At 40.9% G+C, this 1,153,433-nt stretch overlaps 20 protein-coding genes and 6 long non-coding RNA genes across 30 annotated transcripts; 10 read left to right on the top strand and 16 right to left on the bottom strand.

Annotated features, from left to right (window-relative positions):
• Nucleotides 1-40,026: 40,026 nt before the first annotated feature.
• On the bottom strand, nt 40,027-40,437 carry LOC124212227 (uncharacterized). The gene has a single exon (XM_046612105.1). The coding sequence runs from the start codon at nt 40,435-40,437 to the stop codon at nt 40,027-40,029; it is 411 nt and encodes a 136-aa protein (XP_046468061.1).
• A 13,616-nt stretch (nt 40,438-54,053) lies between these two features.
• On the bottom strand, nt 54,054-55,698 carry LOC124212226 (uncharacterized). Its single transcript, XM_046612104.1, has 2 exons — nt 54,339-55,698; nt 54,054-54,133 (listed from the first exon to the last, which is right to left on the bottom strand). The coding sequence occupies exons 1-2, from the start codon at nt 55,696-55,698 to the stop codon at nt 54,054-54,056; spliced, it is 1,440 nt and encodes a 479-aa protein (XP_046468060.1).
• Nucleotides 55,699-96,996: 41,298 nt separating this feature from the next.
• Nucleotides 96,997-97,979, bottom strand: LOC124212224 (uncharacterized). The gene is made up of 3 exons (XR_011176493.1): nt 97,854-97,979; nt 97,598-97,766; nt 96,997-97,191 (listed from the first exon to the last, which is right to left on the bottom strand). It is a non-coding gene; the product is annotated as an uncharacterized lncRNA (long non-coding RNA).
• A 7,105-nt stretch (nt 97,980-105,084) lies between these two features.
• Nucleotides 105,085-109,355, bottom strand: LOC138190366 (uncharacterized). The gene is made up of 3 exons (XM_069133148.1): nt 109,331-109,355; nt 108,745-109,216; nt 105,085-108,649 (listed from the first exon to the last, which is right to left on the bottom strand). The coding sequence occupies exons 1-3, from the start codon at nt 109,353-109,355 to the stop codon at nt 105,085-105,087; spliced, it is 4,062 nt and encodes a 1,353-aa protein (XP_068989249.1).
• An 87,628-nt stretch (nt 109,356-196,983) lies between these two features.
• Nucleotides 196,984-215,524, bottom strand: LOC138190365 (uncharacterized). Its single transcript, XM_069133147.1, has 3 exons — nt 215,452-215,524; nt 214,663-215,224; nt 196,984-197,002 (listed from the first exon to the last, which is right to left on the bottom strand). The coding sequence occupies exons 1-3, from the start codon at nt 215,522-215,524 to the stop codon at nt 196,984-196,986; spliced, it is 654 nt and encodes a 217-aa protein (XP_068989248.1).
• Nucleotides 215,525-244,510: 28,986 nt separating this feature from the next.
• LOC124212223 (uncharacterized) lies at nt 244,511-245,470 on the top strand. Its single transcript, XM_046612100.1, has one exon. It carries the CDS (start codon nt 244,511-244,513, stop codon nt 245,468-245,470), a length of 960 nt encoding a protein of 319 aa, XP_046468056.1.
• Nucleotides 245,471-310,834: 65,364 nt separating this feature from the next.
• LOC124210905 (sodium-dependent neutral amino acid transporter B(0)AT3) lies at nt 310,835-801,418 on the bottom strand. Of its 2 annotated transcripts, none has more exons than XM_046609333.2 (14): nt 709,240-709,464; nt 707,869-708,166; nt 707,604-707,799; nt 706,878-706,993; nt 704,390-704,497; nt 655,405-655,488; nt 542,907-543,068; nt 486,495-486,605; nt 486,237-486,438; nt 485,729-485,928; nt 485,421-485,622; nt 461,289-461,448; nt 460,927-461,190; nt 310,835-311,480 (listed from the first exon to the last, which is right to left on the bottom strand). In XM_046609333.2, exons 2-14 carry the CDS (start codon nt 708,052-708,054, stop codon nt 311,285-311,287), a joined length of 2,187 nt encoding a protein of 728 aa, XP_046465289.1. In that variant the 5' UTR covers nt 708,055-708,166; nt 709,240-709,464; the 3' UTR covers nt 310,835-311,284. The 2 variants fall into 2 exon arrangements, with proteins under 2 accessions (XP_046465289.1, XP_068989593.1); XM_069133492.1 differs by lacking the exon at nt 709,240-709,464 and adding an exon at nt 801,313-801,418 and having other exon boundaries at nt 310,836-311,424.
• Nucleotides 351,911-353,252, bottom strand: LOC124210909 (uncharacterized). Its single transcript, XR_006881330.2, has 4 exons — nt 353,188-353,252; nt 352,860-353,085; nt 352,201-352,608; nt 351,911-352,089 (listed from the first exon to the last, which is right to left on the bottom strand). It is a non-coding gene; the product is annotated as an uncharacterized lncRNA (long non-coding RNA).
• Nucleotides 363,459-364,618, top strand: LOC124210910 (uncharacterized). The gene is made up of 3 exons (XR_006881331.2): nt 363,459-363,669; nt 363,921-364,328; nt 364,440-364,618. It is a non-coding gene; the product is annotated as an uncharacterized lncRNA (long non-coding RNA).
• Nucleotides 398,298-405,725, top strand: LOC124210906 (uncharacterized). 4 transcript variants are annotated; one of them, XM_046609334.2, is made up of 6 exons: nt 398,298-398,788; nt 400,284-400,355; nt 403,046-403,262; nt 403,444-404,264; nt 404,952-405,108; nt 405,322-405,725. In XM_046609334.2, the coding sequence occupies exons 3-6, from the start codon at nt 403,061-403,063 to the stop codon at nt 405,450-405,452; spliced, it is 1,311 nt and encodes a 436-aa protein (XP_046465290.1). In that variant the 5' UTR covers nt 398,298-398,788; nt 400,284-400,355; nt 403,046-403,060; the 3' UTR covers nt 405,453-405,725. The 4 variants fall into 4 exon arrangements, 3 of the variants coding, with proteins under 3 accessions (XP_046465290.1, XP_046465291.1, XP_046465293.1); XM_046609335.2 differs by lacking the exon at nt 400,284-400,355 and having other exon boundaries at nt 398,300-398,788; XM_046609337.2 differs by lacking the exons at nt 400,284-400,355; nt 403,046-403,262 and having other exon boundaries at nt 398,346-398,788.
• Nucleotides 551,205-552,802, top strand: LOC124210908 (uncharacterized). The gene is made up of 3 exons (XR_006881329.2): nt 551,205-551,550; nt 551,795-551,996; nt 552,076-552,802. It is a non-coding gene; the product is annotated as an uncharacterized lncRNA (long non-coding RNA).
• LOC138190474 (uncharacterized) lies at nt 615,496-620,839 on the bottom strand. Its single transcript, XM_069133710.1, has 4 exons — nt 620,716-620,839; nt 620,442-620,606; nt 619,091-620,285; nt 615,496-615,978 (listed from the first exon to the last, which is right to left on the bottom strand). The coding sequence occupies exons 2-4, from the start codon at nt 620,573-620,575 to the stop codon at nt 615,496-615,498; spliced, it is 1,812 nt and encodes a 603-aa protein (XP_068989811.1). The 5' UTR covers nt 620,576-620,606; nt 620,716-620,839.
• On the top strand, nt 759,274-760,523 carry LOC138190364 (putative nuclease HARBI1). Its single transcript, XM_069133146.1, has 4 exons — nt 759,274-759,386; nt 759,504-759,738; nt 759,813-760,049; nt 760,212-760,523. Exons 1-4 carry the CDS (start codon nt 759,274-759,276, stop codon nt 760,521-760,523), a joined length of 897 nt encoding a protein of 298 aa, XP_068989247.1.
• On the bottom strand, nt 767,799-768,527 carry LOC138190363 (uncharacterized). Its single transcript, XM_069133145.1, has 2 exons — nt 768,157-768,527; nt 767,799-768,021 (listed from the first exon to the last, which is right to left on the bottom strand). Exons 1-2 carry the CDS (start codon nt 768,525-768,527, stop codon nt 767,799-767,801), a joined length of 594 nt encoding a protein of 197 aa, XP_068989246.1.
• On the top strand, nt 784,766-787,606 carry LOC138190421 (uncharacterized). Its single transcript, XM_069133380.1, has 3 exons — nt 784,766-784,882; nt 784,972-786,203; nt 786,664-787,606. Exons 2-3 carry the CDS (start codon nt 785,079-785,081, stop codon nt 786,697-786,699), a joined length of 1,161 nt encoding a protein of 386 aa, XP_068989481.1. The 5' UTR covers nt 784,766-784,882; nt 784,972-785,078; the 3' UTR covers nt 786,700-787,606.
• A 48,023-nt stretch (nt 801,419-849,441) lies between the features above and the next one.
• LOC138190362 (uncharacterized) lies at nt 849,442-854,739 on the bottom strand. Its single transcript, XM_069133144.1, has 4 exons — nt 854,671-854,739; nt 852,471-852,643; nt 851,734-852,377; nt 849,442-849,614 (listed from the first exon to the last, which is right to left on the bottom strand). Exons 1-4 carry the CDS (start codon nt 854,737-854,739, stop codon nt 849,442-849,444), a joined length of 1,059 nt encoding a protein of 352 aa, XP_068989245.1.
• Nucleotides 854,740-874,440: 19,701 nt separating this feature from the next.
• Nucleotides 874,441-875,013, top strand: LOC124212221 (uncharacterized). The gene has a single exon (XM_046612098.1). The coding sequence runs from the start codon at nt 874,441-874,443 to the stop codon at nt 875,011-875,013; it is 573 nt and encodes a 190-aa protein (XP_046468054.1).
• An 8,186-nt stretch (nt 875,014-883,199) lies between these two features.
• On the bottom strand, nt 883,200-883,745 carry LOC138190361 (uncharacterized). Its single transcript, XM_069133143.1, has one exon. The coding sequence runs from the start codon at nt 883,743-883,745 to the stop codon at nt 883,200-883,202; it is 546 nt and encodes a 181-aa protein (XP_068989244.1).
• Nucleotides 883,746-919,167: 35,422 nt separating this feature from the next.
• LOC124211139 (uncharacterized) lies at nt 919,168-919,850 on the top strand. Its single transcript, XR_011176383.1, has 3 exons — nt 919,168-919,331; nt 919,551-919,695; nt 919,787-919,850. It is a non-coding gene; the product is annotated as an uncharacterized lncRNA (long non-coding RNA).
• Nucleotides 919,851-1,052,319: 132,469 nt separating this feature from the next.
• On the top strand, nt 1,052,320-1,054,892 carry LOC124211133 (uncharacterized). Its single transcript, XR_006881397.2, has 3 exons — nt 1,052,320-1,052,462; nt 1,053,757-1,053,815; nt 1,054,154-1,054,892. It is a non-coding gene; the product is annotated as an uncharacterized lncRNA (long non-coding RNA).
• Nucleotides 1,054,893-1,059,200: 4,308 nt separating this feature from the next.
• On the bottom strand, nt 1,059,201-1,059,728 carry LOC138190360 (uncharacterized). Its single transcript, XM_069133142.1, has one exon. It carries the CDS (start codon nt 1,059,726-1,059,728, stop codon nt 1,059,201-1,059,203), a length of 528 nt encoding a protein of 175 aa, XP_068989243.1.
• Nucleotides 1,059,729-1,074,828: 15,100 nt separating this feature from the next.
• On the bottom strand, nt 1,074,829-1,075,788 carry LOC124212218 (uncharacterized). The gene has a single exon (XM_046612094.1). The coding sequence runs from the start codon at nt 1,075,786-1,075,788 to the stop codon at nt 1,074,829-1,074,831; it is 960 nt and encodes a 319-aa protein (XP_046468050.1).
• A 29,069-nt stretch (nt 1,075,789-1,104,857) lies between these two features.
• On the top strand, nt 1,104,858-1,105,754 carry LOC138190359 (uncharacterized). The gene has a single exon (XM_069133141.1). The coding sequence runs from the start codon at nt 1,104,858-1,104,860 to the stop codon at nt 1,105,752-1,105,754; it is 897 nt and encodes a 298-aa protein (XP_068989242.1).
• Nucleotides 1,105,755-1,107,528: 1,774 nt separating this feature from the next.
• On the bottom strand, nt 1,107,529-1,108,880 carry LOC138190358 (uncharacterized). Its single transcript, XM_069133140.1, has 3 exons — nt 1,108,288-1,108,880; nt 1,108,004-1,108,198; nt 1,107,529-1,107,739 (listed from the first exon to the last, which is right to left on the bottom strand). Exons 1-3 carry the CDS (start codon nt 1,108,878-1,108,880, stop codon nt 1,107,529-1,107,531), a joined length of 999 nt encoding a protein of 332 aa, XP_068989241.1.
• Nucleotides 1,108,881-1,127,828: 18,948 nt separating this feature from the next.
• Nucleotides 1,127,829-1,131,200, bottom strand: LOC124212217 (uncharacterized). Its single transcript, XM_046612092.1, has 2 exons — nt 1,129,754-1,131,200; nt 1,127,829-1,129,708 (listed from the first exon to the last, which is right to left on the bottom strand). Exons 1-2 carry the CDS (start codon nt 1,131,198-1,131,200, stop codon nt 1,127,829-1,127,831), a joined length of 3,327 nt encoding a protein of 1,108 aa, XP_046468048.1.
• A 1,862-nt stretch (nt 1,131,201-1,133,062) lies between these two features.
• On the bottom strand, nt 1,133,063-1,133,521 carry LOC124212216 (uncharacterized). The gene has a single exon (XM_046612091.1). The coding sequence runs from the start codon at nt 1,133,519-1,133,521 to the stop codon at nt 1,133,063-1,133,065; it is 459 nt and encodes a 152-aa protein (XP_046468047.1).
• Between the last annotated feature and the right edge of the window lie 19,912 nt (nt 1,133,522-1,153,433).

The following is a 1,153,433-nucleotide window of genomic DNA, read 5'->3' as shown; positions in this document are numbered from 1 at the left end:
GTTATATAAGACTGCAAGTCCTGGACCAGCTCATTGGCAGTCGAACTTAAGTGGTGTAAAGTGTCTTGCGTCTTCGACTATATACTTTGTCAGAAAAGAAACGGTAAGATCTTATACAAATTGCTACCTAACGTAAATTTTTTTCAAATTATTACACTCATTCACTTCTTTTGTTCGAAAAAAAATTAGATATATATTTCAAAGTATTGAGGAAACTTCAAGTGATTTTAAAAACATATTCAACTACTCATGAATCTCCAAACTCAGCTTAATAGCTTTCGAATTTGTTTCTCACCTGAACATTTTTCAACTACTGAAACATCTTCAAATTTTCAGTCCCGGACCAGCTCATTGGCAGTCAAACTCAAGTTGTGTAAAGTGTCTTGCGTCTTCGACTATATGCTTTGTCAGAAAAGAAACGGTAAGTCCTTATACAAATTGCTACCTAACGTAAATTTTTTTCAATTTATTACACTCATTCACTTCTTTTGTTCAAAAAAAATTAGATATATATTTCAAAGTATTGAGGAAACTTCAAGTGATTTTAAAAACATATTCAACTACTCATAAATCTCCAAACTCAGCTCAATAGCTTTCGAATTTGTTTCTCAGCTTAACATTCTTTGACTACTAAAACATCTTCAATTTTTCTGAATATACCCTTTTTTTCTTCCTCAGATCATGGTTCCCAATGTATTCAACTTGCCACCAAGTCCGGAGCCGGCACCACAGGATGTGATGTTTCCGGAACCGGATCTACCGAACATACGTCGCATATATATACACCGTCAGATCGAGACACGGCTCCAGGAGGAACAACTACACGATCTCATAGTCATAGTTTCACGACTGGATGCTGCAGTTCACGGCGTGCAGACCTTTTTCGTCTTTGATTATATTTCAATACACTTGACTTACGACGAATCTGGAGATATATGGCTCCACGAGACAGATTTTTAATGGAAGAACGAAGACAAAAAAAGGTCTGCACGCCGGAATCACCCGCGTCGACGTGCGCGGCATCGACGAGACCTGGCGGGCGGATCTTGTTGATATGACGTCATACGCTGGACGAAACAAAGGCTACAAGTATATGCTCACAGTCATTGATATCTTTTCAAAGTATGCGTGGGCTATACCGATAAAGAGCAAGTCTGAAGATGAACCCAACGGCGGACTGTGGTGGTCCATTACCCAGACGATGTCTTACGTAACTCGCGTCCATGAGAGCATGTAAATATACAATTTGCAAATTTTCACGATTCTGGGTTTGTTGAATTTTTTTAGAAAGTACATGAAATATGTCTTTTCTTTGTTTCAAATCTCTTTTAATGATCAACCAACGACAGACAGTTTAATAGTAGTAGTGTATCATACAGTAATATACGAATAATGTCACAGTTGTGGGATAAACAGGGTTTTTTTGAAAAAAAATTTCACAACGGAACGCGTGTCGCTGCAGCTTCAACAGTTGACGTAAAAAGTTTGGAAAATTCTGAGTGAAAAGAGTTGAAGTCATTGATTTGATGGATTTCGGTTCACCATCGTGGTAAAAATTGAACAAAATGTCAGATACTAATTCAAACTGTGCGCATCTAGTCATAGTTTCACGACTTGATGCTGTAGTTCACGGTGTGCAGACCTTTTTTTTGTGTTAGTTATTATTATTTTAACACATTTAAGTTACGACGAATCAGGGGATATATGGCTCCACGAGACAGATTTTTTAATTCCGTTAAATAAATAAGTATCAGATCATATAGTCTTTGTTTCACGACTTGATGCTGTAGTTCACGGTGTGCAGACCTTTTTTTTGTGTTAGTTATTATTATTTTAACACATTTAAGTTACGACGAATCACGGGATATATGGCTCCACGAGACAGATTTTTTAATTCCGTTAAATAAATAAGTATGAGATCATATAGTCTTTGTTTCACGACTTGATGCTGTAGTTCGCAATGTACAGACCTTTTTTTTTGTCTTTGATAATATTTTAATACATTTAAGTTACGGAACAGATTTTTAATTTCTTTAGATAAGTACCAGATCATTATAGTCACACAATGTACAAACCTTTTTTGTCTTCGACAATATTTTAATACATTTAAGTTACGAAACAGATTTTTAATTTCTTCAGATAAGTACCAGATCATTATAGTCACACAATGTACAAACCTTTTTTGTCTTCGACAATATTTTAATACATTTAAGTTACGAAACAGATTTTTAATTTCTTTAGATAAGTACCAGATCATTATAGTCACACAATGTACAAACCTTTTTTGTCTTCGACAATATTTTAATACATTCAAGTTACTAAACAGATTTTTAATTTCAATAAATAAATAAATACCAGAACTTATAGTCATAGTTTCACGATCCGTTTTCAATTCAGAACCTCTATCCTATTAGTTGAGAGTTTATTTCAGAAACTTCCAGAATTCAACGTCGCATAGAACAGATTCCGAGTATTATTTTCGTCGACCGCGTACCTCCATCCGTTTTCTGAAGACGTTTGAATTTTTTCCGCGAGCGCTTTCAAGAGTCCGATCGTTGTGACAATTCTCATCTTTTCTCCAATCGTTGAAGCCTTTCGCAAAATTTTTGTTGAGAAACCGAATGTATATATATTATATTTAATACTTTTTTATAAAATTAATAAAAAACTTGCCAAACGAAATCTAAACTGCATAAAACACCTCAACCTTGCATCTCATTCTCGACTAATCTGTACACCAACGTCGTCATGTTTTGCATTCCAAGAGCGATAGTAACCCAACTCCGTAGGACCTGCGGCTTTAAACGTACGCTAACTCAGATGTTGGTCGACCTTGCACTCTGTCGTTGACTGAGTCCGCTGAAATCTCATCGTACTGTTCACGTTACAGTTACGAGGTTCAAAACGTAGCTTAGAAAACCTTCGTCTTTGCTCATCGGTGTTCAAATTGACACTTTCTCAGATTGTAAAAGTCGAATTGCTGTTACCAACAATTTGTCGAGTTTGAGGTGGACAGGATGGTTTTGCGTTGAGTGATAAATACATATATTTTTTCATTCAATACAGAACGTCGTACCATTAAATTGTATAAAATAAAATGATATAAAATAAAGAAGCTTCGTCAAACAATGTATACAATTTTCATAAAGGTTATGCAACGTAGAATAATTGGAGACGCTGCACACGTTGTCCAGGTACGGTGTGTACAAATTAAGCGAGAGTCGACGCAGTGTGTGTGTGTGTGTGTGTGTGTGTGTGTGTGTGTGTGTGTGTGTGTGTGTGTGTGTGTGTGTGTGTGTGTGTGTCTTCGATTGTGTGGGTAACATTAGATGTGTACGGTTCGGTTTGTTTCTTACTCCTCGTTGATCTGACGACACTTGATCAAATCGGCTTCGCCATCATCGTCATCCGGTTCAATGTCCGATAATACTGCAATTACTTCGTTTTGCCATTTTTGAAAAGTCAGGATCAACGTTTTGTCCTGAAAATATATCCTGTGTAGTCTGTGCGGTTGCACACGAGCTCTCCGGACAGACTCAACGAGCCACCGAAGATCTTGTAGCGAGAACTCTGGCGTCGCGTTGCTAAATCCGATAATTACTTCTTCGTCATTACGTATCATGATGATTTTAAGGTTTTCGCCTCACAAGAATAGCAGTCTGACTGATGTACAAGTTTCACGTGCTAACCTATTTTATACGAACGGTGAACCTGGTCAGATGTTACAGATTTACGTTTGTGTATGCGCGCGCACCTTTTGGCATTCCCAGGGCGATAGTAACCCAACACCGCAGATCCTTGGCTCTGAATGTACCGCAGCTATCGGCCGACCTTGCACTCCGGTCTGAACCCGTCCAAATACTCATTGTAGAGTTCACACGGCAGTTACAAGCCAAAAAATGTCACGTGGTTGATATCAAACCGACATCCGAATAAGTGAAACACGATTCTCGGAACCATTAATTTTGGAATGTCACGTGGTTGATAACGTGGAAAAGGAATGTGGGGGTGGTTGATGTTACACATCAGTGATATTGGGAAAGGAATTCGGAGTGGCGGCAGGCGAGCACTACAGACCTTCGATACAGCAGACTGTGACGTTATCGCGGAATTTTGACCTTCGAACTGTCGGTAAGGTTGCACGGTTTTGACCTTCGGTACGGCAGACTGTGACGTCATCGCGAAAAAGGGTTTGCGTCTGGGCTACGTGGAGCGAAAAAGGGTTTGAGTCAGAGCTGCGCGGAGCGGCTTGGTGGGCTGCGGGGAGCGGCTCGGTCGGTAAAGAAGGTGTTTGTACTCGGAACCCCCCTTGCTGTACTACTGACGTATCAGCAATTAAAAGAATTGTGCTCGGCATGCTGGAATGATGACAATTACAGTTTTACCGTAATTGACAAGGTTAGCGAAATCAATGGGGGGCGATAAAGGAAGGAGTTTGACTGCTTTATAAGCATAAACTAACGTAAACTTGCACAGTTTCGTTGCAACCGTTGAGCCTGCAACATGGAGAGTGCCAAGATTCGTAAGCATAGCGATACATTGAGTGAAATATCAAAAGCATCCGATGTCATACGGCGGAAGCATAAAATGCTCAAGTTGGACAAGGACACGACCGAACAGGTTATGGGAAAGGTATTCGAGCCTTAAGTAACACCGTTGCAAAAATTGGTTGATACCTCAAGACAGCAGCAGCAGCATATTAAACGTGAAATTAAAACGGAACTACCGGATGTCACAATGAAAAAAGAAAAAGAAAAAGCTGACGAAAGTACCGGGGATGATGATGATGATGATGAGGAGGAGGAGGATGAGGATATGGATGAGGGGAATTTCATGGATGCAAATGATAAAACACTGAAGTTTGGTGAAATTTCCACTAGAAGTTCACCGGTAAAGAAAACAACGGATTCCACGGCACAATATTCGAAAATGTTCAGCTCAAGTAAAAAGAGGGATTTGGATACCACATACCGTGTTTGAAAGTTGACAAACGGTATGATGATTGGTGATACACCGATCAATTTCACTGATATTCTGATTAATGTGGGGGATAAAGGTTATGAGAGAACACCTGGATTACTCAAATTACTGTTTAAAAAATCACCCGATGCATCGGTTGCAAATGACGCGGACAAGAATAATTATATAAAAATTGTAACGACAAATGCTCATCGAAAACGTTACCGAGCCGATGGAAGCCTGCGACATTATTCAAAAAGTGCAAAGTATAGAAATTTCATTGCACAACACGTTGGCTCACCGAAAAAATCAGGTAAAGGCTTACCCGACTATAAGATTGCGCGAAAGGAGGGGCAAGATATCGATTACGTCTACTGGGATAATCCAAATGAAATTGTAGATCGTCTCCGGCTGTGCTCATGACGTCACAGGCTGCAGGCAATACCAGCCATTCCAACGAAATAGTCTCCATTATTGAGGAGTTGCGTGAGGCTGGAATCGTTTATTAGCGGCGTGTAAACATAGAATCATCATTTGTTCAGTGACCGTCCAGTGATGAGCATAGACATATTCGGGCGACATTCGGAGCGTTGTGGAGGTAAAAGATTTATTCGAGGGCCTCTGGGTGTTGGATTCAAAACCACCAACGACAATCAGTTTGATTTGGATGGTAAACGATTGTGTAACATAGCTGATCCGCAGCACTCCACCGACGCTGTTTCCTAAAAGTTCTCAATACTGCTATAGAGTCCAAGGCTGTGGATATTGTGGATACTTTCCAATCAAATTTTGAGAGTTTTGCGCATAATCACAACGAGGAGTTGAAACAGCTGCGCATAAATATCAAAATCATTGAAAATACGTTGAATCGCATCAAACATATTCGGGAGCAGGCAACACCAACGTTGGGACAGGCCAGCGGGAAATTAGTATCGATTGAGGAACCAGAGTGGTTGGACAGCAATTCGAAAAATTGATGGGTGAAGAGTTGGAGTAGTGTATATATGAGAGTTCTAATCCAAAGATGGCGGCGCTCCCCCCTAGCTCCCCCCTAGCTCCCCCCTAGCCCCCCCCCCCGCGACTCACGGCGCACCCTCTCTCACGCCCCCCCCCCCCCCCCCCCCGGTCATTTTCGGCGGCTATCTCCATAGGATTTGACACACACACACACACACACACACAAACACACACATGCACGCACGCACGCAAAATAATTCTTGTCGAGACTTATTTGGCGCCGGAAAGCCGCACATAAATCGGATAGGGTAAACACCCGCTAGATCTATTATAAAAATTCCAGGAAATTGCTCTTTATGATGATGACAATGCACTTAAACCAATCTAAGACAGTGGGGGAGTGGTCCCCATAAAAATTCCTCGCACCATATGCGTGTCGAGACTTGTCCAATCGAAAAATTGTAGTGGGGGTGGGTGGTATATAAAGCGTACGTCTATCGTAATCGTCACTCTGTTCTCATCGTATTCTCATTGTGAACTGTTCTCGCTCGTGATATAACCTCGAAACGCGATGGATCCAGCAAAAGTTAACCACGTCAGCCGCCTGGAGAATCTGCCAAACAAGAAGATGTCGGAACTCGAAATTGGGGGAGTGTATGACGTCATCGGGTTACGACTGGTCAAAACAAAATTCGGGGTACGTGTTCTGGCGACAATCGATGGAGAATACAACGTCTTCTTCCCACCGAGAATCGTAAGAGTTCTACAAGAAGAATCCAGTCAGCTGACTGAAATATGTAGCATGGCCAGGGAAAATCGTCTGCAAATGAAATACCTTGGTGGAGAATTTAACAAGTTCGAATTTTCATGCAGTTATGCGCCTTAAATGAACTATGCGATCCCCCTCTACTTCCACAAAATACATCCACGAGGGGGGTAAAAGCGGGTGTGCTGGAGATGGAATAGTCAGTCTTCCACATACAATCCGTCAGTATATAATCGAGCGCAACATTCCCACTCCTCAACATGGCGATGATCCTAGACGTGCAATGTTTTATCGGTCATAACATGAAGTTTGTACCCAAGGAAGTCGCAGTCGTGAATGTAAACGGGTCGGATCTGGATTACATCATTTTCAAGCCGCCCTATGATTTGGCAAGCTTACCACTTGAATGTAGAGCTACCAATGTATGGTTAATACACAATTACCACGGAATGTCATGGAATGCGGGCAACAAATCTCACGAGGATGTGAGGAAGATTGTGAAAAAAATGGTTGGTAATGCTTGTTTCGTATACGTCAAAGGGGCGGAGAAGAAAGCATGGCTGACGGAGATCGTCGATGGTACAACGAGGGTTAATAATATGGAAGATTTGCATATCATACCCCCTGAAATGGAAAAATTGAGGTATATGAAAGCGGCATCGTGGCACGACGCGAACCATGGATACTCTCCAGCGAATAACCTCCAGCAAGCAGCAGCGCCAGGCTCAATTTGGTATGATGACAACTCTGAATACATCCCGGCATACAATTGCGCCTTTGAAAATGTGCAGCGACTAAGGAGTTGGTATTCGAAGGAGTGTACCAGCTCCCTTGAGAAATCCTTCCGTCTGTACAAAGAATTGGACGGTTTAAGGGGAATGATGTCCGAGGATATAGCTTTTTTACCAAAAGAATTTATCTGCACGTTCGCATCAAACTCCATCAATGATGCGTGGGATGAAATAACAGAGATTATGAAAATGGACTACGCCATCGCAAGGTCCCGCAGATGTACCATACATAACACACCAGGACCCGATGGCGATATCGTGGATGGGCCGAATCCTCTAATTGAAGACTGTTTAGCTTGCAATCGCGTGTATAGATAATATGGACAATATTCACCAAAATAACAATAGAATTTATTACGATATATACAATTATATTCGCGTTTATATGTGGAATATTCGATAGAATTAATCTCAATTGTATCATAGCTTATACATAGAATTAAAAAAATTCACTATTCGACAAAATTATAATCTAGAAATAGGATACATTACAAATATATATCTTTATAACTTTTACCCATTCTCGTCATACAAAATGTTGTAAGTGCCGATGCCCAGTTCAAATATTCGCGGCCTGATTAGGCCACTAAGATGGCAAATTAGAGGAGATCGGTGACGCGGCGCCGAGTACCGTTAATAGCCGAGACGTTCGCGGTAGTCGCTCGGCCAGCGAAAGGGGTAAGATTTTCGGGGACCACGGGATCTCTTTCTCTTTCTCTCCGGGGACGTTGAAGAGATCAGACGCGTGCCAATTTATAATAACTGGAGAAGGAGGAAGGGAGGGTAACGTGGACTGGATACGGACGGCCCATCCCGATCGAGTTGAACATCGGGAGATTCCACAAATTGATTCTCCGCCAAATCACCATCCGAAAGTCCCCGGAGTCTAAAAGAAAGAGCCAACGATCGACGAGGCATCTAGAAAAGATAAGTTGCTCAGACCATTGTAATTTCGCCCTGTAGGGATTGTACGGCTAGTGAACCGATATTCTATTATTTAATTGTTGTGAAGAAGGAAAATCGGACGTTGGACTGGTGAAGCTAGATTCCCAGAGTTAAATATATTTTTGGTCTTATGTATAATCTCATAAATGATATATTTTTGTTGTTTCTATAATCTCACGATGTGAATGTTATGAATTTTTACTTGTGAAAAATGTATAATCAATAATTATGAATTTAGCGTGGTTTATTCCTCGAAATAATCCATAAAATCATTATCGCTATCCTGTTCGTTAACATTATCATCATCGCTATTTTCGACATCTATAATTATTACGATAGTTTCATTCGCCCATTTTTCTACAATTATTTGCATACATATATCACCGTAATTCATATAATATTGGCTGTTTGGTCTCACTCGAGCAGCTCGCGCATCCTCAACGAGATCCCGAAGCTCCTCCAACGAGAACTCGCGTGTTGCTTCGGAAAAGCCTATAATAATCTCTTTCTCAGCCTCCTCATCCTCGCCCCAATCAACGCTCGACCACTCGTCGTCATCATCACTCGAATGAGATGACATTTTTTTTCTTTCCAAAATGGATTCGCGATGAAAAATCTGTAAAAAGAGCAAGCCGAAATAGAAAAGTTGATGCTGCTGTACTCATCATTTATATGCATGATAAATCTCCAATTCAAAAAAGTTTCCACCTATTCAAAATGAGTGATACGGAGGAGGTGTGGAAGATACTAGAATTATATTTTAATGTAGTGCTACTCACCAATCCTCGTCCGAATAATAACCATCATCGTCAGCTCTATCTATGTCTCCCAGGATTTCACGGATTTCATCAATCTGATTCAGAAGTAAACCGAATTAAATGCGTGCGTCATTACCATCACCGCCATTCCAAACACCCTCCACCTCCGCTTCCGCCTCCTCCGCCTCCTTCTCCTCCTCCTCCTCCTCCTCATCCTCCACATCACTCGAGGATGATGATGATTCGAGATGATGCTCGCGAGCCAAATTGTGTTTAAACTCGCCATGATCATCACCAACACTATCGTCAATACATCGCTCGGGGTCGATAATTAGCGTATCGGCATCACTATCAGTCAATTTATCCTCATCATCCTCCTCATAATAAGCCGCCCCTCTGCACACCCGCTGATATGTCGGCGATCGTGGTGGTGAATGGGGTGGGGAGTCTGATGGCGCCCTTTTCTGTCCGTTCATATTTTTTCGATATGATTCTAAAATTTTTCCAGAATTTTTATGGATACGATGATAGGAAATACAGAAAAGTTAAAACAAATCGGAAAAAACTTTTGTTAACATACTAATCAAATGCGATAATCATTACGGAATTCAAATCAACTTTCACAGTATCGTAAGAGGATTGGCGTAGCACCATATACATATGTATGTGTATTCTATAAAGTACTCACAAAATATATAAACTCGTTGAAGTCTTGAGATTTTTCCAATGAACACCGATTTTTTTTTTCTTTTTCACAGCTCACTTTATCAAAAACGCCTGTTTTGACACGAAGGATTTTTCAAAATTACCAGAGAAGTTTTTAAACCACTGTTCGAATTAATACTAAAGGACTCGCACCCGCCCTCCACCGAGCAAAACCCAGCCGGCCAATCATTCGTAGAGCACGCACCACGTGACATAGAGACGAAAGAGTGACGCGGGGGAGGCAGTATAAGCTAGGAGAAAATTTTCTCAAGAGCTCGCCAGCTTTTCGTTGCATACCCCACGCTAATATGGTTGGGGATGTGCAGGCTCGGACTTGCTCGCTATGAAGAGTTGTAAAACCCAAAAACTACATGTGCACATACTATCCGGTGAAGAGCGGGCAAGATAAGATTTTTCTCACACCAAACACTGTTCGCCACCCGCTTTTCGTTGACCAATTTTTCCCACCACATGGCCCACGCTGCTTAACGACTCATAAAACCCAAAAATTTAGGGATGGTGGGAGGGGGACTGCGGACCCCGTCGTCTCTGACATCATTTTTTACATAAATTTCATCATCTTTGCAGAGTCGGGAGGGCAATAAAACCCAAAAATTTAGGGATGGCGGGATGGGTAAAGGGTGGGCCCAGTCGTCTCTGACGTCATTTTATCCTCCGAAATGCGCAAAACGCAGTGCGCACCGTTCCCAAATTCTTGCGATCTATCGGTCTATATACATATAAGCTCAACACATCCGATGCAGACTCGTCAGTCTTACACAATACGTGCAAGTCAAAAAAGTTATACAAAGTTCAGCTTATATCAACGTCAAAGTCATGGCATTCGAAGCGTATATGGGACCTGCGGAGCAGATGGAGGGGACATACAATTTGCTGAGAGAGCAACCACCCGGAGAAGAGAATGACGCTGTCATCAATCATTGGACTGATATTGGAATTGCGAATATCCAAGTTCTGCGCAATATTTCGATGCAACGAGGAACAACCGTTGGTGCGAAAATACGGATCCAACATACGATCGCACTCCTGCAATCTTGGGTGACAAAGATCAAGCAGTTGCAGCAGCGCACAGTGCTGACGGGTGGAAATATCGATACTCCTGCGGGTGTACAATGAGACGACGTGGATAGCGCTTTTGCCAGCCGAATCAGAACGGGGGTTGTCACAAATCTCCGTCATAAAAATTTGGACGCCTTTCTGGACGATGTGCAGCGCGTCGTCACCGAGAAGTTGGAGCTGATACTGCGCGAGGAGGGAAATGTAAAGGTTAACCTCATATTATCGTGCAAATTTGAAAATGCCAAGCACGAAGAGATCTCCGCCGAAGTTAAGAGTTTCAACACCTCCAACGTGGCGATTCTCCTCCCATCAAGCGATATAAATGGTTGGTTTATACGTGCACGGGGTGATCTGCAGTCAAAGGTGGAAGATTTCGAGCAGCGCGATTCCGGCTGGAGTCTGATTGAGATCCTTAACATCGCTGTAAATATCAATCGCTACCAGCCTCTCGCCGCGGGGGCTTCAACATTCGTCGAGCTGCCCCAAGACATTCAACGGAAGAAGGCTGTGGTGAACGTGAGGAACGAGGACAAAAGATGCCTTCTCTGGTCCGTCATAGCAGCCCTCCACCCAGTCAACACCCACACTGAAAGGACTAGCCGTTATCATCGATATATTTCCGAGTTGGACTGTACAGGTTTCAAATTCCCTGCTACTCTACATGATGTGAAAAAGCTTGAGACATTAAATAATTTGCGCATCAATGTATATGGAATAGAATCTCAAACTTTTTCGCATCATGCAAAATCAAATAAAAGCGTCATCGTGCCAATTTATTTAAGTAAAAATTTGCATAGCGTAAACACTGACACGATCCATCTTCTAATGGTTGAGAGTAATCCGGAAGACGATATGACTGGTGAGTTTGCACCGAGATTCCACTTTGCTTGGATTAAAGATCTTTCCCGACTAGTGAGCAAACAATTGTCTGATCATAACGGCCAGCTGTTGTTATGTGACAATTGTTTGTGCCACTTCAGCGTGAAACATGCCTACGACAATCATCGACAAGATTGTATTACGCTGAATGAAGTACGCATGGAGTTTCCCAAGTGTAAAGATTTAGTATTTTCCAATTTTCAAAACAAAGGCACCGTTCCGTTTGTCGTATACACCGATCTCGAATGTATATTAATCCCTGAACCTGTGGATGAATTTGAAACTCATAAGACTTGTGAAATTCAAAAGCATATCCCGCACAGTGTAGCGTACTATGTACATTGCGCGTACGATGAGACTTTATCAGAGTTCCACGGTGAACGCGGTGTCGATTGCATAGATTGGTTTATGAAACAGCTGGAAGATTTATTAATTCAAGTAGAGTCACGCATCAAAAACATAATTTCGATGAAGTCTCTTACCCAAGTGCAACGCGATCGTCACATGCGCGCAAAGAATTGTTATATTTGTGAAAAACCGTTTACCCCCGAGGAGAAAAAGTGTTACGATCACTGTCACTTCACGGGTAAATATCGTGGTCCTGCTCATAATCGGTGTAATTTGAATTTCAGAGAGTCGCACACAATTCCAATAGTTTTCCACAATTTGTCCGGTTACGATTCTCACTTTTTAATAAAATCCCTCGCGTCAACTTTTCCCGGTAAAATTACACTGCTACCCATAAATAAGAAAAAATATATATCCTTCACGAAACGCGTCGATGAAACAATGATGCACTTGAGATTCATCGATTCGTTTCGATTTATGGCTAGCAGCATCGATAAACTTTCCAAATATTTGACCGATACCGATAAACGCATAACACGTAAATTTTATAATAATCCGACTCAGTTCAGTTTGATGACCCGCAAAAGCGTTTTTCCCTATGAATACGTCGATTGTTGGGGGAAACTCGATGAATCGCGATTACCTGCAAAGAAGCATTTCTACTCGCACCTCTGCGATGCAAATATTTTAGACACCGATTACGAGCACGCGAAAACTGTTTGGAGGGAATTCCATTTAGAGTCATTGGGGGGCTATTCAGATTTATATCTAAAGACCGATGTTCTTTTGCTTGCCGATATTGTCAAAAATTTCCGTGCTAGCTGCTTCAAAACATACGATTTAGATCCGTTGCACTACTACACTGCACCGGGACTTGCTTTTGACGCGATGCTCAAGCATACTTATGTAAATTTGCAACTTTCAGACAACCCTGAAATGGTGTTATTTATTGAAAGAGCCATTCGAGGCGGCGCACAGTGGTCCAAAAGCCCGAATTCCTGGTCAAAACTAATAACTCAAATATTTCTCAGTGAAAATTGCTAGTATTACTATACCTATAGTTTTTTGACTTGCTGGTTTCGAAAATAAATGCAAAAATGCGAAATTCAAAATGGCGGCCCCGAAATAGCGGATATTTTTTACAAAAAATGGTACGAATTTTTAGAAATTCATAGTACGGATGTTTTTCGGGTCGCTGATTCCGAAAAAAAAAACAAAAATGCAAAATTCAAAATGGCGGACGTTAAATGGCGGATGTTTTTCGCGAAAAATGATACCAATTCGCTGAAATTCATACTAGTAATGTTTTCGGGGTCGCCGATTCCGAAAACGAATGTAAAAATGCAAAATTAAAAATGGTGGACCGAAAATGGCGGGAATTATTCCTGAAAAATAGTACAACTTTGTCAAAAGTGATATTTTGAAAATTAATTTTTTTAATTCATACAGATTTTTTTCTTATAAAACAAAATAACATAATTTTCAAAGATATATACTAATCGCTATCTGAATTCTCACCATCGACGTCGTTTTGATGAATGACGTTGTCTGCGTCGCCCCGCTACACTAATCCCACGAGGCGGGCCACGAGGCTCCGACCGAGTCGACCAAACACTGCTTCAAAGAATGCGTATTATTGACCAATGGAGCAAAAACGAGCAGGCGATGCCAACGGTTTCACATTCTTTATACTTTTTCACACTAGGAATCGTTGAGATCTCCGCAGGATCTCCGGGGATCATAACTAATTCTCTACAGATAGCAATGCAATTCAATAAAATAGGTTATTTCGCAGCACCCGTATTGCATCATTAATATCATCGCCATAAATTCCGAAACTTGGTTCATTCACAAAATTTATGTAATTCACTTACCTTGAGGAATAATATCCATTTTGGTCGACTCGATTTTGATGAAAATTGAAAAAACTATAGCCTTTTTTTTCGCGCGCTCGAAAGCGTGCACACACCACAGTCCCGCGCGAGTCTCGACAATGGTCACTTTCGAGGGCTCACCACAGGCCATGGAACGAATATGAACATCTGCCCTTTTGGATTTCAAAGCTCTAATGCTATCTATTGACAAATATGTGAAGCTTTACCTCGGATGAAAACTTTCGGTTTTCGGGGTTTTGGCCAACAATTCGGGCTTTCAGACCACTGAGCGGCGTAGCGCAATGTTCTAATCGACACGCTCGGGCCAATAATGGATTCATTGGTACAGATTTTGATCCAAACAAAACGGAATCGTATCTCATGTGTTTTGACGTGAATAACCTGTACAGTGCAGCTATGAGCGTGCATTTACCAATCGGTTCGTTCGAGTGGGAGCATCAGCAGATCGATATGACGAACCATCCGGACGATTCGCCGATCGGTTACTTTCTGGAGGTAGATTAGGACTACCCTGTAGAACTCCACGAGGATCACAAAGACTTACCTCTTTGTCCCGAACATTTTAATCCTTCAGGTAGTAAAAATGCCAAACTCGCGACCACCCTTCACCCCAAAACAAAGTATATATTGCACTATAGAAATTTGAAGCAGTGTTTGAGTTTAGGATCAAAATTAACGAAAGTGCATAGAATTTTGAAGTTTGCGCAATCTCCATGGCTCGAGCCTTACATCACGCTCAATACAGACATACGTAAGCAATCTAGGAATGAATTTGAGAAAAACTTTTACAAACTCATGAATAACGCTGTGTTCGGCAAGACTATGGAGAATGTGCGAAATAATAAAGATGTTAAATTGGTTACAAAATAGGAGGGAAAAGGTGGTGCGAGAACGCTTATTGCCCGAGCAAACTTTCACAGCTGCACCGTATTTGACACTGATATGGTTATCATTGAAATGAATCGTATCAAAGTTCACTTCGCCAAACCTATTTACGTCGGCGCATCGATTCTAGATCTGTCAAAAATCTTTCTCTACGATTTCCACTATAATTATATTAAAACCAACTTTTCGAATAAACAGGCTAAATTGATGTATACCGACACAGACAGCCTTATTTATCAATTCAATGTGCCTAATATCTACGATATCATCAAACGAGATGTAGATACAATGTTTTACACCTCTGACTATTCGCCTGACAATGTGTATGGTATTCCCCTTGAAAACAAAAAACAACTAAGGCTAATGAAGGATGAAAATAATGGTAAAATTATGACAGAGTTTGTGGGACTGCGAGCAAAGCTGTACACATTTACTACGATGGGTGAGGATGGGGAAAAATATGACAGTGGCGTAAAAGTGAGTAAGCGTGCCAAGGGTGTAAGAAATTCATCGATAAATAGCATCACGTTTGATGATTATAAGCGCTGTCTGACGGCTTACCGAGAGTTGACTCTTCCACAGTGTTTAATACGCAGCAAAAAACACGAAGTAAGCACGATCGTACAAAAAAAATTGGCTCTGAGTTGGCAGGATGACAAGCGGCAATTGATACCTGGACAGACCGACACCGTACCTTGGGGGTTTGTCCCAGCCCCCGATAGCTATAGGATAAACTGTAGACATAGAATTGATGTGAATATTTGATGTTTGACGCCTCGAACGATCCACCATCGGGCGGAAACGTTTCATGATCAATACGATATTTGATAGATTTGAAGTTTCAAAATGCGAATTCATATACTCAACAATTGTCTATTTATTTGTTATTAATATATCAAGCAATTATTCATATTTATTCGTTCACCACGAGAAAAGTTTTCAGAAAATGAAAAAAATTTTTCAGGAAACGAAAAAAACTTTTCAGAAAATGAAAAAAACTTTATAAGCCGCTTGTCATCCTGCCAACTCAGAGCCAATTTTTTTTGTACGATCGTGCTTACTCCGTGTTTTTTGCTGCGTATTAAACACTGTGGAAGAGCCAACTCTCGGTAAGCCGTCAGACAGCGCTTATAATCATCAAACGTGATGCTATTTATCGATGAATTTCTTACACCCTTGGCACAATTACTCACTTTTACGCCACTGTCATATTTTTCCCCATCCTCACCCATCGTAGAAAGTTTGCTCGGGCAATAAGCGTTCTCGCACCACCTTTTCCCACCCATCTTGTGACCAATTTGACATCTCCATGATTTCGCACATTCTCCATAGTCTTGCCGAACACGGCGTTATTCATGAGTCTGTGAAAGTTTTTCTCAAATTCATTCCTAGACCGCTTACGCATGTCTGTATAGAGCGTGATGTAAGGCTCGAGCCATTGAGATTGTGCAAACTTCAAAACTCTGTGCAATTTCGTTACTTTTAATCCTAAACTCAAACACTGTTTCAAATTTCTATAGTGCAATATATACTTTGTTTTGGGGTAAAGGGTGGTCGCGAGTTTGGCATTTTTACTACCTGGAGGAGTAAAATGTTCGGGTCAAAGAGGTGAGTCCTTGTGATCATTGTGGAGTTCAACAGGGTAGTCCAAATCTATCTCCAGAAAGTAACCGATCGGCGAATCGTCTGGATGGTTCGTTATATTGATCTGCTGATACTCCCACTTGAACGAACAGATTGGTAAATGCACGCTCATAGCTGCATTGTACAGGTTATTCACGTCAAAAGTAAGATACGTCACGTCACGTAAGATACGATTTCGCTTTGTTTGGATCAAAATCTGTTCCCATGAATCTATTGTTGGCCCGAGCCTGTCGATTAGAACATTGTGCTACGCCGCCTTGAATGGCTCTTTCAATAAATAACACCATTTCAGGGTTGTCTAAAAGTTTCAAATTTACATAAGTATGCTTGAGCATCGCGTCAAAAGCAAGTCCCGGTGCAGTGTAGTAGTGCAACGGATCTAAATCGTATGTTTTGAAGCAGCTAGAGCAGCAATTTTTGAAAATATCGGCAAGCAAAAGAACATCGGTCTTTGAATATAAATCTGAATAGCCCCCCAATGACTCTGAATGGAATTCCTCCCAAACAGTTTCCGCGTGCTCGTAATAGGTGTCTGAAATATTTGCATCGCAGAGGTGCGAGTAGAAATGCTTCTTTGCAGGTAATCGCGGTTCATTGAGTTTCCCCCAACAATCGAAGTATTCATAGGGAAAAACGCCTTTGCGGGTCATCGAACTGAACCGCGTCGGATTATTATAAAATTTGCGTGTTATGCGTTTATCGGTATCGGTCAAATATGTGGAAAGTTTATCGATGCTGCTAGCCATAAATCGAAACGAATCGATGAATCTCAAGTGCATCACTGTTCCATCGACGCGTTTCGTGAAGGATATATATTTTTCCTTATTCATGGGTAGCAGTGTAATTTCACCGGGGAAAGTTGACGCGAGGGATTTTATTAAAAAGTGAGAATCGTAACCGGACAAATTGTGGAAAACTATTGGAATTGTGTGCGACTCTCTGAAATTCAAATTACACCGATTATGAGCAGGACCACGATATTTACCCGTGAAGTGACAGTGATCGTAACACTTTTTCTCCTCAGGGGTAAACGGTTTTTCACGAATATAACAATTCTTTGCGCGCATGTGACGATCACGTTGCACTTGAGTAAGAGACTTTATCGGAATTATGTTTTTGACGCGTGACTTCACTTCAATTGATGAATCTTCGAGCTGCCGCATGAACCAATCGATGCAATCGACACCGCGTTCACCGTGAAACTCCGATAAAGTCTCATCGTACGCGCAATGTACATAGTACGCTACAACGTGCGGGATATGCTTTTTAATTTCACAAGTCTCATGAGTTTCAAATTCATCTACAGGTTCAGCGATTAATATACATTTGAGATCGACGTATACGACAAATGGAACGGTGCCTTTGTTTTGAAAATTGGAAAATACTAAATATTCACACTTGGGAAATTCCATGCGTACTTTATTTAGCATAATACAATCTTGTCGATGATTGTCGTAGGCGTGTTTCACGCTGAAGTGGCACAAACAATTGTCACATAACAACAGCTGGCCGTTATGATCAGACAATTGTTCGCTCACCAATCGGGAAAGATCTTTAAATCAAGCAAATTGGAATCTCGGTGCAAACTCACCAGTCATATCGTCTTCCGGATTACTCTCAACCATTAGAGGATGAGTCGTGTCAATGTTCACGCTGTGCAAATTTTTACTCAAATAAATTGGCACGATGACGCTTTTATTTGATTTTGCATGATGCAAAAAAGTTTGAGATTCTATACCATATACATTGATGCGCAAATTATTCAATCTCTCAAGCTTTTTCACATCATGTAGAGTAGCAGGGAATTTGATACCTGTACAGTCCAACTCGGAAATATAGCGACGATAGTTGTGAGTCCTATCGGTGTTGATCTTGACCGGGTGGAGGGCTGTTGTGACTGACCGGAGAAGATATCTTTCGTCCTTGTTCCTCACGTTCATCACAGCCTTTTCATGTCGAATGTCTTGGGGCAGCTCAATGAATGTTGAAGCCCCCGCGGCGAGAGGCTGGTAGCGATTGATATTTACAGCGATGTTGAGGATCTCAATCATACTCCAGCCGGAATCACGTTGCTCGAAATCTTCTACCTTTGATAGCAGATCACCCCGTGCACGTGTAAACCAACCATTCATATCGCTCGATGGGAGAAGATTTGCCACGTTGGAGGTGTTGAAACTCTTAACTTTGGTGAAGATCTCTTCGTGCTTGAGATTTTCGAATTTGCACGATAATATGAGGTTAACCTTCACATTTCCCTCCTCGCGCAGTACCAGCTCCAACTTCTCGGTGACGACGCGCTGCACATCGTCCAGAAAGGCGTTCAAATTTTTATGACGGAGATTTGTGACAACCCCCGTTCTGATTCGGCTGGCAAAAGCACTATCCACGTCGTCCCATTGTGCACCCGCAGGAGTACCGATATTTTCGCCCGTCGCCACTACGCACTGCTGCAACTGCTTGATCTTCGTCACCCAAGATTGCAGGAGTGCGTGAAAATATCGTTGCATGGAAATATCGCACAGAACTTGGATATTCGCAATTCCAATATCAGTCCAATGATTGATGACAGCGTCATTATCTCCTCCGGGTGATTGCTCTCTCAGCAAATTGTACGTCCCCTCCATCTGCTCTGCAAGTCCCATATACGCTTTGACCGCCATGACTTTGACGTTGATATAAGCTGAACTTTGTATAACTTTTTTGACTTGCACGTATCGTGTAAGACTGACGAGTCTGCATCGGATGCGTTGAGCTTATATGTATATAGGCCGATAGATCGCAAGAATTTGGAAACGGTGCGCACTGCGTTCTGCGCATATCGGAGGGAAAAATGACGTCAGAGATGCGGTGCGCACTGCGTTCTGTGCATATCGGAGGGAAAAAGGGCGTCGGAGATGCGGTGCGCACTGTGTTTTGCGCATCTCGGAGGGAAAAATGACGTCAGAGACGACTGGGCCCACCCTTTATCTGACCCGCCATCCCTAAATTTTTGGGTTTCATTGCTCTCCTGGCTCTGCAGAGATGATGAAATTCATGTAAAAAAATGACGTCAAAGACGGCGGGGTCCGCAGTCCCCGCCCCCACCATCCCCAAATTTTTGCGGCTTATTGCTTGTTTAAAGTCGGCCGGTTCCGCAGCTGCATCTTGCCTAAAAGCGTGTTGCAACAGGTTTTCACTTTCTCCCCCTCCCCCTCTCCACGAACCTACCGCCGCCTACGATAGATGCCCACCTAAGTATAAAAATCTGCGCAAATGCTGTGAGTAGAGTAGCAATGTATAGTTTCCCAAGCATGCAATGGAAATCGGTCAACGAAGTGCAGGAAGTGGGCGGTGCGAGTATAAAAAATCTTGTCTTGCCCACTGTTTATCGGATGGTATGTGCACATGTAGTTTTCGGTTTTATGAGTCGTTAAGCAGCGTGGGACATGTGGTGGGAAAAATCGGTCAACGAAAAGCAGGTAGCGAACAGTGTTTGGTGTAACAAAAATCTTGTCTTGCCCGCTCCTGACCGGCTGGTATGTGTACACACAGTTTTGGGTTTCACGACTCTTTATAGCGAACAAGTCCGAGCCTGCACATCCCCAACCATATGAGCGTGGGGTATGCAACGAGAAAAAAATCGGCAAATGAAAAGCTGGTAGTATACAATACAATTATTATAAAAAAATGGGCGAATGAAACTATCGTTATAATTATAGATGTCGAAAATAGCGATGATGATGATAATGTTAGCGAACAGGATAACGATAATGATTTTATGGATCATTTCGAGGAATCAACCACGCTCAATTCATAATTCTTAATTATATATTTTTCACAAGTAAAAATTCATACATTTACATTTTGTATGACGAGAATGGGTGAAAGTTATGAAGACGTATATTTGTAATGTATCCTATTCCTAGATCATAATTTCATGGAATGGCAAATTTTTTTAATTCTATAGATAAGCTATGATATAATTGAGATTAATTCTATTGAATATTCTACATATAAACCCGAATATGATTGTACATATTGTAATAAATTCTATTGTTATTTTGGTAAATATTGTCCATATTATCTATACACACGATTGCAACCTAGACAGTGGTTAATTAGAGGATTCGGTCCATCCACGATATCGGCATCGGGGCCTGGTGTGTAATGTACGCTACATCTGCGGAAACTTGCGAGACGTAGTCCATTTTCATATTCTCTGGTAGTTTATCACACGCATCATTGATGGAGTTTGATGCGAACGTGCGGATAAATTCTTTTGGTGAAAAAGCTATATCCTCGGACATCATTGCCCTTAAACCGTCCAATTCTTTGTACAGACAAAAGGGTTTCTCGAGGGAACTGGTACACTCCTTCCAATATCAACTACTTAGTCGCTGCACATTTTCAAAGGCGCAATTATATGCCGGGATGTATTCAGAGTTGTCATCATACCAAATTGAGCCTGGCGCTGCTGCTTGCTGAAGGTTATTCGCTGGAGAGTATCCATGGTTCACGTCATGCCACGGTGCCGCTTCCATATACCTCAATTTTTCCATTGAGGGGGGTATGATATGCAAATCTTCCATATCAATAACCCTCGTTGTACCATCGACGATCTCCGTCAGCCATGCTTTCTTCTCCGCCCCTTTGACGTATACGAAACAAGCATTTCCAACCATTTTTTTCACAATCTTCTTTACATCCTCGTGAGATTTGTTGCCCGCATTCCATGACATTCCGTGGTAATTGTGTATTAACCATACATTGGTAGCTCTACATTCAAGTGGTAAGCTTGCCAAATCAAAGGGCGGCTTGAAAATGATGTAATCCAGATCCGACCCGTTTACATTCACGACTGCGACTTCCTTGGGTACAAACTTCATGTTTTGACCGATAAATCATTGCACGTCTAGGATCATCGCCATGTTGAGGAGTGGGAATGTTGCGCTCGATTATATACTGACGGATGGTATGTGGAAGACTGACTATTCCATATCCAGCACACCCGCTTTTATCCACTCGCGGATGAATTTTGTGGAAGTAGAGGGGGATCGCATAGTTCATTTAAGGCCCATAATTGCATGAAAATTTAAACTTGTTGAATTCTCCACCAAGGTATTTCATTTGCAGACGATTTTCCCTGGCCATGCTACATATTTCAGTCAGCTGACTGGATTCTTCTTGTAGAACTCTTACGATTCTCGGTGGTAAGAAGACGTTGTATTCTCCATCGATCGTCGCCAGAACGCGTACCCCGAATTTCGTTTTGACCAGTCGTAACCCGATGACGTCATACACTCCCCCAATTTCGAGTTCCGACATCTTCTTGGTCGGCAGATTCTCCAGGCAGCTGACGTGGTTAACTTTCGCTAGATCCATCGCGTTTCGAGGTTATTTTACGAGCGAGAACAGTTTACAATAAGAATACGATGAGAACAGAGTGACGATCACGATAGACGTACGCATTATATACCACCAACCCCCACTAAAATTTTTCCATTGGACAAGTCTCGACACTCATTATGTGCGAGGAATTTTTATGGGACCACTTTCACTGCCCCAGATTGGTTTAAGTGCATAACCACCAACAAAGTTCATTGTCGGCACCATCACAAAGAGCAATTTCTTGGAATTTTTTCAATAGATCTAGCGGGTTCTTACCCTATCCGAATTATGTGCGGCTTTCCGGCGCCAAACAAGTCTCGACAGGAATTATTGTGTGTGTGTGTGTGTGTGTGTGTGTGTGTGTGTGTGTGTCACATCCTTTGAAAATAGCCATCTTGCGGCAAACCGCGAAAATGATCAACGGGGCGGGGTGGGGGGAGCGCCGCGAATTTGCAGGGGGGCGATGCGGATTTGGGGGGGAGGGGCTGGGGGGGCTAGGGGGGGCGCTGCGGATTTCGGGGGGGGGGGGGCTCGGGGGAGCTCGGGGGCGCTAGGGGGGAGCAACGGGGGAGCTGGGGGGGAGCTAGGGGGGAGCGATCCAGAACTCTCATATATATACACTACTAATGCACCAAAGTAGCCAGTATAGTCTGATTAGACCGTCGGTAGGCGAAGTCGTCGAGAGCTGGAAACGGTAGATATCGGTCCCTCGGTGGTCGGGATCGTTGTCGTCCAAGTACCTTATTAGCGTGAGCCGGAGCGCGAAATAAAGAATTTACAAAGAAAGAATTAGTTAAAAGTAGTTATTGCCTATTTTGTTTCGAGTTTGGTTAAAATACCATGCTGAGGACGCGTAAACTAGAAATAATTACGGTTGTGTGCCCTTGTGACGGGCGACTCTGAAACGCCACGTTACAGTACATGCGGCGTTCGTGACACTGTATGCGCCGGCCGGCCCAGCGTGAGAACCAAGCCTAGCTGACGTAATGCCCGACATAGCCGCCGCAAGGCAGCGTCATTGCCGGAGAACAGCGCATGCGCACCCCCGCTACTCAGTGGCAGAGCCTGGCTTACGGCGCGCACCAAGATCACTTCCCCTCCGCTTTTCGCCTAGTACGGTCGTGTTCTGAATCAGCTCTCAACCGAAGAGCATTCAAACTCTTCTTCTCCGTTTCTCGCCTTGTACGGTCGTGTTCTGAATTAGCTCTTAACCGAAAATCATTGAAACACTTCTCCTCCAGTTCTTGACCTGAACAGTCGCATCCTCAATTCACTCTTAATCAAAAACATCAAGACAACTTATAAAATTCAAGGCTTGGTTCTATCGCGCATAACACACATATATAATAATTCTCAATACGTTATTTTATAATAATCAACTTTGCAAGTTTTATAATCAACTTCATTCTCAAATTATATATTTTTTACTCAGTTGTAACAATATACGGGATTTAACAATAATCTGAAAATACATAACTTTTCCGTGTGATTTCATTTGAACTGAAGGTAACTACTGACATTTCATACTTCAAATTTTCCCTATACCACTACTTTTAGTACGGAGCGGAACATCGCTTCACTCGAATGGGCTAAGCGAATCATTTCCTTTTACCTTGTTCATCTGGTAGATGCCAAACGGGTCTGTCAAACGAGTCAAACGACGTCACCGCGCTGATATCCGTGTTCGGTTGAATAGGGAAGCGGCTCTCGCTGCTCGCATACGAATGTCACGTGCGGAGCGGTCTCGCACGGGACGACCTAACCCTCTAGATTTCCGCAGAGGTTTATTTTTATTTATTTCGTGGGTAGGCTGGTGATCGTCCTCTACAGGACGATCGTTGTGAAATTGATTGGAGGATTTCAATATTAATGTGACAGAATGTTTACGATTGGATGCAAGCTTTTAATGATAACAAATTGGAAAGCAAGAAATCGGTAACGAGGAAGCTTACAAGAAAAATGTTCTTAACCTAATGTTTGCATTCATACACCTACTCACTCTTTGGTGGTTTCTACTCACTCTCTCGCTCAGTTGTGATCACTATTATCACTACACAACTTGATTGAGTTCGTGGCACAGTTTTAAGCACTTGTTACCAACTCCGAAAGACTGACGCCGCGACGCGAGGAGCTTTCTCGACCGCATATAGATCAGAGTATGATCCTCTAATCGTCGGTGGCGGAAAAGGACTTATAACTTCTACACACGGTAGCTTTGAAGGAGTCGGGTTCCGTTGAGGTCGTTCTCAGCTGTCTCTAACGCGACTAACTTCACAAGGTTTTTGCTGATTTTACAATTTCGAAGAAAGGCTTGCCTCGCGATGATCATTCCTAAAGCGCGTGATCTCGCACTCGTCTCATCCCGGTGTTGATTACACCTGGGATCTGGCGGGCGCGGGGACGCTGACGTTCCAACGGTTAACTACGCCGTTGCGCTTTGGTCGTGCCACGAACTGTTCCATATAATGGTTGAATTACATGAATATAATAATAAATTTAAGGTTATGCTCCCTCGCTTATGTTAAAAGCGATATTAATAATTGATGCCATATTGGTATATAATGATATATTTGAGTGTGCATACATGCGGCGTTCGTGACGTGAGAAATAAGGAACCAAATAGCAGTTCATAACCCGTTCACCCCGTCCTCGCAAGCATACTCTTTACCGCCGAAGCCGGAACCGAATGACGAGCCGTTTATAACAGAAGGCGTATCCAGAGAGGATATCCGACGAATCATCGACGTTCCCAAAGGGTGGCATCTGGAACAATTTGACATCCGGCGTCACCTGATTCCAGGCCCAATTATCAGGGAGGCGCCCGTAAAGCCAGACCGCAACCACGCACCGTTACGTGAAATTGTCACATTGGATTGAAAGGTAAGTCCATCACACAATTATACCTACCATTCTTCCGCGTCACTAGATAGCTTGTTTATCCACCAGTCCAGTCAAATTAGGGATTGAGTTGGTTGTTGGCTCACCACACTTGGGGAGCAAGTGCTTTTTATGCGAAAAAATGCGCTGATTTCAAAAATCCCAGTCTCCGTGGGCGCAACGTGGTGAAACATTGTTGCGGAAATCAAAAACTGAAAAATTACCAAAAGAAGTCGTATTTGTCCGCATTCATCGTCGAATATCTCGGAAAGTATGGCTCTGAGGCAAAAAATGTACGAAAGTGAATCTGTTGAGAATTAGATTTCCCACAAGATGCACTTGGTCTTGAATGTGAATTTTTGAGATTTGATTTTTTTTTTATGCAAAATACGAAAAAGAAAAACTTTGCGAAATTTAGTACTCATTATCCGCACTTAAAATTCATCCAACCTCTTTGATAATCTGTAATTAGTTACCTCTTTTGGTTGCAAAACAGTGAGTGGAACCCGATCCCTGTGGGTTGAATAGTTATTGCATAATTAAGCAACAAAAAAAAAGTAATGCCTTCTGTAGCCTTTGCTATAACACCCACACTGGTCCTAATTTTTTTACACATATGAGACATCCCCAACAACGATGTCCAATGTTTTTTTAATTTTTTTTTGCAAGTCGACAGCCTACAGAATTGACAAAAAAATTCACCTATTTTTCCTAATAAATTGAATAACTTTCAACCTATACTATGAAGTGTTACTTCATAGTATACGGTGAGAAAGCTGTTTTCAAGACGCACAAATTCAAAAACAAAAAGTCGGAATCCAATAGGTAGATCCCGAAATAATATACTTAGTAGTATAGCTATGAGGGTTCTACACGCAGATTCCTGATACTGACACTTACCGACATTCTCCCTAGACTCGAACCCTTTACCGCGATGACGTCACAGTCTGCCGTACCGACTTAAGGTCAAAACCGTGCAATTTTACCGACGGTTGTATCGGTCGACGGTAAAAATCGCACTGCCTCACCGACAATTCTTATCGGTAGAAGGTCAAAATCGTGCTGTTTTACCGACCGAAGGTCAGAGTCTGTGTGTAGTGCTCGCCTGCCAACGGTAGAGGCTGCAGCGGAGGCGAGAACTTTTTCACCGTCCCACATTCTTTTTCAACGATAGGACTGCTGATGTGTAACATCAACCACCCCATTTTCTTTTCCCACGTTATCAACCACGCGACATTCCAAAATTGATGGTTCTGAGAATTGTTTTTCACTTACTCGGATGCCGGTTTAATATGAACCAAGTGACATTCCTTTTGGCTTGTAACTATCATGTGAACTCAACGATGAATTTTGAACGGGTTCAGTCAAGACCAAAGTGCAAGTTCGACCGATACCCGCGGTACATTCAGAGCCATGGATCTGCGGTGTTGGGTAACTATCGCTCTAAGAATGCTGAAAGGTGCGCGCGCATACACAAACATACGTATTTGATATCGACCACGTGATATTCTTTACCCCCCCACAAAATTTCAAATTACACGATGAGGAAACGTTATATAAGTCAAAAGTGAAAACTTCATCGCCAGTCTGAAACTCTTCTTCTTGCGAATGAAAAGTACTCTGGAACAACGACGTGAATTGAAGAAACGACTAGAACTGCTCATAAAGAATATTGGAGAAGTAAAACATTTCCTGGAAATCAGATCTGACCTCAATCGACTCACAAGAGATTTTGAGCACATACAATTTGACAGTAACGATCATGGACTTTTCAAAATTGAACGAGATCGCTCGCCTGGAGACACTTCTGCCCTTGAAAAAGCTTTCGGACCTCGAAGTATACTTCAAATACCGAGTCAGCGGCGTTCGTCGGATTAAAACAAAACTTGGTGATGAAATCGTTCTGGACTTGGGGGACTCTTTTACGATTTTTCTACCGAACCGACTGACCAAGGCCCTCCAAGAAAATGAAGATTTGTTCCAGAAGGTGACGACAGCCAGTAAGGAGATACGGTTGCCTCTACGCTATCTTGGCAGACAGTACGGTCAACTTGAATTCGTATACATATAATCTGAGTAACACATTCAAATATCCGGTGTCCTGTAAAAACTTGACGTTCAATAAACAAAGAAAAAGATTGAAATTATTAATATTTTTTCATTTGTCGCCTAACCATCTTGTATACATTCGATTCTACGTACGTTTTGTAACTTGTAATTGTATCTAGAATTAAGTCTCAAAATCTAAGAAAATGCTACTTCGAACACCATTAAGCAACGATGGAGGGTTTCGAGCTGCGTTTGCGTCTTGTAACTGTCATGTGAACTCTACTATGCATTTTGAACGGGTTCAGTCAAGACCAGAGTGCAAGGTCGACCGATAGCTGCGGTAGTATACATTAACAGCCAAGGATCTGCGGTGTTGGGTGACTATCGCTCTAGGAATGCAAAACATAACTCGGTTTGAGTACAGCTCAGTCAAGTATGGAGAGCAAGGTTGAATCTTACATAAGCTTCGTATTGAAAAAAATTCTCTCTTAAGAGCTAAGGTGAAGGTAAAGGCGTAAAATTAATTCATGAATATTCTTTGGAAAACTGTTTTATTGAGTACAATTTCGGGGTACAGTCGACAATAACTTCACAACTATAGTACAATAATTCTATTCAACAGTATCATAACCAGGATCATATATTCGCCAGGAATGCGAGACCGTTCTTGAAGACGCTTCCGCGCAGTAACACAAATCGTACACCCTCGCCATCCGAACAGTATGATGATTTTATAACCAATTTTGAAGTATCAAAATGTTTTGTGCTGCACAGATTGCGTTGAGTGTGATATGCACGTCACATCTTAGAAACACAGCTGAAGTTTTTTGCAAGGTTTGAAGCGATGGACAGCCAAAGTCCGTCATATCGATGATTTGAACTTCCGGGACAATTTTAAACAACCTATCTCGTTTTTCTTCTCCTCTTACGTACACGCTTTCAGCTTTGCACAGCCTGTCTTCAATGGTTCACTCAACTTCCTTAAGCGGTCTGGTTCCGCAGCTCCAAGGTGAACCGTGAAAATCGCGTTCTAACCAAGAATTATGGCTTTTGTATTCAACGTCCAGTAAATCCCATTCGCAAGGTGGCTTGAAGAAAAACATTGATGGAGATGCTTCCGAGTAGATTGGAATTGTAGCCAATTCTTTCGAATTGAAGGTATTGTTTAAAAGTCTACGAAAGCCTTGTATGTCAACGATAAGCTCCATCTTTGAACTGCGCGAGGTGGTGGGAACGGGTTAGCTTTTATACCAACTTTTTCACCCCACCATTGAGCGGGTTGTATCCGACAATACGATCGCGGACAATCAAGCAGTACGCCGACGTTTCAGCGGGAAAGTTGGCTTTAGCTTGAAATTCAAGACGGATGTCGACAGGTCCGTACTTCAAAGATTCGTTTTGTTTTGAACAGTTGACAACGAATAAGGGGACGTCTCGAAGAGATTCACTCTTTGTCAGCAACGGCTCGGGGTTCTTGTCGTCGTAGGTAGCTTGTCAGTTTGCGTACATCTCGTACAGGAGCGCGCACAGATTACGACTCACGTTGTGGTTCAGGTTACCGTATGGACAAGATTGAGAGTTTGAAAATAGCTTGACGTCCGTGATATTGCAATGATCGAAATGACTTGCGTTCTTGCCGGTCTTGTTCTTTCTAGTTATCTGGAAACCCAAAATGACGTAGCGAGGTTTTCCAAGCTGAGTGGAAGTTTTTACAGTCCAAACGTGTTTTGATGTTGTGGAAAGTAAGGGATATTCGTACAATTCCCAACTGCGGAAGCTCATCGAAATAGGCGGATCTCTCTGAATGAAATTTAGTAGGTCAACTTTTTCTTGATCCGCGAGTTTCAAATACGGTATTAGCTATTTTACTGCATTGATCGTGATTTTGAATTCCTCCTCTAGAGTCTGCATGATTGCGTTGACGGCAATTTTTGACCTCGTCAAAATTAACTCATGTTTAGCGTTGACAACGATCTTGCGGTAGTCTTCAGCGAAACCCAATATCATGCTGAGCGGTATAAGTACATCAAAATTACCCTCGGCATCGATTAATTTTTTCTTCTTTTCTCTATCAAGCCATCCAGCGTTCTCCATCAGCCTAGTCTGACCAGGGTGCAGGAAAGCGTAACCTCTCATGATACTTGTCAAGCCAACGTTCTTGCTTCTATCAATCTGAACTGCATCAATTTCGTAGCAAATTTCTTTAAACAGATGACAAATCGCGTTGTTTACGAGCTGCGTGTTCATGATAGCTGTACCATCAGGTTTGAGAAGTCGTCCATGCATATGTATCGAGCTTTTGCTGGGTGATATGCGTGAATCCTGATGCTGAATGGTGATTTGAATTTCATCGCTGTTGTTGGAAGTTGACGAGGCGTAAGGTTTGTGAGCATGAATCTAGTAATGCGCAACGGATTGGTCAAAGTCGACTGGCGTTTGAATGTTTAAGATTTCTTCCTCCATGGTACGTAGCAGATTATAAAACAGCAAAATTGGATTTTTAGTTGTCAGAAGTTCCTCTTCCGAAAGTGGTCAGTTTCAGACCAAGAGCTATCAGGAACTCCACGTTTCGAGGTACTCACGTTTCGAGAATCGATCGATGATTGACTTGATCGGGGCATGCCGATTTACTGATATACCTTGTGACCAATTTTTGAGGTACGAGGGTGAAACGATAGAAATGAGATAATTGGTTACCCTACGGCGCAGTCACTAACCTGAATAATCAGATATAGACAATAAAAGAGATGATAAGAGAAAGATATGATTGTTGGGCGCCAGACGCACATGCGTCAAAGAGAATAGATAATCAGAGAGAAAGATAAAGGTAAAGGTAAAGGTGATAGGTGAATGTAAGGTCAGGTTCTACGACGGTTTTGCACAGCCAGCTTGGTATGGACAAGATAATGGTAGAGGGGAGGGGTTGAATCTAATAGATGAAAGAAGAAACAGGTGAAACAGAAATGGTATCGAATATATTGATTAAGAAGCGATAAATTTTAATAACAAGCAAACAACCGCAGAGATCGAGATACAATTAAGATAGATGCGATAATTAACAATCTTTACAGTTAGAGAAAAGTTAAGCGAGAGATTTAACAAATAACAGAGCGTTTTCAGGATAAGCGGGAAATATGCGTAGGCTCGCGATACTATGATTCGAGGTAATGATTAGCACGGTTTTATGATGAATAGGCCGAACAGGAAAAGATATCCGGTACTTAAATTAAGCATTGTTCAAATGAACCATAAAATATGAAAAGCGATTATAAGAAACATGCGAAATACAGAAATTGTAATATTTATCACATTACCAGAATTATCAGCGATATAACGGAGGCAGGGAATTATTAATCACAAGGTAAATGCAAGGAAACAGGCCAAGTAGCGAATTATTATAAGATATAGAGAATAACAGATAATACGTAGTCCCTAGTTTGCGGTCAGTGCAAGAGAAAGAGAGATATTTTTCGGTACGATGAAAGATAATTTAAGATAAGGCAAATAATATTCAAGAGAATTAACAACGATATGTGGTCTCACAGTAATAACTTCTCCACGAAAATGAACCAGGTCTCCGTCTTGATTCACTAACCGGAGCTGAACGTGATCTATGATCCTGTCGGTGATCGGAAGGTAAATGACGTGCGACGGTACTTCCACGATCCTATATCCTGGTCGGACGGTCCGGAAAAACTCGTGAATAATGTTCACTTCGTGTCTATTGACGTAGGCGCCCGTTGTAATGCTGCACTTGACACGCAACGCGTTGGCCTCGAGTATACGTACAGGCACGTCTTATTCGTGAGTTTCATCAACCTCCAATACACGTGGTGTGAATCCCAAAAGTTGAGCAATGGAATCATTCGGCCCAAAGTTAATTGTGTGGTTGCATGTGATTTCGCTGCGTAATGTATTATCGTTAGGTTTGATGGCGAACCTGATATCTGTATTTCTCAGCACGTTTTGAAGATGCTTTTCTATGTCGTCGATCTCGTGGCTGCCGGTAGTTATGGTGGTCTTTTTATCAACTACGTGAATTTGAGTGTAACCAACATCAACGTTGGGAATCGAATTAATGGTTAACAATTCTACCAAGCCAAGAGCATAACTTTCATCACGAGCAAGATCGATCGGTGGAAGATATTGTGCCTCGAGAATCGAAGAGGTTCCCGAAATCGTTAACGTCAACGAATCATCCATGACTGCGAGTGGTAGACTGACTTTGATGAATAACGCACCATGTTTTTATAGCTCACCACCTGGAAATTTCAGACACATGTGTACGCATTCAAATGTATTATAATCCTGGTACCTTTCATGGTTGTATTCGACACTACCAACGCCAAGGTATTTTATGAGGTCCGAGGGTGGTTGAAGGTTGCCGAAACTGTCAAAGTAATCGATATTATTGTCGCGTTTCTTGTATGCAACCCAGTGTGTTTCCGGACCGTCTTTGACGTCAAGGTTGATTATAGCTGACTCGTTTTTTCGTGGACCGTTTTCGGGCATTTTGTTTCGCATGAAATCACCGCGGAAATGCGGAACCTTGAAGATTTCTGCATATCCTGACCAGTCCCAATCAGTCAACGCTCGACGTAGTAGCATCGCATCTAGTTTTTTGAAAGATGGAGACCAAGACCTGTTTCGTACGGTTTTATATGAAGCCCTCTGCCCAACGCGATAGCTTTCACAGTTTTGTTGTGTCGTTTTCTCTCTCCAAGTTCTCGTTTAGCAGCACTTGCATCGTTAACAGCTTTTGCTATACCTGCCGCACCACCGGATAACGCGCCTGTAGCACTCAGTCCAGCAAAAATCAGAATCAGAAACGGTAGAAAACCACCGACTTCTGAAGATACTGGTAGGACGCGAGGTGTTCGCACTTTACATTTACCACCCGCTTTCTCGACGGCGTTCTGAGCTCCCTTCAGCGCAGATTCGATAGCTACTGTTGCATCGTTGCTTGGAACCACAGAACGTTTTGCAGCATTTATAATTTTTCTCATGGTCACATTTTTTGATTTCCGAATTCCCATTCCGAGTTTTGATTTTACTTTCATTGTATTAGCTTTTGCCCAAGCGGCTGCCTTCTCACCCAAATTTGCGTCTTTTGCGAGAACCCGATTTCAAGCTTCCTCAGCCAACACCCTATCAGCCTCGTTTCTAACCTCAAGATTTTCACGATTCTGCGAGTGAGCGATGTCGTGGTTCTGGCAGACTGCGTCGAGAAGATTGATTCCAGGATCACCTTGCGCGAGTCTCTTTGTTACCAGGCCCACAGTACTGATAACCAGGTACATGCAATTCGACTGGAAGGCTGTTGATGATTTTATTCATCAGACCCTTGCCACGATGTTGCCGCCTGCTGTTTCGTTTACCTCTGTACGTGATTATGTTCGAGCGTTGACTGAAAAAAAGTGCTTGGGAACGGGATATTTGTAGCAAATTCGATGAGTCTTGTCCGAGATGCGGTTTGAGAAACAACCTACTAAGCTTTCCGTCATGAATTTTGACAAACTTTTGGAGCAAAATGTCAAAAGGCACAAAAGGCACGGTGAATTACTCCTGAATAGTGTACGTGCAATATTCTGTCGACCGTCGAATTGTGGTGAAACTCATGCGTTGCTCACACTTATAACCCATTCCAAGGGACTCAGATTTGAAAATATCTACATCCACTCAAAATCTCTCAACCAACCCGAATACCAATTCTTTAAGCAATCGTTGGATCATGTTGAGAATACGGAGAATTTTGCGTTCACCGAGCCTGAGCAAGTGATTACACCGTAAGAAGCACGGCCCAACTCAATAATCATATTTGACGCTGTAGCATGCGAGAAGCAGGACCATCTTAGAGCCTACTTTTGCATAGGTAGACATCACGACGTTGACTGTTTCTATCTCTGTCAGACGTACGCGCGTATATCCAAGCATCTCGTGCGCGACAACGTAAACTTACTTGTATTATACAAACAAGACAACATCAATCTGAGACACGTATACTACGACCATGTAAACACCGATATGTCTCACACAGAATTAGGAAGTGTGTGCTTCGCATGCTGGAGCGGTGAGAAGTACGGGTTTCTGGTGATCGACAAACACAGTGAGCTCAACGAAGGACGATACAGGAGGGGATTTGATTCTGTTAGTAGCCTGGAAAAGATATAAAATCTAACGTCTTCGAGCGAGAGACGCAGTAGCGTTGCAGACTCAGTTGCCTCAACATGCAGAGCTCTGAAATTTCCAAGCAAAAAGATGTCCTACATCAGATCGCTTAAGCGAGTGCTGCGATCCGTCGAAAACACAGATTGCTCAAGTCGGGCAAGGAATCTACGACCCAGAAATTGAGTGACGTTTTCAAACCAGTAGTGACTCCGTTGCAAGAACTGGTGAATGTTACGGAAGATGCGAACCTGTGAAACAAGAGGTGGAAGAGATTAAAGAAAAAATAAAGCAGATGGAAAATGAAACGAAGTATGAAACTGTCTCGGGAATTGACGATTCCTTTCCTTCGACAGGAGATGAAACAATCGTAGAAACACCGGTCGAGAATATCGAGGATGAGTATTTTGCACTGTTGGGAGATGCGAAGACGGAAGGTGAATTGGACAACGTGTACGGTGTACGCAACCTCTCAAACGGACTAATGATTGGTGATTCGTTGATATCTTTCAAGAGTGACTACATATGTATCAGCGATACGCTTTACCCGAAAACAAAGGGTTTGCTGGAACTTTTGTTCAACAAGAAGCCTGACTGTTCTTCTGTGAGCGCCGGAGATCGGGCAAAACATAATCCTCGCAACGAACGCGCATAAAAAGTATTACTCGTCTGATGAGGCTGTTCGAAACGATATCAGTTACAAATTCAAAAATGTCATTGCCGAATTGATGAATTATTTCCCATCACCTCGCCGAAAGAGTAAAGGTCTACTTCCGCAAGCTATGATCACTAGACAAGGTGTTGAAACGGAATACGTTTTCTGGGATGATCCAAACAAGTTAGTGGAGCGTCTCCGTCTACTCCTGGCATCTCAGGCAGCGGGAAACCCAAGTCACAATAACGAAATAATCTCCACTATCGAGGAGCTACGCCAAGCAGGAATCATTTATTAAGCAGCTTGCATCGTTTTTGGATCCATTACCGAGGTGAGCATCGACGTGTTTGGACGGCATCTGGATAAAAACACGACTGCGTGCACCCGCGGTTCTCCGGGTGTCGGATTTCAAATAACAGCGGACGGGCATTACGATATACGGAACAAGAGACTGTGCAATGTCACGGATCCCGCAGAGCTGAACAATGCTGTAACTTTGAAAACCTTAAGACGAAAATTCAACGTCCTGCCAAAACAAATCGACAACCTCGATCAAATGATCAAAGCTTTGGAGTTCACCACGGAGAAAACCTTGGATACCTTGTACATAGACTTTGAAACAGGCAGAGACTTGTCGATTCGAAACGCAGAAATCATTTCCAAACTGGACAGCAGACTAAGAGCGTTGGAATATGAATGATAAAAAGCAAGCACTGGTGACCGAACTGCACAAGCCTGCACGCCGGAATTACCCGCGTCGACGTGTAGACGTGCGCGGCATCGACGAGACCTGGCAGGCCACAAGACAAAATCCTTGTTGATTTGACGTCGTACTCTAGACAAAACAAAGGCTACATGCTCACAGTCCCTGATATCTCTTCAAAGTTTGCGCGGGCTATATCGATGAAGAGCAAGTCTGGAGATGATGTTACGAAGGGAATGGAATCTGTGCTTGTTCAAGGACGGGTGCCGAAAAATTTACACGCCGACAGAGGAACGAAATTTTACAACTCGAAATTTGAATCGCTCATGACACGTTACGGAATCAATCCTTACTCCACGTACAGTAATTGAAGGCTTCGATCTGTGAACGTTTCAATCGGATACTGAAAGGTGAAATGTGGAAACGGTTCAGCATGCAAAGAAGCTACAAGTGGCGCGATATCTTATCTGATTTCGTTTCGGCTCACAACAACGCCAAACACCGAACCATAAAAATGAAACCGTCGGATATCACCGTTGCAAACGAAAGGCTGTTATTACGTCAGGCGTACGGAGGGCTTCGATCGATACCTACCATATCGGCAAAATTCAAATCCGGTGACAAAGTTCGAATCAGCAAATTCATAAATGTCTTCGAGAAAGGTTACACTCCCAATTGGACGGCTGAACTATTCACGATAACTCGAGTGAAAAATACTCATCCTGTGACGTCCAAGCTCAAATACTACCGAGATCAACCCATCACTGGTGATTTCTATGAACAAGAGCTCCTTAAGGTTGAACATCCATATACATATATCTGGTGGAGAAGGTGCTCAAGAAGCGTGGAGGAAAAATATACGTTTAATGGTTAGGTTTTGACAATACACACAACAGTTAGATAAACGAATCGGACATGTGACATTGAATGAATGAATTTTTTGTGAAAACGTATGTGCCTTTTTATTTTATACCCGACACATAACAAGTATAAAGGGTGAGAATTCTCGACCTCGTAGATAATATGTTATTGAATCTTGGTGAGCGGTCAAAGAAATGTAAAACGTATTTTCCTTAACGTTTCGGCCCGGATATGGGCCCTCCTCAGAACGATTAATTTTTTTATCTAACTGTCAAGAACAAAAAATATTTTTATAATATAAAAAATATACAATAAGACATTAATTACTATAGATGTAAAACTATTGAAGCTATTCTCTATTGTAGGTTAGTGGGTACATATTGAATATCTGTCATGGTTATAAAGTGATAAAACTTCAATAGTAATTTACCTATTCAAGTTCAAGTATCAGATTCATATTGAGGTATAAGAAACGTTAACGAAAATACGTTTCACATTTCTATGACCGCTCACCAAGATTCAATAATATACATAACAAGTATGCATCTTTATTTTTTAGACAATCGACAGACATATGCATCGTTGTACAATTTTTCGCATTTCGGAGAGTTCTTATTCACTATGCTACATAATGATATTTTATACATCACGGTACAGTCATTAATTCGGTCCCACATAGATTACGATACGGTAATGACAAAGCTAAGGTGCAGGCTTGTAGCCCCACGGAAGCTTGTCGATTGTGTCTTGAAACACGATTTGTTTGTCGTCATTCCAGCTCAGTGCCACTTTCTGCTGTCCTACGGTGTATACCACGTGCTTCAGACTAAATATCGAATGCTAACTTGTAGACAAATTTCCACGGTTCAAAACACGTTCCAAATAATCGTTGAAAGAGATTTTTCTCAACGCTGATCCTTAGTAGAGTATACATGGCAGTTCAAATCCGAAGATGGCGGCGCTCCCTCCTAGCTACCCCTAGCCGCCCCCCCCCCCCCCCAAATTCGCGGCGCTGCACCCTCCCCCCCCCCCCCCCCCCCGTTGATCGTTTTCGCGGTTTGCCGCAAGATGGCTATTTTCATAGGATTTGACACACACACACACACACACACACACACACACACACACACACACACGCGCGCGCGCGCGCACCCAAAATAATTCCTGTCGACACTCGTCTGGCACCGGAAAGCCGCGCATAAATCAGACAGGATGGAAACCTGCTAGATCTATTGAAAAAATTCCAGGAAATGACCCCTGAAGGAAGGTTCAAAATAGCGTTCTTAATGCTTATGACAATTTTAATATTCAACATCAATTACATTTAGTTTTCTTATTCTATTCTAAATTATCTTATTCTGAATTTTAGCGAGTGAAATTATACATATTATTTTCAATATCCATATTAATCAAACATATTATTATTCCAAAATTGACTTATACTAATTTTCTTACAGTACTGTCATACAAAATGTAGATGTTATGAATTTTCACTTGCGAAAAATATATGATCCATAATTGTAAATTTAGCGTGGTTTATTCCTCATAATAATCCATAAAATCATTATCGTTATCCTGTGCGCTAACATTATCATCATCATCATCATCATCATCATCATTGCTATTTTCGACATCTATAATTATTACGATGAATTTATTCGCACATTTTTCTACAATCATTTCCATACATATATCACCGTCATTTATATAATGTTGGCTGTTTGACCTCACTCGAGCAGCTCGCGCGTCCTCAACGGGATCCCGAAGCTACTTTAACGAGATCTCGCGTGTTGCTCCGAAAAAGCCTATAATTATCTCTTCCTCAGCCTCCTCGTCCTCGCCACAATCAACGATCGACCACTCATCGTCATCATCACTTGAATGGGATGGCATTTTTTTTTTTTTTTTCTCAAATTGATTCGCGATAAAAGATCTGTAAAAAGAGCAAGCCGGAATAGAAAAGTTGATGCTGCTGCACTCATCATTTATATGCATGATAAATCTCCAATTCAAAAAAGTTTCCACCTATTCAAAATGAGTGATACGGAGAAGGTGTGCAGCTTGGGAGAAGGTGTGCAGGTTTTTGATTTTTGCTTAGCCACATGAACAGCCATATTGATCAATTTCACAACCTCTTCCCACTCACAATCCTGGATCGGTAAACACACCAGCTTGCAACCCGATGCATGCACATTTTTCACACGGAAACTGCGAATCGTCTAAGACTTATAATAAAATATTCAATCATACATAATATCTCCACATTCTTCTCCCTTATGCATACAGGGGTAACATATCATCATCAATGATAATGATGATAACAATAATAATAATAATAACAATAACAACAACAACAACAATAACAACCGCAATAGTAAAATCTCCGTACATGCATAGATAACGATCTGGCAAAAATACCGAGTCAATCAAACGATACTAGACGAGCACAAGATCAAGATCAAGACGTGGAAATGCAAACATTAAACGGTATTACGAATAGCACAAACGTTTCAGTAAATCAAAACACCATTAAAAATTTCTCAGAAAAATTCCCAAACAAAAAGATCATGACACAACATCGAACCAAATTTTACCAACGTTATGTAACCAAGATAAACGACGCTTCACTCGAAAAAATTCACAGCTATACCTGAAAATAATCTATAACTAATTGACAAGTTATTTGGAGAGGAAATGAGTTTTGATTCATAGCCACAATCAAATATGATATATAACGGGTCGATATACAACCCTTTATTTTTATTTGAAAGCGTTTGAAAAAAGAGACATTGGGGGAAATGTTTAGTACTTCGGGTGGTAAACCACCCAAAATGCCTCCGGCGCGTGCTACACAGGGTGATCCCAATCCTCGAAAGGGGCAGCGTTACCCCCACCACCCGTCGATCAATCACCTAATGCCGAAGAACTCTATGAAATCGTCACCCTACCATCGGCAGTCGTCAGCTAGCCCTCGAAAATATGCAATTTTGCTTCGAATTTTCGCCCCACCATGGCTGCGTTTCTTGAAATCCTTTATACTGATCCACCCTAGGGACATTAGAGTCCTCAGCAGATACTGTGAACAAGGATAAACAACCAAATTTGAATTAAAATGCTACACAAACACTTCGAATAAAAAGAGCGAAAACCATGTGCCACAGAACACTATCATGAACAATGAACAATGAATCAGAATAAAGAATTCCCAAAACTTGAATACTTTTTCTTTGCACATATGCGCAAAAATAATTAACCGATTCAAAAACTCTCAAATATGTAACGATATAAACATTTATAATGAGCAAGATGATGAAACTTGGTACTTACAGAAATCTTCTCTAATTCGAGAACCATTTTTTTTCTCCTCCAACTATGTACTTTCATAACTCGTCAACGCAGTGAAGTTTGAAAAATGGATACAATTTTTCACGCAGCGACGCGATCTCAATTTCTTTGCCTCGGCTTTACGGACACTTTCTGTAGGCGGAGATAGTCCTCCCTGTCTACATCATCCATAGCCCTAACCCGACCTAACCCAGCGGAGTAAAAGCTAACCTGACCTCAGATGGTAGGACTTGACCTAACATAACCTAACTTGATCCAAGACACTACAACCCAACCTAATATAACCTATCCTAATCCAAGACTGCCCAACCTAACCTCAATTGATTGAATACTTTCTGAAATGATTTATTCGATCAAGCTTGATCGCTAGCTTCGATAGTTTAATGATTCTTGAGCAATTCGCGGTTTGCGCGACGTCCTCGAGGTTTCTACAACCTCACCTTTTTTTTTTGATGGGAAAATGCCTTATGCACAACCTGTGTTTCACGCAAGAAACACAGGGTAGTGTGGGACCCGCCCCCACTAAAACCCAACCGGCCACCCTGGTACGGGATGAGAGACTCCCCGGAACCACCGAAGCATAACTTTGGGGGGTCTCCCGGCACCTCCGCGCGCGTGCGCTCACTCCTAGCTTGGGAGTTGCGTCTCCCCTCCCTCCCAATCCGCTCGGTTCACGATACCTGACTCGCGTCATACATAGGGACCAGCACCGATTTTTCGCTGTTGGCTGACGCTCTATCGCTGGAGTCGCTCAGCGTACGGACGCTGCCTCCCTGCGCTAGCAGCTTGGTTTCTGCACCCCTCTGCTGGAAGCCCATCCCCTTGGGCGCTGGGGAGCAGAAGCACCAGCAAAACCGTCCCTCTCCGCCTCCGTGTCGGCAGGAACCGCGGGGAGGGGAACGGGGAAGGGGAAAAGCAGAGGGGAAAGATCGTCCGTGACGATACCCTATGTCCTGTCACCTGCTACCCTAGCATCAACGACGCCACGAGTGCCCCCGCCCGCCCCCACCCCCGCAACCACCGAGATCCACACCCCCGCCCCGCACACACCGCAGCCCCACCGCAGTGGGCGGAGCGGAGACCCGCCAGCACCTGGCCCCGCTAACCCTTCCGGGCCCCTACCCGCAGTTACCGGGATCTGCTCGCTCCACCCCTCATCCCGTTTTCCATTTATGAGATGCCCCACTCCTTTATCCCCCCGAGACCGTGTCGCTAGAGACTCTTTTCGCCGCGCGCTAAGCCCCGCTGGCGCATCCGCTCGGCTTGCTCTTTCTCTGTCATGACGGCACTCGCGAACCTCGTGACCGCTGCCCACCCTTCCCCGCTCCTCGTCATAGCTTTGACCAACGCCGGTAGCGTCAGGTCCGCCCCCGTGACTCAGTGTAGGAGTTCTCACTTCGTCTCCCAGGCCGGGCACGCCTCCACCGTGTGTTCCGCTGTGTCCACGGCCCCCCCGCATTGCTTGCATACCGGGTCCGTGGCTCTGCCTATCTTGTGCAGAAAGCCCTCGAAGCATCCATGACCCGTCGCGATTTGGGTCAGGTGGAAAGTTACCCTTCCGTGTTTCGCGCTGAACCAGTCCTCCCAATTCGCCAATATGGCACCTCTGAGGCGCCCGCTAGGGAGGTTGGGCCTGCTCAGGTCCGCCCTCCATTCCCTTGCTAGAGCTGCCCGTTCCAACGCCGCCAAGGTGCGCGCGCTTGCTGCGTCGGTCCTTCCCGCGCGTTGTTGCTCCCGGAGGCTTTGGAATGTACGGGCTCGCGCCCTCGCTACCAGGTCCAGCGTTGGAGATCGCGTCAGCATGGATGCTCTTACCAGCGGTACGGTACGGTTAGTCTAGTCGAGAAGTGAGTTTTCTGCGAAAATTAGTTACAGGTCTCGTAAAAATATGAGCGATAGCCCATTCGATCCGGAATCACAACCCGAAAAAGGAGTTTTTTGGATTTTTTCTGCCGATCAAAATTTCGATTGTTATTAACAAAAAACTAAAAAAAAAAACGCCCTTTCGTTTTTTGGCTATAACTCAAAAATTATAAGTGATAGCGAAATTTAAAAAAAAGATCCTGAAAGAGGAGGAAATTTCCGATGAAAAGCTCCGTACTCCCGGAATTCTAGCTCCATTATTTATAATTTTAATTTAACGCTGAAAGTAGGCTTCCGCGCGGCAGTTTCAGCATGCGCGCGCCGCCACTATAGAGAGTACTGCACATATAATAATTTTTTTATGTCATTTAATGTTTTTTTAAGAATTTGAAAAAATTCAGGGGTCATCTAGAGACTTCAAAGAATACGGTCCCGTTGGAATTTTATGTCTATCTCAATTTTTCAAAAAGTTATGCAATTGTTAAGTAACTAACTTTTTCCGGGTTTCCGTTATTAAAGAACCCGATATAAAAGTTTAAATAATAAACCTAAAAATATTTTGCTTCTTGGAGCCTTTTTTTATAAGCATGCTGAATAAGATGACGTCATAAAACTTTTATAAAATTTTTTATTTTGTTGATTATGAATTTTCACAGTAACAAAAAATGGAAAATTCAAAATATTGTTGTTAAAAAAATTTTTTTTTCGATATGTTAAGCTATCACTGATTTCAACTCTACTTAAGACATTAATCAATACCAGTTTTAATTTTTTCATGTCATTTGTTTATAAATTGTTTATAAATAAACTTATAAATTTACAATTTTTCAAAATTTTTTTTCTACCATATGGTTGTAATGTAGAAATAATGATTTTAAAAAAAAAAAATTTTTCTTAAAAACATTATCTTATTGTTGTTAATCGTTTGTCTCATTTTTTCATTACTTAAATAAATTATTAAGAAATCGTTTTTTTTCTAAAAATCATCATTAACATTTCTCAATAAAAAAGCAAAAAAAATTTTTTTTTAATCAACAATTTGTTTATTTATTTATTTAACAATTTATTATAAACTATTTTTTTTATTTGTTATAATTTTTTTCTAGAAGATCAAAAAATTAAAAAAACAGCTACCTGCAACAATATGGCAAAAAAAATTTTCTTCTATTTTTAAAAAATTATCTTGTTTTTTTAACACGGCTAAGTCCAGCGCTGACTCGATTTGTTAACTAACAACTTGCTGTAACTTTGCAACTATTGCAGATACAGTCTTCGACCTTCAAGTCATTTTTGTGCAGCATGAGTTGAGCTTCCTAATAAAATTTTAACCTAACGTTTATCAATTATAGTTTACTAATTACACGCTTTTATTTACAAAAGTTTACATTGTCGATTCCTTACAACCCTTATATCTCATAAACAATTAATGTTGCGACAAATATGCTTCAAGGCATTCTTATCACCCGATTATTAAACTATTTGAATATATTTTTTTTATATTTTTAATCTCATTTCTTTATGAGATTTTGGAATTTTTCTTCAATTATAACATATATTATGGTCTTTTTTAAGATTTCGAAAGTATATAGTAATTGAAATTACACATTTTATTGTTTGAAAAATTCCAAAATCTCATAAAGAAATAGGATTAAAAATATAAAAAAATATATTCGAATAGTTTAATAATCGGGTGATAAGAATGCCTTGAAGCATATTTGTCGCAACATTAATTGTTTATGAGATATAAGGGTTGTAAGGAATAGACAATGTAAACTTTTGTAAATAAAAGCGTGTAATTAGTAAACTATAATTGATAAACGTTAGGTTAAAATTTTATTAGGAAGCTTAACTCATGCTGCACAAAAATGACTTGAAGGTCGAAGACTGTATCTGCAATAGTTGCAAAGTTACAGCAAGTTGTTAGTTAACAAATCGAGTCAGCGCTGGACTTAGCCGTGTTAAAAAAACAAGATAATTTTTTAAAAATAGAAGAAAATTTTTTTTGCCATATTGTTGCAGGTAGCTGTTTTTTTAATTCTTTGATCTTCTAGAAAAAAATTATAACAAATAAAAAAAATAGTTTATAATAAATTGTTAAATAAATAAATGAACAAATTGTTGATTAAAAAAAAAATTTTTTTTGCTTTTTTATTGAGAAATGTTAATGATGATTTTTAGAAAAAAAACGATTTCTTAATAATTTATGTAAGTAATGAAAAAATGAGACAAACGATTAACAACAATAAGATAATGTTTTTAAGGAAAATTTTTTTTTTTAAAAATCATTATTTCTACATTACAACCATATGGTAGAAAAAAAATTTTGAAAAATTGTAAATTTATAAGTTTATTTATAAACAATTTATAAACAAATGACATAAAAAAATTAAAACTGGTATTGATTGATGTCTTCAGTAGAGTTGAAATCAGTGATAGCTTAACATATCAAAAAAAAAATTTTTTTAACAACAATATTTTGAATTTTCCATTTTTTGTTACTGTGAAAATTCATAATCAACAAAATAAAAAATTTTATAAAAGTTTTATGACGTCATCTTATTCAGCATGCTTATAAAAAAAGGCTCCAAGAAGCAAAATATTTTTAGGTTTATTATTTAAACTTTTATATCGGGTTCTTTAATAACGGAAACCCGGAAAAAGTTAGTTACTTAACAATTGCATAACTTTTTGAAAAATTGAGATAGACATAAAATTCCAACGGGACCGTATTCTTTGAAGTCTCTAGATGACCCCTGAATTTTTTCAAATTCTTAAAAAAACATTAAATGACATAAAAAAATTATTATATGTGCAGTACTCTCTATAGTGGCGGCGCGCGCATGCTGAAACTGCCGCGCGGAAGCCTACTTTCAGCGTTAAATTAAAATTATAAATAATGGAGCTAGAATTCCGGGAGTACGGAGCTTTTCATCGGAAATTTCCTCCTCTTTTAGGATCTTTTTTTTAAATTTCGCTATCACTCATAATTTTTGAGTTATAGCCAAAAAACGAAAGGGCGTTTTTTTTTTTTAGTTTTTTGTTAATAACAATCGTAATTTTGATCGGCAGAAAAAATCCAAAAAACTCCTTTTTCGGGTTGTGATTCCGGATCGAATGGGCTATCGCTCATATTTTTACGAGACCTGTAACTAATTTTCGCAGAAAACTCACTTCTCGACTAGACTAGGTACGCCGATGCGACCCTTATCTGTACCGTACGTTGCATCCTTTGTAGCCGTCGCTTAACGGCGCGGTCGGACGTCGCGTCGCTCCACGCTGGAGCTCCGTAGAGGATGTTCGCGTAGATCACCTCCGCGTACAACCTCCTCCTCTGCTCTGTGGGCCCCTGCAGGTTTGGCATCAGCCTAAATAACGCGCTAGTCGATTTGGCTATCTTGGTCTCCACTCGCGCGAAGTGCTCTCGGAAATTAAGCTGGGCGTCCAGCGTAATTCCCAGATACTGTATGTGGGCACTTATCGCTACTGCCTCCCCCCCTACTCTGAGGCATCGGCTCTGCGTTGCCCGGCCTCGCCGTTCCCGGCCCTTGGCGAACCCAACCGCCTGGGTTTTGGTGGCCGACACCGTCAGCTCCAGACGGTTGATCCGCCTCACGACCGTTGCCACCTGGACCTCAGCTAAGACAATCGCGGTCGCCATGTCCCCCGCCGCGCTGAGAACCAGCGTATTGTCCGCGTAACACAAGGCGTCGCACCCCTCTTCCCTGCGTACCCGAAGGACCCCGTCGAAGCAGAGGTTCCACAGGAGTGGGCCCAATACCGACCCCTGCGGGACCCCTGCGCGCACGGGATAGCGTCCCGTTGTTCCCCCCCGGTGCGGAGAAGATTACCTCTAGATCGCTTAGGTACGACCCCGTCACCCTTCGGAATTACCTCGGCACCTCTCTGCCCCTTAGGGCCGTCAGAATGGCCCCCCACGGTACGCTGTTAAAGGCGTTAGCTACATCTAGGGAGACCGCGATGGCCAACCCCTCCCCCCCCCCCCTTTGACCACGCGACCTCCACAAATCCGCGCACCCTCAGCAGTGCGTCGCACGTTGCCCTGCCCTCCCGGAAACCGTACTGACCCTCCGCGAGATCCGCCGCGGGGTTTTCCGCCATCCACCCTTTCAGCCGCTCGACTACCACTCGCTCGAAGCTCTTGCTGATTTCGCTCAGCAGGCATATGGGCCTGACCTTTGGCAGCGGATCCCCCGCCGAACTCCCCCCTTTGGGGATAACCACCAGTCGTGCCGTCTTCCACTCCCGGGGAACCTCCCCCTCCTGTAGGCACCTCGAGTAGTACTTCGCTAGGAGGGCCACCATTCCATCTGGGAAGATAGCCCAGATCCTCCCCTTTATCCCGTCCAGCCCCGGTGCCGTGCTGACCTCTTCCGGGCTCACTGCCCACTCGTCTCGCCATCCCTCTTCTCCTTGTGCCTCCACCTCCTCCTCCCGTTGGTCTTCGCCCGATGCGGGAATAAGGAGGACAGCAGCCGCCCGGTGATCACCGGGTCCAAGGTCTCCGTCAGTTCCGGTGAGGACCCCAGCAGCCTGTTGAACACCATTCTGTACGGCAGTCCCCAGGGGTCCGTCTCCACTGCACTGGTCGGGTCCTGCCAGGCCCAAGCCTTGGCTGCCTTGATGCCTTTTCGCAATCTGCGTTTGGCTTCTTTGTGTTCCACCTCCCACAGCGAGCCCGCCCGCAGGATGTGGTCACACCTTGTCATCCGTCGCCTGGTACGGATGGAGGCCCTACGCAGCTCGGCTACTTCGTCCGTCCACTAATACACGGATTTCCTGTGCGGAGATGGGCGGGACCTGGGCGCCGCCGCGTCGCAGGCTTCTGTCATCGCCTGCCCGATCCACCTGGCAAGACCATTTGCCGTCGTCCGGTCCGATCCGGTCGGTTCCCACGCCAGCTGTAGCGCTAGGGACTCGTAGAACCTCTCTTCCTTGAACTTGTTCAAGTTCCATCGGCGCCTAGCCGTTCCTCTGTTTGGGGGGGGTTCACCGGCCCGAGGACGGTCCACCACCTTAAAGGCGATGTATCGATGGTCCGAGAGGTTCTCGATCCCCGCGAGAACCTTCCATCCCATTACTCTTACGGCTAGGCCCGGCGTGGCCCAGGTGGTGTCCACGACTGAACACCCCTGGGGTCTTACGCAGGTCGCCGTTGCGCCGTTGTTGAGTAGGCAGAGCCCGAGGGATGCTGCCCAGCGCTCCAGGATCTCCAGCTACGGTTGAGGTTGCACTGCAACACTCGTAGTGCTTGGGGCAGCCTGGCCATTTCGGTTTGTCACCGCCGCGGGCCTCCGACCCCGCTCCTCTACTGCCGGATATTGTCCGGAGCCCATTCTTTGCGCGCTGTTACCGCCCCTCTTTGCGCAGATGGCACATTTGGGGGCCGCCGTGCACACTCGCGCCTAATGCCCTTCGCCGCCGCACCTGTAGCACACCACCCCGCGTGCTTTGGGTGCCTTGCAGGTCGGTCCGATGTGTCCGAATTCCCAGCACCGAAAGCATTGCCGCGGTCGGGCCTCGAGGAGGTTGACTCGGACCGTCGTCTATCCTACTCGTACCTTCCCCTTTGCGGCTACTTTCGTGGCCGCTGTCAGCGGACACTGGACCCACGCGCTCCGCAGGCCGTTGGTCATCTCTCGTGGGGGTCCGACCTTTACCGCCTCGATTCCGCACCCTCCTGTTGCAGCCATTATAGCGGCAAGCTCTTCCGCCGTTACGGAGTCGTCCATGCCCAGGACTCGGATTTCACCCTTGATGGTGGAGCGCGAGATTCGAACCGCGTCCCCATATTCGGCCCTCGTCATTTCGCAGAGGTGCGCCGCCAGTACGTCGGCTTCTTGTGCTCCGTCTGGGCCGGCTACTTCGATCAGTACCCCACCGTTGGCAGAGCGCCGGATCTTTGTCGCTGGCATTTCCAGCTCCGTGATGGAGATCTTCTCTCTCGCCCTACGCAGTATGTCCCCGTAGTTAACGTTTTCCCCGGTCACCTTGCTCGCCACGGCGGCTGATCTCGGGGGCCTCCGACTCGCGTTCTTTTTAACCACCATCGCCTGTGCGTTAATGTTTCCTTCACGTTTCTGTCCGTCGGTGGGCCTGGCGGCAGTTTGCAGGGCCGCGGCGGGAGCACCTGCCGGTGGCTCTACTCTGACGGCCTCGCCCTGGTCCCTCCTTGGGTTCCGCCTACCGTTACGAACGGTTGTCCACATGTCTTCGCCATCCTCCCTTGGTGTGGCGGTTGTTCCTCCGCGGGTATCGGTTATCCCGCTTGTTGTCGCGGGGAGTTCGGGCTCACCCGGTGTTTGCGACACCTTCTCTCTGTCCATGTCCCCCAGAAGCTGGATCTGTCGCGACATCTTCCTCAATTCTTTCCAGACCTCGCTGATGGAAGTCAGCTGCCGTTCAAGAGCTGTCTCCCTTTCTCTAAGGCTGGCCGGGAGTAGCCCAAGTTCGCAGTCCGGAGTCCGGGGCGCTGCCGGGCGCCGGCGTTACCGCTGCTGGGTCGAGGCATTCGTGTCTACTTTTAGCGGCCCTTATGTTGAGCGGGGTGAGCACTCGGCCCTGTCTCATTCTATCGGCTCGTGAGGTGGTTCTCGCCCCTCCTCCTGCCCCCCCCGTCTCTGGTCACGAGGGCGTAGGTCGTCACGCTACGGTCGACCGCCTGTTCATTGGCTCTCTCCAATTCCCGTTTCACCTCCGCGAGTTCCCGCTGCGCTTCTTCCTTCTCCCTATCAGCCTTGCGGAGCTGGGCTGAGAGCTCTGTATTTCGCGCCCTCAGCGGTGCAGGGTCGTAGGCCGATACTGCCTTCCCTGTGAGGGTTAGCAGTGCCTCCTTCACCCAGCTTAGCCGCTTCTGCATGTCGCCACTCAACCTTCCTGAGATGGACCGACACTTGACCCCGATGGCATCCGTCTCTTCCAGCCATTCCCGTATCTGGGTCCCTAGGTCCGCCGCTGACATGATCCAATATTCCACTGGGCCTACTCCCTCTGGGGAGCCCTCCAGCGAACTTGCGACCGTTCTCCTCTGCGGTTTTGGTTGTCGCGACGTTGTCCGTGTTGGCGGGGCGGGCCCCGTCCCCGGCCTCGTGCTCGGACCCGGCTTGTCCCACTCCGGTCTCTCATTCGCCATCCCCGCGGGCCCCTCACTGGGTTTTGCCTTAGGTATGGCCTTGCGTCTCTTTTTGCCCTTGGGGCGCAGGCCCCTCCGCACCCTTCCCTCTTCCTCCTGTTCTGAGGAGGCCCCCTCCGTTAGCTTCTCCTCCGTTATGGAGAGTTCTGGTTGCCGGGGAGTCCCATCCCCCTGTGTACACCCTGCCTTTCCCCCTAGCTGCCTCGGTTGGAACAGCTCTTCGTCCGAGCCCGGGCATCAGTCCAGTGAGGTCAGCTCCTCTCCCTTCCGCTTGTTCCTTTGCGGAAGCGGTGTGGCATCCGATGCCGTGAAGAGCGGTTCCTCTCCACCTCCTGGTTCCGGTGTATCGTTGTCGCGGAGGGTGCTCAGGCCCTCCCCGCTTATCGGCGTTCTCGGTGCGTTGTCTCGGGCCCCCGCGCTCTCCGCATCCTGTCCTGTGTCCCCTGTTCTTTGTTTGATCGCCTGTGTTTTATGTCTGAAAGAATCCATGGTTAGTTATAAGGATCTTACGACGGTTCGGCTATCATGGCAGCCACACCGCGGTGTAGCGTCTATCCCCGCCGGAATATCCCTACCACCCTCGCAAGGAAGCCGCTATTGACTTGTCGGGTGGTCTGCCCTATCCGCTCGAACCCCCCGTCCCAACATCTTTAGCGTGGCCAGGCCGGGGATTTCCCTGTCAATCCGAAACAGGGTAGGCCGCGACCCAGTGAGACGTTGCCGGATTTGACCTACCGGACGTCAAGTATGAGGAAATACTGACCGGGTAATCCTCCACACATGCGCACAGGATCACAGGTTTGACTCCCAGATTGGCTCCGGTCAGCTGCGGAGAGCGGTTCTCGCACGTTAAACGTGTGGTTTCCTGGGACCTTCGCCATGGAACCGAGGTTCCGTGGACTAACGTTTACCTGTAGTACGCCACAGAGGTCCAGTAAAGGTACTGACTTCACCCGCAGCCCCGGTCAGTCGGCAACTACCTACCGACCTTGGTGAGTCTCTGAGAAATCGCCCCAGGGGGCCCAACCGCATCCCATGTACACATCGCTCATTCGAACCGGCATTCATACACCCAGCCCCAGAGTCTCTTCCGCCACGAGGTTTTGAAGTCCCGGGGCGTCGGATCCTCAAAATTCATCGCGGCCATCAAGCCCCTACACCGCGACAAAGTGACAGCCGACGTAGGGGTCTACAACCTGACCTACGTCAAGGCTACTCCAACTTAACATAACCTAACTTGACCCAAGACACTACAACCTAACCTAATATAACCTATCCTAACTCGAGACTGTACAACCTAGCTAACCTAATCTAACTTAATCTTTTGCAGGTTTGCCAGTAACATGAAAAGACTTCCGTTTCCTCTGTAGACGTGGAAGCTCTTGGTAACATTCGCTCATTTCACTTATTCTGTCGTCTACTGGTTCTCATTTTGTTACACGTACTACTTCTCATGCAATGTAGGTAATGTAACCGGGCTTATTCACGTTTGAAAATACCAATTCAGTAGATTCTAGCGTAGCTGTCGAGAGTGCGGTATGCGTCACAACATTTTCCAATCCACATTGTTGTAGTACGATGACATTATGTAAAGCAATGATTTGATTTCTGACATGTCTTTCAAGACAGATTGATTTAGAATTAACGTATGTGAAAATATTCATATTCCTGGCCGTTATAAACATTAACACGATTCACAATTCCGTCAGTTTCACACAATTCATCAACCCTATTGAGTACGCAATTTTTATTAAAATCCCTAGAATCAACTTTTCCCCATAAAATTACGCTGCTGCCAATAAATAAGGAAAAATATATCTCATTCACGAATGCGTTGATGGAACAATAATGTGCTTGAGATTCATCGATTCGTTTTGATTTTTATGGCTAGCAGCATCCTTTCCATAAACTTTACACATATTTGAATGATGCACATAAACATACAACGCGTGAATTCTGCAATAAGCAGACTCAGTTCAGTTCGATGACTGGCAACGACGTTTTCCCCATGAATACGTTGATTGCTGAAAGAAGCTAGATGTAACTCAGCTACCTGCAAAGAAGCATTTCTACTCACACCTATGTAATGCAAATATTTCAAACGACCATTACAAGCATGCTGAAAACGTTTGGGAAGAATTCCATTTAGAGCCAATGGAGAACTATAGAGATTGATAAATGCAAAACGGTGATCTGACCAGATATCTCAGAACATATGATTTACATCCGTTGCTCTACTACACAGTGCCGGGACTTGCTTTCGATGCTATGCTCAAATACACGAGAGTAAATTTACAATATTCTGATCGACACGCTCGGGCCAATAACAGGTTTATGGGGAAAGATTTTGATCCTAGTAACGTGGAATCGTATCTCATGTATTTTGACGTGAACAATCTATACGGTTCGTTCGAGTAGTGGCATAATCTTATCGATATATCAACTCACTCGGACGATCCACTGATCGGTTACATCCTGAACCGATGGATATCCGGATATCCAATGGAGCTTCACAAGAATCATAAAGATTTCAATTCTTCTGTCTCGAGCATTTCACACCTCGGGTTCTGATGAGGGATCGGAACAATGGGAAAATCATGACCGAATTCATCGGGGATGCACGTAAAACTGAGCACATTTACCATTAAAGTGAGCAAACGTGTCAAGGATGCCGGAAGTGCAACGTTGAAAACCGTCACGTTTGATGATTATAAGCATCGCATGGGAAGGCTTACACAGAGTTGGTCCATACCACAATGCCTAATACGTAGTAAAAAACATAAAGTTAGTCCCATTGTACTGAAAAATTGACGTTGAGTTGGCAAGACTGTAATATGCAACTGGTACCTGGACTAACAGACGCAATACCTTGAGTGGTTTACCACCACCACCACAATGAACTGACTATAGGATAGAACTGAGGGCATAGAACTGCTGGAAGGACAACCCCATCATCAAACAGAGATAGTACTTCAACAACACGATAGATTCGTGCGAAACTATACACAGTTACCACCACGGTTGAGGACGAAACGATACATATCAACATTATCTGAGTGAGCAAACGTGTCAAGGGATGTGAAAACTGCAACGATAAACAATATTACGTTCAATGATCATAAAAACCGTCTGAGGGGCTTACCAAGAGTTAATCAACCTCGCAGTGTTTAATACGTAGTGAAAAACGCGAGGTTGGCCGCAATGTACTGAAAAATTGATCATGAGTTGGCAAGACGGTAATATGCAACCGATACCTGAGCAAACAGGCACCAGAACTTGGAGGGTGTGCTGCAACTCCGCAATAAACTAACCGTCGGCTGAAACTGAGAGCATCGAACCGCTGAAATATATGCGTTTGACACCCACGGCGATACTTCATGATGCAGAGACGTTTCGCCAGCAATACGATATTGAGCATATTGAAGTTTTAAAACTCGAATACCACGTGAATTCATGTATTCATCAATTATTTGTTTATTTATCAATAATATATTGAACAATTATTCATATTTATTCGTTTACCACGAGAAAAGTTTTCAGAAAATGAAAAAAAAATGAAAAAAGCATTAATCGTATGGAAAAATTATAGATTATCATTATTATTATTATTACTCTTATCATCATCATTATCACTATAATTATCATTATTATCATTATTATTAATAATGTTGTCGTTGTCGTTGTTGTTGTTGTTGTTGTTGTTGTTGTGATCGGGCGCGGAAATTCAGTGTAGGTGATCGGGTTCGAATCAGCAAGTACAAGAATGTATTCGAAAGAGCCATACCCCCAATTGGACGACAGAGATATTTACTGTGAGTGAGGTGAAAAATACCAATCCTCCCGCCTACAAACTTACCAATTATCGAGATCATCCCATCGAGGAGGGCTTCTACGAGGAAGAGCTTAACAAAGTGAAATATCCCGACGGCTACCGTCGCTCAAGGTTCCATACTCGGCCCTGACTTTTGGAACACGATGTATGACAGCCTGCTCAGACTGGAGCTCCCACTCGGCGTTCGCCTGGTCGCTTATGCTGACGACGTGGCGGCAGTGATGGTTGAGTGAACTCCGGATCTGGCACAATACGCAATGAACCAGACAATGAGAAGAGTCGGACGGTGGATGACTGACTACGGACTGCAACTCGCGACGGAAAAGACAGAACTGGTGCTTCTTACCAGGAGACGAATACCGACCACATTACGCATGACAGTCGGGACGGACAAGATCGAGACCAGAGGGAAAGTCAAGTACCTGGGGTCGACCCTGGATACGAAGATGACCTTCTGGCCTAACATACGACGAACGGCTCAGACGGCGGCTGAAAGGATAGCATCCCTAAGCTGCCTGATGGTGACCACAAACGGACCGAGACCGGGGAAACGGAGACTTTTGATGTCGACGGTGAACTCGATCCTCCTCTACGATGCGGAGATCTGGGCAGACTTCCTGAAGACTGAGAAGTACTGTCACGCAATGACGACGGTACAGAGACGAAGCGCGTTGAGGATCGCTTGTTCCTATCGGACGGTCTCAGCACAGGCCGTTCTGGGGGTGGCAGGTGTGATTCCCATAGACCTTTTCGCGTTCGAGCGCAAGAGGGTCTACGGCAGAGACGCGGACGTGACCCGACGGGACGCGGCAACGACCGAAAGAGACGGGACGATACAGACGTGGCAGAAACGGTGGACGGAAGAAACAACGGGAAACTGGACGAGACGACTTATTAAGCACCTGAGACCGTGGATCCAGAGGGTGTTTGGGGATGTGAATTTTTGCGTTACCCAGCTTCTGACGGGCCACGGTTATTTCAGACGGTACTTACACAACTTGAACCGAGTACGGACGCCCAACTGTACGTACTGCGGACACGAACGTGACGACGCGGAACACACGTTCTTCGAATGTGACCGCTGGACAAAACTGAGACAGAGACTGGAGACGGTCGTGGGAGGCATCACTCCCGACAACATTGTCGGGGTGATGCTCCATAGTACAGAAACGAGTTGCGACCTACACAGAGACAATCCTAAGACGTAAGAACGCGGACGGCTGCCTGACGTAACGTAACTGACGGACTGCCTACACGGGACGGAAGGACGGACAGACTGACGAGACACACACCGACAGAGCTCCCAGCTAGAAGTAATATCACTATAGTCCCTGGCTGGGAGTGTTACACAGGAGGTGGCGGTTCAGTGGGTAGGCCACCCTGGAGTCCCACATCCGCGCTAGCCCGTATGACTGGCGTGAATCCGTAACTTGGATCCCGCAACTCCTCAGAAAAAAAAGGAAAAAAAATAATAATAATAACAATAATAATAATTGTAATTGTAATTGTAATTTATTACACGGCCGTAGGACAAAGTCCTCTAACGGCCAAAAGCAAGAACAAGTATACAGAATGTACGTAAAAAAAAAGAGAAAAAAAAAAAATATAAACCTAATACTAGCATATCATTAACATTACAAATAGTATGCAAATAGTAATCATAATGGTATTTATAATAATGTTATTAAAGTTATTCAAGTTATTAAATGGTCTCTCAACGTCATTTTTTTTTTTTTCTTTAAACATCTTCTCAAACAGCCATCTAGCAGCTAGGCTATCGCACTCACTACTTCAGCACGCTCAATAGCCTACAAATAATGGTAACAACTCGTCTTGAACACATCTAACGATGAAGCAGTCGTAATAGCCGGCGGGAAAGAATTCCAGAAGGAAGTGCCCATTAAAGAAACGAGTGCTGAAATATAGACGTGCGCGGGACTGGTGCAATGAGCGTATTAGTACGATTATTGTCTCGATGTCTGGCTATGTTGTGGTTCAACCTTACACGCTCACATAATAAAGCATTCTTACTCATAAACAACATTCCGTAATAAATGCAGCCCAAGAGATACAATCGACGATTGAGCGGCGCGAGCTAACCCAAATCAAGCCTGGGCCCGCTGATGTGCACCCCAAGCGGCCTGCGCAGTATAAACCTCACGCAGTTATTCAACGAAACTGTCAGTTTCTTCTCAAGGCTTAAGTTTAGGTTAGTAAGGGCAGCTGCGCAGTAGTCAAAGACGGGAAGAACTAAACTCGTAACAAGTTGTCGCTTCAGAGGTATATTTAAGTCATTAACCGAATAACGAAGGCGATACAAAATTCTTGACACCGAGCTACACGTCTTAGCAACCTGACCTGTCCGCGACAACCTTGGGTCAAGCATAGCTCCAAGATATTCGAAACTGACCACATACTCGATCACTTTATCGTCTAAGATAAGTCTTGGAATCTGATCAAGCCGAACTGAGCTCACATTAAATGCACTGCCCAAAATAATGGCTTTAGTCTTTCCAGCATTAATCTTCAGCTTGTTTCGCTGACACCACTTCGTTACAGCAGCAAGATCTTCATTCATCCTTTCAATGCCACCATTTTACTCAGAGAGCTTACACGTGAGGTAAATAGTACCATCATCAGCATAGAAAAGATGACTGCAGAACCGTAAGCACTTAGGAAGATCATTTATGAACAATGAGAAAAGCAGCAGGCCAAGCACACTACCTCGAGGCACACCAGCGGAGCACTCACGCCAAGCAGATACATTGTCACCATCTCTCACCGCATGCCTTCTTCCTGATAAATAAAAGTACATCCAGCGAATAACTTCATACGCGAAACCGAGTCCGTACAGCTTACGTAGCAAGAGCAGATGATCAACAGAATCGAAAGCTTTCGTTAAGTCAATAAACACAGCCAAAGTCACTAACTGTTCATCTATGCCACATCGCACGTCATCCACAAACTTAATCACAGCTGTCTGTGTACCCATACCAGGCCGAAAGCCCGTTTGACACCGATCCAGGACATCGTAGTCATTAAGAAATCGAATAATCTGGTTCAGCACTACACGCTCACAAAGCTTAGACATTGCACATAGTATCGATATCGGGCGCATATCAGCTACAGATTGCGGGCTACGAATCTTGGGTATCGGCGTGATGAGCGACGAATGCCAAAGCGTCGGGTAGCACCCAATGTCCAACGATAAATCAATTAAGTCTGTGATCAGCGGCCCAAACAGATCCTTGAATGTCTTCAGCACGTGAGCTGAGATGCTGTCGACACCTTCAGCCCGCGAAGCCCTAAGCGAAATGCACTCAACAACCTCAGGCACATCGACACGAGCGAATGAGAACAGAGCACCAGCCCCTGGCCTCACCAAGCCTGCTATCACTTCATCCAGCGACGGAAGCTGACGGCCTCCAGTTATTGTACCATAGTAATCATTTAAGTCCTCAATACTAAAACGCAAAGCATCACATGACTTAGCAGACATTACTGTCAACCCAAGCCTGTCCATTTCAGCCCAAAACTGCTTCGTATGCCCAGCACGATTGAACACGGATTGAAGATAACTGGCTTGACTCTTCTTCCAGAGTGACTGAGCTTGACGCCGCAACATAACGTAGTCTTCCCAAGCCTGCCGATGACCACTTCTCTTAAACCGCCGATAGCACCTATCACGATCTCGACGAATGTCTCTTAGCTCCTGCGTGATCCATGGAGCCGCGTGACGCTTAGCAACAAACTCGCGCACAGGAACGCACTGATCCACAACATTTTTGAACAAGTCGTTCAGCTTATTGAGACGCGAGTCTAAAGACCGCAGTGTACCACCATCATCCTCATCCAGCTCGTGCAGTCTTGAATTAATCATTTCCGCCGCGACAACAAAATCAGCCCCCATCCACGATAAACACTTCACAATCCGTCTGAAAGGCTTTGGATGTTTATACGTGAGACAGAAGTAAATCAGGTCATGCGAAGACAGAAAAGGCTGACCCGACTGACCCCAGGAATCAAGAGCAGCAAGATTACTAACGGCACAAACATCAATCCAAGTATTTGCATCGATAGAGTGATTTGTTGGCTGCAAAGGCACAATACTCATACCAATTCTAACAAAAAAGTCTGGTAATCTCACTGCTTCATCATTATTGACTAAGAGATCAGCATTCAAGTCATGAAGTACGCAAGCAAACTTATAGTTGACCATCCTAGCCATATAGTCATCCTCAAACGTACACATATAACCTGCCTCAGGCGGCCGATAAACAATGGCGATTAAGATTTTATGTTGAGATGGGCCCCAAACTTCTGCGATGAGCTACTCAGGCAGAATAGCATCTCCAGCTCCAGTTGACGAACTGAGAAGACGAACACTAAGCTCCTTTCGAACAAAGACTGCGACTCCACCTCCACGCTTACTATGCCGATCAACACGCAACAGCACATACCCCGGCAAGACAACTTGGTGATTAGGAATCGCATCGCAAAGCCAAGTCTCGATGACTCCCATTACGTGGTACGGGTTGGCTCTAAAAAATTCTTCAAATTCGCAGAAATGTGCCATTAGAGACTGAGCATTAAGCGAGCAGACGTTGAGAACAGCAAATTCAGTATTTTTAACAGCAAATGACGTTCTAGGAGACCCAAATAGCTAAATAGCTAGTTGCTGCAAGTCCGTGGACGGCAGAATTCTAACCGGCCGATCAGATTGCGACTTCCTAAGAAAAACAGCACCATCAGAGATCCAAATGTGCTTGTGGTCTACACGCGGAAATGCTTTTATGACACGGTCCTTAAGCTGGTGAAGTTGGGCAGGTTGACGAAAGTTGACATAAACCTTAACCTCAGGCAAAGATTGATCCACCTGTTTAGCATTCAAGTCACGCTTTCCCTTCTTGGCATCAATAATCTTCTTGCAGGCATCCTTACTTTTCATAGTAACAGCGATCGTGCGCGGCCCGGCTAGACCACTACAACAAGATCCTGCAGCAAGACGCCTCGTACAGATCCTGAAAGCATCCACAAGCTCATCCTCATTCAGCGTGACACCAAGGACTCCGATGAGAGATCCGAAAGGCAACTTAACATCTTCTCCTTCAGCTTCAAACAGACCGCTGACAACCAGCTGATTTGATACCTGCTCACAAGCTGCACGCAAAAAAACAGCTTCATCAGCCAAAGACAGCTTAGTTTCAACTGGGTTTGACTCAATAGCAGCGAGCCGAAGTTGCAGATCATCCGCCATCACTGAGACAGAGTCAACTTTAACATTAGTTGCACCGTGAGCAGTGTTGAGCGCCTGAAAATCAACACGAAGCGGAGCAACCTCAGCAGTAACCTTTTGAATCTGCTCTCCAAATCCATCCAGCTTCGTATTAATAGCACGCAATAAGTCAATCACCGAGCTATCAGTAACTTCACATACTGGACACTTTGTTTGCAGCTTAACAGTCGCCAAACGCTTACTGTCAACATTAAGTCTGACACAAGCACATTCTGAATGAAAGCTGTGTTTACATGATGCCCCTGTGGTAATTCCCTATGAAGCACGATCGATGAACTCAAAACAAAGCGCAAACGTTATCTTAGTCATTTTGGCTAAACAGTTAGAGCCGAGTCAGTAAATAGCGCCTCTTGACACTGGCGACAACCACGAAAATCAGCTGAGTAACCCGGGCCACAACACTTTTCTAACCTCAACGCAAAAGCCAGAAATATATTTAAGCCGCACTTGATGGATTCACAAGCTATCACGCAACTTTATTAATTTACAAAATCAGAAGTTTTTTTTTTTGCAACAGAATTACACCACACCAGACGATACTCTTAGAAAGAAACTACTTCAACTTTAATAAAACGACGAGCATAATAAGAAAATACGTACACTCTGCATGGCATCTAGCACAACAACAATAACAACGACAACGACAACGACAACGACAACGATAACGACAACGACAACGACAACGACAACGACAACGACAACGACAACGACAGCGACAACGACAACGACAACGACAACATATTGATAATAATGATAATAACGATTACCGCAGGTGGCGAGGGGGTTTAATCCCTCGTTCGGGACGTGACGACCCCGCGTACATCGAGTAAGTCAAGGGGGACTGAAGTAGGCACAGGCCCAACGGACTGTCCCCGAGGCGACCTCATGGGCCGTGCTATGTTCCGGCGCGGTACGGGGAGTCGCGCCCCCGAGAGACCTGTAGCATGGAGGAACGTTTATGGAGATGGACAAGGGTAACAACGTTTTACCTCAGGTGGTAGCCCCAGCACAGGGGAAATCCGCCCTGAGTGCATCTGAACTTTCGGAGTTTAACATGCGGTGTATACAGTCTACTATCTCAAATCGCACCACTGTTTCCTCTCCGGCACATCAACCCAGCTTAGAGACTGTTCCTGCGGCGATTGAAGCGAATGCGGAAATGCTTAGGGAGTCTTAGCGAAAACAAGCTGATTTAGAGTCAAAAATTGATGGGCTCTTGGCCCTACCAGCTAGGGTGGACGAACTGTCATCGAAAGTTGATGCACTCTCGCGATCAACTGCTGACCTGAACGCAGAGCTAGCTGCTAAAAAAGAAGCGGCAGCTGCAGAAAATCGAGCGCACGCAGCTCGCCTAGATGAACTTGAGAATGTCCAACAAAGTCACCATGTGGATGTCCGGCAGGTTGTAGAGTCTAACGCAGAACTTCGGGATCGCCTGAAAAATCTGGAAATGAAAAATCTAGTGTGATTTGTTAGTATCTGGAGTCCCTGAGCTGGAGTCCGAAAATCTCAAAGACGTTTTCAGGTCCTTGCTCAGGCAACTTGAAATCATACCTACTCGCAATGAGCTCATTGAAGCTACTCGTATTAGAAGCACCAAAGTCACAAATAAGCCCAGAATGATCCTCTTCCGTCTACGGACTGTACAATGCCGGAACGAGATTCTGTCAGCCAAGCGGGCGAAAGGTGCCATCCATGCTGATGAGATCAGTCTTGCCGGAAACCACCCGCATACACCAGTTTTCATCAATGAACATCTTCCCCCCTTATAAATGAGATTCTTAGCGATAGTCAAGACTCGGGCAAAGGAATGTGGCTATCGCTTTGTGTGAATGCAGGATGGAACTGTCCATGTGAAGAAAAGCGAAGGGGCAGATAAACTTATTATCAACTCGGAGGCGGACCTAGACTTGTTAGTTCCTGTTCCGAGAGATTGACGCCACCCAGGGGATTTGCCGACAGAGGAGACTATTGCGGGGTCTACAGGAGCCGCTTCTGACGGTGCAAACTCTTCAGGCGGTTCAGCTGGCCCAAACTATCACAACATGAGGATTGCCAGCTTCAATGCGAACTCCTTACTGGCCCAGATCGATCTGATAAGATCTCACTTCTCCGAAAAATTCTTCCATGTAATTTCTGTCACTGAAACATAACTACACACGGACATTGCTAGTGATGTGGTGACCATTAGCGATTATTGCTACTTGCGGAATGACAGACTCGGTAAAATAGGAGGAGGAGTGGGCGTGTATGTCCACAAATCCATAAAATGCAAGACCTTGAATTCATCTTCATCTCTGTTTACAAATTCTGCAGAATTCCTAATACTTGAGCTGACAGTTCAGAATGATAAAATATTATTTGTCGTCATCTATCGTAGGCCAAAGAGCGTTTTATAGACGCCTTTCTAGTGGAGTTCGACAAATTCTTTCATCACTATACTAATGTCATAATCACTGGAGATTCAAATTGTGATCTAAACAGACAGAACTTTGAGGCAGATTATCTGCGAGATCTTATTTATAGTCAGTCGCTCTTTCTTGTTCCCCATGGAAGTTCACATCATACGGCCCACTCGGACTCATGGCTGGATGTCTTCATATTGGACTCAGCTGAGAAACTAATTTCACATGATTAGTCCTCATCTCCGTTTATAGTGGGTCACAAACTACTCGGGCTAGAATATAGGTTGCAAATCAAGACCTTCGCCAAGAGTGTCAAAATATATCGCGATTTTCGAGGGTGTGATGTCAATGCCCTTCGGAATAACGTTCTCTCAACTCTAAACAATGCACTAGAGCATATAAGTGCAAACCCAGATCTCGATCTCTATACAGAGATGCTGTGTCGCTCTATCGTGACTGCGCTTGATGATCTGGCTCCACTAATCACACGTGAAGTAGGTAAACCTCCTGCTGGCTGGCTTACACCAGAGCTCAAATGTAGCATCAAACTGCGGAATAAAACCTACGCAGCTGCCAAGCGTCTTAACTCGAATGAACTCTTCAGTCAGTTTCTAGTCATCCGGAGACAGGTCAAGCATGATATAAAACGTGCGAAAAATCTCTACTATAAGGAGCGGCTAGCTAAACTTACCAGTCCAAATAGCATCTGGGCGGAACTTGGACGTCAGGGTCTCATTGCCATAAATACGGAATCGTCATCTCCGCTCCACCATTTTTCGGCAGATCAATTGAACACTTATTATTCTTCGGTGACAAGTGCCCACTCTCCTTGCTCAGCGTCAGAACAAGCACTTATCTTGACTCAGCAACCAAGTGTAAATTCCAATTTTGCGTTTTTTCATGTCACGGACCAGCAGGTATCGAAAATCTTGAAATCCTTTCTCACAAGTTCGCGTGGTCAAAGCCCTGACGGCATCAAGCTGATCCATATAAGAGATCTTTTGTCAATACTAGTACCGCGCCTCACTGACCTTTTCAATGCATCGATGTCCTCCTGTTTGTTCCCGACCATTTGGAAAACTGCTTACATCATTCCTCTGAGCAAATCTTACCCACCCAGATCCGAGTCGGACACAAGGCCTGTAGCAAATCTCAGTCACGTGGTCAAAGTACTTGAAAGATTAGTGTCAGAGCAAGTTACTAACTTCTTAGACCAAAATAACATTCTGGACCCGGTGCAGGCCGGCTTTCGAAAACACCATAGCACCCAGACTGCTATCCTCAAGGTGCTTGATGATGCACGGAAAGCTGTTGATGATAGGTGTATTACCGTTCTCTTGATGGTTGATTTCAGTAGAGCGTTCGATAGTATTAATCAAAGACTGCTCCTGACCAAGCTCAAGGATTATGGCTTTTCCAATGAGGCGATAGAGTGGTTTCAGTCCTACCTTACAGGTAGAACCCTGTCCGTGCAAGATCTTAGCGGCCACCACTCTACTTTTCTGCCCAACAGCTCCGGGATGCTGCAGGGTTCTGTTCTTCGGCCGCTGCTCTTTCTGATATTTATAAATGATGTTGGACTCGGGTTGAGGTATGCATGTAATCTTCGCCGATGATCTTCAGATCTATCTGCATGCCTCACCCAGTTGCATTACAGAGGCCATAACCAAATTGAATCTGGACGCGAAATCAGTCGCGGATTGGGCCCGGACAAATGGCCTGAAGTTAAACGTCAGCAAAACTAAGGCAATTATTTTAGGTAGTTCTGCCTATGTTGAGCAATTAAAACACCAATCAAAACCACTGATTATCATCGATGGTAAAGCTGTGCCTTTCGTTGACACAGTCCGAAATCTCGGTGTTCATATATCTGCGGACCTATCCTGGAATGGACACGTAGCGCAAGTGTCGAGAAAAGTCTATGCCTCGCTTTATAGGCTCAAACACAGGGGCGATATGCTCTCTCCTCAGGTGAAGGCCATGCTAGTCCATGCGCTCATCATGCCTTACACTGATTACTCTAGTTTAGTCTACCATGATGCCACAGAGTACTTAAATCTCAAGTTACAAACACTGGTAAATAGTGGCATTGGATATATCCTTAACCTGCGGAGAGACATCCATATAACCCCTCATCGTGTCAAGCTCCAATGGCTCTCTGTCGTGAACCATAGGCTTTATTTTATTGGATGTCTCTTCTATCAAGTGCTCGTAATGTCTAGGCCATCTTATCTAAATAAGTTAATCCCTGAGGATGATCGTAGTACGCGACGATCATCCAGATTTGAAGGGTGAGAATTCTCCACCTCGTGTATAATCTATTATTGAATGTTGGTGAGCGGTCGATTATATATAAACGTATTTTTTGTTAACGTTTCGGCCCGGATACGGGCCCGTCTCTTTTGTCAACAGCCCGACTTACGCCTTATCCAAGTTAATCAATTCATGGCTCACCACAAATATCGACCCCCCCCCCCCCTCCACCCCCCACCTCCAGAGTCAAAGATAGCTTTACATTGGTTGAAACAATAAAAAAATTGATTATTCCAGACAACTACATTCTAATATCGCTAGATGTAATATCTCTTTTCACCAATGTTCCGACAGACCTTGCTATGCATGCAGTAGAAAACCGTTGGGCCTCTCTGGATAAAAAGATCCCAATTCCACTTAGTGAACTAGTTAAAGCGTTAAACATTTGTTTCGATTCGGCAATCTTTAAATTTAACAATGACACATATGCACAACAATTTGGGTTGCCCATGGGTTCCCCTCTCTCTCCAATTCTGTCAGATCTTGTAATGGAAGACCTAGAAAGGTCATGCATCAGCAATCTAGATTTTGATTTACCCTTCTACTTCCGATATGTAGACGATATTCTAACTGCAGTCCCTAAAGAAAAAATAGATTACACATCGAATATTTTCAACCAATATCATCCACGACTACAATTCACCATTGAAATAGAAGATAATAACGCCATCAATTTCCTAGATTGATTGCTGATACACAAGAACACTAAAATCAAAACAGATTAGTTCCACAAAAAAACCTGGTCTCGAAGATATTTGAATTTTAATTCCCACCACCCGATGTCCTACAAAATAGGCACTATCTTTAATCTTGTTGACAGAGCCATCAAACTTTCAAGTACAGAATTCCATGAAAAAAATCTGTCACTCATATATAATATATTAAGATGGAATGATTATCCTCACGGCCTATTACACAAACATATAAGTGAGAGACGCTCCCATATCAACAATTTACTTGACAATAACATTGACTCTCCTCCCGCAGACGACAACAATAGACCTGCTACTACATTTATTCCCATCCCATACTTATCTGGTCTCTTTGAGTCACTGAACCGTCTATTTACCAAACACAATGTCAAGTTTGTGGAAAAAAATTCAAAAGACTTACAAATAGTCTTTGATCCGGGAAAAGATAGGATCCCCATGGGCAAACGATCCAATGTTGTGTACAAAATACCGTGCAATGATTGCAATCAAGTTTATATCGGACAAACTGGCCGCCACTTAAACACCAGAATCAAAGAACATCAACGCAAACTACATGAGAATGAAGAACGTCACACTGCTCTAACAAAACATGTGACCAATAAACAACATACTTTCAGCTACGACAATACAAACATCCTTTGTGAAGAACCTAATTATTTCAAAAGGTTATTATTAGAAATGTGCAATATTGTAGGACACACTAATTCCGTTAACCTTAGACAAGATGTTGACCATCTTAGTAATATTTACAAACCGCTAATCTCCGACCACATATCACATATTGTTTAACCTTAACTATACACATAAAATTATTGTCCCCATGGCACAGTTTTATTTACATAATTTTTTTGTTTTTTTGTACATATGTTTATATCTGGTTCACCTTCACTCTGGGTCATATTTATTTCTCCCATCAGTCGTTATTCACCAGTTGACCCAACCGGTTCAACAAAACTATTGTTAGACATGGAGAACAGAGTCATAAAGATCCCAGTACCAGTTTCTTGGACATTGAGTAAACTAATTTAACTGCTACAAAAACCCTCTTTAAAACCTTTTTATTACGTTGACCTATAGACAGTTAGGATACATAGTTTTTTTAATCTTTTTAATTAATTACCTGTAATTTGTAACTCCTACACTTTAAACAACCGGAGGAGCTGACATTGACTACTGTTACGTGAAGAACGTTGTCTCGACAAATTGTATTTAATGAATTCGACTGTATCTTAGTTCCCTTACTATAAAAAGGTAAATTACTCTCTGAGCCTAGTTTTTTCAATTAATCAAAATTGTACTCACTAACCCATAATATACAATAGCCTTAAGAGTATTACATCTACAGCATTTAATGTCTGATTGTACTTTTCTTATAAAAAATTTTATTTTGTTCTTGACAGTTACATAAATAAATCGTTCTGAGGAGGGCCCATATCCGGGCCGAAACGTTAACAAAAAATACGTTTATATATAATTGACCGCTCACCAAGATTCAATAATAGATCATCGAGATTAGCGGCCTCTTTTCAGGGCATGATGCTGCCTATTCCGTTGGCCAGGACAGCGGTCTACCAAAACTCCTTTCTCTTATCTGCCTTGTGGTTTTGGAACAGCCTTCCATCGTCCCTAAAAAACTCCCCGTCGCTTGAAGTTTTCAAACCTAAGCTCCATCACTATCTCCTAGCAGCAGAATCAGGCTTTTCCGTGACCCAAATAATATCTAGGCTATGATTGGCAGCGGCCGTAGAGTAGGAAACTTCACAGCGTGGAGAAACTATAAATTATCTGGTATTCGTCTATCCACTGTTGTTCTATTTCTCAATCTATTTCTATTTCCGTTTTATTATGTTTTACGTTTATTCTCATTGTTATTCTTAATTTTATTACTATTCATAATTTATTTTATATATTTTCTTGTACTACCTATTCTTATCCTGTATGTATCTAATTGTGCGCTATTATTTTATTCCTACCGTCGGTTCTTTAAATTATAAACCATCATCATTTTCAACGATTGTCAACTCTGAATTGTATATCTGTTATTAGTTAACTATCTATTTACTTTATCTTTCTGGTTCGATAGTCAATAATATATCCTTTTTATTGTGTTATACTTCTGTTATGTTATACTACTATCATTGGATCTATTGTACACTCTTGTATTTTATGTTACTATCCATGATCGAATTACTTGCATCGATCCTGTAAGCTTCTCCTTCGATCGCCTTCTTGTTTGCCGTCTCTCTCCTCCCCCCCCCCCCTCTCTCTTCTCTCTCTCTCTCCCTCTCCCCGCTCTCACTCTCTCTCTCTCTCTCTCTCTCTCTCTCTCTCTCTCTCTCTCTCTCTCTCTCTCTCTCTCTCTCTCTCTCTCTCCTCTCTCTCTCTCTCTCTCCTCTCTCTCTCTCCTCTCTCTCTCTCTCTCTCTCTCTCTCTCTCTCTCTCTCTCTCTCTCTCTCTCTCTCTCCTCTCTCTCTCTCCTCTCTCTCTCTCTCTCTCTCTCTCTCTCTCTCTCTCTTGCTCTCTCTTGGATCGGTGAGTACCTGTCTGGTTAAATTTCTGTTGCTCTCCCGTTCTGCCCATTTTCTGCTGTTCCCTGCCCGTTTTTAGGGCTCTGCTTCCAGGTTTTTTTCCTCCCCCGTCGCTCACGCAAAATTTGAGCTAAAAATCGTCGTTGCTCTATCTTTTGAGCTACGAGATGAGGCAATAAACTGAAGACTGGTGTCCTATAACCTAAAATTATTGACTGGAAGGACTTGGCAGTTAACGGACGGACGATTTGCTGTTTACAACTCCTACGCTACCTTCCCTCTTCCCATTGGACGACCGCTAGGGAATTTCTCTCAAATAATACTCTGAAGCTGGAATTAATCTTAAGTACCTGTTTACGTCAATGCTTGGTTCCCGTGTGCTTCAGCGTGTGCGTGTCTACTGTAAGTTCGATTTATGCGGTGTGTTAGTATCTACACGACCTTTTACTGTGTCTCTGTGACATTTCTCTCAGCTGGTATTGTTATTGCTTCTCATTACACCAAATCGGTTGCATGTCTGACACTTGCTTTAAGTGCAAACGGCTTGTAGCCGGTGAAAAACTCAGGTGTGTAGACTGCTCAAAAAGTTTCCATCCAGGGTGTTATAGATACTATACGAGTAGTAGAAACTCTAGTCCCTGTTGTTATAAAAATCTTGGTAACAAGCCATTGAGTAGTACTCAAAATATCAGAGAGCAGTTAAATTGTATTGTTGATACACCAGTCATGTCTCAATCGGGTAGAACTCTTGACTCGATAGCAGCCCTTCCAAACAAAAATGTAGATACACTTAATGCTTTTATCAACTGTCAAAATACATTTAACTCTAATATGGCATCTAAGCTTAATGCTATCGAAAATATTGTTAAAACTGTGAGTGATCAAGGTGACAGAATAGCACAATTAGAGGCCAGCAACGTGCTACTTAATAGGGAAATTGATTCTCTACGAGATTCATTAACCAATACACCTGTCAACTCCTCTGCCCAGATCACCATTGCTGGTATACCATTCACAGTTACTGATAATCCATTAGAAGTCGTTACCGAAGTTCTGACTGTGCTTGGTGTCCCTGAACTCGCTTCTGACATACTCGACATTCGTCTAATCACCCGCAGAGCTCCTTCGAGCCAAAATCCTGAGCGGGTTAACACTAGTGAGGCATCAAAATCATTTATTGTCTTCTTTAAATCCTCACAGATCAGTAGCCATATTATAAGGAAAAAGCGTTCGCACGGCGTATTAGCGGTTAGTGATGTTTTTGCATGTGATAAGCGTGGCAATATTTTTGTCAACGAGTTTCTTCACCCAAACACTTATAATTTGTTGCGCAAAACTAAAAAGATCGCGTCTGACAGAAATTGGAAATATGTATGGTCTAGGAAGGGTCAGATCTACGCACGTAAGCAAGATGGATCTCAGCCTATTCGCATCACCTCTGAGGCTGATCTAGACAAATTAGGTTGACTAAATCGTGTACGGAACTCTCGAAAAGCAGTGAGATTGCATGATAGTGCTACGTCCTTGAAAATCTGTCAATTTAATGCAAACTCGTTATTGGGCCACATTGACTACATCAAATCATATCTTAGCGAACATTTTTATCACGTTATTTCTATATCTGAAACATGGCTCAAGCCTGAAATTTCTAATGATCTTGTCAAGATTCCGAACTATTTTATAATTCGTCATGATAGAATAGGAAAGGGATGTGGAGGTGTTGCGTGTTATATTCATGAGTCATTGAAAGCCAATCTATTAGCAGCTTCACCCTGTTTGTATTCTAATCAACCTTAGTTTCTCCTGCTTGACATACACTATCCTAACCAGGACTCTATATTATTCACGTCCATGTACAGGCCACCCAAAAGTAAACTATTCACTGACTATATAAACACTTTCTGCGAGTTTAGTCATTCCTTCAAAAATGTCATAATTGCTGGTGATCTGAATTGTGATCTTTTGTCTAACTCTGTTGAATCTAGATATCTTAGTGAGATGGTTTCTTCTCTATCATTATACGTGGTTGAATCCGAAGCGACGCATCATACATCCACGTCCGATACGCTTATTGATATCATAATTATTGATAGTAGTGACAAAAACATTGCCTTCACAAAGTCTGAAACACCATTTATTGCAGGGCATGACCTTCTTGAACTCTCGTATGCCTTTATTACACCGCAGAATCCTGACCAAATGATAGTTCGCCGCAACTCCAAGAATTTTGACGTTAGTGCATTCAATACAACTGTGGAATTATCTCTTGTTAAGATAGTAGAGCTTGTACCCACAAATTCCTCAATCTCTGATGATATTAACGTGTTTCTTAAGGCCTTAGAAGGTATCTTACTTTAAGCTCTTGGCATTCATGCTCCTTTCAAGAATTTTATTGTACGCAAGCCTATTGCACCATGGCTCACACCAGAATTAAAATTGCGTATTAGAAAACGCAACGCCCTTTATAAACAAGCAAAAAGGGCTAATAGCCTATTAGGGTATGCAATTTATCGGAAATTCAGAGACGAGTTGACGTCTGAGTTGAAACGTGTGAAAAGTGAGTACAACTTTACTAGACTAGCCAATGTTAACAATGTTAACAAACTATGGAAGGAGCTTGCGACCCTTGGACTAGTTAAAACATCGTCAACCTCCCCTCTTAATTTTTTCACGCCTGATCAACTGAACTCTTATTATTCCTCAATCTCTAGTTCCTTACCAGCTTGTTCTAAAGGTGAATTGCAGTCAATTAAAAGCCATGTTGATATCTCGAATCATCTGTTTCAGTTTGAGCATGTAACGGAGAATGATGTACTCCGGTTAATTATGTCCTATATCTCTAATTCTCATTCGACTGGACCTGACGGTATTTCTTCTTTCATTATTAAAAAAGCAGCTCCATTGCTGGTTCCTTTCTTACAGAAATTGTTCAATTCCTGCTTTGACAACTCGTTCTTTCCGGCGAGTTGGAAACGATCATTTATTAGACCTTTGTCAAAACAAAATACACCTTTGTCTCCTTCGGATACTCGACCAATTGCGAACTTGTGCGAACTCTCCAAAATCTATGAAAAGATTGCTCATAATCAGATCATTAAATATCTTACATACTATAATATTTTGGATTCTCGCCAATCAGGGTATCGCACAGCTCACAGTACACAGACAGCCTTGCTTCGCCTTTGCCATGACATTAGAAAGTCTGCTGATGATGGACGTGTCACTATTTTAGTTCTCTTTGACTTCAGCAAAGCCTTTGACACGATCTCTCATTCCATTCTGCTGAAAAAGCTCTGTGACATTGGTTTTTCCGAATCGTCTCTGAGCTGGGTTTACTCCTATCTCACTGGTAGAACTCAGACTGTCATAGATAAGACAAATATTTTGAACTGGCTTCCTATCACATCCGGTGTTCCACAAGGCTCTGTATTAGGAGCCTTATTGTTTTCTATCTTCATCAACGACATAGGTGCTTCTCTCAAGTATTCCGACCACATAGTGTTTGCTGATGATACTCAAATCTACTTGAGCTGTCACCGGTCAGAGCTCAATGTAGGGTTAGCTAAGATACTATATGATATCAACCAGATATCTGAGTATTCGAATGAAAATAGCCTTAAATTAAATTTAGCGAAGTCTTCTGTTATGATTTGTGGTAGTGGAGCAAACGTTCAGTCCATCGATTTTAAACTATTGCCGGTCATGGCAATTAATCAGACCTCTATACCTTATGTACTAGAGGCTCGTAATCTGGGAGTTATATTCCAAGCAAATCTTTCTTGGGCTAGTCATGTAACAACAATATCTCGCAAAGTGAATTTCACACTTCACAGATTAAAATATCACAAGAACTCGCTGTCAACTGAACTTCGCATAAAATTAGTCTCTACTCTAATTTTTCCTTTACTCGACTATTGTTGTGTTGTTTATAATGATTTGTCAAACGAGCTTGACTTAAAACTTCAGCGATTAGTAAACAGTGCGATACGATTCATTTTTGATCTACGTGGTGATGTACATATCACCCCGTATCGATTACGGTTGAAGTGGTTGTCAGTCTCAAACAGGAGGAAGTACTTTGTAGCTATAGTTACTTATAATATTCTGCATAACCATGCCCCGTCGTACTTACGTGAACTATTTCCCTTACATCATGATTATACTCGTCATTCGTCACGTCTGGGCATGGCTAATACTTTTCATATTCCGCTACATAGAACTTGCATTTACCGCAACTCCTTCCATCTCACTGCTGTTTACCTATGGCATTCTCTTCCTCCTGACATTACTTCCTCGTCCTCATGTGCTGTTTTCAAGGCTAAGGTGTATGAGTACTTCTTATCTAATGAGGTTTCTGCCCTAGCTAGCCCGATTAATTAACCTATCTTTATACTACCTAAGTTATAGTATAGCGTAGTGCTAGTTTATTTTGTTTTATTTTATTTTGCTTATTTGATTGTGTTTTTCATTTAATCTACTCACTTTACTTGATTCTAACTAAAATTTATTATTTCATATTTTATATTATATTTTATTTTATTTTATTTTATTTTATTTTATTTTATTTTATTTTATTTCATTTTATTTTATTTTGTTTTATTTTATTTTATTGTATATTATATTATATTTTATTTTATTTTATTTAATTTTATTTTACTTTTATACTTGTGTATATGATTAATATTTTATACGTAGTTTTTCTCTTGCCCCAAAGTATTCCAGGGCATAATAAAATATCTATCTATATCTATCTATCTCTCTCTCTCTCTCTCTCTCTCTCTCTCTCTCTCTCTCTCTCTTTCTCTCTCTCTGCCTTAGCGGTTTGACGAACATCACGTCGACCTCTGTAAACTCGTTCAATTCACACGAGAAAGAGGGATCAGTTTTTTATTTTCTATGGCTCATCAAATGCCGAATCCAAGAACTTATCAGTAGCCGTAATTTCTGACTCGCGAGTGCATTTTTCAGACCGTTATCAAGTTTTTCCACTTTCCTGTTTCAATCTCGCGATAAACGTTTTCTACAATGCCATGCGCCGATTTACTGCGCAGACGTCTTTATTGTGTAACGATCAGTATGACACATTCAAAGGGTTTGAATGTGCATAACTCTGAGTAAACGTATTGTGTACATAGACTTATAATAAACAATCCTGTTGCTGGTGCCCCTCGCAGCTAGGTCGTGACCAGCTTAACGTTTAAACCGTGAAACCAGTATCATGAGTGTGAGTTATCGAAATTTCCGCGCTTGAGATTACGCGGGCTCATGATCGTGTGTGGGCGTGTACGTATGTCGATCTCTTGTTGCTGACAAACATTCTCACACTAACAGCATTCAGTGCGTGTAGTGTATAGTGACTTGGACCTTTTAACTCTTTTGCTGTTCAATGTTTACTTATATGGAGCACATTACAGTGTGTGTGACGATGTTTTTTTCGTATCTTTAACTCTTCGTGTCATGAAAAACTAACTCACATATATTGAACCATCATTAGAGACTTACTTATAATTTATAATGTCGCGCTGCTCGGTCTGCAACAAAACGACGAGAGGACTGAATACTGTCGATTGCATGGGTGATTGTGGTGCCATAATCCATGCCGAGTGTGCCACAAACAGACTAGGGTACAACCCCGTTGGCGCGAATTCATTAGACAGTGTCTACTGCGAACCTTGCGTTATGCAGCGTTCCACAACCAGCCCACGGTCACCTATAAAGAGCCATACATCAATCGATCCTCCAACGCACAAGGAAGTGTTAGATGACACAGGATCTCACGACAAAATCACCCTAGAGGATCTCATGCGTCAACTAGAATCGATGAGCACAGTCAACACCGGCCAATTTAAATGCCTTCAAACGTCAATCTCGAGTGTAGAGTAAAATATTTCCGAACTTCGTGTTGACGTTTCAGTTTTTTCATCGTCGTACGAAACGCTCCACAATCGTATCGGGACACGAGAACTCAATTCCGAAGCGACAAAGGTGGACATTCAAACGATCCGGGAAGAAAACTCTGGACTCAAGTAGCAAGTCAACTTACTGTCGAATCGTCTTACCAATAACGATTCCAACAACACGAGCGCGGAGATCACGATATCTGGACTGCCGATTGATATCACAGATACAACGAACACAATAGTCGACAGGATTTTTAAGGCACTCGGAATTCCCGGATTAACTAGCGACGTTCTTGAAATACGACAAATACCTTCGAAACAGCATTTGGCTGATGGGAAACGTCCGCATACGCCCACTACGACTCAAGCCTCTTTGTGGACTCTGATTGTTTCACGAAAGTCATCAAGAGTTCGCGATTTTATCATCCAGAAAAGACGTGAGAAAAAAAAGTTATCCATCAATGAAGTTTTCGCACTCAATAGAAAAGGAAACATCTTCATCAACGAATTCCTGCCGTCAGCGACCTACAACTTGCTGCGTCGCACAAAATCGAAAGCAAAAGAACTTGGCCACAAGTTCGTATGGCCGAAGGCTGAGAATATTTACGTTCGAAGGGGTGAAAAAACCGAAATTATCCAAATCAATGCCGAGAGTGACTTGGACTCAGTCACATGACTGAAATCGAAGTCTTCCAACGACAACGTTACATCACCACTGCTAGAAACTAACTCGTCTCACGTTAATCTCAACATTGCGCATTTTAAAGCGAACTCCCTATTAGGTAGCATCGATCTTGTCCGAGCTCACTTATCTAACCACAGCCATCATATCATCTCAATATCCGAGACTTGGCTGCATCCTCTAATACACGATGATCTGGTTCAACTAGATAATTACTTACTCATAAGGAACGACAGGCACGGAAAACGGGGAGGTGGAGTGGCATGCTATATTCATGAATCTCTTACTGTAAAGATCTTAGCCGCTTCACTGAACCAATTTTCAAATGCATCAGAATACATTATCCTGGAATTACGCTGCCAAAACAAGGAATCTCTTATGTTTACCTCGATGTATAGAAGACCTAAGGGGTTCTTATTTGCCGATTTTTTCTCTGTTTTCGATCAGTTTGCGTTCGCGTATAGAAATATAATCATCAGTGGTAATCTGAACTGCAATCTTTTGAGTTCGGGTTACGAGGCGGAGTTTCAAAGAGAATGTTCTTCATCTAAATCATCGCACATAATAGAATCCAGTGCCACTTTTCACACGAACACATCCCACTCTTGGCTTGATGTTTTTATTATTGATTCTTCTTCCAAGAAAGTGTCATTCTCCAAGTCTGACGCTCCGTTTATCGCCGGGCATGACTTGATCGAATCGGTCTATCAGTTCGAATCACCACCTATTTTAAATCGTACGATCTCTCGGCGCAATTTCAAGAGATTCGATGACTTGGCGTTTCGTAATATGTTTTCAGTCGAGCTCCGGACCAGCCAGGCGTTATCTTCAAATCCAATTCTGTCCAGTTTTAATATTGACTCTTATACGAATTCTCTTTCTATTATGGTCTCCTCAATCTTGAATATCCATGCTCCGAGGCAAACGTACAATATTATTAAACGTCATGCGCCTTGGCTAACCGAAGATCTGAAAACACGTATTAAGAAACGCAACTCTCTTTACAAACGAGCGAGAAGGTCAGGTAGTCTCCTCGGGTTAGCGACATTCAGAAAATTCAGAGATGAACTTAGTAACAACATAAAGGCAGCTCAGAATAATTTCTATTTGCTAAGAATTTCGTCAATCACTGACACTGCTAAATTATGGAGAGAACTAGCCAACTTGGGACTTGTAAAACCGACTACGTCTTCTCCGCTCAATTTTTTCTCGCCTGAAGAATTAAATAAACACTTCGCGAGTATTTCCTGCTCTTCCCCGGCGTGTGAAATACATGTCCTTGACGACATTATCGCCAATGAATCGCATGATCAACCGAAATTTGAGTTTGTACCGACTACTCCTGATGCCGTTCAACTAATCATCAATTCGTTTTCCTCGTCTCATTCTGCTGGCCCGGATAGCGTTTCGGTTTTCTCGATTCAAAAAACACCACCTCTTTTGGCAGAAATCCTAGCGTCCTTGTTCAACCATTGTTTTCGATTATCGTGTTTTCCGACTTCATGGAAGCGTGCATTCATTCGGCCATTATTGAAGGTGAATCCTCCCCTGTCTCCGTCTGACTGCAGGCCAATAGCCAACTTATGTGAACTCTCTAAGATATACGAGAAAATAGTTCACAAGCAAATCAATGATTTCCTCTCAGCGAATAACATACTTGACTCGCGTCAATCGGGCTACAGGCAAGGCTTTAGCACGCACACTGCTTTGTTGCGCATATGCCATGATGTTCGACGAGCTGTTGATGGGAGACAGCTGACAATCCTAGTGTTGTTTGATTTTAGTAAAGCATTTGATACAGTCTCACATTTCAAACTTCTCACAAAATTGCAAAAAATTGGCTTTTCGTCCAACGTGCTACACTGGATATTTTCCTATCTAACGGGCAGGCAGCAAGCTGTAGCGGATAACCATGGTGGACACTCTGTCTGGTTGAAAACAACCGCTGGAATTCCCCAGGGGTCTGTGTTGGGTCCGCCTATGTTCTCACTTTTCATCAACGATATCAGCCAGAAATTAAAATTCACAAAACACATGATTTTTGCAGATGACACACAGATTCACCTGAGCTGTCTGCCCTCACAACTTGATGATGGTATCGCTCGTATCACACACGATGTCAACGTGATTGCTCATTACGCGAACGATAATGGGTTTAAGCTCAATCTATCCAAGTCTAAGGTCCTAATACAGGGAAGTAATAACCATATTAGCCGAATCGATGTCACCTGTCTTCTTCCAATTGTCGTCAACAACGTTGTTCTTCCCTACGTTGATGAAGTACGAAATCTCGGTGTGATAATGTCGTCGAACCTCTCATGGCGGAAACACGTAGTTTTGATCTCCAGGAAAATAAATTTCTCTCTTTATGAGTAAAAATATCACAGGAACGTTTTATCACGGGAACTAAGAACTACACTGATCGTCTCACTCTTATTCCCACAAATTGATTACTGTTGCCTGGTATACAATGATGTAACTTCAGAGCTCAACAACAAGCTCGAAACACTCGTGAACAATGAAATAAGATTCATATTTGATTTAAGACGCGACGCCCACATAACACCGTATCAACCCCACACCGAAAAAAAATATATTTTAATATTGTTACAAAGGGTGAAATCACCCGTTTGACCCCCTCTTTAATGATCTAGTAGTCATCATAGATAAAAGACGTTTATAAACCTCTTATATCTTTCAAAAGAATAAGGTTGCTGCGTCAACCAACATTATTGTAAAAACAGTCTTGTTTCAGACTTTAAACGAGAAACACATATTACGCATTAAAGCATTTTCACAACATTTTATTCACGCTCTTGATTTCTTTGACTTGATAATTGAACTCGCGGATCCTTATTTATTTTCCGTAACGTCAAAGTACGTTACATTGGTGTCAGAAGCGGGATCTTGAGTTTCTTTTCAATTAAGTCTATTCAGTGCGTGAAATAAACTATGAGCAACAGTCGTATGAAACGATCTCGTCGTCGGGAAAGTGGCGGAGAAGAACATTCCATCACGTAAAATCCACGGGTTCCCAAGACAATTTGTGCACCTTCAGTGGACTCTTTACCTGTCCCTGCGATGGTCTCAGTCTCACATATCGACCTACTAAAGATTATGAGCCAACAACAAGAAGCCGGCGAACGACATCAACGGGCAGCTTCTGGATGCGCCTAGTCAACAACAACAACAACTTGTCCAGTTGCTTCAAGAGCAACGAGAACAACGAGGAAGGGAGCTTGCCTCTCAGTTTAAGCAGCGAAGAGAGAACAAGAACAATGAGAAAGGGAAATTGCCTCTCAGTTGGAGCAGCGGAGGCTTGATAGAGAAGCTCAAGAACGATCCGAGACTAGTCTTCATAAACTGTTCCGGACGACTGTGGCAACTCTTCAGGCTGTTCATCAGGTGAACGGCTCAGGAGAACCGGCCGTCACCCCACGAGGTTCCAGAGTCGTTACTCCGCTTTCCTCTCCTGTTCCCTTTCCTGTTCCCGTTCCCGCTGTTCGACAGGTCCAACATCCAGGACGGTTCCAGGATGTTCGAAACTCAAGGTCTCTGCCTTTTATTAGGGGAATAGATGAATCCCCAATTAGTAGAACAACAGTTAATAATGAGGTTGGCTTTTCCGAGCCTCTGCCTCAGGTTCAACGTCGTTATTCCTATTCAAGTCAATTAAATAAAACCGCCGATTTTTGATGGAAAGATTCCATGGGCAGATTATGAACGTCAATTTAATACAATTGCAAAACATAACCAGTGGGACTCCGCCATGAGGGCCCACAGCCTTGCCTCTTGTCTTAGAACGCCGGCTTTGAATGTTTTAACGGCATTATCTGAAGAAGAAATTTCCGATTATGAAAAAATTAGCTCCGCGCTTAAATTAAGATACGGAAATGACTATTTGACAAAATTGTACACAGCTCAACTACAGACTAGAAGACAAGGACGAGACGAAGACCTCGCATCTCTTAGCCAAGATATTGAACGGCTTTCTCGAGTAGCTTTGCCAGACCACGAGCCGTCTCGTAATTTATTAGCGACGCAAGCTTTCTTAAACGCAATCAATGATCCAGAAATTGAAATGGCCGTTGGGACATCTGGTCTCACTTCTCTGCGAGAGGCAACGGCCAAAACCCTTGAGGTGGAGGCAGTGAGAAAACAATATTTTGGGTTGAGCAAGCTTCGTCAGATTGAGGTGTCCGAAAACACCTCAGAAAGACGAAGTTTTGAACACTCGGAGGAGCCAAAGCCTCAAAATTATAGAGAAATAACAATAGTAATTTTAAACCAAGAAATCGAGGTTCTTTTCAAAACCAGAAAAACAAGCGTGTAATTAAGAACGCGGTAATGACAAGTCAAACCGGCTTGACTTGTATATTTTGTAAAAAAACAGGCCATGTCGCCAATCATTGTTTTCTGATTGAAAAAATTAGTAGAGAACCGATGCAAGGCTCGAATCCAAACTCTTATAACTGGCGTAAGAAGAATATAGAAATAGGGGAAGCAAATCCTCGGTCGAGTTCTTCAAGAGGAACTCGTCAAAAAACTAATTCCAGACGATTTGTCGGGGCGAAAATCATCGCAGATTGTTAGGAGCGAAAGCCCTCTTGAAGAACAGTTTTTAATTAGTAGTCTACGACAGTCTGGTCTTTACGCGCGTGGTACTGTAAATGGCGTCGATTGTCTATGGGTAATAGACACCGGCGCGGAAGTAACCGTAGTTCGATCGGATCTCTTCAAATCCGATGACCAGATTGTTCCCTCTTTATCTTTGCGAACAGCCACTGGAGAGACGACCCCGATTTTGAGACAGGTTACTGTCCAAATAAACCTTTTTGGGTGCATCGACTCTCCACATAAGGTGTTTATAGCAGATATAGCGGATGAAGGTATTTTGGGAATAGACTTTCTTACAGCTCATAACAGTGTTATCTCGACTGAGAGAAATTCACTAGCTTCAAACAATCGCGAAATAACTCTTTGTACAAATAGAAATGGAATTTATTCCTCCTAGAATTCGGGAAAAAGAACTTTCAGAGGATGATTTTCAACAACATTTCCCTTCACATTTATAGAGCCTTGTTGAGAAATCTTCGATTTTGTGAAATTCAGCTCGGGTAGAATCGTTTAAATCTCTTTTGCTAGAATTTATAGATTCTTTCGCCAAAGATAGTGGTGATAAGGGCCGATGTACTTCTGTCAAGCATAAGATCGACGTCGGAGAGAGTTCGCCAATAAAACAAGCTCCTCGAAGACTCGCTCTAAACGCCCGAGAAGAGGTAAAGAAGCTTGTAGAAGACATGTTAATGAACGATGTGATTGAACCATCGTCTAGTCCCTGGGCTTCACCAATCGTCCTTGTTAACAAAAAGGACGGATCCAAACGATTTTGTATCGATTACAGATAGCTGAACGATATAACGAAGAAAGATTCTTACCCTCTACCCAGAATCGACGAGACACTCAACCTGATAGCTGGTGCAACTTGGTTCAGCACCATAGATCTCCAGAGCGGATACTGGCAGGTTGAAATGGATCCTCTGGATAAAGAAAAAACAGCTTTTGTTACGGGTTTAGGAGGATTATGGCAGTTCAAGGTTATGCCGTTTGGTTTGAGTAATGCCCCGGCTACCTTTGAACGAATGATGGAGGCTGTTCTCCATGGGCTCACTGGCAAAATATGCCTTGTTTATTTAGACGATATAATCGTTTTTGGCAAGAACTTTGAAGAAGAAGTTCAAAATCTCAGACAAGTTTTCACTAGGCTGAAGCAAGCAGGCCTGAAAATAAGCCCGAAAAAATGCCATCTGTTCCAGAAAGAAGTAGGCTTCCTCGGACATATCGTCTCAGCACAAGGTGTGAAGACCGACCCATCCAAAATAGAGAAGGTTTCTTCTTGGCCGACACCTAAGAATAAAGAACAAATTCAAAGCCTTTTAGGCCTTTGTACGTATTACAGAAGATTTGTAAAAGGTTTCGCTAGTAAAGCTAAACCTCTCCATCACTTGACCGGAATCAAGATTCCTTTTGACTGGACCCTGGAATGCGAAGAGGCTTTCAAGAAATTAAAAGAAAATCTTATTTCTTCGCCGATTTTAGCTTATCCAGAGGTCGAACTTCCTTTCATTTCAGATACGCATGCCTCTCTTTCAGGAATAGGCGGGGTTCTGTCACAAATTCAGGGAGGTCAGGAGAGAGTGATAAGCTATTTGAGCAGAGTTTGGAGTGAAACCGAGAGGAATTATTGTGTCACTCGTAGAGAACTTTCAGCTGTTGTTAAGACCGTAGTACATTTTCACCATTATTTGTACAGCAGGAGATTTTTGATACGTACAGATCATGCTTCTCTCAGGTGGCTACTTTCGTTCAAATCTCCCGAAGGTCAGGTAGCTAGATGGATAGAAAGGCTCGGTCAGTACGATTTTGACATTCGTCATCGAGCAGGAATTCATCATGGAAACGCCGATGCTCTCTCTCGGAGACCCTGCGAGGAAATGCCAGAGTGTAAACAGTGTGCACGATTAGAGAAAAACCGTGACCCCTTTCTCATAATACGGAAGATTTCTTTCGAAAATAACCAGGAGGAATGGAGAAAATCACAACAAGAGGACGACACTTTGAATCAAGTGTAGTCTTGGAAAAAAGCAGAAACTCGCCCGGACTGGCAGGATATATCTTTAGCCGAGCCAGATTTGAAAATTTATTGGGCCAAATGGGACTCTATCCTTTTAATTGATGGAATTTTATACCGAAAATGGGAATCTGCAGACTTGAAAGAAATCAGGTGACAACTTTTGGTTCCCAGGTCACAAGTTCCGGAGATTCTTGCTCTTTATCATGATTTTCCGGCAGGCGGACACTTCGCTTCAAATAAAACTTTGGGCAGAATTCGCAACTTCTACTTTTGGCCCCGTTGCCGGATGGACGTTGAAGATTGGTGTCGAAGATGTCGAATCTGCACGGCAAAGAAAGGACCTAGAGCGAAGGGACAAAGCTCTCTTCAAATTTACAACGTGGGAGCTCCATTTGAAAGGATAGCAATGGATATTCTTGGACCTCTCCCGATAACCCATTCTGGAAATAAATATGCTTTGGTTATTGCTGATTATTTTACTAAGTGGCCTGAAGTGGTTCCTCTCGCTGATCAAGAAGCCTCTTCTGTAGCACAGGCATTCGTTAAAGAGTTTATTTGTAGACACAGAGTTCCTCTAGAACTTCATACTGATCAAGGCCGAAATTTTGAGTCAACCTTAATGAAAGAGGTTACTCAGATCTTAGGGGTTAGAAAAACTCGTACGACTCCTTTGCATCCGCAATCTGACGGCATGATAGAGCGTCTGAATCGAACCCTGCTACAGTATTTGTCGTCCTTCGTAGAGCAGAATCAGAAAGACTTGGACTCCTGGATCCCTTTTTTTTCTCTTATCTTACGGATCTACGATTCATGAGACGACGAAGCAGACGCCAGCCCTCACGCTTACTGGAAGAAATCTTCGACTTCCGTCAGATTGAGAGAAAGGCCCTGTTTCTGTGCAAAGACAGCATCAAACAGATTATGCCTTTTTATTACAACAACGTTTAGAAGAAATTCATCACTTTGCTAGGAATAGAATTTCTATGGTTTCAGATAAATTAAAAACTCCTTATGATATTCGAGCCAGAGATTTAAAATTCAATCCTGGAGATTCTGTCTGGCTCTCTCAACCTCGAAGATAGAAAGGACGATGTCCAAAGCTACAAAGAAATTGGGAAGGCCCTCACTCAGTGGTTAACCGGATAAATGATGTTGTTAATAAAATCCGAAGATCTCCTCATTCGCATCAGAAAGTGGTTTACTTGGATCGTCTTGCTCCATTTGAAGAAGATCAACCTGGAACAGTCTCTCCAAGACCAGGAACATCCTTCGAGGCTAGATCTTCAAACGAACACCCTTGACGACTGTGATCGACTTGACCTTCTTTACAGTCGGTCATCGATTGGGAGAAGAATTTGTCTTTTGGAATTCATTTGAGTAAAACTCGACCGCTTACGATTATTATTGAAGGAAATATCAGATGCGGAAAAACAACTTTCACCAAGAGGTTTTTAGCAGATCGCCAGGTCTGTACACTTTTAGAACCTCTTGAGGAATAACGAGATGTAGCTGGAAATAATCTTCTAGATTTGATGTATCAGGACCCAGATCGTTATTGCTATTATTTTTAGCATTTCGCTCAAATGGTTATGTTAGACAGACATCTGCAGACGACTTCATTGCCTGTGAAGGTGATAGAAAGATCTATATTCAGTAGCAATTGTTTTGTAGAAGCTCGTCGAAGGTTAGGTAATTTTCGCGACTTCGAATCTCATTTATTGATGAAAAATTTCGATTTTCTCATTCGCTCGTCTGAGCTCAGAGTAGATTTGATTGTTTATTTGCAAGTTTCACTAGAAACTTCTTTTGCTCGAGTTAGTTCCCGCTCTCGTGAGGAGGAATCGAGTATTTCTCTAGAGCTTCTCAGAACTATTCATGAGGTTCATGAAGATTGGCTAGTAAAACAAACCTTTTTTTCTTTATCGGCTCCTGTCTTGGTTATAAATGCAGAAGCTAGGGCCGATCAAGTTTTCAAAGATTCTTGTTTTTCCTTAACATGCGGATAGCATATAGTTAACCTATATTTGCTTTATCAAGGGATACACTTAATTAAGTAAAAGACATAAAAAAATAATAAATTAGATTTTTTTAATTAAAAAAAAAACAAGAAGATTGTGAAAGGTTATGTTTTAAAAAATTCATTTTCTTGCAATCGATATTTTGCGTAGCTGGTCTCTATTTTGTAGGTTCGAGGCACGATGACGCTTAGACGAAGTCGGGTTTTGGTCGGCTCGATTTTACCACGTCGAACCTGATGTTGCTTCAAGCGTTGCTCTATAAATAAGAGAGAGTGATTTTAAGATGGATTTGCTGTTTTTCGGATCTTTCAAATTAGAATTAGATTATTTCTTTCGATCAATAAACTTTTCAAAGAGCTTACATTTATTATCATGGAGAAGGAGCCGGATTTCAGCGCAGCTCCAAGGACCGTTGTCGTGTCGATCAGTGTTGAGTCCTGGTCAAGTACCTTCTTCGGGCTCGCGGTTGGTTGCCGCTCTTCGCACGAAGCGTGCTAGGGGGAGGAGTGCAAGAGTTGTCTGTCACACTGTCGACGAAGTGCCAGTCAACTTTATTTTTAGGAAATTTGGGAGTTAAGGGGAGTTTTTGGGAAGGAATATTTCGGGGAATATGGGAAAACGCCCCGGCCGGCGTCCGTGCCGGCCGGAGAACAACAACGATCTGATGTTTTCAATAGAAGAAGTTGTTTATTTTCAAATGATCTTCTGTTTTCCTGAGAGTTTTGTTTCCTTCTAGAAACTTCTTCTTCGGAATCGAGTTTTGTGTCGGATAGGCTTTGGTTTATTAACGTGAAAAGAGCCACGAATATTTTTCGAGGTCGATGAGCGATTGCTTGATTTTCACATTTTATCAACCTTAAGTGTCAGATCTTGTGAGTACTTTTTCAGGTCACTTGACACAGCCTTTTCCCATCCAATCTTTCCTTGATTCCTGAGGATGACTGGTGGTCTTATTTTGAAGAAGGACGCAAAAATGATTCAGATAAAATCGTTTCTTTTCTTTTGAATACATATTTAATTTAATTTATTCGTGTATTCTCCCAAATTCACTTAGTGAATTTGAATTGTTATACCACCACTCACATTTGTCCTCCAAACTCTAGGGTGTCCTGTTTCTGAAGAAGTCCTGGATTCAGTCACCCATTCCTTTTTTCTGTTTCCTGTGCCGGTTCTCAGAGGGAATCAGCCTTCACGTTGCCTAGGACCCAGAGTTCTTCCATTTATGGTTTCCCGCCTCGTCGAACTCATCTGTGTTTGATTCACCGGACTACTTTCCCTGAAGAGAAATGAATTTTCTTTTCGATGACGATCCGGATGATTTTGATGTCTTCAAATTCATGAAGATACACAACACTAGATAACACTTACCTTTGTAAAAACAAGGCACATAAATTTGTGACATTACTTAACGCTCAACCATCTGCTCAAGGTTTTCTGTGGTTTACCTTGAGACTGTGGGCAAATGCCAGATGGTAAAAAAAGGAGTCCTTAAATTTTCAGAGCCACAGCTCCAACTCACCTTTGAGCACTGACTGCTAGATCACTTTTATAATTGTTTTATCTTTTTCGAGTCGGGACGACTCTTTTTCTAGGGGGAAGTAGTGTTACGAAGGGTGAAATCACCCGTTTTGCCCCCTTTTTAATGATCTAGTAGTCAGCATAGATAAAAGACGTTTATAAACCTCTGATGTCTTTCAAAAGAATAAGGTTGCTGCGTCAACCAACATTATTGTAAAAACAGTCTTGTTTTAGACTTTAAACGAGAAACACATATTACGCATTAAAGCATTTTCACAATATTTTATTCACGCTCTTGATTTCTTTTGACTTGATAATTAAACTCGCGGATCCATATTTATTTTCCGTAACGTCAAAGTACGTTACAATATTGATAATGAATAAATAAATAATTAATGAATACATGAATTTACATGGTAATCGTATTTTAAAACTTCGATATGCTCAATATCGTATTGCTGGCGAAACGTCTCTGTTTCATGAAGTACGCCCTGGGTGTCAAACGCATATATTTACAACGGTTTTATGCCCTTAGTTCCGGCCTACGGCTAGTTTATTGCGGGGTTGCAGCACACCCCCAAGTTTTTTACTACGTATTTAACACTGTGGGGTTGATCAACTCTAGGTAAGCCCCTCAGACGGTTTTTATAATCATTAAACGTGATGTTATTTATCGTTGCAGTTTTCGCATCCCTTGACACTTTTGCTCACTTTGATAATGTTGATATGTATCGTTTCGTCTGCAGCCGGGGTGGTGAATGTGTATAGTTTCGCACGGATCCATCGTATTGTTGGAGACCTATCTCTGTTTGATGCTACGGTTCTCCTTACAGCAGTTCTATGCCCTTAGTTCTATCCTATGGTCAGTTTATTGTGGTGGTGGTGGTAAACCCCTCAAGGTGTTGCGTCTGTCTGTCCAGGTACCAGTTGCATATTACAGTCTTGCCAACTCAACGTCAATTTTTCAGTACAATGGGACTAACTTCATGTTTTTGACTACGTATCAGGCATTGTGGTATGGACCAACTCTTTGTGAGCCTTTTCATGCGATGCTTATGATTGTCAAACGTGACGGTTTTAAACGTTGCACTTTCGGCATCATTGACACGTTTGCTCACTCTGATGGTAAATGTGCTCAGTTTCACGTGCATCCCCAATGAACTCGGTCATGATTTTTCCACTGTTCTCATCCTTCATCAAAACCCGAGGTGTGAAATGCTCGAGACAAAAGAATGAAAGAATGAAAATCTTTATGATTCTTGTGAAGCTCTATAGGATATCCGGATATCCATCGGTTCAGGATGTAACCGATCAGTGGATCGTCCGAGTGAGTTGATATATCGATAATATCACGCCACTGCTCGAACGAACCGTATAGATTGTTCACGTCAAAATACATGAGACACGATTCCACGTTACTAGGATCAAAATCTTTCCCCATAAACCTGTTATTGGCCCAAGCGTGTCGATCAGACTATTGTAAATTTACTCTTGTGTATTTGAGCATAGCATCGAAAGCAAGTCCCGGCACTGTGTAGTAGAGCAACGGATGTAAATCATATGTTCTGAGACATCTGGTCAGATCACCGTTTTGCATTTGTCAATCTCTATAGTTCTCCATTGGCTCTAAATGGAATTCTTTCCAAACACTTTTAGCATGCTTGTAATCGTCGTTTGAAATATTTGCATTACATGGGTGTGAGTAGAAATGCTTCTTTGCAGGTAGCTGAGTTTCATCGAGCTTCTCCCTGCAATCAACTTATTCATGGGGATAACGTCGTTGCCAGTCATCAAACTAAAATGAGTCTGGTTATTGCAGAATTTATGCCTTGTATGTTTATGTGCATCATTCAAATATGTGGAAAGTTCATGGAAAGGATGCTGCCAGCCATAAAAATCAAAACGAATCGATGAATCTCAAGCACATTATTGTTCCATCAACGCATCCGTAAATGAGATATATTTTTCCTTATTTATTCGCAGCAGCGTAATTTTATGGGAAAAAGTTGATGCTGGGGATTTTAGTAAAAATTGCGTATCCAATAGGGTTGATGAATTGTGTAAAACTGATGGACTTGTGAATCGTGTTAATGTTTATAACAGCCAGGAATATGAATATTTTTACATACGTTAATTCTAAATCAATCTGTCTTGAAAGACATGTCAGAAATCAAATTATTGCTTTACATAATGTCATCGTACTACAACAATACGAATTGGAAAATGTTGTGATGCATACCGCACTCTCGACAGCTCCGCTAGAATCTACTGAATTTGTATTTTCAAGCATAAATAAGCCCGGTTACATCACCCATATTGCATGAGAAGTAGCACGTGTAGGAAAATGAGAACCAGTAGACGACAGAATAAGTAAAATGAGCGAATGTTACCAAGAGCTTCCCCGTCTATAGAGGAAACGGAAGTCTTTTCATGTTACCGGCAAACCTGCAAAAGATTAAGTTATATTAGGTTGGCCAGGTTGTACAATCTCGAGTTGGGATAGGTTATATTAGGTTGGGTTGTAGTGTCTTGGGTCAAGTTAGGTTATGTCAAGTTGGAGTAGCCTTGACATAGGTCAGGTTGTAGAAACCTCGAGGCCGTCGCGCCAACCGCGAATTGCTCAAGAATCATTGAACTATCGAAGCTAGCGATCAAGCTTGATCGAATAAATCATTTCAGAAAGTATCTTATCAATTTAGGCTAGGTTGGGCAGTCTTGGATGAGGATAGGTTATATTAGGTTCCCCCCACAGGGTCGCCACCTTGTCGTGGTGTGGGGGGCTTGAGGCTCGCCGTGATGAACTGTTGGAGCGATGCCGGAGGGGCCCCCGGGCCTCAGAAGGTCTTACCATGCCGGTAAGGTCCACAGAAAGCGGAGAGTGACTAACGGCGACCTAAGGGAGTAACCCTGACAAAAAACCCAAGATGGAGAGTACTAGGAGATTAACAATTACGGCCCAAGGGATCGGAGCCCTAGTGCCGGCGGGGAACGTTGGTGACAGAGCAGGCCACACCCCGTCGTCATCATATGACTGCAACCAACTACACTTACACACACACAACAGGAGGAGGAGCGGAACTTCAGTGCAAGGAAGCCCGGACATCTACTACACCTTGGACAATAAGACCATCCTGAGTCCGGATCTCAGAACACCTGCGAGACAGCAGGAGGATGAAGATGAGGCTTCCATAGAGCACCCAAGAAACGCGATCAAGAGGGCCGATGCAGTAATCGAACAATTGCTCGACATTGGACTGAAGATAGGCAAAGCCCACGGGCGAAGCCTCAATTTGAAGAGGGAGGCGCGGATTGAGGCAGACATCTGTCCACACGAATTAAAATGGAGCTAATGGATGCAATCGACTGCCAGGAAACGGAGGAGGAAATAGAGAGAGTGCAGACCCTCATTATGAGCCGGCCGAGTAGAATCGGGGCAGTGATGTACAGGGTCTCCGAATCTAGGCGCTTCAGTGGGACCATTATAAGCGAAATGGAGCAACTGAGAGACCAAGGCCAGTGGGTGATGAATAGATGGAGTGAGAATGCCCCACTAGACTTGACGGATGAGAAGATTCAGGAAAAGAGAACATCCTGGACGGCTCCAAAGGACAGGCGACCTAAGCGCAAAAAAAATATAGAAAGTGACGGCAGCCGGGAAGCGGCACAGGAGAGCTCGGGCGGCCGCAGACCCATAAAGACTCGGGACACAGCGGGAGAACGGGAGGGGTTTACAGCCCCAGCCCCCCCTCCCTCCCCCCCCCCCCCCGCCATCGCCGGAACCCAAACTACGGGAAGCAGAGGGACACCGTATAGCTGGTACACCCAGACAGCCGACAATAACGGCCACCAGGGAAACCGCCACCCACACGGCAACGTCCGCTCCAACGGGGACAGAAGCAGAGGAGGAGGGGTTACGGAGAGAAGGTGAAGGAAAGAAAAGGAAGACTGTGCGTATACAGGCTGAGGGTAGGACCTACCTTGATCTTATCCGAAACCTGAAGCGGACTATCCGGACCGATGACACCAAGGTCAATGGCATCAGACAGGCGAGGCTGAACGAAGACGCGCTGGTAACGGTCGTAGGTCAGACGGATGCGGCACAACTAGTACTCAGGCTTCAAAACGAAGGGATCGCCGCCGAAATTATGGGTGAACGGACGAAAAGGGCCATGATTCAGAATATTGAGTCGAACACAACGGAGGCAGAGATCACCCAGGCGGTGGACACAGCCACCGAAGGCCGAAAAGAAATAGTTTTCCTCAAGAGTACACCACGGGGCACCCTCACGGCGTGCATCAGAGCCCCGGGGAAGACAATCGACGCCCTGATTAGGCTGCGGCACGTAAAGATCGGCTGGACACGAGCCAGTACTAGGGAATACAAATAGGATAAGAGGTGCTTCAGGTGCGGAACGGTCGGGCACACGGCAGGGTCATGTAGGGAGGCAGACAAGGTCTGCTTCAGGTGCAAGCAACCGGGGCACATAGAGAAAGAGTGTAAACGGCAACCCGCGGAGAACAAGGGGTCAAAGGCTGCCACTCCCCCGACAGCGACCACAACGAGAGAGAAGACAGCGAAGTAAATCAGCGCGGAAGAAAGAATCCTGCGGGGAACACGCACTTTTAGATCGTGCGGGGTCCAAAAGTCGATATGGGAGGAAAGGGCCGCACCTGCTAACAGGGCCAACACCGTCGACCACCCTAGACAAGGTGCCTTCAGCTACGCAGAGGCGGCCAGGGCTATGGAACAGACGAGGAACCCATCGTCGCATACCACACCTGTGGCCACCGCTGCTGCGACGGCCAACGGAGGACGGGAGAGGACTAAAATACAAGCGGCAGGGCAAATCCCCGAGCAAGGAGTGAGTAAGAAAAGACAGCAAAGGGGATTCGCGGTAATGATCAGGGTCGAGGGGGAGGTATACGAAAGAATCCTGGAGAGGATTAAAAGGGGTGTTCCACCACCGGAAGGCGGGGGTCTGCGGAGCATCAGAAGGAGTAGGGACGGGTCCCTCCTTATGATATGCGAAGAGATGTCAACGGCCAAGAAAATGGCGGACCTGGTGGCCACAAAGCTAGGGGATGGGGCCGACGTCAAAGTACTGGGTGACAGGGAGATAATAAAGATTTGTGGGCTGGACGCACTAGTGCAGGCGGAAGACATCCGAACCGCACTCATCAACGAGATACCTATGGAAAGGGAGGACAGCGACCAGACGGAAGTTCTACGGATTATTACCTACCCTTGGATGGAGAGAGTTGCCATCGTAAAAATCAGTCGGCGCACCTTACAGGCCCTGAAGGGGAGAGACAACATAAGAATAGGTTGGACCACGGCCAGAATCATCATTGGCCCGCAAGGGGTACGATGCAGGAAGTGCAATAGACACGGGCATAAGGAGGAGGTGTGCCGTGGCCCTGGGGGGCAGGGACAGCGCGGAAAATTGGTAGAAGGGACAGAGCGCAATAGGGTCCCACCGGGAAGTTCCCCGCGGGGGACGTGCCAAGAGGTCGCGGAGTTCGACAGTTTAGCAGAGCAGGGAACCGCTCCAGTGTGGAATAGTACTAGGAATGAGGTGTCCCCAACCGGCACCGGGCAACAACAACAACAACCCGGAACAGAAAATGGCGGTGAGTCTCAACTGTCTACAAATTAACTTGAACAACTCGAGGGCTGCGACCGATCTACTGGCACAGACTACCATAGAACAGCGGACAGACGTGGCCATAATCAGCGAACCTGCTAAAACAGGCAGAGGCTTGGGCAGGTGGTATAGTAGCAACAACGGGAAAGCCAGCGTCGTTATTATAAACAAAAACCTGTCCGTAAAAAAGCTGGTGGCGGGCAGGGCCTATGTGGTGGTCGAAGTAGACAAAACAGTGATTGTAAGCTGCTACCTCGCATCGAATGAAAAATGGAGGGATTACGGGAGACAGGTGGCCGAAATAGTAGATATACTGCGAGCCATACTTCACGAGGGTCCGACTAATAGAAAGAGGCGTGGGGTCATCCTAGCTGGAGACCTGAATTCCAAATCAAGGATATGGACTGACAGGACCGACCGGCGAGGGACGAGGATCGAAGAACTGATAGATGCCTTGGACATGGTGTGTTTGAACCTAAACGGAGAGCATACCTTCGAGCGACGGGGATGGTCCGCGGTGTTAGACGTCACCATAGCAACACTGGACGTAGCTAGCCGAATATCAGGTTGGACGGTCCTAGAAGTAGAAACCCTTAGTGATCACAGGGCAATATGCTTCCGACTTCAAGGCAAGGAGGAAGCGACAGGGCAAAGGCCACCAACACAGAAGGATGGCACCCGTAAATGGATCCTCAAGAGACTCAATGAGGCTAAGCTGAAGCGATGTGCGAGCGAAGTGAAAACGCCACGCAAGGGGGACCCCGAGGATATGGCGGGGGAGCTTACAAGATCCATACAAGAATTATGTGATAGGGTCATGCCAAGGCGGCGTCACGGCGGCGGAAGGAAGACCGTCTATTGGTGCAACGAGGAGATCGCGGCAGGCAGGCAAAGATGCGTAAAAACAAGAAGGTTTCTGCAAAGGGAACGAAAGAGAAGGGCACGTATGGGGGAGCAGGTCCCCGAAGACCAGGAGGATAAGCTCCGGGGGGAGAGACGAGCACTTCGCAAGCTCATAAGAGCAAGCAAAGGCAGAGCCTGGGATGACCTCATACGGACCATCGACGACGACGTATGGGGAAAGCCATATAAAATCGTTACAGGGAAACTAAGTAACGCCAGCGCGGGACCTTCAAATATGGAGGAAGCGATGGAGGTGTACGCCACGCTGTTCCCAGTGGGACCGACTTTGGGGCCGAGCGGCGAGGACGAAGGACGACACGAAGACACAGCCGACGGTGGACCTTTAGGCTACGCCGAAATAGACAGGGCGGTGAGGAGAATCAAGACGGGCAAGGCGCCGGAACCCCATGGCATCTACCCCGAAGTGGTGAAAAAAATTTACAGGGTGAACCCGGCCCCCTTTGGCGAAACGATAAGCAGATGCCTCGAACGGAGATACTTCCCGAAGATTTGGAAAGAAGCAGAGCTGATCCTAATACCGAAGGGCCTGAGCAAAACCGGCGGCAAAGAAAAAGAAAAGAAAAAACAGGGATACAGGCCGATCAGCCTCCTGAGTGTCCTGGGAAAAACGCTGGAGAGAGTTGTGGATGATAGAATAGAAGGCCACCTAAAAAATAATGGCTTCCTCAGCAAAAGTCAATACGGCTTCCGCAAAGGCCTTTCGACGATCGACGCAGTGGACCGGGTGACGACGGCCATTAAACAGAAAACTAAGAGGAAAGGCTGGGTGGCTGGGGTCTGCATCGACATAAAAAATGCTTTTGGGTCCATCCCCTGGCCGGAGATAATGGAGGCAGTGGCAACGGCCGAGCTTCCGGAAGACCTAACAGGGATCCTCAGATCATACCTACACGATAGGCACATCCAGATTAGGGCAGGGGGGAAGAGCGTCAAGGCGCAACTGACGAGAGGCATCCCCCAAGGCTCGATACTAAGGCCAACCCTCTGGAATCTAGCATATAATAAAGTACTATCAAAAACATATAACACGGACATGAAGATTACGTGTTACGCGTACGATACCTTGATCCTGGTGAAGGGACGGACAGGCAAGGAGACCGCAGAGGGGGTGTCCCGCGCAGCCGCGGAGGTCATAGAACAGATCGAAACGCTAGGCCTTCAGATCGCGGTAGAAAAAACAGAGGTGGTCTTCTTTACGAAGAAAAGAGCTCAGCCACCAGATACGGTACAAATCAGAGGAAAGGAGATCCATGCTACCAAAAGTATGAAATACCTAGGCATTATTCTAGACAAGAAACTGAACTACTCGGAGCACCTGGACATGGCGTCGGCCAAGGCCATGAGAGTAATGAAGAGCATCGGGAGGCTTATGCCCAATATCGGGGGACCGAAACAGGCGAGACGGAAGCTACTCGCACGCGTCGGCGAATCCATCGTAATGTACGGGGCTCAAATCTGGGGTGACGAGGCTAGAAAGGAGACGCGAGCCAGGAAACTCAGGGTAGTTCAAAGGGCATGCGCACTGAGGGTTGCGTCAGCGTACCGAACGGCACCCAATGAGGCTCTTACCGTAATCGCAGGTATACAACCTCTGGAGATAACGGTGCAGAAATGGAGGCGGCAGTGGACCAATGAAGGAGCGAGACGGAAGATGGAAATCAACCAAACCCCGAGGCAGAGAAAAGAGGAGATGAGAAGAGAGGCGGAGGAGGCAACGTCCTGGGCGAGACAAGAGTGGTGCACCAGGTGGAGGGACCACCGCAACACCAGTAACTGGACCAGGAGACTCATAAAGGACCCGATTAAATGGTTGGACAGGACGCATGGGGAGACAAATTACCATCTGACGCAGATGCTTACCGGACACGGGACGTTCAACGAATACCTGCACAGATTCCGGAAACGAACAGCGGCAAGATGTGGCTACTGTACTGCGGCCTCAGACAGCGTCGTACACACAATCTTTAGGTGCCATAAATGGAATACAGTGAGAGGTCAATCCTGGAAGAAGAGGACAGGGGAACCGCTAAGCCCGGACAACATCGTCGAGGAGTTGCTCTTCAGCGAGAAAAAGTGGAAGGAGATCGCGGCAATAATTTATGACATCATCTCAATAAAAGATAATTACGATAGAAATAATGGCTTCTGACAAAAGAAGACCATCTTGTTAGTCTTAAAAGATTGTTACTTACTCACTTATATAAGGCATTGTAGATATTGACATGTTTTACCATCGTCACTTACTTCTATTCCTATTTTAAACTATACAGGGTGTCCCTAAATTGCCTCCCACGGACTAGCCAGTATGATACCTCGTTGAAATCCAACCGAGAATTCATTTTCCGGAAGCTCGTCCGACGCATGGTTTTTGAATTATAAGCGATAGCGCTAGGCCAATCAGAGTGCACCATTTCATCTAGATTTGCCGCCACGGAAATTGCTGTTTTGTTCGGCTGGGTGAATTATTATTATTCGTTTACGAATTAAATATCGGCACCTCCCCTCTCTCCCTGTTGTACCCCTTCTTGGGCGCTGACCTCGGTATTGTTGCCGCGGCACACGCTGCCGGCCGCACATCCATGGGCGGCACACTTGTGTGTGTAAACAGAAGCGCATCCTCAAGCATAATGGGTACAGCAGCGAGAGAGGGGAGGTGTCGATATTTAATTCGTGAACGAATAATAATAATTCACCCAGACGAATAAAACAGCAATTTCCGTGGCGGCAAATTTACATGACATGGTGCACTCTGATTGGCCTAGCGCTATCGCTTATAATTCAAAAACTATGCGTCGGACGAGCTTCAGAAAAAGAAATTCTCGGTTGGATTTTAACGAGGTATCATGCTGGCTAGTCCGTGGGAGGCAATTTAGGGACACCCTGTATACTGATTTATACATCAATTTACCTATTCTCTCTGTTTAACATACTGACTATTTATCTATCTATTTACTCTATTTATTTATTCTATTGACTCTATTTGTTTACTCTGACTATTCATATTCAATTCATTTATTTATTCATACTTTACACCGAGTCTATTGACAAGTTTTATTATCGTGACTTACTCCTATTTCTATTTTAAACTTTATACTAATTTACGAGACACCTATTTACCTATTTTGCTTATTTTACACACTGACTATCCATTTACTCTATTTATCTATTTTATTTACTCTATTTATTCTATTTGTTCCATTTATTCTATTTATTTATTCCAGCTATTGTACATCACCTACTCCTAGTTGATTGTACATAGAGGTAAGACGGTTTCTTTTCTTAAACCGCAGAGAGTTAAAGATAAGAGGGTGCTTCAAATAGTGGGACCTTGCTTATACAGAAGTGAGATATTAACCGAGAGTGTCCAACATCCCTTGGAAGGGGGCTACCCCGCGTCCCCACGGGGAGGGGCTCCCGACCAGGGGCGACTGCCATAGCCGGTCCGAAGCCTGGTTGAGAAAACTAGACGGGCCTGACTGAACCTAACTTTGTCCCCAGCTGGCTACCCCCGGTGGGCGAGATGAGGGCGCCCGGGCAGGCCTCCTCAGGGGGGCACGCTACGGCGCCCAACACGCCGACTGGATCGGGTGTAAGACGTAATGCCGAAAGGCGGTTCTTTGCCCCCAAGCTGAAGACTCCAACTCGGCGGTAGATCTTCGGCAAAAAAAAAAAAAAAAAAAAAGGTTATATTAGGTTGGGTTGTAGTGTCTTGGATCAAGTTAGGTTACGTCAGGTCAAGTCCTACCGTCTGAGGTCAGGTTAGCTTTTACTCCGCTGGGTTAGGTCGGGTTAGGGCTATGGATGATGTAGACAGGGAGGACTATCTCCGCGTACAGAAAGTGTCCGTAAAGCCGAGGCAAAGAAATTGAGATCGCGTCGCTGCGTGAAAAATTGTATCCATTTTTCAAACTTCACTGCGTTGACGAGTTATGAAAGTTCATAGTTAGAGAAGAAAAAAAATGGTTCTCGAATTAGAGAAGATTTCTGTAAGTACCAAGTTTCATCATCTAGCTCATTATAAATGTTTTCATCGTAACACGTGTAAGAGTTTTCAAATCGTGTAATTATTTGTGTTTATATGTGCAAAGAAAAAGTATTCAAGTTTTGGGAATTCTTTATTCTGATTCATTGTTCACTGTTTATGATAGTGTTCTGCGGCACATGGTTTTCGCTCTTTTTATTCGAAGTGTTTGTGTAGCATTTTAATTCAAATTTGGTTGTTTATCCTTGTTTACAGTATATGCTGAGGACTTTAGAGTCCCTAGAGTGGGTCAGTATAAAGGATTTTAAGAAACGCCGCCAAGGTGGGGCGGAAATTCGAAGCAAAATTGCATATTTTCGAGGGCTAGCTGACGGCTGCCAATGGTAGGGTGACAATTACATAGAGTTCTTCGGCGTCAGATGGATGATCAATGGGTGGTGAGGGCAACGCTGCCCCTTCGAGGATTGGGATCACCCGGTGTGGCACGCGCCGGAGGCATTGCGGGTGGTTTGCCACCCGAATTACTAAACATCTCCCCCAATGTCTGTTTTTTCAAATGTTTTAAAATGAAAGCAAAGGGTTATATATCGACCCGTTATATATCATATTTGATTGTGTCTATGAATTAAAACTCATTTTCTCTGCAAATAACTTGTGAATTAGTTATAGATTATTATCAGGTCTAGCTGGGAATTTTTTCAAGTATAGCGTCGTTTATCTAGGTTACATAACGTTGATAAAATTTGGTTCGATGTTGTGCCGTGATTTTTTTGTTTGGGGATTCTTCTAAGAAATTTTTAATGGTATTTTGATTCATTTAAACGTTTGGGCTATTCGTAATACCGTTCATTGTTTGCATTTCCACGCCTTGATTTTGATCTTGTGCTCGTCTAGTATCGTTTGATTGACTCGGTATTTGTGCCAGATTGATATCTATGCATGTACGGAGATTCAATTATTGCTGTTGTTATTGTTGTTGGTTTTGTTTTTGTTATCATTATTATTATTACTGTCATTATTATTATGATTGATGATGATATGTTACACCTGTATGCATAAGGGAAGAGGATGTGGAGATATTTTGTATAATTGAATATTTTATTGTAATTCTTAGACGATTCACAGTTCCCGTGTAGAAAAGGTGCATGCATCGGGTTGCAAGCCGGTGTATTTACCGATCCAGGATTGTGAGTGGAAAGAGGTTGTGAAATTGATCAATATGGCTGTTCATGTGACTAAGCAAAAATCAAAAACCTGCACACCCCCGACCACCGTTGGGTCATGTGATGGGAAAAAAATCGGTCAACGAAAAAGCAGGTAGTGGGCAGCGCGCAGTGGTGACTGGGTGAAGGGCTGCAGTGGTGGACCACCGCAGCCATCAAGGAATAAAAAGATTTTATGATAAACAAGTCTGAGCCTGCACACCCCAACCCTTATCAGCGTGGGGCCTGCAAAATCGGTCAACGAAAAGCAGGTAGCGAACAGTGTTTTGCGTGAGAAAAATCTTGTCTTTCCCGCTCTTGACCGGCTGGTATGTGTACACACAGTTTTGGGTTTTACGACTCTTAATAGCGAACAAGTCCGAGCCTGCACATCCCCAACCATATTAGCGGGGGGTATGCGACGCGAAAAAAATCGGCAAACGAAAAGCTGGTAGTACGCGGTGTTTGGCGTGAGAAAAATCTTGTCTTACCGACCCTTCACCGGATGGTATGTGCACATGCGGTTTTCGGGTTTTATGAGTCGTTAAGCAGCGTGGGACATGTGGTGGGAAAAATCGGTCAACGAAAAGCAGTTAGGGAACAGTGTTTGGTGTAAGAAAAATCTTGTCTTGCCCGCTCCTGGCCGGCTGGTATGTGTACACACAATTTTGGGTTTTACGACTCTTCATAGCGAACATGTCCTAGCCTGCACATCCCCAACCATATTAGCGTGGGTTATGCAACGCGAAAAAAATCGGCAAACAAAAAGCTGGCGAGCTGTTGAAAAAATTTTTTCCTAGCTCATACCGCCTTCCCCGCGTCACTCTTTTGTCTGTATGTCACGTGGTGCATGCTCTACGAATGATTGGCCGGCTGGTTTTTGCTTGGTGGAGGGTGGGTGCAACTCCTTCAGTATAAATTCGAACAGCGGTTTGAAACATCTCTAGTAATTTGGAAAATCCATCGTGTGAGAACAAGCGTTTTTGATAGAGTGAGTTGTGAGAAAATAGGAAAAAAAAAAATAAAACGGTGATCATTTGAAAAATCTCAAGACTTCAATGAGTTTATATTTTTTGTGAGTACTTTATAGAATACACATATATGTATATGTCTATGGTGCCACGCCAATGCTCTTACGATACTGTGAATGTTGAATTGAATTCCGTAATGATTATCGCATTTGATTAGTATGTTAACCAAGTTTTTTTCGATTTGTTTCAACTTTTCTGTATTCCCTATTGTTTAGAGAGATGGCAAAAGGATATGGATCATTGACGTGGGATTCGCGAATTAGTGATGAGATCGAGTGTAAATGAAACGAAAATGATGTTGACATGGAGAGAGATATTGAATACCGATAAATGAGACTTTTATTGGTTTCGATGAGGCGATACAGACCGTATCGCAAGAGAACGTTACAGAGAGTGATGATTTTACAGAGCGAGAGAACACATAGATTAACACACGTACATGATTTCGAGACAGTAGACAATTAATGAGATACAGCTGATAGGTTTTGAGTCGCGACACGGGCAAGCGGCGAGATTTGACGCAGAGACGGCAAGTAAACATTGCACGCGAGTGTGCGTCATGTGCGAGAACGATTTTGAGTGTCGCGAGACACACATTTAACTATTTGATACTTTGCCGAAACATACCGCCCGCTACGCTATCGGTAACGATCGCGAAATTAGATTATGCCGCCCGCCGTGCGTCATTCATTCTTAGAGTCAATAATTGTCTCAAGAGGACACTGGGAGCACACACAATTTTACGATTGGACGTTTTAACACAGCGGATTTCGTTTTCACGGTCACAACAAGAACGAGACCGTCGGTTCCCGGATGCACTTATATCACTTTCACGAGGGGTCACACAGATGGAGGCAGATTTTAGTTTTTTACGATAACGATGGATCCGATTTTGATGTTCTCGCAATGAGTCTGCCATTTCGAGAGGTTTTGAAAGGACTGAAGATACTCCGTACTGCACCGTTTCCAAAAATGCTCCAGCATTTGACGCGAGTGTTGCCAATGCGATAGCCGTTGAACTGGCACCTCGATAAGTGACGGCTCAGGAATTGTGTTTATTGCTAAGCCGACGAGAAAGTGTTCTGGAGTCAAGGCACTTGGATCCCGTGGTTCGTCCGAGATAGCGCAAAGAGGTCGAGAATTAAGCGTGGCTTCTACTTGCGTGAGGAACGTTGCGAATTGCTCGAACGTTTGAGTAGTTTCTCCGATGATTCGTTTAAGATGAAATTTGACCGATTTCACTCCGGCTTCCCATTTTCCACCGAAATGAGGCGCGGAGGGAGGATTGAACCGCCACTGGGTTCCATGTGATGCGAGGATGTTTGCGATCTATCAGAACTCCTTTGACGATGCAGCAAGAAGACGGCGAAGTTCTGAGTCTGCGCCGATGAGATTCGTTCCACAATCGCTTGCGATTGAGGCACAAATTCCTTGTCGAGATGTGAAGCGTTTGTACGCCGCGATGAATGCCTCCGTCGTGTAGTCCGAAACTAGCTCGAAATGCACAGCCGAGGTCGTGAAGCAGATGAAGATATATCCCTTGAAGATATATTCCTTGGATGATTTCGCTCCTCTTCCGCGGGAGGCTCGAATCGAGAATGGACCAGCGTAGTCAACGCCAGAGTGAAGAAACGGCCTTGATTGCGTGACTCGAGACTAAGGGAGTTAGCCCATCTGTTGGCTGCTGAGAGTGGCGCGATGACCCTAGTAGAAATTATGAGTGGGCGCTGGTCAGGCGCTGACTAGTTCAACTCGTTTCTGACTATTTTCTGAGGTGGCAAACTGCCCAGCGCCTGACTAGAGATGTTACACTTGGCCAGGCTAGCGCCTAACCAACCCAGCTGATGAGGCGCTTATCAGTGTTTCCTAAATATACCTATCCAGCGCGCCGTCAGCCCCTACTGATCACATTACACGGCTAAATCCAGTATTTAGATGGGTAATGAAAATAATGTAGAAACAAAATTCAATATCAAATATTTATTATTTACTTTATATTTATTGACATTAGTGTAATATGAATATTGATATGTAGGGGAGAGCGGGGTAAAGGGGGGCACCTCAGCCGATAAAAAAAAATTTCCGAAAATTCTAGGTTTCTTTATAATTGAAAATCTCGTTGAAAATATTTTTTCAAAAAATCGTAAATTTTTTATCGATGATGTCAAAAATTAAAAATATATGTTTGTAATGATTTTTTTTTTTTTTTTAAGATTGTCAATCTAAAAAAAATCTAAAATTTCCGGATTTTTTTATTGGACGACGTGTCCCCTATACCCCGCTGCCCCGTTTGCTCCGCTCTCCCTTACATATGTAAATATAGTTTGTCTTAATGATAAATATATCACTTGTTTCGAACAATTGAGTGGCATCTTAATATTATTTGTAGTCTTTGGTTATCATTTGATACCGCATACAGCTCTACTATTGCTTTAGCAATAATTAATACATACTTTAATAGTTTTTTTAAAATCACATATAGTTTCAGTATTATTTTAGCAATAATTAATACTTGACTAGTTTTTTAACATCACATGTAGTTTCAGTATCATTTTGGCAATAATTAGTATTCCGATACGTTCTAAACAACGAATATTTTTAAGTTTGAACATTATTACTTACATTAGTACTTGAGACCAGACTGTTGATTTATTAACATCAGTTTTCAAACGTAAGCGGCTCTGAATTCTCAAAGGTATCGTCAGTCCTCGGGCTAGCATTGTCCCTTTCCGGCAGGGAATTTTCATTTTCTGGTATAGCATTATTTTTTTTTCTCAGGTTAGCCTCTCGGCGTTCTTTTCTTTTTTTACGATTTCCATCCCAATCGATTGCGTTGCTGATTACATTTCCAAGCTGTTTGTAAAATACACTTTTTTTTATTGGTGATTTCCCGTTTTTAGCGTGCTGTGCGTTTAGTACTCCTGGAAAAGCAATAATTATGGAAGTGAAACTAATATTCGTCTTCACTGTTAATTGTAAATATGCCTCAAAAATAAGCAGAATTTCACTAATTATTAGATTTATAAGCAAAGAATTGTTCACTCGAGAGTAGTGATTGAAGTTTCAAAAATGTATCTTATATTCTGCTAGATGTTATTTTTTGCATAATTGGACAAACCCTCATCTTCAAATACTTAATCGAAGTCAACAGGTTCTACTTTCACCTTATCTAGCAACGTATGTATGAGACTTGACTGCTCGAAAATTATAACTGTTATCAGACTACACTACAAGAGGTGAACCACTGAACTAGTCGGGCCTTCGCAAATAAATCCTTTAAAGCCTTTTAAGATACATACTTATCAAATACAACATCAACATCATTACCCATTATGATTTTACAGAAGTTCGTCTCACTGAAGACTTCCTTGCCTTCTGTCTTTTTTACTGCAGTGAACAACAATAGTAGTGTTCTTGATAGGTAGTGCTTAAGCATCGACTTGATGCTTTTTGACAATACCCCATCCCGGTCGATATGCAGGTGTAAAGAGCGTGCCTGGAAAATGTATCGAAATGAAATGTAACAGTTTCAGTCTAAGTACAATAATAAGTTTATTAACCACTATCGATCACTAAAACTTACCACTCTGTTACGGAATCCAGAATTCTCTTTATTTAATTTTTCGTCAAAAATTACGAATTTCGCCATGTTTGATATAGGTATTTCCATGTCTTCAATCTCTTCTGGTAATTGAATATTTTGGGCACCATTGGTGACTTCAATGATATTGCGCAAGGATCGCACTTCTTTTACCAAATCCTGTACGTCAACGCTGAGAGACTTTAACATTCTTACAATATTCTCATCTAAAAATAAATAGGATTGCAAATTATACTACCATGAATAAAATCCAAGTCACAAATTTGGGAGATTAAGCCGTAATAATGAGTACGTGGTGTCTGAGACCTTTTGCCAATTGTGGTCCACTTATCAGATGTGTTGGTAGGTTTTTGGGATTCTGAGAACGAGTTGGCGAATACGAACTAGAACCTTGTGGGCCAGTATCATCATCGATCCCTTGCAACACAGCTGACTTGTGATAGTTTTCGGCTACTGAAAAGGTTATAAATTCTCTGACTTATAATATTACACTATCTAATTCTGATTAATTGATGATTGCAAATGACGTTTACCACTTGTCGAGTGTGATTTTTTTGGTACCACATTTTTAGCTCTATGTGAACTTTGATGTTTACTGATGGAAGAAGCATTAGTTGAGGGGGTCTTGGATTGAACAAACTTCAATTTATTCTGCGTACCTAGAAAGATATATAGCGAGTTGTTTTGATTGTCTTATCAAAATTTCAACAATAAACGAATTACCTGTCATATCTAATTTTTTTCGCGGAAAGTCTTTCTTTGGTGCCGATTTTGGGTAGTGACTTTTGGGCGAAGTATCGATTGGTTGTGATAAGGCACGCACATTGCTATTGTTAGAGTCGGGGGAGTGAGAGCAAGGACTTAGGGAATGCCGCTTTTTTTTACCCTTCATATCTCTTTGGTTTATTGGGAAGTCTTTCTTAGAACCTGGTTTTGGCTTCACACTTTTGGGCAAAGCATTGATGGCTTGTGATGAGGCACGTACATTGCAATCGTTGCAATCGGAAGAGTCTTGTGAGACACTTGGAGAACGTGCCTTTTTCTCCCAAAGTCTGTTTCTTGACTGCCGTACAGAACTTTTCTTAGTACTTCTGTCTGAACTATTGCCTGCAACTGCAGCTGTGGGATATAATTCCATTTAGCTAAAGAATGATTAATGACGTCTGACTAGTTCCTTAGTTGTGGAGATGTTGTGAATAGCCATCACCTATCTACTTTCCAGTAATTGGTTCATGTCATGGGCAACTTGCTTGAATTTTAACCATCATTGACCTTCTATAATTATTCTACCTATAATTATTCTACATGGTTTTAAATCCAATGGTCAATTAAGATTATTCCAAATGGAACACAACGGAGGTCCACCTTGTTAATTATGACTAGGAACTATGCTTAGCACTTATATATTAGTTAATAGCTATGAACGATACTCTACCACATGAGAAGCTGAGGGCTGACAGATTGTACGCTATGCGACCATGATTCAGAATATGTAATAGTCTCGTAAGCGAATCGTAGAACAAGCTTACAGTATGAAATTAGGGCAGCAATTTAAGCTAAGCTTCAGCTTCATATGCTTGAGTTGCTGCCCAAATGAATCATGACTTCATAAATGAAGTACTTACACATGACAGAAGAACAATCAGATTCAATGACCTCGTCACTGAGCTCAGGCACATCGAATAAAGCTTGAGTCTTTACTACATTTATTTTGATGTTTTTAGGGCGATATGATCGCTCTAGTTCCTTTGCAGTTTCCTCAGGTCTTTTATCTGAATCACTGGTATAGGCATATTTTTCTTTTCTTAATATTTCTAACTTTTCCAATGCATTATTGTACGTCTCTGGAAAATTAACGATATCATAAAAGTCTCATGGCAATTGGGTCAAATATTCCGATTCATAATATCGACGGGTCCTGAGGAAACAGACGCATTTCATCTGTTTTCTTAGGACCCGTCAACAATCGACATATTATGTAAATCGAATGTAATATGGAGATTGACTTACTCGCTTGGCCTCTTAGCTCCAACGGATGTGTGGGCCAAGTTTTTGGTGGTGGTGCACAGTTTTTCACAAGGTCGTGCATTGCAGCTACTCCTTGTTCGTCATTGTAAGGTGGCGGCATAAATTTGCCAACACATTGGCCACTGTCAACGTCAAACGTGATCCACGTCGAAGGAAGTATGTCAATATCTAATAATTTTGACCGCGTCGATGAAGTGTTTTTGAAATTCACTAGCTGATACAAGTACCTTTCAACTTTGGACATGTTGGAAGAAATAGTCTGAAATACATAAATCGGTAATTTGGTCAAATTAATTACATTAATTGAATTTTGTTTCGAATATTACCCGCAAAATTAAAATACATATGTACACATATTTCCTGTCGACCCAATCTTGTAGTAGACACAATAATATGCAAATGAATTTGTTTCGATTAGATATTCAAAAAACAGCTTCTAGATATGAAAACAGCAAAACTGACTTTTTCAAATCTGATTATATGCACCACATGGAACAATTGTGAATTCGAGAACCATCGCGTTGAATTTGGAAGCGAGACGCGAGAAATTCCCACGTGGCGATTCGCGCGATCATGCAATGAAACCCGATTTTTATAACTTTATTGGTAGGAATGCCGTTGTCTATCTACACGTGTATACAAGAAGTATTCAAAATACCGTTGTGGTTATAGAAAAATACGAATGTATTATAATATGTGTTGAAATATCCTCACTTTATAGGTTCTGTGAGAATACAATCTGGTAATGCGATAAATAGTTGTATGTTATTGGTAAAATGAGATGCAACTATAGACATAATGCCACGAGAAAATTATAATTATTGACCTGCTTACCTGTTATTACGGCGAAAATTGAGCACTTTTTCGCGAAGAACGTAGGATTCTACCAATAACGAGAAATTTCGACCACGAAAACCAACAATCACCGATCACGAGTATATAATTCACCACATGTGCGCCGCGCGTCTATTCGACTTGATTCGACTTGTCCCGATCGGCCAATGACGTCACATAGTTACACATGTTCCCATTAGGCTGCGACACCAGGCACAAGTGCGTGCTCTCGTCGACGCATAATTGTTATATTAAATAAAGTACAATGTTCACCAACTAAAACCTTGGCTTATTAATCAACGACTCGGACATCACAGATTAGATTAATAGATTCAAAGATGTAGCCATCACAATATTTTTTATATTATTACTTCGACGTTTGCCGTAATTATATCAGTCCAAATTTCACATATGAAGAAAAGGCATTGCATAAAATTTTTCATTGTTTTCTTTAAGGCTCAAAATTATCATTTTACTTTCAATTGATTGTAAATCGTATATATGTGTGGTTGAAGATGGTTGTTTTTCAAGTTCCCACTGTTTTAGTATTTTAGAATCACAAGGGTATGGGAACAGCGACTTTTTCTTTCTCCACTTTCTTCCACTAACTCCAATGATTTCGCCTCTCATGAATATTCGTTCAATTTTGACTATTTCTTGAGTATTGGTAAGCACATAATTATTAGGCGCAGCGGTAGTGAGGGTAAAACTTCGATACTTTAGTCTTGATATTGGAATAGTACCATCAACATCTTCCGCACCCTGTTTTAAGATCTGCACTTCTGGAGGTAGGGTGACTTTCTTTTTCTGCACGAAAAATGATTCATGAACTCTGCGGCAAACTTGGGCTAATGGTCGGTTACCTGAACGCAGCATTCTCTTTAATTTCCCCAAAAGATTTTCGAAAGGAAATGCTGTAAATCTACTAATAGGAGCTTTCATATTTTCGACATCACTGACTAGATGAATAAGATTGTGTAAGTTGATGATATGAGATTCTGCTCCATAATATTCCCGTGTTAGTAAGAAGAAGTTTTTTAGATAAAGTTTAACGACGTCCGTATACTTTTGTTTCAAACACAGCGCTTCAGTGCTCAATACTCTACAAGAAACGTGCAGTAATAAGGAATGCTTGTACAATGGTAAACTAATAATATTTTTAAGCACGATGGGACCACAGTATAATAGAAAAAATCTAAATTCCGTTGCCTTCCAGTGTGCAATTTCAAAAGTTGACCTTGGTTTTCGTTCAAATTCATATGGTACTTGGGATCTTAAGTGTTTCATTCTATCGGATAGTTTAATTTTGTAAAATCGACTCAATCGAATATTCAAATCACCCTGCAACCAATAGTTGAGTAGTTTTTTCATGACGCCCAGACAACATAGATGCATGAAATCGAGGACAAACTGTGTGATCATATCAACATCAGGTTTCAAACGGGTTAGCGGTGAAATTCCATTATGATGTTCACGTTGTTCTGCAGCCCGAAATGTAGCGTTGGATCTCTCGGGACATTCTGTTGAGCTGTATATCACTCGCCGATTACATCGTTGACCATGTACAGTACACCTTTCACATGCACAGTAGCCGCCGTGCCCTTTAGTACATTCAATATAAGTTCGAGCTGGAGTATCAGCAATAAAACATTGGATTTTCACCTGAAATGTTCTTCCGTCAATCAAAAGGCCATTCTCTTGTAATAAATTCATTTCCTCGATAAATTTTTCCAAGCACTCATCTACGCTATTTGGTTTTTCTTCACCTGAGTATATAGCTATGGGGAAAGGTTGATAAATATCTGGATTGAAATTTATTTTACAAAGGATGGGCCAGAACTGTTTTGAACTAGATCTGTATAAAGGCAACCCATCAATATTTATCTGAAGATTTATCGTTTCATCGGCATGAAGTTTACTATTTATGCATGCTTTGAGGCCATTAGCAACACCAAAATATACAAATTCAGATGTAAAAGCTCCATTGCTATCCTGAAGTTTTTCAATATTGTATATGGATGATGTAGTTTTCAGAAAACTTTTCGCTGATTTAGGTAGATCTGGCAATAATCTTTGTCTTAATATCAATAGAAGCTTGTCCAGATGTGATTGGTAGATATTGCAGTTTATTGCCTATTTTCTCAGCTCTCCAATTTCGTCAACTTCATTCTCATCTTCCTGCCAGATTGAGTCTTCGTCACTGTCATCCTCTTCAACACCATCATCTACATCGTTCTCTTCTGCACTTTAGTATAACTCATCCTCTTCTAGTTCTTGCTCGCGATCGCTTTCGTTTTCTACCTCTGCATCCTCTCGCTCTTGATCACTTTCGTCTTCTACCTCTACTTCTCCTCTTTCTAATTGTTCGCTTTCGTTGTCTAACCCTTCTTCCTCTTGCTCGTAATCCTGCTTGTGCTCGTCTTCTCTGTCGTGTTCTTCCTGTGTCATGTTACTTTCATCTTCGGAGGATTCATGGGTGAAATCCATTTCTTCTATTGAACCGATCGAAATACTTTGTTAGCTTCTTTTCTTTTATCATTAGATTGAAGTAAATTCGTTTCTTAAGGGGGAACCTTAGTGAAAAAGTCCATTTCTGTAGTACGAAGTTATAGTACGGAAGGTCAGATCTTCAAAAGCATGATGCAAAATTTTGTAGATTATAGTATTAAGTGGCTAGATTTTGATTTTTAACCTCCTGCGATGAAAATTGAGATGCAACAAGTTTTTTACAGAACCCCTTTGAAGTCTTGCAAAGAGGTCTCAGTTTTCTGAATTTTCATCGCAGGAGGTTGAAAATCAAAATCTAGCCACTTAATACTACAAACTTTAAAATTTACAAACTTGGGCATGGGTGCAAAGCTCTGACCTTTGATACTACAACTTTATACTACAAAAATCGACTTTTTCACTAGGATCTTTCCTTAAGTAAAACTACTATAATTTCTTTACTATGGTCCCAACAACAGGTATGCCACCACTTTTTTTTCTTTTTTTTTTCTTATCTTTTGTTTTCAAATACTGCAGGAGTTTGTAAAAAGGGGTGTGATTGACAATTTGAAAATATGTATACAAATTAATATTTCTAAATCTGTATACATATAGCCCAGTGAACACATTGATCTCATTATGATGTCAGAATGATGTCATTTATTCGTAATCATATTTTAGTCACAAAGAATGTCACTGGTCTGTCAACATTACGTAAAATTTTAATTACTTAGCTATGACTTACCAGTGATGTGAAATCTAGGTCATGTGCTCACTGGGAGTAGTCACTATCAAGAAATCTATTAATTATTGCTTCGATGGGTGACTACAAAGATTTCTCTATACAAAACATGACTGATTAAAGTTTTGTTTTTGTCCCCGATAATCTATTTCATGCGATAACTGCAAAAACGTTTGATGAAATAAAAACAACAACTGAAATACCAACATATTTACATCAAGTTTGGTAAAAGAAGTGAAAAGCCAATTTTCAAATTTAATAAATTATAATGGATAGAAACGGATTCATGAAACATATACCTGAAGAGATACAAAAATTCTTGATCAATGCATATTGATTCCTATATCTTAATGGAAAGTAATCGAAGTAAAATAATCTATCTTCGCTGGGATTGATCCGAGGCCTAAATTGACTATCCAAAGATGATACTATAATTTTAGATATATTTGTTTGGACTGAAAATTTTTGAATAATATCATCATTTTTAAATTGCAGTAATTGATAAAGAATGTCCAGAAGAAGAAAAACGATTCAATTAACTAGGCAAAACTGGACAAGTGGTATCAGATATACACTGCAAATTTGTAAAATATCATCCAGAAAGAACACAAAAGATTATTATTCCTTGTGTAACAATAGTCCTTAATTAGGTATTATGAAATTCGAATCTACCTGAATTTGATGCAAATTCGCTAATTGCCCGTCGGATGGCTCGAGATTTTTTCATTCTGCGCCGCGCAGATTCGTTGGCCGCACGCTTACGAGAAGGTTCCATTGCACTTTGATTTACAATTATAGTGAAACATGCGTTATGAATAAAATAAAAAGTGAGTTTGCCCATGCAGTTGATTGTTCTTGACAGGATTCACTGTTTAACTGCGATATAGGTTAGGAATGACATAACGATTACGGCGAATATCGAAACATATATATATATTTGGCACGCATGCGCACTAAATTCAGCCCAACTGGTCGGGTCCTTGTCAGTTGAACCGGGGCCTAGCTTGGCAGTCTTTAAAATGACCCGCCTGCTCAGGCCCAGGATCAGTAAATCCAGAACCGGCTGACCACGGTTGCGCCTGACATGGCTCTGGCTAGGAATATCAGACTTGGCTTTCCTGATCAGGTGCTAGTCTGTAGCACGGAAGACCTGATCAAATTTCTACTAGGGGACGCGCACAAGGAACGCAACGATGTATGACCGTGCGGATCGGTACTCTTCTTCCCAGGACCCAGTACCGCTGTCGGATTGTAGCAAGAGTGAGTTGCGGACCTCCGTGGAGCGAACGGGTGCTTTTCGTCATACGAAAACAATGAGTGATTCAGTCGACCACCGACTCTGAGGAATCCGTTCGAATTGATGAACGGCGTAAGTCGCGATAGTGGATGACTTTGAGTGAGACTTGAGCTTGTCTCGATTTGGCGAATTTCTTCTGCGAAGTACGCCTGCTGGGTCACCTTGGTCCAAAACAGTTGGGCGTCGCTCAATTCGAGAGTAGAGATTGGTCCGACAGTGATAGACGTGTTCACGTGATTCGATGTCGTCTTCGCGAGGAACCGATTTGCTGCGCGTTTACACAATGATGTGACTTCGAGCAGAGTCGATAGTTTTGAGTAGCGATCGACGAGATCCCAGATTTGTAGCGGCTTAGCTGTTGCGATGTGCGTCGACAGCCCTTTTCTTTCCTCGAGATGAATATTTTCTTCCGGTCGCGGAGATACGGATGGCCAATTGACAGAAGGCTTTGAGAGCCAGGATGGTCCGAAGGTCCAAAGTTCTGATTTTTGGAGTTGCTCCGAAGACGCACCACGAGACGCAAGATCAGCGGGGTTTTCAGAACCCAAGATGTAATACCAACGAGCGCGCGCGAACTCTTGAATTTCCTTTACGCGATTACGAACAAATTCCTTCCACCGCGATGGGTGGCTTTTGATCCACGCGAGCGCGACTGTGGAATCCGACCAAAGATAAACCGGGGTGTTTTCCAAATTAAGAGTCTTTTCCACATGACGCATCAACCGGACGAGAAGCTTCGCAGCACAGAGTTCGAGACGAGGAATTGTCACCTTCTTTAGGGGCGCTACTTTAGTTTTCGCGCACACCATTGAAACGTGCACTTCGTGAGTGTTGATATACGTTCTCGCGTAGATCACTGCGCCTAATGCACTTTGAGAGGCGTCCGCGAAACCGTGGATCTCTATCCCGAGAGATGCTGAACTTAACCCGATCCATCGTGGGATGGTGATAGCTGAGATGCCTTGAAGATCTTGTAGAAACTCGATCCATCGCGAGAACAATGAAGCTGAGAGCGGCTCGTCCCAGTCGAAACCGAGTGCCCACAATTCCTGCATAAAGATTTTGGCTCTGATCGTGATTGGCGAGAGCCATCCGAGAGGATCAGAGAGCTGCGCGGTTTGTGAGAGAACTTTTCGTTTCGTGAAATTGTCCCGAGTTTGATGAATTTGCGGGGATAACGCAAACGCGTCGATGTCTGGTCTCCACGCAAGACCGAGAGCCCGAAAGAATGGACTTTGATCGAGATTTAGATGCATCGCGATCTCTTGATGGTTTCGAGAAATGTCAACGAGAGTTTCTGGGTGGCTTGAAGTCCACTTTTGAAGTTCAAAGCCGCCCGTCTTGAGCAATTGATTGAGTTCGTTGATTTTCTTGCGACCTTGATCAACGTCCTCTGCTCCTGAGAGGATGTCGTCGACGTACGTGTTCTCGAGAATGACGTGGCTCGCAAAGGGATACTGCTTACCTTCGTCCTGAACGAGTTGATGAAGAACACGGATCGCGAGATACGGAGCGCTTGCAAGACCATACGTTACTGTAGTCAGTTGATATTCTTGAATCGGTAGCTCCGGTTCTTCCCTCCAGAGGATTCGCTGAAAATCTCGGTCATCATTGTGGACCAAAATTTGTCGGTACATCTTGACGATGTATGATGAGAACGCGACTGGATATTGTCGCCAGTGTAAGAGAACGTCCGCGAGGTCGATTTGCACTTTTGGACCGACGAGAAGATTGTCATTGAGAGAGAGTCCGAGGTTGGTTCTTTCAGCCCCGTTGAACACGACACGCAACTTTGTCGTTGAACTGCTGTCGCGAACTACACCGTGATGGGGAAGATAAAACACGCGGGAAATGTCTTTAGATATATTGATAGCGCGACGCATGTGCCCGAGTTCACGATATTCACGAAGCAAGCTCGAGTAAGCCTCCTTGAGTTTCGCGTCGCTACCGAACCTTTTCTCGAAACGAAGGAGCATTTGATGCGCGGGATTCCGCGAGTTGCCGAGCTCTACCGAATTGTCCTTGAGTGGCAGCCGAACTACGTAACGACCGGACGCAGTTCGAGAAACCGTTTCGCGAAAGTGTTGCTCACAACGCTCTTCTTCGGAAGTTAGTGCCAAAGGTTTCGACACTTCTTCCTGCTTCCAAAACTGCTGCACGAGATCGAGCAGTTCGTGATCGAGGGAGCATTGGATTGCGCCATACGAGGGACTTGCTGCTTCCGCTGAAACGCAGCCGGAGAGGACCCAACCGAACTGAGTTTCTTGCGCGATTGGTGTTCCTGATTCTCCTCTTCGAACTCCTTGACCAATGATGTTGCTGTAGATGTCAGCTCCGAGAATTACGTCGATTTGACTGGGATGTGCAAAGCTTGGATCCGCGAGGTTGAGTCCTCGTAGATGAGGCCAGTCTTCGACGAGAAGTCGAAATGAGGGTAGATACGATGTGAGTCGTGGAAGCACGAGTGCCTCCACCTGACACGAGAACGAGGTGTGAGCACGAGATTGGAGTTGCAATTTCGCGATGCCGCGAGTCACTGCCGATTGATGAGCTCCGACGCCAATGATCGGTATCGTTGCTTGATGCCGACGTAGTCGCAATTGTTGCGCTAGCGACTCCGTGACGAATGAACTTTCGGATCCTTGATCGAGTAGAGCGCGAGCGATGATTCTTTCTCCAGCCTCCGGATTCGAGGCGATCAATTGCACTGTGGCGAGAAGAACTGGAGAGCGCTTGATCATTGTAGGCTGAGCTGAGTGGTTGCTCACCTGAGAGGCGCTGTTCGAGATCGGTGCGTTCTGCACTGCAGGTTGCGCTCTTGCAGCCTGTCCTTGAAATGTGCCGCTGTTGGCAGCTGTCGAGATTGAGGAAGAGTTTCGATGCATCAAGGAATGATGCCGACCGTTGCACACGCGACACGTTTTGTTGGATCGACAGTCTTTCTGCTGATGTGGACCGAGACAATTGAAGCAAAGCTTTTTCGCAGAAACCACTTCCCTTCTTTGATCGAGAGATTTGTCGCGAAAGGTCGAACAGAACGCGATGTAGTGGTTGCCTTTGCAACAAGCACACGACTGTTCCTTTAATTGCGCCGTATGTGACCTTGTCGTCTGAGGATTTGACCTTCCTTGCGATGAGTGCGGTTTCGACGTCGCGATTTGATTGTGAGCATGAGCTTGCTCCACGGCTTCGAGGGTGTGGATGCGACCGATGAGAAACGCCTTGAGCTCCGCTAACGAGGGCGGCTCGAATTTCTCGCTGACACTTTTCTCCCACTCTTCGAGAGATGCTGGGTCGAGCTTGCAAATCGTCATGTGCACGATGATGTGATCCCCTAATTTCTCGGGACTAACGAGAAGTTCGAGCGCGCCAAGAGCTTCGCAAGTGTTGCTGTGCAAGCTCTTTAGTTCCGATGATCATTTTTTTGTGACCCGAGGAAAAGTGTCGCGAGATGAGAATCAGTCAGAAGTTTCTTGTTTTCGTACCGTGAGACGAGAGTTTCCCAGGCTCGAGGAAAGTTTTCTGCGGTGAGAGAAATGTTTTTGATGAGTTGTAACGGTTCATCGGTCACACTGGATTTGAGGTAGTGCAGCTTTTCCACTTCCGAAAGTTGCGAATTTTCGCGAACCATCGACGAGAAGAGGTCGTGAAATGGCTTCGATTCTGAGTAGCTGCCCGCGAAAGTGGGCAGTTCGATACGCGGTAACCGTTTTGATGATCCTCCTGCTGGTGCGTCTTGAGGAGCTGCCGCGGCTTGCGCGGTTGCTGCAGGCGCAGGCTTTAGCGATTCGAGGAGATCAAGCATCACTCCTTCGCCACTCAAGAAGTGCTCTTCACACAGTCCGTAATAATCTTTCGCGAAGTACGAAAGCTTTTTGATCGCGTCGAGTTGATCACCTTTTTCTGCGAACTTGATCTCGCTGATCTTTTCGTGATTATCTTGGAACTTATTCCAACCTGAATTTAAAGCATTAGGCCGCGACTTCACCTGCCCGTAAGTGATTCTTGCCTCGCCGAGCTTGCGCAGGTTGTCGACGGCACAAGAGATGCGCCAAATGTAGTCGTTTCAACGTTTGATATGTTCTTCGATCGACATGTTGATGTACGAGAGGATTTGAACTCACGCGACGAACTGAGTTTTCACGAACGAGATACGCACACAGTGATAACAGGGCGTCGCGATACACACTTCGTGAGATCGGTGTTGTTGACGCTCAGATCTTAGTCACGGTCATTACAGAGGACACCGCAAGTTTGAATTTAACGGACGCGACTGATTTTGGTGATGGTTTTCACCGATAACAATATTGTTCACTTTGATGACGTGAACTTTCGCAACTTGACGCACACGCGATAGTTCCGTTCCACTCACTAGCTAACTCGTTTTTCCGTAAGTCGCAACGATTTGAAAGATTCGACTCGATTTGCGAATGATCCGATTCGATTCGCGACTGATCCGGCTCGAAGGACCAAAAAATGTTTAGAGAGATGGCAAAAGGATATGGATCATTGACGTGGGATTCGCGAATTAGTGATGAGAACGAGTGTAAATGAAACGAAAATGATGTTGAGATAGAGAGAGATAATGAATACCGATAAACGAGACTTTTATTGTTTTCGATGATGCGATACAGACCATATCGCAAGAGAACGTTACAGAGAGTGATGATTTTACAGAGCGAGAGAACACATAGATTTACACACATACATGATTTCGAGACAGTAGACAATACATGAGATACAGCTGATAGGTTTTGAGTCGCAACACGGGCAAGCGGCGAGATTTGACGCAGAGACGGCAAGTAAACATTGCACGCGAGTGTGCGTACATGTGCGAGGACGATTTTGAGTGTCGCGAGACACACATTTAACTATTCGATACTTTGCCGAAACACCTATCATCGTATCCATAAAAATTCTGGAAAAATTTTAGAATCGTATTGAAAAAATATGAACGGATGGAAAAGAGGGTTATCAGACTCCCCGCCCTATTCACCACCACGATCGCCGACACATAAGCAGGTGTGCAGACAGGTGGCTTATGATGGGAAGGACGATGATGAGGAATTGACTGATAGTGATGCTGATACGCTAATTATCGACCCGGAGCGATGTATTGACGATAGTGTTGGTGATGATGATCGCGAGTTTGAGCAAAATTTGGCTGGCAAGCATCATCTAGAATCATCATCATCATCGAGTGATGTGGAGGATGAGGAGGAGGAGGAGGCGGAGGAGAAGGCGGAGGAGGAGGAAGCAGAGGTGAAGGGTGTTTCGACTGGTGGTGATGGTGATGATAAGTGGGTGGAGGTGAATGTACGGGAAGTGGGAATTGAGTTTGATAATGATTTTGACGGTTGCGAAGACGTACGGATCAGATTCGGTTTACTTCTGGATGAGATTGATCAAATCCGTCAAATGCTGGGAGACATCGATAGAGCTGACGATGATGGTCATTATTCGGACGAGGATTGGTGTGTAGCACTACATTAAAATAAAATTCTAGTATCTTCCACACCTTCTCAGTATCACTCATTTTGTACAGGTGGAAACTTTTTTGAATTGGAGATTTATCATGCATATAAATGATGAGTGCAGCAGCAGCATCAACTTTTCTATTTCGGCTTGCTCTTTTTACAGATTTTTCAGCGCGAATCAATTTTAGAAAGAAAAAAAAAATGCCATCTCATTCAAATGATGATGACGATGAGTGGTCGATCGTTGATTGGGGCGAGGATGAGGAGGCTGAGAAAGAGATAATTATAGGCTTTTCCGAAGCAATACGCGAGTTCTCGTTGGAGGAGCTTCGGGATGTCGTTGAGGATGCGCGAGCTGCTCGAGTGAGGCTAAACAGCCAACATTATATAAATTATGGTGATATGTGTATGGAAATAATTGTAAAAAAATGGGCAAATGAAACTATCGTAATAGTTATAGATGTCGAAAATAGCGATGATAATGATGATGATGATGATGATGATAATGTTAGCGAACAGGATAACGATAATGATTCTATGGATTATTTTGAGGAATAAACCACGCTAAATTCACAATTATTGATTATATATTTTTCACACGTAAAAATTCATAACACTTAAATTTTGTATGTCAGTACTGTAAAAAAATTGGTTTAAGTCAATTTTGGAATAATAATATGTTTAATTAATATGGATATTGAAAATAATACGTATAATTTTACTCGTTAAAGTTCAGAATAAGATAATTTAGAATAGAATAAAAAAACCAAATGTCATCGATGTTAAATAAAAAAATTGTTAACAGCATTCAAAACGCCATTTTGAACCTTCCTTCAGGGGTCATTGCCTGGAATTTTTTCAATAGATCTAGCAGGTTTTTATCCCATCCGATTCATGCGTGGCTTTCCAGCGCCAAACAAGTCTCGACAAGAATTATTTTGGGTCTGTGTGTGTGTCAAATCCCATGAAAATAGTCATCTTGCGGCAAACCGCGAAAATGATCAGCGGGGGGGGGGGCTCGGGGAGGCGCCGCCATCTTTAGATTAGAACTGTCGTGTATACACACACATGTGTGTTTGCGTGTGTGTGTGTGTGTGCTAGGGGGGAGCTAGGGGGAAACGAGGGGGAAGAGCGTGAGAGAGAGAAAGAGAGAGAGAATAGAATAGAATACAATATGGTTTATTATCATCCATAGCAATGTTGGACAAAGATAACAGTAAGGTACAGAAAGAACTCAAGACTAGTTAAGGTAGGCTAAATCTAAGTACACAAGTAAGTAGGTCTACGCGTAGGTGAGAGAAAGCAGGGAGAGGTGCGCAAAGGATGCGAAAAGGATGCGCAGTGAAGCGAGACGGCCTGCCACTACCGAGCATTTTCCGTGCTAAAGTGAAAAACATGCAAGCCACGCTTGAACAACTGGAGTGAGACCGCAGATTTAATGTCGGCAGGCAAAGAATCCCAGTGATGGACCCCCGCAACAGCGAAGGAGCTCTTAAAAAACTCTGTGCGCGGGGTTGGGACGATAAAGTGGGAGCGCACAAGTCGCTGCGAGCGGTGCACAGGAGGAAAGGAGGCACCGAGAGGCAGAAAGTTGAGGAAGAGTGCCTTGTACACGGCAAGAGATGTAATCAATATGAGCTGTCCAGGCCAGCTTATTGTCAATGATAAGTCCCAAGTTGCGGGCCGACTAAATAAAAGAAATGCATTGTCCATCCAGCATTACTGTAGGCAACCCCAAGAAATCAATTTTTGAGACGAAGGAACCGCTGCCGATTAACAGAGCATGAGTCTTTTTTGTATTCAGACGCAGAGAGGATTCCCTCGACCAAGCAGACACCGCTTCAATATCCTGGTTTAGATGAGCTATTGCTTCACGAAGATCATTGGGTGCACACTGCAGCTGAATTTGCAGGTCATCGGCATACAACAGGTGATCAGTATGGCGAAGCACCTTAAACAAATCATTGACGGAAAGCGAGAAAAGCAAAGGACCCAGTAGCAAGCCTTGCGGAACTCCGAGATCGAGAGGATGCCACGAGGACAGATGCCTCATCATGGTTGGTGACTTCAGGCACACAAACTGACTCTACTTTCAATTTTACGTGATACTAGCAAAACTGAGAAAGAAGGGAAAAAGAATGAAACGAGTTTATAGGATAAATTTTACGGTAGAATAAACGATAGAACGGTAGCGGGACGATCGACGGTAGAAAACGATGGCGGTAGAAGGAAAGGTATCGGTAGCTTAGATCGGGAGGATGAAGAAATACAATGCTGTCACCCAGCAGGTCAAGCGTAGAATAGAAGGAGGTCGGAGTTCGGCTCGCCGATCTCGCGGTTGTCGTGAGGTGATTCTTCTTCCCTTTGATTGGTTGGGTTGACCCCCACCGCCAATAGGCCATCCCCCTGTGGCGAATATTGGTTACGGCGTGGTCATGCGTTTTCCAAAATTACCGCTAGATGATGCGTAATGTGCTGCTCGCGATTTCGTCATTGACACCAACTCGTACGATTTTGTAGCCGCTTCGGTTTACGGTCCAGGTTGCCTATCATCGGAGACTTCTTTGACAGAGGCATACACAGGGCTCCTCTCAGCCAAAGTTATCGAGTGGAGAGTGACGCCTCATTGTTCACCTTTACCGGCTTTTGCACAGGCAGTAGCTAGCTGCCTGTACTCGAGGTCGTGCACTCAGACGGTTGGCCAAACCGTGGACCAAGATCCACACAATTAGTCCTTGCCGATAGGAAGGCAGCGTCGATCCTGGGAACGATGGCTTTATCCACCTGGACGTAGTGGTTTGGGGTCGGTCCAGCAACAGGCCGGTAAGTCGGAAGATGGCAGGCTACGGTCTGCCCTTCACGCCATCCTTACGGCATCCGATAGAGCTGGCGGCTGGTTCCTCTTCGAGAAACGGTGCCCTCCGCCGCCGCACAGTGGTCCGAAAGCCCGAATTCTTGGCCAAAACTGATAACTCAAATATTTTTCAGTGAAAATTGCTAGTATTACTATACCTATAGTTTTTTGGCTTGCTGGTTTCAAAAATGAGTGCAAAAATGCGAAATTCAAAATGGCGGACGTTAAATGGCGGATGTTTTTCGCGAAAAATGATACCAATTCGCTGAAATTCATACTAGTAATGTTTTTGGGGTCGCCAATTCCGAAAACGAATGCAAAAATGCGAAATTAAAAATGGTGGACCGAAAATGGCGGGAATATTTCGTGAAAAATGGTACAACTTTGTTGAAAGTGATATTTTGTAAATTAATTTCTTTAACCCTTTCGACCCTATCGGTGACTGTAGTCACTCAACGCCTAACGCTCGCTCTGTACGAGCGGTGACCATGGCAACCTAACATTCGACGCTCGTTATGTACGAACGGTGACCATGGTAACCCAACATTATGGTATAATTTTTTAAGCATTTTTTTTACGAGCGACTGCACTCGCTCTGCGTAAGATAGCGTGGTATTGTGCGTCTGACGGGCGCTTGCAGTTGTTCCGCAAGTACGAACGCCTGACGCGACTGCTCGATCAGCGGGGACGGCGCGACGTAGAATGCGTCCGTAGCGAAAAGGTTAATTCTTACAAATTTTTTTCTTATAAAACAAAATAACATAATTTTCAAAGATACATACTAATCGCTATCTGAATACTCATCATCGACGTCGTTTTGATGAATGACGTTGTCTGCGTCGTCTTCTTCAAAACTAAACTTTTCATAACTTAGAAGCGCGATCGCTTCAGGAAACAAACTTTTTCCCATTTTGGGATGTGCCTTTCGCAAACTCGAAATAAGCGGGTCTGAAGAAGCTAGAAGTCGGAGAAATATATCTTCAATATTTTTTTCTCTCGAGCATTTTCGTGAGTAACGTTCGCGGTAATTCCGTACGTCTTTATTTCGCGACTCCTGAGCTTCTTCAGAGAGCTGTCCTATTGGCAAAATGGCTAATTCGACAATCCGTGGGCCACGCATAAGTACCTTATGTACAGTTGTGGACATACAATACCATGGGTATAATTCAACGAATCGATCAGCAGTCTCGTTGCAATATTTTCCAAACGAATCTACTTTGACGTTAAACCCGCATGGAATAACTTGCAAAATTACGTGAAATCTTTTCACTAACTCAGTATCGACCCCAAGAATGCGAGCAGACGTTTCAGTGTTTTCAAAAAAACGCCGAGCTGTATTGCCGTCATTTGAGTTGCCCATGCCTTGCTTTGGTTGATCTATGAGGAGGTGCAGTTCGTCTTTGAATGCTTTCTGGATGGAATTTTTACGTTCTTTCAAAGCATTTTTAGCTTCTTCACCACGAGACTGCCATTTTTCGGTTTTTAGTTTATATCGAACATGCAGTAAACATTCGAAAAATTGTATCCAACAATGCAAAGTTGATAATCCGTGTATCAATTTCGAATCATCGACTCTCATTTGTCGCATAGCCTGCAGATCGTTAAGATGTTTCGACGTTGCATTGCAAATGTAACATCTCATTGAGGACTTCGTACCAGTTACAGTATTGCAAACCTTTCCATCAATCATCGTAAAAGTTAATTTGCAACTCACTTTACAATCTTTGCCGTCAATTGTCGTCTGCAAAGGTTTAAGTGTTGCAATTTGATCGTCAATGACGCGCTTTTCCTCGATTATTGAATTTTCCGTTTCGGGTTTGAATTGAAGCCTAATCGGTCGACAATACCATGGAAAAAAAGGCCTAGGGTTTTTCCAAATTACAATTTCTGAATTTTCATGTCCGTCGTGGCCAATAAGTTGTAAGGGAACGAGGGAAGTCAGGAGAACACTCGTATCGGAGCTACCTTCGTCCGAAAATTTTTGTTTGTATTCCTTTTGTGCAGAACTTCCGTCGAACCCCCACTTAACAACGAGTATCAAATTTTGCAATACACTGCCGCTCATTAAATCCAAAACATCGTTTTCAAGTTCCAAAATTCGTTTGCTTGTGTGGAGGGCAAGAGATTGTCATTTAACTTCAGCGCAGATTTCAGAAATAGAAATATCTGGTGGATAACAAAGTTTTTTGACCTCCAAAACGGAATTGTAACTTGGAAAAACTCTACTATTGCATAATTGTGTGGTATGCCTGATATTCATGTACTGCGACTTAGTTAAATTCGAATCAAGAACGAGGGCTAAAGCAGTGTTTAAGGACATTTGTTTTTCCGTTTAAGAGACCTTTTGCATGGCAGATATGTACTTTACTGCTCGCGTGGGAGATTTGGAGGTTACATCGTCGATGTCTCTAGCTGCTGAGACAGCTCCAGATTCGCGAAGACTCATTTTGGCAGCGTAGGAGAGCTCGCCCGCGCTGTAACTCTCACGCAATTTCTGCGTTTTCCTCCGTTTGGAACGGTCGCTCGATTCGGAAAAAGAAATTTGGGGACGCCCACCACTGTGTCTTGATTTTGTAGAATCCTCACTTTCATTTGCAGTTGCTTCTTGATCCAGAAAGATGACCTATTTTTGTGAATAATTGAATTAGTTACTCTATATACTGTTACACTTAGGTACATTACTTTGTATATAATCAATATTTACCGTAACGCTTATCGACTGATCCAACCAGCTTTTGTTATTTTTCAGAAAACGATCCTTAATGCGGCAGGCATTTTGCCATTTTATTTTGAAATTGCAAATAACTTTTTTTAACGCCTGTCGCGAACGATCTTCGATGCGAAAGAAATGTGGTGCTTTATTGAGCAGGTTAACGCCCAAATTTTCGATAAGGTCATCGAGATTTTCGTCCCATTCCTCATGCACGGCATCAAACAGTTGCTGTCGTGTCCACTGCACAACCTCCATCTTGGATCCTATCATTGAAAATGCAAATATGTTACTTACTTTTAATAATTTATGAATTAGAATTATTCACTTTCGTGATAATATTCAGTAGTGCGAGTCCGATGAAATTCAAATTGGATACTATGTATATTACATCAGATACATTTGTAACAGTCCCCAGGTATATGTAAACAAAAGAAAAAGTTTGCATCGCCGCGCTACACTAATTCCACGAGGCGGGACACGAGGCTCCGACCGAGTCGACAAAACACTGCTTCAAAGAATGCGTATTTTTGACCAATGGAACAAAAACGAGCAGGCGATGCCAACGGTTTCACATTCTCTATACTTTTTTACACGAGGAATCGTTGAGATCTCCGCAGGATCTCCGGGGATCATAACTAATTCTCTACAGATAGTAATGCAATTCAATGAAATAGGTTATTTTGCAGCACTCGTATTGCATCATTAATATCATCGCCATAAATTCCGAAACTTGGTTCATTCACAAAATTCATGTAATTTACTTACTTTGAGGAATGATATCCATTTTGGTTGACTCGATTTTGATGCAAATTGAAAAAACCATAGCCTTTTTTATCGCGCGCTCGAAAGCGTGCACACACCACAGTCCCGCGCGAGTCTCGACAATGGTCACTTTTGAGGGTTTACCACAGGCCATAGAATGAATATAAACATCTGCCCTTTTGGTTTTCAAAGCTCTAATGCTATCTATGGACAAATATGTGAAGCTTTACCTCGGATGATAACTTTTGGTTTTGGGGGTTTTGGCCAAGAATTCGGGCTTTCGGACCACTGTGCGTCGCGGAGGATTTTTATCTCCCTGTTCACCGGCAGTCGAGGCGATACGGAAGGTTCGGGTGGATGCTACCCCAGGTGTATATAAAGGTGCACCAAGGTAGCCAGTATAGTCTGATTAGACCGTCGGTAGGCGAAGTCGTCGAGAGCTGCAAACGGTAAATATCAGTCCCTCGGTGGTCTGGATCGTTGTCGTCCAAGTACCTTATTAGCTTGCGCCGAAGCGCGAAATAAAGAATTAACAAAGAAAGAATTAATTAAAAGGTAGTTGTTGCCTATTTTGTATCGAGTTCGGTTGAAGTACCCTGCTGAGGACACGTGAACTAGAAATAATAACGGTTGTGTGCCCTTGTGACGGGCGACTCTGAAACGCCACGTTACAACATATATACGCCTAAAGTGCTACATACAAGTTTAAGAAAAGTTCAATTATTATTGTCTTGATTGATCGATTTAGTACAAAACTGAACGGAAACGACTGACGTACGCCATCAGAGACAGCAAGACGCGATGCTGTGACTCCCTGAAGACTGAGAAGTACTGTCGCGCAATAACGACGGTACAGAGACGAAGCGCGTTGAGGATCGCTTGTTCCTATAGGACGGTCTCAGCACAGGCCGTTCTGGGGGTGGCAGGCGTGATTCCCATAGACCTTTTTGCGTTCGAGCGCAAGAGGGTCTACGGCAGAGACGCGGACGTGACCCGACGGGACGCGGCAACGACCGAAAGAGACGCGACGATACAGACGTGGCAGGAACGGTGGACGGACGAAACAACGGGAAACTGGACGACACGACTTATTAAGCACCTGAGACCGTGGATCCAGAGGGTGTTTGGGGATGTGAATTTTTACGTCACCCAGCTTCTGACGGGCCACGGTTATTTCAGACGGTACTTACACAACTTGAACCGAGTACGGACGCCCAACTGTACGTACTGCGGACACGAACGTGACGACGCGGAACACACGTTCTTCGAATGTGACCGCTGGACAAAACTGAGACAGAGACTGGAGACGGTCGTGGGAGGCATCACTCCCGACAACATTGTCGGGGTGATGCTCCATAGTACAGACACAATCCTACGACGTAAGAACGCGGACGGCTGCCTGACGCAACGTAACTGACGGACAGCCTGCACGGGACGGACGGACGGACAGACTGACAAGACACACACCGACAGAGCTTCCAGCTAGAAGTAATATCACCATAGTTCCTGGCTGGGGGCGTTGCACAGGAGGTGACGGTTTAGTGGGTAGGCCACCCTGGAGTCCCACATCCGCGATAGACCGTATGACCGGCGTGAATCCGTAACTTGGATTCCGCATCTCCTCGGAAAAAAAAAAAATGATAATAATAATAATAATAATGATGATGATGATGATTATGATGATGAATATGCAATTTTTTCGTACGATTATTACACACTTTATTTTTGTAAAACTTTTTTTTCATTTTCTGAAAACTTTTTTTCGTTTACTGTGTTACGGGGTGGAATGCGAAGGCTCCGATGAGCGGTAATCGGAGCTTACTCAACGCCCAGCCAAGGTGTTATTTGGCTCTTATAGGGTCCGTTCACGTCGACTATGCACTCGCGTGCTACTACTTCCAATGCAGGAAATGAATGGAATAGAAAGGGATCGGTATTAAGGGAAGGTAAACGATTGAAAATATATGATTGTTTATTAGTAGTCAATGCAACGGAGTTGGTCGAGGGAAAAAGGTATGGTCTTGGTTTAGAGGGATAGGTGTCTTGCTTGAGCGCTAGGATGGATCTTACTAGTTTTGCGGGATGTAGGAGGAAAGCTAGCCGCGAGTTACAGAAGAATCTGCTGACTCGCGAACGATAAGAGTAGACTACAGAGCGTAAGGTAACTAAGAGTGTGGGAAAGGAATATGAAGTCTGGAGGACGTAACACCTGGAAACTTTTTTTCATTTCCCGAAAATTGTTTTTCATTTTCTGAAAACTCTTTTCGTGGTAAACGAATAAATATGAATAATTTCTCGATATATTATTAATAATAAATAAATGATTGTTAAGCACGTAAACTCACATTTTGAAATCCATTAAATATCGTATTGATGGTGAAACGTTTTCGCCCGATGGTGGATCGTCCAAGGCGTCAAACATCAAATATTCACATCAATTCTACATCTACAGTTTTTCCCATAGCTATTGGGGGACTAGGACAAATCACCAAGGTACGGTGTCGATCTGCCCAGATATCAATTGCCCTTCGTCATCCTGCCAACTCAGAGCCAATTTTTCTTTGTACGATCGTGCTTACTTCATGATTTTACTGCGTATCAAACACCGTGGGAGAGTCAACTCTTGGTAAGCCATCAGGTGGCGCTTATAATCATCAAACGTGATGCTATTTATCGATGAATTTTTTACACCCTTGGCACGCTCACTCACTTTTACGCCACTGTCATATTTTTCCCCATCCTCACCCATCGTAGTAAATGTGTACAGCTTTGCTCGCAGTCCCACAAACTCTGTCGTAATTTTACCGTTATTGTCATCCTTTATTAACCCTAGTCGTTTCTCGTTTTTAAGGGGGATACCATAGACATTGTCGGGCGGATAGTCAGAGGTATCAAACATTGTATCTACATCACGGTTGATGATATCGTAGATATTAGGCACACTGAATTGATAAATAAGGCTGTCTGTGTCGGTATACATCAATTTAGCTTGTTTGTTTGAAAAGTTGGTTTCAATATAATTATAGTGGAAATCGCAGAGAAAGATTTTTGACAGATCTAAAACTGATGCGCCGACGTTAATGGGTTTGGCGAAGTGAACTTTGACACGATTCATTTCAATGATAATCATATCAGAGCCAAATACGGTGCAGCTGTGAAAGTTTACTCGGGCTATAAGCGTTCTCGCACCACCTCTTCCCTCCCATTTTGTGACCAATTTAACATCTTTAGGATTTCGCACATTCTCCATAGTGAATTAGAAGTTTCTTCTCTCCATGCACGATGTATAAGGAGACTCTAGTGTGTAGGTGCTGTGTTTACACTTTTTGAATCCTCGCATCCGATGAGAAGTCCGTAAGACAAGCAATGCCGTCTATTGAATGATATGCGGATGTGAAAATCATTTATCTACGAGGGAATATTTGTTGAAAGAATGTCAATTGGAAAAATTGGTGATTTCGAAAAATTAACGTCGGAGCCAGGAATCGAACCTGGCGTCTAGAGATGCTTGACCGGAGCCTTACTCCACTAGACCACCTAGCCGCCCTGACTCTGTTGTCGTTAATTTCTCTCATCACCAGTGAGTTCGAATTTGTTTTCCTGTGCTCGGTGGAGGGTGGGTGCGACTCCTTTAGTGTAAATTCGAACGGAAATTTGAAACTTCTCTAGTAATTTGGAAAATCCATCGTGTGAGAACAAGCGTTTTTGATAAAGTGAGTTGTGAGAAAATAGAAAAAAAAAATAAAACGGTGATCATTTGAAAAATCTCAAGACTTCAATGAGTTTATTATTGAGTTTAATATATATATATATTAATCCTTAGTGTAAAAACAAGCGTTTTCAATAAAGTGAGTTGTAAGGAAAAAAAAAACAAAAAAAAAAAAACGGTGTTCATTTGAAAAATCTTAAAACTTCAACGAGTTTATGTTTTTTGTGAGTACTTTATAGAATACACATATATTTGTATATGGTGCTACGCCAATCCTCTTACGATACTGTGAATGTTGAATTGAATTCGGTAATGATTATCGCATTTGATTAGTATGTTAACAAAGTTTTTCGATTTGTTTTAACTTTTCTGTATTCCCGATCATCATATCCATAAAAATTTTGGAAAAATTTGAGAATCATATCGAAATAATATGAACGGATGGAAAAGAGGGTTATCAGACTCCCGACCCCATTCACCACTACGATCGCCGACATATAAGCGGGTGTGCAGAGGGGCGGCTTATAACGAGGTGGAAGATGATGATGAATTGACTGATAGTGATGCTGATACGCCAATTATCGACCCCGAGCGATGTATTGACGATAGTGTTGGTGATGATGATCGCGAGTTTGAACATAATTTGGCTGGCGAGCATCATCTAGAATCATCATCATCATCGAGTGATGTGGAAGATGAGGACGACGAGGAGGAGGCGGAGGAGGAGGCGGAGGAGGAGGTAGCGGAGGTGGAGGGTGTTTGGAATGGCGGGGATGGTGATGACGAGTGGGTCGAGGTGAATGTACGGGAAGTGGGCATTGAGTTTGATAATGATTTTGACGGTTGCGAAGACGTACGCATCAGATTCGGTTTGCTTCTGGATGAGATTGATCAAATCCATCAAATGCTGGGATACGTCGATAGAGCTGGCGATGATGGTTATTATTCGGACGAGGATTGGTGTGTAGCATAACATTAAAATAAAATTCTAGTATCCTCCACACCTTCTCCGTATCACTCATTCTGAAGAGGTGGAAACTTTTTTTAATTGGAGATTTATCATGCATATAAATAATGAGTGCAGCAGCAGCATCAACTTTTCTATTTCGGCTTGATCTTTTTACAGATTTTTCATCGCGAATCAATTTTAGAAAGAAAAAAAAATGCCATCTCTGTTCGCTATTTGTTGTTAGCTGGTTGTTTGATCGAGCCGCGTGGAAGGGGTAGATCGCTGTAGTCAAAGATGAGGTTTTGGTTTTATCATATGTACATCTTATTTATTAACTATTTCATTTACATATATACAAGATTTAAGGTAATGGTTGCCACGCGAGGGAAGGGGTGGTCGTCGTCCGATTGTACCGCGGTGGAGGCTGTAGTGAGGACGTGATGCGCTAAGTGGGCTCGGTTCTCGGGGGCGGCGTATACCGGCTTTCCGGAGAGCTCGGCGCTGTCGGGGGGCGGCGATTCTCAGGCTCGGTGGTCTTTTTCGGAGAGTCCCACTCACTATCCAACTGGATCGTCTGGGTGGCCGTAGAGACGTAGGAGCGCTGTGATTCGGGGAACGGAGAGACCGCTGCTGGAATGCGGCGAAAGTAGCTAGGTGACGTCACTCTCGCTCTCCTCACGTCCCACAATGAGAGCAGCACCGCCGGGAGCATAGTGAGAGGCCTTGACGGGAGGTCTACTTGATGCAACATCCACGGAGCTGGAGGGTTGCAGGCTCTTGTGCTTCGATGTGGGCTGGCTGGTGCCAGAGAAACAGGGTCCGTCATGCAGGAGGGTCTGCGTTAAGGTCTGGAGTGTAGCGTAGCGTAGCGTAGCAGTTAAGGGCGGTCAATTCTGGTGAACCCGAAGTGTCCTGCCGATCGGTCCGATCGGTCGTCTCTTATCGCAGCCTCGGTTGGTCTTCAGCAGCGGGAGACCACGTTGGCTGATTACGCGACGCACTCGGCTGCGTGGGTGGCGTAAGCGGCGCGCGTGACGTAACACTTTCGTCTGTGTCACGTGACTAGAGAGTGTGAAATGCTTGTTGCGGCGCGTGGGTTGTAAGGCGCGCGACCGACTAGTTGCTTTCACAATGTTGTTGTGAACAATCTTATTCAAGTGACGATGACGACGAGTAGTCGATCGTTGATTGGGGCGAGAATGAGGAGGCTGAGGAAAAGATAATTATAGGCTTTACCGAAGCAACACGCGAGTTCTCGTTGGAGGAGCTTTGGGATATCGTTGAGGACGCGCGAGCTGCTCGAGTGAGGCCAAACAGCCAAAATTATATAAATCACGGTGATATATGTATGGAAATAATTGTAGAAAAATGGGCGAATGAAACTATCGTAATAATTATAGATGTCGAAAATAACGATGATGATGATGATGATGATAATGTTAGCGAACAGGATAACCATAATGATTTTATGGGTTATTTTGAGGAATAAACCACGCTAAATTCACAATTATTGAATATATATTTTTCACAAGTAAAAATCCATAACATTCACATTTTGTATGATAGTACTGTAAAAAAATTGGTATAAGTCAATTTTGGAATGATGATATGTTCAAATAATATGCATATTGAAAATAATATGTATAATTTTACTCGTTAAAATTTAGAATAAGATAATTCAGAATAGAATAAGAAAACTAAATGTCATTGATGTCAAATAAAAAAATTGTTAACAGCATTTAAAACGCCATTTTGAACCTTCCTTCAGGGGTAATTTCCTGGAATTTTTTCAATAGATCTAGCTGGTTTTTGTCCTATCCGATTTATGCGCGGCTTTCCGGCGCCAAAAAAGTCTCAACAGGAATTATTTTGGGTGTGTGTGTGTGTGTGTCAAATCCTATGAAAATAGCCATCTTGCTGCAAACCGCGAAAATGATCAACGGGGGGGGGGGGGGGGGGGGTAGCTAAGGGGGAGCTAGGAGGGAGCGCCCCATTGTGTGGTCCACAACTGTCATATATACACTACGTACGGGAACACTCCTTTTCTGGTCAATGACTGAAATTTATCTGAGCTACGCTAAAATTTTCGTATGATTGACTTTTGATCATCACCGAGATACGTTGCTAATTTCTCAAGACTACTGGGCATGAAACGGTACAAATCTATGAATCTAAACTTTATATCTGTCCCCTCGACATATTTTGTAAAAGAAATGTACTCTTCTTTGTTTACGGGTAGAAGCTCAATTGTGCCCTCGAACGATGTAGCCAGTGCTTTGATCAGAAAATGCGAATCGTAACCCGACAGATTGTGGAATATCACTGGGGTAGTGTGCGAATTTTGGTAATTTAGATTGCAACCTTGATGAGCAGCACCACGGTACTTTCCTATGAAATGGCAGCGATCACGATGTTTCACGTCTGTGAGTGTAAACGGTTTTTCATAGATGTGACACACTGTTGTTGAATGAAATTAGTTGATTTGATTGAAATTGAGCGGTTCCATCGGTACAACAGTTTTGAAATAAACTTCTAACGAATGTGCCAATTCCGCTAACTCATTCACAAACCATTGAATGCAAGTCTCTCCACGATTAATTTTGAATTTTAAAATTAAATCGTCAACCGCACAATGTAGATAGTAAGCTATACTCTACGGAAGATGCTTCTGATAAATTGTTCTTGTACCCATGTTTTTGAGCGTAGGTTCGAGTAAACATTCAAGATCCGCGTAAATGCATAATGGAACGGTTTTTTTGTGCTTGAAATTTTTGAATTTCAGTATCTTTCCCTACTCTGTAAGATAGACGCACCGGTGATGGACAAGGAACCAATAATGGACGAAAAAAAAACAAATCTGCTGGAACAAGGGCGGGAATTAATTTTATTATACTGGCAACACTTTACCATAGACAAAAGTCGTCGAGCTGCCAAATTTCGACGTTTCATTAACTTCCGTTTCATAACACAAAATGGCATGAGGTAAATTGGTGCTCGTGTTATTGAAAATATATATTAGTGGCTTTTGTTACGGAAATGGTTAGTGAGGTAGGTAGAAAGTTTACTCGTTAATTTATTATTGCTTTATTTGAAACAAAATCTATTTTGTTGATTGGATTGACTATGAAATCAAGATAAAGACGTACTGTGCTTTTACTCTTGAGAGGTTATGTTTCACGTTATTTTGTCAATGTTTATTACTGGTGCACTGAAGTTGAATAGTTGCAATAATGAACAAATGTCCAAACTTGTTTTTTTTATTGTTTACTGAGATTTTGAATTAATTTTATTCCTTTTTAAATTCTTTATTAAAAGCTAGTAGAGAATTATAAAAATATTGATGCCTGCCAGTAATGGACGCCTGTGTCCATTATTGGGTATTGCATAGAAATCCAGTTATGGACATGGAAGTAAAATAAGTAATACAGAAATTTTCCATTTATTTTAGAAATGGCGCCTAAAAAAAATTATGCACCTCAACAAATGGGCTGGGCTATCGAAGCTGTTAGAAAAGGCGCAAAAATATCTGACGCAGCCAACAAATTTAACGCGCCTAGAATAACATCGCATAATAAAATCACAGAAAAAAGTCCCGTAGAGTGTCTAATGGGACCCAGTTCCATTTTGTTGAAGGAAGAAGAAAACATTCCAGAAGATTGGATAATAGATATGTCAAATAAACATATTCCAATAACCAAAGAGGAATTATTAGATAGTGTTTAACGTATAATAGTCGACAAAAAGCAGGAGACTCCTTTCACTAATAATAGACCAGGCAAAAAATGGTATTCCTCTTTTATGAAACGACACCCCACGATTGCTGAACGTACTGCTCAAAATTTATGCCCGGCAAGGGATAATGTTACTCAAGATGACATTGAGAAATGGTTTTCAGAAGTTGAAACTGATTTGAAAGAAAGAGGACTATTTGAAATACGGAAAAACCCTCAAAGGATTTTCCAAATAATATAAATCCAAAATTAGGACGTGTACTTGCTAAAAAGAGCGATAAAAATGTATATGCTTCTCCAGGAGATGATAAGGAAATTTAACAGTTCTGGTTACTGGAAATGCAGCAGGAGAGGTCGCACCTACTCTGGTTGTTTTGAATTATGCAAGGACACCGTCATCAATTTCAGAAACTTTTCCTGATGACTGGGCTATCGGTCGTTCAGAAAGCGGATGGATGTGCTCAGGGACATTCTTCGAATATATGACGACTGTGTTCAATTCTTGGCTGACTAACAAAAATATTGAAAAGCCTATTTTATTTTTTTTGGATGGACACAAGTCACATTTGACTTCGCACTTGTCTAATTTCTGCTCTGACAATGGTATTGAGGTCATAGCACTCAATCCAAATTCTACACACATATCACAACCAATGGATTTGGCTGTTTTCAGGCCTTTGAAGTTGTCATGGCGAGAAGCGGTTGAGATCTGGAAAACACAAAATTTAGGACAAGTTTTTAAAAAAACAGCAATTTGCTCCAGTTTTGAAGACAGCAATCGAAAAACTTACTGTTGAGACAATCAAAAATGGATTTCGAGCTGGATCATTGTACACATTTGGTCCAAAATTAGTAGACATGAGTAAAATTGAAACAGGCAGAATATTGATTCTACTGGCCAGAAAGAATTTTTGAGAACATTGGAGAACAAGATTGAAGCAACTTTGTCTTGTGCCGAACTGAAGCTTTTCAAAGATCTTTATTACAAAAGTCACCTCGAGCTGGAAAATCTTCTGCCAAATGAAGATAAATCTCTGTATTTGATTTGGGCCAGTAGTAAGCAAATTCTCGATCAGGATGTAAGAAGTGAAGTATCGGCACCCACTAACTCCGTTGGAACATCAAATCACGTATCAGAAACTAATGATAAAAATGAAAACGCATCTCCAAAAGAAAATAAATCAATTGGTGTCTTATCCCATTACACGAACGATTCCGAACCAAGCACTTCCTCACAAAATATTTACTTAGCCAAAAAAACATCAGATCTCAATACCTCAAATGCAGGCCAGGAATACTTACCAGTTATTGATGATTCATCATCAAGAGAAAACGAGACTATTGCTGTCTTATCTCATAATAAGAACAATTCTAAATCAGGTACTTATCTACAAAACAATTGTTTATCCAAAGAAATTTCGGATCTTGATACTTCAAATGCAGTCCAGAAAGACTTAGCAGCCACTAATAGTTCTTTACCAAAAACAAACGAAACTATCACGGTCTTGTTTCAGAAGACGAACAATTCCGAACCAAGCACTTGAACTCTCAATACCTCAAATGAGCGAAATGCAAAACAGGGAAATTTAGAAGTCATTAACAATTTTTTACGAAAACGTAGTGCCAAAACACCTATGAAGATTGATAACCCTGGCACTTCAAATTATGTTATACCATCGCCTTTTGAACAGAGCTTATTTTGGCCAGAAACCGATGAAATAACAAAAAATTAGAAACGCAAATTGAGAGAGAAAATTCCATTTACGATTACAAGCCCTGCATGGAAAGCATACAATACCAAGAAGAAAGAAGAGAAAAGAAAACAAATAGAAGAGAGATATTGCGAGCAAAACAACGAGAAGAAAATAAAATGAAGAAACTTAATAAGAAAAAAAAGTTTCAAATAAACGAAAAAACAGAGTTGAATCATCTGAAACTGAGGATGAAGTCCTTTACGCTGAAAGTGACGAAAGTGTCTTGACTGAAGGATCGGAATTGGACGATGCATCGTTGAGTACATTGCTTTTGTCCCGAAAAAAACTATCAAAGGGAAATTACGTGATAATTTTATATGAAGGGCAACATTTTCCTGAAGTCATTGAAAATACGAATAAAAATAAGTTTGAAGTAAGCACGATGACCTTTTCAACAGGAAACACTTATAAATAGCCAGATAAACCCGATAAGATGTGGTACCAAAGAAAAAATATCGTGGAGCAGATTTGTCTGCCAAGTTTGATTAACAAAAGAGGTTTTTATGCTGTGAAGGAAATGAAAAAATACTCTAATTTTACTTCTGAATTGTTATATTTTTCTAAAGATATTAGTTTTTTTTGTTTTTTGTAGTTTGTGACTGAAAAGATAATTTGATATTGTTGATTCTGTTATATTGTTACAGAAGGTGAAATCACCCGTTTTGCCACCTTTTTAATGATCTAGTGGTCATCATAGATAAAAGACGTTTATAAACCTCTTATGTCTTTCAAAAGAATAAGGTTGCTGCATCAACCAACATCATTGTAAAAACAGTCTTGTTTCAGACTTAAAACGAGAAACACATATCTTGCAATTAAAGCTTTTTCACGACATTTTATTGACGCCTTTGATTTTGGCTTGATAATCAAACTCGTGGATCCATATTGAATTCCGTAACGTCAAACAACGTTACACTGGTGTCAGAAGTGGGATCTCGAGTTTCTTTTTAATTGAGTGAATTCAGTGCGTGGAATAAACTATGAGCAACAGTCGTATGACACGTTCTCGTCGTCGGGAAAGTGGCGGAGAAGAACCTTCCATCACGGAAAATCCGCGGGTTCCCGAGACAATTTGTGCACCTTCAGTGGACTCTTTACCTGTCCCTGCGATGGTCTCAGTCTTACAGATCGACCTACTAAAGATTATGAGCCAACAACAAGAAGGCGCCGAACGACATCAACAACAGTTTCTGAATGCGGCTAGTCAACAACAACAACAACAACTTGTCCAGTTGCTTCAAGAGCAACAAGAACAAAGGAGACGAGAAGGAGAGGCTCGAAAACGTTCGGAAACCAGTCTTCATGACCTGCTCCGGACGACTGTGGCGGCCCTTCAATCCGTCCATCAAATGCGTGACTCTGGAGAACCAGCCGATACTCCTTGAGGTTCTAGAGTCGTTACTCCGCTTCCTTCTCCTGTTTCCTTTCCCGCTGTTCAGGAGGTCCAATATCCAGGACGATCCCAGGATGTTCGTGACTCAAGGTCTGTGCCTTTTATCAGGGGAATAGATGAATCCCCAATTTGTAGAACAACAGTAAATAATGAGGTTGGCTTTTCAGAGCCTCTGTCTCAGGTTCAACCTCGTTATTCTCATTTAAGTCAATTAAATAATTCAAGATTTCCTGGGGTTGCTTCTCAAATTAACGAGAAACCCTTTTCTCCTATAAAACCGCCAATTTTTGATGGAAAAATTCCATGGGCAGAGTATAAGCGTCAATTTAGCACAATAGCAAAGCATAATCAGTGGGACTCCGCCATGAGGGCCCACAGTCTTGCCTCTTGTCTTCGAATGCCGGCTTTGAATGTTTTAACGGCATTGTCTGAGGAAGAAATTTCCGATTACGAAAACCTTAGCTCCGCGCTTAAATTAAGATACGGAAATGACCATTTGACAAAATTATATACAGCTCAATTACAGACCAGAAGACAAGGACGAGACGAAGACCTCGCGACACTCAGCAGGATATTTAACGGCTTTCTCGTGTAGCTTTGCCAGACCACGAGCCGTCTCGTAACTTATTGGCGACCCAAGCTTTTTTAAACGCAATTAGTGATCCGGAAATCAAAATGGCCGTGGGGACATCGGGTCTCACTTCTCTGCCAGAGGCAATGGCCAAAGCCCTTGAGGTGGAGGCTATGCGAAAGCAATATTTTGGGACAAACAAGCTTCGTCAGATTGAGGTATCCAAAAATACCTCAGAAAAACGAAGTTTAGAGCACTCGGAAAAGACAAAGCCTCAAAATTACAGAAATAAAAATAATAACAAATAATATAATCGTGAAAATCGTGGTTCTCTTCAGGATCAGAGTAACAAACACGAAATTAGAGGCGCAGTTACGACAGATCAAACTGTAGTAACTTGTTTATTTTGTAATAAAATTGGACATGATGCCAATCATTGCTTTTTACTTAAAAGGAATAGTAGAGAAATGATACAAAACTCGCATTCAGATTCTTATAATTGGCGAAGAAGAGATATAGAGTTTGAGGAAGAAAATCCTCAATCCTCAATCTAACTGTTCGTCTGAGGCTGGTTTGAGGAACTAGTTTCAGACGTTTTTATATAAAATCATCATTGGAGTTAACCTCTTTCTTTGAATTATTTTGGTTGTGCGTGACAGGCATTCCCAACCTATTTTATTGCCTGTCAGGGAAATGAAGACGTCGAAGATTAGTTTTTGTTTCTGTCGATATCTGTTTCCTTCTTTGTTTCCTTCTAGAAGTTTTCTTCTTCTTTGGAATCGAGTTTTGTGTCGGATAGGTTTGGTTTCTTTTGAAATGTGAATAGAGCCGCGATTATTTTTTGAGGTCGATGAGCGATTGCTTGATTTTCACATTTTATTAACCTCAAGTGTCAGTTTTTGGGAGCACTTTTCCAGGTTATTTGACACAGCCTTTTCCTTCCAATCTTTCCCGATTCCTGAGGACGACTGGTGGCCTTATTTTGAAGAAATACACGGAAATGATTCAGATAAGATCGTTTCTTTTCTTTTGAATACATATTCAATTTATTTTATTCGTGCATTTTTCCAGATTTACTTAGTGAATTTGAATTGTTATACTATCACTCACATTTGTCCTTCCAAAAACTCTAGGGTGTGCTGTTTCTAAAGAAGTCCTGGATCAGTTACCCATCTATTTCCCTGTTTCCTGTGTGAATTTTCAAAAAGGAATCTGCCTTTATCCTGTTTGGTCCTGGAATTTCCGGTTCCCGCCTCGATGTTTTCACCCGAACCTGTTTCGTTCGGACAATCCTTCATGAAGAGGATTAGATTTCTTTTCGACATCGATCTGGACCGTTGTTGATAACTTCAAATTCATGAAGATACATAACACTTAACAACACTTACCTTTATAAAACAAGGCACATGAATTTTTGAAATTATTTAACGCTCAACCATCTGCTTAATGTTTTCTGTGGTTTACCTTGAGACTGTCGGCAAATGCCAGATAGTAAAAAAGGGAGTCCTCAAATTTTTAGAGCCACAGCTCCAACTCACCTTTGAGCACTGACTGCTAGATCACTTTTATAATTGTTTTATCTTTTCCGAGTCGGGACGACTCTTTTCCTAGGGGGGAGTAGTGTTATAAAGGGTGAAATCACCCGTTTTGCCCCCTTTTTAATGATCTAGTGGTCATCATAGATGAAAGACGTCTATGTACCTCTTATGTCTTTCAAAAAAATAAGGTTGCTGCGTCAACCAACATTATTGTAAAAACAGTCTTGTTTCAGACTTAAAACGAGAAACACATATCTTGCAATTAAAGCTTTTTCGCGACATTTTATTTACGCCTTTGATTTTGGCTTGATAATCAAACTCACGAATCCATATTTATTTCCTTAACGTCAAAGAACGTTAGAATATATTTCACTTCCCAAAGTAATATATAGTTCATAAGTAAATAACTGATTAATACATGAAAGATATGAATATGTATAACATGTAGTATATAAATAAATATTAGTACATGAAAGGCTGATTAAGAGTAGTTTTTGAACTTTTCAAAGTGATTATTTAGGTACTTGTAGAGAATAACAATAATGTTTATTACTGGCTGTCCATATCAGGTTCTTGTTTATTACTGGGTGTCCATGACTAGATCTTTGTTGTCCATAAGTGGTTAAAAAAATCTAAGTTTTCATTTGTTAATAACGTTAAAACCAATTGAAGTGCTCTACATTAAATAAAGCATAAAAATAGAATAAATACAGGACTTCCAATTTTCACTACGTTTTGTGTTAAAACTTTCACGGGTATAAGTGAATTTTCTGAGAAACCAAAATTTTCTTCTTAAAGTGTTCATCATTGGGGTATTTACTTCGGTAGAATAACTTCGGTTTTGTTTAAATTCATGCAATCTACATTGTGCTTTGTTGAACATCTTTCAGAATGAAAGTAAGTCAAACATCTATCGCACAACCAAGTACGACCATTACGTTTAGAAATTTGAGAACTTGTTAATCGAGACAGATTTTGATTACAAGTAAAATGAAAGATTCTATTTTTTTCATAATCTTTCATATCAACATCATCGTCATCGTCAGTGATTGCAGTTTCTATCGTTAAAAGACGAATTACAGGTTTACCAGACTCATTCTGACTTAGGTGAATCGCTACTATTTCACTTTTTCCGATCACCTTGGTCAATGCCATAAACGTTTATTGAAAGGCCATTAAGATTCTCAAACTTTGAAATGGTGTATTTGTCTAGAGACATAGGAAACTTTATATCATCATACCATAGCACTGAGCTGAAATGCGGGTACGAGCTGGTCGCGTTGGGATGGTTGTTGTCGGCTGGGAACAGAGCTGCGGTGACCGACCAAAGAAAGCAGTAAGAGTCGCTGTTACTGATGTTTACCACAGCCTTCTTATCACTGATATGCTTAGGTAATGGGGTGTATGTGAACACACCGCCTCGTAGTAGCACGTACTTATTGATATTCACAGTAAAATTGATTATTTCAGCCAGCGACCAGCCTGAACCCTTTTCCTGAAAATCTTCCACCTTTTTCAACAAACGCTCCGTCGCATTTTCGATTAACCATTCGTTGATATCCGTTGTCTGGAAAGTAATTTCATTTCTCGTATTAAAAAATTTAATCTCTCCCACCGTACGATCGTCTTGTCTAATTTCAAATTTACAAGCCAGGATAACGTTGGCTTTCGAGCTCCTGTCTTCCTTCTAAGCGTTATTTAGTCTTGTCACAGCTAGTACCTTTACGTCTTCTAGAAATCTCTCCACATCATCATGCTTCAAATTAACGATGGATCCAGTTCGAATTCTCCCCTCGAAAGCTGTTTCCAAATCTTCCCAGTGAACTCGATCGCTTCTTCTTACTTTCCGCGTACCTCCACCCGTTTTCTGAAGACGTTTGAATTTTTCCGCAAGCGCTTTCAAGAGTCCGATCGATGTGATAATTTTCATCTTTTCTTCAATCGATGAAGCCTTTCGCAAAATTTTGTTCAGAAACCGAATATTTTGACTTCCTAATTTTATTCATTTCTGAATCCCTGCTGTTGATGATGATTTGTCCAAGATTTTGTACGCCGATTCCATAATCTCGATCAATCTCAAACACTTCTTGGATTCCATCTTGAGCTTTTTCCTCACGTATACTTGACAAGTTAAGACTTAATGATCGTTTGCAGTGATGAGCGTCCTTTTTATAGGGCAGTTGTACGTATGTTTGTGTATGCGCGCGCACCTTTGAGCATTCTCAGAGCGATAGTAACCAAAGACCGCAGATCCATGGCTCTGAATCTACAGCGGCTATCGGTCGACCTTGCACTCTCGTCTTGACTGAACTCGTTCAAAATTCATCGTTCAGTTCACGTGAAAGTCACAAGCCAAAAAGAATGTCACTTGGTTGATATCAAACCGGCATCCGAGTAAGTGAAAAACAATTCTCAGAACCAATAATTTTGAAATTCCGCGTGGTTGATAACATGAGAAAGGAATGTGGGGTGGTTGATGTTACACATCAGCAGTCCTACCGTTGGAAAAGAATGTGGGGTGATTGACGTTACACATCAGCAGTCCTATCGTGGGAAAAGAATGTGGGACGGTCAAAAAGTTCTCGCCCCCGCTGCGCCCTTACTCGTTGGCAGGCGAGCACTACACACAGACTGTGACCTTCGGTCGGTAAAACAGCACGATTTTGACCTTCTATCGACAAGAATTGTCGGTAAGGCAGTGCGATTTTCACCGTCGACCGATACAACTGTCGGTAAGATTGCACGTTTTTAACCTCAGGTCGGTACGGCAGACTGTGACATCATCGCGAAAAAGAGTTTGAGTCTGGGGAGAATGTCGGTAAGTGTCGGTAACGGGAATCTGTGTGTAGATCTCTTGTAGCTATACGACTGGCCTTTAACCTTGGAGCTCGTTATTGAGACAACTTTAAATTCTAGCACAATCTGCAGAACGCCGATCGGTTCGGTAAACCAACTTTTCTCCACGTGCGAGTTGTTGAAAATATTATAATACGTATTCGCATTGAGAATGCAGGAGAGAGTGAACGCCGTCGCGCGAAATTGCAGCGTGCGCAGCTCCCGTGCAGCGTGCGCGGCGGTGGTGGGGGAAGAGCGCAGCCGTCTTTGCAAAAAAAATTTTCTCGGCGCGCTCTTTCATTGCGAATTTCTTGGCTTCTATTCGACCGAAATGGATGATTTTTTATTAATTTCAATGTTTTGAGTCAAGGAATGCAATGAACGTAATCGTTAGCCCAAATTCACCATAGGTCACAAGATATTACAGGAAATTGTAGTACAGTAAAGTATATTGCAATTCTTTTAGTTAGTAGAAACGATAATATTTGTAAGAGTTATACAAGTACGTGTATAGAAGCATGGATGAATCGTTGCTCCTATGGAAGACTGGCACATTTGAATATTTCAAATGAGTTTTGCAATAACCATTCAACCCACAGGGATCGGGTTCCACTCACTGTTTTGCAACCAAAAGAGGTAACTAATTACAGATCATCAAAGAGGTTGGATGAATTTTAAGGGGGAATAATAAGTACTGAATTTTGCAATTTTTTTTTTGTATTTTGCATAAAAAAAATCAAATTTTCAAAATTCACATCTAAGATCAAGTGCATCTTGTAGAAAATGTAATTCTCAACAGATTTGCCTCCGTACATTTTTTGCCTCAGAGCCAGACTTTCCGAGATATTCGACGATGAATGCGAAAAAATGCGACTCTTCTTGGTAATTCTTCAGTTTTTGATTTTTGAAACCATGTTTCGCCACTTTGCGCCCACGGGGACTAGGATTTTCGAAATCAGCGCATTTTTTTACAGAAAAAGCACTTGGTCACCAAGTGTGGTAAGCCAATAACAGGATCGACCTATTATTAGAGCTACTTTGACTGCACTACACCCTTCCGCGTTTGCCCGATATGGGGGCCTGGATCTCCTATCAAACAGCAGGGCTCTAGGAAACGTTGTTGGTAAACCGATTTACACCATCCGCAAAAAGAATACCCTCGGTTAATTATTTTTAAAGACTGAAATAAATCGGAAACGTCACAAATCAGTAAGCAAAAATAATAAGAGACTCAGGGTCTAACCAGCGAAAGCCGCTTCACCTAAGTGCCGAGACGCCATAAATAAGGCTAAGGGTCAGGCCGGTAGTAACTACCTCACCGGGGACTGCATCAACTACGCAGTAGGGCCATAAAACCCTCGCAGCATGACGCCAGACCCGCTGGAACGTCGACGAGTAACAGGATCCACATTCAAAAACTCTTACGTCACACGGCTAACGGTCAGACCTCCGAGCCAGCAGCCTGGCGGAGAAAGAGACCACGCACGCACATCAGCACTCCTTACAACCGAGCCGTTCAAAGCCAGGGCATCACCAGGACACTTCTACTCTGCGCTCCAAGCAGAACGGACACTTCGCTTAACGCTCTCACCTTGTCCTGAGTTATAATCATTTCGTGACTTATAATATTTTCATACGTTGATCACATTGTACAACCTTATAAACTTCAACCGTAACAATATACTACAAAACTAAAAGGTAAACCACCGCATGTTCATATCACATCCACTTTAAAACTAGAGTCAGTGAATCTTCAAGGTAATTCCTTTTAACCTGATATATGAGTATTGGTTGTTAGCGGAGACGCCAACACAACAAGCTTAAAAAACTAGCTTCCCAACGCTAATTAATTCCTTTTCCTCCTTCTTCTCCATCGGTAGATGTCTAAGAATAATAAGCGTCAAGCACGTAAAGACAGACGCCACGCAGGGAAACGACTGTGGGCTAAGAAACAGGCAGCTCTTTAAGCCAGGCTTAACCGCGTTTGAAATCATTCAGAGCTCTGTCCGCTTCGTCCAAGCGGTAATCCGCGTTCAGAGGCTGGTACTTCGTCGTCAACAATGTTCGACAACTTCGACAACGACCTTTCCTTCTCTTCACACGGGGTTGTACGCGAGGTCACCCAAAGAATTACGAGGGTCAACGAGGGATTGCTGTACAAACAGTTCGACATCCGCAGAAATGTCTTCCCGAAACCCAATATCGAGGAGTTGATCGACGAACCCGAGAGAATCATCCCCCACTTCGAACCTGAGGTCATCACCATCGATTGAAAGGTTGAACGATTTAAAAGAATATTAATCTTTCCACGCTCGACTCAACCGAGTATAGTTCATGGCGGGGGCCCGGGTCCCTCCAATAAAACAGGGCTCCGTTACTTCAGTGCCGTGTCGCGCGTGTTAGCAATAGACATTAGTTTTTTTGTTAATTAGAACTCCGGGACGTCACAGGGAATCTCGTTAATCCATTCACGCGCGGCACTGATCAGATGACGAGGCATCTCGCATTTTTCCTGAATCATTATGTTCACAGTAACGTAATTCCCATGACATTATGTTTGTGAGGCAGCACCGTTATCTTCAACCTTCTTCATATCTTAATCAATTTCGGTCCTCCTTCCCGTTCACAGCGCACACAGTTTAGTGTTGAATAAGATTTATGCTACAACTTCACCACTGACAAATGGATAGAGGTAGGCCGTGCTTTTGCAGGCTCGATGAGTACTGAACATCGGGATCAAGACAACTTTTGCCCATTTGCTCTGCGGGAGTTTTACGTCCTCGCTGAGCTGGTCTTCGGAATCCTGGGTTATTTTTTGACAACTGAACTGCTCCAGTCAGACTCCTGGCAGTGTCCTCGAGTAGGAGCACGCGGGTGTATAAACTACGATCGGCTAAAGCCTGAGGCCTCCCTTACAAGCATGGCTCTGCAACACCGTGATAACCTGGACGAGAATCCTCGACACCGGCGCTCCGATAAACGGGTAAGCAAAGATACGAAGAATGTAGTGGTATTTTACCGACAATGTCGCCACTTCCCACTTATGTTACACCTCTCACGTCTCCCTACAGTGCCACACTAGAGTCGGGTTCAACAGTGTCTTTTCACCCGGGCCGTTCTCTCGGCAGTGGTTGAGCTGGATCGTAGATAGTGACAGTGAGAATCTCGTCAATCCATTCACGCGCGGTACTAATCAGATGACGAGGCATCTAGCGTTTTTTCATAGATCATTATGTTCACAGTAACGTAACTCTAATTATGTCTGTGAGGCAGCACTGTGTTCTCCACCCTTCATCATTCTTCATCCATATTCGGTCCTTCTCCACGTTTACAGCACACACAGCGTTCTGTTGAATAGGATTCATGCTGCTGTGACGTCCCCGATCTATCGTTGTCTATAAAAATAACCAACGGTACGTATTCTTTTTACAGATCGTGAGAATCGGTTCTATCCAGAACGCCCGTTACGGAGTCCTTTTTCTTGGGTAAAAGATCCGGACCCCCGCGTCAAATCAACACGGAAGGGAAAGTGACCAAGCAAGCCAACGCCACAAATAAGTATAAGAAAATTTATATTGTGTAAACTTACCGTGAATCAATTGTAATGATTTCATGTTCTGGTGCGTAGCTGTGTGAGGGGGCTAACAGGGCATCGGTGATGTCGGCTTTGAACACCAAGCTCAGTCTGATGTCAAATTGTTCTAATAGCCAAACTTCCGGAATGAACTTGATACTCTGAACATTCTCTCGATGAATGTTCTTATTGGTGAAAGATTCAGCCGACGTGATGGCTCGGAGTCAGGCGGAGGAGAGTACGCTCGCGATGATGGAGTATACGGATCGTAAACCGCTATCTGGTTTCGTATGCCTCTTATACGGGCAACAAGAGCTGCTTCCCGGTTAAGCCGTATGCGAATGCTTGCACGATGACGACCGATCGTTCGCTTGGTGAATCGGTTTGACATCTACCGAGAGGATATGGAAGAAAGAGGTTATTGGTCAGACCGAGTTGTCCTCAGCCTATTTCAACAGGGCGAAATTACCGCTCCGTACCAATCGGAGGTAATAAGAAAAGGATATTGATTCCAATATTTACCTCGGTTGGTTCAAATTACACAAAGTGATTTGATATTTCCGGATTATTAATGTATCCCGCGTATTCATATCAATGAATAAAATAAAATATAAAAGTTTCACAAATGTTTGAAATTATCACTGTACTGTTAATGCAATACAATGAGAGCACAAGCCTTACAAGAATTTTACAAGTTATTTTGATACAAGTGCATTTAGAACGCGAACTTGAAAAGTGCCTGTTCAAGCCGAGTACTGGAAAAGGAGTTGCCTCTGCGCTGCAGTGGGCCGGCTTGATTGCGTGGGCAGCCGAAAAAACGTTTCTGCGCCCGCACCGTTCTCAGTGGGGTCCACGTCGGCCTTGTTGCTGGGCCGCATGTTGAGGTTGCGCATACCACCGTTATCTTGTTCGGACTTTGGCCGGTGTACTCTAGCGCTAGCTTGGCTTTGTTGACGTCTGCATACGTCACTTGGCGTATGAATTACTGTTATCGGCTTGTGGTTCCTTGAGGTATTGACCGCGGCCCGACGCTGGGCCTGGGATTGTTTACATTAGTTCATTCCCAGTCGTCGCGCTGTCGCTGAGTTATCTTAACTGCGTACCCTCGATACTCGAGTTTCAGAATGTTCTAATTACGGTAAGGTTTCTAACTTCAAATATTGGGTGTACGCTTTGTTTATTTTATGGTATTATTTTCCGAGCTGATATTCAAGCCAGTTGTATATTTAGGATAACCTTTCTCGACTGAGCAGCGGATGTATATGGGGCACTCCACGTCAAATTTACTCCTATTTTCGTTCACCATTTTTGATTTGTTCCGCGATTTTTTATACGAATCTACCATTTAAAAAAAGGTACTTTGGAATTTTTTCAAATTTTTTTCGCTAACCGTTTTTTTTTTGAATATTTTTCAAACCCATTTCGAAAACGGTCTCTTTTAAAAATCTGAAAAAACCGAAAAATCTAGTTTCTCATTCCGATCATACCGACACCTGGCTGATGATGGGCGGATTTTTTCTGCTATTTTTTTTAAGCACTTCAAACATTTTGCAAACTGCTGAAAAATCGGAAGAAATCGGACCATTATGATGTAGGTGTCAAAATGATCAAAATTAAAGACTCGACTTTTGAGAATTTTCTAAGATTTTTCATAACGTTTCAAGATGGCGTTTCGTTTGTTGAAAATGTTTGAAGCGCTGAAAAAAATGAAAGTAATAATCGGCCCATCATCGGCCAGGTGTTGGTATGATTGAAATAAAGAACAAGATTTTTCAGAATTTTTTCAGATTTTTGAAAAAGACCGTTTTCGAAATGGGTTTGAATGATATTTAAAAAAAAACAGCTCGCAAGAACATTTGAAATCATCAAGAAGTGCCTTTTTTAGATGATGAAATCGTATGAAAAATCGCGAAACGAATCGAAAATGGTGAGGGAAAAAAGGGGTAAATTTGATATGTAATGCCCCATATGTTTATTAAATGTTCCGTCGGATACCTAGTACGGCTCTATTTATTCTTAATGTAAATCTACCAGGTTGATTCGCCGGCTGTCTGTTTATGTCTGATAGATAAGAACCTTATTCATGTAACGGTGAATTCCGTATGAACTTGTATTAACTCACATTCGCTGTTCACTCGTTTCAGGTATACCTTTTCTGTTTGAATGTTGTTTTTATGTTTCTAGGAAGTGCACGTATGCTGATATTAAATCGAAAACCTCATTTTCAAGCCGTTCGTGAAAAGTTAACTTTTGGTTATATCTAAGTTTTAGGTCTCGATCTCTTAGATCCAATATCCCATAAGTGCACCTTTGTACTGACTAAGCTGAATTGAAGAAATATATGTACACGAGTTTTCCTTATATAATTAATATATGTTGATCATGTACACGTATTGATATATGTTCATACATTTATAATTGTTATTATGTGAGTAGTATAACAAGGAGAGTTCTGCGTAGAAACACCTTCTTTACCGACCAAGCCGACCAATTCGCCTATACGTGCATCCCAGACGCAAACCTTTGAAAGTTACCCCCACTCTCGTAAGATAAAATTTGCTCTGCCGACCGTTCGTCGGTAAGAAAATCTCCCAAATGACCATGATTGTCGGTATAAAATCCTCCAAATGACCATGATTGTCGGTGAAAAATCCTCCAAATGACCATGATCGTCGGTAAAAAATGCCTGAAATTGCCGTGATGTTACCACTTGTGGGATAAATTGTGCTCTTTGCCGGTAAAGCAAATCATGCTCATCGAGCGGGATCGATAACTGCATTACCGAGCGCACTCCGTGAATCCTCAAAAGTTCGAGTGGACCCCGTGGATCCTCGAACGTTTGACCGAGAATCCTGGCGTGTGTCAGGTTTTGAGAGCTTCCAGAAGGTTCGAAAAGATTCTCACGACCTTGAACGAATCAAGACTGACAAACAATTCGTCCGACGTGTTTCGACTCGACGGTGAGCGGCATGCGGTCAAAGGATTTCGGTGCGACGTTGATTTCTGAAAGCCCCGCTCTGGCCTTGAACGAATTTTAGACGAACAATTCTCGGAATCGTCCGACGAAAACAATACTCGGAATCGTCCGACGAGTTTCGATTTGACGGCGAGCGGCCTGCCGACAACGGATTGCAGTGCGACGTCGAATTCTGGTAGATTCTGAAATTTGTATGCGGCTGCTTCGACCCTGAACGAATGTAGGCTGACAAACAATGCGTTCGACAAGTTTCGACTTGACTGCGAGCGGTCCGGGACCGTGAGAATGAGCTTCTTTGACCCTGAAAGATTCTCGGAATCGTCCGACGAAAACAATATTCGGAATCGTCCGACGAGTTTCGACTTGACGGCGAGCGGCCTGCGGACAACGGATTGCGGTGCGACGTTGAATTCTGGAAGGTTCTGAAATAAAATCTTAACTAGCAGGACAGAGGTTCTGGAATAACGGTTGATATTGACGATGCAAAATATTTTATTGAAAAAAACAACTCAAGATTACAGTTTTATATGAAATTCATAATACTGATCTATAGGTGTTCTTATTCGACGGTATCGTACCCATGCTTCAGGCAATGAGAACGAATAACTGCTCGAGTAAATACCGATTGAATTCTGTGTTTGAGTGAAAAATTTCGCAGAAACAATACGTTCTGAGCTGCACAGTTTGGTCATAATATAGCGTGATGCGTACAGTTTGAATTAGTGTCTGACATTTTATTCAATTTCTGCAACGACGGACAACCCAAATCCATCAAATCAACGACTTCGACTTTTTCACCTAGAATTTTCTGCAGTCAACTTTTCTTCTCCAAACCTTTTACGTAAACTGTTGAAGCATCACGCAGCGACATACATTCAATGGTGAAGTCGAGCTTCTCGAGAGGTAAATCACCAACTTCCCAGGATAGTCCATGATAATTCCGTGACAGCCACAAATTTTCGCTTTTGAATAGAGCGAGTAAATAATTCCAGTCGTCCAGAGGTTCCAAGAGAAAAATTGACGGGTTGTTATCTTCATCGAGTGACACAACTGCCAACTCCTCTGGTGTAAAACCGGGACCCGGTCTTCTGAATTCTTGTACGTCGACTATGAACTCCATCGTGAAAAATACTGAATCGATTGTCACAACGTTCGAGGTTTTTATACCGAATTCCTCACCCCATCGCTCAGCGGGTTATATTCAATTATACGATCATGTAAAATGAAGCAGTAGGCAGATGTACCAATAGGAAAGTTATTTTTAGCCTCAAATTCGATACGAATATCTACCGGTCCAGATTTCAGAGGCTCGTTTGTTTTCGAACAGTCGATGAAAATCAGAGGTTCGTACTGTAGAAATTCGCTCTTCGTCAACAGAGGCTCAGGTTCTTTGCCGTAATAGGTGACTTGAAAGTTTGCGTACATCTCGTACAGTAATGCAAAGCGATTGTGATTAATGTCCAAGTTCAGGTTACTGTACGGATAATACTCAGAATTCAAGAAGAGCTTGACGTCAGTAATGTTGCAGTGATCAAGATGACTGGCATTTTTGTCGGCTTTGTTTTTTCAATTTGTTTGGAAACCGAGCATGGCAAATCGCGGTTTTTCCAAATGGGTCGACGTTTTCACAGTCCAAACGTGTTTCGTGGTTGCCGGTAGCAAAGGATATTCGTACAACTCCCAACCGCGGAAGCTCACGGAGACTGGTGTATCTTTTTCAATGAAATCCAACAGTGCGATTTTTCGTTGATCCGAGAGCTTCACATAGGGTGCTAACCATTCCACCTGATCGATCACGATTCTAAAGTCTTCGTCTTGATTTTGAACTATGGGATTTAAATCACTTTTTGATCTTGTAAAAATCAGCTCGTGTTCCGCGTTAAAAACGATCTTGCGATAGTCTTCAGCGGAGCTCAATATCATGCTCAAGAGAATAACTACGTCAAAGTGCCATCGGCATCAGTTGATTTTTTCGTTTCCTGAACATCGAGCCATCCAGCTCAGACTGGTCAGACCAACGTTTTCACATTTATCAATCTCTACAGCGTTTGGTTCGTACCGTACATCTTCGAACAAATGACAGATGGCGTTATTGACTGAAGTTGTGATAGCTGCTGCAGGACCGTCTGATTTAATCAATTTTCCAGAGATGTGCAGCGAACTCTTGCACAGTAATACGCGTAAATCCTGATGCTGAACGGTGATTCGAATCTCATCGCTGTTGTTGAAAGTTGACGATGCGTAAGGTTTGTGTGCGTGTATTTCTTGGTGGGCGATTGATTCGTCAAAGACGACAGGTGTTTGAATGTTCAAGATTTCCTCCTTCATGGTACGTAGCATACAACGAAACAGCAGAATCACAGTTTTATTTGTCGGAAATTCCTTTTCCAAAAGGTGTCTGCTTTAGACCCAGAACTATCAGGAACTCCACGTTTCGACGTGTTAGCGGTTCGAGAATCGATCGATGACTGACTTGATCGGGACATGCTGACTGACTCATATAACTCTTTTTGGAGAATCTGTTATATACAATACCCATCTTTCATTGGGATTTGATGTGCGGTCTCACAGTTATAACTTCTCCGCGAAAATTAACCAGATCTCCATCTTGATCGACTTACCGAAGCTGTACGTGATCTATGGTCTTGACGGTGATCGGAAGATGAATGACATGCGACGGCACTTCCACGATCTTATATCCCGGTGAAACGATAGGGAAAAAATTGTAAATAGTACGCACTTTCTGTCCATTGACGTAGGCACCCGTTGTAATGCTGCATTCGACTCGCAACGCGTTGACCTTGAGAATAGCTACATGCATATCCGAATGGTCAGTTTGTTTAGCTGCCAATACGCGCGGTGTAAATCCAAGAAGCTGACCAATAGAATCGTCAGGTTCCAAATTCACGATATGGTTACATTTGATTTCGCTGCGTAACGTATTATTGTTAGGCTTTATGCTGATTTCAATGTTGGTATTTTTTAACGCGTCTTGAACATAGTTTTTAATATCCTCAACTTCGTAGCTACCAGTGGACATAGTGACTACCTTATCGGCTACGTATATTTTATGTGACCGACATCAACGTTGGGAATGGAATTGAAGGTTAACAGTTCAACGAGACCGAGAACATAATTTTTGTTCAGAGCAAGTTCGATCGGAGGAAAATATTGCTCTCCGAGAATAAAAGACGTTCCCGATATCGTTAATGTAAACGAATCATCCATGACTGCAAGTGCTCGACTGACGTTATTAAATCACGTGTCATGTTTAAATAGCTCATCGCTTAGAAATTGCAGACACAAATGTCCGCAATCAAATGTACCGTAATCCTGATACCTTTCGTCGTTGTACTCAACGCTACCAACACCGAGATATTTCACGAGGTCTAACGGCGGTTGAAGATGGCCGCAACTGTCAAAGTAAACTATATCGCTGCCGCGTTTCTTCTGTGCAACCCAATGTGTCCCAGGGCCATCTTTATCATCGAGATTGACTAGAGCTGTTTTGTTTTTACGCGTCCCGGTTTTGGGCATTTCGTTGCGCATAAAGACTCCTCGGAAGTATGGAATTTTCATGATTTTTGTATACTTCAGCAAATCCCAGTTGGTCAACGCTCGGCGTGCTAGCTTGACATTTAGTTTTTTGAAAGATGAAGACTTCAACTCTTTTTATAAGGTTTGAGATGGAGACCTTTACCTAAGGCGATCGCTACCATCGTTTTGTTATGCCGTTTGCTTGCCTCTAATTCTTGTTTAGCCGCGCTCGCATCGTTTACAGCCTTTGCTATACCCACAGCACCTCCCGCTAACGCACCCGTAGCGCTGAGACCAGTAAAAATAGATATGAGAAAAGGTAGAAATCCGCCAAATTTTGAGGGTACCGGTAGAACGCGCGGTGATCGGACATTATGTTTACCACCTTTTTTTTCTCAGCTTCTCGAGCACCTTTGAATGCAGACTTGATGCTCGTTTTTGCGTCGTAGCTTTGAATCATAGACTGTTTTGCCGCTCGTATGGTTTTGTTCAAGGAAACGTTCTTAGGTTTTCGACACCCCATGCCTAACATTGTTTTCACCTTCATCGTGTTAGCTACAGCCCAAGCGGCTGCCTTCTCACCCAAATTTGCGTCCTTTGTGAGAACCCGTTTCCAGGCTTTTTTGGCTAATATTTTATCCGCAACGCTTCTAGCTTCAAGATTCTCACGATTTTTCGAATACGCTATATCGTGTTCCTCACTCGCTGCATCGAGAGTATGGTTACCGGAATCGCCTCTCGCGAGTCTTTTCGTCAACTTCGTACCAGGACCGCAGTATTGGTAAACGGGAACATGCAACTCGATCGGAAGTCTGTTGATAATACTATTTACAAAACCTTTCCCATTGGATAGCTTTTTTTACGATCGCTTACGATCACGTGTGTGCACAATCATGTCCGCTCTGCGACTGAGAGAAAGTTGTTATAAACGATGAATTTATAGAAAATGCAGCATGTCACGTTTGAGATGAGGTTCGAGACACAATCGAAGAAGTTGCCGGTAATGAATTTTGACAAATTCACGCAGCAGAGTATAAGACGAAAAGAACGTCATGGCGAATTGTTGCCAAGTTGTGTACGTGCGGTATTCTGCGGACCATCTAACTGTGGCAAAACCAACGCATTATTTGCGCTTATAACGCATCCAAACGGTTTGAGGTTCGAAAACCTCTACGTTTACTCAAAATCTCTCAATCAACCGAAGTACAAGTTTCTGAGTCAAGTGCTCGAAAATTTCGAGGGTGTTGAGTATTACCCCTTTAAAGAGCATGAGCACGTCATTGCGTCGAACGAGACGCAACATCACTCGATCATGATATTCGATGACGTAGCGTGCGAGAAGCAGGATAACATACGCGCGTACTTTTGTATGGGTAGACATCACGATGTAGACTGTTTCTATCTTTGTCAGACGTACGCTCGAATCCCTCAGCATCTCGTGCGCGACAACACCAACTTGCTGGTCTTATTCAAACAAGACGAGATGAATCTGAGACATGTGTACAACGATCACGTGAGCACCGATGTGTCGTACGTAGAGTTTAAAGACTTGTGTGCGGTATGCTGGAACGGTGACAAATACGGGTTCGTAGTGATCGACAAGGATAGAGAGCTTGGTAATGTTCGGTATAGGAGGAGATTTGACAATCTTATAAACATGACAAAAGAATAAAATACACGATCTTCGAAGACGACGAAACAGTAGCTTTCCTGAACTAGTTGTATCAACATGCAGGAAATTCGTGCGGAAAAAGAAGTCCTGCATCGTATCGCTTAAGCGAGTAATGCAATTCGTCGTAAGCACAGAATCCTCAAGACGGGAAAAGAGTCACTGCAGGAAACAATGAAGGACGTCTTCAAACCTGTGGTAACCCCGCTGCAAGAATTGGTCAATGTTTCTCGGGGCACGAAATTTGTCAAGAAAGAGGTGAAGGAAGTACTCAAAATTGAAACGAAGGATGAGCCGAAGAAGGAAATGGAAGCAGAAGATTCTTTTGCAACTCCAGAGGAAGAGGATCAAACTGTCACGGAACCGTCGGTGAGATCAGAGGATGAATATCTTCAGATGCTTAACGATAAACAAAGACAGCACAAGTTGGATACCGTGTACGGGGTACGGAGTCTTTCTACTGCCGGGCTGATGGTTGGTGACTCACCGATAAGCTTCGAGCGCGATTCCGTTCGCATAGGCGGCACGCTCGAACCGAAAACTCAGGGACTGCTGGAGCTGCTGTTTAAAAAGATGCCAAACTGCGCTCACGTTACCCGCAACGACAAGGAGAATTACAGAAATATCCTTCTCGCAACAAATGCTCACAGAAAGTACTATAGCGCCACCGAGCCTATCCGAAACGCTCAGAGCGCCAAATTCAAGCATTTCATTGCTGAGCTGCTCAATAATTCTACGTTAGGCAAAGGCGTATCACCATCCTCACAGATGTCGAAGCGTACGGACAAAGGTGTTCTGCTACCTCAGGATTGGGTTACTCGACAAGGTGTTAAAACAGATTATATTTTCTGAGACGACGCTAACGATCTGGTTGAACGTCTTCGTTTGCTTATGGCATCTCAAGCGGCTGGGAATACAAGTCACAACAATGAAATTATGTCGATTCTGGAAGAATTACGGGAAGCCGGAATCATTTATCAGCCAATTCTCGTCGACTCTGCAATGATTCACGAGATGTGCGTCGACGTTTTTGGACGTCAGCTGAATAAAAACACAGTTGCGAGCACTCGCGGTCCTCCGGGTGTCGGGTTTCTAATAACAGCGGACGGGCATTACGATATACGGAACAAGAGACTGTGCAATGTCGCAGATCCCGTAGAGCCGAACAATGCTGTAACTTGAAAAACCTTAGGACGAAAATTCAGCGTGCCGCAAAAACAAATCGACAACCTTGATCGAATGATCAAAGCTTTGGAGATCGCCACGGAGGAAGCATTGGATACCTTCTACACAGACTTTGAAACAGGCAGAGACTTGTCGATTCAAAATGCTGAAATCATTTCCAAATTGGACACCAGACCAAGAGCGTTGGAATATGAACGAGAAAAAGCAAGCACTGATAACGGAGCTGCATAAGCCTGCACGCCGGATTTACCCGCGTCGACGTGTAGACGTGCGCGGCATCGACGAGACCTGGCAGGCGGATCTTGTTGATATGACGCCGTACGCTGGAAAAAACAAAGGCTACAAGTACATGCTCACAGTCATTGATTTCTTTTCAAAGTATGCGTGGGCTATACCGATAAAGAGCAAGTCTAGAGATGATGTTAGGAAGGCAATGGAATCTGTGCTTGTCCAACGACGGGTACCGAAAAATTTACACGTCGACATAGGAACGGAATTTTACAACTCGAAATTTGAATCCCTTATGAAACGTTACGGAATCAAACTTTACTCCACGTACAGTACTTTAAAGGCTTCGATCTGTGAACGTTTCAATCGCACGCTCAAAGGTAAAATGTGGACACAGTTCAGCATGCAAGGAAGCTACAAGTGGCTCGACATCTTATCTGATTTGGTTTCGGCTTACAACAACGCCAAACACCGAACCATAAGAATGAAACCGTCGAATGTCACCGTTGCAAACGCAAGGCTGTTATAACGTCAGGCGCTCCGAAAGCCCGAATTGTTGGCCAAAACCCCCAAAACCGAAAGTTATCATCCGAGGTGAAGCTTTATATATTTGTCAATAGATAGCATTAGAGCTTTGAAATCCAAAAGGGCAGATGTTCATATTCATTCCATGGCCTGTGGTAAACCCTCGAAAGTGACCATTGTCGAGACTCGCGCGGGACTGTGGTGTGTGCACGCTTTCGAGCGCGCGAAAAAAAAGGCTATAGTTTTTTTAATTTTCATCAAAATCGAGTCGACCAAAATGGATATTATTCCTCAAGGTAAGTGAATTACATAAATTTTGTGAATGAACCAAGTTCTGGAATTTATGGCGATGATATTGATGATGCAATACGAGTGCTGCAAAATAACCTATTTCATTGAATTGCATTACTATCTGTAGAGAATTAGTTGTGATCCCCGGAGATCCTGCGGAGATCTCAACGATTCGTAGTGTGAAAAAGTATAGAAAAGGTGAAACCGTTGGCATCGCCTGCTCTTTTTTGCTCCATTGGTCAAAAATACGCATTCTCTGAAGCAGTGTTTTGTCGACTCGGTCGGAGCCTCGTGGCCCGCCTCGTGGGATTACTGCAGCGGGGCGACGCAGACAACGTCATTTATCAAAACGACATCGATGGTGAGAATTCAGATAGCGATTAGTATGTATCCTTAAAAATTATGTTATTTTGTTTTATAAGAAAAAAATCTGTATGAATGAAAGAAATTAATTTACAAAATATCACTTTTAACAAAGTTGTACCATTTTTCACGAAATATTCCCGCCATTTTCGGTTTACCATTTTTGATTTCGAATTTTTGCATTCGTTTTCGGAATCGGTGACCCCAAAAAAATTACTAGTATGAATTTCAGCGAATTGGTATCATTATTCGCGAAAAACATCTGCCATTTAACGTCCGCCATTTTAAATTGAGCATTTTTGTTTTTTTTTCGGAATGAGCGACCCAAAAAAAATTCGTACTATGAATTTCTAAAAATTCGTACCATTTTTTGTAAAAAATATCCGCCATTTTGAATTTCGCATTTTTGCATTCGCTTTTGGAATCGGTGACCCCGCAAACATTACTAGTATGAATTTCAGCGAATTGGTATCATTTTTCGCGAAAAACATCCGCCATTTAACGTCCGCCATTCTGAATTTTGCATTTTTGTTTTTTTTTCGGAGTCAGCGACCCAAAAAATATTCGTACTATGAATTTCTAAAAATTTGTACCATTTTTTGTGAAAAATATCCGCCATTTCAGGGCCACCATTTTGAATTTCACATTTTTGCATTCATTTTTGAAACCAGCAAGCCAAAAAACTATAGGTATACTAATACTAGCAATTTTCACTGAGAAATATTTGAGTTATCAGTTTTGACCAGGAATTCGGGCTTTTGGACCACTGTGAGGCGTACGGAGGGCTTCGAGCGATACCTACCATATCTGCAAAATTCAAATCTGGCGACAAAGTTCGAATCAGCAAATTCAAAAATGTTTTCGAGAAAGGTTACACTCCCAATTGGACGACCGAAATATTCACGATAAGTCGAGTGGAAAATACTCATCCTGTGACGTACAAGCTCAAAGACTACCGAGATCAACCTATCGCTGGTGGTTTCTACGAACAAGAGCTCCTCAAGGTTAAACATCCGGATATCTATCCGGTGGAGAAGGTGCACAAGGAGCGTGGAAGAAAAATATATGTTAAATGGTTGGGTTTTGACAATACAGACAACAGTTGGATAAACGGATCGGACATGTAACATTTGAATAAATGAATTTTTTTTTGTAAAAAACGTATGTGTCTCTTTATTTCATACCCGACACATAACAAGTATGCATCTTTATTTTTTAGACGATCGACAGACATATGCATCGTTGTACAATTTTTTATATCTCGGAGCGTTCTTATTCACCATCCTACATAATAATAATATTTTATACATCATGGTACAGTTATAAATTAAGTCCTACATAAATTGCGATACGGTAATTACAAAGCTGAGACGCAGGCTTGTAACCCCACGGAAGCGTGTCGGTTGTGTTTTGAAACACGATCCGCTTGTCGTCGTTCCAGCTCAGTGCCACTTTCTGCTGTTCTACGGTGTATACCTCATGCTTTCGACTCAATATCAAATGCTGATTTGAGGACAAATTTTTACGTTTCAACGCACATTCCAAATAATCGTTGAAATTTATTTTTCCCAACGCTGATCCTCTAACACCTTTGGCACGTTTATTGTCTTTTTCATCTCCCAAGACTCGGAATGCGTCCAATTTTGCTCGTAATCCTACAAATTCCAACATTATTTTCCCCTTATTCTCGTCTTTCATCAGGCCGAGAACTTTTTTGTTTGCTCGAGGCATTCCATAAACGTTGTCAAGCGGATAATCTGACGTGTCGAATTTATGCAAGTCCTCCTTCATATGTTTGTATATGTCGGGGACGGTAAAATTGTAAATCAAACTGTCGGTATCCGTATACATCAATTTTGCTTGGTTGCCAAATTTCTGCTTAATATAATTATAATGAAAATCATAGATACATGTTTTAGACAGATCCAGGATGGTGAAACCCGCATACAATGATTTATTCAATTCGACTTTCGTCTCACTTATTTCGACGATAATCATCTCTTTGTCGAAAACGGTGCAGCTGTGAAAATTAGGCTTGGCTATGTTAGCTCTAGCACCGTCACACCCATCCCATTCGGTGATCAATCGAACATCTGTGTACTTTTGCACGTTTTCCATTGTTTCGCCAAAAACTGCGTTGTTGATCAGTTTGTAGAAATTTTTCTCGAATTCGTTCTCAGCTTTTTTCCGCAAATCGGTGTTCAAATCTATATATTTTTTGAGCCACGGGGTATGCCTGGATTTAAGAACTCTGTGAAGTTTGAGTAATTTTAAGCCTAATTGTAAGCATTGTTTCTAATCGTTGTAGTGAACAACGTAGTTTTTCTTGGAAAATAGCGTGGGCGTCAATTTTGGCTGTTTATTGTTCAAAATCGGAGGTACATAGTGCTCCGGACACAATGGTGAATCTTTATGAGTTTCATGCAGTTCCGCAGGATATTCCAAATCTACCTCCAGCATGTAACCAAACTCCGCATCGTCCGAGATGGTAAGAACGTCGCATTGTCTGAAGTCTGATACCCATTTGAAGGAACTGTATGGCAGAGCAAAGCTCGTAGCAGTACCGTACAAATTATTAACGTTAAAGTACATGAAATAAGATTCTTCGACGTCAGGATCGAACTCCTCTCCCATATATCTATTGTTGGCCTTTGCGTTTCTGTTCGAACACTGTGATACACCACCTCGGATACCTTTTTCGATAAATATAACCATCTCTATGTCGGTGAGAAGCTCGAGTTCGATGCCTGTACATTCTAACATTGCATCAAACGACAGACCGGGCGCTGTGTAGTAATGTAATGGGTCCAGTTTGCACGTCGTTCAACAATTCTGTCGAAAATTTTGAAAAACGTTAGCCTGTAAAAACACGTCCGCCTGTAAATACAAGTCCGAATACTCTCCCAAAGTTTGGACGTTAAAAGTTTGCCATACGTCGCACGCGTGTGCGTAATCGTCGTCTGATATATTCCGGTCATTCAATTTTGAATAAAATTGTTCGTTGGCTGGTGAATGTTTCTCCTCGAGCTTCTCCCAACTGTGTATGTATTCGTACGGGAAGACACCTTTCCCAGTCAATAACCGAAATTTGTTCAAGCTACTGCAGAATTTACGTGTTATTGTTTTTTGACAATCGTCCAGATACGATGATAATAACACGGCTCTACAAAAAAATTTTTGTTCTTCGTCCTAAAGTTTGTTTTATGATTTTCTGGTTAATTATGAACAAAAACGGAAAGAAAATACCTTTTTTTGGTACAAAGTTTGCTTTTGTAATAGTTATAGTAAAAATACTCATTTTTGATTATTTTTTTAAATATTAATTATTTTAAATACATTAAAAAATACCGTGCGATCGGAGTTGGGTTTTAACGTCCAGACAGTGCTTCTAGATGGCACTCGAGTGATAAACAACGATCAGGTGTTTTGTAGAAGTCCAGAATAACTGAAAATGTTCTCATTAATAGTACATATGCTGCATGCTCATTTAGATAAATTTAAAAACAAAATAAGAGCGTATTCAGAAGAGCAAGGAGAACGTTTTTATCGGGACATTTTGAGCTTCGAACAACGTTGTCAAGGCCAATACAATGAAAACATGATCGGACACTATATTTGGGGTTTATTGAGAAAAAGTACTTACGAACATAAAGGAAAAAGTAAAAGCGTGCACTTTTAAACTATTTTCTACTTTTTTGTAACTTATTTTGATAGTAAAACTTAATAAAAATAATAAAAATGTTTATTTGAATGGTTTCATCTTTAATTGATGATCAAAACCACAGATTTTGAAAAATATCGTTCAATCGGTCTCCTAAATACAAAAGCAAACTTTTTAATGCTATATATTTTTTTTTCGTCTAATTACGAACTAAAGAATCAAAATCTAATACTTTGAAGCATAGGTGAAATTTTGTGCTGATCCGTGTAATTTATCGAGGCTGCTAGGCATGGAACGGTGCAAATCTATGAAACGGAACGTTACATCCGTTCCCTTAACGAATTTAGTGAAGGAAATGTACTTTTCTTCATGAACAGGTAATAGTTCAACAGTACCTTCGAATGACGTTGCCAGGGCTTTGATCAGAAAATGCGAAACGTAACCCGATAGATTGTGGAATATCACTGGGATAGTGTGCGAATTTTTGTAATTTCGATCACAGCTGCGGTGAGCAGCAGCACGGTACTTTCCCGTGAAATGACAGTGATCCCGATGTTTCACGTCTGTGGGCGTAAACGGTTTTTCACAAATATGACAGACCGCCGATAAATCAAATTCGTTGATCTGATTGAAATTTAGTGGTTCCATCGCTACAACAGTCTTGTAGTATCCCTCTAACAAATGTGCCAATTCCTTCAACTCATTCACAAACCATTGGATGCAAGTTTCTCGACGATTAATTTTGAATTTTGAGAGCGAATTGTCAAACGCACAATGCAGATAGTAAGCTACACTATACGGAAGATCCTTCTGATAAATTGTTTTATTCTCCTCAAAACTTTCATGTGTGGGCTGCAGTAAACATTCTAGATCTGCGAAAACGCAGAACGGAACGGTTTCTTTGTGTTGAAAATTTTCAAATTTGAGAATCTTGTCCTTATCGGCTGGTGATAGAACTTTGGTTTTGTTCAAATTCATGCAATCTACATTGTGCTTGAACAAACACCTTTCAGATTGGAAGTATGATAGACACCTATCGCACAATCAAGTACGACTATTACGTTTAGAAATTTGGGAACTTGTCAACCGCGATAAATTCCGAATCTATGCAAAATGATGTGTTACATTCTTTTTAATATTTTCCATAGTATCATCGTTATCGTCGTTTTCAGACTCTATTACTGAATGATGGATTGTAGGTTTCTCAGACTTGTTTCGAGTTAAATAAATGGGTATAATTTCACTGCGCTTTCGTTCTTCCGCACTATCTATACCATAAACGTTAATTGAAAGTTTGTTAAGTTTCTCAAATTTTGGAATCTGGTCTAAAGACATTGGAAAATGCAAACCGTCGTATTGTAGCACTGAGCTGAAATGTGGATATGAAGTAATTTCATTGGGATTTTTGTTGTTGGTCGGAAAGAGGGCTGCGGTGACCGACCAGAGGAAGCAATACGCGTCTCTTTTGCGGATGTTGACGACAGCCTTCTTATCTTGAATATCTTCGGGTAGTGGTGTGTATATAAACACACCGCCTCGCAGTGGCCCGTACTTGTTGATATTCATAGTCAAATTGATTATTTCAGTCAGCGACCAATCACAGTCTCTCTCTTGAAAATCTTTCACATTGGCCAACACTTTTTGCCTTACGTTCTCTTCGAACCACCCGTGTATGTCAGCTGGCTGGAGGATGATCTGGTTTCTGGTGTTAAAATATTCCATTTCCTCAACAAGTTCAGCGTTTTTCGTTATATTGAATTTACAACGCAAGACACAGTTTGCTTTTAAACTTCCCACTTTTCGTAGCATTTTCTTCAGTCTTGCAAGGACGAGGTGTTTCGCATCTTCCAAAAACCTGTTCAAATGTTTATGCCGCAGATTGATAGTGGCTCCCGTTCGAATTCGACTCTCGAAAGTTGTCTCCAAATCTTCCCACCATATTCGATCGCTTTTTCGTCGGCTTCGTAATCCGTCACCCACTTTTTGAAACTGTTGAAATTTGACTGTCAACGATTTCAGAATTCCAATTGTTGTCAAAATTCTCGTCTTCTCCCCGATCGTTGAGGCGTTGTTGCGTAAGATTTTATTCAAACGCCTGATATTTTGGGTTCCGAATCGAATCCATTTTTCAATGTCTGCCGGTGATGATTTTTTAAATAAAATCTTGAACGCCGTTTTCATAATTTGTATTAATTTCAAACACTTTTCGGAATTCATGTTTATTCTTCTTTCGATCACACACTTGACAAAGATAGAGTTGCAAATCTTGCTCTAGAATGACCGCTCTACGCTGACATGGTCCCTTTCATGCGTGAACACCGACGTGACTCACACACCGAGGCGGCTTCTTCACAGGGCTCACGACCTCAATGTCGCAGCGCAATCCGTTGTCCGCAGGCCACTCGCCGTCAAGTCGAAACTCGTCGGACGATTTCGAGTATTGTTTCCGTCGGACGATGCCGAGAATCTTTCAGGACCAAAGAAGCTCTTTTTCACGGTTCCAGACCGCTCGCCGTCAAGTCAAAACTTGTCGAACGCATTGTTTGTCAGCCTACATTCGTTCAGGGTCTAAGCAACCGCATACAAATTTCAGAACCTTCCAGAATTCGACGTCGCACCGCAATCCGTTGTCGGCAGACCGCTCGCCGTCGAGTCGAAACTCGTCTGACGAATCCTAGTATTGTTTTTGTCGGACGATTCCGAGAATTGATTGTCTCAAATTCGTTCAAGGCCAGAGCGGGTATTTCAGAATTCAACGTCGCACCGAAATCCTCTGACCGCATGCCGCTCACCGTCGAGTCGAAACACGTCGGACGAATTGTTTGTCAGTCTAGATTCGTTCAAAGGCGTGAGAATCTTCTCGAACCTTCTGGAAGCTCTCAAAACCTGACACACGCCAGGATTCTCGGTCGAACGTTCGAGGATCCACGGGGTCCGCTCGAACGCTTGAGGATTCACAGAGTGCTCTTGGTAATACAGTTATCGATCCCGTTCGATGAGCATGATTTTTTTTACCGGCAAAGAGCACAATTTATCCGACAAGGGGTAACATCACGGCAATTTCAGGCATTTTTTACCGACGATCATGGTCATTTGGAGGATTTTTCACCGACAATCATGGTCATTTGGAGGATTTTATACCGACAATCATGGTCATTTGGGAGATTTTCTTACCGACGAACGGTCGGCAGAGCACGTTTTATCTTACGAGAGTGGGGGTAACTTTCAAGGGTTTGCGTCTGGGATGCACGTATAGGCGGATTGGTCGGCTTGGTCGGTAAAGAAGGTGTTTCTACGCAGAACTCTCCTTGTTATACTACTTATGTGTATCATTGTATGTGTTCGGCCGAACGAATAGTCAGAGGTGGCCAGGCAGGAAAGGTCACTCACGCGTGTATACGAACACATGCGTCGCGCGGCCGACTCTCTCTGTTTTGTTTTTGCATGTGTTTCATTCAGACGAGCATGAAGCTGGAGGAGATAGCGCTGGCCAGGCCGCGTCAGTCAAGTACTCGAGCGACTCGGGGTCAGTCGGTTCATTCCTCTCGCCTTTTTTTTCTGTGTGCGTTTCCGGAGAGATGGATAAATCTAAAGGGTTTGACTGCAATTCGATTGATACTTGGACTTTGTGGTGTCTTGTATCTACAAATCCTTCCTGATTGTTGCATGCAGGGGAGCTGGAATAACTTCGTAAGTACACTAACCCAAGCGCGTTACGTCCCGCCAGGCACACCGGCGCAGCCCGGTTGTACCAATGAGCAAGCGCAATGCTTGACGCAAGTAATCTACCGATTGCCTGTACATACTTGGATTCACACAAGGTGATCGTTCAGGTACACCGAATCAAGCGGTGATACCCAAGCACAAGCGCAATGCTTACACGAAGTCGCCCGCGACTTCATTTACCACGATTATACTGCACGAAACAGTCCAGACGCCCAGCGCAAATATACATAAATATAGAGATTCGATTTGGATGTTTCAAACGAAACCAGCAATCAATACAACCACGTATACCTATATCATATCTCCTAATCGTAGATTTTGCCTCCAAAATAATTCATTGTGCGAAATATATTTGATATCATGAATATCCTATACTCATTGTGAATTCAACATTTGCAAGGGGTTTTTTCTCTGAGGTTCATACCTCAAGGATTTTCCTGTCTGCGCCATAATGAAACATAGAACTGATGGCTCAAAACGTGTATTTATTTCATTTATCCCTATCCCCTAGATCCTTGTTTTCTAGATTTAGAAATCGTGACCAAATTAAAAAATACGCGGCCTCGTTTTTATCAAAGAGGACGCGCCCCACGAAACAGTATGTGTGTATCAGTTTATTAATAATGTCATATGTTTCGTATATTTTATGTAGCACGTATTTCTATGGTTAGTAATATTTGTATAACATGTTCATTAAACGATAAGCATACAGACATATGTATATTAGGGTGGGCCAAAAAAATCGACTATTTTTTTTCACTTTGTACTCCGAAAACTTGGTTGGTAGAGACCTCAAAAACATTTTCTCCAAGTATGAGCTTGTAATTTTGATAGAAAAGTCCTCCACCTCGCAGTTTTCTATTTTTTTCTTATGGTGAGAAAGAAAAATACATATCTCGGTATCTACTATTTATAAAAAAAATGTGTATCAAATTTTTGTAGGAAATTGAAATCTCTACAAAAAAGGTTGCCTACAATTTTTTTGTATACCTTACTGTTCAGAAGTTATTGAGGGTTAAAGTTTGATCATTTTGAGGTAGATGTCTTTTTTTCATGAATCTCATAACTCTCCAACAGAAAGTCATTATCATACGCGCAACTCATATTTTTGTAGGAAATTGAATTCTCTGCAAAAAAGGTCTCTTGCAATTATTTTGTATACTTCACTGTTCAGAAGATATTTACCGTCAAACTTCAATGCACACTATTTTTAATAGTAGCGTTGGTTGCACAAGACAAACAGACGAAGCGATAGGATTTGAAACAAAAATCCTTTCGAGCAAAACATTTTATGTATAATTTGTGAAAAAAAGTTCTGAAATTTTCTCTAAACAAACGCCATAAAAATAATTTAGAGCATGATTGGGATTTTAAAATGGTGGAAACAAAATTTGTAAAATTACTAAAAATATGATAAATTACGAAAAGTTCTTGAAACAGAGAACTTCTATAGTTGTTACTTCGAGGACAGTGTTACGTCCTCCAGACTTCATATTCCTTTTCCACGCTCTTAGTTACCTTACGCTCTGTAGTCTACTCTTATCGTTCGCGAGTCAGCAGATTCTCCTATAACTCGCGGCTAGCTTGCCTGCTACATCCCGCAAAACCAGGCAGATCCATCCTAGCGCTCAAGCAGGACACCTAGCGCTCAAGCAAGACACCTATCCCTCTGAACCAAGACCATACCTTTTTCCCTCGACCGACCCCATTACATCGACTACTAATAAACAATCATAAAATTTAAAACGTTTACCTTCCCTTAATACCGATCCCTTTCTATTCCATTTATTTCCTGCATTGGGAGTAGTAGCACGCGAGTGCATAGTCGACGTGAATGGACCCTACAATAGCCAAGAATCTTTCTTGGCTGGGCGTGGAGTAAGCTCCGATTACCGCTCATCGGAGCCTACGCAATCTACCCCGTAACATTTTGGTGGCAGCGGTTTTGCCCGTCGACCTACCCGTCAGTGCACTGCTGCATGTTTTCTACGAAAGTGTTCAGTGCTCAAAATTTCTAACGCCGTACCAATCAGTGATAACCGTGTTACGAACGAACTCCGGCCCACAAAGTATTGTGACAGGCATGCAGAACCTATTCAACTCGCCACGGACACAGGCTCTGCAAAGAGTCTCCAATTCCAATAACTCCGTCACATTTTGGTACTATTGAAATTCATTGATACGTACGAAGTCGAATAACTGTGTAGCGAGTGGAAATTCAGTGCGATAGCCAAGTCAAGCTGCACACCGCATCTGAACACATCACCTTCCGAACCGACAAATATTGAATGGACCCTTCCCGCTCATTCGGACTCCTGCAAACCTGTTAAAACGAAAATCGGGACCCGATAGTGACATCGCCCTAAGATCTGGATTATAACACTTATTTATCAACACGCCACGGAGTACCCCATCTATACCCTTCTCGTGCCGACGCATGACGTGTATCGCCTCTTCAAGTTTCACGTGCGTCCAGCTGCCTAGAACCATACTGTACTCTGTTTTTGCGTTCACCTTCGCCCTGTAAGTCTATTCCAAGTCCTAGTGTTAAGTTGATATTTTCATTCCTGTACTTGCAATACCCTGCTTAAATCAACATGGCACCAACTAACGAAACCGGTTCAAATTTTTGGTCAGTAAAAGATGTCTTGCCGACGATTCCCCCTTTCGACGGCCAGAACATGCCCTTTGACTCATTTGTAGAACAATTACGTCACGCAGAGACTCTTATGAAAGCTTCGGATGAAATAACCTTCGCCAAATTTGCGCAATCAAAGGTTACAGGCCCCGCTTCTCAATATTTAATAGGAATTGACTGTAATGACGTCGAGGACCTCATAACTGCCCTCAGCCGAGCATACCGCCCGGATATCCCCATACGCCAGTTATCTGCTCAATTAGATAGAATTACACAACAACCATGTGAGCGCATTATAGATTACTCGTGCAGAATAAGAGCAATATCAAAAGAAATAAGCACAGCGATCATATCCAAGCACCCACCAGACTTAGCATTGCTTCTACTGAATGATCCAGAGAAGGATACCTCTAGATCGTTTATTAGAGGGCTTTGGCCAGAATTGGAGTGGAGAATCACTACTATCAGACCATTACCAACCTTCGAAACTGCCCTCACCATCGCCAAAGGTGAAAAAGCGGAGCTAATTAACCGTCAGATGCAATTCTCTGCACAATATTTTACCCTCGCCACACCCATGTGCCTGCCGTTACCCCTCCATACTGCTCCTCCGTCTCAGGTGCCCGCCGCGGCCTCCTTTATCCCCCCCCGTGATGTCATCGCCCACACCTGGTTACGCTCATCAACCAGCGCCTCGTACCGAGCCCAGACCTTACGCCCAAGCTCTAGATCCGAACACCTGTACTGCTGGCCACGTTAATGCTCTGCCCAGCAGTTGTCAATCTTGTAATCACCGGGGTCACTTTATCACGGAATGTCACTGTCTGCAGAGTAGAAGATATTGTACCAAGTGTCGCAGAATGGGCCGCTTCCACAATAAATGCAACATAAACGAAGAACCACACTGCGACAATTGTAATCGCAGAGGCCACACAGTAGACCGACGTAGATCCTTTCCGCGTAATAACCAAGGCAAAGCAGGTCCAAATAAACATTTGAACAGGAACATCGCCCGCGGGGAGAACGCGCCCGCGAGCAATGCGAACTACTAGCGTTGCGATCTTCAAGTCATATCCTCATAACAGCTTCAGCTGACCCTCCACTAATTTTGATCGACACCCCCGAACTGATGAAAATATCTACGTTTATTATTGATACCGGCGCAGACGTCAACTTAGTCAAAGAAAGTTCCGTTAGGCCCCTCGTACGACGAACAACCGACAAACGGTTGACGCTGACTGGTATAACAGACAAAAAAACGCAAACTATCGCAAAAACGGAAATACGTTTTAATAATAAATCCCATACCTTTCACTTGGTCCCTGGCTCGTTTTCGATTCCGCACGACGGCATCTAAGGCCAGCCCTTCTCACGAAAAAAAGAAAGCAACTAATTCATTCAACTCAAACTCGGTGATGCTTGGATCCTTATTGCCAATCCACTTCAATGAATTCGGTGAACCCTCGTCCGCACCCGAAAAAACGCGCGTAATTACAATACAGGCCCGTACCGTGAAAGCCATTCCACTAATAGTTGTGAACCCAGACACTAAAGTAGGTTACCTTAAACGCATCAATTTAGGCAACAATGTTCAATGTGGTGAAGCGTTAGTTGAAAATCAGAACGGCATCGTTTACTCGTACGCGTTCAATTGTAACGAAAGTAGTGTATATATGCCGGTTCTAATCCAAAGATGGCGGCGCTCCCCCCTAGTTCCCCCCTAGCTCCCCCCTAGCCCCCCCCCCCGCGACTCACGGCGCACCCTCTCTCACCCCCCCCCCCCCACCCTCGCGACTCACGGCGCACCCCCCCCCCCCCCCCCCCCCCCCCGCGACGCACGGTGCACCCTCCCCCCCCCCCCGCGGTCATTTTCGACGGCTATTTCCATAGGATTTGACACACGCACACACACACACACACACGCACACGCACACGCAAAATAATTCCTGTCGAGACTTGTTTGGCGCCGGAAAGCCGCACATAAATCAGATAAGGTAAGAACCCGCTAGATCTATTGAAAAAATTTCAGGAAATGACCCCTGAAGGAAGGTTTAAAATGGCGTTTTGAATGCTTTTAACAATTTTTTTATTTAACACCAATTACATTTAGTTTTCTTATTGTATTCTCAATTATCTTATTCTAAATTTTAACGAGTAAAATTATACATATTATTTTCAATATCCATATTAATTAAACATATTGTTATTCCAAAATTGACTTAAACCAATTTTTTAACAGTACCACTGATCGGATTATATTCAACAATGCGATCATGCAAGATCATGCAGTAGGCAAAAGTGTGTGGTGAAAACGTAGTGCTAGAGTCAAATTCCAATCGAATGTCCACAGGTCCAGTTTTCAATGTTTCGTTCTGCTTGGAGCAATCGATGACGATAAGGGGAGCTTGGTTTATAAATTCACTCCTCGATAGCAAAGGCTCAGCTTCTTTGTTATAGTAGCTCATTTGAAACCGAACATACATATCATAGAGAATGGCGTATTGATTATTGTATATATCAATATTCATATTTCCGTAGGGATAGCACTGTGAGTTGAGGAAGAGTTTTACATCTCTGATCCGACAATGATCAAATACGCCAGCATTTTTCAGCGGCTCGTTTCTCCTTGCAGTTTGAAATCCTAGAACGACATATCTCGGCTTCTCAAGCTGCGTCGATGTCTTGACTGACCATATATGCCGCGTTGTTGATGGGAGCATCGGATACACGTACGTTTCCCAAGAACGAAAACTCATGGATATGGCCGGATCCTTGGCGATGTAGTTGAGTAGCTGGATTTTCGGTTTATCTGCCAGTTTGATGTAGGGCAACAACCACTCGATTTTATTCAGGGTGATTTTAAAGTTTTCCGTCGCCGAGCTCTGAATCACGGCATTTAAATCAGTGTTGGAACGTGTGAGAATTAACTCGTGTTTAGCGTTGACGATGACTCGACGATAATCTTCGGCGAAGCCTAGCACATAATTTAACGGCAAGACAACATCGAAATTTCCAGCGGCATCGGTTAGGTCCTTATCCGCACTCAACCACCCGGTATTCTCCAGACTATATTGCTGGCCTGGAGTCAAGGATACGTAACCCTTCATAGTGCTGGTGATGCCAACATTTTTATTCCGATCAATCTCTACACCGTTCAACTCGTAGCGAACTTCCTCAAACAAATGACAAACGGCCATATTGATCAATTTCGTAACCGTCACCGCAGCCACACCATCATCCTTTGTGATTTTTCCGTGAATGTGTAGAGAGCTTTTACTGGGCAGTAGACACAAGTCTTGATGTTGAACAACAATATGGATTCCATCGTTGTTCTGGAAGGTGGATGATGCAAACGGTTGATGAGCATGAATCTCAGAGTGCGCGATCGATTCGTCGAATACCACAGGTTTCTGTATTCTTATTATTTCTTCCATGGTAACACACACAGGATGCAGCGAACACGAATTTTTATTTTCCAAAATTTCCACGTAATCGAAGACCTAGGCTCTGGAGAAAGCGAACGTTCAGAGGTGTCAGTCTCGTAGGCGGTGTAAAGGTTGTCAGAGGTGTCGGGCGACTGACGATTTTTGGCCATGACGTTTGAGTTTTATAACTTTTGCCCAACTTTCTCGTCTCAAACACGATTCCCATTATTTGAGTGATTTCACGTGTAAACGTACAGTAATCGTTCCGCCGCAAAAATTAATCAGCTTGTCGTCTTGATCGACTATTCTCAGCTGTAAATGATGTATCGACTGTACGGCGATTGGCAGGTAAATGACGTTGGTAGGCACTTCGACAATCTTATATCCGGATGGAACGGTTGGGAAAAATTCGTGAATCGTGTGAGCTCGATGCCCGTTTATGTACGCCCCTGTGGTTATGCTACACTCAACGCGTAAAGTATTAACCTTCAGTATGGCTACGGGTAATTCAGATTTATGAGTAACGTTTCGTGATAGCTCAACCGCCTTAAATCCCAATAATCGGCCGATCGAATCTTTGGGCTTAAAGTCTACCACATGATTGCATGTGACTTCACTGTTCAGCTCGTTGTTGTTAGCTGTCAGACTGAGGGTGATGTCGGAGGGTAGCTCGTTATGTAGAAAATTTTCAATATCCTGAATTTCATAGCATCCCGTGGGTATCGCGATGCTCTCTCTGCTGTTGTCCGCTCGTTTCAGGTAAAATTTATTACACCTCTCATGAATATTGGGTATTGAATTGAATGTCAGGAACTCGACGAGTCCGAGAACATAGTTCTTCTCTGGTGATAACTCGATTGGGGGGAAATATTGAGCCTCCAGCACGGAGGATGTGCCTGACAGTGTTAACGTCAACGATTCCGGCATGACTAATGCTTGCTCATGTAACACCTGTCTTTTTATAGTTGTTCGCTGAGAAATTTGAGACACAAGTGGCCGCAAATCACAGTATCATATTCTTGATACCTCTTATGATTGTATTCAACGCTGCCAACACCGAGATACCTCATCAAGTCCTTAGGCGGTTTCAAATCACCGAAACTATCGAAATACACAACATGGTCACCATTTTTCTTGTACGCAACCCAATGTGTCCCTGGACCGTTTTTATCATCAAGATTAATAATTGCGGATTCTCGCATTTTTGGTCCTGATTTCGGCAGATCATTCCGCATGAACACACCTCGAAAATGCGAAATTTTCATATTTTTAGCATAGTTGCGTAAATCAATGTTGGTGAGAGCTCGGTGTGGCAGCTTTACTAGTTTTTTGCCGGACGTAAGTACAGGCCCATTCCGCTGCGGTAGGGTCGCAGGTATAATCCCTTACCCAAAGCAATCGCCTCCATTGTTGCATTGTGCCGTTTGGCCTCTTTCAACTGATGTTTGTTGACACTAGCTTCGTTGACAGCTTTAGCTATACCCGCAGCACCACCCGCAAGAGCCCCAGTAGCGCTTAGACCGGCCAGAATTGGAATGAGAAACGGTAGAATGCCGCCAATTTTATCAGGCACTGGTATAACGCGAGGCATACGAATATTCTTCCCAGTCCCACGCGCGGCCGCACGAGCACCCGCCAACGCCGACTCGACGGCTTTATAACCCGGTCGCATGGCGACCTTTGCTGCCGTGATGATGGATTTAAGATTCACAGTTCTTTTCCGCTGTTTACTCTTCCCGTCAGTTCCAGATTTCTTCTTCGCAGCCACTCCAAGTTTCGACCGCTTTGCAGCTAAGCCCATTCCGAGTTTAGATTTAGCTTTCATGGTGTTGGTGACTCCCCAGGCTACCGCCTTTTCACTCACACTAGCGTCCTTGGCCAAGACGCGATTCCACGCCTTCTCAGCGAGCGCTTTGTCGGCAAGATTTCTCGCTGCGGTATCGCGATTCTTTGCGTATGCAATGTCGTGGTCTTTACACGCGGCATCCAACGGATTGATCCCCAAATCTCCACGAGCCAACCTCTTGGCCAATTTCGTTCCAGGTCCGCAGTACTGATACCCTGGCACATGCAATTCAACTGGGAGATGATTGATGATTTTACTTAACAAACCACCACCGCGTTTTTTCCGTGTGCACATCCTCATAGTCAGGCAACAACTAACGCGACTTCTATAAAAGGCGGAATTTATATACCGTCATCTCAGTTTTCGTTGTCATGCTAACGAAGCATCATGAGATTTCAAGATCAGCCCGATAAACTACCTATCGCAAATTTCGATAAAATGGTTCGACGTGGTAAGAGGAAGATAGAAAAACGACATGGAAAATTGCTGCCAAATACCGTGAGAGCAATTTTTTGCGGGCCATCCAATTGCGGTAAAACTAACGCTCTTCTCGCACTCATCACCCACGGCAATGGATTGCGATTCGAAAATGTCTACGTCTATTCGAAATCTCTCATCCAACCAAAGTATCAATTTTTGCAAAAGTTACTAGAACCTGTGCAGGGAGTGGGTTATTTCCCGTTTCACGAGAACGATGAGGTTGTAAAACCGGAAGATGCTCGCCCCAACTCTATTATGATTTTCGACGATGTGGCTTGTGAAAAGCAGGATAATATCAGAGCATACTTCAGCATGGGCAGGCATTGCGATATCGATAGCTTTTATCTAAGTCAAACGTACGCGCGCATTCCAAAACACCTAGTGCGTGACAATGCAAACTTATTGGTGCTATTTCGGCAGGATGATATGAATCTGAAACATATCTACAACGATCATGTGAACACGGACATGACGTATCAGCAATTTAAAGACTTGTGCTCGGCATGCTGGGATGATGACAATTACAGTTTTACCGTAATTGACAAGGATAGCGAAATCAATGGGGGGCGATATAGGAAGGGGTTCGACTGCTTTATAAGCATAAACTAACATAAACTTGCACAGTTTCGTTGCAACAATCGAGCCTGCAACATGGAGAGTGCCAAGATTCGTAAGCATAGCGATACATTGAGTGAAATATCAAAAGCATCCGATGTCATACGGCTGAAGCATAAGATGCTCAAGTTGGACAAGGACACGACCGAACAGGTTATGGGAGAGGTATTCAAGCCTTTAGTAACACCGCTGCAAAAATTGGTTGATACCTCAAGACAGCAGCATATTAAACGTGAAATTAAAACGGAACTACCGGATGTGACAATGAAAAAAGAAGAGGAAAAAGATGACGAGAGTGCCGGGGATGATGATGATGATGATGATGATGATGATGAGGAGGATGAGGATATGGATGTGGGGAATTTCATGGATGCAAATGATAAAACACTGAAGTTTGGTGAAATTTCTACTACAAGTACACCGGTGAAGAAAACAACGGATTCCACAGCACAATATTTGAAAATGTTCAGCTCAAGTAAAAAGAGGGATTTGGATACTACATACGGCGTTCGAAAGTTGACAAGCGGTATGATGATTGGCGATACGCCGATCAGTTTCACTGATAATCTGGTCAATGTGGGGAATAAAAGTTATGACAGAACACCTGGATTACTCGAGCTACTGTTTAAAAAATCACCCGATGCATCGGTTGTAAATGACGCGGACAAGAATAATTATATAAAAATTGTAACGACGACAAATGCGCATCGAAAACGTTACCAAGCCGATGGAAGCCTTCGAGATGATTTAAAAAGTGCAAAGTATAGAAATTTCATTGCACAACATGTTGGCTCGCCGAAAAAATCAGGTAAAGGCTTACCCGACTATAAGATTGCGCGAAAGAAGGGGCAAGATGTCGATTACGTCTACTGGGATGATCCAAATGAAATTGTAGATCGTCTCCGGCTGCTTATGGCGTCACAGGCTGCAGGCAATACCAGCCATTCCAACGAAATAGTCTACATTATTGAGGAGTTGCGTGAGGCTGGAATCGTTTATTAGCGGCGTGTAAACATAAAATCATCATTTGTTCAGTGACCGTCCAGTGATGAGCATAGACACATTCGGGCGACACTCGGAGCGTGGTGGGGGTAAAAAATTTATTCGAGGGCCTCCGGGTGTTGGATTCAAAATCACCAGCGACAATCAGTATGATTTGGACGGTAAACGATTGTGTAACATAGGTGATCCGCAGCACGTCACCGACGCCGTTTCCTTAAAAGTTCTCAATACTGCTTTACAGTGTATGGCTGTGGATATTGTGGATACTTTTCAATCAAATTTTGAGAGTTTCGCGCATAATCACAACGAGGAGTTGAAACAGCTACGCATAAATAACAAAATCATTGAAAATACGTTGAATCGCATCAAACATATTGGGGAGCAGGCAACACCAACGTTGGGACAGACCAGCAGGGAATTAGTATCGATTGAGGAACCAGAGTGGTTGGACAGCAATTCGAAAAATTGATAGGTGAAGAGTTGGGAACAATGAAGACTGCAATAGCTGCCGAACTTCACAGACAGGCTCGACGCAACTATCCGCGCCGATTCGTAGATGTACGCGGACTGGATGAGACCTGGCAAGCTGATCTCGTCGATATGACCGCATACAGCTTGTGCAACAAGGGATACAAATACCTACTAACAATCATCGATATATTTTCCAAGTACGCGTGGGCGGTGCCGATAAAGTCCAAGAGTGGGAAAGATGTTGCCGCTGCCATGAAATCTGTACTGATCCAGAGTCGTATACCTACACATCTGCACGTTGATCGAGGCAAAGAATTTTACAACAGCGAATTCAAAGCCCTCGTGAAGCATCACAATATCAACATGTATTCGACATTTAGCAACTTGAAGGCGTCGATATGCGAACGTTTCAATCGAACATTGAAGAATAAAATGTGAAAGCGGTTTACTCTCCAAGGATCGTACGAGTGGATGATTATTTTGGATGATTTAATGAAGTCCTACAACAACACCAAACATCGCACGATTCGGATGAAACCGGTGGATGTTAGCACGGAGAATGAAAAACAGCTGTATCGTAGCGTGTACAAGCCTCGGCAAATCAAACGAAGTGATCGAGCGCGGAAATTCAGTGTAGGCGATCGAGTTCGAATCAGCAAGTACAAGAATGTATTTGAAAAAGGCTATACACCCAATTGGACGACTGAAATATTCACCGTGAGTGAGGTGAAAAATACCAATCCACCCACCTACAAACTTACCGATTATCAAGATCATCCCATCGAGGGGGGCTTCTACGAGGAAGAGCTCGCCAAAGTGAAATATCCCAACGGCTACCTTGTGGAGAAAGTATAACGCAAGCGGGGGAATCTGTTCTATGTGAAGTGGTTGGGTTTTGATAGTTCGCACAATAGTTGGATAAATAAAACAGACATGTAACATAATTTGTATGTATTTTCCGAATTACAATAGAAGATTTTGAATATACAAATATTTCCACATTTTATCTCCTTTGTGCGCACATGTGCCATACTCTGTACTACGAAAATAATAATAATAATAATAATAATAATAATGATAATATGCAATTTTGCCATACGATTATTACACATTTTATTCTTTGGAAAACTTTTTTTCATTTTCTGAAAACTTTTTTTCGTTTTCTGAAAACTTTTTTTCATTTTCTGAAAACTTTTTTTCATTTTCTTAAAACTTTTTTTCGTTTTCTGAAAAGTTTTTTTCATTTTCTGAAAAGTTTTTTTCGTTTCCTGAAAAATTTTTTTCATTTTCTGAAAACTTTTCTCGTGGTAAACGAATAAATATGAATAATTGCTTGATATATTAATAACAAATAAATAGACAATTGTTAAGTACATGAATTCGCATTTTGAAACTTCAAATCTATTAAATATCGTATTGATCATGAAACGTTTCCGCCCGATGGTGGATCGTTCGAGGCGTCAAACATCAAATATTTACATCAATTCTATGTCTACAGTTTATCCTATAGCTATTGGGGGGCTGGGACAAACCCCCAAGGTACGGTGTCGGTCTGTCCAGGTATCAATTGCCGCTCGTCATCCTGCCAACTCAGAGCCAATTTTTTTTGTACGATCGTGCGTACTTCATGTTTTTTGCTGCGTATTAAACACTGTGGAAGAGTCAACTCTCGGTAAGCCGTCAGACAGCGCTTATAATCATCAAACGTGATGCTATTTATCGATGAATTTCTTACACCCTTGGCACGCTTACTCACTTTTACGCCACTGTCATATTTTTCCCCATCCTCACCCATCGTAGTAAATGTGTACAGCTTTGCTCGCAGTCCCACAAACTCTGTCATAATTTTACCATTATTTTCATCCTTCATTAGCCCCAGTTGTTTTTTGTTTTTAAGGGGAATACCATACACATTGTCAGGCGGATAGTCAGAGGTGTCAAACATTGTATCTACATCACGTTTGATGATATCGTAGATATTAGGCACATTGAATTGATAAATAAGGCTGTCTGTGTCGGTATACATCAATTTAGCCTGTTTATTCGAAAAGTTGGTTTTAATATAATTATAGTGGAAGTCGTAGAGAAAGATTTTTGACAGATCTAGAATTGATGCGCCGACGTAAATAGGTTTGGCGAAGTGAACTTCGACACGATTCATTTCAATGATAACCATATCAGTGTCAAATACGGTGCAGCTGTGAAAGTTTGCTCGGGCAATAAGCGTTCTCGCACCACCTTTTCCCTCCCATTTTGTAACCAATTCAACATCTTTATGATTTCGCACATTCTCCATAGTCTTGCCGAACACAGCGTTATTCATGAGTTTGTAAAAGTTTTTCTCAAATTCATTCCTAGATTGCTTACGCATGTCTGTATTGAGCGTGATGTAAGGCTCGAGCCATGGAGATTGCGCAAACTTCAAAATTCTATGCACTTTCGTTAATTTCAATCCTAAACTCAAACACTGTTTCAAATTTCTATAGTGCAATATATACTTTGTTTTGGGGTGAAGGGTGGTCGCGAGTTTGGCATTTTTACTACCTGGAGGAGTAAAATGTTCGGGACAAAGAGGTAAGTCTTTGTGATCCTCGTGGAGTTCTACAGGGTAGTCCAAATCTACCTCCAGAAAGTAGCCGATCGGCGAATCGTCCGGATGGTTCTTTATATCGATCTGCTGATACTCCCACTCGAACGAACCGATTGGTAAATGCACGCTCATAGCTGCACCGTACAGGTTATTCACGTCAAAATACATGAGATACGATTCCGCTTTGTTTGGATCAAAATCTGTTCCCATGAATCTATTATTGGCCCGAGCGTGTCGATTAGAACATTGCGCTACGCCACCTCGAATGGCTCTTTCAATAAATAACACCATTTCAGGGTTGTCTAAAAGTTGCAAATTTACATTAGTATGCTTGAGCATCGCGTCAAAAGCAAGTCCCGGTGCAGTGTAGTAGTGCAACGGATCTAAATCGTATGTTTTGAAGCAGCTAGCGCGGAAATTTTCGAAAATATCGGCAAGCAAAAGAACATCGGTCTTTAAATATAAATCTGAATAGCCCCCCAATGACTCTAAATGGAATTCCCTCCAAACAGTTTTCGCGTGCTTATAATCGGTGTCTGAAATATTTGCATCGCAGAGGTGCGAGTAGAAATGCTTCTTTGCGGGTAATCGCGGTTCATCGAGTTTCCCCCAACAATCGACATATTCATAGGGAAAAACGCCTTTGCGGGTCATCAAACTGAACTGAGTCGGGTTATTATAAAATTTACGTGTTATGCGTTTATCGGTATCGGTCAAATATTTGGAAAGTTTATCGATGCTGCTAGCCATAAATCGAAACGAATCGATGAATCTCAAGTGCATCATTGTTCCATCAACACGTTTCGTGAAGGATATATATTTTTCCTTATTTATGGGTAGCAGTGTAATTTTACCGGGAAAAGTTGACGCGAGGGATTTTATTAAAAAGTGAGAATCGTAACCGGACAAATTGTGGAAAACTATTGGAATTGTGTGCGACTCTCTGAAATTCAAATTACACCGATTATGAGCAGGACCACGATATTCACCCGTGAAGTGACAGTGATCGTAACACTTTTTCTCCTCAGGGGTAAACGGTTTTTCACAAATATAACAATTCTTTGCGCGCATGTGACGATCGCGTTGCACTTGGGTAAGAGACTTCATCGGAATTATGTTTTTGATGCGTGACTCTACTTGAATTGATAAATCTTTAAGCTGTTTCATAAACCAATCTATGCAATCGACACCGCGTTTACCGTGGAACTCTGATAAAGTCTCATCGTACGCGCAATGTACATAGTACGCTACACTGTGCGGGATATGCTTTTGAATTTCACAAGTCTTATGAGTTTCAAATTCATCCACAGGTTCAGGGATTAATATACATTCGAGATCGGCGTATACGACAAACGGAACGGTGCCTTTGTTTTGAAAATTGGAAAATATTAAATCTTTACACTTGGGAAATTCCATGCGTACTTTATTTAGCATAATACAATCTTGTCGATGATTGTCGTAGGCGTGTTTCACGCTAAAGTGGCACAAACATCTGTCACATAAAAACATTTTGTGTTCATGAACGGACAATTGTTTGCTCACCAATCGGGAAAGATCTTTAATCCAAGCAAAGTGGAATCTCGGTGCAAACTCACCAGTCATATCGTCTTCCGGATTACTCTCAACCATCAGAAGATGGATCGCGTCAGTGTTTACGCTATGCAAATTTTTACTTAAATAAATTGGCACGATGACGCTTTTATTTGATTTTGCATGATGCGAAAAAGTTTGAGATTCTATTCCATATACATTGATGCGCAAATTATTTAATCTCTCAAGCTTTTTCACATCATGTAGAGTAGCAGGGAATTTGATACCTGTACAGTCCAACTCGGAAATATATCGATGATAACGGCTAGTCCTTTCAGTGTGGGTGTTGACTGGGTGGAGGGCTGCTATGACGGACCAGAGAAGACATCTTTCGTCCTCGTTCCTCACGTTCACCACCGCTCTCTTCCGTTAAATGTCTTGGGGCAGCTCGACGAATGTTGAAGCCCCCGCGGCGAGAGGCTGGTAGCGATTGATATTTACAGCGATGTTAAGGATCTCAATCATACTCCACCCGGAATCGCGTTGCTCGAAATCTTCCACCTTTGACTGCAGATCACCTCGCGCACGTATAAACCAACCATTTATATCGCTCGATGGGAGGAGAATCGCCACGTTGGAGGTGTTGAAACTCTTAACTTCGGTGGAGATCTCTTCGTGCTTGGCATTTTCAAATTTGCACGATAATATGAGGTTAACCTTCACATTTCCCTCCCCGCGCAGTATCAGCTCCAACTTCTCGGTGACGACGCGCTGCACATCGTCCAGAAGAGCGTCCAAATTTTTATGACGGAGATTTGTGACAACCCCTGTTCTGATTCGGCTGACAAAAGCGCTATCCACGTCGTCCCATTGTACACTCGCAGGAGTACCGATATTTCCACCTGTCACCACTGTGCGCTGCTGCAACTGCTTGATCTTCGTCACCCAAGATTGCAGGAGTGTGATCGTATGTTGGATCCGTATTTTCGCACCAACGGTTGTTCCTCGTTGCATGGAAATATCGCGCAGAACTTGGATATTTGCAATTCCAATATCAGTCCAATGATTGATGACGGCGTCATTCTCTTCTCCGGGTGGTTGCTCTCTCAGCAAATTGTACGTCCTCTTCATCTGCTCCGCAAGTCCCATATACGCTTCGACTGCCATGACTTTGACGTTGATATAAACTGAACTTTGTATAACTTTTTTGACTTGCACGTATTGTGTGAGACTGACGAGTCTGCATCGGATGCGTTGAGCTTATATGTATATAGACCGATAGATCCCAAGAATTTGGGAACGATGCGCACTGCGTTCTGCGCATATCGGAGGGTAAAATGACGTCAGAGATGTGGTGCGCACTGCATTCTGCGCATCTCGGAGGGAAAAATGACGTCAGAGACGACTGGGTCCGCCCTTTATCCGACCCGCCATCCCTAAATTTTTGGGTTTTATTGCCCTCCCGACTCTGCAGAGATGATGAAATTCATGTAAAAAATGACGTCAGAGGCGACGGGGTCCGCAGTCCCCCTCCCACCATCCCTAAATTTTTGGGTTTTATGAGTCGTTAAGCAGCGTGGGCCATGTGGTCAACGAAAAGCGGTTGGCGAACAGTGTTTGGTGTGAGAAAAATCTTATCTTGCCCGCTCTTCACCGGATGGTATGTGCACATGTAGTTTTTGGGTTTTACGACTCTTCATAGCGAGCAAGTCCGAGCCTGCACATCCCCAACCATATTAGCGTGGGGTATGCAACGGAAAGCTGGCGAGCTCTTGAGAAATTTTTCTCCTAGCTTATACCGCCTCCCCCGCGTCACTCTTTCGTCTCTATGTCACGTGGTGCGTGCTCTACGAATGATTGGCCGGCTGGGTTTTGCTCGGTGGAGGGCGGGTGCAAGTCCTTTAGTATTAATTCGAACAGTGATTTGAAAACTTCTCCGGTAATTTTGAAAAATCCTTCGTGTCAAAACAGGCGTTTTTGATAAAGTGAGCTGTGAGAAAAAAAAAAAAAATCGGTGTTCATTGGAAAAATCTCAAGACTTCAACGAGTTTATATTTTTTGTGCGTACTTTATAGAATACACATATATATGTATATGGTGCTACGCCAAATGGGCGAATAAAACTATCGTAATAATTATAGATGTCGAAGATAGCGATGATGATGATAATGTTAACGAACAGGATAGCGATAATGATTTTATGGATTATTTCGAGGAATAAACCACGCTAAATTCATAATTATTGATTATATATTTTTCACAAGTAAAAATTCATAACATTTACATTTTGTATGAGGAGAATGGGTAAAAGTTATAAAGATATATATTTGTAATGTATCCTATTTCTAGATTATAATTTTATCGAATAGTAAATTTTTTTAATTCCATGTATAAGCTATGATATAATTGAGATTAATTCTATCGAATATTCTACATATAAACGTGAATATAATTGTATATATCGTAATAAATTCTATTGTTATTTTGGTAAATACTGTCCATATTATCTATACACGCGATTGCAAGCTAAACAGTCTTTAATTAGAGGATTCGGTCCATCCACGATATCGCCATCGGGTCCTGGTGTATAATGTATGCTACATCTGCGGACCCTTGCGACGGCGTGGTCCATTTTCATATTCTCTGGTAGTTTATCCCACGCATCATTGATGGAGTTTGATGCGAACGTGCAGATAAATTCTTTTGGTAAAAAAGCTATATCCTCGGACATCATTGTCCTTAAACTGTCCAATTCTTTGTACAGACGGAAGGATTTCTCGAGGGAGCTGGTACACTCCTTCGAATACCAACTCCTTAGTCGCTGCACATTTTCAAAGGCGCAATTGTATGCCGGGATGTATTCAGAGTTGTCATCATACCAAATTGAGCCTGGCGCTGCTGCTTGCTGGAGGTTATTCGCTGGAGAGTATCCATGGTTCGCGTCGTGCCACGATGCCGCTTCCATATACCTCAATTTTTCCAGTGCAGGGGGTATGATATGCAAATCTTCCATATTAATAACCCTCGTTGTACCATCGACGATCTCCGTCAGCCATGCTTTCTTCTCCGCCCCTTTGACGTATACGTAACACGCATTTTCAACCATTTTTCTCACAATCTTCGTCACATCCTCGTGAGATTTGTTGCCCGCGTTCCATGATATTCCGTGGTGATTGTGCGCCAACCATACATTGGTAGCTCTACATTCAAGTGGTAGGCTTGCCAAATCATAGGGCGGCTTGAAAATGATGTAATCCAGACCCGACCCGTTTACATTCACGACTGCGACTTCCTTGGGTACAAACTTCATGTTATGACCGATAAAACATTGCACGTCTAGGATCATCGCCATGTTGAGGAGTGGGAATGTTGCGCTCGATTATATACTGACGGATTGTATGTGGAAGACTGACTATTCCATCTCCAGCACACCCGCTTTTACCCCCTCGTGGATGAATTTTGTGGAAGTAGAGGGGGATCGCATAGTTCATTTAAGGCGCATAACTGCATGAAAATTCGAACTTGTTGAGTTCTCCACCAAGGTATTTCATTTGCAGACGATTTTCCCCGGCCATGCTACACATTTCAGTCAGCTGACTGGAATCTTCTTGTAGAACTCTTGCGATTCTCGGTGGTAAGAAGACGTTGTATTCTCCATCGATTGTCGCCAGAACACGTACCCCGAATTTTGTTTTGACCAGTCGTAACCCGATGACGTCATACACTCCCCCAATTTCGAGTTCCGACATCTTCTTGGTTGGCAGATTCTCCAGGCGGCTGACGTGGTTAACTTTTGCTAGATCCATCGCGTTTCGAGGTTATTTCACGAGTGAGAACAGTTCACAATGAGAATACGATGAGAACAGAGTGACGATCACGATAGACGTACGCTTTATATACCACCCACCCCCACTACAATTTTTCCATTGGACAAGTCTCGACACGCATATTGTGCGAGGAATTTTTATGGGGACCACTCCCCCAGATTGGTTTAAGTGCATTGTCGGCACCATCTCAAAGAGCAATTTCCTGGAATTTTTTCAATAGATCTAGCGGGTTCTTACCTCATCTGATTTATGTGCGGCTTTCCGGCGCCAAACAAGTCTCGACAGGAATTATTTTGCGTGTGTGTGTGCGTGTGTGTGTGTGCGTGTGTGTGTGTGTGTGTGTGTGTGTGTGTGTGTGTGTGTGTGTGTGTGTGTGTGTGTGTGTGTGTGTGTGTGTGTGTGTGTGTGTGTGTGTGTGTGTCAAATCCTATGGAAATAGCCGTCGAAAATGACCGGGGGGGGGGGTGCGCCGTGCGTCGCGGGGGGGGGGGGGGGGGGGGGGTGCGCCGTGAGTCGCGGGGGTGGGGGGGGGGGGTGAGAGAGGGTGCGCCGTGAGTCGCGGGGGGGGGGGGGGGGGGGGGGGAGCTAGGGGCGAGCTAGGGGGGAACTAGGGGGGAGCGCCGCCATCTTTGGATTAGAACCGGCATATATACACTACTAACGAATCTGCCGTAGAGATAAGACTCCCGACAGTAACCCTAGACGATTTCGACGAGCCACTGAGTACAGTCATGCCCAACGTTACGCCCACTGCACCGAGTAACCACCACAGCGATGCCCGCGCCAAAACCCTCGTTTCGCACCCAGGCCCTCCTCTCAGCAACTCATTAATTCTTTCTGCCGTTAAGCGTACATCGCGACCGACTAATAATCCCCCCTCCTGCCCCATCCAGTCCACTGACCTCGCGCAACTGCAATCAGATCCTCCTATCCCTGACGACAGTACACCCTGTCCCGGTGCCGCGACAGTGCTCTTGACTGACAGTAGGTCAGAAAAATTGGACGTCCTAAAGAGCAGCTTACATCTTGATCATTTGAATAAGACCGAAAAACAATCTATATTTAACCTCGTAACAGAATTTAACTATCTCTTTTATCTCCCAGGTGATAAATTAGGCCACACCAATTTATCTCATCACACTATCCCCACGACGGACAATACGCCTATTCATACCAAACAATACCGTTTTCCCAAAATTCACAAAGACGAAATCGAATCCCAAGTTGATAAACTACTCAAACAAAATCTTATTAATCATTCCTCATCTCCGTATAATTCCCCGGTGTGGCTCGTTCTCAAAAAACCGAATAGTGACGCCAATATACGATGGCGTATGGTAATCGACTACAGAAAACTTAACGAAAAAATAGTCGGCGCCGCATACCCCATGCCCGATATCACGGAAATCCTTGACCAGCTTGGCTCAGCTAAATACTTTTCCACATTCGACCTTGCTTCCGGGTTCCACCAAACTCCCATGTATCCGGATCACAACACGAAAACTGCATTTTCGACACCTAGAGGCCATTATGAATTCTCTCGTATGCCCTTCGGACTACAGAACGCCCTCGCCACGTTTCAAAGGCTCATAGACCAAGTCCTCCTAGGCCTACAAGGCAACGAGATGTTCGTATATTGAGATGACATAATTATTTACGCTCGAAACTTGCAAGAACATGAAAATAAATTTCGGAAATTGATGAAACGACTAACGCTGCTGGTTTAACTCTACAGCCAGACAAGTGCGAAGTCTTGCGCAAGGAAGTCGTTTACCTCGGACACCTCATAACTGAGTCAGGAGTAAAACCTGACCCTGGTAAATTAATAGCTGTAGAAGAGTATCCTGTCCCCAAAAGTCGCAAAAATGTTAGACAGTTCCTTGGCCTTTTAGGTTACTACCGAAGATTTGTTTCAAATTTTGGAAGAATTGCTAAATGCCTTAACAATTTAACGAAGAAGGATACCCTTTTTATCTGGACGTCCGAACACCAGTCTGATTTTGAAACCTTACGCGATTGTTGATGCAAAGGACCAATTCTACAACACTCGGACTTCAACAAACCATTCGCGCTCACTACAGACGCGTCAAAATTCGCGATAGGTGCAGTTCTAAGTCAAGATAAAGACGTTGCGGACCTACCGGTAGCATACGCGTCCCGAGCCCTCAAGCCCGCTAAATAAAACTACTCGGTACCTGATAAAGAATTCTTAGCCGCCTACTGGAGTATGAATCACTTCCGCCCCTACATTTATGGTCAGAAGTTCACTTTAATAACAGACCACGAGCCACTCAAATAGGTAAAAAGCGTCAAGAAGCCTAATTCCCGTTTATTACGATAGAGCTTACAACTGGCAGAGTACGACATCGATACGAAATACAAGTCCGGAAAATCTAATACCAACGCTGATGCTCTGTCCAGGAACGCACCGCCCGACACCGCTCAAATTCTTCGTATAGATGCAAAACGCCTTTGTCCGACGACTGAAGCCTCTAGCCATAAACCAAAAAGAAACGCACTAAAAAGACTCGTCAGTACCCCAGACGCCCTCGACAGACCACAGATGAGTTTACCAACCCAGCTCCGCTGAAACACCCTAAAATCTCACAACCCTCGAAGATGATATACTTCTCTGATTCCTCTGATTCCTCTGATCTCTCCGACGATAAGTTCAGCGATAAAGAAAGTCCGTTGCTCAAACCCCCCCTCGCAGCCCAGCACCGATCCCAGTACATCGCTAACCTAAACGCCATCGCGAAACAAATTCTTCAACAAATCCTGGGCGTCATAAAAGACAATACCTGAGCTATTTTTCAGATTCTTCCCTTAGCTCGGATGACTTACAGACCCCAGAAACTGAATCAGGAACCGATGACTTTTGTCCAGCCAGCGATTTACCGGGCCCTTCTCATAGCGATTTTCTCATAAAAAGCGAAAATTTTTCTCTCATGCGTAATAGACGTATCAAAGAAATAAAAGCTGACCTATTACAGCAAAAGGATAACTTGGCTCATTGCATATCGGCTGACTGTCAAATGTCAGAAGGAATCGCTTCAGAACTGACAGAACGTAAATTCATAAACCGCGAACAACTTAGAGAATTCGACCCGACTGTGACTAACGTTATTTCTGTGGTACATGGAAACCGGAAAATCTATAACCTAGATACAAAGCCCAAATACAGTGACAAACCTTTGCCCCACGTTTTTTTTTTACACCTTGGATAACTTTAGGAAAACCTTGCAAGAAGATGGTGTAACATCCGTCTCGATACCTTTCATAGGATGCGGACCCGACAAATTAGAATGGAGCGCGGTACGCAGAATGATCCATTATGTTTTTGAAAATTCGGAAATAAGTATCACCGTTTGCCGCCTCGACCATCCGCTTCCTGCCACTGCGCGCCCCCACATTACAACCCCACCCGTTTATACTAACCCCCCTGACCCTGTCCCTTCCACATCTGGATTACCCCCCCCCCCCCCCCCCCCCCCCCACCGCCATCTGCGAAAGAAATCGGAACGTACAACTAAACCTGCAGCACCTCGTCCGATTTCATCTCCGCCCCCATCCACTGACGTCATTATGCCCCCCCCCCCGACGGGCCTCCGCGTCACGCTAGGAGATAACCCCCGCTACTTCCAGGCCGACGAACCCTTCCTTACATTCTTGTTCTCCTTCCCCCTCGCTTCTCCCGCCCACCTCTGATAACGACGACAGTTCCGACTTGCTCACAGACACCGAATACTATACGTACACTCAACAATTCAACTCCCATACGGAAATCACTGACCATAACCACGACAGCGCTCTCAACACTAACGATAATCAAATTAATGACCCTTACGGTTTCGCATATTTTGTTGACAACTTGGACGACATACCAGTATCGGACAATGTCAAACATACCAATGATGGACTTTTGATGCTCAAAACCAACTATGCGCACTTCATATCGACAGACTGCGCTTGGATCAAGAGTATACCAGCTCAACTTGCCGGCGAGAATATCGTTGACCCAAAGATAGTAATGAAACCTCGTCCGCGAAAATTTGATATCGTTGAATCTAAGCACAATAGTCGACGTATTTTCACCCTAGTATTGAAAACAAAAGGCTCGGATAAAAGCAACCTATACGGTATCTTCAAGCTATTGTCCAAACTGAAAACGGCTTCAGCCGATTCAAACCTAAAATCTCTTGCCCTCCCGATAACCGATGACAGTTTAGACGCTCTCGATCCTCGCGTTATCCGAAAACTTCTATCCTATATTTTCGCAGATTCAGAAATTCAAATCATGCTTTGTCGAAACACGTCTGTCATCCCAGACGAATGTTTACGAAAAGAAATAATCAGAAAATGCCACGAATCGTTAGTCGGCGGTCATTACGGTGTCACTAAAAAATATAACCGCATTAGACAAAAGTATTTTTGGCGCCGTATGAAAGAACAAATCTAAGATTCCATAAGAACTTGCGAGAGTTGCCAAAGAAAAAAATTGGTCAGAGTAAAAACCAAATTGCCAATCATGATAACGGGCGCGCCTGCCGATGCATTCGACAAAGTGGCATTAGATATTGTTGGACCTCCACCCCTTACTAAAGTGCACAACAAATATCTCTTGACGATACAATGCAATTTGACAAAATTCCTGGACGCCATCCCTTTACCTGATGCCACCGCCGAAACGATAGGCGCAGCATTCGCAAAAGAATACATTACACTTTACGGTGCTCCTCGAGCAATACTTACAGACCAAGGACAGAATTTTATGAGCACAGTCATCAAACAACTTTGTAAACTCATCCAAATTAGGCAAATACGAACCACAGCTTATCGCCCACAGTCGAACGGATCTCTGGAACGTAGTCACCCTGTTCTCACTGAGCACATCAAACACTACACGGATGCTGGTGAAGACTGGGACGATTACATCCGCTTTGCAATTCTTTGTTATAACACTGCGAAGCACGAAGGTACCAACTTCACCCCCCACCAACTAATTTTTGGCTCTCAAGCCAGACTCCCAACAGATGCGAACCCTGTCAGCGCGTATACTCGTTCGTACGATTCCTTTCTTTTACATTCAATCGCTAATCTGTCCAGCATACGAAAACACGCCGCGGCCAACCTGCACAAGCAAAGCATCGTTCCAAGACGTATTACGACCGTAATGTCAACAGCCAAAATTTCGAAGCAGGTCAAAAGGTCTATCTACTCAATGAAACCCGATCCAAATTCGACGACCACTATAAAGGAGTGTATACGATTGAACGTATAATTGACAATATTATTGCTGCAATTTGGATTACCCCGCGAAAAACTAAAATCGTCTGTTTCAATAAATTGAAATTGGCACACTTAACTGACTAATTGACCTGGACCGACGCTTGAACGAATATGAACTTGACCCGTCCAGCTTAGTAGACGCTATCCCCTTCGCCCAAAAAGGTATCGTCCAGCCTAAACTTCTATCACCAGAACAAATTATTTCCAGCCTTAAGCATATTCCTAACCCGCGTCGTACAATACCCCAAATTTCTACGCGCCACCTGCGCCTAAAAATAATACCATTTCTCGATGACCTGCCTCTTCGCCCTTCGTCGCTGCTCCAGACCCAATCGGAAATTGAAATGACGGAATTAGACATACCTAAGCCGCGTGAATTGCTCCCCGAGCAAAGCCTTAACGATAACTCCGAACCACTCGAAGTCTGGCGCTAAGACCTTCGCTATTAGCAATCATATTCTTTAATTGCCCTATTCTGCCCGTAATAATCTGCAGCCATAATATAATCATCAGCACGTTGCATAAGTTTCGTTTATAATATACACAATATCTATCATATACACCACCACATTTATAAGATGTCATTTAGAAAATCTTGTTCAAATGTATACTAACCCACTTAAACGCGCACTAACATCTAGGCGCTATATTTCAAGACTCTTCTTTTTAATATTCTGTAAGTGAGTCACTACGTTTCAAGGCATTCCGCTTCCTTCCGAACATCCCATTCCGTACCCTCGCCGAATTTTCGTCCCCAAGGGGGGGCGTGTTACGTTCTCCAGACTTTATATTCCTTTTCCACGCTCTTAGTTACCTTACGCTCTGTAGTCTTCTCTTATAGTTCGCGAGTCAGCAGATTCTCCTGTAACTCGCGGCTAGCTTGCCTGCTACATCCCGCACAACCAGGCAGATCCATCCTAGCGCTTAAGCAAGACACCTATCCCTCTAAACCAAGACCATATCTTTTTTCCTCGACCGACCCCATTGCATTGACTACTAATAAACAATCATATACTTTAAATCGTTTACCTTCCCTTAATACCGATCCCTTTCTATTCCATTCATTTCCTGCATTGGGAGTAGTAGGACGCGAGTGCATAGTCGACGTGAATGGACCCTACAATAGCCAAATAACACCTTGGCTGGGCGTGGAGTAAACTCCGATTACCGCTAATCGGAGCCTACGCAATCTACCCCGTAACAACAGAAACTGAAATTTGTACAAATTTTCCAGAAACTCATAAAGTAAATTAATATTGTTTGAATTATCAACAAAAAACTGTTAAAAATAGTGTGCATTGAATTTTGACGGTAAATATCTTCTGAACAGTGAGGTATACCAAAAAATTGTGGGAGAACTTTTTTGTAGAGAATTCAATTTTCTACAAAAATATTAGTTGCGCGTATTATAATGACTTTTTGTTGAAGAGTTATAAAATTCATAAAAAACAAGACATCTACCTTAAAATGATCAAATTTTAACTTTCAATAACTTCTGAACAGTGAGGTATACAAAAAAATTGTAAAAGACCTTTTTTGTAGAGAATTCAATGTCCTACGAAAATTTGATACACATTTTTTTTTCAAATAGTAGATACCGAGATATGTATTTTTCTTTCTCACCATAAGAAAAAAATAGAAAACTGCGAGGCGGAGGACCTTTCTATTAAAATCACGAGCTCATACTTGGAGAGAATGTTTTTGAGGTCTCTACCGACCAAGTTTTCGGAGTACAAAGTGAAAAAAAATGGTCGATTTTTCTGGCCCACCCAAATATACATATATCTGTATGTTCATCGTTTAATGAACATCTAATACAAATATTATTAACCATAAAAATACGTGCTACATAAAATATACGAAATATGTGACATCATTAATATGCTGATACACACATACAATAATACTCATATCAACAATTATAAATATATGAACATATATCAATACGTGTACATCATATACATATATTAATTATATAAGGAAAACTCATGTACACATATTTCATCAATTCAACTTGGACAGTAGAAAGATGCACTCAGGGGATATTGGATCCAAGAGATCGAGACCCAAGACTTTGGATATAACCAAGAGTTAAGAGCGTTGCCTAGCTAGAAAACGCGGGCTACTCCGCTTCCCGCATTAACCGTGGCGAGAGAGAGAGTGAGAAACAAGTGAGACGGAGCAACCGAGCTGTCACCGGAGTGGGGCGGAGTGGGGCTAGCCTCTTCCACTCCTCATGGGCAGTCGGATTCAAATACTTTTAAATAGCCCAGTGTACCGCGCTCGGCACGACGCAGCGCCTGATGAATAATAGAAAAAAAAATAGACTCCTTTCAGATTCCACTTGAAAAATTTACTAGTAATACAGAATTCAATAAAAAACCCGAAACTATTTTTTATAAAACAAAAACTTGTCATTAATGAGGTAAAAATCGCCGAACATTTGAATTGTTTATGAAAATTCGGATTTTTAATAATGTTCAAGATTACTTTTTTTTTATGAAAGCTTGTTCATTCACCTTCCGAATGCACTGTAAATGATGTCTTTGGTTTGAATAGAACCGGATATATGCGCTCTCCTTTTGCATCGAAATTGAATGATTGTCTTGTAACTTTCGAAAACAAACATAGTTCGGACGAACACCAAAATGCGTATCGATTCTTTTTACCTTTATTTCATGTGAAAAAAAGTATGAATAGATTGAAAAAATACGAGGTCATTTTTTGATTGACGTGACGTAGAATTCCTTATACGTATGTTGATATAGATATACATTCTTAATATTTCAACGAAAATTATATTCACCGTCGTTCATATTTCTACGCAATGCGATCACGTGACTGGTAATAGTCTAAGAGCCGGTATTCATAGTCAGGTTCGACTTGCAAGACTGTCTTGAGTCAGCTCAAAGCATAAGCTTGATCGGCTTAGAGCTGTTCCTAATACAGTCTCGAAAATAATACGGAACTATTTATGAATACCGACCAGACGTCGTCACAGGTAATTTTAGATTGAAAATTGCAACGAATAGCTGTTCGCAAATTCATGATATAACAACGAAAACATCATCAATCTCCCAGGTCTCACCACGTGGAGGTCGCTATCAAACAGAGACCCACCTAACCCGTTCCTACCTCCGAACCATGATCGGGTTTGCACCAAACAAATACAAAATGATAAAAAATAATATAAAACGATGAAAGTGAAATTGAACTCGTTTAAACTTAATGAACATAATCACGAAATCTTTATGGAAAGGATCTCACGGAAATTAAATTGAAACAGTATAAGTCAAACATGAAAGTAATCTTGATAGAGAAAATTGTTATCATAACAAGGCATCGAGCATTGTATACATTATACGGCTGAATAAATTCTATAGAAAGCGCAACCTGTGGACAGTAGTACGTCACGAGTGCAGGTCACAGATAGTTACGAAAAAATGGGCTGTAGAATATTTACATAATATATAGGTATACACGCAGTTTGGTCAGACTGCAGAAAGTATTCCTGGAATGATTAATCAGATATATAATTATAACGATATGACTAGCAAATTTTTGGCATAGTAATACACATAACTAACTAAGCATAAATCACAGAAGTATTGCACGTAAGCTATACACATACAAAGCTATTGTATTTATGTACATATGTACATATATTCATATTACAGTTTTTTGTCGTCTGTCAGTCGTGAATTTACTGTTTCTTACGCGCGGCCTTCTGGGCTTCGATAATATGAGCGGGTTCGCGGATTGTGAGTTGTCGGGCGCGTCTAGAATCTACGATCTCGGGTAACAAACAAAAGTGAAAGAAATCTGCTAACTTGTTCTCTATTTTTCCGGTTCAAAATTTATCGTCACGTTATATTTTATCAGAAATCAATCCCTTTAGCGTCCAAACTATAAAACAGCACCACTTCCTATTTGTAATGTGTAGAAGACCTTGGACCTGATACATGTAATTATGAGAAAGATCTAACTTGGCTTTTCCATCGATTATTTTCATGAATTTAATTGTCTTTGACTCTATGCCTTCCATTGGAGTCAACTTTTTTGCCGATGCTGGGCGCTTGACTTCTACGACCGCGTCTTTACCTATAAGCCCATCTGGCGACGCCGCAAGGAAGGGTAACGCCTTGTCCACGACTAGAGCACTGATATCAACAGTAACAGAATGTACGGCGGCGAACTGACCTATTGCTATAGACTCTTTTTCTGTGCTCCACCTTGTATTAGAATTTCCATGGAAATCGCCGTAGCGGATGCGTTCTACTAATTTAGCACAAGATGTTCGTGGCTTTCGCTTACAAATTTCACCGAAAATTGAGGCAGTCAAACGCTTTCTTCCCTGTTCGTACCATGCGGCTGACGAACTCTGCCCCATTGTTCGTCGCTCGATTTCCAATAGGTCCTCCGAATAAAAGGTCTGCACGAATGTCCTTTGAGCAGACGCCAATTCATCCACTGAAATGTCTGATTGCCGTGGACATGCAGCAACTGGGCCATAGTCGGCGTCAGCGATCTGGGCCACGAAAGTTTTTTTGCTACCCTTAAAACCCTTTTTTCTAATTTTTATTGACCCCGTTTTATTTTCGCAATATTTTCTCGTGAATTCACCCACCCTTCCTGTCAATTTTTCCTGCACTAATACATGAAATTGTCCACCAGCATTCATTCTCATTATGGCAGAATCGCACCGAGCTCCATATGAATCGCGCAGGGCAAAGTTGACTCTTTTGCCACCTATAGCCTTGGCAAACGTGTGAGTTGTATAACTCAGCTACGTTGTTATCTACGTCCCATATGAGACTTGATGCATGCTCAATGAGTCGATACATTGCCGATTGAATCTCTTGGAAGACACCAGTCAATTTCATGTCCTCGACCAAGTTAACTTCCCCTTGTTTGGGGTTACCGTCACAGAAGTAACCCCTCTCCGCACATGATCCATGTTTCCCGAAAACATGGTTCGGACCGTTTTTAATATCTTTGCGCAAATCCTCGACTCGAACGTAAAGTGGCTGATCAACTTGCCCTTTCCTGTTGCGAATTGCGGAAGTTACGGCACATCGTAGTCGCTTCAAGTTTTTGCGAAAAGTATTACGTAGGATCACAGTACCAACCTTGCGGTTGGTACAGAGATCCCGAAGTCGAGTTCCATAGAGGCGGAGAACATGGTTGCGGCATTCAATTTTTTTGACAAGTGTTTCCGGTCCACACGGAAGCGCAGCGATAAGTTTCCGGTGAACACTACTATCCCCATCCCCAATTAATTTATTGTATTTAATACCGTTGTCATGCAAATATTGCGCAACGATTATATGTGTATTTATATGTTTATTCAAACAGAGAATTGAATGATAATTGATAACAACAAATGGTAAGAGGAAGCGTTAACGTTATATTATATTAAATTAGACGTGCGTTACGCCTGGAAGCAGCATTGAGACTGCTCACACGGCCTCTCGCCGGGCTCGGCGACAGTGCATATGAAGTGCATAATCGCGTAATTTGAGCACTGCTGCCGATAAGAAAGCCAAGCGCATAAGGCGGGCTACGCTGCATGATAAATTTTACACTCATCTAAATGATTCCCGGCATGTTCCTACGAGAGGATATAAACTGTTACATTTCATTAGAAATGGTCCAGCTCCATCACATCCCCCGACGAAGACAAAGGCGCGTCTCTGCGGCTTCTGATTTCTCGTAGGATTCTTTCGTTACGTTTAGCTTGTGTCTCAATCCTGCGTTTTAATTTCCTTCGTTCTACTACTTCCAAAGCAGAGGGATTCCTTTGGCAACAATATCCGGCGAACGCCGAAATATAGGTGGGTATATTAAATTTCCACAGCAAGAGTAGAATAGACAAGACGGATATCGTTCCAGAAACGGCAGCTATTGATGGGATCCCTATACCTTTGAAGTTAGCCCACGTATTGTTTACCCGGAGGGTCGCTTCGTTATTCGCAAGGACACTCTCAAGGTCTAAAATGGCTTGTCCTTGATCCTTGAGGGTATCCAAGTTAATCACGTGATGCAATACAATTTCCCGGCCTGTTACAAATTTGTTTAGCGGGGAAATGGTATCTGCATGTATTTCTGTTAATTGAGAAGTCATATGTTCTACGATTAATTTGACTCGCGTTTTCAAAGTTTGAAGTTCGCAGCTCTGATTCGTGGTTATCAGGGATGGCTTGGTGATTTGAATAATAAAAGTCTGCATTGAAGCGCATGTTATGGTTACCTCAATTGGCTTCGAAGGTAAGATTATTTGTGATCCCTGCGTTCTTATGTAAGCAATATCTGTGACGAGAAAACGACTCAGGGTGCATCCTCGTGGTATGGGATCAGTTATTTTCTCACAAAGTTCAATAGTATCGTTGCGATGTCCCACATCGCGGTAATCACCAATGAAATAATCGGTTATCTGTATCAGTTGAGAAAATGTGACTTCTCTTATAAAATTCTTACGTACTAATTTCAAAGCATATGTTGGGTTAAGCGTTACATAAGTGTGATTTATTCTTACGGGTACCGGGGTATTCTGAATTATTACCCAAGGTTCCTTTTCTAAGTAAGGCACTGTGAGTATATAGATAAGTTTGCCTTTATCTGTGGTTATAGTTAAATCACTTATTTTAATAAACTTCTCGTAATTTTCCTCTTTAATAGGTATTAGTGTCTTTTTGTCATTGGCGTCGAAAGCTTGAAGAGCTGTCATAAGCTCCTTTGGAGTAAAAAGGGTGTTATCGATGATACCATGCCTTCCTAATTGTACGGCAGTCATTACCAGGTCGATCAGTCTTTGCAGTTCCTTAATTTCAAATAAACTTAGAGTTATAGCTTCCATGTATTCCTGATAAGCAAGCGTTTCGTTACCTTTTATTTTTAATGATTCTAATTGTCCCCATACAGTTTCCAAAGAGTGTTTAAGTTTGAGCTGATTTGTATTCAAGATATTAATTTGGACTTGATTGATGTGCAAGGACTTGGTTACCACAAGATTTAGAGTGTCCGTTACATTTTTTAGCGAGGCTAGATTCCCATTAATTATTTCCAAATCATCCGCGTCAGCAGTTCCATAGATTGATTTTTGGATTGTTCCTAAAACGTTAAACATTCCTCTTTTCGGTCTGATGTTTGGCGTGAGATAAGATTTCCTTAGGGGATACATTTCATTTGCCAGGCCCGTCAGAAGGACATGTTTTCCAAATACCGCCTCAGCTTCGCGCGAGGCTTCGTGAGTAACGTCGCTCGACGCGAGCGCTTTCGGAGTACTTGTTTTGGTTCCGTGGGATTGAGATTCCCTTAATTTAGAGGGGCGGCGCGTCATTTGAAGAATAGGCGCACCCAAGTCTAAAATGACTTCCAAAATATTCTTGTGTGACGAGGCGCGGGCAAATTCTAAATCTAAAGCGTCCAGGGCGGACTGGGCGAGGGATCGCTGACCAGGGTTCCAATGGTCCAGATAGGTATCCCGTATCGTCTGGAGGCCTCCGAGTTTGTCGTGAATGTCGAGTAATGGTTTGGTGAACCCACTTGCGTCAATGGATTGGAATATCTTCCATCTTTCCTGGTACATGTATACTTTGCCTACTTCCTCCTGGAGTAAAGTCCCATTGATAACTGAGACATCGAAGTAGGCTAGGGACAGACTGCTACACCTATAACAAAAGAAACTAAGACTCTATTCCGTGGAGATCCAATCGTTACCCTGAACCCGTTTGAGTTTAATTCTAGGGATTGGATCGTTTTCCCCTGGTCCGGTGTCGTATTCGTAGTACGGTTTGGTATTATTCAGATGGGTCTTCCAATAAGACGCTGTGGAATCATCCGCGGTTTTCTTGTAAGTGATATTTCCTTTTTGTTCGTTGATCTCGACGACGACGAATGGTCCATTCCAAATCCTTTCCAAGGCGTTCTGTCGCGTATGGTTCTTGATCATTACTTTATCTCCCACTTGATATAAAGGAGTTTGTCGTCGTGTTCCTTGGTCCACTTGTTTTTGGTTCTTCTCTCTGGATTTGGTGAGCCAGACCAGAGCTTTCTCGAACCGTTCCTCCCATTTTCGTATCCACAACATTTTCTTACTAATCACGGTTTCCAATCGGTTTTCGCGGAAACCGTCAGGATTGTTGGCTTCGTGACAGAACATGAGGTTGTGAGGCGTTTCACCTGTTGATTGATGAACGGAAGTGTTATAGGCACGTGCCATTTCTATTAAAACCTTGTCCCAAGTGTGTATTCTCTCTTTGCAGGCAGTTCGAATATAGTCTTTCAAGACACTATGCATTCGTTCTATAGAGCCGTTCGACTGCGGGTGATATGCAGTTGTGGTGATATGTTTGATATTATAGTGTTCAAGAAAGGAATCGGTCAGCTCGTTACAAAACTCCTTTCCCATGTCCGTCAGGATTACTTTGGGGCCCCCGAAGTTACCTATCCAGTACTCTGATAGAGCCTTGATAACTTCTGTCGCGGTTTTGTTCGTAAGTGGGGCACATTTAATGAATTTAGTTATTGAATCCTGCATCGTGAGGATATATCGGTGTTTATTCCAAGATTCGACCAGAGGTCCGACGATATCTATTGAAATTTGATCGTTAGGTTTTTCAGCAAAGGTTTCGAAAAGAATAGCGGGTGATTTCATTTGTATCCTTTCCTTTTTATACATCTGACACGTGGGGCATGCCTGGATAAAGGAATTGATATCATTCTCCATACGTGACCATACGGCGGTTTCTTTTACTCGGTCAATTGTTTTTGCTAGGCCGAAGTGTCCATTGATGTCGTTGTGAGCGCTGGCCATGATTTCTTTCTGTTGCTGTTTGTTAGGCACATCCTTTCCTGTCAAGCAAAATGTTATGTCTGCACCTGAGTCCTGACGTATCCTCTTGAGATCTTCAATGATCGAATTGGTTTCTTCTTTGGTGGTTTTCTTAGGGTCAATCCAGAAGTATATCTTTTCGTACCTTTTCGGATGAATGTAGTTTCTGAGTTTCTCACGTCTATCAGTCTGATTCTTTGGTATAATCAGGGTGTTGTCAGAGGCATCCTTTTCTTCTAGGGTAATCTTCACCCATTTGCCGTCCTCCCCTTTTCGATTTCGGTTGGGAACGAGTTTGATGTGAGATTTTGTTCTGCCTGTTGTGAGTGATAATCTCTCGATGTCAATGTGGCGTGCGGCAATATGGTGGACCCACTTGGGATTCCTATCAATGGGTGTGATTTCGTATAGTCCCTTTTCCAATTCGGTGAGTTTTCCGAAGATCTCTTTCTTTGTGCGAAAGACTCTAGATAACTAATCCGCTACTACGTTACTTTTTCCCGAAACATGTTCTATCAGGAATGAGTATTCCTCCAATCTTAGTCTCCAACGCAGCAGGCGTTGACTGGGGTCTACGCAATTTTTCAGCCATACGAGTGCACGATGATCGGTGCGGATGATGAAGGGTTTATCCGGTGTATTGAGCAAATATACTCTAAGTCTCTTGACGGCCCATACAACAGCAAGCATCTCCTTCTCCGTCGTGCTGTAATTCCTTTCCGCATCATTCAGGGTTCGAGATAAGAAATATATGGGGTGGCCGTCTTGAGATAGTACCGCTCCAATTCCATCGATTGACGCGTCGGTGGTTACGACGTATTGTTTAGCTGGGTCTGATCTCACAAGTATCGGTGGTGTGACCAACTTTTCTTTCAGGGTTTTGATGGCTTCTTGGCAGGCTGCTGACCAATCCCATGGGGTGTCCTTTCTTGTTAACCTTGTCAATGGTTTCGCTAACATTGAATAGTTTTGTATGAACTTTCGGTAATACCCCGTCAAACCAAGGAAGGATCGAATCGTCTTAACGTTGACTGGAACGGGTAATTGTTGTATCGCTCTGGTCTTTTCCGGATCTGGTTTGCTCCCTTCGTCAGTGATGACATATCCGAGGTATCTCACTTCAGTTTTCATGAAGGCGCACTTCTCTGGCTGGAGTTTCAGGTTACATTGTCTTAAACGCTGAAATACGGTTGTTACATTTCGATGGTGTTCTTCCTCCGTTTCACCAAAAATTATTACGTCATCAATGTAGACGCAACAGATCTTCTGATTCAATCCTCTCAGCGCATCGTTCATCATGCGTTGGAAGGTCACAGGAGCGTTCTGTAATCCGAAAGGCATTCGTTGGTATTCGAAATGCCCGTCGGGGGTTGAGAAGGCAGTATATTTCTTGGAGTTAGTAGCCATGTCGATCTGGTGGAAACCTGCGGCCATGTCGACAGTAGTAAAGAACTTGGCCCTTCCCATGTGATCGAGTAAATCCTCGATTATTGGTATCGGATAAGAATCCTGAACGGTAAGTTCATTAATCTTCCTGAAATCGATCACAATTCTATACTTGGGCTTTCCGTCGGGGCCCGGTTTTTTGGGTACAACTCAAACTGGCGAGTTGTATGGCGACTCGGATTCCGTTATCATTCCTTGTTTCAACATTCTCTCTACTTCCTCTTTTACAACCTAATGGTGCAGCTGTGGAGCACGGAAACTTTTCACATTTACAATGCGTTGGGGGTCTGACAACTCGATGCGATGTTCAGTCATTGAAGTTCCATTGACCATGTCTTCCTCCTGTAAGGCAAAGATATCGCTGAAATCCTGAAGAATACTCCAAATTTCTTTCTGGTACTCCTCCGGTAGGTGTTTCAAGTCGACAGTATGTTGGAGCGCCTGCTCTCTTTCATCACGTGGTTGTTGCCATACACCCGGGGTTGACATACTCTTTACTCAGTGGACTTGGACGTTCTCCAGTCCGAGCTCGATATCTTCTTCTTCAGCGGTGGTGATGATTCCATAAGCCGTACCATGATCGTTCGTGTGTACAATCTGCACTGGGATATTTTCCATAGGCATTCCGTCTTCATAGACCATGCGTCACATGAGATCGAGATTCTTTTCGTCGGTATCGATGGCAATTTTGTTCACCGAATTTGGTTTAAATCGAATTTTTCGGTCGCTACTAAGGTGGTGTATCTTATTCTTCAGGGTGAGCGTCGAGGAATTCAACTGGAAATCTCGCCTTCTCATAAACGGGTTTCCCATGATTCCATCTTCTTCGTCAGGCAGATAATCGTCTGGTATAATGACGAATTCGTCCTTTAGCCCCATGTGAGTTAGTACAGCAATTTCATTCGCGGAATTTAGCGCTTTGCCAGTCTTAAAGGAAATTTTGCGTTTGATAATTGGACAAATTTGTTTATCCGATGGATAAATAACCTTCCGTTTTATGAGGTTTATTGATGCACCTGTATCGACCATAAGGGCTACTCCTTGCTTTGTTTCTCCAAATTTTATTACAGCACACTGTAGTTACCCCTGTGAAACTGAACATACACGGGCTCCTGTTGGCACTCGTCCTCTAGTTCGTCCTCCTGTCCCTCTATTTCCTCTTCCTCTGACTGGAGTTCCTCTAACGTGCAATTGACTTGGTCGTTGGGCGGTTTGTCTTTGAGGCTGGCGTTTTGAAAATTTGCGTCTCGCTTATTGCCGTTAGTATTACGGCGTTGGTCGTTCTGTGGTCGGCGCGGAGCGTAGCAGTTCCGGCTGTAGTGTCCTCTGGTTCCGCAATTATGACATACTGCTTGTTGTTCGTGAGCGGTCCGATGTGTGTTACAGGTGTGGCATTCACATCTCTGGAGTTCTTTATCTTCATCTTGTTCCGCTTCATCGTGGTGGTGGACAGACGCTGGTGATCGAGGAGTTGACCTTGGCGAGTTCGTCGAGGTTCTTTGTTGTACCTGGAATCTTCGCGTATCTGATGCGCTGCCTGGCCCGTAAATTTGGGACTTGTTCCAAAACGTGGGTTTCGAGGCTGTGTCGTTACTGTTCATCAGCTGTTGTTGATGCATTCGGAAATTCAATTCCTCGCCTTTGGCTTCTTTCGCGGCCTTCTGGGCTTCTAGTAACTTGAAGTACTGACGGTTTTTGACTTGATGGAATATCCTCGGATTAAGTCCATATAGATAGTACTGGCACACTCTATTTTCGAGGTCTTGAAGATTAGGATCGATGTTCGCTCGTAGTTGTTGATTCGAGAAGGCAGCTACGAGGTCTTGGTAGATCTGATTGAATTTGAGATTGTAGGCGTCCACAGTGTCGCCCTTTTGGCCTGTTCTGCCAAGCTCCATTTCCAATGTGGTGGCACTTTTCTCGACAATAACGGCTGATCTTATGACTTCGAGTAAAGTTGGGATTGTACGAGGTCTCCTCTGGTTGATGGTCTTCTGAAGAGCTCCTCCTGTCTTCAAGCTGATTACCATGCTCAAAAACGGGAAACGTTGGGTTGGCATAACTACCATATCGGCGGCTTTTACTTGCATGATCCAAGCGTGTACGTCTTCGCCTGCTTTTCCTTCCGGTCTGCAATCAATCATCTTGATGGCTTGAAACGCGGGTAGGAAATCTTGGGATCGCATAGGGCTCGTCCGCTGGGCGATTTGGTTCTCCGGGGTATCTTCCGGCAGCATTGGGGCGTAGGCTGACATCATTCAAGTAAGCTTCCGTTCGTGCATACGGGCCTGGGTCTCTTGGATTCCGAGGGAGAAGCACGTCTCGGGGTGGCGCAGTTGCCGGTAGTTGAATTCTTGTTTGGTTTCTTCGCGCAAGTTCCTCAATGTTCCTCATTATCTCTTGCTGTTGGCGTAAATCTTTGGGATCACTCAGCAACTGGGACATACTGAACGTCACACAGTGTCCGGACGACGATGTGGTAAAGTAGCAGACATTTCCAAGGCTCTTCGAAGTTCATCCTCTTCTTGCTGTTCTGGACGACGACGCGGGACGTTGTTACGGGTATTGCTACCAGTACCTCGTGGGATTTCGTAATCCGTCGGACCATTAGGCCACTGTGGACTAGGCCTTGGTGTAAGACGTACGTTCGGCATCCGTGATAAACGTCGGCTTTCCTCGAGAACGCGTTGCAGTGTCGAATCCGTATCCGACAAGATATCATGGTTTACATTGGCTCGCGCGGTGGAGAATCGGTCGTTTTCTAATGAGCGATTTTGGTGAAGGATCGGTATTGGCATCGCATTTATACCTTGATGGTCCGAGTCTGAATTGGCTGGGGAGCCCACCTCATTGATGCGCGGTGTCGGTGGCAGCAATCGGTTTTGAGCGAGCCCGTATGATGCCGAGTAACGTGGTGGGTTTGTTACGGTTGAGGGAGCTATCTGAGTAGGACCTTCCACCTCTGATTCAACGAGACGCGCGGTATCTACTTGAATTCGCGGTATCGCTCCGGTATGGTTTTCGGGCGGTCTCAAAATATTAGAAACATTCGAATCATCGTTAGCTGTTAAGCGATAATAGTTATTGATTGCTTCTCGATTGATATTAATATTTGTAAGAGCTTCCTCTTGACGATTTTCTTCGGTTAATTGGTCATTCGGTCGTTGCATTTCCTGAAACATTTGGTTGGTGACGCTTTCGAGCGTGTCTTCGGGACGCGGAACTGTTTCAGAGTTTCGATTTATTTCTACATTATTGCGACGAATGAAGTCGTGTTCACGGCGTTCTTGATTTCTCAATTGAATAAAACGGGTAACCTCTTCTATAGGCAAATCTTCGCGGCGAGCAAGTTGACGCGCAGTTAACCTCTCTCCGTTTAATTGCTCTAGACCAAGACGGTATCTGCCCATTACAGTCAAATCATTACGTTCGGTGGCTTCTTGTAGCCTATTCACAAGCTGAGTCATTTGGTTCGTCAAATCCCATAATCTCTCTTCAAACCAGGATTCAGAAGTGACGGATCGTCCATCTTCTGCAGTCTCAACAATAGTGGGAGGTACTGCCGATCTCCGGTCATTTTTTTCGTTCACGTCCATCGTGAATTTATTTTTAAATTCACCTTGAGTCAAGCTTTGACTTTATTTATTTGAATGATTCAAGTTTGACCATTGAATTCTTAGTTTCGATCACGATTTTTTTTCTTCGATGCGTTTATGGTGACTCGAGTAAGTAACAAAATGCTTGTACTCACGCTAGGAGTAGCCAAATTGAGGTGTGAAGCATTACACTCGAAGATCGTGGTAGCCGTCGGTACGAGGTTTCGATGTCCTGGAGTCTCTGACAGGCACCGGGGGCAAGAATATAAGAGCGGTTCAAGTCTGAGTGTCCTTATTCTCACTTCACTTCACTGAGATGGTTTGAACGCGAAGTTTATTGTATCTAAGGAGTGCAGAATTTTATACTTGCTTCCTTTCCAATAAATACACAAGTTCACTATGGGAATTGTCCAGTGTAGAATCAGGCGGTCTACACTCAGTCCCTGATTATCAAGCGGTCTACGCGCAGTCCTTGATTGTCTACGCAAAGCGGCCCTTCACTCTATCCCTTGCTAGGTGCAATTCGTAATAATTACCTATAAACGCGTAGCCGAAGGTTCGCGCGTGAATTTATTGGGCTTATGCACTCACTTCCAAAGTTCGTCACTATGATCCGGCCGTTTGATACGCGCGCCGCGTTCGTTGGTTCAAACTGGATCCTGGCAGGATCGCCAAATTTGTCATGCAAATATTGCGCAACGATTATATGTGTATTTATATGTTTATTCAAACAGAGAATTAAATGATAATTGATAACAACAAATGGTCAGAGGAAGCGTTAACGTTATATTATATTAAATTAGACGTGCGTTACGCCTGGAAGCAGCATTGAGACTGTTCACACAGCCTCTCGCCGGGCTCGGCGACAGTGCATATGAAGTGCATAATCGCGTAATTTGAGCACTGCTGCCGATAAGAAAGCCAAGCGCATAAGGCGGGCTACGCTGCATGATAAATTTTGCACTCATCTAAATGATCCCCGGCATGTTCCTACGAGAGGATATAAACTGTTACATTTCATTAGAAATATTCCAGCTCCATCACACCGTGCACTTCTGCGCTACACTTAAAACCCTTGACGATAATGTCTGACTCCATCGTGATACTAGAACCCGTCCAATTTTTCGCACACTTATGTTCGCCTACAGATGCCTCGGTATCACCTCGCTTCCTATCACACGTTGAACAATATTTATTTCTTTCCCCAATGAATAAAACTTTTCTGGTTTTGAATCCCACTATTACTGCTACACCTGATAATTAGTCATATTTTGTCCTATACGATCTTTTTGCCCAAGACCCATCGGCCACAACCGCTATGCAAGGGTACTCGTCCTTGTCAACGTCACGCGCCTCACGGGCCAACGTGGCTTTTTCCCTACCTGCCTTTAGCATTTGCTCCCGTGAAATGTCGTAATACGTATTGCTAACTATCCTATGAAATTTATTCCAAGTCTCTTTAGCCATACATGGCATATCTACCGATGCACTAATCTCTGCGAGTTGAGAAAAACCACCACCTGTGGACACTACACCGGATACTATAGCTGCATTGACGCTTGAGGAGCCTGAACTAGAATTCTCTGACGTTATTGATTTGACCGAATTACACATACTACATTTGAAGGTGATTGTGGTAATGAATCCTGTCCGGCTTTCGGATATTCGACACATGTCTGCAAAAGTACAATTAAAAGGGGAGTGACGACCAATTTTTGTAATGCTATCTAAAAAATGCCTAATGTCTACTTTTCTTCTCCCAGTCAACTCCAATGGGGGACTTGGTTCGGCCTTGGCATTACCGACTACAAGCAGATTTGAATTTATGTCTTCGACAATATTACTTTTGGTCGCAGGCTGGATACTCACGAAATCCTCCGCAGTGTTGTATTCAGTCGTCTCGTCGTCGTTTCTCGCGTACTGTATTGGAGATTCAGGCATTCTCTCCAAGCAAAACAAGTCGGTATCCTGAAATTCGTCGGCAAGTACGGCCTCATTAAACGGAGCAAAATCTTCTGTTACTTCGTCCGCCGAAGTCATTACTTCGCAAACCATTTCTCCGTCGTTTTGTTGGCTCGCAGCAATTCTACACGTAAAAAACTTGAAAATGCATGGACATGAGAAAAAAATCTTAGCAATAAATTATAACGACCATAAATATAATCAGTAACCAAAATGACCAGGTCCCAGGAGTCGGCGGATCGAAGAATGCCCAAATTTGCCGCGCAACGATGATTAGGAAATAGCAGATCAGGAATACCTTTACAGTATCACTGTTATATAGGTATAGTAAATCTTATCGTCTTGTCATTTTTTTTTTTATTTAGTGGAACTTGGTGGGCCTTTTTAAAACAAGCACAAGAAAGTACAAGTCGAGCTATATCAATGTTGTAATGGCAATATAAAAATGGGCCCGCCAAGTACCACGTACTGCAAATCTTTTTTTTTAATCAAAAAAATTGTTTTTTCCCTTCTCAATTTCAATTTTGATTTCAATTTTTTTTTTGTCATCATTAGTTATAGTATATCAAAATCATCATTGGTTTCCAAATAAATTATACTTGGCAGTAGTATTCGATTTGATGACAGTTTTGTGGGGTGGCTGTTTTGTAGGTAATGTATGCATGTATGATTACCCCAGAATTACGTCAAGTTTATTTCTGAAAACAAAACGCGCGTATTTTAGTGGCCTAATACGTACGCGCCGTATTCACTTCAAATGGAAAATTCTGCCAGATACATTGTAATTTTACATCTCTGGATACCAGGTTCGATTCCTGGCTCCGTCGTTAATTTTTCGAAATCATCAGTTTCTCAAATTTATACCTCTCAACAATGAATTTTCTCGTAAGTAATGATATTGCACATCCGCATATCATTTAATTGCCGGCTTTGAGCGTCTTGCATGTGCTTCCCATTGGAAGCGTAAGATTCCAACATGTAAACATTCATCTACATATATTCTTACATCGGATGCTCAAGAGACGAAAACTTTCTATTCATTGTAATTTTACCGTGGATACTTAGGTAGTCACAATAAGTGATGAGAATATTCCTTATGATCGACAACGTGTAAACACTAATGCGAATTGCCGAATAGTGATTTCGATCATTTAACCTGAACACGTAACAAATTGATGACATATTTTAGCGACTAATGCAAACCGGGTAGTACCACACGGTACAATGCATTCTAGTTTATATTTTCGTATGTATAAAAAAGCTTGAGAATGAATTTATACTGCTATTATGAACAGCAACATCGGCTCTTGAAAGTACCTTCTTAGATCAAAGCCCTGCGATTGTTCGTACTCGAGTCATTGAATCTCGAAGTCAGAGAGGGTGCGACATGAATCATACAAATAATTCGATTTACCTCATTTTTCCCGAAATTTAGCCAAAATCTGTATGCCGAGTCGTTTCTTCTTCTTCAAAGACAGGTTCCTTCTCTCCCTAGCCATCGCGTGAATAAATACTGACTCGAAATAATAAAAAACACGGTAGAAAAACACAAGCAAAAATAAAAGCGCGGAACACTATCCACGTGCCGAGCGATAGGATTCGAACGAGGAGAATTGTAGTGGGGGGGTTTGAGTCTACTCTTCTCGCCTGTAATTCGCATGGTCGTCGGGCAACGTGGTCGTGGCGCTAGTAGGCGCCCGCCATTTGCGTGAAAAATTTTCTGTTTCATGCTTCGTGATTTTCCTTCTCATTTCCTCATTTTTGAAGATAATTAGGTTCTTGGAGAGTCATTTTGAAGATGAAGAATAGATCTGTGTCGCCTGTTTCGCCGAATTTCAAAAAAAAATTCACTGTCCGCTGTCTCTCACTTCAAAGATAACGTACTTTCAAGTACGTTTGTCGCAAATCTGAAAGCTAAATTGGAAATTCGACAAAACAGGCGACACAGATCTATTCTTTATCTTCAAAATGACCCCCTAAGGACCTGATTATCTTCAAAAATGAGGAAATGAGAAGGAAAATCGCGAGTCTCTGTTCGCACGCGCTCTTGGGGAGATAGACAACGTCCTTAACTTTTAACGAACGGCTTTAAAATTACGTTTTCGATCCAGTATCAACACATGTGCACTCCCTAGAAATAGAAAAATACCATTCAATCATAAAAGGTGTACCTGAAACGAGTGAACAACGAATGTGAATTAACACAAGTTCATACAGAATTTACCGTTAGATAAATAAGGTTCTCATCTACCAGACATAAACAGACAGCCGGCGGATTGACTCGGTAGATTTACATCCAGAATAAATAGAGCCGTACTTGGTATCCGACTGACCAATTAATAAACATATACATTCGATGCTCGTCGAGAAAGGTTATCTTAAATATACAACCGGCCTCAATATCAGCTCGGAAAATAATACCATAGAATAAACAAATCGTACACTCAATATTTGAAGTTGGAAACCTCGCCGTAATTAAAACATTCTAAAACTCGAGTATCGAGGGTAGGCACTTAAGATAACCCGGCGACAGCGCGACGACTAGGAATGAACTAATGTAAACAATGCCAGGCCCAGCGTCGGGCAGCTGCCAATACCCAAAGGAACCACAAGCCGATAACAGTAATTCATACGCCAAGTGACGTATGCAGACGTAAACAAAGCCAAGCTAGTGTGACGTCGGTGCGGTACCTGGTGGAAATTTCCAGATGTTATACGCTGGAATCGTTCACACAGCTACAGCGAGACTCACATGAGTAGTTTGGGTCACCAATTACCGATCAAGTATTGAAATACACCGGACAACGGTCATGTTCAGTGCCTGAGCGTCGTTTGTGCCCGTGTCATTGCGATCTCCATGCGAGTCGCGCTTGAACGACTCGGCTCCGAAGGGATGCAAAATCTCGCGTAGACGAGGAGGCGAGCGCGCATTACGCATTTTTTAAAAAATAGTCCAGTCGGTCGTCCGTCTAGTGACGATCGTTAGTGACGTCGTGCGCGAGAGAGCCCGTGCGTTCTTTCGTACCACGACCATAAACGAGAGGCCCAAATATACTCTCATATACGTTCGCTCTACGGAGTAAGGTAGATGAGTACGGCCCGAGTGTCTCTCATTCTACACGGGACCGAGTGCCCATACACACATACCAAGGGCCTTGCACTCTTTCATCATACAACGAGCCCAAGCGCTCTTGGTGTACTACTAACACGAGAGGACCAATTATACTCTCATATACGTTCGCTCCTCGGAGTAAGGCAAATGCAAATCATACGAAATTCGATCGAATCGAATAGAACAAAAAATCGCAGTACAAAACGCACTCGAGATCGCGGTGGCATGAGCCAAACGGGCGGTAACAGGCATATACAAATTCGTATACACAATCGACACATTCACGTGTGCGACACACGCTTTTATATGTTTACAAATAAACGTTCATACGTCGTGGGTTTTTATACCGCAAGGCTTTTCCCACAAGAGCCAATAAACATTCATAATTCAATGGCTCAAACGCGACAGTTTTTTATTCAAGAAAACCTCAACCTTCATCCTTCATACTAATAAAAAAAGGTTCAATTCAAAACTACGAGGCAACTTCGCCTATGAAGAAGCTTCGACAAATTGATGTCACAAGTGGGATTCGAACCCACGCTCTCAAAGGTGTGCTACGAAAAAGTGCAAACGTGCATTGTACCAACAAAGGGGACACTCTGCGACCAGCCAGCCATCGTCTCCGGACTCGCCCCCCGCAGTTTGCGATCTGCGGAAGACGATCATCATCTTCCAAAATATAACTATTTTATTATTTATAATTTATTCATTCGTATTCATTTCTTTAATTGAAATAATGCAAGCATTTAACTATTCATAATTTCTTATATCGTATTATTTTTGGCGTTAGACGTTTACTCTAGGATTCATAACGTTAGAAATGGTCGAATACATATTTCCGTTCAGCGTACGCTTTGTGCGAAGAACCGGGCAGGCATAGATCCCACTATCGCGTATATATAAACACAGGCCGCGTTCGAGTCAAGGGTCTCGCGTTTGCGAGTGCTGAAGGGTACCCGCTGCACGGGGGGCTTGTTTACTTAACTCGGGCCGCGCTCAGTCTTCGAATTCGTTGTTTGGGACTTGCGAGTATATCGTACATCGGAAAATATGCACCACATATGCAAGGGCATCTTGTGAGTTAGTCGCGTACGACATTCAACGCCAAGACATCGTGTCTCTCAGTTCGAAGTTTCGATACGTATTCTTTGTCAAATATCTCCGAAATATTTAGTCGGTTCGAGTTCGGTTGAAATGCCTAGTCGCGTAAAGTTTATTCACCAAAAACGTACAACCTTGGAAGCGCAAATTACAAAACTCGAAAAAATCGCGGAGGACGCTGAGTTAGATCCCGCGAATATAAGATTACGTTTAGACCGTGTAAAAGAACAATTTCGTGTATACGAAGAATTGCGCGATGAACTTGCGTATTGATCGAGGAAGAGAACGATCAAGTCGACGATTTCGACGAATTGCAAGATCGATTCTGCACGGTCGCGACAAAGATCGAGGCAGACTTGCCATCGACAACGTCACAACCTCTGAGTGTGGTAAACGTGACTTCTTTGCCGATCGACGGCACGCGTCGACTTAAATTACCGGTTTTCGAACTCCCGAAATTCGACGGTAATATTGAGAAATGGCTGTCATTCAAAAACACTTTTCTTACAATGATCGATTCTCGCGAAGATACAACGAAGTTACAAAAATTCCTTTATGTAAAGAATTGTCTTAAGGGTGACGCGTTGAATAAAGTTCTCATTTATAACGTGAGCGAAGAAAATTACGAGACGGCGTGGAAACTACTCTTAGATTCGTATGACAAGGTTCGCATTTCAATCGTAAAACATCTCGACGCGATCCTCGAATTACCAGTATTGACAAAAGCGACCCATAAAGGGTTGGCGAGACTCGTCGATGACATGCGTCAACAAGTGAACATGCTCGCGTCAATGAACGTAACACCGGAAGAACATTTATTAGTTCGAATAATTGAATGCGCGCTTACTAACAGCATTCGGGTCAAATGGGAGGAAACGCTTAATCTCTATACCTCGCCAACGCTCGAGCAAATATATAAATTCGTTTCCGAGACCGCGTTTCGTTTGTGCTCCCTCGAGCAAGATGCCTTGTGTTCGAAACAAGAACCTAACAATAACCGATCGCTGTCGAATAATAAAGACCAGAACCGATTTAAGACGCGACGGGGAGAAAATGGTGCGCGTACATTCGCAACCGGTACGACAACAAAGTGCGTAGCATGTAAGAAAGAAAGTCATCCCGTGTATCAGTGTCGCGAATTTCAAAGGTTGGCGGTGCCACAGCGGTGGAATCTCGTCAAGGGGGCGTCCCTGTCTGCGCTCACACGGTGGTAAATGCACCTCCATGCATTGTAGAAAATGCTCGAAGTATCACCACACTCTCTTGCACAGCGAGTCTCCTGCTGCAGCCCCCCACGCGACTCAACCGAGGGAAAAATTGGACGCGACGATCGATTCATCAACAAAGGTAAATTCGACATATCACGAAATAATAGCGCACAGTTTTACGTCGCGAGCTTTACAATCACAGCTAATGCTGAGCGCTCAAATATGCGTCAAGGACGCGCGCGGTCAGTTCATAAAATGTCGCGCTTTATTAGACACATGTGCCACGGCACATCTTATCACGGAAGATGTCGTGAAAGAATTAAATTTACTGATACGCGCGTGCTCGATCTTGGTGGGAATGATCGACGACGCGAATACGATCTCTAAGGGCACAGTCAAGTGCACTTTTTATTCGATACACGATAATTTCAATAAAACTCTCATATTTCTGCTTATCCCGAAAATCGCGGATGATGTACCGAACGAAATCTTTCCTCGCGAATCAATTAACATCCCACAGAATGTAAGATTGGCCGACCCACAATTTCATTTGCCTCGAAAAATCGACGTCCTTATGAGGTTAGCAACAACATTGTTATTATTATCGGTCGGACAGTGTAATCTATCTCGTGACGGCTGTGATCTCTTTTTACAGAAAACTCAGCTCGGCTGGGCCGTCGCCGGCGGTAGAACAAACGACACGATCGGGAAACGGGTATCGTGTCAATTAACCGAATTAAAAGAACAAATCTAAAAATTCTGGTGACTCGATGATGCAAGCGCGAGTCAAATAAAGTTATCGCAAAATACGGATTGCGAAACTCATTTTATTCAAAATGTTACCCGCGATTCGTCGGGACGGTACGTCGTTCATCTGTCCTTTCGCAGCGCAGATCGAGATCTCGGTGATTCGCAATCCATAGCCTTTCGACGATTCGTTGGCTTGCAGAGGAAACTCAGCACAAATCCGATCCTCAAACAAGAGTATCATCGCGTTATGAACGAGTACATCGAGCTAGGCCATACGTCACTCGTTGTCGACAAATCACAACCCGGTTATTATCTTCCACATCACGCGGTTATATAATCGACAAGCGCTACGACGAAGACTCGAGTTGTCTTTGACGCGTCCACGAAGACGAGCAAAGGAATCTCGCTTAACGATACGTTAATGGTCGGTCCGACTATTCAATTAAAACTATTCGAACATCTTATACGGTTTCGCAGTCACAAATACGTTATCACCGCGGATATAGTGAAAATGTATCGACAAGTCTGGATTTATCCCAGCGACCGTCGTTATCAACGAGTTTCTTGGCTCCATAATGAGAGAACACGCGTATTCGAGTTAAACACGGTAAAATTTGGCGTATCGGCGGCTCCGTTTCTCGCAATACGAACCGTACAAAACTCGCGAGCTAAGAGAGCGCGGATTATTCAATTGGCGCCGAGGCCTTCACGCGCGACTTATACCTCGACGATCTGTTATCGGAAGCAGACACGTTCGATAAAATCGTACAAATTCGAGACGAAGTAATCGAAATATTGAAGCGCGGTGGATTCGATATTCGTCAGTGGGCGTCAAATCATCCGCGAGCTCTAAACAATCTGACCGAAAAAACTTCAAATATTGAATTTCTAACAGACGAAAATCCCGTACACAAAACACTAGGCATTTCGTGGAACGCGCGAAACGACGATTTATTATACACGGTGAAACATATCGAGCCCTCCGAGAGGGTCACTAAACGATATATCTCATCCGAAATAGCTAAAATTTTCGACCCCCTCGTTCTACTTGGTCCGGTCATTCTTGTCTCAAAGGTGCTCATGCAGCGCTGTTGGAAGGCAAAAACTACCTGGGACGAATCCGTGCCCAGCGCGTTAGACTCCGCGTGGCGATCGTTCTCTCTCGTTAATCGACAATCTAAAAATTGACCGGTACGTCTCGATAAATGGCCCAATCGATATCCAAATCCACGGATTCTGCGACGCGAGTAACAAGGTTACGGGGCTTGCATATACGTGCGCTCTTGCGACCAGAAAGGCGAAATTCGTGTGAGAATTTTTTGCTCAAAGGGACGCTTCGCCCCACTAAAAGATCAAACAACCCCGCGACTCGAACTCTGCGGCGCGCTGACACTCGCTCGTCTGTATCACGAGATCCGCGAAGTACTAACTTTTCGCGTTAACAAGACAATTTTTTGGTCAGACTCGACTACAGTTTCACAATGGCTGAAAAAACATCCGAGCGTCTTAAGGTAGTTCTGGAGTTTTTTCATCGACTTACCGATTGCTTGAAATTTTAATATGGTGTAGGAACAACCTTAATGAAGCGATTCCTAAATTTTTAAATCAATCCACTACGTAGTTTGTGAGATAATTGCAATTAAAAATCGGTTATTTTGTACGCGATGCCTATACCTAACACGTGAACGGATAGACTTTGTTCACATTTTTTATTATAGGCGCTAAACGCCACTTACTGTTTTTAAATAAAAATGCACGTGTATGCAGGACTATTGTGCGATTCTTAAAAAAAAAAAAATGGTATTTTTCCACTACTCAGTTTCGGAGATATTGACACTCGAAAAATATTAATTTTATTCGTCACGGAATGTACGGCACGAAAACACAATCAGCTGTGATGAAATGGCAACAGAGTTCGCTGCGGCGATCTGGTGGGCACGCGGTGAATTCCAGGAATTTGAAATGTGTTTTTTTCTGAGTTTCAATAATTGCGGAAAGGAGTTGAAATAAATGTTTTCTCTCAACAAATGAAATTTATTTCATTCATTCATATTGTATATTGCAACGTTTCGAGTTCTGTCACGGTCGCCAATGAAACGATTCGAATTTATTTATCCGCGGAATACCTCGGGGATTTCGTAAGTAATATGAAACATAGCGCTGTGGTTTCGCACATACTCTAATATCGTAATAGTTTTAGGAATTTCCTGTCTCGTGATCGAAACGGCGGGATTAGGTCTCTGGACAAGGAAGGAAGGTAGAAAATAATTACTTGTTAATTCTTTGGTGAGCTCCTGGAAGAGGTTTCTAGAGTTTGACCGTTTTAAGTAGGTTTTCGAGAAAGCCTCAGAAGTCGTTTCATCACTCTCATGTGCAATGGCACGAGTGGAATAAACCCATCATCACAGGCCTTATGAACGGTTGAGGGTCAAACTTGTTCTGTGGTTGTGGGGCAAGCCACAGAATAATCGCAACGAGCGATTTACTCGTGAGGCGAGAAATTCGTTTTCTGAGAGGAAATCTATGAGTATTGATGATGTCAAATCCCCAAGAAGTGGGGCTTCTGACAGGAAAGAATGTTGTGAATTTGATTTCCTTATAGTGTTAAGAAATATTGTTGAGAGGTAGAAAGGAATTGGTTTTTCTTCTTTGGTTTGATAAGGTTTGTTTTGTGCATGGCAAGACAGAATATTGTTGACGTGATAGCGTGGTGGTCAGAAGGACGGTGTATAACGATGGGAAATCGTCATTGACAAGTTATTATTTGGTATCGACATTGATTTGTTTTGCAGACGGCAAGACAGAATATCGTTGATGTCATAGAGTGGTGGTTAGAAGGACGGGAATTCTACGCAATTATGCCTTCGCCTATATCAAGACATCCTGTCGCAGTGCAGGAGGCTTTTTATAAGTTCAGGGGCCCTACCTATGGGTCAGAGGATTCTGCGACGATCACCGTATCTGAGTTTAGACGTCAGACGCAATGCTGGGATTAGTTCAGATACGGCTCCCTAGTACCTGAGGATACCCTCCTGAATACCCTCCTTCGATTCAGAGTGGTGTTCGAGGTCTCTCACAGTGATGAGACCACGTCGTGGGATCGTGGTCGTCGATGTACCTAAGTCGTCTACAGACGATTCCGAGTCTCGACATCGAACTGGATGACCCATGATCGACCGTTCGAGGCCAGACCGACGAGCGGGAAGATCCCGACGAAGGCCGAAGACCCCGCCCGGCAAACAGGGCTCGTGCGACGACCGGTCCGTGGACCGGCCACCTAGTAAAGTCACATTGTTTTGAGCCTTTCGACCCACGAGACTCCTAGAAATATCGTTGCCCCCTTTGACTAGAGAGGATACGACCGTCGTGAGACAGGTTAGTTTTACCCTACTGATGACTCGTCGTTGCGATAGTAATCCTGCTCAGTACGAGAGGAACCGCAGGTTCGGACATTTGGTTCACGCACTCGGTCGAGCGGCCGGTGGTGCGAAGCTACCATCCGTGGGATTATGCCTGAACGCCTCTAAGGCCAAATATCGGCTGCTGGTCCCTCGCTGGGATGTGGTGCTCCGCGAAACAGATGCGCGGATGTGTCCTGAGTCGGACGAATTACTGATCTACTCGGCCTGTTATTCGATAGCTGATAAATGGATAAATAGATGTCAAGCCACATTTGTGCTCGACTTTTATACCTGCTAGTCGTCCAGTTTGGCATATTTTGGGAATAGTGATTGGCCGTGCCCTTTGAAGAGGGAGCATGGTAAATCGCGTGGTCTGGTTGGTTTATTGGTACGTGGAGGGGTTTACCGAGTGTGTCGCAAGTTTTGGGCTTGTCATCGGTAAGCATAATATTGGGAGCTTGGGTTCACCGTCAGGTGTCGGTACGCTATACTACATATATATATATATAATGTTCCATTTTTTAACTTTGTCGAAGCTGCGATGAGTTTCTCTGTAAATGGAGTTTATTGTTTCGTATACTATTACATTACATTACTTTTCTTTACATTATGTACTTATATTCTACGTTGAATAAAAATAATATTACCTGTAAATAGAGAAACGACATTTAAAGCTTATTTTCCTCTCGTTCTGACGTTTCCACGTGCGATTCCGCTGATAATAGCTTATGTACTCATCTGTCATATGCCCTCGGCATTCTATCGTCTCTATTCGCTCATATTTATACGTATGTACTATTGACCGTGAAGCTGCCAAAGGCGCTCATTGTTGTGCGGTGAAATTTCAAATTTGGGAGAGAGGAAGTAATATGATGAGGTGAATATAGGCCTCGTCATATTTGTTTACATCTCCCCCCCCCCCCCCCCCCCCCCCCCCGAAGAAAAGAAACCAGTGAGGAGACACTGGTCTTCTTGAATAATCTTTGGAACCGGTACAAGCTTTGTATTGTGAAATAATGACTCTGACTCATTTCGATCTGTATGTATTTTATAAATTGAGTTTGAAATTGTTTCTATAATTTTGTATGGTCCGATTTTTAGTTCATCTAATTTTTTCCTATTTAGTCTATGGCTATTTTCAACGTAAACTAGGTCTACAATATTAAATTCATGATATCTTCTATTTTTGTCGAATTGCTTTTTATTATATTCATGTGATTTCTTTTTATTCTCTAGAGCACGTTTTCTATCTTCATGCAAATCGTTTTCTGTTTTTTCTTGTTTTAGCTCTTCTGGTAAGATTGTACTGCTTTTTCCTTCCAATAAGTATCTAGGAGAGAATCCTGTTACAGTATGTTCTGTATCATTGTACTTTTCTATGCACTCATGTGCTACAGTTGTCCACGCGGTTTTTGATTTTTTTTGGTTTATCTTACATCTAATTTTATTAACTAGCGTTTGGTTAAGTCTTTCATTGAGTCCGTTTGAAAACGGTGCGTTTACTGGTGTAAAAGTCAATGTTATATCTTCTTTATTCAAAAATTCCTTGAACTTTTTGGAATTTATCCCTGGATATTGATCGGATAGGATCATGTTTATTTTATTATTTGGCAAGACTGTCTGTATCAATTTTATAAAATCAGTTGCATTCTAAGTTTTTGAGGTCAAAATAGTAGCATATCTTGTGAAATGATCAACGAGCAAGTGTAAATACTTTTTTGTTGACCGTGAACCTCCGAATCCGCCAATTGTATCTATAGACACTATTTTATAGGGGTAGTCGCAGGACCTAATTGGGACATTAATCCAATTTTGTACTTTCCTCTTGATTTATTTTTAATGCAAACTTTACAGTTTTCGCAAATTGTTTTAATATTTTGATTCAGATTTTTTGCTATGTAAAATGGTTTTATCTTATTTTGTATTTGTTTCATTCCTAAATGACAATAGAAGAGGTGTACTTTTTGTATAAGTTCTTTACTGAAACCTTCTGAGAGTAGAATTTTTTCACTTGTTCCTATTCTTTTATAATACGTGTTATTCTTGTATAGTAACTTGTCTTTACCGTTTTGGATGTGTTTATTATTTTCTTGATCGTTCTGAATGTCTTCTATTTTCATGAAATTAACGGTTTTTAAAATTTCTTCTTCAGTATCATTAGGTTGTAGTACAGGGTTTCTGCTGAGGCAGTCTGCTTCTACATTGTCCTTTCCTGGAGTGTATTTTATTTCGAAATCGTATTGAGATAGATAATTATAATGCATTAATTCACCTCATTCCTCATCTGTCCTGGACCTAATATTCATATTTTCTAAAGGTTTATGATCCGAGAAAACCGTAAATGATTTTCCTATAAGCCAGTGCTGCCAGAATTTTATTGCTTCTTTTATTGCTAAACATTCTATATAGATAGCTTTCTTTCTTTTTTGGGACACATTTAATTTTTTTGAAAAATATGCGACTGGTTTATCTTCTTTGTTAAATTGTGTTTGTTTTAGTACAGCCCCAATGCCTTGTAAGCTTGCGTCCGTGTGGATATATATTGGCAGATGTGGATCGAAAATTGTTAAAATCGGTTGAGAGCAAAGTAGAGATTTCATGCTCTCGAAAGCTTTTTGGCATTGTTCGGACCAAATAAAGTTTTGCCCTTTTCTTAGTAAGTTATGTAGCGGATCTAAGGTAACCGAAACGTTTGGTATATATTTGCCGTAAAAATTCACTTTTCCTAGAAATTGTCGAACATTTTTTTTTTGTTTTTGGCGTTGGAAATTTTTTTATTGAGATTAGATTGTCATTGAGTGGACAAATCGAGTTGTATCTTATTTCGTGGCCTAAATATTTAACTGAGTCTGATGCGAAGGTACATTTTGAAAGTTTTAGTCTGAATCCTTCTTTCATAATTGACTTTAATAGCTGTGATAAGTGGTCAATATGTTCATCAAAAGTTTTTGAAAATATTAGAATGTCATCTATATAATTTACGCTGGAGTTCGAGAGCTTGTGCTTTCTTATTATATTACTTAATATTCTCTGGAAAATCGCTGGTGATGTTTTTAAACCAAAGGGTGGGCAGGTCCATTGGAAATGGCCTTCTTGAGTTACGAATGCGGTTTTTCGTCTGTCTTCAATTTTTAGGGGAATTGACCAGAAAGCTGAATTTATATCTAAGGACGAAAAATATTTACAATCTCGTGTCTTAACTATCAGATCTTCAATTAATGGGAAAGGCTGCGCCTGAGGAATGACGATCTTGTTTAATTCCCGGAAATCTATGCATAGCCTAGCTTTCTTTCCTTCATCTTTTTTATAAGCTAATGTCACTGGTGCAGCGAATGGGCTATAAGACTCTTCAATAAAATTTTTTTCTTATAATTTTGTTATTTGGTGTTCTATTTCTTTTTTTATCCTCCACAGTGCATCTGTACGGTCTTTTGTAACAATATTTATCAACTAATTAATCAATACGAGCTTCATAATCCGTTACAGTGCCGTATTTATCTCTGGCAAAAATCGATTTATGTTTATCGATTAGTTTGTCAATTTCGGATTGTTGTTGCATTTCCAAGTAGTTTATTACTTTCTTTCTTTATCAATTTCTTTTTCGATATCAAAAATTTTAGCTTTTAGAGTTATTATGCCGTTTGCTTTTCTTACACCATTAATCGTTTTTAAATGTGCGTTATGTGAGTGATGACGATTATATTTGTTTTTGGATCTTCCGTCGAAGACTTGACCGTAAATTCAAATTTCAGTTTTTCCATTCTTTTTTTTTTTTTTTTTTTTCAACAAAAATATCGTTGCATATTATGTTCCCATCTTCATCCTTATACTGTTGTAGTATATCTTCGGCCAAAGTAATCCATACTCTTCTCGCTTGTCCTCTTTTTTGTAGTGTAGCTTTTATTTTCTGATAACCCGCCGTAGTTGTAAGTTTCGCATGATGTCTCATCGGTTGAAGCTGGTCCGGGAGTATAAAACAGCGATCTTCGGGTGTGGTTATTGAGGTTAACAAACTCAAAAAAAGGATCATTATAAAACGTCATTTACAGCTTATTTTCCTCTCGTTCTGACGTTTCCACGTGCGATTCCGCTGATAATAGCTTATGTACTCATCTGTCATATGCCCTCGGCATTCTATCGTCTCTATTCGCTCATATTTACACGTATGTACTATTGACCGTGAAGCTGCCAAAGGCGCTCATTGTTGTGCGGTGAAATTTCAAATTTGGGAGTGAGGAAGAAATATGATGAGGTGAATATGGGCCTCGTCATGTTTGTTTACAAATATATTGTGACGGGACGCCTGACTAGCGTATCGGCACCTGAAGTTCAACGCGTGCGCCCAAATATTGTGCTTGGTAGTGACAAGCCTAAATCTCACTACACATTCGACAACCCCACCACGTACCGTAAAACCAACCAAATCACACGATTTACCGTGCCCCTTCTTCGTGGGACACGGCCAATCTCTATCCCCAAAAACTGCGAAACTAGACAATAAGAAAGTATAAAAGACGACCGCAAATGTGGCTCGATATCTATCATCTATTGTACCATACACCAAGGTAGATCAACCAATCGTCCAATGCGAGGACCCATCCGTGCATATATTGACGGAGCATCCCACATCTACAAGGAGCCAGATATCGACGGACCCACGATCAGGAGACGTGGAGTCGTCCTTCCAGGAATCCTCGAACACCGCTCCCCATCAAAGGAGGGCGTTCAACGTATTAAACATTTTATCTGTTTTCGATAAAAGTCCTTAGGTATTAGGGAGCCGTGTCTGAGTGAAGAACAGCATTGCGTCTGACCTCATAGCTCAGATACGGTGATCGTCTCACAATCCTCTGACCCATAGGTAGGGCACTTGAACCCGTAGAGAGTCTCTGTCATTGCGACTGGACGTCTTGATACAGGTGACGGTATGTTTGCGCAGAATTCCCTTGCATTTGACTACCACGCAAATAATATTCAGTCTTGCCATAGGTAAACCGAACTATTATCCAAGTCCTTCTGACTACTATGCTATCACGTAAATAACATTCTGTCTTAGTACTAATTAAACGAATCATTATCAATATCGAAACCGACTTGTCAACGACGATCCCACGTTGTCGAATGTGGTGGTCCTTCTGACCACCATGCTATCACGCATATAATATTCAGTATTGCCGTAGGTAAACCGAATTATTATCAAATTAGGTAAGAAAAAGCTGTTCCTTCCAAAATTACCACAAATTTCTTAAAGGTCACAAGGAAAATAAATTCAAAACCTCACATCCTGTCTGTCATCCCGCCTCCCGGGAACGAAACATTTACTTATTATTTAAACACTTCCTTTGTGGAAACGAATTTTTCGCATCACGAGTCAACCACTCATAGCGATCGATTTGTGCGTGCTTCACACACACAGATCAAGTTTGACCCTCAACCGTTTATACGGCCTGTGATGACGGGCTTATTCCACTCGTGCCATTGCACATGAGGGTGAGGAAACAACTTCTGAGGCTATCTCGGAAACCAAGTCGAAACGGTCGAACTGTTCAAGCTCTTCTAGGAGTTCATTAAATAATCGACAAGTAGTCATTCTCCACCTTCCTTCTGAGCCCAGAGACCGAATCCTGCAGCTCTATCCAAGAGACAGGAAATTTTTAAAATTAATATAATATTCGAGCTTGCGTGAAATCTCCACGTCACCTCACATATGACGTATGAAATTCGGACGAAATTCAGCCCGTGAACAAAATCGAAACGTTTCAATATATATACAGGATGTCCCTAAATTGGGGACACGCACCAGCCAGCGTGATACCTGACTCAATTCCAACCGAGAATTTCTTTGCCGGAAGCTCGTCCGACGCATAGTTTTTGAATTATAAGCGATAGCTTTAGGCCAATCAGAATGCACCATTTCATCTGGATTTGCCGCCACGGAAATTGCTGTTTTGTTCGTCTGGGTGAATTATTATTATTCGTTTACGAATTAAATATCGGCACCTCCCCTCTCTCCCTGTTGTACCCCTTCTCGAGCGCTGACCTCGGTATTGTTGCCGCGGCACGCGCTGCCGGCCGCACACTCACGGACGCACACTCGCGTGTGTGAAAATAAGCGAATGCCCAGCTACACAATACTACGAAACACACATCTACGAGTGAAAATAAAAATAAATCTCCAAATAAATCAGCGCATTTAAGATTTAATGTTATAAAACACTTCCAATCATCGATGTATGCATAAAACTAGAGATTTTAGATGATTGATATGCCGTTAGGGTTCGTAATTACTCATTCAATCAATCTGGCTTGAGATCTTCAGAATTATGCTTTCCGAACATTTTTTGTGTCTTTGCAACATAATTTTTCCACTAGTTTCGAATTCATCATTGACGTCCGATTTTTCAATAATGCGAGGGAAAAATAACTCGCTGAATTGACGTGTTCAGGAAGAGTTGTAATAAGTCAAATTACTTTGAATTACTTTAGATTTGTGCCAAAATCTTATGTTTAGAGAGAAAAATAATTAAATTCAAATAAAAAAGTAATTTTAAATCAAGAAGAAGAAAATTCCCAAATACTTGAATTCAAATGAAGCAATTTCAATTTAATAAATCTATCTGAATTTGAGGAAAAATAATCATTATTATTTGGAATAGAAAAATGAAGTCGAATTACATGAATAAATTGAATTAATTCAACTCAAAAAAATATGGTGTCATTCAAATTCTCAGTTATTTCCTCGTCGATTCAATGTGGATCTGTAGTGGCAAGTAACGTTGAAATTGTTGAGATCAATGTTAGTGATGGCCACTTATCTGAGAATAATGGATGTATCGATTAATCGATTTCAACAAAATAATCGGACACGGCTCGATTGAATTGGTAAAAATTAATCGATTTGGTAAATTGCTGCGTTTCGTCTTAATATCAGAAGATATATTTTGATAATTCATAGTCTTATTCAAAATATTTTTGAGTTGGACAAATTATGAGTAATTGATACTTGAATCACATACATCGATACTGTATTGCATCGTTCGTGTGAGTCAACAAGCGGCTTAAGGCTGACCGTGAGCCAGCCCTCGAACTTCCCGTTTTCACACTGCAAATTCAAGGTTCATGGAACAAATAAATATTAATATCCAATTCCAATTTTCCAACTACGAATTCAGAGTCGTGATTGACGATTCAAAAGCCCTCGCATATCATATTACATAAAAAAATATTGCGATTTTTTTTATTTTGAACCACTAATAATGGATTGACCATCATAAATTTTGGAAATCTGACCTTGGATCGGTTACTGATGACCGGGAAAATCTCCACTTACCAATTTCTACCAAAATCTGAATATTTCAAGATGTTGTTTCACCATGTGAGTTCGCCACTTCGAATTTTTCGAATCTATTTTTCTTCTTCTTGATTTAAAATTACTTCTTTATTTGAATTTAATTATTTTTCTCTATAAATATAAGATTTTGGCACAAATCTAAAGTAATTCAAAGTAATTTGACTTATTACAACTCTTCCTGAACACGTCAATTCAGCGAGTTATTTTTCCCTCGCATTATTGAAAAATCGGACGTCAATGATGAATTCAAAACTAGTGGAAAAATTATGTTGCAAAGACACAAAAAATGTTCGGAAAGCATAATTCTGAAGATCTCAAGCCAGATTGATTGAATGAGTAATTATGAACCCTAACGGCATATCAATCATCTAAAATCTCTAGTTTTATGCATACATCGATGATTGAGTTTTATGCATACATCGAAAACCTTGAGCAGATAGTTGAGCGTTAAATTGAATTTCAAAATTTATGTGCCTTGTTTTATAAAGGTAAGTGTTATCTAGTGTTATGTATCTTCATGAATTTGAAGACATCAAAATCATCCGGATCGACGTCAAAAAGGAAACCCATTCCTCTTCAGGGAACATAGTCCGGTAAATCAAACACAGATGAGTACGACGAGGCGGGTAACAGGAAAAAGGAATAGGTGACTGAATCCAAGACTTCTTCAGAAACAGCACACCCTAGAGTTTGAAGGACAAATGCAAGTGGTGGTATAACAATCCAAATTTACAAAGTGAATTTGAGAAAATGCACGAATAAGATGAATTAAATATTTATTGAAAAGAAAAGAAACGATCTTGTCTCATTGATTTCGTGTTATTCTTCAAAATGAAGGCCACCAGTCATCCTTAGCAATCGGGAAAGGTCGGAAGAAAAAGGCTGTTCGGTAAACAACCTGAAAAGTGCTCACAAAAACTGACACAGAAGGATTAATTGAAGCAAGAGACGAAATCATATTAGGACGAACAACGGAAACCTCGGCTCCGGTATCTATCACCCACAAACAGCCTAGTCCATTAACAGAACCTTTAGCATATAGGTCGGTACGACGCAGACCTCTAACCACGAATTGTAAAGCAATAGGGCTAAGGAACTTGGAAGAAACCGATGATATCCGCCCTTTCGAAACATCGGTAGCTAGTTTCCCGAATTCTGAGGAACAGAAGGTTGCGCTACCCAAACCGGATTAGAGGGTGCTCTCTTGGAGGCATTATTGCGCCACGAATTTTCCGCAGTATTCAACTGACGGTCGGGTTTGAAACAATTCTTCGCGATATGTCCCCTTACGCCGCAAAACTGGCACTCTGAGACAGGCCGATCGAAGTTTGATCTATTGTAGTAACGAGAGAAGTCACTATTTTTCCTTCCTGGGAGAGAATCTGAGCTGGGCTGATTGACTGAAGGATGGGACGGAGAATTTTCTGAAGGTTCAGCTAGGCTTAATCGATGAAGTTGACGCGAACCTAAATCCGCCTCGTTTATGGCTTCTAATTCTAAGCCCTTAATAATTGCTTCATGGAGAAAAGCTGGAGCCGCGAGCCCCAGATGACACCGGAGCTCCGTATTCCGAATCGCACCAACGAGCCTCGCCCGAGCTATCCGATCTCTAGCTTCCCCGACACAATCAGCAAGTGAGTGTCGAGCGAGACACCCAATGCCACCTCCGAGAGAGGCCAAATCCTCCCTGGGCCTCCGACGTCCATCTTCAGAGTGAGCGAAACAAAGTTTGGAAAGACCTTCCTCGCCAAACCGAAGCCCAAGAGCCGCACAAAAGTAGTGTAGTTATGAGAGTTCCGGACCACCCCCCCTCCCCCCTCCCCCCTCGCTTCCCACTCTCCCCCCTCGCCCCCCTCGCCTCCCATCGCTCCCCCCTCTCCGCCCTCGCCGCCCCGCGAATCCGTGGCACTACACCCCCCCCCCCCCGCCCCGTTGATCATTTTCGCGGCCGCAAGATGGCTATTCTCGAGGGATTTGGCACATACACACACACACGCGCGCACACACACACACACACACACACACACACACACACTCTCACACACACACACACACACACACACACACACACACACACACACACACACACACACACACTCACACACACACACACTAAATAATTCCTGTCAGGACTTGTTTGGCGCCGGAAAGCCGCACATAAATCGGATAGGGTAAGAACCCGCTAGATCTATTGAAAAAATTCCAGGAAATGACCCCTGAAGGAAGGTTTAAAAAGGCGTTTTGAATGCTTTTAACAATTTTTTTATTCAACATCAATTACATTTAGTTTTCTTATTCTATTCTAAATTATCTTATTCTAAATTTTAACGAGTGAATTATACATATTATTTTCAATATCCATATTAATTAAACATATCATTATTCCAAAATTGACTTATACCAATTTTTTAACAGTACCACTAATCGGATTATATTCAACAATGCGATCATGCAAGATCATGCAGTAAGCAGAAGTGTGTGGTGGGAACGTAATGCTACAGTCAAATTCCAATCGAATGTCCACAGGTCCAGTGTTCAATGTTTCGTTCTGCTTGGAGCAATCGATGACGATAAGAGGAGCTTGGTTATGAATTCACGCCTCGATAACAAAGGCTCAGCTTCTTTGTTATAGTAGCTCATTTGAAACCGAACATACATATCATAGAGAATGGCGTATTGATTATTGTATATATCAAGATTCATATTTCCGTAGGGATAGCACTGTAAGTTGAGGAAGAGTTTTACATCTCTGATCCGACAATGATCAAATACGCCAGCATTTTTCAGCGGCTCGTTTCTCCTTGCAGTTTGAAATCCTAGAACGACATATCTCGGCTTCTCAAGCTGCGTCGATGTCTTGACTGACCATATATGCTGCGTTGTTGATGGGAGCATTGGATACACGTACGTTTCCCAAGAACGAAAACTCATGGATATGGCCGGATCCTTGGCGATGTAGTTGAGTAGCTGGATTTTCGGTTTATCCGCCAGTTTGATGTAGGGCAACAACGACTTGATTTTATTCAGGGTGATTTTAAAGTTTTCCGTCACCGAGCTCTGAATCACAGCATTCAAATCAGTGTTGGAACGTGTGAGAATTAACTCGTGTTTAGCGTTGACGATGGCTCGACGATAATCTTCGGCGAAGCCTAGCACATAATTTAACGGTAAAACAACATCGAAATTTCCAGCGGCATCGGTAGGTTCCTTATCCCCACTTAACCACCCGGTATTCTCCAGACTATATTGCTGGCCTGGAGTCAAGGATACGTAACCCTTCATAGTGCTGGTGATGCAAACATTTTTATTCCGATCAATCTCTACACCGTTCAACTCGTAGCGAACTTCCTCAAACAAATGACAAACGGCCATATTGATCAATTTCGTAACCGTCACCACAGCCACACCGTCATCCTTTGTGATTTTTCCATGAATGTGTAGAGAGCTTTTACTGGGCAGTAGACACAAGTCTTGATGTTGAACAACAATATGGATTTCATCGTTGTTCTGGAAGGTGGATGATGCAAACGGCTGATAAGCATGAATCTCAGAGTGCGCGATCGATTCGTCGAATACCACAGGTTTGTGTATTCTTATTATTTCTTCCATGGTAACACACACAGGATGCAGCGAACAGGAATTCTTCTTTTCTAAAATTTCCACGTAATCGAAGACCCAGGCTCTGGAAAAACCGGACGTTCAGAGGTGTCAGTCTCGTGGGCGGTGTAAACGTTGTCAGAGGTGTCGGGCGACTGATGATTTTTGGCCATGACGTTTCAGTTTTATAACTTTTGCCCAACTTTCTCGTCTCAAACACGATTCCCATTATTTGAGTGATTTCACATGTAAACGTACAGTAATCGTTTCGCCGCGAAAATTAATCAGCTCGTCGTCTTGGTCGACTATTCTCAGCTGTAACTGATGTATCGACTGTACGGCGATTAGCAGGTAAATGACGTAGGTAGGCACTTCGACAATCTTATATCCCGATGGAACGGTTGGGAAAAATTCGTGAATCGTGTGAGCTCGATGCCCGTTTATGTGTTCCAAAAAAACCGGATAGTGACGGCAATAAACGATGGCGTATGGTAATCGACTACAGAAAACTTAACGAAAAAACAGTCGGCGACGCATACCCCATGCCCGATATCACGGAAATCCTTGACCAGCTTGGCTCAGCTGAATACTTTTCCACATTCGACCTTGCTTCCGGGTTCCACCAAATTCCTATGCATCCGGATCACAGCACGAAAACTGCATTTTCGACTCCAAGAGGCCATTATGAATTTTCTCGTATGCCCTTCGGACTAAAGAACGCCCCCGCCACGTTTCAAAGGCTCATGGACCAAGTCCTTCTGGGCCTACAAGGCAACGAGATGTTCGTATATTTAGATGACATAGTTATTTACGCTCGAAACTTGCAAGAACATGAAATTAAATTTCGGAAATTAATAAAGCGACTAACCGCTGCTGGTTTAACTCTACAGCCAGACAAGAGCGAATTCTTGCGCAAGGAAGTCGTTTACCTCGGACACCTCATGACTGAGTCGGGAGTAAAACCTGACCCTGGTAAATTAATAGCTGTAAAAGGGTATCCTGTCCCCAAAAGTCCCAAAAATGTTGGACAGTTCCTTGGCCTTTTAGGTTATTACCGAAGATTTGTTCCAAATTTTGGAAAAATTGCTGAATGCCTTAACAATTCAACGAAGAAGGATACCCTTTTCATCTGGACGTCCGAACACCAGTCTGCCTTTGAACCCTCACGCGATTGTTTATGCAAAGAACCAATTCTACAACACCCGGACTTCGACAAACCATTCACGCTCACTACAGACGCGTCAAAATTCGCGATAGGTGCAGTTCTCAGTCAAGACAAAGACGGTGCCGACCTACCGGTAGCATACGCATCCCGAGCCCTCAAGCCCGCTGAATTAAACTATTCGATACCTGATAAAGAATTCTTAGCCGCCTACTGGAGTATGAATCACTTCCGCCCCTACATCTATGGTCAGAAGTTCACTTTAGTAACAGACCACGAGCCACTCAAATGGGTAAAAAGCGTCAAGAAGCCTAATTCCCGTTTATGACGATGGAGCTTAGAACTGGCAGAGTACGACTTCGATACGAAACACAAGTCCGGAAAATCTAATACCAACGCTGATGCTCTGTCCAGGAACGCACCGCCCGACACCGCTCAAATTCTTCCCACAGATGCAAAACGCCACCGTCCAACGACTGAAGCCTCTAGCGATAAACCAAAAAAACGCACTAAAACGACTCATCAGTACCCCAGACGCCCTCGACAGACCACAGACGAGTCCACCAACCCAGCTCCGCTGAAACACCCTAAAATCTCACAACCTTGTAAGATGATACACTCCTCTGATTCCTCTGTTTCCTCTGATTCCTCTGATTTCTCCGACGATGAGTTCAGCGATAAAGAAACTCCGTTGCTCAAACCCCCCCTCGTTACCCCGGCACCGATCCCAGTACATCGCCAACCCGAACGCCATCGCGAAACAAATTCTTCAACAAATCCTGGGCCTCATAAAAGACCATACCTGAGCTATTTGTCAGATTCTTTCCTTAGCTCGGATGACTGACAGACCCCAGAAACTGAATCAGGAACCGATGACTTTTGTCCAGCCACCGATTCGCCGGGCCCTTCTTATAGCGATTTCCTCATAGAAAGCGAAACTTTTCCTTTCATGCGTAATAGACGTATCAAAGGAATAAAAGCTGACCCATTACAGCAAAAGGATAACTTGGCTCATTGCATATCAGCTGACTGCCAAATGTCAAAAGGAATCGCTTCAGAACTGACAGAACGTAAATTCATAAACCGCGAACAACTTAGAGAATTCGACCCGACTGTGACTGACGTTATTTCTGTGGTACATGGAAACCGGAAAATCTATAACCTAGTTACAAAGTCCAAATACAGTGACAAACCTTTGCCCCACGTTTTTTTTGACACCTTGGTTAACTTTAGGAAAACCTTGCAAGAAGATGGCGTAACATCCGTCTCGATACCTTTTATAGGATGCAAACTCGACAAATTAGAATGGAGCGCGGTACGCAGAATGATCCATTATGTTTTTGAAAATTCGGAAATAAGTATCACCGTTTGCCGCCTCGACCCTCCGCTTCCTGCCACTGCGCGCCCCTGCATTACACCCCCACCCGTTTATACTAACCTCCCTGACCCTGTCCCTTCCACATCTGGATTTCCCCCCCCGCCGCCATCTCCGAAAGGAATCGGAACGTCCGACTAAACCTGCAGCACCTCGTCCGATTCCACCTCCACCCCCACCCACTGACGTCATCATGCTCCCCCTGTCGGGCCTCCGCGTCCCGCTAGGGGATACCCCCCGCTACTTCCAGGCCGACGAACCCTTCCTTACACTCCTGTTTCCCTCCCCCCTCACCCCTCCCGCCCACCTCTGATAACGACGACAGTTCCGACTTGCTCACGGACGCTGAATACTATACGTGCACTCAACAATTCGACTCCCATATGGAAATTACTGACCATAACCATGACAGTGCTCTCAACACTAACGATGATCAAATTAATGACCCTCACGGTTTTGCATATTTTATTGACAACTTGGACGACATACCAGTATCGGACAATGTCAAAGATACCAATGATGGACTTCTGATGCTCAAAACCAACTATGCGCACTTCATATTGATAGACTGCGCTTGGATCAAGGGTATACCAGCCTAACTTGCCGGCGAGAATATCGTTGACCCAAAAATAGTAATGAAGCCTCGTCCGCGAAAATTTAATATCATTGAATCTAAGCACAATAGTCGACGTATTTTCACCCCAGTATTGAAAACAAAAAGCTCAATTAAAAGCAACCTATACGATATCTTCAAGCTATTGTCCAAACTGAAAACGGCTTTAGCCGATTCAAACCTAAAGTCTCTCGCCCTCCCGATAACCGATGACAGTTTAGACGCTCTCGATCCTCGCGTTATCCGAAAACTTCTATCCCATATTTTCGCAGACTTAGGAATTCAAATCATGCTTTGTCGAAACACGACTGTCATCCCAGACAAATGTTTACGAAAAGAAATAATCAGAGAATGCCACGAATCGTTAGTCGGCGGTCATCAAGGTGTCACTAAAATATATAACCGCATTAGACAAAAGTATTTTTGGCCCCGTATGAAAGAACAAATCCAAGATTCCATAAGAACTTGCGAGAGTTGCCAAAGAAAAAAATTGGTCAGAGTAAAAACCAAATTGCCAATGATGATAACGGACAGGCCTGCCGATGCATTCGACAAAGTGGCATTAGATATTGTTGGACCTCTTCCCCTTACTAAATCGAACAACAAATATCTTTGGACGATACAATGCAATTTGACAAAATTCCTGGACGCCATCCCTTCACCTGATGCCACCGCCAAAACTAAAGGCGCAGCATTCGCCAAAGAATACATTACACATTACGGTGCTCCTCGAGCAATACTTACAGACCAAGGACAGAATTTCATGAGCACAGTCATCAAGCAACTTTGTAAACTTTTCAAAACTAAGCAAATACGAACCACAGCTTACCGCCCACAGTCTAACGGATCGCTAGAACGCAGTCACCTTGTTCTCACTAAGCACATCAAACACTACACGGATGCTGGTAAAGACTGGGACTATTACATCCGCTTTGCAATTTTTTGTTATAACACCGCGAAGCACGAAGGTACTAACTTCACCCCCCACCAACTAATTTTTGGCTCTCAAGCCAGACTCCCAACAGATGCGAACCCTGCCAGCGCGTATACTCGTTCCTACGATTCCTTCCTTCTAGACTTAATCGCTAATCTATCCAGCATACGAAAACACGCCGCGTCCAACCTACAACAAGCAAAGCATCGTTCCAAGACGTATTACGAGCGTAATGTCAACAGCCAAAATTTCGAAGCAGGTGAAAAGGTCTATCTACTGAATGAAACCCGATCCAAATTCGACGACCACTATGAGGGTGTCTATACGATTAAACGTATAATTGACAATATTAACGCTGAAATTTGGATTACCCCCCGAAAAACTAAAATCGTCCATTTCGATAAATTGAAATTGGCACACTTAACCGACGCTTGAACGAATACGAACTTGACCTGTCCACTTTAGTGGACGCTATCCCCTTCGCCCAAAAAGGTATCGTCCCGCCTAAAATTCTATCACCAGAACAAATTATTTCCAGCCTCAAACATATCCCTCACCCGTTTCGTACAAACCCCCAAATTCCTAAGCGCCATGCCATCCACCACCCGCACCTAGAAATAATACCATTTCCCGATGACCTGCCTACTCGCTCTTTGTCGCTGCTCCGGACCCAATCGGAAATTGAAATGACGGAACTAGGCATACCTAAGCCGCGTAAATTGCTCCCCGAGCAAAGCCTTAACGATAGCTCCGAACCACTCGAAGTCAGGCGCTAAGCCCTCCGCTGTTAGCAATTATATTTTTTCATTGCCTTATTCTGCCCATAATCATCTGCAGCCATAATATAATCATCAGCACGTTGCATAAGTTTCGTTTATAACATACACAATATCTATCATATATACAATATCTATCATATACACCACCACATTTATAAGATGTCATTTAGAAATTTTTTTTTATTCAAATGTATACTAACCCACTTGAACGCGCACTAACATCTAGGCGCTATATTTTAAGACTCTTTGTAATATTCTGTAAGTGATTCAGTACGATAAGATGTCATTTATAAATTTTTTTTTTTTTGTTTTACTCAAATGTACACTAACCCACTTAAACGCGCACTAACATCTAGGCGGTAGATTTTAGGACCTTCCTTTGTAATATTCGGTAAGTGAGTCAGTACGTTTCATGGCATTCCGCTTCCTTCCCAACATCCAATTTCGTACCCTCACCGAATGTTCTTCCCCAAGGGGGGGCGTGTTACGTCCTCCAGACTTCATATTCCTTTCCCACGCTCTTAGTTACCTTACGCTCTGTAGTCTACTTTTATCGTTCGCGAGTCAGCAGGTTCTCCTGTAACTCGCGGCTAGCTTGCCTGCTACATCCGGCAAAACCAGGCAGATCCATCCCAGCACTCAAGCAAGACACCTATCCCTCTAAACCAAGACCATTCCTTTTCTCCTCGACCGACCCCATTGCATTGACTACAAATAAACAATCATATACTTTAAATCGTTTACCTTCCCTTAATACCGATCCCTTTCTATTCCATTCCCTTCCTGCATTGGGAGTAGTAGCACGCTAGTGCATAGTCGACGTAAGCGGACCCTACAATAGCCAAATAACACCTTGTCTGGGCGTGGATTAAGCTCCGATTACCGCTCACCGGAGCCTACGCAATCTACCCCGTAACATTCTGAAAACTTTTTTTCGTTTTCTGAAAACTTTTTTTCATTTTCTGAAAACTTTTTTTCGTTTTCTGAAAACTTTTCTCGTGGTAAACGAATAAATATAAATAATTGCATAATATATTAATAATAAATACATAAATAATTGTTGAGTATATGAATTCGCATTTTGACATCCATTAAATATCGTATTGATCGTGAAACGTTTTCCGCCCGATGGTGGATCGTTCGAGGCGTCAAACATCAAATATTTATATCAATTCTACGTCTACAGTTTATCCTATAGCTATTGGGGGGCTGGGACAAACCCCCAAGGTACGTTGTCGGTCTGTTCAGGTATCAATTGCCGCTTGTCATCCTGCCAGCTCAGAGCCAATTTTTTTTGTACGATCGTGCTTACTTCATGTTTTTTGCTGCGTATTAAACACTGTGAAAAAGTCAACTCTCGGTGAGTCATCAGACAGCGCTTATAATCACCAAACGTGATGCTATTTATCGATGAATTTCTTACACCCTTGGCGCGCTTACTCATTTTCACGCCACCGTCATATTTTTCCCCATCCTCACCCATCGCAGTAAATGTGTACAGCTTTGCTCGCAGTCCCACAAACTCTGTCATAATTTTACCATTATTTTCATCCTTCATTAGCCCTAGTTGTTTTTTGTTTTTAAGGGGAATACCATACACATTGTCGGGCGGATAGTCAGAGGTGTCAGACATTGTATCTATATCACGTTTGATGATATCGTAGATATCAGGCACATTGAATTGATAAATAAGGCTGTCTGTGTCGGTATACATCAATTTAGCCTGTTTATTCGAAAAGTTGGTTTTAATATAATTATAGTGGAAATCGTGGAGAAAGATTTTTGACAGATCTAGAATTGCTGCGCCGACGTAAATAGGTTTGGCGAAGTGAACTTTGACACAATTCATTTCAATGATAACCATATCAGTGTCAAATACGGTGCAGCTGTGAAAGTCGGCTAGGGCAATAAGCGTTCTCGCACCGCCTCTTCCCTCCCATTTTGTAAGCAATTCAACATCTTTATGATTTCGCACATTTTCCATAGTCTTGCCGAACACAGCGTTATTCATGAGTTTGTAAAAGTTTTTCTCAAACTCATTTCTAGACCGCTTATGCATGTCTGTATTGAGCGTGATGTAAGGCTCGAGCCATGGAGATTGTGCAAACTTCAAAATTCTGTGCACTTTCGTTACTTTTAATCCTAAACTCAAACACTGTTTCAAATTTCTATAGTGCAAAATATACTTTGTTTTGGGGTGAAGGGTGGTCGCGAGTTTGGCATTTTTACTACCTGCAGGAGTAAAATGTTTGGGACAAAGAGGTAAGTCTTTGTGATCCTCGTCGAGTTCCACAGGGTAGTCCAAATCTACCTTCAGAAAGTAGCCGATCGGCGAATCGTCCGGATAGTTCGTTATATCGATGTGCTGATACTCCCACTCGAACGAGCCGATTGGTAAATGCACGCTCATAGCTGCACCGTACAGGTTATTCACGTCAAAATACATGAGATACCATTCCGCTCTATTTGGATCAAAATCTGTTCCCATGAATCTATTATTGGCCCGAGCGTGTCGATTGGAACATTGCGCTACGCCGCCTCGAATGGCTCTTTCAATAAAAAACACCATTTCAGGGTTGTCTAAGAGTTGCAAATTTACATTAGTATGCTTGAGCATCGCGTCAAAAGCAAGTCCCGGTGCAGTGTAGTAGTGCAAAGGATCTAAATTGTATGTTTTGAAGCAGCTAGCGCGGAAATTTTCGAAAATATCGGCAAGCAAAAGAACATCGGTCTTTAAATATAAATCTGAATAGCCCCCCAATGACTCTAAATGGAATTCCGTCCAAACAGTTTTCGCGTGCTCGTAATCGGTGTCTGAAATATTTGCATCGCAGAGGTGCAAGTAGAAATGCTTCTTTGTAATCGCGGTTCATCGAGTTTCCCCCAACAATCGACGTATTCATAGGGAAAAACGCCTTTGCGGGTCATCAAACTGAACTGAGTCGGGTTACTATAAAATTTGCGTGTTATGCGTTTATCGGTATCGGTCAAATATGTGGAAAGTTTATCGATGCTGCTAGCCATAAATCGAAACGAATAGATGAATCTCAAGTGCATCATTGTTTCATCGACGCGTTCCGTGAAGGATATATATTTTTCCTTACTTATGGGTAGCAGTGTAATTTTACCGGGAAAAGTTGACGCGAGGGATTTTACTAAAAAGTGAGAATCGTAACCGGACAAATTGTGGAAAACTATCGGCATTGTGTGCGACTCTCTGAAATTCAAATTACACCGATTATGAGCAGGACCACGATATTTACCCGTGAAGTGACAGTGATCGTAACACTTTTTCTCCTCAGGGGTAAACGGTTTTTCACAAATATAACAATTCTTTGCGCGCATGTGATGATCGCTTTGCACTTGGGTAAGAGACTTCATCGGAATTATGTTTTTGATGCGTGACTCTACTTGAATTGATAAATCTTCAAGCTGTTTCATAAACCAATCTATGCAATCGACACCGCGCTTACCGTGAAACTCCGATAAAGTCTCATCGTACGCGCAATGTACATAGTACGCTACACTGTGCGGGATATGCTTTTGAATTTCACAAGTCTTACGAGTTTCAAATTCATCTACAGGTTTAGGGATTAATATACATTTGAGATCGGCGTATACGACAAATGAAACGGTGCCTTTGTTTTGAAAATTGGAAAATACTAAATCTTTACACTTGGGAAACTCCATGCGTACTTTATTTAGCGTAAGACAATCTTGCCGATGATTGTCGTAGGTGTATTTCACGCTAAAGTGGCACAAACATCTGTCACATAAGAATAGTCGGCCATAATGATCAGACAATTGTTTGCTCACCAATCGGGAAAGATCTTTAATCCAAGCAAAGTGGAATCTCGGTGCAATCTCACCAGTCATATCGTCTTCCGGATTACTCTCAACCATTAGAAGATGGATCGTGTCAATGTTCACGCTATGCAAATTTTTACTTAAATAAATTAGCACGATGACGCTTTTATTTGATTTTGCATAATGCGAAAAAGTTTGAGATTCTATTACATATACATTGATGCGCAAATTATTTAATCTCTCAAGCTTCTTCACATTATGTAGAGTAGCAGGGAATTTGATACCTGTACAGTCCAACTCGGAAATATATCGATGATAACGGCTAGTCCTATCAGTGTGGGTGTTGACCGGGTGGAGAGCTGCTATGACGGACCAGAGAAGGCATCTTTCGTCCTCGTTCCTCACGTTGATCACAGCTTTTTTATGTCGAATGTCTTGGGGCAGCTCGACGAATGTTGAAGCCCCCGCGGCGAGAGGCTGGTAGCGATTGATATTTACGGCGAGGTTAAGGATCTCAATCATACTCCAGCCGGAATCGCGTTGCTCGAAATCTTCCACCTTTGACTGCAGATCACCCCGTGCACGTATAAATCAACCATTTATATCGCTTGATGGGAGGAGAATCGCCACGTTGGAGGTGTTGAAACTCTTGACTTCGGTGGATATCTCTTTATGCTTAGCATTTTCGAATTTGCATGATAATATTGTAACAACGGGGGGAAATTAAGAAAGAACTAAGAGAATCAAAGAGTTCTCTGTGCGATTTAAGCGAACGTCGAGCCAAAGAAGTCTCACGAACAAGGAATATTTTAAAAATAAAATAGATGTATTTGGACACAAGCTCTCTTTTTGAAGTCTAGAGACTGACTGTTTTTACAATAATGTCGGTTGACGCAGCAACCTTATTCTTTTTAAAGACATAAGAGGTTTATAAACGTCTTTTATCTATGATGACTACTAGATCATTTAAAAGGGGACAAAACGGGTGATTTTCTCCTTTGTAACACTACTCTCCCTCGAGGAAAAGAGTCGACCCGACTCGGAAAAGATAAATAATTACAAAAAAATGTGATCCAGCAGTCAGTGCTCGAAGGTGAGTTGGAGCTGTGGCTCTAAAAATTAAAAGACTCCCTTTTTACTATCTGGCATTTGCCCACAGTCTCAAGGTAAACCACAGAAAACCTTGAGCAGATAGTTGAGCGTTCAATTAAATTTCAAAATTTGTGTGCCCTGTTTTATAAAGGTTAGTGTTATTGAGTGTTATGTGGCTTCATGAATTCAAAGTTATCCGTAACGGCCCAGATTGATGTCGGAAAGAAATTCAATCTTCTTCATGAAGGATCCCTCCGAAACAGGTTCGGATGAAAACATCGAAGCGGGAACCGACAATTCCAGGACCAAATAAGATAAAAACAGACTTCTCTTCATAGGAAATAAGAAAATAGTGGGGTGACTGATCCTAATCTTCTTTAGAAATAGTTCACCCTAGAGTTTTGGAAGGACAAATGTGAGTGGTGGTATAACAATTCAAATTCACTAAGTGAATTTGGGAGAATACTTGAATAAAATAAATTAAATATGTATTCAAAAGAAAAGAAACGATCTTATCTGAATATCTGGAGAACCCAGGCTAAGACCGGACAAACAGTACAGCTGAAGGTAACATTGGGAACAGCCAAAGACGGCAGATTCGTCGGGAAAAATCTATAAAAACTCAAAGAAACTGACATATGGGTTATAAAAATAAGAGAGGATCGACCTAACGCTCACTACTTCATTCAAGCGCAGAACCGAAACACTCTTCAAGCCAAAAAAATCGATGTATCAAAATTTCTCGAATCGACGGAAGTCAAAGATCCCGACCTGTCAACATCATAGCTGGAGAAAAACCGGTAGTATCATGAATTGCAGAGCGATACGATAAAAGAAATAAGGGAATCCACTCATCCCAATCTTTCAAAACGTTTCGAGGTTGATTTTACGGTAACCAGAACAGAGAGTCGAATCCCCGGTAGAAATGACGCAGTTGTGAGCGGAAAGAAAATCTACGCCTAAAATGCCTTCATCTTCTATATCAGCTACTAGAACTTCATGTGGGGATTGAACACAATCTGCTACTGTTACCTGCACGACCATCTTACCTACGACAGGGGTAGTTGCTCCGGTAGCAGTGCGAATAGACACAGAAGGAATAATTGAAGCAAGAGACGAAATCATATCAGGACGAACAACGGAAATTTCGGCTCCAGTATCTATTACCCACAAACAACTTAGTCCGTTAACGGAACCTTTAGCATATAAGCCGGTACGACGCAGGCCTCTAACCACAAACTGTGAAGCAATAGGGCTAAGGAACTTGGAAGAAACCGATGATATCCGCCCTTTCGAAACATCGGTAGCTAGTCTCCCGAATTCTGAGGACCAGAAGGTTGCGCTGCCCAAACCGGATTAGAGGGAGCCCTCTTGGAGGCATTTTTGCGCCACGAATCTTCCGCAGTCTTCAACTGACGGTCGAGTTTAAAACAATTCTTCGTGATATGTCCTCTTACGCCGCAAAACTGGCACTCTGAGACAGGCCAATTGGAGTTTGATCTATTATAACGAGAGAAACCACTATTTTTCCTTCTTGGAAGAAAATCTGAGCTAGGCTGATTGACTGAAGGACGGGACGAAGAATTTTCTGAAGGTTCAGCTTGGCTCAAACGATGAAGTTGACGCGAACCTAAATCCGCCTCGTTTATGGCTTCTAATTCTAAGCCCTTAATAATAGCTTCATGTAGAGAAGTTGGAGCTGCGAGCCTCAGATGATACCGAAGCTCCGGATTCCGAATCGCATTAATAAATTTCGCCCGAGCTATCTGATCTCTAGCTTTTTCTGTACAATCAGTAAGGGAATGTCGAGCGAGACGTTCGATGTCATTTCCGAGAGAGGCTAAATCTTCCTTGGGCCCTTGACGTCTATTTTCGAACTGAGTGAAATAAAGTTTGGAAAGATGTTCTTCGCCAAACCGGAGTTTAAGAGCCGCACAAATGCTGTCGAAATTTTCAGAATCCGAATCTGAAAGCGATCCAACAACTACCAAAGCCGGACCGGACAAAGAGGCTGTCAAATTAGCTGCTTTCTGGGACGGATTCCAACCATTAACCTTACTAATCATGTTAAACTGACGTTCGTATAGACTCCAAGCAGACCAACCGTCATACGAACCGGGCTTCAAATTCGATTGTTTCGAGGGCAACTCTACAGTACTCGCGGGAGGTACAGAGACCTGATTGAGTCCGAACGAGCTCTGAGTCTGCGGAGGGAGAACATTGACAGTTCCGCGTGATTTTAAAAAGGCCAGGAACTCTGACTGAATATCTACGCTAGGATGAGACGACGCGACAGGAGGCTCAACTACTTCCGAAATATCACGTGACGGAACATCGTGGCATCGCGGAAAAGAGCTAACCTGAGCTTGTCGCGAGACATGAACAGGTGGAAAATTTTTAGCAACAGGGGGAATTTCGCCTCCCCCATAAATAGCGTCAGACCTTGATTGATCCGGAATTGAATGAATGGAGGTCCTCCTTGCCGGGACCGGGACTGAAGGAAGAGAAGTCCTTCTACCTGGGGATGGAACTGGGCGTATCGGGAACTCCTGCGGCCGCTCCTGAAGCTTCTGCACACCTTGCAAGATCCCGATCAACGCCTGGGACACGATTTCTTGTTGTTGACGCTGTTGCGAGAGGAGTTCGTGCAGAAGATTCAGCTGTTCTTGTTGCTGCTGTTGTAGCAGTTGTTGATGTTGTTGTTGCTGTTGTTGATGTTGTTGTTGCTGTTGTTGATGTTGTTCTTGCTGCTGAATCTGACGCATCAGCAAATCTTGGTTTCCCTGGATGAGCTCTGCCAAGAGAGCTAGCTGGGGCTGAACCTCAGTTTCCGAACGACGAGAAATGGAAGGAAACGCTGGTTCAGGAGAACGCTGGCACGACGAAACGCGTCCGGCAGCTCGTCGCTCCGCGCGTGATGCTCTCGACATAGGAGTTTGTTGCATTATTTTTTGTATATTTCTTTACACTCAAAATCCACTCAAATGGCACAGAAGAAATCCCGCTTCTGACACCAATGTAACAACGGGGGGAAATTAAGAAAGAACTAAGAGAATCAAAGAGTTCTCTGTGCGATTTAAGCGAACGTCGAGCCAAAGAAGTCTCACGAACAAAGAATATTTTAGAAAGAAAATAGATGTATTTGGACACAAGCTCTCTTTTTAAAGTCTAGAGACTGACTGTTTTTACAATAATGTCGGTTGACGCAGCAACCTTATTCTTTTTAAAGACATAAGAGGTTTATAAACGTCTTTTATCTATGATGACTACTAGATCATTTAAAAGGGGACAAAACGGGTGATTTCACCCTTTGTAACAATATGATGTTAACCTTCACATTCCCCTCCTCGCGCAGTACCAGCTCCAACTTCTCGGTGACGACGCGCTGCACATCGTCCAGGAAGGCGCCCAAATTTTTATGACTGAGATTCGTGACAACCCCCGTTCTGATTCGGCTGGCAAAAGCGCTATCCACGTCGTCCCATTGTACACCCGCAGGAGTACCGATATTTCCACCCGTCACCACTGTGCGCTGCTGTAACTTCTTGATTTTCGTCATCCAAGATTGCAGGAGTGCGATCGTATGTTGAATCCGTATTTTCGCACCAACGGTTGTTCCTCGTTGCATGGAAATGTCGCGCAGAACTTGGATATTCGCAATTCTAATATCAACCCAATAATTGATGACGGCGTAATTCTCTTCTTTGGGTGGTTGCTCCCTCAGCAAATTGTAAGTCCCCTCCATCTGCTCTGCAAGTCCCATATACGCTTCGACTGCTATGACTTTGACGGTTATAGGCAACAATTGTATGTAAGAGAAATGAAAATTATAGGCTTTTGACTTGCACGTGTTGTGTAATACTGATAAGTCTGCATCGGATGCGTTGAGCCTATATATAGGCCGATGGATCGCAAGAATTTGGGGACGGTGCGCACTGCGTTCTATGCATATCGGAGGGAAAAATGGCGTCAGAGATGCGATGCGCACTGCGTTCTGCGCATATCGGAGGGAAAAATGACGTCAGAGATGCGATGCGCACTGCGTTCTGCGCATATCGTAGGCAAAAATGACGTCAGAGATGCGATGCGCACTGCATTCTGCGCATCTCGGCTTGACCGGCTGATATGTGTACTCAGTTTTGGGGTTTACGACTCTTTATAGCGAACAAGTCCGAGCCTGCACATCCCCAGCCATATTAGCGTGGGATATGCAGTAAGAAAAAAATCTGCAAACGAAAGCAGGTAGCGAACAGTGTTTGGCGTGAGAAAAACCTTGTCTTGCCGACCCTTCACCGGATGGTATGTGCACACACAGTTTTCGGTTTTACGACTCTTTATAGCGAACAAGTCCGAGCCTGCACATCCCCAACCATATTAGCGTTAGGTATGCAACGAGAGAAATAGCGGCAAACGAAAAGCTGGTAGTATACAATACAATAATTGTGGAAAAAAAACGGGAGAATGAAACTATCGTAATAATTATAGATGTCGAGAATAGCGATGATGATGAGAATTAGGATATGGATGAGGGGAATAAACCACGCTAAATTCATAGTTATTGATTATATATTTTTCACATGTAAAAATTTATAAAATTTACATTTTGTGTAACGAGAATGGGTGAAAGTTATAAAGATATATATTTGTAATGTATCCTATTTCTAGATTATCATTTTATCGAATAATAAATTTTTCAATTCTATGTATATGCTACATATAAACCCGAATATAATTGTATATTGTAATGAATTCTATTGTTATTTTGGTGAATATTGGTCATATTATCTATACACACGATTGCAACCTAGACAGTCTTCAATTAGAGGATTCGGTCCATCCACGATATCGCCATCGGGTCCTGGTGTGTAACGTATGCTACATCTGCGGAAACTTGCGATGACGTAGTCCATTTTCATATTCTCTGGTAGTTTATCCCACGCATCATTGATGGAGTTTGATGCGAACGTGCAAATAGATTCTTTTAGTAAAAAAGCTATATCTTCGGACATCATTGCACTTAAACTGCCCAGTTCTTTGTACAGACAGAAGGATTTCTCGAGAAAGCTGGTACACTTCTTCGAATACCAACTCCTTAGTCGCTGCACATTTTCAAAGGCACAATTGTATGCCGGGATGTATTCAGAGTTGTCATGATACCAAATTGAGCCTAGCGCTGTTGCTTGCTGGAGGTTATTCGCTGGAGAGTATCCATGGTTCACGTCATGCCACGGTGCCGCTTCCATATACCTCAATTTTTCCATTGAGGGGGGTATGATATGCAAATCTTCCATATTAATAACCCTCGTTGTACCATCGACGATCTCCGTCAGCCATGCTTTCTTCTTCGCCCCTTTGACGTATACGAAACAAGCATTTCCAACCATTTTTCTCACAATCTTCGTCACATCCTCGTGAGATTTGTTGCCCGCATTCCATGACATTCCGTGGTGATTGCGTGTCAACCATACATTGGTAGCTCTAAATTCAAGTGGTAAGCTTGCCAAATCATGGGGCGGCTTGAAAATGATGTAATCCAGACCCGACCCGTTTACATTCATGACTGCGACTTCCTTGGGTACAAACTTCATGCTATGACCGATAAAACATTGCACGTCTAGGATCATCGCCATGTTGAGGAGTGGGAATGTTGCGCTCGATTATATACTGACGGATGGTGTGGAAGACTGACTATTCCATATCCAGCACACCCGCTTTCATCCACTCGTGGATGAATTTTGTGGAAGAAGGGGGATCGCATAGTTCATTTAAGGCGCATAACTGCATGAAAATTCAAACTTGTTGAATTCTCCACCAAGGTATTTCATTTGCAGACGATTTTCCCCGGCCATGCTACACATTTCAGTCAGCTGACTGGAATCTTCTTGTAGAACTCTTGCGATTCTCGGTGGTAAGAAGACGTTGTATTCTCCATTGATCGTCGCCAGAACACGTATCCCGAATTTTGTTTTGACCAGTCGTAACCCGATGACGTCATACACTCCCCCAATTTCGAGTTCCGACATCTTCTTGGTTGGCAGATTCTTCAGACGGCTGACGTGGTTAACTTTTGCTAGATCCATCGCATTTCGAGGTTATTTCACAAGCGAGAACAGTTCACAATGAGAATATGATGAGAACAGAGTGACGATCACGGTAGACGGACGCTTTATATACCACCTACCCCCCACTACAATTTTTTCCATTGCACCCCCCACTACAATTTTCCAGTCGACAAGTCTCGACAGGAATTCGCACTGCGTTCTGCGCATCTCGGAAAGAAAAATGGCGTCAGAGACGACTGGGCCCAGCCTTTACTCATCCCCCCTATCCCTAAATTTTTGGGTTTTATTGCTCGTTTGAAGTGACCCGCTTCCGCAGCTGCATCTTGTCTAAAAGCGTGTTGGAACAGGTTTTCACCCTCTCCCCCTCTCCACGAACCCACCTCCGCCTACGATGGATGCCCACCTAAGTATAAAAATCCACGCAAATGCCGCGAGTAAAGTAGCAATGTATAGTTTCCCAAGCATGTAATGGAAATCGGTCAACAAAAAGCAGGCGGTGCAGGTATAAAAAATCGGGGCCCCGAATACCTACGTTTATGACGTTCGGCGGAAAACAAGTCTCGACAGGACTTATTTTGTGTGTGTGTGTGTGTGTGTGTGTGTCGAATCCCTTGAGAATGGCCATCTTGCGGCAAACCGCGAAAATCAACGGGGGGGGGGGGTAGCACCGCGGATTCGGGGGGGGGGAGGTAGCGCCGCGGATTCGCGGGAGGTGGGGAGGGGGGTTGCGCCGCGAAATCGGGGGGGGGGGGGGGGTGGCTCCACGGATTCGTGCGGGGGGGGGGGGGGGGTAGCGCCGCGGATTCGGTGGTGGGCGAGGGAGGAGAGGGGGGAGCGAAAGAGGGAGTGGCAAGGGGGAAGAGGGGGAGGGGGGTGGTCCAAAACTCTCATAACTACACTACTCACAAATGCCATCGAAATTTTCAGAATCCGAATCTGGAAGCGATCCAAGAACTACCAAGGCCGGACCAGACAAAGAGGCTGTCAGATTAGCTGCTTTCTGGGACGGACTCCAACCATTAACCTTGCTTAGTATGTTGAACTGACGTTCTATTATTGAGTCTTGGTGATCGGTCAATTAAGAAAACGTATTTTTAGTTAACGTTTCGACCCGGATATGGGCCCTCCTCAGAACGATTTATTTTTTTAAACTGTCAAAAATAACAAAAAGATTTTTGTAAAATAAAAAATAGTGCTAGAAGTAATCAGACTTAAATATTGTAGATGTAATACTCTTAGAGCTATTATGTTGATAGTAAGAACCTCACGATTAATTGAAATAAGGATGTTTTTGAGTGTTATTTACCTTTTGAATTAAGTAAGTGGACTAAGATGTAGTCGAATTCACAATTACAATTGGTGGAAACAGTGTTCTTTTGAGTGATGGTAGACAATGTCAATCTTCAAGTTATTTTATATGTGGGAGTTAATAGTTGATAGTCATTAATTAAAAAGATTAAAGAACTATGTTTCTTCACAGTCAGTATGTCAATGTGTTAAAAGGTTATTAAAGAAGGTCTTTTTAGCAATGAAATTAATTCACAGGTGTCAATGAAGTGGAGGTAGGCTCTTTATAATTAAGTTCTACATGTCTAACGAAATATTGTTGGTTGAACCAATTGAGTCAACAGGTGAATAACGACTGATGGGAGAAAACAAAGTAATCCAGAGTGAAGGTGAACTTCTTATAAACAATTATACAGAAAAACAATAAATATTTTGTAAGAAAAGTTATGTAGAAAGGACTGTATAATGGGGACAAAATAATTTTTTGTATGTAGTTGAGGTTAAACAATATTTGTTGTGTGGGCGGAGATTAGAGGTTTGTAAATATTACTTAAATGTTCAACATCTTGTCTAAGATTGACAGAATTGGTATGACCTACAATGTTGCACATTTCTAATAACAGTCTTCTATAATAATTGTGTTCTTCACAAAGGATGTTTGTGTTGTCGTAATTAAAAGTGTGTTGTTTATCGATACTATGTTCCGTTAGAGCTGTATGAAGTTCTTCAATCTCGTGTATGTTGCGTTGGTGTTCCCTAATTCTAGTGTTGAGATGTCGACCAGTTTGACCTATGTAGACTTGATTGCAGTCATTGCATGGTATTTTATACACGACATTAGATCGTTTGCCTATGGGGATCTTGTCTTTGCCTGTATCAAAAACTAGTTCTAAATCTTTTGAATTTTTTCCAACAAATCTGACATTATATTTGGCGAATAAGCGGTTAAGTGACTGAAAGAGTCCGGATACATATGGGATGGGGATATATGTAGTAGCGGGTCTATTGCTATCTTCAGCAGGAGCAGAGTCAATATTATTGTCAGGTATGTTGTTGATGTAGGTGCGTCTCTTATTAATTTGTTGGTGTAATAGGCCATGAGGGTAATCATTCCATCTTAGTACATTGTATATGAGCGACAGTTTTTTTTCCTGGAACTCTGTACTAGCTAGTTTGATAGCTCTGTCAACTAGGTTAAAGATGATGCCTATTTTGAAGGACAAAGGATGGTGAGAGTTAAAATTCAGGTATCTTTGTGACCAGGTTTTTTTGTCAAACCAATCTGTCTTGATATTATTATTGTTGTGTATCAACAATACGTACAAGAAACTGATGGCGTTATTTTGTTCTGTTTCGATAGTAAATTGTAATCTAGGATGGTACCGGTTAAAAATATTGAGGGTGTGATGTATTTTTTCATTTGGAACGGCAGTAAGAATATCATCCACGTATCGAAAATAGAACGGTAAAACAAAACCAGGATCGTTAATGCAAGACGTTTCCAAGTCTTCCATGACGAGGTCTGACAGGATTGGGGAAAGAGGAGATCCCATAGGCAAACCATGCTGTTGTGCATAAGTATCGTTATTAATTATAAATATTGCGGAGTCAAAACATATTTTTAAGGCTTTTTCAAGTTCACTAAGGGGAATTGGGATCTTATTTTCCAACGAAGCCCAACGGTTGTTTATTGCAAGCATTGCGAGATCTGTAGGAACGTTGGTAAAGAGTGAAATTACATCTGAAGATATTAACGTGTAATTGTCCGGGATGATCAATGTTTTAATTTTATCAACTAAGAAAAAGCTATCCTCAACTCTCGAGATGGCAGGTGTGATATTGGTGGTGAGCCATGAGTTGATTGTTTTGGCTAAGGTATAGGTCGGGCTATTGACGAATGAGACTATTATTCTTAAAGGGACATCCTCTTTGTGAATTTGTGGAAGCCCATATGCGCGTGGAGGGACACTATTGTACGTGGAAATACTTCTATGTAGATTTTTGGTTATAAGTTTAGAGGTAAACCAATTAAAAGTGAGCTTATTCACCCTGGTTTGTAAGGAGATACACAAATCATATCTAGTAATTCTATAAGTACTGGTGTCAGGAAGCTGCTGTCTCATTTTTTTATTTTACGTGTCTCTATACATAGCAACCGACGTATTACCTTTGTCAGCTTTTAAAATCATAATTTCAGGGTTATTTTTTTTAAAAATGATGGTCTCCCGGATTTTTTGATCAGTGACATAATTATTGATGTTGTTTTTTTTGTCAATAGCCCGACCTATACCTTAGCCAAAACAATCAACTCATGGCTCACCACCAATATCACACCTGCCATCTCGAGAGTTGAGGATAGCTTTTTCTTAGTTGATAAAATTAAAACATTGATCATCCCGGACAATTACACGTTAATATCTTCAGATGTAATTTCACTCTTTACCAACGTTCCTACAGATCTCGCAATGCTTGCAATAAACAACCGTTGGGCTTTGTTGGAAAATAAGATCCCAATTCCCCTTAGTGAACTTGAAAAAGCCTTAAAAATATGTTTTGACTCCGCAATATTTATAATTAATAACGATACTTATGCACAACAGCATGGTTTGCCTATGGGATCTCCTCTTTCCCCAATCCTGTCAGACCTCGTCATGGAAGACTTGGAAACGTCTTGCATTAACGATCCTGGTTTTGTTTTACCGTTCTATTTTCGATACGTGGATGATATTCTTACTGCCGTTCCAAATGAAAAAATACATCACACCCTCAATATTTTTAACCGGTACCATCCTAGATTACAATTTACTATCGAAACAGAACAAAATAACGCCATCAGTTTCTTGTACGTATTGTTGATACACAACAATAATAATATCAAGACAGATTGGTTTGACAAAAAAACCTGGTCACAAAGATACCTGAATTTTAACTCTCACCATCCTTTGTCCTTCAAAATAGGCATCATCTTTAACCTAGTTGACAGAGCTATCAAACTAGCTAGTACAGAGTTCCAGGAAAAAAAACTGTCGCTCATATACAATGTACTAAGATGGAATGATTACCCTCATGGCCTATTACACCAACAAATTAATAAGAGACGCACCTACATCAACAACATACCTGACAATAATATTGACTCTGCTCCTGCTGAAGATAGCAATAGACCCGCTACTACATATATCCCCATCCCATATGTATCCGGACTCTTTCAGTCACTTAACCGCTTATTCGCCAAATATAATGTCAGATTTGTTGGAAAAAATTCAAAAGATTTAGAACTAGTTTTTGATACAGGCAAAGACAAGATCCCCATAGGCAAACGATCTAATGTCGTGTATAAAATACCATGCAATGACTGCAATCAAGTCTACATAGGTCAAACTGGTCGACATCTCAACACTAGAATTAGGGAACACCAACGCAACATACACGAGATTGAAGAACTTCATACAGCTCTAACGGAACATAGTATCGATAAACAACACACTTTTAATTACGACAACACAAACATCCTTTGTGAAGAACACAATTATTATAGAAGACTGTTATTAGAAATGTGCAACATTGTAGGTCATACCAATTCTGTCAATCTTAGACAAGATGTTGAACATTTAAGTAATATTTACAAACCTCTAATCTCCGCCCACACAACAAATATTGTTTAACCTCAACTACATACAAAAAATTATTTTGTCCCCATTATACAGTCCTTTCTACATAACTTTTCTTACAAAATATTTATTGTTTTTCTGTATAATTGTTTATAAGAAGTTCACCTTCACTCTGGATTACTTTGTTTTCTCCCATCAGTCGTTATTCACCTGTTGACTCAATTGGTTCAACCAACAATATTTCGTTAGACATGTAGAACTTAATTATAAAGAGCCTACCTCCACTTCATTGACACCTGTGAATTAATTTCATTGCTAAAAAGACCTTCTTTAATAACCTTTTAACACATTGACATACTGACTGTGAAGAAACATAGTTCTTTAATCTTTTTAATTAATGACTATCAACTATTAACTCCCACATATAAAATAACTTAAAGATTGACATTGTCTACCGTCACTCAAAAGAACACTGTTTCCACCAATTGTAATTGTGAATTCGACTACATTTTAGTCCACTTACTTAATTCAAAAGGTAAATAACACTCAAAAACATCCTTATTTCAATTAATCGTGAGGTTCTTACTATCAACATAATAGCTCTAAGAGTATTACATCTACAATATTTAAGTCTGATTACTTCTAGTACTATTTTTTATTTTACAAAAATCTTTTTGTTATTTTTGACAGTTTAAAAAAATAAATCGTTCTGAGGAGGGCCCATATCCGGGTCGAAACGTTAACTAAAAATACGTTTTCTTAATTGACCGATCACCAAGACTCTATAATAGATTACATACGAGGTCGAGAATTCCTATTTATCTGAACTGACGTTCGTATAGACTCCAAGCAGTCGAACCGTCATTCGAACCGGGCTTCAAATTTGATTGTTTCGAGGGCAACTCCACAATACTCGCGGCAGGTATAGAGACCTGATTGAGTCCGAACGAGCTCTGAGTCTGCGGAGAGAAAACATTGACAGTACCGCGCGATTTTAAAACGGCCAAGAACTCTGACTGAATATCCACGCTAGGATGAGACGACGCGACAGGAGGCTCAACTACTTCTGAAATATCACGTGACGGAACATCGTGGCATTGCGGAAAAGAGCTAACGTGAGCTTGTCGCGAGAAATGAGCAGGTGGAAAATTTTTAGCAACATGGGAAATTTCGCCTCCCCCATAAATGGCGTCAGACCTTGATTGATCCGGAATTGAATGAATGGTGGTCCTCCTTGCTGGGACCGGGACTGAAGGAAGAGAAGTCCTTTTACCTGGGGACGGAACTGGGCGTATTGGGAATTCCTGCGGCCGCTCCTGAAGCTTCTGCACACCTTGCAGGATCCAGATCAGCGCCTGGGACACGATTTCCTGTTGTTGACGTTGTTGAGAGAGGAGTTCGTGCGGAAGATTCTGCTGTTCTTGTTGCTGCAGTTGTTGCTGTTGTTGGTGTTGTTATTGCTGTTGTTGATGTTGTTGTTGCTGCTGTATCTGTCGCATCAGTAAATCTTGATTTTCTTGGATGAGCTCCGCCAAGAGAGCTAGTTGGGGCTGGGGCTGAACCTCAGCTCCAAACGAGAAGAAACGGGAGGAAACGCCGGTTCAAGGGACGAAACGCGTCCGGCAGCTCGTCGCTCCGCGCGTGATGCTCTCGTCAGAGGAGATCTTCGCATTTTTCGTATACTTCTTATCACTCAAAATCCACTCGAAACTCCGCCGAGACACAGAAGGGTCCCGCTTCTGATACCAGTGTTACAAAGCGGAAAATTAAGAATGGAAAAGGATTTATTTTGTGACGAAGCTCTCCTTTTAATGTTTCGAGATAGACTGTTTTTTTACAATAATGTTGGTTGATGCAGCAACCTTATTCTTTTGAAAGACATAAGAGGTTTATAAACGTCTCTTAGACGTTTCTTAGACTAATCGTACCATACTATGATGATTACTAGATCATTAAAAAGGGGGCAAAACGGGTGATTTCACCCTTTGTAACAATATTTTTCAAATTTCGCTGCTATTTGTAAAATTTCTGAGTCTTTCGAAAACCCAGAAGTTTCCAAATCGAAAAAAATTATATTGCAGGTTTCCACAGATAGCAAAACGTCTGGTATTTTATCTGAAAGATGTTGAAAATCAACAACTGTGGTGTTATCTACACTTGAGTTGATACCACAGTTGGTTTGATATTGGATCCCTTCAGATTGCCCCATAGACTTCCTGGAGGCTTCCTTATTTCGCGCTAGTAACTTTCTACGAGCTTCACTAGATGGCAATTTCGATTTGGTCGCTCGTTTTTTCCTCTTCATATCCACTTGCTTAGCAAACGATGCAGTGTGCTTCCCCGGTGAAACATTCATTTGTGTATTTATGTCCAAAACATGTTTTTCCCCTTTTTTTTAGCGCAAACAGTACTGGCTGATCTGTTATCTGCAGATTCACTGAGACTGTAGCAGCAGTTCTTGGGCGCTTTGTGAGCCATTATATTATTTATGCTTTCGTTCGCTTGACTCGAGGCAACAATAGAAAATTTAGGCGCATTATCAGCATATTTTCCAAATATCGCTGATAGCTTATCGTATAGTTGTTGATTTTTTAGTTAGATCTTATGACTGTCTTTACATCAAGCTCCACAATTTTTATGTTTACCAAAGACGTGTTCAGGAATATTGCGAATACTGTTAGCCAGCATAACGGTAGGTCCTTTATTTTGCGCCAGTGCGTAGGAAAAACATTTTTTCAAGTGAGGAATAACTTCCTTGTCCTTCATTTCTTCATAATCTTTTCGCAGATCATATAAAGCGTTCGCAAAATTTCTCTTCAAATAATTGCTGTCTGCTAACTTGTGAATCGTTTCGAGATTTCCCTGACGTACCGCTGCAATCGTCGAGCTATCTTCGTCACCTATCAAAACTCTAACGCTGAGCCCAACTTCTTTTAAAATAGCACTTTCGTTGACTAATGCAGCACCTACATCAGGCTCCATCGCCTTTGCACTGCCGGAGAAGTTCTGTCTGCAATCGTCATCGGATTTACAGTGACCATTTATGCAAAGCTTACATCTCCGATTTCGAGCTGCAAAATCAAGCACTTTTCCACTCAAAAAACCGACAATCGTACCATAGCTATTCAACCTATTATAACTACTTCCGTTGCCCCTCTTGCTCCAACCCATATCATACGAAACGATAATGTTAATGATGTTTCCTATTGCTGCATCAAATGTCTCTCTTCTGTTTACATCGTCTTCCACAGCACCATCGTGAAGATTAATATAAGTGGAAGGATGAAGGGTCCGCATGAAAGGATAAATCTCTTCGACTATGTCTTGTGGCCTAATAATGGAAGGAACGGCAAACACAGTGTTAATAACTGATAAAGTTCAATGTGATTCCAATATATTTTTTATTGATCATGATTGAGAAATTGTACATATTTATTTTAAAAAATTTCGGTTCAAATTAGAGAAAAAATATAATATATATTATAAGTAGGTACTAAATCGTTGAAACTATTGTGTCACCTATAAAACATAGTTTCCTCAGTTAAAAATTATGTACAATTTTCCACTTCGTAATGGAAGTGTAAAAATATAAATTCTCAATAATATTTACAATTATCGCCATTTTTTTTTCAATCTATCAATTCACAAAATGGGTGCGATATCCAATAAATATACCATTAAAATAAAAAATAGCACATCCGTCATCGCAGTGACATGATAATTTTTTGTCGCTATTATAAATTTTCACTGCGATGAACAATTCATTGTAGCGTCATGATCAATTTTTGTCGCTACGAAGAATTTTCTCTGCGATGAAAAGCTTATCACAGTGAGATGATACATTTTAACCACAATGAGAAATTGATCGTGGGGACATGACAAATTCACAGCAGTGAAAATGAATTATGTCACTGCGATAACAGTGGATATTTATTATGTCACCTAACATAATAGCAAAAATCATTAAGAAATTTGCTACTGTGTAAAGTGACATGATAACATATTTTACTGTGACTAACACGGTAAAGTTGGCTATTGAGAAAAGTAATAGTAGATGTAATTAGATGTACCGATGATTTTTTTCAACTTTGAAACTTACAATTCCTCACATAACTTTTCCATATTCTCTATAACTAATTTCCTTTCTTCTTCAGCAGCTCTCCGGCATGAATCTTGAGCAACAGCTTCCAATGCTGGACCAACTTCCCGCTCATATTTTTTTACAAATATGAGAGTCAAGAGTCGGAATGTTTAAACGGCTCAACAATTTGTTGAGAGCAGCTTCTCCAAAGCCAGAATGAACCGTACCTGAAAAATTCATTTTGACATCATGCTTATGCTACACTCAACGTTTTTCAAATTCATCTATGTATTGAGACGTGGTATTTCGTACCCCGTCACATTGTTTAATTATCGCACTTCCCTACGTACAGATATCGCTAAAAATAACGAAAGCACATCTGAGGCCAATACTCCAAAAACGAACGACTAATTATCTTTGAGTGAAATTGTCTTTATTAAGCTAATTTTATTCTATTTTCTAATTTTGTAACGCTCTACGAGAACCATCTACGAGACCTCCGCTTCAAGATACCAGGACACTGCCTGACAGGGGTCACGTACCAGCTAAACACCGACCACCACCGACTACAGACGAACGAATACCGCTGAAACCACTCCCGATGGATGCCTATCTAAGTTGTGAACAGGGTCGTGCGTGATGCACAAACAGCACCTCCAACTATTTAAGACTTATCGGCCAGGAGCCGAAACACGAATCAATGCTTCTACCGCTCGGATGCATCGCCAGACGGCGTACAGGGCTGTGCGTCAAAAACACAACAAAGCCTCCCGTCGACGATACTTATCAGCCTGGAGCTGAACCGACCATGACATCTACTAAGTCGTTGTCTATCAAATACAGAACGGTTTTCTCTTCACGAACCGTCCTATCGAAGGGCTGTGGCGTGGAATAGGCTAGACTATGCTGACCGCGTGGATCTAGTGGATATAGTGCGGGGATCCGGGTCGAGGGCCATCACCACCAGATCGTTCCGGCATGAGGGCTCCGATGAGCGAGGGCCGGGATGCAGCGCCAACGAAATAGCTACAACGGGGAGTACCAGTAAAGCAAGGAGTGAAGTACAATCGGTCGCAAGTCCAAGAGATCGGTGACGTAATATTACCGCACACCACAATATCGCAACACATGAGCGGTACGACCTCCCCTCTCACCAACGATGCAGCACGGCTGAGGGTAAACATCTCCGACCACCTTCTGACGTCCCGATACCTCGATACCTCTCAGCGAGGAAGAAGAAAAACAAGCGGCCAGGGATTATCGCCGCCTATCCGTAGACCGGACCTACGCAACCTGCTGGCCCAATTAGAATAACGCAAATTTGAGGAAGAATCACGTGACAGCAGCACGACGAAAATCAGGATTATCGCTCGTCTCGACACTCTAGGTTCAGTTTTCTCTAACAACAGACGTGCTCTTGTTACCGTTAACAAAGTTTATCTTACCGTTATCGCATCCTCTGTACCTGTTATATCTTCTTTTTACGTAAGTGAGGTTCCTTTTCTGTTTTGTGAAGCCACGAAATTACTTGCAATATATCGTACCTTTATCTCTCTCTTTCTCTCTATTTTGCAGTTGGTCTGCGTGAGCCACCTGGGCTCGTACCTTATTCTCTACTATTTCTTATCTTGTCCCTTTCTATTTCTTATAGCAAGTAACTTCGCGACTGGTTGACTCTTACTTACGCATTGTTTGTGACTATTGCTTTATTTTGTTATCTCTCTCTCTTCTAGAGTACCCAAATGTCTAATATCGCTGTATAGCAGCGTGTTCTGTTAAATGATCAAATCTTATCTTAGCTATTGAGCATTACTATTTCGCTATACTTTCTCTGATTAATTCATAACTGTTTCTTTACCTATTACCTTTGATTAATTTATCTTAGTGAGTGTACCGCGTGAGCGATCTTACCTCGCCGCGCGGTCCCGCTCGTCGTTCATTTGACATTGGAGTATTGTGCCGTATCGCATAACATCTTTTGCATTATTTCCTTCGCTAATATCGCTGATCGTAGTTGTCCGTAGTCTCTTTGGTTTGTCGTATGTTGCATATTAATTCTCTTGAATATTATTTGTCTTAATCCCGAAATTATCTTTTATCGTACCGAACATTATCGCTCTTTCTTCTCGCACTTATCGCAAACTAAAGACTACGTATTATCTGTTAGTTTCTATATTTTATAATAATTCTCTACCTGACCTGTTTCCTTGAATTTACCTCGTAATTCATAATTCCCTGTCTTTGTATATTTCTGATAATTCTGGTAATGTGATAACTGTTACAATTTTTGTATCTCGCATGTGTCTTATATTTGCTTCTCATATTTTATGGTTTGCTTGATCAATGCTTAATTTAAGTACCATATATCTTTTTCTATCCCGCCTATTCGTTATAAAACCGTGTTAATTATTACCTCGAATCATAGTATCGCGAGCCTACGCATATTTCTCGTTTATTCTGAAAACGTTCTGTTATTTGTTAAATCTCTCGTTTAACTTTTCTCTGGCTGTAAATTAATTATCGCACCTATCTTACTTGTATCTCAATCTCTTCAGTTGTTTGCTTGTTATTACAATTTATCGCTTCTCAACCAATATATTCGATACTATTTCTGCTTCACCTGTTTCTTATTTTATCTATTGGACTCAACCCCTCCCCTCTGCCATTACCTTGTCCATACTGAGCAAAGCTGTGCAAAACCGTCGTAGAACCTGATCTTGTCTTTATCTATATCTTTTTCTCTAATTATCTATTTTCTGACGCATGTGCGTATGGCGCCCAACAATCATATCTTTCTCTTTTATTATCTCTCAATATCTAATTATTCAGGTTAGTAACTGCGCCGTAGGGTAACCAATTATCTCACTTATTCAAATAACCCTGAAAAAAAAATTGGTTACAGTATATTCCATAATGTCGAAATAACTTACCGAACACAACTTTGGTATTAACATCAGAATGTCTACTATTTTCGGCTGTGATGTGGGTTTTGCCTATGCGGACTTGGGTTATAACAGAGCACTCTTCACAGGAAATGTGTAAGATGGACTTTAATCCCATTCGTGTTTTTTCCATTGCATTTCTTAATAAAATATCTTTTTCACACCAAGCGCACTGTAGATGTTCGGAAAGATATTGCAAATCGACGATCCTTCGTCTTTCGACAGCAAATTTTTGTTGCTGATTTAGGTTATGGACTTTTCCATCGTGTTTAGCAGCATTTACTCGACTCATAGCCGCCACAGCTCGCAATTCTTCATCACGACGTTTTTTCATCGAAAACCGACCCTTGAATTTCACTTGAAATGACATTTTCACACTTTTTTGTTAACAAGATTTCGTAAAATACTGATACACGCTGGAAGCTAAAAATATATAGGAGAATTGCGCTGTTGCCACGATTACAGCGCCGCGCTCTATGCGTGTAGGGGACCCATACATGCATGAGGTGTGATTGCATAGGACACACAGACTGTACAAGCTGTGTCAAAAGTTCTTAACCAACGGCATCATATAAGACTTGGGTTTTACTGTACGCTGCGGTCGAAACTTTTGGCTGATACGTGTAACTCCAGAACTACCTTAACGGTGTTCGAAGCAAATCGCGTCGCGCAAATACAAGAGATCGGTAAAACCGCGGAATGGCGACACATCCGAACCGATCAAAATCCGGCAGACGCGTTATCGCAAGGTCAACTCCCTCGAGAATTTTTAAACGACTCGTGGTTTCGGGCGTCTTCGTGGTTGGCCCAGCCTGAATCCGTGTGGCCTCAAGTTGCCCTGGCACGTTCGGAAGATTTATCCGGAATAAAAAAATTATTTTGCATGGTCTCGCAATTACAATCGGAAGAAATTTTCGAAAAATTTTCATCCTATACGCGATTGACCCACGTCATCGCGTATTGCTTACGATTCTCACGCGACAATAAGGTCAAAGGCGCGTTAACAATCGAAGAGATTAACGAGGCCGAGTATCGCGTTATTCAATTAATACAACGAGCGCACTTTCAAGACGAGATCGATCGTCTCTTGTCCAAAGGAAAGGTAAAATGCACGAAACTCGGATCTCTGAATCCGCTGGTCGAAGAAAAAGGCTTGCTTCGCGTCAGTGGTCGCATAAACAAAGCCGATATCTCACTGGATCAAAAGAATCCAATGCTTCTATCATCGCGACATTACGTAACCGATCTTTTGGTTCGACATACGCACGAGAAATTCTATCATACCGGGATTCAATCGACATTGTACCATATCCGACAAAGATTTTGGATCCTAGACGGGAGAAATTAAATTCGTAAAATCGTCCAACGATGCGTGAGATGCATCCGGTTTCGCGCCGTACCAGGGACGTATCAAATGGCTGACTTGCCTAAATCGAGAGTAGATAACGCGCCGGCGTTTTATCACACGGGAGTCGATTATTTCGGTCCTATACTCGTCAAAGAGAAAAAGCATCGTAATCGCGGTAGCGTGAAGGTTTACGGCTGCGTATTCATATGCATGTCTACGAAAGCTATTCACGTCAAGATCGCGAGCGACCTAACAACAGACGCATTCATCGCGGCGTTACGACGATTCACCGGTCGTCGGGGTATTCCAGGGCATATCTATTCCGATAACGGGACAAATTTTGTCGGCGCGAACAGTCAATTTCGCGAATTTTACGCGTTGAGAGAATCTGAAGAATTTCGCTCTCAACTATACTCATTCACGTCAAACAAAAAATTCGAATGGCATTTTAATCCGCCCCTCTCACCTTATTTCGGAGGTATCTGGGAGGCGGCCGTAAAATCTTGTAAACACCACCTCAAGCGCGTAATGCGCGATCTTTTGTTCACTTACAAAGAGCTAACCACTCTAGCAGTCGAAATCGAAGTCATTCTAAATTCTCGCCCATTGTGCTCTATTTCGACGGATCCGAACGATCCAACCGCTTTAACTCCTGCGCATTTTCTTGTCGGTAGACCTCTCACAATGCTGCCGGAAAATGATTTTTCGCTTGTTCCCGACGACCGATTGTCGTCGTGGCAATTAATCATGAAGACCCGGCAAGAATTTTGGCGCAGATGGCAACTCGAATATCTAAGCGAGTTGCAAAAACGACAAAAATGGATAAATCCAACTAAAAACATCGCACAGGACGCTATCGTCCTATTAATCGACAAGAATCAACCTTGTATGCAGTGGCGCCTGGGTCGAGCGGCCGAGCTACATCCGGGAGGCGATGGCGTGGTCAGAGTCGTCACCGTAAAACCAACTCACGGAACTTACAAGCGCAACACGAAATCGATTTGCGCATTGCCCATAAGCGCATGAAAATATCATCAACCGCTAAATGATATACTATAAAATGACATACTTTAATTTTTTTTTTTTCAATTTTCAATTTCTGATCTAATTTCTCATCATTATCATTAGTTATCAATCCATACTCGTTTAAGATTTAATTCCAATTACTTATTAGATGTAAGATAATGATTTGTCAAAGAATCAATTATAATAAGTTCAAGACATGTATTTTTTGAATAATTTTGTTCGTTATCACTCCCAACGGGGGGAGGATGTTCAGTGCCTCAGCGTCGTTTGTGCCCGTGTCATTGCGATCTCCATGCGAGCCGCGCTTGAAACCTCCGTGAAGTTGGCCCCCCGAAGTTGTTATTTTTAAATCTAATTAACGCAATTCGTTTGAGAATCGTTTGAGAGGGTTTGAGAGAGAAGAAAAATCGTTTCAGAGTTAATAGTTTTTCAGGAGAATTGATTTTAATTTTGGGTGTGAAGATGGCCCCCATATTTTCTATCTCCTCAAAAAATGGACTTGGACGTTTAATTTTTTTTTAAATCTTTTGAGAATCCTTTGAGAGGATTTGAGAGTAGAAAAAAATTGTTAGAGAGTTAATATTTTAATTGATATTAAATAATTATTCAATGTGCGATTTCCCCTAGGATTAGAGCACTTCCGGTGTGTGCATTGTGTGTGAGCACTGTATATGCGCAACATGTCTGCGCAGTGCGTCTGAAATCAGCTGTAGCGACCGAGATTGACGAAGAAATACGAGTTTCGATGATGCGGATTATCGTAAATCGAACGGGTACGAGATGGACATGGAGACGAAGCTGAGCAATTTTCTCTCAATGACACCAATGGTAAGAGAAGAATTGGATGAAACTATTGGAAAAAGACACAAGCGTCGAAAACGGGAAACTTGACGAAATCTTTTTAACGCAGTGCAACAGAAAGCGGAATCTTTTATAGAACGCCAAAATTGATATTTACTTGCAGATAAGGAATAATGCACTCGTAATCGGAAGAAACGTAAAATGTCGATGGGCTTATAATATATGTCAGCGATGTTCCTGTTCGTCTATCACAAGATTTCTGTGTTCTCAGATCTTGTAAATCTTGGACCGTGCTTGCAACGATCTTGCGAACGATCCATGTTACTCGGCTAGGCGTACCATCCCTTGTCGCATTTACAAGGTAAATAAACTGTGTAGCTGTAGCTGTGTAGCTTTTGCGCAGCGAAATAAATTGTGGGACAAATACAAAGCGAAATCTCGCAAACACAGACCCTTGATGGTCGTCTCGACGGACATCAGTTACGGGACGCACGTTTGCATGAAAAACAGTCCAATGTACCAACCGGGAGCGATCGGTAATTCGCAATTTTCTGAAAAAAAACCATGTTAATCGTTTTTTCGACATTTTCTTTCAATTTTATCGCTGGCTCGATCGTTTTCAGGCTTCACCATCGCCAACAGCTTTCCCAAGGTCAGTCAGCTGCTCTTGGCCGCCTGGAACCTCGATTCAACTTACCGTTTTAAAATTTTGCCCGCTGGGTCTCTCCACACCGGAGAATCTGTCTATAAATGCGAATCCAATGGAAACGCCAGTGCCAGCGGCAGCAGCAAATCGAACCACAAGGAAACCGCAGATCATTTGGACATGCTGCCGCCTCCTTCGCCGGCCTCGAGCACGTGCAGCGATACCAGAAGCATCACCACGAGTCACAGTCAGTTTTTATCGATTTTTTGTTTCTTTTTCCGTCAAATCCTTCGAGTACACACTGGGTCATTTTGACCCGTTAAATTTTTTCTCTTCTGTTTCGTAAAAAAATGCATTCAGGCTCGCATAAATTCGCAACTAGAAAAAAGAACGAGGAATTCATGTTTTCCGGAATTGAATGATTTGAAAAACGTCTCGGGTCAGATTGATCCACTGTGGACTTGAGGAGGTTTTTTTCTTTTTCTTAAGCCCTTCGAGGACACATTGGGTCATTTTGATCCGAAGAATTTTTTCTCACCGGTCGTTTGGCATTGAATTTTGTTTTTCGTAAAGAATACGTTCAGGCCTATAAATTCGCTGGAAAAAAAAAAAACGAAAAGTTCATATTTTCCGGAATTGAACGGTTTGAAAAAAGCCTCGAGTCAGGTTGACCCGATGTGGACATGTAGGATGTTTGCGCGAAATGTTTGCATGTTTTGCGTGAAAAAAATATATTCAGGCCCATAAATTCGCAGCAAAAAAAACGATTCACGTTTTCCGGATGAAAAAATCTTATTTTTCGGAATTCAACGATTTGAAATCCCCCTCGGGTCAGATTGACCCAAAGTGGACTTTTTGCTCCTTGCAAATTTATGGATTTTGAAGAAAATTCAAATTTTGGGGTTGATTGAATTTTCCAGAACGCGAGAAACGTATGACCCCGAGGAGCGACGGTAAGACGGGTTCGATGACACCACACTGGCAACGCCAGTGGCCACGACACCTCATCAGACGTCGATATTGACGCTGAGCGGAGTTACACCAACGAGACATTTGGTGTTTTGGCATATTTTGATGAAAAAAAAATCGAAGTATAGAAAATCACTCTTTTCAACTCCAATTTGAAAAAGGTTGATGACCCACCTAGCTCGAATACTTAGAATGAATTTCTACTTCAGAAGGAAGCATAAAGATACGACAATAAACAATGTTAATAGCCACTTATTATTAAATAATCGAGCTTCTGTACACACTTTATTTTCTTTCCTTTCTCTTATTGCACTCTCGCTTTACTCATTTCTTTTTTTTGTTCCCGTTACGAGACGATGAAACAATCGACAAATTCTTCATGACACTCATCCTTTTTTTTGCCTTTTTCAGTTTTCTACTTGTCGCGCTATTTCGTGCCTTCATTTCCAGTCCTTGCTGAGATCCGATGGAAACTCCGAGTTGTCGGAAACGGAACTGATCGTCCGCGACGACAGTAACAGGCTTTCGATGTCACTTACTTCGGTTGCACCTGCATTTACGAGATTCACCAAAAACAAAACACGGTCAAACCTTTCGATCGACGACACATCACGTTTTATTGTTATTATTATTTCTCTAGATGGAATCAACCACATTGTTGTTGTTCCTTAGAATATTGTCAACATTTTACGATATTCAAGTCACGAAATTACTTTTCCTTCTCTTTTATTCTGCCATATGGATTTCGGATTTGACCGGTAAAATAAAATTGTTCGACAAAAATTAAAAAAAATCATTTTGATCCTGATTTTTGCTCTGAGGTTGAATTGTAATTTTTTCTCGTCAATGAAAATGAAAGAAAAAAGACAATATCGAATTTTTTTTCTTTCTATTGAGTAACTCAAACCTTTGCCGCACTGGACCCTAGATTGTAACTATACGTACCTCACAAGAAATTACGCTCCCAAAACTCGAACGTAGACGATGAGATGGGGTTCTATTTCTGTCGTATTCTATTTTCAAACCGTCATACTGCTCCCAATTCATGGTGTTGCGATATGAATATGCGGTGAAGTGCCCCGAAGTATACCTGACTACTCCACGTAATCTAGAATTAATTTTAATAAATTAGCATAAACGGTATGAAATTATTACAAGTGATTTATTATACACACGGTTTGCGTCAAATGTATTGAAAATATCTTACCGGTATTGCTCATCACTCATCCCTTCGTTGTTTTTAAGTTTTAAAAGTGATGGTATTTCGGAGAGCTTGCATCGCATTCCCTGCTTGTCGCTGCTATTTTTACGGATGTCCGCATCGACGAACAGATGAATTCCCGGTCGACTAATACGGGTCATCGATCCATTACAGCCCTTTGTAAAACAGCGGAGTTTTGTAAGACGCGCCTAAAAGTTGAGCGCAGCTCCCAGGGCGCCAAATCCGGATTTCGCCACTGTTTCGTGATTTGGTGACAGAAGGGCCGATGAATATTCTCGTCTGCACAGCTGCAAGCATTCTTCGGTTATGTGGACACTTGGTGCCGTTTTCATTGCTTTATCGACGAAATTGTATACGCTGTCGTATGCGCTTAAAGTATAGGACAGAACTTTATTCGCTGTTTTTACGTTCGGTTCCTGGACATACAAATTTAAAAGAATGCGCGCTCGATCGTTGTATGTTTTACTGGTGACTCCCGTATTTAACGTGTTCACAACAAACTGGAGCGTCGGGTTCTTGCATTTTTTGATTGCTGAATCGTAAGCCGTGTGGTCAGTAGCTCCAGATATCAGCACTTGTGCCACAGAGTCGAAAGGGCACGTCGACTGTACGAAGTACGTTTTGATGTTCAGTTTAACCGGCTTCGATAATTTCGAACCATTTTCCAGAAAACGTGGTTTCCTTTTTCTCTGTCTTGCAGCTGGTTTTTTATCAATTTGGCTGTTTATGTACCTTATTTCTGGTAATTCTCCGAAATGTGTACTTTTTTTCGACGTCTCTTCTGTCTTCACTTCATTTTGTGGTTCGTGTGCTTCGTTTTCGGGAATGTCCTCACTTCGGCTATACGAATGATCCCATGCATCAGCGACTTCTACAACATCTTCTTCGTCTGCACTTTCAACAACAGCACCAATGGCAAATTCGGTCTTCGGCACTTGGCCTCCCCAATTCTCCACAGACCACTGGTCAGGGTCATGCTGTGGAATCTGCGGAGTTTCGGAATCAACCTCGCAGTAAGAAGAGACATTGAGATCGCCCGGTTCGAACCCTGCTTCTGCATTCCATTGTCGTGCAGTCTTGGCCACGAAGAGAAGACTACCACCTTCTATGTCTCGTAAGTGAGTAACCACAAAATTGTCAGCCCTTCGTAGACGTTTTTTCAAAACATTTGTTTGGAGGTCATTGAAGTAAGATTCAATGGGCGCGGATGAGGCATTATTATTCATTTTTGGCGTCGTGCAATTGGTCCAAAGTGGAAATTCCACGGCAAGTAGCTTCATCGACGCAATGAACCCTGGTACATAAAATGCATTCATTTCACGCCCTTCGTTTCCAGTTTTAGCACTTGTTTTTAAAATTTTGTCGACCCATTTCGCGATGGATTTTATTTCGCACCCATCGCACTGACTTTTCTCATAATTTGAGAGATTATCAACTGGACGGAGATGTTTATTTTCTTCGATGTCGGTTCCAAATTTTCTTAGGGCAATGCCTGTCTGTGCCATTATACTCTCCAGATGATTTCTAATTGCGAGGACACTTTCAACCTTTTCAGCAGCCTCGTCGTCCTTGATTGGTATCGCCACGGTAGAGTCCAAATATTTTTGGCTTGCGACAACGAATGTTCGCGTCAATAACATCTCGAAATAGTTGATGTCCGAAGATTGAATCATTAACGCAACGGACCGGAGGAAGAATTGCTTCACTTCGATGTGCGTAACGACTTTCCAATATTTCCACCTTGACACAGCATGAATTATGTGCGCAACGTCAACCCGTAGGTGAGTATCTACCTTTATCGGTTTCTTTGCCACCAGAAGTTCAAAACAGTTCTAAATGTATTTCTTCAATGTTGTGTCGTTAAATTCCTTGCACATTCCACACAGGAGCGCTTTGGAATAATCGCATATCGCAAGCTTCGGTTTGGGCGCACCGGCTCGCATAAGTAGATGGATCCAATTCATGATGGAGTGCGCGTCGTGTCTCTTCGAGAGCATCTGGTGGATCGGAATAGTCAATTTATTGAAATTAATAACCATAGTGTACAGGAAAATTGGACCACATCTTGATTTGTCGTTTCGATCGATTTTTCTAACTAAGCTCCCTGTCGCATCAATCATTACCGTACTGATTGTGCTGTTTCTGCAGTATTCTTTGTACGCGTGAAGCTGTGATGGACTGTGATAGACAACAACAAAAGGGGTTGATGCGATGTACTCAATTTTGCCAAGAAATTCTGGTTGTTGCGATATAGCTTCTAGCGAAGCATTCAAGTTTGTCTTGTTCAGTGGGTCGAGCCCCAAATTCTTATCAATTCGCTGTTTTTTTGCTTGCTGCAGAACAGGTGCATCTGCAAGAAATGGTGGCTCCGCATCCCCCAGAACCATTTCTTCCCGTGCCGTGCGTTTTCGGAAATTGGATGCACCTTCATGTACTAAATTTTTCTGGAACTCCTCTCTGTATTTTCCATTTAGAGGACGTTTCACCACTTCGTGCGTGATATTCCGAGTATCCCGCGTTAATACGTTCAGTATAACACTGTCATTATTGGTTGGCTCTTTTTCGATAGTCACTTTTAGTTTATTTTGACACGACTTTCCTTTACATTGACCCTGAATTGTGACATAATTACCGATACAGGTTGGAGCTTTTGCAATTTTGGCACGCTTGAAAACGTATGCACATGGAATTTTCGTCTGACGTGAGATGGCAATCGGTACGATATTATTCCAGACTCCTTTCTGTAGCGTCGGTCGGAATCCGGAGGACAGACCTGCAAGTGCAAGTAATATTGAAGAATAGGAATCACAAAATACACTTCTCGCAAAAATTAAGGGAACAACGAAATTTTCGAAATTTTTTGGTGATTTTCAACAGGCTGTATTTCAGTGAAAAATGGTCGTACAAAAAATAAAAAAAAAAAGCTTTTGAAGCTTGAAGACTCTAGTTTTTGAATTTTTTGGTTAAAAATTTTTCGAAGCACTATTAGCCATGCAATCCTTGGATAAAGCACAAAGAAAAAATTTTCAAAATTTTTTACGTTTTTTCTTTCGCTCTACGGGCATGGAAAAATTTTTCCAAGCTAAACCAATGCATAGGTCGCATAGCCTGTTTATTCAGCTTCAAGATGCTTTTTTTTAAACCTCGATACGACCATTTGTCTTCGAGATATCGAATTTTGAATGCCAAAGCATCCTTTTTCACTCAACTGCTGATATCTCTGGAACTACTGGTCGCACAGCGAGCCGAAGGGCAGTTTCTTTTTCTGCAGAAAATTTCCTACAAAAATCTGTCAAGGTTGATGGAAAAAAATTTTTTTTCCACCTGTAGCGTTAACGTGAAAAAAGAGCAAAAAAATGCCATTTTGCCTTTTTTTGGATAATTGACTGTATCTTCGTCAATATTGGGGGGAAAGCTTAGGTTAGAAGAGAATTTTACAGCCTAATGTACCCCAAAGGTCCCCCCAAATCAGTAGATCGATCGGTTCAGCGGTTTTCCTGGACCGATTGATTGAAATTTTGACAAAATTAAGAGAACAAGGTTCCTTAAGAAACAAAAACCTTGTTCCCTTGATTTTTTTAAAATTTCAATCAATCGGTCCAGGAAAACCGCTGAACCGATCAATCTACCGATTTAGGGGGACCTTTGGGGTACATTAGGCTGCAAAATTTTCTTCTAACCTAAGCTTTCCCCCCAATATTGACGAAGATACAGTCGATTATCCAAAAATTCTTTAAGAACCAAAAACCTTGTTCCCTTAATTTTTTCAAAATTTCAATCAATCGGTCCAGGAAAACCGCTGAACCGATCGATCTACCGATTTAGGGGGACCTTTGGGGTACATTAGGCTGTAAAATTTTCTTCTAACCTAAGCTTTCCCCCCAATATTGACGAAGATACAGTCGATTATCCAAAAAAAGGCGAAATGGCATTTTTTTGCTCTTTTTTCACGTTAACGCTACAGGTGGAAAAAAAATTTTTTGGACATTAACCTTGACAGATTTTTGTAGGAAATTTTCTGCAGAAAAAGAAACTGCCTTTCGGCTCGCTGTGCGACCAGTAGTTCCAGAGATATCGGCAGTTGAGTGAAAAAGGATCCTTTGGCATTCAAAATTCGATATCTCGAAAACAAATGGTCGTATCGAGGTTTAAAAAAAAGCATCTTGAAGCTGAATAAACAGGCTATGCGACCTATGCATTGGTTTAGCTCGGAAAAATTTTTCCATGCCCGTAGAGCGAAAGAAAAAACGTAAGAAATTTTGAAAATTTTTTCTTCGTGCTTTATCCAAGGATTGCATGGCTAATAGTGCTTCAAAAAATTTTTAACCAAAAAATTCAAAAACTAGAGTCTTCAAGCTTCAAAAGCTTTGTTTTTTTATTTCTTGCACGACCATTTTTCACTGAAATACAGCCTGTTGAAAATCACCAAAAAATTGCGAAAATTTTGTTGTTCCCTTAATTTTTGCGAGAAGTATATTTTGCCTTATTATTTTGGCCCAATTTCAAGGTGGCCATTGTAGTTATATTTCACCTACTGATTCAAGTAATTCATTTTTTTTTTTAAGATTTGCTTTAGAGAGAGAGAGCGCTTACAACAGTAGTACAATTGCATAACATTTCGAATTTCAACTATTGGATAAAAACCGCGAACACGCTTTCTACGGAATCATAATAATTTTACTTTTTTTACAGGACTGCCAATTTCTCGTTGCTAAACAGCCTAGTTCGACAAAATTCAGTTGATAAACAACCTATTCCTTTATTTTTAGTTTTTTTGTTCATTTTTGTACCAATATATTTCGCACAAACCATACTGCTCAGTCCGCCCTATTCATTATACTCCGTACATTAAATGGTTTGAAAATAAAAATAAACAATTTTTTCAATTCTAACTAAAGGAAAATAAAAAATTGAACTAAATTTGAAATTATAGATATTTTTGATGAGCTAAAAAAAATATTAAAATATCAAAAAAATACTATTTTTTTGAAGAATTTGAATTTTACCTCCCAAAAAAAGAAACAAGCTTCAAAATATGAAAATATGTTGTAAAATTGAATGCCTTATTCGCTTAATTAAAAGAAAAAGTATCGGAGACGTACTCGTGGGTTTAATAGCATCCCATTCTTGGCTTGTGAGCTTGACCGTGAAGAATTCTTGACCATCTTCCGGTGCATTTTCATGATTTGCTGCGTAAAACTCGTCGGAACTTTCGAACGTTGTCGATTCATTTGACGAATACGAATTGCTCGGATTCGTGTCGGTTTTGTCTTTCGACGATGGAATAATTATGCCCTTTTCCTTTCGTGCAAGGGAGAGAATATTTCGGCGATCCTGGACCACGTTGTTATGAACATTGTGAACACTCCACTTCTTATTTAAATCTTCGGAGATTTCTCCCCATATTTCATCCGAATAATTCGGCAATTCCGATGTTGCGAAGCGCGTAATGAATTTCTTCAAGCTCCGCACAGCTTCTTCCACTGTCACAGCAGCTTTCCGTGGCATATTGCGAATCAAGTGGTCTTATACGCGAGTATTAAATCAAAAATAAATCCATCCGAAAATTGAAAAAAAAATCATGAACACTCAGGAAGAACAACACAAAACTTGGCATAAACAACACAAAAAAAAACACGAACGAAAAGAACGTGAAAAAAGTTATTAGTAATTAAAAAATCGATCATAAAAGGAATGAAACACTGAAATAATGATTATACGGAATCTTCAAAATTTTTATAATAAAGTCAAGGGAGTTTTATTTATCACCGTGTCGCGTCAGAAACAAGACTGAGCTCGCTTCTTCTAAGCGATGAAAATTGTATGTAGAATTAAATTAAATCTCGCTTTTTGCGAACATATATAACTTGGATAACGGTTAACGGTAACGGATAAAGATGACTTGGGAAAACGGTTGGGATACTACAATACCGCACTTATTGAATTGAAAAGGTACATCGAATCTTGCATTTCTGTCGTTCGTTTATTAAATCACAATTTCGAAATTATTCTTTAATACTTTTCTTAGCACTATCGCTTATGAATTTTTCTACACTTTGGTAAAATGTTGTTGGTAAAAAACATTAGTCTTGCCGATATCGAGTTGGTGATGGTGTCGCAAAGTGCAGGGCGATGGATCAGACGTGACAATTTGTCCCTCTCGCTCCGTGTTACTTTTTCTTTTTCCAACTTCTGGCTATTTTTCAAAAACAGCGTCACGCTGCAATGCCATTTCCCTTTTTTCCATTTTTTTTTTAAAGTTACTAGAAATTCTGTTTTTTTTTTTTCATTCACTGAACATTTTGAATTTCTTGGGATGAATCATTGAAAATTGAGAAAACTGGAACAAAGTCAGTCGATTCATTCTTCGCAAAAACGAAGAAGGTTTTCTTTTCAGGTCGTTCGAATGTTCGCCAAACATTTTGAAACGGGCGAGCCAATGCCTGAAAACATGTTTCAAAAATTGTGCGCATCCAAGAACATGTTTCCAGCTTCGGAACTTCAGCTTCAAGTTTTTTACGGTATGTTGGACCAAGTTTATCACTCGAAAGAATTGAAAGGTTCGAGCACAGAAATCTATAAGGAAATCCGATCCAAGTTTTATGAACTTCTTTACGTGAAAAACACGGTAAAAACGCATGATTTTTTTTTATTAATGAGAAAATAACAATATTAACCAACTTCAGAGTCGATAAAAATCACCGGAATAAAAATAATTCGAGTCAATCGAGATCGCGAAAGTTTTTAACTCGATCGAATTTTTGCAATTTTTCATAAAAACAAGTTTAGTCGAACGCATCCAACAAAATATCCATTTTCTCCAAAAAAAACATTTCTTTTTATTGTAGGCGAAGTTTACCGAACGCCATGAAAATGAAAAATTTTCATAATAATTCAAGAAAATGGCGTAAAAAAAAATGGGAAAAAAACATGAAATTTCTGTTTCTCACTAGGCATGGCAATTGAGATTTACCGACATTGTTGGATACGGAGTAAAATATTACGCGCATTTGATATCACGAGCGGTTGCTTCTTGGATTTGTCAAACGTATTTCCAAGCGGATCCATTGAGCAGAAGTTGCGGTGAGCGTTACCGTCGCGAGTGTCTTGCTCACGGTGGTGGAAAACCGCCATCGCGATTGGTCTCAGATTTCCTCAGCAAAGAAGCAAGTACGACGAATTTCGCAAAGTCTCTCGTTACGGAAATCGATAAAGAAATCGACTGTGTAATGAAAAATAATAAATTTTAACGATGTACAAAAGCTGTAAATTTAATGAAGAAATTTTCTGAATTTCGCATCATCTTCGTTGTTCTTTTTCGTTTTCTGTTGTCATTTATTATAAGTACGGAACCTTGCCCTATTTACAATGCTGAGAAAAATCTACGAAATATTACAGAAAAATAAGTTTTCGTAGTCAAGCGCATTTTTGTTTATTTTCTTCATTTTTTATTTAATCATTCATCATTATTTTTACGAAATGGTCGAATTCAGCACGGATAATATTCGTTGAGAACTGGCCATCGTTGCTTCGTGTAATCTTCGCAGTTATTGGCCAAGGGAATTCAGTGACAGCCAATTATTTGACACATTTTTTATCTTGTTCCTTTTTTCTTGGATATTCTCTCGCTAGATCGAAAATTAATCGACAACGATAAGCCTCCAGTTTTGAGATGCAAGCACAGAATTTTTTTTTCTTTTCACAATCTTTTTTTCTCTGTGTTTTCGACCTTTCAGGCTCTTTGCTGTGCGAAAAAAATTTTCGAATCCTTCGTCATTGATATTTCATGAAGCGCGAAACTTCGTTGACTCGTTATTATTAGAAATGAGAATGAAAAAAAGATAAACAAAAAGACGTGTCACAATTAGCGCACTTGAACTCGCTCCAAAGTCTTTTATTTTTAATCCCTTCGACAATTCGAATCTCTTTTGCTACGAACAGCTAAAAGCAAATGTTTGTTTTTTGCACGAGCTGTGGAAAAGTGGCATTAAAAAATTCTTCACGTATGAATCTTAACAGCACGTAATTATTGTTTTATTTTGAAATCTGTTGATTTTCTCGAGGAGAATGTCTTGAGAGCAATCCTCTCAATAATAATACAGAAGGGCAAACATATCAGCTGCATAAGTAAAAGAAAAAAAAGTAAATGGCTTTTCACTGAGCGCACTGACCGTTCGCGAATTCGATGACCGATTTCATCGTTCAATTTAACTCGCTCGTCGTTTTTCACCAATGTACTAAAATCTTTTCGGAATTGTTTTTTTTTTTCATTCCTCTTAACGTTCACTCGAGTTCCTCCGTAGCAGGAAAAACAAATGATAATCGTGCATTCTAATCGCTTCTAAGCAATTGACGGATCTCAAATTCACCAAAAATCGAAGAAAATATCACTCGAAAGTCTCTCGTTCCTCGTTTTTTTCTTCTGGTCCAATCGAGCCGGAAATCACTCTGAAAAGACGCTTTCGGACCGGAAACTTTTCGCTTCTCCTTTCTCGTTGTTCTTTCTCCAACAAAAATCGGATTTACCCGGCTCAACATAACTTTGGCAATTGGTTGAGGCTACGCAACGTAATTGTACTGATTAGCGTTATCCTTATCATGCTCCATGTAGTCTCTGTCTATTAACGACGCGATTCGCTTCTTCAGGTCGGCAGGCTGCGTGATGAAGTTAATAAAAAAAAAAGTAAACACTTGAGTATTTCGTACGTCCAAGGATTTTCAAGAACTTTCAGAATTCACGAACTCTCGTAAATTACAAAACAAAAAAAAAACGATTCATACAATTAATGAATCGCGAGAAACTTCGTTTTGAAATTGAGCAATTTGTCGAGATTTTTTTGATCCATCAAAAAAGTTGTTGAGCATTTTTTTTTGGCAATTTGCAAAACCATGAAGCGGATATGCAAAAATTGGGAGAAAAAAATTCATTGACAGAATGAAAATGAGGATAATTTAGAGAAAGAAAAAACTTGATGTGAAAATTCTTACCTTGACGGGAAATTTGAGTTGGTTGTAGAGCTCGCTCATTAAAAAAAAAAAAAAACTATCAACTCTCAAACGATTTTTCTTCACTCTCAAACTCTTTCAAACGATTCTCAAACGAGATGCATTAATTAGATTTAAAAATAATAATTTCGGGGGGCCAACTTCACGGAGGTAAAGTGAAGTCAACCGCCAGGGCTGAGTTCAGAAACCTTACTCGAGTGACTCGAGTATCGTTGTATCTTTGTTTAATCTCATTCGTTAGACAGAGACAGTATGATATCCGAGTTCACTCGGGTAATGTTTCTGAACTCAGCCCAGGGTTTCCGGATTTGAAACCATAGACTTATTCTATGTCTGAAACGAAATGTGTTACCATGGAGACTAGAGTAAAGGAGTGGACACAGCGTGCTTCAGCAATGTACACGAAATCCCGGCTAAAACGGCGGCGCTGCGATCAAATAGATCGTATATATATATATTGTGACGTGGTATTTCGTACCCCGTCACTTTGTTAATTATCGCATTCCCCTAGGTGCAGATATCGCTAAAAATAACGAAAGCACGTCTGAGGCCAATACTCCAAAAATTAACGACTAATTATCTTTAAGTTGAACTCTCTTTACTAAGCTAATTGTATGCTATTTTCTAATTCTGTAACGCTCTACGAGAACCATCTGCGAGACCTTCGCGTCAAGATGCCAGGACACTGCCTGACAGGGGTCACGTACCAGCTCAACATCGACCACCACCGACTACAGACGAACGAATACCGCTGAAACCACTCCCGATGGATGCCTATCTAGTTGTCGAACAGGGTCGTGCGTGATGCACAAACAGCACCTCCAACTATTTGAGACTTATCGGCCAGGAGCCGAACCACGAATGAATGCTTCTACCGCTCGGATGCATCGTTAGGCGGCGTACAGGGCTGTGCGTCAAAAACACAACAAAGCCTCCCGTCGACGATACTTATCAGCCTGGAGCTGAACCGACCCTAACATCTACTAAGTCGTTGTCTATCAAATAGAGGACGGTTTTCTCTTCACGAACCGTCCTATCGAAGGACTGCGGCGTGGAATAGGCTAATGATATGCTGACCACGTGGATCTGGTGGATCTGGTGGATCTAGTGTGGGGATCCGGGTTGAGGGCCATCACCACCAGATCGTTCCGGCATGAGGGCTTCAATGAGCGAGGGCCGGGATGCAGCGCCAACGAAATAGCTACAACGGGGAGTACCAGTAAAGCAAGGAGTGAGTTACAGTCTGTCGCAAGTCCAGGAGACCGGTGTAGGGATGGTAAAATCGATTCCGATTCTACCCGAGAATCGATTCTGTGGTCAAAAAACTCGATTCTTTAGATTCGATTCCCAGTTATCAGAATCGATCTAGAATCGATTCTTAGCGATTGATTCTCTAATTTATTTTAAAACCGGAGTAATGACACTATAGCATCAATATTGAATGAAAAATGGTCCAAGGTATATATCATCATGAAAATATTTCAAATTTAGCGCTCTCTGTGCGCTCGCATCGTTTTCTGACCCTCCTTATTTTTTTTTCTTTTTTTTTTTTTTAACCAATCATCTTACAAATATGTATGTTTTTATGACATATATAGTTCATTTTCTTTTTATCTTCACATGGAGATAGCGCCTTCTATATTAAGATAGATGTATGCAAATTAGTTGTAATATGTAAAATGTCGCCTAGTCCGGTATGGATTTATTTTACAAAAATTGATAAGGGAAATAACGTAAAGTGCAATGAATGTAATAAAAATTTAACTTATAAAAATGGTACGTCGGCTCTAATTGAACATTTAAAAAAAGTTCATAACATTGAACTACCTAATTCGTCGAATGGATCAAATAAAAGAAAAATCTTACTCAGAATCGATTCTTTAAAAGAATCGATTCTTGAAATTGATTAATCGATTCTGAGAATCGAAATCTCGGAAAAAAGAATCGGAATCGAGAATCGATTCTTCAGCTCATGTTTCCATCCCTAGACCGGTGACGTAACATTGCCGCACACCTCAATATCGCAACACATGAGCAGTACGACCTCCCCTCTCACCAACGATACCGCACAGCTGAAGGAAAACATCTCTAACCACCTTCCGACGTCCCGATACCTCGATACCTGTCGTCGAGGGAGAAGAAAAACAAGCGGCGAGGGATTATCGCCGCCTGCCCGTAGACCAGACCTACGCGACCTGCTGGTCCAATTAGAATACCGCAAATTTGAGGAAGAATCACGTGACAGCAGCTCGACGAAAATCAGGATCATCGCTCATCTCGTCACTCTACGTTCAGTTACCGATAATAGCAGACGTGCCTTTTAGTAACTCTGCTTCCAGTTTCGTTAATAGCGCCTTTATTAATCCTACCCTCAGCTTTCGTTAATTGTACAAGTGTTCCTGTTATCGCTTTAATTACCGCTATCGTATCGCATTCTCTCGCACCTGTTAGATCTTCTTTTACGTAAGTGAGGTTCCTTTTCTATTTTGTGAAGCCACGAGATTACTTGCAATATATCGTACCTTTACCTTTATCTCTTTCTCTCTTTATCTTGCAGTTGGTCTGCTTGAGCCAATTGGGCTCGTAGTTTTTCTCTTTATCTTGCAGTTGGTCTGCTTGAGCCACCTGGGCTCGTACCTTATTCTCTCTTTTCTCTTATCTTGTCCCTTTCTCTGTCTTATTGCAAGTAACTTCGCGACTGGTTGACTATTACTTACGCATTGTAGTGACTATCGCTTTATTTTATTATCTTTCTCTTCTGGAATATTCGAATGTCTAATATCGCTGTCTAGCAGCGCGTTCCGTTAAAGGATCAATTTTTATCTTAGCTATTGAGCATTGCTATTTTGTTATATTTTCTCTGATCAGTTATATCTGTCTCTTTACCTATTACCGTTGATTATCGTATCTTAGTGAGTGTACCGCGGGAGCGATCTTACATCGCTGCGCGGTCCCGCTCGTCGTTCATTTGACATTGGAGTATTGTGCCGTATCGCATAACATCTTTTTCATTATTTTCTTTGCTAATATCGCTGATCGTAGTTGTTTGTAGTCTATTTGGTTTGCCGTACGTCGCATATTAATTATCTTGAATGTTGTTTGCCTTATCTTGAATTACCTTTTATCGTACCGAATATTATCTCTTTTTCTCTCGCACTTACCGCAAACTAGAGACTACGTATTATCTGTTAGTACCTATATTATATGATAATTTTCTATTTGACCTGTCGCTTGAATTTACCTTGTAATTCATAATTCCCGGTCTGCCTATTTCTGATCATTCTTGTAATGTGATAACTATTACAATTGTTGTATTTCGCATGTGTTTATAATCGTTTCTCCTATTCTATGATTTATTCGCTTACCGCTTAATTTAAGTACAGTATATCTTTTTCTGTTCTGCCTATCTATCATAAAACTGTGTTAATTATTACCTTTAGTATCGCGAGCTTGCGCATATTTCCCGCTTATTCGGAAAACGTTCCGTTATTTGTTAACTCTCTCGCTTAACCTTTCTCTGGCTGTAAATATTGTTAATTATCACATTTATCGTAATTGTATCTCAATCTCTTCAGCTACTTGCTTGTCATTAAACTTATCGCTTCTTGCTTAATATATTTGATATTATTCCTGCTTCACCTGTTTCTTATTTTATCTATTGGATTCGACTCCGCCCCTCTACCATTATCTTGTCTATCTGAGCAAACTGTGCAAAACCGTCGTAGAACCTGACCTTACCTTATCTATTACCTTTACCTTTACCTTTGTCTTTTTCTCTAATTATCTATTTTTGACACATGTGCGTCTGGCGCCCAACAATCGTATCTTTCTCTCTTATTACCTCTCTCTCTCTATCTACTTATTCAGGTTAGTGACTGCGCCGTAGGGTAACCAATTATCGCGTTTCTATCGTATTACCCTCAACCTCATTAAAAATTGGTTACAATATATATATATATATATATATATATATATGCATATATATATACCGGGACAATCTCTTGAAACTATACATATAACGCGCATGCGCCAAATAATTTAATCTCATTGGTCGGTGAAATCACGCCGCCGTGATGTTTTCTTCTGCTGAGCAAGCCGCCAACGTACACAAAATGAAACAAAAGCTGTAATTCTCTCGCGCGTAAAGCCGTGGATTGAGGTTATGCTGCTGTTTATTATTACGTAGCGTGAATTGTCTAAGAAGAATAGTATCGTTCAGCAATACCGTGGTTGATTTCGGAAGATATTCAACCGACGCGATAAAGAATTTAACGGAAAAGCAAATATCAAATGATACAGAAATTGGGTGTTATTTATTGAAAGAAGAAATCTGAAATTCAACGTGAAATGTCATTAACAAGTGGGAGTCTGGACAAACAGAGGTAGGTAAGTAAAAACAATGTTTATTGTGAACAGATTCTTTATTTACATAAAATTAAAAATAAATGAATGGTTGAGACCCAGTAGAAGGTATTTCCAGAGTAGATTCGTTACGGTGCAGTGCTCCAGAAGTCAGTAATTAGTGCCGATGAACATGAAATAAATAAAAGAAATGAGTAACAAGGAATGAAGAAATTAATCATCTCAAACACGAAGCTTAGGAGGACAAAGAGTAGCAATTAACAGAAAACGTACCCGACGCAATACTCACAAAAACCCTCGCCGACATCGTTGATTAGTTGACAAAGTTTTTGCAGCTCCATTGTACAACAATCAATATTCCGTTAACAAAGAGGGTTCACCAGATATCCAAAAATAAAAAGAGAAAAAGAACAACAGTTAATATTACAGTGTAAATCATGCTTTTAATGAAAAATTAGGAAACAAAACAATAACTTACAAGACAATCGTCCGAAAACACTGGGAGACCAATCTCCACTCTTCTGATCACCCCTCGTCTGGCCATTGGTTGCCTTTCAAAAAGTGCTCGAAATGCCCTCCAGCAGCTGCAGCGCAGTAACCGAGCCGGTCGTAGAAGGCATTTGTCGTGTTGGATATAATATCCGGAGACAGGTTCTGCAGGATGTCCAAGATCCTAGCTTGCAGTGCGGCAAGGTCTTCAATCCTACCTTGGGCATACAGAACATTTTTCAAATGGCCCCACAAGCCATGGGAGTCCATGGGCCCCACAGTCCATGGGAGCGAGATCAGGTGAACGGGCTGGCCACTCGACCTCCGGGCTTGCCCTGCCAATCCAGCGTCCAGGGAATTTTTGGTAGAGGTAATCACGCACCGCACGTGTGAAGTGCGGTGGGGCTCCATCCTGCTGAAACCAAACTTCGCCCTAAACACAGAAAATGATATGTTACTTGTAGTAAGCGTAAAATTATTCATTTGAAAATCATAAGCACTCTGCTAATAATAACGCCAGCTCTACATGATAAAATACACTCACGATTTCTTCTTCAATCAACCTAAGAGCCGGTACAATCCTCTCTCTCAGCAACCAGAGATACTTCTCGCCGTTAAGGTTTCCATCAATAAAAAATGGCCCAATCAGCCGATTGCCAATCGCGCTAAGCCAGACGTTGAGCTTCAACGGGTACTGCGTGCCCGCCTGAATGAACAGACGAGGGTTGTTTCGACACCAGGCTCTGGTGTTCTGCCTGTTCGGTTTCCCGACAAGTATCACCGTACTTTCATCTGAGAAGCAAATGCGACTCAACAAGCCCTCGTCTGCGTTCAGACGTTTCATCAACTCTTGGCTGAAGCGAAGACGACTATCGTTATCACCAGCCAAGAGTTCTTGATGGACTTGAAACTTGTACGATCTGTACTTAGCTTCACACAATACTCTTCTGACCGACGCGTTAGATATTTCCAAGTCCTGGGCGATGCGGCTGATAGGCTTGAATGGATCCTCTTCGACGGTCAAGCAGATGTCCAGCTTGGTATCCCAGCTCAGTTGACGGTTTGGCTGAGAGATTTTCCTGGTTCTCTCGTCGACACTACCGGATTTTTCAAATTTTAGAACCAGATTCCTGATGGTCGCTAACGAGGGTGTCGGTCGATCCGGGTGTGTGACGGCGAAATGGGCCTGATTTTCCCGGTAAGACAGGCCCTGGTAATGATGTTTGACTAACTCCACCTTTTCCTGCACAGAAAACTTGTAATTAGGCATTTTTTTATCTAATGAACACGATGAAAAAACTCACAAAAAGATCGAGGTAGTTGCCAGTGCAAAGTGGTCAATTTACGCGGGCGGGGTTGTTCATATTCGCGGGTGGGAAAGTTACGAAACTCTGGAGAATGATGATTGTATTGGCTGATACCAGTCGCGATCGTTGCCCTCATCCAATCAAATTCTGGTATCACCAGAATCGTGGTTTTCGCGCCCTCCCAGTGTCGCCGGTATGCACAGAATTAGGATACGAACTATCTGGTTAAATACCACGTGGTGATCTGTCTCTGAGTTTCAATTCTAGAAATCGATGTCCCTCTTCATCATTACGTAGGAAAACAAGGAAATAGTTTCGCGATGTGATCGGCGATGTTTATTCACCTCGTATTCAGCGGTTCAGGTGAACGAATTTCAGTAACCTCGCGATCCTACCGTGATATTCGCGATCATATTGTGGATTTGCTAATCGAAGAATTTTGTTGATTTCGAAAAAATATGGACTATGAAAAAACTCCACAATACAAATTCAATAAATGGTATTCACAAAAGCAATACGTCAAACGATATCTAACGATCAGTAATTTGTGATTGTAATTTTCGGGCATTAAGCCAGGTGATGTCTGGTGGCAATGCGTCTCATCAACGTTTTATGTTTTGTGCATTTTATTGGAAATTAGTTGTATTCAAAAATACCAGAAGATCCTGTTTGATAATAATAGCTTCTAATATTTTCAGGTACGAAATAATTCATTGTCAAAGCGGGACTAAATTTGTCAGGCATGGAAGCATGTCAGTAAATTTCCAATTACGTGATCTTTGACAATGACAATATTTTAACATGGATTCAATGATAAAATTCGTTTTTTTTCCGCAGGCTCGAAGTTTAAACTTTAATTAACACGAGGAAAATTATGCCTTACCTGATGGTCAAAACGTTTAGGTCGCAAGGATCCTGGTTTCTCGAGCGGTGCAATCATTAGAACCATCGAACCTGGTTGTTTCGTCAGACATCAGGTGCCGGAGTGAATTTTATCAGGCCATCGCCACCTTCTTAACATCAGTTGAGGCAAAATTGAAGAGCGAGACATACTACAGATCATAATGGCTGAATATCCCATCATTTTACTTTGATCGAGCCAATAGCGATAAGTTTGTTACTTAACCGTTGCTGCCAATTCATTCTACCAAGGAATCATTCTGTGCACCATTGTAATTTAAGCATTATTATTGACCAGCATTGTTTTTCAAACTTTATGCCATTTGATTTGGTATCTTATTTTGAAGCTTACTTTTACTCTCTTTGGCATTGAATTCAGATAAATAGTTTCCCAAGTCCTCAATTAGATTGTAGGGTTGAATTTTACTTGGCAAACTGAATCAATCTAAATCTAGAACTGTTAAATAAGTTCAGTTAAAAATGTCTTTAAATTCAATCTTAGTTGACGGTGTCATCTGGCTAGCTAGTTGCACGATAACTTGAAACCAAATTCAATTTTAGACTCTTTATAGGGTCCTACGCTAAGACTGAAAGCTTGTGAATCTCCATGTACCACAATTATTTCTGCATTTCATGTTAGCATTATCTGGAGTAAAAAAAATCCCTTTTTGAGATTGAAAATGGAACCTGAAACACAGAGTTATTCAATAGCACGAATTGAAAACCAAGAATTTTATAATGGTTCCGGCAACAAAGGGACTCTTTCCAAATATCCTTGTTAGAAGGTGATGTTCGGAGGACTATGAACAAGATATTGTATCGGATTACATTATTTGGAAAAAAATCTTCATAAACTTCGTTAAAAATTAGATATTCATTCATTTTGATGGACCAAGGGACACAATCTTTACATTACTTTGAAATTGACATTACTCTAAAACATGATTGTCCTTGAAGCTAATTGTGACATTGAGGCGCATTTTGAGAAACTTGATTTTCAACTTGTGTCACAGGATGTGATTTACTTTTCTGAGTTCTACGCTTTCGATTAGATTTTCTTTGTTTCGAACCGCACTAACATGAAATACAGAAATCATTTTAATAAATCTAATATTACTTGAATTTTCAATTTGAGTATTAGGTTCCCTTCATTTATTCAATCGAACATCATCGAAAATTTGCAAAATAAATTCTGATAATCATTCGGAAATTTTAAATAGTAGTAGCAATAATTTGTTAATCGGAAAAAATACATTGACTATCGACTATTCGTAAATTTTGTTGAACTATTTTCAAGAAAAAAAAGATTCACAGTTCCGTTACAGATAGTGAGATGTTTAAATTTCTTGAACGCTCGGTTTAATGTCTCATTTTCGAAAGTGATAAAATTCAATATTACCGCCTGAAATCACGAAAGAGTGAGAAAGTTGCTTAGTTGCTTGAAAGTGGCGATGATCTTTGTACGCCTGACAAATTGAATGGGCAGATAACAGTAAATATCAGAGATGTAATTATTTTGGCCGTATCACCTGTTGATGGATAAAAATTCCATTGTTATTTCTAATGTACGAAATAATAAAAATGAATAAATAAAGTGTTCGTAACCTGCTGCGTTTCTTCCAAGCACCCAACATTTAAACAGATTTCTCATTTTAGTCGAATAAAGCCAATTTTCAAAGAGCATTAGCATCAACTTTCCGAGTCACTACCTCGACTGTTTGAGATTCTGACCTCAAAAATTCGTATGAACTGCAACGCCGCCAGAAACAGAGTTTGACAGCTGAAACTCGGAGTGGCCAGCCTGCCCGAGCAGCCGATAAAATTCGCGCATGCGCATTATATGTATAGTTTCAAGAGATTGTCCCGGTATGTAACCGGCCACTGCCGCCGACGCATGACGCGAAGTATGTCTAGATGCAGCCGCTCGTGTTTCGATCGCCACGCCTCAAACGGGCTACTTGCGTACCGTGGCCAGAGAGCCTGCAGCGCGTATGTACCGCTCCCGGTAAGGGCACAAAATGGCGGTTGAGCGGTACGTCGGCGTGTCCATACAGCGTAAACACAGCGAAGTAGAAGTGAAAATTCGTGCGGACGGTTACAATTGATTCGAAGGAGGCAGCTGCTGACGAAGGCATTCACACAGACGATTTCAGCGTGTTCCAGCGTTTACGTTTGGTATTGGCGACAGGAGTGTGTGCGGTGTCGTTATTATATATACATATATTGACTGTTGTTTATTGTTTCTCAAAACATTATTATATACCACTTTGTTTTTGTGCATAGACATATGTAGATTTAATTAATAACACCGATACTTGTTGTAACAAGCCTTGTGTAGCGATAATAAACGTATGATCTGATTTGTTCGATTATGATGTGCGTTAATAAACCTCCTATTCCCTTAATCCACCTTGCACCCACCCGACACATTTCAACAGACTCGATGATTCGGACATTGAAAATTGTAGTCGTCAATGCGTGGAAACTGAAACCAGACACGTTCCGACAGACTCGATCATTTGGACTTTGAAAATTTTCGAGCGTCGAGCCGCGTGGCGACTTCGTTTACGACAGGTCCGACTAAGATCCGTACACGATCTTCTGTCCTTGTCTGGCGTATTCCGCACAGCATCGGAAATTGTGTCTAAAATGTGTCAATTCAGACACTGATCCGACACATCTCTGTCGGAAAACGTAAGCAGGGTAGACCGCTTGCGCATGTCTGTATTGAGCGTGATCTGAAGCTTGAGCCATGAAGATTGTGCAAACTTTAAAACTCTGTGCGCTTTCGTTACTTTTAATCCTAAACTCGAACACTGTTTCAAATTTTTATAGTGCAATATATACTTTGTTTTGGAGTGGAGGGTGCTTGCGAGTTTGGCGTTTTTACTACCTGGAGGAGTAAAATGCTCGGGACAAAGGGGCAAGTCTTTGTGATCCTCGTGGAGTTCTACAGGATAGTCCAAATTTACCTCCAGAAAGTAAGCGATCGGCGAATCGTCCGGATGGTTTGTTATATTAACGTGCCGATACTCCCACTCGGAAGAGCCGACCGGTGAATGCACGCTCATAGCTGCACCCTACAGGTTATTCACGTCGAAATACGTGAGATACGATTCCGCTTTGTTTGGATCAAAATCTTTTCCCATGAATCTGTTATTGGCCCGAGCGTGTCGGCCAGAACATTGTGCTCGAATGGTTCTTTCAATAAATAACACCATTTCAGGGTTGTCTGAAAGTTACAAATTGACATTGGTATGCTTGAGCATCGCGTCAAAAGCAAGTCCCGGTGCAGTGTAGTAGTGCAACGGATCTAAATCGTATGTTCTAAATATAAATCTGATTAGCTCCCCAATGACTCTAGATGAGATTCCCCCTGAACATTTCTAGCGTGATAGTAATCGGTGTCTGAAATATTTGCATCGCAGAGGTGCGAGTAGAAATGCTTCTTTGCAGGTAATCGCGTTTCATCGAGTTTCCCCCAACAATCGACGTATTCATAGGGAAAAACGCCTTTGCGGGTCATTAAACTAAACTGAGTCGGATTATTATAAAATTTAAGTGTTATGTGCTTGTCGGCATGTTTTAAATATTTGGGAAGTTTTTCGATGCTGTTAGTCATAAATCGAAACGAATCGATGAATCTCAAGTGCATCATTGTCCCATCGACGCGTTTCGTAAAGGATATATATTTTTCCTTATATGTATGTGGGTAGCAGGGTAATTTCACCGGAAAAAGTTGACGCGAGGAATTTTCTTAAAAAGTGAGAATCGTAAACGGACAAATTGTGGAAAACTATTGGAATTGTATGCGTCTCTCTGAAATTCAAATTACACCGGTTATGAGCAGGACCACGATGTTTACCCGTGAAGTGACAGTGGTCGTGAAACTTTTTCTCCTCAGGGGTAAACGGCTTTTCGCAAATATAGCAATTCGTCGCGCGCATGTGACGATCGCGTTGCACTTGGGTAAGAGACTCCATCGGAATTATGTTTTTGACGCGTGACTTCACTTTAATCGATGAATCTTCGAGCTGCCGCATGAACCAATCGATGCAATCGAAGCCGCGGTTATTGTGGAACTCCGATAAAGTCTCATCGTACGAGCAATGTACATAGTACGCTACACTGTGCGGGATATGCTTTTGAAATTCGCGTGTTTTACGGGTTGAAACGTGATTTTGGAATTGATCATCCGGTACAAACTCTAACATACATTCGAGCTCGGCGTAAACGACAAACGGGACGGTACCTTTGTTTTGAAAATTTGGAAATGCTAAATCTTTAGACTCGGAAAATTCCATGCGCACTTTATCTAGCATAATGCAATCTTGTCCATGATTGCCGCAGGCATGTTTCACGGTAAAGTGACACAAACATCTGTCACATAAAAACGTTTTGTCTTCATGTTCAGACAATTGCTTGTTCACCAATCGTGAAAGATCTTTAATCCAAGCATAGTGGAATCTTGATGTTAACTCGTAAACCATATCATTTTCTGGATTACTCTCAACCATCAGAAGATGAATCGTGTCGATGTACGCGGTACTCAAATGATCGCTCAAATAAATTGGCACGATAACGCTTTTATTCGGTTTTGCATGATGTGAAAAAGTTTCTGATTCTATCCCGTTTACATTGATTCGCAAATTATTTGATCTCTCAAGCTTTTTCACATCATGTAGAGTAGCAGGGAATTTGATACCTGTACAGTCCAACTCGGAAATAAAGCGACGATAATGGCGAGTCCTATTAGTGTTGGTGTTGACCGGGTGGAGGGCTGCCGTGACGCATCAGAGAAGGCACTTTTCTTCGTCGTTTTTCACGTTCACCACCGCTCTCCTTCACTGGATATCCTCGCGCAACTTAACGAACGTTGAAAGCCCCGCAGCGAGAGGCTGGAACCGGTTGATGTTTACGGCAGTATTGAGGATCTCGATCATGCTTCACCCAGAATCGCGTTGTTCAAAATCCTCAACATTCACAAACAGATCGGCCCTTGTGTGTGTAAACCAACGGTCTATATCGCTCGAGGGGAGCATCGCGATGTGTGAATATAGAAAGAGCATCGCGATGTTGGCGGTGTTGAAGCTTTTAACTTCTTCCGCAATCCCCTCGTGCTTCATGTTTTCAAATATGCACGATAATGTGAGATTAATCTTCACATTTCCCTCCTCGTGCAGTACCAGCCTCAATCGCCTAACGATGATCTGCTGCGCGTCATCTAAAAAGGCTTCCAAATTCTTGTGCCCGAGATTTGTGACAACTCCCGTGCGGATCCGGTTGGCGAAAACTGAGTTAATGTACATCGATAGATCGCAAGAATTTTGGGACGTGGTAGTGGGAGGTCCAAACTTTGTACCTCTCTCGCCATCCAGCCAATTAACACAAAAGAATGTATTCGAAGTATGTGGAAAATATTATTATCGCGCCATGCGCGAACTATTAGCGTGAAAGTTGTCCGATCATAAATAACATCCCCAGCCTATCTAATTGCGGTGCCGCCATCCGGTCAACTAACGCAAAAGAATGTATTCGAAGTACGTGGAAAATATTATTTTCGCCCTGAGGGCAAACAAGTAGCGTGAAAGTTCAAGAATGACGGTGAAGAAATCAAAATGGCTGCTCATCCGATTAAGCCGAAATCAAAATAGCTGCTCGTCTGATGGCAAACTAGGGCGAAAATACAAGTAACGTCATGCATTTGAACAGCCGCTAACGATATCATGGGCAAGGCTTAACATCGTGGGGGTAACATACCGACTGTCGGTAAGGTGGGGAGGAAGGAGAAAGTTGACGCGCCGCAATTTTTTTTGATTAAGAACCGGCGTATTTATTCTACTCTCCCCATTACAAATAACTTTTTTTTTCATCTGTAATGGATTACTTATCGATTGCGTATTACTTTTTTAAATTTGTAATAATACACTTATCTATTACACATTGCTTCGGTAATTTGTTATGGAGAACTGATCCAATACGCGTTGTTCAAAGTAATGGGTCAGTAGTAGAGCAATGGGGGTTCTGAGTACAAACACCATCCTTACCGACCGAGCCGCTCCGCGCACCCCAGACGCAAACCCTTGAAGGGTACCCCCTCTCTCGTCAGATGGAACGTGCTCTGTCGTACCGACCTAAGGTTGAAAACGTAAAACGTTACCGACGGATGTGTTGGTCGACGGTGAAAGGTCGCACTGCCTTACCGACCATTTTTATCGGTCAAGGGTCAAAATCGTGCTGTTTCACCGACCGAAGGTCAGAGTTTCTATGTAGTGCTCGCCTGCCAACGGTAGAGGGCGCAGCGAAGGGCGTGTACTTTTGCACCGACCTGGATGTCGGTTACCCGTCACGCATTCTTTTCCCACGATGGGACTGCTGATGTGTACAATTAACCACTTTAAATTCCTTTTCCACGGTAGGACTGCTAATGTGTAACATCAACCACCCCCACACTCCTTTCCCACGTTATCAACCACGCGACATTCCAAAATTAATGGTTCTGAGAATTATTTTTCACTTACTCGGATGCCGGTTTGATATCAACTACGTGACATTCTTTTCGGCTTGTAACTGTCATGTGAACTCAACGGGGAATTTTGAACGGGTTCAGTCAAGACCAGAGTGCAAGGTCGACCGATAACTGCCGTACATTCAGAGCCATGGATCTGCGGTGTTGAGTTACTATCGCTCTAGGAATGCAGAACATAACTCGGTTTGAGTACAGCTCGGTCGAACATGGGGAGCATGGTTGAATCTTACATAGGCTTTGGATTGAAAAAAATTCTCTCTTAAGAGCTAAGGTGAAGGTGAAAGTGCAAAATTATTTCATAAATATTTTTTAAAGCTCAGTTTCATTCAATTACTTTGCAACGATAGTACAATAATTCTATTCAACAGTATCATAACCAGGATGATATATTCGCCAGGAATGCGGGACCGTTCTTGTAGACGCTTCTGCGCAGTAGCACAAATCGTACACCCTCGCCATCCGAACAGTATGATGATTTTGTAGCCAATTTTGAAGTATCAGAACGTTTTGTGCTGCACAGATTGCGTTGGGTATCGTAAGCACGTCCCATCTTAGAAACACAGCTAAAGTTTTTTGCAGGGTTTGAAGCGACGGACAGTCAAAGTCCAGCATATCAATGATTTAAATTTTCGGGACAATTTTAGGCAACCAATCTCGTTTTTCTTCTCCTTTTACGTACACGGTTTCAGCTTTGCACAGCCTGTCTTCAATGGTCCACTAAACTTGTTCAAACGGTATGGTTACACAGCTCCAAGGTAAACCGTGAAAATCGCGTTCCAACTAAAAATTTTGGCTGCTGCATTCGACGTCCAGTAAATCCCATTCGTAAGGTGGCTTGAAGAAAAACATTGATGGAGATGCTTCCGAGTAGATTGAAATTATAGTCAATTCTTTCAATGTGAAGGTATTGTTAGAAGGTCTACGAAAGCCTTGTATGCCAACGATAAGCTCTATCTTTGAACTGTGCGAGATGGTGGGAACGGGTCAGCTTTCATACTAACTTTTGCACTCCACCACTGAGTGGGTTGTATTCGACAATACGATCGTGAGCAATCAAGCGGTACGCCGATGTTTCAGCAGAAAAGTTGGCTTTAGCTTCAAATTCAAGACGGATGTCGACAAGTCCGTACTTCAAAGATTCGTTTTGTTTTGAACAGTCGATAACGAATAAGGGGACGTCTCAAAGGAATGCACTCTTTGTCAGCAACGGCTCGGGGTTCTTGTCGTAGTAGGTAGCTTGGAAGTTTGCGTACATCTCGTACAGGAGCGCGTACAGATTACGACTCATGTTGAGGTTCAGGTTACCGTACGGATGAGATTGGGAGTTTGAGAATAACTCAACGTCCGTAATATTTCAATGATCGAAATGACTTGCGTTCTTGCCGGTCTTGTTTTTTCTTCTTGTTTGGAAACCCAAAATGACGTACCGAGGTTTTTCAATCTGAGTGGGAGTTTTCACAGTCCAAACGTGTTAAGATGTTGTGGGAAGTAAGGGATATTCGTACAATTCCCAACTGCGGAAGCTCGTCGGAATAGGCAGATCTCTCTGAATAAAATTTAGTCGGTCAACTTTTTTCTGATCCACGAGTTTCAAATACGGTATTAGCCTTTCCACTGCATTGATCGTGATTTTGAATTCCTCCTCTTGAGTCTGCATGATTGTGTTGACGTCAGTTTTTGATCCCGTCAATGTTAACTCATGTTTAGCGTTAACAACGATCTTGCGGTAGTCTTCAGCGAAACCCAATATCATGCTGAGCGGTATCAGTACGTCAAAATTACCCTCGGCATCGGTTAATTTTTTGTTCTCTTCTTTATCAAGCCATCCAGCGTTCTCAATCAGCTAAGTCTTACCAGGGTGCAGGAAAGCGAAACCCTTTATGAGACTTGTCAAGCCAACGTTCTTGCTTCTATCAATCTTAACTGCATTAATTTCGTTGCAAATATCTTCAAGCAAATGACAGATCGCGTTGTTTACGAGCTGTGTATTCACAGTAGCTGTGCCATCAGGTTTGACAAGTCGTCCATGGATATGTACCGAACTTTTGCTGGGTAATATGCATAAATCCTGGACCTAGCCGGTGATTTGAATTTCATTGCTGTTGTTGAAAGTTGACGAGGCGTAAGGTTTGTGAGCGTGAATCTCGTAATGCGCAACGGATTCGTCAAAGACGACTGGTGTTTGAATGTTTAAGATTTCTTCCTCCATGGTACGTAGCAGATGATAGAACAGGAAAATCGGATTTTTAGTTGTCGGAAATTCCTCTTCCGAAAGCGGTCAGTTTCAGAGCCAGACCTATCAGGAACTCCACGTTTCAAGGGGTTAACGGTTCAAGAATTGATCGAAGACTGACTTGATCGGGGCATGCCAACTTACTGATATACCTACTCTTTGAGAGTCTGTTATAAACAATTCCCATCGTTTATCGCGATTTGATATGTAGTCCCACAGTCATAACTTCCCCACGAGAATGAACCAGGTCTCCGTCTTGATCCACTAACCGGAGCTGAATGTGATCTATGGTCCTGACGGAGATCAGAAGGTGAATGACGTGCGACGGTAGTGCCACGATCTTATATCCTGGTGGGACAATCAGGAAAAACTCGTGAATAGTGTGTACTTTGTGTCTATTGACGTAGGCGCCCGTTGTAATGCTACACTCGACTCGAAATGCGTTGACCTTGAGTTTAGTTACAGGCACGTTTAATTCGTGAGTTTCATCAACCTCCAATACACGTGGTGTGAATCCCAAAAGTTGAGTGATGGAATCATTCGGCTCAAAGTTAATCGTGTGGTTGCATGCGAGTTCGCTGCGTAATGTATTATTGTTGGGTTTGATGGCGAGCCTGATATTTGTAATTCTTGGCACGTTTTGAAGTTACTTCTCTATGTCCTTGTACTTGTAGCTGCCGGTAGGTATGGTGATGGCTTCATCAGCTATTTATTTTTAAATTTTATTGTTACCAACATCAACGTTGGGAATCGAATTAAAGGCTAACAATTCTACCCAGCCAAAAGCATAACTTTTATCACGAGCAAGTTCGATCAGTGGGAAAAATTGTGCCTCGAGAATTAAAGAGGTTCCCGAAATCGTTGACGTTAACGAATCATCTATGACTGCAAGTGGTAGACTGACTTTGATGAATCACGCTCATGTTTATATAGCTCACCACTTAGAAATTTCAGAGACAAGTGTCCGCACTCAAATGTATCATAATCCTGGCACCTTTCATGATTGTATTTAACACTACCAACGCCGAAGTATTTCATGAGGTCTGAGGGTGGTTGAAGGTTGCCGAAACTGTCTTAGTAATGGATATTATTCTCGCGTTTCTTGTATGCAACCCAGTGTGTTCCCGGACCGTCCTTGTCGTCAAGGTTGATTATAGCTGACTCGTTTTTTCGTGGACCCTTTTTGGGGCATTCCGTTTCGCATGAAAACACCGCGGAAATGTGGAACCTTGAAGTTTTTTGCATATTTCAGCAAGTCCCGATCAGTCAACGCTCGATCTGGTAGCATCGCGTCTAGTTTTTTGAAAGGCGGAGACCAAGACCTGTTTTGAACGGTTTCATATGAAGCCCTTTGCCCAACGCGACAGCTTCCATAGTTTTGTTGTCTCGTTTGCTCTCTTTCAGTTCCCGTTCAGCAGCACTTGCATAGTTCACAGCTTTTGCGTTACCTGCCGCCTTACCGGCTAACGCGCCTGTAGCACCAAATCCAGCGGAAATAGGAATCAGAAACGGTAAAAAACCACTGACTTTTAAAGGTATCGGTAGGACGCGAGGTATTCGCACTTTACATTCACCACCCGCTTTTTGAACGGCGTTTTCAGCTTCCTTCAGCGCAGATTCGATAGCTACTTTTGCATCGTTGCTTGGAACCATAGAACGTTTTGCAGCCTTTATAATTTTCCTCAAGGTCACATTTTTTGACTTTCGAATTCCCATTTCTAGTTTTGATTTTACTTTCATTGTATCAGCTATTGCCCAAGCGGCTGCCTTCTCACCCAAATTTGCGTCCTTTGGAAGAACCCTTTTTCAATCTTTGTCAGCCAACACCCTATCAGCCTTGTTTTCAACTTCAAGATTTTCACGATTCTCCGAGTAAGCAATGTCGTGGTCCTTGAAAGCTGCGTCAAGAAGATCGATTTCCGGATCAGCCCGCGCGAGTCTCTTGGTTAATTTTGTACCAGACCCACAGAATTGATGACCAGGTACATGCAATTCAACTAGAAGGCTGTTGATGATTTTATTCACCAGACCCTTGGCACGATGTTGCCGCCTGCTGCTACGTTTACCTCTGTACCAATGATATTCGTGCGTTGACTGAAGAATAGTGCTTCTATTTCAGAATATTCTGTGGACCGTCAAATTGTGGTAAAACTAATGTGTTGCTCACACTCATAACTTATCTTAACGGATTCAGATTTGAAAACATCTACATCTACTCGAAATCTCTCAACCATCCTGAATACCAATTGTTGAAGCAATTGTTGGACTATGTTGCGAATAGAGACATTGCGTCCACCAAGCGTAAGCAAGTAATTACACCGGAAGAAGCAAGGCCCAACTCAATAATCATATTTGACGATGTAGCGTGCGAGAAGCGGGACAACACTGGAGCCTACTTTTGCATGAGTAGACATCACGACGTTGACTGTTTCTATCTCTGTCAAACGTACGCGCGTATTCCCGAACATCTCGTGCGCGACAACGTAAACTCACTCGTGTTATTCAAACAAGACGGTATGAACCTGAGACACGTATACAACGACCATGTAGAGACCGTTATGTCTGACACAGAGTTTAAAAGTGTGTGCTCTGCATGCTGGAACAGTGAGAAGTACGGGTTTCTGGTGATCCAAAAGACAGTGAGCTCAACGGAGGACGATACGAGAGGGGATTCGATTCTTTTGTTAGCTTGGAAGAGAAATAAAATCTAACGTTCTCGAGCGAGAGACGCAGTAGTCTAGCTGACTCAGTTGCGTCAACATACAGAGCTCTGAAATTTCCAAGCAAAACGATGTCTTACATCAGATCGCTCAAGCAAGCTGCTGCGATCCGTCGAAAACACAGATTGCTCAAGTCAGGCAAGGAATCTACGACTCAGAAATTGAGTGACGTTTTCAAACCAGTAGTGACTCCGTTGCAAGAACTGGTGAATGTTACAAAAGATACTAAACCTGTAAATCAAAAGGTGGAAAAAATTGAAGAAGAAATAGAGTAGATGAAAAATGAAACAAAAAATGAAACTGTCTCGGAAATGGACGATTCCTTTGCTTCGGCTGGAGATAAAACAATCGTAGAAACACCGGTCGAGAAAATCGAGGATGAGTATTTTGCACTGATGAGAGATGCGAAGACGAAAGGTGAATTGGACACCGTAAACAGTGTACGCAACCTTCTAAACGGACTAATGTGATGTAAGGTGATTCGTTGATATCTTTTGAGAGTGACTACATTTGTATTGGCGATACGCTTTACCCGAAAACGAAGAGTTTGCTGGAACTTTCGTTCAAACAGAAGCCTGACGGTTCTTCTGTGAGCGCCGCAGATCAGGAAAATTTTAAAAACGTAATCCTCGCAATGAACGCGCCTAAAAAGTATTACTCATCCGATGGGGCTGTTTGAAACGATAACAGTTACAAATTCAAAAATGTCATTGCCGAATTGATGGATTATTCCCCATCACCTCGCCGAAAGGGTAAAGGTCTACTTCCTCAAGCTATGATCTCTCGACAAGGTGTTGAAACGGAATATGTTTTCCGGGATGATCCAAACGAGTTAGTGGAGCGTCTCTGTTTACTTCTGGCATCTCAGGCAGCGGGAAATCTGAGTCACAATACCGAAATAATCTCCATTATCGAAGAGCTACGCGAAGCAGGAATCGTTCACTCAGCAGCTTCCATCGTTTTTGCATTCATCACCGAGATTAGCGTCGACGTCTTTGGACGGCATCTGGATAAAAACACGGCCGCGAGCACTCGCGGTGTCGGATTTCAAATAACAGCGGACGGGCATTACGATGTACGGAAAAAAAGACTGTGCAATGTCGAAGATCGCGCAGAGCCGAACAATGCTGTAACTTTGAAAATCTTAAGACGGAAATTCAAGGTGCTGCAAAAACAAACCGACAACCTCGATCAAATGATCAAAGCTTCAGAACTCAGCACGGAAAAAGCCTTAGATACCTTATACACAGACTTTGAAGCAGGCAGACACCTGTCGATTCAAAACGCTGATAACATTTCTCAATGGGACACCCGACTAAGAGCGTTGGAATATGAACGAGGAAAAGCAAGCACTGGTGACGGTACTGCATAAGCCTGCACGCCGAAATTACCCGCGTCGACGTGTAAACGTGCGCGGCATCGACGAGACCTGGCAGGCGGATCTTGTTGATATGACGTCGTACGCTGGACAAAACAAAGGCTACAAGTACATGCTCACAGTTATTGACATTTCGTCAAAGTATGCGTGGGCTGTACTGATAAAGAGCAAGTCCAGAGATGATGTTACGAAGGCAATGGAATCTGTGCTTGTTGTGGGACGGGTCACGAAAAAATTCATATGTCGCCAGAGGAACGGAATTTGACAACTTGGAATTTGAATTGTTCATGACACGTTACGGAATGAAACTTTGCTCCAAGTACAGTAATTTGAAGGCTTCGATCTGTGAACGTTCCAATCGCCCGCTGAAAGGTAAAATGTGGACACGGTTTAGCATGCAAGAAAGCTACGAGTGGCTCGATATCTTATCTGATTTGGTTTCCGCTTACAACAATGCCAAACACCGAACCATAAGAATGAAACCATCGGATGTCACCGTTGCAAACGAGAGGCTGTTATTACGTTAGGCGTACGGAGGGCTTCGAACAATACCTACCATATCGGCAAAATTCAGATTTGGCGACAAAGTTCGAATCGGCAAATTCAAAAATGTCTTCGAGAAAGGTTACACTCCCAATTGGACGACTGATATATTCACGATGAGTCGAGTGGAAAATACTCATCCTGTGACGTACAAGCTCAAAGACTACCGAGATCAACCTATCGCTGGTGGCTTTTACGAACAAGAGCTCCTCAAGGTTAAACATCCGGATATTCATCTGGTGGAGAAGGTGCTCGAGAAGTGTGAAAGAAAAACATACGTCAAATGGTTAGGTTTTGACAATACACACAACAGTTGGATAAACGAATCGGACATGTAACATTGAATAAATGAATTTTTGGTAAAAACCTATGTGCCTCTTTATTTTATATCCGACACATCACAAGTGTGCATCTTTATTTTTTATACAATCGACAGACATATGCATCGTCGTACAATTTTCTATATTTCGGAGCGTTCTCATTCACTATCCTACATAATAATATTTCATACATCATGGTACAGTTATAAATGACAAAGCTCAGGTGCAGGCTTGTAGCCCCACGGAAGCGTCTCGGTTGTGTTCTGAAACACGATCCGCTTGTCGTCATTCCAGCTCAGTGCCACTTTCCGCTGTTCTACAGTGTGTACTAGACTAGGCCAAAAAAATTGTCTATTTTTTTTTTTTTCAAATTTATTGAGAATATATTCATTCAGTATGGCGAAAAAAAAATTTCATGAAATTGTAAGTCCTTAATATTAACTTTAAGAGGTCTATCATCGCTATTTTTGATTTTTAGTAATAATTTGATGTTTTACGTCAAAACTGTCGAAATATTAAAGTGAAAAAATTTATACTCACTTATCCCTTTATAAAATTAAATTCCCTACAAAAAAGGTCGGATTATAGATTTTTGTCAGACAAGCCGTTTCCGAGTAATTAAGATTAATGAATTGATATGATTTCTCGATTAATTCTCGATTAATTCTCGATTAATTCTGACGTAAAACATCAAATTATTACTAAAAATCAAAAATAGCGATGACAGACCTCTTAAAGTTAATATTGAGGGCTTAAAATTTCATAAAATTTTTTTTTTTGCCATACTGAATGATATTCTCAATATATTTTTCAAAAAAAAAAATAGTCGATTTTTTTGGCCCAGTCTGGTGTATACCTTGTGCTTTCGACCTAATATCAAATGCTGATTTGTAGACAAATTTTCACGGTTCAAAACACATTCCAAATAATCGTTGACAGTTATTTTTCTCAACGCTGATCCTTTGACAATTTCAGCACGTTTATTGTCTTTCTCCCAAGACTCGGAATGCGTACAATTTAGCTCATAATCCTACAAATTCCAGCATTGGTTTTCTGTTATTCTCATCTTTCATCAAGCCGAGAACTTTTTTGTTAGCTAGAGGCATTCGATAAACGTTGTCAAGCCGATAATCAGACGTATCGAATTTATGCAAGTCCTCCGTCATATGGTCGTATATGTCGGGGACGGTCAAATTGTAAATCAAACTGTCGGTATCCGTATATTAATTTTGCTCGGTTACCAAATTTCTGCCTAATATAATTATAATGAAAATCGTAAATATATGTTTTAGCCAGATCGATGATGGAAAAACCTGCATACGATGGTTTATTCAACTTGACTTTCGTCTTACTTATTTCGACGATAATTATATCTTTGTCGAAAATGGTGCATCTGTGAAAATTGGGTTCGGCTATGGTAGCTCCAGCACCGTATCTTCCATCCCATTTCGTGATCAGCCTGACATTTCTATACTTGCTAACATTTTGCATTGTTTCGCCAAAAACTGCGTTGTTCATCAGTTTGTAAGAGTTTTTTCTCGAATTCGTTGTGAGATTTTTTGCGCAAATCGGTATTCAAATCTATATATTTTTTGAGCCACGGGGTTTGTCTGAATTTGAGAACTCTGTGAATTTTGAGTACTTTTAAGCCTAATTGTAAGCATTGTTTCAAAACGCTATAGTGAACAACGTAGTTTTTCTTGGAAAGTAGCGTGGGCGTCAATTTCGGTTGCTTACTATTCGAGATCGGAGGTATGTAGTGCTCCGGACACAGTGGTAAATCCTTATGAATTTCATGCAGTTCCTCAGGATATCCCAAATCCACCTCCAGTATGTAACCAAACTCCGCATCGTCCGAGATGGTAAGGACGTCGCATTGTCCGAAGTATGATAACCATTCGAAGGAACTGTATGTCAGAGCAAAGCTCATAGCAGCACCGTACAAATTAATAACGTCAAAGTACATGAAATAAGATTCTTCGACCTCAGGATCGAATTTCTCTTCCATGTATCTATTGTTAGCCTTTGCGTATCTGTTCGAGCACTGTGACACACCACCACGAATACATTTTTCGATAAACATAACCATATCGATGTCGGTGAGAAGCTCGAGCTCGATGTCGGTACACTTTAACATCGCATCAAACGACAGACCGGGCGCGGTGTAATAATGTAACGGGTCCAGGTTGTACGTTGTCAAACAGCTTTGTTTAAACTTCTGAAAAACGTCGGCTAGTAAAAACACGTCCGTCTGTAAATACAAGTCCGAATACTCTCCCAAAGTTTGAACGTTATGAGTGTGCCAAACTTTACATGCATATGCATAGTCGTCGTCTGACATGTCCCGATCATTTATTTTTTAGTATAATTGTTGATTGGATGGTAGCCGTCTGTCCTCGAGCTTCTTCGAACTGTCTATGTATTCGTACGGGAACACTCCTTTTGTAGTCAATAACTGAAATTTATCTAGGCTACGATAAAATATTCGTGTGATTGATTTCTGAACATCACTGAGATACGTTGCTACTTTCTCAAGACTACTGGGCATGAAACGGTACGAATCTACGACTCTACACTTCACATCTGTCCCCTCAACATATTTTGTAAAAGAAATGTCCTTTTCTTTGTTCACGGGTAGAAGCTCAATTGTGCCCCCGAACGATGTAGCCAGTGCTTTGATCAGAAAATGTGAATCGTAACCCGACAGATTGTGGAATATCACTGGAATAGTGTGCGAATTTTGGTAATTTAGATTGCAACCACGATGAGCAGCACCGCGGTACTTTTCTGTGAATTGGCAGTGATCACGATGTTTCACGTCCGTGAGTGTAAACGGTTTTTCACAAATGTGACACATTGTTGATAAATGAAATTCGTTGATTTGATTGAAATTACGCGGTTCCATCGGTACAATAGTTTTGAAATAAACTTCCAACGAATGTGTCAATTCCGCTAACTCATTCACAAACCATCCATTGCAAGTCTCTTCACGATTGGTTTTGAATTTTGAAAGCGAATTGTCCAACGCACAATGTAGATAGTAAGCTATACTATACGGAAGATGCTTCTGATGAATTGTTCGTGTACCCATCTTTTTGAGCGTAGGTTCCAGTGAACATTCGAGATCCGCGTAAATGCAGAATCGAACGGTTTTTTTGTGCACGAAATTTTTGAATTTCAGTCTTTTTTTCTCATCTGTAGGTAAAATAACTTTGGTTTTGTTTGAATTCATGCAATCTACATTGTGCCTCGTCAAACACTTTTCAGAATGAAAGTGAGTCAAAAATCTATCACATAACCAAGTACGACATTTATGCTCAGAAATTTGAGATCTTGTTAATCGAGACAGATTTCGAACACAAGTAAAATGAAGGATTTTATTTTTTTCATAATTTTTCATATCAACATCATCATCGTCATCGTCAGTGATTTCAGTTTCTATCGCTAAAAGATGAATTATAGGTTTGTCGGACTTGTTTTGACTCTAATATATTGGTACGATTTCACTGCGCTTTTGTTTTCCCGTACTATCTATACCATAAACGTTGATTGAAAGTTTGTTGAGTTTCTCAAATTTTGGAATCTGGTCCAAAGACATTGGAAAAAGCAAACCTTTGTATTGTAGCACCAAGCTGAAATACGGATATGAAGTAATTTTACTGGGATTGTTGTTGTCAGCTGGGAACAGAACTGCGGTGACCGACCAAAGAAAGCAATACGAGTCACTGTTACGGATGTTAACGACAGCCTTTCTGTCTTGAATATATTTGGGTAGTGGTGTGTATGTAAAGACACCGCCTCGTAGTGGCACGTACTTGTTAATGTTGACGGTAAGATTTATAATTTCAAGTAACGACCAGCCGGAATCCTTTTTCTGGAAATCTTCCACGTTTTTCAATAAACGCTCCGTCGCGTTTTCGATGAACTATTCGTTGATATCCGTTGTCTGGAGGATGATTTCATCTCTCGTATTGAAAAATTTGATCTCTTTCACCGTGCTAGCATCTTTTCTAACTTCAAATATACAAGCCAAGATAATGTTGGCTTTCAAGCTCCTATTTTTCTTCAAAGCGTTTTTTAGTCTTGTCACAGCTAGTACCTTTGCGTCTTCTAGAAATCTCTCCACATCTTTATGCTTCAAATTGACGATGGATCCAGTTCGAATTCTCCCCTCGACAGCTGGTTCCAAATCTTCCCAGTGAACTCGATCGCTTCTCCTTACTTTTCGAGTACCTCCACCCGTTTTCTTAAGATGTTCGAATTTTTCCGCGAGCGCTTCCAAGAGTCCGATTGTTGTAATGATTCTCATCTTTCCTCCAATCGATGAAGCCTTTCGCAAAATTTTCTACCGAAGCTGAATATTTTGACTTCCAAATTTTATCCATTTCTGGATCTCTGTTGTTGATGATGATTTGTCCCAGATTTTGTACGCCGATTCCATAATATCGATCAATCTCATACACTTCACGGATTTCATCTAGAGCTTCCTCCTCACGTAGTCTTGACTAGTTGAGACTTAATGATCGTTTGCAGTGATGAGCGTCCTTTTTATAGGGCGGCTGTACATATGTTTGTGTATGCACGCGCACTTCTCAGCATTTTTAGAGCGATAGTGACACGACACCGCAGATCCATGGCTCCGAATATACCGCGGCTATTAGTCGACCTTGCACTCTGGTCTTGACTCAACCCGTTCAAAATTCTTCGTTGAGTTTACATGACAGCTACAAGCCAAAAAGAATGTCACGTGGTTGATATCAAACCGGCATCCGAGTAAGTGAAAAACAATTCTCAGAACCATTAATTTTGGAATGTCGCGTGGTTGATAACGTGGGAAAGGAATGTGAGGTGGTTAATGTTACACATCACCGATATCCGAGTGGTTGAAAAACAATTCTCGGAACTATTCATTTTGAAATGTCACGTGGTTGATAACGTGGGAAAAGAATGTGGGGTTGGTTGATGTTACACATCAGCAGTCCTACTGTGGGAAAGGATTTTGAAGTGGTTAATGTTATACATCAGCAGTCCTATCGTGGGAAAAGAATACGGGACGGGTAACCGACATCCAGGTCGGTAAAAAAGTTCACGCCCTCCGCTGCGCCCTCTACCGTTGGTAGGCGAGCGCCACATAGAGACTCCGACCTTCGGTTGGTGAAACAGCACGATTTTGACCCTTCATCGATAAAAATTGTCGGTAAGGCAGTGCGATTTTTCACCGTCGACCGATACTACTGTTCGTAAGGTTGCACATTTTTGACCTCAAGTCGGTACGGCCGCGCACGTTTGATCTGACGAGAGTGGGGATAACCTTGGAGAGTTTGCGTCTGGGGTGCGCGGAGCTGCTCGGCCGGTAAAGAAGGTGTTTGTCCTCAGAACCCCCATTGCTATACTACCTGGGTAATGCATTGAGTTGACATTACTATTTTCACAACTGTGATTATCTGTTAAAAAACAACTATACAGGGTGTCCCTAAATTGCCTCCCACGGACTAGCCAGCATGATACCTCGTTAAAATCCAACCGAGAATTTCTTTTTCTGAAGCTCGTCCGACGCATAGTTTTTGAATTATAAGCGATAGCGCTAGGCCAATCAGAGTGCACCATTTCATCTAGATTTGCCGCCACGGAAATTGCTGTTTTGTTCGACTGGGTAAATTATTATTATTTGTTTACGAATTAAATATCGGCACCTCCCCTCTCTCGCTGCTGTACCCCTTATGCTTGAGGATGCGCTTCTGTTTACTCACACAAGTGTGCGCCCATGAATGTGCGGCCGGCAGCGTGTACCGCGGCAACAATACCGAGGTTAGCGCCCGAGAAGGGGTACAACAGGGAGAGAGGGGAGGTGCCGATATTTAATTCGTAAACGAATAATAATAATTCACCCAGCCGAACAAAACAGCAATTTCCGTGGCGGCAAATCTAGATGAAATGGTGCACTCTGATTGGCCTAGCGCTATCGCTTATAATTCAAAAACTATGCGTCGGACGAGCTTCCGGAAAAGAAATTCTCGGTTGGATTTTAACGAGGTATCATGCTGGCTAGACCGTGGGAGGCAATTTAGGGACACCCTGTATTTCAGGCATCTTAAAATAACTTTGCGACCTATTGCCACAATTTTCGATACAGTGTTTTACCCAACCCTGAATGCAAATAAGATTGGCACCATAGTATTGCCTGATGCAAGATCACGCAGTACAATCTGCAGTCTGGTATGAGGTGGTGTCGGGGAGCATGCCGTTGTTTTTTTATCAATCTAGGGTCCTGATTAGCTATTAGCTTTTCGAAAAGTTTCCGGCTGAATTGCAGGTAATTATCATACTTGTGATCCCATAATTCTATCTCTTAAACTAGCTTATCGCCTGGACCCTGGCGTAAACGGCTTCCTGTGGTAAATATTGGGCGCGCCCAAAATCTGCGTGATTGTTTCGTTTCTACAGAATTCAACAATTCATACGCAGTTTCTAATTTCGTAAATTCATACTTTAATACGTAGTCTCTCTGTGTAAGGGCTGTCTCACTTTTTTTCGACTTCAGTCACAATACGGATATAAGAATTAACATCGTTTCAGTATGCATTATTTTCACGTAGGACATACACGAACGCTTCAACAAGAATATCAGTGGCTGCCAATCGGGTGTTCATTTATAGTAGATTCCTCGATATCATGTCAAACTGAACACACACAAGCACACCCACAAACCAATACTATTGTATTAGCTGGTTCCGTGGAAGAAGTAATGCAAGCCCGCAGTGTACATGGAGCTATTCGTCTGGAAGGTCTCCGATTGGCTCTCCAGAAATCTGTAGATCATCACCTCTTATCCCCTCATCCCCTCCCTCCTCCTGTCCCTTTTTTAGAAACGGACCCTGGTTTACTTAGAGCATCCGGTAGTAAGAGAGGCGAGCCCATCCCCCCAAGTTACCCCGTACCAACTAAGCTGATCATGCCGGAATTACCATTATACCTTTACTTGTAATGTCTACGTATACCATCCCTTGATGAAATACACCTGTTTTCACCGCCCCGTGGAAAGGGAAACAAGATATAAATAATAGCCCAGGCTTGTACAAACTGGTAAAGATTCATCCCCCACCCTCGAACATTCTAAGAAAAGTTTGGCGTCTTTGGAGTATGGCTAATGTAAGACTGAATCCAAAACTCCCCTTGAATATCTACTGTGACTACAGTTAAGTCGGGAATGAAGGTGATTATTCCCTCGCGTGATTACTGCCCCCACTTCGCTGATGTAGTAAATCTGCCTCCGGGAATAATCTTCGACTATATTTTCTTGTTACATAATATACTATTTTTTTACGACTCAACTGTTAACTGGCTACTTTATTGGCTTGAAAAGTGGTTATCCCATTGGCGTGACAAAAGTATAAGAGCGAATCACAAAAAGTGATATCATCAGTTTCACCCCCCTTTTCTGATCTATTAGTCATCGGAGATAAAAAACGCTTTAGAACTTTTACATCTTACCAAATGAATAAGGTTCCTGCATCAACTCATATTATATGAAAACAGACTTGTTTCGGACCTTGACCTTTAGAGGGCCGTCCTAGTTCTTTCAGGAGTCAGCAGATAACTTGGAAACTCCACCGGACGTGTTAACTATTTATACACATAAATCATACCTTTAAAAAATATAGAATTTCAAGGGAAAAATGCCGACGCTCTGAAGGCCAAACTGTAAATACGCATTGCTCATTGAGGCATTTTCCGTCATCTTTCAATTTCGCTGCCTGTTTATTCACTTGATTAGTCATTTTATTTACATATCAAAAGTAACTAAAACGGTCTGGATCATAATAGCTGGGTCATTTAGAACGGAATGCTGATATGCATACATTAACTCACATGCAAGATTTTTATACATTATAGATGTAAGCTCGAGGCTTCACGTATTGTATTTATTTCAACATTCAACTCACTACAATGTATAGTCACAATTTTATGCTTAGGCAACGTAATTCTATTGTATTATTATAAGTAATAAACATTTCATTATACAGTTGGCGCTTTCAATAGGTCCGCTCCAAATAGGGCCGCTTTCCCTAATCCGTCTGCGAACGTTACCCCCACTACACTCACTCTAGACTTGTCAAAATGCTGGTTGAATAACAAACTCGACGTTCTTACAATGAAAGTTGCGCGTAGAGAGGGTAACGCACAGAGCATGAATATCTTCCCTACAATCCTAAGAGCGGCCCTACTGAGAGCGCCGACTGTCTTATAATTCAAATTGTATTATCGATGATAACTATTCAATATTTTGTAACGTACAATTATTATTATAATTTTTCAGTAATTGTACGGTAGCTTAATATCAACTGTGACTAGCACCAAATGGGTTTTTCTCTATGTATATTAATATTTTTCATCGCACTAATATTTGCTTGGCGGCAACGAATTTTGTAAACGGTATTAAAGATGAAGACTTGTTATCACTCGATTTTTGATTATGCATGCTACAATAATCGATGGACGTGATGAACGATCCTTGATGAATGTTAACAATAGAATATGTAACAATTAACAATCTGACTTCATATGTACGCTAGTATATATGATGCGTACATGTGATATGTGTGTATAGCAATTGACTTAATAATAGAAATCAATGTTGTACTATTCAGTAAATAGGAAACACCACTATTAAGTCGTATTTATTATTACAGATGAGTTTATTGTCTTTAGTATTAGTGTCTCATATTTTTCCACGTAAATGTATAGATATCATTTGTATGAATCGATTAGCTTGTTGCTGGTATATTCGAAAATTTGATCATAATATTGTACGTATATGTATTACCTGATAAGCCCCTGGTGATTTCAATTCGATTAATTGAGTCTTACGAGAATGAATTTAATTTTATTTCATCAGGTTTATCTTTTCACAGTTTTGAAGAAGCTGATTTCATTTTTTGGGTGAAGTTCCGAAAAGCCTTTACCATTTAATTTGCAATTTCGAATACCCATGTATTTTGAATCGCTGATCACGAATGCGCTAGTGAAAATACCCGCAAATTTTTATTTCAAGGTCAAAACTCACAAATCCTGATTTTTAAAAAGTTTTTCTATATTATTTTGATAAGCGTTGATCTTAGACAAAAATTTTTCCATTAAAGTTGTAGCATACAAAAAAATTCATCTTTGATACTCTGTACAGACTTTTTTTCTAAAACTACTCTGTTCCGAGAAAAATGGGAAAATGCTTCAATACGTATACTTTGCCAAAACTTCATTAGTTCTGATATTGTATAGGTCCGGACGTTACGGTTTCGATAAAAAAATGGGAGTTTGGGAATTTTTCAAGTTAGTTCACTTTAATTGGGGAGCAGGACGTTTCGCAAGGCTGCTTCGGCGCGCTCACTTCGGCGCGAACCTCTTCAGCTCAGAGATAATTCGTCGCCGACCCAGCAGAATATTTTTCTAAAAAATAAATTTTCTTGGAACATTTTCTTACAGTATGGTTTTGGAAGAGGCTGGAGCAGGAAAAAGAAGAGGCGGTGGGAGGGGTAAAAGAGCTCGCTTAGAAGTTATGATTTTTAAAAAATTCCACCATGCGGATGGTGACTGTTGCAGCCCAAAGGTTAGAATAGGGGCATAATCGAAACCAGAATACATCATCCTGCTCAAAAAAACTCGGAAGACGACTGTTGTAGCTCAAAGGTTAGAATAAATTCGGCCATCGTATGAGGGGGCATAACCAGAACCACAACGCACGATTAAAAAAAAAAAAAATTGAAAAAAAAATACCTGAACTTTAAGGACCAAACTTCAACCTTCCTGCGGTAATGTGTGTAAGTAGACAATATCGCAACTAATGAAATTTTGACAAAACTTGCTTGGTGGAGCATTATTCCATTTTTCGCGAAAAAAATTATTTTAGAGAAAAACTGTATGAAACATAAAAGATAAGTCGTTTCATAGACTATAACTTTTGTGAAAAACATTTTCCTCCAAGATCAACACTTATCAAAATAAAATAGAAAAACTTTTAACAAATCAGTTTTCATGAGTTTTGAGGTCAAAAATCAAATTTATGGATATTTTCACTATTACATTTGTGATCAGCGAGTGAAAATATATATACATACGAAATTTCAAATTATTCAGCGGTAGGGGATTTTCGGAACTCCATCCGATTTTTGTTTCATATGATTCACAACTATGCAATTCAACATGAACCCCAAAAAATAGGAGAAATACAAGAAAAAATTACATACTAAACTTATGGGGTTTTGAAAGCGAAAGATGATGCTGATATAGGTCGACTTGCGGGGTGTTCCATTTTCAAGATTTTTAAGTAACGCCAGACTTGAGATATGGAACCCGTATTTCGTACATAAAAAAGCTTATGGTGAATTCGAAAGAGATTTCAGAGTGGTGTTAACATTTTTTCTCATGATTTTCTTTGTGACATTCTTATTTTCGTTTTTTTCTTTTTTACCCAAACTTCCGCATTTATTTGTTGCCCCGCACCCTCGCTAAAAAGTTTTGATTCAAATTCATGATATAAACCAAAATTATAAAGAATATTATATCGGTTTAAACTCGCTAATTCCGTTTCTCTTTTCAGTAAGGGTAAGAAAAATTCGGAACGTTTAGAAGCTATAGTATAGTGAAATAAAAATGAATCTGAAGAGAATAATTGAAAATGTTTTTTTTTTCACTTCTCTGAATTTTTCTTCTGTCTCGCTATCAGCTGCTCAGATCTAAAATGTGTGGTCCCTATCGAAAATCAAGCTCACAAAATCTTGAACATGATACAATCCACCAGTATATCTATTTCAACATCATTTTTCACTCATTAAACCCTGCAGGGTTTGTATAACACTATTTCTTGTATCTCTTTGAGTTCTGAAATGTTCGCCCACAACAATTAAAACCGACCACCCTGTATTTAAAACCGGTTTGAAATATGTTTCGATAGCACAGCGCTGCCTTTTCGTTAAGTATATAAATTAATTCTAGTACATTTCTTACAACAACTTTCTGACAAATATTCAGTAATCTTTTAATACATGAATGCTTCAACCTATTTTATCGAAATACATATATGTATACTTTACCTGTACAATGTACATATGTGGCATTATTGATTTAAATGACACCATGTGTGGATATGAAATTGATATGGACCATACCTCTAATTTTCGCCCAGCAATCCTATATTAAAAAAATGTATTCATCTGCTCTGCTGATATGTTATTTTAGGCCATGAGATGTTATAATTTGAATAATATTAGCCCCGTAAGTCGATCGCCCTTTGAGTGAATAGTATAAACGGTGGTCAATTTTGTCGGCCCAAGGCGAATATTTCAGCAGCGGAACGAGATACTAGTAAAAGTTTCATACACAACTGGAAGGTTTTTTTCGAGAAGAAAAGATGATCAAATGGGTCGACTTGTGGATTTTGCCAGTTTGAGATGTTGAATATACATACATAAAAGAAATGGTACGTATTAAGAAGAACGACACTGTCAATAACGGAATGGATATTCAATATCTGAGTCAGTTATACACTGACATCATCTAGACGACTCGAAAATTCCGCGCGTAACAGATCAAGATTGCGTCTAAAACAAACTCAACACTCGCTTGACCATTACATCAATATGTTTGAATACAATCTCAATTATCACAAATTTAAAATTGCATTGTAACTTAAAAAATTTGCTTCATTTTAGACCATTTGCATATTTTTTATCAAACTGATTTTTCTAGAACAGAATTTTTTTTATGATACTTTTTGGTAACATGTGATTCTATATCCTACATGTAGACCCTTGGATTAATTCAGACACATTCAAGGCCGTTGGGTGATATGCGAAACAAACCCGAACGGTGGCCTGGAACGTGTTAAAATCAAAGAGTTTCTACGAAAGTATTGTGCGAGAAAGAAGCTTAGCTGTAAAGAATTTAACTTTTGAGGCACCAAAACACAGTTTTACTTGTACAATGGAGAAATCTCAAGGCAATACAACGCACTTTACGTGAAATGTGTGTATATCGGATTAAAAATCTGTCACCTAAGCACCGTTGGATTATACTCGAGAAATATAGGAGAAGCAGTGGGCCATGGTGGCTCACGTTCTCCTGCATGTCTCGAATTTTACGCATATGCACATGCAGTGAAATTACCATTTATAAGCATCTCAGTACAGATCAATGTATTTTGTTTCACATTCAAAAATCCTGATTATAACCTCTTATTACGTGTGTACTAAGTAAGAACATATGCATCACGTATTAGTTCATTCGGTTATATAATAAGTGAACAAACATATTATCAGGTTTTATTGGACAAAAAATATGCGAGCGATACGCTATACTTCTAATCAGCACATAATAAATCTACCTATTGACTACCTAATGTTTTATGAGCCTTCATCGTATTTGCGAATAACTGTATATACTTCATGCATGGACTCATACCAAGGATGGAATCGACACTAGTTCTCTCCGTCAGGACATGTGTAATATTTATAGGGGAGGCCGGATCAAGGCCCGGCACTCAAGTACAGAATGCATATTTATATTACGTTGACATATGTTATATACACATTTCACATGAATAACATGCGGGCAATTGCATTCTCTGGCATTCAGGTTCCATGAATACTGCTATAAAGGTGCTATAAAAGTAATACGCATTCACTTTGAATGAAACTTAAAAATTATATACCATCGAAACTTCAACGGTTGGATGGATAACAGAATAATATCGAGTAGTTAATATTGTCAAAACGTGTTTGATTCATTGTGAATATTTATTATTATGTAAGTTTTTGAGATTTAATTGAGAGAGGATATTCCTTGTATAATAAATAATATTAATGAGAAGTGATTTCAAAATCAAGAACCTTATTTCAAACCACCTTTATATGTAATAGGTATACATATTGGACACTTCAAAAAACGCCAACCAGTTTCCGACCTTTTGGTAGCTGGTGATTGTTTCCCCAGGGCTATTGATTTTTTCACATATATGAGAACTAAATATGGGAAAAATTACACATGTGTTCGATCATATCTTCATTCACTCGAAAGATGGAATTTTCAGAATGGTTGGAGATTTTTTTTCAATTCTTGGCCATCATAGATGGTTCTGTGCAATCGCAAATAAAAGCCAACAAAAATATGAACCCTCTAGGACCGGTATTTCCCATAGCTAGAAAGTGTACCGTATCTGCCCCTTAAACGGAACATTCAATCAAATTACGAAAAAGTATCACAGTAGAGTAGAGAAGGGGCGGGGGTCGAAATTCCGAAAGATCAAAAACCGACCAGTCGAAGACTTGAAATTTTCGAGATCCGAATTTCAAAACAAATAAAGTTCAGCGTACCGAAGTTGGGATTTTCGATAAGTTACCCAGTAGAATAATAGTTTTCCCGAAAGTTCATTTAACCGAACGCTCTCCTATCTGAAAAAGTATTTTCAGAACAGTCGGCATTCCCATAAGACCAAATCATAGAATGTGGAGATACAAAAGGTGAAAGTTGTGAAATAAAAAATTTAGAACGGCTAATACTTCGAACAGCCGCAAAACCGAAAAAATTAGTTGTCGACAATCAAAGTTCAGATGGAGCAAAATTAAAATCCGCAAAACGCAGGAGGGCTAGAAAGTCGAAAAGCCGCTATACGGTTGTCATATTTATGTAGACTTATGCTAGATGGCGCTAGATACGCGCCATCGGATGCGTGTGGTGCTGCGAAGAATATCTGTGTTTCTAACATGATCAACAAATCTTGATCCATTAGAGTGTATATGAGTATGCGAGGGATTAGCGTGCGATCGGATGTCAAATAAGGATTGTACGGAGTGTTCCATGGAATTAGTATCCGCAGTTTTGTATTTGGTAATAAACAGTAAGTGTATAACAAATATTTAAATTCTCTTTATATCAAATATAACACATTTCGGTAAAATTGAGGCTTACATTCTTTCGAACAACAGAAATATTTATCTTCTGAAAGATTCTTTACGACTGGCCAGAATTTGTCTTATACTTTTTTCCAGGGTACGTGTTGATTACGAATTGTAATAACTTAAAAAACAAGCGCCTTTCCAGACCATAGAACTTGACACAGTCATCATTACTTGCAGAACCAAACCTTGAAAAAAACCCACAATAATTCATCAGTATTTTCTAGCACAGGAACTTCAATGTAAAATTCGATTGTAAAATCAGAATGGGTGATGGATGGGAGACTGGCCGGTATTTCTTGGACTACCCTATACGCATATATCTTACTTATCAAATTATTGTCTTGTTTATTTTTTATTATATTAGCATATTATAGAGATAAATTCAGTTGCAGCATTTTGTAAGCCACTTGTGAGCGTACGAAAAGTGCAGTGCAACATCAATATTATTGTCTCGTTGACCATATGTGGCCGATTTCACATGATATATTCTAAATTTATGAAACTTTCTCACGCAGCTGTCAGCCCAATTTTTTCCATTCATGTGCGTCGATCGTTAGTGACACTTGAGTATAAACTATCAATATCTTGTGCAGATTATCCACAAGAGTTCGAGAGCACATTTGTGACGTGTACCGCCGATATCACAGTGATAACTTATATTTACATGCTTATTTGTTTTGAGATATACTATTTGACTCAAAATTGTTCAAACAGGAACTGATTGAAAATTTTGTTTGTATCAATTTTTTCAACTCCATTAAGAAAGAATTCATTTTGTGCTAAAAATTCACTCTTAAGTAAAATTTTTTTAACACATTGATATGCAGTTTCCCGCAAAGTAAAATATTCGTTGTCCAACGATATTTCCTTTTTTTGAAATTGCCAGTGTGACTTACTCAGGGTAGGTTAGTCGCTCGAGTTAATTATTACAATGGATTCGATTGCGACCAGGTAGCTTGAAAGATAAAGGTGCAGAAAGTGGTACTGTTGTAACAATAAGTGGGTAGAATCCCTAAACACTTCGCTGACTATTAATATATAGATGATGAAAATATTCGTGTTTCTGTTCCCAGTGGAAATTCATGGTACTTATGATTCATCCAACGCAAGTATGTTTTACGGATTTTCCTTTGCGGGCATTCCGTACGTAAAGTAATCATATCTGCGACTGTGCAAAAAAGATTCCAAATAGTACAGAAAAGAGTATGTTCACGTCCTAGTACCAAAAAGTGTTCTCGTGATAAAAAATGGGTTAGGCCGTCGCGGGGCATCGTGCAGAAGGAACTTGTCAGGCGTTTTTACATTGAATTCATTATAACTGTAATGTATGGTTGAATGGAATATATTCATAGATGTTACTGCTTAATATATAGTCGTGTATTACGTTACCATAGCCCCTCTATAGGCGGATCGCATAATAAGTCTGCTATAAGAATAATACAGAAATACCGCGTGGTGATATAAAATATAGGTACAAGCAGCCCGTGTTCTGGTGCAAATTTGTACGATTGCGAATTCTTACATAAATCGAAACATTTCCTATTATTTCGTACAAACTATTAAATGTACATAGATTTTATGAAGAATTCTTCATTTTCTTTCGAATCGCAGTGTCTTCTAGATTTTTTATGTAAGAAAAAGTTTTTGTGAAAATGGATAAGTTTTTATAAAAATTTATGCATATTCACAATTTCATAAAAAAATAATTTTTTGTAAAAAATGTTACAAAATATCCCAATTTCTGTAAAAATTCGTAAAAAATCGTATAAATTATTTGCACCAGGGTCATGGCTACGATCGCACGGAGGGATTTGTAGTATGAGTATTTTTTTATTGCGTATGAAAAATTGACATCAAAAATAAGAATATAAGGATAATCGAGTCACTGTTATAATCCTTCCTACAATAATTTGAAATCATGATATTTTTCTATGCATTATCCCTATATTTATGAGCAAGAATTGGTATAGTACGTTTAGAAACAGTACTATCTGTTGTTAGGAATTTAAAAGTGTTAAAAAGTGATAACAATAAATCAGAAGTTATGTGAAAATAATTCTGAATATAACTATTCAAAGTAACAGAATTCGTAAGCAATATACTAAACCTTAGTATTCTTTATAAAAAAAGTGCAACGGAATGAGTAACACTTACACTCTCTGCTACTGGGGTCAAGAGAAATTCTAAAACTTCATACAAAAAACGTTCAAATATTTCCGAGCTGTTCCAAATTTAGCCGAAGGACTAGACCGCCCTTACATCGTGGATGCGCGTATTCATGTTTTGAAGACATTTGTGGTAGTTGGCTAACCGAATTTATTCCCAATTATTTTGATGAAAAAAGTTTAAGTATTAATGGATTACGAAAGTATGTGATTTGAAAGCAAATACCCCTACGATAACACGTGTAGTTTTTGAGTTTAGGAACGTCACATCAAATACCGGCTTTTTGAAATGTAAAGCAAATTCTAAAGATTGTTATATCGAATGTTGAAAGTATTATTGGTTTTTAAACATGGAAAAGTACATCGTCCTTTTGATAATTTATATGTATGTAGAAAATGTTCGACGATCTGGTCGGTGACTTCAAACCTGAGGCCCAGGTAAGCCTCATTACAGCGTTTCACAGTTTGAACGTATAGTAAGTCGCAAATATCGTCGATTGGAAGAAGTAAACTTTAATATTGAGATTACAACCTTTTCGGTAGGGATTAAGAATAAAGTGTATTTAATGACTTAGCGTTCTACCAAAAATGTTATGTTATAGGATTGTGTACTTCAAAGCTTAGATTCGGTGGAAATAATGAATCTGAGTGAACAACCACGGCTTTTTCCGATGTTGTCTCAGTCCCCACTAAAACTTAGTGAGTTACCAAATTGAAAATCGTGTTGAAAATACTTAGTCCAGTACTTTTGTATTTCGAAATTCATCGTTTCAAATACTGTGATTATCAGATAGGATGAATAATTTCTAAAATTTGAAATTTGAAGAGGGGGCGTCGGTGAAATGTTTTAGAAAATTCAATTTTCTACATCGTGTTTTTTTATTTACAAAAAAAAAGGTGTTTTTCCATAAATTTCACTATCATGAACAGTGAACACACTAGGTCGTACAAAATATACGATACTCAGAGTTTTAATTTTTTTGACATTTTTTTTTCAGAAACAGCTTGAAAGCAGTGAGAAGAGAAAATCGGCCTACTCTGGGTCCGAGCTTAAAAGTTTTGATACTTGACGCAGGATGTTTCAGAATTTGTTCAAATTTTTAATTTTGGACAGTCGATAAAATCGTTTCTCAAAATTATAGAAAATTCAAATCATGTAGTAAAAAAAAAAAAACAGTACCTTTTAAAGTGCGAACAATCATAGAAAAAATCGCGTGCCAAATCTAAGAGATCAAGGGTAACACCCAGGTCAAATTGGCGTGGAATGCCCTATATTGTAACGGGTGCGGTTTATCTTGGGCCACAGTATATGTGATAAACCCGTTATTAGTGTATTTTTCGGCAAATTCAATAGATTTATAAGGAACGCCCTCCGATGGGTAAAAGCTGGAAGTAGTATAGGAAGGCCGGTTCTACACGCAGATTCCTGTTACCGACACTTACCGACCAAGCCGACCGGTCCGCCTATACATTCTCCCCAGACTCAAACCCTTTTCCGCTCCGCGCAGCCCAGACTCAAACCCTTTTTCGCGATGACGTCACAGTCTGCCGTACCGAAGGTCAAAACCGTGCAACCTTACCGACAGTTGTATCGATCGAGGGTCAAAATCGTGCTGTTTTACCGACAATCTTACCGACCGAAGGTCTGTAGTGCTCGCCTGCCAACGGTAGAGGGCGCAGCGGGGGCGAGAACTTTTTTACCGTCCCGCATTCTTCTCCCACGATAGGACTGCTGATGTGTAACATGAACCACTCCGAATTTCTTTCCCACGGTAGGACTGCTGATGTGTAACGTCAACCACCTCACATTCCTTTCCCACGTTATCAACCACGCGACATTCCAAAATTAATAGTTCCGAGAATTGTTTTTTATCCACTCGGATATCGCTGATGTGTAACATCAACCACCTCACATTCGTTTCCCACGTTATCAACCACGTGACATTCCAAAATCAATGGTTCCGAGAATCGTTTTTCACTTACTCGAATGTCAGTTTGATATCCAAGGTCGACCGATAGTCGCGGTACATTCGAAGCCAAGGATCTGCGCTGTTGGGTTACCATCGCTGTTGGAATGCTAAAAGGTGCGCGCGCATACACAAACATACGTATTTGATATCAGCCCCGTGAAATTCCTTACCCTCCACCAAATTTCAAATTATGTGGTGGGGGAACGTTATATAAACGAAAAGTGAAAACTTCATCGCCAGTCTGAAGCTGTTCTTCTTGCAAATGAGAAGTGCTCTGGAACAACAACGTGAGTTGAAGAAACGACTAGAACTGCTCCTCAAGAATATTGGAGAAGTAAAACATCTGCTGAAAATCAGATCTGACCTCAATCAACTCACAAGAGATTTCGAGCACATACAACTGGACCGTAACGATCATGGACTTTTCAAAATTGAACGAAGTCGCTCGCCTGGAGACATTTCTGCCCTTGAAAAAGCTTTCAGACCTCGAAGTATACTTCGAATACCGGGTCAGTGGCGTTCGTCGGGTTAAAACGAAATTTGGAGACAAAATCGTTCTGGACTTGGATGACTCTTTCACGATTCTTCTGCCCAACCGACTGACCAAGGCCCTCCACGAAAATGAAGATTTGTTCCAGAAGGTGACGACAGCCAGTAAGGAGATACGGTTGCATCTACGCTATCTTGGCGGACCGTACGGTCAACTTGAATTCGTATACGTATAATATTCAAATATCCAATGTTCTGTGTAAGTCTTACGTTCAATAAACAAAAAAAAAAAAAGATTGAAATTATGAATATTTTTTCATTTATCCATCTTGTATACCTTTAATCCTACGTACGTTTTGTACCTTGTAATTTTATCTAGAATTAAGTCTCAAAATCTAAGAAAATGCTACTCCGAACACCACTAAGCAACGATGGAGGGTTTCGAGCTGCGTCATGTAATGTGAACTCTACGATGAGTATTTGGACGGGTTCAGACCGGAGTGCAAGGTCGGCCGATAGCTGCGGTACATTCAGAGCCAAGGATCTGCGGTGTTGGGTTACTATCGCTCTAGGAATGCAAAACATAACTCGGTTTGAGTACAGCTCGGTCAAGGATGGAGAGCAATGTCGAATCTTACATAAGCTTCGAATTGAAAAAAATTCTCTCTCTTAAGAGCTAAGGTGAAGGTATAAAATTATTTCATGAATATTCTTTAAAAAAAAACAGTTTTATTGAGTACAATTTTTAGAGTACGGTTGACAATTACTTCACAAAAATAGTACAATAATTCTATTCAACAGTATCATGACCAGGGTGATATATTCGCCAGGAATGCGGGACCGTTCTTGTAGACGCCTCTGCGCAGTAATACAAATCGTACAGCCTCGCCATCCGGACAGTACGATGATTTTGTAGCCAATTCTGATGTATGCAAACGTTTTGTGCTGCACAGATTGCGTTGGGTATTGTGTGAAGGCCGCATCTCAGAGACACAGCTGAAGTTTTTTGCAGGGTTTCAAGCGACGGGCAGTCAAAGTCCAGCATATCGATGATTTGAACTTTCGGAACGATTTTGAGCAACCAATCTCGTTTTTCTTCTCCTTTTACGTACACGGTTTGAGCTTTGCACAGCCTGTCTTCAATGGTCCGCTCAACTTCCTCAAAAGGTATGGTTCCACAGCTCCAAGGTGAACCGTGAAAATCGCATTCTAACCAAGAATTTTGGCTTTTGTATTTACTGGACGTGAAAATCGCGTTCTAACCAAGAATTTTGGCTTTTGTATTTACTGGACGTCAAATACAAAAGCCAAAATTCTTGGTTAGAACGCGATTTTCACGTCCAGTAAATACAAAAGCCAAAATTCTTGGTTAGAATGCGATTTTCACGGTTCACCTTGGAGCTGTGGAACCATACCTTTTGAGGAAGTTGAGCGGACCATTGAAGACAGGCTGTGCAAAGCTCAAACCGTGTACGTAAAAGGAGAAGAAAAACGAGATTGGTTGCTCAAAATCGTTCCGAAAGTTCAAATCATCGATATGCTGGACTTTGACTGCCCGTCGCTTGAAACCCTGCAAAAAACTTCAGCTGTGTCTCTGAGATGCGGCCTTCACACAATACCCAACGCAATCTGTGCAGCACAAAACGTTTGCATACATCAGAATTGGCTACAAAATCATCGTACTGTCCGGATGGCGAGGCTGTACGATTTGTATTACTGCGCAGAGGCGTCTACAAGAACGGTCCCGCATTCCTGGCGAATATATCACCCTGGTCATGATACTGTTGAATAGAATTATTGTACTATTTTTGTGAAGTAATTGTCAACCGTACTCTAAAAATTGTACTCAATAAAACTGTTTTTTTTTAAAGAATATTCATGAAATAATTTTATACCTTCACCTTAGCTCTTAAGAGAGAGAATTTTTTTCAATTCGAAGCTTATGTAAGATTCGACATTGCTCTCCATCCTTGACCGAGCTGTACTCAAACCGAGTTATGTTTTGCATTCCTAGAGCGATAGTAACCCAACACCGCAGATCCTTGGCTCTGAATGTACCGCAGCTATCGGCCGACCTTGCACTCCGGTCTGAACCCGTCCAAATACTCATCGTAGAGTTCACATTACATGACGCAGCTCGAAACCCTCCATCGTTGCTTAGTGGTGTTCGGAGTAGCATTTTCTTAGATTTTGAGACTTAATTCTAGATAAAATTACAAGGTACAAAACGTACGTAGGATTAAAGGTATACAAGATGGATAAATGAAAAAATATTCATAATTTCAATCTTTTTTTTTTTTTGTTTATTGAACGTAAGACTTACACAGAACATTGGATATTTGAATATTATACGTATACGAATTCAAGTTGACCGTACGGTCCGCCAAGATAGCGTAGATGCAACCGTATCTCCTTACTGGCTGTCGTCACCTTCTGGAACAAATCTTCATTTTCGTGGAGGGCCTTGGTCAGTCGGTTGGGCAGAAGAATCGTGAAAGAGTCATCCAAGTCCAGAACGATTTTGTCTCCAAATTTCGTTTTAACCCGACGAACGCCACTGACCCGGTATTCGAAGTATACTTCGAGGTCTGAAAGCTTTTTCAAGGGCAGAAATGTCTCCAGGCGAGCGACTCCGTTCAATTTTGAAAAGTCCATGATCGTTACGGTCCAGTTGTATGTGCTCGAAATCTCTTGTGAGTTGATTGAGGTCAGATCTGATTTTCAGCAGATGTTTTACTTCTCCAATATTCTTGAGGAGCAGTTCTAGTCGTTTCTTCAACTCACGTTGTTGTTCCAGAGCACTTCTCATTTGCAAGAAGAACAGCTTCAGACTGGCGATGAAGTTTTCACTTTTCGTTTATATAACGTTCCCCCACCACATAATTTGAAATTTGGTGGAGGGTAAGGAATTTCACGGGGCTGATATCAAATACGTATGTTTGTGTATGCGCGCGCACCTTTTAGCATTCCAACAGCGATGGTAACCCAACAGCGCAGATCCTTGGCTTCGAATGTACCGCGACTATCGGTCGACCTTGGATATCAAACCGACATTCGAGTAAGTGAAAAACGATTCTCGGAACCATTAATTTTGGAATGTTACGTGGTTGATAACGTGGGAAACGAATGTGAGGTGGTTGATGTTACACATCAGCGATATCCGAGTGGATAAAAAACAATTCTCGGAACTATTAATTTTGGAATGTCGCGTGGTTGATAACGTGGGAAAGGAATGTGAGGTGGTTGACGTTACACATCAGCAGTCCTACCGTGGGAAAGAAATTCGGAGTGGTTCATGTTACACATCAGCAGTCCTATCGTGGGAGAAGAATGCGGGACGGTAAAAAAGTTCTCGCCCCCGCTGCGCCCTCTACCGTTGGCAGGCGAGCACTACAGACCTTCGGTCGGTAAGATTGTCGGTAAAACAGCACGATTTTGACCCTCGATCGATACAACTGTCGGTAAGGTTGCACGGTTTTGACCTTCGGTACGGCAGACTGTGACGTCATCGCGAAAAAGGGTTTGAGTCTGGGCTGCGCGTAGCGGAAAAGGGTTTGAGTCTGGGGAGAATGTATAGGCGGACCGGTCGGCTTGGTCGGTAAGTGTCGGTAACAGGAATCTGCGTGTAGAACCGGCCTTCCTATACTACTGCTGGATCAGCTTCTCAGACCCAAAAACCCTTGATATTCGAACTATACGGACTTAGGTATCGCCAAAGCCGCCTAGGAATGTGAACAAGCACCTCCCCGGTTGCTCCCTCTGGACAGAAAAGGGCTTCTTTGGTCGTCGCTTTCAGCTAGAGACAAGTGAGAGAGGCGTATGTCACCTAGTCGAAGATACGGGTTTCCCAGTACTCCTAATTGCGAACTCGGAGTAAACAGAGTCGCCTGCCTATATTTTGTTATGGGTTATTGACCCAAAACACCGCTAACCTTTCAGACCACGGAAATCCTTGGCTGACTGTTGATTTTGTTTCCCTCCCTTTTTCAAGATAAAGTTATATATTCGAGGAATGCGTTGACAGTGAGACAGACGAGTGCATGTTTAACTATAACATAAGTTTAATAGTGATTAATCCAAGTACAAAGGTGTTTGTCTAAAGATAAATTATAGGTTTTACAAAATATAACCGTGGCGAACTAAAATAAAAAAATAAAATCAAAGAAATAATAAATCTAACAGAATTATTCGGTTCTGCTCCTAAATCTCCCTACAGCTCAAACGTTAAATACGCGGCTCTACTCAATATTTCCTCTAGAGGTCCCGGGCTATCGTGGTATCTAATTTTGATACTCTTCGCTCTAATTTGGAATAAGCTCTATGCTTGAATTTCTTTTCTAAACCTCGTGAAGCTAAATTCGATAACGCTTTCTAGATGAGAAACGCCTCGTTACAAACTGACGCAGCTCGGCGCTGTGCCGGACAACTAGTCTAATAACTTTGACGCAGTTCGGCGCTTTGCCGGACAACTGGTAACCGCTCTTCGTGGTGCGCCCGTTTTATACTCTTCCGGAGCTGTTGTTGGATGATCCTGTCGACGTCATTTCCCTATTTGTGTGTCCCGTTATGGCTCGTCGTCCTGGTATGCGTTAGTCAGCGTCCGTCGTCTTTATTTATCATTTTGGATGCTAGCAGGTCACGGTCGCTATTGATGGTCGTCTTGATCAGCTGTCTGTGTCAGTTGTTGACATGTTATGCGTATGTCACGGGCACCGTTGATATTGATGCAATTTTGAACAGCTGTCCGTATTGTATTCTATTTGTATTCTATGATTTAATTTAATATTGTATTCTATGATTGTTCTCACTTTAAAAGGTAATGTTTTTTTTTTGTATATATATGAGGTATTCCACACCATTTCACCTAATCGGTGAAGGTCACCGACGCCGATCTTGGTGTAAATTTTTTTCTCAATTCGTCTATCGAAAAAAAAGAACACGTGTTCGGCCGTTTTTCTATTAGGCCACCTGTGTCGATTTTATGAATTTTCCGATTTTTCAACTTTTTCGAAACAGACTTTTTTCAACTGGCTCTATCTTCAAGAGCTTTCATTCTTTTCAAAAAATGATACAAGTATAAAATGTGTCAATAAGTCCGAGCTTTCTGAAAAAAATTTTCGAAAATTTTTCCAACCACACAATTCTAAAATTTTTTGAATTGCGACACCTTCGATTTTCCTGAAACTTTTTACTTGCATTCGACCAGTTACAATCAAGTTTTCCTCCGAAGCGAATTATGGACTTCCGATTCGTTCGGGAGTTACACCATCATGTGTATCGAAAAATCAAAAAAATTAACGGAAATCAATCTTAGTGTTTTTTAATGATTCTTAAATACCTCAAGAATCCCTTGAGGGATTCTTGTGAAATTCAATCTCAATCATCCTTGTCCCCTAATCTATTTGTGTAAATAAATTCAGCTCGATAGCTCCAAATTCACGTAATTTTTAGAGCGATTAACTCGATTTTTCAAAATTTTGTAAAATCTGAACACCTCAAGGGATTCCTGTCAAATTCAATACCAATCGACTACGTACGCTACCCAATTTGTGCGAAAAAAATTATAACCATTGGTTGAAATTTACGGAAGTGAGAGAGCGTACAACCATTTTTGTTACATAAACACACACCCACACAGGCACTCATACTTACGGAAATTTAAAAAAAACGCGTTTTTTCGACGTTCGAAGACATTTTGAACAGATTGGCATGAAAATCTCAAAAAAAAAAAATTTTACGGAAACAAAGCTTCCTTTATGAGAAAGCGAAACAAAAAAAAAACAGCCATATTTAGAAATTTTCTACCTGAAAATATATTTAGCATAGAAAAGAAAAATTGTGATCTCGTTTTTATTTATATTGTTTGCGATATTCCGAAAAGTTTTTAATTTTCAGCAAACATGTATTTTTATAACATGAAATTTGTCTGATCGAAGTTAAGATTGATTTCCGTAAGATATTTCCAATTTTTCCGCACTTATGACGGTGTAACTCCCGAACGGATCGGAAGTCCATAATTTCCTTTGGAGGAAAACTTGATTGTAACTGGTCGAATGCAAGTAAAAAGTTTCAGGAAAATCGAAGGTATCGCAAATCAAAAAATTTTGATTTTTTTTTTTTCGAAAAAATTTTAGAATTGTGTGGTTGGAAAAATTTTCAAAATTTTTTTTCAGTAAGCTCGGACTTATTGAAACATTTTATACTTGTATCATTTTTTGAAAAGAATGAAAGCTCTTGAAGATAAAACCGGTTGAAAAAAGACTGTTTCGAAAAAGTTGAAAAATCGGAAAATTCATAAAATCGACACAGGTGGCCTAATCGAAAAACGGCCGAACACGTGTTATTTTTTTTTCGATAGACGAATTGAGAAAAAAATTGATACCAAGATCGGCGTCGGTGACCTTCACCAATTAGGTAAAATGGTGTAGAATACCTCATATATATATATATATATGGGTACGTCCAATACTTTTCGACCGCAGCCTGCGGGCTTGGGTCAGCGATTCCGCTGCTGATTTTTTTCAAGAAAGTAGGTTATAAAAAAATACGATTTTCCAAATTTGAGCTTAGTGTAAGAAAATCTTGTGAATATAGAAATTTTTGAAGTTTTTAATAATTCAATTTTTTAGTTTTGTTCACGATTTTTTCATAGGAGCTCTGTCGGACTTAGAAACTTGAATCAAACGGCATTCCCCTTCTCTGACCTTGTATTTTCAAGAAAAAAATAGTTTTTCACTCCAAAGCAAAATCCAGTTTAATTAGGACCCTTTTCATGAACTACTATTTTAGCAAAATTTTGCATAACTTTGAAAGGCTGCCAAGTCAAGAATTTTCCAAGTAGACGGCTAATCGGTCGCTCAAATTTTTCGTCTAGGTATACTTTATCACTACCCACACGAATTATTATCAATTACCACTTTCCTTTTTATATACGGCCTCGCAAAGCCAACTGATTTCTGAAAAATCGCTGTTTTCAGATAGCTGTAACTTTTTTCTATCAATTCGAAATCGCTTGAAATTTTCAGGGAATATACTCCATTCTATCATCAAACACTGCTGTAAATTTCCAGCTCGGAGTCGAAGTTGTTAACGAACTGTGAATTTTCAAATTGTTCAAGTTTCCCACATAATATTTCGCATTTCATGGCATATATATATTATACAGGGTGTCCCTAAATTGCCTCCCACGGGCTAGCCAGCATAATACCTCGTTAAAATCAAACCGAGAATTTCTTTTCCGGAAGATCGTCCGACGCATAGTTTTTGAATTATAAGCGATAGCGCTAGGCCAATCAGAGTGCACCATTTCATCTAGATTTGCCGCCACGGAAATTGCTGTTTTGTTCGTCTGGGTGAATTATTATTATTTGTTTACGAATTAAATATCGGCACCTCCCCTCTTTTGCTGCTGTACCCCTTATGCTTGAGGATGCGCTTCTGTTTACACACACAAGTGTGCGCCCATGGATGTGCGGCCGGCAGCGTATGCCGCGGCAACAATACCGAGGTCAGCGCTCGAGAAGGGGTACAACAGGGAGAGAGGGGAGGTGCCGATATTTAATTTGTAAACGAATAATAATAATTCACCCAGACGAACAAAACAGCAATATCCGTGGCGGCAAATCTGGATGAAATGGTGCACTCTGATTGGCCTAGCGCTATCGCTTATAATTCAAAAACTACGCGTCGGACGAGCTTCCGGAAAAAAAATTCTCGGTTGGATTTTAACGAGGTATCATGCTGGCTAGTCCGTGAGAGGCAATTTAGGGACACCCTGTATATATGTATATATATGCATATATTGTGACGTGGCATTTTTATGCGCGTTCCAAACGGCTCCCCAGACCCTAGGCGGAACCTAAAATCAGGGATTTCGGGATTGCAATCGCTAATAATTTCGAAAAAGAGCGCCAGGACGAGGGTCACGCATCCGAAACTCTGAGAGGGGACACTTTACACGCTGGCAGATAAGACTTTTCAGGATTTTTGTTTATTTATTTTTTTCTTTGTTTCGACAAAATGCAACACCACACACGGTATCGAGAGCAGATTCAACAACGTTATAGGACCACAGTCGCGGAGTTCACACGAGGCTAAGGAGAGAGCGCCAACGTAGAGATCTGCCGCGAGGGAAACCAAGGCGGACGAGATTTCCGTGGTTGGTCAGTGAGCCGTAGTCGCCCCTCAACACGGTGACATCGTGTAGCCTCGCGAGCCGACACCACGCCACTGCCAAACGATGGAACTCCGGAAAACCAGACAGCCAATCAGCGTTCCGCGACAGCGGAAGTCAACGATAGCTATAAGTTAGGCTACAAGACTTTCGTGAAACAAAAACCAATTAGATCGGGAGAACTTTTCATGATTGATAGCGCCTATGTTCGAAGCATGTTCGGTTCTCAACTCCGATTGGCGAGGCCCCTCACTTGAGTCCTGGCGACAGTTCGAGCTAACCGCGTCAAGATATAAAAGAAAAAAAAAAAAGTAGAGAACAATTTTTGTGTGAGTGCATGCACACCATTATGCATAATGGCGGTAACCGGCGTATGCAGTTTTCTGGTGTGGCTGCGAAGCGATAAGCACTATTAATTCTTCGCGAAGATATTTCAAGGACGATTTAGGTTGGCACACCGATCAACGGTTAGCTAGTTTATAATTGAGTTAGTAGAGCACTCGAAATTTGTTTGCCGATCTTCTTTGATGGCCGTAGCCTAAGTTCTCGCGATAACGCGTAGAGTGAATTTTGTTCATGTAAAGTCTAGAATAGAGTCACGGTTTTGAGTTGAGTCATTTTTGTTTTCAAATTGAGTGCAGCCAAATTCCGTTGCATGAGATCTCGTCGAGTTTACGTATGCGAAATGTCACCTCTCGTGTAAGTCGCGTATCATCGTGCGTGACCGCTCGGTTTAGCGGCGCGACTTGTTAACTTTGGGTAATCGCGGATACGGATCAACAAGCAGATGCGTTGCGATAAGCGTCATCAGATTAACGTTAAGAAAAGTGTAATGACAGATAATAATTAGAGTTGCGATTAGCGCTGTAGTGGAATTGAGGAGGATGGCGGTTAGCGCGTCAAGCCATAGGTTGCTTTGTATTTCTGCCCTTTGGCTTATTGTTAAATTTGGCGATTAGCGCTGTATTTAGTAGAGGACAATTGCAGTTAGCACGTCGAGTAAGATTTTGTTTTTAGTTTTTGTCCTATCGTTTATCATTAAGTATGCTACTAGCGCAAGTAGGCTTAAGGTTTCTTATATAGTTGGTTTTTCTCAGTTCTGTTTGTTTGATTTTGCATCGCGAAAAGCGAATTTTGAATTATTCTTTTTTTTATTTTTTATTATCGCTGTCGTAAAATATATTATTTTATTTTATTTTTGTTAAATAGCGTGTTGTTGTCGAGTGTCTCTCTTCCCGAAAATTATTCCTCCTTTCTCCGCGGTACAGAGCTACCGAGTAGATTCCCGAGGTCTAGCGCAATAACGATTTCGGGGCCTATTAATCACGTCAGGCGCCCAACAGAATCTCGCGATATCTTTTGCAAGATTTAATTTTTTTCAGCTTACATCGTGGGCCGCCAAATTATTGTGTACGCGATAAGTTCTCGGTCATTTCTCCGAGTGGCCGAGGTACAATAAAAATCCACGTCACAATATACATATACATGTAATACTTACATACACTGTAATTCTTTTAATGTAAGATTCTAATATTCTTATGAGTTATTCTGAAAAGATATATGAACTCGGCATTTTCGTAGTCACTATGCGAATTTTCGTAACAATACCTCGATTATCCTGAAATTCCTATATCTTACGTCAATTTTGTATAAGCAATACAACAAATATTCATACTAAAATTCTCTCCATGCCTAAATATTGTGGAATTATGAAAGAAGTCTTGACCACGAAATTAAATTCTGAAGAAAATTTTGGATATGCAGATTACGAATAAAACGCAGCTATTCTTTCCAACGTTTCGGCCGCAGGTACAGGCCCTCCTCAGAGAAGAATTTGTTTCAAAACAAATAGAGAAAATATTTTTTCTTCACTCATGCATGCAAAATCCTCGTTTGCCCACCGTTTACAGACGTCCAATATGGCCGATTGCCGCACTGTGCACGAAGACGGTGCGCAACATCCTTTAACCAGTGCGCAAAATAAATTCACCAGTAAGCAAAATGTTACCACTGGTTTGCAAAATACTTTGCGCACTGCTGTAATTACTAAGCGGTTTGGTTTGCGGACTGCTGTCATTGCGAGTATACCGAGTTATACAGGTTAGATCAGCCGTTGTGAGTAATTTACGAATGAATTTCACAGATCTCGGATTGTGCATTACATTCATAAAGAAAAATAGTGTTCGATACGCGAGGCCAAACTCGTAGTGCGCAAAACGGTCGTTTGACCTCATGTGTCGAAATATACTATTCCCATCAAGTTCATGTTAAAATAACCAGCATATAATCCAGAGACATGTCTTGAAGAAAGAAAATAACCAAACTAACCGTATATGGCAACGTGTGTGGTTCTCTCGAAGCCTTTGGCTTATAAAGGCACCACGTTATTTTGAATGTCTACCTTCTGACTCATATCCGAAAGAATTAATTAAGTATAAGGACTTCCTGTAATGAGTAAAAAGAAAGATTAATCTTATCGAACCGCCAACACCGTGATATATCTAAAGCGTTTCGTAGGCTCAGGCGTAACAGAGCTGCCTTTACGATGACAAGGGTTTTTTACACCGTTGTACTCTTTTTCGAAGACACGGAGTTTCCCCAGTGCTTGCTTCTCTTTCATGGACTCGGGTATGCTCCATAGTCGCATTTCTCCTATGGTTGCATAAAATCGTAACTGATGTCCCTCTTCAATTTGCGTACTACAATCTAAAACTACCAACCAGGGCCTTAACCGTGACTGCCTGTTAGACTTAAGATCACCAGGGATCGTTCCCGGATATGGCTCATTGTCAGTGTTGTACAACTACTCCAGGTCTCACTCTTGCCGGTAACGTGCATCTGATTTATTTTACTTCGAATCAGCTCCGAATCGACGAACTGTTTTTCGTTACAACACCGACAGCAGTTGCCTACGAGTAACGGTGAGATCCTCGGGACATTTCTGACAGTCGCAATTGGTATTGCGTCAGCTATTCAATCAGGCGGTAATTGTCAGCCAATACAATTCTAACGACGTGACGACGCGCATAAGGTGCGCACTTTCCTCATGGACACACGGTACAAGGTCATCTGTAGACCACACATAATCACTTCCCAGCGTCGAATACCAAGTAAAACAGATTATCACAAAGGTGCACATAGCACACGTACAGAGGAAAATAAAGATTGGAGTTTATTACTTATTTCAACCAAACCCTATAAGCAGAGCTAAAACAATTTGTGAACAAATAATAAGCATCAGCCAAATGCAGGAGAAACCTGAGTGGTTCAGTAACAGCTTATTCAAAATCACTAACCTTGAACATTTTTTACATGAAAATTTCTTGTTATAAACGGAAGAAAAAAATGGAAACAAATCAAGAAAAAAGTATTCAGTAGAAATTTTTGTACCACGACGGAGAACCGAGTTATAGCAAAAACACGATGATCTCCTTTTTCAAGATGGCGACGAAAACATATCGGAAATCCTGGCAAAAAATTTCGGGATTTTTTCTTTTCTAAGCCCCTCCGATACAATGTGTAAAAATTACCCCATTCGATTTACTTGCGCTTTCAGATGCATATAATGACTGGACCAGCAAACGGGCTCAACGTGCAACCCGCGTAAGATACCACTATATTTACCGGTAGCATCCATAAATGTATTCTTCTGAAACCTACATTCCACTCAAAATGAATTCAATGTGAGAACGTCTAAGAATTTACTTTTGACCAGTATCCTGCGATGGCTACACCCGTTTTTTCCGAATTACTCAATACAAAACTAATTTGTTATTGGATGTGTAATCAAATTAAATATGTATTTAAAATGTCATAATATTGTGCACAGATTTGCAACATTCCATGAATATGTGTGAATTTTAACGTCGAAAGCGAAAGTTGACGGCTGTCTCGAAACAACATTATTATTAGTAGACAGCATTTTTATTTTTAGGTTCATTTAGCACCGACACTTACGGAGGTGGGGTTTGACCGAATCAACGCCACCATTATCGTCTGGCACAATCTGTGTAACTCTAGTGGCAGATTACACGGGTAGCCCAAAATTCGTCAAAATCCACCTCTGTAGATCTACCTCAATAAAATTTTCAAAATCACTTCTATATTCAGCATTCACATGCTAAAACCACCGTACAAAGTGACGATGGTTAAGACATAATGAAGACGGTGCTCAATAAAGGATTAATAACTTAGTGACAGAGAAGTATACTTTGAACGTGATTTATGGATATAACAATATAATGATTACTGTCATACTGATAAAAACTGTTCGACTAGTTCGACTACTGTGTGATTTCATTAAAATAATAAGTAAGTATCTAACTCTACGATGGTAATCCTTCATTAATTTTGAGGGTTTTACTAGGAATCTGTAATGAATTTTAATCAACTAGTTTGATATTGTAGTTTTCATGAAAAGACATGGTTTCTATTGCTAGAGTACCACTGAATACAGCAAATATGTGGAGATATCATGTGATCAACGTTCTTTGATTCACTTCACAGATAATCTTAACACATTTTCCTGTAGGTGCGTGAATCTTAATTCGAATATTTAAGTAACTATTAGAATAGTGGACACCCCCGTTCAACCGAATTGAGGTGAAAGATCGAGTAGAATGAGTGATAATTGCAATTACGAGTTAATATAACAGATACAGTACATGCAGTACGTTTACAACTGATAATCATGCACTTCATATTTTGTCGTATTTACATCGATAAATAATTTGTTTCGATTCATGCACTATATAGATATTCTACTAATACTCAATGTGATAATGACGTTAATGAGACAATAGCATGAAAATGATTATATGTATGAAAACACACCGCGTGATCTATTTTATCATGAAATCTGTAAAATACCGTACCACATCAGTGAAGGTCATCTTTATAATTAAAATGGTACCTCCATATGGAGATGGTTGCTGTTAAAAGTTGAGCACAATCACGATGACAACTCAATCACACCGAGAATGTCTACTGAAGAATTCATGAAACTTCGTTTTTTGTTGAGTTTCTATTTTAAACATTCAATACAAAGATTCTTGAAAGACGATAGTAAAATTATGCTAAACTTGTAAGAAACGCCAAAAGAGTGATCCTATCTGAGAACAAAAGTAGGTAGAATTTTTTTCAAGCAACTTTGGAAATCTCTTTGATATTTCAGTTTTAATCTAAACTCAGATTATTTTTAGATTTCCACGAAAAACTGGTCAAATGAACTCAAAAAGATTAGAAAAGAATTCCAAATTCGATTGTGACAGTTTTGTCATACGTTTAACTAATTGAATAATTCCCAACATGTTTTTACCGGAATCCTCCGAAACGTTTTCAAGGATTTGAAAAAGTATTAGAATTTTTTTCAAAAACTTTACAGGATTTAATTTTATTTCTATTCGTCTTATTAATGAATTTTTCCACGTATGATACTGGAAATTGAAACGTAACAATACTTTTCCCTTTCACATATCTGTATCACCCGTATTATCCGGATCGTGTATATCGTCTAGACACATCTCTGCCTCTCTCTCTCTTTCTCTCTTTCACCCCGATCTTCTCCATCTTCCCCTCTCAAGATATTGATTTCAGTCACTTGGTAGGCACGAGTAGTCTGTACGAGAGCAGTTCTCCCAGAACTTATGTAAGATCATCATCATCATCGTGTGAGCCTCCTGTCGGGCAGCAAAGACCTTCACTTCCGTCACTCCGAATGCAGAAAAGCAGCGTCTCTGATGCAGTGACTTCATGGGGTACGATTCCGTGAAATTCTTTCAAATCTGCGGCAGGAAACCAGGCCTTCTCATTGTCGTCTATTATCAGGATACCAAAGTATCTGCGGAGAGTGAAGATTTGTTCAAATTAGTTTGGTTCTTTATTTCAGACAGGGAGTACAATACATTCGTTGAAAGATGAAAAATGAAATGTAGGTAAAATTCAAGTGTAAGAAGTAAAAGTAAAATTTATTAAAAACAAAAATTTAGGTATTCCAGGATTCCTTCTGAGTTAACGGTACGAACGGCGTTTCGCCGGCAGCTAGGTAATTGCCCACACGGAAAACTTCAAGATAAGAAACACATACCGATTGTGTTACGTGTCAAGTACGTATGGAGCTACATATATAAATATGAACTACATATAAATTATCCCAGGATAATTACGTCAATCGAATATAAAAGATAAACGTTGCAGTTACACATTTAAATAGTATATTATAGAGCTCTCGTTCAGATATTTCAGAAGAGGTAAATTATACTAAGACAAGGTGTTGCAAGGTATCGTATTTTGACGACTAGGGATTACGTAGTTGAAATGTAGAACATAAGTGCTGAACGGGATGAGTCTCGAAACATAGCATCAGCAATGTACACATGCCTGCAGTGATAATAAGACTCCTAATGTTTTGGACACGTGGATTACATTGGCAATTTGATGCCGGCAATACACTCTTGGTGAGAGCTCTCGTCGAATGTCTGCGAGATATAAGTTGTTCGCCGATCTTCGGTATCTGATGTTTGATTACGGAAGCAGGAACCTCCGTACCTTCTTTCTGCAAGAGAGTCGTTGCCCAAGAATTGCTTCTTCTGGATATATTCGAAATTGGTCAAGACACACACCACGTGTCCCACTCTATTTGTCAACTGTCACCCACTTTCGCTGTGCTCATTTGACGGGTATATTCGAATTATTACATTATTAAATAAAATCCCACCAGTTATTTCAAATGAGAATACTCATTTCAGAAAAGCAATACCAGCCATGATACGCCTCACAATCACTTTGAGGTATTCAGCTATTGGTGACGGTTATGAAGGTCTCCACCACGTATTTAAAGTTTTCAGTGAAATAATTTCAAAAATTGTACTTAAAGTCTGTGTGGCATTGAATGAAGCTTTAAAGGGTGAAATAAAGGTTTAAAAAAATCATTTGTACATTTAAGTAGTGTAATGTCCGTTTCTTTTTTTTGTTAATTCAAAATCAATAATTTGAAAATGCATATAAAATAGATACAACTTTACTTTCACGGTTTATCGTTTTCTGAAAAGGCCATTACAAATGCTTCATTTACCAAATCTCTTCTCTCGTATTGTCTTTCATTATGAAGTATATTTAGACTTTCAAGTTATACGTAGTGTCAATATGCATTTGTATTATAAACGCTTTCTCCGTGTGATAATAACAATGAGTACAATGACACTGAATATGATGATAAACTATATGGAGGTCTGTTGAAGTTTGACTCGTTTGATGATAGAATATAACAAGATGTACGTGGATTCAGGTGTTCAATTATTGATACATTGGTAATAGCAGTTGTAGAATTATTGAAACGCATTCTTCTAATAAATATCCTGTTGATTTTATACATAAATACTCCGCGTACGTATCCTGGTAACGTTTTTGATTTTTACTTCAACATTGTGCCAAACAAGTCACACTCATCTTCTTTATCAACTGTCCTTTCACTTATAGCATTATTAAGCAACTTAAATGCCTCCTTCAGTTGAACACCAGCTTGTTGTAGCTCACAAGGAACATCCGCGAAGTGTCCACCTCCGATTTTGATGAAACTTGGTAGGAATGTTAAGTATGCTAAAATAAAAGAACTACTAGAAAAATTAATTTCAGCCGATATAAAAAAATATATATCTTTTATTTTAGCGTACTTAACATTCCTACCAAGTTTTATCAAAATCGAAGGCAGACACTTCGCGGATGTTCCTTGTCAGTGCGCTGGGAACGTTGTACAATTCAACATACCAGAGTCATACTCAAAGTTGAGTGCTACGATGGAAAAGAATCCGACTACCAAATTTCAACTGCAAGTAATTTTCTTAATTATGAAATTACAGTTAGATTACAGTTTATTTGCATACTTTGTATGTTTTTACTAGAAAATGTTACGCACTACGTAATATTACACTAGCGCATAACAGCCGTGCTTCTTCGGAAACGTAATGCAGATTTTTTTTTTTGATTTTCTAGATACCGTACCTTGATCTTCAAAAGACTGCTGTGCCAGGTATATACTGAACATAATTGAGATCTGCAGCTTATTTGCTTGATGGCTTTAACGCAGCCTCGAAGATCGATGGGCACAGAATCAATCCAGCTAGGGCTCCAAGAAAGCACTGAGTTGAAAATGTACAAAATTGTACTAAGCGAATACTACAAGACAACTTTGAGGGAGTCTAGAATGTGTACGGTAACAGCGCAAAAATGGTGTCATGTGGAAATATTACAACCCTTAAGGTGATACTCTGCAGTATGGAAATGCGACGAATATGATATGGAGTGAATGTACACATCTTAGTAACCATACTGGATGATAGGTAGACATAGCTCAACATACCACATAACTTGCACATGATTTTTTGTATCTCATTTTCTCAAATTACAACTGATACGAGATATTGGGAAGCAATTTTCGAAATAATCGTTTTTTATTTTACAGGAACTCTGACGTTGAAGGTTGATTGCTGCGTCGGGTATGCGCTTGATTTTGAGGGGGCCATCAGCTTGACAATACAAGAAGCAACGCATGTGGCATTGTTCAGTATAATTATTAAACTGATCCTTAAAAAAGTAATTTTTTTATTTGAACCGGCTCAGAACCTTCTAGATAAGTTAAAAAGAAATTAGAAAAAATTTGTAAGAAATTTTAGCATTCTAGTTCAACTAAAACGGGTGCCTGTGAGCATATATGCATTTTGAGTTTCGAATTTGGATAGGAACCGCTAATAATCACTAATGATGAAAAATCTGTGTGAAAAATGAACTATTACATCAGCTATTTGAACACTATTTCCATTGTAACAGGGAAATGAGGAAAAAATCATAGCTTTGTACGTTGACACTCCTGAAACAATTCAAACCATGGCAGAAAAATGCTTGGAATATTAAAGATAAAAATGTTAAATTATATGGCTGGGATGGACGAAATAAATGTTCAACACACTTCGTTTATTTATCATGCAGAGTATTCATTTTATTTATTACGTATTAAACTTATGATGATGAAGATTTGCACGGATTCGCTTCCACTTTTGTTTGCTTTACTCTCTTGTCTTTCCCTGTTTTTCTCCTTTCCCTTCTCTGTCCTTTTACACACCTTATTTTATGAAATGGCGCTGTGTACGCATGCTCCCCATCGATACATATTTCTGTCTTCTCCCAGGGAGCTATTGTACCGTAGCATTCAAAATTACTCATATTTCCACAAAAAAAAGATGAAACATTTATAATTTAATCACAAATCAATCAGTCATCATTCCCAATTCGCACTCATCATTCATTGCTTGAAGTTGGCGATCAATCATCGTCATCGAGTGTTTTTGTTGATCTCCAATATTCGAAGAATTTTCCAATTTTTGTTTTTTTATTTTGTAGCCAATCTTCAGATCTTTTCCAAATAAGCTTTCTAAGGACCACTCTAATGATATATGATATTTGTGTTGAACTGTTTTTGAAAACATTTTTTGCAAATTTTTGTAACTAACAGTAAGTGGAATAAAAAAATTGACAAGTAATTATCCTGTATACTTCTATAGTAACATAAATGCGTACTTCTGTTCTATTTCGACATATTGATGGATCTATTTGGTAATCCTATTCTTTTTAAAGCCCAGTGTAAGGCTACGTTATTATGTCGAATAATGATGAAATGACATATCTCAGTGTATGCAATTATTACCATGAATCATCAACAAGTTTGTTGTAATACAGAAATAAAAGCAAAAAAACTGTACATCGTTACAACAGAATCAGTCTTTGATACCCAAGAATTAATGTTCTCCCTCATGGAAAAAAACCCCAACTTGAATGTAAATTCGTACCCCTAACTCATAGATAATGCTAATTTCCCATAAGACAAAAGTTAGGGGTACGAATTTACAACCAAGTTGGGGATTTTTCCGTGAGGGCTGCACATGTTCTTGTCAAAGAAAATTTCAGAAATATGGGACCCCGAAGGCACCATAAATGATTTTGCATATGTCTATGCTCCTGACCGCCGAAATTCCTACGTTGATCACTAATCAACTCTGCCGTTGACTACAAAGATGGCGGGCACGATGGTTCGCTCTTAATAAGTCTTCTGAAAAACGGTAATAACGTCTGATTACGTGTTCTGATTCACATCAAAATCAATAGGCTTCAAGATTTTAATGGCTTTCACTATTTTTCAAATTCAAAGTTCAATATGCATAGCAGTTTAATACATAATGAGGTCCCAAGCAGCGTTCCGTGCCTCAAGATTTCAACAATTTTTTTCGTTCGAGTGCATGTTCGGATTTACTTCCAAATCAATAGAGGGCGAGACTTCAATGGCAGTGACTTCTTGTTTAAATTTGAACTCAATCCGTGTAGCCGTTTGTCACTTATTGAGGTCCCAAGCCTAGGGGCGGAGAAGAAGAAGAAGATTTTTCATTTTACATCAACTTTAACTGTTAATTCGCTGCAGCGAACCTTGATACACTAAAATCACTGGTTAGCAAAGATAACGAGTCGATTTTGGAATCTTCTTAAACGTTGAACTGACTCTTGTAGCGAACGACTTTTGTGATATTATATTATTTTGCAATATTTAGTTGAAACTTTCTCCACCAACTCAATTCTATGGTTATTTATAATTAATGAGAAAGAAATAAACTATGCGGAAGTAATCGTTTAGCATCAGAGCTGGGCAAAGTACCATAAAGTACTTCAAGTCAAAGTACAAAGTACTGTGAGTACTTGAAGTACTCTCGTATTACAAGTAACAAGTACCCTAAATACTTGAAGTACCGAGTGTTTGAAGTACAATGTACTGGAAGAACCGTGTAATTGAAGTACCGAGTACTTGAAGTACCATGTACTTGAAATAGTCAAGTATCAAGTTTCAAATACTTTTCAAGTTCAGATTTGATTTCTTACGCACTCTTTAAACTTTTGATTTTGATTCGAGTACTTTTTGCATAAAAATATATTTTCAGATTGTATGATTTACTCAGGTTAGGTAGATTAGAACAGAAATATTTAAACGAAGAATTGGAAATAATTTAAAAATAGCATTGTCGATTGTAACTAAGATTTATTGATCTGAAAATTTCAAAAATAAGAAATACAATACACTGATTGTTAAAAACTACTTCAACTTCGTGTTCGTCTTCGAAAAACTTTTCAATAGCACGAGTCTTTCGAAGTTCTTGTCCGACAGAGCCTGTCGTTTCGGAGTATTCGTGATACTTGCGAATGAAAACAATCTTTCCACTGGAGCTGAAGATGTGAGCGGAGTATTATACCGAAAGAACATTTTTTTCACAATGGGGTAATCGTTTAACATCACGAATTTTGATCTCTCGTCCTCCAAGTATTTCAACAGCTCACATTGGACGTTATCTGTGATCGGTAATTCGTCGTCGCCACTGCTTCGACTACCCGATTCGTGTTGCAAAACTCGGTTGTTCGAAAGTTTTAGGAACGAAGAAATTGAACCTGAGTTGTATTCGTCGGGAGAGTCGGTGATCATCACGTCTCTGAACGTGTTTAAGCTACGCATAAACATTTCTCTCATTTTAGTAAGAGGAAAATTAAATTCATACGCGTTTTTGACTGTGTGAAACCACTTCAATTTGAAAGCAGTATGAGATATTGGCGCTAGAATTGCATCAGTAGCCGTGTCGTCAAACGAAAGAATTGATCCAAACCTTTCGTCAAAGCTCGTTAGACAAGTATTTGCCAGAAATCGATTGCATCTTGAGCTGCTTCCACAGAGTTTCTCAAGCTTACGTTTGAGCGTTAGTAGAGTCGATAGAAGGATTCCATGATAAACTATTTTCGCCTTGTAGTATGTCCAAAGCTTGGACGATCGGTTTCATGACAAGGCTTCCATGTACGCAATTTCGTTTGGGGTGAGAGACTCTCCCAATCCTAACAGCTCGAATAATAATGGTAACTCTGACTTAGAATTCAAAATTTGCGTCAAAGAATCATAGAACGAGTTCCATCGAGTTACCGTTGGGTAACTGAATGTATGATGGACAGTGGCAGCGATGATCTCCGCAGATTTTGGTAATGCGGCTTTATGCCAGAGCTTCGAGCATTTCGCGACTACCCTTAAGTGACGACTGCATAATCGATCGTTAGACCTTAGCGCACTCATATAATCGCTCATTGCGACCAAATTAAGAGTATGCGAACTGCATCTCAGATGCTGTGGCAAATATCGCGTGATATTCACAGAATCTATTTCGGATAAATCCGATTCTTCCGCGTCCGAATTAGATGAATCATTGTGCTCATTTTCAAGTGGGCCATCATCCTCGTGAGATTTTTTATATATCGTGAAATTTGCTTGAATACCGAATTCCTTAAACGCTTTCACAAAGTTCCTAGCGTTATCGGTAATCGTTGCTACGATCTTTGAATTACTCAATCCATACTGTGAATGAATATCGCATAATATTTCAGCGATACGATCGTACGTATGAGGTCCATTGAATCGCCTACAAACTAGCGGAAATGATTGACGGGAGTAATTATCGTCAATAAAGTGGCATGTTACGCCTATAAAGCTTCTACCTTTTGCAGACCAAATATTCGCGGTCGTACAGACGTAACTGGGTTTGTCAAGAAGCTGTTTTGTTACTTCGAATCGTTGCTTGTCCATTTCAGCTATTCGTCGCGTGATGGTGCGCCTACTTACAAGGTTGACGTGGAAACCTTCGAAAAATTCTCTGAATCTCGGTTGATCGATGATTGATAACGGTGACATTGTTTCGATTATAAATTTTGGTCGATTTTCGAAAACGTTTTGAGCGTCAACGTGGGTCTGTGTTTTTTTCCGCTGCTTTTTAGTTGACTCGTTCTCGCATTCTGTGAACTTTGCCTCCCTCTTTAAACTCCTTTTTTCCTTTTTGTATGAAGAGTATTTGCCGTATACGTCGGGAGCACACGTTTTAAGTGCTTTAATAGATTTGTCGTCACCGATAAAGATCCTACAAGCACTTTCCTATAAGGACACGCCTGGCAGATTACCTTTCTGTGCTCGGTATCGCAGACTTTTTAGCAGATTTTGAAGAACGTTCCGTCGAACATTGCGCTACTGTTAATCTTTTCTTGTATATCTCTCGTGGCATATAGATCGGTAGCAGATATAGATGGCTCTGTCTGAGTGTCTTTTTCGGGTGTTGAGTCGCACCGATCCCGATTGACACATGATCGAGTTTTATTACGTGACGCAGACTCTGCTGATATGCCTGTACTTGTCGAAGGCCTGGAAGATTCTTCGGTACTTATAATTTCTGCAATGGATCTCATATTGCTCCGTGATTGTGCTTTCAGTCAATCTTTCGATCGTCGAGTTGGGACAATTTCGTCTCCAAAATCACTCGAATCACTTGAGTTGGAATCAACAATCCAGCTCTTTCGGTTCGTAACGTGAGCGATTTGTGAAAGTGGCTCTCCTAGAATTTTTAATCGGACTATTTAATTTTTGAAGCTTCATACCTATCGTAAGGTCTTACTTTCTCACAATTATATTTTCAAAAAGACCGAGTCAAGTTAATTTTAAGACAAAAAAGGACGGTCTCGGTAATTTTGTAACAACAAATAGGTGTACAACACGAATTTAATGCAGATATATGATACGTAAAAGATTACGGAGTTTACAATTTTGGTCCGAAAACATTTTTCCATATTTAATTATTTTTTTATAGCTTACGTGGAGAATAAGGGTTCTGAAATGAGTCTGCCGATGTCATAGTTGGTAAACCGGAATCATGAGTGGATACTCTGAAATCTTGAGATGAAGCGTCGTTTTCTTTGTCAGGATATATCTCGTCATTTCCGTGGCAGAAAGCTCCTCCATGATAAGATACAAAATAGCAATGTCATTAATTAACTTTGTTGCACGCTTCGAATGAATAATATAAAAAAAAAATCAGCAACCAGTTCATGTACTGTTGGTTCGATGGAAAGCTATATAGATGGGGAATAGCAACGAAAAACCAGGAAAAATACAGAAAAGAAGTAGTAAATATTGAAATTTTTTTTGAAAATATCACCAAAATGTTACGGGGTAGATTGCGTAGGCTCCGATGAGCGGTAATCGGAGCTTACTCCACGCCCAGCCAAGGTGTTATTTGGCTATTGTAGGGTCCGTTCACGTCGACTATGCACTCGCGTGCTACTACTCCCAATGCAGGAAGGGAATGGAATAGAAAGGGATCGGTATTAAGGGAAGGTAAACCATTTGAAGTTTATGATTGTTTATTAGTGGTCAGTGCAACGGAGTCGGTCAAGGGAAAAAGGGTATGGTCTTGGTTTAGAGGGATAGGTGTCTTGCTTGAGTGCTGGGATGGATCTGCCTGGTTTTGCCGGATGTAGCAAGCAAGCTAGCCGCGAGTTACAGGAGAACCTGCTGACTCGCAAACGATAAGGGTAGACTACAGAGCGTAAGGTAACTAAGAGCGTGGGAAAGGAATATGAAGTCTGGAGGACATAACACGCCCCCCCTTGGGGAAGAACATTCGGTGAGAGTACGAAATAGGATGTTCGGAAGGAAGCGGAATGCCATGAAACGTACTGAATCACTTACACAATATTACAAAGAAAGGTCTTAAAATATAGCGCCTAGATGTTAGTGCGCGTTTAAGTGGGTTAGTATACATTTGAATAAAAAAGAATAAATTTATAAATGACATCTTATCGTACTGAATCACTTACAGAATATTACAAAGAAGAGTCTTAAAATATAGCGCCTAGATGTTAGTGCGCGTTTAAGTGGGTTAGTATACATTTGAATGATAAAAAAAAAATTTCTAAATGACATCTTATAAATGTGGTGGTATATATGATAGATATTGTATATATGATAGATATTGTGTATGTTATAAACGAAACTTATGCAACGTGGTGATGATTATATTATGGCTGCAGATTATTATGGGCAGAATAAGGCAATGAAAGAATATAATTGCTAATAGCGGAGGGCTTAGCGCCAGACTTCGAGTGGTTCGGAGCTATCGTTAAGGCTTTGCTCGGGGAGCAATTTACGCGGCTTAGGTATGCCTAGTTCCGTCATTTCAATTTCCGATTAGGTCCGGAGCAGCGACGAAGAGCGAGTAGGCAAGTCATCGGGAGATGGTATTATTTCTAGGTGCAGGTGGTGGATGGCATAGCGCGTAGGAATTTGGGGTTTTGTACGACGCGGGCGAGGGATATGTTTGAGGCTGGAAATAATTTGTTCTGGTGATAGAATTTTAGGCTGGACGATACCTTTTTGGGCGAAGGGGATAGCGTCTACTAAACTGGACAGGTCAAGTTCGTATTCGTTCAAGCGTCGGTTGAGTGTGCCAATTTCAATTTATTGAAATGGACGATTTTAGTTTTTTGGGGGGTAATACAAATTTCAGCGTTAATATTGTCAATTATACGTTTAATCGTATACACTCCTTTAAAGTGGTCGTCGAATTTGGATCGGGTTTCATTGAGTAGATAGACCTTTTGACCTGCTTCGAAATTTTGGCTGTTGACATTACGGTCGTAATACGTCTTGGAACGATGCTTTGCTTGTTGTAGGTTGGACGCGGCGTGTTTTCGTATGCTGGATAGATTAGCGATTAAGTCTAGAAGGAAAGAATCGTAGGAACGAGTATACGCGCTGGCAGGGTTCGCATCTGTTGGGAGTCTGGCTTGAAAGCCAAAAATTAGTTGGTGGGGGGTAAAGTTAGTACCTTCGTGCTTCGCGGTGTTATAACAAAAAATTGCAAAGCGCTATTTGCTTAATTTTGAAAAGTTTACAAAGTTGTTTGATGACTGTGCTCATAAAATTCTGTCCTTGGTCTGTAAGTATTGCTCGAGGAGCACCGTAACGTGTAATGTATTCTTTGGCGAATGCTGCGCCTATAGTTTTGGCGGTGGCATCAGGTAAAGGGATGGCGTCCAGGAATTTTGTCAAATTGCATTGTATCGTCAAAAGATATTTGTTGTTCGATTTAGTGAGGGGTAGAGGTCCAACAATATCTAATGCCACTTTGTCGAATGCATCGGCAGGCGTGTCCGTTATCATCATTGGCAATTTGGTTTTTACTCTGACCAATTTTTTTCTTTGGCAACTCTCGCAAGTTCTTATGGAATCTTGAATTTGTTCTTTCATACGGGGCCAAAAATACTTTTGTCTAATGCGGTTATATATTTTAGTGACACCTTGATGACCGCCGATCAACGATTCGTGGCATTCTCTAATTATTTCTTTTCGTAAACATTCGTCTGGGATGACAGTCGTGTTTCGACAAAGGATGATTTGAATTTCTAAGTCTGCGAAAATATAGGATAGAAGTTTTCGGATAACGCGAGGATCGAGAGCGTCTAAACTGTCATCGGTTATCGGGAGGGCAAGAGACTTTAGGTTTGAATCGGCTAAAGCCGTTTTCAGTTTGGACAATAGCTTGAAGATATCGTATAGATTGCTTTTATCTGAGCCTTTTGTTTTCAATACTAGGGTGAAACTACGTTGACTATTGTGCTTAGATTCAATAGTAGTATAGGGGCACTTTGGGGCGTCACAACAAACCCCCCTCGCACCCCTCTCCGGCGCCAGCCCCTCGCCTAGGAGTGACTTTGGGGCGCCTTCCCCTTCCCCCGCCGCCCCTCGCCTAGGAGTGACTTTGGGACGCCTTCCCCTTCCCCCGCCGCCCCTCGCCTAGGAGTGACTTTGGGACGCCATCCCATTCCCCCGCCGCCCCTCGCCACGGAGCGAATTTTGCGACGCCATCCCCTTCCCCTGCCGCCCCTCGCCACGGAGCGAATTTTGGGACGCCATCCCTTTCCCCCGCCGCCCCTCGCCTAGGAGTGACTTTGGGACGCCATCCCCTTCCCCCGCCACCCCTCGCCTCGGAGCGAATTTTGGGACCCCTTCCCCTTCCCCCGCAGCCCCTCGTCTAGGAGGTATTTTATTCTAGAAGCTTCTCCGGACGACCACCCCTTTCCCGCAACCCCTTACCAAGGAGCGGTTTTTCCGCCTCGAAGTTCCGCGGCTCGTCAGCCCTTCGCCCGTGACCCCCCTCGCCACGTGGTGAATATCGTGTGACGACCCCTTACCCCGGGTACCGTTGACCGCGAATCAGATTCCGGACTCTACGGGATGGCCTCTGGGCCTGTGCACCCTGACCATGGGACGATCCCCTTACCCTGGTGCCCCTGGCCGTGCGGCCGATTCTGGGGCCACCTACCCATCTGGCCCCGCTACCTCCGTTCACGAAGCGAACTCTGCGACTTGGACGTTTGGGGTTACAGGTCCTCCACCCCGGCTCTCGTTCTTTCTCCATCCCTGCTCTCTGTGTCGGGTGCTCGTGTCACTGACCTTACCCAGCCGTCAGTGTTTATCCTAAGGTTTACGTGCGCTTGGAAAATATAGACCTGGTCACTCTCTCTCTCTTTCTTAATGCAAGACTATAGGCATACTTAGATGTACGAGGATCAGGGTGGGTGGGTGAGGAAACAGAACTCAATGGTGGATTGCATAGAAAAATCAAATCTCATCCTCGCAGGTTTATTCGGTTAACGCAGGTGCAAATACATACATGGTTATTACTATTTGTTTGCTTGTTGTTGGAGCAGGATGTTTTTATCTGTTATAGTTACAGCGCCCCACATCACCACTATACTTATAATAATTATAGCAATCACGAGTATAGACAGTACCACCCATGGATAAGGCTGTTCTTCGGGCACGTACAATGGTTCATCTACAGCATCTGCGTTCGCTTGGCGGGGTGTAGCCGTGTTGATCCGAGTCTCTTCGCACGAAAAAATTCTCAGGGTAACACATACGTCTGATATTTCCTCTTGATTAATTTCGAGTTGTACGGTGCCTTTGGTCTTCATTGCGAAATAGCGGACAGGAGGTTATCCCGATGCTTAATGATGGTAGTGTCGAAATAGTTTGTTCAGAGGCTGGCTAAGGCTTTGTCCTCAGTTTCGATGGCCTGCTTGATTTCAGCAGCGAGGTATGATGGAAACAGCCGGGTAATTTCAAGGAGAACAATACTGAGGTAATTCTCGGCAAAGGCAGGATTCGCTGACGACGCGATGTGTTCTAGGACAGCGCCGTATTCCTTCTCCGCTATTTGCCTGATGCGATGAAGACTCGGTTCCTTGAGCTGCGTCAGATTCACTTTCTCGGCTATGTATGCGACGTATGATTTCTTGCACTCGTTTACCGAATGGGCTAAACGCTGAAGCCTTCGTAGCCGTTCGTCGACACACACAAATATAGCTTTAAGTCCGTTGAATGTGGATTTCTGCATTACAATGGTGGGTTGATACACTTTCTGGCGTTTGGCGGGTGACTGAAAGTTCTCATCCTGGGTGGCCGTGTCTGCGCAGTCTGATTCCTTATCTTCTGATTCGGTGACTTCGGATTCCGTAGGTATTTCAAATCTGACGGCTCGCTCACCGTGTGCTGTTGACAATTCGACGTTGCAGCCACCAAGCTCAATCCGATTAAAATACCATTGGGCATCGGTGTATCCTTCTATGTCAAGGTATTCGGAGATATTGTCCAACTCATCTGCGAGTCGCGACCAGGCCGCTGGTGTCAGACGCACGCCGCCGGAGGAGTTGTTGACGAGTTTGATGACCGGTTCAAACTGATCGTCGAGCCGTAGACCGAGACCGATGACTATTTTCTTAGTAAAAGAATCATTTAGACTATACGTTGTCGACAACAGCAGATTTTTCTCAGTCTTTTTTAAAGCCTTCGTAAATGTTTTATACATTTTATTTACGTTGCCCATTGGTGCAGAAGATTTGGATGTAGCCATAGTTCACGTGAGGATTCTTCCGTAGTTGTCGCAAGACTGACGCTCTTTGTATCTCACTTGAATATAGAGGGTGTAACCCCCCACTCTACAAAATGGCGTTTACAGCGTGACTAAAAAGAATTAACGAAATTCTGATGCCTCGTATGATTCAGGCGTTCCTTACCAGACTATATCAAGCTTACGCCGTTGATTATATTTCGTTTCCACGATGGGGAGTCAGACAAATGTAAATATGTCGCCAGAAAACCCAACGATCTCGATAGGCCTGTATCAAACTTGCATTAGGTTTAAAGCTCGAATTCGGAGCTATGGTCGGTGCAAACAGTTGCAGTCTATCGAGGTATGTATACGTAGACATTGCAAGAGAAGAAAATAATGGGAAGGGTTACGGGAGTAGACAGCATGGTTCATGTTATACACGTAATGTTTGGGACTTGTGACGGTTCGTAGGCTGGCCCGCGCTTTTCCGACGTACAGCCTTAGGGTATGTTGTTTGTTATGCCTTAGTGGTCGACGAGGAAATACAAAGGGGCCTCGACGGGTGTATCATTTCGTTGTCGCAAGATGAGTCTACAATCTCCGTAGGCCTGCATTAGGTTTATATCTCGTTTCCGTTTCTGAGGCTGGTGCAAACAGTTGCAGTCTATCGAGGGACGTATATGTAATCATTGTAACAGAAGAAAGATGATGGGAAGAGCTGTGGGTGTATACAGCATGGACCGTGTTATACTTGCAATGTTTGGGCCTTGCGTCGGACGGTAGGCTGGTCCCCGCTTTTCCAACGTACAGCCTTAGGATATGGTGTTTGTTATGCCTTAGTGGTCGTCGCGGGAATACGAAGGGGCCTCACCGGGTGTATCATTTCGTATTCGCAAGATGAGTCTACAAGCTCCGTAGGTCTGCATTAGGTTTATATCTAGTTTCCGTTCCCTAGGGTGGTGCAAACAGTTGCAGTCTATCGAGAGACGTATACGTCATCATTGTAACAGAAGAAAGATGATGGGAAGAGCTGTGGGTGTATACAGCATGGACCGTGTTACGCTTGCAATGTTTGGGCCTTGCGTCGGACGGTAGGCTGGTCCCTGTTTTTCCAACGTACGCTCTTACGGTATGTTGATTGTTATGCCTCAGTGGACGAAGGAATACAAAAGGGGGGGTCTCACCGGCTGTATATTTTGATGTCTCAAGATGAGTCTACAATCTCCATAGGTCCAGTATGCATTAGGTTCATAACTCGTTTCCTATTCTGAGGGTGGTACAAACAGTTGCAGTTTATCGATGGCGGTATACATAGACGTCGCATGAGAAGAGTATTAACATTATTCTCAAATTCACTTGTTTCTAACCGTCACCAACCGCCGAATCAGCTCCACGATTTGAGGTAGGAATTGCGAGTAAATCCATCGGATCGTTTTTTATTTTATCTCTAAATTTCATATGTCTCGACGAATACCCGTTCTCCCGTTAATCAAAGTAGGCTTTAGGGCATGCAAGTTTTTCAACAGGATAAATGACGTCAGCTGTACAACTTTTTTAATTATGAGAAAACCATGATTATCGCTGTCAATAGATTTGTTTTGCCATATGTAGCAGGCAGCCTCCGCGTTGGGTCCGGATGGCTTTGGTTTATTTTCACCCTGGCTGCGGGTGTCTCACCGCGAACCGCCGCGGAAGGTTTTCGCTAGCGGACCATAGTAAAATTTCGTATACTTAGCTCAAGAAGCGGCGTGGTAACGTATTGTAATAGCATTTGGCCTAAACAAAACCCAACCTGTTGAACTTATAAATGGTTGTGGGCCCGGAGATCTTCTCAGTTAGAAAATCGCAGTGTTGGCGAAAACAACGATTCTGTGTCAATTATTGCCATATTTTTGAAATAATACAATCAATTAACGATCTCCGTTACGCGGTGGTGAAGGCAGCTAGCCAGGCTAGGAGGGCTAACGCGAGTCTTGTGCAAGTGTGCCCTGTTTTTCGTCGGGAGCTGTTGTTCCGCATGTCACATGCAGAATTGCTTCGGCATTTGCGAGAGCTTCTGGCGGTCTGCGGGGCACGGGCCCTGGCGCACCTCCACAGCACCGGTGCGTTGCGGGGTTACGAGTGCCTCAGTGTAGCCGCGAGTGTAATTCGTCAGCGGGGTGCCACCCGCTTCGCCGTTGTTCGGGCGCTGATGGCTGAGTAGAACGAGCGAAACGGTAAGTTGTTATTTGTGTTGTGCGCAGTGTACGTTTGTGTGGAGTTTGAATTACCGGATCTTCAGAGTGGGGTAAAAAGATAAAAGAAAATATGTAATATGGAAAAATTTAGATCAAGTTTTCCAACCGTTAGAATTCCGCGCGATGCTGGAGGACTCCGCGGAGAATGAGGCGGCTCTTTGTGATATCGTCGTCGACGTCGTCGATGAGACGATTGCGTCGCAAGGAGTAGCGCTGGGGAGGCCCACCGAGGAGCCGGTTTCTACCGCTCGTGACGGTAAGTCCGGATGATTGTCCGTACGCTGTGACGTAGCAGGGAGTTGTCGCGTATAAATACGTTGTGCGCGAGTGGTATATCAAAATTTCTTTGTGTTAGAATTCATGATGGATACCAGCGAGAACGAGGCAGCTCTTCTCAAGGGCTGTGTTGCCTGCGAGGAGTTGGCGATTGCGGGGGAGGCAGGGGTGAATGAGACGATGGTTAACGATAGGTCCGCCGAGGAGCCGATTTCTGTCGGGACTCGTGACGGTAAGTCCAGATGATTTGTCTGTACGATATGCCGTATATCATGGAGTACCCGTGTGTAAATACGTTGTGCGTGAGCGGTGTTCCAAGAGTTCTAGAATTCTTCTTTCACGCGTGTACTGAAGGTTATTGTGTCCGTTGCAGAAATCGATTCATCACAGGCGTCGACCTTAGTGTTGTCACGTCCAGGTCCGTCAGGAGTGTTGGAAATTCAAGGTATATAGGAAAAGTTTGAAAACAAAAAATGCAGACTAGGTATTTTGATATGAACTCACGAGCAATTTCTTCTCTGGTGGGGGCGGGTAATTAGATCCGGTCGATGCTCATGAGCCGGTGGTAGCAGAAGAAGAAGGAGACAATTATTCCATATCCCCAATGGATGAGGCGATAATATTCTCGTGGCCGCAGACACCCGAGAGTGGAATATTCACTCAGATGAGTTATACTCCGCCGGCGATGGACGAGGATATTTTTTAGGGGACCTAATCACGCGGGTAATCTAGGGTGTGCGTTTCTAGTAAAACCGCGAAATTCAACTAAACTTGCGGATTGACGACGCTTTACCATGGGGGTTTAGTCTTATTTTTGTTTTATATGTACAACAGGGGGTCTTATGCAAACTGTAGGTCCGTTTCGCGTGAACGAGGGCGCCAGTACCTCGGGCATACAGATCAGCGGGGGTAGGGCCCGGAGGGCTCCGAATTACGATTCTGACGTGACATTAGAGTCAGACGATGACGAGACACAGACAGCTTCCGACGTGGCGATTGAATTCGACGACGATGCTGACGACGACGAGACAGAGGGTGCATACTCTGGAAACATGGGGAGAGAATCGGGGCTGGAGAGTGAAGCCGCGAGCGAGAAGGAGTCAAGTCAGGCACCCGATGACGGGGCTGATTCACTGGGTAACCGTTTCACGGTTATCGGTGAATCAACGAAATTCATTCGTAAATTCGCAGTCACAGGGCGTGAGTTGCGAATGAAGATCGCGGCCCCTGAATCGGGTGTTAATCTAGTGGAGTGGCTGGAGGACGCGTTCAGAGACCTGCATGCTTATGCCGTAGCAACGTGTCGGAGTAGCGACTACATAGGTTTCACGTTTAGCGCGGAGAGTTTTAATCATGGTCCTGCGTGGTTATCGTTCCGGCCGGTGAGGGATTCGCGGTACAGTGACCTCTGGAAGTTAGTTTTCAGCGTAGCCCAGAGCGCATCAGAGTTTGGCGTCGACAGCGTCTTCACCGTGACGGTACACAGTGTTGGAGTACCGGAGGGTCGCGGAAAGCCGAAGCCGATCACGCACGCGGGGGTACTCAAAAAATCTGTCGTGCAGATTGTCAACAGTGACGGGTTGTGTTTACCTCGTGCCCTCGTTGTAGCCAAGGCTCACGCCGAGAGAGGCCCGAACCGCAGTGGCGCTCTGCACGAGCATTACGAGATGGTGAGATTCGCTAGGTCCAGTTTCCAGCGTGCAGAAGCGCGTAATCTTGTTGCGAACGCCGGTGTCGAGATTCCGCCAACGGGGTGCACAGTGCATGAAATCGCACAGTTCCAGAACTATCTGGCACGCGAGGGATTCCTCATTACAGTGTACGAGTTGGGGAGGCTAGGTACCGGCGAAGCGGCATTTTACGACGGTACTGCCGTGGTGAGAGCAAACGGAACAGGCGATGTCAGGCATCGATTGAATCTGCTGTATTATCCCGAAGAACAGCATTATTGCCCAATTGTAAATTTAACCGCGGCGGCAGCAGGGGCCTTTTTCTGTCAACCCTGCAATAGGAAATTTAACAACGGGTACGAACACCGATGTTCCGTAAAGTGCCCACAGTGCCTCGCATCGCCACCGTGCAACAGCCAGTCTCGCGAAATCGAGTGTCCCGATTGTAGACGCGTGTTCCGCGGTAACGGTTGTCTGGAGTACCACCGCAGGATCGGCTCCTTCAGTCCGCGTCGTTCCGTTTGTGCAACGCTGCGTATATGCCGGAATTGCGAGCGATTCGTAAATCTTTCGCGGAGGGCACACATTTGTGAAACTCGGTTTTGCGTCACTTGCCGCTGCAACAGACCGTACAATCACTACTGCTTCATGACGCCGCTGAAAGACGCGACAAGACCGAAACGTTACATCTTCATTTTTTATGATTTCGAAACGCAGCAATGCGAGACGGTAGACGGTGACGCGACGACAAACATACATGTGCCGAACTTGTGCGTAGCGCAACAAGTGTGTACGCAATGTATCCACGATCCCGATATATCGAACGGCTGTTCCGCTTGCGGGCTCGTGCGTGAGTTTGTTTTCAGGAGGGAACCGGTGAAGGAGTTGGTAGACTTTGCTACTCGGCCCGTTCAGGACTTTGCCCGCATCGTATGCATTGCGCACAATGCAAAAGGTTTTGACGCGCAATTCATACTGCGGCATATGGTTGAGCGGGATGGAAACCCGCCGCAGGTCATCCTAAGCGGCAGTAAGATCATTATGCTCGAAACGGGTCACACCCGATTTCTGGATTCCTTAGCATATATGCCTATGTCATCATCGGCGCTACCGAAGGCTTTTGGACTACCGACTACTTCCGTGAAAGGTATATTTCCCCACCTTTTCAATACCCCTGAAAACGTGGGTTACGTGGGACCGCTCCCCGCAGCGAAGTTTTACTCTCCGGATACCATGAGTAGCGATGCGCGAGCAAAGTTTTACTCATGGTACAACGAGGCTGTAGCGAACGACCATCTGTTTGACTTTGATGCGGAATTGTTGTCGTACTGTCGGTCGGACGTGGATATTCTGCGACGTGCGTGCGTAGCATTCAGGGACATATTTCTGGAGTGCGGCAGAGTGTGTCCCTTTACCGAGAGCACGACAATTGCCTCGGCTTGTTCGGTGCTGTTCCGTAAAAATTTTTTACAACCGGAGCGAATAGGTATCCTGCCACCGGGCGGCTATCGTCTTGCCGATGCCCAGTCTCGTAAGGCTCTGGAGTGGTTGGTCGTGAAAGAGCGCGAGCTGGGTATTGACATCAGGCATGCCGGAAACGGACGTGAGTTTCGGATTCCGGAGACGGGTCGCAAGGTGGACGGATACCATGTCGCGGGCGACGGTACGCGACACGTCTACGAGTTTCACGGTTGTTTCTGGCACGGCTGTCGTAAATGTTTACGAATCAACCGCGATAGGCGTAGCGTCAACGGCGAGACGTTGGATAGGCGTTACGAGGAAACTTGTGCAAAGATCAACCGTATGCGCGAATTGGGTTACCGCGTGACGGAACAGTGGGAATGCGAGTTTGATCAGAGCTTGAGGGAGAACGAGGAGATGAGGGAGTACGTGACAACACACCCGCTGATCGCTGGCACTGCCACGAGCGAAGCACTCAATCCGCGTGATGCGTTCTACGGCGGTCGAACGGGGAACGCCTCCCGATACCACGAAGTGAAAACAGATGCAACGGGCAACGCGTACGAGGAAATACGATACGTCGATGTTTGCTCGTTGTATCCGTTCATCTGTAAGAATGGAAGGTTCCCTGTTGGCCACCCGACGGTCTACGTTGGAGAGAAGTGTAAGCTCTTGACAGGGTCGAGCGGTTGCGACATCACGCGAGTTGAGGGGCTCATCAAGTGCCGAGTTTCACCGCCTCGCAATCTTTATCACCCTGTTTTGCCGGTGCGCATGCATGACAAACTCATGTTTGCCTTGTGCCGCTCATGTTGCCAGAGTTTGAACCAGGACGAGTGTAGACATGATGACGAGGCTGCGCGAGAATTCGAGGGCACGTGGGTGTCGATCGAATTAAAAAAAGCCGTGGAAATGGGATACAAGATCAGGAGCATAAGCGAGATCTGGTCGTATACGGTGACATCGTTCGACCCGACTACTCGTCAAGGTGGGCATTTCGCCGGCTATATCGACACCTTCCTCAAGATTAAGCAAGAGGCAAGCGGCTGGCCTGCTGAATGCGAGGACGAGTCGGCTCGAATGCGCTACCTTGATGAGTATGAGCGGGTCGAGGGTATACGGCTAGATCGCGACCGTATTGCTAAGAATCCCGGCATGCGATCAGTTTCCAAATTATGCTTAAATTCGTTTTGGGGCAAGTTCGGGCAACGCGAGAATCTGGTAAAAACAGAGGTCATAAAGACGCGTCAGCAGCTGCTCGAGCTTTTGACCAACCCTGAAGTCGAGGTGTCCGGTTTGCTGCCCGTGAACGACGAAGTGTTGTACGTGCGTTGGTCGCACGCGCAACACAGCGTTGAACCGTCAACGCTGGCAAACGTCGTGATTGCCTCGTACACCACTGCCCAGGCTCGGCTGAAGCTCTTCTCGTTCCTTGAGAAGCTCGATCGGCGCGTGCTCTATTACGACACCGATTCAGTAATTTATACCCGAAACCTCCGAAGGCCAAACAAGTATGAACCTCCCACGGGTAACTTTCTTGGCGACCTGACGGACGAGTTGGCGTCTTACGGCCGTGGGAGTTTTATACGCGCTTTCGTCTCGGGAGGGCCGAAATTCTATGCTTTCATCATTAAACGTCCGAATGGTGAAGAGGTGGAGATTTGCAAGGTGAAAGGCATATCACTGAATCACGCAACGAGCTCGAAAATCAACTTCGAGGCCATCAAGCGGATGGTGGTAGAAGCCGCTGCACCCATTCCCTTGGAGTATCGCGCCATTCGCCGAACGGAACTGCACGCAGTCGTGACGCGCTCCGAGCACAAAACGTGTAAACCGGTGTACGTGAAAAGGCGTTGTTGCGTCACGAGTTTCGATACGCTGCCCTACGGTTATCGCACTGGATGATGACGAAGATCCCAGACTCCGAGCAGTTGCACACCACAGCTTCCGTCTTCTCACCCTGCGGTAGTACAGACACCCGGACGGCAAGCCACGCGCGCGTTTGAGCGACAGATAGATAGACAGACAAACAAATAGACGGACGGACAGACAGTGGACACCGAAGGGATTCTTACCCCAACCGCCTGTTATTTCAACCGGCGAGACGCCAGGCCAACCCATCAGATACTCTCTTGTATGTGTCCCGCCAAACTGTATAAAGGTTAGTACCACGCTTAAACCCTACGCATGAAAAATTGTGAAAAAATCTCGCATTGCTCGTAACAATTCATCTCGTAAACCGCGGCGGGGCGCGCTTTTCTCAAGCTGATATCACTGCGCGCACGCGTACGAATAAGCTCATGGCGTACGCGCCTCACGCACAATCAGCTCGACCGCGACCGTGCCGATGAGCTCGTACCTGCGCGGTTACGCTTCCGCGTGCGCTTGAATAAGCTCATGGTCAGCGCACGAAGGGAGTGCCGCCGCCGCCGCCGCCGCCGCGAGCAAGCTAGCGTAGTAAAAGAACATGTTTTCAATTGTTTCAATTTTTATAGATCCCGCATTATCCATGGATTCTTCTTCTTCTTCTTGTTCGATGACGGACACACGTTGGAAACATCCGTTTTCGGCCATTGTAGCCGGGCCATCAGGGTGCGGTAAATCAAATTTCGTCAAGAACTTTCTGCGTCATGGAACGTCAATGTGCGACACAAGATTTAGTCGTGTGATATGGTACTTTGACGAATGGCAGCCGTTGTACGACGGAGACAAGAGTATAGAGTACCGCGAGGGGTTACCGCAACACGCCGATTACGAGGGTGACAAAAAACCGAAACTTTTGGTAATCGACGATCTGATGCGAGAGGCTTCAAACAATGTCGTCGTTGATCTTTTTACCAAGGTCTGTCATCATAAGAACCTCAGCGTTTTCTACATAACACAAAATCTCTTTCAGAAGGGCAACGGTCAACGAGATATTTCCCTCAACGCAAACCACATAGTCTTCTTCAAAAATCCACGGGATCGTGCCCAAATTCAACATCTTGCCAGACAGGTGTATCCCGAAGATCCGAGGTTTCTTCAAGAGGCCTATCACGATGCTACCGCAGCGCCACACGGATATCTGCTTTTCGACCTGAAGCAATCCACTCCGGAGAATTGCCGTTTCCGATCAAACATCTTCCCTTCGGACGATCATCACTATGTCTACGTTCCGCGAAAGGATATAAAGGTCACCAATGCGCACCGGGTTCCAGTCGTTCAGCTGTGATGCCTCGAATACGCCGTACCGCGTCCGGTCGCAGAGCTCGTGCCGATTTCACCAAAGCAAACGCAGTAGCTCTGCACGCTCTGCAGAAATTGAACCCGTCGCAGAGATCGGCATTGCTACGCACGGCCGACAATTCGCTGGTAAAGACCATTTGTGAGTGTGCATTGAACACCTTGGAGGGTAACGTAGCACTGTCCAGAATTCAGAAAAATCGTCTGGCACGTCATAAACAGACATTACGGCGGTTGGCCAGCAACCGGGGTACCTGGAAGTCCAAAAAACGTTTTCTTGTTCAACGTGGGAACGGATTTCTCACCCTCTTGCTCGCTCCGTTACTCGGGACTTTAGCCTCCAGCCTCTTCTCCAAGTAGCAAAATGGAACGTACAAAGAAGATGGTTTTAATTCCTATGGAGAGTATGGAGAGATTTCAACAACGCGTCAGCGAGGGTATAGCCACTACGCTTTCACCTGGAAATACAACTACCACACACACCGATCCCGTTTCAAGACTCGACAACGAGATGAAGGACATCTTGAACAAACCGTCGAAAGACGACGCAGAAAAATGGAAACTCTATCAGCAGGTACTTCAACGATATTTGTTTTTTGCAAACGACGCACGCAAACCCATGAAATTAGACGTTCTCGAGGAAAAGGAGAAGGAGGAAGAGAAGGAGGAGAAAGAAGAAGACGGAAACACAGCCGAAGAATCAATGATATCTACCACCGTAGCCGCGAGTCCTGGCAACGTTCAAGCGCGCGCAAAGAAAGTCGCGTCAGCGGTACCAAAGAAGTATCGTGCAAAGGCCGAAATGCTGATGCGCGAACTCGGCAGCGTACCGGAACGATTTTCTTGGGATGCCGCAGGAACCGTCTCGTTGGACGGCGTTACAGTTCCCGGCGCAAACATCGTCGACCTGGTCAATCATGCCATGCGATCTAGGAAGACTTTTACTCCTACAGGGGCTGGTCAGTTTGCACGGTTTCTTCAGACGATCAACGCACCCCGAGAATACGTGGGGAACGATACGCTTTGGAAAGACATACGCACATTCGACGCTCCGGGTCTACCGACGGTAACATCGCAACAACTATTGACACCCACCAGTAGTTCCCCGACGAAGCGACCAAGCGACGCAAACGTTACACCCGTAACCAGCCGTTCTCACGACGCAGGATACGCTCTACGCAAACGCGCCACCGGAGCAAAATCCGGTTGGAAAACACTTCGGCTGAAGAAAAATGACGACTCTTCTTGAAGAAACGTATTACAATCCCTCGCATACTGCCGGTTACGCGGGAGCACGAATTCTGGAAGATGTTGCACGCGAAAACAACTCTCGCGATTTGGTGAGAAAATGGCTGGCAGCTCAGGATGCCTACACCTTACACAAGCCCGTGCACAGGAAATTTCCAAGAGCAAGGTACAACGTTTCCAACATAGACGACGTATGGGAAGCTGACCTGGCTGACCTGAGTTCCATGAAGAGCCGCAACAACGGTTTTCGCTATCTCCTGGTGGTCATCGATGTATTGAGCAAGTACGCATGGGTGGTCCCGCTGAAACGAAAGACAGCCGCAACCGTTGCTGAAGGTTTCGAGCAAGTGTTACACACTACGCCGCGCAGACCCGACCTACTGCAAACGGACAAAGGTAAAGAATTTGTCGGGAGTGCTTTTCAGAAGATACTTCGCGACAATGAAATACGATATCGTGTTACTCGTAATCCCGATGTGAAAGCAGCTATCGTGGAGCGATTCAATCGTACACTCAAAGAACGCCTGTGGCGTTACTTCACGCATAAAAAGACGCAACGCTACGTCGATGTTTTGCCACAAATCGTGCAAGCCTACAACAATACAGTTCACTCGAGCATCGGCATGGCGCCGTCGGAAGTGACGCTTCGCAATGCTGCTACAGCACGTGCCCACATGGAAAAGCGTTATCCTCCGCGTCCAAATGGCAAACCGAGATTCCATAAGAATGATTTTGTACGAATTAGTAAAACCAAGGGAACATTTGAAAAAGGCTACGCGGCAAACTGGAGCGAAGAATTATTCAAGATCCGACGAGTGCTTGCACGTTCACCGATAGTGTACGTCTTGGAAGATCTCAACGGCGAAGTAATCGACGGCTTGTTCTACGACCCTGAACTTCAGCGCGTGGAGGGGGAAACACGGGGATGATAAAATAGCGTGTTATTGCAGCATGTCTCGCAGTCGTTGAGTGTTCACCGTTCGACTCGTGCATCAAAGAAAATGTCCCGGGATCAGTTTTACCTAACTTTACCGAGCAACAGCTCGATGCAGTTTTTTCCGGAGAATCGGACGTGCTGTTACATTACCCAGTTACCGCGTCAGATTCAACTAACGGGAGACTGGGAAGTCGGGCTGGCCGAAATTCATTATCCACTCACGTTTGAACACCCTCGGGGGTATGCACCAGTAAAAAATGAAACGATACCCTGTGTCACGCATTACAATACTCCTGGGGAAGGTGCAGTCGAGGTATCAGATTGCAAGCTATCCGAAACCAACAAATCATCAAGGATCCCCGGCTGCCAGATGTTCATTTATTGCGATCTGGTGGAGCCACGTATCGTTGGAGATGTTTACGCCCCGCTGTTACGAGTCATTCAAACATGCGGCAAAGACAATATCTTACAAGGTGAATCAGAGATGAAAACACTATCGCCACTGTACTACGTACCACTGATGCTCACGAACTTTCAAACCATCGAGATCGATATAAGAGATCAATTCGGTAGTCCAGCACCATTCACGAGCGGGACACTGACGGTAACGCTGCATTTTAGACGCGTTCAGTAATTGACTGGAATCACAGGAGTCGCTCAGCAAAAGAGAGAGGGAAAACATACCAGGTACGACATGGCTCATTATATACAACATTACGAAAATCAGCTCGGCGGTGAAGGCATTGAGACGGTTTACCGAGGAGCACCGCATCAACGCGGGCACGGAATCGGCAGCTTCTTGGAAGGCCTTTTTTGTCGAATACTACCTCTGCTGTCCAGTGGTGCTCGCGCGGTCGGAAGAGAAGCACTGCGTGCAGGGATGAACGTCATGACAGACGTAAGAAACGACACTCCGTTCAAACAGTCAGTCAAGAGTCGATTCATAGAATCAGGACACAAATTGAAAAGAGCTGCTGAAGAAAAAATTGATAAACTCATGAAGGGTAGCGGTTATAAAAGCCGAGCCGGCGGATTAGCGCGTCAGTCAAACATTGCCCGCGTCAACAGACTTGTCGGCGCGCACCGAGCAGCTGGTACTACGAGAAAAATTAGACGAAGGTCGAAAAAGAAAACATCGGCCAAGATACCCAAGCGTTCCGGAACCGTCAAGAAAACTAAGCGGAAAAAGTGTTGTAAAAAACGGGACCTTACAGACATATTCGGACCCCGGTAAGCCCACGCGCCGCTCGTCTTCAATCTAAACATCAACAATGGCCTTCCTGCACGCGCACTCGGGTGAGTGTATGAAGTCGGAACTGGATTTGTTTTCTCTACCACCAACGCAGACGTCAATTGAGGCTGGTCAATGGGTACACTACAAGCCCGTATCATCTCTAACCGACGATTCCCCGATTGAATTTGTTGTACCTGGAAACGGTGATGAGTACATCGATTTGGCACACACTATGCTTAGCGTACGAGTGAAGCTACAACCGTCTGCTCCTACCCCACCGGCAGGCGAAGGCAACGCGGCTACTCCGCATGCCACTCCGGTAAACAATCTGCTTCACTCGATGTTCAATCAAGTGGATATATTCTTCAATCAAAAACTAGTCTCACCAGCCAACAACTCTTACGCCTATCGAGCATATATAGAGACTCTACTGAATTACGCACCCCCTGCCAAGAAATCCCATCTTTCTTCGGCTCTATGGTACGACAGCGAGGATATAGTATCGGATGTATACGACGCCGACGCCGTCGGTGCTGACCGAGGTTTCATCGAACGCAAAAGGATCATGAGCAATGCACGTACCGTTTATCTGATTGGACATCTGCACTGTGACGTATTTAATCAAGACAAATTTTTAATCAACGGTGTGGAACTGCGTCTTCGACTTGTGAGATCAAGAGACAGTTTTTGCATCATGGAAGCCGAAAATCGCCACAAGCTGCACTTACTGGAAACTTCACTGCTCGTTCGCCGAATGAAGATCAGCCCTGGAATCTTGCTGGCGCACGCACGGACGCTAGCCAAAGGTACGGCAAAATATCCCGTAACCAGAGTCGAGGTGAAGTCTTTCACCATACACGCAGGAGTACAGGCAGAAACACTGGACAATGTCATACTCGGACAACTACCGAAACGAGTGATAATTGGTTTTGTCAGCAATAAAGCCTTCAACGGCGACAGACAGCGCAATCCGTTTAATTTTCAAAACTACTCTTTGAATTTCCTGTCGTTGTACGTCGACGGGGTGCAAGTCCTATCGAAGCCGCTACAGATGAGTTTTGGCAAAGACGAACCCTACGTGGACGCTTATCACACCCTCTTCTCCGGTACGGGGATTTATTTTCTGAACGAAGGAAACGGTATCGGCCGGCAGCAGTTCGCTAAAGGAAATTGTCTATTGGCTTTTGACCTAACCCCCGATCTCTCAGCCAACTGTACATCGCACTGGTCGCTCATCAAACATGGAACTCTCAGGGTCGAAGTGCGGTTCGACGATGCTCTCAAAGAAACTGTGAATTGCCTAGTGTACGCTGAATTTGATAATCTTATTGAAGTTGATGCTGCACGTCAGGTCATTACAGATTTTTCGGGCTAAGGAAAAGAGGGAGATCACGCCCCTCCTATCACGACCGCTTCTATGATATACCAGGTGGTGATTTCCGTTAGAGAGAACACTGTGACTACACCACGCCAACGTCTTCAAGGGGAGCAACAGACCGGCTGGAGACACCCGATAAACAAAAATTGAGACGGGGATTGTAACACAAGGCTGTATATAAACACCCGTAACTACGGTGCCGAGCCAGTCAGCATTCAAACTACGTCAGTGCAGGTTCGCTCTTCCAGCTCTCTATTCATTCGACTACATTCTTTCAAGTTCAAGTATGGATTACGTGATAGATATTCAAGGATTTCGAAATATCTATGGTAAATTTATACCGAAAGAGGTGGCAGTCGTCACCATCGATCACCGCTACTCGGCGCATTGGTTAATACAACCGCCATATCCCTTCACGGATCTGCCGCTCAAGGAACGTGGCGTGAACAATTACGTAACCTGCTACCATCATGGCATCGAGTGGTTTGAAGGTGATATCTCGCTGGTTCAATTAGACGTTAACCTCCGAGAAATCGCACGTAACGCTCATCGAATCTTTGCCCGTGGACACGATAAATGTAAATATATTGAAAGTAGTACCGCGCGTCAAATATTCAACTTGGAGGACATCGATTGCCCGGCGTTCGACAAACTGGAACGGTCTTCGGTATGGTGCTTCTTCCACGGTGTTAAGAAGGAGGAATTTTTCAAATGTGCGATGAACAATGCACTCAAACTAAAGAAATGGATCAACAACAACGATATTCTAACTAAATACGATTATACAGAAGCATTGTCAGCCAGTAAGCCCAAAATCACCGGAGAGAAGAGTTCGACTAGTAATCAGCCACTGCAGGTACCAAAAAGAAATTTCACGCTACAAGCAGTAATACCAGAGTCAGTCGCTTCACTGAAAATTTCTCCTGATCCGTCTGCGCCTACGTCAGACGGCGAAGTTACCGTTCCCTACCAAATACTTACTACTGCGATTGACTCACATACCTCCTCACAACCTTCTACGAATGGTATGATTATCTCCGATAACGAGGGTGAAGAAGAAGAAGAAGGAGAAGAAGAAGAGGTACAAAATGGACAGTCTACAGATATGGAGCGCGATACCGGCGATTCCGAACGGGAAGACCGGGGTTTTTGCAGCGGATCAGATACCCCTCATCTGGACACGCCCGACAGCCTTTGTGTCAAACACGGATGATCACACACGCCCCGGTAGCCACTGGGTTGCATTTTTCGTCAGTTCCTCCGGACACGGTACATACTTCGACAGCTTCGGATTACCACCATTCGTCCCTCACCATAAGCGGACTTTACGAAGAAATTGCAGACGATACGACTGGAACGACAGACAGCTTCAAAGCCTCACTTCTGATGTATGTGGACAATTTTGTATTATGTTTATGCACTTCATGGCTGCTGGTTTTTCTCTGCGGGATTTTCTCAATATATTTACTCCTGACCTCGAAAGAAACGATCGTATCGCAGAATTATTCCACAACCGAATAGCCCATGTCACAAAACGCAAAACTAACACCATCAATTCAAATCACATTTATCCTATAAGTTGTCTTCAATGTTGTACCTCTAAGAATTGTAATGTTGCTGATTATAAGGCTGGTAAATAAAAAACCTTGATAACATATTTTGTGTAATTATAAGAACATTGTAATTATAACTTAGTCGTTATCTGTAATAACCATGTATGTATTTGCACCTGCGTTAACCGAATAAACCTGCGAGGATGAGATTTGATTTTTCTATGCAATCCACCATTGAGTTCTGTTTCCTCACCCACCCACCCTGATCCTCGTACATCTAAGTATGCCTATAGTCTTGCATTAAGAAAGAGAGAGAGAGTGACCAGGTCTATATTTTCCAAGCGCACGTAAACCTTAGGATAAACACTGACGGCTGGGTAAGGTCAGTGACACGAGCACCCGACACAGAGAGCAGGGATGGAGAAAGAACGAGAGCCGGGGTGGAGGACCTGTAACCCCAAACGTCCAAGTCGCAGAGTTCGCTTCGTGAACGGAGGTAGCGGGGCCAGATGGGTAGGTGGCCCCAGAATCGGCCGCACGGCCAGGGGCACCAGGGTAAGGGGATCGTCCCATGGTCAGGGTGCACAGGCCCAGAGGCCATCCCGTAGAGTCCGGAATCTGATTCGCGGTCAACGGTACCCGGGGTAAGGGGTCGTCACACGATATTCACCACGTGGCGAGGGGGGTCGCAGGCGAAGGGCTGACGAGCCGCGGAACTTCGAGGCGGAAAAACCGCTCCTTGGTAAGGGGTTGCGGGAAAGGGGTGGTCGTCCGGAGAAGCTTCTAGAATAAAATACCTCCTAGACGAGGGGCTGCGGGGGAAGGGGAAGGGGCCCCAAAATTCGCTCCGAGGCGAGGGGCGGCGGGGGAAGGGGATGACGTCCCAAAGTCACTCCTAGGCGAGGGGCGGCGGGGGAAAGGGAAGGCGCCCCAAAGTCACTCCTAGGCGAGGGGCTGGCGCCGGAGAGGGGTGCGAGGGGGGTTTGTTGTGACGCCCCGAAGTGCCCCTATACTACTTTCAATGATATCAAATTTTCGCGGACGAGGCCTCATTACTATTTTTGGGTCAACCATATTCTCGCCGGCAAGTTGGGCTGGCATACCCTTGATCCAAGCGCAGTCTGTCGATATGAAGTGCGCATAGTTGGTTTTGAGCATCAAAAGTCCATCATTGGTATCTTTGACATTGTCCGATACTGGTATGTCGTCCAAGTTGTCAATAAAATATGCGAAACCGTGAGGGTCATTAATTTGATCATCGTTAGTGTTGAGAGCACTGTCATGGTTGTGGTCAATAATTTCTATATGGGAGTCAAATTGTTGAGTGCACGTATAGTATTCAGCGTCCGTGAGCAAGTCGGAACTGTCGTCGTTATCAGAGGTGGGTGGGAGGGGCGAGGGGGAAGGGGAACAGGAGTGTAAGGAAGGGTTCGTCGGCCTGGAAGTAGCGGGGGGGTATCTCCTAGCGGGACGCGGAGGCACGACAGGGGGGGGGGGCATGATGACGTCAGTGGGTGGGGGTGGAGGTGGAATCAAACGAGGTGCTGCAGGTTTAGTCGGACGTTCCGATTCTTTTCGGAGATGGCGGCGGGGGGGTAATCCAGATGTGGAAGGGGCAGGGTCAGGGAGGTTAGTATAAACGGGTAGGGGTGTAATGCAGGGGCGCGCGGTGGCAGGAAGCGGAGAGTCGAGGCGGCAAACGGTGATTCTTATTTTCGAATTTTTAAAAACGTAATGGATCATTCTGCGTACCGCGCTCCATTCTAATTTGTCGAGTCCACAACCTATCAATGGTATCGAGACGGATGTTACGCCATCTTCTCGCAAGGTTTTCCTAAAGTTAACCAAGGTGTCAAAAAAAACGTGGGGCAAAGGCTTCTCACTGTATTTGGACTTTGTGACTAGGTTATAGATTTTCCGGTTTTCATGTACCACAGAAATAACGTCAGTCACAATCGGGTCGAATTCTCTAAGTTGTTCGCGGTTTATGAATTTACGTTCTGTCAGTTCTGAAGCGATTCCTTTTGACATTTAGCAGTCAGCCGATATGCAATGAGCCAAGTTATCCTTTTGCTGTAATAGGTCAGCTTTTATTTCTTTGATACATCTATTACGCATGAGAGGAAAAGTTTCGCTTTCTATGAGGAAATCGCTATAAGAAGGGCCCGGTAAATCGGTGGCTGGACAAAAGTCATCGGTTCCTGATTCAGTTTCTGGGGTCTGTAAGTCATCCGAGCTAAGGAAAGAATCTGACAAATAGCTCAGGTATGGTCTTTCATGAGGCCCAGGATTTGTTAAAGAATTTGTTTCGCGATGGCGTTTAGGTAGGCGATGTACTGGGATCGGTGCCGGGGTAACGAGGGGGGTTTGAGCAACGGAGTTTCTTTATCGCTGAGCTCATCGTCGGAGAGGTTAGAGGAATCAGAGGAATCAGAGAAGTATATCATTTTACAGGGTTGTGAGATTTTAGGGTGTTTCAGCGGAGCTGGGTTGGTGGACTCGTCTGTGGTCTGTCGAGGGCGTCTGGGGTACTGATGAGTCTTTTTAATGCGTTTTTTTGGTTTATCGCTAGAGGCTTCAGTCGTTGGACGGAGGCGTTTTGCATCTATAGGAAGAATTTGAGCGGTGTCGGGCGGTGCGTTCCTGGACAGAGCATCAGCGTTGGTATTAGATTTTCCGGACTTGTATTTTGTATCGAAGTCGTACTCTGCCAGTTCTAAGCTCCATCGTAATAAACGGGAATTAGGTTTCTTGACGCTTTTTACCCATTTGAGTGGCTCGTGGTCTGTTATTAAAGTGAACTTCTGACCATAGATGTAGGGGCGGAACTGATTCATACTCCAGTAGGCGGCTAAGAATTCTTTATCAGGTACCGAGTAGTTTAATTCAGCGGGCTCAAGGGCTCGGGATGCGTATGCTACCGGTAGGTCGGCACCGTCTTTGTCTTGACTGAGAACTGCACCTATCGCGAATTTTGACGCGTCTGTAGTGAGCGTAAATGGTTTGTTGAAGTCCGGGTGTTGTAGAATTGGTTCTTTGCATAAACAATCGCGTAAGGTTTCAAAGGCAGACTGGTGTTCGGACGTCCAGATGAAAGGGGTATCCTTCTTCGTTAAATTGTTAAGGCATTTAGCAATTTTTCCAAAATTTGGAACAAATCTTCGGTAATAACCTAAAAGGCCAAGGAACTGTCTAACATTTTTGGGACTTTTGGGGACAGGATACTCTTTTACAGCTATTAATTTATTAGGGTCAGGTTTTACTCCTGACTCAGTTATGAGGTGTCCGAGGTAAACGACTTCCTTGCGCAAGAATTCGCACTTGTCTGGCTGTAGAGTTAAACCAGCAGCGGTTAGTCGCTTCATTAATTTCCGAAATTTAATTTCATGTTCTTGCAAGTTTCGAGCGTAAATAACTATGTTATCTAAATATACGAACATCTCGTTGCCTTGTAGACCTAGGAGGACTTGGTCCATGAGCCTTTGAAACGTGGCGGGGGCGTTCTTTAGTCCGAAGGGCATACGAGAGAATTCATAATGGCTTCTAGGTGTCGAAAATGCAGTTTTCGTGCTGTGATCCGGATGCATGGGAATTTGGTGGAACCCGGAAGCAAGGTCGAATGTGGAAAAGTATTCAGCTGAGCGAAGCTGGTCAAGGATTTCCGTGATATCGGGCATGGGGTATGCGTCGCCAACTGTTTTTTCGTCAAGTTTTCTGTAGTCGATTACCATACGCCATCGTTTATTGCCGTCACTATCCGGTTTTTTTGGGACGATCCACACCGGGGAATTATACGGCGATGAGGAATGTTTAATAGGATTTTGTTTGAGTAGTTTATCAACTTGGGATTCGATTTCGTCTTTGTCAATCTTGGGAAAACGGTATTGTTTGGTATGAATAGGCGTATTGTCCGTCGTGGAGATAGTGTGATGAGATAAATTGGTGTGGCCTAATTTATCACCTGGGAGATCGAAGAGATGGTTCAATTCTGTTACGAGGTTAAATATAGATTGTTTTTTGGTCTCATTCAAATGATCAAGATGTAAGCTACTCTTTAGGACGTCCAATCTTTCTGACCTACTGTCAGTCAAGAGCACTGTTGCCGCACCGGGACAGGGTGTACTGTCGTCAGGGAAAGGAGGATCGGATTGCAGTTGCGCGAGGTCAGTGGACTGGATGGGGCAGGAGGGGGGATTATTAGTCGGTCGCGATGTACGCTTGGCGGCAGAAAGAATAATGAGTTGCTGAGAGGAGGGCCTGGGTGCGAAACGAGGGTTTTGGCGCGGGCATCGCTGTGGTGGTTACTCGATGCAGTGGGCGTAGCGTTCGGCATGACTGTACTCAGTGGCTCGTCGAACTCGTTTAGGGTTACTGTTGGGGGTCTTATCTCTACAGCAGATTCGTTACAATTAAACGCGTACGAGTAAGCGATGCCGTTTTGGTTTTCAACTAACGCTTCACCACATAGAACATTGTTGCCTAAATCGATGCGTTTAAGGTAGCCTACTTTAGTTTCTGGGTTCGCAACTATTAGTGGGATGGCTTTCACGGTACGGGCCTGTATTGTAATTACGCGCGTTTTTTCGAGCGCGGACGAGGGTTTATTGAATTTATCGAAGTGGATTGGCAATGAGGATCCAAGCATCACCGAGTTCGAGTTGAAAGAAATAGTTGCTTTCTCTTTTCTTCAGAAGGGCTGGCCTAAGATGCCGTCGTGCGGAATCGGAAACGAGTCAGGGACCAAGTGAAAGGTATGGGATTTATTATTAAAACGTATTTCCGTTTTTGCAATAGTTTGCGTCTTTTTGTCTGTTATACCAGTCAGCGTCAAACGTTCGTCGGATGTTCGTCGTACGAGGGGCCTAACGGAACTTTCTTTGACCAAGTTGACGTCTGCACCAGTGTCAATAATGAATGTAGATATTTTTATTAGCTCGGGGGTGTCGATCGAAATTAGTGGAGGGTCAGCTGAAGCTGTTATGAGGATATGACTTGAAGATCGGAACGCGAGTTGTTTGCATTGCTCGCGGGCGCGTTCTCCCCGCGGGCGATGTTCCCGTTTAAATGTTTATTTGAGCCTGCATTGCCTTGGTTATTACGCGGAAAGGATCTACATCGGTCTACTGTGTGGCCTCTGCGATTACAATTGTCGCAGTGCAGTTCTTGGTTTACGTTGCATTCATTGTGGAAGTGGCCCATTCTGCGACATTTGGTACAATATCCTTTACTTTGCAAACGGTGACATTCCGTGATGGAGTGACCCTGGTGGTTACAAAATTGACAACTGCTGGGCAGAGCAATAACGTGGTCAGCAGAACTGGTGTTCGGATGGAGCGCTTGGGCGTAGGTTCCGGGTTCGGTACGAGGCGCTGGTTGATAAACGTAACCACGTGTGGGCAATGACATCAGGGGGGGGATAGAGGAGGCCGCGGTGGGCACCTGAGACGGAGGAGCAGTATGGGGGGGTAACGGCAGACACATGGGTGTAGAGGGGGTAAAATAATGTGCAGAGAATTGCATCTGACGGTTAATTAGCTTGGCTTCTTCACCTTCGGCGATGCTGACGGCAGTTTCGAAGGTTGGTAATGGTCTGATAGTAGCGATTCTCCACTCCAATTCTGGCCGGAGCCCTCTAATAAACGATTTAGAGGTATCCTTCTTTAGATCGTTTAGTAGAAGCGTTGCTAAGTCTGGTGGGTGTTTGGCTATGATCGCTGTGCTTATTTCTTTTGATATTGCTCCTATTCTGCACGAGTAATCTATGATGCGCTCATATGGTTGTTGTGTAATTCTATCTAATTGAGCGGATAACTGGCGTATGAGGATATCGGGGCGGTATGCTCGGCTAAGGGCAGTTATGAGGTCCTCGACGTCATTACAGTTCATGCCTATTAAATATTGAGAAGCGGAGCCTGTAACCTTTGATTGCGCAAATTTGGCGAAAGTCATTTTATCCGAAGCTTTTACAAGAGTCTCTACTTGACGTAATTGTTCTAAAAATGAGTCAAAGGGCATGTTGTGGCCGTCGAAAGGGGGGATTGTCGGCAAGACATCTTTTACTGACCAAAAATTTGAACCGGTTTCGTTAGTTAGTGCCATGTTGATTTAAGCAGGGTATTGCAAGTACAGGAATAAAAATATCAACTCAATACTAAGACTAAGAATAGACTTACAGGGCGAAGGTGAACGCAAAAACAGAGTACAGCATGGTTGTAGGCAGCTGGACGCTGGTGAAACTTGAAGAGGCGATACACGTCATGCGTCGGCACGAGGAGGGTATAGATGAGGTACTCCGTGGCGTGTTGATAAATAAGTGTGGTAATCCAGGTCTTAGGGCGATGTCACTTTCGGGTCCAGGTTCTCGTCTTAACAGGGTTGCAGGAGTCCGAATGAGCGGGAAGGGTCCATTCAATATTTGTCGGTTCGCAGGGTGATGTGTTCAGATGCGGTGTGCGGCTTAACTAGGCTATCGCACTGAATTTCCACTCGCTACACAGTTATTCGACGTCGTACGTATCGATGAATTTCAATAGTACCAAAGTGTGACGGAATTATTGAAATTGGGGACTGTTTGCAGAGCCTGTGTCCGTGGCGAGTTGAATAGGTTCTACATGCCTGTCACAGTACCTCGTGGGCCGGAGTTCGTTCGTAACACGGCTATCACTGATTGATACGGCGTTAGAAATTTTGAGCACTGAACACTTTCGTAGAAAACATGCAGCACTGCACTGACGGGTAGGTCGACGGGCAAAACCGCTGCCACCAAAATGTTACGGGGTAGATTGCGTAGGCTCCGATGAGCGGTAATCGGAGCTCACTCCACGCCCAGCTAAGGTGTTATTTGGCTATTGTAGGGTCCGTTCACGTCGACTATGCACTCGCGTGCTACTACTCCCAATGCAGGAAGGGAATGGAATAGAGAGGGATCGGTATTAAGGGAAGGTAAACGATTTGAAGTGTATGATTGTTTATTAGTGGTCAATGCAACGGAGTCGGTCAAGGGAAAAAGGGTATGGTCTTGGTTTAGAGGGATAGGTGTCTTGCTTGAGTGCTGGGATGGATCTGCCTGGTTTTGCCGGATGTAGCAGGCAAGCTAGCCGCGAGTTACAGGAGAACCTGCTGACTCGCGAACGATAAGGGTAGACTACAGAGCGTAAGGTAACTAAGAGCGTGGGAAAGGAATATGAAGTCTGGAGGACGTAACAAAAAATCCAAACAAGCTTAGAAAAAAAATCTGGAATAATTTGTACTTTTTTCAAGCTTGTTAAGAGTTATCGAGCGCGCGTGACCAACTCCGAATTGAGGCGCGTCCTCCGTGCGGCGCAAATTTTTAATAAATTTATAGTAAAATCATTTTGTTAGTCGGTGAAAATGTTAGCGTCAGTCACCTACGATTTTTGATAACTTACTGTGCTACAAAAACAAATTTGACACGGCGAATTGGATCAAAGAGTATTCTGACTAGTCAAACTAATCTATTTTCTACATTTAATCGTGCATTATGAGCGTATTTTCGACGAAATTTGGCCAGTTTTGACCATTTGGCACTTCCGTCAGTCGAGCGAGTTCATAACCTCGCTCGATGACTCTTATTAATTTATTACGATTTTTTTTTTCAAATTTCATATAATTTTTTTTAAGTTCTAACTCCATTTTTTTGAAGTTTTATAACCTGTATTTGTAATTTTCTCTCAGAAAATTATGCCATTTACTCGTTTATTTTGACTACGCACCGGCCCGTTTCCTCCGGATGTCTAGTTTGCCCCACTCTTCCCTATTTAATAGTATTCTGTTAACTTACTTGGAGACCGTGAATGTTCGTAAGAATCTGTCAGTGATGCACTTAGCAGAGAGGAATGAAGCGAAGACATACTGAAATTTTCAGATGGATCCTCTGCTTCGTTATTTGGATGTCCGGCGTGATTTTCTTGATGCGGAACATTTCGTCGATCGGGAACAGACACAGACCCGATCTCCTCAGTTTTTTTCTTATTCTTTAAACGTAGCGTCAAAATCCTTTTCTTCGGCTTTTTAGCCCCTGGACTTCCAATATTATCCGTCAAAAGAAACTCGGGCTTTTGAGGTTAACCCAGTACGTAAAAGGAGCGATGTATTGACCACGGTCTTACATACACGTCTTTAAACAACGATGACGGGGGTTTGGACAACTGTCGACAGCACAGCACCGCCTTAGATACGAAGCGTATTTTCCCCCACCACTGGAATTCGCCTTTGTTTCCAGACCTGTATACGTATACGGACCGTGCAGGTGGGCGGAATCTAGACAAATTCGACGCGAGCGTTTGCGGTGGACAAATTGTAAGTTTCTGTGCCGTCAATTTTCTATATGCGCGTGTATGCGCGCGCATTGTTCTAAAAGTTGGTGTTGGAATTGAAACCACATATTTCAATAGAGTTTTTGTTTCATCATCTTTATTACTTTAAATTTAAAAATGAAATAAATAGTTCAAATAGATCATTTTCACATACCTTTTATAATCTGATATTTGTTTGACATAAATATAACATTATAAACAAATGTACGATTATTTATTATTTGTCTGATATGCAATGACACGAATCGAGGCACAAATTGTTCTGCTATTGCCCGCGAGCGGCGCTAGTAGAACATCTGCACGGTCCCTATATGAGACCCGCAAACACGGCCTCGAATTATTCGCTGCGCAGTAGTGCGTTACGCACGGTAATAGCGACTAGTAGCGACGCCTAGGTGACGGTCACACACGGGTCCATCCCCACGCCACGAGTTGAGTCTCCTGTCTCTAGTCTTCTTGGGCATTATACATGCAATCATTATCAAAACGTATTGGAAAGTTCTTCATACTCAGTACTTGAAAAAGTACTTGAAGTACAAGAAAGTACTTGAAATTTTAAGTACAGGTACTTGAAGTACATGTCATTTACTTGAAAATTCAATTACAATAGTTCAAGTTCAAGCCAAATACTTGCAAATTTAAGTACAATACTTGAAGTACTTTCGAAGTACTTCAAGTATGTCACAAATACCAGGTACTTGAAGTACTGGCCACCTCTGTTTAGCATCAATGACTAGTTTTGGTATACATTCTTCAGAGTAAGAATGTTATTCGGACTCCCCTATATTACCCTTTCAGCAGTCTTGCAAATTATGACGACGTCATCACTGGGATTAAGTAAGCCACCTCTATTTTTCCCTTTTAGAAGCAGCGAAGATGCATTGTCCGATTCTAATGCTTGTAGACATAATGGGCATTTAATCGTTCTTTTTAAGCTTTGACTATTGCACCAGCGATGTAACTAACTACTTGGCTGCAATACTCATTCCAAACCCACCTATTAGAGGCCTCGTAATCGGGGTCGGAGGCAATTGCATCCAATAATGTATCGTCACCTTCGTCCTGTGTTAAACTTACTAGTAGCAAGTCTGTCGCATCTTGCAATGAACAATTTGCCTCTTGAGGAACAATGCAGTTTACGTGCAAGCACAATTTCATGTGGGCGGATCTGAATTGTCGACAACTTGGATCGTTATTGAAACCTCCCATTTTCCTGCAGCAAGAAAAAATGTTTCGTGGCTGTCTTGTGACAATTTGTATGTCAGCAAGTATGACATTAATTGATTGTCAAATACATAATGTGCCAGTTTTAAGACGCTTTTCATTCCCACCATGAATCCCTAGAATCCGGTTCTTCTGTGACTTTTAAAACAGAAACTTCTTCACCTCTGAATTATTTTCAGCCCATTAATGTATTTAATAAATTAATCCACCTTTGATTTGAAATTATTCATATTTTCTGCATTGATGCATTCTTCAGACCGGTTTTTTCCAAATTTTCTTCTAGAGTTCAAAAGAGCGAAGATATCATGCATTGTCCTACAGAAGTTGGCTGTAGAATCAGCGCCCTGGAACTTCGAAATCTTCTTCAAGGAACTTCAATGCATCAGCTGCTCTCGTACTCAAAACTTTGATGGCTGATTTAACTTTCGTCTAAGCTTTTTCGCACAATGTAATCCTTGTTAATCTTGATATTTCACAAGTTCGACGGTATAATTCTAATCTACTCGGCCACCACCATCATCGATTGTAACGAAATCAGCAAAGGTCGTTCTCACTGATTCCCCATATGACAAACATCAAGTACAGCAAATATTGGCTTTCCAGTAGCAGGATGCTCGAAAAAGCTACTTTCCTCGTTATTCCGGATGTTGCATCCAAGTTGATCCACTGTTGAAATATTGGTAGATGCTCCACTGAATATGACGGAGCATATATCACTAATTCCGTACTCGTGTAGAAAGAGTAAAATTTGTTTGGCAATATTAGCTCTCTCTTGATTTGCTAAACAATGGATAAAATAATAAGCTATCGGGGTTTTAAAATGTCCGTTGAGAGCGACCAGCATGAAGACCAACGCATAAATTCGCTTCTACAGCGTGATGACAGTCATCACCAGTGGTTCCTAGATCGACTAGCCCATGAAATTTTTTGCCATTCCACTTATTGTCAGTAAGTCTTTTTGTAGACATTCCATCCACTTGCATTCCGAATTGAAATTTCTTGCCATTCCAGAGGTTTTCTTGAACTACTTTTCTCTGAATTATTAAATTATCTGAAATTAGTGTGTTTATACCTGGAAAAAAATCTACGATTCGAAAACATTTTCGGACTGTTTGTCGGTAAGGTGAGGCTTTCAGGAAAGTTCTTCTGACATACCCATATTTCGGCGTTGAATAATATAATGAACTGCTCGCATATCCTTGTAATGCAGGAAAATAAACGTTCGTATTTTTCTCCGACAGCAGGTTTTTAAATATTTCATTCAAAGCTGAACTCATTGAAGTCTAGAGAGATAAAATAAATGAAAATCAAATACATAAGATATGAATTGGATTTTTCATTTTGTTTCCACTTTTGTTAAGAATCATTTCAACTGACAATGATTGCAGAGAATATGTACATTTGAACAACTGGTGAATTTGAAAAATTAACGACGGAGCCAGGAATCGAACCTGGAATCTAGCGATGCTTTACCGGAGACTTACTCCACTAGACCACCTAGCCGCCCTGACTCTGTTGTCATTAATTTCTCTCATAACCAGTGAGTTCAAATTTGTTTTCATGTGCCCGATTTGTATGAGTAAGAATTTCTTCTCTGCATGCACGATGTAAGGAGAGTGTAGTGTGTAGATGTTTATGTTTACCCTTTTGAATCCTTTGCTTCCCATGAGAAGCCCGTAAGACGGCAATGCCGTCGAATAAATGAGATGCGGGTGTGCAAATCATTAATCTACGAGAGAATTTTGTTGAGAATATGTAAATTTGAACAACTGGTGAATTTGAAAAATTAACGACAATGATTGCAATTGTAATAATATTCAATCATGTAATTTTTGAATCGTTCAGTCCTGTGTTTATTGTCTACCGTAAACAGTTTTGAGTATAATTTATAGTATACTATGATGCGAGTACGGTAAAACTTTTTCTTATGAGTGTGAGTCTGGAGCACGAGTCGAAGGCGAGTGATCTAATCATAAAACATCAGAAAAAGTTTTTCCGTCGAGCATTGTACAAAATTTTATTTTGCGAGGTGTGAAAATAGGGATTTTGTGCGCGTTTCGCGTACGTAAAACGTTCATTATTGTACCAAGCGACATAAAATATATTACATTTATAATTAAAACCATCTTAAATATTTCACAGTTCAATCATACGAATTTTTATATGTGTATACGGGGCATCTATCCGACACCGGAAAAAAATATATTTTAATATATATTTCAGAATATAATTATAAAAATATATCTGAAAATATATGTAAAACACATAAAAATATATAAAAAATATAACAGAATTTGCCCAAAAATATATGCCAGAAATATATGTGTGAATATATTTCGAAATATATGCGAAAATATATATCGAATTCATACGCAACAATATATATGTTCCCATATATGTATTCATATATGCAGAAATATATGCAGGCATGTAAACTAAAATATATGGTCAAATATATGCAAAGTTCACTTCGATGTGCGTGCAAAAATATATTGAAATATATTTAAGAATATATACAGAAATAAAGGGAGAAAAGGACCTTGACATGAACTGGATTAACAAATTATAGGTAGGTTTATATTTTTGTGTATTTGATTGCAATGTACGTTTTCAAGATATTTCGTATAATTTAATTATATTTAGCTTATTCTAAATGTTTTTTCGAAAATCATTTCTTCATTTTTGTCTCAAGTTTAAAATTATAAAAAATTATCAATACCGGTTATATTGGTGATTATAAAAAAGTATGTAAGTATTAATTAGTATTAAGTAAAAGTTAAACAAGCAAGTGTAAAATAAAAAACTCAAAAGCATTTCAAATTTCATCTTGTTCTTCGATTTATTTTTCCTCTCTCTCTTTCTGATTTGCGTCTGCTGCTTTTGCCTATAAAAATGAATAAATAAAATAAAATACATAAAAAAATGAATACAGCATTCGTGTATCTTAAAATTTTTGGTGATAGCAATTATAGAATAGTAATTTATTTAAACTTACGTTTTTCAGCTTATGGTCTCTCCTCAATGCAGTTAATTTGTTATTTATTGCAGAACCAAATTTAGAATCGTTAAATGTACTCTTGAAACGGCTTTTAACAGTGTCTGTAATACAATTTTTAATTCAAATATTAGTATGGCTTACTAAACAAATAGCTATAATTATTTTATATTTACCTTTAATCGCAGCAATTATATTCTGATCCAGTGCACTGTACACGACATTGTCATCATCAGGTTTTTTTATTTTTGACTTACCACCTTTGTAATTACTACGCAACAGCGTTGTCATATCAAATGTAGCCATAACAAGAGCAATACCCATAGACGTGAACGTGGATTTGGATTTAATAGCACTCCATTGCTCTCCAGTTATAAAAATTTTACTACCTTTCTGTCCAAGTTCTTTCTAAAAAATGAAATCAATATTTAATGCCAGAGATAGTATAAAATTTGCGGATGTAAATAATTAAAAATTAACATAAAAAAACAGGACTAGAATTCTCATCTTTTTGACTGCTATCTGACGCACAGGGTTTTGAGATTGATTTTGGTTTGTTTTCGTAGAGAATTTTTAATTCATTCAGTACTAAAACATACAAACATTGAGATGAATTTATATTCATGTATGAAATATTAACAATCTTTATGGAACAATACCTTCTCTTAACTGCCCTGCTGTCACATATTGATTTGGTGAGCATGGAGTTGATGGACAATCATTTTGGTAGCTTGTTTTTACACCATCAATATTGCTAAGGTTCTTATTTTGGGAAACCGAAGTTGAACTTCCAGTGGTGTTACTTGATTCACTTGCAACGTTCTTTTCTTTATCTTCAGCTTGAACGACTTCAGAAACAATAGTGATATCTGTTTCTTCAACGGGCTGAAAATTCATTTACTATCATTATCATCCATTGAATGCCATAAGATTGAATCTCTAAAATCCTTAAATAATTCGAGTAAATTTCATTTAATGCAATCATACTTCGTCTTTTTCCAAATCAATTTCGCTAAAATTAATTTTTTTGGCTGCCGTAGCTTCTGAATCCTGAGAATAAAAATAAAAATTATTAGTTTTATAAATGATTTATTTAAATTTAGTATTTTTTAAAATATTAGTTATTTCGAGAAGAAGTTTACCAACTATACCTCATCCTCATCAGCTTTACGTTTTAGGTTCCCAGTCGAATCATCAGTCTCATTCTCGTTATCATCATTAGTTAAAACTTTCCTTCGGGATGTTATTCCATCAAGAGCATTAATTTTTTTTTCTAGTACAGCAATTGAATCTAAATTGAGAAAAAAAGTCGATATTAACCCTTTCGGCCCGATCGGTGACTGTAGTCACCCAACGCCCGACGCTCGCTCTGTCCGAGCGGTGACTATAGTCACCCAACGCCCGACGCTCGCTCTGTACGAGCGGTGACTATAGTCACCCAACGCCTGACGCTCGCTCTGTACGAGCGGTGACCATGGTAACCCAACATTTGACGCTAGTTATGTACGAACGGTGACCATGGTAACCCAACATTATGTTATAATTTTTTAAGCATTTTTTTTACGAGCGACTGCACTCGCTCTGCGTAAGATAGCGTGGTATTGTGCGTCTGACGGGCGCTTGCAGTTGTTCCGCAAGTACGGACGCCTGCCGCGACTGCTCGGTCAGCGGGGACGGCGCGACGTAGAATGCGTCCGTACCGAAAGGGTTAATACTATTTATATGTTGTAAAACGTAAAATATGTTTACGGATCCTTTATGTCACTTTAACAGAGAACCCATTGGCAATATTTTTATAATTATTACATGAAACATTAATAATAACAAAGTACAACTAAACTCAATAATAATTTCATTGTGTAAAAATAATTAAAATTATTACCAGATACCGCAATAATCATTGCGTTAAATGTTGTCCATCCACCCAGTGGTCTTTTTTTAGTATCACGCCACTCGACTACATAAATTTTGGTTGGATCTGCCTCTAAGTCTTGGTGATATTTTTCGTCATCAAAGGGCATAGCCGGATAAGCAGGTCGAATCGGCCCCCGCTGAATTTTTTGTCGGTACTTCAGGGATCAATTTGGACCCAAATGAAAATAATTCAGTGAAAATTTCAGCTATCAATCTTAAACGGTTTCCAAGTAATTGAAAAAAAACCTATTTTTTGGTATTTATTTTTTTTTTAATAGTAAAATTAAAAATTTTCTTTGCTGATTTTTTTTTAAATACTTACGAGTAAAAGCTGTGAAAAAAATTTTTTTTTATGATTTCTAGACTAATAGCCGATTTTTAAACTAAAAAACAAAATCACAATTATTTTTTTTTATGCCTATTTTAAAACATGCAATCACCAAATTTGGACAGAATACGTCTTTTATACCCCTCTGTACTCGGGAATTTTTTCAATTTTTTTGGTTTGGTGCAACGTCATGAAAAAAATTAAAAACTAATTTTTTGTTAATTATTTTATATTTCAACTGCTTAGAAGACTACTTACAACTAATTATAAAATGTATTTATTCATAAAAATATTCATCAAAAACGTAAGTGGTCATCAAAATATTTGTCAATATTTTCGTCAATCTTCATCACTGTCTTCATTAATAACTACACAGCGCCCGGTATTATTGAAAATGCGACTTAAAATTTCTGCTGGTCTTACAATTCTCGATAAATATCTAGCATGTGATAGGTAATAAATAATAGCTGCTACATGCGAACAACAACCAACTGTACGCCGACCGTTGGCACAATCACAGCAATATCGAGAAATTCCGTTAACTCCATTTTTGCCACGATGATACTCAATGAAGCAGCGATATGTTTTTGCATAATATGCCGAGATCTTACTTGAAATCTAAGAATGTTTTCAGCCGATCTTACGTAGTGAAGGCTTATATTATTATCTTCATCCATCATCTCAGCTAAGTATGACACTGCTTGAGAAAGCTGGTATGATCCTTTTAAGTCGCATTTTCAATAATACCGGGCGCTGTGTAGTTATTAATGAAGACAGTGATGAAGATTGACGAAAATATTAAAAAATATTTTGATGACCACGTACGTTTTTGATGAATATTTTTATGAATAAATACATTTTATAATTAGTTGTAAGTAGTCTTCTAAGCAGTTGAAATATAAAATAATTAACAAAAAATTAGTTTTTAATTTTTTTCATGACGTTGCACCAAACCAAAAAAATTGAAAAAATTCCCGAGTACAGAGGGGTATAAAAGACGTATTCTGTCCAAATTTGGTGATTGCATGTTTTAAAATAGGCATAAAAAAAAAATAATTGTAATTTTGTTTTTTAGTTTAAAAATCGGCTATTAGTCTAGAAATCATAAAAAAAAATTTTTTTCACAGCTTTTACTCGTAAGTATTTAAAAAAAAATCAGCAAAAAAAATTTTTAATTTTACTATTAAAAAAAAAATAAATACCAAAAAATAGGTTTTTTTTCAATTACTCGGAAACCGTTTAAGATTAATAGCTGAAATTTTCACTGAATTATTTTCATTTGGGTCCAAATTGATCCCTGAAGTACCGACAAAAAATTCAGCGGGGGCCGATTCGACCTGCTTATCCGGCTATGCCCTTTTCTAATCCACTTGACATCAATTCCAACTGTATATTTCTTGTCGTCAGGATCACCTACCCACTTCAGCAGCGCAAAGAGTTTTTTTGCCATCCTGTTGACATGTGTATGTATTAATATAATATACACGCTATTGTTTTAGGTTAATTTCGGTTTTTTTTTTAATTTTCGAATGTACCCAGGATTTTAATCAGCATTAATTTTGGTGTGCTTTGGTTTTTTATAATACTACATTTCTTTGTTTTAAACTAATCTATGTAAAAGCAAAACACCAGTAACTTCTATTTTTTATTCAGATTATTATTTTTTCATAACATTCATTTTGTCGTAATTTGTTGTGGCCGAGAAAAATAATGATTTTAAAAAATAATAATCACTTACTTTTTTATTCTACGATGCAATCAACCTTTTGTAATAACGTTTTAGATTTTTAATACTGTCAAAAGCTTCCAGTAATCTAAAGTGCTTGCCGTGTCGTTGTAAATGATTCTCAAACGCATCTAGTTCACCAAGTCACAGTGCTGCCAACTCCACTTTTTATACTTTTTGGCGGGATGGTAATAAATATTATTAAAAATACTTCAACTTAAATAATACACATATAATGTAGAATATTTTATAAAATCCAACTGAAAAAATATTTATCTTATTGTTTTTATTTCACATACTTTTTATCTAATTATACGAGTTAACGGCTGCTCTGCTGCTCTAATGGTAACTGTTACCGATTGAAATATTTCACTAGTCGACATTGAAAACAATTTGGTTAGTTCACGTAGACCAAGAGCCACTTTTAATTATTTTATTATGCTAACATCAGGTATGGATAATTCATCAAAAAACCGTAAACGAGGTCCATATAAAAAATATCTAAATCACGGCTGTACTGAGAAAATTCCCAAACGGACATTGAATTACTGGAAGAGAAAACAATATGCTGCTCAATGTTCTACGACGTAAGCTTTTTCAATTCATGATATATTTATACCAAATTAAATTCATCATATCTTTCACATTTTAGAACTGCGATGTCAAATACAAACTCACGTTCTGATCACGACTCTTCATCCGAGGTATGCCAATATAATAAATTATATTTCAATTGAAATCTTCTATTACTTGCACATTTTCATTACTTGTTTTTCGTAATCATATAATTAGATCGATGAAGGTGATGCTAATGTTATTCTACCCGATGAATTGGAGAATGCAGAATTATTTGAGGAAATATCTGTAACTGATACAGTTAGTGAAATTGAATTGGACTCAAATCGACCATCTCCTGCAACGTTTGTACGTCTTTTTAAGAATTTTACAATGACAGATAGAATAATAATTTTCAAAATATTTTATTATATTATTTATTATGTTCATAAAAATTATTATTAATTTCAGGAAAATAACTCCTATCATTCTGATGAGGAAGACGTTGCTTTCTCCAGCTGTGATGAATCAAGTGAATGTTTAATGGAATGCCATATGGACGACAAAAGTAGTGTGTCTTCTGATGACTTTGTTAATGAGAGAATTGAATTTAGTCGGGCTTACGTCAATCCACTATGCGATCAATTTTTCGGAGTATCCTCTGCAGAATATGATGAGCAGGACGAGAATCCACCTACAGAAGATGAAGAAGTGGTTGATAAATTTCCAGAAGAAGTGATAATTAGATCATTACTGGTACTTGCTTATAAAGTAAGGTTTAATGTTTCAAATGAAGCGGCTGAAAATATTATAAAACTAACTGAAGCAATGAGTGGTGAGTCTTTTGGGTTTGCAACGCTGTATCATCTAAAACAAATAATCAATAATTATTCAATCCCAATTGATATTCACCACTTCTGTCCAAGCTGTTCTGCATATCTTGGAAAAGAAGTAAATACGAGGAAATCTAGGAACAATCACGATAATGCAGAAGAAATATTCACATGTCCAAAATGTGGCGAAAATGTCAATGTGAACGACAACTACCGATCTGGACATATATTCTTGTATTTGCCGTTAACTCACCAGCTGACAGATTTTTTTGAACGCTTCCATGATACTTTAATGGACGAAAATTCTCGAAAGAAAGAAATTTCTTATGCAATTGAGGACATTCATGACGGGGAACTGTATAAAGCTCCGATTCCCGAAGAAAATTTTGAAACTACCATCATTCTTAATTTCAGTGTAGATGGAGCTCCACTATTCAAAAGCTCTAATACTTCTATAACACCTATAGTTTGCACAATCAATGAATTAGAAATTAAATCTCGTAAAAAATACTTTTTCCTTTGTAGCTTGTACATAGGATCGAAAAAACCAGATATGAATGAGTATATTAGGCCATTTGTTTCTGAAGCAACAGCTTTAAATACTAATGGTTTCGAATATATCTTTAATGGAAAGAAGTACCAAAGAAAATGTCGAATATTAATGGGAATATGTGATTCAGTGGAGCGCCCAGAACTTCGATGTTCTTCATTGTTTCGTGCTTCATATGGATGCGGTCTTTGTGAATGTCCTGGAAAAATGGAAAAAAAAGGCAACGGGCATGTTCGAGTTTACCCAATCGATGATGACGGTAATGCTTTTGGTGAGAGTCTTAGATCTCATGATGAAACGTTACAACATGCAGAAACGGAGTCAAAAGGCATCAAAAAACGTTCTAATTCATGTGATATTCCAAATTTCGATATCATTAACAACTTAGACGTTGATTGGATGCACTGTATTGCGCTTGGACTGTGCCGACAATTTGCTAAATTATGGTTTGACACCAGTAATCATGACAAAAAGTTTTATTTTAACCAATTTATAACAGAAATTGATAATTATTTACTATCTTTAAAACCGTCGAAATATATTTCCAGAACACCAAGAAAAATGTCTGACAGATCGCATTGGAAGGCACACGAGTGGGTTGCATGGCTTCTTTATTATAGTTTGCCTATAATTAACTCATTATATCCACGAAAATATGCAGACCATTGGAGCTTAACAGTTGATGCTGTGTCCATCTTGTTAAAATCATCAATATTGGAAGTTGACGTTGACTATGCTCGACAGTGTATATTTAAATTTGTAAAAGACACGGAAATATTGTACGGAAGTGAGCATATATCGTTCAACTTACACTTGCTTACACATTTGCCCGAAAGTGTATTAAATTGGGGCCCGCTTTGGACTCACAGCGCCTTCATTTATGAAGATTATTACCAGCTGTTACTGAATTTTGTAAAAAGTTCAAACGCCGCAAATCTCCAAATCTTAGAATGTTTTCGAACCAAACTAGCTTTTGAAAAACTTCTTGCATTATTTAAACATAAATTATCTTCAGATCAATTGGAATACATAGATAATACTCTCAATTCCAGAAAAATATCAAAACCATCTTTAATAATTGGTAATGCACACTTTTTAGGAAGAGTTGTTACGAAATATGATTTACCAACAGCATATCATTTGGCTTTACAACGGATATATGTCGAGGCCGATGAAAACTGTGCAAAAACAATGTTTAGTCGTGTTATTATCAACAGCGAAGTTTTTCACAGTATTAAATATACAAGAGTGACAAAGAGAAATAGCTACACAGTCATACTAACCGATAGTCAAATTTTCGAGGTCCTGGTTTATGTAGTATTAGAAGTGAATAAAATTTTAAGATGTTATGCAATAGGACAATATTACGAAAAATGCTCATCGAAAATAATTCCCAGCGGGAGATTAAATCATTTGATTTTAATGAAGAAGTCAACAACGGGTCTAACAGCAATCGACCTGGTGATGATTAAGGAAAAAATTACAGTAATTAAAATACCAAACAAGGAATTATATGTCGGATGTATACACCCCAATCGGTACGAATTGCTATCTTAAATACGATGAAAAACTGGATGGTAGAAAAAATATAAATGATATTAATAAGTTCAGAGGTAATTTCCAATAACTTGTGAACTTATAAATATTTATTAGAGATGGATGTAAGCACTAATAATTTTAATATAAATAATCAACGCCGTAAAAAAAACATCAGAAGTTGCGATTGATTCAATGTTATTTTTTCAACGTTACATATTAAAGTCAAGAAAAACAATAAAAGAAACAATAAATAATATTATAAACAAACGTGTGAAATTGAAAAAAAATTGCCTCATCCAAAGTGAGATCAAACAATGAGTGACAAAATAATATTCCGGTTTAGTAAAATATTTCAGTCGGTAACAGTTACCATTAGAGCAGCAGAGCAGCCGTTAACTCGTATAATTAGATAAAAAGTATGTGAAATAAAAACAATAAGATAAATATTTTTTCAGTTGGATTTTATAAAATATTCTACATTATATGTGTATTATTTAAGTTGAAGTATTTTTAATAATATTTATTACCATCCCGCCAAAAAGTATAAAAAGTGGAGTTGGCAGCACTGTGACTTGGTGAACTAGATGCGTTTGAGAATCATTTACAACGACACGGCAAGCACTTTAGATTACTGGAAGCTTTTGACAGTATTAAAAATCTAAAACGTTATTACAAAAGGTTGATTGCATCGTAGAATAAAAAAGTAAGTGATTATTATTTTTTAAAATCATTATTTTTCTCGGCCACAACAAATTACGACAAAATGAATGTTATGAAAAAATAATAATCTGAATAAAAAATAGAAGTTACTGGTGTTTTGCTTTTACATAGATTAGTTTAAAACAAAGAAATGTAGTATTATAAAAAACCAAAGCACACCAAAATTAATGCTGATTAAAATCCTGGGTACATTCGAAAATTAAAAAAAAAACCGAAATTAACCTAAAACAATAGCGTGTATATTATATTAATACATACACATGTCAACAGGATGGCAAAAAAACTCTTTGCGCTGCTGAAGTGGGTAGGTGATCCTGACGACAAGAAATATACAGTTGGAATTGATGTCAAGTGGATTAGAAAAGGGCATAGCCGGATAAGCAGGTCGAATCGGCCCCCGCTGAATTTTTTGTCGGTACTTCAGGGATCAATTTGGACCCAAATGAAAATAATTCAGTGAAAATTTCAGCTATTAATCTTAAACGGTTTCCGAGTAATTGAAAAAAAACCTATTTTTTGGTATTTATTTTTTTTTTAATAGTAAAATTAAAAATTTTTTTTGCTGATTTTTTTTTAAATACTTACGAGTAAAAGCTGTGAAAAAAATTTTTTTTTATGATTTCTAGACTAATAGCCGATTTTTAAACTAAAAAACAAAATTACAATTATTTTTTTTTTATGCCTATTTTAAAACATGCAATCACCAAATTTGGACAGAATACGTCTTTTATACCCCTCTGTACTCGGGAATTTTTTCAATTTTTTTGGTTTGGTGCAACGTCATGAAAAAAATTAAAAACTAATTTTTTGTTAATTATTTTATATTTCAACTGCTTAGAAGACTACTTACAACTAATTATAAAATGTATTTATTCATAAAAATATTCATCAAAAACGTACGTGGTCATCAAAATATTTTTTAATATTTTCGTCAATCTTCATCACTGTCTTCATTAATAACTACACAGCGCCCGGTATTATTGAAAATGCGACTTAAAAGGATCATACCAGCTTTCTCAAGCAGTGTCATACTTAGCTGAGATGATGGATGAAGATAATAATATAAGCCTTCACTACGTAAGATCGGCTGAAAACATTCTTAGATTTCAAGTAAGATCTCGGCATATTATGCAAAAACATATCGCTGCTTCATTGAGTATCATCGTGGCAAAAATGGAGTTAACGGAATTTCTCGATATTGCTGTGATTGTGCCAACGGTCGGCGTACAGTTGGTTGTTGTTCGCATGTAGCAGCTATTATTTATTACCTATCACATGCTAGATATTTATCGAGAATTGTAAGACCAGCAGAAATTTTAAGTCGCATTTTCAATAATACCGGGCGCTGTGTAGTTATTAATGAAGACAGTGATGAAGATTGACGAAAATATTGACAAATATTTTGATGACCACTTACGTTTTTGATGAATATTTTTATGAATAAATACATTTTATAATTAGTTGTAAGTAGTCTTCTAAGCAGTTGAAATATAAAATAATTAACAAAAAATTAGTTTTTAATTTTTTTCATGACGTTGCACCAAACCAAAAAAATTGAAAAAATTCCCGAGTACAGAGGGGTATAAAAGACGTATTCTGTCCAAATTTGGTGATTGCATGTTTTAAAATAGGCATAAAAAAAAATAATTGTGATTTTGTTTTTTAGTTTAAAAATCGGCTATTAGTCTAGAAATCATAAAAAAAAATTTTTTTCACAGCTTTTACTCGTAAGTATTTAAAAAAAAATCAGCAAAGAAAATTTTTAATTTTACTATTAAAAAAAAAATAAATACCAAAAAATAGGTTTTTTTTCAATTACTTGGAAACCGTTTAAGATTGATAGCTGAAATTTTCACTGAATTATTTTCATTTGGGTCCAAATTGATCCCTGAAGTACCGACAAAAAATTCAGCGGGGGCCGATTCGACCTGCTTATCCGGCTATGCCCTTTGATGACGAAAAATATCACCAAGACTTAGAGGCAGATCCAACCAAAATTTATGTAGTCGAGTGGCGTGATACTAAAAAAAGACCACTGGGTGGATGGACAACATTTAACGCAATGATTATTGCGGTATCTGGTAATAATTTTAATTATTTTTACACAATGAAATTATTATTGAGTTTAGTTGTACTTTGTTATTATTAATGTTTCATGTAATAATTATAAAAATATTGCCAATGGGTTCTCTGTTAAAGTGACATAAAGGATCCGTAAACATATTTTACGTTTTACAACATATAAATAGTATTAACCCTTTCGGTACGGACGCATTCTACGTCGCGCCGTCCCCGCTGACCGAGCAGTCGCGGCAGGCGTCCGTACTTGCGGAACAACTGCAAGCGCCCGTCAGACGCACAATACCACGCTATCTTACGCAGAGCGAGTGCAGTCGCTCGTAAAAAAAATGCTTAAAAAATTATAACATAATGTTGGGTTACCATGGTCACCGTTCGTACATAACTAGCGTCAAATGTTGGGTTACCATGGTCACCGCTCGTACAGAGCGAGCGTCAGGCGTTGGGTGACTATAGTCACCGCTCGTACAGAGCGAGCGTCGGGCGTTGGGTGACTATAGTCACCGCTCGGACAGAGCGAGCGTCGGGCGTTGGGTGACTACAGTCACCGATCGGGCCGAAAGGGTTAATATCGACTTTTTTTCTCAATTTAGATTCAATTGCTGTACTAGAAAAAAAAATTAATGCTCTTGATGGAATAACATCCCGAAGGAAAGTTTTAACTAATGATGATAACGAGAATGAGACTGATGATTCGACTGGGAACCTAAAACGTAAAGCTGATGAGGATGAGGTATAGTTGGTAAACTTCTTCTCGAAATAACTAATATTTTAAAAAATACTAAATTTAAATAAATCATTTATAAAACTAATAATTTTTATTTTTATTCTCAGGATTCAGAAGCTACGGCAGCCAAAAAAATTAATTTTAGCGAAATTGATTTGGAAAAAGACGAAGTATGATTGCATTAAATGAAATTTACTCGAATTATTTAAGGATTTTAGAGATTCAATCTTATGGCATTCAATGGATGATAATGATAGTAAATGAATTTTCAGCCCGTTGAAGAAACAGATATCACTATTGTTTCTGAAGTCGTTCAAGCTGAAGATAAAGAAAAGAACGTTGCAAGTGAATCAAGTAACACCACTGGAAGTTCAACTTCGGTTTCCCAAAATAAGAACCTTAGCAATATTGATGGTGTAAAAACAAGCTACCAAAATGATTGTCCATCAACTCCATGCTCACCAAATCAATATGTGACAGCAGGGCAGTTAAGAGAAGGTATTGTTCCATAAAGATTGTTAATATTTCATACATGAATATAAATTCATCTCAATGTTTGTATGTTTTAGTACTGAATGAATTAAAAATTCTCTACGAAAACAAACCAAAATCAATCTCAAAACCCTGTGCGTCAGATAGCAGTCAAAAAGATGAGAATTCTAGTCCTGTTTTTTTATGTTAATTTTTAATTATTTACATCCGCAAATTTTATACTATCTCTGGCATTAAATATTGATTTCATTTTTTAGAAAGAACTTGGACAGAAAGGTAGTAAAATTTTTATAACTGGAGAGCAATGGAGTGCTATTAAATCCAAATCCACGTTCACGTCTATGGGTATTGCTCTTGTTATGGCTACATTTGATATGACAACGCTGTTGCGTAGTAATTACAAAGGTGGTAAGTCAAAAATAAAAAAACCTGATGATGACAATGTCGTGTACAGTGCACTGGATCAGAATATAATTGCTGCGATTAAAGGTAAATATAAAATAATTATAGCTATTTGTTTAGTAAGCCATACTAATATTTGAATTAAAAATTGTATTACAGACACTGTTAAAAGCCGTTTCAAGAGTACATTTAACGATTCTAAATTTGGTTCTGCAATAAATAACAAATTAACTGCATTGAGGAGAGACCATAAGCTGAAAAACGTAAGTTTAAATAAATTACTATTCTATAATTGCTATCACCAAAAATTTTAAGATACACGAATGCTGTATTCATTTTTTTATGTATTTTATTTTATTTATTCATTTTTATAGGCAAAAGCAGCAGACGCAAATCAGAAAGAGAGAGAGGAAAAATAAATCGAAGAACAAGATGAAATTTGAAATGCTTTTGAGTTTTTTATTTTACACTTGCTTGTTTAACTTTTACTTAATACTAATTAATACTTACATACTTTTTTATAATCACCAATATAACCGGTATTGATAATTTTTTATAATTTTAAACTTGAGACAAAAATGAAGAAATGATTTTCGAAAAAACATTTAGAATAAGCTAAATATAATTAAATTATACGAAATATCTTGAAAACGTACATTGCAATCAAATACACAAAAATATAAACCTACCTATAATTTGTTAATCCAGTTCATGTCAAGGTCCTTTTCTCCCTTTATTTCTGTATATATTCTTAAATATATTTCAATATATTTTTGCACGCACATCGAAGTGAACTTTGCATATATTTGACCATATATTTTAGTTTACATGCCTGCATATATTTCTGCATATATGAATACATATATGGGAACATATATATTGTTGCGTATGAATTCGATATATATTTTCGCATATATTTCGAAATATATTCACACATATATTTCTGGCATATATTTTTGGGCAAATTCTGTTATATTTTTTATATATTTTTATGTGTTTTACATATATTTTCAGATATATTTTTATAATTATATTCTGAAATATATATTAAAATATATTTTTTTTCGGTGTGGGATCTCAATGGTGTGTTTTTCATCAGATTTGATGATTTACTGGTTGAAGTACAGTAGAACGTCGATTATCCGAACGTCGGTCAACCGAACGACCGCTCAAAGAATAGGGTATCAGAATAATCCAAAAAAGTACTGTAGGTTGATGTTAGTAATAACTGAAATTATATTTACACTATGTACAAGATATTACCGGTAATTACAGAGTAATGCGTAGATACAAAAGCAAGCTTACCTGAATCAACTACAAGTACGCTTTTAGTAATAATAATTAATTTGCACACTTAAATATTCCTGTGTTACAATTATCACTTTTAATAATCAGCTAAAGCTGTGAGTGTGTTCACTGTATATCAGCGTGCTTTCTACCAGCTCGCGCAGTGGCAACTACTCTCGTGTTCAACGGCTGCTCGTCTTGAGACGCTCCCCATTGCTCGGCACGACATCTAACCGTCGTGTATAAGTTTGAGTTGTCTCACACTTGCATATATATAATATATTTCAGTTATAAGCGTGACTCTTATAACTCAAAAGGGTTGCGGAAATAATAATTCCTGAGTCTCAACGACTTGGGTTGATGTATAAACGATACTAAAACATTATATTAACACCGATCACAAATAATTACGTAAATAATAACAAAAATAATTATAACAGTTATAGTCACCTAAATCAACAACAATGTCGGTTTTGACGATCGGGAATGCAGGCTTAGTTGATAGTTATGACAAAGAATAATTTATAATAAACAATATATTTTGCGGAGCATTCACTATGACGCTAGTGGATGTCCCGAGCGCCTGTCAATCACTCCCCTCTCTCCCGAGGCGATGGCTCCGCGGTGTTCACTCTTAGTTATCCTTTCCGTAACCCGTTCAGCGTGTTTATTGTTTTTCATGGATAAGTTTGGGTGAACAGGTCACAAACTTACACATATATATATACATATATCCGTATTGCTTTGGTTACCACACTTTCATTGAATATCAAAAGGAATTACAGTGGACTCCCGGTAATCCGACAAACGTTTTGCAGGGCAGTGTCGAACTATCGAATTTGTCGGATTATAGAGTACTACCTAAGACTCCCTATAGTCCGGATTTTTTTTCAAAAAGAGTACCTTGTAATCCAACAAATTACAGATCCAATGATAAGATTCTATATGTTATACCCTGAAGTACAAATCATACTTCATTATGTATGTCGAATTTAGTAAATTAAACAACACAATAGAGAGCTTACGTTTTATTATAAAATTAACGTCATTAATGCTATAAAACTTATAAAAAATAATAACTTTACACTAGGATATAATTGTGTACAAACAAATGTACATATTTACTAATATGATCAAAAACTATGAATAAAAATCATAATATGAATCAATCAATTTATGAAGCATGAAAATATTCATCAATTTATTTGTTTAACATTGTTGAAGCGCGAGACCAAAGCTCTGTCCCTCAGTCTTCTCAAAAGTAAATGTTCGTTGTAGGATGCACCATTCTCTTCAGCCCATTGCAAACCCAGCTCAAAGGCGTTAATTGCATATTGTGCTGTCACTTGCGGAATAGTTGCAATTACGTTATCGTCATCTTCCTGATTTAATGTTGTAGAGCTAGAAATCTCTTTCATAATCTCTTTCATAATCCAGGCACCAGATTTTCAAATCTTCCGGACTTATCTGTGTTTCAGCAGCAACTTGCTCTATTACTTCCGAAGTTACACTGATTTATGGATCGTTGCTAGGAATGGTGACTATATCTGGCCAAAACTTTTTCCAAAACGATGTAATAGTTGATGGAGGTAATGCATTCCACGATTCACAAAGAACAAAAACCAAGTCTTTCATATTTAGTTCTTTTAACGTTTTTTCTATTGGCTGGTCTTTTGATACGGCTCTCATACGTTGGTTTTTTTATAATCTTGCTTGACAAACTGAATGATATGCTGATCCATTGGTTGAATCAGTGCAGTGCAGTTTGGCGGAAGAAACATCGCAGTGATGCATTTATCCTCAGTTGTCAGTTCTTCTTCAGACGGATGACCAGGAGCGTTATCGAGAAGCAATAACGCTTTTTGAGGAAAATTATAATCTTTCAACCATTTTCTAACTTCTGGTATGAAGCATTCATCAAACCACTTTTTGAAAAGGTCTTTTGTCATCCACGCACTTTTTTGTCCATAATAGTGTACAGGTAAATCAATATTTTTGAATGCACGTGGTTTATTAGATTTTCCAACGACCACCATCTTTAGCGCGTGTGCACCCGCAGCATTAGCACATGGTCATATGGTTACACGTTCTTTACTTACTTTTCGTCGAGGTACGAATTTCGCGTTATAGGCAACGAACATTTTGTTAGGTATCACACGCCAAAAAAACCCTGATTCGTCTGCATTGTACACCTGTGACGGGTTAAGGTTTACATCCTTCACCTTTTGCAAAAATCTTAATTTACATGGCTCTATGCAGGTCGCATCATTAAAAAGTTTCCCTCCTGTAATAGTCATTAAACGTATGCCATGACGACTTTTGAAACGTTTTAACCATCTCTTGCTAGCCACAAAATCATCTTTTTTTATTATTTCCTTAAAAAAAAACTTAGCTTTCATGGCCAACATGGGTCGCGAAATGGGCGCATGCCTATTTCTTTCCTGAAGAAACCTCATGTACAAAGCTTCTTCCACTTCTGGATGTTCAGCTTTCTTGAGTGTCTGTCTCTTGCCTGGCCCACAGTCAGTAGTTGACACGAAGTTCTTTATCTTCTCGTGATTTTTTTTAATATTATAAATTGTAGATCGGCCGATGCCGTATTCACTTGCTAAACTACTGAAAGATTCATTATGATCTAAGCGGTCAAAAATATCACATTTTTCTTCAATTGTCAGTGTTTTGTGCTTTCGCTTCTGGGCTTGTGACGACATTACTAGGTACGTATACGTAATACACAATGAATAAACAGTAAATAATGAACGCACGCTAGGCCACACCGCTATCACATGTAGTCAAATTCAAAATAAGCAATCAGAATCAAAACAATACCTACGCGTCGAGTACAATAGTTGTGGCGCGTACAAGTTGCAACCTGTTCAATCATGTCGGATTACAGGAGGTGTCGGATTAGACGGGGGCCGGATTACTGGGGGTCCACTGTATATACATACACAGAGGTGGAATTAAAAAGAACGAATAATTAAGTTTCCATGGCCAAAAAGTTTTCCATGAAACCTCAGATCCAAAAAGTGCGTCACGTCGTCATGTAGATAATGACATGTTGTTAACCTTCACGTCATATCCATCATCATCGATCATTAGTTAAAAGAAAAAAATTCACCAGTATCGGAGGATGTTTCACATTTATTTGGCCGGCTTTTTGGGTGACATTATTTTTTATTTTTTTTTAACGTTGGAACAATTTATTTAAATGTTCAATGTAACTGACTGAATACATCGTGACGTCAGCACGAATGACGGAGAGAGGAGAGCCTAGAATAGAAACAAATAGAATCTTATCGGCAGTGCTCTGAGGTGGGGACAAGTTATCCTGCAATCAGTACCACTTACCTTGCCGTGGTTGCAATTAGTACCGAAGGGGCTAAGAAGGAAATGGTAGCGCGAAATTAGGATTTAGAATAGGGAACACTTTTGCACGTAGTATAAAATTATTACTAAAAGAAGGGTAATTGAATAGATGATTCAATTAGACTAGTATATAGTTGATGTCTTATACATAATATATTTGCCGCTAATTTCGCTAAATCTCGGGTGTTGAGCTCGATCTTTTCATGTAAGAAATACATCTTTTTCATTTTTTGGAAACCTGTGCCACCACAGATGTTACGTCGGAACAATTTAAAACACAGCACTTTGCTTTTCTAGGCATATTTACTTACAAATGCTTCAAAAAATTTTTTATATCAGAGCTATTAGAGCGAACGCTTTCAATCAACAAGTAGTTGTGAAATGTAACAAAATGTAAGATTGCGGCAGCGTCGCTAATTTACTGCAAATTGGCCGCGAGTGAAGGGTTAAAAGGTGTGCCCGTTAATGAAAGCAGTATTAAACAGGGAACGCGTCAGCCTATGGCAGATTCGAGGCTGTGAAGCAGTCAAGCCACCGACGCCGCACGGCACAGTCGTACACCGCTTTGAGGCAGTGCCGGATTAAGACAGCGTGGGGCCCGTAGCAAATTCCATTAAGGGGCCCTTGCTTTACCTTAGGTTTTTAAATTTATTAGGTGATTAACAAAACAAGATGTTACAAATAAACTTTTCTGGATTTAATGTGGGCAAATTCAGAGATTACACTATTGATATCGATTTCTCTGAACAAAGCAGTTTCTACATTCATCAAGCTGAGGTGATTTAGACGTTCTTGGCCCATCGTGTTTCTCAACTGATTTTTCATACGCTTTACCGTTGAGAAAGAACGTTCACCACTGCAGTTGGTGATCATGAGAGACAAGTAAATGCGCAAGGCAATTTCTACATTTGGGAAACACGATTCAAAAGAATTATTCATTAAAAGATTATAGAATCGCAGTTCCAGAGCCTCGTCCTTCTTGCGGTCAATAGCAGTAGCCACATCTATTTTGAGCAGCTCAGCGAACTGCACTAATTCATCGCCTGGGTTATCCTCCAAATCATTTGCGTAAGCACTGACGATAACTGAAGATTTTTTAAAAATCTCCTCTGTTGTAAGAAATTGTAACTGACGAAATACCCAAAAAGCACTAGTCACTTTATGGTATACTTTGATACGCTTAGCTAAAGCAGACAGTACGTTATCAATAATGACAACGAACACCTGAATTTCAAAACGTTGTCCAGGTGTTTGATTTTCAACAAATTCGTCAAGTCAAATTCGACGCTTCATAAAGGGAGTAACTTATGTTAAGGTCTTCATCAGACGAATGCAGCGAAGCGCTAGCTGCTTGCAAGCCTTCTAGGATTCCGTTCCACGCAATTGTCATTATTCCCGTTTCCAACTTATTCATCTTTGAAAGTAGTCCGTTAGCTTGATTAGGACACTCTGCCTTTTGATCCACGTTATTAGAAATTTCTTCCAAAATTTGCCTGATAGTGGTAAAACCACATAAAAGTGCCTTCATGGCATCAGCTCGGGCTGACCACCTAGTGTCGAATAACTTTCCAAAATCGGAAATTTCGAAGTTGTATCTTTGAGTGCTTTCGTAAGAAGACCCCATCGATAGGTAGAAGCGGAGAAAAACGTATAGAGGTTTTTAACGAAAGCGAAAAAAATTGATGCTTCTGTACAGCAGTCTGCATCGCACTTAGCAACTAAATTTAATGAATGTGCAAAACAGGGAATGTATTATTCTGCGTACTCATTTATTTCTTTAATTCGTGCTTGTAAGCCGCTGTATTTTCCGCTCGTATTGCTGGCGTTATCGTACCTTTGCCCACGACAATCTTTGATATCAATGCCATTCTTACTTAAGAAACCTAGTAAACTTTGGGCGAGTTGTTCAGCAGTATGGCCTTCTATTTCCAAGAACTTAGCAAATCTTTCATCTAGTCCAGATGGAAGAACAAAGCGCACTATCAAAGTCAATTGGTCTACATGCGATATATCTGGAGTAGAATCCAATGATAGTGAATAGAAAGTTTTCGTCTCTTGAGCACCTGATGTAAGAATGTATGTAGATGAATGTTTACATGTTGGAATCTCACGCTTCTGATGGGAAGCACGCAAAACGGTCAAAGCCATCTAATAAATGATATGCGGATGTGCAGTATCATTAGTTACGAGAAAATTCATTGTTGGAGACATAAATTTGAAAAACTGGTGAATTCGAAAAATTAACGACGGAGCCAGGAATCGAACCTGGTATCTAGAGATGCTTGACCGGAGCCTTACTCCACTAGACCACCTAGCCACCCTGACTCTGTTGTCGTTAATTCCTCTCATCACCAGTAAGTTCAAATTTGTTTTCTTGTGCTTTGTATGTGTGAATAGAACGACGGTTAATTTTTCGAAATCACCAGTTTTTCAAATCTATATATCCAACAATGAATTTTCTCGTAACTTATGATACTGCACATCCGTATATCATTTATTAGACGGCTTTGACCGTCTTGCGTGCTTCCCATCAGAAGCGTAAGATTCCAACATGTAAACATTCATCAACATACATTCTTACATCGGGTGCTCAAGAGACGAAAACTTTCTATTGATACTCAATAGTATTTGCATCTCTTGATTTCGCGAATCATCTGATCCAGTATGCTTAATGCAATTAGTTGGATGAATTCCTCGCATGTTGTTTTTGATAAATATGACGTATTTCCTTTCCTTTATTAGCATGATTTTGAATATATAGGGCCATAAGAACGTCTACTTCGGCTATTAATTTTAATAAGCCTCAATAGTTCCTATTGTGAGGTGACCCAACACTGTCATCGCTACCCCGAAACGCAAGACCTCGTTCTGCTGAAAACGTTATTACTGCAATAATTCGTTTGAGTAGTAGCCGCCAATAATTTTGCTCAGTTTCAATTTGGCTCACAAGTTGAGAATCGACACGCGCATTCTTGTTTTTGCGATTTGACAGTGAAATTATGGCTTGTCTATGCGGAGTGCTTTCTTCATGTCTTTTCAACAAATTGTTCGCGATCTTTCAGTCATCCAATCCGTGTTCCGTAAACCGTGGTGACGAACTATCTAAACCCGTAACTTTGCAAACAAAACAGAACAGTCGCCCTTTGGCTTCTGAATAACACAACCAATCTCTGACGTGAGTTTTATTCATTGGTTTGTATGTGAAAAATGACTTTTGGCAGAATCGTGGCTTATTTTCTTTTTCGAACATTTTTTTTTACAACACAAAATCACTGTTCGTATGTTACACTTCGCTGCTTCCTTTCGCAATCCAATAATCTCTATCAAAGTTTCTCGACCGTTCACCAATATCGTTGGAGTATATTTCACTTTCATTTTGTTTTTGGCTTAAAAGTGTAGTAACACAGCATCATGTAATATGCCTTCGAGTTCTCTTTGGCTGGAATATGACGATTCTGGATCGAGAGGAACGGCTGTCTCTTCGGCTGCAGTATCACTAGAAGACGTGGCTACATCAGAAGCAATTATAGTACTACTATTATGGGGACCCGGTGGCCTATCGGCCTAAAATTTAAGCTATTTTAAAAAAAAATATTCTACATGAAGGTAATGACTAATGCTTTCAAATTTTCTTCACACTTATTTTATTACTTATCAACTACACAAAAATTAAAATTAAGACAAAGAAATTTTTTTTTTCAATTAGAAAAATGGCGCTCCCTCTCCAAGAAAATGGACCTGACTGGTGGGTGGTGATTTATCTCTCCCTCTGATCTGAAATAAACAAAAATGACGGATTTCTAATTAGTATAAGTATAGTTATCGCAGGAACTAGAATGAAAAACGAAAATTTGACAAAATGGCGCGTAGTTAAAAGTACGAGTCTGAAAACGACCCGTTTTTTTCAATGTTTTGTTAATAAAAAAAAAAATGAAAATATTTTACGGAAACTATTTCTTTTAGTTCTAACGAAATCCAGTACTGTACAGAATAACATATTAAAATTTCAGACAAATCGGTCGAGTAGTCTTTGTTTTTTGGCCCCCACCAGACAAAAAAAAGTAGTTTCAAGATAAACGCGTTTAAAGTTTCAAGTAAGTATATTCTCAAGAAATTGGATTGAAACATACACTTACAATCAATCGGCGATCCCAGCACCATAAAAAACTCTCTGTCTTCTCAAAATCTTCACTTTCTTTACTCTTGGATTTTTTACGAGCAGTTTTTGCCTCTTTGGAGTCACTTGTGCTTTGACGATCAACCTTGTAGATTCGTCGCTCGTCACGATCTTGGGCTAGTTGATCGGCGTATGAACCGATTTTAATACCCATTACGCCCATAATCTTCAAAATAGCTCTAAAACCTTCGTTAAATGTACAAGCAGCACAATATGCAGCGATGTCCACAATTTTTTTTCCAGAAAATTGATGCTACGGTGCAAGTTGCCAGACGCAAGAGTTGAAACTCTCATTGTTATTTTGAGTATTATTGCCAAGACATCTTTTTAACAGACTTTCATCCGTTAAACCCTCGTAAACTGCCTTCAAAATGGCTTAAGCATCATCATCCAGAGCAGGTGAATGCTCATAGGTGTCCAAAGTACCCGTAGCTTCACTTTTACGCCGTTTACACCAAGAGTCAGGACCTATTGGACAATAGGAGTGTTGCGGATTTTCATTTGTCGAGATGTTGTGATAATACCTCGCCAAAATTTCGTTCTTCATGTCTTTTATAGAATCACGGTGTCGACGAATTGCTAAACCGTGAAATATAGAAAGTTCCTTTGATAATTTATTGGGTAATTTTGTTGTTTTGACAGTATCTTTTCCTACAGATTTTTTTCTAGTTTTCTTAGATTTTTCATCTTCACCAGTGTTCTCATCTTTACCAGTTGCTTTCGATATTTCTGATATCGCTTTTTTCAACTGTTCATATTCTTTTTTAGCTTCGAGTCCACGTTTATATACAAGTTTTTTAACATGTAAAACAGACTTTTTTTTTGAACAATAAAATCATCACCGTGGGGCTTGACTTCCAATGAAGATTTGAATTTCGTGGTGTCGCCATCTCCAATATAATTAGCATACTTGACTCTATTTCATTTTTCGGACCTTTCAAATATTTCTATTATATCGTCGACTTCCATTTTTTCTGAACTTCCCTCATGATTAACATCACAATCATTTTTATGTTCTTCATACCACAGCGCATATTCATCGGTTTTTGTTTTTCCGACCCAGCTCGAACATCCTTGACAAATTTTGTTTTTAACAGCAACGTCCAGAACTTTATTAGTATATTTTCCAATAATTGACACTAACCCGAGAAGAGAAGAAAAACCACGTTTCGCCCATGAACCATCGCCAGATATACAAAGTTCATTAGCTGGATGTCCTTGCTCTTCATTCATTTCCATTTCTTCTGAGACAGCTTTTTTAAAAACAATTTTGGTAACGGTCTCTGCAGCAATTTTTATGTTATTTACTATACTACAATAAGTGCTGTTACAGAGACCGTGTCCTAAATCCATCAACCCGCAAAAATTGTTAATCCCTTGAAAACCAACTCCAAGCATCCTCATGACAAAAACAAGTCTGCGCTTGATTTCAAATGCCTTGTCTATGAAAGGAGAAGACGGAATTAAGCTTTCTTTGTACTGACATTGGACAGAAAGCGTACACCCTAAACCACGTTGAAAATTTTTAATAAAATTAACATCACCATTGCAGTTTTTACACTTTACTAACTGCTGTAATATTGGAAAAACAGTGGTGAATTGAATTATACAATGATTCATACTTGGATTCATATTATATTCTAATTCCTCACTGTTTTTGATTTTTTCATCCGAAATACTTGTGTATCCAGTACTATTTTTACTCGTGTAACGATTACCTTGAAAAGATCTTTTTTTGCACTTTTGACCATGTCTTCTACTACTGTTTCGGCTCTGCTTACGATCCATATTTTTCAATAAAATTATTACACTCGATGTTACTATCGCTGAGGAACACGTTAAACTAACCAGTATAACTCTTGAAACTAAAATATTTCTCCTTCAATTTATACATTAGTCTGAGTCAGATACACGAACCCGAGCAGCTGCAACTAAAGAACAATACAATAGAGCCCGACCCACCGATTCTTCTACCTACCTGACTTTATAATGGGCTGTAAATCCAGAAATACTCGGAATTTCGTCACCAAATTTTAACAGTATATTTTTAAGATACTATACTTTCAAAATATAGAAAAAAAAAGAATCGATTTTTCGAAAATTCTAGACCACCGGGTCCCCTTATATGTACAATAAGATGCAACCTCTGTATTTTCTGCGTCAATTTCTGTAGATTTAGCAACATGACTCTGAAAATTGAAAAACTCGGACAGTTTACGTGTTTTCGAAAGAATAGCTTCGTCCTTTTTTTCTTTTCATCTTTTGCTTTACACTTAGCACTTCCGGACGCGTAGTAGGCTATTGATTATGTCTCAAAAAAAAGGGCAATAAGGAACTAAGACGTTCACGGGGTACTAGAGGGATGAAATGCGAAAAAAAGCCAGGTTCAAATGGCCACATCTCAGTCAGTTTTAATTCAAAAAAATATTTCAGCCAAGCATTTTGAAGGAAATTTAATCTGCTTTTTTTAATCTGCAGTAATGCCTATACCTATCTCAGCCCAAATAAAAGATACAGGCGGAAAAGCAAAAAAACTCAAGAAATCGAAATTTCGGCTTGTTTTTCAAGTTTGTTTCGGCTGTTTTGGAAGGAAATTTTTTTTTTAATATTTGCAAAAACTGATCCGATAGAAAATTTAATTTTGTGCAAAAAGTTTTATATACAATGTATCAAAATTTTACATTGTTTACGAGATATATTGAAAAAACCAAAAGGGGTGCCTTTTCACCCCTATCATCAATTTCCACCCTCTAATTTAATAGTGCTCTGCGGTTTTTTCTTCTTTTATAACCCATTGAACAATTCCTGCAATAAAAACCCGTAAACGTCTTGGTTCCTTTCTATATGACATAATCAATAGCCTATGGTGCCGACCCGTATCTCTAGGACTGCTGCTCATGTTACTGCTACGGTTAGGCAAATTTTGTCTCAGCTTTAGCAAAATTTTTGTTGATGGAATTATTTTTCACTCTAAATATTAATTATAGATTGGAATTATGAACGATAATGGTATACGGTATACTATTATCAGGTATACTGTATACCTAATAGACATTATTCATGAATTACTATTTGTAAGATTATGTTTCCTTAACGTTTCACTCTCTGTGTTGTTCAATTATTAACACCCCAACAAAATTTCTGTAACAAAAGCAATGCAAGGGATGATTAAAATGTTAATTTGATTTAATAAAAGTAGTGAAGCAATGGGGGTTCTACTTACATATTCCTGTTACCGACACTTACTGACATTCTCCCCAGACTCAAACCCTTTACCGCGATGACGTCACAGTCTGCCGTACCGACTTGAGGTCAAAACCGTGCAACTTTACCGAAAGTTGTATCGGTCGATGGTTAAAATCGCACTCCGTTACCAACAATTCTTATCGGTGGAAGGTAAATATCGTGCTGTTTTACCGACAATCTTACCGACCGAAGGTCAAAGTCTTTATGTACTGCTCGTCTGCCAACGGTAGAGGGTGTAGCGGGGGCGAGAACTTTTTGACCGCCCCGCATTCTTTTCCCACGATAGGACTGCTGATGTGTAACATTAACCACTCCAAATTCCTTTCCCACGGTAGGACTGCTGATGTGTAACATCAACAACCCCCACATTCTTTTCCCACGTTATCAACCACGTGACATTCCAAAATTAATAGTTCCGAGAATTGTTTTTTATCCACTCGGATATCGCTGATGTGTAACATCAACTACCTCACATTCGTTTCCCACGCTATCAACCATGCGACATTCCAAAATTAATGGTTCTGAGAATTGTTTTTCACTAACTCGGATGCTGGTTTGATATCCACCACGTGACATTCTTTTCGGCTTGTAACTGTCATGTGAACTCAACGGGGAATTTTGAACAGGTTCAGTCAAGATCAGAGTGCAAGGTCGACCGATGGCCGCGGTAAATTCAGAGCCATGGATCAGCGGTGTTGGGTGACTATCGCAGTAAGAATGCTGAAAGGTGTGCGCGCTTACACAAACATACGTACAGCTGCCCTATAAGAAGGACGCTCATCACTGCAAACGATTATTAAGTCTCAACTTGTCAAGTATGCGTGAGGAAAAAGCTCAAGATGGAATCGGCGAAGTGTTTGAGATTTATCGATATTATGGAAACGGCGTACAAAATCTTGGACAAATCATTATCAACAGCAGAGATTCAGAAATAGATAAAATTTGGAAGTCAAAATATTCGGCTTTTGAACAATATTTTGCGAAAGGCTTCATCGATTGGAAAAAAGATGAGAATTATTACAACGATCGGACTCTTGAAAGAGTTCGCAAAAAAATTCAAACGTCTTCAGAAAACGGGTGGAGGTACGCGAAAAGTAAGAAGAAGCGATCGAGTTCACTGGGAAGATTTGGAATCAGCTTTCGAGGGGAGAATTCGAACTGGATCCATCGTCAATTTGAAGCATAAAGATGTAGAGAGATTTCTAAAAGACGCAAAGGTACTAGGTGTGACGAGACTAAAAAATGCTCTGAAGATAGACAGGAGCTTGGAAGCCAACGTTATCCTGGCTTGTAAATTTGAAGTTAGAAAAGATGATCACACGGTGGAAGAGATCAAATTTTTTAATACGAGAAATGGAATCATCCTCCAGACAACGGATATCAACGAATGGTTCATCGAAAACGCGACGAAGCGTTTGTTGAAAAAGGTGGAAGATTTCCAGGAAAAGGATTCAGGCTGGTCGCTGACTGATATAATCAATTTGACTGTCAATATCAACAAGTACGTGCCACGACGAGGCGGTGTGTTCACATACTACCCGTTACCTAAGCATATCGGTGACAAGAAGGCTGTGGTAAACATCAAAAACAACGACTCTTACTGCTTTCAATGGTCGGCCAGCGCAGCTCTGTTCCCAGCCGACAACAACAATCCTAACGCGACCAGCTCGTACCCGCATTTCAGCTCAGTGCAACGGTATGATGGTATAAAGTTTCCTGTGTCTCTAGACAAAAACACCATTTCAAAATTTGAGAAGCTTGACGGTCTTTCAATCAACGTTAAGGGTATGGACCAAGGTGATCAGAAAAAAAGTGAAATAGTACCGATTCACCTGAGTCATAATAAGTCTGATCAACCTGTAATTCATCATTTGGCGATAGAAACTGAAATCACTGACGACGACAACGATGATGTAGGTACGGAAAATTATGAAAAAAATAGAATCTTTCAGTTTACTTGAGTTCGAAATATGTCTCGATTGATAAGATCTCAAATTTCTAAGCATAAATGTCGTACTTGGTTATGTGATAGATGTTTGACTCATTTTCATTCTGAAGAGTGTTTGACAAAGCACTATGTGGATTGCATAAATATCAACAAAACCAAAGTTATTCTAGCTACAGATGAGGAAAAAGTACTAAAATTTAAAAATTTCAAGCACAAAGAAACGGTTCCGTTCTGCATTTACGCGGATCTCGAATGCTCACTGAAACCTACGCTCAAAAAATGGGTACAAGAACAATTTATCAGAAGCATCTTCTGTATAGTATAGCTTACTATCTACACTGTGCGTTGGACAATTCGCTTTCAAAATTCAAAACTAATCGTGGAGAGACTTGCAATGGATGGTTTGTGAATGAGTTAGCGGAATTGACACATTCGTTGGAAGTTTATTTCAAAACTATTGTACCGATGGAACCGCGTAATTTCAATCAAATCAACGAATTTCATTTATCAACAATGTGTCACATTTGTGAAAAACCGTTTACACTCACGGACGTGAAACATCGTGATCACTGCCAATTCACAGGAAAGTACCGTGGTGCTGCTCATCGTGGTTGCAATCTAAATTACCAAAATTCGCACACTATTCCAGTGATATTCCACAATCTGTCGGGTTACGATTCACATTTTCTGATCAAAGCACTGGCTACATCGTTCGGGGGCACAATTGAGCTTCTACCCGTGAACAAAGAAAAGTACATTTCTTTTACAAAATATGTTGAGGGGACAGATGTGAAGTGTAGAGTCGTAGATTCGTACCGTTTCATGCCCAGTAGTCTTGAGAAAGTAGCAACGTATCTCAGTGATGTTCAGAAATCAATCACACGAATATTTTATCGTAGCCTAGATAAATTTCAGTTATTGACCAGAAAAGGAGTGTTCCCGTACAAATACATAGACAGTTGGGAGAAGCTCGAGGACAGACGGCTACAATCCGAACAACAATTTCACTAAAATTGAATGATCGGGATATATCTGACGACGACTATGCACATGCTTGTGAAGTCTGGCAAACTATTGACGTTCAAACTTTGGGAAAGTATTCGGACTTGTATTTACAGACGGACGTGTTTTAGGTAGTGGACGTTTTTCCAAACTTTCGACAGAGCTGTTGGACAACGTACAACCTGGACCCGTTACATTATTACACCGCGCCCGGTCTGTCGTATGATGCGATGTTAAAGTGTACCGACATCGAGCTCGAGCTTCTCACCGACATAGATACGGTTATGTTTATCGAAAAAGGTATTCGTGGTGGTGTGTAAAAGTGCTCGAACAGATACGCAAAGGCTAACAACAGGTACATGGGAAAGGAATTCGGTCCTGAGGTCGAAGAATCTTATCTCATGTACTTTGACGATAATAATTTGCACGGTGCTGCTATGAGCTTTGCTCTGCCATACATTTCCTTTGAATGGTTATCAGACTTCGGACAATCCGACGTTCTTACTATCTCGGACGATGCGGGGTTTGGTTACATACTGAAGGTGGATTTGGAATATCCTAAGCAACTGCATGAAATTCATGAGGATTCACCACTGTGTCCGGAGCACAATATACCTCCGATCTCGAATATTGAGCAACCGTAATTCAAGCCCACGCTACTTTTTAAGAAGACCTACGTTGTTCACTATAGCGTTTTGAAACAATGCTCAAAATTAGCCTTAAAATTACTTAAAATTCACAATGTTCTCAAATTCAGACAAACCGCGTGGCTCAAAAAATACATAGATTTGAATATCGATTTGCGCGAAAAATCTCACAACGAATTCGAGGAAAATTTTTACAAACTGATGAACAACGCAGTTTTTGGCTAAACAATGGAAAATGTTAGGAAGTATAGAGTTGTCAGGCTGATCACGAAATGGGATGAAAGATACGGTGCTAGAGCTACCATAGCCAAACCTAATTTTCACAGCTGCACCGTTTTCGACAAAGACACAATTATCGTCGAAATAAGTGAGATGAAAGTCAAGTTGAATAAACCATTGTATGCAGGTTTTTCCATCATGGATCTGGCTCAAACATATATCTACGATTTTCATTATAATTATATCAAGCAGAAATTTGGCAACCGAGCAAAATTAATGTTTACTGATACCGACAGTTTGATTCACAATTTCACCGTGCCCGACATACACGAACATATGAAGGAGGACTTGCAGAAATTCGATCCGTCTGATTATCCGCTTGACAACGTTTATAGAATGCCTCCAGCGAACAAAAAAGTTCTCAGCTTGACGAAAGATGAGAATAACGGAAAAATACTGGTGGAATTTGTAGGATCAAGAGCTTAATTGTACGCATTGCGAGTCTTAGGAGATGAGAAAAACAATAGACGTGCTAAAGGTGTCAAAGGATCAGCGTTGAGAAAAATAACTTTCAACGATTATTTGGAATGTGTTTTGAACTCCGAAAATTTGTCTACAAATCAGCATATGATATTGAGTCGGAAGCACGCGGTATACACCGTAGAACAGCAGAAAGTGGGACTGAGCTGCAATGACGACAAGCGGATCGTATTTCAAAACACAACCAACACGCTTCCGTAGGGCTACAAGCTTGCACCTTAGCTTTGTGATTTATAACTGTTCCATGATGTATGTAATATTATTATGTGGGATAGTGGTTGAGAATGCTTTGAAATATGAAAAATTGTACAACGATGCAAATCTCTGTCGATTGTATAAAAAATGAAGATGCATACTTGGTATGTGTCGGGTATAAAATAAAGAGTTACATACGTTTTTACAAAAAATTCATTCATTCGAATGTTACATGTCCGATTCGTTTATCCAACTGTTGTGTGTATTGTCAAAACCTAACCATTCAACGTATATTTTTCCCCCACGCTTCTTGAGCACCTTCTCCACCAGATAAATGTCCGCATGTTTGACCTTGAGGAGCTCTTGTTCGTAGAAACCACCAGCGATAGGTTGATCTTGGTAGTCTTTGAGTTTGTACGTCACAGGATGAGTATTTTCCACTCGACTCATCGTGAATATATCAGTCGTCCAATTGGGAGTGTAACCTTTCTCGAAGACGTTTTTGAATTTGCCGATTCGAACTTTGTCGCCGGATCTGAATTTTGCCGATATGGTAGGTATCGCTCAAAGCCCTCCGTACGCCTGATGTAATAACAGCCTTTTGTTTGCAACGGTGACATCCGACGGTTTCATTCCTATGTTTCGGTGTTTGACGTTGTTGTAAGCCCAAATCTAATCAGACAAGATATCGAGCCACTTGAAGCTACCTTGCATGTTGAACCGTTTCCACATTTCACCTTTCAGCGTGCGATTGAAACGTTCACAGATCGAAGCCTTCAAATTACTGTACGTGGAGTAAAGTTTGATTCCGTAACGTGTCATAAGCGATGCAAATTTCGAGTTGTAAAATTCCGTTCCTCTGTCGACGTGTAGATTTTTCGGCACCCGTCCTTGAACTAGAACAGATTCCATTGCCTTCGTAACATCATCTCCAGACTTGCTTTTTATCGGTACAGCCCACGCACACTTTGAAAAAATATCAATGACTGTGAGCATGTACTTGTAGCCTGTGTTTTGTGCAGCGTACGACGTCATATCAGCAAGATCAGCCTGCCAGGTCTTGTCGATGTCGCGCACGTTTACACGTCGACGCGAGTGATTCCGGCGTGCAGGCTCATAGCAGTTCCGTGAGCTATGTTTGCTTCTCCTCGTTCATATTCCAACGCTCTCAGTCGGGTGTCCAATTGAGAAATGTGATCAGCGTTTCAAATCGACAGGTCTCTGCCTGTTTTAAAGTCTGTGTAAAAGGTATCCAAGGCTTTCTCCGTGGTGTGCTCCTAGGCTTTGATCATTTGATCGAGGTTTTCGATTTGTTTTTGCAGCACGTTCAATTTTCGTCTCAAGATTTTCAAAGTTACAGCATTGTTCGGCACTGCGGAATCTGCGACATTGCACAGTCTCTTGTTCCGTATATCGTAATGTCCATCCGCTGTTATTTGAAACCCGACACCCGGAGGACCACGAGTGCTTGCGGCCGTGTTTGCATCCAGATGCGGGTCCGAACACGTCGACGCTCATCTCGGTAATGAATGCAAAAACGATGGGAGCTGCTTAATAAATGATTCCTGCTTCACGTAGCTCTTCGAAAATGAAGATTATTTTGTTATTGTGACTCGGATTTCCCGCTGCCTAAAATGCCAGGAGTAAACGAAGACGCTTCACCAACTCGTTTGGATGATCCCAGAAAACGTATTCCGTTTCAACACCTTGTCGAGTGATCATAGCTTGCGGAAGTAGACCTTCACCCTTTTGGCGAAGTGATGGGAAATAATCCATCAATTCGGCAATAACATTTCTGAATTTGAGACTGATATCGTTTCGAACAGCCCCATCGGATGAGTAATACTTTTTATGCGCGTTCGTTGTGAGGATTATGTTTTCAAAATTTTCCCGATCTCCGGCGCTCACAGAAGAACCGTCAGGCTTCTTTTTGAACAAAAGTTCCAGCAAACCCTTCGATTTCGGGTAAAGCGTATCGCCAATACGAATGTAGTCACTCTCAAAAGTGGCAACGAATCACCAATTATTTGTCTGTTTGAGAGGTTGCGTACACCATACACGTGGTCCAATTCACCTTTTGTCTCTGCATCCCTCATCAGTGCAAAATACTCATCCTCGATTTTCTCGACCGGTGTTTCTACGATTGTTTCATCTTCTGCCGAAGCAAAGGAATCCTCCATTTCCGAGACAGTTTCATTTTTCGTTTCATTTTTCATCTGCTTTATTTTTTCTTTAATTTCTTTCACCTCTTGTTTTACAGGTTTAGTATCTTTTGGAACATTCACTAGTTTTGGCAACGGAGTTACTACTGGTTTAAAAAGGTCACTCAATTTCTGAGTCGTAGATCCCTTGCCCGACTCGAGCAATCAGTGTTTTCGGAGGATCGCAACACTTGCTTGAGCGATCTGATGTAGGACATCTTTTTGCTCAGAAATTTCAGAGCTCTGCATGTTGACGCAACTGAGTCAGCTGAGCTACTGCGTCTCTCGCTCGAGAACGTTAGATTTTATTTCTTTTCCAAGCTAACAAAAGAATCGAATCCCCTCCCGTATCGTCCTTCATTGAGCTCATTGTCATTGTCGATCACCAGAAACCCGTACTTCTCACCGTTCCAGCATGCAGAGCACACACTTTTAAACTCTGTGTAAGACATATCGGTGTTCACATGGTTGCTTTATACGTGTCTAAGGTTCATATCGTCTTGTTTAAATAACACGAGTAAGTTTACGTTGTCGCGCACAAGACGTTTGCGGATACGCGCGTACGTCTGACAGAGATAGAAACACTCAACGTCGTGATGTTTACCCATGCAAAAGTAGGTTCGAATATTTTCCTGCTTCTGCGATGAAAGCAAAATTGCTTCCAACAATTGCTTCAACAATTGGTATTCAGGTTGATTCTTGAGATTTTGAGTAGATGTGGATACTTTCAAATCTGAGTCCGTTGGAATGGGTTATAAGTGTGAGAGACGCATTAGTTTTACCACAATTTGACGGTTTACAGAATATTGCACGTACACTATTCGGGAGTGATTCACCGTGCCGTTTGTGCCTTTTGACATTTTGCTCCGAAAGTTTGTCAAAATTCATTACGGAAAGCTTACTAGGTTGTTTCTCAAACAGCATCCCGGACATGACTGATCGAATCTGCTACAAATATCCCGTTTTGAAGCACTTTTCGTTGGTCAACGCGCAAACATGATCGCGTACAGAGGTGAACGAAGGAGCAGGCGGCAACATCGTGGCAAGGGTTTGGTGAATAAAATCATAATCAGCTTTCGAGTCGAACTGCAAGTACCTGGTTATCAGTACTGTGGGCCTGGTACAAAATTGACGAAGAGACTCGCGCGAGGTCATCCGGAAATCAATCTTCTCGACGCAGCTTGCAAGGACTACGACATTGCTTACTCACAGAATCGTGAAAATCTTGAAGTTAAAAACGAGGCTGATAGGGTGTCGGCTGAGAAATCTTGGTAACGGGTTCTCGCGACGGACGCAAATTTAGGTGAAAAAGAAGCGGCTTGGGCAATAACTAATACAATGACAGTAAAATCAAAACTCGCAATGGGAATTCGAAAATAAAAAAATGCGACCTTGAGAAAAACTATAAATGCTGCAAAACGTTCTATGGTTCCAGGCAACGATGCAAAAGTAGCTATCAAATCTGCGCTGAAGGGAGCTGAGAACGCCATCGAAAAAGCGAGCGGAAAATGTGAAGTGCGAACACCTCGCGTCCTACCGGTACCTTCAAAAGTCGGTGGTTTTCTACTGTTTCTGATTCCTATTTTCGCTGGACTCAGTGCTACAAGCGCGTGAGCCGGTAGTGCGGCAGGTACAGCAAAAGCTGTGAACGATGCAAGTGCTGCTAGACGAGAACTGGAGGAGCGCAAACGACACAACAAAACTATGAAAGCTATCGCGTTGGGCAAAGGGCTTCATATGAAACCGTACAAAACAGGTCTTGGTCTCCATCTTTCAAAAAACTAGATGCGATGCTACAACGTCGAGCGTTGACTGATTGGGACTTGTTGAAATATGCAAAAGATTTGAAGGTTCCGCATTTCCGCGGTGTTTTTATGAGAAACGAAATGCCCGAAAACGGTCCACGAGAAAACGAGTCAGCTATGATTAACTTTGACGACAAAGACGGTCCGAGAACACACTGGGTTGCATACAAAAAACGCGACATTAATATCGATTTGACAGTTTCGGCAACCTTCAACCACCCTCGGATCTCATCAAATACCTCGGCGTTGGTAGTGTCAAATACAATCATAAGAGGTACCAGGATTATGATACATTTAAATGCGGACACTTGTGTCTGATATTTCTAAGTGGAAAGCTATAAACATGGTGCATGATTCATCAAAGTCAGTCTACCACTCGCAGTAATGGATGATTCGTCAACGTTTACGATTTCGGGAACCTCTTCGCTTCTCGAGGCACAATATTCCTCACTGATCAAACTTGCTCGTGATAAAAGTTATGCCCTTGGCTTGGTGAAATTGTTGACCTTTAATTCGATTCCCAACGGTGATGTTGGTCACAGTAAAATTTTACGTAGCTAATAAGGTGATCACCATACCTACCGGCAGCTACGAGATCGAGGACATACAGAAGTATCCTCAAAACGTGCTAAGAAATGAAGATATCAGGCTCGCATCAAACCCAACAATAACACATTACGCAGCGAAATCACATGCAACCACACGAATAACTTTGAGCCTAATGATTCCATTGCTCAACTTTGGGGATTCACACCACGTGTATCGGAGGTTGATAAAACTCACGAAACACACGTGCCTGTAACTATACTCAAGGTCAACGCGTTGCGAGTCAAGTGCAGCGTTATAACGGGCGCCTACGTCAATGGACACAAAGTACACACTATTCAAGAGTTTTTCCCGACTGTCCCACGAGGATATAAGATCCTGGCACTACCGTCGCACGTCATTCATCTTCCGATCACCGTCAGGACCATAGATCACGTTCAGCTCCGGTTGGTGTATTGAGACGGAGACCTGGTTAATTTCCGTGGAGAAGTTATTACTGTGAGACTACATATCATATCGCAATAAACGATGGGAATTGTATATAACAGACTGTCAAAGAGTAGGTATATCAGTAAGTCGGCATGCCCCGATCAAGTCAGTCATCGATCGATTCTAGAACCGTAAACACCTCGAAACGTGGAGTTCCTGATAGTTCTGGGTCTGAAACTGACCACTTTTGGAAGAGGAATTTCCGACAGATAAAAGTGCGATTTTGCTTTTTTATCATCTGCTACATACCATGGAGGAAGAAATTTTAAACATTCAAACACCAGTCGTCTCAGACGAATCCGTTGCGCATTACGAGATTCACGCTCACAAACCTTACTCCTTGTCAACTTTCAACAACAGCGATGAAATTCAAATCACCGTCCAGGTCCAGGATTTATGCGTATTACCCAGCAAAAGTTCGGTACATATCCATGGACGACTTCTCAAACCTGATGGTACGGCTATTGTGAACACACAGCTCGTAAACAACGCGATCTGTCATTTGTTTGAAGATATTCGCAACGAAATCAATGCAGTTGAGATTGATGGAAGCAAGAACGTTGGCTTGACAAGTCTCATGAAGGGTTACGCTTCCCTGCAACCTGGTAAGACTGAGCTGATTGAGAACGCTGTATGGCCTGATGTAGAAGAGAAAAAAAAATTAACCGATGCCGAGGGTAATTTTGACGTACTGATACCGCTCAGCACTATATTAGGTTTCGCTGAAGACTACCGCAAGATCGTTGTCAACGCTAAACATGAATTAATATTGACGGGATCAAAAACTGACGTCAACGCAATCGTGCAGACTCATAAGGAGAAATCCGAAATCACGATCAATGCAGTGGAATGGTTAATACCTCATTCAAAACTCGCGGATCAGAAAAAAGGTGACCTACTAAATTTCATTCAGAGAGATCCGCCTATTTCGATGAGCTTTCGCAGTTGGGAATTGTACGAATATCCCTTACTTCCCACAACATCGAAACACGTTTGGACTGTAAAAACTCCCACTTAGCTTGAAAAACCTCGGTACGTCATTTTGGGTTCCCAAACAAGTAGAAAGAACAAGACCGGCAAGAACGCAAGTCATTTCAATCATTGAAATATCACGGATGTTAAGCTATTTTTAAACTCCTAATCTCATCCGTACGGTAACCTGAACCTCAACATGAGTCGTCATCTGTACGCGCTCCCGTACGAGATGTACGCAAACTTCTGAGCTACCTACTACGACAAGAACCCCGAGCCGTTGCTGACAAGGAGTGAATTCCTTCGAGACGTCCCCTTATTCGTTATCGACTGTTCAAAACAGAACAAATCTTTGAAGTACGGACCTGTCGACATCCGTTTCGAATTTGAAGCTAAGGCTTACTTGCCCGCTCAAACATTGGCGTACTGCTTGATTGTTCACGATCGTATTGTCAAATACAACCCGCTGAGTGGTGTAGTGAAAAAGTTGGCATAAAAGCTGACCTGTTTCCACCATCTCGCACAGTTCAAAGATCGAGCTTATCGTTGACATACAAGGCTTTCGTAGACCTTTCAACAATACCTTCACATCGAAAGAATTGGCTATAATTTCAATCGACTCGGAAGCATCTCCATCAATGTTTTTCTATAAGCCACCTTACGAGAAGGATTGTCTAAAGGTCAAATACGAAAGCTAAAATTCTTCGTCCGCACGCGATTTTCACGGTTGACCTTGGAGCTAAGGAACCATACCGATTGAGGAAGTTGAGTGGACCATTGAAGACAGGCTGTGCAAAGCTGAAACCGTGTACGTAAAAGGAGAAGAAAAACAAGATTTAGTGCTTAAAATTGTCTCGACAGTTCGAATTATCGGTACGCTCGACTTTGACTGTCCATCGCTTCAATCCTTGCAAAAAACTTCAGCTGTTTCTCGGAAATGCGACGTTCATAAAATACTCAACGAAATCTCTGCAGCACAAAACGTTTTGATACTTTAAAATTGGCTACAAAATCATCATACTGTTCGGATGGCGAGGGTGTACTATTTGTGTTACTGCGCAGAAGCGTCTACAAGAACGGTCCCGCATTCCTGGCGAATATATCATCCTGGTTATGATACTGTTCAATAGAATTATTGTACTATCGTTGTGAAGTAATTGTCAACTGTAACCTAAAAATTGTACTGAATAAAACTGTTTTTTAAAGAATATTTATGAAATAGTTTTACACCTTTAACTTCACCTTAGCTCCTGAGAGAGAATTTTTTTCAATACAAAGCTCATGTAAGATTCAACCTTGCTCTCCATCCTTGATTGAGCTGTACTCAAACCGAGTTATGTTTTGCATTTCTAGAGCGATAGTAAACCAACACCGCAGATCCTTGGCCCTGAATGTATACTACTGCAGCTATCGGTCGATTTTGCACTCTGGTCTTGACTGAACCCGTCCAAAATTTATCTTAGAGTAAACATTACAATTACAAGCCAAAAAAATGTCACGTGGTTGATATCAAACCGGCATCCGAGTAAGTGAAAAACAATTCTCAGAACCATCAATTTTTGAATGTCGCATGGTTGATAACGTGGGAAAAGAATGTGGGGGTTGTTGATGTTACACATCAGCAGTCCTACTGTGGGAAAGGAATTTGGAGTGGTCAATGTTACACATCAGCAGTCCTATCGTGGGAAAAAAATGTGGAACGGTAAAAAACTTCTCGCCCCCGCTGCACCCTCTACCGTTGGCAGACCAGCACCACATAAAGACTTTAACCTTCGTTCGGTCAGATTGTCGGTGAGACAGCACGATTTTGACCTTCGACCGATAAGAATTGTTGGTAAAGCAGTACGATATTTACTGTCGACCGATACAACTGTCGGTAAGGTTGCACGGTTTTGACCTCAAGTCGTTACGGCAGACTGTGACGTCTACGCGGTAAAGGGTTTGAGTCTGGGGAGAATGTCGGTAAGTGTCAGTAAAAGGAATCTGTAAGTAGAACCCCCATTGCTACACTACTGATAAATGACAATCGTATCTGTGAAGCAGATGCTTTGATTAATACAAATTTGAATTGGAATATGTTGTTACGTCCGTGAGTAGAGATTACTCCTGAACGGAAGGAGTAACCTAGTTGGTTTCGCTTTGACGTTTTTGGTCAACCGGAAATCTGGATGAGGATTGAATAAACTTGAGTATGTTGATATGTCGATTATATGTTTATTGCGTAGAACTTGAGATACCGGTAGGAATGAATTGTGTGGTACGAAAAGATATATAAGAAGTTTAGATGTGGAGTTGTCGAAAGTCAGAATAGGAGTGTCCCTCGAGACGTGAAACGTACGGGTGCAGAAAAGGTGTGACAATGCTAGAAGTAGGGAATGGAATTTGATGAGTAAGCGCGATAGTGAATAGCGCGAGACTACGTAGAGATAAGAGGACAGGACAGAGACCATGAGATTAATGTAAGAACTGTGGGAGAGTCAGCGAGTAGGAAAAATAGAGAGAAGTGGTATGCTGGACGTAACACCCCCCCCCCCCCCCCCCCCCCCGTCAGAGGGATCATAGCGGTAGATATGGTCCCGAATATGGAAAGCAAGAAGGAGAAAATGTCATGTACAGTAGTGAAACATGATTTCAAAGTATGTGCTTAAAATTAGTTTTACAATTTTTCTTATTATAGGTAGTGTATGGTATTTATAATCTGAATATAATATGTTATCGGTATACATGAAAATGATAATTCGTGTGTGTTTACCAGTATGTAGTCGCAGTATGAATGTAAATTGAATATTGATTGATGCGTTTAGCAACATTAGTTGGATATTTGAAGATGAGTGTTTGTAATAGTAAGTTTATGTTTGAGATAGTATGGTTCATATTCTGGATCGCGTATGAGCGTAAGGCATATAGTTATAATACTATGGTTACGTAATGTTGTTTAAAGCTAGGCACCTAAGATTAATGCGCGTGGAAGCAGGTTAGTACACTTGAGATTAATCAACAATGATTTCTTTGATTTGCTGGGCCCTATGTAAAACTATTTTTTTTTTTTTCTCTTGAGATACAGAGTTTGACCTATTCGTACAGTGATATCGGTTATGAGTGTAGATATATTTTGGACTAATTTTAAACTAAGGGTATAAGATCGTCATTACAATCATTTTAATGCAGTAGTGTACACAAGCATATATTTTACTTATGTCTGTTTGGCAGCGCAACAGCAGATCTTGGTAGCAATATAGTAGTTGCCTATTTGTAATAAGGTTTTCGTCAGGTTTCAAGTACTGGTGGGTTCGAAGGAAGCAGAGGTGGTGTGTAAGGAACTGCATCATGGGTTTCTACTTCGTTGGGAATGGGTAGGACAGAAGAAGTAGGTGGGTGGATAATATTTAGCTCGATTGGATTGTCATACCCTGCTTGTCTGGCTCTAAATGTCTGGTTCGTTTTTTTAGCTTTACAATGTGTGCACAGAGTAATGACTTTGCCGAGGCATGAGTGACGGTAGAATAAGTATAGGATTGCAAGAGATAGTAAGTCTACACCGCTGTAAGTAAGAGCGTGTTTGATGTGAAACATATAGCGCTGTGTGCGGTGGTGTGTGCTGATATCAGTAGCTTTTTTTACGGTATCATTCAGCGATATTTCGGTATTGGCCAAGGCATGTACATTTATGTGCGAGATTTTGTGCAGTGGGGGGATTGCAATTAAGGATAAATTTGTGGTTTCATTTAAATTAAGGTTTTGGTATATCCGGTCCAGATCGAGGGTAAAGTTCGGGATGTATGAGCGGGTTTTAGATAAGGTCGAATACCTAGTTGTGGAGAGTGTTACCTCACCTGTGTGACCGGTGCACTTGTTATTCCGTCGTAATATTCCGGCTCCTGAAATGGCGATTCCGGAGGTGTGGTCGTTCGGACATAATATGTGTACGGTTTTTGGTGTTGCTGACGAAAATATCCAAGCGTTGGTGACGGAAAGTTCCGTCCAATATGTGCCTTCGAAAGATGTTGGTCCAACGTCGCAATTTTTTGTTACTGATTGTAAGGAGTGGAGAAACAAGTCGACTTCGCATAGCTTGTGGATTCCGCTGTGGAATAGCGGTTGACTTTGCAAATGTATCTGTTTTGCGTTAGAATACATTTGTTGATTTTCGGTTCGGATAGCTGGAAGTATGACGCTCTATTTAGTGTTATTGCTATACAGTCAGCACTGGGTTGAATGTAAGCGAAATTGTTGGAAATCGTGTCGTAGGATTGCCTAACTGGTATGGGTAGCAAGTGGTATAAATTGAAAGTATCTCTATTTAATATGGGTATTGAGATGACGTAAATCAATCGCGGCTCAAAATATGCGATTTCTACTTCCGATATTGGGACTAACTCTTCAGCGTATGCGGCGTCTATGGGAACGGGAAATTCTAGAAGAGGTTTCAGCAATTGAATGTGTTGGATGCTCGGAATCATTTGTTCTGGAGATAAAATTTTTAAATGTATTATTCCTTAATGTGCAAAGAGGATAGCGTCAATTAGGTTGTTAAGATCAAGTTCGTAATTATTTATGTATCTGTCTAGGTCAATGAGGTGTCTAATAAGTGAGATTGCAGTCTTGCTTGTGGACATGAATCTTCCCGAGATAGTCACTTGGTTGCTTAGGGTTGCTAATAAGCGGTCTTGTAATTCGTTGTGGGATGCAACGTTATCTAGTTCGTTACGATATGCGCCCAGTGTCGATTGCACTATATTTGTTTGTTTGTTTAGCAGGATTGCTAGATGGTTTGTATCGTTGTGCAGATTATCTGACTGTTGGTTCAAGTATTCACCGTATTCTACATCTAGTGTTCCGAAAAGTGATTTGGAGAGGCTTCCCACAAAGTTTGAGGCTCCTCTTTTGTCGCGTTGCGTTGCTAACTTGGACAGCTCCCGGTGCGCTTTGTTAACTGTGCGATGACCAATTAATGATTTTATTTGCTTCTGGTATTCTTTGATTATACTTATTCTGTTGGCTAACAATTCTATGTGGTCACTCGTATTGCATCTATTTGCTTAGGTAGTACATTTTTCGCGTATTTTGTTCCGATAGTCTGTAATTTTTAATAACTGGGATAACATGTTACTAAAATCCACATAGTTGTTTAGCGTCCATTCTTCATTGAATGTCCGTAGATTGTTTATTTGTTCAAAGTGGATGCCGGGATTAACGTCAAGTTGTTGTATTGTGTACGGTATTTCATCGTGGTCGGTGATTTCCGCACTGGCCCTGTAATGATATACATATTCCACTGATTTTGCAAAAGCTCGATTACTAAGCAAATCGCGTCTTGTTATTGTCGCTTGTACTGTGTTTGCCATTGAAGGGGTTAATGTGGGATTTTACTATGTATGTGCGATTTTCAGTTTATTGAGATAAACTATTTTAGTTTTGTTCAGCGTGAGGTATATTTCGGCGTTAACGTCATCTATTACATATGGACCTTTATAATGATCTTGGAATTTCGACCTTGTTTCGTTCAATAGGTGGACAGTTTGTCCTACTTCAAATCGTTGTGGGTAAATCGATCTGTCGTAGTGTTCTTTACTTTTCTGTTTAGCTTGTTTCAGGTTCAACGCGGCGCGTTCACGGATGTCTGTGAGATTCGCTATTAGATCGAGGAGGAATGTATCGTATGTATGCGTAGACGTGTTGCTTAGTATCGCATCTGTCGGTAGTTTAGCTTCCGAGCCGAAGATCAGCTGGTGAGGTGAATAATGTGTACTGTCGTGTTTCGCTGTATTCTAGTAGAAAATGGCGAAACGTATGAATTCATCCCAATCTTTACCTGCGTTGGTGTAATGTTTGATGTATTCCGTAATTACAAGGTGACTTCTTTCCAATCAGCCGTTTGATTGCGGTCTATAGGCGGTTATTCGTAGATGTCTGATCTTAAAGAGCCTGCATATTTTTTTGAAAGCGGTGCTCATGAAGTTTCGTCCCTGGTCAGTGAGTATAGTTCGCGGAGCTCCATAGCGCGTGATGTATTCTTTAGCGAATACTGTCCCTATCGTCTTTGCCTTAGCATCGGGAATTGGAATGGCGTCTAAGAACTTGGTCAGATTGCACTGGATCGTCAAAGGGTAGCGGTTATTCGATTTCGTAACAGGAAGTGGACCAAGTAAATCTAGAGCTACTTTGTCAAAGGCCTCTGCGAGCGTGTCAGTGATTGCCATGGGTAATTTTGTTTTGATGCTGACTAATTTTTTCCTCTGGCAACTGCCACAAGATCTGATGATATTTTGAATTTGCTTTTTCATATTTGGCCAATAATATTTTTCTCTTATTTTATTGGAAAATTTTGTAACGCCTTGATGTCCTCCGATCAGTGACTCGTGGTGCTCTTTGATCATGTCTTCGCGTAATCGATCGTCTGGAATAATTGTAGTATTTCTACAAAGTGTTACTCGAATGTCTGAACCCGCAAAAATATGATAAATGAGTTTTTTGAGGATAGATCATAGAATATCATCTACTCCTGGTCCTGACATGGGGAATGATATGAACCGAATGTCTGGTCCGGGCAAGATAATCCTCAAGTTAACTAACGTGTAGAAAATGTCGTCAAGTCTGCACGGGTCTAATTGACGTGGTTTCACTACGAGGGTAAAATATATTTGTTGTCTTTCAACCGAGTTTTAATTACGTCGGATATTTCTGGATTCTGGTTTTGAAAGGCTTCCATGCTCATCAGATTTCCGTCTATCAACTGTTTTTCTAGTCCTTTTGTCCAACGACAATTAGCTGATACGAAATGAGCCTAATTGTGGCACAACATGAGAAGTCCATCATTAGTTTCGGTTACGATGGGTGTTGGTAATATGTCATTTTGATTTTGTGTGAAGTAATCCAAGCAACAAAAGTCGTCATTGTCAATATCGGGGCGGTCCGGTTTTCGCTCTTCGGGATTGTCGCGACGTTGTGAGCATGAAGGTGGTAGCGTTGCCGTAGGTACAACGGAGGCATCGCTATCCGTGTCTTTAACAGCTGACTCCTGATCATGTGTCACGGAGTCACTCTCCGAGATATCAGTTGGGTAGCGCGAGGGAGTAGAAACCGGAGCATGTCTTGGAGCTGACCTAGTGCCGGTCCGACGCGTCGGCCGACGAGTTCAAGGGAGAGCAGGGATTCTGGGTATTGATGGGTCTGCTTCAGATTCAGAAGATGTCGAGTCATAAGTCGGGTTTCGATAATTACAAATTGTGATCGTTATGTTGGAGTCTTTAAATATGTAATGAATCATCCGATTAACAAGGTTCAGTCTAACTTATCTAAGCCGCAGCCTAGTCTTGGATTCGAGAGCGATTTGACTTTGTCTTGTTCTAAGCAATTCTTTAGATTTACTAGGGCGTTAAACAGTGTTTCTACAATTGGTTTCTGTTAGTGGTATTTTTTGGTTACTAGATTGCAAATGAGGCGGTTACCATGTGGCAGTGTCAAGACGTTCGTTACTTCAGGGTCTAGTTGTTGTAGTTGATCTTGGGTGATTATTTTCCTATTGATTAGTTGTCCCGCGACTCCTCGTGATGTCTTGCAGTCTGCCGAGATACAGTGGGCTAGGTTATCTTGTCTGTCGAGGAGATTGGCGCGTATCTCTTGAATAAATTTACTATGCGTTAATGGTAGGTGGTTGAGATCTGTTACGAATTCCGTGAATCGAGGGGCGTAATTTCGTCCTTTACTGGTAGTGGCTTCGGGTGTCGGCTTATTCAGTGTGTCGTACTGTTCTTGACGTATTTTACTACTACGACCCTGGGGCTTACCGGAGTTCTGGTTTGATTTAGATGAGGTGAGCGGTTGAACTCGTTCCGTAGTTTGCTTGATCGTTTTATCGACTACGATCAGTGCCTCCGTTGCGCTGCTATTGTCAATTATACTGGCACTTGAGTCAGAGGTAACAGTAGAAGTCGAAGTGTCTTGTAATGCTTTGTTTCGTCTTCGTGGGGAAGGGCTGATGGATTCGTGTGCAGATCCACACGCTCGTATTGGGTGCTGGTCTACATGTTTCATTCGCTTGTGAGCGCCGGTAGATGAAGATGGCGTATCCGGTTTGCGAGCACGTGTTGCGTGATGGTGAGCAATTTTGGTGAGTTTGTGAGCGCTGGTAGACGGAGATGGCGTATCTGGTTCGCGAGCACGTGTTGGGTGTTGGTGAGCTACTTTGGCGGGCTTGTGGGCATGAGTAGATGAGCATTCTGTATCGGGTCGTGGCCGTTTTGAAGTAATAGGTAGAATTCGGAAAGAGTCGACGGGTGGTTTTCTGGAAAGTGCGTCTGCGTTGGAGTTCGCTATTCCGTTTTTATGTTTTGTGACGAACGAATATTCTTCCAACTTCAGTCTCCAGTGCATTAAACGAGAAGATGGGTCTCGTACGTTTTTGATCCACTTTAGTGGTTCGTGGTCTGTTACCAGAGTGAAGGTTGTACCGTAAAGGTAAGAACGAAAATATTTGACGGCATAAACGACTGCTCAGAATTCTTCTTCAGACACCGAGTAATTGATTTCGGCCTTTTGTAACACCCTCGATGCATACGCGATTGGTAAATCCTCGCCACCTTTGTCTTGACTAAGTGTTGCTCCTATTGCATACTTTGAAGCATCGGTTGTTAGAACGAAGGGTTTTTCGAAGTCTGGATACTGCAGTATCGGTTCTCGACACAGACTATCGCGTAGAGTTTCGAAAGTAAGCTGATGTTCTGCTGTCCATAGGAAAGGGCTATTCTTCTTTAGCAAATTATGAATAGGTCTAGCAATTTTTGGAAAGGTTAGGAATGAGTCTTTGGTAGTAGCCCATCAAGCCTGAAAATTGTTCAATCTGTTGAGGATTCTTGGAAACTTGGTAGTTTTTTATTGCTGATATCTTCTCCGGATTAGGTTTCACTCCACTTTGAGTGACGATGTGACCTAGGTATGCTACTTCTTTACGGAGAAATTCCCATTTATCTGGCTGCAGGGTTAGTCCCACATCAGACAATCTCTTTATGAGTTTCCGAAATCTGGTTTCGTGCTTCTCCAAGAATCGGGAGTAAATGACTATGTCATTCAAATAGACAAACATATCTGTACCCTCTTATCCCGATAAAACCTGATCTATTAGATGTTGAAAGGTGGATGGGGCATTTTTTAAGTCGAATGGCATTCCAGTATACTCGAAACGGCCGTGAGGAGTCGAAAAAGCGGTCTTTGCGCTGTGATCGGGATGCATTGGAATTTGTTGGAACCCGAAAGCCAGGTCAAACGTTGAGAAATATTTTGCGGAGCCTAGCTGATCTAGGATATCGACGATATTTGGTAGCGGGTAAGCGTCCCCAATAAACACACACCAGTATAAATTTCGTATATGAAACGTCGAAGTCGTTTAATAATGGTATAAGTATAAAATTCAACCGTATCACATATACTGTAATATTTCGGATGGATATTATTCGTATGATTACTCTGTTTATTATGCGTATTTCATTATACAGAAGTTTAAAATACGTATTATTATAGCAAAAGCAACGTATAGTATATTTGTTCATTATTCGTACGAAAATCGTTTAAAACTTATATGTTTAACGATGTTGGTACTCCATCTTTCAACGTTTTATCAGAATCGTTTCATTTGAATTTACAAATTACGAGCTATTAACGTTCACGAAATTCGTTTATGATTTTGGTAATCACAACATATAATATTCATTCATGACACAACTGCCAGCAACTTTAATTAGACGTTTATCATACTTCCTATTCACCATTGCACAGCAGTATATTGATTGTTTTATGAACGTATATCTTCGACTATTATAATGTACGTTTTATTGGTATTTCTGATCTACGCGTGATAGACGTTTATGAAATTCATTTTCAATCTTGGTGTCTACAACATCTATATATATATATATTAGGGTGTGTCGAAAATGAACTTTTTTTTTTTCTTCGCTCCTACCACTCAAAACTTTAGGTTTTGACATTAAAGAGGTCCTCGTTCAAGGAGGGCGCTGTAGCTTGAAGTTTAGAAGTCGCTCAACGAGGATTTAGGTTTCCCATCTAATTAACACGTAAAAAATATTGTTTTTCGTTCAAAATGATGTCAGGCAACCATAAAATTGGCGATGTCTGTATTTCTTGGCTTATTTGAAAGCATGACTCATCCCCTAAACGATGATAGGTCGTTTTTCGACTTACCTTGTTCCAATTTTTTTTTACGCCACTTTTCGACCACAATAGTCACTTTTTCAAGTTTACAAAGTCTCCAAGGTATCAATGAGTCCAAAATGAATTGCTACAAGTATTGATTCTTGATTCGAATATAAATAACCAATTCTAAAAATTGGTAAATTCCGTATCTTCAATTTTATTCAAAAAACCATGTTTATTTTGAGAAATTTTGTATGTTTCACTAATTTTTGGAATTGGTTATTTATATTCGAATCAAGAATCAATACTTGTAGCAATTCATTTTGAACTCATTGATACATTGGAGACTTTGTAAACTTGAAAAAGTGACTATTGTGGTCGAAAAGTGGCGTAAAAAAAATTGGTACAAGGTAAGTCGAAAAACGACCTATCATCGTTTAGGGGATGAGTCATGCTTTCAAATAAGCCAAGAAGCACAGAAATCGCCAATTTTTTGGATGCCTGACATCATTTTGAACGAAAAACAATATTTTTTACGTGTTAATTAGATGGGAAACCTAAATCCTCGTTGAGCGACTTCTAAACTTCAAGCTACAGCGCCCTCCTTGAACGAGGACCTCTTTAATGTCAAAACCTAAAGTTTTGAGTGGTAGGAGCGAAGAAAAAAAAAAGTTCATTTTCGACACACCCTAATATATATATATATATATATATATATATATATATATATATTGTACATTCATCATACAACTACCAGCAACCCCAATTAAGCGCTTAATTATTGCGGTTTTCCACTATTGCACAGAAATATATTCATCGTTTGATGAACGTATTTTTTCAACGATTATTGTTCACGTTTTACTGCTACTTGTGATCTACGTTCAATAACCGTTTATGAAATTTATTCAATATCGGACTATTTTCAAGATACATTGAATTGTATAATATGTATATTTGATCAAATGGGTTCATACTTGTTTTACTTCAACACGATTGAGGAAAATTCAACGTTGAGTACAATATTCAGATTATGAACGCACTTTTAGTATTCATGTATGCGGAACCGCCTGATGCCAAGCGGTGGCCAAATCAGTTGATTATCTTATAATTAGTTTCCGAAAAATGGACTTTAATTACCCGTTATTTTGATGCCAATATTATGTGGTAACTAAAGCTGAACACTGATCTTGTATTCATTTACCGGTGCATGGAACATAGATATAACCAATAAAAGGAAGAGAATAAAGAAGTGTCCGAAACGTGAATAATTTCGTACCAAGAATAATAATTTATTGTACATTTTTATAATTATTTCACAATATTGGTTATCATATTATAATATATTAAATCTCATTATTTGGCACGAATTACGTCAAGACTTCAATATCTTGTATGAGTACTTGCTAAAACAAGCGTTCATCATATCCTGTCGCATTTTTAACGTCGTTTGTACGTTTATTTTTCGCGCTATTTTATCGGAGTTCTGTGCGTTATACATTGTGTCACTACTGATATATTATTCTCCTGCTCTGGTGCGTCAGCGTCGGTAACGCTGCAAGCTAGAGTAAGAGCGCAATAATTATATGTAGAGACAGAACTTATCCCATGGACCGCGCATTCATACAGTAAGTGTAAGTATAGCGAGTGGTAAGACAAGGACAGCTCGGAATAACACGGGCATATATGGCAAAGTTGATTCCCTTTTGGGCACGATCTCTCTGTCGCTCTTGCGTCTCCTCTATCTTTGTCTTTGTCTGGGAGCCTATATTCATCCCCACCCTTGCAACTGGCCTCAGGCGCTGGTTATGGCGTTATTCGTCAACCGAATGCGGAGGTGCTCGGATCGATCGGTGATCGTGTAGCAAAAAAGGTGAGAAGCTATTGTTAATCTGCGGCCTAGACGGAAGAAGCAAATTCGTCATTAAATAACGCTGGTAAGTACAACTACATATTTTTCCAAATATGGTGGTATTTTGTCTTAATACATCGAGCATTCTTGGTTGAAAAAATAATGTGTTTTGCAACTCAAATTCTGTCTCTTCTGTATTTTTTTCTTTCCTTTCTTTTCTTTCTTCAAAAGAAACTATGTGTAATGTTCTGCGTCTTTTTCTCTAAACCAAACGATGTACCATAAAAATATGGAATAGTTTATTGTTTATTATATAACGTTCATGAATATTTTTGAACTGTTTTTAAACGTTATTTATATGTGTTAAGTTTACTATGATACGTATATTATAGGTTAATTATATTAGTTCTTGTCGAATTTGAGGAAAACTTCATGTTAATAATCATCCCATGTGATCATGCGGTTATTAGTAACTTTTGCTCTGTATTGTTTGAAATCGGTTTCGTGTTTATTATTTTTTTAGATACCGTTTCAACATATCTATAACATACATATGAACTCGTAGCATCTTCCAAAGTAACAAAGTATAGTAATACAGCCACGTAAATATTTCTGTGCCATCGAAATCACAGAAATATTATTTTGACAATATTTTTTATTTTCTTTTCCCTTCAATTGAAAATAACAATTATTATCCATCAGAAGAAGACGGTCATGTTAGACAATAGAGACAATAGAGAAGATCCGTAGCAATAAAGCTTTTTCACCAGTTAGTGCAACAACTTATATAGAGGTTTATTAAAAATTATGTATTTTGATCCAAAATTCTGTTTTGTGTATATTTTCTTGGATTTGGGCTGAATAAATATTAAAAAGGGATTTGCACCTGAATAATTTTGTAAACACTGGTAAAAATAGTGGTCATCTACCCATCAAACGTATATAATACGCAGGAAATTCGTAACAAGTAATTTTATTCCATTGGATTTGACTTTGATCTTTACCGATAAACGTATAGTATACTCATGATTTACGTTCAGTAGTAGGCGTCATGATATACTATTCGAAAAGTATTAGAATATAAGCAGGACATCGGCCCAGAATTGGTTCAACGTTAAACTACGATCTTGTTTAATTTGTAGTAACAATAAATAGCGATACATAGAACTATAAGTACTATAGAATAATAATATTAGTAACAGTACTATCTAGTCCTGAAATATATCACGATTCCTACTACTGAACGTAAATCATGAGTATACTATGCGTTTATCGGTAAATGTCAGAGTCAAATCCAATAGAATGAAACTACTCATTACCTGCGTATTATATACGTTCGATGGGTAGCTGACCACGTTTTTTATTCGTGTTTACAAAATTGTTCGGCTACAAATGCCTTTTTAATATTTATTTAGCCCAAATCCAAGAAAATATACACGAAACAGCATTTTTGATCAAATTACTTAATTTTCAATAAAATTTTATATAAATTGTTGCGCTAACTCGTGTAAAAGCTTTATTGCTATGAATCTTCTGTATTGACTCACGTACTACGTTCATTAGGTTCATTTAACTTTTAGTTTTCAGAGTGGTGTGCGGATATTTACGACAAATAAGGCAAGCACGTTAAAGCGTACATCATTTCTTGTCTGGTGTGTATTATTATTTAGTTTTATAACATGCCTCATGATTTAAAAGTTCTGAGTAAACGACATTTGCGTCGCAAAACAGCTATAAATACTCGTAAAGTATTACTGAGTATTGCAGGCAATAATTGTGCACTCGAGCACCTTACGAAATCACAATTAAAAGATGCTAGTCATGAACATGTGTCTTGTATCGGAGAATATGTGCACTCTATAGATAGCGATTATGATGTTGATCATATCCATCAAAGTAATGAACAGAATGAAGAAAACTCTAATTCGAACCGCGATAATAAAGATTTCAAAGACATCGAAAGTGACATAGATAGCATCAAAGCTACGTTGTACAGTTCTGAAGATAATTCAAGTTCCGTCAGCGATGAAGTGCATTTAGATGATGAAACGAACTTTGTTGAAAATTTGCGCGACTGGGCATCTTCAAATAACATCACACATAACGCGATCGATCAATTGCTAGCATTATTGAAACCAGCACATCCTATCTTACCCTTAAGTGCTAGGACTCTACTTCACACGTCACGACGTATTGAAACGTTAAATTTAGACAACGGAGAAATGTGTTATTTCGGTTTGGAGAAATGCTTGAGACAAAAACTCGAGTCAGGTCTCAAAAAAGGACTGTCACCTGAACATACGTTGCGAGTTGATTTTAATATTGATGGGATTCCCGTTTATAAAAGTAGCGGAACATCATTTTGGCCAATTTTGGGACGCAGTATTTCAATGATCGATGATAGCCCATTTGTAATTGGTGTTTATTATGGTACGGGTAAACCGATGCCACTATCTTCATATTTACGAGATTTAATTAAAGAAACGTCACGTTTAAGCACCAATGGTTTTGAGTTTAATGGCACCAAATACTTTGTCAGAGTTGGTTTATTCGCGTGTGACGCGCCCGCGAGATCTATGTTGAAAATGTGTTTAGGACATTCGGGTAAGGATGCTTGCGAGAGGTGTAAGATTCGCGCAGTTCATCTCAACCGTAAACTGTGTTATCCATGTGACACCGAATTCCAGAAGCGAAAAGATAGTGATTTTGTTGCACCTAGTGAAAACGATCGTCACGTTAAAGGACGTTCGCCTCTTTTAGATCTTTACGTGGGACTAGTCTCCCAATTTCCTTTAGATCCCATGCATTTAATCTACCTGGGAATTTTGAAGAGGTTGCTCCTTAAATACTGGGTCGAGGCTTCACGTGATTGCAAATTGTCTAAGGATATTTTGTTAGAAATTGAACGTATAATGAAACTATTGGCGCGATATGTTCCGGCAGAGTTTCCTCGAAAGCCCCGTGGATTTTTGGATTTGCATCGATGGAAAGCGACAGAATTTAGATTTTTCTTGTTATATTCCGGCCCTGTTGTAATGCGGGATGTGCTAGATCGAAAAAAGTACAAACATTTTTTATTATTGTCTGCCGCCGTGTATATTCTATCGAATACAGCCTTGTTCTCGCGTTTTCGAAACATCGCGCAAGATATGATCGAAAAATTCGTTACTCAAGGTGCTAAGATATACGGACAAAACTTTGTCGTATATAATGTACATTCGCTGCTGCATGTCATAGACGACGTAGAACGATTTGGCCCATTAGAAGAATACAGTTGCTTTGTGTATGAAAATCATTTGGGCCATTTGAAACGACTTATTCGATCGAAACGCTTGCCGCTGCAGCAGCTGAGTAATCGACTTGAAGAACTAAGTTCTATTCGTAAAACTAATTGTCAGGAAAAATTTATTCCTAAACCCAAATTTATTGGAAATTCTCGTGAATGTCAGGCTCTGGAAACGAAAAAATTCAAAATATCAATAAAAAGGCCGGATAATGTAGTAGCTTGTGGGACAGAAATATTAGTGATCAAATCAATCCTTTTCATTGCCGGAGAATATAGAATTATAGGTACTCCGTTCAAGTACAAGCGAGACCTTTATCAGAAACCTATTAAATCTTCCAAACTAGGGATTTTTTTCGTAAGAAGTTTCAACGTAGCGAAATCTTATCGCGTCGATGATATATTACATAAATTCGTCTGTCTTCCATTTAAAGATGGTTTCGCAGTAACTCCGATACTACACGAAATGAAATAAAATTTTTATTTTTTGTTAAACATCTCAACGAAACGAGCTCTCGACAAAAAACAGATGATGAACCTACGATTCTCGGCAATGTGTACGAGGAAGAGGGATTCGTTCAAGACATGTATAGTATGTCTATGTCTACCTCGCACACATTCCCGAGAATCGTAGGTTCATTATCTCTTTTATATTAAAAGTTTGCTTCAATTGAGATGTTTAGCAAAAAATAACATTATCGTATACCTATTACCATATACCGTATATGCCGAGTCTAATTTACCTAGTAGTCCAATATACCCAACTCTACCATATGTTCATAACATCACTTTTGAGCTGATTTATTATAGTTTTGTACGTCACATTGACGTTCAAGTATTGGTTAGACATGCGTTCCCAAAATCTTCATAATGTTTCATGATCGATTCATCTTTTAACTTATATACTACCTTGCATATTCCTATGTTGATGTCCTAATTAAAAACTTTTAAACTGGCACTTTTTGCTCAGAGTGGAATAAAAGTGCTTGAATTTTGATCAAATATAAATTTATACACCAGACTAGAGAATATGATACATTTAACGATGTTTTTACTCAGTCGTGCTGCAGAACTATGTATGCGGTGATTGAATTCTTGGTTGGCGAAGATAGAGAATGCGCATTGGTACCAGTTCTTTGGCTGGTCGAAAACAACACCCAATGTTACTGGCCACGGACAAAAACTGAAGATCATTTTACAAAACTTGTAAAATCAAAGGCTGCCTATGAAAAAACATGGCCAAAGTTTGCCATTCACAAAGTACTGCATACCGGAGGTGATTATTGGAACGTAGAACTTTTTTTTACAATTGTATACGGATTGAATGTTTCAATCATATTAATTTTCACTTGGATAAGAGTTACGACGATATATTTTGATCATATTGTACATTTGTGATTAATTTTGCTAATCAATGAGCATTCGGTATTGATTGATATTCCTTGATTAACTAACAGATGACTACCACGACACCGAAGCAACGATGGCGCGCCTACTGGAGCTGGGCACGTCCGATGAATCCGGAATAATTCGCAACATCGCTAAAAAATCCACTGTAATACCTCAGCAAGATATTACCAATGACGTGGACGAGAATGAAGCTACGAACAGTGATGATGTCGAACCTGAGCCGCAAAAGAAAAAACGTAAACACAAAACCGACAAGAAGAAGGCTAAAAATCGACACGTTAGTAACAAAAAAAAAAAAACGAAGCGTTCTCGTGAAAGTTCAAGTAGTTTAGGTTACACCTCTTCAGCTGACGAGAATTTGCCACCGTCCGAAGTCGATGAATCGACTTCTAACCGTAATAAGAATACTCGCTACATTAACTCAGCCAAAGGATCTACCAAAAATCAGACACCAAAGAAAAACTTGGCCCACAAGATCGTACAGCACCAGTATAATGATAATTCCCATGAGTCACCGAATCAGTTGTCTGGATATGAAACATCAAATAGAAACATTTCTAGTAGGATCATCAGGTCTACCACGCAATATGACTTATCAAGATCCTTTTCACAACTTGAACCTTCAACCCCGACCACATCACGCGAACAGAATACCTTTGAAGAAAAAACTCTGCAGTATTTAGAACACATTAAATCCTACACTGAACAAAACCATCTGCTACTACGTAAAATCTTCTCAAAACAGAAGGAAGTCAGCATCGACGTAACAAAGAAACCAGCCGAATTCCCAAAACTTCCTCTTAACTCCATGGAAGACTTCTCCAACCTCGAAAATATCCTGAAATCCGAAGAGCATCGAACTTATTTAGTGAGTAGACCTTGCAATCATATTCAAAATATGTATGTCATGACATACGGATAGGTACTAATACCGAGCGTATTCTTCAATGAGGGCCAACCCCCTCCCTAGCGCAAACCAACACAGGCACATGAGGCTCGGCCGGGAGGGGATAGAATGCCAGTGGCCATGTTAGTCTCCACTCGACCGAACTTCACGTACGCGTCATGTGCCTGAGTTGGCTTAGCACTAGGGAGGGGGTTGTCTCTCATTGAAGAATACGCTCGGTATGTGTTGACTGCAAAGGAATAATGAAAATTACTACAGGCATACAGAATTGCGGTTCGTAACGTTTTAACCCTCTCGGACCGTATGTTGCTTCTACGCAACACGCACTTTGAGGCTTCATAAAACTGTATCGGTCGCAAGGTCAGGGTTCTAACTGCATAGTTCCATTAAGCAAGGTCAGATGGCCTTATAGATACTCCTAAACCCTGAGGTAAACTGCTTTCACCCATCGAAATATCAATATGGTGAGAGATTTTCATTCAACATGAAATCGGTCTCGGTCTGATCGAGAGGGTTAACGTTAAAAAATGCTGAAAAAATATTAGGAATCGACAATCTCCAACTAGTCAAAATTGTTATCGATGTTGATAACAGTAAGAATATTTTGAATTCAATTCGACATTCATTCATTTTAGTATTTTGTTGCAGACCGGGAAACTGGCTTCTATTGGAGGGACAAGCGGTCGCCAATGTGTGTTGGCTATAATGAGGTCACTACTCACAAACGAATTAGCGATGCAATTCAATTGGGCAGGGAGGGACAAAGTCTCATTTCAAAAGACATTGACAATGGAAACTGTTTACGGTAATGAATAATTCATGAAATTTTCGAGAAACAGTTATTACTTGGATTTATCGTGTGAAAACAATATTATTCACACATTATTATTCAAATTATGCAAACTGTTAACTTTTTTCCCAATATATTCGAGATTCATCACAATTTACATTGAAATTATTCCTTATCAGTTATCAATATCGTGATATTGTACCTTCCTTTTGATGTATTTTTTCTCAGAGGCTGTGAAACAAACCTTTCTTGGCAAGAAGGAAATTGGTGATGCAACCGAAACCAGTGTTTCGTGTGCCGTGAAAGACTGGTTAAAACTAGCTCGATCACGGCATACCTATGTACGAAAGAAGGGCTAAGAAACTGTGGTAAACGTCAACTAATTTTAAAAACAGTCATATAAAAGTACAAATCATACAGGCATATAAATATTTCTGATATAAGTGTAATATTCTTAGCGTTTTCTGTTAGTTGTAACTACCGTGAAGACGAAAGTATAGTGTAGGTTGAGCTGTGTCTATGAGCTACAAGATGTACCTTTTTTTTTGATAAATGAGTATTTATAGATATAAGATATTTGTGTAACGTTCTAACAAAGATATAATAAAATCGATTCACATATATAAACTAAATTCGTACGCTTTCTAACTCAACCCAGACTTGTTTCTAGCTAACGTGAAATGATCTTCCTCTATAGCAGTGTACTATATACGCTTTCAATTACACATCCAAGATACGTTATGTATTCAAGTCTAGAGGTCCAATTAAAAACGTTTTTTAACACTGTATAATATTCGTTTAGACATAAATAATGAAAGATTAAAGCGTCATTAACAGAAAACATTTTGTCACGTTAGTTAAACGGACATTGTCAACACATTTTAATAGAAAAAATTTCCTTCATAATTTGAGTTTTAAAACGTACTTGCGAAACGTCTCTTAGTAGTCATCAATATCCAAATATTAGACGATTACCATAAATATTAAAATAACGGATTTTCGATACGTTTTATCAACAAATTGAGATACGATTTATAAATGTTTGGTTTCAAACGTATAAAATTTGCATATGAACAACTATCGTAAGACGTCCACCAAAAACGTTTAATAAACCGAAATCACGGCGGACATTCTTCGCAATAAAATACGTAGGTGCTGCACGTTTATTCTACAGAATAAAACGTTCTTTTTTGACGAATTTCATACGCTTTATATACTGGCATTGTTTATTGGGTCGCTAATGGTTTTTTCGTTCAGTTTCCGGAAGTCAATGACCATTCGCCACTTCTTTTCGCCGCTAGCATCTGATTTTTTGGGGATGATCCAGACCGGAGAATTGTAAGGAGATGAAGAATGTGTGATAATGTTCTGATCAAGGAGTTTGGTCACTTGTTTTTGTTATTTATCTTTGTGTACTCTTGGGTGTCTGTATTGTTTGATATAAATTGGTGCGTCATTGGAAGTAGGGATCGTATGGCTGACTAGGTTTATATGTCTAAGGGTGTCACCTGAGAGGAAAAATAAATGGTTGAATTCGATAGCAAGATTAACTATCAATTGTTTTTCTTCGTTGTTTAAATGGTCCAATCGTAAGTTTTCTTTTGAAATGTCAAGGCGTCTTGAATCGTAATTTGTGGATGTGGGAATAACGCGATTCTCGATCCGTTTTTTTTTTTTTACGTAAGACCTTTGCTAGTAAGACCTGTCCGCTGCTTGCAGTACTTGTATGCGTTAGGTGTGTTTTTGCACTGAGCGTGGCGGTGCTCGCGAGTTCATCGACTTCTTCTAGTGTTACGATTGGTCTTCTTATTTCCACAGCTCATTCGTTAGAATTTATTGCATACACGTCAGCAAACCCTTGTTGGTTGGTAACCAGGGCCTGTCCCAAGAATATGTTAGCGCCTACTTCCAACTGTTTTATGAATCCCGTTTTTACCGAGGGATTCGAAATTTTTAGCGCAATCACCTGAGCCGTTCGTGGTGGTATCAATATGTAGTCTTTGTTTAGGAGTTTGAATGGTTTGCTAGTATTGTTCCGTATTATTTTTCCAGTATCGTAAGATATCGTTGCATTTTCGTTCCGTAAAAATATCGATCCTAAGATTCCGTCTTCTTGTATTGGGAACAGATCGTCGACTATATGGAATATATGAAGGTTGTCACCGATTCGAAAGCTAGTTGTTCCTAATACTTTTATTGGCTCATGTATAGCACTGGTAACGTGGATCTGACCTTCGAGTAATTTACACGGAACATGCGGATGTATTGCTTCGAGTTTAATTATGTTTACATCAGCACTGGTGTCAACTATAAATATGCTGGGTTGTCGTGTGAGTTCACCGGTGGTTATTCGAACCTTCGGTGTTTGTGTGACAGATGTTATGAGGATACGCGGTGGTGTTTTTGTGTTGGTTCTATGTCTGTTAAAGGGAATAACGCCGGTTTCGCGAGAGATAAGGTAGTTGTTTTTGAAACACATAGTCGCCTTTCACGAACGTAAAAAGTCTGAACTTAGTATACCGTCTTCGATGATAGGGAAGGAGTTATAGACAAGATGGAATTCGTGGCGTGTATAGCTAACCCGATGTAGAGACTTCCTATTGTTCTGATAGATTCTTCCGTTATCCCTGAAATCTGCCTAATGTCTGTCTTTGTGACGTGGACTCTTGGATCGATTTTATCGATTTTTAACAAACTAATATTAGCGCCAGTACCTATTATTAGTGTCACGTACCCATTCAAAGACTGCGGGCATTGTGTTCGAATTCGTGGAGGTCCAGATTCTATTCGTACGGAGCTGACGTTTGGTCTGGACGCTGCTCCGGTTTGAGGAAGGTTGATGCGTCCGCGCGGCCGTCCCTGAACTCGTTTAAATGGCTCGCGTTGCCTGAATATTCACAATGCTGCTCTGCTCCGCATGAAACTTTCGGGAGGACACCTGCATCGCAATTCTCGTTCGAATAGTCTTGTGTTACGTAATTAACCCTGAAGTTCGATTGTGAAGGATTTGGTGTGTTATACTGTTGTGAGCGTTGACTTTCATTTCGCGTCTGGTCTAAAGGTTGGTTTGTCGGGTCTCTTGCTCGATATTGGGTGTTGGGATTGTTCTGTGTTTGACGATTAGTGTTATTTTGGAAAACTCTCGAATCTTGGTGGATTTTTGGATTCTGGGGATATTGGGACTGATTTGAGCGGCACTTATCGTTTGAGTTGCCTTTGCGACCACACTGCGTGCAAGTTGTGTTGTTGCGCTGCCTCGTTCTGCACTCTTCCATACTATGACCTGCCTTCTTGCAGTATCCACTCACTGCTAATACGGAAGGTTGTTCAGGACAATATTTATCGATGTGATGGGTTAATTTACATATACTACATTTTATATGGTTTTGTGTTTCGTAGTTAGTATCACGGTATGAGGCTTGTTTAAGTCTATCTGATAACAGTTTTTTAGTCTTGGTGGCCGTGTCTATAGCCATTTGTAGGGTTTGTGGATTCTCATGAGCCACTCTCATTTCTAATTCGTCTAGTAACCCTTTCATAAATCTGAGTCTTGCGGTCTCTTTGATATTTTCATTTAGCACTTGAGCATCACTAATAGATTCTGAGGCATCTATTGATTCGCACGCTTGTTTTAACAGATGTTTTATTCTAGCACCGTAATCTAGAACACTCTCGTTTCGCCTCTGTGCCGATTGTGCGAGGTCTAGCTGGATATCTGGGAGGTGTTGTTCAGATGCGTAGGCCTGTTTTAGGCAGTCTAGCAAATCTCGAAGAGAATCCGGATTATCTGACTCCACATATTTACTCGCGTCGCCTTCGAGTTTCGTGCGAATGAGTGTGGAGAATAAATTCAGTTCTCCGACTAAGACAGCTTGTTTTGCGCATTCTACTTGAGTTATGAATTCGGATACAGGTATATTAGTGCCATTGAACGTGGGAATCAGAGCCAATGCATCTTCAAGATGCAGGTGCGGAAAAGTGCTTTCGGTAGCCATGTTGTGAATTTTAATCTAGGATTTGTTGACTCACAAAGTGAAGATGAAGAGAAGGAATGGAAGAAAATGTTGCATTCTTCCCTGAGGATGTTGGTCCAGCGATTTCGTGTCTGTAGGCGGTGATGACGTCGGTGTGCATTGTGTTGTACTAGAAGTCGTGAAGAATGAAGATGTCGTTGTAGTAGCAGCAGAAGATAGTTTTTCAGCAATATTGATTCGGAGATACGGATTTGTAACATTCGTCTGAATCAGAGATCGTTGATTGCGTTAAACGTGGAATATGGCTTTCAGAGTGTCTTCAACACCATCACACAGTGGTATTACGTTTGTATTAACATCACTGAGCTTGCACACTTCGGAACCGGTCTATCAGATGGCACTTCATGCGTAGCACACACGTAAAATTGTATCACTGGATTTCCGGAAAGCGAAGGCCACCGCTGCCATCAATATTACGTCCGTGAGTAGAGTTTACTTCTAAGCGGAAGGAATAACCTGGTTGGCTTCGCTTTTACGTTTCAGGTCAACCGGAAATCAGGATGAGGATTGAATAAACTTGAGTATGTTGATATGTCGATTATATGTTTATTGCGTAGAACTTGAGATACCGGTAGGAATGAATTGTGTGGTACGAAAAGATATATAAGAAGTCTAGATGTGGGGTTGTCGAGAGTCAGAATAGGAGTGTCCCTTGAGACGTGAAACGTACGGGTGCAGAAAAGGTGTGACAATGCTAGAAGTAGGGAATGGAATTTGATGAGTAAGCGCGATAGTGATTAGCGTGAGACTACGTAGAGATAAGAGGACAGGACAGAGACCATGAGATTAATGTAAGAACTGTGGGAGAGTTAGCGAGTAGCAAAAATAGAGAGAAGTGGTATGCTGGACGTAACAATGTCAAACTGAACCTAGTAAAGTTCCTATCTAGGCCATAGTTATTTTTGTTTTCTTCTCATTCACTACATAAAACACTCTTTTATTTTCTAGTATTTGAAGAGGATTCTAACTGGTCGGGTTGTTACGACTAGCTCGGTGACAACATTGGGGAATTCCGTTTGAGCGGTCCTCTATTCCTGTCAGTCAGCTTCGGTACTTTGTATACGGACGCGTTGACAAAACAATGAGTTTCGCAGCAGAAAACGAGGGATCAGTCGGTCATACAGTACACAACGTAGTACGGAGGCTGACTGTCAGGCTCGGCGTCGCAATGTCAAATCTCAGCTTCTATTGAGTACAGCCGTTGGCGCATCACTCCGTAGGCAAACTCGTATCTAGTTAGAATAGTGTATACATATCAATGAATGCAACACAAAATTCGTGGTGTGGCAGCGCTCGCTTTTAGTAATGTGTTAATTTCAAAATATTTAGTTATTTCCTTTAAAAAAAAATAGAACATCAGTGACTTGTAATTTCTTCAAATATGTTTTTTTTACGCTCAGACAGGCGTAGGTGCACGGGGCCCTCCAATGCGCGGCACTGCTCTGAGGCCAGCGATTTGAGCCAAGTTTCATGCAGCATTGTCACAGATGGATCGAATTTCACGTGTTATCGACTTTACGAAGGCGCATAGCGCCTTTCGGTTCTTGGCGTTTTGAGCCGGCCGTATTTCCGGTTTATTGGGAAAAGCTATTTATATTTCTGTTTATATAGGCAAAGACGTCATTTGAATTTCCGTTTAGACAGGAGCCTTTTATATTCCCGCATGTTGGAGGCATTTTAGCTTAGTATGTTTCCGGTAATCACGATGCATTGAGCCACCCGTTATTTCTGCTTTGCAAATCATACTGCACTGGTGACCTCACGGGCAGGGGCGAGTTCTCACCATTAAAAGAACCGAGGCCCACAATTTCTATTTTGCGCGCTTCACAGTGAGGTGAGATATAAGCCAATCTTTTATCAGCCACACGCCATTCGAGGTGCAACCGAGCCAAAATGCCCAAGCTCTTTGTTTCGGCAAAGTACCAAATAGTTGAATGTGTGTCTCGCGACACTCAAAATCGTCCTCACGCATAGACGCACACTCGCGTGCAATGTTTACTTGTCGTCTCTGCGTGAAATCTCGTCGCTTGCCCGTGTCGCGACTCAAGACCTATCAGCTGTATCTTATGTATTGTCTACTGTCTCGAAATCATGTATGTGTGTAATCTATGTGTTCTCTCGCTCTGTAAATCTTCACTCTCTGTAACGTTCTCTTGCGATACGGTCTGTATCGCCACATCAAAACCAATAAAAGTTTCGTTTATCGGTAATCGTTATCTCTCTCCATCTCAACATCATTTTCGTTTCATTTACACTCGTCCTCATCACTAATTCACGGATCCCACGTCGATGATCCATATCTTTTTTGCCTTCTCTCTAAACACTCTTGTACTAAGCCACTTGTATCTGGTGTGGTGTCCTGAATCGGTCACAGACACCACTCGCCGTAGTAAGGCAGGTGCACTCAGCAATACGAAAACGTGCCTACGCTGAACAAGGAATTGCCAGCTTATTTATTATATCACTTTACGCCAAGTAAAAGGCACCATTTCGTTTACATGATACTAATCGTATCGTTTTCATAAACACGGTATTCATCGAATACAAGGCACTGTATCATAAACCCATCACCAACGACTGGCACTGCATTCATCCCCAAAGGTAGCAGAGATTGTATGCCAAGCACCTTACCAAATCCACCAGCTCGAGTTGCAACATCGAACCCTGGTCAACTCCTGAGCATTCGCAAGACTGTACAACTCCAGACCAAACAAACACCGCGTCCCATCCGGCGGAAGTTCGATGGTCACAAGTGAATACGATTTTGTGTGATTGGGAACTATAAGCGGAAAGAAACTTGCACGTAACGTTGAGGAATTGGACGTCAATGTGAAAAACAGTGACATTTTTTGCGTCAGCTCGAATCAACTTTCGAACACAACTCTCAGTAATTGGATGCATTGTCAACCTGGTGCTTACGATGATTGTACCAGATGACATTTCTTTTACCAAAATATAATGCAACTTTTTTCCGTGGGTGTAAATTGCTAAAACCATTGTAATAATTTACATTATTTTCAGTTTTTTTATAGGCTACCCTGTGTGTCCTCGCTCTGTCAATACTGTCTAACGAGGGGACGCTCAGGGAGGTTCATCGAGTTATGGGTATTGACGTCGCGTGGTTATAGTGTTGGTAGGTACTAATTCAACCCCTAAAGCACAGGTGCCAACTCGGCCCCGTTCTCGAGAAATCGCGGGTTGAAGTTTTCGAGACTATTTATTAGTCGTAACGCCCAGCCACTGAAATAACGGAACAAGCAGCCGATCGGTTAGAGTTCGAGACTGTCGTCCGGGCGTCTCTTGTTCAAATCTCCCGGTCGACTTTTTTTTTAAATTTCTGATTTAGTATTACTTCTAATTCTTTTACTATTATTGTAATTAAAAAATTACTACAGTAATTTTTATTATAATATAATCAAATTTATATAATATAATAAATTTATATTATATAATATAAGTATAATTATAATTATAACCAAAAAATTAATCTAGAAATTTTTTAATTGGAATAATACTAAAAGAATTAAAAGTAATATTAAATTAGAAATTCGGAGACCTACACTATAACCACGCGAAGTCACTACCCATAACTCGATGAACCTCACTCAGCGTCCCCTCGTAAATCCATTATATCGCTTTAGTTGACGAGAATTTTTCTTGGATAATTACTACTCATGAAAATACTTCTAACATCTAATATTTTGATCATTCTACCAAACTTTACGAGGTCGCGGTGTGTAGTTATCCTATGCGGAAGATCCATTGATTTTTTGATTTTTGTGTTTTCATTTCCGTCAGACTTCAAGAACAGTCGCCATTCTTTCTTGTACGGGGCTAAATGAAGGCCCCTTCCACGTCCGCCTAATGCTATAGTCTCCATTGTCTGATAATGATGTTTACTTCCTCTTCATGTTCCAGCTGCGCTCTATGCATCGTTATCCGCTTCAGCATGTCGGCCACTGCACCAACCAACACACCAGCAACTGACAGTTCGGCAAATATAACAATTATTAAAGGCAAGAAGCCATCATTTTTAGTAACATTCAACACACTCAGACACGTTTTCTTAAATTTTTCCTCATTGTCTGTTTGGCTGCTTAAAGTGCTATGCTTATTACACTACCTTTATCATTTGGTTTCAACTTTTTCACAGCCTTGTCAGCTGATTTGATAGGTACTTGTGCCCAAGGTTTTGGAATACCCATATCAAGTTTAATTTGAGCACGCATCGTTTTGTTAACAGTGGAACTTGCAACACGTTCTGCCTACTTTGCGTCCTTGTCACGGCTGCGTTTTGAAGCCTCCTGAGCCAACCTTTTATCAGCTGCGTGTCGAATATTCAGATCATAAGTTTTAGAATAGGCAATGTCGTGTTCTCTGTACGCCGTTTCCAATAAATTTACACCAGTTTGACCATTGACCCGACATTGCTGCAAACGTGTTCCAAAACCACAAAACTGATATCCCAGCAGATGTAATTCTATCGGTAAATCGTTGATCACTGACTTCAACAGACCTCGTCACTTGGGCATTGTATACGCGTACACCACTTCATCAGAAGAACTGATACATTTTCAACAAAAAACTGATTTTATACTAGTACATATTTTGTTAAATCACAAAGGAGAATGTTGTAGAAGGAACATGAATTTTTTGCAACATTCCTACAATTCACCAAAAAAAATGTAGACCACGACGTGCAATAGAGTGAAAATTCAAACGACATGGTAAATTGTAACCGCGATCGATCAGTTGAACATATAATTTGTGGACTATCGAATTGTGGAAAAACTAACCTAGTCACCAGTCTTTTAATCGATTCTGAAGCATTGCGTTTTCAAAATGTATACATTGTAACGCGAGGTTGATTTTTTTTATTGTTATCGAGGGTTATAAAATAATGTACTCGGTTACCCTACGGCGCAGTTATTAACCTGAATAATTAGACATAGAGAGATGAAAATAGAGAAAGATATGATTGTTGGGCGCCAGACGCACATGCGTCAGAAAATAGATAATCAGAGAAAAAGGTATAGATAAAGGTGAGGTCAGGTTCTACGACGGTTTTGCACAGCTTGCTCAGTATACACAAGATAATGGTAGAGGGGTGGAGTCGAATCCAATTGATAAAATAAGAAACAGGTGAAGCAGAAATAGTATCAAATATATTGGTCAAGAAGCGATAAATTTTAATAACAAGTAAACAGCTGAGGAGATTTAGATACAATTAAGATAGGTGCGATAATTAATTTACAGCCAGAGAAAAGTAAAGCGAGAGATTTAACAAATAACAGAACGTTTTCAGAATAAACGAGAAATATGCGTAGACTCGCGATACTACGATTCGAGGTAATAATTAATACGGTTTTATAATAAATATGCAGAACAGAAAAGATATGCGGTGCTTAAATTAAGCATTGATCAAACAAACCATAAAATGTGAGAAGCGATTATAAGGAACATGCGAAATACAAGAAATGTAATAGTTATCACATTACCAGAATTATCAGAAATATACAGAGGCAGGGAATTACGAATTACGAAGTAAATTCAAGGAAACAGGTCAAGTAGAGAATCACTAGAAGATATAGAGAATAACAGATAATACGTAGCCTCTAGTTTGCGGTGAGTGCGAGAGAAACAGAGATAATATTCGGTACGATAAAAGATAATTTAAGATAAGGCAAATGATATTCAAGGGAATTAATATGCAACATACGACAAATCAAAGAGACTACGGACAGCTACGATCAGCGATATTAGCGAAGAAAATAATGAAAAAGATGTGAGGCGATACAGCGCAATACTCCAATGTCAAGTGAACGACGAGCGGGACCGCGCGGCGATGTAAGATCGCTCACGCGGTACACTCACTAAGATAAATCAATCAAAGGTAATAGGTACAGAAACAGTTATGAATTAATCAAAGAAAGTATAGCGAAACAGTAATGCTCAATAACTAAGATAAGAATTGATCATTTAACAGAACACGCTGCTATACAGCGATATTAGACATTTAGGTACTCTAGAAGAGAGAGATAACAAAATAAAGCAATAGTCACTAACAATGCGTAAGTAAGAGTCAACCAGTCGCGAAGTTACTTGCAATAAGAAATAGAAAGGGACAAGATAAGAAATAGTAGAGAATAAGATACGAGCCCAGGTGGCTCACGCAGACCAACTGCAAAATAGAGAAAAAGAGAGAGATAAAGATACGATATATTGAAAGTAATCTCGTGGCTTCACAAAATAGAAAAGAAACCTCACTTACGTGAAAAAAAAGATAAAGAAGGCACCGAAGATGCGGTCACAAAAGCGAGAAACTGAATGTAGGATACGAGAGATAGTAATAGCGGTACGATATAGGGATAGCACGTCTTCTTAGAGTGAAAACTGAACGTAGACTGTCGAGACGAGCGATGACCCTGATTTTTGTCGTGCTGCTGTCACGAGATTCTTCCTCGAATTTGCGTTATTCTAATTGGACCAGCAGGTCGCGTAGGTCTGGTCTACGGGTACGCGGCGATAATCCCTCGCCGCTTGTTTTTCTTCTTCCTCGACGACAGGTATCGAGGTATCGGGACGTCGAAAGGTGGTCGGAGATGTTTACCCTCAGCCGTGCTGCATTGTTGGTGAGAGGGGAGGTCGTACTTCTCATGTGTTGCGATATTGAGGTGTGCGATAATATTACGTCATCGATCTCTTGGACTTGCGACCGACTGTACTTCACTCCTTGCGTTACTGGTACTCCCCGTTGTAGCTATTTCGTTGGCGCTGCATCCCAGCCCTCGCTCATTGAAGTCCTCATGCCGGAACGATCTCGTGGTAATGGCCCTCGACCCGGATCCCCACACTGTATCCACCAGATCGACGTGGTCAGCATAGTCTAGCCTATTTCATGCCACAGCCCTTCGATAGGACGGTTCATTAAGAGAAAACCGCCCTCTATTTGATAGACAACGACTTAGTAGGTGTCATGGTCGGTTCAGCTCCAGGCTGATAAGTATCGTCGACGGGAGGCTTTGTTGTGTTTTTGACGCACAGCCCTGTACGCTGTCTGGCGATGCATCCGAGCGGTAGAAGCATTAATTCGTGGTTCGGCTCCTGGCCGATAAGTCTTAAATAGTTGGAGGTACTGTTTGTGCATCACGCACGACCCTGTTCAACAACTTAGATAGGCATCCATCGGGAGTGGTTTCAGCGGTATTCGTTCGTCTGTAGTCGGTGGTGGTTGGTGTTGAGCTGGTACGTGACCCTTGTCAGACAGTGTCCTGGTATCTCGAAGCGGAAGTCTCGTAGATGGTTCTCGTAGCGCGTTACAAAATTAGAAAATAGAATAAAATTAGCTTAATAGAGAGAATTTCATTTAAAGATAACTAGTCGTTTATTTTTGGAGTATTGGCCTCAGACGTGCTTTCGTTATTTTTAGCGATATTTGTACGTAGGGAAGTGCGATAATTAAACAATGTGACGGGGTACAAAATACCACGTCAAAACATATATTTAAAGTCCCTAGCACAGCCAAAGTATGGGTAGGTATTTGCGTGTGTCTTACAATTAGTTTACATACTCAAATAATTATGATGTAATTCCGGTCAACCGGGCCTAAACCTCGCTCAATTTTTATTTTCGATGACATTGCGTATCATAAGCAGTATGCAACAATGCGTATTTCATAATTTTACTCAAACAAGACGGTAAAAACGTGTGACACATATTCGATAATCACGTTAAAACTGATATGACGTTCTGACAATTTCAACAGATGTGCTGAGTCTATTGACATTTTGAGTATGGTTTTGTAACCATTGATAAAGACCGTCCTATGAACTATGGTCGCTATCGTAAAGGTTTTGATAAGTGCATCGCATTATAAAAAATTATGTAAACTTCTTGAAGCAACCATTAACAGTGTCCTACCTGAATCTGTAACGACAACATCGACAATATGGTGAAAACCTCAAAATCTGGTAAGGATATGAAACGTAAGATGGTTGACACAGGTGTTGCCGTCAGAAGGAAATACCAAGCTCTAAAATCCGATCCTGTCATGGTTGCTGATGCTGGAAAGAACTTTAAAACCGAATGTTGAACCACAGAATTTAATTGCGAAGGTATCTGAGAGTATATGTAGAAGTAATCTTGACCTCGTGGTTTGAATTTTGTAGAAGGATCTTGGATATGTAAATCTTGTATTAACAAAAAATATATGATGTCAACGTTCCGACTCTCGGATTGAAGTCATCTTCAGGACAAATCATTAGTACATCTATTGAAAAAACAAATTTGTACAAATATCTTGCTGATGGTGGCAAGAATGTGTGATAGAAAAACTAACCTTGGCTTTCAATTCAGGCTCATTCATAATACGTAGAGTGGCCTCACATTAAAAACATAGAAACAGAGTAACGGAATGGACATGCCCATCACGTGCTAAAAAACAGAATTAGAACGGACCTTAATACTACACATACTGAAAATATGGATATCGAGTAAGAGAAACTAACCTTATATTGCAGAATCAATTAATAGACAAAGTGGAAAAATTTCAATCTATAAAACAGTGCCTTATTATATCAGTTGTCTCTTCTTCTTTATTTTCTATCGCTCCATTAAAGTTATTGTTAATTAAAACGGCGAACCAAATAAGATTAAAAATTCGGAGCACACAAGTTCTGTGTCCAAAGGTCGTTACGGAAGGAGAGTTGGAGAGATACGAGTAAATCGAAACACATTTCTTGTAGAGAATGTTGCGTGAGGGTGTGAGTGTACTGGCGGTGGTAGTTAATGATGAATGAATAATCAAAGATGCTTCCACGTAACGACAATGAATAAAAATTAAAACTAAGAAAGACCTACCTCTCGATAAGCCGGTAATTTGTAGGATCGTGTTGCTATCGACCTGTACAGGTCTGTGAGGTTTGTTCAAATTGTTGACGCTAATTTATAATAATGAAAATAGGAAAAGGTTGTCGTTCAAAATAAGTGGTTTGAAATGATTTAACTGGTGAAAGATAAGGTATATTCTCTAACGATTTGGTGATTGAAATATCTGGTAACAATCAATGATGATAATGACATAAAAGGCCGAAAGTAACAATTCATCAAGTGTTTGAGTTTATACAACAATCCACGCCGACGGACGAATTTATATTCGAATGCAGAGAAGCTGCAGAATCACTAAATTTGACCGTTTGCGTGTTTGAGCAAATCGTATGTTATTCTATTCTACGTGATATTATTATTTGATACCAAGAACATCTATCCTGAACGATGGTTATAGCTAGCTGGTCTTGATTATTCGATATTTTATCTCTCTTTTCAGATTATCTTAAATTAATCATAAAGTGGGGGCCGAGCGGATGACTGAAGAATAACTCTCTGAATTCCCAAGGGAATTGTATATAGCTGGACACCAATTTTTGTTGCTGTTATATCAAATTGTGCTTAAATCTTGGAAACAATACCTTTGATCTAATTGGGGGTAGTGAAGCTAGCCACCAGCACTAATCTTACTTTTGAATAGACACTATAATAGTAAATTTTGATTGGAAAGGTGAAAACAAGAATTCGTTCAACATTGGAGATTAGCACTCGGATTGACTTATTTTTAGATTTGTAGTTCGGCGAGATTGAGAGCCGTCGGATCGTGTTGGTCTGCGTCAGTGGTATTTCTGGAGCAGGGCCTCACCTCGAGATCGGAAGGGTTGATGGATGATATTGAAAACCCGGTTCATCACCCTCTCGGGCGCTGACCTCGGTATAGTTGCCGCGGCACACGCTGCCGGCCGCACATCCATGGGCGCACACTTGTGTGTGTAAACAGAAGCGCATCCTCAAGCATAAAGGGTACAGCAGCGAGAAAGGGGAGGTGCCGATATTTAATTCGTGAACGAATAATAATAATTCACCCAGACGAACAAATCAGCAATTTCCGTGGCGGCAAATCTAAATGAAATGGTGCACTCTGATTGGCCTAGCGCTATCGCTTATAATTCAAGAACTATGCGTCGGACGAGCTTCCGGAAAAGAAATTCTCGGTTGGATTTTAACGAGGTATCATGCTGGCTGTCCGTGGAAGGCAATTTAGAGACACCCTGTATAGAAGGTAGGAGATAGTGAGTCCTTTCAAAGCACAAGATAATATGAATTCTCGAGTTGACGGATTAGCAAGAGACTTTAGGCCGGTCACAACTCAGATTTTCCGAACGCTATTATTACTCAAGAAGGGCTAATACGGGTTGACGTCCAGGCACCTCGCGACTTGACAGACGAAAGACGTGGCTGCTTGGGCCTGAGGGTCCAAGAAGCTGCAATTGTATAAAGTTACAACGTTAATTAGCCAATGAGGTGCGAGGGCGACCTCCCGGTGCCCAAATCCACACGGTCAGCGTTACTTCACGCTCTTCGACGGTGTTCCGACGATTCTCAATCTCGACGGTGACATATTAAAAATATGAACACGAGATATTTACGTACAACGTTCACTTATTCATCCATACATCTTAACAGGTAATCTATTTTAATTCAGTTCACAATGGATGAATAGTTTATGCTAAATATTAATGATAATTCTTTCTTAAAAAGAGAGGTATTATTAGGCTGAGCTTCTCTGTTACTAGCTCAGCAGTCTCTTGTCTCAGTTCTAGGTACCAGTTATAAGAAACAAATTTGAACCTTATACTAGGGATCATTGTTGGTCTCTACGTGACTTTTGCCAGGAGGGGTGGACTCGCCGTTATTAGAATATGAGATTTTGATAAAATAAAATCTGTGCATTAAAGAAATTAAAGAAATGAAATGAAATGGAATTTTGAAAAAGGTACGCCAAGGCCGTATTTCGGGGCGTAACAAGAGTGAATACAGATAAGAAGGAAAAAAGGAAATAGAGACATAGATAAAATGCGAGACAAGGTAAACCAGTCTGTAACATAACAACGAATTCATATTAGTGATTAATTTGATGTAGGTTTCACTTAGGTTTTTCTATATTTTACCCAATATTGACTGAATTAGTATGAGTAGCAATATTGCACATTTCTCAAATTGAACGATTATAATAAAGAGGTTCTTTATGTACCCGGGCAGCACACTTGCTTCGTTTACGTGGCTGCTGGATTACAATGAGAAAATCAATGATATATGTGGTTAGGTACATAACTGACATGTCGTAGGTGCCCTTTAAGGTACGTTGACGTTAGTGTAACGTAACCGCTACGTGAAAATTTTATGTTAACTTCACAGAACAGATGTTACGTAACATTTGGGTCTCAAAGCATTCGTCTTTGTGTTGTCCAAAGAATTGATATATCTGTGTCATAATGATGGATACATAAATAAAATATATCGCCGTTAACATCACAGATATGTGTCAGGGGATCCATTCTAGTGTGTTTCAAAGTATTCGTATCCTCGTTACATAATTATTTTTATGTAAGAATTATAGACTATTGCTAACATACTTCATATATTCGAGCGGTTCGTTTTTTGTGTGTTCCAAGAAATTGATACCCTCATCAAATAATGATGTTTCCGTGAGAAAAATTTGCAATCCAATTTATACATGTATATATACAAGAAAACAAATATTAGTCATTCGAACGAACTCTAAAAATTTTTTTTGATAGGTACTTACAGCCATCAAACCCAATTAAAAAAAGAATTATCAATTTTATTTGCATCACCCGCTCAGGCTCCGCGACGTTGAGGGTTCCCGGCCGCGTGGCGGCGGTTGCTGTGCTTAGTGGGGGTATCGCGTCAGTTAGTTAGGATCGCGCACTCGAATAGGTAGGACGTGTTGTGACGGTTTTCTTTCTGTTCGTGCGTTGTGATTGCATCATCTTTTTCCTTCCGCGTAGCTTCAAGGTTCGTGCGTGTCTAGGTTTGGTTTGTGGGGACGCGGTCCATTCTCCGGTGATTGGAGGTGCCCGTTCCCGGGGCGAGCGTCGCCGCGGCGAATGATCTGTTGCCCAAACATCTCAGCGTTGGATCCTCGAGACGTCGGACCGCTGTTTGCACGGCTGTGGGCCATCTTGAAAGCTCCCCGTTACCCCGCTTCCACGTGCCGGCGGAAGTTGCGGCGTTTTAGTTATTCAAATCCGTATTTGGTAAGCTCGTTTAATGTTATTGAATGATCATTCAATTTAGTTAAGAAAAAACACGCCAGCGAATTTATTACCCTTTATCCTATCAATTTGATTTGTGTTAAATAAATATTCGACTTGCTTCGGCTTTCCCTCTGTCTCGTGAGGGAAATTATGCCGAAGCAAGCATCTTTTTCTTGTCTCGCAAAATTAAGATTTTATTCATTCGCCCTCTAACTCACTCATCCCATCCCGATTAGCGTTAGAAGAAAACTCTTGATAAGTAATTAAGCACTCCAAGGACCATGTTAAGTAGCGTGTACTTATTTCTCGCTGTGACACGTCGAATTTTGATATGCTGTATATTAAGCAGAATGCGTGTAACGGCAATGTATACCTGTTTCCCTATTCTATTGTTACTTGTATGACACTAAATGTTGAATTTCTATATTCTAGTATCCTTGTTATGCTCTGTCATTTCAAGCTGGTTACTTTTATGATACTGTTACAAAGGGTGAAATCACCCGTTTTGCCCCCTTTTTAATGATCTAGTAGTCATCATAGATAAAAGACGTTTATAAACCTCTAATCTCTCTATCTAATAAAAAAGTTTCAAACAAATGAACGTAGAAAAAGATTATAATAACAATAGTAAAAAAAAGATTATAATAACACTAGTATACGCATGAAGTTGGCGGTGGGGTGAGATCCCGAAAACAAAACAAAAAGCATCTAGCAAACCCTTTGACAGCTGTCATCGGCTGTTTATGACAGTCTTTGACAAATATCTTTATAGGTATCTGTTTCTGACGCGCAAAAATGAACATGCAAACGAAAATTATCAAGATGATTCCCGACGGGAATTGTCTTTTTCGCGCGTTGGCGTATTGTGTATACGGCACTCAAGATCGACACGCAGAGGTGAGGCTGAGTATCGTTTCAAATATAGTGGATAATTGGTCTACATTTGCGGGTTTTATTACAGGTAATGAGTCAAACGGTGCTGTGATTAGGTCACCTGGTGATTACAAATCACATATGAATAAAAATGGAATATACGGTTGAAAAGCAGAATTAGCTGCAGCTGCGGACATTTTTAAGATATGTTTAATCGTGTATCGCAAAGAAGAAATTCATCCACACCGGATCGGATCACAAAATGAAACACAATTCTCGCTACTCTTCACCGGCGATGGAGACAGTGGACACTTTGATGTCTTGCAGAACCAAAATGAAATTCAGATAGTGAGTAATAAGTATGAAAAGTAACAATCAAATAATAGTAAATCTAAATATATCACCAAACAGTCAAAAGGACACCCAGGATTTACGATGACAATGGAGAAAGGAGGAGTTTTAAGCAGCAGACAAGGCGATGAAGATGGTGGATGGTCGGAAGTATCACAAAAGAAAGAGGAAAATAAAATTGTAAGTGCGAAGAACCAAATAAGCCATAGAATAATATCCATCAAATATTCGTATAACCAGGTAAGAGGACGACCAGGATCGATGTTGACCACAAGAGAAAGAGGTGTTTTGCGGAATGAACAGCAACGCAAATATAGAGAAAAAAATAATATAAAGAAGGTGATTTTGGAGAATGACCGGCAGAGCGGTAGTAAAAATAATTCAACGAAGGGTGTCGAAGAATTACAAGAATCGATTGTGATTATTGATTTGGAAAATAAATTAAGAGGATGACCAACCAATGTGATGGACATAGAAGAGCGAAAAATTAGACGATGAGAACAGCAGCGAAAATATAGGGAAGCGAACAAAAAATATCATACTGGCTTTTCAACCAACGAACAGAAAGGAGGAGTTTCAACCAGCAGACAAGGCGATGGAGACGAGGTGATTTTGGAGAATAACGGGCAGAGCGGTAGCAAAAATAATTCAGCAAGTCAAGGAGATAGATCGATATCAATAGAGAAGGAACACCAATTTTCAACCAATGAATGGAAGCTTAGATTGATGAAAAAAAGAAAAGTAAGCACAGAAGGAATTGAAGTGGACAGCAAGTGCAGACCTGTCATCAAATCAACATGAAGGAATTCGCCTGTCTACTAGACAATGCGTAAGGAAATAGTGAGGCGCGCAGCGCCGAGTGCCCGAGGCGCGTAGCGCCGAGATGGGGTTGGCGCGCGAAGCGCGCAGGGGCGAAGCCCCTAGTGTCTTTCAAAAGAATAAGGTTGCTGCGTTAACCAACATTATTGTAAAAACAGTCTTGTTTCAGACTTTAAACGAAAAACACATATTATGCAATTGAAGCTTTTTCACAACATTTTATCCACGCTTTTGATTTTGACTTGATAATTAAACTCGCGGATCCATATTTATTTCCGTAACGTCAAAGAACGTTACAATACGTTCTATTTCAATATTCTGGGTGGTAATAAACAATCTTTTCCTTATATCTCTTGGTATTTGTGTACTTTTTTTAGCAGCGTGCACATATGCACGTGCGCATAAAATGAATTGTCGGATGTTACACGGAGTGCCAGATATATATTAAGTACGTTTATTCAATGGTTCTGATTTGGATGTCTTACGTAACAGATAGGAATCTGATCTGTCACTGCAGAATATAACTGCCACGCGCCGGATGCAAAAAATAAGAACATAAATGATACATAACGGACTTGCAAGGATATGAATCTCATCCATATCTGTGATATCATTGATCCGTATCTCTGTTCCGTGCTTGTTATACAGCTATCATAAAGTTTTGTGGCGGACATAATAGAGTAAATGTACGGTAGATGTAAGGCACATGTGGTGTAGCTGTCATGTCGGAAGGAACAAGATTCAAGTATTCGTTACGTTACTGAGATATGAATTTGCTGCCTGGGTAGTATCTTAACATTATCAAAATCAAACTGGTGATTTAAAAACAATGCATGTTTTGTTAATACAGGGCGATGGTCATCAGAGTCTTTGAAATTGTTCTTGTGTGTATTAATTCGTACCTTTAAGCAACGATTAATTTCGATTAGTCCGATATACGGCTTATTGCAACTCTTGCAATTAATTTTGTAGACCATATTTGATTGTTTTTCAAATGGTCATCTGTCTTTTCCTGTATCTAAAAACAAGCGTAAATCATTGACATTTTTACCCACAAATTGTGCGTTTTATTTTCTAAACGTTCTATTTAATGATTCAATCAATCCATTAACACATGGAATGGAAATAAAGGTTAAATTGTTATTATCGACTAAAATCAATGAGTTGTTGTTGCTTTGTTCTCGAATTTTTTTACAGATCAAAACACGTATAAAATTGTATCACATTTTTTCTATGTCGCTATTTACTTTTTTCCTTCTTATCTGTGTTCACTCTCTACAAGAGATATGTTTCTATTTACTCATATCTCTCAAAGTCTCTTTCCGTAGCGTCCTTTGGACACAGAACTTATGTGCTCCGGATTTTGAATTTTGACTGGTTCGCCGTTTTAATTAACAATAACTTCAATGGAGCGATGGGAAATAAGAAAGAAGAGACAACTAATATAATAAGGCACTGTTTTATAGATTGACATTTTTCCACTTTGTCTATTGATTGATTATGGTTATTTATAAGGTTGGTTTCTCTTATTTGATATCCATATTTTCATTATATTGTCACAAAGGGTGAAATCACCCGTCTCACCCCCATTTAAGGGACAACACCACTGTGACGGTTTCAAAAAATCAATTTTTTGAAAACCATTTAACAAAATCTAAAATACTTTTAAGATTAAGATGCCGTTGGACCCAGGTCGAAAAAATAATTATTTTCGTAGATATTGAATGTTTCGTGGAGCGGTGCAGCCATCATTGAACACTATAACCGCGATATCAGTCGCAATATCAACGATTTTTTTGCCTCCGGAGTAGGACAAATTAACAAACCTAAAACTTTGAACGCCTTTTTCTCGAAACCACTTTTTTGAGTGCAGCCCGCAGCAAAACTCGAGCAATTTTTATCCGATCGACTTCAAATTTTTACTGTATCAAACAAAATAGATTATCTAATGTACTACATAGGATTTTTTTGATATCTCAATAATTATAAAAGTTATAGCCTCTTATCGACGAGAAATGTTACTCAAAAATCATTCTTCAATTTCAAAAGCGTACCCATTTTTTAAAAATCAATTTTTTTCCAAATCCCTACGTACGACACTTCAAAATATCATATTATTGACGAAAACACTGCAAATATTTTTTTAAGTCGACGTTGAAGAGAGTTTTTCTGCGTGCCGCGAACCACTGCAGAGACAACAGCATCTGACGCGGGAGCTTCCCCAGCGCCACCATGCGGCGTGAAAAATGTTTAGAAAATGTTTTTTGAAGAATTAATAAACAAGGAAAAAAAAGCAAAAATTTATTTCGAATATCTCTTATTTTTCCCACAAAAAAAAAAAATTGTTGAAAAATGTAAAAAAAAACAGGGGGTCACAGTGGTGCTGTCCCTTAATGATCTAGTGGTCATAATTAGATAAAAGAAGTTTATAAACCTCTTATGTCTTTTAAAAGAATAAGGTTGCTGCGTCAACCAACATTATTGTAAAAACAGTCTTGTTTCAGACTTTAAACTAGAAACACGTTCTCTGTTATTGTAGCATTTTCACAACATTTTATTTGCGCCTTTAATTTGTCTCATTATGTAAGCTCACGAATCCTTATTGATTTTTGCAACGCCATAGAACGTTACACTGGCGGCGGAAGCGGGATCTTGAATTTTTCTTGAGTCAATTCAGTGCGTGAATTAATCATGAGCAATAGTCATTTGACACGCTCACGGCGAAGGGGGAGTTGCGGAGATGATTCTTCTACCACGGAAAATCCGCGAGTCCCTGAAATAGTATCTGAACCTTCACTGGACCCTCTTCCAGTACCTTCGACGATCTCTCTTACTCAGATTGATCTGCTAAGAATCATGAATCAACAACAAGAAGCCGCCGAACGTCACCAACAACACCTGGTTCAACTGCTTCAAGATCAGCAAAAACAGCGAGGAAGAAAACTTACCATTCAACAGGAACAGCGAGAAAGAGAACTTATCATTTAACAGGAACAGCGAGAAAGAGAACTTGCCAATCAACAGGAACGGCGGAGACTAGATAGAGAGGCTTAGGAACGTTCGGAGACCAAGTTCACATGACCTGTTCCGGACGACTGTTGCGGCTCTTCAGTCTGTACATCAGACGAGAGGCTCTGGAGAACCGACCGTCACTGCTCGAGTTTCCGAAGCTGCTACTCCACTTCCTTCTCCTGTGACTTCTCCTGCTGTTCAGGAAATCTAATATCCCGGACGTTCCCAAGATGTTCACAACACAAGGTCTATTCCTTTTATTAGGGAAGTAGACAATTCCTTCATTTGTAGAACAAGGGTAGAACACGAGGTTGGCTTTTCCGAGCCTCCGTCTCACGTTCAGCCACATTATTTTCGTTTGAGTCAATTAAATAATGCAAGAATTCCTGGGGTTTCTTCTCAAATATTCGAGAAACCTTTTAGTTCTCTAAAACCACCTGTTTTTGATAGAAAAATTCCATGGGCTGAGTAAGACTGAGAAAGACGATTCAATACTATTGCAAAGCATAATCAGTGGGACTTCGCCATGAAAGCCCACTGCCTTGCCTCTTGTCTTCGAACTCCTGCTTTGAAGGTTTGACAGCATTGTCGGAAGATGATATATCCGATTATGATAAACTTAGCTCCGCGCTTAAATTGAGATACGGAAATGACCATCTGACGAGACTGTATACAGCTCAATTACAGATTAGGAGACAAGGACGATACGAGGACCTCGCGTCACTTAGCCAAGACATTGAACGGCTTTCTCAAGTAGCTTTACCAGATTACGAACCATTCCGTAATCTATTAGCGACTTAGGCTTTTCTTAATGCAATTAGTGAACCAGAAATTGAAATTGCTGTTGGAACATCGGGTCTAACTTCCCTGCGAAAGGCAACGGCCAAAGCTCTCGAGGTGGTGGCCATGCGAAAGCAATATTTCGGGTCAGGCAAACTTCGTCAGATTGAGATGACTAAAGAAACCTCGGAAGGATGAGATCAAGGACGCTGAGGAAAGACTAAGCCACAGAATGTAAGAAATGAAAATAATAATCATAATTATGATCGGGAAAATCGTGGTTCTCTTCATAATCAGAGTATCAAACGCAAAATTAAAAGCGCAGTTACGACAGATCAAACTATCTTGTTTGTTTTGTAACAAAATTGGACACGATGCAAATCATTGCGTTTTACTCAAAAGAAATAGTAGAGAAATGATGTAAAACTCGAATTGAAATTACCAAAATTGGCGAAGAAGAGAGATAAAAATTAGGGAAGGTAATCCTCCATCTAGCTCTTCAGCTGAAACTGGTACAAAAAATTAGTTTTGGGTGATTTGCCAGGTCGAAAATCATCGGGAATTATCATAAGTGAAAGCCCTATCAATGAACAGTTTTTAATGAGAAGTCCAAGACAGTCTGGTCTTTACGCACGCGGTACCATGAATGGTGTCGATTGTCTCTGGGTAATAGACACCGGCGCGGAAGTGACCGTGGTTCGATCGGATCTCTTTAAATCCGATAAGCAGATTGTTTCCTCTGTATCCCTGCGAACAGCCACTGGGGAGACGACCCCAGTTTCAAAACAGGTTACTGTCCAAATTAATCTTTTTGTATGTATCGACTCTCCACATAAGGTTTTTATAGCAGATATAGAGGATGAAGGTATTCTGGGAATAGACTTTCTTACAGCTCATAACTGTGTTATCTCGACTAGGAGAAATTCACTAGCTTCAACTAATCGCGAAATAACTCTCTGTACGAATAGGAATGTAATTTATTGGACTCCTCCTAGAATTCGAGGAATAGAACTTCCTGAAGACGATTTTCAACACCACTTTCCTTTACATTTACAGGGCCTTGTTGAAAAATCTTCGATTTCGTTAGAACCAGCTCAGATAAAATCATTTAGATCTCTTTTGCTGGAGTTGACAGATTCTTTTGCCAAAAATAGTGGAGATGAGGGTCGGTGTACTTCCGTCAAGCACAAGATCGACGTTGGAGAGAATTCCCCGATAAAACAGGCTCCTCGGAGACTCGCTCTCATCAAATGTGCTCTGCCGACCACTCGTCGGTGAGAAAATCTCCCAAATGACCATGATCGTCGGTGAAAAATCCTTCGAATGACCATGATTGTCGGTAAAAAATCCTCCAAATGATCATGATCGTCGGTAAAAAATGCCTGAAATTGCCGTGGTGTTATCCCTTGTGGAATAAATCATGCTCTTTGTCGGTAAAGAAAATCATGCTCATAGAGCGGGATCGATAACTGCATTACCAAGCGCACTCCGTGAATCCTCAGGCGTTCGAGCGGACCCCGTGATCCTCGAACGTTCGACCGAGAATCCTGGCATGTGTCAGGTTTTGAGAGCTTCCAGAAGGTTCGAGAAGATTCTCACGGCCTTGAACGAATCTAGACTAACAAACAATTCGTCCGACGTGTTTCGACTCGACGGTGAGCGGCATGCGGTCGAAGGATTTCGGTGCGACGTTGAATTCTAAGAGACCCACTCTGGCCTTAAACGAATTTTAGACAAACAATTCTGGGAATCATCAGACGAAAACAATACTCGGAATCGTCTGACGAGTTTCGACTTGACGGCAAGCAGCCTGCCGACAACGGATTGCGGTGCGACGTTGAATTCTGGAAGGTTCTAAAATAAACTGTTGAGTAGCAGGACAGAGGTTTTGAATTGACGGTTGATATTGACGATGAAAAATATTTGATTGAGAAGAACAACTTAAGATTACTGTTTCTCATGAAATTTATAATACTGATATATGAGTGTAATCACATGTTTCTTACTCAACGGTATCGTACCCATGCTTTACGCAATGAGAATGAATAACTGTTCGAGTGGATACCGATTGTCTTTTGTGTTTGAGTGAAAAATTTCGCAGTCACAATACGTTTTGAGCTGCACAGTTTGGAGGCAATATAGCATGATGCGTACAGTTTGAATTCGTATCTGACATTTTATTCAATTTCTGCAATGACGGACAATCCAAATCCATCAAATCAACCACTTCAACTTTTTCACCCAGAAGTTTCTGCAGCCAACTTTTCTTCTCCGAACCTTTCACGTAAACTGTTGTAGCATTACGCAGCGACATACATTTGATGGTGAAGTCGAGCTACTCGAAAGGTAAATCACCACCTTCCCAGGATAGTCCATGATAATTCCGTGACAGCCACAAATTTTCGCCTTTGAATGGAGCGAGTCAATAATTCCAATCGCACGGAGGTTCAAAGAGAAAAATCAACGGGTTGGTATCTTCGTCGAGTGACGCAACTGCCAACTCTTTGGGTATAAAACCGTGACCGGGTCTTCTGAAGGCTTGTACGTCGACTATAAACTCTATCGTGAAAAATACCGAATCGATTGTCACAACGTTCAAGGTTTTTATACCAATTTCCTCACCCCACCTCTCAGCGGGTTATATTCAATCATACGATCATGTAAAATCAAGCAATAGGCAGATGTATCAGTAGGAAAGTTATTTTTAGCCTCAAATTCGATACGAATATCGACCGGTCCAGATTTCAGAGCCTCGTTTTGTTTCGAACAGTCGATGAAAATCAAAAGTTCGTACCGTAGAAATTCACTCTTCGTCAACAGAGGCTCAGGTTCTTTGCCGTAATAGGTGGCTTGAAAGTTTGCGTACATCTCGTACAGTAATGCAATGCGATTGTGACTCATGTCCAAGTTCAGGTTACCGTACGGATAATACTTGGAATTCAAGAAGAGCTTGACGTCAGTAATGTTGCAGTGATCAAGATGACTGGCATTTTTGCCGGCTTTGTTTTTTCGATTCGTTTGAAAACCGAGCATGACAAATCGCGGTTTTTCCAAATGGGTCGACGTTTTCACAGTTCAAACGTGTTTTGTTGTTGCCGGTAGCAAAGGATATTCGTACACCTCCCAACTGCGGAAGCTCATGGAGACTGGTGTATCTTTCTCAATGAAATTCAACAGTGCGATTTTTCGTTGATCCGAGAGCTTCACATAGGGTACTAACCATTCCACCTGATCGATCACGATTCTCAAGTCTTCGTCTTGATTTTGAACGATGGCATTTGAATCACTTTTTGATCTTGTAAGAATCAGCTCGTGTTTCGTGCTAACGTTGACCTTGCGATAGTCTTCAGCAAAGCCCGATATCATGCTCAAGGGAATAACTACGTCAAAGTTGCCATCGGCATTAGTCAATTTTTTCGTTTCCTGAACATCGAGCCATCCAGCATTTTCCATAAGCCAACTTTGACCAGGATTGAGCGAAGCAAAACCTTTCAGCAGGCTGGTCAGACCAACGTTGTTACATTGATCAATCTCTACAGAGTTTAGTTCGTACCGTACATCTTCGGACAAATAGCAAATGGCGTTATTGACTAAAGTTGTGATCGCTGCTGCAGTGCCGTCCGATTTGAGCAATTCTCCAGAGATATGCAGCGAACACTTGCTCGGTAATACGCATAAACGGTGATTCGAATCTCATCGCTGTTGACGATGCGCACGGTTTGTGTGCGTGTATTTCTGAATGGGCGATTGATTCGTCGAAGACGACAGGTGTTTGAATGCTCAAGATTTCCTCCTTCATGGTACTTAGCATACAACGAAACAGCAGAATCGCAGTTTTATTTGTCGGAAATTTCTTTTCCAAAAGGTGTCAGCTTTATACCCAAAGCTATCAGGAACTCCACGTTTCGACGTGTAAGCGGTTCGGGAATCGATCGATGACTGACTTGATTGGGACATGCCGACTGACTAATATAACTTTTTTTGGACAATCTGTTATATACAATACCCATCTTTTATTGCGGTTTGATGTGGAGTCTAACAGTTATAACTTCTCCGCGAAAATTAACCAGATCTCCGTCTTGATCGACTAACCGAAGCTGTACGTGATCTATGGTCTTGACGGTGATCGGAAGGTGAATGACGTGCGACGGCACTTCCACGATCTCATATCCCGGTGCAAAGATAGGGAAAAATTCGTGAATAGTATGCACTTCATGTCCATTGGCGTAGGCGCCCGTTGTAATGCTGCATTCGACTCGCAACGCGTTGACCTTGAGAATAGTTAAAGGCATGTCCGAATAGTGACTTTGGTGAGCTGCCAATACGCGCGGTGTGAAACCGAGAAGCTGACCAATAGAATCGTCAGGTTCTAAATTTACGATATGGTTACATTTGATTTCGCTGCATTACGTATTATTGTTAGGCTTTATGCTGATTTCAATGTTGGTATTTCTTAACGCGTCTTGAACATACTTTTCAATATCCTCGATTTCGTAGCTGCCAGTGAATATAGTGACTACCTTATGGGCTACGTATATTTCATTATGACCGACATTAACGTTGGGAATGGAATTGAAGGTTAACAGTTCAACGAGACCGAGAACATAATTTTTGTTCAGAACAAGTTCGATCGGAGGAAAATATTGCGCTCCGAGAATAAAAGACGTTCCCGATATCGTTAATGTAAACGAATCATCCATGACTGCAAGTGCTCGACTGACGTTATTAAATCACGTGTCATGTTTAAATAGCTCATCGCTTAGAAATTTCAGACACAAATGTCCGCAATCAAATGTACCGTAATCCTGATACCTTTCGTCGTTGTACTTAACGCTACCAACACCAAGATATTTCACGAGGTCTAACGGAGGTTGAAGATGACCGAAACTGTCGGAGTAAACTACATCTCTGCCGCGTTTCTTATATGCAACCCAGTGTGTCCCAGGGCCATCTTCATCATCGAGATTGACTGCAGCTGTTTCGTTTTTAGGCGGTCCGGTTTTGGGCATTTCGTTGCGCATGAAGACACCTCGGAAGTATGGAATGTTCATGATTTTTGCATACTTCGGCAAATCCCAGTTGGTCAACGCTCGGCGTGCTAGCTTCACATTTAGTTTTTTGAAAGATGAAGACCGGAACCCCTTTTATAAGGTTTGAGATGGAGACCTTTACCTAAGGCGATCGCTTCCATCGTTTTGTTATGCCGTTTGCTTTCCTCCAATTCTCGTTTAGCCGCGCTCGCATCGTTTACAGCCTTTGCTATACCCGCAGCACCTCTCGCTAAAGCAACCGTAGCGCTGAGACCAGCAAAAATATGTATGAGAAAAGGTAGAAATCCGCCAACTTTTGAGGATACCGGTAGAACGCGCGGTGATCGCACATTATGTTTACCAACCTCTTTTTCCACAGCTTCTTGAGCAACTTTGAGTGCAGACTTCATGCTCGTTTTCGCGTCGTAGCTCCGAATCATAGACTGTTCCGCAGCTCGTATGATTTTGTTCAAGGAAAAGTTCTTTGGTTTTCGACACCCCATGCCTAATATTGTTCTCACCTTCATCGTGTTAGCTACAGCCCAAGCGGCTGCCTTTTCACCCTTTGCGTCCTTTGCGAGAACCCGTTTCCAAGCTTTTTCGGCTAATATTTTATCCGCAATGCTTCTAGCTTCAAGGTTCTTACGATTTTTCGAGTACGCTATATCGTGTTTTTTACGCGCTGCATCGAGTGGCTCAATACCGGAATCGCCTCTCGCGAGTCTTTTCGTCAACTTCGTACCTGGACCGCAGTATTGGTAACCGGAAACAAGCAACTCGATCGGGAGTTTGTTGATAATACTATTTACCAAACCTTTTCCACTTGATCGCTTTCTTGAGGATCGCTCACAATCGCGTGTGTGCACAATCATGTCCGCTTTGCGATTGAGAGAAAGTTGTAATGAACGATGCATTCACGTAAAATCCAGCCAGTTACGTTCGAGATGAGGTTCGAGACACAATCGACCAAGCTGCCCGTGATGAATTTTGACAAATATACGCGGCAGAGTACAAAACGGAAAGAACGTCATGGCGAATTGTTGACTGTGACAAAACCAACGCATTATTTGCGCTTATAACACATCCGAACTTTAAGGTTTGAGGTTTGAAAACCTGTACGTTTACTCAAAATCTCTCAATCGACCAAAATGCAAGTTTCTGAATCAAGTGCTCGAAAATGTCGACGTTGTTGGGTATTACCCTTTTAACAAGCATGAGCACGTCATTGCACCGAACGAGACGCAACCTTACTCGATCATAATATTCGATGACGTAGCGTGCGAGAAGCAGGTTAACATACGCGCGTACTTTTGTATGGGTAGACATCACGATGCAGACTGTTTCTATCTTAGTCAGACGTACGCTCGAATCCCTGAGCATCTCGTGCGCGACAATACCAACTTGCTGGTCCTATTCAAACAAGAAGAGATAAATCTGAGACATGTGTACAACGATCATGTAAACACCGATATGTCGTACGTAGAATTTGAAGACTTGTGTGCGGCATGCTGGAACGGTCACAAATATGTGTTCGTAGTGATCGACAAGGATAGTGAGCTCGGTAATCGTCGGTGTAGGAGGGGATTTGGAAATTTTATAAACATGACAATAGAATAAAATACACGATCTTCGAAGGCAACGAAACAGTAGCTTTCCAGAACTAGTCGTGTCAACATGCAGGAAATTCGTGAGGAAAAAGAAGTCTTGCATCGTATCGCTCAAGCGAGTGATGCGATTCGACGTAAGCACAGAATTCTCAAGACGGGAAAAGAGTCGCTGCAGGAAACAATGAAGGATGTCTTTGAACCTGTGGTAACCCCGCTGCAGGAATTAATCAATGTTTCTCGAGGCACGAAACTTGTCAAGGAAGAGTTGAAGGAAGAACTCAAAACTGAAACGAAGGATGAGCAGAAGAACAAAATGGAAGCAGAATATTCTCCTGCAACTGCAGAGGAAGAGAGTCAAACTGCCACGGAATCGTCGGTGAAATCAGAAAATGAATATCTTGAGATGCTCAACGATAATCAAAGACAGCACGAGTTGGAAGCCGTGTACGGGGTACGGAGTCTTTCTACTGCCGGGCTGATGGTTGGTGACTCAACAATAAGCTTCGAGCGCAGTTCCGTTCGCGTAGACGGTACGCTCTATCCAAAAACTCAGGGACCACTGGAGCTGCTGTTTGAAAAGATGCCCAACAGCGCTCACGTTATCCGCAATGACAAGGAGAATTACAGAAGTATCCTCCTCGCAACAAATTCTCACAGAAAGTACTATAGCGCCACCGAGCCTATCCGGAACGCTCAGAGCGCCAAATTCAAGCATTTCATTGCTAAGCAGCTCAATATTTCTACGTCGGGCGAAGGGGTATCACTATCGTCACGGATGTCGAAGCGTACGGGCAAAGGTGTTCTGCTACCTCAGGCTTGGGTTACTCGACAAGGTGTGAAAACAGATCATATTTTCTGGGACGACGCAAACGAGCTGGTGGAACGTCTCCGTTTGCTTATGGCATCTCAAGCGGCCGGGAATACAAGTCACAACAATGAAATCATGTCGATTCTCGAAAAATCACGGTAAGCCGGAATCATTTATTAGCCAATTCTCGTCGACTCTGCAATCATTGACGAGATAAGCGTCGACGTGTTTGGACGTCAGCTGAATAAAAACACAGCTGCGAGCACTCGCGGTCCTCTGGGTGTCGGGTTTCAAATAACAGCGGATGGACATTACGATATACGGAACAAGAGACTGTGCAATGTCACAGATCCCGCAGAGCCCAACAATGCTGTAACTTTAAAAATCTTGAGACGAAAATTCAACGTGCTGCAAAAACAAATCGACAACCTTGATCAAATGATCAAGACCTTGGAGCTCACCACGGAGAAAGCCTTGGATACCTTTAACACAGACTTTGAAACAGGCAGAGACCTATCGATTCGAAACGCAGATATCATTTCCAAATTGGACACTAGACTCAGAGCGTTGGAATATGAACGAGAACAAGCAAGCACTGGTGACGGAATTGCATGAGCCTGCACGCCGGAATTACCCGCCTTGACGTGTAGACGTGCCTGGCATCGACGATACCTGGCAGGCGGATCTTATTGATATGACGTCGTACGCTGGACGAAACAAAGGCTACAAGTCCATGCTCACAGTCATTGATATTTTTTCAAAGTATGCGTGGGCTACACGGATGAAGAGCAAGTCTGGAGATGATGTTACGAAGGCAATGAAATCTGTGCTTGTCCAAGGACGGGTACAGGGTCACAACTCGAAATTTGAATCGCTTATGACACGTTACGGAATCAAACTTTACTCCACGTACAGTAATTCAAAGGCTTCGATGTGTGAACGTTTCAATCGGACGCTGAAAGGTAAAATGTGGACACGGTTCAGCATGCAAGGAAGCTACAAGTAGCTCGACATCTTATCTGATTTGGTTTCGGACAACAACACCAAACACCAAACCATGAGAATGAAACCGTCGGATGTCACCTTTGCAAACGAAAGGCGGTTATGATGTCAGGCGTACGGGGGGCTTCGAGCGATACCTACCATATCGGCAAAATTCAAATCCGTAGACAATGTTCGAATCAGCAAATTCAAAAATATCTTCGAGAAAGGTCACACTCCCAATTGGACGACTGAAATATTCACGACAAGTCGAGTAAAAAATACTCATCCTCTGATGTACAAGCTCAAAGAGTACCGAGATCAACCTATCGCTGGTGGTTTCTACGAACATGAGCTCCTCAAAGTTATACATTCGGATATCTATCTGATGGAGATGGTGCTTAAGAAGCGTGGAAAAAGAATATATGTTGAATGGTTAGGTTTTCACAATACACACAACAGTTGGATAAACGAATCGGACATGTAACATTTGAATAAATGAATTTTTCGTAAAAACGTGTGTGTCTCTTTATTTTATACCCGACACATGACAAGTATGCATCTTTATTTTTTAGACAATCGACAGACATATGCATCGTTGTACAACTTTTCATATTTCGGAGCGTTTTTATTCACCATCCTACATAATAATATATTATACATCATGGTACAGTTATAAATTAAGTCCTACATGGATTACGATATGGTAATTACAAAGCTGAAGTGCAGGCTTGTAACCCCACGGAAGCGTGTCGGTTGTGTTTTGAAACACGATCCACTTGTCGTCATTCCAGCTCAGTGCCACTTCCTGCTGTTTTACAGTGTATACCTCGTGCTTTCGACTTGATATCAAATGCCGATTTGTGGACAAATTTTCACGTTTCAACGCACATTCCAAATAATCGTTGAAAGTTATTTTTCTCAACGCTGATCCTCTTACACCTTTGGCACGTTTGTTGTCTTCCTCATCTCCCAAGACTCGGAATGCGTACAATTTAGCTCTTAATCCTACAAATTATAGCATTATTTTTCCGTTATTCTCATCTTTTATCAAGCCGAGAACATTTTTGTTCGCTAAAGGCATTCCATAAACGTTGTCAAGCGGATAATCAGACGGATCGAATTCATGCAAGTCCTCCTTCATATGTTCATATATGTCGGGGACGGTAAAGTTGTAAATCAAACTGTCGGTATCCGTATACAATAATTTTGCTCGGTTGCCAAATTTCTACTCAATATAATTATGATGAAAATCACAGATATATGTTTCAGACAGATCCAGGATGGAGAAACCTGCATACAATGGTTTATTCAACTTGACTTTCGTCTTACTTATTTTGACGACAATCATCTCTTTGTCGAAAACGGTGCAGCTGTGAAAATTAGGCTAGGCTATGGTAGCTCTAGCTACATACCGTCCATCCCATTCAGTGATCAATCGAACATCTCTGTACTTTCGCGGGTTTTCCATTGTTTCGCCAAAAACTGCGTTGTTCATCAGTTTGTAAAAATTTTTCTCGAATTCGTTGTGAGATTTTGTCCGCAAATCGGTATCCAAATCTATATATTTTATGAGTCATGGGGTTTGCCTGAATTTGAGAACTCTGTGAATTTTGAGTAATTTTAAGCCTAATTGTGAGCATTGTTTCAAAACACTGTAGTGAACAACGTAGTTTTTCTTGGAAAATAGCGTAGGTGTCAATTTTGGCTGTTTATTATTCGAAATCGGAGGTACATAGTGCTCCGAACACAATGGTAAATCTTTACGAGTTTTATGCAGTTCCGCAGGATATTCCAAATCTACCTCCAGCATGTAACCAAACTCCGCATCGTCCGAGATGATATGAACGTCGCTTTATCTGAAGTCTGATACCCATTCGAAGGAACTGTATGGCAGAGCAAAGCTCATAGCAGCACCGTACAAATTATTTACGTCATAGTACATGAGATAAGATTCTTGGACCTCAGGATCGAATTCCTCTCCCATATATCTATTGTTGGCCTTTGCGTATCTGTTCGACAATGTGACACACCACCTCGAATACCTTTTTCGATAAAGATAACCATGTCTATGTCGGTGAGAAGCTCGAGTTCGATGCTTGAACATTTTAACATTGCATCAAACGACAGACCGAGCGCTGTGTAATAATGTAATGGGTCCAGTATGTACGTCGTCCAACAATTCTGTCGAAAATTTTGAAAAACGTCAGCCAGTAAAAACACGTCCGTCTGTAAATACAATTCCGAATACTCTCCCAAAGTTTGAACGTTAAAAGTTTGCCATACGTTGCACGCGTGTGCGTAATCGTCGTCTGATATATTCCGGTCATTCAATTTTGAATAAAACTGTCCTTTGGCTGGTAAATGTTTCTCCTCGAGCTTCTCCCAACTGTCTATGTATTCGTACGAGAAGACACCTTTACTAGTCAATAACCGAAATTTGTTGAAGCCACTGCAGAATTGACGTCTTATTGTTTTTTGACAATCGTCCAGATACGATGATAATTTATCGAGGCTGCTAGGCATGAAACGGTACGAATCTTTGAAACGGAACGTTACATCCGTTCCCTCAACGAATTTAGTGAAGGAAACGTACTTTTCTTCATTAACAGGTAATAGTTCAACAGTACCTTTGAATGACGTTGCCAGGGCTTTGATCAGAAAATGCGAATCGTAACCCGAAATATTGTGGAATATCACTGGGATAGTGTGCGAATTTTGGTAATTTAGATTACAGCTGCGGTGAGCAGCACCACGGTACTTTTCCGTGAAATGACTGTGATCCCGATGTTTCACGTCTGTGGGCGTAAACGGTTTTTCACAAATATGACAAACTGCCGATAAATCAAATTCGTTGATCTGATTGAAATTTAGTGGTTCCATCGGTACAACAGTCTTGTAGTATCCCTCTCACAAATGTGCCAATTCCTTTAACTCATTCACAAATCATTGGATGCAAGTATCTCCGCGATTAATTTCGAATTTTGAAAGCGAATCGTCAAACGCACAATGCAGATAGTAAGCCACACTATGCGGAAGATGCTTTTGATAAAATGTTCCATTTTTCCCAAAACTTTCATGTGTGGGCTGCAGTAAACATTCTAGATCAGCGTAAACGCAGAACGGAACGGTTTTTTTGTGTTGAAAATTTTTAAATTTTAGAATCTTGTCCTCTTCTGCGGGTGAGATAACTTTAGTTTTCTTCAAATTCATGCAATCAACTCAGTGCTCCAACAAACATCTTTCGAAATCAAAATGAGACAGACACCTATCACACAACCACGTCTGATATGAGCGTTTGGAAATTTGGGAACTTGTCAATCTCGACAAATTTCGAATCCATGCAAAATGATGTGTTACTTTCCTTTCAATATTTTCCATACCATCATCGTCATCGTCGTTTTCAGACTCTATTACTAAAAGATGGATCATAGGTTTATCAGACTTGTTTCGGCTTAAATAAATGCGCACAATTTCACTGCGCTTTTGATTTTACGTACTATCTACACCATAAACGTTAATTGAAAGTTTGTTGAGCTCCTTAGATTTTGGAATCTGGTCTGAAGTCATTGGAAAATGCAAACCGTCGTATTGTAGCACTCAGCTGAAATGTGGATATGAAGTGATTTCGGTAGGATTGTTGTTGGCTGGAAAGAGGGCTGCGGTGACCGACCATATAAAGCAATATGAGTCGCTGTTACGGATGTGACGACAGCCTTCTTATCTTGAATATCCTTGGGTAGTGGTGTGTATGTGAACACACCGCCTCCCAGTGGCACGTACTTGTTGATATTCACAGTCAAATTGATTATTTCAGTTAGTGACCTACCAGAGTCTCTCTCGAAAATCTCCCACCTTGGCCAACACTTTTTGCTTCACGTTCTCTTTGAACCACCCGTGTATTTCAGCTGGCTGGAGGATGATGTGGTTTCTGGTGTTAGAATATTTCATTTTTTCAACGAGTTCAGCGTTTTTCGTGATATTGACTTTACAACACAAGACACAGTTTGCTTTTGAACTTCCGACTTTTCGTAGCATTTCCTTTAGTCTTGCATCGACGAGGTGTTTCGCATCTTCCAAAAACCTGTTCAAATATCCATGCCGCAGATTGATAATGGCTCCCGTTCGAATCCGGCTCTCGAAAGTTGTCTTCGAATCTTCCCATCGTACTCGATCGCTTCTTCGTCGGCTTCGTAATCCGTCACCCGCTTTTCAGTATTGTTGAAATTTGACCGTCAACGATTTCAGAATTCTAATTGTAGTCAAAATTCTTGTCTTCTTCCCGATCGTTAAGGCGTTGTTGCGTAAGATTTTATTCAAAAGCTTGGTATTTTGGGTTCCGAATCGAATCCATTTTGCAATCTCTGCCGGTGACGATTTCTCAGATAAAATCTTGAACGCCGTTTCCATCATTTGTATTGATTTCCAACACTTTTCAGAATCCATGTTTCTTCTTCTTCCGGTCACGCACTTGACAAAGATAGAGTTGCGAAGCTTGCTCTAGAATGACCGCTCTACGCTGACACGGTCCCTTTTATGGGTGAACGTCGACGTGACTCACACATTGCCGAAAATCCGTGAACAACCGTATGCAATATTCTTCAGCGAAAAAAATTTGATGATATCATTCGAACGAACCTACAGCGTGTGGAAGATGGCAAGGCAGTTCTTGGAACTTGGCGAAGAAGTTTTGCACGCCTCATGCACGAGAAGGAGCTGTGAAAGTGAACTAATCGCTCGAGTTATACATGGAACTGTGATAGGCTTAGTAGATATCGTCCATCGAGAGCGTTACGGGGATGTTTTACTTTGCCCCACGGTGTCAGTTTCACGATTTCGAGATCTACGCACTAGTGCAGTAGGACAGAGTGAGAAGGATATATCCTGCAAACGTAACCGACAAGTGTCAACCACTTTATGATTTGGTATCAGTTCAATCGTGAACCTAAAACATATGAAGAAGCTGTATCTAGAGTGGGGTGTTACGTCCGTCTGATGAATTCATTATCAGTTGAGCTTGCAGACTGTCAAGGTGGGCGATTGGAATTAGTGCACTCATACAGTTTTTTTTTTTACCTTGAGTGTACAACAACAACTTTCCGATTTTACTTGAGTGAATTGAAATAATTTCACTTGTGTGCGTTTTTTTCAGATTATTTTCAAAAAAAAAAAATGTAGTACGTAAACATTTTATAACATGTGCGGGTTCCTATAGAGTGGATATTCGAAATACCTGACGATTTTCTGGTACAATCAGTCAGGTTGGCAATGAGCGTGCACATGGCGAACGGTGACCGTAATGACGATAACAACCCTCGAAATGACGTTATCGTTTACCAGGTGGGTGTGGCGGCCCATGATGTGGCGGTACGTGATGAAGAGGGGGATTGTTTGTTTCAAAAAATGTAATAAAAATTTATATTCAATTTCACAACTTTTAGAACAAATTTATTTTCTTTTTGTTTCTTTTTAACAACGAAAACCTTGAACCTTTTGTGATACATACATGTCTTAGGTTTCGAAAATATCATTCCACAATTTTTCGAACAACTTCGTTAAATACTTTTGTGTGCGTGAATGATACATCATATCTTGAATATCCAAAATTATTGTATGTTTCAGAGAGCTGTAAACGACAGCATGCAACGTAGTAGTAGTAGTAGTATATCTAGTTAATGTACAGCAAAAAAAAAAAAAAAATAAAAGCTTTGTGGAAATATTTATACAATTTTCTTGAACGTTATGAAACGTAGAATACTTCGAAACTTCTTGGAAAGTTTTTTTTTTGTCAAGTTTTTGAAATTGGTTCTTGATCACGTTCAGTAGTCGCACGCTCCATGCTGGTAAGAAGAAGACGCTGCCTACGTTGTTCAGGTACGGTGTGCAAATTAGGCGAGAGTCGACGCATCTTTGAATTCAATTTTACCGTACTGGCCGCCCAGATACTGCAAGAGCAACCGCTCCGCCTCCATCGTCTGCACCAATTTCTGGTATTGGGTCTCGTCCTCGTTTAGCAGTCGCACAATCCGTGCCGGTAAGAATACGCTGAATTCGTCGTTCAGATCTGTGACGACACGCTGTCTAAGCCTCGTTTGGATTCGTCGAATGTTGGTGACTTTGTAGATTTCGAAAATTTCCAGCTCCGTCAATTTCTTCGTCGGTAGAAATTCGTTCATGCTTGCAGCTTCGTTCAGTTTGCAAAATCCATTTTTTTTTTTTAATGTTTAATAGTTATGTGTTTCTTGATGAATTTAGATTAGCGAACTTTTTTGTCACTTTGTTGAGTTCTGACTTCTGGTTAATAACGTTTTCCAAGTCGTGAATATTTTTCAAGAACCGATCGATTCGCTGTTTTAGTTCGGCTTTATTTGGAGTTTTCCTCATTGGAGCTGAAGATGCAAGACTGTCTTCCTGACCTGAAATTCAGCCTCTTATAGCCGTATTCCTCCCACTAGGCACACAGAATCCTTGAAACACTTCTAGAAGCTACCGAAATGATGTGTCTTCGATTGTACGTTAGGACCTTCCAGAATTCGACGTCGCACCGCAATCCATTGTCCGCAGGCCGCTCACTGTCGAGTCGAAACTCGTCGGACGATTCCGAGTATTGTTTTCGTCAGATGATTCCGAAAATCTTTCAGGGTCAAAGAAACTCTTTTTCACGGTCCCGGACCGCTCGCCGTCAAGTCGAAACTTGTCGAACGCATTGTTTGTCAGCCTGCATTCGTTCAGGGTCGAAGCAGCCGCATACAAATTTCCGAACCTTCCGGAATTCGACGTCGCACCGCAATCCGTTGTCGGCAGACCGCTCGCCGTCAAGTCGAAACTCGTCGGAAGATTCCGAGTATTGTTTTCGTCGGACTATTCCGAGAATTGTTCGTCTCAAATTCGTTCAAGGTCAGAGCGGGTCTTTCAGAATTCAACGTCGCACCGAAGTCCTTTGACCGCATGCCGCTCACCGTCGAGTCGAAACACGTCGGACGAATTGTTTGTTAGTCTGGATTCGTTCAAGGCTGTGAGAATCTTCTCGAACCTTCTGGAAGCTCTCAAAACCTGACACATGCCAGGATTCTCGGTCGAAACGTTCAATCATGGTCATTTGGACGATTTTTTACCGACAATCATGGTCATTCGGAGGATTTTTTACCGACGATCATCGTCATTTGGGAGATTTTCTTACCGACGAGTGGTCGGCAGAGCACATTTTATCTCACGAGCGTGGGGGTAACCTTCTAGGGTTTGCGTCTGGGATGCACGTATAGGCGGATTGGTCGGCTTGGTCGATAAAGAAAGTGTTTCTATCCAGAACCGGCCTTGTTATACTACTGACTGGGACTCCTGGATCCCCTTCTTCCTCTTATCCTACAGGTCTACGATTCGTGGACGACAAAACAGACGCCAGCTATCATGCTTACCGGAAGAAATCCTCGACGTCAGTAACATTTGGGAAAAGGCCCTGTGTTTAGAGCGATGGCAAAAGGATATGGATCATCAACGTGGGATCCGCGAATTAGTGATGAGAACGAGTGTAAATGAAACGAAGATGATGTTGAGATGGAGAGAAATGATGATTAATAGTAACTGAGAAGTTTATTAATTCTGATGCGACGATACAAACCGTATCGCAAGAGAACGTTACAGAGAGTGATGATTTACAGAGCGAGAGAACACATGGATTACACACATACATGATTTCGAGACAGTAGACAATACATGAGATTCAGCTGATAGGTTCCGAGTCGCGCACGGGCAAGCGGTGAGATTTGACGCAGAGACGACAAGTTAACATTGCACGCGAGTGTGCGTACATGCGTGAGGACGATTTTGAGTGCCGCGAGATACACATTTAACTAAACCGATACTTTGCCGAAACACCCTGTTCCTGTGCAAAAATAGCACTAAACAGATTATGCCTTTCTTTTACAACGACGATTAGAAGAAATTCATCGTTTCGCTAGAAATAAAATTTCTATGGTTTCGGATGAATTAAAAACTCGTTACGATCATCGAGCCAGGGATTTAGAGTTTAATCCCGGAGATTCTGTCTGACTCTTTCAACCTCGAAGACAGAAAGGACGATGTCTGAAACTACAAAGAAATTAGGAAAGCCCTTACTTTTACTGGTTAACCGGATCAATGATGTCGTTTACATGATCCGAAAAAACCTTTACTCCAAGGCAAAAATAGTACACCTGGATCGACATGCTTCATTTGAAGAAGATCAACCAGAGACTGATTCTCCATGACCTGGAACATCCTTCGAGGTTACATCTGCAGAAGTACACTCTCGTCAACCATGATCGACTTAACCTGCTTTACAGTCAGTCATTGATTGGAAGAAGAATCTTCGTTTAGGAATTCGATTAAATGAAATTGGACCACTTACAATTACTATTGAAAGAAATATCGGTTGCGGAAAATCAACTTTTACTAAGATGTTTTCAGTCGACCACCAGGTCTGTACACTTTTAGAATCTCTTGAAGAATATCGAGACGTCGCTGGTAATAATCTCTCAGATTCATTGTATTAGTACCCTGATCGGTATTGCTATCATTCTCAGCATTACGCTCGAATGGTTATATTTGACAGGCATCTTTAGACAATTTCGTTACCTATAAAGGTAATCGATATTTAATGGCAATTGTTTCATAGAAGCTCGCCGAAGATTGGGAAATTTTCGCGACTTCGAATCTCATTTATCGATGGAAAATATCTCTCTTCCCATTGGCTCGTCTGAGTTCAGAGTAGATTTGATTGTTTATTTGTGAGTTTGCCCAGAAACTTGTTTCGCTCTGGTCTGTTCCCGTTCTCGCGAAGAAAAATCGAGCGTTTCTTAAGAGTTAATCAGAACTATTCATGAAGTTCATGAAGATTGGTTAATAAAACAAACCTTTTCGTCTTTGTCGGCGCCTGTTTTAGTTATCACTGCAGAATCCACAGTTGATCAAGTTTTTAAAGATTTTTGTTCTTCCTTGTCGTGCGGAGATTAACCTTATACTGTACAAAAAAAAAAGTGTGTGTCAGCTCCGACGCACTACTGGAGTTTACTCCTTACGAACGCTAATTATGATATCTATCGAATAGAAGAAGAGGGTAAATAAACGCATCTTCCAAAATGATAAGAAAAAACATATATCTGTAATTATTCGGATTATTTATATTACTTTAAAACTTTCCAAATTTTGACTGCATATTCGTAATAAGTGACCGCAAAAACCCCTGAGTACCAATTTTCGTTCCCGTCAAACGACTTTTTACATTTTTAGTCCGCCATATTGGATCCGCCATCATGAATTTCTAACTTTTGAGTGCGGATTCGTGATTAGCGACTCCGAAAACTTTCTGAATGCCAACTTTCGCTTTCGTCAAGCGACTTTTTGCGTTTTGGTCTGCCATATTGGATTCGCCATCTCGAATTACTAACTTTTGAGTGCAGATTCGTAATGAGCGACCCCGAAAACCTCCAAGTACCAACTTTCGCTTTCGTCAAACGAGTTTTTGCACGTTTGGTCCGCCATATTTAATCCGCCATCTTGAATTTTCAAATTTTGAGTGCAGATTCGTAATCAGCGACCCCAAAAACCCTCAAGTACAAAATTCGAGTCGATAGTAAGTAAGGAAAAATGTTTGCCGCTAAGGGTTAATATAAGTAATGAAAATAATATATAAATATAAAATATTGTAATGTTTTTGACGTTACGGAAAATAAAATATGGATCCGCGAGTTTACTTATTATCAAATCAAAAGAAATCAAGAGCGTGAACAAAATATCGTGAAAAATGCTTTTAATGCAAGATATGTGTTTCTCGTTTAAAGTCTGAAACAAGACTGTTTTTACAATAATGTTGGTTGGCGCAGCAACCTTATTCTTTTTAAGACATAAGAGGTTTATAAACGTCTTTTATCTATGCCGACTACTAGATCATTAAAGAGGCGGCAAAACGGGTGATTTCACCCTTTGTAACACTACTCCCCCCCGAGGAAAAGAGTCGTCCCGACTCGGGAAAGATAAAACAATTATAAAAGCAGTCTAGTAGTCAGTGCTCAAAGGTGAGTTGGAGCTGTGGCTCTAAAAATTTAAGAACTCCCTTTTTTACTATCTGGCATTTGCCCACAGTCTCAAGGTAAACCACAGAAAACCTTGAGCAGATAGTTGAGCGTTAAATAATCCCAAAAATTCATGTGCCATGTTTTATAAAGGTTAGTGTTATTGAGTGTTATGTGGCTTCATGAATTCAAAGTTATCAGCAACGGCCCAGATTGATGTCGGAAAGAAATTCAATCTTCTTCATGAAGGATCCCTCCGAAACAGGTTCGGATGAAAACATCGAAGCGGAAACCGACAATTCCAGGACCAAATAAGATAAAAACAGACTTCCCTTCATAGGAAATAAGGAAATAGTGGGGTGACTGATCCTAATCTTCTTTAGAAATAGTTCACCCTAGAGTTTTGGAAGGACAAATGTGAGTGATGGTATAACAATTCAAATTCACTAAGTGAATTTGGGAGAATACTTGAATAAAATAAATTGAATATGTATTCAAAAGAAAAGAAACGATCTTATCTGATTCTTTTCTGCGTCCTTCTTCAAAATAAGACCACCAGTCATCTTCAGGAATCGGGGAAAGATTGGATGGGAAAAGGCTGTGTCAAGTAACCTGAAAAAGTACTCACAAAAACTGACACTTAAGGTTAATAAAATGTGAAAATCAAGCAATCGCTCATCGACCTCGAAAAATAATCGTGGCTCTTTTCACATTAATAAAAGAAACCAAAGCCTGTCCGATACAAAACTCGATTCCAAAGAAGAAGTTTCTAGAAAGAAACAACCGAAGAAAACAAATCTCAAATTGATTAGCAACGCAGAAATAACAAATCATTATAAGAAAAGTCCTCGTCGAAGACAGACTCAATTAGTTTTTTTTAAAAAGAAAAATGTTAATCATAAAGACTCCACCCGTTTCCGCCTTCATCAATGCGGGCGTAATTACCTCAAGTTATTCGTGGGAGAACATAAAAAATATGACACAACAAGAATTCAAGATCTATTTCGAAAATCAATGGAAGACCCTAAAATGTGGTCGGGGTGAGACCGTAAGAGAGAAACACAAAATGGGGCTAATATGCTTAAACTGCTGGGTTACTCGGTAAGTTCTCACGCAAATTTTTAGTTCAAAAAAATATATAAGTTCCCCGTGTCTGATTTATTTCAGCGCGGACATGAAGAACTTCTATGAGCTCAAGCAAACTCATCTTACCTTCGCGGGAGAAAACAAAGCTTGCCGCGATTGCCGGAAGAATTTACTCGCAACAAACTCCACCGAAGGCTGCAACGATTGTGCAGAAGTCAAGTCCGCTCTAAAGATTATGGCGGAACAAATTTTTGAAACTTAATTTTTTTTTTATATATGTAACCTCTCGTTTTCACCATTCGTTCTTTTTTTTATCTTGTTTTAATGAAGAAAATTAAACTTTGTTTTTTCGTTTTTCTCTTAATTAAGAATACTTCTTCATTATTCAAATCTGAATTAACCCCCGCACATCATAGACGTACAAAAATCTTTAAAAACTTGATCGGCTGTAGCTTCTGCATTCATAACCAAGACAGCAGCCGATAAATAAGAAAAAGTTTGTTTTACTAGCCAATCTTCATGAACCTCATGGATAGTTCTGAGTAGCTCTAAAGAAATACTCGATTCTTCCTCACGAGAACGGGAACTAACTCGAGCAAAAGAAGTTTCTGGGGAAACTCGCAAATAAACAATCAAATCTACTCTGAGCTCAGACGAGCGAATGAGAAGATCAAAATTTTTTGTCAATAAATGAGATTCGAAGTCGCGAAAATTACCTAACCTTCGACGAGCTTCTACAAAACAATTGCTACTGAATATCGATCTTTCCATCACCTTTACCGGCAATGAAGTCGTCTGCAAATGTCTGTCAAACATAACCATTTGAGCGAAATGTTGAAAATAATAGCAATAACGATCTGGGTCTTGATACATCAAATCTAAAAGATTAATTCCAGCTACATTTCGATATTCCTCAAGAGGTTCTAAAAGTGTACAGACCTGGCGATCTGCTAAAAACCTCTTAGTGAAAGTTGTTTTTCCGCATCCGATATTTCCTTCTATAATAATCGTAAGCGGTCGAGTTTTACTCGAACGAATTCCAAAAGGTAAATTCTTCTCCCAATCGATGACCGACTGTAAAGAAGGTCAAGTCGATCACAGTCGTCAAGGGTGTTCGTTTGAAGATCTAACCTCGAAGGATGTTCCTGGTCTTGGAGAGACTGTTCCAGGTTGATCTTCTTCAAATGGAGCAAGACGATCCAAGTGAACCACTTTCTGACGCGAATGAGGAGATCTTCGGATTCTATAAACAACATCATTTATCCGGTTAACCACTAAGTAAGGGCCTTCCCAATTTCTTTGTAGCTTTGGACATCGTCCTTTTTGTCTTCGTGGTTGAAAGAGCCAAACAGAATCTCCAGGATTAAATTTTAAATCTCTGGCTCGAATATCATAACGAGTTTTCAATTTATCTGAAGCCATAGAAATTCTATTCCTAGCAAAGTGATGAATTTCTTCTAAACGTTGTTGTAATGAAAAGGCATAATCTGTTTGATGTTGTCTTTGCACAGGCACAGGGCCTTTCTCTAAATCTGACGGAAGTCGAAGATTTCGTCCAGTAAGCATGAGGGCTGGCGTCTGCTTCGTCGTCTCATGAATCGCAGATCTGTAAGATAAGAGGAAAAAAGGGATCCAGGAGTCCCAATCTCTCTGATTTTGCTCTACGAAGGACGACAAATATTGTAGCAAAGTCCGATTCAGACGCACTATCATGCCGTCAGATTGCGGATGCAAAGGAGTTGTACGAGTTTTTCTAATCCCTAAAATCTGAGTAACCTCTTTCATTAAGGTTGACTCAAAATTTCGGCCTTGATCAGTATGAAGTTCTAGAGGAACTCCGTGTCTACAAATAAATTCTTTAACGAATGCCTGTGCTACAGTAGAAGCTTCTTGATCAGCGAGAGGAACCACTTCAGGCCACTTAGTAAAATAATCAGCAATAACCAAAGCATATTTATTTCCAGAATGGGTTATCGGGAGAGGTCCGAGAATGTCCATCGCTATTCTTTCAAATGGAGCTCCCACGTTGTAAATTTGAAGAGAGCTTTGTCCCTTCGCTCGAGGTCCTTTCTTTGCCGTGCAGATTCGACATCTTCGACACCAATCTTCAACGTCCATCCGGCAACGGGGCCAAAAGTAGAAGTTGCGAATTCTGCCCAGAGTTTTATTTGACGCGAAGTGTCCGCCTGCAGGAGAATCATGATAAAGAGCAAGAATCTCTGGAACTCGTGACCTGGGAACCAAAAGTTGCCACCTGATTTCTTTCAAGTCTGCAGATTCCCATTTTCGGTATAAAATTCCATTAATTAAAAGGATAGAGTCCCATTGAGCCCAATAAATTTTCGAATCTGGTTCGGCTAAAGATATATCCTGCCAGTGCGGGCGAGTTTCTGCTTCTTTCCAAGACTTCACTTGATTCAAAGTGTCGTCCTCTTGTTGTGATTTTCTCCATTCCTCCTGGTTATTTTCGAAAGAAATCTTCCGTATTATTAGAGAGGAGTCACGATTTTTCTCTAATCGTGCACACTGTTTACACTCTGGCATTTCCTCGCAGGGTCTTCGAGAGAGAGCATCGGCGTTGCCATGATGAATTCCTGCTCGATGACGAATATCAAAATCGTACTGACCGAGCCTTTCTAACCATCTAGCTACCTGACCTTCGGGAGATTCAAACGAAAGTAGCCATCTGAGAGAAGCATGATCTGTACGTATCAAAAATCTCCTGCCGTACAAATAATGGTGAAAATGTACTACGGTCTTAACAACAGCTAAAAGCTCTCTACGAGTGACACAATAATTCCTCTCGGTTTTACTCAAAACTCTGCTGAAATAGCTTATCACTCTCTCCTGACCTCCCTGAATTTGTGACAGAACCCCGCCTATTCCTGAAAGAGATGCATCCGTATCTAAAATAAAAGGAATTTCGACCTCTGGATAAGCTAAAATCGGCGAAGAAATAAGATTTTCTTTTAATTTCTTGAAAGCCTCTTCGCATTCCGGGGTCCAGTCAAAAGGAATCTTGATTCCGGTCAAGTGATGGAGAGGTTTAGCTATACTAGCGAAACCTTTTACAAATCTTCTGTAATACGTACAAAGGCCTAAAAAGCTTTGAATTTGTTCTTTATTCTTAGGTGTCGGCCAAGAAGAAACCTTCTCTATTTTAGATGGGTCAGTCTTCACACCTTGTGCTGAAACGATATGTCCGAGGAAGCCTACTTCTTTCTGGAACAGATGGCATTTTTTCGGGCTCATTTTCAGACCTGCTTGCTTCAACCTAGCGAAAACTTGTCTGAGATTTTGAACTTCTTCTTCAAAGTTCTTGCCAAAAACGATTATATCGTCTAAATAAACGAGGCATATTTTGCCAGTGAGCCCATGGAGAACAGCTTCCATCATTCGTTCAAAGGTAGCCGGGGCATTACTCAAACCAAACGGCATAACCTTGAACTGCCATAATCCTCCTAAACCCGTAACAAAAGCTGTTTTTTCTTTATCTAGAGGATCCATTTCGACCTGCCAGTATCCGCTCTGAAGATCTATGGTGCTGAACCAAGTTGCACCAGCTATCAGGTCGAGTGTCTCGTCGATTCTGGGTAGAGGGTAAGAATCTTTCTTCGTTATATCGTTCAGCTTCCTGTAATCGATACAAAATCGTTTGGATCCGTCCTTTTTGTTGACAAGGACGATTGGTGAGGCCCAGGGACTAGACTATGGTTCAATCACATCGTTCTTTAACATGTCTTCCACAAGCTTCTTCACCTCTTCTCGGGCGTTGAGAGCGAGTCTTCGAGGAGCTTGTTTTATTAGCGAACTCTCTCCGACATCGATCTTGTGCTTGACAGAAGTACATCGGCCCTTAGCACCACTATCTTTGGCAAAAGAATCTATAAATTCTAGCAAAAGAGATTTAAACGATTCTACCTGAGCTGAATTTAACGAAATCGAAGATTTTTCAATAAGGCTCCGTAAATGTAAAGGGAAATGTTGTTGCAAATCATCCTCTGAAAGTTCTATTTCCCGAATTCTAGGAGGAGTCCAATAAATTCCATTTCTATTTGTACAAAGAGTTATTTCGCGATTGTTTGAAGCTAGTGAATTTCTCTTAGTCGAGATAACACAGTTATGAGCTGTAAGAAAGTCTATTCCCAAAATACCTTCATCCTCTATATCTGCTATAAAAACCTTATGTGGAGAGTCGATACACCCAAAAAGGTTAATTTGGACAGTAACCTGTCTCAAAACCGGGGTCGTCTCTCCAGTGGCTGTTCGCAGAGAAAAAGAGGGAACAATCCGGTCATCGGATTTAAAGAGATCCGATCGAACTACGGTTACTTCTGCGCCCGTGTCTATTACCCATAGACAATCGACGCCATTTACAGTACTGCGCGCGTAAAGACCAGACTGTCGTAGACTTCTAATTAAAAACTGTTCTCTAAGAGGGCTTTCACTACTAACAATCTGCGATGATTTTCGCCCCGACAAATCATCTGGAATTAGTTTTTTGGGTGAGTTCCTGTTGAAGAACTCGATTGAGGATTTGCTTCCCTCATTTCTATATTTTTCTTACGCCAATTATAAGAATTTGGATTCGAACCTTGCATCGGTTTTCCACTAATTTTTTTAATTAGAGAACAATGATTGGCGTCGTGGCCTGTTTTTTTACAAAATATACAAGCCAAGCCAGTTTGACTTGTCACGACCACGTTTTTATTTATACGCTTGTTTTGCTGGTTTTGAAAAGAACCTCGATTTCTTGGTTTAAAATTGTTACTGTTATTTCTATTTTTATAATTTTGAGGTTTTGGCTCCTCCGAGTATCCAAAACTCTGTCTTCCTGAGGTGTTTTCGGACACCTCAATCCGACGAAGCTTGCTCAGCCCAAAATATTGCTTTCTCATTGCCTCCACCTCGAGGGCTTTGGCCGTCGCCTCCCGCAGAGAAGTGAGGCCCGATGTTTCAACGGCCATTTTAATTTTCGGATCATTGATTGCATTTAAGAAAGCTTGTGTTGCTAATAAATTACGAGACGGCTCGTGATCTGGCAAAGCTATACGAGAAAGCCGTTCAATATCCTGACTAAGAGACGCGAGGTCTTCGTCTCGTCCTTGTCTTCTTGTCTGTAATTGTGCCGTGTACAGTTCCGTTAAGTGGTCATTTCCATATCTCAATTTGAGTGCAGAACTAAGTTTCTCATAATCAGAAATTTCTTCCTCAGACAACGCCGTTAAAACATTCAAAGCCGGCGTTCGAAGACAGGAGGCAAGACTGTGGGCCCTCATGGCGGAGTCCCACTGGTTATGTTTAGCAATTGTATCAAACTGGCGTTCATAATCTGCCCATGGAATTTTTCCGTCAAAAATTGGTGGTTTTAAAGGATAAAGAGGTTTCTCGTTAATCTGAGAAGCAACCTCAGAAAATCTTGAATTATTTAATTGATTAAAATGAGAATATCGAGGCCGAACTTGAGTCAGAGACTCGGAAAAACCAACCTCATTATTTACTCTTGTTCTACTAATTGGAGATTCATCTACTCTCCTAATAAAATGCACAGACCTTGATTCAGGAACATCCTGGGATCGTCCTGGATGTTGGACCTCCTGAACAGTAGGAACGGGAACACGAGAGGGAACAGGAGTAACAACTCTGGAACCTCGAGGGCTGACAGCCGGTTCTCCTGAGCCATTCACCTGATGAACAGCCTGAAGAGCTGCCACAGTTGTCCGAAGTAGTTCATGAAGACTAGTCTCGGAACGTTCTTGAGCTTTTCGTTGCTCTTGAAGCAACTGGACAAGTTGTTGTTGTTGTTGTGTAGCAGCTTCTTGTTGATGTCTCATAATCTCTAGTAGGTCGATTTGCGAGACTGAGACCATCGTAGGGACAGGTAAAGAGTCCACTGAAGGTGCAGTAATCGTTTCAGGGACCCGCGGATTCTCCATAACAAAAGGTTCTTCTCCGCTATTTTCCCGACGACGAGAGCGCGTCAAACGACTGCTACTCATAGTTAAAGTTCGCGCACTGAATTGACTCGATTAATAAGAACTCAAGATCCCGCTTCTGACACCAAATGTAACGTTTTTGACGTTACGGAAAATAAAATATGGATCCGCGAGTTTACTTATTATCAAATCAAAAGAAATCAAGAGCGTGAACAAAATATCGTGAAAAATGCTTTTAATGCAAGATATGTGTTTCTCGTTTAAAGTCTGAAACAAGACTGTTTTTACAATAATGTTGGTTGGCGCAGCAACCTTATTCTTTTTAAGACATAAGAGGTTTATAAACGTCTTTTATCTATGCCGACTACTAGATCATTAAAGAGGGGGCAAAACGGGTGATTTCACCCTTTGTAACAATATATTAAATCAATCAATCAAAAATAATAAAAACACTAAATAAAAGGTCTAGTTGTTCGTATTTGAAATGTATATCATTCATAAATGTAAACGATAAGCTTACCAATTAACCGCATCCATCTGTTTTTCGGATTCTTCTTCATTATCATCTAAATCAATAGCTTCCATATTTTCAAATATCTTGACGTAATAACGTCACGTCTTATAAGTTCATACGCAGGCACACAACACACACGTACAATTATACGCACACATTCAACTCTCAGACCAGAAGTAGTGAACTATACAGTGAGACTACGAAGCACCGCACAAAGAGGAGACCCCGAGTATAGGATACGCTGTGTGATGTATTCCATCTCATTCTTTTGCACGTTCAATATATATGTTTGTCTCTTTCTATAACGCCTCAAGTTTTCGTGTTACACTTGATTTTACTCCTCATATAATTTCCGTACCTGGCACTATAACTCAAATCGTTTCTTAAGGAGTAAACTCCAAAAAGTGAAGGTTAATATTCTTCATTGGAACATCATAAACACAGAAACATAAGATAATATAAAAGGTATGTTTCAAAAATTTTCTCTGCAATAATTTTGAAGGCTGTCTTTACTTCCTCGCATTCCTTCTATTCTTCGGTGGTTCGTGTTGTAAATAAGGGTTTCTTGCTTTCGCGGCAGACTGGTCCTTCTACCGCGAAGGTTGAATGTGTTTTTTTTTCATGTTGAAAAAAATTTTCCATGTTCGCGCTGAAACATATGAGACACAGAGAATTTATATTTATCTTATATAAAAGAACTCGAATAAAGAGAAAAGAGAGTTGAGTTAAGAATTCTTACAAATAGAATTCAATTACAAAAAAAGAGAATTTTTAATTTTCAAATAAAGAACTTACCGGGTAATCCAACAATTGATACATAATTGTCCCATTTTATGCTTTTGTCGTATATTCTCTCCACGGCCACATTTTAGATTTTTCTATTGTTCTTTAAAATGATGTTTAAACTCTTGCTTGAGTCATTTGTTTGGTTTTCTCCCACGAACATTTTGAGATCAGTACTCCCGCATTTATTAAATCAAGCGCGGAGGGTATTTTTACAACAGACATCTTTTCAAACGTAGAGCTATCTTCGATGAAATTCGTCTTGCAATGATTTGTTATTTTTTAGTTGCTAAATAACTCGAAATTTGTTTTCCTTCTTTGTTTCCTTCCAGAAGTTTTCTTCTTCTAAATCGGATTTTGTGTCGGATAGGCTTTGGTTTCTTTTACGATGTGAATAGAGCCACGATTATTTTTCGACGTCGATGAGCGATTGCTTGAATTTTTACAATTTACTAACCCCAAGTGTCATTTTTGTGAGCACTTTTTCAGGTTGTTTGACACACAGCCTTTTCCTTCCGACCTTTCCCGATTCCTGAGGATGACTGGTGGCCTTGTTTTGAAGACTTACATGGTAATGATTCAGATAAGACCGTTTCTTTTCTCTCTTAAATGAATATTTAATCCATCTTATTCATGCTTTTCCCAAATTCGCTTAGCGAATTTGGATTGATCTGCCACCACTCACATTTGTCCTCCCAAACTCTAGGGTGTGCTGTTCCTGGAAGAAGTCTTAGATTCAATCACCCATTCTTTTTTCTGTTTCCTGTGCCAATTCTCACAAGAAATCAGCCTTTACCTTGCCTGGTCCCAGAAATTTCCCGGTTACGGTTTCCCGCTTCGACGTACTTGTCCGTGTCTGTTTCTACCGGTCCATCTTCCCTAAAGAGGAATGGATTTCCTTTCCGACGTCGATCCGGATGATCTTTGATTTCTTCAAATTCATGACGATATATAACACTAACAATACTTACCTTTATAAAACAAGGTACACAAATTTTTCAAAATTCAATTTAATGTTCAACTCTCTGTTCAAGGTTTTCCGTGTTTTACCTTGAGACTGTGGGCAAATTCCAAATAGTGAAAAGAGAATCGTTAAATTTTTAGAACCACAGCTCCAACTCACCTTCGAGCACTAACTGTTAGATCACTTCTACAATTGCGTTATCTTTCCTGAGTCGGCACGACTCTTTTCCTTGGTGGTGGGAAGAGTGGGGGGAGTAGTGTTTCGAAGGGTGAAATCACCCGTCTTGCCCCTTTTAACGATCTAGTAGTCATCATACATGAAAGATGTTTATAAACCTCTCATGTATTTAAAAAGAATAAGGTTGCTGCGTCAACCAACATTATTGTAAAACAGTCTTGTTTCAGACTTTAAGCTGCCATTAAAGCTTTTTCGAATTTTATTTGCGCCTTTAATTTGTCTCATTAAATAAGCTCACGAATCCTTATTAATTTTTGCAACGTCATAGAACGTTACAATATATATTATCAAGGTCCGTTCTAATTTTGTTTTTTAGGACGCGATCGACATCTCTATTTCGTTTCTCTTTTTCGATGTTTTTAGTGTAGGGCCACTCTTCGTATTATGGATAAGCCTAAATTGAAATCTGCCAATATTATTTTTTCTATCACACATTCTTGCCATCATCAGCAAGATATTGGGACGTTTTTTTTTTTCTTTTTTTTTAATAGATATATTAAAGATTTGTACTGAGCCGAATGTAACGGGTACGGTTTATCTTGGGGCCGGAGCCTATGAGATAAACCCGTTATTTTGTGTTCTTTTTTAGATTCTGATGAAACAATAGATTTATAAGGAACCCCCTCTGATGGGTAAAAGCTGGATCAGCTTATCAGACCCAATAACCCAGGGTAGTCGAATTGTACGGACTTAGGTATCACCAAAGCCGCTTGGATATGTACTTGATGACTCCAACCGAGAGTCAAAACTTTGACATCATATATTTGTTGTTAATACAAAACCTATACGAGTAATATTATTCTTGGATATCAAGGTAGTGAACAAAAAAACACTTTTTTTGTGTTAACGTTTCAGCCCGGATGGGGGCCCTCCTCAGAACAATTTATTTCAGAACATCTGTCACGAACGAAAATTTGAGAATAATTCACAACTTATTTATAACCAAATTAAATGTGGAAGGTTTGGGTAATAAGCAGTGATGTTTGTGCTGATATGAATGAGAGGAATTACCTGATGATGAACTGACACTTTCAAATAACGAAGAGAAGGAACCAACTAGTATGTGGTGAATGCGCGTTAGAATAGCCGAGTAAAACACAAATGTTCATTTTTGAAAAACACGACGACAGCAATACGAAACTGCCAAGCATTCATCCTGGTTATTAATTGAATAAAAACACACAACGACCGTTTGAGGTTTTGAGTCTGGAGCACTTTTGAACGTGTGGAACGTCCGGTGTGTAGTGGGGGGAGACCGATATCAGTCATTATCAGAACAAGCACAGAGTCAACGGGTTAAATAGAAATCAGAAATTGTTAAGAAGGTGAAATCGAGAGCAAGCTCAGTCGGTAATAGATAGTTACGATGGGTGTATCACAGAGGTGTAAATAGTACTCAGATGTTCAATATCTTGTCTTCGATTGACAGAATTGGGATATGCAACAATATTGCACATTTCTAACAATAACCTATTCTAATACAATGGTTCAACGTCTATAATGCTGGCTTGAGAATAATTGAATGAATGATCAAATTCGATGGCATGCCTAGTCAGTGCAGTATAAACATCCTGAAAAAAAAAAATTTTTTTTGACACACAACACCTAAAATTATGATCGGCTTTCAATGCTCACAAGGCTTCTCACATCAACAAGCTAGCTAATCTTATTAAGAACAAAAAAAGACCTTCTTCTAATCCAATTGACTCGACCTTTGAAAATTGGATTGTGAACCTCAGTAATACGGAAATTCCTATCAATGTTGCTGACGTTCTAAAAATGGGACCCAAATATGGCATTCCTTTTGAGCCCCATCGCATTCCAACCATCAAACTTATCTCTGATTTTGAATCCAAGATCTCTTTTATTCCCTCTGACCGCCGCAATATGGCTTGGCTAGATTTTACAAACGCCTTGAAAAAGTTTAATAACACCCCTTCTCTTATTCACGTTGACAAGAATATCCTTGACAAGATCAAAGAAACTAAGATCTTTCATAAACGTAACCAGGATAAACTTTTCTTAAAGGCAGACAAGGGCAACGCGACTGTTGTTATGAACAATCAAACGTATGAGGAAGAAATGTTACATCAACTCTTTAACAACAACACCTAAAAAGTTGTTAGATTTGACCTTACTTGTACCCTGCAACAGAAAGTTAAAAAATTGAGGATGAATTGGTCTAAAAGTAAACTCATTTCTGACCAACTTAGACGGCCAATTTCAAAAACTGATTGTTTACCACCTAGAGCCTACGGGCTGCCTAAAATTCATAAACCGGATACACCGGTAAGAATTATAGTTTCTTTCACTGACAGTCCTACCATCAATCTAGCTCGCTTCCTTAGTAAATGGATTGGTAACAACCTTGTTCCTCCTCTCTCACAAGTCAGAGACAGTTTTGCTCTGGTTAAAGCTATCATGAACTTTCGCCTCCCACCTGATCATGTGTTGGTTTCGCTGGATGTTGTGTCATTGTTCACCGATGTTCCACAAGATCTAGCAATCAACGCGGTGAAGCAGCGTTGGCATCAGTTGGTGGACAAGAATCCTGTCACACTCAATAAAGTCATAAAAGCATTACACATCTGTTTTAAGGCTGCCATTTTTAAATTTAATCAGAACAACTATGCTCAAACTTATGGTTTACCGATGGGCTCGCCTCTCTCTCCAATTTTGTCGGATTTGGTTTTGGATAATCTTGAACAATATTGTCTTAACAAACTGGACTTCAAGCCTCCTTTCTATTTCAGATATATAGATGACATAATCACAGCGGTCCCTTCTGATAAAGTTGACGAAATTCTATCTGTCTTCAACTAATTCCATCCGAGATTACAATTCACCTCTGAAATAGAGTGTAATTATCGAATTAGCTTTTTGGATGTTCTGATCATTAATGATAACCAGCTCATCCAAACTGACTGGTACCATAAGGTTACCTGGTCACAAAGGTACTTCAATTTTCATTCTCACTATCCCCGATCTTACAAAATTGGAACGATTTATTTTTTGGTTGATAGAGCGATTCGACATTCAAGTATGGAATTTCATAACAAAAATATATCCTTGATTCATCAGATACTACGTGAAAACGACTATCCAACTCGTCTGCTCAACAAACATATACAGGTTAAATACGATTCCATTTCGTCATCGATCAGTTCTGACAACAACAATGATGCATCTGGTGCACAAGTTAATCAAAAAAATTTTGTTTCCATCCCATACATTGCGGGTTTGTTTGAGTCACTCAACAGAATATTCTCTAAGTATAAAATCCAATTTGTGGGAAAAAGTGCACATGATCTATCCTCCATGTTTGACTCTGGTAAGGATCCTTTACCCCCGTGTATGCGTTCTTGTGTAGTCTATAAAACTCCCTGCAACCAATGCAACATGTCCTACATAGGTCAAAAAAGTAGGCAACTACACACCAGGATAACTGAATACAAACGCAATATCCATGAACACGAGGATGTTTATACTGCACTGACTAGGCATGCCATCGAATTAGATCATTCATTCAATTATTCTCAAGCCAGCATTATAGGCGTTGAACCATTGTATTAGAATAGGTTATTGTTAGAAATGTGCAATATTGTTGCACATCCCAATTCTGTCAATCAAAGACAAGATATTGAACATCTGAGTACTATTTACACCTCTGTGATACACCCATCGTAACTATCTATTACCGGTTGAGCTTGCTCTCGATTTCACCGTTTTAACATTTTCTGATTTCTATTTAACCCTTTGACTCTGTGCTTGCTCTGATAATGACTGACATCGGTCTCCCCCCACTACACTCCGGACGTTCCACACGTTCAAAAGTGCTCCAGACTCAAAACCTCAAACGGTCGTTGTGTGTTTTTATTCAATTAACAACCAGGATGAATGGTTGGGAGTTTCGTATTGCTGTCGTCGTGTTTTTCAAAAATGAACATTTGTGTTTTACTCGGCTATTCTAACACGCATTCACCACAAACTAGTTGGTTCCTTCTCTTCGTTATTTGAAAGTGTCAGTTCATCATCAGGTATTTCCTCTCATTTGTATTAGCACAAACATCCCTGCTCATTACCTAAACCTTCCACATTTAATTTGGTTATAACTAAGTTGTAAATTATTTTAAAATTTTCGTTCGTGATAGATGTTCTGAAATAAATTGTTCTGAGGAGGGCCCCTATCCGGGCTGAAACGTTAACACAAAAAAAGTGTTTTTTTGTTTACGACCTTGATATCCAAGAATAATATTACTCAACAATTCACCAAGGTCAAGAAAAATCGTCTTCACAAAACCTATATATCCAAGATCTTTCTACAAAAAATCTGAGAGTAAAGTAAGCGTTGAACCTGCAGAAATGTATGCCAAGACTGATGAATTAACACACAGGTGGTCAAAGTATGACTTGGAATTATGACATAAACACTAAATTGTCAAAATTCTACGTATCTTATACGGAAATCATGTCAATCGTTGTTTTGAAAAATTAATTATCGTAGAAATCTGTGGGAATCTACATCGCATATATGTGACGTTCAACCATCTAATGGAAGCAGTGAAAATGATGATTATGAAAGCGAAACAAACATGATGGATGACTAGCTTATGCGCGTTTTATCTAAAACTATATACGCATTATGGTGGGCCTTATTTGCCCGATGTTCGACTTTCAATTATGCAACCCCCTCATTTGTTTCTCAATGAAAATCAAAAATTTTGAGCGCAATACGAATGTCCTATCTTGATTTTCACTATCGCTGTACCGGGTAAAGTTTTCTATTTAAAATACATGTGATTATCATCTCCTACTGTTATTATTTTACTGAAACATTTAATCTTTGACGGAAAAAAGCAATTGTTCAATTGATGGGGATCGATAGTACTTTCAAGGAAAAAAAAATGAAAAATTTACTGCCCATTCTATAGCATTTTTACCCTACATGTATGAATATTTATTTTTTGTTTCATTTGAAAATAGTAGGGAAAAAGCAAGATATCAGTTATATCTGACGTTTTGTACGTATTCAGGTTACCTATAAATATAACATGAACAATTATAGGTTCTAACTAATTGTAAGTCATCAAAAAGATATTTAGGTAACAATCATCAGCTTTTAATTGAAAAAAAAGAAATACATTCAAATAAGCATGGTGAAGATTCCTTAGAATAAGATCTATATATTTAATTTTTTTCGCCTTGAAAGTACTATCGATACCCGTCAATACTGTATAAAATAATTTTTTTCGTCAAAGATTAAACGTTTCAATAAAATAATAACATCAATAGATAAAAATCACTTGTATTTTAAATGGAAAACTTTGCATGAAAATTGGGCTCAAAATTTTTGTTACATTATTTTGAAAAAGCTTAGAGGGCAGCACAATTGAAATTCGAACATCAAGCAAGTAGTAACCACCTTAATACTTATCATCGACTTGAATTCCTCAGGTCAGCGCTCGTTGAAATGATGAAATAGCCTAAGCCTTTGAAAAATATGGAACGAGTATTTGAAACTAATTTCGATACTTTACCCAAGAATTATACGTACCTATAGACTGTGTATCTGATATACCGTGAGATTACGTAGATGCGCACCATAAGGTCTCCTAATTATAGACAATTCAGAATACACGAACTCTGAGCAAAACTACGAGTTTCGGATGTTGAGATCAAAGCCGCTACATCGCGGCTGATGTCACTTCAGTGAAACTTGGAGTTACTCAGAGTGGACTTCTACCCTTAGTTGCCTATAATTAGCTGCCCTTGTGGTGCGCATCCACGTTATCTCGTGGAATACGTAGAATAACCAAATTGTTAAAAAGAACTCATTTGTGACTCGTGTTGTTTTCAGCTTACCTGCACAGGGCAACACCAGGTATCCACAATACTGAGGCTGAGATGAGGAATGCGATTAATAACAACGCCCATAATGGCCACTCGTGAATTTCGGTAATACCCTTGCTGGCTATCCAAGCGGGATAACCGCTTCCGTCGACGGCAATCTCTACGAACGATGCCACCAGAATGCTCAACATTGCTAAGGGGCTGAGATACTTCCAGCAGATAAGCCAGTATAGACCTGGACGATTGCCCGTCATAAGTTCAATGTCGTCAGCAAATCTGCGGGTAAGAAAATGTCAATCATGGCATCACCAAAATCGATTGATTACATTTGTATAGTGATTATCGTAAGTATTTGGGATGCCCTCATATTTCACCTTTTCAAACCGTAGACATATGAAACGCCAATACATTCAAAAAATGCAATGATCAGGAGAGGAAAATTTCCGCTAAAGTTGTCGAAGAGGACGAATACATAACTGCCCGCACCGTGAGCAAAGCCCATTGAAATAATGCAACAGGCCAGACAGATCACTCCTGAAAACAGAAAAAATTACCCATTATACGTGCATTATTCTTGAATGGAATCAACAATAGATCATGGATTGGGTTTCACTTAGACATTTTTGATCTTGCCAACACTTTCTGTTTGTTGAGAAAAACAATTGATCGCTCCTAAAAATGGCGTCAACTGCACTTCAGAACACCAAGTATTTTGATAGATCATCTACGAAAGTCACAAAATCTCGTGATTTCCTAATAATACACTGTGATCCGCAAACCAATCGTCGCTCTCCGGAGATTGTGCAGGCAACAAGGATGCACACAGACAAGTTCCAACAAGAGATTAGGTACACAAAAAGACAGATCACGTCATTAGGTACTCGATAAAACTAAAATTAAACATAGCTATTGGGCGCCAGGTACAACGTACCACGGTAATACAAAATAATACGAGACCCAAATAAAAAATAAAACGTTAGAGAATAAAAGACATTACGTGAAGGACCTGTAAACTCGCAACTTGGTATTGGTGGAGAAAAATGTAGACCGGAAAAGGAAAATCAACCACCCTCTTATAACAGATTATATTTTATTGAAAGTTCCATCTCCGCATACTTGTCGACTGCGACAACGCTCTTCTGATCATGGGCCCTTTTCAGCTCTCGAAGATCCTCGTCCTCGTAGATGTCGACTGGCAAGACTGCAGTAAACTTAAAGGGACCCTTGGCCTTTATCACCAATCTCTCGCTTTTCTTCGTTGCTACTAGCATAGCTACCACCATGACTACTTCCGCCACGGCGTAGTATGACGGATTGAATAAGCGAGCATCCAACTTGGCCTGCTGTTCCTGTTCTGCGTCGGTATTACGTTGCGCCTTCCTACGTAAAACTGATATTGGTTGTACTTCGTTTGTACTCCTTTGTAACATTTTTGTCCCGTTTGTACCTCGACTTAAAAAAAAATATAGTATTTTCAAAAAATGACCTGCACCCTACTTTTGAAAATTTGTTTTTTTTCCAACGAGAGCCGCTTCAGAATAGTTTATACCCGTTTGTACCACCTTTCTTCACGTTTGTACCTCGACGCAAAAAAGAGACATTGTCGATTTTTAGAAAAGCCAACTTTTTTGTTCTCAAAGATAATCGGATTCTGCTGACGGGGATCACTTCAGAATCGTCTATACCCGTTTGTAACATCTTTCTTTTAGTTTGTACTTCGACACGAAAAAAGATATAAGTGATTTTTAGAGTTTTTTGAAAACCCAACTTCATTTTTTCGTAGATAGATGTATGAATAATGTTTGAACAACCGCCTGTAAAAAAAAAAAAATTTTGTAACTTCACCCGGATCAAATTACGTTAATACAAAAAAAAAATTTCAAATCATTGCTGAAAATATCGATAAAAGACTTTTCATTCGTTTACTCGCAAATATCGGCGTAGCGGTAAATGCACTACGAAAAATCGAAAAATCAATTTTTATGCAACATACAATGAGCAAAAGATCGCAATTTGCCTCACCTGGCTTCGATATCCCTGTCACAAGTTATTCCTCATTCGAAAAATTTGGAAAGGGCCTAGCCGGGGTTGCATATGGAGAATGTGCACTTGAACCTATGTAGATTTGCTACACGCCACATTTTAGAGTAACCTCAGAAGCCTGGTTCGCCAAAATGTAAAACCTCCATCTTCATTACTATGCTGGAAACTCAAAATAACGTGGATTTCGGTTTTTTCGCGACTCCTACGCCATTTTTACTTCGAAAAATATGGAAAACATTTGAGATTTAGCGAATATCGATATACATACTCGACATTTTTTTTCGTATTCTTCCGTGCTAAACTCGAGCTGTTGATACATCCTTCAGACTTCATATTCCTCTCCCACACTCTTACAAGGAAACGTTTTCAGGTGTCCCCCTCCGATTTCGATGAAACTCTGGTATGTTAGAGAGGGACAAAATCGATGACACACGTATTTTTTTTTATCGGCCCAAACTCATTTTGAAGGGGTGAAACACCCCTCCAAAGTTGACCACCTCCCAAGATGATTTTTCTGTTTTGCACACAAGGAGGGGATTTTGATGACTAATAATGATAGTAATGAATACCTTGTCAAAAATGATGAAAAACACAATTCGAATATTCTCAAGAACTCTTTATTTTAGGGGTTAACTTGTATGTACTAAGTTCATTTTTTACATTAGAAACAAGATGTTCATCAGAGCTCACTGAATCCAACAGCACTGTGAAGAGCATGCAAGAAGACAGAATACGTGCTTTCGATTTTTTCCCAAAAACTGAATTCTTATCGACTTTTTTCCCAATATTGCGGATTATGTCTAGTATTTAGCCATGAATCATTGAATAACATTGTTTGAGGCTCGCATTCATTCTGGAATCGCTCTCTTATCATTTTACTGTTTTATCATTTTTTTTCAAGAAACGCAAATATTTTTTATTTCAAGCAGACTGTCAACTACTCGAAAATTCGATGTGTGTCATATGTAAACATGTCATATCTCTACTTGAATTAATTCTATGGCAGAAGTATTTTTTTAACGATTACGCGTATCTTTCGGATATTTTCAATATGAAAAGTCGTGAGACCGTTCAGTGCTTGTTGATACGTTAATAACAGAACTTCAAGCGGTTATTGAATTTCTTCTCACGTTTACAATGAAAGTGAATCCAATAAACGTTATGGAACTTCTGTGGGCAGTATTTCAAGTAATGAATATACCCGAGTCCCCGTTAACAAATGATGAACGTGAAATAGTATCGAACTTCGAAAACATTTTATTACAAAGCATGACAGAATATGATAGTGTGGAAATGATTTAGGAAAATTCTCTTGTCTTTGAGGAGCCCTACAAAAATCTTGAAACGTTCGCAGTAGAAAATGCAGATTTTCAGGTGCCTTCCGAAGAACCTGAAGATAGCTGTTCCGAAGATGACGAACCTTTAAGTTTCGATTATAAAAGAAGAGCTGTTGAATATTAGAGAAGTGCAAAGACGAAAAAAAATCGCTCAATTGATACGGGTCGTTAGAGATATAAAAAAGTCAAATCAGTACGACAATTGCGTCGTTGGGCACACCAAATCAACCAGGGAGGGACATACATGGAAAAATTGGCTCGCATATCAGAGTATACATTGCAGAATATGAAAAATGCCATTGACGCAGGCTTGATTGTTCATGATACGGATCTGCGAAGATGGGCTTTACAGGCCCAAGGACTTATCAGTCATAAGGATTTTCGATTTAAAGCATCGCCAACGTGGTTACTTCACTAGAAGATCCATCGCATTACTAGCAGAAAAATCAATAAATTCGTCACGCGAAAATCAGTGGAAAATAGTGAATATTTACACATGAGTGCTAAAGAATTTTTGAAAAGAGTTGAACCTTATATTTCCGAATATGGATGACAAAATATATATAATTCTGATTAGAGTGGTTTCCAAATAGAGATCCATTCTGGACGAACGTTAACGGAAGAAGGAACTGAACAAGTGTCGTGCATAGTACGATCAGTAACTTCAACAACGCACAGTTATACTATACAGCCTACAATTTCAGCGGACGGAAAATTATTATCTCCTTCATTTATTGTTGTGAAATAACCATCCGGAACGTTCGGACCTATAGTTGAACAACATTTATTCAGACCGCCAAATGTTTTTATCACAGCTTCCAAATCAGGAAAACTTACTTCAGGTATAATAATTCTTGTTTCGCGCTGCATATATTAAAACGGTATTAATCACACTGATTCATTACAGAGCATTTCAAGATGTGGTTAGAAGAAGTGTTTATCCCAAAAGTGGGACCGAAGAGTCTACTTCTAATTGATTCTTGGAGTGGGCATTGTTCTAGAGTTATGCAAGAGACAACACCCCCAGACAAAAAGTTGAGGACTTGATTGATACCGAAAGGAACCGCTGGAAAAATTCAACCTCTCGATGTTTTCGGGTTCCGTATATCGAAAAATTATATTCGTCATTTTTCAGACACCCTAGTTCTTCTTGATTATGATTTGAATTTACATTTAAGGAATAATACTAGAAAATTACAGTCTTTAGTTCATAACCAACTGTCATCTCCGCGATATCATAATTTGTTTCGTTATGCGTGGCATAAAAGCGGGTTCATTGCAAAGAAACTTGATGAATTTGATAACCCCGTCAATTTTGCATTTGGACAGTCATCTCATCCGAATTGTGAAATTGAAGGTTGCACGAATGTCGCAGTAATCAGATGTTCTTGGTGTAAAAAATCACTTTGCCTACAGCTTTTTTGTGATAAATATCATTATTGTACCGACTATCATCCATAAAGCGATTCATAGATAAACTTGGAACTTGTTTTTGTTTAAAGGGTGTGGCCACGGTAGAGGAAGTAGAATCATGTGCATATTCAACAATTTCGTATTATATAAGAACGTAATTTATTTACAAAACTATTGACAGGTGTATTTAGTGTATGAATCAAAGTAACAAAAAAAATTTCTTTATTAATTTTTTCAATGCAAAATGGCTAATAATCACTACTTGTTTTTTGTTTATTTTTTTCCCAGCCCTTACCCCTCAAATATCTGTGCCATAGAATTAATTCAAGTAGAGATATGACTTGTTTACATATGACACACATCGAATTTTCGAGTAGTTGATAGTGTGCTTGAAATGAAAAATATTGACGTTTCCTGAAAAAAAATGATGAAACAGTGAAATGATAAGAGAGCGATGCCAGAATGAATGCGAGCCTCAAACAATGTTATTCAATGATTCACGGCTAAATACTAAACATAATCCGCTATATTGGGAAAAAAGTCGATAAGAATTCAGTTTTCGAAAAAAAATCGAAAGCACGGATTCTGTATTCTTGCATGCTCTTCACAGTGCTGTGGGATTCATTGAGCTCTGATGAACAACCTGTTTCTAATGTGAAAAATGAACTTTGCATATACAAGTTAACCCCTAAAATAAAGAGTTCTTGAGAATATTCGAATTGTGTTTTTCATCACTTTTGACAAGGTATTTATTACTATCATTATTAGTTATCAAAATCCCCTCCTTGTATGCAAAACAGAAAAATCATCTTTGGAGGTGGTCAACTTTGGAGGGGTGTTTCACCCCTTTAAAATGAGTTCGGGCCGATAAAAAAAAATACGTGTGTCATCGATTTTGACCCTCTACGACATACCAGAGTTTAATCGAAATCGGAGGGGGACACCTGAAAACGTTTTCTTGTCAGTATTTCGGTGTTCTCGCGTTGGCTCTTCACGAATGGTCCTAAGGTTAGTGTACCAGTTATTGACCCTGTTCCAATTATTGACCTATTTTGGTTGTATCTGGTTGATCCTTAGTTCCAAGATTACAAGAAAATAAATTTGTAGTGTCCAACCTTCTAGCAATTGGTTTTAGTCATCGAGAAATTCACAATTTGTGCTGTAAATTTATTATTTTGTAAAATCAAAGGGTCAATAATTGGGTTTGAAGTTGTGAATGACTAGTACACTTACCTCACATGAAATGAATGTATGGTATGAAACGGTCGTGCAACCTTCTCTATTGGGTGCACGAAGCCTATTTTTTTCCGATGCGGATTTATAGTATAAACAATTTAGACACACTTTTGCGTATTCGAAAATAGACCTACACATGCCCTTAAACCAGTAGTTCCCTCCGATTTTTTTCAGGGTATTATCTAACGCAAATTGATCCTGATGTCCGTGACACAGTTTTACGACATTGAAACACGAGACTTGCGGCACTAACTCTCTAGTATTCTTCTCTTATTCTCTCCTTCAGTACGTCTAAAAACTACACCGCCCGTGAGGTCGAATTTCTTAAACTATCGTTTCATATCTGACTGTACTTGCCCAGCTTCAAGTATTTTCCGCGTGACTTCTATATCGGGGTCCTTTGCATTTGTACTACTTTGATCCATTCATCCTCAGTAACGTCTATCGACAGATAGACGACAGGATATCGGCTCAAGCAGTCTACATGCGCGTCTTGAGACCTTGGCCTATATGTATACGATGTCAAATCCGTAGTCCTGCATATACACTCACCATCTGACAATTTGGAACTGGATGTCCCTTTTGATGGAGGTCACCCGCATTGCAATACAGTCAGTGACCACTGTGATGTGGATCCCTAGTGGGTGGATTCAGTACAGCTTATGCGCCTTGATCACCGCCAGGGCTTTTAGATCAAATTAATGGTAGTTTGTTTCCTCTACCGTGTTTTTTACAACTGTGATACGCAATGACCCGTTTTTCGTCCTCTTTTTTTCGTATAAGCATTGCACGTAGTCTTATCGAACTAATATCAATATGTACTTCTGTGTGAAGCGTAGGGTCGACAATTGCTAAGATTGGTCTTTTTGTAAGAACCTGTTTTAACTCATGCATAACGTTCGACTGTTTTGGGCTCCAAATCCATCATACGAGTACATCTTTCTACAACAAATCTGTTGATGGCACAACCAGTCGGGCGAAATTCCTAATAAATTTCCTAAAAAAACCTACAAGCCTTAAGAACGATCTTGCACCTGTTATCTCAGTCAGTTCTACTGCCTTTATCACTGTTGCAGTTTTATATGCTCCTGGTCGCACCTACTCTGCTGATATTTTCCTGTCTAGATAATATAATTGATCGTTGTTTGGAGGAATGTACATTTCTTAGGGTTGAGCGTGAAATTGTATTTCTTCAGAGCTTCCAAGACTAACTTGAGATTCTGAAGTGCTTCGCCAGTATTGAAATGTCATCAACGTAAACTAAAGCGATGGTAAATCGCAGATCACCCAGACGCATATTTATGGCCTTTTGAAATACAGCGAGTGACTGTCGCGTATTATATCATAGGCCTCTAACTTTTCAACGATCTCTTTAATTTTCTTTCGTTATTTATGAGATAACTAGGGGGTCCGTAGTGTTTTGGTTCATCAACCAATAGCCTTATTTTCATTTTTACCGTTGACGATAAGTAGCACTGTTTCCGTTCATTGTCCACTTACACCACACGTACTTGATAGTATATCCCAATTTCGATCTATGAGAGACTATATTTTATTCAAAGTTAATTACACATGTTTTATTATCATCAATGAGAAAAAATAGCAGATTTGGCAGTTCCAATGCGCTTTACGTCTTCCTTCTAGGATAGTCTACTTTCAAGCCCGCGTCCTAAGGCCTGGCAAGGGTATCCTCTTTTGCTTGTGTTCGCTGACGCGTCACTCTGGGCATTCACAGCAGTTGAGAATGACCACATGGCCCTTGACATCTTGGAGATGAGGTCCAGAGACATTGGGAAATAGCCGGTAAAATCTCCTTACACTCCTCTAATTGCCAAATTATGTACAATAGAATATTCAATATAGCTTTAGAGATAGCGGTGAAGGCAACCCTCTTCTGGATGAGACTCCGCAAGCTCATGAACCGGTTACCGCACCGTCAGCGGCCTCTATCACTCAACTTCATCATCCAAAAACAACAAAAGGCTGCCACCGTTCACGAACTGCAGCTTTTGGAAGCAGCTGAACAGCAGCGCGAGGCGGCCGAATGTCAACACCAAGAGCTTTTCCAACTGTTAAAGGTACAAAAATTGGATGCGTGACCTGCTGTAGGCCACGTTGATTGGTCTACAAGCCGATAGAAGAAGGGATGAATGTGTGAACGAACCTCGAACCCCGTATTCCTCTCCTGGTTCCTCTCCCGCTGTTCAGATAGTACACGATCCAGGTCACGCTCAAGATAATTCAAGGTCTATTGTTTTAATTATGAAAGTGGATAATTAACCTATTTGTAGACCTAGAGTTAGAGAAGAGGTTGTCGGTACGGACAGTATCCAGTGCTGCCATCATGTCAATTTTCTATATCTAGCCATACGATGGCTTTCAATGAAATCGCATAATTTGTCTACGAGGCCATGCGGCGGAAATTGATGCATTTAATCTAGGTAAATTTGCCTTTCGGTTTTCAAAGAATACACCCCACGTCGAATACGTCCCAGCAAGTGGGATTCCATTTTTGAACTGAGTCTGGGAGCTGAAATGCACTTTTTTTCTCAAAAACATTATCCTTCACTATTCGAAACCAGCTTTCTATGGTAGCATTAAGGTCGACGCGCATTGCACCGCAGCGAATGGTAGCGAACCGCACTGAAGGGCAGCGAGCTTATCAAATTGTGCGCGCACTTTGCCGCGCCGAACAGCGGCGATCCCCGCTTAAGAGGCCAGAAACCATGCCAGATTGTATAATATAGGGACGACGCGCGAAAAAATTTCAACTCCGCTATTTCAACAGGCCGTAGCCGGATTAGTATGTGAAAACGACCTTAAAAGGGATTCGACCGGGGCTTGCACTGACATTTCTGTCACGGAAAAAAAATTTTACCTATGTTAAAAACTCGTAATTCAGATCTTACGGAAAAAAATCTCTTCCGTGTTCCTAAAACTAATTTAAAAACCGTCGAATATAAGCAAAAGTTTCTGCACGGGTAGCTTTCGATCATGACGTTGCGAAAACAGCTAATCATTGCCCAAAAATGTATGTGACTGTTACGTGGGGGTGAGAGTGTACTGATCGGTGGTAGTTGATGATCAATGAATAATCAAAGATGCTCCCACGTAACGACAATGAATAAGAATTAAAACTAAGAAAGACTTACCTTTCGATAAGCCGGTAATTTGTAGGATCGTGCTGCTATAGTCCTGTACAGGTCTGTGAGGTTTGTTCAAATGATTGAGGCTAAGTTATAATAATAATAATGGGAAAATGTCGTCCTTCAAAATAAATGGTTTGAAATGATTTAGCTGGTAAAAGACAAGATATATTCTGTAACGATTTGGTAATTGAAATGTTGGTAACAATGAATGATGATAATGTCGTAGTGGCCGAAAGTAAAAATTTATAAAGTGTTTGAATTTATACTACAATTCACGCTGACGGACGAATCTATATTCAAATGCAGAGAAGCTGCGGAATCACTAAATTTGACCGTTTGCGTGTTTGAGCAAATTGTGTGTTATTCTATTCTAGGTGATATTATTATTTGATACCAAGAACGTCTACTCTGAACGATGGTGATAACTAGCTGGTCGTGATTTTTGTATCTCTCTTTTTAGATTAATGCGTTTGATCTAATTGTGGGTAGTGAAGCTAGCCGCCAACTCTAGTCTTACTTTTGAATGGGTATTACAGTAGTTTTGATCAAAAAGGCGAAAACAAGAATTCGTTCAATGTCGAAGATTAGCAATCTCATTGACTCATCTTCAGATGTGTAGTTCGAGCGAGATTGAGAGCCGTCGGATCGTGTCGGTCTGCGTCAGTAGAATTCTGGACCAGGGCCTCACCTCAAGTTCGGAAGAGTTGATGAATCAACTAATGTTGAACGTCGGGCACTTAATCTTTATGGATTTAGAATGATACCTTGCTATCAAAAGCTATGGTTGAAAGTGTCAATTTGTTGACTTTGATATATGTTGAAAGTGATTCCAAAGATTATTTATTAAAAATGATAATGTAGTTATTATTATTAGCACTTAAAATTACCTGATTCGGTTGAATCAGGGCCGACCTCAATTTAATTACGGAAAACGGAATGGCATAAGAATGTATATTCTCGAAATGATGTGATTTAGTAAAGCACAGAAAAGATGGAAACGTAAAAGATAGTGAGTCTTTAGCAGATAACAGAATAACTGAATGCGCCAATTTGACGAATTAGCGCGAGACTTTAGGCCGGTCACAACTAAGATTTTCCGAACGCTACTATTGCTCAAGAAGGGCTAATACGGGTTGACGTCCACGCACCTCGCGACTCAACAGACGAAAGACGTGGCTTCTTGGGCCTGAAGGTCCAAGGAGCTGCAGTTGTAATAAGTTACAACGGTAATTAGCCAATGAGCTGCGAGGGCGACCTCCCGGTGCCCGAATCTACACGGTCAGCGTTACTTCACGCTCTTCGACGGTGTTCCGACGATTCTCAATCTCGTCGGTGACATACTAAAAATATGAACAAGAGATATTTACGTACAACGTTCACATATTCATCCATACATCTTAATAGGTAATCTATTTTAATTTAGTTCACAATGGATGAATAGTTTATGCTGAATATTAATGATAATTTTGGCTTAAAAAGAGAGGTATTATTAGGCTGAGCTCCGCTGTTACTAGCTCAGCAGTCTCCTATGTTAGTTCTTGGTACCAGCTATAAGAAAAAAATTTGAACCTTATACTGGGGATCATTGTTGGTCTCTACGTGACTTTTGCCAGGAGGGGTGGAACTCGCCGTTATTAGAATATGAGATTTTGATAAAATAATATCTGTGCATTGAAGAAATCAAAGAAATGAAATGAAATGGAATTTTGAAAAAGGTACGCCAAGGTGGTACGTCGGGGCGTAACATGACTAAATTTGTAAAGCACGAAAACATAGTGAGAATATCGAAATATGCTGCGTATTGAAGCCGGGTAGTACACGCACAAATTGTCGCAGCGGTTCGGCGCGGTTCGCTGCTATTTGCTGCTGTTCGTTGCGGTTCAATGCGCGCACTTTCATAAGAAACCATGTCTAGATAAAAATTCGCTGCCGTTCGCTGCGGTGCAGTGCGCGTCGAACTTTACTGTTTCTATACAGACCGAACTTGCTAATAACAACGGCTGACCAGAGAGCATAGTAGAGTTGAATAAACTCCATTGAATAAACTATAAATTCATAGTAGTAATATTCGTTTTCATAAATATACCCCTTATCATCATTCACGTTAGCGTCGTTTTTTACCGTATCGTATATATTTTTGAAGGAAGAATAAAATGGGGATGTGTGTTGCGAACCGCGAGATTCTTTGATGTCAGAAAGAATTTCATCTTCGTCGCAACCAGGATCAGGATTTTCGTCAAGATTTTTGTCAAAATTAATGAATTCTGTTGAACTTGCTATGATATCGGTCATTGCGTTGGATTTTTTGTCGATACCAAATACCAGAACGGCTAGTCGAAAAATATCTCCCGCACTTTTAATATCACAACAATGGATCAATTTGGCAATCAGCTTCAAAGCTACGAAGTGCTGATCGTTTCGTGTCAGCAAAATCTTAACCTTCTTCATCACTGTACGCAAAAGGTGTGAAGAGCATATGTGGACTATTGTCAGATAGGGACTTGTATCGCAGTTGCTGTTTACCCATTCGTACATAATATCCAGATAGCGGAACAGTGGAATAACGTTGAATGCTATGATTGCGGATTGAATCAGTTCAAGGCTGAACTCGGTTTCGATTTTGTGGATGACGATGTTGCGATCAGTCACTACTTTCATTGCGTGAATTAGAAGCGACAGAAAACGCGTAATATATGGTACGTTGTGGGCGCTAGAAATGAACTCCGCGACAGGTAATGTACCACTATCGTCATTGCTTGGTATCACTAGCGCGTAGTAGTACACCGTCTTCGATGTGTCAAATGGTCGTGCTACAATGTAGCCCGTTGCGTTCAAGTTACAGAATACCGGCTTTTTTATCGACAATAAGTACTTAAGTTGTTGTTCGGTGAAAAGACCAACATGTAAGGATTGAATTGAATGTGCCTGTATATAACCTTTGCAATGATTTCTAAGCCATAATGCTTTGAATTGTATGGTCAATTTCCTCAAATGCTCGGTCACATCCGGGTCTAGATCACCCTCAACATTATTCGCGCTTGAAATTTTTTGCATAGTTACCAGACTAGGTGTATCGTTCAAATTTCCTGCTACCAACACATCTTCCCCGGCCTCAGACAGCATACTATACATTAAGCAGCTTGGCGTCTGGCTTCTTAATTCGTTCGCTATTTTCTTCCTTCGCTCTGATCTAATAAAGCGACGATATCTTTCTTTGCCATCGTGAAATATATCTTTGCTCTTGTATACGTGAACTTCGATCTGGGTAAATTGTTGTAAAATCACAGACATCGCTTCAAATATAAATGACGTAAAAGAACTGTTTTCACATTAAGTAACAGCATTAAAGGATGGCAGTCGTCGATTTGAGGTATGACATTTGTGCCACTGAATCGCTAAAACACGGTGGGGGTATTGCTGCTTGAAATATTCGTTCAAGGCATCAGACCATCCGCGGTTGAGACGAATCCCACCAGTCCAAAAATTTTCCCAGAACTCGCGTGGAATGATCATACTTCCGTCGCAAATTTTTCCCGTTACAGTTTTGGCAACAGGGTCGATGGCGTTCTCCTTGACGGCGACCATAGCATCGTGCGACGCTCGCGAGGAAATCTCTTGCGATAAGGAATCAGTTGAAGATTGATCGAAATCATAATCAATATCGTTCCCGTTCATATCATCATTTGAGAGATTCTCAGATGAATATTCACGGTTGAAATGAACTACGTTTCCGATCGGTGAAGCAATCTCATTGTTCCCGTTAGATTCGTTATTACAAGTATTCTCAATTGACAATAGACGTTCGTTTTTAAATTCAGTAATATCAGCCATGATAACATCATCGTCGATACCTGGACGTACAGGCTCCTGAAGTACACTTGGTAACATTTCAGACTTTACGGTTCTCGTGAAATTATATGATAGCGTATATTTTACCTTGTCAAAAAAAAAAAACCGACAGACAGCCAAGGTTGTCCCTGGTCTGCAGGATCGGCGTTGTGTTTGGGTCATCAACCCAAGATGAGAAGTGGGAAGGCGACTCTGTTTACTTCGAGTTCGTAGTCAGAAGGGAGCACCGGGAAACCCGTGTCTTCAAACGGGTGACATACATCTCACTCTCTTGTCTCCGATCGGTAGCAAAAGCGACACAGCTTTTGTCTTACGTAAGGGAGCATAAGGAGGAGGTGCTTGTTCATAATCCAAGGCAGCTTTGGTATCGCCTAAGTCCGTATAGCTAACTGATTCAGGGTATTTTTGGGTCGGAAAAAACCGACCTTCCTTTTGCCCATCAGAGGGGGTCCTTTATATTATCGATATTCACCTTAATTTCAGGGGTTGAGGCAAAAGAACTTCAAATAACGAGGTTTTCTCATAGGTAAAAACCTCAAGAAAACCGCACACGTTACAACCTAGTGGATACCGCACTACTTTTGGCCGCGTTGACGGAGTGACGAGGAAGACTAGTGTTGGAGACGTCAAGCTTGCGTAGCGAAAAAAGGCCGTCTAAGCAAAGGATGCAGTTCCATACAAGTTTACAATGTTGGAGATCCTTTCGAGAGGGTAGCGATGGACATCCTCAAACCTCTTCTGGCAAACTAATGAGGACAAAGGTATGCCTTGGTGGTCGCCGACTATTTTACTAAGTAGCTCGAGGTGATTCCCTTCACCAACCAAGAGGCTTTGACTAACTCAAACGATCGTAAAAGAGTTTGTCTACCAGTACGGAGTACCTTCGCAACTGGATACCGATAGGAGCCAAAATTTCGAATCGAGCTCAATGAAAGAGGTTGCCCGGGGCTCAGTGGGTAAGAAGATTCGAACGACACCTCTTTATCTTCAATTCGACGGTATGGTTGAGCGCCTTAACAGAACTCTGCATTAGAGTTTGTCATTCTTCGTAGACAGAAACCAAAGAAACTGAGACGACTGGATTTCCCTTTTCTTTTTGAGTTATAGGGCCGCAATACCCAAGAAGACGAAGCTCATGCCCACTGCCATGCTCACTGGATAGAATCTTTGCCTTCAGTCAGATTTCAAGAAAGACCCTCCTTTGACACAAATTAGGTTGCAAACAGATTACGCCGACCTTTTACAACAACGCCTGAAGAAATTCATATATTTTCAAGACATAAGATTTCCTCAGCTTCACACGTTTAAAGCTCGCTATGATTCAAGAGCCAGAAATTCAACTCTTAATCCGGGAGATTCTGTTTGGTCGATTCAACCATGAAGGCAGAGAGGGCGATATCCGAAACTGGAAAGTAACTGAGAGGGCGCTTATTTGGTAATAACCTGGGTCAATGATGTCTTGTATAGGATCTGGAGGACTACTCACTTGCGCCGGAAGTTCGTTAACTTCGATCGACTGGCTTCGTTTGAAGATAGAGAAAATGTAGAGGTAGCTCTCAAAAACCTAACGCATATTTTCAAGTGAGATCGGTTCTGCTGTCAACTTCGGAGGAAATTAACCCCCCCTACAGTTGTCAGCGATTGGAAACGTAACCTCCCTTTTGGAATCTGCCCTGGTGAATCGAGACCTCTGACGGTTATCATTAAAGGAAACATCAGCTGTGGCAAGACGACTTTCACCAAACGATTATTGCCTGATAACCGAGATTGTACGCTGTTAGAAAACCTCGAGGAGTATTGAAACGTCACTGGCGTTAACCGTTTAGATTTGATGCACAAGGATCCGGATCGTTTGTGTTTCCAGTTCCAGCACCATATTCAAATGGTTATGCTCGATAGACATCTTCAGATGACCTCCTAACCCGTCAAAGTATTAGAGAGATCTATTTTCAGTAGCGATTGTTTCATTGAGACACATCACAGAATAGGAAATTTCCGCAACTTTGGATCTCATTTGCTTAGGAAATATTCCGCTCTTCTCGTTCAAACATTTGAGCTTAGAGTAGACTTAATTGTCTACTTGCATGGTTTTCCCAAAACCTCTTTCGCTTGGGTATGTACCCACTCTTGTGAGGAAGAATGTGGAGTTACCATGAAACTGCTTGGAGCTATTCATGATGTTCATGAAGATTGGCTGGTTAGCCATGTCTTTTTCCTCACCTGCTTCCGTTTTGGTTATTGATATCGAATCTAAGGCCGACTGAGTTTATTCGGATTTTTGTCATACCATGACGCAACGAGTTCAACCTTCATTGGATTACGCTGAACAAATTGAACTCAATTGAATGACGAGAAACACGATTTAGGCAATTTTCATATTGATGCAAGCACAAAGAATGTCGAGAAAATAAAATAGCTAGAATCCAAATAAGAAACACAGTGGTTCTGCAATTCGCTTCAGCGCGTGTTTAACTTTGCCACAGTCGTCGCAGAATTCTGTTTGACGGCAGGCCACTCGAGACTTTTTGCATAAGCGGCAGTTGTATCTGGTTAGTGCACATAAAATGTACATTTTGGCGTCGCTAGATGAGCCAAAACAGAAATAGTTCTGAGTGACTTTTTTTTGCACCACGTCTTCAGTCAAAGAAGAGGAGTTGAACTTATTGAATTATGAAGCACGGTACATAAAGATATGGCTTGCCTTTCTCTACGATTTTGGAAACTTTAGTACATTGAATGAGAGCCCATTCAATTCATTGAACATTAAACAACGTTTCAAACGCCGGTTGGGGCATATGTTGTGCGTTCTCCCAATTAAAGCGCGTTGCCAAAATAACCGCTTCCAAGAAGGAATGCACGACCGCCAGATCAGCCATACTCGTTGAGGGACCTCTTTAAAATGACTTGTTTTTTTTTTCGTTGTTATGCGGTTCCGTTTTGATCTGGTCTGAGGCCCCGGGAACGATTGTGGAGTTGTACAGGCTCGTAAGTGCGCGCTTTGACGGACTTAGTGCGTAGATAGGTGACCTGCTGGTGCTGCAAAAGCAGCTCGATTCCAACTCCGCAAGAATCGGTCAGCTGGAGCAGAAAAATCAAACACTCCGCAATGATATCACTGCGATGCAACAGGCTTAGGCCAGCGGTCAGGCTGAATTTCATCGCGCTTTATCACTAGTACATGCAGCCGAACTCAACATCTCGGGTGTCTCGTGTGACTCTGAGTAGGCCCAGTGTGCCGTTATCAGGCGAATACGGATGGTGATCAACACTACTATTGTCGATAGTGATATCATGTCAATTCGCTTTCTCATCGCTCCGGCCAGGCTTCATAAAGACACCCCGTTACCACTGGTGGTCAAACTGCGTTCGTCGCAACTACGGACGCGTGTGCTCACTGCCAAGAAAACTAAGGAGCGCCTTTGCACCACCGATCGAGCTTAGCCGCTGGTTGGCTCTGTTCACACCATTGTTATGAATGAAGCGTTTCCCTCTAGACTTCACAAGCTTCTAGTCGCGGCAAAGGCTGAGGCGAGGGCCAATGGGCTCTCTCTCTCTCTCTCTCTCTCTCTCTCTCTCTCTCTCTCTCTCTCTCTCTCTCTCTCTCTCTCTCTCTCTCTCTCTCTGCTGACTCCTGGCTTGATCTCTGTATTGTTAAGAACCGTGACCTCGTATTGGCGCACTCGCAGTCCCCGATAACGTTAATTCCGGGGAATAATTTGATTGCAGTTAGGTACTCTCCACACTTACATGCCGCTAAGGCCCAGACAAACCCTCAAGGCTCGCTGTTACAAAGAGTTCTCGCCTGAAAACCTTATCTCGGAGCTGGATACGCGCGATTGGGCTACCTTTGCGGACGTTGTGCCTGTGTACGACTAGCTCCGATACCTCATCGGCAACATTGTGGCAGGATTAGACAACTGCTGTCCGTACCACACTACGACCAAGGGCAGTTGGAGGCCTCCTTAGATTGAGGTGAGCCTGCAGCAGCTGCTGCGTGAGCGCGATAATCTTCACAGGACCTTTGGGCGCACCAAAACGGAGGTCGATCTTCAACGCTACCAAGATGCTAGGAATACTCTTCACAAATAAATGTCGACTGCCGCTCATCTTACTACCTTATGCATCTCTCGGGCATTGCCGAGTCACGATGGAGAGAGCTACGCCACCCGGGCTTTGCTCCAACACCTCAAAATGCGCCTGTAGACCTCTCTGTCAAAAAACTTGACCCGGACTTTGCTATGGTGTTGTGCTGCCAAAACTTTCGTTCTGATAAATGAGCGTCAGTACAGTTAGTACATTTGTTCAAACGACTTGAACGTTCAGAGCCAATAAAAGCGCTGCATATCAAGGCTCTAAGGAGCTGCACATTCATTCTTGTCCGCAGCCTTTCTCACTCTAGCCTATGGAACGTTTTTCATTGCGTCTGGCAGTTTTTTATCACCACTCGAACGGTCTGGCTTTTTGGAATTATTATCAAAAAACTATTAAAATTTTAGCGTGCATCAAAAATTTTTTTTTCATATTGTGAAAATACTCATTGGGGTAGTCTGGTTCCACGTCACCCCACTCTTGGGTGAATATATTACGTTTATTTATTGGTCATAAATTATAATTTTTATAATTTCATTTTGAATGTATAATATTTTTTAAGACACATTCTTTACCTAACTCTCACCTTGCGCAGTACCTGGTCCACCTACTACAGCCAGCCAGACTGGCCATACCCTATACAACTATCATAGGCGGTACTATTACGCACTATTACTAGTTGTATCAAATCCGTAGTCAAAATTTGTCACCAGCTCTTCAACCATTGCCATATTCTTTGAGTCCGTGCCTCCTCCGCAGTATTATGACAGACTCTTCTACTTCACTGATGTATTGCTGACTGCACTGATCGAAGCCTTTCAGTACTTCCGATCTATCGGATGCTCCTCCGGCGATTTTTCCGTTAATACTGTGTCTTTTCAATAGATCCCTCACTACCGCCGTTTCACTCCCGGCAGTCTAAGTTTCGACAGAGTTACAGCAAACGGACAGCCCTACTCAAAGTTGTGGAAGATGTGCGTCACGGTATAGACCAGCGCAAACTCACAGTGCGCATACTTTTCGACTTTAGCAAGGCCTTCGATACGGTGCCTCATCCATCCTTCCCTACTCCGTAAGCTTGTAACACTTGGCTTCTCTCAGCATTCCCTACGATGGAAAGCCAGCTATTTTGTAGGCTGCGAGCAGGCTATAGTAGCTAGCCATAGTGAGAGATCCTCGTGGGCACCGCTTGGGCTTGGCGTTCCGCAAGGCTCCGTACTAGGGCCCATACTGTTTTCGCTTTTCATCCACCATCTGGGCACTCAACTTCGTCACTCTGAGTATGTGGCTTATGTGGACGATTTCCAAATTTACTGTCAATGTACTCCTGCCGAATTATCTAATACTCTAATGAATCTCCAAAGAGATGTAGAAACGATCTCCAACTGGACCGAGGTCTGTTCTCTTCGACTGAATGTAGGCAAAACGAAAGCGGTAATTTTAGGCAGCAATGCGTTTATCACGCGACTCGACCTCGACGCGGTGCCCAGGATAAAGCTCAACTGACTGTGAGCCCATTCTTCATGCTCAGACAGTGCGCATTCTGGGATTGATTCTAAACTATAAACTCACTTGGTCTGAGTGGGTGTCGTCGATTCCGAAGCGCATGCACGCCGTTCTTCGTCAGCTGTCAGCCTCTCGCGCACTCTCATCTAAGTGGCTACGTAAGATACTCATTACTACTCTAGCATTTCCCATCTTTGACTATTGTTGCATGGGTTACATCGATATCGTCGGCGTATTAGATACTAAGTTATCGCAGTTCTTAAATTCCTGCGTGCGCTTCGTCTGTGAGATCCGCAGGGATGTGCACATCTCGCCTTTTCGGCGCGAGCTAGGCTGGCTAACTATTCGCGATCGACGACTCTATTTCCTGGGCACACTTATTTTTCCGGTGCTGCGTACTAACCGGCCGCTATATCTGCGCGAGCTGCTAGCCTGTAGAGTGAGGGTCACGCCCGATAGTAAGAGGATTGATAGGTGGGACGTTCTTGTACCGCGCTTCCACACGGAGAGCTACAGGCGCTTATTTGCAGTCTCGGGCACCTACTCGTTGAATTTTCTTCGAGCACGAGTCAGGGAGGCTTTGACTGCCAATGCTCTTGGGATTCAGCTGCGGCGCTACTAGCTAGAGACGGAGGAGCAGCGCGTTTAAGCCCCCTTTCTCGTATATCCTGTTGCCATATCACGTACTTTCTAACCTTTATTCTGTCGCAGTTTTATTTTTATTTTTATCTGTTATTGTTACTTTTATTGTTTTTTCTATCTTGATCGTTATTTTTATTCTTATTTAATTTTTATTGTATTTTATAATTTTATATTACATTCATATTTATCAATTGATTTTATTGTCATTTATTTACTAATACACTATAAATTTGTTTTTCTGTTTCTTATTGTTAATCTTGCTCTGTACCTCTTACTTCGATTGCCCAACATTGCCATGGCCATGATAAAGTCTATTTATCTGTTCCGTCTTGTACTTCAGAAGGCCTGTTGAAGTCTGCCGTCCCTGACTTCCCCGGTACAGGGTCCATTCTGCTGCCTACTTACCTGAAGCGCCCTCAACGGTATCACTCCAACTCTCGTTCTGTAGATTTTTTTCCCGGCGTATTTCCTGTTCCGTCAATAGATACACGAAGAGAACACAATGCAAAACATCTTTTACACAAATACGTTTATAAACAATTTTCATTACGGATATTTACACGAAGAATTTCACCCGACCATTTTCGTCACCCTTACTTTTGTGAAAACCCTAAATTTTGGAATTGTATTTAAAATGCTCGGCTATCCGTTCAAGGTTTTCTATGGTTTATATTGAGATTATGAGCAGCTCGCTCGCACTTACCCCAAAATCTTGTCCAGTTAACGTCGCCAGCCACTACGTGGCGCTGGCAGTATTCCGCGCTACTGCCGGTACGGCTATCGCCACCTAACCCCACTCCCCCAAGTGACCAAAACTTTATCAGAGAATTTATTGTTTAAACATGAAGCAATTATCATTAAAATCTCAGCTCAGATAATATATTCCGTGATAAATAATCCGAGCGTACAACACGTTGCGACGATTGCGTCAGACGGTGTTTTTTTTTCGTGGGCTGGCTTCGGTCGGTGCGGGGTATTGTGGCGCGAGAGGGGGGGAGCGCGGAATACTGCTAGCACCACGCAGTACGAACTTGATGGGGAGATCATAAGCGGACTCAGCTCCCTATATGAAATACATAGGAGCGCCAGGGGGCTGAGTATGAGCGAATGCCAGATAGTAGAGAACAAGATGATCTTTGAATTTTTAGAAGCATAGCTCCGACTCACCTTCGAGCACTGACAGCTATATCACTCACGCAATTGTTCACACTTACCCGAGTAGGGACGACTCTTCTCCTCGGGGAGGAGTAATGTTACAACAGGTGAAGTCACCCGTTTTGCCCCCTTTTTAATGATGTGGTAGTTACCATCGATAAAAGATATGTAAGCCCTCACGGAAAAAAATCCCAAATTGGGTGTAAATTCGGACCCCTAACTTTTTTTATTATGGGAAATTAGCATTATCTATGAGTTGGGGTTACGAATTTATACCCAAGTGGTGTTTTTTTCCGTGAAGGAGGGCTCTCACATGTTATGAAATGAACGAAAGTTGCCGCGTCAACCAACATTATTGTAAAAAACAGTCCTGTTTCGAACTATAAACTGTAAGCACGCATTTTTCCATGAAAGCATTTCTCCAAAAGTTTTATTTAACTGCGTGATAATTCGCTGAATAAACTCATGAACCTCATTATTTATTCTGTGACGCCCAGTCCGTTACAATATATTACATCTTCTCTTCATTCAAATGTTACTCTCAGCTATTTTAGCTTTTGCATGAAATTGAGCAAGATTACGCGATGGTATATTTTGTATACTACTTGTCTTTTCGCTCGCTTGAACATTGTCAACTTTTTCGCGTATAGCAACTTGATCAACGTGCTGTTTATCTGTAACATCAGAAAGCCTTTCAATGAAATACATGACAGGTGCGATTCTTTTCTTTATTTTATTTTCCGATCAGGGTGCAGTATTTTGAATTTTTCGCCCGTACTGATTCTCCATCTTTGAATTCAGACATTCTCTTCCCCTTTTATTTGGAATTTGACTCTCTTGTTTGTCTGTTACTTTCTGTCTGTGCTCCGAAGTAATAATGTGAATTGAGTTCTTTCTCTAATATTAATTTTGCAAGCGTTTCTACTACTGTGTCAAAGCTTTGATTACCTTGAGAACTTTTGCAGTACTTCGCAAGGTGGCCTTCTTCTTCCCACAATAAACAAGTTTTTCATCCGAGAAGTGTATCTAATATTCGGTTGTATCATACGGAATTTTCATATTATTTGGAATTTTTTCAACGTCTATGGGTTGCACATAACTTCCTCGTCTGTAGCTTAGAATATACGTGTATCCTGGTGTGTTTATCCCTGCTTCAATGGAATTCATTTGTCATACGGGAACGATGTTCATTTTTTTCAGTTCTCTTTCTATTGTAGAATGAGGTATTACGAGACACTTATTTGATATGAAAATTCTTTTAGCTTCGGATACAAGTGTGCATATTATTAAAATAACTTCACCAACTTCAATTTGAGTACTTGCGTCGGTGAGTTTATCAGCGAGCTCATTGCCGGCTGGATAAAAACAAATTCTGCTGTGTGAAATTCGAGTGACATAAGGAATGTTAGCCGGACTTATCAAGCTGCCCAAAAAAACAACAGCGTATTCTTGAGCAGTTTAACCGTCGATAGCGTCTACAATTACAGCTTGTTGTTTTGTCAGAAAAGCACATTGAATGACTTTTCTTGAAAAAAAACCGTTTTGGTTATTGTTCAGTTGGGATGTCATTTCGATTTAGTGGTGTTTGGATGTCTCGTGTTCAGCGAATTGCATAAAAAAGGATAGTTTTTTATATATATCTACTATGATAGCAGTCCACCGACTGTTGAACGGGAGCAGCTTTCGGGCGCGACACTACTGGCATAGTCGTGGCAAACGAGGCGCTGGTTGTCTATCGACCGATATCTTTGTTGTTTACCTTTTATCTTACACTCCCATGTAATATTCTCCGAATATATGTTGTTTAGAAAAGTGAAAATGAATATGCATTTATTAGATATAACAATTGTATCAGAATTGGTGGAGATTCACTAGCGCACTGAAACAGTCACTTTATATTTCACTTTATTCACCTTTCACAAGTCCGACTAAAATAAACTACGAATAAGTAAGTTTTTACGTACTCGTGTGTACAAACATCACGAAAATTTTTAGTGCCGCAAAGATTTTGATAGAAAATGTCTGATTTTTTTTCGTAAGAGGTTCCAAACAGATAAAAGCAGAGCTTTTGGCAGAGTCTTTAAAGAAATTTTCATAGAGTCACGGAGATTTTTGAAGAAATTTTCAGATTTTCGTAGAGAATTTTCTTGACCAGGATTAGTTTGTCACTAAACAACTATGTGAAGCAGTGTGCTTGGCTTGTATTGAAAATCTGGGAATACAAAGGGCTGAGCCTTGATGAGCAGTTGACAGTAATTGCTAGATTTGTGGCAAATCTGCTGTAATTTGCTGGATCTGGTGAACACGACTGTCGAGCGATAATATTCCAAGCTGCTTTTCTATTCACTCATAGTCATATACTCTTTTGAAAAAACGGTATATTCTCTGTTTTGCCCGATGAGACGAACTCAAACCGCTTTGCGAAACTTGCTAATTTTGTGACATTATTCATATATGATCGACCGTAACAAAACCATGATTTTACACATTGAAATCGTGAACTACTTTAGGACTACTACATTATGTGGAGAAGCATTCGGCCAAATATCCTTGGTAAAGATCAGAACCCGCAAGTCGTTACTCATGTGATATTAAGTGCCTCCGAATCGGCTCTCCGGTGCATGATTGTGTGTGTGTTTCGCCCCGATACGAAGAGCGAATGCATGCTCTGTTTATACTTCCATCAGAATCTGATAATACCAGCAATGATTAGGAAACAGGGAAGGTAAGATATTGTTTATTGACTTGCGCCTATTAGGTTCGTTCGTATTAGTGCATTTAGGCCATATTGGATATCGCGACGTGCAATGTATAATAGAAAGTTAATTGACTTTGTTTCAGGTCGTGAATACAAGTAGCGAGTATAGTATTAACGCAAATATACATGATCAAGTGAGTCTATGTTATTAGAATGCACGATCTCAAAATGGAACACACTTTCCAATACGTAATTTGGAAAATAAACATATTGATATACAATATTTCAATTACTCGAATTATACTGAAAAATAATATGCACAAAATACATGAGAACGAATTATAGAGGGAAAAAAACAATAGCTCGAATCGTGCCATCAGTTTCATCGTGTAAAGTCAATCCTTCTGAAATGGCATGCAGAAAAAACAACTTCGAGAAGGAAACATCATTTGTAAGTTCTTAGCTAATGAAATCATATACTGAACTTCGGAAAAAAGTGTGTATTCCTGCGTGCGCGCAAGTGTATGTCGAAAGCTTTTCAGAAGCCTTCCATCAGAATATTGCGAATACTTTAAATGGGTTTAATGCGCCCAATGCGCTCGATATCGTTACATTACACAGCTGCAAACGTGCAATCATCTCTTTTACCGGCCGTAAATACGTTCGTTTCTGTGCATGCATATTCTGAGCCTTATTGCAATATTTCGCGCTGATGTCACCGAGGTTTAAGACCGTTCTGTTGGCGCGAAATTACCAAGGAGATTTAGGACGCTCTTTTCGCGTGAAAAAAATTGATATTTTGAAGATTCTGCTGTTACTCCTTTCAAAAATGTTAGAAAATTTAAAAATGCATAATTATATTTGATAAAAAATAACTGAATATTTTACGAGAATTCCATGAATACACGAAGAGTACAGAATAAAATTCCATGGGATCTCACGGACTTTGTCAGGCTCAAAAAAACTCTTAGAATCCTGCGGAATGTTGTATGATTCAAGAAAACTCAAACACTCATGTACACCGGACTTAAAGATCAAAATCCTCAAAAAGTCTGTCACAACCTTGTACAATTTTAATAACTTCTTTTAAAAATTTTTGTGTGAATTTTATGTTGCCTTAGTGTCTCTTGATTCTGACGGGGGTGACATTATTGTCTCGTTCATAGTGAAAACTTCATACACCATAATACTATTGTGTAATGTTAATCATTTTCAATTATTCTTTTAATTTTTGAAACCCGTTTATGTGCGGTTGTTTTGGATGGTTAGTCAAAGCATAGAAAGTTTGCTCATCCTATCAAAAATCGAAGAATTCAACTATAATTCGCTTGTTATGTGGATAATCAATACATACATAGATTGATTTGCTATTGGTGTACTGGTACTTACCGGTCAGAATTTCTTTTCGCAAGTTTGGAAATATCTTCATATCCACTATGCTGGTGACAACACCTTCTAGGGTTCCAAACTGGGAATCGATACCTAAGGTAAAGAGCATCAGAAAGAACAACACGGACCAGAACTGAGCTCCAGGAAACTGGTTTATCGCTTCGGTGAAGATGATGAATGCCAATCCGGTTCCTGATGCAGACTGTTACCGAGAAGTCGAACAAAAATTATTATGTAAGATATTCATTTATATCTATGAGTTGAATTTATTAACTTATTTTTTTCTAAATGTTTTCCTGTATACGCACATTATCCAACTCCTTCTCTAAATCACACACAGGTAATTCGGGCATTATGATGTTATCAAGAGATCCGTGTCCGCTCGGAACATTAATAAATGCCCCAGGTGGTGGGATATTATTGACGTCAACTTGGTTCCCAAAAATACCGACCAGAGTAGCGTTTCTGTCAACTAAGCATTGTTCGTAGACCATCGTGGCCTTAAAACCTGAGAAATTACATTCAGTTTATTGTTCGATAAAACAAACGAGGCAAATCTTCCGACAAACATATGATCTTCTTAATACTATCAGTGCAAGTTTAATAGAATCTACTAAAAAGTGACGAAAAAAAGCCATTAATGTTCTTCAGATTGATTGATAACAGCATTACAGACTCTAAATTGCTGTGTAAATCGTAGTCAAAGATATTATTATCATAAAATAGCAAAAAATTCAATTCAGAGTTCATGAAACTATTCGGAAATGTTGGGGTTTGAAGACAAAAAATCATTCTGTTCAATTTTGGCAAATTTACCTATAATTGAGAAAACTACGATGCCGGCAAACATGGAGGTAAAACAGTTAGTGAGGCTGACCGTTATTGCATCACGGTAACAGTTGTTGTTTACTGGATTGTACGAGGAAAAAGCGATGAGTCCACCGAATGCTAAGCCCAGGGAAAAAAATATTTGGGTCCCCGCCTCCAACCAGACAACCGGATCGGTAAGCGTCCACCACTGAAAATAATTCAATTGTGTTAAAGTGATTCAAAATATTCATCAATCTTGCTTACCTTGGGCGTGAAGAGGTGACGTAACCCATCTGACATTCCTGGTAATGTTACTCCACGAAAGAAGAATATTATCAGGACCATGTAGGGGAAAGTTGCTGTTACATAGACTACCTAAAGATGAGAGAATCGGGATGTCAATAAACTTGCAATGTCAAAAGGACATTTTTGTCACGAATATATCAGTTTTTAGAATGAGTGACTCTCATAAAGTAATTATTAATTTTATTTCGCGCTTCTTCCTCGAGATCACAGTTGTACTACCCCCACTTGCCCCAGTGTCACCACAAAGTTTAAAGATAGGAAACAAAACATTTCCTGCTACGATCGTCTTCCTGCGCGACATACGCACGCCTATCTTCATTCTTTCGCTTTGTGTCAATGTCTTAACACATAAAAAATAAGATTATTATTCTTCTTGTTTAAAATTTTCAAACAAGGCATATTCAGTCGTTGGCGAGATGGAGGAGGAAAAAATTCAACGGAAAATTCATCATTTGGAGAGGAAATTAGAACGAAAAAAGAGAAAGCTTCGTAAGTAGCGGGGTAACTCTACTTCTTCTGTCCGCAAAAAAAAAAAAAAATATCACGTTGTGTTATTTGAGTCTTTTTTAAAGACCAATTACCGTGTACCGAAGTAATGCAGTTCGTTGTGTCTACGATTTTTTTATTTGGCACAGTGCTTTCGGCTCTTACCGAAATGCATGCCTTTGTTTGACAAAGGATAGTACGCAATTACGGCGAGTTTGGGTTTGACCCTCATGGCTGGGGCGGTAATTTTATCATAAACCCCATTTGATGGCGAAACTGATTGTGGAATGAGACAAATATTGCACACGTACCATTGAATTTTAGGTCTCAGAGCTTCGTCGATCGGACGACCAGAATATAGTTCACCGATAAGCTGCCGATCGAGGCATTCAAGGCATTATTCGCTGAGAAGATATCGTTCGCCTAGAAGATCTAGTTCAAGGTATTCCAAGCATCGGTCGCTGCGAAGATCTCATTCTTCGAGAAGATCTCGTTCGAGGTTTTCGAGACATCACTCGCCAAAGAGATCGCGGTCGCAATTGTCAAGACGCCATTTATTGAGTAGATCGACGAGTAGTTCAAACCGCGGTTCGTCGAAAGAATCCTCGTCTAACCGATGGCCGATTATTGATCAAAGAATCGACAATCAGGTTCTGCCTCAATATAACGATGACGCGTCTGCGGCCGGTAATGCCACCGTCGGTAACGTAACTTTGTAAGTTACCAGGACTACAGAAGTGTCGCCTCCGATTATGCCTCCTGCGATCATTACGCCTGATCATTAGGTCGAGCTTGAACCTGATGTCTTGGAAGTCATAGGCACACGGCTCGAAACGGTCAAGAAATTCAACCTTGCCATTCATAAGGATGTAGTACTTCGTTGGGCAGAAATTCTCAGGAACGGACTTCATACTGAGAAAGTCAAGAATCTTTTACAGAAACATCCGGTTCCGGAAAATTGCGCTTTTATTTCCGTCCCGAAATTAGATGCATAAATCATCGCTGCCGTACAGGAATCACCGATAAAACGAGACAAGCGCATTGTCGAAAAACAAGAGCGCATAGCAGCCTGTCTAGGGGCTTTGGGAAAAAGCATTTCGGGTGTCATGAAGATGGAAGAAACTCGAAAAATCGAGTTACTCGAAAAATCGAGTTACTCGAAAATCTGAGCGATATGGGTAGGCTTCTAGCTTCAGTCCATCAAGAAGAGTCGTTGGTTCGAAAGAGTTTGGTTTTGGCGAATCTTAACGCAGCTTTGAAGCAAACGTTATCGAACACGACGATCGATTAATGGCTGTTTGGCGAAGATTTGGAAAATATAATTAAAAAAGCATAAAATCTCGAACGAGCTTCAAAGGATCTCAAGCCACCGAGCAAACAGCTTCAACAACGATATACAAAAAACTTGAGAGGTCCGGCCCGTCAGTCGTCATTCAGGAATCGGCCAACGGCGTCGGGCGGGAATCGACGAACATTGTCGAACACTTCGGGGCCAAAGAAACAGTCGTTTCGCAGGGAGAATCATGGCTACAAGAGACGTTAATAAACTCACCGATAAATGCAGGTAAACCAGCCGGTAGGCTGAGATTTTTCGATAGTGCTTGGTCAAAAGTAACCCACGATTCTGTTGTACGGAAGTAGGCTAAGATATATGAGATCCCTTTTATATCAAAACCGTGGCGGAAAAGTTTTTCGAACGAGACACTGTGGTCTTGTCAGGAGCAGACGTTAATCAAAGGAGAAATTGATAAGCTGCTTTCTGAAGGAGCGATCGATATTTGCTCCCCCTTGGGAGACAAATTTTTATCAAAATTTGTTTTGGTTTCTGAACCAGATGGGACGTCTAGATTGATACTTAACTTCAAAAAACTTAACGAAGTTATCGAGGCGGAGCATTTTAAGAACGAAGATTGGAAAGTAGCAAGACAATTAACTGGTCCCGATGATTTTATTGCCACTATGGACCTAAAAGATGCGTACTATATAGTCCCTATAGCGAAGAGCAATAGGACATATTTACGTTTTTTTGTATAAGGGAGGAATCTACGAATTCACTTGTTCACCCTTCGGCTTGAACGTGGCTCGTACGTTTTTACAAAAATTTTGAAACCGGTCGCGGCGTACTTGAGAAAACGGAGGTTTCGTTCCGTTTTCTATCTAAATGACATGTTCATTATCGGAAGCTCTTATGAAGAATGCGCAAGGAATGTTCAAAGAACGCGAGCAATCTTAGAACAGCTGGGATTTGTTATAAACGAACAAAAAAGTTCTAAGGCACCAACTCAGCGCTGCAAATTTCTAGGTTTGGTTTTTGATTCGAGAAAGATGATGATTGAATTGCCAGAGGACAAGTTCAACATACCGTCAAGCTTTTGAATCAATTCAGTAAGATCGCAAGTTGCACAATAAGAGAATTTGGAGTTTTTGTTGGTACTCTAGTTTCTCGTTGTCCGGCTTTAAAATACGGGATGATATATGTACGTAGTTTCGAGAAAGAACGAACTCATGCGTTAGAAGCCAGCATGGACAATTTTAACGCAACGATGAGTCTTCTAGGTAAATTTGAGGAAGAATTTAGGTGGTGGAAAACGCATATCCTCTCCGCTAGCGCGCCAATAAACAAACCGGTTTACCGTCTTGAAATCCTTACGGATGCGTCGCGCTCAGGCTGCGGGGTTTTTTGTGAAGGATGCCGTAGTAATGGTGTCTGGAGTGTCAAAGATCTTGAATTGCACATTAACGTTCTAGAATTGATGGCAGTATTCTTCGGTCTAAAATGTTTCGCAAAGGTTAAACAGCGCTGTGATATTTTACTTCGGATTGATAATACAACGGCAATATCCTACATTAATAAAATGAGAGACAGTCGTTTCGAGAGATTGAGCTTATTGGCCAGAGAAATCTCGCAGTGGTGCGAACAGAGTGACATTTGGATCTCAACGGCATACATTCGTTGTAGCGAAAACATCGAGGCTGATCCAGGCGATTACAGCCTGAAACGGAATTCGAGCTCTTCGATGGCGCTTTCGGAAAGATTAATCAGATCTTTGGTTCTCCGCAGATTGATTTTATTTGCTTCCTATTTGCTTCCAGAGCAAATAGGAAATGTAAACGTTACGTATCGTGGCAACGCGATCCCCAATCATTTGCTATAGACGCCTTTACCTTTCAATGAAATAATGGTTTTTTTATGCATTTCCTCCGTTCTCGATTATCGTCAGAGTCTTACGGAAAATCAAACGCGAAGATTCGAGTGGCATAGTTTTCGATCCCTACTGGGCGGCACAGCTGTGGCTTGCGTTGTTTTTGTCTTTAATTGATACGGAACCTATCGTTTTCCGTCGAGATATTAACTCGTTACGCTCTTCCAGCAGGGAACCACATGTCATGTGGCATCAACTTACCCTGTTTGCCGCGAAGTTATCAGAGAGGCCTACGCGCAGAGGAAAGTTCCGATGGAATCGCTGGATATCTTGATCGCCTCTCTATCGGAGGCTACGCTTCGTCAGTACGACAGTGGCCTCATAAAGTGGTGGAACTTCTGCATTTGAAAAAATGTTGATTCATTTACTGGTTCGACAAATGACGTTTTAACGTTTCTCACTCAGGAGTTCAAGCGTAAAGCCTCTTATAGTTCGCTTCACTGCTCCAGATCTGCGGTATCACTGATTTCAGGACCAGAGTTTGGACAGGACCAAAAAATTAATCGATTTTTTAAGGGAGTTTATGAATTGAGACCAATAACACCGAGATACGACTCGACTTGGGACCCAAAGACCGTTTTAAACTACTTGTCTCAGTGTTATCCAAATGAAGAAACTACTTTGGAACATCTCTCTAAGAAGTTGGTCCCGTTACTAGCCTTAGCTACTGGGCATCGCATGCGAACGCTATCCGTGATAGATATTCGGAACTTTTATCAAGTAAACAGACTTTTGTTAGAGATTAAGATCCCTGATGGGATCAAGACTTCTGGCCCTAAGAAAAAATAGGTTTTTTTTGAAGTTATACTTCTTTAGGCGCGTTATGAAAAACTGATGAGAATGAAATTTCAAGATGCGCGCGCATCACTGTAACACAAAATTAACAGGATGAAGTTGCCCACTCAACCGAATTCATGCGCGCGCATCACTGTAACACAAAATTAACAGGATGAAGTTGCCCACTCAACCGAATTCATTAAGTCTCGAAAAAAAGCTAAATATTTATCCACATGGTTTTAGTTTTTACAGTCACAACACGTGTTTTATTTTCATACAAGTGCGAATTATATATGTGGCAATAAAATATATTCAGTAGTGATTTAAATTGAATATTTGGATTAATATTATTTACTATTTGTGAATATTAGTGAAAAAATTGTGCTAAAATACTTTTTCAAGTGCTCCAATATAATTGAGGTTAGTTATCCGTATGTATTATTTATTGATATAAATTAAAATATCATTATTTAATATAATTGATACTAAATATTATTAAATTATCAATGTTGAATATTTATTATTGGTTTTTTAATATTTACAAAATAAAGAAATAAATTTAATAGAACATTTAATAAAAAGTTCGTGACAAAAATTTAATAGATTATTTAAATATAATGTAAGACATCCGTTATTTGTTTTATTGTTTTTTATTACATACTTCTTTTCTTTATCATTGTGTGACAGAAGATTTTGACATGTTGTGTATTTTTTAATGATACCAAAGAAGTATAACTTCTCACGCGCGTACATAAGTACACGCACCCATTTTTTAATTTTTCGGTTACCCGTTTTTAGCCACGATAAATCTATATGTGCGTCAACAGCTTTAATGTCCTATATAGAAAGAACTAGAGAGATTCGCGGGTCAACTGTGAAGTTGTTAATTTCGTTTGGAAAACCATATAGAGCAGTCTCGGCACAAACTTTTAGCCGATGGATTAAGTCCGTAATGTCTGAGAATGGGATCAATGTCGATATATTTTCGGCTTACAGCACGCGTCATGCGGAAACATCGGCGGCTAAACGATATAGCGTCAATATCGATATTATAGGAAAAACAGCCGGATGGACTAGGGACTCCGAAACATTCGCGCGTTTTTATGATCGGCATGTAGTCGCGGAAGCAGTTTTCGATATCGCCTGACTTAAGTATAGGTCATTACAATAGGCTGTTATGTATTGTAATCAATTTTTCTGAGGGTTAATTGACTCTGAGATTGATTACCCTACGGCGCAGTTACTAACCTGAATAATTGGATATTGATAATAAAAGAGAAAGATATGATTGTTGGGCGCCAGACGCACATGCGTCAGAAAATAGATAATTAGAAAGAAAAGATGTAGATGAAGATCAGGTTCTACGACGGTTTTGCACAGCTTTCTCAGTATAGACAAGATAATGGTAGAGGGGAGGGGTTGAATACAATAGATAAAATAGGAAACAGGTGAAGCAGAAATAGTATCAAATATATTGGCCAAGAAGCGATAAAACTTGATAACAAGCAAACAACTAACGAGATTGAGATACAATTGAGATAGGTGAGATAATTAATTTACAGTCAGAGAAAAGTTAAGCGAGAGATTTAACAAGTAACAGAACGTTTTCAGAATAAACGAGAGATATGCGTAGGCTCGCGATACTATGATTCGAGATAATAATTAACACGGTTTTATAATGAATAGGCAGAACAGAGTAAGATATACGGTACTTAAATTAAGCATTGATCAAGCAAGCCATAAAATATGAGAAGCGATTATAAGAAACATGCGGAATACAAAAATTGTAATAGTTATCACATTACCAGAATTATCAGAGATATAACAGAGGCAGGGAATTATTAATTACGAGGTAAATTCAAAGAAACAGGTCAAGTAGAGAATTATCATAAGATATAGAAACAGACAGATAATACGTAGTCTCTAGTTTGCGGTAAGTACGAGAAGAGAGATAATATTTGGTACGGTAAAAGATAATTTCAGGATGAAGACAAATAATACTCAAGAGAATTAATACGCAACATACGACAAACCAAAGAGACTACGGACAACTACGATCAGCGGTGTTGGCGGAGAAAATAATGAAAAAGATGTTATTCGATACGGCGCAATACTCCAAAGTCAAAAGAACGACGAGCGAAACCGCGCGGCGATGTAAGATCGCTCACGCAGTACACTCACTAAGATCAATTGATCAAAGATAATAGGTAGAGAAACAGTTATGAATGAATCAGAAAAAGTATAACGAAATAGTAATGTTCAATAGCTAAGGTAAGAATTGATAACTTAACAGAACACGCTGCTACACAGCGATATTAGATATTTAGGTATTCTAGAAGAGAGAGATAATAAAATAAAGCAATAGTCACTAACAATGCGTAAGTGAGAGTCAACCAGTCGCGAAGTTACTTGCGATAAGAAATAGAGAGTGATAAGATAAAAAATAGTAGAGAATAAGATACGAGCCCAGGTGGCTCACGCAGACCAACTGCAAGAGAGAAAGAGAGATAAAGATACGATATATTGCAAGTAATTTCGTGGCTTCACAAAATAGAAAAGGAACCTCACTTACGTGAAAAAGAGATATGACAGCTACAGAAGATGCGATAACGGTACGATAAACTTTGTTAACGGTAACAAGAACACGTCTGTTGTTAAAGAAAACTGAACGTAGAGTGTCGAGACGAGAGTTGATTTTCGTCGTGCTGCTGTCACGTGATTCTTCCTCAAATTTGCGTTATTCTAATTGGGCCAGCAGGTCGCGTGGGTCTGGTCTACAGGTTGGCGGCGATAATCTCTCGCCGCTTGTTTTTCTTCTTCCTCGCTGACAGGTATCGAGGTATCGGGACGTCGGAAGGTGGTCGGAGATGTTTTCCCTCAGCTGTGCTGTATCGTTGGTGAGAGGGGAGGTCGTACCGCTCATGTGTTGCGATATTGAGGTGTGCGATAATATTGCGTCACCGATCTCTTGGACTTGCGACCGATGGTACTTCACTCCTTGCGTTACTGGTACTTCCCGTTGTGGCTATTTTGTTGGCGCTGCATCCCGGCCCTCGCTCATCGGAGCCCTCATGCCGGAACGATCTGGTGGTGATGGCCCTCGACCCGGATCCCCACACTATATCCACCAGATCCACGTGTTCAGCATAGTCTAGCCTATTCCACGCCACAGCCCTTCGATAGGACGGTTCATTAAGAGAAAACCATCCTCTATTTGATAGATAACGACTTAGTAGATGTTAGGGTCGGTTCAGCTCCAGGCTGATAAGTATCGTCGACGGGAGGCTTTGTTGTGTTTTTGACGCACAGCCCTGTACGCCGTCTGGCGATGCATCTGAGCGGTAGAAGCATTGATTCGTGGTTCGGCTCCTGGCCGATAAGTCTTAAATAGTTGGAGGTACTGTTTGTGCATCACGCACGACCCTGTTCAAAACTTAGATAGGCATCCATCGGAAGTGGTTTCAGCGGTATTCGTTTATCTGTAGTCGGTGGTGGTCGGTGTTGAGCTGGTACGTGACCCCTGTCAGGCAGTGTCCTGGTATCTTGAAGCGGAAGTCTCGTAGATGGTTCTCGTAGAGCGTTACAAAATTAGAAAATATAATAGAATTAGCTTAATAAAGAGAATTTCACTTAAAGATAACTAGTCGTTCGTTTTGGAGTATTGGCCTCAGACGTGCTTTCGTTATTTTTAGCGATATTCCGTACGCAGGGAAGTGCGATAATTAAGCCATCTGACGGGGTACGAAATACCACGTCACAGTATATTACTGGTTAAACGTTGCTACTTAGTTAGCTTATTTCTTTCCCGTTTATTACAATTATTGTATTTTCGACATTTCAATAAAGTTCATAAAGATTGTCGGAAAACTTGTGCCGTAACAAACTTTAAACAACTACAATTGTGATCTCGAGAAAGAGGCGCGAAATACAATTAATAATTGAGGACGTTGCCTAATCCTGGCGGAACTGCTGCTTGCCGACGTTCACGCGATGCAAGTTTTCTCTGTCATTTATGAAGATATCGAACTTCTATTAGAAGAATTTTGAAGGCGAAGGAGCAATCTGTGTCGTATATTTTTTTAAAATTCAAATTTTTTTTTCAGAGTCATAGAAAACAGCACTGAAATTGAGCAAATTCCCCTTGTGATAAATCAAGAACGAATTTTATTTTCACTATTCTACGGAATATACGACACAGATACATCCTTTACCTTTAATTTAGGACTAGGAGCAATGAAATCGAACTTAAGAGTTGCGAGAAAACTTGCACGAGCTGAAGCATGAAACAGCGGATTTTCGCCGCGAAAAGCGATTGCTTGCTAGCGCCATTTCTGGCTTAAGCCGCCCGTCGTACGAATCAACGGCCGTAGCAGCAGTCTGCATTTAAGGGATCGTCTCAGTTTGACCCTCCGAAAAATCACTGATTTGCGCGATTTTTTTTTTTTGATGTTGTAATAAACTGATCGGTCTGGTTTTATTTTTATAAATAAATACGGATACGGAAGGATTTTTGTTACGTTCATTTATTTAGTATATGATAATCAAATAAATTGTTCAAATGACAACTTAAAAAAAAAGGTCCTGTACGGTGTCCACGATTGCGGCCGCAATTTTGATCTGAAACAAAAATTTCAAGAAGATTATTTATCTGTAGGAAAGTCGCTATCGCGCTATGGAGGTTTTTTTTGAAATTTGACAAAATGGTGGTGGTTTGAACAAGAAGTATCGCATTTGGCCCTTATTTTTAAACAGTTTTCCGTAAAAAAAAATTGGAAGATTTCAAACAAAAAAAAAGCTCCCATAGCGCGATAGAGAATGACGTTAAGAATGTTCTCTCTAAATTGGAAATAGATATCTCCAAAACTTTTCCTTTCAGAGTGCACATCGTTTTGAAAAACACCATTCCGAGAAAAACGCGTGTAAGTATTCAAGTTAAAAAATTTTAGATGAATCGATTACTTACGATCAATCGGCGATGCCAGGTCTTGATTTTTTTCTTGGGGGTTTCACTCGTATGTTTATCCGTGGTGGATGTAAAGAACGAACTGAAATGCTTGGACAGTTTATTCTGCAAGGTTATAGAACCTAAGCACCTTAGTACACGCACAGATAGAAAAACCGTTCCCTTACTACAAGAAACGCTGTAGCGGCCGTGATAATTTGAATTTCGATTTAGAAACTAGAGAAAATGTAAGGAACAGTGTATACTATCCGATAATGCAAAAAAAAAAACGATTTTTCGAAAATTTCACACTGAGACGATCCCTTAACATGTGCAAACTCGTGATTCAAACCGCGAGCCGTGAGCGTTATTCAGTGTGTTCTTCGTGAATAAATATTAGTGAAGTATCTGAAACTCCTTAATAAGTGTTCCTAAATAAGTATTTGACAAACAAGGAAATGTTTTCAGGTATCCCCCTCCGATTTTGATGAAACTCTGGTATGTTATAGAGGGTCAACATCGATGACATACGTTTTTTTTTGTATCGGCCAAAACTCATTTTAAAGGGGTGAAACACCCCTCCAAAATTGACCACCACCAAAGATGATTTTTCTGTTTTGCATACAAGGAGGGGATTTTGATAACTAATAATGATAGTAATAAATACCTTGTCAAAGTGATGAGAAACACAATTCGAATATTCTCAAGAACTCTTTATTTTGGGGGTTAACTTGTATATACAAAGTTCATTTTCTACGTTAGAAACAAGATGTTCATCAGAGCTCAATGAATCCAACAGCACTGTGAAGAGCATGCAAGAATACAGAATACGTGCTTTCGATTTTTTCCCAAAAACTGAATTCTTATCGATTTTTTTCCCAATATTGCGGATTATGTCTAGTATTCAGCCATGAATCATTGAATAACATTGTTTGAGGCTCGCATTCATTCTGGCATCGCTCTCTAATCATTTAACTGTTTTATCATTTTTTTTCAAGAAACGTTAATATTTTTCATTTCAAGCAGACTATTAATTGCTCGAAAATTCGATGTGTGTCATATGTAAACAAGTCATATCTCTACTTGAATTAATTCTATGGCACAGATATTTGAGGGGTGAAGGCTGGGAAAAAGATCAACAAAAAACAAGTAGTGATCATTAGCTATTTTGCGTTGAAAAAATGAATCAAGAAATTTTTTTTTGTTACTTTGATTCATACACTAAATACACCTGTAAATAGTTTTGTAAATAAATTACGTTTTTATATAATACAAAATTGTTGAAAATGTACACGATTCTACTTCCTCTACCGTGGCCACACCCTTTAAACAAAAACAAGTTCCAAGTTTATCTATAAATCGCTTTATGGATGATACTCGGTACAATAATGATATTCATCAAAAAAATGCTGTAGGCAAAGTGATTTTTTACACCAAGAACATCTTATTACTGCGACATTCGTGCAACCTTCAATTTCACAATTCGGATGAGATGACTGTCCAAATGCAAAATCGACGGGGTTATCAAATTCATCAGGTTTCTTTGCAATGAACCCACTTTTATGCCACGCATAACGAAACAAATTATGATATCGCGGAGATGACAGTTGGTTGTGAACTAAAGACTGTAATTTTATTATATTATTCCTTAAATGTGAATTTAAATCATAATCAAGAAGAACTACGGTGTCTGAAAAATGACGAATATAATTTTTCCATTTACGGAAGCCAAAAACATCGAGAGGTTGAATTTTTCCAGTGGTTCCTTTCGGTATCAATAAAGTCATCAACTTTTTGTCTGGGGGTGTTGTCTCTTGCACAACTCTAGAACAATGCCCACTCCAAGAATCAATTAGAAGTAGACTCTTCGGTCCCACTTTTGGGATAAACACTTCTTCTAACCACATCTTGAAATGCTCTGTAATGAATCATTGTGATTAATACCGTGTTAATATATGCAGCGCGAAACAAGAATTATTATACCTGAAGTAAGTTTTCCTGATTTGGAAGCTGTGATAAAAACATTTGGCGGTCTGAATAAATGTTGTTCAACTATAGGTCCGAACGTTCCGGATGGTTATTTTAAAGCAATAAATAATGGAGATAATGATTTTCCGTCCGCTGAAATTGTGGGCTGTATAGTATAACTGTGCGTTGTTGAAGTTACTGATCGTACTATGCACGACACTTGTTGAGTTCCTTCTTCCGTTAACGTTCGTCCAGAATGAATCTCTACTTGGAAACCACTCTGATAAGAAGTATATATATTTTGTAATCCATATTGGGAAATATAAGGTTCAACTCTTTTCAAAAATTCTTTAGCACTCTTGTGTAAATATTCACTATTTTCCACTGATTTTCGCGTGACGAATTTATTGATTTTTCTGCTAGTAATGCGATGGATCTTCTAGTGAAGTAACCACGTTGGCGATGCTTTAAATCGAAAATCCTTATGACTGATAAGTCCTTGGGCCTGTAAAGCCCATCTTCGCAGATCCGTATCATGAACAATCAAGCCTGCGTCAATGGCATTTTTCATATTCTGCAATGTATACTCTGATATGCGAGCCAATTTTTCCATGTATGTCCCTCCCTGGTTGGTTTGGTGTGCCCAACGACGCAATTGTCGTACTGATTTGACTTTTTTATATCTATGACGACCCGTATCAATTGAGCGATTTTTTTTCGTCTTTGCACTTCTCCAATATTTAACAGCTCTTCTTTTATAATCGAAACTTGAAGGTTCGTCATCTTCGGAACAGCTATCTTCAGGCCCTTCGGAAGGCACCTGAAAATCTGCATCTTCCACTGCGAACGTTTCAAGATTTTTGTAGGGCTCTTCAAAGTCAAGAGAATTTTCCTCAATCATTTCCACACTATTATATTCTGTCATGCTTTGTAATAAAATGTTTTCGAAGTTTGATACTATTTCACGTTCATCATTTGTTAACGGGGACTCGGGTATATTCGTTACTTCAAATGCTGCCCACAGAAGTTTAATAACGTTTATTGGACACACTTACATTGTAAACGTGAGAAGAAATTCAATAACTGCTCGAAGTTCTGTTAATAACGTATTGTAACGTTTTAGGCGTTACGTTAATAAATTATGGATCCGCGAGTTTACTTATTATAAAATCAAAGGCGTGAACAAAAATATCGTGATAAATGCTTTTAATGCAATATACGTGTTTCTTCTTTAAAGTCCGAAACAAGACTGTTTTTACAATAATATCGGTTGGCGCAGCAACCTTATTCTTTTTAAAGACATAAGAGGTTTATAAACGTCTTTTATCTATGCTGACTACTAGATCATTAAAGAGGGGGCAAAACGGGTGATTTCACCCTTTGTAACACTACTCCCCCCCAAGGAAAAGAGTCGTCCCGACTCGGGAAAGATAAAATAATTATAAAAGTATTCTAGTAGTCAGTGCTCAAAGGTGAGTTGGAGCTGTGGCTCTAAAAATTTAAGAACTGCCTTTTTTACTATCTGGCATTTGCCCACAGTCTCAAGGTAAACCACAGAAAACCTTGAGCAGATAGTTGAGCGTTAAATAATCTCAAAAATTTATGTGCCATGTTTTATAAAGGTCAGTGTTATTAAGTGTTATGTGGCTTCATGAATTCAAAACCATCAGCAACGGTCCAGATCGATGCCGAAAAGAAATCCAATCCTCTTCACGAAGGATTGCCCAAACGAAACAGGTTCGGGTGAAAACATCGAGGCGGGAACCGAAAATTCCAGGACCCAACAGGATAAAAACAGACTCCTTTTCACAGGAAATAGGGAAATAGATGGGTGACTGATCCTAATCTTCTTTAGAAATAGTTCACCCTAGAGTTTTGGAAGGACAAATGTGAGTGATGGTATAACAATTCAAATTTACTTAGTGAATTTGGGAGAATACTTAAATAAAGTAAATTGAATAAGTATTCAAAAGAAAAGAAACGATCTTATCTCATTCATTTCTGCATATTTCTTCAAAATAAGGCCACCAGTCATCCTCAGGAATCGGGGAAGATTGGAAGGAGAAGGCTGTGTCAAATCACCTGAAAAAGTGCTCACAAAAACTGACACTTAAGGTTAATAAGATGTGAAAATCAAGCAATCGCTCATCGACCTCGAAAAATAATCGTGGCTCATTTCACATTATTCCTTAAACCAAAGCCTATCCGACACAAAACTCGATTCCAGAGAAGAAGTTTCTAGAAAGAAACAACCGAAGAAAACAAATTTCAAATTGATTAGCAACGCAGAAATAACAAATCATTATAAGAAAAGTCCTCACCGAAGACAGTCCCAATTAGTTCAAAAAAAAAGAAAAAAAAAATGTCAATCATAAAGACTCCACCCGTTTCCGCCTTCATCAATGCGGGCGTAATTACCTCCAGTTTTCCGTGGGAGGACGTAAAAAATATGTCACAAGTGGAATTCAAGATCTATTTTGAAAATCAGTGGAAGACCCTGAAATGTGGTCGGGGTGAGACCGTAAGAGAAAAACATAAAATGGGGCTAATATGCCTAGACTGCTGGATTACTCGGTAAGTTCTGATGCAAATTTTAATCAAAAAAAAAAAAAAAAAATATATAAGTTCCCCGTGTCTGATATATTTCAGCGCGGACATAAAGAACTTCTACGAGCTTAAGGAAACTCATCTTACCTTCGCGGGAGAGAGCAAAGTTTGTCGCGAATGTCGGAAGAATTTACTCGCAACAAACTCCACCGAAGACTGCAACGATTGTGCAGAGGTCAAGTCCGCTTTAAAGATTATGGCGGAACAAATTTTTGAAACTTAATTTTTTTTTTTACATATGTAACCTCTTATTTCACCATTCGTTCTTTTTTATCTTGTTTTAATAAAGAAAATTAAACTTTGTTTTTCGTTTTTCTCTTAATTAAGAATACTTCTTCATTATTCATATCTGAATTAACCCCCGCACATCATAGACGTACAAAAATCTTTAAAAACTTGATCGGCTGTAGCTTCTGCATTTATAACCAAGACAGGAGCCAATAAATAAGAAAAAGTTTGTTTTACTAGCCAATCCTCATGAACCTCATGAATAGTTCTGAGTAGCTTTAAAGAAATACTCGATTCTTCCTCACGAGAACGGGAACTAACTCGAGCAAAAGAAGTTTCTGGGGAAACTCGCAAATAAACAATTAAATCTACTCTGAGCTCAGACGAGCGAATGAGAAGATCGAAATTTTTCATCAATAAATGAGATTCGAAGTCGCGAAAATTACCTAACCTGCGACGAGCTTCTACAGAACAATTGCTACTAAATATCGATCTTGCCATCACCTTGACAGGCAATGAAGTTGTCTGAAGATGTCTTTCTAACATAACCATTCGAGCGAAATGCTGAAAATAATAGCAATAACGATCTGGGTCTTGATACATCAAATCTAGAAGATTAATTCCAGCTACATTTCGATATTCTTCAAGAGGTTCTAAAAGTGTACAGACCTGGCGATCTGCTAAAAACCTCTTGGTGAAAGTTGTTTTTCCGCATCCGATATTTCCTTCAATAATAATCGTAAGCGGTCGAGTTTTACTCAAATGAATTCCGAAAGGTGAATTCTTCTCCCAATCGATAACCGACTGTAAAGAAAGCCAAATCGATCACAGTCGTCAAGGGTGTTCGTTTGAAGATCTAACCTCGAAGGATGTCCCTGGTCTTGGAGAAATTGTTCCAGGTTGATCCTCTTCAAAAGGAGCAAGACGATCCAAGTGAACCACTTTCTGACGCGAATGAGGAGATCTTCGGATTCTATAAACAACATCATTTATCCGGTTAACCACTAAGTAAGGGCCTTCCCAATTTCTTTGTAGCTTTGGACATCGTCCTTTCTGTCTTCGTGGTTGAAAAAGCCAAACAGAATCTCCAGGATTAAATTTTAAATCTCTGGCTCGAATATCATAGCGAGTTTTTAATTTATCTGAAGCCATAGAAATTCTATTCCTAGCAAAGTGATGAATTTCTTCTAAACGTTGTTGTAATAAAAAGGCATAATCTGTTTGATGCTGTCTTTGCACAGGAACAGGGCCTTTCTCTAAATCTGACGGAAGTCGAAGATTTCTTCCAGTAAGCATGAGGGCTGGCGTCTGTTTCGTCGTCTCATGAATCGCAGATCTGTAAGATAAAAGGAAGAAAGGGATCCAGGAGTCCCAGTCTCTCTGATTCTGTTCTACGAAGGACGACAAATATTGTAGCAAAGTCCGATTCAGACGCTCTATCATGCCGTCAGACTGCGGATGCAAAGGAGTTGTACGAGTTTTTCTAACCCCTAAAATCTGAGTAACCTCTTTCATTAAGGTTGACTCAAAATTTCGGCCTTGATCAGTATGAAGTTCTAGAGGAACTCCGTGTCTACAAATAAATTCTTTAACGAATGCCTGTGCTACAGTAGAGGCTTCTTGATCAGCGAGAGGAACCACTTCAGGCCATTTAGTAAAATAATCAGCAATAACCAAAGCATATTTATTTCCAGAATGGGTTATCGGAAGAGGTCCGAGAATGTCCATCGCTATTCTTTCAAATGGAGCTCCCACGTTGTAAATTTGAAGAGAGCTTTGTCCCTTCGCTCGAGGTCCTTTCTTTGCCGTGCAGATTCGACATCTTCGACACCAATCTTCAACGTCCATCCGGCAACGGGGCCAAAAGTAGAAGTTGCGAATTCTGCCTAGAGTTTTATTTGAAGCGAAATGTCCGCCTGCAGGAGAATCATGATAAAGAGCAAGAATCTCTGGAACTCGTGACCTGGGAACCAAAAGTTGCCACCTGATTTCTTTCAAGTCTACAGATTCCCATTTTCGGTATAAAATTCCATCAATTAAAAGAATAGAGTCCCATTGAGCCCAATAAATTTTCAAATCTGGCTCGGCTAAAGATATATCCTGCCAGTCTGGGCGAGTTTCCGCTTCTTTCCAAGACTTCACTTGATTCAAAGTATCGTCTTCTTGTTGCGATTTTCTCCATTCCTCCTGGTTATTTTCGAAAGAAATCTTCCGTATTATAAGAGAGGGGTCACGATTTTTCTCTAATCGTGCACACTGTTTACACTCTGGCATTTCCTCGCAGGGTCTTCGAGAGAGAGCATCAGCGTTTCCATGATGAATTCCTGGTCGATGACGAATATCAAAATCGTACTGACCGAGCCTTTCTAACCATCTAGCTACCTGACCTTCGGGAGATTTGAACGAAAGTAGCCACCTGAGAGAAGCATGATCTGTACGTATCAAAAATCTCCTGCCGTACAAATAATGGTGAAAATGTACTACGGTCTTAACAACAGCTAAAAGCTCTCTACGAGTGACACAATAATTCCTCTCGGTTTTACTCAAAACTCTGCTGAAATAGCTTATCACTCTCTCTTGACCTCCCTGAATTTGTGACAGAACCCCGCCTATTCCTGAAAGAGATGCATCCGTATCTAGAATAAAAGGAATTTCGACCTCTGGATAAGCTAAAATCGGCGAAGAAATAAGATTTTCTTTTAATTTCTTAAAAGCCTCTTCGCATTCCGGGGTCCAGTCAAAAGGAATCTTGATTCCGGTCAAGTGATGGAGAGGTTTAGCTATACTGGCGAAACCTTTTACAAATCTTCTGTAATACGTACAAAGGCCTAAAAAGCTTTGAATTTGTTCTTTATTCTTAGGTGTCGGCCAAGAAGAAACCTTCTCTATTTTAGATGGGTCGGTCTTCACACCTTGTGCTGAAACGATATGTCCGAGGAAGCCTACTTCTTTCTGGAACAGATGGCATTTCTTCGGGCTCATTTTCAGACCTGCTTGCTTCAACCTAGCAAAAACTTGTCTGAGATTTTTAACTTCTTCTTCAAAGTTCTTGCCAAAAACGATTATATCGTCTAAATAAACGAGGCATATTTTGCCCGTGAGCCCATGGAGAATAGCCTCCATCATTCGTTCAAAGGTAGCCGGGGCATTACTCAAACCAAACGGCATAACCTTGAACTGCCATAATCCTCCTAAACCCGTAACAAAAGCTGTTTTTTCTTTGTCCAGAGGATCCATTTCAACCTGCCAGTATCCACTCTGAAGATCTATGGTGCTGAAACAGGTTGCACCAGCTATCAGGTCCACTGTCTCGTCGATTCTGGGTAGAGGGTAAGAATCTTTCTTCGTCATGTCGTTCAGCTTCCTGTAATCGATACAAAATCGTTTGGTTCCGTCCTTTTTGTTAACAAGGACGATTGGTGAGGCCCAGGGACTAGACGATGGTTCAATAACATCGTTCTTTAGCATGTCTTTCACAAGCTTCTTCACCTCTTCTCGGGCGTTGAGAGCGAGTCTTCGAGGAGCTTGTTTAATTGGTGAACTCTCTCCGACGTCGATCTTGTGCTTGACAGAAGTACATCGGCCCTTATCACCACTATCTTTGGCGAAAGAATCTATAAATTCTAGTAAAAGAGATTCAAACGATTCTACCTGAGCTGAATTTAACGAAATCGAAGATTTCTGAACAAGGCTCTGTAAGTGTAAAGGAAAATGTTGTTGCAAATCATCCTCCGAAAGTTCTATTTCTCGAATTCTAGGAGGGGTCCAATAAATTCCATTTCTATTTGTACAAAGAGTTATTTCACGATTGTTCGAAGCTAGCGAATTTCTCTTAGTCGAGATAACACAGTTATGAGCTGTAAGAAAGTCTATTCCCAAAATACCTTCATCCTCTATATCTGCTATAAAAACCTTATGTGGAGAGTCGATACACCCAAAAAGGTTAATTTGAACAGTAGCCTGTCTCAAAACCGGGGTCGTCTCTCCAGTGGCTGTTCGCAGAGAAAAAGAGGGAACAATCCGGTCATCGGACTTAAAGAGATCCGATCGAACTACGGTTACTTCTGCGCCCGTGTCTATTACCCATGGACAATCGACGCCATTTACAGTACCGCGCGCGTAAAGACCAGACTGTCGTAGACTTCTGATTAAAAACTGTTCTCTAAGAGGGCTTTCACTACTAACAATCTGCGATGATTTTCGCCCCGTCAAATCATCTGGAATTAGTTTTTTGGGTGAGTTCCCGATGAAGAACTCGATTGAGGATTTGCTTCCCCTATTTCTATATTTTTCTTACGCCAATTATAAGAATTTGGATTCGAACCTTGCATCGGTTTTCCACTAATTTTCTTAATTAGAAAACAATGATTGGCGTCGTGACCTGTTTTTTTACAAAATATACAAGTCAAGCTAGTTTGACTTGTCACGACCACGTTTTTATTTATACGCTGGTTTTGTTGGTTTTGAAAAGAACCTCGATTTCTTGGTTTAAAATTGTTACTGTTATTTCTATTTTTATAATTTTGAGGTTTTGACTCCTCCGAGTGTTCAAAACTTCGCCTTCTTGAGGCGTTTTCAGACACCTCAATCCGACGAAGCTTGTTCAGCCCAAAATATTGCTTTCTCATTGCCTCCACCTCGAGGGCTTTGGCGGTTGCCTCCCGCAAAGAAGTGAGGCCCGATGTTCCAACGGCCATTTTAATTTCTGGATCATTAATCGCATTCAAAAAAGCTTGCGTTGCTAATAAGTTTCGAGATGGTTCGTGGTCTGGCAAAGCTATACGAGAAAGCCGTTCAATGTCCTGACTAAGAGACGCGAGGTCTTCGTCTCGTCCTTGTCTTCTTGTCTGTAATTGTGCTGTGTACAGTTTTGTTAAGTGGTCATTTCCGTACCTCAACTTTAATGCAGAACTAAGTTTTTCATAATCAGAGATTTCTTCCTCAGACAACGCCGTTAAAACGTTCAAAGCCGGCGTTCGAAGACAGGAGGCAAGACTGTGGGCCCTCATGGTGGAGTCCCACTGATTATGTTTAGCAATTGTATTAAACTGGCGTTCATAATCTGCCCATGGTATTTTTCCGTCAAAAATTGGCGGTTTTAAAGGAAAAAGAGGTTTCTCATTAATCTGAGAAGCAACCTCAGGAAATCCTGAATTATTCAATTGATTAAAATGAGAATATTGAGGTCGAACTTGAGGCATAGGCTCGGAAAAGCCAACCTCATTATTAACCGTTACTCTACCAATTGGGGATTCAACTACTCCCCTAGTAAAAGGCACAGACCTTAAGTCTCGTACATCCTGGAACTGTCCTGGATGTCGGACCTGTCGAACAGCGGGAACGGGAACAGGAGAAGGAACAGGAGAGGGAAGCGGCGTAACGACTCTGGAACCTCGTGGGGTGACAGCCGGTTCTCCAGCGCCACTCATTTGATGAACAGACTGAAGAGCTGCCACAGTCGTCCAAAGAAGGTCCTGAAGATTGGCTTCCGAACGCTCTTGAGCCTCCGCTTCTCGCCTCTGTTGTTCCTGTTGCTCTTGAAGCAACTGAACAAGTTGTTGTTGTTGTTGTGTAGCAGCTTCTTGTTGATGTCTCATAATCTCCAGCAGGTCGATTTGCGAGACTGAGACCATCGTAGGGACAGGTAAAGAGTCCACTGAAGGTGCAGGAATCGAAGGGACCCGCGGATTCTCCACAACAAAAGGTTCTTCTCCGCTAGTTTCCCGACGACGAGAGCGCGTCAAACGACTGCTACTCATAATTAAAGTTCGCGCACTGAATTGATTCAATTAATAAGAACTCAAGATCCCGCTTCTGACACCAATTGTAACGTTTCAGGCGTTACGTTAATAAATTATGGATCCGCGAGTTTACTTATTATCAAATCAAAGGCGTGAACAAAAATATCGTGATAAATGCTTTTAATGCAATATACGTGTTTCTTCTTTAAAGTCTGAAACAAGACTGTTTTTACAATAATATCGGTTGGCGCAGCAACCTTATTCTTTTTAAAGACATAAGAGGTTTATAAACGTCTTTTATCTATGCTGACTACTAGATCATTAAAGAGGGGGCAAAACGGGTGATTTCACCCTTTGTAACAGTATTAACGAGCACTGAACAGTCTCACGACTTTTCATATTGAAAATATCCGAAAGATACGCGTAATCGTTAAAAAAAATATCTGTGCCATAGAATAATTCAAGTAGAGATATGACTTGTTTACATATGACACACATCGAATTTTCGAGTAGTTGACAGTCTGCTTGAAATGAAAAATATTTACGTTTCTTGAAAAAAAATGATTAAACAGTAAAATGATAAGAGAGCGATGCCAGAATGAATGCGAGCCTCAAACAATGTTATTCAATGATTCATGGCTAAATACTAGACATAATCCGCAATATTGGGAAAAAAGTCGATGAGAATTCAGTTTTCGGGAAAAAATCGAAAGCACGTATTCTGTATTCTTGCATGCTCTTCGCAGGGCTGTTGAATTCATTGAGCTCTGATGAACATCTTATTTCTAATGTAAAAAATGAACATTGTATGTACAAGTTAACCCCTAAAATAAAGAGTTCTTGAGAATATTCGAAGTGTTTCTCATCACTTTTGACAAGGTATTCATCGCTATCATTATGAGTTATCAAAATCCCCTCTTTGTATGCAAAACAGAAAAATCATGTTGGGAGGTGGTCAACTTTGGAGGGGTGTTTCACCCCTTTGAAATGAGTTTTGGCCGATAAAAAAAATACGTATGTCATCGATTTCGACCCTCTATAACATACCAGAGTTTTATCGAAATCGGAGGGGGACACCTGAAAACGTTTCCTTGTAAGATGAGGAAAGTGTAAGGGAAAAGTGAGAAAACGGACCTGGGATGGGAATATTTGGCGGCTTATCAGCGGGAGAGGTTGGGATGAACAGAATGGCAATAAGTTCGCTTACATAGACTTGATTGTTTTCATTTTCAGACCGACCAACTAACATGCACGTTTGAATAATTCAGAACACCGTATTTTCGTAACAATCTCTTCGAATTATTATTTACCGTCCCTTTCTCAATGTGTGTTTTGTTAACCTATTTTTCCAAAAATCATTTTCCATTTTTCGTTTACTCACGATTACAAACTTACCGATGACTTATACCGCACACTGATCTACCTAACTGACTATTTGATTGTGATATTTGACATCCACTAGCCTAGGTCAATGCATGATACACTAATGAATAGAAAACATGACGTGCTATCAAAGACATTGTTGCAGCGTGAAGTTTCAATGCCAGCCACGTCCGGTACGCTACATACACGTTTCGAAACGAGCCAATCATTCAGCTCCATGAAACTTGAGACGTGAGTCAAGCACTGATTCAGCTCTATCAATTTTGTGGATTGGAAAAAAAAAATTCAGTGAGCTATCGCTGTCCTTTTCGAACAGACGTGATAATGTTTTATTCTGCAATAGCAATATATTCCCGCCTGAAATATGGTGAATTTGAATCGCAAGTGGTGGACGAAAAAAAATTAATTGTTCTTATCTATACTTCAATTACGAGAGAAAATTAAACATCTTCTATTGAGGAATATTACTATCATACGCCCCGCGATTACCTAAAAAATGGGTTTGAAGAAGTTAAAATAACCTACATTTTTCGACCATTTCTGAAGAAAAATTTGTAAATAGAAGTAAAACATTTATCTGAAACGACACCCACCAGGGGGTCAGGACTCAAATCAGACCGGCTCCAACATTTTGTACATACTTGTTAATCGGTTACATAATATATGGTCAATGTAGAATTGCTGTGAGCCAAATGATCAACGAGGAATTGGTCGCGGAAGACACGCCAACCAAATACACGATAACAGATAATGTTATCAGCAGTATTACAAGGAGAGTTCTGCGTAGAAACACCTTCTTCACTGACCAAGCCGACCAATCCGCCTATACGTGCATCCCAGACGCAAACCCTTGAAGGTCACCCCCACTCTCGTAAGATAAAATGTGCTCTGCCGACCGCTCGTCGGTAAGAAAATCTCCCAAATGACCATGATCGTCGGTAAAAAATCCTCCAAATGACCATGATTGTCGTTAAAAAATCTTCCAAATGACCATAGTCGTCGGTATAAAATGCCTGAAATTGCCATGGTGTTACCCCTTGTGGGATAAATTGTGCTCTTTGTCAGTAAAGAAAATCATGTCATCGAGCGGAATCGATAACTGCATTACCGAGCGCACTCCGTGGATCCTCAATCGTTTGACCGAGAATCCTGGCATGCGTCAGGTTTTGAGAGCTTCGAGAAGGTTCGAGAAGATTCTCACGGCCTTGAACGAATCTAGACTGACAAACAATTCGTCCGACGTGTTTCGACTCGACGGTGAGCGGCATGCGGTCAAATGATTTCGGTGCGACGTTGAATTCTGAGAGACCCACTCTGGCCTTGAACGAATTTTAGACAAACAATTCTCGGAATCGTCCGACGAAAACAATACTCGGAATCGTCCGACGAGTTTCGACTTGACGGTGAGTGGCCTGCGGACAACGGATTGCGGTGCGACGTCTAATTCTGGAAGGTTCTAACGTACAATCGAAGACACATCATTTCGGTAGCTTCTAGAAGTTTTTCAAGGATTCTGTGTGCCTAGTGGGAGGAATACGGCTATAAGAGGCTGAATTTCAGGTCAAGAAGACAGTCTTGCATCTTTATCTCTATTAAGGAGAACTCCAAATAAAGCCTAACTAAAACAGCGAATCGATCTGTTCTTAAAAAATATTCACGACTTGAAATCCGTTATTAACCAGAAGTCAGAACTCAACAAAGTGACAAAAACGTTAGCAAATCTAAATTTATCGAGAAACACGTAACTGCTGAACATTAAAAAAAATGGATTTCACAAAACTGAACAAAGTTGCAAGCATAAACGAATTTCTACCGACGAAGAAATTGACGGAGCTGGAAATTTTCGAAATCTACAAAGTCACCAACATTAGACGAGTCCAAACGAGGTTTGGACAGCGTGGCGTCTCAGATCTGAACGACGAATTCAGCGTATTTTTACCGGCACGAATTGTGCGACTGCTGAACGAAGACGAGACCCAATACCAGAAATTGGTGCAGACGATGGAGAAGGAGCGGTTGCTCTTGCAGTATGTGGGCGGCCAGTACGGTCAAATTCAATTAAAAGATGCGTCGACTCTAGCTTAATTTATACACCGTACCTGAACAACGTGTGCAGCGTCTCCTTCTTACCAGCATGGAGCGTGCGACTACTGAACGTGATCAAGAAACAATTTCAAAAACTTAACAAACAAAAACTTTTGAAGAAGTTTCCAAGTATTCTACATTTCATAACGTTTAAGAAAATTGTATGAACATTTCCACAAAGGTTTTATTTTTTTTTTTTTTTTGCTGTACATCAACTAGATATACTACTACTACTACTACTACGTTGCATGCTGTCGTTTGCAGCTTTCTGAAACATACAATAATTTTTGAAATTTGAGATATGATGTATCACTCACGCACACAAAAGTATTTATCGAAGTTGTTCCAAAAGTTGTGAAATGATGAAAATATGTAAATTTGACAAACTGGTGAATTTGAAAAATTAACGACGGAGCCAGGAATCGAACCTGGTATCTAGAGATGCTTTACCGGAGACTTACTCCACTAGACCACCTAGCCGCCCTGACTCTGTTGTCGTTAATTTCTCTCATTACCAGTAAATTCAAATTTGTTTTCTTGGGCCCGATTTATGTATGAGTAAGAATTTCTTCTCTGCATGCACGATGTAAGGAGACTGTAGTGTGTAGATGTTATGTTTACCCTTTTTGAATCCTTTGCTTCCGATGAGAAGCCCGTAAGACGGCAATGCCTTCTAATCAATGAGATGGTGGTGTACAAATCATTAATCTACGAGAGAATTTCGTTGAAAATATGTAAATTTGACAACCTGGTGAATTTGAAAAATTATCGACGGACGGATTTGTCAAATTTACATATTTTCTACAAAATTCTCTCGTAGATTAATGATTTGCACACCACCATCTCATTGATTAGAAGGCATTGCCGTCTTACGGGCTTCTCATCGGAAGCAAAGGATTCAAAAAGGGTAAACATAACATCTACACACTACAGTCTCCTTACATCGTGCATGCAGAGAAGAAATTTTTACTCGTTGTGAAATGATATTCAAGAAACGTAAGACATGTATATATCACAAAAGTTTCAAGGTTTTAGTTGTTAAAAAGAAAAAAAAGGAAAATAAATTTGTTCTAAAAGTTGTGAAATTGAATAAAAATTTTTCTTACATTTTTTGAAACAGAAAATCCTCCTCTTCATCACGTACCAGGCGGGCCACCACACCCGCCTGGTAAACGATAACGTCATTTCAAGGGTTGTTATCGTCATTACGGTCACCGTTCGCCATGTGCACGCTCATTGCCAACCTTACTGATTGTACCAGAAAATCGTCAGGTATTTCGAATATCCACTCTATAGGAACCCGCACATGTTGTAAAATGTTTACGTACTACATTTTTTTTTTTGAAAATAATCTGAAAAAAACGCACACAAGTGAAATTATTTCAATTCACTCAAGTAAAATCGAAAAATTGTTGTTGTACACTCGAGGTAAAAAAAAAAACTGTATGGGTGCACTGATTTCAATCGCCTACCTTGACAGTCTGCAAGCTCAACTGTTAATAAATTCATCAGACGGACGTAACACCCCACTCTTCATACAGCTTCTTTATATGTTTCAGGTTCACGATTGAACTAATACCAAATCATAAAGTGGTTGACACTTGTCGGTTACGTTTGCAGGATATATCCTTCTCACTCTGTCCTACTGCACTAGTGCGTAGACCTCGAAATCGTAAAAATGACACTGTGGGGCAAAGTAAAACATCCCCGTAAAACTCTCGGTGAACGATATCTACTAAGCCTATCACAGTTCCATGTATAACTCGAGCGATTAGTTCACTCTCACAGCTCTCTCTCGTGCATGAGGCGGGCGAAACTTGTTCGCCAAGTTCCAAGAACTGCCTTGCCATCTTCCACGCGCTGTAGGTTCGTTCGAATAATATCATCAAATTTTTTTCGCTGAAGAATATTGCATACGGTTGTTCACGGATTTTCGGCAACGTGTGAGTCACGTCGGTGTTCACCCATAAAAGGGACCGTGTCAGCGTCGACCGGTCATTACAGAGCAAGCTTCGCAACTCTATCTTTGTCAAGTGCGTGACCGGAAAAAGAAGAAACATGGATTCTGAAAAGTGTTGGAAATCAATACAAATCATGGAACGGCTTTCAAGATTTTATCTGAGAAATCGTCACCGGCGGAGATTGCAAAATGGATTCGATTCGCAACCCTAAATACCAAGCTTTTGAATGAAATCTTACGCAACAACGCCTTAACGATCGGGAAGAAGACAAGAATTTTGACTACAATTGGAATTCTGAAATCGTTGACGGTCAAATTTCAACATTTTTGAAAAGTGGGTGACGGATTACGAAGCCGACGAAGAAGCGATCGAGTACGGTGGGAAGATTTAGAGACAGCTTTCGAGAGCCGAATTCGAACGGGAGCCATTATCAATCTGCGGCATAAAGATTTGAACAGGTTTTTGGAAGATGCGAAACACCTCGTCGTTGCAAGACTGAAAAAATGCTACGAAAAGTGGGAAGTTTAAAAGCAAACTGTGTCTTGTGTTGTAAATTCAATATAACGAGAAACGCTGAACTTGTTGAAGGAATGAAATATTTTAACACCAGTAACCAGATCATCCTCCAGCCAGCTGACATACCCTGGTGGTTCGAAGAGAATGTAAAGCAAAAAGTGTTGGCCAAGGTGGAAGATTTTCGGGAGAGAAACTCTGGTTGGTCGCTGACTGAGATGATCAATTTGACTGTGAATATCAACAAGTACGTACCACTGCGAGGCGGTGTGTTCACATACACACCACTACCCAAAGATATTCAAGATAAGAAGGCTGTCGTCAACATCCGTAACAGCGACTCCTATTGCTTTCTATGGTCGGTCACTGCAGCCCTCTTTCCAGCCAACAACAATCCCAGCGAAATCACTTCATATGCACATTTCAGCTCAGTGCTACAATACGACGGTTTGCATTTTCCAATGTCTTTAGACCAGATTCCAAAATTTAAGAAACTTGACAAACTTTCTATTTACGTTTATTGGTATAGATAGTACGGGAAAACAAAAGCGTAGTAAAATTATACCCATTCATTTAAGTCGAAACAAGTCTGATGGACCTACAAATCATGTTTTAGTAATAGAGTTTGGAAACGAAAATGACGATGATGGTATGGAAAATATTGAAAAAAATATAACACATCATTTTGCATGGATTCGGAATTTATCGCGGTTGACAAGTTCCTAAATTTCTAAATGTAATGGTCGTACGTGGTTGTGCGATAGGTGTCTATCATACTTTCAGTCTGAAAGGTGTTTGTTCAAGCACAATGTAGATTGCATGAATTTGAATAAAACCAAAGTTATCTTACCAGTAGAAGAAGACAAGATTCTTAAATTGGAAAATTTTCAACACTAAGAAACCGTTCCGTTTTGCGTTTACGCCGATCTAGAATGTTTACTGCAGCCCACACATGAAAGTTTTGGGAAAAATAGAACAATTTATTAGAAGCATCTTCCGTATAGTGTAGCTTACTATCTGCATTGTGCGTTTGACGATTCGCTTCCAAAATTTAAAATTAATCGCAAAGAAACTTGCATCCAATGGTTTGTGAATGAGTTAAAGGAATTGGCACATTCGTTAGAGGGATACTACAAGACTGTTGTACCGATGGAACCACTAAATTTCAATCAGATCAACGAATTTGATTGATCGGCAGTTTGTCTTATTTGTGAAAAACCGTTTACGCCCACAGACGTGAAACATCGGGATCACTGTCATTTCACGGAAAAGTACCGTGGTGCTGCTCACCGCAGCTGTAATCTAAATTACCAAAATTCGCACACTATCCCAGTGATATTCCACAATATGTCGGGTTACGATTCGCATTTTCTGATCAAAGCCCTAGCAACGTCATTCGAAGGTACTGTTAAACTACTACCTGTTAATGAAGAACAGGACATTTCCTTCACAAAATTCGTTAAGGGAACGGATGTAACGTTCCGTTTCATAGATTCGTACCGTTTCATGCCTAGCAGCCTCGATAAATTATCATCGTATCTGGACGATTGTCAAAAAACAATAAGACGTAAATTCTGCAGTAGCTTGAGCAAATTTCGGTTATTGTCTAGGAAAGGTGTCTTCCCGTACAAATACATAGACAGTTGGGAAAAGCTCGAGGTGAAACATTTACCAGCTAAAGAACAGTTTTATTCAAAATTGAATGACCAGAATTTGTCAGACGACGATTACGCACACGCGTGCCACGTATGGCAAATTTTAACGTTCAAACTTTGGGAGAGTATTTGGACTTGTATTTACAGACGGACGTGTTTTCACTGGCTGACGATTTTCAAAATTCTTGACAGAATTGTTGGACGACGTACAAACTAAACCCATTACATTATTACACAGCGCCCGGTCTGTCGTTTGATGCAATGTTAAAATGTACAGGCATCGAACTCGAGCTTGTCACCGACATAGACATGGTTATGTTCATCGAAAAGGGTATTCGAGGTGGTGTATCACAGTGTTCGAACAGATACGCAAAGGCCAACAATAGATATGTGAGAGAAGAATTCGATCCTGGGGTCGAAGAATCTTATCTCATCTATTTTGACGTTAAGAATTTGTACGGTGCTGCTATGAGCTTTGCTCTGCCATACAGTTCCTTTGAATAGGTATCAGACTTCAGACAATGCGACGTTTTTACTATCTCGGACGATGTGGAGTTTGGTTACATGCTGGAGGTAGATTTGGAATATCCAGCGGAACTGCATAAAACTCATAAAGATTTACCATTGTGTCCGAAACACTTATGTACCTCCGATTTTGAACGATAAACAGCCAAAATTAACGCCACGCTATTTTCGGAGGAAAACTACGTTGTTCACTATACCGTTTGGAAACAATGCTAACAATGAGGTATAAAGTTGGTTAAAATTTACAGAGTTCTCAAACTCAGACAAACCCCGTGGCTCAAAAAATACATAGATTTGAATATCGATTCGCGGAAAAAATCTGACAACGAATTCGAGAAAAATTTTTACAAACTGATGAACAACGCAATTATTGGCAAAACAATGGAAAATGTGAGGAAGTATAGAGATGTCAGGCTGATCACAAAATGGAATGAAAGATAGGCTGCTAGAGCCACCATAGCCAAGCCTAATTTTCACAGCTGCACCGTTTTCGACAGAAAGACGATTATCGCCGAAATGACTAAGACGAAAGTCAATTTAAGTAAACCATTGTATGCAGGTTTTTCCAACCTGGATCTGTCTGAAACATATATCTGTGATTTTCATTATAATTATATTGAGCAGAAATTTTGCAACCGAGCAAAATTAATGTATACGGATACCGACAGTTTGATTCACAACTTTACCGTCTTCGACATATACGAACATATGGAGGAGGACTTGCATAAATTCGATACGTCTGATTATCTTGTTGACAACGCTTATGGAATGCCTCGAGCGAACAAAAAAGTTCTCGGCTTGATGAAGGACAAGAATAACGGAAAAATAATGTTGAAATTTGTAAGATTAAGAGCAAAAGTGTACGCATTTCGAGTCTTCGGAGACGAGAAAGACAATAAACGTGCCAAAGGTGTTAGAGGAACAGCGTTTAGAAAAATAACTTCCAACGATTATTTGGAATGTGCGTTGAAACGTGAAAACTTGCCCACAAATCAGCATTTGATATCAAGTCGAAAGCACGAGGTATACACCGTAGAACAGCAGGAAGTGGCTCTGAGCTGGAATGACGACAAGCGGATCGTGTTTCAAAACACAACCGACACGCTTCCGTGGAGTTACAAGCCTGCACCTTAGCTTTATAATTATCGTATAGTAATCTATGTAGGACTCAATTCATAACCGCACCATGATGTATAAAATACCATTATGTAGGATGGTAAATAAGAACGCTCCGAAATATAAAAAATTGTACAACGATGCATATGTCTGTCGATTGTCTAAAAAATAAAGACGCATACTTGTTATCTGTCGGGTATAAAATGAAGAGGCACATACGTTTTTTACAAGAAAATTCATTTATTCAAATGGTACATGTCCGATTCGTTTATCCAACTGTTGTGTTTATTGTCAAAACCTAACAATTTAACATATATTTTTCTTTCACGCTTCTTAAGCACCTTCTCCACCAGATAGATATCCGGATGTTGAACCTTGAGGAGCTCTTGTTCGTAGAAACCACCAGCGATGGGTTGATCTCGGTAGTCTTTGAGCTTGTACGTCACAGGATGAGTATTTTCCACTCGACTTATCGTGAATATTTCAGTCGTCCAATTGAAAGTGCAACCTTTCTCGAAGACATTTTTGAATTCGCTGATTCGAACTTTGTCGCCAGATTTGAATTTTGCCGATATCGTAGGTATCGCTCGAAGCCCTCCGTACGCCTGACGTAATAACAGCCTCTCGTTTGCAACATTGACATCCGATGGTTTCATTTTTATGGTTTGGTGTTTGGTGTTGTTGTAAGCCGAAACCAAATCAGATTAGATGTCGAGCTACTTGTAACTTCCTTGCATGCTGAACCGTGTCCACATCTTACCTTTCAGCGTTCGATTGAAACGTTCACAGATCGAAGCCTTCAAATAACTGTACGTGGAGTAAAGTTTGATTCCGTAGCGTATCATAAGCGATTCGAATTTCGAGTTGTAAAATTCCGTTCCTCTGTCAACGTGTAAATTTTCCGGCACCCGTCCTTGGACAAGCACAGATTCCATTGCCTTCGTAACATTATCTCCAGACTTGCTCTTTATCGGTATACCCCACGCATACTCTGAAAAGATATCAAAAACCGTGAGCATGTACTTGTAGCCTTTGTTTTGTCCAGCATACGACGTCATATAAGCAAGATCCGCCTGCCAGGTATCGTCGATGCCGCGCACGTCTACACGTCGACGCGGGTAATTCCGGCGTGCAGGCTTATGCAGTTCCGTCAGCAGTGCTTGCTTTTTCTTGTTCATATTCCAACGCTCTTAGTCTGATGCCTAATTTGGAAATGATTTCTGCGTTTCGAATCGACAAGTCTCCACCTGTTTCAAAGTCTGTGTAGAAGGTATCCGAGGCTTTTTCCGTGGTGATCTCCAAAGCTTTGATCATTTGATCAAGGTTGTCGATTTGTTTTTGCAGCACATTGAATTTTCGTCACAAGGTTTTCAAAGTTACAGCATTGTTCGGCTCTACGGGATCGGCGACATTGCACAGTCTCTTGTTCCGTATATCGTAATGCCCATCCGCTGTTATTTGAAACCCGACACCCGGAGGACCGCGAGTGCTCGCAGCTGTGTTTCTATCCAGCTGACGTCCAAACACGTCGACGCTTATCTCGTAAATGATTGCAGAGTCGACGAGAATTGGCTAATAAATGATTCCGGCTTCCCGTGATTTTTCCAAAACTGACATAATTTCATTGTTGTGACTTGTATTCCCAGCCGCTTTAGATGCCATAAGCAAACGAAGACGTTCCACCAGCGTCGTTCCGTTAGCGTCGTCCCAGAAAACATAATCTGTTTCAACACCTTGTCGAGTAACCCAAGCCTGAGGTAGCAGAATACCTTTGCCCGTACGCTTCGACATCTGTGACGATGGTGATACGCATTTGCCTGACGTAGGCCTTTCGGATAGGCTTGGTGGCGCTATAGTACTTTTTGTGAGAATTTGTTGCGAGGAGGATATTTCTGTAATTCTCCTTGTCGTTGCGGGTAACGTGAGCGCTGTTGGGCATCTTTTTGTACAGCAGCTCCAGCAGTCCCTGAGTTTTCAGATAGAGCGTGCCGCCTATGCGAACGAAATCGCGCTTAAAGCTCATCGTTGAGTCACCAACCATCAGCCCGGCAGTAGAAAGACTCCCTACCCCGTACACGGTATCTAACACGTGCTGTCTTCGTTTATCGTTGAGCATCTCAAGATATTCATTTTCTGATCTCACCGACGATTTCGTAACAGTTTGATCCTCTTCCTCTGCAGTTGCAGAAGAATCTTCTGCTTTCATTTCGTTCTTCGGCTCATCCTTCGTTTCAGTTTTAAGTTCTTTCTTCACCTCTTCGTTGACAAGTTCCGTGCCTCGAGAAACATCGATTAATTCTTGCAGCGGGGTTACCACAGGTTTGAAGACATTCTTCATTGTTTCCTGCAGCGACTATTTTCCCGTCTTGAGGATTCTGTGCTTACGACGAATCGCATTACTCGCTTGAGCGATACGATGTAAGACTTTTTTTTTCTTACGAATTTCCTGCATGTTGACACAACTAGTTCTGGAAAGCTACTGTTCCGTTGCCTTTGAAGATCGTCTATTTTATTCTTTTGTCATGTTTATAAAATTTTCAAATCCCCCCCTATACCGGCAATTACCGAGCTCTCTATCCTTGTCGATCACTACGAACCCATATTTGTGACCGTTCCAGCATGCCGCACACAAGTCTTCAAATTCTACGTACGACATATCGGTGTTGACATGATCGTTGTACACAGGTCTCAGATTCATCTCGTCTTGTTTGAATAGGACCAGCAAGTTGGTATTGTCACGCACGAGATGCTCAGGGATTCGAGCGTACGTCTGACAAAATGAGAACAGTCTACATCGTGATGTCTACCCATACAAAAGTACGCGCGTATGTTAACCTGCATCTCGCACGCTACGTCATCGAATATTATGATCGAGTTAGGTTGCGTCTCGTTCGGTGCAATGACGTGCTCATGCTCGTTAAAAGGGTAATACCCAACACCGTCGACATTTTCGAGCACTTGATTCAGAAACTTGCATTTTGGTCAATTGAGAGATTTTGAGTAAACGTACAGATTTTCGAACCTCGAACCGTTCGGATGTGTTATAAGCGCAAATAATGCGTTGGTTTTGCCACAGTTAGATGGTTCGCAGAATACCGCACGTACACTACTCGGCAACAATTCGCCATGACGTTCTTTCCGTTTTGTACTCTGCCGCGTAAATTTGTCAAAATTCATCACGGGCAGCTTGGTCGATTGTGTCTCGAACCTCATCTCGAACGTAACTGGCTGAATTTTCCGTGAATGCATCGTTTATTACAACTTTCTCTCAGTCGCAGAGCGGACATGATTGTGCACACGCGCGATCGTGAGCGATCCTCAAGAAAGCGATCAAGTGGGAAAGGTCTGGTAAATAGTATTATCAACAAACTCCCGATCGAGTTGCATGTTCCTAGTTACCAATACTGCGGTCCTGGTACGAAGTTGACGAAAAGACTCGCGAGAGGCGATTCCGGTATTGAGCCTCTCGATGCAGCGTGTGAAAAACACGATATAGCGTACTCGAAAAATCGTAAGAACCTTGAAGCTAGAAGCATTGCGGATAAAATATTAGCCGAAAAAGCCTGGAAACGGGTTCTCGCAAAGGACGCAAATTTGGGTGAGAAGGCAGCCGCTTGGGCTGTAGCTAACACGATAAAGGTGAAAACCAAGTTAGGCATAGGGTGTCCAAAACCAAAAAACGTTTCCTCGAACAAAATCATACGAGCTGCGGAACAGTCTATGATTCGGAGCTACGACGCTAAAACGAGCATCAAGTCTGCACTCAAAGGTGCTCAAGAAGCTGTGGAAAAAGAGGGTGGTAAACATAATGTGCGATCACCGCGCGTTCTACCGGTACCCTCAAAAGTTGGCGGATTTCTACCTTTTCTCATACATATTTTTGCCGGTCTCAGCGCTACGGTTGCGTTAGCGGGAGGTGCTGCGGGTATAGCAAAGGCTGTGAACGATGCAAGCGCGGCTAAACGAGAATTAGAGGAAAGCAAACGGCATAACGAAACGATGGTAGCGATCGCCTTAGGTAAAGGTCTCTATCTCAAACCTTATAAAAGGGGTTCCGGTCTTCATCTTTCAAAAAATTAAATGTGAAGCTAGCACGCCGAGCGTTGACCAACTGGGATTTGCCGAAGTATGCAAAAATCATGAACATTCCATACTTCCGAGGTGTCTTCATGCGCAACGAAATGCCCAAAACCGGACCGCGTAAAAACGAAACAGCTGCAGTCAATCTCGATGAGAAAGATGGCCCTGGGACACACTGGGTTGCATATAAGAAACGCGGCAGAGATGTAGTTTACTGCGACAATTTCGGTCATCTTCAACCTCCGTTAGACCTCGTGAAATATCTTGGTGTTGGTAGCGTTAAGTACAACGACAAAAAATATCAGGATTACGGTACATTCGATTGCGGACATTTGTGTCTGAAATTTCTAAGCGATGAGCTATTTAAACATGACACGTGATTTAATAACGTCAGTCGAGCACTTGCAGTCATGGATGATTCGTTTACATTAACGATATCGGGAACGTCTTTCATTCTCGGAGTGCAATATTTTCCTCCGATCGAACTTGCTCTGAACAAAAATTATGTTCTCGGTCTCGTCGAACTGTTAACCTTCAATTCCATTCCCAACGTTGATGTCGGTCATAATAAAATATACGTAGCCCATAAGGTAGTCACTATATTCACTGGCAGCTACGAAATTGAGGATATTGAAAAGTATGTTCAAGACGCGTTAAAAAATACCAACATTGAAATCAGCATAAAGCCTAACAATAATACGTTATGCAGCGAAATCAAATGTAACCATATCGTAAATTTAGAACCTGACGATTCTATTGGTCAACTTCTCGGATTCACACCGCGCGTATTGGCAACTCACCAAACTCACTATTCGGACATGCCTGTAACTATTCTCAAGGTCAACACGTTGCGAGTCGAATGCAGCATTACAACGGGCGCCTACGTCAATGGACATGAAGTGCATACTATCCACGAATTTTTCCCTATCTTTGCACCGGAATATGAGATCGTGGAAGTGCCGTCTTACGTCATTTACCTTTCGATCACCGTCAAGACCATAGATTACGTACAGCTTCGGTTAGTCGATCAAGACGGAGATCTGGTTAATTTTTGCGGAGAAGTTAAAACTGTGAGACTCCACATCAAATCGCAATAAAAGATGGGTGTTGTATATCACAGACTGTCAAAGAGTAGGTATATCAGTGAGTCGGCATGTCCCGATAAAGTCAGTCATCGATCGATTCCCGAACCGCTAACACGTCGAAACGTGGAGTTCCTGATAGCTTTGGGTATAAAGCTGACACCTTTTGGAAAAGAAATTTCCGACAAATAAAACTGCGATTCTGCTGTTTCGTTGTATGCTAAGTACCATGAAGGAGGAAATCTTGAGCATTCAAACACCTGTCGTCTTTGACAAATCAATCGCCCACCAAGAAATGCACGCACACAAACTGTACGCATCGTCAACTTTCAACAAAAGCGATGAGATCCGAATCACCGTTCAGCATTAGGATTTATGCGTATTACCGAGCAAGAGTTCGCTGCATATCTCGGGAGAATTGCTCAAATCGGACGGCACCGCAGTAGCGATCACAACTTTAGTCAATAACGCCATTTGCCATTTGTCCGAAGATGTACGGTATGAACTAAACGCTGTAGAGATTGATCAATGTAACAACGTTGGTCCGACCAGCCTGCTGAAAGGTTTTGCTTCGCTCAACCCTGGTCAAAGTTGGCTTATGGAAAATGCTGGATGGCTCGATGTTCAGGAAACGAAAAAATCGATGCCGATGGAAACTTTGACGTAGTTATTCCCTTGAGCATGATATTGCGCTTCTCTGAAGACTATCGCAAGATCATCGTTAACGCGAAACACGAGCCGATTCTTACAAGATCAAAAAGTGATTCAAATGCAATCGTTCAAAATCAAGACGAAGACTTGAGAATCGTGATCGATCAGGTGGAATGGTTAGTACCCTATGTGAAGCTCTCGGACCAACGAAAAATCGCACTGTTGAATTTCATTGAGAAAGATACACCAGTCTCCATGAGCTTCCGCATTCGGGATTTGTACGAATATCCTTTGCTACCGGCAACAACGAAACACGTTAGAACTGTGAAAACGTCGACCCATTTGGAAAAACCGCGATTCGTCATGCTCGGTTTTCAAACGAATCGAAAAAACAAAGCCGGCAAAAATGCCAGTCATCTTCATGACTGTAACATAACTGACGTCAAGCTCTTCTCGAATTCCGAGTATTATCCGTACGATAACCTGAACTTGAACATGAGTCACAATCGCTTTGCATGACTGTACGAGATGTACGCAAACTTTCAAGCCACCTATTACGGCAAAGAACCTGAGCCTCTGTTGACGAAGAGCGAATTTCTACAGTACGAACTTTTGATTTTCATCGACTGTTCGAAACAAAACGAGGCTCTGAAATCTGGACCGGTCGATATTCGTATCGAATTTGAGGCTAAAAATAACTTTCCTACTGGTACATCTGCCTACTGCTTGATTTTACATAATCGTATAATTGAATATAACCCGCTGAGTGGTGGGGTGAGGAAATTGGTATAAAAACCTTGAACTTTGTGACAATTCATTCGGTATTTTTCACGATAGAGTTCATAGTCGACGTACAAGCATTCAGAAGACCCGGTCCCGATTTTACACCCAAAGAGTTGGCAGTTGTGTCACTCGACGAAGATACCAACCCGTTAATTTTTCTCTTCGAACCTCCGTACGATTGGAATTATTCACTCGCTCCATTCAAAAGCGAAAATTTGTGGCTGTCACGGAATTATCATAGACTTTCCTGGGAATGTGGTGATTTACCTTTCGAGAAGCTCGACTTCACCATCGAATGTATGTCGCTGCGTAATGCTACAACAGTTTACGTAGAAGGTTTGGAGAAGAAAAGTTGGCTGCAGAAAATTCTGGGTGAAAAAGTTGAAGTCGTTGATTTGGTGGATTTAGGTTGTCCGTCATTGCAAAAATTGAATAAAATGACAGACGCGATTTCAAACTGTACGCATCATGCTATATTGCGTCCAAACTGTGCACCTCAAAACATATTGTTACTGCGAAATTGTTCACTCAAACACAATAGACAATCGGTATCCACTCGAACAGTTATTCATTCTCATTGCGTAAAGAATGGGTACGATACCGTTGAGTAAGAAACATGTAATTACACTCATATATCAGCATTATGAATTTCATGTAAAACTGTAATCTGAAGTTTTTTTTTCAATAAAATATTTTGCATCGTCAACATGAACCGTTAATTCAGAACCTGTGTCCTGCTAGTTAAGAGTCTATTTCAGAACCTTCCAGAATTTAACGTCGCACCGCATTTCGTTGTCCGCAGGCCGCTCACCGTCAAGTCGAAACTCGTCGGACGATTCCGAGTATTGTTTTCGTCGGACGATTGCGAGAATCTTTCAGGGTCAAAGAAGCTCTTTCTCACGGTCCCGGACCGCTCGCCGTCAAGTCGAAACTTGTCGAACGCATTGTTTGTCAGCCTGCATTCGTTCAGGGTCGAAGCAGCCGCATACAAATTTCAGAACCTTCCGGAATTCGACGTCGCACCGCAATCCGTTGTCGGCAGACCGCTCACCGTCAAGTCGAAACTCGTCGGACGATTCCGAGTATTGTTTTCGTCGGACGATTCCGAGAATTGTTTGTCTAAAATTCGTTCAAGGCCAGAGTGGGTATTTCAGAATTCAACGTCGCACCGAAATCCTTTGACCGCATGCCGCTCACCGTCGAGTCGAAACACGTCGGACGAATTGTTAGTCGGTCTAGATTCGTTCAAGGCCGTGAGAATCTTCTTGAATCTTCTGGAAGCTCTCAAAACCTTACACATGCCAGGATTCTCGGTCAAACGTCAGAGGATCCACGGGGTCCGCTCGAACGCCCGAGGATTCACGCAGTGCGCTCGGTAATGCAGTTATCGATCCCGCTCGATGACATGATTTTCTTGACCGACAAAGAGCACAATTTATCCCACAAGAGGTAACACCACGGCAATTTCAGGCATTTTTTACCGACAATTATGGTCATTTGGAGGATTTTTCACCGACAATCATGGTCATTAGGAGGATTTTTTATCGACGATCATGGGCATTTGGGAGATTTTCTCACCGACGAACGGTCGGCAGAGCACATTTCATCTCACGAGAGTAGGGGTAACTTTCAAGGGTCTGCGTCTGGGATGCACGTATGGGCGGATTGGTCGGCTTGGTCGGTAAAGAAGGTGTTTCTATCCAGAACTCTCCTTGTTATACTACTGTTTCCGAGTTTAACGAGGTCAGATCTCCAATAGAATTCGTCGAAGTCGATCTGTTTTGCTCGGAGGTAACACCCAACTCTCCGATTTCTATAACGGCAGACAATAAGGACACGACAGTTGTAGGTACAAGCATAATCGGAAGTGTTTCGCACACAACCGACAATAATGTGGTGGAAGACCATGAGTTTCAATTTGAAAGAATAGTGAATCAATCCAAAGTCAAATCAAATCCCCCATCCGCGTTGGCCGGCAAAAGAATAGTGGATATAAATCACTTCCTGAGCAGTATCAAAAAATTAGCTTTTCATCCACCTTATGATTGTACGTTTGCTAACATGGAACCTATATCCGAAAGCCGGACAGGATTTATTTCAACCATCACCTTCAAATGTAAATTTTGTAATAAGATCGAATCAATAGCCTCAGAAGACCGGAAATCAGATTCGTCATCTTCAAACTCAGCCATAGTATCAGGAATTGGGTCCACAGGTGGTGATTTTTCTTAATTCAAAGAAATTAGCGCTGCTATGGATATTCCTTGCATGACTAAGAAAACATGGAATAAATTTCATAAAATTGTCAGTGATGCCTATCATGATTTTGCTCGGGAAGAGATGATCAAGGTTTGAATCAAAGAGGCGAGGTTGGCTCGTGAAGCAGGTGACGTTGACGAAGACGAGTACCCTTGCGTAACGGTTGTTGCGGACGGATCTTGGGTCAAACGATCTTACCGTCAAAAATATGATTCTCTTTTGGGTGTAGCAGCAATTGTAGGGTAGAGGAGAAAAAAAGTTTTGTTTATCTGGGTTCGAAACAAGTATTGTTCTATTTGTAATGGGTTGAAACAAGATGAGTCAAAATCAGTCGTGGATCATAAGTGCGCCAAAAACTGGGGGGGGGGGTTATAGTACCGCGATGGAATCTGACGTAATAGTAGAGGGATTCAAATGTAGCTTAGAAATGCAGGGCCTAAAATATATCAAATTGATAGGAGATGGAGATAGAGCGTTTACCGGAAGCTTATCGATGCAATGCCGTATGGACAGGAGGCACTAGTCGTGAAAATTGGATGCCGCAACCATGTGCTCCGAAACTATGTTACTTGACTGCGAGATCTATATGTCAACCGTAAGATCGGTACAGTGATTCTGCAAGATTTTTTGCTCAAAAGCTTGAAACGCCTACTTTATGCAGTAACTTCTGCTATTCGTCATCGAAAAGCAGAAATTCATTAGCCGCGATACGTTCGGGTCGAGGAATTGCGTAAAGATATAAAAAACGGTCCGAATCATGGTTTTGGGGACCATCGGTTGTGTATAGACCGTGGTTATTTCTGCGACGGTAATCCGAAGCCGGGTGAAACAAACCATGTGCAGGATATGAATGCGATTGGTATCTTCCAAGAGATCCTTTTGGCAATGAATCGCACTCACTGAGCATGTCTCTAGCCTGATATGGGACGTTGACAACAACGTGGCCGAGTTGTACAACGCACATTTCTCTAAGGCTATAGGAGGCAAGCGTGTCAATTTTATCCTTCGAGGATCACATCAAGCAAGATGCGAATCTGCCATAGTGAGGATGAATGTCGGTGGACAGTTCCATGCGTTAGTCAGACAGAAATTAGGGATGGGTGGGCAGGGAAAATTCACCGTCAAGTATTGTACAAATAAATCGTGATCTCGTCACTGTCGAAAGCCGGCTCTCAAATCGAAATCAAAATCTTTTGCCGCCCAGTCCGCTGACACCGACTACGGCGCGGACGCTGCATGTCCGTCGCAACCAGACATGTCCGAAGAGAAATTGGCTGCCGCTAAGAAGGATTTCGTGCAAGACTTGTATTCGGTGGATACACTGGTAATCGAACGGCAAACTAGAGGGCAAAGCACGTCTGACGAATAGTACGATGAGCGTAGAAAGCGGTTGACTGCCTCGATATTTGGTGAAATTTGCAAACGACAGCCACAACCATCTTGCGCCAAATTAGTTGAACGAATTCGCTATACCGATTTCCATGGTAACGCGAGTACAAGGTGGGTATCGGAAAGGAGCCTTCGGCGATCAGTCAGTTTGCTCCGGAATATGGAGTTACGGTGGAATCCAGTGGTCTAGTGATAGACAAGGAGTTACCGTTTCTCGCGGCGTCACCTGATGGATTGGTGGACGAGGACGCCATTATCGAGGTGGAATGCCCCGCTTCTGCCAGAGAGCTGACTCGAATGGAGGGCGTAGAGTCAAAAAAAATAAAATTTATGTCCATTACGAATGGTGAAGTCAAGTTGATAACGGCACACAATTATTTTAATCAGGTGCAGGGTCTTCTCCACAGTACGAAAAGGAAGTGGTGCTATTCCGTAGTTTGAACGCCGGAAGGACTGATCTTTGACAAAATTATTCACGACGACAATTTTTGGAAATTGAAAATGGTGTTACGTCCGTGAGTGGAGTTTACTCCTGAGCGGTAGGAGTAACTGGTTGGCTTCGCTTTTACGTTCCAGGTCAACCGGAAATCAGGATGAGGATTGAATAAACTTGAGTATGTTTGATATATCGATTATATGTTTATTGCGTAGAAGGTGAGATACCGGTAGGAATGAATTGTGCTGTGCGAAAGATATATAAGAAGTCCGGATGTGGAGTTGTCGAGAGTTAGAATAGGAGTGTCGCTAGAGACTTGAAACGTACGGGTGCAAAAAGGGTGTGAAGATGCTAAAGGTAGGGAATAGAATTTGACGGGTAAGCGCGACAGTGAATAGTGTGAGACTAAGTAGAGATAAGAGGACAGGACAGAGCCATGAGATTCATGTAAGAACTGTGGGAGAGTTAGCGAGTAGGAAAAATAAAGAGAAGTGGTATGCCGGACGTAACAATGGAAAATGAATTAGCGGACTTTTCTCATTTCGGGTTTTTGCCAGAAATAGTAGACTCCAGACGCGCTCGACAACTTCCGATTGAGACCCTCCTCAAATAATTGAAGCTAGAAATTCTGCAGTCCAATCAAAAAACTCAACGACTCATGTTTCCACCCGTAAGTAAAAGAAAACTACAACTGACAGTACTAACGAGTAACTATACAGACATTCATACATATTTGTATATTTTTCCTTCCATTTATAACTATTTCACAATAATGTCTCACACAGAAAACTATTACTAATTCAAGAATATTTCATTTCTCGGATCAAGAGTACGCTGTTTTTTTAATAAAAATATCACATATTCTTGAATGGATAATACTCAGCACTTGATTCAAGAATATTTTAATTCTTGATTCAAGGATTGTTTTCTTTGTGTGTAGACCATTTTTTTATTTTTTGTATTACTAGGGGCTTCGCCCCTGCGCGCTTCGCGCGGCAACCCCATCTCGGCGCTTCGCGCCTCGTTGTTCGGCGCTTCGCGCCTCACTATTTCCTTACGCATTGTCTAGTAGACAGGCAAATTCCTTCATGTTGATTTGATGACAGGTCTGCAACTGTTGATCGATTGTTTTCGATCAACCCGACATTGCTATTGGCTCCCTATGCAGGTCTGCTCAGATTATTTTCGGAAACGAATCCACTCACATGTACAAAACTCCCGATGCCACGCAACCCCAATTGCATTCGGTGACTTATTTTGCTATAGTTATTATTTTCAGATTTTTTTACGTATATCTACGTTGTGACGTGGTATTTCGTACCCCGTCACTTTGATTAAATATCGCACTCCCCTAGGTACAAATATCGCTAAAAATAACGAAAGCACGTCTGAGGCCAATACTCCAAAAATGAACGACTAATTATCTTTAAGTTGAATTCTCTTTACTAAGCTAATTGTGTGCTATTTTCTGATTCTGTAACGATCTACGAGAACCATCTACGAGACCTTCGCGTCAAGATACCAGGACACTGTCTGACAGGGGTCACGTACCAGCTCAACATCGACCACCACCGACTACAGACGAACGAATACCGCTGAAACCACTCCCGATGGATGCCTATCTAGTTGTCGAACAGGGTCGTGCGTGATGCACAAACAGTACCTCCGACTATTTAAGACTTATCGGCCAGGAGGCGAACCACGAATGAATGCTTCTACCGCTCGGATGCATCGTTAGGCGGCGTACAGGGCTGTGCGTCAAAAACACAAGAAAGCCTCCCGTCGACGATACTTATCAGCCCGCAGCTGAACCGACCCTAACATCTACTAAGTCGTTGTCTATCAAATAGAGGACGGTTTTCTCTTCACGAACCGTCCTATCGAAGGACTGCGGCGTGGAGTAGGCTAAGGATATGCTGACCACGTGGATCTGGTGGATCTAGTGTGGGGATCCGGGTTGACGACCATCACCACCAGATCGTTCCGGCATGAGGGCTTCAATGAGCGAAGGCCGGGATGCAGCGCCGACGAAATAGCCGCAACGGGGAGTACCAGTAAAGCAAGGAGTGAGGTACAGTCGGTCGCAAGTCCAGGAGACCGGTGACGTAATATTGCCGCACACCTCAATATCGCAATACATGAGCAGTGCGACCTCCCCTCTCACCAACGATACCGCACAGCTGAGGGAAAACATCTCTGACCACCTTCCGACGTCCCGATACCTCGATACCTGTCGTCGAGGGAGAAGAAAAACAAGCGGCGAGGGATTATCGCCGCCTATCCGTAGACCAGACCTACGCGACCTGCTGGTCCAATTAGAATACCGCAAATTTGAGGAAGAATCACGTGACAGCAGCTCGACGAAAATCAGGATCATCGCTCATCTCGTCACTCTACGTTTAGTTTTTGAATAATCACGACGTGCTATCGCCATATTTAGTGTCATTACCGCTACCTGCAAATCTAGTTCTCGCTATCGTACCGCATTCTCCAGTACATGTTATATCTTCTTTTACGTAAGTGAGGTTCCTTTTCTATTTTGTGAAGCCACGAAAATACTTGCAATATATATCGTATCTTTATCTCTCTCTCTGTATCTCTATCTTGCAGTTGGTCTGCTTGAGCCACCTGGGCTCGTACCTTATTCTCTATTATCTCTCATCTTGTCCCTTGCTCTTTCTTATTGCAAGTCACTTCGCGACTGGTTGACTATTACTTACGCATTGTTAGTGACTATCGCTTTATTTTATTATGTTTCGCTTCTAGAATATCTAAATGTCTAATATCGCTGTATAGCAGCGTGTTCTCTTAAACGATCAATTCTTATCTTCATTATTGAGCAGTACTATTTCGCTATACTTTCTCTGATTAATTCGTATCTGTTTCTGTACCTATTACCTTTGATTGATTTATCTTAGTGAGTGTACCGCGTGAGCGATCTTACATCGCCGCGCGGTCCCGCTCGTCGTTCACTTGACATTGGAGTATTGCGCTGTATCGCCTCACATCTTTTTCATTATTTTCTTCGCTAATATCGCTGATCGTAGCTGTCCGTAGTCTCTTTGATTTGTCGTATGTTGCATATTAATTCCCTTGAATATCATTTGCCTTATCTTAAATTATCTTTTAGCGTACCGAATATTATCTCTCTTTCTCTCGCACTTACCGCAAACTAGAGGCTACGTATTATCTGTTATTCTCTATATCTTCTAGTAATTCTCTACTTGGCCTGTTTCCTTGAATTTACCTCTTAATTAATAATTCCCTGCCTCTGTTATATCGCTGATAATTCTGGTAATGTGATAACTATTACAATTTCTGTATCTCGCATGTTTCTTATTATTGCTTTTCATATTTTATGATTTATTCGATCAATGCTTAGTTTAAGTACCGTATATCTTTTCCTGTTCTGCTTATTCATTATAATACCGTGTTAATCATTACCTCGAATCATAGTATCGCGAGCCGACGCACATTTCCCGCTTATTCGGAAAACGTTCCGTTATTTGTTAAATCTCTCGCTTACTTCATCTCTGGCTGTAAATATTGTTAATTATCGCATTTATCGTAATTGTATCTCAATCTCTGCAGTTGTTTGCTTGTTATTAAAATTTATCGCTTCTTAATCAATATATTCGATACTATTTCTGCTTCATCTGTTTCTTATTTTATCTATTGGATTCGACTCCGCCCCTCTACCATTATCTTGTCTATGCTGAGCAGGCTGTGCAAAACCGTCGTAGAACCTGACCTTACCTTTACCTATCACCTTTACCTTTACCTTTACCTTTACCTTCATCTTTTTCTCTAAATACCTATTCTCTTTGACGCACGTGCGTCTGGCGCCCAACAATCATATCTTTCTCTTTTCTTATCTCTCTATATCTAATTATTAAGGTTATTGACTGCGCCGTAGGGTAACCAATTATCTCATTTCTTTGTTTTACCCTCAAACACCAAAAATTGGTTACAACGTATAGAGATATAGAGTCTACTGCGTCTGGTTTATAAGTACAAATAATTGATATCAATCCTTTGTTTTTTCAAATAAATTTATTTAACATTTTTTACTTTAAATTTAGTTCGAAGTTGACCTCTTTCGTTTTTGGGACTTCGGGATGTTTTTGCTGTGGAATGATGAATTTTTTATCATTTTCTTTACACTTCCTTGTATAATTTTCGTTTACGATACGTAGACGGACCACTCTTCGTCGTCCGTCTCAAGCAACAGCTCCTCCTCTGCTGCTTCTGCTGCTGCGCACAGCAGATCATCTAATCCGTCATCTTGTTTTGGTAAAATAGGCATTAAATTATTTGCTTAGAGATTCATACGTGTTTGATTGTATTTTCAAATGTCGTTATTTTTTCTTTTTTTGACAAAGGATTGTATACATATAAGTAATTATTTTTCCATTTTTTATGGGTAGATGTAGAATTCACTGGTAATGATTCTCAAAAAGCGTCCGGCTCTTTGGTTTGCCGAGTTGAATTTGGATTTACATACTATTATATTATATCGATATGCTTCACCTGGTATTTTCTCGCCCGACCGCTGCAAAACCTCGTCGCTGTCCTGTTTCAAGAATGTTCATTAATTTTATCATACTGCTTACTTTGCTATTTATTCATTCATATTTCCAATGATATACTTACTTTGTTCGGCATGTTTGATTTAATTTACCTCTTTACATTACAAAATATCACCAAACTAGGCAGTGCTCACCTATTCTTATTTTTTTGCTTCTTGTTATTAGCTACGGTGTTTCATTTGAACTGTCAAATATAATTGTTGTGATATAATGTCGGAATATAATTATTTGTAATTAATTTTGTTGTTGCATGTATAGGTATAATAGATATGTACTTATGTATTTCTTTTATTTATCTAGTAATTTAATATGGTATGAATATCGTAGAAATATTTGCAATTTTACATCAACAAATTTTACTTTTATCATTTTTTTATTCCTGATAATTTACATTTTTTTCTTACCTTCAACTCACAATCAGTCAATACATCCTTATATCTTCTTTCTAATCTTACTATTTGTTTCCTAATTTCGTAGGCTAACTTTTATTTTCTCACAAGTTTCTATTTCATTGCATGCGTTTCGGCTTTTTCAGCAAATGACCGACACGTGTGAATTTACATATGAATAATCACAAAATAAGAAAATATTTAGTGGAAGTGATTTATGTATTTGAACATCCAATTACAAATCGCGATTGTGTAAATTTCCATACGTTATGCTTTATTTCCTCTTTATCGTTTTATGCTGCTACCTATTTTTGCATCTTCTTGCTCCTCTTGGCTTTTCGTTCTCTTTTCTCTGTTGTCCATTTTTTCAGTGATTTTTATATTCGTGCTGGTTTTCCTTTCATTGCTGATTCTGTATTCCTTTCATTTGTATTCTCTGCTCCTTTTTCTTTCACTTTCGCTTCTTTTCTCCTTTATACAGGACGTTTTTTCCTTCTTCGTATGTAGTCCCGGTGGAGTCAGTAGAGGGGGTCAACCCCTCGGCCTCTCGAACTCCTATCACCTCCTGTGCATTTTTCTTTTAAGTACATCCATGTTTATTTGTTCGTTTGTGGCCTTGATGTACATACATTATGCAGTATTTATTCGATAATTTCCTTGTACACAATGTTCTTTATTGCATTTTCATTTTTTTTCAGTTGAATTTTTATACCTTTCTTCGACCTGCATCGTGACAATGCAACGTAGAGTTGACCATGTCCAAAGATTGGTCGGTCAATGAATATTCCCACGTGGTCAAAACTTTGTCCTTGTGATTCATTTATAGTTATTGCAAATGCCAACCTGACAGGAAACTGTCGCCTATGGAGGATAAATGGCATATCTGTGTCTCCCCGCGTATCTAATTTAATTCTTGGTATTTCTACTATTTGCCCTTTTCGCTCTCCGATTAGAAGTTCACCAATCAAAATTCTAGAGTGAATTTCTCTTAAAACTAACCGTATTCCATTGCATAAACCATCTGATATTGATAAATTTCGCAATGACATCACAATTGCTCCGACTTTCAGCTGTAGATTGTGTGGTGGTAAACCTGATGGCGTTAATCCATCTGAATACTCTATCGGATATTGCAGAGTAGCTTCTTCGTCAAGTGCTGCATCCGCGGTATCAATTCCTTGTAATGTTGCATAATCTATGCTTTTTGATTCGAATATATTGCCATCCATTCTGCGTAGTATCTCTGTATTTAACTGATTAAATTCGACATTCAATGGAGCTAAGATGACTCTGTTTGTTAATTCATCAAGTGGCAAATTTCTTGGATACAAATCGTCTATTAAATTGTTGCTTTGTATTTCTTTCTCTGGTACAAACAACTCCACTTCTCCATTACCTATATTAAGTAACCACTCTGAAAACTTTGCGGCATCCTCCTTTGCTCGCATATTTTTTTCAAGCTTAATTTTTCGAATATACTCCAAAGTGTAGAGTATTTGATTGTTTCCTCTATTATTTGTTGTTTACCTCCTCGTCTCACAATGGGTAAAACTTGTTTGAAGTCTCCACCTAGTATTATAGTCTTCCCACCAAACGGTGATGCGTCTTCCATTATATCTTTTAACGTTCTGTCGATCAATTCTAAAGCATTTTTCGGTATCATCGAACATTCATCCCATATAAATACATCTATACTTTGAATTTTTTTCTTCATCGTTGCATTTGTGAAATTTGTTCCTTCCTTTTGCAGTGTCAATGGTAATCCAAATGTTTTGTGCGCGGTTGTTCCATATGGTAGTAAGATGGCTGCTATACCTGTCCAAGCAACACATGCAACATTTTTTTTTCAGATTTCAACATGTAGTACAACGCGTTGTATAAAAATGTTTTTCCTGTTTCTCCTGATCCATTGATGTAAAAGCATTTTTCTTGTTTTCTACCAGTACTTTTGTCATACATAATATTATCAAAAATTTGTGTATAAATTATTTTCTGATCGTTGTTTAATTGCTCCACCAGTTCATTGCCTTTCTTTGCAAAGGTTTCTATATTTTCCACTGTTATTTCTTCTGCTTCATTTTCGAAAATTATCTCCGGTATTGGTAAGTAAAAATCTGCACATGATCTTGCCTCAGCTCTGAGAAGATGCTTAATTCCACATAGTGCTCTATTTTCATGCTGATCCACGAAGTCTTCAGATAGTGCTTTCTTATAAGAATTCCATAAATCTATCGCGTTCGATGGCATTTCACCGATTAAATACTACACAAAAAAATGACGTAACCGTTTCGGCATAAGTATTGAAACAGCTTCGTCGAATATTTTGAAAGCTTCGTCATTTGTCGCAGTTAAACCCATATCCACTGCAGCATCTCTAAATGTATTCCATTCTTTCCCGTTTACAGTGCGGAAATCTATAAAACTCCTTGCATTTGTCGCATGTCGAAGGATTAGTTTGATACCTTCCTCAAACGTTGCGTATTGCTGCCCCGGTAGATGTACACGTAAGCGTGTGACTGCATGACTTCGTCCATGCATTGGCAGTTCTAGTATACGCCAAGCTGCTTCCATCGGTCCTACGTAACGCGAATCTACCTAATCCTGTATTTCGTTGATTATTGGCTGACCATCACTCTCGCTGTTTGAATCAGTTATCTGTACTCTTGCACGATCATGTCCCTTGTGGATGTACTTGAAGACATACTTAATAGCCATTATTGACGCACAATATTCTACGTTCATGTGGCAGTCGTACTTTGCAAGTAGGTATGGATTGTGAGGCACAACCATGCTGTTGTCTACTTGGATATTTCTTCCTTCCACGCGGTCGCGGTAATAGTTTATGTCTGTATTTTTTCGTCTGCGATACTTTGGAAAACCGCCACCGTTTATATCAGTGTTTTCCACTAAGTCGGAAATTTCTTTCAGCATGACTTCGTTACCGAATTCCAGCATGGTATTTTGGATGTGTGAGGGCCGTGTAGCATGTGTGATGTGACAGATTAATATAGTTGTTGATGTATTTGTTTGTCTGGTATTTCTGCAGATACAAAACTGTCAATTGCTTCTGGAGTCAAAAGTTTGTCATTGTTATTTAAGATAAATAGTATGTAAGCATGCGGTAAGCCTCTTTTCTGAAATTCAACTGTGTATACGTATCCTTCAATCTTTCCAAATACTGAACCGCTTTCGATTTCCTTTAGTGCCTGTTTTAGCCGCATGTTGAATATTCGACAAGCTATTGTTGGAATGTCATTTACAGTGGTACCTGTAGGAAAATCTTTCAATACCGTACATATTTCCGGCCACTTAGGATTACATGTCATTGTAATAAATAAATCCGGTCGTCCAACTTTCCTTGTTATTGCCATTGCATCTTGGTACTGCTGTTGCATATGCCGCATGCTGCCGGAAAATGATGATGGTAAAATCATTTGGTTCCCAAGTCTTGTTCGATTCGACGTATTCGCTCCACTATTTTATATGTGATCAGTCATTCCCTTGTAACATTCTACACGCAGTTGCTTCTGATTATTTCTTAAAAACAATAAACGCTGCGATTCGATTGTGAGATATGCGTGAATCACATAGTGTTGTGTCAATCGTCCGCTCCGCAACAACTGATTCTGTGCTTCACCTCAACGTAAGGCCAATCGATGCCCATAGTATTGAACTCGTTGTCTCTTGCTGTCCACTTCAATTCCTTTTGTGCTTACTTTTATTTTTTTCATCAATCTAAGCTTCCATTCGGCTTCCATTGAAAATTGGTGTTCCTTCTCTATTGATATCGATCTTTCTCCTTGACTTGCTGAATTATTTTTACAACCGCTCTACCCGTTATTCTCCAAAATCACCTTCTTTATATTATTTTTTTCTCTATATTTGTGTTGCTGTTCACTCCGCGAAACACCTCTTTCTCTTGTGGTTAACATAGATCCTGGTCGTCCTCTTGCCTGGTTATAGGAATATTTGTTTATTATTATTCTCTGGCTTATTTGGTTATTCACACTTACAATTTTATTTTTCTTTTTCTTTTGTGATACGTCCGACCATCCACCGTCTCCATCGCCTTGTCTGCTGGTTGAAACTTCTCCTTTCTGTTCGTTGGTTGAAAAGCCAGTATGATATTTTTTGTTCGCTTCCCTATATTTTCGCTGCTGTTCTCGTCTTCTAATTTTTCGCTCTTCTATGTCCATCACATTGGTTGGTCGTCCTCTTGATTTATTTTCCAAATCAATAATCACAATCGATTCTTCTAATTCTTCGACACCCTTCGTTGAATTATTTTTACTACCGCTCTGCCGGTTATTCTCCAAAATCACCTTCTTTATATTATTTTTTTCTCTATATTTGTGTTGCTGTTCATTCCGCAAAACACCCCTTTCTCTTGTGGTCAACATCAATCCTGGTCGTCCTCTTACCTGGTTATACGAATATTTGATGGATATTATTCTATGGCTTATTTGGTTCTTCACACTTACAATTTTATTTTCCTCTATCTTTTGTGATACTTCCGACCATCCACTATCTTCAGCGCCTTGTCTGCTGCTTGAAACTCCTCCTATCTCCATTGTCATCGTAAATCCTGTCTGTCCTTTTGACTGTTTGGTGATATATTTAGATTTACTATTATTTGATTGTTACTTTTCATACTTATTACTCACTATCTGAATTTTATTTTGGTTCTGCGAGACATCAAAGTGTCCACTGTCTCCGTCGCCGGTAAAGAGTAGCAAGAATTGTGTTTCATTTTGTGATCCGATCCGATGTGGATGAATTTGTTCTTCGTGATACACGATTAAACATATCTTAAAAATGTCCGCAGCTGCAGCTAATTCTGCTTCTCCCCCGTATATTCCATTTTTATTCATATGTGATTTGTAATCACCAGGTGACCTAATCACAGCACCGTTTGACTCATTACCTGTAATAAAACCCGCAAATGTAGACCAATTATCCACTATATTTGAAACGATACTCAGTCTCACCTCTGCGTGTCGATCTTGAGTGCCGTATACACAATACGCCAACGCGCGAAAAAGACAATTCCCGTCGGGAATCATCTTGATAATTTTCGTTTGCATGTTTATTTTTCGCGCGTCAGAAACAGATACCTATAAAGATATTCGTCAAAGACTGTCATAAACAGCCGATGACAGGTGTCAAAGGAAGTTTTGTTTGCTAGATGCTTTTTGTTTTGTTTTCGGGATCTCACCCCACCGCCAACTTCATGCGTATACTATTGTTGTTATTATAATCTTTTTTATATTATTGTTATTATAGTCTTTTTTTACTATTGTTATTATAATATTTTTCTACCTGTTCATTTGTTTGAAACTTTTTTATTAGATAGAGAGACAAATCAACCCTCGCATGTACATCCTGCTTGTTAAATTTTCATTTTTCAGTTAAAGCCCGTTCGAAATTTTGCACGGATACAACGTGTTTTTACATTATGGTTTTAAGTTCAGAAATGAATGAATTTCTGAATTATGATCTTTCGTATTCGTTTGCTGAATGTTTGCATGTTTCATTCCATAATATTCATTGGAACAGTTTATTTTGAAGATTCGTTTTATTTCTATAATAATTATTTGTGGTACCAAAGTAACGTCATAACGGAAAGCGAAAAGTATGGTATTCCACGCGATCGAATGTTTATATTTTATTTATTGACGCACCATTACTTTTTATCATGTTTTGTACCATAGATTTTGCTGATTTTTCAATACGCCTTATCTATCAATTTCTAATATACTCTGCATATCTAACTCAATTTCTTTGATTTACTAATTTTCTTTCAATATCTATTGATGTATGTAACACTTTCAATTTTTCCTGGCATGGCTGGGAGGATGAGATGGGATAGGGTGGGTCGCTTCATCGCAGTAACCTCCACGTGGTGAGACCTAGGTAATTGATGGCAATGTATTTACTCATAGGGATGCGTGATTCTAGATCGATTCACTCAAGAATCGATCTCTTGGGTCGAGAAAATAGATCTTCTGTATTGATACTTTACTAATCGATTTTTTCTAGAATCGATTCCAAGTCTGCAAGGATCGGATGAGGTTCTTAAATCTTCAATTAAATAAAGTTTTGAAAGTCCATTTTGGCGTTCTATATTTCATCGATGATATAGGTTTGAGAATACAAAAGAATCGACCAATTTTTAGCGCTGAATAAATCTAATATTACAACCCATAAAAAAAGCTTCCCACCCAGAGTGCTGGGTTGTGTAATATGTATATGAGAAATATCGCTGTGATAAACAAATATGACCCAAAGCAAACTATTGTTGAATATAAAAACTGTTGAATAAGTACTACATTTGTGTGACACGATTTTTAATCTCCAATTTAGCTACCGGTTTCCAGTTAAACTATAAAGTGAAAATAACGATCAATCTTCTGAAGATCAATCTTTTGTATCCAATTTTTCGGACGAAGCGATTTTTCCAAAATGAATTCGAATCGATTCTGAGAATCGATCGTTTGCTTTAGATCACCCATCCCTAGTATTTAGTCATGAATTAGCTAACTGCTGTTTCGGGTAATTTCTCTTGTAATATTTTTCACTTTACTGCAACGAGTTATGCAATAGATCTTTTGAAAACACGGAGATTATTCAATGATTTCTGTAACTTATTATTATTTGCACAAGCAATAAATATTTGAAATAATATGTATACGTGCCAACCTCTCCTTGGATGAACGTATCCTAATCTTGTCAACCACGCGAAACTTATACGGACTTCCAGTTATATTCCTCGCATGTCAGAACTTCAGAACGTTCAAGTGGCCTGGTCCCAACGGAGTGCAGAGTGGGGGGCCATAGCACGTGAGGGGCATAGACTCAAGTCCCGCCCACTCTTTCCCTTGGCCCCCTGGCTTAAGTTGTGCGGGAAGCCAAAGTTCACTCGCGAGCTCGGTAGGCAACGTCCTCAAACGAACTTACCTAAGTGAAGTTCAATCATAATTGTATGAGTGCCTTTTTCGAAGAGATCAGTCCCTCCCTCCTCTTTTATCTTGGAAAGATACCCGATTTGCAGTTACGGCAACACTGAAGAATGAAGATAGGCGCGCGTTTGTCGCGCAGGAAGATGATCGTAGTAGGAAATCTTTTGTTTCCTAGCTTTAAACTTTGTGATGACACTGGGGCAAGTGGAGGTACTACAACTGTGATCTCCTCGGAAGAGGCGCTCATACAATCATGATTGAACTTTACTTATGTAAGTTCGTTTAACCAATAAATATAAAAGGTAACAGAGTCTATTGTGCTGTTCTTTATTGTGTAACGTGGCATTTTTGATGCCTGTTACATACGCCTCCCTGAACCCTAGGCGGAACCAAAGGTAGGGGTTTCGCGATATCGAGTAGCAAAGTATTGAAAAAAGAGCGCCAGAAGTGGAGTCTCGCATCTGATATTCTGAGAAGGGACACTGTAGCGAGTAGCGAATAAGATATTTCATGCTCCTTGTTTTGATTTGCGATTTTTAACGGCATTAGATGGGAAGTCAGCATCGAATTCGAGGAAATTGCGGAATGGCCAAATAGCGACAATCTCGACGGAAGGATGGAGACGCTGCGGAGGGGGAGCCAAAAAATATTTCTTCATCGCGGGAATCCAAGGCGGACGCGATTCCCGCTGTTGGTTGAAGCGCCGCAGCCTCCCCCACTCACCCTGTTAACATAGAGCTACGTGGAGGACGAAATTGCGATCTAGCGTTAAGCATCGATTTGCGCAATCAACGAGATTGATGATAGATCAATTGTTGCGTATTCTTGCGGGTATAACGTCACATAGAAAGTAGCGTACCGAGATCATTGTAGACAGGTCGTTGATTTTGGAACTCTAGTTTTGGCGATCGTGCAAGATGGTCGCGGAATCATAAAGTTTCGATAGCGAGTTCGCTTTTTGGAGTCTTGCGAAAAATGGCATCACCGAATATCACGAAGGGGATAGAGAATTTGTTGCGTGGATGTGGAACGGTAAGCGCTGCTGATAATCTTGCGATCGAATTTCGAGAGGAATTGAATCGAAACTTGCCGGATAACGGATAGCCATTTTGGATTTGCGTTGTTGGAAAGGACTCGAAATTCGTTTGCCGATTCTTTTTCTTGGTGACTGCGACTGCTGGTGAATTGCGTATTTTTCGTATGAAATTTACGTACAGCCCTAATTTCGCCGTACAGAGTCGAGTCACGGTATCGTGTTTTTGACTGTCACCTCTCATATAGGTTGGGATTTGCCGAAAATGGAATGTTCGAATTGGCAAATAGCGTCTTTGAGGACTTTGAGAAAGTTTCAACTTTGGATGCATTGTGATTACGTTTAGTTGAGATTGCGATTGTGATCCTTTATTAAGTAATGATTAAGGATGGCGTTTTCGTTGTGTCTGTTTAGGTAGAGATTGCGATCCAAAGTTTGTGTTATTAAGTTTCGGTTGCATCTGAATTACAATTGAAGAATTTGTTTCGTTGAGTTTTGCGTAATATTGAGCTCTGTAGATTTTGTTTAGTTGATCTAATTGTAAGTTAAGATTAGGATTACTTTAAGGTACTTTGAATTGAGTTATCGAGCAATTAATTATAGTTACGTTAAGTTTCAGTTACGATTTAGTTTATGTTATGTCGAGTTGCGTATCGTTGAAATGTTATTTAAGTTGAGTTGAGTACAATTGAAATTGTATTGAATATAATTGCGGTTTCGTGATGTCGAGTCGAGTGTAGGATAATATTTGGGATAGCTCAGGTTGAGTTGCGTTTAGGTTGTGTATAGAATCAGGTGATTTTGAGATTGAGCTAGTTGAAATATTTTGCAACTAGAAAGAAAAAAAATCACCGTCGGTGCTCTTCCATCCGTACGCCGCATGCGTGCCTTGATAATTGAAAATTCGTCTGAGTGCCAATAGGAGAGCACCGAAGTATATTTTCTGCTTTCTAGTTGCACAATATTTCAACTTAATCAATTTCAGAAACCCGTATTAAATAACTAAAGGAGAGTGTTATTTTATTTGTTTTTTCTACTTTCATTTGTAAGTGGGAAAAAGAGAGAAATAGCGTTGTCTTATCTCTTTGTTACCGTGTACACAGGTGTACCTACAAGTAGTTTGCCATAAATCAAAGAAATCATTCATGGACAAAACGTTATAGTTACCGCAAATCTACTAATACTCATTTAATCGTACGTACACGTAGATTCAAGGGATGAAACTTGATCGTAAACAAATAATATTGCTCTAAATTTCTACACACATCCAGCATCGCTAGCTGTAAGTCTATTACTATACACATCTCTTACGATTTCTTCCTCCTTTCGCCTTTTCCTCTTTCTGATACTTTCTTTCATTCTCTCTCTACATTCTTGCCTCCTTTACTACTAATTTCCACTTACTTTGCAAGTGTTTCTAATATTATAGTTGCCATATTGGATCCGCCATTTTGAAACATTCGAAATCTGACGACAGATTTATAATATGTGCCCGAAAAACTTCTGAGTATCAAATTTCAGGCCGTTTCGTCAACTTTATAGACAGTTTTGTTCAACTTTTATCACATAGCAAAACACACTTCATCGTGGTAACCTCAAAAAAAAAAAGAAAGTCAAGTTATTGCAACTTTTTGTAGTTGCAATTTATCTAATTTGATAGCTGACACTTTTATCTATAACCTTCCAAAGGTGAGTGTATGGAACTCTGTGAAAGTTTTTACTTTTCGAACAAAGAAATTGAATTTTCATCTGGTATCGCAGAGCGTATACAAGCAATAGGACTGTATGAAGAATAGAACAAGTATTTTTGGGGTCCTTGTAGCCAACCCAGCGGTGAGAAAATCTACAACCAAAAAGTTTTTTTTCACTTTTAGCAAGAGTTCTGGGATCCGGCCCCACTGTGGGTGGTAAGAACACGTATTGCGAATTTCGTTCTGGTAAGTTTTAAGTTTGTAGCGTTGTATATTCCACCAAATCCAGGTGGGAAATCATCGTCAGCTGGCTTTCCAAAGGACTGACGAGGTTGATTTCACCGAATTCACTTTACTTTTTACACTGGTCACTTACAATACCACCAACCGAGCTTATTCTCACCACTCCCTCAAAGCCAACATTTCCTTATTTTAGGACATCCCTACATTTCAGACTGATGCCATCCATCATCGGCACTACCTCAAAGGCTGTATGTCCAGAAAATTCTGCTTTTCTACGAATCCAATATCTTACATCAACTGATTTATAGATAATACCACTTTCTCCACCATAATTGCCTACCAAATAAGACTCGACAGAAATTTTATGGGAAAAGTGGAGGAAAAAAACAACTGAAAAAATACAGCTATGATAGGTAAAAAACATCTATCTAAAGTATTCGATTATTATTTTGAAACGTGATATTTCCACCCACTTCCTAAACCACCATCCAATAAAAGTGTAGCTGTTTTGCGGTGAACATTGGAAATTAAGCAGACCCGATTGATTGACGCTGATGAAATGGAACAAAGATTGATCAATAAAGGTGGCACCACCTATGGTAATCCCACCACTGAGATCTCTACTTATCCGAAAGAAAAAAGTCTCATCATCGAACTCAGCCGACAGCAAAAAACTGATGATAAGTCTTCTCATCAGTAAAAACTGACGGTAAATATAAACAATGGGACTCCCTATGGATAGAAATTCTACTTGTCAGAAAGCAAAAATCTCGCAATCGAACATCTTATCGGTTAAAATCGACCGTCAATAGGGGTGATTTCTCACCCCTCGTCGGTAACCTACCAACTGTCGGTAAGGTTGGTATCGTAACCGGCTCGACCGGTGTGCTGCCATATTGATTTAGAACTGTCGTATCTCGCCTACTGGTGTTCTACTTGCCACGAGTACTGATTCACTCTGAAAGTTGTGACTTTCACAATTTTTCAAATTTTTTTACAGAAAAGGTCCTGCAAGGTTCTTGAAAGATGAGGCTATTCGAAAATACGAAAAAAAAATTGATTTCCTCAGGAGTTATGAGTGCATATATCCTTTTGTTACTCACAGGGATTCTTGAAGCTATGGTCTTTATGTGAATTTCCAATTAGAAGTACATTTTGGGTGGCAAAGGTTAGCGCGTCTTAAGATTTTCGTAAGAGAAGAAAGAAAAAATCCTTCAATTACTGAACACGAGATTCATATATCAATATCGAAGCTCCGTGAATTCCAGCAACTGCATTATTTAATATAACTCAAATTCAATATGACTTCAACGTACGTGGACTGATGGTAAGTGACTTGAAACAATTTCTAAAGTTTTAGTATCAAAATTGAAAATAGTCATGTTACATTTCTTATAAGTACAACTGTAAATGGTAGTTTCACTGCAATTTGATATTCCTATGTTTACCAGAATATCAAACTTTTTTTCTTGCGGTTGGATTACAACAAATTTGAATGTTCCTCTTAATTTTTTATAGACTAATAGATCATGGGAACCGTTAAATTAAGATATAACTAAAATCCACTGACATCAATCAATCTTACTACCAACTGACCTTTCCAGATGATGCGATGCCCTTGATCATACACATGTAGACTAGAATCCAGGCAACCACAAGTGCTAGTGCTATTTTCCAGTTGAAAACTTCTGGCGAATTTATATCCTCCGATATCATCAGCGTGGTACGGTACCAAAAATACTGCGTTGGCCCACTCATCTGAACAATATAGAAATTGATACATAGTACATAGTACATAGTTTTTAATGCGGTGATATTAAGCTAATGATATGTTTACAATGGTGTTCTGAAACTCTCCTTTTGACTGTTTTCCAATATTGTAGCAAAAGTGATATTATTCAAACACTGAGGCCTGTAAAAGAATTTTACAACACATTCGGTCTTACAAAGGTTTGCAACATTTTATTGTATTGTGGAAACACTTATTCAAGGGAAGAGGAGAGAAATTCATTTTTTTGGGTTACAAAAACTGATTTTCGTTTACAGAATATATTTCATGCTCTCAAGAATACGTGTTACAGTTTTCAACTTTAAATTCGTGGAACTAATACAATCATGGGGCAAGAACCAACTCAGGGCTTATAGGTGTAGGGTAAGTTAGGGTAATATGAACATGTAGGACATGTTGGCAGTCCTAGGGATTCATATTTTTTATGGAAACAAAATAGGTAACATTGCCCCAGACTTTCGTGTTAGAAAATATTTGTTGTGTTCCTGGGCTGCCGTCTGTGTCAAAAGCTTAAGGACGCCAAGAAACATGAGTGTGCATTCTTGATGGAAAATTTGATAACTAGTTCTACTGAACTTTATTTATAAGTGCTGTCCATTGATGACTTATAGATATATAATTACATCATTTTACTCCGGTGGTCATCGGGTAATTATTGACATGAAATAATTCTTTTGGATCATATATCGGTTAGGTTTAATCTATAATATTCTATTCAATATTTTCGAATACAAGTTGCGAAAGTTTTCAACACTTTATGACAAAAGTGTGTTCGTCAACGACTTAAGTAACTCCTACGCGTTTCCTGACCCTTTAATGTATCATTTGAATGCTTTGAGAAGAGCAATAATTCATCGTCGTAACGTCAGTATTTTCCCAGTGAATAGGATATGAGAGTTCTGAGACATAAAATGGCTGCGTACCGAACAGGTCGCCCTGATTCCTGCCATACCGACGGTCGGTATGTTACCCGTGAGGGGGTTGGCTTAACCTACGATAGTGTTACTGACGGGAACGTTATCATATATGGTGCCACCTGTGTTCTACTCGATTTAACTGACAGACTGTTTAATAATGAGATATATGTGTTATCAGATAAGCATCCATTTTAAATTTTTTGTAGTCGGATAAGCAGACATTTTAAATTTTTACCGTTAGATGGCAGATAATTTACCGAAGAAATTATTACCGATAAGAGCAATAACATTGTTGGCGCCACCAGTCGCTGTTTTACCAATCGGGTCTGTTGTGCGCCCAATATCCACCGCAAGGTGCTGTTACCTCCGGCCTTACCAACAGCTGGTGTGACTAGGCAGAAGTGTTGCCGTAGGTTTGTCACATGTGGCGCCCCCCAACCTTTTATCGATCAATCGATGTTCTATCGATCGACTCTGCATTGTTTCAAATGCTTGCCGTGTTACGTCGGTGAATGTGGTTAGAATTTTTTTATTTTTAATTAGAATTACTCCTGAGCGATAGAAGAAACCTGGTTTGGCTTCACTTTTATGTACTAAGACAATTGGAATTTGGATTGAGGATTGAATAACGTTGAGTTTATTGGTGATGTCAAGTATATATTAATTGCAAGAAGTCGATATAGAGGTAAGAATGAAGTGTGTTGTACGAAACTATTTGGGAGCTTTAGCTCTGAGGTTCTTGAGAGTTAGAATACGAATGAATCTCGAGACAAAAAACGTACGGATGCAGGAGAAATGTGAAGATGCTGAAGGAAAGGAATAGAATTAGATGAGCAAGCGCGATAGTGAATGGAGTGAGACTAGGTAGAGATAAGAGGACAGGACAGAGACCACGATATTTATATGAGAACTGTGGGAGAGTAAGCGGGTGGGAAAAATAGAGAGAGCTGGTATACTGGACGTAACTGCGGCAAGATGGCTATTTTTTTCATGTGGTGGGTGAAGTAGAACGTTTCAAAAAATAACGGTTGGATGTTTGGAGTAAATGTTTTTTTATTTTTGAGCAATTACATTCTGTTTTCAGCTTGTAGGCAATGATAAAGATAGATCATCTTATTTTAAATTGAACAAAACATCTTACATATATTTTCTTTATTTACGTGATGATAATTGAACATCTTATTCCAAAATTGACTTACACTAATTTTTTTACTGTGCCACTGAATGGGCTGTACTCGACAATAAGATCGTGCAAGATCATTCAATAGACTGCTGTATTTGCAAGAAATTCCACGCTTGCTTCAAATTTTAATCGAATATGCAACGGTCCGGTTTTCAACGATTCATTCTATTTCGAGCAATCGATAACGATGAGAAGAGCTTGATTTATAAATTCACGCTTCGATAGCAAAGGTTCAGCTCCTTTGCTATAGGAGGCCATTTGAAACCGGATATACATATCATAGAGAATGGCGTACTGATTATTGGATATATGAAAATTCGAATTGCTATAGGAATAACACTGCGGGTTGAGGAAGAGTTCTACATCTCTGATTCGGCAATGATCAAATTCACTGGCATTTTTTTGTGGACCATTTCTCCTTGCAGTTTGAAATCCCACAACAACATATCTCGTATTCTCCAGCTGTGTCAATGTCTTGACCGCTCATACATGTCGCGTCGTTGACGGGAGCATCGGATATACGTACGTTTTCCAAGAACAAAAACTCATAGATATAGCCGGATCCTTGGCAATGTAGTTAAGTAGCTGGATTTACAGTTTATCGGCCAGTTTGATATAAGGCAGCAGCCGGCAATCGGTATTCTCCATACTATATTGCTGGCCCGGACTCAAGGATGAGACACCCTTTATAACGCTGGTGATACTAACATTTTTATACCTATCAATTTCCACACTGTACAACTCGTAGCTAACTTCCTCAAATAAATTACAAACAGCCATATTGATCGATTTTGTAGTCACCAATGCAGTCACATCATCATCCATTGTAATTTTTCCATGAATGTGCAGAGAGCTTTTACCAGGCAGTAAGCACAAGTCTTGATGTTGAAGAACAATACGGATTTCATCGTTGTCCTGGAAGGTAGACGATGCGAACAGCTGATGAACATGAGTCTCAGAGTGTGCGATCGATTCGTCGGATGCCACCGGTTTCTGTATCGTTATTATTTCTTCCATGGTGACACGCACCAGATGTAGCGAACACGAATTCTTATTTTCCAAAATTTCCACGTAATCGAAGACCTGGGCTCTGGAGAAACCGAACGTTCAGAGGTGTCAGTTTCGTAGGCGGTGTGAAACGTTGTCAGAGGTGTCGGGCGACTGATGATTTTTGACCATGACGTTTCAGTTTTATAAGTTTTGCCCGACATTTTTGTCTTGAGGGCGTTGCCTAGCTGGAAAGCGCGGGCTACTCCGCTTCCCGCGTTAACCGTGGCGAGAGAGAGAGAGTAAAGAAGCAAGTGAGACGGAGCAGCCGAGCTGTCGCCGGAGTGGGGCGGGTGACGCAGGCTAGCCTCTTCCGCCCCTCACGGGCATTCGGTTTTAAATATTTTTAAACAGCCCAGTGTGTTGCGCTCGGCACGACGCAGCACCTGATGAATAATAGAAAAAAAATAGACTCCTTTCAGATTCCACTTGAAAAATTTACTAGTAATGCAGAATTCAATAAGGAACCCGAAATTAATTTTTTATAATTCAAAAACTTGTCATTAATGAGGTAAAAATCGTCAAACATTTGAATTGTTTATAAAAATTAGGATTTTCAATAATGTTCACCATTACATTTTTTTTATGAAAGCTTATTCGTTCACCTTTCGAACGCACTGTAAATGATGTCTTCACGTCGAATAGAACCGGATATATGCGCGCTCCTTTTACATCAACATTGAATGATTGTCTTGTAACTTTCGAAAACAAACATAATTCGGACGAATACCACAATGCGTTTCGATTCTTTTTACCTTTATTTCACGTGAAAAAAAGTATGAAAAGATTGACAAAATACGAGGTCATTTTTTGATTGACGTGACGTAGAATTCCCCGTACGTATGTTGATATAGATATACATTCTTAATATTTCAACGAAAATTATATTCACCGGTGTCCGTATTTCTACGCAATGCGATCACGTGACTGGTAATAGTCTAATAGCCGGTATTCATAATCAGGTTCGATTTGCAGGACTGTCTTGAGTCAGCTCAAAGCATAGCTTGACCGGCTGAGAGCTGTTCCTAATACAGTCTCGAAAATGATACGTAACTATGAATACCGGCCAGACGGGGTCACAGGTCATTTTAAATTGAAAATTGAAACGAATAGCTGTTAGCAAATTCATGATATAACAACGAAAATATCATCAATCTCCCAGGTCCCAGCACATGGTGGTCGCTATCAAACAGAGATCCACGTAACCCGTCCCTACCTCCCAACCATGATCGGGTTTGCACCAAACAAATACAGAATGATAAAAAATAATATAAAATGATAAAAGTGAAATAGAACTCGTTGAAACCTAATAAATATAATCACGAAATCTGTATGAGAAGGATCTCATAGAAATTAAATTGAAACAGTATAAGTGAAACATAACCGTAATCTTGATAGAGAAAATTGATATCATAACAAGGCATCGAGCATTGTATACATTATGTGGCTGAATAAATTCTACAGAAAGCGCAAACTATGGAAAGTGGTACGTCACGAGTGCAGGTCACAGATAGTAATGAAAAAATAGGCTATAGAATATTTACATAATATATAGGTGGTGACGTGGATTTTTCTGCACCTCGGTCACTCGGAGCAAATAACCGGGAACTTACCGTGTGCACAATAATTTGGCGTCCGCGAGGTACCCTGGACCTGAAACAATATCGCGAAATTTTTTGGGTGCCTGGCGTGATCAACACGCCTCGAAATCGGTAATACGGCACACCGCGACCATATGCTCGGTAGCTCAGTACCGCGGAGAGGGGAGGGGTAATTTTTGGGTACAGAGAATTGCAACACAAGTACGCCAACGCGTGAGGTGGCCAATTCACTATAAAATTACAATGGTATATTTCTCATCAGCGATATTACAAAAACAAAAAGAAATAAAAATAAAAATAAAAATAATAATAATACGACTACGCAAGTCGTCCTTCGCGATTCCAAATACAATGTTGAATTTAATCTAAACTAAATAAGAAAGGGAGAAACACACCAAATAATAAAGAAAAAATAAAAAAAAAGGTGGATAAATCTAGGAGACCTCTACGGCCTACGTGCGCTAGTCGCCGTCTTAATAATACCCTAATTCGTAAAAACCAAAAACAAAATCGGACTCAATGCGCTGCTCGCGAACGGCCTTTACAAAATGGCGCTGATCGCCAACTAAATATTAACCGATAATGCAAAAAAAAAACTAAACGGAGGCGAGGCTCGTCGCGACACCCGCGATCCTCCTCTAAGAACGCATATTTTTCTCAGCGCGCACCCGAGCTTCCCTTTCTCTGCGACGGCGGGACGCAGTCGCGAATTCGAATGCTCCCCGTGAGACGGTTCGCGACCTACACGAGAATGGAGGGTGTACCGGACGAAGTAAAATGACCCCGTGTAACGGACTTCGGTTACACTCCAACTCGAGACAATAACGTCTCGGCTCAACCCGTGGCTCGACTCGATTTCCTGGATTCCCCGAAATTAACGCTACTCCCTCGCGCGCAACTCAGGCTACGGTCACCAAGCAAAAGAATCGGCAAACGAATTTCGAGTATTTTTCGACACGCAAATTCCGAAACGGCTATCCTTTATCTGATCCGCCTTTACTCAATTACTCTCGAAATTCGATCGCGAGAATATCAGCAGCGCTTACCGCTCCACATCCAGTGTACGAAGGCACCCACACCCTCGTGATGGGTCCCTGACATCGTCGTTGCAACTAGACAGTTCCTTTCACTGACGCCCAAAAAAAAACTCTACTCGACTTCGAAATCACTTGACTACTTTTCGCAATCGCCAGAACTAGAGTGATCTCGGATGGTCGCAACGCCGATCTCGTCACGCTAATTTTTCGTGACGTCATCAACCTAAGAACGCGCAACAATCGATCGGTCATCGATTTTGGGGATTGCGCAACTTGCCGCGCACCTGTCGTCTGTACGCGGCGCAGAACTTAAGGCTAGATCGCGATGTCGTCTCCCGCGCAGCTCTACGTAGTCCTGGGGTTGGGCGGGGTGGTGCTCCCTCGTCGCTAGCTGGTACCTCGCGGTTGCCTTGGTTGGGCGTAAGCGGGGTGAGCGGGGAGGCTGCGGCGCGCCGGCCGCCAGCGGGAATCGCGTCCGCCTTGGATTCCCGCGCTGCAGGGATCTGCGTTGCCTCCCCCTCCGCAGCCTCGGTGTCCTTCCCGCGAGATCGTCGTGGTTTCGCCTTGCCTCGAAAGATGTTCAGCGTCGGAGTCGGTCGCTGTAGGGTAGCCGGTGCACTCAAAAAAAAAATAAAAAAAACAAAAGCCTGAAATATCTTGGTCGCAATGCGCTATTTCGTCCCTGTCGAAGCTCGGGTGCGTGACTCCAGTTCTGGCGCTCTCTAAGATTATTCCGCGACTCGACTTTCTAAACCCTGACTCCGGGATCTCGCCCAGGGTTCAGGGAGTCTCTTGTAACGGGCAGGCCTAACCGAACTGCCACGTTACAAGGTATACACGCAGTTTGCTCAGACTGCAGAAAGTATTCCTGGAATGAATAATCGGATATATAATTATAACAATATGACTAGCAAATTTTTGGCATAGTAATACACAAAACTAATTAAACATAAATCACAGAAGTATTGCACGTAAGCTATATACTGTAACCATTTAAAACGATTTTTCGCGAGGGTTAAACGAAGAAATGAGATAATTGGTTACCCTACGGCGCAGTCACTAACCTGAATAATTAAATATAGAGAGATAAGAAAAGGGAAAGATATGATTGTTGGGCGCCAGACGCACATGCGTCAGAAAATAGATAATTAGAGAAAAAGATAAAGGTGAAGGTAAAGGTAATAGGTAAAGGTAAGGTCAGGTTCTACGACGGTTTTGCACAGCTTGCTCAGTATAGACAAGATAATGGTAGAGGGGAGGGGTTGAATCCAATAGATGAAATAAGAAACAGGTGAAGCAGAAATAGTATCGAATATATTGATTAAGAAGCGATAAATTTTAATAACAAGCAAATAACTGAAGAGATTGAGATACAATTGAGACAAATGCGATAATTAACAATATTTACAGCCAGAGAAAAGTTAAGCGAGAGATTTAACAATAACAGAGCAGTTTCAGAATAAGCGGGAAATATGCGTCGGCTCGCGATACTATGATTCGAGGTAATGATTAACACGGTATTATAATGAATAGGCCGAACAGAAAAAGGTATACGGTACTTAAATTAAGCATTGATCAAGTCAACCATAAAATATGAAAAGCGATTATAAGAACCACGCGGAATACAGAAATTGTTATAGTTATCACATTACCAGAATTATCAGAAATATAACGGAGACAGGGAATTACGAATTACGAGGTAAATTCAAGGAAACAGGTCAAGTAGAAAATTATTATAAAATATAGATACTAACAGATAATACGTAGTCTCTAGTTTGCGGTAAGTGTGAGAAGAAAGAACGGTAATATTCGGTACGATAAAAGATAACTTCGGGATTAAGACAAATAGTATTCAAGAGAATTAATATGCGACATACGACAAACCAAAGAGACTACAGACAACTACGATCAGCGATATTAGCGAAGAAAATAATGAAAAAGATGTTATGCGATACGGCACAATACTCCAATGTCAAATGAACGACGAGCGGGACCCCGCGGCGATGTAACATTGCTCACGCGGTACACTCACCAAGATAAATCAATCAAAGGTCATAGGTAAAGAGACAGTTATGAAATAATCAAAGAAAGTATAGCGAAACAGTAATGCTCAATAACTAAAATAAGAATTGATCATTTAACAGAACACGCTGCTATACAGCGATATTAGACATTTAAATATTCTAGAAGAGAAAGATAAAAAAATAACGCGATAGTCAATAACATTGCGTAAGTAATAGTCAACCAGTCGCGAAGTTACTTGCAATAAGAAACAGAAATGGACAAGATAAGAGGTAATAGAGAATAAGGTAGGAGCCCAGTAGCGCGATTCTGTAACTCGTTATGCTGTCGTTATGGACTCATAACGACAAGTTTCGTTATGCTACCGACCGCGTCGCTATTATAACGACAAATGCGATTCTGTACACTATTCTTAGCGAGTTTTGTCGTTATTAGTAACGAAAAGTGTCGTTATGATGTCGTTACGGTGCGAGCGGATAGCGAGGCTCAGAGACCCCCTCGGTACGCTATAACGACCATTATAACGACACTTTGCACACGAGCTAGAGGAGTGGTGTGCGTTTCCCATATTTTTCTCGACTCCGAGAAAGTGCTTCGAAAAGTGCTCCGAAAGTGAAAAATAATTACGACGTTTGAAATAACAAGTAAGTAAGTTGAATTTTGCAGTAATTAGGAATTATCAATGCAGATTGACTTCAGAAAAAATTGTAGAATAGATTTCATTATTTTCTAAAAAAGAATAACATAACCTATAAATTGTAGTGTTGCTCCGAAGAACCCACAAAGTTGCTTCCACAAATATAATTATTCATTAATTTCATTAATAATTCATTTCTACTATTAAGTCTATTATTTACGCTGTTTCTTTGATTATCTTCAATCTCAAAGGATCATGGCTATCGAATACCTTGCTTGGGATGTATTCGTTCTTGAGGAAAGATTACGTCGACTCGAACGTCGTGTGGAAAGAAGGCGACTGAGAGATGCTCAGAATCCTTTTCAGCTACCACGAGAAGAGTTTCTCAGCCTTTTTCGCCTGCCTCAAGAAGCTGTGATGAATCTTGGTTAACACCTCAGCAAAGCAGCATAGGTTCAGTTTGAGTTTTATATACATAATATGCATATTATATTCAGTCTACTTTTTTCTAAATCAATATATTTTCCATCAGGTGATGCTGGATATCCGTTGGAGCCTTGGCTGTTAACACCTCTGGCCAATTTTCCTGAAGATACGCGACAACATCAATATACACAACAACTATGTAAGGCTAGAAGCGTCGTCGAGCGGTTTTTTGGAGTTTTTAAATCTGTATGGAGATGCTTGTCATACCAGCGAGTCTTGATGTACGAACCAGCGTTCGCAGCGAAAATTGTTAATGCGTGTGCAGTACTGCACAACATGAGAGTGCAACTACGATTAAACAATGAAGATGACGAACGACTAGCACCGATAGCTCATCCCGTAGAGAATGATGTTGATCCGATGGATCAAGATGAAGAATACAACAGACGAGGACCACGCGCTTTGGCTCAATGAATTCAACAACAAATTATGAGAGAAAGATTTCCCAACTTCCGTGATGCGGAAGAATAGAATACAGAATATGGAATGATGTTTATGGTTAAATTGCCAACAAGTATAATGTTTAAAGGTAATGAGAGAAATTAACGACAACAGAGTCAGGGCGGTGTTACGCTCCGACGTACCGCCTTGGCGTACCTTTTTCAAAATTCCATGTCATTTCATTTCTTTAATATCTTCAATGCACAGATATTATTTCATCAAAATCTCATAGGCTCATAGGAGTAAGGCTGCGGTCAAGCATCTCTATACGCCAGGTTCGATTCCTGGCTCCGTCGTTAATTTTTCAAAATCACCAATTTTTTGAATTTACATTCCTTTAACTATAATGTTTACAATTGATTGTACATAAAGAAATATTCAATTGTGTTTTTAAAGTATAACTTTATTTTATAAAAAATATTCACCTTTTTTAACCCGAACAATAAAAAATAAAAACGTGAAAAATCTTTATTCTAAACTGGACTTCAATTTTTTTTTCAAGTGGTATTGTTTTTAAATAGCTTTGCCTCCATGAAATTAACAAACTCAAAGATTTCTTGAAGTATTGAAAATATTACAGCTACAGTTATGATTTTTAGTAAAAAATGGGAGTAGTTATATAATTTCACTCTTCAGAATATTGGTTCTACGTGAAGAACCCAATGGTGGTCCATGCAAAAAGAATAGTGAGGAAAACGTAGAAGCAGTAAACGCTGCATGGGGATTCACGACACGTGGTCAAAGGGCTCCTTTTAAGAGTATGAGTGCAAATAAATTTTTTTACTTGTATTAAAATTTATTAAAAGTATGAAACGGTGTTAAGATATAATAACAATGATGATATTTATATTTACAATGTTCACTATACGATGGATTTGCACTGACTGTGACTGAGTGATTGTGCGCGCCTCGATTTAAACCTTCATGCGCGCCACCGCGGCACGAATTTCAACTATTTTAAGGCGAGTTTCGATAAAATTCTAGTTACTTACTAAGGATTTGTCACCATACGTCACTTCCTGTCGGTATCCATAACGACGATTCGTTATCCCATTCTGTAACGTCGAAGTGTCGCTATTCGTAGTTACGGAATCGCACCGTCGTTATGAGATTGTCGTTACACGCGGCGAAATTCGTTATCGTTACGATAGCGTTCCGAATCGTTATTCTCATAACGAGTTACAGAATCGCGCTACAGGTGGCTCACGCAGACCAACTGCAAGATAAAGAGAAAGAGAGAGATAAAGACACGATATATTGCAAGTAATCTCGTGGCTTCACGAAATAGAAAAGGAACCTCACTTACGTAAAAAGAAGATAGAGACGGCACCGAAGATGCGGTAACAAAAGCGAGAAACTGAATCTACGATACAAGAGATAGTAATAGCGGTACGATATAGCGATAGCACGTCTTCTTAGAGCGAAAGCTGAACGTGGAGTGTCGAGACGAGCGATGATCCTGATTTTCGCCGTGCTGCTGTTACGTGATTTTTCCCCAAATTTCCGATTTTCTAATTGGACTAGCAGGTCGCGTAGGTCTGGTCTACGGCTAGGCGGCGATAATCCCTCGCCGCTCGTTTTTCTTCTCCCTCGACGACAGGTATCGAGGTATCGGGACGTCGGAATGTGGTCGGAGATGTTTTTCCCTCAGCTGTGCGGTATCGTTGGTGAGAGGGGAGGTCGTACCGCTCATGTGTTGCGATATTGAGGTGTGCGACAATATTCCGTCACCGATCTCTTGGACTTACGACCGACTGTACCCCACTCCTTGCTTTACTGGTACTCCCCGTTGTAGCTATTTCGTCGGCGCCGCATCCCGGCCCTCGGTCATTGAAGCCGTCATGCCGAAACGATCTGGTGGTGATGGCCCTCAACCCGGATCCCGACACTATATCCACCAGATCCACGTGGTCAGCATAGTCTAGCCTATTCCACGCCGCAGTCCTTCGATAGGGCGATTCGTGAAGAGAAAACCGTCCTCTATTTGATAGACAACGACTTAGTAGGTGTCATGGTCGGTTCAGCTCCAGGCTGATACGTATCGTCGACGGGAGGCTTTGTTGTGTTTTTGACGCACAGCCCTGTACGCCGTCTGGCGATGCATCCGAGCGGTAGAAGCATTAATTCGTGGTTCGGCTCCTGGCCGATAAGTCTCAAATAGTTGGAGGTACTGTTTGTGCATCACGCACGACCCTGTTCGACAACTAGATAGGCATCCATCGGGAGTGGTTTCAGCGGTATTCCTTCGTCTGTAGTCGGTGGTGGTCGGTGTTGAGCTGGTACGTGACCCCTGTCAGACAGTGTCCTGGTATCTCGAAGCGGAGGTCTCGTAGATGGTTCTCGTAGAGCGTTACAGAATTAGAAAATAGAATAAAATTAGCTTAATAGAGAGAATTAAACTTAAAGATAATTAGTCGTTCATTTTTGGAGTATTGGCCTCAGACGTGCTTTTGTTATTTTTAGCGATATTCGTACCTAGGGAAGTGCGATAGTTAAACAAAGTGACGGGGTACGAAATACCACGTCACAATACATACAAAGCTATTGTATTTATGTACATATATACATATATTCATATTACAGTTTTTTGTCGTCTGTCGGTCGTGAATTTACTGTTTCTTATGCGCGGCCTTCTGGGCTTCGATAATATGAGCGGGTTCGCGGATTGAGAGTTGTCGGGCGCGTCTAGAATCTACGATCTCGTGCAACAAACAAAAGTGAAAGAAATCTGCTAACTTGTTCTCTATTTTTTCGGTCCAAAATTCATCGTCACGCTTTATTTTATCAAAAATCAATCCCTTCGGCGTCCAAACTATAAAATAGCATCATTTTCTATTCGTAATGTGTAGAAGACCTTGGACCTGATACATGTAATTATGAGAAAGCTCTAACTTGGCTTTTCCACCGATTATTTTTGTCTGAAATATTTATTCTGTATTCCAAAAATCTATTTAGCGAGCGTAGCGAGCGAGCAAAATTTTCAAATGTTCAAGCGAAATCCCGCAAAAAGTACTGATATCCCCAAAAAGCACCTCTGGTGCAAAAACCTTTCGCCAATTATATTAATGTGACAGCCACCCACAAAACAGCCACCTACAAAACTGTCATCAAATCAGATACTACTCCCAAGTATAAGTTATTTAGAAACTAATGATAACAAAAAAAAAAACCTGAAATGAAAATTTTACTGAGAGAAAAAAAATTCTTACTGATAAAAAAAAAAAATTGGAGGTAGTGGTACTTGGCGGGCCTTTTTAAAACGAGCACAAGAAAATACAAGTCGAGCTATATAAATGTTATGATGGCAATATAAGCATGGGCCTGCCAAGTACCGCGTACTCCAATTTTTTTTTTTTCAACAATTTTTTTTTTTTTTTCTTCAATTTCAATTTTGATTTCAATTTTTTTTTTTTCTCGTCGTCATCAGTTATAGTATATTAAAATCATCATTAGTTTCTAAATTAATTATACTTGGCAGTAGTATCTGATTTGATGACAGTTTTGTAGGTGGCTGTTTTATAGGTAATGTATGCACACTGTAAAAAATTTGGGGTCAAAATCAACACCATTTTAACACCACGCGTAGTCCCGAAAAGTCCACTCCGTTGGTGTGCATGCTTGGTGTTGTGAGATTATACAAATAAACAAATATATATTTAATTTTGGGAATCTTGCTTCACCAGTCCGACGTCCGATTTTCCTTCTTTACGACAATTAAATAATAGAATATCGGTTCACTAGCCGTACAATTCCTACAGGGCGAAATTACAATGGTCTGAGCAACTTATCTTCTCTAGATGCTTCGTCGATCGTTGGCTCTTTCCTTTAACTCAGGGGACTCTCGGATGGTGATTTCGTGAAGAATTAATTTGTGGAATTTTCCGGTGTTCAACGCGATCGGGATGGGCCGCCGGTATCCACTCCACGTTACCCTCCCTTCCTCCTTCTCCAGTTATTATAAATTGGCACGCGACTGATCTCTTCAATGTCCCCGGAGAGAAAGAGAAAGAGATCCCGTGGTCCCCGAAAATCTTACCCCTTTCGCTGACCGAGCGAATACCGCGAACTTATCGGCTATTAACGCTACTCGGCGCCGCGTCACCGATCTCCTCTAATTTAACATCTCAGTGGCATAATAAGGCCGCGAATATTTGAACTTCGCATCGGCACTTACAGTGTTAACGGACGGTGTTAAAAGTTTGGTGTTCCGAAGTAACACCGATTGCAGTAACACCCGAAACCTGACACCTTCAGAATAACACCAGAGTATTGACGCCCAGACAATTATGACACCATAAAAATCAGCACCAAGGAATTTGAACCCTGCGAAATAACAACATCGAAATGGACACCATAAGAATCCGCACCGCTGAATAAGCACCTTGCGAATGAACACCAGCGGATTAACACCGTGGCAATAACACCAAAAAACTGACACCCAGTTGATAACACCAGAGAATTGGCAAACCGACTATTTTTTCTTATATGAATATAGGTATATGCATATATGACACATGAGGTAGGGTTTAAAAATAAAATACAGTGATTCATAAGATAATCCAAGTCAATATATGTGTAATTTCTGTTATGTAGGTAAACACCATACATGTGCTTTCAAATATATACATTGTAACGTGGCAGTTCGGCTAGGCCTGCCCGTTACAAGAGACTCCCTGAACCCTGGGCGAGATCCCGGAATCAGGGTCTAGAAAATCGAATCGCGGAATAATTTCAGAGAGCGCCAGAACTGGAGTCACGCACCCGAGCTTCGACAGGGACGAAATAGAGCATTGCGACCCAGATATTTCAGGCTTTTGTTTTTAATTTTTTTTCGAGTGCACCGGCTACCCTCCAGTGACCAACTCCAACACCGAACATCTTTCGAGGCAAGGCGAAACCACGACGATCTCGCGGGAAGGACACCGAGGCTGCGGAGGGGGAGGCAACGCAGATCCCCGCAGCGAGGGAATCCAAGGCGGACGCGATTCCCGCTGGCGGCCGGCGCGCCGCAGCCTCCCCGCTCACCCCGCTTACGCCCAACCAAGGCAACCGCGAGGTACCAGCTAGCGACGAGGGAGCACCACCCCGCCCAACCCCAGGACTACGTAGAGCTGCGCGGGAGACGACATCGCGATCTAGCCTTAAGTTCTGCGCCGCGTAGAGACGACAGGTGCGCGGCAAGTTGCGCAATCCCCAAAATCGATGACCGATCGATTGTTGCGCATTCTTAGGGTGATGACGTCACGAAAAATTAGCGCGACGAGATCGGCGTGGCGACCATCCTAGATCACTCTAGTTCTGGCGGTTCACGAGAACTAGTGAGCGTAGCGATTGTGCGTTTTTTGTTGTTTGGGCTTTGAGTGATTGCGAGGAAAATGGCCGGAAGAAACCACGAGGGAGTTGGCCCTTTTGTCGAGTGGATGTGGAGCGGTAAGCGTTGCTAACATTCTCGCGATCGAATTTCGAGGGTAATTGAGTAAAGGCTGATCCGATAAAGGATAGCCGTTTGGTAGTTTGCGTGTCGAAAAGTACTCGAAATTCGTTTGCCGATTCTTTTGCTTGGTGACCGTAGCCTGAGTTGCGCGTGAGAGAGTAACGTTAACTTCGGGGAATCCAGAAAATCGAGTCGAGCCACGGGTTGAGCCGAGACGTTAGTGTCTCGAGCTTGAGTGTAACCGAAGTCCGTTACACGGGGTCATTTCACGTCATCCGGCACATCTTCGATTATCGTATAGGTCGCGAGCAATCACGGGGAGTATTCGAATTCGCGACTGCGTCCCGCCGTCGCCGAGGAAGTGAAGCTCGGGTGCGTGCTGATAAGAGTATGCGTTTTTAGAGGAGGATCGCGGGTGTCGCGACGAGCCTCGCATCACTTTAGTTATTTAATATTCTTTTTAGTTATTTAATATCCTTTTTTTTCCTTTCTTCTTTTTTTTGTTTGCATTATCAGTTAGTATTAAGTTGGCGATCAGCGCCATTTTGTAAAGGACGTTCGCGGGCAGCGCATCGAGTCCGATTTTGTTTTTGGTTTTTAGGAAGTAGGGTATTGTTAAGACGGCGACTAGCGCACGTAGGCCGTAGAGGTCTCCTAGATTTATTCACCTTTTTTTTTGTTGTTATTATTTTTTTTATTTTTATTTTATTTGGAGTACTTCTACCTTTCTTATTTAGTTTAGAAAAAAAAGTAACATTGTATTTGGAATCGCGAAAGACGACTTGCGTGGTCGTATTATCATCATTTTTATTTTTTTTTATTTTTATTTCTTTTGTTTCTGTATTATCGCTAATGAGAAATATATCATTGGAATTGTATAGTAATTAGCCACATCACGCGTTGGCGTACCTGTGTTGCAATTCTCTCGACCCAAACTTTACCCCTCCCCTCTCCGCGGTACTGAGCTACCGAGCATATAGTCGCGGTGTGTCGTATTATCGATTTCGAGGCGTGTTGATCACGCCAGGCGCCCAACAAACTTCGCGACATTGTTTCAGATCAAGGATACCTCGCCGGACGCCAAATTATTGTACACGCGGTAAGTTCCCGGTTATTTGCTCCGAGTAACCGAGGTGCAGAAAAATCCACGTCACAACATATATAAATTTATTTTTGCTTATACATATATATATAAATAAGGTTCATGTGATTATATATATATGTATATATTAGGCTGATTCAAAAAAAAACGGCTAATTTTTTTTTTTCAAAATCCTCACACAAAAACTTCCGAGAAGGTGTGAAAAGACGCCTGTAAAAAGCAGAGCCCTTAATATTATTATTAACAGGTCGCGCATCGGGAATTTCTATTTCCCGTTTAAATAACACAGGAATAAATTTTTTTAAATTTTGCAATTTCGTATTTGTGCAACGGCTCATTGAATTAGCGGACCAAAGCATATTTTTGTAGGAAATTTGACGCTCCACAAAAAAAGTCCTTACAAAGTTTTCGATAGTCACACTCCTTCAAAAGTTATTCGAGGTCAAAGTTGAACTTACAAAAAAATTCAATGTTTTTTTTTTTTCGATGACACTATGAATCTTTTTTATATATATATAATCACATGAACCTTAGAATAATCTTACATATTATATATTTGATATCAAAAGTACAAAACTTATTTTCTCTTTAACAACAAATTGGCTAAATAATAATTAATCATTATTGTTTGTACTTTACGTTCTGCGGGATAGGAACTTTTCAATACCGTATGCATTTATATGAACATATGAATTGAGTGACATAAAAAGGCGTAAAAACTAATAGTACAATATATAGATTATAATTATGATAATGATGAAAATAGTAGCATATAGGTACGTTTAAAAAATGTCACATTTCGGCACTACGAACGTAGTAGTTTTGTGATAACTTTGATGAAATTCATAGGCATACTTATGACCCAACAGATTGAGATCGATTAAACTATAGGTCTTTATAATTTTGGGTTCGACTACAAAAGCATGGTACTCGTCACTAAAATATTTTGTTTTACATTTGGTACAAATAACGAATGGTATATTGCGATGTACAAAGATATAAGTGATGACCTGAAATACGGGTAGATCCGTCTGTTCATCAATATGGGTTGCAATTGAAAATCCGACTTTATAAAGAAATCCAGAAACTACTTTTTTCACCACGAATATTCTATCGGATGGATTAAATTGAAAATCGCTTCTCGCTAACAAAAATTCAGATATAAAATTGTCATACCTATCAAATTTGCCTCCGCCTGTGCCAATAAAATTTCTTTCTTTTGTGTCTTAGGACAGGCATTGCGGAGGAAGATCAACTGTCCTTGCGCACTTTCCTCATTGTGAGGGTACACATTTTTGGGGGTTGAACGTTTTCTTTCTGCTCAATTTTAACTTCTTTACTTGGCACCTGACGACGTCTATTGAGGGTGCGCAGTCTCCCGGAGATGTAACCTGACCGGCCTTCAGGATCATAGAATATTTCCTGAAATTTAAATCAGTAAATGCTAGATAGTTTTATTAACACATAAACAATTCGCTACTGTATATGATCCTGTAAAAAATATCGGGCTAAAGTTTTACTTATATATAGATAAAATATGTTAATTTAAAATTTTTTTCAAAGTTAATGCCGACTAGAATGTGGCAGTATTTTATTCCAATTTAATAATTTATTTCCAATAAATTCACCAAATGGAGATAGGTTAGTGTACACCGAGCGTTTTGGTAATTCAGTACGCGGAATGAAATGATAATGCTTGGTTGGTACTCAATTATACAAGTCAGCACCAAATGGTTTAAAATAACACCATATAGCGTTGAAAGAACCCTAGATACTATTCAAAGAACACCAAATAGTGTTAGATGAACAGAAAATAGCATTTAATGATTTATTGGAAAATATTATTTATCAACACTTACCTGCAATAATAAAATCATTCCATTCCAAGGGCTTGCCATTGGGAGTGAGCACCTTTATTCATTTAGTCTCCCCGTTGTATCGTCCCTATCGCAACTGGAAAGATGTCCCGGTAACAATATCACCACTATCCGGTGCATCCTGCACATTTGCTGCTTGCTGCGCACTATTAATCAACACATTTTCCATTTCAGGGCCATCTTTATTAAGCAAAGTCACGGTAAAAACATTAACAAAATCTGTTTCCGACATAATTAGAACCATACACGAGGCAGACAACACGTTTTACCTGAAATGCTACGCGACTGCTTGTAAGCGCGCGTGGAAGAAAGTGAGCTTTTCTGACTGCGGGCTAAGGACTTGCGGCATGTTCAAACTTGTACGCGTAAGAGCTTTCGACATCAGATTGACACCATCGGTGTCAATTCAACATTACATCGGTGTCAATGCAACACTGTGTCGGTGTACACGTAATTCTGTGACAGACTTGGATTTTGAGGTTGACACCATCCCCGTTAAACCAACACATTGTAAACAATCGACGGTGTGAACTTCTATAAAACTTCTATAGACTGCATTTCGGTTTGGAAGCAGCACTATTTGGTGCTTTTTAACTTCCCGTTTCTCCGTTTTCGGAGAAAAAAGGAAATTATTGTAATCACCCCGAAAATGAAAAGTAAAGTGTTCACTAAATCTTGACGTTTCAAGATCTAGAGAATCATCTCCGACCGCTTTCGGATGGACGACTGTGTGTGTGTATGTGTGTATGTATATACGTATGTGATCAATTTTTTTGTCCGACGATATCTCAAAAACGAGGCACTGCATTTCAATGATTTTGGTCTCAATCGACGCGGCTTTTCAAAACTTAGAACTGATTAGATTTTTGCTTTGATCGGTTCGGTACTTTTTGAATTATTCGAACAACAAATCTCCGAAAAATGAAATAAAAATATCTTGAGAATGGATCAATGGATTTGAATGAAAATTGGTACCATGAGATTTCTGGGGTCGTTGATCACGAATATGGGATCAGATTTGCAAAATCTAGAATGGCGAATCCAATATGGTGAAATAAAATCTAAAAATATTCGGATTTTGGTAGAAATTAGTAGTCGGAGGTTTTTTAGGTCACCGATAACAAATCCAAGGTCAGAATTCCCAAATTTATAATGGTGGATCCATTATAGTGGTTCAAAATAAAAGAAAATCATATTATCTTCATGTAATATGGTATCCAAGGTCTTTCGACACATCAATCACGAATCTGAATTTGTAGTTCGAAATTCGAATTGGATATTAATATTTTTTTATTCCGTGAAATTGGAACCTGCATTGTGATAACGGGAAGATCAAGGGCTGGCTCACGGTCAGCCTAAAGCCGCTTGTTAAACACACGCAACTCGTCATTTTCGACACCATATAGTGCTAAATTTTGAATTAACGAATAAATGTTGCCCATATAATATATACTAATTTATACATACATGCGTATAATCTGATATAATCTTATTGGATCAAATTCGAATTGTAATTTGTTTGTTTTTATTTAATTTTATCGTATTAGGGCGGACTATTTTTTTCCCGAGTAATCTCGCGCACGGTGAGATATAATCACTGAATATAATTCTCAAGTTATGTACGGAGATTTCCGACATCTAGACAGTGAATATACCACAGACGAGGCTCATTGTGACTATGGGAATTTTTATTTTGAAGATATACTAACTTCTGAAGAGGGTAAATCAACACCTTGATTATTCAAATTGCACCGAAAGGTGTCTGTTTGAGTAAAAAACTGCAGATGGTGTTGATTCACGTAAGATGACATCATTTTTAATCCCAACAAAATTGCCGGAGTATTTCATAAACTTTATTGGTGTTATTCGTGACACCGAAATTCCCAGCCAATAACACCGAGCTTGTTTACTAACTTCTTAAGAGGCTGAATCAACACCTTAGTCATTCAAATTGCACCAAAAGGTGTCAGTATGAGTTAAACACTGCAGATGGTGTTGATTTAGTTAAGATAACACCATTTTTAATTACAACAACATCGCCGGAGTCTTTCACACACTTTATTGGTGTTGTTTGTGACACCGATATTCCTAAACAACAACTCCGAGCTTGTTTACACCGCAAATTTTTTACAGTGCATGTATGATTACCCCAGAATTACGTCAAGTTTATTTCTGAAAAAAAAACGCGCGTATTTGAGTGGCCTAATACGTACGCGCCGTATTTACTTTGTATGGAAAATTTTGCCAGATACCTTGTAATTTTACCTTGGATACTTAGGTAGTCACAATAAGTGATAAGAATGTTCCTTATGATCGACAAAGTGTAAACACTAATGCAAATTGCCGAATAGTGATTTCGATCATTTAACCTGAACACGTAACAAATTCATGATATATTTTAGCGACTAATACAAACCGGGCTAGTACCACACGTCACAATGCATTCTAGTTTATATTTTCGTATGTATAAAAAACTTGAGAATGAATTTATAGTGCTATTATGAACAGCAATATCGGCTCTTGAAAGTACCTTCTTACAATCAGATTAAAGCCTTGCGATTGTTCGTACTCAAGTAGTTGAATTTCGAAGTCGGTGAGAATGCGACATCAATCATATAAATAATTCGATTTACCTCATTTTTTCCTAAAATTTAACCAAAATCTTTATACCGGGTCGTTTCTTCTACTTCAAAGATAGGTTCCTTCTCTTCTTAGCCATCGCGGGAATAAATACTGACTCGAAATAATAAAAAACGCGGTAGAAAAACAAGCAAAAATAAAAGCGCGGAACACTATCCATGTGCCGAGCGACGACGATTCGAACGAGGGGAATTGTAGTGGGGGGTTTGAGTCCACTCTCTTCGCCTGTAAGTCGCATGGTCGCCGGGCAACGCGGTCGTGGCGCTAGCAGGCGCCTGCTTTTTGCGCGAGAAATTTGCTGTTTTATGCTTCGTGATTTTCCTTCTCATTTCTTCATTTTTGAAGATAATTAGGTTCTTAGGAACTCATTTTGAAGATGAAGAATAGATCTGTGTCGCCTGTTTTGCCGAATTCCAAAAGAAAATTCACTGTCCGCTGTGTCTCACTTCAAACATCACGTACTTTCAAGTACGTTTTTTGCAAATCTGAAAGTGAAATCGAAAATTCAGCAAAACAGGCGACACAGATCTATTCTTCATCTTCATAATGACCCCCTAAGAACCTAATTATCTTCAAAAATGAGGAAATGAGAAGAAAAATCCTGAGTCTCTGTTCGTGCGCGCTCTTCGAGGCATAGGCAACGCCCGTAAGCACGATACCCATTATTTGACAGATTTTACATGTAAACGCGAAGTTATCATTTCTCCGCGAAAATTAATCAACTCCTCGTCCTGATTGACTATTCTGAGCTGTATATGGTATATTGACTGTACGGCGATTGATGGGTAATCGATGTTGGCAAGCACTTCAACAATATCATATCCTGATGGAACGGTAGGGAAAAATTCACAAATCGTGGGAGCTCGACGCTCGTTCACGTATGCCCCTGTGGTTATGTTGTACTCATTGCGTAAAGTATTAACCTTCAGTATGGCCACCGGTAATTCTGATTTATGAGTAACGTCTCGTGCTAGCTCAATCGCTTTAAATCCAAATAATCGACTAATGGAATGCTTGGGTTTAAAGTCTACTACTTGATTGAATGTGATTTCACTGTTCAGCTCGTTGTTGTTGGCTCTCAGACTGAGGGTGATATCAGAGGGTAAAGCTCCTTATGCAGAAAACTTTTAATATCTTCAGTTTCATAGCTTCCCGTGGGTAACGTGATGACTTCTCTACTATTGCCTGCTCCATCCAGGTAAAATTTATTACGCTTCTCTTCAATATTGGGTATTAAATTGAATGTCAGGAACTCAAAAAGTCCAAGAACATAGTTTTTCTCCGGTGATAACTCGATTGGACGAAAATCCTGAGCCTCTAGCACGGAGGATGTACCCGGCAGTGTCAATGTCAACGATTCCGACATAACTAATGCTTGCTCATGTGGCACTCATCTTTTTACAGCTGTCCGCTAAGAAATTTGAGGCACAAGTGGTCACAAATCACAGTATCATATACCTCATAACTATCATGATTGTATTTTACGCTACCAACACCAAGATACTTCATCAAATCCTTAGACGGTTGCAAATTGCCGAAACTATCGGAATGTACAACTTGATTGCCATTTTTCTAGTACGCAACCCAGTGTGTCCCCGGACTGTTTTTATCATCTAGATTATTGATTGCAGATTCTCGAATTTTCGATCCTGATTTCGGTAGACTATTCCACATGAGAACCCCGTAAAAATGTGAAATTTTTATATTTCTAGCATATTTGCGTATATCAATGTCGGTGAGAGCTTGGCGTGGTAGCTTTGTTAGTTTTTTGCGGATAGTAAAATACAGACCGATGCCACTGTGGTAAAGATTCATGTATAATTTCTTGCCTAGCATAATCGCCTCCATTGTTGTTTTGTGCCGTTTGGTTTGGTACAAGTGATGTTTGATGGCGCTAGCCTCGTTGACCTTTTATTATCGGGTATAGACCCGCAGCGCCACCCGCTAGAGCCCCAATAGGGCTCAGACCGGCCAGAATTGGAATGAGGAGTGGTAGGATGCCGCCAATTTTATCGGGCGCATACATAACGCGAGGCACACGAATATTCTTCCCAGCCCCACGCGCGGCCATACGGGCTCCCGCCAACGCCGACTCGACAGCTTCGTGACCTGATTGCACGTCGACCTTTGTAGCTCCTATGATGGATTTAAGATTCACTGTCCTCTTCCGCTGTTTAGGCTTCCTACCCGTTGTAGATTTCTTCATTGCAACCGCTCCAAGTTTTGACTGCTTCACAACTAAACTCATTCCAAGTTTAGTGTGGTAACCGAAGCGACAGGGATATATGTTTATATATGTGTACATCGGCGACTACACTATGTGCGTGTACTATAACATGGGTGTGTGATTCAGAGAAGAGTAGTATACATTGGCCTGTCGATAGAAGCGGATCGAGCAGCTCAAGTCAATAAAAGCTATTGTTACAAAGGGTGAAATCACCCGTTTTGCCCCCTTTTTAATGATCTAGTAGTCATCATAGATAAAAGACGTTTATAAACCTCTTATGTCTTTCAAAAGAATAAGGTTTCTGCGTCAACCAACATTATTGTAAAAACACTCTTGTTTCAGACTTGAAACGAGAAACACATATTTCGCAATCAGAGCTTTTCCACAACATTTTATTCACGCTTTTGATTTTGACTTGATAACACGGCTCTACAAAAAAATTTTTGTTCTTCGTCCTAAAGTTTATTTTATGATTTTCTGGTTAATTATGAACAAAAACGAGAAGAAAATACCTTTTTTTGGTATAAAGTTTGCTTTTGTAATAGTTATAGTAAAAATACTCATTTTTAAATTTTTTATAAATATTAATTATTTTAAATACATTCAAAAATACCGTGCGATCAGAGTTGGGTTTTAACGTCCAGACAGTGCTTCTAGATGGCACTCGAATGATAAACAACGATCAGGTGTTTTGTAGAAGTCCAGAATAACTGAAAATGTTCTCATTAAAAGTACATATGCTGCATGCTCATTTAGATAAATTTAAAAACAAAATGAGAGCGTATTCAGAAGAGCAAGGAGAACGTTTTCATCGGGACATTTTGAGCTTCGAACAACGTTGTCAAGGCCAATACAATGAAAACATGATCGGACACTATATTTGGGGTTTATTGAGAGACAGTACTTACGAACATAAAGGAAAAAGTAAAAGCGTGCACTTTTAAATTATTTTCTACTTTTTTGTAACTTATTTTGATAGTAAAACTCAATAAAAATAATAAAAATGTTTATTTAAATGGTTTCATCTTTAATTGATAATTAAAACCACAGATTTTGAAAAATATCGTTCAATCGGTCTCCTAAATACAAAAGCAAACTTTTTAATGCTATATATTTTTTTTTCGTCTAATTACGAACTAAAGAATCGAAATCTAATACTTTAAAGTCTAGGTAAAATTTTGTGTTGATCCGTGTAATCAAACTCGCGGATCCATATTTATTTCCGTAACGTCAAAGAACGTTACACTATTATAAGAAATACTGTGTACTCCTTTGCCCGGTCCTTACAACGGCCACGAAGTTAAAAGAAATTACATGTAGTTTGTCTTAATAATTGGCATAAAATTCAATGGGTCCCGACAAAGACAAAGAATTTAAAGGAGATATTGCATAAGTGGATTGGTACATGAAAAAAAAAACAAACTGCCTGGGTGAAAAATTATAATAAACAGAGTTTGACTAAAATCTGTGAAAAATATAACGTGGACATAGACCTTACATCTGCAATAGAGAATATGAGATCCATCTTTTATGCCTATCGAAAGTTGACAAACAGTATGATGATTGGCGATTTGCTAATCAATTTCATCGATAATTTTATCAACGTCGAGGATGAAAGTTACGAGAGAACGCCGGGATTACTTGAATTTTTGTTCAAAAAACCAACGGGTGCATTGATTGTGCATGACGCAGACAAGAATAATTACAAAAAAATTGTAGCGATGAAAAAATGCGCACCAGAAACGTTACCCAGCCGATGGAAGTCTTCCCGACGGTTCAAAAATCGTAAATTATAGAAATTTCATTGCACAATACGTCTGCTCGCCGAAACAATCCGGTAAAAGCTTACCTGACTGTAAGATTGCGTGAAAGGAGGAGCAAAAAGTGGATTACGTCTACTAAGATGATCCAAGTGAAATTGTGAACCGTCTCCGACTACTTATGGCGTCGCAGGCAGCAGGCAATATCAGCCATTTCAACAAAATAGTCGCCTTCATTTGAAAGTAGCAGTAAGTCAGAATCGTTTATTAACAGCAGATCCATATAAAATCATAATTCGTTTAGTGACCGTCCAGTGATGAGCATAGACATATTTGGGCGACATTTGGAAAGTGGTGAGGGTAAAAAATTTATTCGTGGGCCTTCAGGCGTTGGATTCAAAAAAAACCCGCGATAATCAGTATGACCTGGACATTAAACGATTGTCCAACGTAGCCGACCCACAACAGCCCAACGATGCTGTTTTTCTCAAAGTTCTCAATAGTTCAGACAATAAGTATCACGAGAACGTAACGCAAATCAGTGAGACCCTCAAACAGGTGCGGGTGCGTAACAGCATAATCACGATCATGCATTTAGGTTATTTCAACTCATTCCGAAGCTTCATGTTAGAGTGAGAGCACTGAAATAAACCAGCAAGGAATCAGTTCCATTTGAAGAGCGTTAACGCATGGATTAAGGTTTGAAAAAATTTCCTGCAAAGAACGAGGAAAAAAATGATGACGAAATTAGCGGACGAACTTCATAGACTCGCTCGACGCAATTATCCGAGTCGATTCGTGGATGTACGTGGGCTGGATGACACCTGGCAAGCTGATCTTGTTGACATGACGGCATATAGCTCGTACAACAAGGGATACAAGTACCTACTCACAATTATTGACATATTTTCCAAGTACGCGTGGGTGGTGCTGATAGGGTCCAAGAGTGGGAGAGATGTGATTGCTACCATGAAATCCGTACTGACACAGAACCGTATACCCATACATCTACACGTTGATCAAGCCAAAGAATTTCACAACAACGAATTTATGAAGCAGCACAATGTCAACACGTATTCGACATTCAGAAATTCAAAGGCATTGATATTTGAACGTTTCAATCGAAAATTGAAAAATAAATTGTGGAACCGGTTAACTCTCCAAGGATCTCACAAGTGGATTATTATTTGAGTGACTCAATAAAGTCCTACGACAACACCAAGAATCGCACGATTCAGATGATCTTGGTGGATGTTAACATGGTCAACGAAAAACAACTATATCGAAGCGTATACAAGCCTCGGCAAATCAAATGAAGTAATCGGAAGCGGAAATTTTGAGGAGGCGATCGTGTTCGAATCAGAAAGTTGTAACGATATTTTAAATTCAAAGTGCCCGCGAGGTTTTGCTTGACACAGCCATCTCGAACCAGGCATCAGGCGGGAGAAACGGCTGAACATTTTAAAGAGTCTACGGGACGACGCCAAGGCAAACGGTCTAAAATTCCCTGTAGAACGTGCGTAGTCAATTATTAACACATTCAAAAGTGAATTAACACCTCGGCATTGCTCATTAATCTCCGTCATTACAACAACCTGTGATTTGATCACAACGATAAAGCCTAAAAGAAGTCACGAAATTAACCAAAATCCAATTTTAAAACTGCCGTGCATCGCTGGGTCAGCAGGAGGGAAACTTTCAAAAAGCCGTACACTTGAACCCCGTCGAAGAAGTCCCAACATCATTTAACAATCACACGAAGGAGCTGTTGACAAGTCTAAAGCAAAGGGATGAGTGATTTTTAACATATTTATGACTTATCAACTTTTTTAATTACTATCATAGACAATTTTATATCCCAGTGTGTGTTAATTCTGGCGTATTTTATTTTAATTTTTTGTGAATGTTTGAATGAATGTGTAATTTTTAATTATTTTGACTATGGACAGGTTTTAAAAAGGTATTACGTGTTATTTATATTGTTACAAAGGGTGAAATCACCCGTTTTGCCCCCTCTTTAATGATCTAGTAGTCATCATAGATGAAAGACGTTTATAAACCTCTTATGTCTTTCAAAAGAATAAGGTTGCTGCGTCAACCAACATTATTGTAAAAACACTCTTGTTTCAGACTTCAAACGAGAAACACATATTACGCAATTGAAGCATTTTCACAACATTTTATTCACGCTCTTGATTTTTGACTTGATAATTAAACTCGCGGACCCATATTTATTTCCGTAACGTCAAAGAACATTACATTGGTGTCAGAAGTGGGATCTTGAGTTTCTTTTCAATCGAGTCAATTCAGTGCGCGAACTTTAATTATGAGCAATAGTCGTATGACGCGCTCACGTCGAAGGGAAAGTGGCGGAGAAGAACCTTTCATTATGGAGAATCCGCGGGTCCCTGAGACAATCTCATCACCTTCGGTGGACCCTCTTCCAATTCCTTCGACGGTCTCTCAGATTGATCTGCTGAAGATCATGTCCCAACAACAAGAAGCTGCTGAGCGTCATCAACAGCAACTTCTTCAGCTGCTTCTTGATCAACAAGAGCAGCGAAAGCAAGAAATCGTCATTCAACAAGAACAGCGAAAAAGAGAACAGGAACAACGAGAAAGGGAACTTGCCTCTCAGTTGGAGCAGCGAAAAAGAGAACAAGAACAAAGAGAAAGGGAAATTGCCTCTCAGTTGGAACAGCGGAGGCTTGATAGAGAAGCTCAAGAACGATCCGAGACCAGTCTTCATGAACTGTTCCGGACGACTGTGGCAGCTCTTCAGGCTGTCCATCAGGTGAACGGCTCAGGAGAACCGGCCGTCACCCCTCGAGGTTCCAGAGTCGTTACTCCGCTTCCCTCTCCAGTTCCCTCTCCTGTTCCCGTTCCCGCTGTTCGGGAGGTCCAACATCCAGGACGGTTCCAGGATGTACGGGACTCAAGGTCTGTGCCTTTTATTAGGGGAATAGATGAATCCCCAATTTGTAGAACAACAGTTAAAAATGAGGTTGGCTTTTCCGAGCCTCTGCCTCAGGTTCAACCTCGTTATTCCCGTTTAAGTCAATTGAATAATACAAGATTTCCTGGGGTTGCTTCTCAAATTACCGAGAAACCCTTTTATCCTTTAAAAGCGCCAATTTTTGATGGAAAGATTCCTTGGGCAGATTATGAACGTCAATTTGATACAATTGCATAGCATAATCAGTAGGACTCCGCCCTGAGGGCCCACAGCCTTGCCTCTTGTCTTCGAACGCCGGCTTTGAATGTTTTAACGGCATTATCTAAAGAAGAAACTTCCGATTATGAAAAACTTAGCTCCGCGCTTAAATTAAGAAACGGAAATGATCATTTGACAAAATTATACACAGCTCAATTACAGACTAGAAGACAAGGACGAGACGAAGACCTAGCGTCACTTAGCCAGGATATTGAACGGCTTTCTCGTGTAGCTTTGCCAGACCACGAACCGTCTCGTAATTTATTAGCGACACAAGCTTTCTTAAACGCAATCAGTGATCCAGAAATTAAAATGGCCGTTGGGACATCGGGTCTCACTTCTCTGCGGGAGGCAACGGCCAAAGCCCTTGAGGTGGAGGCAATGAGAAAACAATATTTCGGGTTGAGCAGGCTTCGTCGGATTGAGGTGTCCAAAAACACCTCAGAAAGACGAAGTTTTGAACACTCGGAGGAGTCAAAGCCTCAAAATTATAGTAATAAAAATAACAATAGTAATTTTAAACCGAGAAATCGAGGTTCTCTTCAAAACTAGAAAAACAAGCGTGTAATTAACAACGCGGACATGACAAGTCAAACCGGCTTGACTTGTATATTTTGTAAAAAAACAGGCCATGACGCCAATCATTGTTTTCTGATTAAAAATATTAGTGGAGAACCGATACAGAGTTCGAATCCAAACTCTTATAACTGGCGTAAGAAAAATATAGAAATAGGGGAAGCAAATCCTCAGTCGAGTTCTGCAACAGGAACTCGCCCGAAAAACTAATTCCAGATGATTTGTCGGGGCGAAAATCATCGCAGATTGTTAGGAGTGAAAGCCCGCTTAGAAAACAGTTTTTAATTAGAAGTCTACGACAGTCTGGTCTTTACGCGCGCGGTACTGTAAATGGCGTCGATTGTCTATGGGTAATAGACACCGGCGCGGAAGTAACCGTAGTTCGATCGGATCTCTTTAAATCCGATGACCAGATTGTTCCCTCTTTATCTCTGCGAACAGTCACTGGAGAGACGACCCCGGTTTTGAGACAGGTTACTGTCCAAATTAACTTTTTTGGGTGCATCGACTCTCCACATAAGGTTTTTATAGCAGATATAGAGGATGAAGGTATTTTGGGAATAGACTTTCTTACAGCTCATAACTGTGTTATCTCGACCAAGAGAAATTCACTAACTTCAATCAATCGCGAAATAACTCTTTGTACAAATAGAAATGAGATTTATTGGACTCCTCCTAGAATTCGGGAAATGGAACTTTCAGAGGATGATTTTCAACAACATTTCCCTTCACATTTACAGAGCCTTGTGGAGAAATCTTCGATTTCGTTAAATTCAGCCCAGGTAGGATCGTTTAAATCTCTTTCGCTAGAATTTAAAGATTCTCTCGCCAAAGATAGTGGTGATAAGGGTCGATGTACTTCTGTCAAGCACAAGATCGACGTCGGAGAGAGTTCACCAATAAAACAAGCTCCTCGGAGACTCGCTCTCAACGCCCGAGAAGAGGTGGAGAAGCTTGTAGAAGACATGTTAATGAACGATGTGATTGAACCATCGTCTAGTCCCTGGGCTTCACCAATCGTCCTTGTCAACAAAAAGGACGGATCCAAACGATTTTGTATCGATTACAGGAAGCTGAACGATATAACGAAGAAAGATTCTTACCCTCTACCCAGAATCGACGAGACACTCGACCTGATAGCTGGTGCAACTTGGTTCAGCACCATAGATCTTCAGAGCGGATACTGGCAGGTCGAAATGGATCCTCTAGATAAAGAAAAAACAGCTTTTGTTACGGGTTTAGGAGGATTATGGCAGTTCAAGGTTATGCCGTTTGGTTTGAGTAATGCCCCGGCTACCTTTGATCGAATGATGGAGGCTGTTCTCCATGGGCTTAGTGGCAAAATATGTCTCGTCTATTTAGACGATATAGTCGTTTTTGGCAAAAACTTTGAATAAGAAGTTCAAAATCTCAGACAAGTCTTCGCTAGGCTGAAGCAGGCAGGCCTAAAAATGAGTCCGAAAAAATGCCATCTGTTCCAGAGAGAAGTAGGCTTCCTCGGACATATTGTCTCAACACAAGGTGTGAAGACCGACCCGTCCAAAATCGAGAAGGTTTCTTCTTGACCGACACCTAAGAATAAAGAACAAATTCAAAGCTTTCTAGGCCTTTGTACATATTACAGAAGATTTGTAAAAGGTTTCGCTAGTATAGCTAAACCTCTCTATCACTTGACCGGAATCAAGATTCCTTCTGACTGGACCCCGGAATGTAAAGAGGCTTTCAAGAAATTAAAAGAAAATCTTATTTCTTCGCCGATTTTAGCTCATCCAGAGGTCGAACTTTCTTTTATTTTAGATACGGATGCCTCTCTTTCAGGAATAGGCGGGGTTCTGTCACAAATTCAGAGAGGTTAGGAGAGAGTAATAAGCTATTTCAGCAGAGTTTTGAGTAAAACTGAGAGGAATTATTGTGTCACTCGTAGAGAGCTTTTAGCTGTTGTTAAGACCGTAGTACCTTTTCACCATTATCTGTACGGCAGGAGATTTTTGATACGTACAGATCATGCTTCTCTCAGGTGGCTACTTTCGTTCAAATCTCCCGAAGGTCAGGTAGCTAGATGGATGGAAAGGTTCGGTCAGTACGATTTTGACATTCGTCATCGCGCAGGAATTCATCATGGGAACGCCGATGCTCTCTCTCGGAGACCCTTCAAGGAAATGCCAGAGTGTAAACAGTGTGCCCGATTAGAGAAAAACCGTGACCCCTCTCTCATAATACGGAAGATTTCTTTCGAAAATAACCAGGAGGAATGGAGAGATTCGCAACAAGAGGACGACACTTTGAATCAAGTGAAGTCTTGGAAAGAAGCAGAAACTCGCCCGGACTGGCAGGATATATCTTTAGCCGAGCCAGATTCGAAAATTTATTGGGCTCAATGGGACTCTATCCTTTTATTTGATGGAATTTTATACCGAAAATGGGAATCTGCAGACTTGAAAGAAATCAGGTGGCAACTTTTGGTTCCCAGGACACGAGTTCCGGAGATTCTTGCTCTTTATCATGATTCTTCTACAGGTGGACACTTCGCTTCAAATAAAATTCTGGGCAGAATTTGCAACTTCTACTTTTGGCCCCGTTGCCGGATGAACGTTGAAGATTGGTGTCGAAGATGTCGAATCTGCACGGCAAAGAAAGGACCTCGAGCGAAAGGACAAAGCTCTCTTCAAATTTACAACGTGGGAGCTCCATTTGAAAGGATAGCGATGGACATTCTCGGACCTCTTCCGATAACCCATTCTGGAAATCAATATGCTCAGGTTATTGCTGATTATTTTACTAAGTGGCCTGAAGTGGTTCCTCTCGCTGATTAAGAAGCCTCCACTGTAGCACAGGCATTCGTTAAAGAGTTTATTTGTGGACACGGAGTTCCTCTAGAACTTCATACTGATCAAGGCCGAAATTTCGAGTCAACCTTAATGAAAGAGGTTACTCAGATTTTAGGAGTTAGAAAAACTCGTACGACTCCTTGGCATCCGTAATCTGACGGCATGATAGAGCGTCTGAATCGAACCTTGCTACAATATTTGTCGTCCTTTGTAGAGCAGAATCAGAGAGACTGGGACTCCTGGATCCCTTTCTTCCTCTTATCTTACAGATCTGCGATCCATGAGACGACGAAGCAGACGCCAGCCCTCATGCTTACTGGAAGAATCTTCGACTTCCATCAGATTTAGAGAAAGGCCCTGTTCCTGTGCAAAGACAGCATCAAACAGATTATGCCTTTTTATTGCAATAACGTTTAGAAGAAATTCATCACTTTGCTAGGAGTAGAATTTCTATGGCTTCAGATAAATTGAAAACTCGTTATGATATTCGAGCCAGAGATTTGAAATTTAATCATGGAGATTCTGTCTGGCTCTTTCAACCCCGAAGACAGAAAGGACGATGTCCAAAGCTACAAAGAAATTGGGAAGGCCCTTACTTAGTGGTTAACCGGATAAATGATGTTGTTTATAGAATCCGAAGATCTCCTCATTCGCGTCAGAAAGGGGTTCACTTGGATCGTCTCGCTCCATTTGAAGAAAATCAACCTGTAACAGTCTCTTCAAGACCAGGAACATCCTTTGAGGTTAGACCTTCAAACGAACACCCTTGCCGACTGTGATCGACTTGACCTTCTTTACAGTCGGTCATCGATTGGGAGAAGAATTTGCCTTTTGTAATTCATTTGAGTAAAACTCGACCGCTTACGATTATTATTGAAGGAAATATCGGATGCGGAAAAACAACTTTCACCAAGAGGTTTTCAGCAGATCGCCAGGTCTGTACACTTTTGGAACCTCTTGAGGAATATCGAGATGTAGCTGGAATTAACCTCTTAGATTTGATGTATCAGGACCCAGATCGTTATTGCTATTATTTTCAGCATTTCGCTCGAATGGTTATGTTAGAAAGACATCTTCAGACAACTTCATTGCCTGTCAAGGTGATGGAAAGATCGATATTTAGTAGCAATTGTTCTGTAGAAGCTCGTCGCAGGTTAGGTAATTTTCGCGACTTCGAATCTCATTTATTGATGAAAAATTTCGATCTTCTCATTCGCTCGTCTGAGCTCAGAGTAGATTTAATTGTTTATTTGCGAGTTTCCCCAGAAACTTCTTTTGCTCGAGTTAGTTCCCGTTCTCGTGAGGAGGAATCGAACATTTCTTCAGAGCTACTCAGAACTATTCATGAGGTTCATGAAGATTGGCTAGTAAAACAAACCTTTTCTTATTCATCGGCTTCTGTCTTAGTTATAAATGCAGAAGCTACAGCCGATCAAGTTATTAAAGATTTTTGTACTTCTATGACGTGCGGGGGTTAATTCAGACTTGAATAATGAAGAAGTATTCTTAATCAAAAGAAAGACAAAAAGCAAAGTTTAATTTTCTTTATTAGAACATGAAAAAAAAAGGAACGAATAGTGAAAACGGGAGGTGACATATAAAAAGAGTCAAGTTTCAGAAATTTGCTCTGCTATAATTTTAAGGGCAGACTTAACTTCCTCACAATCTTTGCAACCTTCGGTAAATCTTATTACAAATAATTTCTTCTTGCATTCACGGCAGGCTTTGCTTTCTCCCACGAAGGTCGAATGTGTTTTTTTATGTTCAAGGAAGTTCTTCATGTCCGCGCTGAAATAAATCAGACACGGGAGTAGTATAGGGGCACTTTGGGGCGTCACAACAAACCCCCCTCGCACCCCTCTCCGGCGCCAGCCCCTCGCCAAGGAGTAACTTTATGACGCCATCCCCTTCCCCCGCCGCCCCTCGCCATGGAGCGAATTCTGGGACGCCATCCCCCTCCCCCGCCGCCCCTCGCCGCGGAGCGAATTTTGGGACGCCATCCCCTTCATCCGCCGCCCCTCGCCACGAAGCAAATTTTGGGACGCCATCCCCTTCCCCCGCCGCCCCTCGCCAAGGAGCGAATTTTGGGGCCCCTTCCCCTTCGCCCGCAGCCCCTCGTCTAGGAGGTATTTTATTCTAGAAGCTTCCTCGGACGACCACCCCTTTCCCGCAACCCCTTACCAAGAAGCGGTTTTTCCGCCTCAAAGCTCCGCAGCTCGTCAGCCCTTCGCCCGCGACCCCCTCACCAAATGGTGAAAATCGTGTGACGACTCCTTACCCCGGGTACCGTTGACCGCGAATCAGATTCCGGACTCTACGGGATGGCCTCTGGGCCTGTGCACCCTGACCATGGGACGATCTCCTTTCCCTCACCCTGGTGCCCCTGGCCGTGCGGCCGACTCTGGGGCCACCTACCCATCTGGCCCCGCTACCTCCGTTCACGAAGCGAACTCTGTGACTTGGACGTTTGGGGTTACAGGTCTTCCACCCCGGCTCTCGTTCTTTCTCCATCCCTGCTTTGTGTGTCGGGTGCTCGTGTCACTGACCTTACCCAGCCGCCAGTGTTTATCCTAAGGTTTACGTGTGCTTGGAAAATATAGACCTGGTCACTCTCTCTCTTTCTTAATGCAAGACTATAGGCATACTTAGATGTACGAGGATCAGGGCGGGTGGGTGAGGAAACAGAACTCAATGGTGGATTGCGCAGAAAAATCAAATCTCATCCTCGCAGGTTCATTCGGTAGTAGGGTATATATGACAGTTCTAGACAAAGCCATACGTCATAGGGTATATATGACAGTTCCAGACCAAGCCATACGTCACCATGTGACGTTACCGGCTGAGGTGCCCACGGCGGCCATTTTGAAAAGAGCGGTCATTTCGACGGCGGCCGTTTTGATTTTTTTGACGGTGGTCATTTTGATTTTTTCAATTACGGCAATTTTGATTTTGTGATGGCGGCCATTTTGGCAGCGGCCATGATTTTTTTGAAAGTGGCAATTTTGATTTTGTGATGGCGGCCATTTTTACGGCGGCCATATTTGATTTTTTGATGATGGCCATTTTGATTTTTGCTTAGTCAGACGAGTGGCCATTCACACAGCGGCCATTTTGATTTTTGCTCAGCCGGATGAGCAGCCATTTTGATTTTTGCTGAGCCGGATGAGCAGCCATTTTGATTTTTCATCGTCCGACAGTTTGATAATATGATTTTCGCTATGATGTCACCAGTATAATCGACCGATTTGACCGTCTGACGGTGGCCATTTTGATTTTTGCTCAGTCGGATGGGCGGCCATTTTGATTTTTATCGTCAGGCAGTTTGATAATGTGATTTATTTCTTGGTCGGACGAATAGCCATTTTGATTTTTCGCCGTTACCCGTAAACTTTCGCGCCAATAGTTTGCCCCAGGCGAAAAATAATATTTTCCACGTACTTCGAATACATTCTTTTGTGCTAATCGACCGGGCGGCGACACCGCAATTAGATAGGCTGGGAATGTTGATGATGATCCGTAAACTTTTACGCTAATAGTTTACCTCCAGGCTTATTTCCCACTCGATGGGGTATATAAAACGTGGGCCTATTCCGATGATGACGCTGGTCTCATCGTCTCTTCGCGTCGTGACCTGCTCTTACTAGTGAAAAACAAGAAACCGATTGAAACGCGATGGATCTAACAAAAGTTAACCACGTCGGCCGTCTGGAGAATCCGCCAACCAAGAAGATGTCGGAACTTGTAATTGGAGCGGCGTACAACATCACGGACTTACGGCTGGTCAAAACGAAATTTGGGGTACGTGTTCTGACGACGATCGATGAGGATTACAACGTCTTCTTACCACCGAGAATCGCAAGGGCCCTGCAAGAAGATTCAAATCAGCTGGCTGAAATGTGCAACATGGCTGGGCAAAATCGCCTGCAAATGAAATATCTCGGTGGAGAATTCAACAAGCTCGAATTTTCATGCAGTTATGTGCCATAAATAAACTATGCGATCCCCAACCACCACCTCTACAAAAATTCATCCGCGAGGGGATGAAAGCAGGCGTGCTGGAGATCGAACTTTCGCCAACCGGATCCGAACGGGAGTTGTAACGAATCTCGGAAATATCAACCGGTACCAGCCTCTCGCTGCGGGCTTTCGACATTCGTTGAGCTGCCCAAGGACATTCAGCGGAAGAGGGCGGTGGTGAACGTAAAAAGCAAAGATGAAAGATGCCTTCTCTGGCCCATCACTGCAGCCCGCCACCCGGCCAACACCTTCACCGATAGAACCAACCATTATCGCCGCTTTATCTCCGAGTTGGACTGTACAGGCATCAAATTCCCCGCCACTCTACATGATGTGAAAAAGCTTGAGATTCCATATTGATACCTGGACAGACCGACACCCTACCTTGGGGGTTTGTCCCAGCCCCCTGATAGCTATAGGATAAAACTGTACACGTCTAATTATTGTGAATATTTACGCTTGACGCCTCGGGCGATCCGCCATCATGCGGAAACGATTTAGACTGGATTTGAAAATGTGAATTCATATACCTAACATTTGTTTATTTATTTATTTATTTATTCATTTATTTATTTATTTATTTATTATCAATATATTGAGAAATTATTCATTTTTATTCGTTCACCACGTGAAAAGTTTTCAGAAAACGAAAAAAAGTTTTCAGAAAATGAAAAAAAGTTTTCAGAAAACGAAAAAAAGTTTTCAGAAAATGGAAAAAAGTTTTCCGAAAACTTTTCTCCCATTTGATTAACACGTAAAAAAAGTTTTCAGGAAATGAAAATAAGTTTTCTGAAAACGAAAAAAAGTTTTCTGAAAATGAAAATAAGTTTTCTGAAAATGAAAAAAAGTTTTCTGAAAATGAAAAAAAAAATGTGTAATAATCGTATGGAAAAATTGCAGATTATTATAATTATTATTATTATTTTCATGTTATCGAGTACGGCACGTGTGCATGCAAAGGAGATAAGTGTGGAAATATTTGTATATTGAAATTTTTTATTGTAATTCGGAAAATACATACAAATTATGTTACATGGCTGTTTCATTTATACAGCTATTGTGCGAACTATCAAAACCCAACCACTTCACATAGACCCGATTCCCCCGTTTGCGTGATACTTTCTCCACAAGATAGCCGTCGTGGTATTTTACTTTGCCGAGCTCCTCCTCGTAGAAGCCCCCCTCGATGGGATGATCTTGATAATCGGTAAGTTTGTACGTCGGCGGATTGGTATCTTTCACCTCACTCACGGTGAATATTTCAGTCGTCCAATTGGGCGTATAGCCTTTTTCGAATACATTCTTGTACTTGCTGATTCAAACTCGATCGCCCGCACTGAAGGTGCCAGGATGCCCCTAAATTGGGGGACACGGACCAGCCAACGTGATACCTGACTCAAATCCAGCCGAGAATTTCTTTGCCGCAAGCTCGTCCGACGCATAGTTTTTGAATTATAAGCGATAGCTTTAGGCCAATCAGAATGCACCATTTCATCTGGATTTGCCGCCACGGAAATTGCTGTTTTGTTCGTCTGGGTGAATTATTATTATTCGTTTACGAATTAAATATCGGCACCTCCCCTCTCTCCCTGTTGTACCCCTTCTCGAGCGCTGACCTCGGTATTGTTGCCGCGGAACACGCTGCCGGCCGCACACCCACGGACGCACACTCGTGTGTGTGTGAAACATAAGCGAATGCCCTGCTACACAATACTACGAAACACGCATCTACGAGTGAAAATAAAAATAAATCTCCAAATAAATCAGCGGATTTAAGATTTAATGTTACAAAACACTTCCAATCATCGATGTATGCATCAAACTAGAGATTTTAGATGATTGAAATGCCGTTAGGGCTCATAATTAGTCATTCAATCAATCTGAATTATGGTTTACGAACATTTTTTGTGTCTTTGCAACATAATTTTTCCACTAGTTTGAAATTCATCATTGATATCCGATTTTTCAATAATGCGAGGGAAAAATAACTCGCCGAATTGACGTGTCAATAGGTTCGTAAATCAATTACGATTCACCTGAGTTAACACAAAATAACTGAATAAATGAGAATTCACTGAATCACTAAAAATGATAACCGAAATCGTGAGAATTATTTGAGATATAACTGAATTAGGAAGAGTTGTAATAAGTCAAGTTACTTTGAATAACTTTAGATTCGTGCCAAAATTTTATGTTTAGAGAGAAAAATAATTAAATTAAAATAAAAAAGGAATTTTAAATCAAGAAGAAGGAAATTCCCAAATACCTGAATTCAAATGAAGCAATTTCAATTTAATAAATCGATCTGAAATTGAGGAAAATAATTATTATTATTTGGAATAGAAAAATAAAGTCGAATTATATGAATAAATTCAATTAATTCAACTCAAAAAAATATGGTGTCATTCAAATTCCTAGTTATTTCCTCGTCGATTCAATGTGGGTCTGGAGTGGCAAGTAACGTTGAAATTGTTGAGATCAATGCTAGTGATGACCACCTATCTGAGAATAATCGATGTATCGATTAATCGATTTCAACAAAATAATCGGACACGGCTCGATTGAATTGGTAAAAATTAAATTATTTATCGATACATCGATTATTCTCAGATAGGTGGTCATCACTAGCATTGATCTCAACAATTTCAACGTTACTTGCCACTCCAGACCCACATTGAATCGACGAGGAAATAACTAGGAATTTGAATGACACCATATTTTTTTGAGTTGAATTAATTGAATTTATTCATATAATTCGACTTTATTTTTCTATTCCAAATAATAATAATTATTTTCCTCAATTTCAGATCGATTTATTAAATTGAAATTGCTTCATTTGAATTCAGGTATTTGGGAATTTCCTTCTTCTTGATTTAAAATTCCTTTTTTATTTTAATTTAATTATTTTTCTCTCTAAACATAAAATTTTGGCACGAATCTAAAGTTATTCAAAGTAACTTGACTTATTACAACTCTTCCTAATTCAGTTATATCTCAAATAATTCTCACGATTTCGGTTATCATTTTTAGTGATTCAGTGAATTCTCATTTATTCAGTTATTTTGTGTTAACTCAGGTGAATCGTAATTGATTTACGAACCTATTGACACGTCAATTCGGCGAGTTATTTTTCCCTCGCATTATTGAAAAATCGGATATCAATGATGAATTTCAAACTAGTGGAAAAATTATGTTGCAAAGACACAAAAAATGTTCGTAAACCATAATTCAGATTGATTGAATGACTAATTATGAGCCCTAACGGCATTTCAATCATCTAAAATCTCTAGTTTGATGCATACATCGATGATTGGAAGTGTTTTGTAACATTAAATCTTAAATCCGCTGATTTATTTGGAGATTTATTTTTATTTTCACTCGTAGATGCGTGTTTCGTAGTATTGTGTAGCAGGGCATTCGCTTATGTTTCACACACACACGAGTGTGCGTCCGTGGGTGTGCGGCCGGCAGCGTGTTCCGCGGCAACAATACCGAGGTCAGCGCTCGAGAAGGGGTACAACAGGGAGAGAGGGGAGGTGCCGATATTTAATTCGTAAACGAATAATAATAATTCACCCAGACGAACAAAACAGCAATTTCCGTGGCGGCAAATCCAGATGAAATGGTGCATTCTGATTGGCCTAAAGCTATCGCTTATAATTCAAAAACTATGCGTCGGACGAGCTTGCGGCAAAGAAATTCTCGGCTGGATTTGAGTCAGGTATCACGTTGGCTGGTCCGTGTCCCCCAATTTAGGGGCATCCTGGCACCTTCAGTGCGGGCGATCGAGTTTGAATCAGCAAGTACAAGAATGTATTCGAAAAAGGCTATACGCCCAATTGGACGACTGAAATATTCACCGTGAGTGAGGTGAAAGATACCAATCCGCCGACGTACAAACTTACCGATTATCAAGATCATCCCATCGAGGGGGGCTTCTACGAGGAGGAGCTCGGCAAAGTAAAATACCACGACGGCTATCTTGTGGAGAAAGTATCACGCAAACGGGGGAATCGGGTCTATGTGAAGTGGTTGGGTTTTGATAGTTCGCACAATAGCTGTATAAATGAAACAGCCATGTAACATAATTTGTATGTATTTTCCGAATTACAATAAAAAATTTCAATATACAAATATTTCCACACTTATCTCCTTTGCATGCACACGTGCCGTACTCGATAACATGAAAATAATAATAATAATTATAATAATCTGCAATTTTTCCATACGATTATTACACATTTTTTTTTTCATTTTCAGAAAACTTTTTTTCATTTTCAGAAAACTTATTTTCATTTTCAGAAAACTTTTTTTCGTTTTCAGAAAACTTATTTTCATTTCCTGAAAACTTTTTTTACGTGTTAATCAAATGGGAGAAAAGTTTTCGGAAAACTTTTTTCCATTTTCTGAAAACTTTTTTTCGTTTTCTGAAAACTTTTTTTCATTTTCTGAAAACTTTTTTTCGTTTTCTGAAAACTTTTCACGTGGTGAACGAATAAAAATGAATAATTTCTCAATATATTGATAATAAATAAATAAATAAATAAATGAATAAATAAATAAATAAATAAACAAATGTTAGGTATATGAATTCACATTTTCAAATCCAGTCTAAATCGTTTCCGCATGATGGCGGATCGCCCGAGGCGTCAAGCGTAAATATTCACAATAATTAGACGTGTACAGTTTTATCCTATAGCTATCAGGGGGCTGGGACAAACCCCCAAGGTAGGGTGTCGGTCTGTCCAGGTATCAATATGGAATCTCAAGCTTTTTCACATCATGTAGAGTGGCGGGGAATTTGATGCCTGTACAGTCCAACTCGGAGATAAAGCGGCGATAATGGTTGGTTCTATCGGTGAAGGTGTTGGCCGGGTGGCGGGCTGCAGTGATGGGCCAGAGAAGGCATCTTTCATCTTTGCTTTTTACGTTCACCACCGCCCTCTTCCGCTGAATGTCCTTGGGCAGCTCAACGAATGTCGAAAGCCCGCAGCGAGAGGCTGGTACCGGTTGATATTTCCGAGATTCGTTACAACTCCCGTTCGGATCCGGTTGGCGAAAGTTCGATCTCCAGCACGCCTGCTTTCATCCCCTCGCGGATGAATTTTTGTAGAGGTGGTGGTTGGGGATCGCATAGTTTATTTATGGCACATAACTGCATGAAAATTCGAGCTTGTTGAATTCTCCACCGAGATATTTCATTTGCAGGCGATTTTGCCCAGCCATGTTGCACATTTCAGCCAGCTGATTTGAATCTTCTTGCAGGGCCCTTGCGATTCTCGGTGGTAAGAAGACGTTGTAATCCTCATCGATCGTCGTCAGAACACGTACCCCAAATTTCGTTTTGACCAGCCGTAAGTCCGTGATGTTGTACGCCGCTCCAATTACAAGTTCCGACATCTTCTTGGTTGGCGGATTCTCCAGACGGCCGACGTGGTTAACTTTTGTTAGATCCATCGCGTTTCAATCGGTTTCTTGTTTTTCACTAGTAAGAGCAGGTCACGACGCGAAGAGACGATGAGACCAGCGTCATCATCGGAATAGGCCCACGTTTTATATACCCCATCGAGTGGGAAATAAGCCTGGAGGTAAACTATTAGCGTAAAAGTTTACGGATCATCATCAACATTCCCAGCCTATCTAATTGCGGTGTCGCCGCCCGGTCGATTAGCACAAAAGAATGTATTCGAAGTATGGTGAAAATATTATTTTCGCTCTAAGGGCGAACACTGCTGCAGTCGTTGAACGTTTTCCGGCGCACAATCATACGTCGGGACGTATCTTATTTCTCGCTGATCTGACGACGCTCGATCCATTTGGCTTCGCGTTCATCGTCATCTGGTTCGATGCCCAAAAAGATCGCGATCACCTCATTTCCCCTATTTTTGAAAATGCAGGATTAATGTTATGTCCTGACCATATACCCTGTGCTGTCTGTGCGGTTGCGCACGAGCTCTCCGGACACATTCAACGAGTCGCCGAAGCTCTTGGAGCGAAAACTCCGAAGTCGCGTCGCCGAATCCTATAATTATTTCTTCGCCGGTAAACTGGTTATTACGTATCATGATGATTTAAGCGTTTTCGTCTCACAAGAATTATAGAAGGGTAATTTCACAGGGAAAAGTTGACGCGGGGGATTTTATTAAAAGTGAGAATCGTAACCGGACAAATCGTGGAAAACTATTGGAATTGTGTGCGTCTCTCTGAAATTCAAATTACACCGATTATGAGCAGGAGCACGATATTTACCCGTGAAGTTACAGTGGTCGTGGCACTTTTTCTCCTCAGGGGTAAACGAGTTTTCGCAAATGTGGCAATTCTTTGCGCGCATATGACAATCGTGTTGCACTTGGGTAAGGTAAGAATTTGGGAGAGTGATAGTCAAAGCAAACTATTAGCGCGAGTGAAAGTTTACGGATTTTCGTCAACATTCCCCGACCTATCTAATTGTAGTGAACATTCTCGGCCTATCTAATTGCGATGTCGCCAGCCGGTCGATTAACGCACAAGAATGTATTCGAAGTACGTGGAAAATATTATTTTTCGCCTGGGGCAAACTATTGGCGCGAAAGTTTACGGGTAACGGCGAAAAATCAAAATGGCTATTCGTCCGACCAAGAAATAAATCACATTATCAAACTGTCTGACGATAAAAATCAAAATGGCCGCCCATCCGACTGAGCAAAAATCAAAATGGCCACCGTCAGACGGTCAAATCGGTCGATTATACTGGTGACATCATAGCGAAAATCATATTATCAAACTGTCGGACGATGAAAAATCAAAATGGCTGCTCATCCGGCTAAGCAAAAATCAAAATGGCTGCTCATCCGGCTGAGCAAAAATCAAAATGGCCGCTGTGTGAATGGCCACTCGTCTGACTAAGCAAAAATCAAAATGGCCATCATCAAAAAATCAAATATGGCCGCCGTAAAAATGGCCGCCATCACAAAATCAAAATTGCCACTATCTAAAAAATCATGGCCGCCGCCAAAATGGCCGCCATCACAAAATCAAAATTGCCGCAATCGAAAAAATCAAAATGGCCGCCGTCAAAAAAATCAAAATGGCCGCCATCAAAATGGCCGCCGTCGAAATGACCGCTCATTTCAAAATGGCCGCCGTGGGCACCTTAGCCGGTAACGTCACATGGTGACGTATGGCTTGGTCTGGAACTGTCATATATACCCTATGACGTATGGCTTGGTCTAGAACTGTCGTATATACCCCACTTTCGGTTAACACAGGTGCGAATACATACATGGTTATTAATATTTGTTTGCTTGTTGTTGGAGCAGGATGTTTTCATTTGTTATAGTTACAGCGCCCCACATCACCACTATACTTATAATAATTATAGCAATCACGAGTATAGACAGTACCACCCATGGATAAGGCTGTTCTTCGGGCGAGTACAATGGTTCATCTAGAGCATATGCGTTCGCTTGGCGGGGTGTAGCCATGTTGATCCGAGTCTCTTCACACGAAAAAATTTTCAGGGTAACACATACGTTGTCTGATATTTCCTCTTGATTAATTTCGAGTGGTACGGTGCCCTTGGTCTTCATTGCGAAATAGCGGACAGGAGGTTATCCCGATGCTTAATGATGGTAGTGTCGAAATAGTTTGTTCAGAGACTGGCTAAGGCATTGTCCTCAGTTTCGATGGCCTGCTTGATTTCAGCAGCGAGGTATGATGGAAACAGCCGCGTAATTTCAAGGAGAACAATACTGAGGTAATTCTCGGCAGAGGCAGGATTCGCTGACGACGCAATGTGTTCTAGGACAGCACCGTATTCCTTCTCCGCTATTTACCTGATGCGATGAAGACTCGGTTCCTTGAACTGCGTCAGATTCACTTTCTCGGCTTTGTATGCGACGTATGATTTCTTGCACTCGCTTACTGAATGGGCTAAACGCTGAAGCCTTCGTAGCCGTTCGTCGACACACACAAATATAGCTTTAAGTCCGTTGAATGTGGATTTCTGCATTACAATGGTGGGTTGATACACTTTCTGGCGTTTGGCGGGTGACTGAAAGTTCTCATCCTGGATGGCCGTGTCTGGGCAGTCTGATTCCTTATCTTCTGATTCGGTGACTTCGGATTCCGTAGGTATTTCGTATCTGACGGCTCGCTCACCATGTGCTGTTGACAATTCGACGTTGCAGCCACCAAGCTCAATCCGATTAAAATACCATTGGGCATCGGTGTATCCTTCTATCTCAAGGTATTCGGAGGTATTGTCCAACTCATCTGCGAGTCGCAACCAGGCCGCTGGTGTCAGACGCACGCCTCCGGAGGAGTTGTTGATGAGTTTGATGACCGGTTCAAACTGATCGTCGAGCCGTAGACCGAGACCGATGACTATTTTCTTAGTAAAGGAATTATTTAGACTATACGTTGTCGACAATAGCAGATTTTTCTCAGTCTTTTTCAAAGCCTTCGTAAATGTTTTATACATTTTATTCACGTTGCCCATTGGTGCAGAAGATTTGGATGTAGCCATAGTTCACGTGAGGATTCTTCCGTAGTTGTCGCAAGACTGACACTCTTTTGTATCTCACTTAAATATAGAGGGTGTAACCCCCACTCTACAAAACGGCGTTTGCAGCGTGACTGAAAAGAATTAACGAAATTCTAATGCCTCGTATGATTCAGGCGTTCCTTACCAGACTATATCAAGCTTCCGCCGTTGATTATATTTCGTTTCCACGATGGGGAGTAAGACAGATGTAAATATGTCGCCAGAAAACCCAACGATCTCGATAGGCCTGTATCAAACTTGCATTAGGTTTACAGCTCGAATTCGGTGCTATGGTCGGTGCAAACAGTTGCAGTCTGTCGAGGTGTGTATACGTAGACAATGCAAGAGACAAAAATAATGGGAAAGGTTACGGGTGTAGACAGCATGGTTCATGTTATACACGTAATGTTTGGGACTTGTGACGGCTCGTAGGCTGGCCCGCGCTTTTCCGACGTACAGCCTTAGGGTATGTTGTTTGTTATGGCTTAGTGGTCGACGAGGAAATACAAAGGGGCCTCACCGGGTGTATCGTTTCGTTGTCGCAAAATGAGTCTACAATCTCCGTAGGTCTGCATTAGGTTTATATCTCGTTTCCGTTTCTGCGGCTGGTGCAAACAGATTCAGTCTATCAAGGGATGTATATGTAATCATTGTAACAGAAAGATGATGAGAAGAGTTGTGGGTGTCCACAGCATGGACCGTATTATACCCGTAATGTTTGGGCCTTGCGCCGGACGGTAGTCTGGTCCCCGCTTTTCCAACGTACAGCCTTAGGATATGTTGTTTGTTATGCCTTAGTGGTCGTCGCGGAAATACGAAGGGGGCCTCACCGGGTGTATCATTTCGTATTCGCAAGATGAGTCTACAAGCTCCGTAGGTCTTCATTAGGTTTATATCTAGTTTCCGTTCCCTAGGGTGGTGCAAACAGTTGCAGTCTATCAAGGGACGTATACGTAATCATTGTAACAGAAGAAAGATGATGGGAAGAGCTGTGGGTGTATGCAGCATGGACCGTGTTATACTTGCAATGTTTGGGCCTTACGTCGGACGGTAGGCTGGTCCCCGCTTTTCCAACGTACACTCTTACGGTATGTTGATTGTTATGCCTCAGTGGACGAAGGAATACAAAAGGGGGTCTCATCGGCTGTATCATTTTGATGTCGCAAGATGAGTCTACAATCTCCATAGGTCCAGTATGCATTAGGTTTATAACTCGTTTCCTATTCCGAGGGTGGTACAAACAGTTGCAGTTTATCGATGGCGGTATACATAGACGTCGCATGAGAAGAGTATTAACATTATTCTCAAATACACTTGTTTCTAACCGTCACCAACCGCCGAATCAGCTCCACGATTTGAGGTAGGAATTGCGAGTGAATCCATCGGATCGTTTTCTATTTTATCTCTAAATTTCATGTGTCTCGACGAATACCCGTTCGCCCGTTAATCAAAGTAGGCTTTAGGGTATGCAAGTTTTCAACAGGATAAATGACGTCAGCTGTACAACTTTGTTTGATTATGAGAAAACCATGATTATCGCTGTCAATAGATATGTTTTGCCATATGTAGCAGGCAGCCTCCGCGTTGGGTCCGGGTGGCTTTGGTTTATTTTCAGCCAGGCTGCGGGTGTCTCACCGCGAACCGCCGCGGAAGGTTTACGCTAGCGGACCATAGTAAAATTTCGTATACTTAGCTCAAGAAGCGGGGTGGTAACGTATTGTAATAGCATTTGGCCTAAACAAAACCCAACCTGTTGAACTTATAAATAGTTTTGGGCCCGGAGATCTTCTCAGTTAGAAAATCGCAGTGTTGTTGAAAACAACGATTCTGTTCCAATTATTGCTATATTTTTAAAATAATGCAATCGATTAACGATCTTCGTTACGCGGTGGTGAAGGCAGCTAGCCAGGCTAGGAGGGCTAACGCGAGTCTTGTGCGTGTGTGCCCTGTTTTCCGTCGGGAGTTGTTGTTCCGCATATCACATGCGGAATTGCTTCGGCATTTGCGACAGCTTCTGGCGCTTTGCGGGGCACGGGCCCTGGCGCACCTCCACAGCACCGGTGCGTTGCGGGGTTACAGGTGCCTTAGTGCAGCTACGAGTGTGATTCGCCGGCGGGGTGCCACCCGCTTCGCCGTTGTTCGGGCGCTGATGGCTGAGTACAACGAGCGAAACGGTAAGTTGTTATTTGTGTTGTGCGCAGTGTACGTTTGTGTGGAGTTTGAATTACCGGATCTTCAGAGTGGGGTAAAAAGATAAAAGAAAATATGTAATATGGAAAAATTTAGATCAAGTTTTCCAACCGTTAGAATTCCGCGCGATGCTGGAGGACTCCGCGGAGAATGAGGCGGCTCTTTGCGATATCGTCGTCGACGTCGCAGATGAGGCGATTGCGTCGCAAGGAGTAGCGCTGGGGAGGCCCGCCGAGGAGCCGGTTTCTACCGCTCGTGACGGTAAGTCCGGATGATTGTCCGTACGCTGTGCCGTAGCAGGGAGTTGTCGCGTATGAATACGTTGTGCGCGAGTGGTATATCAAAATTTCCTTGTGTTAGAATTCATATTGGATGATACCAGCGAGAACGAGGCAGCTCTTCTCGAGGGCTGTGTTGCCTGCGAGGAGTTGGCAATTGCGGAACAGACAGGGGTGAATGAGACGATGGTGAACGATAGGACCGCCGAGGAGCCGATTTCTGTCGGAGCTCGTGACGGTAAGTCCAGATGATTTGTCTGTACGATATGCCGTATATCATGGAGTACCCGTGTGTAAATACGTTGTGCGTGAGCGGTGTTCCAAGAGTTCTAGAAATCTTCTTTCACGCGTGAACTGAAGGTTATTGTGTCCGTTGCAGAAATCGATTCATCACAGGCGTCGACCTCAGTGTTGTCACGTCCAGGTCCGTCAGGAGTGTTGGAAATTCAAGGTATATAGGAAAAGTTTGAAAACAAAAATGCAGACCAGGTATTTTGATATGAACTCACGAGCAATTTCTTCACTGGTGGGGCGGGTAATCAGATCCGGTCGATGCTCATGAACCGGCGGTAGCAGAAGAAGAAGGAGACAATTATTCTATATCCCCAATGGATGAGGCGATAATATTCTCGTGGCCGCAGACGCCCGAGAGTGGAATATTCACTCAGATGAGCTATACTCCGCCGGCGATGGACGAGGATATTTTTTAGGGGAACTAATCACGCGGGTACTCTAGGGTGTGCGTTTCTAGTAAAACCGCAAAATTCAACTATACTTGCGGATTGACGACGCTTTACCATGGATTTTAGTCTTATTTTTGTTTTATACGTACAACAGGGGGTCTTATGCAAACTGTTGGACCGTTTCGCGTGAACGAGGGCGCCAGTACCTCGGGCATACAGATCGGCGGGGGTAGGGCCCGGAGGGCTCCGAGTTACGATTCTGACGTGACATTAGAGTCAGACGATGACGATGCCGATGACGATGATGAGACACAGACAGCTTCCGACGTGACGGTTCAATTCGACGACGATGCTGACGACGACGAGACAGAGGGTGCATACTCTGGAAACATGGGCAGAGAATCGGAGCTGGAGAGTGAAGCTGCGAGCAAGAAGGAGTCAAGTCAGGCACCCGATGACGGGGCTGATTCACTGGGTAACCGTTTCACGGTTATCGGTGAATCAACGAAATTCATTCGTAAATTCGCAGTCACAGGGCGTGAGTTGCGAATGAAGATCGCGGCCCCTGAATCGGGTGTTAATCTAGTGGAGTGGCTGGAGGATGCGTTCAGAGATCTGCATGCGTATGCCGTAGCAACGTGTCGGAGTAGCGACTACATAGGTTTCACGTTTAGCGCGGAGAGTTTTGATCATGGTCCTGCGTGGTTATCGTTCCGGCCGGTGAGGGATTCGCGGTACAGTGACCTCTGGAAGTTAGTTTTCAGCGTAGCCCAGAGCGCATCAGAGTTTGGCGTCGACAGCGTCTTCACCGTGACGGTACACAGTGTTGGAGTACCGGAGGGTCGCGGAAAGCCGAAGCCGATCACGCACGTGGGGGTACTTAAAAAATCCGTCGTGCAGATTGTCAACAGTGACGGGTTGTGTTTACCTCGTGCCCTTGTTGTAGCCAAGGCTCACGCCGAGAGAGGCCCGAACCGCAGTGGCGCTCTGCACGAGCATTACGAGATGGTGAGATTCGCTAGGTCCAGTTTCCAGCATGCAGAAGCGCGTAATCTTGTTGCGAATGCCGGTGTCGAGATTCCGCCAACGGGGTGCACAGTGCATGAAATCGCACAGTTCCAGAACTATCTAGCACGCGAGGGATTCCTCATCACAGTGTACGAGTTGGGGAGGCTAGGTACCGGCGAAGCGGCATTTTACGACGGTACTGCCGTGGTGAGAGCAAACGGAACAGGCGATGTCAGGCACCGATTGAATCTGCTGTATTATCTCGAAGAACAGCATTATTGCTCAATTGTAAATTTAACCGTGGCGGCAGCAGGGGCCTTTTTCTGTCAACCCTGCAATAGGAAATTTAACAACGGGTACGGACACCGATGTTCCGTAAAGTGCCCACAGTGCCTCGCATCGCCACCGTGCAACAGCGGGTCTCGCGAAATCGAGTGTCCCGATTGCAGACGCGTGTTCTGCGGTAACGGTTGTCTGGAGTACCACCGCAGGATCGCCTCCTTCAGTCCGCGTCGCTCCGTTTGTGCAACGCTGCGTATATGCCGGAATTGCGAGCGATTCGTGAATCTTTCGCGGAGGGCACACATTTGTGAAACTCGTTTTTGCGTCACGTGCCGCTGCAACAGACCGTACAATCACTACTGCTTCATGACGCCGCTGAAAGACGCGACAAGACTGAAACGTGACATCTTTATTTTTTATGATTTTGAAACGCAGCAATGCGAGACGGTAGACGGTGACGCGACGACAGACATACATGTGCCGAACTTGTGCGTAGCGCAACAAGTGTGTACGCAATGTATCCACGATCCCGATATATCGGACGGCTGTTCCGCTTGCGGGCTCGTACGTGAGTTCGTTTTCAGGAGAGAACCGGTGAAGAAGTTGGTAGACTTTGCTACTCGACCCGTTCAGGACTTTGCCCGCATCGTATGCATTGCGCACAATGCAGAAGGTTTTGACGCGCAATTCATACTGCGGCATATGGTTGAGCGGGATGGAAACCCGCCGCAGGTCATCCTAAGCGGCAGTAAGATCATTATGCCCGAAACGGGTCACACCCGATTTCTGGATTCCTTAGCATATATGCCTATGGCATTATCGGCGCTACCGAAGGCTTTTGGACTACCGACTACTTCCGTGAAAGGTGTATTCCCCCACCTTTTCAATACCCCTGAAAACGTGGGTTACGTGGGACCGCTCCCCGCAGCGAAGTTTCACTCTCCGGATACCATGAGTAGCGATGCGCGAGCAGAGTTTTACTCATGGTACAACGAGGCTGCAGCGAACGACCATCTGTTCGACTTAGACGCGGAATTGTTGTCGTACTGTCGGTCGGACGTGGATATTCTGCGACGTGCGTGCGTAGCATTCAGGGACATATTTCTGGAGTGCGGCAGAGTGTATCCCTTTACCGAGAGCACGACAATTGCCTCGGCTTGTTCGGTGCTGTTCCGTAAAAATTTTTTACAACCGGAGCGAATAGGTATCCTGCCACCGGGCGGCTGTCGTCTTGCCGATGCCCAGTCTCGTAAGGCTCTGGAGTGGTTGGTCGTGAAAGAGCGCGAGCTGGGTATTGACATCAGGCATGCCGGAAACGGACGTGAGTTTCGGATTCCGGCGACAGGTCGCAAGGTGGACGGATACCATGTCGCGGGCGACGGTACGCGACACGTCTACGAGTTTGACAATTGTTTCTGGCACGGCTGTCGTAAATGTTCACGAATCAACCGCGATAGGCGTAGCGTCAACGGCGAGACGTTGGATAGGCGTTACGAGGAAACTCGTGCAAAGATCAGCCGTATGCGCGAATCGGGTTACCACGTGATGGAACAGTGGGAATGCGAGTTTGATCGGAGCTTGAGGGAGAACGAGGAGATGAGGGAGTACGTGGCAACACACCCGCTGATCGCTGGCACTGCTACGAGTGAAGCACTCAATCCGCGTGATGCGTTCTACGGCGGTCGAAGGAAGAACGCTTCCTGATACTACGAGGTGAAAACAGATGCAACGGGCGACGCGTACGAGGAAATACGATACGTCGATGTTTGCTCGTTGTATCCGTTTATCTGTAAGAATGGAAGGTTCCCTGTTGGACACCCGACGGTCTACGTTGGAGAGGAGTGTAAGCTCTTGACAGGGTCCAGCGGTTGCGACATCACGCGAGTTGAGGGGCTCATCAAATGCCAAGTTTTACCGCTTCGCAATCTTTATCACCCTGTTTTGCCGGTGCACATGCATGACAAACTCATGTTTGCCTTGTGCCGCTCATGTTGTCAGAATTTGAACCAGGACTAGTGTAGACATGATGACGAGGCTGCGCGAAAATTCGAGGGCACGTGGGTGTCGATCGGATTAAAAAAAGCCGTGGAAATGGGATACAAGATCAGGAGCATACGCGAGATCAGGTCGTATACGGTGACATCGTTTGACCGGACTACTCGTCAAGGTGGGCATTTCGCCGGCTATATCGACACCTTCCTCAAGATTACGCAAGAGGCGAGCGGCTGGCCTGCTGAATGCGAGGCCGAGCCGGCTCGAATGCGCTACCTTGATGAGTAGAAGCGGGTCGAGGGTATAAAGCTAGATCGCGACCGTATTGCTAAGAATCCCGGCATGCGATCAGTTTCCAAATTATGCTTAAATTCGTTCTAAGGCAAGTTCGGGCAACGTGAGAATCTGGTAAAAACAGAGGTTATAAAGACGCGTCAGCAGCTGCTCGAGCTTTTGACCAACCCTGAAGTCGAGGTGTCCGGTTTGCTGCCCGTGAAGGACGAAGTGTTGTACGTGCGTTGGTCGCACGCGCAACACAGCGTTGAACCGTCAGCGCTGGCAAACGTCGTGATTGCCTCGTACACCACTGCCCAGGCTTGGCTGAAGCTCTTCTCGTTCCTTGAGGAGCTCGATCGGAGCGTGCTCTATTACGACGACGATTCAGTAATTTATACCCGAAACCTCCGAAGGCCAAACGAGCATGAACCTCCCACGGGTAACTTTCTTGGCGACCTGACCGACGAGTTGGCGTCTCACGGCCGTGGGAGTTTTATACGCGCTTTCGTCTCGGGAGGGCCAAAATTCTATGTTTTTATCATTACACGTCCGAATGGTGAAGAGGTGGAAATTTGCAAGGTGAAAGGCATATCACTGAATCACGCAACGAGCTCGAAAATCAACTTCGAGGCCATCAAGCGGATGGTGGTAGAAGCCGCTGCACCCATTCCCTTGGAGTATCGCGCCATTCGTCGAACGGAACTGCACGCAATCGTGACGCGCTCCGAGCACAAAACGTGTAAACCGGTGTACGTGAAAAGGCGTTGTTGCGTCACGAGATTCGATACGCTGCCCTACGGTTATCGCACTGGATGATGACGAAGATCCCGGACTCCGAGCAGTTGTACACCACAGCTTCCGTCTTCTCACCCTGCGGTAGTACAGACACCCGGACGGCAAGCCACGCGCGCGTTTGAGCGACAGATAGATAGACAGACAAACAAATAGACGAATAGACAGAGGACACCGAAGTGATTCTTACCCCAACCGTCTGTTATTCCAACCGGCGAGACGCCAGGCCAACCCATCAGATACTCTCTTGTATGCGTCCCACCAAACTGTATAAAGGTTAGTACCACGCTTAAACCCTACGCATGGAAAATTGTGAAAAAATCTCGCATTGCTCGTAAAAATTCATCTCGTAAACCGCGGCGGGGCGCGCTGTTTTCAAGCTGATATCACTGCGTGCACGCGTACGAATAAGCTCATGGCGTACGCGCCTCACGCACAATCAGCTCGACCGCGACCGCGCCGATGAGCTCGTACCTGCGCGGTTACGCTTCCGCGTGCGCTTGAATAAGCTCATGGTCAGCGCACGAAGGGAGTGCCGCCACCGCCGCCGCCGCCGCCGCGAGCAAGCTAGCGTAGTAAAAGAACGTGTTTTCAATTGTTTCAATTTTTTATAGATCCCGCATTATCCCTGGATTCTTCTTCTTCTTCTTCTTCTTCTTCTTCTTCTTCTTGTTCTTGTTCGATGACGGACACACGTTGGAAACATCCGTTTTCGGCCATTGTAGCCGGGCCAGCAGGATGCGGTGAATCAAATTTCGTCAAGAACTTTCTGCGTCATGGAACGTCAATGTGCGACACAAAATTTAGTCGTGTGATATGGTACTTTGACGAATGGCAGCCGTTGTACGACGGGGACAAGAGTATAGAGTACCGCGAGGGGTTACCGCAACACGCCGATTACGAGGGTGACAAAAAACCGAAACTTTTGGTAATCGACGACCTGATGCGAGAGGCTTCAAACAATGTCGTCGTTGATCTTTTCACCAAGGTCTGTCATCATAAGAACCTCAGCGTTTTCTACGTAACACAAAATCTCTTTCGCAAGGGCAACGGTCAACGAGATATTTCCCTCAACGCAAACTACATAGTCTTCTTCAAAAATCCACGGGATCGTGCCCAAATTCAACATCTTGCCAGACAGGTATATCCAGAAGATCCGAGGTTTCTTCAAGAGGCCTATCACGACGCTACCGCAGCGCCACACGGATATCTGCTTTTCGACCTGAAGCAATCCACTCCGGAGAATTGCCGTTTCCGATCAAACATCTTCCCTTCGGACGATAATCACTATGTCTACGTTCCGCGAAAGGATATAAAGGTCACTAATGCGCACCGGGTTCCAGTCGTTCAGCTGTGTTGCCTCGAATACGCCGTACCGCGTCCGGTCGCAGAGCTCGTGCCAATTTCACCAGAGCAAACGCAGTAGCGCTGCACGCTCTGCAGAAATTGAACCCGTCGCAGAGATCGGCATTGCTACGCACGGCCGACAATTCGCTGGTAAAGACCATTTGTAAGTGTGCATTGAACACCTTGGAGGGTAAAGTAGCACTGTCCAGAATTCAGAAAAATCGTCTGGCACGTCATAAACAGACATTACGGCAGTTGGCCAGTAATCGGGGTACCTGGAATTCCAAAAACGTTTTCTTGTTCAACGTGGGAACGGATTTCTCACCATCTTGCTCGCTCCGTTACTCGGGACTTTAGCTTCCAGCCTCTCCTCCAAGTAGCAAAATGGAACGTACAAAGAAGATGGTTTTAATTCCTATGGAGAGTATGGAGAGATTTCAACAACGCGTCAGCGAGGGTATAGCCACTACGCTTTCACTTGGAAATACAACTACCACACGCACCGATCCCGCTTCAAGACTCGACAACGAGATGAAGGACATGTTGAACAAACCGTCGAAAGACGACGCAGAAAAATGGAAACTCTATCAGCAGGTACTTCAACGATATTTGTTTTCTGCAAACGACGCACGCAAACCCATGAAATTAGACGTTCACGAGGAAAAGGAGAAGGAGGAAGAGAAGGAGGAGGCAAAAGAAGACGGAAACACAGCCGAAGAATCAATGATATCTTCCACCGTAGCTGCGAGTCCTGGCAACGTTCAAGCGCGCGCAAAGAAAGTCGCGTCAGCGGTACCAAGAAAGTATCGTGCAAAGGCCGAAATGCTGATGCGCGAACTCGGCAGCGTACCGGAACGATTTTCTTGGGATGCCGCAGGAACCGTCTCGTTGGACGGCGTTACAGTTCCCGGCGCAAACATCGTCGACCTGGTCAATCATGCCATGCGATCTAGGAAGACTTTTACTCCTACAGGGGCTGGTCAGTTTGCACGGTTTCTTCAGACGATTAACGCACCCCGAGAATACGTGGGGAACGATACGCTTTGGAAAGACATACGCACATTCGACGCTCCGGGTCTACCGACGGTAACATCGCAACAACTATTGACACCCACCAGTAGTTCCCCGACGAAGCGACCAAGCGACGCAAACGTTACACCCGTAACCAGCCGTTCTCACGACGCAGGATACGCTCTACGCAAACGCGCCACCGGAGCAAAATCCGGTTGGAAAACACTTCGGCTGAAGAAAAATGACGACTCTTCTTGAAGAAACGTATTACAATCCCTCGCATACTGCCGGTTACGCGGGAGCACGAATTCTGGAAGATGTTGCACGCGAAAACAACTCTCGCGATTCGGTGAGAATATGGCTGGCAGCTCAGGATGCCTACACCTTACACAAGCCCGTGCACAGGAAATTTCCGAGAGCAAGGTACAACGTTTCCAACATAGACGACGTATGGGAAGCTGACCTGGCTGACCTGAGTTCCATGAAGAGCCGCAACAACGGTTTTCGCTATCTCCTGGTGGTCATCGACGTATTGAGCAAGTACGCATGGGTGGTCCCGCTGAAACGAAAGACAGCCGCAACCGTTGCTAAAGGTTTTGAGCAAGTGTTACACACTACGTCGCGCAGACCCGACCTACTGCAAACGGACAAAGGTCAAGAATTTGTCGGGAGTGCTTTTCAGAAGATACTTCGCGACAATGAAATACGATATCGTGTTACTCGTAATCCCGACGTGAAAGCAGCTATCGTGGAGTGATTCAACCGTACACTCAAAGAACGCCTGTGGCGTTACTTCACGCATAAAAAGACGCAACGCTACGTCGATGTTTTGCCACAAATCGTGCAAGCCTACAACAATACAGTTCACTCGAGCATCGGCATGGCGCCGTCGGAAGTGACGCTTCGCAATGCTGCTACAGCACGTGCCTACATGGAAAAGCGTTATCCTCCGCGTCCAAATGGCAAACTGAGATTCCATAAGAATGATTTTGTACGAATTAGTAAAACCAAGGGAACATTTGAAAAAGGCTACGCGGCAAACTGGAGCGAAGAATTATTCAAGATCCCACGAGTGCTTGCACGTTCACGGATAGTGTACGTCTTGGAAGATCTCAACGGCGAAGTAATCGACGGCTTGTTCTACGACTCTGAACTTCAGCGTGTGGAGGGGGAAACGCGGGGATAATAAAACAGCGTGTTATTGCAGCATGTCTTGCAGTCGTTGAGTGTTCACCGTTCGACTCGTGCATCAAAGAAAATGTCCTGGGATCAGTTTTACCTAACTTTACCGAGCAACAGCTCGATGCAGTTTTTTCCGGAGAATCGGACGTGCTGTTACATTACCCAGTTACCGCGTCAGATTCAACTAACGGGAGACTGGGAAGTCGAGCTGGCCGAAATTCATTATCCACTCACGTTTAAACACCCTCGGGGGTATGCGCCAGTGAAAAATGAAACGATACCCTGTGTCACGCATTACAATACTCCTGGGGAAGGTGCATTTGAGGTATCAGATTGCAAGGTATCCGAAACCAACAAATCATCAAGGATCCCCGGCTGCCAGATGTTTATTTATTGCGATCTGGTGGAACCACGTATCGTTGGAGATGTTTACGCCCCGCTGTTACGAGTCATTCAAACATGCGGCAAAGACAATATCTTACAAGGCAAATCAGAGATGAAAACACTATCGCCACTGTACTACGTACCACTGATGCTCACGAACTTTCAAACCATCGAGATCGATATAAGAGATCAATTCGGTAGCCCAGCACCATTCACGAGCGGGACACTGACGGTAACGCTGCATTTTAGACGCGTTCAGTAATTGACTGGAATCACAGGAGTCGCTCAGCAAAAGAGAGGGAAAACATACCAGGAACGACATGGCTCATTATATACAACATTACGAAAATCCGCTCGGCGGTGAAGGCATTGAGACGGTTTACCGAGGAGCACCGCATCAACGCGGGCACGGAATCGGCAGCTTCTTGGGAGGCCTGTTTCGTCGAATACTACCTCTGCTGTCCAGTGGTGCTCGCGCGGTCGGAAGAGAAGCACTACGTGCAGGGATGAACGTCATGACAGACGTAAGAAACGACACTCCGTTCAAACAGGCAGTCAAGAGTCGTTTCATAGAATCAGGACACAAATTGAAAAGAGCTGCTGATGAAAAAATTGATAAACTCATGAAGGGCAGCGGTTATAAAAGCCGAGCCGGTGGATTAGCGCGTCAGTCAAACATTGCCCGCGTCAACAGACTTGTCGGCGCGCACCGAGCAGCTGGTACTACGAGAAAAATTAGACGAAGGTCGAAAAAGAAAACATCGGCCAAGATACCCAAGCGTTCCGGAACCGTCAAGAAAACTAAGCGGAAAAAGTATTGTAAAAAACGGGACCTTACAGACATATTCGGACCCCGGTAAGCCCACGCGCCGCTCGTCTTCAATCTAAACATCAACAATGGCCTTCCTGCACGCGCACTCGGGTGAGTGTATGAAGTCGGAACTGGATTTGTTTTCTCTACCACCAACGCAGACGTCTAATGAGGCTGGTCAATGGGTACACCACAAGCCCGTATCATCTCTAACAGACGATTCCCAGATTGAATTTGTTGTACCTGGTAACGGTGATGAGTACATCGATTTGGCACACACTATGCTTAGCGTACGAGTGAAGCTACAACTGTCTGCTCCTACCCCACCGGCAGGCGAAGGCAACGCGGCTACTCCGCATGCCGCTCCGGTAAACAATCTGCTTCACTTGATGTTCAATCAAGTCGATATATTCTGCAATCAAAAACTAGTCTCACCAGCCAACAACTCTTACGCCTATCGAGTATATATAGAGACTCTACTGAATTACGCACCGCCCGCCAAAAAATCCCATCTTTCTTCGGCTCTATGTTACGACAGCGAGGATGGAGTATCGGATGTATACGACGCCGACGCCGTCGGTGCTAACCGAGGTTTCATCGAACGCAAACGGATCATGAGCAATGCACGTACCGTTGATCTGATTGGACATCTGCACTGTGACGTATTTAATCAAGACAAATTTTTAATCAACGGTGTGGAACTGCGTCTCCGACTTGTGAGATCTAGAGACAGTTTTTGCATCATGGAAGCCGAAAATCGCCACAAGCTGCACATACTGGAAACTTCACTGCTCGTTCGCAGAATGAAGATCAGCCCTGGAATCTCGCTGGCGCACGCACGGACGCTAGCCAAAGGTACGGCAAAATATCCCGTAACCAGAGTCGAGGTGAAGTCTTTCACCATACACGCAGGAGTACAGACAGAAACACTGGACAATGTCATACTCGGACAACTACCGAAACGAGTGATAATCGGTTTTGTCAGCAATAAAGCCTTCAACGGCGACAGACAGCGCAATCCGTTTAATTTTCAAAACTACTCTTTGAATTTCCTGTCGTTGTACGTCGACGGGGTGCAAGTCCCATCGAAGCCGCTACGGATGAGTTTTGGCAGAGACGATCTCTACGTGGACGCTTATCACACCCTCTTCTCCGGTACGGGGATTCATTTTCTGAACGAAGGAAAGGGTATCGGCCGGCAGCAGTTCGCTAAAGGAAATTGTCTATTGGCTTTTGACCTAACCCCCGATCTCTCGGCCAACTGTACATCGCACTGGTCGCTCATCAAACATGGAACTCTCAGGGTCGAAGTGCGGTTCGACGATACTCTCAAAGAAACTGTAAATTGCCTAGTGTACGCTGAATTTGATAATCTTATTGAAGTTGATGCTGCACGTCAGGTCATTACAGATTTTTCGGGCTAAGAAAGAGAGGGAGATCACGCCCCTCCTATCACGACCGCTTCTATCTCTTCAAACTACGTCACTGCAGGTTCGCTCTTCCAGCTCTCTATTCATTCGACTACATTCTTCCAAGTTCAAGTATGGATTACGTGATAGATATTTAAGGATTTCGAAATATCTATGGTAAATTTATACCGAAAGAGGTGGCAGTCGTCACCATCGATCACCGCTACTCGGCACATTGGTTAGTAGAACCGCCATATCCCTCCACGGATCTGCCGCTCAAAGAACGTGGCGTGAACAATTACGTAACCTGCTACCATCATGGCATCGAGTGGTTTGAAGGTGATATCTCGCTGGTTCGATTATACGTTAACCTCCGAGAAATCGCACGTAATGCTCATCGAATCTTTGCCCGTGGACACGATCAATGTAAATATATTGAAAGTAGTACCGCGCATCAAGTATTCAACTTGGAGGACATCGGTTGCCCGGCGTTTGACAAACTGGAACGGTCTTCGGTATGGTGCTTCTTCCACGGCGTTAAGAAGGAGGAATTTTTCAAATGTGCGATGAACAACGCACTCAAACTGAAGAAATGCATCAACAATAACAATATTCTAACTAAATACGATTATACAGAAGCATTGTTAGCCAGTAAGCCCAAAATCACCGGAGAGGAGAGTTCGACTAGTAATCAGCCACTGCAGGTACCAAAAATTAATTTCACGCTACAAGCAGTAATACCAGAGTCAGTCGCTTCACTGAAAATCTCTCCTGATCCGTCTGCGCCTACGTCAGACGGCGAAGTTACTGTTCCCTACGACATACTTACTACTGCGATTAACTCACATACCTCCTCACAATCTTCTACGAGTGGTATGATTATCTCCGATAACGAGGGCGAAGAAGAAGAAGAAGGAGGAGAAGACGAGGTACAAAATGGACAGTCTACAGATATGGAGCGCGATGCCGGCGATTCCGAACGGGAAGACCGGGGTTTTTGCAGCGGATCAGATACCCCTCATGTGGACACGCCCGACAGCCTTTGTGTCAAACACGGATGATCACACACGCCCCGGTAGCCACTGGGTGGCATTTTTCGTCAGTTCCTCGGGACACGGTACATACTTCGACAGCTTCGGATTACCACCATTTGTCCCTCACCATAAGCGGACTCTACGAAGAAATTGCAGACGATACGACTGGAACGACAGACAGCTTCAAAGCCTCACTTCTGATGTATGTGGACAATTTTGTATTATGTTTATGCACTTTATGGCTGCTGGTTTTTCTCTGGGGGAGTTTCTCAATATATTTACTCCTGACCTCGAAATAAAACGATCGTATCGCAGAATTATTCCACAACCGAATAGCCCATGTCACAAAACGCAAAACTAACACCATCAATTCAAATCACATTCATCCTATAAGTTGTCTTCAATGTTGTACCAATGTTGCTGATTATAAGGCTGGTAAATAAAAAACCTTGCTAACATATCTTGTGTAATTATAAGAACATTGTAATTATCATTTATTCGTTATCTGTAATAATCATGTATGTATTTGCACCTGTTAACCGAATAAACCTGCGAGGATGAGATTTGATTTTTCTACGCAATCCACCATTGAGTTCTGTTTCCTCACCTACCCGCCCTGATCCTTGTACATCTAAGTATGCCTATAGTCTTGCATTAAGAAAGAGAGTGAGTGACCAGGTCTTTATTTTCCAAGCACACGTAAACTTTAGGATAAACACTGACGGTTGGGTAAGGTCAGTGACACGAGCACCCGACACAGAGAGCAGGGATGGAGAAAGAACGAGAGCCGGGGTGGAAGACCTGTAACACCAAACGTCCAAGTCACAGAGTTTGCTTTGTGAACGGAGGTAGCGGGGCCAGATGGGTAGGTGGCCCCAGAATCGGCCGCACGGCCAGGTGCACCAGGGTAAGGGGCAGGAGATCGTCCCATGGTCAGGGTGCACAGGCCCAGAGGCCATCCCGTAGAGTCCGGAATCTGATTCGCGGTCAACGGTACCCGGGGTAAGGAGTCGTCACACGATTTTCACCACTTGGCGAGGGGGTCGCGGGCGAAGGGCTGACGAGCCGCGGAGCTTCGAGGCGGAAAAACCGCTCCTTGGTAAGGGGTTGCGGGAAAAGGGTGGTCGTCCGGAGAAGCTTCTAGAATAAAATACCTCCTAGACGAGGGGCTGCGGGGGAAAGAGAAGGGGCCCCAAAAGTCGCTGCTTCGAGAGGAGCGGTCGGGGAAGGGGATGGCGTCCCAAAATTCGCTCCGTGGCGAGGGGCGGCGGGGGAAGGGGATGGCGTCCCAAAATTAGCTTCGTGGCGAGGGGCGGCGGGGGAAGGGGATGGCGTCCCAAAATTCGCTCCGTGGCGAGGGGCGGCGTGGGAAGGGGATGGCGTCCCAAAGTCGCTCCTCGGTGAGGGGTGGCGGGGGAAGGGGATGGCGTCCCAAAGTCGCTCCTAGGCGAGGGGCGGCGGGGGAAGCGGAAGGCGCCCCAAAGTCACTCCTCGGGGAGGGGCTGGCGCCGGAGAGGGGTGCGAGGGGGGTTTGTTGTGACGCCCCAAAGTGCCCCTATACTACTCACGGGGAACTTATATATTTTTAACTGAAAATTCGCGTGAGAACTTACCGAGTAACCCAACAGTTTAAGCACACTAGCCCCATTTTGTGCTTCTCTCGGATGGTCTCACCTCGATCACATTTTAGAGTTCTCCATTGGTTTTCGAAATGAATTTTTTAATTCTTGCTGCGTCATGCTTTTGACATTTTCCCACGAATAGTTTGAAGTAATTATACCCGCATTAATGAAGGCAGAAACGGAGGGTGTTTTTATGATTCACATTTTGTTCAACTGATTAGGACGAAGGGTTTTCTTATAATGATTTGTTATTTCTGAGTTGCTAATCAACTTGAAATTTGTTTTCTTCGATTGTTTCTTTCCAGAAACTTTTTCTTTTGAATCGGATTTTGTGTCGGATAGGCTTTGGTTTCTTTTAGAAATGTGAATAGAGCCACGATTATTTTTCGAGGTCGATGAGCGATTGCTTGATTTTCACATTTCATTTACCTTGAGTGTCAGTTTTTGTTAGTACTTTTCAGGTTACTTGATACAGCCTTTTCCCATCCAATTTTTCCTCGATTCCTGAAGATGACTGGTGGACTTGTTTTGAAGAAGGACGCAGAAATGATTCAAATAAGATCGTTTCTTTTCTTTCGAATACATATTTAATTTATTTTGTTCGTGTATTCTCCCAAATTCACTTGGTGAATTTGTGTTGTTATTCCATCACTCACATTTGTCCTTCCAAAACTCTAGGGTGAGCTGTTTCTTAAGAAGATTAGGATCAATCACCCATCTATTTCCTTATTTCCTATGAAAAGGAGTCTGGTTTTATTCCGTTTGGTCCTGGAATTTTTCGGTTCCCGCCTCGATGTTTTCACCCGAACCTGTTTCGTTTGGGCAATCCTTCAAGAAGAGGATTTCTTTCGACATCGATCTGGAACAATGCTGATAACTTCGAATTCATGAAGCCACACAACACTCAATAACACTAACCTTTATAAAACGAGGCACATAAATTTTTGAAATTATTTAACGCTCAACTATCTGCTCAAGGTTTTCTGTGGTTTACCTTGAGACTGTGGGCAAATGCCAGATAGTAAAAAAGGGAGTCTTCAAATTTTGAGAGCCACAGCTCCAACTCACCGTTGAGCACTGACTGCTAGATCACTTATATAATTGTTTTATCTTTCCCGAGTCCGGACGACTCTTTTTCTCGGGAGGGAGTAGTGTTACAAAGGGTGAAATCACCCGTTTTGCCCCCTCTTCAATGATCTAGTAGTCATCATAGATAAAAGACGTTTATAAACCTCTTATGTCTTTCAAAAGAATAAGGTTGCTGCGTCAACCAACATTATTGTAAAAACAGTCTTGTTTCAGACTTTAAACGAGAAACACATATTACGCAGTCAAAGCATTTTCACAACATTTTATTCACGCTCTTGATTTTTGACTTGATAATTAAACTCGCGGATCCATATTTATTTCCGTAACGTCAAAGAACGTTACAATATATTTAGTTATATTCAATCTCCATTTTATTTATATCTTATTTATATTCCTTTCAGATTTTATTGATCTTTCATTTATTTTTCACTCACGTTTTATTTACATGTTATTTATATTTCATTTTTATTTCATTTATATTCAATTTATTCAATGGAGAGTCAATGTCATCGTTCTCGTCATATTGTTTCGTAAGCCTGTCCATCGAATTCACCTCTTTTTTTCTTTTATTCTAACAAAAAAAAAACAATTATCTACAAAGTACAAGAATGTATTCGAAAAGGCTATACACCAATTTGGACGACGGAAATATTCATCGTGAGTGGGGTGAAAAATATCAATCCACGGACGTACAAACTTACCGATCATCAAGATCATCTCATGGAAGGAGACTTCTACGACGAGGAACTCGGTAAAGTAAAATATCCCGATGGCTACCTTGTGGAGAAAGCATTACGCAAACGAGGCAATCACCTCTATGTGAACTAGTTGGGGTTTGATAGTTCACACAATACAGACATGTAACATAATTTGTATGTATTTTCAGAATTACAATAAAAGATGTAATTATAGAAATATTTCCGATGACTTTAGGTTCTGGTGACGTTGTTTGCAATAGGTAGATGAACCAGTGCAATTTTGTTTTTAATTTTTAGAGGTTCGGGTTTAAAAATCAGGGGAGTATTCGTGAATAGGTGAGAGAGAATAGGTAAGCGTTAAAGTGGAATGAATAAAAGAGGAGGGAGTGATAGAATTAAATTGTATTTTTGGGATATAAAGTAGAGGTGGTAGTTAGGTGGTTAGGTTGCGGCACGGAAGTGAGGGGAGGAGAGGTAAAGGGGGCAGGTCAGAGAACGACGGTAGTGCCAGGGGGCGAGTGAAAGTAACAATGGCGTTGAGCAGATTGATAAAGTGGTAATGGCGGTGGGAAAGGTAGGTTGTAAGTGGTGATAGTAGAGTATGTCGTATGGTGAAGAGGTAGATCAGGTGAGAAAATTTAAATTGCACGGTCTAGGGATAGTTAGAGCGGCTATCACATGTGATATAAGTAAAGTGGCGGCAAGAGGTAAGAGGAAGGAGAGAGAGGTAGAGGGGGAACTGAAAATAGCGGGAGACCTAGAAAAAAAAGAGGTTTTTAAAAGAAGTAAGATTGTGGTGAGGTCGCCAGAGGAAGAGGAGAAATGGAAGGAATTTTGAGGAAGCTAGAGGAGATAGATGGTAGGATAAAAGAGGAATGTGGAAAGGTAGGAAATAGGGTGGACATACTAAGAGAAGAGAGAAAGAGAGAAGGAGAGGAGTTTAGAAAGATCTGGGAGAAGAAGAAAAAAGAATTGAGGGGAAGATTAGAAACGATGAAAAAAAAGGCTGGAAAAGTTAGAAATTGCCGCTGCAGAAAAAAGTATGGAAAAGGGAGATGGTGTTAGGATAGGGGTGGAGAGGATAGATGAAGAGACTGAGAAAAGAATTAGGAAATTAGAACTAGGAATGGAAAAGAAGAAGAGGAAGGAGAGAAAGAAGAATGTTATAGTTGAAGGAGTGAAAATGAAAACGGGGGTAAGGTGGGAAAATGAAATTGAAAGGTTTTAGGTAAAAATTGAAGTTGTAGGGGGTACAAAAAGTATGAGAAACATATGAACGGTAGATAGAGAAGGGAGAGAGATGGTTTGAATAGAGTTGGAGGGACTAGACAAGAAAAGAGAGCTGATGTTGGCGGAAATAGGTTCAGAGGGGAAAAGGTAAGAATTGAGGACGACCTGACGAGAGAGGAAAGGAGAATTAAGAAAGTGATTGTGGAGGAGGCAATGGAAGAGAGAAGAAAGGGGAGTAGGGTAGAGGTAGGTTATATGATGATGTACGCGGATGAGAAAGTGAGGTTTTGGGATGAAGCAGAAGGAGATTGGAGAGTACAGCAGGGAAACGAATAAGGGGACAGAAGAAGAAAAAGGGGACGGGGAGGCATAGGAAAGAAAGAAATGAAGGTGAGTATGAAAGTGAGGGAAAATATAGGATAGGTTTTTGGAATGTGGCAGGGTTGAGAAACAAGGAAAAAGACTTCTGGGAAGGGTCGAAAGATTAGGATGTTGCAATATTAGTGGAGACATGGGTCGATAAGAAGAAATGGAAGGAGATAAGAGAGAGTTGAAAAAGAAGTTTCAAATGGGATATACAGGAAGCGATTATACCAAAAGGAAGGGCAAGGGCAAAGGGAGGTATAGTACTAGGGGTGAAGGAGGATATTGGAGTAGGCAAAAAAGGAAAGTGGGATATTGACGGATGGGTTGAAAGAGAAGTTGAACTAGGGAAAGAATAGTGGTAGGTAGTAGGGGTATATGTGAATGAGGATTTGGAAAGGAAAAAGGAGTTAATGGGAGGACGGATGGAGGAAGTTAATAAAGATAGAAAAGTGATAAGAGGGGGAGATTTTAATGTTAGGACAGGGACAGAAGGAGGGATAGAATATAATGAACAGGACGAAGGGGGTAGAAAGTCGAACGATGAAGTAGTGAATAAGGGAGGTAAAGAGTTATGTAAATTCATCAATGAAAGAGGGTGGGCAATAGCAAAGGGATGTGTGAGGGGAAATGGAGAAGGGGAATGGACATTTGTAGGAGGAAGGAGATGTTCAGTTATAGATCTAGTATTGATTTATGAAAGAATAAGAGAAAGTATAGTGGACTTGAGAGTGGAGGAAAGGATTGAATCGGATCATATGCCAGTTGTAGTTGGGGTAGAAGTCAGGGGGTGTAAAAGTTGGAAAAGCAAGGCCGAAAGATGAAGGGGGAGGGGGGGTGTAGGAAGAGGAGTGTTGACGAAGAAGGGGGCACAGAAATGTGAGGAGGAATTTAGAAAGGGGGTTAAAGAAGAGGGTTGTGTAGAGGTGGAGTGGGAAAGTCTAAAGGAGAGGGTGAGAAAGGCTGTTGGGGAAACGGAAACGGTAAGAGTCAGGAGCAAACAAGTATCAGGATGGTGGTATGAAGAGTGTAGGGAAGGAGAAAGAAATCTGAGGAAGTCCTTGCAGAAAAGAGATGGGAAAATAGACAGGGAGGTGTACTGTGAGGAAAAGAGGAAATATAGTAGACTGTGTGAAGGAAAAAAGAAAAAGGAAAGAGAAAAATGGGAAACTTGGGTAGGAAGTCTAAGGACAGAAGGACAAATCTGGGGGTTGGTAAACGAAGGGAGAAAGAAAAGAAAGGGGATAATTAAGAACATAAGGATGGAGGAATGGAATTTACATTTTTGAGAAGTTTTGGAAGAGGTGAAAAAAGGAGAAGTAGAGAAGGTAATAGTGGAGAGGAGAAATCAGCGGGAGAGGAGGAGCGGGATATTACTTTACGGGGGGTCGAAGAAATCGTAAAAGAGTTGAAAGATAATAAAGCGATGGAGGAGGATGAGACCATAATGAGGCTTGAAAGTATGGGGGTGCAAAAATGACAATGAAGTTATGAGGAGTGTGCCAGAGGGTATTGTGAGGAGAAGAGCGGCCAGAAGACTGGAAAGAAGGGGTGGTGGTACCAATAGTGAAAAACGGGGAAGGGAAAAGTGTAGAAGAATATAGAGGAGTTACGTTAACACAGACGGCGTATCAAATATCTGTGAGAGTACTGGAAAGAAAGTTAAAATGTCACGTCCGCCGTCTAAACACATACATATGAATATATCATTATTTTATTAAAAATTACTTTTAATGCTGACGAGGAAGCATAAACTTAAATTCTGGGAATTATTCTCAAACCATTATTAAATTCACTAAACATAACTTTCTTATATTTCTGTTCGTGGCACGATAGAAGTGCAGCGGCGCAGTTGACCGTTGCAACGTCAGCGTTTCCGGGCTTGCCGGATCCCCGGTGTAATCAACACCGGAATAAGGCGAGCACGAGATCACGCGCTTCGAGGATGAACATCGCGAGGCGAGCCGTTGTTTTGAATTTGCAACGTTAACAAAAACCTTGCTCGCTGTCCGACGCTCCAAGGGGTGTCGAACGGGCGAGCAAAGTCAGTCCCGTTAGAGACAGAGTCAAACCAACGTCAACGGAACCAGGCTCCTTCAGAAGCTATCGCGTAAAGAGTATATCATATAAGTCTTTGAGCGTCACCGACGATTAGACAGAGAATTCCTCTAATTCTATACGCGGTGTCCGAAGCGTCTCGCGTCGCGACGTTAGCCTTCCAAAGCAAAACTCGTTAGATACGTGTAGAGTTAATCGTATGTGAGTGCAATCGTGTGTGTGAGCCATTCGGATTTCTAGCGAAACCACCGAAGAGTGAGTAGTCGAATGAGTGTGAACACCTAGGTTGAGAACATTTTGTAACGCTGCTTCCTCGTCCCGCATTTTCTCTTGTTATCTTCGCTTCACCTGAACTTCATTAAAGCTTGCATTCCATAAATATTTCTAACAACATTAATAATAAGTCCTCCCACTCAATTCCCAGGATCCCCCTGTACAGGACGATCACCTGCTAATCCACAGAAAAAAATAAATATGAACCTCTACGCTTCCCGTAGAAGGTTAAGTATTCGCGTGCGAGACCGCTCCGCACGTGACAAAAGGAAAAGGTTGAGAGTAAAAAGTTGTATACCGTAAAGTCATGGGGGTTTAGAGCAGGAAAGGGAACGATAGATAACATATATATATATATATGCTAAATTTTCTGATAAATAGGGGAATTGCTAAAAATAAAGGGAGAATGATCATAATGTATGTGGATTTCAAGGCGGCTTTTGACTCGGTCGACCGCGGGAAGTTAGTGAACGACATGTGGAAGAAAGGGGTGAGGGAAGGATTGGTAAGAAGATGCAAGGAGGTGCTAAAAGAAACGTGGGGAAGGGTCAGAGTGGGGAAAGAGGTAGGGAAAAAATTTTGGACGAAAAAGGGAGTAAGGCAGGGCTGCCCACTGAGTCCATTGTTATTCGTACTGTTTCTAGTGAACTTGGAGGAAGGACTAGAAAAAGGTAGGTGGGGTGGAGTAGATTTATCCTGGGGGAAGAAAGTATATACATTGTCGTACGCAGATGACGTGGCGTTGTTGGCAAAGGATGAGGATATGAAAGGTATGTTTAGGACGTTGGAAAGGTATGTTAATAGGAAAGAGTTGGAGGTTAATACGGGGAAAACGAAAATAATGAGGTGTAGGATGGGGGGAGGGAGAAAAAGGAAAGTATTTTGGAATTGGCAGGGTAGGGAAATCGAAGAGGTGGGCAAGTATAACTACCTAGGGTATGTGATGAAACCAAATGGGGTCAGGGTGAGCACGTTCAGGAAAGGGCTACGAAAGGAGCAAAAGTGATTGGGCAGGTATGGGGAATAGCAAAAAGAATATTTGGGAAGGATTGTGGTAGAAGTATATTGTTGTTTAACACGTTGGTATGGTCTGTGATTAGTTATGGAGTTGAAATTTGGGGGTTAAAATTAAGAAAAGAAGTAGAGGATATGCAGGAAAAATACTTAAGATGGGTTCTTGGAGTATCCAGGAGGGTGGCAGGGTACATGGTTAGGGAGGAATTACAAAAAGATATGTTGAAAGGATGAGCAAGAATGAGAGCATAGGGTTATGAAAAGAGGTTAGAGGAAGGAAAAGGCGGGGAGTTAGCATGGAGATGCAGGATGGAAATGAGGAAAAGTGTGAGAGCGGGGAGCGGATTAACGGGGTGAGAAGCAGAGAGAGGAGTGATGGTGGTGGTGGTGGTGGTGGTGATAGATAGTGCTAGTGATAATGATAATGATGCTGATAATGATGATGATAATGTAATGTAATTTATTGAAAAAGCCGTAGGACTTAATCCTCCAACGGCCAAAAGCAAATACAAATATACAGAGTGTACACAATATTTTGCAATTAAAAAGAATACAATGCAAAATAATAATAATAATAATGCAAACAAAATCCAATTGCACTTGATCAACACAACGCACAACACATGCTTGAAATTCAGCATGCTCAATAGCCAGTAAGTAGTCATAGCAACTTGTCTTAAATATTGCTATTGATTCAGCTGCTGTTATCGATGGTGGCAAAGAATTCCAAAAGGAAGTGCCAATAACCAATAAGGAGTGCTCAAGGATTGAGGTCCGTGGAATCAGCGCAATAAGTGTGTCAGTTCGGTTATTGTGCCTATGCCTTGCGATTTTGTGGTTTGTCCTAATTCGATCTTTCAAGAGAGCATATTTATTTAAGACCAGCATCCCATAATAAATGCAACCCATCAAGTAAAGCCGACGATTAAATGGCGAAAGCCACCCAACATCAAGCCACGGTCCATTGATGTGTTTTCCAAGCGGCTTTCGCAACACAAAACGCACACAGTTATTCAGAGTAACCTTCAACTTCTTCTCAAGACTTTGATTTACGTTGGTAAGAGCCACTGCACAGTAATCGAAAATAGGGAGCACCAAGTTAGTTACTAACTGACGCTTTAACGTAACATTCAAGTCATCAACCGACTGATGAAGGCGGTATAGCACTCTCGACACTGAGTTACAAGTCTTACCAACCTGATTAACCCACGATAGTCTCTGGACAATCAGTCGACCCGAAGAAGAGTTACATTCAAGTGACGACTCTGAGGAATACCAAAGACGGACTGTGTCTTCTGAAGATCAAGACGGACGCAGACGGACGAGCCGATTTTCGACGCGTACTACAGGATGCAGTCAGCGACGCGAGCAACGTCAGGGCCGGGACTTGCCGAGGGATCTCGTGGTCGCGGGGGACTTCAACGCGAGTGCTGTCAAGTGGGGTATACCAAAGACGAACAGACGCAGATGGCTGCTGCTAGAAATGGCCGCCAGGCTTGATCTAGTGGTGGCGAACACAGGAAACGTACCGACGTATAGACGACTGGGATTTGGAGATTCCATCCCTGACGTAACGATGACGTCGGACAGAATACTGCCACGGGCGGGGCGGTGGCGGGTGTTTGAGGGCTACACGACCATCGACCACCAGTATATCACTTTTGAAGTGGCAGGAGAGACAACGACGAGACGAATAAGGATCCAGCACCTCCCGCGGAAGAACACAGACAAATTGGACGTATGAAAGTTCTCGGAGGAACTGGCGGTAGTGCCGGCCCCGATTATGGACGTTCCCCCGGAGTTGACCGGTCGGCGAAGGGTGAAAAGACTGGCAGACGAGACGGCCAAACTGACGGTGCGGCTACGAGACAGCACAATGCCAAAACGATAGTACGATGAAACAGACTGCCACAGTACTGGTGGACGGACGAAATAGCCGAGCTGCGAAAGAGTTGCCTGGCCAAATGGAGACGGGTGACAAGGGCTGGCGGGAGACCTGAAAGAGAAACCAACCAGACCGACTACAAGACAGAACGATAGCGACTGACGAACGCTATGAAGGATAGCAAAGCGCGCTGCTGGAACAAGCTCTGCGTGGAGGAGAATCGGAACCCCTGGGGTGCGGATTACAAGATTGTGACCGGCGGGCTTGGGGCCCAGATCCCGCCGGAGCTCAAAGACGCTGAAACCGCACGACGGATCGTTGACGGACTGTTCCTGATACACCCGACGCGCATGGACGCGACAAACGATGACGAGACGGCGGTGACCCCCCTCTCTTCCGCGAAGGAGCTCGTCAGAGAGGCCAAGGCCATGCGGACGGGTACGATGCCAGGGCGCGATGGGGTACTGCTAACTGGACACGATAGGAAAACTGTAAGAACAGCTAGCGCGATCACGACTCACAGACTTAATACAGAACGGGGAAGGCCTCTGGGACCAGCAGTTTGGCTTCCGGAGGGGTTGATCAGCGATTGGAGCGATCCAAGAGGTCGTAGACTACTTCCGGGCAACAGACAGATATTGCCACGCTGCACGACCCACCGTGCTGTTGGTGACACTCGACGTGACGAACGCCTTCAACTCGGCCAGGTGGGTGGACATCTTCGAGGCGCTGAGAAGCGACTTCGGGGTTCCACCATACCTGCTCTGGGTGGTCGAGGACTACCTTTGAAACAAACGACTGACGTACAAGACGATCAAAGGTCAAGTGACGTGGTAGTTCACCGCGAGGGTCGCCCAAGGATCCATACTTGGACCCGACTTCTGGAACGGGAGCTATGATAGCCTGCTGAGACTAGAGCTCCCGATCGGCGTTCGCCTAGTCGCTCACGCTGACGACGTGGCGGCGGTGATAGCCGAGCGCACTTCAGAACTGGCGTAGTAGGAACTCAACCAGAAGATGAGACGAGTCGGACGGTCGATGACTGACCATGGACTGCAACTCGCGACGGAAAAGACAGAACTGGTGCTTCTCACCAGAAAATGGATACCGACTAGGCTACTCATGACAGTCGGGACAGATAAAATCGAGACCAGAGGGAAAATCAAGTATCTGGGCGTGAACCTAGATACAAAGATGACCTTCTGGCCTCACATACCAAGGACAGCCCGGAAGTCGGCCGAAATGATAGCATCCTTAAGCCGTTAGATATCAAATACGAACGGATCGAGACCGGAAAAACGCAGACTATTGATGTGAGCAACGTACTCGATTCTGCTCTACGGCGTGGAGATCTGGGCAGTGTCACATCCTCGATGTCTTCTGCCCCTACCCACTAGTTTTATTTTTTATTACCTTTCAATTTATCATTGAATACATTTATATTTTATATTTTTTATTTTTTATTTTGCGTCTCCGTATGCATAGCATGCATACGGTTCTCTTCATCACCTTTTTACTACTTCGGGAAATGAACACCCCAAGCTATCAACAACCTTACTGTTTAGATAATTCTTCGGGACAATCCTTACCCAAACAGACTCGTATATACAAACTCCCTAAGAGGGACCAAATGATCTGAACACGTGCAACGGATAGATCCGTATGGGTCTATCTGAAGTGTCTGTTTGGGCAGTATTGGCCCGAAGATAGAATAAGGATATCTTTATTATATACAAAACACAGCACGGAAATTCCTACCCGCACGTGTGGAAAAGGCGGGATAGTTCATGATAAATTCTCATGCTATACCATACCCGATGGGCGGGGGTAGTCTTGACAAATGAAAAAACTCAAAATTTTCTCAGGACCTCCTGATTGGTCCAGCATCCCTCCAGGATACTGGTAACCAATCAGGAAGTAGTTTAGACAAAACCACGCGAATCTTTCAAAAGAGGACCGTCGTCAGTAGTCGTCAGTAGTTGTCAGAGGGTCGTCATTCAGTCTTTAACAAGAAATCTTTCTATCAGTTTCTATTATCAAAAAATCCAATCACGTCAGGCGCTAAGCGAATTCCGTGTTATTTTACTTAAATATAAACTTTCTTTCACCATTATACATAACTAAAACCAATTTAACCAACTTCAGAGACCTAAATTGAATAAACGTACAGTTGTGTTTTAAAACCCATATCATGAGTAAACCAGTCAATCACCTTTAATGCATTCATTCAATTAATCCATCTAGTATAATTATTTATCCTTTCTTTTGAAACCCCACAAGTAAAGTTACACAATTGACAAGCTAATAAAAGCTAAGTAATCAGTCAATTAATACCGTATCCAGTCCTCGCCGAGCACGCAGCGCCGCCCCACAAAGCCCGAATCAACAGTTAACAACAAAAGGTAAGTGACCATTTTTATATCAAAGCCAATTTAATTAAGAGGGAAAACTGTGTCAAAATTCCAATAATTTATATCCGAAAAAATTAGTCTGAAATAAGCGTTATACTTATGGAGTGGTTTGGTCATCAGCCAACCCAGCCCATAACAGCAGATTCCCTGAAGACAGAAATACTGCCACGCCGTAATGACAGTACAAAGACGGAGTGCGTTGGAGATCGTCTACTCCTACCAGACGTTCTCAGCGCAGGCTGCTCTGGCGGTGGCGAGCGTGATTCTCATAGGTCTCCTTGCCCTCGAACGCAAGAGGATCTATAGCAGGAACCCGGACACGACATGATGAGACGCGACAACGACAGAAAGAGACAGGGCGATACAGACGTAGCAACAACGCTGGACGGAAGAAACGACAAAAAATTGGACAAGACGACTGATCAAGGACCTGAGTCCGTGAATCCAACGGAACTTTGGGGACGTGAATTTTTACGTCACCGAACTTCTAACGGGTCACGGTTACTTTAGACGCTACCTCTACAGCATGAACCAAGTACGGACGCCGGACTCTAAGTACTGCGGACACGGACGGGACGACGCGGAACACACGTTCTTTGAATTCAGCCGCTGGACAGTACTTAGAAAGAGATTGGAGACGACCGTGAAAGCATCTCGCCCGATGACATCGTCGAGGTGATGCCCCACGGAACAGAGCGGTAGCAGTTCGTTGCCACCTAGACAGGGACAATTTTACGACGAATAAAACGCTGACGGCTGCCTGATATGACGTAACTGACGGACGGTCGAAACAGAATGGACAGACAGAACGACGAGACGTGTACGGACAGGGCCCCCAGCTAGAAGTAATATTAAAATAGTTCCTGGCTGGGGGTGGTTGCACAGGAGGTGGCGGTTTGTTGGGTAGGCCAATCGCCCACATGAACGCCAGCCCGGATGATTGGCACGAATCTGTCACTTGAATTCCGCAACTCTTCGATTAAAAAAAAAAAACGATCACAAAATGATAACAATGACAATAATAATACACAATTTTTCCATACGATCAATGGACGTTTCATTTTCTGAAAATGTTTTTTTGTTTCTGGAAAACTTTTTTTACGTGTTAATCAAATGAGGAAATGAAATTGGAAAACTTTTTTCCCTTTTTTGAAACCTTTTTTTCACTTTTTGAAAACTTTCCTTCACTTTCTGTAAACTTTCTGACAACTTGTTTCCGTAAACGAATAAAAATGAATGATAATTGTTAAATACAATAATAATGAATAAATAATTTATAAATATATTAATAATAATTATATAATTGTTAAATATAGGAATTTTCCAATACATGGTATTTACATTCAAAACTTCGATCCGTCCAATATCGTATTGATGAAAAAACGTCTGTGCCTGATCGTCCGAGGTGCCAAACGCAAATATTCACAACAGTTTCATATCTACAGTTCTATCTTATTGCTAGTTTATTGAGGGTGGCGGCAAACCCCCAAGGTACGGTGTCGGTCTACCCAGGTATCAATTGTCGCTTGTCATCTTGGTAACTTAGAGCCATTTTTTTCTGTACGATAGTACTAACTTGGTGTTTTTTGCTAAGTTTCAGTCCTTTTGGTCGGAACAACTTTTTGTAAGCCAACAAACAGCGCTTATAATCGTCAAACGTGATTGTGTTCAACGTAGAAATTTTGACACCATTGGTACGTTTGCTCATTTTGATGTCACTGACGTGTTTTTTTTCGTCCTCACTCATGGTGGTAAATGTGTACAGTTTCGCTCGTAACCCAATGAACTGGGTCATAATTTTTCCGTTGTTCTCATCCTTCGTCAGGACCAGACATTTCTTGTTTTTGAGGGGAATACCGTACACATTGTCGGGAGGGTAGTTAGAAGTGTCAAACATTGCGTTCACATCACGTTTGACAATATCATAGATATTAGGTACATTGGATTGGTGAATAAGGCTGTCGGTGTCGGTATACATCAATTTGGCCTGTTTGTTCGGAAAGTTAGTTTTAACATAATTATAATGAAATTCGTACAGAATAATTTTGGAGAGATATAGGATTGCGGCGCTAATGTATATAGGCTTAGCAAAGTAAACTTTGACCCCATTCATTTCTATGATAACCATAACTGTGTCAAATACGGTGCAGCTGTGAAAGTTTGCTCGGGTAATAACACTTCTCGCGCCACCTCTTCCATTCCATTTTGTAACCAATTTAACATCTTTGTGATTTCGCACATTCTCCATAGTCTTCTCAAACACCGCGTTATTCATGAGTTCATAAAAGTTTTACTTAAACTCATTCCTAGACTGCTTGCGCATATCAGTGTTAAGAGTGCTGTAAGGCTTGAGTCATGGAGAATGTGCAAATCTTAAAACTCTATGCACTTTTGATAATTTCAATTCTAAACTTAAACACTGCTTCAAAATTCTATAGTGCAATATATCTTTTGTTTTGGTGAGGAGGGTGGCAACGAGTTCAGCGCTTTTACCACCCAGAGGTGTGAAATGCTCAGGACAAAGGGGTAAATCTTTATGACCCTCATGAAGTTCTATGGAATAGTCTAAATCCACCTCCAGGATGTAACCGATCGGTGAATCGTCCGGGTGAGTTGTTATATCGATGGGATTATGCTCGCACTCGAATGAACCGATCGGAAAATGTGCGCTTATAGCCGCACCGTTGTAGATTGTTGACGTCAAAATATATGAGATATGATTTCACGTCACTCGGATAAAACCTATTCGCTAGGTGCGTGACCCCAGCGCCACCTTACGATACAACTTACGGTGGCTCTTTTTAGATATTTTACATGTACTAAATGCTAAATAGATGTTTAAAGAATTAAACAAAGTTGAAAAAAATATTATTTATGTTAAAAATGTAAAATTTTACACAGAGCGCATATTAAATTATAAGTTTTTACCTGGATCAGCTGAAAAAAGTAAGTAAAATTAACACAATAACTAAAACAAGTCTCATGTGAATAAGGTTAAGCAGTGTTAAAATCTGTCAAGAAGTTTATTGTTAAATTAATATTGAATGAAAAATAAGTATTAATATTAAATATATAACAATCTGAAATTATATAAAAAATAAAAAATATTTCATTTTGACATAATTATATATTTACGAAAATATCTAAAATTTTTATTTTCTTTATTTAATTTTTCAGATAAAAATGGAATTTGTGTTAAAAACCGGCTTTCAATCTATTACCCACAATATTATTTTCCAACCACAAACTTTAATAAAAGGTAAAAATTTAGTTCTGGCTGAACATGTGAGAGATGTTGAAGAACATCGAAAATTAAATCAAAGTTATTTAATTAAAGCGCGCGTCATTAGACAAGCATCGGTAAATTCAACGCCTTACACAACATCATTGAATGTAATAACACTTACATACTACAATTATCATTGTTTGGATTTTTTTTTAATTTTATTTTTATTGTTTTAATATTTCAGATTAATGAGACACGACTTGTGACAGATGTCAAGTGTGATTGTGTATACAATCAGAGCAAGAAATGTAAACACATCGCAGCATTAATTTATTTCATCAATAGTGAAAAGAGTGCAACAAAAACAAGTAATGAACAAGTATGGGGAAAACCTAGTGCCCGACAGTTTGCAAAAGATAAATATGCTAAAGGTAAACAATTTGGAGAAATGTTTCCCGCAAAAAGAGAAAAATGTTATGAGGCTCCAGAAATAGATATTTCTCAATTGTTAGAAGAATCTCCTTTACAACAGGTGATGGTAGCAAAAGCTAAAAATACAAATATACATACGGTCAAAAGAGTCATGAATTCATTACTGCAACAAGTCGAAATTAATTTAGAAAAGGAAGACTGTGAACAATGTGCAATTAATTTTCTAATTTCTTGTGATGAAAATACGCAATATAAAACAAATTTTAAGTTAGATAAGAAGTTAAAAGATTTTTACGTCGAAAAAATTGAAATGTCCGAAGAAGATATTATAAAACTATGCTGTGAAACTTTGGGACAATCTACTTGCACTGAATGGTATGCTGCTAGACAACTAAGATTGTCTGCTAGTAAAAACGTGCACAGTATGAAAGTAAGAAAAACTAAAACTATTGAAAGTCTGGTGTATGAAATATTACATCCAAAAAAAATTGATTGCGCTTCTACTAAGTATGGTTTAAATAATGAATCACTTGCAAGAGAAAATTATGAAAAAGTTAATAACTGTACTGTGAAACGTGTTGGTGTCACAGTTTGCAAATTTCAACCTTGGCTTTGCGCGAGCCTTGATGGAGTAGTTGTACTAGATGGATGTATCTCAAAACTAGTCGAATTTAAATGTCCCATTTTATGTAAGGTAAACCTGTGATAAATATAACTGATAATTTGTGTAATGTTAAATATTTAGAACTCATTGATGGTGCCTGAGAACTGAAGAAGTCTGATAGTTACTACACTCAAATTCAAATACAATTGTATGTGAGTGGGATGAATATTTGTGATCTTTTTATATATTCACCAATACCAGGTGGTTGTTGTTTAGTTGAAGTGCTTCGTGATGAAGATTTTTTAAAGAAAGTTATTTCACAAAGTGAAATATTTTATTTTCGAGATTATTTACCAGCTCTTTGTGCGGCAATAACTAAAGAACCAAGTACAGAGAATGATGAAAACATTGATACATCAAATACTGATAGTTGTGCTGAAAATGAAATTTACGTTGACAATAACAATAACAGTGAGGAAACCTCACCAGTGCGAATTTTTACAGAAAAAAAAAATTAATCCATCAGAATAATTATATTAAAATAAATAAGATGTTTTATTTTATATTATTAAAAGTTTATTATATCATTATATTACATTATTTTAATATTACATAAAAAAAGCTTTATTACGTGTTGCTAAAAGTTGAAATATGATTTATTAATGTATATTTTATGCCTAAGAATATGTATTTAATATATAATTCAGTTGTAATGTTAGTACATGATCCAAAAAATTTAATAAATTAACCAGTTCATTAAAAAATATCAATTATTTTGAACCATTAATTATATTCTTCATTTTTTTTTTTGGAAATTATTGGTGGTTGTAAATTTACCAAAACACAGCATACATGTATGATGTCATCTACACAATGAAATAGATTTTCAGGAAATTTATTTAATACTTGATAAAGTCTTAATCGTTGCATTATGCGTTCAATATGAATTCGTACTTTTGCTATGCTGTACGTTTCTTGAGTTTGTTGTGTTGTAAATTCAGATTTTTTCTCTAAAAAAGGTGGCATAACCATTTTTAATTTTTTTCCACTTGCATCGATAAATGTTTTAATTTCCGGAAAACCTTTGTCAGCCAAAACGACGTCACCATCTTCTAGAAGATCTAATAAACCTGATTCAATTGTCATTTGAGAGTCAGATTTACGACCACCAGCTACTTTTGATTTCAAGGAAATAAATCCTCCTGGAGTGATACCTATGAGAACCTTCGCAGTAAAATTTTTTTTATAATGCGAATAACAATAAACCCGATGATCAACATTAGCAGGAATTTCAATATTAAATTCAGTACAATCGATGATTACTCGAGTATCACTGTAATCATGATGAAAACACTCAGGCATCGTTGCTTGAACAACATCAATATCCGGCCAAAATACTAAATTAGCTGTCGTACTAGCTAATTGCTCCAAAATGTCGAAAAAAATTCTTGAAATCGTTGTTCTATGCACGTTAAATAATACGCCAAGAGCCGAAAAAGTGAGTCCTGTTTTTAATTTCATTAAAAATATGAACAGTCTATCTTTGTAACCAATCGTCGATTTTTTAGGAGGTTTTGTTCTGTCTAATAAAAAATTAAAATTATTAAATGTTACACCAGCAAGATCTATGAGTTGCTCGTTTTTTTTAACTGATGAAAATCCTTCAAACATATTGGTTACTTGAGTTTCATGATCAGCAAACGTTCTATGTGGTGTACCGCACTCCTTGTTAACATATTTTTTATTATTTGTAATTATTTTTGACGTCGACGCTTCCAGAATCTCTGTTTGTGTCTCAGCATCACATTTGTTATTAGTGATATACCGATTACAAATGAATGTTTTTGATGAAACATTGGAGGTAAAATATATATTCGCTTCACATGCCTGCTCCACCGTTTGATTCATGAATGTATTATTTTGATCACCTTCAGCTATTTCAGGCGGTTCTACAAAATTCATCACCGGATGTATCTCAGCCGTTGACGATAATGACTTTTTCATTATTCTTCTCTCCATGAAGCGTTTGTGTCTAGATGAATTAATTACGATAACAGAAATAAAAATTAAATTAACTATAATAGGTATTGCTAAATTTTTAACTATACCGATTAATGTGACTTAATTTTTTAGTCGATTATTTCGATTAATCTAAATATATTAATCGAAACTAAATTCTTTTACGTACCTATTCAAAACGGCAGATTCGTTGACTTTACGTCGTCTATAAGCTGATGGAAAAATAGTTGGAGCGAAGTTGGGACTTGATTCAATATCTGATTTTTCACCGCTAATGAAGTGTTCACTGCATATAACATCCATAGGTTTTGGAGACCATAACGATCCATCAATACTTTACAAAAAAAAAATTAAACTATTACATACTCAGATTTCTTATATGATATACACATGTACATGATATTATTCTATAATATATGGTTATAGGTTATAGTAATACTCACTTTTGCCTTTTAACAGCAGCGATCCATTTTTTTCGCTGATTTAATTTCCAATTGGCAACCGGAAACTTATAAAATTTACAATTGCTATTTCGACTTGTATTTTTGCAATCGACTACACAACAACTTTGATGGCCCATTTTATTTACTTTATTTAATTTAGTTGACACACGTGTTATTTTAATAGCCTTAAGTAAAAAAGAGCCACCCATAGTTCTATATTGTCCGCAGCGAGCGCTGACATCAGTTCTGTGTCCCCCACTATGCCTTACGCACCCAGCGAATACCCATAAATCTGTTATTGTCCCGAGCGTGTTAATTATCACATTGTACTACATCGCATCAAATGCTTCTTTCAAAAGATAAGATCATTTCTGGGTCGTCTAAAAGTTGTAAAATTACTCTCGTGTGTTTAAGCATCGCGTCAAAAGCAAGTCCCGACGCTGTTTAGTAGTACAACGGATCTAAATCAAATGTTTTGAAGCAGCTGGCTCGGAAATTTTGGGAAATATCGGCAAGCAAAAGAACATGCATCTTTAAATATAAATGAGAATAGTCCCCCGATGACTCCGAATAAAATTCCCCCCAAACATTTTCAGCATGCTCATAATCGGCGTCTGAAATATTTGCATCGCAGAGGTGTGAGTAGAAATGCTTCTTAGCAGGTAATCACGTTTCATCGAGTTTCTCCCAACAATCGACGTATTCATAAGGAAAAACGCCTTTGCGCGTCATCAAACTGAACTGTGTAGAATTACTATGAAACTGACTCCCTATGGGTTTATCTGCATCATCCAAATAAGACGAAAGCTTATCGATACTGCTAGCCATAAATCTAAACGAATCGATAAATCTAGAGCGCATCATCGTTCCATCAACCCGTTTCGTGACGGATATTATTTTTACTTATTTATGAGTAGCAGTGTAATTTCACCAGGAAAAGTTGACGCAAGGGATTTTATTGAAAAGTGTGAATCGTAATCAAACAAATTTTGAAAAACTATATGTATTGTATGCGTCTCTCTGAAATTTAAATTATAGTACACCGATTATGAGCAGGACCGCAATATTTACCCGTGAAGTGACAGTGATCGTGACACTTTTTCTCCTCAGGCGTAAACTGTGTTACGTCCGGCGTACGACCTCTCTCCATTTTTTCTACTCGCTAACTCTATCACAGTTCTTATAGAAATATCATGGTCTCTGTCCTGTCTTCTTATCTCTACCTAGTCTCACGCTATTCACTATCGCGCTTACTCATCTAATTCCATTCCCTTCCTCAAGCATCTTCACATCTTTTCTGCACCCGTACGTGGGTCGTCTCTAGATTCATTCGTATCCTAACTCTGGAGAACCTCAGAGCTAAAGCTCTTGAATAGCTTCGTGCAACACACTTCAATCTTACCCATATCTCGACTTCTGGCAATAAATATATACTTGATATTACCAATAAACTCAACGTTACTCAATCCTCAATCCAAACTGCGGTTGTCTCTTAGTACGTAAAAGCAAAGTCAAACCAGATTATTCCTACCACTCGGAAATAAACCACATTCACTGACGTAACATTGGTGGCAGCGGTGATCTTAGCTTTCCAGAAATCCAGTGATACAATTTTACGTGTGTGCTACGCATAAGGTGCCATCTCATAGACCGGTTCCAAATCGTACAAGCTCAGTGATGTTAATACAAGAGTAATACGACTGTGTGATAGTGTTGAGGATACTCTGAAAGTTATATTCTACGTCTAGCGCAATCAACGATCTCTGATTCACACGAACGTCATAAACAAATCCGTATCTGCAAATCGATATTTCTGCAAAACTATTTCCTGCTGCTACTACGAGGACATCTTCATTCTTCACGACTTCTAGTACAACACAACGCACATCGACGTCATCACCGCCTACAGACACGAAATCGCTGTACCAACATCTTCACGGAAGAATACAATATCTTCTTTTATTCCTCCTCTTCATCTTCACTTTGTAAGTCGACAACACCTAGGTTAAAATTTACAACATGACTATCGAAAGCACTCTTCCGCGCCTGCCTTTTAAAGATTCATTGGCTCTGATTCCCACGTTTAAGGGCACTAATATGCCCGTATCCAAGTTCATAACTAGAGTAGAATCCGCAAAATAAGCTGTCTTAGCCAGAGAACTGAATATATGCTCCACACTTATTCGCGCGAAAATCGAAGGCGACGCGAGTAAATATCTAGAGTGAGATAACTCGGATTCTCTTCGAGATTTGCTAGACTGCCTAAAACAGGCCTACGCATCTAAACAACACCTCCCAGATATCCAGCTAGACCTTGCACAATCGGGACAGAGGCGAAACGAGAGTATTTTAGATTACGGTGCTAGAATAAAACATCTGTTAAGACAAGCGTGCAAATAAATAAAAGCCTCAAAGTCTATTAGTGATGCTTAAGTGCTAAAGAAAAATATCAAAGGAGCCGCAAGACTAAGATTTATACAAGGTTTACTAGACGAATTAGAAGTAAGAGTGGCTCATGAGAATCCACAAACGCCACAAATGGCCATAGATATGGCCACTAAAACGGAAAAACTATTATCAGATAGACTTAAGCTAGCCTCGTTCTGTAATACTAACTACGAAGCACAAAACCGCGTAAAATGTAGTATATATAAATTAACCGATCATATCATTAAATATTGTTTTGAATGACCTTTCGTATAAGTTATGTGTAAATACTGTAAGATGGCAGGTCATGGTATAGAAGAGTGCAGAACAAGACAACGCAATAACACACATTGCACGCTGTGTGGTCGCAAAGGCCACTAAAGTGATAAGTGCCGTTCAAAACGTTCCCAGTATCCTCAGAATTCAAATGTTTATCATGATTCAAGAATTTTCCATAGCAACACCAATCAAAACAGAACAATCACAATACCCAATATCGAGCACGAGACCCGACAAACCAGCCTTTAGATCAGACGCGAAACGACAGTCAACGCTCACAACAGTATAACATACCAAATCCTTTGCAACCAAATTTTACGGTCGATTATGTAACACAAGATCACTTGAATGACAATTGTGATGCAGGCGTCCACCCAGAAGTTTGATTCGTAGCAGAGCAACACCGTGAATATTCAGGCACCGCTAGCCATTTCAACGAGTTCAGAGACGGCCGCGGGGACGCATCGATCTCCCTCAGACCGGAGCAGCGTCCAAACCATACGTCAGCTCGGTACAACACCGCGAACCAGTAGAGTCGAGACCTCCATATATCCTAACAAAATGCCCACAGTCTGTGAATGGGTACGTGGCACTAGTAATCGACACCGGCGCTAATATTAATTTGATAAAAATCGATAGAATTGACCCAAGAGTCCACGTCACAAAAACAGATTTTAGGCAGATATCAGGGATAACGGAAGAATCCATCAAAACAATAGAAAGTCTCTACGTCGAGTTAGCTAATACACGCCATGAATTCTATCTTGTTGACAACTCATTCCCTATAATCGAAGACGGTAAACTGAGTTCGGACTTTTTACATTCTGAAAAGGCGACTTTCTGATTCAAAAACAACTACCTCATCTCTCGCGAAACCGGCATTATTCCCATTACCAAGCATAGATCCAACACAAAAACACTACCGCGTATCCTCATAATATTCGTCACACAAACACCGAAGGTTCGAATAACACCGGTGAACTCACACGACAAGCCAGCACATTTATAGTTGACACCAGTGCTGATGTAAACATAATTAAACTCGGAGCAATACATCCGCATGTTTCGTGTGAATTACTCGAAAGTCAGATTCACGTTACCAGTGATATAAACGAGACTATAAGAATATTGGGAACAACTAGCATTCAAATCGGTGACAACCTTCACGTATTCCAGACAGTCGAGAATCTGATCCCGATACAAGAAGACGGAATCTTAGGATCGTGTTTTTACGGAACGAAAATACAACGATATTTTTCGATACGGAAAAAATAACACCGAAAAATACTAGTATTTCATTAAAACTCCTAAACGAAGAATACATATTGATACCACCAGAAACGGCTCAGGTGATTTCACTAAAAATTTCGAATCCCTCGGTAAAAACCGGATTCATAGAACAGTTGTAAGTAGATGCTAACATATTCCTGGGACAGACCCTGGGTACCAACCAACAAGGGTTTGCCTACGCTTATACAATAAACTCCAACGAATCAGCTGTGGAAATTAGAAGACCAGTCGTAACACTAGAAGAAGTCGATAAACTTGCGAGCACCGCAACGCTCAGCGTAAACACACACCTAACGCATACAAATACTGCAAGCAGCAGACAGGTCTTAATAGCACAAAACCATAACATTAAAAAAAGGATGAAGAATCGCGTTCTTCACATATCCCTGAATTACGATTCGAGACGCCTTGACATTTTCAACGAAAATTTGCGATTGGACAATTTGAATGACGAAGAAAAACAATTAATAGTTAATCTTGCTATCGAATTCAACCATCATTTTTCCGCCCAGGTGCTACCCTGAGACATATAAACGTAGTCAGCCATACGATCCCTACTACCAATGACGCACCAATTCATACCAAACAATACAGACACCCAAGAGTACACAAAGATGAAATACAAAAACAAGTGACCAAACTCCTTGATCAACACATTATCACACATTCTTCATCTCCTTACAATTCTCCGGTCTGGATCATCCCCAAGAAATCAGATGCTAGCGGCGAAAAGAAGTGACTTCTGGAAACTCAACGAAAAAACCATTGCCGACTTTCATCCGCTACCAAATATCGTCGATATCCTAGACTAGCTAGGCTCCGCAAAAAAATTCTCAACGTTCGACCTAGCTTACGGGTTTCACCAAATTCCAGAGCATCCCGATCACAGCGCAAGGACCGATTTCTCAACTCCTCACGGCTATTTCGAGTATACTAGAATGCCATTTGGCTCAAAAAATGCTCCATCCACCTTTCAACGTCTAATAGATCAGGTTCTATCGGGATGATAGGGTACCGATGAGTTTGTCTATTTGGATGACGTAGTCATTCACTTCTGATCCTTGGAGAAGCACGAAACCAAATTTTGGAAACTCATGAAGAGATTTTCTGATGCGGGACTAACCTTCCAGCCAGATAAGTGCGAATTTCTTCATAAAGAAGTAGCATACCTAGGTCATATCATCACTCAAAATAGATTGAAACCCAATCTGGACAAGATATCAGCAATGAAAAACTACCCAGTTCCCAAGAATCCTAAACAGATTGAACATTTTCTAGGTCTAATAGGCTACTACCAAAGACTCATTCCTAACCTTTCAAACACTGCTAGACCTATTATTAATTTGCTGAAGAAGAATAGCCCTTTCCTATGTAGAGCAGAACTTGAATTTGCATTCGAAACTATACGCAATAGACTGTGTCGGGAACCGATACTACAGTATCCCGACTTTGAAAAACCCTTCGTCCTAACGACCGACGCTTCAAAGTATGCAATAGGAGCAATACTCAGTGAAGATAAAGATGGTGAAGATTTGCTAATCACGTACGCATCAAGGGTGTTACAAAAGGCTAAAATTAATCACTCGGTGCCAGAGAAGGAATTCTCAGCGGTCGTTTATGCCGTCAAACATTTTTGCCCTTACTTCTACGGTAGAACCTTCACCTTGGTTAGAGATTACAAATAACTAAAGTGAATCAAAAATGTGAGAGATCTGACTTCCCGTTCAATGCAATGGAGACTGAAATTGGAAGAATGTTCGTACGTCACAAAACAGAAAAAAGGAATAGCGAACTTCAACGCAGACGCACTTTCCAGAAATCCACCTGTCAATTCTTTCCGAATTCTGCTTATTACCTCAAAACGAGCACGACCCGATACGGAATCCTTATCTACTGAAGCCCACAGGCGCGCCAAAGCTGCTAACCAACACCCAACACGTGCTCACGAACCAGCTACGCTCTCTTCGTATACCGGTGTTCACAAACGCGCCAAAATAGCTCACTAACACCCAACACGTGCTCGCGAACCGGATACGCTATCTTCGTCCACTGGCGCTCACGCATGAAACATATGGACCAGTACCCGACACGAACGCGTAGATCTGCACACGAATCCACTAACCCTTCCACACGGAGGCGAACCAAAACATTACAAGACCCCTCCAATTTTGCTGTTACCTCTGACTCAAGTGCCAGTATGACTGACAATAGCAGTGCAATGGAGCCAACGATTGTAAGAGGTAAAACGATCAAGCAAACTACGGAACGAGTTCAACCACTTGCCTCATCTAAACCAAACCAAAACTCCGGTAAAACCCAGAGTCGTAGTATTAAAATACGTGAAACACAGTCCGACACACTGAATCAGCCGACATCCGAAGCCACTACCAGCAAAGGACGAAATTACGCCCCTCGATTCATGGAATTCCTGATAGGCCTCAACCACCTACCATTAATGCATAGTAAATTTATTCGAGAAATACGTGCTAATTTCCTCGATAGACAAGATAACCTAGCCCATTGCATCTCAGCAGACTGCAAAAAATGACGAAGAGTCGCGGGACAACCGATCAATGAGAAAATATTCACCCGAGATCAACTACAACAGCTAGATCCTGAAGTAACGAGCGTATTGACACTACCACTACATGGTAACCACCTCATTTAGAATCTAGTAACCACGAAGTACCACTACCAAAAACCAACTGAAGAAACACTGTTCAACGCCCTAGTAAGCCTAAAGTTACTGCTTCGAATAAGATGAAGTCAAATCGCTCTCGATTCCAAAACTAGGCTGCGGCTTAGATAAGTTGGACTGGAACCTTGTTAATCGGATGATCCGTTACATATTTTAAAGACTCCGACATCACGATATCATTTGTAATTATCAAAACCCAGCTTGTGACTGGACATCTTCTGAATCTGAAGCAGAAGCATCGATACCCAGAAACCCTGCTCCTCCTCCGATACGTCGGCCGACGCGTCGGACCGGCACTAGGTCGGCTCCAAGACATGCTCCCACTTCTGCTCCCTCGCGCTACCCAACTGATATCTCGGAGAGTGACTCCGTGACACATGATCCGGAGTCAGCTGTTGAAGACACGAATAGCGGATGCTTTCGTTGTACCTATGGCAACGCTACCAATTTTACGCTCACAACGTCGCGACACTCCAAAATAGCGAAATCCGGACCGCCCCCATGTTGACAACGATAACTTTTGTTGCTTAGATTACTTCGTATAAAATCAAAACAACATATTACCAACACCTAACGTAACCGAAACTAATGACGGACCTCTCATGTTGTGCGACAATTATGCTCATTTCGTATCAGCTGCATGTCGTTGGGCAGAAGGACTAGAAAAACAGTTGATAGACGAAAATCTGATATACATGGAATCCCTTGAAAACCAGAATCCAAAAAAATCTGATGTAATTAAAACCAAGTTGAAAAACGACAAATACATTACCCTTGCAGTGAAATCACGACAATCAGACCCGAGCAAACTTGACGACATTTTCTACACGTTAGTTAACTTGAGAATTATCTTGTCCGGACTAAATATTTGATTCATATCTTTCCCTATTTCAGGACCAGGAGTAGATGATATTCTACGATCTATCTTCAAAAAGCTCGTTTATCACATTTTTGCGGATTCAGACATTCGAGTAACACTTTGTCGAGATACTACAGTCATACCAAACGAACAATTACGCGAAGACATGATCAAGGAGTACCACGAGTCACTGATTGGACGACACCAAGGCGCTACAAAAATTTTCAACAAAATAAGAGAAAAATATTTTTGGCCAAATATGAAAACTCAAATTCAAAATTTCATCAGATCTTGCAGCAGTTGCCAAAAGAAAAAACTATTCAGGATCGAAACGAAATCACCCATGGCAATTACTGACACGCCCACAGAGGCCGTTGGCAAAGTTGCCCTAGATTTAGTCGGTGCGACTAAAGTTTTAGTGGAAAATTACCCGATAAGACCGATTAAAGATTTAGTGGACCACTTCCCGTTACGAAATCGAATAACCGCTATCTTTGGACGATCCAGTGCAATCTGACCAAATTCTTAGACGCCATTCCAATTCCCGATGCTACTGCAAAGACGATAGGGACAGTATTTGCTAAAAAATACATCACGCGCTATGGAACTCCGCGAACTATACTCACTGACCAGGGACGAAACTTCATGAGTACCGCTTTCAAAAAAATATGCAGGCTCTTCAAGATCAGACATCTACGAATAACCGCCTATAGACCGCAATCAAACGGCTCATTAGAAAGAAGTCATCTTATAATTACCGAATACATGAAACATCACACCAATGCAAGTATAGATTGGAACGAATTCATACGTTTTGCCATTTTCTGTTATAATACAGCGAAACACGAGAATAAGCATTATTCACCTCACCAGCTAATCTTCGGCTCGGAAGCTAAACTATCGACAGATGCGACACTAGGCAACACATCCACGCATACATACGATACATTCCACCTCGATCTAATAGCGAATCTCACAGACATTCGTAAACGTGCCGCGTTGAACTTGAACCAAGCTAAACAGAAAAGTAAAGAACACTACGACAGAACGGATAACCGACAACGGTTTGAAGTAGGTCAAGCTGTCTGCCTATTAAACAAAACAAGGTAAAAATTCCAAGATCATTTCAAAGGCCCATATGTAATCAAGCGCATAATAGATGACGTTACGCCGAAATATATCTTACGCTAAGCAAAACTAAAATAGTCGATCTCAAGAAACTCAAAATCGCACACACATAATAAAAACCCATCCATTTCCGTCGAGGTAAAAACTCGTGATGCAGTACACACCACCTCCACTTCCTTCAAACGCACCAGTACTCAAAACCTTGCGAAAACCTTATTATAAATAGGCAACTACCATATTGCTACTAAGATCTGCTGTAGCGCTATCAAACAGACATAAACGAAATAAAAAAACGCAAGTAAGATGAGAGCTAACCAGCTCATATATGTTTGTTTACACCACTGCATTAAAGTAATTGTAATTACGATCTTGTGCCCTTAGTTCAGCCTAAAATATACCCATACTTATAGTCGATATCATTGTACGAATAGGTCAAACTGGATGTCAAAAAAAAAAACCATAATAGCAATACTTACGACCTAGCAAATCAAAGAAAACATTGTAAATTATTATTGAATATGTTAACCCTCTTCCATGCGCATTAACCCTAGGCGCCTAGCCTTAAACAATATTCTGTAACCATATTATTATAACTATATGCCTTACGGTCATACGCAATCCAGAATCTAAACCATACCATCTCAAACATAACTTACTATTACAAACACTTGTCATCAAATATCCAGCTAATTTTGCTAAACGCATCGATTTATATTCAAACTACATTCACACTGCAGTTACATACTTGTAAACACATACCATTTATTATTTTCATACATATGGACAACATATTATATTCACATTATAGACACCGTACACTACCTATAATAAGTAAGATTGTAAAACAAATTTCAAGCACATCATTTGAAATCATGTTTCACTACTGTTATATGACATCTCTACCTTCTTGATTTCCATATTTGGGACCATATCTACCGCTATGCTCCCTCTCACGAGAGGGGTGTTACGTCCGGCACACTACCTCTCTTTATTTTTCCTACTCGCCAACTCTCCCACAGTTCTTATATGAATATCATGGTCTATGTCCTGTCTTCTTACCTCTACCTAGTCTCACGCTATTCACTATCGCGCTTACTTATCTAATTCTATTCCCTTCCTCTAGCATCTTCACATCTTTTCTGCAGCCGTACGTTTTTCGTCTCTAGATTCATTCGTATCCTAACTCTTAAGAACCTCAGAGCTAAAGCTCTTAAGTAGCTTTGTACAAGACACTTCAATGTTATCCCTATCTCGACTTCTTGCAATATATATATATACTTGATATCACCAATAAACTCAACGTTACTCAATCCTCAATCCAAATTGCGGTTGTCTTGTACGTAAAAGCGAAGCCAAACCAGGTTATTCCTACCGCTCGGGAATGAACCACGTTCATGGACGTAACAACTGCTTTTCGCTATTACAGCAATTTTTTGCGCGCATGTGGCGATCGCATTGCACAAGGTAAGAGACTCTATCGGAATTATATTTTTAATGCACAACTTTACTTAGATCGATAAATCTTTAAGCTGCTGGATGAACCAATCTATGCAATCGGCGTCGCGTTTACTGTGGAACTCCGATGCAGTTTCATCGTACGCGCAATGTACATAGTATGCTGCACTGTGCAGGACGTGTTTTTGAAATTCATGTGTTTTACGGTTTGAGACATGATTCTGGAATTCATCCACCCGTACGGACGTCAATATACATTCAAGATCGGCGTAAACGACAAACGGGGCGGTGACTTTGTTTCGGAAATTTGAAAATGCTAAATCTTTCGACTTGGGAAATTCCATACGCACTTTATTTAACATAATGCAATCTTGTCGGTGACATATGGTAGGCGTGTATTCACGGCAAAGTAACACAAACATCTATCGCAGAGAAACAGGTGACATTATAATTAGCCAATTGTTTGCTCATCAATCGTAAAAAAGTTTGAGATTCTATCCCGTATACATTAATTCGCAAATTATTCAATCTCTGAAACTTTTTACGTCGTGAAGAGCAGCAGGGCATTCGATACCTGCACAGTCCTACTCGGAAATATACCGACTATAATGATGAGTCCCCTCAGCATGGGTGTTGACTGGGTGGAAGGCTGTAGCTGTGGGCCAGAGAAGGCATCTTTCGTCTTAGTTTTTCGGATTGACTACAGCCTTCTTCTGCCGAATATCTTTGGGCAGCTCAACAAATGTTGAAAACCCCGCAGCAAGAGGCGGGTATCGGTTGATGTTTACGCCAGTCTTGAGGATCTTGATCTTGCACCACTCTGAATCGCGCTGTTCAAAATCTTCAACCTTCACAAGCAGATAGTTGCGTGCGCGTGTACACCAATCGTCTATAATGCGCGAGGGGAGGATCGCGGTGTTGGAGGTTGAAGCTTTCAACTTCTCCAATCCTGTGGTACTTTATGTTTTCAAAATTGCATGATAATGTGAGGTTAACCTACACATCCCCACCCCCCCCCCCCCCCCCCCCCCTCGCGCAGTGCCAGCGTCAATCGCTCAACGATGACCCGCTGCGTATCGTCCAGAAAGGCCTCCAAATTCTTATGCCTAAGATTTGTGACAAGCCCCGTTTAGATCCGGTTGGCAAAAGCGCTATATACAAAAAATATGGTCTTGACTCTTGGACGAGTGATTCGTGTTTATGCCGTTTGAGGAATGGTCACGTCCGCGTAATCTGGAGTCGACAACTAACCATTCGGGGAAACTCGAATACTTGCTACTGGAGCAATGTTTACGACACTTTATGGTACTTGGCATTTGGCGAATAGGTCTATACATGGACACCCCCTCCCTAATTAGCGTGGAACATGTGATGGGAAAAAATCTGGTCCTGCCGACTCTTGACCGAGTGATTTATGTTTATACCGTTTGAGGAGACGTTACGTCCGCATAATCTGGAGTCAACAACTAACCATTCGGAGAAATTCGAACCCACGAACACTTGCTACTAGAGCAATGTTTACGATACTTTATGGTACTCGGCATATGGCGAACGGGTCTATGCCTGCAGACCCCGACCCTAATCAGCGTGGGACATGAAACGAAAAAAATCGGGACGTTTGTTGGGAAAAACAACCTCTTAAGAAAATTTTTTCTGCCTATACCGTTCCCGCGTTGCATTTTGCTCGCATGCCATGTGGTGAACACCCCATTCACAATTGGCTGGTCGGTTTTCAGACATTGGGGGTAGACGTAGCGTCGTGTTTCCTTCCGGATAAATTTGAATAGCAGTTTGAAACTTCTCTCGCATTCGAAAAATCCCTCGTACAGGAAAAAAGTGTTTGACGAAGTGACTTGTGAAAAAGTGTTCATTCGAACACCCAAGGATTTCAAAGAGTTTTTACTTCTGTGAGTACTTTATTGAATATATATAGCGCTACACCAATCCTCTTACGACACTGTGAATGCTAATTCAAATCAGCAAAGATTATCACATTTGATCAGTACACTAACAAAGTTTTCCGATTTGCTCCAACTTTTCTGTATTCCAAATCGCCATAAAAATTCGGGAAAAATTTTATAATCATATTTCAAAAAAATACGAATGGATAAAAAAGAGGACCACTAGACTCCCGACTTACTTCACCACCACCGTCACCAACATTCAGACGGTTGCGCAGGGGGGAGGACCATTTTGATAAGGAGGAGGAGATTGATAGCAACGCTGATACGCTGGTTATCGCTTCGCAACTGCGTTTTCATGATGGAGCGGATGATGGTGATGATGATGATGCGGTTATTATCAATCTTGAGTATGAAAATGATATGGCTCGCGAATATCTCCTCGAATCATCATCGTCGGATGAGGAGGAGGAGAATGCTGAGAATGGTGGTGATGGGTAGTGGGTGGTGGAGGATGTTGCAAAAGCGGAGGAGAATATAGAGGTCGAGCAAGCTTTTGACAACTATGAAGCCGCCTACAATCGAGTCTTCATGTTTCTCAAGGAGGTTGATCGCATTCGCGAACAATTGGGAAAGTTTAGCAGAGCTGACGATGAGGGATATTATTCGGAACAGGATTGGCGTGTAGCACTACATTAAAATAAAATTCTAGTTTCTTCCCTAGTTTCTCTGTATCCATCATTTTGAATGGGTGAAAACTTTTTTGGGTAACAGATTTATCGTATATATCAATGATGAGTGCAGCAGCATCATCTTTTTTCCATTTCGATTTGGTCTTTTCACAGATTTTTCACCGCGGACGTAGCATCAATTTAAAAAAAAATGTCATCTCATTCTCCCCGGGACCTTGGCTCCGTCTCAGCTCCAATTGAGGATGATGATTGGTCCACCGATGATTAAAGTGAGGATGAGGAATTGAAGGAGGAATTATTGGCTTTTCCGAAGCGAAGTCTAAGTTCCTTCTGGAGGAGCATCGGGAACTCGTTGAGAACCTGCGGGCGGCTCGAGTAAGCCCAAGCAGCCTATATTATATTAAACAAATTATAGTCATATGTCTATAAAAATTATTATAGAAAAATGGAAGAATGAGACTGCTATAATAATGTTGGATATTGAAAAGAATAATAATGATGATGATGTTGATGACGGTGCTCGTGATTATGAGATTTTATGGATTATTTTGAAGAATGAAACTGTAACATTTGCAATTATTCATTATGTATTTTACTGCAAATAAAGTTTATAATATTTTCACATTTTCCCCCAAATAAATTTATATTACAAGAACTGATAAAACTTAAGAAGATATATGCATAATTGTTTCAAATTCTATTTTTTGGATAAGTGAATAATTTTATTGAATATTACGTTTTAATTCTATGTATTAAGTATAATATAATCGCAATAATTAGAATGAATTCTACTGATATTTTTGTGCATATTGCGGGCATCTTTAAGACAGATAGTTGCATTCCAGACAGTCTTTTACTAGAGGATTTGGTCCATCCGCTATATCGCCACCGGGTCCTGGTGTATAATGCAGGAGGCATCTGCGGGAACTGGCAATGTTGTCGTCCATTTTCATATTCTCAGGCAGTTTATTCCATACATCATTGACAGTGTTTGATGCGGATGTGTGGATGAATTCTTTTTGCAAAAAAGCTATAATCTTAGATCTCATTGTTCTTAAACCGTCTAATTCTTTGTACAGACGGAAGGATTTCTCGAGAGAGCCGGTACACTCCTTCAAATACCAACTCCTCAACCGCTGCACATTTTCAAAGGCGCAGATATATGATGTAAGGTATTCAGGGTTGTCATCATACCAAATCGATCCTTTCCCCGAATGCTTCCAGATATTATCCGATAGGAAGTATCCATGGTTTAAGTCATGGCATGGTGCCGCTTCCGTACATTTTAATTTTGTTCAGTGCAGAGGACGTGATGTGCAAATCTTCCATATTAATAACCCTCGTTGTACCATCGAGGATCTTTGTCAGTCATGCTTTATTCTTCTCCCCTTTGACGTATACGTAACACACATTACTCACCATGTTCCTCACAATCATCGATACATCCTCGTAAGATTTGTTGGCAGTATTCCATGGTATTCCGTGATGATCGCGTGTTAACAAGCAGCAGTAGTTCCACATTCAAGTGGTAAGCTAGCCTAATCACAGAGTGGCTCAAACAAGATGTAATTCAGGCCCAGCCCGTTTACGTCGATATCTACGACTTCTTTGGATACAAACTTCTTGCTATGGCCTATGAAACATTGCACGTCTAGGATCATCGCCATGTTGAAGAGGAGGATTGTTGCGCTCAATTTTTCTCAAATACTACCGGTAGAAGATTGACTGCTCGGCCTCCCAGACACCTGCTTTTATCCGTTCGCGGATGAATTTCGTAGTAGTGGAGGGGATCATATAGATTATTCACGGTACATAATTGCATGAAAATCCAAACTTGTTGAATTATTCACCATGGTATTTCATTTGCAGACGATTTTCCCCAGCCATGTTACACATTTCGGCCAGCTTATCAGAATCTTCTTTTAAGACCGTCACGGTTTTAGATGGTAAAAAGACGTTGTATTCTCCTTCAATCATTGCCAGAACGCGTACTCTGAATTTCGTTTTGACCAGTTGTAGCCCAGTGACGACATACACCTCCCCAATTTCGAGTTCCAACATCTTGGTCGGCAGATTCTCTAAGCGGCTGACGTGGTTGAGTCTTGTCAAATCCATTGCATTTCAATGAAAGTTTCTTCTTTCACAAGTAAGAATTGACGACGTGAAGAGACGATGAGAACAGAGTGACTATCGGCATAAGTTCACGTTTTATATACCACCGATTCCCATGGCAATTTTCTACCGACCAAGTCTCGACGTGTATCTTGTGGGAAGAATTCTTATGAACCCACCCCCCTGTCCCAGACTGATTTATTGACAATGCCATCTGTCATATCATGGGAAAAAAATTCAGGATATATTCAAAGCATCCAACCGTTATTTTGAAGTGTTTTATTTCACCCCACTACCACCTCTACCTGATAAACACCCTCCAGTCCACAGTTCCCGACCCGCATTACGTGAAAGAAGCATCCAACCGTTATTTTCTGAAACGTTCTATTTCACCGATCACATGAGAAAATCTAGCCATCTTGCGGCAAGCATTGGAAACAACGCAGAGGCGATCAATAGAACATCAATTGATCGATAATTGGGTGTGTACGGGGTGCCATATGCGATAAACCTGCGGCACCACTCCTGCCCAGTAACACCAACTGTCGGTAAGGCCGAAGGTAACACCATGTTGTGGTCGATAACGGACGCACTTCTGACTCGATCGGTAAAACAGCGATTGGTAGCGCCATCTATGTTGATGCTCTTATCGTTATCAATTCCTTCGGTAAAATGTCTGCCATCTAACGGCGAAAAGTTCAAAATGGCTGCTCATCTGACAGCACAAAAATCTCATTATTAAAATGTCAGTCGGGAAAATCGAGCAGAAATACAAGTGGCGCCATCTATGATACGCTTCCGTTGGTGAGACTATCGTGGGTGAGGCTTACCCCTCACGGGTAACATACTGACTATCGGTAAGGCAGGAATAGAGGTTACTCAGACAGTACGCCGCAATTTTATGTCCCAGAACTCTCATATTCTGTCTCATACATATTTGTGGACGACGGCTCGGCGTTCTCGTTGATTATTCTTTCTACGATGCTAACCTGATTGTCTCCGAAACGTTTCATATTCAATTAAATGTAATGTACATAAATGTAAATGTAGCTTACGCTTCACCATTCCCTCAGATTCAACTTCTCTTGAGTAAGAAAAAAAAATTCTCGCTGTTCTGCTTATGTTCGGATCTAAATTCTTGAGCAACTTCCCTATGTATCAGTAATGTTTTGTTGTTGATAAATATTTTAGTCTGAGGAGCCCCCCCCCCCCCCTGGAAGGGATGAAACGTCATTCCATATTTTTCACTATAGACCGCTGACACAGAGAAAACCCCCTAGATTCCTTTCATACGATCGAAAAACAACCTTGAAAAAATTTCATTGTTACGTTGCAAGGATAATTTAAACATTTCACTTATAATTAGGACCGTAAATGAGTTATGAACATTGACATGGGGGATTATTCCTTTATATAGAAACAAGTTTCAAGTGATCTGAAGTAGATTCCTGATTATGTCGAACGATGCCTGTTAATTTTTCAGTACACCATACTACTTTTACTATCACAACTACATCAACGGTTGGAGAAGTGACACGCTTCGTGAGAACCAATTAGGAATCCGGTCCAGATCACAAAACCCATGACTATCGAATCTAACCTCAGAATACTACGGGGATAATGACTTGTTGATGTATCGATCTAACAAGTCGTTGTCCCCGCGGTATTCTGAGGTTAGATTCGATAGTCACGGGTTATGTTATTTTTATTGAGATTGAGTTGGTTTCGCGCTCGGCCGAATATAGCGCTGTAGGTTTCTCTGCATTGCTAACATAACTGTCTCGTGTAAAAAATTAGCCGTCTCAGCTCCATTGTCCTCAAGTGTACCATGAGATATACCGCAGCAACCATTACAATTTGAGAAGCATCAGAGAAGCCGTGAATTTTGATATCTGAAGTACTTGAAGTGAGATTGATCAATCGAGGAGTGTTGAGTTGAGAGAGCTGAGGTAATTCGCTACCCAACGTCTTCCAGTGATGAGGTAGTTGTGGTGTAAGTGAGACATCCCAATCGACTTTTTAAAGCCCGAGATCTTGAATGGGTTTTTTCACTTTGATTAGTCATCGGGTAGATGAGACCTAGAGGGTTACATAATTGAGTAGTCTCTTGGTGATTCAGCGTTTGATGTCGGTGAGATGCTGAGTAATCGTGTCTGTGAATTCGAGAATGTCAGCTTGCTGATTCTATGAGAGTCCCAGAATCCTTGAGGTTGAGTCGTCGAATAAGTCAGAATATTCTGAGTTTAGAGGTTTTGAGGTTTCAAGAAATTCTGAATGATTGCTTTTCCATTTTGCTAATGGAAGACAACCTGATAAGCATATGTGAATATAAAGTGTTCTTCCTCTTCGAGCACAACTGTAAGAATGTCTGTAAGTGTGTTTGCATTTTGGAATCTTACGCTTCTGATGCGAAGCCCGTAAGACAGTCAATGACCGTCTAATAATTTGAATGCGGATATGCATTATCAATATTAACATTAATCACGAGGCCTTTTCATTGTTGAAGATATAAATTTGAAAAACTGGTAAATTCGAAAAATTAACGACGGAGCCAGGAATCGAACCTGGTACCTAGCGACGCTTTACCGGAGCCTTACTCCACTAGACCACCTAGCCGCCCTGACTCTGATGTCGTTAATTCCTCTCATCACCAGTAAGTTCAAATTTGTTTTCTTGTGCTGTTGTATGTGTGAATATCAAGTGTTCTTCCTCTTCGAGCACAACTGTAAGAATGTCTGTAAGTGTGTTTACATTTTGGAATCTTACGCTTCTGATGCGAGGCCCGTAAGACAGTCAATGACCGTCTAATAATTGAAATGCGGATATGCATTATCAATATCAACATTAATCACGAGGCCTTTTCATTGTTAAAGATATAAATTTGAAAAACTGGTAAATTCGAAAAATTGACGACGGAGCCAGGAATCGAACCTGGTATCTAGCGATGCTTTACCGGAGCCTTACTCCACTAGACCACCTAGCCGCCCTCACTCTGATGTCGTTAATTCCTCTCATCACCAGTAAGTTCGAATCTGTTTTCTTGTGCTGTTGTATGTGTGAATATAAAGTGTTCTTCCTCTTCGAGCACAACTGTAAGAATGTCTGTAAGTGTGTTTACATTTTGGAATCTTACGCTTCTGATGCGAAGCCCGTAAGACAGTCAATGACCGTCTAATAATTGAAATGCGGATATGCATTATCAATATTAACATTAATCAATCCGTCGTTAATTTTTCGAATTTACCAGTTTTTCAAATTCATATCTTCAACAATGAAAAGGCCTCGTGATTAATGTTAATATTGATAATGCATATCCGCATTTAAATTATTAGACGGTCATTGACTGTCTTACGGGCCTCGCATCAGAAGCGTAAGATTCCAAAATGTAAACACACTTACAGACATTCTTACAGTTGTGCTCGAAGAAGAAAAACACTTTATATTCACACATACAACAGCACAAGAAAACAAATTTGAACTTACTGGTGATGAGAGGAATTAACGACATCAGAGTCAGGGTGGCTAGGTGGTCTAGTGGAGTAAGGCTCCGGTAAAGCATCGCTAGATACCAGGTTCGATTCCTGGCTCCGTCGTTAATTTTTCGAATTTACCAGTTTTTCAAATTTATGTCTTCAACGATAAGCATATGGCCGCTGATGTCGTCGACGAAGCTGCTTTTTTAAAAAGGTTCCACGGCGAGTAAAAATTTGTCACCTTCGTCGATGAGCAGTTGCTTCAGAACACGACCAGCTAGATATGGATCTGGAAGCGTGCTGTACGTGACTGTAGTAAGCTGATAAGCCTAAGTCTGAGATCATCATCAGTCGCGAAAATGCTTTAATAGTCCCAGTCGTCTGAGTGAACTTAAATTTGGCAAAACATTTTGGTGATGATACCTTTTGAAAATTCTGTTTTATTGAAAATAGTAATGTGAGATCTTTCGTTAGCCGCTTGAGCGACTTTTATCGCATGATACATTATTTCGTTCTCATATTCATATAACAACCATTTCCACCCCGTCCAGCAAAAGTCACGTACAAACCGACAACATTCTCCAGTACCGGGTTTTATAAACGATCAGATTAACCGCTACTAAGAGCTGAGCTAAGAAATGCTGAGTCAGGTATAAACAGCTCCCCCTGAAAGGCCCTCCAAGAATAATCCAAATGTTTCATCAAGAATTATTACAAACCGCCCATACTATGAGCATTTCAAATAGGTTACTTAATAAGCAGTATTGACGGAAGTTTGAAAATAACAATAAGGTATCGTTTGCTTTATTCTAGTTAAACAATTGCTGAGACTGAAAACCCTCAGAACACCAAGTCACGCTTCAGCGTAGGACTCGACCTAGATCTTCGTCAAAGGGTCCCACTCACATTTCATTGGCTCATTACAACGCCCATTTATAGAACTTAGTTGCAGTTGCAGGCTTCTGGATCCTTTGACCCAAGAAGCCACGTCTTTCGTCTTTCGAATCACGGGGTGCGTGGACGGGGATGTGAGTTAGTCCTTTTGAGTAGAATAACTGTGAGAAATCTTAGTTGTGACCGGTCTGAAGTCTCAAGGTTTCTCGTTAACATCAAGCGTTTTGATTTGAACTGTCGACTGAAAAAATTCACTATCGCTTGATTTTCAACTTCACCGTTCTTCACTAATTCTTGTCGTTAAATGCAAAAACACTGTAAGATTCTTCAAGTTTATTACGGAAGATTAAGCCTTGGTCAACAGAATCGCTTAATGAAGACGATTTTTCTTGACCTGGGTGAATTGTTGAGCAATATTATTCTTGGATATCAAGGTCGTGAACAAAAAAAACCACTTTTTTTTGTGTTAAAGTTTCAGCCCGGATGGGAGCCCTCCTCAGAACAATTTATTTCAGAACATCTGTCACTAACGAAAATTTTAAAATAATGTACAACTTCGTTATAACCAAATTAAATGTGAGAGGTTTAGGTAATAAGCAGGGATGCTTGTGCTAACATGAATGAGAGGAATTACCTGATGATAAACTGATACTTTCAAGTAACGAAGAACAGGAACCAACTAGTGTGTGGTGAATGCGTGTTAGAATAACCAAGTAAAACACAAATGTTCATTTTTAAAAAACACTACGACAGCGATACGAAACTCCCAAGCATTCATCCTGGTTGTTAATTGAATAAAAACACACAACGACCGTCTTAGGTTTTGAGTCTGGAGCACTTTTGAACGTGTGGAGCGTCCAGTGTGTAGTGGGGAAAAACCGATATCAGTCATTATCAGAGCAAGCACAGAGTCAACGGGTTCAATAGAAATCAGAAAATGTTAAGACGGTAAAATAGAGAGCAAGCTCAGTCGGTAATAGATAGTTACGATCGGTGTATCACAGAGGTGTAAATAGTACTCAGATGTTCAATATTTTGACTTCGATTGACAGAATTGGGATGTGCAACAATATTGCACATTTCTAACAATAACCTATTCTAATACAATGGTTCAACGTCTTTAATGCTGGCTTGACAATAATTGAATGAACGATCAAATTCGATGGCATGTCTAGTCAGTGCAGTATAAACATCCTCACGTTCATGGATATTGAGTTTATGTTCAGTTATCCTGGTGTCCAGTTGCCTACTTGTTTGACCTATGTAGGACATGTTGCATTGGTTGCCGGGAATTTTATAGACTACACAAGAACGCATACACGGGGGTACAGGGTCCTTACCAGAGTCAAACATAGAGGATAGATCATGTGCACTTTTTCCCACAAATTGGATTTTATACTCAGAGAATATGCTGTTGAGTGACTGAAACAAACCCGCAACGTATGGGATGGTGACAAAATTTTTTTGAATAACTTGTGCACCAGATGCATCATTGTTGTTGTTAGAACTGATCAATGACAAAATGGAATCGTATTTAACCTGTATATGTTTGTTGAGCGAACGAATTGAATAGTCGTTCTTACGTAGTACCTGATGAATCAAGGACATATTTTTGTGACGAAATTCCCTACTTGAAAGTCGAATCGCTCTATCAACCAAACAATAAATCGTTCCAATTTTGTAAGATCGGGGATGGTGAGAATGAAAATTGAAGTACCTTTGTGACCAGGTAACCTTATGGAACCAGTCACTTTTGATGAGTTGGTTCCCACTGACGATCAGAACCTCCGAAAAGCTAATTCAATGATTACACTCTATTTCAGAGGTGAATTTTAATCTCGGATGGAATTGGTTGAGGACAGATAGCATTTCGTCAACTTTATCAGAAGGGACCGCTGTGATTATGTCATCTACATATCTGAAATAGAAGGGAGGCTTGAAGTCCGGTTTTTTAAGACAATATTGTTCGAGTTCATCCAAAACCATATCCGACAAAATTGGAGAGAGAGGCGAGCCCATCGGTAAACTATAAGTTTGAGCATAGTTGTTCTGATTAAATTTAAAAATGGCAGCCTTAAAACAGACGTGTAATGCTTTTATGAGTTCATTGAGTGGGACAGAAATCTTGTCCACCAACTGATGCCAACGCTGCTTCACCACGTTGATTGCTAGATCTTGTGGAACATTGGTGAACAATGACACAACATCCAGCGAAACCAACACATGATCATGTGGGAGACGAAAGTTCATGATAGCTTTAACTAGAGCAAAACTGTCTCTGACACGTGACAGAGGCGGGACAAGGTTGTTACCAATCCATTTACTAAGGAAACGAGCTGGATTGATGGTAGGACTGTCAGTGAAAGAAGCTATAATTCTTACCAGTGTATCCCGTTTATGAATTTCAGGTAGCCCGTAGGCTCCAGGTGGAAAACAATCAGTTTTTGGAATTTGCCGTCTAAGTTGGTCAGAAATAAGTTTACATTTGGACCAATCCATTGTTAATTTTTTAACTTCCCGTAGAATTACTTGTCGAGGGTGTGTTTTTGACACACGACACTAAAAATTGGAATCGGTTTTCAATGCTCACAAGCCTTCTCACATTAACAAGCTAGCTAATATTATTGAGAACAAAAAAAGACCTACTTCTAATCCAATCGACTCGACCTTTGAAAATTGGATTGTGAACCGTAGTAATACGGAAATTCCTATCAATGTTGCTGATGTGCTATAAATGGGACCCAAGTATGGCATTCCTTCTGAGTCCCATCGCATTCCAACCAACAAACTTATCTCTGATTTTGAATCCAAGATCTCTTTTATTCCCTCTGACCCCCGCAATATGGCTCGGCTAGATTTTACAAACGCCTTGAAAAAGTTCATCAACACCTCTTTTCTCATTCACGTTGACAAGAATATCCTTGACAAGATCAAAGAAACTAAAATCTTTCATAAACATAACCAGGATTTACTTTTCTTGAAGGCAGACAAGGGCAACACGACTGTTGTTATGAACAATCAAATGTATGAGGAAAAAATGTTGCATCAACTCTCTAACAACACCTACAGAGTTGTTAGATATGATCTTACTTGTACCCTGCAACGTGAAGTTAAAAAATTAACAATGGATTGGTCCAAAAGTAAACTTATTTCTGACCAACTTAGACGGCAAATTCCAAAAACTGATTGTTTTCCACCTGGAGCCTACGGGCTACCTGAAATTCATAAACGGGATACACTGGTAAGAATTATAGCTTCTTTCACTGACAGTCCTACCATCAATCCAGCTCGTTTCCTTAGTAAATGGATTGGTAACAACCTTGTCCCGCCTCTGTCACGTGTCAGAGACAGTTTTGCTCTAGTTAAAGCTATCATGAACTTCCGTCTCCCACATGATCATGTGTTGGTTTCGCTGGATGTTGTGTCATTGTTCACCAATGTTCCACAAGATCTAGCAATCAACGTGGTGAAGCAGCGTTGGCATCAGTTGGTGGACAAGATTTCTGTCCCACTCAATGAACTCATAAAAGCATTACACGTCTGTTTTAAGGCTGCCATTTTTAAATTTAATCAGAACAACTATGCTCAAACTTATAGTTTACCGATGGGCTCGCCTCTCTCTCCAATTTTGTCGGATATGGTTTTGGATGAACTCGAACAATATTGTCTTAAAAAACCGGACTTCAAGCCTCCCTTCTATTTCAGATATGTAGATGACATAATCACAGCGGTCCCTTCTGATAAAGTTGACGAAATGCTATCTGTCCTCAACCAATTCCATCCGAGATTAAAATTCACCTCTGAAATAGAGTGTAATCATTGAATTAGCTTTTCGGAGGTTCTGATCGTCAGTGGGAACCAACTCATCAAAAGTGACTGGTTCCATAAGGTTACCTGGTCACAAAGGTACTTCAATTTTCATTCTCACCATCCCCGATCTTACAAAATTGGAACGATTTATTGTTTGGTTGATAGAGCGATTCGACTTTCAAGTAGGGAATTTCGTCACAAAAATATGTCCTTGATTCATCAGGTACTACGTAAGAACGACTATTCAATTCGTTCGCTCAACAAACATATACAGGTTAAATACGATTCCATTTTGTCATTGATCAGTTCTAACAACAACAATGATGCATCTGGTGCACAAGTTATTCAAAAAAATTTTGTCACCATCCCATACGTTGCGGGTTTGTTTCAGTCACTCAACAGCATATTCTCTGAGTATAAAATCCAATTTGTGGGAAAAAGTGCACATGATCTATCCTCTATGTTTGACTCTGGTAAGGACCCTGTACCCCCGTGTATGCGTTCTTGTGTAGTCTATAAAATTCCCGGCAACCAATGCAACATGTCCTACATAGGTCAAACAAGTAGGCAACTGGACACCAGGATAACTGAACATAAACTCAATATCCATGAACGTGAGGATGTTTATACTGCACTGACTAGACATGCCATCGAATTTGATCGTTCATTCAATTATTGTCAAGCCAGCATTAAAGACGTTGAACCATTGTATTAGAATAGGTTATTGTTAGAAATGTGCAATATTGTTGCACATCCCAATTCTGTCAATCGAAGTCAAAATATTGAACATCTGAGTACTATTTACACCTCTGTGATACACCGATCGTAACTATCTATTACCGACTGAGCTTGCTCTCTATTTTACCGTCTTAACATTTTCTGATTTCTATTGAACCCGTTGACTCTGTGCTTGCTCTGATAATGACTGATATCGGTTTTTCCCCACTACACACTGGACGCTCCACACGTTCAAAAGTGCTCCAGACTCAAAACCTAAGACGGTCGTTGTGTGTTTTTATTCAATTAACAACCAGGATGAATGCTTGGGAGTTTCGTATCGCTGTCGTAGTGTTTTTTAAAAATGAACATTTGTGTTTTACTTGGTTATTCTAACACGCATTCACCACACACTAGTTGGTTCCTGTTCTTCGTTACTTGAAAGTATCAGTTTATCATCAGGTAATTCCTCTCATTCATGTTAGCACAAGCATCCCTGCTTATTACCTAAACCTCTCACATTTAATTTGGTTATAACGAAGTTGTACATTATTTTAAAATTTTCGTTAGTGACAGATGTTCTGAAATAAATTGTTCTGAGGAGGGCTCCCATCCGGGCTGAAACTTTAACACAAAAAAAAGTGTTTTTTTGTTCACGACCTTGATATTCAAGAATAATATCACTCAACAGAATCGCATTATAATAAGTTTTAATGATAACAATCAATTATTCTACCATTCACAATTAATAAGGATTCAATCATTTTAGTACTATAATTAAATCATAAGCGAACTAAATGAACATTTTTGAACAATAAATTTTCGACACATTTGCACAAATGCCAAATTCATAAAGTGGCTCATTACCATCGGCTCGAGATCAACAACCCTTTTGATACTGAGGTGAAGATCTGATCCCGATACAACTCATCACTGATCGATTACATTTGACGAGTCTTAGTCTCGATGATCCACACATCTAAAGCTAAGGTTATTCGAGTAGTTTTCTTCAATAGTGTGCGAATCATTGCTTTCATCATTCTTTGAACATAAGGTCGTAACCTTCTCTTGTCGCCAATAAAGACAAAACATATTATTACGTGAGCACTTTAATGTAGAATTCGTGGCTAATTGGAAGTAATATCCTTCGAGATACTTCGAGAAAAAGTCTCTTGTTTTTAGCTCGGCCCATCAATTTTCCTCATTTCAATTATTTGTTCGTTTCTTTGCAAAATTCACAAGTCTATTCGTGCAAGTATATGCATGGGATTTTGGTGCTTCATCCGCTATCGTAAAAAACAGATAATTCTGGATATCTCGGTTCCTACGGTAGGTAGCTGTAAAGGTAAAAGCTGAACTCAAAAAATGAGCCATTAATTCATGCTTGCGAATGTATATTGTCAATTGTACCGCTCTCTTTATTTTATCAATAAATTATTCGAATAAAACTTGTGGAGTATTAAATTCAGATCAATTATTTTTCCGCATGATTTTACGATACTAAAATTACACGAGATAGAAAGCTGATTTCTATAAACTGATGATAATTTATACACGTTTTGGCATTCTTGTCGATGGGCCAGGCTTATTGATGTCATCTATGTCGTGTTCATTGATATCGCAACTTCCTCAGTCAACATCTTCCTCTGTTTCTGAATCGTCAGTCGAAGCTCCGTTGCACTCAATCAAAAGCGATTTCGATTTATTGCAGTCATCTTTCTCTGCGATAATTGTTTGCAACTGCACGATGCTTGTGAATAGTTCTCCACTGTAATGTTCACATATTACGGAGCATTCAAGTCCAGCTTTACGACAACCACAGGATGTTCTATGTTCACTTTTGAATTTACACCGTATTGATTCCAGTAGATTCTCGACCACGCGTTGTCCCGAACGAGATATGTTACGCCTGCTCATTGTCTCGAATGAGAAAATTAGAATCCATCCTTCACCCCAAGCAAGAAATGTCAGGACTGCACGCAGTCCCGATCGAGGAAAGTCAAACAAAAGTCAAAAGTCACGGCTCGATACTTTTTAAAGCTCGGAGAACGTTGTTGGGTTCGATTTTAAAGTATTGTTACAAAGGGTGAAATCACCCGTTTTGCCCTCTCTTTAATGATCTAGTAGTCAGCATAGATAAAAGACGTTTATAAACCTCTTATGTCTTTCAAATAAATAAGGTTGCTGCGTCAACCAACATTATTGTAAAAACAGTCTTGTTTCAGACTTTAAACGAGAAACACATATCTTGCATTAAAGCATTTTCACAACATTTTATTCACGCTCTTGATTTCTTTTGACTTGATAATTAAACTCGCGGATCCATATTTATTTTCCGTAACGTCAAAGTACGTTACATTGGTGTCAGAAGTGGGATCTGGAGTTTCTTTTCAATTAAGTCAATTCAGTGCGTGAAATAAACTATGAGCAACAGTCGTTTGACGCGCTCACGTCGGAGGGAAAGTGGCGGAAAAGAACCTTGCATTATGGAGAATCCGCGGGTCCCTGAAACGATTCCATCACCTTCAGTGGACCCTCATCCAATTCCTTCGATAGTCTCTCAAATTGATCTGCTGAAGATCATGTCTCAACGACAAGAGGCCGCTGAGCGTCAACAACAGCAACTTCTTCAGCTGCTTCTTGATCAACAAGAGCAGCGAAAAAGAGAACAAGAACAACGAGAAAGGGAAATTGCCTCTCAGTTGGAGCAGCGCAGACTTGATAGAGAAGCTCAAGAACGATCCGAGACCAGTCTGCATGAACTGTTCCGGACGACTGTGGCAGCTCTTCAGGCTGTTCATCAGGTAAATTGTCCGGAGAACCGGCTGTCACCCCACGAGGTTCCAGAGTCGTTACTCCGCTTCCCTCTCCTGTTCCCTCTCCTGTTACCTCTTCTGTTCCCGTTCCCGCTGTTCGACAGGTCCAACATCCAGGACAGTTCCAGGATGTACGAGACTCAAGGTCTGTGCCTTTTATTAGGGGAATAGATGAATCCCCAATTGGTAGAGAAACAGTTAATAATGAGGTTGGCTTTTCCAAGCCTTTGCCTCACGTTCAACCTCGTTATTCCCATTTAAGCCAATTAAATAATACAAGATTTCCTGGGGTTACTTCTCAAATTAACGAGAAACCTTTTTATCCTTTAAAACGGCCAATTTTTGATGAAAAGATTCCATGGGCAGATTATGAACGCCAGTTTAATACGATTGCAAAACATAACCAGTGGGACTCCGCCATGAGGGCCCACAGTCTTGCCTCTTGTCTTCGAACGCCGGCTTTGAATGTTTTAACGGCATTGTCTGAGGAAGAAATTTCCGACTATGAAAAACTTAGCTCCGCGCTTAAATTAAGATACGGAAATGACCACTTGACAAAACTGTACACAGCTCAATTACAGATTAGAAGACAAGGACGAGACGAAGACCTCGCGTCTCTTAGTCAAGATATTGAACGGCTTTCTCGTGTAGCTTTGCCAGATCACGAGCCGTCTCGTAATTTATTAGCGACACAAGCTTTCTTAAATGCAATCAATGATCCAGAAATTAAAATGGCCGTTGGGACATCGGGTCTCACTTCTCTGCGGGAGGCAACGGCCAAAGCCCTTGAGGTGGAGGCAATGAGGAAACAATATTTTGGGTTGAACCGGTTTCGACGGATTGAGGTGTCCAAAAGCACCTCAGAAAGACGAGGTTTTGAACACTCGGAAGAGTCAAAGCCTCAAAACTACAGAAATAAAAATAATAACAAGTATTATAATCGTGAAAATCGTGGTTCTCTTCAGAATCAGAGTAACAAACACGAAATTAGAGGCGCAGTTACGACAGATCAAAATGTAGTAACTTGTTTATTTTGTCATAAAATAGGACATGATGACAATCATTGCTTTTTACTTAAAAAGAATAGTAGAGAAATGATACAAAACTCGCATTCAGATTCCTATAATTGGCGAAGAAGAGATATAGAGGTTGGGGAAGAAAATCCTGAACCTCAAACTAACTCTTCTTCTGAGGCTGGTTTGAGGAACTAGTTTCAGACGTTTTTATATAAAATCATCATTGGAGTTAACCTCTTTCTTTGAATTATTTTGGTTATGCGTGACAGGCATTCCCAACCTATTTTATTGCCTGTCAGGGAAATGAAGCTCGTCGAAGGTCAGGTAATTTTCGCGACTTCGAATCTCATTTATTGATGAAAAATTTCGATCTTCTCATTCGCTCGTCTGAGCTCAGAGTAGATTTGATTGTTTATTTGCGAGTTTCCCCAGAAACTTCTTTTGCTCGAGTTAGTTCCCGTTCTCGTGAGGAAGCATCGAGTATTTCTTTAGAGCTACTCAGAACTATTCATGAGGTTTATGAGGATTCGCTAGTAACTCAAACCTTTTCTTCTTTATCGGCTCCTGTTTTGGTTATAAACGCAGAAGCTACGGCCGATCAAGTTTATAAAGATTTTTGTACTTCCTTGACATGGGGAAGTTAACCTATACTTGCTTTATTAAGGCTTTAAGAAGTTGTTTGTTTTGAAATGATCTTTTGTTTTCCTAAGAGTTTTGTTTCCTTCTAGAAACTTCTTCTTCGGAATTGAGTTTTGTGTCGAATAGGCTTTGGTTTATTAATGTGAAAAGAGCCACGATTATTTTTCGAGGTCGAGGAGCGATTGCTTGATTTTCACATTTTATTAACCTTAAGTGTCAGTTTTTGTAAGCACTTTTCAGGTTATTTGCCGAACAGCTTTTACCTTCCGACCTTTCCCAATTCCTAAGGATGACTGGTGGCCTTCATTTTGAAGAATGACACGAAATAAATGAGATAAGATCGTTTCTTTTCTTTCAAATAAATATTCAATTTATTTTATTCACTTAGTGAATTTGAATTGTTATACCACCACTCACATTTGTCCTCCAAACTCTAGGGTGTGCTGTTTCTGAAGAAGCCTTGGATTCAGTCACCCATTCCTTTTTCCTGTTTCCTGTGCCGGTTCTCAGAGGGAATCAGCCTTTACGTTGCCTAGGACCCAGAGTTCTTCCAGTTATGGTTTCCCGCCTCGTCGTACTCATCTGTGTTTGATTCACCGGGCTATTTTCCCTGAAGAGGAATGAATTTTCTTTTCGACGACGATCCGGATGATTTTGATGTCTTCAAATTCATGAAGATACACAACACTCAATAACACCAACCTTTGTAAAAACAAGGCACATAAATTTTTGAAGTTATTTAACGCTCAACTATCTGCTCAAGGTTTTCTGTGGTTGACCTTGAGACTGTGGGCAAATGCCAGATAGTAAAAAAGGGAGTCCTTAAATTTTTAGAGCCACAGCTCCAACTCACCTTTGAGCACTGACTGCTAGATCACTTTTACAATTGTTTTATCTTTTCCGAGTCGGGACGACTCTTTTCCTCGGGGGGGAGTAGTGTTACAAAGGGTGAAATCACCCGTTTTGTCCCCTCTTTAATGATCTAATAGTCAGCATAGACAAAAGACGTTTATAAACCTCTTATGTCTTTCAAAAGAGTAATGTTGCTGCGTCAACCAACATTATTGTAAGAACAGTCTTGTTTCAGACTTTAAACGAGAAACACATATCTTGCATTAAAGCATTTTCACAACATTTTATTCACGCTCTTGATTTCTTTTGACTTGATAATTAAACTCGCGGATCCATATTTATTTTCCGTAACGTCAAAGTACGTTACAGTATCAAGAACCAGTACTAGATGTCGTGTTATCATTTTTAAAATCCAACAGGTTTAACTTGATGCTTCAGATTACGGGTAAAGGGTGTAAATCTATAATGATGAATATGTATCTGTAAATCAACTTTCTCTTTTTTCTCATTGATACTTTCATCGTTTCTACGGTTCCGCTTTATAGCCAGAAAGTTTTTTCATTATTAATTTATAGCCCAACTGCTATTGTATTATTGACGTCATTCTTACGATATTTCTACAGTGAAATTACTGGATTATATTACACTAGCAGTATACGGCAGTATTGGGACAAGCGTATCATTTTGTATTATTCTTTTATAGTATTCTTAACTAATCACCTTTCGGAGTGAAAATGGTGTAAATATGATTATATATGTAAACACGTGCAATCATATGCAACTATATACCATAATGTATCGTTAAATATAACACTATGTATAACCATATACAACTTCATATGAGTATACATTGTAACGTGGCAGTTTTACTGCGCGTTCCACACGGCTCCCCGAACTCTAGCCGGACCACAGACTTAGGGAGCACGCGGAGTAGACCGCGGCTCATTTCGAAAAAGAGCGCCAGGACAACAGTCACGCATCCGAGACTCTAAGAGGGGACCATCGCCGGTTTAGCGAATAAGACTTTTCAGGATTTTTGTTTATTTTTTTTGGGTGGCGAGTAAATGCGGCTTCGGACAGGGGATCGGCAGCAAATCCGAACGACGTTACTGGATGGCAATCGCGGCGGATCGCGACGAAAGGAGGACCTCGCACGAGGCTGCGGAGAGAGCGTCAACGGAGAGCTCTGCCGCGAGGAAATCCAAGGCGGACGAGATTCCCGTTGGTGGCCGGCGAGCCGTAGCCCCCCCCCCCCCTCCGTCGCCCAACTGACGACAGGTACCCTTGCGAAGTCATCACCACGCCACTGCCAAGCTACGGGGTACCCGAGACTGGCCAGCCAATCAACACCCTGCGACAGCGGAATTCAACGATAGCGATACGCTAGATTGTAAGAATTGCGTAACGAGAACCCCAATGCGATCGGGAAAATTTTGACTATGGATGGCGCCTATGTTCGGGGCATGTTCGAATTGCGGCTCCGATTTGCAGGACTCGTCACTTGAGTCCTGGCGACAGTTCGCGACGGTTGAGTAGCGTAAAAATTCAAAAAAAAAAGAAAAAGAGACTTGTGTGAGCGATATGGCAGAAACTGGAGTAGGAGAGTTCCTCGGGTGGCTGCAGAGCGGTAAGCGCTTATAATTCTTTGCGGGCATATTTCGAGCGCAAGTTAAATTGGCACACTGATAAACGGTCGGCCCACGTAATCTTAGAGTTAGAGTAGCGCTCGAAATCTGTTTGCCGATCTCCTTGATGATGACCGTAGCCTGAGTTTTCGCAATAACGCGTAGAGTCAAGTGGATCCCTGTAAAGTCTCGCGTAGAGTCACGGTTTCGAGTGGGGAACAATTTCGGAGTGAAATTGAGTGCGGCCAAATTCCGCTGCACAGGGTCTCGTCGAGTCTGCGTACGTAAAAAGGGTGGTGAACTTTGGGGAAAATAGGGACTACGACTGGAGCTCGGATGCGTCATAATACGCTATACACTCGCGCGATTAGAAAAGCTTCCTAGAGTGATTAATTTGGTCGCGATTAGCGCGTCGAGTCACGTCTTTTTGATTTAGTTTATGAATTATTGTGCATCAGCAAGGTGGCGACTAGCGCCCGTAGAAATAAGATACCAGCTAGATTTAATCACAATTGCGATTAGCGCGTCGAGTATGATCTAGATTACGTTTTTGTTTAGCGGTTTATAATTAAGTGACGAGTAGCGTCGTAGTTGAGGCCGATCGCGGGCAGCGCATCGAGTCCGATTGTGTTTTTGGTTTTTGCGAGTTAGGGTATTATTAAGACGGCGACTAGCGCACGTAGGCCGTAGAGGTCTCCTAGATTTATTCATTTTTTTTTTTTATTATTTGGTTTGTTTCTCCCTTGCTTATTTCTTTTGGATTAAATTTAAACCTTTGTATTTGGAATCGCGAAGGACGACTTACGCAGTCGTATGATTATTTTTATTTTTATTTTTTTTTGTAATATCGCTGACGAGAAATATATTATTGGAACTTTATAGTGATTTGGCCAAACCACGCGTTGGCTTACTTGTGTTACATCTCTCTCTACCCAAAAATTACCCCTCCCCTCTCCGCGGTACTGAGCTATCGAGTATATGGTCGCGGTATTTCGCATTACCGATTTCGAGGCGTGTTAATCACGCCAGGCGCCCAACAAATTTCGCGATATTGTTTTAGGTCCAGGGTACATCGTGGACGCCGATTTATTGTGTACGAGGTAAGTTCTCGGTCATTTTCTCCGAGTGACCGAGGTGCAGAAAAATCCACGTCACAACATATATTATTATACATTATCGTATATGATAAGATATGTTTTCATATGTAATTTTGTATAAACTATTTTTACCCAGGACGTGTTTTACTATTCCACATTTACAACATAATATACAAATGTCGATGTATGTAGAACTGTAGGTAAAAAAAAGAAGTTTATTATAAACATTTTTTAATAAAAATACGGGTACAAATTTATTTGGGAAAGAATAGTTTATTAAATGAACAAGTATAAAGAAAGGAAAACAAATTAAAAGGACATAACTTTAATTTAACTGACGAATAAGTCATTGCAAGGACTTAGATGGCGAGAAACAAGAAGTGAAAGACCTAGTCTTACTCATGATCCAAACGTATGTAACCCAAATATTTGTAGCTACAAACACTCATCACAATATGCAATACTAATGATGTCACTGACACTTGACAATAGCTGTTCAAATGGCAAAATTTGATAACGTCGCGCGTCGTTTGAAATTCATTAGGATTTGATTATGTCATATTTGAAAAACGAAATCACTTATTGCCGAAAATATGTAAACTGATTATCACAGTTAGTCATGTAACAATTATTAGTAGAAAAATATAATGTGCTTTTCAAAACTATCTTATGACCGACTTCCAGAATCTAGGGAGTATAATAATATAATATTTGTGAATCCATGTGGTCGCATCTAGATACAATCATAACGCGCAAGTTTTTGCAGCGTTTCTCCCTACATTTCTATGGATGTCGATTCGTATTAACCACTGGAAAATTCAACCTGAGCACATTTCAAGTTTTGCAATTTCCTAGTTTTTTACGGGAATGTTTCTATGCAAGTGCAACTGCTTTGTCGGCTTCTATGTTAGGATTCTTCACAGTTATAATGAACAAAGACAACTTTGACGATTTCTATCTTAGATAATACTTGAATCATTTCAATATCGTACATGATATACATAAGTGTTAAGAATTGAGTCCTCTAAAACCTTCATTGTGTGGCAAGGTAGAATTTATTCATCTCTTTATAGAGCTAAATTAATACAGCCGAGCTTGGTCAAAATTCAAATTCTCACGCCGAGTGCCACCTTAGATAGAAGCACATGTACTTGAGGTAGTAACACACCAGCTGCACCACGAGGTGGCTGAGCGTTTGCATATTTATTCATACGTTGCAACTAGTACTGAGGGTATGGTGAAGTTCTCCATTCTATATCGCGCATACGCGCCACTATAAAGATAATTTTACGTAGCTTGGTGAACGTGGGTAAGTTGAAGGAGAGAGTTGAGCAAGAATAAGTGATTCAGATAATAAAGGTATTGTTCTTTATAATGAACACCCTTATTTTGTCAAACCTCTCCAACTTCCACCCAGAATTTCGCTCTCCTCAATAGCCAGAATACATCAACACCGAACGGCATGACCCGGTACTAAAACAAAGCCGTGAGCTAGGTCAGTAAAATTATTTTTCTGGCACTCAATAAACGATCATTTTTCAGTAAACAATTCGATTGAATACGATGAGATTAACGACACACATTTGGCTGGATTGCGGGTTCAGCTCATAGCTGTGGCGAATCTTGACGATCCGTGTTACGATTGAAACTATTTATTGATAAAATTGAAAGGGGCAATACAATTGACAATCAACATTTGTAAGCGTGAATTAAAGGCACTTTTTCGTCATTACCTGTTTCCCCTTACAGCTATGAAAAAATGCCTCTCGTAAAAGTTGTAGGTAAGGTTTTCCCCTGAAAAACTAAAAGAGGAAAACGAAAACCCATCTAGTTGGAGCCGAAATATCAAGGATTACCTGTTTCTCAAAGTAGCGGACGAAGCACAAGATAAGTTTGTTGAATTTCGGTAGATTTGGGCATCACTTCTGACTTTCTATTTGTCCTAAAAAAATGTACAATTTAATTCGTTTCGTAGATGTCAGCTACTTGTCGAACTAATTTAACTGCACTTCTGAAATTATAATTCATTCGGATTACACAATTATTATAATTGCAATTAAAATTTACTCAAGGTAAGTTTGTTTTATGGTTAGACTATATTCAGTGATAGTGAAACGAGATATAATATTCTATCGATTCAATATAAAACATGAAGATATTCTTTTTTGAATAGGGAGAACGAAACATTCGTACACTTACGCATAGTAAGGCTTGCAAAAAAAAAAAATACAAGTTAGCAAATATAGCCGTATCGATACATGGTACTGTAAAATAAAAAATTGTACATCGGTGATGAGCTTCTTGAATGTGGAGAAGATTTGGGTAAGGTTTACTAGAGGAATTACATAATTCTCACAATCTGTTTCTAAACAAACTACGATGGTCATCGTATTTGTTTATTATTTGGCTTGATAGCCAATAGGTCTATCCAAATTGAATGTCGTACAGAAACAGAGAAATCTTTTTTTAAATATCTATTATCAAGAGGGTGAAAGCTTGTGAGTACGGGCAAACAAATAATTGCTTGCGATAGGTCACATAAAATTAAACCGACCGTACATTTGAAGTTTTTTTTCTATCTTGCATAATTCACAAAACACATGGAAAAAATTGATAACTCCCTCATGTTTGAAAGATATTTGAATCCATCATAAGATATTCGTATATTTCAAGCAGCTCTACAGATTACAACAAATTCAAGAATAACCCATGTTTCATAGCATCAGAAAGGTAACCTTCCTTGTCAATTAAGTTTTCGAACCCTCACCCTCTGAACTATAAATTTTGTATCATAAAAACCAACTCATTCGTAGAGGCATTTCTGAATTATAAAATCTAATCGGAGGAACGCCTTTACGCATAATTGATTAAGTGCTCAAACGTGCAAATATATTCGTTATCTAACTTACCAAGCATTCAGGTTCTGAAGCGTAGGATCCGTTCTGGAAATATTTGTTCGGACACTCCGACCAGGGAAGTTCCGATTGGAAGCTCTGTACGGAGAGATTAGAGACCACGTGTCAGAATCAAAGTGTGTGGAAAAGTTTGTAGGAATGAGTGTTCAATTTTTGTCACGTTTTAGCCAGACCTCGGACCTATCTGAGACCGTAATATCTTGAAAATTATTCATAGAACATCCTAGAAAAAAGGAAGTAAACAAAAAAAAAAAAAAGAACTGAAAAAGATACAGATTAAGGCGGGCTTGAATTTGTTGCTTACCAGGCAGTGATTTCAACCTCAATAGTACGAATATAAGGTTTTCGATGAACGGAAGTAAAAATAAAATATTTACATTTACATTGCGTAAATTATTAAAAACATCAGGTTAACCGTGAAGTGAAGAGTATGTACTATACGGTGTGATTACCTATACATGACAAACCACACGTTTATTTCATGTATAGCCATATTGTCAACTTAAAGTGGAAAGCAACCCTCCGTATAATGTTTCAATACTTTCAGTCAATTGAATAGGAGAAACTGAAATTGGAGGTGACATCTGAGAATATGTTATCATAACGTTTTTTGAGTATATTACGCAGTTTACCCCGCAATTCAATCGTAATAATTGTGCCTCATTCTTGTTAATGTTGAGCTTACTAATATTTCAAAATTCTTATTCCATCTGTCTAGACTAACTTGCAGATATTCAACAAAGACTTGTAAATAATTTTTCGTTGTTTAGTTTTGACTACAATTTGTTCGTAACATTTTGCAATTATTATCATTCGCAGTTCGTAACCCGACCGTTTAAATATTTTTACCGTTATTCATCACTCCTTTCCTCTTTTTTCAGGAGCCTCCATTCAAAAATTTTTCTTCTCTGTAAACTCGCATCCACATTTAGCCACTGAATGTGCAAGCGACCACTTGAAAGTTTTTATTAGGTTTTATGAGTTTCAATGGGAACTTCAGAAATCTTGGATATATTGTGTCGTTGGCTTTCATTCTGACCTACAAAGCCCAGACTTATACACAAGAACCATAATACTTAAACCATTCTTACTCCCTCCCCCGACCCAATACATTTACGTAGAACTCCTACTCTTAAACTTGACCTACCCTGATATTTTAAACAAATTGCCCACTTTCTTTACGTAAACGATAACCACAAGTTACCAATCACCCTGTTTTTCTAGAAAACCATTTACACTTTCACCGTCGTTAACAATAAAAACTTTACACCTTGACTTGATAAACACATACCTTAACAAACATTATCTTAATCTGAACAATCAATCTGAAAATTTTTTTAGCTTGAAAATTTCACTTTGACCTGAGCACTTTTTTACGTCTATTCAAGTGCATTGTAATGTGACATTTTTAATGCTAATTACAAACAGCTCTCCGAACCCTAGGCGGAACCCAAATTAGAGGTTTGCAATAAGAGCTGTCAATAAAGTAGAAAAAAACCGCAAAGAAGAGAGTCAAACCTCGGTGCAGGGACACTTCACGGGCTGACAAATAAGATATTACAAAGTCTTTGTTTAGTTTTGAACATTTTAATCGCTGACGAATTCAGGGCAATCACATGATGAGTAACCTGGTGACATTGTTGGGGGAAAATCGATGGACATATGGCAACTACAGAAAGCGGCGAGCACCAACATGGTTACGGAGTAAGCGCCAACGTAAAGCTCTGCAGTGAGGAACCAAGGCGGATTCCCGCTATTGGCCAGCGAGCCGAAGCCTCCCCGCAAAACACTAGCACTTCACTGCATCCCAAAGTTGTACCATGCCACGGACGAATTAGGGAGCACCAACAAGTCCAATAGACAATCAGCGTTCTGCGACAGCCGACATCAACATTACGATAAGCTTCTAGATGCGGTTATCCTGCACTCTTTTCAAACGTAAGACCGAATTATGTAGTTTTTTGAGTGTCAATAATAGTTTATGCTTTGGATCTAAGATTAACTATAATCACCACAGATTTAGTTGTATTAAGGTTTCTGCGGCAAGAGATTTTTGTGAACGCAATCCAAATATGTATCATCGTGCTCAAGGCTGGTCAAGAAACACGACTGTTGTCAGGGACCACTTTAAGTGTAACGGTAAAATTCTTTTGCTTTTGAACAACCGATCAACGAATAAGATTGTTGAATTTGATAAAACTTGAACTTTAGAAATCTGGGTCGATTCTTCAGCAAGTCTCCTGATACGAAGCAGTAGGAGAGAGTCGGATAGCTCCGAGCAGCGGGTACCCCCGACCACCAACTAGTTCAGTTATCTTATGATAGATGAAAATGCTGCAGATCAGTAAATTGGTGCTCTATCATGTGCTGAGCAGCCTCCTAACTGCCGAGAACTGTCTTAATAGTGATCACGTTTGTAATTTTTGTGCTCATTGTCAAATCACACCACGTCGAAGATAATTTCCACGATTGGCTGGTGAAGAGAAGAGGTCAGCAGAATTAAGGTTTTCTATTATTAAAAGGTAGGTTACGATGTCTCAAAAACGAGAGTACAACTTTACGTTGAATAAGTTGGTGATTGTTTTATTGTCGAATATTTCCATAAACAGTAAAAATCGAGTAGCTTGCATCGCTATTTTCGGGTCGTACGAATCACAGAAAAAGAAGCAGCTAAAATATATGCTATTTTACGGAGTACTTCAAAAGATGGGCTGTAAAAAATCAAAAGAGGAGAAGAGGCCAATGCGTATGAGTGCACATTTTACCAGAACTCGAAAGGGAATTAGTGAGTCACGTGAAGGATCTGGATAAACTTAGCCCTACAACTAGTGGAGAGTCTTGAAAGTTAGGTTTGGATTCGGGGAACTTGAATATTTAACGCTGACGAGGCAGGGGTCACGTGCGTTCATACGAATATTTAAGTGATATTGGCTAAGGGAAAACGGCAAGTTGGAAAATTAACATTTGGAGAAAGAGTTCGCAATGTAACGGTAATGTTCTGTATGAGTGTCATCGGAAATTTTGTCCCTCCTCTCTTCTTCTCTTCTCGCAATAGGACGATTCAACGACTTATGATGAACATCCCAGATTGAAGTGTAGGGATCGTTCGGTCAAAAGTCTGGATGGATAGTGTTGCGAATAGCCTTGAGGAGTATGAGCAAACGTAGGATTTCCTTTCGAAGGGACTTGGTCTGTCGGGTGTTTCTCACAATCGGGAGAGAAAATTGGCACGAGTACCGAACCGATGATTGAGATTTACCTGATCGTTTCTCTCTTTTTTCGCACAGAAAATAGATTAGTACAAGAAGAAAACACAGAATGGAAGTACCCGAACAAATTAATCTTAGATAAGAAAACCATGAATTATTTTGAGGATGTATCTCGAGAAAAGCCGCTCATAACCGTTTGAAAAAAGAATAATACCGAAGTGCGTGACCGCCTTGTTTGGTTTCCTCGTAAGGACTGTTCTAGTATTGCCGAGTCGTCAAGGAGCCGGTCATACTAGACTAAGAGGGGGAAACCGAAGCGAATAACCGCCGTTTTAAATTGAATATTAGTTGAATTAATAGTTCCGATCCGTAACAGATAGGAATATTTTTCTTCATTGGCTCGAGAACGTTATGGAACGTGTGCATTCTACAAAACAAGACCCTGTGATACTGGTAGTAGATGGCCATTGCAATCACAAAGTCACTTATTTCGTACGCATGAAAGCATCATGTACGCATGCTAAGTTTTCCATCTCATACAACCCATAAACTGCAGCCAGTTCATCGAACTGTGATAAAACCATTCAGTGTTGCATATATGCGAATGCCTGTGCTTTGTAGATTGGAAAGAATCATGGATTGAAAAGTTCCAACTATGACATCGCAGAGCTCGTAAATATAGCTTATTCAAAAGTTTGTTGATTAGATCTAGTAATCTGGGGATTTCAATCATCAGTTATACACCCATTTGACCTAGAATTTTCCCTGACACTATTTTTGCAACTTCTGCAGTCACTGAAATACCACAGTCTGCTGATTCGAACAACGCTTGTAATTCAGAAGCACCCGTCTCTACAGATACTGCTCTCGCTAATGTTACTAATGGATCAACAGTGCGATGCTCCGAGAAATAGTCGGCATGATATTCAAGAAATCGCACCTCTACCAGATAGTGGTCAACATAAATTGTTAAGACGTGAGAGATGAAGTGAAAAAAGTGCGATCCTACCATTAGACTTTTATAATAGTCGCTATCGAGTTGGTAAACAAATATCAGAATAAAAACATCTAAAATATTTTAAAAAAGCCGCCAAGTACCGTAATCATATTATAATGAAAAACTTTTCGTTAATCTTTCCTGTAAAATCAGTAAAAATGCCGAGCACAACCTTCATTAGTATAATATGGCTGTTTCTGAATATAAATCTTCTACATTACTGACACACGGTAACGGACACATAGACACGGTCTTTCTTTTACGATACAAGAACCTACAACTACTGCCCGCACACCTAAGGATTCCCAAAATAGCATTTAATAACTTAAAATCGATTCATCTAAGTCAGGTTCCAAATTTAAACATTACTAGCCAGAATTGCAAATAGTACATTACGATGTGCGGGATGACCTACGTGCGCACGAGTATCATATACTATTTTTCCTATTAAGTTGCGCAAAGTTCGACCACTACAATTATTTCGAATAGTTGAAACGTATAGAACGGTGGCGTTGGGGCGCCGGGACGGGTGGGTTCGGAGGGGCGAAGCCCCCCCGCCCAAAAAAAAAAACAAATTATACAACTATTATAAATTTATTAAATTAAGAAAAATCTGATTTACTTATCATTTTCAATTATTATTAATATTTATCGTAACGTGACAATTTACAAAATAAAACGGTATATTTTTTAATGACTCTGATGCATTTGATATCAAAGTATCTCTCGCACGTGTTAATGCGAAGAGAGTGCTGCAGAGATGGCGCGCGCGTATATACCTTGGAATCGCTCGTATACTCTTATACATTCCCGCACGCTCAGCTACATCCCCGTTCGCTCGGTTGCATTCCCGCACGCTCTTGTCAACGTGTGGGAAAGTGGTACTTTGCGAGCGCAAATGCATGCGCAAAATCGAACTTTGCGTACGATAATAGGAAAACTTAATAACCTAATTTAGACACAAAACAGCAGACTCATACAATATAAGAAATATAGTCGTACAAAATAGCTAGTTAACCTTAGTGACGTCAATACTCCGAATAAGGTAGCGGACATCTTACAATTAAGACCAAAGTTTGGTTTTCCTTATGAAAACAAAAAACAATTCCGGTTAATAGACTGGTTGCACATCTAGAATCAAATAGCTTGTGCATTCCTCTAGAAAATAGAAATCAAGCGCACCCAGAGGTTATCAATGGAATTAACAATTTTAAAAATAAACAGGATATAGACTTCCGAAAATCAATAAAGAAGATTTCCCAATGCGCATAATGGTGTCCTTCATTAACACTCCTACGTACCATCTTGCTAGATTATTATATTCATGGATTTCTAATAATATTACACCACCTCTCTCACGTACTAATGACAGCTTCAGTTTCGTAGAAGCTATTAAAAATTTAAGGTTACCAAACAACTATGTTTTAATTTCATTAGATGTCATTTCACTCTTCACTAACATTGCTCATGAATTGGTGTTAGCGGTCATAGATAAACGATGGCTTCACTTACAACTACATGTGCCAATATCATTAACTGAATTGACGTAAGCTCTGAAAATTTGTTTCAAAGCGGCTTTATTCAAATTTAATGACACGAGCTACGCACAGTGTTTTGGTTTACCAATGAGTTCTTCGCTCTCACCTCTACTTCCCGATATCGTCATAGACGATCTAAAACAAAATTGTTAAACCAGCTTGATTTCGATCGTCCATTCTAATATTAATACGTTGATGACATCTTTACAGCAGTTCCTCTAAGTAAAGTTGAGTCAACCCGGGTTGCTTTTAACAAGTTCCACCACAGATTAAAATTTATCACTGAAGTAGCTTCTGAAGGAAAAAAAAACTTTCTTGATATTCTTGTTATCAAGCATAACTTTGATTAGAAAACGGATTCGTACCACAAAAAGACGTGGTCGCAACGCTATCTCAACTTTCAATTCTATTAACCTAAGTCTTATAAAATAGGAACTTGTGACGGCTTAGTAGAGAGCCGTGGTAAGAGTCAGTCGGTCAACCCCGTTCCAGGGATAAGACGTGTAAGCTTGGTGACGCAACATAGTCCGATTTAATGTATATCTTCGTTTATCCCTTCAAACAAGTATATTTTACGTTTACGATTAAAGCGACGAACCCTGTGAGGGAAGCATAAAGTATAAAGGAACCCGGGGCTGACTCAACAATGTAAAACGCCAAAGAAAGAAAGAAAGATAAGTTCCTGAGTATTTATTTCCTGAATTATAATTGGAATTAATCATGATGTAAAATGAAAGTGCGTAATAGGATAGGAATGTTACAAACTATAGGTAATCTAGTTGAACGAGCCATCAGACTATCCATTACTGAGTTTTACCGTAAAAATCTTGAACTCATACACCAAATATTACTGCCGAATGACTACCAATTCTTGCTCATAAAGCACATAAAGCTCAAATATAATTAAATCATAAATAGTGGTCACAATAGTAACTGTATAACTAACGTTTTTGATAATCCTGAACAATTTGTTAATTCGCCATACATAGCAGGATTATTTGAGCCACTAAATCGAATATTCAGAAAATATAATGTCCAATTTGTACGCACGAACAATAATAATTTAAGCTTTCTATCTGCAAGAAACTTTCAGACTAGTCCTTTGCTTCGCGGCGCGAACTTCATGGTAGTCTTAGACAACTCAAATTATTTCTGATCAGTAAATGTTCGGTAATTTCTAGAAAATTGAACGCATAATTTTCATATAATCAGTGGTGCAGCAGATAAGAATTTTAACATGGATAAAAAAAGTTTGAGCAGTGCGGCAAAAAGAAAAAGAAAGAGATTCAGAAAAACTTTCAAAGATAAATTTATCGAAGACACTGAAATTGACGACGTTTTTCGCAAGCAAAAGTGCGGTTACGTCGGATGATATGTTAAGTGTGTCGCCTACGCCATCGGTAGCAGATGGAACGATAACAAGTACAATTACAATGTTTTCGATGTTACCGAAATATAGCGAATTGAAAACGATGGCAAGCCCTGACGCTCTTACTTGTGACGAGGCTACCATAAGTCTCGGAAGTTTAGTTCTTTAAGAACATCCAAGTGAAACAGCTCATTATCCGGCAGCAATCACAGGGGATATGAGAAGATTTGTTCTCGATGACGGCTCTTGCAGACCGAGAGGTCCGTTTCCAAAGAATAAAAAAAACCGTTCTTTTTCAAATTCATATTACACTACGGTGAACAAATCAGGTCTTAAAATGGAACGGTCTTGGCTGTGCTATTCTCCAAAGTTAGATAAGGTTTACTGTGAACCTTGTTGGTTATTTTCGCGAACGCCTAACAAATCGAGATGGACGCAGGGAACGGAAGTTGGCAGAATTTATCGCAGAAAATCAAAGGTCATGAAGAAAACTCGTCACACACGGAAGCTTGTTACGCCAAAGAAATTTGCCTATCGAACAAAAGTCTCGATCAAAATCTACAAGATCAGATCAGGAAAGAACATAGCTTCTGGCGTAAAGTTTTGCAGCGTATCATAAAAATAACCCTGAAACTAGCCAAGAATGCAGTGGCGTTCAGGGGACATTGCGAAAATCTCAACGAAACGTATAATGGGAACTTCCTATCTGACGTCAAATTATTGGTAGAATACGATGATACTTTGCGTCAGGTACTTAGTTTGCCAACTATATCGACAAAATATCTCTATTCTATTCTTTGAATAAGAAGTTTCTTTTCTTCAAGCACTGTGTATATGGAGGACTATAATGTGTAAATATTCTGTTTACTCTATTGAATCCTTGCTTCCGATGAGAAGCCACGTAAGACAAGCAAAGCCGTCTAATGAACGATATGCGGATGTGCAAATCATTTTTTTTTTACGAGAAGAATATTCTTGAAAGAATGTAAATTCGAAAAATTAACGACGGAGCCAGGAATCCAACCTGGCGTCTAGAGATGCTTGACCGGAGCCTTACTCCACTAGACCACCTAGCCACCCTGACTCTGTTGTCGTTAATTTCTCTCATCACCAGTGAGTTCGAATTGGTTTTCCTGTGCCTGGTTTATGTGTGAATAAGAAGTTTCTTCTCTTCAAGCACTGTGTATATGGAGGACTATAATGTGTAGGTGTTGTGTTTACCCTTTTGAATCCTTGCTTCCGATGAGAAGCCACGTAAGACAAGCAAAGCCGTCTAATGAATGATATGCGGATGTGCAAATCATTTTTGTTACGAGAAGAATATTGGACTGGCCCCGTCGTTAATTTTTCGAAATCACCAATTTTTCGAATTCACATTCTTTCAACATTAACTAATTCTTTCTTTGTAAATTCTGTATTTCGCGCTCCGGTGCAAGCGAACAAGGTACACAGACGACGACGATACCGATCACCGAGGGATCAACAGCTATCGATAACTACCGTTTCCAGCTCTTGATGACTTCGTCTACCAACGGTCCAATAAGACTACACCGGCTACCTTAGTGTGCTTCTGAAACACCTGGGCTAGGCTACATCCGAACCTCTCGTATCACCTCGATTGCCGGCGTACAGGGACATAAAAGTCCTCCCTACAGCCGAGGGACTAATATCTCAAGAAGAAAACAGCTACCCGCTTTCCCGGATGCCGTCGGGATGGCATACAGGGCGGACCATAACCTGCCATCTTCCGACTTACCGGCCTGGTGCCAGACCGACCCCTAAAGTACTACATCTAGTTTGGTGAAGCCCTCGTTTTGAGGATCGACGCAGCCTTCCTATCAGTAAGGACTATAATCATGTGAGTCATGGTCCTCTGCATACAGTTGCATTCAGCCGTCGCGTCGTGTGACTGCATGGTTTCAGTAAATTAATACATTCTGTGTCTGAGCGACCTCGTAACTGCTGAATAAGTAATTCTTTCGTATTTGTGAATTTCTCTGATTATCTGTAAATTTCTATTAGTCTGCTTCTGTAAAATTCTACTGTAGGTATCTTGAGCTATTTTGCTTTGCTTTGTTTTTAATTTTCTGTGTTAGTGCTTATGATATTTTATTCCTTGTATCGCCTAAATCGAGTTTCTTGGAGTATATCCGAATGAAGTTAGAATAGGAGTGTTTATAACTACATATCTAAAACGATTAAAACAGAAAAACCGAATATCAATAATGCTTTTGCTTTGATTTTATGATTTAACTGAAGCCACAAAAAATTACCTCCAGTTATAAAGAAAAAAAAAGAAACTAAGTCTATAATATCTGCGAAATCTCCAAGTTTCATTGAAATAAATTTCAGTGGTATATGTGATAAACAAATAAGTGGATTAGAAAATTGTCAAAATGAAGTACCTATTCACCAATTTTCACTTCTACAGGAGCAAGAAGTTACTCATGATCTTAATTTCTGAGCTTGCAGCCTGCCGCAACGAAGAAAGTTGCATTGATCGAGTCATTGTAACAGTAATCAGTGGATTAAAATGAGAAATTCAAGATATCACTAAAGAGTTACGTGAACTCAAAGGGATAATTCAGAAATCCGCTCTTGCACAAAACACTTTCGGTGCAAACCTCCAAAGTTTTGCTTCAGAATTCTTCACCCTTTGCTTTTCTAACACACAAGCTTTGCTCAAGATTTGTATTTTGTGACTTCAGAATTTTCATTTCAATTCCTAACCGCATTAAAATGAACTTTTCCGCAGTACTTTGAATTTTTTTTTTCAAAACATATGCGTGCTATATAAATGTCATTTAAAAAGTTTCATTTCGCACATAATTTTATTATTTTCACACTGATTTTATGTACATATTATGTATAAGTTATGTACTTAGTAGTAAGTATTTTGATCTGACCATTTTTTTTATTTCGTAGGTAAGGTATTGCTGCAGGTACTTATTTGAATGTACATTGTCAATTTGGTGATTTCTAAGTTGCAAACTGAATTTTTGTTGGTAGTTTCCACTGCAATGTACTTAGCGCAAGGTTTCTGCACCAGAGGTGCTTTTCGGGGATCTTACTACTCTTCGTAGACATTGATAACTTCAAAATGCGGAGAATCATTTTAGAACCAAATCATGGTTATTCTAAGATGATTTTATCGTAGCATTCCGTTTGTTCGCAGGCACTATAACTAAACTTGGGTTTCACAACAATACTAACTATGCGTCTGGCCTCATCAAAAGCTCCGTAATGGATTAAACGAGTTTGAACAAATGCAATAATTAAGACAAATTTGTATATTTTTACTTAATTTCGATAATAAAACAGATTTAAACAACAACTTTATCTTCTTTCATTATGTTTCGGCAAGGTAGCGACGTATAAGTTGAAACAAAAGTATCTCGCAATCACATACGTACTCACACTCGCGTGCAATGTTTACTTCCCCGTCCCTACTTCAAATCTACCCGCTTGCCCGTGTCGCGACTCAAAGTAAATCTGCTTTGTATCTATGTCCTATTCTCTATATCGTTGCAAAATCATATCTGTATATCATCTAAGTGTATTCTCACCTGTAAATCGTCGGTTATCGTTCTCTTCTCTCGCTATACACATCGCATCACCTGTGTATCTTTCTCAAACAAAAAATCTTTACTGAGCATCAATTATTATAAGCATCCCGCTTCGTCGCTATAGTCATCTATGAATAATTCGGGGATCCCACATCGACGATCCAGTATCTATTGTCATCTCTCCAAATATATTACGTTATACGATTTGAATCAGTGCCCAAAAAATTTTTGGCTGGACTTACGTTGTTTATATTGTATTATCAAGATAGTTCTTTTGAAGAAATTTATAAATTTGTACTTGAATCATATTGCTTTATGTTATTTTGCTTCTGTGTCTCTTGATAAATGAATTGTTCTCATACGAAAGACCGAAACGAAAATGATGCTACAAGCTACAAGCAAAAGCATCTGCACCAGAATTAATATTTTCCAGTGGATTAAAAAAGTGTTTGAGTGGTATTGAAACTAACGTTGACAATGCATTTGAATTGCATTTACTGATCTGATATCTTATTCTCCAGACTTGAATGTAATTAATCTAGGAGCTTCTTCGCAAGACAGTTTTGGCTGAGTATTCGATCTTTTCGATGAACTATACTTCATAGAACAAATTTGACGAACTCACAGAAAACGACTTCTCTGGCCTGATACCGATGGAACCGTTATCAGATATTTAAAAATGCTAGAGCTTTCGGAACACTAGTATCACATAATGATGTATTTAATATCGCACTATGAAGCTACCTACTTGCTACATTTACGAGTAACATCCGCGAAGTATCCGCCGCCGATTTTGATGAAACTTGGTAGGAGTGTTAAGTACGCTAAAATAAGAGATACGTATTTTTTTGTATTGGCTGAAATTAATTTTAAGAGGGTATATCCCTCTGAAATGATATTTTTTATAATTCCCATGTACAATAGGGCCTAATTAGTCCAGTCAAATTATCGCTCAAAATGGGTTAAATAAACATTAAATTATGTAATTTGGGGATTGTTGGGATCGATAGGGGGTGCATTCTGAGCATAAATTTTAATTTCCGGGGTTTTCCGAAGGTCAGCTGGACCGATCTCGCTAAAAACGCGTTTAACCCTAGAACGGTATCGCTATTTTGTTTCACCTATTCCGGGATCGCGGGGTGAAAAAACACCCCAATTTTCGAGGGCCCGTATCTCGGACCCAGTACGACCTTGAGGGTTCCATGAGGGCTCGTTATTTCGTCTTTTGATCAAGAATCAACAGAAATAAATAGATTTGGCTAATAGTTTGAAGGGTCCGGGAAAATCGACCAAGAAGCACAAAAAAGTGAAAAGCCGTTTCTTTTTGCCGCGAGATTTAAACCGGTCTGGAGTGATTTTTCACCCCGCGTCCCCGTTCTAGGGTTAATTCGATATCTCGAGAACGGTTAGTGTTAGGCAAAAAATTGTAGAGACCTTTTCTCTTCTAAATTAAATTTACTAACTTTTTCAAACGGAACTTTTTTTTAACATGAATATTTTTCAAATTATTACTTCCGAAAGACAAAAATTTTCCTTTTTTTCTCCCTATTTTTCATTTTTCGCCATTTCCTCCCCAACCGTTCACTTTTATGAAATTTTCGTAATCATCAAAGTTGTAGATCTTTTAATTACGAACAACTTTTGTCTAAAACTTTTCTCTCTACTACCTTCTCTGATCGCTTCGGAGTTATACCTTACTTTACCGAGCGAAATCCGCGTCAAAAAAACTAACCTATTGAATCTATGGTCTCAAAAGGAACTATTGACTAAGAAAAAAATTCTCTCCTTTGAAAGAATTTTTAGCTCAATTTTACAAGGTGTCGCTGGCAAATAGAAATTTCTCATTAAAATAACACGCTGAAAAAAAATTTTCTCATCAAAAATGCTCCAACTTTTGAACCGTTTGAGATAAAAAAAATTTCAAGGCATATTCTTGTAGGGTGTTGAATTAAAAAAAAAAAAAAAATACCCCCGAGATGATTTTCTAGACTCGAAAATTTGCATACTTATGGGCGGTGAAAGTCGAAGAAAACCAGAAATATGCTGTTTCAGGGCTCTACGATTGAAAATATCCATACTAAATGAAAAAACTTGAACTAAAATGAAGTAAGGTGTGTGAAAGATGTTGTTTATAAACTATATTCGTCAAAGGAGTAGAGTTTTAACTTATTCATTTATTTGTTATTGCACTTTAATATTGTTTTTAATTGTTGATAAAACTTTGTTTGTTACAATTAGAATATTTATAGCGATGTAATTGCACTACTTGCAAAATAAATTGTTTTTGTGCTTCATTTTTAGTTGAAGTTCGATTATAATTTTGTATTAACGCTATACTGCATATTTGCGCTTTTGTTCGAATACGAATTTGGAGTCTAAAAAATCAACTCCAGAGTTTTTTTTTATAGAATTTAATGCCCTGCAAGCAGATGCTTGGAAAATTTTTTTAATTTAAACGGTTCAATAGTTACGGCATTTTTGATGAAAATTTTTTTTTTCGTGTTTCTTTTAAATGGGAAATTTCAAATGGCCAGCGAAACCTTTTACAATTGAGCTAAAAAAATTTTCAAACTGGAGAATTTTCTTCTCAGTAAATAGGTCGTTTTGAGGCCATAGATTCGATTGGTTAATTTTTTTGGCTTACCCTAATGCGTAGGTATTTGAAAGCTGATCCGATCACCATATACGATTGTAAAATCTCTCGCCAATATTAAATACTGTTTTCCAATTAACACTCTCATTACCTAGTTAGATTTCACGACCATGTCTAACGAAGGGTCAGGCAGTGAAATACATTCGCCACACGATATACATATCTGATTACGTTGTTACCAATATGGTAATAATAATAAACTGGAGTAGTTATATTCCGTATATTTAACGCATTTCTCTAAACTAACGTCAATGAGGTTCAACACTTCATCAAAACTACAGCGCGAGAAAGCTGTCGAATTTTCCACATTCACGTTTACGAATCCGAATATTTTTGCCACCGCTTCCTGAATACATTCCCCTAATATGAGATGCAATCAAACTGCTATTTGAATTGCACGAAAAAGAACCAGGGTACCGCAGAAGGTTCTGCAGGTTTTATTTTATTACGTGTGTCAGCATAGTATCCGTTCGAGTCGTTCATATGAGAACTATCAATAATTCACATTTTAATACTCTCTAATCTTACGTCTTGTTACAAACACATGGAATGTTAATTTGTGACTGATAAAATTAAAATGCATCCCACGAAGCATGCTGTTCTGTATCAATCGAATTTTCTCACATATCAAGTCAAAACTAATCGCCAGGCGGTCGGACTCATTGGTAGAACAGCTTTCAGATAATTATCTGACAGGCATCTGTTCTCTCAGGTAAAATTTATATCATCAAATTTTTACACGTACGATTTAGAGCACGTTCGAATGCTTTCTTATTTATTACCCCGACTACTTCCACAGCTGTGCTCTTATAACTCTAAAGGTAAAGGCATCAGTGTCCAAGAAAGTAAAGCCATATTCAGTGCAATTCTTACGCCGCAATATTATTATAGATAAAAAAAATCGATGCAAATGATGTTCACCAATTTATTTCTGTCATTGAAATCATTTCAACACTGGCTCTGATATTCTGTCTGTCCATTCATTCTCATCATGTGCCATGCAGCTGATAGATTGTTTACAAACTTTAATCGTATACCGCACTACCAGATTACGTTATTATCGAGCAAGCGCGAGCGCTCTACACACGCTCTCCTGGGCTGTCTTCATAAGCTTCTAAGAACTTTTTTTAACCTAATTTGTCATATATCTAGTCTTAAGGTTTGAAAGTCGACGAAAAGTTTTGATTGAACTAACGATTTCGACGATACTGAAAATATTAAAATTGGTACATTTCGGCTCTCCGTGCATCGATCGTATTGATATAGAGCTTCAACGAAAGCTCTTGAAATCTATTAACTTATGAAACTTGTCCAATTTCATCAAGAGAGGGGAGAAATATGTGATAATATTTTCGTCAAGTACTTAAGAAGGCGCGGTAAAAGATAGCACTGGCTAGCGCGCGTACACGTTTTCAATGAAGTTGGCGTGATCAGTGAACGCCAATTGATTTCTTCGAGCTAAGCTTGGTGAATATATTTTCCTGCACCCATATTATAAAGAACTTTCTAGTTAACTTTGATTTTTGAAATCCCACTTTTGCTGTGATGAAATCTCCATCTTCTAATAGGGCTCATAAATGTTATCACATTTTATGAATTTTATCAGATTTTAGAAAATGGGTGCACGGAGGGAAAGTATTATTTGAGTCAAGTAATATTCTTTTGATTCAACTAAATGCTACATCAAATCTGGCTAGCACAATTCTTACTTAATTCAACAAAACACTTATGTCGTGCAAAATATTTATGATAACTTAATATATAATCTAATGAAGCCTTTGCATGATCATGCTGACTAAAAATTCATTTTTGATAACACGGCATGAGTTCCTATAAATAATGTGAATTTTGTATCGAGAAAATGTGCGATTGGAATGACTACAAATCTAATCGAACGCACCTTAACCGTTTCGTTATAAAAATATGACATCGTTGTATCAGAATAAGTGGAGCTTGTTTTAATTCATAATTTTTTAGTCGACAGTTCAATGGTTGAAACAAGTGATTAAATTTGTTGTAACAAAAATCTTTTGCAATCACTGAATATTAGAGTTGTTCAAGCGCACAAAACGTATTATTCGAATGATATCATCATTTATAATTTTGCTAGCTCAAAATTTTTTCGAATTTACTCGGTATTTAATGGGTTTAACCCGAAAATTTACTGTTGTACGTGTAGAAGTATAAATTGAACACATGGCAATAGTTTTTGTTCATTTGTAGCCACTATTGATTTCGACGAATCGAATCTTGGTAACATGCTTTTTTCGATTGTAATACGTTACAAATTTATTTTACGTTATCTGTGTCTAACTTCCTAATCGACTACTTGGTTTTACAACTATCTTTGAATCTACATGTGAAGGGTAAGAATTCTCCACCTCGTAGATAATATATTAGTGAGTCTTGGTGAGCGGTCATAGAAAAGTATAACGTATATTTTCGTTCGTTTCGGCCCGGATATGGGCCCTCCTCAGAACGATTAATTTTTTTATTTGACTGTCAAGAACAAAAATTTTTTCCAGTAAGACATAAATTACTATAGATGTTATACTATTGAAAGTTATTTTCTATTGTAGGTTAGTGAGAACATATCATATATCTGTTATGATTAAAAAGTAATAGAACTTAAAAAATAATTCACCTTTTATAAGAAAGAGGATTAAGACAACGGTCAGAATCATAAAATACTATTTGGAGAGCGAAGGTTCTTCAAATAGGATGACGGTGAACGTTGTAGATTTCTCAAATTGTTAAAAGTGTGGGTGTAAAAGATATGAAAGTTAGTAATTAAAAAAACTATGTATATTCACAATGTATGAGTCAAAATATTAAAAAGGTTTAAAAAAAGGGTTAATGATAGTTAAAATAGTTTAAACGATGTCGAGACAAAGGTAATGGTATCGTTATGACCCTATTCTCCATGTCTAAACAATTTGCTTAAACCGTTTGAGTCAACTGGTAAACGACGACTGTTGGGAGAATCAAATATGACCAGAGTGAAGGTGAACAAGTATAAACATTTGTAAAAACATGTAACGTGGGGACTTCAAAATTATATACTTAGTTAAGGTTAAACAAAGTGTGATATGTGGGCGGTGATCAGCAGTTTGTAAATATTGCTAAGATGTTCAACATCTTCTCTAAGATTAACAGAATTTGGATGCCCTACAATATTGCACATTTTTAGTAGTAACCGTTTATAATAATTGGGTTCTTCACAAAGGATGTTTGCATTGCCATAGTTGAAAGAATGTTCTTTTTTGATCACATGTTTGGTTAGAGCAGTATGTCGATCCTCATTATCTTTGAATCTACTTCCGTGGCGAAAAAGTTCACCACCTAGTTGAACCAATGAGCCGTTTAAAGTACTAGTATACTGATGTTTACGATGGATGTATTCTCTACTTGTTTCAAAGCATGTCGTGTTTCTTTTACCTCATAAACAAATCAACCAAAAAAAATCTATTTTGCTGGTTCAAGAATTCTTTTCCCTCCGTGTAATCTTGAAGAAACATTATTTCGGACATAAATAATTTAAAAAATTTGGAAAAAGTCAGAGCTTCGTTTTTTGACCAGTAATGTCACAAACATGAAACTGTAATAAATCGGAATTTTCAAGTTCTGATCTTGATCGACACTTTGTAAGATCTCTTGATACACGTTTATAAATCTGTAATGCATTGTAACATTGTAGCTCACCAATATCGTCTGTATCGAAAAATTTCGTGCTATTGTCTAAGATAACGGAAATTCGGATTACGTAAGTCGTGCAGGTTTGGACGGTAGACTATCTAAAAAGAGCATTTCTCGGTTCGGATGATAGAGCTAGAATAATCGAGGTTCTACTGTATTACTGCTTCTTGTACGAAGTTTGTTGTCCTTTCTTGTTCGGGTTACGTTAACAGAATCTCTTTGAGTTCTGGTTAAATGGCGTGCGCTACTCCTCCCCTCCGCCCTCCCTCGCTAGTGGCTTCAAGATCTGGTGGTGGGGCCCTCACGTTTTTCAACGATTCAGGAGTAGACGGAGTTATTGACTTCCAGGCCTGGCAATAAAGGATTTTTTCATGCCAAAGATACTAGTGAAATTCCGACTACGCCATCACACGAAAGGCAGTTCGTAGTTGTATTTTATTATTTTTCCTACTCGCAACTATGGTCACTAAAATTTTCATTGACATTTATACGCAAAAAATCACGTTTTTCTTTTAAGTTTTTTGGTTATAAAATCAAAACCAATGAAGCAATCTTGGTTATTTCGACAGATGAGCTGTAAAGAATCAAAATGCGAAGCAAATGAGCTTTGTAGAACCCAAACAAACAAAAAAATCTTCTCAAAAATTCAGAACTCCGTTATTTTTAAAGTCTTAGCGCAGGCCCTTCGAATAAAAGTAGTGATTGATGTTTTTTATTTGCGTATAACACAGGCGCTTTCGGATGAATAGTTTTTGTACAGTTGCGAATTCACTATCTTTCAGAGTGTCTTGTTGGGTCACGAATAGTCGGATTTCAATTTTTCGAAAATATTTTTAAAGAAGAAATGAAACACGTCAAAACATATATCCTTATTTAGTGCCGAAATGCTGTGGAATAGATAAAAAATGATCTTGAAGATGACTGAAAACGGTCGAGCGCGGGAAAACAGTGAAGTAGTGGGGGAACATACGCCAGGTGTGGGGAGGCGCATATATGTATAGTAATAGAGCGCATGACGCATTATTAATCAATCTTTCAACTCGATTATTTTAGCAACCAATAGAGCACGCAGTCTGAATTTTGCTAGTATTTTTATCACAAAATTACTTATCTTCTGCTCTATTACTTGGCCGATTCGTTGTTTCTTTGAGCTCCTTGTACAAACACTCTAAGGATTATTGCTCTCTTTAGTGTGCTCTCTAAGTTTTTCTCAAATGATCACTCGTCAATGGCATTAAGAGTCTCTTCCAGTGTCGAATTTAGTTTTGCTGATATTATCAGTCAGCTTGTAAGAGCTTCGTTTTGTGGAGGTCGACTCACAAGGAAGGTATCCCAGGTTGATCTCACCTCCAGGAAGTTGGCACCGCACTTTTAAGTTACACAAATTTTGAAGGTTGTTCCAGGTTGTTCTAGATTTTTTCTACATTGTTCGAAAACAGCATAGCGCTGAGAATAAAACTTTCAGAGAAAATCCGAAAAAACCGATTTTTGAGTTGGCACCGCACTTTCAAGGTATCGCGATTCTGGCGGTTGTTCAAGGTTTGTTCTATACTGTTCCAAAATATCGCGTTCAAAAAAAAATTATTTCTCACAAATTTCACAAAAAATAATAGTTGATCTAGCACCACATTTTCGAGCTATCGCTATTGTAATGGTTCTTCCGAGTTGTTCTAAGTTTTTTTTACATGGTTCCAAAATATTGCTTTCGAAAAAACATTATTTTTCAGAAATTTGGAGGAAATTGGTAACTTCATTCAATTTTGTATGAGGAAAAATGTTTATTACATTCGCATTCGCGACGCCAATATATTATTGTGAGAATGTAGGTTGTGCTGAGTCATGTTAGCATCCTAGTACAACGTGCTGCCAATCAAAAGAACTTATGCTCTTGAATTTGAATATTGAACTGACATTTTTAAGGATTTCGTACACGAAAAAATGTTCACCACCTTCTCATACGAGACTGCAATGTTTATATCGTTGAGTCCATAATTATCTCAATTAAAGTTTCAATTCAAAGAAATATTCTTTTTCATTAACATTTCATTGTACTAGAATGCTGGCGCAACCTTACACAACATTCATTTTTTACGTTAAACATTGCAGCTGCGAGTGCAACGGTAATACACATTTTTCCTTGTACCAAAACCATGGTTAACTGTATTAAATCTTTTAATTTGAAGAAATAGTTTATTAATTTGCGTTAAATTTTACTAGGATGCTAGCACAACTCAGCACAACCCTTATTTTTGCGATACAAAATTGCAGTCTCGGATGCAAAGATGATGAACATTTTTTTCTTCACAAAATCTATGATGTAAATTCAATATTTTAATTTAAAGGAATAATTTTTTTTTATTGGTCGTACCTTGTAATAGGATGAAAGCACAACTCAGCACAACCTTCATTTTTGTGATAAAAAAATTGAAGTCGCAAATGAGAAGACGATGAATATTTTTTCCCTTACGAAATGCATGATAAAGTCAATTCAGTATTCAAATTTGAAAGAATAATTGTTTTTTATTGCTAGTGCATTGTACTAAGATGCTAACATGACTCAGCACAACCTTCATTTTCACAATAATTTTTACAATAATACATTGGCGTCGCGAATGCGAATGTAATAAACATTTTTCCACGTACAAAATTGAATGAAATTATCAGTTTCCTCAAAATTTCTGAAAAATAATGTTTTTTCGAAAGCAATATTTTGGAACCATGTAAAACAAACTTAGTACAACTCAGAAGAATCGTTACAATAGCGATAGCTCGAACGTGCGGTGCCAGCTCTAAAATTATTTTTAGCGAAATTTGTAAGAAATAATTTTTTTTTGAACGCGATATTTTGGAACAATATAGAACAAATCTAGAACAACCCAGAACAACCACTGGAATTGCGATACCTTAAAAGTGCGGTGCCAGCTCAAAAATCGGTTTTTCGGATTTTCTGTGAAAATTTTATTCTCAGCCCTATGCTGTTTTGGAACAATGTAGAACAAACCTAGAAAAATCTGGAACAACCTTCAAAATTTGTGTAACTTAAAAGTGCGGTGCCAACTTCCTGGAGGTGTCGATCTCTCCGATTTGATTTTTTTTGTAATATGTATTAGTAGACTAAAAACTAATCAACACGTATTTTTTTACATCTCCCATTAAATGCTTTAACCCTAATAGGTCACTGGGAGTGAATTACACCCCAAACATTTTTCACACTCCTCGTAGAGTCTTTTAGACGTGCAAATGGGCGTCCTGGCGCCATTCTTCATAAAGATCTTTTATGGACATTTTTGGCACTTTCTTTAACTTTTCGGGTGTTTAACAATATTTAAACAGTTAACTGTCGTTATAAAAAACTTAGAGAGCTTTTCCTGCGATCCTTAAACATTACCTAGATAATTCTTCTAGATTTTTAGAACTCACTTTTGAAGCAAAATATCTTTGAGATGAATTTCACCCCGTATGATTGTTACGCGATTTTACTAAGGTGTGACCTACTATGTTTGAAGGGGGTGATACCACCCTCCAAAGCAAGGCATGTCAACGGCCGATTTGGCGGTTTTTTTACATCTATAAAATTACATTTGACATTTCCCATTATGAGAAAACTTTTCCAGTTGGATTAGTTAAAAAATATCATGTTCTTGTGGGTGAAATTGTGAAATCGCCCCTTGACATGCCTTACTCTGGAGAATGGTTTCACTCCCTTGAAGTGCATATTGATAAATAAAAAAAAAATTGTAACCTATTACAAAAAAAAATAAAATCGGAGAGATCGACCTGGAACACCTTCCTTGTAAGATACGTCACATATCGCTCAGATTTGTTGTCGCTGAGGGCATGTCTATTGGAGTGCCTTTTAAGATGGTTAAAAACATCGAACTTAGGGCTGCTAGGTATACTGAAAATTTACGTTGTTTCCCTGCGATTCGATGGTCTCTAGTGGCAATTGGACCTCATAAGGATACCTTATCTACTGGGTTCAGTTTTGAGGGTTTTAATAAGACATAGTTCCTCAGCATAAGATGCTTTTTGTATAGTTCTACACGCTCCTCCTTTGGTAATCTCCATTTGAGTATATCGATCAGACCTATTCCTATATCATTGTGGATTGCTGGGGCCCATTGCTTCTGAGCATCGAGACGTTCTCCCATGGCCTCGTGCATCATAGGTTCGGGAATTGGGCCGTTCAGGATCTCTGACAGCTTGGATAGGGGTTTGTCCTTCTGTCCGCTATTATGTGAGGATTATTGAATGGTAATATTTTCCACGGGTAATTTACCGAGATTATCTTGTAATGGACCTTCCACGGATATAGTTTCCGTGACCTTATCATGCGGTTCTTTTTCTTCTGATGGGTCATGCTATGGAGTCTCTTCACGATCATCATATAGTCGCTGCGAAGATCAATCGGACCCAAGGTTTCTCTTCAAAGAGTCTCCCTCCGAAAAGCTTGATCTGCTAGATCTTGATCGAGGGTCATTATCTGCAACCAAGTAGTGTACCCAGCTTTGAATATATGCCTTTGTCTACGAGTACGAGTATCAAATAGGTCGAGGATTTTGCCCTTACGGCCAAATGATTACAGTGGCCACTAGTGACTTGCACTTCACTGGTTTGCGTGCAGCGTTAGAAGACTCTTTTCTTCCGGAAGCTTTTCCACGTTCTATATTTACTTAAGTGAGTACAGAAAATCGTTTCTTGTATACTCAGGCCGTTTATTTACTGCTGACTACACAAGGGCGCTTTATTACGAACGTGTTCAATGTGCTTTTTTGACGCTCGGCCATGATGCGATTACTACGAAAAGTGTGAGGTTACACATACGTTTTTGGGAACAGTTAGCTCAAAAAATTCTTGCTAGATCTCATCCAGGATTGTTTTATTTCAAAGTACATACATTGAGGTATAGTTACAAATTTTTCGATGAATACATATATCAACTGGGAACGCAGCTGTCGTGGCCGCCGTAAAACATGTCTTTTGCTGGCACGATTTGCGGTGCCCAGGATTGCATAAAGCCGCTTGATCTGAAACACAATTTCACAAAGATTCTCAGAATGTGATCTGTGAAGTACTTTGCATCGTAGGATTTTTTCAGAATTTTTTTGTTTTTTTGACAAGCTTACACCTGATCGGATTTTAAATTCACTTTTCAACCCGAATTCCCGACGTTTCTGGCTTAATGGAATAAAAAAAAACAAAAAAAAAAAAATCGAGTAAGAAGAAATTCTACGTTGCAAAGTGTAAAACCTAACCAACAATATTGTGTTACATTCGGCGTACCGCCACACATCGTCCCCATTTATTGCATCTATTTGCTAACTCTCACATTTCTTATAGTAATACAGTAGTTTTTTTCATGTCCTCTTATCTTCATCTAGCATCACGCTACTTGTTATCGCCCTAACTCAGCTAATTCCATTTTTCTCGGCTCTGGATTTTCGCACCCTTCCTGCACTTAAACGCTTTATCTCAAACGCACTCGTATTCCTACTTTCATTTACTGCGCTTCTTACTTTTGAAAAAAACGTCTCGCTAGTCAAACTCCTGATCGTTTATCCATTTTCAATTGTAAACAATAAACCATTCAATATACTAAAGGGGTCTAGAAAACCGGTAATTAAAATTATTTTTTTTTAATTGTAATTAACCTCAAAGTATAACAAACCATTTGAGCCATGGCTCCTATTGAAATTCGCAAAATTGTCAAAGTTAGAGGTATTTTCCGCTTAGAAGGTTGAGCCGCTGCGAGCAGTATATTACGCCGTTTGACTAGTGGTCTCGACCCGCATGACTTGGAACATGCACCTGTCCTATTGTTTATTTTTGTATACATTTATTCTTTACTCTGGGTTACTTGATGTGATTAACCTTGAAACCAAAGTCGTTGATTTATATTTTAAGAGCATCGGTTTGTATTCGGTAAGCAACATGCAAGCACATATCACTACTTGTAAACTATAATTTCGCATACAAAACGGAAAGAAAGAACTATCCAAGCTTATGTGCGTAAAAAGGGGACAAAGTCTCGAAGGAGTAGATGGAAAAGTATAAAAAGAAGAAATCGCGGGCTGAATCGATTTATAATGGAATAGGAAAAGGCGACTACTAGTCGTACAGCAAAGAAACTGAAAGCTGGCCACAACATCAATGTACCGGTTAGGGCTAATTTTGGGTACCAGATTAAAAACTTCATCACTGTTTTTTTGTCAATGAGTAACGTTGTGAAGTGTAATAGATACAACGGTGATACAATCTTCATTGAATGATTACATTGGACGCGGTTTCAAATTAGTGATTTCTTGTAACTCCTGCGAACCAAGCAGTGTATACTGAGTCGTCTCATTGTTGACAAGGCGTATCACATAAACAGAAGAACTGTATTCGCATTCTGATTATTGGGTATTAGTCGAAAAGGATTAGGAAAATTTTGTGGCGTCATGGATTTAGTAAACGCCGTGTATCACTTGTTTTACAGTAAGAAAAAGAAAAGAAAAGAGTATATAATATCGCGTGTCTAATGGTTTAAGGGCGTACGCACTATTATACGCCCTTTTACTACGCGTAAAGGTCAGAATTTTCTCCCTTTTGTATCCACGCGAAAAACATAAGGATACATTCAAAAATGCTTCGATTAAGAAATGGATCAATCAATGGTGAAATATCATACTGTTAGTTATGCCCTTTCATAACGATCTTAACCCTAGGATCATAGACTTCTGTACGAAACAAATCATCTACACAGACGTTTCACGCACCTCAGAACTTCAAATTAATGCCGCTAACGGACTGTTGGCCGTCACAGGGTTTTGTTTTTTTTCCATTCGAAAACTAAAGGACTGAAAAATAGAATAGTATATGCGAGAAAAACCTCATTTGAATTTTTAATCGTGAAAAATTCGATTGACTAAAGTAAGAAAAATGTTTTTAGCAGGCTGTAAGAATTATCTGGGGTTAGGAGTACCCATTTCCAGGGTCCTAAGGTTAATTATAAGTGATCACGTTCACTAACGATGCAAGGTCGCATGTGCTCACATACGGGGGAAGTCGGCTAAGTTGTACTGTCAGGTCATACCACGTTAATATCTGGAAAACCGTGGCAAATAACTGCCATCTCGTGACTCAAACTTGCGACGGCGAACGCCGATCCGAAAGAAGAGCGCGTGGTACAACGTCTCGTGAAGGTACGTTCGATTGTTTATTTCACTGGTACTTGATATAGTTTTCGGGAGTCAGCTGTAAGGCCACTACGCTGATAAGAAACCAAATAAAACATTGTATCATTTACAGTATGCAAGTGAGTTCTCTTCGGTTATTTTGACGCGTTCACATTCAGGTTATGATCGCTATATGTGAAATAAGGAAAGTTTAAAGAAAACACTGCGTCGTCGGGCAACTCCTAGCATTTTTAGTCGGGTAAATCATACCGAGGCATACTTGGAAGTGTGCCCTGATATGATTTACCCGACTCAATATTACCTTGCTGAAACTTTGTAAAACGATTCATTCGTTGGAAAGGTGTGCTCTATTGAACATTTCGATTTTTTCCTTTGCAGTGAACTTTTCAAAATGTCTGGAAAAAGAAAGTATCAAATCGAAGACACGATTGAGTATTGCGCTTGTAAAGACTAGTATCATAAATCCTGTGCTGGATGTAAGTTGGATCAAATAAATATTCATGCTTTACCTACAAATAGAGACTGACGCAACAAAAAGTTTCATCAAAAAGTAACTAAAGAAAAATTCAAATTCGATATAAGCTAGCTATATTGACAGATGAAGTGATTTTAAATACTTCATATAAACAATATCAATTGAAAATATCCTACATATGCTACGTTAAGTAAAGAAAAGTTCAAATTAGAAATAAGTTAAGTACTTAACATGAACAAGACCTCTCCAGTGAAACTATTTTACGTATGCTACTTACTGTCAATATTATTACAAATACAAACTTATTTTAGATATAAGTTTAATTTATCGTTACGTAACTACGTTAAAAACATTCAAAAAGTGCAATATCGAGCATTGTTAACCTAATCTTAGATACACGATATGAATAATAATAAAATGTTATGAAGCTTTAATATGTTATGTGAAAAACTACGACATCGTAGATTTAACTTGAAATGGATTATGATTCATATTTTCTTGAATTTTAGGGTAGTACGATTCACCTTACCGATGGTACGACTTACCCTACCAGCTAGCTAAGTTGTGCGGTTTGCAGAGATTCAAAAAAAAAATTTTTTTTGTCCCCTTTACTTTACTTTTAATTTGAAACTACTCTAATTCTTCTAGTTATTCCTAAAGAGATGTAGAGTATGACAAATATTGGTTCGGCGTCATTTGAGAGATGTGGAAAATTTTTAAAATCGGAAAGACCACAGTAGTACGCCTTAGCCAACTAGGCGGGAACAACAAATAGGGGAACTATGACCTTATATCGTTACGTCTGATATCATTTTTTGTGAAAACTACATTTTCAAACATTCTTGCCGAAATCGACAGAAGTTTACGTTTCAGAGCTTTTCTAGCGTTTGCAAAAAAAATATCAGTCGATACGACTTTATCCAGTTACGTTTGATATGATTTTTTGAGAAAATATACAATATAGAAAATTTTACACGAAGTCAATAAATTTTCATGTTTCAAGGGTTTTTTCGGGATTTTCAATGAAAAAAATTTATTAAACACGAAATAGGCGGATGTGACCTTTTCCCATTTATAAATGGCTAATTTTAGTGTAGATATGTGTTTTGAGTGCTTTTCTAGCAAATGCCAGGAAAGGAAAAAATTATACGCCCTTTTACCACCAAATTCGCCATCTTGCCGCATGCGTCCTTGTAGTTATTATTGAAAATGGGAAAAGGTCTAATTTTCACCATGTCTACTGACGGAACTTGCTGCCAACGAGGTTACTCCTCGCCTTATGGCATATCAACGATTATTGGATAATACTTAGGTGAAGTGATAGATTTAATAATTGAATCTTTTTACTGTAAAGCTCGTGAGTATTGAAGTGAGGACCTTGGTACAGTTGAATACGAGTCGTGGGAAGAAGATCACAAACAAAAATGTTCCACCAATCATGAAGGGATCGCTGGAAATATGAAACTCGATTGTATGGTGGAAATATTTTTGACGTCGATGCATAAGTATAATGTCCGTTACGCGAATTACATCAAAGGTAAAGATTCAAGGACTTATAAAAGAATTATAGATACGAATCCATAAAAAGAACAAGCGATAAAAAAATGGAATGTTGGTGAAGTGCAGACAAGAATGGACACACGACTTCGTAACGTCAAAAAGGCGAACAAAGATCTTGGCGTAGAAAAAAGCTAATCAACTAGCTAACGGTATATTATGTTCTAGATATTGAAACGTTTTCTCATTCTAAAGATGAAATGGAGAAAGCCGTTTAGGCAACATTCAACCACAAGAGCTCAGCCGATGGAAACCAACAACGTGAAAATTGTCTTCGGAAAGAAGACTCGTGGTGCGCTTGGCAAACATCAAGAACAATCGGCGGTTTGGATGAATATATTCACAAGAATGCATCTCAATTCGTTCGAGATACTATTCCACTTATTCGTGAGGACCTTATAGTTCATGAATTGTTAAAGCGGTGTGAAGAAGGCTTCGGGCAAAATAGTAACGAAAGCGTCAACTCCGTCATTGGGTCAATACCTTCAAAAACAAGTTTCAGCAATGAGGATGTCATCGAAATTGCTAGTCATATTCCGGCCAGCACTTCCAGCGATGGCTGTAAGAGCATCCAGTTGATGATGAACACCATGAATCTACAAATCGGAGATCGCTGATACAGTTTATGCATGAAAATCAACCAGGAGTGTTGCGTTGCAGCAGGCGTCCCAGCTCAAAGAAGAAGCCCTGATGATGCTCAGTCAGCTGCCGGAGGGGTCATGTATGGGCCAAGAATCGCTGATGAAAGATAAAACACAACACCGCACAGTCACTCGAATAATCGCGCATATTTACTTCCTTCAGCAATTATTTCAAAACTATCTTTTTCAACCTAGTTGCAAGTAGATCTCGAAAACTTTCAATCCGATTGACTTTAAATTTCGATACAATATCTACAATGTAGCGTACGACTTTTGTGTAGACCCGGTTAGTTTTTTTTAAATTTATGTCAGAATTAATGTCTAATTCTTCCGCAGGATATGGAAAAAATACCCTTATTTGTTTTACTTCAAACCGTATCTTCGAAAACGTTTGTATCCTTCACAATATGCCCCTTTCTGTACTGTAGTGTGTGTTGTGTGTAGGCGCATATCGTTCTACTATTTTTGTGTTCTTTCCCACAAATGTCACCATGTGTGTCGTAGTCGTCATATTTCAACACCCTATGTTTTTTTCCTTGAATTTTTGTTAAAAAATGAGATTTTCTCGTCTTTGGCATACCATACTTCGACTGATAGAAGAAAAGAAAATCAGCACCTACATTTGAACGAACCTATTCACGAATCAGCTAATTTTTTTTTAGATGCAACATGACATTACGACAAAGAAATTCAATCATCCCTAACGAATATGACAATCGTGTGAAAAATTTGGAGGAAATCGGTGAACCGTTTTCCGAATATTTTGAATAGCGTTCTTGAAAAGCATATTTTGAAATAATCGCCTTTACAGTTTGGCAACGAAATAACGCGAGGCAATTCGGTCACTCGTCCGTTTCTCAATGAAGCGCCCGTAACTTTCACAATTTTGCGAACACTTGGATAAAATTTATACACGATATTCTTCATACTCCAAAAAAGTCACAACAGTTACATAATATGTAATATTATGCATTCGAAAACTTTGATTTTCACTTTACCGTTAACCTGCAATTCCAGGACCATACATTAGACCTTTAACAGCGGTGGCAGCATCCTCAGCAGCGCGATCCGTGACTGCCTTCGTTGAATCTTCTCTTCATGGGTTGCGTTGTGAGTATTTAATTTTGACGCTTAATGCATCCATAACTTGTAGATATGATTTTTTCCCAGAGTTGAAAGACCATGTCGCGATGTTTGCGGTTATGTTTATAATATTTGAATCGCTGTGGGTAGTTTTGAGTGCTACCTGCCAAATCACGTCATTAAAACTCTCATTTGAATCTTGTGTGTATCTTTCAACGTAGCGTTGTAATGAATTTTCAAATCCTAGTTCTCTGAAAAATGGTTGTATAGTTTTGGCAACATGCGGATGAAGAGCGGGTTTATGCTGGTAGCTGTTGCCAAGTACACTATGAATCGCTTTCTGGAAGAAAATGATTGTGCTATGGCTTTTGGCCGATTGATTTCATGTGAGAAGAGGTGACCATAATCGCTTTCTTCATCTTTCCTACAGAATCACCATACGTCTTTTCGCGAGACCATAATAATTCTGGAGTTTGTCAATAAGGTTGATTCACCTGTTTCTCCAAGTCCTTTCGTATTTTTCTTACAATTTATAAGTCTCGTGACCATTCTGCTCTGGACGTGATCACACGTTCATAAGTTCACATACTCTTTCTCGGCGATTTTTGTATCTCCATATGCCCTACCAACTATGCCCTTATAAGTTTGAGACTCTTTAATACCTATATAGTTAGTACATTATACTCCGCATTTTTCTATCGATCGTCCAAATATTTCACATATTGCTTCAACCACCACCTTGCCAGAAGAACCCTCGTAGTTTATAGCACATTTATCTTTGTAATTTTTGCTCAGTCCTTATACTCAGCAGTATTTTACCAAATTTTGATAGACTTGAAAACATTTCCACTTGATATTTATATCAAGTACCTAGCCAATTTAATGTCTAATGACACTACATACAAGGGATTCTCCGTCAACTCGGCCACTTTTTTTTCGACCACCTCAGATCTGCCCCATAATTGGTTACATCAAAGTACTACTGAAACGTACTCTATGTGAATTTTTTCAGGTTTTTTAATTCATTATTTGAGAAATTGCCGTTTTTTTTCAAATGAATATATCTCGGAAACTTAAAGTAACTGAAAAAAAATGACTCCACATAAAAGTTGTAGTTTGTTGTAAACATTCGAAAGAAATTTTTGAACAAATTTTTACGTTCCGGTAACGCTGATTTTTTACCAAAAAAGGAAAAGATTATTTTTTTTTATTCAAAAAGACCCCCTTTTTTTGCTGAAACAATTACAGAGTCTTTCAATATGTGTGACAATATCGCCAAACAATCGCCAGAGTAGCACGGATCCAGGTTCTAGGGTGAAAAAAAATGGAGCCACACAAATTCGGTCGAGGTTCCGGTATAAAAAAATTAATTTATGTGGCTTCATTTTTTTCCCCCTAGAACCTCAATCCGTGCCACTTTCGCGATTTTTTGCCGATATTGTCACACATATTGGAAGACTCTGTGATTTTTTCAGCAAAAAAAAGGGTCCTTTTGAATGAAAAAAATGATATCTTCCTTTTTTGGTGAAAAATCAGCGTTACCGGAACGTAAAAATTTTTCCGAAAATTCCTCTCGAAAGCTAACAAAAAACTACAACTTTCATGTAGAGTCATTTTTTTCAGTTACTTCAAGTTACCGAGATATATTCATTCGAACAAATGTCACGTGCGGAGCGGTCTCGCACGCGATGACTTAACCCTCTAGGTAACCGTAGAGGTTTATATTTAATTTTTCCGTGGGTAAGTTGGCGATCACCCTCTACAGGACGATCCTTGTGAAATGGATTAGAGGATTTCAATACATTTAGTATGTTGCAGTGCTTTCCCCACAAATATGTCGCGTATGCGGCTGACAATACAGGCGAATCTGTGGAAAAGAGTTTCCTTGTGTCACCGTACATAATATTCTCCAATCCGTTTGAATGGGCTGTCCATGGAATGGTTCGCACTATGCTCTGTGACGCTATCATTGCAGCTGTTATCTTGCAGGCAGTTTCCAATTTTGTCGTCCGACCTTCATAGTTCATTTTATCCTCCGACGTGTACACAGCGATTCCACCTAAGCAGTGGTACGTATTGTAGCCATCCAAAGTTCCAACGTTGTGATCAGTATGATCAAAGGCATGCTGCACACAAACATCATCTTCGACGACGAATTTCGGTGGATCCATAATGACTGACGCCTCGTACTGTTGTAGTTGATAATATGACACGCAGAAGCCTAATTTATGTAGGACATCGATTATGAACTTTGATCCGCATTTTTAGTGAATGTAAATTCCGATTGCCAGCTGCAGATGCGATGTAAAACCGGGGCGTCGGACGAGAATTACTATACAATGGGCTATTGCACTTTGTTGTACGTAATATCGCTCTTCATTGTCATCTACATTTTCCAGTGAATTCGGTGCAAGAATTTGATCAATATGTGTACGAAGAAGTGGAGGAATATCTCGTTGCACTGAATGGAGAAATTTACCAGCTGGTGTATAAGAATCGTTCTCATAATAGTGATTCTCAATATCTTTTCGTACGACCTCAGCTGCAACGTTTACAATTGCCTCTTGCTGTTTTTTATTAAGGGGATCTGGATCACGATACCAGTCACCGCATAGCTTGGTCATACTGAAGCATTTGTATAAAATCAAAATTTCGCGGCCTCGCTGCTGCAAAACGTGGATGTCTTCTCCAAAAAGTTCCATCAAATTTCGATACAAAAGTCTTCTTGACACACATGTGCTGCCCGTAAGATGAAGTAATTCAGCCGCTGTGAATTTTCCTTTTCGTGAATCTTTTATGTGCTTGGCAATGAGTTGAAATGCCGAATCTATTTCTGCCGCTCTTGAAAGAGTAGCTGACTTATCGGATCGGATTTTCACAAATTTTTGCATGCATGTCAGGTGGTATCGCGCACTCACTTCAAGTAAAGATTCGACATCTCTCAATCTATGTATCACATCGGTGGCTGTTTGATCGTTTCGCTGTGTAGCAATGTCGAGGAGCTTTTCCTTCATATGGTCGACCCGCACTAAGTAGCCTTGCTTATGACGCCAATCCCAAGGCCGACCGCATAGGAAGCAGTTGAGGCGGAAATCGAATTCATTATGCGTAGGCGCAGATTCAGAAACTGTCGACGATGTTCCCGGTGTTTCAGCAGAAGATGTTGATGGAAAACGTTATTTTGCGGCTTTTGCAACCAAATACCGTTTGCGGCACCGGCTATGTAAGACAAGCGCATCACTATCGCTCCAAACTTTCGATTTCGAATCACCAAGTTCTCTGCTTTTTGCAATGAATGATCGGAGCCCCTTTTTTCGTACATTATCGGTATACGATGTACCAGCCTCCAGTACTTCATCGCATATAGTGCATACCGTGTTCGGATCCATGAATTACTTTTTTCCGATGATCACCTTGCAGAAATTCGTCTGAATAAATATGAATTTAATATTCTTATACGTCCTTTATAATACAAACATCATAGTATTGTAATGAAATAAAATAGCAATAACATACTGTACTCACACTTATTGCATAACTTGTTTCTTTCGGAAATCTATTGCTCAGTATTTTAATCTTTCTGCGTGACGCACCTACCAAATTAATCTTAGAAAGAAAGTTTTTTTTTTAATCATGTAAGGTTTCGTATTGCTATCTTAAATGTTAGTGTCAATGTAGACATTTCCCAATACAACAAAGAGAAGGAAATAAAAAGTTACAGAAGGACGGCGGCGCATACGCAAAGGTACACGGGTGCCTCTAATCATGTTAAGAGATATATAAAGTGAATATATAATACAGTTATAGTTCAGGAGCCAGCGACAGTTTAGATTTAGTCATTCCAAAAAACGTTTTTGAAAGTGAAGGGTTTTAGTAAATATTCATATACTCACTTTGTACATTAAAAGTGTATGAATAAAAAACACTTTACTATGGAAATCGTCTGTGATACGAAAACTGCATAGACGCGCTGTATTTGGTGATGAAAAAAAATACGGATATCTGAAACCACAAAAGACGAAATTTGATGAAGTAATAATCAACTTAATAAGTTGACGAAAAAAATATTTAGCTTTGTATTTACTGGGGGGAAAGTGTCCACCTGATGCAGTAAACGATGCAACGCGCTCGCGCGCTTGACGATGCGCTGCATCTTTGACTGCATCATCTGGACACTTTTCCCCGACAAAAATAAAATTGCATGTTTTTTTCGTTCAACTTATTAAGTTAACTATTACTTGACTCAATTTCAGCTTTTGTGGTATCAGTTTACTCAGCGCATATTTTTCACTTGTTTACCTGCAAAGCATAATCACCCACTGAACAGTCACCTGAATACGTTTTTCCGTTTGTTTGCAACATAATAAACATGTCAACATTTTCAGCCCTTGGTCATCAAGAACTGTCGCTGGCTCCCGCACTAATACGACGACAGCTAACCCAACGTAACTTAGGAAAATTTAGAAAAGAATCGATATTGATAAGATAATAAATTATAGAAGGACTTACGTCAGATACATGAAGGAATTGGAAAATATATCGTTGTAATATTCAACTAAACTTGTAATATTTCAGTAAACTTTTAATATTTCTAAGTAAACTTGTAATATTTCACTTTATGCACTCAAAGCGACGTACGTTTGCTCTTTGCTCTGTGGACGCCCGCACTAAAATGAATGCGGCGTCTATTCAACGGTTTTGGTTTTTTAAAATTTTTTTATAGTATACCAAATACTATATATATATATATATATATATTAAAACGTTTCGAGTTTATTTATGCGCCGAATATCGCGAGAATTTCATACGTAATATGAAAAGTAACGCGGTGGTTTCGCACAAACTCGAATATCGTATTAGTTTTAAGAATTTCCTGTCTCGTAAGTAGAACGGCAGGATTCGGTCTCCGGACTCGGAAGGAAGGTGGAAAATAGTTACTTGTTAATTCTTTGATGAGCTCCTGGAAAAGGTTGCTAGAGTTTGACCATTTTAAATTGGTTTTCGAGATAGCCTCAGAAGTTGTTTCATCACTCTAATGTGCAATGGCACGAGTGGAATAAACCCATCATCACAAGCCGTATGAACGGTTGAGGGTCAAACTTGTTCTGTGCTTGTGAAGCAAGACACGGAATAATCGCAATGAGCGATTTACTCGTGAGGCGAGAAATTTGTTTTCCAATTTGAAATCTTTGAATAATGATTAAATGTTATATCTCCAAGAAGTATGACAGGAAAGAATGTCGTGAATTTACTTTTCCTATAATGTTAAGAAATATTGTTGAAAGGTAAGAAGGAATTGGTTTCTCTTATTTGGTTTGATAATGATTCGTTTCGCAAACGGCAAGACAGAATATTATTTACGTAATAGCGTGGTGGTCAGAAGGACGGTGTTTGACGATAGAAAATCGTCGTTGACGAGTTATTATTCGGTATTGATAATGATCTGTTCTGCGGACGGCAAGACAGAATATTATTTATGTGATAGCGTGTTGGTCAGAAGGACGGTGTTTGATGATAGAAGATCGTCGTTGACGAGTTATTATTCGGTATTGACAATGATTTGTTTTGCAGACGGCAAGACAGAATATTGTTTATGTTATAGCGAGGTGGTCAGAAGGACGGGAATTCTACGCAATTATACCGTCGCCCATATCAAGTCATCCTGTCGCAATACAGGAGACTCTTTAATGGTTCAGGGGCCCTACCTATGGGTCAGAGGATTCTGCGACGATCACCGTATCTGAGTTTTGACGTCAGTCGCAATGCTGAGCTTAGTTCAGATACGGCTCCCTAGTACCTGAGGACTTTTATTAAAAAGAGACGAAATTCGTTAAATACGTTGAATACCCTCCTTCGATTGAGAGTGGTGTTCGAGGGTTCTTGCAGTGACGAGTACACGTCTCGTGATCGTGAGTTGTGTTGACTGCTGGTTCCTCGTTGAGATGTCGTGCTCCGCTAAGCGAATGTGCGGATGTGTCCCGAGTCGGACGAATAACTGATCTACTCTTGTGTATGATATACGATAGATGATAGATAGATGTCGAGCCACATTTGTGCTTGATTTTTATACCTACTTGTCGTCTAGTTTCGCAGATTTTGGGAATGGTGATTGGCCATGTCCCTTGAAGAGGGAGCACGGTGAATCGCGTGATTTGGTTGGTTTATTGGTATGTAGTGGGATTACCGAGTGTGTAGTAGCGAGATTTGGGCTTGTCACCGCCAAGCACTATATTTGGGGGCACGGGTTGACCCTCCGGTGCCGGTTCGCTGGTGAGGCATCTCGTCACAATATATATATATATATATGTATATATATATATATACATATATATATATATATATGTATATATATATGTAAGTTTGTGGCCTGTTTACCCAAACTTATCTATGAAAAACAACAAACACGCTGAACGGGTTACGGAAAGGATAACCAAGAGTGACCATCGCGGAATCATCGCCTCGGGAGAGAGGGGAGTGATTGACAGGCGCTCGAGACATCCACTAGCGTCATAGTGAATGCTCAGTAAAATATATTGTAAATTATATTATAAATTATTCTTTTCACCAGTCAACTAAGCCTACAATCCCGATCGTCAAAACCGACATTGTTGTTGATTTAGGTGACTATGAGTGTTATAATTATTTTTGTTATTATTTATGTAATTATTTGTGATTGGTGTTAATATAATGTTTTAGTATCGTTTCTACATCAACCCAAGTCGTTGAGACTCAGGAATTATTATTTCCGCAACCCTTTTAAGTTATAAGAGTCACGCTTATAACTTAAATATATATATATATATATATATATATATATATATATATATATATATATAATATTAATTAAATTTAAAGAAATGAGATTGAGAATAGAGGGCAGTAGAATATTTATTTAAAAATCCGATTCCAGATTTTAAACGTCACGCTTCTTTTAACCCCCAAACTCAACCGTTCAATCAATCTATCGATCGTTGTCACGTCAACCAAGTCTTCGTTCGTCCACTGTCTTCTCATAGATTGAACTATACGAACAACGTTACACTACCCCCCACCACTTTAAGTTGCCGCCCCGGCATCTATCTAAAGAAAAACCGGGATGTAATTGTCATGGTCCATCCAAGTTTCAAACCCGACCTCGTTACACTGTCCTGGCATTCGCCCAAGTCCCGAGGGAAAACCATGACTAAAAAACCTGGGAAAGACAGTGTATACATTTCAAAAGCTGATTAAAGCATAATGAATTCCTACTCTAAAATGTACAGTCTATGTCTCAAGTCAATACTTAAATATTTCATACAATACAAAAACATGAAAATTCTTCAGTGTTCTCTTCTTTTTCTCTTTTCAAAGTGATGTAGCATCGCTCTTCATCCAAGAATCGTCTTTGTTGGTTTAATAAATAAAAATGAAGATCATCCTTCATTGGCAGGGATCAGGAAAGGAAGGGGGTCTTTCAAGGCACACAGATAACCTGAGAACTAAACAAAATTACTAAAAAAAAAAAAAAACAACAAAAAAAACTTTCATTTTATTTTTGGTTCAACGCAAATAACCATATCAAAACGAGAATCAGCCAACCCGAAGTAATCTGACATCAATGCCCTCAAGAAAAAGTATTTTTTTCTTTTATTTTTTTTTTTTGGCTCTTTTCCGGGACTTAGAATATTCCTTCAATTAGAATTAATTATAATAAAATAAGTTTTTTACTTTTTTTTTTTTTTTTTGATTAAAGGAACAGACTACCCTCATTTCCAAGACAGCCACCTTCAAGCAATTACCAAACTCTCATCAAGCCTGATAAGCTAAATGGCATCCACACCCAGATTCTCCGGAAATCCTTTCAGAACGCTTATTCTACACCTCCCCAGTGTATTCCGAATTAGCGTTCAAGATTCATCTAGCCGAGCAATCTTCCATCACTTTCCGGCATCGATGCTCACTGAACTGGCACCATAATATTTCTTTCTTTTCAAATTCAAAATTTCAAATTATTCCTCACATGGAGCCAACCGATCGAAATGAACGATCTTAAATTTCCCTTGAGAACCTTTCGGAATACGAAAGACGACATTGTTTATTTTTGTTCTCACAAAGAATGGCCCTTCCCAGTTCCGTTGTAATTTCGGGCATTTCCCTTTAATTTTACGGGGACAATAAAGCCAAACTTTTTGTCCAGAAGAAAAGGAAATCATGTATGATTTCAAATCGAATCTTGCTTTGGCTTTGTCACTTTTCAAATTTAAATTATTTCGAACCTTCTCATGTACCGAATTCATTTGATTTTCAAGCTGAACGATGAACTCAGGAATATTGTGAGTCTTATCGTTCGATGGAGAATTTCCAAGAAAAAGATTGAGAGGAAGTTTGAGTTCTCTTTCCAACATCATCATCGCTGGAGAGAATTCAGTTTTTTGGTGTTTAGATGAACGATATGCCAAAAGGAAAACAGGGATCCATAGATCCCAATCCTTTTGGTTATCCGAAACAAATTTCGACAAATATTGAAGGATAGTTCTGTTCAAACGTTCAACTAAACTATTCGATTGCGGATGTAAAGGAGTTGTTCTGGTCTTTTTGATACCTAAGAGTTTTAATGTTTCTTGAAAACTTCAGATTTGAAATTTCCACCCTGGTCCGAATTTATTTCCAGAGGAACACCAAAACGAGAAATAACGTGACTGATGAGAGCTTCTGCGACCGTAGTGGCTTGAAAGTTGGGTAGAGAAATCGCTTCAGGCTATTTGGTAAAATAAACCACGGCGACGAGAAGATATTTGTTTCCATTGGTTGATTTAGGAAAAGGTCCAAGGATATCTACAGCAATTCGTTCGAACGGGCAACCAACATTGAAAGTTCGGAACTCACCTTTGGTTTTAGTTGAAGGTCCTTTTTTGGCGAAACAAATTGTACATTTCCTGCACCAATCTTCTACGTCTGGTTCGCAAGAAGCCCAATAAAACTGTAGGCGAATCTTCGCTGAAGTTTTATTCATACCAAAATGTCCACCCTAAGGAGATTTATGAGCCTCATGAAGAATTCTTGAAATTGACTTCTTAGGGACCAATAATTGCCAGACCATTGTAGAAAAATTCGGTCACTCCCAACGTCTGAACAATAGTTCATTCTTCAACTCGAGAGAGCCCCAATGGAGAATGTTAGAACATATATATTGTAACGTGGCCTTTTTACTGCGCGTTCGACACGGCTCCTCGAACTCTAGACGGACCATAAACTTAGGGAGCCCGCGGAGCAGACCGCGGCTCATTTCGGAAAAGAGTGCCAGGACAACAGTCACGCATCCGAGACTCTAAGAGGGGACCATCGTCGGTCTAGCGAATAAGACTTTTCAGGATTTTTGTTTATTTTTTTTTTGGGTGGCGAGTAAATGCGGCCTCAGACAGGGGATCGGCAGCAAATTCGAACGACGTTACTGGATGGCAATCGCGGCGGATCGCGACGAACGGAGGGCCTCACACGAGGCTACGGAGAGAGCGTCAACGGAGAGCTCTGCCGCGAGGGAATCCAAGGCGGACGAGATTCCCGTTGGTGGCCGGCGAGCCGTAGCCCCCTCCCCCCCCCCCCCCTCCGTCACCCAACTGACGATAGGTACCCTCGCGAAGTCGTCACCACGCCACTGCCAAGCTACGGGGTACCAGAGACTGGCCAGCCAATCAACACCCCGCGACAGCGGAATTCAACGATAGCGATACGTTAGACTGTAAGAATTTCGTAACGAGAACCCCAATTAGATCGGGGGAATTTTGACTACGGATAGCGCCTATGTTCGGGGCATGTTCGAATTGCGGCTCCGATTTGCAGGACTCGTCATTTGAGTCCTGGCGACGTCGCGTAGTGGGTGGTCGTGGATCGAGCTTAGTGAGAAAAAAAAAGAAAAAAATTGCGTGCCATGGCTGCAACGGGAGTCGAGGAATTCCTCGGGTGGCTACGAAGTGGTAAGCGCTTGTAATTCTTTGCGGGCATATTTCGAGCGCAAGTTAGATTGGCACACTCATACACGGTCGGCCCACTTAATCTTGGAGTTAGAGTAGCGCTCGAAATCTGTTTGCCGATCTCCTTGATGATGACCGTAGCCTGAGTTTTCGCAATAACGCGTAGAGTCAAGTGGATCCCTGTAAAGTCTCGCGTAGAGTCACGGTTTCGAGTGGGCAACAATTTCGGTTCGAAATTGAGTGCGGCCAAATTCCGCTGCACGGGGTCTCGTCGAGTCTGCGTACGTAAAAAGGGTCACCTCTCGGGGGGGTCGCGTGTTACTGTGCGTAGATGCTCGGTTTAGCGGGAAGGGTTGCGAACTTTGTGGAAAAAGTGACTACGACTGGAGCTCGGATGCGTCATAATACGCTACACACCCGCACGATCAGAAAAGCTTCCTAGAGTTATCAATTCGGTCGCGATTAGCGCGTCGAGTCACGTCTTTTTGGTTTAGTTTACGAATTCTTGTGCATCAGTAAGGTGGTGACTAGCGCCCGTAGAAATGAGACATCACCGAGATTTAATCACGATTGCGATTAGCGCGTCGATTATGATCCAGATCACGTTTTTGTTTAGCGGTTTATAATTAAGTGACGATTAGCGTCGTAGTCGAGGACGATCACGGGCAGCGCATCGAGTCCAAATCTTGTTTTTGGTTTTTGCGAGTTAGGGTATTATTAAGACGGCGACTAGCGCACGTAGGCCGTAGAGGTCTCCTAGATTTATTCACCTTTTTTTTCATTATTTGGTTTGTTTCTCCCTTCCTTATTTCTTTTGGATTAAATTTAAGCATTTGTATTTGGAATCGCGAAGGACGACTTTCGCAGTAGTATTATTATTTTTACTTTTATTTTTTTTTGTATTATCGCTGACGAGAAATATATTATTGGAATTTTATAGTGATTTGGCCAAACCACGCGTTGGCTTACTTGTGTTGCATCTCTCTCTACCCAAAAATTACCCCTCCCCTCTCTGCGGTACTGAGCTATCGAGTATATGGTCGCGGTATTTCGCATTACCGATTTCGAGGCGTGTTAATCACGCCAGGCGCCCAACAAATTTCGCGATATTGTTTTAGGTCCAGGGTACATCGTGGACGCCGATTTATTGTGCACGAGGTAAGTTCTCGGTCATTTTCTCCGAGTGACCGAAGAACGGGAAAAATCCACGTCACAATATATATATATATATGTATGTATTAGCGCGACGGCAATGCATGCCAGCCCGAGTCCGGTTGCGTGCGCACCCCGTACCATCTTTCAGATGTGTCTTCCGCCCACGCTTTTGTACCTTAAGCACGTTGTATGCGAAATCCGAGCAAAAAGTTTGTGACGTCGTCTTTTATAAGAAATAGTGAATGCAATATTTTTTTATTGAAAATTGAATTGAGACGCCGTTAGAATTGCGAAATATTCACGATAAGAATAGTAAAAAATAAATTTTTGATCCGAAAAGCGAAAAAAATAGTCGAAATTGTTCATGTTTTTGGCATCAAGAACGATATTTATCGCCGCGTCTGTACCCACTACAGCTGTAGAGCCCTGTCACGGATAGGGAACGCGGGGGACAATACTAACGCACGACACGAAAATTCGGTTGTGGCAGCGTCGCATGAACCTAACCTATAGGCCACCCGAGCTTGAAACGGGTGACGAGTGATTTACCAATAGTGTTGAATTTTCGAAAGTTGTTGTCGGACGAGTAAAAAAAAATGAAAAATGGAAAGAACCTGCTATAAAGGCCGATTTGTGCGAAAAAAAAGCTGGATCGGAATTTGAAAGCCAGTTTGGAACAGCTGACTGCTCGGGATTATTCTCCTCATGCAATCTTCACGAACTTTCCCTACTTTCGGAATTAATTACGAGATAACGACGTGGTGGAAAAATATTAAAAAATTCTAATGGATCCAAAATTTATTGAATAAGATGATACTAGTTTTTCAAGCATTTCTATTGACCCGTTTTCCAATTACATATGCAAACATGAATTTTGTCAGGTATTTTGCAGATTTTCCCATAAGCCCTGTGTTAATTTTCGGATTTTCAAATTCGATTTATTCTCAAACGACGTGGTCAATCGTATTGAAATTTGGCAAGAAATTTGGAAATATTACAATTAAAACTCGAGCAAAATTTTAACAAAATCTGTCGAAAAGGGTGTTTTGCATACAACGTCCTCAAGGACATTAAAATAAAGTAATCCAAAGGAATCGTGAAATCCCCGTGTTTGTTTAAACAACATCCTTGTAAAACCGTGTGTCGGTAAGCGAACGGACCCGGCGCGGGCAATTTTACATACAGTCTTATGCAAAACGAGCACAGCCTTATGCACAGCGCAAATACCCGCGCCGTCGCTCCGCGCAGCCAACTCGGCCGGCCAGCCTCTCTCCATGGTCCGCGCCGGCCGCGAGAGAACACTATCAGCCAGTCAATCCACCGGCACCACAACACCCCCGGCTCCAGCCGCACTTCACCTCAACAATGAAAGACAATCGCAAACAAAAAAAAAACAGTCCTTTTCAGGATTCTCTTTCTCTTCTCCTTCTTCCTATACCCCTTTCTCTCTTCCCGGCCCCTTTCCCAAACCTCTCTTTCTCTCTTTCTCTCTCTCTCTCTCTTGCTTGCTTGGTGCTTGGTGAACAACGTGTACCCGTTATCGCTCGTTACATTTTCTGGCTGTTTTTTGAGTTTATCTTTGTGAGTTCGGTCTGTTTAGTATTGGTCGGTTCGCGCCGTGCCGGCTCTTAAGTGGTAGAAAACTCTTTGCGCCTTGTAGTGCGGCTATTAAATAATTGAGACTTACAGTGCATTATAACCCGTTAAAATTTCACGGACGGTTTGACTTTGTTGTTCATTTCTGGAGCTGTCAGTGTCAGTGTCAGACTAGTGAGGTTGAACGCAGCCTTTGTTGACTGTTGACTGTCTTGGGATTACCTTCGTGTTATCTATAAACGTCTATTTACACCAATCTGTGATACCGACTTGCTGATAGTATGGCTCCTCCAAACTGTGCTTTGTGCTACGCCTCTATAGATGTCCCTAGTAGTGCCATTACCACAGGCGACAAATGTAAACATTCATTTCATGCTATCTGTCTCAAAATACGGTTTCAAGTCGAAACTAGCAGGGCTGCGACAGATCGTGTTCGTAGCTGCTGCCCTATTTGTACGAGAGATGGAACAACCGCTATTGGAGCAGAAATCCAAAAAATGTCAACCTTACTCGTAACTATGAACACTCGCCTTGGTGCGTTTGAAGCCACAGCGGCCAAGGTCAGCACGCTCGTAACGGCTGTCGAGGATCTTCGTGGAAAATTTGACAGCATGCTAGCCGATAACGTAGCTCTCAAATCAAGTCTCGAAACTGTCAATGCCACCGTAACAGAAGTCAAGAAAGATGTTGATTCGCTGGCTGAGGTAGCGTCTCGCCATACGGCGGAGATTAGTGAAATAGGAAGCAAGCTTGCCATCAGGCAGACTGGTGTGCTGGCACCTGCTGATGAGGCTATGCTGTTGCGGGTAGCATGCAATGAAGTTGCGAACCACCTAATTATTACAGGGATTCGAGATGGTGGTGATCGCGAGCCTCTACATGAAATATTGACCAAACTGCTAGCGGCTCTTAATATACAGCTGCCTCCTGATGCCATAATCCGCTTCGAACGAATGGGCCGCTATAGAGCTCAGAGTGCCCCTGGTGCTTCAACCTCGCGTTTGGATGCAACTGCTCCTGGCTCTCCTCCTGCCTGCACTGCGCGTCCTCTTCTGTTAATCCTTGGGTCTCCTGCCTGGTGCGATCAATTAATTGCGGCTAAGAAGCTCAAACCTCAACTCCGATCTTCAGAAATTGATGCCGCCCTCTCGGACCGAAAAGTCTATATTAACAAAAGGCATCCTGTGCAACTTCACCGATATCGGAGTCAGCTCTTGAAGAAGTTCCCGTCGCTGAGCTCGAGGTCTGTGTGGATAACTGATGCTGCGTTGTTTGTTCGGCCTGGACCGAGGATCAAACCGTTACGCTTGCTGCCTTCTTCTGACTTGTCGACCCTAACCCGAGCCCTACAATGACTCACGCCTGCGACTGCTCTCAAACCTAAGCGCTCACTGACTCGCCCGGAGCTCCTCAATGTCTGCTGCCTTAATGCCCAGTCACTGCCTGCCCATATTGATGAATTTCGCGAATTCTTTCGGCTAAACTCATACCACGTGATTGCTGTCTCCGAAACCTGGCTCAACGACCGGATATTGGACGTACAGGTTATGTTGCCATCTTACAGGCTGCACAGGGTTGATCGTCGAGGGCGACATGGGGGTGGCGTTGCCTTCTTTGTGCACCAGAAGCTTTGCTCTGCAACGGTTGCTACGTCCGCTGCTCTTCCAGAGGATGGATATCCTGAATACCTCCTAATAGAAGTTAGCGCTGATGCTGGAATGAAGTTTCTATTCGCGGTCGTATATAGACCTCCTAAAGTTGGTCATCTCGATATGTTTGAGGATGAACTTGTTCGGCAACAATCTCGATATAAATTTTCGTGTGTTCTTGGTGACTTCAATGCGGATCTGACATCTGCAGCTTATGACTCTGTCCACCTCAGTGAATTTTTTGCGTCGCAGGGGTATGATATCGTGCCAATGCAGCCCACACATCATACTGCCACCTCTGATACCTGGCTCGATATATGCGCTACTAACAATATTAATCTTCTTGAGTCCTGGGGTCAATCGTCGAGTCCATTTCTCTCAGGGCATGATCTTATATATGCTACTGTCAGGTATGGTGTGCCCAAGCAAGAAGCGCGTGTTATTCGATACCGGCCGTGGGATCGTGTTGATTGTGATGCTGCTTCTACTGCCTTATCTACGTTTGACTTCTCACAGTTTGCGTTGCTGCCCTCAATGGACGAACGGCTGTCAATATTCAATAACCTTGTGAATAAGGTACTGGATTGTGCTGTTCCTGTCAGGGAACTTACTTTGCGGCGATCACCCGCGCCTTGGATATCGCTAGAAATCAGAAGTTTGATGAAAAAGCGCAATGCCTGTTACCGGTCCTTTAAGAGATCTCGCAGTGTGGAAGTTTTCGCCGAATATGTTGCGTACCGTAGAGATGTGAAGCGTGCTTTAGCAGCCGCCAAGACTACTTACATACAAGAGCGGTTCAATACTTGTGGTGGTGCGCGATCGTTTTGGCGTGAGATGGAGAACCTTGGTCTTGCCAAGTGTAAAAAACCACCGGCTGCTCTACCTAGTGGTATTACTGTCGATGATCTTAATGAACACTTTCTGCCTAGTACTGTTACTGTGCGGTATGACTGCCCGGTGGTACAGAACCTTGCCGAGAGGCAGATAGAATCCTTCATCTTCTCACCGATCACGAACAGATGTGTCAACAGTGCGCTGTCACGTATTACAACTCGTGCATGTGGCCCTGATAACCTTCCGATACAGGCGTTTAAGACATTAAAAGATCTACTGATGCCGCTGATTGTATATTTTCTGAACTCTCTACTAACAACGGCATCGGTTCCTTTGTTGTGGAAATCCTCAATTGTCGTGCCTATAGCGAAGGTCCCCGATCCCACTGGCCCGTCAGATTTTAGGCCAATATCTCTTCTCTGCTCGCTGTCTAAAGTGCTTGAACGGATAGTATACGATCAACTCACGGTGCATCTTGCTCGTGGTAATTATCTCGATCCACGTCAGACTGGATTTCGTGAGGGTATGGGAACGCAATCAGCCGTCTTGCGTTTGGTGGATGACTGTAGGATTGCGATTGATGATCGCATGGTTACTTTGGTGGTGTTTTTAGACTTCTCCAAAGCATTTGACATGGTAAACCATGCGCTGCTTCTGTCGAAGCTGCGAACTTTCGGACTATCTGACAATGTACTTGAGTGGTTCAACTCATACCTATCTGACCGTATGCAAGTGGTTCGCGATTCTAGTGGTACGACCTCGCGGGTACGTCCTCTCCTGACAGGTGTACCGCAAGGCAGTGTTCTCGGACCGTTACTATTTTCACTTTTCATAAACGATCTCCCCCATTGCCTCTCGCGATGTCGCCATCTACTTTACGCAGATGATCTTGTGATATATCTTAGTTGCTTGCCGTCTAAAGTGAACGAAACATTAGCCTTGGTTAATGCTGATATTGAGAGTATCTGGTTATGGAGTGTAGAGAACCGTCTTAGACTGAATGTAGATAAAACTAAAGCCATGGTTATTGGCAGCTCTAAATATGTAAACGTGGTCTGTGCAACGCAGCTTCCTTCTCTCAGTCTGGGGGGTCATTCTATCGATTTTGTAACCAGTTTTAGGTATCTTGGGGTTATAATAGATAGAACGCTGTCATGGACGGAACATATTACTGAAGTGTGTAAACGTAGCGCGTCTACTCTATATCGGTTGAGGATGACAACCTACGACGTGGATGTTGCGCTTAAGAGGCGCCTGGTCGCGTCTCTTGTCCTACCGATAAGTGACTACTGTGCAGGAGTGTTCACTAACCTTTCCGAAGGCTTAGATAGAAAAATTTCTGTTGCGCTCAACAATTGTGTGCGCTATGTTTTTCGTCAAACGCGGTTTGTGCACATATCTGACTTTCGACGAAGGCTCGGCTGGCTCACCATGCGCGATCGCCGATTGTACATCATTGGTTGCATTTTCTATAAGGCCATACATGAAGGGCTTCCTGGCCTATTCGACTGTTTTCAGCCAAGTCAGTATGCATCACGTCGTCGTGACCCGTCGCGAACTGACGCTCTTGTCCTACCATCGGCTCGTACGGTGACGTATCAAAAGTCTTTTGCGTATGTTGGCGTTAACCTTTGGAACTCTTTGCCTCCGTCAATCACATCAGCGTCCACTTTGCCGGTGTTTCGTATTGGCCTGCTGGAATATCTGCGAGCGGAAGAGGCTGAGCGTGTGCAGCGAGGGTGACGCTTGTGAAATTATTGAAATCGACAGATGTATTGTATGATGTATGCTGTATGATGTATGATGAATGCTGTACGATGTGTTATGCGCGCAGAATGTGGCTGCCCTCTCTGTATGTACGCTTTTTCATTCGGCTTGTGTCTATTTCTATTTCTATTTTTATTTTTTTTTTTTTTTTTCTTTTTTATTTTATTTTATTTTATTTTATTTTTGTATTATTTTATATTATATTATTTCGGTACTGTTCACCAACCGCCATATTATGTATATTATATATAATGTATATTATGCCTATGGTTGCTAGGGGGTATTACCCCGCGATCAAATAAATACTCTCTCTCTCTCTCTCTTTTCATTTTCTCCCCTTTCGTCCCTCTCCACCGTCACCATCGCCCCCTTCTCACAACCCCCTCTCCGGGCCCACGTGCCCGAAGTCCGTGCGAGCAAATCAGGAAATCCCCTAACCCCCTATCCTGTCCTAGATACCACCCACGCCAGCCATCTAAGTTATTCGCAACTGTCACAAGCTTATAACAAAATATTCCTATCAAACCAGCCATGAAACGGGCAATAAATGCCACAATTAGACACTGCGTGTCAACCGGCAGGTATCTTCAGCACGAGCAATGCCCCACTGGACCAAATTCACGGTGCTTCTGCAACAGAAGTGTGGGAGAAGAGCCGGAAAGCCATGCAAAAATGCGTCTAAAGCTCAACCCGAGAGTAGTCCACAAGCTGAAGCCTATACGAACGCCTGATGACCGATGATTTACTAGCCTGGTGATCCCGAGGTGCAACACAGAATGCTAACGAAAGCTTGCACTCCCTGATCTGGCGGAAATTCCCGAAAGAGATATTCATCTTCAAAAAGAGAATAGAATTAGCAAAAGGAACCGCAGCTGCTGAATTGAACATGGGAACGCTCCATGTTCAAAAGGCAGAGACGTCAGTGAGGTCTGAGAAGGTGGCTGATGATGCAAAAAAGATAAGCCAGAAACGAGATGCTAGACGAAAGCGTAAAGCTGAATGGAATGGAATGACGAAGTCCAAGAAAGCCAGACGAACAGTGAATATTAAAAAAACCGCTGAGGAGAAGGCTGAAACAGAAGCAGAAGGGATAACGTATGACGGTTTCTTCACAGGACTAATTTGCAATCAATCAGCTGTAAAGTTAAATTCAAGTGCGTTATTGTATAGTAGACTGGAGTTGAGGCTAGATAAATATTAGTTGATCGTTTTCAATTGCTCAATATATTCTTGACATATTTGTCTAGCCTTAAAAATCATTCTACAATAAAATAATTGGATTTTACACTGCCTTTACGTCTCGGATCGAGTTTATTGAGAATTGAATGATTCTGGAGGAAGAAGCGAAGTAAGAAGAGAGTTGACCTCAAGACAGACACGCAAAAGCCGATTCGATAGAAACTGGCACCCAGGAATGGAATTGAAGATCAATAAAAACAGCAATAGGCACTGACGAGCTACACATGATTTATCAATATTATTATTAACGTTCTCAGATGAATCTTGAACTGAATTCAAATATATGCAATTGAAAAAAAATTTAACAAATTGTTACATCAGGCATACAGCCACACGCCTCCCCCATCTCTTTACTCTCCCACATTCCTTATAGTAACTTTACGGTTTCTTTCCAGACCTCCTATTTCCATTCTGGCTCACGCCACTTGCTTTTGACCCAAGTCTGCCAATTCTGTTCCACACTGTTCGGATATCTTCACCTTTCGTCTACTCTTGCTTTTTACGTCGGATTCATTCTTATTCTAATGTTCGACACGATCAATTCAATTCCAACACCCAACAACCTCACGTATAACCTTTCTTACTGACACTGGGAACAACACACGTCGTTTGGACTATTCTACAAATTCTCCAACCAAATATATAGCTGACATCCCGAACATACCGACGGTTATTCAACCTCATCCCAACTTCCGGTTGTGCTAGAACTTAAAAGCGAAGTCGAACCAGTTTATTCCTTACCGCTCGTAGATAATTGATGTCCATGGAATTAACAAAACCATGAATTTTTTTCCTTTTAACCCAATTTTGTATGGTCTAAATCAACCTTCAAGTCAACCAAGTCAAAGTGTTTTATCTCTACAGTAAATAACTCATTCTGTTCACACGTCATATTTGCTTCTGAGAAGGTCATGAAACTGAGTTCATTTAATCGCATTTACCTCAGAACTATATTTTCAGGTATTCCAAAAATTCTTTGCGCATTAGGTTTCATCCAATCATTTTACCCTTTGGCAGAATTTCAGCTACGGTGAATATCCTCACGGAAAAAAAACCCCAACTTGGGCGTAAATTCGTACCCCTAACTTTTTTCTTATGGGAAATTAGTATTATCTATGAGTTGGGAATACGAATTTACATCCAAGTTGGGGTATTGTCCGTGAGGGTATAACTCCTTTCCCAGCGTATAATACACGAACATTTGTAGCAAAAAAACATGTTCTTGAACAATTGAGGTAATAGTTTCAATGTCTTAGAAAACACTAATCAAAAATTTCTTGCAACAATTCTTAGTCTATGGCATTAAATGTTTCCAAAAGCACTTTCAACCATCTACGATGAAACCTAATGCGCAAGGAACGTTTGGAAGAAATCTTAGAAGAAAAATGCATAACTTTGGAGCTACTTCACTTATTAAATTGAATTTTGGATCAGGTTCTAGTTTTAGGCTTGCAAATAAATGGTTAAAATTTCAATGCAATTGATCCAAAAAAACTGGACTGTTTTTCCACCGAAATCTCTCTTTAATACGGTAATTTCTATCTGGAAGGAGGTTTTATGCAACATAATATAACATAGTTGAGAAAACTGTCAAAGATAAACTTAAAATTATCTTAAACTGATGTGAATAACAATGACGGCGCCTTGATCGATTTTTCGAATAATATCAAGTATGACTGAATCTTTCGTATGAGGTTCAATGAAATCTCTGACTAACTATTAGATGTTGTGGAATCTAGTTTGTGGAAAATATTGTAAAGATCTTGCCTGTATACATGTTGACGGCAAGGATGCTTTGGAATCGGACAAACAATATAACACAGCCAATAAGATCCGTTTGTTTGAACTGGGGCAGCCTTATTACTCGGTTAGTTGAGCATAAAAAGAATTTCAAATTATTGCCCTTGCAATTGTTTACTTAACATATTGCACTCTGACCGCCACATAAATTACAATACTACGAAAATACTGTACAGGTTATTTACCTATATGGGATCACTAATTATAGATATGGGTAATATTGTGAGCCGTGATAAATCTTGTATTGACGTAGAGACTTTTAACAATTATCATGTGAGTATTATAACAAATCATTAATATTGAGTTAAAATCTGTTCTCAACCTATCATCTTTTTGATCTTTGAAATAGTAACGGACACATATTACTGTCTGCTTGATCTTCCTTAATTGTAACAATCCTACCATTCAACCTGAGAAACGTTACAAATAACATATCCTCAAGTTTTGGTGTGAGTCTTATTTATCGCATTCTATTGACTCAAAATGTATAGTAAAAATTGCACTCTGAAATATTCACTTCATTTCAGGTCAACAACATGGCCATACCCTCAGGTCAGCGCGCAGTTTTTTATATCGCTCAATTTTCACTATCAACCTTACGGTGTACCTGAATTTTTCAATCACTTATATATAATTTCGAAGTAACTTTTTTGGTTGTTCCAGCTGCCTTTCAGTAAAAATCGCAAACTTTTACCATCAATGTGTGAATGAGTTTCCGTTGTACAGCGAATTCCATCCTACTCTGATCGGCTCATATCACAGGGTTTTATTTTTATTTTTATTTCCCTATCATGTTCTATAATTCAATTCAGAGGTGAAAGAGCCCAACATTAGCCCTGACCTGGACCAATACGTTAAAAAAATTAAACACCCAACTTTTTTTTCAAGTAACTACATAGACATATATCACAATGGTCAAGAAAATTTAGGTTCAAGAATGGAAGTGTATTAATTGATATACATCAATGATAAACATTGATATTCTATGTGAATGTTCAATGTGTAGAATTGAGAATCTTTGCATTACCTGTGCTAAATAAAACAGACACCAGGCAATGATAGTATTGTAGTAAAGTGCGACGTTGAACGAAACCACCGCACTGCTTACACCGATACCAGCCAAGTATGGAGATACCTAAAACACCCAGTTATCACTTAAAATTGTTGAAAAAATCAAAAAGTAAATTGTAACGTCATTCAAATTTGCAACTGTATACGACTAAGGAAATAGGCAATACAAAGAACTGTAGCATGAATCATATATTTGAAGTATCTTGTATGATTATTCACGAAATAGTGTGGCTTTCTTGTGCAATTAAATTTGATTTGTTTACACATCCCCTAGCGATGAGATCAAAGAATCCATAATAGGCACTTATTGAATTTTGTTTTTCTAGCACATATTCACCTGAAATTTCATCAGCTTAGAAATTGTATCGCAAATTTTGTTTATGATCTATAAATTAACAAAATCGGGAGGCGGAAATATGACCCGAAAAAATACCACCAGAAAAAATATCCGCTGGATCAAATAACTCCCGGAAAAAATATACCACTGGGAGTTCGGTCTCCAGATGACATGGGTATAATCGAAAGCACATCACACCATCCTGCACGGAAAACTCGGAAGGTGACTGTCGCAGCCTGAAGGTTAGAATAAGTTCGGCCTGCTTTCTGGGCAACAACTACCGAGTTTTGTGGTTTCACATCGTTCTTCAAATATTAATAACTATATTTTTTTCCGGTAGACATTTTCCAAAGAATATAACTATTCTTTCAAAAAAGAATATAGAATAAATGAATTTCGTCGGAGATGGTCAGTGATTGAATATTTATTTATTACTATGTTTCTGTTGGACACGGCCGGCCATCTTCAGGCTACAGAATTATAAAAAAGGAAAAAGAAAAATAGTAGTGTATAACTTCTCTCTGAACCTGGGCTTGTTTGTCAGAAACCGAAATAAGGTGGTCCTGTTCTTAATATTACATTATATGTTGTATCACAGGGTTGTAAACAACTATAAGAAAAATTATAAAATTAATAGCTAAGCTCGTCGATTAATTGATCATGGATCGAAATCGAGCACTTGTGTTTGTAAATTTGAATGAGAATGTTTACGATAGACAAAGTATTAAGATACTAACATAAATTCCAGGTGTTGAACAATTTTTTCTCGAAGCTTTGTTAAAACATTGATACATTTGGATTGACAGTACTTACAAAAATTTGCGACAACCTTTGGACTAGATGTTCTTAAATCGCCATTATGTGAGGAAGTGTCTTCTTTTTCGGAAGTGCGATTTTAATCGGGTATCGAGAGTATAGATCTTGGCTTTGTGATTGGATAAGAAGAGGTGTTGTGACGATTGTCCGATGTATATTTGTGGGCAATCGTTACAGTTTATTTTGTATACGGCATTAATTTGATCCATATTTGGAGTTTTTGTTTTAAGTTTTGAGAAAATGGCGAATTAAGAACATCTAGTCCAAAGGTTATCGCAAATTTTTGTAGTGTAATCTCAATCTAAACGAATCAATGTTTTACCAAACCTTTGAGAAAAAATTGTTCAACACCTGGAATTTATGTTGGTATCTTAATACTTCGCCTACCGTAATCATTCTCTGCAACTTCAAATTTACAAACACATTTGCTCGATCTCGATCCACATTCAATTAATCAACGAGCTTAGCTATTAATTTTATATTTTTTTTTATAGTTATTTACAACCTTGTGATACAACTTAAAATATAATATTAAGAACAGGACCACCGTATTTCGGTTTCTGACAAACAAGCCCAGTATAAGGGAGAAATTATACACTAATGTTTTTATTTTTTTTTATTTTGTATGCCTGAATATAGCCATCCATGCCCGGCAGAAACGTAGTATTAAATAAATATTCAACCACCGACAATCTCCGACGAAATTCATTTATTCAATCAACACACCATGGTCATAAAATCCAAATCAAAAAAGAATATATTTCATTGCGAAGAATATGGAATATGCAGCTTATTTAGCTATATAAACTAGAAAAATAAAACAGATAATTATGCTCTCTATATATAAACTATGAAAACAAATAAAAAAATTATGTTCTCAGCATGTCACGAGTGCCGAGCCGCACGCTTAATAAGTTCACAATTTTCTTTGAACACGGCAGAATGCAGGGGTATTTTTTCCAAGGAATATTTTTTCCGGGGGTACTTTTTCGATGAGTATTTCTTCCATGGTTTTTTTTCCAAGAGTATTTCATCCGGGATCCAGCAAAATCTTGTACATGAATCTTTTCAGGACTGTCAATTTATGATTAAAGAAGTGTTATGAAATCCAAAACTCAATATCGGCTGATACTATTTCACGTAGATTATGAGCCCTCAATTTACTGATAATAATTTGTAATATGATAACAATTTACTGTCTTTACGTTCAATGATTACCGATCAGCCTTGACAGTAGAAAAACATAAATAGAAAATCGTGCAGGATACGGGATACGAAAAAGTCGATTAACCTGATTCCAAACTCCAATGGCTCCTTTCCGCAGACGCTGCCCGATCGCCAGCTCTAGATAGAATATCGGAATGCCCTCAATCGCGAGCATCACAAAGTAGGGGATCAGAAAGGCCCCTGTATCAGAAACATCAGTTTTACAATATTTCAAATGCGACATCAGCACGATAATATTGAATAGTACAAAAAATTTTTGAGTGAAAACAATTTCTTTGAATGGCTATGAATAACTGTCTAAAAAAGTCTAAAAAGAAGAAGATCGTCATAATTTTTTTTTAAAAATGGACGAAATCACTGTTACGAACTCTGGCTAAGAACTGTTTAGTCGAATCCACTGGGAATTTGTTATTTAAAAAATATGGAATTTTTATGAAAATAAATTTATTTAAAAAAAGAATTTTCGCACCAGGTGTTTTTTTTTTCACAGTTCCTTTTTTTTCTTTTAAACAATTGACTCTCTTGCTAAAACACGTTGCTGGTCGATGAGAACAGTCTTTTCGATACTTTAAAAATCAGCAAAAGAAATTTATGATATTTTTTAACTATAGAAAACTCCCTCAAATTCTGTGAAATGTCTTTCCAGTTATTCAAATTCTGAAGTTAATTCATGCTCGGCATCCGAATTTTAAAGAGAGCTTATCATTAAACTTTCCGAGAAAATTTTCCATCAGATAGGTCTCGCTTCCAATCACACAAATTACTTGATCTTGTCACATCAAATTCGCACCTCCTCCATTTTTTTGGGCAAGATATGGAAACCGCCAAACATTTCCAAGCCCCACAGCGTAGCCGACGGTTGCAAGTAAAAACGTGAGTTTGCTGTCCCAATTTTCTCGCTCATCTTCCCCAGCTTCCGGTCGGAAAATGGCTTTAACTTCAGTGCTGCCCAGCTTACTGCCCCCGCCTTCGTCACTCAACTTGTTCTGGAAATGGTATGAGATAAACATGAAGACCATAAATAGTCTTTGAAACTTAGTGACCGATTGTCTTACCTTTGTGTTTGGGCTGGAGTCGTCAAAGCCCGCGTTTGTAGCCCCATAACTCATGGCGGAGCTGCTCTTTTGATTCTCGACGACAAGTCGGCTTCGCATCTCCTTCATCTCCAACCTGTCTACGCTCCTCTGCGGCTTCAGATCGCGTGAACTCTGTCGACACACGAGGTGAGCCGTGTTTGCCATCTTGGAGTTGTGTCTCGTTTGACGCGTTCCAATTTCGTTTGCGGTTCGTTTCCACCGAGTGCGTGAGACTCGTTAGGATATCAAACCATGGATCAGCAAGTACTTGCAGACTCTGGAAGATACAAATACCTAAGAGATTATTACGGTCCAGAAAAAAGTGAGCACTTCTTTTTTAACTCTCATTGAAACGGTAACTATTTTTCTAGCCGGATTTGGCCTTACAAGAATTACCAATCACAATTTTAGCACATTCGTATCCCGAAACTTTTAAAATCTAATATTATTTCTCTTACTCTGAAACAATATTTCAAATTCCCTTAACTCGTAAGCTTTATGCTTCAATCTTTTCACTGTGTGGCGAAGATGAGATTTTTATGCAACCAGTGTGTGAAACTAATTGTAAGTAATTGTATTTGATTTGCTGCTTCCGTGATAGAGGTTTTCGAGATCATTAAACCTAAACACGGCATCAGCAATGCAAAATTCGAAATGGTGGTTCCAAATTTTGGCAGAGGGGATTTTAAAAAATGTTGGATCGGTACCAAAATTAATATTTTACAGTTTGTAGAAGTCGCTGAGCACAAAGTATGAATTTGCGATTCTAGATATTATATTTGGTTTCGGTAGCCTCAGAAATTTACAGAGAAACATTCGACAAGATTCGACAATTTTCCAAAAGTTTTACCTACTGTTGATTTCGTTGTTGTGAATTTAGAATTTCAGATCTTGTTCTTCCAATTTTTTTCACGCATGCCTTTCGAAAGTTTGGAGATGCAAAATGAATGCCACAGCCGCAAGGAGGACGTGAACAATCAATTTTTAGTGATTGCTCAATTCGATTAAAGGTCTTTTTTCAAAGGTTTTGGCTGTTTTTGTATTATAAAAATGATTTCTCCTCTAAAGAGTTGAAATCGAAGTGAACCCAAATTTCTACATGTCTTCCATATCCCGGCTTACTCGTAAAAACTTAATTGTGTCAAGAAACCGTTAAGCGAAGAGCAGAATACAAAATTGTGTCAAGTTTGACCTTTTTTTGTACTTTTCCGATCTTTTTAAAAAATTCTCATGACTTTTGGTTTCAACGGATTTGATTTATTCTAGTCTAGATTTGTTCATTAAGCCTATGGAAATCGTGTAAAAATTCTTCAAGGAATATGGGGTATTATATCGGCTTTCCACCAGTACCTCAAAGAATATGTTCATTTGCTGCTGAAATTTCATCAATTCTGGCATCAGTCACTAAATTCACTTCCATCGTAAAATGTCTATGCTTATTAAATAATGCAATTTTTTTGGGAAACATTCGTCTCATGAGATATAGTTACAATCAGCAGAAACTGTCTTATCGGAGAAAAAGGATAACTAAGATGATGTAAACAAAGATTTGAATTAATGGAAATGTCAAAAGAATCGTAAGATATCATCTCTTTCGTGAATTCTTTATTCCAAATAATTAATAACTATTTTGTGAATTCAGTGAATAGTTCTTTAGAATATAAGTTTCATCGGTCACATTGGATGTGAGTCAGTTTTATAATGTTTGTAAACAAAACTAAATTGCACTACGTTATCTCGTCCTCTGAGATCATCTTGTAGTAACGCCAGTTGCTTCATCATACTACAGCAAATTTAAAGAAACGAAATTTGCGCCCTCGATGGCAACAGCTCCGTCATTCCTCCATGTGGTTCATTACGTTTTGCTCTGCGAACGTAACCACACGCTTTATTCCTTCGTTCGTCTTTTTAATCCCGCTGGGATGTCCGACGATCCGATGAATCACGGAACCTCGTCGACGCCGATTCGGCCGACCGAGAAGATGCTTATAGAAGCGTTAAAGTGTTTACAAAGTGAAGTTTCGGAGCTGAAGCGGTAGCGTTCGGGGTACGGACAAGGTTATCTCCGTCAACGTCGAGGAGATTCAGGTTCCAGAAGCCCCTCGAGGTGCTCGGACTCTTGCTCGGGTAGTAATTGCCCCAGCCAGGACAGCTCACGTTTCCGTTCCCTATCAGAGACGCCGCTCATATTCTCGTTAGCGAGCTCGCCATGGACGACACCATCGCCATTTTCGCTCGTCTCGAATCCGCTTGCGCTCATGCAGAGAGTCTTATACCGAGCATTGCGATTCCCGTTCGAGGAACTCGCCCCACTCGAAAAATTGAGTTCGAGACAGTTTACCAAATGATGGTGTTGATCGTCACTCGAGAGGTACGACACCTCATTGGGTAAAGTCGAGGCCCACGTCTCGCCTGAAATTCTGAAGCTAAAATCTCGTGTATAGTTATCTACAAGCCAATTAGATTTGTTACATATTCTGTTTTCTTATATGATATTCAGAATCCCGAATTGCCGTTAATTGGTGATCAGAGGCCTCTACAGACCGACTGCTCGGCCAGCCCGAAAAAGGATCCACAAATGGAAGATCTATCGAATGAGATAGCGAGTAGATTCATTGGTCAAACTCACAATCAGACGGACAGTGCACCGGGCTCGGACCTGTTCACTCCTCTGTCAGAAGCCTGGGCCAACGTTATTAGGGTCGATATTCCAAAGGATCAAAAACAGGCTGTGTTAGCGAAATTCTCCACTCCAAAGAATTTTCAACTCTCTCGGGCTCCGCCGATAAATACATGTAAGGAAATACAATCGGTATTCCTATCGTCAAAGGCTGGGATTATCATCAAGGCAGATAGTTAGGTGGAATAGAAGAACCCATTGCATCTACAGCTATCACTGTTGTCAAGATTACTCTTTCGCCATAGGTAACACTGCTTAGTTGTTTGAACCCTTCGAAGCAACAACCTTTGTTGGACCGTGTACTGTAGAAATTTCTGTTCCGTCTTAGTTGATAATTCGATCAGCAGTGAACGATTCTCGAGTGTAGACTGTATTGAATTTCTCAAAAAAGACACCAACATTGTGTTTGTTGAAGCAAAAAGAACATGACATGCTCGTGGCCAGCGATTTTCTTAAACAGAGTTTATTTTTTAAAATAAAATTATATTACCACGATTTTCCTGCGGATTCAGTGACATCCCATGTCTTTGCATATTTATGTCTTATGTCATCCCATGTCTTAGCCTTCGCAAACTCGTAAGCTAGTTTTTTTACCTCCTCCACTGTTAATCCGAAATTTTTTTTGCCGCGTAGTCGATGTAATCCCCAAGGGTCTTCTCTTCTTCTGCCGAAAACACTTTATTTGTACTAATTGATCTGTTGTAGTACACGAATTCCTTGGTGCCTGATTTTTTATGCTGTGCTAGCAGCCACGATAGCGCCAACCTTGGGACATTCCTGATTTCTGCAACCAATCTAATACTATATCCCTGATTTGGAACTAAATCCATAGCAGATATATAAGATTTTTTTGGAGACTTTAGCCCACTTTATTTTGTCCTTTTCTTCTTAGCATCTGAAAAAGCAAAATGAATCAAAGATATTAGGGCCATTCGTGTATTCATAACACAATTCAGGTTTTCCCAAGTTACAATACAAAAGTTGTTCCAAGGTACAAGCATAGTGCTCAAATACTGTAACGATAGTATACGACTTGTTGGTTAGTTTCTAAGAAAGCCTTATACATGGATATTATTCATAATAAACTGGATTACAAATTGTGATAAGCAGGTGGACTAAAAAACTAAAGTTAATGAGTGTGTTTGAAAAACCTTAGTTACATGTTTTCTTTTCTTGTGATTGGACTAGTAACTTTCTGTATGAATGGATTTACGCTGTCGAATTCACTTTCGCCTACAATGAGCGAATGAGCACCTAAGAGTATAATTCTGCAAGGGAGCAGATAATCTGTCAGTCGCTATTCCCAGAATTGTGACGTCACCGAACGACTGCTGAACGCTCCATGATACGACCAACCACTTCTTATAAAAGCGCCACCGCGGAGAGGCGCTCACTTCTAGTCTGACCACCGCCGAGTTTGTTCAGCATCGAGAGTTACAAGACCCCATATTTTGGTTGAATCGCAGATTGACACTGATGTGAGTACCCTCTGTTACTTTATCGCAACGAGTTCGTGCATTGTTTTTTCTAGCTGACCTGGTTTGGGTACTGTCGTCAAGGCACCTCGTCCGTGCAATCTTCCTGAGATCATTTCCTGCACCTAGTTCGTGCAGTTATCCAAGGCACCTAGTTCGTGCAACCTTCCTGAGATCATTTCCTGCACCTAGTTCGTGCACTCATCCAAGGCACCTAGTTTGTGCAACCTTCTTGAGATCCTTTCCTGCACCTAGTTCGTGCACTCATACAAGGCACCTAGTTCATGCAACCTTCCTGAGATCATTTCATGTGTACTATTTCCTTGAAGTCTGGATATTGTCTACTTACATTCGAAAATAACCAACTTGTGTCCACATCTCTAGACGAACCTCCTCCAACAACAACGAACTAACACTGTTTCTTTACTTTTCAGATTCTTCCAATACCGACCTACTCACGCTACGTTATAACACCACTCTTACTCTTCCAATTGCATTAATTGTATTATCGTATGTCAGTTATTATAATTCTCTTGACAATATATCTTTTATTCTCACAGACTGAGGTTTGGCCACAGACCCGAACCATCCGAGTCAACCTCTTATTTCAAACAGACTGTAATTTGAAAGAAAAGATAGTAGTTATCATTTACTCGGCCACTCAATTTTCAAACTTACCTTGATTCATGGCTAACGAAATTACTCATTTTGGGTAAACTGTAGGAGGTGACATTTCTCGGACATTATGAGAAGTACCTTAAGGTTTTTCCGAATTCTTAACCACATAACGAAACTAAAATGCTCTCCCAAGGGCCAAGGTACAAGAGCTTCCCTTACACCTCTTCTAGTAATTTTGTTCGACGTATTCATTTCAAACAAAAATCACGAACATTGCCATGTGGCAACTGTTCTATCAATCTCATCATTCTTACAAAATAATCTCATGATTATGTCACCTGGGCACCGATATGAGACGTTCAGTGAATAAATTCATAATAATTAGCCATTTATATTTTCGTATTCGTAGCAGGTATATGCCCACAGTGGAACAAGATTTTCCACGTAATCCGGTAAATGCAATAATTGATGAACATCAATCGAATTGAATTTCATATCATATAGTACTGAAAATTCTGTGACAAATTTATGTAATAAGTAGCGAGCAACTGCGATCATATGGGGTGTTATTATATTGAATTTAAGAATCGAAAATGCTATTACTATAATAAGACGTTGTGTTTAAAATAATTTTGTTGAAGTACACCATGCAAAATGGGAATGGAATAGTAAAAGAACCACATTTTTATCTCTAAAGCTTTCAATTGGACTAAATCGAATACAGTAGGCGGCATACGGTGCACAAATTTGGCAGGCGTAATTGTTTTTAATATTTCATAGACAATATTGATGAGAGGATATAACGAAAATGGATATGGACAGTAGTTACAATTAACGTCAAATATCTAAGACAGTAATTTTTTATCAACACCACCAACACAACGCATTCGATCGACAGCCACGCATTTCATGAAATCCGGCATTATTATTGAAAGAGTGCTGAGGCCTTTTACACCCATTGCTGGTCCATCGGTGATGTGTCTGTATATCTTGAGGCGTCTTGCCATGTTCTCAACAATTTTTCATTGTCACACACAATGTATGCATGTACAATACTACTTGATGGTAATGCAACGTTATTGCCTTTGCACAAACGAATCGGCCAGCCATAATTGCGGTTGAATTGTACAAAATTCAAACATTCGCATTTAGCAGGTAAATTGCAAGTCCCCATTGGCATGATAACTTTTACATTTAATGTGACATTCTCTCTAGCCATATGTATTTTAATACTGGAAGCAATTCTTTGAAAATGAATAAAAAGTGTGCTGAAATAGATTCATAGTCGGCTTAATTTCTATCACCGTACCACATCCCAGCAAGTAAAGTATTTTCTCTAACTTTTTTTCCGTGAATGCTAGTTCATTGATACGTAATTATAACTGATAAATGCTCATTTTCAATGATTTGAACACGGGTACACAGATCTGCGAGAAACCCATTATTCATCCATGCTTTACATACAATTCCGTCATACAGATCAGATAAGCTACTCGCTTGCTGTGCTGGACTTCAAAATTGATGTTGCAAGCAATTGCAAGATTCGTCTCACTTATACATCTGCTTTAATTGATTGAGAAAAGGTAGTTCGACAAAAAATGAATTTTTTCTGAGGATAAGACGGACAGACATTCTCAGCATTTTTTAGTTCACGTACAAAAATAGCACAGTAATAATTTATTTATTTATTTATTATTTAACTGGTTTACAGGCATAAGATCGGCCTTTAAAGTGTTTATACTTTGAATAATGCTTCTCAACCGTCACCTCACCGAGAGAAAAATATTGTCGAAATTTTATAAGGTATTTTTTCAAGTCCTCATTTAAGCAAGAGAGATTGATAGCCGCAATCATATCTGTGACTCAATATGATATTGTCAAAATAAACAACATGCTATCGGTAACTGTTATTGGAGCTGCTTGATATAACGGTTGATTATCTTCATTTACCCTATCGATACCTGCTTCGTTATCTTTTTCGCATTTTTCACTATCTTCATCGTTAATTTCTTCATCACTACTTTCATCGTTACTATGTTTTTCATCTTTTGAAGAACTGGAATTATGACTTCTGTTTTAATTCCAATCTTGAATATTCGCAAACGGGTCTACCTCACTGTCTTCATCTTCACCAAGATGTACTTACACCCCTTCCGCTACATTTCCTGTGTAACAAGAAATTAGATGTCAAGATTTTTCGCAGAAAAACTGAGAATGACATTGAAGAATGATTGCTTCAATCAAAGTTGAAAATTATTCTTTATTGGCTTACTGATGTTCATATCTGTCATGTACTCCCACATTGATGTGATGTTGGACATTTTGCTCGAGACATCTACGCTCGTTTTTTTCTCGATGATATTCATTCAGTATGTGCCTATACATTCAAAAAAATTTGATAATGAAGTACCAAGAACCTATCCATTGTCATTCAATGCAAATATCCTGATTGTTCAGTTTTATTTACCTGAAAAAGTCACAATCAAAAATACTTACCCGTTCCGGGTATGCGTAAAGGTCTCACATGTGGTTCTACATTTGTTGGGAAACTCCTAAATCTGTCAATTTTTCTCCTTTTACTAATTTCGTCCAAGAATTGTTTCGACGTTTTTATTTGCAATTCACCTGGACCGAATGTTATATTGACAAAGAGATGTTATGAAATTTGTATTTCTTGAAGTTTTCTCTAAGTTCTGCACATACCATAATAATACACAGCTTACGCTACGTTACGTTAAACACAGACGGCTTGTGTCAACAGCATGTCTCAAGTAACTATCTGAGTTAATTAATAACGTTTCGCGTTATTTTATAATAAGTGATATATTATTGTTTTTTTTTTTTTTTGTTTTTCTTGCACAGGCATAAAAAAGTCACTTTTTGACGCCCGTTTTTGATCCGTAAAGTGTGATCCGTAATATAGCTATGATAATTTCGGAACTGTTTTATAAAGTCTTTAGGCGGCAGTTTCTACGCGCTGTTTACAGTTTATAAAGTATAAAGATACTTTATACGACAGTTCTGACTCCTGTTGCGCGGGTCGACGCTCGAATCTCAATTTGCATTCAAGTTATTTTTCATGCTGTGCCGGAAAATAGTGTCGTATGGGACGCACCTGTAAATTTTTTACGGCTTGAATAATGAAATTATTATCCTTGCCCTAAAAACACCTACTTAACTGGCAGCCACCAAAAGTATTATTGTTCGCGAAATTATTTTTCTGGGTCTGACTTATTCAATTTACAACTAACGATATTTTTGGAGTATTGAGATATCAAATAGTTACGTAGTATACCAAAGAACCGCCAGTTGGACGCTTTTAATATGGCTGCCTCCGTCATAATACACTTGCATGGAGCCTAGAGTAAAGGAGCCCGAACGCTGTATTGCGGACTTGGGCTATGAAAGCAGTGAAAATTTTTACTGAAATACTCGCCGGCGTTGCTGTACCCAAGACAGGATGACAGAGACGGAATGAGAAAAGACAGAGAAGAGAATATTCATATTCGTAGCGCAGTTATACGTAAACAGATGAGAAAAACAATAAATTGTTCGTTTGTCGATTAATTCTGTCATCATGCATTTGTTAACTAGATAATATTTTTGGGAATAATTCAAAGTCGAGTTGACGTACACCCTGGAAATATTTATTAATAAACATTATTTTCCTATTATCGTGCGCAAGGTTCGATTTTGCGCATGCATTTGCGTTCACAAAGTACCACTTTTCCACACGTTGACAAGAGCGTGCGGGAATGCAACTGAGCGAACGGGGATGTAGCTGAGCGTGCGGGAATGCGGTGAGCGTGCGGGAATGTATAAGAGTATACGAGCGATTCCAAGGTATATACGCGCGCGCCATCTCTGCGGCACTCTCTTCGCATCAACACGTGCGAGCGATACTTTGACGTTCGTTGTCCGTATTAAGAAAACGGCAGAATACAAAACACAGAACGCACGTTTTAAAGATGTAAACAAACCGGCGCTCAGCTCTCAGCTAAGCGCGCCGGTTTGTTTACATCTTTGTCGTCTGGAATGAACCTGTCAAAACGTGCGTTCTGTGTTTTGTATTCTACCGTTTTCTTAATACGGACAACGAACGTCAAAGTATCAGTCACTTTGCATCAGCTCTTCAGAAAGAACAAGTAAAGTGGGAGGGAATAACTATGAATAATATACAAAGTGATACGGATAGCGAGGCACCAAAAACCATTAAAAATGTTATAGATATAACCACATCAGAGTCATTAAAAAATATACCGTTTCATTTTGTAAATTGTAACGTTACGATAAATATTAATAATAATTGAAAATAATAAATAAATCAGATTTTTCTTAAATTAATAAATTTATAACAGTTCTATAATTTGTTTTTTTGGGGCGGGGGGGCTTCGCCCCACCGACCCCCCCTGTCCCAGCGCCCCAACGCCGCCGTTCTATACGTTTCAATTATTCAAAATAATTGTAGTGGTCGAACTTTGCGCAACTTAATAGGAAAAATAGTATACGATACTCGCTTCGCTCTTGCGGGAACGACCTACTTTGCGCACTCGTATCGTAATGTACTATTTTATACAATACAGGTCAAATCCAAACGAATTAAAAACAACAAAAAAAAGTGCGAATATTTATTATTTAGTGCACAATAGGAATGTGCTTTTTCACACAGATTAACATTATTATTTACTGCACAATAGGAATGTGTTTTTTCGTACAGATAGGAAACATAAACATTTCAAACAACCAAACAAACATTTTTTAACAATAAATAATATGATTAATGCAATAAGCTGCGGAACTGTGAAAATAAATCGATTTTTACCTATCGAAGTTCATCCGAGAGCGAAATTTTCATCGCAGACCTTCGACAATTAACGCATTATCATAAATTGTCCAGCTCCGGATGGCCCGACGAACTCAATTGTTCTTCAAGCCGACGCGATGAAACTGATGTTTCCTCGGTGAATAATTTATATGGAGCATTCCACCCGAATTCGACCAGGCTCCGACCCTCACCCTTTCCGATTCGACTCAAAATTAGACACTGTCCAAGGACTTCGCTCCGACGTTGTTGCATATTTTACAGACAGCAAAAATTTTATTGTAATCATTATGAAGATACAGGTAAAAACAAAGCGGGTCAAAATTTTATATACGCCAAGTCATTGAACAAACATATTTTTTCGATCATCAAAAATTGGTATGCAATAACCTAATATTTCGTAAACAAATTATACGCGTTGACTCATTTAACAAAGAGAAAAAATTGTGACCGGAGATTTACCTTTGGTACCTTGAAGACAGACAGCTGCCATCGTCCTAAGCGCTCGCAGTTTGTTCTCCTGGCATCTCGCTCAGTTCGGCAACCTGGGTAAAAACAATATTTCCCCATTGTGCACTCCGGTACCAGAAATAAACTGAAAATAAAATTTGTGATTACACATGACAATATACGAATTTTAACCTCACTTTCATGTTCGTTTTATTCAATCCGTAAATTACAATTTAATAAAGTATTGAAAATAGCATATGTATTTAAAAAATACCATTCTCTCACCTGCTTAGATATAATGTGGGGCAATCACTCACTACACCTTACGACGCTGATTTTTATCACAATAAAAAAATCTTTGCAAAACTTGTTTATACGTGCGAAGACGAAAAGCCAAGAATGACGTGTAAATCACGGTCGTATACACGCAAACCCGTCCCCTATCTTAGCAGCACTAGCGCTTCCCGTGGCTGCATTTCGAACCCAAATTTTCACCACTTTAAGGGTCCACGTTTATAATACTTTTCCTACAGGCATTCGGGCTCTTTCACTCTAGGCTCCGGTACACTTGTATCCGCCATGTAAACAATCGGTGCAAGCATCGATCACAATATCAGTGTCAGTAATATTCTCGAACTGCTGGACTTCAAATTGAAAGTTACGTAATGGGTCGTGGAAAAAAGTACGTGCCCTGGTGTGGTGGGTAGCCTGTGCGCATAAAGACATTAATTGGACTGTCTTTCCTGAATCACAACGAGAGATTAAGGCAGTTCCTGTTCTGCGCTAAAAACATAGCAAAACAGGCAAATATATGAAAGTTAATGCAAAAATATTCGCAATCAGCAGTAAGTCTAGTTAAAACACTACATATATATCTTCCGAGTAGTAGGTTGTGTGCCTTGCGTGAGTTGTTCAGAGTGATCTGGATTTCGTTGATGCCGTTGCCCGCGTCCCCCCTGGGGCGCCTTACGCTCCTGATGTGATGGTTGGTGGCGTGCCCTCCGCTACGCCGTTATCAATGTTGGTGTCGGAGGCTAGGCATAATGAGCAGGGTTGCTGTTCCGGGCCTCCTCCTTGCCATTGTTCGGAATTGCTGCCTGCTGACGTTACGGGTAGAATGGATTACCCATTTTGGCGCCCTGCAGCTTGTCCAGGCACTCAATACAGCCATCCATCTCCGTCCCCATCTCCATGCTGTCCCCGTAGCTGTTGTCTTCCCCGTCCGCCCTTTCTGATGGTCGAGCAACCACCAGTTCGAATGTACGATATCCTGCCTCGGTCTCCCACTGTCGCTGTCTCCCTTTCCTGTTTTTCCTCGGCTTCGTCCCCCCACCGTTGGCGCTGCTACTTCTGCGCTGTAGTTTTTGAGGCTTTGCTTCTTTTTCGCGTGACTGCGGCCTCACCTCCGGCAGTAATGTTTGCTGCGGTTGTGGTTATTGTTGTAGCTGTTGTTGTTGTCCTTGTCGTCGTCGTTGCTGTTGTTGTTGTCGTTGTTGTTGGTGTTGGTGCTGCTGCTGCTGCTGCTGATGTCGTTGTTGCATGTTTTTGAGGCTTTCAATGAGGGCTTTCTTCGTTTTTGACGTAACCCTGACTATGGCCGCTTTCTCTTCCCAAGGGTATTTGTACATCGAGACAACATGTACCGGGTCCTCAATTTCCGATCTTCCCGTTGCCACCCCAACTGCTGCTACTAGTTCCTATCCGGTGGCCACGGCATCCAGTCTCCTTATTTTTAATGTTTCCGTGTCCGATAGTTTTACCACTTTGGCGTCCCACCCCCATGGCTACTTGTAGTTTCCTAGCCCAGGTGTCGGCATCCTCCAGTCTACCGACTTGGAGGAACATCGCTCCGGCCCTGGTTTTGCGTATTTCAAAAACGCCGCTCACAGGCGCGTTCGTCGAGACATCTTGGGCGCTTGCTACCATCTCGGTGTACTGCCTTTCCGGGTGGCTGACAAGGACCGCGTGCTCGCACCTCCTCTTGTGCCACCTGTTGATTTGGTTCGGAATTCGCATTCATGGCTCCTGGTCCGATAGCATTGATGTCCTCTTGTTTTCCGGTGCTTTTTCCATCTTTGCCGTTTCATTTTGCTCCCTCGTTTCCACCCGTTGCGTCCAAGCTTCTCTTGTAGGGGGGGGGGGGGGGGGGGGGGGGGGGGAGGCGGAAGATTCCGGGCACTGATTCAGCTACACAGTGGCGCAGTGAGTGTGCTCCTTCTCGCTTCTTCGAGTATTCAGGTCTCGTTCGTCTGATTGCCTTTGTCTGCCATAATTGGCCTACGATTTTTGTCTGAGCTGAAAATTTTGTGCCGCTGTATCTGCACCTGCGCGCCCCGCTCGAATATAGGAGGCTGTGCGCTGCAGTTCTAGCCATGCCTGTCCTGCGCTGTCGCGTGCACGTCGGGCGTTATTCTGTTCAGTGGTAGGTCCGTTGCTGGCGGCTGTTTGCCCCGCCTCCTTCTTCCCTTCCACCTCCTGGCATTCTTCTGCGTCCATTTGCCTCACCCCGCTTTGGGCACAGCTTATCTATGTGTTCCGGAGTACTGTGTAGGTAGCACGCCTGTTCGCCGTCCTTCAGCTGGCAGTCCATCATACGATGCTCCCTGGAATCGCAGCGGAAATACTCGCTGACGTCCACGAACTCCCTTGTTTGGCGCCTGGCCCGGCCGATCTGCATCGTGCCGTCCCCCACGCACGCTGCTGCTGCACGCGTTGGCATTTCGGCACATATTGTTGGCGTCCCTGGTCTGACCTGTATCTTGAACACTATTTTTATACTGCGTGTTTCCGCGTATTTACTAAGCGCTTCGATGACCTCCTCGTCCGTCCTTGGGTCGTGCAGGCCCCTTATGTGTATTTTCTTCATCCTTGGAACTGGCACCTCTGCATTCCTTTCGCATCCTGCCATGGTCTGCCGCACCAGTTACCCCGCCTATTCTTCCGTACGGATCATGGCAATAACATCCTCTGAGGCGGCAGCCTTGCTATGCCCGTTTGGTCGAGCTTTTCTGCTAGTATGGTCCCTCTGAGTGCAGCAAGGGTTTCCGCGAATCGTTCACCCTTCTTGGCTCTGATACGCACAGCTCTGCGCCCGCCGATTGTTGACAGCTGCCTGTCTGTGGGAACCTAAACTTACCTAGTCCAACTTAACCTAACGCATATAAACAGCAATGTAGTGGAGCAAGACGACGTGTGGATGACGTGGTAGCGGGGGCAAGATGGCGGGGCAAAATGGTGCATCAGGATGATGGGGTGGTGTTAGGACGAAATATTAGGGGAATATATCGTTTCAAAATAATAGTGAGATACCTTGGATACATTATTAATAACCGTAAATAATTAATTAAGTAGGCTAGAAATGCTGATGATCCATAAACTTTTCCGCAAATTGTTTACCTCATATATGTATATTTTCATTCAGAGAAAGCACTACATATATAAGTCATAACAGCGAAGGGTGGGGGAATACGATTAGGATAACTTGAATGAACATAGTGTTTAGAAATAACGGCAAGATATTTCAAATATAAAACGAGAATGTACAATGGTAAGAATTTATTATGGGGGAGGGTGTGGTTGGTATATAAATCGCGATCTTATATACCGTACAACTCATGACTTTATTTTTCTATCTACAAACGTAAGATTGGTGTCCAAACGCACCCCAGGCCTTACTTGATCATAAAACCGGTCCTATGCAGACAAACAGACTTTCGCATGTATGGTTTTCTTCTTTTATTTATAAGGAAGATGATGGCGTACGAGAAATCTAATTTCATTTACATTTAGTAACTGAAGAACTAATTTGAAGACTGAAGACCGCATAGCGATATCGGCGCTGAGCGTAGATCAAAGTTCATGTAGGGCGGTTCGGACCCCAGTCATGAGTTCTGGGGTTACACAAGCCATACTATTCTCATAGGCTTTTTGTCGGGAACTTCCATATCCCTCGTGTGTAAAATTTGTGAAATTTTTATCGAACATGATCGATCTCAACAAAATGAACCTCATTAGTCACGTGGAGACTCTACCAAGCAGGCGGATGGCAGATCTGGAAGTTGGGGAGCAGTATAACGAGTAAGACGCATCAACACTAAGTACGGTTCGAGTATTCTGCCTGCGCTTAACAAACAATTCAAAATCTTCCTACTACCAAAAATTGTAACTTATATAGAACGAGAGGTAGATCAATTCGCCGAAATCCGTAAGATGATACCTGCAGATGAATTAGGCCTGAAATATCTTGGGGTTGAATATAATAAATTAGAATTCTTGTGCAACAGATGTGCAACGTCGGCCAACGCTTGAAGATATCTCCAGAATAGTATGTTTCTTTTGGGATATGTTGAGCATTAGTCGGTGTCGCTAATGGATTTGAAATTTGTATCCCCCCCACCCACTCTCCCCACTTTCGATTGAAATTCAACTTACAATATGGAGATAATCATAGACATTCAGAGTTTCGTCAGCTCCGACAATAAATTTATACCCAAGAAACTTTGTGCCATAAACATACACACATCAAGTTTGGCGCGCATCCTCTTCAAACCACCGTAAGATTGGGCAGACCTACCGGTCGAATAAAACGCTACTAACGCTTGACTAACACAAGTCATTTTTATGGAATACCATGGAATTCTGGAATCGAACCTTATGTTGAGGCGCAGAAGGTTGTAAAAAAGGTTGGTAAATTCAATAAATGCATTCTACGTATACGTTAAAGGGTACGAGAAGAAATGGAGGCTTAGGAAGATCAGTGACGATGCAAAACCAATAATAAACATGGAAGATTTGCACATCCCTCCCCATTAGTGAAGAAACTGCAATATAAGGAAGTGGCGGGTTGTCGCGACGATTATCACGAATACGTTTGCATAGGATACAACTGTGCTTTCAAAAATGTTCAGCGGTGGTCTGTGAACGAGTGCACTGGGTCTCTCGCGAAATTGTTCTGGCTATACAACGAATTGGGTGGTTTAAAGGAAATGAGGGCTGAAAATATTGCCAATTTACCGAAAGGCATTCATCCTTACGTTCGCATCAAACTCTATTAGTGAGATGGGGGATAAACTGTCTGAGAATACGCAAATGGAGGGTTACATCGCCAGCCACCGTACATGTCTCCAACATTCTAATTCAACTGTTCCCGACAGAGATACATTCGACGGTTTAATTCCCTAGTTGAAGACTGTCTATAATGTAGTTTAAGCCCAAAATATGTATTGTAACGTGGCATTTTTGATGCCCGTTACAAGGGGCTCCTTGAACCCTGGGCGGAACCAAAATTTAGGAATTTCCGAAATTGAGTCGCGAAGTTTTTGCAAAAGAGCGCCAGGACTAGAGTCACGCATTCGAAACTACGAGAGGGGACACCTTAGCGAATAGCGTAAGGTATTTGGGGTTTTTTTATTTTGTTTTGTTTTTTTCATTTTTCGAGCTACAACGGCATCAGGCAAGAAGTCGACACCGAATTCGAGGAAATTGCGAAGTGGCGGACTAGCGACAATTTCGAAGGAAGGATGTCGAGGCTGCGGAGGGGGAGCCGACGCAGATCCCCGCATCGCGGGAATCCAAGGCGAACGCGATTCCCGCTGGCGGCCGGCGCGCCGCAGCCTCTCCCCCTTCACCCCGTCAACAATTGACCAGCGAACTTGCGACGGACCGACTAGCGACGAGGGAGCACCACGCTCACCGCCAAGACGTCATGGAGCTGCGCGGAGGACGAGATTGCGACCTAGCTTTAAGTTCTGCGCAGCGATGCCATTGAAGGTGCGCGTCGAGTTGCGCGATCGACGAAATCGATGACGGATCGATTATTGCGTATTCTTGTGTGTATGACGTCACGTGTGGGATGGCGTATCGAGATCCGTGTTGCGGCAGGTAGTAGGTTTTTGAAACCACTCTAGTTCTGGCGGTCGTAATAAGTAGTCACGTTTTAGGGAGTTTCGCGAAGTAATGGAGTCGCCCAAAAATCGCGAGGGGAATGGAAAGGGGGTTGCAAGGATGTAGAAGGTAAGCGCTGCTTCTATCCCCGCGATTGAATTTCGAGCATAATTGCGAAAAGGCTTGCCGAGTACCGGATAGTAGTTTTGGATTTGCGTTGTAGAGAAGTACTCGAAATTCTTTTGCCGATTCTTTTGCTTGATGACCGTAGCCTGAGTACGCGTGTTAGAGTAGAGTAAATTTTGAGTTCCTGAGAAAGTTGAGTAGAGTCACGGGTTTTAGTTGAGTCTTTTTCGTTAGTGAAATCAAGTATAGCCGAATTTCGCTGTACGGGGTCGAGCCGCGTTATCGTTTTTTTTTTTAAGTGTCACCTCTCGAGTAGGTCGGGAAGTGCCGAATTGGAGTGCTCGGATTAGCGGGTAACGTTTTGGAGGATTTTGAAAAGATTTGATTTCGGATGCGTTGCTATTGCGTATAGTTTAGGTTACGCTTAGTTGCGCCTGCATTGAGTTCCGTACCCGTTAGTTAAGATAATGTAGATTGAGTTGCGTTACCTTGAGCTTGTGTTTAGTTGAAGTTAAATGTAGTGGTGCTTGCGCTTAGTTAAGTTGTCGTTTAGTTAAGATAGTGTTTAGTCGAGTTGAGGTGATGTATAGTCGAAATTGCCGTTGCGTTGAGCAGCAGTTGAGACGAGAAGTTTGAGCATTGAGTTTGGTTGCGTTTAAAATATATAATAGTAACGTTTGCGGATTCGTTTAGATTTAGGGCAGCTCGCGGTAGCGTCGAAGCTCCGAGTCGGGTGAGATCTCGAGTGAGATTGAGGACGCCGTCTGTTCGGTAGCCCGACGGCGCACCGTCGAATAATTAGTTTTAGTTTCGTTTCGAGCAATATCCGCCATGGAGAACAAATGGCGAATTTGCAAATTGAGAATTGCGTATGAGGATTTTGTGATCGTTGAGTGACGTTTTAGTTAGGGAGCCGCGAGCTCATCAGAGTAAGAAATAGAGTAGGTTACGTGTAATTTTCTGTTTAAATTTAGGCTCGCGATGAGCGATTTTTGGATTACATTTTTTGTTTTGTATCACCGCTATTGAGAAATATAAGATTTTATTTTACTTTTGTTAAATAGCGTGTGTATTTCGAGTGTCTCTCTCTCTCTCTCCAAAAATTACCCCTTCCCTCTCCGCGGTACTGAGCTATCGAGCATATGCCCGAGGAATAGCGCATTAATGATTTCGAGGCGTGTTAATCACGCCAGGCGCCCAACACAACTTCGCGATATTGTTTTAGATCCAGGGTACATCGTGGACGCCAAATTATTGTGCACGCGGTAAGTTATCATTTCTCCGCGATAAGTGTCATTTTCTCCGAGTGACCGAGGAGCGGGAAAAATCCATGTCACAGTATATATTACGTGTAGAAAGAAATACTGACGGAATTTCATACAATTATACTGTAACGGGTGCGGTTTATCTTGGGCCACAGTATATGTGATAAACCCGTTATTAGTGTATTTTTCGGCAAATTTAATAGATTTATAAGGAACCCCCTCCGATGGGTAAAAGCTGGATCAGCTTATAAGACCCAAAAACCCTTGATATTCGAACTATACGGACTTAGGTATCGCCAAAGCTGCCTAGGAATATGAACAAGCACCTCCGCCGTTGCTCCCTCTGGAAAGACAAGGGCTTCTTTGGCCGTTGCTTTCAGCTAGAGACAAGTGAGAGAGGCGTATGACACCTGTTCGGAGATACGGACTAACTAGTACTCCCTTCTAATTGCGAATTCGGAATAAACAGAGTCGCCTGCCTATATTTTGTTATGGGTTATTGACCCAAAACACCGCTAATCAGACCAGGGAAATCCTTGGCTGACTGTTGATTTTATTTCCCTCCCTTTTTCAAGATAAAATTATATATTCGAGGAATGCGTTGACAGCGATACAGACGAGTGCATGTTTAACTATAACATAAGTTTAATAGCGATTAATCCAAGTACAAAGGTCTTTATCTGAAGATAAATTATAGGTTTTACAAAATATAACCGTGGAGAAATAAAATAAAAAAATAAAATTGAAGAAATAATAAATTCAACAGAATTCGTTGGTTCTGCTCCTAAATCTCCCTACAGCTCAAACATTAAATACGCGGCTCTACTCAATATTTCCTCTAGAGGTCCCGGGCTATCGTGGACTCTAATTTTGATACTCTTCGCTATGATTTGGAATAAGCTCTATGCTTGAATTTCCTTTCTCAACCTCGTGAAACTAAATTCGATAATGCTCTCTAGATGAGAAACGCCTCATTACAAACTGACGCAGCTCGGCGCTGTGCCAGACAACTGGTAACCGCTCTTCGTGGTGCGCCAATTTTATACTCTTCCGGAGCTGTTGTTGGATGATCCTGTCGACGTCATTTCCCTATTTGTGTGTCCCGTTGTGGGTCGTCGTCCTGATATGCGTTGGTCAGCGTCCGTCGTCCGTGTTTATTATTTTGGATGCTAGCAGGTCACGGTCGCTATCGATGGTGGTCTTGATCAGCTGTCTGTGTCACTTGTTGACATGTTTTGCGTATGTCACGTTCACCGTTGGTATTGGTGCGATTTTGAACAGCTGTCCGTTACAATACATATATTTATATTCACATTACAATTATAAATAGTTTTAAGTAATGTTAACTATAAATGTAATCCTTTTATATATTTGTACAAATGAATCTAAAATATCTACAAAGGTATATATAGTTGAAGATAGCATCTGCAAAAATGAAAAAAATAAAATAGACATAAATCACACTTTATTGATTGTTAAAGTAGTATTATTTCATTGTATTGTTATACTACACACCATTCAAACTTCTCACTTTAACTCCAAATTTCACATTAATAGCCACATACAAACGTCACGTGTTTGCACATGTCAACAAGCTTCACACGCAGTCAAAATATGTGCTATCGCGATGAACTTTAAAATATGTAAATATATTCAAAGGCGCACGAGAACAAACAATTTTCGAAATACAGGTGATGAGAGAAATTAATGACATGTAGTCGGAGCGGCTAGGTGGTCTAGTGGAGTAAGTCTCCAGTAAAGCATCTCTAGATACCAGGTTCGATTCCTGGCTCCGTCGTTAATTTTTCAACTTAAATTCAACTCAAAAATTTCGAAATTGGTCTCTTCAATTATAACTCCAAAGTTGAATTTTCAAAATGTTTTAAAAGTTTTCAGAAGTTTTTGTGCAACATTTTTGACGCAAAACCATTCGATAATTATTTGATATCGTGTTTACAATACAAATATATGTTGTTGGAAAAATGAGTGATTTCATCCTTTGTCACATTACCCTCCTTCAGGAAAAGAGTCATCCTGAATCACACAAATTAAAATAACTGTATAGGTGATCCAGTAGTCAGTACTCGAAGCTGAGTCGGAGCAATGGCACTAAAAATTTCAAGACTCTCTTTTCTTCCATCTGGCATTTGTCCACAGGTTCAAGATAAACCATAGAAAACCTTAAGCAGATAGCTAAGCTCTCTAACAAAATCTCTGAATTCAGCGTGCTGTGTTTTCACAAAGTAAGTGTTCAAAATGTGCTTCAGTGAATTTTCGTTGTGTGAATTTTTGTAAGATCGTCAACGCCGAAGAACAGCCCCGCGAAGAAAAGCCCAAAAATTCGTCCGTCAAAGGGTTGGAATGGGATAGTTGTGACCGAAGGTTCTGATCTCGTCGGGATCACCTGGAGATTGGGAACGAAAACATCGCATTCGACAGAAGTAGAAAAATCCGGCATGGCTGAAGGTAGTAATACCAGAAGATGGCGGCAACAGGAAGATGTACTATACCCGGTATTTGGTCCAAAAGCAGCACACCCTAGATTTCGGAGGACGAATGTGAGTGTTCGTGGATCAGTCTGAATTTGAAGAAATTAGAAATTAAAGTTCTCAGAATAAAACTGAAACGATCTTAGCTCAATTAGGGTGTTACGTCCGTGAGTAGAGTTTACTCCTGAGCGGTAGGAGTAAACTGGTTGGCTTCGCTTTCACGTTCCAGGTCAACCGGAAATCAGAATGAGGATTGAATAAGCTGATGTATGTTTGATAAATCGATTATATGTTTATTGCATAGAAGTTGAGATACGGGTAGGAATAAATTGTGCTGTGCGAAAGATATATAAGAAGTCCAGATGTGGAGTTGTCGAGAGTTAAAATAGGAGTGTCGCTAGAGACTTGAAACGTACGGGTGCAGAAAAAGTTTGAAGATGCTGAAGGTAGGGAATAAAATTTGATGAGTGAGCGCGATAGTGAATAGCGTGAGACTACGTAGAGATAAGAGGACAGGACAGAGACAATGAGATTCATGTAAGAACTGTGGGAGAGTTAGCGAGTAGGAAAAATAAAGAGAAGTGGTATGCTGGACGCAACACCCCCCCCCCCCCCCCCGTCAGAAGGAGCATAGCGGTAGATATGGTCCTGAATATAGAAAGCAAGAAGGTGGAAATGTCATATACAATAATGAAACATGATTTCAAAGTATGTGCTTAAAATTAGTTTGACAATTTTACTTATAACAGGTAGTGTATGGTATTTATAATCTGAATATAATATGTGTCGGTATATATGAAAATGATAATTGGTGTGTAAATACAAGTATGTAGTCGCAGTATGAATGTAGTTTGAATATTAATTGATGCGTTTAGCAACATTAGTTGGATATTTGATGATGAGTGTTTGTAATAATAAGTTTATGTTTGAGATAGTATGGTTCATATTCTGGATTGCGTATGAGCCTGAGGCATATAGTTATAATAATATGGTTACATAATGTTGTTTGAAGCTGGGCGCCTAGGGTTAATGCGCATGGAAGCGGTTTAGTATACTTGAGATTAATCAACGATGTTTTCTTTAATTTGCCGGGTCGTAAGTTTTTTTTTTTATGAGATATAGAGTTTGACCTATTCGTACAATGATATCGGTTATGAGTGTAGGTATATTTTGGGCTAATTGTAAACTAAGGGTATGAGATCGTAATTACAATAATGAAAATGCGATAATGTACACAAGCATATATTTTACTTACATCTGTTTAGTAGCGCAACAGCAGATCTTGGTAGCAATATGGTAGTTGCCTATTTTTAATAAGGTTTTCGTAAGGTTTTAAGTACTGGTCGATTTAAAGGAAGTGAAGGAATTACAATTAAGGATGAATTTGTGGTTTCATTGTGGTCGGTTTTTTCTACACCGGCCCTGTAATGATATACATATTTTACTGAGTTTGCTATTAGAGATGTTGATGTGGGACTTTACTACAGTATATGCCATTTTCAGTTTATTGAGATGGACTATTTTAGTTTAGCTTAGCGTAAGGTATATTTCGGCGTTGACGTCATCTATTATGCGTTTAATTACATACGGGCCTTTATAATGATCTTGGAATTTTGACCTTGTTTCGTTCAATAGGTAGACAGTTTGTCCTACTTCAAACCGTTGTGGGTTAATCGTTCCGTCGTAGTGTTCTTTACTTTTCTGTTAAGCTTGTTTCAGATTCAACGTGGCGCGTTTACGGATGTCTGTGAGATTCGCTATTAGATCGAGGAGGAATGTATCGTATGTATGCGTGGATGTGTTGCTTATTATCGCATTTGTCGGTAGTTTAGCTTCCGAGCCGAAGATCAGCTGGTGAGGTGAATAATGTGTACTGTCGTGTTTCGCTGTATTATAGCAGAAAATGGCGAAACGTATGAATTCATCCCAAGCTTTACCTGCGTTGGTGTAATGTTTGATGTATTCGGTAATTACAAGGTAACTTCTTTCTAATGAGCCGTTTGATTGCGGTCTATAGGCGGTTGTTCGTAGTAGTATAATTTTAACAAGCCTGCATATTTTTTTGAAAGCGGTACTCATGAAGTTTCGTCCCTGGTCAGTGAGTATAGTTCACGGAGATCCATAGCGCGTGATGTATTCTTTAGCTAATACTGTCCCTATCGTCTTTGCCTTAGCATCGGGAATTGGAATGGCGTCTAAGAACTTGGTCAGATTGCACTGGATCTTCAAAAGGTAGCGGTTATTCGATTTCGTAACAGGGAGTGGACCAACTAAATCTAGGGCTACTTTGTCAAAGGCCTTTGCGGGCGTGTCAGTGATTGCTATGGGTAATTTTGTTTTGATCCTGACTAGTTTTTTCCTCTGGCAACTGCCGCAAGATCTGATGATATTTTGAATTTGCTTTTTCATATTTGGCCAAAAATATTTTTCTCTTATTTTATTGAAAATTTTTGTCACGCCTTGATGTCCTCCGATCAGTGACTCGTGGTACTCTTTGATCATGTCTTCTCGTGATCGTTCGTCTGGTATAATTGCAGTATTTCTACAAAGTGTTACTCGAATGTCTGCATCCGCATAAATGTGATGAATGAGCTTTTTGTAGAAAGATCGTAGAATATCACCTACTCCCGGTCCTGACATAGGGAAAGACATTAATCAAATATTTAGTTCGGTCAAGATAATTCTCAAGTCAACTAACGTGTAGAAAATGTTGTCAAGTTTGCTCGGGTCTGATTGTCGTGATTCCACTGCAAGGGTAATGTATTTGTCGTTTTTCAACTTGGTTTTAATTACATCAGATTTTTCTGGATTCTGGTTTTCAAGGGATTCTATGTATATCAGATTTTCGTCTATCAACTGTTTTTCTAGTCCTTCTGCCCAACGACAAGCAGCTGATACGAAACGAGCGTAATTGTGGCACAACATGAGAAGTCCGTCATTAGTTTCGGTTGCGTTAGGTGTTGGTAATATGTCATTTTGATTTTGTATGAAGTAATCTGAGCAACGAAAGTTATCATTGTCAATATGGGGGCGGTCCGGATTTCGCTCTTCGGGTTTGTCGCGACGTTGTGAGCGTCCAGGTGGTAGCGTTGCCATAGGTACAATGGAGGCATTGCTATCCGCGTCTTCAACAGCTGACTCCGGATCATGTGTCACGGAGTCACTCTCCGAGATATTAGTTGGGTAGCGCGAGGGAGCAGAAACCGGAGCATGTCTTGGAGCTGACCTAGTGCCGGTCCGACGCGTCGGCCGCCGAGTTAGAGGGCGAGAAGGGATTCTGGGTATCGATGCTTCTGCTTCAGATTCAGAAGATGTCGAGTCATAAGTCGGGTTCTAATAATTACAAATGGTGATCGTTATGTCGGAGTCTTTGAATATGTAATGGATCATCTGATTAACATGGTTCCAGTCCAATTTATCTAAGCCGCAGCCTAGTCTTGGAATCGAGAGCGATTTGACTTTGTCTTGTTCTAAGCAATTCTTTAGGTTAACTAGGGCGTTGAACAGTATTTCTTTAGTTGGTTTTTGGTAGTTGTACTTTTTGGTTACCAGATTGTAAATAAGGGGGTTACCATGTGACAACGTCAATACGTTCGTTACTTCAGGGTCTAGCTGTTGTAGTTGCTCTCGGGTGATTATTTTCCTATTGATTAGTTGTCCCGCGACTCCTCGTGATGTCTTGCAGTCTGCCGAGATGCAGTGGGCTAGGTTATCTTGTCTATCGAGGAGATTGGCGCGTATTTCTTGAATAAATTTAGTATGCGTTAATGGTAGGTGGTTAAGATCTGTTACGAATTCCGTGAATCGAGGGGCGTAATTTCGTCCGTTACTGGTAGTGACTTCGGGTGTCGGCTGATTCAATGTGTCGGACTGTTCTTCACGTATTTTAATACTACGACCCTGGGGCTTACCGGAGTTTTGGTTTGATTTAGATGCGGTGAGGGGTTGAACTCGTTCCGTAGTTTGCTTGATCGTTTGATCGACTACGATAGGTGCCTCCGTTGCGCTGCTATTGTCAGTCATACTGGCACTTGAGTCAGAGGTAACAGTAGAAGTCGAAGTGTCTTGTAATGCTTTGCTTCGTCTTCGTGGGAAAGAGCTGGTGGATTCGTGTGCAGATCCACACGCTCGTATTGGGTGCTGGTCTACATGTTTTATTCGCTTGTGAGCGCCAGTAGATGAAGATAGCGTATCCGGTTCGCGAGCACGTGTTGGGTGTTGATGAGCTATTTTAGTGAGTTTGTAAACGTTGGTAGACGAAGATAGCGTATCTGGTTCGTGAACACGTGTTGGTTGTTGATGAGCTACTTTGGCGCGCTTGTGGGCGTCAGTAGATGAGCATTCTGTATCGGGTCGTGGCCGTTTTGAGCCTATAGGTAGAATTAGGAAAGAGTCGACAGGTGGATTTCTGAAAAGCGCGTCTGCGTTGGAGTTCGCTATTTCTCTTTTATGTCTTGTGACGTACAAATATTCTTCCAACTTCAGTCTCTAGTGCATTGAACGAGAAGTCGGGTCTCGTACGTTTTTGATCCACTTTAGTGGTTCGTGGTCTGTTACCAGGGTGAAGGTTCTACCGTGAAGGTAAGGGCGAAAATGTTTGACGGCATAAGCGACTGCTAAGAATTCTTTTACGGACACCGAGTAATTGATTTCAGCCTTTTGTAACACTCTCGATGCATACGCGATTGGTAAATCTTCGCCACCTTTGTCCTGACTAATTATTGCTCCTATTGCATACTTTGAAGCGCCGGTTGTTAGGACAAAGGGTTTTTCGCAGTCGGGATACTGCAGTATCGGTTTCCGACACAAACTATCGCGTAGAGTTTCGAATGCAAATTGATGTTCTGCTGTCCATAGGAAAGGGCTATTCTTTTTTAGCAAGTTATTAATAGGTCTAGCAATTTTTGAAAGGTTAGGAATGAATCTTCGGTAGGAGCCTATCAAACCTAAAAATTGTTTAATCTGTTTAGGATTCTTCGGATCTGCGTAGTTTTTTTTTCGCTGATATCTTTTCCGGATTAGGTTTTAATCCATTTTGAGTGATTATGTGACCTAGGTATGCTACTTCTTTACGAAGAAATTCACATTTATCTGGCTGCAGGGTTAGTCCCGCATCAGACAATCTCTTCATGAGTTTCCGAAATTTGGTTTCGTGCTCCTCCAAGGATCGGGAGTAAATGACTATGTCATCCAAATAGACAAACATATCTGTACCCTGTAATCCCGATAGAACCTGATCCATTAGACGTTGAAAGGAGGATGGGGCATTTTTTGAGCCAAATGGCATTCTAGTATACTCAAAACGGCCGTGAGGAGTCGAAAAAGCGGTCTTTGCGCTGTGATCGGGATGCATTAGAATTTGGTGGAACCCGGAAGCCAGTTCGACCGTTGAGAAATATTTTGCGGAGCCTAGCTGATCTAGGATATCGACGATATTTGGTAGCGGGTAAGCGTCGCCAATGGTTTTTTCGTTCAGTTTCCGCAAGTCAATAACCATTCGCCACTTTTTTTCGCCGCTAGCATCTGATTTCTTGGGGATGATCCAGACCGGAGAATGGTAAGGAGATGAAGAATGTGCGATAATGTTTTGATCAGGGAGTTTGGTCACTTGTTTTTGTATTTCGTCTTTGTGTACTCTTGGGTGTCTGTATTGTTTGGTATGAATTGGTGCGTCATTGGTAGTAGGGATCGTATGGCTGACTAAGTTTGTATGTCCCAGGGTGTCACCCGGGAGGAAAAATAAATGATTGAATTCGATAGCAACACTAACTATTAATTGTTTTTTTTCGTCGTTCAAATGGTTTAATCGTGAGTATTCTTTCGAAATGTCGAGGCGTCTCGAGTCGTAATTTGGGCATGTCGGAAAAATGCGATTCTCGATCCTTTTTTTTCCATGTAAGACCTGTGCTAGTAAGACCTGTCCGCTCCTTGCAGTACTTGTATGCGTTAGGTGTGTTTTTGCACTGAGCGTGGCGGTGCTCGCGAGTTCATCGACTTTTTCTAGTGTTACGACTGGTCCTCTAATTTTCACAGCTGATACGTTGGAATTTATCGCATAAACGTAGGCAAACCCTTGTTGGTTGGTACCCAGGGTCTGTCCCAGGAATATGTTAGCATCTACTTACAACTGTTCTATGAATCCGGTTTTTACCGAGGGATTCGAAATTTTTAGTGAAATCACCTGAGCCGTTTCTGGTGGTATCAATATGTAGTCTTCGTTTAGGAGTTTGAATGATTTGCTAGTATTGTTCGGTATTATTTTTCCTGTATCGAAAGATATCGTTGCATTTTTGTTCCGTAAGAATATCGATCCTAAGATTCCGTCATCTTGTATCGGGAACAGATCGTCGACTTTATGGAATATATGAAGGTTGTCTCCGATCCGAATGCTAGTTGTCCCTAATACTTGTATTGGCTCATGTATAGCACTGGTAACGTGGTTCTGACCTTCGAGTAATCTACACGGAACATGCGGATGTATTGCTCTGAGTTTAATTATGTTTACATCAGCACTGGTGTCAACTATCAATGTGCTGGGTTGTCGTGTGAGTTCACCGGTGGCTATTCGAACCTTCGGTGTTTGTGTGACAGATGTTATGAGGATACGCGGTGGTGTTTTTGTGTTGGTTCTATGCCTGTTGAAGGGAGTAACGCCGGTTTCGCGAGCGGTAAGGTAGTTGTTTTTAAAACAGATAGTCGCCTTTTCCGAACGTAAAAAGTCTAAACTCAGCATACCGTCTTCGATGATAGGGAAGGAGTTATCGACAAGGTGGAATTCGTGGCGTGTATTAGCCAACTCGATGTAGAGACTTCCTATTGGTCTGATGGATTCTTCCGTTATCCCTGAAATCTGCCTAATGTCTGTCTTTGTGACGTGAACTCTTGGGTCGATTTTATCGATTTTTAACAAACTAATATTAGCGCCAGTACCTATTATTAGTGTCACGTACCCATTCAAAGACTGCTGGCATTGTGTTCGAATTCGTGGAGGGCCAGATTCTATTTGTACGGAGCTGACGTTTGGTTTGGACGCTGCCGCGCTGCTTTGGTTTGAGGGAGGTCGATGCGTCTGCACGGCCATCCCTGAACTCGTTCAAATGGATCACGTTGCCTGAATATTCGCGATGTTGCTCTGCTTCGCATGAAACTTTCGGATGGACGCTTGCATCGCAATTCTCTTTCAAGTAGTCTTGTGTTACGTAATTAACCCTGAAGTTCGATTGTGAAGGGTTTGGTGTGTTATCCTGTTGTGAGCGTTGACTATCATTTCGCGTCTGGTCTAAAAGTTGGTTTGTCGGGTCTTTAGTTCGATATTGGGTGTTGGGATTGTTCTGTTGTTGACGATTAGTGTTATTTTGGAAAACTCTTGAATCTTGGTGGCTTTTCGGATATTGGGACGGATTTGAGCGGCACTTATCGTTTGAGTGGCCTTTGCGACCACACTGCGTGCAAGTTGTGTTGTTGCGCTGCCTCGTTCTGCACTCTTCCATACTATGACCTGCCTTCTTGCAGTATCTACACACTACTAATACGGAAGGTTGTTCAGGACAATATTTATCGATGTGATCGGTCAATTTACATGTATTACATTTTATATGGTTATGTATTCCGTAGTTAGTATCGCGGTATGAGGCTAGTTTAAGTCTATCTGATAATAGTTTTTCAGTCTTAGTGACCGTGTCTATAGCCATTCGTAGGGTTTGTGGATTCTCATGAGCTACTCTTATTTATAATTCGTCTAGTGACCCTTTCATAAATCTGAGTCTTGCGGTCTCTTTGATATTTTTATTTAGCACCTGAGCATCACTAATACATTCTGAGGCATTTATTGATTCGCACGCTTGTTTTAACAGATGTTTTATTCTAGCACCGTAATCTAGAACACTCTCGTTTCGCCTCTGTGCCGATTGTGCGAGGTCTAGCTGGATATCTGGGAGGTGTTGTTTAGATGCGTAGGCCTGTTTTAGGCAGTCTAGCAAATCTCGATGAGAATCCGGATTATCCGACTCTACAGATTTACTCGCGTCGACTTGGATTTTCGTGCGAATGAGTGTAGAGAATAAATTCAGTTCTCTGGCTAAGACAGCTTGTTTTGCGCATTTTACTTTAGTTATGAATTCGGATACGGGCATATTAGTGCCATTGAATGTAGGAATCAGAGCCAATGCATCTTTAAGATGCAGGTGCGGAAAAGTGCTTTCGGTAGCCATGTTGTAAATTTTAATCTAGGATTTGTCAACTTACAAAGTGAAGATGAAGAGAAGGAATGGAAGAAAATGTTGCATTCTTCTGTGAGGATGTTGGTCTAGCGATTTCGTGTCTGTAGGCGGTGATGACGTCGGTGTGCGTTGTGTTGTACTAAAAGTCGTGAAGAATGAAGATGTCGTTGTAGTAGCAGCAGAAGATAGTTTTTCAGCAATATCGATTTGGAGATACGGATTTGTTTGTGACGTTCGTGTGAATCAGAGATCGTTGATTGCGTTCAATGTAGAATATGGCTTTCAGAGTGTCTTCAACACTATCACACAGTGGTATTACTTTTGTATTAACATCAATGAGCTTGCACACTTTGGAATCGGTCTATCAGATGGCACTTAATGCGTAGCACACACGTAAAATTGTGTCACTGGATTTCCGGAAAGCGAAGGCCACCGCCCATCAATATAACGTCCGTGAGTAGAGTTTACTCCTGAGCGGTAGGAGTAATCTGGTTGGCTTCTCTTTTACGTTTCAGGTCAACCGGAAATCAGGATGGGGATTGAATAAACTTGAGTATGTTTGATATATCGATTATATGTTTATTGCGTAGAACTTAAGATACCGGTAGGAATGAATTGTGTGGTGCGAAAGATGTATAAGAAGTCTACATGTGGAGTTGTCGAGAGTTAGAATAGGATTGTCGCTCAAGACTTGAAACGTACGAGTGCAGAAAAGGTGTGACAATGCTAGAAGCACGGAATGGAATTTGATGAGTAAGCGCGATAGTGAATAGCGTGAGACTACGTAGAGATAAGAGGACAGGACAGAGATCATGAGATATGTAAGAACTGTGGGAGAGTTAGCGAGTAGGAAAAATAAAGAGAAGTGGTATGCTGCACGTAACAACATCTAAATATCTAGAGAAGTACGCAGGATTTTGTACAAATGTCGATTTTTTCAAAATTGACACGCATTTGAACTTGATACCTTAATTTTATTCGAAAAATTTCGTATAAAATTGCTCAGAAAATGAGAAGTTTTCAATCAATCAAAAAAAACCCTACGTACTTCTGTGTAAAATGCAATTCCAAAGATTGTGTCAAAATTTGAAGTCAATCGGATAAAAATTGTGGCCATGATTTTGCATGCAGTTTTAAAAAGTGCTGTTTTGAGATAAACGCGTTTGAAGTTTCGAGTAGTATAAGAACGAGAAAACGAATGTTTGTCGACTAGCGTCTTTCTCAAATGCTTAGCTGTGCCTAGCTGACTGAAACAGACGTTCGACAGGTCTAAACTTGTCTAAACCAGTCAGGAAACAAATGATTTCAATAACATCTGTCGTAAACCTGCTCTAGTCCCCTGAAGTACCTTCCCTCTAGATCGCTGTGGACCAGGCGGCTTTATACTAAAATTCGAAAACCGACTACTGAGACATTTTTCCTGGACATATTCTTTTGGGACGTCAATTTTGAGGTCCCAGGGAACCAGTAAAAAAAAAGAAATGATTTTTCCTAAATTCTAGAGTGGCCTAACCGATTAAGCCGACTTTCCCTTTTTTATCGATTTTTTTGTTATTTATATCTGACGAAGTTTTTCTACATCTAAATGTTGTCGTCTCAAAGCTTCTATTTCGAGAGCTACGATTATTACTTTTCGTAATGTTCAAACTCTGGACGTACTAACAGCATGTCTAATTTCGGGATTACTTATTCCTTCAAAAAACGCTCCTACTGCAAAAAATCTTTCCGACCTTCTACGCCTGTTCGGTCGAACGAATAGTCAGAGGTGTCCAGGTACGAACGGTCGCTCATGCGTGTATACGAACACATGCGTCACGCGGCCGACTCTCCCTGTTTTTCTTTGCATGTGTTTTATTTAGACGAGCATGAAGGTGGAGGAGATAGCGCTGGCCAGGGCCGCGTCAGTCAAGTACTCGAGCGACTCGGGGTGAGTCGTTCATTCCTTTTGCCTTTTTCTGTTCTGGGTGCGTTTCCGGAGAGATGGGCAAATCTAAAGGGTTTGACTGCAATTCGATTGATACTTGGATTTTGTGGTGTCTTGTATCTTCAAATCCTTCCTGATTGTTGCATGCAGGGGAGCCGGAATAACTTCGTAAGTACACTAACACAAGCGCGGTACGTCCCGCCAGGCACACTGGCGCAGCCCGGTTGTACCAATGAGCAAGCGCAATACTTGACGCAAGTAATCTACCGATTACTTGTACATACTTGGATTCACACAAGGTAACCCTTCAGGTACACCGAATCAAGCGGTGATACCTGACCACAAGCGCAATGCTTATACGAAGTCGCCAGTGACTCTATTTACCACGATTACACTGCACGAAACAGTCAAGACGCCCAGCGCAATTATATAAATATAGATTCAATTAGGATGTTTCAAACAAAACCAACAATCAATACAACCACATATATAAAAGGTCTGCTAATCGTAGATTTCACCTCCGAAATAATTTATTGTGCGAAATATAATTGATATGATAAATATCCTATACACATTGTAAATTCAACATTTACGAGGGGTTTTTTCTCTGAAGTTCATACCTCAAGGATTTTCCTCTCTGAGCCATAATAAAACATGGAACTGATGGCTTAAAATGTGTGTTTATTTCATTTATTCCTATCCCCTAGATCCTTGTTTTCTAGAGTTGGAAATCGTGACCAAATTAGAAAATACGCGGCCTCGTTTTTAATAAAGAGGACGCGCTCCACGAAACAACGCCAGGAATTGCTATTTTAGGAAACAAGCCGTGTCTTCGTTGCGATTCTGTCGTCTATTTTGAAGTTGAGTCGAATAAAATTTTTTGAGGTGTTCGCTTTCGTAACGAAGATTAAGAGCAGAGCGCAATTATTTATAATTTGATACTTCTGTTCCAGATAACGTAGATAAAACGGTCAGAGTCAGATCTCGCAGACTAGCTACCAGATTCACTGCTGTTGTACCAGAATCCCAAAAGTTATGGTCTGCAACCGCGAGAAACTATCTTTCAAAATCGGACCGAGAAACCTTGCTGACAATAGTAGGGGGCTTTGTTGGTGCAGAAAGCTCAGCTTTCAGTACAGAAGGGACTTTTTTGTTGTGATTTACATAATTTTCCAAGCTTCAACCGGAACGGCTCAAAAAACACTCATCTAGATTCAAGTTATTACGAGCGTGAATCAACTTTGGAATTCCATCTCCCAAGTACTTGTCGAAACACGTCGATTCGCGTGCAATGTCTTCTTGTTGCGTTCCGCATCGCACATCCGGTGCGGTCGCTATCAACTACTGGACGAGAGACCGGTACTGAAAAAGTGACTTTCTCTCGTGACCTGGTCTAGTTGAGGAGGATACTTCGGTACCCCTAGAAAAATACACGAACCTCGAATTATCTTGACCGGGAATTGGGTCTTGCACCGTTCGGACAGCGGGTAAGGAAACAGGGAAGGGTTGCGGGCTTGAAGTTCGTTCCCAGATTCATCCCCCTTCTATGGACATTTAGAACAGTCGGTGTGGCCTGCAGCAGATCGTGCACCCGATATTCCGAGCGTGAGTATGCCTCAAGGATCGACTGCTGCTCTTCGCGTTATTCCCGTTGCTTCCGATCACGCTGTTCGCGCAGTTCTCGTTGTTCCCGATATTATTGTTTGCGCAGTTCTCGTTGTTGGAGTTCTTGCGCTTGCAACAGCTGGAAAAGCTGCTGCTGTTGTTGATTCGTTGCTTTTTGCTGACTCTCACCCGCCTTGCGGTGCCGGACAGCTACCTCCAAAAGCTGCTGCTGGTTAAGACCTGCAGTCTCATGTTTTGGATGATCATGAGTAGATCAAGTTGAGCGATAGCAGTAGCACTGGGTGCTGAAGTCGGTTCAGGAGTTTGGAGGGCTTATTCGAAAAGAGGGTTGTCTCCGCAGGAGCTTTCTCGGCGACGAGAACGAGTATTCCTTGTGGAATTTATGTTAAAAAACGCGCATTGAGTTGATTCACTTGTGAAAAGCTCAAACAAAGTCACGCTTCTGACGCCAAATAAATAATTGGGTTCGTAAGCTTATCAAAAGAATTATCAGGCAGCGAAATTAAATGTTTGAAGAAAAATGCTTTGATAGTGAAATGCACGCTTACAGTTTAAAGTCGGTAACAAGACTGTTTTTATAATAACTGTGGTTGACGCAGCAACCTTATTCATGTTATGATATAAAAACTCTTGAACTTCTTTTATCTATGCCGACTATTAGATCATTAGAAAAGGAAAAGAAACGGGTGATTTCACCCTGTGTAACAATATGTATTGTGACGCGAATTTTTTCTGTAACGCAGCCCCCCGGAGAAGTGACAAAGAACTTACCATGTGCACAATAATTTGTCAAGGTTCTGTCGGGCGCTTGGGGTGGCCAACACGCCTCGAAATCTTTACCTTCGCCAAAACTTGACCAATATACTCGACAGCTCAGTACCGCGGAAAGACAGGGAGGGGATTTCAGAGACAGAGAGAGACAATCGACAACAACACGTTATTCAAAAAAAATAGAATAAAATAATATATTCTGTAATAACGGCGAGACAAAAAAAAAAGAATTCAAAATTCTCTTTTCGCGACCCAAAACCAAATAACAACGCCTTATCAAAACTGACGTTGTTCTTATCCTATCGAGCTTTTATCTCGCTAACGAAAATATAAGCTCGATACTTCAAAAATCTCAAATACGCAATTCTCATATCTAAACCTGAACGTATTAAAAAACACAGCAATAATTGTTACGAAACCGAAACTATCCTAGTTCTCGACAGCATGCCGACCCGACTACCGAACAGACGGCGTCCTCAATATCACCCAACTCGGAATTTCTATGAAATTGTCCTCGCAAAATAATTGATATGAGTCTTTCATATCCTTCTTATGATCGGCCGGGTCCGGTTAAAGGTCCTGGTTAAAGTTAATATCATGTACTGAATTATATTCGTAAACGTAAACACATAAACGTAAACACACATGCACGTAAAGTCCTAAAATGTGCCCCTAGCGACGAAAGCTGTAACTTCCATATATACACGGCACACGAACCAAACACAAATTCGAATAAAGGTGATGAGAGACGTTAATAACATTGTAGTCAGGACGGCTAGGTGGTCTGGTGGAGTAAGGCTCCGGCTGAGCATCCCTAGATACCGGGTTCGATTCCTGGCTCCATCATTGATTTTTCAAGTCACCTTATATATTTGGATTTGCAATTTCTACCAACTCGGAATGTTGCTACACTGACACAACGAAGCTCGAATCGTATTCATGATTTGATCAGAAATCACAAACGCTAACTTAATCAAACGCAATCGAAACGCATCCGAACTCAAATCTTTCTCAAAATCCTAAAGGATTCTATTTGCTAATTACAACACTTCATTTCGCCAATTCGCGACCTACGTTTTCACGACGCGACACTAAAAACCCAATACCGCGACTTCACCGTGTACAGTGAAATTCGGGCTGTACGTAAATTTGAAACGAAAAAAAAAAAACAATTCGGAACCGTGACTCTACTCAAAATTCTCAACATAGCAAAATTTACTTAACTCCATAACGCGATACGCGGGCTGCGGTCGCTAACAAGGAAACGTTTTCAGGTGTCCCCCTCCGATTTCGATGAAACTCTGCTATGTTATAGAGGGTCAAAATCGATGACATACGTATTTTTTTTTATCGGCCCAAACTCATTTTAAAGGGGTGAAACACCCCTCCAAAGTTGACCACCTCCCAAGATGATTTTTCTGTTTTGCATACAAGGAGGGAGTTTCGATAACTAATAATGATAGTGATAAATACCTTGTCAAAAGTGATGAAAAACACACTTCGAATATTCTCTTTATTTTAGGGGTTAACTCGTATATACAAAGTTCATTTTTCACATTAGAAACAAGATGTTCATCAGAGCTAAATGAATCCAACAGCATTGTGAAGAGCATGCAAGAATACAGAATACGTGCTTTCGATTTTTTCCCAAAAACTGAATTCTTATCGACTTTTTTCCCAATATTGCGGATTATGTTTAGTATTTAGCCATGAATCATTGAATAGCATTGTTTGAGGCTCGCATTTATTCTGGCATCGCTCTCTTATCATTTTACTGTTTTATCATTTTTTTCAAGAAACGTAAATATTTTTCATTTCAAGCAGACTATTAACTACTCGAAAATTCGATGTGTGTCATACGTAAACAAGTCATATCTCTATTTGAATGATTTCTATGGCACAGATATTTTTTTAACGATTACGCGTATCTTTCGGATATTTTCAATATGAAAAGTCGTGAGACGGTTCAGTGCTTGTTAATACGTGAATAACAAAACTTTGAGCAGTTATTGAATTTCTTCTCACGTTTACAATGAAAGTGAATCCAATAAACGTTATCAAACTTCTGTGGGCAGCATTTGAAGTAATGAATATACACAAGTCCCCGTTAACAAATGATGAACGTGAAATAGTATCGAACTTCAAAAACATTTTATTACAAAGCGTGACAGAATATAATAGTGTGGAAATGATTGAGGGAAATTCTCTTGACTTTGAAGAGCCCTACAAAAATCTTGAAACGTTCGCAGTGGAAGATGCAGATTTTCAGGTGCCTTCCGAAGAACCTGAAGATAGCTGTTCCGAAGATGACGAACCTTTAAGTTTCGATTATAAAAGAAGAGCTGTTGAATATTGGAGAAGTGCAAAGACGAAGGAAAATCGCTCAATTGATACGGTTCGTCATAGATATAAAAAAGTCAAATCAGTACGACAATTGCGTCGTTGGGCGCACCAAATCAACCAGGGAGGGACATACATGGAAAAATTGGCTCGCATATCAGAGTACACATTGCAGAATATGAAAAATGCCATTGACGCAGGTTTGATTGTTCATGATACGGATCTGCGAAGATGGGCTTTACAGGCCCAAGGACTTATCAGTCATAAGGATTTTCGATTTAAAGCATCGCCAACGTGGTTACTTCACTTTAAGAAGATTCATCGCATTACTAGCAGAAAAATCAATAAATTCGTTATGCGAAAATCAGTGGAAATTAGTGAATATTTACACAAGAGTGCTGAAGAATTTTTGAAAAGAGTTGAACCTTATATTTCCGAATATGGATTACAAAATATATATAATTCTGATCAGAGTGGTTTCCAAATAGAGATTCATTCTGGACGAACGTTAACGGAAGAAGGAACTAAACAAGTGTCGTGCATAGTACAACCAGTAACTTCAACAACGCACAGTTATACTATACAGCCTACAATTTCAGCGGACGGAAAATTATTGTCTCCTTCATTCATTGTTTTAAAAGAACCATCCGGAACGTTCGGACCTATAGTTGAACAACATTTATTCATACCGCCAAATGTTTTCATCACAGCTTTCAAATCAGGAAAACTTATCTCAGGTATAATAATTCTTGTTTCGCGCTGCATATATTCAAACGGTATTAATCACAATGATTCATTACAGAGCATCTCAAGATGTGGTTAAAAAAAGTGTTTATCCCAAAAGTGGGACCGAAGAGTCTACTTCTAATTGATTCTTGGAGTGGGCATTGTTCTAGAGTTGTGCAAGAGACAACACCCCCAGACAAAAAGTTGACGACTTTATTGATACCGAAAGGAACCACTAGAAAAATTGAACCTCTCGACGTTTTCGGCTTCCGTATATGGAAAAATTATATTCGTCATTTTTCAGAAACCGTAATTCTTTTTGATTATGATTTAAATTCACATATAAGGAATAATAAAATAAAATTACAGTCTTTAGTTCACAACCAACTGTCATCTCCGCGATATCACAATTTGTTTCGTTATGCGCTGCATAAAAGCGGGTTTATTGCAATGAAACCTGATGAATTTGATAACCCCGTCGATTTTGCATTTGGACAGTCATCTCATCCGAATTGTGAAATCGAAGGTTGCACGAATGTCGCAGTAATCAGATGTTCTTGGTGTAAAAAATCACTTTGCCTACAGCATTGTTTTGATGAATATCATTATTGTACCGACTATCATCCATAAAGCGATTTATAGATAAACTTGGAACTTGTTTTTGTTTAAAGGGTGTGGCCACGGTAGAGGAAGTAGAATCATGTGCATATTCAACAATTTTGTATTATATGAAAACGTAATTCATTTACAAACCTATTTACAGGTGTATTTAGTGTATGAATCGAAGTAACAAAAAAAAATTTCATCATTCATTTTTCCAATGCAAAATGGCTAATAATCACTACTTGTTTTTTGTTTATCTTTTTCCCAGCCCTTACGCCTCAAATATCTGTGCCATAGAATTAATTCAAGTAATGATATGACTTGTTTACATATGACACACATCGAATTTTCCAGTAGTTGATAGTCTGCTTGAAATGAAAAATATTTACGTTTCTTGAAAAAAATAATAAAACAGTAAAATGATAAGAGAGCGATGCCAGAATGAATGCGAGCCTCAAACAATGTTATTCATCGATTCATGGCTAAATACTAGACGTAATCCGCTATATTGGGAAAAAATTCGATAAGAATTCAGTTTTCGGGAAAAAATCGAAAGTACGTATTCTGTATTCTTGCATGCTCTTCACAGTGCTGTTGGATTCATTGGGCTCTGATGAACATTTTGTTTCTAATGTAAAAATCAACTTTGTATATACAAGTTAACCCCTAAAATAAAGAGTTCTTGAGAATATTCGAAGTGTGTTTTCCATCACCTTTGACAAGGTATTTATTACTATCATTATTTGTTATCAAAATCCCCTCCTTGTATGCAAAACAGAAAAATCATCTTGGGAGGTGGTCAACTTTGGAGGGGTGTTTCACCCCTTCAAAATGAGTTTGGGCCGATAAAAAAAAAAAACGTATGTCATCGATTTTGACCCTCTATAACATACCAGAGTTTCATCGAAATCGGAGGGGGACACCTGAAAACGTTTCCTTGTAAGAAAAAGCATCGGCAAACGAATTTCGAGCACATGTTCGACAACGCAAATCAACATGGCTTTCAGCTGCTGGGCAAGCCTTTACTGTATTAATCTTGAAATTTAATCGCAAGAATATCAGCAGCTCTTACCGTCCCGCATCTACCGTACGAAAGCGCCAACCCCTTCACGATTTTTCAAAGGCCCCATAGGCCCTAGGGGTATAAGTATGGTTAATCCGCCCCGGAAGATATTCAAACGACACTTAGAAGGATTCACAGGTACTAATAAAATAATAAGATCCTGAAAGTTTCAGATCCTTAACTCAACTGGTTTTTGAGAAAAATTAAGATACGCAAAAAAACAAAAATTAAGATGAGCAAAAAAATAGAAAAAAATCTTTTTTCTGAGGATTGACTGAACCGATTCATCTAAATTTTTAATATGTCTTGTGTACTGATAATAGCTGCTAGAAAAAAAATTAAAAACCTTATAGCTTGACAAGATCCTTAAAAAAAATTGTTTTGTTTGTAATTACAAATTTTAACCATGATACAATTTTGGCACAGTTATGAAACTATTACTTTTTCAAACCTTATCCATTTACCTACAACACTACGATATTTCAAAATTTTTGAAAATGGTATGCCATAGTAGAAAAAAATAAAAACCACTTCTCGGCCAAAATAATGAATTTATTTTTATGTTTTGAGCTTTCACTTTGTTATTTTAACGCCTATTCATAGAATTAATTATTTCATACTCAAAACAATATCAATTATTTCTTTGCCAAAGTCAAAAATCACAACAGTTAAATATTAATAATCAGTAAGTAATTTTAACAAATATTTCTAGGAACAACTTTTCATTACAAATTTCGATTATTTATATATTTTTACCAACCTGAAACATAAATATAATTAACAATTGTCAATGTTGAGTTATTCAAGCGTCAGTGTCTCTCATTGTTGATAGCAAGTTCCGCAACTCAATTACGTTTTCCATGGCAAGTCCGTCAAAACATGAAGTTTCTCATCTGACACATGATAATTGTCAATTTTGTTTAGTAATGTAGAATCACATCCAACAACGAAGTTTTTCATCATATTATTTATCTCTGAAGATAGAATTGTTGTCCAATTAGAATAAAATTTCATTCTCAATAAAAATGTTTATTTATTGCATAACTCCAACAGCATCGATTTCCATCTTTAATGTAAACTCGCCGTTTAATGAATGATTGCATGCGAGCGTATTAAGGAATCATTGTTGAATCATCAGTACCATGACAAAGATAACAGCACTTAGGAGTTGAAATAGTTCTTTTGATTGGCACTTCAATATACTTTGCACTGTTGTCTGTAGATATGACGTTCGCTCTCAAAGACGGATCATCCAAACTTGATTGAGATAATGTTATCTGTGACAAGATGGACTCTGTTTTTTCGAATATTTCACTAACAGCAGATTTTGATTGATCTACAAAACACTGTCCACTCGCAACAGAATTAATTTTCCTTTTTTTATACAACTTCAATCGACAATTACCACAGACAATATCTCCAGTGGAAAAATCAAAATGAAACGTGATAGAAAACTCATAAATGTCTTGATCTGTTAATAAGCGTGTAGGAGTGCCAGAAGCTATTTTTCAACAATTCAGAGCAAATGCAACTGTATGCTAGTTGTTGCTAGCTTTTTTGACCGAGCCGCTTGGAAGGTGTGATCACTCTGAAGTCAAGGATGAGATTTGAAGTTGTTTATAATATACCTTATTTATTCATTTAATTTACAGATGTACAAGTTATTTCATGTTTGGTTTCCACGTGATGGAAGGGGTTGTCGTGGTCCTATGGTATCGCGGTAAAGGCTGAAGTGAAGAGGAGGAGCGACTGATAGGTGTGGTGCTTGGTGGCGGCGTGTAGTGGCTCTCCGGTGAACTAGGCGGTGCAGGAGGACGGCGATTCTCAGGTCTGGTCATTGGTTGTGACGATTCCCACTCACTATCCGACTGTGTTGTCTGAGTCGCTACCGTAGTGTAAGTGGGTGGTGACGCCACGAACGGAGACAAAGCCGCTGGGATGGTGCGGTTGAATCTCGGCGAAGTTATTCTGGCTCGTTGGACGTCTCAGAGAGAGAGCAGTATGCTGGGTGGCCTGGTCAGAGGCCTTGAAGACAAGTCCAAGGGGTGTAGTACCCAAGGAGATGGAGGATTATAGAAGCCTGTCCCTTTGGTTGAGCTGGCTGGTACCAGAGTGGATGATCCCGTGATGCAGTAATCCAAAAAAACATGCGTGCTGTCGAGTGAAAGTAGCGTCCAATGTGTAGGAGGTGCAACGTGATGGTAAACCTTGTGTGCAGTTTTGGCTCAACGTCGGTGAGACCGAAGTTGTCCTGACGATGGGTGGTATCGTTGGTCTCATATCGCAGCCGCGGCTTCACTTTGACAGCGGGAAACCACGCGAGCCGATTGCGGGACGCGCGTGGCTGTGTGGGTGGCGTTAGCGGCGCGCGCGACGTAGTGGGTACTGTCCGCTGTGGCGCGCGACTGGAAAGTGGTTGACGCTTGGGCGCATGAGTTTGCGTGTTTATTGGTTTTCACAAGGTGGTTGTGAACAGCAACATTTTTCATTTACTTTCTTAGATTGAGACATCTTATTGCATTGACGTTTCAAAATTTTTGAAAAGTTGAATTTCTTGCAAACATTTCTTAGTAATAACTCAAAATCGATAATTGTTAATTATATCTATGTTACAAGTTAGTAAAAATATATAAATAATCGAATTTTATAATTGAAAGTAGTTCCTAGAAATATTTTTTAAAACTATTTACAGATTATTGATATTTATCTGTTGTAAGTTTTGACTTTGGTAAAAAAATTACTGTTATTGTTTTGAGTATGAAATAATTAATTCTATGAATAGGCGTTAAAATAACAAAGTTAAAGCTCAAAACATATAAATAAATTCATCATATTGGCCGAGAAGTGGTTTTTATTTTTTTCTACTATGGCATACCATTTTTAAAAATTTTGAAATATCATGGTGTTGTAGGTGAATGGATAAGGTTCGAAAAAATAATAGTTCCATAATTGTACCAAAATTGTATCATGGTTAAAACTTCAAATTAAAAACAAAACAATTTTTTTTTTTAAGGATCTTATCAAGCTATACAGATTTTAATTTTATTTCTTGAGGCCGAAAACACTCGGCTTTTCCAACAAATTTTTCGCCCGTAAGCGGCCTACCACCACTACGCAAATTTTGGTAGATTTTACAGACCTGTATGTAAGACCATGGTTACCACCGAACTCGGTAACAACCGTCTGGTTCTAGCCTAGACTCGTCCCGATAACGGTATCGATCGTTATCGCATAGATTGAAAGTACTCATAGATATATGCTAGCAACATACTTATATCTACGTAAGCCTTAAACTCATGGGTCCGGCCTTCCGCTAATATCAAGCCTCACCTACCTACTGAACTTGTAGTATGTCCGATTGACTAATCTGTATATTCTTCATACCGTCCCAACATATATTATTACCGACCATCCGCCGTTTTTTGACTATTTACAATCGTATAACCCGTATAGTTCTCATACAGTTTGTTTATATATATGAGCAAGTCCCTCAATTCTAGTCGTCGTATCCGGCTTCACCCCCTTAGATCTTCTCGCAATTTTTTGATCTTAAATTCCTGTGTTACGTCCGCGCCGGTAATCGTGACTGCGCCCTCCCCGCACCACTATTTACTGACGTGCAATTACCATAACAGCGTCATACACAGTGTTTTGAAATGGCTTTGTGATGGTATGGCTATGTATACATGGACTGTATGGCTGATGGTGTGAGTGACATCGTGGATGACGAATGGAGGGAAAAAATGTCGTTGAACGAACGTGTCGAATGTCAATGTCTTTATTTCACTAAATAGTCACAGATGAGGTTACAGATGTTTGATGCGGGATTGAGTGATTTAATGTTGTATGAGTTGCACAAATGATGAGAAGCCCAGTACGATTATATGAATGCGTGCTGCGGCTGAGTATGAGTTGCCACTGAGGAAAACCGTTATGCTCGTGGTGTGGCTTGCGTACACGAGATGAGAATGAGTGGTGGTGCTCGTTGCTCGTACAATAATTGCTACAATTAATGCTACAACGATGTGAGTGGTTCCTACACTGAATTTATGATTGTTGCATTAATAATGAGTGCACAAATAGGAATAATGCCAAATGCCCATGCCAAACACACGAGGCCCGGCTCGCGCTTCCCAGCGAGTCCCGGGAGGTGCTGCCCTCGCGCAAGTCCTTGAAGAGCAAAGCCGTCGCGCGGCAATCAACGACGATTCGATCAATTTTGAACAAAAAGTCATACCATAAGTTCTCAGATCTACATCGATCCACACAGTTATCATCATAAGTGTACAACACTACTAAGTAGTATATATAACATGTATATTCACATTTGAACTGCATATTTTTTTCAACACTTGACTTTATACAGGATGCGTAATCTCAGATTCGGATAAGTAAACTTTTGCAGCAGATTCTAGTCAATGAGACAAAAAGGTAATCCTGAATTCTGAAAAGTGCAGAGCGTGAGACAAGAAGTTCGTTATCATTCCTTAACATCCTCTATTCCTCAGACACGAATAGACAAAACGTCCTGTCGGCACTAACCGATTGGCCCTCACAGACCAATCGTCTTGTGCTGACTTACCTAAGAGCCTAGCTCATCAATGAAGAGCTCCTTCTCAAACTCCTCCTGCTTCCATCTTTTCAGAAATTTTAAGAACCAGAGAGCAGAATACAATTTAACTTTGAAGAGTAAAGAACGTAAATTAACATCCAATAATCACCTACCAAATTAGAATAATAAACCAAGTAAACTAAATCAAACTCTTAGATTCATCAATACCGGACTCAAGTATTGCTATTTGAACCGTAATTAAACAACCTTACGAGCGAATAAGGCATTGTTGAAACCTAACGCTGAGAATAGATCAAGAAGAACTTGTTATTTGTTAATTAATGCCGTTTTTAAATTAAAGTGTTTGTGTGAAGAGAATTATTTCAATTACGCATAATGATAGTTTTCACAGCCCAAAATAAGCGGAGAGCTATACCAGAAACCTGAACGAATCAAATACTAGAGTTCGCACACATTGAAATGGAAAGGTTTGGGAACATAAATTTAATCAGAATCAAGCAGGAAATATAAGATCGTTCGCTGACGTTCTTCCCAAAAACAGTATCTCAAATTTTTTCAGATTTTTTCCACTTTTGTTTTAGGAATTAGTGTACAGAGTATTCTATAGAGTTTTTCAATTCTTGTTTTTCTTACGGGGTGGATGATAGTGATCACGATGAGCGACTGTCGTTGACCACATCCACACCCAGCCGTGATGTTATGACGGCCTATTTCGGGTTTGTAACCCGTTGACTACTCGCACGTACGAAGAATCAGAGGAAATGAGAGGAAGTTGTATTGAGGAGATGAATGTTTGCGTGTACAATAGATTGATTCTCAGAGACATGGAGAGTGCAACGAGAGGACAGCAAAAAGGCAGAGGCAAAATTCTGCTGACGTGTTATGGGAACTGAGACAGTGAGGTGATAAAAAGTGGATACGGGGTATAAGATTGTTGTAGAAGTGTGGGAAAAGAATCTAAAGTCTGGAGAACGTAACATTTTATTCATTTTTTTTCACAATAAAATTTTTTTTTTCAAATAAGTTTTTCGTGTGAAAAATGCTCAACTTTGCGAGATTTTTTTTTTGCGTTTATACTTGCGAAAAACTCTGAATATTAAGCTCAAAGTCTGAAAAGCTGTTTTTTTGCCATTGTTACGTTTTGGGAAGAACGTCGTGAGAAGTCTTTGATTTACTGCGTGATTTTCGGCTCAAGCTGGCACAAACCTTATGATGTTCAGATTCACGAGCTTCGATGATCTGCTCGTACATATTTCTCATTCAACTTGCCTCAATCTGAAATTATGTTGTGGGTCGTACCAACTATCACTATGCATTATTGAAATAACTATTTGTACACAACACTTTAATTTAAATACACATTTTGTTCTGATTGATTTGGAGATTTGATTTCACAATGATGTTCTTTACTTATTTACAATTAGTTATACTAAAATTCGGAGGTTTTAAATATAGTGTTCAGTGATTTAGAATGATCTGTTCTTGACCTCGAAGAGTTCTGAATTGTCTGGAGTCTGGTTTGGTTCTTTGTGATCTGGATCTTGAATTAGTTCTTAATGGTCTGAAGTCATAATTTGTTCTGCGTTCTTTGATGTTCAATTTAATTTTGTATTTTCTGGCGTCTAAAGATAATTCTATGTTGCATCAGTTTCATTTCAAAGATGGAAGTTTTGGAAAGACTTCTGATTTGTCTTAAGCTAGGTCAGTGTAAGACGATCGGGCTTGGAAAGGCGAAACGGTGCAGTGCTGACAAGATACTTGCAACAATGCTTTTCTGAGTTCTGAGAATGATACCTTACGAACAGTTTATCTTTTCTTTTCTTACATTTTTTGCTTTCGGTCAGTGAGGTTTATGAACCTGAGTTGTGAATTTCGATTGTAGACCCTGCGGTCTGTATGTGTAAGTGGAAATTGAAAATGTAAAGATGAAAAATGATAATTAATATATTGTAACAACGGGGGAAATTACGGAAGGTCTAAGAGAATCAAAGAGTTCTCTGTGCGATTTAAGCGAACGCCGAGCCAAAGAAGTCTCACGAACGAGGAATATTTTAGAAAGAAAATAGATGTATTTGGACACAAGCTCTCTTTTTAAAGTCTAGAGACTGACTGTTTTTACAATAATGTCGGTTGACGCAGCAACCTTATTCTTTTTAAAGACATAAGAGGTTTATAAACGTCTTTTATCTATGATGACTACTAGATCATTTAAAAGGGGACAAAACGGGTGATTTCGCCCTTTGTAACAATATATATACATATATACTGCATAGCGTTATGCGGATGTAAACTTGGTTGCGAGATAACGGACGGTATATTGCATGCAAATTGTTGATGCAAAACCATTGTACACTAAGATCGTAACGGAATCGCGATCAATATGGATCTTAAGTCTATAGTATGTGCATGTGAGCTCTCTTAGATAGATAGATAGATATATAGTTTATTGCTCATAGAGAGGACACTAGGTCTCTCATAGCAAGAGGGGTACAACTGGTATACTTTTTCGTATGGTTATTTATATTAGATGATTCAACAAATTTATTCATTCAACGAAAAGGCTCGAAGTGCGAGGGCATTTTTCACGTATTTAAAAATTATGAGCGTTCTTACATCTTGCGAACTTAGCAGTGATTGTAGCGCTAGGTTTCACTCGCCGTCGAGGAGTAATTGTCCGAGATAGTACGACCTGAACACGCTGTACAGAGGGCGATCGCAGATAAAATGAATCAGGGTTTCTTCCTTTTGCATGTTACAGTTCATACATATTTGGTGCGGGTCTAACTTTCCGGCGCATCTCTCGTACGCGATCCTAGAATTGTACTGGTTTGCCAGGCGCAGTTGGGCGATAATTCTTTTTGCCGGTAGGCTTAACTTTAGAGTCAAGTATTTCGCAGGTGCAAGCTCAAGATTCTTCGGGATTTTCAGCTGACACGCATTAGATTCAAGCGCTCTTGGAAGGTCCGCCCCTCTCAGAATTTCTCCGTATCTCTGGAAGACTTCGGTAGGTCTGTTCGCCCAGGCTTGTGGGTCACGCGTTCCCCACAAGTCTAGACAGTTCGTTTCACTTGAGAACTCCCTGAATTGGGAGGCCCAATTCAGTTCGTACGGTCCGTTTACACGTTCGGCCAGGCTTATCAGTCTTAACATACATAACTTTGGCAAGATATTTTCCGGCATTTCGAGTATTTTCATAAACCAATTTCATATCCTAATCATTGCACAGTACGCTATTTGCATCGTACCCATCTCCAACCTCAGTGCCCAGTTCGGGGTGTTACTCGGTAGGTACAGTAAATATTTGAAAAACCCTGTTTGCGCTTTCTTGATTTGATCTAGATATCTTAGACCCCAAACTGGCACCCCGTGCAATAGAGTAGAAGAGATCAAACTGTCGTACAAGTGTTTAAACGATTTCCAGTAGTCACTTTTTGCTCTTGCTAGGATTGCGAGAGCCGCTACGGATGAAATTTTTGCTTTGTTTATGGCATTCACTGCTCCGAGTTGTCCGAGCGACGAGCTCGATAGCGGGATTCCCAGGTAGTTGTACGTAGTTACAGTCTCGATGTTCTTATCCATATGTCGCGTATACTTAGGATCTAATGCCTTCGGATGGCCCCCATTTTTAAATATTATTATACTGGTTTTAATCGAGTTTACCGTGAGCCCGTTTTCTGCGCAATACTCTCCTAGCACCCTGAGCTTTTTCGCTAAGTCTGTCTGACTCTGGGCTAGTATAACCGTATCGTCGGTATACAGCAGCATCACGATATCGTGGATTCCGTCGATGTTGAGTCCCTCTAGACCCCTTTGTCTGAAGAAATTCTCGAAGTCGGCTATGTATAGAAGGAATAACAGAGGAATGAGAGACTCACCTTGGAGGACTCCTTCCGTAACTGCAAATTCGTTTGAAAAAGCATTTCGACTCCTCACCTGTATTGTCGCTTGGTCGTAAAGAGATTTGATTATTTTTGTCATCTTAGTGCTAATTCCGAGTCTGTACAGTTTCGCCCATAGTTTCTCTTGCGGTATCGAATCAAAGGCTCTCTTGAAATCCACAAAAATCGCGTAGACCTCTCTTTTTCCCAGTCGCAGTTGTAGCTGGATCGCTAAAATTAGTGTGAACATGCACTCCGTGCAACCGCGGCCCTTCCTAAAGCCCATCTGCGCTTCCGGAAGAAGTCCTCTCGTCTCTACGTATTGTTCTAATCTTTCTTTCAGTATCTGTGTGAAAATCTTTGTTACATTGTTTACCAGTGCTATTCCGCGATAATTTGACGGGTCGTCTTTGTCCCCCTTCTTGAAAATCATTGTGAGTAATACCTTTACCCACCTGCTTGGGACACTCTCTCGCTCTAAAACAAGATTACAGAGTTTCAAGAGGTACAGGCGTTCGTTAATCGGCAGTAACTTATAGAATTCATTGATAATTTGGTCCGGCCCAGCGACTTTTCCATTCATGCACTTTTCAAGCGTCTTTTGCGATTCCGGTAACGTAATTTGCTCATCTAACATTTGGATGTAAATACCTTCAGGTTCAGAGAGTAAAGGGGTCGCGTCCGTTGCTCTGGGAGTGTATACGTTTTCATAAAATTCATTCCATCTGTCAACCGGGAGAGTCGCTTCATTTTTATTGTTCACTTTAAATTTTCTAACAGCCTTTCAAAAATCTTGAGGTCGTTTGAGGCCTGCAAAGCTTTCTCTAATGGTGTCGTTATATATATTTTTTTTTCTCGCGACTGATGCTCTAAATTTTTTCTTCTCTTCTACATATATAAGCCTTTTTTTGTGCATTTGCGTGGTCTCGGACACAGTCTGCTGTGGCCTTACTCAACAGTGATTTGGTATCTTTACACTCGTCCTCGAACCAGGGCTTTCTGAAGGGCCTCAAAAACGGGTCCCTCGTGCTACCAACAATTTTTGTCATTCCCGCAAACTGAGCAGATTGTTTCATGCTTTGTACTAAATTTTCGTATACTTGCTCCGCCGTTTCTGCCAGCGTGATTTCCGGTAATGAATTTGCTCGACTCATTTAGCTTTGGTATAGCTACAATAGCTCACTTGCCCATATTAATCTTGTCCCCCTGTTAGTGTCTCCAAGTTTACTGCCATAATTTTCCTCTATCTCAGCCCCAATTGCGCATAACTCTAATTCAACTGAAAGATGGTCCAATAGGCCTGCTTCTGTTTCTATCTCAAAATCTTCAATTTCGCTAAGGCTGGATGCCTTTACAAAGACCAGGTCTATCACACTTCTTCCATTTTTACAGTAATAGGTAGGTCTCGCCGGGCGGTCACCCGGCGATCTGCCGTTTACTAGGACATATCCGTTAGTCTGCATAAATTCTGAGAGCGGCGGGCTCCTCGCATTCACTGTTTCATCACAATTTCTCAGCGTACCATACAAACAGGCATTAACAAAAATCTCCCCAGGGAGTGCGTCAGACTCACCCACTCTCGCTTTAAACTCACCTCCGATAATGACTGTCCCATCGCCTACCTTTTCCTCCACTTCCCCAACCGCGATTTGGAATAGTTTCCAAGATATGCTTAAACTCGAACCCAGGGCGAAAGTATATAACTCTAACTGTGAGCACAGTTTCTCTCACTACCGTCCACACAAACAGCCACCACGGACTCATGTCGATGACCTCGGTTTGCATTGTTTTCCTCACCAGCACTGCTAGTCCACCCCTAGTGCACGTTCCAAAAAATTATGCCGCTGTCCCTGGACCTTCTGTGCAGTTTTTTGAAACTTGCGTTGAAGTTGAGGTGCTCGTGTTGGTTGCAGGATCCTCAGTTTCGCAGTTTGGTTTTTTTTAGGCCTTTTTTCTTCTTATTCCAATGGTACACTGCTCTATCAATGATGAGCTTCTAATAGCTAATCTTGACGGTGTGCCCTTCAAATCTTCGCTGCTTGCTGAGGTCTCTCAAATTCTTTGCGACTTGTCTCTCTTTGAACGTCAGGTCATGGTCGATGAAAACTTCTCTGCCCTTCAGCTTTTTCTTCTGAGTAAAAATTTCTTGTTTTATGTCCCAGCAATCTAATTTGATTCTAATCATATTCTTATTATTCCTGTTTGAGATTATTCTGGGTTCGAGCAATTTGTTTTGCACGTTGAACTCTTTCTGGAAGAACGAATCTACTTCCCCTTTAATATTATCCCGCTGAAATTCTTATCCTATAAGAATGACGTTATTCTTCCTCGTGTCTTTTTCTAGGGCTTCGATTTTACTGAGCAGCCTGCTGGATCTTTCCGCTGCCCCTGTGCTTTTTTGAGCTTTTTCAGAATCGCTCAATCTTTTTTCATTTCTTGTATGCTCTCCGTCAAAGCCGCCACTTTTTCTGCGTATTTTTTTTCAATTGCCATGATCTGGTTTTGCAGCTTTTGAATTTCCTGAGTCGTTTCTTCTTTGCACATTCGCAGTTTTCGTTTGAGATCTTCGAAATTGCTTTCGTGCTTCTCGGCGACCGTAGCCAGCTGAGCGGTCATGCTGTTGTATTGCTGCTTATTTTCCTCTCTCATATTGTTGCATTGCTGTTTATTTCCGTCTCGCATATTGTTGAATTCAGCAAGAAGCTTTTCCACGATATCTGGATTTTCTGCTTTACCAGTGTGTTGTGTAGAAGGGTCGCACTCTGCAGCTGAGGGTACTGTTCCTTCTGGTTGGGCAGCTGCGAAAATTTTCTTTGACGGCGTGTCGTTGGGGCTGGTGTCTGGCTCGATCTCTTCTCTTACTTCTCTTTTTCGCTTCGCGTTTTGGGGGTTTGGAGAGATAAATCGGCCTATTGATCCGCTGGAGCCAGATCTCTCACGTGCCGATTGACTTGCCGATTGAATGCTTTTCGGCGGCCAACCTCTGGTCGGTAAGGCCCCTCGTGTGGGAGTGCTGGACATATTGGTTTCTCTGTTATCGACTTGGGGTATTGATTTGAGTTCTTTAGCTTCCCCAGAGATGTCGCTGTCTGTTATTTAGGGTGCGCAGAGTTCCTCTTACGTCTCACCGCTTGACTCCTAACCTTAAAGGCAGCACACGTCAATTTGTTTCTCACTATTTCTTCGTACCTTGTTTATTCCAGTTATCTTCTAATATGCGGTCTGATCGCGCTTTCTTTCATGTGAGCTCTCTTACGGTAATTGCACGTCGGCAAGTTACGGTACAGAGGGGGTATCGCCGCAATTATCGGCTGGGACGTAACACCGTTGCCTAAATTTTTAGAACTTTGTCCATATTTTTCTCGAAAAGCTAGAAAACTTTTACGTCATCTCCGTCATTCTCGAGATGGATTCTCCATAAACACACGAGAAATGAATTGATGAAAAAAAATTTGAAGAAAAATTTTTATTCATTTTGTGCATTCAATAATTATTCTTTTTCCTATCTTTTCCTTTTTCACGCAAGAAATGAATAAAAGAACATAAATCAAAGAAAATTTCGAATTAATTTAATATATTTTACGCTATAATGTAAAAAGTAGATTATTAGTAAAATTAGATTAAAAAACTTGAATTATTGAAGATGATCGGCAAGTATACTCTGCTTTGATTGCGATTAAACCTGAATCAATGAAAAAAAATGCAAACAAGTACAGTCATTGAGAACCGTTTTTGATTGAGAAACTCGAGCATTTAAGTTTAGTAAAAAGATTAGCTAGAATTAGCTCCAATTCTTTACCAAGAACGGCCAGAGGGACTCAACCACTGCACTTTTTCTTACCTGTTTCCAATAACGCAAGTTTGATTTCAATAAAAACGATGTCTACTTCCCCATCATCTTTAATAACTCAAAGTTTTCCAATCCAATTATATAATCCAAAATATATTGAATGAATTTGAAATTTTCTTCAATTTATCTTCTTTATTGATTTTTCGTCCGTTTATGGAGAACCCATTTTGAAAATGACGTAACTAATTGAAAAAAAATTTCGGTTTTTCGAAAAAAATATTCACAAAATTTTCAAAATTTGGGCAATGGCAAAAAGAACAGGTTTTCAGGTTACATGCTCAATTTTCAGATCTTCTCGCATGCACAAAGGCCAAATTTTTTTTTGGAAAGCCAGTATTTTTTACACATAAATCCTATTTTTAAAAAAAAATTTTATAGTGGAAAGCAATTGCAAAAAAATTAAATAAAACAAGAATTAAAAAACTATGGAATACCCCACACAATATCTTCGAAAAAAAAGGGGGAGAAATCTGTAATATGTTGTATATTGTTGTTCGATGAGGACTTTCACCTCAAAAATTTTGAGAAGATCTGATGGGGTGAGATCGGATCCGACTTCCAGAGTTGGTGGACTTACTCATAAATATTATTACCGGCTCCACCGTTCATTAACGATTCCAAATCGTGTAATTCGTACCTTTTCCATACCGTTCATGTATAAATATACATATATACACATGAATCCCCCAGAAGAGATGTAGTGCGCTACTATCGATATAAGAAAGATTGGAGATATGCGGCAATGAATGTGTTACAAGAGTCGCTGGATCTGGGTCTAAATAAAAGGGGGAGGCTGATATTTCAATTAATGATTAAGGATTGTTCTTGTTTGTTGAAAGGATAAAAGGTGTTTTTCTGAGGCAATACACATTTGTAAGCAGTGTCGGTAGGTCAGTTATAGACTGAGTTTGGGGTAATATTCTAGCTTTCGATATGATTTTAGATTTTCAAGTTTCACATACTATTACGGGCAGTGATCATTTCCCGATGATTTTTATATAAAATGTCATTAACAAACAACAACTTCCTATAGATATTAACTGGAGTTCTCATAGGAACAAGTCTTTTTGCGATACAATTAAGCTTTTGCCAATTCTAAACATGCAAGCCCTGAGCATTGACAAGTTATGCGACCTGTGAGAAATAATATCAGAGAAGCCACTCAACGCTCAGGAATGGCCAGTGGCTGTAATTGATAAAAGTACAAACCATAGGCCGATAAGGATTGCAATATAGAGAAGCTTGAAGTACGTAAGTTGCTCAAAGTGTGTGAGAAAAATCATTTCCAAAATCCGTCCTAACATTATTACTCAGAATCGAAAAAATTTTGTCAAGAAAAAGTGAAAAATTCAAAGGATGTCTTCAAAAATAAGATCATCTTGAACATTTTAAATGCAAGGAACTGCAAACATTTGTGGTCTGCAATAAATCAAATAAGAAAAAAATACAGTAGAAGCTTAACTATGATGAAACGTGATTCCTGGCCTGATTTCTATTAAAATTATTATGATGATGTCTTTGGTGGGTTCACATAGACGCGGTGACACGGTGCGCGGTCGAGCGGAGTACCAAGGTGGTGCATTCAGAAAACAACACGTAACATAACCTAACTTGAATGGAAGTGTCTAAACATGCCACAGCGGAAAACGTGCTCCGAAATATAAACGAGTAATAAGAATGCGGTATAGACATTATTAATTTTTTAATTTTTTTCAATTTTTTTGCCGTCGAGATGCTGTCGCATCTGTAAATCATGAATTCAGATTACGAATATCAACGACAATTGTACGTGTACAGTACTGTACAGCTGCGAACGACGAAAAAAACTACTTATGTTATATTACTTATACCTTCGTGCGAGAAAAACAACACGCCGGAATAATCCTAGGAACCAGTGGGTCCGGGATATATTTCTACCTGAAACCCGCAAAAATCGAGGAGCAGATTAGCTGATTCTGGAACTGAGGTTGAAAGATACAGAAAAGTACACAAATTACTTGAGAATGCAACCAGAACAGTTTGATACTCTCCTTCAGTTAGTGAGTCCCCGCATAACAAAATCTCATGTGGTTCGAGAACCTATTACAGCTTCGACCAGGTTGGCCCTGACTCTCAGGTATTTTATCGCTGTTATTCAATAACTTACTATCATTTCTAGTATCAAGAGCCCTTATTACTTCATTAATACTTTCTAGCATTTACGCTCATTGTAATGTTAGATCCCAATTTTCAGATATTTAGCTTCCGGCGATAGCATGGTTTTCTTGAGTTATGCTTTCCGTATAGGAAAATCAACAGTCACAGGAATAATATCCGACACTTGTGAGGTTTTATGGACAACTTTGAAAGATAAAGTGTTGTTTCAACCATCTGCACATAATTGGCTAAATATAGCAGAACAATTCAAAGATATATGGAATTTCCCAAAGTGTATTGGGGCCATAGATGGAAAACACGTTAACATTGAGGTAAGACAAAACAATCATCATAGACTCAATACCACTCATTTATATTGATCTCGCATCTTCCATAATTGTTGCAGGCTAGACCAAATTCGGGGTCCACCTATTACAACTATAAAGGCAATCACAGCCTAATGCTCATGGCAATGTGTGATGCTATTTATTGGTTCACCCTTGTTGACATAGGGGCTCAGGGTAGACAGAGTGATGGTGGAGTTTTTCGAAAATCGAATATAGGAAAAGCCTTTAAAAACGAACTACTCTCATTGTCTCTACCCACACTTTCATCAGTTAGGGAAGCATTGCCTTACGTCACGGTAGCAGATGAAGTTTTTTCATTGACAACATATATGTTGTGACGATATCCTAGGGCTAGTTTGACCCCTGAACGGCGGATATTCAATTACCGACTAAGCAGAGCACGAAGAGTAATTGAGAACGTATTTGGTATTATGGTTGCAAGGTGGAAAATATTTCAGAGGCCTATACTTGCTTCAACTGAAACTATAGAGGGAATAATAAAAGCATCTGTCTGTCTCCACAATTGGTTAAAGAAGGATGAAGATTCCACACCTGCCATGAAAAGAACATATTGTCCACCTGTTTTCGCAGATAGCATATCGTCAACTGGTCACATCAATGATGGTCAATGGCGAGCTGAAGTCCCATGTGCTATGGGAATAGCTAAACTCCGTCGAACAGGAAGCAACAGGTACAGCCAAAATGCAAGTATAGTGCGAGAGACATTTACTGATTTCTTCAACAATGAAGGTGCTGTTGAGTGGCAGTAGGCTCTAGCACAAAACAATGATTTTCAAGGATACTTGTATCAGGGAGGATCGAGGTATGCTCAATGACGACATTTGAGATCTGATAATGTCGGAATTTGGTTAATCGATGAAATGCAAAAAATTCTTTCGTTCGCAAAAAAAGTTTGAAAGCAATCACCTGTAAATGAACAGATACGTTTAATTTTAATTGTGTATTAGCCACAACTCTACAAATTGTATATTCAAATTATTGCTAATTATTGCCTAAAATTATATTATCAGGAAAATTTTTTGAATTTTTGGTGGATAGTAGTACACCTAAAACTCTGTAAAAATATAGCCGACTGTATCGGCCAGGTTTTCCGGAGTTTCCCTATGCCCTCGTGCAAATTCAAGAAGGAAGGAATTGGAAAAAAAGGCAGGCGAGGAGATTGTCAAAAGGGGTAGTACCCCGTATACAAGGTGGAACAAATATTTGAAAAAAAAATTATATAATGTATCGATCGAATTGTAATAAATAGTCTTTTATATTTGTGAGTTTGTAATAAAATTTGTAAATTTATAGTACATTCAAAATAAAATCTTTGTATTTATTTAATAATATGTGGGTTTTCCAAATACTCATTTTGTGCCATATTCCCAACGAAATAGCACTTGCAGCATTTCTATTTCGGCTTGTGCACGATCACAAGAATTCAGTCTTTTCAAACTAGCTGCCAATCTTGAGCAGAATGCATCTACTTCGTTGACTGCTGGTGGTGTACGAGGGCCTGTAGATGGTCGTGGCATTTGTATTGGCTGCCAAATTGCTTCCAACAAGGCCTTTTCAATATTGGACAACTTATTGCTTCTTCCTACACAAAAACACAGTACACATGTGTCATTACATAGTACATATACTCATTGAATAGTAATTAAAGTTGATTCTGTAATTCTTTTATTTCGTAATCCATCATTTGAACAAGATTGATCAACACTGCTAGTACTGGGGCTGCTCGGTGGGAGATCCAAGACATCATACTCATCATTCTGGTCATTCTAGTTATCTGCGCTTTGCGAAGATGATGCAGAAAAGTTCAAGTTCGATGTTGTCCTGAGAATGTGTAACATATTTTATATTGAATTCTGTACGCAATGTACAAAGCAACTGATACTAACTGTCTATTTTCTAGCGAGTCATCCAAGAACTGCATTAGGGCATAATTTTTATACTTTGGTGGATTTTTCTTCTGAGAAGCTGACCCACTGGGTACATATTTATGGATCTCTTTCTTGGTTTTTATATATTTGTCACGTTCATTTTTCCACTTCTTTGGTAATTCTTTCAAGGGGATCCGACCTATATTATGGTGATATAGAGTATTTTTTCTTCACATGTGCACACAATACATATTACCTCTTGGGCTATCGAATATTTTCTGCCAACAACTATCACGCTTTAAACGACTTCGCTGATCAATTTCTAGACGGTGGTCGTACAATGGTGGATACTTTTGCACTTCAGCAATCAGCAGCTCATCGAAGCCGATTTGTGGAATAGATCCAGCTTCTTCGTTACACGTTTCAACTGAAAGGAATATCATTGTGTATATTAACGTATACTTGAAACTATTGTCTGATGTTCAAATGTAACTGAACTAATTTTACCTAAGAACAATACTCCGTTCTCGTCAACACGAACATCGTCCATTTGCCCAAGAAAACACCTATGAAACTCTGTTTCGTCTGCTTCCACTCGGTCGGAGCAAAACTTACAAGTCATATACTCCTGCAATCATATAACATTTATGTATGTACATATTATTCTATGACCAATTTTTATATGTAGCTGTACGGACAAACAACAGGTGTAACAACAGATGAAAACAACTTTTTAACGAAATTCATTGAGTTAATTTCGTATATATGAGGCATTATATGAATATATCGCGAAAAAACTATTGAATATTATAAATTCTTATTATTTCAAATATGAAGAAGTATTATTTTTGAAATCTTGTACTTACCATAGTCCCTTTGCTTATTACTTTAATTTAATCAGATATAATCACAAACAAAGCAACCGGCACAGGATAACTCCGCCTAACCACACCTAACCAATAAAAACAGGTAGAAAGAGAGGTCCGATTCCCACTCCGCCGAACCACTGGCTCCGCTCCACTGAAAATATAAATAGACTCTATTTATGGCGGAGCGACCGCGACAATGCGCGGAGCAGATTTCAAGCATTTTGAATAGTTACGCTCGACCGCGCAGTGCGCCACCGCGTTTATGTGAACCCGGCATTAGAGTTAGAATATAATTACGATTATTTTACGATACGAGAAGTTCTGGAGCGTGAATCACCGATCGCAATAATGGAGGTAAGCGAACCTTTGAGTGGAAGTAAGTGCAAGAGCGGTAAAGCGCCCGGAGAAAATAGTATTACTAACGACTTCCTTGAAAATTTGCCTAAAAATTGGAGGCTTTTAACAAACGTCTTGTTTAATAAAATACTCGAGCAAGAGTATACGCCTGCGATATGGTCAAATATTACTGTGAAAATTCTATACAAAAACAAAGGCGATAGATCTGAGCCCTCGAGTTACATGCCGATAGCGGTGATCGACTGTTTAGCCAAAGTTTTCCCAGGCATACTGAATAGGAGAATAAATAACTGGTGCGAATCAAATTCACTTTTACCTGAAAGTGCTACGCGGGTTTTTGGAAAACCAGATAATATCTGGTCAATATTTTCACCCCCAAATCAATAGTTCAGTTAAACATCCGGAAACCTAAGGGAAAAGTGTATTAGTAATACGTCTGTTCACAGACTTTCATCTTTCGTTACTCGCGCTTGCTTGCTCGACGACTTTCATCACGCGTCCGAGCCCCTTCCTATATAACGCAGCGTGACCGTCTTGGAGCCTGTGTTTCTCAATTTGTGCGCCAAAGACCGGAGCGCTGCAATCTCCGTGGCCGGTGTGCAACAAAGAGAGGAATATAGGGCAGCCGTCTTTTACTCCGTGCGCTTGCGTGCTAGGCTTGCAGATTTGTATTTTTGATAAGTTATTTATTCTAGTTACCGCGCATGCGTACTAAGTAGGCCTCTCCCTCACTAGCGCTAGCGGCGAAAATTCACAACATCGGCTTCATTTTCGAGCACGGTTTTACAGCCGGAGTGCCCAGACCTGTGTAAACGACCGTGCTCTGTATCTAAGACTAGGTAAACACACTGCATATATCGGCCATCTTTACTGTCAGCTAAGATATTGCAACTAAAGTTTGGCAACGTGGTGGTCAAAAGTGAATCGACGGTTTAACTCGCACAATGAGCACTGTGCCGCTTTTTCACAATCTTGTTGAATATAAATATACTTTTATTATGCATTAAATAAATAGTTATTAATTACAAGTATATCTAACGATAGTAAACATTTCAAAGAGAGAATTGGTAAAGTTTGAAGTCACAATGACCCATATAGTTATGTATATTACGATTTTTGTTTCAAAAGCGACGTCACGCGCACAGCGCGAGTAACGAAAGATGGAGGCGCCGTTCGTTTCAGTTAGCCATTCTAGGCTATGGCACAAGCTACAGACGATGAGTATCAGTTCAATCAGTCCGCGAATATGAAGATCAAAGAGGGGATGGGAAACCTCTGAGTCGGTGAAAATCACTTAAGACATTTTGCAAGGCGAAACTCTTTCAACCATTTTGTTTTTTGACTCACTACTGATTTGGAAGAATTTTTGGTAAAAAGGGGAATAAGGGGAGTCTCAGTCATGCATTTAAAGGAAATCTTATCGATAGAATATTATTATGCGCATGATATTGTGATCTTTGCCGATTCTCATATCTATATGAAAAAATCATTCCCAGCCTCTATGAATATTGCCAGATCAACAAACTAAAAACGAATGCAGAAAAAACCAAGGTGTATTATTCCAAGAAGGTGGATATCAACATGAAAAGAAGTACGCCGCGGTTTACTTTGGAGATCAAGAAATTCAGTATGACAAGAATTATGGATATCCAGGGATTGAAGTGTTTCACAATCAGTGACTAGATTATGAATTGACTTCGAAGCAAATAACAAGAAGTGAAGCTAGAGCATTAAGTGTTGCCGCAAACTCGTGTCGTGGTGGAGGAAAGGTTCAGTAAAAGAAGTGACACTTATAAAACAGTTCACGATGTCTTTATAATTGAAGAACACTTTGATTGTTACTTGTTCTGCAACTCGATACAACGAAAGGAACAAGAGAAAAAAGAAACTCTGCTTACAACTTTACAGTCACACATGCGAGGCGATACTGGCAAGAGAGAGGAAACGCTGGTTCCAATCCTCATGGCTCAGTGGTTGCGTGCGCAACCCGAGCTGTGGACAGAGAGTTCTCCGTCCCTGAGCGCGAAAGTCAAACGTGAACACTTTCGCCACTTGAGCGCTCGTACTTCCCAATCATACCCATACTCTCTCGCATTCTGCAGAACTGTACTTTTGTTAAGGGTTTGGTTAGGATATCCGCTTTCTGTTTTGCGGATGGTACGTATACTAATTGTATGACTCTTTCTTTCACTTTGTCTCTAAGAAAGTGGTATCGCACATCAATGTGTTTAGTTCTTTTGTAGAACTCGGAATTCTTTCCCAGGTGTATCACACTCAGGTTGTCCACATATAACAATGTAGGTTCTACGCGCTGATATCCGATACCGCTTAGTAAGCTACGAAGCCAAACTGCTTCTTGTGCGGCAGTTGCGGCTGCAATATATTCTGACTCTGTTGTACTTAATGACACGAGTCTCTGTCTTTGAGACGGCCAGATAACTAACCTATTTGACATGCTGAAGGCATATCCGGTAGTCGAACGTCTCGTCTCAATATCACCGGCGTAGTCGGCATCGGAGAAGCCGACTCAATCTGACTCTCTGTCTTTTGCTCTGTATTCTATGCCTAAGTCTACAGTATCGATTAGATACGCAATAATACGTTACTGAATACGGTACTGACGGCAAAAGCAATATCTGGGCGCGATACTACGGCGAGAAACATTAGAGAGCCAACACCTTTACGATGCGGTGTTTTACAAGACTCTTTCCCATCTGACTCGACTGGGTATGAGACCGTATGTGGGTCAGCTGGTACTGAGACACTTTTTGCATTTTCCATGAAAAACTTCTCAATCAATTTTTTGCATAAGTACTTTGGTGGATGAACAGCGTTCTGTTTGTTCGATCTCTACATATCTACAAGCCCACGAAATTTCTACAATCTCCAAGTCTTATATCAAAAGCCTCGTTTAGAGACTTCACGACTGACTCGAGAACCCTCAAAGATTTTGCCACAAAAATACCGTCCTCTACAAATAAAGCTAAATACAGATCAAAGCCTTGATAGTTCCCAAAGAACACACTTTCATCTGCACTTGTTTCCTCAAGTTTATATTGCTTCAGAAACTCTCGGAACTTCACGTTCCAGCACCGAGGTGCTTGTTTAAGTCCATACAAGGAATTATTGAGTTTACACACAACACTTCTACTAGCACTTTCTTCTTGTGATACGGCTAAACCCTCGGGAACCTCCATATGGATGTCTTCATCCAGTACACCGTGTAGGAAAGCTGTACAGACGTCAAACTGGAACATCTACAAATCTTCTTGTGCTATCATCGCTAATAGCATTCGGAGAGAGTCGTAACGAACGAAGGGTAGGAATTCTCGACCTCGTGTATAGTCTATATTATAGTCTATTATAAGTCGTAACGAACGACTGGTGAGAATGTCTCGTGATAATCCACACCTCGTGTCTGTCGGAAACCTCTAGCACACAACGTGCTTTGAAGCGATGTGTGTCGGTTGTCGGATCTTTCAGCAGCTTGAAGACCCACTTCGAGTCTATCGCTTTCGTGTCTGGCGTCCTTGGTACCTGCGTCCAGGTCTGGTTTTTGTCGTGAGCTTGCAGCTCGGCTGCTACCGCTTTCGACCAGTCCTGAGCCTGTGGTCCTGTCAACGCCTCTTAAAGTGTCGTCGGTACTGTAGACTCGGTAAAATGCAGTTCGTATCTCTTTGGTAAACGGATACTTGTCCGGTCACGCAGTCTTCGTGGCTTTGTAGCTGCAGCAGCTTGTCGTTGTGGTAGGGCAGGTTGAACGTCTGCGTTACGGACTGCCGCTCCATTACCAACTGCTTCTTTCTCGTCCTCTGCGTTTTCAACTGTTTCTTCCTCGTCTACTGCGTTACCGACTGCTGCTGGTTCGTCTTCTTCGACGTCTCCGTTGAGATCACTGACCGCAGGTAGAGGCATCTCTACCTCTGACTTGTTCGTCTCACATGACTCGATCCCGTTCGCTCGTTCGTTGGAGTTCACGTTTCTAGAAATAGATATACGACACGTCTGGGGATAATACAACCTATGATTAGGAGATTCTCCCTCGTATCCGAAGAAAATGACCTTCTTCGAGCGAGCGTCGAACGTCGTCGTGAATTGTTTTGGGATGAGCTCATAAGCTTGCGAACCGAATATTCTCATCTGAGTTAGATCGGGCTTCTTTCGGGTCCAGTGTTCGTACGGAGTCATGCTTCCGCCCGTTCTAGAGCGTCCAGATCGATTTAACGCGTAAACGGCTGTCCGAACTGCTTCCTCCCACAGAGCTGTGGGTAGACTCTTCACCTGTAACATGGTTCGCGCACTTTCTACGATAGTGCGATTGTCCCGCTCGGACTGCCCATTTTGCTCCGGAGTATATGCTGTAGTTGGCTCCATTACGATATCCCTGTCCGCTAAATACTTGTGGAGTAGTTTATTGTCGTATTCACCTCCATTATCGACACGTAGAGTCTTTATACGACCATTAAATTTGTTTTCGACATACCGCTCGTACTGCTGAAAGCACGCGAACACATCGGATTTGTGTTTAACGAAGTACACGACGCGGAAGCCCGTGGCATCATCCTTGAAGTTCACAAAGTATTGTGCCCCCGTGAGGGATGGGACTGACATAGGTCCACTCACATCACTGTGTACGAATTCCCCCGGCTGTCTGGCTATTTTTTTTCTCAGTCCTTTTGAAAGGTAGCTTGTGCAGTTTTCCCAACTGGCACGCTTTACAGAAAAACTGTTCGCAGTTTTTCACACTGACACCCTCCACTAGTCTGTCTTTCACCAGATTGCACAGGGCACGTTTGTTAATATGCCCAAGGCGCTCGTGCCAAACTTTCAAGTCTAACGCGGCTACGTTTGCTTCGACACGCGGACGCGGTACGCGGTAAAACATTCTGTATAGTTTGTTCAGCTGTCTCACACCGGTTGCTTCAGGGTGTCAGTTTCTAGTCAGCTCGACTTTGTCATTTTCGAACTGTACACTTAAGCCTCTAGATACGCCAGCTCCGACGAAATACAAATTCTTTTTCACTCCCGGTACAAACAACACGTCTTCGAGGACTGCGGGTTTCCACTCGCCATCGACCAGTCTTTCTATTAGGATTTTGCCGATGCCAGTGGTGGCGCATTCACCGTTGTCACCGAGCGACACTTTGTCGCCACTAGTTGCGCGAAAGTCATAAAACCAGTCCCGACGGAAGATCATGTGGGCCGACGAGCCGCTGTCGGTGAACTACACATCTTTCGTATCGATACTCAACAGGTAATTCACTTGCTCGACTGTCGGTTTCACATACCGACTGCTGGCTTCACGGTTACGATGCGTGTCCGTGGCTACTGCCATCACTGCGTAGTTATCGACGGAGTTTCCGGACTCTGTTTTCTTCTGAGGACACTGGCTTGAGTAATGAACTTTCGTCTGGCAACGAAAACATTCAACGTTCTTCTTGGTACGTCGCTTTTTTTTCTTTGTGTCAGCATTTCCCTTTGACCGGCTTTGTCTTGTGACCGCTAGAACACTGGCTGTGTTTCCATCTGTGTCGAGCCGCGCTTCTCCTATCAGTCGCTCTTGCAGGTTCTCAACCGTCTGTCTCTCAGGGTCTACGCTGTCCCACGCTGTCTGGAGATTACTGTACTTTGAAGTTACTCTCGCTAATATCTTAACCATTACGGTTAACTCTGATACGTTTTCTCATAGGTCACTCAGTTGTCTTGCCATGTTCTGAACTTTAGATACGTGCTGTACCACCGAGTCGGTTGGGGACATCCGATACTCGTGAAACCGTTGAGTAAGGAGAAGTTTGTTCGTCGCCGACCTCTATTCGTGAATGCGGCTTAGTTTGTCCCAACTTTCCTTGGCTGTTGTACAAACTGAGATGTTTTCTAGCTGCAGATCCTCTATGGCGGAAGCGACGATGGCGGTAGCCTTTGCGTTATCTCTGATCCACGCTTTCACCAGCACGTCGTTCACTTCCGTCCGACCTCCCGGCATCACTCTCGACCCGTCGACTACATCAAAGATTTCGTTTGCCATTAGTACGGCCGTGATTTTGAACTTCTACCCCTGATAGTTCGACCCGTCAAAACGTGTGATGTTCTTTGTAGAAAAATCGTCAGGCATTTTTACCCGATACAGTGACCTCGACACTCTACCACGCACGAGGCTCGACTCTCAACGTATAATGGCCACCTCTACTAGACCAACCGGCACGCGGTCTTACCGAACAAGGAATCTCTCTCAACTCGAGGTTTCCACGCTATACCTCACCGCAGCGAAATTGCACAGTTACGGTGTCTGGGCCCATAACCTGTTGCCGCGAACTCGTGCTGTGGTAAAGGAAAGGTTCAGTAAAAGAAGTGACACTTGTAAAACAGTTTACGATGTCTTTATAATTGAAAAACACTTTGATTGTTACTTGTTATGCAACTCGATACAATGAAAGGAACAAGAGAAGAAAGAAACTCTGCTTACAACTTTACAGTCACAAATGCGAGGCAATACTGGCAGGAGGGCGGAAACGCTGGTTCCGATCCTCATAGCTCAGTGGTTGCGTACGCAACCAGAGCTGTGGACAGAGAGCTCTCCGTCCCTGAGCGTGAAAGTCAAACGTCAACAGTAAGTATAGCAGCCGTGAACCTAATACACGGTTTAAAATTAGACTCCTGGAACGTGTACGAAAGCTTATTTGAGTCATTAGTACAGTAAATTCTGACTTATGATACTTCGATATAGAGGCTAAATTACCTAGAAGACTTACAATTAGAAAAGGTACAGTTGCTTATGACAGGAAATTAAAACTCTTTCTCGGCGTCAAAAGTCGAATTGACTCCTCGAAAACTCAATCAACCCTCGAACCCTGATAATCGACACTAACCCTGTGGGTAGAAAATTAGTAAAAACATAATCGTCATCTGTATTGTCAACGTATAAATTAGACCAAGTATCACGCTCTACGAGGAAAGACTCGCACTGTATTTGACCGCAAAATAAGCACCCCTACCTGCACTTGTTGTAGCAGATCGGCAGCAAAGCGAAGACGCTAGATCGGCGCAAACTAGCTGCGCATAATAAAGACACTTACAGCACTGAAACTTTGCTAAAACGTTGCAGCAACGTAACTTTGTAATATTGGCAATGTTGCGATTATATTGCGCAATGTTGCCACAACTTTCCTGCAATGTTGTAGCAATGTCTCTATGTCCGCGTTTATTGCATAATATCTGCAATGTTTCTGTAATATTCCCAAAATTCCTGCAATTTTGCGAAATTCCTACAATATTGCAAAATTCCTGCGCTATAATATTGCGATTTTTGTAATTCATACGTCACTTTCAAAAAAATTATACAATCTGGATAGAAACTTATTTATTTTGACTTAGAAAATATTTTTCGTATTGTTTTATATGTACAGGTATTCGCAGCGATTAATATATAACAGTCAGATAACAATGTGCTTGAAAATATTCAACGATACATATATATATATACACATACATATATATATATACATATATATAGTATCACAAATCTCGTTTAATAATTCCATTTTAAAATGTATTTAGTGAATAAAAGGATATTTCATTTGAAATTGAACTCTCGATGGGTCCACCGTATCAAGCGTCAAGCGTTATCAGCAAGCTATGAGTATAGCTGAATGATGGAATCTTAGCAACAAAAAAATGGTTTGTTTATAACAACGCTTGGACGAAATCGACAGTTACGGGTTAGCTGGAGAGCATACCAGACGTGTCGGGATCGTCACGCTGAATATGAATAATCAACGCCCAAATGAACACTTCACATCCTCTCCGCCTTTCCGAGGCTTTACGCCGACATATATATATATATATGTATATATATATTGTAACGTAGCATTTTTACTGCGCGTTCCACACGGCTCCCCGAACTCTAGACGGACCATGAACTTAGGGAGCACGCGGAGCAGACCGCGGCTCATTTCGAAAAAGAGCGCCAGGACAACAGTCACGCATCCGAGACTCTAAGAGGGGACCATCGCCGGTTTAGCGAATAAGACTTTTCAGGATTTTTGTTTATTTCTTTTTTTGGGTGGCGAGTAAATGCGGCTTCAGACAGGGGATCGGCAGCAAATCCGAACGACGTTACTGGATGGCAATCGCGGCGGATCACGACGAAAGGAGGGCCTCGCACGAGGCTACGGAGAGAGCGTCAACGGAGAGCTCTGCCGCGAGGGAATCCAAGGCGGACGAGATTCCGGTTGGTGGCCGGCGAGCCGTAGCCCCCCCCGTCCGTCACCCAACTGACGACAGGTACCCTCGCGAAGTCGTCACCACGCCACTGCCAAGCTACGGGGTACCCGAGACTGGCCAGCCAATCAACACCCCGCGACAGCGGAATTCAACGATAACGATACGCTAGATTGTAAGAATTGCGTAACGAGAACCCCAATTCGATCGGGAAAATTTTGACTATGGATGGCGCCTATGTTCGGGGCATGTTCGAATTGCGGCTCCGATTTGCAGGACTCGTCACTTGAGTCTTGGCGACATTTCGCGACAGTCGAGTAGGATAGAAATTTACAAAGAAAAAAAAAACCTCTTTGAAGTGTGTGTGCCATGGCCGAAACGGGAGTTGGCGAGTTCTTGGTGTGGTTGCGAAGCGGTAAGCGCTATTAATTCTTTGCAAACGCATTTCGAGTGCAAGTAGATCGGCGCACCGGCACCCGGTTGGCCTAGCCCTTGTTGAGTTAGAGTAGTACTCGAAATTCGTTTGCCGATCTCCTTGATGATGACCGTAGCCTGAGTTTTCGCGATAACGCGTAGAGTCAAGTGGATCCCTGTAAAGTCTCGCGTAGAGTCACGGTTTCGAGTGGGGAACAATTTCGGTTCGAAATTGAGTGCGGCCAAATTCCGCTGCACGGGGTCTCGTCGAGTCTGCGTACGTAAAAAGGGTCACCTCTCGGGGGGGGTCGCGTGTTACCGTGCGTAGATGCTTGGTTTAGCGGGAAGGGTTGTGAACTTTGGGGAAATAGGGACTACGACTGGAGCTCGGATGCGTCATAATACGCTACACACTCGCACGATCAGAAAAGCTTCCTAGAGTTATTAATTCGGTCGCGATTAGCGCGTCGAGTCACGTCTTTTTGATTTAGTTTACGAATTCTTGTGCATCAGTAAGGTGGCGACTAGCGCCCGTAGAAATAAGATACCAGCTAGATTTAATCACGATTGCGATGAGCGCGTCGAGTATGATCTAGATCACGTTTTTGTTTAGCGGTTTATAATTAAGTGACGAGTAGCGTCGTAGTCGAGGACGATCGCGGGCAGCGCATTGAGTCCGATTTTGTTTTTGGTTTTTGCGAGTTAGGGTATTATTAAGACGGCGACTAGCGCACGTAGGCCGTAGAGGTCTCCTAGATTCATTCACCTTTTTTTTTATTGTTTGTTTTGTTTCTCCCTTTCTTATTTCTTTTGGATTAAATTTGAACCTTTGTATTTGGAATCGCGAAGGACGACTTGCGCAGTCGTATTATTATTTTTATTTTTATTTTTTTTGTAATATCGCTGACGAGAAATATATTATTGGAATTTTATAGTGATTTGGCCACACCACGCGTTGGCTTACTTGTGTTGCATTTCTCTCTACCCAAAAATTACCCCTCCCCTCTCCGCGGTACTGAGCTAACGAGTATATGGTCACGGTATTTCGCATCACCGATTTCGAGGCGTGTTAATCACGCCAGGCGCCCAACAAATTTCGCGACATTGTTTTAGGTCCAGGGTACATCGTGGACGCCGATTTATTGTGCACGAGGTAAGTTCTCGGTCATTTTCTCCGAGTGACCGAAGAGCGGGAAAAATCCACGTCACAATATATATATATATATATATATATATATATATATATATATATATATATATATATATATATATATATATATGTATATATATCAAGGATAATGAAATAAATAACGAGGAGGATTATCACCGCTTTCTTCTATTCGGTCTCCAGAGAAACTACGGCAAAAATCAATAACCGAATAAACATTGAACATTTTGGATCTTGTTATAAACGTTGAATTTTAAAAGTTTTGTTCAATAAGTTAAGTTCAGTTTCATCTTGTAAAAGAATAAAAAGGTGGTTCAACATGCGTCCCACACGCAAGACACAAAGTTCGCGAGTGACATCTGGCCATTCTTCGACATATATATGTATATATATTGTAACAACGGGGGAAAATACGAAAGGACCAAGAGAATCAAAGGGTTTGCTGTGCGATTTAAGCGAACGCGGAGTTAAAGAAGTCTCACAAAACGAGGAATATTAGAAAGAAAGAGGATGTATTTTGTCAAGAAGTTCTCTTTGTAAAGTCTAGAAACTGACTGTTTTCTACAATAATATTTGTTGACCAGCAACCCTATTCATTTTAAGACATATGAAAGCTCTCAGTTTAAGACGACTACTAGATCATTAGAAAGACGATAACATGTGATTAATGATTTCACCCTTTATAACATCACTCCCCCTCGAGGAAAGAGTCGTCCCGACTCGTATAAAATGAAACAATTGCAAAGCGTTCTAGTAGCAAGTGCTCGTAGATGGGCTATGGCCCTAGTTTTAAAACATCTGGCATTTGCTAACGATCCCAAGGGAAACCATAGAAACCGTTGAGCAGATGCCTGAGCACTAAATTCAAAGCCCCAAAAATCATTGTGTTCAGTGTTTTCACAAAGGTGAGTGTAAAGGGTGTGTTGGTGAGTTCTTCATGAGATTCCTTGGCCGAAGACGGAACATTGGAACTCCTTGAGGAAGGAACTCGGGAACAGATCGCGTCAGGAATGTTCCGGAAGGGCAGGAGACAGGAGAGATCCCAGAGGAAGAGATTTTCTGGCGTTCAAAGTTCCTGCGGGAATAAGGACAAGGATAGGTGAACCGGCAGGGGTTTCCTCCGGACACAGCACACCTTAGAGTTGAGAGGACAAAAGTGAGAGGAACCGGATGATTCCCAATTCGCTAAGCGAATTTGGGGGAAAAAAAAGCAATTGATTGGAATTATTACTCATTCAATGGAAAGAAAAGGAACGATCTTATCTGAGTATCCAGAAAATCCAGGCTAAGACCAGACAAATAACACAGCTGGAGGTATCATCGGGAACAGGTAAAGGCGGCAGATTCGACGGCGAAAATCTATAAAAGCTCAAAGAAACTGACATATTGGTTAGAAAAATAAGAGAGCTTCAACCAATTGCTCTCGACTTCATTGAAGTGCAGAACCGAAGCACTCTTCAAGCCAAAGAAATCGATGTAACAAAATTTCCCGTATCGAACAACATCGAACTTACCTTAACCTGCCAACGAACTTTCTAACGTTCACAGAGCTACAAAAACGTCGCCCTTGACTGATAAGGAGCTTAGCGATCCAGATGAACGACTTTGGATTTGGTACGAGGGGAACGTCTAATTCTGAAAACAACATCGTTAATTCGATCAACAATAAAATAAGGACCTTCCCAATTACTCTGGAGTTTGGGGCAACGCCCTTGTTGTCGACGAGGTTGAAATAATCAAACGGAATCTCTCATCTCAAATTTTCAATTTCTAGCTCTGATGTCATAACGATCCTTAGTCTTATTAGAGGCCATACGAATTCTTTCCTTAGCAAATTCATGAACCTCGTCCAATTTTTGACGGAAAACGGAATTATAAATCACCTGGGACGAAGCCACGGAAGGATTGACGTCCTTTTCTCAATCTGACGGAAGTCGAAGATCCCGACCTGTCAACATCATAGCTGGAGAAAAACCGGTAGTGTCGTGAATTGCAGAACGATACGATAAAAGAAATAAGGGAATCCACTCATCCCAATCTTTCTGATCCTGATCAACGAAAGAAGAAAGATAACGAAGAAGCGTCCTATTCAATATTTCTACCATTCCATTAGACTGAGGATGCAGAGCGGTGGTACGAGTTTTTCTAATCCCTAAAATTTGAAGGAACTCCTTCATCAAATTCGACTCAAAATTTCAACCCTGATCTGTGTATAATTCTAGAGGAGCTCCGTAACGACAGACGAATTCACGAACGAAAGCTCGAGCAACGGTGCTAGCTTCTTGATTCGGAATTGGGACTGCTTCTAACCACTTTGTAAAACAATCTGCTATCACCAGGACATACCAATTTCCAGACCTAGAAAGAGAAAGCGGGCCTAGGATATCCATTGCGACTCTTTCAAATGGAGCTCCTACGTTACAGATTTGGAGAGAACTCTTTCCTTTTTCACGAGGTCCCTTCTTGGCTAAACAAACCGTGCAGGTTCTGCACCAATTTTCAACGTCAGCTCGGCAGTGAGCCCAAAAATACCTTTCCCTGATTCTACCTGCAATGTATTCTATTGCCTTGAGGGTGTGGGATTCAGGAGCAAGTGGGTTAACAACACGAACGGGTATTTGATGTAAGAGCAACTCTTTATTTTACACGTCTACTCTGGCCCTCTCATCCAGACGCACTGGTTCTCGCTATACATTTATCGCCCGCGCTCACACTCATACTTTCGCATTTGCTCATACTCATGCACCCGTGCTCGCTCCTTCTCGCCACACACATACACCACACTATCTAAAGTCTTATTAGAAGCGAAATGGCCACCGACAGGTGAATCATGAAAGCTTGACAAAATCTCGGCTATCTTTTCTCTAGAAACCAGAAGCTGCTAACGTACCGACCAGGAGTCAGGTGATTCCCATTTCCTATGAAGCAACTGATCTAGGAGAAACAAGGAGTCCCACTGCGCCCAGTATATTTTCGAAGACTGACTCATAGAAGACACTTCTTCCCACTGAGGCCTAACTCCTGTGGATTTTCAATTCCGAACTAGGAGATCTGAATCTTTCTCCTGGGCGATGATCCAATTTTCTTCATCGTCAACGAGAGAAATTTGTAGAGCGTCAAGCGAGGGATTTTGCTGTTTATTCAAACGAGAGCACTGTTTTCAATCGTCCCCGCACGGATGACGAGAAAGTGTATCAGCATTACCACGCAAAACTCCGGGACGGTGTTTATTTTCAAAGTCATATTAACCTAACCTTTCCATCCTTCGAGCTACTTGGCCTTCAGATGATTTGAACGGAAGAAGCCAAGTTAAGGAAGCATTGTCTTTCCGAATCACAAATTTCCTTCCATAAAGGTAATGATGCAAATGGCAAATAGATTTTACCATCGCTAATAATTCCCTACGGGTAACAGAATAATTGTGTTCCCGTTTAGACAAGACCCGACTAAAATAACTAATAAGGCGCTCTTGGTCATGCTGAATTTGAGACAAAACCCCACCTATACCACAGAAAGAAGCGTCAGTATCTACGATGAATTGAGAATCGGTGATGCGATGAGCTAATATCAACGACGAAGTTGATAATTTTTTAAGGAAAACAAAGGCTCCTTCGCATTCGGAAGTCCAATCAAAAACAACTTTAATTCCTGTAAGAGCATGGCGGGGTCTCGCTATAGAAGCAAAGCCCTCAACGAAACGTCTGTAATAAGTACAAAGTCCTAAGAACCTGTGAACCTCTTCTTTTGAATCGGGACGAAGCCAATTCGAGACCTTTTCTATTTTAGAAGGATCTGTCTTAACACCTTCCGCTGAACCAGTGTAACAACGGGGGAAAATACGAACGGACTAAGAGAATCAAAGGGTTCTCTGTGCGAATTGAGCGAACGCCGAGCCAAAGAAGTCTCACAAAACGCGGAATATTAGAAAAAAACAGAATGTATTTTGTCAAGAAGTTCTATTTTCAAAGTCTAGAGAATGACTGTTTTTTACAATAATATTTGTTGACGAGCAACCCTATTCATTTTAAGACATATGAAAGCTTTCAGTTTAAGATGACTACTAGATCATTAGAAAGACGATAACACGGGTGATTGATGATTTAACCCTTTATAACAATAAATATACATATATATGTCGGAGTATCACAAATCTCGTTAAATAATTCCATTTTATAATGTATGAAGTGAATAAAAGGATATTTCTTTTGAATATGAAACTAAACTAAATGAGCGTCAAGCGTAATTAGCAAGCTAAGAGTATAGCTGAATGACGGAATCTTAGCAACAGACAAATGGTTTGTTTATAACAACGCTTGGACGAAATCGACAGTTGCGGGTTAGCTAGAGAGCATACCAGACGTGTCGGGATCGTCACGCTAAATATGAATAGTCAACGCCCAAATGAACGCTTTGCATCCTCTCCGGCTTTCCGAGGCTTTACGCCGACATCAGAAGTGGGATCTGGATGTTAACCCACAAGAAGCAAGTGAGGATAACGAAGAAAAGTGGCGATTACTTCTTGAACAACAGAATCGTAATTTTCTCGCGTTATTACAAGTGATGAAAACTCCTTCAGTGAACAATAATAATAATGTGTGTCTACCGGAGTTTGATCCTGATAAACTGGAAGTGAACGCGAAATCATGGATAACAACCGCGGATATTTGTATGGCTGATCAACCATTGCAAGGTGCATCCTTAATGATTGTGCTGAGTCGTGCCATGAGGGGACAGGCTTCGGCATGGTTGTCGCAAGTATCATATGCCGGGATAACGTGGAATGAATTTAAAGATTTGTTCGTATCAAGGTATGATTGTCCGGAAAATTCAGCAGCATTCTTGATAAATTTATTTAGCAGTAAACCTAAAGAAGGTGAGTGTATAGCGTCATATGCTGCATCGTTGATGAATTCATTGATGAATCAGTGGAAAAACTTGACCACTGAAGAGATAGCATTATCAACAACAATGGCGCAAATTGCACGTTTTGAATCACGTGTTCAACGTCTTGCTTTTACTACTGAAATTGTCACAAGAAATCAACTCCATAACGAGTTGAAAGCTATGTCATTTTTGAAACGAAGATCTTCAGATAGTCTGAATGAACGAAATGAGGGATCCGAGTTCAAACGATACAAGTTTACGCCTTCATCTCCTGCAATCAAATGTTTTCTATGCGGAAAAATGGGCCACAGAGCATCAACGTGTCGGACAAGGAAGGAAAATCATGAAAAGGAGAGACAAATTGGTATTCAAAAGGAATTGTGGAAGAAAAATTCTCCAGTTCGATCTTCAGATTGCATAAAGTGTTTCAAATGTCAGAAGATGGGTCATTATGCTTCGCGCTGTCACGAGAAAGCTGTGAAGGAAGAACTGAAAAACGGTAATAGCAAAATTATAGAGCGTCGTGTGGACATGTGTGAAATTAACACACCTGCTGGAGTTTTACAACAAGCCGGTGAGCGATTTTCATTTTACAATGACTCAGGATCTCAATGTTCTCTTATCAAGGAGTCAATTTCTTGCAAAATTCGTGGAAAGAGATTTAATAATGTCGTTACTATGACTGGTATTGGGCAATCAAGCGTTAATAGCACTTTGCAAATCTTGTCGACTGTAAACATTGACGATATTACTATTGAAATACTTTTTCATGTTCTGCTTGATCGATATTTACGTCACGACGTTATGATAGGAGCGGAAATTTTAAGTCAGGGTTTGTCTGTACAAATGACAGTTGACACATTGAAGTTAACCAAAACTCGTGTTGTTAATATGTGTAATGTAACGGTTCATGAGTTCGACCTTGACAGTGTGGACACCGATATTCCTTTGGAATTGAAATCAAAATTAGTATCCATTTTGAACAAATTCAAAAATCAATTTGTGAATGGTACTCCAAAAGGTCGTGCGGATGTTGAACCCGTAAAAATCCGCCTCAAAGATCCAAATAAAACAGTTTATCGTCGCCCGTACCGGTTGAGTGAAGTAGAACGAAAAATTGTTCGTGACAAAATAAACGAACTTTTAAATGCTAAAGTGATTCGTGCCAGCTCTTCTGCTTTCGCAAGTCCTATTCTTCTTGTCAAGAAAAAGGATGGTTCAGACAGAATGTGCATCGATTACAGGGAGTTGAATGACAACACCGTTCCCGAAAGATTTCCGTTGCCCTTAATTTCTGATCAAATTAACAGACTCCAAAGATGTTATTATTTTACGGTCCTGGACATGGCCAGTGGATATCATCAGCTGCCGATACATCCTGATTCTATAGAAAAGACAGCATTTATAACCACAGAAGGACATTTTGAGTATCTCGCTTTACCTTTCGGTCTTCGTAACGCTCCTGCGGCTTTCCAACGTGCAGTGATAACAGCTCTGGGTGAACTTGCTAATACGTATGTGGTAGTCTACATGGATGATATTCTTGTTGTTGGAACACAAGATGTAGAAGAATCTTTAAACCGAGTGGAGAACGTTTTAAACACACTCACAAAGGCAGGTTTCTCTTTGAACATCAAAAAGTGTTCCTTCATGAAACAGAAGGTGGAATATCTTGGCTATGAAGTAAGTCGAGGTGAAGTTAGGCCAAATCCTCGGAAGATCGAGGCACTGGTAGCTCTACCTCCTCCACAAACCGTATCCCAGTTACGTCAATTCATAGGATTGGCGTCTTATTTTCGTCAATTTCTGCCCAAGTTCTCCCAAATTTTGGCGCCACTTTTTGCTCTAACAAGTTCTACAAAGAAAAATCTCAATTGGAAACCTGAGCACGAGGCTATACGACAGAAAATCATTACCTTTTTGACAAACGAACCAGTACTAACAATATACAACCCTGAGAATCCAACTGAGTTACACACGGACGCAAGTTCGATAGGGTATGGGGCAATCCTTATGCAGAAGAAGGAAGGCAAGCTACGAGCGGTGGCTTATTTTAGCAAACGCACCACGACTGCAGAATCAAAATATCACTCTTATGAGTTGGAGACGCTCGCAGTTGTTAATTCGGTGAAACATTTCAGACATTACCTACATGGCTGTAAATTTACCGTGATAACAGACTGCAATTCGTTACAAGCATCACGAAAGAAATTGGATCTCACACCACGAGTTCATAGGTGCTGGGCCTTTTTGCAGGCGTTCGATTTTGACATTGTTCATAGAGATGGAAAGCGCATGAGTCATGCTGATTTCTTCTCTAGAAATCCTTTGCCTGAAGCTCATCCAAAGACCTTTAATAAAGTCGAGCAAAAGGAAGTTTATACCATAGATCTTTCTGGAAATTGGTTGTCTGCTGAGCAGCAGCGGGACTCTGAAATTTCTAAGCTAATAACTGATTTAAATGAGAACCGACTGGACGAGGAAATGTGTAAAACCTTGGAGATCCGATCGGGCATTTTGTATAGAAGGATTCAACGTAATGGAAGATCACGGTGGTTGCCCATTTTACCTCGAGCTCTTAGATGGTCAGTCATCAATACCGCACACGAATCCTTGATGCATCTTGGATGGGAGAAAACATTGGAAAAGTTGTATGATCTCTATTGGTTTGAAAAAATGTCCAAATTTACCAGAAAATTTGTGGATAATTGTGTTACTTGTAAAGTCACTAAATCTCATTCAGGAAAAATTCAAGCAGAATTACACCCGATACCAAAGATTGCCATACCAAGGCATACAATACATATCGACGCAACTGGCAAGCTCAGTGGTAAAAACGACAAGAAAGAGTATGTTTTTGTAATGATTGATGCGTTTACAAAATTTGTAATTTTACGTCACGCACTTCGCATTGACACAGTAAGCAGTATCAAAGCCTTGTCATATTGTGTATCTTTGTTTGGAGCTCCAGTTAGGGTGATTGCCGATCAAGGACGTTGTTTTGCGAGTACAGATTTTCGGGAATTTTGTGAATCTCACAAAATTAACCTTCATCTGATAGCAACTGGGAGTTCTCGTGCAAATGGACAAGTTGAACGGGTAATGAGTACACTCAAGAATATGCTGACAGCTGCGGAAACTAGTAAAGAACGATCTTGGCAGGATGCTTTATCTGATGTTCAATTAGCTCTGAACTGTACTGTCAATCGAGTAACTAAATCCAGTCCACTTGAACTTTTAATGGGAAAGGTAGCTAGGCCATTAAAATTGATGCTTGCGGATGATATTGAACCGCGAGTTGACTTAGACGAGGTCCGAAGTTTGGCTGTAGCAAATATGGACAAAAACGCTGAGTATGATAAAACTAGATTCGATCGGACAAAAGCAAAGGTTGACAAATTCGTGATTGGAGATTTTGTATTGCTTCAAAATGAAGAACGCAATCAAACGAAGCTAGACCCTAAGTTTAAAGGACCGTTCAAAGTAGTCGACGTGCTTGACGGAGACAGATACGTTCTCACAGCCCTTGATTCGAATAGAAGATACAAATACTCTCATGACCGATTAAGAAAGATGCCCGATACCAGCATTCAAGTTGACATTCAAGATTAACACTACCTGCTAGGCGAATTTGGTGAAATTTCAAGTGTGTATACAGTCTTAGAATCTTGCAAATGAAGGTATATAGTTCAGGCCTTTCTGATTTGAAGCATGAACAAGGGGTTGAATCTGTAATATTTATGGAACTCTAGAGTACGCGGTATGAATCTGATTTTGTAAGAGTGCGCCGTGGTTAAGGCATAATGAATGAGTATCTGTCACTGGAAGGAAGTGACAGAGGTATTGTGTACCCTGCTTCTGGTTAAGAGCAGGAGGTCTCATCACTGGATTTAAGTGATTTGAGGTATTGTGTACCCTGCTACTGGTTAAGTGCGGGAGGTCTCATCAATGGATTAAAGTGATCTGAGTTTTTCATGAGAAATTGAGTGTAAGAATGTTTCTCACTTGAATGTCCTGAACTATGTTATTAACTCCAGAATACACAGTTTTCCTGTTTGAATTTGAATCGAAGGCCAGGGTGGCCGAGGCGAATAATTATTGATATTTTGTTTTTGTTTTTCTTTTGTAGATGAATCACACGAGGACGTGTGATAGGTCAGAATGGCCGTGTCGGAGTATCACAAATCTCGTTAAATAATTCCATTTTATAATGTATGAAGTGAATAAAAGGATATTTCTTTTGAATATGAAACTAAACTAAATGAGCGTCAAGCGTAATTAGCAAGCTAAGAGTATAGCTGAATGACGGAATCTTAGCAACAGACAAATGGTTTGTTTATAACAACGCTTGGACGAAATCGACAGTTGCGGGTTAGCTAGAGAGCATACCAGACGTGTCGGGATCGTCACGCTAAATATGAATAGTCAACGCCCAAATGAACGCTTTGCATCCTCTCCGCCTTTCCGAGGCTTTACGCCGACATATATATATATATATATATAGAGGAGAGTACAATTTTCGAAATTTTTTAGGTGAGTTGAAAAATTAACGACGGAGCCAGGAATCGAACCTGGTATCTAGAGATGCTTTGCCGGAGACTTACTCCACTAGACCACCTAGCCGCCCTGACTACACTGTCATTAATTTCTCTCATTACCTATATTTCGAAAATTGTTTTTGTTTTCGTGTGCCATTGAATATGTTTACATTTGAAATTCGTCGCGAAGAGACACATTTTTGACTTGTGTGTGAAGCTTGTTGATATGTGCACACATATGCTGTATGTGGCTATTAATGTGAATTAAATTCACTTAGCCATTTATTTTTGAACGGCGGGGCGTTCATTTTTGACGATATGAACTACGGTGGTCTAGTGGAGTAAGTCTCCGGCAAAGCATCTCTAGATACCAGGTTCGATTCCTGGCTCCGTCGTTAATTTTTCAACTCACCTAAAAAATTTCGAAAATTGTACTCTCCTCTAGCAAATCGTTCTCGCTATAAACATGATATGCGTAGTTCATATCGTCAAAAATGAACGCCCCGCCGTTCAAAAATAAATGGCTAAGTGAATTTAATTCACATTAATAGCCACATACAGCATATGTGTGCACATATCAACAAGCTTCACACACAAGTCAAAAATGTGTCTCTTCGCGCCGAATTTCAAATGTATACATATATATATATATATATATACATATATATGTATGTATGTATATATGTATATATATATATATGTCGGAGAGAGAAGAATGGTCGGGTTTTTCCCTGAGAGTGGGAATTCCCAAGACCCTAGTTTAAACATTTATAACCGTAATAAGTAGTTAATTTGAACATAAGGGTAGTCGTTTATGACATTCGCTGATTGGGTTCGGGGTGACACATTTGGTCACCGAACGTAGCCACGGTCGCGGGATAGGTACCGTTATCTACCCGTAGAGGTGAAGAGGGAAAAGGGGAGCGGGCTGATGAGCCCGGTGAAGCTTTTTGGAATAAGAAAGTGCGAAAGAAGAGGCAGTTCTGATTGAGAGGCAGTCGAGTAAAGACACATCGAGTATCCTGTCGACCGTGGATTCGTTACCGAACTTTCCATAACTCATAAGGGATAGATTGAGTGCCAGCTATCGTTTTAAGAAACATTGAATTAAGAAAGCTCAGTATTGTAATATTGAAGTTGTACATTGATTATACGCATCATTTGTAATTCCTTTCATTAAATTTGAATTCCCTTTCAGCAAATGCACAGAGTTCTGACGGCACGACTGCTACTCCGACATATATATATATATGGGTAAGTCCAATACTTTTCGACCGCAGCCTGCGGGCTTGGGTCAGCGATTCGGCGGCTGATTTTTTTCAAGAAAGTAGGTTATAAAAAAGACGATTCCTCAAATTTTAGCTTAATATAAGAAAATCTGGTGGCTGTAGAAATTTTTGAAGTTTTTAATATTTCAATTTTTTAGTTATTTTTACGATTTTTTCATGGGATCTTTATGGGACTTAAAGACTCGAATGGAACGGCATTCTCCTTCTCTGACCTTGTATTTTTAAGAAAAAAATTGTTTTTTACTCCAAAGCAAAATGCAGTTCAATTAGGACCCTTTTCATGAACTACTATTTTAGCAAAATTTCGCATAACTTTGAAACGCTGCCGAGTCAAGAATTTTCCAAGTAGACGGCCAATCGACGGCTCAAATTTTTCATCTAGGTATACTTTATCACTACCTACACGAATTACTATTAATGACCACGTTCCTTTTTATATACGGCCTCGCAAACCCAACTGATTTCTGAAAAATCGCTGTTTTCAGATAGCTGTAACTTTTTTCTGTCAACTCGAAATGGCTTGAAATTTTCAGGGAAAATACCAACGCTGAAAATTTCCAGCTAGGAGTCGAAGTTGTTAACAAGCTGTGAATTTTCAAAATGTTCAAGTTTCCCACATAATATTTCATATTTCATGGCATTATCAACGACTTCTTGAATTGCGCGTGGAAAATTTAAACTTGTCGATTATTGTCCTAAATGAAAAAAAAAAACATGCAGAGCTTGCAAAACTACATACTGAAGTAATGTTATAAAAATATGTCTTACATCCCTATAATTTGTATCGCCTTAAGAAAAAACTCATTGACTGCGAGAATAGGATATTTATAGTAGTATAAAATATTTTTATTTATCATTCGTATTGTGGTTATTTATTTGAAATTGAATATTTGTTTCTTTGTGTCCCATGAAGTCATACTCAATACTTGTTACATAGTTGATAATCCATTATATTAACGTCCATGATATATCATACAAACAACAGGAATTGACAGGAACTTGGACTATTGATAAACGCAAATCATTGATTCCGCAACGTTTCGACCATTTTATTTGGCCTTCTTCAGGCGTCTATAAACATACATATAAATACAAAATATTTTAAACACAACGCATAATACATATAACAAGATTATACAATTAATAGCAAATAAATTTACCTCAATTTATAAGCGTAAACAATATAAATCTTTTATACAACTTCATTAGCTCCTCATAAATAATTAACAAAATTCAAAAAATTTATTAATTAAAAAGAACGCAGCTAACAGAACCGCCTTGTACATGTAAATAAACTGAAACAAGGGCGCTTCATTCGCTTACTGTTTCCTCATTTATGTATATTTTGAGGTTGACTGCGGTCGACAGTTTATTTACATGTACAAGGCGGTTCTGTTAGCTGCGTTCTTTTTAATTAATAAATTTTTTGAATTTTGTTAATTATTTATGAGGAGCTAATGAAGTTGTATAAGAAGATTTATATTGTTTACGCTTATAAATTGAGGTAAATTTATTTGCTATTAATTGTATAATCTTGTTATATGTATTATGCGTTGTGTTTAAAATATTTTGTATTTATATGTATGTTTATAGACGCCTGAAGAAGGCCAAATAAAATGGTCGAAACGTTGCGGAATCAATGATTTGCGTTTATCAATAGTCCAAGTTCCTGTTAATTCCTGTTGTTTGTATGATATATCATGGACGTTAATATAATGGATAGTTTACCTGGGGGATTTTTCAACTTCGTTAAGCATACATATGGAGACAGAGCACTTCACCTAATTAAATCTTGGGCAAAATTGACATCCACACGTGCTGGTTTGCTGAACAGAAGAGTCTTTTTACTCCAATGTCGCTCCAACAAGGTAATTCCCAAGCATATTAGTAACAACCTGAAGTGCACATATTCCTTGACTCTTGAATACCATCCTTTCAAGAATCTCGGGGACAAGCTCATACATAATTTTCAGAAGTCAGTGTTGAACGTTGAAATTAAAATTACTATTTGGAAGCTACAGAAAGTGAATGAAGAGCTGGGAGAGATATGTAACCAACTGAAGAGTTTAATACCACAGCCCTTGTTTGACAATTGTAAATCTGTGAACAAGGTGAGGTTTTCAAAAATCTTTACGAGGATTAAAGAGGTTAACATGAAGAAGTTGGAGGAGTTGGTACAACAACGTTTAAATGGCATCAGGCTACCGGATGCAAACAAATGTGTTTTTAATTACACTAATAGAGAACTCCCCAAACAAGTTTACAGAACGCTAAGCCTGGAGCCAAACTTTGGGCTACAGATCCAAAATAAGATCACTATAGTTCCTGAAGTTATTAAAGATCTAGAGTATTGCATCAGTGCAGTAAAGTTAGACAATTGTAATGCGGCTGACTTATCCGCAGTGAAAGAAAATCTGAGATCTAAAAGTATCAACATTTTATCCAATTTTTGTAAGGGACAATCACGTTCTGAAGACCGTCTAATGTTAAATAAAGATTTAATCGTTACAAAAAAGTTTTTGAGAGAAAATGAAGATTTAGTGGTATCAAGATCAGACAAGGGGAACTCAACTGTCATCATGTTCCGAGAAGAGTACGAGAGAGAGATGAGCGCACTAATTAGTGACAGGACAACTTACCTACCTCTTCATAGAGATCCAACTCTCACGTACCAAAAAAGAGCCAATAACCTGGTGGCAGAGCTAGCATCTTCGGGTGTGATTGATGAAGCTGAAGAGAAGAACCTTCGGTCGAGCTATACTCGAGCACCACGGATATATGGACTACGTAAGACGCACAAACCAACTTGCAAGTTACGTCCGGTAGTGAGTTGCATACAATCTCCTAGCTATAAGTTGTCGCGAGTTGTACATGAAATTTTGACACCGGTTGTGGATACTTTTAGTTTTAATTTATTAAATTCTTTTCAATTCCTTGATTTTATTAGAGACGTTGAATTACATAGTGATTATAGACTGATATCACTTGACGTAGTCTCGTTGTTTACAAATATCCGTAAGGATTTAGTATTGAAGGTCATTAATGAATCTTGGGATAACATCAAACATTTAGTTAAAGTTCCTAAATATTTGCTTATTAAACTTATAGAGTTTTGTTTTGAAACCAGTTATTTTACGTATAATGGGGTGTTGTACAGACAGGTTGAAGGTTGTAGTATGGGCAATCCAGCTAGTCCGGTGCTGGCCAATATTGTTATGAATTATGTGTTACAACAGATAATTACGGTCCTCCCGTTTAGCATTGCGTTTATTAAATTGTACGTAGATGATACTATCGCTGCAGTCCCTGAGACGGAATTAAACAGAGTCTTGGAGTTGTTTAATAGCTTTGAAGAGAATATCCAGTTCACCATGGAAGTGGAACAGAATGGTTGTATTCCATTCCTAGATATCATGGTTGAAAGATCCAACAACCATTTGAAGACTAATTGGTACACCAAACCAACTAGTTCAGGAAGAATTTTGAATTTCTGTTCCAACCACCCAATGTCACAGAAAGTGGGAATGATTCATGGTTTACTGGATAGAATGTTTAGACTTAGCAGCGAGGAGTATCATGAGGACAATTATCAAAAAATTGAGATATTGTTAACTAATAACAGTTATCCAAGATCGTTTGTTCGTGCAGCTATCATTAAGTTTAAAGAGAATAAAGCAAATGGTGGGGTTGGTGGAGTTCGTCCTACGAATTTCATCAAGTACTGCCGGTTTCCTTTTGTTCCGGGCTTGTCACATAAAATTAATAGTTGTTTTACAGGTACTAATGTAAAGCTGGCTTATTATGACGTGTATAAAATAAAATCATTATACACTAAGTTAAAGGATCCAGTGCAGCAGGATCAAAGAGCAGGTGTAGTGTACAAGATCCCGTGCTCTTGTGGACTTTGTTATGTGGGTCAAACCAAACAGTATTTAAAAAATAGGATTTACCAACATAGGAATAGTTGTAGGAATGTTAAAATCTTGGATGAGAACAAAACAGCGCTGGCCGCACATTACTTCGACTCGGGTCATAGGTTTGATTTTGACAAAGCGAAGATCTTAGATTTAGAGAATAACTGGTTAAAAAGATCGGTTAGTGAAATGGTTTGGATTAAACTTAATGACACGGTAAACAAGCGTACTGACACCCAGAATCTGAGTGCAATGTACAACGAGATTTTATCGGTTTATAACGATTATCTTGGTGACGCACGTTAGTTTTACTTTATTTTGAATGTTTAGACTATTTTAATGTATTTAATTTTTGTTTTGACTCAGATATTGTAGAAATGTTTTAGAGTATTGTTTTGAATTCCCGCGGCGGTGAATGTGGGAAACAAGGGCGCTTCATTCGCTTACTGTTTCCTCATTTATGTATATTTTGAGGTTGACTGCGGTCGACAGTTTATTTACATGTACAAGGCGGTTCTGTTAGCTGCGTTCTTTTTAATTAATAAATTTTTTGAATTTTGTTAATTATTTATGAGGAGCTAATGAAGTTGTTTAAGAAGATTTATATTGTTTACGCTTATAAATTGAGGTAAATTTATTTGCTATTAATTGTATAATCTTGTTATATGTATTATGCGTTGTGTTTAAAATATTTTGTATTTATATGTATGTTTATAGACGCCTGAAGAAGGCCAAATAAAATGTTCGAAACGTTGCGGAATCAATGATTTGCGTTTATCAATAGTCCAAGTTCCTGTTAATTCCTGTTGTTTGTATAGTTGATAATGCCATGAAATACGAAATATTATGTGGGAAACTTGAACATTTTAAAAATTCACAGCTCGTTAACAACTTCGACTCCTAGCTGGAAATATTTAGCGTTGTTTGGGGATAGAATGAAGTATATTCCCTGAAAATTTCAAGCGATTTCGAGTTGATGGAAAAAAGTTACAACTATCTGAAAACAGCGATATTTCAGAAATCAGTTGGATTTGCAAGGCCGTATATAAAAAGGAACGTGGTCATTAACAGTAATTCGTGTAGGTAGTGATAAAGTATATCTAGATGAAAAATTTGAGCCGTCGATTGGCCGTCTACTTGGAAAATTCTTGATTCGGCAGCGTTTCAAAGTTATGCGAAATTTTGCTAAAATAGTAGTTCATGAAAAGGGTCTTAATTAAACTGGATTTTGCTTTGGAGTAAGAAACTATTTTTTTCTCCAAAATACAAGGTCAGAGAAGGAGAATGCCATTTGATTCGAGTCTCTAAGTCCGACAGAGCTCCCATGAAAAAATCGTGAAAAAAACTAAAAAATTGAATGATTAAAAACTTCAAAAAAATTCTATAGCCACAAGATTTTCTCATGTTAAGCTCAAATTGTAAAATCGTATTTTTTTATAACCTACTTTCTTCAAAAAAATCAGCAGCGGAATCGCTGACACAAGCCCGCAGGCTGCGGTCGAAAAGTATTGGACTGTATATACCGACAGTTGCAGTGTACATACGTATAGGTTAATGCGCGCACAATGATTATAAATATACATTTGCGCATAATTTCTTGGCCTTATATGTATATGTATGCGCAGATGTGTTTATATAATATAATTATATAATATTGTCTATATATAAAAATTAATTATGTATATCATATTGCAAAGTTATATTGCAGGAACATTGCGATAACATTCCGTTTGCTATACTGCAAAAGTGACAATGCAGGAACATTGCGTAACATTCCGTTGGCAATGCTGCAAATGTTACATTGCCAAGATCTTGCAACAACATTGCAATGCAACATTGCTGCAATCTTGCGTTCTGTCTGGGTTGTGAGTAGTCCTCGAGGAGTCTCGGCCGTATAAGGTCGGATTTTGTCAAATTTAAATAATATCGTACATAACTGTTTTGTGTAATAGTTACTTCAACCGTCTGTCGTCGATTTAACTAAGTTCGCCAATTAAGAAGGATAACTTGATCCAGTATATCGTCAAGTAGTAAGTAAATAAATTTATATATCTTCGCCTATACGCTTTTCTATTGTCTTGCAATTACTTTTGGTCCTCCACGTATCCTCCTTGTGTTGTCTCTTCTATTTTAATAATTGAGCTAGTCGAATTCCTTATTTAATTATTTATTCATTAATGGTCAATTTATAAAAGGAATTTTTGGTATTGGTTCCTCAAACCAATTGGCGCCCAACGAATTTACAGAATTAATTAACTAATCAGCCTAGAGCCCTGTCAGCCGACGGACCGCGGCCGCGGCAGGTGGTGTGTATTTTTATTTAATATTCGTCAAATTGTCTTTGTCAAAAAGTACGCCGTCTCATGCTGTACTATATGAGATTGCTGGGCGTGGCACTGGGCTCGCCAAGCTACGCGGTAAGGAGGAAGGTTGGTGCATCTTATATCTGTGTAATAATCTTTAAGCTGATTTTAAAGTACATAATTAAAGTACTAAAGTTGAGTGAGGACCGATACCCCAGAATATGTTTTGTAAAACTTTGGCTGCTAAGCAAAGCAGAATACATCAACTTGAAGATTAAGACTAAGCATAATTGTATGCTGCAAGTCAAGGATTTATATTCCAGACCAAATAATTAGAAGTGTGGGAGAACCTAAATGGAGAACACTTTACTAACATCAAAGAGAAACTATTGGAAGATTTTATTAAATATGTGTGTTGTTTGTACGAGGAAAAACGAATAGAGTCCTCTTCTATAATCTTTTATCCTTTGCTGAATTTATGGAGGAAAGGGCAATTGTATTTAAACTGTAAGATTCCATTGAATATAATAAGAAGAATGGCTCAATTGAGGCTATGTAAATAGAATAAATTGCAGGATAATAACAGAAGTAAGAAAACAAGTATCAATGAAAATTCATATTTCGTTTACTGCAGCCAGAAAAATGATTTGCCTCATGTACGAATAGAGTATGAATTTTTCAAATAAAAAAGAGAAAAGTTGGGCGTACCTGAGGCCTAAATTGTAACATGAAGATGGGAAATAATATAAGATCTAACCCTGCGTACATTGAAGACCTTTGCACACTTCACCAGAAGGCTGCTAGAAAGTTATGACTCATATTGCTATATCTGAAAATATGCCAGTTATACGTATAAAGTTACGTGGTAAGCGCAATAATTCATAGTGTCATAATTTTTGTATTTTTATATATTGGGCGAAAAAGCTTTAGAATAAGAGAACCTATATAGAGCAATGGAAATCTGCATTGCAACATTCGCATGTAACAATGAAACAAATAAATTACTACTACTACTACTAGTACCCAAAGGTTGAAATAAGTTTGGCCTTTGTGTGACAAGGACATAACTGAAACCACAACACACCATCACTTGCGAAAATGCGGAAGGTGACTGCGCAGCCTAAAGGTTAGAATAAGTCCAGCGTTCGTATGACAGGGGCATTGTATCATGCCAAAACGTTTTCACGTTAAAAGAGTCGTCGCGCCCAAACGTTTCTGCACTGAAACATCCCCGCACCAGAACACTTCCATGCCGAAACGTTTCCGCACCAAAACGTTCCCGCACCAAAGCGTCTCGCGTCAATATGTCCACGGCAATATTGCCGCGCTAAAATGTCCTGCACCGAAAGGTAGTGCACACTGAGACCCCCTTACGTCTCACATCCGTCCTTTGTCGCTTTTCACCACTCAGAACACTCGAACGTCCTTTTACTAACTGCTCGAATGGAAGAGGATCAGTTCTACAGAAACGAGGCCTTCAGGGAAATGGTTCTACAGAATATGTTCTGCAGACTCGTTTGTACAGAAATATTTTCGTACGGAATATTTTTTTACAGAAGGGAATTGGAAATTCACATCAGGAATAACCTGCGTGAATTATTCTACGGGGCAGATGTCTTACAGAATATATTTCTATGAAAAGGAATTTAAGATTTGTATGTGGTTGAAGTTGCTAACATTATTTTAACGATGATTATTTAATAACGAGAAATATCGTTACTTTGCAACTTCAGGATTGTCTGACATTCGGCTACTTAATTATAACAAAGAATGCATGTTCATTAGGGTGTCATTTATTTAGAGTGTAGAATCATTTTTTCTGATCCCCCCTCCCCAAATCAACTTCATATAATTCAAAACTAATGGCCTAATTTTTCCAGACTGTTACGTCGACTCGAACACGTGCCACCGACAGGATAGATTTCCCCATTTAAAATGCATGTGTTTCGGACACATTCTCAGTACATATTTTATTGTAAGAGTAATAATGTTCGCAAAAATCTATCACTGCAAGGTTTGAGTAGGCACTGGTCCTATATCTGAAAAAAAATTCACATCGTCATACTAGGCAATGTAGATCAATTGCACTTCCTTTGAATTGAAAAAAAATTAGATTCCTGTTGTGTAATTCATCTAGATTGCCTGGTGAGGTGATGTGAATTTTTTCTCAGATAGTAGCATTACTGCTCACTAAAACCTTGATGTTTTTTTTTTTTTTCAACCTGGATTGTTTTGAACGTTATTACTTTTACAATAAAATACATACGGATAACGTGTCCAAAACATGTGTATTTTAAATGGGGAAATCCGTCCTGTCGGTGGTACGTGTTCGAGTTGAAGTGAGAATCTGAAAAAAATTGGGCAATTGTTTTTGAATTTTTTGAAGTTGATTTGGGAGCGGGGGGGGGGGGGGGGGGGGATGGAAAAAATTCGTCAACACCCTAAATTAGGGACACCCTAATGTTCATATCTTGTAAAGCCAACTCCTTGAAAGTAGTTCTAAAATTGTACAACGATTTACTCCATGATGTTCCGTTCTGTTAACGTTACTAACTTCAGCATGGTAGATTCGTTCAGATATAATCCTACATGAATTATTCTACAAAAGAATTATTGTACAGAATATTTTTCTAGTGAATGTTTTTCTACAGAAAACTTTGCTACAGAAATTTTTTCAGAGGATAGTTTTCTAGTTTTACATATCCAATACAATACCCATTCGATACAACACACACATGAATTCGACAAAAATAATCTTAATTAAATTACATTAAACAAAATTGAATTAAATTAAGTTTAACCAAAATGTACGAAATTCACAATTATATATATATGTCGGATAAGAATAAAGAGGATGCATCATCAAGTGAATTCGAAACTTGAACTTTGAATGAGTCCGCCGTATCAAGCATCAAGCGTTATTCAACATGCTTTGAATATAGAACAAACAAATGGATTGTTTGAAACAACGCTTGGATGAAATCGACAGTCACGGAAAAGCAAGCGAATTGGCCGGACGTGTTGGAATCCTCGCGCTTTTCACAATGAGCAATCCACGAAATGGAAATCCTACATCCTCTCCGCCTTTCCGAGGCTTCACCCCGACATCAGAAGTGGGATCAGAATCTGCTTCTCACCGATCAGAATCTGCTTTTCACTGATCAGAATCTGCTTCTCACCGACCACAATCTGCTTCTTGCCGACCAGAATCTGCTTCTCACCGAGAAGAGAGACGTGACGACGAAAGATGGCAAATGCTTTTGCTACAGCAGCAAAATAATTTCATGCAGATTATTCAGGCAATGAAGAAACCTTCTCAGACGAAAATCGAGTTACCTGAATTTGACCCAGAAAAGTTGAGCGATACTCGAGCTTGGATTCGTACGGCAGACATGTGTATGTCAGAACATCCGCTGAAAGGAGCGTCGCTCATGAACGCCTTGAGCCGTGCGATGAAAGGAGAGGCATTATCCTGGCTGACCCAAAACGTATTTGCCCGAATAAATTGGAATGAATTTAAAGAAATATTTTCTCTACGATTTGAATGTCCGGAAACCCTCGCTGCTTTCTTAATGAATCTCAATCAAGGTAGGCCAAAGAAAGGAGAATGTATCGCCGCTTATTTAACCACTATGATAACTTCGTTGATGAACCGATGGAAGAATCTCTCTATGGAACAGATCGCTGTGTCCTTCGTTCTCAGTCACATTTCTCAATTTGAACCACGACTTCAACGCCTTGCTTTCACGGAAGAAATTGAGACACGGAATGAATTACAAAAATAATTGAAGGCCGTATATTACTTGAAGAGGAAAAACTCGGAACTTCACACTGAACAACGTCAGACCGAAGCAAAACGATTTGAAGAAAAATCGTCTACCAGTCATCTGAAGTCTATTATAGAGTCTTGGTGATCGGTCAATTAAGAAAACGTATTTTTAGTTAACGTTTCGACCCGGATATGGGCCCTCCTCAGAACGATTTATTTAAAAACTGTCAAAAATAACAAAAAGAATTTTATAATATCAATAATGGTACAAGAAGTAATCAGACATAAATATTGTAGATGTAATACTCTTAGAGCTATTAAATATTGTTGATAGTAAGAACCTTATGATTAATTGAGATAAGGATGTTTTTTAGTGTTATTTACCTTTTGAATTAAGTAAGTGGACTAAGATGTAGTCGAATTCACAATTACAATTGGTGGAAACAGTGTTCTTTTGAGTGACGGTAGACTATGTCAATCTTCAAGTTATTTTATATGTGGGAGTTAAAAGTTGGTAGTCATTAATTAAAAAGATTAAAGAGCTATGTTTCTTCACAGTCAGTATGTCATTGTGTTAAAAGGTTATTGAAGAAGGTCGTTTTAGCAATGAAATTAATTCACAGGTGTCAATGAAGTGGAGGTAGGCTCTTTATAATTAAGTTCTACATGTCTAACGAAATATTGTTGGTTGAACCAATTGAGTCAACAGGTGAATAACGACTGATGGGAGAAAACAATGTAATCCAGAGTGAAGGTGAACCTATTATAAACAATTATACAGAAAAACAATAAATATTTTGTAAGAAAAGTTATGTAGAAAGGACTGTAAATGGGGACAAAAATTTAAGCAATATTTACAAACCTCTAATCTCCGCCCACACAACAAATATTGTTTAACCTTAACTACATACAAAAAATTTTTTTGTCCCCATTTACAGTCCTTTCTACATAACTTTTCTTACAAAATATTTATTGTTTTTCTGTATAATTGTTCTGTTTGAAATCGTTCTGAGGAGGGCCCATATCCGGGTCGAAACGTTAACTAAAAATACGTTTTCTTAATTGACCGATCACCAAGACTCTATAATAGATTACATACGAGGTCGAGAATTCCTATTCATCAGTCATCTGAAGTGTTTCACCTGTGGAAAGATCGGGCATAAATCATCTGTCTGCTATCGAAGAGAAGAGAAAAATGCAGCATCAAATGTGTGGCAGAGAGAAGCATCTACAAGCAGTGACCCGAGGAAGCCTATAACCTGTTTTAAGTGCAAGGAATCTGGGCATTATTCTTCGCAAAGTCCTGGAATGAATAAGAAGCCATCGTCAGGACGCTTCAACGGATCTAATATTGAACGACGTGTGGATATTTGTGAAGCGAATTCGCATTCTGGTATTTTGAGGCATGCAGGTGAGCAGTTTTCATTTAATTTTGATTCTGGAGCCGAATGTTCTTAAATAAAAGAATCAGTGTCGTCAAGGTTCTCCGGGAAAAGACTCGATAATATCGTCACTATGACTGGAATTGGACGTGTCCATAGTACTTTGCAAATTCTTACCAAAGTAAACATTGACGACATTGCCCTAGAAATTCTTTTTCATATTCTTTTTCATAAAAATCAGACAAAATTATACGCAAAATACAAAGACCTGTATAAAAATATTGACGTGTTGGAGGGTAACAGATATCTTTTGAAAGCTTTGAATTCCAATCGTACATTTGAATATGCACATGACCGGATGTGAAAAATTCTTTTGGGTAACATTCCGGAAGACTTGGAAATGAATAAAGAAAATTTTGAATAATGAAACATTCAAAATGAGTATATATTTGAAGTGTAAACTAAATACATGATTACTTTTGGAAAATTGTTTACGTGGAAGTTTGTAGCCGTAGCTCGGTCGAAATCGGAATTTCTTGAATGAAACTGTGAGTATGCGGTGGGCAGTTTCATGTAAAAGTCGTGTCAGAAAAATCACTCAAGGGAAGTGAATAGACATTGACCACTCAAGGGAAGCGGTTAAGAACATTAGTCACTCAAGGGAAGTGATAGAAATGTTGGTCACTCAAGGGAAGTGAAGGAGATGTAAAAATGTATTTAGTCTTCAAAATTAGCCACATGTTACGAAATTAATTGCTTTGTCAATAAATGTGGGATTGGAACTGAAATTTGAGATTTCTGTTCAATATAAATGATTAAAGCGAAATTGAATTCATTTAAAACGAACTTTTACTGCTGGAGAATTAAATTTCTTGCAGATCACTTCACATGGGGATATATGATTTGTCAGAATGGCCGTGTCGGAGAAGAATAAAGAGGATGCATCATCAAGTGAATTCGAAACTTGAACTTTGAATGAGTCCGCCGTATCAAGCGTCAGGCGTTATTCAACATGCTTTGAATATAGAACAAACAAATGGTTTGTTTATAACAACGCTTGCATGAAATCGACAGTCACGGAAAAGCAAGCGAATTGACCGGACGTGTTGGAATTATCGTGCTTTTTACAATGAGCAATCCACGAAATGGAAATCCTAAATTTTCTCCGCCTTTCCGAGGCTTCACCCCGACATATATATATATTTATTTATATATATATATATTTTATTATATATATATATATTTTGAAACACCCTAATATATATATATATATATATATATATATATATATATATATATATATATATATATTATATATTATATATTAGAGTGTTTCAAAATAAAATTTTTTTGGATTTTCATTTTCAAATTCAGTTCTCCACAAGGTGGGTTTATTTCATTTTTCGTTTAAAGTTAGGGAAAAAAAGAGTTGTTCATCGAAAACAAATACACCCTTAGATTCGAAATGGCAGGTAAAACACAAGCAAAATATGGTAAAAAAACTGGACCTAGACTATTCATTACACCCTTCCCCCCTCCATCAAATCAAAAAAATTGTTGTATTTAATTTTTACACTGTCAAGTGTAATTTTTTGTCCATCCTAACTGAGCTATAAGGAAAGTTCACTTGTGTTCGGATTGTTCCAAACGTGGGCATTGTTACACACATAGACATATCAGATTAACATAGCAGTTTAGTTTAAATCGGGCACACATGCAGGTGATCAATTCTTATCGGAACTTTATATAACACTCATGTGTGTACGGTGTGTGCGCGTACATGTGCCAACGATATCTCAAGAACGAATGAACTGAGTGGAATGATTTTGAATCAAATCGATGGAGCCATGCGTCACTTAGAAATGATTAGACTTCAGGTCTGATCTATATAGCAGTTTTTGAGTTATTACAATGAATATATTAAAAGATTGTTCACAATGTTGATATCCTTGAGACAGATTAATGGATTTTTACGATTCTTGCTTTCAATTGACGCAGCTCTTCTTAGCTTCAGACGATATCAATTTCGGATTTTATCGATCCAACAGTTCTCGAGTTACTCGAATAACAACATTAAAATAGAAGAAATCATGATGATACCTCGTTGAAGGGTCATCCGATTTTTACGATTATGGGCTTACTTGACGCGATTCATGTCAGCTTAGAACAGATTGAATCTTATATTTCATCAAAATAGTGCTTTTCGAATTATTAACACTTGTGATGACTCGCATAGTTAAGAATAATATATTTTTGATTGCAATTTCGAATCGTATTCAAGCGAGAAGTTCTTAGGTTGGCCCTTGAAGGTCAGCTAAACTACTTACTTGTCATATTTTTTCGCGTTCTTCGTACATCTCTGTCATGTTTCGAGTAGATATTTATGTCTGTCCATATGTGGAGATTTGGATTTTATTCACTCTCTTTACTGTTGTAAAATTGTGACAATTGATTCGAAATGTGCCAGACTTTAATGACCAACCGTGCTGACAACATACGCCGATGATTCAACTTTCCGAAAACCCCCATTACGTAGAAACAACTCGGTTGATTCGATTTTACTATGTATCCCGTGCAAAACAATTAAATTATTTTCATGAATTTGGTAATTTTGATCCAAACACGCTCACACGATTCTCAATTCAACTTGTACTCAAGTTTAACTTTTTTCTCATGCTTCCTAATAGTTCAAAATGAAAAGTGCAATTGTTTGATGTTATGGAATACTGGATTTTCAAGTGACTCACGGAAAAGAACATTGATCGGAGGGCCCCTATCCGGGCCGAAACGTTAACGAAAATATACGTTTTACATTCAATGACCGCTCACCAAGATTTACCAATACATTATCTACGAGGTAGAGAATTTTAATCCTCCATATTTCAATTGGATTACTTCTGGGAATATGGGCTATATTCACAACATCGAGCTCTCACATGGGAAAGCGACAGCTGACTACCTACGTCGGTGGATCCACACAGCTGAAAAAATGTCGAAGATGAAGAATCATAGGATCTTCCTACTTCAATGTAAGAAACAAGGAATAATGCCCAAACACTTTAGTTTCTCAAGGACAACCTCTCACAATATTAATTTTAATCTGTCAAATTCCAAAACCAAAGCTGAACAATTAATTAATTTTCAGCTATCCGTACTCAACCTTGAAATTAATGATGTGCATACCTATATTATCAAATCTGAAAAGACTCTTACTAAATTAACAGAACAAATCCATCAAAAACTGGGTAGTTCTTCTGGAAAAAAGTTTTTTGATACCCAATATCGGACGTTAAATACTAAGTTCAACTTACTCAAAAACCGTAACATTAGAAAATTCACCATGTTGTTGGCTCAAAAAGAACCTCCCAACAATCACAATGATTTACTTTCAAAAGAAAAAAAGAACTGTTTAGTAAATCTAACCGACACTAATATTCCTGATGATGTTGCTGAAGTTGTACAACTCGGTCCTAAATTTGGACGTTCATACAATAATCACGATCTTCCTGTTTTCAATCTCATCTCTAACTTTGAAGCAAAAATAACGAGTTTCCCTTTTGATTCAAGAAATTAAGCAAGATCAGAATTCACCAAAAGTTTTCAGCTTTCCGAAGAACCCCAGAAATAACAACAATAAGTTTGTCCCTAACAAAAAATTCGTGATACCATGACTTTTAAAAAAAATAACCCGAACATTATGTTTTTGTTGAACGTCAGTGGCTATGCACAGAGAGACTTACAATAACAAAATGCGACAACAGCTTTCGGACACTTACACCTATAGAATTGCAAGATATGACCTCTGCAACACTCTACAGTCTAGGGTAAACAAACTCACTTCTGGTTGGTTTAATTCTAAATTAATAAACAAAAGTATACACAGACGTATCACTACATATAACAGTGTACCGCCACGTGCACATGGCCTCCCTCAAATTCACAAAGAAGGAATTGCAGTACGAATCATAGTCTCCTTTGTTAATAGCCCGACTTATGCCTTATCTAAATTAATTAATTCATGGTTCACCACAAATATCACTCCTCCTACTTCCAGAGTCAAAGACAGTTTTACATTGGTAAACAAAATAAGTAAATTCATTATTCCAGACAATTACATTTTAATATCACTAGACGTAATATCGTTATTCACCAATGTACCTATAGACCTCGCTGTGCTGGCTGTAAAGAACCGATGGGCCTTTCTAGATAAAAAGATCCTAATCCCACTTACTGAAATTGTTAAAGCCTTAAACATCTGTTTTGATTCGGGAATCTTCAAATTTAATACGGACACATACGGACAACAGTTCGGGTTGCCTATGGGGTCCCCACTCTCTCCAATCTTGTCAGACCTTGTAATGGAATACCTTGAGTTGTCATGCATCAGCAAACTTGATTTTGATTTACCCTTCTATTTCAGATATGTTGACGATATTTTAACTGCTGTCCCAAAAGAAAAAATGGACTTCATATTGAACATCTTCAACCAATATCATTCCCGATTACAATTCACCATTCAAATAGAAGTTAATAACGGTATCAATTTCCTGGATTTATTGCTGATACACAACAACTCTAACATAAAATCAGATTAGTTCCACAAAAAAACATGGTCTCAAAGATACCTGAATTTTAATTCTCACCACCCGATGTCTTACAAGATAGGTACCATCTTCAATCTTGTTGATCGAGCCATCAAATTATCTAGTACCGAATTCCATGAAAAAAATCTGTCACTTATATACAATATTTTAAGATGGAATGATTATCCACACGGCCTTTTGTACAAACATATAAAAAAGAGACGCATCCATATCAATAACCTAATCGACAACAATATTAACTCTGTTTCCGCAGATGACAACAACAGACCAGCCACTACATTTATCCCCATCCCATATGTATCTGGTCTCTTTGAGTCGTTGAATAAGTTATTTACCAAACGCAATGTCAAGTTTGTAGGAAAAAACTCAAAAGATTTACAATTTGTTTTCGATTCGGGAAAGGATGGGATCCCTATGGGCAAACGATCCAACGTTGTTTATAAGATGCCTTGCAATGATTGCAATCAAGTTTATATTGGACAAACCGGCCGCCATCTAGATACTAGACTCAAATAACATCAACGTAATGTACAAGATAATGAGAATCGACATACTGCATTAACTAAACATGTGATCAACAAAGAACCTTCTTTCAACTATGATAATGCAAACATCCTTTGTGAAGAGCCCAATTATTATAAACGTTTACTTTCAGAAATGTACAATATTGTAGGGCATCCAAATTCCGTTACATAACTTAACAATATTTACAAACCGCTAATTACCGCCCACATACCACACTTTGTTTAACCTTAAATATAAGTTGTACATAATTTTGATGTCCCTACGTTGCTTGTTTTTACATTTGTTCATACTTGTTCGCCTTCACTCTGGGTCATATTTGATTCTCCCAGCAGTTGTCGCTTACCAGTTGGTTCAAACGGTTTATTGAAATTGTTTAGACATGGAGAATAGGGAGATAATGACACCATTACTGTAGTGTCAACATCGTTTCAACTATTTTAAATACCCTAAACCCTTTCTTCAACCTTTTCAATCGTTTGACTTATGCATTGTGAATATATTTAGTTATTTTATTTATTAACTTTTAATTCTTATACACCTACACTTTTGAACATTTGGAGAAGACGCCATTGTCTATTGCCAACCGATTTGAAGAACCATCGCTCTCCAATATGTATTTTATGATTCTGACCAGTGTCTTAATCCTCTTTCTCGTACAAGGTAAATTACTCCTTAAGTTCAGTATACTTTTTTAATCATAACTGATATACGATATGTTCGCTCTAATCTACAATAGATAATAACTTTCAATAGTATTATATCCATAGAAGTTTATGTCTTACTGAGAAAATTTCTGTTCTTGACAGTCAAATAAAAAATTGATCGTTCTGAGGAGGGCCCCTATCCGGGCCGAAACGTTAATGAAAATATACGTTTTACATTCAATGACCGCTCACCAAGATTTACCAATACATTGATCGGTAGTGCTTCAGATCGATAGAAAAATAAATAGTTTTGTTGATTTACTTAACACTCTTCTCTTCTTCATCACAATACACTTGGAATTGGAAAATAAATAGAATCTCATCTTCGACACCACACTTCTAAAAAATGTGAAAAAATAACCGGCCAAAATGCTATTTCTGTTTGAAAACACTGTGAAAATAACTTACTAGATCATTCACGTATAATCCGATACAACTGTTTCTTTTGAAAATGCTTTAAAATTATCTATCTGATCTATCGGAAGAATACTGTTTTAAACTAAAAATTTGAGACTTCACAACATGGGTATTTTGTCGTTACCATCTATAGTAATTTCTTAAAAATCTATAACTTATTTTTGAAAACTGATTCGATTATAGTAAAATATACTTGATAATATGTTCTTCTACACGAAAATGTAAGAATATGACAAAAACGATGAAAAAAATTTTCTTCTTAATCGTATTACACGTACAAGTATGAAATAAAAATGATTACTTGTTCAGCACTGACCTTAAAAAATGAATGAAATAATGCACGATGACGCGTACTGCTGAGCGTTCGGTAGGCAGTTTGCTACTCTGGCGCCATCCAACTGACTACAACGTTTCGAAAGGGGAATAAGGATGAAATGAGAGAAGGAAGGACTTTGCTGACGACGGAATCAATAGTGGGCGCCGGCGCCCCGACGTGGACACGACAAGGGCTTTTGAATTGCTCAATGAACATTATTTTACACAGCTACGCACAATAAACCACGGATAGTTTTTGTAATGCGCTGTGTCTTATGCAGGTCATTTCTGATTTTATTATCTTTATCAATCTTCAGTTTCAGCTTCACAGCTTTTGAATTTTTCCCATTCCACTACTTTCCTTTATCTCGTTGTATTGTCATTAGAAGGAAATTCCGGTGCATATTGACAAGATTGAACATATCTGCGGAAAGATGCAACGTAACGCATTGTTCCTTCCGATTCAAATGATTTATAAGTCATGAGATTTAACAGAATCATCAAAATTATCGGATTGCGAAATAATGACTTTTCCGTGCGTTACGTGGGGGTGAGAGTGTACTGAGGAATGGTAGTGAATGATTAATGAATAATCAAAGATGCTCTTACGTAACGACAATGAATAAAAATTAAAACTAAGAAAGACCTACCTCTCGATAAGCCGGTAGTTGGTAGGGTCGTGTAGCTATAGTCCTGTACAGGTCTGTGAGGTTTGTTCAGATTGTTGAGGGTAATTTATAATAATAAAAATAGGAAAAGGTTGTCGTTCAAAATAAATGGTTTGAAATAATTTAACTGGTAAAAGATAAGGTATATTCTGTTTCGATTTAGTGATTAAAATGTCTGGTAACAATCAATGGTGATAATGACATAAAAGCCGAAAGTAACAATTTATAAAGTGTTTGAGTTTATACAAATCGTGTGTTATTCTATTCTAAATGATATTATTATTTGGTACCAAGAACATCTATCCTAAACAATGGTTATAACTAACTGGTCGTGATTATTCGATATTGGATCTATCTTTTGAGATTATTTTAAATTAATTATAAAGTGGGGGCGGAGCTGATGACCGGAGAATAACTCTCTAAATTCTCAAGGGAATTTTCTATAGCTGGACACCAATTCTTGTTGCTGTTATATCAAGTTGTGCTTAAATCTTGGAAACCATACGTTTGATCTAACTGGGGGTAGTGAAGCTAGCCATCAGCTCTAATCTTACTTTTGAATGGATACTATAATAGTAAATTTTGATCAGAAAGGTGAAAACAAGAATTCGTTCAATGTTAAAGATTAGCACTCGGATTGACTTATCTTTAGACGTGTAGTTCGGCGAGATTAAGAGCCATCAGATCGTGTCGTCAGTGGTATTTCTGGAGCAGGGCCTCACCTCGAGATCGGAAGGGTTGATGAATCCGAACCATGTTGAACGTCGGCCACTTAGTCTTTGTGTATTTGGAATGATACTCTACTATCGGAAGCAATGGTTTGAGAATGTCAATTTGATTCACTCGCGGTTCTGATATACGTTGAAAATGATTCTAACGATTATTAATTGAAAATGATAATCTAGCTGGTTATTATTATGAGCACTTAAGGGCGTTGCCTATGCCTCGACGAGCGCGCGCGAACAGAGACTCACGATTTTCCTTCTCATTTCCTCATTTTTGAAGATAATTAGGTTCTTAGGGGGTCATTTTGAAGATAAAGAATAGATCTGTGTCGCCGTTTTTGCCGAATTTTCGATTTCGCTCTCAGATTTGCGAAAAATGTACTTGAAAGTACGTTATCTTTGAAGTGAGACACAGCGGACAGTGAATTTTTTTTCGAAATTCGGCGAAAACGGCGACACAGATCCATTCTTTATCTTCAAAATGACTCCCTAAGAACCTAATTATCTTCAAAAATGAAGAAATGAGAAGGAAAATCACGAAGCATAAAACAGCAAATTTTTCGCGCCAAAGGCGGGCGGCTGCTAGCGCCACGACCGCGTTGGCCGGCGACCATGCGAATTACAGGCGAAGAGAGTAGACTCAAACCCCCCCACTACAATTCCCCTCGTTCGAATCCTCATCGCTCGGCACGTGGATAGTGTTCCGCGCTTTTATTTTTGCTTGTGTTTTTCTACCGTGTTTTTTATTATTTCGAGTCAGTATTTATTCCCGCGATGGGTAAGAAGAGAAGGAATCTGTCTGTGAAGAAGAAGAAAGTACCCGGCATAAAGAGTTTGGCTAAATTTCGGGAAAAAATGAGGTAAATTGAATTATTTATATGATTGATGTCGCACCCTCTCTGACTTCGAGATTCAATCACATGAGTACGAACAATCGCAGGGCTTTGATCTAAGAAAGTACTTTCAAGAGCCGATATTGCTGTTCATAATAGCAGTACAAATTCATTCTCAAGTTTTTTTATACGTATGAAAACATAAACTAGAATGCGTTGTGACGTGTGGTACTAGCCCGGTTTGCATTAGTCGCTAAAATGTGTCATCAATTTGTTACGTGTTCAGGTTAAATGATCGAAATCACTATTCGGCTATTTGCATTAGTGTTTACACTTTGTCGATCATAAGGAATATTCTGATCACTTATTGTGACTACCCAAGTATCCAAGGTAAAATTACAATAAATAGAAAGTTTTCGTTTCTTGAGCACCCGATCTAAGAATGTATGAAGATGAATGTTTACTAGACTGGGCCAAAAAAATTAACTATTTTTTTTTTTTTGAAAAATATATTGAGAATATCATTCAGTATGGCAAAAAAAAAATTTCATGAAATTTTAAGCCCTTAATATTAACTTTAATTGAGAATAACTTTTGAAAAATTAAATTGAGGCAAAAATATTAAGAGATCTTTTTTGTAGAACAATCAATTTCCTTTAAGAATCTGTCATGATCTTTTTTATACATTCATTGATTCGTTAGTCACGAAATTCCAAATTAAAAAAGTCAAATCGAGAAATTATATCAATTTATTAAGCTTAATTACTCGGAAACGGCTTGTCTGACAAAAATCTATAATCAGACCTTTTTTGTAGGGAATTTAATTTTATAAAGGGATAAGTGAACATAAATTTTTTCACTTCAATATTTCGACAGTTCTGACGTAAAACATCAAATTATTACTAAAAATCAAAAATAGCGATGATAGACCTCTTAAAGTTAATATTAAGGGCTTAAAATTTCATGAAATTTTTTTTTTGCCATACTGAATGATATTCTCAATATATTTTTCAAAAAAAAAAATAGTCAATTTTTTTGGCCCCGTCTAATGTTTACATGTTGGAATCTTACGCTTCCGATGGGAAGCACACGCAAGACGGTCAAAGCGGTTAAATAAATGATATGCGGATGTGCAGTATCATTAGTTACGAGAAAATTCATTGTTGGGAGATATGAATTTGAAAAACTGGTGATTTCGAAAAATTAACGACAGAGCCAGGAATCGAACCTGGTATCTAGAGATGTAAAATTACAATGTATCTGGCAGAATTTTCCATACAAAGTAAATACGGCGCGTACGTATTAGGCCACTAAAATACGCGCGTTTTGTTTTTAGAAATAAACTTGACGTACTTCTGGGGTAATTATACATGCATACATTACCTACAAAACAGCCACCCCACAAAACTGTTATCAAATCAGATACTACTGCCAAGTATAATTTATTTAGACACCAATGATGATTTTGATATACTATAACTGATGATGACAAAAAAAAAAAATTGATACCAAAATTGAAATTGAGAAGAAAAAAAAAATTGCAGTGCGTGATACTTGGCGGGCCCATTTCGATATTGCCATTACAACATTGATATGGCTCGATTTGTATTTTCTTGTGCTTGTTTTAAAAAGACCCGACAAGTGCCACTAAATGAAAAAAAAAAAAAAATGACAAGACGATAAGATTTACTATATATATATTATATAACAGTGATACTGTGAAAGTATTCCTGATCTGCTATTCCCTAATTATCGTTGCGCGGCAAATTTGGGCATTCTTCGATCCACCGTCTCCTGGGACCTGGTCATTTTGGTTACTGATTATATTTGTGGTCATTATAATTTATTGCTAAGATTTTTTTCTCGCGTCCATGCATTGCCAAATTTTTTTACGTGTAGAATTGCTGCGAGCCAACAAAACGACGGAGAAATGGTTCGCGAAGTAATGACTTCAGCGGAAGAGGTAACAGAAGATGTTGCTCCGTTTAATGAGGTCGTACTTGCCGACGAATTTCAGGATACCGATTTGTTTTGCTCGGAGACAATGCCTGAATCTCCGATACAGTACGCGAGAAACGACGACGAGACGACTGAGTGCAACACCGCGGAGGATTTCGTGAGTATCCAGCCTGCGACCGAAAGTAATGTTGTCGAAGACATGAATTCAAATTTGCTTGTAGTCGGTAATGCCAAGGCCGAACCAAGTCCCCCATTGGAGTTGACTGGGAGAAGAATAGTAGACATTAGGCATTTTTTAGATAGCATTACAAAAATTGGTCGTCACTCCCCTTTTGATTGTACTTTTGCAGACATGTGTCCAATATCCGAAAGCCGGACAGGATTCATTACCACCATCACCTTCAAATGTAGTATGTGTAATTTAGTCAAATCAATAACGTCAGAGAATTCTAGTTCAGGTTCCTCAAGCGTCAATGCAGCTATAGTATCCGGTGTAGTGTCCACAGGTGGTGGTTTTTCTCAACTCGCAGAGATTAGTGCATCGGTAGATATGCCATGTATGGCTAAAGAGACTTGGAAAAAATTTCATAGGATAGTTAGCGATACGTATCACGACATTTCACGGGAGCAAATGCTAGAGGCAGGTAGGGAAGAAGCTAGGTTGGCCCGTGAGGCGGGTGACGTTGACGAGGACGGGTACCCTTGCATAGCGGTTGTCGCCGATGGGTCTTGGGCAAAAAGATCGTATAGGACAAAATATGACTCTCTATCAGGTGTAGCAGTAATAGTGGGATTCAAAACCAGAAAAGTTTTATTCATTGGGGTAAGAAATAAATATTGTTCAACGTGTGATAGGAAGCGGGGTGATACCGAGGCATCTGTAGGCGAACATAAATGTGTGAAAAATTGGACGGGTTCTAGTACCGCGATGGAGTCAGACATTATCGTCGAGGGTTTTAAGTGTAGCGTAGAAATGCACGGTATTAAATACGATAAATTAATTGGGGATGGGGATAGTAGTGTTCACCGAAAACTTATCGATGCGCTTCCGTATGGACCGGAAGCACTTGTCAAAAAAATTGAATGCCGCAACCATGTTCTCCGCGTCTATGGAACTCGACTTCGGGATCTCTGTACCAACCGTAAGGTTGGTACTGTGATCCTACGTAATAATTTGCGCAAAAACTTGAGGCGACTACGATATGCCGTAACTTCCGCAATTCGCTACAGGAAAGGGCAAGTTGATCAGCCACTTTACGTTCGAGTCGAGGATTTGCGCAAAGATATTAAAAACAGTCCGAACCATGTTTTCGGGGAACATGGATCATATGCGGAGAGAGGTTACTTCTGTGACGGTAACCCCAAACCAGGGGAAGTTAACCTGGTCGAGGATATGAAATTGACTGGTGTCTTCCAAGAGATTCAATCGGCAATGTATCGACTCATTGAGCATGCATCGAGCCTCATATGGGACGTGGATAACAACGTAGCTGAGTTATACAACTCACACGTTGCCAAGGCTATAGGTGGCAAAAGAGTCAACTTTGCCCTGCGCGATTCATATGGAGCTCGGTGCGATTCTGCCGTAATGAGAATGAATGCCGGTGGACAATTTCATGTATTAGTGCAGGAAAAATTGACAGGAAGGGTGGGTAAATTCACGAAAAAATATTGCGAAAATAAGACGGGGTCAATAAAAATTAGAAAAAAGGGTTTTAAGGGTAGCAAAAAAACTTTCGTGACCCAGATCGCTGACGCCGACTATGGCCCAGATGCTGCTTGTCCACGGCAATCAGACATGTCGGTGGATGAATTGGCGTCTGCTCAAAGGACATTCGTGCAGAGCTTGTATTCGGAGGACCTATTGGAAATCGAGCGACAAACAATGGGGCAGAGTTCGTCAATCGCATGGTACGAACAGAGAAGAAAGCGTTTGACTGCCTCAATTTTCGGTGAAATTTGTAAGCGAAGGCCACGAACATCTTGTGCTAAATTAGTAGAACGCATCCGCTACGGCGATTTCCATGGAAATTCAAATACAAGGTGGGGCACAGAAAAAGAGCCCATAGCAATAGGTCAGTTCGCTGCCGAACATTCTGTTACTGTTGATAGCAGTGGTCTAGTGGTGGACAAGGCGTTACCCTTCCTTGCGGCATCGCCGGATGGGCTTATAGGTAAAGACGCGGTCGTAGAAGTCAAGTGTCCAGCATCGGCAAAAGAGTTGACTCCAATGGAGGGCATAGAGTCAAAGAAAATTAAATTCATGAAAATAATCGATGGAAAACCAAAGTTAGATCTTTCTCATAATTACATGTATCAGGTCCAAGGTCTTCTACACATTACAAATAGGAAGTGGTGCTATTTTATAGTTTGGACGCCAAAGGGATTGATTTTTGATAAAATAAAACGTGACGATAAATTCTGGACCGAAAAAATGGAGAATAAATTAGCAGATTTCTTTCACTTTTGTTTATTACCCGAGATCGTAGATTCTAGACGCGCCCGACAACTCTCAATCCGCGAACCCCCTCAAATCATCGAAGCCCAGAAGGCCGCGCGTAAGAAAAAGTAAATTCCCGACCGACAGACGATAAAAAACTGTGATATAAATATATGTACATATGTTCATAAATATAATAGCTTTGTATATACCTTACGTGCAATATTTCTGTGATTTATGTTTAGTTAGTTATGTGTATTACTGTGCCAAAAATTTGCTAGTCATATCGTTATAATTATATATCTGATTATTCATTCTAGGAATACTTTTTGCAGTCTGACCAAACTGCGTATATACCTATATATTATGTAAATATTCTGTAGCTTATTTTTTCATTACTATCTGTGACCTGCACTCGTGACGTACTACTTTCCATAGGTTGCGCTTTCTATAGAATTTATTTAGCCATATAATGTATACAATGCTCGATGCCTTGTTATGATATCAATTTTCTCGATCGAGATTACTGTCATGTTTCACTTATACTGTTTCAATTTAATTTCTATGAGATACTTTTCATAAAGATTTCGTGATTATGTTCATTAAGTTTAAACGAGTTTAATTTCACTTTCATCATTTTATATTATTTTTTATCATTTTTTATTTGTTTGGTGCAAACCCGATCATGGTTGGGAGGTAGGGACGGGTTAGGTGGGTCTCTGTTTGATAGCGACCTCCACCTGGGAGATTGATGATATATTCGTTGTTATATCATGAATTTGCTAACAGCTATTCGTTGCAATTTTCAATTTAAAATTACCTGTGACGACGTCTGGTCGGTATTCATAAATAGTTCCGTATTATTTTCGAAACTGTATTAGGAACAGCTCTCAGCCGATCAAGCTTATGCTTTGAGCTGACTCAAGACAGTCCGACAAATCGAACCTGACTATGAATACCGGCTATTAGATTATTACCAGTCCCGTGATCGCATTGCGTAGAAATACGGATGCCGGTGAATATAATTTTTGTTGAAATATTAAGAATGTATATCTATATCATCATACGTACGGGGAATTCTACGTCACGTCAATCAAAAAATGACCTCGTATTTTTTCAATCTATTCATACTTCTTTTCACATGAAATAAAGATAAAAAGAATCGATACGCATTTTGGTGTTCGTCCGAATTATGTTTGTTTTCGAAAGTTACCAGACAATCATTCAATTTTGATGCAAAAGGAGCGCGCATATATCCGGTTCTATTCGACGTAAAGACATCATTTACAGTGCATTCGGAAGGTGAACGAATAAGCTTTCATAAAAAAAATGTTATGTTGAACATTATTGCAAATCCCAATTTTTATAAACAATTCAAATGTTCGACGATTTTTACCTCATTAATGATAAGTTTTTGAATTATAAAAAAAATGGTTTTGGGTTCCTTATTAAATTCTGTATTACTAGTAAATTTTTCAAGTGTAATCTGAAAGGAGTCTCTTTTTTTTCTATTATTCATCAGGTACTGCGTCGTGCCGAGCGCGGCACACTGGGCTGTTTAAAAGTATTTGAATCCGAATGCCCGTGAGGGGTGGAAGAGGCTAGCCGCGTCACCCGCCCCACTCCGGCGACAGCTCGGTTGCTCCGTCTCACTTGTTTCTTACTCTCTCTCTCGCCACGGTTAACGCGGGAAGCGGAGTAGCCCGCGCTTTCTAGCTAGGCAACGCCCTTAATATTATCTAATTCGTTTTGAATCAGGACCGAACTCAATTGAATTAGGGAAAATGGAATGGCATAAAAATGTCTATTCGTGAAATAATGAGATTTAGTAAAGCACAGTAAAGATGGAAACGTAGAAGATAGTGAGTCTTTCGCAGCTAACAGAATAACTGAATGCCCGAATTTGACGAATTAGCGCGAGATTTTAGGCCGGTCACAACTAAGATTTTCCGAACGCTATTATTACTCAAGAAGGGCTAATACGGGTTGACGTCCACGCACCTCGCGACTTGACAGACGAAAGACCCGGCTTCTTGGGCCTGAGGGTCCAAGGAGCTGCAGTTGTAATAAGTTACAACGGTAATTAGCCAATGAGGTGCGAAGGCAACCTCCCGATGCCCAAATCCATACGGTCAGTGTTACTTCACGCTCTTCGACGATGTTCCGACGATTCTCAATCTCGTCCGTGACATATTAAAAATATGAACAAGAGATATTTACGTACAACGTTCACACATTCATCCATACATCTTAATATGTAATCTATTTTAATTCAGTTCACAATGGATGAATAGTTTATGTTAAATATTAATGATGATTTTGCCTTAAAAAGAGAGGTATTATTAGGCTGAGCTCCGCTGTTACTAGCTCAGCAGTCTCTTATCTCATTTCTTGGTACCAGTTATAAGAAACAAATTTGAACCATATACTAGGGATCATTGTTGGTCTCTACGTGACTTTTGCCAGGTGGGGTGGAACTCGCCGTTCTTAGAATATGAGATTTTGATGAAATAATATCTGTGCATTGAAGAAATTAAAGAAATGAAATTAAATGGAATTTTGAAAAAGGTACGCCAAGGCGGTACGTCAAGGCGTAGCACATGAGTACGTTTTACTTATTTTGACTTATACAGACGCTTCATTTGCTCTCAATCGAAAACGAAAAAATCGAAAGTCTATACGTTACAATTAATTCGATTACTAGTATCAAACTGGCTTGAAGCATTACATGACAGTTATTATTATTAAATAAATAAAATTAAAAAAAAATTGCATTTCAATGTTTGTGTATTTACAAAAATAGCCGCTGCGAAGCAAATAAACGGTAGAGTTCAGCGCATATGTTATATATGATCGTATATGGAAAAAATATATTGTAATGGGTTCGTCCAGCCGGGGCCCAACAGGATTCATAATCCGGGAGCCAGTGAACTTTTTTGGAACTTATTTTCGCACGCCCAACGTATTGTAACGTTCTAAGACGTAGCAAAAATTAATAAGGATTCGTGAGCTAATTCGAGACAAATTAAAAGCGTAAATAAAAATATTGTGAAAAAGCTTTAATGGCACGGAACGTGTTTCTAGTTTAAAGTCTGAAACGAGACTGTTTTTTACAATAATGTTGGTTGACGCAGCAACCTTATTCTTTTCAAAGATATAAGAGGTTTATAAACTTCTTTCATCTATGATGACTACTAGATCATTAAAAGGGGGTAAGACGGGGGATTTCACCCTTTGTAACAATATATATGAGCGAAACCGCCAATCGAATAACTATTTTCCGATGCGGGTTGTTGGTAACATATTATCACATTGTATTTCTATGTAACAGACGGAAATAACCTTGAATGATCAAGAGCTTATATGGATTGTAAAAGAATCCATTAATTTTCAATTTTTAAATATGCATAAAAATAAAAATTCTAAATAATTGAATTTCTGCATTTTTATTGATTTTCGCCGTATTTACAGAGAACCCAACTTCAATTTGACATATGTTCAGTGAAATTTTCTCAGCTTTCGGAAAAAAATATTGAAAAAAATGTCAATCCATGCGCAATACCATAAAAACAGCTTTTCACATTTGAAACTCAATTTTGAGAGCTTTATGCAAGTTCGAGAAAAAAATCAATATTGTTTTCGGAAAGCTGAGAAAATTTTCTAAAAACAATCATTCTTAATAATATTTTTATCTTCCCATAAAATACCGAAAAGTTGAATGAAGAAAAAAAAAAAATTAAATGTGATGAAATGTACCGTATAATTGCAGCCGAAATAATGGAGGAAAAAATCTAAAAAAAATTATGTGCATGTCAATTATCGAGGACTACATCCCGGCATTATTTTAAAAAGTTCCATGAATGGGTTATCCAAAACGTCGTCTCGATTTGGCGGTTTCGCTCATACACAAAAAAAAAAAACATTAGTCGTTCGAACGAACTCTAAAAAATTTTTTTTAAGCTTAAACTTTTGAAGAGCTACTTTTTTGACAAGTACTTACAGCCATCAAACTCAATCGAAAAATGAATTATCGATTTTATTTGCATCACCCTAATATATCTCTCTATATTATAAAGATATCTCGCCGCCGTGTTAGGAATTCAGTGTATATGCCCTCAGATCTTGACAGATTCAGTCTTGAACCCATGTATATGCCTTCAGATCTTGACAGATTTAACCTCGAACCCCACATATATACGCCCTCATCCCTTCACAGATTCCCTTCACCCTCCTTCCCTACCTGTCCCGTCGCAGCCATTTCATTCACTGCCCATCCTCCCCTTATTTAACCCTTCACTCTTTGATCTTCGAGCTCCAACTTTTGACCTTCTACCTTCGATTTTTGACTTTCGAGTTTCAATCTTCGACCTTCGACTCTTGACCTTCGACTTTCGACCTTTGACCTTTGCAACGCACATGGCTATATGGCTATGAAGATTTAACCTTTTATTCCAAGTATATACATTGTACCTGTGAAGACTTAACTCGCCACCCTACGAATATGCCCTTATAGCTATAAAGATTCAACCCTTTACCTTACGTATATATCTGCGATGATTGAACCCTTTATCCTCTATGTAGTATACCGCAACACCTATGAAGACATGACCTTGAACTTTCTCTATACACAGCCATCTAGGAATCAGGGATTCAACACGCCACCCTTTGTACATATACATCCCCATACCTACAAAAATTTGACCATTTACCACCTTTCCTCCCCCCTCCCATCCAAACCCAAAAATGGGGGATGGCGCGCGAAATGCGTAGGGGGGTGAATCCCCTTAGTACATATATCATATATTGCATCGGATAGCTGGTCGAGGTCACCTCCGATATCAACTATGGCCATACATACGACAGATCACAAGAATAACAAACGGTGACCGACGCCTCGCTGACACATACCAACTCGACGATTCACCGACAACGTTATAGATAAGGAAGAGACGTCGATGATGTAGCATGATAGGCAATCACGACGAGTATAAATAGGTGAACTGCGCGCGGTGAGCATCGTCAACAGTTGACCGCAGCGTTACCAACCGTACCATAATTATCGTAGATGTAGCATAATTCTGGTGTACGTACAATGTAGCATAACGCTTGTACAATGTAATGCAAATCTACGATGATTTTCGTCAGAAAAAAATGAAAATAACACGTGCAAATTTAAAAAAAATGTATGGTATAAGATGAAAAAGAAAGAGAGAGAGTAGACGTTCATTTTACATGGAATTGTAGCGATACTAGCGAGAAACGAGGTGATGATAAGGTAATATTGTGGGAGATCTGTTCAGGCGGGACCGTGGTCCCGGTTCCTTACTTGTGGCACTTGCACCTAGAGGGCGATAGCCAAAATGGTACCTACCACGCCATCTGGAGGAGTACATACCTCTCTCAATATTACCTTAGTAATGACAGACAGTCCTTTAGCCTGTAACGTAAATATACTTTATACCAGTAATAAAAATGGATTCCGACGAGTCAGCGGATGAAAATAATACTCCAAATACTCCGCCAAATAAAAAAATCCGGCTCAACACTCATAAAGTACAAAAATTCCGAGAAGCATGGACACAAGATAAAGATTTTTAGGGTTGGTTGGAGCGAGACCTGGAAAACAATTTGAAAGCCAAATGCCGCTCATGTTGTACGAATTTTACCGCCGACTTGACGGTGATTCGCAAGAACGCTAAATCACAGTCTCATGTGGCAAAATCAAAAGCTGTTACCAATTAACAATCGATTGGCAGCTTTATAAATCGAGCGCAAAACGTTGATCGTTTTGCCAGTACTTCGGTTAAACGAGCCGAAATAAAAATGTCAGCACTTATGGTTGACCATAACATCCCATTCAGAGTTATGAATCATTTGACGGATGTTATGAAAGATTGCTTCCCGGACTCAAAAATACTTCAAGATGTACAGCTAAAATCAACCAAAACTTAGGCGATAATAAAGAACGTAATTGGTGAATCTCAAAAAACGTATCTTATGAAAAAGTTGAGGTTTACAAAATTCAGTATCCTTGTAGATGAGTCTACCTACGTTACTGCTACAAAGTCACTATGCATTGTGGTTAGGTGAGTATACTATTTATAATCTCGTTGAAATTGATGACCTTAAGAAAGGCATGTACTGTAAGCGATATAAGACCTGCTGCGAGGTAAACACCACGGAACCGGATCGACGTCACAGATGATACCGATAAGGGGGCGGGGACAGAGCTTACTTGGCTAATCGCGAACAGCCGAAAAGGTAGTAGAGCAAAGGCCTCAGAACCATACGGATATGACATGCTCCGGCAGAAGGATTATCACTAGTGAACGACAGTGTCCGGATATCAGTGTCAAGAAGTCTTATATGTCGCTCGAAAGAAAATAAAATATTCAGTTGTGCTCTAAAAACGATTAATTATCTTAACAATACCAACAAATGCATTTTTTTCATTTTTGTTTTCGAATGACCCAAACAACCCAAACGTTTTAAAAAAAATTATTTGTAATTTTTAGATTCTATGATGAAAATGAAGGACAAATTGTTAGCCGTTTTTGGAACTTCGCCAAGTTTTTGAAGAAAAAAGTAATGACGAGTCAGCGACTGCTGAACATTTATTCAAATCTATCAAAGATTCTTTTGAAAAATATAATGTACCGTTCGAGAATGTGATTGGCTTCGGATCTGACGGATGCGGTACAATGATGGGTGCCAATAATTCCGTAACGAATAGATTCCGTACTGCCTGTCCCGAAATATTAATTTTTAAATGTATTTTCCATTCACTACATTTGTGCGCAAGTGAAGCTTGCAAGGTACTGCCCAAGATGTGCGAGGATGTAGCACGAAACGTGTATAATTTTTTCAAAGCCACCGCGAAGCGTCAATTTGAACTTCGAAAATTTCAGTTTTCTGACTTTAAACATCCATAAAATACTCTATCCATCGCGAACGCGATGGCTTTCGCTGGAAGCTGTCGTTTTGCGCCTCTTGGAGCAGTGGGTAGCATTGCGACTCTGCTTTATCGACAAACGGTGTTCCGAGAGACTGCACGCAATTGAGCATATTCTTGATTCTCTCAGTAATCCACTCATCAAACTTTTCTATTTGTTTCCTGAATACATTCTGCCTAAATTCACGCGTTTAAATCAACATTTTCAATCTGAAAAATGTGTCATCGCGACAACGTCTTAAATGATCAGCCAAACGCACTCAGATCTATTGGAAATGTACATGCATAGAGACTACGTAAATTGCACACCAATTTCTGAAGTTAACTCAGAAAATGCTGAGATATTTTTACCTCTGGACCAAATATATTTCGGGGTAGAAGTCGCCAATTTTTTGCAACGAGATAAGATACGAGATAATAAGAATCTAAAAATAGATTTTCTGAAGGGGTGGAGTCAATTTTTGATGTCTAGCTGTCAGCAGATCAAGAAAAGATTCGACTTTACTGACTCGACGTTACAGAAAATCAAGGTCTTTAAACCGTCCCTGGCGGTTCTCGAAAAAACTCGGGCAACAATGCTAAGTTTATTGCCTGCACTGATGCAAGCTTTGCCGCGTATAATTCCAGAGGAAATGCATCAAAAAGTCGATGATGAGTGAAGAATACTACCACAGTATGAAATACCGCCTCACGTCAACATTTCTGACGAGCCAGATCTATTTCAGCACGAATTATCTCAATACAAAGAAGAAGACCAAGTCGGATTTTCGTTTAAAAATTTGTCCAAATTTGTATTTGACGTTTTGGCACTTCCGCATGCTAATGCCGACTGTGAGCGCATTTTCAGTGCAGTAAATTTGGCAAAGACGAAAACACGAAATAAATTAATAATTCCGACACTTAATGGAATTATTTTATCCAGACAACGCATTAAAGATAACTGTGTGACATTCTAACCAGATAAGAATGATTATAATAGAATGACAAAGAATATATTGTACCAAGCTAGTCAGGAAAAGCTTGCTTCATCCCAAGACAGAGAATCGGAAGATGACGTCGATATGCCGAATTAATATTAATTTTAATTGTTGAAAGAGATGATTCTATATTAAAAATTTTAAGAAATTGTAAAATCCAATTACCGTACCTACTAATGATAAAAAGTCCGATTTATTGATATTCGTGGCAATAAAATGCATGAACTGACGTTGTTTGTGGTTTTTATTGAAAATAAACAAATGTACGATAATTTTCTTGTCAGTACTATAATTTTACGGCCCTGATATCATAATTTAGTCTATCAAGGTTGTGAACACTGGTTGACTGGCACAGCGCCGAACTGACTCACTGTTCAGGTGTAGATTTTGTAAAAGAGCAGTTGACCGGCATAGCGCCATAGGTGTTCCTCGTCTGGAGGGCATCGAACTTATTGTTAGCTTCAGTGAATTGTATTATCGAACTTCAAGCAAAGCGCTTAGTTCCGATTTCGAAACATATCATACAAGTAGAATCCACGATAGCACGGGATGTCTGGAGTGATAGGAATTACTTCATAGAGCATAGAATAGAAATTAGAACCATGAAAACAACACGGAGCAGAACATATAGATTCTGTCAGTATTATTTTATTTCTATATTTTTTGTTTATTAATTTTCACGGTTCGTTTTAGAATTCAGTTTATCTAAACGCAGAGGGCGACACTGTATCTGATTTGTTGAGTTAAACTTTGTTTACCTGGATTAAAACTTATTTGGGGTGGTTTTCAAAATTTACACAACGCGTTTGTTTCTCTGTCCTACACATAGAGGTATTATAGATAGAGCAGACAAGCAAGCTCTCAACGCGGCCGTGTCGAAGAGAGAGATAGCTGCAAATCAGGGTGGCTGCTGTCTTTCTCTAATGGCGCATGTGCAATGTACCGAGGTAGTAGCATATACGCAATTGCAAACGGGAATATCATATAACGGTTGAATTGTTTTGGAAATTGAAGATTTTTTTATTTTTTAATAAAAAATATGAGAATAAATAATCTACTATTTTAACATTCTTTTGATGAAAATGTTAATTCAATAAAGTTCATAGATTACATATAATGAATACATTTCAATGCGTAGAAATACTTTATCGTATATAGACCTACAGTAGATTAACGTTCTGAATTTTATTCACTCACCTTTAAATATTGTTAATTTATTATATTTCATACGAGTACGATATTTAATGTCTGCTAATTTGTCACTTTCGTGTTTCAGTCTAGTATCTATATAAGTTTGTACGATCAAGTAAATAACTTTGTGACGATGGTCGTTCAAAAACTCTTGATCAAGAGTATGATTGTTATCATCTAAAATTGATGGCGGTATAATTGTTAGAGTTGCAGTAACAATTTTTTTGAAAATACCTTTTGTAAACATAAAGCTTTTGAAACCGCGTATAACTTTTTCAGTACATCGACAAATGAAATTAACATCGTCAGAAGCAAAGATTAATTTTCCTCTATTTTTTAAAACAGTTAGTTTTGATTTAGATGTCGTAGGACCATTTAACATCTCCAAACATTTTTCACAATGAATTTTGCTTGTTGCTGATCGTACAATAAAACCAGCCGTATGTCTTATAATATCATTTAAATACTCAGATTCCAACCATGCTTCACTTTTAGTTGAGTCATCAATATTATAATTATTATGAAAATAATCTTTAATGTCAAATTTACAGAAATTTTTTTCTTTTTCGCTCTAACTCTTTTATTTGTCACAGTAGCATTTCCGTGTTCTTAACATCTTTTTTTTGCTCAACCGAAGTTTTATTAATACTATTTATATCGGTAGTATCGGAAATCAACAAGGTATCATCTTGCGGCTGACGATTTGCAGAACGAGACACTAAAACGTCTACGCTATTTAATAGTAACTTTTTAAATGCAGACCTAAATTGCTCGGTCGTAGGGTTATTACAAAACCCATTCATTCTACGGACCAATGCAAAGAACATTTCAAGATGATCTTGTGAGAGTTTACATGATAAAACATACTCGCATATATTTTCTTTAAATAACGTTTTACATAAAGAGTAAAAATTTTGTAAATCTGATAAAAACCCAACAAAACCAGTTCGAACATTTGATGTTTCAATAACTTTTTTTCTTACAACATTGAAAGTAAGTTCACCACCGCTACAATTCTTATTTACTGTTATCACCTCACTATTATCACAATTTTCATTTATCACGTCAGTCTTATTACATATTTTCTCATTTGATAAATTTTGTGATTTATTATTTATAGTAGTTCCCCTATTGATAAATAAATTTTCATCTGAAAATAGCTGTTGCAGATCACATTCATTATCACAAAACTCATTTTCATTCGAACTATCGACAGTGTCACAAACTTTTTTATTTGGCAATGTATGACTTATCTCGCTTTTATTTACATATTTTATCAGTATTTCATTTTTATCTCTACTTTTTTTACTTTTGCAAACTTTTTTTTTTTAATTAGAACTTGAACATCGATTTCCAAGCTTTCGATGTAAGCAACATGTTTGTCAATTTTTTGTTTTAAATCTCCTAAGGTTTCTTTTGTAACGGCACATCTTCCTGGTAATTTGCAAAGTTTATTTTTTATATTTAATAAATCACTAATGTCGTTGAATTGCAAGCAAAAATCAGCAGTCTCAGCAGCACCTTCAAACTCTGAATCTCTTTTCAACTTTTCTAAATAATGTGAAGCTTTTGATGTACCAGAACTTAAAACTTGTTGAGCAGGAATAACTTTCATTTTTTCATTTTCAAATTCGATATGCCGATTTTTTATTTTACTAGTACAATGCAACGCTTCTCTATATTGTTTTTTGTTTAATTTAACCATATACTTCCACTCTATAGGATTCGAATTTCTGTAAAGTGGACCTTTCAATGCAAAGAAGTTTCTTACTAATTTAAGCATGTGACATGAATCGAAAAAATATATACAGGTTTAGATGTCGATGGGCGAGGAAACCAAGGATGAAAATCTTTATCACTGTACTTGGAATTTGCCCCTAAAATTTTACAAGAATTTTTGTTCGATTCATCACCGTGAAATGTAACACTTGATACATCAATTTTTTGTTTGTGTGAATTAATAAGTAGTTCTTTTAAAAGTACACTTTTTTTTTGCCAGTTAGAGAATTAGTCAAATAGTACGTAATAGGAGCTTTGATATTGCCATTAATACTTACAAGCATAAAAACTAAAGCTTCACTCGCTTTGATAGGATTTCCATCCTTATCTACTACTTCCTTTTTACTTAATTGTCCTCCTAAATCCACTAGTCCTTTTCATTCTTTTGATGCTTCACAATAACACGCCCACTTTTTAATTTCCATTTCATCAAATGTCACATTGAATTTGAATTTATTACCTTTTTTTCTTCACTATTGACAAATGTAGATACCGGGACAATCTCTTGAAACTATACACACAATGCGCATGCGCCAAATAATTCAATCTCATTGGTCGGTGAAATCGCCCCGCGGTGATGTTATCGTCTGCTGAGCAGGGGGCCAACGTACACAAAATGAGACAAGATTCAAGAGTTGTAAATCTCTCGTGCATAAAACCGCGGATTGAGGTTATGTTGCTGTTTATTTTTACGTAGCGTGAATTGTCTAAGAATACTATCGTTCAGCAATACCGTGGTCGATATCGGAAAATATTCAACCGCCGCAAATATCAAATGATACAGAAATTGGATGTTATTTATTCAAAGAAAAAATCTAAAATTCAATGTGAAATTTCATTAACAAGTGGGAGTCTGGACAAACAGAGGTAGGTGAGTAAAAACAATGTTTATTGTGAACAGATTCTTTATTTACATAAAATTAAAAATGCGACTCATTAACGATTTATGTTGTGTGCATTTTATTGGAAATTAGTTGTATCCAAAAATACCAAAAGATCCAGTCTGATAATAATAGCTTCTAATATTTTCAGGTACGGAATAATTCATTGTCAAAGCGGAACTAAGTTTGTCAGGCATGGAAGCATGTAGGTAAATTTCTAATTACGTGATCTTTGACAATTACAATATTTTAACATGAATTCAATGATAAAATTCAAACTAAACTTCAGTTAAAAATGTCTTTAAATTTAACTTCAGTTGACGGTGTCATCTGGCTAGCTAGTTGCACGATAACTTGAAACCCAATTCAATCTTTCACTCTTTATAGGGTCCTACGCTAAGACTGAAAGCTTGTGAATCTCCATTTAGCGCAATTATTTCTGCATTTCATATTAGCATTGTCTGGAGCAAGAAAAATCTCATTTTGAGATTGGAAATGGAACCTGAAACGCAGAAGTTATTCAGTAGCACGAATTGAAATCCAAGAATTTTATAATGGTTCCTGCAACAAACGGACTCTTTCCAAATATCCTTGTTACAAGGTGATGTTCGGAGGACTATGAACAAGATATTGTATCGGATTACATTATTTGGAAAAAAATCTTCATGAATTTTGTTAAAAATTAGATATGCATTTATTTTGATGGAACAAGGGGCACAATCTTGAATCCGATAAGTCAATATCCTTGTAATAATGTTCTGACATTACTCTAAAACATGATTGTCCTTGAAGCTAATTGTGACGTTAGGGCGCATTTTGAGAAAGTTGATTTTCAACTTGTGTCACAGTATGTGATCTACGTTCCTGGGTTCTGCGCCTCAGATTAGATTTTCTTTATTTCGAACCGCACTAACATGTAATACAGAAATCATTTTAATAAATCTAATAGTAGTCGAATTTTCAATTTGAGTATTAGGTTCCCTTCACTTATTTAATTGAACATCATTAAAACATCATTAAAAATACATTGACTATCGACTATTTGTACATTTTGTTGAACTATTTTCGAGAAAAAAAAGATTCACAGTTTTGTTACAGATAGTGCGATATTTAAATTTCTTGAACACTCGGTTTAAGGGGACCCGGTGGTCTAGAAATTTCAAAAAAATCGATTTTTTTTTTGGTATTTTGAAAGTATAGTATCTTAAGAATATACTGTGAAATTTTCATGCGGAAATTCCCAATATTATAGTTTCTACAGCCCATTCCAGGTAGAGAGCGGTCCGCGCGCTCCTAACGGGTTCAGCACTCGGAGCGCGGGAGCTGTCCCGACCCTTCTCCGCATTTTACCTTTACATTTGTAACCGTCACCTTTACATTTGTAAACCGATTTATGAAGACTTGACCGCCGAAAATTTATTGGAAAGGTGTATTGGCAGCAATACGCAGAACAACAACGAAAGTTTCAACGCTTGTGTGTGGCACCTTGCGCCGAAACATATGTTTGCCGGCAAAAAAATAGTGGATATTGCCACCTATCTTTCCGCGTGTATATTCAACGAGGGCTTTATATCGCTATTAAAAATAATGGAGACCATGGGCATAACAATCGGGCCACAAGCGGAGCAACTCGCGCGAAACCGAGACGAGCGGCGAGTATCCAGCGCCAACCGTAGGAGCACCGACAACTCCAAAGAAGCTCGAACAGCTCCAAAAAATGAAAGAAGTGACGAAATCGAGGAATACAAACGTTCCGAAGGGATCCTCTATGGTGCCGGAATCGCAAGTTAACTGTAAGTATTCAAAATTTGCTCAATTTTTGAAAATATCTGTACCTCAAACTTTAAACTCATTTATCTCCAAACGACTTTTTTCGGCACGGCGGGGGTGAAAATAAAAAAACTATTCAACCGAATGACTTGAAATTTGGATACGTTGTTCACAACATGTATGGCTATCGTCAGAACTGGAATCATAATTTTATTTAAATAATTTCCTATTGTTTACACTAAAAAACTAGTGAAAAAAAACCCGATTTTATGAACTTTTTTTTCAACGCCCGCCATTTCGTCAATTTTTAATTTTTTCGATTTGTTCTAGTTCCGACCATAACTGCACTCTTTCTGATTGAGAATGTCTTTGAATTTTTTGTTTCAGATGAGTAGAAGTCTCGAAATCACCTCCGCAGTCTGGATCCGATTTTTCGAGAGGGTCATCTTTAGCGGCATTTTTATAATAATAAATATTGTTTTTGAAAGAAAAAAAAAATTTTTTTGTATGATTAATAAACGTAGTAATAAGCTCGAAAATTTAGAACATCGTTTTTTTTATTTTTAATAGCAAAAAAAAAATCGTGAAAATAGGTGTCATTTTCGTGCGCTAGACCACCGGGTCCCCTTAATGTCCCATTTTCAAAAGTGATAAAATTCAATATTACCGCCTGAAATCACAAGCGAGTTAGAAAGTCGCTTAGTTGCTTGAAAATGGCGATGATCTTTAGTAGTATAGCAATGAAGGTTCTGAGTACAAACACCTTCTTTACTGACTAAGCTGCTCCGCGCACCCTAGACGCAAACCCTTGAAGGTTACACCCACTCTCGTCAGATAAAACGTGCTCTGCCGTACCGACTTGGGGTCAAAAACGTGCAACCTTACCGACAGATGTATCGGTCGACGATGAAAAATCGCACTGCCTTACCGACAATTCTTATCGATCGAGGGTCAAAATCGTGCTGTTTTACCGACCGAAGGTAAAAGTCTTTGTGTAGTGCTCGTCTGCCAACGGTAGAGGGTGCAGCGGGGGCGAGAACTTTTTCACCGTCCCGCATTCTTTTCCCACGATAGGACTGCTAATGTGTAACATTAACCACTTCAAATGCCTTTCCCACGGTAGGACTGCTGATGTGTAACATCAACCACCCCCACATTCTTTTCCCACATTATCGACCACGTGACATTCCATAATTATTAGTTCCGAGAATTGTTTTTTATCCACTCGGATATCGCTAATGTGTAACATCGACCACCTTACATTCCTTTCTCACGTTATCAACCACGCGACATTCCAAAATTAATGGTTCTGAAAATTGTTTTTCACTTATTCGGTTGTCGGTTTGATATCAACCACGTGACATTCTTTGAGGCTTGTAACTATCATGTGAACTCAACGATGAATTTTAAACGGGTTCAGTCAGGACCAGAGTGCAAGGTCGGCCGATAGCCGCGGTACGGTCAGAGCCATGGATCTGCGGTTTTGGGTTACTATCGCTCTAAGAATGCTGAAAAGTGCACGCGCATACACCAACATACGTACAGCTGCCCTATAAAAAGGACGCTCATCACTGGAAAAGATCATTAAGTCACAACTTGTCGAGTATACGTGAGGAAAAAGCTCAAGATGGAATCCGCGAAGTGTTTGAGATTGATCGATATTATGGAATCGGCGTACAAAATCTTGGACAAATCATCATCAACAGCAGAGATTCAGAAATAGATAAAATTTGGAAGTCAAAATATTCGGCTTCTGAATAAAATTTTTCGAAAAGCATTATCGATTGGAGAAAAGATGAGAATTATCACAACGATCGGACTCTTGAAAGCGCTCGCGGAAAAATTCAAACGTCTTCAGAGGGTGGAGGTACACGGAAAGTAAGAAGAAGCGTTCGAGTTCACTGGGAAGATTTGGAATCAGCTTTCAAGGGGAGATTTCGAACTGGATCTATCGTCAATTTGAAGCATAAAGATGTAAAGTGATTTCCAGAAGACGCAAAGGTACTAGCTGTGACAAGACTAGAAAACGCTCTGAAGAAAGACAGGAGCTTGAAAGCCAACGTCATCCTGGATTATAAATTTTAAGTTAGAAAAGATGATCACACGGTGAAAGGGATCAAATTTTTCACAGATATCAACGAATGGTTCATCGCAAACGCGACGGTGCGTTTGTTGAAAACGGTGGAAGATTTCCAGAAAAGGATTCAGACTGGTCGTTACTTTTCTTAATTATAAATCTTACCGTCAACATTAACAAGTACGTGCCACTGCAAGGCGGTGTCTTCACATAGACATCACTACCCAAAGATATTCAAGATAAGAAGGCTGTCGTCAACATCCGTAACAGCGACTCGTATTGCTTTCTTTGGTCGGTCACCGCAGCTCTGTTCCCAGCCGACAACAAAAATCCCAGTAAAGTTACTTCATATGCGTATTTCAGCTCAGTGCTACAATACGAAGGTTTGCATTTCCCAATGTCTTTAGACCAGATTCCAAAATTTGAGGAACTCGACAAACTTTCAATCAACGGTTATGGTATAGATAGTACGGAAGAACAAAAGCGCAGTGAAATCGTACCCATTTATTTGAGCCGAAACAAGTCTGACATACTTGTTTCATCTTTTAGCGATAGAAACTGAAATCACTGACGATGACGATGATGATGTTGATATGGAAAATTATGAAAAAAATAGAATTTTTCATTTTACTTGTGTTCGAATATGTCTCGTGTCTTTACTTGTGTATGAATATGTGTAATAATATGTCTCGATGAATAAGATCTCAAATTTCTAAGCATAAATGTCGTACTTGGTTATGTGATGGATGTTTGACTTACTTTCATTCTGAAAAGTGTTTGACAAAGCGGCATGTAGATTGCATGAATTTGAACAAAACCAAAGTTATTCTACATACACACGAGAAAAAAAATACTAAAATTTAAAAATTTCAAGCACAAAGAAACCTTTCCATTCTGCATTCACGCGGATCTCGAATGTTTACTGAAACCTACGCTCAAAAAGATGGGAACAAGAACAATTTATCAGAAGCATCTTCGGTATAGTATGGCTAGTAAGCCATAGTAATCTACATTGTGCGTTCGACTATTCGCTTTCGAAATTTAAAATTAATCGCGAAGAGATTTGCATTCAATGGTTTGTGAATGAGTAAGCGGAATTGGCACATTCGTTAGAAGTTTATTTCAAAACTGTTGTACCGATGAAACCGCTCAATTTCAATCAAATCAACAAATTTCATTCAACAACAGTGTGTCACATCTTTGAAAAACCGTTTACACTCACAGACGTGAAACATTGTGATCACTGCCATTCCACAGGAAAGTATCGTGGTGCTGCTCATCGAGGTTGCAATCTAAATTACCAAAATTCGCACACTTTCCTAGTAATATTCCACAATCTGTCGGGTTACGATTCACATTTTCTGATCAAAGCACTGGCTACATCGTTCGTAGGCACAATTAAGCTTCTACCCGTAAACAAGAAGAGAATACATTTCTTTTACAAAATATGGCAAGGGGACAGATGTAAAGTTTAGATTCGTAGATTCGTACCGTTTCATGCCCAGTAGTCTTGGGAAATTAGCAACGTATCTCGGTGATGATCAAAAATCAATCACACGAATATATTATCGTAGCTCAGATGAATTTCAGTTATTGACCAGAAAAGGAGTGTTCCCGTACGAATACATAGACAGTTGGGAAAAGCTCGAGGATAGACGGCTACCATCCAAACAACAATTTTACTCAAGATTAAATGATCGGGATACATCAGACGACGACTATGCACATGCATGTAGTGTTTGGCAAACTTTTTGTTATGTATGTGCAAAATATGGCAGATGCAGGAGAGGAGGTTATAAATAATAACTCGCGAATCACAAAGATGTCTTAGATTTATTCTGATATAACTTACACTCTAGATACAAGCAGTGGCGAGCACGATAGCCATTTTCAGTCTGCCGGCGCTCGCGTTGCCGCGCTGCGCGCACGCTCCTGTACACACATACGTGCGAATTCGCTCCCACTCTCATAAACGCTATGCTTGCGAATATAGCATATCAATACATACCTAACACTTCCCCCTGTGAGAAAGGAAAGCTTTAGGAGCTTTTATCACCAAAGTAATGTTCAGAATCCGGGAAGCGGATAGGGCTTTTGGTTTTACGCTTAGGTCTAGAATTGCTTGCATCATCAGATGAAGCATCTGGCTCGTTAATTACAATAGTTGGGTTTGTCGTGGGCACGCTTGCGGAGGCATTGTTAGATTCATACAGAGAAACGTGCTCCGATTCAGGTACGAAGTAGTCGTAGTCATTACATTGTTTCAAGGTACCTTATATAGCAGAGATTTGATTAGCATGCCTAATCCAGATTCTTCCGTCGTCTAATTTAATTTTGAATAACAGATTGCCCCTGTGTTCTAGAATCCTACCGAAGACCCATTTATTATTTTTAGTGTAATTACGGACTAGTACTCTTTGATTTATAGAAAATTTACAAGCTTTTACATTGATAGCTTGTTCTTTGGCTACTACTGGCTTCAACAAATCCAGTTTACATCTTATCTTACGCCCTAAAAATAGTTCTGCTGGAGTTTTACCGGTAGTGCTATGCGGTGTGTTTCTGTATTGGATTAATATTTTCCTTAGACTAGCATTCACATTCTTTTCATCGTCGACTTTTTTTAAAGCAAATTTGATCATTTGAACGAACCTTTCAACCTGACCATTTGAGGCGGGATGGTGGGGTGCAGAGAATTTATGAGCAATACCGTGTAGTTTTAGGAATGATTCGAATTCTGAAGAAATGTAAGTGCCGCCGTTGTCAGAAACGAGTACTTCCGGAAAGCCGAATTGAGCAAAAATATCGGTACAAACATCTATGGTAGTTGAGGCTAACATGTTTTTGACAACGCGGATTTCTGGCCATTTGGAGTAGGCATCTACAAGAATGAACAGGATTACGCCCATGAAGGGGCCTGCAAAATCAATATGTATTCGCTCAAATGATCTGGTGGCAGGTTCCCACAAATGAATAGGCACTTTTGCTGGGTTATTTCGGTTGCGCAAACAAGACTCGCAAGATTGAACCAAGTTCTCGATATCTTTGTCAATATTGGACCACCAGCAATGGCCTTGCGCTAAACTTTTCATTTTCACGATGCCGAAATGGCCGACGTGCAGTTCCTCAAGAATTCTCTGTTGGAGCTTTTTTGGAATAACAATTCTATCGGACTTGAATAAGAGATTATCTTCAACAGAGAATTCTCTGGGGTCGACATTCCAGGTGTCTTGAGGAGATAAATTTTTACCAGCACGCAAATTTTCGATGACCGATTGAATTTTCGCATCATCTTTTACAAGTTCTCGCATATCGAAGACGTCAACAGACATTATATGTAGGGTCTGCGCGTGATAAACTTCTATAACATCTAAGGTGTGAGGCGTGTTCCCTTCCATAGCTAGAGGTAGTCTCGAAAGGCAGTCAGCATTACTGTTAGATTCCGACCTGCGATACTTGATATCGTAGATAAACCCGCGTAGGAAAATAGCGTAATGTTGCATGCGCATGGCGCTGTAAGCTGGTAGGGGTTTATCTGGGCTGAAGATTTGTACAAGAGAACGGTTGTCGCAAATGAGAGTAAATTTGTGACCGTATAGGTACTGATAAAATTTTTTAACACCGAAAACAATGGCGTAGGCTTCACGATCGATTTGGCTGTACTTTTGCTGAACTTCGTTTAATTTTTGAGAAGCAAATTGAATAGGCCTTTCGGTACCATCCTCGAAGCTATGGGAAATGACAGCACCGACCCCGACTGGACTTGCATCGGTCGCAAGAATAAGCGGTTTCTTTGGGTCAAAGAATGTCAAGCAAGTATCTTTAGTAAAGGCAAGTTTGATGGATTCGAAAGCATCTTGACATTCTTTTGTCCAAGAGAAATTAGAGTTTTCTTTCAACAGATTGTATAACGGAGCTAGTACAGTACTTGCATTTTTGATGAAGCGATTATAATACATCACCATGCCGATAAATGTACGCAATTCAGAGATGTTTTGAGGTTGGGGCATATTAGTGACTGCCTCGAATTTGGCAGGATCTTTGTGTATACCTTGAGCATTAATAACGTGACCGCAAAAACAAATTTCCAAGTCGCAGAAGGAACATTTACGTAGATTAATTTTAATGTTGTGCTCATCGAAAATTTTTAACACTACATGAATTAAAGCAATTAACTCGGGGAGAGTTTTGGCAGCCAACCTCAAATCATCCTGGAAGACGCAAACGCCTTTTATAGAGCGGAAAAGGAAATTCATTCTTTCCTGCCAAATAGCTGGCGCAGCAGCTATACCAAATAACATACGTTTTACCCTATACAATCCGCGGGGCGTGTTGATGGTAAGAAGGTCTGCCGTAGCCTCATCGACAGGCATGTGAATGTAGGCCCAAGAACAGTCGATGCGGGCGAAACAGATACAACCCGCCAGATCCATGAACATTTCGTTTGTAGTAGGCATGTGGCAGTCGTTGATGATGAGTTGAGGATTAATGGTGACACTGTAATCGCCACAGATGCGGACATCTCCATCCTTCTTCAGTATTGGGACGATAGGAGTTGCGTAGAGAGAGGCGGGCACCGGTTCAAGTATGTCGTAAGATTCCCAGTTATCCAGGGCTGAGTCGACTGGCTCAACGAGGCGGAAGGGCACGTTCCGAGCCTTGTAGAACACCGGCTTGGCGTCGGGTTTGAGTTTTAGTGAGACAAGTCCCAGTCCTATAATAGGGGAAAAATCTTGCCGAACTACATTCTTGTATTTAACGGACAATTCTTTGGTAAACGCAATTTTATCGAAACTGGAAATTTCTTTGACATTAACTTGTAGTATAGGTGTAAATAGGCTTTGCGCGCCGTGCATTTTTATGAAACTATGTATCCATTCGCGACCGCATAACGGAGGGCGGTTTACATCAGTAAGATACAAGTCTAAGTTGAATTTAGTGTTTTCAAACGTTACAATGACTTCAATGAGACCGCGTACATCAAGATTGGTTTTACAGTATGTTACCAATTGTATTGAGACGCGCTGCAACCGGGATCTTGGGAAAAGCTTCTTTGCGTCTTCGAGCCACATCAGTGAGACCGCTGCACCGCTGTCTAACTCGAACTCGACCTTCTGGTTATTGACGATGAATTGCTTGATGAACTTTTCACGGAGAGCCAGGCAGTTGACGTCCTCAGAATCCACTATTTGAATGTCCACGATCTCCACGCCGTAGTAATCCTCATCAGTGTACTCGGTATCTTCAACTTGGTGTACTTGATTAAATTTAGATTTGCAAACTCTGGATAGATGTCCAGGTTTCTGGCAAGAAAGGCAAACTGTAGACGTAGGTAGTCTGCAAGTGAAGGCTTTGTGGTTTGGATTTCCACACCTGAAACAGTAGGGCTTAGTGAAATCCACCGGAGGAACTTGCTGTTTTGGAGCAGAGTTTGCAATTTTCTTTTTCGATGCGTCAGATCTCTTCTTTTGAGCATTAAGGTAATTAACGGCTGACGCACTGTCACGTATACAAGAAGTTTCACGATCGCAATTATCCATTGTAAGAGCCGTAGAGAGGGCGGATTCGAAGGTGAGATCTTTGGTTTCTATAAGCCTGCTTTGTATACGAGGCGTAGCAAGGCCAAACACAAACTGGTTACGTAAGGCTTTTGATGTGTGATCGCCGAATCCACAGTTGGCGCTCATTTTTGTCAAAGCCGTTGCAAATTCTTGAATACTTTCACCAGGTAGCTGTTTGCGCGAATTAAATTTGAAGTTTTCGGCGATTTCTAACACCGGAGGAGCGTACAATTCTTTTAACTTAGCCGCAAGTTCGGCGTAGGACTTCTGATCGACTTGCGTTTCACCAAAAGTATCACACAAAGCATTATAGGCTGTATCGCCGACGAAATGGAGCAGATACACTACTTTATCTGAATTTTCGATTTTCATAATTTTTAAAGCGCCCTCGAATCTGTTCAACCAACGAGCCCAAGACGTCTCCCCCGGGATAAACGGTGTGATATGTAATGCATTTGAAGTCGTAACTGCTACTCCGGTTGCCGCTCCGGCTGCTGGGGCAGGTTGCTGTGGTGCTGACATTTCAGTGACCGATGCCAAAGGTTTACTTTCGGTCTCACTCTCACAATCACTTTCACTTTCGCTAGTGCTTCCGCCTCCAAGCTTCGCGAAAGATTTGAACAAATCAATTTTGGAGAGATTGAGATGAACTTTCTGCACTCACGAGCGCTTGCAATAACACACACAGCAACACACAAAAAACTTTTTGGAGCACTAAACACCGTTAAATTTCACACCATGAAAAGTACGCACGGATGTATGCACAAGTGGAAAGGCAAGAGTTAAACGTAGTTCAATGTATGTAAAGTATTTTTCACTATAGTAATTAGCACTATATCACAAGAAGAAAGCTAAGCGAAGTTCACTTGCGAGACACGTGGGTAGGCTTGAACGTATGTATAATGTATGAAACACGTGGAGACTTGAGCGAAATTTTATTGAAGTTTTTGGCACCGAAAATATAATGAAAATGTTGATCCTCGTCACCAATTTGTTATGTATGTGCAAAATATGGCAGATGCAGGAGAGGAGGTTATAAATAATAACTCGCGAATCACAAAGATGTCTTAGATTTATTCTGATATAACTTACACTCTAGATACAAGCAGTGGCGAGCACGATAGCCATTTTCAGTCTGCCGGCGCTCGCGTTGCCGCGCTGCGCGCATGCTCCTGTACACACATACTTGTTCACACACATACGTGCGAATTCGCTCCCACTCTCATAAACGCTATGCTTGCGAATATAGCATATCAATACATACCTAACACTTTTAACCTTCAAACTTTGGGAGAGTATTCGAACTTGTATTTACAGACGGACGTGTTTTCAATAGCCGACGTTTTTCAAAACTTTCAACAGAGCTGTTGGATGACGTACAACCTGGGTCCTTTACATTATTACACCGCGCCCGGTCTGTCGTTTGATGCGATGTTAAAGTGTACCGACATCGAGCTCGAGCTTCTCACCGACATAGATATGGTTATGTTTATCGAAAAAGGTATTCAAGGTGGTGTGTCACAGTGCTCGAACAGATACGCAAAGGCCAACAACAGGTACATGGGAGAGGCATCGAATCCCGAGGTCGAAGAATCTTATCTCATGTACTTACACGTTAGTAATTTTTACGGTCCTGCTATTAGCTTTGCTCTGCCATACAGTTCCTTCAAATGGGTATTAAACTTCGGACAATGCGACGTTCTTACGATCTTGGACGATGCGGAGTTTGGTTACATGCTGGAGGTGGATTTGGAATATCCTGAGGAACTGCATGAAATTCATAAGGATTCACCACTGTGTCCAGAGCACTATATAACTCCAATCTCGAACAATAAAGAACCGAAATTGACGCCCAGGCTAGTTTCCAAAAAAAACTACGTTGTTTACTATAGCTTTTTGATACAATGCTCACAATTAGGCTTTAAATTACTCAAAATTCACAGAGTTCTCAAATTCAGACGAACCCCATGGCTCAAAAAATACATAGATTTGAATACCCATTTGCGGGAAAAATGTCACAACGAATTCGAGAAAAATTTTCACAAACTGATAAACAATGCTGTTTTTGACAAAACAATAGAAAATGTTAGGAAGTGTAGAGATGTCAGGCTGATCACGAAATGAGATGGAAGATACGGTGCTAGAGCTACTATAGCCAAACCTAATTTTCACAGCTGCACTGTTTTCGCCTAAGAGATGATTATCGTCGAAATGAGTGAGACGAAAGTCACGTTGGATAAACCATTGTATGCAGGTTTCTCCATCATGGATCTGGCTAAAACATACATCTACGATTTTCATTATAATTATATTAAGCAGAAATTTGGCAACGGAGCAAAATTAATGTATACGGATACCGACAGTTTCATTTACAACTCCACCTTCCCCGACATAAACGAACATATGAAGGAGGACTTGCATAAATTCGATACGTCTGATTATCCGCTTAACAACGTTTGTGGAATGCCACTAGCGAACAGAAAAGTTCTCGGCTTGATGAAAGATGAGAATAACGGAAAAATGATGCTGGAATTTGTAGGATTAATAGCTAAATTTGACGCATTCCGAGTCTTGGGAGATGAGAAAGACAACAAACGTGCTAAAGGTGTCAAAGGATTAGCGTTGAGAAAAATTACTTCCAACGATTATTTGGAATGTGTTTTGAACCGTGAAAATTTGTCTATAAATCAGCATTCGATATTGAGTCTAAAGCACGAGGTATACACCGTAGAACAGCAGAAAGTGGCACTGAGCTGGGATGACAACAAGTGGATCTTGTTTCAAAACGCAACCGACTCGCGTCCGTGGGGCTACACGCATGCACCTTAGCTTTGTAATTTATAACTTGTGACGTGGTATTTCGTACCCCGTCACTTTGTTTAATTATCGCATTCCCCTAGGGGCAGATATCGCTAAAAATAACGAAAGCACGTCTGAGGCCAATACTGCAAAAATGAACGACTAATTATCTTTAAGTTGAATTCTCTTTACTAATCTAATTGTATGCTATTCTCTCATTCTGTAACACTCTACGAGAACCATCTGCGACACCTTCGCGTTAAGATACCAGGACACTGCCTGACAGGGGTCACGTACCAGCTCAACATCGACCACCACCGACTACAGACGAACGAATACCGCTGAAACCACTCCCGGTGGATGCCTATCTAGTTGTCGAACAGGGTCGTGCGTGATGCACAAACAGTACCTCCGACTATTTAAGACTTATCGGCCAGGAGCCGAACCACGAATGAATGCTTCTACCACTCGGATGCATCGTTAGGCGGCGTACAGGGCTGTGCGTCAAAAACACAACAAAGCCTCCCGTCGACGATACTTATCAGCCTGGAGCTTAACCGACCCTAAGATCTACTAAGTCGTTGTCCACCAAATAGAGGACGGTTTTCTCTTCACGAACCGTCCTATCGAAGGACTGCGGCGTGGAATAGGTTGATGATATGCTGACCACGTGGATCTGGTGGATCTAGTATGGGGATCCGGGTTGAGGGCCATCACCACCAGATCGTTCCGGCATGAGGGCTTTAATGAGCGAGGGCCGGGATGCAGCGCCGATGAAATAGCTACAACGGAGAGTACCAGTAAAGCAAGGAGTGAGTTACAGTCGGTCGCAAGTCCAAGGGACCGGTGACGTAATATTGCCGCACACCTCAATATCGCAACACATGAGCAGTACGACCTCCCCTCTCACCAACGATACCGCACAGCTGAAGGAAAACATCTCTGACCACCTTCCGACGTCCCGATACCTCGATACCTGTCGTCGAGGGAGAAGAAAAACAAGCGGCGAGGGATTATCGCCGCCTACCCGTAGACCAGACCTACGCGACCTGCTGGTCCAATTAGAATACCGCAAATTTGAGGAAGAATCACGTGACAGCAGCTTGACGAAAATCAGGATCATCGCTCATCTCGTCACTCTACGTTCAGTTTTTGACTAACCAAGACGTGCTATCTTGATATTCAGTGCCATTATCGCTATCTATCGACTTAGTTCTCGTTATTGTACCGCATTCGCTAGTACCTGCTATATTTTCTTTTACGTAAGTGAGGTTCCTTTTCTATTTTGTGAAGCCACGAGATTACTTGCAATATATCGTACCTTTGCCTTTATCTCTTTCTCTCTCTATCTTGCAGTTGGTCTGCTTGAGCCAATTGGGCTCGTACTCTTTCTCTCTTTATCTTGCAGTTGGTTTGCTTGAGCCACCTGGGCTCGTACCTTATTCTCTCTTATCTCTTATCTTGTCCCTTTCTCTGTCTTATTGCAAGTAACTTTGCGACAGGTTGACTATTACTTACGCATTGTAGTGACTATTGCTTTATTTTATTATTTTTCTCTTCTGGAATATTTGAATGTCTAATATCGCTGTCTAGCAGCGCGTTCTGTTAAAGGATCAAATTTTATCTTAGCTATTGAGCATTGCTATTTCGTTATATTTTCTCTGATTAGTTCATATCTGTCTCTTTACCTATTACCGTTGATTATCGTATCTTAGTGAGTGTACCGCAGGAGCGATCTTACATCGCTGCGCGGTCCCGCTCGTCGTTCATTTGACATTGGAGTATTGTGCCGTATCGCATAACATCTTTTTCATTATTTTCATCGCTAATATCGCTGATCGTAGTTGTCCGTAGTCTATTTGGTTTGCCGTACGTTGCATATTAATTATCTTGAATATTGTTTGCCTTACCTTGAATTACCTTTTATCGTACCCAATATTATCTCTCTTTCTCTCGCACTTACCGCAAACTAGAGACTACGTATTATCTGTTAGTACCTATATTTTATGATAATTTTCTACTTGACCTGTTGCTTGAATTTACTTTGTAATTCATAATTTGCTGTCTGCCTATTTCTGATCATTCTGGTAATGTGATAACTATTACAATTGTTGTATTTCGCATGTGTTTATAATCGCTTCTCATATTTCATGGTTCATTTGCTTAATGCTTAATTTAAGTACAGTATATCTTTTTCTGTTCTGCCTATTTACCATAAAACCGTGTTAATTATTACCTTGAATCATAGTATCACGAGCTTGCGCATATTTCCCGCTTATTCGGAAAACCTTCCGTTATTTGTTAAATCTCTCGCTTAGCTTTTCTCTGACTGTAAATATTGTTAATTACCGCATTTATCGTAGTTGTATCTCAATCTCTTCAGCTACTTGCTTGTCATTAAACTTATAGCTTCTTGCTTAATATATTTGATATTATTCCTGCTTCACCTGTTTCTTATTTTATCTATTGGATTCGACCCCGCCCCTCTACCATCATCTTGTCTATCTGAGCAAACTGTGCAAAACCGTCGTAGAACCTGACCTTACCTCTATCTATTACCTTTACCTTTACCTTTATCTTTTTCTCTGATTATCTATTTTTGACGCATGTGCGTCTGGCGCCCAACAATCGTATCTTTCTCTCTTATTACCTCTCTCTCTATCTAATTATTCAGGTTAGTGACTGCGCCGCAGGGTAACCAATTATCTCGTTTCTATCGTTTTACCTTCAACTAACAAAAATTGGTTACAAACTGTACCATGATGTATAGAATATTATTATGTAGGATAGTGAATGGGAACGCGCCGAAATATGAAAAATTGTACAACGATGAATATGTCTGTCGATTGTCGAAAATATAAAGATGCATACTTGTCGTGTGTCGGATATAAAATAAAGAGGCGCATACGTTTTTACAGAAAATTTATTTATTCAAATGTTACATGTCCGATTCGTTTATTCAACTGTTGTGTGTATTGTCAAAACCTAACAATGTAACGTATATTTTTCTTCCACGATTCTTGAGCACCTTCTCCACCAGATAGATATCCGGATGTTCAACCTTGAGGAGCTCTCGTTTGTAGAATCCACCAGCGATGGGTCGATCTCGGTAGTCTTTGAGCTTGTACGTCACAGGATGAGTATTTTCCACTCGACTTATCGTGAATATCTCAGTCGTCCAATTGGAAGTGTAACCTTTCTCGAAGACATTTTTGAATTTGCTGATTCGAACTTTGTCGCCGGATTTGAATTTTGCCGATATGGTAGGTATCGCTCGAACCCCTCCGTACGCCTGACGTAATAGCAGCCTCTCGTTTACAACGGTGACATCCGACGGTTTCATTCTTACAGTTCGGTGTTTGGCGTTGTTGTATGCTGAAACCAAATCAGATGAGATGTAGAGCCACTTGTAGCTTCCTTGCATGCTGAACCGTTTTGACATTTTACCTTTCAGCGTGCGATTGAAACGTTCACAGATCGAAGCCTCCAAATTACTGTAACAGGGGTAAAGTTTGATTCCGTAGCGTGTCATAAGCGATTAAAATTCCGAGTTGAAAAATTCCGTTCCTCCGTCGACGTGTCAATTTTCCGGAACCCGTTCTTGGACAAGCACAGATTTTATTGCTTTCGTAACATCATCTCCAAACTTGCTCCTTATCGGTATAGCCCACCTCTGCTTTGAAAAAATATCAATAACTGTGAGCATGTACTTGTAGCCTTTGTTTTGTCCAGCGTACGACGTCATATCAGCAAGATCCGCCTGCCAGGTCTCGTCGATGCCGCGCACGTCTACACGTCGACGCGGGTAATTCCGGCGTGCAAGCTTATGCAGTTCCGTCACCAGTGCTTGCTTTTCCTCGTTCATATTCCAACGCTCTTAGTCGGGTGTCTAATTGAGAAATGTAATCAACGTTTTGAATCGACAGGTCTCCGTCTGTTTTGAAGTCTGTGTAAAATGGATCCAAGGCTTTCTCCGTGGTGAGCTCCAAAGCTTTGATCATTTGATCGAGGTTATCGATTTGTTTTTGCAGCACGTTGAATTTTTATCTCAAGATTTTCAAAGTTACAGCATTGTTCGGCTCTGCGGGATCGGCGACATTGCACAGTCTTTTTTCCGTACATCGTAATGCCAGTCCGCTGTTATTTGAAATCCGTCATCTGGAGGACCGCGAGTGCTCGCGGCCGTGTTTTTATCTAAATGCCGTCCAAATACGTCGACGCTCATCTCGGTAATGAATGCAAAAACGATGGGAGCTGCTTAATAAATGATTCCTGCTTTGCGTAGCTCTTTGATAATGGAGATTATTCCGTCATTATGACTCGGATTTCCCGCTGTCTGAGATGCCAGGGGTAAACGAAGACGCTTCACTAACTTGTTCGGATCATGTCAGAAAATGTATTCTGTTTTAACACCTTGTCGAGTGATCATAGCTTGCGGAAGAAAACCTTTACCCTTTCGGCGAGGTAATGGGGAATAATCCATCAATTCAGCAAGACATTTTTGAATTTGTAATTGTTATCGTTTCGAACAGCCCCATCGGATGAGTAATACTTCTTATGCGCGTTCGTTGCGGGGATTATGTTTTTGAAATTTTCCCGATCTCCGGCGCTCACAGAAGAACCGTCAGGCTTCTTTTTGAACAAAAGTTCCAGCAAACCCTTCGTTTTCGGGTGAAGCGTATCGCCAATACGAATGTAGTCACTCTCAAAAGATATCAACGAATCACGAATCATTAGTCCGTTTGAGAGGTGGCGTACACCCTACACTTTGTCCAATTCACCTTTTGTCTTTGCATCTCTCATCGGTGCAAAATACTCATCCTCGATTTTCTCGACCGGTGTTTCTACGATTGTTTCATCTCCTGTTGAAGCAGAGGCATCGTCCATTTCCGAGACAGTTTCATTTTTCGTTTGCATCATATCTTCTTCAATTTCTTTTACCTCTTGTTTCACAGGTTCAGTATCTTTTGTAACATCAACCAGTTTTGGCAACGGAGTCACTGAAGGTTTAAAAACGTCACTCAATTCCTGAGTCGTAGATTCCTTGACCGACTTGAGCAATCTGTGTTTACGAAGGATCGCAGCACTTGCTTCAGCGATCTGATGTAGGACATTTTTTAGCTTGGAAATTTTAGCGCTCTGCATGTTGACGCAACTGAGTCTGCAACGCTACTGCGTCTCTCGCTCGGAAACGTTAGATTCTATTTCTTTTCCAGGCTAAGAGAAGGATCGAATCCCCTCCTGTATCTTCCTTCGTTGAGCTCACTGTCTTTGTCGATCACTAGAAACCCGTACGCCTCACCGTTCCAGCATGCAGAGCACACACTTTCAAACTCTGTGTAAGACATACCGGTGTTTCCATGGTCGTTGTATACGTGTCGCAGGTTCATATCGTCTTGTTTAAATAACACGAGTAAGTTTACGTTGTCGCGCACGAGATGTTTCGGAATACGCGCGTACGTCTGACAGAAATAGAAGCAGTCAACGTCGTGATGTCTACCCATGCAAAAGTAGGCTCTAATATTGTCCTGCTTCTCGCACGCTACATCGTCAAATATGATTATTGAGTTGGGCTGTGCTTCTTCGGGTGTAATCACTTGCTTATGCTCGGTAAACGCAAAATACTCCGTATTCTCAACATGATCCAACAATTGCTTCTACAATTGGTATTTAGATTGGTTGAGAGATTTCGAGTAGATGTAGATATTTTCAAATCTGAGTCCGTTGGGATGGGTTATCAGTGTGAGCAACGCATTAGTTTTACCACAATTCGACGGTTCACAGAATATTGCACGTACACTATTCGGAAGTAATTCACCGTGCCGTTTGTGCCTTTTGACATTTTTCTCCGAAAGTTTGTCAAAATTCATCACGGGAAGCTTAGTAGGTTGTTTCTCAAACCGCATCTCGGACATGACTGATCGGATTTGCTATAAATACCCCGTTTTGAAGCACTTTTCTTCAGTCAACACACGAACATGATTGTGTGCAGAGGTGAACGAAGCAGCAGGTGGCAACATCGTGGCAAGGGTCTGGTAAACAAAATCATGAACAGCCGTCCAATCGAATTGCATGCACGTGGTTATCAGTACTGTGTGCCTAGTACAAAACTAACAAAGAGACTCGCGTGGGGTGATCTGGGAATCAATCTTCTTGACGCAGCTTGCAAGGACCATGACATTGCTCACTTACAGAATCGTAAAATCTTGAAGTTAGAAACGAGGCTGATGGGGTGTTTGCTGAGAAAGCTTGGAAACGGGTTCTCGCAAAGGACGCAAATTTGGTTGAGAAGTTAGCCGCTTGGGCGATAGCTAATACAATGGAAATCAAATCAAAACTCGGAATGGGAATTCGAAAGTGAAAAAGTGAGACCTTGAAAAAAATAACAAATGCTGCAAAACATTCTATGGTTCCAAGCAACGTTGCAAAAGTAGCTATCAAATCTGCTCTGAAGGGTGCTGAGAACGCCGTTAGAATGCGGGTGGTGGATGTTAAGTGCGAACACCTCGCGTCCTACCAGTACCTTCAAAAGTCAGTGGTTTTATACCGTTTCTGATTCCTATTCTCGCTGTACTTGGTGCTACAGGCGCGTTAGTCAGTGGTGCGGCAGGTATAGCGAAAGCTGTGAACGATGCAAGTGCTGCTGAACGAGAACTGGGAGAGAGCAATCGACACAACAAAACTATGGAAGCCATTGCGTTGGGCAAAGGGCTTCATATGAAACCGTACAAAACAGGTCTTGGTCTTGCTCTTTCAAAAAAACTAAATGCGATGCTACCACGTCGAGCGTTGACTGATTGGGACCTGTTGAAATATGCAAAAAACTTCAAGGTTCCGCATTTCCGTGGTGTTTTGATGTGGAACGAAATGTCCGAAAACGGTCCACGAAAAAACGAGTCAGCTATAATCAACCTTGACGACAAAGACGGTCCGGGAACACACTGGGTTGCACACAAGAAACGCGACAATAATATCGAATACTTTGAAAATGTCGGCAACCTTCAACCACCCTCAGACCTCATAAAATACCTCGGCGTTTGTCGTGTTAAATACAATCATGAAAGGTACCAGGATTATGATACATTTGAATCCGGACACTTGTGTCTGGAATTTCTAAGTCGTGAGCTATATAAACATAGTGCGTGATTCATCAAAGTCAGTCCACCACTCGCAGTCATGGATGATTCGTTGACGTTAACGATTTCGGGAACCTCTCCGATTCTCGAGGCACAATATTTCCCATTGATCGAACTTGCTCGTGATAAAAGTTATGCTTCTGGCTTGGGGGAATTGTTAACTTTTGATTCGATTCCCAATATTGATGTTGGTCACAATAAAATTTACGTAGCTGATAAAGTGATCGCCATACCTACCAGCAGCTACAAGATCGGGGACATGGAGAAGTATCTTCCAAACGTGCTAAGAAATACAGATATCAGGCCCGCCATCAAACCTAACAATAATACATTACGCAGCGAAATCACATGCAACCACACAATTAACTTTGAGCCGAATGATTCCGTTGTTCAACTTTTGGGATTTACACCACGTGTATTTGAGTTTGATAAAACTCACGAATCAGACGTGCCTGTAACTATACCCAAGGTCGATGCGTTGCGAGTCGAGTGCAGCATTACAACGGGCGCCTACGTCAATGGACACAAAGTACACACTATTCACAAGTCTTATCCCGACTGTCCCAGCAGGATATGAGATCGTGGAAGTACCATCGCACGTCATTCACCTTCCAATCACCGTCAGGACCGTAGGTCACGTTCAGCTCCGGTTAGTGGATCAAGACGGAGACCTGGTTAATTTTCGTGGAGAAGCTATTACCGTGAGACTACATACCAAATCGCAATAAACGATGGAAATTGTATATAATAGACTGTCAAAAAGTAGGTATATCAGTAAGTAGGCATGCCCCTATCAAGTCAGTCATCGATCGATTCTCGAACCGTTAACACCTCGAAACGTGAAGTTCCTGATAGCTCTGGGGCTGAAACTGGCTACTTTTGGAAGAGGAATTTCCGACAACTATAAATCCGACTTTGCTGTTTTGTCATCTGCTTTGTACCACGGAGAAAGAAATCTCAAACATTCAAACACCAGTCGTCTTTGACGAATCCGTTGCGCATTACGAGATTCTCGCTCACAAACCTTACGCCTTGTCAACTTTCAACAACAGCGATGAAATTCGAATCACCGTTCAGCATCAGGATTTATGCATATCACCCAGCAAAAGTGTGGTACATATCCATGGACGACTCCTCAAACCTGATGGTACAGCTACTGTGAACACACAGCTCGTAAACAACGCGATCTGTCATCTGTTTGAAGAAATTCGCTACGAAATTGATGCAGTTGAGATTGATAGAAGCAAGAACGGTGGCTTGACAAGTCTCATGAAGGGTTATGCTTCCCTGCACCCTGGTCAGACTTGGCTGATGGAGAACGCTGGATGGCTTGACGAAGAAGAGAAGAAAAAATTAACCGATGCCAAGAGTAATTTTGACGTACTGATACCGCTCAGCATGATATTAGGTTTTGCTGTAGGCTACTGCAAGATCGTTGTCAACGCTAAACATGAGTTAATTTCGACGAGATTAAGAACGGACGTCAACGCAATCATGCAGACTCAAGAGGAGGAATTCGAAATCGTGATCAATGCAGTAGAATGGCTAATACGGTATTTGAAACTCGCGGATCAGAAAAAAGTTGACCCACTCAATTTCATTCAGAGAGATCTGCCTATTTTGATGAGCTTCCGCAGTTGCGAATTGTACGAATATCCCTCACTTCCCACAACATCGAAACACGTTTGGACTGTGAAAACTTCCACTCAGCTTGAAAAACCTCGGTTCGTCATTTTGGGTTTCCAAACAAGTAGAAAGAACAAGACCGGCAAGAACGCAAGTCATTTCGATCATTGCAATATCACGGACGTCAAGCTATTTTTAAACTCTCAATCTTATCCGTACGGTAACCTGAACCTCAACATGAGTCGTAATCTGTACGCGCTCCTGTACGAGATGTACGCAAACTTCCAAACTACCTACTACGACAACAACCGCGAGCCGTTGCTGATAAAGAGTGAATTCCTTCGAGACGTCTCCTTATTCGTTATCGACTGTTCAAAACAAAACGAATCTTCATCGTACGGACCTGTCGACATCCTTCTTGAATTTGAAGCTAAAGCCAACTTTCCCACTGACACATCGGCGTACTGCTTGATTGTTCACGATCGTATTGTCGAATACAATTCGCTCAGTGGTGTGCTCAAAAAGTTGGTATAAAAGCTGACCCGTTCCCACCATCTCGCACGGTTCAAAGATGGAGCTCATTGTTGACATACAAGGCTTTTGTAGACCTTCCAACAATACCTTCACATTGAAAGAATTGGCTTCAATTTCAATCTACTCGGAAGCATCTCCATCAATGTTTTTCTTCAAGCCACCTTACGAATCGCATCGTCTGAAGGTCAAATACAAAAGCCAAAATTCTTGGTCAGAACGCGATTTTCACGGTTTACCTTGGAGCTGTGGAACCATACTGTTTGAGCAAGTTGAGTGGACGATTGAAGACAGGCTGTGCAAAGCTGAAACCGTGTACGTAAAAGGAGAAGAAAAACGAGATTGGTTGCTTAAAATTGTCCCGAAAGTTCCAATCATCGATATGCTAGACTTTGACTGTCCGTCGCTTCACACCTTGCAGAAAACTTCAGCTGTGTCTCTAAGATGGGACGTGCATACGATACCCAACGCAATCTGTGCAGCACAAAACGTTTCGATACTTCAAAATCGGCTACAAAATCATTATACTGTTCGGATGGCGAGGGTGTACGATTTGTATTACTGCGCAGAAGCGTCTACAAGAACGGTCCCGCATTTCGGCCGAATATATAATCCTGGTTATGATACTGTTAAACAGAATTATTGTACTATTGTTGTGAAATAATCGTCAACTGTACTTTAAAAATCGTACTCAATGAAACTGTGTTTCAAAGAATAATCATGAAATAATTTTGCACCTTTACCTTCACTTTAGCTCTTAAGAGAGAATTTTTTTCAATCCAAAGCTCATGTAAGATTCAACCATGCTTTTCCTTTTTGACCGAGCTGTTCTCAAATCGAGTTATGTTTCGCATTCCTAGAGCGATAGTAACCCAACACCGCAGATCCATGGCTCTAAATGTACCGCAGCTATCGGTCGACTTTGCACTCTGGTCTTGACTGAACCCGTTCAAAATTCCCCGTTGAGTTCACATGACAGTTACAAGCCAAAAAGAATGTCACGTGGTTGATATTAAACCGGCATTCGAGTAAGTGAAAAATAAATCTCAGAACCATCAATTTTGGAATGTCGCGTGGTAGATAACGTGGAAAAGGAATGTGAGGTGGTTGATGTTACACATCAGCGATATCCCAGTGGATAAAAAACAATTCTCGGAACTATCAATTTTGGAATGTCACGTGGTTGATAATGTGGGAAAAGAATGTGGGGGTGGTTGATGATACACATCAGCAGTCCTACCGTGGGAAAGGAATTTGAGGTAGTCAATATTACACATCAGCAGTTCTATCATGGGAAAAGAATGCGGGACGGTAAAAAAGTTCTTGCCCCCGCTACACCCTCTACCGTAGGCAGACGAGCACTACATAAAGACTTTGACCTTGGGTCGGTAAGACAGCACGATTTTGACCCTCAACCGATAAGAATTGTCGGTAAGGCTGTGCGATTTTCCACCGTCAACCGATACAATTGTCCGTAAAGTTGCACGCGTTTGACCTCAAGTCGGTACGGCGGTGCACGTTTTATCTGACGAGAGTGGGGGCAACCTTCAAGGGTTTGCGTCTGGGGTGCGCGGAGCGGTTTGGTCGGTAAAAAAGATGTTTGTACTCAGAACCCCCATTGCTATATCACTATTTTTTTACGTGTGATAAATTAAAGAGCAGATAACAGTAAATATCAGATATGTAATTATTTTGGCCGTATGACCTGTTGACAGAAAAAAATTTTATTGTTATTTCTAATGTACAAGATAATAAAAGTGATCAAATAAAGTGTTCCCACCTACCTGCTGCGTTTATTCCAATCACCCAACATATAAACAGATTTCTCATTTCAGTCTAATAAAGCCAATTTCCAAAGAGCATGAGCATCAACTTTCCGAGTCACTATATCGACTGTTTGAGATTCTAACCTCAAAAATCCGTATGAACTACGTCGACGCCAGAAACAGAGTTTGACAGCTGAAACTCGGAGTGACCTGCCTGCCTTTGCAGTCGATAAAACTCACGCATGCGCATTGTATGTATAGTTTCAAGAGATTGTCCCGGTATGTTTCCAATGATTTCTTTATTCATTCCTGTATTATAATTTTTCGGAGTCTCCCAGCGATTTAATGACTCAGCAGTTGGCAAGCATTTGAGAAAAGTTGATCTGACCATTTTATACGCAGCTGCAGAATGATAACGTAGTCCTCTTGCAAAAGATTTCAATTTTTCGGGAGAAGGACTCGTGGATTTATTATTTTTCATTCGAGAAATAAGTTGCTTTACTATCTCAGGCAAGCCCTAATAACAAAATAAAAAAAAAAAAATGTCAATGAACATCTGCGTAGCAGAATGAACATATTTTCAATAAAAATGCTCATTTTGACTACCAAAGATTTATTGAATAACAAACTTTGTAGACATATATGTCGGCGCAAGAAGCCGGCAGCCTCTCGTACCACTTTTGTTTCGATTTAGACCACACGAGTATTGTTATTAAGTTTCGATCTTTGTAATATAGCAGGGGTGGGTAAGGGACCCAACTTTGATCCTAAAGTTTACCTTGGGGAAGTCCAGAGACGAGAGAGCAGTGATAGTCAGAGGCTCGAGCGTGAAGGACCGAGAGCGTCTCGAAATCCCCACACACCTACCCACTGCTACAGTAGTGTTACTTTTTTTGAAGAATGAAAGAAGAGAGAAAATCTGAAATTATGAGTGACTCTCCCGATCACCTCTATCCTCCATTAATAACTCCGGCATATATAATATAAATAAGTTTTGTATAAATACATTTAGTAATTGTGACGTATACCGACTTAATATGTTATAAAATTTGATGTATATTAACACATTTATGCAGATGTCTGTATGAATCCACAATAAATTGACTTATCATTAATAAATGTTTTTTGCGTTTCACATTAGTTTAAAATACAGTTAATTTCTTTAACAATGAAGTCGACATAAGTATTTCTTATTTACTTCAGTTAATGTAATAAAAAATTCATTCACTACGCTCACTACCAAAGACAAAAAATTCCACCATAAACATTCTAAATAAAATATACAATTGCAATCTCTACTTCCACTTACGTTTTCAAGTATCTTACCTCGAATTTGAGTTAACGAATTTGACTCAATATCGAATGGTGTAAACCATAGTGTAAACCCATTGTAAACCATCAAACTTCAACTTATACGTCATTGTCCAAATAATATTGTGTTATTAAATTGATATATACATCATTATTTCATTGGAGATAAAATTAATTACGCCATTATTTTGTCTACTGATAAGTTAATCGGTGTTGACATATATCATCAGTTGAAATTGAAAAATTAATTCATGAAAATGTCAGATTGAAGGTAATTAATGATTAAAGTAAAAGATTAAAAACCTCTGAATATGCTGCTGCATTTTGATCCTCTTTTGCTTTTAAAGCTTTCATAACATCTTTTAAGCTGTTGATTATTTTTCCTCTTCTATTGCATTTTTTCGTGAAAGATTCATGTTCTTTCTTGTTCTTTGTTGTAAAACTTATGAAATCATCCTAAGCCTTGTCAGATCTGAAATCTTTTTTTGTAAGAATCTTTTTTACTGGTTTATCTTTCCAATTGAACTTATCCATTGAAATTTTTTCTGCGTTATCTATACCTTTAACAACTGTTGCTGGAAATGAAAAAATTTACAAATAAATACAATTGACTACAATTGTTGAAAACTATTTTTGAAAATATAAATTGTATTAATTTGCAACTTTTTTATATTGCTATAGCTACCTTATTTTACAGTAGTTGTGATCTTTTCTGATAAATTCTCTCGATGGCAGCATACCATTATCTTTTTTGATGACGGCACTGGTATTTGCAGGTACTTCATATTTTTGAATATTTGTTAAACAAGCTTTTTTAGCTGGGTGAACTTCTGGTGAATTATTATTATTCACACACTTCCTGTAAATACAGATAAAAATTCTAGTTTTTTCTATAAAACGTACTTATTTTAAATAACAAAAATTTACAATCGGATATTAATTACAAATATAAAAAATATTAAAATTTGAAATAAAATTATTTATTACAGTTACCTTTTCAAGTTACTTTCTAAGCTGCAGTCGTCATCAGGCGTACTGTTATTCATGGATGTGTCTTCAGTTAGATTAGTTATTAATCGAATTTCTTTCACTGGCTGGATGTCAGAATAATCATCCCTACGATAATCACTCATGCGTTTTCTAAAATTGAATACAATTTTTCAATTTTAAATAATTGCAAACAAATTAAAATATTACTGAATAATCACCTTTCAAAAGAAGAACTATGCTGTAAATATTCCCCAACTTTATTTTTAAGATTCGTTATGTCACCAAAAGCTGTAGGCAACAGCCTTCTAATATCACTTGAATAATTGTTATTTGGATGGTAAGAAGTGCCATCGAAATGATCACTACACACTCGAGTATCTAGTGAAATTTTTAAAATTCCTATGATAGTCTTCCATTTCTCTGTTTTATCAGAATTTTTTGGAAAGCTGCTAAATAAAATTCAAATTTCACTGAATAAAGAAATGAAAATCTTGTACAAACTTGCATTGTAATGGTGTAACATTGCATTAACATAACCTCTCGTTCAGTTACGTTATGTTATAATAACACATCTATACTAATCGAACAATAAGTCAAATATTATATATTAAATATTAACAATAACAAATGTAATATTCAACTTACGAATGAAAGCTGCAGGTTTGATCCCCAAAAACATATTGTTTTTTGCATACCACACAATATTTCGACATTATATCTCGAAATTATATGTCTACATATTATATTTAAACATTTATCACAATTGCAGCACGTCACTTTTTCCTGAATAATATTTCATAAATATATTTTGCAAGTTTGCGACTAGTATTTTACTCGAGAGCAAAAATCAAAGGCTAAAAGTACGTTATGTATTTGCATGGATACATCAACTAACAGCACAGCTGATCGAGCAAACTGTGACTTTGAATTGTGCGAATGCGCTATACAATACGCTGTGTTGAACAAAGACGGATAGCTAAAGGGGCTCTAGTTATCTCTTTCTTTCTCATTACGGGCGAACGGACACTTCCACTTACAGGCCAGCCTACGGCTTGTCTGCTCAATCTATAATACCTCTATGGTCCTGCAAGGTTTTGTTATTCAGAATTTCACCTTGCATAAAAAATCGACAGGCAGACAAGGTTGTCCCTGGTCTGCAGGATCGGCGTTGTGTTTGAGTCATCAACTGTTAGAAACGTAGAGAACAAAAAAAAAATTTTTTTTGATAGTTTTTGATTTTGTTTATTTACTCCGCAATTATCGCGTTTCTAAATAAAATTTTTGCTACGGTGAAAACGCGAAGATGCGGCTGTTCTCGGGCTGATCTCGATCGCTCGGTTAGAATGATTCAAGTTTAAGTTGGAAGAAAATTTAATGTTTAATTTCTTATTGTCGTCATTAATTTATTGTCGTCACCGATAAATCAAGGATTGGCCGCTTTAGGCGCTATTATCATGCTCGTTGTATTTCAATACAAGGGTGCAGGGAAGGGTAGAGATCTAGTAAGCTGGTTTGGATAATTATGTTTATGTTATGATAAGTTTAATTGGTTACGATGAAAGATTATTATGTTAAGTTTGTAAGTTGAAACGTAACACGATAGAACGCGAAATATCACAGGCGACAACTTTATTACGAGCAAGCATTAATGTTACAATATCGCATAGAATAGTGATTGGAAACTATATCAGCATCTGACGTATATGTTAATTTACGAAAATTAAAATAATGGCAATTGTTGAGGCGAAAGGGCGACATGTCTGATTGCGCAAGAGCCAGTAGAATCAAGTTCTGGCCCCGAGAATGACGGATAGTCATTTCCAAATTAGTGGATTCGAGCGACCGAAAAGGTTGCGCGTCTCTCTCGCGGTTCGACGCTCGCCCACGAACGTGCTCGAACACATGATATGTGTCATCGAGTACGTAACGCCAATTCAGCTTTGGGGAGTTTTTCCCTGAAGGCTATAGACCTCCCGGGAAATTCGTTTTTCTCAAGCCCATGCAGGTCACCCTAAACGGCACGAGGAGGTCGCAAGACCGATCCGGGGCCGATGGGCGGGCGAGCATAGGAGCGAGCGAGAGAGAAAACTTCGAAAAGCGACCGCCGAAGGCGCGTCGGGCCCTACCAGCAGGCCTTCTAGGCCAGCGGCGCGGTGGTGGGGAAAAAATAGCGAGACGCGTGAGGGGCGCGGCTAGTCTTATCACTTCGGCTCTGATCACCAACCAGGCAGGTCGCCCTTCGGTCGTAAAACTTTGTACGGCGCTAATAAATTAAACCGAACAACGATCCTCGGCTACTTCCCGCTCACCTCAACCTTAACATCAACCCAAAACTAAAAGTAGGAAGGCGACTCGGTTTACTCCAAGTTCGCAGTCAGAAGGGAGCACCCGGAAACCCGTGTCTCCAAACGGATAACATACATCTCACTCTCTTGTCTTTGATCGGTAGCAACAGAAACACAGCTCTCGTCTTACGTGAGGGAGCATGAGAAGAAGGTGCTTTTTCATGAACCAAGGCGGCTTTGAAATCACCTAAGTCGGTATAACTAATTGATTCAGGATGGTTTTCGGGTCGCAAGACCGATCCTTCCTCTTGCCCATCAGAGGAGGTCTTTTATATTATCCATATTTACCTTAATTTCAAGGGTTAAGGCAAAAGAATTACACAATAACAGGGTTTTTTCATAGGTGCAAGTCTCAAGGAAAACTCACACGTTACAACTAATGTGATATTACGGGTTAAATTGTGAGATTCTTATGAACGCCTGTTCGCGCTCAAATCTTGCGGGCCCGCTCAGGCCCCAGGACGTTGAGGGTTTCCGGCCACGTGACGGCGCTTGCTGTGCTTAGTGGAGGTATATGTATAGCATGCGCTAGTTAGGATCAAGCGCTCGAATAATTAGGACGTGTTGCGAAGCTTTTATTTCTATTCATGCGTTGCGATTGCATCATCTTTTTCCGCGTTCGTTCGTTTGCGTTGATTTTCTTCCGTTCCGCGTAGTTTCAATGTTCGCGCGTGTCTAGGTTTGGTTTGTGGGGACGCGGTTCATCTTGCGGTGATCGGAGATACACGTTCCTGGTGCGAGCGTCGACGCGGCGACAGATCTGTTGCCCAACCATCTCAGCGTTGGTCCTCGAGACGTCGGGACCGCTGTTTGCACGGCTGTGGGCTATCTTGGATGCTTCCCGTTACCCCGCTTCCACGTAATCGTCGGAAGTCGCGGCGTTTTATTTATTTAAATCCGTACTTGGTAAGTTAGTTCAATATTATTGAATGATCATTTAATTTAGTTGAGAAAGAACGCACCTTGGAATTTATTGCCCTGTATCCTGTCACTTTGATCTGTGTTGAATAAATATTTGACTTGCTTCGGCTTTACCCTCTGTCTCGTGAGGGAAATTATGCCGAAGCAAGCATTCTTTTTTTCTCTCGTAAAATGAAGGTTTTATTCATTCACCATCTCACTCACTCATCCCATTCGGATTAGCGTTAGAAGAGAACTCTTCATAAGTAATTAAACACTCCAAGAACCATATTAAGTAGCGTGCACTTATTTCTCGCCGTAACACTTTGAATTTTGATATGCTATTACCTGTATATTAAGCAAAATGCGTGTAACGGCAATATATACCCGTTTCCCTATTGTTACTTGTATGACACTAAATGTTGAATTTCTATAAATGATTAAACGAACTTACCTGTAAGGGAAGTTCTATCATAATTGTATGTAGCGCCTCTTCCGAAGAGATCATCGTGTAGTACCCTACTTCATGGCAGTATCACCACATATTTAAAGCCAACTATAAACTTTTTCGTCCAAACTGTTGGCTGTGTTGTCCTGGAAACTCATTTCTTGAAAAATTTTGCCGAAATATGTTGGGTATATCTCTATGTATAGAGATGGGTTCTTTTATGGGTGGGACTGATCTTTTCGGAAAAGGCGCTACATACAATCATGATAGAACTTCACTTACAGGTAAGTTCGTTTAATCAGTCAATTTTATTTCGCGCCTCTTCCTCAAGATCATCGTGTAGATGTTTGAAGATCATTTCGGCAACAATTATCGCTACTATTTGCTTCATCCAATATATTGATTGCTTATTACATCACTCATCATAATCATATAGGCTGTAAACTTGGAAGATCAGGGAAAAACTCAATTATCTAATATGGCCATAGCAAAGGCATCTTTATCGTTATCAACAGGCAATTCATAAAACCTTGCAAATGTTTGAGAGTGAGCACTCCATCCTGCAGCCTTCCTTATGTTATCTATGTCAACACCCTTGTTTTTTGCAGCTGATGTCAAAGCATGGCACGTGCTATGGGCTGAAAAAATCTGAGTGTCAACACCGCTCTGAAATTGCATATTTTTCACCCAGTGGCTTAAAGTTTGAGAAGTCACGGCCTTGTGTGGCCTTTTAATAGCGATAAAAAGTGACTGTATATTTTCGAGAAGATCTCTCGTTCGTTGTATACATGCTTCTAATGTTGTGGCTGCGCAAATACTTATATTGCTTTTATAAATCGGTATGTTCAATAAAGGTTGTCTCCTGTTGACCCGTGACGTCTTGATCTTGTCCGATATATTAATCTGAATAGAATATTCTAGTCTCACGATATTTGGTAACTTCATCAGTGAGAGTGTTTGCATATGTTGTCCGGTTACAAGAGCAAGTAAAGTCACGCGCTTCATTGACAGCGTTTTAGGGGAATATCTTCGTTCAGTATTAGAGTAGCCGCATGGTCCAGGACCAGCTTTGGGTCCCACGTATGATCATATTTTGGCCGAGAAGGGCGTGATTCAGACACTCCCTTGAAAAGCCTTTTGACCTTATGATCTTGACCTGTCTTTGGACCAACGACTAGCGATATTGCAAAACGCAAACAACTCAACGAACCGTAAGTAGCTGCTTTTTCATACTCCTTAGTGAGTAGTAACAGTACATTCTCAATTGAGCCATTGAACAGACTTAATTCCATTTTGATGCAAAAATTACACCACTTCTTCAATGCGGTATTATAATGCTTGAGTGATGATTCACGAAGCGATGCAATCATTAGCTCGATAGATTCTCTCAGAACCTTGTTGATTTCGAAGGACTTCCGGATAAAATTCCGGCTACTAGGGTATTGTTTCTCCAGAGAGGATGAGGTTCCTTGTTTGAAGAAGCCAATAGTCCCCTATTTGGTTTGAAAATAATCGGATCGGTAATGAGGACAGCTTGAAACAGTGGATACCAGGCTTGTGTGGGCCACTAAGGAACTACAAGAATACCCGTCGAATTTTTGTCTCTTATTTTTGGTAAAACTCGTGGAATAACTACGAACGGCGAGAAGGCAAAAAAAAGAAAACTGTTCCAAGATATAATAAACGCATCCACGGCTATGCTACCCGGATCGCAAATCCACGACACATACTTTTTGCACTTTGTATTAACACGAGTAACAAGAAGGTCAACGTCGGGGGCTCCGAAAGAACGCACAATTTTGCTAAATGCGACATTTGACAGCGCATATTCAGTTGCCGTCCCCAATCTGCGCGATTCAAAATCCGCTTTGGTGTTTTCTTTTGTGCTAATAAACGACGCAAAAATTCAAATATTTCTCTCTTCAGAATAGTCCCATATCGCTCTAGCCAACCTATTGAGTTCTTCAAAACGGACTCCGCCCATTCTACTAATGTAGGAAATGGCTGTTGTATTATAGTAGTGTATATACGAGAGTTCTAACTCAAAGATGGCGGCGTTTCCCCCTAGTTCCCCCCTAGCTCCCCCCTCGCTCCCCCGAATCCCGCGGCGTTACCCCCCTAGCTCCCCTCTAAATCCGCAGCGCTACCCGCCTCGTTCCTCCCTGAACCCGCGCGCTACCCCCCTCGCTCCCCCACTCCCTTCGATCATTTTCGCGGTTTGCCGCAAGATGGCTATTTTCATGGGATTTGACACACACACACACACACACACACACACGGAATAATTCCTGTCGAGACTTGTTTGGCGTCGGAGAATTGCGCATAAATCGGATGGGGTAAAAACCCGCTAGATCTATTGAAAAAATTCCAGGAAATGGTCCCTGAAGGAAGGTTCAAAATGGAGTTTGAATGATTTTAATAATTTTTTCATCCAACATCGATTACATTTAGTTTCTTATTCTATTCTAAATTAACTTATTCTGAATTCAAGAAGTGAAATTATACATATTATTTTCAATATCCATATTAATTTAACATATTATCATTCAACAATTGACTTATACTAATTTTTCAACCGTGCCACTAATCGGACTGTACTCAACGACTCGATCGTGCAAGATCATGCAATAGGCTGCGGTGTTTGCGCGAAATTCTACGCTCGCGTCAAATTCCAATCGAATATCCACCGGTCCGGTTTTCAACGATTCATTCTGTTTCGAGTAATAACGATGAGGGGAGCTTGGTTTATAAATTTACGCTTCGATAACAAAGGTTCGGCCTCTTTGTTGTAGTAGACCGTTTGTAATTGAATATACATGTTGTAGAGAATGGCGTACTGATTATTGGATATATCGAGATTCCAATTTCCATGGGGATAACAGTGCGAGTTGAGAAAGAGTTTTACATCTCTGATTCGACAATAATCAAATTCACTGGCATTTTTCTGGGGATCGTTTCTTCTTGCAGTTTCGAATCCCAGAACGACATATCTTGGCTTCACCAACTGCGTCGATGTCTTGACCGCCCACACATGTCGCGTCCTTAACGGGAGTGTCGGATACACGCACGTTTCCCAAGAACGAAAACTCATGGATTCGGCCAGATCCTTGGCAATGTAGTTGAGTAGCTGGATTTTCGGTTTATCGGCCAGTTTGATGTGGGGTAGCAACCATTCGATTTTATTTAGGGTAATTTTAAAGTTTTCCGTGGGCGGAGTCTGAATCACCGCATTCAAATCGGCGTTTAAGCGTGTGAGAATCAAATCGTGTTTGCCATTCACTGTGACTCGACAATAATCTTCGGCGAAGCTCAGGATATAATTCAACGGTAGAACAACGTCGAAATTTCCAGAAGCATCAGGTAGTTCGGCATCATCGCTCAACCAACCGGTATTCTCCAGACTACATTGTTGACCCGAACTCAGGGATTAGTGCCCCTTCATAACGCTGGTGATACCAACATTTTTATTCTGTTCAATCTCCACACCGTTTCACTCGTAGCGAATGTCTTTAAACAAACGGCAAACAGTCATATTGATCAATTTCGTAGTCGTCACCACATTCACACCGTCGTCCTTTGTAATTTTTCCATAAATGTGGAGAAAGCTCTCACAGGGCGTTAGACACAAGTCTTGACGTTGAACAACAATATGGATTTCATCGTTGTTCTGGAAAGTGGATGATGCAAACGGTTGATGCGCATGAATCTCAGAGTGCGCAATCGATTCGTCAAATACCACAGAGTAGTATCGATACGAGAGTTCCAACCCAGAAAATGGCGGCCTACCAATTGCCGCCACCGTCCCAACCTTACCGGCAGTCGATATGTTACCCCCACGATGATGAGCCTAACCCATGATGTTGTTAAAAGCTGTTAACATGCATGACGTCACAAGTATTTTCGCTCGATTTTGACGTCTGACGAGCAGCCATTATGAAAGCAGCTATTTTGATTTTTGCTCAGTCGGATGAAAAGCTATTTCGATTTTTCATCGTCAGACAGTTTGATAATGAGATTATTTGCTTAGCCGGATAAGTAGCCATTTTGATTTTTTCACCGTCGAAGGAGCAGACATAGATGGCGCCACCAGCATTCTTGCTCGATTTTGCCGCCCGACGAGCAGCCATTTTTGATTTTTGCTTAGTCGGATGACCAGCTATTTTGATTTTTTCACCGTCATCCGTAAACTTTTACGCGAATAGCTTAACTCCAGGCTTATTTTCCATTCGATGGGGAATGAGCAGCCATTTTGATTTTTTCACCGGCATCCGTAAACTTTCAAGCTAATAGTTTAACCCCAGGGTAAAAATAATATTTTCGTCATACTTCGAATAAACTCTTTTTGTGTTAATTGACTGGATCGCGACACCGCAATCAGATAGGCTGGGAATGTTGCTGATGATCCGTAATCTTTTACGCTAATAGTTTACCTCCAGGCTTATTTTCCATTCCATGTGATGAGTGGTGTATAAAACGTGAGCCTATTCCGATGATCATACAGTTTTCATAGCCTCTTCACGTCGTGAACTACTCTTACTCGTAAAAAACCGAGAAACTGATTAAAACGCGAAGGGTCTAACAGAAGTTAACCACGTAGGCCGTCTGGAGAATCCACCAGCCAATAAGTTGTCGGAACTTGAAACTGGAGAGGTGTACAACATCACCGGGTTACGACTGGTCAAAACGGAATTTGTGGTACGTCTTCTAACGGTGATCGATGGGGAATACAACATCTTCTTACCACCGAGAATCGCAGGAGTTCCGCAAGAAGATTCCAATCAGCTGGCTGTAATGTGCAACATGGCCAGGAAAAATCGTCTGCAAATGAAAAACCTTGGTGGGGAATTCAATAAAGGGCATAGCCGGATAAGCAGGTCGAATCGGCCCCCGCTGAATTTTTTGTCGGTACTTCAGGGATCAATTTGGACCCAAATGAAAATAATTCAGTGAAAATTTCAGCTATTAATCTTAAACGATTTCCGAGTAATTGAAAAAAAACCTATTTTTGAGTATTTATTTTTTTTTTAATAGTAAAATTAAAAATTTTTTTTGCTGATTTTTTTTTAAATACTTACGAGTAAAAGCTGTGAAAAAAATTTTTTTTTTATGATTTCTAGACTAATAGTTGATTTTTAAACTAAAAAACAAAATTACAATTATTTTTTTTTATGCCTATTTTAAAACATGCAATCACCAAATTTGGACAGAATACGTCTTTTATACCCTTCTGTACTCAGAAATTTTTTCAATTTTTTTGGTTTGGTGCAACGTCATGAAAAAAATTAAAAACCAATTTTTTGTTAATTATTTTATATTTCAACTGCTTAGAACACTACTTACAACTAATTATAAAATGTATTTATTCATAAAAATATTCATCAAAAACGTAAGTGGTCATCAAAATATTTGTTAATATTTTCGTCAATCTTCATCACTGTCTTCATTAATAACTACACAGCGCCCGGTATTATTGAAAATGCGACTTAAAATTTCTGCTGGTCTTACAATTCTCGATAAATATCTAGCATGTGATAGGTAATAAATAATAGCTGCTACATGCGAACAACAACCAACTGTACGCCGACCGTTGGCACAATCACAGCAATATCGAGAAATTCCGTTAACTCCATTTTTGCCACGATGATACTCAATGAAGCAGCGATATGTTTTTGCATTAATATGCCGAGATCTTACTTGAAATCTGAGAATGTTTTCAGCCGATCTTACGTACTGAAGGCTTATATTGTTATCTTCATCCATCATCTCAGCTAAGTATGACACTGCTTGAGAAAGCTGGTATGATCCTGTCAGTAAAATATGCAATTAAGTCGCATTTTCAATAATACCGGGCGCTGTGTAGTTATTAATGAAGACAGTGATGAAGATTGACGAAAATATTAACAAATATTTTGATGACCACTTACGTTTTTGATGAATATTTTTATGAATAAATACATTTTATAATTAGTTGTAAGTAGTGTTCTAAGCAGTTGAAATATAAAATAATTAACAAAAAATTGGTTTTTAATTTTTTTCATGACGTTGCACCAAACCAAAAAAATTGAAAAAATTCCTGAGTACAGAAGGGTATAAAAGACGTATTCTGTCCAAATTTGGTGATTGCATGTTTTAAAATAGGCATAAAAAAAAATAATTGTAATTTTGTTTTTTAGTTTAAAAATCAACTATTAGTCTAGAAATCATAAAAAAAAAATTTTTTTCACAGCTTTTACTCGTAAGTATTTGAAAAAAAATCAGCAAAAAAAAATTTTTAATTTTACTATTAAAAAAAAAATAAATACTCAAAAATAGGTTTTTTTTCAATTACTCGGAAATCGTTTAAGATTAATAGCTGAAATTTTCACTGAATTATTTTCATTTGGGTCCAAATTGATCCCTGAAGTACCGACAAAAAATTCAGCGGGGGCCGATTCGACCTGCTTATCCGGCTATGCCCTTTGAATTCTCATGCAGTCATGTGCCATAAATAAACTATGCGATCCCCTCCGCCGCTTCGACAAGAATTCAGCGGCGAGGGGATAAAAGCAGGTGTGCTGGAGATCGAATAGCCAGTCTCTTCTACCCGCGGTCTGTCAGTAAAATCGATCGCAACATACCCACTCCTCAACATGGCAATGATCCTAGAGGTGCAATGTTTTATTGGCCATAGCATAAAGTTTGTACCCAAGGAAGTCGCAGTCATCAGCGTAAACGGCCAGGGTCTGGATTACATCATTTTCAGGCCGCCCTACGATTTGACAAGCTTACCACTTGAATGTAGAGCTACCGATGTCTGGTTCACGCACAATCACCACGGAATATCATGGAATGCTGGCAACAAATCTCACGAGGATGTATCGAAGATTGTGCGAAAAATGGTGGGAAATGCGTGCTACGTGTCCGTGAAAGAAGTCAAGAAGATCTCATGATTGACAGAGATTCTCAACGGTACGCCGCAAGTTATTATTATCGAAGATTTGCACATCACACCCCCTGCACTAGAAAAATTGAGGCAAATGGAAGCGGCATCCTGGCGTGACTTGAATAGTATAAGAAGGCCGGTTCTGCGTAGAAACGTCTTCTTTACCGACCAAGCAAAAATCCGCCTATACATGCATCCCAGACGCAAACCCTTGAAGGTTACCCCTACTCTCGTAAGACGAAATGTGCTCTGCCGACCGCTCGTAGGTGAGAAAATCTCCCAAATGACCATGATCGTCGGTGAAAAATCCTCCAGATGACCATGACTGTTGGTAAGAAATTCTCCAAATGACCATGATCGTCGGTAAAAATGCCTGAAATTTTCGTAGTATTACCCCTTGTGGAATCAATTGTGCTCTTTGTCGGTAACGAAAATCATCTCATCGAGTGGGATCGATAACTACATTACCGAGCGCACTCCGTGAATCCGCAGGCGTTCGAGCGGACCCCGTGGATCCTCGAACGTTCGACGGAGAATCCTGGCATGTGTCAGGTTTTGAGAGCTTCCAGGAGGTTCGAGGAGATTCTCATGGCCTCAAACGAATCGAGACTAACAAACAATTTGACCGACGTGTTTCGACTCGACGGTAAGCAGCATACGGTCAAAGGATTTCGGTGCGAGGTTGAATTCTGAAAGACACGCTCTGGCCTTGAACGAAATTTAGACAAACATTTCCCGGAATCGTCCGACGAAAACAATACTCGGAATCGTCCGGTGAGTGTCGACTTGACGGCGAGCGGCCTGCCGACAACGGATTGCGGTGCGACGTCGAATTCTGGAAGGTTTGGAAATTTGTATGCGGCTGCTTCGACCCTGAACGAATGTAGGCTGACAAACAATGCGTTCGACAAGTTTCGACTTGACGGTGAGCGGTCCGGGACCGTGAGAAAAAGCTTCTTTGACCCTGAAAGATTCTTGGAATTGTCCGACGAAAACAATACTCGGAATCGTCCAAAGAGTTACGACTTGATGGTGAGCGGCCTGCGGACAACGGATTGCGGTGCGACGTTGAGTTCGTGAGCCCTGTGAAGAAGCCGCCTCGATGGGTGAGTCATGTCGGTGTTTACCCATAAAAGGGACTGTTTCAGCGTGGAGCGGTCATTCAAGAGCAAGCTTTGCAACTCTATCTTTGTCAAGTGCATGATCGAAAGAAAAAGAAACATGGATTCGGAGAAGTGTTTGAAATTAATACAAATCATAGAAACGGCGTTCAAAATTTTATCCGAAAAATTGTCACTGGCAGAGATTTCAAAATGGATTCGATTCGGAACCCAGAATACCAGGCTTTCGAATGAACTCTTACGCAACAACGCCTCATCGATCGGGGGGAAGACAAGAATTTTGACTACAACTGTAATTCTGAAATCGTTGACAGTCAAATTTCAACAGTTTCAAAAAGTGTGTGACGGATTACGAAGCCGACGAAGAAGCGATCGAGTACGGTGGGAAGATTTGGAGACAGCTTTCGGGAACCGAATTCAATTGGAGCCATTATCCATCTGCGGCATGAAGATTTAAACAGGGTTTTGGAAGATGCGAAACACCTCGTCGTTGCAAGACTGAAGACAAAGCTGCGAAAAGTGAGAAGTTTAAAAGCATACTGTGTCTTGTGTTGGAAATTCAATATTACGGAAAACGCTGAACTTGTTGAAGAAATGAAATATTTCAACACCAGAAACCAGATCATCCTCCAGCCGCTGACAAACACGGGTGGTTCGAAGAGAACGTAAAGCAAAAACTGTTGGCCAAGGTGGGAGATTTTCGAGAGAGAAACTCTGGTTGGTCGCTAACTGAAATGATTAATTTGACTGCGAATATCAAGAAGTACGTGCCACTGCGAGGCGGTGTGTTCACATACAGACCACCACCCAAAGATATTCACGATAAGAAGGGTGTCGTCAACATCCGTAACAGCGACTCATATTGCTTTCTATGGTCAGTCACCGCAGCCCTCTTTACGACCAACAACAAAACTCCCAATGAAATGACTTCATATCCACATTTCAGCTCAGTGCTACAATGCGACGGTTTGCATTTTCCAATGTCTTTAGACCAGATTCCAAAATTTGAGAAACTTACCAAACTTTTAATTAACGTTTATGGTATAGATAGGAGGAAAGAACAAAAGCGCAGTGAAATTGTACCCATTTATCTAAGCCGAAACAAGTCTGATAAACCTACAATCCATCTTTTAGTAATAGAGTCTGAAAACGACGATGACGATGATGATATGGAAAATATTGAAAAGAATGTAACACATCATTTTGCATGGATTCGAAATTTGTCAAGATTAATAAGTTCCCAAATTTCCAAACGCTCACATCAGACGTGGTTGTGCGATTGGTGTCTGTCTCATTTGAATTTCGATAGATGTTTGTTGAATCACCGAGTTAATTGCATGAATTAGAACAAAACCAAAGTCATCTCACCAGCAGAGAGGACAAGATTTTCAAATATGAATATTTTCAACACAAAGAAACCGTTCCGTTCTGCGTTCACGCAGATTTAGAATGTTTACCGCAGCCCACACATGAAAGTTTTGGGGAAAATAGAACAATTCATCAGGAGCATATTCCATCTGGTATAGCTCACTATCTGCAGTGTGTGTTTGACGATTCGCTCTCAAAATTCAAAATTAATCGCCGAGAAACTTGCATCCAACCGTTTGTGAATGAGTTAAAGGAATTTGCACATTCGTTAGAGGGAAACCACAAAACTGTTGTACCGATGAAACCACTAAATTTCAATCGGATCAACGAATTTGATTTATCGGCGGTCTGTCATATTTGTGGAAAACCGTTTACACCCAAAGACGTGAAACATCGGGATCACTGTCATTTCGTGGGAAAGTACCGTGGTGCTGCTTACCGCAGCTGTAATCTAAATTACCAAAATTCGCACACTATCCCAGTGATATTCCACAATCTGTCGGGTTACGATTCGCATTTTCTGATCAGAGCCCTGGCAACGTCATTCGAAGGTACTGTTAAACTATTACCTGTTAATAAAGAAAAGTACATTTCCTTCACTAAATTCGTTAAGGGAACGAATGTAACGTTTCGTTTCATAGATTCGTACCGTTTCGTGCCTAGCAGCCTCGATAAATTATCATCGTATCTGGACGATTGTAAAAAAACATTACCACGTAAATTTTGCAGTAGCTTGAACAAATTTCGGTCATCGACTAGAAAAGGTGTCTTCCCGTACGAATACATAGACAGTTGGAAGAAGCTCGAGGAGAAACATTTACCAGTCGAAAAACAGTTTTATTCAAAATTGAATGACCGGAATATGTCAGACGACGATTACGCACACACGTGCAACGTATGGCAAACCTTTAACGTTCAAACTTTGGGAGAGTATTTGGACTTGTATTTACAGACGGACGTGTTTTCACTGGCTGACGATTTTCAAAATTCTCGACAGAATTGTTGGACGACGTACAAACTGGACCCATAACATTACTACTCAGCGCCCGGTCTATCGTTTGATGCAATGTTAAAATGTACAGGCATCGAACTCGAGCTTCTCACCGACATAGACATGGTTATGTTTATCGAAAAGGGTATTCGAGGTGGTGTATCACAGTGTTCGAACAGATACGCAAAGGCCAACAATAGATATATGGGCGAGGAATTCGATCCTGAGGTCGAAGAATCTTATCTCATGTACTTTGACGTTAAGAATTAGTACGGTGCTGCTATGAGCTTTGCTCTGCCATACAGTTTCTTCGAATGGGTATCGGACTTCGGACAATGCGACGTTCTTACCATCTCGGACAATGCGGAGTTTAGTTACATGCTGAAGGTAGATTTGGAATATCCTGCGGAACTGCATAAAACTCATAAAGATTTACCATTGTGTCCGGAGCACTATGTACCTCCGATTTCGAATAATAAACAGCCAAATTAAAGTCTAGGCTATTTCCAAGAAAAACTACGTTGTTCACCACAGCGTTTTGAAGCAATGCTCACAATTAGGCTTGAAATTACTCAAAATTCACAGAGTTCTTAAATTCAGGGAAACCCCGTGGCTCAGAGAATATATAGATTTGAATACCGATTTGCGGAGAAAAATTTCACAACGAATAAGAGAAAAATTTTGACAAACTGATGAACAAAGCAGTTTTTGGCAAAACAATGGAAAACGTACGAAAGAACGGAGATGTTCGATTGATCACCGGACAGGATGGACGGTACGGTGCTAGAGCTATTGTAGCCAAGCCTAATTTTCACAGCTGGACCATTTTCGACAAAGAGATGATTATCGTCGAAATGAGTAAGACGAAAGTCAAGTTGAATAAAACATTGTATGCAGGTTTCTCCATCCTAGATCTATCCAAAACATATATCTATGATTTTCATTGTGATTATATTAAGCAGAAATTTGGCAACCGAGTAAAATTAATGTATATGGATACCGACAGTTTGATTTACAACTTTACCTTCCCCGACATATACAAACATATAGAGGAGGACTTGCATGAATTTGATACGTCTGATTATCCGCTTGACAACGCTTATGGAATGCCTCGAGCGAACAAAAAAGTTCTCGGCTTAATAAAAGACGAGATTAACGGGAAAATAATGTTGGAATTTGTAGGATTAGGAGCAGAAGTGTACGCATTCCGAGCCTTGGGGAATGAAAAAGACAATAAACGTGCCAAAGGTAATAGAGGATTAGCGTTGAGAAAAATAACTTCCAACGATTATCTGGAATGTGCGTTGAAACGTGAAAATTTGTCCACAAATCAGCATTTGATATTGAGTTGAAAGCACGAGGTATACACAGTAGAACAATAGAAAATGGCACTGAGCTGGAATGACGACAAGCGGATCGTGTTTTGAAACAGAACCGACACGCTTCCGTGGGGTTACAAGCCTGCACCTGAGCATTGTACTTACCGTATCGTAATCTACGTAGGACTTGATTTATAACTGTATCATGATGTATAAAATATCATTATGTAGGATGGTGAATAAGATCGCTTCGAAATATAAACAATTGTATCACGATGCATATGTCTGTTGATTGTCTCAAAAATAAAGATGCACACTTCTTATGGGTCGGGTATGAAATAAAGAGACACATGAGTTTTTTACAAAAAAATTATCCAACTGTTGTGTGTATTGTCGAAACCTAATCATTTGACATATATTTTTGTTTCACGCTTCTTGAGCATCTTTTCCATCAGATAGATATCCGGATGTTTGACCTTGAAGAGCTCTTGTTTGTAGAAACCACCAGCGATGGGTCGATCTCGGTAGTCTTTGAGCTAGTACGTTACAGGATGAGTATCTTCCACTCGACTTATCGTGAATATTTCAGTCGTCCAATTGGAAGTGTAACCTTTTTCAAAGACATTTTCAAATTTGCTGATTCGAACTTTGTCGCCGGATTTGAATTTTGCCGATATGGCAGGTATCGCGAGAAGCCCTCCGTACGCCTGACGTGATAGCAGTCTTTCGTCTGCGACGGTGACATCCGACGGTTTCATTCTTATGGTTCGATGTTTGGCGTTGTTGTCAGCCGAAACCAAATCAGACAAGATGTCGAGCCACTTGTAGCTTGCTCGCATGCTGAACCGTGTCCACATTTCACCTTCCAGCGTCCGATTGAAACGTTCACAGATCGAAGCCTTCAAATTACTGTACGTGGAGTAAAGTTTGATTTCGTAACGTGTCATAAGCGATTCAAATTTCGAGTTGTAAAATTCCGTTCATCTGTCGACGCGTAAATTTTTTGATACCCATCCTTGGACAAGCACAGATTCCATTGCCTTCGTAACATCATCTCCAGACTTGCTCTTTATCGGTATAGCCCACGCATACTTTGAAAAAATATCAATGACTGTGAGTACGTACTTGTAGCGTTTGTTTTGTCCAGCATACGACGTCATTTCAACAAGATCCGCCTGCCAGGTCTCGTCGATGCCGCGCACGTCTACACGTCGACGCGGGTAATTCCGGCGTGCAGGCTTATGCAGTTTCGTCACCAGTGCTTGCTTTTTCTCGTTCATATTTCAACGCTCTTAGTCTAGTGTCCAATTTTAAAATGATTTCCGCGTTTCGAATCGACAGGTCTCTGCCTGTTTCAAAGTCTGTGTGAAAGATATCCAATGTTTTTTCCGGGGTGATCTCCAAAGCTTTGATCATTTGATCTAGGTTGTTGATTTTTTTTTGTAGCACGTTGAATTTCCGTCTTAAGGTTTTTGAAGCTACAGCATTGTTTGGCTCTGCATGATCTGCGACATCGGACAGTCTCTTGTTTCGTTCATCGCAATGCCCGTCCGCTGTTATTTGAAACCCGACACCCAGAGGACCGCGAGTGCTCGCAGCTGTGTTTTTATTCAGCTGACGTTCAACCACGTCGACGCTCATCTCGTAAGTGACTGCAGAGTCGAGGAGAATTGACTGATGAATGATTCCGGCTTCCCGTAATTCTCCGAGAATCGACACGATTTCATTGTTGTGACTTGTATTCCCAGCCGCTTGAGATGCCATAAGCAAACGAAGACGTTCCACCAGCTCGTTAGCGTCGTCCCGGAAAATATAATCTGTTTCAACACCTCCTCGAGTAACCCAAGCCCGAGGTAGCAGAACAACTTTGCCCGTACGCTTCGACATCTGTGACGATGGTGATACGCCTTTGCCTGACGTAGAAATATTGAGCAGCTCAGTAATTAAATGCTTGAATTTGGCGCTCTGAGCGTTTCGGATAGGCTCGGTGGCGCTATAGTACTTACTGTAAGCATTTGTTGCGAGAAGGATATTTCTCTCATTTTCCTTGTCGTTTCGGGTAACGTGAGCGCTGTTGGGCATCTTTTTAAACAGCAGGTCCAGCAGTCCCTGAGTTTTCGGATAGAGCGTGCCGCCTATACGAACGGAATCGCGCTCGTAGCTTACCGGTGACTCACCAACCATCAGCCCGGCAGTAAAAAGACTCCGTACCCCGTACACGGTATCCAAATCGTGCTGTCCTTTTTTAACGTTGAGCATCTCAAGATATTCATTTTCTGATCTTACCGACGATTCCGTGACAGTTTGATCCTCTTCCTCTTCGGTTGCAAAAGAATCTTCTGCTTCCAGTTCGTTCTTCGGTTAATCCTTCGTTTCAGTTTTGAGTTCTTCCTTCACCTCTTTCTAGACAAGTTTCTTGCCTCGAGAAACATTGATTAATTCCTGCAGCGGGGTTACCACAGGTTTGAAGACATCCTTCATTTTTTCCTGCAGCGACTCTTTTCCCGTCTTGAGGATTCTATGCTTACGACGAATCACATTACTCGCTTGAGCGATACGATGCAAGACTTCTTTTTCCTTACGAATTCCCTGCATGTTCACACAACTAGTTCTGGAGAGCTACTGTTTCGTCGCCTTCGAAGATCGTGTATTTTGTTTTTTTGTCATGTTTATAAAATTGTCAAATCCCCTCCTATACCGACCATTACCGAGCTCTCTATCCTTGTCGATTACTACGAACCCATATTTGTCACCGTTCCACCATGCCGCACACAAGTCTTGAAACTCTACGTACGACATATCGGTGTTCACATGATCTTTGTACACATGTCTCAGATTCATCTCGTCTTGTCTGGATGAGACCAGCAAGTTAGTGTGGTCGCGCACGAAATGCTTAGGGATTCGAGCGTATGTCTGACAAAGATAGAAACAGTCTACATCGTGATGTCTACCCATACAAAAGTACGCGCGTGAGTTATCCTGCTTCTCGCACGCTACGTCATCGAATATCATGATCGAGTTAGGTTGCGTCTCGTTCGGTGCAATTACGTGCTCATGCTCGTTAAAAGGGTAATACCCAACACCGTCGACATTTTCGAGCACTTGACTCAGAAACTTGTATTTCGGTTGATTGAGAGATTTTGAGTGCACGTACAGGTTTTCGAACCTCAAACCGTTCGGATGCGTCATAAGCGCAAATAATGCGTTGGTTTTGCCACAGTTAGATGGTCCGCAAACTATCGCACGTACACTACTCGGCAACAATTCGCCATGACGTTTTTTCCGTTTTGTACTGTTCTGCGTAAATTTGTCAAAATTCATCACGGGCAGCTTGATCGATTGTGTCTCGAACCTCATCTCGAACGTGACTGGCTGGATTTTCTATAAATGCATCGTTTATTACAACTTTCTACCGCAGAGCGGACATGATTGTGCACACACGTGATCGTGAGCGATCGCCAAAAAAGTGATCATGTGCAAAAGGTTTGCTAAATAGCATTATCAACAAACTTCCGTTTGAGTTGCATGTTTCCGGTTACTAATGCTGCGGTCCTGGTACGAAGTTGACGGAAAGACTCGCGAGAGGCGATTCCGGTATCAATCCTCTCGGTGCAGCGTGTAAGGAACACGATGTAGCGTATTCGAAAAATTGTGAGAACATTGAAGCTCGAAGCGTAGCGGATGAAGTATAAGCTGCAAAAGCCTGGAAACGGGTTCTCGCAAACGACGCAAATTTAGGTGAGGAGGCAGCCGCTTGGGCTGTAGCTAACATGATGAAGGTGAAAACAAAGTTGGGCATAGGGTGTCGAAAACCAAAGAACGTCTCCTTGAACAAAATCATACGAGTGGCAGAACAGTCTATGATTCGGAGCTACGACGCGAAAACGAGCATCAAGTCTGCACTCAAAGGTGCTCGAGAAGCTGTGAAAAAAGAAGGTGATAAACATAATGTGAGATCACCGCGCGTTCTACCGGTACTCTCAAAAGTTAGCGGATTTCTACCTTCTCTCATACTTTTTTTTTCCGGTCTCAGCGCTACGGGTGCATGAGCGGGAGGTGCTGCGGGTATAGCAAAGGCTGTAAACGATGCGAGCGCGGCTAAACGAGAATTGGGGGCAAGCAAACGGCATAACAAAACGATGAAAGCGATCGCCTTAGGTGAAGGTCTCCATCTCAAACCTTGAAAAAAGGGTTTCGGTCTTCATGTTTCAAAAAACTAAATGTGAAGCTACCATGCCGAGCGTTGACCAACTGGGATTTGCCGAAGTATGCAAAAATCATGAAAATTCCGTACTTCCGAGGAGTCTTTATGCGCAACGAAATGCCCAAAAGCGGACCGCGTAAAAACGAGACAGCTGTAGTCAATCTCGACGATAAAGATGGCCCTGGGACAAACTGGCTTGTACATACGAAACGCGGCAGCGTTGTAGTTTACTTCGACAGTTTCGGTCATCTTCAACCTCCGTGGGACCTCGTGAAATATCTTGGTGTTGGTAGCGTTGAGTACAACGACGAAAGGTATCAGGATTACGGTACATTTGATTGCGGACACTTGTGTCTGAAATTTCTAAGCGATGAGCTACATAAACATGACACGTAATTTAATAACGTCGGTCGAGCACTTGCAGTCATGGATGATTTGTTTACCTTAACAATATCGGGAACGTCTTCGATTCTAAAAGCGCAATATTTTTCTCCGATCGAACTTGCTCTGAACAAAAATTATAGTGTCGGTCTCGTTGAACTGTCAACCTTCAATTTCATTCCGAACGTCGATGTCGGTCACAATAAAATATACGTAGCCCATGAGGTAGTCAATATATCCACTGGCAGCTACGAAATTGAGGATATTGAAAAGTATGTTCAAGACGGTTTAGAACCTAACGATTTTATTGGTCAGCTTCTCGGATTGACATCTCGCATATTGGCAGCTAACCAAACTCACCATTCGGATATGCCTGTAACTATTCTCAACGTCAACGCGTTGCGAGTCGAATACAGCATTACAACGGGCGCCTACGTTAATGGACATAAAGTGCATACCATTCACGAATTTTCCCCTGTCGTTCCACCGGGATATAGGATCGTGAAAGTGCCGTCGCACGTCATTCACCTTCCGATCACCGTCAAGACCATAGATCACGTACAGTTGCGGTAAGTCGATCAAGACGGAGATCTGATTAATTTTCGCGGAAAAGTTATAACTGTAAGACTGCACATCAAATCGCAATAAAAGATAGGTATTGTATATAACAGATTGTCCAAAAAGAGTTATATTAGTCAGTCAGCATGTCCCGATCAAGTCAGTCATCGATCGATTCGCGAACCGCTAACACGTCGAAACGTGGAGTTCCTGATAGCCTTGGGTCTAAAGCTGACACCTTTTAGAAAAGGAATTTCCGACGAATAAAACTGCGATTCTGCCGTTTCGTTGTATGCTACGTGCCATGTGGAAGGAAATCTCGAGCATTCAAACACCTGTCGTCTTTGACGAATCAATGGCCCACCAAGAAATACACGCACACAAACCGTACGCATCATCAACTTTCAACAACAGCGATGAGATTCGAATCACCGTTCAGCAACAGGATTTATGCGTATTACCAAGCAAGAGTTCGCTGCATATCTCTGGAGAATTGCTCAAATCGGACGGCACTGCAGCAGCGATCACAACTTCAGTCAATAACGCCATCTGTCATTTGTTCGAAGATGTACGGTACGAACTAAACGCTGTAGAGATTGATAAATGTAAAAACGTTGGCCTGACCAGCCTGCTGAAAGGTTTCGCTTCGCTGAACCCTGGTCAAAGTTGGCTTATGGAAAATGCTGGATGGCTCCATGTTCAGGGAACGAAAAAATTAACTGATGCCGATGGCAACTTTGACGTGGTTATTCCCTTGAGCATGATATTGGGCTTCGCTGAAGACTATCGCAAGATCATCGTTAACGCGAAACACAAGCTGATTCTTACAAGATCAAAAAGTGATTGAAATGCCATCGTTCAAAATCAAGACGAAGACTTTGGATTCGTGATCGATAAGCTGGAGTGGTTAGTACCCTATGTGACGCTCGTGTCAAGGAAAAACCGCACTGTTGAATTTCATTGAAAAAGATACACCAGTCTCCATGAGCTTCCGCAGTTGGGAGTTGTACGAATATCGTTTGCTACCGGCAACCACGAAACACGTTTGTACTGTGAAAACGTACACCCATTTGGGAAAACCGCGATTTGTCATGCTCGGTTTTCAAACGAATCGAAAAAACAAAACCGGCAAAAATGCCAGTCATCTTGATCACTGTAACATTACTGACGTCAATCGCTTGGCATTAGTGTACGAGATGTACGCAAACTTTCAAGCTACCTATTATGGCAAAGAACCTGAGCCTCTGTTGACGAAAAGCGAATTCCCACAGTACGAATCTTTGATTTTCATGGACTGTTCGAAACAAAACGAGGCTCTGAAATCTGGACCGGTAGATATTTGTATCGGATTTGAGGCTAAGAATAACTTTCCTACCGGTACATCTGCCTACTGCTTGATTTTACGTGATCGTATAATTGAATATAAGCCGCTGAGTGGTGGGGTCAGAAAATTGGTATGAAAACCTTGAACGTTGTGACAATCGATTCAGTATTTTTCACAATGGAATTTATAGTCAACGTACAAGGATTCAGAAGACCGGGTCCCGGTATTACACCAAAAGGTTTGACAGTCGTGTCTCTCGACGAAGATACCAACCCGTCAATTTTTCTCTTCGAACCTCCGTACGATTGGAATTATTCACTCGCTCCATTCAAGAGCGAAAATTTGTGGTTGTCACGGCATTATCATGGACTATCCTGGGAAGGTGGTGATTTACCTTTCGAGAAGCTCGACTTCACCATCGAATGTTTGTCGCTGCGTGATGCTTCAACAACTTACGTGAAAGTTTTGGAGAAGAAAAGTTAGCTGCAGAAAATTCTGGATGAAAAAGTTGAAGTCGTTGATTTGATGGATTTGGGTTGTCCGTCGTTGCAGAAGTTTAATAAAATGTCAGACACGAATTCAAACTGTACGCATCATGCTATATTGCGTCCAAACTGTGCAGCTCAAAACGTATTGTTACTGCGAAATTTTTTACTTCAACACAGAAGACAATCGGTATTCACTCCAACAGTTATTCATTTTCATTGCGTAAAGCATGGGTACGATACCGTTGAGTAAGAAACATCTGATTAAACTCATATATCAGGATTATGAATTTCATGTAAAACTGTGATCTCAATTTGTTTTTTCCAATAAAATATATTGCATCGTCAATATAAACCGTTAATTCAGAACCTCTGTCCCGCTAGTTGAGAGTTTGTTTCAGAAACTCCCAGAATTCAACGTCGCATCGCAATCCGTTGTCCGCAGGCCGCTCACCGTCAACCCGAAACTCGTCTGACGATTCCAAGTGTTGTTTTCGTCGGACGATTCCGAGAATCTTTCATGGTCAAAGAAGCTTCTTTTCACGGTCCTGGACCCCTCGCCGTCTACTCGAAACTTGTCAAACGTATTGTTTGTCAGCCTACATTCGTTCAGGGTCGAAGCAATCTATTACAAATTTTAGAGCCTTCCAGAATTCGATGTCGAACCGCAATCCGTTGTCAGCAGGCCGCTCGCCGTCAAGTCAAAACTCGTCGGACGATTCCGAGTATTGTTTTCGTCGGACGATTCCGAGAATTGTTCAGGGTCGAGGCGGCTTCTTCACATGGCTCACGAACTCAACGTCGCACCTCAATCCGTCGTCCGCAGGCCGCACACCATCAAGTCGAAACTCGTCGGACGATTCCGAGTATTTTTTTCGTCGGACGATTCCAAGAATTGTTTGTCCAAAATTCGATCAAGGCCAGAGCAGGTCTTTCAGAATTCAGAGTCGCACCGAAATCCTTTGACCGCATGCCGCTCACCGTCGAGTCGAAACACGTCGGATGAATTGTTTGTCAGTCTAGATTCGTTCAAGGTTGTGAGAATCTTCTCGAACCTTCAGGAAGCTCTCAAAACCTGACACATGCCAGGATTCTCGGTCGAACGTTCAAGGATCTACGGGTTTTGCTCGAACGTCTGAGGATTCACGGAGTGCGCTCAGTAATGCAGTAATCGATCCCGCTCGATGAGCATGGTTTTCTTCACCGACAAAGAGCACAATTTATCCCACAAGGGGTGATACTACAGCAACTTCAGGCATTTTTTACCGACGATCATGGTCATTCAGAGGATTTCTCACCGACAATCATGGTCATTTGGAGGATTTTTTACCAACGATCATGGTCATTTAGGAGATTTTCCCACCAACGTACGGTCGGCAGAGCACATTTTATCTTACGAGAGTAGGGGTAACCTTCAAGGGTTTGCGTCCGGGATGCACGTAGAGGCGAATTGGTCGGCTCGGTCGGTAAAGAAGGTGTTTCTACGAAGAACCGGCCTTGTCATAATACTGACTTGAACCATGGATACTTTCCATCGGAAAACCTACAGCAGGCAGCAGCGCAAGGCTCGATTTGGTATGATGAAAGCCTTGAATACATCCCGGCATCCAACTGCGCCTTTGAAAATATGCAACGACTGAAGAGTTGGTATTTGAAGGAATGTACCAGCTCCCTTGTGAAATCCTTACGGCTGTACAAAGAATTGGGTGGTTTAAGGGCGATGATGTCCGAGGACATCGCTTTTCTACCAAGAGAATTCATCTACGCGTTCGCATCAAACGGCATCGATGATGTGTGGGATAAACTGTCTGAAAATATGAAAATGGATGACAAGATCGCCAGTTGCCGCAGATGCCTCCTACATTATACACCGGGACCCGATCTCGATATAGTGAACGTGTCATATCCTATAGTTGAAGACTGTCTGGAATGCAACCGTCTGCTCAGAAAATGTTCGCAATATGCCTAAAAATATCAGAAGAATTCATTACAATTATATTATAGTTTACGCATAGAATTGAAATGGAATATTCGATAAAATTATTTACTACTCTAGGAAATAGAATTCATTACAATATATATCCCAGCTTATACATAGCATATATCTTTATGAATTTTATCTGTTCTTTTCATACGAATTTATCTGGTAGGAAAATATGAAAATGTTATAAATTTTATTTGTTGTAAAATACACAATGAATAATTGTAAATCTTTTTCTTCAATAAGATCCACAGTATCATACACATTCTAAAACGTAATCACAGAAGTAGAAACTGATTGAAGTCTTCGGGTTTGTGTCAATTGACCGGATGGCGACACCGCAATTAGATAGGCCGGAGATGTTGTTGATGATCCGTAAAATTTTACGCTAATAGTTTTTCACCTCCAGGGCGAGAATAATATTCTCCACAAACTTCGAATACATTATTTTGTGTTAATTGACTGGATGACGAGGTGCGCGCGCATACACAAACGTAAATCTGTAACATCTCACCAGGTCCATCGTCTAGCCTGTATAAAATGGGTTAGCACATGAAACTTGTACATTAGTCAGACTACTATTCTTGTAAGACGGAAGCCTTAACATCACGATGATACGGAATAACGAATTTACAGGCAACGAAATAATCATCGGATTTAGCAACGCGACGTCAGAGTTTTCGCTACAAGATCTTCGATGGCTCGTTAAGTTTGTCCGGAGCGCTCGTGTGCAACCGCACAGACCACACAAGATATATTTTCAGGACAAAATGTTAATCCTGACTCTTCAAAAATGGCAAAACGAAGTAATTGCAATATTATCGGACATCAAACCAGATGATGTTGAACGCAAAGCCGATTTTATCGAGTGTCGTCAGCTTAACGAGGAGTAAGAAAGAAACCGAACCGTACACATCTGATGTTACCCAAACAATCGAAGACACATCATTTCGGTAGCTTCTGGAAGTTTTTCAAGGATTCTGTGTGGGAGGAATACGGCTGTAAAAGTCTGAATTTCAGCTTAGAAAGATGGTCTTGCATCTTCAGCTTTCATGCGGAGAACTTCAAACAAAGCAAAGTTGAAACAGCGAATCGATCTGTTCTTAAAAAATATTTACGACTTGAAGACCGTTATGAACCAGAAATCGGAACTCAACAAAGTGACAAAAAAAACTTCCACGCTAATAGTTAACCCCTAGGACGAAAATAATATTTTCCACATACTTCGAATACATTCTTTTGCGTTAATCGACCGGATTGCGACATCGCAATTAGATAGGCTGGGGATGTTGTTGATGATCCGTAAACTTTCACAGTAATAGTTCGCCCCCAGGGCGAAAATAATATTTTTCACATACTTCGAATACATTCTTTTGTGTTAATCGACCAGATTGCGACACCGCAGTTAGATAAGCTGGGGATGTTGTTGATGATCCGTAAACTTTCACGCTAATAGTTTACCCCCAGGGCAAAAATAATATTGATCATCATCACTCCTTTTGATATCTGAGATTATTGCGACAACCCCGTCTTCCCATCGCCCAAAAATTATTTCTATAGATATGTTATAATTAAGGTAATTCAGGATGTATAGGCTGTTCGGTCTCTCTCGGGCCGACCGTACGTCCTCAATGGGGTCCAAACTTCCTCCTGCGAGAACTCCGACACCCCGTCCGAAAACCCGATGATTAATTCCTCGTCCTTTCCCCACTCCTCCTCCTCTTCCTTTTCTGCGGGGAATTGGTTGGGGCTATTTTCGGTCATTTCTTTTTCTCTTTTTTCGCATAGTATGAGAATTCTGAAAATCATTTGTATTATCATCGTGAATCCCAAGATCGAGTGAGGTAAACTCCGATAATTTGAGAACACTCACAAATGGGAAGGTGCCTTCTCAAGCCTGCCAACTGTTATATTTCGATGGTTTCTTGTTGTCAATTCCTGATTCGCAACCTTCACCTTACCCATTTATGCTTTCGGGAACACTGCTGAATAATACCGAACTAAGCAAATAATTTCTGAATAACGTACAAATTTTTCAACCGCCAACCGATATTATATGGAACATCGGTAACTGGTCACGCCCACCAGCCAATCATACCTGAGCAGTTGTAATATGTGAAATCAACCGAGCATGATTATCGCTAGTAGATCTAACAACATATTAGGGAATCAGTTTAATTATGGTATCAAGTGTTATTGACTGCCGATTTAAACTAATTATAGGTAAAAATGAAGAATAAAAATTCATTCTGTATGATTTATGTATGTATTTTATTGTCTTACATATCAACCCTGTCTACCCAACTATTGTGCGAACTATCAAATGCCAGTTATTTCACGTGAAGTTGATTTTCCCGTTTGCGTGGTACTTTCTTTGAATATACAAATATTCCCGCATAAACTCTTTTTCGTTTTGAGAAAACTTTTTTTCACTTTCTGAAAACTTTTTTTGTGGTGAACGAATAAATATGAATAATTTCTCGATATATTGATAATAAATAATTGTTAGCATGTGAATTCACATTTTCAAATCCAGTCAATATCGTAATGTTGATGAAACATTTCCGCCTAATGGAGGATCGTCCGAGGCATCAAACGCATATATTCACAACAATTCTACGTCTACAGTTTTATCCTATAGCTATTGGGGACTGCGACAAACCCCTTAGGTAGGGTGTCGGTACTATGGAAACTATATTATTGACAATAATAATAATGATAATGATGATGATGATAATGATGATGATGATGATGATGGTGGTGGTGGCGGTGGCGGTGGCGGTGGCGGTGGCGGTGGCGGTGGCGGTGGCGGTGGCGGTGGCGGTGGCGGTGGCGGTGGCGGTGGCGGTGACGGTGACGGTGACGGTGACGGTGACGGTGACGGTGACGGTGACGGTGACGGTGACGGTGACGATGACGATGACGATGATAGTGACAATGATAATGATAATGATGATAATGATAATAATATAAATTACCGCAGGTGGCGGGGGGGTTAAATCCCTTGTTCGGGACGTGACGACCCCGCGTACATCGAGTAAGTCAAGGGACACTGAAGTTGGCACATGCCCAACGGATGGCCCCCGAGGCGGCCTCAGGAGGCGGATTGGGCGTAAAAACCTAGTTTGCTCGGGGAGTGACGACCCCAGGGTTTTCTAGTAAGTCGGAGGGGACGGAAGTCGGCACAAGCCCGACGGAAAGCCCCCGAGGCGACCTCAGGGGCCGTGCTATGTTCCGGAGCGGTACGGGGAGTCGCGCCCCCGAGAGACCCGTAGCGCGTAGGAACGTTTATGGAGATGCACAAGGGTAACAACGTTATACCTCAGGTGGTAGCCCCAGCACAGGTGAAATCCACCCTCGGTTCCGATCGGGTGAAAGCCCCGGTGGCCCATGGCAGCGGCATGGATTCTGAGGGCCGCAAATTGTGCAAAGACCAGGCGACAAAGACGGCAACAAAGACAGCGGACACGAAAACTGGAACAGCGGACAGGACGACACTGGGACACCAACGACGAGACAGGACGGACAGCGTGTCAAGCACGGGCAGCGGAGCGAGTTGCGCTTCCGCTGTATACACGATCGGCACGAAGACACGAATTACGGACGATATGGACCTGACGGACGTATTGTTACTGATTCACAGTACGGCGACAAGGATGGCCGAGGCAGCGGCCATCCAGAAAAACATGAATATGTCCGTGAAATGAGGCATAAAGACCATCCTCGAGGCTGCCGACGTTGCGCTCAACAGGCGCGCTAAAGCAGCCACGAAGGACCACAAGACGGAAAACGAGACGACGGAGACGGACGTTGAGACTGAACAACGGACACAAAACACTTCGCGGACGAAACGGAAACGGGAAGCGACTGGAACCACTCCGGAATCCTCTCAGAAGAGGGCAACGGTTGCGGAACCGGTCGCTGACTGGCAGACAGTGACGAGGACAAGAAAGGAAAACAAGAAACGAAAAACGCGGACGGACGGGACGAACGCGACAACGGACACGACGGCCGGGGCTGAGGGGCACAGAGCGGCTCCCAAACATTGGGAGACGGCGGTGCTCGTGAAACCCGGGAACGACACGACGTACTCCGACATCGTGAGGAAGATACGGACCACGGTCGACCCTGCGAACAGTCACGTTAAAGTGACGAATCTCAGGAAGACGAAGAATGGTCTGTGTCTTCTGAAGATAAAGAGAGACGCCAACGGACGAGTCGACTTCCGACGCGTCCTGCAGGACGCGGTCGGCGACGCAGGCAACGTCAGGACCGGGACCTCCAGGGTTCAACTGGAGATCATGAATCTTGACTGTGTCACGACCACAAACGACGTGATACAGGCACTGCGACGAGAGACGGGACGAGACGCGGAATTTGGGGTCCACATCTTCGGCCCGAACCAGGCGGAGCAGTTTATGGCCGTATGCGACCTAGAGTCGCAGGAAGCCAGAGCGCTGCTCGGCCGGGGACGGATCGGGATTGGATGGGTGGGGTGCCGCGTCCGACCACGACTGACGGTGACGAAATGCCACAAGTGCCTGGGATACGGGCACACTAAGGCGAAATGTGAAAATACAGACCGGACGAAGTGCTGCAGGAAATGTGGCGAGACAGGACATTACGCCACGGACTGTAAGAACAGACCGGCCTGCCCACTGTGCGCCGAGGCGGGACACGGCGATGCGGCGCATATCGCGGGCTCCGGGAGGTGCGCGGTGTACCGGGTTGCGCTGGAAGAGTGCAAGAAGCAGGCCGGAAGACGGACAGGATAGTTCAGGGCAACCTGAACCGCAGTAGGACAGCAGACATGCTACTACCACAGATAGCAGGCAAACACGACGCCGACATTCTGATCCTGTGCGAGCCGTACAGGATGCGACAAACGCAGGATTGGATCTCGAATGAGACCAAGACAGCGGCTATCTGGGTGAGGGGCGCTGCCCGAGCCCGGATAACCGCTCGTGGCGTCGGGGACGACTACGTCTGGGCTAGGGTGGGTGCTGTCACTTACGTCAGCGTCTACCTGACCCCAAACTGCGCCGCGGCGGAGTTCCGGGCTAAGGTTGCGCTCCTCGAGGACGGACTCAGGGTCCTGCCCGGGGACCTCGTGGTCGCGGGGGACCTCAACGCGAGGGCGGTCGAATGGGGCATGACGGCAACGAACAGACGCGGACGGCTGCTGCTGGAGATAGCCGCTAGGCTGGACCTAGTGGTGGCAAACACAGGAGACGTACCAACGTACAGACGGCCGGGATTTGGAGACTCCATCCCGGACGTAACGATGACGACGGACAGAACTCTGCCACGGATAGGGCGGTGGCGGGTGCTCAAGGGCTACACGGCCAGCGATCATCAGTACATCGCCTTCGAAGTGGCATGAGAGATAAGGACGACACGAACGAGGACCCAGCACCCCCCGCGGTGGAACGTAGACAAACTCGACGTACTGAAGTTCTCGGCGGAGCTGGCGGCAGCGCCGGCCCCAATTACCGACGTCCCCCCAGAGCTGACTGGCCGGCAAAGGGCGGAAAGACTAGCAGACGAGACGGCCAAACTGACGACGCGGCTGTGCGACAGCACAATGCCTAAACGACAGTACGGACGTAACAGACCACCACAATACTGGTGGACGAACGAGATAGCCGAGCTGCGGAAGAGTTGCCTGGCAAAACGACGCCGGGTTACGAGGGCTGGAGGGAGATCCGAGAGGGAAACCCTTCAGGCCGAGTACAAGACTGAACGGAAACGACTGACGTACGCCATCAGAGTCAGCAACACGCGATGCTGGAAGAAGCTCTGCGAGGAGGTGGATCGCGACCCCTGGGGTGCCGGTTACAAGATTGTGACCGGTAGGCTGGGGGCCCGGATCCCGCCAGAACTCAAGGATGCTGAAACCGCACGACGGATCGTCGACGGACTGTTTCCGACGCACCCGACGCGTACGGACGCGACAAACGACAACGAGACGGCGGCGCCCCCCGTCTTCACCGCCGAGAAGCTCGTCGGAGCGACCAAAGCAATGAAGAGGGGTAAGGCGCCGGGACCAGACGGGGTACCGGCGGTGGTTCTTCGGCTGATGGCGAGCCTGAGGCCAGAGATACTTCTCGACCTTTACAACACGTGCCTTACGACAGGGACATTCAGCGACCGGTGGAAGGTGGCGAGGTTGGTCCTTATCCCAAAGGGTAAGGGTGACCCCAGCAAGCCGTCGGCCTACCGGCCGCTGAGCTTACTGGACACGACAGGGAAACTGTACGAACAGCTTCTGCGACCACGACTTACGGACGCGATACAGGACGGCGGAGGCCTCTCGGACCAGCAGTTCGGCTTCCGGAGGGGTCGATCAACGATTGGAGCGATCCAAGAGGTGGTTGACTCCTTCCGGTCGACAGACAGACATTGCCACGCTGCGCGACCCGTCGCGCTGCTGGTGACACTTGACGTTAAGAACGCCTTCAACTCGGCCAGGTGGGTGGATATCCTAGGGTCGCTGAGAGGCGACTTCGGGGTCCCGCCTCACTTGCTCCTGGTTGTTGAAGACTACCTTCGGAACAGACGACTTACGTACGAAACGATCGAAGGTCAAGTGACGCGACAGATCACCGCGGGGGTCGCTCAAGGTTCCATACTAGGACCTGACTTCTGGAATGGATTGTATGACAGCCTGCTCAGACTGGAGCTCCCACTCGGCGTTCACCTGGTCGCTTACGCTGACGACTTGACGGCAGTCATAGTCGAGCGAACCCCAGATCTGGCACAATACGCACTGAATCAGACAATGAGACGAGTCGGACGGTGGATGACTGACCTCGGACTGTAACTCGCGATGGAAAAGACAGAACTGATGCTCCTCACTAGGAGACGAATACCGACCACATTACGTATGACGGTCGGGACGGACGAGATCGAGACTAGAGGGGAAGTCAAGTACCTGGGGGTGACCCTGGATACAAAGGTGACCTTCTGGCCTCACATACGACGAACGGCTCAGAAGGCGGCGGATAGCATAGCATCCCTCAGCCGCCTGATGGCAAACACAAACGGACCGAGACCAGGGAAACGGAGACTTTTGATGTCGACGGTGAACTCGATCTTCCTCTACGGTGCGGGGATCTGGGCAGTCTCCCTGAAGACTGAGAAGTACTGTCACGCAATGACGACGGTACAGAGACGAAGCGCGTTGAGGATCGCTTGTTCCTATCGGACGGTCTCAGCACAGGCTGTTCTGGTAGTGGCAGGCGTAATTCCCATAGACCTTCTCGCGTTCAAGTGCAAGAGTCTATACGGAAGAGACGCGGACGTGACCCGACGGAACGCGGCAACGACGGAAAGAGACGCGACGATACAGACGTGGCAGGAACGGTGGACGGAAGAAACAACGGGAAACTGTACGAGACCACTTATTAAGGACCTGAGACCGTGGATCCAGAGGGGGTTCGGGGATGTGAATTTTTACGTCACCCAGCTTCTGACGGGCCACGGTTATTTCAGACGGTACTTACACAACTTGAACCGAGTACGGACGCCCAACTGTATGTACTGCGGACACGAACGAGACGACGCGGAACACACGTTCTTCGAATGTGACCGCTGGACAGAACTAAGACATAGACTGGAGACGGTCGTGGGAGGCATCACTCCCGACAACATTGTCGGGGTGATGCTCCACAGTACAGAAAGGTGGCAACTTGTTGCCACCTACACAGAGACAGTCCTACGACGTAAGAACGCGGACGGCTGCCTGACGTAACGCAACTGACGAACTGCCTGCACAGGACGGACGGACGGACAGACTGACGAGACACACACCGACAGAGCTCCCAGCTAGAAGTATTATCACCATAGTCTCTTGCTGAGAGCGTTGCACAGGAGGTGGCGGTTTAGTGGGTAGGCCACCCTGGAGTCCCACATCCGTGCTAGCCCGTATGACTGGCGCGAATCCGTAACTTGGATTCCGCAACTCCTCGGGAAAAATTACAATAATAATAATAATGATGATAATAATAATAATAACAATAATTATCGGCAATTTTTCTATACAATTATTGAACGCTTTGTTTTTTGAAAAACTTTTTTTCGTTCTCAGAAAACTTTTTTTCGTTTTCCGAAAACTTTTTTCCATTTTCTTGTTACGGGGTAGAATGCGTAGGCTCTCATGAGCGGTAATCGGAGCTTACTCCACGCCCAGCCAAGGTGTTATTTGACTATTATAGGGTCCGTTCACGTCGACTATGCACACGCATGCTACTACTCCCAATGCAGGAAGTGAATGGAATACAAAAGGATCGGTATTAAGGAAAGTTAAACGATTTAAAGTATATGATTGTTTATTAGCAGTCAATGCAATGGAGTCGGTCGAGGGAATAAGGTGTGGTCTTGGTTTAGAGGGATAGGTGTCTTGCTTAAGCGCTGGGATGGATCTGCTTAGTTTAGCGGGATGTAGAAGGCAAGCTAGCCGCGAGTTACAGAAGAATCTGCTGACTCGCGGACGACAAGAGTAGACCACAGAGCGTGAGGTAACTAAGAGTGTGGGAAAGGAATAAGAAGTCTGGAGGACGTAACATGCCCCCCCTTGGGGAAGAACATTCGGTGAGGGTACGGAATAGGATGTTCAGAAGGAAGTGCAATGCCATGAAACGTACTGACTTACTTACAGAATATTACAAAAAAGAGTCTTAAAATATAGCGCCTAGATGTTAGTGCGCGTTTAAGTGGGTTAGTATACATTTGAACAAGTTTCTCTAAATGACATTTTATAATTGTGGTGGTATATATGATAGATATTGTGTATATTATAAACGAAACTTATGCAACATGCTGATAATTATATTATGGCTGCAGATTGTTACAGGCAGAATAGGGCAATGAAAGAATATGATTGCTGATAGTAGAGGGCTTGGCGCCAGACTTCGAGTGGTTCGCAGCTATCGTTATGGCTTTGCTCGGGGAGCAATTTACGCGGTTTAGGTATGCCTAGTTCCGTCATTTTAATTTCCGATTGGGTCCGGAGCAGCGACGAAGAGCAAGGAGGCAGATCATCGGGAAATGGTATTATTTCTAGGTGCGGGTGGTGGATGGCATGGCGCGTAGGAATTTGGGGTTTGGTACGGCGCGGGTGAGGGATATGTTTAAGACTGGAAATAATTTGTTCTGGTGATAGAATTTTAGGGTGGACGATACCTTTTTGGGCGAAGGGGATAGCGTCTACTATACTGGACAGGTCAAGTTCGTATTCGTTCAAGCGTCTGTTCAGGTCAATTAGTCGGTCAAGTGTGCCAATTTCAATTTATTGAAATGGTCGATTTTAGTTTTTCGGGGGGTAATCCAAATTTCAGCGTTAATATTGTCAATTATACCTTCAATCGTACATACTCTTTTATAGTGGTCGTCGAATTTGGATCGGGTTTCATTTAGTAGATAGACCTTTTGACCTGCTTTGAAATTTTGGCTGTTGACATTACGGTCGTAATACGTCTTGGAACGATGCTTTGCTTGTTGTAGGTTGGACGCGGCGTGTTTTCGTGTGCTGGATAGATTAGCGATTGAGTCTAGAAGGAAGGAATCGTAGGAACGAGTATACGCGCTGGCAGGATTCGCATCTGTTGGGAGTCTGGCTTGAGAGCCAAAAATTAGTTGTTGGGGGGTGAATTGAGTACCTTCGTGCTTCGCGGTGTTATAACAAAAAATTGCAAAGCGGATGTAATCGTCCCAGTGTTTACCAGCATCCGTGTAGTGTTCAGTGAGAACAAGGTGACTGCGTTCTAGCGATCCGTTAGACTGTGGGCGGTAAGCTGTGGTTCGTATTTGCTTAATTTTGAAAAGTTTACAAAGTTGTTTGACGACTGTGCTCATAAAATTCTGTCCTTGGTCTGTAAGTATTGCTCGAGGAGCACCGTAACGTGTAATGTATTCTTTTGCGAATGCTGCGCCTATAGTTTTGGCGGTGGCATCAGGTAAAGGGATTGCGTCCAGGAATTTTGTCAAATTGCATTGTATCGTCAAGAGATATTTGTTGTTCGATTTAGTAAGGGGTAGAGGTCCAACAATATCTACTGCCACTTTGTCGAATGCATCGGCAGGCGCGCCCGTTATCATGATTGGCAATTTGGTTTTTACTCTGACCAATTTTTTCCTTTGGCAACTCTCGCAAGTTCTTATGGAATCTTGGATTTGTTCCTTCATACGGGGCCAAAGATACTTTGGTCCAGTGCGGTTATATATTTTAGTGTCACCTTGATGACCGCTGACTAACGATTCGTGGCATTCTCTGATTATTTCTTTTCGTAAACATTCGTCTGGGATGACAGTCGTGTTTCGACAAAAAATGATTTGAATTTCTAAGTCTGTAAAAATATGGGATAGAAGTTTTTGGAAAACTCGGGGATCGAGAGCGTCTAAACTCTCATCGGTTATCGGCAGGGCAAGAGACTTTAGGTTTGAATCGGCTGAAGCCGTTTTTAGTTTGGACAATAGCGTGAAGATATCGTATAGGTTGCTTTTATCTGAGCTTTTTGTTTACAATACTAGGGTGAAATTACGTCGACTGTTGTGCTTAGATTCAATGATATCAAATTTTCGCGGACGAGGCTTCATTACTATTTTTGGGTCAACGATATTTTCGTCGGCAAGTTGGGCTGTTATACCCTTAATTCAAGCCCAGTCTGTCGATATGAAGTGCGCATAGTTGGTTTTGAGCATCAAAAGTCCATCATAGGTGTCTTTGACATTGTCTGATACTGGTATGTCGTCCAAGTTGTCAATAAAATATGCGAAACCGTGGGGGTCATTATTTGATCATCGTTAGTGTTGAGAGCACTGTCATGGTTATGGTCAGTAATTTCCGTATGCGAGTCGAATTGTTGAGTGCACGTATAGTATTCGGTGTCTGTGAGCAAGTCTGAACTGTCGTCGTTATCACCGGTAGGCGGGAGAGGTGATAGGGGAGGAGAAAAAGAGTGTAAGGAAGGGTTCGTCGGCCGGGAAGTAGCGGGGGGGTATCTCCTAGCGCGACGCGGAGGCCCGACAGGGGGGGGGCATAATGACGTCAGTGCATGGGGGCGGAGATGGAATCGGACGAGGCGCTGCAGGTTTAGTTGGACGTTCCGATTTCTTTCGCAGATGGCGGTGGGGGGCGATAATCCAGATGTGAAAGGGATAGGGTCAAGGGGGTTAAAATAAACGGCTGGGGGTGTAATGCAGGGTTGCGCAGTGGCAGGATGCGGAGGGTCGAGGCGGCAAACGGTGATACTTCTTTCCGAATTTTTAAAAACATAATGGATCATTCTGCGTACCGCGCTCCATTCTAATTTGTCAAGTCCGCAACCTATCAATGGTATCGAGATGGATGTTACGCCATCTTCTTGCAAGGTTTTCCTCAAGTTAACCAAGGTGTCAAAAATAACGTAGGGCAAAGGTTTGTCACTGTATTTGGGCTTTGTAACTAGGTTATAGATTTTTCGGTTTCCATGTACCACAGAAATAACGTCAGTCACAGTCGGGTCGAATTTTCTAAGCTGTTCGCGGTTTATGAATTTCCGTTCTGTCAGTTCTGAAGCGATTTCTTTCGATATTTGGCAGTCAGTCGATATGCAATGAGCCAAGTAATCCTTTTGCTGTAAAAGGTCAACTTTTATTTCTTTGATACGTCTATTACGCATGAGAGGAAAAGTTTCGCTTTCTATGAGGAAATCGCTAGAAGAAGAGCCCGGTAAATCGGTGGCTGGACAAAAGTCATCAGTTCCTGATTCAGTTTCTGGGGCCTGTGAGTCATCCAAGCTAAGGAAAGAATCTGAAAAATAGCTCAGGTATGGTCTTTTATAAGGTTCAGGATTTGTCGAAGAATTGATTTCGATGTGGTGTTTAGGTTGGCGATGTACTGGGATGGGTGCCGGGACCAAGAAGGGGGGTTTGAGGGGCAACGGGGTTCCTTCATCGCTGAACTTATCGTCGGAGAGGTCAGAGAAATCAGAGGAATCAGAGGAGTATATCATCTTACAGAGTTGTGAGATTTTAGGGTTCTTCAGCGGTTGGTGGACTTGTCTGTGGTCTGTCGAGGGCTCCTGGGGTACTGATGAGTCTTCTTGGTGCGTTTTTTTGGTTTATCGCTAGAGGCTTCAGTCGCTGGACGGGGGCGTTTTGCATCTATAGGAAGAATTTGAGTGGTGTCGGGCGGTGCGTTCCTGGGCAGAGCATCAGCGTTGGTATTAGATTTTCCGGACTTGTGTTTCGTATCGAAGTCGTACTCTGCCAGTTCTAAACTCCATCGTCATAAACGGGAATTAGGCTTCTTGACGCTTTTTACCCATTTGAGTGGCTCGCGGTCTGTTATTAAAGTGAACTTCTGACCATAGATGTAGGGGTGGAAGTGATTCATACTCCAGTAGACGGCTAAGAATTCTTTATCAGGTACCGAGTAGTTTAATTCAGCGGGCTCGAGGGCTCGGGATGCGTATGCTACCGGTAGGTCGGCACCGTCTTTATCTTGACTGCGAACTGCACCTGTTCGGTCGAACGAATAGTCAGAGGTCTCCAGGCACGAACGGTCGCTCACGCATGTATACGAACACATGCGTCACGCGGCCGACTCTCTCTGTTTTGTCTTTGCATGTGATTTATTTAGACGAGATGAAGGTGAAGGAGATAGCGCGGGCTAGGGCTGCGTTAGTCAAGTACTCGAGCGACTCGGGGTTGGTCGTTCATTTCTTTTGCCGTTTTCTGTTCTGTGTGCGTTTCCGGAGAGATGGATAGTAGTGTATATACGACAGTTCTAAATCAAAGATGGTGGCGCTCCCCCCTAGTTCCCCTCCAGCTCCCGCCCAGCTCCCCCCCACTTCCCCCCAGCTCCCCCCCCCCCCCCCCCCCCCCGATCATTTTTCACGGTTTGCCGCAAGATGGCTATTTTCATAGGATTTGACACACACACACACACACACACAAAAATAATTCCTGTCGAGACTTGTTTGGCGCTGGAAAGCCGCACATAAATCAGATAGGGTAAAAACCCGCTAGATCTATTGAAAAAATTCCAGGAAATGACCCCTAAAGGAAGGTTTAAAATGGCGTTTTGAATGCTTTCAAAAATTTTTTTATTTTAACATCAATTACATTTAGTTTTCTTATTGTATTCTCAATTATCTTATTCTAAATTTTGACGAGTAAAAGTATACATATTATTTTCAATATCCACATTAATTGAACATATTATTATTCCAAAATTGACTCATACCAATTTTTTAACAGTACCACTAATCGAATTATATTCAACAATGCGATCATGCAAGATCATGCAGTAGGCAAAAGTGTGTGGTGGGAACGTAGTGCTAGAGTCAAATTCCAATCGAATGTCCACAGGTCCAGTTTTCAATGTTTCGTTCTGCTTGGAGCAATCGATGACGATAAGGGGAGCTTGGTTCATAAATTTACGCCTCGATAGCAAAGGCTCAGCTTCTTTGTTATAGTAGGTCATTTGAAACCGAACATACATATCATAGAGAATATCGTATTGATTATTGTATATATCAATATTCATATTTCCGTAGGGATAGCACTGTGAGTTGAGGAAGGGTTTTACATCTCTGATCCGACAATAATCAATGTCTTGACTGACCATATACGCCGTGTTGTTGACGGGAGCATCGGATACGCGTACGTTTCCCAAGAACGAAAACTCATGGATATGGCCGGATCCTTGGCAATGTAGTTGAGTAGCTGGATTTTCGGTTTATCTGCCAGTTTGATGTAGGGCAACAACCACTCGATTTTATTCAGGGTGATTTTAAAGTTTTCCGTCGCCGAGGTCTGAATCACGGCATTCAAATCAGTGTTGGAACATGTGAGAATTAACTTGTGTTTAGCGTTGAAGATGACTCGACGATAATCTTCAGCGAAGCCTAGCACATAATTTAACGGCAAAACAACATCGAAATTTCCAGCCGCATCGGTTAGTTCCTTATCCCCACTCAACCACCCGGTATTCTCCGGACTATATTGCTGGCCTGGAGTCAAGGATACGTAACCCTTCATAGTGCTGGTGATGCCAACATTTTTATTCCGATCAATCTCTACACCGTTCAACTCGTAGCGAACTTCCTCAAACAAATGACAAACGGCCATATTGATCAATTTCGTAACCGTCACCGCAGCCACACCACCGTCCGTTGTGATTTTCCATGAATGTGGAGATAGCTTTTACTGGGCAGTAGACACAAGCCTTGATGTTGAACAACAATATGGATTTCATCGTTGTTCTGGAAGGTGGATGATGCAAACGGTTGATGAGTATGAATCTCAGAGTGCGCGATCGATTCGTCGAATACCGCAGGTTTCTGTATTCTTATTATTTCTTCCATGGTAACACACACAGGATGCAGCGAACACGAATTTTTATTTTCCAAAATTTCCACGCAATCGAAGACCTAGGCTCTAGAGAAACCGAACGTTCAGAGGTGTCAGTCTCGTAGGCGGTGTAAACGTTGTCAGAGGTGTCTGGCGACTGATGATTTTTGGCCATGACGTTTGAGTTTTATAACTTTTGCCCAACTTTCTTGTCTCAAACACGATTCCCATTATTTGAGTGATTTCAAGTGTAAACGTACAGTAATCGTTTCGCCGCGAAAATTAATCAGCTCGTCGTCTTGATCGACTATTCTCAGCTGTAAATGATATATCGACTGTACGGCGATTGGCAGGTAAATGACGTTGATAGGCACTTCGACAATCTTATATCCGGATGGAACGGTTGGGAAAAATTCGTGAATCGTGTGAGCTCGACGCCCGTTTATGTACGCCCCTGTGGTTATGCTACACTCAACGCGTAAAGTATGAACCTTCAGTATGGCTACGGGTAATTCAGATTTATGAGTAACGTTTCGTGATAGCTCAACCGCCTTAAATCCCAATAATCGGCCGATCGAATCTTTGGGCTTAAAGTCTACCACATGATTGCATGTGACTTCACCTTTCAGCTCGTTGTTGTTAGCTGTCAGACTGAGGGTGATGTCGGAAGGTAGCTCCTTGTGTAGAAAATTTTCAATATCCACAATTTCATAGCATCCCGTGGGTATCGCGATGCTCTCTCTGCTGTTGTCCGCTCGTTTCAGGTAAAATTTATCACACCTCTCATGAATATGGGGTATTGAATTGAATGTCAGGAACTCGACGAGTCCGAGAACATAGTTCTTCTCTGGTGATAACTCAATTGGGGGGAAATATTGAGCCTCCAGCACGGAGGATGTGCCTGACAGTGTTAACGTCAACGATTCCGACATGACTAATGCTTGCTCATGTAACACCTGTCTTTTTATGGTTGTTCGCTGAAAAATTTGAGACACAAGTGGCCGCAAATCACAGTATCATATTCTTGATACCTCTTATGATTGTATTCAACGCTGCCAACACCGAGATACCTCATCAAGTCCTTCGGCGGTTTCAAATCACCGAAACTATCGAAATACACAACATGGTCACCATTTTTCTTGTACGCAACCCAATGTGTCCCTGGACCGTTTTTATCATCAAGATTGATAATTGCGGATTCTCGCATTTTTGGTCCTGATTTCGGCAGATCATTCCGCATGAAAACACCTCGAAAATGAGAAATTTTCATATTTTTAGCATAGTTGCGGAAATCAATGTTGGTGAAAGCTCGGTGTGGCAGCTTTACTACTTATTTGCCGGACGTAAGAACAGGCCCATTCTGCTGCGGTAGGGTCGCAGGTATAATCCCTTACCCAAAGCAATCGCCTTCATTGTTGCATTGTGCCGTTTGGCCTCTTTCAACTAATGTTTGTTGACGCTAGCTTCGTTTACAGCTTTAGCTATACCCGCAGCACCACCTGCAAGAGCCCCAGTAGCGCTCAGACCGGCCAGAATTGGAATGAGAAACAGCAGGATGCCGCCAATTTTATCAGGTACAGGTATAACGCGAGGCATACGAATATTCTTCCCAGTCCCACGCGCGGCCGCACGAGCACCCGCCAACGCCGACTCGACGGCTTTATAACCCGGCGGCATGGCGACCTTTGCTGCTGTGATGATGGATTCAAGATTCACAGTTCTCTTCCGCTGTTTACTCTTCCCGCCAGTTCCAGATTTCTTCTCCGCAGCCACTCCAAGTTTCGAACGCTTTGCAGCTTAGCCCATTCCAAGTTTAGATTTAGCTTTTATGGTGTTGGTGACTCCCCAGGCTACAGCCTTTTCGCCCACACTAGCGTCCTTGGCCAAGACGCGATTCAACGCCATCTCAGCGAGCGCTTTGTCGGCAAGATTTCTAGCTGCGGTATCGCGATTCTTTGCGTATGCAATGTCGTGATCTTCACACGCGGCATCCAGCGGATTGATCCCCAAATCTCCACGAGCCAACCTCTTAGCCAATTGCGTTCCACGTCCGCAGTACTGATACCCTGGCACATGCAATTCAACTGGGAGATGATTGATGATTTTATTTAACAAACCACCACCGCGTTTCTTCCGTGTGCACATCCTCATAGTCAGGCAACAACTGACGTGACTTCTATAAAAAGCGGAATTTATATGCCGTCATCTCAGTTTTCGTTGTCATGCTAACGAAGCATCATGAGATTTCAAGATTAGCCCGATAAACTACCTATCACAAATTTCGATTAAATGGTTCGACGTGGTAAGAGAAAGATAGAAAAACGACATGGAAAATTGCTGCCAAATACCGTGAGAGCAATTTTTTGCGGGCCATCCAATTGCGGTAAAACTGACGCTCTTCTCGCACTCATCACCCACGGCAATGGATTGCGATTCGAAAATGTCTACGTCTATTCGAAATCTCTCATCCAACCAAAGTATCAATTTTTGCAAAAGTTACTAGAACCTGTGCAGGGAGTGGATTATTTCCCGTTTCACGAGAACGATGAGGTTGTAAAACCGGAAGATGCTCGCCCCAACTCTATTATGATTTTCGACGATGTGGCTTGTGAAAAGCAGGATAATATCAGAGCATACTTCAGCATGGGCAGGCATTGCGATATCGATAGCTTTTATCTAAGTCAAACGTACGCGCGCATTCCAAAACACCTAGTGCGTGACAATGCAAACTTATTGGTGCTGTTTCGGCAGGATGATATGAATCTGGAACATATCTACAACGATCATGCGAACACGGACATGACGTATCAGCAATTTGAAGACTTGTGCTCGGCATGCTGGAATGATGACAATTACAGTTTTACCGTAATTGACAAGGATAGCGAAATCAATGGGGGGCGATATAGGGAGGGGTTTGACTGCTTTATAAGCATAAACTAAGATAAACTTGCACAGTTTCGTTGCAACAATCGAGCCTGCAACATGGAGAGTGCCAAGATTCGTAAGCATAGCGATACATTGAGTGAAATATCAAAAGCATCCGATGTCATACAGCGGAAGCATAAGATGCTCAAGTTGGACAAGGACACGACCGAACAGGTTATGGGAGAGGTATTCAAACCGTTAATAACGCCGTTGCAAGAATTGGTGGATACTTCAAAGCTGCAGCAGCAGCATATTAAACGTGAAATTAAGACGGAACTACCGTATGTGACAATGAAAAAAGAAAAAGAAAAAGATGACGAGGGTTCCGGGGATGATGATGATGATGATGATGAGGAGGATGAGGATATGGAAGAGGGGAATTTCATGGATGCAAATGATAAAACACTGAAGTTTGGTGAAATTTCTACTACAAGTACACCGGTGAAGAAAACAACGGATTCCACAGCACAATATCTGAAAATGTTCAGCTCAAGTAAAAAGAGGGATTTGGATACTACATCTGGTGTTCGAAAGTGGACAAGCGGTATGATGATTGGCGATACACCGATCAATTTCACTGATAATCTGGTCAATGTGGGGGATAAAAGTTATGAGAGAACATCTGGATTACTCGAATTACTGTTTAAAAAATCACGCGATGCATCGGTTGTAAATGACGTGGACAAGAATAATTATATAAAAATTGTAACGACGACAAATGCGCATCAAAAACGTTACCAAGCCGATGGAAGCCTTCGAAATAATTTAAAAAGTGCAAAGTATAGAAATTTCATTGCACAACACGTTGGCTCACCGAAAAAATCAGGTAAAGGCTTACCCGACTATAAGATTGCGCGAAAGGAGGGGCAAGATGTCGATTATATCTACTGGGATGATCCAAATAAAATTGTTGATCGTCTTCGGCTGCTTATGGCGTCACAGGCTGCAGGCAATCCCAGCCATTCCAACGAAATAGTCTCCATTATTGAGGAGTTGCGTGAGGCTGGAATCGTTTATTAGCGGCGTGTAAACATAAAATCATCATTTGTTCAGTGACCGTCCAGTGATGAGCATAGACATATTCGGGCGACACTCGGAGCGTGGTGGAGGTAAAAAATTTATTCGAGGGCCTCCGGGTGTTGGATTCAAAACCACCAGCGACAATCAGTATGATTTGGACGGTAAACGATTGTGTAACATAGCTGATCCGCAGCACTTCACCGACGCCGTTTCCTGAAAAGTTCTCAATACTGCTTTACAGTCTATGGCTGTGGATATTGTGGATACTTCTCAATCAAATTTTGAGAGTTTCGCGCATAATCACAACGAGGAGTTGAAACAGCTACGCATAAATAACAAAATCATTGAAAATACGTTGAATCGCATCAAACATATTGGGGAGCAGGCAACACCAACGTTGGGACAGACCAGCAGGGAATTAGTATCGATTGCGGAACCGGAGTGGTTGGACAGCAATTCGAAAAATTGATAGCTGAAGAGTTGAGAACAATAAAGACTGCAATAGCTGCCGAACTTCACAGACAGGTTCGACGCAACTATCCGCGCCGATTCGTGAATGTACGCGGACTGGATGAGACCTGGCAAGCTGATCTCGTCGATATGACCGCATACAGCTTATGCAACAAGGGATACAAATACCTACCAACAATCATCGATATATCTTCCAAGTACGCGTGGGCGGTGCCGATAAAGTCCAATTGTGGGAAAGATGTTGCCGCTGCCATGAAATCTGTACTAATCCAGAGTCGTATACCTACACATCTGCACGTTGATCGAGGCAAAGAATCTTACAACAACGAATTCAAAGCCCTCGTGAAGCATCACAATATCAACATGTATTCGACATTTGGCAACTTGAAGGCGTTGATATGCGAACGTTTCAATCGAACATTGAAGAATAAAATGTGCAAGCGGTTTACTCTCCAAGGATCGTACGAGTGGATTAATATTTTGGATGATTCAATGAAGTCCTCCAACAACACCAAACATCGCACGATTCGGATGAAACCGGTGGATGTTAGCACGGAGAATGAAAAACAGCTGTATCGTAGCGTGTACAAGCCTCGGCAAATCAAACGAAGTGATCGAGCGCGGAAATTCAGTGTAGGCGATCGAGTTCGAATCAGCAAGTACAAGAATGTATTTGAAAAAGGCTATACACCCAATTGGACGACAGAAATATTCACCGTGAGTGAGGTGAAAAATACCAATCCACCCACCTACAAACTTATAGATTATCAAGATCATCCCATCGAAGGGGGCTCCTACGAGGAAGAGCTCGCCAAAGTGAAATATTCCAACGGCTACCTTGTGGAGAAAGTATTACGCAAACGGGGGAATCTGTTCTATATGAAGTGGTTAGGTTTTGATAGTTCGCACAATAGTTGGATAAATAAAACAGACATGTAACATTATTTGTATGTATTTTCCGAATTACAATAAAAGATTTTGAATATACAAATATTTCCACATTTTATCTCCTTTGTGCGCACATGTGCCATACTCTGTACTACGAAAATAATAATAATAATAATAATGATAATAATAATAGTGATAATAATAATGATGATATGCAATTTTGCCATACGATTATAACACATTTTATTTTTTGGAAAACTTTTTTTCATTTTCTGAAAACTTTTTTTCGTTTTCCGAAAAGTTTTTTTCATTTTCTGAAAAGTTTTTTGCGTTTCCTGAAAATTTTTTTTCATTTTCTGAAAACTTTTCTCGTGGTAAGCGAATAAATATGAATAATTGCTTGATATATTAATAATAAATAAATAAACAATTGTTGAGTATATGAATTCGCATTTTGAAACTTCTAATTCATTAAAAATCGTATTGATCGTAAAACGTTTCCGCCCGATGGTGGATCGTCCGAGGCGTCAAACATCAAATATTTACATCAATTCTACGTCCACAGTTTTGTCCTATAGATATTGAGGGGGCTGGGATAAACCCCCAAGGCACGGTGTCGGTCTGTCCAGGTATCAATTGCCGCTTGTCATCATGCCAACTCAGAGACAATTTTTTTTGTACGATCGTGCTTACTTCATGTTTTTTGCTGCGTATTAAACACTGTGGAAGAGTCAACTCTTGGTAAGCCATCAGACAGCGCTTATAATCATCTAACGTGATGCTATTTATCGATGAATTTCTTACACCCATGGCGCGCCTACTCACTTTTACGCCACCGTCATATTTTTCCCCATCCTCACCCATCGTAGTAAATGTGTACAGCTTTGCTCGCAGTCCCACAAACGCTGTCATAATTTTACCATTATTTACATCCTTCATCAGCCCTAGTTGTTTTTTGTTTTTGAGGGGAATACCATACACATTGTCGGGCGGATAGTCAGAGGTGTCAAACATTGTATCTACATCACGTTCGATGATATCGTAGATATTAGGCACATTGAATTGATAAATAAGGCTGTCTGTGTCGGTATACATCAATTTAGCCTGTTTATTCCAAAAGTTGGTTGTGATATAATTATAGTGGAAATCGTAGAGAAAGACTTTTGGTAGATCTAGAATTGATGCGCCGACGTAAATAGGTTTGGCAAAGTGAACTTTGACACGATTCGTTTCAATGATAACCACATCAGTGTCAAATACCGTGCAGCTGTGAAAGATTGCTCGGGCAATGAGCGTTCTCGCACCACCTCTTCCCTTACATTTTGTGACCAATTCAACATCTTTATGATTTCGCACATTCTCCATAGTCTTGCCGAACACAGCGTTATTCATGAGTTTGTAAAAGTTTTTCTCAAATTCATTCCTAGATTGCTTATGCATGTCTGTATTGAGCGTGATGTAAGGCTCGAGCCATGGAAATTGCGCAAACTTCAAAATTCTATGCACTTTCGTTAATTTCAATCCTTAACTCAAACACTGTTTCAAATTTCTATAGTGCAATATATACTTGGTTTTGGGGTGAAGGGTGGTCGCGAGTTTGGCATTTTTACTACCTGGAGGAGTAAAATGTTCGGGACAAACAGGTAAGTCTTTGTGATCCTCGTGGAGTTCCACAGGATAGTCCAAATCTACCACCAGAAAGTAACCGATCGGCGAATCGTCCGGATGGTTCGTTATATCGATGTGCTGATACTCCCACTCGAACGAACCGATTGGTAAATGCACGCTCATAGCTGCACCGTACAGGTTATTCAAGTCAAAATACATGAGATACGATTTCGCTTTGTTTGGATCAAAATCTGTTTCCATGAATCTATTATTGGCCCGAGCGTGTCGATTAGAACATTGTGCTACGCCGCCTCGAATGGCTTCTTCAATAAATAACACCATTTCAGGGTTGTCTAAAAGTTGCAAATTTACATTAGTATGCTTGAGCATCGCGTCAAAAGCAAGTCCCGGTGCAGCGTAGTAGTGCAACGGATCTAAATCTTATGATTTGAAGCAGCTAGCGCGGAAATTTTCGAAAATATCGGCAAGCAAAAGAACATCGGTCTTTAAATATAAATCTGAATAGCCCCCCAATGACTCTAAATGGAATTTCCTCCGAACAGTTTCCGCGTGCTCGTAATCGGTGTCTGAAATATTTGCATCGCAGAGGTGCGAGTAGAGATGCTTCATTGCAGGTAATCGCGGTTCATCGAGTTTCCCCCAACAATTGACGTATTCATAGGGAAAAACGCCTTTGCGGGTCATCAAACTGAACTCAGTCGGGTTATTATAAAATTTACGTGTTATGCGTTCATCGGTATCGGTCAAATATTTGGAAAGTTTATCGATGCTGCTAGCCATAAATCGAAACGAATCGATGAATCTCAAGTGCATCATTGTTCCATCGACGCGTTTCGTGAAGGATACATATTTTTCCTTATTTATGGGTAGCAGTGTAATTTTACCAGGAAAAGTTGACGCGAGGGATTTGATTAAAAAGTGAGAATCGTAACCGGACAAATTGTAGAAAACTATTGGAATTGTGTGCGACTCTCTGAAATTCAAATTACACCGATTATGAGCAGGACCACGATATTTACCCGTGAAGTGACAGTGATCGTAACACTTTTTCTCCTCAGGGGTAAACGGTTTTTCACAAATATAACAATTCTTTGTGCGCATGTGACGATCGCGTTGCACTTGGGTAAGAGACTTCATCGGAATTATGTTTTTGATGCGTGTCTCTACTTGAATTGATAAATCTTGAAGCTGTTTCATAAGCCAATCTATGCAATCGACACCGCGTTTACCGTGGAACTCCGATAAAGTCTCATCGTACGCGCAATGTACATAGTACGCTACACTGTGCGGGATATGCTTTTGAATTTCACAAGTCTTCGAAGTTTCAAATTCATCCACAGGTTCAGGGATTAATATACATTCGAGATCGGCGTATACGACAAATGGAACGGTGCCATTGTTTTAAAAATTGGAAAATACTAAATCTTCACACTTGGGATACTCCATGCGTACTTCGTTTAGCATAATACAATCTTGTCGATGATTGTCGTAGGCATGTTTCACGCTAAAGTGGCACAAACAATTGTCACATAACAACAGCTGGCCATTATGATCAGACAATTGTTTGCTCACCAATCGGGAAAGATCTTTAATCCAAGCAAAGTGGAATCTCGGTGCAAACTCACCAGTCATATCGTCTTCCGGATTACTCTTAACCATTAGAAGATGAATCGTGTCAATGTTTACGCTATGCAAATTTTTACTCAAATAAATTGGCACGATGACGCTTTTATTTTATTTTGCATGATGCGAAAAAGTTTGAGATTCTATACCATATACATTGATACGCAAATTATTCAATCTCTCAAGCTTTTTCACATCATGTAGAGTAGCAGGGAATATAATACCTGTACAGTCCAACTCGGAAATATATCGATGATGACGGCTAGTCCTATCGGTGTTGATCTTGACCGGGTGGAGGGCTGCTATGACGGACCAGAGAAGGCATCTTTCGTCCTCGTTCCTCACGTTCACCACAGCCTTCTTCCGTTGAATGTCTTGGGGCAGCTCGACGAATGTTGAAGCCCCCGCGGCGAGAGGCTGGTAGCGATTGATATTTACAGCGAGGTTAAGGATCTCAATCATACTCCAGCCGGAATCGCGTTGCTTAAAATCTTCCACCTTTGACTGCAGATCACCCCGTGCACGTATAAACCAACCATTCATATCGCTTGATGGGAGGAGAATCGCCACGTTGGAGGTGTTGAAACTCTTAACTTCGGTGGAGATCTCTTCGTGCTTGGCATTTTCAAATTTGCACGATAATATGAGGTTTAATGGTTTAATGGTTTATTGAGATCTTTCCCATGGCAATGTTGGGAAATAACAAGAAAAGTATACAAAGTTGAGCTATATTTAGAGTCTCAAATCCAAAAACTTAGCCTAGTTTGATGTATAGTGTAAAGAGGAGCACAGAATAAAGACAGAGAACTACGAATTAGACAGGAGTAGAAAATATAGAGATAGAAGGATGCAAAAATTGGAAGAGTGAAAGACGGCAAAGACAATGTTAGAAAAAAAAAACAAATAGAATAAAAATTGGAATAAAGTAGAAACATAGAAACATGAGAAGCAGAAACTAGAGAAATCTAAAATCTAAATGAAGAATCGCCATCAGGAGTAAGTCTCTTTAATCCGGAAGAGATGCTGATGGAGTGCACGTTTACGAAATCAAGCGTCAAGAGAGACCTGAGTTCGGTCCGTGTGGTAGCCTGGTAGCAAGATAACAGAGTCCGAGATCTGCGAGTGGAGCCAGGTTTCAGTCGCAGCTAGCAGCGGCCGAAAAGGCGAGAGATGGAGGTAGCCACGGGGAATCGAGCCTCGAGAGCAGCTAGAGCGGCAGCCGATGAGATGCGGTGAATAGGAGAGCCGTCAGATCTTCATAGGAGAATGACGCCCTCACGGTGCCAAACGTACTTAAAGCCACGAGATTTCGCAATAGCTTTGGTGGACATAAGTAATTTATGAAATTCAGAGAAAAGAGCTTGATTTACGTTCACACTGAAAATTCGTCCCAGCTGAACCACGGGTAGGTCGGTTGTACGTAAAATCCCCTTATTCTTCATGGCAGCCAATAAGTGATGGGTGAGATCCCAGGACGAAAGTCTCACAAGGAGTGGCAACGGACTGTCCTTCCGAGCCTTTGAAGGAGGGATCAGAAAGCGACAGGCCAAGATGTCCGATCTGGCAATGGTAAGGTCGAGCGCAGCAGCCAGTGAGGTGACGGCAGGACGAATGCCATCAGCTGAGGAACAGGGAAGGCCAGAAATTATCACCTCCTCTTCGCACAGACGAGCGGAAGCACGAAGGCGCTAAGTGCGATCAGTATCGCGCTGCTCACGCAAGTCCTCGACTGCCTCTTGTAGCGTGCGATTTTGGGCCTCGAGTTCTTGGATGCGGGCGGTATTGGCGTCAATCTGAGCCTGCAATGCTGGTAGGGCGTCAAGCCGAGACTCAAGCGCATCAAACCGACGATTCATATAGGCTGTAAGGTGACGCAAAATCGCCTCAATAGAAGTCGAGTCAAGAGCTGCGGCCGTAGGCTGTGAGGCGGTGAGCGTTGTGCGAGATATCGGGCTAGATTTGGTCACGTGAGGCTGGCCAGGATTGCCAGTACACGAAAATTCAAATCCGCATGTACGGAGCTGCTGAGACCAAGCGAGCCAAAAGGCGATTAGTCGGTCACCAACCACCTATCCGAAAGGACCGCGTCATTTCTTGTATGTATATTTCACACAAACTGATTATCCCGTTGCCGAGTAGTCTGGAGGACAGGAGATATTCGTGAGCAAGAAGAAGGAACCTGGCCTACAAAGAAGACCCCGGGGTTCCCAGTAGCTCTGTGTTGTTTTGTTTTGTCCCTTTTATTATTTATACATATTTATTTCGTTCTTTTTTTTGGTACCGCTCTTTTTAATTCTCTTTTGTGACGCCTATTGGCTCATTTTATCTTTTATAACCTTAAGCCCGGCCGTTTTTTTTTTCGTTAGATTTTAGTTATACATGGATCGGCCATTGTAAATTTATTTATTAATTTATTCTGTCCTTCTATTTTTTGTGCCTGCTATATCTTTTGTTACGATTATTAGCGTTCTTTTCGATTTTACAATCGGACACGCCCATGTGAGAAAGATAAGTTTACCTTTTTCTTGTTCTGTAGTGTATGTTGTTCAATAATAAATAAAACGAGGTGGCTATTTTTAACTTTAGGTACGACCCGCTTACAATATTATAATTACTGATAGAAAATCATAAAGAATCATTACAGCGTCTCGGATGAGCTAGACGTGAACGGTGCGCCGGTCGGTATGCACTCAAGAGCGGCACCGGGGCAGCAATGCTGAACACCGGTCTGCAAGATTTTCTTGCGGCAGCAGCCAGGATGATGGTGGGAATTGCAGCCCGAGCAGAAGGTGTTCTCTTTCACCACATTTTTGGAGCACATACGGCAGACACGAGCGGGCGCCATGTATTTGTGGGAGACAGTCAGTAAGTTGCCGACAGTTGTTGAGAAGGTCAAGAGTAGACAAGCCGTACGTTAGATGGAGCGGCAGGTAGAGATCAGGCTCGGGTACACAACAGAGATGTGTCACTGGGCAGCAGAGCAGTAAAAAAAGGCAGCACTTCTGATTGGTCCAGGTGGTCAGGCCGGAGACGTTTGAGCAGCAAAACCGTTGACAGGTAGAGGTTATGTCCAAACAGGCAGTTCCAGACAAAATAGGATGGACAGGCAGGAGAAGCTTGTAGCAGAGAAACTGCAAGTGCCAAGCGGGCTTGCAGAAAGGCGCATGCAAGAGAATCTGAAAGAAGAGCGCCCGAGGGCGGAAAGCGGCAGAAAAAGGTCGAGGAAGAGAGAGCATAAGAGAAGACGTGCAGAGCGTACTCACGTGTGTGTGTGTCCTGGTTAACCTTCACATTTCCCTCCTCGCGCAGTATCAGCTCCAACTTCTCGGTGACGACGCGCTGCACATCGTCCAGAAAGGCGTCCAAATTTTTATGACGGAGATTTGTGACAACCCCCGTTCTGATTCGGCTGGCAAAAGCGCTATCCACGTCGTCCCATTGTACACCCGCAGGAGTACCGATATTTTCACCCGTCACCACTGTGCGCTGCTGCAACTGCTTGATCTTCGTCACCCAAGATTGCAGGAGTGCGATTGTATGTTGGATCCGTATTTTCGCACCAACGGTTGTTCCTCGTTGCACGGAAATATCGCGCAGAACTTGGATATTTGCAATTCCAATATCAGTCCAATGATTGATGACACACGGAAAAAAAAATTCAGCTCGTGGAACTAAATATTAGATAGTTACTTGTAAACAGTTCGTCGAACTAAACGTTCTGTTATTGGAAGAGCACTGCATGGTTCGTATAACTGACTGTTAGTCAGCTGTCATAGCTGTACGTTGTTCAGCTCTCTCAGCTAAACAGCTTCGTTCGAAGAGCTAGACCAGAATTTTTCGGCTCCGCTCACAGCGCTTATTATTAAATAGTACAATTATATTGCTATTAGTATTATTTTTCATCATTATTATCATTATTTATTCAGTGTCATTTACATATTTGAATGGACTATTTAAACAATTATCTATCAACTGTATTTAAATCATACTCATGAAATTTGAAGGTTATGAAATATGTCAACGCACCAGAGCACAGCGCAACTTACAGCTCTTAGAGCAAAACCATTCAGCTGTGAGAGCTGAACAACTTGCAGCTATCAGAGCTGACTAATATATAGTTGCTGTAACTACAAGATAGACCGTAGAGTGCGTATAGTTACTGGAGCTGTAGAATACAGCTCGCCGAACAGAATTTTTTTTTCCGTGCAGCGTCATTTTCTTCTCCGGGTGGTTGCTCTCTCAGCAAATTGTACGTCCCCTCCATCTGCTCCGCAAGTCCCATATACGCTTCGACTGACATGACTTTGAAGTTGATATAAGCTGAACTTTGTATAACTTTTTTGACTTGCACGTATCGTGTAAGACTGATGAGTCTGCATCGGATGCGTTGAGCTTATGTATAGGCCGATAGATCGCGAGAATTTGGGAACGGTGCGCACTGCGTTCTGCGCATCTCGGAGGGAAAAATTACGTCAGAGACGACTGGGCCCACCCTTTACCCATCCCGCCATCCCTAAATTTTTGCGTTTTATTGCCCTCCCGACTCTGCAGAGATGATGAAATTCATGTAAAAAATGACGTCAGAGGCGACGGGGTTCGCAGTCTCCCTCCCACCATCCCTAAATTTTTGGTGTTTATTGCTCGTTTGAAGTGACCCGCTTCCGCAGCTGCATCTTGCCTAAAAGCGTGTTATAACAGGTTTTCACCCTCTCCCCCTCCCCCACTCCACGAACCCACCGCCGCCTAATGCAGTTTTTGGGTTTTATGAGTCGTTAAGCAGCGTGGGCCATGTGGTGGGAAAAATCGGTCAACGAAAAGCGGGTGGCGAGCAGTGTTTGGTGTGAGAAAAATCTTATCTTGCCCGCTCTTCACCGGATGGTATGTGCACATGTAGTTTTTGGGTTTTACGACTCTTCATAGCGAGCAAGTCCGAGCTTGCACATCCCCAACCATATTAGCGTGGGGTATGCAACGGAAAGCTGGCGAGCTCTTGAGGAAATTTTCTCCTAGCTTATACCGCCTCCCCCGCGTCACTCTTTCGTCTCTATGTCACGTGGTGCGTGCTCTACGAATGATTGACCGGCTGGGTTTTGCTCGGTGGAGGGCGGGTGCGAGTCCTTTAGTATTAACTCGAACAGTGGTTTGAAAACTTCTCTGGTAATTTTGAAAAATCCTTCGTGTCAAAACAGGCGTTTTTGATAAAGTGAGCTGTGAGAAAGAAAAAAAAAATCGGTGTTCATTGGAAAAATCTCAAGACTTCAACGAGTTTATATTTTTTGTGAGTACTTTATAGAATACATATATATGTATATGGTGCTACGCCAATCCTCTTACGATACTGTGAATGTTGATTTGAATTCCGTAATGACGATCGCATTTGATTAGTATGTTAACAAAAGTTTATTTCGATTTGTTTCAACTTTTCTGTATTCCCTATCATCGTATCCATAAAAATTCTGGAAAAATTTTAGAATCATATCGAAAAAATATGAACGGACAGAAAAGGGGGCCATCAGACTCCCCACCCCATTCACCACCACGATCGCCGACATATAAGCGGGTGTGCAGAGGGGCGGCTTATTACGAGGAGGATGATGAGGATAAATTGACTGATAGTGATGCTGATACGCTAATTATCGACCCTGAGCGATGTATTGACGATAGTGTTGGTGATGATCATCGCGAGTTTGAACATAATTTGGCTGGCGAGCATCATCTCGAATCATCATCATCATCGAGTGAAGTGGAGAATGAGGAGGAGGAGGAGGAGGAGGAGGAGGAGGAGGAGGAGGAGGTGGAGGAGGAGGAGGAGGAGGAGGAGGAGGAGGAGGAGGAGGAGGAGGAGGAGGAGGAGGAGGAGGAGGAGGAGGAGGAGGAGGAGGAGGAGGAGGAGGAGGCGGAGGTGGAGGAAGCGGAGGTGGAGGGTGTTTGGAATGACGGTGATGGTAATGACGTACACATCGAATTCGGTTTACTTCTGGATCAGATTGATAAAATCCGTGAAATCCTGGGAGACATAGATAGAGCTGACGATGATGGTTATTATTCGGACGAGGATTGGTGAGTAGCACTACATTAAAATAAAATTCTAATATCTTCCACACCTTCTCCGTATCACTCATTTTGAATAGGTGGAAACTTTTTTGAATTGGAGATTTACCATGCATAAAAATGATGAATGCAGCAGCATCAACTTTTCTATTTCGGCTTGCTCTTTTCACAGATTTTTCATCGCGAATCAATTTTGGAAAGAAAAAAAATGTCATCTCATTCGAGTGATGATGACGATGAGTGGTCGAGCGTTTATTGGGGCGAGGGTGAGGAGGCTGATGAAGAGATAATTATAGGCTTGTGACGTTGCACCTAGAGTGCAAGTCATAACAAACCCCAAACCCGCGGGGAAGAGCCGAACGGGTGAGTCCCGTCCCGTCGGGAAAGACCCGAACGTAACCGAAGCCCACCGACGCTCGGCAGAGCCGAGCGCCAGGGGCATTACGACCACGACCTGCGAGGCAGTAACACATCACCGAAGAAAAGTTCACGAGAAGCGCAGAGGGAGAGAAAGAGAGAGAGAGAGAGGGAGAGAGAGCAAAAGAGAGAGACCCCGACACACACACACCGTCACACGCACACCATTCTACACACACGCCGACGACGCCAGGTTAGCCTGCATTCTACAGCCGATCTGCTCCTCCCCTCGCAATACCAACCCTTTCTACCTCACACTCCCCGTCACACTACACCACCCTCCCCTCGCAATACCGACCCTTCCGACCTCACATTCCCCGTCACCTCCCACACTCCTCCCCCCCCCGCGCGCGTACCTGTAAGTTAGTATTAAGAAACGCTAAGGGCTGAGGCGTGATCAGCCCCCGTTCAAGTCTACAACCCTCTTGTACCTTCCATAGTTTAAGTCGACTCACCTCCCCCAATCGCAACGCATGTACCACCTCCCTTTTTTGCAAATACACACACCAAGTTTTACCTATTACATCCGCCTCGTCTCTAATTGTCTCTTCCCCCCCCCCCCCCCCCCACATTATTCGTGCGGACTCAAAACCCGTCACAGGCTTTTCCGAAGCAACACGCGAGTTCTCGTTGGAGGAGCTTCGGGATCTCGTTGAGGATGCGCGAGCTGCTCGAGTGAGACCAAACAGCCAATATTATATAAATTACGGTGACATATGTATGCAAATAATTGTAGAAAAATGGGCGAATGAAACTATCGTAATAATTATAGATGTCGAAAATAGCGATGATGATGATGATGTTAACGAACAGGATAGCGATAGTGATTTTATGGATTATTTCGAGGAATAAACCACGCTAAATTCATAATTATTGATTATATATTTTTCACAAGTAAAAATTCATAACATTTACATTTTGTATGACGAGAATGGGTAAAAGTTATAAAGATACATATTTGTAATGTATCCTATTTCTAGATTATAATTTTATCGAATAGTAAATTTTTTTAATTCCATGTATAAGCTATGATATAATTGAGATTAATTCTATCGAATATTCTACATATAAACGCGAATAAAATTGTATATATCGTAATAAATTCTATTGTTATTTTGGTAAATATTGTCCATATTATCTATACACGCGATTGCAACCTGAACAGTCTTTAATTAGAGGATTCGGTCCATCCACGATATCGCCATCGGGTCCTGGTGTGTAATGTATGCTACATCTGCGGAACCTTGCGATGACGTAGTCCATTTTCATATTCTCTGGTAGTTTATCCCACGCATCATTGATGAAGTTTGATGCGAACGTGCAGATAAATTCTTTTGGTAAAAAAGCTATATCCTCGGACATCATTCCCCTTAAACCGTCCAATTCTTTGTACAGACGAAAGGATTTCTCGAGTGAGCTGGTACACTCCTTTGAATACCAACTCCTCAGGCGCTGCACATTTTCAAAGGCGCAGTTGTATGCCGGGATGTATTCAGAGTTGTCATCATACCAAATTGAGCCTGGCGCTGCTGCTTGCTGGAGGTTATTCGCTGGAGAGTATCCATGGTTCGCGTCGTGCCACGATGCCGCTTCCATATACCTCAATTTTTCCATTTCAGGGGGTATGATATGCAAATCTTCCATATTAATAACCCTCGTTGTACCATCGACGATCTCCGTCAGCCATGCTTTCTTCTCCGCCCCTTTGACGTATACGTAACACGCATTTTCAACCATTTTTCTCACATTCTTCGTAACATCCTCGTGAGATTTGTTGCCCGGATTCCATGATATTTCGTGGTGATTGTGCGTCAACCATACATTGGTAGCTCTACATTCAAGTGGTAGGCTTGCCAAATCATAGGGCGGCTTGAAAATGATGTAATCCAGACTCGACCCGTTTACATTCACGACTGCGACTTCCTTGGGTACAAACTTCATGTTATGACCGATAAAACATTGCACGTCTAGGATCATCGCCATGTTGAGGAGTGGGAATGTTGCGCTCGATTATATACTGACGGATGGTATGTGGAAGACTGACTATTCCATCTCCAGCACACCCGCTTTTACCCCCTCGTGGATGAATTTTGTGGAAGTAGAGGGGGATCGCATAGTTCATTTAAGGCGCATAACTGCATGAAAATTCGAACTTGTTGAATTCTCCACCAAGGTATTTCATTTGCAGACGATTTTCCCCGGCCATGCTACACATTTCAGTCAGCTGACTGGAATCTTCTTGTAGAACTCTTGCGATTCTCGGTGGTAAGAAGACGTTGTATTCTCCATCGATCGTCGCCAGAACACGTACCCTGAATTTTGTTTTGACCAGTCGTAACCCGATGACATCATACACTCCCCCAATTTCGAGTTCCGACATCTTCTTGGTTGGCAGATTCTCCAGGCGGCTGACGTGGTTAACTTTTGCTAGATCCATCACGTTTCGAGGTTATTTCACGAGCGAGAACAGTTCACAATGAGAATACGATGAGAACAGAGTGACGATCACGATAGACGTACGCTTTATACACCACCCATCCCCGCTACAATTTTTCCATTGTACAAGTCTTGACACGCATATTGTGCGAGGAATTTTTATGGGACCATTCTCACTGCCCCAGATTGGTTTAAGTGCATCACCACCAACAAAGTTCATTGTCGGCACTATCTCAAAGAACAATTTCCTGGAATTTTTTTCAATAGATCTAGCGGGTTTTTAACCTATCCGATTTATGTGCGGCTTTCCGGCGCCAAACAAGTCGCGACAGGAATTATTTTTTTTTTGTGTGTGTGTGTGTCAAATCCTATGAAAATAGCCACCGAAAATGACCGGGGGGGGGGGGGGGGGGAGAGCTGGGGGGGAGCTAGGGGGGGAGCGCCGCCATCTTTGATTTAGAACTCTCATATATACACTACTGGTCTCCCATTGTTATTTTCGTTAGGGTTGGAGAATCCGTTATTCTTTGTTTTTTGAGGAGGAGGAAAACGAGTATCTGGCATTCGGAAATCTGATCTGGCTTGGTCAAAATTCTCATTTGAGTTGTAATAACCGCGATAATTCCCGTAGTTTCGTCTTCGATTATTTCTGTTATTATTTTGATTATTATTCCAATTCCTTCTGCCTTGACTCTGTTGTCCTCCCCCCTGTATCCTCATTCCGTGTATTCTCGGAGCGTTATGTTTGTTTTCGAAGTGAGGATTATTAGCTCTGTTCTCCCATGTTCTTTCTTTTTTGACAACGTCTAAATTGCCTAACGTTTGCGCAATGGAATTTGTATCTGTAAAATTTACGGTTGATAACGTTTGCCGAACCCAATTTGGATATTGTTGTACGATATTATAGTTCGTTTCAAATTCCGAAAGACGGGGAATAAAATATCTAGCCTTACTCAACTGTTTATAAAAATAATTCTGTAACGACTCTTTTTGGGCCTCATAACGACTCTCCATCCAATTTTTTTTAAAACGAACACGTATAGGTATCGAATAAAATTCCTCTAGAAATTCTTTTTTGAAATTTTCGTAATCTGTAAGATTTTCCTTCAAATTGAACCAAAGACTGGCTTTTCCTTCGAGGGCATGCTCTACTTTCTATTACATCTTTCTATTCTCTTTCACGTTTTTAGTTTTTATATATTTTTCTAACTCATTTATGAATTCCATTGGGTGTTTTTCTGTCTCGTCTAGAAATTTCGGGATCTTTATATCAATATGAAGTTGTTGTACGTTACTCATAACCGCTGCTACTTGATCTACCACGTTGTGTTCATCTGTTTAGCCTTGTCCGGCCTCGTCTCGATTAATCCGCCGCTGATCCCGATTTTTTTCTGCTTCAAACGCGGCTCGCATTTGCTCAAGTTCCCTACGTTCCGTTCTTAATCTCTCCCACTCAGCGTCCATGTCCCCGATTTGCGACGAACCGCTTGTTGCCATGATTCCGTCGTCTCGAGGTATAGCAGGCATTTTTTTTGTTTGTCGTCTGTTTGGAGAAATATACAATTTAAATTTCTGTTTCGAAACTCTACCTGATTTAGTTATATAATTACCATTTTCGTCATTAGCCATATAATTGTGACTATTTATTATTTAACATATTTTCCTTTCAATTTAACGATAAATATACAAGCAAAATTAGTCACATTTATTCTTACTTTGTCAGCATTTGATTATAATTTTAAATTTCTTATATTTGCTTTTATTTCATTTCATATTTTTGCAAAAGAGGAAAATACAAACGAGCTTGCGATTTTAGCTCTTGAAATCTTTAGACTCACGTATCTCTCGCGTTGACCACGAGCCTCTCTGTTGGGCGCCAATTTATAAGTTTTTCACGTTTATTTTGGAGCGAGTAACATAGATCTTTTTTACACAGAAACCATTCACGCATGCATTCCCTCACGTCACACACACTCCTTCACACACCGAAGATTTTTATACAGAATATAAGTGAACCTTCCCGTTCACGATCAAAAACTCGGGGAGAGTTTCGTTCATACAGGCCAATAATGAGGATCGCTTATCTGATATTGGCGGCCTTTCCCACGTTGGCTCTTTCCCTTGTTCCGAGGTCTGCTGATCGGCGGGTTGGGCGATGTCGTCACGTTCCTTGCCCTTGAACAAGGAGGATATTCGAGTCTCTGAATTCGCCTGGCCAGGACGAGTTGGGACTTCAAGGATGACCCCCGTACACGCTGTTGATTAGATCCTGCTCAGTTGACGACCCCGGAACGAAAGAGACAGAGCTCCGGTCTCACGTGTCGATCTCGCTGTTAATTTGGAGGGTGGGGATTGGCGTGTCGAAATATCGATTCGACGAACTTACTTCGAGAAATCGATGCGGGATACTCGATGTTGATCCTCGCGATCATTGTTCGTTACAAGCTGACATCTGCAGCATCGAGGGTTGATACAAGTGCATTGCCAATTGAATAGAGGATACTGTAGAGGTTCTCATTAGACTTCACCGAAATCCCTCTAATCTCAACCGAATTGAGGGCCAGTTTTTGGTGGAGCCTATTGTTCTCGACTTCCAGCGCGTCCATCTGCAATTTAAGTTCAGCCAGAGAACCCCGAGTGGATTCACCTTGTGCATCATATTCCACCAGCCTGGCTTCCAATCCAGCGATTTTATTAGAGTTAGCCTGAGCAGTTTCGTGGCAGGCTTCTAATGATTTTATTATCTCCGCTGTTTGTCGATTTTGACTGTCCTTGTACTCGTGCAGTGCCGCCGTATTCGCCTGAATAGCCTTCATGATTTTCGCCAGCGAAGGCTGCAAATTCGAGTTGGCCCCACTGTCCGATCCTCCACTGCTAGTGCCAGCCATCGTAGATTTACGCATAGAGAATGATCCAGGCATTCGGTTTCTATTCTGGCAAGAAGTGCAGGAGCCAGACGGTGAAGTAAACTTTTTATAAATAGGACACCGATTTTGGTCTAGACTCATAACAGTCGAGCAGCAATGAGTGGTGTGAGGTGTCATGTTCACCAGCACACAGAGAGATGACTAGTCTGTATTACACCCACAGTAAGAGAGGGAAGGTCAACACGGAACAACAGTCCAAGCACAGTATATTAGGCGTCAATGATATTGAGTCAACTGATAGCAAATCAGCTGTCACTGTGGTCAGCTGACCGAAGTCAAACTGTGAGCCGTTACACCTCAACTGCAACGAGCGATCCTGTTAAATTGTCTAACGTCTGAGAGAAAGTGTTGAAGAGAGTACCACTTCCTCGCCACTTGCAGTTGATAAAAAATTTAGCCACATGTATTAGTCACAGGCATTCAACATCCATAGAGGACCAAACACCCACGATAATCAAATTGAGGAGCCGAACTATGAAACTGTCAATGAGCCCAGGTGATGCACGCCGTTCCACTGGTCGACGAGATTATTGTTTAATGTTTCCGAAGAATACCACTTCCCAGAAAAAGTGGAGAAGCACCTCAATAACAACCAGTAATTAACTGAACATCTATACTGTAGTGTTTACGACGTTACTCGATGTACAAATACTAAGTAAGAATGTATGTAGTCACGGTACAGCGCGAGGCAGTTGGTCAGCGAGCGCTGAGCGTGACACACGCAATCACCTTATTTACTTGTTTCCTAATAAAATTATTCTATAGTGTTAAGCCTGATCCCGAGTGTTATTTATTTGAGAGCCCCATTACAAAACATTACAACTGGCGACGAGGTTCATTCGAACTATAGTGCAGGGTTGGCTTAATAGTGCAAATTTAGTGGCCATTTTTGCGTTACACGCTGTATCCGATAGCCACGTAAGCGTAAAAGCACTACACAAAGGAAACCGGGAAAATTGTGAAGTGGACGACAAAATTAATGTCGGGCACTAGTGGAATTGATATTGATTACTCTAAAACGTCGTGGATTAAAGAGTTAAATAAACCTAAACTAATTGCAATTTTAACGCAATTGGGATTAAAATTCGACGAAGCGGCAAATATCGACGTACTACGAAAAATTTTACGGTGCCAGATACGAAAGGTGAACGAAGAGAAAGAAAGTAAACAAGTCGACAAGACCGAACCGCAGGGCAGCGTACAAGAAGATAATAAGGAAACAATACAATTCCACACAATGGCAGAAACCAACTCTAATATTTCACGCCTAGAATTTCACCTGGGTAAGGACGATTGGGAGATGTACACAGAAAGGCTCGAATTATATTTCGTAGCTAACGACGTCAGGGCAGAAAAACAAGCGGCAGTGTTGCTAACGAAAATTAGTCCCGATACCTATAAACTTGTTCGTGATCTATGCGCGCCCGAAAAACCCAGCACCAAAACATTTGAAGAATTAGTGAAATTAATAAATAATCATCTTAACCCGAAGCCGTCAGAGACTATGGAAAGATGTACTTTTTATCAAGCGAGACAATCGCAAACAGAGTCAGTGTCGGAGTTTGCGGCAAGATTAAAAAGTTTATCGATTAATTGTAACTTCGGTGACGCGAAAATAGCATTACGCGATCAGTTAGTGTGCGGACTGAAAGATCACACTACAAAAACGTTATTATTTCGCGAGGATAAATTAACATACGACTCAGCCTACAAACTGGCAACAGCGCTGGAAACAGCCGAGAAGTATGCGTCATCGACAGACCAAGCAGCTGGAGAACCATCAAAGACAATAGTAAACAAAATAAGCTCGGCTCCAAAGCCAGAGTACAAGAGACAACTTCACACAAGAGGAAGGGGTGCAGATCGAGGTAGAAGGGGCGGCAACCAGCGTTACCTGAACAGAGCTCCGATGAATAGGGGTAACCGCTCGACGAGTGAAAACGCGAGTGCAAATACTAGGCGTTCGTCAGCATGTTTCTGCTGCGGAAGAAACAACCACTGGGCTCGTGATTGTTATCACCGGTTCAGCACGTGCAACTCGTGTAAAAGGAAAGGGCACCTGGAGACGGTGTGTACAGCACAAAAGGCGGTACAACACCTTGAGCAGGAGTCTGAGGATCAACAAGGGGACAAGAACGATTTCTTCATGATGGATGATGGCCGCGAGAGAAAATCATCGAGGATGACCAGCAGCAACGCAAATTGCAGTAGCGATAATATAACAGCCGAACCAATGTATCTAGATGTATTAATTAATAACAGGATTCTAAAAATGGAAATGGACACAGGTTCGTATGCAACGATCATATCTAAGAGAGATAAAGACAGATATTTTCCAAATTGCGAGGTAAAGTTGATTAGTAGTCCATTAAACGCATACGGTAAGGTACCTTTAGAGCATGTGGGAACACTGGATAATTTGCAGGTAAAGATAGGCAATGAGAAAGCCTCACTGGGAATGAGAGTAATGAAAGGAGATGGTCCAATGTTAATTGGCAGGCAATGGCTAAAAGTTTTTGGATTATGGCCTCTAAAACTGAATAAGAGAGCAGATATGTGTAACAAAATTTATGGAGTAAATGAAACGATAGGGTTCCCAACGAAGTTTCCAAAATTGTTTGGTAAAGGTCCAGGTTTATATAATAAAGGAATGTTAAAATTAACGTTAAAAGGAAATACTCAGCCTGTCGCATTGAAAGCTAGACACTTGCCATTTGCATTAGCGAGTAAAGTCGAAAACGAGATTGATAGACTGGTAACATTAGGCCATCTAGAGAAGGTGGACGTCAGCGAGTGGGCTACACCCATTGTACCGGTAATAAAGACAGACGGCACAGTAAGAATTTGCGGAAATTTTAAGTTGACGTTGAACCCAAATTTAGTTAAAGATAGACACCCAATTCCATTAATCGATGAGATTTTTTTAGCGCTAAGAAGCGGTAAAACTTTCTCGCAGATTGATCTCCAGCATGCTTACATGCAGATCCCGGTAGAGGAGAGCAGTCGAGATTACTTGACAATAATAACGCACAAAGGCCTCTACAGGTATACTAAAATGCCGGAAGGTATTGCGTCGGGCCCGGGTGATTTTCAGAGGAAGATTGAGCAATGCTTAGCGGGAATTGACGGAGTAATTCCGTACATTGATAACATATTTTGTACTGGCAAAGACGATAAAGAGCATTTAGAAGCGCTGAACGCTGTATTTAAAAGACTCGAAGACTATGGTTTCAAAGTAAATATTAGCAAATGTGATTTTTTCAAAGAAAAGCTGGACATTTTGGGTTTTGTTATAGACCAGAATGGGCTTCACAAATCAAAAACTAAAGTCAAAGCAATGATAGAAGCACCAACGCCGGTAAACAAAAAACAATTAGACTCATTTCTTGGGTTGATCACTTACTACGCGAGATTTCTGCCACAGAGAGCAGAAAAACTAAAATGTCTTTATGAGTGTACGAAAGCAGATAATTTTAATTGGACAAAACAATGTGACAAAGCGTTTGAGTGGGTCAAGGGGGAGTTGGTATCGCTACGAGTGTTAGCACACTACGATCCTAACACCGATTTGATCTTGTCCTGCGACGCATCCACATACGGGTTAGGAGCGATCCTGTCACATAAATACAAAGACGGTACCGAGCGACCGATAGCGTTCGCGTCTAAAATAATTCCGGAGAAAGAAGCGAGCCGTGCGATAATTGATAAGGAAGCGAGTGCAATTGTATTCGGCTTTAAGAAATTTTATAATTATGTATTCGGCAAAGAGATTACGTTGAGAACAGATCATAAGCCTTTAGTTTTTATTTTTGGTCCAAAGCAAGAGATCCCTTTAACTATTGCAAGTAGGCTGCAAAGATGGGCATACTTCTTATCACGATTCAATTACAATATTGAATATATTAAATCACAGCAAAATGGTAACTGTGATGCACTTTCACGACTTCCAATCAATGATGCAACTCCAGTGTTCGATGACGAATTATCATCAATAAACTATATATCAGAGTCGTTACAAACGTTAAGCGCGGTAGAAATTGCCAAAGAGACAAAAAAAGATAAAGTATTAAATAAAATAGTTCGATATGTAAACGGTACATGGCCAAGTGTGAGTGAATTGAGTGAAAGGGAACAGAAATACTATGCGAAACGAGACGAGCTGTATGTCGAAAAAGAATGCTTGTTATGGGGGTATCGCATAATAGCGCCAGAATCAATGAAAAACAGTGTGTTAAGTGAATTACACGCCTCACATTTCGGTGTGGTAAAGATGAAAATGCTAGCGAGAAGTCACGTGTGGTGGCCGAATATCGATAACGATATCCAGAATGTATCGGCAGCATGCAGAGTGTGCGTGCAAGAAAGAAAGAAACCACCGAGTGTTCCGTTAACGCCATGGCCGTACCCAGATAATTGTTGGAGTAGGATTCATATCGATTTCCTTGGCCCATTCCACGGACATATGTTTATGATAATTGTTGATGCGTACTCGAAATGGCCAGAGGTCATTGATATGAATAAAAGTACCACAGTACCGCGAGTACTCGAGGAGGTAAAAAAAGTGTTGTCACGATTTGGTTTACCAAGACACGTAGTTACCGATAACGGTACTCAATTTACAAGTAAAGAATTTCAAGAGTTTTGTAAAATAAATGGTATTAGACAGAGTTTTACAGCACCGCACCATCCAGCAACAAATGGTGCAGCTGAGAACTTTGTAGGCACGTTTAAGGACAAAGTCGATAAAATTGTTCAAACCGGTAAACCTCTCGACTACGCAGTTAATCTTTTCTTATTCGACTATCGATCAATAGAACACTGTACAACTGGCAGATCACCATCGTTTATGATGTACAAACGGGAAATTAAAACTAGATTTGATTTGTTACGACCGAGTGTATTGGATAGCGTAGAGAAACAGCAATCTGCACAGATAGCGGGAAGAAAAAGCAGTCGAATTGTTGAATTCCAGATAGGTGACACGGTGATGGTTGAAGATTTTAGCGTTAGAAGCAAAGCGCGGGTACCAGGTACAATAACAAAGAAATTGTCACCGGTAACGTTTCTAGTAGAAACCGCACCCAACAAAACATGGAAACGACATGTCGATCAAATTATCCGATACACGCCCGAGATTGATGATATAAATAAGTCAGTGCCAAAGGTAACAACGAACAAATCTGATATTGTATTACGTCGTTCAAACCGATTGAAAAACTAAGTGTAACAGTATTTCAAAAGGGAGGAATTGTAGTGTTTACGACGTTACTCGATGTACAAATACTAAGTAAGAATGTATGTAGTCACGGTACAGCGCGAGGCAGTTGGTCAGCGAGCGCTGAGCGTGACACACGCAATCACCTTATTTACTTGTTTCCTAATAAAATTATTCTATAGTGTTAAGCCTGATCCCGAGTGTTATTTATTTGAGAGCCCCATTACAAAACATTACATATACTATTATTATAGCTTGTATTTTACGCAGCAAAATGCACACTCATTCACTTTCCTGACAGAGCAACTCCAAACACGTCTATCCGTCACCGCGACTCAAGAGAGAGAGCAAGATAGAGAGAGCAAGATAGAGAGAGAGCAAGATAGAGAGAGAGCAAGATAGAGAAAGAGAGAGAGAGAGTTTTTATAGAGGTACAAATATGACTGTCACTTGGTAGACTTATTTTAGGTCCAGGCATTAAGGTACCGCGTGCATATCTGCACGGATTAGGAAACCCAATACAAACCCAATCAGACCTCGTCTTAACAGTCACATAACGGTTCATTGTTCACACAAATTTCTCATACATACATCTCTTTGATATATTCTATCGCTTTACGTCTAAATGTGTTCACATTGTCAATTGATTTTATACCGTTTGGTAAGTCATTATAAATTTTTAATCCGCTATATATTGGTGTGTTTTGTGATGTGTATATTATTTCGCTGTCGTATGTTATAACTATGTGTTTCGCCAACTACAGTTACACTTTCCACAAGGTAAGATGAACATATCTTTAATTTCATTTTATGCACAAATATAAGCGTATTTAAAGTAATTCGCTGTTTAACATTAAAGAAATGTAATGCATTTAACATTTGTTTGATCGGTGTAAATTTACTACATCTAATTATCGCTCGCATCGCTTGATTTTGCACTTTTTGCAATGAATCAAGTTCAGTTTCGCCAATGCTTAAGAAAATCGTAGAACAATAGTCAAAGTGCGGGGCAATCAGACTTTTATAAATAATAGTCCTCGTTAGTGGCGAAACAGAGTCTCCTATTCGGAACAAAAAATTTACTTTTTTAGCAATTTTTTTAATTGTATACTTTACGTGTTCTTTAAACTTTAAATGCTTGTCAATAATTATACCAAGGTATTTAATTTCATCTACATTTTCAATTAAGTTATTTTCAATTTTTAGATTACATTTAAAATTGTAACCAGAGGTTCACACTCCTCTTACCAACATGAATTTAGTTTTAGCAACATTTAAACTTATCATGTTTCTGTTTAGCCAAATTGATACCTTATTTAAATCATAGTTAATCTTCTTTTCAATGTCAATGGAATCAGAGCTACTATAATATATTATTGTGTCGTCCGCAAACATTTTACATTCACAATATTTTAATTCTCCTTTCAAATCATTAATATAAATCAAAAAGAAAAGTGAGCCCGATATTGAGCCTTGTGGAACACCATATTTCGTCTTTCTCTTTGTGGAGGTCACATTGTTAAACTTTACTTGCTGAGTGCGCTCAGTCAAGTAACTTTTAAACCATTTTAGCACATTATTCTTAATACCGCATTTGTTCAATTTTTTTATTAATATATTTCTGTCAATTGTTTCAAACGCTCTCTTAAAGTCCAGAAACGCAACGCCAGTTTTTAATCGATTATCACAATTAATTTTCCATTCGTTTAAGACATTTTGCAAGGCAGTTTCACAGGAATGAGTTTCGCGGAAGCCAGATTGCTTTGGCACTAGAATATTATTATCATCTAAATATTTAATTAATTGCTTATGAACTACAGTCTCTAGTATTTTCTCAAAGGTCGGAAGTACATTTATTGGTCTGAATTCACTCGCATTCATTGTATTTTGTACTTTTTGAATAGGTGTAATTAGTGAATTTTTCCAATCAGATGGAAATTCACCCATTTGCAATGAATAATTCACTAGATTAACAAATTGATCGTCAATATAAGTCCACGCTTTTTTAATTATTTTCGCACTTATTCCGTCTTCGGTACACGCTTTGTTTTTCAGTTTATTTACACTTTCAGTCAATTCTTTTATCGTAACTTTACTAAAGTTAGAGCATCTATCGTTATTACTATCATTAGTTGGTACATTATCACAGTTATTATTATTATTATTTTAATTATAATTTAATATTGCATGGTTAATTTCATTTATACTGTTGATAAAAAATTTATTAAAATTATCAGCAATATCTTCATCCTTATCACAGATTTTATCATTAAATTTTACTTGACTTATGCTACTTTTTGATTTTTTACTTACAATTTGTTTTAAATGTTTCCACAACTTTTTACCATCTTTTTTGTTTTTATCAATTACCGTATTATTATACTCTCTTTTCTTTTGTTTAATTAATTTAGTTACTTCATTTCTAATTTTTTTAAATTTCTTCCAATCAGTTTCATGAGTAGTTTCTTTGGCACTTTTATATAATTCATTTTTCTTATGTTTCAAAGCTTTTATTTCGTCGTTGAACCATTCTTTACTCTTCCACTTATTAATTACTTTAAGTTTAGTCAATGGAACAACTTTGTTTAACGTTTGTTAATTGATCCGATCATATTATTGGCCATACTGTTTACATTGTTGTCATTAGATTTATTTATCCTATTAATCATCTCATTTAAAATTTGTACAAATTTAACATTATCAAGTTTTTTAAAATTTCTGCCAATGAAATAGTTTTGTTAACTTAAATTATGTTGATTTTTAGGTAATTTAGTACTTACGATGTCATGGTCAGTTATTTTTGGAGAATCCCAAACGTCACAATTTAAAAATTCATTTGAAAAGGCTAAATCAATCATTGTTTGTGAATTGTTAGTAACGCGTGTAAACGTAGGGACATAGTTTTTTAGTCCCATTTCACCCATTATTGATTGAAGCTTAGTTGAATAGTAACTATTTTTACTAATGTCAATATTTAGATCTCCCAGTGAGATAAATTGTTTATTTTCAGTAAAATCATTAATAATTTCTTGTAAAATATCCATAAAGAGTGCGTCACTCGTACTTGGTGAGTGATACACTACTGAAATAGTTATCTCATTCAATAATTGAACAGAAAACGTTAAGTTCCATGTGTTAGAAGAATAGTTTTTATTATTAATTACTTTAAATTGCGAGTCATTTCTAAAGTAAACAAGAATGCCGCCCGTGAATGTATTTTCTCAGTTTACTCTTAGAAAATTATAATTGTCCATAATTAATTCTGAGTCATTTATATCGTCAGTTATTCTGGCTTCTGTTAAGCAAACAACTAGAGGTTTCTTGTCAATCATTAATTGTTCGATTTCGTCTTCATGTGCTAAATAACTTTGAGCATTGAGATGTAGTAACAATTCATGTGGCTGTAATTGCTAATTGCTCTCTTCTGCTCTTTTCTTGTAGCTCTTAGCAATTTTAATATAAATAGGTCAACTTTTGTCAAAAGCATTGTGCTTGTCATCATAAATACTATGATTATTCTTTTTCATATTTTATGCGCACAATTAGTGCATTTTAACGCAGTTGATTAGCATGTTTTGCTGCTGTGTGTACCCTTACATTTGCCACAAGTGACCTCTCTCTTACAATCATTCGCGTAATGGTTAAACCCGCAACATTTAAAACAACGAATTACGTTAATGTGCTCAATCACTTTGCACTGTTTCCATCCAATGGAAACTTTTTCTAAAAATAATAAAACTTTTTGCAGCTCGGGATTTACTTCAACAATTACGCTGAACTCGTCTTTCTTGGTATAGCCAATTCGCTTGACAATTTTCATCTCTACTTTCTGGCAGTACTAGTTCAATTTATTTTGTTTGACAATGTCATTGATCAATTGTTCATTTTCCAACGTCGCTTCTTCGCCCTCAATGTAAAGAATTTTAACAAGTTTCTTATGAGCTTTAGGAGCTTGAACTTTAAACTCTTCTCCGATTTTTTCTTCAAAATCCTTTTGTAATTGTTCTTTGTCATTAACATTTTTAAATGTGACAACAACCGTTCCATTCTTTTTCTCTTTAATATTTTTGACTCCGACTCCAAGATCTTTAACATTAATATTACCTTTCACGTTGTTCAAATTCTCGTTTTTCTTGACACCGTCTTGGGCGGCAGTGTCGACCTTTACAGGCTTTACAACAATCACTACGTCTTTCCGTTTATTTTGAACGACATTAGCACACGACGCAACACCATTACTATGAGCTTGAACGTTATCAGTATTTTGCAATTTTACATTTTCATTTGTTAATTTATTTACAGTTTGTTTCAAGCTAACAATTTCGCTTTGCAGCTCGTCAATTTTATCCGATAGTGGAGGTACCTCGGCCCTAATTGCGTTTAGAATTAGAATTAGACGCCTTAGTACCTCCTCGTCACCGGCGTCGCTGCTGTCTATCCATGAGTCTTCAAGCCCCACCTCTCGTCTCGTTCTCTTGTTTCGGTTGCCGTCTTGTTTCGTTAGCTCGGTCTGCCCGCATGTGCCATCATCGCTGTTTGACCCCACATGAGTCCCGTCGCATTCCATTGGAGTTGTTGTCTCTTTTTTTTCTGTTTTAGTTGGATGGTCACAAAGTTGTTTTCGCAATCCACCATTTCACCCTTTTCGTTCTTTGCTTTATGATATTTGACACAGGCTAGGTGATATGCCTTGTCGCAATTTTCACACACACATGCAATTATTTTCAACTGCTGCTTGTCTTTTGCACAAATGTATTCTACTTTCTTCTTATCATTCATTTTACATCAGCGGTTCGACAACTCAGTATCATGAAGTGACCGAAGTTCCCTAGCGCCCCGTGTTGATTGCCACTATCAGATACCCATAGCCCCGAAATGATTGTCACTGTTTGCATGTAATACGGCTGCCAGTTGATAAAACTTCATCGGGATGTGGCGAAAGAGTCAACACTCAATCCGCCCTCATTATGCAAGCTGTATTTATGCAAAATATCCCAAAACGTTCACAGTACGAAAGTGCACAGACTGGTCCCGCGTCCACTATAATGCTTTACTTTAATTTCACAAACAATACGGTTGAATACGGAGCGTTCTTACACACGTCATTGTGACGAGAGAGAATGAATGAACGAATGAATATGTTTTATTATGCCCTGGAGAAAAACTCCGTGGGCAATGCGTACATGAAAATAGAGTAAATATAATGTAATGAAATATAATGTAATAAAACTTGACCTAAGAGCTTAAAACTAAGAAAACTTAGAAAACTAAGAAAAAGCGTACAGAATCAAGATGCGGAGAAACCGCGAGCACAAAAGTGTAAATAAAACATAGAAATAGTGTAAAGAAAAAGAAAAAGAATAAAAGAAAAAGAAAAGAAAAGGAAAGTGGCCAGCAAGCCGATTAACCGCACGCAGTGAGTGCAACCGAATATATTAAAGTTGCGAAGCCAACAAATGCGTCCGCAGATCTCTCTTGAAGGTGGAGAGACACTGCAGAGTTGTGATGCTAGGAGGAAGGGAATGCCAGAAATAAGATGCAGAGAGAACGAAGGAATTACGTAATGTGGAGGTACGATGCAAGGGGATGGAAAATGTTAGTGTAGAGTGGAGACGAGTTGGACGAGCTGATGTAGGAGCAAAAGAGAAGAGGTTGTAGATGTAGGAAGAGACATTTAATTTGAGAAGCTTGAAAATAAGGATGCCCATGAAGTACTTTCTGCGATTAGCAACCGTAAGCCAAGATAAGCTATTGCGAAATGGGGAGATATGGATGTCACGACGTACGTTGAAAATGAAGCGAATACAGTTATTGATTAATCGTTCCAATATCAGGTTCTGTTCACCGGTTAAATCGATATAGGCGAGGCAACAATAATCAATAAGAGGAAAAGCAAGTGCAGTTATAAGCATGATGCGCAATTTTTTCGATAGAAGATTCTTATTATATTTTAGGCGAAAGAGAGTGAAGTTCACCTTGGACGAAATGTGCAAAATGTGCTTGTGCCACGAGAGGTTGGATTGCATAATGATGCCCAGGTTGCGTGCATGCGAGGCATAGGGAAGCTCATTCCCCCTGACTCGAATGCGAGGGAGAGTCGTAAAATCAATTTGATTAATATAAGCACCACTACCCAAAATCATAACCTTTGACTTCGCAAGATTCAACCTGAGTCCATTCACCACAGCATAATCGAAGATATAATTCACGTCGAGAGTCAGATCGGATAGAGCACGAGCCAGATCACTGGGGTAGCAGGTAAGATAAATCTCTGTATCATCCGTATAAGTGAGGTATTGGGTATAGTTCAGACCAATTCCAACATCACGGATGAAGATTGAAAAAAGAAGAGGACCAAGAACCGATCCCTGTGGAACACCCATATTGGTGGAGCACCAGGAGGAAACAGTTCCCCTGTCATCAACAACTGCCTGCGATCGCTTCGATAAATATGAGAAGAACCAGTAGGTCGATTCTGTACTAGGCGCAATCGAATAGCGTCCGACGCAAAGTCGACATAGCGTCGGAAGCGTTATATATTGCGTACGACGCGATTCTGTACCATCTCAAATTGGCGCAGTAACTGCGTCAGTGACGATATTTAGCGTCAGAATATTGTGCAGGATGTCGATCCCGTGCAATCGGGATTGCGTCTTTCATTGCGTTGTAAGGTGAGGTAAAATGTAACATGTGACGTATCTTATTATTGAATTACTTGTGGAAAGTGTGTTATAGTGAGGTTAGAGTCCCGTACTTTCGTGTTTCGCGCTACATTATCTTTTGTATTGTTGAATACTTGTGAACGGAGTGTTAAAATGTAAGTACACTGCACATACGATTTACGCCATATACTTTAAGAACTAAGCAAACCAAAAATTTTATTAATTAAAAGATGCGCATCATATACATATATGTGTGTAAATTATACAACAAGGACGATGTAAAAAGAAATTACGATACACTTGTAAATGAGTAATTAGCTCAAGAACACAGGGGAAAACGATTACAGCGAGGCGTCAGTACGACATAACCTCAAACTAATACTAACACATTTTTCTGAAAGATCGTTTGATGGATTGGAAACTAAAATTGTTGGGCTGTTTGTCTAATTGCTAGATGCAGAAGCCTTCACTATTTTAAATGTTTCTAGTCATTCATTTGAGGGAAAAATATGTTATGAATTTTTTGCTCCATTTCCCTCGCGCTAATCGCTGCGAAAAGGCAGAGGAGGGACTTAATTGGGCTTCTTCTTGAAAGTATGTGAAACACCGACGGCCGATATCAAAATATATTTAAAAATTTTTTTATGGGTGCTCTAATATTTTGGAAAAAAGCAAAATGTTACGGACTACGTTTATAAATTTTACGTAAGCCAATATTTTTCTAATTCCCAAAAACTCATCACTCTTTTAAGAAAATCTGCATCTAAGATTTGAGGAGGGGATAGGGTTTCACATTCCCTTAAAGTGTCTGGCTTTAGTACACATATAATATTTGAATGATGTCGAGTGTACGGCAGTTAATATAAGGTGCTGTGAATTCTGCATTAATAGCGGTATGCTTAACAGCAGTGAAGTGCTGTTTCTATTTCTTTCCATAGCTCATGTATCAAATATTGAATTTTTAGATAGCTATGGTAATGTTACTCGTCGATATAGCAGACTTTGAAGAAGAGGACGAAGAAATATTACAGTTACGAATCACCCACAATAGTAGGGGAGGAAAAGAGGCTAAATGGTAAGTCACTCGAGCGCTGCGAGAACCTATTGGATCATAAAGATTAGATACTAAAAAGAAAAAAAGTTCATATGATATATGCTCTTTTACTGCCGGGGGAAGGAGGTACTGATTTTCAAAAATGTAAAAAAAATTTATTATAAAGAAATACTCGAGCGCGTCAGACATTAATATCGTATACGCCCTATGTGCTTCCAGTAACAGAGAAGTATTAATCTGACGGCTTACAAGTCGGGGGTGGCAGCACGAAGGGGTAGAAAATGAAAAAAAAAAAAAGTTATTCAAGCTCATCAGATATTCAGGGGGAATGTTAAGTGACCTCTAAAAGGTATCCTATTCAAAAGACTGACGATTTGGATGCAGTCAGAACTCACAGCCGATTTTTGAAAATGTAAAAAAAAAATAGTGACCTTGAAATACTCAAGCTCATCAGATTTATATGCAGACAGTTCAGCTCGATGTCCTTGTTGTGCTAACCTATAATTTGATAATTATGTGGAGGAATTTCATTGTTCTGACAGCTTAAGGTAGTACCGTGACATGTAAAGGACACCAATAGTCAATGGCTATTGTTTTCTTTCTCACTCGCTAGTGCTGTCTTTCTTTACCGACTATCGCTCACTTACTTCCACTCACGTGAATCATCGCAAGTCACCAACTTTAAAAATTATTTACAAAAAAATAAATACTGCTTGTTTATGTTTTTTTTGAAAAAAATTACTTGTTATATCCTCAATTAATAATTCTCAGTTTTTGAAAACAATCCTAAGAAAAATATGGCTGTTATTAAATAAAATAACTTTTAACTTTTTTAAAACACAATAAACAAACCAAAGCGTCACAAATCTACGAACACGACCGCGTAGTATTGTGATCAGCCGCAGAAAGTAGTGGGGGGACGGTGCGAGAGAGTGAGAAATAGAGAAAGAGTGAGAAGGGGAGAGAGGCGCGGAGTGGAAAATACATAGTTCTCAGCACTTGCACGTACCTCACTTTATCAATAATTTTAGCTTTTTTACGTTGTAGAAACCGTCAGATTATATTATATCCGTAATTTTTACATGATTTCCTTCAAATTAAAAAAAAAAAATAACCGCGCTCGAATACTTCCAGGTGACGTTTTTTTTTTTGCAAACTAATTACTCGCTTATTCTCTTATACCATGATCAAATCGTCAGAATATTGAAATTGACGCTTTTTTCCATGTAATTAACTTACCTTCTATTAATCTGACGAGCTCGAATTAATTTGAGGATCGATTTTTTTTTACTAATCTGATTGGCTACCCTAGGCGCACCCTTGTATATTAAGGGTTCATATATGGTGGTCGTTCATAACAGGGTGCAAGGTTTCCTCCCTTATATTGTTCTGTCGCGCTTGAATAACACCCAAAATCCCCTCTTGGGCTCCCCTACTACAAGAGGTTGCGCGATGAGCTGAATGTATTCAATTTACCAGATATTCAGTTCAAAAATTTGTTCAGAGTTTCAAAAGATTTAGTGAGGGACCTCGTGACAGAACTGAGACCACATCTGCAACGTGAACGCCCAAATGGTCTTTCAGTGGAAACTCAAGTAAGTATATAATCTGAAAGTATGTCGATTGAGTTACAAGCAAATGTTATCATACGCGCATTCTGTGCGCTTATCACAAAAGAATTTCACAATTAATGATCCTTTCTTTATCTTCCTACAGGTTCTTTGCGCCATTCGGTTTTATGCAGTTGGTTCTTATCAAAGAGCAATAGGACAGGATTTTGCATTGGCTTTGAGTCAGACTGCAGTCAGCCGGTGTATCAGATCAGTGTCTGTTGCTATCAACGACTATATGCTTCGCCGATGGATTAAATTCCCTGCCACTCTGGAGCAAAGAGAGGCAGCTGAAATAAAATTTGCTAATGCTCCACAACCATTTCCTGGAGCAATTGGCGCAATAGACTGCACTCATGTCGGAATCGTTGCTCCTAAAGAGAATGAGGAAGCTTTTGTGAATCACCATGGTTATCATTCTATGAATGTTCAAATGGTTAGCTGAAATTGAAGTACAAGTGTAATGCATGATAGAATCAATGTAGGTATATTATCATACATAACGCATGAGTTCACTACCAGGTAATCACTCGAATATGTAAATAAATGGGTGCTTTTGATTATCATTATTTTCTTGATACTATCCATAAACAATAATGCAAAATACATTTCACTGTCGATAATGAATCCATTGAAATGAAAATGCTGTTTTCAGATTTGTGATCCAGAACTCCGTATTTTAAATGTGAGCGCCAGATTCCCAGGATCTCGTCATGATGCTGCAATTTGGATGTAGTCACCTGTGCGCAATCTTATGGAGCTGTGTCACAGGCAAGGCGAGAGGCAAACATGGTTGTTGGGTTAGTAATTCCGGAATCGGAATGTCAATTTTATTCTTTCCTTCTCACTAGTTATATATTCCCAATTTCATCTACCTATCTTACTACTTAGGTGATTCAGGCTATCCTTTGAAACCATGGCTCTTGACACCAATACCGAATGCTCCAAATGGATCACCTGAGTATATATATACCGCTGCACATTGTAGTGCCCGCTCAGTTATAGAGCGATGTTTTTGTGCACTCAAATCGGTATGGAGATGCTTGTCACATGTGAGTTTGTGGTCAGAATAGTCAACAGTTATAAACTCAATTTAGAGCGAATTATTCTCATTGTCATTTTATATTTTTTTCTGCTTCAGCAACGTTTATTAATGTACGAGCCTGATATGGCGGGAAGAATAATCAATGCTTGTGCCATGTTGCATAACATGCGTTTGCATTATCGAATACCATTTGAAGAGATCGCCGAGGAAGATGTCGCACAGGCTAATGCTATGCCAGCACCCGGACCTTATATCGCTGAACCTTTTGAAGGAAGAGCACGCCTTGCTGAGGGACGCCATGTACAACAGCAACTCATCCGAGACAACTTTATGCACTTGTAGTTGGCGGTGTATATGTGACTTCGTGAAAAATCCGGAAAATCATATGAAATACAGTAGCGCCCAAAAGTATTTTGACAAACATAGTAATTGGGTTAATCACATGCAAGAATAAACTACGAAAATCAAAAATATTATTTGTTGAAACAAATTCGATGTTCTATATAGTTGTTAAAAATGATCTCTCGATTACTCGAAAATAAAGTTGAAATAAAGAAAAGTAAGAGAAACGATTGATCAAAGTGATAACGAATTTTATATTATCAAAACACTTTTGAGCATTACTGTATGTTTGTGGTGAGACTTGATAGATATATATATCTTTTACCATATCTCTAGCGTTGAGATGTTCTGTACATGACGAAAATTGTATATAATTTGAATTTTTTTGAATGAGAAAGAGCGTGTGAGTTTAAATTTGTATTGCTTCCTTAAAGTCTACTGTCTTTCATCGATTTTTCGCTATGAAAAGTAACTTTTGTGATTTACTCTGCTGCTGACTATGTTTTAAGCTTTCCATGTCAATCCTACGGAATTTAAGAAAAAACGAACAAAAAAATGTGCATAACCTGCCAAAAAAGATGGGCGTTCAAAAAAATTAAAAACTTTATTTAACCTGAACTCATTCGGCGTTTTTATTTTCCATCTGAATTTCTGAGCATGTCACTGGCACAAAATTCTTAAAAACAAAACCACGTCCGTGTGTAAGAAAAGAAATCATACATAAAGTTTCATATTATAAAAAAAAAAATTTTAATACGAATATGATGGAGATTAATGGAATCCTGTCATCGCTACCGCTATTGAGTTTAGAGCCTGGCATATCTGCCTCTTCACTTCTAATTTATCTTTCTCCAGCTCCAGGCGTTTGGCTTCGTTGTTTGCAGACATTAGTATCGCCTGTGACATTCTCTAAAATATGTAAGTACAAATATTTGCACAATTCCACTGGCATAATAATTTGCAGATCGATTTATTCATATCCAGTTTAAACAGAAATACCTCAAGTATTTCGTTCTGCTTTTCTTGCATTTCAACAACTGTCTTAAAGACATCATCTCTTCTGTTGTTTTTTTTCTTGCGCAAGGCTCTGACAGGGTGTGTGGCTGTTTTTATGTTTGGGGTTGTCTGCTGCAATTATGGGTGTGACAGTGTGTGCGATGATGATGCTATGCCTATGCCATCATCACTGCAGAAAACTTCTACAAATGTTTTGGGTTCTGAAAGGTGCTTTAATTCATCAGGTTCTTGTATGGTGTGTTCCTCCTCTTGTCCTATTGCCGTGTCTGATTCTACGAATAAAACACGTTGCTACAACATCATATCATACATCATTATTGTTAGTAATACACGTGGCTGCTCGGGACATACGCTTACCAATTGTGGTGTTTGTCGAAACTATTTTATACTCTTCGAATACTGATTTATGAGTAGGTATCTCATTTAACACCGACTCGTCTGCTTCCCGCAGTTGTGTAATTGCAGACTGAAATATGTACATGAATAAACCTGTTTGGCTTTTCAATCATTTAAATGGAAGGGATTAATTTGTATACCATTTATGGGGGCTGATCTAGAGCAGTTGATCCGATATAAATGAGTTCCTTTGTTCAGCGTTAAATTTGACTTACTTTAATACTATCAGTTATTATCGTTCATTCACGCATATTTTTCAAATTATTTGCCACAATTTTGATCTCGTCTTGTACTCGGTATATAATCTATCTAAAAGAATATCTTCTGTAAGCAGTTTTTGTATTTAATGTTCTCATTACATACCATCTCTTCAGGCATCGAATCAGGGACCCTGCACCCTTCTGTTACAGCAGGTCCTATCAATCCGAGGATCATTAAATCTTCTTCCGATAGCGTATTATTATCCATAGGAAAATTGCCAGTTTTAATGCGGGAATTTTTAAGGCTTACAGCTTTGGCTCTGACTCGAGTTTTTATATCCTTCTAAACCTAAAAAATGCCATAAGAACTGTTTTTCAAAAACAGAGTTTCCACCGTCACAAAACTTTCAGACTCGTTTTAAAACTTTTATTTCAGTTCTGGTAGAAACTTGGTGAATGAGAATAAAAAAATTTACCTATTCTGGTTTCATCTATAAGTAAATTACACTAACTGCAAATAAACAGTGTTAAAAAAATTAACGTTTTTATGAGGAATAAAGGTTTTCGAAGTTTACTCACTTTCTGCCACTAAATTTGTGTTTTCTCAAACCCTAAGGAGTTCAATTCCCTTGTCAGTGCCTTCCACAATTCGTCTCCTTTTTCTTTTCCTCGAGCACCTATAAGCCGTCCTGCTGCAAACTCTCTATGGTTATGAATATATTCAATCAAATATTTCCTTTGCTTACTGTTGTGCTTGTGGGAACGTTTTTCTGCTTCAGTAGGACTGTAACAAATCCATGTTCATATTAATGTGACATCATAAAACCTGCCATTATCATCTTATAAATATGCCTAGTCTTATAACGTCTTATAACAGATTTTTTAAATAGCAATTTTGTGAATAAATGTAGCTAACAGAAGTAACATACAGAACAATGAAACAAAACTTTTCTAGAGATCATAATTGAGGTTGTGATCTCTTATATATCAATATAAATGTATTATTTCATTAGTTATGTATTAATTTCATATAAATATTAATCTCGTATATTATTTCCTTACTCACTTCATTTTGTACGTTGATTCTCCACAAATTTCGAAATCACAAAAATTTTGATGGTTTATTTATTATTACTGCAAATACAATGTAACATGAAAAAACTGTTATATCGCCGCCTGACAAGTCTAGGCTCACGGCTTCTTTTAGAACGGGAGGTTCAAACCACGGTTTGAACGCAACCATTGCGCTGGCGAAACCGCTTGCTTGTAACGCCTGACGCAAAATAGCACCCGGTACAGAATCGCTTTTTATAATAGCGTCGCTTTCGCAAGCGACCTTTCGTGTTGCGTCGCTTCATAGCGACCCTTCATTGCGTCTAGTACAGAATCGACCTCCAGGCAAGCACTCCATCCGAGCAACCCAAGAGACGAAGTTTACGTAGAAGTAGGTGATGTGGAACCATATCAAACGCCTTGCTAAAATCAAAGAGAACAAGCACCGTTAGTTTTCTGTCATCAACTGCCTGTCTGATATCTTGGTTAAGCTTAAGCAGAGTAGTCAACGTGCTGTAACCCTTCCTGAATCCCGACTGAAAGGGATCGGCAAGATCATTGACCTGAAGAAAGTCAGTAACCTGACCGAAAACAATTGGCTCCAGGGCCTTAGAGAGCTCGCAGAGGTTCGCGACTGGTCTAGTGTCAGATGGGGACGACGGAGGAACAGTTTTAAGTATCGGACGAATGAAGGCACATTTCCATGAAGACGGGAAATGTGACAGACGGAGACTAGCATTGAACATATCCAGAAGGCTGTTAAAAAGAAGCGGGACAGCATTATTAATCGCATGATTGGAAAGTAAGTCAGGGCCCTGGGATAATGAGGAAGAGAGGGGAACAAACAAAACTGACGACGGTGGACTCAGCGGTTATCTCGGCAAACTCAAACACAGGTTGAGAGGGAGACAGTGGGGGGAGACATAGGGAAGATAGAGAGTCTGGATAGGGAATATCAGAGGTTGAGACAGCGAAATAAAACTGATTATAGTCTGGTCGAGAAGTGAGTTCACTGCGAAAAATCGTTAGAATGGTCTTAAAAATATGGCGATTGGTGCATTGGATTCAGAATTTAAAATGATGAAACCGGTATGTTTGAATTAATCCGCCATTAAAAATTTCAATTGTTATAAACAAAAAACGAAAAGAAAAAAAGGGAGTCTCCGTTTTATAGCTATAATTTTGAAAATATAAAAGATAAATGAATTTTGAAAAAAGATCCTGAAAGAGGAGAAAATTTCCGATGAAAAAGTCTGTACTCCGGGAATTCTAACTTCATTATTTATAATTTTAATTTAACGTTGAAAATAGGGCTCCGCGCGGCCGTTTCGGTGCCTAGGCGTCACCGCCTAGCGAAGCATGCAACACGAAACAATTTTTTTATAACATTCAATAGTAATTTAAAAATCTGAATAAATTATAGTGTTATCTAGACACTTGAAGGAATGTAGTCTTACCAAAAAAAAATTTTTAACTCGATTTTTGTTTAAGTTATTTAATTGTTAATTAACTCATTTTTCGTAGACTTGACTTTTCATAAAATCACTTGTAAAAGTTTAAAAAATGGGTCTATAAATTTTTTTTCTTTTGTGAGCTCTTCCTATATAAATAATGAACAAGATTCAGTGGTAAAATTTTATAAAAGTTTTTTCATTTGTTCATGATGATTTATCAAAGTTATCAAAAATGGAAAAATCCGGCTAATGTTATGAAAAAATTTTTTTTTCATAAATCTTGAATTTTGGTTGTTTTTAAATTAATATGTTGCGTTTATTAGCTTGGCTCAAAATTTTTGAACGTGTATTGTTTAAAAATTTATTATAAACAAATAGACAAGTTGAATATTTTTGAAAAATTTTTTTTGGTCATTTTATTGTCTTAGTGAAATTGTCACGAGCGCCGCATATTTACCCAAAACTGTAATATATTACCGATCATATCAATTATTTTATATACTATTATTTCTAGAGACAAGGAAGCATAGTTTTAGTTAGTCTATACAAAATATTCTATTATAACCAGTTCGTGGAATAGCCAAGCGCAACGGCGTAGTTGGACAGCCAGCAACGTCAGCGTCTTCGCGCCCGCCAGATCCCGGGTGTAATCAACACCGGGATGAGGCGAGCGCGAAATCACGCGCTTCGAGAATGACTGTTGCGAGGCGAGCCTTTGTTCGAAATTGTAAATTCAGCGGAAACTCGCTCGCCGCCCGACGTTCCAAGGGATGTCGGACGAGCGAGCGAAGACAGTCCCGTTAGAGACAGGATCAAACCAACGTCAACGGAAACAGGCTCCTTCAGAGCTGTCGAGTATAGAGTTATAAGTCTTGGGTCTCCGACGATTAGAGAGAGCATTCCTTTAAATCTACACGCGGTCGTCCAAGCATCTCGCGTCGCGGCGTCAGTCTGTGAAGTTAGAATTAAGCGCAATACTAAAAGCCACGAACTTAATCAAGCAGTGTAGCCCGTAAGTGAGTGAGTGAAGGTGTAAACTTCGGCACCTTCGAGGCCGAAGCAGCAGCCGCGAGAGAGAGAGAGAGAGAGAGCGAGAACGTGAGTAGCATAAGAACGTAGTATAAGCTTCCTTGTCTATAACCTTGCTGCTTTTAGTTGATTCATTAAACATTTCTACTTGCTTCCTTCAAAATATTGGTACAATATAATTGAAATCCTTCAAACCATTTCCCACGGAACGCCCTGTAGAGGACGTTCACCTCCTGATCCACCAAAAATATTAAATATAAACCTCAGTAAGAACAAAAAGGGTGAAGTCGTCGCGTGCGAGACCGCTCCGCACGTGACAAAATAATGATTTGAAAAAAAAAAAATCTTTTCCTAAAAAAATTATTTAATTGTTTTTAACTGTTTTTTTCATTTATCCACCATTTAAATTATTCAGTAAGAAATAATTTTTTCTCTAAAAATCATCATTTACAATTGTTAATATAATTATGAAGAAAATTTTTTTTTCTATTCGAATTTTCATTGTTTATTTTTTAAACAATTTGTTATAAACAACTTTATATTTTCATTCTATTTTTTTTTTGTTGCTTTAAAAAATTACAAATACAGCCATGTGCATCAGAGTTGTAAAAAAAATTTTTTGGGGTAAAGTATTTTAAAATTCAATAATAAATAGAGAAAAATTTTTTTTACAACTCTGATGCACATTGCTGTATTTGTAATTTTTTGAAGCAACGAAAAAAAAATATAATGAGAATATAAATTTGTTTATAACAAATTGTTTATAAAATAAACAATGAAAATTCGAATAGAAAAAAAAATTTTCTTCATAATTATATCAACAATTGTAAATGATGATTTTTAGAAAAAAAATTATTCCTTAATGAATAATTTAAATGGTGGATAAATGAAAAAAACAGTTAAAAACAATTAAATAATTTTTTTAGGAAAAAATTTTTTTTTTAAATCATCATTTCACTAAGACAATGAAATGACCAAAAAAAATTTTTCAAAAATATTCAACTTGTCTATTTGTTTGTAATAAATTTTTAAACAATACACGTTAAAAAATTTTCAGCCAAGCTGATAAACGCAACATATTAATTTAAAAACAACCAAAATTCAAGATTTATGAAAAAAAATTTTTCCATAACATTAGCCGGATTTTTCCATTTTTGATAACTTTGATAAATCATTATAAACAAATGAAAAAACTTTTATAAAATTTTACCACTGAATCTTGTTTATCATTTATATAGGAAGAGCTCACAAAAGAAAAAAAATTTATAGACCCATTTTTTAAACTTTTACAAGTGATTTTATGAAAAGTCAAGTCTACGAAAAATGAGTTAATTAACAATTAAATAACTTAAACAAAAATCGAGTTAAAAATTTTTTTTTGGTAAGACTACATTCCTTCAAGTGTCTAGATAACACTATAATTTATTCAGATTTTTAAATTACTATTGAATGTTATAAAAAAATTGTTTCGTGTTGCATGCTTCGCTAGGCGGTGACGCCTAGGCACCGAAACGGCCGCGCGGAGCCCTATTTTCAACGTTAAATTAAAATTATAAATAATGAAGTTAGAATTCCCGGAGTACAGACTTTTTCATCGGAAATTTTCTCCTCTTTCAGGATCTTTTTTCAAAATTCATTTATCTTTTATATTTTCAAAATTATAGCTATAAAACGGAGACTCCCTTTTTTTCTTTTCGTTTTTTGTTTATAACAATTGAAATTTTTAATGGCGGATTAATTCAAACATACCGGTTTCATCATTTTAAATTCTGAATCCAATGCACCAATCGCCATATTTTTAAGACCATTCTAACGATTTTTCGCAGTGAACTCACTTCTCGACCAGACTATTAAGGCTATCGGGAGAAAAAAAGGAAAAAGGGGAAGATCCCCTAGTTTTAGTGGGACCAAGAGACGATAGCTCCCTCCAAATTCCAGAGGGATCAGAGATCGACGAGATGCGGGAGCAGTAGAAATTATCTTTAGCGATACGTAATTCACTACAAAGGGCATTGCGATATTGACGGTAGATGGCCATGGACAGCAAATCACCCGTACGCCTAGCTCGATTATGAAGCGAATTTCTGTACTCAATTTTAGATCGTAGTAAATCGGTTAGCCATGGCGCCATCTTTCTGATTGTGGTCCATTGCTTCAGCGGAGCATGAGTATCAAAAGCCTGAGCGATGGCAGACGAAACACCACGAACCATATTGTCAAAGTGATCAGGAGAGGAAAGAGTAGAGAAGGACGGAGCATTTAGTCGGGACAGAGAAGATGACAGCGTTGCCAGATATTCTGTCACAACAAAGTGTTTAAGATCTCTGCGGGCAATCGTGTGGGCTGGGCGAGGATCGGGTTGAAAATTGTACGTGAGCTCGAGCAAATCGTGACCCGCACTGAAAGGAGCCGAGGATTTATTAAAAGAAAGGACCTTAGAGGAAGAATCGACTAGGAAAAGATCAAGTAGAGAGTGAGAGGTACTTGTGTGAAAGGTCGCTCCTCAACAATATGAAGAGCATGCGCGCGGGCAAATTCACGAAGTGAGTTTGATTCAAAATTATTCTGTAGTAGATTACAGTTGAAGTCGCCAGTTATTATGATGTATTGATAGTTTATGGCAATAGAAGAGAATATGTCCGCAAAATTATGAAATAAAAAGCCTTTTGGGCGTCGATATATTGTAGCAAACAAAACTGAGCGGTCCTGGGCATTGCGAGTCTCGAAGATCAGATATTCTGGAGCATTGGAGAAATCAGGCGTAGAGAGCGCCAATAATTTAAAGCGTAACGATTTGTGAATGTAGCAGGCAACCCCACCACCCCTCTTGCCAACTCGATCATTGCGTGAGAGAAAATAGTCTGGCAGTTGTACGAGATCGTCTGAAATATTGTCATGAAGCCATGTTTCCGAAACTGAGATGATATGATAAAAGTTAAGAGCAACATGCGCAGTAAAGAACGGAAAATGGCCAAGGAGCGAATTAGCATTAAAGGACGCGACCTTGAGAGGTGACATAGATAATTGCATTATAACATTCGGCAAAGTCGGCTTAGAACGTCGCGGTAGTCAGGCAAGTCGATTAAGATCCGACTCGGACTGGAGAATTATAATCTCAGGACAGCCTTCTCTCCGAACCTTGACAACACCCCGATTAGCCCAAACATAGCTTAGGTTCAGTTCACGAGCTCTAGATTTAGCTAACAGTAAGAGCTTATGTATATTCGATGGAAGCAATTCACTAATATAGATGCGGTCATCACGGTTCAAAGAGAAGATGTCACGGACGGTAAGGACCCTTCTAACTGACACTTTTTCGAGGACGAAGTCGCGAGTGGCCGATAATTTCAGGCGAACCACCAGCGATCTCTTGGACACAGCGCTCGAAGTGGAATTACGAACGTGAGGATCATTGGGCTGGCCCGTTTTCGGTTTCATAACGCGTGAATCCAGAACGTCGCCTAAGAGCTGAGAGATACCCAGAAAGGAAAAGATAGCACTCACAATCTCAGAGTCGGATAGGGAGAGCTCCAATGGTAGACCGCGAACAACAAATTCCGTTGTCGTAGATAAAGCTGGTGCAGCAGATGACCGAGACAAGGATGAAGTCGAGGCAATGAAGGAGGCCATCTCCTAATTAATTGCGGACATTTCTTCGACATGTCGTTTTTTTATCGAAGTGATCTCCTCAGCCGACACGAGAGCTTGGCATTCAACACCCGCAACTCTCGACAAGATAGTACTCTGACCAGCAGACAAGCCAGCAACATCCTCACGAATGGTGGACATTGTTTGAACAACTCCGGCCACCGTGCCTTGAATATCTTCATACTGCTGCATCATGTCGAGTTTCAAGGTCTCAATTTTGTGATCGAGTTTAGCATCGAAGGCAATAGTAAGGTCCATTTTGAGTTTATCGATTTTTTTATCGAGTTTGGAGTCAAGGGCCGCAGCATTAGCCTGTAGCTGGCACATCACATCGTCAATCGTAAAGCGACGTGCAGCAGTAGACGCTGCAGTTGCAGTGGTGGCGATTGCAGTTGCAGTAGTTGGCGCTGCAGTCGCTTGCATCAAGGTGGGAAGCTCCAGATTCAAACGGTCAGGTAATGATGTGGGCGAATGCTCGAATATGGTCGTCCGACGTCACATGCATTGTTCACATTTGACTATTGATGAGCCAAATTTCGAGGGGTCGAAATTATACGCAGATTTAATGCATGAAAGGTGAAAGTCGCGCGAACAAACACCCGTACAAGAGGCAGAAGGCTCTTTGCGTTTGATAGCGACATTGCAGATCGTACAATTAGGAGCCATGGTAATGTGAAAGAGAAATACTCAATCGATCGATCAGCGATCGATAAAAGTGTTCGCAAGTAGGTAGTTTGAATCCTTGTAGTCCCAGATGATAAGAGAATGATCCGATAATCGACAGAGCTCGTTATCGATAATTGCTCGTAAAATGAAAAATGAATCCCCGCAGATGACGTCACGGTCTCACTCAGTGTGGCGCAAGTGATAGTAGGATCCCGACAGATGTCGCCATCAGTCCACAATGGAGATAAGACGAGATTGATAGGTGAGCAAAAAATGCGCCAACGAGCAACCCAAAGATTGAGGTCAGGAAAACCGTCAAATCCAAAACGAAAAAGCACCGTGCAGAGGAAGAAAAAATGCCAATTTCAAGAGTGCAGTTTGAAAAAGGCAGAAAAAGAGTATGCCATACAATAGTAGACACGCACACGCTGAAGCACGCAGGAACCCAGCATTGACGTAAACTGGTACCTAAAGATTGATTCCAGCTTCAGAGTATTATTTCAAAGAGTTTCCCTAGCGGTCGTCCAATGGGAAGAGGGAAGGTAGCGTGGGAGTTGTAAACAGCGAAATCGTCCGTCAACTGCCAAGTCGTTCCAGTCAAGAATTATAGGTTATAGAATACCAGTCTTCAGTTTATTGCCTCCTCCCGTAGCTCAAAAGAGAGAGCAACGACGATTTTTAGCTCAAATTTTTGCGAGAGCGACGGGGGAGGAAAAAAACCTGGAAGCACAGCCCAAAAATGGGCAGGAAACAGCAGAAAATGGGCAGAACAGGAGGGTAACAGAAAGTGAACTTTGGCCACTTTGGGAGGGAGGGAGGGAGGGAAGAAGGGAGGGCGGGAGGGAGGGTCGGAGGGAGGGAGGGAGGGAGGGAGGGAGGGAGAGAGGCGTTTATTCAGAAACATGTAACAAAGTGAGGAACATTTAAATTAAATTAAATCTATGCTTATTGAAGAACATATGCTATCAGGGTGGTACTGCAAACCTAGTTAACTAATGAGCTAATCCTACAAGGAACATACATGTATGAGTCGTAATATATTGACATTTGGAAAATAAGATAATCATATATCATATGTTAAGTCAGGCATAGGCAGTAAGAGTTACGAACACGTAGTACGGCTGGCCAGGTATTCTTTAAGTTTCAGTTTAAAAACAGGCAAGGAAGATGATTCGCGAATGCAGGTAGGCAATGATTTCTAGAGGACACAAGCGGATATCAGGAAAGATTTCCGATACACTGCAGTACGGTGGACAGGGATACATAAATCGAGTGGGTCACCTCTAGTGTCTCGGTGACGTATTGCCGACATAAACACTAACTCGTCAGACAGATAATTAGGTGTTCCGAGACTCAGAACATTGTATAAAACGTTCCTAACAGGTACTTGTGCCTATCAGCTAGATCGAGCCATCCGAGCATATAGTAGTATGGGCTGATATGTTCATATTCATGCACATCAAGTATAAATCTTACGCAGGAGTTGAGGGCACGCTTCAACTTAAGCTCCAAACCCGCCGTCATATCGCAGTAAACTAGTGAACAGTAATCAAAATGAGGTAGGATTAACGAGCTTACAAGCGAGGAGCGCTGACGAGTTGGTAAGAGTTCATTATTAGTTTTGAGTTGCCATAACGTACCATGCACTCTCCTCGAAATACTAAGCACCTGTTCCGACCAAGTCAAGGTATTATTAATTATAACACCCAGATTCCTAGCTTGGGCGACATACGGGATAACCGCGTCACCGACCCGTATAGGGGGGACATCCGATGATACAATTAAGCTACGGTACCGAGCACTACTGATTATAAGAGCTTTCGTTTTAGAGGTATTGAGTAAAAGCATATTCCTCGGCACCCATTCATATATTATCGCGACGTCCTCGTTTACGCTCACCACAGCCTGAGAGAGTTCATGAGGATAACAGTGTAAATAAATTTGTAAGTCATCCGCATACATCATATGCTTACAATGTTTCAACTGAAAGGGCGTATCCTTTATGAAAATAGAGAAAAGAAGAGGCCCTAAAACAGTTCCTTGTGGTACACCTCAGGAAACATCCTTCCACGAAGAAAGCTTGCCGTCCTGTCCTATAGTAGCCTGTTTTCTGCCGCACAAGTAGGACAGAAACCAGTTCAAGGCCGAACTAGATAACTTAAGGTCCGCAAGCTTGGTGATCAGGAGTGGATAATTTACCATGTCAAATGCCTTACGTAAATCAAACAGGACCAGCACCGTGCATTTTCTGTCATCGATGGCACGCCTTATATCGTCTGTGACTCTGATGAGAGCAGACTGCGTACTATACCCCTTCCGGAAACCCGATTGGTACGGATCACGATAGTCGTTAAGGTCAAGATACCGAGAAACTTGGTCGAACACAATTCGCTCAAGTGACTTGGAAAGTGAGCAGCCAATAGATATAGGCCGCAAGTCCTGCATACTACCAGGGATCTTCATTTTCGGAATAGGTCGAACGAGCGAGCTTTTCCAGAGCGTAGGATAAACACTGTTTGACAGTGAGAAGTTGAATATATCGAGGATAGGCAGGAGTATCGTAGGCATGCACGATTTCAGAAAGGAAAGTGGTATAGCGTCGATGCCCATGGTATTAGATTTACTGGGTGTCCCATTTTAATCTTACATCTAAATTATCTCGAAAAATATTGCTCTGATCAAATTTTGTTTGAAACAAAATTTGATCAGAGCAATATTTTTCGAGATAATTTAGATGTAAGATTAAAATGGGACACCCTGTAGATTGGATCAGGTTACGCATGAGACATTCTGGAGTAACTGCATTAAAATAAAAGTTATCGTCTCTAAAAGGTATAATACGTGGAACCATGGTAGCCAGTTTACCCACGGTACTGTCATGCTTGTCGCGCTCGAATGGTTCTGCAAAGAAATTGTTTAAATCTTCCAGATATATATTCTGCGGTAAATTAGCATCTTTTGATTTAACAATCCCAATACATTCACGCCAAATTAACCTTTGATCCTTGATCTCTCTGAACTTATCCATAAAAAATTTGCTTTTAGCGGCCGAGATCAGCGACTTAACACGACCACGCAAGGCCCTGTATCTATTCTTAATAAGCGTTGACTTAGTTCTCCTGAAAACTTCATACACAGAATTCCGCTCTCTTATAAGTATCTTAATATTGTCATCCAGCCAAGGGGCTGGAGGACGCCTCAAACGAGCCGTGCGGACAGGGGCATGCTTATTTACTGTGTTAGCTACGATAGTATTAAATGAATTAACTTCTAAGTCAATCGACGTAGCAGCAAATACCTGCGACCAGTCGCAGGATTCCAAGTCAGTTTTGAAAGCCTGGGAATCAAAGGACTTGAAGTCCCTATATTTGATGACACGTGGCTCGATCTTAGCAGTAGTAAACAGGAGGCGAACGCTAATCAAGTCGTGATGTGATAAAAAGGCGACAGGTGACTGTGTAAAATCAGAGACCCTAGAGAGGTCATTAACCACGCAGATATCAAGCCATGTACCACTCGTAGCCGTGTGGTGCGTTGGACGGTACGGAATAATATTCATGCTCACGCCGGAGAAAAAGGACTTTAGGTTATTGGCATCAAAATTATTTGATTACAGATCTGCATTAAAATCGCCCATGACAGTAATGCTATTATAGGCTTGATTATACTGCAGGAAGGCCTCTTGAAAATCTGACATGTGGCCAATCTTAGGCGGACGGTATACCACGCAGAAGGCCATCTTAGACATACTAGTGCTGGAAATTTCAGCGATCAGAAACTCCGGCCTCGCGGCATAGGCAGAGGTGGAGCTTACAAGAACTTTTGCTTCAAGTGACCTATGAACTGTAACGTGGCATTTTTGATGCCCGTTACAAGGGGCTCCTTGAACCCTGGGCGGAACCAAAATTTTGGGCGGAACAGAAATTTTCGAAATTGAGTCGCGAAGTTTGTGCAAAAGAGCGCCAGGACTAGAGTCACGCATCCGAAACTACGAGAGGGGACACCTTAGCGAATAGCGTAAGATGTTTCAGGTTTTTTTTTTTGTTTTTTTTTATTTTTCGAGCTACAACGGCATCAGGCAAGAAGTCGACACCGAATTGGAGGAAATTGCGAAGTGGCGGACTAGCGACAATTGCGAAGAAAGGATGTCGAGGCTGCGGAGGGGGGGCCGACGCAGATCCCCGCATCGCGGGAATCCAAGGTGGACGCGATTCCCGCTGGCGGCCGGCGGGTCGCAGCCTCTCCCCCTTCACCCCGCCAACAATTGACCAGCGAACTTGCGACGGACCGACTAGCGACGAGGGAGCACCACGCTCACCGCCAAGACGTCATAGAGCTGCGCGGAGGACGAGATTGCGACCTAGCTTTAAGTTCTGCGCAGCGATGCCATTGGAGGTGCGCGTCGAGTTGCGCGATCAACGAAATCGATGACGGATCGATTATTGCGTATTCTTGTGGGTATGACGTCACGTGTGGGATGGCGTATCGAGATCCGTGTTGCGGCAGGTAGTAGGTTTTTGAAACCACTCTAGTTCTGGCGGTCGTAATAAGTAGTCACGTTTTGGGGAGTTTCGCGAAGTGATGGAGTCGCCCAAACATCGCGAGGGGAATGGAAAGGGGGTTGCAAAGATGTAGAAGGTAAGCGCTGCTTCTATCCCCGCGACTGAATTTCGAGCATAATTGCGAAAAGGCTCGCCGAGTAACGGATAGCCGTTTTGGATTTGCGTTGTAGAGAAATACTCGAAATTCTTTTGCCGATTCTTTTGCTTGATGACTGTAGCCTGAGTACGCGTGTTAGCGTAGAGTAAATTTTGAGTTCCTGAGAAAGTTGAGTAGAGTCACGGGTTTTAGTTGAGTCTTTCTCGTTAGTGAAATCAAGTATAGCCGAATTTCGCTGTACCGGGTCGAGCCGCGTTGTCGTTTTTTTTAGTGTCACCTCTCGAGTAGGTCGGGAAGTGCCGAATTGGAGTGCTCGGATTAGCGGGTAACGTTTTGGAGAATTTTGAAAAGATTTTATTTCGGATGCGTTGCGATTGCGTATAGTTTAGGTTACGTTTAGTTGCGCCTGCATTGAGTTCCGTACCCGTTAGTTAAGATAATGTAGATTGAGTTGCGTTACCTTGAGCTTGTGTTTAGTTGAAGTTAAATGTAGTGGTGCTTGCGCTTAGTTGAGTTGCCGTTTAGTTAAGGTAGTGTTTAGTCGAGTTGAGGTGATGTATAGTCGAAATTGCCGTTGCGTTGAGCAGCAGTTGAGACGAGAAGTTTGAGCATTGAGTTTTGGTTGTGTTTAAAATACAGTAACGTTTGCGGATTCGTTTAGATTTAGGGCAGCTCGCGGTAGCGTCGAAGCTCCGAGTCGGGTGAGATCTCAGGTGAGATTAAGGACGCCGTCTGTTCGGTAGCCCGACGGCGCACCGTCGAATGATTAGTTTTAGTTTCGTTTCGAGCAATAATCGCCATGGAGAACAAATGGCGAATTTGCAAATTAAGAATTGCGTATGAGGATTTTGTGATCGTTGAGTGATGTTTTAGTTAGGGAGCCGCGAGCTCATTAGAGTAAGAAATAGAGTAGTTTACGTGTGATTTTCTGTTTAATTTTAGACTCGCAATGAGCGACTTTTGGATTTTTTTGTTTTGTATTACCGCTATTGGGAAATATGAGATTTTATTTTACTTCTGTTAAGTAGCGTGTGTATTTCGAGTGTCTCTCTCTCTCTCTAAAAATTACCCCTTCCCTCTCCGCGGTACTGAGCTATCGAGCATATGCCCGAGGAATAGCGCATTAATGATTTCGAGGCGTGGTAATCACGCCAGGCGCCCAACAAAACTTCGCGGTATTGTTTTAGATCCAGGGTACATCGTGGACGCCAAATTATTGTGCACGCGGTAAGTTCTCGGTCATTTTCTCCGAGTGACCGAGGAGCGGGAAAAATCCACGTCACAGAACATACAACGCTACACCTCCGCCACCGGTGACGGTACGGTTGCAACGAAGAATATTGTAGTCTGACAGGTGAACAGCTTGATGAGGTATATGTGGTTTCAGCCAGGATTCCGATACAGCAATTAGATGATAGTGTTTTGAGCAGAAATAGCCGCGAAACTCATCTATATGACATACCAACGACTGGGCGTTCACGTGGCAGGCATCAATATACTTACACACAGCCATTGCGAATACAATATACAGCAAGAATATCAAAACAAGCTGATGGGTCACAGCCCAACTTATCGTAGATAAATAGACTGGCACAAAAATAAACAGTGACCATACATATGATGTGATTAACAACAGTAGCTAAAAAGCTACCATGTAAAAGGATCAACGCATAGCATGAGCAGTTTAGATACAAAGCAAAAAGTATACGCCGTAAACAAAATCAAAATCCTGATGCGAGCAGGTGAACGAGCAAGTAAGCAAAACAAGAGGTAAGTAAGAGTAGTTGCTATGAGGGTCTAGTTGGGATGTCGGCGATCTTCAAGATGTGTATAAACGGAGCCCCATCTCTTTCCCTCGTATAAGCTTTGCCATTCTTCGTCCAGGCATACTTGACCACCTTCGCTCGTTTGGCAGCCCTTGCCGCCGCGCGCCGCGAAGAGCTTACGTGATAAGGGCATCAGACTTTCGCTGATGAAGATGTCATGAACCTCATTGTCCTTCCATTGTAAATCACGTGTTGTGAGTTTACCCTTTCGCTTACGGGCGCTAGCTACTAAATGTGCCGCTGTGTCACGACGTGTAAAAACGGCGGTGATCGGGGATGGACGAGCTGCATCATTGGACGGAAGACGGTATATCGAACTGATATCCATAGCCTCGATGTTAAGTCCGAGTGAATCGCCGACAGAAGAGAGGATATTACACAAGTCCTCGTTATGCTTAGACGGAACTCCTCTGATTTCTACTGCGTTGAGGGCCAGTTTTTGCCGAAGCTTATTATTTTCCACCTGTAACGCGTCAACCTGTGATTTTAAATTAGACAAGGCATTCCGAGTAGATTCACCTTCCGCATCCACCTCCACCAGCCTAGCTTCCAGCCCAGTAATTCTGACCGAATTAGCCTGAGCAACTTCGTGACACGCTTCTAAAGATTTTATTATTTCCGCTGTTTGGCGATTCTGGCTCTCCTTGTATTCCCGTAGTGTCGCTGTATTAGCCTGAATAGCCTTCATGATATCCGATAACGAAGGCTGTGCACACGGGCTATCCCCACTGTCCTTTCCACCCTTGTTAGAACCAGCCATTGAGACGTTACGCGCGGAGAGTGTACCAGGTATTTGTCTTTTATTGAGATGAGAGCTGCAAGATCCCGATCAGGTTATAAACTTTTTACAGTTGGAACAGCGATTTGGGCCCAAACTCATTACGGTCAGGCAGCGACGAGTGGTGTGAAACCCCGGTATAGATCATCAACACACAGAAAGATAGCTAGGCGGTATTGCTTTCACCGTAAGAGAAGGATAGTCAGCACCACACAATAGTCCAAGCACGACAGGTTAAGCGCCAATAGAATTCGTCGGTCAACAACGAATCAGCTGTCCCCAGAATCAGCTGATCTACGTCAAACTGACAGCCGTTACACTTCGACCACAGCGAGAAACTACACTAAGATCGTTAAATCTTCATTGGAGAACCGTTTTAAAAAAGTGTGGCTACCTCACTTGTACCACCTGGTTTAAAATATGCCACAGGTCACAGACACAGGCCAACAATGTCCGTATTAAAAGCCTGGTCGTTAATGTTGATTGGTCGATCCAAGAAGGATAATGGAGGAAATCGTGCACTTTATATTGATAATAATAACTTTGATAAGAAAATAATGGTAACAAAAAGATCGCGCGTGCTGAACTCGATGCCATGTTCTCTTTTCTATCGGTCGTCGGTCTTTGCTTCGCCGCGAGAGGCGCTCACGGGGATAAACGATGCCCGCGAAGTTCGGTGCTCGAACAAAGCCAAATCTCCAAAACTGAGGCCTAAAGGCACGTGACGATCCACTGGCCGAGGGGACCACCGGATCACAGACAATTATTCATCGTTATCGAAGAATAGAACCTCACGGAGAACAGTCAAAGCACTTGACCAACCGCCAGCAATTAGCTCAGGCAACTTACAGACTTTTAAGACAGAACACGTCCGAAAAAAGAGAGAGAGAGAGAGAGAGAGAGAGAGAGAGAGAGAGAGAGAGAGAGAGAGAGAGAGAGAGAGAGAGAGAGAGAGAGAGAGAGAGCAGTTCGATGCCTATAAAAAGGTTTTATTTAAATGAGAAGTGATATTGTTGTTTCGTTATAAATAGTGTTTCGTTCCTAACCTATAAAAAGGAATCGAAAGCGATGCTTCTTCTTCCACGTTCCTTGACTGTCTCTACTACCTGCTGTATTTCTCGATTTCAAGTCTAGCAGTGTAGCAGTCGGTAAGGCAGTCTATGCTATTATCGTCGTAGCCGTGTGGTGAAAGAGTTTCTCTTTTACATATAATATACATAATATACATAATATGGCAGTTGGTGAACAATTCCAGAATGATATAATATAAAATAATACAAAAATTAAAATAAAATAAAAAAAAAAAAAATTAATATAGAAATAGAAATAGACACAAGCCGAATGAAAAGCGTACATACAGAGAGGGAAGCCACATTCTGCGCGCATAATACATGATACAGCATTCATCATACATCATACAGCATACATCATACAATACATCTGTCGATTTCAATAATTTCACAAACGTCACCCTCGCTGCACACGCTCAGCCTCTTCCGCTCGCAGATATTCTAGTACGCCAATACGAAACAGCGGCAGAGTGGACGCTGATGTGATTGACGGAGGCAAAGAGTTCAAAAGGTTAACGCCAACATACGCAAAAGACTTTTGATACGTCACCGTACGAGCCGCTGGTAGAATAAGAGTGTCAGTTCGCGACGGGTCACGACGACGTGATGCATACTGACTTGGCTGAAAACGGTCGAATAGGCCAGGAAGCCCTTCATGTATGGCCTTATAGAAAATGCAACCAATAATGTACAATCGGCGATCGCTCATGGTGAGCCAGCCGAGCCTTCGTCGAAAGTCAGATATGTGCACAAACCGCGGTTGACGAAAAACACAGCGGACACAATTGTTGAGCGCAACAGAAATTTTCCTATCTAGGCCTTCAGAAAGGTTAGTGAACACTCCTGCACAGTAGTCACTTATCGGTAGGACAAGAGACGCGACCAGGCGCCTCTTAAGCGCAACATCCACGTCATAGGTTGTCATCCTCAACCGATATAGAGTAGACGCGCTGCGCTTACACACTTCAGTAATGTGTCCCGTCCATGACAGTGTTCTATCTATTATAACCCCAAGATACCTAAAACTGGTTATAAAATCGATAGGATGACCCCCAGACTGACGGGCCAGTGGGATCGCGAACCTTCGCTATAGGCACGACAATTGAGGATTTCCACAACAAAGGAACCGATGCCGTTGTTAGTAGAGAGTTCAGAAAATATACAATCAGCGGCATCAGTAGATCTTTTGTCTTAAACGCCTGTATCGGAAGGTTATCAGGGCCACATGCACGAGTTGTAATACGTGACAGCGCACTGTTGACACATCTGTTCGTGATCGGTGAGAAGATGAAGGATTTTATCTGCCACTCGGCAAGGTTCTGTACCACTGGGCAATCATACCGCACAGTCACAGTACTAGACAGAAAGTGTTAATTAAGATCATCGACAGTAATCCCACTAGGTAATGCAGCCGGTGGTTTTTGACACTTGGCAAGACCAAGGTTCTCCATCTCACGCCCAAACGATCGCGCACCACCACAAGTATCGAACCGCTCTTGTATGTAAGTAGTCTTGGCGGCTGCTAAAGCACGCTTCACATCTCTACGGTATGCGACATATTCGGCGAAAACTTCCACACTGCGAGATCTCTTAAAGGACCGGTAACAGGCATTGCGCTTTTTCATCAGACTTCTGATATCTAGCGATATCCAAGGCGCGGGTGATCGCCGCAAAGTAAGTTCCCTGACAGGAACAGCACAATCCAGTACCTTATTCATAAGGTTATTGAATATTGACAACCGTTTATCCATTGAGGGCAGCAACGCAAACTGTAAGAAGTCAAACGTAGATGAGGCAGTAGAAGCAGCATCACAATCGACACGATCCCACGGTCGGTATCGAATAACACGCGCCTCTTGCTTGGGCGCACCATACCTGACAGTAGCATATATAAGATCATGCTCTGAGAGAAATGGACTCGACGATTGACGCCAGGACTCAAGAAGAGTAATATTGTCAGTAGCACATATATCGAGCCAGGTATCAGAGGTGGCAGTATGATGAGTGGGCTGCATTGGCACGATATCATACCCCTGCGATGCAAAAAATTCACTGAGGTGAACAGAGTCATAAGCTGCAGATGTCAGATCCGCATTGAAGTCACCAAGAACACACGAAAATTTATATCGAGATTGTTGCCGAACAAGTTCATCCTCAAACATATCGAGATGACCAACTTTAGGAGGTCTATATACGACCGCAAATAGAAACTTCATTCCAGCATGAGCGCTAACTTCTATTAGAAGGTATTCAGGATATCCATCCTCTGGAAGCGCAGCGGACGTAGCAACCGTTGCAGAGAAAAGCTTCTCGTGCACAAAGAAGGCAATGCCACTCCCATGTCGCCCTCGACGATCAACCCTGTGCAGCCTGTAAGATGGCAACATAACCTGTACGTCCAATATCCGGTCGTTGAGCCAGGTTTCGAAGACAGCAATCACGTGGTATGAGTTTAGTCGAAAGAACTCGCGAAATTCATCAATATGGGCAGGCAGCGACTGGGCATCAAGGCAGCAGACATTGAGGAGCTTCGGGCGAGTCAGTGAGCGCTTAGGTTTGAGAACAGTCGCAGGTGTGAGTCATTATAGGGCTCGGGTTAGGGTCGACAAGTCGAAAGAAGGCTGCAAGCGTAACGGTTTGATCCCCGGTCCAGGCCGAACAAACAACGCAGCATCAGTTATCCACACAGACCTCGAGCTCAGCGACGGGAACTTCTTCAAGAGCTGACTCCGATATCGGTGAAGTTGCACAGGATGCCTTTTGTTAATATAAACCTTTCGGTCCGAGAGGGCGGCATCAATTTCTGCAGCTCGGAGTTGAGGCTTGAGCTTCTTAGCCGCAATTACTTGATCGCACCAGGCAGGAAACCCAAGGATTAACAGAAGAGGACGCGCAGTGCAAGCAGAAGGAGAGCCAGGAGCAGTTGCATCCAAACGCGAGGTTGAAGCACCAGGGGCACTCTGAGCTCTATAGCGGCCCATTCGTTCGAAGCGGATTATGGCATCAGGAGGCAGCTGTATATTAAGAGCCGCTAGCAGTTTGGTCAATATTTCATCTAGACGCTCCCGATCACCACCATCTCGAATCCCTGCAATAATTAGGTGGTTCGCAACTTCATTGCATGCTACCCGCAACAGCATAGCCTCATCAGCAGGCGCCAGCACACCAGGCTGCCTGATGGCAAGCTTGCTTCCAATTTCACGAATCTCCTCTAAATGGCGAGACGCTACCTCAGCCAGCGAATCAACATCTTTCTTGACCTCTGTTACAGTGGCATTGACAGTTTCGAGACCTGATTTGAGAGCTACATTGTCGGCTGGCATGCTGTCAAATTTTCCTCGAAGATCCTCGACAATCGTTACGAGCGTGCTGACCTTGGCCGCTGTGGCTTCAAACGCACCAAGGCGAGTGTTCATAGTCACGAGTAAGGTTGAAATTTTTTGAATTTCTGCTCCAATAGCGGTTGTCTCATCTCTCGTACAAATAGGGCAGCAGCTACGAACACGATCTGTCGCAGCCCTGCTAGTTTCGACTCGAAACCGTATTTTGAGACAGATAGCATGAAATGAATGTTTACATTTGTCGCCTGTGGTAATGGCACTACTAGGGACATCTATAGAAGCGTAGCACAAAGCACAGTTTGGAGGAGCCATACTATCAGCAAGTCGGTATCACAGATTGGTATAAATAGACGTTTATAGATAACACGAAGGTAATCCCAAGACAGTCAACAGTCAACAAAGGCTGCGTTCAACCTCACTAGTCTGACACTGACACTGTCAGCTCCAGAAAGAAACAACAAAGTCAAACCGTCCGTGAAATTTTAACGGGTTATAATGCACTGTGTGTCTCAATTATTTAATAGCCGCACTACAAGGCGCAAAGAGTTTCATACCACTCAAGAGCCGGCACAGCGCGAACGGACCAATACTAGACAGACCGAACTCACAAAAGAAAAACTCAAAAAACGGCCAGAAAATGTGACGAGCGATAACAGGTAGACGTTGTTCACCAAGCATCAACAAGACAGAGGAGAGGGAGAGGGAGAGGGAGAGGGAGAGGGAGAGGGAGAGGGAGAGGGAGATGGATCTACAGATTGATACAAATAAAAATAGATAATAATAATACTTATAAAATATCAATAGTGATAGAATTAACTTATCGACATAGGGTAAAAATAATATTTACCTTAAACTATAATAATGATTTAAGTAGATGAGTAATAAAGGAGATCAGAATACAATCATAATGCAAAGAATGAGTATAAAATATTATAAAGTAGAATATATTGGTGACAAAATTCAAAAGATGATAAGAGAGAGGAATGAAAGTGTGGAAAAATTTAATAGCATGATGATACGGCTAGCAATTTACTATAGCAGTAACGACAAATGTAGTAAGTGGTTCTGAACGCTAGTCGTAACAAGTATTAAACAACGTCCGACTGATTGGCATCTAAAGCAAACAAGTAGGCACGAAGGCGCAGTTTAAGAGTGGCTAGGGAGGGAGATGAGGAAATTTCAGTTGGAAGAGAATTCCAGAAGTAGATGGCCGACGTCACAAACGAGTTGCGAAAGGTGGTAGTACGATGTGTCGGGATAAAGAATATAGAAGTGCGCCTGCGGGAAGGGTGCCGCGGAAGAGAAGCTGAGTGAATAGTTCAGTTAGGTAAGCTGGGGATTTGTTATTTAGAATATTGAAAACAGCGATACCGAGATGTAAAGTCTCCTAGATCGCACTGTGAGCCAACCAAGACGTCTGCGATATAGTGTAATATGCTCATCGCGCCTCAAATTGAAAATGAAACGAATCCCACAGTTTATTAACTTCTCTAGGGTTGAGTTTAGTTCGTCAGTTAGATCATGATAGACTACACAGTAGTAATCAAGGAGAGGTAAGATAAGAACAGATATGAGAGTGGTTCTTAATTCGAGTGAAAGTGCGTTTTCGTGATACTTAAGCTTATAGATAGAGTAGTTAACTTTCTTGGAAATAACCGTGACATGACTGCGCCAAGAAAGATTCGATGACATAATTACACCTAGGTTTCTTACTTCATTAACGTAAGGGATATTTGTCCCATTGATTGATACAGGAGGCAAATTATCAATGTTGATACGGCTGATAAAGGCGTTGCTTCCGAGAATGAGTATTTTCGATTTTTGAATATTTAATTTCAGGCCATCAGTATTGGCAAATTCAGCTATAACATTTACGTCGTAAGCAATGCCAGCAAGGCCCGTGTCAAGTTCAGATGGTAAGCAAGTGAGATAAATTTGTGTGTCATCAGCAAAAATCAAGTGCTGAGAGTACTTCAGCTCGGTGGCAATGTCATTGATATGCAGAGAAAATAGTACAGACCCAAGCACCGAGCCTTGGGGTACATCTGACGTGGTACTCAACCAATTTGAACAATTTCCACTTTTGTCAATTACTGCCTGTAATCTCCTTGTCAGATAAGAGTAGATCCAGTTGAGAACGTCACTTGAAAAGCCGAGGTCAAACAACTTAGTGAGTAGGTTGAGGTGAGGGACTGTATCGAATGATTTGGAGAAATCGAAGAGGACTAAAATAGTTACTTGTCTTTCATCCACAGCATGTTTGACGTCATGTGATAAACGCAACAGAGCAGTCTGAGTACTGAATCCCTTTCTGTAGCCTGATTGGCGTGAATCAAGTACATCGTTTTCATCAATAAAGTTGGTAATTTGTTTGAGGACGATTCTTTCGAAGATTTTAGACAGATCGGGGAGGGTTAACCTTTAATAACGGTCTAATGAAGACACGCTTCCAGAGCGATGGAAAGTGACTGAGTCTGAAGCAATTATTAAATAGCGTGGCAAGATGAACTGAGATGAGCGGGAGGGCCTTATGGATTGAGTGGAGTGATAAGCCATCGGGACCGGTAGCGTAGGACAGGGAAGTGGTGGTAGAAATGAGTGATGATACGCTCTCTGGTGAGACAATCGAAAATTCGAAGGACGGCTGGACAGAGGGTCGATCAGTAATAGCCACAATAAATTCATGACGAAGACAAGCTCTGGAAGAGTTCGAGACATTTGCAAAGAGGGTGTTTAGTTCATTTGGAGAGAAAAAGTTTAGAGGAGAGGACTGAGTGGATTTCGTGAGACCCATATCAGCAAGTTGCTTCCATATTTTAGCCACATCAGTTAAGCTTGTGAGTTTGCGCATATGATCACTATTTTTGGCTTCACGTGAGTCGATAGTGAGATCGTTCCTGAAGTTTCTGTACAACAGAAGCTCTAGGAAGCTGCCAGAACGTTTGGCCTGCTTGTAAAGAGAATTGCGTTTACTGATACGTGACTTTAAACAATCCGAAAGCCACGGTGCGTGCTGTCTGTGAACTTGAAAAGACTGAAAAGGTGCATGCACCTCCAGAGCAGATTTGACCACATCCCGAATAGAGCTCGCGAAATTTTCGATATCCTCGGGAGAAGTGCAATTTATGTGTTGAATCAGACAGTTATTATTTTGAAAATTACGCGAGATCGATTCGAGAAAGGCAGCATCATTAAAGCGCTTATAATCACGGCGTGTAATACTGCGATCAATTACAGGCATGGTATCAAATTTATAGACTAGTTCAATCACATCGTGACCAGCAATAAAAGGCGCGTCAGATTTGACGAAGAGGAGTACTTTATTAGGATCATCCACAATAAAAACATCGAGCCAGGTATCCGAAGTCAAAGTGTGATAGGTAGCCAGAAACAACGATAAAGAGAGATTGAGCGGAGACTACGTCACGCAGAGACGTGGCTTCGAAGCTGTTGCTGAGGAGGTTACAATTTGGATCGCCGCCAATAATAATATTTTTATATGCAAAGGAAAAACGCGTAAGCACTGTGTAATGTATGTAAACTTCACCCTAAGTGAAGGTATGACCAGGATATGAGATCAGTTCTCATCAGACCTTCGACTAGTGTACATCACTCATCTTTGTATAAAATGAAATGAATATAGGGTGTTATTATCATATAAGACTGTCTATCCTTCTCTGACAAATACCACCGTGGCGACGAGGTAAATCGGTTCGCGTGGAAAATACGTGGGAGATAGGACATGTGAATAAGTGATTCAAATGTCAGGTCAAGACTCTAAAAATCATTCATGGATATACACACTGCGTAAAGCGCAAATTATCGAAGAACTCGAGAAAAGAAACGAACTTGTTCATGACTCGTTAAGCTTGGATATTTTGAGAAAAAAAGCAGAAAATTCTGGAACCGCCTCGACGAGCACAGAAACAGAAAAAAAGATGATCCTGAGAGAAACGAACTCGAAACGGACATTATAGTGATTAAAAAACAAAAAAAAAAAATGGAATTTAACTCCAAAATAGACTTTGATCTGGAGAAAGACGACTGGGAACAATTTGTCGAGCGAATGGACTTTTACTTTTTGGCAAACGATGTGAAAGACGAACGGAAACAAAGAGCCATATTCATGACAAAAGTGAACGCGAAAACGTACGCATTGATTCGAAAAATATGTGCTCCGAAAAAACCAACGGAAATGGATTTGTCCGAAATAATTAAAAAAGTGACGGAATATATTAAACCAAAAGTGAATGTTACAGTTTTACGTGCACAATTCCGAAGGAGAGTGCAAGAAAAAAGTGAAACAATAGCGCAATATGAAGCCTCATTACAGGAATTGGCAGTGGACTGTAAATTTACGGACCTAAAAGATTCAATTGAAGACCAATTTTTGAGTGCCATAAATGTCCCTAAAATCCGTGAAGTGCTTTTCAAGTTAGAAGATTTAACATTGGAAACGGCTTTGAAAACCGCGTTGGCTTGTGAAGAGGCAAAAGTAGCAGCAAATACAGTCAAAATCGTTACCGAAAACTCCGAAAATAAACAAGATCTACTACAAATAAAAGATCACCGGCAGCGAGGTAATTCACGAAGGAATTTCGGATATAATAGGACAAAAGAACCTGCGAGGCAACATCAACATACCTCGCGGAACGAACCTCAAAAGAACAGCTAAGGTGGAAATAGAGTAAACAAGGGCTGTAGATGTTGCGGGAAGCCAGGGCACGCGAAAGACAGATGTTGGCATAGAAATAAGAATTGTCAGAATTGCGGAATAAAAGGACACCTTCAGAATGTATGCAAGAAAACTCGCCAAGCACCTTTAAAGAATCTACAGGATAATCAGGAAGAATCGCCCGACGATGAAAATGAGAATTGGTTTGCAAATATTGCAAATATTAAAAATTGGTTTCAAATTAATTCTTTTAATGCATTCAAAGAAAAGATAGATCCTTAATATTTAAATGTTAAGGTTAATAATAAAATTTTGATAATGGAAATAGACGGGGGTGCTAGTATTTCAGTTATTAGTCAAAAAGATTACGAGATAATTTTTCATACATGTAAAATTGAACCTTCGAACTTAAAAATTAATTATTATGATGGAATAAAAACACGTCCTCTTGGAATGTTAAAAAATATAAAAATTGAATTCGGAAAAATAGTAACGACTGGGAATCTATACGTTATGAACGGAAAAGGGGAACCATTTCTTGGCCGTGATTGGTTGTCAAAATTAGGTCTTTGGCCATTGGCATACAACAAAAGGTAGAGAACAAGATTCTGGAAAAACCTTTGAATTCTATTGAAAAAAACGAGTTAGAAACAATCAGAGAACAAATTTTTGAAGAACATGCAAGTTTATTTTCTCCAGGTCTGGATACCTTTACTAAAGGTAAAATGAAAATTGAATTAAAAGAAAATGTAAAACCAATTTATATGAAACCAAGAAGTGTGCTCTTCACGCTAAAAGAGAAAATAGCACATGAAATTGAAAGATTAGTGAAAGAAAACGTATTGAAACCGGTCGAAGTAAGCGAATGGGGAACACCTATCGTTCCCGGAACGAAACCCGATGGAAGTGTTCGCATTTGCGGAGACTACAAAGTCACAGTTAACCCTTTAATAATAATTGATAGACATCCCTTGCCTCGCGTACAGCAGCACTTGATCACCGAAGCCCAAGGTGGTAACATTTTTTCGAAAATTGATCTAAGGGAAGCTTCTGCACAAGTGGAATTGAAGGAAGAAAGCAAGGACTTTCTAACGATTAATACACACAAACGGTTATTTCGACCAAACAAACTTTTTTATGGGATAGCTTCAGCACCGGGATTTTTCCAGGAAAAAATGGAACAAATATTTTCAAAAATGAAAAATGTGTACGTTTTTATCGACGATATATATATATATGTAAGTTTGTGGCCTGTTTACCCAAACTTATCCATGAAAAGCAACAAACACGCTGAACGGGTTACGGAAAGGATAACCAAGAGTGACCATCGGAGTCATCGCCTCGGGAGAGAGGGGAGTGATTGACAGGCGCTCGAGATATCCACTAGCATCATAGTGAATGCTCTGTAAAATATATTGTAAATTATTCTTTTTCATCACTGTTAACTAAGCCTACATTCCCGATCGTCAAAACCGACATTGTTGTTGATTTAGGTGACTATAAGTGTTATAATTATTTTTGTTATTATTTATGTAATTATTTGTGATTGGTGTTAATATAATGTTTTAGTATCGTTTCTACATCAACCCAAGTCGTTGAGACTCAGGAATTATTATTATTTCCCCCAACCCTTTTAAGTTATAAGAGTCACGCTTATAACTTAAAAATCAACAACAAGATGGAGAAGGTCAAGGTCAAATTCCAGTTCGCCGCTGAAGCCTGGGATGCCAAGACGACCGTCATCAAGGTTAAATCCATCCAAGTATTGAAACAGGAACAAATTTTTTCTTTCGAACAAAAAGATCAACCTATTTCGAACCATGCTGAGCTGGCCAAATTACCAGTGGTCAAAGGAATTATCAAAAGTCTGGATAAAAGAGGGAAGCAGAGAAAAGCTATCGTCTCACTGGACGCGCATCTGCAAAGGTTATACTTCGATGAGGAGGGTAATGTAGTGTTCAACGATTATTACCTGGAGGAAATAGAAACCCCCCAACCCACTCCAAACTCATCCAGTTTAACAGTTCCGGCACGTGAAACCCCGATCCAATTGATTTCGAAGGGTATTTTATTAGAAAAATTTTCAAACAGAAATCAGAACGCAAAATCATGGCTCACTTTATTTGTGCTTGAATGTGAAAGATTTAAAGTGGAAGAAAATCAATTCCCCGAGGTTCTGAAACTAGTTTTAGAAGGACCAGCCATAGACTGGTTTACATCAATTTTTAAAACTTATGGTCTGACGAAACCTTGGAGCTTTTGGGAAAGTTCCTTTCTTGAAACATTCGGGGAAAAATCGTGGTCAGAGGTCGAATACGCTTACTCTTTTCGTCGGATAAGTGGACCATATTTAAATTTTGCATTAAAAAAGAGAAACCTATTAATAGATGCAGATCCAGAATTAGGCGTCAGTTCACAAATAAATTTTATCGTTATTGCCCTGCCAAAATTTGTTCGATCACACCTTCATAAACGTGAATTGAAAACAATAGAAAATTTAATGTCTAGTCTGAGTCAACTTCAACCAATATCAAACAATAACAGCTCACGTATAGAAGTAAATAAGCAAAATCGAAAGTTCGATCCATGTCGTATTTGCGAGAAAGCCGGTTATAAGAATAGATTCCATCCAGAGGAAATTTTCAGAAATGCAAGATCAGCGATTATATATAAAAGCTAGAAATGTGCCTGAAATGGTAAGCTTAATTGATGAAGTTTTCGCAAAAATAAAAGAATGCGGATTAAAAATGAGAAAAGACAAATGCGAATTGCTAAACGATTGTATTCGTTATCTAGGCTTTGAAATTGACAAAAATGGGGCTAGAACCATCGCAGAAAGAGTTGAGGCAATAGAGAAAATACCAGAGCCGAGAAATCTCAAAGAGTTACAATCCTTTTTAGGAAACATTAATTATTACAGTAAATTTATTCAAAATCGTCCAGAAAAATTCGCACCATTATATGAATGCCTAAAAACGGACAATTTCAAATCGACACCGGAATGTAAAATAGCTTTCGAAAACGCAAAAAAAGAGCTAGAGGCTAGAAATTTATTCATAAATTACGACCCAGAAAAACCCTTGATCTTAACTTGTGATGCATCGGACAACGGCATTTCCGCGGTTTTATCCCATCAAACCAAAGATGGTGAACGCCCAATTGCTTACGCAGCCAAAGCACTGAGCAAGTCAGAGAAAAATTATGCTATTATAGACAAGGAAGCGAAGGCAATTATTTTTGGTGTCACAAAGTTTTATGACTATATCTACGGGAGAGAATTCACCTTAAAAACGGATAACGAGCCTCTCGTGCGTATTTTTGGTCCAAAAAAGTGCTTTCCAATAATGGCAGCGCGAAGACTGCAACGATATGCAGAATTTTTAAGTGCATTTAAAGATAACATTAAATATGTTAAATCAGCAGAAAACTGTGAAGATGGTCTCTCTCGGCTGTTAAAAATTGAAAAAGTTAAAGACAAAAACGAATGTACATATTTAAACTACGTTTTAGAGGGAACGAATAAATGTTTAGACTGGAAACTGGTAGCAAATGAAACCCGCAAGGACAAAACACTTGCTCAAGTGTTGAGATTTATAAAAAACGGCTGGCCAAATACAAAAATTCCCGAAGAATTGAAACCTTATGCCCACCGAAAAAACGAACTTGCAATAGAACAAGACTGCATCTTGTGGGGTTATAGAGTTGTAATTCCCACGAAATTAATAAATAAAATATTAGCAGAACTGCATAAAACCCATCTAGGCTTAGTAAAAATGAAAGCAGTTGCCAGATCGTTTTTTTGGTGGCCAGGGATCGATGGTAATATAGAGAGCCTTGCGAGAGCCTGTAACGAATGTGCAAGAGAGAGAGACGATCCGCCAGCAAGCTTATTAAATCCTTGGAAATGGCCGAGCGAAACTTGGGAGAGGATCCATTCTGACCTAGTAGGGCCAATCGACGGTCACAATTTTTTGGTCCTAATCGATGCTCGAACCAAGTGGCCAGAAATATTCGAGCTGAAAAAAACAAATTGCGAAAATGCAATTAAAATTTTTCGACAAGTATTCGCAAGGTTTGGGTTACCAAAAATTTTGGTAACAGACAATGGCACGCAATATACAGGCACAGAATTCAAAACATTTACAAAAAGATTAGGGGTAAAGCGTATTTTTTCGCCTGTAAAGCACCCGCAAACTAACGGGGCGGCTAAGAACCTAGTACGAACATTTAAAAAGAGTTACAAAAAATTAATAAGACGAGGAATTTCAATCCAAAAAGCGATAGATATTTTTTTGTTTGATTGTAGAGCATCGAAGCATTGCACTACAGGAGAAACTCCTGCAAAATTAATGTTCGGAAAAGAACTGCGAACACGATTCACATTGTTGCTTCCGAGCACGGAGCAGAGGGTGAAAAATAATCAAGAATGTCAAATTTCGAATAAAAAAGGGAAGAGAAAGACAGTTGTAACAGGAATATAGGATAATCGTATCTAACTCAACGTCAGAGTCGAAATCCCTAATTATAAGGTATCCGCGGTTAATAAATAGCTTCCTAGTCACTTAAAGTCATTTAAATATTACGCGCCGTTACGCCATATTGACTCGAGACGAATAGGGTACAGACATTGAAATTCAGACTAGCGCGTAGGCGTCAAATTGTCGAGCGAATTATCGATCCAAGCCACGTGCGGCAGGAGCAGAGACACTTCTATGTCAGCTTCAGTGAGTAGCGTTCGCGTGATTTGAATCTTGTGTCAACCCCGTGCCTATTGCACGATTTTGTGATTCGACTTTTGTGTCGACCTTTGTACGTGACAATTACATAGTTTGACTCTTGTGTCAACCTTTTTGTTAATACAAGTAGTATAGGAAGGCCGGTTCTGAGTACAAACACGTTCTTTACCGACCGAGCCGCTTCCCGCAGCCCGCCAAGCCGCTCCGCGAAGCCCAGACTCAAACCCTTTTCCGCTCCGCGTAGCCCAGACTCAAACTCTTTTCCGCGATGACGTCACGTCCCGCATTCTTCTCCCACGATAGGACTGCTGATGTGTAACATGAACCACTCCGAATTCCTTTCCCACGGTAGGACTGCTGATGTGTAACATCAACCACCCCCACATTCCTTTCCCACCTTATCATCCACGTGACATTCCAAAATTAATGGTTCCGAGAATTGTTTTTCACTTACTCGGATGTCGGTTTGATATACAAGGTCGACCGATAGTCGTGGTACATTCAAAGCCATGGATCTGCGGTGTTGGGTTACTATCGCTGTTGGAATGCCAAAAGGTGCGCGCGCATACACAAACATACGTATTTGATATCAGCCCCGTGACATTCCATACCCTCCACCAAATTTCAAATTATGTGGTGGGGGAACGTTATATAAGCGAAAAGTGAAAACTTCATCGCCAGTCTGAAGCTGTTCTTCTTGCAAATGAGAAGTGCTCTGGAACAACGTGATTTATAGAAACGACTGGAACTGCTCCTCAAGAATATTGGAGAAGTAAAACATCTGCTGAAAATCAGATCTGACCTCAATCAACTCACAAGAGATTTCGAGCACCTACAACTCGACCGTAACAATCATGGACTTTTCAAAATTGAACGAAGTCGCTCGCCTGGAGACATTTCTGCCGTTGAAAAAGCTTTCGGACCTCGAAGGATACTTCGAATACCGGGTCAGTGGCGTTCGTCGGGTTAAAACGAAATTTGGTGACAAAATCGTTCTGGACTTGGATGACTCTTTCACGATTTTTCTGCCCAACCGACTGACCAAGGCCCTCCACGAAAATGAAGATTTGTTCCAGAAGGTGACGACAGCCAGTAAGGAGATACGGTTGCATCTACGCTATCTTGGCGGACCGTACGGTCAACTTGAATTCGTATACGTATAATCTGAGTATCGCATTCGAATATCCAATGTTCCGTGTAAGTCTTACGTTCAATAAACAAGAAAAAAAGATTGAAATTATGAATATTTTTTCATTTACCCATCTTGTATACCTTTAATCCTACGTACGTTTTGTACCTTGTAATTGTATCTAGAATTAAGTCTCAAAATCTAAGAAAATGCTACTCCGAACACCACTAAGCAACGATGGAGGGTTTCGAGCTGCGTCATGTAATGTGAACTCTACGATGAGTATTTGAACGGGTTTAGACCAGAGTGCAAGGTCGGCCGATAGCTGCGGTACATTCAGAGCCAAGGATCTGCGGTGTTGGGTTACTATCGCTCTAGGAATGCAAAACATAACTCGGTTTGAGTACAGCTCGGTCAAGGATGGAGAGCAAGGTCGAATCTTACATAAGCTTCGTATTGAAAGAAATTCTCACTTAAGAGCTAAGGTGAAGGTATGAAATTATTTCATGAATATTCTTTAAAAAAACAGTTTTATTAATTGTAATTTTTAGAGGACGGTTGACAATTACTTCACAAAAATAGTAAAATAATTCTATTCAACAGTATCATGACCAGGGTGATATATTCGCCAGGAATGCGGGACCGTTCTTGTAGACGCTTCTGCGCAGTAACACAAATCGTACAGCCTCGCCATCCGAACAGTACGATGATTTTGTAGCCAATTCTGAAGTATGCAAACGTTTCGTGCTGCACAGATTGCGTTGGGAATTGTGTGAAGGTCGCATCTCAGAGACACAGCTGAAGTTTTTTGCAGTGTTTCAAGCGACGGGCAGTCAAAGTCCAGCATATCGATGATTTGAACTTTCGGAACGATTTTGAGCAACCAATCTCGTTTTTCTTCTCCTTTTACGTACACGGTTTGAGCTTTGCACAGTCTGTCTTCAATGGTCCGCTCAACTTCCTCAAAAGGTATGGTTCCACAGCTCCAACGTAAGCCGTGAAAATCGCGTTCTAACCAAGAATTTTGGCTTTTGTATTTGACGTCCGGTAAATTCCATTTGTAAGGTGGCTTGAAGAAAAACGCTGATGGAGATGCTTCCAAGTAGATTGAAATTATAGCCAATTCTTTTAATGTGAAGGTATTGTTGAAAGGTCTACGAAAGCCTTGTATGTCAACGATGAGCTCCATCTTTGAACTGTGCGAGATGGTGGAAACGGGTCAGCTTTTATACCAACTTTTTCACCCCACCACTGAGCGGGTTGTATTCGACAATACGATCGTGAACAATCAAGCAGTACGCCGATGTTTCAGCGGGAAAGTTGGCTTTAGCTTCAAATTCAAGACGGATGTCGACAGGTCCGTACTTCGAAGATTCGTTTTGTTTTGAACAGTCGATAACGAATAAGGGGACGTCTCGAAGGAATTCACTCTTTGTCAGCAACGGCTCGGAGTTCTTGTCGTAGTAGATAGCTTGGAAGTTTGCGTACATCTCGTACAGGAGCGCGTACAGATTACGACTCATGTTGAGGTTCAGGTTACCGTACGGATAAGATTGAGAGTTTAAAAATAGCTTGACGTCCGTGATATTGCAATGATCGAAATGACTTGCGTTCTTGCCGGTCTTGTTCTTTCTACTTGGTTGGAAACTCAAAATGACAAACCGAGGTTTTTCAAGCTGAGTGGAAGTTTTCACAGTCCAAACGTGTTTCGATGTTGTGGGAAGTAAGGGATATTCGTACAATTCCCAACTGCGGAAGCTCATCGAAATAGGCGGATCTCTCTGAATGAAATTTAGTAGGTCAACTTTTTTCTGATCCGCGAGTTTCAAATACGGTATTAGCCATTCCACTGCATTAATCGTGATTTTGAATTCCTCCTCCTGAGTCTGCATGATTGCGTTGACGTCAGTTTTTGATCTCGTCAAAATTAACTCATGTTTAGCGTTGACAACGATCTTGCGGTAGTCTTCGGCGAAACCCAATATCATGCTGAGCGGTATCAGTACGTCAAAGTTACCATCGGCATCGGTTAATTTTTTCTTCTCTTCTACATCGAGCCATCCAGCGTTCTCCATCAGCCAAGTCTGACCAGGGTGCAGGGAAGCGTCACCCTTCATGAGACTTGTCAAGTCAACGTTCTTGCTTCTATCAACCTCAACTGCGTTAATTTCGTAGCGAATTTCTTTAAACAGATGACAGATGGCGTTGTTTACGAGCTGTGTGTTCACAGTAGCTGTACCATCAGGTTTGAGGAGTCGTCCGTGGATATGTACCGAACTTTTGCTGGGTAATATGCATAAGTCCTGATGCTGAACGGTGATCCGAATTTCATCGCTGTTGTTGAAAGTTGACGAGGCGTAAGGTTTGTGAGCGTGAATCTCGTAATGCGCAACGGATTCGTCAAAGACGACTGGTGTTTGAATGCTCAAGACTTCCTCCTCCATGGTACGTAGCAGATGATAAAAAAGCAAAATCGGATTTTTATTTGTCGGAAATTCCTCTTCCAAAAGGTGTCAGTTTCAGACCCAGAGCTATCAGGAACTCCACGTTTCGAGGTGTTAGCGGTTCGGGAATCGATCGACGACTGACTTGATCGGGGCATGTCGACTTACTGATATACCTACTCTTTGACAGTCTGTTATATACAATTCCCATCGTTTATTGCGATTTGATGTGTAGTCTCACAGTAATAACTTCTCCACGAAAATTAACCAGGTCTCCGCCTTGATCCACTAACCGGAGCTGAACGTGATCTATGGTCTTGACGGTGATCGGAAGGTAAATGACGTGCGACGGTACTTCCACGATCTTATATCCTGGTGGGACGGTCGGGAAAAACTCGTGAATAGTGTGTACTTTGTGTCTATTGACGTAGGCGCCCGTTGTAATGCTACACTCGACTCGCAACGCGTTGACCTTGAGTATAGTTACAGGCACGTCTGATTCGTGAGTTTTATCAACCTCCAATACACGTGGTGTAAATCCCAAAAGTTGAGCAATGGAATCATTCGGCTCAAAGTTAATCGTGTGGTTGCATGTGATTTCGCTGCGTAATGTATTATTGTTGAGTTTGATGGCGAGCCTGATGTCTGTATTTCTTAGCACGTTTTGAAGATACTTTTCTATGTCCTCGATCTCGTAGCTACCGGTAGGTATGGTGATCACTTTGTCAGCTACGTAAATTTTGTTGTGACTGACATCAACGTTGGGAATCGAATTAAAGGTTAACAATTCTACCAAGCCAAGAGCATAACTTTTATCACGAGCAAGTTCGATCGGTGGGAAATATTGTGCCTCGAGTATCGAAGAGGTTCCCGAAATCGTTAACGTTAACGAATCATCCATGACTGCGAGTGGTAGACTGACTTTGACGAATCACGCACCATGTTTATATAGCTCACCACTTAGAAATTTTAGACACAAGTGTCCGCATTCAAATGTATTGTGACGTTGCACCCAGAGTGCAAGTCATAACAAACCCCAAACCCGCGGGGAAGAGCCAAACGGGTGAGTCCTGTCCCGTCGGGAAAGGCCCGAACGTAACCGAAGCCCCCCGACGCTCGGCAGAGCCGAGCGCCAGCATTATTACGACCACGACCTGCGAGGCAGTAAGACCTACTCGAAGAAAAGTCCACGAGAACCGGAGAGGGAGAGAAAGAGAGAGAGAGAGAGAGAGAGAGAGAGAGAGAGAGAGAGAGAGAGAGAGAGAGAGAGAGAGAGAGAGAGAGCACAAGAGAGAGACCCCGACACACACCGTCACACGCACACCCTTCTACACACACGCCGACGACACCAGGTTAGCCTGCATTCTACAGCCGATCTGCTCCTCCCCTCGCAATACCAACCCTTTCTACCTCACCCTCCCCGTCACCCTACACTCCATCCCCCCGCAATACCGACCCTCCCGACCTCACATTCCCCGGCACCTCACACACTCTTCCCCCCCCCCCCCCCCCCCCCGCGCGCGTACCTGTAAGTTAGTATTAAGTAACGCTAAGGGCTGAGGCGTGATCAGCCCCCGTTCAAGTCTACAACCCTTTTGTATCTTTCTTAGTTTAAGTCGACCCCTTTTTTTTTGCTGCAAATACACCCGCCAAGTTTTACCTATAATATCCGCCCCGTCTCTAATTGTCTCCCCCCCCCCATATTATGCGTGCGGACTCAAAACCCGTCACAGTATCATAATCCTGGTACCTCTCATGATTGTATTTGACGCTACCAACACCGAGGTATTTTATGAGGTCTGAGGGTGGTTGAAGGTTGCCGAAACTGTCAAAGTAATCGATATTATTGTCGCGTTTCTTGTATGCAACCCAGTGTGTTCCCGGACCGTCTTTGTCGTCAAGGTTGATTATAGCTGACTCGTTTTTTCGTGGGCCGTTTTCGAGCATTTCGTTTCGCATGAAAACACCGCGGAAATGCGGAACCTTAAAGATTTTTGCATATTTCAACAAGTCCCAATCAGTCAACGCTCGACGTGGTAGCATCGCATCTAGTTTTTTGAAAGATGGAGACCAAGACCTGTTTTGTACGGTTTCATATGAAGCCCTTTGCCCAACGCGATAGCTTCCATAGTTTTGTTGTGTCGTTTGCTTTCCTCCAATTCTCGATTAGCCGCGCTCGCATCGTTTACAGCTTTTGCTATACCTGCCGCACCAACGGCTAACGCACCCGTAGCGCTGAGACCGGCAAAAATAGGAATCAGAAACGGTAGAAAACCACCGACTTTCGAAGGTACCGGTAGGACGCGAGGTGTTCGCACTTTACATTTACCACCCGCTTTTTTAACGGCGTTCTCAGCTCCCTTCAGCGCAGATTCGATAGCTACTTTTGCATCGTTGCTTAGAACCATAGAACGTTTTGCAGCATTTACAATTTTTCTCAAGGTCTCATTTTTTGACTTTCGAATTCCCATTCCGAGTTTTGATTTTACTTTCATTGTATTAGCTATTGCCCAAGTGGCTGCCTTTTCACCCAAATTTGCGTCCTTTGCGAGAACCCGTTTCCAAGCTTTCTCAGCCAACACCCTATCAGCCTCGTTTCTAACCTCAAGGTTCTCACGATTTTTCGAATACGCTATATCGTGTTCCTTACACGCTGCATCGAGAGGATTGATACCGGAATCGCCTCTCGCGAGTCTTTTCGTCAACTTGGTGCCAGGACCGCAGTACTGGTAACCGGGAACATGCAACTCGATCGGAAGTTTGTTGATGATTTCGTTCATCAGACCCTTGCCACGATGTTGCCGCCTGCTGCTGCTTCGTTTACCTCTGTACGCGATCATGTTCGTGCGTTGACTGAAGAAAAGTGCTTTAAAACGGGGTATTTATAGCAAATCCGATCAGTCATGTCCGAGATGCGGTTTGAGAAACAACCTACCAAGCTTCCCGTGATGAATTTTGACAAACTTTCGGAGCAAAATGTCAAAAGGCACAAACGGCACGGTGAATTACTCCCGAATAGTGTACGTGCGATATTCTGTGGACCGTCGGATTGTGGTAAAACTAATGCGTTGCTCACACTTATAACCCATCCCAACGGACTCAGATTTGAGAATATCTACATCTACTCGAGATCTCGCAACCAACCTAAATACCAATTGTTGAAGCAATTGCTGGACCATGTTGAGAATACGGAGTATTTTGCGTTTACCGAGCGTGAGCAAGTGATTCCACCGGAAGAGGCACGGCCCAACTCAATAATCATATTTGACGATGTAGCGTGCGAGAAGCATGACAATATCAGAGCCTACTTTTTCATGGGTAGACATCACGACGTTGACTGTTTCTATCTCTGTCAGACGTACGCGCGTATTCCTAAACATCTCGTGCGCGACAACGTAAACTTACTCGTGTTATTCAAACAAGACGATATGAACCTGAGACACGTATACAACGACCATGTGAACACCGATATGTTTTACACAGAGTTTAAAGACTTGTGTGCGGCATGCTGGAACGGTGAGAAGTACGGGTTTCTGGTGATCGACAAAGACAGTGAGCTCAACGAAGGACGATACAGGAGGGGATTCGATTCTTTTGTTAGCCTGGAAAAGGAATAAAATCTAGCGTTTTCGAGCGAGAGACGCAGTAGCGTTGCAGACTCAGTTGCGTCAACATGCAGAGCTCTGAAATTTCCAAGCAAAAAGATATCCTACATCAGATCGCTCAAGCAAGTGCTGCGATCCGTCGAAAACACAGATTGCTCAAGTCGGGCAGGGAATCTACGACTCAGAAATTGAGTGACGTTTTCAAACCAGTAGTGACTCCGTTGCAAGAACTGGTGAATGTTACAAAAGATACCAAACCTGTCAAACAAGAGGTGGAAGAGATTAAAGAAGAAATAAAGGAGATGAAAAATGAAACGAAAAATGAAACTGTCTCGGAAATGGACGATTCCTTTGCTTCGGCGGGGGATGAAACAGTCGTAGAAACACCGGTCGAGGACGAGTATTTTGCACTGATGAGAGATGCGAAGACAAAAGGCGAATTGGACAACGTGTACGGTGTACGCGACCTCTCAAACGGATTAATGATCGGTGATTCGTTGATATCTTTTGAGAGTGACTACGTTCGTACTGGCGACACGCGTTACCCGAAAATGAAGGGTTTGCTGGAACTTTTGTTCAAAAGAAGCCTGACGGTTCTTCTGTGAGCGCCGGAGATCAGGAAAATTTTAAAAACATAATCCTCGCAACGAACGCGCATAAGAAGTATTAATCATCCGATGGGGCTGTTCGAAACGATAACAGTTACAAATTTAGAAATGTCATTGCCGAATTAATGGATTATTCCCCATCACCTCGCCAAAAGGGTAAAGGTCTACTTCCGCAAGCTATGATCACTCGACAAGGTGTTGAAACGGAATACGTCTTCTGGGATGATCCAGACGACTTGGTGGAGCGTCTTCGTTTACTCCTGGCATCTCAGGCAGCGGGAAATCCGAGTCACAATAACGAAATAATCTCCATTATCGAAGAGCTACGCGAAGCAGGAATGATTTATTAAGCAGCTCCCGTCATTTTTGCATTCATTACCGAGATGAGCGTCGACGTGTTTGAACGTCAGCTGAATAAAAACACGACCGCGAGCACTCGCGGTCCTCCGGGTGTCGGGTTTCAAATAACAGCGGACGGGCATTACGATATACGGAACAAGAGACTGTGCAACGTCGCAGATCCCGCACAGCCGAACAATGCTGTAACTTTAAAAACCTTGAGACGAAAATTCAACGTGCTGCAAAAACAAATCGACAACCTCGATCAAATGATCAAAGCTTTGGAGATCACCGCGAAGAAAGCCTTGGATACCTTCTACACAGACTTTAAAACAGACAGAGACTTGTCGATTCGAAACGCGGAAATCATTTTCAAATTGGACACCAGACTAATAGCGTTGGAATATGAACGAGAAAAAGCAAGCACTGGTGACGGAACTGCATAAGCCTGCATGCCGGAATTACCCGCGTCGACGTGTAGACGTGCGCGGCATCGGCGAGACCTGGCAGGCGGATCTTGTTGATATGACGTCGTACGCTTGACAAAACAAAGGTTACAAGTACATGCTTACAGTCATTGATATCTTTTCAAAGTATGCGTGGGCTATACCGATAAAGAGCAAGTTTGGAGATGATGTTACGAAGGCAATGGAATCTGTGCTTGTTCAAGGACAAGTACCAAAAAATTTACACGTCGACAGAGGAACGGAATTTTACAACTCGAAATTTGAATCGCTTATGACACGCTACGGAATCAAACTTTACTCCACGTACAGTAATTTGAAGGCTTCGATCTGTGAACGTTTCAATCGCACGCTGAAAGGTAAAATGTGGACACGGTTCAGCATGCAAGGAAGCTACAAGTGGCTCGATATCTTATCCGATTTGGTTTCGGCTTACAACAACGTCAAACACCGAACCATAAGAATGAAACCGTCGGATGTCACCGTTGCAAACGAGAGGCTGTTATTACGTCAGGCGTACGGAGGGCTTCGAGCGATACCTAACATATCGGCAAAATTCAAATCTGGCGACAAAGTTCGAATCAGCAAATTCAAAAATGTCTTCGAGAAAGGTTACACTCCCAATTGGACGACTGAAATATTCACGATAAGTCGAGTGGAAAATACTCATCCTGTGACGTACAAGCTCGAAGACTACCGAGATCAACCCATCGCTGGTGGTTTCTACGAACAAGAGCTCCTCAAGGTTAAGCATCCGGATATCTATCTGGTGGAGAAGGTGCTCAAGAAGCGTGGAAGAAAAATATACGTTAAATGGTTAGGTTTTGACAATACACACAACAGTTGGATAAACGAATCGGACATGTAACTTTTGAATAAATGAATTTTTTGTAAAAACGTATGTCCCTCTTTATTTTATATCCGACACACAACAAGTGTGCGTCTTTATTTTTTAGACAATCGACAGACATATGCATCGTTGTACAATTTCTTATATTTCGGAGCGTTCTTATTCACTGTCCTACATAATAATATTTTATACATCATGGTACAGTTATAAATTACAAAGCTAAGGTGTAGGCTTGTAGCCCCACGGAAGCGTGTCGGTTGTATTTTGAAACACGATCCGCTTGTCGTCATTCCAGCTCAGTGCTACTTTCTGCTGTTCTACGGTGTATACCTCGTGCTTTCGACTCAATATCAAATGCTGATTTGAGGATAGATTTTCACGGTTCAAAACACATTCCAAATAATCGTTGAAAGTTATTTTTCTCAACGCTGATCCTTTGACACCTTTGGCACGTTTATTGTCTTTCTCATCTCCCAAGACTCGGAATGCGTACAACTTAGCTCTTAACCCTACAAATTCCAGCATTATTTTTCCATTATTCTCATCTTTCATCAAGCCGAGAACTTTTTTGTTTGCTCGAGGTATTCCGTAAACGTTGTCAAGCGGATAATCAGACGTATCGAATTTGTGCAAGTCCTCCTTCATGTGTTCGTATATGTCGGGGACGGTAAAATTGTAAATCAAACTGTCGGTATCCGTGTACATTAATTTTGCTCGGTTGCCGAATTTCTGCTTAATGTAATTGTAATGAAAATCGTAGATATATGTTTTAGCCAGATCCATGATGGAGAAACCTGCATACAATGGTTTATTCAACTTGACTTTCGTCTTACTCATTTCAACGATAATTATATCTTTGTCGAAAACGGTGCAGCTGTGAAAATTGGGTTTGGCTATGGTAGCTCTAGCACCGTATCTTCCATCCCATTTCGTGATCAGTCTGACATCTCTATACTTTCGCACGTTTTCCATAGTTTTGCCAAAAACTGCGTTGTTCACTAGCTAGTAAAAATGTTTCTCAAATTCGTTGTCAGATTTTTTTCGCAAATCGGTATTCAAATCTCTATATTTTTTGAGCCACGGGCTTTGCCTTAATTTGAGAACACTATGAATTTTGAGTAATTTCAAGCCTAATTGTAAGCATTGTTTCAAAACGCGGTAGTGAACAACGTAGTTTTTCTTGGAAAATAGCGTGGGCGTCAATTTCGGTTGCTGACTATTCGAGATCGGAGGTATGTAGTGCTCCGGACACAGTGGTAAATCCTTATGAATTTCATGCAGTTCCTCAGGATATTCCAAATCCACCTCCAGAATGTAACCAAACTCCGCATCGTCCGAGATGGTAAGAACGTCGCATTGTCCGAAGTCTGATAACCATTCGAAGGAACTGTATGGCAGAGCAAAGCTCATAGCAGCACCGTACAAATTATTAACGTCAAAGTACATGAGATAAGATTCTTCGACCTCAGGATCGAATTCCTCTCCCATATATCTATTGTTGGCCTTTGCGTATCTGTTCGAACACTGTGACACACCACCACGAATACCCTTTTCGATAAACATAACCATGTCTATGTCGGTGAGAAGCTCGAGTTCGATGCCTGTACATTTTAACATTGCATCAAACGATAGACCGGGCGCTGTGTAGTAATGTAACGGGTCCAGTTTGTACGTCGTCCAACAATTCTGTCGAAAATTTTGAAAAACGTCGGCTAGTAAAAACACGTCCGTCTGTAAATACAAGTCCGAATACTCTCCCAAAGTTTGAACGTTAAAAGTTTGCCAAACTTTACATGCATGTGCATAGTCGTCGTCTGATATATCCTGATCATTCAATTTTGAGTAAAATTGTTGTTTGGATGGTAACCGTCTGTCTTGGAGCTTCTCCCAACTGTCTATGTATTCGTACGGAAAGACACCTTTTCTGGTCAAGAACTGAAATTTATCTGAGCTACGATAAAATTTTCGTGTGATTGATTTCTGATCATCACCGAGATACGTTGCTAATTTCTCAAGACTACTGGGCATGAAACGGTACGAATCTACGAATCTAAACTTTATATCTGTCCCCTCGACATATTTTGTAAAAGAAATGTACTTTTCTTTGTTTACGGGTAGAAGCTCAATTCTGCCCTCGAACGATGTGGCCAGTGCTTTGATCAGAAAATGTGAATCGTAACCCGACAGATTGTGGAATATCACTGGGATAGTGTGCGAATTTTGGTAATTTAGATTGTAACCTCGGTGAGCAGCACCACGGTACTTTTCCGTGAAATGGCAGTGATCACGATGTTTCACGTCTGTTAGTGTAAACGGTTTTTCACAAATGTGACTCACTGTCGTTGAATGAAATTCGTTGATTTGATTGAAATTGAGCGGCTTCATCGGTACAACAGTTTTGAAATAAACTTCCAACGAATGTGCCAATTCCGCTAACTCGTTCACAAACCATTGAACGCAAGTCTCTCCACGATTAATTTTGAATTTTGAAAGCGAATCGTCAAACGCGCAATGTAGATGGTAAGCTATACTATACGGAAGATGCTTCTGATAAATTGTTCTTGTACCCATCTTTTCGAGCGTAGGTTCCAGTAAACATTCGAGATCTGCGTGAATACAGAATGGAACGGTTTCTTTGTGCTTGAAGTTTTTGAATTTCAGTATTTTTTCCTCATCTGTAGGTTGAATAACTTTGGTTTTGTTTAAATTCATGCAATCAGCTCGGTGCTTCAACAAACATCTTTCGAAATTAAAATGAGACAGACACCTATCGCACAACCACGTCTGATGTGCGCGTTTGGAAATTCGGGAACTTGTCAACTGCGATAAATTTCGAATCCATGCAAAATGATGTGTTACATTCTTTTCAATATTTTCTATACTATTATCATCATTGTCGTTTTCAGACTCTATTACTAAAAGATGGATTGTAGGTTTATCAGACTTGTTTCGGCTTAAATAAATGGGTAAAATTTCACTGCGCTTTTTTTTTCCGTACTATCTATACGATAAACATTAACTGAAAGTTTGTCGAGTTTCTCAAATTTCGGAATCTGGTCTCAAGACATTGGAAAATGCAAACCGTCGTATTGTAGCACTGAGCTGAAATGTGGATACGAAGTAATTTTGCTGGGATTGTTGTTGTCGGCTGGGAACAGAGCTGCGGTGACCGACCAGAGGAAGCAATACGAGTCGCTGTTACGGATGTTGACGACAGCCTTCTTATCTTGAATATCTTTGGGTAGTGGTGTGTATGTGAAGACACCGCCTCGTAGTGGTACGTACTTGTTGATATTCACAGTCAAATTGATTATTTCAGTCAGCGACCAGCCTGAATCCTTTTCCTGGAAATCTTTCACCTTTTTCAACAAACGCTCCGTCGCGTTTTCGATGAACCATTCGTTGATATCCGTTGTCTGGAGGATGATTTCATTTCTCGTATTAGAAAATTTGATCTCTTTCACCGTGCGATCAACTTTTCTAAGTTCAAATTTACAAGCCAGGATAATGTTGGCTTTCAAGCTCCTGTCTTTCTTTAGAGCGTTTTTCAGCCTTGTCACAGCTAGTACCTTTGCGTCTTCTAGAAATCTCTCTACATCTTTATGCTTCAAATTGACGATGGATCCAGTTCGAATTCTACTCTCGAAAGCTGATTCCAAATCTTCCCACCGTACTCGATCGCTTTTTCGTCGGCTTCGTAATCCGTCACCCACTTTCTGCAATTGTTGAAATTTGACTGTCAACGATTTCAGAATTCCAATTGTAGTCAAAATTCTTGTCTTCTCCCTGATCGTTGAGGCGTTGTTGCGTAAGATTTTATCCAAAAGCCTGATATTTTGGGTTCCGAATCAAATCCATTTTGCAATTTCTGCTGACAACGATTTTTCCGATAAAATCTTGAACGCCGATTCCGTAATATCGATCAATCTCAAACACTTCGCGGATTCCATCTTGAGCTCTTTCCTCACGTATACTTGACAGCTTGTGACGTAATGATCGTTTGCTGTGATGAGCGTCCTTTTTATAGGGCAGCTGTACGGATGCGTGCGCACCTTTTGGCATTCCAACAGCGATAGTAACCCAACACCGCAGATCCATGGCTTTGAATGTACCGCGACTATCGGTCGACCTTGGATATCAAACCGAAATCCGAGTAAGTGAAAAACAATTCTCGGAACCATTTATTTTGGAATGTCACGTGGTTGATAAGGTGGGAAAGGAATGTGGAGGTGGTTGATGTTACACATCAGCAGTCCTACCGTGGGAAAGGAATTCGGAGTGGTTCATGTTACACATCAGCAGTCCTATCGTGGGAGAAGAATGCGGGACGTGACGTCATCGCGGAAAAGGATTTGAGTCTGGGCTACGCGGAGCGGAAAAGGGTTTGAGTCTGGGCTGCGCGGAGCGGCTTGGCGGGCTGCGGGGAGCGGCTCGGTCGGTAAAGAAGGTGTTTGTACTGAGAACCGGCCTTCCTATACTACTAATACAGTATATTTTGTGACTCGACTATTGTGTTAATTCCGTACAGTTTGACTCTTGTGTCAACTAGTGCGTACTATTTTCTTGTAATTTGACTGTGGAATCAACTCCACCGTAATTGCGAGAGTCGGATTTCGACAACAATTTGTAAATACAAATAAACTTGTATATTCTGTCCAATTATTTCTTCTATGTTCTTGGAAATTTGGATTCTCCCTTCCTCGGGTCCCCAAATGCACTTCCTTGCGAATAGAGTCTATAAATAAAACTATTATTGTTATTTGATAGCCAACTGAGCTTAGCCGTTATTTCGTTTTCGTTAATTTTGATAATTAACTGGCGCCCAACATAATATAATAAAATTGTCTGAGCCTCGACAGCACTTGACCCAGGCCGCGTCGAGTAAAAGCAATTAAAAATAAAATATAGTTCAGTAGAAATTGTCAATGATCTTGATAAATTATTGAACAAATGGAAGGGAGTGACTTGCTTCTGTCTCAATGGCGCCCAACGTGGGGCTAGTTTGGGAGAATTAAGTTAAAATTGTATACAAATTAAAATTGTTAAAGTGTTCTTTGTCCAAACTTTTGAATCGTAGAGCGTTGGAAATTGAGACCCGGCATAGCAACAGTATAATAATATGCCGAGACACACGGCTTACAAGGGAACGCACGACGTTCGGATCACGGATTTTCTTCAAACCTTGTACAGTTTTCGTACTCCATCAGAACAACATAATGTGCAAGTAGCAAGGCGTACAACTTTGGCGTTTTCGAGAAAATCGCAAGGGAAATCTTACGTAATTCAATATGTACCGGTGCGTAGCGACACTGACAACAAGGCGGCGGCGGCCGAGCGGTGAGCGTTCAATATCCGTGGTTGCTGGATCGAGTCCCGCTCGTGTTTTTTTTTTTTATTTTTTTTTCCTCCTATAACACTGGTCATATTCTTTTTCATATACATTACAATTTAAAGGTAGTGTAATGAAAAAATACGTGTATTTGCATGAACCGTTATCGAATTTCCAATGTTATATAGATAGTCAAACATCGATAAATAAAGGCGTAAATAATTTTATTCAATAAAACAATGAGTCGCAATATGTCAGTGTAAGGTTGTGCTTTCGACGTTACAATTTGCAGGATGATATTTTTCATACAGACACGGAAAACATAAATTAAAACGGCATCTGCTACATTGAATGAATGTGTCATGCAAATATTGCGCAACGATTATATATGTATTTATATGTTTATTCAAACAGAGAATGGAGTGATAATTGATAACAACAAATGGTAAGAGGAAGTGTTAACGTTATATTATATTTAATTAGACGTGCGTTACGCCTGGAAGCAGTATTGAGACTGCTCACACGGCCTCTCGCCGGGCTCGGCGACAGTGCATATGAAGTGCATAATCGCGTAATTTGAGCACTGCTGCCGATAAGAAAGCCAAGCGCATAAGGCGGGCTACGCTGCATGATAAATTTTGTACTCATCTAAATGATCCCCAGCATGTTCCTACGAGAGGATATAAAACTGTAACATTTCATTAGAAATGTTCCAGCTCCATCACAAATGCAATGTTCCCACATGCGCAGGGAATCTTCAGAGTTTCCATGGAAAAACAAACGTCGTTGACATTTTGAAAAATTTCTCTTTCTTCCGATGATTTGGATGCAAACCATGCGTAACGCAACATTTTCGTAAATATCATCGAATGAAGCCTGTTGTATAGCATCAGCCCTATAAGAATAGAACCCAGGTCCAAACCTGATGGCCCTCCCCTATCCTTTCAAATCTGTGTCTGCAGGTCGGAGCGTGCACAACAGTTTCGGGTACGTTACCCGCTTTCAGGTATAAGGGATTTCGAAAATTTCGGCAGGCATACGCTTTGAGGAATTCTTTATTTGTTTGGTCGTTTACTTTTCGATAATTATAAATATAGCAATATAACATTGGAAATTCGATAACGGTTCATGCAAATACACGTATTTTTTCATCACACTACCTTTAAATTGTAATGTATATGAAAAAGAATATGACCAGTGTTATAGGAGAAAAAAAAATAAAAAAAAAAAAAACACGAGAGAGACTCGATCCAGCGTTCCAGCGCCCACGGATATCGAAGGCCCACCGCTCGGCCGCCGCCGCCTTGTTGTCAGTGTCGCTACGCACAGGTACATATTGAATTACGTAAGATTTCCCTTGCGATTTTCTCGAAAACGCCGAAGTTGTACGCCTTGCTACTTGCACATTATGTTGTTCTAATGGAGTACGAAAACTGTACAAAGTTTGAAGAAAATCCGTGATCCGAACTTCGTGCGTTCCCCTGTTAGTCTGAAAGTGAACAAAGTCATCGCGGCGATCGCTTCTCTCTCTTTCCTCTCTCTCTTTTATATCTTTCTTATAATACCTCTGTTTATCTTTCTATATGTTTTCTTTCTGTTATTTATTTTATTTATTTTGTAACACTGTTATATCGTATATAAGTATACATGTCTGCTAATTCATGTCACTGAGTTTAGATCTTGCTCTGACCCGTTGACGGATTAGTTAAATAAATAAAAATCGCCTTTACAAAGAATAGTGCGAGAGTTAATCAGTAACATTGGCTATTCGTCAAAACGAATCAAAGTCAATTATTGTCAATAGATGGAGATCTTGCTGCCGTCTGTTGATAATTTCTCAACAAAATAGAATATTGTACATCGTTTAAAATTCTCGTTGTTATTTTGTAATACAGGAAAACACTGCTTGACTCTGTGGTTTAAATCAAACAGTAGCAAAACCTAGCTTAAGAATTTAAATAAACAATTATTGGACTAGATAATGGCAAGAATCGTACGGCTTAAAGGAATTGAATCAGCAAATAATGCCTATAACTTATTCACCACCTAAAAGAAGGCGAAATAAAAATCAGATTAAAAAAGGTCGTGCAAATGCAATTGTAAACCCAACAAGCTCAGCCGATTTGTCAAACGAAAGTACCGTGTTAGAACAAAGCGAACGCGTTATAACAAGCGGTATTCGTCACAGCCCGAATATGAATCAAGACATGCTAGGTAATGTTAGCCAAGATGCCCACGGAGCAGGTTTGTCACGAGCGATATCCGAGGGAGGAGGGCAAGGAAGTAGAGTAAACACGCCTCCTCTCATAGTCGAACAATTAGTTCCGTCGCCGTTATCTAATCAAGCCATGCAACCTATAATCATTCGTATGCATGTTATGGAAGACGCAATTCACACCCTCTTAGATAAAATTAACGGATTAGTAAGCGGGATGTTGAATAAAGAACCAAAAAGAAATAGTGCGACTAGAAAAGCAGGTAGTCATCCCGATAAAGATGAAATGGATTACTCAGCGGATGACGAGGCGGTAGAATTAGATCAACAAAGCCGCGGTAACCATCAACAAGTGCCTGTTTCTATACAAAATTACCAAGCTAATCAATCGTCTAGCGCATTTGTTCCGTATTCTCGTAGCGTAGGTCCGACGAATTTTTCAGGCTATCGACCAGTAATTAAAAATACGTGGATTAATGAAAATTTACAGGATCAAAGATCGAATCCATCGATAGTCACAAACGGTTCCGTTGAAAGGGAATTACGTCACGTACATTTTCACTCAAGCTTAGATGCACCAACGAGATCAAGTTCTCTTAATGCAAATGTTCAGTTATCACGTGCAGCAGGCAATGCTAGGCAATTTCCTGAACAAACAATACCGTACCTTATTAAAGTTGAAATCGGTCAACCTTTACCTAACGGTTAGATTATCGATGAAGAAATTTTTGTTAGCGAACAACAATATCGACAAATGTTAAACCCATCGATAGATTTTCAAAATCCGCTTATGAGCTTGCGAACCACAACACAGCCAAGTTCGAATGATCGAGCCCGTAGCGTTAGTCATACGTCGACCTATTCTTTTAATTCGAATAATTTAGCATCGTCAACACAATCCGCGGGAATCGACTGTCAATTCTCTAAATCTAGAAGGGGAAATTTGTCTTGGAGATCGAGTCATTCCAGCGATGATGATGACCAAAATAATCGTCTAGTAAACCCCGCCTTTAGCTTAGGTATACAAGACACAGACCGCACAGCATACACCTCGCGGTAGAAATAACAATCATTATCCGAATTCTAACAACAGTTACCAACCTTCAGCGTTAAAAATCGGTCAAGTTGCCAATTCATGGAAAATATCTTTTCCTAAAACAGAAAAAGATCCAGAGCAATTCTTGTTAATTTTGAAAGATCTTTTATCATCTAGCGGCATACGAAAGGACTTATTTGTTCCTTGTTTGTCAAAATTATTCGAAGGTCCTTATAGATCATGGTACCTCGTAAACAAGGCATCGTGGCATTCGTGGAAAGATCTTGTAAGAGCTTTCCGTGGAGACTGGGTAGTTAAAAAAGCCGACGCCGATCTGTTGTATGAAGTGCGCGACCTGACAGTCGAAAAAAACGAATCATTAGCCGAATTCGCTTGTCGAGCTCGACTCATTTTCGAGCGTATGCAAACATCTCCTCTTTTTAAGGAACAGCTTGGACAAATTCTGAGGAAATTCAATTCGCGGTTAACTTGCGAAGTTCTAAACCTTGGTCCTGTTAATTATACACAATTCTTCCGTTATATCAACGAGAGGAGTTATCTGTATCAAAGGTCTAACGCACAGCATAACAATAACAGCAGTAGACGCTCCACGAGAGTATCCGAATTAAAAGCCATGCGAGCACAGACTCAATCGTCCGACGAGTCGTGCGAAGACCATACAGCAAGTGATGAAGAGAATTTTACTGACCAGGATACAGAACCAGAAATCGGATTAAAAATTATTAGGAATAATAAAACTTCTACAGATTTAAAGAAATCTTTTCGGTCGTTTAATTCAATACCTCCCACTCGACAAAGACTAGAACAGAACTTAGAACGTTTTGATAATTCCGGCCAGAATAAAAATACTAATTCTGCTACTGAACGAAACAATCCAAATAGAATTAGGACACGCCGGGGAAGAGCAGGAAATACTCGCGAAGTGTTTATTTAATTCTTCTGGAGAGAAAAAATTGAGTGGAGAAGACGTAGTCGGTTTTACAAGCCCCATGTTGGCTAGTTCTCTCCATAATTTAGCAGTGTCAGTTATTGACGAAATTCTTAGCAAATAGAAATTATTCTTAGCTGCCTTTATATTGTTGCTAAGTTCATCTCTGAATTTTCTAAATATCGCTAACCCGAGGAGACTACCTGACCTTCTCGTTTGTTTGTAAAGAGAGTTGCGTTTCTTCATACGTGATTTCAGATCTTCGGTTAGCCAAGGCGCATGACGTTTATTGATATTGTACGGTTGCCTCGGGGCCTGGATATCCAAGATTGAGGAGATCATAATAGAAAGAGAATTCGTATAAGAGTCAATATTAAAACTGGACAGAAGTGGATTTGAAGATAACGCCTGGCTAGTCCGGAGCTCGACTGAAAACATATTACGAAACGCCAAGTCATCGAATCTCTTGAAATTACGCCGAGAGATCGTGTGATTCAAAATAGGTGGTGATTTGAACTGATAGACTAATTCGATCAAGTCATGCCCGGCAGTAAACGGAGCGTCAGACTTGGAGAATGACACTTTCTTAGAAGAAGAATCGAAAACATCAAGCCACGAGTGGGATGTCTTCGTGTGAAAAGTGGCACTAGATTCTATTATGTGCAATGATTTAGATGAAGAAAATTCTCTTAGAAACTCAGCCTCGTAACCCGAACTTAAAAGATTGCAGTTTAGATCACCACTGATAATTATATTTTTGTACGAAAACACAAACTGATCGAAAACAGAGAAAAAATCGACAAATCAGAACCCCTTAGGTCTTCTATACATCGAGGTAAACATAAGAGATTCATTGTTTTGACAGCGTAATTGCAGGATAATGTATTCTGGTGAATTTGAAAATTGGTTCGGTGAAGCGGCTAAGACCTTCACAGTAAGAGATTTATGAATATAGCATGCCACTCCACCTCCCCGTTTTCCGTGCTTGTCGTTCCTTATGAGTAAATAATTATCTAGTTGAACCAGATCATCGTGTATTAGAGGATGCAGCCAAGTTTCAGATATTGATATGATATTGTTACGTGGGGGTGAGAGTGTACTGAGTGGTGGTAGTTAATGATTAATTGAATAATCAAGCTCCCACGTAACGACAATGAATAAATATTAAAACTAAGAAAAGACCTACCTTTCGATAAGCCGGTAATTTGTAGGATCGTGTTACTGTAGTCCTGTACAGGTCTGTGAGGTTTGTTTAAATTGTCGACGCAATTTTATAATATTGAAAATGGGAAAAAGGTCGTTCAAAATAAATGGTTTGATATGATTTAACTGGTAAAAGATGAAGTATATTCTGTATGATTTGATGATTGAAATGTCTGATAACAATGAATGGTGATAATGACATAAAAGCCGAAAGTAACAATTTATAAAGCGTTTGAGTTTGTATAACGATCCACGCCGACGGACGAATTTATATTCAAATGCAGAGAAGCTGCAGAATCACTAAATTTGACCGTTTGCGGGTTTTGGCAAATTATGTGTTATTCTATTTTAAAGGATATTAGTATTTGGTACCAGGAACATCTACTCTGAACGATGGTTATAACTAGCTGGTCGTGATTATTCGATATTGTATCTCTCTTTTTAGGTTATCTTATATCAATTATATATCCTGTTGTTAATTCTTGTTGGTTAAATCTTGGAAACAATAAGTATGATTCAATTGGGGTAGTGAAGCTAGCCACCAATTCTAGACTTGCTTTTAAATGAATATTGCTGAAGTAAATTTTGATTATAAAGGTGAAACAAGAATTCGTTCAATTTCGAAGATTAACACTCGGATTGACTTATCTTTAGGTGAATCGGTCGACGAGATTGAGAGCCGTCGGATCGTGTCGGTCTGCGTCAGTAGAATCCTGGACCAGGGCCTCACCTCAAGTTCGGAAGAGTTGATGAATCGAACGATGTTGAACGTCGGTCACTTAGTCTTTGTGGATTTGGAATGATATCTTACTATCGAAAGATATAGTTGAAAGTGTCAATTTTCTGATTTTGATATATGTTAAAAATGATTCCAAAGATTATTTATTAAAAATGATAGTGTAGTTATTATGATCAGCACTTAAAGTTACCAGATTCGGTTGAATCAGGGCCGAACTCAATTTAATTACGGAAAATGGAATGGCATAAAAATGTCTATTCTCGAAAAGATGAGATTCAGTAAAGCACAGAAAAGATGGAAACGTAGAAGATAGTGAGTCTTTTGCAGCTAACAGAATAACTGAATGCTCGAATTTGACGAATTAGCGTGAGACCTTAGGCCGGTCACAACTAAGATTTTCCGAACGTTACTATTGCTCAAGAAGGGCTAATACGGGTTGACGTCCACGCAACTCGCGACTTGACAGACGAAAGACGCGGCTTCTTGGGCCCGAGGGTCCAAGGAGCTGCAGTTGTAATAAGTTACAACGGTAATTAGCCAATGAGGTGCGAGGGTGACCTCCTGGCGCCCAAATCCACATGGTCAGCGTTACTTCATGCTCTTCGACGGTGTTCCGACGATTCTCAATCTCGTCGGTGACACATTAAAAATATGAACAAGAGATATTTACATTAGAGTGTTTCAAAAAAACCGACTATTTTTTGTTTTTCGGAGAACATTGAAAAATCTTCCGAGTTTCCCTCAAAAATGACCTCGGTAAAATATGAGCTCTTAATATTGATATTTAGAGGTGGCGATTCTCAATTTACTATTTCCCATTTAAATAAAATGGGAAAATTTTTTTTTAAAATTTAGAATTTTATTGCTCGAAAACGAATCAATGTGAAGATATAAACAAAACAAATTCTTGTAGGAAATTTTACGCTCTACAAAAAAGATCTGAATAAAGATTTGCGTAAGGTAAGTCGTTTCGGAGTTATCAGGCCTCAAACATCGAACCGATTGAAATAATGATGTTATTAATTTACAAATGCTACAAGAGATCGACACACGTACACACGGACATACGAAAATAAGTCCGCGTAATCTGAAGCGCGAAAATTTCGATAACTAACACTCATAATACTGGTTTAACGGTTTAAACGTCGAGCTGGTCACGACCTAGCTGCGACGGGCGCCAGCAACAGGATTGTTTATTATAAGTCTATGTATACAATACGGTTACTCAGAGTTATGTACATTCAAACCCTTCGCATGTGTCATACTGATCATCACACAATAAAGACGTCTGCGCAGTAAATCGGCGCACGGCACTGTCGAAACCGTTTATCGCGGGATTGAAACAGGAAAGGGGAAAAACTTGATAACAGACTGCAAAATGCACTCGCGAGTCAGAAATTACGGCTACTGATAAATTCTTGAATCAGGCATCTGATGGGCCATAGAAAATAAAAAACTGATCCCTCCTTCTCGGGTGAATTGAACGGGTTTACAGAGGTCGAAGTGACATACCGCTAAGAGAGAGAGAGAGAGAGAGAGAGAGAGAGAGAGAGAGAGAGAGAGAGAGAGAGAGAGACACAACAAATTTTACTATGCTAGGGTGGAAAACCAATTTTAAATGACAAACCAATGAGGGCATAGAATTACAATTTTAAACCTAAAAATAAACTTAAATCTAATGTACGTAGAATCATTACATGTAATGTACCTAAAATTAACTTAAATCTAATATCCAAGCAAATAAGTAGCAAGTAAATAGAGTACGGACGAGATTACAGAAGAGATTATTTATTAATCAATATAATTAAGACTAAAGAAAAAGAAAAACAAAACTGAGAAATAAAAAGAAAACGAAAGAAAGCTAATGTCCTTGAATAATGTAAACAACACCAGCAAGCACTTTTGAGGTATTCTCACCACTAACCGCAAGAAACATAAATTCAGGTGTCGGTGAATACGTCGAGGCGAGCGAAGTGGCGACAATGCTCGTCCTGAGTGTTTGATGCGTGTATATACACACTCCGCCACCCCCTTTGCCAGTCCTATCACATCTGGTAAGATTATAATCTTGCAAGGCCACAGTTTGATCGGAGATGTGCGGTTTTAGCCAAGACTCAGAAATGAGAATAATGTCATAATAATGCTCTGAGAAATAATGCGAGAATTCAGTAAATCGAGGAACAAGTGATTGAGCATTAAGATGACAAACTGGAAGTTCTGTCGATACGGGGTGGATGGTGGAGTGTGGTAGAGAGGCCTAATCGAGTCATGCTAAAGATTCGAGTTGATCAGCATGCGTGATACGAATAATTGGCGCATTTTGTGACGTCTTCACGTTAACTATGCCGTCGCTTGTACAGACATACCGGTATGGTTTTTCTTTTGCAACTTTCTTTGCCTGCATAAGAAGACTATAGACCTCGGCCGGAAGAAATTCGTTAACATAAATAATATGCGAATCAGGAAACATGGCATGAACTTGTTTCGCATTCACCGTGTCTTTCGAGCACTTAGCAGTGAGAATAGAATTACGCAACGAGGGTAAGCAGACCGAGTGGAACAAAGATCGCGGTTTATCCGTATTTTTCGTAGTAAGCATACGCCTGACACTCGTAATTTGAGCGCAATCAATTGTGATGTCTAAGGGCGTGTTCGGAAATTGACTGAAAGTACTGTCAGTACTGAAAATCTACAGTATACGTCATTTGGACTATACCATTTTCAGTATTCAGTATTATCCCCGTTATTGGCATGTTTAAGTGTCCATACAGATTATACCTGTTCCATACTTGCGGAGCGTGTACCGTAAATGAGCTGCTATATATTACAGTACGGTGTTGAGGTACGTATAGACAAAGCTTGCTTTGCCTAGAGTCCCTATGGTGAACTGTCTTAACATATTTTAGGTTTTCGTACAAATATTTAGGAGTAGAATGCTTCATCACATTTGATATTAGCAATGCGGTGCCCAACAGATTTCTTTCTTCTATTTTAAGCCACCGTACTTTGATATAAGTCGGCCTAATATGCCGGTCTCTGGGTATATTATAAATAAACCTCACACATGCATTTTGTGCTCTTTGTAACTTGCAGCTCAGGTTACCAGACATACCCTCCATAAGGATGAGACCATAGTCAACAATTCGAAAGATGTTTTCCAAATAAAGATGTGATTGGAAAAAAAGTACTTTGTACTAGATTCTTCCTTACTTGTGTAGGCAGCTCAGCACAATTTCTTTTTATTTTGGCAAGCGAATAAAACATTTTGTCAATGATGTGCGTCACTTGCACCCTCCAAGATAAGGTTTGATCTATATAGACACCAAGGTTGCATACTGAGTCACTGTATTCAATTTTTTCACCGTTAATTTCTAATTTAGCAATATTGACAGTATCAATCTCATTAATGTAACGCCGGGTACCCATTATCATAGCCCGAGTTTTGGCAACATTTATGCACAGATTATGCTTCACAGTATGCTCTACAATATTATGTAGTTCGTCACTAACCACTTGCACCGCGTTATCATGCGCACTGTTCTTATATTGGTAGTAAATTTGGACATCATCCGCATACATATAACTACTACATTGACGTAAGACAAGAAGCAAATCATTCACATACAACAAGAATAATAATGGGCCAAGGAAACTACCTTGGGGCACTCCCGTTTTTATGAGGGCCTAATCAGACACATTTGTTTCATCAAAACAGACCTCTTTGGGAACGATCTCTCAGATAGGATGCAAACCATGCCATAACAGATACAGAGAAACCATGACATTCAAGTTTTTTTAATAACAGCTGATGGTGCACGCTATCAAATGCTTTGCTTGGATCTAGAAGTACAAGCAGGGTTTAAAGTCCTTCATCAGTGGCCTTTTTTATGTCAACTGTGACCTTAACTGAGGCTGTAACAGTGCTGTGACCTTTCCTAAAACCTGACTGTAACGGTTGTAAAATTTCATGCTTATCTAGATCATGAGCAACTTGGCTACGAACCACTTTTTCAAGCGCCTTAGCCAGCACACAGATGATAGTAGATGGGTTATGAGAGTTCTCGATCCAAACATGGCGGCGTGCCGCCCCCCCCCCCCCATTTTGATGGCCATTTTGATTTTTTTGATGGCGGCCATTTTGATTTTTTTTATGGCGGCCATTTTGATTTTTTGATGGTGGCCATTTTGACGGCGGCCATGATTTTTTGATGGCGGCAATTTTTATTTTGTGATGGCAGCCATTTTGACGGCGGCCATATTTGATTTTTTGATGATGGACATTTTGATTTTTGCTTAGTCAGACGAGTGGCCATTCACACAGCGGCCATTTTGATTTTTTGCTTAGCCGGATGAGCAGCCATTTTGATTTTTGCCTAGCCGGATGAGCAGCCATTTTGATTTTTCATCGTCCGACAGTTTGATAATATGATTTTCGCTATGACGTCATCAGCATAATCGACCGATTTTGCCGTCTGACGAGCAGCCATTCAGACAACGGCCATTTTGATTTTCATCGTCCGACAGTTTGATAATATGATTTTCGCTATGATGTCACCAGTATAATCGACCGAATTTACCGTCTGACGGTGGCCATTTTGAATTTTGCTCAGTCGGATGGACGGCCATTTTGATTTTTATCGTCAGACAGTTTGATAATGTGATTTATTTCTTGGTCGGACGAATAGCCATTTTGATTTTTCGCCGTTACCCGTAAGCTTTCGCGCCAATAGTTTGCACCAGGCGAAAAATAATATTTTCCGCGTACTTCGAATACATTCTTTTGCGTTAATCGACCGGATGGTGACATCGCAATTAGATAGGCCGAGAATGTTCACTACAATTAGATAGGTCGGGGAATGTTGACGACAATCCGTAAACTTTTCCTCGCGCTAATAGTTTGCTTTGACTATCACTCTCCCAAATTCTTACCTTACCCAAGTGCAACACGATTGTCATATGCGTGCAAAGAATTGCCACATTTGCGAAAAGCCGTTTACCCCTGAGGAGAAAAAGTGCCACGACCACTGTCACTTCACGGGTAAATATCGTGCTCCTGCTCATAATCGGTGTAATTTGAATTTCAGAGAGACGCACACAATTCCAATAGTTTTCCACAATTTGTCCGGTTACGATTCTCACTTTTAATAAAATCCCTCGCGTCAACTTTTCCCTGTGAAATTACCCTTCTATAATTCTTGTGAGACGAAAGCGCTAAATCATCATGATACGTAATAACCAGTTTACCGGCGAAGAAATAATTATTGGATTCAGCGACGCGACTTCGGAGTTTTCGCTCCAAGATCTTCGGCGACTCGTTGAATGTGTCCGGAGAGCTCGTGCGCAACCGCGCAGACAGCACAGGGTATATGTTCAGGACATAACATTAATCCTGCATTTTCAAAAATGGGGGAAATGAGGTGATCGCAATCTTTTCGGACATCGAACCAAATGACGATGAACGCGAAGCCAATTGGATCAAGCGTCGTCAGATCAGCGGGGAATAAGATACGTCCCGACGTATGATTGTGCGCCGGAAAACGTTCAACGACTGCAGCAGTGTTCGCCCTTAGAGCGAAAATAATATTTTCACCATACTTCGAATACATTCTTTTGTGCTAATCGACCGGACGGCGACACCGCAATTAGATAGGCTGGGAATGTTGATGATGATCCGTAAACTTTTACGCTAATACTTTACCTCCAGGCTTATTTCCCACTCGATGGGGTATATAAAACGTGGGCCTATTCCGATGATGACGCTGGTCTCATCGTCTCTTCGCGTCGTGAACTGCTCTTACTAGTGAAAAACAAGAAACCGGTTGAAACGCGATGGATCTAACAAAAGTTAACCACGTCGGCCGTCTGGAGAATCCGCCAACCAAGAAGATGTCGGAACTTGAAATTGGAGCGGCGTACAACATCACGGACTTACGGCTGGTCAAAACGAAATTTGGGGTATGTGTTCTGGCGACGATCGATGAAGATTACAACGTCTTCTTGCCACCGAGAATCGCAAGGGTCCTGCAAGAAGATTCAAATCAGCTGGCTGAAATGTGCAACATGGCTGGGCAAAATCGCCTGCAAATGAAATATCTTGGTGGGGAATTCAACAAGCTCGAATTTTCATGCAGTTATGTGCCATAAATAAACTATGCGATCCCCAACCACCACCTCTAAAAAAATTCATCCGCGAGGGGATGAAAGCAGGCGTGCTGGAGATCGAACTTTCGCCAACCGGATCCGAACGGGAGTTGTAACGAATCTCGGAAATATCAACCGGTACCAGCCTCTCGCTGCGGGGCTTTCGACATTCGTTGAGCTGCCCAAGGACATTCAGCGGAAGAGGGCGGTGGTAAACGTGAAAAACAAAGATGGAAGATGCCTTCTCGGGCCCATCACTGCAGCCCGCCACCCGGCCAACACCTCCACCGATAGAACTAACCATTATCGCCGCTTTATCTCCGAGTTGGACTGTACAGGCATCAAATTCCCTGCCACTCTACATGATGTGAAAAAGCTTGAGATTCCATATTGATACCTGGACAGACCGAGACCCTACCTTGGGGGTTTGTCCCAGCCCCCTGATAGCTATAGGATAAAACTGTACACGTTTAATTATTGTGAATATTTACGCTTGACGCCTCGGGCGATCCGCCATCATGCGGAAACGATTTAGACTGGATTTGACAATGTGAATTCATATACTTAACATTTATTTATTTATTCATTTATTTATTTATTTACTTATTCATTTATTCATTTATTTATTTATTTATTTATTTATTCATTTATTTATTTATTTATTTATTATCAATATATTGAGAAATTATTCATTCTTATTCGTTCACCACGTGAAAAGTTTTCAGAAAACGAAAAAAAGTTTTCAGAAAATGAAAAAAACTTTTCCGAAAACTTTTTTCCCATTTGATTAACACGTAAAAAAAGTTTTCAGGAAATGAAAATAAGTTTTCTGAAAACGAAAAAAAGTTTTCTGAAAATGAAAAAAAGTTTTCTGAAAATGAAAAAAAAAAAAAAAATGTGTAATAATCGCATGGAAAAATTGCAGATTATTATTATTATTATTTTTATGGTATCGAGTACGGCACATGTGCATGCAAAGGAGATAAGTGTGGAAATATTTGTATATTCAAATCTTTTATTGTAATTCGGAAAATACATACAAATTATGTTACATAGCTGTTTCATTCATCCAGCTATTGTGCGAACTATCAAAACCCAACCACTTCACACAGACCCGATTCCCCCGTTTGCGTAATACTTTCTCCACAAGATAGCCGTCGGGGTATTTTACTTTGCCGAGCTCCTCCTCGTAGAAGCCCCTCTCGATGGGATGATCTTGATAATCGGTAAGTTTGTACGTCGGCGGATTGGTATATTTCACCTCACTCACGGTGAATATTTCAGTCGTCCAATTGGGCGTATAGCCCTTTTCGAAATACATTCTTGTACTTGCTGATTCGAACTTGATCGCCCGCACTGAAGGTGCCAGGATGCCCCTAAATTGGGGGACACGGACCAGCCAACGTGATACCTGACTCAAATCCAGCCGAGAATTTCTTTGCCGCAAGCTCGTCCGACGCATAGTTTTTGAATTATAAGCGATAGCGTTAGGCCAATCAGAGTGCACCATTTCATCTGGATTTGCCGCCACGGAAATTGCTGTTTTGTTCGCCTGGGTGAATTATTATTATTCGTTTACGAGTTAAATATCGGCACCTCCCCTCTCTCCCTGTTGTACCCCTTCTCGAGCGCTGACCTCGGTATTGTTGCCGCGGCACACTCTGCCGGCCGCACACCCACGGACGCACACTCGCGTGCGTGTGAAACATAAGCGAATGCCCTGCTACACAATACTACGAAACACACATCTACGAGTGAAAATAAAAATAAATCTCCAAATAAATCAGCGGATTTAAGATTTAATGTTACAAAACACTTCCAATCATCGATGTATGCATCGAACTAGAGACTTTAGATGATTGAAATGCCGTTAGGGCTCATAATTAGTCATTCAATCAATCTGAATTATGGTTTCCGAACATTTTTTGTGTCTTTGCAACATAATTTTTCCACTAGTTTGAAATTCATCATTGACATCCGATTTTTCAATAATGCGAGGGAAAAATAACTCGCTGAATTGACGTGTCAATAGGTTTGTAAATCAATTACGATTCACCTGAGTTAACACAAAATAACTGAATAAATGAGAATTCACTGAATCACTAAAAATGATAACCGAAATCGTGAGAATTATTTGAGATATAACTGAATTACGGAGAGCTTTAATAAGTCAAGTTACTTTGAATAACTTTAGATTCGAGCCAAAATTTTATGTTTAGAGAGAAAAATAATTAAATTAAAATAAAAAACTAATTTTAAATCAAGAAGAAGAAAATTCCCAAATACCTGAATTCAAATGAAGCAATTTCAATTTAATAAATCGATCTGAATTTGAGGAAAATAATTATTATTATTTCGAATAGAAAAATGAAGTCGAATTACATGAATGAATTCAATTAATTCAACTCAAAAAAATATGGTGTCATTCAAATTCCCAGTTGTTTCCTCGTCGATTCAATGTGGGTCTGGAGTGGCAAGTAACGTTGAAATTGTTGAGATCAATGCTAGTGATGACCACTTATCTGAGAATAATCGATTTATCGATTAATCGAGTTCAACAAAATAACTTAATTTTTACCAATTCAATCGAACCGTGTCCGATTATTTTATTATTGAAAAATCGGATGTCAATGATGAATTTCAAACTAGTGGAAAAATTATGTTGCAAAGACACAAAAAATGTTCGGAAACCATAATTCAGATTGATTGAATGACTAATTATGAGCCCTAACGGCATTTCAATCATCTAAAGTCTCTAGTTCGATGCATACATCGATGATTGGAAGTGTTTTGTAACATTAAATCTTAAATCCGCTGATTTATTTGGAGATTTATTTTTATTTTCACTCGTAGATGTGTGTTTCGTAGTATTGTGTAGCAGGGCATTCGCTTATGTTTCACACGCACGCGAGTGTGCGTCCGTGGGTGTGCGGCCGGCAGAGTGTGCCGCGGCAACAATACCGAGGTCAGCGCTCGAGAAGGGGTACAACAGGGAGAGAGGGGAGGTGCCGATATTTAACTCGTAAACGAATAATAATAATTCACCCAGGCGAACAAAACAGCAATTTCCGTGGCGGCAAATCCAGATGAAATGGTGCACTCTGATTGGCCTAACGCTATCGCTTATAATTCAAAAACTATGCGTCGGACGAGCTTGCGGCAAAGAAATTCTCGGCTGGATTTGAGTCAGGTATCACGTTGGCTGGTCCGTGTCCCCCAATTTAGGGGCATCCTGGCACCTTCAGTGCGGGCGATCAAGTTCGAATCAGCAAGTACAAGAATGTATTTCGAAAAGGGCTATACGCCCAATTGGACGACTGAAATATTCACCGTGAGTGAGGTGAAATATACCAATCCGCCGACGTACAAACTTACCGATTATCAAGATCATCCCATCGAGAGGGGCTTCTACGAGGAGGAGCTCGGCAAAGTAAAATACCCCGACGGCTATCTTGTGGAGAAAGTATTACGCAAACGGGGGAATCGGGTCTGTGTGAAGTGGTTGGGTTTTGATAGTTCGCACAATAGCTGGATGAATGAAACAGCTATGTAACATAATTTGTATGTATTTTCCGAATTACAATAAAAGATTTGAATATACAAATATTTCCACACTTATCTCCTTTGCATGCACATGTGCCGTACTCGATACCATAAAAATAATAATAATAATAATCTGCAATTTTTCCATGCGATTATTACACATTTTTTTTTTTTTTTTCATTTTCAGGAAACTTTTTTTCGTTTTCAGAAAACTTATTTTCATTTCCTGAAAACTTTTTTTACGTGTTAATCAAATGGGAAAAAAGTTTTCGGAAAAGTTTTTTTCATTTTCTGAAAACTTTTTTTCGTTTTCTGAAAACTTTTCACGTGGTGAACGAATAAGAATGAATAATTTCTCAATATATTGATAATAAATAAATAAATAAATAAATGAATAAATAAATAAATAAATAAATAAATGAATAAATGAATAAGTAAATAAATAAATAAATGAATAAATAAATAAATGTTAAGTATATGAATTCACATTGTCAAATCCAGTCTAAATCGTTTCCGCATGATGGCGGATCGCCCGAGGCGTCAAGCGTAAATATTCACAATAATTAAACGTGTACAGTTTTATCCTATAGCTATCAGGGGGCTGGGACAAACCCCCAAGGTAGGGTCTCGGTCTGTCCAGGTATCAATATGGAATCTCAAGCTTTTTCACATCATGTAGAGTGGCAGGGAATTTGATGCCTGTACAGTCCAACTCGGAGATAAAGCGGCGATAATGGTTAGTTCTATCGGTGGAGGTGTTGGCCGGGTGGCGGGCTGCAGTGATGGGCCCGAGAAGGCATCTTCCATCTTTGTTTTTCACGTTTACCACCGCCCTCTTCCGCTGAATGTCCTTGGGCAGCTCAACGAATGTCGAAAGCCCCGCAGCGAGAGGCTGGTACCGGTTGATATTTCCGAGATTCGTTACAACTCCCGTTCGGATCCGGTTGGCGAAAGTTCGATCTCCAGCACGCCTGCTTTCATCCCCTCGCGGATGAATTTTTTTAGAGGTGGTGGTTGGGGATCGCATAGTTTATTTATGGCACATAACTGCATGAAAATTCGAGCTTGTTGAATTCCCCACCAAGATATTTCATTTGCAGGCGATTTTGCCCAGCCATGTTGCACATTTCAGCCAGCTGATTTGAATCTTCTTGCAGGACCCTTGCGATTCTCGGTGGCAAGAAGACGTTGTAATCTTCATCGATCGTCGCCAGAACACATACCCCAAATTTCGTTTTGACCAGCCGTAAGTCCGTGATGTTGTACGCCGCTCCAATTTCAAGTTCCGACATCTTCTTGGTTGGCGGATTCTCCAGACGGCCGACGTGGTTAACTTTTGTTAGATCCATCGCGTTTCAACCGGTTTCTTGTTTTTCACTAGTAAGAGCAGTTCACGACGCGAAGAGACGATGAGACCAGCGTCATCATCGGAATAGGCCCACGTTTTATATACCCCATCGAGTGGGAAATAAGCCTGGAGGTAAAGTATTAGCGTAAAAGTTTACGGATCATCATCAACATTCCCAGCCTATCTAATTGCGGTGTCGCCGTCCGGTCGATTAGCACAAAAGAATGTATTCGAAGTATGGTGAAAATATTATTTTCGCTCTAAGGGCGAACACTGCTGCAGTCGTTGAACGTTTTCCGGCGCACAATCATACGTCGGGACGTATCTTATTCCCCGCTGATCTGACGACGCTTGATCCAATTGGCTTCGCGTTCATCGTCATTTGGTTCGATGTCCGAAAAGATTGCGATCACCTCATTTCCCCCATTTTTGAAAATGCAGGATTAATGTTATGTCCTGAACATATACCCTGTGCTGTCTGCGCGGTTGCGCACGAGCTCTCCGGACACATTCAACGAGTCGCCGAAGATCTTGGAGCGAAAACTCCGAAGTCGCGTCGCTGAATCCAATAATTATTTCTTCGCCGGTAAACTGGTTATTACGTATCATGATGATTTAGCGCTTTCGTCTCACAAGAATTATAGAAGGGTAATTTCACAGGGAAAAGTTGACGCGAGGGATTTTATTAAAAGTGAGAATCGTAACCGGACAAATTGTGGAAAACTATTGGAATTGTGTGCGTCTCTCTGAAATTCAAATTACACCGATTATGAGCAGGAGCACGATATTTACCCGTGAAGTGACAGTGGTCGTGGCACTTTTTCTCCTCAGGGGTAAACGGCTTTTCGCAAATGTGGCAATTCTTTGCACGCATATGACAATCGTGTTGCACTTGGGTAAGGTAAGAATTTGGGAGAGTGATAGTCAAAGCAAACTATTAGCGCGAGTAAAAGTTTACGGATTGTCGTCAACATTCCCCGACCTATCTAATTGTAGTGAACATTCTCGGCCTATCTAATTGCGATGTCACCATCCGGTCGATTAACGCAAAAGAATGTATTCGAAGTACGCGGAAAATATTATTTTTCGCCTGGTGCAAACTATTGGCGCGAAAGCTTACGGGTAACGGCGAAAAATCAAAATGGCTATTCGTCCGACCAAGAAATAAATCACATTATCAAACTGTCTGACGATAAAAATCAAAATGGCCGTCCATCCGACTGAGCAAAATTCAAAATGGCCACCGTCAGACGGTAAATTCGGTCGATTATACTGGTGACATCATAGCGAAAATCATATTATCAAACTGTCGGACGATGAAAATCAAAATGGCCGTTGTCTGAATGGCTGCTCGTCAGACGGCAAAATCGGTCGATTATGCTGATGACGTCATAGCGAAAATCATATTATCAAACTGTCGGACGATGAAAAATCAAAATGGCTGCTCATCCGGCTAGGCAAAAATCAAAATGGCTGCTCATCCGGCTAAGCAAAAAATCAAAATGGCCGCTGTGTGAATGGCCACTCGTCTGACTAAGCAAAAATCAAAATGTCCATCATCAAAAAATCAAATATGGCCGCCGTCAAAATGGCTGCCATCACAAAATAAAAATTGCCGCCATCAAAAAATCATGGCCGCCGTCAAAATGGCCACCATCAAAAAATCAAAATGGCCGCCATAAAAAAAATCAAAATGGCCGCCATCAAAAAAATCAAAATGGCCATCAAAATGGGGGGGGGGGGCGGCACGCCGCCATGTTTGGATCGAGAACTCTCATAACCTATCTACTGATGATGCTTATTGGGCGAAGATCTTTGCACCGCAAGGGATTTCTAATTTTAGGCACAGGTCTTATATCAGCTTGTTTCCACAAATCTGGAAAAATACCATTTTGGAGAAAATAATCAAATATATGGTCCAGTACAGGTAGTGTTGAGAAAATGCATAGTCTTAACGTATTTACACATACACCATCTGCCCCTGTTGCCCTAGATTTCATGCTCATAACGGCATTCTGGATTTCATGAGGGAAAACATACTTAAAGTAAAATTGCTCACGGTTGGGCTCAGGATTATTAGCATAATGAGATATAGTTTCCGCCGTGATAAGTTCATCGCTTACCTTACCCACGTTCAGATAGTGCGCATTTAACTGATCAGGCGTTGCAATATTTTCAATGTTAGCCCTGTAATTTTGTTTGCCAATGCGAAGAGATCTTACAGCTTGCCACATTTCCTTACCAGTCTTCTGGTCATTGAAGATATTGTGATACCAACTAGCCTTAGCATTTCTAATAGCCTGGTTAACTTTATTTCTAGCGGTACGGAAATCATTCCCATTTACATCTGTTCTAGATTTTGCGAACGTCTTTCGGGCCCTGTTACGCTTTCTCATCAGATCCAAGATGCCATGGTCAAACCAGGGAACAGAGTGTCTTTTTACCGTAACAGATTTGAGTGGTGCATGTCTATTGATATGGTTGAGAAAAATTTCACTAAAACACTGCACCTTATCATTTATGTCAACACACACGCACACCTCGTGCCAGGGGAGCAGTTTTCTCACGAAATAGTTGAGCATCAAAACTTTGATAAGATCTGCACAGGATTTTCCTCTTTTGAGGTTTGGGCTTTATAATATTGAATACAGCATACAATGCATCATGATGAGAGAATTGAGGAGCAGATATTTGACCGAAGTCACATACAATTTCACGACAGTTTGATGCTATGATATCGAGGTTGCTACTACATGTTAAGGTACGATATGTGTCATCAAAAAGCAAGAACTCCAGGTTGCATAGATCAAACGTTTCCTGTAAGATCTTTGTTTCAGATGCCCCACTCCCAAACCTAGCATTAACATCACCGCACACGACAGTATATTTGTAATTAAGGATATGAGTATACAAGGCATCGATGAATAGATCACTATACCCCACCTTTGGGGGTCTTTAAATTGTAGCAAATAGAATTCTCACACCCATTACGTATATTTCCATTATGATATACTCAGGCTGGCTGGGCTCACTATTTGATCTAAAAAGTATCTTCGCATTTAGTTCATCACGTACATACACTGCCACTCGACCTCCTAGAGAGAGAGAGAAAGAACGCCGCGGGTCGAGGGGGGCCGCCATCTTTAGGTTAGAACCGGCGTGTATACACTACTGACATATAGTATGGACTACGCTTAGGCGTGTAGAATATGGACGGCTGGTAGAGAGAGATAGCGACGGGTGGCTGCCGACTCCGTCTCACTCTATTCAGGAACGTAGCAAGATGATTTAGTGTCACGCACTGGGCAATACAAATTTTGGCCCGCGCACTGCGCATTGAGATTTGCAATAAAACGATAAGCCCATAAAACAGAAAGACCCAGCTGAATGAACTTCAATCAAATTAACAAACTAAGGGAGCTACTAAGTATTTGCGACATTGGATAAATAAAAATGTATCACTTTCATTGTTCGTGCAAAGTAGATAGGATACGAGAGTTCTAGACCAAAAACCGATTTTGCCGTCTGACGAGCAGCTATTCTGATAGCGGCCATTTTGATTTTTGCTCAGCCGGATGAGCAGCCATTTTGATTTAGCCAGATGAGCAACCATTTTGATTTTTTCTCGTCAGACAGTTTGATTATGTGATTTTTTGCTTGGCCGAATGAGCAGACATTTTGATTTTCACCGTCACCCGTAAACTTTCACGCTAATAGTTTGCCCCCAGGCGCAAAATAATATTTTCGACATACTTCGAACACATTCTTTTGTGTTCAGATAGGCTGGGAATGTTGATGACGATCCGTGAACTTTCACGCTAATAGCTTACCCCCCAGGGCGAAAAATAATATTTTCGACACACCATTTTGATTTTTCACCGTTACCCGTGAACTTCCACACTAACAGTTTACCTCCATGGCGAAAAATAATCTTTTCCACATACTTCGAATATATTCTTTTGTGTTAATTGACCGGATAGTGACACCGCAATTAGATAGGCTGGGGATGTTGACGATGATTCGTAAACTTTCACTTTCACAGAATTTATTGGGGGGGGAAAGTGTGATTGGTTGGTATAGAAATCGCGAGCTCATTCAACACGTTATATTGTTCTCAAAGTTTTCCCATTGTGAACTTCAGTATCCATAGTACGTCAAATTTATAAATTCTACGTCGAACGTGATGGATCTAAATAAAATCAACCTCGTCTGTCGCCTGGAGATTGGGGAAGAGTACAGCGTGACGGGGGTAAGACGTGTAAATACTAAGTACGGCACGAGTATTCTTCTCGCGCTAAATGAGCAATTCGAAATATTTCTACCCCCCCCCCCCCCCCGCCCCGAAACGTAAGTCACATGGAAAATGATGTGGTGCAATTCAACGGGATGCAGAAGACAATAATCGAGGGCATTCCACGAATGAAATATCAAGGGGGCGAATACAACAAATTTGAATTTTTATGTGATAGATGAGCAATTTGAGCGTAAGAGAAAGCACTGTTCCAACTTGTAATATGGAGATGATCATGGACATTTAAAGTTTCGTTGGCCCTAACGATAAATTTACACCCAAGGAACTTTGCATCATGAACATAAACTCATCGGGTTTTAGCCGCATTCTCTTCAAACGGCCGTAAGTAGTATAGCAAGGCCTGTTCTGCGTAGAAACACCTTCTTTACCGACCGAGCCGACCAGTCCGCCTATACATTCTCCCCAGACTCAAACCCTTTTCCGCTCCGCGTAGCCCAGACTCAAACCCTTTTCCGCGATGACGTCACGTCCCGCATTCTTCTCCCACGATAGGACTGCTGATGTGTAACATGAACCACTCCGAATTCCTTTCCCACGGTAGGACTGCTGATGTGTAACATCAACCACCCCCACATTCCTTTCCCACCTTATCAACCGCGTGACATTCCAAAATTAATAGTTCCGAGAATCGTGTTTCACTTATTCGGATGTCGGTTTGATATCAACCACGTGACATTTTTTGGCTTGTAACTGCCGTGTGAACTCTACGATGAGTATTTGGACGGGTTCAGACAAGACCAGAGTGCAAGGTCGGCCGATAGCCGCGGTACATTCAGAGCCAAGGATCTGCGGTGTTGGGTTACTATCGCTCTTGGAATGCCAAAAGGTGCGCGCGCATCCGTACAGCTGCCCTATAAAAAGGACGCTCATCACAGCAAACGATCATTACGTCACAACCTGTCAAGTATACGTGAGGAAAAAGCTCAAGATGGAATCCGCGAAGTGTTTGAGATTGATCGATATTATGGAATCGGCGTTCAAGATTTTATCGGAAAAATCGTCGCCGGCAGAAATTGCAAAATGGATTCGATTCGGAACCCAAAATATCAGGCTTTTGAATAGAATCTTACGCAACAACACCTCAACGATCGGGGAGAAGACAAGAATTTTGACTACAATTGGAATTCTGAAATCGTTGGCAGTCAAATTTGAACAATTTCAAAAAGTGAGTGACGGATTACGAAGCCGACGAAGAAGCGATCGAGTACGGTGGGAAGATTTGGAGACAGCTTTCGAGAGTCGAATTCGAACGGGAGCCATTATCAATCTGCGGCATGAAGATTTGAACAGGTTTTTGGAAGATGCGGAACACCTCGTCGTTGCAAGACTGAAGAAAATGCTACGAAAAGTGGGAAGTTTAAAAGCAAACTGTGTCTTGTGTTGTAAATTCAATATAACGAAAAACGCTGAACTTGTTGAGGAAATCAAATATTTTAACACCAGAAACCAGATCATCCTCCAGCCAACTGACATACACGGGTGGTTCGAAGAGAACGTAAAGCAAAAAGTGTTGGCCAAGGTGGAAGATTTTCAAGAGAGAGACTCTGGTTGGTCGCTGACCGAAATAATCAATTTGACTGTAAATATCAACAAGTACGTGCCACTGCGAGGCGGTGTGTTCACATACACACCACTACCGAAAGATATTCAAGATAAGAAGGCTGTCGTCAACATCCGTAACAGAGACGCGTATTGCTTCCTCTGGTCGGTCACCGCAGCCCTCTTTCCAGCCAACAACAAAAATCCCAATGAAATTACTTCGTATCCACATTTCAGCTCAGTGCTACAATACGACGGTTTGCATTTTCCAATGTCTCTGGACAAAAACACCATTTCAAAATTTGAGAAGCTCAACGGTCTTTCAATTAACGTTTACGGTATAGACCAAGGTAATCGGAAAAAAAGTGGAATAGTACCGATTCACCTGAGTCAGAATGAGTCTGATAAACCTATGATTCATCTTTTGGCGATCGAAACTGAAATCCCTGATGATGATGATGATGATGATGATATGGAAAATTATGAAAAAAATAGAATCTTTCATTTTGCATGGATTCGAAATTTATCGCGGTTGACAAGTTCCCAAATTTCCAAACGAGCACATCAGACGTGGTTGTGCGATAGGTGTCTGTCTCATTTTAATTTCGAAAGATGTTTGTTGAAGCACCGAGCTGATTGCATGAATTTAAACAAAACCAAAGTTATTCTACCTACAGATGAGGAAAAAATGCTGAAATTCAAAAATTTCAAGCACAAAGAAACCGTTCCATTCTGCATTTACGCGGATCTCGAATGCTTACTGCAACCCACACATGAAAGTTTTGGGGAAAATAGAACAATTTATCAGAAGCATCTTCCGTATAGTATAGCTTACTATCTGCATTGCGCGTTTGACGATTCGCTTTCAAAATTCAAAATTAATCGTGGAGAGACTTGCGTTCAATGGTTTGTGAACGAGTTAGCGGAATTGGCACATTCGTTGGAAGTTTATTTCAAAACTGTTGTACCGATGAAGCCGCTCAATTTCAATCAAATCAACGAATTTCATTCAACGACAGTGAGTCACATTTGTGAAAAACCGTTTACACTAACAGACGTGAAACATCGTGATCACTGCCATTTCACGGAAAAGTACCGTGGTGCTGCTCACCGAGGTTACAATCTAAATTACCAAAATTCGCACACTATCCCAGTGATATTCCACAATCTGTCGGGTTACGATTCACATTTTCTGATCAAAGCACTGGCCACATCGTTCGAGGGCAGAATTGAGCTTCTACCCGTAAACAAAGAAAAGTACATTTCTTTTACAAAATATGTCGAGGGGACAGATATAAAGTTTAGATTCGTAGATTCGTACCGTTTCATGCCCAGTAGTCTTGAGAAATTAGCAACGTATCTCGGTGATGATCAGAAATCAATCACACGAAAATTTTATCGTAGCTCAGATAAATTTCAGTTCTTGACCAGAAAAGGTGTCTTTCCGTACGAATACATAGACAGTTGGGAGAAGCTCCAAGACAGACGGTTACCATCCAAACAACAATTTTACTCAAAATTGAATGATCAGGATATATCAGACGACGACTATGCACATGCATGTAAAGTTTGGCAAACTTTTAACGTTCAAACTTTGGGAGAGTATTCGGACTTGTATTTACAGACGGACGTGTTTTTACTAGCCGACGTTTTTCAAAATTTTCGACAGAATTGTTGGACGACGTACAAACTGGACCCGTTACATTACTACACAGCGCCCGGTCTATCGTTTGATGCAATGTTAAAATGTACAGGCATCGAACTCGAGCTTCTCACCGACATAGACATGGTTATGTTTATCGAAAAGGGTATTCGTGGTGGTGTGTCACAGTGTTCGAACAGATACGCAAAGGCCAACAATAGATATATGGGAGAGGAATTCGATCCTGAGGTCGAAGAATCTTATCTCATGTACTTTGACGTTAATAATTTGTACGGTGCTGCTATGAGCTTTGCTCTGCCATACAGTTCCTTCGAATGGTTATCAGACTTCGGACAATGCGACGTTCTTACCATCTCGGACGATGCGGAGTTTGGTTACATTCTGGAGGTGGATTTGGAATATCCTGAGGAACTGCATGAAATTCATAAGGATTTACCACTGTGTCCGGAGCACTACATACCTCCGATCTCGAATAGTCAGCAACCGAAATTGACGCCCACGCTATTTTCCAAGAAAAACTACGTTGTTCACTACCGCGTTTTGAAACAATGCTTACAATTAGGCTTGAAATTACTCAAAATTCATAGTGTTCTCAAATTAAGGCAAAGCCCGTGGCTCAAAAAATATAGAGATTTGAATACCGATTTGCGAAAAAAATCTGACAACGAATTTGAGAAACATTTTTACTAGCTAGTGAACAACGCAGTTTTTGGCAAAACTATGGAAAACGTGCGAAAGTATAGAGATGTCAGACTGATCACGAAATGGGATGGAAGATACGGTGCTAGAGCTACCATAGCCAAACCCAATTTTCACAGCTGCACCGTTTTCGACAAAGATATAATTATCGTTGAAATGAGTAAGACGAAAGTCAAGTTGAATAAACCATTGTATGCAGGTTTCTCCATCATGGATCTGGCTAAAACATATATCTACGATTTTCATTACAATTACATTAAGCAGAAATTCGGCAACCGAGCAAAATTAATGTACACGGATACCGACAGTTTGATTTACAATTTTACCGTCCCCGACATATACGAACACATGAAGGAGGACTTGCACAAATTCGATACGTCTGATTATCCGCTTGACAACGTTTACGGAATACCTCGAGCAAACAAAAAAGTTCTCGGCTTGATGAAAGATGAGAATAATGGAAAAATAATGCTGGAATTTGTAGGGTTAAGAGCTAAGTTGTACGCATTCCGAGTCTTGGGAGATGAGAAAGACAATAAACGTGCCAAAGGTGTCAAAGGATCAGCGTTGAGAAAAATAACTTTCAACGATTATTTGGAATGTGTTTTGAACCGTGAAAATCTATCCTCAAATCAGCATTTGATATTGAGTCGAAAGCACGAGGTATACACCGTAGAACAGCAGAAAGTAGCACTGAGCTGGAATGACGACAAGCGGATCGTGTTTCAAAATACAACCGACACGCTTCCGTGGGGCTACAAGCCTACACCTTAGCTTTGTAATTTATAACTGTACCATGATGTATAAAATATTATTATGTAGGACAGTGAATAAGAACGCTCCGAAATATAAGAAATTGTACAACGATGCATATGTCTGTCGATTGTCTAAAAAATAAAGACGCACACTTGTTGTGTGTCGGATATAAAATAAAGAGGGACATACGTTTTTACAAAAAATTCATTTATTCAAAAGTTACATGTCCGATTCGTTTATCCAACTGTTGTGTGTATTGTCAAAACCTAACCATTTAACGTATATTTTTCTTCCACGCTTCTTGAGCACCTTCTCCACCAGATAGATATCCGGATGCTTAACCTTGAGGAGCTCTTGTTCGTAGAAACCACCAGCGATGGGTTGATCTCGGTAGTCTTCGAGCTTGTACGTCACAGGATGAGTATTTTCCACTCGACTTATCGTGAATATTTCAGTCGTCCAATTGGGAGTGTAACCTTTCTCGAAGACATTTTTGAATTTGCTGATTCGAACTTTGTCGCCAGATTTGAATTTTGCCGATATGTTAGGTATCGCTCGAAGCCCTCCGTACGCCTGACGTAATAACAGCCTCTCGTTTGCAACGGTGACATCCGACGGTTTCATTCTTATGGTTCGGTGTTTGACGTTGTTGTAAGCCGAAACCAAATCGGATAAGATATCGAGCCACTTGTAGCTTCCTTGCATGCTGAACCGTGTCCACATTTTACCTTTCAGCGTGCGATTGAAACGTTCACAGATCGAAGCCTTCAAATTACTGTACGTGGAGTAAAGTTTGATTCCGTAGCGTGTCATAAGCGATTCAAATTTCGAGTTGTAAAATTCCGTTCCTCTGTCGACGTGTAAATTTTTTGGTACTTGTCCTTGAACAAGCACAGATTCCATTGCCTTCGTAACATCATCTCCAAACTTGCTCTTTATCGGTATAGCCCACGCATACTTTGAAAAGATATCAATGACTGTAAGCATGTACTTGTAACCTTTGTTTTGTCAAGCGTACGACGTCATATCAACAAGATCCGCCTGCCAGGTCTCGCCGATGCCGCGCACGTCTACACGTCGACGCGGGTAATTCCGGCATGCAGGCTTATGCAGTTCCGTCACCAGTGCTTGCTTTTTCTCGTTCATATTCCAACGCTATTAGTCTGGTGTCCAATTTGAAAATGATTTCCGCGTTTCGAATCGACAAGTCTCTGTCTGTTTTAAAGTCTGTGTAGAAGGTATCCAAGGCTTTCTTCGCGGTGATCTCCAAAGCTTTGATCATTTGATCGAGGTTGTCGATTTGTTTTTGCAGCACGTTGAATTTTCGTCTCAAGGTTTTTAAAGTTACAGCATTGTTCGGCTGTGCGGGATCTGCGACGTTGCACAGTCTCTTGTTCCGTATATCGTAATGCCCGTCCGCTGTTATTTGAAACCCGACACCCGGAGGACCGTGAGTGCTCGCGGTCGTGTTTTTATTCAGCTGACGTCTAAACACGTCGACGCTCATCTCGGTAATGAATGCAAAAATGACGGGAGCTGCTTAATAAATGATTCCTGCTTCGCGTAGCTCTTCGATAATGGAGATTATTTCGTTATTGTGACTTGGATTTCCCGCTGCCTGAGATGCCAGGAGTAAACGAAGACGCTCCTCCAACTCGTTTGGATCATCCCAGAAGACGTATTCCGTTTCAACACCTTGTCGAGTGATCATAGCTTTCGGAAGTAGACCTTTACCCTTTCGGCGAGGTGACGGAGAATAATCCATTAATTCGGCAATGACATTTCTAAATTTGTAACTGTTATCGTTTCGAACAGCCCCGTCGGATGATTAATACTTCTTATGCGCGTTCGTTGCGAGGATTATGTTTTTAAAATTTTCCCGATCTCCGGCGCTCACAGAAGAACCGTCGGGCTTCTTTTTGAACAAAAGTTCCAGCAAACCCTTCGTTTTCGGGTAACGCGTGTCGCCAATACGAACGTAGTCACTCTCAAAAGATATCAACGAATCACCGATAATTAGTCCGTTTGAGAGGTTGCGTACACCAGACACGTTGTCCAATTCGCCTTTTGTCTTCGCATCTCTCATCAGTGCAAAATACTCGTCCTCGACCGGTGTTTCTACGACTGTTTCATCCCCCGCCGAAGCAAAGGAATCGTCCATTTCCGAGACAGTTTCATTTTTCGTTTCATTTTACATCTCCTTTATTTCTTTTTTAATTTCTTCCACCTCTTGTTTGACAGGTTTGGTGTCTTTTGTAACATTTACCAGTTCTTGCAACGGAGTCACTACTGGTTTGAAAACGTCACTCAATTTCTGAGTCGTAGATTCCCTGCCCGACTTGAGCAATCTGTGTTTTCGACGGATCGCAGCACTTGCTTGAGCGATCTGATGTAGGACATCTTTTTGCTTGGAAATCTCAGAGCTCTGCATGTTGACGCAACTGAGTCTGCAGCGCTACTGCGTCTCTCGCTCGAAAACGCTAGATTTTATTCCTTTTCCAGGCTAACAAAAGAATCGAATCCCCTCTTGTATCGTCCTTCGTTGAGCTCACTGTCTTTGTCGATCACCAGAAACCCGTACTTCTCACCGTTCCAGCATGCAGAGCACACACTTCTAAACTCTGTGTAAGACATATCGGTGTTCACATGGTCGTTGTATACGTGTCTCAGGTTCATATCGTCTTGTTTGAATAACACGAGTAAGTTTACGTTGTCGCGCACCAGATGTTTGGGAATACGCGCGTACGTCTGACAGAGATAGAAACAGTCAACGTCGTGATGTCTACCCATGCAAAAGTAGGCTCTAATATTGTCCTGCTTCTCGCACGCTACGTCGTCAAATATGATTATTGAGTTGGGCCGTGCTTCTTCCGGTGGAATCACTTGCTCACGCTCGGTAAACGCAAAATACTCCGTATTCTCAACATGGTCCAGCAATTGCTTCAACAATCGGTATTTAGGTTGGTTGAGAGATTTCGAGTAGATGTAGATATTTTCAAATCTGAGTCCGTTGGGATAGGTTATAAGTGTGAGCAACGCATTAGTTTTACCACAATTCGACGGTCCACGGAATATCGCACGTACACTGTTCGGGAGTAATTCACCGTGCCGTTTGTGCTTTTCGACATTTTGCTCCGAAAGTTTGTCAAAATTCATTACGGGAAGCTTGGTAGGTTGTTTCTCAAACCGCATCTCGGACATGACTGATCGGATTTGCTATAAATACCCCGTTCTAAAGCACTTTTCTTCAGTCAACGCACGAACATGATCGCGTACAGAGGTAAACGAAGCAGCAGCAGGCGGCAACATCGTGGCAAGGGTCTGGTGAATAGAATCATCAACAAACTTCCGATCGAGTTGCATGTTCCCGGTTACCAATACTGCGGTCCCGGTACGAAGTTGACGAAAAGACTAGCGAGAGGCGATTCCGGTATCAACCCATTCGATGCAGCGTGTAAGGAACACGATATAGCGTATTCGAAAAATCGTGAGAACCTTGAGGTTAGAAACGAGGCTGATAGGGTGTTGGCTGAGAAAGCTTGGAAACGGGTTCTCGCAAAGGACGCAAATTCGGGTGAGAAGGCAGCCGCTTGGGAAGTAGCTAATACAATGAAAGTAAAATCAAAACTCGGAATGGGAATGCGAAAGTCAAAAAAAAATGCGACCTTGAGAAAAATTGTAAATGCTGCAAAACGTTCTATGGTTCCAAGCAACGATGCAAAAGTAGCTATCGAATCTGCGCTGAAGGGAGCTGAGAACGCCGTTAAAAAAGCGGATGGTGAATGTAAAGTGCGAACACCTCGCGTCCTACCGGTACCTTCGAAAGTCGGTGGTTTTCTACCGTTTCTGATTCCTATTTTTGCCGGTCTCAGCGCTACGGGTGCGTTAGCCGGTGGTGCGGTCGGCATAGCAAAGGCTGTGAACGATGCGAGCGCGGCTGAACGAGAATTGGAGGAAAGCAAACGACACAACAAAACTATGGAAGCTATCGCGTTGGGCAAAGGGCTTCACATGAAACCGTACAAAACAGGTCTTGGTCTCCATCTTTCAAAAAACTAGATGCGATGCTACCACGTCGAGCGTTGACTGATTGGGACTTGTTGAAATATGCAAAAATCTTGAGGGTTCCGCATTTCCGCGGTGTTTTCATGCGAAACGAAATGCCCGGAAACGGTCCACGAAAAAACGAGTCAGCTATAATCAACCTTGACGACAAAGACGGTCCGGGAACACACTGGGTTGCGTACAAGAAAGGCGACAATAATATCGATTACTTTGACAGTTTCGGCAACCTTCAACCACCCTCGGACCTCATAAAATACCTCGGCGTTGGTAGCGTCAAATACAATCATGAGAGGTACCAGGATTACGATACATTTGAATGCGGACACTTGTGTCTGAAATTTCTAAGTGGCGAGCTATATAAACATGGTGCGTGATTCGTCAAAGTCAGTCTACCACTCGCAGTCATGGATGATTCGTTAACGTTAACGATTTCGGGAACCTCTTCGATACTCGAGGCACAATATTTCCCACCTATCGAACTTGCTCGTGATAAAAGTTATGCTCTTGGCTTGGTAGAATTGTTGACCTTTAATTCGATTCCCGACGTTGATGTCGGTCACAATAAAATTTACGTAGCTGACAAAGTGATCACCATACCTACCGGCAGCTACGAGATCGAGGACATAGAGAAGTATCTTCAAAACGTGCTAAGAAATACAGATATCAGGCTCGCCATCAAACCCAACAATAATACATTACGCAGCGAAATCACATGCAACCACACGATTAACTTTGAGCCGAATGATTCCATTGCTCAACTTTTGGGATTTACACCACGTGTATTGGAGGTTGACAAAACTCACGAATCGGACGTGCCTGTAACTATACTCAAGGTCAACGCGTTGCGAGTCGAGTGTAGCATTACAACGGGTGCCTACGTCAATGGACACAAAGTACACACTATTCACGAGTTTTTCCCGACCGTCCCACCAGGATATAAGATCGTGGAAGTACCGTCGCACGTCATTTACCTTCCGATCACCGTCAAGACCATAGATCACGTTCAGCTCCGGTTAGTGGATCAAGACGGAGACCTGGTTAATTTTCGTGGAGAAGTTATTACTGTGAGACTACACATCAAATCGCAATAAACGATGGGAATTGTATATAACAGACTGTCAAAGAGTAGGTATATCAGTAAGTCGACATGCCCCGATCAAGTCAGTCGTCGTTCGATTCCCGAACCGCTAACACCTCGAAACGTGCAGTTCCTGATAGCTCTGGGTCTGAAACTGACACCTTTTGGAAGAGGAATTTCCGACAAATAAAAATCCGATTTTGCTTTTTTATCATCTGCTACGTGCCATGGAGGAGGAAATCTTGAGCATTCAAACACCAGTCGTCTTTGACGAATCCGTTGCGCATTACGAGATTCACGCTCACAAACCTTACGCCTCGTCAACTTTCAACAACAGCGATGAAATTCGAATCACCGTTCAGCATCAGGATTTATGCATATTACCCAGCAAAAGTTCGGTACATATCCACGGACGACTCCTCAAACCTGATGGTACAGCTACTGTGAACACACAGCTCGTAAACAACGCCATCTGTCATCTGTTTGAAGAAATTCGCTACGAAATTAACGCAGTTGAGGTTGATAGAAGCAAGAACGTTGGCTTGACAAGTCTCATGAAGGGTTACGCTTCCCTGCACCCTGGTCAGACTTGGCTGATGGAGAACGCTGGATGGCTCGATGTAGAAGAGGAGAAAAAATTAACCGATGCCGATGGTAACTTTGACGTACTGATACCGCTCAGCATGATATTGGGTTTCGCCGAAGACTACCTCAAGATCGTTGTCAACGCTGAACATGAGTTAATTTTGACGAGATCAAAAACTGACGTCAACGCAATCATGCAGACTCAAGAGGAGGAATTCAAAATCACGATCAATGCAGTGGAATGGCTAATACCGTATTTGAAACTCGCGGATCAGAAAAAAGTTGACCTACTAAATTTCATTCAGAGAGATCCGCCTGTTTCGATGAGCTTCCGCAGTTGGGAATTGTACGAATATCCCTTACTTCCCACAACATCGAAACACGTTTGGACCGTGAAAACTTCCACTCAGCTTGAAAAACCTCGGTACGTTATTTTGAGTTTCCAAACAAGTAGAAAGAACAAGACCGGCAAGAACGCAAGTCATTTCGATCATTGCAATATCACGGACGTCAAGCTATTCTTAAACTCTCAATCTTATCCGTACGGTAACCTGAACCTCAACATGAGTCGTAATCTCTACGCGCTCCTGTACGAGATGTACGCAAACTTCCAAGCTACCTACTACGACAAGAACCCCGAGCCGTCGCTGACAAAGAGTGAATTCCTTCGAGACGTCCCCTTATTCGTTATCGACTGTTCAAAACAAAACGAATCTTTGAAGTACGGACCCGTCGACATCCGTCTTGAATTTGAAGCTAAAGCCAACTTTCCCGCTGAAACATCGGCGTACTGCATGATCGTTCACGATCGTATTGTCGAATACAACCTGCTCAGTGGTGGGGTGAAAAAGTTGGTATAAAAGCTGACCCGTTTCCACCATCTCGCACAGTTCAAAGATGGAGCTCATCGTTGACATACAAGGCTTTCGTAGACCTCTCAACAACACCTTCACGTTAAAAGAATTGGCTGTAATTTCAATCTACTCGGAAGCATCTCCATCAGTGTTTTTCTTTAAACCACCTTACAAATGGAATTTAATGGACGTCAAATACAAAAGCCAAAATTCTTGGCTAGAACGCGATTTTCACGGCTTACGTTGGAGCTGTGGAACCATACCTTTTGAGGAAGTTGAGCGGACCATTCAAGACAGGCTGTGCAAAGCTCAAACTGTGTACGTAAAAGGAGAAGAAAAACGAGATTGGTTGCTCAAAATCGTTCCGAAAGTTCAAATCATCGATATGTTGGACTTTGACTGCCCGTCGCTTGAAACCCTGCAAAAAACTTCAGCTCTGAGATGCGACCTTCACACAATACCCAACGCAATCTGTGCAGCACGAAACGTTTGCATACTCCAGAATTGGCTACAAAATCATCGTACTGTCCGGATGGCGAGGCTGTACGATTTGTGTTACTGCGCAGAAGCGTCTACAAGAACGGTCCCGCATTCCTGGCGAATATATCACCCTGGTCATGACACTGTTGAATAGAATTATTGTACTATTTTTTGTGAAGTAATTGTCAACCGTACTCTAAAAATTGTACTCAATAAAACTTTTAAAGAATATTCACGAAATAATTTTTTACCTTCACCTTAGCTCTTAAGAGAGAGAATTTTTTTCAGAAGCTTATGTAAGATTCGACCTTGCTCTCCATCCTTGACTGAGCTGTACTCAAACCGAGTTTTGCATTCCTAGAGCGATAGTAACCCAACACCGCAGGCTCTGACCGCGGCTATCGGCCGACCTTGCACTCCGGTCTGAACCCGTCCAAATACTCATCGTAGAGTTCACATGACGCAGCTCGAAATCCTCCGTCGTTGCTTAGTGGTGTTCGGACATTTTCTTAGATTTTGAGACTTAATTCTAGATACAAAACATACGTAGGATTAAAGGTATACAATGAAAAAATATTCATAATTTCAATCTTTTTGTTTATTAAACGTAAGACTTACACAGAACATTGTTTGAATATTATACGTATACAAATTCGAGTCGACTGTAGGGTCCGCCAAGATAGCGTATATGCAACCGTATCTCCTTACTGGCTGCCGTCACCTTCTGGAACAAATCTTCATTTTCGTGGAGGGCTTTGTTCAGTCGGTTGGGCAGAAAAATCGTGAAAGCGTCATCTAAGTCCAGAACGATTTTGTCTCCAAATTTCGTTTTGACTCGACGAACACCGCTGACTCTGTATTCGAAGTAGGCTTCAAGATCCGAAACTTTTTTCAACGGCAGAAACGTCTCCAGCCGCGCGATTTCGTTCAGTTTTGAGAAGTCCATTGTCGTTACGGTCCAGTTGTAGGTGCTCGAAATCTCTTGTCAGTTGATTGAGGTCGGATCTGATTTTCAGGAGATGTTTTACTTCTCCGATATTCTTGAGGAGCAGTTCTAATCGTTTCTTCAACTCACGTTGTTTCAAAGCACTTCTCATTTGCAAGAAGAATAGCTTCAGACTGACGATGAAGTTTTCACTTTTCGTTTATATAACGTTCCCCCACCACATAATTTGATGGAGGGTAAGGAATGTCACGGGACTGATATCAAATACGTATGCGCGCGCACCTGACAAGTTTCGACTTGACGGTGAGCGGCGCGCGGTCAAAGGATTCCGGTGCGACGTTGGGACAAACAATTCTCGAAACTATTAATTTTGGAATGTCACGGGGCTGATAAGGTGGGAAAGGGATGTGAGGTGGTTGATGTTACACATCAGCAGTCCTACCGTGGGAAAGGAATTCGGAGTGGTTCATGTTACACATCAGCAAATTCTCGGAACCATTAATTTTGGAATGTCACGTGGTTGATAAGGTGGTTGGACAAAACAATGCGTTCGACAAGTTTCGACGGCGAGCAGTATGCGGTCAAAGGATTTCGGTGCGACGTTGAGACAAACAATTCTCGGAACCATTAATTTTGGAATGTCACGTGGTTGATAAGGTGGGAAAGGAATGTGAGGTGGTTGACGTTACACGTCAGCAGTCCTACCGTGGGAAAGGAATTTGGAGTGGTTCATGTTACACATCAGCAGTCCTATCGTGGAACAGGCGAGCACTACAGACCTTCGGTCGGTAAGATTGTCAGTAAAACAGCACGATTTTGACCCTCGATCGATACAACTGTCGGTAAGATTGTAGGTAAAACAGCACGATTTTGACCCTCGATGGATACAACTGTCGGTAAGGTTGCACGGTTTCGACCTTTGGTACGGCAGACTGTGACGTCATCGCGGAAAAGGGTTTGAGTCTGAGCTGCGCGGAGCGGTTCGGTCGGTAAAGAAGGTGTTTGTATCCAGAACCCCCCTTGCTTATCTACTACTGTCGTCAACGCCAATCCTCAATGGCTATCCGTTCCTCGGCAAGCCTTCATTAACCCTTTCGGCCCTATCGGTGACTGTAGTCACCCAACGCCCGACGCTCGCTCTGTCCGAGCGGTGACTATAGTCACCCAACGCCTGACGCTCGCTCTGTACGAGCGGTGACCATGGTAACCCAACATTTGACGCTCGTTATGTACGAACGGTGACCATGGTAACCCAACATTATGTTATAATTTTTTAAGCATTTTTTTTACGAGCGACTGCACTCGCTCTGCGTAAGATAGCGTGGTATTGTGCGTCTGACGGGCGCTTGCAGTTGTTCCGCAAGTACGGACGCCTGCCGCGACTGCTCGGTCAGCGGGGACGGCGCGACGTAGAATGCGTCCGTAGCGAAAGGGTTAATTATCTCTCGAAATTTTCTCGCAAGAAGGTTAGCAGCGCTTACCGCTCCACATCCGGGACACGAATTCGCCCACTCCCTCGTGATCCTTGGCGGCCATTCTCCCTCGCAATGACTAACTTCTACCCAAAACACTCGCCACCCGAATCTTTATCACAACACTACTACTCTGATTAGTCGCCAGAACTCGAGAGATCTCCGATGGCCGATCGGCCGCAACGCCGATCTCGTCACGCTGATCCTCCGTGACGTCATCCCCCTAAGAATGCGCAACAATCGATCTGTCATCGATTTTGGGGATTGCGCAACTTGCCGCGCACCTGTCGTCGCTACGCGGCGCAGAACTCAAGGTAGTACCGTGATAAATCACTTTTCTTACAATATCTTTCAATTTTTGACTACACATAATTTGAAGTGTCCTTTATACGTAGGAATTTTTTATAATAGTCCTTGCGGTACTAAATTTTGCAATATTAGCGATCAAAAGTCGTACAATTTACATGTATTCCCTATCCCGACCGTAGTTAGAGTGAGCATTTTATTTAATAACAGCCATACTTTTCTTAGAATTTTTTTTAAAAACTGAGAATTATTAATTGAGGATATAACAAGTAATTTTTTTCGAAAAAAACATAAACAAGCCGTATTCATTTTTTGTAAATAATTCCTAAAGTTTGTTGCTTTTAATGATTTTCAAACTTTCTCTTATAACCTGACCCGTGAGAAATAGTGACTTGGCAACGTTGCCCTACGCGGGAAGTTTAAAATGCCATAAAGGCCCAACGAATTGAAATAAATGTCAGAACTTTGCGGATATAGGTTACGGTACAGAAAAAATTAAAATTGTTAATATTTTTAATAATTAAGTGGATAAATCATTAATAACTACACTACAAATATATAAAATATTTATTTACTTAAAATTACAGTTTTCGATAAAGTCTTTAACAAAGGCATTTATTTATAACTTCAAAAAAATATTAAATGTTACTAATATTTTACTTTTTTTTAGAAACTCTTTTTTTCTTACAAATATTTTTTTTTGGTTTATTAATCACTAGGTTTGGCACGTTTTCATTTCTTAAAAATTTTAAAACATTTTCTATAATATCTTTTTTTTTGGTTATCCTTACTTTATTATCAATTTTTGCAGTAAACAATCGTACCACGCCGTCATCACCTTCTTGCTTAAAAATTTCTTTTAAATAATCAACTGAAATGTCATTTATAGCTAATTTTTTACACATGTTCAAGGAAATAATATCTTTCAACTCGCATAATACTTTTAAATTGACTTTTGTTTTCTTTGCATTTGATAATTCTTGCAAGTAAACTTGACAGTTCTTGTAAGAAGCCAACAACTTTTTTTTTACGTCGAGTATTTCGACTAAATTCTGTAAAATTAAAACATCATAAGCAGCATCGTGAAATGATTGCGGCTCATCATCTGAATTAGTTAAAAAATCTTGACTAAGACTCTCTAATTTAAATTTACCAGGACCTTTTCTATCACTCAATACTGATCGAAACGTTGTTAAAGTATCCCCAAAACCTATAATTAAATCTAGAATAGTCGAAGCATTTACATTACTTATTGCACGTAAAAGGCGAGGAACATCAAACCGGGCATTATGCGCTACTAACAAACATTTCTTTCTACCCTTAGACAATTTTTTTAAAAATTGCCTGAAAGATTCTAATGCATCAGAAATCTTTAGAGTTTGTACCTTCTTCTTATCATGAAATAAATTTTTTCCATGATCATGGTGAAGTTTAGTAACGGCACTCGCTGACGCGGAGATGTTAGTTTTGGTGTGAATGTAAACATTAAAAACTTCTGTATCACAGATAGCAGCTATTTGTAGAATATGAGCATCAGCTGCAAATCCAGTAGTTTCAATGTCGAAGTAAGCGACAGTTGTTTCATGTTCATCAATAATGTTACTCTTTTTGCTATCACGAAAATAATCATTTAATCTATTAATCCCGCAATTACTTTCATAAGTAATACCCTCACTTTTTTCATTATTTTTCCTCAAAACCTCTCTCTTTCTCTTCAATTCTAATCGACGTATTTTTTTACCCTTTGTCTGGTTAAATATCGTTATCTTCTCTCGGTGTACATCCATTTGACGAATGTATTCAACTGTTTGAAGTCCATTAGGAAGATTTAACTTTTTTTGAATATTCAAAACACTCGTATCACCATCATTTTTAACACAAACAGCAGATGCAACTCTGATATCACAAGCAGCACTTGTGCTCAAACATTTATTTTTATGAGCTTTATGAGCTACAACATTATTAAACTCTCATTACCTTGGCTTGAAGCCGCTACAGAGAATTTATGTGAGTTAGCGGCATATACTTCAAATAAGTTAACTAATGCACCGTATAAAGTTTCATCTGATAGATTGAATGTATGCTTTTTATTAGGATTGCACCAATTACCGCAATTTTCGTGTCTACTGAATAAGTGATCAGGTATTTACTTTAAATTTAAAGCCAACTGTTCAGATTTCCCCTTATTTTGAGACACAGCATATGAGAAGCATTTTTTAATGTGAGGAGAAACACCCTGTCTAGCCAATTCTTTATAACTCGATTGCATTTTCCACAATGCTGTCCCAAAATTCTTGGTCAAGTGATTTTTATCACATAATTTATGAAATTCTTGAGTTGGATTGTCTGCTCGTACAGCAGCAATCATAGAACTATCTTCGTCTCCTATGATGGCTCGTACTTGAAGACCAGCTTCCTTTAAGATGCTGCTGTGATTGACAAGTTCAACTCCTGCCGCAGCCTCCATTGCTTTAGCACTACCGTAAAAATTTAATCGACAGTCATGGTCTTCTTTTTTACGACCCATATCGCATTTCCGGCATTTTCGATTTTTCGTCGTGTAATCCAAAATTTTTCCCGATAAAAATCCAATAATTGTACTATAACCGTTCAAGCTGTCATAGCTACGTCCATTACCACGTTTTGTCCAACCCATATCAAATGATACTATTATATTTATTATTTCACCTAAAGCATTATCAAATAAATAATGATTATTCTGTGAATAGATGTTGAGGATGTCAAGTTGAGGAAAAATATCTTTGGCGATTTCCGGAGGCCTTAAATTGGAAGAAAAAATTTCATTTGATTTCTAATCATGTTTTTATTTTGATTTTATTTATTTATTCAATTCAATATCAAATGTACAACATACAACAAAACTTTTTCTGTAAAGTACATAATTTCGAAGTGCGCGATTTACAATTATATACTATTTACCTAAAGCTATGACAGCAATACTCAATTTCTCTTTTGTGACAGTAAAACAAGAAAATCACAAGTCATATTTCAAGTTAAGATTTAATTTGCCGTATATTATACATTTGATGATAATATAATAATTATAAATCATCCAATATTGTACAATTTTTTAAATATATGATAGAAATTCCACAAAAATATTTACAATTTTCAGCCATGATTATGTCACAATTCAATTAATTACAATGCAATAATATTTTGCTATCAGAAAACCTTGGAGTAAAAATGTGATTTATAATCATTATTTTATCAGCATGAGCTCTTTCAATATTTTAAATAAATCGAAATAAATGCTTACAATGTATCGCATAATTTCTTTACATTTTTAACGACCAATTCTTTTTCTTCTGATGCAGCTCGCTTACAACTATCCTTTGCTTCTGATTCAATAGCTTTGCCAACTATAACCTCATATCTTTTATATAGTTGATTTCTAATTTGAGGTAAATTTGCACAAGCTAGAATCTTATTTGAACTGGTGTTTCCTACACCTGAATGGATAGCTCCTGGAACATATCATTAATTAATACATTATATAACAAACTAAGTACATTTATATATGTATTTTTTAATTGAACTATAACACTGTATCAATATAATAGATATTAATAAATTGATAATAATTAGGTGTATAATTAATTATATTGATTGAAATATGATATTTATGACTTACCAAGTACCACGGATGAATTAACATCAGAGACTGTCTTGGTTTTTACTCCACTGTTGACCTTATTAAGCTTTACACATTTATCACACTTTATTTTGAATTTTGAATGCAGACCTTCTGTTTTGAACTCATAAAGTTTCTCCAAATCCAAAAGACTTCTGCAGCTTGTGCATTTCAGATTTTTTGCAATTACTTTCCACGTAACTGTCCCATTCTCGTCAGGAATTTTATCTCCGTCCTTTCCGTCAAGTGCAATTTCAACTTTTGGTTTTTTAGCATTAGACATACCTGCTAATGCATTATTAATTTTATCAGCAGTCCTTTTTTTGACAAATCTGCCGTTTTTTAATCGCGAAGTCATTGTGTATTATTTTCAGTCTCCAATTATAACTAACCTCAAATTGATTTTATAACAATACATTTCTCTACAACACATGCTTGAGGGGCAAGAGATACTGAGTTAGAATGCAACGTTGCCAAGTCAGACAAAAGACGCAATGGGAAAATTTTTATACTCCTGCGCATGTGAGGGGAGGCCCAAAGGTGTACTGTATCTCAACTACCTTTTACTTTAGTTATAATGTTTTATACAGGGGATATTTCTCTGAAAGTTGAGGACTGCTGCTATCACGGTACTACCTTAAGGCTAGATCGCGATGGTTAGGCGGGGTGGTGCTCCCTCGTCGCTAGCTGGTCTCTCGCGGTTGTCTCGGTTGGGCGTAGGCGGGGTGAGCGGGGAGGCTGCGGCGCGCCGGCCGCCAGCGGGAATCGCGTCCGCCTTGGATTCCCGCGTTGCAGGGATCTGCGTTATCTCCCCCTCCGCAGCCTCGGTATCCTTCCCGCGAGATCTCCGCGGTTTCGCCTTGCCTCGAAATATCCTCGGCGTCGGAGTTGGTCACGGGCTGGTAGCCGGTGTACTCGAAAAAAAAGTGAAAAAAAAACAAAAGCCTGTAATATCTTGTTCGTTATGCGCTATTTCGTCCCTGTCGAAGCCCGGGTGCGTGACTCCAGTTCTGGCGCTCTCTAGGATTATTTCGGGACTCGATTTTCGAAACCCTGATTCCTGGATCCCGCCCAGGGTTCGGGAAGTCTCTTGTAACGGGCAGGCCTAACCGAAATGCCACGTTACAATATATATATGTCGGAGAATGGCCAGATAACACTCGCGAACTTTGTGTTTTGCGTGTGGGACGCATGATGAACCACCTTTTTATTCTTTTACAAGATAAAAACGAAACTTAACTTATTGAACAAAGCTTTTAAAATTCAACGTTTATAACAAGATCCAAAATGCTCAATGTTTATTCTGTTATCGATCTTTGCCGTAGTTTCTCTGGAGACCGAATAGAAGAAAGCGGTGATAATCCTTCTCGTTATTCATTTCATTATCCTTGACACGGCTAATCCTGATAATCACACGTCCTCGTGTGCTGTAATACAGAAATTAAAAGATATTTAGACCGTTCGGTCAACCTGACCATATTACCATTCCAAAAATCAGAGACGATGTGCTTTAACAAATCCATAAGTTTCAACAAATTCCGTACTAAATAACAAGTCCGGTGACAAACTGTTGACAACACCCCATTTCATAGAAATCATCTTCTTTCCACAAGAGCAAGAACTACATTCTTCTCAAAAGACTTGCATTCCTCTCATGAGACTTATGTTTTTATCCAAACATGTAATTTCCACACACATAGCCAATTATCAATTGGGCTTCACATATGTGACCGTATGACAACGTCAAGCCGTCCATACATCAACATTTCCACACACAGTCGCCTCATGCGACAGCACCACGCCATTAGCCGTTACATTGCGCCATCTCCGCTTACCGAAATGAGTAAGGTTTTTTTTTTTGATTTGCAACTAATAAGCGTAATGAATGTGTGCACCAGGATCAAGCTCAAACCAAAGGGAATGACAATCATTTCCTACTCCAATATTCTGATGAATTTCTTATAACAGGTGCGCCAACAAGGATGTCACAGGTTATTAATCCAAAAATGACACATTAAATTTGTAATTTAATACCTTGAATACTCAATGACTCTTCAGAAGATTTATCAAAATCGATATCCAATTCTGAAGGTACAGAACAGTCAGGCATTGCTCGAAGACGGTCATGAGCGTATTTATACGTTCGATTACAATTTAGAGATTTTAAAATGTACCGATCTCCGTCTAACACTTCAATAACACAAAATGGCCCTTTAAATTTTGAATTCAATTTTGTTTGATTTCTTTCGTGATTTTCAATCAAAACATAATCCCCAACAGAAAATTTTAAAAATTTTGCCTTTCGGGCATCAAATCGCGATTTTTCAATTTGCGAGTTAATCTCAATCATATTGGCTGCTCGCTCTCTGATTTCCGATAAGTCAATTTCTTTTTCACAATCAGTAATCGGTAACAGATTCAACGGTCTGGCTACGCGACCAATCATCAATTCCAGAGGATTAGCTTTAGTCGCACTAGTGACGGAACAATTCAGTGCCAGTTGAATATCTCCAAGAGAATCCTGCCAAGATCTATTATTATCAACCTCAACAGAAGTGAGCATATTTTTAAGTGTACTCATAACACGTTCGACTTGACCATTGCCTCGACTAGTACCAGTAGCAATCAAATGAAGATTAATGCAATGGGAACCACAAAAATCACGAAAATTTTTGTTTGCAAAACATCTCCCCTGATCAGCAATCACACGAACCGGTGCTCCAAATAATGTGACGATTGATTTTAAAGCTTTTATAGCACTTACAGCATCAATAGAAAGAGTATGGTAAAGAAAAACAAACTTAGTAAAGGCATCAATAAACACAAAAACATATTCTTTAATATTACTTTTGCCACTAAGCTTTCCAGTAACATCAATATGAAGAGTATGCCAAGGAATACTCTTTGGGATTGGATGTAATTCAGCTTGAATTTTACCAGAAGTAGATTTGGAAATTCGGCAAGTAATGCAATTTTCGACAAATTTTCGGACATATTTGGACATATTAGAAAACCAATAATGTTGGTAAGCCTTCTCTAAAGTTTTATGCCATCCCAAACGAATAATCGATTCATGAACATGATTTATTATAGACCACTGAAAAGCTTTAGGGATTATTGGTAAAATACGAGTGTCATTATTTCGCTGTATTTTTCTGAACAAAATTCCAGATTTAAGTTCGTATGTGTTAGAAACATTTGAGTCAAGCTCATCGTTTTCTAATTTAGAAATAAGATCACGAATTTCGGCATCCTTCTGCTGCTCCGCCTGTAACCAACCGTGAGAAATTTTTGAAAAATTTATTCGTTTTTGCTCAACAGTTTCAACATTCAGTTTGTCATTCTCAGGTAAAGGATTTCGAGAAAAGAAATCTGCATGTGATAGATTTTTTCCTTCTCGATAAACAATATCAAAGTCGAATGACTGTAAAAATGCCCACCATCTATAAACTCTTGGGGATAAGTCAAGTTTTGCACGAGATGCCTTGAGAGAATTACAATCTGTAACTACTGTAAATTTTCTACCATGTAAATAATGACGAAAATGCCTAATAACATTCACAACAGCAAGTGTTTCCAATTCATACGAATGATATCGCGACTCTATTTCTGTAGTTCTTCTGCTAAAATAAGCTACAACATGGGCCTTTCCACCAACTTTTTGGATGAAAATTGCACCGTAACCAACTGAGCTAGCATCTGTATGTAATTCTATAGTAAAATTTGGATCAAAAATCATTAAAAGAGGAGAACTCGTCAGGTGAGAAACAATTTTTGTTCGAATTTCCTCAAATTCAGGTTTCCAATCAATCCTACCCTTTCCATTAGTGAGTTTATACAAAGGACAAACAAGTTTAGAAAACCCTTTTATAAATTGCCGAAAATACGAGGCAAGTCCAATAAATTGTCTAAGTTGAGTAACAGTTTGAGGAGGCGGGAGTGCAGTCAACGCGATAACCTTGCGAGGATTTGGTCGAATTTCTCCTGCCGAAACTTGATAACCAAGAAATTCTATTTTCGTTTTCAAAAATGAACATTTCTTTAGATTGACTGAAAATCCAGCTTCAGTCAAAGCCGCTAAAACAACTTCTAATTTTCGAATACCCTCAATAATTGTTTCTGACGGGATGAGAATATCATCCATATAACAAATAATAGACGTATTCACTAGAGCTCCCAAAGCTTTGTTAATTGCTCGCTGAAAAACAGAAGGTGCATTTTTCAAACCAAAAGGCATTACTAAATATTCGTACTGCCCGTCAGGAGTAACAAAAGCAGTCCGTTCAATAGAATCTGGGTGAATAGGAATTTGGTGGAAACCGCTAGCCATATCAAGAGATGTAAAATAATGAGCACCTCCTAGTCTATCTATCTGATCAGCAATAAGCGGTAACGGATATTTATCAGCCACCGTATTATTGTTAAGCTCCCGATAATCAACACACATTCGATCAGAACCATCTTTTTTTTTAACTCAAATAATGGGACTAGCAAAAGGAGAACAACTGGGTCTGATGACATTCTTCTCTTGTAATTCCTTGATTTTATCTCGCACTATTTGACGTTCAACAGTCGAAAGACGATAAGGTCGTCTTTGCACGGTTCGGTTAGGATCTAGCAAGCGAATTTCAAGTTGTCCGGTCGTTACTCTAGATTTAGGTGTTCCTATGATGAAAGTTGAACGAAATTTGTTTAAAACATCAACCAAGAGACGTTTGTCAAATTCAGAAACGTCTGTTTTTATTTCGTCAAAATTAAATGAATGATAGTCTACTTTGTGTTTTGCGTGTGGGACGCATGATGAACCACCTTTTTATTCTTTTACAAGATAAAAACGGAACTTTACTTATTGAACAAAGCTTTTAAAATTCAACGTTTATAACAAGATCCAAAATGCTCAATGTTTATTCTGTTATCGATCTTTGCCGTAGTTTCTCTGGAGACCGAATAGAAGAAAGCGGTGATAATCCTTCTCGTTATTCATTTCATTATCCTTGACATATATATTTAAGTTATAAGCGTGACTCTTATAACTTAAAAGGGTTGCGGAAATAATAATTCCTGAGTCTCAACGACTTGGGTTGATGTAGAAACGATACTAAAACATTATATTAACACCAATCACAAATAATTACATAAATGATAACAAAAATAATTATAACACTTATAGTCACCTAAATCAACAACAATGTCGGTTTTGACGATCGGGATTGTAGGCTTAGTTAACAGTGATGAAAAAGAATAATTTACAATATATTTTACAGAGCATTCACTATGACGCTAGTGGATGTCTCGAGCGCCTGTCACCACTCCCCTCTCTCCCGAGGCGATGATTCCGCGATGGTCACTTTTGGTTATCCTTTCCGTAACCCGTTCAGCGTGTTTGTTGTTTTTCATGGATCAGTTTGGGTTAACAGGCCACAAACTTACATATATATATGAATGTATTGTTGGAGGCAGCATCTGTTAAAAGAAATAAAAATACTTATTAAGCACAGTTTATCGATGACATAATTAGCATTATTCCATAGCTTTGTCATACGGTACACCATAACCCTGAAGTTAAATCCCCAAATAGTTTAAAGAAAGGAATATTCCATTAATAGGTAGAAATTTTCTATTATTTTATTCATCATGTGGGTGGGGGTGGGTGAACTTTTCAAATAATAGCGGTTGGATGCTTTGAATAGATGTTTTTTATTTGTCAACAATTACATTTTTTTTTTAGCTTATACATAATAATGGTGATAGATCAGCATACAACCTTACACACACATTTTCATTATTCGCACAATAATAGTAATAATCAAACATACTACCTCAAAATTGACTTATACCAATTTTTTCACAGTACCACTAATCGGATTATATTCAACAATGCGATCATGCAAGATCATGCAGTAGGCAGAAGTGTGTGGGGAGAACGCAATGCTAGAGTAAAATTCCAATCGAATGTCCACAGGTCCAGTTTTCAAACAAACCATCTGGACGATTCGCTGATCGGTTACTTTCTCGAGGTAGATTTGGACTATCCTGCAGAACTCCACGAGGATCACAAAGACTTACCTCTTTGCCCCGAGCATTTTACTCCTCCAGGTAGTAAAAACGCCAAGCTCGCGACCACTTTTCACCCGGAAACAAAGTATATATTGCACTATAGAAATTTGAAGCAGTGTTTGAGTTTAGGATTGAAACTAATGAAAGTGCACAGAGTTTTGAAGTTTGCACAAGCTCCATGGCTCGAGCCTTACATCACTCTCAACACGGACATGAGTAAGCGGTCCAGGAATGAATTTGAGAAAAACTTTTACAAACTCATGAATAACGCGGTATTTGGCAGGACTATGGAGAATGTGTGAAATCATAAAGATGTAAAATTAGTCACAAAATGCGAGGGAAGAGGTGGTGCGAGAGCGCTCATTGCCCGGGCAAACTTTCACAGCTGCACCGTATTTGGCACTGATATGGCCATCATTGAAACGAATCGTGTCAAAGTTCACTTCACTAAACGTATTTACGTCGGCGCAGCGATTCTAGATCTGTCAAAAATCATTCTTTACGATTTCCACTGTAATTATGTGAAATCCAACTTTTCGAACAGCGAGGTCAAATTGTTGTATACCGACACAGACAACCTTATTTATCAATTTAACGTATCGAACATCTACGATATCATCAAACGTGATGTGGATACAGTGTTTGATACCTCTGACTATCCGCCCGACAATGTGTACGGCATTCCGCTTAAAAACAAGAAACGACTAGGGCTAATGAAGAATGAAAATAATGTTGAAATTATGACAGAGTTTGTAGGACTGCGAGCAAAGCTGTACACATTTACTACGATGGGCGAGGATGTGGAAAAAGTGAGTAAGCGTGCCAAGGGTGTAAAAAATTCTTCGATGTATAGCATCACGTTTGATAATTATAAGCGCTGTCTGATGGCGTACCAAGAGTTGACCCTTCCCCAGTGTTTGATACGAAGTAAGAAACATGAAGTAAGCACGATCGTACAAAAAAAATTGGCTCTAAGTTGGCAGGATGACAAGCGGCAATTGATACCTGGACAGACCGACACCCTACCTTGGGGGTTTGTCCCAGCCCCCCAATAGCTATAGGATAAAACTGTAGACGTAGAATTATTATGAATATTTACGTTTGACGCCTCGGGTGATCCGCCATCATGCGGAAACGATTTTCACTGCATTTGAAAATGTGAATTCATATACTTGACATTTATTTATTCATTTATTTATTTATTATCAATATATTGAGAAATTATTCATTTTTATTCGTTTACCTCGAGAGAAGTTTCCGGAAAACGAATAAAAGTTTTCAGAAAAATGAAATAAAGTTTTCCAAAAACTTTGTTCCCATTTTATTAACACGTAAAAAAAGTTTTCAGAAAATGTAAATAAGTTTTCTGAGAACGAAAAAAAGTTTTCTGAAAATGAAAAAAATTTTTCCAAAAAATGAAATGTGTAATAATCGTATGAGAAAATTGCAGATTATTATTATTATTATTATTTTCATAGTACTGAGTATGGCACATGTGCATGCAAAATGAGATAAGTGTATAAATATTTGTATATTCAAATCTTTTATTGTAATTCGAAAAATACATACAAATTATGTTACATGTCTGTTTTATTTATCCAGCTATTGTGCGAACTATCAAAACCCAACCATTTCACATGGACCTGATTTTCCCGTTTCCGTAATACCTTCTCCACAAGATAGCCGTCGGGGTATTTTAATTTACCGAGCGTCTCCTCCTAGAAGCCCCCCTCGATGGGGTGATCTTGATAATCGGTAAGTTTGTACGTCGGTGGATTGGTATTTTTCACCTCATTCACGGTGAATATTTCAGTCGTCCAATCGGGTGTATAGCCTTTTTCGAATACATTCTTGTACTTGCTGATTCGAACTCGATCGCCTACACTGGATTTTCGCGCTCGATCACTTCGTTTGATTTGCCGAGGCTTGTACACGCTACGATACAGCTGTTTTTTATTCTCCGTTCTAACATCCACCGGTTTCATTCGAATCGTCCGATGTTTGGTGTTGTTGTAGGACTTCATTAAATGATCCAAAATATCAATCCACTCGTACGATCCTTGGAGAGTAAACCGCTTCCACATTTTATTCTTCAATGTTCGATTAAAACGTTCGCATATCGACGCCTTTAAGTTGCTCAATGTCGAATACATGTTGATATTGTGATGCTTCACGAGGGCTTTGGATTCGCTGTTGTAAAATTCTTTGCCTCGATCAACGTGTAGATATGTAGGTATACGGCTCTGGGTCAGTACAGATTTCATGGCAGCAGTAACATCTTTCCCACTCTTGGACTTTATCGGCACCGCTCACGCGTACTTGGAAAATATATCGATGATGGTTAGTAGGTATTTGTATCCCTTGTTGTGCGAGCTGTATGCGGTCATATCGACAAGATCAGCTTGCCAGGTCTCATCCAGTCCGCGTACATCTACGAATCGGCGCGGATAGTTGCGTCGTGCCTGTCTGTGAAGTTCAGCAGCTATCACAGCCTTCATTGTTCCCCACTCTTCACCTTTCAATTTTCCAAATTGGCGCTCAACCACTCTGGTTCCTCAATCGATACTAATTCCCCGCGGGCTTGTTCCAGCACCGGTGTTGCTTGATCCCCAATATGTTTGATGCGACTCAACGTGTTTTCTACGATTTTCTTATTTATGCGTAGCTGTGTCAACTCCTCGTTGTGATTATGCGCGAAACTCTCAAAATTTGATTGAAAAGTATCCACAATATCCATAGCCATGGACTGTAAAGCATCGGTGGAGTGCTGCGTATCAGCTATGTTACATAATCGTTTACTATCCAAATCATACTGATTGTCGTTGGTGGTTTTGAATCCAACACCCGGAGGCCCACGAATGATTTTTTTACTCCCACCACGCTCCGAGTGTCGCCCGAATATGTCTATGCTCATCACCAGACGGTCACTGAACCAATGATGATTCTATGTTTACACGCCGCTAATAAACAATTTCAGCCTCGCGCAACTCTTCAACGATGACAACTATTTCGTTGGAATGGTTGGGACTTTTTCATTTAGTTTAATTATCGACCATGCCATGCCTTCAACGGTTTTCCGCAACAAATTCAAACCGCTCCTTAAACTATCGATACTTTCAAGCATGGGTCTTATTACCTCGTAAATTTCTTCGGTATTATTTGCAATCTTCACCTTAATGACATGAATTACCCCCTCGATATCGTTCTGGAGCCCATCATTCGCTCGCTGTACACTTTGGTTGAGTACTCTCATAGAAACGACATCGTTTTCCATCTGCGGATCGGCGATATTACACAATCGTTTGCTGTCTATATCGTAGTGGTTATCGGCGGTGGTTTTGAATCCAACACCCGGAGGCCCTCGAATAAATTTTTTACCCCCACCACGCTCCGAGTGTCGTCCAAGTATAGCTATACTCATCACTGGACGGTCACTAAACAAATGATGATTCAATGTTCATCCGCCGCTAATAAACGATTCCAGCCTCGCGCAACTCCTCGATAATGGAGACTATTTCGTTGGAATGGTTGGTATTGCCTGCAGCCTGTGACGCCATAAGCAGCCGGAGACGACCTACAATTTCATTCGGATCATCTCAGTAGACGTAATCAACATCTTGGCCATCCTTTCGCGCAATCTTATAGTCGGGTAAGCCTTTGCCCGATTTTTTCGGCGAGCCGACGTGTTTTGCAATGAAATTTCTATACTTCGCGCTTTTTGAATCATCTCGAAGGCTTTCATCGGCTTGGTAACGATTTCGATGCGCATTTGTCGTTGTTACAATTTTTATGTAATTATTCTTGTCCGCGTCATTTCCAACCGATGCATCGGGCGATTTTTTAAACGATAATTCAAGTAATCCTGGTGTTCTCTTATAACCATCCATTATATTAACGTCCATGATATATCATACAAACAACAGGAATTAACAGGAACTTGGACTATTGATAAACGCAAATCATTGATTCCGCAACGTTTCGACCATTTTATTTGGCCTTCTTCAGGCGTTTATAAACATACATATAAATACAAAATATTTTAAACATAACGCATAATACATATAACAAGATTATACAATTAATAGCAAATAAATTTACCTCAATTTATAAGCGTAAACAATATAAATCTTCTTATACAACTTCATTAGCTCCTCATAAATAATTAACAAAATTCAAAAATTTATTAATTAAAAAGAACGCAGCTAACAGAACCGCCTTGTACATGTAAATAAACTGTCGACCGCAGTCAACCTCAAAATATACATAAATGAGGAAACAGTTAGCGAATGAAGCGCCCTTGTTTCCCACATTCACCGCCGCGGGAATTCAAAACAATACTCTGAAACATTTCTACAATATCTGAGTCAAAACAAAAATTAAATACATTAAAATAGTCTAAACATTCAAAATAAAGTAAAACTAACGTGCGTCACCAAGATAATCGTTATAAACCGATAAAATCTCGTTGTACATTGCACTCAGATTCTGGGTGTCAGTACGCTTGTTTACCGTGTCATTAAGTTTAATCCAAACCATTTCACTAACCGATCTTTTTAACCAGTTATTCTCTAAATCTAAGATCTTCGCTTTGTCAAAATCAAACCTATGACCCGAGTCGAAGTAATGTGCGGCCAGCGCTGTTTTGTTCTCATCTAAGATTTTAACATTCCTACAACTATTCCTATGTTGGTAAATCCTATTTTTTAAATACTGTTTGGTTCGACCCACATAACAAAGTCCAGTTTTAAGTTAAGTTCTCTTATAACTTTGGTCTTCCACATTGACCAGATTATCAGTGAAATTGATCGGCGTATCACCAATCATCATACCGTTTGTCTACTTTCGAACACCGTATGTGGTACCCAAATCCCTCGTTTCATTTGTGCTGAACATTTTCGAATATTGCGCCGTGGAATCCGTTGTTTTCTTCACCGGCGTACTTGTAGCAGAAATTTCACCAAACTTCAGTGTTTTAGCATTTGCATCCATGAAATTCCCATCATCCATATCCTCATCCTCCTCATCATCATCGTCATCCCCGGTACTCTCGTCATCTTTTTTCTCTTCTTTCTTTATTGTCACATCCGGTAGTTTCGTTTTAATTTCATGTTTCATATGCTGCTGCTGCTGTCTTGAGGTATCAACCAATTCTTGCAACGGTGTTACTGAAGGCTTGAATACCTCTCCCATAACCTGTTCGGCCCTGTCCTTGTCCAACTTGAGCATGTTATGCATCCGACGTGTGACATCGCATGCTTCCGATATTTCACCCAGTGTATCGCTATGTTCACGAATCTTGGCACTCTCCATGTTGCCGGACCGATTGTTGCAACAAAACTGTGCAAGTTTATGTGAGTTTATGCTTATGAAGCAGTCAAATCCCTTCCTATATCGTCCCCCATTGATTTCGCTATCCTTGTCAATTACGGAAAAAACTGTATTTGTCATCATTCCAGCATGCCGAGCACACGTCTTTAAATTGCTGATACGTCATGTCTGTGTTCACATGATCGTTGTAGATGTGTTTCAGATTCATATCATCCTGTCGAAATAGCACCAATAAGTTTGCATTGTCACGCACTAGGTGTTTTGGAATGCGCGCATACGTTTGACTTAGATAAAAGCTATCGATATCGCGATGCCTGCCCATGCTGAAGTATGCTTTGAAATTATCTTGCTTTTCACAGGCCACATCGTCAAAAATCATAACAGAGTTGGGACGAGCATCTTCCGGTTTTACAACCTCGTCGTTCTCACTAAACGGGAAATAACCCACACCCTGCACGGGTTCTAGTAACTTTTGCAAAAATTGATACTCAGGCTGGATGAGAGATTTCGAATAGACGTAGACATTTTCGAATCGCAATCCATTACCGTGCGTGATAAGTGAGAGAAGAGCGTTAGTCTTACCACAATTCGATGGCCCGCAAAAAATTGCTCTCACGGTATTTGGTAGCAATTTTCCATGTCGTTTTTCTATCTTCCCCTTTCCGCGTCGAACCATTTTATCGAGATTCGCGATAGGTAGTTTATCGGGCTGATCTTGAAATCTCATGATGCTTCGTGAGCATGACAATGAGGACTAAAATGACGGTATATAAATTCCCCCTTTTCATAGAAGTCACGTTAGTTGTTGCCCGACTATGAGGACGTGCACACGGAAGAAACGCGGTGGTGGTTCGTTAAATAAAATCATCAATCATCTCCTAGTTAAATTGCACGTACCAGGGTGTCAGTATTGCGGACCTCGAACGAAATTGGCCAAGAAGTTGGCTCGTGGCGATTTGGGGATCAATCCGCTGGATGCTGCGTACAAAGACCACGACATTGCATACGCAAAAAATCGCGATATTGCAGCGAGAAATCTTGCCGACAAAGCGCTCGCTGAGAAGGAGTGAAATCGCGTCTTGGCCAAGGACGCTAAAGTGGGCGAAAAGGCGGTAGCCTGGAGAGTCACCAAAACCATGAAGGCTTAATCTAAACTCGGAATGGGCTTAGCTGCGAAGCTGTCGAAACTTGGAGTGGCTGCGAAGAAAAAATCTAGAACAGGTGGGAAGAATAAACATCGGAAGAGACCGGTGAATCTTGAATCCATCATCACAGCAGCAAAGGTCGCCATGCGACCGGGTTATAAAGCCGTTGAGTCGGCGTTGGCGGGTGCACGTGCGTCCGCGCGTGGGATTGTGAAGAATGCTCGTATCTCCCGCGTTATACCTGTGCCTGATAAAATTGGCGGCTTCCTGCCGTTTCTCATTCCAATTCTGGCCGGTCTGAGCGCTACTGGAGCTCTTGCGGGTGGTGCTGCGGGTATAGCTAAAGCTGTCAACGAAGCTAGTGCCAACAAACATCGGTTGAACGAGACCAAACGGCACAATACAACAATGGAGGCGATTTCTTTGGGCGAGGGATTATACCTGCGACCCTACCGCAGCGGAATGGGCCTGTACTCACGTCCGGCAAAAAATTGATAAAGCTACCACACCGAGCACTCACCAACATTGATTTACTCAAATAGGCTAAAAATACGAAAATTTCGCATTTTCGCGGTGTTTTCATGTGGGATGATCTGCCCAAATCGGGGGAACAAATGCGAGAATCCGCAATTACTAATCTTGACGATAAAAACGGCCCAGGGACATATTTGGTTGCGTACAAGAAAAATGGTGACCATGTTGTGTATTTCGATAGTTTCGGTGATTTGAAACCGTCTTAGGACCTGATGAGGTATCTCGGTGTTGGTAGCGTTGAATACAATCACAAGAGGTATCAAGAATATATTACTGTGACTTGCGGGCACTTAAGTCTCAAATTTCTCAGCAACCAGTTATAAGAAGACAAGTGCCGCAGGAGCGAGCATCAGTCATGTCGGAATCGTTGACGTCAACACTGTCAGGCACATCCTCCGTGCTGGAGGCTCAATATTTCGCCCCAATCGAGTTATCACCGGGAAAAAACTATGTTCTCGGACTCGTCGAGTTACTCACATTCAATTCAATATCCAATATCTATGAGACGTGTAATAAATTTTACCTGAAACGGGCGGACAACAGCACAGAGAGCATTACAATACCCACGGAAAGCTATGAAATTGAGGGTATTGAAAAATTTCTGCGAAAGGAGCTACCCTCCGACATCACCCTCAGTCTGAGAGCTAACGACAATAAGCTGAACAGTGAAGTCACGTGCAATCATGTGGTAGATTTTAAGCCCAAAGATTCCATCGGCCGATTATTGGGATTTAAAGCGGTTGAGCTAGCACGAGACGTTACTCATAAATCTTAATTACCAGTGGCTATACTGAAGGTTATTACTTTACGCGTTGAGTGTAACATAACCGCTGGGGCGAACATAAGTCGAGCTCACACGATTCATGAATTTTTCCCGACCGTTCCATCAGGATATAAGATTGTCGAAGTGCCTGCCAGCATCATTTACCTACCAATCGCCGTACTGTCGATACAGCATTTACAGCTGAGAATAGTTGATCAAGACGACGAGCTGATTAATTTTCACGGTGAAACGATTACTGTGCGTTTACACGTGAAAACACTGAAATAATGGGGATCGTGTTCGAGACAAGAAAATTGGGTAAGAGTTATAAAAGTCAGACGTCATGGGCACAAATCATCAGTCGCCCGACACCTCTGACAACGTTTACACCGCCCACGAGACTGACACCGCTGAACGTTCGGTTCCTCCAGAGCCTGGGTCTTCGATTACGTGGAAATTTTGGAAACTGATAATTAGTGTCCGCTGTATCCCGCGTGTGTGTCACCATGGAAGAAGTAATAAGAATACAGAAACCTGTGGTATTTGATGAATCAATAGCGCACTCTGAGATTCATGCTCATCAGCCGTTTGCATCATCCACCTTCCAGAACAACGATGAAATCCATATTGTTGTCCCACATCAAGACTTGTGTCTACTGCCCAGTAAAAGCTCATTACACATTTATGGAAAAATCACAAAGGATGATGGCGTGACTGCGGTGTCGGTTACGAAATTGATCAATATGGCCGTTTGTCATTTGTTTGAGGAAGTTCGCTATGAGGTGATCGGTGTAGAGATTGATCGGAATAAAAATGTTGGCGTCACCAGCACTATGAAGGGTTACGTATCCTTGACTCCAGGCCAGCAATATAGTCCGGAGAATACCGGGTGGTTGAGTGAGGATAACGAACTAACCGATGCCGCTGGAAATTTCGATGTTGTTTTACCGTTAAATTATGTGTTAGGCTTCGCCGAAGATTATCGTCGAGACATCGTCAATGCTAAATATGAGTTAATTCTCACACGTTCCAACACTGATTTTTATGCCGTGATTCAGGCCTTGGCGACGGAAAACTTTAAAATCACCGTAAATGAAATCGAGTGGTTGTTGCCCTGCATCAAACTGGCGGATAAACCGAAACTCCAGCTACTTAACTACATCGCCAAGGATCCGGCCATATCCATGAGTTTTCGTTCTTGGGAAACGTACGTATATCCGATGCTCCCCTTAACAACGCGGCATATATGGTCAGTCAAGACATAGACGCAGCTTGAGAATCCAAGATATGTCGTTCTAGGATTTCAAACTGCAAGGAGAAATGAGCCGCTGAAAAATCCTGGCGTATTTGATCATTGTCGGATCAGAGATGTCAAACTCATTGTCAACTCCCAGTGCTATCCCTACGGAAATATGAATCTTGATGCATACAATAATCAACACGCCTTTCTCTATGATATGTATGTTCGATTTCCAATGACCTACTACAACAAAGAAGCTGAGCCTTTGCTATCGAAGCGTGAATTTATAAACCGAGCCCGCCTTATCGCCATCGATTGCTCTAAGCAGAACGAAACATTGAAAACTGGACCTGTGGGCATTCGATTGGAATTTGACTCTAGCATTGCATTCCCCCCATACACTTCTGCCTACTGCATGATCTTGCATGACCGCATTGTTGAATATAATCCGATTAGTGATACTGTGAAAAAATTGGTATAAGTCAATTTTGAGGTAGTATGTTTGGTTATCACTATTATTGTGCGAATAATGAAAATGTGTGTGTAAGGTTATATGCTGATCTATCACCATTATTATGCACCAGCTGAAAAAAAAATGTAATCATTGATAAATGAAAAACAGCTATTCAAAGCATCCAACCGCTATTATTTGAAAAGTTCACCCACCCTCACCCACATAATGAATAAAATAATAGAAAATTTCTACCTATCAATGGAATATTCCTTTCTTTAAACTATTTGGGGATTTAACTTCAGGGTTATGGTGTACCGTATGACAAAGCTATGAAATAATGCCAATTATGTCATCGATAAACTGTGATTAATAAGTATTTTTATTTCTTTTAACAGATGCTGCCTCCAACAATACATTCATGTATATATATATATATGTAGGGGGCATACTTTGAGCCACTGTTATTTGACAGTGTAAAAAGATGCAGAAGGAGCTTTAGAATAAACAGCTTCAAGGATTTTTTTTATTCGTGACTATTTATAGAAATATATTAATTTTGGTATGCATCGCATTCTTTAAGACTGGCTCATGTGCAAGGGACGTTTTCGGGACATGACCTCGAATTCACTATTAAACACGGTTAACGGCAATTCTGCTTACTGTTCCGAAAGCATGCGTTAAATTTTTAGGTTCTTTATATACGTGCTGTATGCATTGGAATCAGATACCGGATATATAATAGATAGTTTCAGACCACTCGATGCACAAAGCATCAAATAAAACAGTCACACTTAAGATTAGTTTTCAGATTCCAAAACTGTTCGGATGTGATGTAAAATGATGTCCCGTTTCGCTAAGAATATTGGTATTTGTCACATCAGAAGTAAAACGTGAGGGAATTCAACCAACAATAAAGCTCTTTAACTTTATGGAATGAAACGTATTGAGAAAGTAATCCACCGTGAGTCTGAGTGGTTTCAAAGGTTACGAACAATTGACACCAAAGACCATAAATCGAATATGTGACGACGTGGGTCGACCTTGGTTGAAATGCTATGAAATAACCTGTAAGCACGACGTCTTCCCAGGGCTTCAAACTATGCGTTGGGATGACTTGTGCCACGTACTGCGGGCATACATTGGGGACTTTGTTATGTGTAATAGATAGTTCGAGACATCTGTACATGTGCGAATGATTGCATGAGGATAGCATCGCGAACATTTCATTAATGATTCATAAAATATATTTTTCACGTGTGAGTATGGTAAAACTGTTCCTTTGCAACGGTGTTTCATGCAACCGATTCCTCATTTATTGCTATTATTTTAAACTGCCAAATCGCGATTCTTAGGCCAGCTGTCATAACTATTTCCTATGAATTAATTAATGTTCTGAATTTAGGAAAAAATTAATCAAATCTGGCATAATCAGGTTCAGACCTTTGTCGAGATGCCATGAATATCCCACAAACGCCTGACAATTCTTCCGCAGACCCGAAAGTATGCAATAGATCGTCTTGTGCCACGTACTTTGTGCATACATTGGAGACTTTGCTAGGTGTAACAGATAGTTCGAGACACCTTAACGTGCGACTCTTTGGATAGGGATAACGACTCGAATTGGTCTAGTTGATAAGCATAAGAGATCGTACTTTTTATGGAAGAATCCCGAAACTTAATCTGAGAATAATTTGATATTGCTGCATGAAATGATGCTGGTAATTTTGTCATCAACCCCAGAGATCATTAAAAGAAAAGGGTTAAACGATTAAATTCGGAACCTTATAACTTCACCAAATGTCGTTTCAAACAAAAGTTGACGGGGACGAGAGAAATAAGGTCAAAAGGTATCCTACGTTCATATTCGTATCTTAAAAAAGAAGGTAGAAACATCAAACTATTTACATGATGGGGGGAAGAGGGAGGGGGTGAAAATCTCAAAGTTACAAATAATAAGATAACCATTTAAAATTTGTTCATGTGTCGCGGTTTTTCGTTACATATTGTTTGAATAAGAATTATTTTCATGTTGTTAAAATAGTATATTATGCAGCTAGAGAAGGAACTACATATTTTTGGTCGAGCGCCGATGTTTACAGAACGAGTCGTAATTCGAGGGCGCTGAAGGCGCCCGAGACTGAAGACGAGTTTTTTACCACACATGCATTAAAAACGAGTGACAACGCAAGTTTGAAATTACGAATTACGATTTAAGTTTATTTTACTGTACGAGAGTTTTTTCCCCGTCGACAGCGTTTTTTTTCCCTGTCGACAGAGGTTTTTTTCCGGCTGGAAAGTTCATTTGCCAGTTTTTTTCCCAGAGGTTAAGAAATTGTCACTTTTGTCCCGCGTGTTTGGCGGTCTCCTTGTTCGATCAAGTTTTCGGATTCACACCTAAAAATTGCTAAGTTTCGATTTTTTTTTTAAGTCCATCTCCCCTTATCGGCCACAGACAAAACTTTACGAGCTTCGTTCATGACGTCATCATTCACGAGCTTACGTACGCTCTTATCGCTAGAAGGAGAAGACGTTACGAATGCATCCTCAGTTCCTCTGAAGTAACACGTGTTTTTTTTTTAAATGGCTGTATCAAGTAGGCCATTTTTCTGCTGTGTAAATTTAACGACATATTGCTCATTTCGAGCGTAGACATTAGGTACACTTCTAAGTTTCGATACTTACTTGCCCATGGAGGGAAAACGCGGTTAGAATTTTGATAAGTATCTGAAAAAAATTAGGGAATTAGTTTTGAATGATTTAAAGTTGATTTGAGAGGCAGCCTGCAAAAACATCGTCAACACTCCAAATGAGGACCACCCTCCGCCTCCAGCCTACATATATGTCGATTGAGGCAGTTCTAAATATTATCGCATCGAGCTAAAATAAGGAATCTTTTATTCCATCGAAACTAATGTTTTTAGTCAATGGCAAGTGAAAAAAAAATCCCGACACCCTAATGCATACAGTAGGGTAGTTCACTTCGAAATTTTTTTTTTATTGTTTTTCACTCGCACCTGAAAACCTTGTGCCAAATTCAGAAAAAAAATTCACCCTGAAGCGCAGAGCAAAAAAAAAAAAAATATTTAGAGGTCGCTACCGAATTTAATAGCAGAATGTAAAAAAATATTTTTAAATCTACTAATTTCTAATTTTCCTTCTGTTTTCTTTCGAGAAAATTGTATTTTTGCTCGCACTACCGGAAAAACTTCGGGATATTCTCAATTAAATGTTACATCGAAACAGCAGTCTATGAAAAACATATACAACGGCCGCTACTAATATTTAAATAAACTTAAAATATGTATTTTCGATTAAAAACATATAAAACGGTCGGTAACAATATTTAAAGAAATTGAAAATATGTATTTTTAAGTCATTTAAATATTGGTAGCGGCCGTTTTATGTTTTTCATAGACTGCTGTTTTCGGGGAACATTCAATTGAGAATATCCTGAAGTTTTTCCGGTGGTTCGAGGAAAACAATACAATTTTCTTGAAAGAAAACATAAGAAAAATTAAAAATTAGTAGATTTAAAAATATTTTTTTACATTCTGCTTTAAATTCGGTAGCGACCTCGAAATATTTTTTTTTTGCTCTGCGCTTCAAGGAGATTTTTTTTCTTCTGAATTTGGCACAAAGTTTTCAGGTGAGAGTAAATAAAGAAAGAAAAATTTCAAAGTGAACCACCCTAGTATACAGAGTACCCATTCCCATAAGAGACGTGACAGATGTCTCCGTTTACTACCAGGGAAGAGAAAAATCACGATGAACATGAGCCCAACAGAAAGGCGTAAGGTGGAGCAAAGAAGAAAAACAGGCAGTCGAAAAGTACTTTAGGGACTTTTCGAAAATAACCCGTCTACCAAGTCTCAAAGAATTTCAAGACGCAATCAATGAGTACGAAACTTCAACTAAAAAACGACCAAGGTAACTAAAACGTGAATTGATGATCAACGCAAAGCCAAGTCCCCTCAGATGACATACTCACAGCGATTTCCCTAAAGTCATGTAAGACCCGAGATCCAAAATCTTGTGTATGTAATCATCTAGCTTTTACACAATATTTTTACACTCCTCAAGGGAAAAACTCTACTAAATTGGATCCAATTTGAAACACACATAAAATTTTGTTAAACGAATGCTCACTATTCCTTCCAAATATTCTTGTTTATTCAAAAATGATCAGTAATTTTTTTGGACATTATGTTGTCATTTTCGTGAATATATATTAGGGTGTGCGGAAAAAAATCGATATTTTTTTTTCGGTTGCATCCACCAAAAAAAGGTGAATTAAGGTAAAAAAAGAAGAATCCTAAAAGGAAAGGTCAACACTAATTGTAAATTATTTCGAACGGCGCATTGCATTTGAATATTTTCCATAAGAATAACACGGGAAAAATTATTTTTCAAATTCAGAATTTCATATTTTCAGAACCAATGACCGAATCCGAATGACTGAAACATATTCTTGTAGGGAATTGAACGCATTACAAAAAAGGTTTGTTGAATCTCAACCTTGCCTTTTGCTCGCAATGGATTTTATTTATTGTTTTTTTGACGTCTTGCGCAGTTGTCGAACGAGGTGTCATCAAGCTTTGATAAAACATGGCGGGAAAAACAATTTGATTGTTTAGATTTCTCTTGCACCTCATACAGTGATGCAGTAAAATTCGAATCACGAAACTTTCCCAGAATCTAGCAGAGAAGTTAAATATTTGGAGCAGTTGAAAGACTAACGAAATTGTTGAAGGAGTCCTTATTTTCACAGAATTAGGATTTGCTGTTCCAATTTTCGGCACCCATTCTAAAAATTTCATACATGCTGAAGGGACAATTTATAAAATTTTACCCTCCAGATACAATTTAGAAAGAATGTCACATTGGTATACTCGGCATAGTACTTCAAAGAAAAGGTGTTTGAACTTAACGAATTTACTTTCTTTATACGGATACTCACGTCGAAATGGAATATTCGTGGGTGACACATGCATACGAATAGGTCCAATTCGAAAATTACTATATTGATTTAAATTCGAATTGAGAACAGAATTTTTTGGAAGTCTGGGGATGTGTTCAATACCTGTCATTCCGAGTTACTTGTGTACATTCGTATCCAAACTGAAGTAATAGTATAGGAAAATCTACCTTGTCTTTGGTCAAATGCGTTCACCTCGGCGTTCACCATAATTGTACGCATCGCATTTTCTAATAATAAACACAAAACGCCTTCATGGGCAGAGTAATTATTATGAGTATTTACATTTAATACGGAAAATGATTTCGTTCTACCAAAGTCATATATTCTACATACATGTGAGGCATTCCACCCCAAACCCACCTACGGCTGACCTTGACCCGTTCCGATTAGAGTAATGATTTTTCATGTTCCACCTTAAGAGAAAAAACCATCTGGATGTTTTTCAGATTTTCCGAAAAAAAATTTTTGAATTTTGGAACCTTTAAAATCTTTGGAATATTACAATCGAAAAATCTGAGAAAATTCTGAAAAATCCTGCCTTATTTACCAAAGTTTTTAAGCTTTGGCCCAGAGTGAGCAGACATTCGTCTCTAGTATTTTCGAGTTTTCTTCAAGAACAACATTGAATAATATGAGATTCAAACGTCTGTCCATTTTGGATGAGGACTTAAAAATTTTGGTAAAAGAAGCGAGATTCTTCAGAATTTTTTCAGATTTTCCAATTGGGGCTATCGATTTGGTCATTTTCAAAAATCGTAGGTATATGAGATGAGTTTGAAAAAAATTTTTTAAAGTCCAGAGTGTTTTTTTAAGGTCGACCAACATCAAAAATCATGACTCTGATCGGAAGAGTTCAGGGTCAGACGTAGGTCGGTTTGGGGTGGAATGCGTCATATATAATTTTTTTGTAGTAGTACTAAGTATAAGTCATGTACAAGTGTATATTTTACACAAAATCAAATGAGGTTTAGAAGTGTTTGTATACTCATTAAACTTGATAAAAAAAAATAAAAAAAAGGACTTGTTGGAATGCTGTTATGGCACAGAAAATCAGTATTTTATGAAAAAATAACGGTGTTTCCACGTATGTAGTACTTGGAACATTCACTTTGTTTCACATTACGTATTAAGGAAGTTATTTTATTACATATTATTAATTTCATACTTATAAGAGCATGTTACCACATCTTATGTTCTTGTTGTTTCATTTAGACATAGATATTAAGCATGTTCACGTTTTTACCTTTGCTTCCGTCGTACGTTCGTACTTATGTCAACAATTTTGGCATGTGACATATTTCGAACATCTAGAAATTATTTTATGTTCTTGACATCACTCACACGGATATTCGCGGGTGACCGTATATCTTACCATAGCTTATACGATCTTCAGTCGAACGCGAATTATCCAGACGTACATTACATTGAGAAGTTTACCCTATCTGATTTTTGTGATATTAGTCAAACACGTATGTTGTGTCACTACATAGTTTATATTTATATTCATTCGAAAGGTACAAAAAAAAAAAACGCTCGTTTCTCATGGTGTATTCAAAAAAGTTTGTTCTTTTTTTATACTTGAATGGTCTATTGTATACCGGTAGAGTACAAATAGTAATTTCATAGGATTTGATGCTGGGCACTTCAAAAGTTCCTAGACACTTCTACTCTTTTTGTTGAACCATGTTTCGTAAAATAGCGAAACTTGGAATATTCAATGAAAGAAGGATTTAATATTTTTTTTTTATCACAGCATTACTTTTGATGTTCCCATTTCTGACATACAGTTTTAGCTTTTAATAACAACAGCCCATTTAACTACAATGAGGGGTCAGTCACTTGACTTATCGATGCATGCGTGTGTTGAATTGCACATTCGAATAGCAGAATTGTTCAAAGTGATTAAACTTGAGTCACAAGATATTATAAAGATGCCATTATTTGTAACCTTCACAACCATTTAGATTTCCGATGAGAAATGATAATTAGAGTGCTGCAACACGTTTTTATTCTATAAATTCAAAAAAATTGAATAAAAAATTTTCAGCTGCCATAAAAAGAAATGTTATATGTTGTTCAGAGTAATAAAATAAAAATGATTAAAAGTTAATTAAATGTCAAGATTAGAAAATTGTAATTATTTTTAAACCGATTATTGAAATATGTAAAGTGATGTGATACTGAGAGTTCTTTGATTGTACATTAATAAAATAAAGTCAAGTAGATTTCAAATTTTTTTTTATAAAATCAAAATTTTTCAACAACAGTGAAAATTTTTTTAAATGATGCTCAATTATATTTATAGAAGTGATTTTTGAATTTTTTAAAAGATTTAAGAAAAAAAAAATGTAAAATTTTGGAGGTATCCCATTTTACCCGCCTACCCCGTTTCGTGCCCCCCCCCCCCACATTAGAGTGGTCGGTAAATGACTTCTTCTGAAATAAATTATTGAATTAAAACGTGAATGACTTTCAAAATAATCTTAAACAAAAGAGTATTTCAAAAAAAAATTTTGACCACTCATTTTTTTGAATTGGTCGAATTTTCAGGAAGTTATTTATAAAGATGAACGAAAAAAACAATGGAAAATTTGTCGAAAAATCCTACTGGGTGCATTTTTTGAGATAAAAATTTTTAAAAAATCGGGCGAGTTTCTAATTATGGGGTTAACATGAGAAAAAAAAATTATCAAATTTGAAAATGCAAAGGTTTAGCAGTGGCCGGTTTCGCGTGCAAAGCTCCATATATATGGTTGTTTCAGAGAAAATTAATTTTCGATTTTCCAAAGTGGCAACTTCTGATGAGTTTGTCCGGATTAAAAATTAGATTCTGTAAAAAAAAAAAATTGGCGTTTTGAGTTGTGTGGAAGATCACGGACATTTAATTTTGCAATTTTTTTCAAAATGTTTTTCAATTTATAAAAAAAAAACGTGTTGCAGCACTTCAATTATTATTTCTCACCTCAAATCTGAATGTTTATGAAGGTTACGAACAATAATACCGAAGACTGTGAATCGAATCTGTGACGACGGGGGTGGACCTTGGTCGAGATGCTATGAAATAACCCATACGCATGATGTGTGGCTCCAAAGTATGCGTTGGAGTGTCGTGTGCCACGTGCTGCGAGCATACATTGAGGACTTCGTTATGTGTAATAGATAGTTCGAGACATCTTGAATTCCTCGCGAAAAGCTATTATTTGAAATGGAATCAGCCTAGAAGGGCAGTCAAATGGATTGACGATTTTATAAGAAGTGATCTGGGGTAGAAACAAAAATATGGAAAAGGCTGAAACGGATTCGACTGGTTTTATTATGAACACAACCTTATAAAATTATCAAGTAATTTGTTTTGTGCTCAAATGGAGATTACTCATTGCAGGTGAATAATGAGTCCACATAATGAGGCCCACATTTTTCACGAAGATGTACTATCTCAGCCTGAATTTAACTTTTTTTAAAACCCAGAGACGTGTAGTGAATTTATAATATTTTACAAATCAAATTTATAATATCTAGTGACTCGAAAGATGAATATAATTTGAACAATATTCTGCTATTCCAATGTTCAAATCAACACACGCACGTATCGATCGATTGAGTGACTTACTGCTCATTGTAGTTCAGTCAGCTGTTGTTGTTGAAAGCTCGGACGGCGAGTAAGGAATATGAGCATTAAAAGTGATACTTTGACGAGGAAAAATTATTAAATCCTTATTTTATTGAATAATTCCAAGTTCTGCCATTTTCCGAAACATGTTTCTGTGATAAAAGTACAAAGTGTCTACAAACTCTTAAGATGTCCAGCATTCAAATCCTATAATAATTACTATTTGTACTTTACCGGTATATAATAAACTCTTCAAGAATTATAAACACGTTAAACTATTTTGAATACACTATGGAAACAAAAATATACATTTTTTTTTTTTGTACTAATTACAAGGATATAAGATATATGAACGACTAATATCACAAACAAGTAACATAAATTTCTAAATGTAATGCACGTCTGAATAATTTGTCCTGTTTGACAATAGTAAAAGCTATGATAAAGTATACAGTAACCCGCAAATATCCGTACAAGTAATGTCAAGAACCTAAAACGATTTCTAGATGTTACAAACATATCATGCCAAAATTATTCACTTTGGTACGAAGACAGTAAAGGTAAAAATGAGTACATGCTCAAGTTCTACGTGGAAATAAAAAATATATATCAAGAGCATCAAATGAGATAGCATGCCCTTACAACTATGAAATTAATAATACAAAATGATATAAAAATTTTCTCAATCCGTAATGTCAAACAAAGTGAATGATCCAAGTACTACATAAGTGAAAGCGCCGTTATCGTTTTAGAAATTGATAACACTGATTTCCTGTGCTGTGACAGCATTCCACCAAGTATCTTTTTTTTCATCAAGATTACTTACATACAAATACTTTTAATCCTTATTCAACTTTTTATAAAATATACACCTGTACATGACTAATTCTTAGTACTACCACAAAAAATCATATATGTATGTATGAGGGCTTTCAAATGAAGTCATTTTTTTTTCATCCGCATTCCTGCTCAAAAGTGACGTTATATCCAAATAATAATCACCCAGGAAGAATTGGCTGAAAGAAAACCTATATAGTGCCGCATTGAACTTGAATTTTAAATTTATGGAATAAATCAAGGTAAAACTTCAGATCAAGGTTAACAATTAAAAATACCCAATTCTTATATATTCTGATGCCCTGATCACGAATTTCATATTTGTAAACGTCGCTCGCAATTCCTTGACCTTTATTCCAAGGGCAAATACCTAAACAATGCGTTTTCAAGAAGAAAAAATGTTTACGACGTTAATTAATTAGTTGGATAAGAATTGGAAAATAACAACATCACAATAAACATTTGAAAAACATTTTTTCTTCTTAAAAACGGATTTTTTAGGTATTTGACCTTGAAATAAAGGTCAAGAAATCACGAGCGACGTTTATAAATATGAAATTCATGGTCAGGGCATCAAATTATATGAGAATTGAATATTTTCAATTGTCAACCTTGATCTGAAGTCTTACCCTGATTTTTTCTACAAATTCAAAATTTAAGTTCAATGCGGCACTACGTAGGATTTTTTTTAGCTAATTCTTCCAGAGTAATTATTATTTCAATATTTAAAGATACTTTTCAGCAGGAACGTGGATGAAAAAAAAATTTTTTTTCATTCGAAACACCCTATTATGTATAAATATATCACTTCGGTGAAACGAAATCGTTTTTCATATTAAACATAAATTATCATCATAATCAGTCTGCCCGTTAAAGCGTTTTGTTTAGAATAATAGAAAGTGCGATGCGTAAAATTATGTTAAACATATTTGATCTCAGACAAGTTAGATTCTCCAAGAATTGCAGTTCAATTTTGACACGAATGTCCACAAGTTTGACTCTAATCGACAGGTACTGAGCACCTCTGCGCCCTTCCATAAATATTCTGTTCTAAATCTAATCTAAATCAATATAGTAATTGTTAAACTTGAGAACCTCGAGAAAGTTTAGTAAGCATCCGTTTATCACAATTTCTTATGTGTTTACAGGATACACTTATTTTATGAGATGAATGAATCAAGGAATTTAGGAAAACTCAGGGGGGAGGGGGCTCTAAGTTTTTCTCAAATCCGTGATCCATTCATGACATTAAATACGTGTATGAAATGGGAGCTTTTTTCAAAAAGTATTCGTTATTATATGAGAGATTCCTGAATTTTTCATCGATACATGAACCGAATACATTGAATAAAGTTTTCGAGATCATTAGTTGGGTATCCTAAAATTATCAGATAGCAAATCTCATTTCAAATTCTGTTTTCAAACTATTCGTAAAGATCTGAGCAGATATCTTTATGTTGAGTAATGTGAAATTGAATCCAAAATTATATTTTCGGTTCAATGAATATGAAAGATCAAGCCTTAACACGTACATTGCTGTTTCAAGTTGAATAAAATTTAGTACTATATTTTTTCCAAGAAGTGAGAAAATAATGCATAAAAGCTGATTGATTACGAACACAAGACTTTGGATCTCTAGTATCAGTTCTTACGTTACTTTAGGAACACCGCCGTGCGTATGTCATTTGACGAAACTTGGCTTTACGTTGATTGTCAATCCACGTTTTTAGTTGCTCTGGTCATCTTTTAGTCAAACCTTGGCACTTATTGATTGCATCTTGACATTCTTTGAGAGTTGGTAGATGGGTTAATTTCGAAAGGTCCCCAAAACATTTTCTGACTGCTTGCTTCTCTTCTTCGCTCCACCTTATGCGTTTCGTTTTTCCATATGGTGACGCTGAAGTAAAAAGAAATACAACAATCATATGTTGAATTGAATGATGCAATGCATTATGTACTCAAAGAAATGTCGTACGTTTAGCCATTCAGCCAATAATCTATCATTTTTTTTACAGTCAATTCAGTACCCTTAACCACTTTCGTTCATATGAATTACTAAATTTGTTCCTGTTATTGAGTTATCAAGTTCCTTGAAATGAGAATATATCATTCCATTTTGTAGTACCAACGTTTTGCACTATTTGAGCGATCAGAGTATTTATTTATTATGAAACCACGTGTGGAATAATAAAAAATTCTCGTATAACTTACTGCTGCGACGTTTAGTAGAGGAATTAACAGCAGAGCTTTCACAAATACTATCGTCATTGGTAGTGCTGGAGCATTGCAGATGAGTTTGTCTATGAGGTCTCTCTTCAACAATATTGTTGGGGTTGTGCTCGTCGTTATCATTCTCTTCATTGCTACTCTCTTCTCTGCTCTCGTCTCCATCGTCTTCATCACCCATTGCAGCCTGTAGCAAACGAGAGACATCTGTCACGTCTCTCATGGGAATAGGTACTCTACATACATCCTTATGGATTTGTTTGTCATGGCCCATGAAATTAGCGAGGTCTGACACTTGGTTTTCATCTATACCAAGCATCGCAGTAAACGTTGCGATATGCTTACGAAGAGTTGTCCCTCTTAAGGTAGAAGGAACCAATGCATTGCTCTCTTTTGCGAATTTTCGCATCAATGGACAAGCTCTAAGGTACTTTTTCCTCAAAGAGCTTGCACGTGGTATACCAAAGACATACTCATTGCTAGATTTTACTCCAGCGTGACTTCGATATTTAAGGATTGTATTAATCCACCTGAGAAGGGTTGTATGGAGAAGGACAGGCACAGTTCTACCTAGTTTTCCACGAATTGTAAGCCTGACATATTTTTTGGCAAACTCACGAGACGCCTCAGACAGTCTTTCGTACATATCACGATTAATGTTTGTATCAATTGTCTCCTGGTTTTGGTAGTCTGTGATTAAAAGTCTCTCAATTTCTCCTGCTCTTCGCCGATTGAACATTTGTACAAGAATCAGGGTTGACTTGATCAAAGTGTCCCATGCTGAAAGTTTGAAGCCTTTTTCTAAAATTTTCATGGCGTCTTCGCAATTTGTTTTTAAGTAGTTGTGTAATCGTTGAATGTCTTGCTTTGATGGTAGAATCACCCTCTTCTCTCGTCTCGCTTGAGCCTGTTCCTCTATGACTTTCTTATTTATTGTAGTCGGAAAGTCATCGTCAAATAATGTTAGAAAATCTTGAGCAGACTTTATTCCATCAATATTTTTACTTTTGATGCATTCTGCAGTGCACTGCCGTCCGCACTTTTTTAGTAATGTACCAAGTGAGGTAGCAACAGCTGGGGCCTTGAAGAGCATGTTGTCTGGATTATAGCCGGCACAGTCTTGCACTGCTTTTAGTGCAGCATCATAAAATTGAGGGTCAAAAATCGAGGCAAAACCGTCAATCTTATTGTCAATCTTTTTGACAGCGCACTTAAAGCGGCCGAGAAGTCTCAACTGAGCACGTATCATGTCATGTTGATGAGGATGTGTGTATTTATTACATAGCTTATTACCATAAAGAATTATTAGCTTGTCATACTTGATCGATCTTGTCACCTCGTCATCTCTTAATACAGGGAAGATAATGCGACGAAGAACATCATTTGCGCACTCATGGATATATCCTGTGATGCGTCTACTCATGACAGTCATCTCACGTACTCCTTTTTCATGTTTAGGCTTACATTTAGGGTAGTGTAGTCGCAGTGTTTGTTTTGAAAAAAATCCTTTGCATGAATCACAGCACGAATAATCATTGGAATTTTTTTGAAATTTCGGTTGACGTTGTCTGCAAAGTATCAACGTGCCTGTGTTTAACTCACGTTGCGTGTTATGCAGATAATTTCCTTGTTTTCTAATTGTTTCGATAATCTTGGCGCGCTCACGATTACCCTTTGGCAGATGTATGAATTTCTTGACTTCAGGTTCCGATTTGTGTTTTGTTTCGATGTGTCTGGCAAATTTAGTTTGCAGTTTTTTGCAGTACGGACAAAAATATTTTTTTACTGTCCTGTTGTCATTTTCCTTAGATGGAGGTAAGGTCAGGTTGCGATCATCAACAGGTGGCACGTTTTTGAACAATGAAATGTCGAAGCTTGCGTCGACAGAAGAACCTATTGACGTATTATTTTTAGTGCTTTGTGAAGCCTTGGTAACCAAACTGGAATCTTGTACGTAATCTGAATCTGCTTCTTCATTGTCGTCGTTAATATTATCTTCCTTGTCGATCATTTCTTCTTCATCATCAGCATTGTCTTCCTCATCGCTGCTCGACTCTTCAATATTGTTATTATAATCAAAGTCAGCAGCATCATCACTCTCGTAATTATAATTGCCTTTCAATACATCAGGGTCTTCAATATTATTTCCGTTGTTTTCGTTTTTGTCAGAATCGTTCATCCAGTCATTACCCAGAAGGTTCATTACATCCGTGGCACCACTGGGTGGTTCACTACTTTCTGCTGAGTTATTGAAATCCGTAGTAGTGCATGACATATCTCTGCCAAGCACTGGAAGCGAAATGTCATGTCCAAAAGGTGGTGGAATTATTTTATCGCTAGGTGTTGAACATCCAGAAGTTCCTTTCATTAATCGTGACTGATCGCGTGTGACAGCCCGTGTGACGCTTCTCTGATTTTCCATCAACATGGCAGATTCATCCGGGGCCTGTTCGAGATTCTCCTTATTCGTTGGAGGCGGAATCTGATTCTCATTTACCTCAATATTCACACTACTTACTTTGTAGACAGTTGCTACATCTGAATTTGGTAATATTTTTTTGTTGCTTGCTGTTGAACACCCAGAAGTCATTTGCAGCGATTGCGACTGACAGTTGTTAGTGCGACCGACGCCTTGCTGAATGTCAACTAATACAGCAGATTTGTCTGATGTCTCTTGGGAAGTACAATTGTTCATCGGGGGCAGAATGTGGTCTTCACATGCTTCAGACAGAGCTGTATCGACAGTTGAGCTACCTGCGTGTTCGAGCTCTTTCTGTAATTTTTTTAATTCATGTTCTGTGTCTGAAAGAAAGAAATGAGAGCGCTTTTTCAAAATAAACTATGTACAATTTTGCACTACACATCATCTTGCATTATGAGTTCAAATGTTAAGTCAATGACACAGGTTTGTAAATTGAAAATTGCACAGGTTTTTCATAGTAATTCTTATAAATTTTTACTCATTGAAAGCGGAAGAAATACTCTAAAAATTCCATCACGTCAGGTATGTTCTTGAACTCGTGTTTTTGGTTTTATTAAAATAAAACTTCAATAACATCAAATTTATCATTAGACTCAAAATCTGATAAAATATTCTTGATTCTAAAAATTCCATGCAAAAATAATTTCTGATGACATCAAATATGTATGAGGAGTGACTCAAGAATAGATAAGAACAGGGAAATTCAAAGTCGAAAGCAGAAGCGTGTTCGGAAAAGTATGAAAGGGGAGAAGAAAATATTTATAGACAAAAAGAATCAACACGGAATACTCAGTACATTCCATGAGAAAATTGTTTGTTTAATTTCATACAAAATGTTCAATTCATTGTGATTAAATGGTAGTTTTTCATCATTGTTATGCTTTTCTCATGCACACACCTTTTTTTTTGCAAAAATACTTTACGTGATGGAGAAAAATAGAAGTCATTTTTGGATTCAGCAAACTCAAAAATACAATATTTACCAAAAACATGCCATGCGCCTGAAATAAAATATTTCTTCGCAGACTTGTGTATTAACATATCATTCCACAACGAAATACATGTATTCAGTCCTTCTGAGCTCGAAATTTTATGACAGTAAAATCACAACCCATTTTGATCTTTTTGAAAAAATCCTGATGAATTCTGTGTTTGCCAGTATGAATCTCTTGCCGTCAAAAAATAAGAATTTTTTTTTTCTGGTATTTCGAAAACAAATTTTATACAATTAGCATTATACATTATGGTGTCCCACAGTTGGGGTGTTGACAAATTTTTCAACACATACCCCCCAAATATTCTTCAGATAATTCAAGAACAATTGCTTAATATTTCATATTTTTATCCCAACTCTAACCTGTGCCGAACACAGAGTGGGTTTCCTAAATTGAAATACATGTGTTACAGACATGTTCCCAGTAAATATTTTACTATTAAAGTGATAATGTTGAAAAAAATCTCCAACCGCGATATTTCAAAATAAATAAAGCTTTGTAGGTGTAAACGGTCATGATAGTTTATTTGGTGCTGACGCTTGGGGATCGATGCAAAAAGGTCGACCTTCTTCAAAGCCTAGTTCACCAAATAAACAATAAAAATAGACAATACACATGGTATCATCTACGTGCGAGTTGATTCTTAAGCTCAAAACAATTTTCTCTGGTTTAAACTTTATAACATTGATTAGAAAGTAATTTGTTAATGAGGTACACCAAGCTACTTAACGTAATATACAATCTTAGTTAATTATGATAAGAATGTTCAAATTTGATAAATAGACCAACATGTTGAAGTTACCAGGTTCTGTATTAACCAAGGTGAACATTTTTATGTATTGAAAATGAAAATCCAACATGTAAACTATGCATAATTTGAATGTTATTCAATTTATCACTTATTCATAAAATATGGGAATTAATCATGTGAATAATAGCTTACAAAATGTGATCTCCGTTTAAAATTAGAATATCACTCTCACGTAGATGATAGCATGTGTATTTTTTATTTTTATTGTTTACTTTGTTAACTAGGCTTTGATGAAAGTCGACCTTTTTGCATCGACCGAAACGTCAGCACCAAATAAACTGTCATGACCGTCTAAACCCACCAAGCTTTATTTATTTTATATTACCACTTGGGCCAAGAAAAATTCTGCGATATTTCAATGTTCATTACTGCTACTATCTGAGAAAAAATTCACATCATCATACCGTGCTATCTCAACGAATCGCACACCTTGAAATTCCGACTTTTTTTTTATTCCGAGAGTGTGCAAAAGATTTAAGGGGTACCCATTAAGAAATTTGTGAACACCCTAAATATGGGACACCTTATTACACATATGGAATATTTAACTTCAGAAAAATTTCATGACAATACAATTCCACGTTGAGATCAATTCACGTCAAATCGACTTGAGTCTAATCCACAACCTCTTAAATTTGGTCTACGATGTTACATATTGTTGTTTCAACTTTCAATGGCAGTAAGATAATTTCAAAGATTCTCTTGAGTTCATTTCTTTTACTTATCGTTTTCGCAAATGAATACATCATTCACTGTAGTTGAAGGATCTCAAAAATTTTGTGTCAGATATCTGAATTTTGAAGTCTAGACCTAGAAAGAGCTGGACGTTGGCGTCTATTTATTACTGAGCAAAATGCGAGGAGCAAGAATTGAAGAAATTAATAGCAGCTGTCTGCAGTCTATTGTATTCTATTGTTCGAATATTTTTTAACACAGGATATTTATGAATTTCTTACGATTCTACGAAACCACTTTTGCCTTAGATAAAGAATCAACTTTGACTTGTAAGTAACTAAAAGCCCTAATTTTATTTTATTTCTTTCGAATAGAATCTTTTATAAACCAGCTTTTTAAAAATGCACTGCAAAAAAAGAAATCAGGCATTTTATTACTCACAACTAGAACATGATTTTTAGACACATAATGAAAATAAAAATGCTGTTGACAAACCCCGAAAAATTCTCATTATAGATGCTGGGTTGTATATAAAATTGTTTAAGCAGCAGCCTACACTAGACTCAACTGCTGTGGCCGATTATTTCTAATTTTTACTTCTGGGAAAAAAAACTAAAAAACAAAAAAAAAAATAAAAGTAACGGTTGGCGCACCCTGGATTTAGGCTTCATAATTTTCATATCTGATACAATATTGTCTAGAATTTGTTAACATCTTTATATTAGTGAATACTATCATTTACAAAAATTTGAGTGCCCTTAAGAGTTGGAACAACATGAAAAATTGTGGACCAAATCTATAAATTGTTAGAAGTTACACACGGTTCAATTTGAGGTGTAATGCTTCATATATGTATTCATACATACATACTATATTCGATCAGTACGTGCATTTTCGTTAGTAGATAGTCCAAAAATTAACCTGTGCTATGAACTGGCGTGAATATCTTACGACTCGATTGTCTGTTAACTGACCTTAATTAACAATCGAAATCGAACATCTCTGACTCAGAATGAAAGAAAATGTTGTTTATGATGTTCATATTTTCAGAAATTTCTTACCGTCCACAGCTACGAGATGTGCTTCATATTTTGATCCACGTTTGTATTTTACAAGACATATATCGTCTTGTACAACTTTCACTTTTTTCGACGGCGTGACATAGTACTCGAGGTTATCAAATTGGACGAGCGAAAACATACTGAAAAGGATTCTGGAACTTATATTAAATAGTGCTGGTAAAAATTGAATTTTCTAAGCGTTGTTCCTCGGCGAGGCGCTCACCACGCTGCATAGTCACGTGTGCAGATTTGAATTTTTCACCACTGACCCACAGTAATGTAGGATGTGTTCCTAAATATACTTGCAGTACTGGCAACCGCGTTCGGAGATAGTGTAAAACGGCACGCGGTTGGCTATCGACTGCATGACGTCACAGTCGGCAGTGAATTAGTAGGGAATTTCTCCATGACTGATTTTAGTGCATTTTTATGTATCTCAAATTTTCATTTTTTTTCAATGCGTAATCGTTTGTAGGTCGATTGTAGGTGTTTGATAGTGCGTATCCGACGTTTGTTGGTCAAACGTTCATTTATATAAATGAAAACAAATTTACTTAGGGTATTTCAGTGACGGTAGGATTTTGTCATTGAACATAATTTTAGCTGGTTTATAAGCGAGCAGATATATATGTGAAATAATCCCATTTTTTGCAAGCCCAAGTGATTGCAGGCAATTAATTCGTAGTTGTCCCTAATATATTCGTTTGCAGCATTTAGCAAAATTTGGTCGCTGCAACGTGGTTCTGTTGTAAACCCGTCCTGTCATCGCAGCTATTCTCGCATCATTGGGGTTGAGAGAAATAAAATTAAGGTCAACGCGCACTAGACGGAAGCAAAGCACGGCGAAGCGAACAAAGTAGTGGCTGTCATCAATTGTTTTTTCAGGAAACATAATTACAACAATACTTTGTTGATGCTTTAAGTGATAGCCACTGTTTTCTTTGCTTTGCCGCGCTTCGCTTCCGTCTAGAGCGCGTTGACCTTTATTTGACATATATATATGGGGCATTTCAAGTGAGATCGAGGAGTCATTTGCCTCATGTCATCAGATCCTTCCATAACTATTTATCTTGCATTGATTCCACTCCTAAGAAAGCCTAATTTTTTAAAAGAATTTTTTGCTACTCCTTCAGGTGCCGCGAAGATCGTTTTTGTGTAAAAAAAAGGGATAACTGAAAGAACCATTTTTAAAATTCTGAAATTTTCGCCACAGATTCTATGTAAAAAATAAGTAATCTCTGTCATAATATAAAAGTGGGCTGCGGCTGCCTTACATTTTTTTTTTACATTTTCTTCAAGTTTCGAAAATAAAAAAAAAATATAAAAGTCAAATCCTAATGGTCCTTACAGGAATGGAAAAGAAAGAAGAAGAATAGAACATATATATAAATAACAAAAATTTTTATATTTTGCGAATTTTCCAAAATAAATGAGAAAAACCTTTAACGTTTGGTAAGGTATAAAAAGATTTTTCTCATTTGTTTTGGAAAATATGCAAAATATCAACATTTTCTAAGACATTTTTAATTTTTTATTTTCCACTCCTATAAAAACCATTAGAATTTGATTTATTTAATTTTTTTTTCTATTTTCGCAACTTGAAAAAAATGTAGAAAAAAAAATATAAATCAGTTGCAGCCCACTTTCGTATTATAATAGATATTACTTATTTTTGACTCAGAATCTACGGAAAAAATTTCAGAATTTAAAAAATAGCGTTTTTTTAGTTATCCCTTCTTTACACAAAAACGATCGTCACGCCACTTGAAGGAATAGCGAGAAAATCCTCAAAAAATGAGGCTTCTTTTGAAGTCGAATCAATGCGAAAAAAAAGTTATGCAAAAATCCGATGACATGAGGCCAATGACTCCTAGATTTCACTTGGAATGCTCCAATCGTCCATGCTTATAAACGAAATAACCTAATATTCAATGACAAAATTATAACGACCAGCTGCACTCACACGCACACACGGTCAGCTGAGCGGTATACATGACGGGCAGCGCAGCAGAACAAAATATCAACAAAGATTAGCGAGCGGAAATCCGAGCGCGAGACACGACGAGACGAGGACGGTCGATTTCGACGTGAAACTCAGGCTTCAACCTGACCGACGACTGAGATATCGCCGCCCTCGAACAGTACGAATTGTATAAATACAGGTGTCTCACGTGCCCTCGGCACTCAGATGTAGCATAGCACTCGCTGCAGTCATACACGTTATTGTAAAGAGGCAGTCTCGTCTTGAGGCTGTTCTCTAATTTGGAATCATTTCATTTCAACTAACTTGTAGGATGGCATAACGCCACTTCAGGGATATTATAATTTAAACTTACAGTAAAATTTTGACATAGCGACCAGATCTTGCGAAAGCAGATTCAAATGTTAGAAGTTGTATAAGCATAGCGCTTACGACAAATAATTCAGGAGCCGTACCTAAGAATACATGCATTATTTTACTTATTTTCTATTTTTTATTTTAAGTTCTTTGCATGATTTTTGTTTTCCATTGTATTGATTCCTCGAATTATTTCTGTGCTTTCGCTTGAGCTATTGTTTTCATTGATTAAACCTGATGTTCAAAATCACACAGGGTTCTGTTTTTTTTTTTAACCGCCAAGGTCAGGTTTTCTTGCTTCGATCAGGATAAAACACCACTGAGTGAACCCAAAGAGAGATCGGCTCTGACGTAACAAATGTGAGGCCGCGAACACTTTTGGGGATCCCAAATCTGATGAACAACCACGACGTAAAAAATCCTGGTTTGTCGGTAGCTGTTGATTTTAGCATAGCACAACTTCAGAGAAGAGCTGGCGTAAAACACCTGCTGCTTCGATCGGCGAGGACGGTTGTTGAGACTAGGGATAACGACGGCCGCTTTGGACCTTTTTGAGATTCACAGTGGGTTGTCAGGATCCGGTCAATACCACCATATCTCCGATTAAGTAAACTGGAATCGCTTTGACGTCAAAAATCTAAGTTGATCTATAGATCAGAAATCAGAATAGGGTGTTTCAGGTCGACGAGATCGATCCATACTTTTCTTCTACAATAAAGGGAAGCCACAACTTAATTAAATTTCATCTTTTCAACTTGTACAAGTGGTAAAGATACTCACAATAACGCTTCGATTCTGTCTACGAGATGGATGAGCTCTTGGCGAAAATCGTACACGTTACAGTATATAAGTATACCTTTCTTTAAAGTTCGTCGCGATAGCACATATTTTGACTTTGTGTGTGAAGCTTGTTGACATGTGCACACATGTGACGTCTGTATGTGGCTATTAATGTGAATTACATTAATTTAGCCATTTTGAACGGCGGGCCGTTCATTTTTGCTGATATGAAATACAACATATCATATTTATAGCGAGAAAAATTTGCTAGCTGAAGAGTACAATTTCGAAATTTTATAATTTATAATTTTATAAATATATAAGTATAGAGAGAGAGAGAGAGAGAGAGAGAGAGAGAAAGTCGGATGAAGGGAGTATTCTGCTTTTTCTTGACGTGACGAAAATATACTAATATAAATAGTCTAAATCTCCATATCCAATCACATTCGGAGTTAAAGAAGAAGCATAGGGAACTGCGTTCCTGACAGGGGTCCTCCCACCGCACACGATTGTTTTCCTCGGGTGGAGGCGCTGAAACTACGTCAACGGACTTCACTTTTTCAAACAGAACCATGTATTTTTTTCAACATTATTTTTCACTGCGACGAATTCATTGTCAGTGACTTACAATACGAAGTCATTCTAGTCACGTCAAGTGTAAAAAGAGTTAAAAAATGCAATCAAATAATAATAATAATCACTTCTAAGGGATTCACTCAACTTATACTTTGGGTCTACCTGCAAAAATTGGGGGTCAAACTTTTTTGATGATTTCTTGATAGAAAAAAATCCAGAAGTTAAATAATTTTGCGGAATATTTTTAAGGAATCTTCCGTGAATCTGTCCCTTTAATATTACATCAATAAAATCACTCAATTGTTTCAATTTTATCACATATTATTTAAAAATACCACAAATTTTGACAAAATTTCATTACTTGAAGTGAGCCACAAGTCCGAGCAAGGGCCTAAACTAGTGAATCTTTTGAAAGTTATTATTCCAGGTCACTGAATTCGTCTCAATCAGTTAAAATGTCATAGAAAACAAAATACATGGTTTTATTTGAAAAAGTGGAGTTGACCTTGACGTATCTTCAGCACCACCGTCGAGAAAATAGGATTCTTGCTTTCTAGAATGTCGTTGTTCTCTGAACTTTCTGTACCTTATTACTGAAAAACAGCTCGGGCAAACATACTGGGCGGAAAAAAATTTTTTTGCTGCTACCTCAACGTCGTTGAAATTTTGAAAAAGGCTATTTTCGGGAATTTCAAAATTGATACATGAAAAAATCTTTGAGTGGGTATGTTGTGGATGACGATACAAACCTTCCATTCTAACCTCAGAAACGTGCGATTTCTTTTACAACCAAATAATATATGTTGAAATCCGTAAAAACAATTGTTTTCACTCTGAATATTTTTATTTCTTGTAATATCGAAGAATCTATTCTGAAATTTGTAGGAAGTAATTTTTTCAACATTCAAATATTTTCATATCACGTTTGGTCTTAAAAAATCTATGTTAATTGAAGATTGATTGAAAAAATTTGAAAGTACAGCTGAGAATGAAAAAAAATTAGATTTTAAGAATTTCCAAATAGATATTTTGATACCCCAAAAAATTTGAAATTATTTCAAAACGAAAAACAAAAAATTTCTTACACACCGCACTGTTACGGAGTAGATGATTTAGATCACGACGAGCAGTAATCGTGGCAACAGCGCAAATCTCCTGTGTCGCAAGTACGAGTGTAAGTGTCAGTGTTTACCGCGCGTCCATCAGTTCGCCGCAGCGTACACTGTTGCCATTTCGCCACAGCTGATTGTGTTTTCGTTCCGTGTCGAATAGAATTAATATTCTTCGCAAGTCGATATCTCCGAAACTAAGTAGTCGAAAATTGCCATTTTTTTAAATGATAATCACAGAATAGTACTGCATACACGAGTGGTTTTATTTGAAAATCCTAAGATCCGTTTAGCGTCTGTAATGAAAAACGTGAGCAAAGTCCTAACCGTTCACGTGTTAGGTATAGGCATCGCGTACAAAGAGACCGATTTTTAATTGCATTTATCTCACAAGCTAAGTAGTGGATCGAATAAAAACTTTAGGAATCGGTTCACGAAGGTTGTGTCGACACTATACTAAAATTTCAAGCGATTCCTAAGATTTGATAAAAACTCCAGAACTACCACATGTAATTTTTTTTTGTCTTTTTGTTTATTTCTCTATGCTTAGCGTCATTCTACAATCAGACGGATCACGATTGTGCCAATTATAATCATCAATTCATAATTATTTAATTTTTATCGACAAAAATTTAGTTTATTTTTGTCACGTTTCATGTGGAAAATCGAACTTCCCACGAAAATATACAATACTTTCTTCTTGTACAATGTCAATGATTTGATATTTTGTTCACAGTTGATTATCATTATTCTACACATAACAGAGAATAACGCAGAATTGGAAATATTATGATGTTTTTTCAATAATAGTATAAAATAAATAGAAATATTGATTTCGCACAAATTTTCGTGTATACTTTCTTCATTCCCAATTTCCTGAGAAAAAAAAAAAACATAATATTCCCAATTCCGCGTTATTCTCTGTTATGTTTAGAATGATGATAATCAACTGTGAATAAAATATTAAAAATTATTGACATTGTACAAGAATAAAGTATTGTATATTTTCGTAGGAAGTTCAATTTTCCACATGAGACGTGATAAAAATAAACTAATTTTTCTGTCAACAAAAATTCAATAATTGAATATAGATAATTGGCACAATTGTAATACATCTAATTTCATGACAATGTAAAGGATGAAAAAAAAAACAAAAAAAAAGTGTAGCATGTAGCGCGATTTGATCCAGCAATTTCGCGGTTGTGAAGCAGAGCGCTTACCCGCTGCGCTACGCATTCTTCGGAATATCGGAAACCTAGGAGGTATATGAAGGTACTGAAATATTTAGAAATCTGATTTTTCGAAATAAGTGAGAAGCGCGTCCTACTACTTGCACCTGTTACAGTGCTAGCCATGACCTCCGCGCCTGACAAATATGATATGAATCGGTGAGGGGAAGTTGGTGGATTCCCCTTGTTAGTCGTAGAAAAAACGACACAGCTGTCAGGTTTCAATCGAAGGTTTGTGTCGTTATTCAAAAGATACCCACCGAAAAACTTTTTGACATGTCGATTTTGAAATTGCCGAAAATAGCCTTTTTTCAAAATTTCAACATCGTTGAGCTAATATGAAAATTTTTTTTTTGTCCCAGTCTTTTCGGGTAAATTATTTTCTCTTAAAAAAGTACGAGAATCTTGGAGAAAAGCGAAATATAAAAAAGGTGCTTCTTTGAACTACTCTAGTACACACGTAATAAAAAATCCAAAGCTTCATACTGTAATTTTCGTCCTGCAGTCACTGGCTCTCAACCTATGTCTAAAGATCAGCGCAACGAGGTAATTCTACCGTGTACTATTTTGCACATAGCAAAGTTCCCAATGTATGCACGAACTAGGTGACTCACGACAGTCCAACGCATACTTTGAAACCCGTGTAACAACTATACATCGGGAATGATGATCTCTTGTGATCAGAGGAAATACGGTTGATTTCTTGGTATAGCTTGATATTCAACACTAGTTGATCGGTGGTTCAACATTCCGAAATTGAATGTGAACAAAAACGACTAATTTCCAACTCGATGCATTTAGAAATCAGTTGCTTTGTGAAATATTGAAAAAAAAGTTTCTCCACTTGATACAATAGCTACCAGCAATGGAAAAAACCGGAAGTGGCAAGCTCAGAAAAGTGGTCGGATTCACGGGCAGACCGATATATTATTTTCATGTCATGTACGGTGTGCATGCTTTGAAGATGTATGATTACTCGAAACATCATATTTATATTTTACAAATTGTCATTTCATCATTTCCTTGCAAATTCTGAAGAACGTGATAACTTATCGTTTTTGACGTGACACTGCCACTTTAGAGATGATATACTTGGGAATTTTGTTTAGGTGGTCCATTAGTCTGATAACTCAATCGTGGCGCCATCTATTGGCGGCAGAGCAGGAACTAAGTGAAGTCTGAAAACATGCTTAACACATATATCGCAAAAGTTCCCAAATCATGCTTTACATATATAATACTTTGAGACCAGTCCCCAAAATATACAAAAGTCCTCAATAAATGCATTCGCTTGAAATTTTGTCCCCGAAGTATACCCCCTGCATATATATATATATATATATATACATTATATATATATTGTGACGTGGTATTTCGTACCCCATCACTTTGTTTAACTATTACACTCCCCTAGGTACAAGTATCGCGAAAAATAACGAAAGCACGTCTGAGGCCAATACTCCAAAAATGAACGACTAATTATCATTAAGTTAGATTCTCTTTAATAATAGCTAATTGTATGCTATTTTCTAATTCTGTAACGCTATACGAGAACCATCTACGAGACCTTCGCGTCAAGATAACAGGACACTGCCTGACAGGGGTCACGTACCAGCTCAACATCGACCACCACCGACTACAGACGAACGAATACCGCTGATACCACTCCCGATGGATGCCTATCTAGTTGTCGAACAGGGTCGTGCGTGATGCACAAACAGTACCTCCGACTATTTAAGACTTATCGGCCAGGAGCCGAACCACGAATGAATGCTTCTACCGCTCGGATGCATCGTCAGGCGGCGTACAGGGCTGTGCGTCAAAAACACAACAAAGCCTCCCGTCGACGATACTTATCAGCCTGGAGCTGAACCGACCCTAACATCTACTAAGTCGTTGTCTATCAAATAGAGGACGGTTTTCTCTTCACGAATCGTCCTATCGAAGGACTGCGGCGTGGAATAGGCTAAGGATATGCTGACCACGTGGATCTGGTGGATCTAGTGTGGGGATCCGGGTTGAGGGCCATCACCACCAGATCGTTCCGGCATGAGGGCTTCAATGAGCGAGGGCCGGGATGCAGCGCCGACGAAATAGCTACAACGGGGAGTACCAGTAAAGCAAGGAGTGAGTTACAGTCGGTCGCAAGTCCAGGAGACCGGTGACGTAACATTGCCGCACACCTCAATATCGCAACACATGAGCAGTACGACCTCCCTTCTCACCAACGATACCGCACAGCTGAAGGAAAACATCTCTAACCACCTTCCGACGTCCCGATACCTCGATACCTGTCGTCGAGGGAGAAGAAAAACAAGCGGCGAGGGATTATCGCCGCCTACCCGTAGACCAGACCTACGCGACCTGCTGGTCCAATTAGAATACCGCAAATTTGAGGAAGAATCACGTGACAGCAGCTCGACGAAAATCAGGATCATCGCTCATCTCGTCACTCTACGTTCAGTTCCTGAATCGCAACGACGTGCTATCGTCATATTTAGTGCCATTACTGCCATCACCGTATTTAGTTCTCGCTATTATACCGCATTCGCTAGTACCTGCTATATCTTCTTTTACGTGAGTGAGGTTCCTTTTCTATTTTGTGAAGCCACGAGATTACTTGCAATACATCGTACCTTTGCCTTTATCTCTTTCTCTCTTTATCTTGCAGTTGGTCTGCTTGAGCCAATTGGGCTCGTACTCTTTCTCTCTTTATCTTGCAGTTGGTCTGCTTGAGCCACCTGGGCTCGTACCTTATTCTCTATTATCTCTTATCTTGTCCCTTTCTCTTTCTTATTGCAAGTAACTTCGCGACTGGTTGACTATTACTTACGCATTGTAGTGACTATTGCTTTATTTTATTGTCTTTCTCTTCTGGAATATTTGAATGTCTAATATCGCTGTCTAGCAGCGCGTTCCGTTGAAAGATCAATTTTTATCTTCGCTACTGAGCATTGCTATTTCGTTACATTTTCTCCGATTAGTTCATATCTGTCTCTTTACCTATTACCGTTGATTATCGTATCTTAGTGAGTGTACCGCGGGAGCGATCTTACATCGCTGCGCGGTCCCGCTCGTGGTTCACTTGACATTGGAGTATTGTGCCGTATCGCATAACATCTTTTTCATTATTTTCTTCGCTAATATCGCTGATCGTAGCTGTCCGTAGTCTCTTTGGTTTGTCGTATGTTGCATATTAATTCCCTTGAATATTATTTGCCTTATCTTAAATTATCTTTTATCGTACGGAATATTATCTCTCTTTCTCTCGCACTTACCGCAAACTAGAGACTACGTATTATCTGTTAGTACCTATATTTTATGATAATTTTCTACTTGACCTGTTGCTTGAATTTACCTTGTAATTCATAATTCCCTGTCTGCCTATTTCTGATCATTCTGGTAATGTGATAACTATTACAATTGTTGTATTTCGCATGTGTTTATAATCGCTTCTCATATTTCATGGCTTATTTACTTAATGCTTAATTTAAGTACCGTATACCTTTTCTGTTTTGCATATTCATTATAAAACAGTAGTAGTTATTACCTCGAATCATAGTATCGCGAGCTTACGCACATTTCCCGCTTATTCGGAAAACGTTCCGTTATTTGTTAAATCTCTCGCTCAACTCTTCTCTGGCTGTAAATATTGTTAATTATCGCATTCATAGTAATTGTATCTCAATCTCTTCAGCTGCCTGCTTGTCATTAAACTTACCGCTTAATATATTTGATACTATTCCTGCTTCAACTGTTTCTTATTTTATCTATTGGATTCGACCCTGCCCCTCTACCATTATCTTGTCTATCTGAGCAAACTGTGCAAAACCGTCGTAGAACCTGACCTTATCTTTATCTATTACCTTTACCTTCACCTTTATCTTTTTCTCTAAATATCTATTTTTGACGCATGTGCGTCTGGCGCCCAACAATCGTATCTCTCTCTCTTATTGCCTCTCTCTCTATCTAATTACTCAGGTTAGGGACTGCGCCGTAGGGTAACCAATTATCTCGTTTCTATCGTTTTACCCTCAACAACAAACAAAAATTTGGTTACAGTGCATATCATTAATTACGAGAAGTTCATTGTTGGGAGATATAAATTTGAAAAATTGGAGTAAGGCTCCGGTCAAGCATCTCTAGACGCCAGGTTCGATTCCTGGCTCCGTCGTCAATTTTTCGAAATCACTAATTTTTTAAATTTACATCTTCTATACAGGATAATTACTTGTGAATTTTTCTATTCCACTTACTATTAGTTACAAAAATTTACAAAAAATGTTTTCATAAATAGTTCAAAACAAATATCATATATCATTAGAGTGGTCCTTAGAAAGATTATCTGGAAAAGATCTCCAGATTGGCTAAAAAAAAATTAGAAAATTCTTCGAATATTGGAGATACACAAAACATTCGATGATGATGGTCAATCGCCAACTTCAAGTAACGTGCAAATTGTGAATAATGACTGATTGATTTGTGATTAAATTATAAATGATTCATCTTTTTTTATCTTCAATATTCTAAGAATTTGTCTGCCATGGTTTGAATTGTTTCAAGAGTGTCAGGATACAAAGCTATGATTTTTTCCTCATTTCCCCACTACAATGGAAATACTGTTCAAATAGCTGATGTGAATAGTTCATTTTTGACATAGATTTTTCATCATCAGTGATTATTAGCGGTTCTGGCCCAAATTCGGAACGCAAAATGAATTTATGCTCACAGGCACCCGTTTTAATTGAACTAGAATGCTGAAATTTTGGCCCATTTTTTTTAAATTTCTTTTTAACCAATCCAGGAGGTGCTGAGCCGGTTCAAATACTACAATGACTTTTTCGAGGATCAGTCTAATAATTATACTAAACAATGCTACATGCGTTGGTTCTTGTATTGTCATGCTGATGGCCCTTTCGAAATCTAGCGTGTACTCAACGCATCAATTAACCTTCAGCGTCAGACGTCTTGTAAAATAAACGACGATTATTTCGAAAATTGATTTCCAATATCTCGTATGAGTTGTAATTTAAGAAAATGAGATACAGAAACTCAGTTATGTGGTATGTTGAGCTATGTCTACTGTAACGTGGCATTTCGGTTAGGCCTGCCCGTTACAAGGTACTCCCTGAACCTTGGGTGGAATCCAGGAATAAGGGGTCTCGGAAATCGAGTCGCCAGATAATCATAGAGAGCGCCAGAACTGGAGTCACGCATCCGGGCTTCGACAGGGACGCAATAGCGAATTACGAATAAGGTATAGCAGGCTTTTGTTTTTATTTTTTTTTGAGTACACCGGCCACAAGCCAGCAACCAACACCGACGCCGAAGATATTTCGAGGCAAGGCGAAATCGCGGAGATCTCGCGGGAAGGATATCGAGGCTGCGGAGGGGAAGACAACGCAGATCCCTGCAGCGCGGGAATCTAAGGCGGAAGCGATTCCCGCTGGCGGCCGGCGCGCCGCAGCCTCCCCGCTCACCCCGCCTACACCCGACCGATGCGACCGCGAGGGACCAGCTAGCGACGAGGGAGCACCACCCCGCCCAACCACCAACACCGTTGAGCTGCGCGGAAGACGACATCACGATCTAGCGTTAAGTTCTGCGCCGCGTAGCGACGACAGGTGCGCGTCAGGTTGCGCAATTTCCAAAATCGATGACAGATCGATTGTTGCGTATTCTTAGGATAATGACGTCACGAAGGACGAGACCGGCGTTGCGGCCGATCGACCATGAGAGATCACTCTAGTTCTGGCGACGGATCCGAGAGGTATCGTGGAGTTTGTTAGTTGCGGGTTTTTGAGAGTTGCGAAAAAGAAAAGTTCCGGAATATTGCAAAGACGATGGCCGTTGCGAATCACGAGGGGGTTGGTGACTTCCTCTTCTGGATGTGGAGCGGTAAGCGTTGCTGATATCCTCGCGATCGAATTTCGGGAGTAATTGAGCGAGGGCTTGTCCGAGAAAGGATAGCCGTTTGTAATCTGCGTGTCGAAAAATCCTCGAAATTTGTTCGCCGATTATTTCGTTTGGTGACCGTAGCCTGAATTGCGCGTGCTAACGTCGAGCCACGGTTAAGCGACCGGGAAGGTTGGGTAGAGTCCCGGGATTAAGTCGCGGCAAACCTACGGTAATTTGAGTGTAACCAAATTCCGTTACACTGGGTCACGACGAGTCATTACGATAAAGTATAACTTCTCGAGTAGGTCGCGAGTCGTCAAAAGGGTAGCGTTCGAACTCGCGAACCGTGTTCCGATGTCACCGAGGAAGTTGAGCTCGGATGCGTGATAACAAGATTGTTTTTTTTTGTGGGAGAGGACGGTCGCGGGCAGCGCGACGAGTCCCCTTTTTCGTTTGGAGTTTTGCATTATTTGTTCCCACACGGCACGAAATATGTCAGAAATATTTCCGAAATGTTACAACATTTCAGATTCATTACATAATTTCAGGAATATTTCTGAAATGTTTCTGAAATATGTCAATTGCAATATAACATTCCCAATATTTCGGAAACCTTTCAGAAATATTTCAAATGCAATATAACATCACTGGTACCTTCGAAACGTTTCAGAAATATTTCAAATGCAATATAACATTTTCGATATTATAAATATATTTCAGAAATATTTCAAATGTAATATAACATTTTCGATATCATAAATATATTTCAGAAATATTTCAAATGCAATATAACATCACTGGTACCTTTAAAACGTTTCAGAAATATTTCAAATGCAATATAACATTTTCGATATTACAAATATATTTCAGAAATATTTCACATGCAATATAACATTCTCGATATTATAAATACATTTCAGAAATATTCCAAGCGCAATATAACATCACCGGTACTTTCGAAACGTTTCAGAAATATTTCAAATGCAATATAACATCACTGGTACCTTCGAAACGTTTCAGAAATATTTTAAATGCAATATAACATTTTTGATATTATAAATATATTTCAGAAATATTTCAAGCGCAATATAACATCACCCGAACTTTCGAAACGTTTCAGTAATATTTCCGTTTATGTGTGTATACATAAGTATTTTTCATAAAATTTGTCATTTTTCAAATTTTCCATAATGGACACGTGCATAAAGTTTTTCAATATTTATACCTTTCATAAAGTTATGGATCTTTAATGATTATGCATACTGAGCTACGTCCAGTCAAGAAGACCGAAGTGAAGATTTTTTGACGGAATACGAATTGGGCGTCATAATTCTCATTTGTCTTGTTGAATCTACCAATTTTCTCGAACAATATCTCTTAAGGGACAACACCACTGTGACGGCTTCAAAAAATCGATTTTTTGAAAACCATCTAGAAAAATCTAGAATACATTTAAGAATAGAATGCCGTTGGTCCCAGGTCGAAAAAATAATTATTTTGGGAGATATAGGAGATATGGGAGATGCCAAAGGGACTCGTGAGAACGGGTCCGAAAGTGTGGTCCACACCGAATGCGTGTTTACTTTAAAACCAGTATAACATTGACCAGATACTTCCAAATTCCAATGTTTAGAATATTCAAGTATTGGACGTGGTGGTTTCGAACGCCTTAAACGGATACATATAAATATTCGTTATTTACGTCTGAACTATATAAGAATAAACAAGCAGTGTTTATATTTTAACTAAACAATTCATCAACAATTAACATTCCTTTTTGATTCCTGGGTGACCGGTTTACACTAATTGTAATATTATAATATTTATTCACATTCTTATTCTACGTATATGTTTATTAAAATTACCGTCGTACTTATATTAATTCAAATTAACGCGCCTTATTTATTCGCGTTTTATCCGCGAGTAAGCGCTGAAAAACCCTAAAAATATGGCATCACGTCGCATACTCGAGCGCAAGTGTCGAGCGTCGCGCGCCAATTTTTCGCGCATCACCGTCGCGCAGCGTCGTGCACTCTTCCATCCTTCATTCTCGAGCTTTCTTGTTCTTTCGCACCGCGTTTCACAGGTCGTTAGATACCACGGATCTCTTGAGAAAATTACAGAAACCCACGTGGCAAGAAAAGTGGATATTTGGTAAGTAAATGTTTAATTTCCAATAAATGTGTAGAGGATTAGACCAAAAAATATCCTCAGCTACTTGGCATAATTACATATTTACGTGCATATTTGCTATGTACGCGGTTCTGCAGTTTGCTTGCTAAATCGGCTATCCTTGGCCACCACGTGTTGAATGGTATGCAATTGAAATACCGGCTTATGTGTGAACAGAAAGTACTATACTGCTTATAATTTTTTGTCAAGCTGTGAATTAAATAAAATAATTACGATCGTTGACTTCCCAACTATGAAACATCTATAATATTAAATCTTTTTATAGTTTACTCAACAAGGTTATTTCCTAACCGCAGTTGACCTCTCACGAGTGAGTACTCGTTTGCTTTTCCACAGAATTGAAAAAATCATGCTACGTATTTGAAGGATAACTTTTTGTCAGAATAACTTTTCCTTTGGAGAATCATTGTGATCTGGATGAACTAAGAGTGTTTGACCAAATATTTAGAAAAAGTCAGAAATAGTGGAAATTGTGTGTGGAAATTTCTGGTTTTTTTCTCATATTTTTTGGTTAACAGATCTTCGTTTATCCAAATCAGAATGATTCACCAAAGAAAAATTCGTCCTGATAATTATCCTTCAAATTGCATAATGATTTTCCCCCTTGATGGAAAATCACACGATACGGCATAATTGCCTTATGCAGTATTAAATTATGCATATTCCGATATTCGTATAGTGTCGCGATTTATTAATAAAGGCTAATTTTAATTTATACTAAATTGTTGATCAATTGAAACTTGAAGATACGCCGACCGTTATCAAACTTCGGTTTACTTTTCACTAGTTAATTACTGATTGAGGCCTGTATATTCAAAACTGTACGTTTTTAACATTTTAACTATAATTATTATAGGATATTATTATGCATTATAATTATTTTTCACGCTATACATATAGACGGGCCCTAATGAAACACTTAGTGTATCTCACTGGCCCAAATAGAACAAGGCTATTTCATAAAAAGCTGTATAAGGCATGTACAGAGCTCTGTATATACGTCCTATGTCAGCTTCAGTTTTATGCACATTCCTATCATTGTTGATTATAAAATAGCAGAATATACTCTCACAAAACATTCTGCTTATACGTTATTTCAATCTGGCGTATACCACCTTGAGCCTCGTGTAATCTAGCTTTAGTTAGAAAGATATCAGACTAGGTGGAGACCGCCGATCAGTAATTACATGTTATTTGCTTTGAATCACACTCACGTATTTACAACTAAATCTTGAAACATCTGTAATAATTGCAGGAAAAGGTTGAGCAGCTGACAGTCAACTGTGTATTCGAAATATACAACATACGTTTTAGGTAAGACTATTATTAACCAATCATTTAGTTTATGTTTGATCAAATGATTGGGTAACCAGCTACCATTCGATTGGCAATCACACTAATCTAATATCAATAGTGGCATGACGTCCATATTTTCAGTGTATATTTTATGTTAAACAACTTAACTTTGCAGTCAACTGTATAGTAGACCCTGACAAACATTAGTTCTCGGACTGTTTTCAGAATAAACTTTTATTTTCCTGCACATCAAATGAGAAATTATTGACTGACCTTTTGTTATTCAAAGTTTTATGTTTGCAACATTGAATATTATACTTTATTATACTTGTATTATTTATGATATTTGATTTCAGAAAATGACACGTAAAAGAAAAAGTAACGACTGCTATTCAGATAGACATAAACGTCGACTCGTTGAACAACAAACTAAATTAAGTATTATTAGAATGAAGCACGTTAAGCACGTATAGTACGAAATGTAAAGTCGTGAACCAAACGCTTTTTTTAAAATATACATGAAAATAAGTATAGTTTTTTCTCGATTTAAACTTATTATTATAATATTATAATAATTAAATTATTTTTAAATCAATAATGCATATGAAAATATAGGTTATAATAATTAAGCTGATACAGGGCAGTCTTTTGCTATACACCATATTTACTAGTATAGTAGTAACTATACGTAGTAACATGTACTACGTGTATTACGTAACATTTCTTCGTAAATATTGTGCAGAGCAAAAGACTGCCCTATATCAGCTTAATTATTATAGCCTATATTTTCATATGCATTATTGTTTCCAAAATAATATAAACATAATAATATAATAATAAGTTTATATTGAGAAAAAGACTATACTTACTTTCACGTATATTTCGAAAGAAGCCTTTGGTTCACGACTTTACATTTCGTACTACGCACTAGTATAGTATGTGTAGTAGGGTGGGCCAAAAAAAATGAGTATTTTTTTTTTTACTTTATACTCTGAAAATCGGTTGCTAGATACCTCTAAAGAATTCTCACCAAATATGAGCTCTTAATTTTGATAACAAGGTCCTCCGCTTTACAATTTTGCATTTTTTCCTGAGTATTAGAAACAAAAATTCATATCTCTTTGACAACTGTTCGTTAAAAAATATCTCCCCTCATATTCTTGTAGGAAATCGAACGCTCTACAAAAAAGGTCTCTTACAATTTTTTCGTAAACCTTACCGTTTAAAAGATATCAAAGCTTAAAGTTTGATTATTTTGAGAGAAATTTCTGTTTTGCTTATGAATTTTTTAACTCGCTTACAAAAAATTTTGATGAATTGCACAACTCATAGTTTTGTAGGAAATTAACTGCTCTACAAAAATGGTGTCTTATGATTTGTCGATTAAGTTAAGCGTTTAAAAGATATTCATCGTCAAACTTCAATGCATACTAATTTTAACAGTTTTTGATGAATAATTCGAAAAATTTCAATTTAATTTATAAGTTTCATGAAAATTTATTCCAATGTGAGTTCCTAAGAAAAGAGAAATGTTTTAAACTATTTTTCTTTAATTTTTTTAGTTCTATATAATATATATTTTTTAATTTTCAATTTTTAATATATATTTTTATACTATTTTTCTTTTATTTTTTTAGTTCTATATAATATATGTAACTATATATATATTATAATATATAGAACTAAAAAAATAAAAGAAAAATAGTTTAAAACATTTCTCTTTTCTTAGGAACTCACATTGGAATAAATTTTCATGAAGCTTATAAATTAAATTGAAATTTTTCGAATTATTCATCAAAAACTGTTAAAATTAGTATGCATTGAAGTTTGACGATGAATATCTTTTAAACGCTTAACTTAATCGACAAATCATAAGACACCATTTTTGTAGAGCAGTTAATTTCCTACAAAACTATGAGTTGTGCAATTCATCAAAATTTTTTGTAAGCGAGTTAAAAAATTCATAAGCAAAACAGAAATTTCTCTCAAAATAATCAAACTTTAAGCTTTGATATCTTTTAAACGGTAAGGTTTACGAAAAAATTGTAAGAGACCTTTTTTGTAGAGCGTTCGATTTCCTACAAGAATATGAGGGGAGATATTTTTTAACGAGCAGTTGTCAAAGAGATATGAATTTTTGTTTCTAATACTCAGGAAAAAATGGAAAATTGCAAAGCGGAGGACCTTGTTATCAAAATTAAGAGCTCATATTTGGTGAGAATTCTTTAGAGGTATCTAGCAACCGATTTTCAGAGTATGAAGTAAAAAAAAAAATACTCATTTTTTTTGGCCCACCCTAATGTGTAGTAACATTTACTACGTGTGTTACGTAACATTTCTTTGTAAATATTGTGTAAAGCAAAAAACTGCCCTATATCAGCTTAATTATTGAAACCTATATTTTCATATGCATTATTGTTCCCAAAATAATATAATTATAATAATATAACGATAAGTTTATATTGAGAAGAAGACTATACTTACTTTCATGTATATTTCAAAAGAAGCCTTCGATTCACGACTTAATATGGACATGAGTCTGTACGATTTTATAATGTATTTGAAAATAAATAACTTTGTAAGATACCTATATAATTAATCATTTTACTCAGATTCAGGACTTTCTTTATTACCTGAAAGATTTTTGAAATGTATTGTGGAATATATCAGAAATATTTTCACTATATCTTTCGGAAATGTTTCAGCAATATATCAGTCACCATTTTCAGATATATCGCTGAAAAATTTCTGAAATATATCGCGGAAATATTTCTGACATATTACCGAAATGTTTCTGACATATTTTTGACATATGTCAGCTATAAAACGTTAGTTATATATGCGGACATGGACATATTTCTGACATATTTCTGAAATGTTGCAATGGAATATAACATGTTTCTGATAAGACATTTCTGAAACATTTCTGAAATATATCGCGGAAATATTTCTGACATATTACCGTAATGTTCCTGACATATTTCTGACATATGTCAGCTATAAAACGTTAGTTATATATGCGGACATGGACATATCTCTGACATATTTCTGAAATGTTGCAATGGAATATAACATGTTTCTGATAAGACATTTCTGAAACATTTCTGAAACATATTGTGCTGTGTGGGTTAATAGTAAAGTGGCCATTAGCGCCCGTAGGCATAAGGAATTTTCTAGATTTGTTACCGATCGCGGTTAGTGCGTCGATTGGGATTTCAGTTTAATTTTTGTCGAGTCGTTTATTATTAAGTTGGCGATTAGCGCCGTAGTTGGTAGAGGACGGTCGCGGCTAGCGCGTCGAGTCACCCGTTGTCTTTAGTTTTGAATTATCGTTTAATTTTTTTCAGACCGCGACTAGCGCGAGGAGGCATAGGAGCCCGTTTAAATTTAGTCCCGTTTTCTTTCTTCTTTCCTAGTATGTCATTCTTATTTTCTTTGGTTTGTTACCTCTAAGTAATTGAGTATTAATCGCGAATAGCGAATTACGATTGATTATGTCTATTGCGGTCAAAGGATTTCGGTGCGACGTTGAATTCTGAAAGACCCGCTCTGACCTTGAACGAATTTTAGACAAACAATTCTCGGAATCGTCCGATGAAAACAATACTCGGAATCGTCCGACGTGTTTCGACTCGACGGTGAGCGGCATGCGGTCACTGGATTTCGGTGCGACGTTGAATTCTGAAAGACCCGCTCTGGCCTTGAACGAATTTTGGACAAACAATTCTCGGAATAGTCCGACGAGTTTCGACTTGACGGCGAGCGGTCCGGGACCGTGAGAAAGAGTTTCTTTGACCCTGAAAGATTCTCGGAATCGTACGACGAAAACAATACTCGGAATCGTCCGACGAGTTTCGACTTGACGGTGAGCGGCCTGCGGACAACGGATTGCAATGCGACGTTGAATTCTGGAAGGTTCTAACGTACAATCGATGATACATCATTTCCGTAGCTTCTAGAAGTTTTTAAAGGATTCTGTGTGCCTGGTGGGAGAAATACGGCTATAAAAGGCTGAATTTCAGGTCAGAAAGACAGTCATGCATCTTCAGCTCTAATGGGGAGAACTCCAAATGAAGCAGAACTGAAACAGCGAATCGATCTGTTCTTAAAAAATATTCACGACAAAACCATTGTGAATCAGAAGTCAGAACTAAACAAAGTGACAAAAAAGTTCGCAAATCTAAATTTATCAAAAAAACACGTAACTGTTGAACATTAAAAAAATGGATTTCACAAAACTGAACAAAGTGGCAAGCATAAACGAATTTCTACCGACGAAGAAATTGACGGAGCTAGAAATTTTCAAAATCTACAAAGTCACCAACATGCGACGAGTCCAAACGAGGTTTGGACAGCGTGTCATCACAGATCTGAACGACGAATTCAGCGTATTCTTTCCAGCACGGATTGAGCGACTGCTGAACGAAGACGAGACCCAATACCAGAAATTGTTGCAGACGATGGAGGAGGAGCGGTTGCTCTTGCAGTATCTGGGCGGCCAGTATGGTCAAATTGAATTGAAAGATGCGTCGACTCTCGCTTAATTTGTACACCGTACCTGGACAACGTGTGCAGCGTCTCCTTCTTACCAGCATGGAGCGTGCGACTACTAAACGTGATCAAGAACCAATTGCATAAACTTAACAAAAAAACAAAACTTTCGAAGAAGTTTCCAAGTATTCTACGTTTCATAACGTTTGAGAAAATTGTACAAACATTTTCACGAAGCTTTTATTTTTTTTTTTACTGTACATTAACTAGATATACTACTACTACTACTACTACTATTATATGTTGCATGCTGTTGTTTACAGCTCTCTGAGACATACAATAATTTAGGATATTTAAGATATGATGTATCACTCACGCACACAAGTAGTGTATATACGAGAGTTCTAATCCAAAGATAGTGGCACTCCCCCTTGGCGCCCCCCCCCCCCCCTCCCCCCAAAATCCAATTTTTTTTTACAGTACCACTAATCGGATTATATTCAACAATGCGGTCATGCAAGATCATGCAGTAGGCAGAAGTGTGTGGTGAGAACGTAATGCTGGATTCAAATTCCAATCGAATGTCCACAGGTCCAGTTTTCAATGTTTCGTTCTGCTTGGAGCAATCGATGACGATAAGGGGAGCTTGGTTTATAAATTCGAAAGCTTCGAAAGCCAAGGCTCAGCTTCTTTGTTGTAGTAGGTCATTGGAAATCGAACATACATATCATAGAGAAAGGCGTGTTGATTATTGTATGCATCAAGATTCATATTTCCGTAGGGATAGCACTGGGAGTTGAGAATGAGTTTGACATCTCTGATCCAACAATGATCGAATACGCTGGCATTTCTCAGCGGCTCGTTTCTCCTTGCAGTTTGAATTCCTAGAACGACATATCTCGGCTTCTCAAGCTACGTCGGTGTCTTGACTGACCATATATGCCGCGTTGTTGATGGGAGCATCGGATGCACGTACGTTTTCCAGGAAAGAAAACTCATGGATATGGCCGGATCCTTGGCGATGTAGTTGCGTAGCTGGATTTTGGGTTCATCTGCTAGTTTGATGTAGGGCAACAACCACTCGATCTTATTTAGGGTGATTTTGAAGTTTTCCGTCGCCGAGGCCTGAATCACGGCATTCAAATCAGTGTTGGAACGTGTGAGAATTAACTTATGTTCAGCATTAACAACAACTCGGCAATAATCCTCGGCGAAGCCTAGCACATAATTTAACGGTAAAACAACATCGAAATTTCCAGCGGCATCGGTTAGTTCGTTATCCTCACTCAAACATCCGGTATTCTCTAGACTATATTGCTGGCCTGGAGTCAAGGATACGTAACCCTTCATAGTGCTGGTGATGCCAACATTTTTATTCCGATCAATCTCTACACCGTTCAACTCATAGCGAACTTCCTCAAACAAATGACAAACGGCCATATTAATCAATTTCGTACCCGTACTGCAGCCACACCATCATCCTTTGTGATTTTTCCATGAATGTGTAGAGAGCTTTTACCGGGCAGTAGACACAAGTCTTAATGTTGAACAACAATATGAATTTCATTGTTGTTCTGGAAGGTGGATGATGCAAACGGCTGATGAGCATGAATCTCAGAGTGCGCGAACGATTCGTCGAATACCACAGGTTTCTGTATTCTTATTATTTCTTCCATGGTAACACACACAGGATGCAGCGAACACGAATTCTTATTTTCCAAAATTTTCACGTAATTGAAGACCCAGGCTCTGGAGAAACCGAACGTTCAGATGTGTCAGTCTCCTAGGCGGTGTAAACGTTGTCAGAGGTGTCGGGCGACTGATGATTTTTGACCATGACGTTTGACTTTTACAACTTTTGCCCAACTTTCTCGTGTCAAACACGATTCGCATTATTTGAGTGATTTCACGTGGAAACGTACTGAAATCGTTTCGCAGCGAAAATTAATCAGCTCGTCGTCTTGATCGACTATTCCCAGCTGCAAATGATGTATCGACTGTACGGCGATTGGTAGGTAAATGACGCTGGTAGGCACTTCAACAATCTTATATACCGATGGAACGGTTGGGAAAAATTCGTGAATCGCGTGAGCTCGATGCTCGTTTATGTACGCCTCTGTGGTTATGCTATACTCAACGCGTAGAGTATTAACCTTCAGTATGGCAACGGGTAATTCAGATTTATGAGTAACGTTTTATGATAGCTCAACCGCCTTCAATTCCTATAATCGGCCGATGGAATTTTTCGGCTTCAAGTCTACCACATGATTGCACGTGACTTCACTGTTCAGCTCGTTGTTGTTAGCTTTCGGACTAAGGATGATGTCGGAGGGTAGCTCCTTACGCAGAAAATTTTCAATATCCTCAATTTCATAGCTCTCCGTGGGTATCGTGATGCTCTTTCTGCTGTTGTCCACTCGTTTCAGGTAAAATTGATTACTCGTCTCGTGAATATTGGGTATTGAATTAAATGTCTGGAACTCGACGAGACCGAGAACATGGTTCTTCTCCGGTGATTACTCGATTGGGGGGAAAATGTTGAATCTCCAGCACGGAGGATGTGCCTGACAGTGTTAACGTCAACGATTCCGACATGACTAATGCTTGCTCATGTAACACTTGTCTTTTTATAGTTGTTCGCTGAGAAATTTACGACACAAGTGGCCGCAAGTCACAGTATCATATTGCTGATACCTCTTATGATTGCATTCAACGCTACCAACATTGAGATACCTCATCAAGTCTTTAGGCGGTTTCAAATCACCAAAACTATCGAAATACACAACATGGTCACCATTTTTCTTGTATCCAACCCAATGTGTCCTCAGACCGTTTTTATCGTCAAGATTAATAATTGCGCATTCCAGCATTTTTGGTCCTGATTTTGGCGGATCGTTCCGCATGAAAACACCACGAAAATGTAAAATTTTCATATTTTTAGCATAGTTGCGTAAATCAATGTTGGTAAGAGTTCGGTGTGGTAGCTTCATTAGTTTTTTGGCGGACGTAAGTACAGGCCCATTCCGCTGCGGTAGGGTCGCAGGTATAATCCCTTGCCCAAAGCAATCGCCTCCATTGTTGTATTGTGCCGTTTGGTTTCATTCAACCGATGTTGTTTGACACCAGCTTCGTTGACAGCTTTAGCTATACCCGCAGCACTACCTGCAAAAGCCCCAGTAGCGCTTAGGCCAGCCAGAATTGGAATGAGAAACGGCAGGATGCCACCAATTTTATCAGGCACAGGTATGACGCGAGGCGTACAAACATTCTTCCCAGTCCCACGCGCGGACGCACGTGCGCCCGCCAACGCCGACTCGACGGCTTTATAACCCGGTCGCATGGCGACCTTTGCTGCTGTGATGATGGATTCAAGATTCACAGTTCTCTTTCGCTGTTTACTCTTCCCGCCAGTTCGAGATTTTTTCTTCGCAGCCGCTCCAAGTTTCGACCGCTTCGCAGCGTCATCTTACTTCTCGTTTTAATGCTAACAAAGCACCATGAGATTTCAAGATCAGCCCGATAAAATACCTATCGCGAATCTTAATGAAATGGTTCGACGTGGTAAGAGAAAGATAGGAAAACGACATGGAAAATTGCTGCCAAATACCGTGAGAGCAATGTTTTGCGGGCCATCCAATTGCGGTAGAACTAACGCTCTTCTCGCACTAGTTACCCACGGCAATGGATTGCGATTCAAAAATGTCTACGTCTATTCAAAATCTCTCATCCAGCCAAAGTATCAATTTTTGCAAAAGTTACTAGAACCCGTGCAGTGAGTGGGTTATATCCCGTTTCGCGAGAACGATGAAGTTGTAAAACCGGAAGATGCTCGCCCCAACTCTGTTATGATTTTCGACGATGTGGCCTGTGAAAAGCAGGATAATATCAGAGCATATTTCAGCATGGGCAGGCATCACGATATCGATAGCTTTCATCTAAGTCAACCGTATGCGCGCATTTCAAAATACCTAGTGCGCGACGATGCAAACTTATTGGTGCTATTTCGGCAAGATGATATGAATCTGAAACATATCTGCAACGATCATGTAAACACTGACATGACGTATTAGCAATTTAAAGACTTGTGCTCGGCATGCTGGAATGATGACAATTACAGTTTTACCGTAATTGACAAGGATAGCGAAATCAATGAGGGGCGATGTAGAAAGGGGTTTGACTGCTTCATAAGCATAAACTAACATAAACTTGCACAGTTTTGTTGTAGCAATCGAGCCGGCAACATGGAGAGTACCAAGATTCGTAAGCATAGCGATACGTTGAGTAAGATATCGAAAGCATCTGATGTCATACGGCGGAAGCATAACATGCTCAAGTTGGACAAGGACAGGGCCGAACAGGTTATGGGAGAGGTATTCAAGCCTTCAGTAACACCGTTGCAAGAATTGGTTGATACCTCAAGACAGCAGCAGCAGCATATGAAACATGAAATTAAAACGAAACTACCGGATGTGACAATAAAGAAAGAAGAGAAAAAAGATGACGAGAGTACCGGGGATGACGATGATGATGAGGAGGATGAGGATATGGATGATGGGAATTTCATGGATGCAAATGCTAAAACACTGAAGTTTGGTGAAATTTCTGCTACAAGTACGCCGGTGAAGAAAACAACGGATTCCACGGCGCAATATTCGAAAATGTTCAGCACAAATGAAACGAGGGATTTGGGTACCACATACGGTGTTCGAAAGTAGACAAACGGTATGATGATTGGTGATACGCCGATCAATTTCACTGATAATCTGGTCAATGTGGAAGACCAAAGTTATAAGAGAACACCAGGATTACTTGAATTATTGTTTAAAAAATCGCCCGATGCATCGGTTGGAAATGACGCGGACAAGAATAATTACATAAAAATTGTAACAACGACAAATGCGCATCGAAAACGTCACCAAGCCGATGAAAGCCTTCGAGATGATTTAAAAAGCGCGAAGTATAGAAATTTCATTGCAAAACACGTCGGCTCGCCGAAAAAATCGGGCAAAGGCTTACCCGACTATAGGATTGCGCGAAAGGATGGCCAAGATGTTGATTACGTCTACTGTGATGATCCAAATGAAATTGTGGATCGCCTCCGGCTGCTTATGGCGTCACAGGCTGCAGGCAATACCAACCATTCCAACGGAATAGTTTCCATTATTGAGGAGTTGCGCGAGGCCGGAATCGCTTCTTAGTGACGTGTAAACATAAAATCATCATTTGTTCAGTGACCGTCCAGTGATGAGCATAGACATAATCGGACGACACTCGGAGCGTGGTGGTGGTAAAAAATTTATTCGAGAGCCTCCGGGTGTCGGATTCAAAACCATCAACGACAATCAGTACTGTTGTAATATATAGACAAATTTATATTATCGAATAATGGCCAGTATGAAGCTTGACGAGCCATCTATTGGCCAGCGATAGTTCTGCGTAGCGAGACGAGCTCGCGCGGGACCGTACGCGCCAAGATTAAATCCAGCTCTCTCTTCTCCTGGACTCCTTGTTAATAGGACATGACGCACAGTGCTTTATGTAAATAGTCATTATACATTAATAAACTACTTTAATATTAATTCCATAGAACCGCACTCCCTCTTTTATATCCACAAGTACGATGAAGACAGCAAACGATTGTGTAATATCGCTGATCCGCAGATGGAAAACGATGCCGTTTCCCTAAAAGTCCTCAATACCGCTTTACGATCTATGTCTGTGGATATTGTGGATACTTTTTAATCAAATTTTGAGAGTTTTGCGCATAATCACAACAAGGAGTTGAAACAGCTACGCATAAATAACAAAATCGTGGAAAACACGTTGAGTCGCATCGAACATATTGGGGAGCAAGCAACACCGACGCTGGGACAGACCAGCAGGAAATTAGTATCGATTGAGGAACTAGAGTGGTTGGACGGCAATTCGAAAAATTGATAGGTGAAGAGTTGGGAACAATGAAGATTGTAATAGCTGCTAAACTTCACAGACAGGCTCGACGCAACTATCCGCGCCGATTCGTAGATGTACGCGGACTGGATGAGACCTGGCTAGCTAATCTCGTCGATATGACCGCATACAGCTCGTACAACAAGAGATACGAATACCTACCAACAATCATCGATATATTTTCCAAGTACGCGTGAGCGGTGCCGATAAAGTCCAAGAGTGGAAAAGATGTTACTGCTGCCATGAAATCTATACTGATCCAGAGCCGTATACCTACACATCTGCACATTGATCGAGGCAAAGAATTTTCCAACAGCCTATTCAAAGCCCTCGTGAAGCATCACAATATCAACATGTATTCGACATTGAGCAACTTAAAGGCGTCGATATGCGAACGTTTTAATCGAACATTGAAGAATAAAATGTGGAAGCGGTTTACTCTCCAAGGATCGTACGAGTGGATTGATATTTTGGATCATTTAATGAAGTCCTACAATAACACCAGACATCGCACGATTCGAATAAAACCGGTGGATGTTAGCACGGAGAATAAAAAATAGCTGTATCGTAGCGTGTACAAGCCTCGGCAAATCAAACGAAGTGATCGAGTGCGAAAATTCAGTGTAGGCGATCGAGTTCGAATCAGCAAGTACAAGAATGTATTCGAAAAAGGCTATACACCCACACGGAAGGACACACACGCACGTGAGTACGCTCTGCACGTCTGCTCCTCTCTCTTCCTCGACCTTTTTCTGCCGCTTTCCGCCCTCGGGCGCTCTTCTTTCAGATTCTCTTGCATGCGCCTTTCTGCAAGCCCGCTTGGCACTTGCAGTTTCTCTGCTACAAGCCTCTCCTGCCTGTCCTTCCTATTTTGTCTGGAACTGCCTGTTTGGACATAACCTCTACCTGTCAACGGTTTTGCTGCTCAAACGTCTCCGGCCTGACCACCTTGACCAATCAGAAGTGCTGCCTTTTTTTACTGCTCTGCTGCCCAGTGACACATCTCTGTTGTGTACCCGAGCCTGATCTCTACCTGCCGCTCCATCTAACGTACGGCTTGTCTACTCTTGACCTTCTCAACAACTGTCGGCAACTTACTGACTGTCTCCCACAAATACATGGCGCCCGCTCGTGTCTGCCGTATGTGCTCCAAAAATGTGGTGAAAGAGACCACCTTTTGCTCGGGCTGCAATTCCCACTATCATCCTGGCTGCTGCCGCAAGAAAATCTTGCAGACCGGTGTTCAGCATTGCTGCCCCGGTGCCACTCTTGAGTGAATACCGACCACGTCTAGCTCATCCGAGACGCTCACCGCCTCACAGACTACGGCCGCAGCTCTTGACTCGACTTCTATTGAGGCGATTTTGCGTCACCTTACAGCCTATATGGATCGTCGGTTTGATGCGCTTGAGTCTCGGCTTGACGCCCTACCAGCATTGCAGGCTCAGATTGACGCCAATACCGCCCGCATCCAAGAACTCGAGGCCCAAAATCACACGCTACAAGAGGCAGTCGAGGACTTGCGTAAGCAGCGCGATACTGATCACACTGAGCGCCATCGTGCTTCCGCTCGTCTGTGCGAAGAGGAGGTCATAATTTCTGGCCTTCCCTGTTCCTCAGCTGATGGCATTCGTCCTGCCGTCACCTCACTGGCTGCTGCGCTCGACCTCACCATTGCCAGATCGGACATCTTGGCCTGTCGCTTTCTGATCCCTCCTTCAAAGGCTCGGAAGGACACTCCGTTGCCACTCCTTGTGAGGCTTTCGTCCAGGGATCTCACCCATCGCTTATTGGCTGCCAAGAAGAATAAGGGGATTTTACGTACAACCGACCTACCCGTGGTTCAGCAGGGACGAATTTTCAGTGTGAACGTAAATCAAGCTCTTTCCTCTGAATTTCATAAATTACTTATGTCCACCAAAGCTATTGCGAAATCTCGTGGCTTTAAGTACGTTTGGCACCGTAAGGGCGTCATTCTCCTACGAAGATCTGACGGCTCTCCTATTCACCGCATCTCATCGGCTGCCGCTCTAGCTGCTTTCGAGGCTCGATTCCCCGTGGCTACCTCCATCTCTCGCCTTTTCGGCCGCTGCTAGCTGCGACTGAAACCTGGCTCCACTCGCAGATCTCGGACTCTGTTATCTTGCTACCAGGCTACCACACGGACCGAACTCAGGTCTCTCTTGACGCTTGATGTCGTAAACGTGCACTCCATCAGCATCTCTTCCGGATAAAAGAGACTTACTCCTGATGGCGATTCTTCATTTAGATTTTAGATTTCTCTAGTTCCTGCTTCTCATGTTTCTATGTTTCTATTTTATTCTAATTTTTATCCTATTTGTTTTTTTTTTTTTTTCTAACATTGTCTTTGCCGTCTTTCACTCTTCCAATTTTTGCATCCTTCTATCTCTATATTTTCTACTCCTGTCTATTCCGTAGTTCTCTGTCTTTATTCTGTGCTCCTCTTTACACTATACATCAAACTAGGCTAAGTTTTTGGATTTGAGACTCTGAATATAGCTCAACTTTGTATACTTTTCTTGTTATTTCCCAACATTGCCATGGGAAAGATCTCAATAAACCATTAAACCATTAAACCCACTTGGACGACAGAAATATTCACCGTGAGCGAGGTGAAAAATACCAATCCACCCACCTACAAGCTTACCGATTATCAAGATCATCCCATCGAGGGGGGCTTCTACGAGGAAGAGCTCACCAAAGTGAAATATGCCGACGACTACCTTGTGGAGAAAGTATTACGCGAACGGGGAAATCTGTTCAATGTGAAGTGGTTGGGTTTTCATAGTTCGCACAGTAGTTGGATAAATGAAACAGACATGTAATATAATTTGTATGTATTTTCCGAATCACAATAAATGATTTTGAATATACAAATATTTCCACATTCTATCTCCTTTGTACGCACATGTGCCATACTCTGTACTACGAAAATAATAATAATAATGATAATAATGATGATAATATGCAATTTTTCCATATGATCATTACACATTTTATTTTTTGGAAACTTTTTTTCGTTTTCTGAAAAATTTTTCACATTTTCTGAAAACTTTTCTCCTAATAAACAAATAAATATAAATGATTGCTTGATATATTAATAATGAATGAATAAATGATTGTTACGTGTATAAATTCGCATTTTGAAACTTCAAATCTATTAAATATCGTCTTGATCGTGAAACGTTTCCGCCCGATGGTGGATCGTCCGAGGCGTCAAACATCAAATATTTACATCAATTCTACGTCTACAGTTTTATCCTACAGCTATTCGGGGGCTGGGACAATCCCCCAAGGTACGGTGTCGGTCTGTCCAGGTATCAATTGCCGCTTGTCATCCTGCCAACTCAGAGCAAATTTTTTCCGTACGATCGTGTTTACTTTGTGTTTTTTACTGCGTGTTGAACACTGTGGAAGAGTCAACTCTTGGTAAGCCGTTAGACAGCGCTCATAATCATCAAACGTGATGCTATTGATCGATGAATTTTTCACACCCTTGGCGCGCTTACTCACTTTAACGCCACTGTCATATTTTTCCCCATCCTCACCCATCGTAGTACATGCGTACAGCTTTGCTCGCAGTCCCACAAACTCTCTCATAATTTTACCATTATTTTCATTCTTCATTAGCCCTAGTTGTTTTTTGTTTTTAAGGGGAATACCATACACATTGTCGGTCAGATAGTCGGAGGTATCAAACATTGTATTTACGTCACGTTTGATGATATCATCAATATTAGGTACATTGAATTGATAAATAAGGCCGTCTGTGTCGGTATACATCAATATAGCTTGTTTATTCGAAAAGTTAGCTTTAATATAATTATAGTGGAAATCGTCGAAAAAGATTTTTGACAGATCTAGAATTAATGCGCCGACGTAAATAGGTTTGGCGAAGTAAACTTTGACACGATTCATTTCAATGATAACCATATCATTGCCAAATACGGTGCAGCTATGAAAGTTTACTCCGGCAATAAGCGTTCTCGCACCACCTCTTCCCTCCCATTTTGTGAGCAATTTAACATCTTTATGATCTCGCACATTCTCCATAGTCTTGCCGAACACAGCGTTATTCATGAGTTTGTAAAAGTTTTTCTCAAATTCATTCCTAGACTGCTTGCGCATCTCTGTATTGAGCGTGCTGTAAGGCTCGAGCCATGGAGATTGTGCAAACTTTAAAACTCTGTGCACTTTCGTTACTTTTAATCCTAAACTCAAACACTGCTTCAAATTTCTATAGTGCAATATATACTTTGTTTTGGGGTAAAGGGTGGTCGCGAGTGTGGCATTTTCACTACCTGGAGGAGTAAAATGTTCGGGACAAAGAGGTAAGTCTTTGTAATCCTCGTGGAGTTCTACAGGGTAGTCCGAATCTACCTCCAGAAAGTAACCGATCGGCGAATCGTCCGGATGGTTTTTTATATCGATGTGCTGATACTCCCACTCGAACGAACCGATTGGTAAATACTCGCTCGTAGCTGCACCGTACAGATTATTCACGTCAAAATACATGAGATACGATTCCGCTTTGTTTGGATCAAAATATTTTCCCATGAATCTATTATTGGCCCGAGCGTTTCGATTAGAATATAGTGCTACGCCACCTCGAATGACTCTTTCAATAAATAACACCATTTCAGGGTTGTCTAAAAGTTGCAAATTTACATTAGTATGCTTGAGCATCGCGTCAAAAGCAAGTCCCGGTGCAGTGTAGTAGTGCAACGGATCTAAATCGCCTGTTTTGAAGCAGCTAGCGCGGAAATTCTCGAAAATATCGGCAAGCAAAAGAACATCGGTCTTTAAATGTAACTCTGAATAGCCCTTCAATGACTCCAAATGGAATTCCCCCCAAGCAGTTTTTGCGTGCTCGTAATCGGCGTCCCTAATATTTGAATTGGTGAGATGATAGTAGGAATGCGTCTTTGCAGGTAATCGCGTTTCATTGAGTTTCCTCCAACAATCGACATATTCATAGGGAAAAACGCCTTTGCGGGTCATCAAACTGAACTGAGGCGGGTTATCATGTAATTCACGTGTTATGCGTTTATCGGTATCGGTCAAATATGTGGGAAGTTTATCGTTGCTGCTAGCCATAAATCGAAACGAATCGATGAATCTCAAGTGCATCATCGTTTTATCGACGCGTTCCGTGAAGGATATATATTTTTCCTTATTTATGGGTAGCAGTGTAATTTTACCAGGGAAAGTTGACGCGAGGGATTTGATTAAAAAGTGAGAATCGTAACCGGACAAATTGTGGAAAATTATTGGAATTGTGTGCGACTCTCTGAAATTCAAATTACACTGATTATGAGCAGAACCACGATATTTAGCCGTGGAGTGACAGTGATCGTAACACTTTTTCTTCTCAGGGGTAAACGGTTTTTCGCAAATATAACAATTGTTCGCACGCATGTGACGATCGCGTTGCACTTGGGGAAGAGACTTCATCGGAATTATGTTTTTGATGCGTGACTCTACTTGAATTGATAAATCTTTAAGCTGTTGCGTAAACCAATCTATGCAATCGACATCGCGTTTACCGTGGAACTCCGATAAAGTCTCATCGTACGCACAATGTACGTAGTACCCCACACTGTGCGGGATATGCTTTCGAATTTTACAAATCTTATGAGTTTTAAATTCATTTACAGGTTCGGGGATTAATATACATTCGAGATCGGCGTATTCGACAAACGGAACGGTGCCTTTGTTTTGAAAATTGGACAATACTAAATTTTTACACTTGGGAAATTCCATGCGTACTTTATTTAGCATAATACAATCTTGTCGATGAGTTTCGTGTGCGTGTTTCACGCTAAAGTGGCTGGGTTTTACGACTTTTCATAGCGAACAAGTCCGAGCCTGCACATCCCCAACCATATTAGCGTGGGGTATGCAACGAGAGAAAAATCGGCAACCGAAAAGCTGGTAGTACGCAGTGTTTGGCGTGACAAAAATCTTGTCTTGCCAACCCTTGACCGGATGCTATGTGCACATTCAGTTTTTGGGTTTTCTGAGTCGTTAATCAGCGTGGGATATGTGGTGGGAAAACTTGGTCAACGAAAAGCAGGTAGCGAACAGTGTTTGGTGTGAGAAAAATCTTGTCTTGCCCGCTCTTGATCGGCTGGTATGTGTACACGCAGTTTTGGGTTTTACGACTCTTAATAGCGAACAAGTCCGAGCCTGCACATCCCTAACCATATTAGCGTGGGGTATGCAACGAGAAAAAAATCGGCAAACGAAAAGCTGGCGAGCTCTTGAGAAAATTTTCTCCTAGCTTATACTGCCTCCCCCGCATCACTTTTTTGTCTGTATGCCACGTGGTGCATGCTCTACAAATGATTGGCCGGCTGGTTTTTGCTCGGTGGAGGGTGGTTCCGACTCCTTTCAGTATAAATTCGAACAGCGGTTTGAAACTTCTCTAGTAATTTTGAAAATCTTTCGTGTGAAAACAAGCGTTTTGCTCCCCTCTCTTGCTGCTGTACCCATTATGCTTGAGAATTCGCTTCTGTTTACACACACAAATGTGCGCCAATGGATGTGCGGCCGGCAGCGTGTGCCGCGGTAACAATACCGAGGTCAGCGCCCGAGAAGGGGTACAGCAGCGAGAGAGGGGAGGTGCCGATATTTATTTCGTAAACGAATAATAATAATTCCCCCAGACGAACAAAACAGCAATTTCCGTGGCGGAAAATCTAGATGAAATGGTGCACTCTGATTGGCCTTGCGCTATCGCTTATAATTCAAAAACCATGCGTCGGACGAGCTTCCGAAAAAGAAATTCTCGGTTGGATTTTAAGGACGTATCATGCTGGCTAGTCCGTGGGAGGCAATTTAGGGACACCCTGTATATGTATATGGTGCTACGCCAATCCTCTTACGATACTGTGAATGTTGAATTGAATTCCGTAATGATTATCACATTTGATTAGTATGTTAAAAAAGTTTTTCTATTTGTTTCAACTTTTCTGTATTCCCTATTATCATATCCATGAAGATTCTGGAAAAATTTTAGAATCATATCGAAAAAATATGAAAGGATGGAAAAGAGGGTCATCAGACTACCCACCCCATTCACCACCACGATCGCCGACATATAAGCGGGTGTGCAGAAGGGCGGCTCATGATAAGAAGGATGATGAGGATGAATTGACTGATAGTGATGCTGATACGCTAATTATCGACCCCAAGCGATGTATTGACGATAGTGTTGGTGATGATGATCGCGAGTTTGAACATAATTTGGCTGGCGAGCATCACCTAGAATCATCATCATCATCGAGTGATGTGGAGGATGAGGAGGAAGAGGAGGAGGCGGAGGAGGAGGAAGCGGAGGTGGAGGGTGTTTGGAATGGCGGTGATGGTGATGACGAGTGGGTGGAGGTGAATGTACGGGAAGTGGGCATTGAGTTTGTTAATGATTTTGACGGTTGCGAAGACGTACGCATCAGATTCGGTTGGCTTCTGGATGAGATTGATCAAATCCATCAAATGCTGGGAGACATTGATAGAGCTGACGATGATGGTTATTATTCGGACAGGGATTGGTGTGTAGCACTACATTAAAATAAAATTCTAGTATCTTCCACACCTTCTCCGTATCACTCATTTTGAATAGGTGGAAACTTTTTTGAATTGGAGATTTATCATGCATATAAATGATGAGTGCAGCAGCAGCATCAACTTTTCTACTTCGGCTTGCTCTTGCTACAGATTTTTCTTCGCGAATCAATTTTAGAAAGAAAAAAAAAATGCCATCTCATTCAAGTGATGATGACGATAAGTGGTCGATCGTTGATTGCGGCGAGGATGAGCAGACTGAGGAATATAGATAATTATAGGCTTTTCCGAAGCAACACGCGAGTTCTCGTTGGAGGAACTTCGGGATCTCGTTGAGGACGCGCGAGCTGCTCGAGTGAGGCCAAACAGCCAACATTATATAAATTACGGTGATATATGTACGGAAATAATTGTAGAAAAATGGGCGAATGAAACTATCGTAATAATTATAGATGTCGAAAATGGCGATGATGATGATGATGATGATGATGATGATGATAATGTTAGCGAACAGGATAACGATAATGATTTAATGGATTATTTTGAGGAATAAGCCACGCTAAATTCACAATTGTTGATTATATATTTTTCACAAGTAAAAATTCATAACATTTAGATTTTGTACGACGAGAATAGGTGAAAGTTGTAATGATTCTTTATGATTTTCTATCAGTAATTATAATATTGCAAGCGGGTCGTACCTAAAGTTAAAAATAGCCACCTCGTTTTATTTATTATTGAACAACATACACTACAGAACAAGAAAAAGGTAAACTTATCTTTCTAACATGGGCGTGTCCGATTGTAAAATCGAAAAGAACGCTAATAATCGTAACAAAAGATATAGCAGGCACAAAAAATAGAAGGACAGAATAAATTAATAAATAAATTTACAATGGCCGATCCATGTATAACTAAAATCTAACGACAAAAAAAAACGGCCGGGCTTAAGGTTATAAAAGATAAAATGAGCCAATAGGCGTCACAAAAGAGAATTAAAAAGAGCGGTACCAAAAAAAAGAACGAAATAAATATGTATAAATAATAAAAGGGACAAAACAAAACAACACAGAGCTACTGGGAACCCCGGGGTCTTCTGTGTAGGCCAGGTTCCTTCTTCTTGCTCACGAATATCTCCTGTCCTCCAGACTACTCGGCAACGGGATAATCAGTTTGTGTGAAATATACATATAAGAAATGACGCGGTCCTTTCGGATAGGTGGTTGGTGACCGACTAATCGCCTTTTGGCTCGCTTGGTCTCAGCAGCTCCGTACATGCGGATTTGAATTTTCGTTTACTGGCAATCCTGGCCAGCCTCACGTGACCAAATCTAGCCCGATATCTCGCACAAAGTTATAAAGATATATATTTGTAATGTATCCTATCTCTAGATTATAATTTTATCGAATAGTATATTTTTTTAATTCTATGTATAAGCTATGATATAATTGAGATTAATTCTATTGAATATTCTACATGTAAACCCGGATGTAATTGTATATATTGTGATAAATTCTATTGTTATTTTGGTAAATATTGTCCATATTATCTATACACACGATTGCAACCTAGACAGTCTTTAATCAGAGGATTCGGTCTATCCACGATATCGCAATCGGATCCTGGTGTGTAATGTATGCTACATCTGCGGAAACTTGCGATGACGTAGTCCATTTTCATATTCTCTGGTAGTTTATCCCACGCATCATTGATGGAGTTTGATGCGAACGCGTGGATAAATTCTTTTGGTAAAAAAGCCATATCCTCGGACATCATTGCCCTTAAACCGTCCAATTCTTTGTACGGACGGAAGGATTTCTGGAGGGAGCTGGTACACTCCTTCGAATACCAACTCCTTATTCGCTGCACATTTCCAAAGGCGCAATTGTATGCCGGGATGTATAGTCGAAGCTTCTTCATAGGTGAAGTTGCCTCGTAGTTTTGAATAGAACCTTTTTTATCAGTGTGAAGGATAGAGGTTGAGGTTTTCTTGAATAAAAAACTCTCGCGTTTGAGCCATCGAATTATGAATGTTTATTGGCTCTTGTGGGAAAGGCCTTGCGGCATAAAAACCCACGACGGATGAACTTGTATTTGTAAACGTATAAAAGCATGTGTCGCACACGTGAATGTGTCGATTGTGTATATGAATGTGTATATGCCGGTTACAGCCCGTTTGGCTCATGCCACCGCGATCTCGAGTGCGTTTCGTACTGCGATTTTTGTTTTATTCGATTCGATCGAATTTCGTATGATTTGCGTTTGCCTTACTCGGAGGAGCGAACGCATATGAGAGTATGATTGGTGTTGGTAGTACACCAAGAGCGCTTGGGCTCGTTGTATGATGAAAGGGTGCAAGACCCTTGGTATGTGTGTATGGGCACTCGGTCCCGTGTAGAATGAGAGACACTCGGGCCGTACTCATCTACCTTACTCCGTGGAGCGAACGTATACGAGAGTATATTTGGGCCTCTCGTCTATGGTCGTGGTACGAGCGAACGCACGGCGTCACTCACGATCGTCACTAGACGGACGACTTAACTGGACTGTTTTAAAAAATGCGTGATGCGCGCTCGCCTCCTCGTCTACGCGAGATTTGGCATCCCTGCGGAGACGAATCGTTCGAGCGCGGCTCGCACGGAGATCGCAATGACACGGGCACAAAACGACGCTGAGGCACTGAACACCCTCCCCCCGTTGGGAGTGCTAACGAACAAAATTATGCAAACAGTAGTACATGTCATTAACCTTATTATAATTGATCCTTTTACAACGATTACCTTAAGTCTAAAGTTGATATTTTATGCATAAAGAGTAAATAATTAATTGGAATATGACTTTGAAGAAACTTGAAGACTTGGCTTACATCTACATAGTATATTGACTGAATCTTGCGTAAGTATGAATCGAAAACTTGAATTTGAAAATTAGAAAGAATTAATTGTAAATTTCAACTGAGAAGAGTTCGAAAATTATCGTTTTCGTTGAATTCTCCCGATAATCTCAAGAACTTATGGGCAAAGCGTAAATCGATCTCGTGTTGCGTTTGTAGAGTCCTCGAGTCGTTTTTACGGTGACCACCCTGACTACGCCATCGTCTCCAGGATGTAGTTCCACCACTCGACCCAGTCGCCACTGCATACATGGTTGGTTCTTGTCAATCAATAGGACTACCGTGTCCAACGCGATATTTTCGGCCGGATTTATCCATTTCTGTCTCTTTTGTAACTCGCTCAAATATTCGAGTTGCCACTGGCGCCAGGATTCTTGTCGTGTCTTAGTGATCAGTTGCCACGAGGATATTCGGTTGTCTGGAACAAGCGAAAGATCATTTTCCGGCAGCATCGTGAGCGGTCTTCCAACAAGAAAGTGCGCGGGGGTTAAAGCAATTGGATCGTTTGGATCTGTGGAAATAGGGCACAATGGGTGCGAATTGAGAATGCCCTCAATCTCGATTGCCAGAGTAGTCAATTCTTCGTACGTAAACAAAAGATCGCACATGACGCGTTTAAGATGGTGTTTACACGATTTTACAGCCGCCTCCCAGATACCCCCGAAATGAGGTGAGAGGGGCGGATTGAAATGCCACCCAATTTTTCTGGTCGACGTAAATTCGTACAGTTGAGAACGGAAGTCTTCGGACTCTCTGACAGCGTAAAATTCACGAAGTTGACTGTTCGCGCCGACGAAATTCGTCCCATTGTCCGAATAGATATGGCCCGGAATGCCCCGACGACTGACGAATCGTGGTAAAGCCACTATGAACGCGTCTGTTGACAGATCGCTTGCGATCTCGATATGAATAGCTTTAGTCGACATGCAAATAAATACGCAGCCGTACACTTTAATGCTGCTCCGATTCCGATGTTTCTTTTCTTTTGCGAGTATCGGACCGAAATAATCTACTCCCGTGTGGTAGAACGGCGGTGCACTGTCTACTCTAGATTTTGGTGAGTCGGCCATCTTTTACGTCTCTGGTTTAGCCCGAAACCGGATGCATCGCACGCAACGTCGCACGACTTTACGTATTTGATTTCTGCCGTCTAGTATCCAGAATCTTTGCCGGATACTATATGTAGTATAATGATAATAATAGGTTTGAAGCTATTAATTTTACTAAAGAAAGATTTGCAGTGTGACGGCAGGTTTGAATTTTATAGAAGTATTTCTTTATTATGGCAAAGTGACAAGTACATCTTTACAGTAGTCCCGATGGTCTTAGACTGACTTTTGCTTAGCTATTAGGTACATGCAGGGCTTCTTGGCCTTTTCTCACCCCCACCCTCATAACCTTACTTATACTTTGAACTCCATACTTCATACCTGGCTCTCTCTCTCGCTCTCACACGACTCGTATCCATCTCAATTATACAATACTTTAGTGACCGAGACTCACCAACTAGCCACATTTCCTCATCTGGCAACAGCATGTTGGATAGCCTTTGTCACAACATAATCCTTAAATTTACGACACTTAAAAATGAACACAATCTTATCTTTACTTCAAAATATAAACTTAACATAGAGAATATTTTTTACTCCTACATATATAATGTCGATTGGATCCCGGTGTGAAAGAATTTTTCGTGCATGTGACGAATCAAAAGGTCGGTTACGTGATGTCGCGACGGAAGGAGGATCGGATTTCTTTGATCGAGCGAGATATCGGCCTTATTTATACGACCACCGACGCGAATCAAGCCTCTCTCGTCGACTCGCGGATTCAGAGATCTGAGTTTTGCGCATTTCACCCTTTCTTCAGATAAAAGACGATCGATTTCGTCTTGAAAGTGCGCTTGTTGGATTAATCGAATAACGCGATACTCGGCCTTCTCAATTTCCTTGATTGTCAAAGCGCCCTTGACATTATTGTTGGGTGAGAAACGTAAGCAGTACGCGACGACACGAATCAATCGTGTGTATGACGAGAAATTTTTGAAAATTTCTTCCGATTGCGATTGCGAGAACATGCACAATGATTTTTTAATCCCCGGTAAATCCTTCTGAGGCGTTACCGCGACTTGCGGCCAAACGGATTCGGGCTGAGCTAGCCACGCAGGCCCCCGAAACCACGAGTCGTTATTTAAAAATTCCCGTGGAAATTGACCTCGCGATAACGCGTCTGCCGGATTCTGATCAGTCCGGATGTGCCGCCACTCCGCGTCTTTACTGACTTCCTGTATCTCTGCGACGCGATGTGCCTCAAACACCTTTAGGACGCTCGGATGTTTGTTTAGCCATTGTAAAACTATTGTCGAGTCTGACCAGAAAATTGTCTTGTCCACGCGAAAGCTCGTGACCTCGAGGACTTCGCGATATAAGCGAGCAAGTGTCAAAGCGCCGCAGAGTTCGAGTCGAGGGATGGTTTGATCTTTTAGCGGAGCCACCCGTCCCTTTGAACAAAAAAGTCTTACGCGAATTTCGCCGTCCTGCTCGCAAGAGCGCACGTATATACAAGCTCCGTAACCCGTCTGACTCGCGTCGCAAAATCCGCGAATCTGGATATCGATTGGGTTATTTGTCGAAACGTATCGGTCAATCTTTAAATTGTTGATTAATGACAGTTGTTCCGCGAACGATCGCCACGCGGAATCTAACGCGCTGGGTACGGACTCGTCCCATGTAGTTTTTGCTTTCCAGCATCGTTGCATAATCACTTTCGGGGTGAGAATCACCGGACCGAGTAAACCGAGGGGGTCGAAAATTTTCGCGATTTCTGATATGATATATCGTTTTGTGATCTTTTCGAAGGGCTCGATACGTTTCACCGTATAAAGTAAGTCGTCATTCCGCGCGCTCCATGATATACCGAGTGTTTTGTGCACAGGACTTTCGTCTGTCAGAAATTCGATATCTGCGGTTTTTTTGCTCAAATTATTTAGGGCCTGCGGGTGATTTGACGCCCATTGTCGAATGTCGAATCCGCCACGCTTCAATATTTCGATCACTTCGTCCCGAATTTGTACGATTTCCTCAAAGGTGTTTGCCCCTGATAACAAATCGTCGACGTATCAGTCGCGCGTTAAAACCTCGGCCCCCTTAGGATAATCCGCGCTCTCATCGCTTGCAAGTTTTTGTACGGTTCGTATCGCAAGAAACGGAGCCGACGACACGCCGAACGTTACGGTGTTTAGTTCGAATACGCGAATTCTTTCCTGTTGGAGCCAAAAAACTCGTTGGTACCGACGATCGCTGGGGGCGATCCAAATTTGTCGGTACATTTTCGCGATGTCCGCGGTAATCACAAGTTTATAACTGCGAAATCGTAAAAGATGCTCGATTAGTTTCAATTGAATAGTCGGGCCGATCATCAGCGTATCGTTAAGCGACACTCCCATGCTTGTTTTGGCGGACGCATCGAAGACAACTCGGGTCTTCGTCGTAGCGCTTGTCGCCTTTATGACCGTGTGGCGTGGAGATAATAACCGGGTAGTGATTCGTCGACAACGAGTGACATATGGCCTAGTTCTATGTACTTATTCATAACGCGATGATATTCCGCTTTAAGGACCGGGTCCGCGTTAAGCTTTTTTTGCAAGCCAGCAAATCGTCGCAAAGCCATAGATCGCGAATTACCGAGGTCTCGATCGGCGCTGCGGAACGGCAGACGAACGACGTACCGTCCCGACGGTTCGCGAGTGACGTTTCGAATGAAATGAGTTTCGCAGCTTGTATTTTCTGATAATATTCTTTGACCAGCGTTTGCATCATCGAGCAACCAGAATTTTTCGATTGTTTCCTTTAATTCGGTCAGTTGGCACGACGTTCGTTTCCCGACCGTGGTGTTTGATTTTCCGCCGGTAACGGCCCAGCCGAGCTGAGTTTTCTGTAAGATGAGATCGCAGCCGTCGCGGGACAAATCACATTGTCCGATCGATAATAATGACAACGTTGTCCCTGACCCGATGAGGATGTCGATCCTTCCAGGCAAATGGAATTGCGGATCGGCCAATTTTACATTCCGCGGTAAGTCGATTGATTCGCGAGGAAAGATTTCGTTCGGTACGTTATCAGCTATTCTCGGTATGACCAGAAACGTGAGAGTTTTGTTGAAATTATCGTGTATCGAATAAAATGTACATTCGACCGCGCCTTTAGAAATTGTATTTGCGTCGTCGATCATTCCTACCGCGATCGTGCACGCGCGTATCGGTAGTTTCAATTCTCTCACAAGATCCTCCGTTATAAAATGCGCTGTCGCACAAGTATCTAATAAAGCGCGATGTTTTAGGTATTGACCGCGTGAGTCTTTGACGCGTATTTGAGCGCTCAGCATTAACTGCGACTGTAACGCCCTTGACGTGAGCTGTGTGTAATCATTTTGCTACATGTAAAATTTACCTTTGTTGTCGACTTAGGTGTATCCGATTGTATCGTTTCTTGGGTCGCGTGGGTGGATGCAGCAGGAGATACGTTGTGCAAAAGAGTGTGGTGAAACCGGGAGCAGTTTTTGCAATGCGTCGAAGTGCATTTGCCGCGGTGCGAGCGCAGGCAATTTTTGCACAACGATGAACCCTTGACGAAATTCCACCGTTGATGAACCGTCATTTTTTGAAATTCACGACACTGGTATGTGAGATGACTCTCCCGTTTGCACACTACGCACTTTGCTGACGTGCCTATCGCTAACGTACGCGCGCTATTTTCTCCGCGCCGAGTCTTGATTCCGCTTTGATCTGTATAATTCGGAAGCGGTCGTTTGTAATTGGTCTCTGTTTTGGAACGCGATACATCTTGTTCGAGCGTACATAAACGAAATGCGGTCTCGGAGACGAATTTGTAAATTTGCTCGAGCGTTGGCGAGGTGTCGAGATTGAGCGTCTCTTCCCACTTGACCCGAATATTGTTGGGCAACGCGCGTTCGATTATCCGGACTAACAAGTGTTTATCTGGTATCACTTCCAATGACGCGAGCATGTTCACGTGTTGGCGCATGTCGTCGACGAGTCGCGCTAAATCTTTATGCGTCGCCCTTTTTACCGCAGGCATCTCGAGGATCGCGTCGAGATGTTTTACGATCAAAATTCGAGTCTTGTCATACGAATCTAGAAGTAACTTCCATGCCGTCCCGTAATTTTCTTCGCTCACGTTATAAATGAGAATTTTGTTTAACGCGTCACCCTCTAGGCAATTTTTTAGATATAGGAATTTTTGTGATTTCGTTATGTCTTCGCGAGAATCGATCATTGTCAGAAATGTATTTTTGAACGATAGCCACTTTTCGATGTTGCCGTCGAACCTTGGGAGGTCGGCGACCGGCAATTTAAGTCGACGCGTGCCGTCGATCGGCAGCGACGTTACGTTTGCTACACCGGGATGTTGTGGTGTTGTCGATAATAAATCTGTCTCGATTTTAGTTATGATCGCGTAGAATCGATCCTGCAACTCGTCGAACTCATCGACGTTGTCACCGTCTCCGTCGGTTAATAATGCGAGTTCATCGTGTAATTCTTCTTTTTTTTTGAAATTGAATTGTTCTTTTACACGATCCGCCCGCATTTTTATGTTCGCGGGTTCAAAATCCGCGTCCTCCGTGAATCGCTTAAGTTTGGTAATGTTCGCCTTTAAAGTCGCACGCTTTTGATTAATAAACTTTACGCGGGCAGCCATTTTACTGAGCTTGTGCGGACAAATATTTATAAGATCTTCGAGAAAAACAGGATACGACGTCTATGCGTTCGATGTCGAAGCTCGACTGATTCTCAAGGGTTGGTTCTAAGCCTCTTCCCGTGCAGCGCGTATCTTTTCGAAAACGCGCGCGAACTCGTTCGTCTTTCACCGCATAAGATCAAGAGACCGAGCGCGGCCCGCGTCAAGTGTAAACAAACCCCCTCGTGCGACGGTTATCTTTCAACGCCTAGATATCGAGACTCTCATAACAAAAAACGAGACCCTTGTTTTATACACGTGATTGTCGGATTTATGCATGCTACGTTCTTCACACAAAGCGAGCGTTGGACCGAAATCTGTTTTCGACTACGTCGAACGTTATGAACTATAGAAAGACGTATAACGCCAAAGAAAGTGTATAATACGATATTAAGAATCGTGTACCGTTTGCATACTTATCTTTTTGTAGATGATGATCGTTTTCCATCGATGGCGAACTGGGGGGTGATGAATTTGGAGACGATGGCTGACTAGTCGAAGAGTGTTACGATTTATTGAATACGATGTACGTTTGCACCTTTTTCTTCTTGTCCTCTATGTGGGCGTGGGTTCGCATCCCGATTCTGACACCAAATTGTATAGTCGAAGCTTCTTCATAGGTGAAGTTGGCTCGTAGTTTTGAATTGAACCTTTTTTATCAGTGTGAAGGATAGAGGTTGAGGTTTTCTTGAATAAAAAACTCTCGCGTTTGAGCCATCGAATTATGAATGTTTATTGGCTCTTGTGGGAAAAGCCTTGCGGCATAAAAACCCACGACGTATGAACGTGTATTTGTAAACGTATAAAAGCATGTGTCGCACACGTGAATGTGTCGATTGTGTATATGAATGTGTATATGCCGGTTACAGCCCGTTTGGCTCATGCCACCGCGATCTCTAGTGCGTTTCGTACTGCGATTTTTGTTTTATTCGATTCGATCGAATTTCGTATGATTTGCGTTTGCCTTACTCGGAGGAGCGATTGTATATGAGAGTATAATTGGTGTTGGTAGTACACCAAGAGCGCTCGGGCTCGTTGTATGATGAAAGGGTGCAAGACCCTTGGTATGTGTGTATGGGCACTCGGTCCCGTGTAGAATGAGAGACACTCGGGCCGTACTCATCAACCTTACTCCGTAGAGCGAACGTATACAAGAGTATATTTGGGCCTCTCGTCTATAGTCGTGGTACGAGAGAACGCATGGCGTCACTCACGATCGTCACTAGACGGACGACTTAACTGGACTGTTTTAAAAAATGCGTGATGCGCGCTCGCCTCTTCGTCTACGCGAGACTTGGCATCCCTGCGGAGACGAATCGTTCGAGCGCGGCTCGCACGCAGATCGCAATGACACGGGCACAAAACGACGCTGACCCACTGAACACGGGATGTATTCAGAGTTGTCATCATACCAAATTGAGCCTGGCGCTGCTGCTTGCTGGAGCTTATTCGCTGGGGAGTATCCATGGTTCACGTCATGCCACGGTGCCGCTTCCATATACCTCAATTTTTCCATTGCAGGGGGTATGATATGCAAATTACCCATATCAATAACCCTTGTTGTACCATCAACGATCTTCGTCAGCTATTCTTTCATCTCCGCCCCTTTGACGTATACGTAACACGCATTTCCAACTATTTTTCTCACAATCTTTGTCACGTCCTCGTGAGATTTGTTGCCCGCATTCCATGATATTCCGTGGTGATTGTGTGTCAACCATACATTGGTAGCTCTACATTCAAGTGGTAAGCTTGCCAAATCATAGGGCAACTTGAAAATGATGTAATCCAGACCCGACCCGTTCACATTCATGACTGCGACTTCCTTGGGTACAAACTTCATGTTATGACCGATAAAACATTGCACGTCTAGGATCATCGCCATGTTGAGGATCGGGAATGTGGCGCTCGATTATATACTGACGGATAGTATGTGGAAGACTGACTATTCCATCTCCAGCACACCCGCTTTTATCCCCTCGTGGATGAATTTTGTGGAAGTAGAGGGGGGTCGCATAGTTTATTCAAGGCACATAACTGCATGAAAATTCAAACTTGTTGAATTCTCCACCAAGGTATTTCATTTGCAGACGATTTTCCCTGGCCACGCTACACATTTCAGTCAGCTGACCGAAATCTTTTTGTAGAACTCTTACGATTCTTGGTGGTAAGAAGACGTTGTATTCTCCATCGATCGTCGCCAGAACACGTACCCAGAATTTTGTTTTGACCAGTCGTAACCCGATGATGTCATACACTCCCCCAATTTCGAGTTCCGACATGTTCTTGGTTGGCAGATTCTCCAGGCGGCTGACGTGGTTAACTTTTGCTAGATCAATCGCGTTTCGAGGTTATTTCACGAGCGAGAACAGTTCACAATGAGAATACGATGAGAACAGAGTGACGATCACGATAGACGTACGCTTTATATACCACCCACCCCCCACTACAATTTTCCATTGGACAAGTCTCGACACGCATATTGTGCGAGGAATTTTTATGGGACTCTCACTGCCCCAGATTGATTTAAGTGCATCACCACCAGCAAAGTTCACTGTCGGCACCATCTTAAAGAGTAATTTCCTGGAATTTTTTTAATAGATCTAGCGGGTTTTCACCCTATCCGATTTATGTGCGGCTTTCCGGCGCCAAACAAGTCTCGACAGGAATTATTGTGTGTGTGTGTGTCAAATTCTACGAAAATAGACATCTTGCGGCAAATCGCGAAAATGATCAACGGAGGGCAGAGGCGGGGGGGGGGGGGGGCGTTGCAGATTTGCGAGGAAGGGGGGGGGGGGTAGCGCCGCAGATTTAGGGGTCAGGGGGGGGTAGCGCCGCGGATTTAGGGGCGGGGGGGGGGGGGGGTAACGCTGCGGATTTGGAGGGGTAGGGGCGAGCTAGGGGGGAGCGCCGCCATCTTTGGATTAGAACTCTCGGTATATACATCACTCACACAAAAGTATTTATCAAATTTGTTCCAAAAGTTGGCAAATGATATTTGAGAAACGTAGGACGTGTATGTATCACAAAAGTTTTAAGGTTTTTGTTGTGAAAGAAAAAAAAAGGGAGAATAAATTTGTTCTGAAAGTTGTGAAATTAAATAAAAATTTTTCTTGAAACAGAAAATCCCCCTTTTCATCACGTACCAGGCGGGCCGCCACACCCGCCTGGTAAACGATAACGTCATTTCGAGGGTTGTTATCGTCATTACGGTCACCGTTCGCCATGTGCACGCTCATTGCCAACCTTACTGATTGTACCAGAAAATCGTAAAATATTTCGAATATCCACTCTATAGGCACCCGCACATATTGTAAAATGTTTACGTACTCCATTTTTTTCTTGAAAATAGCGTTACGTCCGTGAGTAGAGTTACTCCTGAGCGGTAAGAGCAAACTGGTTGGCTTCGCTTTTAAGTTCCAGGACAACCGGAAATCAGGATGAGGATCGAATAACGTAGGGTTTGTTTGAGATATTACTAATATATTTATTTCGAGGAAATTCAGATGACGGTAAAAACGAAGTGTGCTGTATGAAGCTATGTAAGAAGTTCAGATGTGACGTTGTTGAGAGTTGGAATAGAAGTGTCCCTCGAGACGCGAATCGTACGGGTGCAGAAAAGGTGTGACAATGCTAGGAGTAGGGAATGGAATTTGATGAGTAAGCGTGATAGTGAATAGCGTGAGACTACGTAGAGATAAGAGGACAGGACAGAGACCATGAGATTAATGTAAGAACTGTGGGAGAGTTAGCGAGTAGGAAAAATAGAGAGAAGTGGTATGCTGGACGTAACACCCCCCCCCCCCCCCGTCAGAGGGAGCATAGCGGTAGGTATGGTCCCGAATATGGGAAGCAAAAAGGTGGAAATGTGAAACATGATTTTAAAGTATGTGCTTAAAATTAGTTTTACAATTTATCTTATTATAGGTAGTGTATGGTTTATATTCTGGATTACGTATGAGCGTAAGGCATATAGTTATAATACTACGGTTACATAATGTTGTTTAAAGCTAGGCGCCTAGGGTTAATGCGCATGGAAGCGGGTTAGTACATTTAAGACTAAAAAACAATGATATCTTTGATTAGCTGGGTACTAAGTAATACTATATATTTTTTTTTTTTTTTATACATATCGAGATACAGAGTTTGACCTATTCGTTCAATGATATCGGTTATGAGTGTAGATATATTTTGGGCTAATTGTAAACTAAGGGTATAAAATCGTCACTACAATCATTTTAGTGCAGTAGTGTACACAAGTATTTATTTTACTTATGTCTGTTTGACAGCGCAACAGCAGATCTTGATAGTAATATTGTAATTGCCTATTTGTAATAAGGTTTTCGTAAGGTGGGTGGGTTTAAAGGAAGCGGAGGTGGTGTGTGAGGAACTGCATGATGGGTTTCTACTTCGTTGGGAATGGGTAGGACAGAAGAAGTAGGTGGGTGAATAATAGTTAGCTCGATTGGATTGTCATACCCTGTTTGTATGGCTCTAAATGTCTGGTCCGTTTTTTTTGTTTTGCAATGTGTGCACAGAGTAATGACCCTGCCGAGGCATGAGTGACGGTAGAATAAGTATAGGGTTGCGAGAGATAGTAAACCAACACCGCTGTAAGTAAGAGTGTCTTTGATGTGCAACATATAGCGCTGTATGCGGTGGTGTGTGCTGATATCAGTAGCTTGTTTTGCGATATCCTGCAGCGATAGTCCGGTATTGGCCAAGGCATGTACATCTATGTGCGAGGTTTTGTGGAGTGGGGGGATTGCAATTAAGGATAAGTCGGTGGAAATATTAAAATCAAGACTGAGGGATACTTGACTTAGATCCAAGGTAACTTTGGGGACGTAGGAGAGGGTCTCGGTAGATTGTGAGCGTTTCGAAGTTTTGAGAGTGACCTCAGAAGTACTAGCCGTACACAGGTCGTCTAGGGTGATAATGCCTGAACCGGAAAGTGTGACACGAGAGGTCTGGTCATTTGGGCAGAGAGTATGAAGAGTCTCAGGAGTGGAAGCTGAGAAAATCCAAGAATTAGATGTTGATAATTCCGTCCAGTAGGTTCCATCGAATGCGGTCAATCTGATATCACATTGTTTTGAAATTTTTCTGGACGGGTTCAGAAAAAGGTCTACCTCGCAGAGTTTGTGAGTCGACGGTCGGAAAAGCGGTTGTGTCAACTTACATATGAATTTTCCTAAGGATAAAATGCATTTACTAAATTTGGATTCCGAGATTTGAAAGTACGACGCTCGGTTAAGTGCTATAGCTATGTATCGCTGCCAGGTTGAATGTAAGCGAATTTGTTATTTGCAGAGTCGTATGTCTGTCTAACGGGGACGAGAAGCAGTCGGTACAGGTCAAAAGCCTCGGAGTTGAGCAACGGAATAGATATTACATAAAGCAGTCTGGGTTCGTAATACGCTATGTCGATTTTAGAGATTCGAATCAGTTCTTCAGCGTAATTTGGATCCATTGGAATAGGAAACTCTATTTGTGGTCTGAGTGACTGGATATGTTTAAGACTGGAAATAATTTGTTGTGGTGATAGAATTTTAGGGTGGACGATACCTTTTTGAGCGAAGAGGATAGCGTTTACTAAGCTGGACAGGTCAAGTTCGTATTCGTTCAAGTGTCGGTCCAGGTCAATTAGTCGGTTAAGTAAAGTCGTTCTGAAGGTATTGTTGGCGATTAAGGCTTTTGAAATAGCTGCATCAGTCGAGAGGGCCGTGAGTAATTTATGTTGTTCGCGGTCGTGGCTTATCATGCTGTCGATTTCTTTCCCGTAGACGCCCAACGTTGACTGTACGATATTTATCTGTTTGTTAAGCAGGGATGCTAAGTGCCTACTGTCGTTGTACAAGTTGTCAATTTGTTGGTTAAAATATTCTCCGTCTTTTACGTCTAGGGTGCCGAATAAGGATTTTGATACGCTACCAATGAAATTAATCGCGCCTCGTGTTCCGCGATGGTGGGCTAATTTAGCAAGTTCGGAGTGAGTGGATTCGCCTGTGCGATGGCCAACTAAATATTCTATTCGGTTTTGGTACAGTTTCATGGTTTTTATTCTATCAGCCAACATTTGAATATGGTCGCCGGTGTAACAGTAGTTTTTGGCGACAGAGCATTTACCTTCTATTATGGTTAAGAAATCTGATGCTTGGTCAAGTCGGTCGAATAAATATTGGAGGTCTATGTAGTTCAGCAAAGTCCATTCTTTGTTATATGTACGTAGGTCTTGCAATTGTTTGAAGAAGATTCCCGGGTTCTGATTCAGTTGCTTAAGGGCGTTGCCTATGCCTCGACGAGCGCGCGCGAACAGAGACTCACGATTTTCCTTCTCATTTCCTCATTTTTGAAGATAATTAGGTTCTTAGGGGGTCATTTTGAAGATAAAGAATAGATCTGTGTCGCCGTTTTTGCCGAATTTTCGATTTCGCTCTCAGATTTGCGAAAAACGTACTTGAAAGTACGTTATCTTTGAAGTGAGACACAGCGAACAGTGAATTTTTTTTCGAAATTCGGCGAAAACGGCGACACAGATCCATTCTTTATCTTCAAAATGACTCCCTAAGAACCTAATTATCTTCAAAAATGAAGAAATGAGAAGGAAAATCACGAAGCATAAAACAGCAAATTTTTCGCGCCAAAGGCGGGCGGCTGCTAGCGCCACGACCGCGTTGGCCGGCGACCATGCGAATTACAGGCGAAGAGAGTAGACTCAAACCCCCCCACTACAATTCCCCTCGTTCGAATCCTCATCGCTCGGCACGTGGATAGTGTTCCGCGCTTTTATTTTTGCTTGTGTTTTTCTACCGTGTTTTTTATTATTTCGAGTCAGTATTTATTCCCGCGATGGGTAAGAAGAGAAGGAATCTGTCTGTGAAGAAGAAGAAAGTACCCGGCATAAAGAGTTTGGCTAAATTTCGGGAAAAAATGAGGTAAATTGAATTATTTATATGATTGATGTCGCACCCTCTCTGACTTCGAGATTCAATCACATGAGTACGAACAATCGCAGGGCTTTGATCTAAGAAAGTACTTTCAAGAGCCGATATTGCTGTTCATAATAGCAGTACAAATTCATTCTCAAGTTTTTTTATACGTATGAAAACATAAACTAGAATGCGTTGTGACGTGTGGTACTAGCCCGGTTTGCATTAGTCGCTAAAATGTGTCATCAATTTGTTACGTGTTCAGGTTAAATGATCGAAATCACTATTCGGCTATTTGCATTAGTGTTTACACTTTGTCGATCATAAGGAATATTCTGATCACTTATTGTGACTACCCAAGTATCCAAGGTAAAATTACAATAAATAGAAAGTTTTCGTTTCTTGAGCACCCGATCTAAGAATGTATGAAGATGAATGTTTACTAGACTGGGCCAAAAAAATTAACTATTTTTTTTTTTTTGAAAAATATATTGAGAATATCATTCAGTATGGCAAAAAAAAAATTTCATGAAATTTTAAGCCCTTAATATTAACTTTAATTGAGAATAACTTTTGAAAAATTAAATTGAGGCAAAAATATTAAGAGATCTTTTTTGTAGAACAATCAATTTCCTTTAAGAATCTGTCATGATCTTTTTTATACATTCATTGATTCGTTAGTCACGAAATTCCAAATTAAAAAAGTCAAATCGAGAAATTATATCAATTTATTAAGCTTAATTACTCGGAAACGGCTTGTCTGACAAAAATCTATAATCAGACCTTTTTTGTAGGGAATTTAATTTTATAAAGGGATAAGTGAACATAAATTTTTTCACTTCAATATTTCGACAGTTCTGACGTAAAACATCAAATTATTACTAAAAATCAAAAATAGCGATGATAGACCTCTTAAAGTTAATATTAAGGGCTTAAAATTTCATGAAATTTTTTTTTTGCCATACTGAATGATATTCTCAATATATTTTTCAAAAAAAAAAATAGTCAATTTTTTTGGCCCCGTCTAATGTTTACATGTTGGAATCTTACGCTTCCGATGGGAAGCACACGCAAGACGGTCAAAGCGGTTAAATAAATGATATGCGGATGTGCAGTATCATTAGTTACGAGAAAATTCATTGTTGGGAGATATGAATTTGAAAAACTGGTGATTTCGAAAAATTAACGACAGAGCCAGGAATCGAACCTGGTATCTAGAGATGTAAAATTACAATGTATCTGGCAGAATTTTCCATACAAAGTAAATACGGCGCGTACGTATTAGGCCACTAAAATACGCGCGTTTTGTTTTTAGAAATAAACTTGACGTACTTCTGGGGTAATCATACATGCATACATTACCTACAAAACAGCCACCCCACAAAACTGTTATCAAATCAGATACTACTGCCAAGTATAATTTATTTAGACACCAATGATGATTTTGATATACTATAACTGATGATGACAAAAAAAAAAAATTGAAACCAAAATTGAAATTGAGAAGAAAAAAAAAATTGCAGTGCGTGATACTTGGCGGGCCCATTTCGATATTGCCATTACAACATTGATATGGCTCGACTTGTATTTTCTTGTGCTTGTTTTAAAAAGACCCGACAAGTGCCACTATATGAAAAAAAAAAAAAAATGACAAGACGATAAGATTTACTATATATATATTATATAACAGTGATACTGTGAAAGTATTCCTGATCTGCTATTCCCTAATTATCGTTGCGCGGCAAATTTGGGCATTCTTCGATCCACCGTCTCCTGGGACCTGGTCATTTTGGTTACTGATTATATTTGTGGTCATTATAATTTATTGCTAAAATTTTTTTCTCGCGTCCATGCATTGCCAAATTTTTTTACGTGTAGAATTGCTGCGAGCCAACAAAACGACGGAGAAATGGTTCGCGAAGTAATGACTTCAGCGGAAGAGGTAACAGAAGATGTTGCTCCGTTTAATGAGGTCGTACTTGCCGACGAATTTCAGGATACCGATTTGTTTTGCTCGGAGACAATGCCTGAATCTCCGATACAGTACGCGAGAAACGACGACGAGACGACTGAGTGCAACACCGCGGAGGATTTCGTGAGTATCCAGCCTGCGACCGAAAGTAATGTTGTCGAAGACATGAATTCAAATTTGCTTGTAGTCGGTAATGCCAAGGCCGAACCAAGTCCCCCATTGGAGTTGACTGGGAGAAGAATAGTAGACATTAGGCATTTTTTAGATAGCATTGCAAAAATTGGTCGTCACTCCCCTTTTGATTGTACTTTTGCAGACATGTGTCCAATATCCGAAAGCCGGACAGGATTCATTACCACCATCACCTTCAAATGTAGTATGTGTAATTTAGTCAAATCAATAACGTCAGAGAATTCTAGTTCAGGTTCCTCAAGCGTCAATGCAGCTATAGTATCCGGTGTAGTGTCCACAGGTGGTGGTTTTTCTCAACTCGCAGAGATTAGTGCATCGGTAGATATGCCATGTATGGCTAAAGAGACTTGGAAAAAATTTCATAGGATAGTTAGCGATACGTATCACGACATTTCACGGGAGCAAATGCTAGAGGCAGGTAGGGAAGAAGCTAGGTTGGCCCGTGAGGCGGGTGACGTTGACGAGGACGGGTACCCTTGCATAGCGGTTGTCGCCGATGGGTCTTGGGCAAAAAGATCGTATAGGACAAAATATGACTCTCTATCAGGTGTAGCAGTAATAGTGGGATTCAAAACCAGAAAAGTTTTATTCATTGGGGTAAGAAATAAATATTGTTCAACGTGTGATAGGAAGCGGGGTGATACCGAGGCATCTGTAGGCGAACATAAATGTGTGAAAAATTGGACGGGTTCTAGTACCGCGATGGAGTCAGACATTATCGTCGAGGGTTTTAAGTGTAGCGTAGAAATGCACGGTATTAAATACGATAAATTAATTGGGGATGGGGATAGTAGTGTTCACCGAAAACTTATCGATGCGCTTCCGTATGGACCGGAAGCACTTGTCAAAAAAATTGAATGCCGCAACCATGTTCTCCGCGTCTATGGAACTCGACTTCGGGATCTCTGTACCAACCGTAAGGTTGGTACTGTGATCCTACGTAATAATTTGCGCAAAAACTTGAGGCGACTACGATATGCCGTAACTTCCGCAATTCGCTACAGGAAAGGGCAAGTAGATCAGCCACTTTACGTTCGAGTCGAGGATTTGCGCAAAGATATTAAAAACAGTCCGAACCATGTTTTCGGGGAACATGGATCATGTGCGGAGAGAGGTTACTTCTGTGACGGTCACCCCAAACCAGGGGAAGTTAACCTGGTCGAGGATATGAAATTGACTGGTGTCTTCCAAGAGATTCAATCGGCAATGTATCGACTCATTGAGCATGCATCGAGCCTCATATGGGACGTGGATAACAACGTAGCTGAGTTATACAACTCACACGTTGCCAAGGCTATAGGTGGCAAAAGAGTCAACTTTGCCCTGCGCGATTCATATGGAGCTCGGTGCGATTCTGCCGTAATGAGAATGAATGCCGGTGGACAATTTCATGTATTAGTGCAGGAAAAATTGACAGGAAGGGTGGGTAAATTCACGAAAAAATATTGCGAAAATAAAACGGGGTCAATAAAAATTAGAAAAAAGGGTTTTAAGGGTAGCAAAAAAACTTTCGTGACCCAGATCGCTGACGCCGACTATGGCCCAGATGCTGCTTGTCCACGGCAATCAGACATGTCGGTGGATGAATTGGCGTCTGCTCAAAGGACATTCGTGCAGAGCTTGTATTCGGAGGACCTATTGGAAATCGAGCGACAAACAATGGGGCAGAGTTCGTCAATCGCATGGTACGAACAGAGAAGAAAGCGTTTGACTGCCTCAATTTTCGGTGAAATTTGTAAGCGAAGGCCACGAACATCTTGTGCTAAATTAGTAGAACGCATCCACTACGGCGATTTCCATGGAAATTCAAATACAAGGTGGGGCACAGAAAAAGAGCCCATAGCAATAGGTCAGTTCGCTGCCGAACATTCTGTTACTGTTGATAGCAGTGGTCTAGTGGTGGACAAGGCGTTACCCTTCCTTGCGGCATCGCCGGATGGGCTTATAGGTAAAGACGCGGTCGTAGAAGTCAAGTGTCCAGCATCGGCAAAAGAGTTGACTCCAATGGAGGGCATAGAGTCAAAGAAAATTAAATTCATGAAAATAATCGATGGAAAACCAAAGTTAGATCTTTCTCATAATTACATGTATCAGGTCCAAGGTCTTCTACACATTACAAATAGGAAGTGGTGCTATTTTATAGTTTGGACGCCAAAGGGATTGATTTTTGATAAAATAAAACGTGACGATAAATTCTGGACCGAAAAAATGGAGAATAAATTAGCAGATTTCTTTCACTTTTGTTTATTACCCGAGATCGTAGATTCTAGACGCGCCCGACAACTCTCAATCCGCGAACCCCCTCAAATCATCGAAGCCCAGAAGGCCGCGCGTAAGAAAAAGTAAATTCCCGACCGACAGACGATAAAAAACTGTGATATAAATATATGTACATATGTTCATAAATATAATAGCTTTGTATATACCTTACGTGCAATATTTCTGTGATTTATGTTTAGTTAGTTATGTGTATTACTGTGCCAAAAATTTGCTAGTCATATCGTTATAATTATATATCTGATTATTCATTCTAGGAATACTTTTTGCAGTCTGACCAAACTGCGTATATACCTATATATTATGTAAATATTCTGTAGCTTATTTTTTCATTACTATCTGTGACCTGCACTCGTGACGTACTACTTTCCATAGGTTGCGCTTTCTATAGAATTTATTTAGCCATATAATGTATACAATGCTCGATGCCTTGTTATGATATCAATTTTCTCGATCGAGATTACTGTCATGTTTCACTTATACTGTTTCAATTTAATTTCTATGAGATACTTTTCATAAAGATTTCGTGATTATGTTCATTAAGTTTAAACGAGTTTAATTTCACTTTCATCATTTTATATTATTTTTTATCATTTTTTATTTGTTTGGTGCAAACCCGATCATGGTTGGGAGGTAGGGACGGGTTAGGTGGGTCTCTGTTTGATAGCGACCTCCACCTGGGAGATTGATGATATATTCGTTGTTATATCATGAATTTGCTAACAGCTATTCGTTGCAATTTTCAATTTAAAATTACCTGTGACGACGTCTGGTCGGTATTCATAAATAGTTCCGTATTATTTTCGAAACTGTATTAGGAACAGCTCTCAGCCGATCAAGCTTATGCTTTGAGCTGACTCAAGACAGTCCGACAAATCGAACCTGACTATGAATACCGGCTATTAGATTATTACCAGTCCCGTGATCGCATTGCGTAGAAATACGGATGCCGGTGAATATAATTTTTGTTGAAATATTAAGAATGTATATCTATATCATCATACGTACGGGGAATTCTACGTCACGTCAATCAAAAAATGACCTCGTATTTTTTCAATCTATTCATACTTCTTTTCACATGAAATAAAGATAAAAAGAATCGATACGCATTTTGGTGTTCGTCCGAATTATGTTTGTTTTCGAAAGTTACCAGACAATCATTCAATTTTGATGCAAAAGGAGCGCGCATATATCCGGTTCTATTCGACGTAAAGACATCATTTACAGTGCATTCGGAAGGTGAACGAATAAGCTTTCATAAAAAAAATGTTATGTTGAACATTATTGCAAATCCCAATTTTTATAAACAATTCAAATGTTCGACGATTTTTACCTCATTAATGATAAGTTTTTGAATTATAAAAAAAATGGTTTTGGGTTCCTTATTAAATTCTGTATTACTAGTAAATTTTTCAAGTGTAATCTGAAAGGAGTCTCTTTTTTTTCTATTATTCATCAGGTACTGCGTCGTGCCGAGCGCGGCACACTGGGCTGTTTAAAAGTATTTGAATCCGAATGCCCGTGAGGGGTGGAAGAGGCTAGCCGCGTCACCCGCCCCACTCCGGCGACAGCTCGGTTGCTCCGTCTCACTTGTTTCTTACTCTCTCTCTCGCCACGGTTAACGCGGGAAGCGGAGTAGCCCGCGCTTTCTAGCTAGGCAACGCCCTTAATCGCGACGTTAGTCGAATCGTCTGTCTTGCTGTCGAGGGCACTGCACCTGCAACGATATGCAAGAGTATGAGACGTAATGTAACGCGATCGCAGGCAATTTGGTAGCATGCTATTGTCGGTTGTACTGTAGTAGCTATTGAAGGGGTTAATGTGGGATTTTACTATGTATGTGCGATTTTCAGTTTATTGAGATGAACTATTTTAGTTTTGTTTAGCGTGAGGTATATTTCGGCGTTAACGTCATCTATTATTCGTTTGATTACATACGGGCCTTTATAATGATCTTGGAATTTTGACCTTGTTTCGTTCAATAGGTAGACAGTTTGTCCTACTTCAAATCGTTGTGGGTTAATCGTTCTGTCGTAGTGTTCTTTACTTTTCTGTTTAGCTTGTTTCAGGTTCAACGCGGCGCGTTTACGGATGTCTGTGAGATTCGCTATTAGATCGAGGAGGAATGTATCGTATGTATGCGTGGATGTGTTGCTTAGTATCGCATCTGTCGGTAGTTTAGCTTTCGAGCCGAAGATCAGCTGGTGAGGTGAATAATGTGTACTGTCGTGTTTTGCTGTATTATAGCAGAAAATGGCGAAACGTATGAATTCATCCCAGTCTTCACCTTCGTTGGTGTAATGTTTGATGTATTCGGTAATTACAAGGTGACTTCTTTCTAATGAGCCGTTTGATTGCGGTCTATAGGCGGTTGTTCGTAGTTGTTTAATTTTGAAGAGTTTACAAAGCTGTTTGATGACTGTGCTCATAAAATTCTGTCCTTGGTCTGTAAGTATTGCTCGAGGAGCACCGTAACGTGTAATGTATTCTTTTGCGAATGCTGCGCCTATAGTTTTGGCGGTGGCATCAGGTAAAGGGATGGCGTCCAGGAATTTTGTCAAATTGCATTGTATCGTCAAGAGATATTTGTTGTTCGATTTAGTAAGGGGTAGAGGTCCAACAATATCTAATGCCACTTTGTCAAAGGCCTCTGCGGGCGTGTCAGTGATTGCCATGGGCAATTTTGTTTTGATCCTGACTAGTTTTTTCCTCTGGCAACTGCCGCAAGATCTGATAATATTTTGAATTTGCTTTTTCATATTTGGCCAAAAATATTTTTCTCTTATTTTATTGAAAATTTTTGTAACACCTTGGTGTCCTCCGATCAGTGACTCGTGGTACTCTTTGATCATGTCTTCGCGTAATCGTTCGTCTGGTATAATTGTAGTATTTCTACAAAGTGTTACTCGAATGTCTGAATCCGCAAAAATGTGATAAATGAGTTTTTTAAAGATAGATCGTAGAATATCATCAACTCCTGGTCCTGACATGGGGAATGATATGGACCGAATGTCTAGTCCGGACAAGATAATCCTCAAGTTAACTAACGTGTAGGAAATGTCGTCAAGTCTGCCCGGGTCTGATTGACGTGGTTTTACTACGAGGGTAAATATGTATTTGTTGTTTTTCAACCGAGTTTTAATTACGTCGGATATTTCTGGATTCTGGTTTTGAAAGGATTCCATGCTTATTAGATTTCCGTCCATCAACTGTTTTTCTAGTCCTTCTGTCCAACCACAATTAGCTGATACGAAATGAGCGTAATTGTCGCACAACATGAGAAGTCCGTCGTTAGTTTCGGTTACGTTGGGTGTTGGTAATATGTCATTTTGATTTTGTATGAAGTAATCTAAGCAACAAAAGTTGTCATAGTCAATATGGGGGCGGTCCGGTTTTCGCTCTTCGGGATTGTCGCGACGTTGTGAGCCTGAAGGTGGTAGCGTTGCCGTAGGTACAACGGAGGCATCGCTATCCGTGTCTTCAACAGCTGACTCCGGATCATGTGTCACGGAGTCACTCTCCGAGATATCAGTTGGGTAGCGCGAGGGAGTAGAAACCGGAGCATGTCTTGGAGCTGACCTAGTGCCGGTCCGACGCATTGGCCGACGAGTTAAAGGGGGAGCAGGGATTCTGGGTGTTGATGCGTCTGCTTCAGATTCAGAAGATGTCGAGTCATAAGTCGGATTTTGATAAATACAAATGGTGATCGTTATGTCGGAGTCTTTAAATATGTAATGGATCATCCGATTAACAAGGTTCCAGTCTAACTTATCTAAGCCGCAGCCTAGTCTTGGAATCGAGAGCGATTTGACTTTGTCTTGTTCTAAGCAATTCTTTAGATTTACTAGGGCGTTGAACAGTGTTTCTTCAGTTGGTTTCTGGTAGTGGTATTTTTTTGTTACTAGATTGTAAATGAGGCGGTTACCATGTGGCAGTGTCAATACGTTCGTTACTTCAGGGTCTAGTTGTTGTAGTTGATCTCGGGTGATTATTTTCCTATTGATTAGTTGTCCCGCGACTCCTCGTGATGTCTTGCAGTCTGCCGAGATGCAGTGGGCTAGGTTATCTTTCTGTCAAGGAGATTGGCGCGTATCTCTTGAATAAATTTACTATGCGTTAATGGTAGGTGGTTAAGATCTGTTACGAATTCCGTGAATCGAGGGGCGTAATTTCGTCCTTTACTGGTAGTGGCTTCGGGTGTCGGCTTATTCAGTGTGTCGGACTGTTCTTCACGTATTTTAACACTACGACCCTGGGGCTTACCGGAGTTTTGATTTGATTCAGATGAGGTAAGTGGTTGAATTCGTTCCGTAGTTTGCTTGATCGTTTTATCGATTACGATCGGTGCCTCCGTTGCGCTGCTATTGTCAGTCATACTGGCACTTGAGTCAGAGGTAACAGTAGAAGTCGAAGTGTCTTGTAATGCTTTGTTTCGTCTTCGTGGGGAAGGGTTGGTGGATTCATGTGCAGATCCATGCGCTTGTATTGGGTCTTGGTCAACATGTTTCATTTGCTTGTGAGCGCCGGTAGATGAAGATAGCGTATCCGGTTCGCGAGCACGTTTTGGGTGTTGGTGAGCTATTTTGGTGCGTTTGTGAGCGCTGGTAGACGAAGATAGCGTATCTGGTTCGCGAGCACGCGTTGGGTGTTGGTGAGCTACTTTGGCGCGCTTGTGGGCGTCAGTAGATGAGCATTCTGTATCGGGTCGTGGCCGTTTTGAGGTAATAGGTAGAATTCGGAAAGAGTCGACAGGTGGATTTCTGGGAAGCGCGTCTGCGCTAGAGTTCGCTATTCCTTTTTTATGTTTTGTGACGTACGAATATTCTTCCAACTTCAGTCTCCAGTGCATTAAACGAGAAGTCGGGTCCCGTACGTTTTTGATCCACTTTAGTGGTTCGTGGTCTGTTACCAGAGTGAAGGTTCTACCGTAAAGATAAGGACGAAAATGTTTGACGGCATAAACGACTGCTAAGAATTCTTTTTCGGACACCGAGTAATTGATTTCGGCCTTTTGTAACACCCTCGATGCATACGCGATTGGTAAATCCTCGCCATCTTTGTCTTGACTAAGTATTGCTCCTATTGCATACTTTGAAGCGTCGGTTGTTAGGACGAAGGGTTTTTCGAAGTCTGGATACTGCAGTATTGGTTCTCGACACAGACTATCGCGTAGTGTTTCGAACGCAAATTGATGTTCTGCTGTCCATAGGAAAGGGCTATTCTTCTTTAGCAAATTATTAATAGGTCTAGCAATTTTTGAAAGGTTAGGAATGAATCTTCGGTAGTAGCCTATCAAGCCTAAAAATTGTTTGATCTGTTTAGGATTCTTGGGAACTGGGTAGTTTTTTATTGCTGATATCTTCTCCGGATTAGGTTTCAATCCATTTTGAGTGATGACGTGACCTAGGTATGCTACTTCTTTACGCAGAAATTCACATTTATCTGGCTGCAGGGTTAGTCCTGCATCAGACAATCTCTTCATGAGTTTCCGAAATTTGGTTTCGTGCTCCTCCAAGGATCGGGAGTAAATGACTATATCATCCAAATAGACAAACATATCTGTACCCTGTAATCCCGATAGAACCTGATCTATTAGACGTTGAAAGGTGGATGGGGCATTTTTTGAGCCAAATGGCATTCTAGTATATTCGAAATGGCCGTGAGGAGTCGAAAAAGCGGTCTTTGCGCTGTGATCGGGATCCATTGGAATTTGGTGGAACCCGGAAGCCAGGTCGAACGTTGAGAAATATTTTGCGGAACCTAGCTGATCTAGGATATCGACGATATTTGGTAGCGGATAAGCGTCGCCAATGGTTTTTTCGTTCAGTTTCCGGAAGTCAATGACCATTCGCCACTTCTTTTCGCCGCTAGCATCTGATTTCTTGGGGATGATCCAGACCGGAGAATTATAAGGAGATGAAGAATGTGTGATAATGTTCTGATCAAGGAGTTTGGTCACTTGTTTTTGTATTTCGTCTTTGTGTACTCTTGGGTGTCTGTATTGTTTGGTATGAATTGGTGCGTCATTGGTAGTAGGGATCGTATGGCTGACTAAGTTTGTATGTCCCAGGGTGTCACCCGGGAGGAAAAATAAATGATTGAATTCGATAGCAAGATTAACTATTAATTGTTTTTCTTCGTCGTTCAAATGATCCAATCGTGACTTTTCTTTCAAAATCTCAAGGCGTCTCGAATCGTAATTTGGGGATGTGGGAAGAATGCGATTCTCGATCCTTTTTTTTTTTCGTGTAAGACCTGTGCTAGTAAGACCTGTCCGCTGCTTGCAGTACTTGTATGCGTTGGGTGTGTTTTTGCACTGAGGGTGGCGGTGCTCGCGAGTTCATCGACTTCTTCTAGTGTTACGACTGGTCTTCTTATTTCCACAGCTGATTCGTTGGAATTTATTGCATAAACGTAAGCAAACCCTTGTTGGTTGGTAACCAGGGCTTGTCCTAGGAATATGTTAGCGCCTACTTCCAACTGTTCTATGAATCCCGTTTTTACAGAGGGATTCGAAATTTTTAGTGCAATCACCTGAGCCGTTCGTGGTGGTATCAATATGTAGTCTTCGTTTAGGAGTTTGAATGGTTTGCTAGTATTGCTCGGTATTATTTTTTCTGTATCGAAAGATATCGTTGCATTTTCGTTCCGTAAAAATATCGATCCTAAGATTCCGTCTTCTTGTATCGGAAACAGATCGTCGACTATATGGAATATTTGAAGGTTGTCACCGATTCGAATGCTAGTTGTTCCTATTACTTTTATTGGCTCATGTATAGCACTGGTAACGTGGATCTGACCTTCGAGTAATTTACACGGAACATGCGGATGTATTGCTCCGAGTTTAATTATGTTTACATCAGCACCGGTGTCAACTATAAATGTGCTGGGTTGTCGTATGAGTTCACCGGTGGTTATTCGAACCTTCGGTGTTTGTGTGACAGATGTTATGAGGATACGCGGTGGTGTTTTTGTGTTGGTTGTATGCCTGTTAAAGGGAATAACGCCGGTTTCGCGAGAGATAAGGTAGTTGTTTTTGAAACAGATAGTCGCCGTTTCCGAACGTAAAAAGTCTGCACTCAGTATACCGTCCTCGATGATAGGGAAGGAGTTATCGACAAGATGGAATTCGTGGCGCGTATTAGCTAACTCGATGTAGAGACTTCCTATTGTTCTGATGGATTCTTCCGTTATCCCTGAAATCTGCCTAATGTCCGTCCTTGTGACGTGGACTCTTGGGTCGATTTTATCGATTTTTAACAAATTAATATTAGCGCCAGTATCTATTATTAGTGTCACGTACCCATTCAAAGACTGCGGGCATTGTGTTCGAATCTGTGGAGGGCCAGATTCTAATTGTACGGAGCTGACGTTTGGTTTGGACGCTGCTCCGGTTTGAGGGAGGTCGATGCGTCCGCGCGGCCGTCCCTGAACTCGTTTAAATGGCTCGCGTTGCCTGAATATTCGCGATGTTGCTTTGCTTCGTATGAAACCTCCGGGTGGACGCCTGTATCGCAATTCTCGTTCGAGTAGTCTTGTGTTACGTAATTAACCCTGAAGTTCGATCGTGAAGGATTTGGTGTATTATACTGTTGTGAGCGTTGACTGTCATTTCGCGTCTGGTCTAAAGGTTGGTTTGTCGGGTCTCTTGCTCGATATTGGGTATTGGGATTGTTCTGTTGTTGACGATTAGTGTTATTTTGGAAAACTCTTGAATTTTGTTGGAATTTTGGATTCTGGGGATATTGGGACCGATTTGAGCGGCACTTATCGTTTGAGTGGCCTTTGCGACCACACTGCGTGCAAGTTGTGTTGTTGCGCTGTTTCGTTCTGCACTCTTCTATACTATGACCTGCCTTCTTGCAGTATCTACACACTACTAATAGGGAAGGTTGTTCAGGACAATATTTATCGATGTGATCGGTTAATTTACATATACTACATTTTATATGGTTTTGTGTTTCGTAGTTAGTATCACGGTATGAGGCTAGTTTAAGTCTATCTGATAATAGTTTTTCAGTCTTGGTGGCCGTGTCTATAGCCATTTGTAGGGTTTGTGGATTCTCATGAGCTACTCTTATTTCTAATTCGTCTAGTAATCCTTTGATAAATCTTAGTCTTGCGGTCTCTTTGATATTTTTCTTCAGCACTTGAGCATCACTGATAGATTCTGAGGCATCTATTGATTCGCCCGCTTGTCTTAACAGATGTTTTATTCTAGCACCGTAATCTAGAACACTCTCGTTTCGCCTCTGTGCCGATTGTGCGAGGTCTAGCTGGATATCTGGGAGGTGTTGTTTAGACGCGTAGGCCTGTTTTAGGCAGTATAGCAAATCTCGAAGAGAATCCGGATTATCTGACTCTATATATTTACTCGCGTCGCCTTCGATTTTCGTGCGAATGAGTGTGGAGAATAAATTCAGTTCTCTGGCTAAGACAGCTTGTTTTGCGCATTCTACTTCAGTTATGAATTCGGATACGGGCATATTAGTGCCATTGAACGTGGGAATCAGAGCTAATGCATCTTTCAGAGGCCGGTGCGGAAAAGTGCCTTCGGTAGCCATGTTGTAAATTTTAATCTAGGATTTGTCGACTTACAAAGTGAAGATGAAGAGAAGGAATGGAAGAAAATGTTGCATTCTTCCGTGAGGGTGTTGGTCCAGCGATTTCGTGTCTGTAGCCGGTGATGACGTCGGTGTGCGTTGTGTCGTACTAGAAGTCGTGAAGAATGAAGATGTCGTCGTAGTAGCAGCAGGAGATAGTCTTTCAGCAATATGGATTTGGAGATACGGATTTGTCTGTGACGTTCGTGTGAATCAGAGATCGTTGATTGCGTTAACGTAGAATATGGCTTTCAGAGTGTCTTCAACACTATCACACAGTGGTATTACTTTTCTATTAACATCACTGAGCTCGCACACTTCAGAACCGGTCTATCAGATGGCACTTCATGCGTAGCACATACGTAAAATAGTATCACTGGATTTCCGGAAAGCGAAGGCCACCGCTGCCACCAATGTTACGTCCGTGAGTAGAGTTACTCCTGAGCGGTAAGAGTAAACTGGTTGGCTTCGCTTTCAAGTTCCAGGACAACCGGAAATCAGGATGAGGATCGAATAACGTAGGGTTTGTTTGAGATATTACTAATATATTTATTTCGAGGAAATTCAGATGACGGTAAAAACGAAGTGTGCTGTATGAAGCTATATAAGAAGTTCAGATGTGACGTTGTTGAGAGTTAGAATAGAAGTGTCCCTCGAGACGCGAATCGTACGGGTGCAGAAAAGGTGTGACAATGCTAGGAGTAGGGAATGGAGTTTGATGAGTAAGCGTGATAGTGAATAGCGTGAGACTACGTAGAGATAAGAGGACAGGACAGAGACCATGAGATCAATGTAAGAACTGTAGGAGAGTTAGCGAGTAGGAAAAATAGAGAGAAGTGGTATGCTGGACGTAACAATAGTCTGAGAAAAAAAAACGCACACACGTTAAGTGATTTCTATTCACTCAAGTAAAATCGAAAAATTGTTGTTGTACACTTGAGGTAAAAAAAACTGTATACGTGCACTGATTTCAATCACCCACCTTGACAGTTTGCAAGCTCAACTGTTAATGAATTCATCAGACGGACGGAGCACCCCCACTCTTCGTACAGCTTCTTCATATGTCTTAGGTTCACGATTAAACTAATACCAAATCACAAAGTGGTTGACACTTGTCGGTTACGCTTGCAGGATATATCCTTCCCACTCTGTCCTACTGCACTAGTGCGTAGACCTCGAAATCGTGAAACTGACACCGTGGGGCAAAGTAAAACATCCCCGTAACGCACTCGGTGAACGACATTTACTAAGCCTATCACAGTTCCATGTATAACTCTAGCGATTAGTTCACTCTCACAGCTCTCTCTCGTACATGAGGCGTGCGAAACTTCTTCGCCAAGTTCCAAGAACTGCCTTGCCATCTTCCACGCGCTGCAGGTTCGTTCGAGTAATATCTAGAAATTTTTTTCGCTGAAGACTATTGCATACGGTTGTTCACGAATTTTCGGCAATGTGTGAGTCACGTCGGTGTTTACCCATAAAAGAGACTGTGTCAGCGTAGAGCGATCATTCTAGAGCAAGCTTTGCAACTCTATCTTTGTCGAGTGCGTGATCGAAAGAACAAGAAACATGGATTCCGAAAAGTGTTTGAAATTAATACGAATCATGGAAACGGCGTTCGAAATTTTATCTGAGAGATCGTCACCGGCAGAAATTGCAAAATGGCTTCGATTTGGAACCCGAAATACCAGGCTTTTGGATAAAATCTTACGCAACAACGGCTTAACGATCGGGGAGAAGACAAGAATTTTGACTACAATTGGAATTCTGAAATCGTTGGCAGTCAAATTTGAACAATTTCAAAAAGTGAGTGACGGATTACGAAGCCGACGAAGAAGCGGTCGAGTACGGTGGGAAGATTTGGAGACAGCTTTCGAGAGTCGAATTCGAACGGGAGCCATTATCAATCTGCGGCATGAAGATTTGAACAGGTTTTTGGAAGATGCGAAACACCTCGTCGTTGCAAGACTGAAGAAAATGCTACGAAAAGTGGGAAGTTTAAAAGCAAACTGTGTCTTGTGTTGTAAATTCAATATAACGAAAAACGCTGAACTTGTTGAGGAAATCAAATATTTTAACACCAGAAACCAGATCATCCTCCAGCCAACTGACATACACGGGTGGTTCGAAGAGAACGTAAAGCAAAAAGTGTTGGCCAAGGTGGAAGATTTTCAAGAGAGAGACTCTGGTTGGTCGCTGACTGAAAAAATCAATTTGACTGTGAATATCAACAAGTACGTGCCACTGCGAGGCGGTGTGTTCACATACACACCACTACCCGAAGATATTCAAGATAAGAAGGCTGTCGTCAACATTCGTAACAGCGACTCATATTGCTTTCTATGGTCGGTCACCGCAGACCTCTTTCCAGCCAATAACAATCCCAGCGAAATCACTTCATATGCACATTTCAGCTCGGTGCTACAATACGACGGTTTGCATTTTCCAATGTTTTTAGACCAGATTCCAAAATTTGAGAAACTTAACAAACTTTCAATTCACGTTTATGGTGAAGATAGTACGGAAAAACAAAAGCGCAGTGAAATTGTACCCATTTATCTGAGCCGAAACAAGTCTGATAAACCTACAATCCATCTTATAGTGATAGAGTCTGAAAACGACGATGACGATGATGGTATGGAAGATATTGAAAAGAATGTAGCACATCATTTTGCATGGATTCGAAATTTGTCGACATCGACAAGTTCCCAAATTTCCAAGCGCTAACATCAGACGTGGTTGTACGATAGGTGTCTGTCTCATTTTAATTTCAAAAGATGTTTGTTGAAGCACCGAGTTGATTGCATGAATTTGAACAAAACCAAAGTTATCTTACCAGCAGAAGAGGACAAAATTCTCAAATTTAAAAATTTTCAACACAAAGAAACCGTTCCGTTCTGCGTTTACGCAGATCTAGAATATTTACTGCAGCTCACACATGAAAGTTTTGGGGAAAATAGATCAATTTATCAGAAGCATCTTCCGTATAGTATAGCTTACTATCTGCATTGTGCGTTTGACGATTCGCTTTCAAAATTCAAAATTAATCGTGGAGAGACTTGCGTTCAATGGTTTGTGAATGAGTTAAAGGAATTGGCACATTCGTCAGAGGGATACTACGAGACTGTTGTACCGATGGAACCACTAAATTTCAATCAGATCAACGAATTTGATTTATCGGCGGTCTGTCATATTTGTGAAAAACCGTTCACGCCCACAGACGTGAAACATCGGGATCACTGTCATTTCACGGGAAAGTACCGTGGTGCTGCTCACCGCAGCTGTAATCTGAATTACCAAAATTCGCACACTATCCCAGTGATATTCCACAATTTGTCGGGTTACGATTCCCATTTTCTGATCAAAGCCCTAGCAACGTCATTCGAAGGTACTGTTAAACAATCATCTGTTAATAAAGAAAAGTACATTTCCTTCACTAAATTCGTTAAGGGAAAGGATGTAACGTTCCGTTTCATAGATTCGTACCGTTTGATGCCTAGCAGCCTCGATAAATTATCATCGTATCTGGACGATTGTCAAAAAACAATAACACGTAAATTCTGCAGTAGCTTGAATAAATTTCGGTTATTAACTAGGAAAGGTGTCTGATCGTACGAATACATAAACAGTTGGGAGAAGCTCGAGGAGAAACATTTGCCAGCCAAAGAACAGTTTTATTCAAAATTGAATGACCGGAATATATCAGACGACGATTACGCACACGCGTGCGACGTATGGCAAACTTTTAACGTTCAAACTTTGGGAGAGTATTCGGACTTGTATTTACAGACGGACGTGTCTTTACTTGCTGACGTTTTTTAAAATTTTGGACTGAATTGTTGGACGACGTACAAACTGGACCCATTACATTACTACACAGCGCTCAGCCTGTTGTTTGATGCAATGTTAAAATGTTCAGGCATCGAACTCGAGCTTCTTACCGACATAGACATGGTTATGTTTATCGAAAAAGGTATTCGAGGTGGTGTGTCACAGCGTTCGAACAGATACGCAAAGGCCGATAATAGATATATGGGAGAGGAATTCGATCCCGAGGTCGAAGAATCTTATCTCATGTACTTTGACGTTAATAATTTGTACGGTGCTGCTATGAGCTTTGCTTTACCATACAGTTCCTTCGAATGGGTATCAGACTTCAGACAACGCGACGTTCTTACCATCTCGGACGATGAGGAGTTTGGTTACATGCTGGAGGTAGATTTGGAATATCCTGCAGAACTGCATGAAACTTATGAAGATTTACCATTGTGTCCGGAGTACTATGTACCTCCGATTTCGAACAATAAACAGGCCAAATTGACGCCCACGCTATTTTCCAAAAAAATCTACGTTGTTCACTACAGCGTTTTGGAACAATGCTTACAATTAGGCTTAAAATGACTCAGAATGCACAGAGTTCTCAAATTCAGGCAAAAAAGCCCGTGGCTCAAAAAATATATCGATCCGAATACTGATTTGCGGAAAAAATCTCACAACGAATTCGAGAAAAATTTTTACAAACTGATAAACAACGCAGCTTTTGGCAAAACAATGGAAAACGTGCGAAAGTATAGAGATGATCGATTGATCACTGAATGGGATGGACGGTACGGTGCTAGAGCCACGATAGCCAAACCTAATTTTCACAGCTGCACCGTTTTCGACAAAGAGATGATTATCGTCGAAATGAGTCAGACGAAAGTCAAGTTGAATGAACCATTGTATGCAGGTTTCTCAATCCTGGATCTGTCTAAAACATATATCTATGATTTTCATTATAATTATATTAAGCAGAAATTTGGCAACCGAGCTAAATTAATGTATACGGATACCGACAGTTTGATTTACAACTTTACCGTCCCGGACACATACGAACATATGAAGGAGGACTTGCATAAATTCGATACGTCTGATTATCCGCTTGACAACGCTTATGGAATGCCTCGAGCGAACAAAAAAGTTCTTGGCTTGATGAAAGACAAGAATAACGGGAAAATAATGTTGGAATTTGTAGGATTACGAGCTCAATTGTACGCACTCCGAGTCTTGGGAAATGAGAAGGACAATAAACGTGCCAAAGGTGTTAGAGGATCAGCGTTGAGAAAAATAACTTTCAACGATTATTTGGAATGTGCGTTGAAACGTGAAAATTTGTCCACAAATCAGCATCTGATATTGAGTCGAAAGCACGAGGTATACACCGTAGAACAGCAGAAAGTGGCACTGAGCTGGAATGACGACAAGCGGATCGTGTTTCAAAACACAATCGACACGCTTCCGTGGGGTTACAAGCCTGCACCTTAGCTTTGTAATTACCGTATCGTAATCTATGTAGGACTTAATTTATAACTGTACCATGATGTATAAAATATTATTATGTAGGAATCAATTTTTATAACTGTACCGTGATGTATAAAATATTATTATGTAGGCTGGTGAATAAGAACGCTCCGAAGTATAAAAAATTGTACAACGATAGATATGTCTGTCGATTTTCTAAAAAATAAAGATGCATACTTGTTACGTGTCGGGTATAAAATGAAAAAGCACATACGTTTTTACAAAAAAATTCACTTATTCAAATGTTACATGTCCGATTTGTTTATCCAACTGTTGTGTGTATTGTCAAAACCTAACCATTCAACATATATTTTTCATCCACGCTTCTTGAGCACCTTCTCCACCAGATAGATATCCGGATGTTTAACCTTGAAGAGCTCTTGTTCGTAGAAACCACCAACGATGGGTTGCTTTCGGTAGTCTTTGAGCTTGTACGTCACAGGATGAGTATTTTCGACTCGACTTATCGAGAATATTTCAGTCGTCCAATTGGGAGTGTAACCTTTCTCGAAGATATTTTTGAATTTGCCGATTCGAACTTTGTCGCCGCATTTGAACTCTGCTGATATGGTAGGTATCGCTTGAAGCCCTCCGTACGCCGGACGTAATAATAGCCTTTCGTTTGCAACGGTTGTTCAGTGCCTACGAGTCTTTTGCGTCCGGGGCCATGGCGATTTTCGGTTGTTAGCGCGTTCGACCAACTCGCGTCAACAGGGATGCCAAATCTCCAATGAGCGCGGAGGCGAGCGTGCAATACACGTCAAAATAGGCAGTAAGACGCGGTCGTCCGTCGCGTCACGACACCAAGGCGAGAGAGTCATGTGCTCTCTCACATACGACTTCCCAAAAGAAGGGAGATAATTCGATTATCGAAACGATCGGGTGAACGGTCGTATGGTTCCAGATTCTCCGAACGCGGGTGAACAGCCATACGATCCTCGATTCTCCGATCAAAAAATCAAACACAAACCGAGGATTGCAATGGCACGGACCAAACTGGCTTCTTGACAAAGAAAAAAACGTAAACAACATAAAACGTCGTGGGTTTTTATGCCGCAAGGCTTTTCCCATAAGAGCCGATGAACGAAAAAAATCCGATGGCTCAAATCATGAGTGTACTTTATTTCGAAACCAAAACCTTCAACCTTTATCCCTCGGAAGGAAAAAATCCGAAAAAAATTAAATATACAGAATCACGAGGCGACTTTGAAAGTAAAGGAACTTCGACTATACAACGGTGACGTCTGACGGTTTCATTCTGATGATTCGGTGTTTGGCGTTGTTGTAAGCCGAAACCAAATCAGATAAGATGTCGAGCCACTTGTGGCTTCCTTGCATGCTGAACCGTTTCCACATTTTACCTTTCAGCGTCCGATTGAAACGTTCACAGATCGAAGCCTTCAAATTACTGTACGTGGAGTACAGTTTGATCCCGTAACGTGTCATAAGCGATTCAAATTTCGAGTTGTAAAATTCGGTTCCTCTGTCGACGTGTAAGTTTTTTGGTACCCGTCCTTGGACAAGCACAGACTCCATTGCCTTCGTAACATGATCTCCAGACTTGCTCTTTATCGGTATAGCTTACGCATACTTTGAAAAGATATCAATGATTGTGAGCATGTACTTGTAGCCTTTGTTTTGTCCAGCGTACGATGTCATATCAACAAGATCCGCCTGCCAGGTCTCGTCGACGCCGCGCACGTCTACACGTCGACGCAGGTAATTCCGGCGTGCAGGCTTATGCAGTTCCGTCACCAGTGCTTGCTTTTTCTCGTTCATATTCCAACGCTCTTAGTCTGGTGTTCAATTTGGAAATGATATCAGCGTTTCGAATCGACAGGTCTCTGCCTGTTTTAAAGTCTGTGTAGAAGGTATCCAAGGCTTTCTCCGCGGTGATCTCCAGAGCTTTGATCATTTGATCAAGGTTGTCAATTTGTTTTTGCAGCATGCTGAATTTTCGTCTTAAGGTTTTTAAAGTTACAGCATTGTTCGGCTCTGCGGGATCTGCGACATTGCACAGTCTCTTGTTCCGTATATCGTAATGCCCGTCCGCTGTTATTTGAAACCCGACACCCGGAGGACCGCGAGTGCTCGCAGCTGTGTTTTTATTCAGCTGACGCCCAAACACGTCGACGCTCATCTCGTGAACGATTGCAGAGTCGATAATTGGCTAATAAATGATTCCGGCTTCTCGTAATTCTTCCAGAATCGACATGATTTCATTGTTGTGACTTGTATTCCCGGCCGCTTGAGATGTCATAAGCAAACGAAGACGTTCCACCTGCTCGTTAGCGTCGTCCCAGAAAATGTAATCTGTTTTAACACCTTGTCGAGTAACCCAAGCCGAGGTAGCAGAACACCTTTGCCCGTACGCTTCGACATCTGTGACGATGGTCATACGCCTTTGCCTGGCGTAGAAATATTAAGCAGCTCAGCAATTTAATGCTTGAATTTGGCGCTCTGAGCGTTTCGGATAGGCTCGGTTGCGCTATAGTACTTTCTGTGAGCATTTGTTGCGAGAAGGATATTTCTGTAATTCTCCTTGTCGTTGCAGGTAACGTGAGCGCTGTTGGGCATCTTTTTGAACAGCAGCTCCAGCAGTCCCTGAGTTTTCGAATAGAGTGTACCGCCTATGCGAACGGAATCGCGCTTGAAGCTTATCGGTGAGTTACCACCCATCGGCCCAGCAGTAGAAAGACTCCGTACCCCGTACACGGTATCCAACTCGTGCTGTCTTTGTTTATCGTTGAGCATCTCAAGATATTCATCGTCTGATCTCACCGACGATTGCGTGACAGTTTGATCCTCTTCCTCTGCAGTTGCAAAAGAATCTTCTGCTTTCATTTCGTTATTCGGCTCATCCTTTGTTTCAGTTTTGAGTTCTTTATTCACCTCTTCCTTAACAAGTTTCGTGCCTCGAGAAACATTGACTAATTCCTGCAGCGGGGTTATCACAGGTTTGAAGACATCCTTCAATGTTTTCTGCAGCGACTCTTTTCCCGTATTTAGGATTCTGTGCTTACGACGAATCGCATTACTCGCTTGTGCAATACGGTGCAAGACTTCTTTTTCCTTACGAATTTCCTGCATGTTGACACAACTAGTTCTGGAAAGCTACTGTTTCGTCGCCTTCGAAGATCGTGTATTTCATTCTTTCGTCTTATTTATCAAATTGTCAAATCCCCTCCTATACCGACCGTTACCCCGCTCTCTATCCTTGTTGATCACAACGAACCCATATTTGTCACCATTCCAGCATGCCGCACACAAGTCTTCATACTCTACGTACGACATATCGGTGTTTACATGATCGTTGTACACATGTCTCAGATTCATCTCGTCTTGTTTGAATAAGACCAGCAAGTTAGTGTTGTCGCGCACGAGATGCTTAGGGATTTGAGCGTACGTCTGACAAAGATAGAAACAGTCTAAATCATGATGTCTACCCATACAAAAATACGCGCATATGTTATCCTGCTTCTCGCACGCTACGTCATCAATTATCATGATCGAGTTAGGTTGCGTCTCGTTCGGTGCGATGACGTGCTCATGCTCGTTGAAAGGGTAATACCCAACACCGTCGACATTTTCGAGCACTTGATTCAGAAACTTGCATTTTGGTCGATTGAGAGATTTTGAGTAAACGTACAGGTTTTCGAACCTCGAACCGTTCGGATGCGTTATAAGCGCAAATAATGCGTTGGTTTTGCCACAGTTAGATGGTCCGCAGAATACCGCACGTACACTACTCGGCAACAATTCGCCATGACGTTCTTTCCGTTTTGTACTCTGCCGCGTAAATTTGTCAAAATTCATCACAGGCAGCTTGGTCGATTGTGTCTCGAACCTCATCTCAAACGTCACTGGCTGAATTTTCCGTAAATGCATCGTTTATTACAACTTTCTCTCAGTCGCATAGCGGACATGATTGTGCACATGTCACGAGCGCCGCACATTTACCCGAAATTATAACATATTACCGATTATAACAATTATCATTTTTCATATTATTATCTCTAGAGACAAGGAAGCATAGTTTTAGTTAGTCCATATAAAATATTTTATTTTAATCAGTTCGTGGTATAGCCAAGCGCAACGGCGTAGTTGGACAGCCAGCAACGTCAGCGTCTTCGCGCCCGCCAGATCCCGGGTGTAATCAACACCGGGATGAGGCGAGCGCGAAATCACGCGCTTCGAAGATGACCGTTGCGAGGCGAGCCTTTGTTCGAAATTGCAAACGTCAGCGAAAAGCTCGCTCGCCGCCCGACGTTCCAAGGGGTGTCGGACGAGCGAGCGAAGACAGTCCCGTTAGAGACAGGATCAAACCAACATCAACGGAATCAGGCTCCTTCAGAGCTGTCGAGTATAGAGCTATAAGTCTTGGGTCTCCGACGATTAGAGAGACAACTCCTTTAAATCTACACGCGGTCGTCCAAGCATCTCGCGTCGCGACATCAGTCTGTGAAGTTAGAATTAAGCGCAATACGCAAAGCCACGAACTTAATCAAGCCGTGTAGTACGTAAGTGAGTGAGTGAAGGTGTAAACTTCGGCACCTTCGAGGCCGAAGCAGAATCCGCGAGAGAGAGTGCAAAAGAGCGAGAACGTGAGTAGCATAAGAACGTACTGTAAGCTTCCTTGTCTATAACCTTGCTGCTTCTAGTTGTTTCATTAAACATTTCTACTTGTTTTCATTCAAAATTGGTACAACATAATTGAAATCCTTCAAACCATTTCCCACGGAACGCCCTGTAGAGGACGTTCACCTCCGAATCCACCGAAAATTAAAAATAAACCTCTGAGAGATCAAGAGGGTTGAAGTCGTCGCGTGCGAGACCGCTCCGCACGTGACACACACACGCGATCGTGAGCGATCCTCAAGAAAGCGATCAAGTGGGAAAGGTTTGGTAAATAGTTTTATCAACAAACTCCCGATCGAGTTGCATGTTCCCGGTTACCAATACTGCGGTCCTGGTACGAAGTTGATGAAAAGACTCGCGAGAGGCGATTCCGGTATTGAGCCTCTCGATGCAACGTGTAAAAAACACGATATAGCGTACTCGAAAAATCGTAAGAACCTTGAAGCTAGAAGTATTGCGGATGAAATATTAGCCGAAAAAGCCTGGAAACGGGTTCTCGCACGCCGAGCATTGACGAACTGGGATTTGCTGAAGTATGCAAAAATCATGAAAATTCCATACTTCCGAGGTGTCTTTATGCGCAACGAAATGCCCAAAACCGGACCGCGTAAGGACGAGACAGCTGTAGTCAATCTCGACGATAAAGATGGCTCTGGGACACACTGAGTTACGTGTAAGAAACGCGGCAGCGATGTAGTTTACTTCGACAGTTTTGGACATCTTCAACCTCCGTTAGACCTCGTAAAATATCTCGGTGTGAGTAGCGTTAATTACAACGACGAAAGGTATCAGGATTACGGTACATTCGATTGCGGACACTTGTGTCTAAAATTTCTAAGCAATGAGCTATATAAACATGACACGTAATTTAATAACGTCAGTCGAGCACTGGCAGTCATAGAAGATTCGTTTACATTAACGATATCGGGAACGTCGTCGATTCTCGAAGCACAATATTTTTCTCCGATCAAACTTGCTCTGAACAATAATTATGTTCTCGGTCTCGTTAAACTGTTCACCTTCAATTCCATTCCCAACGTTGATGTCGGTCACAATAAAATATACGTAGCCGATAAGGTAGTCACTATATCCACTGGCAGCTACGAAATTGAGGATATTGAAAAGTATGTTCAAGACGCGTTAAAAAATACCAACATTGAAATCAGCATAAAGCCTTACAATAATACGTTATGCAGTGAAATCAAATGTAACCATATCGTAAATTTGGAATCTGCCGATTCTATTGATCAGCTTCTCAGATTTACACCGCGCGTATTGGCAGCTAACCGAACTCACCATTCGGATATGCCTGTAACTATTCTCAAGGTCAACGCGTTGCGAATCGAATGCAGCATTACAACGGGCGCCTACGTCAATGAACATAAAGTGCATACTATTCATGAAATTTTCCCTATCGTTCCACCTTCGTTTCGTTTTACCTTCCGATTTCCATCAAGACAATAAATCACGTACAGCTTCGGTTAGTTGATCAAGACGGAGATCTGGTTAATTTTCGCGGAGAAGTTATAACTGTGAGACTGCACATCAAATCGCAATAAAAGATGGGTATTGTATATAACAGATTGTCCAAAAAGAGTTATATTAGTCAGTCAGCATGTCCCGATCAAGTCAGTCATCGAATGATTCCCGAACCGCTAACACGTCGAAACGTGGAGTTCCTGATAGCTTTGGGTCTAAAGCTGACACCTTTTGGTAAAGGAATTTCCGACAAATAAAACTGCGATTCTGCTGTTTCGTTGTATGCTACGTACCATGGAGGAGGAAATCTTGAGCATTTAAACACCTGTCGTCTTTGACGAATCAATCGCCCACCAAGAAATACACGCACACAAACCGTACGCATCGTCAACTTTCAACAACATCGATGAGATTTGAATCACCGTTCAGCATCAGGACTTATGCGTATTACCGAGCAAGAGTTCGCTGCATATCTCTGGAAAATTGCTCAAATCGGACGGCATGCAGCTGCGATCACAACTTTAGTCAATAACGCCATCTGCCATTTGTTCGAAGATGTACGGTACGAACTAAACGCTGTAGAGATTGATAAATGTGAAAACGTTGGTCTGACCAGCCTGCTGGAAGGTTTCTCTTCGCTCAACCCTGGTCAAAGTTGGCTTATGGAAAATGCTGGATGGCTCGATGTTCAGGAAACGAAAAAATTAACTGATGCCGATGGCAACTTTGACGTAGTTATTCCCTTGAGCATGATATTGGGCTTTGCTGAAGACTATCGCAAGATCATCGTTAACGCGAAACACGAGCTGATTCTTAGAAGATCAAAAAGTGATTTGAATGCCATCGTTCAAAATCAGGATGAAGACTTTAGAATCGTGATCGATCAGGTGGAATGGTTGGTACCTTATGTGAAGCTCTCGGATAAACGAAAAATCGCACTGTTGAATTTCATTGAGAGAGATACACCTGTCTTCATGAGCTTCCGCAGTTGGGAGTTGTACGAATATCCTTTGCTACTGGCAACCACGAAACACGTTTGGACTCTGAAAACGTCCACCCATTTGGAAAAACCGCGATTTGTCATGCTCGGTTTTCAAACGAATCGAAAAAACAAAGCCGGCAAAAATGCCAGTCATCTTGATCACTGTAACATTACTGACGTCAAGCTCTCTTCGAATTCCGAGTATTATCCGCACAGTAACCTGAACTTGGACATGAGTCACAATCGCTTCGCATTACTGTACGAGATGTTCGCAAACTTTCAAGCCACCTATTACGGCAAAGAACCTGAGCATCTGTCAACGAGGAGCGAATTTCTCCAGTACGAACCTCTGATTATCATTGACTGCTCGAAACAACACAAGGCTCTGAAATCTGGACCGGTAGACATTCGTATCAAATTTGAGGCTAAAAATAACTTTCCTACTGGTACATCTGCCCCCTGCTTGATTTCACATGACCGTATAATTGAATATAACCCACTAAGTGGTGGGGTGAGAAAATTGGTATAAAAACCTTGAACTTTGTGACAATCGATTTAGTATTTTTCACGATGGAGTTCATAGTCGACGTACAAGGATTCAGAAGACCGGGTCCTGGTTGCACACCAATAGAGTTGGGAGTTGTGTCACTCGACGAAGATACCAACCCGTCAATTTTTCTCTTCGAACCTCCTCTCGATTGGAATTATTTACTCGCTCCATTCAAAAACGAAAATTTGTGTCTGTCACGGAATTATCATGGACGATTCTGGGAAGGTGGTGATTTACCTTCCGAGAAGCTCGACTTCACCATCGAATGTATATCGCTGCGTGATGCTTCAACAGTTTACGTAAAAGGTTTGGAGAAGAAATGTTGACTGCAGAAAATTCTGGGTGAAAAAGTTGAAGTCGTGGATTTGATGGATTTGGGTTGTCCGTCGTTGCAGAAATTGAATAAAATATCAGACACGAATTTAAACTGTACGCATTACGCCATATTACGTCCAAACTGTGCAGCTCAGAACGTATTGCTACTGCGAAATTTTTCACTCAAACACAAAAGACAATCGGTATCTACTCGAACAGTTATTCATTCTCATTGCCTAAAGCATGGGTACGATACCGTTGAGTAAGAACGCTCATAAATCAGCATTATGAATTCCATGTAAAACTGTAATCTTAAGTTGTTTTTTTCAATAAAATATTTTGCATCGTCAATATCAACCGTTTATTCAGAACCTCTGTCCCGCTAGTTGAGAGTTTTTTTTCAGAACCTTCCAGAATTCAACGTCGTACCGCAATCCGTTGTCCGCAGGCCGCTCACCGTCAAGTCGAAACTCTTTGGATGATTCCGAGTATTGTTTTCGTCGGACGATTCGGAGAATCTTTCAGGGTCAAAGAAGCTCTTTCTCACGGTCCCGGACCGCTTGCCGTCAAGTCGAAACATGTCGAACGCATTGTTCGTCAGCCTACATTCGTTCAGGGTCGAAGCAGCCACATACAAATTTCAGAACCTTCCAGAATTCAACGTCGCACCGAAATCCTTTGACCGCATGCCGCTCACCGTCGAGTCGAAACACGTCGGACGAATTGTTTGTCAGTCTGGATTCGTTCAAGGTCGTGAGAATCTTTTCGAACCTTCCGGAAGCTCTCAAAACTTGACACATGCCAGGGTTCGCGGTCGAACGTTCGAGGATCCACGAGGTCCGCTCGAATGCCTAACGATTCACGGAGTGCGCTTAGTAATGCAGTTATCGATTTCGCCCGTGAGCATGATTTTCTTTACCGACAAAGAGCACAATTTATCCCACAAGGGAAAACACCACGGCAATTTCAGGCATCTTTTAGCGATGATCATGGTCATTTAGATGACGTTCTACCGACAATCATGGTCATTTGGGAGATTTTCTTACCGACGAACGGTCGGCAGAGCACGTTCCATCTTACGAGAGTGGGGGGTAACTCTCAAGGGTTTGCGTCTGGGATGCACGTATAGGCGGATTGGTCGGCTTGGTCAGTAAAAAAGGTGTTTTTACGTAGAACTCTCCTTGTTATACTACTATCGTGGACGCCAAATTATTGTGCACGTGGTGAGTTCTCGGTCATTTTCTCCGAGTTACCGAGGAGCAAGAAAAATCCACGTCACACTACCTATCATCCAGTATGATCACTAATATCTGTACACTTACTCCATATCATCTTCGTCGCATTTCCTTGCTGCAGAGTATCATCTTCAGGTTCGTAGTATTCACACATCACACTATTTTCGAGGTGTTACGGTCCACATTATAGATTCTCTCAATGTTGTCTTGCAGTTTTCGCTTCGTGCAATTTTGTACATTTTTAACTTAGTGCTTCCTTGGAGCTCTTGCTGAATTCATTTTGTGCCTTTCGATCTTCCAGGCTGTGTTCAAGCCATCAAGCGAATAAGCTTCAGATCTCAATCATGTTCAGTATATACCTGGCACAGCAATCTTTTGAAGATGAAGGTACTTCATCTAGAAATTTAAAAACAATCTTCATTACGCTTCCGAGGAAGCACGGCTGTTATGCGCTAGTGTCATATTACATAGCTGTTTCGGCAAAGTATCGAATAGTTAAATGTGTGTCTCGCGACACTCAAAATCGTCCTCGCACATGTACGCACACTCGCGTGCAATGTTTACTTGCCGTCTCTGCGTCAAATCTCGCCGCTTGCCCGTGTCGCGACTCAAAACCTATCAGCTGTATCTCATGTATTGTCTACTGTCTCGAAATCATGTATGTATGTAATCTATGTGTTCTCTCGCTCTGTAAAATCATCACTCTCAGTAACGTTCTCTTGCGATACGGTTTGTATCGCCACATCGAAACCAATAAAAGTCTCGTTTATCGGTAATCATTATCTCTCTCCATCTCAACATCACTTTCGTTTCATTCACACTTGTTCTCATCACTAATTCGCGGATCCCACGTCGATGATCCATATCTTTTTGCCTTCACTCTAAACAATAGCGCATAACATTTTTTAGACAAAACATATAAAGTAGGTATGCAAATAACCTGTAATCCAAGCTTTTTTAGTTTTATTGCGTTACTGAATTTCATATCATAATGAGGATGATTAAAAAAATTGCTTGTAGTTGAAATTCGGTAGTCGGATTCTTTTCCATCGTAGCACTCAATTTTGAGTACGACTCTGGTATGTTGAATTGTACAACATCCCCAGCACACTGAGTGTTATAGGAATGTCCTCTTTGGCAATGAATACGCTTTTCTCCGTTGAACTTTCTGACGATAGCATTGTAGCTTTCGACAGTGTTACTGGTAAAATTATACAGAAAACGTAAGAAGGATTTTAGATATGTAGGTCATCAAAACAATAATATAGTTTGCGTCAACGTTTCGACCCTAATGTTGGGTCATCCTCAGGACGGTTTAATTGAATTTTTTCTATTGACAAACATGAACCCTATTTTTACAACTTGCTGATAGGCGAAGAAAGGAAATTGTGACGATTTGCTTTAATGTGACGATTTGTTTTTTTTATTTTATTACAATTTATAGCCACGATGCATAAACTATCGACTTTTATATATTCAATAGAAAATCGTCAATCTGAATACAAATCATGAGCAGTTTAACTATGAGACACTTTCGTACTTGTACCAAACGAATAAATAAATTAAGGATGCAAAAATAAATTATTTAAAAAGAAACACTCATTCATTCATCCATTCACTCTCAAGATTGAAAAAAACGAATAAATAAATTAAAAGTGTATAAATGAAACGGTAATAAATAAATCAAAGGTGTATAAATAAAATAGTAATAAATAAATCAAAGGTGCATAAATAAAATGGCAAATAGAAATCATTGAAAAATTATTCACAGGGCTCCCACTTGGGTACTGGGTAAAAAAAAGTGAGAAAAGTAAGTAAAATCAGTGAAAAAGTGAGTTAAAAGTGAGTAAAATCAGTAAAAAAAGTGAGTGAAAACGAGGTTACCCTGTTGCTCCTATTTTATATACTTTTTTTCTGATTATTCATATATAAGTAGTATCTTATTAATGAGTGGGGGGAGAAATATAAGATAGAAGTGACGACAACACTTGAAATTTTATAAAAGTATTCAACTTTATTAAATTTTCTGTAATTAAACGAACAATATTTATTTGTATGATATTATAAAACTCTTTTCTTTTCAATATAGACTGCTATACCTTTGGTTTCAACATTGCTCAAAATGTTAGTACCTTAAAGACTAGTATCGTTATAGTATAATAGGAATAATAACCGATTGTGAATAGTCTCATTTTTTAAAAGTATTTTAGTCAAAAGGTACAACTTTTTCTTTTCAACTTTCTTACATATTTCTTTCTTAATCTTCATTTTTTCTTCTTCATCTTTTCTTAACTGTTTCGAAGTATCCAACATGCTCTGAGCTATCTTTATATCTGCCATGTCGCCTTTTCAACAGCCTTCTTTAATCTCTCATTAACCTCTTCAAACAAGCGATCTGCTGATTTCCGTTGTTGTTGTTCATCTTTTCCAGCTTTTTTATAATCGTCTTCTAGGATTTTCAGTCTTTTCTTCGATTCTGTCATCTCTTCTTATAGTTTTTTTTTTCCTGTTGATTTCTTCTTCTTTTTTTCATTTCTCGTTCAGCTTATCTTCGGTTTTTTATCGCTCACTTTCGAGGAAAAGCTTGTACCTCTGAGAAGCACACTGTACCGCAAGAATAAGTTCATTGCTTATCGGAACTAAATGAAGTTTGTTTTCATATTTCATCATGGCTTCCTTTATATAAAGTCTTGCATTAAGCATTCTCAGTGACATTGAAGCTTTATCTTCAGAAAGAATTCGACTCGATGTTGAAAAACCTCTCTCCACATCGGCACTCCCATGAGTAAGCGATAAGACGGCTTTAACAATCGAAGTTAAGATCGGATATTTTCTATCTCCGCAGGATGTTTTAAGCTCCATGATATCCCTCCAGAAGTGATCGATGCGTTGGTTCCTTTTGAAGCATAACTTTTCCAATCCAAGAAGATTTCATTCGTCGGACAACTTTGCGGTTGACATCTCAAGGGGTAGTGCACGAGCGACGTTCTGAATGCTGCGAATTGATTCTTTGTTGGTTATTTCTGTTGAACTCAAACATTTAACCCCCCTGCGCACAACCACGAGTATACTCAGGGTCGGAGTTTTCATCGATAACTTTTGATGCATTAACTTATTCGGGGTGTTTGACAGCGCATTACGAATTTCAATCAGGCCCAGATTTTTTGTAAAATGACACAGAAAATGGTGAAAAGTCTACAATTGTGGATAATTATGATCTTTTATCTAACATCTAGGAATGATCTAAAAGTGACGGAAACGGGCTGAAACTTCATACTAGGGGGTTTTCGAGGCCGCTGATCATGAACCTGTTATCGGATTCGAGAAATTCCAAGATGGCGGCTTGGTTTAGCGCATGCGCAATGGATAACTCGTGCTAGACTTTCGGAATCGAGCTGGAACTTCATACCCGGGGTTTTTTTGGGCTGCTGATCATGAATCTGTTATCGGATTTTAGAAATTCCAAGATGGTGGCTTGGTTTAGCCCATGCGCAATGGAAACTCGTGCTAGCCTTTCGGAATCGAGCTGAAACTTCATACCCGGGGGTTTTTGAGGCCGCTGATCATAACCTGTTTTCGGATTTTAGAAATTCCAATATGGCGGCTTGGTTTAGCTTTATATAAATTCAGTGGAGAAATTCAGTTGCGGGTTTCGTGGTCTTGTAGATTCCAAGCCACCTGTTGACATTTCCCTGTACTACAAAGGAAAATAGGGTAATTGAACAGCACAAAGGCGGCAGATTTGACAGTGCGACTGAGAAATTTTGCCTTCAACGACTCCTTCCAAAATTTCTTGGCTGCACTGGTTTGAGAAGATTCTTGACATCCCCAAAGCCAATATGTCTAATTCAACTCAGAAAGGATCGATAAAAAAATAAATGAATAAGCAAATTTATTTATTTCTTGTACATGAATTTGCATAGATTTCACCAACAGTTCGGGTTTGACCATAAAATTGGCCAATATTGACCTGTCCATTTCGAATCTGGCACTTTTGACCCTCGATTCGTGCTCAGCGACCCTAAAAACCCCCGTACCCGAATTTTCATCGATTTCGCCAAATGTTTGGGTTTGGCCATGAAATTGGCCAATTGAATATTGACCTGTCCAATTTTGACTCGGCCATTGTGAATCGCGCACTTTTGGCCGTATATTCGTGCTTAACGACACGGAGAGCCTATGTACACAAATTTTCACGAATATCGCAAAAAGTTTGAATTTCACCATAAAATTGGCCAATAATGGCCTGGCCATTCTTAATTTCGGAAAACTAATGCAAAATTCGGTTTCAGCGCCCTCAAAAACAGAGTCTGAAAGTTTCCCTGATGAAACCATCGGCCCAACTCCTGGCGCATTTCGTGATCACTTTGCTCAGGATTTCATATGCGCAGGGGGGTTAAAGAACTTTTCAGTAGTACCGACAGACAGACAAGACTTCTCGTATAGGTATTTAGCTGCTGTGAGATAATGATTTTGCGCTCGTTTCTGAAAATGTATTCGATCAGCTTCTGGAAGGCGATTCAGAGCATTGGTAAGCGCTGTACTGCATGTAATTTTAGTTTCAGGACACAAATTTTCTTATGAAAATGGATCATCTTCACTGAGAAAATTTTTCACAGCATCTGGCTCACAAATTCTCCCAACAACTGCAGAAATAAGCAGCCTCAACTCGTCACATAGAAGATGGATTAGTGGCTCAGTACGTTCATAAAACTTCGTGAAATTTTGAAATAATTCAGCCAAATCGATCACAAAACATATCTCCGACACCATCGTCGATTCATTTAAAATCGATACAATCTCATTTCCATGTTTGGTGAAAGTTATTGTTTTTTCGTTACCTTTTTGAGAAAGTAGTAACGCAGCGCTTTCCACTGCTCGAGCAACCGAAGAGCAGCTTATTGTAGTGTTAACCATCTCGATGGAACGTGTTTAATGAACCGATGATGTGGAACTTCACACTCCTCTTGAACTTTCGTGAAATCCTCCCAACGCTTCGGCCATCCATCAAAATGATAGTAAACCTTGACAGCAAGCAGGCCTACATTTTGTCCCAACACTTCCAGCCTTTTTGAAAATGCATTGCGTGCTACATGTAAGTTACATGTTCCAATATCAAGTAGACTTTTTTGCCTCACGAGCTTAACTTGCTCTTTTATCAGTGTAAAGGCTTTCTTATTGACGTTTGGACCATCGCTACCCAACATTAGCAGTCTCACAATTGGAAGATTAGCGTTATCCAAACTTTTAAGTAGCCATTTTACAATATCTTCGGCTGGGGCTGTACCGATGAAACAAGTTTCTAAGTAACGAGTGACTATCTGATTTTCAACATCTGACCAATAACGTATCGCCATTTGCAGCTCTTTTTCACTTTCATTATTCGTAGTTTCATTGTAGCTGAGTGTATAAAATGAAGTTCCGCAGTCGTTGAGAAACATTTGTCGAAAATATGGTCCTTAACCATCCGTAATTATGTAGTTCTGTTTAGTTGGATTCAGACTGAAAGCATGTGTAACGCCGTCCGGGAACATTGCTCTGAATACTTCAGCAATATCTTGTGACGATGCACTCGAATAATTAGGAATTACAGATTTCAGGCACCATGTAATTTGTGCTTTTATTGCTGCATTCCGGGGAGAGTATAAATTGACTTTCGAAGTAGCTTCTGATGAATCGGGTGGATCGGTAGTAAGTCAAAGCTGAAGCGTATCCAATTTTGTCTTCGAATTCCTCAAATGAACCGCTGATTCGTAATGTTGCGTAACAGCTTGAAATCCTTTCTTGTCGCAACTCAAGGTTTTGCTACATATTTTGCTAAATATGTCTGTATAATTGGCTTTTGAAGCACAAACTGAAATGGGATGTCCTCCGGGGTCCTTTCTTTGAAGCCATTCCTCTTTCACTTTGCATTTGACCAGAGGCATCTTTCCCTTCCAATGTCTGTACAATGCATAGAAATTACAAAACTAAATATTTTACAACATCACACGGATTTCGGTATTTGAAATCACGAAACAAAAACTCTATATCAAGAAATTTCTCCGCACATGAAACATCTCTCAAAATAGGATACCTAACCCCTCTAACTCTAATGTCCGAATTGATGGAATTTTAACTATCCGTAACTAGCCGCAAATTCATAATAGGGGAAAGTCGGTTAAATTGGACCACTTTTACAATTGTTGAATTTCTATGCAGTAAACAATTTTTTATTATTTGAATGAAATTACACAAGTTAGTACGTACTATTCTGAATATCTTACCATATGGATCTTCTATAAACAACTTAATAATCTATCTAAAAACTTATATTCCATGACCCCTGCAAAAGTCCAGTTTACCGAACCGGTCTGGTTAATTGGACCGCACTATCTGTAAATTGAACCGCTTTACATTTTCTATACTTTCACTTGCACTTGTGACAAAAGTATTTTTTGGCTCCTGGACGTACTCGTGCACACGTTTCATGTACCCAAACCTTTCACCCCATGCACTGTATCATCGATTCGATGATCGTTTCATCACAGATGCTACAGTACCAACCGTTATATTCGTCACGCTCAACTTTTTTCTGTATTTTGGCATTTTTCTGTACAGATTTTTGCGAACTTTTGCTTTGTCTTTTGGCACTGGAAACTTTCAATTTTTCGAGATAATTTTTATGCGGGCTACTGGTCAGTACTGCAGCCTTTTGATTTCCATGCTGGATTCGTTTCGATAATTTTTGGGTGACTTGTATTGGTACTGGAGATATTTCTTGTAAAATATTTCTGGAACGGGTAGATTCGCTGGTGGATGATTTATTCAGGGTGGATTGAGACGTTTCCGCAACTGGCGGCAATTTTTCACTAGAAGTGCTCGCAATGGGTTGGTTATTCGTATCATGGACATTCTCTTCCAGTATCAGTTGTCTTTTCACAGAATGAGATGTAGTTCTAGCCATTTTACCACCAAAGTCGCCGGTGTCATTCGAAGCGCTGTCACTTGATTCCGCTGGTTCTTGAACTTCAGATTCAATTTGATTTGGATTCAACTCATCTGAAGCTGCAAAATGATGCTGATTGAAGCGATGCCTGTTTACTGGCCATATTCCTGAACCTCTGAAAGCCCCTTCGGCGATTCCTATACTTGCCTCACGGCCATAGGCTTCACCGAGTAGTCCCGAAACGTGGAAGGGTGTAATTGTGCTGCCAACATTGGTTCGAAGCCACTTTTCCTGAGCTTGAATGTGATAAGTTTGAGAAGGTTTGGAGAATGCCACATCCAGTGGTTGTAGTCTGTGCGTTGTGTGACCAGGAAGCTGCAACAAGATGATTCCGTTCTCGCGAGCGAAAATGATGGCTTCTAGATTCTTACTATGAGTTGTATGACCTTCGAGCAAAAGAAGACCAAGCATTTCTTGCGAAGAGTGCACCGTGGAATGGAAGTGCTTCACCTATAGTACAAACAATTCTGAATTTATGTAGCCAGTGTCTGATATTTGAATTAGGCTTCCACTCGGTGCATCAACTCCCAATTCTGGTTCAATTTGTTTCCGTTTGAAAATAATCATTGGTGGAACGTAAACGCCACTAGCACTGACGCAGCAGACAATCGTTCTATTGACACCTCTTTCGCCACTAGCAATGGTGCCAATTTGTGATTTTCTTGCCAATTATTTTTTGCGGCTTTTCTTGAACTGTAGTGAAACCAGACTCATCTACATTGAAAATTCGAGTTGCGGTCAATTTATACTTATCCACAATTTTTTCTAGGATGTCGAAAAACCCATCAACTTTCTCGCGATTAAATCCTTTTGCTCGGGCCATTGACGTAGATTCAGGTTGGCGTAGAGACAGACGTGGGTGGCGAGTCATGAAATTACAGTACCAACTTTTTCCGGCCATTTTTTTTAACCTTATTGAAGTTATTCGGTATACCGCATTGTTTTGCAATTTGGAAAGCCAATTTTCGTACATCTGAAATGGTCTATCCAAATAATCTTTCTTTGAATTTCAATATGTGCTCTTCCAGTTCGTCCTCTACTTTTTTAGACAAGGCTGTAGTCCGGCCCAGAATTTTAACATTATTATTTGCGCGAAGATTTTCATTTTCTAAATGTCTTCTAAGTGTAGCTTTTGGTACACTATACATCCGCGCGCATTCATTAAGTCCGCAATTGCCATTTCTCAACGCTGCAAGCGCTAACTCTAACTCGGTAGCTGACCATTTGCCATAATTTTCTCTGACCGCCATTCTGTAATAGTTTAAGAATACGTTGGGTAAATTGGACCGGTCCAATTTCAAGAACACAGCATGGTTCTATTTACTCGACTTCGTCATTTTCGTCCAAACATAAACTATTTCTGAAAAGTTTTGAGCAAAGACTTTTCTATCGGTATATTTTTGTTGCCTATCGAATACTGTTGACATGCCATGCTAGCATCTTGAGGGTACTTACTGTATTGTGAAGACCTTAGATAGATATGTTGAAAATTAGCTGTCCCGAATGCAAAAGTACGTACCAGCGTAATCTGAGACAACGGGGATTCCCTGACTGCGCAAATAAAGCTTTGTCCTCTGAAATGTACTACCTTCCCCTTTTAATCGTTAGATGACGGCACGAGTCGGTCAGTTTATACTTATGTGACCGGTCCAATTTAGGTAATGGACCAATATAACCAACTTTCCCCTACAATGATATGACAGTGATTTTCCTAGCTCATTAATCTCATATGTTGTCAACAATATTAAATTAGTAAGATTTACCACTTACCTGTAGTTTTTTTGTCAGTTAAGGGCGGTGCCTAGCTAGAAAGCGCGGGCTACTCCGCTTCCCGCGTTAACCGTGGCGAGAGAGAGGGTAAAGAAACAAGTGAGACGGAGCAGCCAAGCTGTCGCCGGAGTGGGGCGGGTGACGCGGGCTAGCCTCTTCCGGCCCTCACGGGCATTCGGTTTCAAATACTTTTAAACAGCCCAGTGCAGCGGGTTGACACAAGTCTCCCCTTCCACTTTCTTATTTGACACAGATATCGTACACATACCATAATAATAAAAGAAAATTTTGTGAAGACATTGGTGTCGTCAGAGTGGCAGCAACGAGTATAATAATAATAAACCAAAATGCTAGTGAATTTTAAATAACCTCAAAAATCATTCTCATTCATTCTCATTCGTTGTTTTGAAAAGACCATGTGATTATTGTGCCGGCTGGAATATTATTATAAATAATTGCGAAAATCGATGAAAATGAGTGAAAATCAAGGGAAATGTAAAAGACCACCCACTATCAGATGCTGGGCGAAAGATTGTGAGCATAAGCGAGTAACTCATAATTGTTTTTTTTCAAAACTTCCAACGAATATTGAAAGGTTAGTATTCAATTTGTTACTTTAAGAAATGTGATGGAAAATCAAAATTCTTAACAAAAAACAATTTTTTTTCAATTGAAAAACATGCATGGAAATATTTGAAAATGTTATAAAAATTTTGTATTTTTAATTAGTTGATTCGAGAATTATATTTACAACTGAATTTTTTTTATTTTAATTCTGTAAAAATTGAATAAAAAACTATAAACAATTGAACTAATTTTAGATGCAGAAAGTGGCTTCAAGTTGTTGGTATCAAAGATTTTGTGGGTCTGCTAATAAGTAGAATGTCAACAATCCGATTTATTTGTAGTTGTCATTTCAACCCCACTGATTATAAATCTACAAAATCGGGAAGAAGATTATGTGAGAATGCCATTCCATCCATTTTTAGCAACAACACAGTACCTTTATCAGAATCTGAAGTGGCCGAATTTACATCTAGTATACCGTACATCATTCCCACAAATAGTAAGAAAATTAATAAAATTTATCAAGTATTATGGTTAACATGAGTAATTAATCAACTGCCATTGACTGGCATAATATTTTGTTTTTGCTACATGTTCGCTATTTGATAGCTCGTAGTTCGACCGAACCGCGTGGAAGGTGTGGGTCGCTGAAGTCAAAGATGAGTTTTGTGGTTTTGAGTTTATTTTTACATCTTATTTATTTTATTTACATATGTACAGTTAAAGTGAAGGTTCCCAAGTGATAATAGGAATGGTTTTTGTCCTTTTAAATTGCGGTCGAGGCTGCAGTGAGGATGTCGGCCGTCGAGGGGGGTCAGTCTCAGTCCTAGGTGGCGGCGTGTACCGGCTCTCTGGAGAGCTTGGTGGTGTCGGGGGACGGCGGTTCTCAGCCGTCTTTACAGGAGACTCCCACTCACTGTCGGTCGTCTGGGTGGCAGTCGACACAAGCGAGCGCTGCGGCTCGGGAAATGGGGATACTGGAGCTGGGATGCGTCTGTGGTAGTTTGGTGAAGTCAGTCGAGCTCTCCGGACATCCCACAAGGAGAGTAACACGGCTGGAGGTCTGGTGAGAGGCCGTGACGGGATCTCGATCGGATGCAGTATCCAAGGAACTGGCGGGTTTGAAGCTGATGTGTTTGTCAGTGGGCTGGCCGCAGCCAGATAAACAAGATCCGTCATGCAATTGGTCTGCTGTCCGGTCTGTCTTATAAAGTGTCGTCGTAGCGTCAGTCAAACGTCGTAGCGTCAGTCAAACTTCGGCGTGGCGTTGAAGAGCAGGTACGGCGTGGCGTTGAAGCGTCAGCGTCGGTAGGGTTTGTCAGGACGAGGTGAACCCGAACTGTCCTGCCGATCGGTTTGATCGGCCGTCTCTTATTGCAGCCTCGGTTGGTCTTTGGCAGCGGGAGACCACGTTGGTTGATTACGCAACGCGCTCGACTGCGTGGGTGGCGTGAGCGGCGCGCGTGACGTCACACTTTCTTCTGGGTCGCGTGATTGGAAAGCGTGAAAGGCTGGTTGCCTCGCGTGGGTTGGAAGGCGCGCGACCAACGAGTTGCGTTCACAATGTTGTTGTGAACATTCCGCCCGCCTCACTATGTGTGCTGTAACGTGGCAGTTCGGTTAGGCCTGCCCGTTACAAGGGACTCCCTGAACCCTGGGCGAGATCCCGGAATCAGGGTCTAGAAAATCGAGTCGCGGAATAATCTTAGAGAGCGCCAGAACTGGAGTCACGCACCCGAGCTTCGACAGGGACGAAATAGAGCATTGCGACCCAGATATTTCAGGCTTTTGTTTTTTATTTTTTTTGAGTGCACCGGCTACCCTACAGCGACCGACTCCGACGCTGAACATCTTTCGAGGCAAGGCGAAACCACGGAGATCTCGCGGGAAGGACACCGAGGCTGCGGAGGGGGAGGCAACGCAGATCCCTGCAGTGCGGGAATCCAAGGCGGACGCGATTCCCGCTGGCGGCCGGCGCGCCGCAGCCTCCCCGCTCACCCCGCTTACGCCCAACCAAGGCACCCGCGAGGTACCAGCTAGCGACGAGGGAGCACCACCCCGCCCAACCCCAGGACTACGTAGAGCTGCGCGGGAGACGACATCGCGATCTAGCCTTAAGTTCTGCGCCGCGTAGAGACGACAGGTGCGCGGCAAGTTGCGCAATCCCCTAAATCGATGACCGATCGATTGTTGCGCATTCTTAGGGTGATGACGTCACGAAAAATTAGCGCGACGAGATCGGCGTTGCGACCATCCGAGATCACTCGAGTTTTGGCGTTCCTAGCGAGTGGGTAATAGCGTGCGCATCAGTGCTTTTTTTTTGGTGTTCATTGCGACGGCTTTGCGAGAGATGTCAGGGACCCGTTACGAGGGTGTGGGTGCCTTTATACACTGGATGTGGAGCGGTAAGCGCTGCTGATATTCTTGCGATCGAATTTCGAGAGTAATTGAGTAAAGGCTTATCAGATAAAGGATAGCCGTTTTGGAGGTTGCGTGTCGAAAAGTACTCGAAATTCGTTTGCCGATTCTTTTGCTGGGTGACCGTAGCCTGAGTTGCGCGCAAGGGAGTAGCGTTAATTTTGGGGAATCCAGGAAATCGAGTCGAGCCACGGGTTGAGCCGAGACGTTATTGTCTCGAGTTTGAGTGTGACCGAAGTCCGTTACACGGGGTCATTTCACTTCGTCCGGTACATCCTTCATTCTCGTGTAGGTCGCGAGCAGTCACGGGGAGCATTCGAATTCGCGACTGCGTCCCGCCGTCGCCGAGAAAGTGAAGCTCGGGTGCGCGCTGATAAAAATATGCGGTTTTAGAGGAGGATCGCGGGTGTCGCGACGAGCCTCGCCTCAGTTTAGTTTTTTTTGTTTGCATTATCAGTTAGTATTAAGTTGGCGATCAGCGCCATTTTGTAAAGGACGTTCGCGGGCAGCGCATCGAGTCCGATTTTGTTTTTGGTTTTTATGAATTAGGGTATTATTAAGACGGCGACTAGCGCACGTAGGCCGTAGAGGTCTCCTAGATTTATTCACCTTTTTTTTTTTTAATTTTTTTTTATTTGGTGTGTTTCTCCCTTTCTTATTTAGTTTAGATAAAATTTAACATTGTATTTGGAATCGCGAAGGACGACTTGCGTAGTCGTATTATCATTATTTTTATTTTTATTTTTATTTCTTTTGGTTTTTGTAATATCGCTGATGAGAAATATACCATTGTAATTTTATAGTGAATTGGCCACCTCACGCGTTGGCTTACTTGTGTTGCAATTCTCTCTACCCAAAAATTACCCCTCCCCTCTCCGCGGTACTGAGCTACCGAGCATATGGTCGCGGTGTGTCGTATTACCGATTTCGAGGCGTGTTGATCACGCCAGGCGCCCAACAAATTTCGCGATATTGTTTCAGGTCCAGGATACCTCACGGACGCCAAATTATTGTGCACGCGGTAAGTTCCCGGTTATTTGCTCCGAGTGACCGAGGCGCAGAAAAATCCACGTCACAGTGCATAGTGATGTTGTTGTCACTCTTCTGCAGCAATTGGAAGGAGAACTATCTTGGTGATTGGTCTTGTTAGCGTGGTTGTGGCGGTTTTTATGACGGCAACTCTGATCAGACCATCGTTTCCTGGTAGTGTTTCGATGATTCGTCCCAGCGGCCATTTTGATGGAGGAGTGATTTCGTTTCGGATGAGGCAGAGACGACCCTTTTTTATGTTGTCCGTTGCTTGGAGCCATTTGTTTCTTGGGATGAGGCTTTGGATGTATTCGCGGGACCATCTTGTCCAAAAGTGATCTCGCATCTGGGTGAGTTGTTGCCAGCGAGACAATCGTGATGTTGGTGTGTCCGCAAGCGTTGGTTCCGGAAGTGCATTGAGGGGTGCACCGATGAGAAAGTGACCCGGGGTTAAGGCCGATACGTCGTCAGGATCATCAGTTAGTGCACTGAGAGGCCGAGAGTTTAGGCACGCCTCGATTTGTGAGAGGACGGTGCTCATTTCTTCGTATGTGAGCGAAGCGTCTCCGATGACTCGGCGAAGATGAAACTTTGTTGATTTCACGGCAGCTTCCCAGAGCCCGCCAAAGTGTGGAGCTGCTGGTGGGTTGAACCGCCAAGTGATACCCAGTTGAGCGAGTTCCTTTGTGAAGGAGTTGTGTTCGCTCGTTGCAGCCCTGATCAGCTTTTGCAGCTCGGTGTTTGCGCCTACGAAGTTGGTATCTCGGTCGCTGTAGAGCTCGGTGCAGAGTCCTCTTCTTGAGATGAATCGTTTTAAAGCTGCTGTGAAGGCTTGCGTGGAGTAGTCGGAAGCGATGTCTAAGTGCACAGCTTTGGTCACCATGCATACGAAGATGACGAAGAAGGCCTTGATGGTCTTGTGCCCTCGTCCTGGTGAAGTCTTTAAGGCGATTGGTCCTGCGTAGTCAACTCCAGTGAATTGGAACGGTCTTGCTGGAGTTACTCGTGACCGTGGTAAATTTCCCATGAGTTGTTGCGGTGGCTCCGCCCGCCATCGCGTACATGTGACACATTGGCGTATACGTGATTTGATGAGGTTCCGTCCTCGGGGGATCCAATACCGCTGGCGTAATGTTCCTAGGACGAGTTGAACTCCGCCATGTAGTGTCTTCGTGTGCAGGTGATCTATCAACAAGGATGAGAATTTTGAATCATGTGGCAGGATTATTGGGTGTTTTTCGTCGAGGGAAAGTAAGGAATGTTTGAGTCTTCCTCCGACTCGTAAAATGCCTTTGTTATCGAGGCAGGGAGTAAGGGATATTAATGAACTTCCCTTTTTGATACTGCCGGTTGCAAGGTGTCCGAGTTCTTCCCTCCAATGGTGTTGTTGGATGATTTTTAGCCACGTGATCTCGGCTTGGATGATCTCGGCTGGGGACAGGAGATTTTTGTGATTGCGGTTTTGAGGAAGCCAACGTCTACACCAAGCGGTGATCCTGAGCAGCTTGCTGTAGCTGGAGAATAGACTGAGCATCTCGGGTTCAGTTGGTGGTTCTCTGGCTGTTGCTGCATGGGCTGTTGACCTCCCTTCTGGAAGGTTGTTGAGATCTGTCTGGAGATTACTTCGTCGAGGTTTCTCATCATTGGAAAGAAACTCTGGTCCCTTCCACCAAAGTTGGTGTGTGAGTAGGTCCCGTGGTGAGAGCCCTCGTGATGCGCAATCCGCTGGGTTGTGCTGACTCGGGATGTGGTTCCATTTGGCTTCTGGAAGCAGTGTTTGGATGTCAGCGACTCGGTTTGCGACGTATGTCTTCCATCTTCGTGGAGGCGCCTGGATCCAGCCCAGCGTGACAGTGGAGTCTGTCCACAAGTATGTAGTGATGTTATTCCAGTCGGTCAGCTTGAGTGTGTGGTGAGCCAACTTAGTGAGGAGATGAGCCGCACAAACTTCCAGTCAAGGGAGTAACACCTGTTTTAGTGGTGCGACCTTACTTTTTGCGGCTATCAATGATGTTTTGCTACGGCCGTTTTCCTGGAGAGCTCGTAAATAGAGGACGGCTGCGTAGGCTTGTTCGGAGGCGTCTGAGAACCCATGGAGTTCTATTCTGTTGGTCCGAATTAGCCAGCGGGGAATGCGAATGTTGGAGAGTGTTGTCCATTGGTCGTGAAACTCCCTCCAGTCTTGTGAAATGTGTTGAGGAAGAGGATCATCCCACTTGGCGTTGATCAACCATGTTGACTGAATGGTGATTTTTGCTCGAGTTGTTACGGGTGTGAGCCATCCTAATGGATCGAAGAGTTGAGCTGCCTGAGATAAAATTGATCGCTTCGTAATAGCTTTGGCGGTGGTTGGTTGGACGGTGAACAGGAAGGTGTCTGATTGCTGGTTCCATTGAAGCCCTAGAGTGGTGTGAGTTTCCTCTGCAGGAGCCCAAGACATGTTGCCCTTTACCAAACGATCTGACTCTGGAATGTGTGTGAGCAGAGTGGAGTCGTTTGACATCCATTTCTTGAGTGGAAATCCGCCCGCCATGCATATCTCCCGAAGTTCCTTTTGAAGACTGAGCAGTTGCGTTTGATTATCTGCCTCAGTAAGGATGTCATCAACGTAGATGTCTCGTTGAAGAGTAGATGCTTCAAGTGGGAAATTTGTCTGCTCGTCATGAGCCAGTTGTCGGATGGTCCTGATGGCTAGAAAGGGAGCGCAAGCGAGACCGTACGTCACGGTGTTAAGTCGATATTCGCGTGGGTCTTGATCTTCCTCGGTTTTCCACAATATTCTTAGGAGGTCTCTGTCATCTGGATGTACGAGAATCTGTCTGTACATTTTCTCGATGTCAGCAGCGATGACAAAGCGATGGGTTCTCCATCTGAGCAAGACGTCAGATAGAGCTGGCAGCAAATTCTTCCCTTTTAGCAGGAAATGGTTGAGGGAGATTCCTTGGTGAGTTAGGCAGGATCCGTTGAACACTACTCGAAGTGGTGTAGTGGTGCTGGACTCTCGCCACACTCCGTGATGAGGAAGGTAGCAGACGTTGCTCGTCGGCTTGGGTTGTTCTGCCACCTCCATGTGTTTCATGGCTTCGTAGGTGGACATGAACTCGTGGTCATGTTGCTCAAGCCCCTTGTTGTGTCTAAAGCGCTTGAAGGTGTAATTGAGACTTCTTTCGGCAGCTCTCCGGGTGTCCGACAAGTCCAATGTTCTTGATGACGTTGGCAGTCGCACGATGTAGCGACCTTCGGGTGTTCGGGAGTGTCCGATGGCGTATGTCTCCTCACAAATTCGCTCGTCGGAAGTCAAGGAAGGAGGAGCGTTGGGTAGTTCCTCCCAGAACCGTCGAACCATGGATGATAGATAGAGTCCCTCGTTGAACAGTGGTGACTCACTGTGGTATTGGTGGATGCGTTTGACGCACTGGTGGTGCCTGATAGAATCCATCCGAAGATGGTTTTCTGGGCGATGGGTTGATTTCTGCCCCCCTCCCGGAGACCGGTGTCCATGATTTGAGCATAGATGTCAGCCCCGAGGAGGACGTCGATGGGATCGGAGGCTTTGAAGTCTGGGTCTGCTAGATCGAGCCCCTTGATGTGACTCTACTCCCGCCTAGATGCTTCCACGTTGTTGCCGTAGAGGGTCAGTTTGGGGAGAATCAGTGCTGTCGTTACAATGGTGGTGTTCTTGTGACGAGCTGTAACCTTCAGCTCGACTTTCCCCTTTGCTGTTGCGGTTTGGACTCCACCTACTCCGCATATGGCGATTGATGCTTTAGTCCGAGTGATGTGGAGGCGTTGTGCTAGCCTCTCGGTGATCATGCTCGTGTCGGAACCTTGATCGATGAGTGCACGTGTATGGTGCAAGTTGCCGAAACGATCTGCTACCCGGATGCGGGCTGTAGCTAGCAGAACGGACACTCTCGTTGATGGGCGCTGCTTGGCGATGAGGCAATTGGCTGAGGTTGCTGGCTTCGGAGCGGCCAAGGCATCGTGCAGCGTGGTGTGGTGTCCCTCCGAGCAAGTTCGGCATGTCTTCTTGGATGGACATTCGTGGTGCTTGTGTTTGCCCAGGCAGTTGGTGCAGCGGTTGTGTTGCGCAATTATGCTCAACCGTTCCCTGGCTGGTTTGTCCTTATAGGTTGGGCAGAACATAATGTAGTGTGCCTGGTTACAGATGATGCAGCTTTCCGTGGGTGCACTGCGTCTCTGTTCTTGTTCGGGTTCGCTTGCCTTCTTCTTCCCATTGTTGTTCTGGGCGTGATGTGTGTTTTTCCACCGTGGTGATGGCTCGTGTTTTGCTGTCGAATAGTTCGATCACCAGGAAGACATTCAAGTCCTCGTGCTGCCCGATGGGTCTTCCAATGGCGTCGAGTGAGCTGCAGGTCGAGATCATGCCGTGGAAGATTCTTTGAAGTTCGCTTGCTGACTCCGCCTTTGCCTTTGGGATTGATGTAAATTTGGTGAGTCACGATCTGATCAATGCCCTTTTGTTTTCGTACAAGCCGTTCAACGTGTTCCAGGCTTGTTTGTAGTTTTCTGCGGCGATGCTGAGAGTTTTGATTAGTAGGCTGGCCTCCCCCTTCAGGCTCGCCTTAAGGCAGTGGAGTTTTTCGACCTCGCTGATTGATGCATCCTGGTCGATCAATGATTTGAACAGGTCTCTGAAGGATGGCCAATCTTCGTAATTGCCCGAAAACATGGGCAGCTGGATGCGAGGCAGTGAAGCTCGGCTGTTGCTCTGCTGTGGTTATGTGCTTGCAGAAGAATTCCTTGGTTCTCCTGTTAGCTTTGTCGCAAAGTCCATGAGCATGCCGCGCTGAGACATGTACTCCTCTTCCACCAGTGATGAGAATGTGGCGTAATCGTGCTTCTTTAACTCATCCTTGAATTTGTTGAGAAGAACTTCGTGTTGACTCTCGAATTTCTCCCAGTATTTGTCGAGATTGAAGATGCGTGCTTGGACGGCTCCGGCGCTAATATTTGCCTGGCCGGTCTTCCTGAGGTTCTCGACCATCCTTGCGATCCTTCCATGTAGCTCCGTCTGGCTCCGGATCAGCTCTTTGAATGAGCGATCCATGATTGCGGTGGGTGGTTATATACAAAGACGAAGGTGCTGTGTTGCTCTTTGGTTGTTGACGCGTTGACCTTGTCCTCTGTATCCGGCTCGAAGGACCAATAAATGTTCGCTATTTATAGCTCGTAGTTCGACCGAACCGCGTGGAAGGTGTGGGTCGCTGAAGTCAAAGATGAGTTTTGTGGTTTTGAGTTTATTTTTACAGCTTATTTATTTTATGTACATATGTACAGTTAAAGTGAAGGTTGCCAAGTGATAATAGGAATGGTTTTTGTCCTTTTAAATTGCGGTGGAGGCTGCAGTGAGGATGTCGGCCGTCGAGGGGGGTCAGTCTCAGTCCTAGGTGGCGGCGTGTACCGGCTCTCTGGAGAGCTTGGTGGTGTCGGGGGACGGCGGTTCTCAGCCGTCTTTACAGAAGACTCCCACTCGCTGTCGGTCGTCTGGGTGGCAGTCGACACAAACGAGCGCTGCGGCTCGGGAAATGGGGAGACTGGAGCTGGGATGCGTCTGTGGTAGCTTGGTGAAGTCAGTCGAGCTCTCCGGACATCCCACAAGGAGAGTATCACGGCTGGAGGTCTGGTGAGAGGCCGTGACGGGATCTCGATCGGATGCAGTATCCAAGGAACTGGCGGGTTTGAAGCTGATGTGTTTGTCAGTGGGCTGGCCGCAGCCAGATAAACAGGATCCGTCATGCGATTGGTCTGCTGTCCGGTCTGTCTTATAAAGTGTCGTCGTAGCGTCAGTCAAACGTCGTAGCGTCAGTCAAACGTCGTAGCGTCAGTCAAACGTCGGCGTAGCGTTGAAGAGCAGGTACGGCGTGGCGTTGAAGCGTCAGCGTCGGTAGGGTTTGTCAGGACGAGGTGAACCCGAAGTGTCCTGCCGATCGGTTTGATCGGCCGTCTCTTATTGCAGCCTCGGTTGGTCTTTGGCAGCGGGAGACCACGTTGGTTGATGACGCAACGCGCTCGACTGCGTGGGTGGCGTGAGCGGCGCGCGTGACGTCACACTTTCTTCGGGGTCGCGTGATTGGGAAGTGTGAAAGGCTGGTTGCCTCGCGTGGGTTGGAAGGCGCGCGAGCAACGAGTTGCGTTCACAATGTTGTTGTGAACACTACAAGTTGAATACTGTATACAATTGTTATTTTTTTGTTATTACATAGAACTGCAAGTTCCGATCCAGGAAATCAGCAACTCAAAAGAATACTCATTTCATAGTATGTTCAGTCAATGTAAAACTGAACAATCAACTGGAGAACGAAACTTGCAACCAAATAACATTACCAAAAAGCTTCGTAATGATGTACATGAGGAAGTGTGCTATGTTTCGGGAGAAATAACCGAACCACGTAAAAGATCGAGATCATTGATGGTAAGTAACAGTTACATTGCTGGACAATGTTTTTCTTCGTTCAATCGTTTAATCGTTTTTTTCTTTGTTTGTAGGAGGAACATCGTACAATATCTTCGGAATTATCGTTACAAACAAAAAAAGTTTGTGTTACTTCACCAGTAACAGAGTTATCAATCAAAATATCAACAACACCCAAAAGAATCGTTCGATCTCGTTCATCAGGTACTTAACGAAAATAATCTCAATACAAAACATAAATTGGTTTACATAATATATTTTTTGAGCAATAATTAGAAAAACAGTATGAACAATAATAGAATAAATGTTATTCACTTGTTAATGGGGATATTTGTTCATACTGATTTTTTAATAATCCCTATTTAAAAATATTGATTGAAAAAAATTGAAAAAATTCGCTCCATGTAAATTGTATATCTATATACATAAAAAAAATTGAGATGAATTGAAATTTTTTAAAATAATTCAAATCTCATTATAGTGAATTTTTTTCAATCAATATTTTAAATCAGGCATTAGTAAATAATGAATTGTACATTTTTAGACAGGAAAGAAACTCATGGTGAAAATCGTTCACAGTTCAAAGGAAATGTCAACAATATGCTACTGCTAGATAGAATGTGCACGTCACTTAGGGAAAAGTTGCAAAGCTGTATTAATAACCTTCCCTTGCCAATAACAAAAAAAGTTTTTTCGCAAGTTGAGAAAATTTTGGATAATTATTTATATGATTAGTTAATTTTTTTAGATTGATAGTACAATTGTATATATTTTACATTATTAAGTAAGGATTCGTAAATAAATAGAATTGTACATAAAAATTATTATTATACAATATTTAGTATGTGATAAGTTAGTAAGTTTTGAACTGTTTGTCTGTCGATAGGAATATTTAGATATTAGTAATAATATTATTTTTAGTTGAATCCATGAAAACATTTAATTGAAGATTAATTAATGTTATATAGATGCCAGCGAAAGGAATACTTTCAAGCTCATTATGGAACAAGCTGGTTTGAGTACAGTAGTGCTAAGCCCTTCTAAAAAAGCGCTGTTGTCTATCATCCAAGAAGAAAGGCGACGATGTAATAAAATTGAAAGCACTGTTATAAAGCAGCAAGAGGTCATCAATCGCTTGCAATGTAGCAGTTCTAGTGGTGTTTCAACGATCAGTGAATCCCCAGCTTTACAGCAAATTGTTGAAATGGAACAAAATAATACAAATAAAAAATCTCCTGGTCGTCGCTACTCCACTGAACAAAAACTCATATCTCTATCAATTGCAAAACACGGAAATTGTTGCTATACACATCTGAGAACATTGATGCCATCATTACCATCAAAACGAACAAACAATAGGCTGCTGGCGAAAATGATTATGAAACCGGGATCAAATGAATATGTCATGCAAGGGATTAAAAAGAAATGCAAACAGCTTAAAGCAGAAGATAAAAATGTGATGTTTGTCATGGATGAAACCAAACTTAAGCAAAGATTACTTTTCACTTCCGGTTCAAAGGATGTAACTGGATTTGCGAGTGATTCTTGTGGCAGTAGAACATCAGAGATTGCGGGTTCCGTGTTGGTTGGAATGATAATAGGGATTAATTCATCATTTGAACAGCCTGTTAGCTATCATTTTTCGAAAGCTGGATTCAATGCAGATGGTTTAAAAAAAATAGTACAAGAAACGATTAAAGACTTGGTAGACGCTGGACTTTCTGTTGTAGGTGTTGTAACAGATCAGGGCGAAGCTAATAAAACAGCTTTGGACTCTTTACGGAACGAAACCGAAGGTGGAAAAGAGGGTGTATTTTTTAAAATTGCTGGCTATGACAAAAAAATATATATCTTATCGGATATTGCTCATCTGATAAAAACATCTAGAAACTGCTTCATGGGTGATTGGTCTGATTGGTTGCGGAAAGTTTCAGAAGTAGATAAAAATAAGTGGAACTATGAAGGTAACACAATTGAAATCAACGGGAAGACTGCATATTGGCGTGATGTCATTGACCTATTCTCTTATTGTTTAAATAAGAACGAACCTACGAATGTGACTGAGGAACACATTTTTCCATCGTCTAGCAACAAAATGAAAGTTTGTTTTGCTAGTCAGGTTTTTAGCTCGACTGTAGCGGATGCTTTAACAACATTGGCTAACAAGCATCCTCATAAATATCCGACGGCCGCAGATACCGCTGAAGTTTTAAGATTATTTGACGATGCGTTCGATCATATGAATGGCAGCAACTTGAAAAAAAAAGACAAAAAGCTCAACAGTAGCAGACGCAATGTTTCACAAACATCTGGCCATATAAAGAAATGGGTTGAACTGCATAACGCTTTCAAAAATTTAAAATTTCAGTACGGGAGTTCGAAAAAGCTCAAAAATGAAAATGATAGGAGGATAAGGACACCGACACCGCAAGCCTTTTTGGACAACTTGACAGCGTTGATAGGGTTAACAACGTACTTATTAAATGAAGGTGGACTCACAGAATTCAATCTGCGTAATACAACCCAGGATCAGCTCGAAAATTTTTTTGGCTTAATCAGGCATCACCAAGGAGACAATGATAACTTATGTTGCGCTCATTTTGAATCAGTTTTTAAAACTCTCCTACTCAGTAGATACTCGACCTTACAATTACAACAAAATCATCAGAATAGCGAAGATCACTTAAATGAAAATTTCATAAATTTAAGTGAATTGATCTTTAAGAAGCCAGAAGAAATGAATAATAACTCAATCATTGAACCGAATGAAGTTAGGTCGCAAGCTGAGCTCGATTACATTTCATCAGATCAGAACCTTGAAACTCTACAGAATGCATTAACGTATGAAAATATTGAATCTTCATTATGTGAAGTTGAGGATATTGATGCTATTCCAACCTTCCATGTAGAAGAAGAAAATGACTCAGAAGCATTTTTCAAAATTTTTTTAATTCAGAAATAGAAAATATACATCCAAAAGTAATCCACGAACGATTATTAAAAAAATTGCGGAATAAAGCTTTTTGTGGTGACTGTGAAAAGTTTATATATTCGACAAATACTGAAGGATGTGTGGAAAAACTTGATTTTTCCGATGAAATTACTCAATTTTTACAAGACTCAGTATACATGTTTAACAACCAATTAAGTCCTCAACTGCATGCACTTGATATTTTTCATTCGTGTGTGACAACTATCGACATGTTTTTCGACTCAAAAAGGAATGTATGTATCAAAGAAAATCACGCAGAATCTGTCCGAGATTACATCACGAATAACTTGGCTACTATACTTATCCAAGAGGAGTGTCAGCGGAGAAACAAAAAAATAAAACCGCAAGAGATTCGTTCGAAAAGTTCCTCTAAGATATTTCAACTCAAAGGAGTGGCTAAATAAATCAGAAAAAGAAAGCACCACACTAGTTCTTACCTTTATAGTTTTCTGATTATGATTGTTGATTCAGAAGCTTGGGTTTTCAAGGATTAATCATAAGCTTTAATGTGATATTTACTTATATTCAGATAAATTTTATAGAGAAAGTTTTGTTTTTAAGGCCGTAATAAAGTGGTTAAACTATTGGAATGTTTACTAATTAGTCATTGGCTTTAATGTGATATTTTATTTACCATGAAAATCGATTTTATGTCTAAGATATTGTCGTAAGATCGTGATCAAATTTTTATAACTTCATTGTGATATTTTTTTTCATTTATAAGATCAACTTTATATTTAAAGTTTAGTTTTAAGATCGCGATAACATTTGCATTGTAATGAAATGCTTCAAGTGATCAAATGCATATTGAGTTATCATAAGTAATCATTGTCATTAGTACATAATTATTTACAAACTTGCAGTTATAGCTGTGATATATAAGTCGTATATGATTGCAATTTAATTGCTTGTATTATATTTTAATAAGCTATGAAATACATTAAAATAATGATTGTATGTTTATAATCGTATTCTACATGTAATTGCGAAATAATCTCTAACTTTGTTGAAATTGTTATTTAATATTTGGCATTTAATTAATAAACCAAAGTACAGAAATTACTTTATTACTTTCCATTTACCATTCTTCATCGACAAGACTTAATGAATTTGAAGTTTTTATATTACACTTGTTATACTCCTTATAAAAAATATTGATTGAAAAAAAATTCACTACAATGAGATTTGAATTTTTTTCAATAATGTCAATTAAACGTAATTTTTTTTATGTACATATAGATGTAAGTTTGACCTTATCAAACTTAATCTCCCAGTCGAGTACATGACAGAACTGTTATGTACACGACTGAAGGAGACGTCGAGTGGAGGACACAGTGGGAGCAAGAGAGTCGCTCGCTAGCGGGCATACGGCATAGTCCTGTACAGAAAACTTAGAAATATAGAATCACTACGAGATACCGACAATTGTGTTGATTCAGGTGCGGTACTAAAGTTAATGTAATATTATTTAATTGTAAACGTCAACTTATATTTTGTGTGTTTTAATTACAGTTATTTTACTGCAACTTCACGTGTCGTAATTTCTCCACCTTTCCTCGAAATTACCAAGTCTCTGATTTCGAAACCTACAAATCAACACAATGGGTGATATAAAGGCGATATTCCACTTCGCATCTGAGGCGGCAGATACCAAAACGACTGTAGTTAAAGTCAAGACGATCCAATTGGTGGGCCAACCAGAAATTTTTCAATTTCCTCGAGAGCTGCAAACGAGTGAACAACACCCACAACTTTTTGAAAACGCAGTGACAAAAGGAGTCGTCAAAAGTTTGAGGACACGCAACAAGTTCCGAAAAGTGGTCATAACCCTGGTAGAAGGTAGACTGAAAGAAACTTATTTAGACGACGAAGGTAATGTTGTTTTCAACGGTTATTATCTAGAAGAATCCCAGGATAACTCACCGACCGCAGCGCAAAATCCTACTACTGAAAAACCAATCCATTCAGTTGCGAAAAACATGATATTAGAAAAATTTAATGGGAAGAATTTCAATGCTGAATCATGGGTAGATATGTTTGAGACAGAATGCAAAAGGCTCGATATAAAGGAAAACAGATTCCCAGAAGTTTTGAGGCTATTCTTAGAGGGTCCAGCTTTGGAATGGTTTGCAATATTCCTAAAAACAAACTCATTGTCACACGCCTGGGAACTCTGGAATCATTCATTCGTAGACACGTTCGGACAAAAGTCATGGTCCGAAATCGCGTACGCTTACACATTTAAATATTTAAACGGTTCATTTTTGGAATTTGCATTAAAAAAAAGAAACATGTTACTAGACGTGGATCCGAATTTAACTATCAGTTCTCAAATAAACCTGATAGTGATAACGTTACCTAACTTTATTAGAACACGGTTAAATAAAAAAAATTTAACGAACATGGAGGATTTAATGTCGACACTTAGGCAAATAGACCCTATGAAAAGTAAATATAATAACAACTCGAGTGAGAGAAACGAAGATAATCATAAGACTCAAAACAAACACAATCCATGCTCGTACTGCGAAAGTGTAGGTTTCCCAAATAGATTTCATCCAGAGCAATTGTGCCGCACGAAAATAACACACCAAAAAATAAATAAAAACGGAAAAATTAAAGTAGCAAACAATATAGAAATTCAGGATGCGATTGCTTGTACGAAAGAAGCAAAAAACGAATAGTGACCCCACTTATAAAATTAAAAATTCTGATAAATAATGAACCAACCATCGGTCTGTATGATTCGGGAGCAAATATATCTCTGATGAACCATAAGTTTTGGAAAAAACAGAATTTGAATAAAAATATAAGCGGGGATAGAAATATAGAGACGATTTCAGGCATGTCAAAAGCAGAAGGTGTGATTACCCTGCCAGTAACGATATTTAACACTACGAAACAATTTACATTTTTTATAATTAAAAGCAATTCATTCAGAGATGATGTACTGCTAGGTTTAGATTGTATAAAAGATTTCAAACTTTGTCAAGATGAAAACCTGAGAATATGGCAAAAAAATGATGGAGAAGAAAAACAAAAGAAAAAAGAAGATTCCAGAGCGAATAAAAATGTAATAAATAGCATCAACTCGGAGCATAATAGTTTGGAAAATCTAATGACGAAACACAAAAAAATTTTCGCAAAAGAGAAATTCGATATTGGGACAGTAAAAAACTACGAAGCAACGATAAAACTAACGGAAAATAAATATATAGCAAAAAAACCATATAAATGCTCAATTCAAGATAAAATTGAAATAGAAAGCCAAATTAAACAATTATTGAAGACGGGATTGATAGAGGAATCATGTAGCCCATACGCCGCACCAGTTACATTAGTATATAAGAAGGAAGAAGCAAGAAAATCTCGCTTATGTATCGACTACAGAGAGCTGAACAAAATAGTGGTCCCAGAAAGTCAACCTTTTCCGAGAATCGAGGACTTAACGTTACGAGCAAGAAACTGTAAATATTTCACAAAGCTAGACGTGAACTCGGCGTTTTGGTCGATTCCGTTACGTATCAAAGACAGGTACAAAACAGCATTCGTAACCCATCATGGGCACTGGCAATGGTGTTGTTTACCATTCGGGTTAAAATCATCACCGGCAATTTTCCAACGAATCATGTCAAGCATAATAAGGAAAAATCAGTTAGAGGCCTTCGCCGTAAATTACATTGATGATATCTTGATTTATTCAAAAGACTACAGGGATCATATGAGACATATTGAACTGACATTGAAAGCCCTACAAGAACAGGGAGTCAAATTAAACCTAGAAAAGTGTGTGTTTACACAAAACAAAATAACATATTTGGGTCACGAAATAGGAAATAATTATATAAGACCGTTAAACGATAATGTAATTGCTATTAAGAATTTTCCAACACCACAGACAAGGAAACACATTAGACAATTCCTGGGGAAAATAAATTTTTACCTGGAATATATTCCCAGATCAACAATACTTCTGGAGCCACTCCATAATCTATTGAGGAAAAACATAGAATTTAAATGGTCAGAATGTTGCCAAGAGAGTTTCAAAAAAATAAAAGATTATTTATGCTCAGACCCGATTCTGGCAATATTTGACCCAGCCATCCCAATAAAGATGTATACCGATGCCTGCCTACAAGGAGTCGGGGCAATATTAAAACAAAACCAACCAGATGGACAGATAAAACCAGTATTTTTCTTCTCACGCAAATTAACAGAATCACAAAAGACAAAAAGAGCAATCTATATTGAGTGTCTTGCTATAAAAGAGGCAATTTTATATTGGCAATACTATCTGATAGGACAAAAATTTACGGTTTTCACAGACCACAAACCACTGGAAAACTTCAATATAAAAAAATGTAATGATCCAGAATTGAGACAAATTTTAAATTACCTGTCTCAATTCGACTTTGAAATACAATATAACCCGGGAAAAAATAACTTAGAGGCAGATTGTTTATCACGTAACCCAGTATTAGAAGTAGACACTAGAGAAGATGAAACATCAAGAATAAAAATAGTAAACTCTCTAAAACTAGATGAAATCATTGACAATCAAAAACAATTAAAGCTTGATAATAAATACGAAATTGAAGATAATATAATTTATAAAGCAATGAATAATAGAAGAAAAATTTGGTTAACTGAGGAATTTGGCATTGAATTGATCAAACATATACATAACAAACAAGGACATATAGGAACAAAACAATTAACATTAACAATTACCCACAAAATCTATTTCAAAAATATGCATAAACACATAAAAACGATATGTCGCTCCTGTGAAACTTGTATAAAGAATAAAACTAGAATCGGTCACTTCGAAGCTCCACTATCACAACTGGGCCCAGCCTCCGAACCATTCGAAATCGTGGCATTAGACACAATAGGAGGCTTTGCAGGCAATAAAAGCACAAAAAGATATCTACACTTGCTGATTGATCATTTCACGAGATATGCTTTTATTTCGACGTCAAAAACGCAAACCGCAAAAGACTTTATAAAATTAGTAGACCAAATAAAAAATAAGAACGAAATACAGACTTTACTTACAGATCAATACGCAGGGATTAATTCAAGAGAGTTTAAACAACACTTAAAAACTAGAAAGATAAACTTAGTCTTCACCGCAGTAGATTGTGCGTTCTCTAATGGTCTCAATGAAAGAACCAATCAAACGCTTGTCAATAGGATAAGATGCAAAATATTTGAGAACAAAAATCGTCCATGGTCCACCATAGCAGAAGAATGTGTGGAAGAATACAATAACACTATCCACAGTTCAACAGGATTTACACCGAATTATTTACTAACTGGAAGAGATAAGTCAATCTTACCAAGCGAACTCAATCACAATAACGAAGATAAACTGAAGGATAACAGATTAATAGCGTATCAAAATTCAAAAAAGATTCACGAACAGAATAAAACCTACTATGATAAAAATAAGGTTAATATCGAGTACAACGTAGGAGACTTAGTATATATACAAAATAGTAACAAGTTAAACAGAAACAAATTATACCCGATTAGAACAGGTCCTTATAAAATAAAAAAAAAAATATCTAACTTAATATATATGATAGGCAGGGGACAAAAAAATGAATCCCAGATTTTCCATGCGAGCAAACTAATTCCCTACCACTTATCTCCCAAACCTTCGGCACGAAGGGGGGGGATGTAAGTTTGACCTTATCAAACTTAATCTCCCAGTCGAGTACATGACAGAACTGTTATGTACACGACTGAAGGAGACGTCGAGTGGAGGACACAGTGGGAGCAAGAGATTCGCTCGCTAGCGGGCATACGGCATAGTCCTGTACAGAAAACTTAGAAATATAGAATCACTACGAGATACCGACAATTGTGTTGATTCAGGTGCGGTACTAAAGTTAATGTAATATTATTTAATTGTAAACGTCAACTTATATTTTGTGTGTTTTAATTACAGTTATTTTACTGCAACTTCACGTGTCGTAATTTCTCCACCTTTCCTCGAAATTACCAAGTCTCTGATTTCGAAACCTACATAGATATATAGATATACAATTTACATAAAAGAAATTTTTTGAATTTTTTTCAATCAGTATTTTTAAGCAGGAACATTTTTGTTAATTATTTTGATGGTGAGTATCGATGTCATTTTTTAAAATTTATTTTTATATTTATTCATTATTAATTTTTTTATTATCTATTACTTACAATTATTTTATCTTATTTCCCCTAATTTTACATATTTATATTATAGATAGTTTTCCAATTGAATTAATAGGAAAAAAAAAAGAAATAAATTTGTTAGTGTCTCGCTGGATTCGATCGTAGATCTTTGAGGACATGAGGCCAAAAATTAAACCGTTATGCTATTTCCTACTCGTTGCACAAGTGTGGTAATTTAGTTCTTAAGCTGTGAATAGGTCAGTTAGCTGATTTGTTTGGCTACAGAGAGCGCTTCGATACACTAAAAAGTTCTATAAGGTTTAGGAACTTCGTTATTCAACTCGATTATGTTGGCAATGATGTGATATCTGGTGTCGAATAAGGGTCCCATGTTAAAGCATTGAGTGGCAACCCGCTGGCCCAATGTATCGCGCTCGGCACGACGCAGCACCTGATGAATAATATAAAATAAAAAAAGACTCCTTTCAGATTCCACTTGAAAAATTTACTAGTAATACAGAATTTAATAAGGAACCCGAAACTATTTTTTTTTATAATTCGAAAACTTGTCATTAATGAGGTAAAAATCGTCAAACATTTGAATTGTTTATAAAAATTGGGATTTTCAATACCGTTGAACATTGTATTTTTTTTATGAAAGCCTATTCGTTCACCTTCCGAATGCACTGTAAATGATGTCTTTACGTCGAATAGAACCGGATATATCCGAGCTCCTTTTGGATCAAAATTGAATGATTGTCTTGTAACTTTCGAAAACAAACATAATTCGGACGAACACCAAAATGCGTGTCGATTCTTTTTACCTTTATTTCATGTGAAAAAAAGTATGAATAGATTGAAAAAATACGAGGTTATTTTTTGATTGACGTGACGTAGAATTCCTTATACGTATGTTGATATAGATATACATTCTTAATATTTCAACGAAAATTATATTCGCCGGCGTCCGTATTTCTACGCAATGCGATCACGTGACTGGTAATAGTCTAATAGCCGGTATTCATAGTCAGGTTCGATTTGCAGGACTGTCTTGAGTCAGCTCAAAGCATAGCTTGATCGGCTGAGAGCTATTCCTAATACAGTCTCGAAAATAATACGTAACTATTTACGAATACCGGCCAGACGTCGTCACAGGTCATTTTAAATTGAAAATGCAACGAATAGCTGTGAGCAAATTCATGATATGACAACGAAAATATCATCAATCTCCCAGGTCTCACCACGTGGAGGTCGCTATCAAACAGAGACCCGCCTAACCCGTCCCTACCTCCCAACCATGATCGGGTTTGCACCAAACAAATACAAAATGATAAAAAATAATATAAAATGGTAAAAGTAAAATTAAACTCGTTTGAACTTAATAAACATAATCACGAAATCTATATGAGAAGGATCTCATAGAAATTAAATTGAAACAATATAAGTGAAACATGACAGTAATCTTGATAGAGAAAATTGATATAACAAAGCATCTAGCATTGTATACATTATATGGCTAAATAAATTCTATAGAAAGCGCAAACTATGGAAAGTAGTACGTCACGAGTGCAGGTCACAGATAGTAATGAAAAAATAGGCTATAGAATATTTACATAATATATAGGTATACATGCAGTCTGGTCCGACTGCAGAAAGTATTCCTGGAATGAATAATCAGATATATAATTATAACGATATGACTAGCAAATTTTTAGCACAGTAATACATATAACTAACTCAACATAAATCACAGAAATATTGCACGTAAGCTATATACAAAGCTATTATATTTATGTACTGTAACGTGGCATTTTTGATGCCCGTTACAAGGGGCTCCTTGAACCCTGGGCGGAACCAAAAATTTAGGAATTTCCGAAATTGAGTCGCGAAGTTTTTGAAAAAGAGCGCCAGAACTAGAGTCACGCATCTGAAACTACGAGAGGGGACACCTTAGCGACTAGCGTAAGATATTTCAAGTTTTTTTTTTTTTGTTTTTTTTTATTTTTCGAGCTACAACGGCATCAGGCAAGAAGTCGACACCGAATTCGAGGAAATTGCGAAGTGGCGGACTAGCGACAATGCGAAGGAAGGATGTCGAGGCTGCGGAGGGGGAGCCGACGCAGGTCCCCGCATCGCGGGAATCCAAGGTGGACGCGGTTCCCGCTGGCGGCCGGCGCGCCGCAGCCTCTCCCCCTTCACCCCGCCAACAATTGACCAGCGAACTTGCGACGGACCGACTAGCGACGAGGGAGCACCACGCTCACCGCCAAGACGTCATGGAGCTGCGCGGAGGACGAGATTTGTGGCACCCGGATCGGCAGTACCGACTGTCACCGCAAGGGAGCACGTCAGTGCTCAAGACGGTGGCGACAACCAGCAGCAGCGGAGTCGGCGGAAACAGACGTTGACCGTGAAAACTGATTTCATCGACGCCATTAGCTAAACAAAGGCCACAGCTGTAGCACGTGGTCAAAGTTCAGACAAAAGTGATCATTGGGCTGTAATAGTTTTAGGACATTGAATAAATATATGATATTTATACATAACTAGGTATTCGTCGTTGGTGTGTGTGTAACCCCGCATAACACAATCCCTACAGTGGTGACCCCGAGGAAAACTATTACAAAAAAGAAAAATGTCTGAGACTGACCAAGACAAGATAGAAAATCTCCAGAAGCAGCTCGCAGATATGCAAGCGGAAATGGAACGGTTGAGAACAGCAAACCTGGCCGCACCAAATCAACAACAGGTAGTTGACCCACTAGCTAACATAGGACAATTACCAGGTAACACACAAGTTGACATCGCAACTATTGCTACGTACAAGCTACCTCCCTTCTGGAAAAGCAAGCCCCAGCTATGGTTCACGCAGATTGAATCAATATTCCGTAAGCGAAACGTTCGCACGGAAAGAACAAAATACGACGCGGTTATGGAAATTCTCGATCAACAAGCAGTGGACGAGATTTCCGATATCATCGAACAACCAGTAGATGACCAGTCATACACACGGTTGAAAGAAACACTAATAAAACGTTTCTCTGAATCATCAGAACGCCAACTGCACCGACTCCTGTCCGAGGTCGAGCTCGGTGACAAGAAACCATCTCAGCTACTGCGTAAAATGCAAGATTTAGGCAAGAATGAAGCAACCGACAGTCTACTAAGAACAAAATGGATGAGTCTGCTACCACAGAACGTCACAAACATTCTACTAGTGGCACACGACGTAGACCTGAATAATCTAACGGAGATGGCTGACAAGCTGATGGAGTTTGCGGGCGGTTATGTCACAGCTGTAAACACTACAAACTCTCAAGTAGTTTGCGCAATTAAAAACTCGGCAGACAAACAACACGAAGAGAGACTAGACAGAATTGAAAAAATGATCAGTGATATCCAGATCAGCATCAAAGACCTACGTGAAACAAACAAGACCAAGTCACAAGAAACCAGACCACGTTCACGATCAAGATCACGCCCTCGATACCCAGATGGTAAATGCTATTATTATCATAAGTTCGCGGACGCTGCGTACAAATGTCACGGACCATGGTGTCCAAAAAACCCGAACCATCAACCGGGAAACTTGTAACACTGTCGTCTACGGAGGCCAGGGGCGACAATGCAATAAATCGTGAATTACGCCTCCACGTATACGATAAAACAACCAATCAAAAGTTTTTGATAGACTCGGGATCCGTCGTATCTGTCATACCACGTACGACTATCAAGAACAAAGCTAGTCAAACATCGCAAAAACTGTATGCCGCAAATTCAACTGTGATAAACACTTACGGACAACGTCATATCACATTAAACTTAGGAGTTCGACGAGATATTGACTGGAATTTCATCATAGCTGATGTTAAATCTCCAATCATAGGAGCTGATCTGATCGCTCATTATGGATTATTAATCGATCTCAAGAGAAGAAGACTGATAGACCCAAAGACATCTTTAGAAGTACCGGGTGAACTCAAACAAGCATCCGAATACGGTATCTCTACACTCTGTGATAGTCAACTACCTCAAAATGAATATTCACAGAAATACAAAGACCTCCTAGAGGAATTTATTGACATAACAAAACCGAGAACGAGATCAAGGAAGGACATTGACCCAAAGTTCGCGCACTATGTCCACACAACAGGTCAACCTGGAAGAGAACGTCCTTGGAAACTAGCTGGGGAAAAACTGGAAGCAGCAAAAAAGGAAATTAACAAAATGCTGAAAGAAGGAGTCATCCGTCCGTCAAAGAGTCCATGGGCGAGTCCAATTTTACTTCGTCCAAAAAAATCAGGTGAGTGGAGATTATGCGGGGACTACCGAAAATTAAATGAGCAAACTATCCCAGATAACTACTCACCACCATCGATACAGAACCTAATCCAATTGCCACCCGAGACAACGGTGCTGTCAGTGTATGACATGGAGAAAGCATACAGCTTGACCCCGGTGGCAGAGGAACACGTCGAAAAAACAGCAATAACGACACCGTTTGGCTTATTTGAACATCTCTATTCGCCATACGGGATGCGCAACGCAGGACAGACTTTTCAACGCAACATCGACAAGATTCTTAGAGATTTGGATTTCGCTGAAGCATTTGTCGACGACATAATTATAAAATCAAAGAATCACGAAGAACACCTGAAACACACGAGGATTTTGTTCGAGCGACTGCGAAAACACGGATATGTCATTAATCTCAGTAAATGCACGATTGGGAAAGAAGAAGTGACATACCTCGGCTACACGATCAACAAGGACGGTTATAAACCCCCGCAAGAGCGTGTAGAAGCCATAAAAAACTACGCAAAACCCAAAACAATCAGGGAGTTGAGAACTTTCTTAAGCTCAATAAACTATTACCGTCGCCTAGTACCGCATGCAGCACAAATGCAAGCACCACTAAATCAATACCTGAAAGATTCAAAGAAAAATGATCGCCAGATCATACAATGGACTCCGGAAGCAGAAGAAGCGTTTGAGAAGTGCAGAGACAGCATAGCATCTATAGCGCTGACCAAGTTTTTATCAAACACAGCACCACTCGCCTTAATTACGGATGCATCGGACACAGGTATCGGAGCCGCATTGGAACAGTTTGTCGACGGAAGCTGGTCACCGGTAGGATTTTTCTCAAGGAAGCTGAGTGACACCGAAACGAGATACAGTACCTATGATCGTGAGTTGTTAGCGATCTACGCAGCGATCAAGTACTTTCAAGACATTTTGGAAAGTCGTAACTTCATGATCAAGACTGACCACAAACCACTCACATACGCTTTTCACCAAAAGCCACACAAAGCATCTCCGAGACAAGCTCGCCAACTCTGTTACATTTCCCAGTTCACAACTGATCTTCGATACGTGAAGGGTGAAGAAAATGTGGTGGCTGACGCGCTCTCGCGTGTCAATGTAATTAACATGCCAACTCGTCTCGACGCTGAAACTATTAGAGTTGCTCAGGAAAACGATGAAGAACTGCAAAACATCATCAGATCAAATTGATCACTAAACATGCACCGACTGAACGTTGAACCTGACACTCCAGTATATTGCGATATATCCACGGGAACAGTGAGACCGTATATACCAGTTGAACTGAGGAAAGTCGCATTCGATGTAATACATGGTCTATCACATCTAAGCGGCAGGAACACCAGCAAGCTGATTAAAGAGAAGTATATTTGGCCTGGAATTAAAAAAGACGCGCTGAAATGGTCCAGAGATTGTATAGTGGGTCAAAAAGCAAAAGTTCAACGCCACAATAGACTACCTCACACAAGCATCGAAGTTCCCGACTCAAGATTTAATCACATAAATATTGACATCATCGTCCTCCCTGAGGTTGACGGTTACCGTTATTGTCTGACAATAATCGACAGATTTTCACGCTGGCCAGTCGCAGTTCCCATGAAAGACATGACAGCAGAAACAGTAGCAAAGGCACTTTTCAATTACTGGATAGCTCACTACGGCACACCTCTGACGATTACGACTGACCAAGGAACACAATTCGAGTCCGCCCTATTCAGGGCGCTCACCATGTTCACCGGAGCAACAAAAGTCAGAACAACAGCATACCACCCTGCAGCAAATGGCATCATCGAAAGATGGCACCGGACCTTAAAAGCAGCCCTGATGTGCAAACCTGATACACCATGGACGCAGAGCTTACCTGGTGTCATGCTCGGTCTTCGTACCAGTTTTAAAGAAGATTTAAAAGCCTCACCAGCTGAAATGTTATACGGGACAACACTACGTGTGCCAGGGGAATTTTTCGTTCACCAAGACCCAAACGCAAACCCGCAAGCATTTGTTGAACGACACAGGGAGTTGATGAGAGAAATACGTCCAACGCCGACCTCTCACCACAATAAACCACGGTTATTCCTCCTGAAAAACATCGAAAACTCCTCACATGTGTTCGTTAGAACCGACCATGTAAAAGCACCACTTGAACCGCCTTACAGTGGCCCACATGAGGTGATTGAACGAATCACCGAAAAAGTTTACAAGATAAATGTAAACGGTGAACATAAAAATATAAACATCGAGCGCTTGAAACCTGCGCATTACTCCAACGACGAGGTGTCACACGAAAATCAGCAACCAATAGCAGCAGGTAAAAAGAAAGTGTCTTTCTTCTCACACGTCAGAGACACTGGAGGGGGAGTACCTGTGGCACCCGGATCGGCAGTACCGACTGTCACCGCAAGGAAGCACGTCAGTGCTCAAGGCGGTGGCGACAACCAGCAGCAGCGGAGTCGGCGGAAACAGACGTTGACCGTGAAAACTGATTTCATCGACGCCATTAGCTAAACAAAGGCCACAGCTGTAGCACGTGGTCAAAGTTCAGACAAAAGTGATTATTGGGCTGTAATAGTTTTAGGGCATTGAATAAATATATGATATTTATACATAACTAGGTATTCGTCGTTGGTGTGTGTGTAACCCCGCCTAACACAATCCCTACAGATTGCGAGCTAGCTTTAAGTTCTGCGCAGCGATGCTATCGAAGGTGCGCGTCGAGTTGCGCGATCGACGAAATCGATGACGGATCGATTATTGCGTATTCTTGGGGGTATGACGTCACGTGTGGGATGGCGTATCGAGATCCGTGTTGCGGCAGGTAGTAGGTTTTTGAAACCACTCTAGTTCTGGCGGTCGTGATTAGTAGTCACGTTTTGGGGGAGTTTCGCGAAGCAATGGAGTCGTCCAAAAATCGCGAGGGGAATGGAAAGGGGGTTGCAAGGATGTAGAAGGTAAGCGCTGCTTCTATCCCCGCGATTGAATTTCGAGCATAATTGCGAAAAGGCTTGCCGAGTAACGGATAGCCGTTTTGGATTTGCGTTGTAGAGAAGTACTCGAAATTCTTTTGCCGATTCTTTTGCTTGATGACCGTAGCCTGAGTACGCGTGTTAGAGTAAAGTAAATTTTGAGTTTCTGAAAAAGTTGAGTAGAGTCACGGGTTTTAGTTGAATCTTTCTCGTTAGTGAAATCAAGTATAGCCGAATTTCGCCGTACCGGGTCGAGCCGCGTTATCGTTTTTTTTTTGTGTCACCTCTCGAGTAGGCCGGGAAGTGCCGAATTGGAGTGCTCGGATTAGCGGGTAACGTTTTGGAGGATTTTGAAAAGAATTAGGTTCGGATGCGTTGCGATTGCGTATAGTTTAGGTTACGTTTAGTTGCGCCTGCATTGAGTTCCGTACCCGTTATTTAAGATAATGTTGATTGAGTTGCGTTACTTTGAGCTTGTGTTTAGTTGAAGTTAAATGTAGTGGTGCTTGCGCTTAGTTAAGTTTACGTTTAGTTAACATCGTGTTTAGTCGAGTTGAGGTGATGTATAGTCAAAATTGCCGTTGCGTTGAGCAGCAGTTGAGACGAGAAGTTTGAGCATTGAGTTTTAGTTGCGTTTAAAATATAGTAGCGTTTACGGATTCGTTTAGATTTAGGACAGCTCGCGGTAGCGTCGAAGCTCCGAGTCGGGTGAGATTTCGAGTGAGATTGAGGACGCCGTCTGTTCGGTAGCCCGACGGCGCACCGTCGAATAATTAGTTTTAGTTTCGTTTCGAGCAATAATCGCCATGGAGAACAAATGGCGAATTTGCAAATTGAGAATTGCGTATGAGGATTTTGTGATCGTTGAGTGACGTTTTAGTTAGGGAGCCGCGAGCTCATTAGAGTAAGAAATAGAGTAGGTTACGTGTAATTTTCTGTTTAGTTTTAGACTCGCGATGAGCGATTTTTGGATTATATTTTTTTTTTTTTGTTTTGTATCACCGCTATTGTGAAATAAAAGATTTTATTTTACTTTTGTTAAATAGCGTGTGTATATCGAGTGTCTCTCTCTCTCTCCAAAAATTACCCTTCCCTTCTCCGCGGTACTGAGCTATCGGGCATATGCCCGAGGAATAGCGTATTAATGATTTCGAGGCGTGTTAATCACGCCAGGCGCCCAACAAAAACTTTGCGATATTGTTTTAGATCCAGGGTACATCGTGGACGCCAAATTATTGTGCACGCGGAAAGTTCTCGGTCATTTTCTCCGAGTGTCCGAGGAGCGGGAAAAATTCACGTCACAGTACATGTGTACTGTAACGTGGCAGTTCGGCTGGGCCTGCCCGTTACAAGAGACTTCCTGAACCCTGGGCGAGATCCCGGAATCAGGGTTTAGAAAATCGAGTCGTGAAATGATCTTAGAGAGCGCCAGAACTGGAGTCACGCACCCGAGCTCCGACAGGGACGAAATAGCGCATTGCGACCAAGATATTACAGGCTTTTGTTTTTTTTTATTTTTTTTTGAGTGCACCGGCTACCCTTCAGCGACCAACTCCGACGCCGAACATCTTCCGAGGCAAGGCGAAACCGCGGAGATCTTGCGGGAAGGACACCGAGGCTGCGGAGGGGGAGGCAACGCAGATCCCTGCAGCGCGGGAATCCAAGGCGGACGCGATTCCCGCTGGCGGCCGGCGCGCCGCAGCCTCCCCGCTCACCCCGCCTACGCCCAACCAAGGCAACCGCGAGAGACCAGCTAGCGACGAGTGAGCACCATCCCGCCCAACCCCAGGACTCCGTAGAGCTGCGCGGGAGACGACATCGCTATCTAGCCTTAAGTTCTGCGCCGCGTAGCGACGACAGGTGCGCGGCAAGTTGCGCAATCCCCAAAATCGATGACCGATCGATTGTTGCGCATTCTTAGGGTGATGACGTCACGAAGGATTAGCGTGACGAGATCGGCGTTGCGACCATTCGAGATCACTCTAGTTCTGGCGGTTAATGAGGACTATCGAACACAGCGATCGTGCGTTTTTTTGGTTTTGAGAGTTTCAAGGGAATAGAGTGATCGCGAGGAAAATGGCAGCAAGGGACCACGAGGGAGTTGGCCCTTTTGTCTTGTTGATGTAGAGCGGTAAGCGCTGTTAACCTTCTTGCGAGAGAATCTCGAGAGATCATTAGTAAAGGCTTGCCGAGGACGGACAGCCAGTGAGGATTGGCGTTAGCGACTATACTCGAGATTCTTTAGCCGATACATTTGCTTGGTGACCGTAGCCTGAGTTGCGCGTAAGGAAGTAGCGTCAATTTCGGGGGATCCAGGAGATCGAGTCGAGTCACGGGTTGAGCCGAGACATCATTGCCTCGAGTTTGAGTGTAACTGAAATCCGTTACACGGGGTCATTTTACTTCATCCGATACAGCCTCCGTTCTCGTGTAGGTCGCGAGCAGTCTCACGGGGAGCATTCGAATTCGCGACCGCGTCCCGCCGGCGCAGAGATAGTGAAGCTCGGGTGCGCGCTAATAAAAATATTCGTTCCTAGAAGAGGGTCGCGGGTGCCGCGACGAGCCTCGTTTCAGTTTAGTTTTTTTTTTATCTTTTGGCATAATCAGTTAGTATTAAGTTGGCGATTAGCGCCGTTCTGTAGAAGACGATCGCGAGCAGCGCGTGGCGTCCGATTTTGCTTTTGGTTTCTTTTTGTGTGTAAATTAGCGGTCACTAGTAGTATAGTGACAAGCGCACGTAGGCCGTAGAGGTCTTCGGGATCCCTTCATATTTTTTTTTTTTATTGATTATTT

This window comes from Neodiprion pinetum, chromosome 2 (genome assembly GCF_021155775.2).
Source record: "Neodiprion pinetum isolate iyNeoPine1 chromosome 2, iyNeoPine1.2, whole genome shotgun sequence".
NCBI classification, from domain to species: domain Eukaryota; kingdom Metazoa; phylum Arthropoda; class Insecta; order Hymenoptera; family Diprionidae; genus Neodiprion; species Neodiprion pinetum.
This window is presented reverse-complemented; position numbering and strand designations above follow the sequence as displayed.

Bases quoted from the DNA above. Each gene is read 5' to 3' on its own strand.
- LOC124212227 (XM_046612105.1), bottom strand. From the start codon at position 40,437: ATGCTGACGCGATCTCCAACGCTGGACCTGGTAGCGAGGGCGCGAGCC.
- LOC124212226 (XM_046612104.1), bottom strand. From the start codon at position 55,698: ATGGTCAACTATAAGTTTGCTTGCGTACTTCATGACTTGAATGCTGAT. The intron at 54,134-54,338 runs GTAAGCTGTACG...ACGGTTCTGCAG, and splicing joins TGATCATCTGCTCTTGCTAC to TCATCTTTTCTATGCTGATG.
- LOC138190366 (XM_069133148.1), bottom strand. From the start codon at position 109,355: ATGTCGATCGAAGAACATATCAAAC. The intron at 109,217-109,330 runs GTTGAAACGACT...CTTTAAATTCAG, and splicing joins GATCGAAGAACATATCAAAC to GTTGGAATAAGTTCCAAGAT. The intron at 108,650-108,744 runs GTACGAAAACAA...GAGCTTGCACAG, and splicing joins TGGGAAACTCTCGTCTCACG to CAACACTTGCGAAGCTCTTG.
- LOC138190365 (XM_069133147.1), bottom strand. From the start codon at position 215,524: ATGGCCAAAAATCATCAGTCGCCCGACACCTCTGACAACGTTTACACC. The intron at 215,225-215,451 runs GTCCGGTTTTTC...TTCAACATCAAG, and splicing joins CGAGACTGACACCTCTGAAC to ACTTGTGTCTACTGCCCAGT.
- LOC124212223 (XM_046612100.1), top strand. From the start codon at position 244,511: ATGGCTGACTTGCCTAAATCGAGAGTAGATAACGCGCCGGCGTTTTAT.
- LOC124210906 (XM_046609334.2), top strand. From the start codon at position 403,061: ATGTATGCGGTGATTGAATTCTTGGTTGGCGAAGATAGAGAATGCGCA. The intron at 404,265-404,951 runs GTGAGTAGACCT...ATTTTGTTGCAG, and splicing joins AAGAGCATCGAACTTATTTA to ACCGGGAAACTGGCTTCTAT. The intron at 405,109-405,321 runs GTAATGAATAAT...ATTTTTTCTCAG, and splicing joins GACAATGGAAACTGTTTACG to AGGCTGTGAAACAAACCTTT.
- LOC138190474 (XM_069133710.1), bottom strand. From the start codon at position 620,575: ATGGATGTTATATGCAGTGAACACTTCATTAGCGGTGAAAAATCAGAT. The intron at 620,286-620,441 runs GTACGTAAAAGA...TAATTCATCTAG, and splicing joins GAATCTGCCGTTTTGAATAG to ACACAAACGCTTCATGGAGA. The intron at 615,979-619,090 runs GTAAATTTACAA...CCGAACAAACAG, and splicing joins TACATGTATGCTGTGTTTTG to GCCAAATTGATGTATACCGA.
- LOC124210905 (XM_046609333.2), bottom strand. From the start codon at position 708,054: ATGGCAAACACGGCTCACCTCGTGTGTCGACAGAGTTCACGCGATCTG. The intron at 706,994-707,603 runs GTGCGAATTTGA...TTTCTGATACAG, and splicing joins TGCCCAAAAAAATGGAGGAG to GGGCCTTTCTGATCCCCTAC. The intron at 311,481-460,926 runs GTAAGCTGAAAA...CACTCTCCGCAG, and splicing joins CCTGGTGTTGCCCTGTGCAG to ATACTTTGGTATCCTGATAA.
- LOC138190364 (XM_069133146.1), top strand. From the start codon at position 759,274: ATGCAACCAGAACAGTTTGATACTCTCCTTCAGTTAGTGAGTCCCCGC. The intron at 759,739-759,812 runs GTAAGACAAAAC...TAATTGTTGCAG, and splicing joins GAAAACACGTTAACATTGAG to GCTAGACCAAATTCGGGGTC. The intron at 760,050-760,211 runs GTAGCAGATGAA...AAAATATTTCAG, and splicing joins AAGCATTGCCTTACGTCACG to AGGCCTATACTTGCTTCAAC.
- LOC138190363 (XM_069133145.1), bottom strand. From the start codon at position 768,527: ATGGTTAAGATATTAGCGAGAGTAACTTCAAAGTACAGTAATCTCCAG. The intron at 768,022-768,156 runs GTATGTGAAACC...TCGCGCAACTAG, and splicing joins AACCGTGAAGCCAGCAGTCG to TGGCGACAAAGTGTCGCTCG.
- LOC138190421 (XM_069133380.1), top strand. From the start codon at position 785,079: ATGGACGTTAATATAATGGATAGTTTACCTGGGGGATTTTTCAACTTC. The intron at 786,204-786,663 runs GTGAGTTGCATA...AATTGTACGTAG, and splicing joins CTTGCAAGTTACGTCCGGTA to ATGATACTATCGCTGCAGTC.
- LOC138190362 (XM_069133144.1), bottom strand. From the start codon at position 854,739: ATGATGGATGAAGATAACAATATAAGCCTTCAGTACGTAAGATCGGCT. The intron at 852,644-854,670 runs GTAAGATCTCGG...TCCACTTTCCAG, and splicing joins AAAACATTCTCAGATTTCAA to AACAACGATGAAATCCATAT. The intron at 849,615-851,733 runs GTAAATTTATAA...AGATTTTTTCAG, and splicing joins CGAACCTTTGTTATCGAAGC to CCCATAGCACGTGCCATGCT.
- LOC124212221 (XM_046612098.1), top strand. From the start codon at position 874,441: ATGCTACTACCACAGATAGCAGGCAAACACGACGCCGACATTCTGATC.
- LOC138190361 (XM_069133143.1), bottom strand. From the start codon at position 883,745: ATGGCCGTTTGTCATTTGTTTGAGGAAGTTCGCTACGAGTTGAACGGT.
- LOC138190360 (XM_069133142.1), bottom strand. From the start codon at position 1,059,728: ATGGCCGTTTGTCATTTGTTTGAGGAAGTTCGCTATGAGTTGAACGGT.
- LOC124212218 (XM_046612094.1), bottom strand. From the start codon at position 1,075,788: ATGGCCGACTCACCAAAATCTAGAGTAGACAGTGCACCGCCGTTCTAC.
- LOC138190359 (XM_069133141.1), top strand. From the start codon at position 1,104,858: ATGCACAGAGTTCTCAAATTCAGGCAAAAAAGCCCGTGGCTCAAAAAA.
- LOC138190358 (XM_069133140.1), bottom strand. From the start codon at position 1,108,880: ATGCAGGAAATTCGTAAGGAAAAAGAAGTCTTGCACCGTATTGCACAA. The intron at 1,108,199-1,108,287 runs GTACTATAGCGC...TTTCTACGCCAG, and splicing joins GCAACAAATGCTCACAGAAA to GCAAAGGCGTATGACCATCG. The intron at 1,107,740-1,108,003 runs GTCGATTCTGGA...ACGAAAATTCAG, and splicing joins AGTCACAACAATGAAATCAT to CATGCTGCAAAAACAAATTG.
- LOC124212217 (XM_046612092.1), bottom strand. From the start codon at position 1,131,200: ATGGATTCTATCAGGCACCACCAGTGCGTCAAACGCATCCACCAATAC. The intron at 1,129,709-1,129,753 runs GTAAGGTCGCAC...CTTGACTGGAAG, and splicing joins ATCATTGATAGCCGCAAAAA to TTTGTGCGGCTCATCTCCTC.
- LOC124212216 (XM_046612091.1), bottom strand. From the start codon at position 1,133,521: ATGACGGATCCTGTTTATCTGGCTGCGGCCAGCCCACTGACAAACACA.